This window comes from Schistocerca nitens, chromosome 3 (genome assembly GCF_023898315.1).
Source record: "Schistocerca nitens isolate TAMUIC-IGC-003100 chromosome 3, iqSchNite1.1, whole genome shotgun sequence".
In the NCBI taxonomy this organism is placed as follows: domain Eukaryota; kingdom Metazoa; phylum Arthropoda; class Insecta; order Orthoptera; family Acrididae; genus Schistocerca; species Schistocerca nitens.
This window is the reverse complement of record NC_064616.1, coordinates 282,253,736-283,230,551: the sequence shown is the minus strand read 5'-3', so window position 1 is coordinate 283,230,551 and position 976,816 is coordinate 282,253,736. Positions and strand designations below refer to the sequence as shown.

At 43.1% G+C, this 976,816-nt stretch overlaps 1 protein-coding gene and 2 non-coding genes across 3 annotated transcripts; 1 reads left to right on the top strand and 2 right to left on the bottom strand.

Annotated features, from left to right (window-relative positions):
- The first annotated feature begins 183,150 nt into the window (after positions 1-183,150).
- LOC126248248 (1-phosphatidylinositol 4,5-bisphosphate phosphodiesterase eta-2-like) lies at positions 183,151-734,906 on the top strand. Its single transcript, XM_049949098.1, has 16 exons — positions 183,151-183,274; positions 425,242-425,427; positions 529,767-530,040; positions 589,243-589,372; positions 589,466-589,581; positions 598,953-599,110; positions 630,382-630,499; positions 630,669-630,754; positions 660,829-661,038; positions 665,583-665,797; positions 665,962-666,049; positions 694,634-694,813; positions 709,204-709,348; positions 724,509-724,669; positions 724,778-724,927; positions 734,401-734,906. Exons 1-16 carry the CDS (start codon positions 183,223-183,225, stop codon positions 734,490-734,492), a joined length of 2,361 nt encoding a protein of 786 aa, XP_049805055.1. The 5' UTR covers positions 183,151-183,222; the 3' UTR covers positions 734,493-734,906.
- Trnas-cga (transfer RNA serine (anticodon CGA)) lies at positions 248,830-248,904 on the bottom strand. Its single transcript has one exon. It is a non-coding gene; the product is annotated as a tRNA-Ser (tRNA).
- Trnal-caa (transfer RNA leucine (anticodon CAA)) lies at positions 379,184-379,258 on the bottom strand. Its single transcript has one exon. It is a non-coding gene; the product is annotated as a tRNA-Leu (tRNA).
- Positions 734,907-976,816: the final 241,910 nt, after the last annotated feature.

Sequence of the window (976,816 nt, the reverse complement as noted above, 5' to 3'; positions counted from 1 at the left end):
TTAGTTACTGCCGTAACTTTAAATCCACAAGTAAGTTGCCAAAACTTAATGTCGTTTCTGTGCAAGAGTAAGGTTAATTTGTGGATAGTGGAGAGGCTATTTGTAAACTAAATTTCTACTGCTTTAATCACCAGTATCAGAAGTTACACATCGAGCAAATGTGCATGAACTCAAATGTTTGAGGTGGTCTATAAGATTTGATTTCTAATTTAAGTTCTGATTAATATACACACCCATGAATTTTGAATATGTTTTACTTATTTGCTTTCCCTTTGCTTTATAATATAATTATAATAATAATATATTGAGAATCTTGATGAGACGAACCTTGACCAGGGAGTTTAAACGAAGCTGACAGTGTGCAGCATAGTCCCCAGAACAGATAGTCGCCCTCTGTTTTCATTTGAGTGAAAGGACTGAACCAGAAACTTTGAAGTTTCTGTGAGAACATAGACTTTACTGGGCTGTAGGGTTTAGAACTGTAGAGTCCTCCTAAATGGGTCAGGTGTGTGCTGTGTATCAGAGGCTGCTGCCCAGAGAGCTGACTGAATGGATGAACTCAAGGTTCTTTTGTTAATTATTTATTATTTTAGGCAACTCTTTATTCAGTCCAGATCAAGACAGTTGTTTGAGACCCAGAAGTACAAGTGTAAGATCTAAAAGAATGCCGTCCCTTCCACCGGTGAGGGCATTAAAATCCTTGTAGTTCACTACTGAAGCATTTACAACAAAGTGCCAGAGCTTGAAGTTCTCCTGAAAAAGCAGTAAAATTCACATAATAGGTACAGAAAGCTGGTTGAAACTTGATATTGGTAGTAGTGAGATTCTTTGGGAAAATTAAAGTGTGTATTGAGACAGCTAATGGGAACTAGAGGTGGTGCATTTGTCACAACGGACAAGACTCTCAAATCCAGATGGATAGAAAATTGGAGGGAATGAGAGATTGTTTGCGCAAGCCAGGGGTGGGAATAAAATGCTAAATTAGAGAAAATGTCTTTTCACTTATGTGTAAGTTTCCCAGTCATACTGATATTATCAGTGGAGACTTTAATTGTCCAACAATCAATTGGGAAAATTAGTTTTATTAGTAGTGGGCATGACAAGACAACCTGTACAACATTACTAAATACTTTCTCTGAAAACTACCTGTGATAGATTGTTTAGAACCTCACACATAATAATGTCAAAAAAATAGACCTGCCTCTTTGAGAATGTCCACATAAAAACAGGTATCAATGACCATGATATGGTTATGGAAACAATGATTACCAAAGTACAAAGGGCTACTGAAGCAAGTAGAAAGATTTACATGTCAAGCAAGCAAGAGAGACGGTAATGTCATATCTTGACGAGGAACCTGAAACTTTCAGCACAGCGCAGCGCAGCACAGGACAGGACCATGTAGAGTAACTATGGCTCAAGTTAAAAGAATGCTTGACCATGTATGGGCTAGAAATGTACCCAGGACAGTACATAATGGGAAGGACCCTCCACTGCATACAGTCAATGTAAAGAAACTTATAAAGAAAGACTATTGGTAGAATACTGTGGAAATGCAATGAGTCTACATAGGAGATTGCTTACAAATCACTAGAGGATCTGTTTTGCTTGCAAATCACTTTTGCATTCCATTCTAAAATATTGCTCAAGTGTGTGGAACCCATGCCAATTAGGACTAAGAGGGGATATTGAACATATACAGAGAAGAGCATCACAAATGGTCCAAGTTTTGTTTAACCCATGGGAGTGTCACAGAGGTGCTGAAGAAACTTAACTGGCAGACTCTTGAAGATTGATGAAAACTACACCATTAAACCCCACTTACAAAGTTTCAAGAACCGTATATAAATTGTGAATCTTTGCCATACGCTAAGACTTCCTACATATCAACTGTGAGGACAAGATTAGATCAGTTGCAGCATGCATGGAGGCATTTAAACAATCACTCATCCAGTGCTCCATTTGTGAATAGAGTGGCAAGAAACACCAATAACTTGTACAATGGAAAGTACCGTCTGCCATGCACTTCAGTGGTTTGCCTGGTGTAGGTGTAGGTGTTGATTGTTGTCGTTAATGCATCTTGCCTTGCACAGAGATGAATGTACTACTACTACTACTACTACTACTACTACTAATTCAGTTTACCAAAAATCAGTTTATAATACTTCTGAATGTTTCATTTATCACCCCTTATGTTGTTGCAACTCTGCTGGGCTTGATTATAAGTCTTGCATCAGCAGAAAGCACTATTTCTGCTTGACTAGTGCAGGATCACAGATCATTTACATATAAAAAGAATGAGAGTGGTCCGAGAATTAAACCTTGTGCAATAATGCAGTAGTATTTCGTGTCCACTCAGATGATGATTTTATTGTGAGTATTGCACAATGAGTCTGACATTACTCTTGCCTCATATCAAATATGAAACAAACCACTAACTGAATAAACTTTATTTCTCCAAAAGAATGATTTGTACAGACAACAAAAAATTGTGGTAGGTGAAATCTTCTCATTCAGATATTTTGATATACAGTCAGTGAAATGGCAGATAACATATTCAGTGAAGAAGACTTCCTTGAATCCAAATCGTGACTGACTCAGAATCTTATATTAGCAGGTATGTTCATCCATTCTTAAATTAGACATATTGTAAAACTTGAGGTAAGTAAATACTGAATATGGTTGGTAGTAATATCTATACTACTACCTTCCTTAAGCACATGTTTAATTATAGCATACTGTGGTCTGTCTGGAATTAAATAAAGTAGCTATTAAGTACAGTAGCTATTTCAGAGCAACATGTTTTTAAAATTTTTCTGTCAATGATATCAACCCCATAGGATTAGAGTTAATTATTTACCGGGTTTACCTGGAAGAAGTTGGAGTAATTTCAAACTGATTAAATGCTTGTGGTACAGATTGTCACAAACATTGCAATGCTTTTTCTTTTGACCTGCCCATAAAGGTTTCTCGGTTAGAGAGTGATTGTTAAAGAAGTGTGCTTTGTGTTTGTTGTCATTTATCATTTGTTAATTATCCTCAATTACTAATCATCTTGTTCCCTAATAGACTTAACCATTTCTCTTCTAACTATGCTTAATATTATTTAGATTTAATAGTCAAAATTGAAAACCTGAAATAGAAAAAGGCTCTAAGTGCCAAAATCATGAATTTGAAGAAAATGAGCTTTAAGTTTGCTAGCTAATTAATAGCCATAACTACACTATGAATGTGTTTCATTTGAAAGTTAAGCATAGTATGGATCTAGTTTCCAAAGAAAATTACAAAAATTGTATTGTACATGGGGAGTTGGAAAATGTTTCCCCCGTTGACTGTGGTCAGAGTTGGGTGTGAAAAAAAAAAGAGAATGATACATTAAAGATGACATATCTTTGTTTTTCTACGTAATTTCCAAGTACATTGAGACATTTGTCATATCGCTTTATAAGCTTCAAAAAGCGTGCCAGGAAAAAGTCAGGACATTGCATATGGAAGAAGCGTTGAATGGCTTGTTTGATGTCAGCATTGCTGCTAAAGCGCCTTCGGCCAAGAGTCTTCTTCAAAGCAGAGAACAGATGGAAGTCACTTGGTGCGAGATCTGGACTGTAAGGCGGATGGTGTAGGCGCTCTCAACTCAGAGTTGCAATATGGTTTTGCATTGCCGCCGCCGTGTGTGCTCTCACATTGCCATCAAACAGCAGAACACCAGACCTGAGAAGGCCAGGCCACTTTTTCCAAATCACCTCTTTCAATTTCGACAGAGTGGCACAATACCGCGCAACATTGATGGTTGCATCCTCCAGAAAATCCAGCAGCAAAGCTCCTTTGGTGTCCCAGAAAACTGTGAGTAGCACTTTACCTGCAGACGGAGTGCTTTTGAACTTCTTTTGGACAGGTAATGATGGATGTTTCCACTCCATGGATGCGGCCTTCGATTCGGGCGTGTAATGGTTGAGCAATGTTTCATCCTCCATCACAATCCAAAACAGGTCATTGTCAGATTCATGGTAACGCATGAGCTGTTCCAGGCTGAACACCGTGCATTGTTCCATGTGTGTCGGGGTCAGTTGGCGGGGCACCTATTGTGCTGACGCCTTCCTGTATTGAAGAATGTTGTGGATGATCTTGTGAGCTCGCTCATGTCCGATTCCAAGTTCTGCCGCTAACTCCATCAGCGGTGATACGCCGGTTCCCTTTAATCATGTCTTCCACCTTCCTGACATTTGCATGTGTAGTGGCCATGCGTGCGTGCGTCCAGGTCTCTGTATGTCCTGCTCTTTCCGACGTCCATCACTGAATTGCTGGCACCATCTCTGCACCATTTGCCTTGACATCACACCTGACCCATACACCTCAACAAGGTGGTTATGAATTTCTGTGCCTGATACTCCACATGCCCATTAATAATGGATAACAGCTCTCACTTCCGCCTTTGACCACGACTCCTAAATGCACCTTCTCTCCAAAGCTCCTGGAAAAGCCTGAGCAGCTGGCCTCCGCTTTGCACAGGCACTACGACAGTGCCATTATTTTCCAACTCCCCCCTCGTAATAGTATGAAAAACTTACTTAAAGTGGAAATGCAATGAAAAGCTCTAAGAACCGTAGTTCAGTACTTGGCAAAGAGACTGTAAAAGTTCATTCTGCTTTTCTAAAATTGTATGTGGTCATTTTCAAGTACTGTTTCATTTCAATCAAATCTTATCTTCTTTACTTCACAGATGTGGCTTGTGTCATCCAGGGCAGGCAGCTGCATTTTTCTTGATGTCCTGTACTTGTACACCTTTTCTTAAAATAGAGATACCTTTCCAGGCCTCAGTTTCATTTAAGCTTCTTCTCATCTCAACTACATGAAGCATAGGTTTATCAAACTATAGCCACCACACTTTGGATAGGTTTAGATTTAATGTGTTTATATTACTATCTGCTGTTTTCTTGACATCAAAGTAGTCGGATGTGTTCGTGTTACTGATGATAACTGGCTTTATTCGTCTTGATTGCTGTATCATGTTCTTTTGGAACAATACATTTGGTAACTCGAAGAATAAACAGTCTAACCAGTTATGTTGTAAGTTAGTGATCAGTAATGAGACTTCCTGTGTTGAACGAGCTTTTGCAGGAATACATTTCTTACTTGGACTTAAGTATTCATTTCTTCCATTTTTCAGCTTTTTCCTCATTGTTGCCACAATACTTTCTCTTTGAATTTTTCATTTCTTTCCTTTCAGACTGTTACAAACGTGTGCTGTCTCCACCATTTTATCAAGCACAACGGGGTAAGAATAAGACCTAGAGCCTTTCATATGTTAACAGTAGTGGCTGTTAAACTATGTACCATCTGTTGATTGCATTTGGTACTATATTTTCATTCATGGCATTTGAGCTTTTTATGTGCTATTGGCCTTGGTACGTAGACCCGTTTCGCACAAAACTTCAAAATTCCTGATTATGGCACTGAGATCCTTTTTTATTTCAAATTTTCAGTTATTACTCTGGTGTGACAAATCAACTTTTTTTAAACACTTTCTAGTAAAGAATATAAATCAGCTGTACATTTGTGCTTATCCTGACAAATTTGTGTAGTTTCTTCTGCTACTTGATCCTCTTAATGCCTTTTGTTAAAGGTGGAATTTTTTTTGAAAGAAAGGCAGTAAATTTAAAATTTACATCTACTGCCTCACACCACATTCCAGCTGGTAATTTCCAGGTTCTGTCTAAAGGCATATGTTGTGATCTCATTAAATCTTGTGTTAACTAGGAAAACCATTTGAGTAGTTAGTGTCTGGTAATCACTGTAAAACTGTATGAGCAGTAACTTTGTTGATTATGTCCTCACATGTGAAAATGTTTTCTATTAAAGTGCTATTACCCTGCACAAATTCAGTGGCAAATTTAAGACTGCATTTCAACTGTCTCAAGTAATTTTTTATATCACATTTTTACTCGGTCTGCTACAAAAAATTGTTGCAGAAATCATTACAAATTATTATTCGTATCCTTTTTGTCATACAGGTGAGGTACTAGGGTTTCAATGTTTTCTAATAATTTCTGAAAACTTTCTTCTGGGTACCTGTAAACTGCAATAATTAAAATTATGTTGTTAGTCAATAAGACTTATTTTGAACAGTGCTTTTTCTAGAAAAAGATGTTGGTGCTCAAAAAAATATCATCCCAGAAACTTTCACTATTTTAACATATCCTCCAATGAACACACATTGTTTCTTGACTGCTTCTTCGTTTTGCTATCAACTGCAGAACGGAACAACCGTGAATCTACATATTTGTTAGGTTTGAACTGAGTGAGAGGAGGCCCTACCACCCTGATGAATGGCAGTACATGAATTGGCCTTACAAACGTAATGACCTAGATGAAGTAACTAAGAGATTCATTTGGGAGAAACCCTATTCACATCCGATGAAATCTAAACTGAAGTGACAAGTCACGGGATACCTCCTAATATCATGTTGGACCTTCCTTTGGCCAGTGTAGTGCAGCAACTCAATTCAACATGGCATGGACTCAACAAGTTGTTGGAAGTCCCCCGCCAAAATATTGACACATGCTGCCTCTGTAGCTGCACATAATTGTGAAAGTACTGCTGGTGCAAGTCATTGTTAATAAATATTTAATGGGATTCATGTTGGGGGATCTGGTTGGCCAAATCATTCACTTGGACATTTGTGGCCCAATGATGTGACATTGTTGTTTGGGAACATGAAGTCCATGAATGGCTGCTAACGGTCTCGAAGTAGCTGGACATAATCATTTCCAGTCAATAATCACTTCATTTGGAACAGAATAAACACAGCCCACACCCTTATGGAGCCACCCTCAGCTTGTGCTGTGCCTTTGTGACAATTTGGGTCCATGGCTTCATCGGGTCTGCGCCACACTCGAACGCTACCATCAGCTCTTACCGACTGAAATCGGGCCTCATCTGACCAGGCCATAGTTTTCCTGTCATCTATAGACCATAGCCATGAGCCAGGAGAGGCATTGCAGGGGATGTCGTGCCATTAGCAAAGGCATCACATTGGTCGTCTGCTGCCATAGCCCATTAATCCCAAATTTCACCACGCTGTCCAAATGGATGCATTCATCATACATACAATATTGATTTCTGTGGTTATTTCATGCAGTGTTGCTTTGGCCATTGCGCTGTCCATAATGAGATGTAATGCCTGAAATTTGGTATTCTCGACACACTCTTGACATCGTAGATCCCTGAATATTGAATTCTCTAACAGTTTCCGAAACTGAGTGTACCACACATGTAGCTCCAACTACCATTCCACATTCAAAGTATTTTAATTACTATTATGTGGCCATAATCATGTCAGAAACCTTTTCACATCAATCAGCTGAGCACAAATGACTGCTCCCCCCCCCCCCCAATGCACTGTCCTTCTATACTTCGTGTATGCGATACTAGTGCTATCCTTAAATGTGCATGTCACTATCCCACGAGTTTCGTCGCCTCAGTTCATTGCAATTGTGCTCTATGTGTGCTTCAATGGAAGAAGTATATTTGGGAATTTATTTTTGTGAAGATATCTGTGGGAGCCACGAGTATCTCTTCAATGCCAGAAAAGCAATTTGCAAGCTAATGTCTTAATTTTTGTTTCACCAAATGTCAGGTGCTTCTCAGGATTTTCTGGTCAATTCTTGGAATCTAAAATTTGGCACATTAAGGCAAGTCATTATCTCCTTGAAGCAGGTGTTTTCCAACAGGCTTGTAAGAGGCCAGTAAAAGGAAAATGAGACTGATAGAAAAAAAAATAAACTTATTGTTACTTGCAATGTAATCATTGTAACTGTTAGTATGCATATGCTCCTGTGAGATGAGGTTAATGCATTCATGGGAAAATGTTTGCAGTTGCCTACATAACCATGATTATACAAAGGCATACACTTCTTCATCTGAAGCAAATTGATAGCCACAAATGTCTTTCTTCAGGGAAATATCATGCAGAGAAATGGGGAATGTACCAAGGATGTTTAAGGGTATCCGAATGGAACTTCTCCAATGTTCTCGAAATAACCTTGGCGGGTGGGCAGGCATTATCCTCCATCAAGATGATGCCATCCTTCAACATTCCTGGGCATTTTGGCTTGATGGTACACTTCAGTTTTTGCAAAGTGTCCACATACCACTGTGTGTTAATTGTGGTGCTGTGTTTCAGAAAGTCAATGAGCAGTGGGCTGTTGATTTGTTTTGGACAAAGAGTTGCATGTCTGTGTGCAGTAATGGTTCGGTATGCAACTGCAGACATTTTTCCATGAAGGCATTCACTGTCGTGTCTTACATTGGGCAATTTCTTTTACAATAATAAACAGTTTACTAACTTTTTTCATCTGTTTTGTTTTCATTTGACTGTCCCATATATATAAAAATTAGATGAACTGATTGTAGGACTTCTTGTTTAGTTCAATTTTTTGTAACTTCATGGTCTCCTTACATTGAAAATAGGTACTATATTATGGACCAGGATTTTCAGTTCCTGAAAAAATTTGGACTTCATTCATTATCTTCCAGTGTGCTTTTTACAAGTCAGTATTTATCTATTGTAGACCTAGAGTTAGTTTCCTAAGCTCTTAGAGAGTACCACTCATAAGGTCAAAATCAAGATTGTGTATCTCTTTCTCAGTGACACTAACTGTTATCTCTGTGATTCTCCAGAATGACTTATTTTTCCATTTCCTGACTCGGTTGAAATTTTCATTCCCATATGCTTATCGACAGCTAGACTCTCAACATTGTGGCACAGTTTACGGCCCTATATTTTATCCTTCACGTACAGCCACTTGTTTTTCTCCCAAAACTCACTTTTCTGCAACAGCGTCTAACATTCGGACCAGTCATCAGAATCTTCATTGACTTGACCAAGCGCAGATTTAACTATTTGTGCTTTTTTGTCCTTCTTTTCTTCTACTAATTGGCCAAAAAAAAAACTACTTATTTTTCTTATTTTGTAGAATGATTGCACTGATTTAAGCTAGAACCCAAACATCTGCTTGTAACAATGAAGATACCACAGAACAAGAAACACTGATATACACTATACGATTAAAAGTATCTGGAGACATGGTTGAAAGTGACTTAAAAGTGCCCTCCATCAGTAATGCTGGAATTCAGTATGGTGTAGGCTCACCCTTAGCCTCGATGACAGCTTCCACTCTCACAAGCATAAGTTCAATCAGGTGCTGGAAGGTTTCTTGGGGAATGGCAGCCAATTCTTCACAGAGTGCTGCACAGGGGAGAGGTATCTATGTTGGTCGGTGATGCCTGGCATGAAGTCGGCGTTCCCAAACATCCCAAAAGTGTTCTATAGGATTCAGGTCAGGACTCTGTGCAGACCAATCCATTACACGGATGTTATTGTCGTGCAACCATTCCGCCACAGGCCCTGCATTATGAACAGGTGTTCGATCGTGTTGAAAGATGCAGACACCATCCCCGAATTGCTCTTCAATAGTGGGAAGCAAGAAGGTGCTTAATGTATCAATGTAGGCCTGTGCTGTGATAGTGTCATGCAAAACAACAAGGGGTGCTAGCCCCCTCCATGAAAAACATGACCACACCATAACATCACCGCCTCTAAAGTTTACTGTTGGCACTACACACGCTGGCAGATGGCTTTCACCGGGCATTCGCATATACCCACACCCTGCCATTGTATCGCCACATTGTGTACTGTGATTTGTGACTCCACACAATGTTTTACCACGGTTCAATCATCCAATGCTTACGTTCCTTACACCAAGCGAGGCGTCATTTGGCATTTACCGGCGCGGTGTGTGGCTTACGTGTAGCTGCTCGACCATGAAATCCCAGTTTTCTCACCTGTCATAATACTTGCAGTGGATCCTGATGCAGTTTGGAATTCCTGTGTGATGGTCTGGATAGATGTCTGCCTATTACACATTACGACCCTCAACTGTCGGCGGTATCTGTCAGCCAGCAGACAAGGTTGGCCTGTACACTTTTGTGCTGTACTTGTCCTTCATGTTTCCACTTCACTATCACATTGGAAACAGTGGACCCAGGGATGTTTAGGAATATGGACATCTCGCATACAGGCATATGACAAGAGTGACACCCTATCACCTGACCATGTTCAAAGTCCACGAGTTCCATGGAGTGCCCCATTCTGCTCTCTCATGATGTCTAATGTCTACTGAGGTCGCTGATATGGAGTACCTGGCAGTAGGTGGCAGCACAATGCACCTAATAAGAAAAACATATGTTTTTGTGCATGTCCGGGTAGGTTTGATCACATAGTGTAGCATGTGAACTGCACAGAACTTCCTGTTTCAGATGCCAATGTATAAAGCATAAAAATATGGTGCCAGTTTACAAGAAATTTCATTCAAAAAGACAGTGCCATCTACTGGGATATTTGTCACTCATTCCATTCTAAATAAATTGAACACCTATTAAAATGTAAGGTGCTGGTACTGAGTACATCTACATACAGGGTGTTTCAAAAATGACCGGTATATTTGAAACGGCAATAAAAACTAAACGAGCAAATACACCGTTTGTTGCAATATGCTTAGGGCAACAGTACATTTTCAGGCGGACAAACTTTCAAAATTACAGTAGTTACAATTTTCAACAACAGATGGCGCTGCAAGTGATGTGAAAGATATAGAAGACAACGCAGTCTGTGGGTGCGCCATTCTGTACGTCGTCTTTCTGCTGTAAGCGTGTGCTGTTCACAACGTGCAAGTGTGCTGTAGACAACATGGTTTATTCCTTAGAACAGAGGATTTTTCTGGTGTTGGAATTCCACCGCCTAGAACAGTGTTGTTGCAACAAGACGAAGTTTTCAACGGAGGTTTAATGTAACCAAAGGACCAAAAAACGATACAATAAAGGATCTGTTTGAAAAATTTCAATGGACTGGGAACGTGACTGATGAACGTGCTGGAAAGGTAGGGCGACCGCGTACAGCAACCACAGAGGGCAACGCGCAGCTAGTGCAGCAGGTGATCCAACAGCGGCCGCGGGTTTCCGTTCGCCGCGTTGCAGCTGCGGTCCAAATGACGCCAACGTCCACGTATCGTCTCATGCGCCAGAGTTTACACCTCTATCCATACAAAATTCAAACACGGCAACCCCTCAGCGCCGCTACCATTGCTGCACGAGAGACATTCGCTAACGATATAGTGCACAGGATTGATGACGGCGATATGCATGTGGGCAGCATTTGGTTTACTGACAAAGCTTATTTTTACCTGGACGGCTTCGTCAATAAACAGAACTGGCGCATATGGGGAACCGAAAAGCCCCATGTTGCAGTCCCATCGTCCCTGCATCCTCAAAAAGTACTGGTCTGGGCCGCCATTTCTTCCAAAGGAATCATTGGCCCATTTTTCAGATCCAAAACGATTGCTGCATCACGCTATCTGGACATTCTTCGTGAATTTGTGGCGGTACAAACTGCCTTAGACGACACTGCGAACACCTCGTGGTTTATGCAAGATGATGCCCAGCCACATCGCACGGCCGACGTCTTTAATTTCCTAAATGAATATTTCGATGATCGTGTGATTGCTTTGGGGTATGCGAAACATACAGGAGGCGGCGTGGATTGGTCTCCTTATTCGCCAGACATGAACCCCTGTGACTTCTTTCTGTGGGGACACTTGAAAGACCAGGTGTACCGCCAGAATCCAGAAACAATTGAACAGCTGAAGCAGTACATCTCATCTGCATGTGAAGCCATTCCGCCAGACACGCTGTCAAAGGTTTCGGGTAATTTCATTCAGAGACTACGCCATATTATTGCTACGCATGGTGGATATGTGGAAAATATCGTACTATAGAGTTTCCCAGACAGCAGCGCCATCTGTTGTTGAAAATTGTAACTACTGTAATTTCGAAAGTTTGTCTGCCTGAAAATGTACTGTTGTCCCAAGCATATTGCAACAAACGGTGTATTTCTATCGCCGCTCGTTTAGTTTTTATTGCCGTTTCAAATATACCGGTCATTTTTGAAACACCCTGTATATACTCCGCTAGCCACTAAGTGGTGTGTGGCGGAGGGCACTATTCGCGCCAAAGTCGTATTTCCCCCCCGCTCTTCCACTCAAGGATCGCGCGAGGGAAAAAGACTGTCTGAATTCCCTTATCTTTGAATGGTGATCATTGCACGATTTGAAAGTTGGTGGTAATAATATATGCTCTACATTCTCGGCGAAGGTCAGGTTTTGGAATTTAGTGAGCAGCCCCTTCCATTTAGCACGTCATCTATCTGCAAGTGTGTCCCACTTCAAACTTTCTATGAGATTTGTAATGCTCTCGCAATGGCTAAATGTACCAGTCACGAATCTTGCCGCTCTTCTTTGGATCTTCTCAATCTCTTGAATCAGACCCAGCTGGTAAGGGTCCCATACAGATAAACAATACTCTACGACTGGACGAATTAAAGTATTGTAAGCAACTTCCTTTGTTGAAGGACTGCATTGCTTCAGGATTCTACCAATAAACCACAATCTAGAGTTTGCCTTACCCGTTACTTGTGTAATTTGATTGTTCCATTTGCGATCATTTCGTATAGTCACACACAGATACTTCATGGATGTTACCGCTTCCAAAGACTGTTGTCAATCAGAAAAAAGCACTGATTTTGAGTCTGCGATTATTTTTCATGTATTTGACTCCTCCTCCTCCATCTACACTCCTGGAAATGGAAAAAAGAACACATTGACACCGGTGTGTCAGACCCACCATACTTGCTCCGGACACTGCGAGAGGGCTGTACAAGAAATGATCACACGCACGGCACAGCGGACACACCAGGAACCGCGGTGTTGGCCGTCGAATGGCGATAGCTGCGCAGCATTTGTGCACCGCCGCCGTCAGTGTCAGCCAGTTTGCCGTGGCATACGGAGCTCCATCGCAGTCTTTAACACTGGTAGCATGCCGCGACAGCGTGGACGTGAACCGTATGTGCAGTTGACGGACTTTGAGCGAGGGCGTATAGTGGGCATGTGGGAGGCCGGGTGGACGTACCGCCGAATTGCTCAACACGTGGGGCGTGAGGTCTCCACAGTACATCGATGTTGTCGCCAGTGGTCGGCGGAAGGTGCACGTGCCCGTCGACCTGGGACCGGACCGCAGCGACGCACGGATGCACGCCAAGACCGTAGGATCCTACACAGTGCCGTAGGGGACCGCACCGCCACTTCCCAGCAAATTAGGGACACTGTTGCTCCTGGGGTATCGGCGAGGACCATTCGCAACCGTCTCCATGAAGCTGGGCTACGGTCCCGCACACCGTTAGGCCGTCTTCCGCTCACGCCCCAACATCGTGCAGCCCGCCTCCAGTGGTGTCGCGACAGGCGTGAATGGAGGGACGAATGGAGACGTGTCGTCTTCAGCGATGAGAGTCGCTTCTGCCTTGGTGCCAATGATGGTCGTGTGCGTGTTTGGCGCCGTGCAGGTGAGCGCCACAATCAGGACTGCATACGACCGAGGCACACAGGGCCAACACCCGGCATCATGGTGTGGGGAGCGATCTCCTACACTGGCCGTACACCACTGGTGATCGTCGAGGGGACACTGAATAGTGCACGGTACATCCAAACCGTCATCGAACCCATCGTTCTACCATTCCTAGACCGGCAAGGGAACTTGCTGTTCCAACAGGACAATGCACGTCCGCATGTATCCCCTGCCACCCAACGTGCTCTAGAAGGTGTAAGTCAACTACCCTGGCCAGCAAGATCTCCGGATCTGTCCCCCATTGAGCATGTTTGGGACTGGATGAAGCGTCGTCTCACGCGGTCTGCACGTCCAGCACGAACGCTGGTCCAACTGAGGCGCCAGGTGGAAATGGCATGGCAAGCCATTCCACAGGACTACATCCAGCATCTCTACGATCGTCTCCATGGGAGAATAGCAGCCTGCATTGCTGCGAAAGGTGGATATACACTGTACTAGTGCCGACATTGTGCATGCTCTGTTGCCTGTGTCTATGTGCCTGTGGTTCTGTCAGTGTGATCATGTGATGTATCTGACCCCAGGAATGTGTCAATAAAGTTTCCCCTTCCTGGGACAATGAATTCACGGTGTTCTTATTTCAATTTCCAGGAGTGTATATTGCTTGTGCACTAGGAAGCTGATTATAAAATATCAGGTTATGTAACATTTAGTATTCCTGATCCTGTCTTTACGTGATGGTATGGCAGGCAAAGTATATCAACTAAATTTCCACTTTGTAGTTTATTTGAGTAAGTACTATTTGTACTGTCTACTTTCTCTATATCTGAAATGTTTGGAACATGTTATTTTAATCTTTAACTGGTGTACGCACAGTAATGGTTGTCTCACCATCAGGCCAGATTGTAAGTGCCTTGAACCAGATTTTTGAACATTGCCGTGCATAGTTACTTTGGGAATAGTAAATATTAGTCATTTAATATCTCTATGGAAAGGAAAGTGGTTAGAAACGTGTTAGTGTAGCTGCTCCTGTAGTACCATCATCTGGCAGTGCGTGAAGAACTGGGATGGTGTCAAAGCAAAGAAACAAATGTATTAATCAGTTAAACATACACTTCTGCTCATTGCCTTCTTTACTCGTTTATTTGTGGTGGTGGTGGTGGTGGTGGTGGTGGTGGTAGTACAAACTTAATGTCTGACTGGCTAACATAACCATCTGGAAACATCGAAAATATACGTGAAATGTCTAATGCACATTTTAACTGCGTTAATGATGAATAACAGTAAAAGGATCATGGAAATGCCGTCTTTTTAACCTCAGACCAGAAGTTTTGGGAATGCCACCAGCAATTATTTCCTCAGTCCATACGTGAGTGAAGGCTGTAGGGAACACACTGCACCGTGCACTGTACAGTGGTTTGTGGAGAATATGTGTGTAAATATAAAAACAGATGCATAATAAAAATGAATCATTAAAACCAAATTGATGAATGATTATTTAAAATTTCCATTTATCAGCTAAAGAAAATGACAATGAAATACAAATGCACATAAATTTAATGATACTTTTTGCATAAATGTGTTGTATGTCCTCTTGGGAATAAAGACAATAAATAAGTCATTAGGTTGATGCAAGATTGCTCACCAAAGGGTTCCAAGTGGACAAATGTGTGGACGGTGTTAACTAAAACTTCTAGATCAATTATTTTGCTTTTATGTAGGATGAAAGACTGCCATTATTTGGAAGAAGGCAGGCACTGAACCTCAACATTTGGCAAGTAGCTGTCAGTCTGTTCCCTCTGTTTGGCATTTGGGAAGAATTCTCTCAGTGGTCATTGGAAGCTCCATTTATGGCATTGGCTTGGGCTATGAACACAAGTGCAATTTTTCCATGAGGATTTGAGCTGGCAAAATTCTGCAGGAGTTTTATCAAGTGTGGTGACCCCACAGGCTGGGAAAAACTGCCGGATATTGGCAGTCAGATGACCAACTACATTTGCCAGAGAAGCAACTTTGTGAGAACAGCAATGGAGAGTGTTTTGTTACATAGCAATTCAGTTTTTACACTGTTGCTTGTTCATCATCATCATCATCATCATCATCATCATCATCATCATCAAAGTGAAAGGCAGCAGAGGAAATTGGGGTTGACCGTATATTAAGTGACAGTTTGTTCTACATAAGGAACTGAAGGAATATCACAGTACATTTTTTTTTAGTATTAATGAAAGCCAGTTAATTTAGTCAAGAAACGTATCTATGGTGAAAACTGATAATTCTGAAACAGGACATGAGGGTGAAACACAGCAAGCCCTTCAGTGAGCCTCTTATCATTATCTGGGCTTCTTTAATTATGCAAATGGAGGGGATTTGAATAAGCTTGATGGGAAACACATTATCACAGTGATGGGATGTGGTGTGATGTGATGAGTTCAATTCCTCCTCTTAATTTTGTTACAATCTAACTTGGTGCTGGGCACTTTCAATTGCTTTCTGGGTTTACTTTAGTAGTGAGGAATGCTGTGGACACAAGACTAGTGTCACATTGTGAGGCCTGGCGAAAAGAGCCATGGGGGCCAGAAGCACACTGGCTTTTGGCTGAATTGGGGAAGAAGGGCGGGGGGGGGGGGGATGCCTGTCTCCTGCCCAGGGGATGGAAGTCACTTGGGTGGACAGAGTGCTGGCAGACGGCAGACAAGCCGTTTTCCATTTTTTAGGTATTCTGGCAGTGGGCGATAGGTGCTGAGAAAACACTTCTGACCTATTTTATGGTTGGACACTGTAGTGGAGTCGACTATTAGCTACGTTCAAGCTTTTTACATTTTGATGGGATCTGTAATGCAAGGCTAGCTGGCAGAAGACTGAGCACCAATTGGTGAGTTAGTTTTGATGTCATGTAGACATAATAAATGGCAGCAAGTGCTTTTAGAAAAGGAGGGAATAAATATGATTAATTGGTATTTTGGTGTTTCAGAATTTTTGGGTTAAAAATCCTGCCAACGAAACAATTATGGCACTGGCAGCCTTTTAGAGGGTGTGTGATCATCAGGGACGGCAGTTCTTGCTATGTAACGTGTTCCCATGCTGGCCACGATGTTAGTAGGGAGTTCTTATGGTAGGGCGTTCCAGTCCCTCACCAACGCGGTTACCCACTGCAGAATGATCTTTGGTGCAAGTGGACGTGTTGTGATACGTTGGTTGGTTTATTTGGGGGAGGGGACAAAACAAAGGGTAATGGATGGCTTACTATAGCCTTTGTACGTACTAGTGACCCTAAGAAGAGTTCTTTGGATTCTTTCCCTACGAGAGACGTTATCGCGTGGAAGACTTTCAACATAGTGCATCAGTCAAACAGTTCTTATGGAGGCAGTTATCTTTCAAGTGATGAACCTTTAGTTTTAAGAAGTCGTGTATGTCGTAAAATTGAAAGTTCTGAACATGTATATGTATGGTGTAAGAGTGGTGGTACTCTAGGTAATGACTGAACTTGAAAGATAACTGCCTCCATAAGAACTGTTAGACTGATGCACTATGTTGAAAGTCTTCCAGGCGATAACGTCTCTTGTGGGGAAAGAATCCAATGAACTCTTCTTAGGGTCACTTGTACGTACAAAGGCTATAGTAAGCCATCCATTACCAGTTCCTTGAACACTCAATGCCAAAGAAAATCTTGCGACAAATCCCATCCATCTGTGCGCTCCTTCAAACATAGAAGCCTCGTCGGTGGGCTTTGGTGATAAAGTTATACTCTTACAAGCCTTAAAAACAGAAGGCCTAAAAGCCCTCCTCCTCAAATTGTACCTCCTCGGCATCGTGCGGCTGCTCGTGCGGCTGCTCGTGCGGTACATGTAAGTGGTGGTACTCTAGGTAATGACTGTACTGTTCAAGGAGATATTATGTTTTATTATTGTAATGTTTGATTTGTAAATAAACTAATTTTTTTAAAAAAAAATTTTTTCATTTAAACATTGACCGGCTAGATTCTGAACGCAAGACGTACGCTCCATTGACCGGAGGCCATAGAGTGAGAACAGTTTTTTTGTTCGCATAGAGCATGACGTAATCACTGAGTTGCGTCAGATACACTGGCGCTTGCTCAAGGTCATCTGCTGCCGCTATTACAATAATAAAACATAATATCTCCTTGAACAGTACAATCATTACCTAGAGTACCACCAGTTTTACACCATACATATACATGTTCAGAACTTTCAACTTTTCTACATACACGACTTCTTAAAACTAAAGGTTCATCACTTGAAAGATAACTTCCTCCATAAGACTTGTTGGACTGATGAATAATGTTAAATGTCTTCCAGGCGATAACATCTCTTGTAGCAAAAGAATCCAAAGAACTCTTCTTAGCGTCACTAGTACGTACAAAGGCTATAGTAAGCCATCCATTACCAGTTCCTTGCACACTCAATGCCAACGAAAATCTTGAACGCAAGACGTACGCTACATTGACCGGAGGCCATAGAGTAGGAAACAATTTTTTTTGTTCGTAACGCAATGCATTGCGTCACCACTGTGGTGACGTCACTGCTCTGCCTTGCCTTAGCACTGGCGCTGTCTCAAGGTCATGGGCCGCTGCTTAATCCCGTCCGCGCGCGGTCTAGAGTTCCTACCGCGCGCAGACGGGATAAGCCGCCTCCGGCACCGCCAGTCTGCCTGCAGCCGCACGAGCAGCCGCACGAGCAGCCGCACGATGCCGAGGAGGTATAATCTTAGGAGGAGGGCTTTTAGGCCTTCAGTTTTTAAAGCATGTAAGAGTATAACTTTATCACCAAAGCCCACCGACGAGGCTTCTATGTTTGAAGGAGCGCACAGATGGATGGGATTTGTTGCAAGATTTTCGTTGGCATTGAGTGTCCAAGGAACTGGTAATGGATGGCTTACTATAGCCTTTGTACGTACTAGTGACGCTAAGAAGAGTTCTTTGGATTCTTTCCCTAATCACTGAGCCATCCATTACCCTTTGTACGTACTAGTGACGCTAAGAAGAGTTCTTTGGATTCTTTTGCTACAAGAGATGTTATCGCCTGGAAGACATTTAACATTATTCATCAGTCCAACAAGTCTTATGGAGGAAGTTATCTTTCAAGTGATGAACCTTTAGTTTTAAGAAGTCGTGTATGTAGAAAAGTTGAAAGTTCTGAACATGTATATGTATGGTGTAAAACTGGTGGTACTCTAGGTAATGATTGTACTGTTCAAGGAGATATTATGTTTTATTATTGTAATGTTTGATTTCTGAATAAACTAATTTGTTAAACAATTCTGATTTGTTATTACATTGAACGCAAGACGTACGCTCCATTGACCGGAGGCCATAGAGTAGGAAACAGTTTTTTTGTTCGTAACGCAATGCATTACGTCATCACTGAGTAGCGTCAGATACACTGGCGCTTGCTCAAGGTCAGCCGCATCCCGTCCGCGCGCGGTCCAGGCTTCAGTTTTAAAGATGTGAAAAAGTGTCACTTGGAAGATGTAGATGAGAAGATTTGTATCTGGGATGTAGAAGAAAGGAATCAATCGAGAGACATGGTGGCTAGATTGTAGCTGTGCTCACAAGTTGTGGGGTCACTATGTCTCCACTCTGTTCACATTGCTTAGATCTGGCATAGTAGGGAAACTAAAAGTGGTGTGGTTCAATTGAAAGATAGCTGCCATTGGCCCATTTATTGGCACTTCTTCAGTTCTGTAGGATCTTTCAGTGTTTGTTCTAGACAAACTGTGATAGATCCGGAATTTGATGCAACTCCACCTCTTTCAGAAACTTTGCAAACTCAGGAAGCTATTTAGCAATACATGTAGTAGGAATCATCTTTGAAACATTCTTATCATAATAGTGAGTCACTGCATTAATATTTATATGTTTTTGGTAATAAACCATAGTGTTATTTAAATCTTAAGTTCATTACCATAACCAATTCCCTTAAAGGATATTATATCAGTTCCCCACCTTCAGATTATTTTCTAGGGCCATTCAATTACAGAGTTAGTAAATCAGTTCTGTACACTAAATTTAGCACTGAGTCTCAAGGATACATCTGATGTTGCTTAATCTCGGATTGAGATAGATTTCACATTTCTCTCTCACATGCAAGGTTTTGCTTAAATTGGCTTATCCTTTCAGGATCAGATTGAAATAATGACATTTTGGGAAGCAATCATGTAAGTAACTAATTATGTTTTAATGAGTCATTAATGAAACACATTGAAAACTGCAATAGTCTGTAGAGCATCTTTGCTGGTATGAATAAATAACACGTGCATTTATTCTGGCTTTCTGCCTATGTTTCATGGATTCTGTTCCATGTCGGAGTGATTATCTGCATTGTAATATCAGCATTGAATTTTTTTTTTCTGTTCTGTAATATTGTTAAACATTGGTCTCACCAATAAGCAGTTAAAGATACAAGTGGAGCTAAAGCTTTTATTTTATCATTGAGTGATAAATTTGTGAGCACATCACGTTATCAGGAATTAGGACGTACCATCACCAGAAAGTATATGGATATTGATGTTGCAAATTTTGAGGAAACACTAGGCAAATGGAGAGTGACTGATACGAAATATGGTGCTCGCAATGTTACTTAACAGGACACCACATTTGTAGGAGATATGGGCACCTTGCTATTGATTGCAAGGAATACGAGTATCTGGCGATGCACAGGAGAAAGTAGTCACACATATCGTTAAGTAGTAAATTATGAGTATACTAATTTTATTAGGTAACATAGGGATTATGCATACTGCACTAAATTGGTCTAAGAATGTGAGGGAAATTGGGTTGGATTGTGTTTGATGAGAATGATCAGCGTATACAGAATTGCAAAACCCACAATAAGAGAAAATGGATTTGAGAATAGTATTGGGTTGGGTTACCTATGCGATGTACTTTGTGCTTCTAAACACCTCATGGCGGATAGGAGCAGCTTATGTATACAGGGTGTTACAAAAAGGTACGGCCAAACTTTCAGGAAACATCCCTCACACACAAAGAAAGAAAATATGTTATGTGGACATGTGTCCGGAAACGATTACTTTTCATGTTAGAGCTCATTTTATTACTTCTCTTCAAATCACATTAATCATGGAATGGAAACACACAGCAACAGAACGTACCAGCGTGACTTCAAACACTTTGTTACAGGAAATGTTCAAAATGTCCTCCGTTAGCGAGGATACATGCATCCACCCTCCGTCGCATGGAATCCGTGATGCGCTGATGCAGCCCTGGAGAATGGCGTATTGTATCACAGCCGTCCACAATACGAGCATGAAGATTCTCTACATTTGGTACTGGGGTTGCGTAGACGAGAGCTTTCAAATGCCCCGATAAATGAAAGTCAAGAGGGTTGAGGTCAGGAGAGTGTGGTCACCGAGCCTGTTGTTGAGAAGCATACGAACACCTTGGACCGAAATGTGCAGGAGCTCCATCGTGCAAGAACCACATGTCGTGTCGTAGTTGTAAAGGCACATGTTCTAGCAGCATAGGTAGAGTATCCCATATGAAATCATGATAACGTGCTCCATTGAGCGTAGGTGGAAGAACATGGGGCCTAATGAAGACATCACCAACAATGCCTGCCCAAACGTTCACAGAAAATCTGTGTTGATGACGTGATTGCACAATTGTGTGCGGATTTTCGTCAGCCCACACATATTGATTGTGAAAATTTACTATTTGATCACATTGGAATGAAGCCTCATCCGTAAAGAGAACATTTGCACTGAAATCAGGATTGACACATTGTCGGATGAACCATTCGCAGAAGTGTACCCGTGGAGGCCAATCACCTGCTGATAGTGCCTGCACACGCTGTATGTGGTACGGAAACAACTGGTTCTCCCGTAGCACACTCCATACAGTGATGTGGTCAACGTTACCTTGTACAGCAGCAACTTCTCTGATGCTGACATTAGGGTTATCGTCAACTGCACGAAGAATTGCCTCGTCCATTGCAGGTGTTCTCATCGTTCTAGGTCTTCCCCAGTCGCGAGTCAATTGCTTCGAACGTCTTCCTGTCGGGACACCTTCGTTCTGGAAATCTGTCTCAATACAAATGTACTGCGCCACGGCTATTGCCCCGTGCTAATCCATACATCAAATGGGCATCTGCCAACTCCACATTTATAAACATTGCACTGACTGCAAAACGACGTTTGTGATGAACACTAACCTGTTGATGCTACGTACTGATGTGCTTGATGCTAGTACTGTAGAGCAATGAGTCGCATGTCAACACAAGCACCGAAGTCAACATTACCTTCCTTCAATTGGGCCAACTGGCGGTGAATTGAGGAAGTACAGTGCATACTGACGAAACTAAAATGAGCTCTAACATGGAAATTAAGCGTTTCTGGACACATGTCCACATAACATCTTTTCTTTATTTGTGTGTGAGGAATGTTTCCTGAAAGTTTGGTCATACCTTTTTGTAACACCCTGTATATGTATGTATGTATCACTCTATGCATATTTTTGTCACATCGTTTACTGGCAAGATACAAAGAAACTATGGCATGTTGATGAACCATTGTGCAAATGTTATTAGGAAGAAAATTGGAGGAACATAATGAGTAGAATAAGTCAAGTCCTCATACACTATATCATGGCAAGAGTACCCAACGTGTGGAAACACATGCGCCCAATGCTGAGCTGACGGAGTGCAACATGGCTGAGTGGTGGTGTTATGCCACTGCTAATGTCAGCGACATTGCTGGACTCGACAGGTAAGACGATGGTGGGTGAGGTGCACCTGATACCTCCAGCAGGTGTAAAGGGGTGATGCAGTAGCTGTGACTCGTTGTAGAAGCACTGTGGCTGGCACACTGTGTCCCAGGGCTCAGCTGACCCCACAGCAGCAGTGGCTTTGCATCTCGTGTCTTAGGGCAGGCTGCCCTGACATGGGATTGAGCTACGCACCCTGTACAGCATTCCAGATTGTGTTCAAAGTGTCACTGCTCTGTGGTGGTAGTGGTGCGATAATAACAGAAGATGATTCAAGCAAAAGTGGCAACATATTTATATGCTCGTGGGCTGTCCTTAGTTAGGCTTTACTCTACCCTGTCCCTTAATTTTCTGCATAACTTAACTTAGTGTTACAGTTCTCTCTACTACCTTGTAGACTCTGTGAATCCAGTCCACTACAATTTGAACAATGGCTGGGTCCTAACTTTGTCTTGTGTTCCACTTTATGTACATGTAAACAAGGGCTACATTTAGCAGACCAAGTGTTGATGCAGTAGTTGGTATGACAGTGGTCAATATTGTTTCCCTGCATTACTGATTCTCCCTGTACTGACTTGCATGCTGCATCAGTGTCTCCATGGAGATTCGGGCCCCCTGCTCACTAATGAGTCAGTCTGTGGAATGTATTAACTTGGTCCCAAAGTCTGGATGAACAATGTCAGATTTGTGGCTGGTAACATTCTGTGGGTTCCTCTGCCCAATACAATCAAGGTTGCAGAATGCTTAGATGGGTTCCCACAAAATTGTGGCAGATAGATGGAAAGTAGGTCCCAGTATTTTACATTATGTCCCATTTATTTATAATCCACTCCTGTCTAACTTCAACCTTTTTGCTGTCACGAGTTTCTTTACTTGAAGAAACTGGCTGTGGGTATTACTTTATTGAAGGTAGAGTGCAATCAGTGTGCCTCAATCTGCCAGAACTCAGGACGAATCATCTACTGAGTGAGGTGGCACAGTGGCTAGCACAATGGACCCACATTTGGGAGGATGATGGTTCAAACCTGCACCCAACAATCTTGATTTAGGTTTTCTGTGATTTCCTTAAATCACTTCAGATAAATGTCGAGATAGTTTCTGTGAAAGAGCACGGCTGACTTCCTTCCCTAATCCGATGGGACTGATGACCTTACTGTTTGGTCCCCTCCCCTGAACCAACCGACCAACTAATCACCTCCTCCTTGAAATCTTTCTCCACTTTTTGACCCAGCAGTAATTTCACTGTGCAGGAATTCAGACCAACTCTCACTACCCTGTTTGGACAAACTGTAATCTCACCCCTGTAACACTTCTGTAACTCCACTCCTTCCATTTTCATACGTCTGCCCTCATCTTTTGCAACCAGTAACACCTGTTGTACTTTTACTCTGACAAACTTCTTCAGTATCCATCACTTAATAGGATATGTGTGGGCTACATGATATGGGTACCATACCTACTTCCCTGCTACTGGAAAAGAAACTGAAACATACAACTTTGCTCCATTGGTCCTTGCTGATACCGTGTCTAGGTTGAAATAAAAGGGTAAAATTTTATGCTTCAGTTCCAAGACCAACTCCAACTCTGGTGGTAGCTCTTTTTGCACTTTCCGTAGCCCCTCCGGCCACTGTGCCGGTGGCAAAGAACTCAGTTCTAGCTAGCCTCACACAGCTTGCTGCACAGCTTCTTGTAACTTTGCTAACCCAGTTTGTGCTTCCCACACACTGTTCTCCAAGGACTTAACCACTTTGTTGTCACTACTTCCTCATCCAGTATTTGTATGTCAATTTGCAATCTCTTAATTTTCCTGTTCACTGATTCTTCTACAGTTTTTGCACAGCTCATCACATCCCCAGTCGGCTGGCTTAGTAACAGTGTGTTGTTCAACACATCTTTCTCTAAACTTGTGATACACCATTCGATTGTTGCCATGTTTCCTTTCACCCATCATTTTATTACTTCCACTGTGTTGTTCACTCTTGTAATGTCCTCCTTTTCATTTGTCCCAAACACAGTTTTGAAAATTCAGCCTCCCTCATTGATCCAACATCTCCTCCCCGTTTGCAGTATAATCCCCAGAATCTGCATCATTTCATCCCTCAAATTCTTATAAATCTGATGTATTCTCCTACATACCCCAGAAACTCCTTTAACCATTGAACAGGTGTGCTGAATTATGTAACATGAGCTGACTTTGTTCCAAAGTAAACATATATGAGCAAAATCACAATTTAATCTTAGTTTTGTTAACCAATGTAAATTAAACTTATATGAGCTAAACCACTGTTTATTTAAACAATAATGAAGTAACCTTTCATTGTATAACTCTGTTGCTGTGTACAAGTGTTACCCCACAGTAATGACCCCTTGGAGTGTTAAACAGCATAGTTGGATCAGATCCGCGCCAAATGCTTACGCAATTATGGATTATCTCTTAGACAACTGCCTCATTGTGTGATTGTGCTGCTAGCTCAGAATCTGGGTCATTTTCTTGCATGGACCACAAATTTTTTCTCACCTACCTTGCTGTTATTATTTTTATGTTACCGCTGCTCACTTGGACATATCAAAATACAACTTATCACTATGTTAGCTGAAGCAATTATGAAGGAATAGGTATGGGCTCACAATTTTGAAATAACAAGACAGTGTTATTTGTGGTTGGTGCACTTTATACATAGGTGCACCTATTCGAGGGTTCTCTACCGACCTTTTGAAAATTATTGAAGGTTTCCTCTAGCGGTCTCACCTCATTCCACATTTTCTCACAGCATCTCAGCATGTCCCATTAGTACCATTGATTAACAGTTTGTCCCTGTGGCATGAATTCATGATTAACTAATCCTTCAAAGTCAAAGAAAACTCTCAGCATGGTGTTGACATTTGACCTGATCTGATGAGCTTTTTTTGGTCTTGTAGAATGTTTCCTGACCCATTGTGAAGACTGAACCTTGGTCTCTTGGTGTCCTTAGACCCAGGTCTCATCACCAGCTGGCTACTGGGGCCACTGCATTACTGACTGTTCATGAAGCAACAGCATGTTACAGCCATTCATGCATGGCTGTCTTCACTTAGCCGCTGCAGCTACGAAAGGCGGGTGACCTTGAACGAGCTTCGCCTGGCTGCTGCCAGAGCTGGAGGATCGCGCTCTAGTTCTAACTAAGCGCGATCCGCTGAGAAAAAGGCAGGAAGTGCGGCCAATGCCCTTCCGGTCGGTCGTTGATTGGCTGGTCTTTTCTTATCAGCAGCGGTGTCAGCCGCTGCTGCTGCACAGGCAACAGCATGCTCATTCGACTCGAGGCAGCCGCACAGTACAGACAGCCATGCCTTACTGAAGGAGAAGATATGCAAGAAGAACTAGACTTCCTGTCTACAAGAATGTAGATACATTTGATCTTAAACCGAAGCAGACAGCACAACAGCAACTACTTGGAGGACCTATTACTTTTGTAGGGTGTAAGATTAATTTTTCTTGCACTACTACAGAGGTTGTGAGTGGTAATTCTTGGTTTACCATCGCTATTTTACAAGGAGGTGATTTACCACTTGGAGGATTGGAGAGCTATAATGAGAGAGATATTATAAGCTTTCGTACTTTTTCTATTGGTGTAATTCCAAATAAGAATTATGGGACTGCTGTCGTAACAACTGATAAACCATTTTCATTGTATACGAAGAACAGGAGGAAGATCAACGCTAATGAGAGTGATCTCGAAATTCGATAGCTGTGAGACTCAATGTTCTACTCAATACAGCACTGAACAATAACTAAAAGACATATAACAACAAAACTTCTGGCAGTTAAACATTAAAACAAGCATGTGCAGGGATGCCAACCACATTTCATGCCACACATTGGCAAGAAATTACAAATGCTCTGGAATTTTTTGAACAGACCTCGTACATTAGAATGGTGTGTGTCCACATAGTGTCCTAGCATCTTCCCTGTACATCTATGCACCCTTTACATTCTCCCACTAGCTTGAGGATGTAGAGCACTCATCCTCAATTTTCTCACACATTCAGCCTGCACAATTTCTTGAACAAATCCAACGTAATGTTGGTTCCCCGATCTGTTAATATCATTCTATGTATCCCAAACTTCAGTATCTAATTATTTACTAGCGCTTGGGCCACTGTTGCTGCCTGTTGTTTTGGCATTGTGACCATTTCCACATCTCGGAAAATGATCTGTAATTGTGAGTATGTATGTATTCCGTGCAGCTGTTTTGTTAAAGGACCTAAAATATCAGTCCAAAGAAATTCTAATGGTGCTAATGCTTCAGGTAATCTCTGCAATGGTAGCCTCATTTGATGTACTTATTTGTTCACATCTGTCTTCCTATTCTTGTACCAATACCTCTCTGCAATAATACTGTTGGAAGCCCTGCATCCTCCATGATCTGTTAACATGTGATCCTCATTGTGCCAACTTGGTTTCTCTGCACAGCAAACCATTTTGAATACAGGACTGTGGTTGGTTGTTTACTACACTAATTACACTTGTCATCTGTCTTCTGCAATGTTTGCCACTCCTTAAGCTCATTACCAACTTACTTGCAACACTGCTACTCTCCTATTAAAGCCATCTGTGTTCCTATGTTTCTTTTCAGGTTTATGTACAACCTCAAAATCAAATTCACTCAATTGTACCACACATTGTATCAACCTACTGGGAGGATCCTTTAGCCCCAGCAACTATTTCAACACTCCACGATCCACTATCACTGGGAACTTTTTCCCATAGAAATAACACTTGAAGTAGGCAATTTCACAGATAAGGCTCAACATCTCTTTTTCTGTCATGGAATAATTCCTCCCTACTGATTTTATTTGCCTTGAGGCATAGGCTGTCGGGTTCTCTACACCCTATATGTCTTGAGATAACAACTAACCAAGTGCATGGTTGGACACATCACATAACAGAATGAATTCCTTACTGAAATATGGAAACACTAAGATCAGACTTGATCTCATAGCTTCTTTCAGTTTTTGAAAGGCATGTTGACAATTCTGACCAAACAAATAATGAACCTTTCTTCAGTAATTGCATCAGAGGTCTGACAACGTCCACAGATTCCTTTATGAACCTTCAGTAATAATTTGTGACCTCAACGAATGATAGTTGTCCTGTCACTGACTTAGGCACAGAAAATTCACATATAGCTTTAGTCAATCTTGTGTCTGTCTTAACCACATCCCTACTAATTATGTGATCAAGGTATGCCACCCCTTCGAACACAAAATTACACTTTTCTGTACACACTTTTAAATTCACTGCCCTCAATCTTAACAATACATCCCTCAAGCACTGCACGGGCTGCTCCATATCACTCGCATAGACAATTACATAATGAAGATACACCAAGCTTTGATGTGGTTTCAGCCCTCTTTGAGCACTCTTGTCTAACAGTCTCTGAAATGCAGCAGGTAGCCTCTCCATAAGTCCATCATTGAAAATGATCTGTACTGGCCCATATAGTGTATGATTTCCAAATGTTCAGCAAAAGATAGGCATCTGATATAGTCTTAGCATTCAGATGTCAATAACTGCAGCAAAACTTATACTTCTGTGATCTTCTTGGGCATGACGACAGTTGGTGGTCCTATAGATTAACTTTTAGGCCACACCATGTAAAGATTATTGTAAAATTATGCTTATTGATGTCCCACTATACTCCTTAGAGGAACACCCATACACAAAATTTTTGTGGAAGGAGAATGTTATGAGATGTGGAAAGCCATTCGGCGGGCCTCTTTTCATTCTTTCAGCATCTTTAATTATGCAAATGGTGGGGAGTTGAATTACCTTGACGGGATATGTATCACTACAGTCACAGGTTGTGACGAGTTCTCTCTCCCTTCTTAATTTTGTTATAATATAATTTGGTGTTGGGTACTTTCAATTGTGTTCTCGGTTTACTTTAGAAGTGAGGAGTACTATGGACATGAGACCCGCACCACGTTGTGAGGCCCAGTGAAACAAGCCACAGAGATTGGCGGCGCACCGTCCCTTCACAGAAACAGGGGAAAATGGCAGTTGGGGTCCTTGCCTACTGCCCAGTCATTTGGACAGCCAGAGTGCTGGTGGACAAGCCATTATTCAATTATAATAAGTAGCGGGCCGCTGAGATACTAAGGCCTTCATTCCAACAAGAAACAGAACTTTGCCACTAGGTGATAGGTGCTGGGAGCTTGGGAAGTGACATATTTGGGGATATAAACATCTCCTGGTGTTCCAAAGAAAAATTGAAAACAGCTCTAAGCTACTTTATGGATGGACACTGTAGCAGTCAGCTACTAGCCTTGTAGCAAGCCTTTTTTATGTTTCAAAGGAACCTGTAATGTGAGGCTTGCTGATTGCAGAATGAGCAGTGATTGATGAGTTAGTTGTGATGTCATGTGTATGTAACACATGGCAGCAAGCTTTTTAGAAAAGAGGGGAGTGAATGTGATTCATTATCCTGTTGGCATTTCTGCATTTTTGGGAGCAAAGTATAAGCTAGAACAGTCACCGAGTGCTGCTGGCAACTTTTACAAGATTGATGGATGTGTAGTGTTGGTGGGAAGACAGCAGCAAGCTTCATTTTTAGATATGCAAGAAAGAGTCAGTCGGATGACACAGATGAGGAGAGTTGTGTCCGGGATGCAGAACAGAGCAGTCAATCGAGAGATATGGAGGCTGATTTGCAGCTGTGCTCTCAAATTGTGGGGCCACTGTATCTCCGCGCTGTTCACAGTTCAAAGAAGATTATGGTAAGCATTGCTTACAGACCTGACATGTTAGGGAAACAGTGTGTTGCAGTTTAAATTACAGTGTATCTACCACTTGTTCATTTATCAGCACTGCCTCAGTTTCCATAGGATCTTTGGGTGTTTATTCTAGACAAACTGTCTCTTTGATCATCATAGTCAGGCTATTGTGTCTATCTTGCAGAACGAGAGCCACAATACAACTCTGCCTCTTTCAGTAACACTGCCAGCTCAGAGCTCAGTTAGCAATATGTATAGTGCAGTGTTCTTGTCATCAGAGTAGTGATTTACTGCATTAATATTGATGTGTTTTTGATAATAAAATGTGTGTGTGAAATCTTATGGGACTTAACTGCTAATGTCATCAGTCCCTATTTTGATAATAAACCATAATGTTATCTGTTACACACACTAAATTTAACACTGCATCTCAAGGATTGTTTTTTTTTCGGGGGTTTAAGGGCGCTCAACTACTGAGGTCATTAGCGCCCAGTCACAATTGCATCTCAAGGATGTGCCTCACTCTCTATTAATCTCAGATTCAGATAAATTTCACATTTCTCTCTCACATGCAGGGTTTTGCGAGGTAAGCAGCCAGTGACTGCAGTCATGTGTGTGAGTTGCATTGTGTGTGTGTGTGTGTGTGTGTGTGTGTGTGTGTAATAAATAACTTCATTGTATAATTCCTGAAATTCATAAATTTATTTTTACAGATAGAAAGTTATGTAGGAAATTAAGACACAGTGAGAGTTGCACTCAACAATGTGAATGTATTGGTGAAAAATTGTATCAAAATGTGGTGCATTGTTATAGACCAAAGTGCCCAACTAAAGAACACTTTGCTTTTGATTTGCTTGCTGTCTCCCTGATGCAGTTATTTTAAACAATTTATTTTACTCTTTTCACACTCTTGTGTATGTAGAGAATATTTTAACAAAAAAATAAAATTACAATACAAAGAAAATATTTCCTCAAACTTCTGTAAGCATAGGTGGTACAATGTTATAGGAAATGGACAATCTATTCAGTTATACCACACTTGTCTTTGAGCTCTGGGATATAGTACACACCCTTTTTCAAAGAGACTTTCACCAGCACACTAATTTTACATTCATCTGATGTTCTTTGTGTTAAAATAACCTTTACAGATGGTCATTTCCAAAGACTCCCATCTTTCCCCATGCAGCTGATTATGATGACTGATTTACACACTGTCAGTACACCGCCAAGCCAAAATTCCCCTTCATACTGAACTGTCACATTATAACCCACTTGAGACACATATACTTCTGTCCCATCAGCAGACTTCATTAATGTGTCTTCACTTTCTTCTGATCTGTTCAAGTCGGTCATTATCACTAACAGATGTAAATCATGCTGTATCTTCATCACTACTAATGATCACTGGGTTTTTGGGAATCTGAAAACTATAAATTAATATAAATCTCATTGCCTTAATGCAAATAATAAAAAGTAAAGGAGAATAATGTACATAATACACACATACTGTAAATATACAGTATATCTCTTTTTGAAATTCGTGAAGGTAGAGGTTCATCATCTTGCTGACTGTTGGTTGAATGATCAGCAATATCTGTAGCACATACACTCTTCCATGGCTCAACATTGACTGTTTCTGTCCTCTTGATAGTACTACCCGAGTTGGTAAGAGTGTCTTTTGTCCTCACTGATTTGAGATAATCCATAAAGGAAGCACTCACTGATGGCAGTGCGGAATCAAGTTTATTACTTGGTAACCTGCTTAAAACTTCATTCTTGTTGAGAGGGTAGGGTCCTGATTTTCTGAAACCAGCTTTCAAATTAGAAATTCCATTGTTAGCCAACTTATCCACCAACTTCTTTAACAGTAATGGAGAAATGCCTTTTGGGATTGTTGGGTATTTTCTTCCACAAGATATTAGTTTGTATACATCCTATGTCTGATGTCGTAGATTTTCATAGGGTGAAAATAAAATAAGTCCAGAGGTTGGGTCAGCTATATTGTCTGTAAGTTATTTAAAACAATCCAGAAATACTTTATCACTCTTAATTTATCTTTATACTTTTAATTACTTGCTCAGAAAGCTATTTTCATTAGTCAGGAACCATTGTTGTTCCCAAGGTCAGGCCCTGCACATTGTACTTTTATTGCATATTTTTCACTCATCATCAGCAGATAAGCAACAAACCAAAGATAATGTAGGCCTATCCCAAATATATTATAAGGTAAAAAAAGAAAATTCGCTTGAGGGAACTCTTATCTTGCTTTCAGCATGAATGAAAGTAAGACGACCAAGTTAAAAACAAGCCTCTTCATGTTTATGTTTTAGCTGCTATAATGCTTTAACATGCAGGGCCTTGCAGTTTCTTATCCTGTCAGTAGATGGTAGACCACCTAAATATTTTAGAGGTGATGGTAGCTCTTGGCTATTACTAAATGGTATTGTGTGGAGACTTCATAACCAATATGGACCATAGTTGTGCTTCAGGACAATAGTTACGGGAATCTACGATACTGAAATTCGGTTGCAGCCTGAAGAAAAGTTACTAAGGGAGGCATCAAATTAGGCTACATTGGTGAATTTGCTGATATTTATGAATAAGATCTGATAGAATTAAATTTTCCTTAAGACATTCGAGTCTCATCTTTATCTACGATAATGACAGAAGCTGAAGAAATGAATTAAAATTTGTGCCATGGCTGGGAATTCTGAATAAGACTTCACCAACTGCAAAATTTTCACTTTAAACTCATGTTTATCTGACTGAATTTCCTTATCATTGGAATTTGAGACACTAAAAACATTTCATCAGGATCTGCATTCTGATGAAGTTGTTCTACATTATTGTTAATTACAGTGAGAAATTCCTGCTCTAATGGGGTCTGGAGAGCATTTCCTTTTTCTTGACTGTCTCAGAACCTTTGGAACAGGTACAGCCAAAGGTTCAGTGGCAGCATCTGTAAATGGTGCATTTTTTCCAATATTTGAACAGACTTCACTGCTTCCTGATGGCCTGAAAACAATTTTTTTGTCTTGAAGGGCTTAATTTCTGCCAGAACAGCATTCTAGCACCCCTCAGGGAATTTTTTTTTATCTCACTGGAACAAGCCAGCACCGGAGATTAAAAATAATACATGTGTATTAAATCACAGCGTAACTATAACTCGTGAAGGCTACTGATTTGTGCCAATATGTATCATGCAGAACTATGGAGCAAAGTGACACTGCTATGGGGACAGTACCTGTTGTCTTGTGGTTTTATTGAATTTCAGAACAGTAATTTGTAAAAGATGATTTCTCATTGTAATTTTTATTGCAAGTTTTGAAAAATCAAAACTTCAGAGTTTTGTGTCTGGGGCGTGAGGAGGATGTGGGGAAGTGGCAGGGGCAGGGGGTTGTACGAGTGAAGAGCAACATTCCAACACCACAAATTTTCTTTACCAGTAATAACAGCTCTGGAATATCTGCAAACGCATTCTGGATATCTAAAAGCTCATTTGTTCAAAGACCGTATATTTCACGAAAATGATTCAGAAATTGTTCAATATTCATGATGTTAACAGTTATAAAAACATTAAGTCTTGGCATGAGAAGGTCCATTTTTTTAACACAGGTGGTGACTGGCTTCATTGGCTGGAAAATGAGTTCCTTACGTGTCTTAAGGACGAGGAAAAAGCAAGGATGCGAAAAAAAGAGTGCTGTGAGCAAGGGTTGGTTTTCCTCAGCAATGAGACTTACGAGGCAATTCGGGTGACTACCTGTTTTACAGTACTGTGTGTTCGATACTTATTGTTGTCGGGCTTCCATTTCGTGCTAACCAGAGATCTTCAGGCAACAATGACATACTGGATTCAGGAGCTGTAGTACTTGCTTGGAGATAGGAATTCCTTTCCAACAACGAAATCATAATGCTCGTGAAAGTCATCTGAGCCAGTTTCATCGGAAGGTCCCAGAAAGAGTGACAAAAATCCTGCAGAAACTTAATGAATCTCAAGGTGTGCATATTCTCTTCAAAAAATTTCTTTACTAATAGTTGTTTGATGATAATGTTATAAATAACAACAATATTGTCATTACAAAGTAAATCTAATGTCTGTATTCTCTCACAGGTATGGGGATAGTAACTATTAAACTTGCATCACTTGCTTTTCACTGTGATTTCACTGTGACTGAAGTTAGAAAAGAAGTAACTTGCGAATCATGTCATAGCCTAATGCAAAAAGAAAAATGTAGTTTTCCATTTTCCATCAAAGGGCATTATTTTTAAACGAAACAAGTGTAATGTTTTCTCCTATCCTTCACAATTATTGGCGTGGATAGTAAACATTGTATATAATTTCGTGTGTGAAGCTGCCAAATTTGTCAGTACCCAAGCTTGCAAATTTTTAGCTATGTTAGTACTTAATGTTTTGAACACTTAAAAGGTTTTACTGTGCGACTCAAGTGAGACATCAGATCATGCTGGGATGTTAGGCTAGGTAATCTAAAAAGAAACTCATAGGGGCGAAGTGACTGAATACGGAATTGCAGTTCCTGTGTTATTCCGAATTGCGATGCAATGTTCCTTTGGATATGCATGCCTGTTCCAGGCACTGCGGCAACTTCAGCCGTTATGAAATACATGAAATGTATTCGCAGTTGTGAATACGAAAACAACCACCAGCTGTATAATGGGGCGACGATGCAATGTTCCTTTGGATATGCATGCCTGTTCCAGGCACTGCGGCAACTTCAGCCGTTATGAAATACATGAAATATATTCGCAGTTGTGAATACGAGTTCAGGGTCAAAATGTGTCTACAGAATGTGTACCCGGGAGAGTAATACGTTTATCGCCAGATGTCCGGCGATTTCGAAGTTTTTGTCTGGGGGTCAGCAATTTAAGTGTAGGCATATTTAGCTTTCTCGATCGTTGTAGGTGGTACTCGTACATTAATATACAGGGTGTTTCAGAAATGACCGGTATATTTGAAACGGCAATAAAAACTAAACGAGCAGCGATAGAAATACACCGTTTGTTGCAATATGCTTGGGACAACAGTACATTTTCAGGCAGACAAACTTTCGAAATTACAGTAGTTACAATTTTCAACAACAGATGGCGCTGCGGTCTGGGAAACTCTATAGTACGATATTTTCCACATATCCACCATGCGTAGCAATAATATGGCGTAGTCTCTGAATGAAATTACCCGAAACCTTTGACAACGTGTCTGGCGGAATGGCTTCACATGCAGATGAGATGTACTGCTTCAGCTGTTCAATTGTTTCTGGATTCTGGCGGTACACCTGGTCTTTCAAGTGTCCCCACAGAAAGAAGTCACAGGGGTTCATGTCTGGCGAATAGGGAGGCCAATCCACGCCGCCTCCTGTATGTTTCGCATAGCCCAAAGCAATCACACGATCATCGAAATATTCATTCAGGAAATTAAAGACGTCGGCCGTGCGATGTGGCCGGGCACCATCTTGCATAAACCACGAGGTGTTCGCAGTGTCGTCTAAGGCAGTTTGTACCGCCACAAATTCACGAAGAATGTCCAGATAGCGTGATGCAGTAATCGTTTCGGATCTGAAAAATGGGCCAATGATTCCTTTGGAAGAAATGGCGGCCCAGACCAGTACTTTTTGAGGATGCAGGGACGATGGGACTGCAACATGGGGCTTTTCGGTTCCCCATATGCGCCAGTTCTGTTTATTGACGAAGCCGTCCAGGTAAAAATAAGCTTCGTCAGTAAACCAAATGCTGCCCACATGCATATCGCCGTCATCAATCCTGTGCACTATATCGTTAGCGAATGTCTCTCGTGCAGCAATGGTAGCGGCGCTGAGGGGTTGCCGTGTTTGAATTTTGTATGGATAGAGGTGTAAACTCTGGTGCATGAGACGATACATGGACGTTGGCGTCATTTGGACCGCAGCTGCAACACGGCGAACGGAAACCCGAGGCCGTTGTTGATCACCTGCTGCACTAGCTGCGCGTTGCCCTCTGTGGTTGCCGTACGTGGTCGCCCTACCTTTCCAGCACGTTCATCCGTCACGTTCCCAGTCCGTTGAAATTTTTCAAACAGATCCTTTATTGTATCGCTTTTCGGTCCTTTGGTTACATTAAACCTCCGTTGAAAACTTCGTCTTGTTGCAACAACACTGTGTTCTAGGCGGTGGAATTCCAACACCAGAAAAATCCTCTGTTCTAAGGAATAAACCATGTTGTCTACAGCACACTTGCACGTTGTGAACAGCACACGCTTACTGCAGAAAGACGACGTACAGAATGGCGCACCCACAGACTGCGTTGTCTTCTATATCTTTCACAACACTTGCAGCGCCATCTGTTGTTGAAAATTGTAACTACTGTAATTTCGAAAGTTTGTCCGCCTGAAAATGTACTGTTGTCCCAAGCATATTGCAACAAACTGTGTATTTCTATCGCTGCTCGTTTAGTTTTTATTGCCGTTTCAAATATACCGGTCATTTTTGAAACACCCTGTACATACAATGTATATTAATAAATAATAATGAAATACATTGCAACCTATATTGCTACGTAATTATAAAAGAATTATTGAATCTGTTGAAGTAATATTTTCGCTGTTTTCTGAAGTAATTTTATCCAGTATAATACGATACTCCTTTGAGGAGTGGGGGGCTATAGGCCCCAGGCGCCACCGCCCCTGGTTACCTTATTACCGTTAAGGCCCGTCCACACGCAACGATCTGTCTGCGTGAATGTCTGCGCACATCACATCTGCGCAGACAGATCGTTGCATCTGGACAGAAGATTTGCACCAACGTGAGGTGTGTGCAAACCTGGAAGTTGGAGTTGGAGGTTTGAGCGAAACCTCTCAAATCTTTGGGTTCAAACCACATCTGCGCTGACAAGTTGGAGCGTGTGGACAGGAGATCGCCGCAAATCTGGCGCGAAACAGCTGTTTGCTCAGTCTAGTGTTTGTATTTGTGCGCACAGGGCATTAAAATGGCCGATACTCGTCAGTGTTCTCGAGAGTTTGTAAGTGAATTCATTGAAATATATAGAAACCACCCATGTTTGTGGAAGATTAAAGTAAAGAATATAGTGACCGAGACAAAAAGACAGCAGCATACAATGCTCTAATACAAAAATTGCGGGTATTATTTTACTCAACGCTTGTTTCGATATTGCAATTGAAAATTCCAAATCGTTGTAGCTCCTTCCTGTTGCTAGGAATCTTAATGTTACCGCCAGCCGTTCGTGAGGAGAAATTGCCCTTCCCTATACAAGTATTTTTTCTCATAATAAGAGGGGTTACAAGGATATGAGATGAACATCAACAAAACCAAACGAGGATAATGGAATGTAGTCGAATTAAGTCGGGTGATGCTGAGGGAACTAGATTAGAAAATGAGACGCTTAAAGTAGTAAAGGAGTTTTCCTATTTGGGGAGCAAAATAACTGATCATGGTCGAAGTACAGAGGATATAAAATGTAGACTGGCAATGGCAAGGAAAGCGTTTCTGAAGAAGAGAAATTTGTTAACATCGAGTATAGATTTAAGTGTCAGAAAGTCGTTTCTGAAGGTATATGTATGGAGTGTAGCCATGTATGGAAGTGAAACATGGACGATAACTAATTTGGGCAAGAAGAGAATAGAAGCTTTCGAAATGTGGTGCTACAGAAGAAAGTTGAAGATTAGATGGGTAGATCACATAACTAATGAGGAGGTATTGAATAGAATTGGGGAGAAGAGGAGTTTGTGGCATAACTTGACTAGAAGAAGGGATCGGTTGGTAGGACATGTTCTGAGGCATCAAGGGATCACCAATTTAGTATTGGAGGGCAGCGTGGAGGGTAAAAATCGTAGAGGGAGACCAAGAGATGAATACACTAAGCAGATTCAGAGGGATGTAGGCTGCAGTACGTACTGGGAGATGAAAAAGCTTGCACAGGATAGAGTAGCGTGGAGAGCTGCATCAAACCAGTCTCAGGACTGAAGACCACAACAACAACAACAAGCTTTAAGAGATAATTATAAGTTTCGACATCCATCCGCAAATAATTTCGCCAGTCATTAGGTTCGCCCTGCAACTCTCGCAGTAAATTTACGTGAGAAAACTGCTTTCGCTTTGGCAGCCACTGTCTACACCATTTTGACCGCTTTCTCTGTTTCCTGCGGTTGGTCTGAACGTTTTTTGCAACACAAGTTGCGAACACAGACCACAACAGAACTTCCTCCATTTCTATATTTCAAAATAACTGAATTAAATTTTTGACGTTTACAGTTAGTCGCTTGCCACTGATATTTCTTTTCTACACCGACAGATGGCGGGCGAGTAGTAAATTGGTGTTTGTGTCGTGTGAACACACCACATTTGCAGCGATCTTTTGCATGTACAGACATCTGCGCCGATGTCTGCGCAGACAGATCGTTGCGCGTGGACCGGGCTTTAGTCTATCCGAGCACCGCCCACAAACTTCCTATGTCGTCAATATGTGTCTACAACATCTACTAATACATCCATTACGTATAATGCCGTACAGGGGAGACATTTTACTTGAAAGTAACTTGCCCGATGTCGGCGCATAAATACGATGTTTCAAATTTGTGGTATTCCGAATTACGATGCAATGTACCTTTGGACATGCATGCATGTCCAAAGGAACGGGCACTGTGGGGGCTACAGCCGTTATGAAATACATACGAACAACCATCAGCTGCACAATGGGATGACGAAGATGAAAATTTGTGTCGGACGGGGATTCGTTCTGAAAGGGTGAAATATTTAAACAAGTCGATAAACAGAAAAGTAATTCGACTGAAACAGATGTGGTTAAAAGCTAATTCACACTGATCGTCACATCACGTCACGTCACGTTCCGTTCCGTCAAAACATTCTACAATGAATTTCAAATGGCCGCATCCACATCGGCCGTCCGTCCCGTCACGTCACGCCACGCCACGCCACGCCGGCACGGCACCGTCAAGGTTACTCGGAAGAAAGTTTTGACGTTTGACGTCAACCGTCCGTTGTTGGTCACGTGACCCCAAGCTCATTCCCTGCCGATGCATCGCCACGCGCAGATCTCGAAATTTCGTTTGGTCGTGGTTTTCGTTGTTGATATCAGCTTCGTTTATGTTCGTTGTTTGTTATGAATTATCTCGTTTCATTATTTCTTTCGTTAAAATTTATAAGAAATGACGAAAGATTAATTGATACAGTGAGGTAGCAATCTGAATTGTGCGACATGAGCGTACTAAATTACTTGCTCTCTACTACATTTATAAAGTGGATTTTTATACATGCTGTATTTAATATCTTAAATTGAAATGGTTTGCAATATGGCTGCAAATTGAAGTGAAAAAAGTACTGCGTGTGAATCAGACTGATTAGTAGGTGGAAAATAATGTTGGCACCCATTTGTAGTGTTTCAACAAGTGTTTGTGGCAGGCTTACTTATTTTTTTCTGGATTGTGTGCGAAACAGTTTTGCAAGCACTCGTTGACAATATTTTGCGGTTTCAATAGCTAACCCCCAGCACAAATAAGGCACTTGAACTATTAAAAGCCAAATACAAGTTGTAAAGGAAACCTTTAAATCTTAAAGGGAAAGGTATTGAGGGAAATGCGACTATTGCACAAAAATTTGCACTGGACAAGCAACTAATCTTAACCTTTCAGTAGGCCGGAGTGGCCGAGCGGTTCTAGGCGCTACAGTCTGGAACCGCGCGACCGTTACGGTCGCAGGTTCGAATCCTGCCTCGGGCATGGATGTGTGTGATGTCCTTAGGTTAGTTAGGTTTAAGTAGTTCCAAGTTCTAGGGGACTGATGACCTCAGAAGTTAAGTCCCATAGTGCTCAGAGCCAGTTGAACCATTCAACCTTTCACAAACTGACGGCAGCACGTAACACTAGGTTCCTTTTAATAATTTTAGGTGCAATTTAAAGTAACAAATGAAAAAACTGATGCTTCGACTTTCGAAAATGCAGCTTCCTCCTCCTCGAGCTCCTTGTATTGTGTGTGAAATTCCTCTTCTGTACCACGTAATTATATTTTACGAAACCACACTCTTTTTTATGTTATTTTGCACTTCTGTCTTCATTTTCTGATATGCAAGCCATCCTAGCACTTTGCAAACCATTTGAGTCCTTTAAATGTCATTTTCGTACAAATATGCACTCCACCATCCAAGTATGTAAGCTACCGTGCTGTGAATAGAGATGGGCAAACTCGTTCATCCTTGGGAACTAGTTCACTGGTGATCGTTCTTTTTTTGGAACCGTTCATTTTTACTAGTTCACCGTTCATTTGTGCATGGTATACGGTTCTTAAGAAAAATTGAAAACTAGTAGTGTAGGTGAGTGAATGATGGAGGGCACCAAGAGGGGGCACTTTACGGGACTCACACACACTAGTAAAAGTAATTTCCATGATTCTGCAGAACTTCTCGTTTAGCAAATTGTAGCGTTACGTGGCTGATCGCAGTGAAATAATACACGGTCGCGCACGCAAAACCGGCCCCGAGTACAGACTGCTCGCCAACTACGCACGATATGTTGCCCGTTACGAGCAGATACAACAAACAGATAAACATGTGATACTTAGACAATAAATAAATAACCAATAAGCTAATGCAAGCACCAACTGCGAAACAATAGATGACGACTAGTGGGCGACAATGGGCAGTCTAGTGCTCGGGGCCGATTTTTCGTGCGCTAGCCTGTACCACTGAAATAATATTGTAGAAGTTACCGTATTCTCTTCACAAAATATGACACGAGACACGCGATTATGGAGCGCGGGCTTCATTCGGTTGTAAGTCGGCCTGCCTTCCAGAACAATGAACATGCCGTTTTACCTTGGATCAAAAAAATAAAGAAAATAGCCGCTCGTCTGTGCCGTGCCGACTTCCTCACTGCCTGGCTGGAAATATTGTTGTGGAGTTGCGTATGAGGCGTTTCACCGCTGTCGTGGAACCGAATTCCCCGTCAGAGTTTTCTTAACGTAATCAGCAATAGCTAAAGGTAGGGTTTCCCAGAGCAATGTTTTGTTTAACAGAGTGGTTGTCAGATGCCTTAAAATTTGTTTTCTGCTTTATCACTTTCCAGAAAGATTAGTCAAAGGCTTCGTATGACTGATTAATTTTGTTTATAACCAATAGTATTCTCATTTCTGATCGTTTCATATTTCAGATTTTTCTCTTTCAGTATCAGTTTAACGTTACAGTGACTTGATAAAAATATGTTTTCTAAATATTTTGCAGTTTTATTTCCTAACTTATTGGTCATTTCCTTGAATACATGTTGAATGCAATCGTTAAATGATATAACGTTAGATCGTCAACTTTAGAAATGTGTCACGTCCAGAATCATATTAATAACACAGAAAGGTTTACTTCAAAAAGGTAGTTGTGAATCAAGCCTGTCTTGTAAGTATCAAAGTAGTCTACCCATGACAAATACGAATATTGAGTCGATATCCATCATTTCGCGTAGAGTTCTGGATGGTATGATACATTTCATAACTGATAAATAAATTTATATCAAAAATGGCTATTTTAGAGTCTTGCCTCCCTCCCCCACCCCCCTCCCTGGAAAAATTTCTGCATGTACCCTACAAGCACTACGTTTTAGAGTATTGGATAAAAATTGCAGAAACAATTTTTTAAAATTACAATTCATAAATCTCTTTCTTTCATGAAACATTCATTTTCCTACAAAAAAGTATTACAGGTAATACAAAAATTGTAGTATTTGAATAAATATTTTACATTTTACAAACTCAAGTGTGGGGTCAGACATTTTCGAAACACGTGGTATTTAAAAAATTGGTGGCTAGTGAATGTAAATGAGATTAAAATGAACTCAAAGTAGTCAGATTGCTCTATAATTCTTCCAAAAGATTACAAACAGAATTTTAAATGTAAAAATGCTATAGGGGACTATTTAGATAATTTTATTTCTCTTGCTGTTAAAACTTTATTTTTTTAACAGATTCTAGAACACATACATACAAACTTAAACATTGCTGTTGATAAATATAATTTCTGAAACTTTTGTGGCACCAATCGAGTTCTTTTTTTAGCCAGTGTTTGTCCTACTTTCGAAACTGTCCTCTCTGAAGCTACTAAACTCGCTGTTACGCACAGCCTATTTAGGGGCAGTGAATATAAATGCGGGTAAAGAAGTTTCCTTTGTTCCCACCACAATAGAGGATCACCATTCCTCGGGAGCAACATCTCAGAAATGTCTTTGCCCATTTAGATTACAGCCATAGCCTTGGAATCATAAGTTTGTGTTGTTTTTACCACTTCATTGTCAAAGGGTTTCCACAAATTAAATTTTGTTAATGTTGGAAAAGATGATCATGTTGGAAGCGCATTTGAAGAGGAAGTTACTGAAGTAGGTTCATTAGCTTTTTCTTGAGCTAATAGCGGATGAACTTAACTCACAATTCCATCGTATGCCTGCATATACTGCGTGCTGTGAACCCGTCCAGGTTAAAACCTCCGTTTTGGGCAACGACACAGTTCGCTCAACGCTCGTCTCTTTAGTTACTCCAACAAAGATTTGAAGTAACGTAATTGACTGTTCTATGATATCCCACTCCTCTGGCGTCGGTTTATGTTTGTTTCCGAGAACAGCTAAAGTCGAAATTATGACCAATTTGTTTCCAAAAACACGGACTAGGGTGTCGAAAAGCGAGTTCCATCGCGTGGGGACTTCTTGTTTTAGTTTTAGTATCAACAGATTCATCTGCACTTGCGTTTCCTTGAGTTTATTCATTGCAAGTGAACTTTCTTTTTTGAAATATTGAACGAGACATTTAATCTTTTCGACCACACTATCAGTTGGTTTTATACCCGATTTGACAATTAAATTTATAGTGTGGGCGTAACAAGGGGTGTGAGCCCATTTACAAATTTTGACCGCAGCAACCATGTTAGATGCATTGTCGGTTACAACTGCCACTATTTTGTTGTTTATTCCCCAGTTGGTCGCTTCTCTTTGTAGAAAACAAAAAATGGTTCAAATGGCTCTGAGCACTATGGGACTAAACTTCTGAGGTCATCAGTCCCCTAGAACTTAGAACTACTTAAACATAACTAACCTAAGGACATCACACACATCCAGACTGTAGCGCCTAGAACCGCACGGCCACTCCGGCCGGCTCTTTGTAGAAAATTAGCTAAGTTTTCGGCAGTATGCCGAGGCGAAAATTCCAGGCAACCGAATACATTCGAATTAAGTTTCGTGTTATCATCCATATAGTGTGCAGTAATAGCAATAAAACTTTGATTGTTCGAGGAAGTCGACCCGTCAGTTGTCAGAGGGACTGCTATCGCCGAATTCAATTTTCCTCGTAAATTATCCCGCCACAATGCTGAAGGGATGGTGTTCCTTACAAATCATTTTAAGTACCGTAAAATGGGGTTACTTTGTGACAGTTTTTAAGGTTTTGCTCGCATGGGCCAGACAGTGTAAATTATGAAGTTTAATAACTAATACCAAGAAGTAGCTGAAACCTTCCACTATGTGGCGATATGCTATAGAAATAAATATGTTCAACAGGAAACCATTATACAACTGTTACAAGTTGTCACAAAGTTACCCCACTGGGTGGCGCTACTGTGTGACAAGCTTTGTTTTTGCTTCGAAATGCATGGAAAATAAACATTGACACAAAGATACCCCATCAAATGTTTATTTAAAGCAATATACAAAACACTGATTTATTGTTTAATATCATTAAGAATTTACATAGGTACCTACTTAATCTAAAAATAAATCTTTAATATCAAAAAGACCTCGCTTTCCTACTGGTGTTGGAGGTGCTATTTTATACAGAACTTCCTCCACTGAATAGTAAATGCAATCATCTCGTTCTGGCCACTTCCAGTATATTTTTGGACTTTCCATGACGCTTACCATGTAGCCTCCTGGTTTGATATCAGTCACTCTTCCAGGGATCATTTCCCCTTCGAAGTTCATTACCACAAAGTCAAGTTTGAATGTGCATTCAGGGGTCTTCTTAGTGCCCCTTTTCAAGTGGTGGACGTGTCTTGTGTCTCGCTGTAACTTACCAGTAGTCGAAGGTGCATCTCTGTCTGATGGCTCATCTGATGAACTTTCACAGAGAGCTTCCGAGTCACTCGGATCTTCATCGGTCCACTTGATGCTTTCGCTCTCATCTGAGGACTCGACCTTATCAGTGACTCTTCTTGAGACTTCAGAACACTTTTTTCTTCGGCTGCTGAGTACTGGCGGTACCGGGACTCGACGATTTCGCCTTCTTACCAGTGGTCGCTTCTACTACTGGCATTTCCGCAGCAGAAATACTCTTCTCTGCAGGAACATTAATTTTTTGTCTCCTCTTGGTGACTCACCCTGCAGTCATCTTGTTTCCTTTTTTATTTAAGTCTTCGATGAAGACATCGCTCACAACATTTCCCCTACGAAGTTCACTACCACAAAGTCATCAAGTTTGAAAGTGCATTCAAGAGTCTTCTTAGTGGCCCTTTTCAAGTTTTGGACGTGTCTTGTGTCTCGATGTAACTTACCAGTAGTCGAAAGTGCGTCTCTGTCTGATGGCTCATCTGATGAACTGTCACTAAGTAAACCCTTAACATGCTGATTTAATGGTTGTATAATTATACTGCTTACATAAACATTACAATTAACGTCAAATTACGCCATAATGTAGCCAACATATTAACACTCAGGTGTACATTCCTGTTTTATGCAGTTCTTTCACATGAACGGCTCCAGCACACAAAGTTTACAATTCAAACAATGGATCCAAAGCAAGTTTCAGTACGAACGCACTGCCGACGAACAAAAGAAGCGTGGGAAATTCAGCCGGCTGCTGCAAGATGGTGCAGCACTGCAGGCAAGCCGCTGGCGCTAATCTTTGGTTTTTAGACATCTTGGACGCAGTTGGAGATTCGAAGTAAGCGAAAATCAACGTATGTTACAAAGTAGCCCCTACAGTCACAAAATAACTCCATTTTATGGTAAGTGAAATCGACTTCTCTGCTTTTATAAATTGGGAGGAGCTTAATACACTATTGGCTATTAAAATTGCTGCACCAAGAAGAAATGCAGATGATAAACGGGTATTCATTGGACAAATATATTATACTAGAACCGCCACGTGATTACATTTTCACGCCATTTGGGTGCATAGATCCTGAGAAATCAGTAACCAGAACAACCACCTCTGGCCGTAATAACGGCCTTGATACGCCTGAGCATTGAGTCAAACAGAGCTTGGATGGCGTGTTCAGGTACAGCTGCCCATGCAGCTTCAACACGATACCACAGTTCATCAAGAGTAGTGACTGGCGTATTGTGACGAGCCATTTGCTCGGCCACCATTGACCAGACGTTTTCAATTGGTGAGAGATGTGGAGAATGTGCTGGTCAGGGCAGCAGTCGAACATTTTTTGTATCCAGAAAAGCCCATACGGGACCTGCAACATGTGGTCGTGCATTATCCTGCTGAAATGTAGGGTTTCGCAGGGATCGAATGAAGGGTAGAGCCACGGGTCGTAACACATCTGAAATGTAACGTCCACTGTTCAAAGTGCCGTCAATGCAAACAAGAGGTGACAGAGACGTGTAACCAATGGCACCCCATACCATCGCGCCGGGTGATAGGCCAGTATGGCGATGTCGAATACACGCTTCCAAAGTGCGTTCACCGCGATGTCGCCAAACACGGATGCGACCATCATGATGCTGTAAACAGAACCTGAATTCATCCGAAAAATGATGTTTTGCCATTCGTGCACCCAGGTTCGTCGTTGAGTACACCATCACAGGCGCTCCTGTCTGTGTTGCAGTGTCATGGGTAACCGCAGCCATGGTCTCTGAGCTGATAATCCATGCTGCTGCAAACGTCGTCGAAGTGTTCGTGCAGATTGTTGTTGTCTTGCAAACGTCCTCATCTGTTGACTCTGGGATCGAGACGTGACTGCACGATCCGTTACAGCCATGCGGATAAGATGCCTGTCATCTCGACTGCTACTGATACGAGGCCGTTGGGATCGAGCACGTCGTTCCGTATTACCCTCCTGAATCCACCGATTCCATATTCTGCTAACAGTTATTGGATCTCGACCAATGCGATCATCAATGTCGCGATACGATAAACCGCAATCACGATAGGCTACAATCCGACCTTTATCACAGTCGGAAACGTGATGGTACGCATTTCTCCTCCTAACTCGAGGCATCACAACTACGTTTCACCAGGCAACGCCGGTCAACTGCTGTTTGTGTATGAGAAATCGGTTGGAAACTTTCCTCATGTCAGCACGTTGTAGGTGTCGCCACCGGCGCCAACCTTGTGTGAATGCTCTGAAAAGCTAATCATTTGCGTATCACTGCATCTTCTTCCTGTCGGTTAAATTTCGCGTCTGTAGCACGTCATCTTCTTGGTGTAGCAATTTTAAATGCAAGTAGTGTAATACCGACAATTTGTCAAAGATGACTGTCCTGCTATTGAAAAGTGTTCAAAGCTGGTAAATGCAGGCGTCCTGCTGATCAAATTTCTCGATGACAGCGAATCAACTTCGCTGACGGATTCACTCAGTTCCCGCTTCCACTAGCGGGAACTGAGGCTGAGGAGATAGAGGCTGGGCTGAATCGCTCGCAAGACGCAGTTGACGTCGTAGCACTTGTTTCTGCAGATGTTGACGATGGAGACCTACATCGAAAATCCGTCCCCTCTAGTGGCACTGTGGGGTGTTTCTTTGTAAGATGCCTTTTTTAGGTTAACCAAGGAACCTCCAGCAATACTGATGGTAGCTTTGCAATATTTGCATTCTCCTCTATCCATCTCTTTTTTATTGTAGTGATATCACAATACAGACGTTGAAAATCTTGTCATCTGTAATATTATTATTATTTCATTACTAATTCGCCGTAAAAAGTTTGCTTGAAAAGTTTTATAGAGAATTTCTTTATGCATTGTACAAACCATTACAAATAAATATTGATACGTAAAATTACACATGATTAAAATAGTTGGAAATTGATTAGCAGGGAATGGTGTTGATCAAGTCAATGATAACAAGATTCGAAGTACCATTGTGGTTGCTCTTATGACAATTTTAAAAGTTATGATTTCCTTGCTTGGGATACCACCCCTCACTCTCATTTCCCCAACTGGGCTCCATTCCATGTAGAAACGAGCTGTGAAATTTGAGCTCAATGAGATAAGGGGAAGGGAGGCCCCTCGGCCATAAAAATTTGAAAACCTTGAAAAAATATTAAGTCCGCCCAAGTATTACTTCTGCACGACTGCATGAGAAATTCATTGATTGCCTAATGTAGACAGATTGTTTACCTAGAATTTCTTAGCTGAATGCGTTTTTCTCATCGCAATATTCGTGTGACGGGCCAGTGACTGCAAGCAGACAAAGATGTTACTCTGTGGCCACAAAGTCAGGTAAAGACTAACAGATAGGCCGGCAGGCTCAACGTGAACAGAAGTACGGATTTACGGAACTAAAACGTGTTTACGACCCAGCATGTCCACCCCAAAACACAGTCGCCTTTCACTTTCGAGGGAAGATCGTAGCAAGTGCAACGTCCCTGTTTTCTGTTAATTTACGTAAAATAATTCACATTCGCAAGGGAATTACTCTCATTGAATAACTAGCCAGTAAAGAGTCGGCTATCAAACCAACATTCACAGTTTTCTTTTGCAATTTGCTGGTGTCTAAATCACATTATCTACGCATCAAAGTGCCATACTAACTGTGCGGGAACTGAAGATTTATTTATATATAACTTCCGACACAGGAGCTGAGAAACGGCGTACTAAACTCAGAAGCTTTGTATCAGCAACAGCGGCAACTACATAAAGATGCTGGAATATCGTCTAACTTTATAAGTGAAAAGAAAGAAGACGGGCGAAGGGTTCGTGAATGGAATCTGTCATCAGTTATTTGAGATAGAGAACTTCTGAGCGAGCAATGACAGTCAGGCAGCCATTAACAGACGAGAGTGAAACGAATATGAAATTTTACAACTACGTTTCACTACACTTAAAATATAAACTTTACACAAATGTATATGAAAATAAAATAAAAGCGAAATCTATTACTAGTTCAATGCTGATAATTGTGCTTAACGTAATATGGAAAAGTTTCGATGTCACTTCTCTACGTTTTTCTTTAATTATTGGAGAACCATGGCCTCTAGCGAAAACGTATCCTGGTATAATATTTAATTACATTAAATTTCCTACAAAAAAGGTCCTATTCATTTTTTCTAGCATTAATAATTTGCGTGTAGAGAGCCGGAGAAGAGAACATGAAAATCTCACGCGACGCGCATGGACTGTAGTTCAAGTAGTCTAGCAAACCTGTTTGTGACTGTTTCCCAACTTAATAGACCACAAGTGTCTTGTATAAAATTCTTCGTCTCGACTTCCTCTACACAACTGTGCTACGTTGTAAACAATCACTCACTCACTCACTCACTTACATCACGGACTGGTCATCGAGTCCGATGTGGCAGGAGTCTAAGCAGCGAAGCTGCTGTTCCTCCTTGGTAGGCACTGGTGATATCGATGGAATCTGGGACGGATTGTCCTCAGGCTACTTCCGAAGTTTCTCGAAGTAGGCGATGGCTGCTGCGTCCTCTGAGGCAGGTTTTCTTCTGCCGGAACGCCACTCCTTCTTCAGCCACTTCTCGGCGGCCTAGTAGATGTGCTCCCAGTCGTCGGGGGTGAAGATGGGCAGGGCGTTGATCGCACGTAGCTCCTTCCGAGACACCCCCTCGTGCAACGGACCACGAGTGTGGCGGAGGTCGCACGGGCGGTGGGGAAGGGGAGGCTTGGGCACGTCTGGCGGCGTAAAAGGATATGGGTTGTCCCTGTGAGGGTACGACCTATCCGCAATGGACGCCGCGATCTTCTTGAGGAAGGGCCGCACATTGCGCTCATCAGGGAGTGGCAGGCACAGGGGCAGCTCTTCCTCCTCTATCATCTCTTCCTCGACGTGGGAGGTGACTGGCGGCGCCGTTTCCCCGGTTCGTGGGACTGCCGCTACAGGTGGAGGCAGTCCAGGTGACATGACGTCCATCGGCACCCGCGGCGGCGAGACCATTGACATCAGCGTCGGGCGCACCGCACGGGAGGCGGGCGCGGGAGTGGGCACCTTCTTCTTGAGAGCTCGCAGTCCCTCACGCAGCTGCTGGAGCTGGCGATGGACTGAAGTCGGCGCGGCTCGCACCTCTCGCCAGAGCGTGGGTGGGGGGGGGGGGGGGGGGCGGCCGTCGTGGCACCAGACACCGCCGCAGGGCGTGTTGCGGCGGGCTGGCGGCAGTTCGCGCGTCTGCTGGCCACCCCTCGTGGCCTGGGGCAACTGCGGGTGTCGTGACCTGCCGCGCACTTCAACCCATTAATGGCCAAAACTCTATCGGATAATTTTTTGCAAACTTTTATACTTAAATACGTTACATTGAGTTATTAACTGAATAAAAAGTTGTTTTGAAAATTTTCAGTTTATTAGAACAAAAAGTACAGATCGTCACATTTTTGGGACATTGGCCAAATTCGCTATCCAAATTCACAACCTTATTCTCCATGAATAATATTATAAGAAACAACACAAACAATAAAAAAGAATGTTTTAATATTATTGAATGTCTATTCAGTATGAAACGAAGCAAAACACTTATCGTGTACACCAATATTGCACCTATCACAATTTTTTGTTTTCTTGTAGTAAGCACATCTCTTCTGTGTTTTACGTGGCACAATGAAATGATTTCCTGGATGTAGTCGTACATCTGTGCTCTCCCGTCCTCCCATCAATTTGCTTCCTTGTGGTCCTCTGCGTTTTGGTACTGATCCTGTTTTCTTTGATAGCTAAAACATCACTATTCTCCGTCGGACATCCAAGAGTGAGATCTTCTCATTAGAATTAGCAATTTGGTATGCACGCCGTGTGTTTACTACGCAGATATCTATCATCTGTGTGAATAATGGCCACCACCATTTCTTTGACCTTATCCTCGTCCTATAAAGTGATATCCGCTTGTCCAGTAGATCTACGCCACCCATATAGGCACTGTATTCTTCAACGAGATGTGGCATTGTAACAGACATTTCCTTTTTCCTTGCCCGTGAGTATCTTTTAGTAGAACTCAGAGGAGTAATAGTACTGTAATTTGTCGCTACACATACTGGTTTCTTGTCACTCCATTTCACAACAAGAACTTCGTTCTCTTTGTCAAACATGTAGTCATACAGTCCTCGTTCCTTTTCTTTTGCCATTCTTTTTGAGTCAATCAAAGGACATGCATTGGTTCGGATCTCTCTTATTGTTCCTGTAGCTTTCATTTTACTCACCCTGAGTGTGATCAGTGTGTCAACACTTATAATTCGGACACTCTGATTCTGGATACATGCTGGTTAGTTCATTTATTACCCTTGCACTTAAAGGCTCCTGTTTGTTGTCAGTCTTGCCACGGTATAGCGAAAAATTATAAAGAAAACCATTGGACCTTGGACACCAAATTTTATATCCAAATTTGATAGGCTTTCCCCTCAGAAACATTTTAGCTGAATGTTTGCCATAATAACGTACCATCATTTCATCAATTGAGAGTTCTAAATGAAGTACGCTGAATTTACCAAATTTCTTTTTCAGCATTTCAAAGTACAATCTCAGTTTGTACATCTTGTCGTTTCTGTCTATTTTGGAGTTGTCATTGAGATGAATGAATCTCTTTATTTCCCGAAACCTATTTCTTGACATGGAGTTGAAGACTAAAGGAATACCGACATCAGGAGCCTGTTCCCAGTACATATTCTCATGGGAAAGCTTATGATTACCACTCAGAAGTAGTATGCCAATAAAATATTTTAGTTCTTCTTTGGTTAGCAGAAAATTTATTTTGTTATGTTGGCAAGCATAGATTTCGCGTTTTTCAATAATAGTATCCATTAGTTTCTCTGAAAAAAATCCTCAAACACCTGGGGCACTGTCTTTTTTGCTAGACATTCCGCAACATAATGTTCGTTGCTCTTCCCTGGTTCACTAATGTTTGTGTACGTTGGTTGACATTTATGCCACTTACATTTATATTTTTTTGTAGATAACGTACCACTTTCTGCTCCATCTCCTAACGCTTTCCTTCTTTTGGCTTCTGGAGGTACAACTGTGGCATTAGCTACATCTCGGCTGGTTAGGAGCTCTAAAGTACATCTTGTACAACAGACTCATTGTTCAGTACATTTTCGTCAATGTCTTCTTCATCTGTTATTACATCTGCACCGGGTGGAATAATCGCCAATTATACGTCATCATCTTCATCGTCACTCTCTTGATGGTTCTCCAGTTCTGCTAGAATTTCTTCAAGTGTAAGTCCACGTGGCATGTTTCTATCCTGTTGGAATCGTAAAATTCGAATAGAATACGAAAAAAAGCAGATATAAAGAACGTAAAATGCAATTCTTCTCTGTATAATACGCGTATACAAGAATAGAGCACATCAACAATAAATGATAGTGTAACATGCCATTGTCCCATTATTGGGACGCATAAAATATATCGATATTTCACTTACTTGAAAAAATATGAAGTATACTTAATCTTACACGGACATCCATATGTTCATAACAAACACGCCCAGATAACTAAATCACAGCTCACTGTCGTCCAGGAACTACCAGCAGACAAACAGTGCTGCCAAGTGCGAGAACAAAAAATCTACATCTACATCTACAGCTATACTCCGCGAGCCACCTTACGGTGTGTGGCGGAGGGTACTTATTGTACCACTATCTGATCCCCCCTTCCCTGTTCCATTCACGAATTGTGCGTGGGAAGAACGACTGCTTGTAAGTCTCCGTATTTGCTCTAATTTCTCGGATCTTTTCGTTGTGATCATTACGCGAGATATATGTGGGCGGTAGTAATATGTTGCCCATCTCTTCCCGGAATGTGCTCTCTCGTAATTTCGATAATAAACCTCTCCGTATTGCGTAACGCCTTTCTTGAAGTGGCCGCCACTGGAGCTTGTTCAGCATCTCCGTAACGCTCTCGCGCTGACTAAATGTCCCCATGACGAATCGCGCTGCTTTTCGCTGGATCATGTCTATCTCTTCTATTAATCCAACCTGGTAAGGGTCCCATACTGATGAGCAATACTCAAGAATCGGACGAACAAGCGTTTTGTAAGCTACTTCTTTCGTCGATGAGTCACATTTTCTTAGAATTCTTCCTATGAATCTCAACCTGGCGCCTGCTTTTCCCACTATTTGTTTTATGTGATCATTCCACTTCAGATCGCTCCGGATAGTAACTCCTAAGTATTTTACGGTCGTTACCGCTTCCAATGATTTACCACCTATGGCATAATCGTACTGGAATGGATTTCTGCCCCTATGTATGCGCATTATATTACATTTATCTACGTTTAGGGAAAGCTGCCAGCTGTCGCACCATTCATTAATCCTCTGCAGGTCTTCCTGGAGTACGTACGAGTCTTCTGATGTTGCTACTTTCTTGTAGACAACCGTGTCATCTGCAAATAGCCTCACGGAGCTACCGATGTTGTCAACTAAGTCATTTATGTATATTGTAAACAATAAAGGTCCTATCACGCTTCCTTGCGGTACTCCCGAAATTACCTCTACATCTGCAGATTTTGAACCGTTAAGAATGACATGTTGTGTTCTTTCTTCTAGGAAATCCTGAATCCAATCACAAACCTGGTCGGATATTCCGTAAGCTCGTATTTTTTTCACTAAACGTAAGTGCGGAACCGTATCAAATGCCTTCCTGAAGTCCAGGAATACGGCATCAATCTGCTCGCCAGTGTCTACGGCACTGTGAATTTCTTGGACAAATAGGGCGAGCTGAGTTTCACATGATCTCTGTTTGCGGAATCCATGTTGGTTATGATGAAGGAGATTTGTATTATGTAAGAACGTCATAATACGAGAACATAAAACATGTTCCATTATTCTACAACAGATTGACGTAAGCGAAATAGGCCTATAATTATTCGCATCTGATTTATGACCCTTCTTGAAAATGGGAACGACCTGCGCTTTCTTCCAGTCGCTAGGTACTTTACGTTCTTCCAGAGATCTACGATAAATTGCTGATAAAAAGGGGGCAAGTTCTTTAGCATAATCACTGTAGAATCTTACGGGTATCTCGTCTGGTCCGGATGCTTTTCCGCTACTAAGTGATAGCAGTTGTTTTTCAATTCCGATATCGTTTATTTCAATATTTTCCATTTTGGCGTCCGTGCGACGGCTGAAGTCAGGGACCGTGTTACGATTTTCCGCAGTGAAACAGTTTCGGAACACTGAATTCAGTATTTCTGCCTTTCTTCGGTCGTCCTCTGTTTCGGTGCCATCGTGGTCAACGAGTGACTGAATAGGGGATTTAGATCCGCTTACCGATTTTACATATGACCAAAACTTTTTAGGGTTCTTGTTTAGATTGTTTGCCAATGTTTTATGTTAGAATTCGTTGAATGCTTCTCTCATTGCTCTCTTTACGCTCTTTTTCGCTTCGTTCAGCTTTTCCTTATCAGCTATGATTCGACTACTCTTAAACCTATGATGAAGCTTTCTTTGTTTCCGTAGTACCTTTCGTACATGATTGTTATACCACGGTGGATCTTTCCCCTCGCTTTGGACCTTAGTCGGTACGAACTTATCTAAGGCGTACTGGACGATGTTTCTGAATTTTTTCCATTTTTGTTCCACATCCTCTTCCTCAGAAATGAACGTTTGATGGTGGTCACTCAGATATTCTGCGATTTGTGCCCTATCACTCTTGTTAAGCAAATATATTTTCCTTTGGCAAGTTTATAATTTTCCTGACGTGAAGTACTTAGAAAAAAGTTATTTATTTTACATTTACAGGCATTATAGCAGTTAGTTGAACCTATAGGTGCAACAATAAAGGCTAAAAGCTCCATTGCTTACGTAGACATAAGTAAAATATACGCGTCCCAAAAAAGGGACAATGACGAGTAATGGGTTAAGCACGCGACGGCGTTCTTGCAAACACCCGCAGTGTGCCCCAGCTGCTGGCACCTGTAGCATTGCACGATCTTGCGGTGCCGCTGAGTGCGCTTTGGCTGCCGTCGGCTGCCGCTGTCGCTCCCCATCGCGTTGATGAGAATCTCCAGTGCGGCTGCAATCTGCTTTCCCTTGCGTCCAGCCATGGCGTTGGGCTAGTGGCGTTGGCGTGCGCAAGCGACGGTAACGAAGTGAGCCGCAGCGAGTCGAGCAGCGGAGTGCGTCGCGTGCATGCGTGTTATAAGCAATAATCGTGTACAACCTATATATACTTCAAGTTGTCTCTTGAGTTCCTAAGCGAAGTATAGACTTTATGGAAGAATAAATAGTTTTAAAATAAAATGTGGCTTTCTCGTCATATTTGCCTCACACGCTTAGTAAAATGTAGTTTTTTTTATGTTGTATTATTAAAGTTAATGCAGCAGTAATAATGATTAAGTTCACAGTAATAAAGTTTTTGATTTGAGAGCTCCTTCTGAACAAATATTTTTGAGATAATAAGTAAATACCGTTTTTTTGGCAATCTATGTCTTTTCAAATGGAGAGGCACTGATTTTCCCACTGAGTGGAAATGACCCACAACCCACTTTTTTTTGCAGAGAAACCAAACTAGCAGGCTTTAGCTTCAGGCGCTTCATTTTCATTTGTCTAAATAATTCTAAAGATTTAATGTTGTCCATTAAGGGTGTGACATCACAATATGACTTTCTTTCTTTTACTAGCGAAAGCGCAGCGTTGGAAAACTTACACACATTCATCACAATGATAATAGCGTTTCAGTCAAATCAGGCTAGCTACACCATTTAAGCTTTCGGTAATTAGTAAACCTATAGATAAGCTCCTGATTTTAATACAGAATATATACTGACGGAAAAAAAATGCAGCACCAAAAAATAATTAATGCAGAGTAATGAAATTTCAGGGCTACATTTATCTAGGTAACATATTTAAGTGATTAACATTTTACGGTCACAGGTTAATGTAAGCTCCAGAAATGCTCCAAGGTGAAATGCTGGTACATTAATAACTGGTGGAACCGTTAGAACGTTGAATACAAGAAAGGAAAGGTGCATGCAATGCGTCGCAAGGGTGTTGTGTCGGATGTCAGTTTGTGGGATGGAGTTCCTTGCCTGTTGCATTTGGTCGGTCAATAAAGGGATGGTTAAGGCTGGTTGTGGACGACGCTGGAGTTGTCATCCGATGATGTCCCGTATGTGCTCGACTGGAGAGACAACTGGTGATCGAGCAGGTCAAGGCGACATGTCGACACTCTGCTGAGCATGTTGGGTTACAACAGCGGTATGTGGGCGAGCGTTATCCTGTTGGAAAACACCCACTGGAATGCTGTTCATGAATGGCAGCACAACAGGTCGAATCACCAAACTGACGTTTAAATTTGCAGTCAGGGTGCGTGGGATAATTACGACAGTGCTCCTGCTGTCATACGGAATCGTACCCCAGACGATAATTCCAGGTGTAGGTCCAGTGTGTGTAGCACGCAGACAGGTTGGTTGCAGGCCCTCAGCTGGCCTCCTTCTGCTCCGAGGCAGAACCAACTTTCATCAGAAAACACAACAGACCTTCAACCTGCACTCCAACGAGCTCTCTCTTGCAACCACTGAAGTAGCAATGGCGGTGGTCTGGGATCAATGGAATGCACGCTACAGGGCATCTGGGTGGAGCTGCCATTGAAGTGACCAATTAGTAACATTTCGTTGCGTCACTCTGGGGACAACTGCTGCTCAAATTGTTTTGCTCAGATTGCTGCTGCAGATGCAGTTCGATGTGCCGGAGCCATAAACCGAACATGATGGTCTTCCCTCTCGTAGTACTACGTGGCCGTCCGGAGTTCATTCTTCTTGCGACCTTACATTCTCGCGACCACCGCTGCCAGCAGTCATGTACAGTGGCTACATTTCTGCCAAGTCTTCCTACAGTATCGCAGAGGTAACTTTCTCATAGCTCTATTATGCGACCTCGTTGAAACTCAATGTGGTGTTGATAATGGCTTCTTGGACACCTTAAAGTCATTCTTGCCTAACATTGGCTCATCACATCCAATCTCAAAGGTAACTAATGCTCAAGGCTGTTACAGCGAGTATTTAAAGCAAACCTGTTTTGCACCCTCGTTGTGGCGCTATAATATGTAGAAACACACCTACCAACTTTCGTTTATGTCGCACAACCCCTTGGTGTTGTGATTCTTTTTTTCCCATCAGCGTAAATAGCACTAGCACATTAACATTATCTGTAAACATAGTTTAGACAAGAAGAGAATAGAATCTTTCGAAATGTGGTGCTACAGAAGAATGCTAAAGATTATGGGTAGATCACGTAACTAATGAGGAGGTACTGAATAGAATCGGTGGAGGGGGGGGGGGGGAAGAGGAATTTGTGACACAACTTGACTAGAAGAAGGGATCGATTAGTAGGACACGTTCTGCGACATCAAGGGATCACCAATTTAGTGATGGAGGGAAGCGTGGAGGGTAAAAATCGTAGAGGGAGACTAAGAGATGAATACACTAAGCAGATTCAGAAGGATGTTGGTTGCAGTAGTTACTCGGAGATGAAGAAGCTTGCACAGGATAGATTAGCATGGAGAGCTGCATCAAACCAGTCTCTAGACTGAAGACAACAACAACAACAACAAACATGATATTGTAGCACCATTTAACATTACCTAGAGAGCTATCCACCGTAGAAGCCAAGAATCCAGGACATCAGAGGCTGGGCCAGATCTGTAGGTCAGTAGTTTTATTAAAACCTCGAAATAATCGAGCCGCAACCATGAAACTTGGTGATGGTGTCAGTCCGTCTCTATATATTTAATCTTCAATGCGACATTTTTCCCAACGATGGATGACTTGGTGGAGAGACTGGTTGTAGAAGTCCATAATTTGGCTATTCAGGAAACGTTCCACCTCGAACATCACCTCATTCTGAAAGGCCGCGCGGGATTAGCCGAGCGGTCTAGGGCACTGCAGTCTTGGACTGTGCGGCTGGTCCCGGCGGAGGTTCGAGTCCTCCCTCGGGCATGGGTGTGTGTGTTTGTCCTTAGGATAATTTAGGTTAAGTAGTGTGTAAGCTTAGGGGCTGATGACCTTAGCAGTTAAGTCCCATACGATTTCACACACATTTGAACACTTTTTTGATAATTCTGAAAATGTTAGCTTCGCAGATGTTTCTGCATCCGAGGAAAAAGGAAGAAGCACTGGGTGCCATGTCAGGAGGATGCGAAGGCTGAAGCAACATTTGATAGTCCAAAAATACGGTATGCATCCTGTACAGAATCAGCTAAGGCTTATGTGACACTTTTTACTGACAGCCTACCTTAATCTCGTGAGGACATTTTGGTAGTATGCTCTTGTCACAGTTTGCCTCTTACAGACATAATCAGTTAGCGCCACCCATGGCAGTTCCAGAAAACACACAGCATCGCCTTGCCTGATGATGTTTGGGTCTTCGCATTGTTGTGCTGCCACTATTTTTACAGGGTAATACTGGAGAAGCCATAGGCAACCAGCTGGTGGAGGATGTCGGACAGGGCTGTTTATACATTGCGAGACAGGCCAGGCGTGACATTGCGAAACGACCAGTACGGCGGTAAGATAAGGGTCTTAAAGATCGGACCAAGCAATTTCTCCACCGATTGGCCGCGGGAATATTGTCAGGAATGTGGCGAGGAATGGTACCCCGGTACAATGAATGAGCCGCTATTTCGTATAAATAGCTGTGACTTTTTAACAGATATATTCACAGCTTGGCAGGCCACTATGAGGAGAGGGCTACAGCACATTCTGTCGCACCATGCATCAGCAAGCAGTCATCATGAGCCTGGGCAGCTGCCACAATGGCACCATCTACTAGTGCCAAGCCGACTTTCTGGAACTTGGTGCTTCTACACTAGTGGGCCACTCCAGGCTCGCCTAGCAGCAGTTCGACTCCTGCCCAAAGAGCAGTGGGCCATGACTGGAACAGTTCAGCCAGCCTCCATTCTAGGCTAGTGTGGGCGCTGAAGCACATAGTGCCACAATTCACGGAGGTGGGACTTTCCACTGGGAAACTGGCACCCTCTGTGAGTGTACCAGTCATCTGACAGCACTCGCATTGCGTGTCAGCCTGACTGGGGTGTGTGCTGCTAGCAGGCTGTGGGTGTCAGCAATGTAGGGTGATACGTCAGGACCTGTGGCTGACACTGTACCATACACACCTACCTTACCACGTGCCGTGAAGGGAATGGCTGCCACACTGAGGCATCTGAGTGTAGCTTCATGAGTTATAGTGAAGAGATTGACTTGTTGGTATTGTTTTAATGAGCTGTCCCCTCTGGCCTGCATCCTCAACATGAGCCACCACCACTGCTCAGTTCTGTGCTAAAGTGGCCAGCCCACCCTGGTAGATTTCAGTTGGTGTCGTAAGTGCTGACATCAACTTCAGTGGACATTGGTAGGTTTGGCCTCTACACAGTATGGCGTCACAGCTGTGGCATGCAGTGTCAACACACAGTGGGGTGAGTGAGCAAACTGTTGATTCTACTTCTGTGTATGGAATATATAGCGTCCACGTGAGAGAATTTGAAACTTACTTTATTTAAATTAGTAGAGCCAGCTCATGTGTTGCAGTTTCATGAGAACTGCAGAGAGAGCAGGTTTGCAGCTAGTGAGATTCTCTTGGAACGTCTAGAAGAGGACAAGAGAGCAGAAATGGATAAGTTACTACTGGAATTTGAGGACTTCTTTTATTCTCAGGGTCCACTGCTAGTGATTCTTCAACACTGAATTCCAATGGAAAATGAAGCACAGGTGTATCGTAAACTGTATTGTATACCTCAGCATTGACAGGCAGTGGTGGAGGACTACATAAACGATCAGTTAACCCATGGAATGATAGAGGAGAGCACTATTCCATGGGGGACCACCATTGTGGTCATGCTTCATAAGTCGCCAGACAGTTTCAAGAAGTATAAATTTTTCTGTGACTACCATCATCTTAATAGTAGGATGGGAACCAATGCATACCCCATACCCAGTATCACAAAGACCATCGATAACGTGGGGCAGTGCCTCCATTCCTCTATCGTGGGTTTAAGGAGTGGATAACCATCAGATAGAGCTGGTTCGCCGCGCGGGTTAGCCGTGCGGTCCAGGGCGCCTTGCCACGGTTCGCGCGGCTGCCCCCGTCGGAGGTTCGAGCCTTCCCTCGGGCATGGGTGTATGTGTTGGCCTTAGGGTAAGTTAGTTTAAGTTAGATTAACTGGTGTGTAAGCTTAGGGATCGATGACCTCAGCAGTTTGGTCCCATAGATCTTACCACAAATACCAAATAAAGAGCTGGTTCTGGAGGATCGACTGAAGACAGCAGTCTCGTTTCCTTGGGGCCATTATCAATATTGTAGGATGCTACTCAGATTAAACAATGCCCAGCACAGTTTCCACGATTGCTGGACAATTTACTAAAGGCGTTAAAAAGGTGGCAATGTTTGATATACCTCAAAGATATAACTGTCTTTTCGGGAGCCGTGGAGGAACATATGCAGTGGTTCAGAGATGTTTTTGGAAGTTTACGGCCGCTTATCTGACGTTGGGCACGGAAAAATATCATTTTGTTTTGGAGGAAGTATGTTACTTGGGGCATATAATTAGCAAGGAAGGGGTAAAGACAAGCCTGAGACCAATACAGGCAGTACAGGATTTTTTGGTTCCAGAGTCGGGTGAAGAGCTACAGTCATTTTTAGGGCTCTCAAATTATTATAGGAAATTTGTGAATGGGTTCACAGATGTGGCATGACTACTCACGTAGCTATTAAAGAAGGCCATGAAGTGCCTGTGGATGAGAGTGTGAAGAAAGCTATGACATCATCTCCTGTTTTAATTTGCTTCTCTACGCCAGGAATTCCTATTACTATATCTTTCATTCGTGCGTCTGTGCGCTGGTCAAACGGCGACATGTTTGTACGATCTTCCTGGGTGAACGATTTCTTGAACGTGAAATTGAAAACTTCAGGTTGCCTTTTTTTATCTTCTATTGCCATACCAGACCGGTCAGCGAGTGACTGGATAACTGGCTTGACAATTTTACGAGAGGACCAGAATTTTCTCGGGTTCTCGGTAACGTCCATCATACTGGAACTAAATGATGTCCATTAATTTTCTAAGTGGGAAGCTGACAACTGCTTATCCGCTCTTTCTAGCAAAAATACTCTCCTAGCCTCCTTGATTGATTTATTAACTTAAGTAACCATTGTCACTAAGGTGACATCATGATCATTAATTCCTATCCCTATACTGACGCTGTTGATAAGGTCAGACATGTTTATAGCTACAAGGTCTAAAATATTTCCTGTGCTTGTGTGCTTTTAAACTAGCTGCTCAAGACAGTTTACAGAAAATGTATTCAACAGCGCGTCACAACACTGACTGTCCATACCTCATGCAATGAATCCATAGACGCCCCAATCTTCTCAGTAGGTTGAAGTCACCTCCAGCGAATATTGCAGTTTCTGGGTATTTCCGCGGTTGATTTGATGATTTGCTTTGATTTTACCAGGGAGGCAAAAACAACACTGATCAAGCCCGCTGCTGCTCGCACTGAAACAGAGTTTACTGTGCGGTATCGTTCCCTGTGTCTCTAGTAAAGCCAATCAATGCCCTTGAACAGTGCAAGCAGATACTTTACCAGTTCTCTGCTAGACACAATTTCTTCAGGTCTGGTTGATCCGAATATTCTGTGTCTTTTAATCTCCAATGCCTCACATTCCTCGTCCACACCACACATCTTACATTTGGGGTCTTCTTCTACACTCCCGGAAATTGAAATAAGAACACCGTGAATTCATTGTCCCAGGAAGGGGAAACTTTATTGACACATTCCTGGGGTCAGATACATCACATGATCACACTGACAGAACCACAGGCACATAGACACAGGCAACAGAGCATGCACAATGTCGGCACTAGTACAGTGTATATTCACCTTTCGCAGCAATGCAGGCTGCTATTCTCCCATGGAGACGATCGTAGAGATGCTGGATGTAGTCCTGTGGAACGGCTTGCCATGCCATTTCCACCTGGCGCCTCAGTTGGACCAGCGTTCGTGCTGGACGTGCAGACCGCGTGAGACGACGCTTCATCCAGTCCCAAACATGCTCAATGGGGGACAGATCCGGAGATCTTGCTGGCCAGGGTAGTTGACTTACACCTTCTAGAGCACGTTGGGTGGCACGGGATACATGCGGACGTGCATTGTCCTGTTGGAACAGCAAGTTCCCTTGCCGGTCTAGGAATGGTAGAACGCTGGGTTCGATGACGGTTTGGATGTACCGTGCACTATTCAGTGTCACCTCGACGATCACCAGTGGTGTACGGCCAGTGTAGGAGATCGCTCCCCACACCATGATGCCGGGTGTTGGCCCTGTGTGCCTCGGTCGTATGCAGTCCTGATTGTGGCGCTCACCCGCACGGCGCCAAACACGCATACGACCATCATTGGCACCAAGCCAGAAGCGACTCTCATCGCTGAAGACGACACGTCTCCATTCGTCCCTCCATTCACGCCTGTCACGACACCACTGGAGGCGGGCTGCACGATGTTGGGGCGTGAGCGGAAGACGGCCTAACGGTGTGCGGGACCGTAGCCCAGCTTCATGGAGACGGTTGCGAATGGTCGTCGCCGATACCCCAGGAGCAACAGTGTCCCTAATTTGCTGGGAAGTGGCGGTGCGGTCCCCTACGGCACTGCGTAGGATCCTACGGTCTTGGCGTGCATCCGTGCGTCGCTGCGGTCCGGTCCCAGGTCGACGGGCACGTGCACCTTCCGCCGACCACTGGCGACAACATCGATGTACTGTGGAGACCTCACGCCCCACGTGTTGAGCAATTCGGCGGTACGCCCACCCGGCCTCCCGCATGCCCACTATACGCCCTCGCTCAAAGTCCGTCAACTGCACATACGGTTCACGTCCACGCTGTCGCGGCATGCTACCAGTGTTAAAGACTGCGATGGAGCTCCGTATGCCACGGCAAACTGGCTGACACTGACGGCGGCGGTGCACAAATGCTGCGCAGCTAGCGCCATTCGACGGCCAACACCGCGGTTCCTGGTGTGTCCGCTGTGCCGTGCGTGTGATCATTGCTTGTACAGCCCTCTCGCAGTGTCCGGAGCAAGTATGGTGGGTCTGACACACCGGTGTCAATGTGTTCTTTTTTCCATTTCCAGGAGTGTATTATCCCCATTGTATGTAGGTGAGTTCCAGTTTTTGCGAGTCTGTAAGCTGCGTGCTCCAGCTGCTGCCTCCATCTTTACCCACAGGTGTAATGGGGGCATGGCCAGCATGGTTTCCATCCCAGCAGTGCGCGTGCTGCTAGTTCCGCCTGTAATGGCTAAGCAGACCTATCTCTGCACCTTAGCAAGCTCCTTAGCAGCTACCTGCTGTTCTACCTTTTTCCGCCACGCTGTAGCCCCATAAGTGATCATACGTCTTACTACCATGGTGTATATCCAGTACATACTATTGGGGCTCAAGCCCCAGCTTTTACCACAAGCTCTCCTCGTACTCATTAGAGTACCTTTCGTCTTGGAACAGGTGTTCTTTACACGAGGGGTCCACAATAGTTTCTCATCCAGGGTTACCCCTAGATAAAGGATGACAGCCAAAACAGTTGCAGGATAAAGATTTATTAAAATTCTTGAGCAAGGTTTCGGTATATATAAATATACCTCCATCAGAAGTAAAAAATCCTAAACAGGAAGACACTTTCATTAGCAAAACCTTACCATCGGAAATGAGAAACACTAAAGAAACCGATGCTAAGGTTTTGCTAATGAAAGTGCCTTCCTGTTCAGGATTTTTTACTTCTGATGAAGGTATATTTATATATACCGAAACCTTGGTCAAGGATTTTAATAAATCTTTATTCTGCAACTGTTTTGGCTGTCATCCTTTATCGTGAAGAATTTCAACAGTTGCTGTTTCAGCCATGTTCAAAATCTTGAAATTACCCCTAGATGTTTCACTATCCCCTTCACTGGTAGAGTTTCATCGAGAAGCTTGAGATTCCAATATATGTGTTGGATCTGCTTCCTTGTAAATGGTATTACAACAGTCTTCTTAGGATTGACCCTTAGATCCTGTTTCCTGCATCAGTTTTGCACAATGTTTAACGCTCCTTGTGCCATAGCTCTGACTGTACTTGAAAATTTGCCAAGTATTACTATGATAAGATCGTGTGCATATCCCTGGCAAAATAACTGTCTAGAGTTTAATTCTACAATGAGATCATTCACCACAAGGTTCCACGGTAGAGGAACAGGACACCTCTTTTGGACAGCCCGTGGTGGTGTTGATTATCATTTTTCCTTGCATCCGGCTGCTTCTACCTTTCTATCACTGAGCATGGCTCTAATCCACGTGCAAATGATGGTCTCCAAGCCATGCACCTGTGATGCCTTAACCATGGATTCGAAGGTCATGTCGCTAAAAGTCCCTTCGATGTCCAAGAAGATGCAGAGGCCTATTTCCTGAAAGTTTAGTGCTTTCTCCATCTCCCCAACAAGCTGATGGAGTGCAGTTTCACACGATTTTCCTGGTTGGTATGCATGTTTGTTTATGTGTAGAGGGACCCTAGTTAACCTCCTCTCCATAACACGCACGTTGGCCAGTTTTTCTAATGTTTTAAGAAGAAAGGGGGACAGACGGATTGGTCTCATATCCTTGGCTTTGGTATAATCAATTCTCCCTAGCTTTGGAATGAAGACAACCTTCACTGCCCTCCAGACGTTAGGAATGATTCCTGTTGCTAGGCTAACCCTAAATAACCTGCATAGGAATGTTATTAAGTTCACTCCTGCTTGTTGCAGGAGCGCTGGAAAAATTCCATCTGGACCAGGTGACTTGAACGGTTGGAATGTTCCCACCGTCCATTGGATTTTACTATGGTCAACATATTCTCTGGCAGATTCCCAGTTCTCCCTTCGAATATCTGAAAACCGATATCTCACAGGGATGTCGTCCTTGTCTATGTTGTCTGTCAGAGTACATTAAGGAAAGTGAGTCCTGATAGGTAGTTCAAGCATTTCATGTGCTGTCCTTGTATACTCCCCATCCTCTTTCCTAAAACACGATCCAAAATTTTACAACAGATCGATGTCAGAGATACAGGCCTATAGTTTTGGAAGTCTGTTTAATGCCCTTTCTTGATAATAGGAATGACGTGTGCTTTCTTCTAATCATTAGGAACGCTACATTTTTCCAGATGCCTTCGGTAGACTGCTACTAGAAGAGGGACAAGTTCTTTCGCATACTCTATATAGAATGGTACTGGTATCCCATCAGGACCAGTGGCCTTTTCTCTTTCGAGCGATTTCAGTTGCTTTTCTATCACATGATCACTTATTTCATCCTGTCATCCGTGTAAAGATGTAAAGGAGGAACTACAGTGTAATCTTCCTCCTTGAAAGAATTTTGGAAAGTGAAATTTAATATTGCGGCCTTCTTTGTGTCATCCTCTGTTTCAACGCTGTTATGGCCACAGAATGTGTGGAAGATTTAGGATGAGACCACACCTCCTAAGGATAAAACGTTGATGATTTAAACATACATTTAAAACAAGATGTACCAGATTTCGGTTTACATGCGAATGGGAGTACACTTAAAACGGAAATAAGAACGGTCAAGGAGGTAATGGTCTTTACACAGGAAAATTTAATGGGATTGTTACTAGATATTTAAAAAGATCAAAATATCAGATTTTGCTGAAGGATCAGAATAAATTTTAGGAGTCAGTACAGTCAGTGAATATACTACCGATTAGCACAATTCGTGTTGAGTGTTAATTTCAACGAATTCGTATCTCAACACCAAATTCTTTCACACAATCTATGAATTCTTCCCTACTGTTGACCTAGGGCATAAAATTGTAGAGATGTCAATCAATGCCACTTACCTGCCAGTGACTGTTCTGACATTATATAATCTCTAGTTAAATATTGTGGACCAGAACGTGCATCTCACTATCTTTTGTGGTGAATTAATCACGATACAGTTACATCTGAAGCAATATTGTCGTACGGTATCAAACCAACACCCGCAGCCAAGAGCACATCGCTTTACAATGGAAACACGACATGTTAAGACCAAGAAACAGTCAGTTCCTTAAATTGCGGGGCTTGAAACCATGAAAGAACAACGACGTCGCTCAACATAATCGCCACAGTCGAATGTGATGGATAAACCATTCATCAGGAAAACCTCTTGCACAAACTTTCTACTTCAGTGACATTCGATAACAATAACCAGATCCGGATTGCGGCGGAGCACCAAGATGCTATAACCATTCCAAGCAACAGTTTCATATACTTGGAAGGGAAATGAAAAAAAGGGGGATGGAGTTCCTACAGAAATATCTCATGTTACACATAAAGATTTAGCTTTCCTCTTTCAGGAAATAAGATAAGAGATCAGTCGGGTTAAAATTGGCCGCACTCAGAATGTAGGTATCACATCAGTCTTAGAAACGTATGTTTCAGTGAGAAAATTGGACTTCCGTGGTTTAGGAAATGCAGGATGGTTTGTAGAGATGGAAACATCAATAAAAGAATGCAAATGATTTGGTGTATGCGTATCCCTGAAGAAGCTGATGGGTTATTTAGAGGATATGAAGCGCATTCTAGTTAATGTAAAATGAGAACTCACTTTAGACTGAAGCAGAACAGACAGTAATGCATACATCCAGGGAGAAGTTGCCAATCCTGAAAAGAATAGTATTATGCTTGACAAATTAATTTTGGAAATGCCCCATATCTCTGTAAACAACAAGGAACACTTAATAACTCTTTAAAGTACTTGTCACTAGAAATTAGTTGCCTTTAAATTTCAGATTATGAGAGATGTATGAATAACCTCTGATTTCGAATGCATCTAGAACAATCGCAGACTCTTAAAACACCAGTTCAATTAAAAACCATCAATTTATCCTACTAGTATTTCAAAATGATAGGAAAGCGAACGTGAAATGTGAGTCGAGTGAATTTGACAATTGTACTTTGAGAAACGCAAAAGTCTGCCTCCATTCAAGGTTCTACCCGTATGACAATTTACAACAGTTTGTTTTCTTTATTGTATTTCAATGCCACATACAGGGTGGACTGGCTGCAGCATAGGCGCCACTCTTCAGCCAAGAGACAGACAGTAAGTACAGAACATGGAGACATTTAAAAAAACAACAGAAAGGAGGAAATACGGCGAAACAGACATATAAAAGGGGAAACATAATGGAAGATAGCGTTAAAAAGGGGGTGATTGTAAAATGGTGATAAAAAGCTAAAAACTGTACACTAAAAAACCACACCACGACGATTAAAAGAAACACAAGGTGAAGAATGGCCAGAGCATAAAAGTAGAGAACAGCACCGAACACGACACTGATGTAGCACACCGATGACAATGAACAAATTCAGAGGATCTGCCAGGGGGATGGAGACGAGGAAGAAGGGAAGAAAGGGGGAGAGGGGAAGAGGGCGGATACAGGCGGGAGCGCACCGAAGGGGGCCGGGGAGAGAAGGATGTGGGAAGGAAACAGTCGAGGAGGGGGTTCAGAGACTCAGGGGGGGAAGGAGGAAATTCCGCTCTTGGAGAACGAGAGAAGAGGAAAAAAGGTAGCCTTGGGGAGGGGTGGGGGAGACAAGGCCATGCTACAGTTGGTAGGAAGGGTAAATATCACGGTGAAGTTCAACATCCGGGAGGGAGAGGTGCTGGAAATTGCACTGATCAAGGAGATGGAGGATGTGGAGGTGGAGAGAGTGAGGGAGACAGCGATAGAGAAGCGGCAACGGGCTGGAGGTGGAGAGGAAGGAGAAAATAAGGGGATGGGGGGGATCAAGCCTGCAGACAGTGTAAAGGATGTGGATATGCTTGAGGAAAAGGAGGAGGTGGGGGAAGGGGATGAGGTCATACAGGAGTCGTGTGGGGGAACGAAGGCAGATACGGAAGGCAAGGCGGAGTGCGTAGCATTCTAGGATTTGGAGGGCCTTATAAAAGCAGGGGGGGGGGGTCGGAGATCCAGGCAACACTGGCATAACAGAGGATAGGACGGATGGGGGATTTGTATGTGTGTAGGATGGTGGAAGGATACAATCCCCATGTCTGGCCAGACAGGAGTTTCAGGAGGTGGAGGTGGGAATGGACTTTCTGCTGATGGTCAGGAGATGAGGGGTCCAGGTGAGGTGACAGTCAAGGGTGAGGCCAAGGTATCTAAGGGTGGGGGTGAGCTGGATATAAATTTACAACAAGATTGTTCTAATAAGTCTACAGCCTGCTGTTTGATATGTATACAAGGTTTGCTCCAGTATACTATGAGGGTGAAGAGAATAAGGGCTATTTGTTCAATCCAACTGTATTGTAGAAGTTAGCTCGAGCTGCCCTGATACAGGGTGAACATTAATAACACCGAAAAACAACAGAGACGGGTTCCTGAATGGAAATGGAGGAAAAAAAGGTCCTCTGAACATGCGTCCGGAAATACATCGTTGCCACAGTAGATGGTGCTGACGAATGAGTGTTCCTCTGACAACATGCTGTGTTCCTTTCGTGTTGCAGGCTGTGTGATTGATGCAGCGTACTGTAAACAGCAGAATGATCCGTTATTCACGTCGGTAACAAGCCGAGATGGTGTTTGTGTACGGCCAAGCAGATGGAAACGATCGAGAGGCAGTACGGCTTTACCAAAACAAGTATCCTCACAGACACTAACTACATCACACAACATTTCCAGAGCTTTTTGGGGTTTGTGTGATCATGGCGCCTTTCAGACAGACGAACGTGTAAGGAGGTGTCGGATTGTGAGTACACCAGATTTGGAGGACTGGGTTATACAGGATTTTGAGATGAACCCTAGTACAAGCTCCAGGCAAGTGGCCCACCAAGAGAGTGTAAGCTAAAGTACGATTACATGCATCCTGCATGTCAACCGCTGCTATACCTATCACCTGATTATCAGCAGCGGATTTTCCTCTATGGGAAGGATTTTGTCGATATTTTTTGCACCAAACTACCACAATTATGGGATTTTTGTCATCGGAAATGCATGACGCGACGTATGAACGCGTGCATTGCGTCCAGTGGAGGCCACTTTGAACATTTGTTGTGACGAGGGAGCGATGCAGCTCTGTACTGTGTTCCGGGACGATTTGTTGTCTTTACATGCACACCGTCTATTTCCAGATACATGTTCATAGAATCTTTTCTCCTCCATTTATAGTCAGGAATCCACCCCTGTAGTCTGTCGATTTTATTAATATTCACCCTGTAGGTTGCTCAAAACAGAATGAGAGTGTTAAGACTGGACCGATTGACATATGTGTTGAATTTGAAGCCTCTGAAAGCTTCCCAGGACGCACAGAAGTATTTGTTTTAATACTACACTATCACATCATTAAGTGTTCACCACTAAGCGTAATTTTGCAGAGACTTGTGCAAATTAATAGGAGCATTATAACATATAATCACCTGAAATTGCAAACATTATAACTGACTTCCTAGGCTTCACGCCATTCTCCACTGTCGTCGCCTCAAGAAAACCTGTCAGAGACCTGAAATGCATCAAGACAGAATGTTGCAAAAATTTGGAAAACATGGATGTTATCCGCTGCGCCTCCTTAAGATGAAGTCGAAGAATTGTTTTGTGTGTCTTTTACATGCTGTAAAACCATTATTAATTTGGATGACAAATAAATGATTTTTTATTTTAAAACAATCTCGTATGTTATTATTTCACATATGCATTCACAGCGCTCACGACATCCCCTAGTACTCACCCTAGGAGCCATAGTAGCATGCGTCCACTCCTGGTTCAAAATGGTTCAAATGGCTCTGAGCACTATGGGACTTAACATCTGTGGTCATCAGTTCCCTAGAACTTAGAACTACTTAAACCTAACTAACCTAAGGACATCACACACATCCATGTCCGAGGCAGGATTCGAACCTGCGACCGTAGCGGTCACGCGGTTCCAGACTGAAGCGCCTAGAACCGCACGGCCACACCGGCCGGCTCCACTCCTGATGATATCTGTCTTGTTACCGAACATTTCCTTCCTCTCCCCCCCCCCTTCCCCACCCTCACCATCGCTCCCTCGATTGTGTGTATGTAAGTCAGACTAGCAGCCCATATTTTACTTCAGTCTGCTTGTAGCATCTGTACTGTCACCATAGACAGCAACTTTGTAATTATGATGCATTCGAACAGCGGTATTAGCAGTGACAGTGGCAGCAAACTACCATGTCTTACTGATGAGGACAACAGCATGCCATACCTTACATTTGAAAATGATACACCTCCACTTTTAATTGTATGTAGTTCAGAGGAAGACCTCAAGCATAAGCGACAATTTTCATATATATATATATATATATGTGTGTGTGTTTATTTTTCACATTTTACTTACTAACTGGTGTTTTTCCCTTGTAGAATTGTTAAATGGTGATGACTGGTGAGTAACCCTTGCAGATGTGTTTGATTTAGCTACACCATCTCATGACCCAGATGATAATGATGACGATAGTGATGATGATGATAATAATGGTGGCGATGGTAAGATACATATCTCTCTATATGTGTGTGCATGTTTACTAATCGAGTGCTGTTGTTTTTGTATGTATGTGTGTGCATGTGTACTTATTGAGTGGTGGTGTTTTAGGATTGTTGAATGATGATGTTGATATACCAAGCTAGTTCTCCATTTCACCAGCATCAGAGGGCTTGAGGGCTGATGTTAATAGATGTTAGCCATGCCATCTCAGGGTAGCCGGCCGCAGTGGTCCAGCGGTTCTAGGCACTTCAGTCCGGAACCGTGCAACTGCTACGGTCGCAGGTTCGAATCCTGCCTCGGGCATGGATGTGCGTGATGTTCTTAGGTTAGGTTTAAGTAGTTCTAAGTTCTAGGGGACTGATGACCTCAGATGTTAAGTCCCATAGTGCTCAGAGCCATTTTGAACCAAACGGCACTTTTATCCGTGTCCAGCGCCTGTGTCACCTGCCGAGTGCTGGGGGCAGGGACCTCTTCCAACACCGACAGCACGTCCTCCTCCAGCTATAGTGTTAGAACCGAGAGTGGACGATCCGCATCACGTTTTGGCACCTAGCAGAGGACTAACAGTAGACTGAGGATAGTACCAAGCACAAAGTGCTGCTACTTTACTGTGCAATGAACACACCTCAGACAGAAAATACCTAAGTGCCACTTTCCGGCTTCTCTGAGGCGTCTCTCGGTGTCCACAAACGTGGAATGATGTGGGGTACGTCTGTTTGGAAAATGTTCCGCATACAACCAGCAGCGGCTCTCCACCTCAATCCGCTTTACCGAAGCATTATGTCGGTCATTTCCACAACTGTGTACTGGTACATGTTGCACTGAGGTCAGCAGTGTTACTGCACTGGCAGACCACGCAAGGTCCGGAGTAGGAGGAATGTAGAGCATGTGCGGGAATGTTATTAGGCCCAGGTCGTCCATCCGGAGTACACAGACGTCTCACGGAGTACACAGACGTCTCACGGTTGCATAGCTTCCGTATTTTTGGAAATTTGTGGTAAGGTGTTATGGGACCAAACTGCTGAGGTCATCGGTCCCTAAGCTTACACACTACTTAATCCAACTTAAACTAACTTACGCTAAGGACAACACACCCACCCATGCCCGAGGGAGCACTCGAACCTCTGATGGGGGGAGCTGCGCGGACCGTGACAAGGCGCCTTAGACCATGCCGGTACCGCGCGCGGCCCCATCCGTATTCAGACACAAAAACGAATCGGGCAAACTGTCGCAATTGTTTCTTCTCAGATTTCGACGCTCTTCAGCGCCCAAGCCGCCAGTTTCCGGATATGGGTTCCTATTGAAAACCGATCAGTTTGCCTTGCCGCGCAACTCACTAGGCGTTGTCGGTCGTGTTTTTTTGGTATACCTGTATGATGTAATACTTCACAACATGTGCTGAGGAGAAGAGAGGACAATTAAGCCGCAAAACGAGATTTTTCCAAAAACCAGACAGGTACAGCTTAACTGAAATGTTTGCTGTGCTCTGAAAGGGTTGTCCTGTTTAAAGTCTGGCAAACAACCAAAGGGATGCAGTCGAGTCACAAGCACTTGGGGACACTTGAGTAAAGCACAAGCATTCCTGTTACAAACAAGCAGATTTGGTGTTGGGTCACTGCTTTCGTGACAAGTCAGGAATGCAGACAAACACTTGAAGAAAGTCCTTGATGTATGAAATATGCTAGGGAGCCGCAGCCCACGGTGTGAGGAGCCACAGCATGGAACACCTGAGAGTGGTATGTGAGTTCTACGCGGGTACCCCGCGCAGCCCCATCCGTATTCAGACACAAAAACGAATCGGGCAAACTGCCGCATTGTTTCTTCTCAGATTTTGACGCTCACCGGCGCCCAAGCCGTCAGTTTTCGGACATGATTTCCTTCTTGAAAACCGATCAGTTTTCCTTGCCGCGCAACGCACTAGGCATTGTCGATAATGTGTTTTTGGTATACCTGTATGATGTAATATTTCACCAACATGTGCTGAGGAGAAGAGAGGACACTTTAGCCGCAACACGAGATTTTTCTAAAAACCAGACAGGTACAGCTTAACTGAAATGTTTGTTGTGCTCTGAAAGGGTTGTCCTGTTTAAAGTCTGGCAAACAACCAAGGGTTGCAGTCGAGTCACAAACACATGGGAACACTTAAATAAAGCACAAGCATTCCTGTTACAAACAAGCGGATTTGGTGCTGGGTCACTGCTTTCGTGACAAGTCAGGAATGCAGACAAACACTTGAAGAAAATCCTTGAGGTATGCAATATGCTAGGGAGCCACAGCCCACAGCGTGAGGTACCACAGCATGGAACACCTGAGAGTGGCATGTGAGTTCCCAAATTACACGTCGGCTGCCTCAAAATCAGAAATTTTCACCCTGTACAAAGATTAGGATGCATAGTCATGAAGCATAGACCGTTCATTGGGTGCTATTGAAAAATGACAAAGACGACATTATGGGAAATTTAGCGCCCTAGAGGATAGAGTGGAGAGCGATTAATAAAACTGCCAAGCAGTAGCAGTTGCAGTCAGTCAGTGAGAGAGGTAGTCTGTGGTCAGATTAGCCAGTGCAGTGCATCAGAGATTGATAGCCAGTCAGTTGGTCAGTAATGCAAACAGAGGGGAATCAGACGGGAGGAAAGCGAAAGTGAGTTTGCCTTCCGGAGGCATGCTAATCTATTGTCAACTCAGACATTGGTGCCTTCATTATGACGTCTATTGTCACTATAGAACATATTCACATCCGTCCCACGTCGAGTGGCTCTTCATTGCAGCCCTTGTCTGACCTCAGCCTCCAAATATTATGCCCACTCGAGCAAGAAAGCATGGAGTCTTCTGAGAAGACTGGGAGGCCGGCCGAAGTGGCCGTGCGGTTAAAGGCGCTGCAGTCTGGAACCGCAAGACCGCTACGGTCGCAGGTTCGAATCCTGCCTCGGGCATGGATGTTTGTGATGTCCTTAGGTTAGTTAGGTTTAACTAGTTCTAAGTTCTAGGGGACTAATGACCTCAGCAGTTGAGTCCCATAGTGCTCAGAGCCAAGACTGGGAGGAAGTGCACCAGCATACAGAAAAAATTCCGAAGTAACACCAGACCAAATTGCTTCCCACATCATTACTACCTCAAGAGTGCCTCCCGACAAGAAACATACCGGAAAAAGACGGCATCTCCCTCATCTGAGTATGCCTGTCTATTCACAGTTTCAGACATTGTCTCTGGACTGAAGGACCTCAAATCTCTTAAGGCGCCTGGATTCGAAGGTATCCATCCAGAATTCCTGATCCATATGAGAGGAAAAGCTAAGAAATCGCTGGCAGAATTCTTCACTGACATCCTGCTGACTGGTCAACTTCCATTTGAGTTTAAAAAGGCGAAGATAATATCTGTTCTGAAACCTGGTAAACCCATCAGCATGGTAGAAAGCTATCGCCTCATTGCCCTACTTAGCTGCTGCTACAAGATTTTTGAAGGGCTGGTATATAACAGAATAAGTAGCGCTATCCTAGAGAATGTCCCAGTTGATCAGGCAGGCTTCAGACCAGGGCGTAGCTGCTGCGACTAAGTATTGTCTCTCGCATCCTTCATAGAGTCAGGATACCAAATGAAGCAGAAAACATGTGTGACGTTTACTGATATAACTGCTGCCTTCGACACTGTGTGAAAGAAAGGTCTTATCTACATATTTCTCTGCATCATACGGGTTCGACTGGTTAACAGCATGCTAAGTGATCGGAAGTTCCAGGTAATCACTGGAAGCAACATAAGTACGGAGAGGAAGCTAAACAGCTGATTGCCCCAAGGGTCAGTTCTCTCACCATTACTGTTCAACCTATATCTATTTGAGCTACCTGACAGTTCGTCCAGAAAATTCTGCTATGCCGATGACCTGGCTCTAGCTGTACAACGCCAGGAAATGAAGACAACAGAAGAGATTCTAACAAATGACCTGTCTGCATCAGACAATTACTTCAAAATCTGGAGACTCCAACCCAGTGTGAGTAAAACAGAAGTGTGCTGCTTCCATTTAAATAACCGGTTGGCGAATGTAAAACTGGAAGTAAGTTTCAGAGGCAGAATTATTCGTCATAATTGGAACCCAAAATATTTTGGTGTCATCCTGGACCGTGCACTATGCTTCAAACAACACCTTCTTACCTTAGCTCAAAAATTGATGACTCGAAACAACATCCTCCATAAACTATGCGAAACTACCTGGGGATCTTCAGCAACCACCCCGCGAACTTCAGCTCTGGGTTTGGTGTACGCAAGTGATGAGTATTGTGCACCTCTTTGGATGAACAGTCATCGTATGAGGCTTGTTGACACCTGGCTGAATACGACAATGCGCATAATATCTGCCGCAATCAGATCTACTCCAGTTTATTGGCTTCCACTGTTAATCGGTATAATGCCTCCTGATCTACGAAGATGTACTGCCCTTATGAGGGAATTCCATAAGATCTCCAGGAATTCTAACCTACACGTGCATAGGGACCTGCCACTTCTAAATCGTAAGATACTGAAATCACGCCATCCAAGTCTGTGTGATGCTGCTGACATGGTTGTTAAGGATTTCAAAGCCCTTGAAGAATAGAAAGGTAGGTGGGAAGCAGTGACATATGTGCGCCTGCATAACATCTTCTCAGGTGCTAAATTTCCAAGTGAATTCGACCTACCACGTAAGACCTAGACTACCGTCAACAGAATCCGTACTGGTCATGGACGATGCAGGGATGCTCTCTGTTAATGGAAGAAGCTTAATAATCCAGCCTGTGACTGCGGGGCTCCATACCAGACTGTTCACCACAATCTCAGTGAATGCAGGATTAGAGCCTATCACGGCGCTGAAGAGGACTTCCTGCTAGCAACTCCAGATGCAGTGTGCTGGATTGAAGGACTGGATATTCAGTTGTAAAGCCAAACTTAAGTTTCTTGTGTGTAAATATGTACATATGTATATGTAATTTAATTTTATGATATGTCTTTATCAGCCATACGTTTATATTTATTATGCTAACATCGTCTCGGTGAGATAATTATCATAAACAATAGACAACGAGCACAAGTACAATAACATCGTGTCATCCGTCGGTACTGTGCTCTGGCTGAAGATATTAAGTGAGCCAGCGTGGAAGAAGGAATGGAAGTTGCTAGCTGGCAGCCTACAGCCACACAAACGACGAGGGGTTTGATGCGTCGCGACATCACGTCTGCTGCACATGCCTGCACATAAAACTAGGCTCTGCCAAGTGGTGAGATGAAATGGTCCATTCCCCCTACTTACCCCATTACTGAGTCATGTCTATGCCCCGTCAAATCAACCTCGAGAATATATTTGTATTGTTCACCCAATACTAATAATAAACGAAAATGTTTTCGTGTATTAACTTTCAATTAGCTTGTTTTCACCGTGACCTCTCTTTGAATTGAAAGAATTTTTTTGAAAGAGAGTTAAGTCACTAAATGAGCAAAATAGAGTTATCTGATTTGACGTGATACACATCCCTAAAAACATGTTTGTGACTGAAAAGTGTACGCGACTTGGTAGTCTCTGCCAATATTATCACTGCGTGAAACGTTATGTTTATTTTGAAACAGACTCAAGTCATTGACTTGTATCCTTTTCAAAATGAACGCCAGTATATTCCCTCTGGTGGGAGATACACGAACTATGAATCACATGGCGTCACTATCTGCTATACGTCATAGGCGTAGACGACACCGATTCACATGGTAACCAAGAACAGTTGACTGTTTGCTATTTTGAGGTGATTTTCACTGTTAAGTTCCTGGTTTGCCTCCGATATTGAGGTATCTTGAAATCGTATTGTAGGAATGTCTTCAAGTGACAGTAATACTGTGTCTAAGGATTTGCCTAAGAAAAGAAAGGTAAGGAGAAGAAGAGTAGAGTCATATAAACAATGTAGAATTAAAAAGTCCAGATTCCTAGGTGAATCATACTTTGCCTATTCAGGTAAAACAGTTCGTACTGGAAGCTCAAACTGGCATTGCGGCTACCGCCGTAAATGCTTTGAAATATTTAATGAGGATGCTTGTATACCAATTGTCAGTAAAGTCAACAATTCTGGAAGTAATGATCTTCAAAATGCTTATCTCCAAATTTTGATTCAACTAGTACCAGTGAAAACACACAGGCTTAGGAAAGGAGAAGAATCAACATCTAGAACATACTAAGCGATTTATTGTGCTGAGAAAGATGGTACAAGAGTTCAAGTATGTAATAAAGCTTTCCTCAGCATTCATGATGAATCATCTAAGTGAATACAAAGACAAAAACGTCTATTAAAAACTCGAGCGTCACCTAATGATGGAAGAGGAGAAAATGTGAACAGTAGGACTACGGCTAAGCCTCCAGAAGTATCTGAACAAGTTGCTCATACAGAATCGTTTGAAGTTAAGGTAGCAAATTATTCAACTGGACGAATCAAGTACCTGAATGCTAAATGTAAAAATTATGCAGAGTCTTTTCAAACAAAAGGGTCCAGAATCAAATGTGTCATATTGATTCTATTTCAATTATTTTAAAGAAAACTGTTCCTTGAGATTTGGAAGACCGCAGGTAGGCGTCTGCAGCGAGTGCGAAGAGTTGAAAACAAAACTGAAAAATACACCTTTAATGAAAAAGCAAAGAAAGCAGCAGCTGAAGAAAGTGACGGCGCACACTCGAAGGTGCAAGAAGTTGTGCAGTAAACTTAGTGAAAGAAGGCAGAAGTGCCAAACTGAAGAGAATGTAACAGGAATTTCAATAGACTTTATGCCAAACGTTTATTTGCCTCACATAACAGTACAGGAGGTATTCTATTACAGAGAGCTACGGGTTTTCATTTTTGGAATTCATATTCTGAAAACTGGAAATGCCGATTTTCAAAATGTTCAAATGTGTGTGAAATCTAATGGGACTTAACTGTTGAGGTCATCAGTCCCCAAGCTTACACACTACTTAACCTAAATTATCCTAAGGACAAACACACACACACCCATGCCCGAGGGAGGACTCGAACCTCCGCCGGAACCAGCCGCACAGTCTATGACTGCAGCGCCTAGACTGCTCGGCTAATCCCGCACGGCGCCGATTTTCACTTGTATCATGAAGACATACGACTAAAGGGCCAAAATAAAGTGTGTTCTTTAATGAATGAGTACATAAAAACCAATGTATAGAAAATGTCAAAGAACTTCATATATTTTCTTATGGTTGTGCAGACCAAAACAGAAATCACACAATAGTGCGTTTTCTACTGGGACTGACTTCACTGAAGAAATATGACAAAATATGGCATTACTTTCCGATCAGATGTCACTTTGCCAAGCGACCGAGCTTTCAGCGCTGTGAAAAGAAAATTAAGTCGTCAGGATATAACTGACAGTCCTGAACAGTACAATGAAATGGTTGCTTGTGCCAGTTCTCTCCGCAAATTTTCTTCAACTCTCTACTCGTCTAACTTTGCCATAGACTACAAAAGGTGGTGGTCTTAGTTCTATAAAAAATACCCTCTCTACAGAATCATATGGAAAAGGAGTTCCAAAATACAGGAAGGTCTCACTTCAAATCTCCAACTATTACTTGTCTGAGTATGAATCTAGTTATGTAAAAACTCGGAATTGCATTGATGGAATAACAGTAAATACTTTCAGACTTACCTCATTAGCAGGCAGAGTACCATTATTGGCACGTGAGAAATCCTACAATGATGAACACCCGGTGCCCATGAAGGCAAAAAAGTTACACGACATCAGCAAGCTCCTGGAGTATGTCAGTGACGAACATATGAACTTCTATAGAGGCACTGTTCAGTGGAAAACTGTCGAAACGTCGGAACATGCAGATGAAAATGAATCATATCAATATTGTTAAATAGAAAGTGTGTTAGCACCAATGCTGGAGAGTAATAATTGTTGCAGTTGAAAGATTTATTTTGTTATATTGAATGTCAGTTATTATTTAGAATGTAGTACGTAGAAATAGCAATAGATAGTTGTTGTTATGGTGAAACAAATACTGTTTACTTTGAGAAGGTTAATAAGTCACGGGCTTATTTTGAGAAGGTGTCTACGTCTGGTGTGTAAATTTAGAAATTTAAGCTGTTTGAAATCTCAGCTATTCAAAATACTACTAGAGTGGTATTAATCAACTGCCCACAGTGTTTTTCCACCACAGTTTAAAGTCTGTACTTTTAACTGTTTGCCTTAAAGAGATTTTTGCAGTTCCCGACAAATGTTCATTTTGTGACTTAACCCCCTCTCAAAATGATCTGTTCAGTTTATCTATGGAAATCTGAATTAATTTCATTTTAGCATCCAGTGTGGGGTGTCTAATTTACACGTCAATATTAATTTACACGTCAATATTAATTTACACGTCAATATTAATTTACACGTCAATATTAATTTACTACATTTTGGCACCCAACATGGGGTGACCTCCTTTTCAGTCAATCAAAACAACTTGAATTCATTTACATCATTTTTGGCGTCCAGTATGGGGCCATTCGCAAATCAGTTTCAATTTATCTGTCAAATTTAATTTCACTACAGTAATGGAACAAAAGTAACTTCAATCACAGTGTTCTAACTTTCAGGAATATGCTTAGAACAAACTCTGTGAATATTTTTATTTTGTCATTAATGCCCCACTACCTGAATTATAATACTCCCTACATTCTATCTCCTGTCTGTGTGCATCATGGCATTTTCTTTTCTTCGGAAATCTGACTTTCAGAGAGAACGGCTGATTTGGAAAGACTGTACCTGATGCTAACAATAGCGCTTTTCGAGGTAACACAAGTTGACTGTCATCGTTCCTCTTCATTCTGTGTTCTCGAATTATCTAATTTTATGTGAAAAGCTTTATGCAAAATACTGCTTCAGCACTTGATTCGAAATCACTTCTGTTGACTGAAGAAATCTCTTCAGCACGTAGAGAATCTTGCATAGAGATATGGAACGAAGTTACATACTCTTTCTTCAATTTATAGTTGGAAGTGCAACAAGATACATATGAATTTCTTCTCATCTGAAAAATTTCATAATAAAACCGTTAAACTGTTCTGTGGAAACGTACAATCAAAATTTATGCTGCGGCTTGCGATAACAGCGGCACAGATTATAAGAGAAAAAACAGCATTAATTTACCTTCTTTATGTTCAACAGCACGTAATTATTACTGTGTGACGGATTATGGACTGGACAATAAAACTAAATTAGGACACAGTACATAGAATAACTGACAAACGAGAAGCAACAACCCTTCTCACAACTACATAAACCGGGAACATGCTAAGAAAAGTCAGTTCTGAGCTCAAACAGCCAGGCCAGTAATTTGATGAAGGCCTCGGTGACAGCCGCTGCACGATCTGCTCTTTCAGCCACTCGTATCGGTCTCCCACAGGGGCTCCGTGATCACCTCGCGCACCTGGGAGGACAGTTCGGCTGTCTAAAGGCCCCCGTACACGATCAAACAATTTGTCAGTTTTACTATGTTTGCCAAATATGTGACTGTGAACGGTGCTGATTGAGGTGTTTGTCAAGAGTAGATTGTGTTTTGATGTGAGTGACAGAACTTTTGATCTATACAAAATATGAGAAGTTGGCGGACGTTGTCTTTACTGATGTTTAGTTGCATATGTTTAGCGAAAAATAGTTATACTGTAATTTATCTCGCTGTATCGTGAATTTCCACAACTATGGAAACTATGATCAAGGATAAAAACAAAATAGCATTGGTAACTATCCAAATGGTAGAGGTGTCGCATCTTTCCCAGCCATATACTAGTCAGGAAGAGGTTGAGAAGAGAATCAATATTAAGGAGAAAATCAATATTCTACGCAGAACATACAAGAGGGAGTGCAATAAAATAAAAAAAATCGAAATTCTCCGGTTCTTCCATATGTTTCCACAACTGCCATTAGAGGACCAAGCAGAAGAGAATAAATTTCTAATACTTGTGTCTTCTTTGGCTTGTGAGAGCTAAGCAATCATAAAAAATTTATGAAAAGTTTCACTGTCCATCAGCAGGATGTTGATATAATCATCAGGTGTTGAGTGTAACATTTCGCTTAGCAGGTTTTTATATGTATATTTCTCTCTCATTTTAAACCATTCCTTGAACCAGGGTCTTGTTTACTTCTTCTTCTTTAAACACAGCATAAGCGTCCGTATTAGAAATGCTGCATTAGTAGCCATTCCCACTTGTGTCAAAATATAGCATACACGAAAAAATTCTGCTTCAAAAGTAAGGTTAAATTGACAAACTTGCTGATAAGTGTACGGGCTTGTTTGATACATTCGTGACTAAATTAGAGCGAATTTGATAAACAAGTTTCCCCTTTTTCTAGGAGCTTAACAAGTTATTGGAGGTTTCATTATCAATTCCAAGTAAGCTGATGCTCTGGGAGTAATATTTCCTTCAGCAGAGCTAAGGGGCAAATCTCTCTCTCATTTTAAGCCATTCCCTGGACCAGCGCCTTGTTCTCTTCTTCTTGTTTAAACACATTGCCAAAGTCAGTGCCAGAACTGCTTTGTCTGCATTTGTGGCCATTCTCACTATTGTCAAAATACTCATGTATGCGCACGGCGTCTGGTTCAGAGTGAGGTTAAGCTGACAAACTTTTTGTGTGTGTACGGGCTTGTTTGACAAATCAGCAGCGAGACAACGGCGAATTTGACAAACAAGTTAGCTCATTTAGAGGGGCCTTAACAGAGTCACACCGGTCCCCGTCAGATCACCGAAATGAAGCGCTGTTTGGTTTGGCTAGCACTTGGATGGGTGACCGTTCAGGACTGTCGAGTGCTGTTGGCAAGCGGGGTGCACTCAGCTCTTGTGAGGCCAACCGATCAGCTACTTGAGTGAAAAGTAGCGGCTCCTGTCACGAAAATTGACAACGGCTGGGAGAGCGATGTGCTGATCACAAGCCCCTACAAATCCGGTGACGCCTTCGGTATAGGATGATGCGGCGGTCGGACGGTGCCGTTGGGCCTTTCGACTCCGTATCCGTATCCACTGACGCTTTTCGGCATAGGATGATCCGGCGGTCGGTCGGTACCGTTAGGCCTTTCGAGGCCTGTACGGACGGAGTTTAGTATTTTTTTAGTTTTATAAGTCACGATTTGAATGCACCTCGTTGCATCATGCGTTATAGTGGGGTCAGTGAAATGGCTATCGACGTGTGTGAACCTCAGCGCTGCGCAGTGGGTCCAGAGCGGCGGTGCTCTGAAGGCCACACGGAGCACTTCCGCCACAGACAATGCGGGTGCGGCTGGCCGGCCTTATCGCTCTAGGCAGGCTGCGGCTGGGTTGACTCACGCGGTATGCTGCCCAGAAAAAATTTTATCGCGGTAAGGCCGAGTCACACTGGACGTCAACGGAACTCCAGGTGACGTCACAGTCAAATGTCACTGTGTTCACACTACATCTACATCTACATCCACACTCCGCAAACCACCTGACGGTGTGTGGCGGAGGGTTCTTTGAGTACCTCTATCGGTTTTCCCTTCTATTCCAGTCTCGTATTGTTCGTGGAAAGAAAGATTGTCGGTATGCCTCTTTGTGGGCTCTAATCTCTCTGATTTTATCAAAAAAAAAAAAAATGGTTCAAATGGCTCTGAGCACTATGGGACTTAACATCTTAGGTCATCAGTCCCCTAGAACTTAGAACTAGTTAAACCTAACTAACCTAAGGACATCACACACATCCATGCCCGAGGCAGGATTCGAACCTGCGACCGTAGCAGTCGCACGGTTACGGACTGCGCGCCTAGAACCGCGAGACCACCGCGACCGGCCTGATTTTATCCTCATGGTCTCTCCGCGAGATATACGTAGGAGGGAGCAATATACTACTTGACTCCTCGGTGAAGGTATGTTCTCGAAACTTCAACAAAAGCTCGTACCGAGCTACTGAGCGTCTCTCCTGCAGAGTCTTGCACTGACGTTTATCTATCATCTCCGTAACGCTTTCGCGATTACTAAATGATCCTGTAACGAAGCGCGCTGCTCTCCGTTGGATCTTCTCTATCTCTTCTATCAACCCTGTCTGGTAAGGATCCCACACTGCTGAGCAATATTCAAGCAGTGGGCGAACAAGTGTACTTCCTTCTAGACGGAATACCAGCACCACTTGCATTAGCCCAGAACTAACGGTGAAAATTATGTTATGAGGTAGCATTCATGATACAAAAAGTCGGAATATACCAGGTGTAGAAGTATAGAACCGCAATTTCGTTGCAATAATTACTCGTCTGTTGTTTGAAATGATAAAGGATATTTTATTTCTAAATAATCTCCACTGGGCCGGCCGATGTGGCCGGGCGGTTCTAGGCGTTTCAGTCCGGAAGCGCGCTGCTGTTTCGGTCGCAGGTTGGAATCCTGCCTCGGGCATTGATATGTGTGATGTCCTTAGGTTAGTTAGGTTTAAATAGTTCTAAGTTCTAGGGGGCTGATGACCTCCATTGTTAAGTCCCATAGTGCTCAGGGCCACGTGAACCACTTGAATCTCCACTGCTATTTATACATTCCTCCCACCTCTCCGGCAGGCTATGAATGTCACGCAAAAAATCTTCTTTTGAAGCGAACCACTGAGCGAGCCATTTTCATACGAATTGAAGCGTTGATCAGCGAGTGCGTGCCCCAGTGATGCAAATAGATAATAATCGGACGGAGCCAAGTCTGAAGAATAAGCTGCAGGCCGGCCGGGGTGGCCGAGCGATTCTAGACGCTACAGTCTGGAACCGTGCGACCGCTACGGTCGCAGGTTCGAATCCTGCCTCGGGCATGGGTGTGTGTGATGTCCTTAGTTTAGTTAGGTTTAAGTAGTTCTAAGTTCTAGGGGACTGGTGACCTCTGAAGTTAAGTCCCATAGTGCTCGGAGCCATTTGAACCAATAAGCTGCATGCCCTAGTATTTCCCAACTGAACATCTCAATCTTTTCCCTGACCCGTTTTGCTGTGTGTGATGGGGCGTTATCATGGAGCAATATGACTTTGAGTTGCCTTTTTGCACACTCTGATCGTTTTTCACATAATGCTCGGTTTAAATCGATTATTTGCTGTTGGTAGCGATCAGTATTAACGGTTTCATCAGCTTTTAGCAACTCATAATAGATGATACCCTTCTGATCCCACCAAAGACAGAGCATTGTCTTCTTTCCAAAGCGATTTGGTCTTACAGTGGATGTCGATAGTTTGGCTGGATCCACCTATGATTTACGACGCTTAGGATTCTCAATATATATCCATTTTTCATCACCTGTCACTATTCGATGGGGAAACTACTTTCGTTTGTGTCTGGCGAGCAGCATTTCACAAGTGGTCTTTCGATTTGCTTCCTGTCTTTCATTCAGTTCATGCGGGACCCACTTTCTGCACATTTCCTATAGCTTTCAACCGAAGAGAAACGGCTTTCTGTGTCACATTCAATTGTTCCGCGAGTTCCTGTTGAGTGCGGGAAACAACCGAAAAAGTTCGAACACAACGACCTGCAGGCCTTATTGGATGAAGATGACACTCAATGTCATCTTCATCCAATAAGGCCTGCAGGTCGTTGTGTTCGAACTTTTTCGGTTGTTTCCCGCACTCGTCGTTTCTCACGTCAAAATCATCACTTTTGAATTTTTTGAACCACTCGAAACACTTTGTTTTCCCAAGATCATATTCGCTGAAAGCTTCGACAAGCATTCGATGCGGTTCTGCAGCAGTTTCCTTCAAATGATAACAGAAAACCAATGCTGTGCCCAAATCGTAGTTCGTAGGTACGAAACTCGACATGTTTACAGGGTTCAAACAGATACCGATGTACGGAACTTGGGTTGGATCAGAAACAAAAATTCTCAATAGTATTTAACTATTATCGACGTACCGAAGACATAACATAATTTTTATCTGGTGCTAACTGTTGGCGTACTGACAGACACACAATTTCACAGATTTTCGCACGCAAGTTGCAGCGATTACGTGATTTCATAATCGAAAAAAGATATTTCACGCAAATATGTCGATCGAAATATTGTAGCATTTTTGCAAACTCAGTATGGAGACGTGGGAACTCTACCCAAGGGAATCAACGTAAATCCCATGGACAGTTTTATCGTAAAAGGATTTGTCATCAAAACAGAAATTACCTTACACGTTCATGAGTTACAACTGCACACGCATAGGGACGCTTGTAACTGAAACGGTAAACAGTCTCGAAAATGGCTCGAAAATAGATGCAAGATTGACAATGTCCTCAAAACGGTTAGGAAGGTATCCTTGCAATTCTTTGAAGGCCATAATGAATTCTTCAAACCTCAGTTTTTTTAAATTTTTTTTAACGGTAGTGAACCTGGGGAACGTCTTTGTTAGACTGTGTCCCCTCTACGATGCAAATTTCTTTTTAAATAAATTCCTATCAAATTAGAAAGAAGTATTTTCTAGTCTTGCAACGTCTTACTGTGAGCTGTGTGCAGTCTAGTCTACTTAAAATGTGAGGTCTGCAGTCCATTGCAGATGTTCTGCTTTTCGTTGCTGCACTCCTTTCTCCTTCATAAATTCCTCAATAGCGAGTTTTAAACCGAAAAATCGTTCCATGCATTCCTTTTTCCTTCATAAATTCTACAGTCGAGAGTTTTAGATCGGAAAAACGTTGCAGCCATGCTCCTTGACTTAGCGAACTGTACTCTGCAGTAATATACAATAAATTAAATTCCGTCGAAAACTGTTGCATCTAAAAGCGGAATAATGAATGCGACTTCAGAAATTTTGCCTTTCGTACCACCAGATTCTTCACATGATGCACCTGAAAATTCAGCACAAAGTACTTCTTGATCTACTGAACAATGAGTCCTGTCTGTCGATCATTGGAATTTTTTGCTCTTTCATTGTCAACTGAATCTTTAAATTATTTCTCCATGCTACTGTAAAATCGATTAATAACAAATTTGCAGTACCTGTTACTTATGCGACTGCGTAATAGGTATTGAGATTCTCATCCCACTCCTCTGTCATTGCCATTCATTTTTAAAGGCTTGTGACTATTGATCGCTAAACTGCCTCTTTTTGTGCAAACGTCCACTGGCCCTAGGAACGTCCTTCATACAAGCGAAGGGTAAACAGCGCTGATACCAGGATCCTGCCTAACTGGAGAGAGTTGTGCCGCCCGAAAAATGCCGCAGCGCAAAATTAAATGAAATTTCGCGCTCTACCGAGTACTTCCGGAAAGAAACGAGCAAAGCCGAGACATGCCGATTTGCCCACACGCGGTCCCCGCTCTTTGCCTGTGTAATATCTAGCACGTCGTGGCCGGCCCTGGAATACAGTATCGGAATTAAGGACCTAGAAATGATAAAGTTTATTAATGGCCAAAACAAACCTCATAACGGATGTTCTTGATAAAGTTTCTATGGTGAACTGCTCTGAGAAGTGAAACAACAGGAAAGTGGCGGAGGTGGGGGGTGGGGGAGATGAGGGGGAGGGGGAGGACGGCAGTGATGGCAACAGCTCGTAATGAGAATTCACGTAGTTTACGCCTATAAAAAAGGAACAGTGATGGTGTAACAACATGTCCCCGAATTTTATGAACAAAAATACGTCGAAAATTCTAATTTAAAATCGGCACGTTATTCTTCAAGAAAAAATGGTTCAAATGGCTCTGAGCACTATGGGACTTAACTGCTGTGGTCATCAGTCCCCTAGAACTTAGAACTACTTAAACCTAACTAACCTAAGGACAGCACACACATCCATGCTCGAGGCAGGATTCGAACCTGCGACCGTAGCGGTCACGCGGTTCCAGACTGTAGCGCCTAGAACCGAACGGCCACCCCGGTCGGCATTCTTCAAGAAATTTTATTCATTACAGATATACGAAAATTATTATATCAGCATCTTAGAGATACTGCAGTGTATGATAGTCATCATGTCCACGTCTCATGTTATAGAGGCTAGTGTCACTGCCCCTTGATCGAGAGGTCCCATGTTCGATTCCCGGCTGGGTCGGAGATTTTCTTGCTCGGGACTGGCTGTTTGTGTTGTCCTAACTATTTCATCTCATCTTCATTGACACACAAATCGTCAAAGTGGCATCAAACAGAAAGACTTGCGCTAGGTGGCTGAATCCCACCTGACGGTGTCTCCCGTTTAGTAATGCCATACGATCATTTGATATCATAATGCTGCGCGGGATTAGCCGAGCGGTCTAGGGCGCTGCAGTCATGGACTGTGCGGCTGGTCCCGGCGGAAGTTCGAGTCCTCCCTCGGGTATGGGTGTGTGTGTTTGTTCTTAGGATAATTTAGGTTAAATAGTGTGTAATCTTAGGGACTGATGACCTTAGCAGTTAAGTCCCATAAGATTTCACACCTTCCGATCTCATAATAAGCATGTAGGGATTCTAGACAGTGAGGGAACATCTTTTATCGGACAACACGTTTATGTAGTTAGTAAATCCTTCAACATCTGCTGAAATAAAATGTCGTGTAGCGAGGGCCCCCCGTCAGGTAGACCGGTCGCCTGGGGCAAGTGTTTCCGTTGACGCCGCTTCGGCGACTTGCTTGTCGATGAGGATGATATGATGAACAAGATAACACAGCACACAGTCCCCGAGCGGAGAAAATCTCCGACCCAGCCGAGAATCGAACCTAGCCCGCTCGAATGGCATTCTGCCGCGCTGACCACACAGCTGTGGAAGCAGACATCATCTGCCACGAGTGTCGATATTTCCCAAATTGACGTTAAATTTGGTATAGCATCGATATAAAATATCGATATTTTTGTTTCAGTTCCCGTACTTGGTACAAATTAGCAATAGTAAGTGATGCGGCAACGAGAATAAACACTTGACCCTCCAGTTTTTCAGTAAGTACGAATACATTAATAAGCAACACTGTCGAGTTTTTCCTAGATACACGTGCATTATTCGCTATAACTAGCACGAAAAGAATGAATTCTTGTGTCATAAATGGACCTCAAACACAAAAATGTAAAGAATGAAGTAAAATCTTAAAAGTGGCAACATCCTTGAAAAATTAAATAATTACAATACCCATATGACGAAAAATGAAATTTATATTTCTATAGCCAGAATATATAAAAATTTAATATTTGTGAACAACGCGTCGTTCACAACGAAAGAAAGCTCACGCGTCAACAAAATCCAGGCATTACCGCTATGCTGTAATAAAATGAAATGGAGCTGGTTATCAGTTTGCCATATGTGTGCATAGTCTCATTAAGAAGAATATCCATGGTGAGAGATCTTTTTCCGAAATGTTGCCTTCACAGGTAACTAAAATGTCTTCCTCCCTATTTCCACATCACTAGATGCACACATCTTCATAAAGCTCAAAGGCTATTGGTGTAAGAAAACAGTTGCATGAGAAAACACACTTGACAAAATCTTCCTCCTTCACACTTCAGATAATGGTTAACAACTGTCAGGCGCTAGTTTAAAGCAGCGTATTGTATTTCTCTTCATTTTCTGACGGGTAGTTCGCTTGTACTGTGTGGCTGCTGATCGGTACTGGTCGGTAAATGTAAGAAGTTGTCGACATTGGAACTTGTGCCAGCCTAGGAGATCTAACAGAGGGAGGTGTTCACTGAGTAATTGTTGTATAACAGTCTTCATTTAATTAATTCCATAATAACTGCTGCAAATCAACGCCACGCTTGATCGTGGATGTTTATAATGGGCTGTCACGAAACTCAGACGATCGGTGCGGCTCGAGAGTGTTGTCGGCAGTGAATGAAGTTGTCTTTTCCATATGTCAACAATGAGTTTTAAGTGAGCAGTGGTGCGTGAATGTGGTTGACTCTGAATTTTATGTATTATGAGGTGTAAAAGCATAGTGAATAGGGTGAAAATATGGCCGATATTCAAAGGAAAGAAAACCTAAATTAAAAGTGAGAGAATTGAAAAACATACTACCTGTAACGAAACATCACGAGCTTGAGGCTTTCCCGACGGACATGTTGCATGTATGGTTCTCGGGCGAGACGTCCGATGTTATAGTGAAAACTCCACAATATTTCGTCAGCACAACTGGCCGACATCTTCAGGTGCGACGAACACACTGCTAAAGCAGCACCAGGGCCCCCTATTTATGCCAGTTTTAGGCAGGAAGTGCGCATGCGTGGAGGCGCCAAATTCGATGGCCAATAGCGGCGATATCAACTGATAGCTGAAAGGACAGTAACGCCACCTACAGGATGAAGGACCAAATACTTCGGCGCACGCGCGGAGGCTGCCGCCGCTGCTCTGCACTGCCATCGGCAGCCCCAGCGACCTCTGTCGGAAGCCGCAAGGGCGTAGGCTGCCGCTGTTACTCTGCGCTGCCATCGGCCGCCCCAGCGACCTCTGTCGGAAGCCGCAAGCAAAACTGCGCGTCCACGTAGGCGCCTTGATTATCCTCCCGTTGTCAACAGAATATTTATGTTGCTGGCGAATCGTCGTCCGTCTTATGACCAATAGTATTCCTCTCTGCTCGAAGCGACTTCAATATGGCCAGTGCAGGATCCCATGCTAAACTAAGCTGCTGCTTTAACAATTTTCGTTTCTAAATCTTTATCGAAATAATTTAATACATTTTTTTCAGTTAACCGGGTTAAATCTATTTTTTATTTCTATTCCTTGTCACATCATTGTAATGAACATATTAATTTGTTCAGATTGCTCTTATTTTTCCTTGCTGTTCTGCTTTTTCCACTTGAGATCTTTGTGCATGTGAATTTAATTGTTTTTATTTATCTGTCATAATATTAAAATATTTGAAACTGCTTATGTGTCGGTTAAAAAACAAAAGACGAATTGATTAATTTCCTTGGACTGCGCAGTTGTGTCAAAAGTGTATTTTTCGTCAGAAGATGTACATTTTTTTAGATGATTGTCAAAAAAACATTTAAAACATTAATAATTAGCCCACTATGGACAAAGCAAAGCAGATGAAGAGCAAAATGAGGATTGGAAATAATGAATGCAACAACATGGACAAAAATATAGGATGATAAAACAGTAGAAATACATAAAAATAATTAAAACCACGTGAACGAAGTTTTCAAGTGGAAAAATATGATAGGAAGAAAAAATGAGAGCAATTTGAAAAAAAAATATTATGTTGATTGAAATGATGTGATGGAAGAATAGGAATAAAAAACACGCTTAACTCATCTAACTGAATAAAAATGACAATTAACATCATTTCGATGAAGATATAAAAAATAAAAAGAATTTCAAAGCAACTCGAAAGATATGAACCCATTACCTCTTGTCAGTTCTGTATTTTGACCGTTATGCTGTGCTATCAATCTACTACTAGTCCATTTTCAAAGCTTACGAGGATCAAGCAAAATTACGAATTTTTTTCGTCCACGGTGTGAAACTTGGGACCTTAACCTACATCACAGTAGAAATGATTTCAAAAAGTCTATCCCTTTGCTAGTGACCTCTCCTTGTTAGCTTAAATCTCAGTTGGCCTGCGGTCCGAAACGCTACTTTGCGTTGCTTAGAGAAAGTGTGCGCTGACTTTAGTAAAACCTCCATAATAATTCAGTGTAATAAACTTTGTGTCCTTGCGTAGGTTCTTGTCGTATTTGTATTTTTTGAGACTGCGTGATTAAAGCTCTCTTGAGACTATTCGCCATTGTCTATTGTTTTAGAATACACAACTCTCTCGCAGGTTCGAATCCTGCCTCGGGCATGGGTGTGTGTGATGTCCTTAGGTTAGTTAGGTTTAAGTAGTTCTAAGTTCTAGGGGACTGATGACCACAGATGTTAAGTCCCATAGTGCTCAGAGCCATTTGAACCCACACAACTCTCGTTTTATTTCTGTTTCATCTAACCCAAAATACATAGGTGAGTTACCACAGCAAAAACATACGACCTCTTATGCTGTGGAGGATGGTTAGATACCTCCTCTATTATTGTTTCTGAATGTGTTGGTTTATGACAAGCAAAACATTTCAGTTTATTTTATGCTCTCGCTACTGCCAAGCCTAAGAAATTAACTTTCCCTTCTGTCTCCGTTTCTCGAATATGTTTTATACTACGTTAGTGGTACGTAAAATTAAGTTCCGCTTTCTGGCCCTAGACGGGGCAAGCGGTTGCGACCGACCGCCGTATCGTCATTTGCAAATAGCATCGTTGGATGTTCAGGAGGGACATGTGGTCACCACAGCGCTCTCACGGCCGTTATTGGTTTTCTTGACCTTGGAACCGTTACTACCGCGTACATTCCGTTCTAGTCCTCCCACCAAGAAAAAAAGGAATCGAACCCGGATCCCACTCATGGCAGTCAGCTGCACTGACCATTCAACTACAGAGTCGCCCATTGCTACGGTCCTGCTGAACAGAATTCGTAATGGAGGACAGCCAGACCGTTCTGTCCTCCGTTTATTACAACAAATGTATCATCTACGTTGCGTTTGTACATAACTACCTTCTGTGCCATAGCTGGATTGTTGCTTTTTGAAGAATCGTGATTCGCTGTAGCGATATATGTGTTTCGTGGAATATCATAAAAATAAATGACGAGAGTCTAACGCAGCACGTGCGGACTTGCAATCGGTTGCGCTAAAGCTGCCGTGCTCGTGTACGATATTCAACAGTGCCGAAAAACTTCGAACCTCGATTTCTCGAAAACGTTTGAGAGGCGTCTACAACACCCGCTGGTTGTACGTTTCCGCTTGTGAGAAATGCCACCACAGTTACCCAGCGCGGAGTGTGGGTCAAATCTGTTGTTATCATTGCCCGTATACCGCTTGTGAAACGAGGGCGCATCAGGGACAGGCAGAGTAGAGTTCTACTTTTAGCTCCATAATGGAAACAATTTGCTACACAATGTCGTTACCTGTAACAACAGCAAGATTGGGAGGCAGGACTAGTGAATGCAGCAATCGCAAGAATCCCCTTGAGTGTGAGGTAGCAAGTTCAACCTTCAGTAAGGCTCATTTGGAAGTGTTGTGTCGAGACGGCCGGTGTGGCCGAGCGGTTCTAGGCGCGTCAGTCTGGAACCGCGCGACCACTACGATCGCAGGTTCGAATCCTGCCTCGGGCATGGATGTGTATGATGTCCTTAGGTTAGTTAGGTTTAAGTAGTTCTAAGTTGTAGGGGACTTATGACTTCAGATGTTAAGTCCCATAGTGCCCAGAGCCATTTGAACCATTTTTGTTGTGTTGACAGTTATGACAGGAAAAATATTAGCTGCTAATGACTCATCATATGCATCAGGAAGACGACAGTAAATGGGTGTTAGGGAGGTGCAGAGATCAATCTTCTATTGGATGTATGTATTACACTTCACAAAATGGACGTCGTCATTCAAGAAATATTGAAAACAAACTATTAACTTGCGCTATGAACACCAAATGAAAAATGGAGTGTCACAGTGATCACAAAGATTCGCACTATCCTTGGGAGTTACAAACGGTGCAGGACAATCAGTTGGTTATCCATTCCTAACAAGTTCATGTAGAATCGTGTTGTTGTAATGGCGCGATGAGAACTGATGGAAAGTGGTGGCATTCAACCGGATGCGAAACAATCTGTCGTGAGCTCATCGTGAAACTGGGTATGCTTTAATGCGTAGCTGCAGATAGTGCGATAATATGTTTTGTAGGCACGGAAAAACAAGGAGCCAGAAGCTGAATTTGTCCAGTGATTCCAAGTGGTATGAATAGCAACATCACACACTTTTCACGAGCTATAGTGTGCTCTGAAGGAGTATGATTTTTGTAAGCGGACCAGAAATCAAACAAAAGCAAGTTATTTTGACCAGCTAATGGCCAAAATCAGAGCTCGTACCATAGTTGTAGCTCTCCTACACCCACTTTCCCACTCTTGTTTGCTGTGACGTAAGTATTCCCCACTGGCCTTGCAAGAGCACGCACACGAGAAAGAATCGTATGGGGCAGAGCACCTCCAACTTCTCACAGCAGACTAAATAACTTTCCAGCCAGTTTACCATCCAGATTAACAGGCGGCGTAATTTTATGCGAATACGGTAAATTACTGATGTTATTTGGTCTTGATACAACTCTGTTGATACCTTTAATTTCCAGGGTTCCTTTCACATGCATATCCTCTTCAAATCGCGACTGGTCGGAGTTGAAAAGAAAACTGAACGATGGGATAAGTTTGTGTATCTCATTTGCAAATTTTCATGGAGACGGTTGCGAATGGTCCTCGCCGATACCCCAGGAGCAACAGTGTCCCTAATTTGCTGGGAAGTGGCGGTGCGGTCCCCTACGGCACTGCGTAGGATCCTACGGTCTTGGCGTGCATCCGTGCGTCGCTGCGGTCCGGTCCCAGGTCGACGGGCACGTGCACCTTCCGCCGACCACTGGCGACAACATCGATGTACTGTGGAGACCTCACGCCCCACGTGTTGAGCAATTCGGCGGTACGTCCACCCGGCCTCCCGCATGCCCACTATACGCCCTCGCTCAAAGTTCGTCAACTGCACATACGGTTCACGTCCACGCTGTCGCGGCATGCTACCAGTGTTAAAGACTGCGATGGAGCTCCGTATGCCACGGCAAACTGGCTGACACTGACGGCGGCGGTGCACAAATGCTGCGCAGCTAGCGCCATTCGACGGCCAACACCGCGGTTCCTGGTGTGTCCGCTGTGCCGTGCGTGTTATCATTGCTTGTACAGCCCTCTTGCAGTGTCCGGAGCAAGTATGGTGGGTCTGACACACCGGTGTCAATGTGTTCTTTTTTCCGTTTTCAGGAGTGTATATGGCCCGACACCTGTTTCAGTATCACTTTCACTTGTTAAGCACGTATCATCGTCACTGTGCTCGCGTAAACTGTCCGCACAGTCGAGTGTATACGACGGCACACATTTCACTGACTCATCTTGCAGAAACGCTAATATTTTATCTATCACTTCTTTCTCACTATGCGAAATTCCTTGGGTCCCTATCTGACGAAATGTGAGCTCCGGCAACTTTTGTTGTAGATGTAATGCAATGTTTGCTTTATTTATCGTTGCCATTGCTCTGCTTTGTATCAACACAACTAGCACCGTATCACTGTTGTGAATCACTCGTCGAGCATTTAAACTATGCTGTGCTCACCACTGGATACCTCCAGTCCCGCCCTTTGTTGCCATTAGGAGCTAATACTTTGGTTGCATATTAGACAATATATGGGGCATCGAATGCTGTAAACATCATTGGCCTTCTCCGACCTCGAACTCAAGGGGTTCCTTGCCAAGTGGCTGAAATGTCGCCTCGTATAGTAATGTGTTGCATAATGTGATATAATTCTGTAATTCTGTTTTTCGTATGTCGGTTGGTTGGCTGATTTGGAGGAGGGTACCAAACGGCGAGGCCATCGGTCCCATCGGATGAGGGAAGGATGAGGAAGGAAATGGGCCGTGCCCTTTCAAAGGAACCATCCTGGCATTTGCCTGAAGCGATTTAGGGAAATCTCGGAAAACCTAAATCAGGATGGTCGGACGCGGGATTGAGCCGTCGCCCTCCCAAATGCGAGTTCGGTGCGCCACCTCGCTCGGTTTCCCGTATGTCCGAGATCGTCTGCGACCACTTACTCATTTCAAATTGATTTGTTCAAATGAAAAACTTCTTTCTAAACAATATCCCAAAATTCTACGTAATCCATTTTGGCTATGGTGTAACGTAACAGAGGCTTTTGGCCACTATAAGAAATTGTTTGAAATTACCTGTCCCCTATCATATTGATCTTTTTATTTATACACTAAAAAGAAGAGTCACCGCGAAGGAATTATCCTAATGTGACGGAAATCAGTAGATTTGATCTCTATGTACAGACAAGCAAATGATTGCTGTGGTGTCACCGCCAGACACCACACTTGCTAAGTGGTAGCTTTAAATCGGCCGCGGACCATTAGTACATGTCGGACCCGCGTGTCGCCACTGTCAGTGATCGCAGACCGAGCGCCACCACACGGCAGGTCTCGAGAGACTTACTAGCACTCGCCCCAGTTGTACGGACGACGTAGCTAGCGATGCACACTGACGAAGCCTCGCTCATTTGCAGAGCAGATCGTTAGAATAGCCTTCAGCTAAGTCAATGGCTACGACCTAGCAAGGCGCCATTAGCATTACATAGCTTGTATCTAAAGAGTCTCACTTGTATCGTCAAGAGCGATGTACCACAAGGATGGATTAAAGTTAAGTATTCCAGGAGCTACGTACTTTTCTTTATAGCATTCATTACGTATCCTGTTTCAGACCTATCTATTAGCCTGCGTGAGTTAACGCGTGCCTTTCGGCTACTTCCGAGTGGCGTGGCTGTCTTGTTACGCCACAACAATTGCAATTTCAGAAAACTTGGATGATTTGTTCAAGAGAAAGTGCTTCAGAAATTTTGCAAGTCAATAACGCGTTGGTGCACTTCTGGCTCTCACGCAAGAGATATTCGGCTAGGCATCGACTGACAGATTGTTGGACGTCTTCATTAGGGATATCGTGCCAAAATTTGTCCAATTGGTGCTTTAGGTCGTCAAAATCACGAGCTGGTTGTAGGATCCTCGTATAATGATACGAACGTTCTCATTTGGGCAGAGACCCAGCGATCTTGCTGGCCAATGGCCAAGATAGGATTTGGCAAACACAAAGACAAGCAGTAGAAACTCTCACCGTGTGCGGGCCGGCGTCATCTTGCTGAAAAGTAAGCCCAGGATAGCTTGCCGTGAAGGGCAACAAAATGGGCGTAGAATATTGACGACGTACCGCTGTACAGTAAGGGTATGACAGCCAAAGGAGTCCTGCTGCAAAATAAAATGGCACCCCAGAATATCACTTCTGGTTGTCGGGTCATATGGAGGCAACAGAGCCCGCATCTCGTGGTCGTGCGGTAGCGTTCTCGCTTCCCACGCTCGGGTTCCCGGGTTCGATTCCCGGCGGGGTCAGGGATTTTCTCTGCCTCGTGATGGCTGGGTGTTGTGTGATGTCCTTAGGTTAGTTAGGTTTAAGTAGTTCTAAGTTCTAGGGGACTGATGACCATAGATGTTTAGTCCCATAGTGCTCAGAGCCATTTGAACCATTTGGAGGCAACAGTCTGGAATTCAACCGCTGTGCGGTGGGTCTCCAGATATGTCTTCGCTGGTTATAGGGGCTCATTTAGAAGCGGGACTCGTCACCGAATACGATTCTATTCCAGCCAATGAGATTTCAGGCCGAATGTGTTCGCCGGCCGTTGTGGCAGAGCGGTTCTAGGCGCTTCAGTCTGGAACCGCGCGACAGCTACGGTCGCAGGTTCGAATCCTGCCTGGAGCAGGGATGCGTGTGATGTCCTTAGGTTAGTTAGGTTTAAGTAGTTCCAAGTTCTAGGAGACTGATGACCTGAGATGTTACGTCCCATAGTGCTCAGAGCCATTTGAGCCATTTTGAACCGAATGTGTTAGACACCAATGTAAACGAGTCTTTTGGAGTACATAGGTCAATGGGAGTCGGCGGAAGGAGCGTCGTGAGCTCAACCCCCTTTCTGTGATCCTTTTATTAATTGTCCTTGTCGTCACTGAAGCACAAATTGCACGTCGGATTGATGATAGTGATGAATCTGGGGCTTTGAGAGCCTCTCTGCGACTGCTCGGTCCTCACGTCCTCTCGTCTCACTAGTTGACTGCTTCCTTCTTGCCGGCCGGTGTGGCCGAGCGGTTCTAGGCGCTACAGTCTGGAACCGCGCGAATCCTGCCTCGGGCATGGATGTGTGTGATATCCTTAGGTTATTTAGGTTTAAGTAGTTCTAAGTTCTAGGGGGCTGATGACCTCAGAAGTTAAGTCCCATAGTGCTCAGAGACATTTGAACCATTTTTTGCTTCCTTCTTGACGCTGTGTTCGGTCATGGTTCGCCCATTCCTGCCAACTACGTCGAGTAGTGGCATCACTCCTGTTGAAATGTCGAGCGATTCGCTGATTACTCCAACCGACTTCTTTGAGCCCAACTTTAAATCCTCTCTCAAATACTGACATCTGCGTGTATTGTGCACGCGCCTGTCTGCAAGGCGTATTTACTGTCCGGGTGAGTCCACCGAATGAAATTCGCAAAGACTGTATGCCCTGGTATCGGCAAGTCCCCTGTTAACTATCCTTACCAGCTACGCCGTGAAATTGCGCTGCAGTGCCACACATTCATCCATCGGCCTCCGAAGTTTCCAGTTTTGCATTTGCCGTCGGTACCTCTATGAATATCAATTTTTGACCAGTTTGGATAACTACATCGTGGTGAGTCGTTTTTCTTTTTCGTCTTAGAGTGCATTTATTTTATGAGATTTATTGGTTCAAAATGGTTCAAATGGCTCTGAGCACTATGGGACTCAACATCTTAGGTCATAAGTCCCCTAGAACTTAGAACTACTTAAACCTAACTAACCTAAGGACATCACACACACCCATGCCCGAGGCAGGATTCGAACCTGCGACCGTAGCAGTCCCGCGGTTCCGGACTGCAGCGCCAGAACCGCTAGACCACCGCGGCCGGCGAGATTTATTGGTGTTGTTAAAGCTTTGATATTTGGTTTCTCTTTTGGAAATTACACCCAGCTTTACAAAGAGGTATTGAACGTCGGTACTACCTATCATTCGCAGTGACATAACAAGTTCTATGGAAAATGACTTCCATCACCTAATCCTAAAAAGTTTGATACGAGAACACTGGCCATCTTAATTTTAATATCTTTTTAGAAAAACCTTTGGATTAATTGATGTATATCAACTGAACAAAGAAATCAAAGTACCCCAGTCTGACAACTTGTTGTACTTATAAACAATGTTTTAATTACTCTTAATTAATAAAAAATCTCTAAATATTTTCGATAACTCTTGTAATACTTTGCCTAGACAAAACCCAGTTTCAGTTTCTTAATCGTCTAATCATACCTAAGCTTTGATATGCATCAAAATAAGTCTGTTTGTTTTTATTTTGTTGTATTTCCAGTGATTTTTGTTATGTACAGGGCGTTTATCAATGAATATCGGGGTTTTAACTCTTTATAATATTTATTACATTAAACGCCGGACGTATTGGCCGAGCGGTTCTAGGCGCTACAGTCTGGAACCGCGCGACCGCTACGGTCGCAGGTTCGAATCCAGCCTCGGGCATGGATGTGTGTGATGTCCTTAGGTTAGTTAGGTTTAAGTAGTTCTAAGTTCTAGGGGACTTATGACCTCAGCAGTTGAGTCCCATAGTGCTCAGAGCCATTTGAACCATTTGAACCATTACATTAAACTTACTGTCATAAATGATATGTCAAATGAAAGAGCAACTCAAACAGTTTTACCAAGAACCTTATAAATGTTCAATGTCAGCACTGGCATAGCGAAGTGCGTGATTGGTTGCACTTCTCTGTACCCAAGCGCTGGTTAGGCCTCCAGGGGCCCAATGACAGGGCTTGCTTTGCGTGGCCTCCACGTTTACCCGACCTAACGCCACGCGATTTTTTCCTTTGGGGCTTCATCAAGGATCGTGTGTACGTGCCTCCGCTACCAGCAGACCTCCCTGAATTAAGAAACCGGGTTGAAGCAGCTGTTGCTACAATCACTAAAGACACACTTATCAGCGTTTGGGAAGAACTCGACTATAGACTTGATGTGTGCCGTGTGACAAATGGTGCTCACATTTAACATTTATAAGGTTCTTGGTAAAACTGTTTGACTTGCTCTTTCATTTGACATATCATTTATAACTGTAAGTTTAATATAATAAATATTATAAAGCTTTAAGAGCCCGATATTCATTTATAGACACCCTGTATATGTTAACCCTTCCACCTCCTTTCATCCCAGTTCAGTCAGTGTATTATAAATGACGATGAAAAAGTTTCCGTTCGAAGGCCGTTTGGCAAAACACCGTGTCCTACTGCATGAAGAAGACTAACTGCCTGCTGCACATCCTGATCCGCCAGGAATCGTCGGTCCTTGAAGGCCTTCTGCAAGCAACGAAGGCGTGTTAATCGCATGGGGAGACATCAGGACTATAGGACGGGTGCACAAGTGTCTCTCACTTCTTCGTTACGACATTTGCGACATGGGAAAGTGAGTTATCGTGAAGAAACAGCACCCCTTGTCACAGTTCCCCTGATTTTTCGCCTTAATTGCACGCTGTAATTTCGCCAGCATTCCGCAGTACCTTTCCCGAATGATGGAGACAATAATTTCCTTGAAATCAACGAGCAATGGGGCCACATAATCAAATAAAATGGTGAGCATCACCCTTCCAGCAGATGAACTTCTTTGGGTGAGGGGGACGAGGGATGACACGACTGCATCGTCGATGCTTTTGACTCCGGTTCCCAGTGGCGGCAACAGCTTTCGTGGCCTGCAAAAATGCGCTCAGGGAACGTGTTGCCTTCAGCACTGAAACGCATCGGCTGCTTTAGCCAAACAGCCATACGGTTTGCTTTTTGTTCAGCGTTCAGCGCCCGGGGTTTCCACAAGCTGATGTCGAGATCCTTTTCTAGCGCGCCGTCCGCCCTAATCGTAACAACCGACTGCTTGTTATCCGCAGAGGATGAGGTTGGTCACCCAAATCGACTGGCATCTTGTGTCGAATCGCGACCAGCACAGAACTTATCGCATCATTCCACAACGCTGGTTTTCGACAGACATGCTACCCGATACACACTCTTCATTATCCGATGAATGTCTACCCGTCTGTGTCCTTCGGCTGTCAAGAAAAGAATAACAGCACGGTGGTCCTGTTCGGACGCATTTGCTAATAACGTCGCCATAGTTCATGTTTCCGTGTTTACCACACATACTCCAGAAGACACAAATGACGTACTAATAGCTTGCCCACATGTCGGTGCTTATACACCTGCATTGGAGTCGCGCTGGGTTGCATATACGCTGCAGCAACGCTCTCAAACGGAAACTTTTTCATTGCCCCTTACGTTAACACGATTTTATATGAACAAAACGTATAATTTGTGAAGAACCTGCAATGTCATTAGGATACACTGAATTATCTGTATAACTGGTCATCGGTACAGCTTAAAATTATATAAAACTTAATTTGATGCATAAAACATATCTGAGTCTTGACGTAGGGCTTGTTTAAAGCCGTGAAAATAACGTCGGAAGCCACTAGAATTTAGCAGCAGCCACAAAAGAAGTTGAAAAAAGAAAAAAAAAAACGAACGACATCGAGGTCATTAGAAACGGAACATAAGCTCCGATCAGGGAAGGATAGGGAAGGAAATTCTTCGTCCTTTTCAAAGAATCTAGCCGAGCAATTGCCTTGTACGATTTAGGGAAATATTGGAAAACAATGTGGATGGTTGGACGGGGATATGAACCGTCGTCCTACGCTTGGTACTTATTCCACGTCTGATCTTATTTATTAAAGGGAATTTCAACAACATGGGCAGGTCAAGACTTCCACTCAGTTAGGCCAAACGACTATTTCTCTGCTTCCCGATCCTGTTGTCCAGTCCCAAGCAACACTCACATTTGAGACGTGACACCACGTCGTCATTCTGGAAATGAGAATATATGAGTGAGACAAAATCTTGTAGTCCAAAGTATACTACTGGCCATTAAAATTCCTACACCAGGAAGATGACGTGCTACAGACGCGAAATTTAAACGACAGGAAGAAGATGCTGTGATATGCAAATGATTAGCTTTTCAGAGCATTGACACAAGGTTGGCGCCGGTGGCGACACCTACAACTTGCTGACATTAGGAAAGTTTCCAACCGATTTCTCATAAACAAACGTTGCCTGGTGAAATATTGTTGTGACGCCTCGTGTAACGAGGAGAAATTCATACCATCACGATTCCGACTTTGATAAAGGTCAGATTGTAGCCTATCGCGATTGCGGTTTATCGTATCGCGACATTGCTGCTCGCGTTGGTCGAGATCCTATGACTGTTAGCAGAATATGGAATCGGTGGGTTCAGGAGGGTAATACGGAAGGCCGTGCTGGATGCCAAAACGCCTTGTATCACTAGCAGTCGAGATGACAGGCATCCTATCCGCATGGCTGTAACGGATCGCGCAGCCACGTCTCGATCACTGAATCAACAGATGGGGACGTTTGCAAGACAACAACCATCTGCACGAACAGTTCGACGACGTTTGCAGCAGCATTGACTATCAGTTCGGAGACCATGGCTGCGGTTACCCTTGACGCTGCACCACAGACAGGAGCACCTGCGATGGTGTACCCAACGACGAACCTGGGTGCACGAATGGCAAAACGTCACTTTTTCGGATAAATCCAAGTTCTGTTTATAGCATCATAATCGTCGCATCCGTGTTTGGCGACATCGCGGTGAACGCACATTGGAAGCGTGTATTTGTCATCGCCATACTGGCGTATCACCCGACGTGATGGTATGGGGTGCCATTGGATACACGTCACGGTCACCTCTCGTTCGCATTGACGGGACTTTGAACAGTGGACGTTACATTTCAGATGTGTTACGACCCGCGGCTCTACCCTTCAATCGATCCCTGCGAAACCCTACATTTCAGCAGGATAATGGACGACCGCATGTTGCAGGTCCTGTACGGACCTTTCTGGATACAGAAAATGTTCGACTGCTGCCCTGGCCAGCACATTCTCCAGATCTCTCACCAATTGAAAACGTCTGGTCAATGGTGGCCGAGCAACTGGCTCGTCACACATACGCCAGTCGCTACTCTTGATGAACTGTGGTATCGTGTTGAAGCTGCATGGGCAGCCATCCAAGCTGTGTTTGACTCGATGCTGAGGCGTATCAAGGCCGTTATTACGGCCAGAGGTGGTTGTTCTGGGTACTGATTTCTCAGGATCTATGCACCCAAACTGCGTGAAAATGTAATCACATGTCAGTTCTAGTATATTTGTCCAATGAGTACCCGTTTATCATCTGCATTTCTTCTTGGTGTAGCAATTTTTTGGCCAGTAGTGTATTTGTTATTTAGTGTTAACCTGTGACTGTGTTCTTTGCAGAATGAAGTGTGGGGTTGTCGTGGAGAAAAAACACCCCGTTGGGCGGCTCCCCACGATGCTTCGTCTGACAGTCGTCATGAACCTCATCAGTAGGTTTTGGTAGTACGCCCCAGCGATGGGGTGTGGGGGAGGAGGGGGAGCGCCCTTTACGAGCATAGTCTGTGGTCACTGCACCATGCCAGTAGAAATTAAGAAAAAAAAACACTCAGCATAACGAGTGTTCACCATTTTATGTGGTGGTGAATCCACAGATGTCCACTATTTGTATTGATCCTTCGTTTTGCGTTCGTATTGACACAGACAGCAATCGACCAAGGTGGTAGGGCGGCTAGAGAAGGCCTGACACGGCTGTTACATTTCCGCTGCTGCCTCAGTTCGACGGCTTTGTGAACGGGTGTGAGCAGTAGGGGAACGCAGCGGACGGCGGTCTTTATTATATTCATAATGTTGCGCATATTTTGAAAAGTGATCCATGACTGATTTTAACTTTCTCCATTATCACCTTCACTGCGAAACGCCTGTCTTCGAGCACCAGGATCTCCGTGTTCCTTGAGCTTCCCGGTTCTTCACAGAGAAACGGTCTGTCGTTTTGCTCTTTGGCATTCAGACTTGTCTGACCACAGTGGAAGGGTCTGCGACTCCTAACCACTGTGACATACGACGGTGCAGTGTAGCCGTACACTTACACGAACTCTGCATGGATTGTTGGAGCCTTGTTTCCTTTAAATGCAGAATAAGTATCACGGCACGATTCTGCACTGTATTAGTGGGCTGCGATGTTTTAGTTTGTCTCCTCCAGCTGCGTGCTACAATTCTCTGAGGCGAAGATTCGAGTGTGTTCCAGGACTGCAGACGTGTAGCTGCAATCAACAGAGAATTAATTATGTAACTTTATATTTTAGTTGTTCGTCCGAGGCTGTCAATTGTGAAGAGAACCAGTCATGGGATGGCGATAAGCAGATACACAGATGGCGGTAGTATCACGTACGCAAGGTGTAAAAGGGCAGTGCATTGGCGGAACTGTCATCTATACTTAGATGATTCATTTGAAAAGGTTTCAGACGTGACTGTTGGCCGCACGATGGGAATTAACGGACTTCGAATGCGGATTGCTGGTTGGAATTAGACGTGTAGAACATTCCATTTCGGAAATCGTTTGGAAATTCAATATTGCGAGATCCACAGTGTCAAGACTGTGTCAAGAATACCAAATTTCAGGCATTACCTCTCCTCACGGACAACGCAGTGTCTTATGTCCTTCACTTAACGACCGAGAGCACCGCCGTTTGCGTAGAGTTGTCAGTGCTAACAGAGAAGTAATATTGCGAGAAATAATCGTAGAATCCATATGGGACGTACGACGAACCTATCCGCTAGAGTAGTGCGGCGAAATTTAGCGTTAACTGGATATGGTAGCAGACGACCGACGCGAGTGTTTTTGCTAACAGCGCTACATCGCCCACAGTGCCCCTCCTGGGCTCGTAACCATATAGATCGGACTCTAGACGACTGGACATCCGTGGTCTGTCCAGATGAATCCCGATTTCACTTGGTAAGAGCTGGTGGTAGGGTTCGAGTGTGGCGTAGACCCAACGAAGCCTTGCACCCAAGTTGTCAACCATGCACTGTGGAAGTTGATATTGGCACCATAATGATGTGGGCTGTGTTTATATGGAATGGACTGGGTCCTCTGGTCCAACTGAACCGATCATTGACTGATGATTGTTGAGTCCATGCCACGTCGAGTTCTGCACTACTCTGGGCAAAAGGAGGTCAGACACGATATTGTGAGATAATCCAAGATATTTGTCATCTCTGTGTATAAAAGGCCCTGATCGCGTCACGAGCGCTGCGCAGCTTAATCTTGGTGATAAGGCTGCCACCTCACAGCTTCCAAGTGCGCTGAGTAATATTTCGGATTATCATTCTTAGGCAGACCACCATTCCCAGGCTTCGAGCTCTGCATGCCCTGAAGCGATGTCTTCCGCCTCTTCTACCGTTGGGATGCCATATATCACCCTCTTCCGCCATCTGAAGCGTTCACATGTTCTTCAATAGAGAATGAAAATCAGCGACTCCCTCGGGCCTCGCAACATAATACCGTCGTGGTCGAAAAAGCAAGAGCTGGCCAAGAGAGACCAATAGGAAATGAAACAAAGGATGTCTGACACAAGTAAGTGGAAGTAATATCAGACATAACTAAGGGCCCATGTTGTTGCCGCCCACATGCTCACAAGAAGGGAGTTCGCTAGGGTACTACACTTTGGTGTCTCATCAACAGACCGGTCCGGCATGGGTGACGCTACCAGCATAGTTCCCGCCATCCCGCCAGCGTAGCTCTTTATTTAAATTTATTTATTTATTAACATAACATCGTTACAAGAATACATGAACAGAAAAAATGTAATTGCGAATAGCTGGTCAATATTTCACATAATCGAAATCCTTTAAAAACAGAACTAAATAAGAACTATTGAAATGTATGACAAGTTATTCACAGAGAGTTTTTGGTAACAATTCTAAGAAAAATCAGTATGAGTTGTGAAATGTAAACAAAAATTGAAATAAGTGTATCAGGTAAGAAACTAAGAGAAAATCGAAAACTCAAATGAGAAAGGAGAAACGAGAGGGATACTACTATCGATAGTATTCACTGTAAGTGGCGAGCCCTCTGATATTCGTACAATAACGCAACCGATAAAATGTTCGCGGTACTGCGGTGAACGTTGAAATTGTTGATGACATTCCCATAGGTACGCCATGTACTGCACGGCGTCACTGAGTTGTAACTCAAAAATGGCGTAGGCAGTGTGTCCCAGTAGCCAGGCCACGGCGATGCACTTCGTTTTTTGTTGCAGTTTTAGGTCAGGAAGGATAATCCACACTGGTGTGACACTGGAAGGTGCAGTCTGGTTGATAAGACCCACTATCAGTCGGCATAACTCCCATACTCCCAACACGTAGCGCACGCTATACGGTGGTCTCTGGTGTCGGCAGCTCCACACTGGCTGCACTCGTTCGTCTGGCTGAGGTGAACGCCTGTTAGTCTCTGCTTAGTCGGAAAGGTACCACGACGAACTGATGTCCGATGGCAGGAATGGCTTTGGATCACCGAGACACCCAAACCTTCCGTCTTGCCCCCCTCCTACTCCAGAACAAAATACCGATCCTGGCAGCGCAGTGGTTAGCACACTGGACTAGCATTCGCGAGGACGACGGTTCAGTCCGCTGTTAGCAGCGGTGGGGCAAGGTCGTCGTGCCTGTGTCCCCCTGTGTAGCGCGCACGCGAGTGTTTACTGTTTACCTTCCGCTGCGGCGAGTGTCACGCGTCCGTGTCTCGGTAGTGCCATGGCGCACTCGTATCGCAAGTCCACCATTAAGATCACATTTCAAGCGGACTATGCAAGACCTCGAGCACTTGACATTGAACGTTTCATCCGGGAAGAACTTCATATTGCACCTCAAGACATCATTGGGATCCACTTTTCTATAACACAAAGTGTCGTCTACATAAAAATGATCAATGAAAAGGCGTGCACTGATGTTGTGTGTCGACACGCTCATGGACTTAAATTCAAGCATTCTGATGGTCACATAGGAACTGTCACGATCGACCACGCTGGATTAGGCCTTCGCACTCTGAGGGTCTTCGAGCTGCCATTCGAAGTCCCGCCAGATGTTGTGATGACAGCTTTCAAACCGTACGGCAACGTGCTAAGCCACTTGGCTGAAAAATGGCAAACGTTTGAAACGTACCCCGTCTTAAATGGAGTGCGACAAATTAAGATTGAACTGACGAAGCATGTGCCATCCTATTTAGTAATTGGCGGCTGCAGGGCCATTATCATGTACGACGGACAACCGCGTACTTGCGCCGGCTGTGGCCAGGAAGGACATGTCCGATCGGCCTGCATTCAACGCCGACTGACTCAGACACCGGTTGGTGAAGTTCCATCCCCGGCGACGCCTACTTCACTCCCCATCACGTATGCAGCGGCTGCAACCGCAACAGCTGTTCCTGCCCAGGATCGAAACACCTTATTGCAGTCAGTGGTCGATGACAGTGTGGGGGACAGCATATCCCCCTCTACGACGTCATCGGCAGACTTGCCTCAAGACGGTGATCAATTGTGCCACCAAGACGAGCCTAAAGAGAAGATGGAAGTAGAAACGGAAATTGTCCCGACCTCTGCCTTCCTACCAATGGAGACCGCATCAGATGATTGTCGCCCGCATTCTGACTCAGAACAACATGTCCGGAAACAACGGTCCCCTCGAAAACGCAAGAAACGGCGCCATGCGCCATCCGATGATTGCCTGCTTCGGATGTGTGACCCCTTCCCGTCACGATGCTACGGCTGATACAATTTCTGCGCCTCAGTCTGACAACATCACTTCTGCTACTGAACATGCGCGAGAGCGCTCTACTGACAGCACTCATCAACAGTTACCAATTGCTGCATCTGATTCTTGGGCGGATGATGTCGAGGATGAGCCACAGCACCAGGAGGATGCCGAAGGCAGAGATGCTCCCGCGGCTGTACCCAGCACCGACCAACAACAGTGACTACGGCTGTATCGTCAGCCTCTGTGGGGCCGCCCCTGCCGCCCACACCTGGCCTCCTACACAACCCAGTGGCCGACCTGGCTGACCAAACGTACCGTCTGGCGACGATTAACATCAACAACATGCGTGCCCGACATAAACTAAAGATGCTACAGGACCTGCTCAACGCAGCAGACATCGACATTGCGCTCCTTCAAGAGGTGTATGTCATAGACTTCAAGGGACCCTATGGCTACACGACTTGGGTCTCACATGCGTCTGCCAATGGCAGTGGTGTGGCGATCCTCCTCCGCGAAGGTATATCCGCAGAAGACGTCGAGTATCTCCCTGACGCCAGAGGCATGGCTCTTACTATCCAAGGAGTCAAACTTATTAACATCTATGCACCGTCAGGATCTGGTCGGCGTCGCGAACGATCCACCTTTTTCGCTCATACAATCACGCCCCTCTTTATGGGCCGTCAGGACGCCTTGATAATGGGAGGGGACTTTAACTGTAGCCAAGCACCTAAGGATCAGTTACCACATCATTCTCCCTGCGCAGAACTTACGACAATTATAAATAATCTTCAATTGGTGGACTCGTGGGAACATGTTTGTGGCGATCGGCCCGGATTTACTCACTACACCAGCCATTCCTCCAGCCGCATCGACCGGATTTACATCTCGCGCTCTATAGCTGTGGGGACAAGAGCTGCCGAAGTTTGGCCCACAGCTTTTTCTGACCACGAGGCCTACATCTGCGCTATTACCCTCGGCCGCCAGAAGGTATGGCACAGCCGTGGTCTTTGGAAGTTGAACGTCGCCCACCTCGCTTCTCAGGAATGCCGCCGCCTTATAGAGAACACGTGGGACTCTTGTAGCCGCCGGCGTGGTACCTACCGGTCTACACTGTCGTGGTGGATACTCTGCGCCAAACCAGCCCTCCGGAAGACCTTGATAGGCTACGGCCGAGATGTTGCAGCATGGAAGAGACATACCATGGACTTTTACTACAGCATCTTAAGGGATTGTACAACACTGCCGTACTCACCTACACGGCAGGTGACAGTGAACCGTGCCAAGGCACAGATCATCAGATTCACACGTTGCCACCTTGAGGGTGCGATCGTCAGAGCGCGCACTCAAGACAGAGTGGCCCAGGAGGAACCGTCTATGTACCACGTCATTGCAGAACGACGTCGCCGACGTAGGACACTGATCCAAGCTCTCACGACGGAAGACGGACGACGCCTTGATACCCAGCGCGACATAGGAAACGCCCTTCATGCTCACTACACTAGGCTATACTCGGAACATCGACATCCCCCAGAGGTGATCGCCGAAGTCTCTCAACTCACTTATGGCTCGATCTCTCCGACAGCGGCGGGGGATTTGACTGCAGATGTAACGGAAGAGGAAATCATTGAAGCAATACAGGCTGGGGCTGCTCATAAGTCCCCGGGACCTGATGGCCTTCCTCTGGAATTTTACCGGACGTATCAACAATTGCTGGCACCAGCATGGACTGATATTTGCCGCGATCTTATGTCTCCCACGACGCAGATACCTGGGGCCTTCCTAGAAGGACTGATTGTGCCTATACACAAACCACGAAGCGGATCCAGGATCAGTGACTATCGGCCCTTGACCTTACTCAACAGTGACTTGAAGATTTTCACCCGGCTTCTGGCGGCACGCCTAAAGCGATCAGTACGATGTGTTGTGTCGCAGGACCAGGCATCGTTAGGTGGTGACCATAATATTCGCACTGCATTGTGCCGATATAGAGATATGATCGCGCTAGCCAAAGCTCGCCAACTGCCAGGAGTTTTGGCCTCACTCGACTTTAGCCAGGCCTTTGACAGAGTCGACCACACATTTTTGATGGAGGTACTGCGACACATGGGATATCCGGACGTCATAGTTAATGTACTGATGCGTCTCCTACGCGGCGTGACGTCCAAGGTGTTATATAATGGCCGTCTTACGCCGCCGATACAGATCCAGCGATCGGTGCGACAAGGCTGCCCTCTTTCGGCGATATTGTACGCCCTCGTCTTGGAACCACTCCTCTGCGGCCTCCGACAACGCCTGACTGGAATATCCCTTGGTGGACACACTTTTTGCTGCACTGCCTATGCGGATGATCTGGTACTCCTTCTTCGCAATAATGACGAAGTTCGTGCAGCACTGGCGTGGGTGGCGACCTACGGCGCGGCATCGGGGAGCCATCTCAATCTCCACAAATCACACGCCCTGTCTATAGGCAGAGGCCTACCCGACGAGAGTGTCGCACCGCTAAGAATCAGTGACACAATCCGCTGTCTTGGCATTGATTTCACATCTGACATGAAGCGTTCAACAGCCCTTAACTACAGGCGTTTATTGAATCAGATGAGAGCAGGAATAAGTGACCACCGTCTGCGACATCTAGACCTCCTGCAACGGACACGATATGCTAACGTCTATTTGGCGTCACGTATCCCCCATTTTGCACAGATACTCCCCGTACCACCTACCCTGGCTCACCGCATGTTGGCGGTTTTGGGATCCTTTGTTAATACGGGCATGTTATTTAAGATTCGTTACGAGTCCCTAACCCTCCCGAGGAGCAGAGGGGGTTTAGGCCTTTGTCATGTTCAGAACAGAGCGAAGGCTCTGTTCGTCAGCTGTCACCTGCAACTGTGGCGTCGAAGTCCGACGTGCCTCACAAGTCTCTTACTGGAAGCCTTACGACCAATCTCACTCGCACCCCCTGTGATGATATCGGACATCCCAGCACCTTTCTTCTACATTAGCCAGTTCTTCCTTGAATTAAGCTACATCCGCACCGCACTACTACCCACACGCTTGATGATGACGAGGGCGGTATATGCTGCCATGCAAATGAACAGGACGCCGAATGTGATTGAAAGAAAACACCCCAACACAAAGTGGCGCGCTGTGTGGCAGGCAGTGAATGCCACCACCCTTGATACTAACGTGCAATCTGCATGGTACGTAACTGTTAATGGGAAACAGTTGTGCCAGTCCCGCCTACATCACATCCACCTAGCTGATTCACCCTTGTGTGCCACATGCCAAGTGATTGACACGGATGAACATCGTTTCGAATGCGGGTCGGCAAAGGACGTTTGGTATTTGGTGCGTCAGATATTGGCTTTTCTCACACGCACGACTCCCGACAGGATAACTACCCGATCACTTCTTTTCCCCGATCAGATTTATTTCCCAAGAGCAAAAACGAACTCTGTGACGTGGATCAGCGGCCACGCTGTTCACTACCTCTTCGGTAATGGCGAAAAGACGGTACCCGATTTTTGGTATTACCTCAACGAACGACATTGTGCGATCGTCAAGAACCCTAAATATAGGCAATATTTTTCTAATTTTCTTTGGAGCGCATTCCATAATCCGCCTCGCAGCTGGATTATCGATGACATGAGAAGATAAACATAGCACCTCTTCCCAGTTCCATTTTTTATGAGATTGAACAAACAACGGAAACAGCACAGCAACGAGAAGACAGTCATCGAAAAATTCGCAGCGGGCTATAGTATGCAGCATCCTTTGTCGTAACGGGACGACTTCCTATTATTCTGTTTATGTAGCCGAAGAGGAACGGCCTTCCTTTTATCCATTTGTATAAAAATAAAAAAAATAAAAATTAAAAAAAAGCAGAAAAACAAAAAAAGGGGTAAAAAAAGGGGGGGGTAGCGTCTTAAAAAAAAAAAACGGTTCAAACCCGCGTCCGGCCATCCTGATTTAAATTTTCCGTGATTTCCCTAAATCGCTTAAGGCAAATGCCGGGATGATTCCTTCAAAAGGGCACGGCCGCTTTGCTTCTCCATCCTTCCCTAATCCGAGCCTGTGCTACGTCTCTGATGACCTCGTTGTCGACGGGACATTAAACACTAATCTCATCCTCCTCTTCCTCCTCCTCCAGGACCAAATACGGAAAGAAACAAAACTAAAATTTTATAAAATCATTGCTATACCTGTATTCCTATGTGAAAGTGAGTCTTGGATCCAAAAAAAAAAAAAAAAAAAAAAAAAAAAAAAAAAAAAAAAAAAAAAACCGATACAAGCAAACTGGAAGCAGTAGAAAAGAGAGAGGTGTTACCAGGGAAGACTGCATAAGAAATGAAGATACTTGGAATGAAATAGATATAATATTTATGAAAAGATTGAACAAAATAAAGCCTTCTGCAAACATCACCTATAAAAAATGAGAGCAGAGAGAATTCCACTGATGGCCATGCTGTACCAACCAAGAGGAAGACCCGGAATGAGGTGTAGCTGATAAGTGAAGACGGAACACCCACAAGTGCCCAAGCTTTGAAGTGCAATAGAAGAAATGGAACTATTTTCGAGGTGATAACTAAAATTTTACGACTGTCTGTCATAACGGGTTTGCGTGTTATTAGGGCACCAAAAATTTTCTCGGGCTACATCGTCATGTGCCCTCAATCGTGATGGCATGCAGATTTGTAACATTAAATCCAGAACTTATCATCTTGCAACATAGCGTGCTTCGTCCTATGTGGTAACCTAATTCCACCTTTTGCTGGTGCCTGAATAACGTGCTAATGGATCCCTGTTAAACGCACTTCCCTTGGTATTGTGTATCACATCACTGACTGGAGGGCTGAGTCCTGAACCTGCTTGTCGTTTACGAGAAACGCGGGCACACGATGCGCTCTCTCAATCTCACAGGTAAAGAAGCGAAACCAATGCTCTTTCGTTAAGAAAGTCAGAACAGATTTATCTTTTGAAGAGAAACACCATTTTCTTTGAAGCGCGGTGACTTCCTAAAACAATACGAAGAGCAATGCACTTCCCCAATTACACTTGTGTCTGGCACCAAAGCAAATAATACCAAATGTTGGTCCTTGTCACTGGGGTCTTACATATCGTTTCTCGACACGCAAAATCTCACCAAATATTACAGCTCTTTAGAATAAAAGATTGCCGGCCGTTGTGGCCGTGCGGTTCTAGGCGCGTCAGTCTGGAACCGCGTGACCGCTACGGTCGCAGGTTCGAATCCTACCTCGGGCGTGGATGTGTGTGATGTCCTTAGGTTAGTTAGGTTTAAGTAGTTCTAAGTTCTAGGGGACTGATGACCACAGATGTTGAGTCCCATAGTGCTCAGAGCCACTTAAGCCAATAAAATATTGTTTATCGCGATCCAGAGGCCCTGAGAGAATTTAGTAGTACAGTCAGATAGACGCAAATGCTATTTGGTAGGCACAGTTTTCGTGTTGCCATGGAGCTACATCTCAGCCAGTTGGCTGACAACTATCACACAAACACTTCATTGTTCCTGATATGAAAGTTAGAAAAAAATGGTTCAAATGGCTCTAAGCACTATGGGACTTAACATCTGAGGCCATCAGTCCCCTAGACTTAGAACTACTTAAACCTAACTAACCTAATGACATCACACACATCCATACCCGAGGCAGGATTCGAACCTGCGACAGTAGCGGCCGCGCGGTTCCGGACTGAAGAAAGTTAGAAATGGTATCTTGTTTACATCCACTCATGGCTATGTAACTATCATTTCTGGTGATCGCTTGCACATATTTGTGGCAAAACGGGTAACACCATTTGATTAGTGATTAACTTTGTCAATTTACACAACCAAAATTTTCACTAAGATACTTCATATTACTCAACCTATATGTTTGCGTTTTTTTTATTGTGTCACGTTTTAATATTTCTCCGTTATGGCTATAGGATTTTATTTAACTAGGGCGACTTAGCTCTAAAAATATGATGATGTGTAATGAGTGTCACACGCTGAACAACGTTTTAGTTTGGTATATATTGCATAATGGAAATTCAAGTGCCGGCCGGAGTGGCCGTGCGGTTCTAGGCGCTACAGTCTGGAACCGAGCGACCGCTACGGTCGCAGGTTCGAATCCTGCCTCGGGCATGGATGTGCGTGATGTCCTTAGGTTAGTTAGGTTTAATTAGTTCTAAGTTCTAGGCGACTGATGACCTCAGAAGTTACGTCGCATAGTGCTCAGAGCCATTTTGAAATTCAAGTACTGAATGTAATTTTATTGTTCAAGTTTTATACACAGTTTGCTTGTATTTTTAGATCTGAAGATAGCTTGGTAATGAGCTGAAACCGGTAACCAAAAGAAAATTTGCGATCTTGACGTAGGAGTTTTATCCACACATGTTTTACACAGAAGACAGGCTGTGATTCACTATGCAAACAATGAATTAGATCCTCTCAGACTACAGTTTTCTGATCTCAAAACTAAAACTAAATGGGGGTTATAGGAAAACATCTATGTAGATAAAAAATAGCTATTGATAAGAAGACAGTCGCACAAGTTTCTAATTTCAGATATTTAAACTGCGATGTCGGTTTATAACTGCGACAACGATGAACGGGTAAAACTAAATAGATTCCAAGAAATGTGTTGAAAAATTGAACGCAAACGGAAAGGACAAAACAAGAATAGAAGCAAAACTCAAATTTTATAAAGCTTTGGCTGTACAAGTACTTCTTTGTGGAAGCGAAGAATGGGTGATGACCAAAAGGGACGAAAGCCAGAAGGAGTTAGCAAAGAGTTCCTTAGATCAGTCACGAGATATACATCACTGGATGAGATGACAAACTATCTAGTGACTGAACGTCCGCTTCGCAGTTGAGTGGTCACCGCGTCTTAATGTTACGTGGAGCACCAAGGTTCAATCCTCGGTATGGTCAAGTGTGCTTCCGTACTGGTGGAATGGAATGTGGCCGCTCAGCCTCATGATGCCAACTGGGAAGTAGCTGCTCGAAGGTTTGCAAAGAAGACAAAGACTGGGAGAGCGGTATGTTGACCCTATGCCCCCTCCGTACCACACCTAATTGATGCCATGTGCCAGAGGGTGAGACGGAAGCTAATCGCGGAGTTCAGCTTTGTATTTCAGTGATACAAGAGCTTGACGTTTTTGTTATGAATCACAAAATAAAAGATGGTAGATGGAAACGGAAGGAGCATTTAAATATTATGTAAAATAGCAGAATACCAAAAATAGTTGGTAACTACGAGCCAGACTCCGCAGCTCGTCGTCGTGCGGTAGCGTTCTCGCTTCCCGCGCCCGGGTTCCCGGGTTCGATTCCCGGCGGGGTCAGGGATTTTCTCTGCCTCGTGATGACTGGGTGTTGTGTGATGTCCTTAGGTTAGTTAGGTTTAAGTAGTTCTAAGTTCTTGGGGACTGATGAGCATAGATGTTAAGTACCATAGTGCTCAGAGCCATTTGAACCTACGAGCCAGTGGGTCGAAAGAGTATTGGAAAACGTACAAAGAAATAGGAATAATGGAAGCTGAAGCAGGTCATAAGGCCAAGAATTCCTTGAAAGGGAAAAAGAAGGGGATTCGACCTAAAATGTGCTTGGACAGCCAATCTGTATCACTTTCCCACAGCTGGGGACTGTTGTCACGTGGGGCACTCCGTCAGTCTACAGGGGAGGTTAAATTAACGCGTCGCTGGTATTTAAATTAACTTACTACTCAGTTCCAGCTACGCAAAGCATCAGCTTCGTACCTACTTGCAGGGGGTCCCTGATTAATTAGGAGATTGAGAGAGATGGATAGGTGCTACATCTCGAATTTAAATCAGATTTAAGATTAACAACGAGATGTATTCTGATAACAGAAAGTCACAAACATGAGTCGAGAGCAGCCTTCGCTGACGCTTTCACAATACAGAGAAACATAGGGTACATTGGTAGACATATTGCCTAGAGATTAATAGTACACTGAGGTGACAAAAGTCATGGGATACCTCCTAATTTCGCGTCGGGCCTCCTTTTGCCCGGTGTACTGCAGCAGTTCGACGTGGCATGGACTCATCAACTCTTTGGAAGTCCCCTGCAGAAATACAGAGCTATGGTGGCTCTATATCCGTCCATAATTGCGAAGTGTTGCCAATTCAGTATTTTGGCCACGAACTGGCCTCTCGATTATGTCCCTTGAATGTTCGACAGGATTTGTGTCAGGCGATCTGGGAGGCCAAATCATTCGCTCGAAATGTCCAGAATGTTCTTCAAACCAATAGTGGACAATCTTTGCCCTGTGGCATGGCGCATTATTATTCATAAAAAACTCCATGACTTTTGGGGAACATGAAGTCCATGAATGGCTGCAAATGGTCTCCAGCTAGCCAAACATAACTGTTCCCATTCAGTGATTGGTGGATTTGGAGCCACACCATTATGGAGCGACCACCAGCTTGCACAGTGCCTTGTTGACAACTCTGGTCCATGGCGTCGTGGGGTCTGCACCGCACTAGAGTCCTACCATCAGCTCTTATCAACTGAAATCGGTACTCATCTGACCCGGCCACAGGTTTTCAGTCGTGCAGGGTCCAACCTATATGATCGTGCCCCAGGAGAGGCCCTGAGGCGTTGTGGTGTTGTTACCAAAGGCACACTCGTCAGTCGTCTGCTGCCATAGCCCATTAGCGCCAAATTTCGTCGCACTGTCCTAACGGATACGTTCGCCATACGTCCCACATTGATTTCTGCTGTTACTTCACGCAGTGTTGCTTGCCTGTGAGCACTGACAACTGTATACGCAAACGCCGCTGCTCTCGGTCGTTAAGTGAAGGCCATCGACCACCGTGTTGTCCCTGATGAGAGATAATGCATAAATCTGGTATTCTTGGCACACTCTTGACACTGCGGATCTAGGAAAATTGCAATCCCTAACAATTTCCGTAATGGAAGGTTCCATGCGCCTAGCTCCAACAACGATGCCGCGTTCAAAGTCTGTTAATTTCCGTCGTGCGGACTTAATGACGTCTGAAACCATTTCACATGAATCACCTGAATACAAAGGAGAGCTTGACCAATGCACTGCGCTTTTATACCGTCTGTACCAATACCACCACCGTCTGTAAATGTGCATATCGCTGTCCCATGACTTTCGTCACTTCAGAGTATTTATTAACGTGAATGATATAAAGCTGTGAAAACCAAACCAGCACTAGCATAGGCGTTCTCAAAGGGGGTGGGACAAGGGGGGCACTTGCTGCCTCCTTGAATTTGGGTACAGGCTTTTTATTTATTACAGCATTTTCATGAATTTCTAGAAAAGATTGCAGTTCTACTAAACTGCAGATCACAGGACCATTCTCTTCTCTCCATGAATTGTGACCTTCTCGGACTCTGTTGGGTGCAAGCCAGAGCCACATTCAGTCCAAAGAATTCTGCAGTCAGGTTGGCATGGCTGCACAATAATGTGATTGCATTGGTACCGGCCAATCTGACAGTGATTTTGGGAGATTTCCCAAGTTCATCTGGTCGTATTCTGAGCGTAGGGTAAACCTTGCCTGACCAATCCAAAAAATACAGCTATCAAAACATATTTTGTTCAACTTTAGCTACGCCATTTAACATTAAAGTATAGAAAATATGAAAGTAATTTAATAAGTCCATTAACGTGGTCGGATTCGAAGATTTGTATGCAAACAAAGTGTTGTAGACGCCATCAAAGTTGAATAATGTTTTTATAAAGTTTATTCCCTGTTCCTCAACTTCCAGGAATATTTATTTGTTCTTTTTTGTTTTTATCTTTGTTGACGATCAACAGGATTTACTGCTCAGTCTTTCTGAATTTATTTTTACCTGCAGCAGATTTTTAATTTTCAGTTTCTGCCTTATATTATGGGAATATTAAAAGTTTTTGTGAATATTTGGTAGCTTTATTGCATAATTCGTTGGACACCCTAGAAGTAACAGAATGAGGATGTTATTTCAATTCGGCCCATCAAAAAGGTGGCATCCATATTCCCTTCAGAAATACAAAATATATTTACTTTGCATGTGCTATTGAAACATGCTTGTGCCGGCCGGAGTGGCCGAGTGGTTCTAGGCGCTACAGTCTGGAACCGCGCGACCGCTACGGTCGCAGGTTCGAATCCTGCCTCGGGCATGGATGTGTGTGATGTCCTTCGGTTAGTTAGGTTTAAGTAGTTCTAAGTTCTAGGGGACTGATGACCTCAGAAGTTAAGTCCCATAGTGCTCAGAGCCATTTGAACCATTTTTTGAAACATGCTTACGGTACCGTTTAGATAAAAACTCAAACATCCTAAACTAATAGCTGTGTAACAACTAGTCATCTGAAGCAATAAAAGTTCTGAGTAGCTCTTATCAAATTTAGTCATTGGCGCATGACGCCTTTCCAAACACTCCGTCTCAGTTATATAAAACATGGCACTTTTAGAATTTTGCCCTCTTGGAAAAATTAATGCTGCCATCCACGGACGCTAGTACTGTGCTTGGGAGAGAATGCACCAATCAATCCTGTTGTCCTAAAGAGAGAGTACCAAGAGATATCGATCGGGTTGATAAAGAGAGTGACTACAGTTATTTCTTAGTGCATGGCTGGTCCTGTTGGTGTTTGACTGAATGGTGATGTAGCCATGCCCAGTGAACAAAAACAGTGATGTTCGTACTCGAGCAACAATATGACGTTCTGCTCAAAGTAATGAACGGGCAAACTTACTAGCCGCTAATCAGCAAGTGCCAAGAGAGAAGAGCAGTTTAGTGACTGGGTTAGGTACAGTACCTTGCCTGTCAACACGTCTGTAGCGACAGTGGGTAGAAACGAGGAATGTACTGTTCATAGTCTTTACCTATCAGCCAAGAAGTTTCAGTCACCTGTTACTCTTGTGTCCTCAGATCGTGGAGACCTCGATCTTCTTCACCTACTACAAGTGTAGCATCACCTGAGTTGAAAATGCAAAAAGTGGTTCAAATGGCTCTGAGCACTATGGCACTTAACATCTGAGGTAATCAGGCCCCTAGACCTAGAACTACTTAAACCTTAACTAACCTAAGGACATCACACACATCCATATCCGAGGCAGGATTCGAACGTGCGACCGTAGCAGCAGTGCGGTTCCGGACTGAAGCGCCTAGAACCACTCCGCCACAGGGGCCGGCAGTTGAAAATGCAATTAAAGAAAAAGAGAGAGTGGGAAAGCTGAAGATCAGTAATAGCCAGTAACTCAAATTAAATCCGATTATACTGGGCGAATCGCGCTGATACATGAACAAAAGCGTCAGCTGGCAGCAACTCTTAGATATTGATACCTGAGAAATTCCTTTCGTCGTCTCCCCACCACCTCAAGTGATATGTATGCATAAACCAACATGTCGGATACCAGCGCACGCGAGAGACACCTTCCTTCCAAAGCAAATACCTGACAGGGAATCTATCCAGAAATACTGTTGAAGTTAGTAAATAAATAATTTCCGGTCACATGAGCGTGATGTAGGAGATATAAAGCGGACACGGAAGCTATTTCACACGCACAAATTCACGATGTCACAGAGCCAGTAGTAGGCTGACCCGAAATACACTTTAAAAAGATGAGATCGTTGCATACAAAGAGAGAGAGAGAGTGAGCCATAGTTTGCTCTGGATATGACATAGGAACTAGCTTGGGATGTTTCATACCATCATGGACTCTAAACTGCACCAGTCTTCCTGGTGCACTTTCTTGTGATGCATTTCAAGAACTGCTTCAGGAGTTATTAACTCTGGTGTGGAATATCACATCTTGACGATGTCACAAATGTTACTTCAGAAGGCGTACCACAGGACATTGTAATTAAATAGTTAATATAGCATTGAAACCATTTGCGTCACACAGTTTAAAACTACTCGAAATAAAGAAAAAGATCGATTCTGTACAGCAGTTTGTGTGCATCAACAACAGTGTCATGTTTTCGACGTGAATTTATACCATCACAATTATAGAGTTCCCGATCACTACTGGTCTTCTAAGTATATTTTATTTTTTAAAAGTACTGTAGAATTCCTAACTTGACTGCTTCTGTCAGCTGCATTGTGAAGGAGGAATGAAAGGGTCTACCGCGCTATAGGATAGTAACAACAGCAGATACCGTTGCGATGTACTTACAAACACAATCCATTAACGGCTAGACGCCTGAGATAGCTGAAAACACTCTTACATCCCATGTTCTCAACTTCTGGACGTCCACAAGCTGCGCACAGGTGCAGCAGTACAGCACCAATGCTCAGAGACCAGAGGAAACCACCGCTGTAAACGCGGCCCATGATCGCACCTGCAGAAGCTCGTGTCAGCCAGAGAGATACCCGCCAGCCGTGGAGGTTCCCCACTCCAGGAGGACCTGAGTGGTAGGAGCTCGAATATTATCTATACTCCCAGAACAAACGCTTTCTCGGACTCTCCGATCTGGTGTGTAAAGGATGGACAAGCACCAGCCCAGAACAAAGGCTTCTGCTGAGATACTGTTTCTGGCCCCAACCTGCATGCTTGCTGCTATGCTCTCTAAAGCCACACGAGACTCACAAGAATATTGGTACCAGGTATATTGAAAGGGTACAGTACCACCCGACATTGAAAATAGGTACAACATTCATCGTTATTCTTATCAGGACAACATATTTTTTGCAATAATAACTCAATTTCACTTACTACACCGAAGCCAGATACCAGTGTAGGAAAGAAGGACAATTTATTTATTTAATTGATCACATGTCCACACCCACAAAATAAATCCCTACATCCAATTTGGTGAGATCTGTGAAATGAATGAATATATGGTCGTCTGCTAACCACAGATACTGATGATCATCTTTGAGACGGTCCTTTGGTCACCTTTGGTGGAACCAAAGAGATGAAATTTACCTGAGCTTTGAGCACCTGAAATGTGGCTGACCAATACGGTAGCATGGTGCTCCCCCACCTCAGCGGAGGTGCGAGATGACCTGAAGAACGGCCATGTTTCAGCACTCTGGCGCTGGATCTTGTGATGATAAGACCTGTCTTAGGTGTGCTCCGTAAAGACAAAAGAGTGGAGTGAATGGTATGCATGTGAAATACTTAAGAGTAGTTTGGAATAATTATTTCTCTATTTCAGGAACTTTTGGGGGGAAAATTAAATGACAGGCAGGTAATATTAAGTGGATCGTAGTAATCTTCGGAAGTGACCAACGGTCACAATGAAACCACGTGTAGCAATAAGTTGAAATACTTGCGCGTGCTAGTACTAAGCTGAAATATTTCCGAATGCTAAAGTTGAGCTGAATTACTGGCGTGTGTACTATAAGTTGGAAATATTTAAGAAATGGCGCGTGCAGGACTTGAAATTATAGACGAGCACTTCCACGTGGTGAGTACTGTGTGAGTCTCAATCTGTGTATGAGACAAAGGATAAAGAGAAGTACTCGTCCAAGGTATCAGTTGAGGACTCGCGTGTGTGACGAATATGATCTTAATATTACCTTTGCGTGTTATGTTCCCGTGTGACGCTAGAATCAAACTCTAATACTCTGAGAGAGAAGCAAGGTGAGTCAGCCGTCTATCCAGCAACGCCACTTGGCTTGCATTGCACAGGAAGACGTGCATATATCATCCAGAGTTCGTAGTAGGAAAGAAAAACTACGAAGTGGGGCAGTGTCGTGTGAAACTGGGATGAATACTAATGGAAGTGAGAAAGCAGAAAGTGAAGTGGTTCTAGCGTTGTGACTATTCTTTGTGATGCATTCTGTGTTGCCAGTGTGATGTATTTCATGTAATTTAAGTATGTGTGGTTTTCATGGGAGAGTAGCAAGATAGGTTCATAGGCAGTGGGTTATGCATGTTCCTTTTTGTACCACTCGGTCTGGAGTAAATTTTCGTGATGATGGGTGTGAGAGTCGAAATGTGAGATACAGAAAAAGATCCACCATCCTATCCAGAAAGTGCACTGTAGCGTTTGATAATTACGAGACCATAAGATAGAGAATCACCAATGTAAAGCCATGCCCACTGGGCGGAGTTTCTCATGTGTAATTGTTGTATAAAATGTAATTGTGTGTTTAGGTTATCTTTGAATCATAATAGAATTTATCGGAACAAAAAAGATAGTGAAAAGAAAAAGATTGGTGGCCTTGTACTTCGAGTAGTGTGTAGTCATGATGTCCAGAATTTATAATGTGTGCGCCATTCATATTCAGTGCAATGTCCACGTGTTGATCAAAGCCGTTGGGTAAGAAAGAAAATGTGGTATTACCAGAGCGTAGTGAACAATCAGAGTTATGTAAATTCCTAATAGTCAGATAAGCGTTATCCGTTTCCGTTGCGTAATATTCAAACAGGAGAATAATTTGTAGCTTAATTGTGGGCACTAGCGCTCATAATCAGTCATTGATGTTAGTCGAGAAGTAAGAATAAATCCACTCGCTTGGCAGACCACTCATCTTGCAGGCCTGACTGCTTGATGCACAGTATGAGCAAGGCATGTGGGTGCCTCTCAGTATATACTATCAGTGTAACTACAACTAAATATTACGATTACTGCTGCAGTCTGACACCAAACGATGTACTGGAAATGTCTCCTCTTGACGGCTGTGGTTATGGATCAAATATCACGTAATTTCAATATCTATATCGCACACAATTTTCCACGAAAAATCTCTCTCTCATACACATACCGATGTGTTGAATCCATACATCCCTCACGATAGTACACAGCGTAATTTTCTCTGCACTCGCCGCAACATAAGCCACGGTAACTTTACAATGCAAAATACGCACATTTCAGACGAGCAGTGCAATTGTCGTTTATATTTGTAGAGCACCCAAAAAAATTATTCTATGCCCATTCTCACACTGGCTAGATGTCTCGATTCTCCTTATTTCTATAAAATTATTTGACGTTTAACTCGTTCAGTCACCGCTTCCAGAACGTGCTGCATCCAGCCAAGACTCTCTCAAACAAGTGTTGTAGAAGCGTAGACCTCTGGCACTATGTGATAAACAACAGCGCACCTGCTGACGAAATGGTAGGAAAGACATCACAGTTACGGGTCGGTGTACCGTAATCAACATAGCAATCGATAGTGCAACAACGAAAACGTGAGGATAAGCTTAGGGGAGCCAATGAATGGACGTTCTATGCATCCGTCTTGTTACAGCCGTATTATCCACCCAGGTTGTACACTACAGCAGATCCAGTTGAACCGTCGCATTGCTATATTGTGCAGCTGTTAACAAAATGAACCTATCATCCCTTACGTTCGGATATATTCCACAATGCTTTGAAATCGAAATTCACCACGTCAAACTTTTTTCCTCCCCTTATGAACAGTCATTCGTAATTGTTTTTACATGAATAGTAGTCTGATTACTTCCCACAAACGTCTGGCAATGTGCCACAGTACCTTTACGTTCAAGGCGCAGCAACATAACATTTCTGACTTTCATTTATAGGCGTATAAAAATATGGATGATACATCCATACTCGCACCAGCTGCGAGCCATTTCCACACAGTCTAGGAATAAAGAAGCCTCCCACCATCACATATGTGTCGATGAATAAAAGATGTAATTACAATTTAAAAAATCCCTCTCGTCTTTTTTCCCATTTCACCATTTCCATGAAATCTTTTCGTATTTTTATACTTGTAAATCCGGGCAACACACACTGTGCCTCATATACATTCAGACAGCAAAGTCGGTGTTTGTGTCTATGCATTCCATGCATAGCTGCGTTAGACCTACCTACCACCATCCAGATCATACAAATTTCCCGTGACTATAGAGTGCAATATACAGGGTGGTCCGTTGATCGTGACCGGGCCAAATATGTCCCTTACGTTAAATAGGAATCCCCATTCTTTATTACATATTCGTGTAGAACGTAATGAAATATGAATGTTTTAGTTGGACCACTTTATTCGCTTTGTGTTAGATGGCGCTGTAATAGTCACAAACGTATAAGTACGTGGTATCGCGTAACATTCCGCCAGTGAGGACAGTATTTGCTTCGTGATACATTACCTGTGTTAAAATGGACCGTTTACCAATTGCGGAAAAGGACGATATCGTGTTCATGTATACCTATTGTGATCAAAATGCTCAACGGGCGTGTGCTATGTATGCTGCTCGGTATCCTGGACGACATCATCCAAGTGTCCGGACCGTTCGCTGGATAGTTACGTTATTTAAGAAAACAGGAAGAGTTCAGCCACATGTGAAACGTCAACCACGACTTGGAGTTTTAGCTGCTGTCGTGGCTAATCCGCGCATCAGTAGCAGACAAACTGCGCGAGAAGAGGGAATCTCACAAACGTCGGTGTTGAGAATGCTACATCAATATCGATTCCACCCGTACCATATTTCTATGCACCAGGAATTGCATGGCGACGACTTTGAACGTAGTGTACAGTTCTGCCACTGGGCACAAGAGAAATTACGGGACGATAAGAGATTTTTTGCACGCGTTCTATTTAGCGACGAAGCGTCATTCACCAACAGCGGTAACGAAAACTGGCCTAATATGCACTATTAGGCAACGGAAAACCCACGATGGCTGCGACAAGTGGAACATCAGCGACCTTGGCGGGTTAATGCATGGTGCGGCATTATGGGAGGAAGGATAATCCGCGCGATTGCTACGGTCACAGGTTCGAATCCTGCCTCGGGCATGGATGTGTGTGATGTCCTTAGGTTAGTTAGGTTTAAGTAGTTCTAAGTTCTAGGGGACAGATGACCACAGATGTTAAGTCCCATAGTGCTCAGAGCCATTTGAACCATTTTTTAAGGATAATCGGCCCCCATTTTATCGATGGCAATCTAAATGGTGCAATTCATGCTGATTTCCTACGTAATGTTCTACCGTTGTTACTACAAGATGTTTCACTGCATGAATGGCGATGTACTTCCAACATGATGGATGTCCGGCACATAGCTCGCGTGCGGTTGAAGCGGTATTGAATAGCATATCTCATGACAGGTGGATTGGTCGTCGAAGCCCCATACCATGGCCCGCACGTTCACCGGATCTGACGTCCCCGGATTTCTTTCTGTGGGGAAAGTTGAAGGATATTTGCTATCGTGATCCACCGACAACGCCTGACAACATGTGTTAGCGCATTGTGAATGCATGTGCGAACGTTACGGAAGGCGAACTACTCGCTGTTGAGAGGAATGTCGTTACACGTACTGCCAAATGCATTGAGGTTGACGGACATCATTTTGAGCATTTATTGCATTAATGTGGTATTTACAGGGAATCACGCAGTAACAGCATGCGTTCTCAGATATGATAAGTTCACAAAGGTACATGTGTCACATTGGAACAACCGAAATAAAATGTTCAAACGTACCTACATTCTGTATTTTAATTTAAAAAACCTACCTGTTACCAACTGTTCGTCTAAAATTGTGAGCCATATGTTTGTGACTATTACAGCACCATCTGTCACAAAGCGAAAAAAAGTAGTCCAATTAAAACATTCATATTTCTTTACGTACTACACGAATACGTAATAAAAAAATGGAGGTTCCAATTTTTAAAAAACGCATTTGATATCCGTTGGACTTATGGCAGCGCCATCTAGCGGGCCAACCATGGCGCCATCTGGTTTCCCGCTTCAAGCTAGACAAGTTTCGTTCTTCGTAGTTTTTTCGTTTGGCGCTTATTTCGTGAGATATTTGGCCCGGTCGCGATCAATGGTTGTTCACCCTGTATACTAGAATACGTCCATTCGGAGTTAATTTTCAGGGGCCAAGCACATTGATGGAGAAATCGCAAAACTGTTCTAGTCGAAGCACATTCTTAATTTCCTATTGCAAAGCACCGTACCTGTTTAACACTTTGGAGCAGGAGAAGTATTACCGCGAGACGGATCTGTTGTTGTTGCAGCTGGCAAAATCGACTTTGTTACGAAAAAACAAAAGAGCCTGTTAGAGCGTCATGGAAAGATTTTGTTTGTTACATGTGCAAGAAACTGCGACTTAATGATACAGACCTGTTTGGATCCTATAAGTTGGGTGTGCGGGAGCTGACTTTTGAAAAAGGAATACTATGTTGTGTGGAAGCCTCCTATAGGCTTGAATGCAAAGAATGCTGTATTCCAAGCGTACGACAGATTTCTGTTTGTCCCTTTCGGTGCACTAGCTGTATGTGTCTGAATAATCACTATCAGTCCATTGTCATTCAATTATTCAGCTTTAAGCCATAATTCTTATATTGAATATGAGGAGTGGTAGTGAGTGCATTGTGCAAAGTATGGTCATGTTTAAATTACTGCTGTTAAAGGGGGATGGTGACTGCACAACTTGACTTACTAAAGAACAGAGCTGTACCCCCACACTAGAAAAAAGTATTCTAGAGCTCTTACTTCCTCAATATGTTACGAGGGTTAGCCTTGAGGATTACGGGTTCGCTGGGAAAAAAGGATGTTACTGCTTACAACGTATTTGAGTAGGTGGAATCAAGAAATGTAGGTAATATGCTCTCCGATATATACATGGAAACTGATTAAGAGTCGTCGCTACGTGAACGCCTTTGATTACTACTTGTTTCCTGCATAACTTGTACCATTACTACGTGACATATATCGCACAGATTTTATTTGCTACCTGACGTATTTAAACGAGAAGAATTCATTTCAAAGTATGAGCCCCGCTTTAAACACTATGACTATCATGCGCGATGCCACATTGATGGGCCACCACAAATTAAGGTGTATTGTATTGGGTTTATAGCTGAAAACATCAATAATAATAGCAATAATAAAATGTCTGTTCTGTAGCCAAGTAAGGTGCTACTACTTTCTAATGACCTGTTTCTTTACATCATGGTTTCTATGCTGATGAGCGTGGACAGTTCATATTTAAAGGTGTTGCATACACAGAACATGTCAGAATAATAGAGACATTCTTAGCAAACAGTGCATCACCGAGGTCGTTCAAAGATGTGAAGTGCGCTAAAACGCGGAAGAGTGCAAAGTGGTTAACACATTTCTAGCATGGAATTCACTGGGATAATCCTGGTACACCCTATAAGGATGTGGCGACGTCGCTTCGATTATTGGACTATCATCGACGTGAAGGGGAAGGAGAAGACCTCATGGATGCGTCGAATCTTCAAGTTTATTGCTATTCAAGACCTGGTATTCCATGTGTTTTCTTCTCCACATCGACTCAAGAAGAAGATGTGTGAAAATATTGTTGCTGTTGTACCTGTTTATGAAAATGTAAAATTACTTTGAGAAATACATGAATATTTACCTCATAATATGTGTATGATTTCTCTTCACTCTGTTCCAGCTTTGATAATATACAGTTCCATCCAGACACTATGTCTGTGGTTCTCCTAGATATAATTTTAGACTTGTTTCCTATATGTCTTTGGAAGCGCAAGCGATCACGTGTCTCCTGCTCCTATAACTCAATCCATGCTACACGATAGGCGTAATTCCATGTAGCCATTCTACGACATGCTGTTATTCTCTGTCCTAAACTTCATCTCCTTAATAGCACTCATCTTCAGAAAAACTGATGTCATTTGTATCATGCCCAGCCTTTATATATACATATATAATGCCATATTGGATAGGTTTTCTTTTTTATATAAATAACAGCAACAACAAAGACGCATGGTAACGAATTTTTTCGTTTATTCAGTTCTTGATATAACAATTATGTACTTGAGGTACAATTCTGTTCTTGACGTACAATATAGTTCTTGAGGTACAATTTGACTCCGCTATTCCGATGCAGAGATACTTTTAACTTACATGCTACAACAGTAACACTGGTCGAGAATTTTTTTTATAGTTTTTTGCCAGCAGCACTGGATGAGAATGCTTACAAGTTTTAAAGATATATAAATCTACGCTATAAACTAATGCGGTGATACCTTTTTTAAATCTACAACTAAATTCCACAGTCCCAGTAGCACAGCTTTTACAATAATTCTGATGGACTGTGTACACTTGGAAACTAATTTCCACAACCCCAATAGCAAAGGTTTTTACAATAATAATTCTGATGGACTGTGAGCTATGTAGATAAATACACTTAAAAACTAATCTTACTTGGATGGCTAACAGCAGCTGAAAACTTAAGAACTGCTCTATTTACAAGACGCACATGGTGCGTATATATATCAGGATACACATACATTACATATGAATAAATGAATATAATAGTATTTTTTCTGTTTATGCTTTTTTGATATATATACAAACAAACACACAAAATTATTTATATTATGATAAAAGGGTCACACTACTACCCTGCACAAAGACACACACACACACACACACACTCCCTCTCACTCACTCACTCACTCTCTCCCTCTCACTCAGAGTCTCTCGCTACAGGTGAGTAGCATGAGCTTGGCAGAGTTTCAGTGCCATCATCACAAATGACCCTTTTATCGTGATGAGGCAACAGGCCCATTTTAGACTGCAGCACAGTGTACACCTCGTGTTCTCTCGATCGAATACTAGTTTGCCGTACCATATGCGGCAGCTACGGTGCAGCACCGCAAACACCGCTGTACAGGCTCTGCATTAGTTTACAATACAGAGGGCTCTCGATGCCATACTACACTCACCCTCAGCCCGCGTCTGGGTCGCGCCTTCAATGTGCGATACCAATACATTTTTGATCGCAGACCTACAAACTCCGCAATCGGTAATCCATTCGCCTCATCTTTGGTTGGCTCTGAGCACTATGGGACTTAATTTCTGTGGTCATCAGTCCCCTAGAACTTAGAACTACTTAAACCTAACTAACCTAAAGACATCACACACATCCTTGCCCGAGGCAGGATTCGAACCTGCAACCGTAGCGGTCACGCGGTTCCAAACTGAAGCGCCTAGAACCGCACGGCCACACCGGCCGGCCGCGCCTCGTCTTTCATAAGGCAGATAACTTTATTGTTCTGTGGAACAATACCATAAGGATTGTCGGCCGTGTATTAGGATGTCTCGAATTCATTACCGTGGTACGTCATTACTTCATATGGACCGCAGTTCTTCATCCAATAGATGAAGCTATCTGTATCCATATAAAGTAATTTGGGATCTCCTAAATGAGTTTTCGCAAACTCGTAATGAAAGCGGTACATGATGAGTTTGGATAGGTCTATTATGCACACCCCCACATAAACAGGCTTCGTAAACTCTACTGCAGTCTTCGTTATCTCCACAGCGCCAAGTTCTCATTGAATATGGTGACCCGCTTAAAATTTGGTCTGGCAGTGCATTTTCTTACGCTATAACGCCCATCCCATTCGGTTGTTATCAAAATTTCATGTCGTTCCCTCAGATTCTCCATTGTTTTATCGAAAATTGAATTGTTCATTAATTTATAAAAATCGTTCTCAAAGTCGCACGTCCCTGAAGCTCTCTGTCTCGTATTCACATCAATATACTGCTTCAACCAGGGGGACTACTTTAAGGAGACAGCCTAGGTGATTCTAACCAGCTCCAACCCCAATCTCAGACACTGCTGGAGATTCTGATAGTGAAGAATGCATCTCTGCTTGTTTCCCAGCGTGATCATCAGTTTCGGGGTGGAGAACTAGTTCTCTGGACACAGCGGCAAACTGGCGTGTGCGTCATGCAAACTAATAGGGTATGTGAGTTCTGCCTCCACCCCATACACTACATGAGAATCAGCTGCCGTACCCCCCCCCCCCCCCCCCCCATGATTTTTCCACCTAATCCCTTGCATTTGTCTTCGGGCACCCATCGAAACTCACCAATCAGCAGTGATTGTTGCATGACATGCCCGTATAAGTTATTTACATCAAAGTACATTATGTAACTTGAATCAAGGGATGCGTTGAAACTGTCATCCATCCGTAGTTTATTTGCCTTCGCATGCCTATGCACACATTGGCAAAGTCGCCCACGGATCCCTTACTCAAAGGAAAGAAGCATGTGAGCATCGGTCAATAATTCAATGCTGCACTTCGTTTCCTTGAGCCCCAAGACAACCCAGATGCCGTGTAATAAAAGGCGGGATCCAGAGAATATGTGATCATGCATACACTCCGGAATTTCTCGAAAATGTCCGCAAGCAAGCGCATGTCTGTGTCCATATAAAGGCATGACTACTCTCCTAAAGTGGAGATGTTGAATTCCTGCCAGAAAGTCACAGCATGTTCATACTCTGCATTCTGGCATCGTCTGTAAGACTGCTGGAGAATGCAGTTACGTCGGGTAGTCTGGTTTTGTTGAGTTTTGCCATATTATCCACATATTCATGTAGGAAAAATCCCTTCCTAGTCACAAGTTGAAACTTTCCCCTGTCGGAATATGCAGCTCGAGTGATATGCATATTCTCCCGAGGTAGAGTTTCAACGAGTTTCTGGAGTGGCGCCTGCACAAAACGTAGTGTGTCAAGGAAGCGGAGTGTAATTCTCGGAGTCATTCCTTTGGAGAATGAAATCTTTCTCCATGCCGTAATCAGCCAAGTGCTCAACTAGAAAGTGAGCGTTTACCCACTTAAATTATGGAAGAAAACGCTTATGTGCCTTGGTACCTGGTACTTCAAATTGCACGAGTCGTGAGCTGGGCCACAGAACTATCCTGAAAGATGACAGTGGTCCCTACAAGGAGTTTCTGCTTTACTGTCTCACGGCAGCCCACAAATATGACAGTCAACCACGTTATTGTACAAATCTTCATTCTTCCTCGATTTGGTCAGGGGGACGTTGTCGCTGTAAAGCTTATCAACCTCCCATGAAAGGTTTTCGAGCTCTGTGAGCAGCCAAACGCAGGATTATCCCCGACGTAAGATTTTTAGCGGATAAGACTTGAATCATAGGACGATACAATTTGGTATGCTGCCGTGTATGGTACATTTTTTTCTGTAAAGGTGGTGTGTGAGGCTGTAGGGTCGCCTTCACAGCTGGTCTAAGGAGCGAGGAGACATTCAAAGTTGGCGTACACTACAAACGCTCATCGCTCCTGGTGGTGAGCATTTTTAAACTTTATGAATTTGTTTTCCTCTGTAGGCACAATAACACATAACGGGTCCTTGGAAGCTCGGTCTATTAGATTCTCTACTGATAACTTGTCTGAGAAAAAATGATCTAAGCACCTTCAGCAAGTATACTGTTTATGTTCATATTTACTCAGTTGGGCAGAAAGGGGTCAGGACATGTCTTTGATAGAAACATTGTGATAATCATCACCTTGAGAGAAGAGCAGCATGCTTACATGCATTTCGCGGTCACCAGAAGATTTAGAGAAATGGAGGAGGCCGACGATTGTTCGCTGACTTGCTTTTCTTTTCCAGACCAGAAACATGAGCCGATATTCTGGTATACTGCGCCTCAAATTTAGGTACGTCCTACACCTTGATAGAGAACTCGCTATCATCAAAGTTATAACACGTATAAACGTCAAGGTATCTACCGTATTGAGATGTGTGCTGCGGATCTTTTGTGTAATAGCCGGTTGGTGTGGCCGTGCGGTTCTAGGCGCCTCAGTCTGGAACCTCGTGACCGCTAAGGTCGCAGGTTCGAATCCTGCCTCGGGCATGGATGTGTGTGATGTCCTTAGGTTAGTTAGGTTTAATTAGTTCTAAGTTCTAGGGAACTGATGACCACAGATGTTAAGTCCTATAGTGCTCAGAGCCATTTGAACCATTTTTTGTGTAATTTCTCTCGCAAGCCATGATTGACGATGCAAGTCTGATCCTTTTTATGTTCGACATTAATGCATGCCCTCTTATTAACAATATCCTTAGGGAGCTTGATATAGTAGACCCTCGATTTACTGGATCATAGACATGTGTATGGATGTCCAGGTGTAGTATTCGGTTGAGTGCTTTAGCTGACCTTCTCACTTCCATCTCAGAAAACCGGGGCAGTTTAGCACTCAAGGTGGATTTACGAAACCAATCGGTGATTGATGTGCTCCGCGTTATCACACCATTTCCCCCCAAAGGTAATGAAGACTTGTCTCTTCAATGCTAGAGGCAAATTTGGGGTGGCAGGGGGGGGGGGGAGGTGTAGGCGACAATTCGACTCGCGCACCGCACTGCATTTAATAGCGGTATACCGCGAATCAAATGGGTCAAATGGCTCTGAGCACTATGGGACTCAACTGCTGTGGTTATCAGTCCCCTAGAACTTAGAACTACTTATACCTAACTAACCTAAGGACATCACACACATCCATGCCCGAGGCAGGATTCGAACCTGCGACCGTAGCAGTCGCACGGTTCCGGACTGCGCGCCTAGAACCGCGAGACCACCGCGGCCGGCTACCGCGAATCACTGACTGCTTTGAGGAGCTCCGTTTCCACGAGAGGAAGGCACGCCCTTAGAAACCCGACAGGGTCGCGGTACCCTCCTGCCGGATGCTCGATCCTCGTGAACGAAATTCGCTCCTCAAAGGCGTCTGCAGTGACCGAGTATTCTATCTGCGGTATGGTGTCGCTGACCTGATATCCGTCACTAAAAGGGCAGGAGAGGGAACTGCCACTAGCCGCAGGATCGCTGCTGTTGCTAATACTATAACTACAACTAGGTGACGAAGCTGCTTGTGGTGATTTGTTCAGGGGTATGTGCTGTTCCTTGCGAGATCGGTGAGGACATAATGGCGGAGGAAGAGGGGGAGGAGAAGGAGGAGGAGGAGAAGGAGGAGACGCTGCGGAATCGGACCAGTGTGAGCAGTCCATCGTTTGATGAAGAACCATTCATTGGATATTTTTCTTGGAATGACCATTTCCTCTTCGGCATTTTGAGTTCGCTTGAAGCAATCAAGCTCCTTAGTAACAAATTAATTGCGATATGACTCGGACAAACAGAGAATCACGTTGCCGCAAAGCTTAAAGTGAGATAAGGGACATTGATGGTGGCCCATCAATATGACATCGCGCATTCGAGCCATAGTGCTTAAGGTGGGCTCATACTTTGAAATGAGTGCTTCCCTTTTAAATACGTCAAACAGCAAATAAAATCTGTGCGATGTATGTCACGTAGTAATGGTACAATCTGTGTAGGGAACATGTAGTAATCAAAAGCTACTGTTAATCAGTTTCATATAAATATACGAGAGTATATTACACACATTTCTTGATTACACCCACTCAGACACGTTGCAAGCAGTAACATTCTCTTTTCCCAGTGAACCCGTAATCCTCAAGGCTAACTCTCGTAACATATTGAGGAAGTAAGAGCTCTTGAAGATTGTTTTCTAATGTGTGGGTACAGCTCTGTTCTTGAATAAGCCGAGTTGTGCAGTCACTATCCCACTTTAGTAGCGGTAACTAAAGCATGACCATACTTTGCGCAATAACTCATAACCACAAAGATCAAAAATACCGAAAGATTTCATGGTAATGGTGAAATGGATGAAAGAAAGACTCTAGGCATTTTTAATTGTAATTACATCCTTTTTTCATCGATAAATATATGATGGCGGGAGCCTCTTTTGCAGTGCGAAAACGACATCCAGATTGTGTGAGTGTGGACTTATCATAAATATTTTTATACACCTATAGATGACAGTGAGAAATGTTATGCTGCTGCACCTTGAACGCAAAGGTACTGTGACTTACATACCGATATATCACCAGAAGTTTGTGGGGAGGAATCAGATTACAATTCATGTAAAAAATATTACTATATCTAGTCCTAAGGGGAAGATAGATTCGACGTAGTGAATTGTGATTTCAATGTACTGAGAAGTATATCCGAACATAAGAGATGATTGATTCATTTCGTAACTAGCTGCACAATATAGCGATGTGAGTGTTCAACTAGATCTGCTATAGTGCACAAACAAGACAGATAATATGGCTGTACTTCCCCCCGTCGGAGGTTCGAATCCTCCTTCGGGCATGGGTGTGTGTGTGTCGTCCTTAGTGTAAGTTAGTTTAAGTTAGATTAAGTAGTGTGTAAGCCTAGGGACCGATGACCTCAGCAGTTTAGTCCCATAAGACCTTACCACAAATTAAAAAAAAATACGGCTGTAACAAAATGGATGCACAGAATGCCCCTCATCGGTTCCCATAAGCAGATCCTCACGTTTTCCTTGTTGCAACTATCGACTGCGATGCTGAATACAATACACTGACCCGTATCTGTAATGTCATTCCTACCCTTGCGTTTGCGGGAGTGATGTTGATTATCACATAATGCCAGACGCATGTGCCTTTACAACACCTGTTTGAGAGAGTCTTGGCAGGATGCAGCACCTTCCGGAATCGCTGACTGCACGATTTAAACGCCAAATAATTTATTAGAAATGAGGAGAATCGAGACATCTAACGATTGTGGTTGTGGGCAGACCATAATTTTTTTGAGCGTTGTACACAAATAAACCATGACTGCACTGCTCGTCTGAAACGTGTATATATTGCAGTGTAAAGTTACTGTGGCTTATGTTCCGGCATGTGCAGAGAAAATGACTGTGTGTCCTATCATGAGGGATGTACGGATTCAACGCATCGATAGGCGCATGTGTGTGAGAGAGATTTTACGTGGAAAATTGTGTGCGCTACAGATATTGAAATTACAACTTGAGATTCGTTCCAGAACTACAGACGTCAAGGGGAGACATTTCCAGTACTTCGTTCAGAGTCAGACTGCAGCAGCAAACGTCATAATTAATTGTAGATACACTTATAATATACTCGTATATACCTCGTTCCCAATATTTTTGTGAGTCTGGAGGTAGCCACAGAAAGCACAGCAGTAAGCAAGTAGGTCGGACCAGAAACAATATAACAATATCTCAGCGGACGCCTTTGTTCTGAGCTGGTGCTTGCCATCCTTTACACACCAGATCTGAGAGTCCGAGAAAGCTTCCGGTCTGCCGCGGCTTACGACAATTTGGCTCACGGCTCCCCTGGACGGGTGAATAGTGAACTGATGCCCAGTTTGCGTTGAATCGCCTTTGGGACCATGTGTGTTGCAAATATACTGTGTGGGAATTTGAGAAAACTGAATATGACAACTGTTTGTGCTGGGAGTATTGATAGTATTCGAGTTCCTATCACTCATGTCTTCCTAGAGTGCGGAGCATCCATGGCCGGCGAGCATATCTCTGGCTGACACGAGCTTCTGCAGGTGCGATCATGGGCCGCGTTTCGGCGGTAGTCTCCTCTGGTCTCTGAGCATTTGTGCTGTACTGCGGCACCTGTGCGCTAAGTGTGGACGTCCAGAGGGTGAGAACATGGGATGTAAGAGTGTTTTCAGCGATCTCGGGCATCTAGCCATGAATGGATCGTGTTTGTTAGTACATCGCAGTGGTACTTGCTGTTGTTACTATCCTATAACGCGGTAGACCCTTTCATTCCTCCTTCACAATGCAGCTGACAGAAGCAGTCAACTTAGGAATTCTACAGTACTTTTGAAAAGGAAAATATACTTAGAAGACCTGTAGTGGTCGGGAACTCTATAATTGTGATAGTATAAATTCACGTCGAAATTTGAAATACCAACTATCGTTTCGTACATCGACGCTTCCAATCACGATGTCAAGTAGTAATAGGTTTGGATTATTTAATGAAATTCCCGGTAAAAAACATAACAGGGTTGTTTATGCACACAAACGGCTGTGCAGTGTCGGTCTTTCATTCTATTTCGAGTAGTTTTAACCTATGACGCAATTGGCTTCAGTGCTATATTAACAATTTAATTATAATGTCTTGTGGCACGTCTTCCTGAGCAGCATTTGTTACATCTTGAAGATGTGACATTCCTCACCAGATTTAATAACTCCTGAAGCTCTTCGTGCAAGGCATCACAAGAATGTGCAACAGGAAGGCTGGGGCTGTTTAGGGTCCATGGCGGTATGAAATATTCCATGCTATTTCCTATGTCATCTCCAGAGCAAACTACAGCTTTCTCTCTCTCTCTCTCTCTCTCTCTCTCTCTCTCTCTCTCTCTCTCTCTGTGTGTGTGTGTGTGTGTGTGTGTGTGTGTGTGTGTGTGTGTGTGTGTGTGTCTTTCTGTATGCAACAATCTCTTTTGTTAAAGTGTATTTCGAGTCAGCCTACTACTAGCTTTATGACATCGTCAATTTGTGTGTGTGAAATAGCTACCGCATCTGTCTTATATCCCCTACATCACGCTCATGTGACCAGAAATTATTTATTTACTAAATTCAACAGTATTTCTGGATCGATTCCCTGTCAGGTATTTGCTTTGGAGGGAAGGTGTCTCTCATGAACGGTGGTACCCGACATTTTGGTTTACGCATACAGACCACTTGAGGTGGTGGGTGGATGGCAGCAGGAATTTCTCTGGTATCAATATCAAAGGGTTGCTGCCAGCTGACGCTTTTGCTCAGGTTTCAGCGCGGCACTTTACGTATCTGTGGAACCGCCGACAGCTTTTGCGGACCGTGGGGTGCACAGCCAGGGCAGCCTGCACAGGTGACGAGACGCGAAGCAGTTTTTCAGATGTGTTTAAGCGGTCTGTAACGTTGTAAATTCAATATATCACCTTGTATCCTATTAATTTTTTAAATAACAATATGCAACACATTATCTAAATTGTTTAAACAATATTCCATAGAATGCAATCCATCAGTCAATATTTCCAGAAAAGGGAGGAGGTCAAGGAAAACTGAAGAATATAGATTTAATCAATTAATTAATTAGTTATTCAAATTGATTAAGTGGAAGGGAGGGCTATTCGAATAACCTGAAGCAGCTCGTGAACACCAAACGTCACACAATTCAGCAATTTCCCGCCAATTTTTCAATCAATTTAGTTAATTAGTTAATTGATTTGATGTCAGAAGTGATGCTGGGTTTCCACGAGGGTAGGAGGCATAGGTGTGCCATGGAAAACCACTTAACCAAACAATAGTTTAAGGGTGGACTATCCCCAGGGGGTCATAATCATCTTAGTGGAACAATAGGTTAAGGACCTGTCAATCAAAAGAGAACAATAGGTTTGCCCCTGAATGTATATGTTTTCCTGATGTAGGCAACCTGCACTAACAAACTATGCTGATGGTTTAAATGGCTCTGAGCACTATGGGACTTAACATCAGAGGTCACCAGTCCCCTAGAACTTAGAACTACTAAAACCTAACTAACCTAAGGACATCACAAACATCCATGCCCAAGGCAGGATTCGAACCTGCGACCGTAGCGGTCGCGCGGTTCCAGACTGAAACGCCTAGAACCGTTCGGCCACTCCGGCCGGCAAACTATGCTGATGGCGGTGTTGTCCACCCACTGGTGTAGTGGTACTGGTGTAGTAGTACGATGGCCTGCAAAGTATGTATACAGATGTAAATGTAAATTTAGTCTATCTATTAAGATGTCCCTCCATCCATATTTAGGCACAAAAAACTCACAGGAGAATGTTGTATCTTATTCATCGAGGAAACAGAGATGGAACTTCCATGCTGATTGTCTCTCTGTAGAAACCTTAGTGTTAGTCCCTAGTTTTCCCACTGCAGTCACATCGGGAGACGTATGTGAGAGATTGTACGAGGGTTGCCAAGAAAGTAATGCACCGCATTTTTTTCTCAGCCAAAAACAATGCTACGGATTCGAAACGTTACGTAAGTATTATTTGAAGTCTTCTAGGTGAGTGCGCCAAGTTTCCGCCACTTCCAACAGATAGCGTAGCTGCAGGACAGTTTCAAATTGGCGTCCGTAGTCGATGTTCGTTACAAGCAACGTGCCGTCATTGAATTTCTCACTGCAGAGGAAGACTGTGGGTAATATTGACAAATGCTTGTGCAAAGTCTGTGGAGCATCTGCTGTCGAGAGAAGTACAGTTAGTCGCTGGGCATGGAGGGTGAGATCATCAGAAGGCGGCTCGATGGAGCTCCATGATTTTCAGCGGTCTGGGAGACCATCCACGGCTATCACACCCTACATGTTGCAGCGATCTGTTGTCATTCGCGAGGACAGACGCATTACGACTCGGCAATTGGCGCTGCATTTGTCAATCAGCAAACGAAGTTCACAAAGTGAAGCACTGGCTGCGCCACCAGGACAAGGATTGGTGCCGAGAGGGCATATACACCCTCGTTTTGCGCTCGAGGAAGGCCATTGAACGGGATAGAGATTATGTGGAAAATAGGGTGTGTATATAAATCGCCAATCTTTCGTGCGAGTAATTCTAATTATGTTCAATAAAGAATTGTTGAAGAAAAAATATGTGGTGCATTACTTTCTGGGCAACCCTCGCAGTATGTTTGCCCACAACAGAAGAAGTGGTACATAGCTTTCTTCTCAACTCCTCTCTCGTCAGAGTGTAGCTCACCTGCCGTATTCTCCCGAATCTTCCAGTCTTCGATATACAGCGTTTGAATCCACCCGATTTCGACGCGTAAAAGATGTCTCCCGCCAAGTCATGGACCCCTGCTAATTCTCTCGAAATTCAATCACCTTCCAACAGCACTGTTGCATTAGTTATAAGGCAATCGAGTCCTCCTCTCGTCACTGGCTACGCAGAGAGCTATCTCAACGAGAAAAATAGCACACTGACATACAGGATGAAATTCACAACCATGAAGAGTATACACAGACTGCATAAAGAAATTCAGAAGCATAACCGCTACAATTCAGCGATATCGAATGATTGTCTATAAATATTCTCCTGTGTTCCTGTGATTACTTCGCTAGAAATAAGACAGTGTAATGGCGTCACAGTCTTCGTTGGCAACACACTGTCTCTCCCTCTCGTTATTTTTATCACATCCAATGCTGTAAAGCTAAGAACTATAAAAATTTCACTAACGCCACTTAGTAGAGCACTCGATAACATTTTGCCGCCCCTCTCTCTAGCTGCGTGTTGACATCGAGCATATGTGGTGATCCCATTAAATATGCACGCGTTGACTGCCCGGAGCAGGTTGCCAGTGATCGTAGTAGCTTCCACACACCCGTAAAGTTTTCTCGCCTGTACTGCAGGAAGAGCATATCCCGCAGGCTATCAGTCAAACGAGTGGGTTCCTCTGTTGTTCTTTCATTAGCAGTTTGATACTCTTTTTTTTTTTTTTTTTTTTTTTGTAACACAACCAAGCAAGCAGTGTATAACTACATTTTTGTACACTGCCATACAATATGTTTTTCTACCATGTCTTTGAGGCCTGTGTCAAGTACTAAACCGACATTAACACGTTTCGATCCATCAGCCCCCACGGAGAGCTGGACATCACGTGGTGTATGGTATGCTGCTCTCACAACACACAGGATGGTTGAAATAAAAGACAAAGGCTGTGTTTCTTATTGAGAAAAGTATAGAAGATGTTAGAACATATGGAAACTGGAAGAATTCGCAGCATTCTCGAGCGTAAATGTAAACTCGTGTTCCACAGTGATGGGTTAGCAGATATCTCGGTGTTCCATTTTCGAAGAGACCAAGAGCACTGACTCTTCATACTGATGGTGCACACTGCACCCAGGTATATGATCACTGTTTCGGTGTCCTAGGTGGTGGTCATCATGACATTCAAATCTTAGGACACTGCGTCTTTCATTTTTAAATGCATTTTACCCAGTTACTCGAGTTCCAAACCACCATTCTCCTCGACATGTCACGTCAACAAAACGTCTCATTGCGTCTATCACGTGATGCTATCAGCCAATGACCTTGCAGCATGATTCTCAATTTGTGTCGTTGCTAATCCGCTTCCATCCATTATTTTGCGAGTGCTGTACACATGTAAACATATCGTGAACCTTGTTACAGTGCCTACATCACGCAACACAAATACTGTTCCTTAATGTACGAAATGACCACCAGCAGAGAGGAGGTGCAGCGATTACGTTTCTTAGCCGGAACACTTTATAAATTCCGTAAGATTTTATTACAATTATCCATATCTCCCTTTGTGGATGAGAGTCACAAGTATTCTCGCATTCGTGGATCCTGAGCAAAACTCTAGATGGTCTCTCTACGCATCTTGTAACTGTTCCTCTGTCTTTAACCAACACTGCCTGCAATATTTTCTCCGCTTTCATTTGGAACTGACCATAAGTAGGAGGGCGGTATACACGCTACATTTGACTTCTAATGAAGGAACAGAACGAGCTGCGCTCTACGTTATTAATACACTTCGATATTTTTGTTTCGGAGAGAGCATAACATGTGTTCCAAACTGCGAAAACCACCTGACGCGAGTGATATAGAAGTGTATTCTCATTCAAATACTGTAACTGCCGTTCTGTGATGACAATCCCATAGTTTCCTCAATAAATAAGAGACAGCATTCTTCTGTGAGTTTTTTGTGCCAAAATATGGATGGAGGGAAGTCTTAATAGATAGACTAAATTTATAGTTACATCTGTGTACATACTTTGCAGGCCATCGTACTACTACACCAGTACCACTACACCCGTGGGTGGACAACACTGGCATCAGCATAGTTGTTAGTGCAGGTTGCCTACCTCAGGGAAACATATACATTCAGGGGCAAACCTATTGTTCTGTTTTGATTGACAGGTCCTTAACCTATTGTTCTACTAAGAGGATTATGACCCCCTGGGGATAGTCCACCGTTAAACTATTGTTTGGTTAAGTGGTTTTCCATGGTACACCAATGCCTCCCACCCGCTTGGAAACCCAGCATCACTTCTGACATCAAATCAATTAACTAATTAACTAAATTGATTGAAAAATTGGCGGGAAATTGCTGAATTGTGTGACGTTTGGTATTCACGAGCTACTTCAGGTGATTCGAATAGCCCTCCTGTCCACTCTATCAATTTGACTGACTAATTCATTAATTAAGCTGGTAATACAGTGCTCTTCAGCTAATTACACAAGATCTCTCTAAATGGACGCATGCTGAGGAGTTAGCACTCCTTAGTGGTTTCATATATATGGGCCTGGTACATTCGTGAGTATTGTAAAGATATAAACGACAGGAAAGAAAAAGAAGAAGTAACATCTGGTTTATGCATGATGGAGATCCAGATGGAAGGAGTTTGAAACATTTTACATAAGACATTTGTGATATCAATTTTGTACTACTGTACTGGTTGGATTTCATCGCAAGAAGGTCCTTCAAAGAGAGAAATGATCATAGAACATAAACAGACACTCCTAATACGACACTGTTCTGCACTTTTTAAGAATGAGATAACGATAATGCAGAGTGGTTTCCAATATATTAGTCACGTGGAAGGCAACGCCGTTAATACTCCAATGCAGGAAATGTATTTCCAACGCCTGACATACATTTAACCTGCAAGTTTTCTTTCCTACCCACTATGGCGGGAAGCATTAAGATGATAAAACTACTACCTTCTGCACTAAAGGAAAAAAAGAACATAGATTTTTTTGTGATATATGCATTATATAGCTTTCCGGTAATGTATAGCACTCTCCATTCACATCAGATTACAGCTCGGAAATTATACGATGCTCGCATCAGTCCTATAAAATGATAGTCATCAATGAAATAATGCGTAAAACAACGACGTCTTATGAGGAACCAGGTAAAGGCATAGCAGCAGTGTTTGACATATGAAATTAAACGCTGTGCTGCACTAACTCCATGAACAGAACACACTCTTCCACACACATCTGTCAAACTAACGTATACAGAGGGATTGCACTAACTCACAAACACCTCTCTCTGACTTGGAATCACTGCAGTTATGAAACTGAACGCGATTTATGTCCAAGTAGGGGCAGGTAAGTGGAGTATGTCGCATACATATTCGTTCATCAAGAAGGGGGTGCTGAAATAGGTTTTCCATCTGGTTGTTGGACATGATTCATCACAAATGCGTTGGAAGTCCTCTGCTGACTGTGGTATGGGGAGGCTTTGCTGTTAACGATTGCAGCTAGACAGAGCTTAAAGCACACACAGAACATACATTTGTATACGAGTTGAACACCGGTTATACCACACAACTGATACAGGCCGCGAGAACAACGAGAAAAAAAAATGGTTAATGTGCGATAAATGACCTACCATTACATTTCTCTAGAATGCATTTTCAGCCTACCATTAAGTCGTACCTCTTTACAACCTGCCTCAACCGATTACGCCATCTACTTTCTATCATCCTCGACTGCAGATCCATGTCAGTTTAGAGGCAGATGGTTCCCGTTTCTAGGAAAGCATCGAAGACAGCAGTCGACTTGCATGTATTCTTATTATTACAGCAAACATACTGCAGAATATTGTTAAATACCATGTAGCAACTGTTCTGTAAGGTATCTGGTAGCTGATTCCACATGGCTGTAATTGGTAGAGAGTACAGAGAAGCAGACTGTAAATACTGTTTGTTAGAGTTTCAAACATATAACCAGTGTTGCACAGGGTTAAACAATCCATTCGGTAGTTGCATATTCCAGCCCCAAGCTGCTAATACAGAGCTCTTCAGCTAAGGAAAACATGAAGTTTATTGTATTCACATAGCTGACCACTCTATAAAAATCTATGGGTTTGCCGATAACTTTGGGGTCATACCTGGGCTTGTGACCCGACATACATAAATTTATTACTGTACGTTTGGTGGTCATCCGCGTTAGACATTCCATTCCAGCCATATTATCGATGTTCACGAAAAATTATTATTTCCTTGGTTCCCAGTGCTTCCATGTCGACTTTTTCTCGCATTCCTTTTGCTGTCACACTATCGTTTTCATGTACAAGAATTTACCTGCACTAAGCAGACATGGAAGTACTTCGGCAATCTCGCTCAATGTTCCCGCATCTTGTTATATTTTCCCTCAATTTTGTACGTATTGCCGTCAATTTTCGTAGTTTTATCAATTTTTATGCCAGTTCTGCTCATATGATCAAGACCTCACTTCTGGCCACGTATTCTAAGATTGCTTTTAAATGTAGTACAGCTGTCGACACATACCACAAATGCGCTATTTTTGTGTGTGTATGTATTGGTTTCTTGTGGAGGCTCCAGGCATATTTTGTCCTATTACGCAAGATTGTTCCCGACGTCGCGCTGACGTCACGACGCTCTCAGGCAATTTCAGTACAAAAATAGATGTCATTGACGCTGAGGCACATCTCCCCAACTCCATCTTTTAAAACTGGGACACTCTGGAAACGGGAACCGTAGAGATAAAGCGAGTCTGTTTGTTAATAACAAACTACGTCAGTTGAAGTCTGTTTGTTCAATATTTCGAGGCAACAACAGAGGTCTCACCCAAATAGACATGTAAGTAGTCCCAGAACTACGTTTTTTCCATAATTTTGCGCATTGTACCCAGTTACGAGAATTATGTGTAAACATCGCGTCGCATCGTGTCACGACGTCACTTCGTAGTGTCGCATCCAGTCGCGTTGACGTCATGATGCTCTCAGCATGGTCCCGATTTATGTATCATGGGTAAGACACCGCCCCACTACTAGTGTCTGACGTCATAGCGTTAGAAACGAACACATCGGCAGGAACAGTGACTTCATGTCAATGACGTCTTAAAGAATTCTATAAGCACTACCGATTTTTAACCAGAGATATTGTGTAGGTAATACCACTCTACATTACTAGATTGTGTGACGTCATAATAAAATTCCAATGCCTCTAACCACAGGTAGTGTATTTGTAGCACAGCGCTACAAAAAATTTATAAATAAATAAATAAATAAATAATAAAAGAAATTACTCCTCTAGAGAGAGGGCGAGCAGTATCTGCTCCAGCCCAAGCGAAAATCATGTCGTCTGCTGGATGATAGACTACATCTCATACTGCGGCGTGATGAGGTGTAGCCGAGATAGCGCGCACAGTGCACAGCAATTATTGACGAGAAAGTTGCGCTTGGTGCCTAACATTACTGCTACAGCAGATCTGGCCGAGAGATCTCCTGCTCGCTGTTATAACGGCAAACAGATCCCGACACATAGGTGTAAATATCAAAGACAGGTGCAAATGCACACCGCTCTCCCCCATGTATTCGTCGGATAATGCCAGCACGGGATGGAACACCTTGTACGATCGTGGACATCAGGTCGCGAAAGGGAGAGATCCACATATCTGTATAGCACTGCGCCAGACCATCCCCCAAAGTGTGGTAAAGAAATTTGCACAACGTATTTGTAATCACCTCGACCTAGTAAAAAAATGGTTAAAATGGCTCTGAGCACTATGGGACTTAACATCTTAGGTCATCAGTCCCCTAGAACTTAGAACTACTTAAACCTAACTAACCTAAGGACAACACACACATCCATGCCCGAGACAGGATTCGAACCTGCGACAGTAGCAGACCCGCGGTTCCGGACTGCAGCGCTAAAACCGCACGGCCACCGCGGCCGGCCCTCGACCTAGTAGCTGGCACAAATAGCGCTCAATAATTTAGAGAGAGGGTATCCCGTCACAGCAAAACCAGTGGTAATCTGGCTACGCCTTTGCAGATAAACGCGGCTAACCATTTAAGCCTCAAGTGCATCCCTCAGCATCACCCTTTCTCACTGGACCAATCAGAAACATACTCCCCTCCTCTTCCCTCCAGTTGTTATGCATTTGAAACTAGGATGGGTGACTCCATTTTCAGCTAGGCGTTCTCCCAGGTGGAATGAAGACACGTAACAAAATAAATCCTGCATGTATAAGCGAAATTGCTATAGGTCTCGTATATTAACCATGGGGCAAATCCGAATATGGTACATACTTTCGACTGATCCACAGAATTCCAAAGACACTCACTGGACAGCTAGTACACTGTTGTATTTGCCATGAAAACTTATGTGCATTAATAATGAGTATCCCTCAAACGTGAGCAGGACTGGTGCAACAGATACATCCTGTACTACACCTGGTATGTTGAGGAAATACACTCCTGGAAATGGAAAAAAGAACACATTGACACCGGTGTGTCAGACCCACCATACTTGCTCCGGACACTGCGAGAGGGCTGTACAAGCAATGATCACACGCACGGCACAGCGGACACACCAGGAACCGCGGTGTTGGCCGTCGAATGGCACTAGCTGCGCAGCATTTGTGCACCGCCGCCGTCAGTGTCAGCCAGTTTGCCGTGGCATACGGAGCTCCATCGCGGTCTTTAACACTGGTAGCATGCCGCGACAGCGTGGACGTGAACCGTATGTGCAGTTGACGGACTTTGAGCGAGGGCGTATAGTGGGCCGGGTGGACGTACCGCCGAATTGCTCAACACGTGGGGCGTGAGGTCTCCACAGTACATCGATGTTGTCGCCAGTGGTCGGCGGAAGGTGCACGTGCCCGTCGACCTGGGACCGGACCGCAGCGACGCACGGATGCACGCCAAGACCGTAGGATCCTACGCAGTGCCGTAGGGGACCGCACCGCCACTTCCCAGCAAATTAGGGACACTGTTGCTCCTGGGGTATCGGCGAGGACCATTCGCAACCGTCTCCATGAAGCTGGGCTACGGTCCCGCACACCGTTAGGCCGTCTTCCGCTCACGCCCCAACATCGTGCAGCCCGCCTCCAGTGGTGTCGCGACAGGCGTGAATGGAGGGACGAATGGAGACGTGGCGTCTTCAGCGATGAGAGTCGCTTCTGCCTTGGTGCCAATGATGGTCGTGTGCGTGTTTGGCGCCGTGCAGGTGAGCGCCACAATCAGGACTGCATACGACCGAGGCACACAGGGCCAACACCCGGCATCATGGTGTGGGGAGCGATCTCCTACACTGGCCGTACACCACTGGTGATCGTCGAGGGGACACTGAATAGTGCACGGTACATCCAAACCGTCATCGAACCCATCGTTCTACCATTCCTAGACCGGCAAGGGCACTTGCTGTTCCAACAGGACAATGCACGTCCGCATGTATCCCGTGCCACCCAACGTGCTCTAGAAGGTGTAAGTCAACTACCCTGGCCAGCAAGATGTCCGGATCTGTCCCCCATTGAGCATGTTTGGGACTGGATGAAGCGTCGTCTCACGCGGTCTGCACGTCCAGCACGAACGCTGGTCCAACTGAGGCGCCAGGTGGAAATGGCATGGCAAGCCGTTCCACAGGACTACATCCAGCATCTCTACGATCGTCTCCATGGGAGAATAGCAGCCTGCATTGCTGCGAAAGGTGGATATACACTGTACTAGTGCCGACATTGTGCATGCTCTGTTGCCTGTGTCTATGTGCCTGTGGTTCTGTCAGTGTGATCATGTGATGTATCTGACCACAGGAATGTGTCAATAAAGTTTCCCCTTCCTGGGACAATGAATTCACGGTGTTCTTATTTCAATTTCCAGGAGTGTAATTTAGTGATAAATACAATCCTAGGACCACATCGACCACATAGACCTGCCAGACATGCAACTCTAGCCATAGGAGGTACGACAATAAAGTAATGAGACTGATGTGAAAAAAAATGTTGCTTACCGTTTTAGTCAAGTTTAGTGTTGTTTCCTTCAAAGTAGTTCCCTTCTGATTGCACACACTTTTTCCAGCGCTTCTGACATTGATGGTAACATTTCTGGAACTCATCTTCTGTAATATCCTCCAAGACCCTCGTCACAGCTTTTTGGACATCTTGTGTTGAGTGAAAATGGTGTCCCTTGAGCGCCGTTTTGATTCTTGGAAATAGAAAAAAGTCGCACGGAGCGATACCTGGTGAATAAGGTGGCTGTGGTAGTACTGAAATTTGTTTTGAGGTTAAAAATTTCTGCACTGACAGAGCAGTATGGGATGGCACATTATTGTGAATCTTTTTCATAACAAGATCTTCAGTTATTATTAGACGAATCGTTTCTCGATTGATGTTCAGTTCTTTTGCAATCATTTTCATGGATAATCTTCGATCAGATCGTACGAGTTCACGCACCGTGGCCAAGTTGACATCCGTCCGTGAGGTTGATGGTCGTCCACTGCGGTCTTCATCTTCAACATTCGGTTTGCCTTCACTAAACATTTTATGCCAACTTGAGCTCTTGACATAATCTCCTCTCCAAAAGCCTTCTGAAGCTTACCGTAAGTTTTCGTCGCGTTTTCACTCAATTTAATGCAAAAAGAAATGGCATACCGTTGCGCAATATTATGCAGTTCTATTTCCGTGACGAGGGACACAAACACGTGTTAACTTATTACAGCACAATTCACTACTGAGCAGTTGCATCGATGTGCCACTTGGACTAGAAGGAGCTTATAGACCAAGGCCAAAGATATTGTGCCTACACAATCCTGCAGGGTTGCCACGTCTTGCGAAGAAAATCAGTCTCATTACTTTATTGTCGCACCTCGTATTTCGCCACTATAAGACTCATAAATAGACACGGAAATAATCATATATAACATTGGCAAACGCAAAAGAGACTGAGAAATGGTCACAGTGTAGAAAAAATCGTCAACTGGTACACTTGTTAGACCTATTTGATACATGTACCGCAGAACTAAATAATATTCTTGGATATTCGCACGAGTGTTTTGTAAGCAACTGACATTGTAGAATAATTACATTTTCCCAATGTCCCACCAGTAAACAGACGTCTGCCACCGGATTTACCTACGACTGAGCCTACTGTGATCGTCCCATTTCATGCCCCTAGAAACTTTTAAAGTAAGTATTTGTATGAGTTGATTGATTCCCACTGTGACTACGAGCGAAGTGGCTCAGTGGTTAATACACTTGATCGGCATTCCAGAGAACGACGGTCCATCTCCCAGTGTCGGCATCCAGATTTAGGTTTTCCGCGATTTCCCTAGATCGCTCTAGGCAAATGCCCGATGGTTCCTTCGAAAGGGCACGGACAATTTCTTTCCCTGTCCTACCTAATCCGAGTTTATGCTCCTCCTCTAATTGCCTCGTTGTCACAGAACATTAAACTAAAATCTTCTTTCTTCATAGTTCTGGCTCACTGAAATTTTAGTCATGGGGTATTACGTTATTTCGCTTCGAGAAGCCCACAGTCGTACGTTTCTGCACATTTAAATCGAGTTGCCAAGCTTTGTACCACTTCGAAATTTTATCAAGTTGTGAGTCAACATTTGTCAACTCTTTTCAGACAGTTCTTATTTATAAATTACTGCATAATATGCGAGAAGTCTGAGATTACTATTAATATTTTGTGCTGGGTGATTAACATGTAGCATGAACGTAGGGATATCAGCACACTTCCCTGTGCCATGCCTGTAGTTATTTCTACCACTGTCGATGACTCTCCGTCCAAGACAACATGCTACATCCCCCTTACAAAGACACAAGCAAAATATGAAAGACTAATGTCTCTGAAAGTATATTTGGTAATGAATATATAAAGGTGATGAGTTTTCGACATGTGCTGTGTACAGCTGGGGACAGAATTTGCAAGACTCCATGCCTCTTTGTTGTGCTGAACTGTAAAGCTTTACTGTCTGTTTGATGGCATAACGGGCTAGAGGACACAGTGCTACAAACATGCTGTCAACACATATGTGCCTTCTACTGCGTCTACAGGAGACAGAATGTGCAATACCAACTGGACCGAAGTTGGGAATTAAAATGGGATGAATTTTAAGCAAAAACGGTTTAGCCAAAGTTTCCTTTCATCTGTCATAAAATAAGGAAGGAAAATAGTCTCTACAAGCATTAAAGACAGTAATAACAACATCAATTTTACCATAGCGTTTTAAGCTATTCACAATATTTTCCACATACTTGTCATTGTACTTTCAGTGCATGGAGACAACATTAAGACGAGATACCACAGTTCGAACATAGAAATTTCTGACACGTTGGAAGGAATAGGTGCTTAAATTACACGGTATTGTTTGAATTAGATTGCACAGCAAATTATGGACAGTGGCTAGTTCGTCAAGTTTTTGTCACCCTGATTACACCAGATCGAAAATATGGACGATCGGTTGGTTGTTAAAGAACTGATAACAATAACTTTAGAGAAAGATGAGAAAAACGAGTAAGCATATTTCTTTATCGGTGTTAACATGATTTTACGTCTATTATGAAGCATGTTATGTCTGAACGTAGACCATATTGTTTCACTAAGATACAGCTAAATTTTTCTTGTTGTTCCTAATTATGAACCGATTAAATGAAACGCGAGCCGCTAGCCTGCAGGAGTAGTACTAACTGGGTTGGGTTGTTTTAGGGGAGGAGACCAGACAGCGAGGTCATCGGTCTCATCGGATTAGGGAAGGATGGGGAAGGAAGTCGGCCGTGCCCTTTCAAAGGAACCATCCCGGCATTTGCCTGGAGCGAGTTAGGGAAATCACGGAAAACCTAAATCAGGATGGCCGGACGCGGGATTGAAGCGCCGTCCTCCGGAATGCGAGTCCAGTAGTACTAACTGGACTTATTCCTTTTTTGGGGGGGGGGGGGGCGGGCAGACAGACAGGGGCTATCCTACTTTACATTCTCACAAGGAACCCTTTGAATGCGAGATCGCAAAAGGCCAATGATGTTTACGGCATTCGATGCCCCACATGTTACCATGCAACCACAATTTTGGCAGCTAATGGAAGCGTAATGGGAGCGTAATTTTAGCGCATAGTTGACGAGTGACTCACAACAGTGCTACGGCGCTAGTGCTGTTGATACAAAGCAGAGCAATGGCAACGATAAACAAAGCAAACTTTTCATTATAGCTACAACAAAAGTTGCCGGAGCTGACATTTCGTTAGGCATGAATCTAAGAAATTTCGCAGAGTGAGAAAAAAGTGGGAGATGAAATATTAGCGTTGCTGCAAGATGAGTCAGTGGAAGGTGTTGTGTCGTATACGCTCGACTGCGCGGACAACGTACATGAGGAGAATAATGATGACGGTACGAGGTTAACAAGTGAAATTGATGTTGAGCCATGTAGTTCATCATCCTTGTCGGACAGGGAGCCGCAAATCCCGTCTCCATAGAAAAGTAGTAAAACACAATCGTCGTCCAAGAAGGGGGAACTGAACATAATTATGTACATTGAAGATCATCTGTAGCAAGTAAAACAAAAGACAATTATGAACAGATTTCGAACAAGTAAGCAGCAATATAGCCATGTAGTGCATAAGAAAAACTACCGATATTCAAGAGAGGACAAGGCACACTTGCCACAAAAACTGGTGTTTGTGCGTTTCAAGGATGCTCGATAGAATTTACGAGTTTTGCATGATAGTAACCTACAGCGTCATGCACATCAAATAGCGCACGACATAGACTACAGTGATTTCAAGAAAAGCAGTGGATGGTTGCGTAACTTCAAACAGTACTACAGAATTGAAGGACATAAGGTAACGAAATTTCAAATAAAGCGTCGACTTGACGATGCACAGCAAACTGCAGAATCGGCCCCAAAATTTGTAGATGAGATAAACAAACTTATCAAATTTTGGAAATTTGTGGTAAGTTCTATGGGACCAAACTTCTGAGGTCATCAGTCTCTAGGCTTACACACTACTTAACCTAGCCTAACTTAGGCTAAGGAGAACACACACACACCCATCCCCGAGGGAGGACTAGAACCTCCGACGGGGGAAGCAGCGCGAACTGTGGCTAGGCGCCTGAGACCGCACGGCTACCCCGCGCGGTACGAACTTATGTCATCGTTCAGTAAGGAATCTGTTTTCAACTTCGTCCAATATGGACTTGAAGAAGAAACGGATATGAAAGGAACCCTGGGCGTTAGAGGCACCAAGAGAGTTGTATCAAGGTCAAATGACATCAATACCTTAACCATTCGTATACAACAACGCTGGACTGATAATATGGATGGTAAATAGGCTGGAAAGTTTTTTACTGTGCTGCTAGAAGTTGGTGCTGTGTCTTCTACGATTCTTTCTCGTGTGCGTGATCTTGTAAGGGAAATAGGGAATATTTACATCACCACAAGCAAAAGCGTGAAAATGGGCGTAAGAGAACTACAACTATGGTATGAGAACTGGTTTTGGTCAACAGCTGGTCAAAATAACTTTTTTGCTTCATTCTTGGTTTGAGTATAAAAATCACAACCCTTTAGAGCAAATTATCTCTCCTGAAAAGTGTGACGTTACAGTTCATACCACCTGGAACAGATGGGCAAATTCAGCCTCTGGATGTTTGTTTTTCCATGCCTATTAAACATACTATCGCACTACCTGCAGCTACACCTTAAAGGATAGCCAGTTTCACGATAAGCTCCATTATAGGCTGTTGGGCATTCGGTTGCATGTCATTATATTCAATCAGTTCTCATCACCCCGTTACACCAACATGTTTCTAAAAATGGTTCAAATGGCTCTGAGCACTATGGGACTTAACATCTGTGGTCATCAGTCCCCTAGAACTTAGAACTACTTAAACCTAAGTAACCTAAGGACATCACACACATCCATGCCCGAGGCAGGATTCGAACCTGCGACCGGAGCGGTCGCGCGGTTCCAGACTGAAAACATGTTTCTATATGCATTGTTTAAGAGTGGGTTCCTAGCTCAACGTCCTCCATGGTTTGTAACTCCCAAGGAGTTCTTCTTCGATCTTTATGCTGCGAAATTTTTATCGCTGTGGCGCGTCATATTTCATTCGGTGTTCGTGGTGCAAGTTAATGGTCTGTTTTGATTATTTCTTAAATTTTAACGATGTCCATTTTGTGAATGTAATACATTCACCCGTAGAAGGTTGATTTCTGCAGCTACCGGACACTCAATTTTTGTTGCCCTTCTAATACACATGGTGAGGCATTATCACGCTAATAATTTTACTGTTATAATTGTTAATAAAACACTTTCCAATGAGCCTTACTAAAGACTGAAGTCGCACTCAAGGGATTCCTTGTCAGTTAAGAAGCTCTAGATGCCACAGAGCCCCACCACTACCTGACCGGCTGCGTGACAGTTTCCACCCACCAGCTCTATCAGGCAACAACTATATGGCGCGGTCGGTCGCTGGTGCTTCTCTAGAAACTGAAGATTTCGTTCTAATTGTCGTATCCACTACTTTTAACACATACAGTAGGCGTAGCAACTAAAATATTAATTTAAATTTGAAACAAATAAGAGTAGTTGTGATGTCATTGATGACAGTTTCCTTTCTACATACATTCTACATACAATAACGCACCGAGTGTCGTGAACCGACGTGGAAACAATAGTTCCACCTGTACCCAAAGAATCATAAACTTTTGGTTAGCACAGTACAGTGGTTATTAGTTTTATTAATAGTGCATATAGGAAGAGCAGGTAATGAGAATTGCAAACTTAAGCCCCCTTCTTGCTTACAATTCCCATATAGGCTATCAATACTCATTCAAATATATTGAAAATCAACCGTGAACCTTTACAGCTGCAACTAAGTGATCCAAAATCGGAATTTTGTTACAATAATTGGTGTTAATCATATTGTGAGGTGCGCGAATAGACAAAACATCTGAACTGTCTTCTCAAGCCCAGGGTGTTAAACAGTCATTCTAGATAAGTATGAACCTGGTCCTATAATGCAGCTAATATTAGATGCAATTAGAAATGCTGCTGTCACATAACTAGAATGCATAAATTAACAAAAGTGAAAGTTTGAGATACATTCTAGAAAGAAAAAACAGCTATTCCCTTTTTCATTCTACATATAATTTATTAACTGTGGTTTCAGGGGTCAAGTGATACACAACAATCATGTTCAACAAAATATTTCTCTCTTGGACATATTGAATTGGCGATTATTAAAATCGTTATCTCTACATATGAAAAATTTTATCACAGGAAAGAATGATCAAAAATTTTAATCAGCTAAATTACGTCTATGATATGGCATAGCTGTTCAATGCACTGAGTTGGTGGAGAATAATTTTACTTTGTGCACCAATGAAAAACTCTAATGTACTCAGTGTGAGGGTAGGTTAGTATCATAGCTTTTGATAATCAATGGTCAAAGCGTATGCAAGTTCGAGTGAGCAAAATCTCGACTCAACATTTACTGTGGCCTAATGCGCGATGGTACTTGAGCAAACGGGATCTGCAGTGGCGTTGTCTGCGTGCTGGATCTGAAACGCTAATTCCCTACTCTGGCCTCGAATTCACTCAGTCTCAACTTTCTTGCGTTCCGTAAAACGTTCCCTAGTCGAAATAATTGCTATTGCACTCTCGCTAAGGGTTGGATCAACATGCACAATTTCTTTGCCCTCAAAAGCTCCCGCAGGAATAATTAATTACCTCTTTGCTACCTGTTGCCACAATACGTGAAGCAAATCGTCCACACTTCGCAGAAGCAAAGCTATCAACCCCCTCGCTATTTTCCACACACTTGTGCGGTCCGCTGCGAGACGAGAGAAATTTCTAGAAATTTTAGTTCTCAAAATGCTTTTATATAATGGGGATCTCCCCATCCTGTCGCGTCTGCGTCGCCCAGTGTGGCTTCAGCCAATTGCTGTCTCGTTAGAGGTGAATTTTATTTTCGTTGCTGGGTCGCCGCCTAGTCCTGTTAAAGCTGTCCAGCCACTTACCCTCAGTCCCGGCAGTATTTATTTTAAAAGGAATAATGCATTGTTTTGGCCTTATCCCTTTCTGCACTGAAGCTCGCCGTTATCTTGTTAATTCGGGTTTTCCATTACCATTAACCACCAGCTCAGTTCGTCTCCAAAATGCGTTTCACTTTAATATACTTATGCATGCCCCTGTCCTTATATTGGTAGATATTGTTTTGTTAGTTTTCGGTACATGAGATTACTGCAATTGCTTTTTGTTGATATAACATAATCATTATTTTCTGAGGATGTCATACTTCATCGTACTGTCATTATGTATCAAGCTTATACTGTATCGTACTGTTGTTATGGATCAAGCTCATGTAAGGTCCATAAAATCCGAATGTCTTACAATACGATAGCAATTGGAAATGACGATACAAAGCTCAATGTTGTCTGAAGAAGATAAACTTACTTATTAATAACATTAGTCAACACGCATCAACTTCGGTGACTGGCGTCCTGTCCTTATCACGTTTTTGTTGCATTTCTATATAGTGAACACTATGTTTCTGCCATAATAAAAAAACGCGTATTTAATTTCAATAATGCAGAAGGATCGGAAGCATTATGAAGACTTTACTGTGATCATTCATGATTTTGTTCCATAATCCTAAAACATTTGGAGAATAAGAAAAAAACAAAGAACTGTGTAGCAAGAATTGAATTTCTCGAAGCCACCTGTTCTTAAAAGGATATGACCTTCACATGTCTTATATCTCAATAATGACACAAAAACTTAATTTGTGTGTAAGCAACACTCAGAGTTACCATTTATAGGGGTATTCCTCTTTTCCAAGTTCCAATCTGAAGCGAGTTCACCCCAGCTGTTGGTGGGAGCCCGGCATTACTCATTTGTCAGAGATAAAGGACGTCTTTTTATGTGTGTTAAAACTTGTGACTTCGGTGAGAATCGACCACGACACCTTCGTCACACTGTGCAAGAAGCAATCTACCACACCACAAACACCACAAAAAAAAAAAAAATATTACAGGAACATAAGGACTTGTCGACGATCGACTTATATTGAAATTAGTCGAGGGTTCGAGCCCACTATATCCTTTATTTTTTAAGCTGCTAAAAATATCAGTCTCACAGAAGAGCAAAAATGATTTTCTATTTATCAAATGTCATTTGTTACTTAATGTTCTAGTATTGTTCCTGTGGTGACATATTATAGGGTGTGTTTGATCGCTATGAAGATTGTTGTGTGTTAGGAAACGTAACATAGAATGGATTAAGTCTAACATGTAGACATTTTGCTTAGTTTGTACAATGTAGGTGGAGGAAGGCTGCGGATGCATCTCCTAACATTTGTGCCGTTTGAAGTAGGATCGTTTTGACGGAATTATTCGCCATATTGAATGGGAAAGGTTTAAAATTCTGGGAAAAAAGGAAGGTAGGTAGATTAGGGTTTAACGCCCCATGAACAAGAAAGACATTAGAGATGGGGCAGAGAGGATGGCGAAGGAAACCAGCCATGTTCTTTCAAAAGAATCATCCCAGCATTTTCCTTAAGCAGCTTACGGAAATCACGTAAATCTAAATCAGGATGGCCAGATGGTGATATGCACCTCCTCACTCCCAAACAAAGGAAAAGGTTTCTAGAGGCTTGAAGTCTAAAAGCTGTCTGAGCATTCTAAGACTGTTTTAGATAATGTGCGAAATCACAATGCAGATCATTAAGTTTTCACTTGTGTTATGTCTTGTGTTCAATAAAGTCTTGTGGAGGAGAGGGCTGGCGTGGCCTTAATAAATTGAGTGTCTGACCCCAAGACTCGTTTAAACTGAAACCCACGTCCCTGTTTATTAGTAATTTCTCGTGGAAAACAGTGGTTTTTCTAAGTACTTTAAAATGAACACAAACAGTCTCGACCGCAAGAAACCTATTTTTGTGATTGCCAGTTGCAGTCAATTACTGACCATCTCCAGACCTCATACCAACAGGCGGTGGCGGTGAAAGGAGCAGGGGTTACAGACTCACTGCGACTGCCGACCAACGTGGTACGGTCAGTAACTGACGGTAACCTGTAGTCACAAAAATAAAGGTTTCTTGTGGGCGAGCCTGTTTATTAGATTTATAGAAATCTTTATTTCGGTAGCCTCCTTAATTACGATGTCCAAGAAGCTTGGCACCAGCATCGCGATACTGGACTCATCGTACTTCATTTCATGATTGTATTCGAGGCAGTGCTCGATGATAACTGATTTACTGGACATCATAGCCACCAGAGTTGGAAAACACTAAGAGAATTTGCATTTTACAGACTATCAGTGCGGTCTCTGAAAAACAAAATAGCGTCAAAGGGCGTAATGGATGGAAGCACATCATTAATCAATCACGCCGAGGAAACCTGAGATATTACATTACTAGCCACTGTTGATAGCTTGCTGCGCCATCTAATTTACGGAATTCCAAGAAACGTAAGTACAGATCCTTTCTAATGTGTTAGAAATATCTAACTAATTTATCCGAACTATGGTATCTCTGTCTATGAGCCGTCTCCATTCATTGAAACTATGATGACAAAGAGGTAGAAAAGCATGTGTCAGTCGTGAAGAGCTTAAACTGCTGTAGGAAAAATGGAGTTGGAGATCAGTTACTAAATCCCTTTACCAGCTCCACTTCATATCATACAACAAAGCGCGCATATTCAAGATTGCTGTTATAATTGGCTGTGATGTTCGTATTAGACAACTTTCATTCCTCGTTTTATGGAAGAAAGAGAACCTTTTTGTTAAACCGTTTTTTGTTAAAATTCATCCCATTTTAACTCCTAATTTCGTTCCAGATGGTATTTGGCTTTTTGTCTCTTATAACACTGCAGAGACAATGTGAGCTGACAGTACATTGGCAGCACTGTCTTTCCTCTCCTGTTACGATGTTAAACAGACAGTAAAGCTGTGCAGCTGAATGTAACCAAGAGGCGAGGAGTCCCACGAATTCTATCTCCATCTGTAGCTATGTGCTGGTCACTATTCGTTCCATTTTTTATTATCTTCTTTAAGGTTTAAAATGGGCTGTTTGTGATATGGCCCTCTGTAGAGTCGTGCTCCTCTTTAGACGGATCCCACGTGAACTGGTAGTGTGTGGAGGGCTTCCCAATTGGAAATGAATGAATTGGAGGGCATTACCAGTTCAAGCATTTGCCGTACGACAAAGGCTAACCTCCCCAAAATCTTGATCGTAATTGGAAATTTTAATTTAATTTGATCTTGACCGGCCCAAATATCTCACGAAACCAGATGGCGCTATGGTTGGCTCGCTAGATGGCGCTGCCATAGGTGAAGCGGATAACAACTGCGTTTTTTTAAATAGCAACCCCCATTTTCGTTTGATGCTTATTTCGTGAGATATTTGGCCCGGTCACTATCAATGGAGCATATATATATATATACATATATAACATGTGGACATTTTACTTAGTTTGTATATTGATTGTAGGTGGAGGGAGACGGCGGATGCATCTCGTAACATTAGTTCCGTTTGAAGGAGGATCGTTTTGACGGAATTATTCGCCATATTGAATGGGAAAGGTACAAAATTCTGGGAAAAAAGGAAGATAGGAAGATTATGGGCTCAAAATGGCTCTGAGCACTATGGGACTCAACTGCTGAGGTAATTAGTCCCCTAGAACTTAGAACTAGTTAAACCTAACTAACCTAAGGACATCACAAACATCCATGCCCGAGGCAGGATTCGAACCTGCGACCGTAGCGGTCTTGCGGTTCCAGGAAGATTATGGTTTAACGTCCCATAAACAACAAAGACATTAGAGATGGGGTAGAGAGGATATATATATATATATATATATATATATATATATATATATATATATATATATATATATGGGGACGGATAGTAATCTTATCTCAAGGTCAATGAAAAGGACTTCCAGTGTTAGGTTACACTCGTGTGCTACTTATAGTCAAGGTCAACCCCCCGCCACTCCTCCCCCCTTGGGGTATTGATCAAGGTCACATCTACACCTCCTCTCCCCCGTCCCCTCCCCCCTGGACCAGTAGGAAGGCTGGACCAATAGGAATATAGTTCTCCCCTTCCCTTTATCACATTATCAATACAGCTGCCCGAGCCCCCTCAGTTGAGGTCTGATCTTCATAGTGAAAGAATGAAGCGCCTGCAGGGACCAACCAGCGCCTCAAGACATAAGAAGAATAATACAGTAAGATTTGAAAGTAAGTATCTAATAATATTATAATTATTAATATTGTTGTTAATAAATATAATTAATTATACTTATGGTCTATTTTCAACAGTGCAACACTTTCCTCGTCCAGTAGCAGCAGATCTGAGGGACAAGGACACTCACATACTGTTGGCTGCACTGCCACAGCAGCAGTCCACAGATGGTCTTCCTGAGATAGCGCGCCGGCTGCTGTGGCCGAGCGGTTCTAGGCGCTTCAGTCTGGAACCGCGCGACCGATACGGTCGCAGGTTCGAATCCTGCCTCGGGCATGGATGTGTGTGATGTCCTTAAGTTAGTTAGCTTTAAGTAGTTCTAACGTCTAGGGGACTGATGACCTGAGAAGTTAAGTCCCATAGTGCTCAGAGCCATTTGAACCATTTTGAGTTAGCAGACCTGAAGTCGCTCGACTATACGGTACCTACGGTACCACCACCATAGCCCTGACCGGGTTGCCTCCAAACACGTCTCCGACGATTGTCTGGTTGAAGGCATATGCGACACTCATCGGTGAAGAGAACATGTGCCAATCCTGAGCAGTCCATTCGGCATGTTGTTGAGCCCATCTATACCGCGCTGCATGGTGTCGTAGTTGCAAAGATGGACCTCGCCATGGACGTCGGGAGTGAAATTGCGCAACATGCAATCTATTACGCACAGTTTTAGTCGTAACATGGCGTCCTGGGGCTGCACGAAAAGCATTATTCAACACGGTGGCGTTGCTGTCAGGTTCCTCAGAGCCATAATCTGTAGGTAGCGCTCATCCAATGCAGTAGTAGCCCTTGGGAGGCCTGAGAGAGGCAATTCATCGGAAGTTCCTGTCTCTCTGTATCTCCTCCATGTTCGAACAACATCGCTTTGGTTCACTCCGAGACGCATAGGCACTTCCCTTGTTGAGAGCCCTTCCTGGCACAAAGTAGCAATGCGGACGGATCGAACCGTGGTACTGACCGTCTAGGCATGGTTAACTACAGACAACACGAGCCGTGTACCTCCTTCCTGGTAGAATGACGAACTTATTGGCTGTCAGACCCCCTCCGTCTAATAGGCGCTGCTCATGAATAGTTGTTTACATCTTTGGGCGGGTTTAGTGACATCTCTGAACAGTCAAAGGGACTGTGTCTGTGATACAATATCCACAGTCATCGTCTATCTTCAGAAGTTTTGGGAACCGGGGTGATGCAAAACTTTTTTTGATGTGTGTATTTAAAACGTTCAGGTGTTGTGAATTTCGATGACGTGTACTGTACATTATCAATCACCGCAGAAAGACTAACAGTGGGGCCTGTATGTAAGAGGGGTGTGCTATGAATATGTTGACTATTACAGCAAAAATAGTGCAACTATCTACCAATTACAAAAATGTAAGTAGATTATCAGTATGAGTTCAGACCCAAATTTCAAGAAATGAGAAGGGGAGGGGGAGGTATCGGGTTACACACACAGAATCAGGTTACATGCTTGAGTGACTTAAATTCCTTTGGTTGACTTAAATCCCACCCCCACCCCCCTCTGGGAACCACGAAGAACTGATCAAGGTCATCTAGGGGGGAGGGGGGGGGGTGGCACCCAAACACCTTAGGCAGCTGTGTGAGTTATATTCAACGTCACACAGAGGAACCCCCACCCCTCCCCCTCTTCCCTTCCTCTCCCTGACCCCTGCCCCCTGGACCAATGAGACTGAAGTAAGAGGGAGTTCATTAGGCAGAGGATCAGTCTGTCTATTTCTTAATAACAAATTAATGTTATTATGGTAATCATGTCACTTGAGCTCTAGACTATAGCTATTTGTTAATAACAATTTAATTTTACATGATTTTCGTCACCAGAAGAACTCAAGACTTCAGTTAGCTCAGAAGTGTCGCCGCAACAGCACTCCAAGTAGTCCTGAGACCCAGAGTGTGGACATTGGCTGATGAAAACCGCAGGAATGCGTCCTGCACAAACTGACAATTGGGTGGCAGGGAATTACTGACATGTATGTCTATCTAGTTAATGGTACAGAATTTCTTTCAGTAGCTAGCAACATGTGCAACTGCTTTCTACGGATAACTTACATCACATCTTAAGACGGCCACCAGATGAAGGGTCCCACGCACTTAGACACACTTTCGGGCTCTCCGAACGCTGTATGAAGATGACCTTAATACGTTCTAAAATTATTTTTATTACGTGGTTTATGTATGTCACTGAGAACATGTGAGCCGCCGGATTTACCTACACAGTCTTATTAACAAAAATGCATTATTTAGTAGTAAAAACACCCCAACATGTGGCTCGATACAATATTATCACCAGATGTAAAGTGTTAGACATTAAGATTTTACCACGAATCTCTCTCCTGCTTCTCATATGTGGTTAGAGCTCCAATAATGTCCCATCTGTGACACTGTCATTGGTGATGAAGCATAAATCAACTAATATTGGAGTCAAGTGCAGAACCTTATGCTGCCGAGAGGAGAAGAAGCCTGTAGACAGGATATTACTAATTTTTTTCTCTTTCAAGGCAGTAAATGCGACAATTAGTCTGGAAAATGCCCATAATCCTTGCATGCGATGTTTTCCTCTTACAGCACTCTGCTGGGTAATTTGTTTAGGAACCATACGTTTAAGATAGGGTGCGCAATAATTATATCCCACATCTGTTAATCCAACCTGGTATGGGTCTCAGATTGACGAACAAATCTCGTAATGTGGTTTTATAAGGTTACTGGCCACACTTTGTAGCACTGAATCTTCTATTGCTTGCGGGAATGCCATAACACGCGCCTTGCTAAGTAGAATATTTTTTTTTTCAAGAGCCAATAACGTTACCTGCCCAGCCATAATTTGTTATTAAGTCGACTGTACTAAGAAAAATCATTCTGGAACAAATATGCGGTAACCTGTGTCATGTTTACAATTGTGATGTGACCATTAAATATGCGTTTTGGCTATGTATGCAGTTGTAAATTACGATCGACGTACGGCAAAACATGTCCTCATATTGCTTCCTACAAAGAAGGAAAAAAGTTATGATCAGTTCATATATTTTATAAGGTTGCTGGCCAAACCTCATAGCAATAAACCTTTTGTAGTTTGCGCATATGTCGTAACACACCCCCTTACTAAGTAGAAGAATTCTCCCAAAGCTAATAATGTAACGCTAGATTTGTTACCGATTGGTTGAATCAACGTGCTCTTTTTGTGAAAACGCTATTGAGAACTGACATTCGCGTTCAATGTCATGTAAGAGAAATTAGGACTCGGACACATAGATGCTTTCCTCTCTCGCACTCTCTCTCTCTCTCTCTCTCTCTCTCTCTCTCTCTCTAGCTCCGTTTTCGTGAGTGGCACATGGTACCACATGGAATATGTGTACGTGTGTTCTAAAAGAAATTTAGGAAGAGATGTCATGATCTTGTGATCCTCTTAAAAGTGACAGAGTTCGGACAAACTTAAAAAAACACAATAGCAGTACATCTGGAATGCCTATGTTTCTGTCAGCCATAACGGCGCGTACATTATAAAGCGTTTTTCCTAGTCTTGGTTCTATATCTATAGGAAGTAAAAGACAAAATGATTTCATTCGTCTAGCAGAGTAACCTTGAATTCCACCATTAGATCGTCTACAAAATAGAAGTACAGCTGTTTTGTGTTATCGATTTTTACGTTAAAACTGTGGGCATACACTGCATAGTATTTTAAATTTTCATAGGTCTTGAGTGTCTATTTTTTATATTTTTTAAGTAGAGTATCTAGGTATGGTACTGCATCCTGCAATTAGCGAACAATCCAGTAAAACTACACTCTTCCACAACATGTACACATACAGGAAAAAATATAACACTTCTGTATTCTTATTTTAGGAGTCATAACCAGAAAAGACGGGAAAACTTTAATAGAAAATTGTTTAAGTCTACTCGACACGCATTGCCTCCTTTACATACCAGGAAGGTATAATTTGTTGTACATCTCTGCCAAGAAGACAATTAGACCTCTAGAGATGAACAGTCGTTCTTTGCATTCTCATATTTGCTGTCACGAGAATTTTCCATATTCTTAACACTGGCAAAAAATATCTCCGGGAAGCTATTGTATCCCATACTGATTTGATTACGATGAATAGACAGTCATCAACCCAGAGACAGTTAAATAATTAAAATTATAGACACAAATAGCATAGCTTTATAAACAATTATCGGTTCTCATTACCTTAAATGTATCTACGTCCACACAATACAGCAGTATTTATCTCAGTTCTCCAGAAGATGCTGGTTTGCACCCCATGTCAGTTTGTTTTATTAATTGTAAATGTATAGGACAATACTGGAATGTGTGTTGGCATAGCAATATGAACATCAAACTCCTTTTACTGATGATGGTTATTCACTCTAGTAGCAAAAAGGTCATGATGAAAACACTTCCAGTCGCATGATCTTCTGGTCATACCTTCTAAATGTGATTGCACTATTTTGAGTGTGGTGTGATGTGGATACCCCAAGGATGTGGGGTATGGGCACCGCGACAAGCAACATGCATAGTGCTACTCTACACATCAAAAACGCATACATAGCGGTGCATATTTATTAAAGTATCAGCCTTAATATCTATCAGAAAAAAAGCGAGATGCTGCTCCCAAGCCCAATAACCGTATGGAAGAATGTGATACTGCTATTCTAGCATGGAGGGCTGTCAAAGCATTTTGATGACTTTGATATCGTTTTAAATAGAACTAAGACTCGTGTTTTGATAAAGTAGTACGCACAATCTAAATTTAGGTTATCAGCCCTGCGATTATGCACCCTCTGTAATAGCAGTATACGTCTCAAAATACATTGTTTCATACGAACACAACAACATCATGAGTTTGCGTAATCGAGTCCCAGGTTAAATAATTAGTATTATAGACATATAGAACATCGCTTTATAAAAAAAAAATCGCCGGTCCTGATTACCTGGACTGAATGTACATCCACACAAGTCAACATTATTTAGTTTCATTCTCTGGAAGATGCTAGTTTAGACCCCATATCAGTCTGTTTTCTTAATCGTAAATGTATTGGACAAATACTGGAATATGTCTTAACATAGCAATATGACCACCATTGTTGTTACTAATGTTGATTATTCATACTAGCAGTAAAAACCTTCAGGTAAAGGTCATGATGACAACACAACCAGTTGCGTGGTCTTCTGGTATACCTTCTAAATATGGTTGGACTTGCAGTCCAATTAAACTACTTCGCACGTGTGCTTCGATGCAGATACCCCAGGGCCATGGAGTGGGATGTCGGTCCAGCAATGACGAGGAACATGCAGTCAACAAGGTAGCACTTCAGGTCATACCCTCTAAGGGTGGACGTAATTACATTCTTTTATTTGCGTGCTGCGACGTAGATATCCCAAGTCCGGTGGTAGAGTGGATGTGATCTTTTTCTGTATGCTTGGTGTCACCCAAACACGGATAGTAACCAAGGGAATTCACTTTAAAGACACCCAGGCCAGCTTATAGCAAGAGGATAATTGCTTATTTAAATAATAATAATAATAATAATTTATGACTGTAAAATGTTAAACAGCGGATGATAATAGGAGGTCACAGCCTGGCAGGCAGGCAGAGCTGTCGGCAACCATGTGCGACTTAACTGCATGAAAGACGTAACCTACCGTTACGAAATCATATCTGTGCTAACTGTAAATTCGATCGTCTCTCCCTCTCTCTCTCCAACACACTCAATTCCATGTGTGTTGAAAGCATTAAATTTCCCACAACTGATATTGCCAGAGAAAACAATCGCAAGAAGATTAAATGTAGCATAAAAGGTATAAAAAGTTAGACAACGACAATAGTATTAGGTTCTAATCTAAGGCATGCAGATAAAAATTATGCTATCCATGTTTTGCACAGAGACCCTTTTATCCTCCATCATCAAACTTCTCGTGATTGCATTTACAGTAACGTCAATATGCGATCCATACGGGTAGCTTTACTCTGTATCCAAATATTTTTACGATTCCAAATACATGTGACTTGTAAGTCGCTTGTATTTGTGATGATGAAGACGGGTTGGATACCACAGCATTCAGAATGAAATAACATTACCATTTCCTTATACACACAGATCTAGTGGGAGCATGACAACGTCGCTTTGTGTCACAATGTCTGTCTCTCTCTCTCTCTCTCTTAAAGCAAATGTGATGTCATACCTTCTTTTATATCTACTCGATATGGCCCCCTGTATAATGATTTTTTTACTTCTGTCTGTATTAGGTAAATACAATTCAGTTTAGCTCACGAATCAGCACGGATCGGAAAAGAGAATCAAACCTCTCTCTTATAAAAAGTTAAGGAGGGCTTTTCAGGAAGACACAAATGTAAAACTTGCCAAGAAGTCAATGCTGCTGTCTGACGATGGGCTCAGGCCGAAACTAGTAACGGTATAAAAAATCATTACAAAAATCTTGTGGCTGTTTGCAGTATTTCCTACAGTGTAAAATACGAAACACCTGATGTCCGCGAGCATTACAATTTCGAAGGCATCTTACTATCCATAAAACTCTAGGACCTACCAAAATTCGAGAAGCGGAATCCACGCTATTCAGTTCACATATACACATTGTATGCTGATGATACCAAGCCAGAAGGTGAATATGACCATGAGCACATTATGTAGAACAAAGAAGTCAAGCATAAAGTAGTTGGACGAATCTGCTTTTCTCTTTTTTCACAATATGACCAGGTATGAAGCCTACTTTCTCGTTGAACATTTGCGTGATTTTGAAGGGTGATACGATCGGTGTCATTATTGATACTGTTGAGAAGTGCATTTATTTTTCGAAGAGAATCATGCCAAAAATAATGCTCCTCATCTTGGATTTGCTTCTCTTCATGCATACGTCTCTTCAGAAACTTGCTGAGACATTGGATTAGGAGGACATGCATCTCACCAGAGCGTATATCCAGATGATGCAAAGTTTCAGCTTGTGAAGAAGAAGGGCTCTTACCGTATGAATAGTCTCCACAAAACCACATTACCCGACATAACTGCAGACTTCAGTAAACCAACAGACACTGCCATAACAGAGGCAGAGCATGAGACGTGATGAATGTTTGAGTGGAGTCCACCATTCGTGATGTAGGAGAATATCCTAGATTATACATTTTCGAGAAATTCTAGAGTGTACGCCTTGGAAGGTGTTCTCTGGATCCCATCTTCTATTGTAACATTACAGCGTTTTCGTGGTAGACAATGTTAAGAAGAACATGTATCAACATCGAGCTGTCAACCGTTGTTGACATGCTCCTTTTCTTTGAACCTAGTAATTTGTCATTGTGCACAAGTATGCAAGGTCAATAACCCATGAATGGCCGAGAAAGCGTACAGGCCAGTCAATGATTTAAGTTACATTCTTTAGTTGGTTGGTTGATTTGGGGGAGTGGACCAAACAGAGAGGTCATCAGCCCCATCGGATTAGGGAAGGTTCCTTTCAAAGGAACCATCCCGGAATTTTCCTGAAGCGATTTAGAGAAATCACGGAAAACGTAAATGAGGATGTCCGGACGCGGATTTGAACCGTCGTCCTTCCGAACGCGAGTCCAATGTGCTAACCACTACGCCACCTCGCTCGTTTTACATTCTTTACTTGGATGTATATTACCTCTGCAAGTGCGCTATGCAACCAATCTTTCAAGTTGAAAGATGACATGTCGTTTCAACCCGCCTTTCTTCTATTTTATTTACTTAATCGAACTGATAATTACATGCTGTATGATCAATGGGAAATTTGGAAATTTGTGTTAAGATCATATGGGACTAAACTGCTGAGGTCATCGGCCCCTAAGCTTACACACTACTTAATCTAACTTAAACTAACTTACGCTACGGACAACACATACACCCATGCCTGAGGGAGGACTCGAATCTCCGATGGGGGCCGCGGCACGGACCGTGACAAGGCACCTTAGACCGCGTGGCTACACCGCACGGCTTCAATGAGACTATTAGAGAATGTTGACAATGGTTGTAATGCTGAGTCCAATAGTAGCTAAATACATGAAGTTATCTGAGGTGGAGGAAATGAGCGCATGTTTTGGTCAGACATTCACGGATGTGGCAGGTGAGGCTTAATGGTGCCGGTTCGGAGAATACAGCAGGCTACAACTATAGAGAAAGTGAAGGCGCCTGAGCACAGAGGAAGCTGCTGCAAAGGACTCGGCCTGAGCTGTGGAAAGGGAGTGAGGGTGGTCACTAGCCACAGGAAGTGGAGAGTCCGACGCAGGACCTCGGCGTATTATCCCTCAACCCAGATCACTTTTTACAACTTCTTTCTCCTAGTTGCATTGGAAAGAGGTAGACACAACCGTTCGTGGCCAAGGTGAAGCGCATTCCGCCCTTTTGGTAGGAGCCCTCATATTGTTTCCTGGGAAGCTTCCTGTAAGATCGCCATCAGCTAGGCTGGTGAAAACATTTATCGGGAACACTGCTGGAGGCCGGAGACTGGGTGGCCGAGAATGCTATGGCGTCTTTCTAAGGCACGTAGATGCAAAGGGCCGTGTGGTTCCTCACACATGCAAAATAACAGTATGTTGATTGAAACGCAGCCGGCTGCTGTGGCCGAGCGGTTCTAGGCGCTTCAGTCCGGAACCGCGCTGCTGCTACGGTCGCAGGTTCGAGTACTGGCTCGGGCATGGATGTGTGTGTTGTTCTTAGGTTAGTTAGGTTTGAGTAGTTCTAAGTCTAGGGGACTGATGACCTCAGATGTTAAGTTCCATAGTGCTTAGAGCCATTTGAACGATTTGATTGGAACGCAGTCCGTGATATCAGACATAGTCACAGCGGATGCGTGTTCGATGCCTCGAGGTCTGCTGGGAAAGAAGGAACTGTTTTTTTCTGACTTATGGAGGGAGGCTGTACAGTACACGAAGCGATGCAGAATTGGGGCGGGAGTGCTTTCTGAGTTCTCAGTTGGTGGTTTTAGCTTTTTGGTGCAAACTCTGCGTGGAACTTTCCATGGACTTGCATACAGTGGGAGGAACAGAAATTCGCTCGCGAACCACGGAGTGTGGAAGAAACGCGGAGGAGTGCAGCTGAATTTCGATCATGAACTGGGCGCGAAAGTGGACGCGAATAAGAGGAGGATATGATGGTCCGCCGTCCAACTCGACGCTGTGGCTTAGCATGCTGAAAGCATCATGATGTCGACGGGAGGCGACGCTGTGATCCGACGACGTGACACGACAGCACGCAATGTTGACACATAACTCGCGTAATAGGGTAAAGCTGAGAATACTTACATATCTGTCAGGGTGAGTCCTCTGCCAGAGCATCGAAATATGAAACAAACTGACCTAAACTGACGTAATTTGTCATTAACAAACAGTTTTAAAATATGCATTAGGGGAGTTGTGCCTCAGTATCAGAGATATCCAGTTCTCCACTGTGATCGCCTGAGAGCGTCACGACATCAACGCGACGATCGGGAAAAGTCTTGTGAAATTGGAAAAAAATACGTAAAATGGTAGAAAACCTGGTAAAAATACGGAGAATTCAGGAAAATACGAAAAATATGTAACACTGAGAGTGCTTACATACCTGCCTCTGCTGGTGCCACGTAGTACTAAACTGTTATTAACAAATAGACATAGAGTGATATAATTTCTTATAGACATATAGACAATGCCTACAAACTCTCCCTATGGTCCAGAGTGCCTCCAGTTATAAAACAGGAAAATTGTGGAAAATACGTAAATCGTGGAAACTACGAAATATATGGAAAATATATGTAAAAATTAGAGTACTTACATATCTGTCTGGGTGTTGTCTCTGATGGTGTCACGTAATATTAGTATTAACAAATATAATTCAAGTGATATGACAACATAATTTGCTATTAACAAATAGAGACAGCTTGATCCTTACCCTATGCAGAGTATCTCCTGCCACTCAAGTGTCCCATTTATAAAAGATGAAGGTGTGGAGGGGTTGCATAGTACTCATTGGTCCAGAAGGGAGTGGAGGAGGTTGCCGCCATTATATGTCACATGACGTCATAACCTACCATATAAGTAGCACAACTGCCTAGGTAATTCCCCTGGGTGACCTTGATCAGTCCTTGCTGGTTCCCCATATGACAGAGAGCGTGGGAAGCAGGAGCCCAAGTGTGTAACCTGACACTGGATGTTGTGTAGCCGAACGGTTCTAGGTGCTTCAGTCCGGAACCGCGCTGCTGCTACGGTCGCAGGTTCGAATCCTGCCTTGGGCATGAATGTGTGTGATGTCGTTAGGTTAGTTAGGTTTAAGTGGTTCTAAGTCTAGGGGACTGATGACCTCAGATGTTAAGTCCCATAGTGCTTAGAGCCATTTGAACCATTTTTTTGTGTTGTGTAACATGACACGGGATGTGATAAGATAATTATCTGGCCATGAAACGGCAGTAGAGAAATACTTTAGTTTACCTGTGGGAGGTGATCATTTTGGCGCAAGACATTACACCGCCAGACCAAATTTGAAGTGGGTCACCATCTTCATTGAAGTACTAGTCGCTATAGAGATAGTCAATGTTTCACTGCAATTTGTGAAACCTGTCTATATTGGTATGTGTGTTCTGGACGTGTCCAAACTCCACATGCACCGGTTCCACTACAAGTTGGTGAAGCCAAACCTCACCGATCCCAATTTACTTTATACGGATACAGAGAGTTTCACCTACTGCATGAAAGACTGTGAACCATGTGAACTAACTCGGTACAACCACAAAGAAGTCCACATGTCTGGATATGTGGCCAGCAATAATTATGGAATAACAACAGAATACAAGAGGGTTATCGGTATGATAAACGACGAGGCAAATGGTTCACAGAATGTGCAGTTTGTAGGCCTCAGGTCGAAAATGTATACATATCGCATACATGGAGGTGTCACTCAAAAAATGGTTCAAATGGCTCTAAGCACTATGGGACATAACATCTGAGGTCATTAGTCACCTAGACTTGGAACTACTTAAACCTAACTAACAACCTAAGGACATCATACACATCCATGCCCGAGTCAGGTCTGGAACCTGCGACCGTAGCAGCAGCGCGGTTTCGGACTGAACCGCCTAGAGCTGCTCGGCCACAGCGGCCGGCCCAGGCGCCACTCAGAAACGGGCTAAGTGTGTGCATGATGCAGTCTCGAAGTTTTTCATGATCGGGGATTACAATAGATGCCTGTTCGAGGGCGTCGGCGCCGCTCCACAGAAGCTGCGCCAGGCAGCCGTGATGACCGAGCGGTTCTAGGCGCTTCAATCTGGAACCGCGCGACCGCTACGGTCGCAGGTTCGAATCCTGCATCGGGCATGGATGTGTGTGATGTCCTTAGGTTAGTCAGGTTTAAGTAGTTCTAAGTTCTAGGGGACTGATGACCTCAGATGTGAAATCCCATAGTGCTCAGAGCCATTTGAACCATTTGATTTTTGCGCCAGGTAGTCTTTCGATCGTGAGGCCATAAGGTACATACCGCACTGCAGTTGGAAGTAGCGCTGCGCGTCATGATGACAAATGGATCATTTATGGGGACGGGATAGGGACTTTCCCGTTCTCGCTCTATTCATTGAGTGACTGAGTGTGGGGCTGCTTAATTTACTTATCAATAACTGAAGTGTGTGCGGGTGTGCACAGAATAGTTGGATGAACAGACATAGTGTGCAACCAGGCATGTATACTCACCCACACTATTACACGCGGTTCATCCAACTGTTTGTAAAAAATGAGATGTTCCGCTACTGTGACCTTCCGGGGGTGTTTTTCTTTTTTTTAAATTTACACCCCTTAAAACGAATTTTTAAGCTTCTTTTCGTCGGAGGTGCCTTACTGCGCACCGGTGTGTGCCATCACAAATCAAGCACATTCAGAACGCTGTAAAAAACGAGTCACTGCTCAAAATGACGTCAATTTTGTACGGAATATAATCTAAGAAGGGGGAAACGTGATGGAAACAAAAAAATTAACATTTTACCACTAGATGGGTCAGAATATGGGAAACAAAAGACGTGGGATACACGACTGTTTCTCAGTTAGCGTCTGAGACGCTCGGCATGACTGTCTCAATGCAGGATCGCGTGCTGTTGGTAAAGATCTTTTACAAGAACAGTGCCTGTGAGCCAGTGGCTCTGCAGAAGTTCCAGACGCTCAAGGGTATGAAAAAAGGCGTTGCTCTCATGCCTGCCAAGGGTCTGGGGAAAATTACTAACGAAATTAGAAGAGACAGGTTCTTTTTAAGTGCAATGTGGCACAGACAGGAAAACAATGATCTGACGTTAGCAGAAAATGTGGCCACAGCATTGTGGATGGGGTCGAGCGGTGGTGTGCAAACGTGCAATGTACGGGGAAATGCCCGAATATCGCACATGTCTATGAGCTCGGTGCACAAAATTCTGAGAAACGTCCTGAATTGCTATCCATATAAAATTACCCTGTTCAAGCGTTGATTCATGCCGACCTGCAATAAGTCAAATGTCTGCTCTAGAATTTCTTGCTCGCATGGACGTGGACAATGTCTTGGAACATTCTGTGAACAGATAAAGCCCATTTACATCCCCAAGGACAGGTCAATAAGCAAAATTACAGAATATGGGCAACGGAAAATCCGTTCGCGCAGCAACTGGTACCGCTTCATTCTGCATGGGGAACGGTGTGGTGCGAATTGACGGCACTGTACGTTGCAGGACCATATTTTTTTGAGGAGATGCAGGGCCTGTTACCTGTTCTGCCCCTGGTAAACGCTATGAGAATCTTTTGCGCATCAACGTTGTTCTAACCCTTCAACAGCGTAGCTGGCCGGTGTGGCCGAGCGGTTCTAGGCGCTTCAGTCTGGAACCGCGCGACCGCTACGGTCGCAGGTTCGAATCCCGCCTCGGGCATGGATGTGTGTATGTCCTTAGGTTAGTTAGGTTTAAGTAGTTCTGAGTTCTAGGGGACTGATGACCTCAGATGTGAAGTCCCATAGAGTTCAGAGCCATTTGAACCATTCAACAGTGTAGATAAGCGGGTAGGATCATTTTTATGCAAGATAACGCTCCTCCTTACATTGCACTGCCAGTGAAGCAGTTACTGCAGAGGCATTTTGGAAATGCGAGTATCAGCCGTCAATTCGCGACAGTCTGGCCTTCCAGATCACCTAATCTTAATCAGTGCGACTTCTGGCTGTGGGGTTATCTGAAAGATGCTGTGTTCAGTGCTCCGATCACAAACGTAGCTGAACTGAAGACACAGTTTGCGCAACGCTTTCTGAACGTGGCCCCTGAGGCACACTGATCTGTAGTGGAACATGCTGTTTCTCGATTTCAGCTTGTGGTAGAAAACGGAGGACAGGATATTCAACCGTCTCTCGACGGTTAAGAACCGATTTCTCGGTTGCTTTTTGTGCGTATTTTGGCCTCATGACAATTAAAAACCGACGTTCCGATGAAGTACGATCTTGCCGTGGTTAACGGGATTATTAACTAACAGTGCCGCAATTTTTGAATGTCAGACTTGTGCGGTCATGCAAACTGGACAGTGCGGCTGGCTCGGTGTGCAACTCACGCCATAGACGTCGTATTTCGATTCGTCATTCGATCATCGATCTGTCATTCGTAGCCGAACACATTTTAATTTTTTTTCTTTCCATAGCGTTTCCCCCTTCTTCGATAATATTTCCTTCATATTTGACGTCATTCTGAGCAGCGATTCTCTTTTACAGCGTTTTTAATTATAGTCACCCCGTAAATAGTTGTGTGTATATGTCGTTTCTATCCACCTGCTGCTGATGGTTCTCGTTTCCAATATACAGTATATACTGGTATAGAAAAATGGTCAGACAGAAATCATTAAAATGTAAGAACTGTATATAGAGAGATCAGAAAGAAAACGTAAATTTTGTATAAAAGAGTAACAAGCATATATAGTAACGAAATGGGAAACGTAGTATTTAAGTTATTCTCTCTACTAGTTTTAGTGCACATAAATGTACCTGATAGTTCTGTAATGTACTGTATATATGTCATCAGAAAAAAATCTAAATAATAGCTAAGTAAATAAACCAATGTGTATATAAGGCATCATAAAAAATTTGTTGTATATTCCTTTGTAAATAAAACCATAAAAATTGTTAATAAACAACAAAAATTAACGTAGAAAGTTGTATTGCAAAACGAAATAGTTAATAATAAAGCATCTGTTAATTTTTTAGATCATTATTATTATTTCGAAACATTTTCACTATAGAATTATTGTTAATTTCTTTATAACAAACCTGAACCTGTCCCATAATGCACAGGCCTCGAGTGAAGACTATTGAAGTAGTTATAAGCGATTATAATAGGGAGGGTGAACTTAAATCTTATTGGTCCAGGGGGGAAGAGGAGGGCTTTAATGTGCTACCATTGTTCCAGAGGTTTCACACCAATTTTATATAATGTGATCAGTATCGAATTACGTCATGATCTTGAATATATCTAGCACAATTGCCTAAAATGCACAGGCTAGACAGGGGTTCCCCTGGATGACCTTGAACAATGCCATAGGTGGGGAGGGAGTGACCTTGAAACATAAGTCGCCCAAGTGTGTAACCTGGCACCGGAAGTCCATATCAATGATCTTGAGAGAATTTATATATGTCTCTCATATTTGTCGTCATGTGCATTCTCTCTGGTGTTTCGGCAGATGTTTACAATTTAGTTTTGTGCAGTGTAAAGCTGGAGTCACAGCAAAATAAATGCTGCTCATCATGTCTTTCATGCGACGCCTAGTGTAGATGGAAATTGTCAGTTTGTTTCCCATTATGAGCAAAATGATTTTTAAAGCGGAATTTTATATGCACATTCGATTGAGCGGCCCCAAATTTGTCTAGTGCGATATTCGTTTTATCGAGCTGTATTAACAGGGACAGTAAACCAGGATAAGAATAACCAGTGTTCCAGCGGCGACATCACCCAGGCTGGCTCTCAGTATTCTTCATGTTTTGCTGTCCCCTTTAACACATATCGATAAAACGAATATCTCAGTAGACTAATTTGGGGCCGCTCAATCGCTTGGGTACGTAGAATTTCATTTTAAAAATCATTTTGATCGTAAAGGAAAATAAATCGACACTTCCCGTCGTCACTGAGCGTCACATGACGGACTTCATGATCAGTGTTTGTTTGGGCTGACTCGCGATACAAATTGGAAAAAAAACGAATTTGCAAATATTTGGCAAAACGCCAGAGAAAATGCACCCGATTACTCTTAGGAGAGCCGGCCGGTGAGGCCGAGAGGTTCTAGGAGCTTCAGTTTGGAACCGTGCGACCGCTACTGTCGCAGGTTCGAATCCTGCCTCGGGTATGGATGTGTGTGATGTCCTTAGGTTAGTTAGGTTTAAGTAGTTCTAAGTTCTAGGAGACTGATGACCTCAGATGTTAAGTCCCATAGTGCTCAGAGCCATTTGAAACATTTTAACTCTTAGAAAGACATCCCGTACACAGTGTCCAGTCACATTAATGTAACTGGACGGTCGTGTGTATATGTGGTGCATGTGTGTGTGCATAGCGTGATTCAAAAATACTTTTACAAACTTGGCACCATCGTTAGTTACATCAAAACAAGAAAAAAGGTCGTAATAAACATACGTCTGAAAATCCTTTCTTTTCGAGTTATTAATGGAAGATTAAGTTCAACAGCTCTCCAAGTACAATCCAACAATTTAAACGCAGTTATTCAAAGACGGATTTTACACATTGTATCCTGTGTAACCTACTGTATGATATAAAATCGATTAGGGTTTAACGTCCCGTCGACATCGAGCCCATTAGAGATGGGGCTGTGTGGTAGAACCATACGTTCAACCAACATGTCTTGCAAGTCTACAGGGACTTTACTCGGAAAAATCTCCAAGTCTTACTTGAAGACGTTACCCCACAAAAACGATGCAACAATGTATGTGGTTCATGCATGATGGACCTCCAGCGCATTTTCATCTCACTGTTGGATGTACGCTAGATGATAAATGATCTGATCAAAAGTATGCGGATACCTGTTAGTGGACACCGTCAAGGGCTCGAGCTTAACTGGCACAGTTTCAGCGAGGTGTCTGAATATCTGTGGAGGAATGGCAGCCTATTATTCCTCAAGAGCCGAAACCACAGAGGCAGAGATGTTAGACGCTAGGGCTAGGAGAGAAATCAGCGTCGTAACTCAACCCAAAGATGTTCCATTGAGTCCAGGCTGGTAATATGGGAAGGCCAACCCATTTCAGAAATGTTACTGTACACGAAGTATTGCCTCACAGATGCTACTTTATGACAGAGTACACTTTCTTGCTGATACAAACAACCATCGTCTCCTAACTGTTCCTCTAGCGTACAGAATACATCAGGATGTAAAATCTGTTCATATCCTTCTGCATTTCGTGTTTTCTTAAGCGCAATAAGGTGACCAGACCCCAACCACTAAAATTACAGCTATAACATAACACCACCTCCTCCATACTTCGCTGTCGGCACTACACATGATGGCAGGTAAAGTTCTTCAGACATTCTCCAAACCCAAACTCTTCCATCCGATTGCAACAAGATACAGCGCGGTTCATTGCTCCAAATCACTCGTTTCCGGTCATCCAGTGTCCAGTGGCGTCGCCCTTTACACCACCTCAAACATCGCTTAGCATTGACTACAGAAATGTGTGGATATGAGAAGCTCCTCGATCACTAATCTATTCTTATTAATTCTCTATGCACATTGTGCTAGTTGTACAGCTGGTAGCACTTTGAATCTCACGAGTGGTTCGTTTCACTGATTTCACGCGATTTTTTACAGCCACCCCCCACAATGCTCAAGGGTCCTCGCATGTCAGTACAAGATATCTGGCTGGTCTTGATTTAGCTGTGGTTGTTCCTTCGTATTTGCACCCCACCGTCACATCACTAACAGTCGACTAGGGCAGCCTTAGAGGGTTTGAAATGCCCGTGATGGATTTTTTACTCAGTGACTAGTCCACATTCGAAGTCACTGAGCTTTCGTGAGTGACCCATTCTGCTGTTACCGCTTCTCTACTGACAACATAACTTTTTACTGGTGGGTTCGCCTCTCGTGACATCTAGCGGTTGTTGTTGTTGTGGTCTTCATTCGAGACACTTATTTGATGCAGCTCTCCATGCTACTCTATCCTGTGCAAGCTTCTTCATGTCCCAGTACTTACTGCGGCCTACATCCTTCTGAATCTGCTTAATGTATTCATCTCTTGGTCTCCCTCTACGATTTTTACCCTCCGCGCTAGCCTCCAATACTAAATTGGTGATCCGTTGATGCTTCAGAACATGTCCTACCAACCGATCCCTTCTTCTAGTCAAGTTGTGTCACAAATTTCACTTCTCCCCAATTCTATTCAATACCTCCTCATGGGGCGTCTGGATGCTTTTGATCAGGTAGTGCATTTGTCGTTACAGATGGATAAGTAGAGGAAGAACAGTTCCGTAACTTGCACGTTCTGTCCACCTCAAGCCTTTAGATTTTTATCTCTGGGGCTCTTAAGCAATTGGTTTATTTAGCAGACAGTCCGCATGCAGAAACTGTTCATCGACGCCTCGTGTAAGCCTACGGAAATTTTCGACACCGTCAGAGAGTATCTGAAAGGATGTGACAGTGCGTCATTCGATGAGCGCGAGTGTGTGGAAGCAACAGGAGGAGACTTTGAACATTTATTGTGAGTTTCTGAGCTGATGACACTTTCATTCAGACAATGTGTAACTCACGTGCTAAACATGGCCGGCCGAAGTGGCCGTGCGGTTAAAGGCGCTGCAGTCTGGAACCGCAAGACCACTACGGTCGCAGGTTCGAATCCTGCCTCGGGCATGGATGTTTGTGATGTCCTTAGGTTAGTTAGGTTTAACTGGTTCTAAGTTCTAGGGGACTAATGACCTCAGCAGTTGAGTCCCATAGTGCTCAGAGCCATTTGAACCATTTTTTTGCTAAACATGAACTTTCATTAATAAACTAAGGATTTTTGCACGAATTTTTTGCTGTTTTGGTGCGAGAAAACAGTCACTAAATTTTGTAAAAGTATTTTTCAATCACTCTGCATACGGTTGTTAGACTATTATAGATACAGACGAAAAGGCCGAGTAGAGAACAATTAAATAAGTAAATAATCCTGATAAACATAGGTCACCAAATGAATGGGTTCCCCTATCGACTTACGCGCGCGCAAGAGCAGACATGCCAGTGTTGCAACAGTGTTAATGTCTAAGGTTACGTTTATTTCGAAACGCCGCTAGTAAATTATAAAGCCATAAATAGTCCTCGTTTGATTTTTTATCATCATTCCAAATATATAAGTACCGGTAAATAACGTTTTGAAAACATCTGTAACTTAACATTTTTGAAAACATTATCAGAGATCTTATATTAATATGATAATTAAAAAAAACAGTCTTGATCGCAAAGGGCAATCAAGACTGTTTTTTAATTATCTACATCTGTAACGGTCGTGGCTCGTCAACACCACGGCCACCCATGCTTCCAGATTTGAATGGTTCAAATGGCTCTGAGCACTATGGGACTCAACATCTGTGGTCATCAGTCCCCTAGAACTTAGAACTACTTAAACCTATCTAACCTAAGGACTTCACACACATCCATGCCCGAGGCAGGATTCGAACCTGCGACCGTAGCGGTTGCGTGGTTCCAGACTGAAGCGCCTAGAACCGCTCGACCACAGCGGCCGGTTCGATTTGAACCCGCTACACGTTTTGGCTGGGGACATTTAAAAGCTTTTTGGGTATTCAAACAATTTTGACAATGCCTATGAACCCCGGAACACATTGTGCTTGCTTGTCAGCGCATTCACAAGCCGCCTGGGATTTTTGAACGCGTACTGGCTTCGACGAGGGGACGTGCTGAGGCCTGCCTTCACGTGAATGGTGGCCACGTCGAAAACGTGTTGTAATACAGGGTGTTACAAAAAGGTACGGCCAAACTTTCAGGAAACATTCCTCACATACAAATAAAGAAAAGATGTTATGTGGACATGGGTCCAGAAACGCTTAATTTCCATGTTAGAGCTCATTTTAGTTTCGTCAGTATGTACTGTACTTCCTCGATTCACCGCCAGTTGGCCCAATTGAAGGAAGGTAATGTTGACTTTGGTGCTTGTGTTGACATGCGACTCATTGCTCTACAGTACTAGCATCAAGCACATCAGTACGTAGCATCAACAGGTTAGTGTTCATCACGAACGTGGTTTTGCAGTCAGTGCAATGTTTACAAATGCGGAGTTGGCAGATGCCTATTAGATGTACGCATTAGCACGGGGCAACAGCCGTGGCGCGGTACGTTCGTATCGAGACAGATTTCCAGAACGAAGGTGTCCCTACAGGAAGACGTTCGAAGCAATTGATCGGCGGCTTAGGGAGCACGGAACATTCCAGCCTATGAGTCGCGACTGGGGAAGACCTAGAACGACGAGGACACCTGCAATGGACGAGGCAATTCTTCGTGATGTCGACGTCAGAGAAGTTGCTGCTGTACAAGGTAACGTTGACCACGGCACTGTATGGAGAGTGCTACGGGAGAAGCAGTTGTTTCCGTACCATGTACAGCGTGTACAGCGTGTGCAGGCACTATCAGCAGCTGATTGGCCTCCACGGGTACACTTCTGCGACTGGTTCATCCAACAATGTGTCAATCCTCATTTCAGTGCAAATGTTCTCTTTACGGATGAGGCTTCATTCCAACGTGATCAAATTGTAAATTTTCACAGTCAATATGTGTGGGCTGACGAGAATCCGCACGCAATTGTGCAATCACGTCATCGACACAGATTTTCTGTGAATGTTTGGGCAGGCATTGTTGGTAATGTCTTGACTGGGCCCCATGTTCTTCCACCTACGCTCAATGGAGCACGTTATCATGATTTCATACGGGATACTCTACCTGTGCTGCTAGAACATGTGCCTTTACAAGTACGACACAACATGTGGTTCATGCACGATGGAGCTCCTGCACATTTCAGTCGAAGTGTTCGTACGCTTCTCAACAACAGATTCGGTGACCGATGGATTGGTAGAGGCGGACCAATTCCGTGGCCTCTACGCTCTCCTGACCTCAACCCTCTTGACTTTCATTTATGGGGGCATTTGAAAGCTCTTGTCTACGAAACCCCGGTACCAAATGTAGAAGACTCTTCGTGCTCGTATTGTGGACGGCTGTGATACAATACGCCATACTCCAGGGCTGCATCAGCGCATCAGGGATTCCATACGACGGAGGGTGGATGCACGTATCCTCGCTAACGGAGGACATTTTGAACATTTCCTGTAACAAAGTGTTTGAAGTCACGCTGGTACGTTCTGTTGCTGTATGTTTCCATTCCATGATTAATGTGATTTGAAGAGAAGTAATAAAATGAGCTCTAACATGGAAAGTAAGCGTTTCCGGACACATGTCCACGTAACATATTTTCTTTCTTTGTGTGTGAGGAATGTTTGCTGAAAGTTTGGCCGTACCTCTTTGTAAAACCCTGCATGTTTGTCCTCAAGCACCCACCTGCAGCGTGGGACAACTGGAAATGTAGTCCAAAGTTAAAGTACGCGAGACAGTACGATTCTTGCGGACAAAACATCTAAATTGCTCACAAATGCGCCGTGAAATTCCGGCAGTATATGGATCAAATCCATTGTCGCGTCTAGCTTTGATGAAATGGAGCCAACAAATCGATCCAGGCCGTACTGACGTGGGTGACCCTGATCGGGAAGTTCAGATCACTCACCATGTGATTACTGTTTTTTGTGGGAGCTGAAAGTACATCTACATATACATATAAATCGATATACATACTGCGTCAGCCACCGTACGGCATGGCGGAGGGTACCCTGTACCACAACTTGGTTCAAATGGCTCTGAGCACTATGGGACTTAACTTCTCAGGTCATCAGTCCCCTAGACGTTAGAACTACTTAAACCTAACTAAACTAAGGACATCACACACATCCATGCCCGAGGCAGGATTCGAACCTGCTACCGTAGCGGTCGCGCGGTTCCAGACTGTAGCGCCTAGAACCGCTCGGCCACTCCGGCCGGCCTGTACCACAACTAGTTGTTTCCTTTACTGTTCCACTTGCAGATAGAGCGACGGAGAAACGACTGTCTGTATGACTCTGTATGAGCCCTAATTTGTCGCATCTTCGCAGTTCTACGCGAAGTGTGTGTTGGATCGTTCTGCAGTCAGCTTCAAATGCCGGTTCTCTAAACTTTCTCAGTAGTGTTCTTGTCTTCTTCCCTCAAGGGAGTTGAGCCCTCGAAGCATATCCGTAACACTTGCATGCTGATCGAACCTACCAGGAAAAAATCTAACAGCCCACTGTTGAATTGTTCGATGTCTTCCTGTAATCTGAACTGGTACAGTTCCCAAACAATCGAGCATGTACCATTACTTCCTTTCTGCGTAATTGTTGTTGTGTAGAATTAATTTAGTTAGTTCGTATAAGTCAGTGCAGATTGCTGTTCTACGTATGGTTTGAAGTACTCGTGCAGGCGTCGGTCGCAATCCGCAGGAATGACAATGTTATGTAGCAGTTTACACTCTGATATTGTTTTTGGAACGCCACGTATATTTTGAGCGCGAGTAAAAGCGTCTTAAATATACGTAGCGTGACGCAATCTCAATATGCAAGCAAAAAGTTATTCATCATTAATGGATATATTTCGCTCTCTTTCAACAAATGACGTCGTAACATTAGCTGCAAATAACGCAGCGATTATAAAGAGCATGAAATGATTTCCTTTCCAAGCAAATTAATGTTACACGGAAAGGAAGAATGGTACAACATCTGCATATTATTGAAATAATTGCAAAGAATTTCTTTAAATTTATCTCTTTAAGAACTGAGTTAACTTTTAATCCTTTGAATTAAATGAAAATATTTTAAACCAGTAGTGAAACCTCACCTAAGCTTGCGGTGTTAAATCACTAAATACTCGTAAGTTTCGTAAACAGAAATATTAGCTAACTTTAATACTGAAAACCGATTGTAAAAATTGATAAAAGCACTTAGGATTATTTTCCTTTGCGAGTGAAGCTCGTAAACACTATTATATTCTTTAATACACGTAATGGCGGACTCTGCGCCACCGAAACAGTCGAAGCCAGATGGGCAATCGACAGCAGTATTATCACCTTTAAATAAATTTTACGTGGAGGGAGAAATAGTTTTGAAAGGAAACATAAGATACTTTCAGTTAACAATATACTGTAACTTTAAAACACATACAATTGGTCAGGCACCGAGTTATACATACATCGACCCACAGGCGAGAGAGAACAAACAGGCGAAAAACAGAGAACAAACAGGGGCGAGCAACATGGCTCTTGTGTATATATATTACACTTGAAGTTCTATGCTTTCATGGAACGTATTGAAATATCGTATTCGTTATCTCTGAGATTAATGGAAAATATTTACAATATTTGACAGAAAATATTATCAGACTCGACAAATTACAGGCATTGCCGGCCGGAGTGGCCGAGCGGTTCTACGCGCTACAGTCTGCCTCGGGCATGGATGTGTGTGATGTCCTTAGGTTAGTTAGGTTTAAGTAGTTCTAAGTTCTAGGGGACTGATGACCTCAGAAGTTAAGTCCCATAGCGCTCAGAGTCATTTGAACCATTTTATTAGAGGCATTATTTTCTCGGTTTACATTACATTCATATCAGTTGAATAAATCGCGTCACACATTTGATAGGCTTACAGATACGCCACAAGCAGTACTCAAGAACAGGTCGCAATAGTGTCCTATGTGCGGTCTCCTTTACAGAGAAACTACACTTTCCTAGAATTCTCCCAATAAGCCGAAGTCGACCACTCGCCTTCCCTAACCCAGTCCTCACATGCTCGTTCCACTTCATATCGCTTTGCGGAGTTACGCCCAGGTATTTAAACGACGTCGTTGTGTCAATCAGGGCACTGCTAATGCTATATACACTACTGGCCATTAAAATTGGCACACCAAGAAGAAATGCAGATGATAAACGGGTATTCATTGGACAAATATATTATACTAGAACTGACATGTGATTACATTTTCACGCAATTTGGGTGCATAGATCCTGAGAAATCGGTACCCAGAATAACCACCTCTGGCCGTAATAACGGCCTTGATATGCCTCGGCATTGAGTCACACAGATCTTGGATGGTGTGTACAGGTACAGGCGCCCATGCGACTTCAACACGGTACCACATTTCATCAAGAGTAGTGACTGGCGTATTGTGAAGAGCCAGTTGCTCGCCCACCATTGACCAGACGTTCTCAGTTGGTGAGAGATCTGGAGAATGTGCTGGCCAGGGCAGCAGTCGAACATTTTCTGTATCCAGAAAGGCCCGTACAGGACCTGCAACATGCGGCCGTGTATTATCCTGCTGAAATGTAGGGTTTCGCAGGGATCGAATGAAGGGTAGAGCCACGGGTCGTAACACGCGAAATGTAACGTCCACTGTTCAAAGTGCCGGCAATGCGAACAACAGGTGACCGAGACGTGTATCCAATGGCACCCCATACCATCACGCCGGGTGATACGCCAGTATGGCGATGACAAATACACGCTTCCAATGTGCGTTCACCGCGATGTCGCCAAACACGGATGCGACGATTATGATGCTATAAACAGAACTTGGATTTATCCGAAAAAATGACGTTTTGCCATTCGTGCACCCAGGTTCGTCGTTGGGTACACCATCGCAGGCGCTCCTGTCTGTGATGCAGCGTCAAGGGTAACTGCAGCCATGGTCTTCGAGCTGACAGTCATGCTGCTGCAAACGTCGTCGAACTGTTAGTGTGGATGGTTGTTGTCTTACAAACATCGCCATATGTTGACTCAGGGATCGAGAAGTGGCTGCACGATCCGTTACAGCCATGCGGATAAGATGCCTGTCATCTCAACTGCTAGTGATACGAAGCCGTTGGGATCCAGCACGGCGAACCGTATTACCCTCCTGAACCCACCGATTCCATATGCTGCTAACAGTCACTGGATCTCGACCAACGATAGCAGCAATGTCGCGATACGATAAACTGCAATCGCGATAGGCTACAATCCGACCTTTATCAAAGTCGGAAACGTGATGGTAGTCAGTTCTCCTCCTTACACGAGGAATCACAACAACGTTTCACTGCTGTTTGTGTATGAGAAATCGGTTGGAAACTTTCCTGATGTCAGCACGTTGTAGGTGTCGCCACCGGCGCGAACCTTGTGTGAATGTCCTGAAAAGCTAATCATTTGCATATCACAGCATCTTCTTCCTGTCGGTTAAATTTCGCGTCTGTAGCACGTCATCTTCGTGGTGTAGCAATTTTAATCGCCAGTAGTGTACAAACAGTACGGATTTTTCTTTCCTGCTCATCAGCATTAACTTACATGTTTCTACATCAAAAGCCAGCTGCCCCTCATCACACCAACTAGAAATTTTGTCTAGGTCATCTTGTATCAACCTACAGTCACTTATATTCGACATCTTCCTGTACATCACAGCATCATGAGCGAACGACCGCAGGTTGTCGCCCATCCTGTCTACTAGATCATTTATGTGTACAGAAAACAGCAACGGTCCTATCACACTTCCCTGGGGCATTCCTAATGTTACCCCCGTCTCCGATGAACACTCACCGTCGAGGACAATATACTGGGCTCTACTACTTAATAAGTCTGTGGGTGGGTGTGGGTGAGGTGGGTGATGTGTGTGTGGGGGGGGGGGAGGGAGGGGGGAGGTACGTAGGGGGGAAGGGGGCGTTAAGAGAGCATTCAAATATGAGGACGTTCCGCAGTGCTTCTCGAATGGTTCCGTGACCAGGGAGCGGGTTTCTGTCATCGAGGAAATGTGTAACTAGGAGAACGTTCCGTTTTACAGAGACTTTGTGACTACGTTGAAAAACATAAGGGCCGATCAAAATGTTTCCATTTGAGGGCGTTTCTACAGCGTATAAGCGGCGTAACGTGACTCCGGTGCGGGTACATAAGCACTGACGTGTAGGCAAGGCATTACTGTGGCATTTGTGTCATTGCGAAGTGCGTTCGGTAAATGTGGAAACGCGAAATATGGCCACGGTATTACGAAATGCAGGCTAACAGGACCACCGTGCTGTTATTCCTTTATTGGCTGCTGAAGGAAACACCGGTAGAGATTTGTCTGAGAATAAAGACTGTGTATGGGGGAGCATATGTGTCGAAAACCACCGATGTGAAATGGTGCACGCTTTTCCGTGCTGGTCGCGATTCTACACAAGACGCCTGTCGATCTGGGAGGACAACCTCAACTGACAGACTCAAATGACACTCGAGCACCCGTCCTATAGTCCTCATCTCTCATAGGATTTGTCAACGTGGAAGAAGCATTCGACATTGTCAAATGGAGCAAGATCTTCGAAATTTTGGGAAAAATAGAAAGAAGCCATAGGGGTAGACGAGTACTATACCCGAGGTGCTCGGATTAAAAAGGGTGTAACACAGGGATGCAGTCTTTTACCCCTACTGCTCAATCCATACATCGAAGGAGCAATGTTAAGATTCGCTGATGGCACTGCTTTCCTTAGTGAAAGTGAATAAGAATTACAGGACCTGTTGAATGTAATGAACAGTCTAATGAGCACAGAATATGGACTGAGAGTAAATCGAAGAAAGGCAAAGGTAATGAGAAGTAGCAGAAATGAGAACAGCGAGAAACTTAACGCCAGGATTGGTGATCAAGAAGCAGATGACGTTAAGGGCCTCCAGAAAGGCTCAAAATCATGAAAAGTTCAATTTTTACTTTTTTGCGTTTTCTGAATCTGCAGACTATTACCTTTTAATAGATATATAATTTATTCAATTCCGAAGACTACAACTATTTTTAAATTTTTTTTGAAATGTGTTCTACATGGGCGTGACCCACTGTGGCGCTGTTAAACTGCTGTCAAATGGTGTTATTATTAACGTCCGTGTTCATCAGGTACATTTTAGTGATGTGAGATAAAGTATGTGTTGTGGCTAACCTGTGATGGTTCAATATATATCGCTGGTGTGATTGTCGATTGTTTCATGTTTATTTACTCTGTCGTTATCTCGAAAATATTCGTAATTAATTCTGTTTCTTGAGTCTCTTTGTTGAAGTATAATAATGAGTAAAAGTAAAGTTATTAGAAATCCTCTGAAGGCTTTTAAGAAAAGGAGAAATGTTGGAAAGCCAAAGGTATGTGTTATTACTGTAAACAATAAAGACGATAACCAAGTGAGTGAACCTAACCTCTCAAGTACACCTGCCCATAGCAGTCAAAGTGGGAAAGAAAATACTTCACAGAAGAAGCTTGGTTCAATGAGTGAAAACTATGAATGTTTTATGGGCGAATCGGATGTGAATGAAATATTTGATATGTCGGTTCTCAAAGGAATTTTTTCAAACTGTGTAAGATGTATTCATTGTATTGAAGTTGGTCTGGAACTCTCCATAATAAAGCACGTAGGACTTGCTAGTGAAATACAACTGAAATGTGATAAGTGTTCATACATGACCACCTTTTGGAACAGTGTTGCAGTAACTGCAACTGAAGAAAATGGTAGCAAAATCTACGAACACAACATTAGATTTGTTTATTCCTTGCGTTCAGTTGGTAAGGGTGCTACTGCAGGTGCAATTTTCTGTGGCATCATGAATCTTCCAAATCCCCCAACCAAGTTTACGACCTATAATAAATTAATAGGGTCTAAAGTAGAAGATGTCTGTATAGAATCTATGAAGAACGCTGTGGAAGAGGCAGTAATGGAAAATAATGGTAACAGAGATTTGACTGCAGAGTTCGATGGTACCTGGCATAAACGGGGACACACATCTCTTCATGGTGTATCTGCCACCAGTATGTATACAGGGAAAGTTTTAGATGTAGCAGTAATATCAAAGTATTGTAGATGTCCACAAAAATATAAAGGTACACATGAAAATAATTGCAAAGCTAACTATAGTGGCAGTAGTGGAGGAATGGAAGTGGCTGGTGTTGCCAGTATATTCCAGCGTTCTGAGGCGTGTGATAAAATGCGATATGTTAATTACCTTGGTGACGGTGATTCTAAAAGTTTCAAACATGTTCAAGGACTGAAGCCCTATGGTGATGATGTTGTAGTGCAGAAATTTGAGTGTATTGGACACGTACAGAAGCGAATGGGAACAAGACTTCGGCGACTGAAAGCTTCGTACAAAAAACAAAAACTCAGTGATGGTAAAGGGTTGGATGGGAAGGGAAGGTTAACTGACAGTGTAATTGACAAAATACAGAACTATTATGGAATGGCTATTAGGCAAAATACACAAAGTGTCGACGAAATGAAGAAGGCTGTTTGGGCTCTTTTTTTTCATACTTCTTCAACCGATGAAAATCCCCAACATAGCTTGTGTCCCAAAGAAGAAGACAGTTGGTGTAAATATAACAAAGGATTGCTAACTGGTGAAGTGTACACTCATAAGCATAGTCTGCCTCATGCAATAATGGAGGTGATAAAACCTATTTTCAGAGACTTAGCAGCACCTGAACTGTTGAAAAAGTGTATTCACGGAAAAACTCAAAACCCCAATGAAAGTGTAAATAGTGTTATATGGTCGAGAATCCCCAAGACTGTATTTGTTGGAATAGAAACACTTCACTTTGGTGTGTATGATGCTGTTGCGACTTTCAATGATGGCAACATTGTAAGGTGCAAGGTATTTAGAAATATGGGAATGAAGATAGGTTCTAACATGGTACGAGCGATGCTTGCTTTAGACAAGGAACGCCTTCGGGCTGCAGACAGGGCTGTAAAGAGTCTAGAAATACAAGCAAGAGTAAACAGGAGGAGGAACAAGAGGAAGCTGGAGGAGGAGTTTGCAGAGGATGAAGATAATCCATCCTATGGACCTGGAATGCACTAAAAAGTTAATCCAATCTTTGTCGCTCGATTCCCAAAACTTTTATTTTCTCATACTAATTACATGTTTTCTAAGGATCTTCCAAACATATTTGTTTCAAACTTTCAGTAAATGTTACACAGTACCTTCTGCATAATTTAACACAGCCTTTTTCCAAAAAACTGTATATTTTTGAATATATAAATAAAAAATTGCAAAAAAATGTTGTGAATTTTCATTACAATTGAAAAAAAATCATCTTTAATAACTGAACTAAAATTTTGTAAAATCCCTGTGTTAAGTTGTAGCCCATATTCCAATAAATAATCTGTAAAAAGTTCAACTTCCTACCTCAAATACTTTGTGAGGAAAGATGTAATTTATAAGCGTTATTTTAACATTGCAAGTATAGGGCGTTCCGGAGCCCCTTAAGGAATTCTCCTACCTAGGCAGCAAAATAGTCCATGATGGACGGAGCAGGGATGACATAAAAAGCAGACTAGCACTGGCAAAACGGGCATTCCTGGCCAAGAGAAGTCTGCTAATATCGAACATGTGAGTTAATTTGAGAAGGAAATTTCTGAGAATGTACGTTTGGAGCACAGTATTTAATTGTAGTGAAATATGGACTGTGATAAAACCAGAAAGGAAGAGAACAGAAGAGAAGAATGTGGTACCACAGAAGAATGTTGAAAATTAGGTGGACTGATAAGGTAATGAATGAGGAGGTTCTTCGAAGAATCAACGAAGAAAGGAATGTATGGAAAACACTGACAAGAAGAAGGGACGGGGTGATAGAACATCTGTTAAGAGGGGCAGGACGTCAAACGGGCCGACTTGGGGCAGGAGACGCATCACAGGACATTTTAATTTCTAACGTCTATACTTTTACAAATAAATTCACAAAACTTTGTCAGCATGACCAGAAAGGATTCAAGATTCACACTCGTACCAGTGGGACTTCAAAAACATAACAAAATAAAGTTTTTTTACATGTCAAATTTCATCATTTTTTCACTTACTATTGCCAGCATGTGTTGCTATAGGTACACTTTTCTTCATAAGTAAGAGAGATTCTTCGATGAATTTTGCACAGCACACAAGCCAAACTCACAGGTGTATGAAACACTATAATTTTCCAAATTATTAAAAACTGTGGTAAAAATTCAAATAATAAACTGTAGAATTTGAGTTTTTTCTAAACATGAAGTTTAAAATATAACAGCTCATTCACTTTTTCGTAAACTAAAGAAATTCTAGAGTTTCATACCCCTATAAGTATGGTTTGTATGCTGTGGAAAATTCATCGAATAATCTCTCCTATTTATGAAAAAAAGTGTACCCATAGTAACAAATGCAGCCAATAGTAAGCGAAAATATGATGAAATTTCAAACATAAAACAAACACAATTGTTATGTTTTTGAACTTCCACTGCTAAGAGTGTGAATCCTGAATCCTTTCTAGTCATGCTGACAAAGTTTTATGAATTTGTTTGTAAAAGTATAGACAGTGGAAGTTAAAATGTCCTGTGGTGCCTCTCCTGCTCCATGTTGGCCCGTTTGATGTCATACCCCCCTTTACACATCACGGAGAAACGTCCATGGGGCTAGAGGGAGCTGTAGAGGGTAAAAACTGTAGAGGAAGACAAGAGATTGGAATACATCCAATTGACGACGTAGAAGGTGCGACTTTCTGACGTGAAGGGGTTGGCACAGGAGAGGAATTCAATGAAAATAAAAATTAAAAAATTAAAAAAAAAAACACGTGTGTCATACGCGGAAAGTAATTATCAGTTGTTCCGTGCATATTCATTTGACAAGAGGCGGAAAACAGCTGCAATCAAATGAAAACACGGCTGGAGCGCTGGTGACGCAGTTGCCATGGCGACGGGCGGCCTCCCACGCTGGGACAAGCTGGAGCCACCTGGCGGCCGCTGTGGTCAGCACAGACCGCGCGCCGAGCCGCCGTAGTCGCGGGCCGGCTGTGGCAGCGCGCGGAACGCACGCCGCCCGTCAGCGCCATGGAGACCAAGGTCACGTACAGCCTGCAGATGCAGTCGCCAGAGTTCAGGGGTACGTGCTCGCAACGCTGCGCGGCTGCATGCGAAACGGCCACGCTCTGCGACGCTTCCTGCGCGCGCGTCTGCTACGGGGTGTGATGCTACTGCCAGCTCGAGAAGGCGCGGAAAGTGACCTTCGCCGTTAAGGAAGTCTGCCTTGTGTTGGCGACGTCACGTCATCGGCATGTGTCGGCCTGTTCACTCTCTTGCCTCTACGTCTTCCTGCCCCCCACATACAGCTCTCCCAGTGCTTACCTATCGTTTCAGTGAACGTCTATTAATACTTGGCCGTTCTGTAACTGAAGAGTGTCGTATTTGTTGCCCAAACGCGGTGATGTCAGACAACTTTCAGTGGGCGTTCGGTGTTTGTGTAATGTCGTGAAGGACCCGTAGCGCCGATGAACTTCGAAGGTCCTATTTATCAATATGTTCGGCAACTTGAATTGGAACCGTCACATAGAAAATGTTGTGGGGAAGGCGAATGAAAGACTGTATATTATTGGCAGAACACTTAGAAGGCGCGACAATTCTAATATAGAGAGATTGCCTACACTACGCTTGTCTGTCCTATTCCGGAGAACTGCTGCTTGGTATTGGAGCCTTACCAAGTAGGTCTGACAGAGAACAAAGAAGAACAGCTCGTGTGATATTATCGCGAAACAGAGGAGAGAGTGTCGCGCATCATAAGCGAGTTGAGACAGCAGTTAATAAACCAAAGGTGTTTCGGTTGCGGCGACGTCTTTTCACGAAAGACGATAATGCACAGATATCTGGGGGTCTGGAGTTACCACTTGTTGAAATGCTCGTAACCAGTTCAAAAGTGCCTTTTTCGGAAAATGGCCTTTTTAAAAAGTGGTTCAAATGGCTCTGAGCACTATGGGACTCAACTTCTGAGGTCATCAGTCTCCTTGAACTTAGAACTACTTAAACCTAAACTAGGGACATCACACACATCCATGCCCGAGGCAGGATTCGAACCTGCGACCGTAGCGGTCTCGCGGCTCCAGACTGTAGCGCCTAGAATCGCACGGCCACTCCGGCCGGCTAGCCTTTTTAGGAAGTGATAAATTTAAGCTAGGCGGGCGAAAGATGCGTTTGTATGGTTTGAGGAAACCAAACGAAGAACACGTTTGGCGTAAAAATACGATAATTCACAGATATGTGGGGGTCTGGAGTTACCACTTGTTGAATGTCAAAATATTTTCCTGACGCCCATTCTCACAGCGAGGAACGAGCATCGCAACAAAATAACAGAAATCAGTGGACGAGCGAAAAGATTTTTGTGTCTCTTCGAGAGTGGAACGGTAGAAGAGCAATGGTCTGAAGGTGTTTCTATGAATCCTCTGCCCAACACTTAAGTGTGAATTGTAGTCTAATACTGTAGATGGACAATTTATTATTTTACTTCCAAATAACATTTGAAGGCAACGTCAAACGAAGATGGTATTAATAGATCCACACATATAATCAGCAAGCCACCATACAGTGCCTGTCGGAGGGTACTTCGTACCAATACTAATCACTCCCTTTCCTGTTACACTAGCAAATGGAGCAAGAGAAAAATAACTGCCTACAGGACGGTGGGAAACTGTCTGAAAAGATTATTAGGGTGTTGCAGGGGAAGCTGTACTGATGGACAATTGTTAACATAAAAATTCTAGACGTTGCGCCGTTTCCGAGTTATTTAGCATTGAAGTTAGCCAATCAGGTGGTTCCGCAAGTACATTCAAGCACCTGCACGCGTAAAAATACGATAATGCACAGATATCTGGAGGTCCGGAGTTACCACTCGTTGAAATGCTCGTAACCAATTCAAAAGTGCCTTTTTCGGAAAATGGCCTTTTTAGAAAGTGAATACAATATTAGTGGTGCGCTTCGTGGCACACTCATGCCGATTAAAATATCTGTGATGTTGCAGTGTGTATTATCAAATGGAACGAGCACGCAAAGACGATGATAGGGAAGGCGAGTGGTGGACTTCGGTTAATGGGGACAATTTTAGGAAGTTATAGCTCCTCTGTAAAGGTGACCGTGTATAGAAGACTCAAATGATCCAGTCTTGAGAACCGCTCGAGTATTTGGGATCCCCACCATGTCGGATTAGAAGAAGCGTCGAAGCGATTCAGAGGTGTGATGCTAGATTTGTTACCGGTAGATTGGATCAGCACACGAGTATTAGTTAAGCTAGGCGAGCGAAAGATACGTTTGTATGGTTTGAGGAAACCAAACGAAGAACACGTTTGGCGACACCGCCCCGACAGGCTGCTTGAATTTGCGCGTGCGACGACCTGATTGGTTAATTTCAGTGCGTAATAACTCAGAAACGACCCAACGTATTTCCTAAAAATTATTTCTCAACACATCGTTCCCTGTGTCACCGCTACAAGTTTTTCAGAATGTTTCTGACCATCCTGTATATGCCTCGGTAGGAGTCGTAAGTTCTCTTACATTGTTTTCGCGGTTCTTACGCAAAATATGTGTTGGCGGCGATAAAATCGTTCCGCAGTTGGCCACAAATGCCAGTTTCCTAAATTTGCACAATAGTGTTTCGCAAGTCATCTGCCCCCCCCCCTTTTTTTTTAAGTTCGAGTTCGCGACGCTTCTCCGTAATACTCGCGTGCTGATCCAACCTACCGGTAACAAATCTAGCACACACCTCTGACCGAGCGAGGTGGCGCAGTGGTTAGACACTGGACTCGCATTCGGGAGGACAACGGTTCAATCCCGCGTCCGGCCATCCTGATTTAGGTTTTCCGTGATTTCCCTAAATCACTCCAGGCAAATGCCGGGATGGTTCCTCTGAAAGGGCACGGCCGACTTCCTTCCCCATCCTTCCCTAATCCGATGAGACCGATGACCACGCTGTCTGATCTCCTTCCCCAAACCAACCAACCAACACACCTCTGAATCGCTTCGACACTTCTTCTAATCCGACATGGTGGGGATCCCAAATACTCGAGCGGTTCTCAAGACTGGATCATTTGAGTCTTCTATACACGGTCACCTTTACAGAGGAGCTATAATTTCCTAAAATTGTCCCCATAAACCGAAGTCCACCACTCGCCTTCCCTATCATCGTCTTTGCGTGCTCGTTCCATTTGATAATACACACTGCAACATCACAGATATTTTAATCGACATGAGTGTGCCACGAAGCGCACCACTAATATTGTATTCGAACATTACAGAACTGTTGTCACTACTCATCTGCATTTACTTAATTTTTTATAAATTTAGAGCAAGATGTCATTCATCAAACCAACTAGAAACAGATGCAATGCACCTTCATTTTTGAACCATTATTATCTGAACAACATAAACAGCTATGTACCTCCGAGTGTTCAGCACAGTTGTTGTTTCCATGTTTTTGGACGCTATTTCGACGACCGACCCAGTAGTCTCGTTAAGGTGCTGAGAACTGTATTGGTTGCGTTCCATGCATCAACTGCACATAGCCAGCCGAGGTGGACGAGCGGTTCTAGGTGCTACAGTCTGGAACCGCGCGACCACTACGGTCGCAGGTTCGAATCGTGCCTCAGGCATGGATGTGTGTTATGTCCTTAGGTTAGTTAGGTTTAAGTAGTTCTAAGTTCTAAGAGACTGATGACCTCAGAAGTGAAGTCCCATAGTGCTCAGAGCCATCAACTGCACATAACAATACAGCTAGCAGCACGTGAAGAGGACAAATGGGTCGAATCATCGTGCTTGAAAGTGGGGGCAACTGCTCGACTGTACGCTCGAGAGCACGGTATTAACGTAATCAGTACTAAGGCCTACTTTTTGTAAATCACTTGATTGCTGGACTCCTTACTTCTGAAAGGCAGAAATAGGAAAACTTCAGGCTGCCAAAGCTTTGTGTCTGATCATTGCCACTCAAAAATGACTCTAAGCACTATGGGACATAACATCTGAGGTCATCAGTCCCCTAAACTCAGAACTACTTAAACCTAACTGACTTAAGGACATTACACACATCCATGCCCGAGGCAGGATTCGAACCTGCGACCGTAGCAGCAGCGCGGTTCCGGACTAAAGCGCCTAGAACCGCTCGGTCACAATGGCCGGCTCATTGCCACTGATAATAATAATAATAGTGCAGTGTAGACCCTACAGCAAGGTGGTAGCCGTTATATAGTTACTATTGTCTTGTGCTGTCAATAATTTCGTTTATTGTTGGGAAGTGAATAATGAAGCAATTAACGCGGGTACTATAAGGGGCAGTCAAATGAAAACGAGACAGATGGAAAAAAGTAAGTAAACAGTTTATATTTCAAAAGTAGTCTCCACAATACATTTATCCCACTGTCAATACATATATCCCACTGTGACACAAGACAGTCAATGCATTCACGGAAAAATATCTGCAGTTTCCTTCGGAACCATGATTGTACCCAAGCGTGCACTTCTTCGTCCGAAGCAAATTGACGGTCACCAATGTCTGTCTTCAGGGCACCAAAAATATGGAAACCGTGTGGGGAGAGATCAGGGATGTGCGGAGAATGTCTAAGAGCTTCCCAGCGAAACTGCAGCAGCGTAGTCGAAACAACAGACAAGTCAGCTCCGGGGGGTGGGGGGTGATGACGTTTTTCTTTGACTGCGAGGGCCACCTCCTGCTATCTCATGTACTTTATGGAACAAGGCACCACAATTAACGCACAGCGGTACGTGGCCACTTTGCAAATATTGAAGCTTTCCATCAGGTCCAAATGCCTAGGAATGTTGACGGACAGCATAATTCCGTTGCAGGACAATGCCCGCCCACATGTTGCCACAGTTGTTTCGACCACTCTGCAGAAATTTCGCTGGGAAGCCCTTGCACATCCATCATACAGACCTGATCTCTCTCCATGCGATTTCCATATTTGTGAAGCCCTGAAAAAAGACATTCGTGGCCGTTGATTGGCTTCGAATGAAAAAGTGCACTTCTGGGTACATTCCTGGTTCCGTAGGCAACCGTAAACATTTATCCGTGAAGACACTGAGCACCTTGTCTCACAGAAGGATGATATTTGAAATAATAAACACTTTGCTTACTTTATTGCCATCTGTCTCGTTTTCACTTGACTGCCCCTTATACTTAAGACGGAGAAGGCATTATTGTGAGATATTTAAGCATATGTGATGCACCTGTCTCATAGGTGTATGGTACATAGTACGTGTGTAGGGGGGGTCTGTGTGTGAAAGATGTTGTTCATACATTAGTTTCACAAGCTGTAACCTCCACCACATTGTCATGCGATAGCACAGTATAGTCTCGACAAATTGAGGTGAAAGGGACCGAGACAACCTCGAATTATTGAAGAAATTCTGACTATCGGAATGTATATGGGAAACGAAATAAAACTACATTTATAAGAATCAGCCACATGAACAACGTCTGACTTACTTCTTTTTTTCAAACTTCGAGTTTTATAGTTTTTCGGTTGAGAGATTCTTCAGAACATTTCTTGGAAGAAAATTGTTCCATTTTAAGTCGGTTCCTCGGCCAGTCACCAACAGTAACTTCGTGGACACGATATTCGAAAGCATTTTGTTTATTGGTTCTCCTTTGGCAAGTCGTTTCTATGCTTCTAACTTAACATTCAAAGAAACAGATACGCTATTCTTTGTTGCACCAGTCATTTTTAGGTGTACAAGGAAAACAGTCAACAAAGAAAACGAAACATAGCACTTAAACCGATAGAAGTGTATGTGTGATGTCGTTGAACATCGAGGTTCAATACGCTGTACAATTTTTGCAGGCTCGGATTTATGGGATAATCGTAATTCCGAGAATCGAAATATCTAGACCCTACTGTATTTGAAAAAAAAAATGTTATTGGGAACTTACGTTACCAGTTACAATCTTAAGAAATTGTGATGGTAGTAATGACATCTTAAGAATAGCCGCGCGGGGTAGCCGTGCGGTCTAAGGCGGCTCCCCCCCTCGGAGGTTCGAGTCCTCCCGCGGGCATGGGTGTGTGTTGTCCTTAGCGTAAGTTAGTCTAAGATTAAATAGAGCGTAGGCTTAGGGAATGATGACCTCAGCATTTTGGTCCCATAGAACTTACCACAAATTTCTAATTTTTCTTAAAAATAATTTACTTTCATTACTTGTTTTCACCCTCAGGAAACTACATTTTACCTCTTCGGGGGTAATTACCCCCAGGTTGGGAACCACTGATCTACACGGTGATGTAGTTTAGGGTTCCCAGGTAACCCACCCCGCAGCCATTCACTTTCCACGATTTAAATTGGCAGATTTACCCAAAATGACGTTTTAGTGCAGGAGTTAGCGTAACAGCCTGTTGTGCAGTAGGTTGGGGGTTCGAATTTTATCAGTTGATTCAAAAATTTTTGTTTTTAAATGGTTATGGTAGTGCCTTTGATCGTTATTTTCATTCAGTTAATTGGTTTAAATGTATTCTATTAAATTTCTAGTCCTTTGCATGTTATTTTAATCATCAGATTAACTTTTTATTTTTCTGCTACTTTTTCTTCCTATCATTCTGTTTTCATTTCGAATCTTCGTGCATTTTATTTTAATTGTTTTTATTTATCTGTCACCATGCCGATCTGTCGGTTAAAAAACAAAAGACGAAATAATTTATTTGTATTGGCTGTGCAATGGTGTCAAATACGTATTTTTCGTTATATACAATACGTACTTTTTTGGATGGTAAACGACATACAAACATTTAAAATACAAATTCCTTTTGCACTGTCGACAAAATAACGAGGATGAAGATTTAAACGAAAAAAGAGATTTTAAATAAATACGCCAAATGAGTAATTGAAATAATAAATGCACTAACATTAACGAAATATAAGGTGATCAAGCGGAAGAAATTAAGTCGAGATGAATCCAAAAAAAGTAAAGTCAGATGCACAAAGATTCCAAATGGAAAAAATAGAGATGAAGAAAAATAACAGTAAATGTAAAAGTTAACTCGATGGTTAAAATCATGTGACAAATGGATAGAAATTTTAAAAATGACATTTAAACCAATTAATCGAATAAAAATAATGATCAAAGTCATTTCGATAACTATTTAAAAATAAAAAATATCGTAGCACTTGACAAGGTTCAAACCTGCGACATTCTGCACATCAAGCTAATACGATAATCATTACGCTAAAACGTCACTGAATGAACTTGTGTCAGTTTTAAGGCTCTAGCACATCATCAGATTTGCGATTTTTTTTTCGTTGATTAGTCGTAAACAAGGATCCACCAGGATGATTGGCTACGAGGTAAGATACCTGGGACCCTAAGCTACGTCACCATACAGATGGTTTCAAAAACTCGATTCCACCCTTAGGGACCCATGCTTGTTAGTGTTAATTAGTTAGTTTCATGTTCTGTGAATCATTTGTGCGAATAACCGTAATGATGAGGAACGAGGCACTGTACATTCATATATGAGAAATTCTTCTACGAAATGGAAGGAGTCCTGAAGGAGAAACTTTTTCATTTTGTATTCATTTTAAATTTGCTGTCTGTCAGACATTTTATATTTTATATTATTGGATAGATGATAAAAAATTTTAGTGCAGTATCGTGAATTCCCTTTTTGTGCAAAAGATAACGGTAATGTGGAATAGTGAATGTCTTTTTTCTTCTGTTATTGTAATTATGTACATCGTTGTTCCTTTTGAATTGCAGTGGATTAGTTACAACTTCAGGAGGGAATAATACTGTGAAGCAGTAGTCAAATTGTTGTGTTCATTAAGTAGGAACGGTATGGTAACCACTCTTCCAGATTTTTACCATCGCTCTAAATAACTGCAAAGAGTAATGACGACTGTCCGCTGCTGCAGGCGCTGAATTGTGCAGGCTGTCTCGAAATTTCGTCATGATTGCTGCGGCTCACGTTAAAAAGTAAAATGCGTTGTTTTACACACTTGTAAAAATTAGATCTCTTCCATATAACATGCAACAAGCAGGATTAGTTTTCTTTTCTTTAGGTGACGCTAGTATTGTAATCAATCAAAACATACAGAACAGCAACGGAAGAAATGGAAAATAACGTTTTTATTCTGCAAATGGTCTCACTTCCAATTTCAAATCGTTATACTAGAGCTTCATTCGAAGACTTGATAGCAACAGTTGCTATCAGGTCTTCGAATGAAGCGCTTGTGTAACGATTGCATTCACGACATCCAGAGATTTACGGCTCTGTATGACATTTTCGTTTATTTGGAGAGATGTGTATGGGGCTGAAAATAACATAGTGAAATGCTGAAACTGGTAGTCTTCAAGATACAATACAATAACATCTTAAGATACACGGCTGTTAATGAATTTCATTGCCATTGACAGTTAGTTAACCAGCCAATTATTTCCAAAGATATTTGGCGATTTGAAGATAAGGCATTTATACGGAAACCGCAGAACTGCAATACTGCAATTTCACATTGGTACAAAACCTAAAATTTTGTGTAGGTACTGAGGTAATCAACGTTTTTCGCTCTAAATATTTGAGTATGAATCCTTAAACCAACTGTTTGACTTACTTAAGCAAAGTGAACTAGGCCTACATCAGTTATACGGATATTAGTTGTAGTATCTTAACTGTACGCAAACTGATAAACCGTCATAAGCATATTCAAATACACACAAAGCCGGTATTTCTAGATAAACCATGTGTTACATTGTACTCAAAGATTTACAGTATATGACTATAAATGCCAAAACAATTTAGCATGTGAGTACTGGTACACACTACTGTGATATGTGGATATAATTTCAGAGGTTGATGTACGAGTTTAACAGGAAAACGGGGGAGGCAAAGTGGAGCAATAAGATGAACGCCATGTGGTGGGTGAGAAATAGTTACATAATTTACAACAAGCATACCATCTTAGCTGTGAACAATGTTCACTGACTGCTGTTACTGCAGCATGAGTGAGTAATAAGTCTGTATTTGATAGTTAATAATTGATTCAGTAGTCTGTGATTGGTGTTTATCGATAGCCAGAATCTGCCTTTAGCTCCCCTATGGAGAACATCACATTTAATATCGTGGACCACCAGACACTGAATTCCAACATTTAGCTGTCAGACTTTGTTAGTATTCTGACTGATTACCGTTTCGCTTAGCGACATACTCGTCTGGAGTGGAAGTATATCAACAGCGAGCTTTGTTGACAACGTAATTGTAATATTGTCAGCCGACAATATTGTGGAGCAAGTTCGCAGAAATGCTCATCAGACCGTAGCGAAACAGGTCATGTAAATTAAATTCTTGGTCGTATTTGTAACACATAGAATGTGGTTTAACAAAATGGCGTTGTGTGGAGTGTATTCGCCAAATGTTCGAAATTACGCAAAACTTTATGTGAATGATTGTTTCCCGAGTTTTAAAAATACGGCGAAATCACGCTCATTTAGTCGTAATGTGTGTTATTATTTTCAGTTCGTAACTGGCAGCAGTTGCGGGTACCCTAATAGCGCGTCATCTGCAGCCCCTGTGGGTGTCAGTTAAGTGGCGGCCACTTCTAGCAGTGGCGTTACTGTGCAGGAGGACAGCTAGTCTTCCCTACAGATTTGCCATTCATTCATTCATTCACACATCGTGTTCCGTAAACACTACAAAAAAGCAACGTATGAAGTGAGACAAATTATGCAATAGTAGCCGCTGCAGACAACTTCTTCGACGCAGATCAACAACAAATTATGATCACTATTAAGCATCTCACGCTGATCATTGTGGGGATTCCTTGCCATACGCTGTTAGTTCAAAAAGAGCGCCAGTTTTGATAAATCAAAGTAAGAAGCTTCAAATGGTTCAAATGGCTCTAAGCACTATCGGACTTAACATCTGAGGTCATCAGTCCCCTACTCTTAGAACTACTTAAACCTGACTACTCTAAGGACATCACGCACATCCATACCCGAGGCAGTATTCGAACCAGTGACCGTAGCAGCAGTTTGGTTCATGACTGAAGCTCCTAGAACCGCTCGGTCACAGCGGCCGGCTAAGTAAGAAGCTTATTTTCACAAAAATCACAAACAAAATACATAAACATGTTCATCTGATCTTCCCATTTCATGTATCAAAAATGTGAGGCATATGACGTCCTCTACTGCGCTGGCACGCAACAACTCTGTCCATGAAATTCACTCTGACTGGAGGACCAGTTGCCACATCCCTTTCGCTGACAACTCAACGAATTTCCTCCTTAAAGTCATGGATGTTTTGGGGTTTATTGGCATACACCATTGACTTAAGATGACCCCAACCGAAAAAAGTCACAAGGAGTTAACTCACATGACCTTGGTGGCCACTGATGATCGACATTGCGCGACATGAGATGATCCGGGAACCGCTCATGGAGCAATTGAATTGCTTCGTGGGACGTATGACAGGTGGCACCATCATTTGAACCCACAACTCTTCAATGTATATTCCATACAAATAAGGCCACAGAAACTTCCTAATCATCGTACGGCATCTATCTCCATTGATTGTCACAGCCTGTCCTGCCTCATCTTCAGAAAAGAAAGGACGTTGACGCCGACCTACCAAAAACCGCATCAAACTGTCACTCGTTGTGGATGCGTTTCCCTTTCTTGGATAATGTAAGGATTTTCTGACTCCCAGATACGGCAGTTCTGCTAATTCACAAAACCATTTAAGGGGAAATATGCTTTGTCACTGTCAAACTGTCGACTCTTGTGAAGATACATCACTTTCAGCTGCTGTGTCAACTGAATTTTATAGATGTTGTAATGGAGATCATACCGGAGAATTCTCCGTACTGAAGAACAGCTTAAGCCCAATTGTTGGAAACGGTGAGCGATTGATTTCATTTGACTAACAGCTACACTGTCATGGAACACCGCAATCTTCTACTCACTTCGGCCAGAGCGACGATGCCAACGACTTTTAAGGTTTACTGTTGAACCCGTATCAAAGACCTTCTTCGTAAGTCTTGGAACTTGATTCATTTGGTGCTCATTACGCCCTACAATCGCGCGAAGTCGCCTGATAATTTCTGCATAATATTCTCCATTCTGATAAAACGTTTTCACGATTAGCACAAGTTGCGCACAAGTGAACTGCTTCATGGTTAGACACCCAGTGCGAAAAATTCAGACTGAATCAACAATCGGAATGTTCCTGAATGTAAACAATGTCACCCACCGACAAATAAAATTAACCAAACGTTCCGCGCTCTTTTTGAACTAACCTTTATATTACGCTATACAGGTTGGTCATAAACAGTCTGAAAAGGCTGTAAGGGTGATGCAGAGTAGATTTTGATGAGAAGTAATTTTTGAAAAATTCGAATACGTTACGTCGTTTCCGCGTTAATTAGCATTGAAGCCAGCCAATAAGTCCTTAGCACGCTCTGATTCGAGCGGCCCACCAAAGATGTTGTGGCCAAATGTGTTCTTCGTAAAACCGAACAGGAGAGCGATGCAAAAACTGGACATGGGACGGTAGTAAGAATCGAACCAGAGCGAAAGGCTATGCAGTATCTGCGTTATCATATACGCTAGGGGAATAACTGACTCTAATTGCACCTGGCGGGCCGCTTGAATTCGCACGTAACGGGCTAACGGGCTAACTTCAATGCTAACAAGGGAACCTCCCCATCGTACCCCCCTCAGATTTAGTTGTAAGTTGGCACAGTGGATAGGCCTTGAAAAACTGAACACAGATCAACCGAGAAAACAGGAAGAAGTTATGTGGAACTATGAAAAAAATAAGCGAAATATACTGAGTAGTCCATGTGTAACATATGTAACATCAAGGATATTCAGGGCACAGGAGCGTTGTGGTCCCGTGGTTAGCGTGAGCAGCTGCGGAACGAGAGGTCTTTGGTTCGAGTCTTCCCTCGACTGAAAAATTTAATTTTTTATTTTCAGACAATTATCAAAGTTCGGGCACTCACATATAATCAACTTCGCTCTCCAAAATTCCAGGACATGTTCGGATTTGCTGGGACATATGCAGGATTTGACGGTATACATACGGCAAAATTTGAAAACGTTAAAAACATATGTTTTGACAGAGCACACGGAAAACTGTGCGACTGTGAAACTGTTGCATTCATTTGTTGCAGTTTATGTGACAAACTCTTATGTTTTAATCACTGTTTTGGAAGTGATTATCACATCCACAAGAAAACCTAAATCGGGCAAGGTAGAAGAATCTTTTTACCCATTCGCCAAGTGTACAAGTTAGGTGGGTCGACAACATATTCCTGTCATGTGACGCACATGCCGTCACCAGTCTCGTATAGAATACATCAGACGTGTTTTCCTGTGGAGGAATCGGTTGACCTATGACCTTGCGATGAGATGTTATCGGTTCCCATTGGAGAGGCACGTCCTTCCGTCTACTAATCGCACGGTTTTGCGGTGCGGTCGCAAAACATAGACACTAAACTTATTACAATGAACAGAGACATCAATGAATGAACGGACAGATCATAACTTTGCGAAAATAAAGAAAGTAAACTTTTCACTCGAGGGAAGACTTGAACCACGAACCTCTCGTTCCGGAGCTGCTCACGCTAACCACGGTACCACGGCGCTCCTGAGCTCTCACTATCCTTGATGTTGCTTATCATGCACATGGACTACTCAGTTTGTATATTTTGCTTATTTTTTTCATAGTTCCACACAACTTCTTCCTGTTTTCTCGATTGATCTGTGTTCAGTTTTTCAAGGCCTGTCCACTGTGCCAACTTATAACTAAATCTGAGGGGGGTGCGATGGGGAGGTTCCCTTGTAAGTACCTCGGAAACGGTGCAGCGTATCGAATTCTTTTCTTAACAATTATTTCTCTCCACAACGTATCTAGCAATACGCTTACAAGTTTTTCAGACTGTTTCTGTCCACCCTGTATACACTGATGGGCCACGACATTACACCTGGCCGAGCGGTTCTATGCGCTTCAGTCTGGAGCCGCGCGACTGCTACGGTGGCAGGTTCGAATCCTGCCTCGGGCACGGATGTGTGTGATGTCCTTAGGTTAGTTAGGTTTAAGTAGTTCTAAGTTCTAGGGGACTGATGACCTCAGATGTTAAGTCCCATAGTGCTCAGAGCCATTTTTTGACATTACACTGAGATGACAAAAGTCATGGGACAGCGATATGCACATTCACAGATGGTGGGAGTATCGCGTTCAGAACGTATAAAAGGACAGTGTGTTGGCGGAGCTGTCATTTGCCCTTAGGTAATTCATGTGAGAAGGTTTCCGACGCGATTATGGCCGCATGACGAGAATCGACAGACTTTGAACGGGGAGTGGTAGTTGGAGATAGACGCATGGGACATCCCATTTCGGAAATCATTAAGGAATTCAATATTCCGAGATCTACAGTGTCAAGAGTGTGCCGAGAATACTAAATTTCAGGCGTTGCCTCTCACCACGGATAACGCAGTGGCCGACGGTCTACACTTAACGACCGAATGCAGCGGCGTTTGCGTAGAGGTGTAAGTGCTAACAGCTAGGCAACACTGGGTTAACCGCAGAAATCAATGTGGGACGTATGGCGAACCTATCCGTTAGTGGGCTATAGCAACAGACGACCGAAACGAGTGCCTTTACTAACACGATATTGCCTGCAGCGTCTAGTGACCGGAAAACAGTGGCCTGGTCAGACGAGTCCCGTTTTCAGTTGGTAAGAGTTGATGTTTGGGTTCGAGTGTGGCGTAGACCCTACGAAGCCATGGACCCAAGTTGTTAACAAGGCGCCGTGCAAGCTAGTGCTGGCTCCATAATAGTGTGTGCTGTGTTTATATGGAACAGACTGGGTTCTCTGGTCCAACTGAACCAATCATTGGCTGGAAATGGTTATATCCCGCGACTTGAAGAGTATTTGCAGCCATTCGTGTTCCCAAACATGTCACCAAACCAAGATTGTTCGCGATTAGTTTGAAGAACAATCTGGACAGTTCGAATGAAAGATTTGGCCACCCAGACCGCCCGACACGAATGCTGTCGAACATTTATGGGACATAATAATGAGGTCAGTTTCTGAACAGCATCCTACACCCGCAACACTTTCTCAGTTATGGACGGATATAGAGGCAGCATGGCTCAGTATTTCTGCAGGGGACATCCAAAGACTTGTTGAGACCACGCAACGTCGAACTGCTGCACTACATCGGGCAAAAGGAGATCCGACACGATATTAGGAGGCATTTCGTGACTTGTAACAGTGTATGATCACTGCCCGCCGCAGGAGTAAATGCCGCGTGCTGGCGCTGCGGGCACGTGACACAGTAAGGGAGCACTTCACTGCTGATCTGGCGACACTTTCAGATTCATCTCAGGAGAACTTACAAACAAGACAAGAAACGCCTAGCAAGCAAACAGTACTATGGAAAAAAATCGTCCACTGTGCTCGTAAAATATATCTGAATGTCATGCCAGGTCAGCAATCAAGAGTTTCACATTTTTTAGATTACGATAAACAAAGCGTGAAAATTACTAAAGAAAAAGACCTCACGGTGAATATGTGCCAATTTTACGTAAGTCCAGTGGAAGTGAGCTCCCTGTTGCCAGAGAAGAGGAAACGCAGATTTTAGAAAGATGGGAGAGTAGCTAAAAAAATAATTCCACTAAATACGCCTTTAATGTCGGAGGCGAAACGCGTTTGGGACATAAATAAATATTGCAGTGCAGCAATAAAAATGCGTTTTCAAGTTAAAAAAACGAATATTTCCACACTTGCTGCGGAAGAGGGCAAAGCAGAAGAACATGTAATACGCTATCGTGTGGAAAATAATCGGGCACCACAATGCAACGTAGAATTGACCACCATATGTCCTCCAGTACAAAAGGAAGCGGGAGTATGGTGTTTAAGTGAAGAAACAGAAACAGCGGACTGGATCAGTCGGGAGACCTTAGTGACTTCGAAGATGGACTAGTAATTTTATGTCACCTAAGTAAAAAATCTACCAAGAAAATTTTAACCATTGTAAAGCTACGCTAGCCGCGCGGGATTAGCCAAGCGGTCTCAGGCGCTGCAGTCATGGACTGTGCGGCTGGTCCCGACGGAGGTTCGAGTCCTCCCTCGGGCATGGGTGAGTGTGTTTGTCCTTGAGATAATTTAAGTTAAGTAGTGTGTAAGCTTAGGGACTGATGACCTTACCAGTTAAGTCCCATAACATTTCACACACATTTCAACATTTGAAAGCTACGCTGGTCTACTCTTGCTGATGTGATTACGAAGTACAAACGCGAAGGAAGAATCACAACTCAATGAGGACCAGGTAGACCTCATGTACTGACGGACAAGGGCCCTCGACCAATGCGGATGGTGATTTTAAAAATGCATTAAATTAGCGGAAAGAATTACACGTGAGCTCAAAAGGGCTATCAGCAGCCCAGCTAGCACAATGACTGTGCATAAAGAGTTAAAAAGAATGGGTTACGGTGGTCGAGGAGATTCTCATAAGCCACACGTTTGTGTAGTCAGAGCTAAGCGATGCTTTAGGTGGTGTAAAGAGAGACGCCACTGGTAAGTGGCAGACTGGAAACGAGTTACTTGAAGTGATGAATCACGCTTTACCCTGTGCCTATCCGACGGAAGGGTTTGGGTTTAGGAATGCCTGGAGAACGTTACCATCGTGTGTAATGTCAACAGTGAAGCACGGAGTAGATGTTATGGTATGGGGAGTATTTCTCGTAGTCAGGGTGTGGTCTCCTTCTTATGATTAATTAAACGCTAAATGCGGAAGGATACGAATACATATTACAGCATTGTGTACCACGTGCGGTAGAGAAACGGAAAGGAGACAATGATTGTTTGTATTACTTCGACAATTCACTCTGTCATAAAGCAGGACCTGTGAGACAATGGTCTGTGGACAATAACATCTCTGAACTGAACCGGAGTGGCCTGCTCAGGATCCCGATGATGATGATGATGATTAGTGTTTTAGGGCGCACAACAACGAGGTTATCGGCGCCTGTTCCCAAAAGAAATGTTGACGAGTGCAGCCAAGCTCTGTTAAACAAGGATCAATTCAGAGCCGATCTTTGCGAGAAATGGAAATGTTCAAATTGCAAGATTGGACATAGCACACCAAAACAGGTAGATAAAACTAAAAATAAAATAGCAGTACAAAACAGGTAAAAATAATTAACTGTGGCTGAGTGACCACTTACAAATAATGGGTGACCAAACCACTTTACAGCACATTAAGATCTCAATCCCAATATTTTGGGAAGAAGTCCAGACATCACACAAAAATGTAAAACTCTAGCGACACTAGCCTCATTATTAGTTAAAATAGAGGGCAGGTCTGGTGTGTCAGGATCCCGATCTAAACCTAATGGAACACCTTTTCACTCCAGAAATGGCTCTGAGCACTATGGGACTTAACAGCTATGGTCATCAGTCCCCTAGAACTTAGAACTACTTAAACCTAACTAACCTAAGGACAGCACACAACACCCAGTCATCACGAGGCAGAGAAAATCCCTGACCCCGCCGGGAATCGAACCCGGGAACCCGGGCGCGGGAAGCGAGAACGCTACCGCACGACCACGAGCTGCGGACTTTTCACTCCAGACTCCAGTGTTCAACATCACTACCTCCTCTGGTTTTGGTTCTTGAGGAAGAATGGGCTGCCATTTCTCCACAGAGAGAGATTTCAATGAAAGTGTCCCCAGCAGAGTTCAAGGCGTTACAAAGGCGAATGGTGGACACACTCCCATGTTACTGTCCGCCAATAGCTGTCCTGATACTATCGATCAAATAGTACATCCTCGTAAACAGAATGCCGTTAACGTATGCAATATGTGAGTAAAATTACGGAATATGCACAATGTAATTCCGTTCTCTTGTGTTTGATCAGTATACACTGTGTGGTCAAAAGAATCCGGACTACCCCCAAAACATACGTTTTTCATATTAGGTGCATTGTGCAGCCACATACTGCCTACTACCTACTCTATTCAGCGACCTGAGTAGTCATTAGACATCGTGAGCGAGCAGAATGAAACTCACGGAACTCACGGACTTCGAACGTGGTCAGGTGATTGGGTGTCAGTTGTGTCATACGTCTGTACGTGAGATTTCCACATTCCTAAACATCCCTAGGTCACTGTTTCCGATGTGATAGTGAAGTGGAAACGCGAAGGGACACGTACAGCACAAAAGAGTAGATGATGACCTCGTCTGTTAACTGTTGAAGAGGGTCGTAATGTGTAATAGGCAGACATCTATCCAGACCATCACACAGGAATTCCAAACTGCATCGGGATCCACTGTAAGTACTATGACAGTTAGGCGGGAGGTGATAAAACTTGGATTTCATGGTCGAGCGGCTTCTCATAGGCCACAAAGCACGCCGGTAAATGCCAGACGACGCCTCGCTTGGTGTAAGGAGCGTAAACATTGGACTATTGGACAGTGGAAAAACGTTGTGTGGAGTGACGAATCAAGGTACACAATTTGGCGATCGGATGGCAGGGTGTGGGTATGGCGAATGCCCGGTGAACGTCATCTGCCAGCGTGTGTAGTGCCAACAGTAAAATTCGGAGGCGGTGGTGTTATGGTGTGGTCGTGTTTTTCATGGAGGGGGCTTGCACCCCTTGTTGTTTTGCGTGGCACTATCACAGCACAGGCGTACATTGATGTTTTAGGCATATTCTTGCTTCCTACTGTCGAAGAGCAACTCGAGGATGGCGAAGCATCTTTCAACACGATCGAGCACCTGTTCATAACGCACAGCCTATGGCGAAGTAGTTACACGACAATAACATTCCTGTAATGGACTGGATTGCACAGAGTCCTGACCTGAAATCTATAGAACATCTTTGGGATGTTTTGGAATGCCGACTTCGTGCCAGGCCTCACCGACCGACATCGATACCTCTCCTCAGTGCAGCACTCCGTTAAGAATGGGCTGCCATTCCCCAAGAAACCTTCCAGCACCTGATTGAACGTATGGCAACGAGAGTGGAAGCTGTCATCAAGGCTAAGGGTGAGCCAACACCATATTGAATTCCAGCATTACCGATGGAGGTCGCCACGAACATTTAAGTCATTTTCAGCCAGGTGTCCGAATACTTTTGATAACATAGTGTATACTGCGTAACTTACTGATTTAAAAAATTATACAGTGAAACTAAAAGCCATCCTCAACCCAACGATTCGTTTGACCAGCACAGTGCTTTAATGCCAATACACACCTGCCGTCAAGTCACGACACGTCACTTCACGTCATCGTCAAGGTTCCTCGGGAAGGAAGTTTTGACGGTGTCGTCGTCTGCTAACATCGGAAGTTAACCAGTTTCCGCTGCGCTCACTTTTTTTATAGCAGTGGATTTTGTGCTAGTGTTTCTTCTTCATCTTTATTTTATTATTTTGCTTTGTTATCGTGAAAAATTGCAAATGTTCCATGACAGCTTGTATATTTCTGCCATTGAGTTGTCTTCCATAAGCGAGGCGAGCTACCTGACAGAGAAAAAATATCTAACAGAACAGATCTGATGCCTACACTGTGCATTAATGACATTATGTTGATGAAGCAGTTGGTTTAAATGGCTCTGAGCACTATGGGACTTAACAGCTGAGGTCATCAGTCCCCTAGAACTTAGAACTAATTAAACCTAACTAACTTAAGGACATCACACACATCCATGCCCGAGGCAGGATTCGAACCTGCGACCGTAGCGGTCGCGCGGTTCCAGACTGAGGCGCCTAGAACCGCTCGGCCACCACGATGAAGCAGGTGTCATTAAATAACTTTTTAAGTGAAAAAGTTAGCTCGAATGAGGGAGGAAAATACAGTTGGTTATGAAGTTTTAATTACGTAAAAAACATAGTGGATAAGGCGTAGAGGCTCTATTTATTCCCTTGTAAATACTGTTTGATGTGCTTGTATGTATATACTTTCTCTAACAAATAAATGTCGAGGTTTTGAAATGTTGTTTCACTTCGCAACACTGTACCACACAAAAGTGTTCAAGGACATATGTTATGAAGTTTGCTTTGGCCCTTAATAAGCTCTGTCGTTCTTAATTCCTCAATTCCCATACTTAACTCCAATTTTTGTATCACAGGGATAACAAAACCTGTTTCGCTCCGTTCTCAACCACTGCTTTCCTTTCATGTTTTTCGGCTCTTATAACTACAGTCTGGTTTCCGTATTATTTGGTAGGTAAGCTTTCGCTAACGGGATCTTATCCCTGCTTTCTTCAGTATTTCAAAAGTTGTATTCATTCAGCATTGTCAAAAGCTTTCTGTAAATGCTATAGATGTGGGTTTGCCTTTCTTGTAGCCTTGCACGGAAGTGAAATGTGGACGATTAACAGCTCAGACAAGAAGGGAATAGAAGTTTTCGAAATGTGACGCTACAGAAAGATTATTAGGGAGGTAGAACTAGTAGCTAATGCGAAGATAATGAATTGAATTGGGGGGAAAAAGAAGTTTAATGCGGAACTTGACTGAAAGAAGGGATTGGTTGATAGGACATAACCTGAGGCATCAAGGTATCGTCAGGTTACTAATGGAGGGAAATGTGAGGATAACATTTTAGAGGAAGACTATGGGATGAATACAGTAAGCGGATTCAAATGGATGTAGGTCAGTAGTTATTCAGAGATGAAGAGAGTTGCCCGGTATAGACTACCGTGAAGAGTTGCACCAAATCAGTGTTCGGAGTGAATACCACAACAACAGCCACAACAACAGCCACAACAACAAGTGCTACTTGTGTCAACACATATTGTTCCAAGCAAATGTGTAGCTTTTGGTAAATAGAACCCCATTTATGACTTATCAATCTATTGGTCCTAATTGTCTAAAAGGCGGTATTATTTCTTCATTGAATTGTGCTTCTTTAGATTCCTTAGATACGTTATTCTTCAAACATTGCTTGTACATAGAACATAGATGTAGAACAGATAAATGATCTTAATGGCTGATACAACAGAAACATCTCCATATGTAAAAATAGTTTATGTTTTGTTTTAGCCGTTACAGTTCGTGTATTTCCCTTGTTGAAGCATCTCCATTTACATTGTCGCAATGTTCAACATCCGGAATGAATCACGTACAGTCATTCGCTAAGACTAATGACGACAGTTAGAGGAGAAAATCGATTGGCTTTGCATACTCACAAGGGAACCTCCCCATCGCACCCCCCTCAGATTTAGTTATAATTTGGTACAGTGGATAGGCCTTGAAAAACTGAATATAGATCAATCGAGAAAACAGGAAGAAGTTGTGTGGAACTATGAAAAAATAAGCAAAATATACAAACTGAGTAGCCCATGCGCAAGATAGGCAACATCAAGGATAGTGTGAACTCAGTAGCGCCGTGGTCCTGTGGGTAGCGTGAGTAGCTGCGAAATGAGAGGTCCTACGTTCAAGTCTTCCCTCTACTGCAAATTTTAGTATCTTTATTTTCGCAAAGTTATGATCTGTCCGTTCGTTCATTGACGTCTCTGTTCACTGTAATAAGTTTAGTGTCTGTGTTTTGCGACCGTACCGCAAAACCGTGCGATTAGTAGACGAAAGGACGTGCCTCTCCAATGGGAACCGAATACATTTGATCGCAAGGTCATAGGTCAACCGATTCCTCCACAGGAAAACGTCTGATATATTCTATACGACACTGGTGACGGCATGTGCGTCGCATGACAGGAATACGTTGTCGACCCACCTAACTTGTACACTTGGCGAATGGGTAAAAAGATTCTTCTACCTTGCCCGATTTAGGTTTTCTTGTGGATGTGATAATCACTCCCAAAAAAGTGATGAAAACATAAGAGTTTGTCATGTAAACCGAAAATAAAAAATTAAAATTTTCACTCGAGGGAAGGCTTGAACCAATAACCTCTCGTTCCGCAGCTGCTCACGCTAACCACGGGACCACCGCGCTCCTTAGGTCACGTGCTCCTTGGTATTGCATATCTTGCGCATGGACTACTCAGTTTGTATATTTTGCTTATTTTTTTTCATAGTTCCACACAACTTCTTCCTGTTCTCTCGACTGATCTGTGTTCAGTTTTTCAAGGCCTATCCACTGTGCCAACTTATAACTAAATCTGAGGGGGGTGCGATGGGGAGGTTCCCTTGTCAGTAGAGAATTTAACATTCTCTACCGAGTGTGCAAAGCCAGTCTATTTTCCGCTGACAAAATGTACTCGTTTGCTATTGCGTTTCTAGACGTGCTTTCCTGTATAAGAGACGCGTAGAAACGAGTAGAGGACGCGCGGCTGGCGGTCACAGGTTGTGTAACCCCGGGGCTGGCCTTCTCACACCAATTGGCGGATGCGCGACAAAACGGGGGAAGGGCGGTGGGGGCGAATCTTAAGCAGCGAGCCTCGAAACGACCTCAGCTTACTTGCAAACTTCCTGTGTTGCTGTTTCTGTTATTTATACTTACCAGTGTTGCAAGGTACTTGCAGCGAACTGCGCATCAAGAATAAGTTGTGTCAGTCAAAGGTACGACGAGGCATACAGAGATATCATAAAAGAATGGTTACTATCCTATATTAGTAGACAAAATGTGTACTGAAAAACTACACGGCAATAAAAGACAGTATTACCCTAGCAAAAACATATGTTAACTAAAAAGCTCGGTTCACTGTCATACCATATTGGGGAGAAGTCAGATAAAGTCATCTTGCACTCTAAAAAATCTACCTGAGAATGAGCGTCAGAATACACGACGCAGCATGATCACGAAACGGTCATTCAAGAGAATAAACCTGTAAATTAATCCGATCTGTTGTTTACAAGTTAAAATGCGACAGTTGTGAGCATATATACGTAGGAAAGATTCAGAGACCATCTGAATCTCACTGTTATGAACCTCTCTTCATTTAGCTCACCCCGAAAAGAACAAAAGCACACGGCCAATGACAAATCACAATGCCTATCAATCCTACACACGGACGAGAAATGTAGCTTGCGAAAAGTTTTAGAAGAAATAGAAATTTTCTCATATTTGACGGAAGTTCATATGGTTCTGAGCACTATGGGACTTAACAGCTATGGTCATCAGTCCCCTAGAACTTAGAACTACTTAAACCTAACTAACCTAAGGACATCACACAACACCCAGTCATCACGGGGCAGAGAAAATCCCTGACCCCGCCGGGAATCGAACCCAGGACCCCGTGCTCGGGAAGCGAGAACGCTACCGCAGACCACGAGCTGCGGACTATTTGACGGAAATTCTGACATTATCTTGTACGAACATACCGACCTAAAAAGTGTAATACGTGGAAAATTTCAGCAATATTGTAACAAACTTTTAACGTTGAAATAAATTCCTCTGTTTAGGTATTCATATTGATATTTGGATGTCAAGCACATCAAATGGCTCTGAGCACTATGGGACGTAACATCTGAGGTCATCAGTCCCCTAGAACTTAGAACTACTTAAACCTAACTAACCTAAGGACATCACACACATCCATGCCCGTGGCAGGATTCGAACCTGCGACCGTAGCAGACGTGCGGTTCCGGACTGAAGCGCCTAGAACCGCTCGGCCACAGCGGTCGGCATATCAAGCACATCGCCATTAACAATTACGAACTATATAAAATTAATGTAATGATTAAAACTGTCTTATCATAGATAGTATATGATTGTTATTGACAAATGTCTTTGATATACGCTAAGAAACCAATATTATATGAAAAAATAGCAGTCGTATTAAATACTTCGAAACGCTATACACTGGAGATAAAAGTATTTCGAAAAATATGTCTTCTCTAATGTAGATACCGGTGATGATGGTCGTGTGCACCCGAATTTAGTCCCGCAGTAAATAAATGAAGTAATGTAATCATTATTGGCCAATCTACATGAATATACAGGGTTTCACAGAATGTGTTGGTAGTCATGGGCTCGTATTATTAGCCAATAAACAGATTTGATAATACTTATACAGTGTATTTTTTGTGCAGAAAACCCCATTCTACGTGGAACAATGCCTAGGGAAGTTAGAATGTCAGTGGTGTTTGTTGCAGTATTCTAGTTGTTTGTTGCAGGATTCTAGCGCGAGTCGTTATGAGATATCGTATTTTGAAAAGTTACCAAACCGACACATTTTTGTGCGACTCAACGCGCGTAGTTGCTAGGTACGATGTTGTTATGTTTGCTTACAGTGTGCTTGTGTGTTAAAAAAAAAAAAATGGTTCAAATGGCTCTGAGCACTATGGGACTTAAAATCTGAGATCATCAGTCCCCTAGATCTTAGAACTACTTAAACTTAACCAACCTAAGGACATCACTCACATCCATACCCGAGGCAGGATTCGAACTTGCGACCGTAGCGGTCGCGCGGTTCCGGACTGAAGCGTCTAGAACCACTTGGCCACAGCGGCTGGCGCTTGTGTGATCGTTGAATGTTTTGTGACTTGCTAGTCAGTTAGTTTGTGACAGTCCAATAAGTTGGTCGTGCTTGGACGATGGAGTTTTCCAGTGCAGAAAAAGCTGACATGCTCATGGTGTATGGAGAAATGGTTCAAATGGCTCTGAGCACTGTGGGACTTAAGAGCTGAGGTCATCAGTCCCCTAGAACTTAGAACTACTTAAACCTAAGTAACCTAATGACACCACACACATCCATGCCAGCGGCAGGATTCGAACCTGCGACCGTAGCGGTCGCGCGGTTCCCGACTGTAGCGCCTAGAACCGCTCGGTCACACAGGCCGGCTGTATGGAGAGTGTAGGAAGAATTCAGTTCGTTCTTGTACAGTGTATGCGGCAAGATGTCCCAATAGACGTCACCCATCTTGGCAGTTATTTACCAACCTCTTCAACCAGTTACATGAAAATGGTAATGCAACACATAGACAAAGTAACAGAAGGAAACAACTGACGACAAGAGAGGAGGAAATTAATGTTCTTTGCTGCAGTCGTCGAGGAAGTGGCATTACTCAGGCAAGTGTCCTACGCATTCTCCAACGACATAGGTTCCATCTCTAACACATCTCTCGCCATCTAGAGCGAAACGTGTTAACTTCTCTAGGTGGGCATTAAGGAAGGGTACTCCAGGTGTATCATGTATCTTGTTTAGTGATGAAGCCACGTTTCCCAGTCATGACTGGGTAAACCGCCGAAACATGTACTATTGGTCTGTTGACAATCCCCGCTGGCTTCGTTAGGTGGAACGTCAGCGTCCATGGAGCGTAACGTGCGGTGTAGGATCGGATTGATTTGGGGGAAGAGACCAAACAGCGACGTCATCGGTCCCGTCGGATTAGGGAAGGAAGTCGGCCGTGTGAAAGGAACCATCCCGTCATTTGCCTGAAGCGATTTAGGGAAATCACGGAAAACCTAAATCACGATGGTTGGACGTGGGATTGAACCGTCGTCCTCCCGAATGCGAGTCCAGTGTGCGGTGTAGGATAGTGAGCCATCAGCTCATAGGCCCATGTTTTATAGACGAATATTGAACAAGCGCAAGTATCGCAGCCTCCTGACAGACCATCTTCTGTAGAAGGACAACAGGCGCCTGAAACCAGTCAAGAAATAAAATTTCTTTTGTGCAACTGGTTGCTGATTTTTCCAACAAGTACTCTTAGAGTTACTGAGGATGGATAAAGTACTACAGCTGGAAATGCAATTTTCTTTGCAGTATTGAAAAATACACTGCTTTCGAAATATTTTCATCCTGAGTTGAAACTCTTTTCGTCCTATACTTTCTTTTTCCTTTAGCAATTACATACGCCCTTAAGCAAGCTCAAACGGAACACGTACATCATTAAGACGCACCTGGTGTTAATATAACATGCACAAATTTGGAAGTTCAAGAATTGGAATATAGTAATATATTAATCAGCATACGCAGAAGTTCGTGACGTGATAACTTGTAACATTCCTGTTTATGTTTGGGACCACTGAGGGATGATGGAAGACGTTCCTCTACAGACTAGGAGGAACATGTGTTATCAATATGATGGCTGTCCAAACCATAGGGCACGAAGTACTGCAGCATGTCTTCACGAATTGTTTCCAAATCGTTGGACTGGACGCAGAGAACCTGTACTTTCGCCAGCCCGTTCCCCGGATTTGACGCCTGTAGACTTTGTTCCGTGGGCAAAGCTGAAAGACGCTGTCTACAAGGGCATACAAACTACACCCGATGATACGCAACTAAGTATTACTGTAGCCTGCTCGCACATCTCTGCTGAAATGCTAGCACGTGTGCGGCAGTCATTCCATACCAGACTGGGTGCGTGTATTGCCGCTGCCGATGGTCATCTTGAATATAACCTGTGATGGTCAAATGCCTCGTTTCTGGTCAGAATCCACATAACTAGGGTATGCACTTGTGTTGTTCTTTAGCGTGTGCCACCACAGGTACTGTACAAGTGTCGCTGTGGGAACTTTTCAGAATACGATAGCTCATAACGACTCACACTAGTATCCTGCAACAAACACCGTTCTAATTTGCCCTACTTTTAGTTTTTTAATGCTAATAGGCATTGATCCACTTGAAAAAGTATATAACAACAACCGAGAGAGGTGGTGCAGTGCTTAGCACACTGGACTCGCATTCGGGAGGACCACGGTTCGATCCCGCGTCCGGCCATCCTGATTTAGGTTTTCCGTGATTTCCCTATATTTCTCCCCTAATCCGATGAGACCGATGACCTCTCTGTTTGGTCTCCTCCCCAAAAAACAACAACAACCCTAAATCGCTTCGGGCAAATGCCGGGATGGTTCCTCGGAAAGGGCACGGCCGACTTCGTTCCCCATGCGTCCCTAATCCGTCGGGAACGATGACCTCGCTGTTTTGTCCCCTCCCCCAAATAAACCAACCAACGTATCACAACACGTCCACTTCCACCAAAGATCATTCTGCAGTGGGTAACCGCGTTGGTGAGGGACTGGAACGCCCTACCATAAGAACTCCCTACTAACATCGTGGCCAGCATGGGAACACGTTACATAGCAAGAACTGCCGTCCCTGATGATCACACACCCTACTAACAAGGGAACATCCCCATCGCACCCTCCTCAGATTTGGTTATAAGTTGGCACAGTGGATAGGCCTTGAAAAACTGAACACAGATCAATCGAGAAAACAGGAAAAAATAAGCAAAATATACAAACAGAGTAGTCCATGCGCATAATAGGCAACATCAAGGACAGGCTGAGCTAAGGAGCGCCGTGGTCCCGTGGTTAGTGTGAGCACGTGCGGAACGATTGGTCCTTGGTTCAAGTCTTCCCTCGGGTGAAAATTTTAATTTTTTATTTTCAGACAATTATCAAAGTTCGGGCACTCACACATAATCAACTTCGCTCTCCAAAATTCCAGGACATGTTCAGATTTGCTTGGACATATGCAGGATTTGACGGTCTACACACGGAAAAAATTGAAAACGTTACAAACATATGTTTTGACAGAGCACAGGGAAAACTGTTCGGCTATGAACCTGTTGCATTCATTTGTTGCAGTTTATGTGACAAACTCTTATGTTTTCATCACTTCTTTGGGAGTGATTATCACATCCACAAGAAAACCTAAATCGGGCAAGGTAGAAGAATCTTTATACTCATTCGCCAAGTGTACAAGTTAGGTAGGTCGACAACATATTCTTGTCATGTGACGCACATGCCGTCACCAGTGTCGTATAGAATATATCACACGTGTTTTCCTGTGGAGGAATCGCTTGACCTATGACCCTGCGATCAAATGTTTTCGTTTCCCATTGGAGAGGCACGTCCTGTCGTCTACTAATCGCACGGTTTTGCGGTGCGGTCGCAAAACACAGACACTAAACTTATTACAGTGAACAGAGACATCAATGAACGAACGGACAGATCATAACTTTGCCAAAATAAAGAAAGTAAACTTTTCACTCGAGGGAATACTTGAACCAAGGACCTCTCGTTCGGCAGCTGCTCACACTTACCACGGGACCACGGTACTCCTGAGCTCATCCTGTCCTTGATGTTGCCTATCATGCGCATGGACTACTCAGTTTTTGTATTTTGCTTATTTTTTTCATAGTTCCACACAACTTCTTCCTGTTTTCTCGATTGATCTGTGTTCAGTTTTTCAAGGCCTATCCACTGTGCCAACTTATAACTAAATCTGAGGGGGGTGCGATGGGGAGGTTCCCTTCTAAGAACCATGTGCTGCCTTTTGTAATGTCCAGGGGAGCATCATAAATCGTGGTGACTTCAGTGTGATTATAGTGTTTGAATAAAAGTGCCATTTCTGTTCGTCTCATTTCGTATTTCTTTCAGACACTTATGTACTATACTATAGCGTTTCTTTCTAAATTTTACCGAGCTATGTTACTTGGTAGTGACACATCATGTTAAAGTTACTTTGGTCCTTAAGTTTTGTACATCAGTTTATATGGTATTTAGTCTAAAATATCGCACTGTTAACAATGTTTTAAATGACTGACGTACAAAAAATGGTTCAAATGGCTCTGAGCACTATGGGACTTAACTGCTGAGGTCATCAGTCCCCTAGAACATAGAACTACTAAAACCTAACTAACCTAAGGACATCACATACAACCATGCCCGAGGCAGGATTCGAACCTGCGACCGTAGCGGTTACGCGGTTCCAGACTGTAGCGCCTAGAAAACTGACGTACAAATTGACTTTAAGGTGACAGGGGCACCTTTATCAAGTACCATGATCCAGAATGAGATTTTCACTCTGCAGCGGAGTGTGCGCTGAAATGAAACTCCCTGGCAGATTAAAACTGTGTGCCGGACCGCGACCCGAACTCGAGACCTTTGCCTTTCGCGGCAAGTGCTCTACCATCTGAGCTACCCAAGCACGACTCACCCCCATCTTCACAGCTTTACTTCTGCCAGTATCTCGTCTCCTACTTTCTAAACTTCACACAAGCTCTCCTGTGAACCTTGCGGAACTAGCACTCCTGGAAGGAAGGATATTGCGGAGACATGGCTTAGCCAGGACAGCTTCTGTGAAGTTTGGAAGGTAGGAGACGAGATACTGGCAAAAGTAAAGCTGTGAGGACGGTGCGTGAGTCGTGCTTGGGTAGCTCAGATGGTAGAGCACCTGCCCGCGAAAGGCAAAGGTCCCGATTTCGAGTCTCGGTCTGGCACACAGTTTTAATCTGTCAGGAAGTTTCAAGTACCATGATGATTTAAATGGATTCAACTCACTGTTTTAAGTTGCAAATGCACAAGGAAATTATGGCTGTAGTGTATTCTCATCGCTTACAGCCATAAAGTGCCACCAGGATTAAGACAGAAATTCAACATGAGGGTAACATCCGCACCAAAATAGATGGTGCAGTGGTTAGTGTACTGGACTCACTTTCGGAAGGAAGACGGTTCAAATCCACGTCCGACCATCCAGATTTAGGTTTTCAGTGAACCCTAAATCGATCCAGATAAATACCAGGATGGTTCCTTTGAAAGTGCGCAGTCGATTTCCTTCCCATTCTTGAATCATACCTAGCATGTGCTCTGCACATAGATGTCACTCATCAATTCTCGCCGCAATTTGAGTCTATTTAAAGAATAGTATTGACTTTACCCCTTCTTGGGTAAACGGGCTTGAGAATTATGCGCCAAGTGTTAGGGGCTGCTATATTTTAAGGTTGGACTTCAGACCTGTCAGTTACTGTCATAAATAAATATATTTTTTACTGTTTCTGAAACAATATTTCAAGTATGTATCGTGATTTTTTGATCGTAGGGTGACCTGATGATGGTAATCGGTATCGACACTGGTAGTCATTAGACGAACTAAAAGCGCAATTATAGATCAAAGAAAACAACTTTTTGAAACATATGTGGTGTCTATTCTTTTGGACATGTCCAAAAGATGACACCACACATATATAAATACGAGGGGCGATCAATAAGTAATGCAACATACACTCCTGGAAATTGAAATAAGAACACCGTGAATTCATTGTCCCAGGAAGGGGAAACTTTATTGACACATTCCTGGGGTCAGATACATCACATGATCACACTGACAGAACCACAGGCACATAGACACAGGCAACAGAGCATGCACAATGTCGGCACTAGTACAGTGTATATCCACCTTTCGCAGCAATGCAGGCTGCTATTCTCCCATGGAGACGATCGTAGAGATGTTGGATGTAGTCCTGTGGAACGGCTTGCCATGCCATTTCCACCTGGCGCCTCAGTTGGACCAGCGTTCGTGCTGGACGTGCAGACCGCGTGAGACGACGCTTCATCCAGTCCCAAACATGCTCAATGGGGGACAGATCCGGAGATCTTGCTGGCCAGGGTAGTTGACTTACACCTTCTAGAGCACGTTGGGTGGCACGGGATACATGCGGACGTGCATTGTCCTGTTGGAACAGCAAGTTCCCTTGCCGGTCTAGGAATGGTAGAACGATGGGTTCGATGACGGTTTGGATGTACCGTGCACTATTCAGTGTCCCCTCGACGATCACCAGTGGTGTACGGCCAGTGTAGGAGATCGCTCCCCACACCATGATGCCGGGTGTTGGCCCTGTGTGCCTCGGTCGTATGCAGTCCTGATTGTGGCGCTCACCTGCACGGCGCCAAACACGCATACGACCATCATTGGCACCAAGGCAGAAGCGACTCTCATCGCTGAAGACGACACGTCTCCATTCGTCCCTCCATTCACGCCTGTCGCGACACCACTGGAGGCGGGCTGCACGATGTTGGGGCGTGAGCGGAAGACGGCCTAACGGTGTGCGGGACCGTAGCCCAGCTTCATGGAGACTGTTGCGAATGGTCCTCGCCGATACCCCAGGAGCAACAGTGTCCCTAATTTGCTGGGAAGTGGCGGTGCGGTCCCCTACGGCACTGCGTAGGATCCTACGGTCTTGGCGTGCATCCGTGCGTCGCTGCGGTCCGGTCCCAGGTCGACGGGCACGTGCACCTTCCGCCGACCACTGGCGACAACATCGATGTACTGTGGAGACCTCACGCCCCACGTGTTGAGCAATTCGGCGGTACGTCCACCCGGCCTCCCGCATGCCCACTATACGCCCTCGCTCAAAGTCCGTCAACTGCACATACGGTTCACGTCCACGCTGTCGCGGCATGCTACCAGTGTTAAAGACTGCGATGGAGCTCCGTATGCCACGGCAAACTGGCTGACACTGACGGCGGCGGTGCACAAATGCTGCGCAGCTAGCGCCATTCGACGGCCAACACCGCGTTTCCTGGTGTGTCCGCTGTGCCGTGCGTGTGATCATTGCTTGTACAGCCCTCTCGCAGTGTCCGGAGCAAGTATGGTGGGTCTGACACACCGGTGTCAATGTGTTCTTTTTTCCATTTCCAGGAGTGTATTTCTGTTCTCGGCCAGTTTCGATTTAAAAAATGCAGAATTTGTCCTGGAACATGGCGGAATATCCCCGGTTCAGCCCCTAGTTTCATGAAGTTCCGACAGGTGGCGGTGCTATATGTAGCCTTCATAATGGGATCTGTAACGGTGGCACGTTCCAAGCAGAGAGCTGTCATTTAGTTCATTTTAGCGGAAACCCATAGCATCGCAGATATTTTTTGGCACGTGCAGAATGTATACGGCTACCTGGCAGTGAACAAAGGCACGGTGAGTCGTTGGGCGAGGCCTTGTCATCGTCGCAACAAGGTCACGGAAACCTGTCCGATTACCTACGTGCCGCACGCAGCTGTGACTCCTGCAATGTTGGAAAGTGCGGACACTCTCACTCGAGGTGATCGACAGACGACAATGAAACACCTCTCAACTCAACTAGACTGGACGTCTCTGTTGGTAGTGCTGAAACACTCGTCCACCAGTTGAAGTATGCGCCCACTGGGTTTCGCGCAGCTTAACAGACGACCATAAAGAGCAACGAAGGACTATCTGTGCAGAACTGCTTGCGCATTATGAGGCTGATTGGGACAATGTTTAGTCGAACATCGTCACAGGCGATGAAACGTGGGTTCATCACTTCGAACCGGAAACAAAATGGGAATCCATGTAGTGGCGCAACACTACCTCTTCTGAGAAGAAAAAGTTCAAAGCCACACCCTCAGCTGGTAAATCCATGGCAATGGTCTTCTGGGAGAGCCGGCCTCTGTGGCCGAGCGGTTCTAGGCGCTTCAGTCCGGAACCGCGCTGCTGCTACGGTCGCAGATTCGAATCCTGTCTTGGGCATGGATGTGTGTGTGATGTCCTTAGGTTAGTTAGGTTTAAGTAGTTCTAAGTCTAGGGGACTGATGACCTCAGATGTTAAGTCCGTGAGTGCTTAGAGCCATTTGTACCACCTCTTCTGGGACTCTGAAGGCGTTATTCTGATTGAAATCCTTCCTGACGGTGTAACGATTATTTATTTATTTATTTATTTATTGTTCCGTGGGACCAAATTAAGGAGAAATCTCCATGGTCATGGAACGAGTCAATACATGAAATTATAACACGATATTAGAAACAGATAAAATGAAATATAGAAAAAAAAAACATATTCAGGTGACAAGTCATAGGTTTAAATGAAGACAATCAACAATGTAACACTGGAATTTGCTTAATTTTTTAGCTCTTCCAGGAGCTCCTCGACAGAATAGAAGGAGTGAGCCATGAGGAAACTCTTCAGTTTAGACTTAAAAGAGTTTGGGCTACTGCTAAGATTTTTGAGTTCTTGTGGTAGCTTATTGAAAATGGATGCAGCAGAATACTGCACTCCTTTCTGCACAAGAGTCAAGGAACTGCATTCTACATGCAGATTTGATTTCTGCCTAGTATTAACTGAGTGAAAGCTGCTAACTCTTGGGAATAGGCTAATATTGCTAACAACAAACGACATTAAAGAAAATATATACTGTGAGGGCAATGTCAGAATTCCCAGATTTTTGAATAGGGGTCGACAAGAGGTTCTCGAACTTACACCACATATAGCTCGAACAGCCCGTTTTTGAGCCAAAAATACCCTTTTTGAATCAGAAGAATTACCCCAAAAAATAATACCATACGACATAAGCGTATGAAAATATGCGAAGTAGACTACTTTTCGTGTTGAAGTGTCACTTATTTCAGATACTGTTCTAATGGTAAATAAAGCAGCATTTAGTTTCTGAACAAGATCCTGAACATGGGCTTTCCACAACAGCTTACTATCTATCCGTACGCCTAGGAACTTGAACTGTTCCGTCTCGCTTATAACATGCCCATTCTGTCTGATTAAAATGTCAGTTCTTGTTGAATTGTGAGTTAGAAACTGTAAAAACTGAGTCTTACTGTGATTTAGCATCAAATTATTTTCCACAAGCCACGAACTTATTTCATGAACTAAATTATTTGTTACTGTTTCAATATTACACACAAGATCCTTCACTATCAAGCTGGTGTCATCAGCAAACAGAAATATTTTTGAATCACCTGTAATACTAGAAGGCATATCATTTATATAAATAAGAAACAGCAGTGGCCCCAGCACCGACCCTTGGGGAACGCCCCTCTTAACAGTGCCCCATTGGGACTGAACATCACTACCACTCTCAATATTGCGGAGAATTACCCTCTGCTTTCTGTTCTTAAAGTAAGAGGCGAACCAATTGTAAGCTACTCCCCTTACTCCATAATGGTCCAACTTCTGCAGTAATATTTTGTGGTCAACACAGTCAAAAGCCTTCGTTAAATCAAAGAAAACACCTAGCGTTCGCAACCTTTTATTTAATCCGTCGAAAACCTCACAGAGAAAAGAGAATATAGCATTTTCAGTTGTTAAACCATTTCTAAAACCAAACTGAACATTTGACAGCAAATTATGTGAATTTAAATGCTCCAGTAACCTTGTATATACAACCTTCTCGATAACTTTAGCAAACACCGATGGCATAGAAATAGGTCTAAAATTGTCAACATTATCAATGTCTCCCCTTTTATAAAGTGGCTTCACTACCGAGTATTTTAATCGATCAGGAAACCGACCACTCCTAAAGGAAAAGTTACAGATATGGCTAAGTACTGGGCTAACATACATAGAACAATACTTCAGTATTCTGCTAGATACCCCGTCATATCCATGAGAGTTCTTGGTCTTTAGTGATTTAATTATTAACTCAATCTCCCTCTTGTCAGTATCATGGAGGAGCATTTCAGGTAACAGTCTCGGAACACTTTTTTCTAAGAGCGCTATATGATTCCCTGTTGGAATTAGGTTTCTATTTAGTTCACCTGCTATATTCAGAAAGTGATTATTAAATACTGTACATATATGCGACTTATCAGTAACACGGACATTCCCACTACGCACTGATTCTATATCCTCGACCTGTCTCTGCAGACCAGCAACTTCCTTTACGACTGACCATATGGTTTTAATTTTATCCTGAGACTTAGCTATTCTATCTGCATACCACATACTTTTTGCCTTCCTAATAACATTTTTAAGCACCTTACAATACTGTTTGTAATGGGCTGCTGCATTTAGATTTTGACTGTTTCTAACGTTTTGATATAATTGCCACTTTGTTCTACAAGATATTCTTATCCCTCTAGTCAGCCACCCAGGCTGCCTGTTTGTGTTAGTACCCTGTTTTAAACGTTGTAACGGAAAGCAACTTTCAAAGAGCATGAGAAAGGTCTTTAGAAAAGCATTATATTTATCGTTTACTGTCTCAGCGCTATAAACATCTTGCCACTCTTGTTCCTTTATAAGGTTTACAAAGGTCTCTACAGCAACCGGATCAGCTTTCCTGAACAGCTGATGACCATATTTAACACGAGTTGCAGCATAAAAATCTTTTAAAGTTAAAATTTGCGCATCATGATCTGAAAGGCCATTCACCTTTTTTTCTAACAGAATGCCCTTCTAGTAATGAGGAATGAACAAAAATGTTGTCTATGGTTGTTCTACTGTTCCCTTGCACTCTCGTTGGAAAGAATACGGTTTGCATAAGATTATATGAATTAAAGAGGTCTACCAGCATCCTCTTCCTTGCACAATCACTTATACAATTAATATTGAAGTCACCACATATAACTAACTTTTTGTATTTCCTATAAAGTGAACCAAGAACCTCCTCTAGCTTTAGCAAAAATGCTGTGAAATCGGAGTCTGGGGATCTATAAATAACAACAGTTACAAGTTTAACTCCGTTAAATTTAACCACACCTGCACAACATTCAAACACCTTTTCAGTGCAGTACTTTGAAACATCAATTGACTCAAATGCGATGCCGTTTTTCACATACATGGCTACTCCCCCACACCGCAAAGAGCTCCTCGAAAAGCAGCCAGCCAACCTGTATCCTGGTAAAGGAAGCCTCTGAATTATCTCCTTATTTAAGAAGTGTTCAGATATACCAATAATTTCAGAGTCAACATCTATAAGCAGTTCACTAACTTTATCCCTAATACCTTGTATATTTTGATGAAATATACTAATTCCCTCATTACTCGGATACCTAAGCTTTGTCAAAAGTGATTCCCTTGTTAGAGAGACTTCCCTTAAGCAGGAATACCTATCAGCTGACTTCAATCTAAAAAAGGTGCAGCTCTAACACACACTACTGCAGGAATTTTCCCATGAGTGATCCCACCAACCCCACCTATGCTGTCACCTATAAGCTTTGCCAACCTCCCCTTCCCATACCTGTTGAGGTGCAGGCCGTGTCTAGTGAAACCCGTCCTGCTGATAGACTCCACCGACACCACTGAAATGTGACCCATGCTTTCTGTCATCAGCGCACCCCCAAGTCTCATGTTATTACGCCTGACGGCTGTATTAAGATGAGGCCGATCGTGACGCTGAAACAGTTCCACGAAATGCACATTCGTGTTGCCAGTCTGAGTGGCTATCTTTTCCAGGTCACCATCTATGTTATACTCCCCATCCCTACCAATACTATTACCAGCCCCACCCACAATCACTACCTGATCCTCTTTAGTAAAATCCCTACATAACCCCCCTATGTTAACAGTCACCTGAGCCAACCCTGCATTAGGCTTCACAATGCTGGTGACCTGGTACTCACTTCCCAGCACTTCCTGCAACTGCTGGCCTACACCTCTGCCATGTGAACTACCTAACAGCAGAACCTTCTTCTTCCTCTTCGACTTTGCAACTGTTCTAGGCACAGTAACTACTGAGGTCTGCTGCATACTTCCTACATCTACAGCTACTAGAGATTCCTCTCCACTAGACTCTGACAGTTGGTCATATCTATTGTCAACACCAATAGTAAAACTATCTGAAAATCTTCTTCTCCTAGCAGATCTCTTGCCAACAGCCAGCTCCCATTCCCCAACCCCCTTCTCCCTCCTCATCCTATCTAGCTCCTCCTGTGCGTTTTTCAACTGCACCTGAAGGGCACAGATCTTACGCTCCTGCTCCTCTATCAGTTTACTCTTGCTACATAACCTGCAGTTCCAGGAGAGGATCTCACCAGAATGCCCACTGGCTTCCCCACTGCATTCCCCCCAGTGAAAATACTTCGAACAAGTGTCACACCGCAATCCACTACTCACGAACCTACGGCAAAGCCCACACTTCTCACTCATGGTCAAATTTTACTTTTTCTAAGTTCCGCTACTACAATAAGAAGATGCTAAAAACCTGACTACAATAATCACAAACTTACTCTACAAGGGAAGTAACTACTATTATTAACAGTATTAATAAACAACAAATGTGAATATAACAAAAGACTAATACAGAAAGAGAATCAAACGTCTAATCACACAGTAACGAGCTGTAAACAGTTCCCAAAAGGTTCTTCTGAAATTATTTCACCAGAAAACACCACGAACACCGGTTGAAGACTACTAAAGTTCCTAAATAAATCACTATGCACAAACAATTAATTAGTACTTAGCTTTCGATGCGCCGCTACAGCTGCAACTGGTCAGCGCGGAATGTAAACACAGGCAAGAGGTTAAGTTGCTCGATACGAAACACTCACAAATATCACGTCACAACAGAAGAAAGGCAGAGCTGAATGAAGAAACCACTAATACGTCACTTATATAGTAAATATTATCACAAAAACCGTTAAAATATGTATCTGGAACCTAAAAATATATGAAAACTTGGAGAGCGATCTCACACGCAGTCAGTCGCTTATGACGTCACACCAAAGACTCTCAAGTGTACTATGCTATCCTTAGCAAATTGAAGAAACGAATTCAGTCTGTTCGTGGTCACAAAAATACAAACGAGCTTCTAATTCTCTAGGTCTCACACAAGTCTGTGCACAGGAGAGGATCTTACAAAATTTCATTGGACTCATCTGCCTCATCCACCCTACAGCCACGATCTCGCACCTCCCGACTTACAATATGTTTGCCCCAATGAAGGGCGCACTCCGCTGGATACAGTCCGTGGATGATCGGGAGGTTCTGATGCAGCAAGTTGTTAACTCCGTCGTCGACCAGCAGAGTGGTGTCACGCTGCCATACAGGCCCTCCCAGTAAGATGGCGTAAGACCGTCGTATTGGACGGAGATTATGTTGAAAAATAGAGTTTTGTAACCACGAGAGTGAGTAATAATATGGTGTATTGGATTTCTGAATAAAATCATCTTGTTTCAGAAAAAAAATATACTGCCTTACTTATTGAAGATCCCTAGTATATGCGGCCTGAAGGCAATTAAGATCATTCCAGTGCGGATGTACTCTCTTTCCTGAACTGTTGCGGGTATCCAGCATGGTTGGGGGAGCAATGAGTATGGTGGAAAGGGAGTGCTGCGCAAGTAGTGAGCCACAAGTTTGGAATTTCGGTCGAACGTCTTGTTTACGTCCTCGCCACGCAGCTCGCTCGCGGAGTTGTTTACGTGATTCTGCCGTCCTAGCGCGGTATATTTCCTACGTAAGAGAATGGCTTATGCCCACAGAAAAAACTGACACTGAATCATAAGCTTTTCACCTGAATATGCCCGACCAAAAGTACTTGAAATCGAACAGTTTATCAAAGATGAGGGCCAAGATTGATTGCAACTATCTTGTTGGTATCCTCCTGTCTATAATGGGCAGTGTGGTATACGTGAAATTGTTTAACGAGGACATATGTGACAAAATTCTAAGTGCAACTCGAAGTGGCCTTAAGTTCCGTCACTCTGATGGACACATCGGTGACGTAACTGTGGAACATGCGGGACTTGGACTGTGGACGATCCCTCTATCTGAACTCCCTTTCGAGGTTCCTTCAGAGGAAGTGGCATCTGCATTCCGCCCATATGGAAAGGTGATTAGCAATACAGCTGAAAAGTGGGTTCAGTTCACTACGTACTCGGTTCTCAATGGAGTACGACAGATTCGCATAGAGCTAACAAAACAAATGCCGTCCAACTTATGTATTGATGGCTGCCTTGCAATTATAATTTATGATGGCCAGTCGAAGACATGCTCGGGATGTGACAAAGAGGGACACCTCCGTTCCAGCTGTCTGCAACGCAGAATCACACAGTTACCGCCTGCGGACCTGCAGACCACGACCGCTCCGACGACGCTCCCGCTGAGGTTTGTCGAAGTTCTCCATAACGACCCCCGACCGCTGTCACCACTGGCTCCTACTACTGCCACATAGTCGTCTCCGATAACGCCCCAGGCTGTTGAGGACGGACCGACACCCTTGCCTCCTCCTCCCGACAGGTGCATTGGTGACCAATCTCTGGGACAGGGGACGGCCCTTCACTCCATGGTTGTGCCTACCGATGCTTTTGTGCCTGAACATCCGGATCCCGAGGCGTCTTCGGACACTGAAGATCACGTGCGCAAGCAACGGTCGCCGAAGAGACGTCGGCGGATTGCCCCGTCTGACACCTGCAGGACGCAGTCTCATGACGATGAGGATCACAACTCTCAAGATGTTCCCCCGATGGACGATTCCGTGGTGGAAGCACCAGCCTGCCCCCCGTCGGAGGTAAACCATCTTCTCATGCACCAGGCGTTGTACCTATGGACGTTGACCAGCAGCTGAGCCAGCACCACTCTTCCACAGCCGACGTGACGCCGCCTTCGGACTCCACAGGCACTCCACTGGACGCACACCATCCACGCACCTTTGCGTGGTCTAACGTTGTCGACGACGAAACACCCACCGTTGTGACAGCAGCGAACGCTGCTGCTCCAACCCACGACTGCTAATCGACAGGATTACTGGATTGGCATGAGCAGCTTGCTGGGACAACGTTCCTCTTCGCTGCTGCTCTTCGTGCCTCCCTGAGCGTCCCAGTAGTCCCAATTCCGCAACAAGCTTACAGGATTGGCTCCATCTGTGTCAACACCATTGGCACCCCTGCCAAACTACAATTGATCCGTGTAATGTTGAGGGCTTCGGACATCGATGTTGCCCTTCTGCACGAAGTTCGCATAGCGACGGTTTACAATATTTATGGCAATGTTTCTTACCTCACACGGTGTGCTGGCGGTGGCAGTGGGACGGCTATTCTTTTAAAGGAAGGCATTTAGGTAGACGACGTGATGTACCTACCATCGGATAGGGGTCTTGCTGTGACTCTCCACGGTGTCCGAATCATCAGTATTTATGCTCCCTCGTGCAGGGCCAAGCGACGGGAACGGTCGCGATTCTATTCAGAACAGGTCGCTCCTTTGTTTGTGGGCCGCTACGGCCATATTATTCTTGGCGGCGACTTCAATTGTGCGTTATCCCAGAAGGACCAACATCCCCATTTTACCACATGCCAGGAACTCAAGCTGCTCGTGCATGAACTGACCTCACCGATACTTGGGTCCGCGTGCATGGTGACTGACGTGGATATACGTGCGTCACCCGACATTCAGCAAGTCGTCTTGTCCGTGTCTACGTATCTGAAGGAATCGTCACTGCCACGCTTGACCCTGAGTTATGGCCTGCCGTCTTCTCTAACTATATCGCCTACATTTGCACTGTTTTGCTCCAGTGGCAGAAGGTGTGGTGCGCTCGAGGCATGTGAAAGCTGAATGTCGCCCATCTAAAGGATCCGGAATGCAGGCAGGTCGTAGAGAGAACCTGGAACAATTGTGTGAGAAGTCTTCCAACACTGCGGTAGTGGCTTGACTGGACCAAGCCTGCTTTACGTCGTTCCCTGATGAATTACGGTCACGACAAAATGCTGTGGCAACGACATACCATGGAATACTATTTCACAATTCTCCGCGAACTCTCCAACCATGCCCCCATCTGTTCAACGACAGGTTCAAATTCAACGGATTAAGGCGAAGATAATTTCTCTTATGCGTCATTGCTATGAAGGCACAATAGTACGCACAAGATGTCAAGATTGTGTACTAGGAGAACCCCATACGTGTATCATATCATCCGAGAGAAGCAGTGGTGTCGGAGAAAGCTGGTCAACGCCCTCGACATGCCAGGTAGTCGCCGATTCACGTCCCAGAATGATATCGCAAACGCCTTTGTGGATCACTACAACCAGTTCTACATCTACATCTACATTTATACTCCGCAAGCCACCCAACGGTGTGTGGCGGAGCGCACTTTACGTGCCACTGTCATTACCTCCCATTCCTGTTCCAGTCGCGTATGGTTCGCGGGAAGAACGACTGCCGGAAAGCCTCCGTGCGCGCTCGAATCTCTCTAATTTTACATTCGTGATCTCCTCGGGAGGTATAAGTAGGGGGAAGCAATATATTCGATACCTCATCCAGAAACGCACCCTCTCGAAACCTGGGCAGAAAGCTACATCGCGATGCAGAGCGCCTCTCTTGCAGAGTCTGCCACTTGAGTTTGCTAAACATCTCCGTAACGCTATCACGCTTACCAAATAACCCTATGACGAAACGCGCCGCTCTTCTTTGAATCTTCTCTATCTCCTCTGTCAACCCGACCTGGTACGGATCCCACACTGGTGAGCAATACTCAAGTATATGTCGAACGAGTGTTTTGTAAGCCACCTCCTTTGTTGATGGACTACATTTTCTAAGGCCTCTCCCAATGAATCTCAACCTGGCACCCACCTTACCAACTAAATGATCATTCCACTTCAAATCGTTCCGGCCGGCCGAAGTGGCCGTGCGGTTAAAGGCGCTGCAGTCTGGAACCGCAAGACCGCTACGGTCGCGGGTTCGAATCCTGCCTCGGGCATGGATGTTTGTGATGTCCTTAGGTTAGTTAGGTGTAACTAGTTCTAAGTCCTAGGGGACTAATGACCTCAGAAGTTGAGTCCCATAGTGCTCAGAGCCATTTGAACCATCAAATCGTTCCGTACGCATACTCCCAGATATTTTACAGAAGTAACTGCTACCAGTGTTTGTTCCGCTATCATATAATCATACAATAAAGGATCCTTCTTTCTATGTATTCGCAATGCATTACATTTGTCTATGTTAAGGGTCAGTTGTCACTCCCTGCACCAAGTGCCTATCCGATGCAGATCTACCTGCATTTCGCTGCAACTTTCTAATGCTGCAACTTCTCTGTATACTACAGCACCATCCGCGAAAATCCGCATGGAACTTCCGACACTATCTACTAGGTCTTTTATATACTGTATATTGTGAAAAGCAATGGTCCCATAAAACTCCCCTGTGGCACCCCAGAGGTTACTTTAACGTCTGTAGACGTCTCTCCATTGAGAACAACATGGTGTGTTCTGTTTGCTAAAAACTCTTCAGTCCAGACACACATATGATCTGATATTCCGTAGGCTCTTGCTATGTTTATCAGGTGACAGTTCGGAACTGTATCGAAAGCCTTCCGGAAGTCAAGGAGAATGGAATCTACCTGGGAGCCTGTATCTAATATTTTCTGGGTCTCATGAACAAATAAAGCGAGTTGGGTCTCACACGATCGCTGATTCCGGAATCCACGTTGATTCCTACCGACTGGATTCTGGGTTTCCAGAAACGACATGATACGCGAGCAAAAAACATGTTCTAAAATTCTACAACATATCGATGTCAGAGATATAGGCCTATAGTTTTGCGCATCTGCTCGACGACCCTTCTTGAAGACTGGGACTACCGCTGCTCTTTTCCAATCATTTGGAACCTTCCGTTCCTCTAGAGACTTGCGGTACACGGCTGTTAGAAGGGGGGCACGTTCTTTCGCGTACTCTGTGTAGAATCGAATCGGTATCCCGTCAGGTCCAGTGGACTTTCCTCTGTTGAGTGATTTCAGTTGCTTTTCTGTTCCTTGGACACTTATTTCGATGTCAGCCATTTGTGCTATGCGGCGGAGGACCAGAACATGGCTGTAATGACTGATGTCCTCCCTTCCCTCGCAGGTACCCTTGATGGGGCTGCTGCGGAGATTCTCACAGCGACAATTACGACTGATGACATCGCTGATGCTCTTCATAAGGGTGCGGCGAACAATGCCCCAGGTCCCGACGGGTTTCCGCTGAAGTTTTACCGCACATGCAAATGGTTCAAATGGCTCTGAGCACTATGGGACTTAACATCTGAGGTCTTCAGTCCCTTAGAACTTAGAACTACTTAAACCTAAATAACCTAAGGACATCACACACATCTATGCCCGAGGCAGGATTCGAACCGGCGACCGTAGCGGTCGCGCGGTTCCAGACTGAAGCGCCTAGAACCGATCGGCCGCCCCGGCCAGCTTACCGCACATTCCACGACATCATGGGCTCAGGCTGGACTGCGATGTATGAAGAACTGATGAACCCTAACCTTCCCCTCCCACCCGAATTCGTAGAAGGCTTGGCTATCCCGGTCTCCGAGACATCGGGAGGTCGGGGAGTTGGACATTAAAGGCCATTGACCATGTTAAATTGTGACTTCAAGATTTTTACCCAAATTCTTGCCCGCCTCAGGTAGCTGAGTGGTCAGCGTGACAGAATGTCAATCCTAAGGGCCCGGGTTCGATTCCCTGCTGGGTTGGAGATTTTCTCCGCTCAGGGACTGGGTGTTGTGTTGTCCTAATCATCATCATTTCATCCCCATCGACACGCAATTCGCCGAAGTGGCGTCAAATCGAAAGACTTGCACCAGGTGAACGGTGTACCCAACGGGAGGCCCTAGTCACACGTCATTTTAACCCAAATTCTTGCCGCTCATCTTCGGCGAGTCATTCTTCAAGTCATTTCTCTGGATCAAACGTGCTTTGGTGGTGACGTCATAGCCCTGGCCACGACCTGCTGTAGTCACGGTGCCTTAGTGATAGTGAACTTCGACCGCGCCTTTGAGAGAGTGAGTCATTACTTTCTAGAAACGTACTCCGATGGATGGCCTTCACCCACGGATTTATACACATCACCTTGCGAGGTGCCACGTCGTGAGTGCTGATCAATGGCCGTGTGGCGGGCCCTATTAATATCATGCGGTCGGTCCGTCACGGATGTCCGCTGTCGATGCTCCTTTTCGCCATCGCCCTTGAATCACTGTTACACGGTTTGAGGAGGCAGTTGACAGGGATAACAATGAGAGGGAATGCTTTCATCTGCCGCGCCGATGCACATGACGTGGAGTTCATGGATGAAGTGCGAGAGGCATTGGCATGGATCAACCAGCACGGGACTGCTGCGGGCGGCCGTGTGAACCTGACGAAATCCAGTGCTATGTTCGTCGGTAGAGGTCTTCCAGCAGAGAGTGTGGCTCCATTGTCATAAGTGGACAAGCTCAAATGTTTGGGGATCACCTTCACGTGTGATAAACAGCGCACGATCTCATTTAACTATAAACGCCTTCTTCAAGCTATCTACGCGAACGTTCGTGGCAACCTCCAGAGAGCGTTGGACATGTTACAACGGGTGGGTTTTGTTAACACTCATATACTCTCGCGGCTAACCCTATTTAGCACAGATTTTACCGATCCGATGGCAAAGGCGATGGCACACAGACTGCAGGCGGCGTTCGGCTACTTTGTACGCGCGGGTCTTATCTTCAGAGTCCGCTACGACACGCTGACACTTCCTCCTCGAGATGGATCTGTACCCACAGATTGGAAAATTGCGCAGGTCGCACCAGTGTTTAAGAAGAGTAGTAGGAGTAATCCATCGAACTACAGACCCATATCATTGACGTCGGTTTTCAGTAGGGTTTTGGAGCATATACTGTATTCTAACATTATGAATCACCTCGAAGGGAACGATCTATTGATACGTAATCAGCATGGTTTCAGAAAACATCGTTCTTGTGTAACGCAGCTAGCTCTTTATTCGCACGAAGTAATGACCGCTATCGACTGGGGATCTCAAGTAGATTCCGTATTTCTAGATTTCCGGAAAGCTTTTGACACCGTTCCTCACAAGCTACTTCTAATCAAGCTGCGGGCCTATGGGGTATCGTCTCAGTTGTGCGACTGGATTCGTGATTTCCTGTCAGGAAGGTCGCAGTTCGTGGTAATAGACAGCAAATCATCGAGTAAAACTGAAGAGATATCAGGTGTTCCCCAGGGAAGCGTCCTGGGACCTCTGCTGTTCCTGATCTATATAAATGACCTGGGTGACAATCTGAGCAGTTCTCTTAGGTTGTTCGTAGATGATGCTGTAATTTACCGTCTAGTAAGGTCATCCGAAGACCAGTATCAGTTGCAAAGCGATTTATAAAAGATTTCTGTATGGTGTGGCAGGTGGCAGTTGACGCTAAATAACGAAAAGTGTGAGGTGATCCACATGAGTTCCAAAAGAAATCCGTTGGAATTCGATTACTCGATAAATAGTCCAATTCTCTAGGCTGTCAATTCAACTAAGTACCTGGGTGTTAAAATCACGAACAACTTCAGTTGGAAAGACCACATAGATAATATTGTGGGGAAGGCAAGCCAGAGGTTGCGTTTCATTGGCAGGACACTTAGAAGATGCAACAAGTCCACTAAAGAGACAGCTTACTCTACAATCGTTCGTCCTCTGTTAGAATATTGCTGCGCGGTGTGGGATCCTTACCAGGTGGGATTGACGGAGGACATCGAAAGGGTGCAAAAAAGGGCAGCTCGTTTTGTATTATCACGTAATAAGGGAGTGAGTGTGGCAGATATGATACACGAGTTGGGATGGAAGTCATTAAAGCAAAGACGTTTTTCGTCGCGGCGAGATCTATTTCTCTTCCGAATGCAAAAATATTTTGTTGAGCCCAACTGACATAGGTAGGAATGATCATCAAAATAAAATAAGAGAAATCAGAGCTCGAACAGAAAGGTTTAGGTGTTCGTTTTTCACGCGCGCTGTTCGGGAGTCGAATGGTAGGGAGATAGTACGATTGTGGTTCGATGAACCCTCTGCCAAGCACTTAAATATGAATTGCAGCGTAATCATGTAGATGTAGATGTAGATGGCGGCCTCGGCCTTGTAAACGTCCAAGCGAGATCAGCTGCCCTTTATGTAAGTACAATGGTTAAATCTTGGACCCGCCGCCGAACCGGAGTATCTGGAAGCCTGATTGACGAACTGGCCCCTCCCTCTCGAGAGGCACGCGTTGCAGTAGCCTACATTTCTTCCTGTCTCTCACATGTCAGGACCTTTTTCATCGAATACAGTTATGTCCATGCCGACTTGTCTAATACCAGAAACCCTACGGCACATAATGTTTACCGCCTAATGATGAGAAATCATACTCGGAATGTTGTGGAAAGCCGATATCCTACGATCGCATGGCCCGTGGTTTGGCGTTCTTGCACAATGTCCTCCTCGACTCGAGCGCTCGTGCGATCTGTTTTCTGCTCGCTAATGGGAAATACATGACACAAATTCGTCTACATGCGATAAAAATGACAGATTCGCTGCTGTGCCCTCGTTGTCACACGCTTGATACGGACGAACATCGATTGATGTGTGGGTCTTCTACAGAGGTGTGGCAGATGATTCAGAAGATGCTTGCCTTTCTTCTACGTACGGCTCCCCATGACATTACACCGAAATCACTTCTGTTCCCAGATGAGACTTATTTCCCACGTACGAAGACCAACGCTGTGACCTGGATAAAAGGCCTCTCGATCTCTTATTTGTTCTACATCTACATCTACACTCCGCAAGCCACCTGACGGTGTGTGGCGGATGGTACGTTGAGTACCTTTATCGGTTCTCCCTTCTATTCCAGTATCGTATTGTTCGTGGAAAGAAGGATTGTCGGTATGCATCTGTGTGGACTCTAATCTCTCTGATTTTATCCTCATTGTCTTTTCGCGAGATATACGTAGGAGGGAGCAATATACTGCTTGACTCTTCGGTGAAGGTATGTTCTCGAAACTTCAACAAAAGCCCGTACCGAGCTACTGAGCGTCTCTCCTGCAGAGTCTTCCACTGGAGTTTATCTATCATCTCCGTAACGCTTTCGCGATTACTAAATGATCCTGTAAAGAAGCGCGCTGATCTCCGTTGGATCTTCTCTATCTCTTCTATCAACCCTATCTGGTACGGATGCCACACAGCTGAGCAGTATTCAAGCAGTGGTCGAACAAGCGTACTGTAAGCTACTTCCTTTGTTTTCGGATTGCATTTCCTTAGGATTCTTCCAATGAATCTCAGTCTGGCATCTGCTTTACCGACGATCAACTTTATATGGTCATTCCATTTTAAATCACTCCTAATGCGTATTCCCAGATAATTTATGGAATTAACTGCTTCCAGTTTCTGACCTGCTATATTGTAGCTAAATGATAAGAAGGCGATAAGAGTATTCTTGATTTTTGGACGTTCCTTGAAGATCGCTTTACTTTTCTCGTGCACCATCCACGATACCGTCAGTACTATGCCAACTTTTTGGGTAGCGCCTTTTTCGATCCGCTGTGCAGCTGGGGTATCGCAGGCATGAGAAAGTGATTACAATGTGATCGTGTAATACCAGGACTCGGTCCAATGTACCGGCAAAACGGAATATTCTTCGCGAAGACGTGCCTGGAACATGCCTGACTGCCTTGGGATTCAGAGTGCGTCTACCAACAAGTTGGCGGGACGCGGATACCATTTTGTTTGTTCTGCCAGGAGAGCGTTTTCTTTCATTCCCTTTGTGTTTTGTCTGTTATTGATGCTAATTACACGTCATTATTTTTCTCCTGGAGGGCGCCATATGTGATCTAAACAAAAAAAAAACAAAAAAAGAATATTTGGTACGATAGATGACCCGAAAAAAAAGCGGTTAAGGCGACCGCCCGGGTAAAGTGGGAAACCCGGGTTCGAGTCCTGGTGCGGTACAAATTTTCAGTTGTCGCCTTTGAATTCATATTAAACCCCAATTGCAGCCGGTGCCAGATTTTATTTCATTTCATAAGACAATATTTTCCCATAGGAGATCTACTATGCTACAAAATGAAATCATACATATAATCAGAAAATGGCGATTAGAGTTTTATGGCCATCTGTAAGGAATAGGCGGCAAAAAAAAAAAAAATTAGAACTTGGTATTATCTTTGAAAAACCACAACAAATGGCTAATATAAGTTAATGAGTACTACAAGAAATTGGTATTAATGAAGAAATCATTCAAGATAGAACGAAATTTAGAGCCCTAATTCTCAAACACCAAATTACTGAGCTGCCTATCCGACAAAAGTAACGATGGGAAAATAACGCTAAAAAACACAGTTGACTACGGAGGAAATACTGCGAAAAAAGAAGGAAAAAATGTGCTAAATAAGTTAAAACTCTCTCCTTAGTTGAGTTCAACGAATAAAAAAATGTCTTCATTCATAAAAGGTAGTGAATTGAAACAGAAACTTTGTGGTGCAAATATTTGGAAATTTGTAGTAAGGTTCTATGAGACCAAACTGCTGAGGTCAGCGATCCCTAGAATTGCACACTACTTAATCTAACTTAAACTAACACACACCCATGCCCGAGGTAGGACTCGAATCTCCGATGGAGGGAACCGCGCGAACCGTGACAAGGCGTCCTAGACAACGCGGCTACCCCGTGGTTCAAATTGACTATATGAAGGAATAGGGTGCTAGGACGTATCCTGTTACAGGTCATGAAATTGCAACGTGTCCGCCGGCCTTTGTGGCCGTGCGGTTCTAGGCGCTTCAGTCTGGAACCGCGCGACCGCTACGGTCGCAGGTTCGAATCCTGCCTCGAGCATGGATGTGTGTGATGTCCTTAGGTTAGTTAGGTTTAAGTAGTTCTAAGTTCTATGGGACTGATGACGTCAGATGTTAAGTCCCATAGTGCTCAGAGCCATTTGAACCATTTGCAACGTGTCCGATAAAACTGTGACTGAATATGTACAATGGAAATACAATATAATTACAATGGACGAAACGAGAGGTAAAATTAGTAATTAGATCAGAGATAAGAAAAAACTACATGGTGAACCCGAACATCCACATCTACATTTATACTCCGCAAGCCACCCAACGGTGTGTGGCGGAGGGCATTTTACGTGCCACTGTCATTACCTCCCTTTCCCGTTCCACTAGCGTATGGTTCGCGGGAAGAACGACTGCCGGAAAGCCTCCGTGTGCGCTCGAAACTCTCTAATTTTACATTCGTGATCTCCTCGGGTGGTATAAGTAGGGGGAAGCAATATTTTCGATACCTCATCCAGAAACGAACCCTCTCGAAACCTGGACAGCAAGCTACACCGCGATGCAGAGCGCCTCTCTTGCAGAGTCTGCCACTTGAGTTTGCTAAACATCTCCGTAACGATACCACGCTTACCAAATAACACTGTGACGAAACGCGCCTCTCTTCTTTGGATCTTCTCTATCTCCTCTGTCAACACGACCTGGTGCAGATCCCACACTGATGAGCAATACTCGAGTATAGGCCGAACGAGTGTTTTGTAAGCCACCTCCTTTGTTGATGGACTACATTTTCTAAGGATTCTCCCAATGAATCTCAACCTGGCACCCACCTTACCAACACTTAATTTTATATGATCATTCCACTTCAAATCGTTCCGTACGCATACTCCCAGATATTTTACAGAAGTAACTGCTACCAGTGTTTGTTCCTCTATCATATAAGCATACAATAATGGATCCTTCTTTCTATGTATTCGCAATACATTACATTTGTCTATGTTAAGGGTCAGTTGCCACTCCCTGCATCAAGTGCCTATCCGCTGCAGATCTTCCTGCATTTCGCTGCAATTTTCTAATGCTGCAACTTCTCTGTATACTACAGCATCATCCGCGAAAAGCCGCATGGAACTTCCGACACTATCTACTAGGTCATTTATATATATTGTGAAAGGCAATGGTCCCATGACACTCCCCTGTGGTACGCCAGAGGTTACTTTAACGTCTGTAGACGTCTCTCCATTGAGAACAACAGGGTGTGTTCTGTTTGCTAAAAACTCTTCAATCCAGCCACTCTGAAACGTTTCAGAAAAGGTAATCAAACGTGACTTTAGGAACAGGGTCAATAGCAGCAGTGGAAGTATTCTGGTTCGTCAAGACCGTTAAAAAGCTAAACGAGTGCGGTAGAATGTGAAGGCTATATTCACAGTGTTCTCTGGTTTAAATAGCCGAGTGCATCACGAGCTATTGACGCAAGGCCGAACCACCAGCAAGGAGTACTATTTACACTTTAAACGCAGTTTGCGTGAAGCAGTCCCAATAAAAACGCCTGCATTTGTGGCTAAACTATTCACGCCGTTTGCAGAATAGTAATGCACCTGCCCACACTTATGTAGTAGTTCGTGAATTTTTGGCTAAAAATAATACTATAAAGATGATCTAACCTCCATATTCACCACAAATGGCCCCTTGTGCAAAGATATCGCATTTTAAAAGTAGAGGTGTGATTAAAAAAGCATTGCTGGAATAGCTGAAAGCTATCCCAACGATCGAGTTCCATCAGCGTTTCGAGGATTGGAAAAAGCTCTGGAATAAATACAGTATATAATATCTAATGGGGACTGTTTTGAATAAATTGGTGCAACGGAGTGATTAAAATACTTTCCAAAAAAGTAAAGCTCCCGTTATTTTCTGAACAGTCCACATACACTGACTGTAGCGTCCTGCTACTTCTGCGTCCCACGTATCAAAGGAGAACTCACGGTAACGCCAGCTCCAAATGCAGTCGCGACGAAAAATTCCTGTCGCGTCACCGACTACATAATAACATTTAAAAACACGCACGTGATCGCAGCGGCGGAGAATTACAGTTGAGGATTATTTCGAATGGCGTTGAAATTAGGAAGACTGGCTATGTAGGAATGTGGAGAGAGTGGGCAGAGAGAGGGCCAACAGAAACCTTGAGCATACCGTTACACACAACCTGAGGTCGCAATGCCGTGCGCACTACTCTCAAGAGAAGCGCCCACAGTACAAAGGCCGGTTCTCCCAGAATGCCATATCATTTCAGTGCAGTTAGGGACACGGAAAAATCATCGATTCTTCTCAGTTTCGATTACACACAAATCGATACCGATATTGCAGCCTCACGGTCTTAGGCGCCTTGTCACGGTCCGCGCGGCTTCCCCCGTCGAAGGTTCGGGTCCTCCCTCGGGCATGTGTGTGTGTGTGTGTGTGTGTGTGTGTGTGTGTGTGTGTTGTTCTTACAAGGGAACCTCCCCATCGCACCCCCCTCAGATTTGGTTATAAGTTGGCACAGTGGATAGGCCTTGAAAAACTGAACACAGAGCAATCGAGAAAACAGGAAAAAATAAGCAAAATATACATACTGATTAGTCCATGGCAAGATATGCAAGTTCAACGACAGTATGAGCTCAGGAGCGCCGTTGTCCCGTGGTTAGCGTGAGCAGCTGCGGAGCGAGAGGTCCTTCGTTCAAGTCTTCCCTCGAGAGAAAAATTTAATTTTTTATTTTCAGACAATTATTATCTGACAAACTCTTATATTTTCATCACTTTTTGGGAGTGATTATCACATACACAAGAACTCCTAAATCAGGCAGGGTAGAAGAATCTTTTTACCCATTCGCCAAGTGTGCAAGCTAGGTGGGTCGACAACATATTCCTGTCATGTGATGCACATGCCGTCACCAGTGTCGTATAGAATACATCAGACGTGTTTTCCTGTGGAGGAATCGGTTGACCTATAACCTTGCGATCACATGTTTTCGGTTCCCATTGGAGAGGCACGTCCTTTCGTCTACTAATCGCACGGTTTTGCGGTGCGGTCGCAAAACACAGACACTAAACTTATTACAGTGAACAGCGACATCAATGAACGAACGGACAGATCATAACTTCGCGAAAATAAAAAAATTAAAATTTTCAATTGCCTATCTTGCCCATGGACTACTCAGTTTGTATATTTTGCATATTTTTTTCATAGTTCCACACAACTTCTTCCTGTTTTCTCGATTGATCTGTGTTCAGTTTTTCAAGGCCTATCCACTGTGCCAACTTATAACTAAATCTGAGGGGGGTGCGATGGGGAGGTTCCCTTGTTAGCATAAGTTGGTTTAAGTTAGATTAAGTAATGTATAAGCTTACGGACCGATGACCTCAGCAGTTTCATCCCATAGGACTTACCACAAATTTACAATTTTTTACTCGATACTTTTCGACTGATACGTTTATGTATATTGTTGTTGCTGCTGTTGTTGTCGTGGTCTTCAGTCCAAAGACTGGTTTGATGCAGCTCTCCATGCTACTCTGTCTTGTGCAAGCCTCTTCATCTCTGAGTAACTACTGCAACCTAAATCCTTCTGACTCTACATATTGTATTCATCTCTCGGTCTCCCTGTACGATTTTTACCTCCCACGCTTCCCTCCAGTACTAAACTAGTAATCCCTTGACGCCTCCGAATGTGTCCTATCAACCGGTCCCTTCTTCTAGTCATGTTATACCACAAATTTCTCGTCTCCCCAATTCTATTCTGTACTGCCTGATTAGTTACGTGATCTACCCATCTATTCTTCAGCATTCTTCTGTGCACTACATTTCAAAACCTTCTATTCTCTTCTTGTCTAAACTATTTATCGTCCACGTTTCACTTCCATACACGGCTACAAAAAATGGCTCTGAGCACTATGGGACTTAACATCTATGGTCATGAGTCCCCTAGAACTTAGAACTACTTAAACCTAACTAACCTAAGGACAGCACACAACACCCAGTCATCACGAGGCAGATACATGGCTACACTCCACACAAATACTTTCAGAAAGTACTTCCAGGCATTTGTATCTATACTCAATGTTAACAAATTTCTCTTCTTCAGAAACGCTTTTCTTGTCATTACCAGTATACATTTTATATCCTCCCTACTTCGACCATCATCAGTTATTTTGCTTCCCAAACTGCAAAACTCATCTACTACTTTAAGTGTCTCATTTACTAATCTAATTACCTCAGCATCACCTGATTTAATTCGAGTACATTCCATTATCAGCGTTTTCCTTTTGTTAATGTTCATCTTATATCCATCTTTCAAGATTAAACTGCAGTTCATAACCAATAAATTGTGATCAGAGTCTATGTCTGACTCTGGAAAAGCCTTACAATTTAAAACCTGGTTTCTAAATCTCTGTCTTACCATTATACAATCAATCTGAAACCTTCTGGTGTCTGCAGGTCTCTTCCACGTATACATCCTTCTTTCATGATTCTTAAACCAAGTGTTGGATATGATTAAATTATGCTCTGTGCAAAATTCTACCAGGCAGCTTCGTGTTTCATTCCTTTCTCCCATCCCATATTCACTTACTACTTTTCTTCTCTTCCTTTTGCTACTATCGAATTCCAGTCGCTCATGACTGTTAAATTTTCGTCTCCCTTAACTATTTGAATAATTTCTTTTATTTCATCGTACATTTTCTCAATACCCTCCTCATCTGAGGAGCTAGTTGGCATATAAACTTGTACTACTGCGGTGGGTGTGGGATTCGTGTCTATCTTGGTTACAATAACGCGCTGACTATGCTGTTCATAGTAGCTTATCCGCGTTCCAATTTCTTTATACATTGTTAAACCTATTCCTGTATTACCCCTATTTGATTTTGTATTTATAACCCTGTAGTCACCTGACCAGATGTCCTGCTCCTCCTGCCACCGAACTTCACTAATTCCCACTATATCTAACTTTAACCTATCCGTTTCCATTTTTAAGTTTCCTAACCTACCTGCCCGATTAAGGGATCTGACATTCCACGCTCCGATCCGAAGAACGCCAGTTTTCTTTCTCCTGATAACGACGTCCTCTTGAGTAGTCCCCGCCAGGAGATCCGAATGGGGGACTATTTTACCTCCGGAATATTTTACCCAAGAGGACGCCATCATCATTTAACCATACAGTAAAGCTGCATACCCTCGGGAAAAATTACGGTCGTAGTTTCCCCTCGCTTTCAGCCGTTCGCAGTACCAGCACAGAAAGGCCGTTTTGGTTGTTGTTACAAGGCCAGATCAGTCAACCATCCAGACTGTTGCCCCTGCAGCTACTGAAAAGTCTGCTGCCCCTTGTGTATATTAGCAATATTATATCCAATGAGTCGAGTAACAATTTTCTCGTCTTTATTATTTAACGGAAATTTTCGCCGCATGTTCGAGTTCCATCATTTCAACAAATGGGCACTCGAGCACTAACGGAGCAACAATTCAACAAGCGGTGTTCGTGAAAGCGACAGGCTGAGTGTACGAAAAAGCACTATCTGATCAAAAGTATCCGAGCACATATTAGTGCACATCAATATTGGGTGTGTCCACCCTTCCCCTTTATGTTGGTTTGAACTGTAACGATGACACTTTCAGTGAGGCGTCTGAATGTCCTAGGAGGAATGGAAGCCTATTCTTCCTCAAGACCCCAAACCAGAGAACGTCGTGGCGGACGCTAACTCATCCCAAATGTGTTACACTGGGTACTTTGGGCAGGTCACATTTCAGGAATACTATTGTCAACATACCATTGCCTAACAGGCACTGGTTTGTAACAGGGTGCATTGTCATGCTGATACAAGTAGTCATCGTCTCTACTGTACATGGAACGCGTGCTGTAAAATCTGTTCGTTTCCTACCGCATTTCTTAAGCACAATAAGAGGTCTGCACGCTAACCACCAAAAACAGTCCCACACCATAACACCATACTTCACAATTGGCCCCTTCACTGTTGGCACAACACATGATGGCAGATAACGTTCTCGACGCATTCGCCAAACCAAAACATTTCCATCAGAGTGCCACAGGATATAGCCTGACTTATCAGTCCAAATCACTCGTTTCTACACTACTGGCCATTAAAATTGCTACACCAAGAAGAAATGCAGATGATAAACGGGTATTCATTAGACAAATATATTACACTATAACTGACATGTGATTACGTTTTCACGCAATTTGGGTGCATAGATCCTGAGAAATCAGTACCCAGAACAACCACCTCTGGCCGTAATAACGGCCTTGATAGGCCTGGGCATTGAGTCAAACAGAGCTTGGATGGCGTGTACAGGTACAGCTGCCCATGCAGCTTCAACACGATACCACAGTTCATCAAGAGTAGTGACTGGCGTATTGTGACGAGTCACTTGCTCGGCCACCATTGACCAGACGTTTTCAGTTGGTGAGAGATCTGGATAATGTGCTGGAAGGGCAGCAGTCGAACATTTTCTGTATTCAGAAAGGCAACATGCATTATCCTGCTGAAATGTAGGGTTTCGCATGGATCGAATGAAGGGTAGAGCCACGGGTCGTAACACATCTGAAATGTTACGTCCACTGTTTAAAGTGCCGTCAGTGCGAACAAGAGGTGACCGAGACGTGTAACCAATGGCACTCCAAACCATCCCGCCGGGTGATACGCCAGTATGGCGATGACGAATACACGCTTCCAATGTGCGTTCACCGCGATGTCGCCAAACACGGATGCGACCTTCATGATGCTGTAAACAGAACCTGATTTCATCCGAAAAAATGACGTTTTGCCATTCGTGCACCCAGGTTCGTCGTTGAGTACACCATAGTAGACGCTCCTGTCTGTGATGCAGCGTCTAGGGTAACCGCGGCCATGGTCTCCGAGCTGATAGTCCATGCTGCTGCAAACGTCGTCGAACTGTTCGTGCAGATGGTTGTTGTCTTGCGAACGTCCCCATCTGTTGACTTAGGGATCGAGACGTGGCTGCACGATCCGTTACAGCCATGCGGATAAGATGCCTGTCATCTTGACTGATAGTGATACGAGGCCGTTGGTATCCAGCACGGCGTTCCGTATTACCCTCCTGAACCCACAGATTCCATATTCTGCTAACAGTCACTGGATCTCGACCAACGCGAGCAGCAATGTCGCGATACGATAAACCGCAATCGCGACAGGCTACAATCCGACCTTTATCAAAGTCGCAAACGTGATGGTACGCATTTCTCCTCCTTACACGAGGCACCACAACAACGTTTTACCAGGCAACGCCGGTCAACTGCTGTTTGTGTATGAGAAATCGGTTGGAAACTTTCCTCGTGTCAGCACGTTGTAGGTGTGAATGCTCTGAAAAGCTAATCATTTGCATATCACAGCATCTTCTTCCTGTCGGTTAAATTTCGCGTCTGTAGCACGTCATCTTCGTGGTGTAGCAATTTTAATGGCCAGTAGCGTAGTCATCCACTTGCCAGTGGTGCCACTTTTACCCTACTTAGCGTTGACTACAAAAATGTTTCGCTTTGTTTCCCATTTTCTTAACTGTATTCAGACAGTCACTGTGATAGATGGACTGTTGTAAGTACTTTGACACTCACGAGTCACTGCTTCCGCCAATTTCATGCGATTCTTTTACAATGACACACCGTAATGCTCGACCGTCCGTGTCCGTCAGTACAGGAAGTCTGTCTGATCTTGGTTTAGCTGTGGTTGCTCCTTCACGTTTGCATTTCACAAACACATCACCAAAAGTCAACTTGGGGAGCTTTAAAAAGTGTTGGAATTTCCCTGATGGATTTGTTCTTCAGGTGAAACTCAATGAATAACCCACGTTCGAAGCCACTGAACTCTCCTGATTGACCGATTCTGCTGTTACTGCTTCTCTACTGACAAACAATACTCTGCACGTCTTTTAATGTGGCATCTAGTGGTTAATTGTGCGTTAGCTAGGGATGTCCGGATACATTTGATCAGATAGAGCATTTGCGACACTTTGCCAAACTTTCGAACGTTCCTTCCGCAGTTCGTTCACTTGGTATCCCATTGTTTTCACGATTTGACTTAAGCTGTTTAAACGACAATACAGAAACAGAAAATTAAATGAAAAAATTATGAATCAGCATACATTATGGTGGCTACGAAAGGTGAAACTGCCGGCCGCGGTGTGCGTGCGGTTCTAGCGCTGCAGTCCGGAACCGCGGGGCTGCTACGGTCGCAGGTTCGAATCCTGCCTCGGGCATGGATGTGTGTGATGTCCTTAGGTTAGTTAGGTTTAAGTAGTTCTAAGTTCTAGGGGACTGATGACCTAAGATGTTAAGTCCCATAGTCCTCAGAGCCATTTGAACCATTTGAAAGGTGAAACTTGGCTGTATTTAGATACACTGGATGATAATGAATTGAGGTGCAATATACTGCTTCCTTGACCCAAGATTCAAAAATATACAGTTTCCTTTGTCCTTCAGGTTGTTCTAGGGCAGTGTCTACAATAAGGCGTTTACCAGAAACTAATTTTCAAATGTATGTGAATTCCTAAGGGACCAACCTGCTAAGGTCATCGGTCCCTAGACGTACACACTACTTACACTCTTAAACTAACTTATGCGAAGAACAACACACACAAGCATGCCCGAGGGACGACTCGAACCTCCAGCGGGAGGGGCAGCGGAATCCGTGCATGGCGTCTCTAACCGTGCGGTCACTCCGCGCGGCCCAGAAACTAATATTGTGATTACTGCTGGCACCAGCGGCAGCGAAAGAAATTGTGGTTCTTCTCCTGAAACGGTATATTGCGTTTGGACTCGTAAGGCATTAGCACACAGCATTGTAGTTGCTATAGCTTGGTGTCGGAATAAGCAGCGGCGTCTTCAGTCAGTGCGGCGTCTGGACCACGACCTACGGTGTCAACATGGTGCAGTGAGTGATGAACCATTTGGTTATTCTTTCGAGAGTGTTGTAGACATGGAAGAGAAGTGTAACTGTCATTTAACTTGAAGGTTACCTTGTTTAGGCCGGAAGGACCGACTGACTTTCTGAGTTAGAGGTGATTGTAGAGACCAATATTTGGTGTCTGTAAGATGTACGCAATGCTTGGGCATACTGCGCCATGCACAGACTCTGGGCCTCTAATCTGTTATACGTGTCGTCAGTATAGTGACACTGCAAGGCATTATCACATAGCAAACAAAAGAAGAAGAAGAAGAAGATGGAGTAGTCGCCTCTTACGAAGCTTCTCTGACTGATCGAAAAGATGAAATGAGTCTTTATTTGGCAACACCTGTGTCATCACTGTGGACTAATCCTTTAGAGCAATTAGAAGACATGAAAGTCTTATTCCCCCAGTTATATAAGCTAGCCAACGAGCGCCTGACAATTCTAGCGCCGTCAGTGCCCTGCGACTGTTTATTTCAAAAGGCAGGCAGCACTTTGCCAAAGTCACGTAACAGATTTCCAAAGAAACTACTGGATAAAATATACACTCCTGGAAATTGAAATAAGAACACCGTGAATTCATTGTCCCAGGAAGGGGAAACTTTATTGACACATTCCTGGGGTCAGATACATCACATGATCACACTGACAGAACCACAGGCACATAGACACAGGCAACAGAGCATGCACAATGTCGGCACTAGTACAGTGTATATCCACCTTTCGCAGCAATGCAGGCTGCTATTCTCCCATGGAGACGATCGTAGAGATGCTGGATGTAGTCCTGTGGAACGGCTTGCCATGCCATTTCCACCTGGCGCCTCAGTTGGACCAGCGTTCGTGCTGGACGTGCAGACCGCGTGAGACGACGCTTCATCCAGTCCCAAACATGCTCAATGGGGGACAGATCCAGAGATCTTGCTGGCCAGGGTAGTTGACTTACACCTTCTAGAGCACGTTGGGTGGCACGGGATACATGCGGACGTGCATTGTCCTGTTGGAACAGCAAGTTCCCTTGCCGGTCTAGGAATGGTAGAACGATGGGTTCGATGACGGTTTGGATGTACCGTGCACTATTCAGTGTCCCCTCGACGATCACCAGTGGTGTACGGCCAGTGTAGGAGATCGCTCCCCACACCATGATGCCGGGTGTTGGCCCTGTGTGCCTCGGTCGTATGCAGTCCAGATTGTGGCGCTCACCTTCACGGCGCCAAACACGCATACGACCATCATTGGCACCAAGGCAGAAGCGACTCTCATCGCTGAAGACGACACGTCTCCATTCGTCTCTCCATTCACGCCTGTCGCGACACCACTGGAGGCGGGCTGCACGATGTTGGGGCGTGAGCGGAAGACGGCCTAACGGTGTGCGGGACCGTAGCCCAGCTTCATGGAGACGGTTGCGAATGGTCCTCGCCGATACCCCAGGAGCAACAGTGTCCCTAATTTGCTGGGAAGTGGCGGTGCGGTCCCCTACGGCACTGCGTAGGATCCTACGGTCTTGGCGAGCATCCGTGCGTCGCTGCGGTCCGGTCCCAGGTCGACGGGCACGTGCACCTTCCACCGACCACTGGCGACAACATCGATGTACTGTGGAGACCTCACGCCCCACGTGTTGAGCAATTCGGCGGTACGTCCACCCGGCCTCCCGCATGCCCACTATACGCCCTCGCTCAAAGTCCGTCAACTGCACATACGGTTCACGTCCACGCTGTCGCGGCATGCTACCAGTGTTAAAGACTGCGATGGAGCTCCGTATGCCACGGCAAACTGGCTGACACTGACGGCGGCGGTGCACAAATGCTGCGCAGCTAGCGCCATTCGACGGCCAACACCGCGTTTCCTGGTGTGTCCGCTGTGCCGTGCGTGTGATCATTGCTTGTACAGCCCTCTCGCAGTGTCCGGAGCAAGTATGGTGGGTCTGACACACCGGTGTCAATGTGTTCTTTTTTCCATTTCCAGGAGTGTAGTTCTTGAGTGACTTTACGGGGGAAGAACGTGAAGTAGATGTAAGATTTAATTTATTCACTTTTGGGTACTATTCAGATTGTTTTTATAATATGTTCTGTAATTGTGTGTTATAAGTTCCAATGTTTGAAACTGTTATCTTCAACGAAAATAAAAATATTGCTTGGTTTAAAGCTTGCATTTTTCTATTTAAAACTCGTGAAAATCGATTATCTCTCTTATGCTGTGCCTAGCAAGAACAGTGAAGCCTCTTAAAGACATAGTCGGATGTCAATGTAACTTTGTACACATAGACACCATTGGCGGGTATTTAAATGGTTTAAGTTGCAATTCTCTGTGACACACAGAACGGTCACCAGAGTAGTTATGTTCGTGCTTAGTGTTGTTACCAGGTCTAGTAGAATATTTAAGAGGCGTGAAGAGCTTCATATGTTGAGTTGATCACTATGAAGGACACCGAGATGTCGCGTATTCGTGTGAGACAGCGTTATCAGCACCTGACAGAATTTGAAATATGCTCAATTGTGGGTCTACATTTGGCCAGCTGATCTAATTGTACAATATCCAGATCTGTAGGAAATTCGGGTGTGACAGTAGCCCAGTGTTAGACTGCATAGGAACGTGAGGGCAGGCGTACTCATTGTCAAGGTTCTGTTCGACCATGCCCGACCACCATAAGAGAGAATAGCCGTATTGTGCACTAAGTACAGCTGCATCATGCTGCACCATAAGTTGGAGACTAGCACCAGCCGAACTAGGGAATTGTCACTCATGTGTAGGCTTCTGTTAACACCAGTGACCAGTAGGCATGGACTGCAGACAAATGTCATCACATTGTGTTCAGTTAGGAATCACAGTTCTGCACTACCACAGATGACCATTCTCGAGGAGTATGGCAGAGATTTGGGGAGAGGTTCCATTCTTCAGTGTTTTAGAAAGATATAGTGATCTTACTCCTGGCGTCATGGTGTGTGGGAATTCAGGTCATGAATGGTGGCGATTGAAGGCACAATCATCCTGTGCCTCCATATATTACCTATCATGGGACAGTATCGTAGTGCCGTTTTTCTGCAGGACAATGCTCACCACGTAGGGCATGTGTAATGAGTAGAAGGACAAAGAGAGAGCTGATGCAGTTGTTAGTGCGGGTTGCCTACATCAGGGGCAGGTATGCACTCAGGGGCAAACCTATTGTTCTCCTTTGATTGACAGGTACTTAACTTATTGTTCTCCTTTGATTGATAGGTCCTTAACCTATTGTTTTGCTAAAAGGATCCTGCCTTTTGATTGACAGGTCCTTAACCTGTTGTTCCCCCCACCCCATCCCACTCCCCTCCCCCCTCAGGAAACCTCCAACCCACCCTCTACGCCTCGCTGCTACAGGTACACTTTCAGGTCTGAGTTATCAGAATAGCCCCTCACACTCTTATTAATTTGATTGAATAATTAATTAAATTGATCAATTAATTAACCTCTCCCCCTCAGGTTGACTCCATCCTCTCCCACCTTCCCTCCCAGAAATTAGCAGGAAAAAGACTCAGTTAATCGGTCACTTGAAGGGAATTCGATTGCTGTGTCTGGAATATTGTTTAAACAATTTAGACAATGTATGAAATATTGTTTATTTAAACAATTTAGGGGATTCAAGGCAGTGTATGGAATTTATGGAAATTGGTGGCTCTTAGGTGGAGAGGAAGGATCTCATAACAGGAAATTCAAGGGTATTTGTATATTTATAAAAGAATTCATTTTGTGAGGGTTGGATTACTCTTGCTCATCATTCTCTGCTGTTTGGAAACATGTAGGACTCGTAAGAAGTAATTACATGGGGCAAATATATTGCATAACCTAATGTTCGGCACTGTACTCTGAGTGTCTTAACCTAATGTTCGACCCTTTCTGTTAAGTGGTTTTCCATGTCTCCACAATCTTGTATTTTATTAATTTTTATTTTATTGTTTAATTTGTTTTCGTTGCACATTGCGAAAGCTGGATGAGGACTTGGATATTTTTCCTATGTGCGTTCATCCACACAAGAGGCCAAATATCCGAAAGCGCAAAATGATTTAAATTTTACAATACCCGTATAACGGGGAAGCCTACATGGTGCATGAACAAGAACATAAATAGATGAAGCGTATAGTTGTTTTTGACATTATGTGGTACTTATAAGGAAAAAAAATCGCAATGTATAAAGTAAAAAGGCGCTATGTATTGTCTTCTTTGGCGAGCAAAGAAATGCTGGTGTTTTGAAATCTTTGATAGACACATTTTCTACTCTTTCTCTTCCAAGTAATGTTGAAAAATTACCGTAAATATTTAGTCAAAAGGTTACGGACGGCGTCAGGAAGGGCATCAGGCCACTTGTTGTCTCTAACCACGCCAAAACTCATATGACAATGTCGACCCTGCAGAGAATCGGCAAAAGGCAAAGAAAAAGAAGAAGAAAGATTAGCAACAATTTACAATACTTTATTAACTGAAATTATATGGGGTGTTTGTTTTAAGTTGGGACAACTAGATATCTCGTAAACTACGCATAGTACGAAAGAAATGTTCTATGTGAACAGTTGATATTAGTAAAGGGGACAGCTGTCTGTCCTACAGCTGGCCACCACCTAACTCCCCCCCCCCCCCCCCCCCCTGCGTGGATGGAGTCAACTTCGTATTTTCAAATGGGAACCTCCCCATTTTTATTGCATATTCTGGCCGGTGGAGCAATGGAAAAAATTCATTTGGTCGGCTGAGTCTTGTTTCACATTGTTTACAACCTCCCAAGAGGGAAACGTGGTAGGGGTTATCGGGATATTCCGTGGACTTCCATAGTTACTCTGGAAGGTCACATTACTGTCAAGGGTTATGTGACAGTTTCGGCTGATCAAGTTCATCCCATAGTACAATGTTTGTTCCCCAATGGTGAAGCTGTGTTTCAACACGAAGCGGCTCCTCTTCACATTACACGCATCATCAGGACTGGTTTTGTGAGCACGAGAATCAAGTGTCACATCTCCCCTGGCCACCAAAGTTACCAGATTTCTATCTTATTGAGCCTTTGTGGCCTACTTTGGAGAGGAGAGTGTTTGATTGCTACCCACCTTCATCGTCCTTACCTGAACTTGCGACTGTTTCCAGAAGTAATAGTATAAGGTTCCCTTGAAAATCATACAGGACCCGTATTTATCCATTCCGAGAAGACTGGAAGCTGCTTTGAATGCCAACGGTTTCCCTAGACCGTTTGAGTTTTTGGTGTTTCCAAATGTTTGTCCGCCTGCTATACATTTGGCAACAGACCTATTCATGGGACTAGGAGATACCTTAAGACAAAAACAATTCTTAATTTTTAAGACTTTGTAAGGTGTAAGTGTTCTTGGTTGATTGTAATATGGCATTCTGGTGGTATATCTACAATGTCTTCTTCAGTGAGGAAGGAATCATAACTTGGAAAGAGTACTGATTTTAATAAATATCTCATTTTATTGGTATTCATGTGACCAGTTCTCAGTCTGTCAATAGTGATGATTACTTTTCCCGTGAGTGCCGAGTTGAGAAAAGCGATATTTAATTTTTTCTGATAATCTTACTGTAATACGGAAAATAGATGACACTGCAGAGGGTAGTCTCATCCTGGCAAAGCAACTACACAGTTCTTTTCGTCTCAGTTTGTATCCCTGCGCCGGAAGTGCCAGGACACGAGAACTGCCATGTTGGCCCTTTTTTCCTCTGCCTGCTTTGCCATACTGGAGAATAAAACTGGATTAATAAAAGCACCGAAGGCTTCACTTTACCCTATAAAAACGTCTCTTCGCGAGGATACCAGTTTCAAAGCGTAGCAGGCCCCACATTTTAATCAGACTACTCGGAAATCAAATATGTTAAAAGTTTAATAAAAATACGTTTTTATGTTACAGATTAATAAGATACATAAAATAGGTATAGAACGCTCGTATATGATATTGGTACCACATAATGATCACATATTATTATATGCCATCGTGACTGTAGTTGATTCTGTGGAACAATGCCTTGTGGCCAGAACCGGCTGTGGGTCGAGAAAGCGAATCTCTGTTAGGGATTTAAAAAAAAGAGTACCTGTTTAATTAATAAACGTTCACGTTTAGAGCCTGTTGCTACACTGACTTCTGCGGTTGTGAATGTAGCGTGACTGCAGCGTGCTATCTTGGCTTCTTATCGTAGCGAGACTTGTTTAATGCGTTTTTCACGTGAGAGAATGCTTTTCTACCCCAGCCTCAGTACGCCATAAAACGCCCTTTTGCGTGCCAACGGGTGTGTTAGCAGTCCCGGGAAGCTACTGCAGAAAGAAAAACAGAATAGTCCTTTCATCCGTAAAATGGGTATTTTTTGCGTACGCTCTTCTGCCTCAGTGGGTAATTTCCCATACTCTTGCGCTACGAGCCTTGCCCACTCATTGAAACATTCCTTGTTGATTTTAATTTATGGACCAAAACTAAGCGGGGTCAGGGATTTTCTCTGCCTCGTGATGGCTGGGTGTTCTGTGCTGTCCTTAGGTTAGTTAGGTTTAAGTAGTTCTAAGTTCTAGGGGACTGATGACCATAGATGTTTAGTCCCATAGTGCTCAGAGCCATTTTTGAACCAAAACTAAATTTAATTAGGATTGAACTGAACGTATTAAAGAAGAGAGTGTAATTTTATTTTCACATAATTACAAGCCTTTTGTGAGTGAAATATTTTAAAACATTCCGGCATCAAAATGATGTCTCGTTTCAAAGGCCTCTTCTCATGCATAGTCCACGCTTCTTAGTTGGTCTTTCCCTCATTGTGCGTGGAAAATATTCTGGAAAATGTGTGACTATAAGATGAGTCGCTTGTGGTGTTCGAGGTGGACGTTTAAATGTTTTTTTGTGGCTAGATTACGGCCAACTATTCCTCGAAGCTAATGATGAATTCCAGACCCCATGTTTCTTTTTTTTCAGTACTTAGGCACTGAAGCAAGCCATGTCCAAGAAATGGCGAAAATCTTCTGAATATATTTCCAGTGTCTACGTGGCCTTTTGGTAGCTTTGCAACTGGGAATCGCCTCTATTCACGTCTTTCATATTCTTGCTGTAATCTATGACAACACTTGGCGTTTGGACGATGCCATTTTTAGAATATATTTCGTGAAATATATCGCCATGGGCGTGAGGACCTTCAAAACATCATTTTTCTCATTTCGCTTCATCAACATGTGCTCGTATCTGTAGGTCGTTATGTATTTGCCCTTCTTCAGTTTGTCATTTTTCATGAAGTAAAGGGAACTTCTTTCTGTTTTGCCGTATGCTCTTACTCGTTAGTTTATCAATCAAATCTGAGCTAATGTTCAAATGGCTCTGAGCACTATGGGACTTAACATCTATGGTCATCAGTCCCCTAGAACTTAGAACTACTTAAACCTAACTAACCTAAGGACAGCACACAACACCCAGTCATCACGAGGCAGAGGAAGTCCCTGACCCCGCCGGGAATCGAACCCGGGAACCCGCTCGTGGGAAGCTAGAACGCTACCGCACGACCACGATCTGCGGACTCTGAGCTAGTGTACCGGCCGAAGTCGTAAATACAATAATCCTTCCCACGTAAATCGTGACAAAGCTCCAAAACAATTTGAGATGGTATTTTCTCTTCAAGATAATGACTGCCATAAATTGTGTCCTTACTAGTAAAAACAATCAAAAACGTTATGACTGGGGGAGAATACATTATCTTGACTGAAGAGAAGGCAGCCAGCCTGAAATTCATCATTTCCACAGCTATAAATCACAGAACTTAGAGGATGGATGCATCCGCCGAACCAACTGATATCGGGCAGGCTATGGAAGGATACAGCTGCCGTACGCACTTAAAGGCTTAATCATGGATTGTAACGACAGCAAAAGAAGAAGACAGAAGAGCAAAAATGGTAGGAACTGCTTTTGGTAAACTAATAGAATTTTCGAAACGAAGCTTCCATTTAAGAGTGAAAATGAATTTTTTAAATCAAATTGTATTAGTACATAATGTCCATAAAGGGTATCCCAAAAATTCATAATTTCGAAACTAATAGTGATAGAGAATCGTGGTTCATTGTAAAATGATTAACAGCTCTCAAAGTTCTTTTTCCTTTATCTTTTGTTGCTTATTGATATAGAGTGCATTAAATGGCAACAGGCCAAGAGAAGGCCCAAATGTGTCATCTCGTACGCAGAATCCAAATCTGTGACAACGATACAACGAAATTATCGACGCCAAAATGGAAGGGCACCACTGACAAAAATATGCATAATGAGGAGGTTCAAAAGTTATAAAGAGACAGGCCGTGTCAAAGACCTTCCTCGAAGTGGAAGTCCCCCTATGTCTGAAGTACGTGATGACAGAGTTCAAGCTGAATTTCTAGGCAGCCCCCAGAAGTCAATCGTCATACACCACGCGAATTGCAGGACTCAAGATCAGATGTCCATAAAGTGTTACATAAGCGTTTACGTCTTTTTGCGTACAAAGTGCAAAAAGAGCACTGCAGCCAGATGATCGTCATCTGCAGCAGGCATTCGCGTTTTTCATGCTAGCCCCCATAGATGATGACAATGATAGCCTGAAAAAGCTTCTCTTTTCAGCTGAATGGACGTTCCACATTTCTGGACAGGTGAATCGCCAAAACATTGGGATTTGAGGCTCTGAAAAGCCACAGCCGTGATAGCCCGAAGCTTAATGTTTGGTACGGCCTAATGCACTATAGGGTGATAGGCCCATTTTTCTTTGCAGATAAACCATAATGAGAAATGTTTAACTGGACATGCTCGAACTGTTCCTGCTACGACACACCGTAGAGTTGTGGCTGTTCATCATGTTCCTACGCTCTGGTGCACCTGCACATTGGCATTTAAACGTGCGGCAAATGCTGAATGACGCATTTCCTGAGAGGTGGCTGAGTCGTGATGATCCCATCGCATGGACCCCGGGCTCTGACGATGTGACGCCATTAGACTTCTTTTGTGGAGTCACGACAAGTATCGCGTGAACGCAACACCAGTCAGTGAAATTGCTACCCCTCATTCACGAATCAATGAAGCAATCAGAACTGTTGATGCTGCAATACTGGGCCGTACACGGACAGAACTCGAATATTTTAGAATTAATTTAATACCTTCAGCTGCTGACGGGCGTTGACACATATCAACGGGGACAGATGAAAATGTGTGCCCCGCCCGGAACTCTAACCCGGGATCTCCTGCTTACATGGCAGACGCTCTAACCATTTGAGCCACCGAGGGCACAGAGGATAGTACGACTGCAGAAACCTTCTCGCGCACGCCTCCCGCAAGACCCACATTCTCACCTTGTAGGTCCACACACTACATTCGTAGTGTCCCACCCCAACACACTCATTACTCGTGGAAGACATTCTTATCAAGTCCCGTAAGAGTTCGGGGAATGTATGTGCGTCCGCATAGAAGAAGAAGGTCATGACCGGTATTGCCAGAACTATATATTTATATGGATATGGTGTCTGTTCTTTCGGACATGTCCGAATATCGCCGTGATGCTCTGGAACGACGAGTGGGGCACATAGTGAAATTCTGAAACAACAGAAAAGAAGTTTTACAGCGAGCCACTATGCTCTATCTCCAGTAGTTTCCGAGTTATGATTTTTAAACATGATAGCGGGTTTCATGGACACCTGTAGTTTGACTGGGATGTTAAATGCGGAAGCCATTGAAAAACTAAGGGTTGACCAGCTAATAAATGCGAGGTGTTTGTTGGTAATTACTTGGAGATAGACGAACAGGTCAGGGAGCAGAGTGATTAGGGAGGCGTAACTATGACCGTAATGAAAATAAAAGGAGGTGAAATAGTTCATTTAGCTAGACAAACTGATGGTAGATTAAAACTGTGTGCCGGACCGAGACTCGAACTCGGGACCTTTGCCTTTCGCGGGCAAGTGCTCTACCAACTGAGCTATCCAAGCACGACTCACGACCCGTCCTCACAGCTTCAATTCCGCTAGTACCTCGTCTCCTACCTTCCAAACTTCATAGAAGCTCTCCTGCACACCTTGCATACCTCAGTCCGGCACACAGTTTTAATCTGCCAAGAAGTTTCATATCAGCGCACTCTCCGCTGCAGAGTGAAAATCTCATTCTGGAAACATCCCCGAGGTTGTGGCTAAGCCAAGTCTCCGCAATATCCTTTCTTCCAGGAGTGCCAGTTCTGCAACGTATGCAGGAGAAAAAAATGGCTCTGAGCACTATGGGACTTAACATCTGAGGTCATCAGTCCCCTAGAACCTAGAACCACTTAAACCTAACTAACCTAATGACATCTCACACATCCATGCCCGAGGCAGGATTCGAACCTGCGACCGTAGCAGTCGCGCGGTTCCGGACTGAAGCGCCTAGAACCGCTCGGCCACCGCAGTCGGCTATGCAGGAGAGCTTCTGTGAAGTTTGTAAGGTAGGAGACGAGGTACTGGCGGAATTGAAGCTGTGAGGGCGGGTCGCGAGTCGTGCTTGGGTAGCTCAGTTAGTAGAGCATTTGCCCACGAAAGGCAAAGGGCCCGGGTTCGAGTCTCGGTCCGGCACACAGTTTTAATCTGCCAAGAAGGTTCATATCAGCTCACACTCCGCTGCAGAGTAAAAATCTCATTCTGGAAATTGATGGTAGATGTAACATGGAACAGATGGTTTCCGAGAGGTAAGAACAGAGCGAGAGGTAGGTACACTGGTCAGTAAAAACATTATGACCACTGCCCACCACTATGTTGGATGTCACCTAGTGGGTTGCGGGCACGTGACGTGGTAGCAAAAGTATGTAAGCGAAGCAGACACTGACGGGGGACCACACTAGCGCTGTAAATGGAGAAATACATTGAGATAAGCCACTTTGACAAAGGGAAGACTATTATTACGCAGAGTCTGTGAACGGGTATCTCTAAAACGACGAAGCTAGTCGAATGTTAACTTGCTACTGTAGGAAGCATCTACGAAAAGACGTAGAAGGTCTGTTCAAATGGTTCAAATGGCTCTGAGCACTATGGGACTCAACTGCTGAGGTCATTAGTCCCCTAGAACTTAGAACTAGTTAAACCTAACTAACCTAAGGACATCACAAACATCCATGCCCGAGGCAGGATTCGAACCTGCGACCGTAGCGGTCTTGCGGTTCCAGACTGCAGCGCCTTTAACCGCACGGCCACTTCGGCCGGCTGTAGAAAGTCTGTGAAACTACCACTAGGCACTAAATGGTTTGACGCCCACGACTCTTCACAGAACGTGGGATTTCGAGGCTTGTTTGATCCGTAACGTAGGGTAGATGACGGTCTGGGGCATCTCTGCCGAAATAGCACAATGCTGGTGCACACACAAGTGTTGAAGCACACCTTTCATCGTTCATTATTGAACATGAAGGTCCGCAGCAGTCCACACCTACGTGCTCACATGTTGATCCAACGACATTCTGAATTGCTATTGCAGTGGGCGGGGGACAATCAGGATTCGACCCTCCAACAATGGAAACGTATCAGCGGTCGTCTCCAATAAACGCCGTCATCAAGCTGACCGGCGGCTCGAAACGTGCCACCAGCATCCCTTCATGCTTGATGTCTTCCCCGACGGCGATGTCAGGTTTCAGCTGTATAACTCTCCGTGTCTTGGAGCTAGAATCGTGCTACAATGGTTTAAGGGGCATTATAGTGAATTTATGTTGATGGGTGATCAAATTCGCCTGACGTAAATCCTATGGTTCAAATGGCTCTGAGCACTATGGGACTTAACTGTTGTGGTCATCAGTCCCCTAGAACTTAGAACTACTTAAGCCTAATTAACTTAAGGACATCACACACATCCAGGCCCGAGGCAGGATTCGAATCTGCGACCGTAGCGGTCACGCGGCTCTAGACTGTAGCGCCTAGAACCGCACGGCCAGTAAATCCTATGAAACCCATCTGGGTCGCTATCAGGCGCCATCGACGCGAATTAGATAACCTGTGCGTAGACATCTAATGCCACATGCGTCAACAAACTGTCGGATTCCTGATACGCAGAATCAATGATATATTTCGTTCCAAAGACGGACAAACAAGCTATTAAGCAGATGAGATTTTCACTCTGCAGTGGAGTGTGCGCTGATATGAAACTTCCTGGAAGATCAAAACTGTGTGCACGACCGAGACTCGAACTCGGGACCTTTGCCTTTCGCGGGCAAGTGCTCTACCATCTGAGCTACCGAAGCACGACTCACGCCCGGTCCTCACAGCTCTACTTCTGCCAAACTTTACAGAAGCTCTCCTGCGAACCTAGCAGAACTAGCACTCCTGAAAGAAAGGATACTGCGGAGACATGGCTTTCTTCCAGGAGTGCTAGTTCTGCTAGGTTCGCAGGAGAGCTTCTGTAAAGTTTGGAAGGTAGGAGACGAGATACTGGCAGAAGTAGAGCTGTGAGGACCGGGCGTGAGTCGTGCTTCGGTAGCTCAGTTTGTAGAGCACTTGCCCGCGAAAGGCAAAGGTCACGAGTTCGCGTCTCGGTCGGGCACACAGTTTTGATCTGCCAGGAAGTTTCACATTAAGCAGATAGTCATAACGTTTTGGCTCATCAGTGTAAATTTCACGACACAAAACCTTTCCTGATGCAAGCTGCCTTTAAACCTAGTTTCATCATTTAACCAACAGCTCTATGCCGCTAACTTAGATTTTTGTGCTGCTTGAGAAGTACTACTTATCTCTACATTGTACTATCAACTGGAAGCCTGTACTGTGTACATATAGTGCCATCAGAAGAACCAATGGACATTTCGAAAGAATAGAAATATTAAAACCACAGATGACGCATAGTGTTAGTAGGTGAAACATATTTGCTGAAAATCAAAATAAACATGCTATTGCAAAAGACTGAAGTTTTCTTATCTACGCGATAAACGTAATAAAAGTAAAAATGATTGTGCTCATTTGAAGAAAAGAGAGAATGGACTTACATAATGTGTGTGGCGGTACATTTTACGTGTTACAAAGAGCTACATTTCCCGTGACAATACTGGTGTGCTATCAATCGCGAAATGTATTATGTTTAGAAATAGAGATAAGCGATGTGGCTCGCTGGTTCAAAAAATGGTTCAAATGGCTCTAAGCACTATGAGACTTAACATCTGAGGTCATCAGTCCCCTAGATTTAGAACTACTTAAACCTAACTAACCTAAGGACATCACACACATCCATGCCCGAGGCAGGAGCCGAACGTGCGATCGTAGCAGCAGAGCGGTTCCAGACTGAAGCGCCTAGATCCGTTCGGCCACAGCGGCCGGCGGCTGGCTGGTTCACAATAATGATAAATAAGATGCGAAACAAGTAGAAACGTGCTCTCACAATTTCTATGGTGAAAGCTGAAGGGGGAATGTTTTAATAATGTACATAATTATTCATATACTGAGTTTGTTATGTCTTAGTAAAAAAGTGAGTAAATGCCAGATTTCAATTCTAAACGCCTTGGTTCCCAACAAAAGTGTCTGCTGTTTTTTTTTTCACTATACCCTATCGCTTCTTTCACATCTGTCGGTGACTGGCTAACTGCACCGTGGCGCGGAGAGAAAATTATCATAAATCACCCAAACATACACAGAGCAACAGAAAAAATGATAAATGGTAAATAATGTTCTTAAAAATTGGTTGGCTGGTTGATTTGGGGGAGGGAACCGAACAGCGACGTCATCAGTTCCTTCGGATTACGGAAGGATGTCGCCCGTACCCTTTCAAAGGGACCATCCCAATATTCGTCAGAAGTGATTTAGGGAAATCACGGAAAACGTGTATCAGGATGGCCGGACGCGGGTTTGAACCGTCCTCCTCCCGAATGCGAGTCCAGTGCGCTAACCACTGCGCCATCTCGTTCGGTTTCTTAAAAGTGTGATTGAGTGGTTTTCCGCCAATGGTCTCACTCCCAATTTAAAAAAGACGCAACTTATGCACTTTTCACATTTTCTTCATTTTGATGCCTCCTCGAACGGCATAGTATGTTTCTGAAATTGTAGTATTCAAGAACTAAAAATTTCCAGGTGATAGTCTTGGTTCGCCTTCTACATCTACATCTACATCCATACTCCGTAAGCCACCTGACGGTGTGTAGCGGAGGGTACCTTGAGAACCTCTATCGGTTCTCCCTTCTATTCCAGTCTCGTATTGTTCGTGGAAAGAAGGATTGTCGGTATGCCTCTGTGTGGGCTCTAATCTCTCTGATTTTATCCTCATGGTCTCTTCGCGAGATATACGTAGGAGGAAGCAATATACTGCTTGACTCCTCGGTTTCTCTGCCTCGTGATGGCTGGGTGTTGTGTGCTGTCCTTAGGTTAGTTAGGTTTAAGTAGTTCTAAGTTCTAGGGGACTTATGACCACAGCAGTTGAGTCCCATAGTGCTCAGAGCCATTTGAACCATTTGACTCCTCGGTGAAGGTATGTTCTCTAAACTTCAACAAAAGCCTGTTCCGAGCTACTGAGCGTCTCTCCTGCAGAGTCTTCCACTGGAGTTTATCTATCATCTCCGTAACGCTTTCGCGATTACTAAATGATCCTGTAACGAAGCGCGCTGCTCTCCGTTGGATCTTCTCTATCTCTTCTATCAACCCTATCTGGTACGGATCCCACACTGCTGAGCAGTATTCAAGCAGTGGGCGAACAAGCGTACTGTAACCTACTTCCTTTGTTTTCGGATTGAATTTCCTTAGGATTCTTCGAATTAATCTCAGTCTGGCATCTGCTTTACCGACGATCAACTTTATATGATCATTCCATTTTAAATCACTCCTAATGCGTACTCCCAGATAATTTATGGAATTAACTGCGCCGGCCGAAGTGGCCGTGCGGTTAAAGGCGCTGCAGTCTGGAACCGCAAGACCGCTACGGTCGCAGGTTCGAATCCTGCCTCGGGCATGGATGTTTGTGTTGTCCTTAGGTTAGTTCGGTTTAACTAGTTCTAAGTTCTAGGGGACTAATGACCTCAGCAGTTGAGTCCCATAGTGCTCAGAGCCATTTGAACCATTTTTTTTGAATTAACTGCTTGCAGTTTCTGACCTGCTATGTTGGAGCTAAATGATAAGGGATCTTTCTTTCTATGTATTCGCAGCACATTACACTTCTCTACATTGAGATTCAATTGACAGACAGACAGAACTCAATAGTTTTTTGTTGTTGATGTCACGACGAAATAGCGTCAGTATGTGAAATACAAAAAGTTCAAAGTTTCGGTTACGTATCCACTTTAAGGCATTAAAATTCAATTAATTTTCCTGTGATGTGTGACAAAGGGTACAACAGTTTTTGACGCGCTTTGCGTGTGTCCTTCCTGAGCCCCTCTACAGTAGCAAGATGCCGCTGTTAGCTTGATGAGTCCGGAACGTGCAGCTTGGGGAGTTATTTATGTAGCGGGATTTCCAGGCGACACTGGCGAACGCATAACCTGTGCGAACGGCCCTACCAGTTAACCTAACGTGCGATCCCGTGTCATGCCAGGGAGCATACACGCATACGTCATTAGACGGGTATAAATAAACTCCGGCGTGAAGTGCGATGCTGTATATTAGTCGACCACCTGGGTGTAAGGGCACTCGTTGGTTTATCTTGAGTCACCGCGTAATCGGGGTTGCGGAGGGAAGAAAGGACGGTACAGCTACAATTATGCCGTGATTAGAGTTATCATGTGGATGGACCATCACACAAGGGGTAGACGCCGAGTTCTGCATTTGCTGTATCTGTTTCATTGAGATCCGCTCCAATTTCATCAACCGTGTCAGTTTTCATTCACTGTCGTCGTCATGAGCTGCATCTTCATCTTCACTCACCGATCAACAGTGATATTTCATTCTCTGTTATTTCTTCCATTAACCCATCTATGCACCAATACTCAATTCCTTTCGCGTGTTCGCAAATTTTAATCAATCATGCCGGGTAATTTTAGATGAAGAGTCTTCGGTTATTTGTTTTAGGGCAGTTGAATTAATGGAAGAAACGTTTATTTGTATAGTACTTTTGTTTCACTGTGTTGGAGATGCTCTGTAGAGCTCAAATCACAGCTCTATGGTAAGAGCTTTAGAACAATATGTCCCTAATGCTTTAAACGGAACCTGCTTTGAAAGCTAACTTTGGATTACCGGGTGATCAAAAAGTCAGTATAAATTTGAAAACTTAATAAACCACGGAATAATGTAGATAGAGAGGTAAAAATTGACACACATGCTTAGAATGACATGAGGTTTTATTAGAACCAAAATGCAAGATGGCGCTCCACCCCCTATTGCTAGACGCATGAAAGATCTCTTGAGCGCGCCGTTTGGTGATGATCGTGTGACCTCAGTCATTGCGATTATTGGCTTTGGGGTTACCTGAAGTCGCAAGCGTATTGTGATCGACCGACATATCTAGAGACGCTGAATGACAACATCCGACGCCAATGCCTCACCATGACTCCGGACATGCTTTACAGTGCTGTTCACAGCATTATTCCTCGACTACAGCTATTGTTGAGGAATGATGGTGGACATATTGAGCATTTCCTGTAAAGAACATCATCTTTGCTTTGTCTTACTTTGTTATGCTAATTATTGCTATTCTGATCAGATGAAGCGCCATCTGTCTGACATTTTTTGAACTTTTGTATTTTTTTGGTTCTAATAAAACCCCAGGTCATTCCAAGCATGTGTGTCAATTTGTACCTCTCTATCTACATTATTCCGTGATTTATTCAGTTTTCAAATTTATACTGACTTTTTGATCACCCGGTATTATAATACACGGTTTGTAAAAGATCATTGCTTGTTAAGCTCGGTTCAAAATAGATTTTTTTTAATGCGCCACACGATTGTGTCCTGTTTGCTCATTACAGTAGAGGGGAATTTATTTTTCTGGGCAGTATGGTACGGTGCGTTATCAAGAACAACAATACTACCAGCTGGGGTGCTACAAATCAGTTTCTCTTCCAACCATTCAAGATAATTATCCCAACTCATACCATCGTGATAATCTTGGGATTTAGATTTATAATCATCAATGAACTCTGCTCTATTTATGAAAACCATTGCCTCTCCAGCTTGAACAGTAATATCTCTAGGGCCTGCACTGTTATTAATCACTACATCTGGAACTTCTTGCTACAGCACTTTTTCATAGTACAATGCTTAGGCACCCACGTTACGTCCGTGAATATCCCTGATTTATTTGGCCCCTTTTCATTATTTATGATTTCAGAGCAGTATTGCGCACGCTTTGCAACAATGTCGGAAGTTCTGTTAGGATGGCTTTCTTACTTTAGCCTACAGTTTTTGAAACGAAACCCCATCTCTTTCAAAATTTTCCGAATTGCTTCCCTTCCCCTCTGAAAATTGATCCCAGTTTTTGAAAAAACTTCAGCAGCTTTCTCAACGTTGGGATTTCTATCTCCTCCACTTGTTGTTGTTGTGGTCTTCGGTACGAAGAATGGTTTGATGCAGCTCTCCATGCTACTCTATCCTGTGCAAGCCTCTTCATGTCAGAGTAACTACTGCAAGCTACATCCTTCTGAATCTGCTTCCTGTATTCATCTCTTAGTATCCCTCTGTGGTTTTTACCCCCTCACGCTAGCCTCCAGTACTAAATTGGCGATCCCTTGATGTCTTTGAATGTGTCCTACCAACCGATCCCTTCTTCTAGTCAGGTTATGTCACAAGTTTCTTTTCTATTCAGTTCTGTTCAGTGCCTCCTCATTGGTTACCTCCTCTGATCTTCAGCATTCTTCTGCTCGTAATACTCCAAGATTTTCTTCGAGTAAGTTCTTTATCGAAGTCATTGAGAGAAACTATTTTTCAAGAACGCCTTTGTTTTTAGGAAATTTAACCTTTTTCTGGGTTTCTTCCGCTTTCTTAAAGTCTATCAAAATGTATTGTACAGTTCTTTCTGACTTCCCTTGCCGCCCACAATATTGCTTTCTATAGAGGTATCATTAGATTCTGCTTGTTCTCTTCCTAGAAAAATAGTACAACTTTTGAATATGAGCTCTTTTTCAGCTGCGTGTGCCCACTTTTGCTACATTTTCCTGTCTTTTTCACTCTCAGGTGCAGTCATGATTACGAATAACACCGTATTGCAGTACGGACAGTACTTCGCGAGGACACGCTGAACCACTTCATAGCATGTGCACAACTGACCTCAAAGTATTGACAGTGTGATACCTTTCTCGTTATTCACCATTGTTCTTGTTTACTGTGACGTCAACGCGCGTTTCCGATAATGGCCACTGGAGTCCACGTTCAATAATATCGTGGTCGGGTAGTACGCTACTGCGTCACCGTGGTATCTACACCTGCCGTGTAACGGCGGAGGTCTCGATAAGTGCCACCTTCTTTAATCGCCATCGTTTTCGGCACAAATTGTATTAGACACAGCGAAAGTGCAAACGTATGGAGTATGCACACAGTTGAGGAATTATGGAAAACGTTTAATGCTCACGCACTACGACGTTTATGGAGAACGAAAGTTTTCTCTGTAAAAATCAAAATGGACACCGTAAACAGATCTTGCGAAACTGTTCGTCCATGAGTTCCAGAGCGACATAGACAGAGGCGCCCAGGCTGATGCAGTGCTTTTTCATTTCCGGAAGGCTTCGGTACAATTATACACCGTCGTTTAGTAAACAAAATATGAAGTTATCGAGTATCTAACTAGATTTATAGTTGGATTCAAGACTTCCTCACAGATAGGACTTAAAATGTCGTTCTTAAAGGAACATATTTGACAGAGTTGAAGATAATTTCTAAAGTACCCCAAGAGAGCGTTATAGGACCCTTACAGTTTATAATTATATATTAATGATTTAGTGGATAACGTAGGAAGCTCCATGAGAGTATTCGCGGATGGTGCTGTTGTCTACTGGAAGGTTGCATTACCAGATAACTATTGAAATGCAAGAAGGGTTGCAGAGGGCCGCGCGTAGTGGCCGCGCGGTTAGAGGCGCCATGTCACTGACTGTGTGGTCCGTCCCGCCGGAGGTTCGAGTCCTCCCTCGGGCATGGGTGTGAGTGTTGTTCTTAGCATAGGTTATTATAACTTAGTTTAAGTAGTGTGTAAGTCGAGGGACCGATGACCTCTCCAAATGGTTCAAATGGCTCTGAGCACTATGGGACTGAACTTCTGAGGTCATCAGTCCCCTAGAACGTAGAACTACTTAAACCTAACTAACCTAAGGACATCACACACATCCATGCCCGAGGCAGGATTCGAACCTGCGACCGTAGCGGTCGCGCGGTTCCAGACTGAAGCGCCTAGAACCGCTCGGCCACTCCGGCCGGCGATGACCTCTCCAGTTTGGTCCCTTAAGAACTCACACACATTTCAACATTTGAGTTGCAGGGTATCGATGACTGGTGCAGGAGCTAGCAGAATGTGCGCTATGAGGACAAAGAGATCCACTTCTGTTCCGTCACATTATTTTTTTTTTTTTTTTTGTTATGGTTTTAGGGCGCAAAACTGCTACGGTCAGTAGCGCCGGCTGAAAATACATGGGAATAAAAGACAAGGGAGTAACCATCAGGACTGACCGGAAGTGGAATGATCACGTACAGCAAATAGTAGGAAAAGTAACCAGGTTGAAATGCACTGGGAGAATCTGAAGGGAATATAATTCACTATCGAAGCAAATGGCTTATGAAACACGTGTACGACCTATTCTTCAGTGCTGGTCATCAGTCTTACCAGGTACCATCAATAGAAGAGAGAGAGAGAGAGAGAGAGAGAGAGAGAGAGAGAGCGGCGTGTTTCGTCATGAGATTGTTTGCTCGGGGTGAGAGCGTTACGGAGATGCTGAATTAACTGCCAGTAGCAGTAGCTAACGAAAGAAGCGTTGTGCATCACGGAACGGTTTTTCTGTTGTAATTCCGAGAGCGTACGTTCCAAGACGAGTCGGGCAACAAACTGCTTCCTCCCATATACGAGTATGTCTCGCGAAATGACCGCGACGAGAAAACCAGAGAAACTGAAGTTCTTATGGTGCTTCCGCGACAGTCATAACGCCCTCAAGGAAAGCGTTTGTGAAGAAGAGAAATTTGTTAACATCGAGTATAGATTTAAGTGTCAGGAAGTCTTTTCTGAAACTATTTGTATGGAGTGTAGCCATGTATGGAAGATAAACGTGGACGATAAATAGTTTAGACAAGAAGAGAATAGAAGCTCTCGAAATGTGGTGCTACAGAAGTATGCTGAAGATTAGATGGGTAGATCACATAACTAATGAGGAGGTATTGAATAGAATTGGAAAGAAGAGGAGTTTGTGGCACAACTTGACTAGAAGAAGGGATCGGTTGGTAGGACATGTTCTGAGGCATCAAGGGATCACCAATTTAGTATTTGAAGGCTGCGCGGAAGGTAAAAATCGTAGAGGGAGACCAAGAGATGAATACACTAAGCAGATTCAGAAGGATGTAGGTTGCAGTAGGTACTGGGAGATTATGAAGCTTGCACAGGGTAGAGTAGCATGGAGAGCTACATCAAACCAGTCTCTGGACTGAAGACCTCAACAACAACAACAAAACTAAATTTGAAACAACCTGAAAATGTTTATTCAATTGTACTTTAAAAAAACATTGTAGATGGTTAGTATATATCCATATCTACACGAGAGTCCACAAGTTTCTTCGGGAATTTCATGTTCAGCAGAAGCCGCATAATGATGATTATATCTGACAGAACTACCAAACTGCGGGGATGTTGATTACTATATTTCATATGTTATTCCACAGACTCCCAGATATTTTCTGTGACATTAACATTGATTGATTTATCGGAATAATCGAGTTGTGATAAAATGTCTACATGTCCTTCAAACCAGGGATGTACCTGTGCAACCCTGTGAACACGATTATTGTCATCTTGAAAAAGGGAAATGTCCACAGGGTACTCATAATGAAGAAGTGGAAGAAAGGGGAACAGTTGTTCATTGTTCACGGTAAAATGAATGAAACGGCCCAAGTCATAGAACGAAAAGCAAACCAAAAATATCACAGAACTTCTTCCAGCAAGAAATACAACCATCACGTACTACATATTACACGCATCATTGGGTTTTCGATGCACTGGAGACCTTGCATCCATTCCAAAGAGGCAAACTCACCTCTTGACGGACCAAACTACATTCACTAAATCAGCTACCGCACAGTATCTATGTTCTTTGGCCCTTTTGTCGCGTCCTGATTAGGTTAGAGGAAGCGTATGAGTACTTACAATCAGGTGAAAAAGAGACATGGAATAGCAATATACACATATACAGAGTCATGGGATAGCTGTATGCACATATACAGATGGCGATAGTATCACGTACCCAATTTATGAAAGGGCAGTGCACTGGCGGAGCTGTCAGTTGTACTCAGGTGGTTCATGTGAAAAGCTTTCCAACGTGATTACGGCCACACGAGGGGAATTAACAGAATTTGAATGCGGCATGATAGTTGTAGGTAGACGCATCGGACATTCTGCTTCGGAAATCGCTACGGAATTCAATATTCCGGGATCCACAGTGTCAAGAGTGTGCCGAGAATACCAAATTACAGGCTTTACCTCTCACCACGGACAACGCAGTGGTCGATGGCCTTCACTTAACGACCGAGAGCAACGGCGTTTGCGTAGAGTTGTGAGTGCTAACAAACAATCAACACTGCGTGAAATAACGACAGAAACCAACGTGGGACGTACGGCGAACATATCCGTTAGGACAGTGCGGCGAAATATGACGTTAATGGACTATGGCAGCAGGAAGACTGCACTGTAGTTCCTTCTCTAGATTGTCGCACAGATGACAAAATGGTAGATATCGAAATAGATGACAGAGGGATAGAAAAACAATTAAAATCGCTCAAAAGAGGAAAGGCCGCTGGACCTGATGGGATACCAGTTCGATTTTACGCAGAGAACGGGAAGGAACTTGCCCCCCTTCTTGCAGCGGTGTACCACAGGTCTCTAGAAGAGCGTAGCGTTCCAAAGGATTGGAAAAGGGCACAGGTCATCCCCATTTTCAAGAAGGGACGTCGAACAGATGTGCAGAACTATAAACGTATATCTCTAACGTCGATCAGTTGTAGAATTTTGGAACACGTATTATGTTCGGGTGTAATGACTTTTCTGGAGACTAGAAAGCTATTCTGTAGGAATCAGCATGGGTTTCGAAAAAGACGGTCCTGTGAAACCCAGCTCTCGCTATTCGTCCACGAGACTCAGAGGGCCCTAGACATGGGTTTCCAGGTAGATGCCGTGTTTCTTGACTTCCGCAAGGCGTTCGATACAGTTCCCCCACAGTCGTTTAATGAACAAAGTAAGAGCATATGGACTATCAGACCAATTGTGTGATTGGATTGAAGAGTTCCTAGATAACAGAACGCAGCATGTCATTCTCAGTGGAGAGAAGTCTTCCGAAGTAAGAGTGATTTCAGGTGTGCTGCAGGGGAGTGTCGTAGGACCGTTGCTATTCACAATATACATAAATGATTTAGTGGATAACATCGGAAGTTCACTGAGGCTTTTTGCGTACGATGCAGTAGTATATCGAGAGGTTGTAACAATGGAAAACTGTACTGAAATGCTGGAGGATCTGCAACGAATTGACGTATGGTGCAGGGAATGGCAATTGAATCTCAATGTAGACAAGTGTAATGTGCTGCGAATACATAGAAAGAAAGATCCTTTATCATTTAGCTACAATATAGCAGGTCAGCAATTGGAAGCAATTAGTTCCATAAATTATCTGAGAGTAGGCACTAGGAGTGATTTAAAATGGAATGACCATATAAAATTAATTGTCGGTAAAGCAGATGCCAGACTGAGATTCATTGGAAGAATCCTGAGGAAATGCAACCCGAAAACAAAGGAAGTAGGTTACAGTACACTTGTTCGCCCACTGCTTGAATACTGCTCACCGGTGTGGGATCCGTACCAGATAGTGTTGATAGAAGAGATAGAGAAGATCCAACGGAGAGCAGCGCGCTTCGTTACAGGATCATTTAGAAATCGCGAAAGCGTTACGGAGATGATAGACAAACTCCAGTGGAAGACTCTGCAGGAGAGACGCTCAGTAGCTCGGTACGGGCTTTTGTTGAAGTTTCGAGAACATACCTTCACCGAGGAGTCAAGCAGTATATTGCTCCCTCCTACGTATATCTCGCGAAGAGACCATGAGGATAAAATCAGAGAGATTAGAGCTCACACAGATGCATACCGACAATCTTTCTTTCCACGAACAGTATGAGACTGGAATAGAAGTGAGAACCGGTAGAGGTATTCAAAGTACCCTCCGCCACACACCGTCAGGTGGCTTGCGGAGTATGGATGTAGGTGTAGATGTAGATGACCGACGCGAGTGCCTTTGCTAACAGACGACATCGCCTGCAGCGCCTCTCCTGGGCTTGTGACTGTGCCGGTTGGACCGTAGGCGACAGGAAAACTGTAGCCTGGTCAAGTTTGTCCCGATTTCACTTGCTGAGATCTGATGGTAGGGTCTGAGTGTGGCCCAGATCTTACGAAGCCAAGTACCCAAGTTATGAACAAGGCTCTGTGCAGGGTGGTGGTGGATCCATAATGGTGTAGGCCGTGCTCACATGGAATGGACTCTGTCCTATGGTGCAACTGAAACGATTATTGACTTGAAATCGTTATCTCCGGCTACTTGGAGCCCATTTTCAGCCATTCATGGACTTAGTGTTCCGAAACAACGATGAAATTTTTATTGATGACAATGCGCCATGTCACCGGGCCACAATTGTTCCGATTGGTTTGAAGAACATTGTGCACCGTTCGAGCGAATGATTTGGTCACCCACATCGCCCGCCATGAATCCCATCGAACATTTATGTGAGACAATCGAGATGTGGGTTCGTGCGCAAAATACTGCAGCGGCAACACTTTTGCAATTATGGACGGATATAGAGGCAGCATGGCTCAATATTTCGGCAGGGAAGTTCCAACGACTTGTTGAGCCCATGCCACGTCGAGCTGCTGCACAACGTCGGACAAAAGGAGGCCCGACACAATACTAGTAGGTGTCCCTCGGACTAAATGGGGTCAGGTCAGTCTGCAATTTCTGAGTGGTTAGGAGTAAATACAGAAAGACTGTCTTCCAGTGATGGCAGATAATTGCTGGGATCAGCGCCTGACATTGTTACATGGCACCTACGAGAGGTGTACACTTTGGGACTCTATAAAGTTACTTGCAGGAGACTCAAGGAATTCAGGGGTCTGAATAACACTTGTTTATTGCATTCAGATGAAACTAATACGCTGAAGTACGAAGGAATAACACTTGTTTATTGTATTCAGGCTACTGCGGCAACTACAGCCGTTACGAAATACAGGGAATGTATTCACAGTTGCGAAAATGAGCACCATTCAGCTATAGAATGGAATGACAACACTGAAAATTTGTGCCGGGCTGGGACTCGAACCTGGAGCTTCCGCTTGTCACGAGCCGTCACCTTAATTTTTTTCTATTTTTTTATTTTTTTAAATGGTGTAGAGTAAAGTGGTCATTTCTGAGCTGGTGGAGACAGGGAGGACAGGGGTCGAAGCCCGAGGCCTGGCGACGATGTCTCTCCCTTTCCATCCCTGCGGAGGTTCGAGTCCTCCCTCGGGCATGGGTGTGTGTGTTTGGATAATTTAGGTTAATTAGTGTGTAAGCTTAGGGATTGATGATCTTAGCAGTTAAGTCCCATAGGATTTCACACACATTTGAACATTTTTTTTCCATCCCTGAATCATTCCCCTCTAGTTTTTCTTACCGGAAACAGGGTAAGTAAACAAAATATCTTTATTTGTACAAGCATAAATACAACAGAAATGCCATCCTTTCGGCGGAATCAATATGAGACATTACACTCGTACAAGGCGAGCAAAAGTCTTTATTAACAAGGTGTCGGAAAAAAATAATAACAATAATACCGAAGTAAGCAAGAGGTGTGAAGCAATAGTCAAAAAAGGGAAGAAGGTGCGGGGGTATCATAAGACTTGCAGACAACTGCCTGGCAGATGGAGCGTAGCCGGCCGCGGTGGTCTAGCGGTTCTGGCGCTGCAGTCCGGAACCGCGGGACTGCTACGGCCGCAGGTTCGAATCCTGCCTCGGGCATGGGTGTGTGTGATGTCCTTAGGTTAGTTAGGTTTAAGTAGTTCTAAGTTCTAGGGGACTTATGACCTAAGATGTTGAGTCCCATAGTGCTCAGAGCCATTTGAACCATTTTGAGCAGATGGAGCGTGGAGGCAGAGTGGGCAGGGGTCAATATGCGAGGCCTGGCTACTGTGTCCCTGGCACCACTACCGGGAAGAAGCGCCCGAAAGGAGGGTAGAAGCCAAAGAGGAGGAGACAAAATGCTTCAAATGGCTCTGAGCACTATGGGACTTAACTTCTAAGGTCATCAGTCCGCTAGAACTTAGAACTACTTAAACCTAACTAACCTAAGGACATCACACACACCCATGCCCGAGGGAGGATTCGAACCTGCGACCGTAGCGGTCGCGCGGTTCCAGACTGTAGCGCCTAGAACCGCTCGGCCACCCCGGCCGGCGAGGAGGAGACAGTAGAGTTGGGGGACTGACCAGCGTGCTCTGGTATAGTGCATAAAAGAAAGGATGCGCGTGTCCATGCGCCTACTCCTCTGTGGGTTACGATACAGAAAGTAGCGCGGAGAGTCTCATATTTCAGCAGGATGGGTGGGAGTGTCGTCCGCCTGTGGCACCATCCAACTGAGCGGGGGCAACGTAAAGATCTCGTGTAGATAATTGACGAAGAAGGCGCGGTAGCGCTGTCGGAAGCCCGACTTCATGGTGGGCGTTTTGTAAGTACTGCCAGAAGTCAAGGCGTGATTTGTCCCCATCATTATACATGTAGGTGATCGTCCACCCCTTGACCCATACAGTTTCATGATTTTTAGAGGCGGGGAAATTAATTTCCTCAGGATGGATAAAGTCCATGGGTCAATCTAATCCGGCGGAACGTGGAGGTAACAGGCAAAGACCTGTGGACCAAGTTTCCAGACGTCACAGGTGGCAGCACAACTCAGTTGGTGGACATCGTCATCCATGAGGTTGCAAATTGAACAGAGCGGAGAGTTCGTTAGTCCGATGGCGTGAAGACGTTGATTTGTGGCGAATTTTCCACATGCGACGCGGTACCATGGGCGTTGGAGAGAAGGAAAAGCTGGTGGATATGACACCAAACTGTAGGCCACCAGCCGGCCGAAGTGGCCGCGCGGTTCTGGCGCTGCAGTCTGGAACCACGAGACCGCTACGGTCGCAGGTTCGAATCCTGCCTCGGGCATGGATGTGTGTGATGTTGGTTGGTTGTTTGGGGGAAGAGACCAAACAGCGAGGTTATCGGTCTCATAGGGTTAGGGAAGGATGGGGAAGGAAGTCGGCCGTGCCCTTTCAAAGGAACCATCCCGGCATTTGCCTGGAGCGATTTAGGGAAAGCACGGAAAACCTAAATCAGGATGGTCGGACGCGGGATTGAACCGTCGTCCTTCCGAATGCGAGTCCAGTGTGCTAACCACTGCGCCACCTCGCTCGGTGTGTGTGATGTCCTTAGGTTAGTTAGGTTTAACTAGTTCTAAGTTCTAGGGGACTAATGACCTCAGCAGTTGAGTCCCATAGTGCTCAGAGCCATTTGAACCATTTTTTTGTAGGCCACCGCGTCGATGGATGTCTGAGTTCGATGTTGTTACTGGATATGTAACTAAGCAGTGGGGTGTAAAAATCTTTAGGTCGAGGAGAACGTGTGTTCGGTAAGTGTGTGTGGGCATAACTGAAGTCGACGATGAAATCAGAAATGTGCATCGCATGGTGCTTGATGTGTCCGACTGGTACTGGTGGAGTTATGGTCGCGAGCATAAGAATTTCCAGCAAACTGCACGTAAGGGAGGGGCACCCGTTCCATTGCTTGTACATGGTGGTCACATTGACGAGGCCGAGGCCTCCCGCTCGCGGGTGGAGGATGAGCGTTCCGTAAACGACCTTAAAGAGCGTACCGGTCGTAAGAAAGTATCGGAAAGCAGCCTGGAGGCTGCGTCCAATAGTTGATGACAGCGGGTATACCTGTGCGATGTGCTATCATTCGGCTATCTGTGCACGCTTCATGGCCAGACCCAAACTTCCATATGTCATCGTCCGTGTGTCATTAACCTACACTCGTACACTTACTGCAGTTCCCGTACAGGGGAGACATTTAATGGAATGTCTCTAGCCTGGTATCGGCAGCTAAGTACGATATCGCAGTGTCCGTGTTTGTAAGACGCACGATGCAGTGTACCAGCGGACATGCATGAATCCATACGAGTGCAGGTTAATGACAGGTGGACAACCACATGTAAAGTTTGGGTCTCACCGTAAAGAGCGCAGGGATAGCCGCACAGAGTTTCAATGTCGTCATTCCATTCTACAGCTGGAGGTTGCCCGTATTCGTAACTGCGAATACATCTCCTGTACGACACTGACGCCTATTTATAAGCATTAAAAAGAGCAGAGGATTCGACTGTTGGCACAGAAAAGGTGTCAGAATCCGAAGCGTGAGAGCTAAGAGAAGTAGAAATCACTAGCAGCATCGTAAAATACAAACATCTCAGCAGCACTGCAAGCGAGAAGACGGACTTGACGGGGACGTTACCCGAGACAGGTGTCGAGCGAGACCGAGTTGACACCCAAACGTTCTGATTGAGAATTCACCCGAATACCCAAATCTGGGGTTTTTAAACGATTGTGGCAGCACACTGTTTTTCCCAGTTTGTTGTCATTCCCCAATACACCGACACTCTACAAGCATCGGCCAATCTAACGAGTGGCTTGCACCTCCACGACGCCCCTGGCCAACCACGTTCAGGTCCTATCCCTTCTTATACTCTGTAGCTAGCGATTTTCCTGGCCTGTACACAAACGAACTCCATCTTTGATAGCAACAGCGTTTAGCTGAAAGCTAAACGTCACTGCCCTTCCCAGTATGGTTAGCAACAACAGTGTTTTACGTCACTTCGCTCTTCCCTAAGAGTGGAGACTTTCCCTTCGGGAGTGGGGCCGCAGTTCCAGCAATTTTACTCATTTCCCATCTCACCGTGACCTGTGTGAATCCACTGACGTTGCTGACCTCAGGATAAGGATCACGCTTGTTACATATTCTAAGGCGTGCCTGTTTGCGACTAAGGTCTACCGTGGCCCTTTACAACAGCGTGTGTGGAGTTACTAGTTAATTCTCTGAACTGAAACTTCTACTTAGGGACAACTGCCTGAGCGTCTACAATTTGCTAGCTCTTCGCGTTACTGTTTAGCTCGTGTAACGTATGTCTTTGGTCTTGGAATGCCCAAGCTGGCTTCCAACAGCCTCCAGTTTAAAATGGATAATTCAGTAAGTCGTCAGTACAGGATACTTCCAAAGATATGCTGTTTTGGACTATGGTGTCGTTCGAAGAGCGGGTTGCCAAAGCAAGACTGCCACTTCGCAACGAAACCACAGAAGAGTGCAGTCGCTGCATGCCGCACCGACGAAGAGAAACGCCTGCGTAGCCACGCCTCAAAGAGCCTCTCCACGCCACCAGAACTTCTCGCCTCTGCCCAGTTTGCAGTCACCGATCAAGACGACAGCATCGTCTTAGACAGGTCACCAGCGTATTAAACGTCTTAAGCAGAACTCAATGTCAACATTATGCCAGTTATTCTTAAAGTGTAGAGTCTTGAAAATTTGTCTGTATCAAATGATACTTTAATATTCAAGAGACAGTTGGAAATACTCAGGACATTCCTATGGAAGTGGATCGTACCAAGTTTAGTACATATTCATATCTATATTGTAATTAAGTTAATTAATATGTAGCGTATTAAAGTTCCGCACAATCTCCACCTGGAGTACACCCAATAACCGACCGTTGTGCCGGCAAATGTATTTTCGTACGGAACAACAGCGGAACGTGAACTTTTACGAGGTACCTTCTCCAAATGTCCATTACGCGTAGTTCCCTTCGCAGTTTATACTGGGAAACTGGTTGAGATGGATCTGCATTCACCGATAGCAACGATTCCTGTTGGGTTTGAAACCGACTGGCATTGAAAAGATGAGAAATTTGTTCGGTCCCCGTCAGTTAGGACCTTTTCACGAGCACTGTTGTTATACTGAGTTATGTGACTGCAAAGGAACGTCATTCCTTGTAGTAAGGCTGGACAGTCCCTACCGAACACCAAGAAGTTGAGCAGCGTCCAAACACAATAGCACGTTTCTGTCATTCTGTCACTTCTCCACGTCAGCCCATCTAACTGTTGCTGGTCCAAACAACCGACTGGCACATACCTACCTCTTCAATTCCACGATTTAGGTCAGCGGTGGAAGATTACATGAGCAGCTGGTAGCAGCTCTACACCATCTACAGCGCTCAAAAGCGACCAGAGTGCTCTTTCAAGTGGACGACTAATATGTTGTCCGTTGAATTTATTCGTTCCATGTAAATTGCTGGTCCTCAGGAAACACGTAGGAATCAACATTTCCTCCTACGCACGTGAGCAGAGAATGTGTAGAAGTGTGTCAGCAATCAGCGATTAACATTTCAGTGAGCTGCTGCATACATAATGTCAGCAGTGCTTGCTCTTGTTTTACGTCTTACGCCAGGCACCATTAGTGAAGGGATACTTGGAACCAGAATCCCAGTGCGTCAGAGTTCATAGCGTCAGGGGAATATTAGCCCTATAGGATGTGGGCAGGACATACTGCAACATTTCAGCACGTAGAGGGCAAGATGGCCTGTGTGGAACCAATCAGGTTGAGTACTTCCTCATGCATTGTGAACTCACCCGCGAGGTGACTTCCATCTTTAACCAGTAGTCTATATCCTACTTGGATGTGGGACTCCTGTCACTGAGCATAAAAATTGTTCAATTTTCAGAATAATAAGAAAAGGAAAAATGAAGAAATAGATTATCGTGAAGATTCACTTAAATGTTATTCTATATTTAATGGTCTTTCGTTGTCGTCAGGAAAGCTGAATAAAATAAATAAGTTCAAAAATGTGTGTGAAATCTTATGGGAGTTAACTGGTAAGGTCATCAGTCCCTAATCTTACACACTACTTAACCTAAATTATGCTAAGGACAAACACACACACCCATGCCCGAGGGAGGACTCGAACCTCCGCCGGGATCAGCCTCACAGTCGATGACAGCAGCGCCGTAGACCGCTCAGCTAATCCCGCATGGCAATAAATAAGTAATACAAATTCCGTGTGCCTGCAGATTTCTGCCGTCTGCATAGCCCGCCGTTTTCTAGCTAGGCAAAAAATTTCCATCGTTCTGCAAAGAATTCAGAGAAATGCTGCTAGATTTGTTACCGGTAGTTCCTGTCAACATGCTAGTTGTAACGGTACATCCTCCTCTAGCATTACTTTTCCTCAGTAGTAGCTGTCGATACCAGTATTAATTTTCGAATTTTGGACAGGTCAGTATAATCTCAGTGCTTTTCTGAAAACTTTTGTATAATTTTATAAACAATATGTTATATTTTAAGCTAAAATTTATGAAAATGAACTCCTTTATAAAATATTTTGGTTTAGATGTTATAATCGGATAAGTACTAGTTCTTAGTGTACAGTTAAAATAATTTTTTTTAGAAACATTTGAAATTACAAATTATTTGCACACTTAAAATTTCTATTATTAATTACGCAATCCTGTACTGTATACTATGTTTATTTCTGGATTCATTTATGAAATAATAATCGAAATTAATAATTTAACTAAAACGAGTAGGAATTCATTTGTCAAGGAAAATTGTAAACCGTTTGGAATATTGTTATTTCAGCAGAGTGTCACAGTCGTAATCTTGCTTCTGATGTGATCGGACGTATTTTTGTGTAATAGGTGCGAATAATGTAATTTAGGCTTTATTGATGTGAAAAATCAAAATACTATATGACATACCAAAACGTGAGGCAATACTGACCCTACGACTTATCTTAGAAAATAGATTAAGGAAAGGGGAACCTACGTTTCGAGCATTTGTAGACTTAGAGAAAGCTTTTGACAATGTTGACGGGAATACTCTCTTTCAAATTCTGAAGGTGGCAGGGGTAAAATACAGGGAGCGAAAGGCTATTTACAGTTTGTACAGAAACCAGATGGCAGTTATAAGAGTCGAGGGGCATGAAAGGGAAGCAGTGGTTGGGAAGGGAGTGAGACAGGGTTGTAGCCTCTCCCCGATGTTATTCAATCTGTATATTGAACAAGCAGTAAAGGAAACAAAAGAAAAATTTGGAGTAGGTATTAAAATCCATGGAGAAGAAATAAAAACTTTAAGTTGAACTGAATAGACAGTGTCTTGAAAGGAGGATATAAGATGAACATCAACAAAAGCAAAATGAGGATATTGGAATGTAGTCGAATTAAATCGGGTGATGCTGAGAGAATTAGATTAGGAAATGAGGCAGTTAAAGTAGCATAGGGGTTATGCTATTTGGGGAGCAAAATAACTGATGATGGTCGAAGTAGAGAGGATATAAAATGTAGACTGGCAATGGCAAGGAAAGCGTTTCTGAAGAAGAGAAATTTGTTAACATCGAGTATTGATTTAAGTGTTAGGAAGTCGTTTGTGAAAGTATTTGTAGGGAGTGTAGCCATGTATGGAAGTGAAACATGGACGATAAATAGTTTGGACAAGAGGAGAATAGAAGCTTTCGAAATGTGGTGCTACAGAAGAATGCTGAAGATTAGATGGGTAGATCACATAACTAATGAGGAGGTACTGAATAGGATTGGGGAGAAGAGGAGTTTGTGGCACAACTTGACCAGAAGAAGGGATCGGTTGGTAGGACATGTTCTGAGGCATCAAGGGATCACCAATTTAGTATTGGAGGGCAGCGTGGAGGGTAAAAATCGTAGGGGGAGACCAAGAGATGAATACACTAAGCAGATTCAGAAGGATGTAGGTAGCAGTAGGTACTGGGAGATGAAGAAGCTTGCACAGGATAGAGTAGGATGGAGAGCTGCAACAAACCAGTCTCAGGACTGAAGACCACAACAACAACAACAACAACATACCAAAACGTGTTCCAACCAGTGGAAAATATATTTACGTAAAAAATTCTGCAACAACAATCTTCCAATTTATTTAGTTCAAACCAACCGTGAGGACTTGATGTTAGATTTTCAATTTCAAGAATTAGACGCCATGAGAAGAAGAACTGGAGCCATCTCAACATGATAAGCTAAGTAAACATGAAAGTTTATTGTAATCTTCGCTCCTCTCAAATCTTCATAAAAAACTATGTTTATTAATTGCTTTGACTGGGCATTGTTTAATGTTGACAATAGATGGAAGGAGGAAGATTACAAAGTGCTACGTAAATGCTATGGGTAATCAAATGGGAACCCCTGGATGGGAGAAGAAGTTCGTTTCATGAAACACTATTCAGAAAGCTTAGAATCTCGGTATTTGCGAGATACAGAAGAATGATCCTACTAACAACGAGGACAGGGTAAGAGAAATCAGTGCTACTACGGAACCAAACAGACAGCTGTTTTTCCCTCCCTCTATTTTCGAGTGGAACCGGAAAGGGACTGACTAGTAAAGGTACAAAGAACCCTCCGCAATGCACCGTATGATGGCTTGCGCAGCATGTACACCATCTGATCAAAAGTATCGGGACACTTATTCTTGGGCAGTAATATTGGGTGAGTCCAAATGTTGCCTTCATGACCGCTGGAACACTGTCAGTGAGGTGGCTGAATGTCTGTGGAGGACTGGCAACCCATTCTTCTTCAACAGCCGAAACTAGAAAATGTAATGATGTTGGACACAGATATCTGGAGAGACGTCGACATTCTAACTCATCCCAAAAGTGTTTCAGTGGGCTCAGGTTGGACCTCTGAACAGGCCAGTCCAGTTTAGGAATTTTAATGTTCATAGACCTTTGCTTCATAGATGCTGCTTTATGACAGGGAGGGGGGGGGGGTGGCATCCTGACACAATCATAGCCTCCGATCTGTTTCTCTAGTGTATGCACTACATAACACTGCAAAATGTGTTCCTATCCTTCCGAATTTAGCATTTCCTTAAGTTCAATAATGCAACCACACACTAACCACGAACAACACCCCCATTCTGTGACATTATCTCCTTCATTCTTCACAGCTGCCGGCCGAAGTGGCCGAGCGGTTCTAGGCGCTACAGTCTGGAACCGCGCGACCGCTACGGTCGCAGGTTCGAATCGTGCCTCGGGCATGGATGTGTGTGATGTCCTTAGGTTAGTTAAGTTTAAGTAGTTCTAAGTTCTAGGGGACTGATGACCTCAGATGTTAAGTCCCATAGTGCTCAGAGCCATTTTTTACTTCGCAGCTGGCACATGTTGTGGCAGGTACCATTCTCTAGAATTCGCCAAACCCAAACCCTTCCTTCGGACTAGCACAGGATACAGGGTGATTCTTCACTCCAAATCACTCGTTTGCAGTCATCCACTGGCCACTGACGTCGCTCTTCACACCATCTCAAGCATGGCGTAGTGCTGAAATGTTGGCTTATGAAATACTGCACGATCATTGTGCCCCGTTGTTTTTGTCTCCCAGCGCACAGTAATTGTGCCAGCTGAAATGCTGGTAGCACTGTGTAACACACGAGTGATTACTTCCACTGATTTCCTGCGAATTTTTTTACAACTATCCTCCAGACTGCACGACAGTCCCTGTCCGTCAGTACATGTTGTCTACCAACAGTCGACATGGGCAGCTTTAAAAAGTGTTGGAATATCCCTGATGGATTTGTCTACTGACAGTACAAAACACCCCGCCTCCTTCTATATTGGGGGTCCATCTCTTGACGTCTAGTAATTTTACAGTACATCTGGGCATCAGGATACTTTTCAAAATGGTTCAAATGGCTCTGACCACTATGGGACTTAACATCTGAGGTTATCAGTCCACTAGAACGTAGAACTACTTAAACCTAACTAACCTAAGGACATCACACACATCCATGTCCGAGCCAGGATTCGAACCTGCGACCGTAGAGGTCGCGCGGTTCCAGACTGAAGCGCCTAGAACCGCTCGGCCACTACGGCCGGCCAGGAGACTTTTGATCAGATAGTGTACGTAACTCTTGATGTAGATGTAGATGACATTTTCCGTCGGTTTTAAGTGATTAGGGTATATTTTTTGTGATTTCACTGTGGGTACTTGGTGGAACATGATTATCTGAAGAGAACACACATTTTTCGCTATTTATTTACTTTTGCAACGTAGGTTTCGGGTTATTAGCTCATTATCTAACATAACAAACGAAAATAGTTGTGCCGGTCGGTGTGGCCGAGCGGTTCTAGGCGCTTCAGTCTGGAACCGCGCGACCGCTACGGTCGCAGGTTCGAATCCTGCCTTGGGCATGGATGTGTGTGATGTCCTTAGGTTAGTTAGGTTTAAGCAGTTCTAAGTTCTAGGGGACTGACGACCTCAGATGTTAAGTCCCATAGTGCTCAGAGTCATTTGAACCATTTGAAAAATAGTTGTGCATAAATAGTACAATCACACACTGTAAAGAATTTACAACCATCAAAGAATTTAATTGATAACCATTTTGAATCGCCACAATGTTAGAGTTTGGGCCTCCGATAACTTACACAACACACGTGAACATATGCGTGATAGCCTAAAGCTTAATGTCTGGTGTGGCGTACGGTGACAGGTCCATTTTCTTAGCAGAGCAAACCAAAACGGGAAATGTTTATCTGGACATAATCGAACAGTTCCTGCTATCCCAGGTCTAAGAGCTCCAGTCGTTCGTCATCTTCCAGAATTATGCTGCGCCTTCACATTGGAGTCTAGATGTGCGGGATGTGCTGAATGACCCATTTTCTGAGAAGGGATGGGTAGTAATGGTCCCATTGCACACGGCTTCTGCTGTCACGCCGCTAGACTTCGTTTTGCTAGGTTACTTCAAGGATCACGAGTACACAACACCAGTCAATGACATTGCTGGGCATTGTGCAGTCAGAACTAGTCATGCTCCAATGCTGATCCGAACGCGGGAAGAACTCGAATACCGCCTTGATGTTCCACAAGCGACGAGTTGGCACACTTTGAAATTCTGGCACAACAAAGAACTTTGGGAGCTGCTGAACGTTTCACGACAATCCACGATGCTCTATTAGTAACAGTTTACAAGTTTTAATTTTTTTAAAATGTAACGGATGTGAACACCCTGTAGTCTAGAACGATATTAACCTGTAGACAACAGTATCTGAAGCAGCAATATCTGAAGACGTGTAGAACAGAGTAACTGTAATAAATGATTAAGATTGCAGAGAAATAGTGAGCACTTAGACCCAGCAACTTCCTCTATTGTGTGCCAGGAAATATCATTTTATGCCTTCTTCATTCAATATAGAGTCATCAAAGGAAATACAAAAGAGTAAACAAGTCGACGTCAACGGGCGCAACATTAGCATCTGAGTGAGTTCGAACAGGACAGAAGCCGGCCGCTGTGACCGAGCGGTTCTAGGCGCTTCAGTCCGGAACCGCGCTGCTGCTGCGGTCACAGGTTCGAATCCTGCCTCGGGCATGGATGTGTGTCATGTCCTTAGGTAAGTTAGGTTTAAGTAGTTCTAAGTCTAGGGGACGGATGACCTCAGCTGTTAAGTCTCATAGTGCTTAGAGCCTTCTGAACCATTTGAATAGGACAGAATGATTCGTTTCCGGGAATCGAGTTTGCCGTACCGTGACATTGCGGCTCGTACAGGACATGAATGGGCATGTTGCGATGACTGTGGTGCGTTTGTGGAACCAGTGGATAGAACAGGGTTGCACACAGTGACGAACTTAGGCTTTATCATGCAATGTGACCACAGCGCGGGATGACCGCCATTTTGTTCACGTGGCCATGACCGATAGAACAGCCTCGTCCACAGCGTTGAGTCGAAGTTGGAGCAGTGCAGCAGGTGTGGACATGTCTGCGTCGACGTTTCGATGCCTTCTCTTGAGGACTGATCTGGTGATGCGCATGCCGTTGGGTTGGCTTCAACTGACCAGAAACCATCAAGATCTCAGACTGGTTGGACGTGTGAACGACGTCACTTGCGTGCCGAGTGACAAAATGCAGTGTTTTTGGACGATTCCCACTTCAGCTTCTACTACAGTAATTGCTGAAAACGTGACAGCGATCAGGCAGACTGCATTATTGAGCGACATGGCTGACAAACGCCAGGTGTGAGGGTGTGAGGCGCCAGTGTCTATAACATACAGTCCCGCGTCCTTATAACTGAAGGGAATCCAAACAGCAGCCGCTACATAAGGGACTTCCTGGAGCGAGGCAATGCTGCTACCGTAAATAGCTCCACAAGCCATATTTCAGCAGGACAATGCCTGGCCCTATGGGGCGAAGAATGTGCAAACCATCTTCAAAGGACAGGTATCACTGCTTATCTGCACTGCACGTTTGCCTGGCACGTTACACAGGGAACATGTCTGAGAGGTGGTCGCTCAGCAGCTCGTTTGGTCTTGTCCTCCTGCAATCACTGTCGTTGGTTTGTGGTCGCGCCAACAAACCGCGTGGCAGTTTGTTCCCAAGCAGCATATCTGAGCCGTCTTTGATTCCACGCAACAACGTCTAGAAGCTCTGACTGCAGTACGTGGCGGTTTAACACCATACTGAATTCTCACTGTCAAAGTGTATGTATACACTACTGGCCATTAAAATTGCTGCACGACGAAGATGAATTGCTACAGACGCGAAATTTAACCCACAGGAAGAAGATGCTATGATATGCAAATGATTAGTTTTTCAGAGCATTCACACAAGACTGGCGCCGGTGGCGACACCTACAACGTGCTGACATGAGGAAAGTTTCCAACCGATTTCTCATACACGAACAGCAGTTGGCCGGCGTTGCCTGGTGAAACGTTGTCGTGATGCCTCGTGTAAGGAGGAGAAATGCGTACCATCACGTTTCCGACTTTGATAAAGGTCGGATTGTAGCCTATCGCGATTGCGGTGTATCGTATCGCGACATTGCTGCTCGCGCTGGTCGAGATCCAATGACTGTTAGCAGAATATGGAATCGCTGGGTTCAGGAGGGTAATACGGAACGCCGTGCTGGATCCCAACTGTCTAGTATCACCAGCGGTCGAGATGGCAGGCATCTTATTCGCATGGCTGTGACGGATCGTGCAGCCACTTCTCGATCACTGACTCAACAGATGGGGACGTTTGCAAGACAACAACCATCTGCACCAACAGTTCGACGACGTTTGCAGCAGCATGGACTATCAGTCCGGAGACGATGGCTGCGGTTACCCTCGACGCTGCATCACAGACAGGAGTGCCTGCGATGGTGTACTCAACGACGAACCTGGGTGCACGAATGGCAAAACGTCATTTTTTCGGATGAATCTAGGTTCTGTTTACAGCATCATGATGGTCGCATGCGTGTTTGGCGACAACGCGGTGAACGCACGTTGGAAGCGTGTATTCGTCATCGCCATACTGGCGTATCACCCGGCGTAATGGTATGGGGTGCCATTGGTTACACGTCTCGGTCACCACTTGTTCGCATTGACGGCACTTTCACCAGTGGACGATACATTTCAGATGTGTTACGACCCGCGTCTCTACCCCTCATTCGATCCCTGCGACACCCTACATTTCAGCAGGATAGTGCACGACCGCATGTTGCAGGTCCTGTACGGACCTTTCTGGATACAGAAAATGTTCGACTGCTGCCTTGGCCAGCACATTCTCCAGATCTCTTACCAATTGAAAGGGTCTGGTCAATGGTGGCCGATTGGTTCAAATGGCTCTGAGCACTATGGGACTTAACTTCTGAGGTCATAAGTCCCCTAGAACTTAGAACTACTTAAACCTAACTAACCTAAGGACATCACACACATCCATGCCCGAGGCAGGATTCGAACCTGCGACCGTAGCGGTCGCGCCGTTCCAGACTAATGGTGGCCGAGCAACTGGCTCGTCACAATACGCCAGTCACTACTGTTGATGAACTGTGGTATATTGTTGAAGCTGTATGGGCAGCTGTACCTGTACACGCCATCCAAGCTTTGTTTGACTCAATGCCCAGGCGTATCAAGTCCGTTATTACAGCCAGAGCTGGTTGTTCTGGGTACTGATTTCTCAGGATCTATGCACCCAAATTGCGTGAAAATGTAATCACATGTCAGTTATAGTATTATATATTTGTCCAATGAATACCCGTTTATCATCTGCATTTCTTTTTGGTGTAACAATTTTAATGGCCAGTAGTGCAGTTCTGTAATTCTAATATGTCTCTTGTCAGGCTCCAGATCTGTGGAATAAATTTCATTGTAATCACATGTCTTGTTCTTGCTGTTGCATCTTTTGCAGACAGTAGCGTACAATAACGTCGGTCGTGAGAAACTTCTGTCTCGCAGGTAAGCAAGTTTGTACTTCACGAAGACGCTGCTGGTACTCGCGTGACAACGCGGGATAATTTCATTGTAGTTGATTTGGTTTCCTCACTGCGACTTGGAAACGATACAGCACGCTTGTACACTGTGGCATGTACCTGGACGTGGTTGCGCCCGAGCCGGTGCTAAAACTGTTGCGCCGGACTGAGTGTCGTGTGTCCGGCAGAGCCAAGTGGCTACGTCATCGCCGCAAGCAGCTGCGATGATTTCATTGGCGGCCGCGCAGGCGCGTCGAAAATTCACGCTCCGATAGGATAGGCGTCCGGCGGCTACGCGGGAGGTGGCTTATACAGTGTAGCAACAACTTTACTTACCTAAGCTTTGATACGCATCTTGTAGTCCGATGTAAATTAGTTGGAGTCTGACAGGTAGCAGGCTGGACTGTCTGCGCCAGCAATACACCAGTGGGACGCTGCCAGTGCTGCCCCCCCATCTTGTTGCCACTTCCGCTGCGCAAAGCATTGTCCCTGCCAGTTGTAGCGAGTAGGAGAGCACTTTAAAGGCGGCCACAAACGTATAACAGCAAGCTTCACAACCGTGTACGATCAAACATTTGAGCAAGCGTGTTCAAACCCTTTCGCTTCCATACAGTGCAAGCATGCTTATGTAAGGACCTGAAATGGAACGCTCGTGGAGGCTTAGTTGTAGGTAAAGTAGGTGACAGCCTTCGGTTAATAAACCAATAAGTAAGCATATTAGAGAAACGTAATCAGTCTATAAAGAAGATGGCTTACAGATCACTCGTATGACGCATCCTAGAATATCGCTCAACTGTGCGGAACCATACCAAATGGGACTAATACGGTACATTGAATGTATACCGAGAAGGGCAGAGTGAATGGTCACAGGTTTGCTTAATCCGTGAGAGAGTGCCACAGAAATGCTGATGAAACTGAACTGGTAGACACTTGAAAATAGACACAAATTATCGCGAGGTAGCCTATTTACAGTAGGAGATTCCTTCAAAGGTGGCCACGCACGTACAGCTGCAACTTTGATCATTTTGTACAAGCTCTCACAAATACTCTCCGTCTCTACCCAGTGCACGCATGCTTGTAGGGATATGAAATGGAAAGATATCATAGGCTCAGTCGTAAGTATAGCAGGTGACAGACTTCGGTTAATTAGTAGAAAATACTAGGGAAACGACATCAGTCTGCAAAGGATATTGCTGACAAATCAATCGTGCGACCCATCCTAGAATATTGCTCAAGTGTGTGGGACCTCACCAAATAAGGCTAATAGGGATTATTGAACGTATGCAGAGAATGGGACTATTGAAAGTATATAGAGAAGGGTAGCAGGAATGGTCAAAGGTTTGTCTGATCTGTGGGTGAGCGTCACAGATATGCTGAAGAAAATGAACTGGCAGACACTCGAAGACAGACGCAAACTATACTGAGAAAGGCTATTTACAAAGTTTCAAGAACCGCGTATAAAAGATGACTCTAAGAATGCAGTACAACTCCTATCGTATTGCCCCGTAGGGACCGTGAGGACAAGATTAGATTATTACAGCGCGCACAAACGCATTTGGAAAGTAATTCTTTTCCAGCTTCATACGTGAATGGAACTGGAAGAAGACCTATTAGATGGTACAATGGAAGTTACCCTCTTCCATGCACTTCACAGAGGTTTTCAAAGCACGGATGTAGATTTAGATGTACAAGCATAAATTTGTGCTTCGAGTATATGCTGCTCGGACAACGTCTATTAGCTTATTTCAAATGGTTTAAATGGCTCTGAGCACTATGGGACTTAACTTCTTAGGTCATCAGTCCCCTAGAACTTAGAACTACTTAAACCTAACTAACCTAAGGACATCACACACATCCATGCCCGAGGCAGGATTCGAACCTGCGACCGTAGCGGTCGCGCGTTTCCAGACTGAAGAGCGTAGAACCGCTCGGCCACACCGGCCAGCGTACCTTATTTCGGCCGCTTTGTCGGTGATATGCGAAGAAACTAAAGAGGATACGTGATATTGGGAAAGACTGGTTAGTAAAACGAAAAACGCATTTCCACTAGACGTTACTCTGAGCTGAAGACATATTCATAATTATTTCAGGATCGACAGAGAAACCTATTTGATCCGCCATTATCTTCGATTAAAAACCTGCATACAATCATGTGAGCAGCCAGAACATGACACGAAAGACTGAGACCAATATTGCGATCTCTCTAATGCTGAAGAGCCAATAGAGACTTTAAATACGCATCTGTAATACGTGATTGTATTTCTTGTTTTCCCGCCACAGTTTAATAAATACTGTTACCTTCGATTTTTAACCGTTTCCCTCCTGTAGTTGATCCCTAGAAAAGTTATGTTTTTAATAACGACATATTTGCCTGTGACAGGTCACTTGTTTGTACAGACTGGCCAAAAGAAAATTGTCCCGGAAAATATTTATACGACCGATGCAGAAATGAGACTTGTTGCCGGCCAAAGTGGTCGAGCGGTTCTAGGCGCTGCAGTCTGGAACCGCGAGACCGCTACGGTCGCAGGTTCGAATCCTGCCTTGGGCATGGATGTGTGTGATGTCCTTAGGTTAGTCAGGTTTAACTAGTTCTAAGTTCTAGGGGACTAATGACCTCAGAAGTTGAGTCCCATAGTGCTCAGAGCCATTTGAACCATTTGAGACTTGTTAATGAATAGCAGAATTGGCCTCCACAGAAAATACTGGCAAACGTGATCTCAGTTCATAAGTCGATCGCTGTTACACGTCTGTGCATGTCCTTCTCCGCCATGCTCTGTCCCCAGTATTTTGCTTTCTCATTACGTTTGTGTGAGAGAGAGCGGTAGACGTGTTTAGTGGCCAGTTGAATGCAACACAAAATGGTGCTTACGACAGAACAACGCATGTTCACTGTCGAGTGTTATGCGAAGTGCAATTCGTAGAAAACATGCACAGAACTGTTTGCGCAGGAATGTAAGACTGGAAGTATAAGAGGCAGTAAAGTATTTCATTTTCAGTGCGCTGCTACAGAATATATGCAACTTAGCGCAACTCCGATGCGGTTATATAATCACTGACATACAGGGTGTTTCAAAAATGACCGGTATATTTGAAACGGCAATACAAACTAAACGAGCAGCGATAGAAATACACCGTTTGTTGCAATATGCTTGGGACAACAGTACATTTTCAGGCAGACAAACTTTCGAAATTACAGTAGTTACAATTTTCAACAACAGATGCGCTGCGGTCTGGGAAACTCTATAGTACGATATTTTCCACATATCCACCATGCGTAGCAATAATATGGCGTAGTCTCTGAATGAAATTACCCGAAACCTTTGACAACGTGTCTGGCGGAATGGCTTCACATGCAGATGAGATGTACTGCTTCAGCTGTTCAATTGTTTCTGGATTCTGGCGGTACACCTGGTCTTTCAAGTGTCCCCACAGAAAGAAGTCACAGGGGTTCATGTCTGGCGAATAGGGAGGCCAATCCACGCCGCCTCCTGTATGTTTCGGATAGCCCAAAGCAATCACACGATCATCGAAATATTCATTCAGGAAATTAAAGGTCGTGCACCATCTTGCATAAACCACGAGGTGTTCGCAGTGTCGTCTAAGGCAGTTTGTACCGCCACAAATTCACGAAGAATGTCCAGATAGCGTGATGCAGTAATCGTTTCGGATCTGAAAAATGGGATGCAGGGACGATGGGACTGCAACATGGGGCTTTTCGGTTCCCCATATGCGCCAGTTCTGTTTATTGACGAAGCCGTCCAGTTAAAAATAAGCTTCGTCAGTAAACCAAATGCTGCCCACATGCATATCGCCGTCATCAATCCTGTGCACTATATCGTTAGCGAATGTCTCTCGTGCAGCAATGGTAGCGGCGCTGAGGGGTTGCCGCGTTTGAATTTTGTATGGATAGAGGTGTAAACTCTGGCGCATGAGACGATACGTGGACGTTGGCGTCATTTGGACCGCAGCTGCAACACGGCGAACGGAAACCCGAGGCCGCTGTTGGATCACCTGCTGCACTAGCTGCGCGTTGCCCTCTGTGGTTGCCGTACGCGGTCGCCCTACCTTTCCAGCACGTTCATCCGTCACGTTCCCAGTCCGTTGAAATTTTTCAAACAGATCCTTTATTGTATCGCTTTTCGGTCCTTTGGTTACATTAAACCTCCGTTGAAAACTTCGTCTTGTTGCAACAACACTGTGTTCTGGGTGGTGGAATTCCAACACCAGAAAAATCATCTGTTCTAAGGAATAAACCATGTTGTCCACAGCACACTTGCACGTTGTGAACAGCACACGCTTACAGCAGAAAGACGACGTACAGAATGGCGCACCCACAGACTGCGTTGTCGTCTATATCTTTCACATCACTTGCAGCGCCATCTGTTGTTGAAAATTGTAACTACTGTAATTTCGAAAGTTTGTCCGCCTGAAAATGTACTGTTGTTCCAAGCATATTGCAACAAACGGTGTATTTCTATCGCTGCTCGTTTAGTTTTTATTGCCGTTTCAAATATACCGGTCATTTTTGAAACACCCTGTATAAGCAAGAGAACTGTGTGGCGTTCGTATCTTTCAGATGTGCGTGCGGTAAATGCGGAAACATGAACTATGGCGACGTTATTACCAAATGCATCCACGCAGGACAAACGTGTTGTTATTCTGTTATTGGCTGCCGGAGGACTAACACCGGTAGACATCCACCGGAGAATGAATAACGTATATGGAACGGCACGGCTGTCGAAAACCAACGTTATGAAGGGGTGGTTGCTTCATGGTAACGCCCATACCCATATCACAGATATCGTAACGCAGATGTTACGCCAACTCAAGTGCGAGATACTTGAGCACCCTCCCTGTAATCCTGATCTCTCCCCATGCGAGTATCGCTCCTTCCATCCCTTAAAAAGGCCTTGAAAGGTCATTGATTCATGTCGGACGAGGAAGTGCAGCAGGCAGTTAGAAAAGATTTCGAACACTAGAAAACATTGCTAGAGTGAGTGACTCGAACCAGTTTCGTTTCCTCCCTCGCACCTCCCCTGTTTTTCTTAAGCGTATAACGTATGCAACGGCTACATTCGCCTTAGCGTAAAGGGCTTTTGATTTAATGCTCTTGAACCAAGGCTAGGTATCGTACATTAGAATAAACTTTTTCAGCTGTGAGAAACTGATTTGCCCGACATAGGCCCACAACCAAGACTGCCTCACAACACTCCTGTTTGCTTGTACAAACTATCCATGTCGGTGCACAGGACCAAATATACGAACGTTATGTGCTTATAAAATCTTGCATGACTGAAAATAGATGAAGCCTCGGGCAACTTTAACATTCCGAATCCTTAAGCAGAATCATCCCACAGACGATCAAGCATGCTTACACAAAATGCTTGATGATGTATACGTGTCAATCTTTCCGTTACGTCTGTGGCCCCCTTAACGCTTAGTTTCGCGCGCGATCGTGTGCGATGAAAGTAGCAGAAAGAGTGGCATAGTGAAGACACTTGCGCCACAATGCCGCAACTTCTACGTATCTTAAACGTCAGATGCCAACTAATTTCAATGAGAGTATAGTGACAAGTATAGTCCTTTAGTTATTTTCCTTAAGGCGCCACTAACGAGTATGTAAATTGATATATTTATTTATAATATTAAGGGGCAATAAATGTTTTTACTGGGTGCTTTCTTGTGTACCGTTGTGTGCTAGGCACGAATATCTGGCAAAAGTTAGGGTCTTTGAAAACAGTTTCATTTCTTTGAGAAATATCAATTGAAAATAACATTTCTTTTGACTTTAATATCAAAATAAAACATCCGTTATGCGTCTGTGTGTCTCAAACAAATAGGATTTTGTGGCTGGCTCTGAGCACTATGGGACTCAACTGCTGAGGTCATTAGTCCCCTAGAACTTAGAACTAGTTAAACCTAACTAACCTAAGGACATCACAAACATCCATGCCCGAGGCAGGATTCGAACCTGCGACCGTAGCGGTCTTGCGGTTCCAGACTGCAGCGCCTTTAACCGCACGGCCATAGGATTTTGTAATACCATTATCACGGCACACCTTTTCTAATACATACGATGCATCATCTCAGTGAGGATAGACAAACGCATTTGACTTTTACTTCCCCTCTATCTTCACCGTTATTATTCTTAATTTTACTAACGTAACAAACTCGATTCTTACCAAAAAACATAATCGGTTTCCATAGCATCTTTTCCTTCCATCTCCACTTTAATATATTACATCTTCTTTCCTCGACGAATCAAAAGAAACATGCATTTTATCTCCGTCATTTTCAGTAATTTAATTTTTCTAAAACGTAACTCATGTGTTTTTCTCTGTTAAATTTTCCCCGGTCACGGACGTTCTTGAGTGTTTCCTTTAACTGATGTATCGGCTGCAGAGCAGCTCATTCCCTCTACCTAATTTTTTTTAGGTTTTTCCACTATCCTCATCATTTTGTCTTTCAGAACTAGAGAGACATTATTCACCTTTTTTACATTTTCCATCCTTTCTTAGTTGCTTCTGTATTCTTGGAGATGTGATCCGTCTATACACCTAATTTGTTTGTTTTGTGCCATACGCGTATTCAGTGGCCGGTAATGCATGTGTGATTTATGTACATGGTAATTTCGTTATACAATGATTCCAACTGCTGTATGTAGTTTTTGGTTAGTCTCTTGGTTAGGTACGCAACAACTTTTTGGAGAGCCAGTTTCGTAAGGTTAAATTCCTATTTGGTTCTGCTTACGACTTTGTGACATTATTCCGTATGTGCTGTCCTGGTGTTGTACATCTACATCTACAGGACTACTCTGCAATTCACATTTAAGTGCTTGGCAGAGGGTTCATCGAACCACAATCATACTATCTCTCTACCATTCCACTCCCGAACAGCGCGCGGGAAAAACGAACACCTAACCCTTTCTGTTCGAGCTCTGATTTCTCTTATTTTATTTTGATGATCATTCCTACCTATGTAGGTTGGGCTCAAAAAAATATTTTCGCATTCGGAAGAGAAAGTTGGTGACTGAAATTTCGTAAATAGATCTCGCCGCGACGAAAAACGTCTTTGCTGTAATGACTTACATCCCAATTCGCGTATCATTTCTGCCACACTCTCTCCCCTACTGCGTGATAATACAAAACGAGCTGCCCTTTTTTGCACCCTTTCGATGTCCTCCGTCAATCCCACCTGGCAAGGATTCCACACCGCGCAGCAATATTCTAACAGAGGACGAACGATTGTAGAGTAGGCTGTCTCTTTAGTGGACTTGTTGCATCTTCTAAGTGTCCTGCCAATGAAACGCAACCTTTGGCTCGCCTTCCCCACAATATTATCTATGTGGTCTTTCCAACTGAAGTTGTTCGTAATTTTAACACCCAGGTACTTAGTTGAATTGACAGCCTTGAGAATTGTACTATTTATCGAGTAATCGAATTCCAACGGATTTCTTTTGGAACTCATGTGGATCACCTCAAACTTTTCGTTATTTAGCGTCAACTGCCACCTGCCACACCATACAGCAATCTTTTCTAAATCGCTTTGCAACTGATACTGGTCTTCGGATGACCTTACTAGACGGTAAACTACAGCATCATCTGCGAACAACCTAAGAGAACTGCTGAGATTGTCACCCAGGTCATTTATATAGATCAGGAACAGCAGAGGTCCCAGGACGCTTCCCTGGGGAACACCTGATATCACTTCAGTTTTACTCGATGATTTGCCGTCTATTACTACGAACTGCGACCTTCCTGACAGGAAATCACGAATCCAGTCGCACAACTGAGACGATACCCCATAGGCCCGCAGCTTGATTAGAAGTCACTTGTGAGGAACGGTGTCAAAAGCTTTCCGGAAATCTAGAAATACGGAATCAACTTGAGATCCCCTGTCGATAGCGGCCATTACTTCGTGCGAATGAAGAGCTAGCTGCGTTGCACAAGAACGATGTTTTCTGAAACCATGCTGATTACGTATCAATAGATCGTTCCTTTCGAGGTGATTCATAATGTTTGAATACAGTATATGCTCCAAAACCCTACTGCAAACCGACGTCAATGATATAGGTCTGTAGTTAGATGGATTACTCCTACTACCCTTCTTAAACACTGGTGCGACCTGCGCAATTTTCCAATCTGTAGGTACAGATCTATCGGTGAGCGAGCGGTTGTATATGAGTGCTAAGTAGGGAGCTATTGTATCAGCGTAATCTGAAAGGAACCTAATCGGTATACAATCTGGACCTGAAGACTTGCCCGTATCAAGCGATTTGAGTTGCTTCGCAACCCCTAAGGCCGGCCGCGGTGGTCTAGCGGTTCTAGGCGCTCAGTCAGGAACCGCGCGACTGCTACGGTCGCAGGTTCGAATCCTGCCTCGGGCATGGATGTGTGTGATGTCCTTAGGTTAGTTAGGTTTAAGTAGTTCTAAGTTCTAGGGGACTTATGACCACAGATGTTGAGTCCCATAGTGCTCAGAGCCATTTGAGCAACCCCTAAGGTATCTACTTCTAAGAAACTCATGCTAGCAGCTGTTCGTGTTTCAAATTCTGGAATATTCCATTCATCTTCCCTGGTGAAGGAATTTCGGAAAACTGCGTTCAATAACTCCGCTTTAGCGGCACAGTCGTCGGTAACAGTACCATCGGCACTGCGCAGCGAAGGTATTGACTGCGTCTTGCCGCTTGTGTACTTTACATACGACCAGAATTTCTTGCTTGACTTAGTACACCAGGATGTCCAGTTTTTCGCGTTTCGGATACATTTCATTTGAGCACTCATTGATCATATTAGGCACTAAAACAACAACAAACAGAGACGTAGAGCACAACCAGACTAAATCATACTTTAATATCCCACCACTGACAGTAAAAGTAAGGTTTTTAAGATTCCCTCCTTTCAAAACTCCCCTTTTCCCTACAATAGTTTATACCACATACACTAACACACGCACTCACGTAACAAACAAACGTATATCAAACCACACACACACACACACACACACACACACACACACACACACACACACACACACACACACAAACAAAAGACGAACGAAAACCACACTTCGACAGTTGGTAACACTGTATACAATAAACACACACAACCAAAACACATCGACAGAGTGTTAAATGAGTCCAAAAACGCCGAAATTCGGACATCCAGCCATAAGCAGTTCAACTAAGTACAACTTCAGGGCCATACGTATAGAATAATAAGATCAAAAAATCGTAAGCAGAACCAGATAGGGATTTAATCTTATGAAACTTCCACTCCAAACAGTCGTTTATTATGTAATAATAAGAGACTAACAAAAAATACTGCTTCGCCGGCTCTCGTATTTGAATCGTAACTGATGACTAACAGTTTGTGACGAAGATAGTGTGGAGTGAAGAGGCACAATTTAAACTTAATGGAACCGTGTATCAGCTTAACGGTGTGTACTAGGCACCGGAAAGTCCTCATGTTTATGTGGATAAAGGGGTCAACCTACCAGGGGTTCATGAGTGGTGTGGACTGTCATGTATGGGCTTAATAGGACTCTTTGGTGCTACTGTCACTGGAGAAGTGTACCTGGAAATGTTACGCATATCAATTTTGCCATATATCCCTGCGCCTTATGGAGCTGATGAAGAGGTCTTCTACCAACAGGACGGGGCGCCACCACACTACCACCTAGATGTACGAGCTTTCCTGGATGACAATTTTCCGGGGCATTAAATTGGAGGAAGATGATCATTGAGTTCCCTCCACGGTCGCCAGATCTAACACCTATGGACTTGTACTTGAGGGGAACGGTGAAAGATAACGTGTAACGACGTAAGCCACACACGCTGGAGGAGCTTCGCTAGGAGATTACAGCGACATATGCAGCGATCTCCACTGTAACATTGAGTGACGTAGTTGCGGCGACCGCTCTTCGTTCTGTTATGTGTATAGCCGCCAATGGTGAACATTTTGAACATTAAAGTGACCATGTGCTAAATTGAAGGTTGTACAACATGTGCGATCAATTATTAAATGTAAAATAAACACATAAGTAGGCCTAATACTTTTCGTTCCTTAAAGTGTGTACACATTTTTCTGGCGGACTCGGTATAATAAATAACTAACTGGCTGTCAGAATGGTACGTAGAATGACGACAGTTTTTCATTGCTATAAACAGTATAGAAAATATAATATTACAGATTAATTTAGTTTATGTACACCAAAAGGGCTTTCCCCCATCATTTTTACTTGCTTCCTGTGTTCTCCGTCGAGAAGCGTTGGCAAAAGACGAACTTCTTAGTCTGTGGAATCACATGAAAGAACAGAACAAAGGGGTTTTCACGTTATTTATGCTTGGGCAGACCTCGTGGATTCTCATGTAGGAGTTGCTCAGTCTCCAGAGACTCACTCGAGGATGCAAAATTTGCTTCTGTGCAAACTACATACTTTTGACACCCAAAGCCAAGGAGAGCATCCTTTAACGTTAAGCAATGTGTAAGTAATATCAAAGACTCCAACAACAAAAGACGAGCCTGTAGTGCCTGTATGAAGCTCAACAATAATTCAAGAGTTGTCAAACACTAATTCACCATATTTCAAAAGAATTTGACTAATCCTATATTCAGTGAAAGGCAATGACTTCGCAGATATCTTGAAATGGCATTCTGACAGCTTCGCTGCGCTGAACTGAATATAACACTATATTTCCGTAAAGAAACACCCGATACTTCAGTAGCAAACTCTCCAGTAGTTCATCTTCAGTGTAAAAAAATCCTATTCTTTACTATCTTTTTAATGAAATTCGGAAGAACGGATCTGATATTCTCGACTGGGAAACAGCGGAAACCTCCAAGAGAAAATGTCCCTTCGGGAATGTTGTTGATGACTGACATTAAGGCAAGTCTCAGAAAGAATGGATACGTTATCACAGTGTCCAGTGACACAAATAACGGCTAACGTATTCTCGTCTGTGACAGAAGCAGAATGTACCAGTTTATGAGAAAACTTACCCATATAACTCACCATATATCGTTGGTTGCTGAGAGAATAAATTATCACAATGATCCTACAATGATCGGCGAAGTGCTACCGTAGGGATCAATAGAAAAGCCTCTTCCGTTTGCGGATTTCTTTATTTATTGATAGGTGAATTTCATTTTCAGATCCATTATGTTATTACCAAGTACATTTTCTATTTATCTTCTCTTGAAACTATATGTCAAGGAGAAGAATCACGTCTTTATCAGCAAGTTGTACTAATGTGTGAACTCTGGCGTTTCAAATATCATACACCAAGTTTCACACTGAAAAACTGTTCTTTAGTTTTGTCTTACTTTCGCTTTGAAAACTACTGTTTTCATTTTATTGGATATTTCTGTCATTAATTAGCTTCTGAAACTAGTTGTAAATGTCTCCCCCCCCTCCCCTCATTAGAATGTGAGCGCGTTGGTGCAACTTGAATTGGGTCTGTTGAATATCTCTTGTTTACTTTTAAAGCAGTCTTGCTATTTTATCTGAGGCCCCTTGAATATCTGTAATAGTGTTTTAGTTTTCTTGTTTACATTAAGGCCTACACTTGAATCTCCCCCCTCCCCCTCTGTAACACACGTGTCCTGATTTCAATTTTGTTTCGTTTTCGTTTGTTCGACGTACTTCTGATAACTCTACTACACTCCAGTCGATATTACGCAACTTCTCTTACAACTCCACTGAACTGTCTTCGTAACTTACTGTTGTTGCTGTGATCTTCAGTCCAATGCAGCTCTCCACGCCACTCTGTCCTGTGCAAACAGTTTCACCTCTGCACAGCTAGCACAATCTACCCGCGCCAGTCCAGAAAGTTTCAAGACTGTTACGATGGCGGCTTTAATGCTTCAGATATTCTATACTGTCTCTCACCACTTGAGTGCGATGCACAGAAAGTTGGTACAACCATCTTAAACTGTCTGAAAAATCCTTCTTTCTTCTTCCAACAATGCACACACTTGTATCTTCTTCCAAAAACTGCAGCAATATCACACTTAAAAGCCGGTTTTATTGTTTCAAACAGCTCTCTTCCCTTCTGTCCTTTTCTTTGAAGAGATTTGTTAATACAGAGCTCTTCACTATTGTGACCAAGTGCCTCCGCTGTCGCCTGAAGAATGTATACATGATCTCTCATACACAGCTAACATCTCTCCAAGGCAGCCGCTAATTTTTCAGTAGTAAAATCTTTGGTGCGGTATCTCGCCTTGCACTCTCTCACTGTCGACGTAAAAATATCCTGTCTTTTTCCAATTTGAATTTATGTGGAGCAATGGCTGGTGCATTATCAAATAAATTGTCCAAATTGTTTATAAACTTCTCTTCACGACGGTTACGCACACGTTGACACTTCTTTTGCGCCTTGTATAATTTTCTCCATTCGGAATGCAAGTAAATAAATTTTTGTGAACAATGGCGATTAGCTCTTGTATTTCTCCTAAAACATAATGCACCCGCGAACGACAGGATTATCACTTTTACTAACGGTTAATTTTATATTCCGTATGTTATAACATAAGACTTCCAGCACATGTCTATTTGATGGCAATTTGTGTTTAGTTATTTGATGTTTTATACCTCCTATTAAAAACACGCATTTCTCGGCACTGCATAATTGATGTCGCGTCTTAGATAGCAACTGGAAAATATGTGCGATACGATCGGTAACAAATGAACAACACACTTGTGCCTCGTCTGTAATAACCTTGTTAATGACGGGACGTTAAACCCTAATCTTCATTCCTTCCTCCTAATTTTCAACATTCCAGGATAGCAACACGTATCAAAAGCATCTATTGTCTGCTTGTATGAACTGCTTATCGTCCACGTTCCACTTCCGTACAAGGCTACACTGCAAACAAATACCATCAGAAAATGTTTCCTAGCACTTAAACTTATATTCAGCCTTAATACAGTTCTCTTCTCTAGAAACATTTTTCTTGCTGAAGTCAGTCTGAACTTCATAACCTCTACTTCGGCCATCATCATCATCATCTGTTTTGCTACCCAAAAAGCAAATCTCGTCGTATACTTTTAGGTCTCATTTCTCTATCAGCATTATCTGATTTTATTGGACTACATTTCACTATTTGGATCATAAAGTTCTGCAATTAATTGTTTTTAAATAAAAGATATTTGAAACAATCGAGTTTTTAAGATTCGTATTATTATCCAGATATCGTGTATCAAGTATAGTTCAGAGGTTATCGATGTATTCCATGGCCTAAAGCTATTAGGTGAATTCTCGCAGTCCTCTACTTCCAACATTCTTTCTGCAGGACTGGAATACCGACATCCCAGCAACTCGTTAAGTGCGACTAGAGCCTTACAGCAAGCCTACCCATAATACAAGGTGTCAAAAAGGACTTTTCAACTTCGGAATGATACAGAAATTTATTGAGATAACTTACAGAATCGGTAGATGTGACATTTTGTAGCAAACAACCTCAAGTTTTACATAAAACTGTCAAGTGTCAGATTGGTTCGATGTGACTATCATTTGTGATGTGGCACACATTCTACCGGTAATCAATTTCTTCCCACACTCGTTACTCGAAATTGGGCGTGACGAAGTTCTTATGCCAAGAGTAGATTATAGGCCTGCTTGGCGGTTCTTTAGCATACAGTTATTGGAAAATACGTTTCATGAAACCAAAACACACAGCGAGCGCACTCCGCGCCATTGAAAGTAGCCATTCTAACGGTGCACCATCCTGGTGATACTGGTGGCGGAAGTGGGTACCGATGCACTACGTAAATCGAACGTGAGGTTGTTTGCTCTACAAAATGACCTACCTACCGATTCTGAAAGTTATTTCAATAAGTTTATATATTATTCCGAAGTTGTAAAATCGTTTTTGACTCAACCTGCCATAGCTTGGCTAAACCTCAGAAGACATATGCTCGTAGCAGTCTCAGGCGAGGTCTAAGGGCTTCGAAATCGTAAGATTCCTAGCATCAATACGACCAATTCGTGCAGTGATCGTGTATCAGTACGACTTCATCTTGAGACATAAAAATTCACTTTTGAAGAGACAAGCCGACCATTGTGGCCGAGCGGTTCTAGGCGCTTCAGTCTGGTACCGCGCGACCGCTACGGTCGCAGGTTCGAATCCTGCCTCGGGCATGGATGTGTGTGATGTCCTTAGGTTAGTTAGGTTTAAGTAGTTCTAAATTCTAGGGGACTGATGACCTCAGTTGTTAAGTCCCATAGTGCTCAGAGCCATTTGAACCATTTGGAGAGACAATCTCTCCATAATAAACCTAATAAAGTTGTTTAGCAGAAATAACGCAAGCATTCTTGCATTGCAATCAACAGACCACACAGCCGAATGACGCTATACAGATGCAGTAGCGACAATAAAGACACACAGAGTAAGAGACTTCGGTGAGTTTTAGGTTCAAATGGCTCTGAGCTCTATGGGACTTAACTTCTGCGGTCATCAGTCCCCTAGAACTTAGAACTAGTTAAACCTAACTAACCTAAGGACATCACACACATCCATGCCCCAAGCAGGATTCGAACCTGCGACCGTAGCGGTCACGCGGTTCCAGACTGCAGCGCCTAGAACCGCTCGGCCCCTCCGGCCGGCTGAGATTTAGGCTCCATGCATTTCAGCACATTGCTTTTTACTCACAGCCTCGGAGCTCAAATCACGTCACGCAACTTTTAGGAACGTTAAACATATATAGCGTGCTGCTCTAATAGCTGTCTGCTCAGAAACCAAATAATCAGACCGGCCACAATTGGTGGCAAAATTAATGAAATTACTGATACACTCATTCCTCTCCATGACACACACGCTCCTACACGAGTCAGGTGTATAAGAAAAACCCCAGCTCCTTGACTGAAAACTAAATTACGTCAGATTGTATAAATAGGGATGCTACTCAAGGCAAATCTGAAATCGGAACACTTCGAGGAATTCATAAAGTTGCGGAAAAGGGTAAGGGGTATAATACATTGAAGCGCCAAAGAAACTGGTACAGGCATATGCATTCAAATACAGATAAATGCAAACAGCAGAATACGGTGCTGCGGACGCCAGCGCCTATGTAAGACAGCAAGTACCTGGCACAGTTCTTAGATCGGTTAATACTGCTACAATGACATGTTATCAAGAGTTAAGTGAGTTTGAACGTGGTGCAGTAGACGGCGCACGAGCGATGGGACACAGCATCTCCGAGGTAGCGATGAAGTGGAGACTTTCCCGTACGACCATTTCACGAGTGTACCGTGAATATCAGGAATCCGGTAAAACATCAAATCTCCGACATCGCTGGGGCCGGAAAAACATCCTGCAAGAACGGGACCAACAACGACTGAAGAGAATCGTTCAACGTGACAAAAGTGCTACCCTTCCGCACATTGCTGCAGATTTGAATCACTGCACGACCAAAGCTTTACGTCTCGCCTGGGCCAGTCAGCGCCGATACTGGATTGTTGGAGACTTGAAACATGTTGCCTGATAGGACGTGTCTCGTTTGAAATTGTATCGAACGGATGGACATGTACGGGTATGAATCCAGGACCCTGCATGTCAGCAGGGAACTGTTCAAGCTGGTGGAGGCTCTGTCACGGTGTGGGGAGTTAGCAATTGGAGTGATATGGGACCCCTGACACGTCTTGATACGACTCTTACAGGTGACACGTACGTAAGCATCCTGTCTGATCACCTGCATCCATTCATGTCCATAGTGCATTCCGACGCACTTGGGCAACTCCAGCAGGATAATACGACACCCCACACGTCCAGCATTGCTACAGAGTGGCTCCATGAACACTCTTCTGAGTTTAAACACTTCCACTGGCCACCAAACATCCCAGATATGAACGTTATTTAGCATATCTGAGATACCTTGCAACGTGGTGTTCAGAAGAGATCTCCACCCCCCCCCCCCCCCCGTACTCTTACGGATTTAGAGACAGCTCTGCAGGATTCATGGTGTCAGTTCCCTCCAGCACTACTTCAGACATTAGTCGAGCTCATGCGGCGTCATTTTGCGGCACTTCTGCGTGCTAGCGGGGCCTTTCACGATATTAGGCAGGTGTACCAGTTTCTTTTGGTCTTCAGTGTATATGTGTGGTGTTTATTCTGTATGACATGTCGAAGGAATATACCTGTCTTTCCTTCCGAATTTGATATTTAAATACGGCCGCTGTAGCAACAGCACTGTGGGTTGGGTTGATTTTGGGGGAAGACACCAAACAGCGCGGTCATCGGTCTCATCGGATTAGGGAAGGCTGGGGAAGGAAGTCGGCCGTGTCCTGTCAAAGGAACCATCCCGGCATTTGCCTGAAGCGATGTATGGAAATTACAGAAAACCTAAATAAGGATGACCGGGCGCGGGATTGAACCGTCGTCGTCTCGAACAAGAGTCCAATGTGCTAACGACTGCGCCACCTCCCCCAGTAACAGTATCAGTGTGATGTCTGCTCTGCCGGACATCTCCGACAGAACAAACACCACACACACACACACACACACACACACACACACACACACACACACACATTCACATACATATAACAATAGGCAAAATAAGAAGCGCAATGGTGAAAATCTCTTCTGAAGCGATAGGTAACGACCGTAAGAGCATAACCATAATCAAGATTGTTGCACATAGCTAAGCACCTAGCTTAAGAGACATATTTATAATTTTTCTCTCGTGAGTGGGGTGTACCCCACTCAATGCAAAGGAAGCGTTGTCCATTATATCTTAAGAAGCCTTGTTATAACCTCTCAGTCAACATCCTACCCGCTGAATGTAAAGCCCTATAATACAGGGTGATTCAAAAAGAATACCACAACTTTAAAAATGTGTATTTAATGAAAGAAACATAATATAACCTTCTGTTATACATCATTACAAAGAGTATTTAAAAAGGTTTTTTTTCACTCAAAAACAAGTTCAGAGATGTTCAATATGGCCCCCTCCAGACACTCGAGCAATATCAACCCGATACTCCAACTCGTTCCACACTCTCTGTAGCATATCAGGCGTAACAGTTTGGATAGCTGCTGTTATTTCTCGTTTCAAATCATCAATGGTGGCTGGGAGAGGTGGCCGAAACACCATATCCTTAACATACCCCCATAAGAAAAAATCGCAGGGGGTAAGATCAGGGCTTCTTGGAGGCCAGTGATGAAGTGCTCCGTCACGGGCTGCCTGGCGGCCGATCCATAGCCTCGGGTAGTTGACGTTCAGGTAGTTACGGACAGATAAGTGCCAATGTGGTGGCGCTCCATCCTGCTGAAATATGAATTGTTGTGCTTCTTGTTCGAGCTGAGGGAACAGCCTATTCTCTAACATCTCCAGATACTGTAGTCCAGTTACAGTAGCACCTTCGAAGAAAAAGGGACCAAAAACATTATTGGCTGAAATGGCACAGAAAACGTTCACCTTAGGCGAGTCACGTTCATTCTGAGTTGTTTCCCGCGGATTCTCAGTGCCCCATATACAGACATTGTGACGGTTGACTTTCCCGTTAGTGTGGAAAGTTGCTTCATCACTAAACACAATCTTTGAAACGAAAGATTCATCTGTTTCCATTTGAGCAAGGATAAAATCACAGAAATCATTTCTTTTAATCTTATCAGCTGCAGACAGTGCTTGAACCAATTTCAGACGATAAGGTTTCATAACTAACCTTTTTCGTAGGACTCTCCATACAGTTGATTGTGGAATTTGCAGCTCTCTGCTAGCTCTGCGAGTCGATTTTCCTGGGCTGCGAACAAATGCTTGCTGGATGCGTGCTACATTTTCATCACTCGTTCTCGGCCGTCCAGAACTTTTCCCTTTGCACAAACACCCATTCTCTGTAAACTGTTTATACCAACGTTTAATACACCACCTATCAGGAGATTTAACACCATACTTCGTTCGAAATGCACGCTGATCAACTGTCGTCGATTCACTTCTGCCGTACTCAATAACACAAAAAGCTTTCTGTTGAGCGGTCGCCATCTTAGCATCAACTGACGCTGACGCCTAGTCAACAGCGCCTCAAGCGAACAAATGCACAACTAAATGAAACTTTATAGCTCCCTTAATTCGCCGACAGATAGTGCTTAGCTCTGCCTTTTGTCGTTGCAGAGTTTTAAATTCCTAAAGTTGTGGTATTCTTTTTGAATCACCCTGTATATTGGTCACGATCCACTGACTGAATATTTACACTTATTCAAGTTAAATTACAAATTTCAATCCGCTTTTTGTAAACACCACAGCTCAAACACTGCACTAGTTAAGGTAAATGAATTCTTGAAACATGTCACAGATAACCATTAGGCCATAATATTAACGCTGCTAGATTTCAGCAAAGCGTTTGATACGGTCTACCTCGGCATACGTCTTAGGAAGATTATAAGGCTAAAATTTGCGAACACTAATTGCGTGTGTTTCAATGTCCGGGTGGAAATCTTTCAATGGGCCCCAAATCGACGACTTGCGTTTCGATCATGTAAAACACGGAAAAGTGACCAGCAGTTTAATGTGGAATCCGGACCACGTTAAGAGGTGAAGGTCAGATTAAAGACAGCAGTGTGTAGTCCATGCGAATGATAATCGTCCTGGGAGCAAGTTTTGTCCGGAATGCATCAACCCGCTATTGTTCCTCTTTTAGGTTATGTCATCTCGTCGAATCTGTCATCCTGTTAATATCACTTGTCTTCCAATCACTTCCACCTTTACTTAAATTATTCCCCAGAGAATGAGGATTTATTGACTCCTAATACTGATTCCCAAAGCGTCAATGCTGCCAATGGCGTTCTATCTGCATGTAGAACTCTGTTCTCTGAGCGTAGAACTTCAGATCCCTTTCGTCGGCATCGTCCACCATGTTGTAGTTAAACGAAAATGTTTCGATCGATCTGTAAATGATTAAGGGCTAGTATTTTATTTCTGGTTACAAACGTTATGTCATTGGCCGTAACAGTATCTGAAGCAGATGCCTATCGGATAGCACGAGGTCGCCATACTTCTTTAGAAGTCTTGGAAATAATTTGAATAATTCCTTCTTTCACGTAGGCTAAGGATTTTAAAATCTCTCTTGCGATTTTGTTCCCTCAAATACAAGCAGAAATTTATTGCTCCAAAAATATTTCGTGCGCTTTGCGTTTTTACTGTGAATATCCTGCTATAAAGTAACAACCTCTTCCAATACTATTTCAAAATCAATTTGTACTCAGTAGGTACTTGCTTAGTTCATCCGTGATTTATATCATCAGTACTGGAGTGTCTGAACAACCTGTTGACGAAGCGTCTCCATTGTTTATGAGATTTGATTTTACGAATACAGATACTTAGAGTTTTGACCTATCGTATCGATTCCTACTGCATCTCACGAGGTTTTTCTGCATGAAAAGATAATGTATGAGTGAAGCATCAGTGAAATAAGGCAGGATCAATTTTCCAATCGGCCTGTCACTGTCCGGGTCACAGACTCTAGAAATGCTACAATAGAACTTCATTAAATCATCTCCGTTTATCAGACGTGTCGTGGCGTCGTGTTGTCGCAACGTTTTCGACGAAGTCGTCATCTTCGCCTGAAGATGACTAGTAGGAAACGTCGCAACAAAACGACGCCACGGTGTGCCGAGAAGACCTCATCAACAAAATTCGCCGAGAAAGCCTACTTTCCTATACAGCTAATCTGTCGCGCTTTTTTTTTTGGCTTAGTTAGAAAAAATGCACTTTGCTCATCTAATGACATCCGGAACAGTCGGCGCAGACGCAGGAAGTATTGTCTTTTGCATTCTAGTTACACTTCATGACATAGTTGGGGGAGATACGTAGTAAGAGGGTTTTTGGGTGGCACACAGTTGTAGTTCTACACGCATGTAGTTTAGAGATAGCGGCGCAACCCAGTGATTAGTCTTATCCTGGAGTTCACTGTATACAGTTTCCTTGTGGTAATCTTCCATGACAACAACCTTGCATCTCCGCTGTAACTTATTTATTTTTGCTTAAAAGTATAGGACACATTTCAGACACCGCGTCCAAGTCAAGTAGCTCGACTGCTGAAGTAAAAATTTATGACATATGAGTGGATACCACCCGATGTTGCCTCTTGTGTGTACACACACACACACACACACACACATATATATATATATATATATATATATATATATATATATATATATATATATATATATAGAGAGAGAGAGAGAGAGAGAGAGAGAGAGAAATTGAGCTGAACAACTTATACACAGATGAACACTATCTGATCAAAAGTATCCAGACACCTATTAGTGGACATTAATACGGGAAGTGTTCACCATTCGTCCTTATGACGGCCTGACCTCAGCTGGGGACACTTTTAATGAGGTGTCTGAATGTCTGTGGAGGAATGCCAGCCCATTCTTCCTCAAAAGCCAAAGCCAGAGAAGGTTTGCGGCCTTTAGTGAGGTCGACGTTCTAACTCATTCCAAGGGCGTTCCATTAAAGTAGTACAGTATCTGATTAATAGCGTCTGTACATCCCTATGTAATGTGGAACTGACATATCACGAGAAGCAGGGAGCCGCCAGCATAAAACAAGGCGGGGAATACTGTTGTCAGTAGAGAAACAGTAACAGTAGAATGCGTCGGTCAGGAGAGTTCAGTGATTTTGAACGTGGATTATTCATTGGATTTCACCCAAAAAAAACCATCAGGGAAATTTCAGTTCTTCTACATCTGCCCAAGTCGATAGTTGGTGAAGTAGTTAAACGCGAAGGCAACCATAGCTGAACCAAAATTAGACAGACCTGGTCTACTGACAGATAGGGAATTTTGAGCATTGCGAAGAGTGACTGTAAAAAATCGCATGAGGTCAACGGAACGAGTTACAAAGTGCTACCAGCAGTCCAGCCACCACAATGACTGTGCGTAGGGAGTTTAAAAGAATGGACTGCACTGGTCGAGCAGCTTTTCGTAAGCCACACACACTGAAGAGCCAAAGAAACTGGTACACCTGCCTAATATCGTGCAGGGCCCTCGCGAGCACGCAGCAGTGCCCCAACACGACGCCGCATGACTGATATCTGATGTTGCGCTGGAGGGAACTGACACCATGAATCCTGCTGGACTATTCACAAATCCGTAAGAGTACGAGGACGTGGAGATCTCTTCTGAACAGCACATTGGAAGGCATCCCAGATATGCTCAATAATGTTCATGCCTGGGGATTTTGGTGACCAGCGGAAGCGTTAAAACTCAGAAGAGTGTTCATGGAGCCACTCTGTAGCAATTGTGGACGTATGGAGTGTCGCACTGTCCTGCTGGAATTGCCCAAGTCCGTCGGACTGCGCAATGGAAATAATGGATGCAGGTGGTCAGACTCGATGCTTACGTACGTGTCACCTGTCAGAGTCGTATCTAGACGTATCAGGGGTCCCATATCACTACAACTGCACACACCCCACACCATGACAGAGCCTAAACCAGCTTGAACGATTCCCTGCTGATATGCAGGGCCCTGGATTCAGGTGGCTGTCTCCATAGCCGTACACATCCATCCGCTCGATACAATTTGAAACGAGACTCGTCCTATCAGGCAACATGTTTCAAGTCTGCAACAATCCAATGACGGTATTGACGGGTCCAAGTGAGGTGTAAAGCTTTGTGTCGTGCAGTCATCAAGGTATAAGAGTGGGCCTTCAGCTCCGAAAGCCCATATCGATGATGTTTCGTTGAATAGTTCGCACGCTGACACTTGTTGAAGGCCCAGCATTGAAATCTGCAGCAATTTGCGGAAGGGTAGCACTTTTGTCACGTTGAACGATTCTCTTCATTCGTCGTTGTTCCCGGTCTTGCAGGATCTTTCTCCGGCCGAAGCAGTGTCGGAGATTTGATGTTTTACCGGATTGTTGATATTCACGCTACACTCGTGAAATGATCGTACGGGAAAATCCCCACTTCATTGCTACCTCGGAGTCGCTTGTCCCATCGCTCGAGCGCCGACTATAACACCGCGTTCAAACTCACTTATATCTAGATAGCGTGCCATTGTAGCAGGATTAACCGATCCTACAACTGCGCCATAGACTTGTTGTCTTATATAGGCGTTGCCGACCGCAGTGCCGTATTCTGTTTGTTTACAAATTTTTGTATTTGAATACACTTGCCTATACCAGTTTCTTTGGCGCTTCAGTCTATTTCTGCAGTCAGTGCCAAGTGACGCTTTAGGTCTTGTGAACGGCGACGCCACTAAGAGTGGGTTGCTGGAAACAAGTGATGTGGTGTGGTCCGAATTGCAGTAGGCTTCTTTAGGCAAAATAGCCATCGTCAGACTATCTAACGTAGTTGCGTTTCTGGACTCGTAATTACACAGTGTCCTTAAAAACTCGAAACGCAGCGGGTCCAAAAGACTGCAGAACTTAAATTTATATTCGATGTTAGCAAATTTCTCTTTTTCAGGAACGCTTTTACTACTATTGCCAGTCTGCATTTTATATCTTCTCTGATTCATCCGCCGTCAGAAATTTTGCTACCCAAATAGTAAAACTCAGCGATTGCTTTTAGTGTCTCACTTCCCAATTTAATTCCATCAGCATCGCCTGATTTAGATCACTTAGATTCCATTACCCTTGTTTTACTTTGGCTGATAACCTTCTTGTAAATCAACTAATTAAAAAAAAAAGCATTTGACTCAATTTTCTGACGATGGCTATAAACTTCGATAGTCGATGTTAGGAAATCAGATTAGCTAAATCATGGATATTTTCCAGTGTGCGTGTGTGTGTGTGTGTGTGTGTGTGTGTGTGTGTGTGTGTGTGTGTTGGAGGGGGGAGGGGGGAGAAAGAGATAGAGAGAATGAGCGAAAGGGTGAGGGGGGAGAAAGAGATAGAGAGAATGAGCGAAAGGGTGAGGGGGGGGGGGAGATTACATTGCGAGGGTTCAGTGAATTGAAAAGAAATGCTACATAAAATTGCATGTTTACCCTTGCAATCACTTTTGTTAACTTTGATTTTCCAAACCATTAGTACAACTTAATTTCATTGCCTGCAGTCGGCGCGGAGTGGTACGTTTTAATTATGCTCTGTGAAAATGGCGGCAGAATTATGTTTTTCTGCTCCGGCGCATGGCTGTATTGTCGGCTTGTTTGATACCGCATCGGATTCGATTCCAGGTAGCGTTTTCTTTGAGCGGGGTCCACTCATACACTTAAGGACAAATGCTGCTGAAAACAGAAGTAGCGGCTCAAGTTTCGTAACAGCGGATGGGAGGTGTGTGTGCTGGCCACATGCCATCAAAACCTTGAAGCAAGCTGGCAGGCAGTTTAGTTTCCTGCCTTTCGCTTACTGCCGACACTGTACACATACTAGTCCGACGGACGGGGAGCAATGATTGAGATTGCTATTTAAGAAATTATTTTGTTATGTATCAAAAGAGCAGGGCGGCGCCAATACTGGTACTTCTATAATTGCAGTGTCTACAAAGTTACACAGAATCAGAGGGCGCATGTACAGAAGAAAAATTTGTTTTTATTTAGTGCAGAACATTTGCTGCGGGCAGTTATCAAATAAAGTGATTTTGTCATTAGATGATGGTCTGCAGGATTCGTGGTTGGTTGTTTTGGGGAAGGAGACCAGACATCGAGGTCATCGGTCTCGTTGGATTAGGGAAGGACGGAGAAGGAAGTCGGCCGTGCCCTTTGAAAGGAACCATCCCGGCATTTGCCTGGAGCGATTTAGGGAAATCACGGAAAACCTAAATCAGGATGGCCGGACGCGGGATTGAACCGTCGTCCTCCCGAATGCAAGTCCAGTGTCTAACCACTGCGCCACCTCGCTCGATCTGCAGGATTCGTGATTCTATGGTAAAATATACTTTCGTAACAGCTACCAAACACTAAATAAATGACATAAATTTAAAACATTTTATTCATCCTCATCGCTACCGGTTTCGAATTTTTCTTTCATCTTCAGATGGCTGAACTGCACATACGCAACGAACTATTAGTATTTTAAAAATTTTTTTTTGTTTATTTGGCCGTCTCAATTGCACATTTATTCTGCGTTATGACAAGTTTCGATCACAGATCTGTGAAGTAGCTTAAGCAACCCACCGTATCCATACGAAGATAAGATGCGAGAAATTAGGAGGCTTTTAGACAGTCGTTTTTTCCTCGCTCTATTTGCAAGTGAAACAGGAAAGGCAATGACTGCGTGGTATCCTCCGCCATGTATCATATGGTGGCTTTCGGAGTATGGTTGGTTGGTTGGTTTAAAACAGGAAGAGACCAAACTGCTGGGTCATCGGTCCTTTGTTCCAAATAAAACAATGCCACAAGGGTGAGAATAAAACAAACGAGATTGACAACACAAAACGGAATGAAAGGAAAAACCACAAGAACGACGGAAGGGCAACAAACACTTAAATGGACAAAAGGGGACAAGAAAACCATGAAAACGATAAAGCAGATTACCATTGCTGGCTGACTGTGAGAATAAAAAGGGGAAGCCAGCCATTCTGCAACACGTTAAAACCGCTACCCTAAAAGCACTACGGTGGAGGACACAGAGGGACAAACGACATGCGCTAAAACTTAGATAAAATGATAAAACCCACCCTCACGAATAAAACGTAAAAGTAAATCAGCTGATGAGGCGTTGTGAGATAAAATTAGCGCAACGAGTCCGGTAACGCAAGATTTCGTCACAGGGCAGTCAAAGTGGGGCAGTGCACCAGAAGAATATGGGCCACTGTCAACCGTGCGCCGCACCGACACTGAGGAGGGTCTTCACGGCGTGGGAGGTACCCGTGGGACGCCCAAGCGTGGCCAATGCGGAGCCGGCAGAGAACCATAGAGTCCCTGCGAGAGGCCCGCATAGAGGAATTCCACACATTCGTAGTCTCCTTAATGGCACGCAGTTTGTTGTGCGTACGACAGGCAGGAATACCTAGGGCCTATTCTTACCCCCAGACCCGCAAGGGGAGCTTTTGGAGTATGTACGTAGATGTAGACGTCCTTCTAGTATTACAGGTGATTCAAAAATATTTCTGTTTGCTGCTGACACCAGCTTGGTAGTGAAGGATCTTGTGTGTAATATTAAAACATTATCAAATAATGTAGTTCATGAAATAAGTTCGTGGCTTGTGGAAAATAATTTGATGCTAAATCACAGTAAGACTCAGTTTTTACAGTTTCTAACTCACAATTCAACCAGAACTGATATTTTGATCAGACAGAATGGGCGTATTATAAGCGAGACGAACAGTTCAAGTTCCTAGGCGTTCGGATAGATAGTAAGCTGTTGTGGAAAGCCCATGTTCAGGATCTTGTTCAGAAACTAAATGCTGCTTTATTTACCATTAGAACAGTATCTCAAATAAGTGACAGTTCAACACGAAAAGTAGTCTACTTCGCATATTTTCATACGCTTATGTCGTATGGTATTATTATTGGGGGTAATTCTTCTGATTCAAAAAGGGTATTTTTGGCTCAAAAGCGGGCTGTTCGAGCTATATGTGGTGTAAGTTCGAGAACCTCTTGTCGACCCCTATTCAATAGTCTGGGAATTCTGACATTGCCCTCGCAGTATATATTTTCTTTAATGTCGTTTGTTGTTAGCAATATTAGCTTATTCTCAAGAGTTAGCAGCTTTCACTCTGTTAATGCTAGGCAGAAATCAAATCTGCATGTGGAATGCACTTCCTTGACTCTTGTGCAGAAAGGAGTGCACTATTCTGCTGCATCCATTTTCAATAAGTTACCACAAGAACTCAAAAATCTTAGCAGTAGCCCAAACGCTTTTAAGTCCAAACTGAAGAGTTTCCTCATGGCTCACTCCTATTCTGTCGAGGAGCTCCTGGAAGAGCTAAAAAATTAAGCAAATTCCAGTGTTACATTGTTGATTTTCTTTATTTAAACTTACGAATTGTCGCCTGAATACGTTTCTTGTATTTCATTTTATCTGTTTCTACTATCGTGTTATAATTTCATGTATTGACTCGTTCCATGACCATGGAGACTTCTCCTTAATTTGGTCCCAAGGAACAATAAATAAATAAAAATAAAAAGTAGAATTACTCATCAGAATAGAGTATTCTGGTGCACACTACTAGAATGGACATAACATGCAACTGTAGAAGCAAAATAAACGATAGCATTTTTTTTAATATCACATAGTTCTCTAGCTACGAATGCATAGGCAATAGTGAGTTGTTATTAAAATTTGGAAGTCTTATGGGATCAAACTGCTGAGGTCATCGGTCCCTAAGCCTACACACTATTTAATCTAACTTAAACTAACATACACTATGGACACACACACACACACCCATGCCCGAGGGAGGACTCGAACCTCCGACGGGGGAACCGCACGGACCGTGACAAGACGATTCAGAGCGCGCGGCTACCCCGCGCGGCGAGCTGTTAGTAACCATGATGTTTATAGGGTAATAAAAACTTCAGTTATTTCCAGAATGTGCATTTGTCCTACGTAAATACTCTAGAAATATCATTAGGGTGCGTGGCAGAGGGAAGTTAGCATGAAACCGCTTACTAGGGCTTCTTCTCTTTCCCGTCGCGTATGGTGAGCGGGAAGAATAACCGATTAAACGACTCTGAGTGAGCTGTAATTACAAAGGCGATCAAAAGGTTTCCATTCGAAGGCTGTACAGTCCAGAATCAGTATGCCAAACAGGCAAAATCGCTGTGAACACTGAGGCGATCATCCCGCCAGCGCATCTGGTTGAAGATATCCGATTTGTAAAATATCGTATAGTGCTGCATAAAGAAGTCCGTTACGGCCTGTTGCACATCGCCGGCCGCGGTGGCCGAGCGGTTCTAGGCACTTCAGTCCAGACCACGCGGCTGCTGCTGTCGCAGGTTCGAATCCTGCCTCGGGCATGGATGTGTGTGATGTCCTTAGGTTAGTTAGGTTTAAGTAGTTCTAAGTCTAGGGGACTGTTGACCTCAGATGTTAAGTCCCATAGTGCTTAGAGCCATTTGAACCATTTTTGCTGCACATCCTCGTCCAGCAGGAATCGTCGACCCATCAAGGCCTTTCTTAAGCGACAGAAGCCGTGATAATCGCATAATCAGGACAATAGGGCGGGTGCTCGAGCTTCTGCTACTTGAGTTGGCGTAACTTCTGTGTTACGATATTTGTGGTATGGGAATGTGCTTTATCATGAAGCAGCAACAACCCTTATCGTACACGGAAACATTTTGAGCGCCCCATGTACTCTAATCTTGTCGCGAACACGTTATAAGGGGATGAAGTATGTTTGCAGATTCTTCTTTTAATAGTGGTTCTTGAAGCCTTGTAAATAGACTTCCGCGAGATAATTGGCATCCATCTTCAAAAGTCTGACGATTTAGATTTTTCAGTCATTTCCGTGACTCTCCTTTTGTTAAATATCACGTGTTAGTACTATCTGATAAGGGTTTCGCACTCTTTAGTAGTGCTCCAAGAAGGGATGCAAAAATGTTTCACACTACTGGCCATTAAAACTGCTACACCAAGAAGAAATGCAGATGATAAACGGGTATTCATTGGACAAATATATTATAATAGAACTGACATGTGATTACATTTTCACGCAATTTGGGTGCATAGATTCTGAGAAATCAGTACCCAGAACAACCACCTCTAGCCTTAATAACGGCCTTGATAGCCTAGGCATTGGGTCAATCAGAGCTTGGATGGCGTGTACAGGTACAGCTGCCCATGCAGCTTCAACACGATACCACAGTTCATCAAGAGTAGTGACTGCCGTATTGTGACGAGCCAGTTGCTCGGCCACCATTGACCAGACGTTTTCAATTGGTGAGAGATCTTGAGAATGTTCTGGCCAGGGCAGCAGTCGAACATTTTCTGTAATCAGAAAGGCCCGTACAGGACCTTTAACATGCGGTCGTGCATTATCCTGCTGAAATGTAGGGTTTCGCAGGGATCGAATGAAGGGTAGAGCCATGGGTCGTAACACATCTGAAATGTAACGTCCACTGTTCAAAGTGCCGTCAATGCGAACAAGAGGTGACCGAGACGTGTAACCAATGGCACCCCATACCATCACGCCGGGTGATACGCCAGTATGGCGATGACGAATACACGCTTCCAATTTTAACATTTTAATGTTCGTATAATAAATTGCCGTCTCTTTAATCTAAGAATAGATGATCAATACAGCTATCCGCTATCTCTGTGCAATGTCTTGTCTGTATAGACGTGTAACTGTTGTCTTTAAGATCCCTTCACCTTCACACATAAGTATATACAGTAAAGTAAGGCCCTCCCAGTTCTTGGCTGATCCGTGATAAGACAGGCGAAAAATTAGACTAATGGAGGATTATTAGTATTATCTCTATTTTCATTCGCTCTCTCTCTTTCTCTCCTTTATCTATGTATAGTTTTTAATATAAGATTTCATTACGTGATATAGTGATAAAAAGAATCAGCCAAATCTTTGGTGGAGTCCTGCGTCTTGGCAATCAGCGGCTGGCTTGGTTCAATTGGCTCTGAGCACTATGGGACTCAACTGCTGAGGTCATAAGTCCCCTAGAACTTAGAACTACTTAAACCTAACTAACCTAAGGACAACACACACATCCATGCGCGAGGCAGGATTCGAACCTGCGACCGTAGCGGTCGCGCGGTTCCAGACTGTAGCGCCAGAACCGCTCGGCCACCAGCGGCCGGCGCGGCTGGCTTGCTGTAAGAGATCTTTACGTTTATTATTACTGTTAAACACTGCAGTCAGTCTGTAGAATCAATCGTTTGGACAATTTGTTCCCTTTACGAAAGATTGCGAATTCCAGATGTGTACGAAGCCTTTTTGGACGATTTAACACAGAGTCAGTGATTGCAGGCTCCCTTCGACACAGCTGAAACTTCCCCACTAATTACAGGGCCAACGTGATCGACAAATGATTCAGAAAAAACTCATTCGTTCATTCACTGCAGAACAAAAGAGTCACAAACCTTATTTATGGAGGAAATCGTGTATTAAATCCATCTCCATTACATGTCCAGATCTCCGGTGATTCCACGCCTTAATTATTTTCCTTTTACAACCTCTTTCTCTTCAAAACAAACCACTAGCGCCACAAATGTTAATTGGCTCGCTTTAGCGAGAAGAAGAACAGAATATGTATCTCTCAGAAACACGTCAATCCCTCAACAGATACTCCAGAAACTGTCCTAGTTATCCCTCTAACAACCATGGAGAATGCATACGTATATGCATCTCCGTTATTTCAAAGAATAAATGCACTAGAGAATACTTTGGCGTCGACGAGCTGTCGCCGCATATATTACGAGAAACTCAGATCAGATAACTTTTCCAGAGTGAATGAATGTGGATGGTGTGATTGAAAATTATTAATTGGTGCGTGGTAGAGGGTATTTGCTGTGGGAACATTACAATGCCCCTCGCAGCGTCGAAGTTTGTGAGCCTAATTTTAATTTACCGAACACGCTTCGCGAGCTATCTATTAGTGTGGGTAGCCCGGAAGTGATGGGTGTCAGTCCTCCGACTGAAAAAAAAAAATTAAATTATGTATAAGACAGACGAAGAAAAGAAACATTGAAAACAGAAGAATTGAAGAGACAGGTACCGCGGCTGTATTGCTTTTATGTGCATCAATGTGTTATGTCTGCTGTGCACAACCAAGAAAGATGATCTGATCCGAAGGTTGCTGTTGTAATCTTTGAATGACACTTCCCCATTGAGCATCTCTTTTCTGTAACTGTGCCATATGCGCACACAAATTGACGTAGTACGTCTTATATGGGTTTTCCTGCAGCAGCAATACAGGGAATTCTGAGTTATTATTTACTTCAGTCTCTTTAGTCAAACCCTGTGGTGACCTTGATAGAGCGTCAGCAATAATGTTTTGCTGTCCTGAGACATGCACGATCTTAAATTGGTATTGTTGCAGAGCGAGAGTCCATCTAGCCAGTCTGGGGTGTAACAGTTTACACATTTGTAAAAACGTTAATGATTGATGATCGCAATATACGACAGTCTTTGAGCAATATAGATAATAATGAAATTTTTTAAATTCCCAGATGACCGCAAGAGCCTCTAATTCTGTCGTCGTGTAAGTTCGTTCACAGTTGGACAAAACACGACTAGCAAACGCAATAGGACAGAAGGTGAGTTGTCCATTTATCTTGCGTACTTGGAAAAGGCACGCTCCAATACCGACATTCGAAGAATTTGTTGACAAGTAAAATTCCTCTTGCATGTCCGGATGGTACAAAAGCGGTGCATTTACTAATTGCTTCTTTGCTTCTTTATCTCTTCGAATGCTTCTTGACACTCTAATGTCCAGAGCCAGGGCACATCCTTCTTCAACAGACTATTTAGAGCTGCTGCGTTCATCGCCTGATTTGTTATGAATCTTCTAAAAAATGAGGCAAGGCCCACAAATCCTTTTAATTGCCTCCTATTCCTGGGTGTTGGAAACTTACTAATTGCAATTAGCTTCTCCTTGGTTGGTAAAATTCCCTTTGCGTCAATTATATGCCCCAGGAACTTGATTCTGTTTACTGCAAAATGGGATTTCTGTAGGTTAGCAGTTATTCCCGTGATTTTGAACACGTCAAACACTCGGTTCAGTAAGGTAATATGCTCCTCCCAAGTTTTCGATGCAATGAGCAAATCATCAACAAACACTGTTATCCTGCTTCTGAGTTCTGGGCCCAGTGCATAATCTAGAGCTGCTATAAAGATTCCAGCTCTAATGTTGAGTCCGAAAGAAACTACGGTGAATTGGTAACTTCTTCCGGAATAAATGAAAGCCGTATACTTCCTTGATGACTCATCCAGCTTGACTTGCCAATAAGAGTTCCGCAAATCAACGCTCGTCAAATATTTGACATCCTGGAAGCGTTGTATAAGTTCGTCTATGTTTTCAGGATGTGTTCTCACTGGAATTATGATTTTATTTATTTCTCTGGCGTCGAGTACCATTTGCTTTTGGCACGACTAACAATGGGGAGCAGTATGGGCTTGTAGAGGGATAGATCAAACCCCATTTCAACATGCGATCTATTTCCTTTTGAACTTGAGCCTTTAACCTCCAGGGAACAGGATAGAAGGTTCTACAATACGTTTCGTGCGGCTTAACGTAGAGATGGCATATGTATCCCTTAATAAAAATGGTTAAAATGGCTCTGAGCACTATGGGACTTAACATCTTAGGTCATCAGTCCCCTAGAACTTAGAACTACTTAAACCTAACTAACCTAAGGACACCACACACATCCATGCCCGAGGCAGGATTCGAACCTGCGACCGTAGCAGCCCGCGGTTCCGGACTGCAGCGCTAGAACCGCACGGCCACCGCGGCCGGCAATATCCCTTAATAACTCCTGGCCTTTCATCAAAAACGTTTTCATACGTTAATAATAATTCATTGAGCTGCTTCTTCTGATCTTCGATAATGCAGTCGGATTCATTTAACTTTTCAAACACTAATTGGCCGAAATCTTCTTTGACTTGGAACTCATTAATTACGTGCTGTTTAGAATTTTGGGCCGTCCTGATTACTTGCACACTGATCCCACAATTACATTTTCTCGTAAGGCTTTTTTTTTTCAACAACTCCAACTCAATTTCTTGTTTATTAACATTCAACCAAATTTTTCCTGTTTTGAAATCTATTCTGCATCCGTATTGACGTAGGCTGTCGACTCCGATAATGCAATCTACCACCAAATTTTTCACAACAAGGAATGTGCTTAATATTGCTACATTTCCGAATGACTGCACCTTTACATTAGCCGATCGAGCCCCAACGGCGCCTATTATTCTGCAATTTTGAACTGGAAAACCTGGTACTCGTCTTATATTTCTGATCCTGTTGAATAGTGCCTCCGAAATAACATTTGTGGTTGCAGCTGTGTCTAAAACCGCCACTATACGTATGGTCTCCATAATGACTTGCACTTCGGCTACTGCCACCTGTTCCTTATCCTCATCTTGTGGTTCTAAGTCCTCGGTCAGTTCATTTGCCAGTAATTGTCCATCATTATACGTTAGCATGGATACACATATCATGTTGCCCCTCAACCAGTTGTTGACCGCTCCTCCGGGGGACGAGTGGGTCCTTACGAGTTTGTTGGATTTTGATTTGTCTGCTGGTTGACATCATCCGTCACTTCGGTAATTACCGGTTGATTCGGAGATGTCCGTCCCCACTGATGTTGGCTATTTGAATTCATTCCTCCCGGTTGATTCCAATTTCTGTTATTGTTATTATTCCAGGCTTGGGGTCTGAAATTTCTTTCGTTCCCCCACACGGGGTTGTATCTTTTCCCGTTCCTGTTGTTCCTTGAATAGCCCCTCGCAAGACCATTGCCGGGATTACTATTGAGATTTTGACGGTTTCCTCCATTATTTAACGATCTCTGTTCATTCCTTCTAAGTGTCGATCGATCGCCATTGGTATAACCCATACTTCCACCTTGCCTACCGTTTGGCGGAGGTTCTAGTTGGTAGTCTTGCCTTAAGTATGTTTATTATGTCTGGCAAGGGCATAGGTCTGTCCCAGTATCTCGTTTTATTTATATATTTTTCGAAATACCTTCTAAGGCTTCCTTTCGAAAAGGAGAAAGGCTCTGGGTAGAGCACCTCCTGCCTTAGACGTTCCTGTACCCCTCCTGACCAGAACTTTGCTAAAAACGCCTTCTCAAAATCGTCATATGTCGGGCAAACAGAAGTCATGTCCGAGGCCCAGATCGCCCCCGAACCTTGTATATATCCTGTAACAAAACTGATCTTCTGCCACTCCGACCAATTCCTGGGTAGCACTCCTCTGACACTTCGAATAAAGACAATTGGATAGACCCCCCTTTTGTCAGGGTTAAAAATTTGGAATCGCCGATGCTTTATCATTTTTTCTTCGGCATGGCAAAGGCTTTCGTAATCTCCGGTAGATAAGAATTCACGCGAACAACCAGCTTGTGGCAATTTAATGTTTGAATTACTTGCACAAGTCGGTATTGTGTGCGAATGGGCAGTAACTGGCTCTATAGTCGTTGCCAACTTCTGCTGCTGCCCTGTATTCATTTGTTCTGAGCTTTGTTGTGAAGCGCGCATCGACTCTTCTATCGTTTGTTTCCAATGCTCAAAATCAGCACCTAACTGCTGTCGCACCTCCTCAAGTCCTTTCGCAAACAAATTCTCTTCCTGTTTGCCAGATAAATTCTGGAATGCTGCCTTAACATTTTGCTCAACGTTTTCATACATTAGCCTTTTGTTTTCTAATGTGATTTCGGATAATTTACCCGTTAATACGTTAATTTGGTGGTAAACAACGTCTTGACGCTCTGTCAGATGTTCAACGCTTTCCTTTAGGTTAGTCTGTGTACGTGCCAATTCAGGAAGTTGCGCAATTGCACATGCCATGGCGTCTTACTTTTGTACTAATTGCGGTACCATTTCCACTTGTTCCCGTACAGTATCTATCTTAATAGCCACATACTCCTTCATTTCGACACGTACACGGTGAGTAGATTCCTCACATTGTGCTTTCACCAATTCTATTTGTGCAGTTAATTTTCGTTCCGTCTCTTCGGCCTGATCTTTGAGTTCCTTGGTCTTCGCCTCTATCCGCTGCTCTAATTCGGAAAAACTGTCTTGTAACTGCTGCTTACTCTCAGTCTGGATTAATTTAATCTCTTCTTGAGTTTGAGTCACTGTCACTAATTGTGCTTTAATATCGGTTTTCAGATTTTCTTGCCCTTCAGTAACTGAGGCTAATTTCGTATTCAAATCATTTTGCCCTTCAGTAACTGAGGCAAATTTCGCATTAATGTCGGTTTTCAAAGTATTCATGCTCTCGATTATCATCTGCATCTGTCTCATGATAATTACCAATGGATCTAATCCCTGCTGCGTACTCGCTGTTACACCCGCAGCCGTGTCTACAGGGCATTCTGTTGCGCTATCTGTAGCCATCGGTCCTACAACACTTCTTACTGCTTCGTTATTATCAGTGCTAATAGCTGAAGGCTGATGCGTGCTGCTTTGCTCTGCTTGCCTCATCCTAAACATTGCCCTAGTTAAAACCATATAAATGTTCTACTGTCACTAAATGTAACTTCCTTCACACGAGAGTACTACTGTGTCTAATTTCTTAATGTACACATACTGATAAATGCAACTGGGACAAGTCAATCAAAACACTTCCTTTATCTAACATCAACACAAATAATCAATGTTCAAATATCAAATAACACTAACTAAAAAAGCGTATAATTCAACTGTACGAGCAGGCTGTAATAACAAAAATATAGATCTGGCCTTTTCTCAGCGCCCAGCGTGCTGTCTTTCGGCTTTGTTTGTGGATCCAATTATATCACCTGCGAGTCTTTCCTCTCTTTTCCAAGCGTCAGTTAGGTTAGCTCGTCGTACTTGACATGAAACAGAGAACAAAATTATTTTAGCAACGTCCAAAAACGTGTCCTGTCACGGATTGGCCATTTTAACATTTTAATGTTCGTATAATAAGTTGCCGTCTCTTTAATCTAAGAATAGATGATCAATACAGCTATCCGCTATCTCTGTGTAATGTCTTGTCTGTATAGACGTGTAACTGTTGTCTTTAAGATCCCTTCACCTTCACACATAAGTATATACAGTAAAGTAAGGCCCTCCCAGTTCTTGGCTGATCCGTGATAAGACAGGCGAAAAATTAGACTAATGGAGGATTATTAGTATTATCTCTATTTTCATTCGCTCTCTCTCTTTCTCTCCTTTATCTATGTATAGTTTTTAATATAAGATTTCATTACGTGATATAGTGATAAAAAGAATCAGCCAAATCTTTGGTGGAGTCCTTCGTCTTGGTAATCAGCGGCTGGCTTGCTGTAAGTGATCTTTACGTTTATTACTACTGTAAAACACTGCAGTCAGTCGGGAGAATCAATCGTTTGGACAATTTGTTCCTTTTACGAAAGATTGCGAATTCCAGATGTGTACGAAGCTTTTTTGGACGATTTAACACAGACACAGTGATTGCAGGCTCTCTTCGACACAGCTGAAACTTCCCCACTAATTACAGGGCCAACGTGATCAACAAATGATTCAGAAAAAACTCATTCGTTCATTCACTCCAGAACAAAAAGGTCACAAACTTTATTTATGGAGGAAATCGTGTATTAAATCCATCTCCATTACATGTCCAGATCCCCGGTGATTCCACGCCTTAATTATTTTCCTTTTACAATCTCTTTCTCTTCAAAACAAACCGCTAGCGGCACAAATGTTATTTGGCTCGCTTTAGCAAGAAGAAAAGCAGGATATGTATCTCTCAGAAACACGTCAATCCCTCAACATATACTCCAGAAGCTGTCCTAGTTACCCCTCTAACAACCATGGAGAATGCATATATGCATCTCTGTTATTTCAAAGAATAAATGCACTAGAGAATACTTTGGCGTCGACGAGCTGTCGCCTCATATATTACGAGAAAATCAGATCAGATAACTTTTCCAAAGTGAATGAATGTGGATGGTTTGATTGAAAATGATTAATTGCTGCCTGGTAGAGGGTATTTGCTGTGGGGACATTACACAATATGCGTTCACCGCGATGTCGCCAAAGACGGATGCGACCATCATGATGCTGTAGACAGAACCTGGATTCATCCGAAAAAATGACGTTTTGCCATTCGTGCACCCAGGTTCGTCGTTGAGTACATCATCGCAGGCGCTCCCGTCCGTGATGCAGCGTCAAGGGTAACCGTAGCCATGGTCTCCGAGCTGATAGTCCATGTTGCTGCAAACGTCGTCGAACTGTTCGTGCAGATGATTGTTGTCTTGCAAACGTCCCCATCGAGACGTGGCTGCACGACCCGTTACAGCCATGCGGATAAGATGCCTGTCATCTCGACTGCTAGTGATACGAGGCCATTGCGATCCAGCACGGCATTCCGTATTACCCTCCTGAACCCACCGATTCCATACTCTGCTAATAGTCATTGGATCTCGACCTGCACGAGCAGCAATGTCGCGATACGATGAACCGCAATCGCGATAGGCTACAATCCGACCTTTATCAAAGTCGGAAACGTGATGGTACGCATTTCTCCTCCTTACACGAGGCATCACAACAACGTTTCACCAGACAATGCCGGTCAACTGCTGTTCGTGTATGAGAAATCGGTTGGAAACTTTCCTCATGTCAGCGCGTTGTAGTGTCGCCACCGGCGCCAACCTTGTGTGAATGCTCTGAAAAGCTAATCATTTGCATATCACAGCATCTTCTTCCTGTCGGTTAAATTTCGCGTCTGTAGCACCTCATCTTCGTGGTGTAGCTATTTTAGTGCCCAGTAGTGTTTAAGCCGTCTCCTTTGAAGACTGATTGCATTTTCCCAGTACTCTGTCAATGACCCTAAGTCTGCCACATGCCTTATCTAGGACTGAGACCATATGATCACTCCATTTCATATCCATATAAAATGTTACACCTCAGTATTTGTATGATTTGACTAATTCCAGTTGTGACTCGACGACATTCTGATAGAATACTACTTTTGCCAACGGCCTTGCCGCAGTGGGAACAACAGTTCCTATCGGATCACCGAAGTTATGTGCTATCGTGCTTGGCTAGTACTTGGATGAGCGACCATCCTGGTCTTCCAAGCTCTGTTGGCAAGTGGGGAACACTCAGCCCTTGTGAGGCAAATTGAGGAACTACTTGACTAAGAAGTAACTGCTACAGTCACGGAAACTGACCACGACCGGGCGAATGGTGAGCTGATCACGTGCCCCTCCGGATCCGCATCAGTTGACGCCTATAGGCTGAGGTTGACACGGTCGGTACCATAGAGCCTTCAGAGGCCTCTTCTGATGGAGATTAGTTTAGTATTAGGATATTAGTTTCATGCGTTCTGTGCAGCGCACAGTGCTCTTGAACATTTAAAGCAAGAAGCCAAATTTTGCACCATTTTGAAGTCTTGGAAAGATCTCTCTGGATAATTCTGCAGCTTTTTTAAAATAGTATGTGAACATAGATAACTGCATCATCTGTGGAAAAGTCGAGAATACTTATCAATATTGTACCCCAGGTCATTAATAAATATGATCATCGAGCGCGAAATATGTCGTTTTTCCCGTATCACATTTGTGCCTGTTTTTATCAGCACAATCACGAGTGTTCCGCGACTGTTTATAAACTATTAGGGTTGGGTTGTTCGCGAAGGAGTGGTTTCAGAGGACGGTCAACTAAAATTGAAAGGAGGGATCGAGGAACAACTTCTAAAGAACAGTCGCTGACCATAACCTTGGCATTGGTCCCGCCTCGGTCTCGATCTTCGTTCCAGGTCCTCCGTACCTCATTCCCGCTTACACTCCGATTAAAATCACTTATTAACTGATGCTTCTGCAAGTCGAGTGCGGGGTGCCAACCAATCGTAGTTATTCCTCGAACGCTGCATTGCCTATTTTGTAGCTAGTGCAAAGCTTTGTCTTGTGTGGTTGACACCGCACCGACAGCACTGACCCCCACCACTGCAGTCTGTAAGTCACAAAGCTATTTTTAAACAGAGTGTGGTCTCAGCTTCGTCGTTTCTGGTTCCCGTCTCAGTCTCGTTCGTTTGGTCTTTCTTTCACGTGATCACTCGTTCCTCGTTCTAGTTTTTCGCCCGGTTGGAGTTGTTGCTTTCGTTCATTGCATTTGCTCATTCTTGTTCAGTTTCAAACCATTCTCGAAATCTATACTTCTAGTTATTTGCGTACACCGTTCAGGGCCCATGATCGATAACTTACAGCCTTCTTATAGTTAAATGAACACGAGATGTCCCGACTCGCTAGAATTGTTTTTCATATGCTAGTGTATGTTTTTGGAAACGAATTGCCGATTTTCTCTGCATACATCATGTTGCAGCTGACATGATGTATGCCGAGAAAAACGGCGACAGAAAAAGCACTGAATATATGCCGCAAGCAGCGACAACAATTCTTAAAACCATGTTGTAACGTGAAATAAATAGGGTAGTATGGAAGTATCCACAGAAAACAATATTTAAAAAACAGTGCAAATGTATAGTGTGTTACAGTGTTTTATAATTGTGCTGTTTTCTGATTTAAAGAACGCACTGATGATGGCGATATTTGTAGCTGAAACTAGTTTGGGGAATAAATAAGTAAATAAATCACAAAAAATGTTTTGCATCAAGGCGGATTCACAATTCCCATATTGTTGTTCATATATGTAAACGACTTGAAATGATAATTAATAAATACCAAATTACAATTTCTAATAAACATACCGTTTTTTATTTTTAATTACTGGTAATATGTAAATAAATTAAAATTTTGTACAGACATACAGTATCAGATAATTAGATAAAAAAGGAATGGTGAATGTATAAAAGCAAAAAGGTCTGAAAAGAGACCGGTCATCAGTCAACTAGTTCCAAAAGATAAATCAGTTTGCCCGTCTCTGGTCATCATAAGCACTTCGACACTGAATAAGCTATTTTCACATTAATTTCACTCGTTTTAACGCGTACTGTTAACCTAATATATTTACTATCATCCTCATAATTTATTCTGTATACTTTAATATTGTCGTATCTCAAATTCTACATCAAAACCCATTATACGCGTTGTTTCTTAAAATTACAACAAATGTCGAGGGGAAGGGAGGGGATTTCTAGAGTCAAAGCATTAGAAAATGTTTCTGCCAATGTACAAGGTGGAAAAAAAGGTGCACTCTCACTTCACGCCACTGTTCCTTGCATACTAGCTATATAAAAATGACTGTAACTTAATCTTGTATATTTTCGGTGGAATATGGAATGGCAGTTTGCTAACACTGTACAAGAAGTACCGTCAGAACAGCGCTACCAAGTTAGTGTTAGCGCATTTGGTGGAGTTCCGGGTTACAATAGTCGAGATGTGGCATTCGGTTCTCTTGTGTCCCTTAAGGCGACGCAGGCCCTGACTCAGAAGGGGCCCGCACATATTCCTGATCACCGGTTTAGTTCAAATTTATAGTTTGTGCAGGGTTTAGTGAGAAATGAAGTTGGAGGTCCAGATGGCCAGGCGTTTAGAAAAAAATAGCATGTATGGCATGGGTCGTGTGAGGCATCAGTCTGTTATGCTGATGTAAGTTACGGGTAGCACTTGGCCCAGCGGAGAGAGAAAAGAACGATAACCCAAGAGAATTTGGGTTCGATTCTTTCTGTAGTAACGTTTTTTTTTATTTTAAGTGTTTATAAGATACTTACACTGCAAAGAAACAGAAATAATGATCAGTATATTGTATTTCTTAATATTTTATTTTCATTTTTTCATAAAAGGTATAAAAAGGAAAGACAAAGGAAAATATGGTGGATGAGCATGCGCGTCATTACTTCATCAAAATCTGAGAAATTTAAAACAACCCGATACAAAAAATTCTTTACCTATCTGGTGGAACCTTACGTGTAGGAGAACGAATTTCTTCTGTTAACTGAGTCTCGAGTCGTGGAGCGGACGAACAAATCCACGACGAAATGTTCCAAGATGAAAGAGATGCATCACGCAATATTAAAGTGATTCCCCCCCCACCCCCCACCTCCACCAAATTGTACTCGATAGTGCAACCCTGCAATGTCTATTTTTTATCGTCAGGTAAGTAATTTGATCAAAAAGCTTCAAAACATATCTTATCTCAACGAGAGAGAAAAAGAAATCACACCACTAGAAGACTGTATCAAAATACATTACATTGCCAATATTTTGTGAAATAATGTGTTAAGCGTGTTTTGCTGGTACACTGTGCGATAAGAGAGGACCTTTTACGAATTTAAATCAAGTTTGTTTTGATATAGAAACTTTAAAACTACCATGTAATTGTAAATAATGCGGAGTTCATTAATGTGTGTGGGATGCCAAGAAAATTATTGTTTCCCCTGTTTCTACGATGAATATCACCCCAGTACGTATAAAACATCAACTGTAGAATGATAAAAGTGTCTACTATTATATAAGAAGTTCTCGTGTACACCTTCCAATACCTTGCTGGAAATTTATTTCCAATCAAAAATTTTCGTTGACCTTCCCTTTTCATGTCTTTTATGAAGATGTTAATAAACACAATATATTGAGCAATATTTCCGTTTATTTGCACTGTAAGTAACGTAAACACTGAAAATAAAAGAAAGTCACGAAGAAGGTTACAAAGAAGGTATCGAACACACAACGCTCGGATTACCGTTCTGCACTATTTCCATTGCGCCAACCGCTGCCCGTAGTTTACGTCAACATAAAAAAACTCATACCTCACACGACCTACTCTAAAACTACTGTTACTAAATGCTTGGCCATATGGGGTTCCAGCTTCTGCCACCTTCATTTCTGACTAAGACCGGCGTATACCGTAAATCTGGACGAGATCAGTGATGACGACGAGTAGGCGCGGTTCCCTTGTCAGACATTGCTATCGGGACCGCGCAGTCGCTGACACACACAGTGGCCAGTTGTACTCACAAGACACAGCCGTCCGCGATAGGAGTCGCTCATGCTAGAAGGCAATCCTAACATGTGCAATGCTACCCTCGACTATGACGCGTGGCTGATATTTAGATACCAGCATCAGCTGTGCCCCTTCGAATCGTTTAGTAGCTTGTGACATTACCTAACACTACATCCACATCTACATGATTACTCTGCTATTCACAATAAAGTGCCTGGCAGAGGGTTCAATGAACCACCTTCAAACTGTGGGAGGAACTAATATATTGTCCGACTCTTCCGGAAAGTACTCTCTCGAAATTTCAATAGCAAACTTCTCCGTGATGCACTACGCCTTTCTTGTATCGTCTGCGACTGGAGTTTGTTGAGCATTTCTGTAACGCTCTCGCGACGACTAAACGATACCGTGACGAAACACTGCACTCTTTGTTGGATCTTCTCCATGACTTCCAATTCTCCTAAGCGTCCCAAGACTGGTGAGCGATACTCAACAATCGGTCAAGATTTTCGACAGCAACTTCTTTAGTGGATGAATTACGTCAACTTACGTACCCATTTCTCGCCACTTGCGGGAAGTTTTAATTTTCTGTTTTAACATGAAGAAATCTGCAGCTGTGGCTCTTAAAATGCTGGGTAAGACCAATGGTGAGGGAACTATTAGTGGAAGAACGTGCAGAGAATGTTTTCAACGTCTTAAGAACGGTGATGTTGATGTCGAAGGCCGGCATGGCGATGGAAGACAGAACGTTTTCGTAGAAACTGAAACAGACGAAGACAGTCACAGGACATCATTATCGAAAGCAGTTGATGCATTCGAGCCCAGCACTGAAACACAATCGGCCACAATACAGCGATAGACACGTAAAGGTAATTTTGCAGCAGGTCAGTGCTCGACACCATGTCGCAAAACCCGTCAAAACATACATGGAAACGTTGACATGAGAAGTCCTATCCCTCCCGCCGTATTCTCCATACGTTGCCCTCTCTGACTACCACCTTTTTCGATCAGTGGCATACAGTCTGGCTGACGAGCACTTCCGATCATATGAACAAGTGCAAAATTGAATCGATTCATGGAACCCCACAAAAGACGCCCAGTTCTTCCGTCTCGGGATTCGTATGCTATCCAAAAGATGGAAGAATGTATTGGGCAGCGATACTACGAATCATAATTTTTGTATAAGTTTTTCACAATGAAGCCCAGAACTTCGAGAAAAAACGGCGGAAGCAAAGTTGTAGACCTAGTATAATAAATATTTTAAAGCGTTAAAACCCCTATATTCATTTATAAACACCCTGTACTTATTTAATGTTGTCATTCCAGTTCAGATCGCTCCATATAGATACTCTTAGATGTCTTAGAATAGTTACTGTTTCCAGCAATTTGTCATGTACTAACACATAAATAAAAGTCTAATCCTTTGTATTGTTGCATTTATAGGTATGTATTTGACTTTTAAATGGTCACTCTGTTGCCTTACCACACGCTAGACTCTTCCATGCTTCCCAGTACTTGTGTATCTACATCTATATGACGTGTGCAGTCCTGTGAACTCGGCTGTTGTCCACAAAACACTCATTATGACGGTTCAGATGAAAGGGCGACACCTGGTCATCGAGATTGCCAAAATAAAAATCCTGGTTCATTAAATGCTGGGCTCAACTCATGGTATGAAGAACACGCCCAAAACATCACAAAACCATCTCCGACCTGAACTGCACCCTACACACACCGCAGTTTTAACTGATAATTGCGCCGTCGCTGTAATCGACGCCTTGTAGCATTAGAAAAGAGTAAAATAACGATTAGTCGGACCACGTTACACGCCTCCAATCAGCTACTGAAGGTATGCGGCTTTATGTGCTGCTGTGAGCAATGGTCTTTTTTTTTTAGGTACCCGACTCCAGAGGTCCATTGCTCGTAGTTTCTTAGCAATTTTCACTCGGAAATAGGTTGAGACGAACCTGCATTCATCGACAGCAGCAGCTGCTATCGGGTTTGAAACCAGTTGTCAGTCGGAAAGGCTCACACTCGTCTCTGGTCCTTGTCGGTAAGGATCTTATTGCGCCACTCTTCTTACGTCGTGTTACAAGGACGTGAGCGGAACAACATTCCTTGTAGGTGCGTTGGATACCCACAAATCGCGCAGCTTCATTTGTGTCGTAGTTACGGTCAAATGCAAACACTACGACGTCGACCTACAGAATCCAGTCACATTAATGTGACCACCTGTCAGATGCCTGAATAACCATCTACTGCAGCGGGGACCGCTGCGAGACGTGCAGGAAGAGAGTTAAAGACTCTCCTGGAAAGTACCGACAATGATGTGGAGTCAAGACGCCTCCAATGCAGTGGACCAACTGCCCTAAGTTTCTCGGTTGAGGTTGAATGGCACATACAGCCCGATCCAATTATTCCCACAGAGTATCGATTGGGTTTAAATCCCGGGAGTCTCGTGACCAGGGGACTACGGTAAACCAATCCTATTGCTCTACAACCCACGCATTTACACTGAGAGCTGTATGACACGTTGCATTGTCCTGCTGGTAGATGCCGATTGGCCAGGGAAAAACAAACTGATGTAGGGGTAGACATGGTCCCCAAGGATAGAGTAATACTTGTGTTGGTCCATTGTGCCTTTCAGAACGACGAGGTCAGCCAAGGAATGCCACGAAAACATTACCCAGACCATTACTCTGCCTATTTCGGCCTGGACCATTCCGGCGATAGTTGCAGGGTGTTTGCTATCAGCTGCTTTACGCTGTACACGCTAATCGCCATTTGTCCCATGGAGCATAAGACGTGATTCATCCGAAAAGCCGGCCGGTGTGGCCGAGCGGTTCTAGGCGCTACAGTCTGGAACCGCGCGACCGCTACGGTCGCAGGTTCGAATCCTGCCTCGGGCATGGATGTATGTGATGTCCTTAGGTTAGTTAGGTTTAAGTAGTTCTAAGTTCTAGGGGACTGATGACCTTAAAAGTTAAGTCCCATAGTGCTCAGAGCCATTTGAACCATTTGAACCAATCATACGAAAAGCGCCGGCCGCAGTGGCCGAGCGGTTCTAGGCGCTTCAGTCCGGAAGCTCGCGACTGCTACGGTCGCAGGCTCGAATCCTGCCTCGGGCATGGATGTGTGTGATGTCCTTAGGCTAGTTGGGTTTACGTTGTTCTAAGTTCTAGGGGTCTAATGATCTCAGATGTTAAGTCCCATAGTGCTCAGAGCCATCTGAACCATTTGAGGTGCCGTCAGCATAGGTGCATGAATCAGACGCCTGCTGCGGAGGCCCATACGCGGCAACGTTCGCTGAGCGGTCGTTGAGGAGACACTGGACAGCGCCATTTTGCCACGCACGGTATACTTTAATCACGGCAGTGTGTGAACAGTTTACAAAATCAGGCGTTTCGGGAATGGTTTCACCCAAGGCTGACTGACAGTTTTTTGCACCCCCCCCCCCTCCCTACCCAACACATTTCATATACATACCCTCCATTGCTAGTGCTGCCATCTGCCGCCTGTGAGTGGTTAGTGCACGATGACGTCGAACGTAGGTGGTGGTCGCACTAATGTAACTGTATCTTGCTTTGCTGGCTCCATACGGACTAGCACATAGCCCATACGCCACTACACTGCCATGATTTACGTCAGCGATGGGGAGTCTAATGTCCACAACTTCTCAAACTACTAAAAATCATAAAAGATTCGAAATATCGTTCCAAACTTTGTTTTTTACAACCAACTGGTTCGGATTAATATTCATCAAATTCTTAGACAACTGAAGAACAGTGCTGGCACACCAGAAATGTTATATCATTTTCAGTATGAGAATTGAAAATATTTATTATTCTGACTTACCTTATTTCTGGACGATGAATACATTTTCTTCACATTATCGGCACAGCAGTCTTGAGGTTTAAGATTTCTGGAGGATGCCGAAAGCTATAGGGTTCGTTAACTGTTGAATTTTTTTATTACTAGTAATAAAAGTCGCTGGTGTTTACGTTTACCTTCATCACCTTTATTTTATGCTTTCCAGATGATTTTCCTTTAAATAAACAATTACAGACACAAGACACCGTCATCACTTAACACTTCCGGGGTGAGATGCCGTTGTCCATACATAATACTCTCCCCTGACGTTTCGCCTTCGACTGCGGAGGGCATCCTCCGAGGACAATCGGCGAACTACAGCGAGAGCACGAGTGAGCGCCGTATATATCAGCCATCCAGAGGGCGCCACTGTCAATCACGTGACGTCGGCTGTGCCTTGATCTCTGATATTGCTGCAATGTTGACATCCATATCTTATCCAGCTTAATGCCTTCATCTTTTCTATTAAAATTATTGCAGTGTTTGGCAATCCCAATGGCCTCTCTGTACATTCGCGCATAATAATGCGACGTCTTTGCTATGACGGTCGTCTCACTAAACTTTATTTCATGATCACCTTCCTGAAACACATGTTCCGCTACAGCCGATTTATCAGTATGGCCGAGGCGGCAGTTCCTTTTATGTTCACCCAGACGGGTGTTGACGCTTCTTTTTGTTGTGTCATAACGAAAAAAACCAGCCAGATGGTATCGTTATGTAGACGATACATTTGTTATATGGACCCATGGGGAAGAGGAATTGGATGCCATCCTGTTACATCTGAATAGTATTAATCCAAGAATTCAATTCACTATGGAAAAGGAAATCGATGGTCGCCTGAAATTCTTAGATGTGACTCTCATCAAACTAGAGGACGGATCATTGGGTCATAAGGTTTTCAAAAAAGACACACACACTGATCGTTCTCTGCAGAAAGATTCCAACCACCACCCAAGACGTAAAAGAGGGGTAATTAAAACATTAATAGACAGGGCGTACAAAATATGTGAACCAGCTCGTTAGATGATGAGATTGAACACCTTAGAGCGACCTTCAAGATGAATGGGTATTCCGACAGAGAGATAGATCGTGCACTACGCCCTAGACTGACAACCAGGACGGACGAGGATCGACACCAACCCAAGGGGAAAGTGTTCTTACCATTCATCAGTAAGGTCACTGATCGCATTGGAAAACTTTTAAGCAAGTACGGTGTGGAAACTGTTTTCAGACCCACCACGAAAATAAAAGAATGTTTACGATCCGCAAAAGATAAACGACATCCTCTAGCTACACCAGGTGTCTATAAAATTCCGTGCAGTTGTGGAAAGGTCTATATAGGCACAACAAAAAGAAGCGTCAACTCGTGATTGACAGCGGCGCCCTCGGGATGGCTTATATATACGGCGCTCACTCGTGCTCTCGATGCAGTTCGCCGATTGCCCTCCGAGGATGCCTTCCGCAGTCGAAGGCGAAACGTCAGGGGAGAGTCTTATGTATGGACCACGGCATCTCAGCCCGGAAGTGTTAAGTGATGACAACACCTGCCGTGAAAGCCTTCATTCTATGAACAAGACAACATGTTTGTTCATACAATGTAGGCTCTCACGGTCGGTATTGTCTTCATTTAAAACTTCCAGGCTGATAGGCCGTGGTCGATATGTAAAACTCTCCCCTGACGTTTCGTCTCCCAGTGCGGGAGACATCCTCCGAGGTAAAGTTCGCCGCTTTACCTCGGAGGATGTCTCCCGCAGTCGGAGACGAAACGTCCGGGGAGAATTTTATACATCGACCACGGCCTGTCAGCCCGGAAGTTTTAAGTGAAGACAACGTTTTTGTCTTATAAAACCAGCTTTCAGGTCTCTCTTTCGACCAGCTACATACGAATTCCAATAACCGACTAAAAAGAAGGAAGGTTACACTTATATCTCAAACAAGAGATTTTACGTAACAAATGAATCATCTTTTTTTCATGTTAATAGGGATATTTATAATTAACACCTTTGATGTCACTAACTTCAAGTGGAATTAACAATGAGTAACGAAATTCTGAAATAAATGCAACGAAAAATAATTAAGTTTTTCGAAAAATGATAAGATTCGTGTTTGAAAACATATCTGGGATATAAGTGTACCAAGCTATTTGTTAGTGTCGTTAAAATGGTTCAAATGGCTCTGAGCACTATGGGACTTAACTTCTGAGATCATCAGTCCCCTAGAACTTAGAACTACTTAAACCTAACTAAGCTAAGGACATCACACACATCCATGCCCGAGGCAGGATTCGAACCTGCGACCGTAGCGGTCTCGCGGTTCCAGACTGTAGCGCCTAGAATCGCTCGGCCACCCCGACCGGCTTAGTGTCGTTAAAGCTATGCGAAATGCTGGATCACAAGTTGGACTTCATTGGATCGTGTCGTGACGAAGGAAGGGTCACAGAGTAGTTCCATTACAATGGTCCTACGGCCATCTGGTACCGACTACTTGTTCTTCTGGTGACCTTATGCGACTGAAAAAGGAGAAACTCGAGCGAAATGCTGCGTTCGCTGTTGTAATCCAGAAATCAGCGTGTGTGATAATCCGGAACGTGTCTGTGAGGAGCGTGAAGCGCCTAAGCAGGAACGTGGGTTTTGATAAGAGCGATAAGTGTAATCTGAGGAGGCGACTCGGCAGTCTGTGGCTCGGAGCCGGCCACGCGACACACGGCATGACCCCGCGGCGCACACTTGCAGGTACTCTCGTCATTCTGAAGCCCGCTTTACACCGCAACGAAAACAAGCGTACGAGAATTTCTCCCGTGTACGTTCGGTTATGTTCGGTTCGCATTCGCTGGTGCTCGCTCGTGTTCCGCTGGTTGTCGGTGTTTCAGTGAAGAATCATTGGAAGGTCGTGTTCTCTCTGCTTCAGCGCCAACAGTACAGAGTGCATTCGTTTACCGTCTTGTTTGCGAAAATACGGACTCCTTTAGTTGTTGACATGAGATACGTGAGCGATTGAATGGTCTGAAGAGGTTGTTGGTGATATAGGAATATACACTTAAGCGCCAAAGAAACAGGTACAGGCATGCGGATTCAAATACGGAGATATGTAAACAGACAGAATACGGTGCTGCGGCCGGCAACGCCTATGTAAGACAACAAGTGTCTGGCGCAGTTGTTAGATCGGGTACTGCTGCTACAATCGCAGATTATCACGGTTGAAGTGAGTTTCAACGTGGTGTTATAGTCGGCGCACGAGCGATGGGATACAGCATCTCCGAGGTAGCGATGGAGTAGGGATTTTCCCGTACGACGATTTTACGAGTGTACCGTGAATATCAGGAATCTGCCGAAACATCAAATATCCGGCATTGCTGCGGCCAGAAAAAGAACTTGCAAGAACGGAACCAACGACAACTGAAGAGAATCGTTCAACGTGACGGAAGTGCAACCCTTCCGTAAATTACTGCAGATTTCAATGCTGGGCCTTCAACAAGTGTCAGCGTGCGAACTATTCAACGAAACATCATCGATATGGGCTTTCGGAGCCGAAGGCCCACTTGTGTACCCTTGGTGACTGTGCAACCAAGGTTTACATCCCGCCTGGGCCCGTCAACACCGTCATTGGATTGTTGCAGACTTGAAACATGTCTGATAGGATGAGTCTCGTTTCATATTGTATCGAGCGGATGGACGTGTACAGGTATGGCGACAACCTCATGAATCCAGGACCCTGCATGTCAGCAGGGAACTGTTAAAGCTGGTGGAGGCTCTGTCATGGTGCGTGGCGTGTGCAGTTGTAGTGATATGGGACCCCTGATACGTCTTGATACGACTCAGACAGCTGACATGTACGTAAGCATCCTGTGTGATCACCTGCATCCATTTATGTCCATTGTGCTTTCCGAAGGTCTTGGGAAATTCCAGCAGGACGATGCGACACTCCACACGTCCAGAATTGCAACAGAGTGGCTCCAGAAACACTCTTCTGAGTTTAAACACTTCCGCTGGCCACCAAACTTCCCAGAGATGAGCATTACTGAACATATCTGGGATGCCTTGCAATGTGCTGTTCAGAAGAGATCTCCACCCCTTCGTACTCTTACGGATTTATGGAGAGCCCCGTAGGATTCGTAGTGTCGATTCCCTCCAGTACTACTTCAGACATTAGTCGAGTCCATGCCACGTCGTGTTGTGGCACTTCTGCGTGCTCGCGGGGGTCCTACACGATAATAGACAGGTGTATCAGTTTCTTTGGCTCTTCAGTATAGATATTATAGCTGCTTGTGGCATTCAAGAGATCCACACCACAAATACTAAAGGAAAAGAGATATGATTAGCAGAAAATTGCCGAAGCACTCAAAGCTCGAACTGTTACGTGAGAAAAACAATAAATTCATTACATGCTTTCTTCAGGCGGGAACGCTCAGTAAATAATTTGAACGTAAACAAATGCGAGTATCTAGCTCTTATGCTGATTACAATTAAAAGTAGACGAAAGAGCTGATCATTCTCGTTGCTTACGTTCGTGGTGGCTGTAATTTCTTGGCTGATGTATGACTGTAAGATTATTGATGATAAATGAAAATCGCTTGGTCGGGATCAAGTTGTCTGTCCACCAACAAAATATACCCGCTGTGTCTCCTATGTATCGCCAAGTGCATTTCCTCTGCTGTTTCGTAAGATATTTGCAGTTCCATTTTTGCAACGTGTAGCTGGAGTCAGCCCAAACAAATCCTGCCCCTCATATCTTTCTCGAGAACGTCCAGCGCCGACAGGAAGCGTCTTTTTGTTTCCTATTACAAATAAAATTATTTTCTAAGTGAAATTTTACGTGCAAGTTCGTTAGAGCGGTCCCAAATTGTCCTAGAGCGTTATCCCCATTATCAACATGTATTAACAGGAACAGTACAACACCAAGAATAAGGCGGCGACTTCTGCATAGCGTTAGCAGTCAGCGTGGGCCAGGGCGGTCTGTCGCTGCTGAAGTACTCATTATTCTTTGTGTTTTACTGTAGTTGTTACTACACAGCGATAAAATGAATATCACACTAGACTAATTTGGAACCTCTCTGTCGAAAGGTCACGTAAAATTCCACTCAATTTTTTCTTTTTTTGTTGTTGTTGTATTTGTAGGAAACAAACCGACGCTTTCCATCGGCGCTGGGGATCGAATGGAAGAAGTGATCAGCAGTATTCGTTTACGGTGACTCCAGCTAAACGTTCCAAAAACGAAACTGCAAATGTCTGCCGAAACACCAGAGAAAATGATCCCGACGACTTGCAGGACAGATATGGTGTGTAGCGGATTTTATGAAGTAGCCTACGTGATATTTGATTAATCATGTTTTATTGACATCATCTTCTACATCTACATCTACATCCATACTCCGCAAGCCACCTGACGGTGTGTGGCGGAGGGTACCTTGAGTACCTCTATCGGTTCGCCCTTCTAATCCAGTCTCGTATTGTTCGTGGAAAGAAGGATTGTCGGTATGCCTTTGTGTGGGCTCTAATCTCTCTGATTTTATCTTCATGGTCTCTTCGCGAGATATACGTAGGAGGGAGCAATATACTGGTTGACTCCTCGGTGAAAATATGTTCTCAAAACTTCAACAAAAGCCCGTACCGAGCTACTGAGCGTCTCTCTTGCAGAGTCTTCCACTGGAGTTTATCTATCATCTCTGTAACGCTTTCGCGATTACTAAATGATCCTGTAACGAAGCGCGCTGCTCTCCGTTGGATCTTCTCTATCTCTTCTATCAACCCTATCTGGTACGGATCCCACACTGCTGAGCAGTATTCAAGCAGTGGGCGAACAAGCGTACTGTAACCTCCTTCCTTTGTTTTCGGACTGCATTTCCTTAGGATTCTTCCAATGAATCTCAGTCTGGCATCTGCTTTACCGACGATAAACTTTATATGATCATTCCATTTTAAATCACTCCTAATGCCTACTCCCAGATAATTTATGGAATTAACTGCTTCCAGTTGCTGATCTGCTATGTTGTAGCTAAATGATATGGGATCTTTCTTTCTGTGTATTCGCAGCACATTACACTTGTCTACATTGAGATTCAATTGCCATTCCCTGCACCATGAGTCAATTCGCTGCAGATCCTCCTGCATTTCAGTACAATTTTCCATTGTTAAAACCTCTCGATATACCACAGCATCATCCGCAAAAAGCCTCAGTGAACTTCCGATGTCATCCACAAGGTCATTTATGTATATTGTGAATAGCAACGCTCCTACGACACTCCCCTGCGGCACACCTGAAATCTTCCTCATAGACACTTTTATAAAATCCTTGAAATGCTTCTCGTATATCAGTGAGACATCAGGACCCATCTTAGATACAGCAGGTATTGAGATACGGAACCATTAGTAACATAATGTCTCCAGTTGCAAATAACCAGAGTTTTAATACCAGCGCTTCTTCTGGTAATATAGGTCTTCGGAAATTAGTGTTCTGTTATCAAATTTTCATCGCAGTTGTATTGAGGAAAGCTTGAACCGACTAATGTGCAAAGTTCTGTAATAATTCTAAGCAAAACTGGAGTTTCAATTCAGAGTCGTGTCCATCCCTATCACGCAATTTCATGCTTGCGTTCAAATTTAGGCATCTAAAGTCTTTTCCTGAGCTACTATGCTCGCTTCGTCAAAAACAGTGTGCTCGACACCGTGATCTCTGGAAATCACTGGCTCGCCACGCAAAATAATCCTCTTTGAATATCAACGTTATGCATCACGGATGTAACCTGTGGTATACTTACACTCCTGGAAATTGAAATAAGAACACCGTGAATTCATTGTCCCAGGAAGGGGAAACTTTATTGGCACATTCCTGGGGTCAGATACATCACATGATCACACTGACAGAACCACAGGCACATAGACACAGGCAACAGAGCATGCACAATGTCGGCACTAGTACAGTGTATATCCACCTTTCGCAGCAATGCAGGCTGCTATTCTCCCATGGAGACGATCGTAGAGATGCTGGATGTAGTCCTGTGGAACGGCTTGCCATGCCATTTCCACCTGGCGCCTCAGCTGGACCAGCGTTCGTGCTGGACGTGCAGACCGCGTGAGACGACGCTTCATCCAGTCCCAAACATGCTCAATGGGGGACAGATCCGGAGATCTTGCTGGCCAGGGTAGTTGACTTACACCTTCTAGAGCACGTTGGGTGGCATGGGATACATGTGGGCGTGCATTGTCCTGTTGGAACAGCAAGTTCCCTTGCCGGTCTAGGAATGGTAGAACGATGGGTTCGATGACGGTTTGGATGTACCGTGCACTATTCAGTGTCCCCTCGACGATCACCAGTGGTGTACGGCCAGTGTAGGAGATCGCTCCCCACACCATGATGCCGGGTGTTGGCCCTGTGTGCCTCGGTCGTATGCAGTCCTGATTGTGGCGCTCACCTGCACGGCGCCAAACACGCATACGACCATCATTGGCACCAAGGCAGAAGCGACTCTCATCGCTGAAGACGACACGTCTCCATTCGTCCCTCCATTCACGCCTGTCGCGACACCACTGGAGGCGGGCTGCACGATGTTGGGGCGTGAGCGGAAGACGGCCTAACGGTGTGCGGGACCGTAGCCCAGCTTCATGGAGACGGTTGCGAATGGTCCTCGCCGATACCCCAGGAGCAACAGTGTCCCTAATTTGCTGGGAAGTGGCGGTGCGGTCCCCTACGGCACTGCGTAGGATCCTACGGTCTTGGCGTGCATCCGTGCGTCGCTGCGGTCCGGTCCCAGGTCGACGGGCACGTGCACCTTCCGCCGAACACTGGCGACAACATCGATGTACTGTGGAGACCTCACGCCCCACGTGTTGAGCAATTCGGAGGTACGTCCACCCGGCCTCCCGCATGCCCACTATACGCCCTCGCTCAAAGTCCGTCAGCTGCACATACGGTTCACGTCCACGCTGTCGCGGCATGCTACCAGTGTTAAAGACTGCGATGGAGCTCCGTATGCCACGGCAAACTGGCTGACACTGACGGCGGCGGTGCACAAATGCTGCGCAGCTAGCGCCATTCGACGGCCAACACCGCGGTTCCTGGTGTGTCCGCTGTGCCGTGCGTGTGATCATTGCTTGTACAGCCCTCTCGCAGTGTCCGGAGCAAGTATGGTGGGTCTGACACACCGGTGTCAATGTGTTCTTTTTTCCATTTCCAGGAGTGTATTATCGCGAAAAGACGATGACTCAGCTTTCGTCGGGTTGACACGCTATGACCGGTGTCTCACGTTCTCTTCCGTTCCCTCCAGTGTAAAAGCTTGTTCACGTGTACAAGAGAATGCTAGCGTACACTGGCGAATTGTCTGCGAATGCTCGTCCGCTTGTGTCCGCTTAAAAATTATGTGTTCGGCCTGGAGGCTGCGGCAAATGCCTTGCTTGCATAACAGACGGACAGCTCTCCCGTAGCAGCTCTTCCCGGGTCTCTAACCTACGTTTGCTCTCTCCAGCAGCCTCTAAAATAGATTTCTGGAGGTTGAGTTTGTTAGTAAAAATCTTCCGCACTGTTATTTAGTAAACAAAATACCAAAGTCTTGTATTGATCTTGGGTGTCGAGCAAGATACAGTCGTTTACGAAACACGATATTTCGCCTGTGTGTCTTGCCGTGATCTTCAGGTGATAACCTGCACAATGAGCGTCTTTGGTAAATCGCGCCTTCTTTATAATCTTATACCTCCCTACCCATTCCTTCACAAGCCTGCCTCACGCCGCGCCGGGAAAAGTTGTTGAGGGACGCTACCGCCGAACCCTCAGTGTTTCTGCTGCCTCCGTGGGCAGCGGAAGTCGCTTTCGACTGACGTCGTGATTTCAGTTGGCTGAGTGCTGGGTCCTGAAGTCAGCTGAAGTCACAACGTCGACGCCTTGCGCGAGCCGCAGAAGCACTGAATGACGGGAGTTCATGCCCAGCTCCCCCCCATCCCCTCCCGCCACTCGACCAGGTGTGGCGTGCAGCTGGGCAGTGATGGAAAGGGAGGGGGGGGGAAGGGGAGGGGGGACGATAAGTGTATCAATCAGATGCGATGTAGTAAACAAGCTCACTGTGCAGGTATCACATGAAGAACACGGCAAGGTATGCTATCGAAATATCGTGTTTCGTGAACGACTGCACTGCACAGTAAGGACCTGGATCAGTTTAGATTTTACGTATTAGCACATTTTGTTGGTGAAGACTGCTTACACTGTGATGATATGAAGGTCGGAGTAGAGAGTTGCGACCGTAGATAAAGTTTCCACTCGCATGGTTACAGCGACATCTTTTTCACCTGACAGTCGTTTTTCTTCTGCTGATGTTAGCCGTTTTTCACTATTTGTTGTTGTAATTCACTTGGATGCTTTCTTGTATTCTTATCGGTAGGGAACTGAGCTATTTTCTTTTACGTTCATGTCACTGCCATACTCAAAATGACCATTCAGAGAAATAAGTGCATGCTTTACTGCCAAGTCTAGATATAGAGCAACTGAATCGACGTCTTTGTAGTATTACATAGCATCTTCCCCTCTCTCACCACACATTACTCCAAACATACTGGAATACAGTCCCGACACGTCTTCCAGGAATACGAGTTTGAAGTCAAACAAGAAAACATATTCTTCATTTATTTTGGTTTGTAAGTGTATCACACAGAAATAACAGTCCTGGCTGACTACCTATACGAACCGCAGCGCGCATACGTAAACAGCATCACTTTCCGCGAGCGACCTGGGGCCGATGTTGACTCGAAGACGAGTCGCTACGAACTATGGTAAGTTCTATGGGACCAAACTGCTCAGGTCATAGGTTCATAAGCTTACATGCTACTTAATCTAACTTAAACTAACTTACTCTAAGACAACACACACCCATGCCCGAGGGAGGACTCCAACCTCAGACGGGGGGAGACTCGCGATCCGTGATAAGGCACCCTAGACCGCGCGGCTACCCCGCGCAGCGCTACGAACGGTCTACTGTGTAGCAGGTAAAAAGTTTTGATAGGTCTACGCGTGATTGAAAATTATTTGCTTACTTCTGGATATAAACGTTATGCTATTTGTCTGAAGCAGGAACTATCAGATCAGTACAAGATTGCAATACTTCATTAGAAGGCGCCCATATAACCAGAATAATTCCTTCCTTCGAGTGAGCGACGAATTTTGTAATATACATATCACGTGTTTTGTATCTTTACTGTGTATATCCTGCTCAAATTTTGTAAGAATTTGCGATATTCGCGAAATCCGTTACCTGTCACCTTGTTGTTGTTGTGGTCTTCAGCCCAGAGACTGATTTGATGCAGCTCTCAATGCTCCTTATAAAGACATAACGGTTCCCAAAATAGACCACATATAATTCTCACAACTGCAGATAAAATAAAAAGGCCAAAAATATTCCTCTAGCTGTATGTTTGTTTTAAAAGAAGGCTGTGGCACGTGGAAAGCGAAAACAAAATCTGGAGAGTCAACGCTGTGAAAAGTACCTCAATAAATAATTTTCATTGAAAAAAAAAATGGTTCAAATGGCTCTGAGCACTATGGGACTTAACATCTATGGTCATCAGTCCCCTAGAACTTAGAACTACTTAAACCTAACTAACCTAAGGACAGCACACAACACCCAGCCATCACGAGGCAGAGAAAATCCCTGACCCCGCCGGGGATCGAACCCGGGAACCCGGGCGTAAAAAAAAAAAAGGGAACAAAATACATTCATAGAATAACAATATTAACAAAATAGAAAATGCCATACAAAAACTACGTCATAAAGTATACATGCACTCATGTTTCTTGATGTTTAGAGCATGAAAACATGGTTTAAATCACAAAAATTAATGTTTAGTGGGGTTTCTCTTTGCAGTTACCACTGTTTTTTGTCACCTGGGTATAGAACTAATTATGTTTGCTGTCACAGAAATTTGTCCCGTTCTTCTTGAAGAGCTTGTTTTAAGTCTTTATTGTTAGAAATTTGTCTTTTTCTGATCTCTCTTTCGGCACTTTCCAAAGGATTTTAACGGGATTAAGTCTGGGCTCTGAGGAGGAGTTCTGAGTTGTTTCGGTGTATTGGGTCAGGATCTGTAGTTGTAGAGCGTTTCAGACAGAGCTTGCAGAATATCATTAGTAATTTTCCTGATCATGCCGTTGTAATAGGAGGTGACTTCAACTTGCCAGGTATAGATTGGCAGTGTTTGCCATCAAACTGGTGCCAGAGACAGGGAATCGTGGGGCATTGTTCTGGATGTCTTGTCCGAAAATTACCTTGAGCAGACAGTTAAAGAACCAACTCGTGAGGGTAACGTCTTAGACCTCCTGGCAACAAACAGACCTGAACTTATCGAATCAGTTAACGTAGAGGAAGGTATCAGTGATCATAAGGCTGTGACAGCATCTATGACGACGGGTCCTACAAGGAATGCTAAGAAAGTATTTGCTCAGCAAGGGTGACCGGATACAAATTTCAGAATATCTCAGCAGTCAGCATCAGATATTCGGTGATCAGGACGAAGATGTGGAGATCAAATGGAAAAAATTCAAATGCATCGTTCAATATGCCCTAGACAAGTATGTTCCAAGTAAGGTTTTAAGGGATAGGAAAGATCCGCCATAGTTTAATAACCGTATTAGTAAAACGCTGCCGGCCGCTGGTGGCCGAGCGGTTCTGGCGCTACAGTCTGGAACCGCGCGACCACTACGGTCGCAGGTTCGAATCCTGCCTCGGGCATGGATGTGTGTGTTGTCCTTAGGTTAGTTAGGTTTAAGTAGTTCTAAGTTCTAGGGGACTTATGACCTCAGCAGTTGAGTCCCATAGTGCTCAGAGCCATTTGAACCATTTTTTTTTAGAAAAGCGCTACGTAAACAAAGATCACTTCATCTCAGATTCAAGAGAAGAAAAACCCTAGCTGACAAACAAAAGCTGAACGAAGCGAAAATGAACGTAAGGAGAGCAATGAGAGAAGCGTTCAATGATTTCGAAAGTAAGGCGTTGTCAACCGACCTGAGTTAAAACTCTAAGAGATTTTGGTCATATGTGAAATCAGTACGTGGGTCAAAATCGTCTATTCATTCTCTCAGCGACCACACCGGCACCGAAACGGAAGATAACAGAGAGAAGGCCGAAATACTGAATTCAGTCTTCCGAAGTTGTTTCACCGCGGAAGATCGTAACACTGTCCCTCCTTTCAATCGTCGTGCGAACGTCGAAATGGCAGGTATTGAGAAAACCGATCTCGGAATTGAAAAGCAGCTACAATCGCTTAGTAGTGGAAAGGCTTCAGGACCAGATGAGATACCTATACGATTCTATAAAGATTATGCGAAAGAACTTGCTCCCCTTCTAACAGTAACTTATCGTAGATCACTTGAGAACCGAAAGGTACTTAACGACTGGAAAAAGCGCAGGTCATTCCCGTTTTCAAGAAAGGCCGTAACGCAGATCCATACCATTATAGACCTATATCGTTGACGTCAGTCTGTTGCAGAATTATGGAACATGTTTTATGCTCAACAATTTTGACGTTCTTGAAAAATGAACTGCTCCTCTATAAAAATCAACACGGATTCCGCAAACAGAGATCCTGCGAATCTCTGCTCGCTCTGTTCCTCCAAGAGATCCACAGAGCAATGGACAACGGCGCCCAAGTTGATTTCAGTAAAGCGTTCGACACCGTCACGCTTTGCCGTTTAATGAAAAAAAAAAAAATAATGCCAGCCTGAGTGGCCGAGCGGTTCTAGGCGCTACAGTCCGGAGCCGCGCGACCGCTACGGTCGCAGGTTCGAATCCTGCCTCGGGCATGGATGTTTGTGATGTCCTTAGGTTAGTTAGGTTTAAGTAGTTCTAAGTTCTAGGGGACTGATGACCTTTGAAGTTAAGTCCCATAGTGCTCAGAGCCATTTGAACCATTTTTTTTTTGAAAAAAAAAAAAAAACGAGCTTAAGGAGTATCGGAGCAGACCTGCGACTGGATTCAAGACTTTCTTGTAGATAAATCTCAACACGTCGCTCTTAACGGACCTAAACCGACGTATGTAAAGGTAATATCCGGAGTACCACAGGGAAGTGTGGTAGTACCGTTGCTGTTCACAATATATATAAATGATCTAGTAGAAAGCGTAGGATGCTCTCTAAGGCTATTCGCAGATGACGCAGTTGTTTATACCAAAGTAGCAACGCCAGAAGATAGTAAGAATTTGCAGAACGACCTGCAGAGAATTGATGAATGGTGCAGACTCTGGCAGGACCCCGAACGTAAATAAATGTAACGTATTGCGCATACACAGGAAAAGAAATCCACTACTGTACAGCTACACTATTGATGGTAAACAGCTGGAGACAGCGTCTGCCGTAAAATATCTAGGCGTAACTTTCCAGAGCGACTTAAAATGGAATGACCATATAAAACAGTTAGTGGGAAAAGCAGACACAAGACTCAGATTCATCGGAAGAATCATAAGGAAATGTAACTCATCCACGAAAGAAGTGGCTTATAAGGCGCTTGTTCGCCCGATTCGTGAGTATTGTTTATCTACCTGGGATCCCTATCATGTAGGTGATAGAGGAGATACAGAAGATCCAACGCGTTCGTCACAGGATCGTTTAGCTGGCGAGAGAGCGTAACGGAGATCCTAAACAAACTCCACTGGCAGACGCTACAAGAGAGACGTTGTGCATCACGGAGAGACTAACTTCTGAAATTTCGGGACAGCACTTTTCAGGAGGAGTTAAACAACATATTACTTCCACCCACATACATCTCGCGTATTGACCACGAGAAGGAAATTCGAGAAATTAGAGCCAATACAGACGCTTACCGACAATCATTCTTCCCATTCACTATTCGCGAGTGGAACAGGATTGGAGGGATCAGACAGTGGTACCGAAGGTACCCTCCGCCACACACCATTACGTGGCTTGCGAAGTATGATGTAGATGTAGATATAGATTGTATAGTAGCCACAGCTTCGTATTTCTTAGAGTATGCTTCGCGTCGTTGTACTGTTGAAACCTAATTGTAGACATAATTTTTCGGCACTAGCCTCTGGATTTTGCTTTAAAATGTTGATATACATTTTGTGATCCATCGTACCCTCCACAGAATGTAGTTTTCCAAAACCTGAAGTACCATCATGGAGCCCCCACCGCGTTTCACTGAGAAAACTAGGTTCTGTGGCAGCATCTTCGAGTTTTTCTAATGTCACACAATTCACCTGCCATCCGATCGAAATATGTTATATTTACCTTCATAAGGAAATATAACTCTATTCCAGAAATCTTCCTTCTTGAATCTATGTTCCTGGACACAGTAAATGCATTTCTTTCGGATTCTGTTCATTGACGCAACATTTCTTGCGAGCTACTCGGCCATTATATCCGTACTTGCAGGTATTTCTGAGTTGCCACATTCCTCCACATACCTTCTTGCTCCCAAGCCAAATAAGAAGCTTTCCTCCGCTCGAGCTATGAGTGTTGCGTTGTTCATTCTTTCGTATCATCATAATTGACATTAATATTGAGATGGCTGCACTGACTCTCCCCAAAGCCATTATCACGATAACCCTCATGTCAGCATTGGTCAATGAACGAGAGATTCCGGTGCGTGGCTGGTTTCTCAACGTTTTGGTTACGCAAAAGCGATCTGTTGTCGTCCGAACCGCCGATCTAAGTCTACCGAATACCTTAGCAATATCGTAAGAGGGTTTGCAGTGATTATGCAAGCGTAGAATAAGTTTTCTTTCAGTTAGTGTCGTCTCATTACCCTTACGGCCCATGTTTCAGCCGGCCAGTGTGGCCGTGCGGTTCTAGGCGCTTCAGTCTGGAACCGCACGACCGCTACAGTCGCAGGTTCGAATCCTGCCTCGGCCATGGATGTGTGTGATGTCCTTAGGTTAGTTAGGTTTAAGTAGTTATAAGTTCTAGGGGACTGATGACCTCAGATGTTGAGTCCCATAGTGCTCAGAGCCATTTGAACCATTGGAACCCATGTTTCAAAATGCACTGTCCCGCCGCCGCTCAAAACTACAGGTGGCACACTGTGGCTCTCAGCAGTATGGGACTTAACATCTGAGGTCATCAGTCCCCAAGACTTAGAACTACTTAAACCTAACTAACCTAAGAACATCACACACACCCATGCACGAGGCAGGATTCGAACCTGCGACCGTAGCAGCAGCGCGGTTCCAGACTGAAGCGCCTAGAACCGCTCGGCCACTGCAGCCGGTGACAGATTGTGGTATCGGACGGTTGACGCTAGAGCATGCCGTGGGTCCGCATTAAAGTTTTATGCCTGGGCGCGCATTTTAGACATATTCGTATGGTGAACGAGTGGTTTATCAAGTAGCTTTTGTATGAAATATTCTATTTTTTAATCTTGTTATCGCTGTGAATGTATTTTGTTTTTGTTTTTCTTCAAAAATGATTTGCAGAGGTAGTTTCCACAGGTTTGGCTCTTCAGATTTTATATCCGTTTCTGTTCTCATACCACAGACTTACTTTTGTAAGAGATATACAGCTAGACGAATATTTTTGGACTCACGGCAGTGTCCTGTTGAAAGAAATTTTTTGCGGCATTTGCAGTACGTGTCTCATTGACATTGGGTAGCAGCATAACTGCTGGTGTACAATGCATGACTTCAGATACAAAGTACGTGAATAGGTGTTTAGCTTTAAATTTGCTCATGTTGATATTAGTATCCGCTTAAGGAGTACTTACGGACTCCATTCGTAATTTTTTGTATCTGTGGTGGCATGTCTGAGCAAACAATGTCTACTTTCAGAATGAGATTTTCACTCTGCAGCGGAGTGTGCGCTGATATGAAACTTCCTGGCAGATTAAAACCGTGTGCCCGACCGAGATTCAAACTCGGGACCTTTGCCTTTCGCAGGCAAGTGCTCTAGCATCTGAGCTACCGAAGCACGACTCACGCCCGGTACTCACAGCTTTTCTTCTGCCAGTATCTCGTCTCCTACCTTCCAAACTTTACAGAAGCTCTCCTGCGAACCTTGCAGGAAGTTTCATATCAGCGCACACTCCGCTGCAGAGTGAAAATCTCATTCTGGAAACATCCCCCAGGCTGTGGCTATGCCATGTCTCCGCAGTATCCTTTCTTTCAGGAGTGCTAGTTCTGCAAGGTTCGCAGAAGAGCTTCTGTAAAGTTTGGAAGGTAGGAGACGAGATACTGGCAGAAGTAAAGCTGTGAGTACCGGCCGTGAGTCGTGCTTCGGTAGCTCAGATGCTAGAGCACTTGCCCGCGAAAGGCAAAGGTCCCGAGTTCGAGTCTCGGTCGGGCACACAGTTTTAATCTACCAGGAAGTTTCATATCAGCGCACACGCCGCTGCAGAGTGAAAATCTCATTCTGGAAACATCCCCCAGGCTGTGGCTATGCCATGTCTCCGCTGTATGCTTTCTTTCAGGAGTGCTAGTTCTGCAAGGTTCGCAGGAGAGCTTCTGGAAAGTCTGGAAGGTAGGAGACGAGATACTGGCAGAAGTAAAGCTGTGAGTACCGGGCGTGAGTCGTGCTTCGGTAGCTCAGATGGTAGAGCACTTGCCCGCGAAAGGCAAAGGTCCCGAGTTCGAGTCTCGGTCGGCACACAGTTTTAATCTGCCAGGAAGTTTCAATGTCTACTTTGCCCCAAAGGCATCTTTATTGTTTACAACAACTGATTTTACGAACTGCATATAGTTAAAGATTCGACTAACATAGCACCCCATTTATCGAGCTGTACTGCATCTCAAAAGGTTCTTCTGCACGACAACGAATGACAGGGAATGTTTAACTAAAGCATAAGTCAAATAAAGCAGATCATTTTTCTGATCAGCCTGTCAATATTAGTTTTAAGTTGATATAGCAGATATATCACAGTTTCTGATATTGATTATGGAAGGTTCACTATCAAATCTGGAACATCCGATGCAATGGGCTCATGTGGCATATAATCGGAAAGAATTTTCTTTTCGTTCTAGTGTCGTCTTATTGCCGCCATATTGTAGTTACGCAAAGAAGCAAGCACGACGATTTTTGTCCTGCACGTTCAGACAACTGCAGATCAACATCCAGGTTAGGCGGAGATCCCTGGTAGTAACCCGACAACGCAGGCACGATTGAAATACGGTAGTGCATTTATATGGAGCGAAAACCGACTGTAGGAGAAAAATCCTATTGTAAGAACCGCATTTTCATAATAGAAATTGGAGTGTTTATACGGTCAACCAAGAAATCAGTTTACAGAAAACCGGCTTTCGGAGCGCAAGTAAACGTAGTCTGCGGAATCCTCGGAGGCGTTGCTCTGCCAAACCCGTGGGAGCCGGGCGTGTGTCACGGCCCATAATAAGACACGATTTGACTCGCAGAGGTTGCCGAGCAGCTTGTGGAACCAGTTGACCTCCAGCAGGTCTCAGGCAGTAGGCGATGACACCAAGGAGCTTATAATAAAGGAAGACGGCGTTACCCGCACGGGGAACAGTGCAAGGCAGTCCACCACCTTGTAGAGACCGGAACAAGGTTTTCTCTCTTAAAACCCTGTGTGAAACGTGCCCTCTCTACTTAGCCACTGACTTTACAGTAACACCTGAGTATGTAGTTAGATACAACATACTTTCGTGGAGGAATACTCATAATCAGACAGTTGAGAACTTAATTTTGTGACGCGATATTTCACGCGTTACGCGTTGACTGCATCGTGGCAAAAGAGCTAGTCGTTTTAAGTCCAGCTGTAATAGCTAACAGTACAAACGGCACAAGATTCTTCCGATCATTTCATTACCAAAATATACGATTTTAATAATGTAAGCACTAAAATGAAAATTTTTAGCCAGCGTAACACAATACTGACTAAAAATTATTTATTGAGCTCAAGTGCAATTAAACATTACCACTAAAATCAAAAGCTAACATTATCAAGTAAAACGTGTCTTTGTCTCCCTGGCACATTTTTCCTCTTCTAAGTATATTTAACTCATTCTACATACTATCAATTCCATTTAACAATTTTACACAATCGGAATCACATATTCAGTCAAGATTTTAGCTTACCATTATAATCACTAGTGCACATATATTCAACTATTCTATCTGTAAAAAGGAATTTCAACAACAAATGGGTTATACACTTAAATGCCCGCGTCTCGTGGTCGTGCGGTAGCGTTCTCGCTTCCCACGCCCGGGTTCCCGGGTTCGATTCCCGGCGGGGTCAGGGATTTTCTCTGCCTCGTGATGGCTGGGTGTTGTGTGCTGTCCTTAGGTTAGTTAGGTTTAAGTAGTCCTAAGTTCTAGGGGACTTATGACCACAGCAGTTGAGTCCCATAGTGCTCAGAGCCATTTGAACCATTTTTTTATACACTTAAATGATCATTTTTTATGCAACAAAATAATACTCCAGTGCTCTGCAAAATTAAATATTTATTCCACATTCACAAATAAACCAAACTTGCAACTTATTAACCACTGTACTTTATTACCAATCTAGTTCAATGCCCTTCAAAGATAGATTATTGTATTTTCATTCACTTTTGTTTGTGTGTAAAATTTTTTTCAGTATTTTCACTGGATGAGCCATACTAAACTGCAGTAACGAGTCATTATCAAAACACCTTTGATGCCTCATGTGGGCACTGAAGTTCAGAAATAGGCTCTTGTTTAAACATTTACAAATAACTTCATTAACCATAGAGCCAAAGGAAGTCAAAGGACATGCGAGTTGCATTACTTGTGAAACCGAGTGCTTCACTTTGCTACCACTCAGTGCTGTAGGATTTGGCGAGCAAGTATCAGATATAACCCTGACATAGTCATATGCTCTTGTAGAATAAAAGTTAAACGTTGATGCAAAAGACTTCAAGGCTGACCCATACTTTGTAACAGAACGTGTTGGCAAACTGATGTGACAACTCTTTATTTATGCTGGATACACTATTTATCACTGAAATACTCTGTATCTATGTGGTTCTTGACGTAAGTATGTAGGCCTCCACGTCTGGTGTCAAGAATATTAAAAATCTTCTGGGTGTTGTGTCTCATCATTGTAGAAAATATAAAATACTTTAAAACTGACTTTTCAGCTATATTACAACGATCTGTCTCAGGGCAAGAATGGTTATATCAGATGAAAGGTACCCCTATATGCTGCAAACTATCAGTGTCAATACAACATATTACTGAAACTTTATTGGCCCTAAAATGTAGTAGGTTAGTCATGACTAGGGGGGGGGGGGTATTCACGGATATCCAGCTTTTCGAAGATTGGTGCCTGTCTGAAAATCAGCATTTGCCTTCTGGTGGGCATGTTTCTTCCCTGGTGGTTTCTCATTGGGAACAGCTTAAATAATCAGCAATATAGGAACTGTCAGTGTTCTTCCGTACACATCAGGAAGAAGACATGTCCACCAGAATCCAAACTCTGATTTTAAGACGGGCGCAAGTCATCGACAAGCCAGATAGACCACAAATAGCCTCCTTTCTTCCCTTTGCCTCTCGTCATGACTACGTTATTAAGTTCTAGGGCAATAAGGTTCTAGAAATATGATATATTGACACCAATAGTTTGCAATAAATAGGGGAACCTTTTCTCCAGTATCACCAGTCTTACCCAGAAGAAGGCCATTGCAATATGGCTAAAACATCAGTTTTACAGTTTATATGTTTTAAGGCATTGTATATAATAATGAGGTACAAAACCCAGAAGAATTTCAATCAGCTATGTAGTCCTCCTTCTGCAAAGCCTTTATCACGTGATTCAAATGACTATTTCACTGTTTGGGGCGACAGTTTGGCTGCTGAAGAAGCTTGATATTTTTCCGGTTGTGCATGTTTACTTCACACGAAGGGTACAAATTTCTATTGATATGAACAACAGTCTCATGAGGTGGTGCATCTGGATTGAGTGGAGTGTCTTTTGGCAACACTAGGAAACGAAAAGATGTATGAAATTAACATTACATATCATAGTTTTTAATGCACATAAATTTTCATTACTTTCTGGAGTAGCAGTTCCCAAAATAAAGGAAACATAACAGTTAACACGGAGCAAAGAATTAATATGATGAAAATTTTAAATGAATAATTTGTTGTCTAGTCACAACCGCTGTGTTATCTCAAACATTAAGGTTAAGTAAAATATACAATGCATCCACAGCTGCTGTGACACCAGCTGTCAACAGCAAATTAAAACAATTTTAACATCAAATTAGCTCGGATTCGATTCCCGGCCGGGCTGGAGATTTTCTCCTCTCGTGGTCTGGGTTTTGTGTTTTCATCATCGTCATCATCATCATCATCTCGGAGGAAGGCAATGGCAAACCATCTCCGCTACGACCTTGCCTAGACTGCGGTGCGGGTCTCCCGCATCGTTCCCTACGCTCCTCGGAGTATGGGACCTCATGATCATGATGATGATCATCATCATCATCATTTCATCCTCATCACCGGCACGCAAGTCGCCCACTGTAGCGGTGACTGAAATAACACTTGCACTCGGTGGCCGAACTTCCCCGTATGGGGCCTCCCGGCCAACAATGCCATTCGATCATTTCATTTCATGTCAAATAAATAGGTATCATACACATAAACATGACAGCCATTTTCGAAAAATCTATTGCTACTTACTTTCTGCATGTGCGAGAGAAATGATGAAATAAATGCGAGGTTCTGATGCGAGCACTTGCCCTTGAAGTTCGATCAAACTGATTTACCGATGCGCTATACTTCGTCACAGTGCTTTGATCCAAAAGCCTTTCCATGTGCTGTCCATCGAGAACTTACATGTAATAAACGTAGAAGTCAGTTAGTGTAAACATCGAAATGAACAGTCCATATTTAAATCGTAAGAATTATCCCAGCTAAAGCGTAACAGCAGACTTTCTGCTGCTGTTTGTGTATCCGTATGTAACACGACTAACCTTTTTGACACAAGTTTAGGTTTGTATTTCGATGAATAACACCACAATACAAACATGGGATTCACAACTTTTTGGTCTCAAACATATGGCCAAATGCATAAAGTCTCTGGATTCGCATTTATGGCCTTAGGGCATCTCCACAGATTATAACCTCCTTGGATGACACCGACACACCGAAACCCTGCGTGCATCGCGTTTTTATCGACAATTCCTAGAGACTGATCCAGGATTGGTTTCTGGGTAGAAGTCAAAGTTTCTTACATTCTCCCCTCTTCCAAAATACAGGGTGTCCCAGGAGACAGTATTCAGGGATATGGCAGGAATGACCATTCGAAGCAAGAAAGAAAAACTCCAGTAAATATGAGCTCTAAGATGCATGCCTTAAAGATCTATGAGTACTTGTTCATCTTCGCTACTGTGAAACACATTTCTTGTACAGAACAAGTGTTCATAGCTCTTAAGATAAGCATTTTCAAGCCCATGTATAAAAGACAATTTTTTCTTGTTCGTTCAATAATACATCCTCCAAAATATGGAAGGCAAAAAGCTTGCAGTAGAAGAAATTTGTTGTACAGTATCGAAGAGGTGCTCATAGCTCTTAATGTATGTATTTTAGAGTCCAAGTTTTCTAGACTTCTATGCTTCGAATGATCCTTCCTATCATATCCCTGCTATTATGGTCACAGATGGCTTCGATCCGTTTCCTGACCTAACGTAAGACCAGAACTTCTTACGATGTCCTCTCAAGTTGGTAGCAAGAGTTTTACTTTCACATTCGTTGAACGCTTCACGCATAGCCTTCCTTACGCTAATTTTGGATTCGTTTAGTTTTTGTTTATCTGTGAAGCTTCGGCTACGTTTAAATTTGAATCCCTCTTTGTTATCGTAGCAGCTCCAGAACACTGTTATCAAACCACGGTGGGTCTTTTCCGTCCCTCAGAATTCTGCTTGGTACATACTTGTCTAAAGCATGTCGTGCGACGCTCTTCAACTTTGTCCATTGATGCTCAGCATAGCCAGAGCTGGACAGGAAATTTTCTTAATCTGAAATCTGTCTCTTGTCGCTCTTGCTAAACAGAAAGATCTTCCTACTTTCTTTGTGTTCTGTTTACAGCCGTATTCAGTGATGTTGAAACGGCCTTATGACCACTAATTACCTGTTCTACGCTGAGTCGAAAAGTTTGGGTCTGTTTGTGACCAACAGGTCTAAGATGTATTCTTCACGAGTCGGTTTTCTGATTAACTGCTCAAGGTAATTTTTGATAAGACAATTAGAACAATTGCACACGAATCTCTGTTCCTACTAACCGTCCTAATCACTTGCCTGTCCCAGTCTACTGGTGGTAAATTAAAATCTTCACCTAAAACTACGAGGGTCGTCCACAAAGTAAGTTCCGTTTCTATTTCTGTCCGCGGCAGCGCTACGATCCCAGTTCCGAGCTTGCGCGGCAATTACTCTGACTCAAGAAGAAGGTATGTACGCCATTTTCAGATCGCTGCTGCCGACGCGTGCTTTGTAGTGCTTCTTTATAATGTGAGCCGTAATTGAAAATGCTGCCGCGTGTGAAATCAGATCTGTGATTCGTTTTCTAAATGCAAAGAAAGTTAAACCATAGGAAATTCATAGCAAATCTGCGAGGTTTACGGACAAAATGCTATGAGTGATTCAATGGGTAGAAGATGGGCCAGACTCTTCAATGAAGGACGTGATCAAGTTCACGATGAAGAACGAAGTGGACGCCCGTCTGTGGTTACTGATGAACTGGTTCACACAACTGAAGAGAAGATTAAGCACAACCGGAAGTTTACATTTAGTGCCCTGTGCTATGGAAGTTCCGCAGATCTCACGATCACTAGTTCATGAAATTGTTATTGAAAAACTGAAATTTCGAAAACTTTGCTCACGTTGGGTACCCAAAATTCCTACTGAACTACACAAAAAACAACGGATGGGCAGTGCACTTCAGTTTTGGACACGCTACAATGAAAAAGGCGATGGTTTTCTTTCTCGGATAGTGACGGGAGATGAAACTTGGGTGTCATACGACACGCCTGAACAAAACGGCAATCAATGGTATGGAGGCACACTTCATCCCCAGCGAAGGTTGAGCCTAAGCAAATCTTGACACCTCGAAAAGTCACGTGCACCGTTTTTTGGGACAGAAAAGGCATTTTGCTGATTGATTTCTTACCACAAGGCCAAACAATCAATGCACGTGGTTATTGCGAGACCATTAAGAAATTGCTCCGCGCGGCGGCATTTTCAATTACGGCTGACATTATAAAGAAGCACTACAAAGCACACGTCGGCAGCAGCGATCTGAAAATGGCGTACATGTCTTCTTGAGTCAGAGTAACTGCCGCTCATGCTCGGAACTGCGATCGTAGCGCTGCCGCGGATGGAAATATAAACGGAACTTACTTCGTAGACGGCCGTCGAATAACACACCAGAAAATTTATGCGAAATATTCCCCAAGACTCCCCTCAACTATTCCGCCACCACTGTTGCTGAGGCAACAGGTCTATAAAATCATCCAATGACCATATTCGATCCACCTTCAACACTTAACTTCACCGAAATTATTTGGCATCAGAGAATATACTAACTTTAATATATATTTTCGTATTTCTTATTGCTATAAATACACCTTCACATCCAGCTTTCAGCCTATCTTCGCGATAAACATTCGAGTCGGAGTCTATAATTTCGTTGCTATTAACCTCTGGTTTCAGCCAGGTTTCTGTCCCAAGTACTATGTGGCCGTTGTTGCCGTTTATAAGCGAGATTAGTTGCGGGATATTTCCGTAGACACTCCTGCAGTTAACTAATTCTGTGTTGACACACTTTTTGTGTGATCTGCTATGACGAATGCTCCTCTGTGTGGACATAGAAGTCATCTTATGGGACCTGTGGAGGAAATTCTCTTACCTGAAAACCGCAGGTGCTCGCCACACGTACTCCGCTACGTTAGCAGCCGCTTCGTACGTGTAGAGCACGATGTGTTTGAGGCTTTTCCGCCTACAATCAGGAAAGTCAGTGTTTTGTTATTTTTTTTCCTTAGAGACGGATCTTCCACTTTCTGTCTTGCCTTACGCAACATCCAGTAGTTTTCCAGTTCTACCTATGGACTCGAGAGACGTGAAGTATTTGTTGTTGACAGGAGATACAGCGAGCCTAGTGGGCCTATCAATAGGAGCCATAACCTGAATCGAATGTTCTCTACAGCATGTCGGTTCGTAATCGTAACCATATGGGCCCTCAAGTGAGCAGCTGAAAAGTGTCCTGCGTCAAACACAGCTTATAGTTTATAGAATTGCTTGCCGTTTCTAATCTGTTTTCATGCTGCTACTTTTTCTCCGAAAAAGCGTCTAAGAAACTTAGAATCTGATATCCATAAAAATATCAATACTTTTACTAAAATATTTTTCGGGGGGTTCAAAAAATGGCTCTGAGCACTATGGGACTCAACTTCTGAGGTCATTAGTCCCCTAGAACTTAGAACCACTTAAACCTAACTAACCTAAGGACATCACACACATCCATGCCCGAGGCAGGATTCGAACCAGCGACCGTAGCGGTCTCGAGGTTCCAGACTGCAGCGCCTAGAAACGCACGGCCACTTCGGCCAGTTTTTCGTGGGGAGGGGGGGGGGGGCTGTTTCTGTAGTTTCATTAAGCGCGACCTCGTGGCTAAATGAATAAATGTCAGAGTACATATCTAAACGCTACTGCCGTTCTGTAAGTCAGCAAAAAGACGCCTCACAGTGCTCTATTCTTAAACATCTGAGAGTGGCTTTTTTCAAACGTTGTCAGTACGCGAAATGCAGAGCTACTAAAAATGATTCATTCGCTTTCAAAGTTCTATATTTTCCAAAATATTGCATGTACAGATATGATTGATACATGAATACAACCGGAACCTCGCCTAGCTTCCATTTTGCCCACCAGTTGGCATTACGAGTGCGGTGCCTTGACAAGATGGCGATAAAACGAGATGATAAAGATTTCGCCTCAAAGCTGGTATTCAGCGACGAAGCAACCTTCCATTTATGTGGGAAGGTTAATCGCAACAACGTGAGAGTGTGGGCCACTGAAAATCCTCATGATATTGTGGCGAATAAACGAGATTTGCCGAAGGTTAACGTTTTCTGTGCAGTTTCACAGACGAAGCTGTGTAGGCCGTTTTTCTTCTGTGAGAAGTGTGTGACGGGTATCTCTTATCTTGATATGTTGCAGCTGTGGTCGTTTCCACAGCTGACTGCTGATTCCGAGGATTTCATCTTCTAACAAGGAGGGACACCCCCACCATTGGAGCATCGATGTTCGTCGATACCTAACGACGAACTTCCACATCGCTGGATTGGGAGTAGCGGCGAACATGATGTTCTGTTGCCCCCAGGTCACCTGACCTAACACATTGTGACTTTTTCCTTTGGGGGTACATGAAGGATCGTGTTTGCGTACCCCACTGCCAACAACACTGGTACAACTCGGAGAACGAATCAGCGCTGCTGTGATAATCATTTACTGGATGTTGCTACAAAAGGTATGGGACGAACTTGAATGCCTCTTGCACATGTGTCGTGTGACCAGACGGGCGCTCGTAGAAAATTTGTAGAGTGCAAAATGCAAACACGGTGAGTTTACTGTTCTATTCATGCATCGGTCATATTTGTACGTGTAATACATTGGATAATATAGAGCTTGGAAAACGGATGAATCTACATCTACATATACATGGATACTCTGCAAATCACATTTAAGTGCCTGGAAGAAGGTTGATCGAACCACCTTCACAATTCTCTATTATTCCAATCTCGTATAACACGCGGAAAGAACGAACACCTATATCTTTCCGTACGAGCTCTGATTTCCCTTATTTTATCGTGGTGATCGTTTCTCCCTGTGTCGGTCTTTTAATGATGTCCAGTCCAAATCCTGTATCATTTCTGTGACACTCTCTCCCATATTTCGCGATAATACAAAACGTGCTGTCCTTCTTTGGACTTTTTCGATGTACTCCGTCAGTCCTATCTGGTAAGTATCCCACACCGCGCAGCAGTATTCTAAAAGAGGACGGACAAGCGTAGTGTAGGCAGTCTCCTTAGTAGATCTGTTACATTTTCTAAGTGTCCTGCCAATAAAATTCAGTCTTTGGTTAGCCTTCCCCACAACGTTTTCTCTGTGTTCCTTCCAATTTAAGTTGTTTGTAATTGTAATACCTAGGTATTTAGTTGAATTTACGGCTTTTAAATTAGACTGATTTATCGTGTAACCGAAGTTAAACGAATTCCTTTTAGCACTCATGTGGATGACCTCACACTTTTCGTTATTAAGGGTCAACTGCCAATTTTTGCACCATTCAGATATCTTTTCTAAATCGTTTTGCAATTTGTTTTTATCTTCTGATGACTTTATTAGTCGATAAACGACAGCGTCATCTGCAAACAACCTAAGACAGCTGCTTAGATTGTCTCCCAAATCGTATATATAAATGAGGAACAGCGAAGGGCCTATAACACTACCTTGGGGATCGCCAGAAATCACTTCCGTTTTACTCGATGACTTTCCGTCAATTACTACGAACTGTGACCTCTCTGACAGGAAATCACAAATCCAGTCACGTAACTGAGACGATATTCCATAAGCACGTAATTTCACTACAATTCGCTTATGTGGTACAGTGTCAAAAGCCTTCCGGAAATCCAGAAATATGGAATCATTTACATTAGTCCCTGTATGTTTCATAACTCACGTAGGGACTTCAGAAATTAAGTTATGCGAGTTGTTCCACGCTAAGATCATTGCGCAACAAGAGTGGCGCATTGTCAGAAGAGAGTATACGTTCTGAGTTTCCTGCAGACACGGTTCTGGAGCGGAACGAGTAACATGTGCAGCACAGTGCGCGACTGAATGGCGAGGCAACTGGAAACGTACTCCAAAGTTGAAGTACGCGGGACTGCACGATTCTTCCGTGTAGAACGCTGTAGGCGCACAGAGATCCACCTTGAAATTCTGGAGTATATGGACCAAATGCAATGTCGATTCCAAATATAGTGAAATGTTGCCAACAATTTGGCCTAGTATGCACAGATGTGGATGATACTGAGTCGGAAGTCCAGATCTTACAACATGCGACTTCTACCTTTTCGGCAAGCTGAAACACTTTGGGAGAAAAGACACTTCCCAACGCTGAGGATGTTCACACAACGGTTGTTTAATGGCTCCATGACCAACGAGCGGATTTCTGTCTTCGAGCAATTGAACGATTGTTAGTACGTCCCGACGGTTGTGTTCAGACTTGATATGGGCTTGAATCTTAAGTAAACCGAGATCAAATAAGGATCGGACGATAAAGATATCCCATAATGAATAAATTGAAAGTATTTTTTAAAAAAAATTGGTTAAAACACATCTACAAACGTTGAGAATCAGGAAAGTATAGCAAATTTGGGAAAAACAAATATTATAATAAAAATAATGACACAATAAAAGTATTTATTCATAATGCTTTGAAGCAATAAAAAAAACCCAAGGAACTGCTTAAAAATATGCGGCCAAGCCGGTTTCTAGTATGCTATTTATTACAACATTAATTCAAAATAGAATATTAAATAGGTAAATTTACATTATTTAAAAGAGAAGCTATACAGTCAAATAATTTTCTTCAATTTATTGCATCACGGATCTTTTATCCTAATACATGTGATTTCAGTTCATAGTCTCGAGCTGCAATGTAGTAAAGTGTTTGACTGTCACGTGCTAACTTTTAACACGCTTACATTAAGCGAATGATATAACGCTTTATTAGCTTTCAATTACTCGTATGCTAGGCTTTAATCAACATTTAAATGAGCTACAGACAGGGGTTCTACATACGAGGTCAACTTGTGAACATGCGCAGGGACCTCTTGCACGCTTCCGCGTTGGCGGTCTCCACTCCCCGAAATCGGAACCTGAGTGCAGCTCACTTACCTTGTGTACCGCCAACTGGCGTCCAGCTGCCAGCTTCGTCCCAAGGGCACTGAAAAGTTCAGTCAGTTTCGACTAGTCCGCCCCCGGTAGCTGAGTGGTCGCCGGCACGGTAGCTCAGCGTGTTCGGTCAGAGGGTTAGCTACCTTCTGTAATATCTGAGTGAATGAATCAACGAAGAACCTGAACGGGTGTCATCGGACGTCCGACCCGAACAAATTCAATGAACAATATAGAGCAAAATGAGATAAAAAAAAGTGGTCGGCGCGACAGAATGTCAATCCTAAGGGTCCGGGTTCGTTTCCCGGATGGGTCGGAGATTTTCTCCGCTCACGGACTGGGTGTTGTGTTGTCCTAACCATCATCATTTCATCCCCATCGACGGGCAAGTCGCCGAAGTGGCGTCAAATCGAAAGACTTGCACCCGGCGAACGGTCTACCCGACGGGAGGCCCTCGTCACACGACATTTACATTTTAGTTTCCACTATTCCATAGACCCATGACGCCACCATCAGCTCTTAATAAAACAGAATAATTTATCTGTCTTTTAATTACCCCCTTCACATGTCATTTTATTTTTATACTCGATTGGCCTTTTAGAGTGCGATCCAGTGTGTGACCGTCTTTTCACAAGTTCATGCTAAACAGTTTGTATGGTGGTGTAAGCTTCTATGAATGCTAGCACTCCTACTTTGTGTGCGAGGCCTACCGATAGACCGATCATTTTCTTGGCAGGCTACAGACGTCCCGACCGACCTCACTCGGTGATTACAGCGCCGCCCTGTTGTTGCGATTTATCTTACGTTCATTGTTTATGTTCTACAAGATCGCGCTCGGTTTTACACAGAAACAATAAAGGTGGCTTGCCTTCGCTGTTTTAGAGGTAAAAAGGCCATAAATGGCCGAGAGAATGCTGTGAACAAAAAAAAATGGCTAATGCGAGGAAAGAAACGTACCCACGTTCAGTTACTTAAGCAGCTGGGAGCCGATGATTTGCTTAATTATCTAACAGTGGACGAAACATGCATTGCAGCACTGCTGAACATCATCAAACCATTCTTAACGATAAAGAATACAGTCACGAGAGAGGCTGTAAGCTGCAAGGAGAAACTGTTAGCTGCATTACGATTTCTAGTTAGCGGCAGAAGTTAAGAGCACCTCAACTTCAGTACTGTTGTATCCCCGCTATTGTCAACTAAATTGATTCCTGAAACCTGCAGTGTGCTTTATGGTTGACAGAGGACATACAAAATGGAAAAGAAAAATAAACGAAACAACAGATGTCCACGTAAACGTTATTAATTTATAAATGTAGCGCAAAAGATGACCTTTAGTTTAAGAAACCCATCGCAAATTTGAATAAGAAACATTACAAATGGTGATGGCGCACATAATCTAATAAATATACAAAAGTGACCTAAGAAATCAAACATTTAGAAGTTGTTAGAACCGTAAAATAAATCCCACATTTTCTTCATATCAGAGGGCTTGGATATCGACTGGTCTCTTTTTTTTTTAACACTTACACCAATGAAGCAAGGGTGTTCATTGAATTAACGTCCACTAAATGTCGATATTTGGGGGTTTTAGACTTCATTTCCGGTAAGAATCGAAAATTAAACCTAAAATGAGAAACACAGGAGATCGACGAACTTACATTCTCTCTATATGCCACACGAAGCCATTATGAATTCATTAAAAAATGAAAAATGTGCTTCATTTATTGCACTTATACTGCTATTCTCCTCGCACGAAGCGTCCCACAAACATCTGCAATCTTTAAATATCTCCAGAAACTCTGTCCTTAAAGTTTCGTCCGCCTCGCACCTTATTATGTATACTAGAATAGCATTTAATCTTGCTCGCAGTGACAGAAGACGAACTTCTGTCGGGTGGTTTGCACGACAGCGCTACACACGGCACAATCTGTTGGAAGGAGGGGGGAGGGGGGGGGGCGGGGAAGGGGTTCGTTTGTCGGCTTTCGGTTGGTCCTACCCGCCCGATATCCCATGGAAAGTTCGTCGGTCGGAACACCTATTCATGTCTAGTTTGTCGGTCCGTCGGTCGGCTGGTCGGTTGGTACGTGTTAGAGATGGGTTATTCGCGAACGAACGGGTCCAAAGGAACGGTTCACTAAGATGAACGGAACGAATTCTAAGGAACTTCGTCGCGGGTTTCTACTTACAGTTACCGGGAACGGGAAACGGTTGCTCTTGTTCTCGCAACGGCACGTCGGCCGGTCTCGTTCCAGGCTCGGTCCAGTTCCCGACTCTGTCTCGGTCTCGGTAGCCCTCTGCAGGACTCGTTCTTCTTCGCGTCGCCATTCGTCGCAGTTCCACTGCCGACTGCTCCTAGTTAGTTCAGTATAGAGTTGTTCTTTGTTTCGTTCGCTGTTCACGCCCATTCTAGGTCTGTTTCAAACCTTTTTTTAAATTCTGGACATCTGGTTCTTTTCGTATTCTATCCAGCGTTCACGACCGATAATTAAAATGTATTTTACAATTACGTAAATCACATAAAAATTACGTGGTACGTAATACGCACTTCTTTTCAGGTAACAAAAGTACATATCAGCTTACTTCACTATTTCGCTAAACAGCAGAAGACATACTTATAAAAAGGCAAGTTTTTTTGTTATTACACATGCAAAGGAAGTCAGCACGACACACACGAGTGGCCATTTTCCGTCTTTTCTTGATCCAAGGTAAAACTGCATGTTCATTGTTATATAAGGCAGACCGACTTACAACCGAATGAAGCCCGCGCTCCATAATCGAGTGTGTGGTGTCACATTTTGTAACGAGAATATGATAACTTCTACAATATTATTTCAGTGGTACAGCCAGGGTGGCACACGAAAAATCGGCCCGGAGTACTAGACTGGTCACTGTCGCCCACCAGTCGCTATATATTGCTTCGAAGTTGTTTGCACTGCAGTCATGGACTGTGCGGCTGGTCCCGGCGGAGGTTCGAGTCCTCCCTCGGGCATGGGTGTGTGTGTTTTTCCTTAGGATAATTTAGGTTAAGTAGTTTGTAAGCTTAGGGACTGATAACCTTAGCCGGCCGGAGTGGCCGAGCGGTTCTAGACGCTACAGTCTGGATCCGCGCGACCGCTACGGTCGCAGGTTCGAATCCTGCCTCGGGCATGGGTGTGTATGATGTCCTTAGGTTAGTTAGGTTTAAGTAGTTCCAAGTTCTAGGGGACTGATGGCCTCAGATGTTAAGTCCCATAGTGCTCAGAGCCATTTGAACCATTTTTGAACTGATGACCTTAGCGGTTAAGTCTCATACGATGTCACACACATTTTTTGTTGTTTGCAATAGCTTATTTGTTATTTCTTTACTGCCTAATTATTACAAGTTTATCTATTCTGTTCATAGCGCTCTACAAATCGTGCGTAATTTGGAACAGTCTGTACTCGGGGCCGGTTTTTTGTGCGCCACCTTACATTATTTCACTGGGATCAGCCACATAACGCTACAGTTGGCTAAACGAGAGGTTTAGCAGAATCACGAAAATTACTGCTACAAGTGTATGAGAATTCTGTAATGGTTCAAATGGCTCTGAGCACAGTGGTCACGCGGTTCCAGACTGTAGAGCCTAGAACCGCTCTGCCACTCCGGCCGGCAATTCTGTAATGAATAAAAACTCTGTACTCCAGGGGGGAGGCAAGTGCCCCCTCATGGCGCCTTCCATCTTCAGTCACCTACGCTACTCATTTTCAGTTTTTCATAAGAACGATATACCATGCGCAAATGAACGGTGAACGAGTAAAAATGAACGGTTCCCAAAAAAGAGCTCACCTCTAGTGCGTGTGTAAGGCGTTATAGGCGTCTCCAGTTCACCTCAATTTATCAGTTTGTCGGCTGCTATTAATCGCATATTTTATGTATGATTTGCAAAGTTTCAGTCTATTGGTTGTTATTCTTCACATACATTACTCTTTTCACTAAGCGGGAAGACTGCAGTAATCATTGTTCCAGATTTCTACCACCGCTCGAACTAACAGTCTCGAAACTGATTACAAATGATTGCAGCTCGTACTAAAAAGTACTGGTGTCCAGTGCGCAACGGCCGCGCGCCTCATCCTTCTTGTTCGTCTGAAGAAGGGCTTATTATCGCCCAAAACCGGTTGTAATTGAACAAATAAATCTTTTACAAATGAAGCGGTATATTATCCGATTCTGCAATGCGTAGGGTTGGATAAACGAGAATTGTTGAAAACAAATTCTTGGAGCATTTGCAAATATTTCAGAATGGTCAGACATGGGTGTCAATGACGAAACTGGCTGACAAATTTCAGTGACGCTGCCAGCGGTATGATTTCTGATTACAAAAATACCGTCATTTGTTCGTCTACAGACAATGACGACAGTCGTGATGGATTAGTTGACGAAGTAGGCCCGCAATCTGTAGACACGTACAAAGGCTAAAACACAGCTTGACAAGCCAATGGTTTATTTGGAACGCGCCAGGTGGAAACAATAGAGGCATTCTCTGAATCAACGCCTCTCCTGAAATATACTGAGATGGGGATACAGAGCACCAGACGCTTGAAACTCTTGTACGTAGACTAAATTTCAGTCAGATATAAGGGGTGATCAAAAAGTTTCCGTCTGAGGGCGTTGCTGCAGCGTGTTTTCAATCCTGCGTGGCTCTGATGCTGGTATATAAGCACCGACATGTAGGGAAGTGGTCAGTGTGGCATTCAAACGGAAACATTTTGACGGCAAACCGCAGGGACGGATTCCTGACTAGAAATCGAAGGAAAAAGGTCCTGTGAACATGTGTCTGGAAATGCATCATTGGCACGCTAGAGGGTGCAGACGAATGAAAGTTCAACTGACCACGTCCCGTGTGTTCGTTGTCTGCTGCAGGCTGTGATTGACGCAGCGTACGGTACGCAGCAGAATGGTCCGGTATTCCTGTCGGGAACGAGCCGAGATGGTGTTAGTGTACGGCCAATCAGGTGGAAACGGTCGAGCGACAACACGGCTATACCAAAATACGTACCCTCACCAGACACCAACCACATCACACTACATTTCGAGCCCTTTCTGGGAGTCTGTGTAATCATGGGTCTTTTCAGATAGACGAAGGTGCAGGGAAGCGGCGGACTGTGCGTACACCAGATCTGGAGGACCGTGTTCTACAGTATATTGAGACAGACCCTAGTACACGGTCCAGGCAAGTGCCCACAAACACGCTGTAGGCCAAACTACGATTATGTGTATCCTATCCTGCATGACAACCGCAACTATTCCTATCACGCGAAACGAGTGGAAGAATTATCAGCAGCGGATTTCCCTCTACGGGAAGGGTTTTATCGATGGTTTTTGCACCAGAACACCACAGTTATGGGATTTCTGTCATCAGTCCCCTTTACCGACGAGTGAACGCGTGCAATGCATCCCATGAAGGCCACTTTGAACATCTGTTATGACGTGGAAGCTGTTCAGCTCTGTACTGTGTTCCGGGACGATTTGTTGTCGTTGCACACACACCGTGCATTTCCGGACACGTGTTAATAGGACCTTTTTTCGTCCATTTCCAGTCAGGAATCCGTCACTGCAGTTTGTCGGTTTTATTAATGTTCACCCTGTATAAACGAATTATTGTGGTTGCAGAATATATTAAGTGACAGTGTAATACGTAAGAATTACTGTCTGATTTGGATTTCATTTAAGCCGTTCTTGTCCGCAGCTCGTGGTCGTGCGGTAGCGTTCTCGCTTCTCACACCCGCGTTCCCGGGTTCGATTCCCGGCGGGGTCAGGGATTTTCTCTGCCTCGTGATGACTGGGTGTTGTGTGATGTCCTTAGTTTAGTTAGGTTTAAGTAGTTCTAAGTTCTAGGGGACTGATGACCATAGATGTTAAGTTCCATAGTGCTCAGAGCCATTTTTTAAGCCGTTCTTCCAGAGAACGCCTCAATTTCGGCTGAACTAATGCTGATGAAAAGCCTGCGTCATCATGCTGCCCATAAATTATACACATATCTGGCTACAATGTAACTTCCTGATTATTTCGGAGTACAAAACACGCTGTAATTTTTTTCAGCATTTGGTCAAAACTTACTTGAAAATAATTTTTTTCTGGATAAGTTTGCGTTTTTTGATATGTTCGGCATTGAGTATATATATATATATATATATATATATATATATATATATATATATATATATATATATATATATTATCCAGACCTGTTTCATTGAAGTTACAGCATCTTTTGTAGATTATTTATTTGCTTTCTACCAAATAACAGGAAAAATTATACATGTGGAATTTCAGTTTTTAAGTAAAGTATGTATAAATTGAAAAAAAATTCTATACTTTGCTAATATATATAATATAATTTCTACAGATTTCTGTGTTTTGTACTATAGTTGTTATTCTTTTACAGTTTGTCATTTGCAACTATAGAGAACTTAAGACACACAGGCACAAAATCGTTCACATAGAGTAAAATAATGTAAAGAACAAGAGTTTAACATTCCAGGCGTAATTTGCGAGTAAATAAGTTTTTGTATATTACGCTCTCTATGGTTGCAAATGATAAACAGTAAAAGGATAACAGTCATACAGTCAAGTTCGGAAAGCTACAGAATTCAAAGCATATGTTAACAAGGTATAAAAATTATTTTGTTTTCATTTGTGAATACTTTACTTAAAAACTTAAATTCTATATGTAGAGACAGTAAAAAGCAGTTTTTCCGCTTATTTAGCAGAAAGCAAATCAAAAACCCACTGAAGATGCTGCAACTTTAGCGAAATATGTCTGGGTAAAAAAGAAATGGTTCAAATGGCTCTGAGCACTATGGGACTTAACTTCTGAGGTCATCAGTCCCCTAGAACTTAGAACTACTTAAATCTAACTAACCTAAGGACATCACACACATCCATGCCCGAGGCAGGATTCGAACCTGCGACCGTGGCGGTCACGCGGTTCCAGACTGTAGCGCCTAGAACCACTCGGCCACCCCGGCCGGCGTAAAAAAATAAGAAAAGCTGCATTTCCTGAAGGCGGAACCTATCCAAAACCAAATTTATTTGTTAGCAAACACGGACACGAGATTGAGCTTTAATCTGAAGACGAATTATGTGAAAGTAATGTATAATTTGTGTGTTTACGTGAAAATGAATTATGCATTAACTCATCTCATTACAATTTTTTTCGGAAGAGGCGAATTATCCGAATTTTTTATTCTCCGGATTACACATGGCTCCTCGCATCCCGGATAAACGAGGCTCCACTGTACTTAAATTGATGAAACAAGATTTTATTATTCACGTGTTCTACGGAAGTGAAATAGCATATTTGTAAACATATGCCTACATACTGCTGATACTGGCCCGCAGTTCATCAGTGCTGCGGGCCCCGCACGACCTTAAAAACGGGCCAAGCATCGGTTCATCCACGTGCTGCCTCTGGCACTTTCTACATTCTTACAGTACTTAACCGTCAGCAGCTCACTTCTGCTGTTTTTGTGATCTTGTTTTAGGGTCCTTTCCCTTGTTCAATGTTCAACCACAGTGTTCTTTGCAGTATGAATGTCGACCACTGAAACATTCCTTTCGTCCTTGTCGGAGCTTCGTAGCGTCGCGCGATGCCATACTCGCGATCGCGGCCTGAAACCACATACTCTCAGTGGTGTGCAGCGCGTGAGAAAAGCCACGTGACGTAGGGGAGACCAAGGCAAATATACGCGGATTTCATTTTGGAATTTTTAAATTTTTTGATTAGATTTATCGCGTTCAAAATTGTTTAATCTTATAAAATGTTATCAAAGTATGTCTTGGTATATATACTTCTAACTCAGCATTGCATTTAAGAGTGCAAAATAATTTTATATAGTAATAAAAAATATAAAATAATTTTATATAGTCAAACGTCGAGTGCCTATACGTGTTCGGGGTATGGGGCAACTTTGTAAGCTCTTATCGGTTGGTTGGCTGGTTGGTCTCTAGGTTGAAGGGAGTAAACTGTAAGGTTATCAGTCACGCACCTATGGGGGCACATTTACGCATGTATTAAACCATAATAATGAGTAAACAAAACACACCATTAAACTTCTCAAAATACGTTTTTTCCGCAGTAAACAGAACTACAGTTTTACTTACACCAATTAAAATGGTAAAACACAACAATTTATCAGCCAGTAAACAAAGTTATTGGTGAATTTCCACCTGTTATGATAATATGGCCTACATAGATATTCTAATGTTAATTAAACGCCTGTTTATCATCAAATATTGTGTTTCCTAGCCGGCCGTGGTGGCCAAGCGGTTAAAGGCGCTACAGTCTGGAACCGCGCGACCGCTGCGGTCGCAGGTTCGAATCCTGCCTCGGGCATGGATGTGTGTGATGTCTTTAGGTTAGTTAGGTTTAATTAGTTCTGTTCTAGGCGACTGATGACCTTAGAAGTTAAGTCGCATAGTGCTCAGAGCCATTTGAACCATTTGTGTTTCCTGTGGCACAGTCGTCGTGAGCTTCCCTTTTATTCTAAGGCACTGTTCCCATTTTTAATTTCTTTATGATTGGTTGTATCGTTTCAACAAGTAAATAGAAAGGTAATTTTCATCCTCTTGATCAGACTGCTGCAGATTATAAGGGAAAGGAAGAAGAACTGGATAAGACATTCGTTAAGACAGGAGTGCTTGCAAACAGATGCTTTGAAAGGTGTAGTTTGTGAGAGGAGTTTGAGAGGAAGGAGGAGATGCATGATGATAGACGACATTAAGAGAAGTGGAAATGACGCAGACCTGAAGAGGATGGCAGAAGACACGGGAGCATGGAGAGTTACAATGCGAAAACCTGCCTTTAGGCAGAACACTAGTGATGACGCCAGAAGTAGAACTATACACAATTTTCCTTGTTCTCGCTTCTAGCAATTTCTTGCCCTTATCAATCTTCCTCTCATAGAATTAATTCTTTCCTCTTGAGATTCATTAGATGCAAATAGCTTTTTTATAGCAATTTCTACCTTTTATTCTCCTGTGCCTCCATTTTTTTAGATTACGTTTCCAACTGCTCTTGTGTTAAAGTTTCCTTGACTTGCATATGAGGTATTATGTTATTACAAAATAGCGCATAAACATGCCCCAACAGAACTGCATAAATGTATCACATCGCCATACTTAAATTAGTTTCGAATGTACAATAGTAGCTTTCAGACTTTCAAATTATACAAAGTAGAATAATGTCCTGTGAACGAATACATATTTATCTATCCTCAATTCTAAAAGGTATGCTCCCTATGAGTTTCGTTATTTGAATAACAAAATTTAATCACATTGCACAAAAACAGAAATATGTTCTTCGTGCTAAGACGTTCACCCGGTTTGTGCCGTGAAGTTTGTGAGAAGCCTCAGTATGTGAGGGTACTGATCTTCCATCGTCAGTAGCGCTCTAGGAAGAATGGTTCCCGAGAAAAGTGCTGTGCGTAAACGTGTTTCTTGCGTTAACGTGTCTCGATCTCCTCTACTACTAAGCGGATGTAATCGGAAGTGTTTATTAGTCGTCCCGGATTAATTCTCTGCTCTTCTACACTATCAAATCAGTCTAAAATGGGTCACCGGCTTCGCTTTTACCCGCGGGACAGGGTTAGACTTCTTATTACTCCAAATTTAATAAGCAAAGCCCTGTAGCAATCAAGATTCTTTAAAAGAGATTCCGATATCGAACCACTGGATTGGATGACTTAGATAGAAATTCTGTTTTGTGTGATGAATGGCAGCTTGCTCTAAAGTATTGCTTGACACAGTTAAGTTATTTAAATATCTAGGCGTAACGTTACAAAGCAATATGAAATGGAACGTGCACATAAGGGAAGGCGAACGGTCGACTTCGGTTTATTGGCAAATTTCTGGGAAAGTGTAGCTCATATGTGAAGGAGACCGCGTGTAGGTCGCTAATGCGCCCCATTCTTGTGTACTGCTCGAGTGTTTAGGATCCCCAACAGGTACGATGGAAGGAAGACATCGAAGCAATTCAGAAGGGCGCTGCTACCAATGTTACCAGTACTTTCGATCAACAGGTGAGATGCTTCCTGACTCAAATGGGAGTCTCTGGAGAGAAGACGACATTCTATTTGCGAAACGCTATTGAGAAAATTTAGAGAACCGGTATTCTGCTGACTGCAGAACGATTATACTGCCTCCAGTCTGCATTTTGTGGAAGAACCACGAAGACAAGATAAGAGAAATCAGGGCTCATACGGAGGTGTATAGACAGTTGTTTTTCCCTCGCGCCATTTGTGAGTGGGACAAAAAGTCGTACTAGATACCCTCCGGCATGCATCATACGGTGCTTGCGGAGTGTGCATGTAGATGTAGACAATATGTACAGCACTTACAGTTCCTGCAATGCCTCCATCTTACTCCTAACAACTTCTCCCCCTAATTTCCGCATAACAAAACAAGGATGCACTTCAACGCCTTAAGGGAAACGGTTCAAATGGCTCTGGGCACTATGCGACTTAACTTCTGAGGTCATCAGTCGCCTAGAACTTAGAACTAATTAAACCTAACTAACCTAAAGATATCACACACATCCATGCCCGAGGCAGGATTCGAACCTGCGACCTTAGCGGTCGCTCGGCTCCAGACTCTAGCGCCCAGAACCGCACGGCCACTCCGGCCGGCGGGAAATAATCATACAAAAACAATACTCTAAAATATCTATGTAAATAAATATAATTTATTGGCTTATACTAGTCTCCTCAAGTTCGTCTCGTTCACTAAAACATCACCGTCCAGGTAGCTACAGGCTCCGCGATCTGGTGCAAGGGCGCTGCCTGCTGGGCACGTGCAACCTCACGTAGAGGCATGAAGTAGAAAACTGTAAAGTGTCTAAACACGCTCAAAGGAACGCACGTTCAGTTCTTATAGACTAAGTTCTCGACAACAAAATTTGGTTGATCACTCAGTATCACCAACTACTGACTCCAGATGCACTCCCCGCGCCAAACGGCACACGTCACCACGTCCATTCTGAGGCCTACGCGAAAGACAGTTCACTTGCAAAGGCTGTCGGCCGACTGCTTGACTTCCTCCAACACCAAACAGCTCCACGAAATCATGTAACATTCAGGCGTTTTAGATAATGGAAGTCAAGAGCAGAATATAGGCAATTTTATTTTCCATTTCTTGCCCCTCTTTATAGCTCTGCAGGAAGGTACTGGTTCCTCCCAGGACTTTCAGAAGTTTCTCTGCAATGAGTGTCGGAAAACATCAACCGTCATAGTGAAATCAATCGTCCTTGACCAGCCTTGTATACCCAGACCACTCACTACTCATTTAGGAGGATTAGGGAAGGCTGCCCTATTAACTCCACGCCGGCCGGAGTGGCCGTGCCGTTCTAGGCGCTACAGTCTGGAACCGAGCGACCGCTACGGTCGCAGGTTCGAATCCTGCATCGGGAATGGATGTGTGTGATGTCCTTAGGTTAGTTAGGTTTAATTAGTTCTAAGTTCTAGGCGACTGATGACCTCAGAAGTTGAGTCGCATAGGGCTGAGAGCCATTTGAACCATTTTATTACCTCCACGCTCCACTTATTTCCTTGGCGTACACAATAACCACAGAAAAGAGTGAACAGAAGCGGTTCAAATGGCTTTGAGCTCTATGGGACTTAACATCTGAGGTCAAGAATCCCCTAGAACTTAGAACTACTTAAACCTAACTAACCTAAGGACATATATACTAAGGTGGTATCTGTTCTTTCGGACATGTCCGAAAGAACAGATACCATCTTAGTATATACAGGGTGTTACAAAAAGGTACGGCCAAACTTTCAGGAAACATTCCTCACACACAAAGAAAGAAAATATGTTATGTGGACATGTGTCCGGAAACGCTTACTTTCCATGTTAGAGCTCATTTTCTTACTTCTCTTCAAATGGCATTAATCATGGAATGGAAACACACAGCAACAGAACGTACCAGCGTGACTTGAAACACTTTGTTACAGGAAATGTTCAAAATGTCCTCCGTTAGCTAGGATACATGCATTCACCCTCCGTCGCATGGAATCCCTGATGCGCTGATGCAACCCTGGAGAATGGCGTATTGTATCACAGCCGTCCACAATACGAGCACGAAGAGTCTCTACATTTGGTACTGGGGTTGCGTAGACAAGAGATTTCAGATGCCCCCATAAACGAAAGTCAAGAGGGTTGAGATCAGGAGAGCGTGGGGGCCATGGAATTGGTCCGCCTCTACCAATCCAACCGTCACCGAATCTGTTGTTCAGAAGCGTACGAACACTTCGGCTGAAATGTGCAGGAGCTCCATCGTGCATGAACCACATGTTGTGACGTACTTGTAGAGGCACATGTTCTAGCAGCACAGGTAGAGTATCCCGTATGAAATCATGATAACGTGCTCCATTGAGCGTAGGTGGAAGAACATGGGGCCCAATCAAGACATCACCAACAATGCCTGCCCAAACGTTCACAGAAAATCTGTGTTGATGACGTGATTGCACAATTGCGTGCGGATTCTCGTCAGCCCACACATGCTGATTGTGAAAATTTACAATTTGATCACGTTGGAATGAAGCCTCATCCGTAGAGAGAACATTTGCACTGAAATGAGGATTGACACGTTGTTGGATGAACCATTCGCAGAAGTGTACCCGTGGAGGCCAATCAGCTGCTGATAGTGCCTGCATCGAGGAAGTACAGTACATACTGACGAAACTAAAATGAGCTCTAACATGGAAATTAAGCGTTTTCGGACACATGTCCACATAACATCTTTTCTTTATTTGTGTGTGAGGAATGTTTCCTGAAAGTTTGGCCGTACCTTTTTGTAACACCCTGTATATAGTTAAGGCCCACCGGCCACTTGACCATCTTCTTCCTCTGTGCGGATAGACAAACAGTCCCCTAACTCTTACGGGAATCGGCAACGCGCCGCGAGTAATGAGTATAATGGGCGGGGGCACAACGAATGTAGTGCTGGACAATGCGGTGAGAATGTGGGTTTCGCGGGAGGTGTGCCAGAGATAAATCCCTGCAGTCGGGCTATCCTCTGTGTCCTCGGTGGCTCAGATGGATAGAGCGTCTGCCATGTAAGCAGGAGATCCCGGGTTCGAGTCCCGGTCGGGGCACACATTTTCATCTGTCGCCGTTGACGTATTTCAACGCCTGTAAGCAGCTAAGGGTGTTCATTTCATTGTAACCTAAGGACATCACACACAGCCATGCCCGAGGTAGGATTCGAATCTGCCACCGTAGCGGTCGCGCGGTTCCAGACTGAAGCGCCTAGAACCACTCGGACACACCGGCCGGCAAACAGGAGCAGTCCAGAAATGATATGTTGCACCTTGTTTCAAAACATTTATCTAAAGTTTTAGAAAATGATTTACCGTTTAATCCATTCAGATAGATATGCCAGTGTACTCATTCTCTGTCGCCCAATGTCGTAGTATTAGGTTTCCAACTTCCTGCGCTATGCACAATGTATATCAGAATTTACAACAGGTGTGTTGCGATATTTCACTGCGTGACAGTCAAGTTCCAGCAACAAGTACTATACATCATAAATATTTGCGCAGTGCTGAATATTATTACAAAGTAGCCATTTAAAAACAGGATTCGAAATAGGATGCCCCACTTCTTGTGATCCGTCGCTGCTATCAGTTAATCCATTAACAAGGCGACCGCGACTAATCTACACTACTGATGTCGTTCAGACTGAAGGTATGTGCAGGGCTTGGCCCGACATGAAAGTGACAGAAGTAGAAGCTACAGATGGCCAAGCGTTTCGAAAAAATTACATTTCTGACAGGTATTGGACGAAGCATGAGCCATTTTTCTTACAATGGCGCAGCGGAAAGCGTGCGAAACGGTCATCCAAGTGCCGTCACATAGGGTCTCTCAGTGGGAACTTCTTTTTATTTTCAATTTTTACGTCACTTATACTGCAAATAAACAGAAATGTCTCATTACGTTGTATTTGTTAATATTTTCGTAAATAGCATAACAAGGAAAGGCAAAGAAAAATTTAGCACTGCAAATAAATACCCAGCAAGGGATTGTAAGTACAGATGGTCGTTCGCGAATTATCGAGTCCGAAGTAATGGTTCACCAAGATGAACGGAAAGAGCGAGGAACGAATTTTATGGAACGGACTTTCACAGTTCACTTCGGTCGCGGGTTCCTACTTATAGTTCCCGGGAACGGGAAACGGTCGGTCTCGTTCCCGCAACGGCACGTCGGCCGGTCTCATTCCAGGCTCGTTCCCGTTCCCACTCTGTCTCCGTCTCGGTCTCTCTCGACCGCACTCGTCCTGCTTCGCGTCGCCACACGTCGCAGTTTCACTGCCGAGTGCTCCTAGTTAGTTCAGTATCGAGTTGTTGTTCGTTTCGTTCGCTGTGCACGCCCATTCTACATCTGTTTCAAACCTTTTTTGAACTCTGGACATCTGGTTCTTTTCGTATTCTTTTCAGCGTTCACGACCGGTAAATGGTTCAAATGGCTCTGAGCGCTGTGGGACTTAACTTCTAAGGTCATCAGTCCCCTAGACTTAGAACTACTTAAACCTAACTAACCTAAGGACATCACACACATCCATGCCCGAGGCAGGATTCGAACCTGCGACCGTAGCCGTCGCGCGGTTCCGGACTGCGCGCCTAGGACCGCGAGACCTCCGCGGCCGGCTCACGACCGGGAATTAACTGTATTTTACAACTATGTAAATTACATAAAAATTACTTGGTATGCAACAGGTAACAAAAGGGCATATCAGCTTACTTCAATATTTCGATAAACAGCAGAAGACATATAAAGGCAAGTTTTTTTGTTATTACACTTGCAAAGGAAGTCGGCATGGCACACACGAATGGCCATTTTCCGTCTTTTTTTGATCCAAGGTGAAACAGCATATTCATTGTAACGGAAGGCAGACCGACTTACAACCGAATGAAGCTTAAATAACGTAAGGATTGAAAACAAAAATAAAGCTTCGAACTAGAATTATCTCAAATGCATGGAGCTTAGCCATTTTCACTCTGTGTTTGTTCAAATCGGGTACTCTGATAAACAAATCCGTAATGCATTTAAACCTGCACGTTCCAAAAGCCCAAGAACAGCCAGAAGAAACAGAGGACTCCTCGAGGATGGTTTTTCTACCGTATGTTGGTGGCATGTTCTTTGAGGTCGGTAGGCTGTTCAAAAAACGTCAAATAAAATGTATCTTGCGCTCTCCAGCGCGAGTGAAAACTGTGCTGGGTTCTGTTAAAGACAACCTAGGTCTAAGGAGACCAGGAATATATAAAATCCCGTGCCAGTGTGGGAAATCATACATTGGCCAGACGTGTCGCAGTGTTAAGGGTTCAAATGGCTCTGAGCACTATGGGACTCAACTTCTGAGGTCATTAGTCCCCTAGAACTTAGAACTAGTTAAACCTAACTAATCTAAGGACATCACACACATCCATGCCCGAACCAGGATTCGAACCTGCGACCGTAGCGGTCTCGCGGTTCCAGACTGCAGCGCCTAGAACCGCACGGCCACTTCGGCCGGCGCAGTGTTGAGGATAGATGTGCTGAACATAAACGTCACACCAGACTGGATCAGCCGGAAAAGTCTGCTGTGGCTGAACACTGTCTTGACATGGGACACAATATGAACTACAGAGGGACAAAGATCCTTTCGTCCGCTTCCTCGCACTGGGACTCCATCATTAAAGAAGGAGTCGAAATTCGTATAAGTAACGACCTGATCAATAGAGACACGGGATTTCAACTCAGCCTGTGACCACCAATACGCCGAGCAGTTCTAGGCGCTACGGTCTGGAACCGCGCGACCGCTACGGTCGCAGGTTCGAATCCTGCCTCGGGCATGGATGTGTGTGATGTCCTTAGGTTAGTTAGGTTTAAGTAGTTCTAAGTTCTAGGGAACTGATGATCTCAGAAGTTAAGTCCCATAGTGCTCAGAGCAATTTGAACCACCAATACAAATTCAACCTTTCAATCCTATACAAATTCCATTACTTAATGCAGCAATTCTTCTTCCTTCAGGAGTATGGGAACCAGCACTGGCGGTACTAAGCCATCGTCGGCCGCAGACGAACGAATCCGAGTCGACACAGACGGAGAATCAAAATCCTCACATTTAAACTGGGCGCCAACACTGACCGGTCTTTTCACGCGTCGCGAATGAGAGTCCCGTGGCCCGTTTGTCCGTCTACGATGACGTTATAGCCTCAACCCTTGGCGCTTCGCTTTTCTAACGAGTCAGGTTATAAACTGGCGAGCCAGTGGAGCAACACGTCAGTAAGCACCTGAAAATGACGAGCAGCTGTCTCGTCAAAATATTGTGCAGCTTCCACAACGTTAACCGGCGCGACGCCCGTGAACATATGAAGCAGTTACTTCGTCGAGAAAGTCTTAAACAATTTTTGGGACTCGATCTGCTAGAAAGAGCAGATAGCTAGTTGTTAGCATCCCACTTAGACAATGGACTGACATCATTTAGTTCCAGTAAAATTGACGTATAGGAATTATGGGCAAATTTTAAACTGATTATAAATCATACTCTGGAGAAGTATGTGCCGAGTAAGTGGATTAAGGACGGAAAAGTCCCACCGTGGTTTAGCAACGAAATTCGAAAAATGCTGAGGGAGCAAATGCTATTGTACTCTCAGGTCAGAAGAGAGCGCGCGAATGACAACAGGCAAAAGTTAGTAGAAATTAGTACGTCTGTAAAAAGATCGATGCACAAAGCTTACAACAATTACCACCGTCATACCTTGGCAATAGATCTTGCCGAGAACCACAGAAAATTTGGCTCTTATGTAAAATCACTGAGTGGGTCTAAGACTTCTATCCAGTCACTCATTGACTAGCCTAGTGTGGCAGTAAACGATAGCAAAAGTAAAGCCGAAGTTTTAAATTTCGGATTTCAGAAATCGTTCACGCAGGAGAATCGTTCAAACATACCGTCGTTTGACTATCGCACAGACTCCTGTAATCGCTGGTGTAGAGAAGCAACAGAAAGAGTTGCAAGCAAACAAGTCGCCAGGTCCTGATGGAATCCCAATTCAGTTTTACAAAGAGTACTCTACAGCACCGGCCCCTTACTTAGCTTGTACTTATCGTGAATCTATCGCCCAGCACAAAGTGCCAAGTGAGTGGAAACAAGCGCAAGTGACTCCTGTATATAAGAAGGGCAAAAGAACGAACCCGCACGTTTACAACCCATATATTTTAACATCGGTTTGCTGCAGAATCCTTGAACATATTCTCAGTTCGAATATAATAAATTTCCCTGAGAGTGGAAAACTACTGTCCACAAATCAGTGCGGCTTTAGAAAGCATCGCTCGTGCGAATATCAGCTTGTCCTTTTCTCACATGAGATTCTGCGAACCATGGATAGAGGGCAACAGGCGGAGTCCATGTCCCTAGATTTCCGTAAAGCATTACATATGTTGCCACACTGCCGACTGTTAAAAAATATACAAGAATACGGGATAGGTCCCAGGTATGTGAGTGGCTCGAAGACTTCTTAAGTAACAGAACCCAGCATGTTGTCCTCGACGGCGAGTGTTCATAAAAGACAACGGTATTGTTAGCGGTGCCCCAGGGAATTGTGTTAGGGCCGCTGCTGTTATCTATATACATAAATGATATGGCGGAGAGGGTAAGCAGCAGACTACGGCTGTTTGCTGATGATCCGTGATGTATGGGAAGGTTTCGTCGTTGAGTGACTGTAGGAGATACAAGGTGACTTAGACAAAATTTCTAGTTCGCGTGATGAATGGCAGCTAACTCTAAATGTAGAAAAATTTAAGTTAATGCGGATGAGTAAGAAAAACAAACCCATAATGTCCGAATACAGTGTTAGTAGTGCGCTGCTTGACAAAGTCAAGTCGATTAATTATCTAGATGTAACGTTGCAATACATTACGAAATGGAATGAGCATAAAAGGACTGCAGTAGCGAAGGTGAGTGGTCGACTTCGGTTAATTAGGAGAATTTTAGGAAAGTGTTGTAAAGGAGACCGCATATAAGACACTAGTGCGATCTTCCGTAAGTTTTGCTTGAGTGATTGGGATCTGCACCAGGTCGGATTAAAGAAAGATATCGAAGCAGTCCAGAGGCGGGCTGCTACATTTGTTACCGGTAAGTTCGAACAACACGCAAGTTTTACGGAGATGTTTCGCGAACTCAAATGGGAATCCCTGGAGGGAAGGTGACGTTCTTTTCGAGGAGCACTATTGAGAAAATTTAGAGAACTGGCATTTTCGGCTGAATGCAGAACAATTCTTCTGCCGCCAACGTACATTTCGCGATAGGACCACGAAAATAAGATTAGAGAGATGAGGGGTCGTACGGAGGTATAAATTTTTTTTGGAAATTTGTGATAAGGTCGTATGGGACCAAACTGCTAAGGTCATCGGTTCCTAAGCTTACACACTACTTAATCTAACTTAAACTAACTTACGCTAAGGACAACACACACACACACACATGCCCGAGGGAGGACTCGAACCTCCGACGGGGGGAGCCGCGCGGACCGTAAAAAGGCGCCCTAGACCGCTTTTTTTAACCACTTTTTTTATTTTTATTTTTATTTTTAATTTTTTCATTTTTTTCATGTTTTTTGAAAACCGTTTAATAAAATGGGACTAGAAAAAAAAAACCAAGTGCCACCGCCACTTTTCATCCTATAACAAAAAAATCTGGTCCACTTCAGGCGTTGGCTCCTGACTAAACCTACCCCAGAGAGCTGCCTATAGACCAGGGTAAATATGGAAAATCAAGGTTAGGGCTATACTTACAAACAAAACAAAATCTTCCTTTTTCTGAATATTATTTTTATTGTTTTTATGTTATTTTATTTTATTTATTTATTTATTTTTTGTTTAGTTTTGTTGTGTAATTGATCAGAGGCCTTCTGCGCCCCGCTGGTAATATGCTGAGTCACGTCTTCTCGAAATTGATGTGTTCCGTTCAGTTGTTCAGAAATGATCATTGGTTCAAACAGGAAACCTTCTTCTCTCTTGGCTTAAAACATTCCAGCTGCGAGGCGGCTCGTGGAAAGCACTCCCAAGGAAGTTCGATAAAAATTGTCTGTATTTTGGGTGACGGACAACGACATAATGACGGTCATTGAGGTATGTCCAAAAGTCGAGTACAGAGTTTACAGTTTGTCCAAATAAGTAGTGAATGGCATGTCCGCGAATCCAATTCACAGCATTGGTCTTTGTCCGAGGAAAATAGTTACGTTCCGGAAATAATAATGAAAGGGGAGTAATCCGATCCGGAATGTCCCGCGTTAGAAAAGCCACAATACGTCGAACCAAGTGCCAAACCTCCGCCGCTGGTCCGCAAACAAACCGATGTTCATCGTTGTCTGGCACTCCACACGTGGAACATAGAGGTGATTGGGCGAGGTGGATACGATGAAGGCGAAATTGGTTGATTTGATTACCATTGACAGTTAGGTACCAGACAGATTGAACATTCGTGTCAAGGTAACAGGCGAACACCGCGCGCCATACATGACGCCAATCAACCTGGGGGAACTTTTGTTCAATCGGGTTAGGTGGACGACCTAATTGGAGGACATTGTATACTGCCTTTGTCTTGAGTAAAAGCTGTCTTGGTAAGGTGAGGTGTAGATAACTGAGTTCCAGAAAGAAATATCGTATATAATGGAACTGGGCCAGAACATCCGAGATCATCACTGGGGCTGACAGTGAGACCGGCGAATACGCCGACAGGAAGAGACCAGTGAGGCTCGTTGGGCAACGTGTCCATACCGTCATCTGGGAGCTGACAAAGACCGCTCGGCTACCACGCGCGGTCACGGAGACATACAGGCGGTCGTTTATCCCTCGCTCTACTTGCGAATGGAATAGAAAAGGAATGACTATCAGTGGTACAGGGTAACCTCTACCACGCACCATACGTTGGCTTGCTGAGTATGGCCTTTGAAAAGCATATGTCCAAAAATTTCAGTACCTCTTGCAATTAATTTCAGAACTATAATAGTAAAAAACTACCTTAATTTCGATAGAATCATAATTTACATGTTATTCGCTAAGCATTATGATTTTGAACACTGGTCTGTCAATTATGGATGTACCATGGTGTAAATGAGGGGTATACTGTTTCTTAGAGTCGTTTACCCCTATGTTTGGCAAGTCAGAACTCATTATCGAGATGCAGTTTCCACAATATTTCAGTCTCGAAAAAAACTAACTTTGAAATTTGCAAATTACTATGCAAAGTGTGTCCAAAAAGTAATGGTGATTTTGTAGTTTCGCATGTAGCATTGATTCGATTCGCGCGATTGATTTATTCGTAACATGCCTGAAAAGTATCTGCGCAGAGTTATTCACAGTGAATGTTAAATGTGTTATCAGCTGTAGAAACGGTAACATGTGTTTTAGTGGTAGTGGGGATTATTTATTTTGTATAGAAACACGTCAGAGAATTTGTATCAAATTTTGTTATAGGAACTGCGTAAAATGCAGCAAAGCTTCATAAACAATAAATACAGGGAGAGCATAAAGTAATTCCCTAATTACAAAGTTTTATTTCTAAAGATCTTCGCTAACACAGCTGCGCGGTTTGTTGCAAATGGTAGCTTAACTCACAAAGTTCTTTATGGATACACTTCTACAAGTGCTGATTTTTCGGCCCGTGTAACATCTAGCCCATACTCAATTTCTCTCCATATCTTTGCCAACATACACTCCTGGAAATGGAAAAAAGAACACGTTGACACCGGTGTGTCAGACCCACCATACTTGCTCCGGACACTGCGAGAGGGCTGTACAAGCAATGATCACACGCACGGCACAGCGGACACACCAGGAACCGCGGTGTCGGCCGTCGAATGGCGCTAGCTGCGCAGCATTTGTGCACCGCCGCCGTCAGTGTCAGCCAGTTTGCCGTGGCATACGGAGCTCCATCGCAGTCTTTAACACTGGTAGCATGCCGCGACAGTGTGGACGTGAACCGTATGTGCAGTTGACGGACTTTGAGCGAGGGCGTATAGTGGGCATGCGGGAGGCCGGGTGGACGTACCGCCGAATTGCTCAACACGTGGGGCGTGAGGTCTCCACAGTACATCGATGTTGTCGCCAGTGGTCGGCGGAAGGTGCACGTGCCCGTCGACCTGGGACCGGACCGCAGCGACGCACGGATGCACGCCAAGACCGTAGGATCCTACGCAGTGCCGTAGGGGACCGCACCGCCACTTCCCAGCAAATTAGGGACACTGTTGCTCCTGGGGTATCGGCGAGGACCATTCGCAACCGTCTCCATGAAGCTGGGCTACGGTCCCGCACACCGTTAGGCCGTCTTCCGCTCACGCCCCAACATCGTGCAGCCCGCCTCCAGTGGTGTCGCGACAGGCGTGAATGGAGGGACGAATGGAGACGTGTCGTCTTCAGCGATGAGAGTCGCTTCTGCCTTGGTGCCAATGATGGTCGTATGCGTGTTTGGCGCCGTGCAGGTGAGCGCCACAATCAGGACTGCATACGACCGAGGCACACAGGGCCAACACCCGGCATCATGGTGTGGGGAGCGATCTCCTACACTGGCCGTACACCACTGGTGATCGTCGAGGGGACACTGAATAGTGCACGGTACATCCAAACCGTCATCGAACCCATCGTTCTACCATTCCTAGACCGGCAAGGGAACTTGCTGTTCCAACAGGACAATGCACGTCCGCATGTATCCCGTGCCACCCAACGTGCTCTAGAAGGTGTAAGTCAACTACCCTGGCCAGCAAGATCTCCGGATCTGTCCCCCATTGAGCATGTTTGGGACTGGATGAAGCGTCGTCTCACGCGGTCTGCACGTCCAGCACGAACGCTGGTCCAACTGAGGCGCCTGGTGGAAATGGCATGGCAAGCCGTTCCACAGGACTACATCCAGCATCTCTACGATCGTCTCCATGGGAGAATAGCAGCCTGCATTGCTGCGAAAGGTGGATATACACTGTACTAGTGCCGACATTGTGCATGCTCTGTTGCCTGTGTCTATGTGCCTGTGGTTCTGTCAGTGTGATCATGTGATGTATCTGACCCCAGGAATGTGTCAATAAAGTTTCCCCTTCCTCGGACAATGAATTCACGGTGTTCTTATTTCAATTTCCAGGAGTTTATATTCCATCACCTGCTCTGCAGCATTCGTTCCGTAATAGTTTGGATATATGGAACTTGTGAGCTGAACACTTTATCCTTAACGTAACCCCTACTCAAAAAGTAGAGAGGGATTGTGTCTTATGAATGTGATGACCATAATGTTGGACCGCCTCTACTGATCCATCTGTCAGGAAAGGTTTCATCCAAGAATTGGCGAACCAATAATCCTCAGCGTGGCGGTGCACCATCTTATTCCTGTACATCTTCATCTACATGTCTACTCTCCAAATCACACTTAAGTTTTTAAATGAACACACCGCCATTTGACCGTATCGTTGTTTATTTAATTACGGCTCAGGTTTCGGCCTTTTATGCCATTTTCAAGTGACAGGTTCAAAATGGCTCTGAGCACTATGGGACTTAACTTCTGAGGTCATCAGTCGCCTAGAACTTAGAACTAATTAAACCTAACTAACCTAAGGACATCACACACATCCATGCCCGAGGCAGGATTCGAACCTGCGACCGTAGCGGTCGCTCGGCTGCAGACTGTAGCGCCTAGAACCGCACGGCCACTCCGGCCGGCCCAAGTGACTGGGTTTATGTCATTAACATATATTGCAAGACAGCAAGCTCAATATTGAAATATAACGTGCTCCCGCTATTACTTACCGATGATTTTACAAGACGATGACTTTGCATCTGGAGCTAATATTTTTCTTAATTTATGTCCAACTTTGAGCTTGATGTCCTGCAATATACAGGGTAGTCCATCTGAAGTTTCGGATGAGATTATCTCGAAAACTATACATCGGGTAAAAATAGCGAGTAAGACAACTTGTAAGCTCATAGGGGGGCACCAAATGATACTACACGTGAGTCGCAGCCCCCGCCCCCTTGAGTGGGAAGGGGGGCAACTTTTAAATCATAAATGGAAACCCCCATATTTTTACATCAGATTCGGATTCTCCATAAAAAAGTAATCAGGCTTTGTCTGAAACATTTTTTAAACCATTGACAGATGACGCTGAAATCGAGAAAAATTTAAATTGGGGAAGAACTCCGATTTATTTAGAATGATCCGAGAAGGACGTATCAAGTCGACACAAAACGTGCACCAATACTTTCTTTACGCCAAATTAAGTTTTTTTTTTACGAAATATATCCTACCCGCCACAGGTTTTGATGGAGGGAGGCAGAATGGTATTAAAATCTCGTTAGGGAACTCTTCACAATTGCATCAAATACCCAACTGTGGCGCTACTGTGGCCAAACTGCGAACAATGGCTCAGTATACGGTACTGATAGCTTACAAACTTGTCTTACCCACTATTTTTACCCGATGTATAGTTTTTGAGATAATCTCATCCGAAACTTCAGGTGGACCACCCTGTATGTTAATGACAAAAACTCAATCACTGAAAATGGCATAAAAGGCCGAAACCTGAATCGTAATTGAATAAGCAACAATGCAGTCAAATGGCGGTGAGTTCATTTAAAAACTATTGTATGACTGTTGCTCGGCAACATCAAAAAGTGTTCACACTTAAGTGTCTGACAGAAGACTCATCGAGCCACCTTCACACTAATTCACTATTGTTCCACCGTGGAATAGCCCGCGGAAAATACGAACACCTACATCTTTGCGTGCGAGCTCTGTTTTCATTGTGATGATCGTTTCTTCCTATGTAGGTCGGCGTCGGCAAAATATTTTAGCATACGAGGGAGAAACTTGGTGACTGAAATTTCGTGAGACGGTCCCGGCACAACGAAAAACTCTTCTGTTTTAACTATGTCCACCCCCCCCCCCCCCCCAAAAAAATCCTTTATCATGTCCGTGACACTCTCTCCCCTATTTCTAGATAATGCAAAACGTGCTGCTGCCCTTCTTTGAGCTTCCTTGATTTATTCCGTCAAACCAGTCTGATAAAGATCCCACACCGCGCAGCAGTACTCCAAAAGAGGACGGACAAGCATAATGTAGGCAGTCTCTTTAGTAGATCTGTTGCGTCTTGTAACTGTTCTGCCAATAAAATTGAGTCTTTGGTCCGCCTTTCCCACAACATTTTCCATGTGTTCTTTCCAATTTAAGTTGTTCGTAATTCTAATTCCTAGGTATTCAGTTGAATTTACGGCCTTTAGACTTAACTGACCTATCGTGTAAACGAAGATCACTCATCCAGATGACATCACACTTTTCATTATTTAGGGTCAGTTGCCAATATTCGTACCAAACAGTTGTAGGTAGCTGAGGTACAACGTAAATTTCTAATGTGTCCAGCAAACTGCTGCTATCATGGTAGGCTAACTGCAAAAGAACGGTCCAATAACGCTGTTGTATACTAAGCCATACTACACATTCACTTTGGGGCTGTTCCTTATCCGCTGTACCACGACAGGTCGGGCCGGCCGGAGTGGCCAGTTAGGTTTAAGTAGTTCTAAGTTGTAGGGGACTGATGACCTCAGAAGTTAAGTCCCATAGTGCTCAGAGCCATTTGAACCACTTTTGAACGACAAGTCGGTAATCCGACCCGAAGATCCGGACGCTATGCCTGTTTACCTTCCTGGAGATGTAAAAAGTCGCCTCATGCGAAAAACAAACTTTATTAAGGTAGTCATCGTCTGCATCGATTCGTTCCAGGATGTTCCTAGGAAACGCAGCACGTCTGGGGCTATCATCTGGCTGTAAAGATGGCAGGAGTTGCACTTTGTATCCATGCAAACGGGGACGTTTGTGTGAAATCTTCACCGCAGTGCTTTTAAGTACGCACATTTCTCTGGAAATACGACGCGTCGACTTCCGCAGACTGCGATGACGTACTTTACTCACTGCATCAACAGTATCGTCACTTCCTGCAGGTCTGCCGCTCCTTTCCTTGTCACCGACACCGATCTCTTTAAACTTTTCATACCACACTTTGATGCTCTCACATCAGGCGGATCTTGACAATAGTCACTTCGGAACTCTCGCTGAACTGCAATAGGCAACAGTGTTCCACGAACCACAAACACATTGCGCTTTCTCCTGCGTAGACCCCATTCTGACAGCAGCAGCACCCCTAAATTACACTGCCTTTAACAGGAGAGAGAGAGAGAAGAAATCAAAAGCTGTCAGAGCACATGTTGAAGTGTATCCACGAAAAATTCATAAGTTTAGCTACTATTTGGAAAAAAAAGAACAAAAATAAAAAAACTCGTAGACGTTTGAAAATATATCCATAATAAATATGTGTTAAGCTACAATTTGCAACAACCAGCACAGTTGTATCCAGCATACTTCCTTAGGAATAAAGTTTTCGAAGCACGTAAAAACTGTATGATGATGACGTTTGTGGGGCGCTCAACTGCGCGGTTATCAGCACCCGTACAAATTCCCAATCTTTACTCAGTCCAATCTCGCTACTGTCATGAATGATGATGATGAAATGATGAGCACAACACCCTATCCCCGGGTGGAGAAAATCCCCAACCCGGCCGCGTATAGAACCCGGGACCCCGTGATCCAGACGCAGCAACGCTAGCCACTAGGTCACGAGCTGTATGCTCACTAGGTATTTCTTTTAGTGAGTCTGCTGTGAGGAAAATAAGTGTTCATGCGTGAAAGAAATGATTATGAGCGATTGCGGAATCACCGTCAGAGAAGTCACTGGTGGTGTTGGCATATCAAGTCTCTCATACCAAGACATTTTTTGGTTATGAAACGAGTGGGAGCAAAATTTGTTTCAAAATTGTTGACTTTCGAACAAAAACAGCAGCGAATGCAAGTTGCTCAGTAGTAACTAGATAAAGAACAACTGTGCGGAACTACTGAAACGTGTCATAATAGGTGATGGAACATGAGTTTACAGATATGACGAATATAACGCTGAATAGTCTCAGTGGGAGCATTTTGGATCGCCAATACCGATATAGCTTGACCAGTGTAATCAGATTTTTAGGTTAGGTATACTGTTTTTTTTCGATTTTAACAATGTGTCACAATGTGGAACGATCAATAAGGAGTACTTACAAGTTCGTCGTATGTGTCGAGCAAGGCTGGATTTTTGTCGAAACAAACTGTGGATTTTGCACCACGATAATGCACCTGCTCACACTTCATTGCATCTTCGTGACGCTGAGAGAGCTAAGCACTATCCCAAAGATCGAGTTTCAGAAGTGTTTCGGTGACTTCATAAAGAGCTGGAATAAGTGTCTAATATCGAAGGGCGAATTTTTTTCAAGGGAATAGCATTGATGTAGACGAATAAATAAAATTCTTTCAAAAAAGCGAAAATTTCTTGTATTTTTTAGCACATCTCGTAAGTTATTTTGGGTCTCATGATCTCGGGTGACCGACCGCTCCCCATCCCCCTACCCCTCCGGGCTTCGTCTGTAGCGCGTTTCGATATGCACTTCATGTTTGTAGAGGAATATGGCCACTTGTGTGTTAACGTATATACGAGGGTTGTAACTTTAATAGTGGCAACTATTTATTTACAGCTCGTACAAAACAGATACGTGTTTCAAAGTTTTACTGACCTTCAGAGTAGTCACCAGCAATGTGTATAACCCGTTGCCAGCGATGTGGATGTCGTAGGATACTCTTAGCAGTGCCAGTTGTGTTGACAGTTCGAGCGGCGCGGTCCATTGCCCCACTAATTTGTAGCAGTTCTGAAGCGAATGCCGCGAAGTGTTTCCTTCAGTTTAGAAATCACGCTATACCCTGTGGCAACTCGGTGGAAGGGCTTGTGCTCTACGAATGCCTGGAGAATGTTACCCGCCATCACGTGTAGTACCAACGGTGAAGCGCAGAAGACGCGGTGTTACGGTATGGGGCTGTTTCTTGTGGTTAGAGTGCGGTCGCCTTATTGCGTTTAAGGAAACGCTAAATGCGGAAGGACATGAACACATCTCACAGCATTGTGTACTGCGTAAAGCAGAGGAACAATTTGGAGAAGATGATTGTACCAGCATGACAATGCACGTCGTCATAAAGTAGCATCTGTGAGGCAATGGTTTATAGGCAATAACATTACTCAAATGGACGTCCTTGTCCAGATTCCCAATCTGAACCCAATGGAACACCGTTGGGATGAGTTAGAAAGTTAACTTAGCCGCAGGTCCCAGGGTCGAACATCACTATCTTCTCTGATTTCGGCTCTCGAACGATCTGCCATTCTTCCACTGACATTCAGACACCTCATTGAAAGTGTCCCAAGCAGAATTAAAGCTGCCAGAATCGAATGATTTTTTTAATCGTTTGGCTGGGCCCCCCCCGTCGGGCAGGCCGTTCGCCGGGTGCCGGTCTTTCAATTAGACGCCACTTCGGCGACCTACAGTCTGTGAGGATGATAGGATGATGATGAGGACAGCACAAGACCCAGTCCCTGGGCGGAGAAAATTCCCCGACCCAGCCGGGAATCGAACCCGGGCGCAGAGGATTGACCATTTTTTTAATTTTTTTATTTTTTTTTAGATGTCATTTTGTTCCACATTGTTCGTTGAATTTGTTCGGGGCGGACGTCCGATGACACCCGTTCATGTTCTTTGTTGATCCATTCACTCAGTTTTTTATTACAAAGGGCAGCTAACCCTCTGACCGAGCACTCTGAGCTACCGTGCTGGCATCATTCAGCTGCCGGAGGCGGACAATCAAAGGATGGAAACCCCGCATATTAATGCCCATGAACAGGTGTCCGGATACGTTTGATCACATAGTATAAATATTTATTATCAGTTGAAGCGTCTGTCACTTATCTATAGAAAAGTTAAGTCCGTCCACAGGCACTATCGGACCCATCGGTACCGACCGACCGACATTTCATTATCCGCCAGTGGCGTCATTGGCCCGCTCTCCAGGTCGTTACTAGTTTTCGTGATCTGGAGCCGCTACTGCTCGGTCTTATAGCTCGTCAGTCGGCTTGACGAAGCAGAGCGTACCCCGTTCCAGCCCTCCCACCCAGGAAAAATTCCTGGCAGTACCGGGAATCGAATCCGGATCTTCCGCATGGCAGTCAGCCGCACTGACCACTCAGCTACGGAGACGGACTAACTTACTCCTACATTTCTTTTGTTATTCACTAAGTGCACAAATTGGCAGTCCTCTGCCCTGTTCCATCTACTGTCTCACCAAAGTTGCACAATACACTGCTTGACAATTACTGAGGAACAGAGACATTGTTGGACGTGGACAATCACGGGCAATGATGGACGACATGAAACACAGTACATATGTAATACAGGGAGAGTGGTACATTTATAACGAAAAATGGTACAGATTTCACCATATGAGAAAGCAGGATAACAGACACAAATAGCTTTTATGTTTGACATAAGTCAGACAACCCAACATAAACATCGATGCCTCACTCTCGGTGAGCAATGTGCTCTTGTCGGGCACTGACACACAGTTTGCACCTATTATTCATGCTGGCTACGAAACAGTTGAGGTGTTTTTGGGGTATATCATCCCACTCCTCTCTCAAGGCGGTTTTCAGTTCCTTTACGGTTCGGGGATGGAACGTTCATCGAGAAACACGTCTGCCAAGAGTATCCCAGACATGCTTCATAGGGTTTAGGTCGGGAGAGTACGCATGCCATTCCATACGTCCAATATCTTCACTTTCCAGTGTGTCTGACACCTGAGCGGTGCTGTTTGGGTTGTCGTTGTTGTCCTTAAACAGACGGACATGGTCGAGAACAGTCTCTCTGCAATAGCGCTGCGCTGTACCGGTACTCTCGCGATGTTATGCAGCGGTGTACGCATTATACCTGCCAACACCACAACGCCTAGCCTTGTCGTTCATGAACATTCTGTGTTGTGTAACGTGTTCTACTCTCTCCACACTAGCTGGTGGCCAGAATAAGCTGCCACACTGTAGCGGGATTTCGTCAGAAAACATCACTCTGGGCCACTGCTACTAACCCCAATCAACATGCTCCCTACACCAATGAACTCTTTTTCGACGACGGCGTCTTTCAAGTGGGACCCATTTAACAGGCTTCCGAACGAACAAACCAGCATGATTTAATTGCCGCGAAATGGTTCTGGCAGAGACACGTGTACCGGTAGCGGTTGCAAGGTCTGCAGCGATCTCCCTACGTGTGAGATGTCTGTTCTTTTTCGCCTCTAGGGATGCGTATCAATCCTCCTGCAGTGTGGTGGCTCGTCTGCGACCACCGGCATGCTTTCGTATAGCATTTCCACCATCAGTGGGATGACACTCTTGGACACGTCCATTACTGTGGCCACAGTAATGTCACTTCGACCTGCTTCGAGCCGGTCAACTGCTCGTTCACGATCGTAAGCACTGAAATGAAGTCTTGCAGACATGTTGTCGTACCACACGGAATGTCACACTAATCGGTTCGACAACTGTCTTCGTCAAACACTGTGCTGCATGAACTGTCAAAAGCATACAGACCGTTCGTGTATAGGCCTTGCTGCATTTAAGACACCCCGCCCTCTACAATTCCTTTTACTATCATTGGTTAGGTGTTCTGTAGCAACTGTAGGTTTTCCCGTAGCAATTGGCAGTTTTTCCTTAGCGTGTGTCCGACGCTCCTTAGCAAATGTCACGCAGTGTACATGCTGAAACTTCCTGGCAGATTAAAACTGTGTGCCGGACCGAGACTCGAACTCGGGACCTTTGCCTTTTGCGGACAAATGCTCTACCAACTGAGCTACCCAAGCAGTTGGCAGAGCACTTGCCCGTGAAAGGCAAAGGTCCCGAGTTCGAGTCTCGGTCCGGCACACAGTTTTAATCTGCCAGGAAGTTTCATATGAGCGCACACTCTGCTACAGAGTGAATATCTCATCCAGTGTACATGCTGTCGTGCAGGGCTTAACAACTCGCTGATTCACAGCGTAAGGAACCGCGCATGGGGCATGTGTGTGTATGTGTGTGTGTGTGTATGTGTGTGTGTGTGTGTGTTTATTGTTCTTAGCATAAGTTAGTCTAAGTAGTGTGTAAGTCTAGGGACCGATGACCTCAGCAGTTTAGCTACTTAGGAATTCACACACATCTGAATATTTTTGAACATCTCCAGTTTCAGAACATAGTTCATGACCTATCTACTAAAGGAACAATAATTATTACCATTGTCCCTGTACACAGTCGTTACCCCTGTACACCCTTCTTTCCAAACACATCTTCCTTATTTTCCGGTATTCTTAGACGGTGCAGTCTACTTAAATTTCCTTTCCTCAGAACCCGCTGTAACAGAAAACATCTATTTTGTGCACCTATAAATTCTTTTTATATCTGCCACTATAATAATAATAATAATAATAATTATTATTATTATTAGTGGCACCAGCAGTAGTACCAGTAATTCCAGTATTAACTTTATTAGTTCACAGACAGTGTTATTGACTCACATTGCCACTCCAGATACTCAGATCATTTAAATACTTGAAATGTAATCACAAATACGAATAAACACAACCATCAGCTACACTACTGGACATGTAAATTGCTACACCACGAAGATGGCGTGCTACAGACGCGAAATTTAACCGACAGGAAGAAGATGCTGTGATATGCAAATGATTAGCTTTTTAGAGCATTCACAGAAGATGGGCGCCGGTGGTGACACCTACAACGTGCTGACATGAGGAAAGTTTCCAACCGATTTCTCATACACAAACAGCAGTTGACCGGCGTTGCCTGGTGAAACGTTGTTGTGATGCCTCGTGTAAGGAGGACAAATCCGTACCATCACGTTTCCGACTTTGCTAAAGGTCGGATTGTAGCCTATCGCGATTGCGGTTTATCGTATCGCGACATTGCTGCTCGCGTTGGTGGAGATCAAAAAATGTTCAAATGTGTGTGAAATCTTATGGGACTTAACTGCTAAGGTCATCAGTCCCTAAGCTTACACACTAGTTAACCTAAATTATCCTAAGGAAAAACACACACACACTCATGCCTGAGGGAGGACTCGAACCTCCGCCGGGACCAGCCGCACAGTCCATGACTGCAGCGCCTCAGAGCGCCCGGCAAATCCCGCGCGGTTGGTCGAGATCCAATGACTGTTAGCAGAATATGGAATCGATGGGTTCAGGAGGGTAATACGGAACGCCTTGTTGGATCCCAACGGCCTCGTATCACTAGCAGTCGAGATGACAGGCGTCTTATCTGCATGGCTGTAACGGACCGTGCAGCCACGTCTCGATCCCTGAGTCAACAGATGGGGACGTTTGCAAGATGACAACGATCTGCACCAACAGTTCGACGACGTTTGCAGCAGCATGGACTATCAGCTCGGAGACCGTGGCTGGGGTTTCCCTTGACGCTGCATCACAGACAGGAGCGCCTGCGATGGTGTACTCAACGACGAACCTTGGGTACACGAATGGCAAAACGGCATTTTTGGATGAATCCGGGTTCTGTTTACAGCATCATGATGGTCGCATCCGTGTTTGGCGACATCGCGGTGAACGCACATTGGAAGCGTGTATTCGTCATTGACATACTGGCGTATCACCCGGCGTGATGGTATGGGGTGCCATTGGTTACACGTCTCGGTCACCTCTTGTTCGCATTCACGGCACTTTGAACAGTGGACGTTAAGTTTCAGATGTGTTACGTCCCGTGGCTCTACCCTTCACTTGATCCCTGCGAAACCCTACATTTCAGCAGGATAATGCACGACCGCATGTTGCAGGTCCTGTGCGGGCCTTTCTGGATGCAGAAAATGTTCGACTGCTGCCCTGGCCAGCACGTTCTCCAGGTCTCTCACCAATTGAAAAAGTCTGGTCTATGGTGGCCGAGCAACTGGCTCGTCACAATACGGCAGTCACTACTCTTGATGACCTGTGGTATCGTGTTGAAGCTGCATGGGCAGCTGTACCTGTACACGACATCCAAGCTCTGTTTGACTCGATGCCCAGGCGTATCTAGGCCGTTATTACGGCCATAGGTGGTTGTTCTGGGTACTGATTTCTCAGGATCTATGCATCCAAATTGCGTGAAAATTTAATCACATGTCAGTTCTAGCATATATATTTCTCCAGTGATTACCCGTTTATCATCTGCATTTCTTCTTGGTGTAGCAATTTTAATGTCCAGTAGTGTATGTAATGGAATGACGACAGTCAACATTTGTGCTGGCTTGACTCGAACCCGGATTTCCCGCTCCTCGCAAGAGGTCGCCTTACCATTAGGCTATCCGAGCACGCTTCACGGCCAGATCCAAACTTCCATATCTCGTCGACCATGTGTCTACAATCTGCACTCGTACATCCGTTACGTATATTCCCGTACAGAGGAGACATTTAATTGAAAGTCGCTTGCCCATTGTCGGCGAATAAATACGATATTACATTACCTGTGTTGTTTGGAATTACATCCAGTGTTCCTTCGCAGCCATTCCATCGTATTCTGAACAACATAGGCACTGTAATATCGCATTTTAATTGTATTTATCATACTAAAATTGTCGTTTCTTTGTTAACTATGATTTTGAAAAGGTACTGTACGTGTGAAACCCTGGTCCGATGTAAGAGAGAGCGTGATAGCCCTAATCAGATCAGGTCAAATAAATAAAATAATCTGAACTACACGCTACGTCTACAATGCACGCGAACGACTGCCCCGAATGCAGACGCTCTTGTAAAAGGGAAAAAATCGTAAGAAGATCGACAGTGAGAGAGTTGATTAAAAGTCATTACGTGTGCAACCTCTGATTAAGGAGGAGGGGGAGATTAGTGTTTAACGTCCCGTCGACAACGAGGTCATTAGAGACGGAGCACAAGCTCGGATTAGGGAAGGATGGGTAAGGAAAGCGGCCGTGCCCTTTCGAAGGAACCATCCCGGCATTTGCCTTAAGCGATTTAGGGAAATAACGGAAAACCTAAATCAGGATGGCCGGACGCTGGTTTGAACCGTCGTCCTGCCGAATGCGAGTCCAGTGTGCTGACTATTGCCCTACCCCGCTCGGTGTCTGATTAAGCAAAAGGAGAAATACACGGATGACAAAACATTATGACTGTCAACTCAAAAGCTTGTCGGTCCACCTTTGGAACGCAACACAGTAACCATTCTGCGTGACATGGATTCGACAAGTCAGTGGTAGCTTTCCGGCGGCATGTGATATCAAGATGTCCACGCACAGGTCACGCAATTCCCGTAAATTACGGGCAGATGGTCTGTGAGCTCGGAGCTGGCACCCCACTTGCATCCTACATGTGTTCCCCTGGGTTCATCAGATTTATTTGGTGGCCAAGTCATCAAACTCCTCAAAACACCAGCACCACTCTAGCCCTGTGACACGGACAGTTCTCTTGCTGGAAGATAACATCACCGTCTTTCAACTACTTTCCACAGACGTTCACAAAAGTACTGGCGAATAGCCGACCAACTTCGCCGTTTCCGATATTCTCGTGCGCAGGCGCTGGGCTATAACGATCCGCCCTTTGTCAAAGTCTCTTATGTTTGGATTTCCCCGTTTGCGGCCCGTATCGACCCAGGGATGACTCCCCAACCTTCTTTGATCGGCTTACACAGGACGGTTAACCTATGCTGTTCACCTCAAATATTTCCACTGCCGTTTAAGATATCGGAAGTGTGTTTCCTCCAACATGAATTATGAGAAAATCCTCAGTAAACAACTTACAGTCTCTCTTTTCGTAGCTGCCAACGCGTGCTAAATAGTTTTTACGTGGAAACATAAACCTTTTAAATGGCTCTGAGCACTATGGGATTTAACTTCTGAGGTCATCAGTCCCCTAGAACTTAACTACTTAAACCTACCTAACCTAAGGACATCACACACATCCATGTCCGAGGCATGATTCGAACCTACGACTGTAGCGGTCGCGCGGTTCCAAACTGTAGCGCCTAGAACCGCTCGGCCACCCCGGTCGGCCATAAACCTTTGTAAATACAACAAACTTTATTAACATTCTACATCTTTACTCTTCATGTCTACATATTTATTTCTCAACAGTCACCCTGGTCTCCGCAGAATCGGCGAGGAAAGGAATATATGGAAAACACTGACAAAAAGAAGGGACAGGATGGTAGGACATCACGGAATAACTTCCATGGTACTAGAGGGAGCTGTAGAAGGTAAAATCTGTAGAGGAAGACAGAGACCGGAACAGATCCAGCACATAATTAATAATGTAGGTTGCAAGTCCTACTCTGAGATGAAGAGGTTGGCACATGAGAAGAATTCGTGATGGCAGCGTCAAACCAGGCAGAAGGTAGCAAACACATTTCTGCCAATGAGAGACCAGTTTTTTGATACCTTCACTGTAGAATGTTTCGCACTCTTGGCGGAGCCACAACCTCACCCCTCGTTGCACGGCTTCATCACCATGAAAGTAAGGTCCTCGAACGTGTTCCTTATTTTTGGAAACAGATGAAAAAAGGATGGGCGCAACCTCACCCCTGCTTGCACCGCTTCATCATCATGAAAGTGAAGTCCTCGAAGGTGTTCTATAGCTTTTGGAAACAGATGAAAAGCGGATGGGCTCAAGTCGGGACTGTATGGTGTACAGTGAACACAAGGCCTCGGATTTCTGCAGATGTCGCAGCGCTCGTATGTGGTCTGGCATTTTCATGCTGAAGGAGACGGTGTTCCATGTGTGGACGAACTCTTCTGCGGTTAGAAACTTGATTACAGTACGCTGTTTGTGACGCACCGACATACTCTCGTGCTCATAAATTACGGATAATTGCAGAATGTGGTGCCACACCACGTGGCAATACACAAAACTGGCGCCAATAGCATAGGCACATAGGGAACACTCACGACACAGATCTGTAAGTCCGCGGTATTGGTGATAAGTTGAGAAAACTGTCCCGAAACACATGTGCTACAAAACGCCACTGTTTCCTTCGCATGTACCCCGACATCAACATGGGATATGATCACCACGCACACGTACACAGGTCGCACAACGGGTTGGCATACTCTGGATCAGGTGGTCGAGCAGCTGCTGGGGTATAGCCTCCCATTCTTGCACCAGTGCCTGCCGGAGCTCCTGAAGTGTCCTAGGAGTTTGAAGACGTGCAGCGATACGTCGACCGAGAGCGTCCCAGACGTGCTCGATAGATCTTGAGTCTGGAGAACAGGCAGGCCACTCTATTCGCCTGATATCTTCTGTTTCGAGGTACTCCTCCACGATGGCAGCTCAGTGGGGCCGTGCGTTATCATCCATCAGGAGGGAGGTGAGACCCACTGCACCCCTGAAAAGGCGGACATACTGGTGCAAAATGACGTCCCGATACACCTGACCTGTTACAGTTCCTCTGCCAGAGACATGCAGGGGTGTACGTGCACCAATCATAATCCCATCACACAACATCAAACTACGACCTTCATACAGATCCATTTCAAGGACATTAAGGGGTTTGTATCTGGTTCCGGGTTCACGCCAGATGAAAACCCGGCGAGAATCACTGTTCAGACTATACCTGGACTCGTCCGTGAACATAACCTGGGACCACTGTTCCAATGACCATGTACTGTGTTCTTGACGCCAGGTTTTACGGGCTTTCCTGTGACCAGGGGTCAGTGGAATGCACCTTGCAGGTCTCCAGGCGAATAAACCATGCCTGTTCAGTCGTCTGTAGACTGTGTGTCTGTAGACAACTTCCTGTGGCTGTGGTAAGGTCCCGAGCAAGGGTACCTGCAGTACTCCGTGGGCGTCTGCGGGCACTGATGGTGAGATATCGGTCTTCGCGTGGTATTGTACACTCTGGACGTCCCGTACTGTAGCGCCTGGACACGTTTCCTGTCTGCTGAAATCGTTGTCATAATCTTGAAATCATACTTTGTGGCACACGGAGGGCCCGTGCTACGACCTGCTGTGTTTGACCAACCTCCAGTCGCCCTAGTATTCCACCCCTCATAACGTCATCAATATGTGTTCTTTAAGCCATTTTCAACACATAGTCAGCATTAGCACGTCTAAAAACGTCTGCACACTTATTCGCTGCACCGTAGTCTCACAAGCACCAACACACCTCTGCGTATGTGGACTGCTGCCAGAGCCAATGAGCGACGACCGCAGGTCAAATGCAATGCATGGTCATACCCCGAGGTGATTTAAACCCGCAAACCGCCCACCAGAGCGTTGTTTCACCATGTATCAGCATTATCATTAATTTATGAGGATGAGTGTAATTACGTTGCATATCCCCATGTTACACAATACAATTCGAAGTACTCTTCCGGCAGAGGGCCTTGTGTGCTAGTGACGTGAAGTTATTATTATCAATATTTAGACCTCGGTTCCCAGTTTTACAAATTCATCCAATTTTTGCTTTGGTCCTGTCTATCAAGGCTATGGCAGAAGCAAGAGCAGATCTGCTACTGTAGTTAAGAGGTAAAACAGCCTTGTATGTGACGTCCTTTGCCTTCCATTTGGTGTGTCGGTCCAACCACTTCCAGCCAGCTGCGATTAGCGTCAGTTTTTAATGAAACTTTTCCCGCCTATTCCGCTTTTGTCAGTTGGCTCCTAGTTGCGTCATGCTGAAGCGTTTCACCAGCATGACGCGACAGTTAAGTCTAACAGCACAGACTTCCTCCTAAGGCAGCTGTAAGTTTAACCCTCAAAACGGATAAATCCTAAGGTCTAAATATTGTATTTCCTCCGAAACTCGTAATCGAATTTTGAAGGGTGAAACGACGTTAAACTCGTGTCTTATTAACTACGATTGTATCGGCAGAAATTATTATACTTAATTTTGAAAATCCGAATTTGATACCAATATCTCTTTAATTATTGTGGCTACGAAAAGAGACTATACCTCATTTAGTGAGGAGATTTCGCCATTCATTTAAGATAAAATAGAATTACGATGTCTTACACGATTAAGCAAGTATCTGAGGTCAACAGCTTAGCTAAATCACCCCGTGTACATCCCTTACCGTCACATACCCGCGTTCAGTCTCGCTGTGCACAGTGCTCATAATTTTTCAGCTCATCAGTGCATTTATACTGGGATATCACACTTGATCGAACAAATATTTTTCAACTTATCTTGAAAAATAATTTGTTGGTCCCTCGGCTTCTTAACTGTGAAATAAGGCATTTTTTAAAATAATCTCGGTTTTATTACACATGATGAGACCATCTGTCATAAAACTGTGAGACAGAAGTAATCCACTCAATTACAGACCCATATAATTGACGTCGATATGAAGCAGGATTTTGGAACATATATTGTGTTCGAACATTATGAATTACCTCGAAGCCGGCCGCGGTGGTCTAGCGGTTCTAGGCGCTCAGTCCGGAACCGCGCGACTGCTACGGTCGCAGGTTCGAATCCTGCCTCGGGCATGGATGTGTGTGATGTCCTTAGGTTAGTTAGGTTTAAGTAGTTCTAAGTTCTAGGGGACTGATGACCACAGATGTTAAGTCCCATAGTGCTCAGAGCCATTTGAACCATTTGAGCCAATTACCTCGAAGAGAACGGTCTATTGACATCTGTGGTCCTCACGGATTTAGAAAACATCGTTCTTATGAAACGCAACTAGCTCTTTACTCACACGAAGTGTTGAGTGCTACCGACAAGTGATTTCAAATTGATTCTGTATTTCTAAATTTCCAAAAGGCTTTTGACACAGTGCCTCAGAAGCGGCTTGTTATCAATTTGCCTGCTTGTGGAATATCGTCTCTGTTACGCGACTGGATTCATGATTTCCTGTCAGAGAGGTCATAGTTCGTAGTAATTGACGAAAAGCATCGAGCAAAACAGAAGTGATTTCTAGTGATCTCCAAGGCAGTGTTATAGGCCCTCTGTTGTTCCTCATCCATATAAACGATTTAGGAGACAATCTGAGCAGTCGCCTTGGGTTGTTTGAAATTATTCTGTCGTTTGTCGTCTAGTAAAGTCATCAGAAGATTAAACCAAACTGCAAAACTATTTAGATAAAATATCTGTGTGGTACGAAAATAGGCAGTTGATCTTAAATAATGAAAAGTGTGTGGTCATCCACATGAGGGCTAAAAGGAATCCGTTAAACTTCCATTACACGATAAATCAATCAAATCGAATGGCCGTAAATTCGACTGAATACCTACGAATTGCAACTGCGAACAACTTAAATTGGAGAGAACACATAGAAAATTTGTGGAGAAGGCGAGCCAAAGACTGCGTTTTATTGGCAGAACACTTAGAAGATGCAACAAATCTACGAAAGAGACTGTCTACACTACGCTTGTCCGTCCTGTTTTGTAGTACTACTGTGCGACGTGGGATCCTTACCAGAGCACATCGGCAAAAATCAAAGAAAGACATGATGTTTTGTATTATGGAGAAAAAGGGGAGAAAGTGTCACGGACATGATACAGGATTTGGGGTATGAATCATTGAATCAAAGTCGTTTTTCGTGGCGCTGGGATCTTCTCATGAAATTTGAATCACCAGCTTTCTCCTTCGAATGCGAAAATAGTTCGCTGATGCAGACATTTGTAGAAACAATAATAAAATAAGAGAAATCAGAGCTCGCACGGAAAGATATAGCTGTTCTTTTTTCCGCGTGCTGTTCGAAAGTGGAATGACAGAGAATTATTGTGAAGGTGGTTCGATGAATACTCTGCCAGGCACTTTAGTGCGATTTGCTGAGTAACCATGTAGATGTAGATGTAGATGCAAAAGTAAGGATATGAAAGCAGACTACATCGTCACTTCCGGCCGAAATGGAAATGAGCGTACGGCGTTGTGGGCCGGGAGTCCCCCAGTCGGGGAAGTTCGGCCGCCGAGGGCAAGTACTTATTGCATTCGACGCCACATTGGGCGGCTTCCGCGTCGGAGATGGGGATGAAATGATGATGAGGATAACACAACAACCAGTCCTTGAGCGGAGAAATTCTCCTGCCCCAGCCGGGAATCGAACCCGAGCCCAATGCCGGCCGACATTTCTGACAATTAACACAATTACCTTCAGTATTAAACGATCAGATACAGTTCATTCATTACTACATTTTCTCATATTTCTGTTAATAGCTAGCAATATTCCAATATTTAGTAAATGTGACATTTTATTTAGTACAAGCATTTAATTTTGTCATCTTGAGGTGTGACGTGATGAGACTAATGAGTCGTGTTATCGAAATATCGTGCATAACGACGCTGATATACGGCAGAATACCCCATACCTCAAGATGTCAACTGGTCGCCGAGAAAATCTGAAGAATTACACGTAATTTTTATACTGGATACTCATACCATTTGTTAAAATAAATTACTACTTTTTCTCGGTATGACAATTTCCCGTGTGTGTTCAGTGATTACATAATGTGTCTTTATCGTATGCAATATACTTTAACTGAATAAGTGTACTTTTTAATTATAAATCTTCTTCTTCCTGGTCTTATCCCGTGTCTCCACGGGTTCGGCATGTTATTTCGGAGTTTTTAGTAGTAGTGGGTGGCCGGCTGCCCTTCCTGACGCCACTACTCCACCCTCACCCCCTCCCTACCGCCCAAGACGGGATTTGTGCACCCCATCTTTCTGCGTCTAGTTTTATGTCATATACCAGTGTGAGAACTTTTTCTAAATGTTTGCGAATCGTGTAACTGAGATGGGAAGTAGGTACCAGCCCGAAATTCATCTACTCGGATAGGGGAAACCGCCTAAAAACCACATCCAAGCTGGCCCGCATACTGCAGCTCGTCTTCAGTCCGGTGAGCGAATTCGATCCGGAGCCGGAGCGTCTCCCGTGTCCCGGAAGCGGGCGCTTTAACACGCTCGGCTATCCAGGCGGGTATTTTATTTAAATATAAACGAAAAGCATTAAACTGTGTATGGTCTACAATATTAATTTATTTCTTTCAGCTTGCAAGCCCATCTTCAGACTAGACAAAATATTATAGTGTTTCAATACGGTTAACAATGAAGTGCACCCTACCGTTGTTTTGTTATTAATCGCAAATTTAAGTTTTAAAATTTGAAACAGATGAAATAACTCTCATTTACACAGAACCATATTAACTACGAGGGCTTGCTGAAAAATAATGCTTCCGAATTTTTTATGTGAGAACTCTTAAAACTTTTTAAATAAAACAAACTTATTAACATTCTACATCTTTATTCTTTATGTCAAGATATTTCTTTCTCAACACAGTTGCCCTGGCGACGAAAACATTTCTCCCAACTAGAGACCAGTTTGTTGATACCGTCACTGTAGAATGTTTGGTACTTTTTTTTTTTTAATAAGTTCCTATGCGACCAAATTGCTGATGTCATCGGCCCCTAGGCTTACACACTACTTAATCTAACTTAAACTAACTTACGCTAAGGACAACACACACACCCATGCCCGAGGGAGGACTTTAATCTCCGACGGGGGGAGCCACGCGGACCGTGACAAGGCACCCCCGACCACGCGGCTGTAGAATATATGACAGAGTTAACGGAGCGACAGCCTCACCTCTGCTTGCACCGCTTTATCGCCAAACAAGTGAAGTCCTCCAAAATGTTCTTTAAGTTTTGGAAAATCGTATGGGGCTAAGTCGGGACCGTATGGAGGATGATCGATGATAGTGGACCCAAGGCGTCGGAGTGCTGCAGATGTAGCAGTGCTCGTGTGAGGTCTGCCATGTCATGCTGAAGGAGATGTTCCATGTGTGGGCGAACTCTTCGAATTCGAAACTCGATTACAGTACGCTGTTTCTCGCGCATCATCATAGTCACATAGTCCGCCCGACAGCTGAGTGGTCAGCGTGACGGATTGCCGTCCTACGGGCCCGGGTTCGATTCCCGGCTGGGTCAGGGATTTTCTCCGGTCATGGACTGGGTGTTACGCTGTCTTCATCACCATTTCATCCCCATCCGGCGCGCAGGTCGCCCAATGTGGCGTCGAATGTAATAAGAACTGCACCAAGGCGGCCAAACCTGCCCCGCAAGGGGCCTCTCGGCCAATGACGCCAAACGCTCATTTCCACACCGCCATGTTATATGCTAAAATTCGGAGCCCTCTAGCGGCAGAGGTCTGCAAGTACACGGTTCTGTCATATTAATGTGACCACCACCTATGCTTGACATCAACGTGCGATAAACCGATGGGAAGTACACTACTGGCCATTAAATTTGCTACACCACGAAGATGACGTGCTACAGACGCGAAATTTAACCAACAGGAAGAAGATGCTGTGATATGCAAATGATTAGCTTTACAGTGCATTCACACAAGGTTGGCGCCGGTGGTGACACCTACAACGTGCTGACATGACGAAAGTTTCCAACCGATTTCTCATACACAAACAGCAGTTGACCGGCGTTGCCTGGTGAAACGTTGTTGTGATGCCTCGTGTAAGGAGGATAAATCCGTACCATCACGTTTCCGACTTTGATAAAGGTCGGATTGTAGCCTGTCGCGATTGCGGTTTATCGTATCGCGACATTGCTGCTCGCGTTGGTCGAGATCCAATGACTGTTAACAGAATATTGAATCGGTGGGTTCAGGAGAGTAATACGGAACGCCGTGCTGGATCCCAACGGCCTCGTATCACTAGCAGTCGAGATGACAGGCATCTTATCCGCATGGCTGTATCGGATCGTGCAGCCACGTCTCGATCCCTGAGTCAACAAATGGGGACGTTTGCAAGACAAAAACCATCTGCACCAACAGTTCGACGACGTTTGCAGCAGCATGGACTATCAGCTCGTAGACCATGGCTGCGGCTACCCTTGACGCTGCTTCACAGAGAGGGGCGCCTGTGATGGTGTACTCAACGACGAACCTGGGTGCGCGAATGGCAAAACGTCATTTTTTCGGATGAATCCAGGTTCTGTTTTCAGCATCATGGTGGTCGCATCTGTGTTTGGCGACATCGTGGTGAACGCACATTGGAAGCGTGTATTCGTCCTCGCCATACTGGCGTATCACCCGGCGTGTTGGTATGGGGTGGCATTGGTTACACGTCTCGGTCACCTCTTGTTCTCATTGCCGGCACTTTGAACAGTGGACGTTACATTTCAGATGTGTTGCGACCCGTGGCTCTACCGTTTATTCGATCCCTGCGAAGCCGGCCGTAGTGGCCGTGCGGTTCTAAGCGCTACAGTCTGCAACCGAGCGACCGCTACGGTCGCAGATTCGAATCCTGCCTCGGGCATGGATGTGTGTGATGTCCTGAGGTTAGTTAGGTTGAATTAGTTCTAAGTTCTAGGCGACTGATGACCTCAGAAGTTAAGTCGCATAGGGCTCAGAGCCATTTTTGATCCCTGCGAAACCCTACATTTCAACAGGATAATGCTCGACCGCATGTTGCAGGTCCTGTACGAGCCTTTCTGGATACAGAAAGTGTTCGACTGCTGCCCTAGCCAACACATTCTCCAGATCTCTCACCAACTGAAAACGTCTGGTCAATGGTGGCCGACGTTGTGGTCTAGCGGTTCTAGGCGCGCAGTCCGGAACCGCGCGACTGCTACGGTCGCAGGTTCGCATCCTGCCTCGGGCATGGGTGTGTGTGATGTCCTTAGGTTAGTTAGGTTTAAGTAGTTCTAAGTTCTAGGGGACTGATGACCACAGATGTTAAGTCCCATAGTGCTCAAAACCATTTGAACCGTGGCCGAGCAACTGGCTCGTCACAATACGCCAGTCACTACTCTTGAAGAACTGTGATATCGTGTTGAAGCTGCTTGGGCAGCTGTACCTGTACACGCCATCCAAGCTCTGTGACTCAATGCCCAGACGTGTCAACGCCGTTATTAGGGCCAGAGGTGGTTGTTCTGGGTACTGATTTCTCAGGATCTACGCACCCGCCGGCTGGAGTGACCGAGCGGTTCTAGGCGCTTCAGTCTGCAAACGCGTGACCGCTACGGTCGCAGGTTCGAATCCTGCCTCGGGTGTGGATATGTGTGATGTCCTTAGGTTAGTAAGGTTTAAGTAGTTCTAAGTTCTAGGTGACTGATGACCTCAGATGTTAAGTCCCTTAGTGCTCAGAGCCATTTGAACCCTCTACGCACCCAAATTGCGTGAAAATGTAATCACATGTCAGTTCTAGTATAATATATCTGTCGAATGAATACCCGTTTACCATCTGCATTTCTTCTTGTTGTAGCAATTTTAATGGCCAGTAGTGTACTTGCGCTGGAGGGTATATGAAGCGTGTAGGGTGCGGGGAGAGGCGGAAAACAGTGGAGTCCTTGCCGTAACGCTGAAACAGAGCGATATATCTGGCGCTCAAAAGATGATGATTGTTGGCTTTCCGAACCGGTTAAGTTTATAAATTGTTCGCATACCTCTGTGGTAAAATTATTACGTACATGGAAAAATGGTGCTATCCAATACCGGAGTCGAGGCGACTGTGCTGCACCACGGGCCATAGATGACAGGGTGAACGACGGCTGCGGAGATGCCCTGATGAACCAAAGGGCAACCAACAGTATCTCCTCAACGACCGTTCAGCGAACGTTGCTGTGTATGGGCCTCGGCAGCAGGCGCGTTGTTCAGGCACCCATGCCGCTGCTGTTCACACGGCGTCGAAGGCTGGAATTTGCTCGTCAGTACCGCAGTTGGACGTGCACTGAGTGCCGGCAGCTGGCGCTTTCAGACTAATCAAGATTTATGCGTGTACAGCGTGAAAACTCTTACAGTAAACACGCTGCAACAATCGTCGGAAGGGTCTACATCTACATCTACATCTACATCTACGTGATTACTGTGCTATCCACAATAAAGTGTCTGGCAGAGGGTTCAATGAACCACCTTCTAGCTGTCTCTCTAGCGTTCCACTCTCGAACGGCACGTGGGAAAAACGAGCATTTTAATTTTTCCGTGCGAGCCCTGATTTCTCTTATTTTATCGTGATGATCATTTCTCCCTATGTAGGTGGGTGCCAACACAATGTTTTCGCAATCGGAGGACAAAACTGGTGATCGAAATTTCGTGAGAAGATCCCGTCGCAACGAAAAACGCCTTTAAATAAAATACGGCCTTTCAGTCTTCGATCGCTATTCTTTATTTTCAGTTACCGGTTTCGGGCTAGCTGCCCATCTTCAGATCATATATTATAGTTACAGAGTAACATGTCTGTACAAAACGCTCGGTTCGCTGTCATAAGTCTGTACGGACAAGTTACTCTGTAACTATAATATATGATCTGAAGATGGGCAGCTAGCCCGAAACCGGTAACTGAAAATAAAGAATAGCGATCGAAGACTGAAACGCCATATTTTATTTAATGAACGATCGCGGAATTCCCATTGAGACAATCATGTCTAGTTTTGATAACAACGCCTTTGTTTTAATGATTGCCACTCCAGTTTACGTATCATGTCTGTGACACTATCTCCCCTATTTCGCGATAATACTAAACGAGCTGCCCTTCTTTGTACTTTTTCGATGTCATCCGTCAGTCCCACCTGATGCGGATCCCACACCGCACAGCAATATTCCGTGATAGGGCGGACAAGCGTGGTGTAAGCAGTCTCTTTGGTAGACCTGTTGCGCCTTCTAAGTGTTCTGCCAATGAATCGCAATCTTTGGTTTGCTCTACCCACAATATTATTTATGTGATCGTTCCAATTTAGATTATTTGTGATTGTAATCCCTAAGTATTTAGTTGAATTTACGGCCCTCAAATTTGTGTGACTTATCGCGTAATCGAAATTTAGCTGATTTCTTTTAGTACTCATGTGAATAACTTCGCACTTTTCTTTATTCACGGTCAGTTGCCACTTTTCGCACCATACATACATCTTATCTAAATCATTTTGCAAGTCGTTTTGATCATCTGATGACTTTACAAGACGGCAAATGACAGCATCATCTGCAAACAATCTAAGACGGCTACTCAGATTGTCTCCTATGTCGTTAATATAGATCAGGAACAGTAGAGGGTCTATAACACTTCCTTGGGGAACGGCGGATATTACTTCTGTTTTACTCGTTGACTTTCCGTCTATTACTACGAACTGTGACCTTTCTGACATGAAATCACGAATCCATTCGCACAACTGAAGCGATCCTCCGTAGGCACGCAGTTTCAATACGAGGTGCATTCAAGTTCTAACGCCTCCGATTTTTTTTCTCCGGACTGGAAAGAGATAGAAACATGTGCATTGTTTTAAAATGAGGCCGCGTTCATTGTCAATACGTCCCAGAGATGGCAACACCGTACAGCAGATAGAATTTTACCGCCAGCGGCGAGAATGAGAACTGTTTTAAATACTTAAAATGGCGACGTTTTCCTTACTTGAACAGCGTGCAATGAAGGCAGAACATCGTGTGACAACAAACCGAAACAACCTGGGGCTCGCACAAGCCGGTCTGACGACATGATCGAGAAAGTGGAGAGAATTGTTTTGGGGGATCGCCGAATGACTGTTGAACAGATCGCCTCCAGAGTTGGCATTTCTGCGGGTTCTGTGCACACAATCCTGCATGACGACCTGAAAATGCGAAAAGTGTCATCCAGCTCGGTGCCACGAATGCTGACGGACGACCACATGGCTGCCCGTGTGGCATATTGCCAAGCAATGTTGACGCGCAACGACAGCACGAATGGGACTTTCTTTTCGTCGGTTGTGACAATGGATGAGACGTGGATGCCATTTTTCAATCCAGAAACAAAGCGCCAGTCAGCTCAATGAAAGCACACAGATTCACCTCCACCAAAAAAATTTCAGGTAACCGCCAGTGCTGAGAAAATGATGGTGTCCATGTTCTGGGACAGCGAGGGCGTAATCCTTACCCATTGCGTTCCAAAGGGCACTACGGTAACAGGTGCATCCTACGAAAATGTTTTGAAGAACAAATTCCTTCCTGCACTGCAACAAAAACGTCCGGGAAGGGCTGCGCGTGTGCTGTTTCACCGAGACAACGCACCCGCACATCGAGCTAACGTTACGCAACAGTTTCTTCGTGATAACAGCTTTGAAGTGATTCCTCATGCTCCCTACTCACCTGACCTGGCTCCTAGTGACTTTTGGCTTTTTCCAACAATGAAAGACACTCTCCGTGACCGCACACTCACCGGCCGTGCTGCTATTGCCTCAGCGATTTTCCAGTGGTCAAAACAGACTCCTAAAGAAGCCTTCGCCGCTGCCATGGAATCATGGCGTCAGTGTTGTGAAAAATGTGTACGTCTGCAGGGCGATTGCGTCGAGAAGTAACGCCAGTTTCATCGATTTCGGGTGAGTAGTTAATTAGAAAAAAAATCGGAGGCCTTAGAACTTGAATGCACCTCGTAGAAGACGCTTGTGAGAAACGGTGTCGAAAGCCTTCTGGAAATCTAAAAATACGGAATCAATTTGACATCCCCTGTCAATAGCGCTTATTACTTCATGAGTATAAAGAGCTAGTTGTGACTATATGTCAATAAATCTTTTTTTTCGAGGTACTTCATAATTTTTCGAATACAGTATATGGTCTAAAACCCTACTGCAAATCGACGTTAGTGATACAGGCCTGTAATTCAACGGATTACTCCTACTTCCCGGAGGAAGCGTTACGGTGTGGGGATTGTTTTCGTGGCATTCCCTGGACGATCTCGTCTTTCAACCCCACAATGGATCAACACAAGTACGCGTCTGTCTTTAGAGAGCATTTCCATCCCTACATGCAGATTGTTTCTCCTGGGCACGATGTCATCTACCAGCAGTACAATGCAACGCGTCACACAGCTCGCAGTGTACGTGCGTGCTTAGAAGAGCACTAGGATGAGATTGCGGTACTCCCGTGGCTGTAATATTGCCCGGATTTAAACGCAGTCGAGAATCTGTGAGACCACCTCGATAAGGCTGTTCGCGTTGTGGATCCTCAACCGAGGTCCGCTCTGCAAAAGGTGGTTATTCGGTTATTTTACAGATGGCTACATTGATGTGTCTGGACAGTGTATTTGTTTTATTTGAAAAGCTTTAACTGTTTTCACGTAAAAAATTCGAAGGCATTACTTTTCAGCACTTGCGTAGTATACATACTGAAACACCGAATTCCAGAGAAGTCAATGATAGGATTTCACTGAACTATGGTATCAGACACTACTTTAGTTCGTAGCTGAGGCGTTATATTTCGAGAAGCGCAGGCCGGTTGCGACAGTTTCTCGCCTGGCGGCAACCACGTACTTCCCCGCGCGTCCGTAACTCACGCTTATTGCGTATCACGGAGACTCGTTAGAGAGCTGCAGCGTTATCCCGGTCTCGTGTCCTTTTGTGCGCTACCTCCACGCTCGCATACAAAGTGAGTGAATAGAAACAAGGAAGTGTCTGCGTGAACGTAAATCCAGATGCTAGACAAACCTGGAATATCGCGCTGTTGTACGCGGGTTGTCCTCAAAGTAAGTTTCTATTTTTATCCGTGGCAGCGCTACGATCGCAGTTCCGAGCATGCGCATCAGTTACCACAGTCTAATATATACAGTCGCGACACTTACTGCTGTGAAAGTTGTTACCGTTTGACAGTTCAAGTGACACTAGCGCTCCTAGCTGCCAGAAAGCTCGCCTTCATCTGACGGCAGATGCGACATAAAAATAATGTTTGTTTTTAATTCGTTTTATACGTAATTTACAAAATATTTAGTATATTTTTGCGTCACAAGTGTTAGGAGAACAGCGAGAGACATAAATGATCGTGAAATATAAGTAAACAGACCACTAACTATTGAATGAAGTGACATAAGCTGCAACATATTCTTGAAGAAATAATTAAGAAGTAGCATACAATCGCACTTATTCCACTGAAAGTAAGAGAATACACACTGTATATCCCACATATGAAGTATATAGATCCTCTTCCTTGTGTAAAAATGAAGCGACACATCACTTTTCACCACGAAGCCTGCTTCCAAAAATACAATTTCCATCTTATTTTTTGTGGTATCAGGTTATCTCAATAAAAAGCATGACTGTTTTAAGACTTTATTATATCCCATTGATACATTTAACGAAAATAAAATTAAATTAATGAGTCAGTCCTAACACTTTAGCAACCCAAATGAGCCAGCTTCATCACTTTTTATTTCTTCTCTTGCTCCTACAGACTAAGTCTTGATTCCTGAATTTAATAATGTAAAAGAGCCTCACTTTCACAAACAGTCTTATTAACAGCAGCTTGGTTTCAGCACAGCACCCAGGTGGAAAATTGGGGATGTCCATCAACGTGTTCACAAAGAAAGCACCACAATTACTTATGTGAGCATATTCATCAAAAGTAGAAGTCATCTTAGTCTCAAAATGAGTTAAAAATTCTTTGACATCTTCTGTACAAATAAATAGAATTCCAAAGTTGCCTTCATAACTTTTAAAATGACAATAAACTTTGTCATTTGCATCTAAGTCTTGGCTGCCATCTACAAGTACTGTCCTACATTTATAACAGTCACGAATTGTAAGCAGTTTCTTTAATACATAACCAAACACGTATCTCATGCTGTTTGTCTCTCCGAGGTCTGTTTGGTCTTCCAAATTTGGTAGTCTGATCACTGAACTCGTGTCACTGACGTCCAACAGTGATGAAACAAGTAATTTGGGCGCTGCTTTCATATCCACTATTGTCTGATCCCAGTTGATCCCCCCACAATTGGAGATAGCTACATTGTGTGTGTTCATTAATTTGCTTAAAGCACAATTACTGAATGCAGCACAAAACTGTCGTGGTGATGGGTTGCTACAAAAACCACCTTTATGCCTTATCACAGAGAAAAAGCTTTCCAGTGGATCTTGATTAATTTTGCGTGTCAATAAATATAACATGGTTCCATCCAAAACATCACCAACAAACATGTTCAAAGCGCTTATGTTACCCAGAAGTCCTTTTACCCACTTAATCCTAGATGAAAAATCTTTCCCATCAACATCTACAAATTTCCATGACTGTATCCATGGCCTCAGTGTCTTTAATATTTCCAAATGTCTTGAGGCACTTGTAATGCAGTTCCTTAAGGATACAGACCCTTTAACACTATGTGCATTAAATATGTCAAAAATATCGTTTACTTTTTGGCAAAAAAAATGCAGTAGCAGATGATGATATGCTGCCACAAGTAACAAGTGTCTAAATGCCTGCTGCTACTGTATGACTCAACACACGAACTGCAGTGCTTACCTTCGTTTTTGAAAATGCTGGCAGTTGGACAGCTCTTTTAGTGAGCTTGAGAGCAAACTTGTACTTCCTTTCGCAATCACTTGAGTACAACAGACAAATGTCCTTCCATGAAGCAGTGCCAATCCAACCTTCATCTGTTGTGTGGATAATGTTATACCCAAATAAATTATTACCTATGATTTTTATCAAGTGTGGGGTGTCATAAAAAAGTAGATCTTACTACCTTCGTGTACTAAGCATGGATTAACTGGTGTGATGCCCAGTCTGTGCCTCCACTCCACAAAATTTGAGCCTTGGTCAGTCACACATGTTTTACAACCAAACCAATCTATGTGAGTTTTTTGACAACTTCAAAAAATATGCGCGTCAGATGGGTGGCTCCTACTGGTCCTTAGGAGAAATAATATACTAATGGCTGTTTAAAATTTGAGAAGATGCCGTTAATCATTATAACTAATGCAGTATTGGCAACCACAGATGTATGTATGAAACCCATGTCTTCAAATCCAATAACACGATCCCTAGAGCTGTCATATAACAAATTTTCCATTAGTGACATCCATAGACAAATTAACAATTATATCAGTTTCTGGTAACTGCTGCACTTTCTGCTTTAAAAGATGAAATATGTTATTATTTATCCCACAATTTAATTGTACATCTTCCACATACCTTTGTAAGGTACGTACTGATGGATGGCTAAAACAGTGTGATAAAAACTGTATGCCTGAGTACTATAATGCAACAAATTAAGTGCAAATAATTTAGTTTCATCTTTCCATCTCGCACCACGTTTTCCATTCAATGGTATACTGATTTGGTTTATCAATAAATCGAGAGCATCTTTTTTCAAGTACTTGGAACCAATACTTTTTAAAATGAGCTTGTCCTTTTGTACTTGTGTCCTGTGACGTTGTGGTTGCAGTTTATTCTTGCGATGGGCACTTTCCTTGTCGCGTAGTAATTTTGTACGAAGTCTAATGATTTGCAGTTTTTATATTTCACACGATTTTCCAACACGCGAATAATTTCACGTAATCTAAACATTTCATCTTCTAAAGATGTCTGTGTTGCAGATTCCGTTGTTAGTGATTTTATATATGTCTACCGTGTAGTAACACTTGTGGTAGCTGTTTCCTCTGTATCAGGAGACAGTTTTATTGTTTTTGCAGTAACACTTTCACGTTTGTACGGCAATTTTATCTTCATCGTCACTAGTTGTGGCTTATTCGGCACGCAAAATACCGTAGGAACTGCATTCCATACCAATGTCTTCTTTTCCGCGCTCATGAACTGGTTTAACTCTAAATGTAACGCACAAAACTTCACGTTATTGTGCAAATAAAGGACATCTTTTTGCAGCAGGTCCTGTCTTCAGTAATTCAATACAGTTTAGAAAAAAATCGTAAATAAAGAGCGCCCTAATATGAAGTTTCATACGTCTCAGGGTCCTTAGGAAACCTGAAGAATGACAAATGTCGTGTCTTTTTCCTGTTATTACTGCAACTGATTGCGCTACATACGCTGCCTTTCGTAAAAACCATGTTAAAAATGAATATAAACGATGCTGTTTATGTTTACCGAATGCCGTATTCAGCAGCGTAGCTTCTCCACCGCTTGAGGCGCTGTTGTCGCGGTGTATAACAAAAATCAGCGAGAGCATCGCGACTGTATATATTAGACTGTGGCAAAACATGTACACCATTTTCAGATCGCTGCTGCCGACGTGTGCTTCTTTATAATGTTAACGGTAATTGAAAATGCCACCGCGTGTGAAATCAGATCTGTGATTCGTTTTCTAAATGCAAAGAAAGTTAAACCAAAGGAAATTCATCAGCAAATCTGCGAGGTTTACGGACAAAATGCTATGAGTGATTCAATGGGTAGAAGATGGGTCCGACTGTTCAATGAAGGACGTGATCAAGTTCACGATGAAGAACGAAGTGGACACCCGTCTGTGGTTACTGATGTACTGGTTCACACAATTGAGGAGAAGATTAAGCACAACCGTAAGTTTACACTTAGTGCCCTTGCTATGGAAGTTACACGAATCTGAAGATCACTAATTCATGAAATTGTTACTGAAAAACTGAAATTTCGAAAACTTTGCCCACGTTGGGTACTCAAAATTCTTACTGAACAACACAAAAAACAACGGATGGGTAGTGCACTTCAGTATTTGACACGCTACAATGAAGAAGACAGTCACGGGGGATGAAACTTGGGTGTCATACGACACCCCTGAAACAAAACGACAATCAATGGAATGGAGGCACACTTCATCCCCTAAGCACATCTTAACACCTCGAAAAGTCATGTGCACCTTTTTTGGGACACAATAGGCATTTTGCTGATTGATTTCTTACCACGAAGCCAAACAATCACCATGGTTACTGCGAGACCATTAAGAAAATGTGCCGCGCAATACAGAACAAACGCCGAGGATTACTGTCAAAAGGTGTTTTCTTTTTTTTTTTTTTTTTTTTTTTCGCGATAATGCCCAACCTCACACGGCGAATGTGAACAAACAACACTTACGGGAATTTTACTCCTTACAGCCCAGATCTCGCTCCTAGCGACTTTCGTCTCTTCTTACACCTAAAATCTGTCCTTGGTGGCCAATACTTCAACGATGATGACGAGCTGAAAGAACATGTTACCGCATGGTTGAATACACAGGCGGCAACCTTCTATGAAGAAGGCATTCAAAAACTTGTTCCACGCTATGACAGGTGCCTACAAAATTTCGGAAGCTATGTAGAAAAGTAGTTTAGCAGTTATAGATTTTTGTACAATAAATATTTTTTCTGTATCTGTACACGTTTGTTTTATATAACCAAACAGAACTTAGTTTGTGGATGACCCTCGTATTTAACCACGAACTGCAGCTGTGCAATGTTCTCAATACATTGCAAGTGTCAGTGGTTGTCAGAATAGTGTTCTCTGCATCTGTGAGTGCACTATGTCGGTACGTAGGCAAATTGTTGGTGTTCGCACGGTCGGTGCTTCCGTACCCAAGGTTGACGAAGTGTTCGGTGTTTCAAGAGGCACAGTATCGAAGATTTATAACGCATACAGGGAAAGCGCGAAACATCATCCGCTAAGGCACAACGCCGACTAAAGTGTGCGGTGAGCGACCGTGACGGACTGTAACTGAAGTGGAATGTGACGAGAAAAAAAGAGGACGACAGCTACAAAAGATCTGAATGTTGCACTCGCGAGCCCCCTCAGCACGAAAACAACACGCAGGGACATCCGTAAGTAGAGAATTGCACGGCGAGCTGGAATTCCAAACCCACATTTAGTGATGCGAAGGACCGTAACAGGAAAACGTGTTGCCGAAACCATAAAACGTGGGCTACGAAGCAATGGAAGAAAGTCATTTGGTCGGATGAATCTTGCTTCAGACGGTTTCCAACTTCTGGCCGAGTTTACATCCCAAGAGTGAAACATGGCGGGGGTTCGGTGATGATCTGGACAACCATATTGTAATATGCCATGGAGCCCATGGTTACTCTGCAACGTAACATTACTGCCTGAGATAATGAAACCATTTTGGCTGATCAGTTCCATGCCATGGTGCAATGTTTCTTTCTCAATGGTGAAGCTATGTTTCAAGACGACAAGGCGCATGTTTCACATGGCTCGTAGCGTTCAGGACTGGTTTTGTAAACTCAGTGGTGAAGTGTTGAGCATTTGTGGTCAACTTCGGAGAGAAGGGTGCACGATCGCTGTCCACCTTCATCATCGTTACCTGAACTTACCACTATTTTGCAGGAAGAATGGTATAAAATTCCCTTGAAAAACCATGTTGGACTTGTATTTATCTACACTACTGGCCATTAAAATTGCTACACCAAGAAGAAATGCAAATGATAAGCGGGTGTACATTGGACAGATATATTATACTAGAACTGACATGTGATTACATTTTCACGCAATTTTGGTGCATAGATCATGAGAAATTAGTACCCAGAACAACCACCTCTGGCCGTAATAACAGCCTTGATACGCCTGGGCATTAAGTCAAACAGAGCTTGGATGGCGTGTACAGGTACAGCTGCCCATGCAGCTTCAACACGATACCACAGTAACTAGAGTAGTGACTGGCGTATTTTGACGAGCCAGTTGCTTGGCCACCATTGATCAGACGTTTTCAAGTGGTGAGAGATCTGGAGAATGTGCTGGCCAGGGCAGCAGCCGAATATTTTCTGTATCCGGAAAGGCCCGTACCGGACCTGCAACATGCGGTCGTGCATTATCCTGTTGAAATGTAGGGTTTCACAGGGATCGTAACACATCTGAAATGTAACGTCCACTGTTCAAAGTGCCGTCAATGCGAACAAGAGGTGACCGACACGTGTAACCAATGGCACCACATACCATCACGCCGGATGATATGCCAGTATGGCGATGACGAATACACGCTTCCAATGTGCGTTCACCGCGATGTCGCCAAACACGGATGCGACTATCATGATGCTATAAACAGAACCTGTATTCATCCGAAAAAATAACGTTTTTCCATTCGTGCACCCAGGTTCGTCGTTGAGTATACCATCGCAGGCGCTCCTGTCTGTGATGCAGCGTCAAGGGTAACCGCAGCCATGGTCTCCGAGCTGATAGTCCATGCTGCTGCAAACGTCGTCGAATTGTTCGTGGAGATGGTTGTTGTCTTGCAAACGTCCCTATCTGTTGACTCAGGGATCGAGACGTGGCTGCACGATCCGTTACAACCAGGCGGATAAGATGCCTGTCATCTCGACTGCTAGTGATACGAGGCCGTTGGGATCCAGCACGGCGTTCCGTATTACCCTCCGGAACCCACCGATTCCATATTCTGCTAACAGTCATTGGATCTCGATCAACGCGAGCTGCAATGTCGCGATACGATAAACCGCAATCGCGATAGGCTACAATCCGACCTTTATCAAAGTCGGAAACTTGATGGTACGCATTTCTCCTCCTTGCACGAGGCATCACAACAACGTTTCATCTGGCAACGCCGGTCAACTGGTGTTTGTGAATGAGAAATCGGTTGGAAACTTTCCTCATGTCAGCACGTTGTCGGTGTCGCCACCGGCGCCAACCTTGTGTGAGCTCCGATTTCCCTTATTTTATCGTGGTGATCGTTCGCCCCTATGTAGGTCGGTGTCAACAAAATATTTTTGCATTCGGAGGAGAAAGTTGGTGATTGGACGAAAAACGCCTTTCTTTTAATGATGTCCAGCCCAAATCCTGTATCATTTCTGTGACACTCTCTCCCATATTTCGCGATAATACAAAACGTGCTGCCATCTTTGGACTTGTAAGGATCCCACACCGCGCAGCAGTATTCTAAAAGAGGACGGACCAGCGTAGTGTAGGCAGTCTCCTTACTAGGTTTGTTACATATTCTAAGCGTCCTGCCAATAAAACGCAGTCTTTGGTTAGCCTTCCCCACAACATTTTCTATGTGTTCCTTCCAATTTAAGTTGTTCTTAATTGTAATACCTAGGTATTTAGTTGAATTTACAGCTTTTAGGTTAGACTGATGGAAATAAGACTATCATGTTTTCTTTCTGTAACTTACTTATTTCCATTCGTAAATACATAGCAAATAGAAAATAAATTATGTTTTGCTGTTTGCAGATGACATGTTGTATATTGTGTAGCATAACAGCTACCAAAATAAGAGGACAATAATATAATGTAAGGTATGTTATTTTTCGCCAATGCCAATTAAGTTATAAATGCAACTTTTACATAATGTTGTAAACGACGAAAATGTTAATATGATAACAACAAATTTACAGTTAAAATAAAAATGAACCCACTGATGATAGCACAAAAGTGCTGAAACATGTATGGGTGAAACAAGAGAAAAAAGGTGTCTTGCATAAGGCGGAACTTCTCATCCCATGTATAAAATCAGTATCGCAACATTCGCGATTGCAAACACAATGCGCTCTACTAACAAGGGAACCTCCCCATCGCACCCCCCTCAGATTTAGTTATAAGTTGGCACAGTGGATAGGCCTTGAAAAACTGAACACAGATCATTTGAGAGAACAGGAAGAAGTTGTTTGGAACTGTGAAAAAATAAGCAAAATATACAAACTGAGTAGTTCATGGGAAGATATGCAACATCAAGGAGAGTGGGAACGCGGGAGCGCTGTGGTCTCGTGGTAACCTGAGCAGCTGCGGAACGCAAGGTTCTTGCTTCAAATATTCCATGGAGTGAAAAGTTTAATTTTTTATTTTCAGTTTATTTGACAAACTCTTATGTTTTCATCACTTTTTTGGAAGTGATTATCACATCCACAAGAAAACCTAAATCGGGCAAGGTAGAAGAATCTTTTTACCCATTCGCCAAGTGTACAAGTTAGGTTGGTCGACAACATATTCCAGTCATGTGACGCACATGCCGTCACCAGTGTCGTATAGAATATATCACATGTGTTTTCCTGTGGAGGAATCTGTTGACCTATGACCTTGCGATCAAATGTTTCCTGTTCCCATTGGAGAGGAACGTCCTTTCGTCTACTAATCACACGGTTTTGCGATGCGGTCGCAAAACACAGACACTAAACTTATTACAGTGAACAGAGACGTCAATGAACGAACGGACAGATAATAACTATGCAAAAATAAAGAAAGTAAAATTTTCACTCGAGGGAATACTTGAACCAAGGACCTCTCGTTCTGCAGCTGCTCACGCTATCCCGGGACCACGGCGCTCCTGAGCTCACATTGTCCATTATGTTGCCTATGTGGCCCATGGACTACTCAGTTTGTATATTTTGCTTATTTTTTCACAGTTCCACACAACTTCTTCCTGTTTTCTCAATTGATCTGTGTTCAGTTTATCAAGGCCTATCCACTGTGCCAACTTATAACTAAATCTGAGGGGGGTGCGATGGGGAGGTTCCCTTGTAAGTAGCACAGAAAGTGTGTCTTTATTTTCACCTCATCCGCATTTTTCATTGCAGCGTAAATGTGGTGTCATCCGCAGAACGAGGTCTCATGCAAAAGTTGGTACCTCACGACGGCACCACAAGTAAAGACAGTCGTTGCCAAACGCATCAACGAGTTGGAGACGTTGACGTAGACACGCCACCCCACTCCCCCCTCCCCATGTTTCCTTACGTCGTCGCAGCCGAAAAGTTATTTATGCCCTTAAGTTTGCATTCGGTACTGCCCGGTTATGTCTATTGTTTTGATTTCCGGCAGTTTTAGTTGTATGTTAGCAGTGATACACAGCAGTAGTACGGGCAGGTTTACTGACGAAGAGTTGGCAGCTATGCACCTCGTGTATGAGTTCACTGAATGCATTGTACAGGGTGTTTCAAAAATGACCGGTATATTTGAAACGGCAATAAAAACTAAACGAGCAGCGATAGAAATACACCGTTTGTTGCAATATGCTTGGGACAACAGTACATTTTCAGGCAGGCAAACTTTCGAAATTACAGTAGTTACAATTTTCAACAACAGATGGCGCTGCAATGATGATGTGAAAGATATAGAAGACAACGCAGTCTGTGGGTGCGCCATTCTGTACGTCGTCTTTCTGCTGTAAGCGTGTGCTGTTCACAACGTGCAAGTGTGCTGTAGACAACATGGTTTATTCCTTAGGACAGAGGATTTTTCTGGTGTTGGAATTCCACCGCCTAGAACACAGTGTTGTTGCAACAAGACGAAGTTTTCAACGGAGGTTTAATGTAACCAAAGGACCGAAAAGCCATACAATAAAGGATCTGTTTGAAAAATTTCAACGGACTGGGAATGTGACGGATGAACGTGCTAGAAAGGTAGGGCGACCGCGTACGGCAACCACAGAGGGCAACGCGCAGCTAGTGCAGCAGGTGATCCAACAGCGGCCTCGGGTTTCCGTTCGCCGTGTGGCAGCTGCGGTCCAAATGACGCCAACGTCCACGTATCGTCTCATGCGCCAGAGTTTACACCTCTATCCATACAAAATTCAAACGCGGCAACCCCTCAGCGCCGCTACCATTGCTGCACGAGAGACATTCGCTAACGATATAGTGCACATGATTGATGACGGCGATATGCATGTGGGCAGCATTTGGTTTACTGACGAAGCTTATTTTTACCTGGACGGCTTCGTCAATAAACAGAACTGGCGCATATGGGGAACCGAAAAGCCCCATGTTGCAGTCCCATCGTCCCTGCATCCTCAAAAAGTACTGGTCTGGGCCTCCATGTCTTCCAAAGGAATCATTGGCCCATTTTTCAGATCCGAAACGATCACTGCATCACGCTATCTGGACATTCTTCGTGAATTTGTGGCGGTACAAACTGCCTTAGACGACACTGCGAACACCTCGTGGTTTATGCAATATGGTGCCCGGCCACATTGCACGGCCGACGTCTTTAATTTCCTGAATGAATATTTCGATGATCGTGTGATTGCTTTGGGCTATCCGAAACATACAGGAGGCGGCGTGGATTGGCCTCCCTGTTCGCCAGACGTGAACCCCTGTGACTTCTTTCTGTGGGGACACTTGAAAGACCAGGTGTACCGCCAGAATCCAGAAACAATTGAACAGCTGAAGCAGTACATCTCATCTGCATGTGAAGCCATTCCGCCAGACACGTTGTCAAAAGTTTCGGGTAATTTCATTCAGAGACTACGCCATATTATTGCTACGCATGGTGGATATGTGGAAAATATCGTACTATAGAGTTTCCCAGACCGCAGCGCCATCTGTTGTTGAAAATTGTAACTACTGTAATTTCGAAAGTTTGCCTGCCTGAAAATGTACTGTTGTCCCAAGCATATTGCAACAAACGGTGTATTTCTATCGCTGCTCGTTTAGTTTTTATTGCCGTTTCAAATATACCGGTCATTTTTGAAACACCCTGTAGGAGCGGTACAACGACGATACTATGCGGAACTGTCCCGTACCAGCAGCAATGACATCACATTATTTTTGCAGCTGCACCTAGGGACGTACGAAAAATTGGATCCTTCCGCGTTAGAGTGGAGGATATTGGCTGTGTGAGGCACGCTACAATACACGACATGCAAGAGAATGTATTATACCGATTGGTGAAAATCCTGCCTGTAGTAGTCTGCGCGTTGCACGAGCTCTTAACGCAAGCCAGTTTGGGAGTCCTACATGAACAACAATTACACCTGTATCACCTACAGACTGTGCAGTCATTGCAGCTGGCGAAGTTCCCATTTCGAGAAGCGTTTCCAAATTGGTCCCTACAGCAATTTACAGGAACAACTTCTATTTTCTTGTTGTTTACAGGGGAGGCCGTGTTTCCACGGGAGGGCATATTCAGAAGCAGGAATAGTCATGGGATGACGAAAATCCACACGCACTGCTGTGTCGACGCTATCAACAGACTTGTGCTGTGAATGTATATGCTGGTACTGTCAACAATTTTGTGTCTGCACCTTACCTACTTCCTGATACAATGAACGCAGTCGAATACAAAACATTTCATCATGTGCTCCCACAGTTTCTAGATGTGCGGCTGAGAATTCGTCAGTTTATGTCGTTTCAACATGATGGGGTGCCGGCACTTTTTGCACTCTTTGTTAGGATTCATATAGCCGGCCGCTGTGACCGAGCGGTTCTAGGTGCTTCAGTCTGGAACCGCGTTACCGGTACGGTCGCAGGTTCGAATCCTGCCTCGGGCATGGATGTGTGTGATGTCCTTAGGTTAGTTAGGTTCAAGTAGTTCTAAGTTCTAGGGGGCTGATGACCTCAGATGTTGAGTTCCATAGTGCTCAGAGCCATTTGAACCATGTGATTCATACTGAAGTGCAATTTTGGTTGGCCGCGGTGGTCGTCTTTCGTGGGCAGCTCAGTCACCAGACTTGACACCAATGGACTTCGCCTTCTGGGGGCATGTGAAGGCCATAGTTTGCGAGACTCCGATCGATTCTCGAACAGATTTAATGGCTCGGATTATGGCAGCAGCGGAAGTAGTAGCTAGTACTCCTGGAATTCTTGAGCGTGTAAGACAGTTGATGGTACGTCGCTGTACTCTCTACCGTGATCATGTCGGTTGAATTCTGAGCAAAACCTGTAAAGGAGCAGTTCTGCATTTGTTACGTGCTGTACTGTACACTTACAGATCAGACTGAACACATTGTGATAAATGTGTAGGGGAACTCGGGGCGGAACGGGATACTTAATGTTTAACAATTTCTATAAAATAAGGGAACACAAGGAAACACTTCTTAAAGTGATAAAAAACACCTTGTAGTGTAACCTAACGTACCTTATTTTAAAATCACTTAAAACAATACATTTTGCATTTTTTACAATTTTTCAAAGAAAGTCTTCCATATTTCCCGTTCCGTCCCACCCACAGGGCAGAATGGGATAAGGGTATTTTTTGTTAAATTATTGCATAAACGTAGAATTTGAATTACAAATATCGTATTAAACTATGACAAAATGTTGTATAACAGGCAATCGAGACTAAGGAACGTGTAATTTAAATAATTAAAATGTCATTCTTCAAAATAAGAAAATATTTTAATGTCATTATGAAAAATGTACAATGCTTAATAACCACCAAACCACTAACTACTAGTCCCTTCGAAAACAGTCACAAATCAGTATTTCCTCTTCATCTTCACTGTCTATGCCAGCACACGAATTGTGTGCCTGCTTGAAACACCTCTGGCGTGCGACCCAGCCCTTATTAGAAACGGAGTAGAAGTCCCCACAGTAGACACACTCAGCATCCTCTCTCTCTGATTATCTCTTCTCCATCATCTTCCTCCTTTCATTTTTCTTAAGGTCTTTGATGTCCTCTGTTTTGGTTTTTTTGGGTGTACAGTTTGATATTTTTGCCTTAAGTTGCATTGCACCTGACGCCTCTGTCCTGACATTGTTTATATTTGTGCACCCTTCTCGTGTGACAGCATTCTGCAATTCCTTCTTATAAGGAGAATCTGTTAATACGAGGGTTTTTCCTTTTCGTCTTGTAGTCCAAGTATTTTGACAGATTAGTGGGATTGGAATGACAGCCTCGGAAAGCTGGAAAGCTGAGTTGTTCGGCGAACATAGCTGGTTGGGAGAGTCTGGCATCCATGAACATCCAGGCTGGGTTTGCTTTCTACTTGCATCAAAATATGACGGGGCAGAACGGGACACTATTCCATTCTGCCGCGTCCCGTTCCGTCCCAAGAGCACTTTTGAGGTTAACAACTTTTATGGAGTGTAATAACTGACGTATTTAAACGCAATAAATAACTAAAGTATAACAAATGCAATGCACTTTAAGGGAATGTGTCATTTTAGGGTATACAATTAACAATTAACAGCTTACCTGGCGTTGAAATTCACCAAACGTTAGAACAACGCAAGCGGTAACGTGACGGACAACAATTCACTTAGATCTCACACTTCAAACTAAATAAGAATGGCTGCCCTCACTTGCCTTCCATTCGGAGAAATAGTTGCACGCCCATACAACAGGTTGCAACACTGTCCAGTCTAGAAAAGAGCAATTTCCCATTGTGCCCCGCTATCCCGTTCTGTCCCGAGTTCCCCTACGTGTTTCTTCTGAGGATTGTTGCATTGCTGTGTGTTGTATGTTGTACGTTTTGGTTATTGCATATTACACGCTTCTTCACTGTTTTAAAGGTATTTTCAAAGAAACCTAATGATTGCCGTAGCACACTGCATAAATCATAATTACATTATTACTCTGTACTAAGCTGCCGGAGACCGTGGGTGCCTCGTATCAAAATACTCGAATACTATTCCTGAACAAGCTCCTAAAGTTTGTTGTTGGAGTTCTGGTTGACTCTGTATAGTGAGACGGTGTGTGTAGCGAACGAACGGCGGCTGGTGACCTCGCTAAGCGGATGTGCCGGCAGGTCCCGTTCCGCCGCGGATGTTCCGAAATCGGTAACTGTGTGCGTCTCACTGCCGCGTCACGGGCGCGCTAAGCTGGAATCTACATCATTTCACCGCAAAACACTGTCGACTGCATGGCAGAGTTTACTTCCCCCTGTAAAAGTTGTTAGGACTCCTTCCCGTTCCATTCAAGCATAGAGCGTGGGAAGAATGATTGCTTAAATGCTTCTCTGCGAGCTTTAATTAGTCTAATCTTGTCTTCGCAGTCCCTGTGGGAGCGATACATAAGGAGTTGCAGTACATTTCTAAATTATCACTTAAAGCTGGAGCCTGAAATTTTGTAAACAGACTTTCGTAGGATAATTTGCATCTATCTCCAAGCTTCTGACAATTCAGTTTTCTCAGCATCTCCGTGACGCAGTCCCATGGGTCAAACAAACCTGCGACCATTCGAACTGCTCCTCTTTGTACAAATTTAATATCCCTGTTAGTACTATTTAGTACGGGTTCCTCGGACTCGAACAGCATTCTAGGGTGGGTCGCACTGGTGTTAGAACTTAAATAGTGATAACTATTTATTTACAGCTTATACAAAGTAGATATATGTTTCAAAGTTTTACTGTCCTTCGGATTAGTCACCAGCACTGTGTGTAACCCATTGCCAGCTATTTGGAAGTTGTAGGATACCATTAGCAGCGCAAGCTGTGTTGATAGTTGCAGTGGAGCGGTCTGTTGCCCGACGAATCTCTGTAACAGTCCTGAAGAGAATGCCATGAAGTACTGCCTTCATCTCAGAAAACAAGGTGAAGTCGCAAGGGCTTAAGTGCGGGGAGTGTATTGGGTTGTACAGCACTTCCCGGTCCCAGCGGTGGAAGAAATTAGCCATAAAAATGGTTCAAATGGCTCTGAGCACTATGGGACTTAACTTCTGAGGTCATCAGTCCCCTAGAACTTAGAACTACTTAAACCTAACTAACCTAAGGACATCACACACAACCATGCCCGAGGCAGGATTCGAACCTGCGACCGTACCGGTCGCGCGGTTCCAGACTGTAGCGCCTAGAACCGCTCGGCCACTCTGGCCGGCAAATTAGCCACAACTTACGTCATATGTGCCACAGCAATGTTGTGGAAAATGATGGGCAGTTCATGGAGAAAGTGCCTGTACCTCTTCTTTCTCTAAGCTGATCACTATTGGAACACAACCTGCGACCAGCTTAGAGCAATAGATGGCGACTCTTTTTGCAGGACCCGCCCATCATTTTGCAGGACAATGGTCTGGCTCATATGGCGCATGTTGTGACTGGTTTGTTTGAATAAGGGGGCCGTGAAGTGCTGTACCATCAACCACACACCCGGACGTAAGCCCTTGCGACTTCAAATTGATTGATAAATTGAAGGAAATACGTCATGGAATTCGCTTCAGAGCTGTTTATAGAGATTCATCGTGCAATGGATAACTCCACAGGAACTATCAACACAACTGGCGCTGTAAAGGATACCCACATTGCTGGCAACGTGTTATACACAATGCTGGTGACTGCTTTGAAAGGCAGTAAAACTTCGAAAGTCGCACATATTCTGTAAAAATTGTAAATAAATCGTTTCCGCTATTAAAGTCCCCCCCCCCCCTTACACGGACTGTATTTTCCTAGTACGCTACCAACGAACTGAAGTCTGGCATCTGCTTTACCTTCAACTGACGTCTACAAATTTTTACACCCAGGTCCCAGGTGCATATATGATTTGACTAATTCCGTATGTAACTCTTTATATTGTAGTCATAGGTCACTACGTTCTTTCGCTTTGCGAAGTGCACAATTTTAAATTTATAACATTTACAGCAAGTTGCCAATCTTAGCACTACTTTGAAATCTTATCAAGATGTGACTATTTGAGCAGCGTTTATCAAGTAGTACTTTGTTACAGATAACTGCATCCTCTGCACTACGTCAGAGGTTGCTATTAGTCTTGTCTACTAGATCGTTAATGTACAGCATGAACAGAAAGGGTCTCAATACACTTCCCTGGGGCACACTTAAATTTATTTCTCTATCTGTCGATGACTCTCCATTCAAGATAATAAGCTGTGTCCTCCCCACCAAGAAATAAGTCACCACATCCAGATGGAATCCCAGTTCACTCTTAGAGAGAGTAATCCTCGGATTTGGCCTTTTACTCAGCCTGAATTTATAGCTAACCTCTCACGCAGCGGAAAGTCTCAAACGACTGGAAAGAACCGCAGGTGACTCTCGTGTAGAAGGAGGCTAAAAGAACGGACCCGCAAAATTGCCAGTATCCTTAATGTAGGTTTATTATTATTATTATTATTATTATTATCATTGAGCAATTTCTGAGGCCTAATGCAATAAATTTCCGTGAGAGAGCAGAGGTATCAGCACGTACACTGCTGGCCACCGTAAATGCAACACCCTGAAGGAAGCATCCGAATCAAGTGAAATTTACACCATGGGTTTGCAGCGATGAGATATGCAACTGATTAGAATTTCAGCGCAGACGCACATCACGCGCGCCTGTGGCGCCACCTCATAGCGCCATTGAAGGCTTGGCGATTTCGACGAGTGTACGTTCGGCACGTGTGTTTACCTTGTGGTTGTTTCACAAGACGATCAGTTATGCCTCGTAGACAACAGCGAACATCTTTTGATCAAGTATCCGAGTTCGACAGAGGAAGGATAGTGGCTTACCGAGATTGTGGATTATCATACAGAGAAATCACTAGTCGTGTTGGACGAAACCAAACAACTGTAATACGGATATGTGACCGTTGGATGCAGGAGGGTACGACGGACCGACGTGGTCGATCGCATTCACCTCGGTGCACCACTGCACGTGCTGATAGGCAAATTGTGCGCATGGCAGTGACGGATCGCTCAGTGACATCCCGAACCATAGCACAGCACATTGCGTCTGTAACGCATCATCCAGTGTCTGCGCGTACCATTCGACGCCGTTTACAGCAGAGTGGTCTGTCCGCAAGACGTCCATTGCTTCGTCTACCATTGACGCAGAACCACAGACGTCTCCGTCGCCAATGGTATGATGACAGACGGATGTGGACGGCAGAATGGAATGACGTTGTCTTTACTGACGAGGCACGCTTCTGTCTGCAGCACCACGATGGTCGGATTCGAGTGTGGAGACACCGTGGAGAGAGGATGCTGGACAGCTGCATTATGCACCGCCACACTGGTCTTGCACCGGGTATTATGGTATGGGGCGGTATTGGATATTACTCTCGCACGCCTCTAGTACGCATTGCCGGTACTTTAAATAGCCGGCGCTACATATCCGAGGTGCTGGAGCCAGTTGTCCTTCCTTACCTTCAGGGCTCGGCCACAGCCATATTTCAACAGGATAATGCGCGACCACACGTGGCACGCATTGTCCAAAGGTTCTTCGTCAATAACCAGATTGAATTGCTTCCCTGGCCGGCTCGCTCTCCGGATCTTTCGCCGACAGAAAACACGTGGTCCATGGTTGCTCAACGAGTGACCCAGATTACATCCCCAGCTGCCACACCAGATGATCTTTGGCAACGTGTGGAAGCTGCTTGGGCTGCTGTACCCCAGGAACACATTCAACGTCTCTTTGACTCAATGCAGAGACGTGTGGTAGCGGTGATCTCCAACAATGGCGGCTACTCTGGCTACTGATTCTGGCAGGAACCACATGTCACAGACGTCTGTAAACGTAATCATTTGATACTTGGTCAACATGTTATCTACAAAATAAATCTTGATGTGCTACCTCTTGTCTTTCTTGGTGTTGCATTTACGGTGGCCAGCAGTGTATTTAGAGAGCATCGATAGTGGGAAACTCAGATTTCGTTTCTCTTCCACAATATACTGCCTTCCGTGGATGAAGGACAACAGGCAGATTCCATATTCCTAGATAGATCAGTCGAAGGCAAAGACATTGTTAGGAGTGCTCCAGTGAAGTCTGATAGGACCGCTCGTGTTCTAAATATACGATCTGGCGAATACGGTGGTCAGCAATCTGCAAGTTTTTGCTGATAACGCTGAAAAGTCTGTGGGGTGTCATCTTTAAATGAATGTAGGATACAAGATGACTTGGACAGAATTTCTATTCGGTGTGATGGAAAGACTACTTCCTCTTAATGTAGAAAAATGTAAGTTAGTGCAGATGAGTAGGAAAAGCAATCCTGTTATTTTCGAATAATGTTCGAAAACAGTATCGGTTGTGTGCTGTTTGATATTGTCCAATCGATTAAATATCTAGGCGTAACGGCGCAGAGTGACATAGAATGGAATGTTTAAGTAAGGTCGGTAGAAGGAAAGGCGAATGGTCGACTTTGGTTTCTGAGGAGAATTCTAGGATAGCGTAGTTCAGCTGTAAAGGAGACGGGGCCCGTAACACATGTAGGATCCATTCTTGAGTGCTGCTTGAGTGTTTTGGATCCCCAACCGGTCGAATTAAAGGAAAACATTGAAAAAATTCAGAAACTTGCTGCTAGATTTGTTATCGATAGGTTCGATCAACACGCAAGTATTACAGAACTGCTCTGAGAACTCATGTGTGAATCCCTGGAAGGAAGAAGACGTTCTTTTCGAGAAACCCGATTGCGAAAATTTACAGAACAGACACTTGCGACAGGCTGCAGAATGATCCTTCTGCCACCAATATAAATATCGCATAAGGACCACGAAGAAAATTAACAGAACAGACACTTGCGACAGGCTGCAGAATGATCCTTCTGCCACCAAAATACATATCGCCTAAGGACCACGAAGACAAGATAAGAGAAATCGGTGCTCGTATAGAAGCATATAAACAGTCGTTTTTCCTTCGCTCCATTTGCGAGTGGAACAGGAAAGCGAATGACTAGCATTGGTACAAGATACCCTCCGCCATGCACCGCATAGTGTGCTGTGGACTGTGTATGTAGATGTAGAAATCCTCAAATTTCGCTTGATAAGCAGTACGATTGTACTTTAGATGATAAACTGGTACTAAGTACCAGTGGTACTAACAATAAGTAAAATGGTTTTTCGGAAATCAAAAAATACTGTATCTACAAGACTCCTTTAAGTTGTGGCTTTCAGGATGCCATGTGTAACAAGTGCGATTTGGATTGCGTATGAACGATATTTTCGGAAACCGTGCTGTTTGGTATTGACGTCATTTTGTTCAAGATACCTCCTTACGTTTGGGTTCCTAATATGTTCTAAGATTCTACAAAAGGTAGATATCAAAAATATTGCACTGTGCATCACTTCTGCCACCCTTCTTGCAGACAACTGTGACCTGTACTTTCTTTTAACTAGTGGGCACAATTTTTTGTTCGAGGGGTATGGTATATTATGATTAAAAGATCAGCAGTAAATTCGGTGTAGAATATGATAGGGATTCCGTCGGGCCCTGAAGCTTTGTTCAATTTTAGCGATTTCAAGTGTTACTCAAGACCACTGACACTAATACATGTAGCACTGGTCTCTGCAGTGGAGCGAGAATTAAACTGAGCAGATGTTCCTAGATTTTCCTGTTGCTTTGCTATCCTCGGTTTCAGATCCTGTGTTATCCATGCGTGGCTGGATACTGACTTTGGACTACTAACAGGCTTTACATATAGTCAGAATTACTTTCTGTTTTTTGAGTGGTCTTTTCATGTTAGGTAACACATTAAAATAGATCACAGAACACCTGTTAAAATGCGCTGTTTCTTCACGTCCATTCACTCACAGCCGTGGCCGTGGCGAGGACTGAAGGATTTATTAGAGGCCTCCTCCTTCCATTTCATAGTAAAGTATTTCAGAAGGAGTAACTCAATATTTAATATATCAATATAATACGTGTGAATTCTTAAGTAGGATAATGGTGAAGTATATGTTGTAAATGTGTTTGACAATGTCTCGGTGCGATTTTCTTTTTCATCATCAATCTTTCGCTTGGTTGGCAGCTCTCCATCTGGATGTATTAGAAGATAAGTTCTTTGTTTCTGTGGAATTAGACACTCCTGCATTATGTATAAATCGTTTAAAAATTCCAGTCGCGGTCCTCCATGGACTATCTCTCCTTGTACATTTCCTTCTAGGAAAGTTGCAAGGAACTGGTTGTGTTGTATTGTTTGACCATTCAACGCATATCGTCTTAGCTCTACTCGTATTGTTCTCTTAAATGACCTTCATTCGCTAGTTCTTTGCAGGACTTCCTCGTTGGTGGCTATATCTCTCCACTTCGTCTTTAACAGGCGGCTCTAGCACCATACCTCAAATGTTTCAAGGGAGTTCATTTTTGCCTGTTGTCCATGTCCCACAGCCATAAACTGCTACGTTCTAAATGGAGCTTTTAACCACTTTCTACTTACTTCATTATTTAGGTCATCTGAATAACACATGTTTCTTTTATTCAACACATTACTTTTGCTTCTCTAACTCTTTGTTTTATGTCTTCTTTGTATCTTCCGTCTTCAGTTATCTTACTTGCTAAATATCTACGTGATCCCGTTTGGCCGGCCGCGGTAGCCGAGCGGTTCTAGGAGCCTCAGTCTGGAACCGCGCGACTGCTACGGTCGCAGGTTCGAATCCTGCCTCGGGCATGGATGTGTGTGACGTCCTTAGGTTAGTTAGGTTTAAGTAGTTCAAAGTTCTAGGGTGCTGATGACAGATGTTGTCCCATAGTGCTCAGAGCCATTTGAACCATTTTTGATCCCGTTTGTTTTATTTTATTTTCTCTAATTTTAATGTTTACTTCTGATTGCTTGGAGTGCAGGGGGAATTCTGCCTTTTAAGTCAGTTTTCATTTTCTACTCATCCCTTAGTACTGAGTTCGTCACTTCTAAGATTCTTTGGAGATTTATTTCATCTGGAGCTGTCACAGCTATGTTATCCTCAATCCTAATCTTCTGTAGTCTTTCTCCATTTAGTGCAGTAGCTTTACAAATTATTTTTAGTTTAATGTGTTGCGTGTATTGTATTTTTGAGAACTATTTCAATGCATATAATTATGAGCATAAACTTCTTCCGTATTCCTAAGGAACTTAAAAACTGAATGAAGATGAAATATATTATGTAACATTTATTGTGTTTCTGTCGCAAATACTCTTTGTTAACGAGGATATCGTTGCAGTTTGTACAGGCTGTCCGTAGTGACATTTTCATAGCGTAATCTAAAAAGCGAAGTCATATTAAAATAAAAATTTCCGGGTGTCAGCGAAGACAGCTGGTATGTGCAGATATCTTGTTCATCTAATAGAGTAACTCATTTTATATTAGGTTAATGAATCCAAGCCGGTTTTATTTTGGGCATGAAATGAATAATGTGACAATTTGCACTTTCACACTTGAAGAATTTCTTAAAATGCCTTTGTAGGAAACAAAAGCTAATAGTTTAAATGGAATAAAGGAGAACGGCTCGTACTTCTTCCGACGAACTTAAAAATATTCTTCTGATAATCTGAATGGCTATATTCACACTCACCCGACTCTTGTCCGCAATAGTGTTGTCGGCATCGCCGTACGCTTATTGCAGACGATATTTTTCTTTCACGGCAGAGCAACTTGTCGAGTATAGGAGTTTTCTCATTTTTCGCTTTGTAGTTTGTTGTTTCATTTATCACCAGAGCTATGAATGACGGAAAACCTTTTGACTCAGGGCGCAATTATCTCTTGTACTTTCTGCGCAGTCGAAACTTAAAGAATCCTATCTGGAGTAAAAGTCGAATTTAAATTGAAACAAATCGTACGAAATCCTCGTTTATTTGCGTGATTGATTATTGCATTATTAATATCACCGTCTTACAATCCCGTTTTAACGGTTTCTCATCCGTTTTGCACATTTCCTTATATGTAAAGGATCAGAAGTAAAGTATTCAATGAATATTTCTCTTACACCATACGTATTCGTCATTACGTTTGCTACTTGCAAGTGTAATTTACATTTTACAGTGTGTGACCCGCGCATCCAAACGTTACTTCCTGAAAACTAATTGTACATTCTGACACCGTAGTCGTAACAAAATTATTCAGTAAGCACGTTGCTAAAATTATATAAGCTATTTATTGTGGAAAAACTGACCCCGCCTACTAAAAAGTCTAAATTATAAGGGGCAGTCAAATGAAATGTAAAAAGATAGGAAAAAAGTATGTAAACTGTGCATTATTTCAAAAGTAATCGGCATAACTGTTAATGCATTTAGCGTACAGTGAAACAAGACGGTCAATGCCTTAATGGAAAATGTTTGCAGTTGCCTTCGGAAACATGATTGTACCCAGGCCTGTACTCTTCGTCCGAAGCAAATCACCAGGCCTCCCCATATATGGAGATCGTTTGGGGAGAGAGAGGGACTCTAAGGAGGAATGTAGTCATCAGACGACCAAAACAAATAGCAAAGTAATTTAGACAAGACAGCTGCACGGTGTGAAAAGTGGCAATTGACTCTAAATAATGGAAGTTGTGATGTCACCCACATGAGTATCAAAAGGACTCTGTAAAATTTCGGTTAAACGTTAAATCTCATAAATCTAAAGGCTGTAAACTCAACTAAATACTTAGGGATTATAATTACGAAAAACTTAAACTGGAATGATCACATAGATAATGTTGTGGGAAAAGCCAACCAAAGACTGCGATTTGTTAGCAGAACGATTAGAAAATGCAACAGGTCTACAAAATGGACTGCTTACACTACGCTTGTCCGCCCTCTTATGGAGTATTGCTGTGCGGTGTGGGATCCGCATGAGATAGAATTGACGGAGGATGTCAAAAAAATTCAAAGAAGGGTAGCTCGTTTTGTACTATCGTTAAAGAGGGGAGAGAGTGCCACGGACTTGATACGCGAATTGCCGTGGCAATCCTTAAGACAAATGCGTTTTTCGTTGCAGCAGGATTTTCTCATGAAATTTCAATCACCAACTCTATCCTCAGAGTGCTAAAATATGTTTTTGACTCCCACATACATAGGGAGAAATGGTCATCGTAATAAAATAAATCAGAGCTCGCGCTGTTCGAGAGTGGAACGATAGAGAAATAACTTGAAGGTGGGCGAACGAACCATCTCCCAAGCACTTACTGTGAATTGCAGAGTAATCATGTAGATGTAGAGAGATGTAGGATGTGTAAGGGCTTCCCAGCGAAATTTCTACTGCGTACTCGAAACCACCTTGGCACCATGTGGGTGGGCAAACATTTTTCCAGGAAGGCAGTCACCGTAGCCGGATGGTGTGGCCGAGTGGTTCTAGGCGCTTCAGTCTGGAACCGCGCGACCGCTACTTTGCTATTTGTTTTGGTCGTCTGATGACTACATTCCTCCTTAGAGTCCCTCTCTCTCCCCAAACGATCTCCATATATGGGGATGTGCTTAGGTTAGTTAGGTTTAAGTAGTTCTAAGTTCTAGGGGACTGATGACCTAAGATGTTAAGTCCCATAGTGCTCAGAGCCATTTGAACCATTTTGAGCATTCACTGTCTTGTTTCACAGTGGTTGTTATTGTTGTGGTTTTCAGTCCTGAGACTGGTTTGATGCAGCTCTCTATGCTACTCTATCCTGTGCAAGCGTCTTCATCTCTCAGTACCTACTGCAACCTACATCCTTCTGAATCTGCTTAGTGTATTCATCTCTTGGTCTCCCTCTACGATTTTTACTCTCCACGCTGCCCTCCAATACTAAATTGGTGATCCCTTGATGCCTCAGAACATTTCCTACTAACCGAACCCTTCTTGTAGTCAAGGTGTGCGACAAATTTCTCTTCTCCCTAGTTCTATTCAATACCTCCTTACTAGTTACGTGATCTACCCATCTTCTCTTCAGCATTCTTTTGTAGCACTACGTTTCGAAAGTTTCTATTCTCTTCTTGTCCAAACTATTTATCGTCCACGTTTCACTTCCATACATGGCCACACTCCATACAAATACTTTCAGAAACGACTTCCTGACACTTAAATCTGTACTCGATGTTAACAAATTTCTCTTCTTACAGTAACCCTGCATACCTCACAGTATTGCAAATATATTAACAGTTAAGGTGATTAATTTTGAAATAATAAACAGTTTACTAGTTTCTTCCAGTCTATCTCGTTTTCATTTTTATTGCCCGTTATATTTCAAATATAATATCAACTGATGTACTCCTGCCACGATTAAAATGATAGTTAAAATGATGCTTTTTATGTTCTAAGTTATCCCCTGATTAAAATGTAAACAAGTAGCTTTTAAAAGAAGATACCTCGTCAGCTATAATAACTTATGGGACATGCTTGCAGGGTAGAGTTTGCGGTAACATTCATTCCCCATCGTTGAGGTGCTTTGCTTGATTTTGAATCCACAAGAACTTCCTCACCACTACTTTGCCGCTTACCCGTACATTAACAACAAGAAAATTACACTGATGAGTCAAATCATTATGAACACTGGCCAATGCGTTATACGCACGTGACGCGGCAAGGAAAGTTTAAAGGGTGTCCCAGGAGCAATGGACAAAATTCTGGGGTGTGACAAAAAGATCGTTCGAAGCAAACGAGTCTGGTAAACATGGGCTTCAAAATTCATATATTAAGAGTTATAAGCACTTATTGACCTTCGTTACTACGAAACACATTTCTTCTGCTGAACGAGTTCTCATAGCTCTTGAGGTAGGCAGTTTAGAGCCCATGTATACAGGACAGGTTTTTCATGTTTTGGTTCATATTACCTGCTCCCAAAATATGGAAAGCAAAGAGTTTCCAGTAGACCAGACTGTTTTCACAGTACTGAAAATGCCAATTGCTCATAGCTCTTAATGTATACCTGCTGAAGGCGACTCCTACTTGTTACCATTTGACTCAACAACATACGCGATCATTGTTGCAGTGGGCACGGAATCGTCGATATTGGACCGTGGACCAATGGAAACGTGTCACCTGAACGGATGAATCAGGTTTTTTGTCTCAGCAGGTCGATTGTCATGTCCGGATACGCAGTTATTCAGGCGAGCGGCTGCTCGAAACATGCATCGCACCACGCTCGCAGACCGGTGGGGGTAGTATACTTCTGGCCACCGTAAATGCAACACCCTGAAGGAAGCATCCGAATCAAGTGAAATTTACAACATGAGTTTGCAGAGATGAGATATACAACTGATTAGAATTCAGCGCAGACGCACATCACGCGCGCCTGTGGCGCCACCTCATAGGGCCATTTAAGGCTTGGCGATTTCGACGAGTGTACGTTCGGCACGTGTGTTTACCTTGTGGTTGTTTCACAAGACGATCAGTTATGCCTCGTAGACAACAGCGAACGTCTTTTGATCAAGTATCCGAGTTCGACAGAGGAAGGATAGTGGCTTACCGAGATTGTGGATTATCATACAGAGAAATCGCTAGTCGTGTTGGACGAAACCAAACAACTGTAATGCGGATATGTGACCGTTGGATGCAGGAGGGTACGACGGACCGACGTGGTCGATCGCATTCACCTCGGTGCACCACTGCACGTGCTGATAGGCAAATTGTGCGCATGGCAGTGACGGATCGCTCAGTGACATCCCGAACCATAGCACAGCACATTGCGTCTGTAACGCATCATCCAGTGTCTGCGCGTACCATTCGACGCCGTTTACAGCAGTGTGGTCTGTCCGCAAGACGTCCATTGCTTCGTCTACCATTGACGCAGAACCACAGACGTCTCCGTCGCCAATGGTGTGATGACAGACAGATGTGGACGGCAGAATGGAATGACGTTGTATTTACTGACGAGGCACGCTTCTGTCTGCAGCACCACGATGGTCGGATTCGAGTGTGGAGACACCGTGGAGAGAGGATGCTGGACAGCTGCATTATGCACCGCCACACTGGTCTTGCACCAGGGTATTATGGTATGGGGCGGTATTGGATATTACTCTCGCACGCCTCTAGTACGCATTGCCGGTACTTTAAATAGCCGGCGCTACATATACGAGGTGCTGGAGCCAGTTGTCCTTCCTTACCTTCAGGGCTCGGCCACAGCCATATTTCAACAGGATAATGCGCGACCACACGTGGCACGCATTGTCCAAAGGATCTCCGTCAATAACCAGATTGAATTGCTTCCCTGGCCGGCTCGCTCTCCGGATCTTTCGCCGATAGAAAACATGTGGTCCACGGTTGCTCAACGAGTGACCCAGATTACATCCCCAGCTGCCACACCAGATGATCTTTGGCAACGTGTGGAAGCTGCTTGGGCTGCTGTACCCCAGGAACACATCCAACGTCTCTTTGACTCAATGCCGAGACGTGTGGCAGCGGTGATCTCCAACAATGGCGGCTACTCTGGCTACTGATTCTGGCAGGAACCACATGTCACAGACGTCTGTAAACGTAATCATTTGATACTTGGTCAACATGTTATCTACAAAATAAATTTTGTTGTGCTACCTCTTGTCTTTCTTGGTGTTGCATTTACGGTGGCCAGCAGTGTATTATCATGTGGCAGACTTTCACCTGAATTTCCATGGGGCCTCACGTAGTAATCGTTGGCATCATGGCAGCACTGGAACTGTGGACTACGTGAACATTTTTGCGAACCACCAGCATCTCTTCACGCTTGATTTCTTCTCCAGTGGCGATGGCATCTCCCATCAGTATACCTGTCCACGTCCACGGCCAGAATCGTGCTACAGTAGTTTTAGGATCTTGGCAGTGAATTCGGGCTGACGTCTTCGCGACCAAATTTGCCCGATCAGTACCCAATGGAACACATCTGGGACACTATCGTGCGCCGGCTCCGCGTCTACAAGCCACCGACACGTAATTTACTGGAATTGCATGACCTGTGCGTAACATCTGACGGTATACCTCCGGAAATCTATCAAGACCTTGTAGAATTCGTGTCGCGCATAATTACGGCTATATTGCCTTACGAAGGTGAACTAACACGCTGTTAAGCAAGTGGTCAAAATGTTTAGAATGCGTAGAGCATATGTTATTTAGAATCGTAATCTACTCCAGAAATCATGCTTTGTTGTCCGCCTGTCCGTGTGTCTGTCTGTTTGTCTGTCTGTCCGACTGTTACGAACCATTTTTCTTAGGAAATGGTTGACGTATCTAGCTGAAATTTTTACCACGTACTAAGGGTGATGATTCCTTGGCGGTGTAAAACAGTTAAGCTTCTAAGTCAATGCAATCAAAAGATACTGCCATTTATGTCCCATATTTTGATATTCGCAAAGTCACTCATCAAAATCTCGACGATACTTCCCACTGACCTGAAATCACGAAATTTAGCAAGAAGTAAGGGTTCACAGAACAAGTAAGGGAGAAAAATCCGAAGAGTGTTAACTTTTAATTATATCAAACGAATTTTTTTTAAATTTGGTATCGACTGCCTGTCTGTTAAGACACCTTTTTCTCCTGCACGAATTGACGTGTCAAGTTCAAATTTATGTCACAAACTAGGGTCTATAGCCCCTTGACGATGTAAAGAATGTAATCTTCTAAGTATATGTAATCAAAAGATACGGCCATTTATGTCCTTATTTTGATGCTCGCAAACCCACTCATCAAAATCTGTAGGGTACTCGTTGCCCTAGAATTGTGAGATCTGGCAAGAAGCAAGGATTCACAGTACACATAAGGGAAACATCGGAAAATTGTTAATTTATAATTATATCACACAGTTTTTGCATTTGTTGTGCGACTGTCTGTTTGTCCGTGTGTTAAGACCCCTTTTTTCTCAGGAACGGGTAGACAAACAAGGTAACAATTATCGAACTATATGAAATAAAATCGTCATAACTTCTGAACGGTTTACGTTAGGGCGTTCAAACTGCACGGTTGGCCACGGGGTTATGATGGGAATTAGTATGCGCTGTATAGTTTGGCTGAGCGATGAAGCACACTTTCATTTGAATGGGTTCGTCAATTAGCAAAATCGACGCATTTGTGGGACTGAGAATTCGCATTTCGCGATGGAGAAGTCTCCGCACCCTCAATGGGTGACTGTGTGGTGTGCTATGCCCAGTCACGGAATAATCGGTGCGATATTCCTTGACGGCACGGTGACTTCGGAACAGTACGCTAAGGCTTTGGAAGATGATTTCATACCCATTATCCAAAGTGACCCTGATGTCGACAAGATGTGGTTCATGCAAGACGGAGCTCGACCCCATCGAAGCAGGAGAGTGTTTGATGTCCTGGAGGAGCACTTTGGGGACCGCATTCTGGCTCTGGGGTACCCAGAGGCCACTGGCATGGCCCTCGATTGGCCACCATATTCTCCGGATCTGAACACAGCGACTTCTTCTTGTGAGGCTACATTAAAGACAAGGTGTACAGTAATAACCCCAAAACCATTGCTGAGCTGAAAACAGCCATTCAGGACCTCATCGACAGCATCAATGATCCGATACTTCAGCGGGTGATGCAGAATTTCGCTATTCGTCTACGCCACATCATCGCCAATGATGCCACGCATATCGAACGTGCCATAACCTAAATCCAAATACCTGTAGCGACGTTTACATATTGAATAAAGCGTGTGCACGCCGTGGTTTGTAACTAATTTACGTTTTTTTGGTATAGTTCAATAATTGTCACCTTGTGTATTTTTCGAATATTGATGTCAATAACAGGCAAAAATCGTCGAGATTCTGGATTCCCTGGATACGTACATAATTAAGTCTGCGCGAAACCCTCGGTGCATGAGTCCTACTCGCACTTATGCGTATACTTTTAATTATTGTAAAACTGGTTAAGAAAATGAAGCAACTTGTACAACGTAAATTTTTCAAAGAGATCGTGAAGATTGCAATCTGATTTAGATAAAAAGGCAACGCGTTTGCTAAACACAGCAATAAATAAAACTAAAAAATTACACGAATTATTCTGTTTGTATTGCAGATGCCATCGACAGGCACAGCAAGCCGCTGGAAGAGACCCTGAGTGTTCTGCGGAAAGGAACGGTGCTATGGAAAGTGCGCTCCTACTCGAAGTGGTACCGCCGGAAGTACGTGCTGGACACAGACGAGGGGACCGTCAGATATGAGGTCTCGCGTAAGGTGCTCTGCTCCAGCGCTCCTGACGAGAGTAAGTTTACCAGAAACGCTTGAAGTACTGAGATCTAGCTAAGATTATTTGAAATGACACTAACAATGTCGAATCTCAAAATCACAACTCCTGTGGCTAAACATGTCTTGGGTGGTTGTACGCCGGCCGCTGTGGAAGAGCGGCTCTAGGCGCTTCAGTCTGGAACCGCGTTGCTGCTACGGTCGCAGGTTCGAATCCTGCCTCGGGCATGGATGCGTGTGATGTCCTTAGGTTAGTTAGGCTTAAGTAGTTCTAAGTCTAGGGGACTGATGACCTCAGATGTTAAGTCCCATAGTGCTTACAAGGGAACCTCCCCATCGCACCCCCCTCAGATTTAGTTATAAGTTGGCACAGTGGATAGGCCTAAAAAACTGAACACAGGTCAACCGAGATTACAGGAAAAAGTTGTGTGGAACTATGAAAAAAATAAACAAAATATACAAACTGAGTAGTTCATGCGCAAGATAGGCAACATCAAGGATACTCTGACCTCGTGAGCGCCGTGGTCCCGTGGTTAGCGTGAGCACCTACGGGCCGAGAGGTTCTTGGTTCAAGTCTTCCCTCGAGTGAGAAGTTTACTTTCTTTATTTTCGCAAAGTTATGATCTGTCCGTTCGTTCATTGACGTCTCGGTTCACTGTAATAAGTTTAGTGCCTGTGTTTTGCGACCGCACCGCAAAACCGTGCGATTAGTAGACGAAAGGACGTGCCTGTCCAATGGGAACCGAAAACATTTGATCGCAAGGTCATAGGTCAACCGATCCCTCCACAGGAAAACACGTCTGATATATTCTATACGACACTGGTGACGGCATGTGCGTCACATGACAGGAATATGTTGTCGACCCACCTAACTTGTACACTTGGCGAATGGGTAAAAAGATTCTTCTACCTCGCCCGATTTAGGTTTTCTTGTGGATATAATAAGCTCTCCCAAAAAGTGATGAAAACATAAGAGTTTGTCACATAAACTGCAACAAATGAATGCAACAGTTTCACAGTCGCACATTTTTCCCTGTGCTCTGCCAAAACGTATGTTTTGTTTCGATGTTTATTTAGGTGTAGCGTCCCCATACTACGGCGCAGTTACCTCGCATCGGACGGACGGACGCACAGATGATAATTGTCTGAAAAGAAAAAAATTAAACTTTTTACTCGAGGGTAAACTTGAACCAAGGACCTATCGTTCCGCATCTACTTCCGCTAACCACGGGACCACGGCGCTCCTGATCTGATACTCTCCTTGATGTTGCTTATTTTGCGCATGAACTACTCAGTTTGTATATTTTGTTTATTTTTTTCATAGCTCCACACAACTTCTTCCTGTTTTCTCGATTGATCTGTGTTCAGTTTTTCAAGGTCTATCCACTGTGCCAACTTATAGCTAAATCTGAGGGGGGTGTGATGGTGAGGTTCCCTTGTTAGAGCCATTTGAACTTTTTTTTTTTGGATGGTTGTACCTTTCCTCCAATCCACGGGTTCAATTAATAACAAGCACTTTGCCGAATATTTGTTTGTTTGCCTTTCATGAATAAACAGCAGAACATGTAACATGCAGTGAAATGTATTGCTGTATGAGTGTTGTCACCTTCATACTGGACAAAAGACAACACAGTGCCATCTTGAAAACATGTAGATCTATAGCTGTCAAATTGTGTGCTTACTACATTTCGATATTGTGCCAAGATTACTACCCACAGGTAAAAAACTTGTTTTTCAACATGGCCGCTTTTGAGATCATCGTTACGGCGTCAGCTGAGTTATAGATCAGAATTACAGTGTGTCTTCTGATTAAAATTAAGTTACATATAATTTTATGTTACGTTGATGGCCAATTATATGGGTAATTTAGAGAATATAAATGACAATTGGAGTTGCTCACAAATAGTCGGCTGTGTTCGGATTCAATTTGTGTTTATAATATACCGATAGAACCGGGTAGAAAGGGGGCTGAAGGGCTAGAAATCTACAAAAAGAAAAATCACTAGAAAATGTCAAGATAAAAATGAAACAAAAAGTCATTGTGGTGTATGAAGGTTGGAACCTTAATAGTGCCTTGCCCGCATCTCGTGGTCGTGCGGTAGCGTTCTTGCTTCCCACGCCCGGGTTCCCGGGTTCGATTCCCGGCGGGGTCAGGGATTTTTCTCTGCCTCGTGATGGCTGGGTGTTGTGTGCTGTCCTTAGGTTAGTTAGGTTTAAGTAGTTCTAAGTTCTAGGGGACTTATGACCACAGCAGTTGAGTCCCATAGTGCTCAGAGCCATTTGAACCATTTTTGAACCTTAATAGTGGCAACTATTTATTTACAGCTTATTCAGAACAGATTCGTTTCAAACTTTTCTTGTCCTTCAAAGTAGTCTCCGTCATTGTGTATAACCGGTTGCCAGCGACGTGGAAGTCGTGGGATACCCTTAGTAGCGCAAGTTGTGTTGATAGTTCGAGTGGAGCGGTCTATTGCCAGTGAATCTCTATAACAGATCTGAAGCGAATGCCATGACTTGCTTCCTTCAATTTAGCAATCAAGTTGAAGTCACAAGGGCTTAAGTCCGGGTGTGTGTTGGGTGGTACAACACTTCCCATCATTCAAACAATTCAGGGGTCGGCCGTTGTGGCCGAGCGGTTCTAGGCTGTTCAGTCCGGAACCGCACTGCTGCTGCGGTCGCAGGTTCGAATCCTGCCTCGGGTATGGATGTGCGGGATGTCCTTAGGTTACTTAGGTTTAAGTAGTTCTAAGTCTAGGGGACTGAGGACCTCAGACGTTAAGTCCCATAGTGCTTAGAGCCATTTGAACCATTCAAACAATTCAGTCACAACTTGAGCCATGTGCGCCCGAGCACTGTCCTGCAAAATGATGGGCGGGTCCTGCAAAACGGGTCGCCGCTTCTTCCTGTAAGCTGTTCCTTTTTGGAACTGCGAATAGTTTAGAGAAAGAGGAAGCAGCACTTTCTAAAGCACCCGCCCATCGTTTTGCAGGACAATGCTGAGGCGCATATGGCGCAAGATGTGACTGGTTTGTTCAATTGATGTGCCTGGGAAGTGTCGTTCCACACGCCACACTCCATGTACTTAAGTCCTCGTGACTTCAACCTGATTCCTAAATTGAAGGAAGCACTACATAGCATTAGCTTCAGAACTGTTAGAGAGATTCGCAGGGCAATAGACCTCTGCACTCGATCTATCAACACACGTAGCGCTGCTAAAAGCATCCTACGACTTCCACATGACTGGCAACGGGCTATACACAATGTTGGTGACTGCTTTGAAACATGTAGACCTGTTTATTTTTTGTAAGTTGCAAATAAATAACTGCACACTATTAATGTTCCAATTATTGTATACCAAATAATCGCGTTTGATCAGATGATTACTAGACTGAGATAGGATTTTGTCTAGGCAAAGTATTCCGAAAGATATCGATGTATCTTTGTCGATGCTTTATTTAATTAACAGTAACTAAAACGTAATTTTTAAGTATAACTAATAATCAAAATGGAGGTATTTGTCTTCGTGCTTCGATTGTAATATCTCAACTGTTCCGAAAGGCATTACTAGAAAAAGTGCCAACATTAAGCTGCGCATTTCTCTCGTATCAGGCTTGTTGGGACTAGTTCACGGATGCTACTCCCACACAATCTATTATATCACGCTGTGTAAGACGTGGCGCTGACTTGTTTGTAGAGGTAGGCATAATTTGTAAAAAGCAAATAAAAGGCGAAAATTTGAATTACACAACGAGAGCTGACATAGTAAATTCAAATAAAATGGAGGTGTAGAATTGCATGCAATGTTACGTTCTTACCAAACGTGTCTGTTACGCTATATGTGAAACAACTTATGTTGCGTAAAATTTTAGGTTGTACAGTGCAAAGAAGTTTTCATCTGAAGTGATCGATTATATGCAGCTCGAGAGTTTGCAATTGATCTTTCATGTGGGAAAAATCGCGGATGATTCAGCAGAAATGCATTAATGTGCCACACATTACATGAAGTCAGCAGGAACTGCTTTGCTCTGAGCACATTCTTTTCATCTCAAACGATATTATTTATCATCTGTTGTGATGAAACATTGCCATACCTCGTAATTTAAAGCTCCTTAGCTTACGTACCACATCGTCTTTGAGAACTGAAGAGTGAAAGTAGCTCGTTGGTGTAAACAGGAGACTTTTCTGGCACACACATGCACTCATGTAGCGGGTTCCTATTGACCATTTCGTTCAGACTTTTAAAGAGAGTGATAGGAAATATTTAGCTAATTCAAAATCCGGGAAAATATTCAAAAAGTAAAACAGATGACGAACCGAACTACTGCAGACACGGATTGATCGCAGACATAATTATGGAACTGGTAAAGTTGTTAGACAATTTTCACCCATAAAAGTAATTTTCCCAGCGATTCCACACCGATCGACTTGTTGGTAGCGAAAAGGACCACCAGATGACGTCAGCATAATTTTTAGACTTCGGGAAATCAATTTTGTTAAAATTGTTCCAAGATGGCGTATCGGTTGAAAAGGAAGAGACGAGCCACTGAGTTCAAACTCGCTTCGCAGATACGCTTCCGTGGAGCAAGATTTCGTTTTTCGCGGGGGAGACCGGTCTGGTGCCACCGCAGAATGACCAACCTTAAAATGCCGGATACCGATGCCACCTCTTCGTCTGAAACGCCACAGGAGGAGTCAGCACTGTCTCCGTGGTCAGGTTGGCAGTACAGAGCAACTTTTTCTGGAGTAGCCTCTCCGGAGTGTCGCCAACGAGGTAACAAAAACGAGAGCTCACTCTGAAGCAACATCTGGGCGCGGTACATTGGGAAGATTGGCGTGCAAGTCAGCCGCCATCTTAGTTGCAACACGTTTTGGACCTTATTACCTTGAAGTTATATGTGTACAGTGAAAACCTGCTACTTATTTTTCGAACTGAATTCAGTACATAACTGATATATCTTCAGTAAAAATGCACTGAAAATATACCCCTTTTTATGCAAAATTTTTATTCAAGAATGAATATTAACGCAAACTCACTTCAATTTGATTGATATATTTAGTAGTAGGAAGATATTTCATGGTGCAATTATGAACATAAAGGGGACTTGAAACATATTTTAAATGGGTGCTACATTACAATCACAATTTTTAATTTCATGGCAAAATCCTTAAGTATATCGTGTCCTCCCTCATAGAAAGAAGGCGTACTCTTAGGATGGAACACCCAAACACCTGTCCACAAACGAAATTGAAATACTGTAAGCATTCCAGACGTATTCAAGATCAGCATAAAGTCTCAAAGTTCTCGGCACCACTAGCTTACCTTGAACTGGCTGTAAAATACTTGAAAATAATTGAGAAATGTTACTGCTGATGGCAGCTTTTTCGAATAACGATTTAGCTGAAGATAAAACTCATTTAATAGTTCGTGTTCACATCAGCTGCAGATTTCAATAAGTATATAGGGTGGTCCATTGATCGTGACCGGGCCAAATATCTCACGAAATAAGCGTCAAACGAAAAAACTACAAAGAACGAAACTTGTCTAGCTTGAAGGGGGAAACCAGATGGCGCTATGGTTGGCCCGCTAGATGGCGCTGCCATAGGTCAAACGGATATCAACTGCGTTTTTTTTAAATAGGAAGCCCCATTTTTTATTACATATTCGTGTAGTACGTAAAGAAATACGAACGTTTTAGTTGGACCACTTTCTTCGCTTTGTGATAGATGCCGCTGTGACGGTCACAAACATATATACCCTGTATAGGAGCACATAGGAACAGCCCATGAAAGCATTGCAGATTTCATAAATGACTGTGTGCGAGTAAATTAGGAGTACTTTAGAATGATTTAGTGCTGTTATTGAATGATATAATAAGAAACTGCAATGTCAAGATTACGGCAGCCCTTCAATGGGTGAGGTGAAATACAATTCCACTGAACATGATAATCAGTACAAAAAGGAAACAATATACAATCAGTAATCCCAAAATAATGTTAAATACACTTCTCAGGTTTGTCGCCGGATCGTATTGTGTAAATCGCACATTTAAGCGCCGCCTGGAATCCAGCACTGGCTGCCATTAAATCGAGACAGGGAAAACAAGGGCTTCCGGTTCATGACTCAGCGCAACACACTGCTGACAAAGGAACCTCCCCATCGCACCCCCCTCAGATTTAGTTATAAGTTGCCACAGTGGATAGGCCTTGAAAAACTGAACACAGATCAATCGAGAAAACAGGAAGAAGTTGTGTGGAACCATGAAAAAATAAGCAAAATATACAAACTGAGTAATCCATGCGCAAGATAGGCAACATCAAGGAGTGACCGAACTCAGGAGCGCCGTGGTGCCGTGGTTAGCGGGAGTAGTTGCGAAACGAGAGGTCGTTGGTTCAAGTCTTCCTTCGAGCGGAAAGTTAAATTTTTTATTTTCAGACAATTATCAAAGTTCAGGCACTCGCACATAATCAACTTCGTTCTCCAAAATTCCAGGACATGTTCAGATTTGCTAGGACATATGCAGGATTTGACGGTCTACACACGGAAAAATTTGAAAACGTTAAAAACATATGTTTTGACAGAGCACAGGGAAAAATGTGCGACTGTGAAACTGTTGGATTCATTTGTTGCAGTTTATGTGACAAACTCTTATGTTTTCATTACTTTTTGGGAGTGCTTATTATTTCCACAAGAAAACCTAAATCGGGCAACTTAGAAGAATCTTTTTACCCATTCGCCAAGTGTACAAGTTAGGTGGGTCGACAACATATTCCTGTCATGTGACGCACATGCCGTCACCAGTGTCGTATAGAATATATCACACGTGTTTTCCTGTGGAGGGATCGGTTGACCTATGACCTTGCGATCAAATGTTTTCGGTTCCCATTGGAGAGACACGTCCTATCGTCTACTAATCGCACGATTTTGCGGTGCGGTCGCAAAACAGACACTAAACTTATTACAGTGAACAGATATGTCAATGGACGAATGGACAGATCATAAGTTTGCGAAAATAAAGAAAAACTTTTCGCTCGAGGGGAGACTTGAACCAAAGACCTCTCGTTCCGCAGCTGCTCACGCTAACCACGGGACCACGGCGCTCACGAGGTCAGAGTATCCTTGATGTTGCCTATCTTGCGCATGGACTACTCAGTTTGTGTATTTTGCTTATTTTTTCATAGTTCCATACAACTTCTTCCTGTTTTCTCGATTGATCTGTGTTCAGTTTTCCAAGGCCAATCCACTGTGCCAACTTATAACTAAATCTGAGGGGGGTGCGATGGGGAGGTTCCCTTGTGAGATTTATTTCTGCTTTTAACCACAGGAGCGTCCGGCAGCACAGTAATTGATCAGAGCGCACGCGCGGAACGCCTTTCTGTGGCTCCCAGCAGGGGGCACTGGGAGCATTGCTTTCCTCCAATTGCGAGTTTGTGACACTTGTACGGACTGACACTTGTACGGAGAGTGAATGTGTTAACATTTGCATGGAACCGAGGACGCTGTAGCTAGAGGACAGTGTGTTCCAGAAGTAGCATACACCAGTCTGCCCGCCGCTATCTGTGACGCATTCTGGAGAAAGCCAAAGCCTATTTCCTGCACAAAGATCCCTGCCCTCGCACCAATTCATAGTGTGCGTACCTTTGTCCCCGAGTTCAGTAACGCAGTTGACTTCTGACTGGCAAATAGTGTCCCGTGTTTTAGTGCTGAGGTAACTGAGTTTACCGAGACCACCAAAGGAAAGCCTTTACTGATTTACAATCTGCATTACGATAAAGTGCACTATGCACTCAAACAAGAAGTGACTTAATGGCGTCGTGTAATCTTTAAAAAGAATAAATGCAAAGAAGACTACCCACAAAAAATAACAGTTTTACGGGAAGGTAGCCTCATTTGTATCCCATATGAAGCAGCAAGTGAAGTGCGGAAATATTTTATCAGCACAAAGAAGCGGGCAAAAGAAACAGACGCTAAGTTTCAGCAGTTTAGGTTGAAAAAGCAGGGCAGCTCTTCAATCGAGGCTACAACTTAGTAACATCGCTCCCATCACACAGGCGTGCGAAAAAATCGTTACATTGCATTAGGCGAAAATATGTGGGAACTATACAAGATCCCACCGATTCCAGAGGAATATTCTTCCAAGAAAATAATTTACTGATGAATGATGGTAGCAATTTTTTACTTGCAGGTGATAACGGTGGACCGAATGACAGAATACTGGTGTTTGCCAGCGAAAAGGGATAAGCGTGTTTGCCAAAATTCGAATCATTCTTTCTCGACGGAACGTTCAAGAGTTCGAGCAAGCAGTTTGGACAGTTGTTTATATTCCTCGTCAACCTTAATAGTTCCTAATGGGAAACAAACATCACTCCAGTTGCTTTGCTTCCAAATAAAAATCGAGGAACATATGAATGTTTTTTTAAAAGATATTAAAACTAACGCTCCTGGATGGAATCCTGCATCTCTGATGATGGACTATCGTCCAAGCAGCTAGCCGTTTATTTACTGGAACAGAGATTACTGAATGCAATTACCATTCTAATTAATGTTTGTGGAAACAAGTTCAGCGTTGCGGCCTCGTCCTAGTCTATAAGGAAAATGAGGAAATACGCTGTCACATAGAAATGTGTTCTGTTCTTGCACATCTTCCCTGGAAATACTGGAATATCGTTGGCTGTGTTTTCTGGAGAGCACGCCTGAAAACCAAAAGCTTCAGGACTTTTATGACTATTTTTTAGACCAGCGGCTCGATAACGAACGTATGCCAAGTGAGAAGTGAAACTCCACTGGAAGACACCATCGCACTTATAAAGCATCAGAAGGATGGAACCGAAGAATAAATACATTTTAACAGAATCTTCCGTCGGTTCTTGGTAGAACAACATTATAATAATAAATGAAAAGCACTAGTTTGCTTTTGTTCTACAATATTAATTTTATTGCTAACCGGTTTTCGGCTTAAAAGGCCATCTTCAGACATTTACTGAGTATTATCACCAAAGAAGTTAAATGTTAGCAGACACATTGGAAGAGAAGTAACACATCTAGAGTGAAGTAGAAACATACAGTGAATAACATCTTTGCAATGAAATAGTAAAAACTGAACAGTACATAAATAACAATGGAGTTGACAGGAAAACCTTTAACACACAATAGGAATAGCATGCCTACATAACAGTTTCTATTAATAAACAAAACTAATGAAATAAGATAAAATTAGTACTTCATTTAACTTCTTTGGTGATAATACTCAGTAAATGTCTGAAGATGGCCTTGTAAGCCGAAAACCGGTTAGCAATAAAATTAATATTGTAGAACAAAAGCAAACTGGTGCTTTTCATTTATTATTAATAAATACAGTAATATCAAAAGTTCATCCGAACGTTTACTCAATAGTGAATAATCTTCGAGAAAATGCGGAGTACCACGGCCACCAGTTTGATCAACTAATTTTAAACCTTGGTGGGAAAAAAAGTCAGCACTGAAGGCTGGCGAAAACGGTTTGCAAAGTCTTTAAAGAAACTGCAAACTGATAAAACTTAAAATCATTACAAACATGTGTGGCCTACGCACAGAAAACACAGTGACGAAGAAAACGTCAGATTCGTTGAAAAACTTGTAAATTTTGAAAAGTAGTATAATGTATCATTGGCAATCTTCTAAATACTATAAATAAATTTAATGGGAGACTGAAGGAGACTGCCTCCTCGTGCTGTTCCCTGGAAACAACAAGAAGTCAGCTAAAAGTAAAATATTCCCTAATGAACATTAACAAGACTATCTCAAAGACCAAGCTTTTTTTAGGGAATATTCGCAGCATCTGCCTTGAGAGTTTCTTAGAGTCAAAATCTCTATGGGCGGACACCAAATACAAAATCTTTGCAGCGGAAACGCACGCAAATGACATGCAATTATATCCGTACTATCTTCCTTCTTTAGAAGATGAACAAACCAGCATTAAACTGATAAAGATAAAACAAATTATCATAAAAAAGTGACTGGTCACAATTTTTCAACCTTTCAGCATGTCAAAACTTACTGTTTGTAATACATGTCGTAGCCTACAGCAAGCCTATTGAGAATGCTGATAGGCGAACGAGAGCGCCCACGCTCGTTCGCCGCCTGATTGTGAGCGTTCGCGGCAAAAATGGGACAGTCAGATGTCGCTACGTAGCGCAGCACGGTGGACTGGTAGTGCAAAAGAAGTGTAAACAATGAGCTGTCTTCAGAGGAACGACCATAAATAAGTATATATGGGTTGGGTTGTTTGGGGAAGAAGACCAGACAGCGAGGTCATCGGACTCATCGGATTAGGGAAGGATGGGGAAGGAAGGCGGCCGTGCCCATTCAAAGGAACCATCCCGGCATTTGCCTGGAGCGATTCCGGGAAATCACGGAAAACCTAAATTAGGATGGCCAGACGCGGGACTGAACCGTCGTCCTCCCGAATGCGAGTCCAGTGTCTAACCACTGCGCCACCTCGCTCGGTTCGTAGATATGAACATACAGTATACAGGGTGGTCCATTGATAATGACCGGGCCAAATATCTCACGAAATAAGTATGGTGTCACCGCCAGACACCACACTTGCTAGGTGGTAGCCTTTAAATCGGCCGCGGTCCATTAGTATACGTCGGACCCGCGTGTCGCCACTGTCAGTGATTGCAGACCGAGCGCCACCACACGGCAGGTCTAGAGAGACTTACTAGCACTCGCCCCAGTTGTACAGCCGACTTTGCTAGCGAAGCTACACTGACCAATACGCTCTCATTTGCCGAGACGATAGTTAGCTTAGCCTTCAGCTACGTCATTTGCTACGACCTAGCAAGGCGCCATTACCAGTTTATATTCAGTGTAATAATGTCTAAACAAGAGCGATGTTCTCCAATTGTGGATTAAAGTTAAGTATTCCAAGAACTACGTTCTTTTCTTTATAGGATAATTACTTTACCTTATTCCAGACCTCACGCCAATCTGCGTGAGCTTAACGCGTGCCTTTCGTCTACCTCCGAGTGGCTTGGCTGTCTTGCTACGCCACTACAATAAGCGTCAAACGAAAAAAAACTACAAAGAACGAAACTCGTCTAGCTTGAAGAGGGAAACCAGATGGCGCTTTGGTTGGCCCGCTAGATGGCGCTGCCATAGGTCAAACGGATATCAACTGCGTTTTTAAAAATAGGAACCCCCATTTTTTATTACACATTCGTGTAGTACGTAAAGAAATATGAATGTTTTAGTTGGACCACTTTTTTCGCTTTGTGATAGATGGCGCTGTAATAGTCACGAACGTATAAGCACGTGGTATCACGTAACATTCCGCAGTGTGGACGGTATTTGCTTCGTGATACATTACCCGTGTTAAAATGGACCGATTATCAATTGCAGAAAAGGTCGATTCGTGTTGATGTATGACTATTGTTATCAAAATGCCCAACGGGCGTGTGCTATGTATGCTGCTCGGTATCCTGGACGACATCATCCAAGTGTCCGGACCGTTCGCCGGATAGTTACGTTATTTAAGGAAACAGGAAGTGTTCAGCCACATGTGAAACGTCAACCACGACCTGCAACAATGATGATGCCCAAGTAGGTGTTTTAGTGCTGTCACGGCTAATCCGCACATCGGTAGCAGACAAATTGCGCGAGAATCGGGAATCTCAAAAACGTCGGTGTTGAGAATGCTACATCAACATCGATTGCACCCGTACCATATTTCTATGCACCAGGAATTGCATGGTGACGACTTTGAACGTCGTGTACAGTTTTGCCACTGGGCATAAGAGAAATTACGGGACGATGACAGATTTTTTGCACGCGTTCTATTTAGCGACAAAGCGTCATTTCACCAACAGCGGTAACGCAAACCGGCACAATATGCACTATTGGGCAACGGTAAATCCACGATGGCTGCGACAAGTGGAACATCAGCGACCTTGGCGGGTTAATGTATGGTGCGGCATTATGGGAGGAAGGATAATTGGCCCCCATTTTATCGATGGCAATCTAAGTGGTGCAATGTATGGTGATTTCCTATGTAATGTTCTACCGATGTTACTACAAGATGTTTCACTGCATGATAGAATGGCGATGTACTTCCAACATGATGGATGTCCGGCACATAGCTCGCGTGCGGTTGAAGGGGTATTGAATAGCATATTTCATGACAGGTGGATTGGTCGTCGAAGCACCATACCATGGCCGCACGTTCACCGGATCTGATGTCCCCGGATTTCTTTCTGTGGGGAAAGTTGAAGAATATTTGCTGTCGTGATCCACCGACAAAGCCTGACAACATGCGTCAGCGCATTGTCAATGCATGTGCGAACATTACGGAAGGCGAACTACTCGCTGTTGAGAGGAATGTCGTTACACGTATTGCCAAATGTATTGAGGTTGACGGACATCATTTTGAGCATTTATTGCATTAATGTGGTATTTACAGGTAATCACGCTGTAACAGCATGCGTTCTCAGAAATGATAAGCTCACAAAGATACATGTATCACATTGGAACAACCGAAATAAAATGTTCAAACGCACCTACTTTCTGTATTTTAATTTAAAAAAACCTACCTGTTACCAACTGTTCGTGTGAAATTGTGAGCCATATGTTTGAGACTATTACAGCGCCATATATCACAAAGCGAAAGATGTGGTCCAACTAAAACATTCATATTTCTTTACGTACTACACGAATATGTAATAAAAAATGGGGGTTCCTATTTTTTAAAAACGCAGTTGATATCCTTTTGACCTATGGCAGCGCCATCTAGCGGGCCAACCATAGCGCCATCTGGTTTCCCCCTACAAGCTAGACAAGTTTCGTTCTTTGTAGTTTTTTCGTTTGACGCGTATTTCGTGAGATATTTGGCCCGGTCACGATCAATGGACGGCGAACTGCTTAAGGGGAGACCCTGCCCAAAAATTTAACTTTTCTTCTACTTTGCCGATAGCAACCAAATTTTAAACTCGTGTCTATTGAGTAAATATGTAGCAATACCCAAGTTTTCAAGCACATAACTTAATTAGTTTCCGAGTTTTGAATTTTTAATATGATTTTACGGTATCCTTGAAAACCAACTTCTGGGACCCACACAGCAATTTTCACATGCTAGATTTTGTAGGTACATTCACAAGGCATACTTCAACGGTTGTGTGTATTCATTTTATGAGAAATATCAATAACTTCTTTTAGCGTTTATTTAAAATTTCAGTCGTAATTTTTTTAAATTACTGGTACATAAATGTTATCATAAAACAAACAAATTACATTTTCGATTATATTACTGCATAGAAGTATTCAAACACACCAAGACAGCTTACTGCATAAATTTCATTCACACTGATTACTATTTATGATAAAAAAATTGGAGTAAGCTTAGAAAAACAAACTTATGGTAAAATGGATTTGAACATTACATCAAAAAAATGAATGTTACTACAAGACACATACCCACTTAAATTCACCGGAATCATAAGGTTTTCCTTTCGTGCTTTTATGAGGCAGGGTAGCTTTGTCTTGAATTTTCTAAATAATAATCTACTCTTACTCTTCCTGAAGAGGTGGAGTGGTAGGGATATCTGATTGTAAGCCAATTCCTGTTTCCTTGGGGATTGTTTATTGAACTCAACAGGACTTTAGTGTATTCCCTAAATGTATATTTACACAGTTAAGAGGCAAGTCAATTGATTTCCAACAACTGCCTGGCAATTGTTTCGCTTCAATTTTCCATCTTGAGTTTATGGCAATTTCGGAGTAAAGATGGTTCTGTTTGATGGTGACAGAAATCAAAAATTGTCTTTGGCATCTTTCGTTGTGCCACAGCCCCTTACGAAATCCGTACTTCTAACGTTTCTTCGGCGAACCTTGTAATTCGGATACAGCCAAATCGTTTCGGGATCTAAGAGTAAATACGCTAAAGATGCGAACTAACCATTACTTTTTCTTGTTGAACGTTTCAGCTTGCAAAGGGTCGCACAGTTTCACTGATTTCAAGGTTATGTTGATAGTATGAAAACTCGGCTACAGTTAAAACTTATACACCTACTGTGTGTTGTTTCCGTGATTAGGTTCATAGCAAAATTAGTCTTCTAGACTTCTGTTTATACAATGTAAATTTTCACGACTTTAAAAGGCTGCAACTACGATTATGTCGATGTTTAGACTTACATGCACATGCTGCTTTTTTCCCCAACGAAGAAAACCATACCCAACTACAGAAGCTCACTGGGAGACTTCAACTTAAGAGCTCGTCTTAGAATTAGCATTAATCGAAAAGTGGTAACAGACATTGAGCCTTTAGTGAAAAACATAAGTAATATTCATTGACATTCTGTGTTTTTATGTTTAACGGTGAAATAAAATGGTAACGATATATAAATCTGTCAGTTTAAATTTCGTCCCAAAACGGCAGTCATCATAAGGCTGCAATTGTTGTAAGAAACGCCATGTTTGTCACTTACTTGCCCCACGTTCCTAGCAACATCAAAATATTAAAAGAGATATTGAATTTCATTGTTAGTTCTTATTGTGTTGAACTTCATTGTTACCTCTCATTAACACATCAGTCGTAAAAAATAAATTTGCCACGAAACGCGTTAATGGAGCCACCCTGAAGCGATATGTGGTTGCTCACTGCTGCGGCATGAGCACCAGACAGCTCGCACGAGTAGCTATGGTGGACTACTAGACTTCTTTGTGTGGCTGTACCTGTGAATAGCCGGTTAGCCCGGCAAGAGCCCCAGACTCCCTGCAAGTGTCACTCCGTGCAAATGTCACTCCTTGCAAGTGTTTCAACCCCTTCCCGCGCACGCGTATTGCCTGCTTCCGGTCTGATAAATTCCGACGCCGCCGTGCGATTATCATCAGTCGTTCCTTGCAGCAGTAACAACAGCAACTACCACTACATGAACATGCAGAGCAGTTGCATCGATGAAATATTAAGCGGTTTACACAATACGATCCGACGGGTAAACAGAGAAGTATATTTGTAATGTTAAATTAGTGGAAGGTTAACGTACACCATAGCCTACACTCGCTGATGAATAAATGAAATACCGATATTGACCCTACTCGTCTGTAGCCCTTCACCCTGTCCCTAAACAATTCAGAAATTCCACAGATGAAACACCTGGTTTTGATTGTGAGCTCCAATGCTGAACGATCAAGGAGACAAGCAGCTTTCCAGGAAATCTCTAATTCATATGTAGAATCGCAGGAAGGAGTGGCAGAGTTGCAGTTACGTTCGTGAACGATCGTATCCCATAGTTTCATTTAGTTAATCTCGTCACGAGTGGTGACGAATCGACGATATTCCCTCCAGGGATTCACAGGCCTGGATCTTCGGCAAAGTGCCAGCGTATAGGTAACATGGGATTGAGAGCTCTGAACTATCCAAGATTAATGCCGAACTTTGCAGGCATCAGTTCGGAGGTATAAAAGACCGGTGGTCTCTGGTCGTTTGTTTGAAAGTAATAATTGTAAGACATTTCCAGGGGCAGATGTGGATTCTGACCACAATCTATTGGTTATGAACTGCAGATTGAAACTGAAGAAACTGCAAAAAGGTGGGAATTTAAGGAGATGGGACCTGGATAAACTGAAAGAACCAGAGGTTGTAGAGAGTTTCAGGGAGAGCATAAGGGAACAATTGACAGGAATGGGGGAAAGAAATACAGTAGAAGAAGAATGGGTAGCTCTGAGGGATGAAGTAGTGAAGGCAGCAGACCATCAAGTAGGTAAAAAGACGAGGGCTAATAGAAATCCTTGGGTAACAGAAGAAATATTGAATTTAATTGATGAAAGGAGAAAATATAAAAATGCAGTAAATGAAGCAGGCAAAAGGGAATACAAACGTCTCAAAAATGAGATCGACACAAAGTGCAAAATGGCTAAGCAGGGATGGCTAGAGGACAAATGTAAGGATGTAGAGGCTTGTCTCACTAGGGGTAAGATAGATACTGCCTACAGGAAAATTAGAGAGACTTTTGGAGAGAAGAGAACCACTTGCATGAATATCAAGAGCTCAGATGGCAACCCAGTTCTAAGCAAAGAAGGGAAAGCAGAAAGGTGGAAGGAGTATATAGAGGGTTTATACAAGGGCGATGTACTTGAGGACAGTATTATGGAAATGGAAGAGGATGTAGATGAAGATGAAATGGGAGATAAGATACTGCGTGAAGAGTTTGACAGAGCACTGAAAGACCTGAGTCGAAACAAGGCCCCGGGAGTAGACAACATTCCATTAGAACTACTGATGGCCTTGGGAGAGCCAGTCATGACAAAACTCTACCATCTGGTGAGCAAGATGTATGAGACAGGCGAAATACCCACAGACTTCAAGAAGAATATAATAATTCCAATACCAAAGAAAGCAGGTGTTGACAGATGTGAAAATTACCGAACTATCAGTTTAATAAGTCACAGCTGCAAAATACTAACGCGAATTCTTTACAGACGAATGGAAAAACTGGTAGAAGCGGACCTCGGGGAAGATCAGTTTGGATTCCGTAGAAATGTTGGAACACGTGAGGCAATACTAACCTTACGACTTATCTTAGAAGAAAGATTAAGAAAAGGCAAACCTACGTTTCTAGCATTTGTAGACTTAGAGAAAGCTTTTGACAACGTTAACTGGAATACTCTCTTTCAAATTCTGAAGGTGGCAGGGGTAAAATACAGGGAGCGAAAGGCTATTTACAATTTGTACAGAAACCAGATGGCAGTTATAAGAGTCGAGGGGCATGAAAGGGAAGCAGTGGTTGGGAAAGGAGTGAGACAGGGTTGTAGCCTCTCCCCGATGTTATTCAATCTGTATATTGAGCAAGCAGTAAAGGAAACAAAAGAAAAATTCGGAGTAGGTATTAAAATTCATGGAGAAGAAGTAAAAACTATGAGGTTCGCCGATGACATTGTAAATCTGTCAGAGACAGCAAAGGACTTGGAAGAGCAGTTGAATGGAATGGACAGTGTCTTGAAAGGAGGATATAAGATGAACATCAACAAAAGCAAAACGAGGATAATGGAATGTAGCCAAATTAAATCGGGTGATGCTGAGGGGATTAGATTAGGAAATGAGACACTTAAAGTAGAAAAGGAGTTTTGCTATTTAGGGAGTAAAATAACTGATGATGGTCGAAGTAGAGAGGATATAAAATGTAGACTGGCAATGGCAAGGAAATCGTTTCTGAAGAAGAGAAATTTGTTAACATCGAGTATAGATTTAAGTGTCAGGAAGTCGTTTCTGAAAGTATTTGTATGGAGTGTAGCCATGTATGGAAGTGAAACATGGACGATAACCAGTTTGGACAAGAAGAGAATAGAAGCTTTCGAAATGTGGTGTTACAGAAGAATGCTGAAGAAGGTGGGTAGATCACGTAACTAATGAGGAGGTATTGAATAGGATTGGGGAGAAGAGAAGTTTGTGGCACAACTTGACTAGAAGAAGGGATCAGTTGGTAGGACATGTTTTGAGGCATCAAGGGATCACAAATTTAGCATTGGAGGGCAGCGTGGAGGGTAAAAATCGCAGAGGGAGACCAAGAGATGAATACACTAAGCAGATTCAGAAGGATGTAGGCTGCAGTAGGTACTGGGAGATGAAGAAGCTTGCACAGGATAGAGTAGCATGGAGAGCCGCATCAAACCAGTCTCAGGACTGAAGACCACAACAACAACAATGTAATTATGTTGATGAATTCTTCTCGGGTTACCAGCCGATTGTTAGCGTCGTCTTCTCGCAAGGTTTCAATGAGTTTCGTAAGCATCAAACCGAACTAACCTAAGGACGTCAAAAAACATCCATGCCCGAGGCAGGATTCGAATCTGCGACCGTAGCGGTCGCGCGGTTCCAGACTGTAGCGCCTGGAACCGCTCGGCCACTCCGGCCGGCTGTGCAGACGTTTTCCGACGTGCTAATGGTGACTATGTGTTGAAAATGGCTCAAAGAACACATATTGATGATGTTATGAGTGGTAGAATACTGGGGCGACTGGAGGCTGCTCAAACACAGCAGGTCGTAGCACGGGCCCTCCGTGTGCCACAAAGTGTGATCTAAAGATTATTACAAACGATTCCAGCAGACCGAGAACGTGTCCAGGCGCTACAGTACGGGACGTCCACAGTGTACAACACCACAAGAAGATCGATAGGAACAGTTGTCTTCAGACACACAGTTTACAGACGACTGAACAGACATGGTTTATTCGCCTGGATACTTGCAAGGTGCAGTCCATTGATCCCTGGTCACAGGAGAGCTCGTAAAGCCTGGTGTAAAGAACACAGTACATGGTCATTGGAACAGTGCTCCCAGGTTATGTTCACGGACGAGTCCAGGTATAGTCTGAACAGTGATTCTTGCCGGGTTTTCATCTGGCGTGAACCAGGAACTAGATACCAAACCCTTAATGTCCTCGAAAGGGACCTGTATGGAAGTCGTGCTTTGATGGTGTGGGGTGGGATTATAATTGGTGCACGTACACCCCTGCATGTCTGCGACAGAGGAACTGTAACAGGTCAGGTGTATCGGGACGTCATTTTACACTAGTATGTCCGCCTTTTCTGGGGTACAGTGGGTACCACCTTCCTCCTGATGGATGATAACGCACGGCACCACCGAGCTGCCATCGTGGAGGAGTACCTTGAAACAGAAGATATCAAACGAATGGGATGCCCTTGTCGACGTATCGCTACACGTCTTCAAAGCCCTATGACACTTCAGGAGCTCCGACAGGCACTGGTGTAAGAATGGGAGGCTATACCCCAGCAGCTGCTCGACCACCTGCTCCAGAGTATGCCAACCCGTTGTGCGGCCTGTGTACGTGTGCATGGTGACCATATTCCACATTGATGTCGGGGTACATGCGCAGAAAACAGTGGCGTTTTGTGGCACATGTGTTTCGGGACGGTTTGCTCAACTTATCACCAATACCGTGGACTGTGAGTGCAAGTGACAGTCTCTGTCCACCTGAAGAATTAAGTGCCAACAAAAAGAATACACTCTTAAGACAAAAAGAGGATGACGCAGCACGAAGGAATTATCCGAAAGAGATGAGAACAGGTAGAAGTGCTGTACGTGTGCAGACAGACTGGATGATTTATTCAAGAGAAAGAGGTTCACAAACTGACCAAGTCAGTAAAGCGTTGGTCTAACTCTGGTCCTTATGCAAGCAGTTATTGTGCTTGGCATTGATTCGTAGAGTTGTTGGATGTCTTCCTGAACGATATCGTTCCAAATTATGCCAACTGGTGCATTCGATCGTCGAAAGTCGGCCGAGGTGGCCGAGCGGTTCTAGGCGCTACAGTCTGGAATCGCGAGACAGCTACGGTCGCAGGTTCGAATCCTGCCTCGGGCATGGATGTGTGTGATGTCCTTAGGTTAGTTAGGTTTAAGTAGTTCTAAGTTCTAGGGGACTGATGACCTCAGAAGATAAGTCCCGTAGTGCTCAGAGCCATTTTTTTGATCGTCGAAACCCGGAGATGATTGGAGGGCCCTGCCCATAATGCTCCGTACCTTCTCAATTACGGAGAGATTCGGCGACCTTTCTGGTCAAGATAGGATTTGGCAAGCACGAAAACGAACACGAGAAACTCTCCCGTGTGCGGGCGGGCATTATCCTGTTGAAATGTAAGGTCCTGATCTCTGACAACCTTGAAAATTTGCTTGCCGTCTTTATCCGTTTACGATATACAGAGGTTCAAAGTTACACTACTTGTACACGTAAAGTATGCACGTAAAATCCCGCCTGAGGCGAAAAAGTAATTTATAAAGGGACGTATCACGGGGAAATATGCTATAAAGTGTCTCCGTTACCATCAGAAGGTTTCTGGGAACCCCATCTTGTAGTACTGAAGCACATGCAAAATTTTTGTGCACATAAAATCCGGTGCGTCTCCAAACGCCGTCTTCGCTGGTTGTCGGGGCTCACTTCGAAGCGGTACTCAGCACTGAAGACAGTTCTACTCGTCAGTGAGATTGCAGGCCGAAGATGTGTCTGGAGATGTCCCGAACAGCGGTCGTCCGCTATACGACCCGACGACCAGGAGTGATGGTCTGGAGCGCCATTACATCTCACAGCAACCTTTGGTTGTCATCTGTGGCTCCCTTACAGCAAAACGATACGTCGACGATATTCTACTCCCCCTTTTGTTGCCCTTCATGGCAAGTCGTTCTGTGCTTACATTTCAGCAAGATAATGCCGCCGGCACACGGCTAGGGTTTCTACTGCTAGTCTTCGTGCTTACCAAACCCTCCCTTGGCCACCAAGGTCGCCGGATGTCTCCCCAGTTGAGAACGTTTGGAGAATTATGGACAAGGCCTTTCATGCAGGTAGGGATTTCGACAATCTAAAGCGCCAATTGGACAGAAAATGGCACGATATCACGATATCCCTCAGGAGCACATTCAACAACACGAATAACTGCTTGCATGAGAGCCAGAGGTTGACCAAAACACTATTGACTTGCAGTTTCTATTGAATAAATCATCAATTTTTTACTGGAATTGTAATCATTCGTTTGTCTGTACATGCACTTCACATCTTCCAAGTTATGTCCCATTCAGATACTTCCTTTGTGGTGCGCCTTTTTTCCCTTACAATGCATAATTTCTCCATTTGCAGTGTAACTGAATATATTTTAACAACATTAGTAATTAGACCAAAATAGTTTATAGTCCAGGACTCGTCGAGGCACATGTCAAATTTTAGAAAATTTGACTGAATAATGATTAGATCGCAATATGACCAATTGGAAACAACTAAATGCACAAAATGAATCATCTTGCTACACAATCCACAGCAGTCTGCGGCTCTACATGCCTACTGAAATCTGTTGGTCTGCCCCCAACACGCTACCTGAATAGCTAACGGCCAACGCTCACTTCACAAATGCAGACGACACACATCAAAGAACTTAGTGCAGCCAACACATCACACTACCTTCATTACTACTGGCTGTAGATCACTTCATAGTCGCAAACGACACTCACGTCATAGACCATACTGACACCAGCACAGCCGGTCGCTGTGGCCGAGCTGTTATAGGCGCTTCAGTCCGGAACCGCGCTGCTGCTACGCTCGCAGGTTCGTATCCTTCCTCGGGCATGGATGTGTGTGATGTCCTTAGGTTGGTTAGTTTTAAGTAGTTCTAAGTCTAGGGGACTTATGACCTCAGATGTTAAGTCTGATAGTGCTTAGAGCCATTTGAATCATTTGACACCAACACACTACTCTACCTAAATTGCTAATGGCCGAAGTTCACAACCACAACTGACACTCATGTCAGTGATCTTATTGGAGCCACTTCACCTGACTTCCTAACAGCAAGAGATCATTTCACAGCTGCAACGACATTCATACGAAAGAACTTACTTCAGCCCACACTACTTGAATTGCTAACAGCCAAAGTTCACAACTGAAAATGACAGTCATATCAGAGGACTTTGTGCAGTCAACACACCACACTACGTGATTGGTAACGGCCAAACATCAGTTCACAACCAGAAACGACACTCACTTCAGTGAGCGTATTTTCGCCCACGCACTATACTACCTGAATTTTTAACGGCCAGAGATCACTTCATAGCCGCAAACGACACTTACGTCAAGAACTCTGTACACCAGTGCGCTCGAATTCAGGAGGGCGACGGTTCAATCCCGCGTCCGGCCATCCTGATTTAGGTTTTCCGTAATTTCCCTAAATCGCTCCAGGCAAACGCAGGGATGGTTTCTTCGAAAGGGCACGGCCTACTTCATTCCCCGTCCCTCCCTAATCCTATGAGACCGATGACCTCGCTGTTTGGTCTCTTCCCCCAAACAACCAGTGATGACCTCGCTGTTTGGTCTCTTCCCAACCAGTGATGACACTAATGGCCACCAAAATTGCAGCCCACATAAGTGGCGTCAAACTGACTTAAACTGTACCAAATCATTAGCTAACATTTTAGTGCAGCTGCACACATATGGTAGCAGTAACACCATCAACCTCCTGTATATACACCGATGAGCCAGAACATTATGGCTACCTGTTTGTCCCTCTTTTCAAGTACAGTAGCCCGCATCTCGTGGTCGTGCGGTAGCATTCTCGCTTCCCACGCCCGGGTTCCCGGGTTCGATTCCCGGCGGGGTCAGGGATTTTCTCTGCCTCGTGATGGCTGGGTGTTGTGTGATGTCCTTAGGTTAGTTAGGTTTAAGTAGTTCTAAGTTCTAGGGGACTGATGACCTTAGATGTTAAGTCCCATAGTGCTCAGAGCCATTTGCACCATTTTTCAAGTACAGTACAGCAAAGATTCTGTTTGGCACGTATTCTAAAAATCCTTGACAGGATTCCAGAAGTATGTGTTACTAGATGTCTACGCACAGGTCAAGCAATTCCCGCAAATTACGGGATGGTGGCTTACGTGCACGCAGCTGGCGCCCGACACGTTTTCCTGTGGTGTCACCGCCAGACACCACACTTGCTAGGTGGTAGCCTTTTAAATCGGCCGCGGTCCGCTAGTATACGTCGGACCCGCGTGTCGCCACTGTCAGTGATAGCAGACCGAGCGCCACCACACGGCAGGTCTAGAGAGACGTACTAGCACTCGCCCCAGTTGTACAGCCGACTTTGCCCGAGATGGATTACTGACAATTACGCTCTCATTTGCCGAGACGATAGTTAGCATAGCCTTCAGCTACATTGGCTACGACCTAGCAAGGCGCCATTACCAGTATATAAAAATGGAGATTATATCCGTACAAGAGCGATGTACACCGATTATGGATTAAAGTTAAGTATTACAAGATTTTCGTACTTTATTGGAATTCTAAAGACATTGTCCTGTTCCAGACCTCACGCCAATCTGCGTGAGCTTAACGCGTGCCTTTCGGCTTCCTCTCTTTGTGACTTGGCTGTCCTGCATAGTCATAACATTTCCAATGGGTACATATCAAGCACATTTGCTCGCCAAGACACTGTGAGTTCACTGTAATGCCCCTCAGACCACTGTAGCACTATTCGAACCTTGCAATACGGACAGTTATTCTGCTGGAAGATGTCGTCACCGTAGGGGGAGACTTCAAGCATGAAGCGATACAGGTGGCCCACTGTAATGTTCACATAGTTCATTCCTGTCATGATGCCTTCGATTACCACTACAGATCTCATGGAAGCCCATACCCCATAGCATAATTCTGCCCTCACTGACCCGCATTTGTGGCGCGACGCATGTTTTGTGTAGCTATTCGCCTGGATGACGGCGTCTAAGGACCAAACCATCGACCTGTTGTAAAAAGAAATGCGATTCATTCGACAAGCGACACGTTTCTATTGATTCACTGTGAAAACTCAGTGATGCTGTGCCCATTGCAACCATAGGTGACGATGTCGTGGGGTCAATACAGGAGCATGTAGGGGTCATGTGGTACGGAGCTCCACGTTCAACAATGTCCTTTGAGCGGTGTGCTCCGAAACACTTGGACCTACACCAGCATTGTACTCTGTCGCTAGATCTGCCACAAATCGCTGCCTATCCTGGATTACAAAGTGGGGGATCCTCCGATCCGTACGTTTTGTGATGAGACGTGGTCGTCCAATACCATACAGCCTACTCGTTATTTCACCATTCTTCAACCGCTTTCCGTAGGTGCTCAAGACAGTACTACGCCAAGAGGCGACAGGCTTCGCCGTTTCAGAGATTCTCGTTTCCAGCTGCAGCGCCACAACAAAGTGCCCTGTGTCAAAAACGCTTGAATAAGTGGATTCCCGCATTTTCGACCCGTATCTTCGCTATAGTGACTGCCCATTCGTTTCCCTCCCGCTTACGCTCTTCCCTTACTTCGTCAGTTACCCACAAAACGACGAGGAGGCACTCAACCTCTCGGTGGGCATGGTTATAATATTTTTGCTCATCAGTGGTGTAATTAAAGACGACGCAATGGAATTCTCATTCATAAATCGCCTTTGAATGTATATTATTTGTGAGAAGACCATGTTGTACCTCATGCAAGAAGGACTGGTTGGTTGGTTGATTCGGGGGAGTGCACCAAACAGCAAGTTCCTGGGTCCCATCTGTTTATGGAAAGATGAGGAAGGAAGTCGGCCGTGCCCTTTCACAGGAACCATCCCTGCATTTACCTGAAGCGATTCGGGGAAATCACGGAAAACCTCCCGAATGCGAGTCCTGTGTGCTAACCATTGCGCCATCTGGCTCTGTTCTAGGAAGGAGAAACGTTTACCAGTACCTGTCAGTATTTGATAGCAGCAGAATTGTAGCATATGGTGGCTTCAGTATCTCGTTTCGTGATATTACTGCTCAATTTGGTTGGTACCCCATTACTGTCATACAAATATGAAATCAGTGGCTTCATGAAAGCCATATGATTCGAATTAGTGAGTGGACATCCTTGCGGGTATACAAATATCCAAAATGACATTGTTTCATTCATTTATTGAGGCTATCGATTTACATGACCTACTCCTTAATTCCCTCCAACAGGTGTTATAAACACAGGCTACATTCGTGTTGTATAAGTATATATGGTATTATGTTTAGAAATTTGATATTTTCAGATTTGTATAACGGTAATAATAATTACAATAAAGGGAAAAAAGGAAGATAAAATCCTACAATTGAACCCCAAGTATAATATATACAGGGTGTCCCTCCTAAGAGCCGTCAGGAGCATTTTCTCTGGCGTTTCGGCGGATTTTTGCAATTTCGTTTTTGCAGTGTGTAGCTGCAGTAAGTCCAAACAAATATTTCTCATCACGTATTTCATGCGACATCCAGTGTCAACAGAAAGCGTCGGTTTGTCTTCCGTTATAAACAAAATGACTTTTAAAGCAGTATTTTATATACCTAGACGACAGAGCGGTCCCAAATTAATCTAGAGACTTTAGGACACTCAGTATATAGCTTCACCAGTACTGAAAAATTAATGCTTACTCAAATATTATTATGCATTTGATCCGCGCCGGTGCCGCTAAAACTCGAGTCACACCACCCATTTTGCCCATTAACAAATTCTACTATTAGTAAAGCCATATGCTTTTGTGCACCCCGTTATAGCTCTGGATGCAACGTCTCACGTGACTTGTCAGGTGTTTAGTAATGCGGTCCACAGCATGAAGTACACATGAGTTAACTGCGTACCAACAGAGTCTATCTACAGCAAAAATTAATAACATACCGTTTCCCTTTGCAAACTGTAACACAGGTCTGCAAAAAAAATATTTCTTGTAAGTTATTTGAAATTTGATAACCGACTTTCATGTACTTTTCAGCGTTGATTTCAAAAATGCAATCCATTTTTTTTTCTATCACGTCAGGTTTTCTCACAAAAAAGGGAGTATTTTTGGATATAATAACAAAATTTAAGCAATTTATCACAATTTTTCCAACGTTGTAAAATTTTATTTCATTTATAAATCATGTTCTAAACTACATTTCCAGTACACATCCATTCCTCTTTAAGCTCATACGTCCTTATAATAACGCTTTCGCTTTCTGTCGAGTCTTCTTTTATAGCTTTTCCGGCTGTGGACTCGTTGAGGATCATCTCTTTTTATCATCCAGCAGTAGTCCGCTATCATGTTGACGTTCCATGTTGCTTGATATCTTCTTTCCATTTCTTTGATGTCTTGGTGGAATGTTTCGCCCTGCTCTTCACTTAAATCACCAAGGTTTGCAGTGAAGTAGTCAAGATGTGAGTGGAGAAAATGAACTTTAATGCCCATGTTACAGACCAGCTTCTTAAAGTTGTCGAGCATGTCTGCGACAATTGTCTTGTAGTTTGGAACTCTTTTGTTTCCTAGGAAACCGGTAACAACTAATTTAAAAGATGTCCATGCTGCCTTTTCTTTTGTTTCCATTTTGTCCACGAAGTTGGGATCTGTCAATAGTTTCCTAATTTGTGGTCCGTCAAAGATTCCTTCCTTTAGCTTTGCCTCGGATAAACTAGGAAACTGTCCACAAAGATATCTGAAACACTCCCCTTCTTTTGGCAATACCTTAACAAATTGCTTCATCAGCCCCAACTTAATGTGAAGTGGTGGAAGTAACACCTTTTTGGGCTCCACAAGGGTTTTCCTCTCAACATTTTTAAACCCTACTTGTAAGGTTTTTCTCAAGGCCCAAGCTTTTTTTATAAAGTGTTGCTTTCTGTCTCTACTGTCCCATTCACAGAGAAAGCGCGTGAACACGTGAACAGCACAGAGTGAAGAGGTACTGTGAACTGAAGGACAACAGCAGAAGCTCACTTCCTGGGGATGGCGGGGAAAGGGGCAGCGCTACACATAGGCACTGACATGAAAATCCTGCTGGTTTCTCCTAATTACTCTTTATTTTACGCATATCTAGTATAAAAACGGCTAACTAACAGTTTATTGAGATCCTAAAAACCAAAATTCAAACTCACTAGAGTGCTGATGTATCGAAAAAAGCTAAAACTAGACAAGCAGTTTGTGAAATAACTATACGTGATGGAATTTTTTCACTATCTTTCCCGAAATCAGCGTTGAAAGCACTATAAAAATCACTTAATAAATTAAAACAATTTTTATGTTGCAGACCTGTGTAATACAAGATACACTGAGGTAACCAAAGTCATGAGATGGCGATATGCATATATGTAGATGGCTGAAGTATCGCGTGCACAAAGTGTAAAAGCTCAGTGTATTGGCGATGCTGTCATTTGTACTCAGGTGATTCATGTGAAAAGGTTTCAGACGTGATTATAGCCGCACGACGGGAATTAATAGACATTGAACGCGAAATGATAGTTGGAGCTAGACGCATGGGACGTTACATTACGGGAATCGTTAACGAATGAAATATTCCGAGATTCATAATGTCAGGAGTGTGCCGAGAATACCAAATTTCGGGCATTATCTCTCACCGCGGACAACTCAAGGCCCGACGGCCTTCAATTAACGACCCACAGCAGCGGCCTTGTCAGTGTTAACAGACGAGCAACACTGCGTGAAATAATCGCAGAAATCAATGTGAGGCGCACGACGAACGTATCCGTTAGGACAGAGTGTCGAGCCGGCCGAAGTGGCCGTGCGGTTAAAGGCGCTGCAGTCTGGAACCGCAAGACCGCTACGGTCGCAGGTTCGAATCCTGCCTCGGGCATGGATGTTTGTGATGTCCTTAGGTTAGTTAGGTTTAACTAGTTCTAAGTTCTAGGGGACTAATGACCTCAGAAGCTGAGTCCCATAGTGCTCAGAGCCATTTTGACAGAGTGTCGAAATTTGGCATTAATGGGATACGACAGCAGACGACCGACGCGAGTACTTTTGCTAACAACATGACATCGCCTGCAGCACCTCTCCTGGGCTTGTGACCACAACTATTGGGCCCTGTTGTGTTGTTGTTGTTGTGGTCTTCAGTCCCGAGACTGGTTTGATGCAGCTCTCCATGCTACTCTATCCTGTGCAAGCTTCTTCATCTCCCAGTACCTACTGCAACCTACATCCTTCTGAATCTTCTCTTGGTCTCCCCCTACGATTTTTACCCTCCACGATGCCCTCCAATACTAAATTGGTGATCCCTTGATGCCTCAGAACATGTCCTACCAACCGATCCCTTCTTCTGGTCAAGTTGTGCCACAAACTTCTCTTCTCCCCAATCCTATTCAATACTTCCTCATTAGTTATGTGATCTACCCATCTAATCTTCAGCATTCTTCTGTAGCACCACATTTCGAAAGCTTCTATTCTCTTCTTGTCCAAACTATTTACCGTCCATGTTTCACTTCCATACATGGCTACACTCCATACAAATACACTCCTGGAAATGGAAAAAAGAACACATTGACACCGGTGTGTCAGACCCACCATACTTGCTCCGGACACTGCGAGAGGGCTGTACAAGCAATGATCACACGCACGGCACAGCGGACACACCAGGAACCGCGGTGTTGGCCGTCGAATGGCGCTAGCTGCGCAGCATTTGTGCACCGCCGCCGTCAGTGTCAGCCAGTTTGCCGTGGCATACGGAGCTCCATCGCAGTCTTTAACACTGGTAGCATGCCGCGACAGCGTGGACGTGAACCGTATGTGCAGTTGACGGACTTTGAGCGAGGGCGTATAGTGGGCATGCGGGAGGCCGGGTGGACGTACCGCCGAATTGCTCAACACGTGGGGCGTGAGGTCTCCACAGTACATCGATGTTGTCGCCAGTGGTCGGCGGAAGGTGCACGTGCCCGTCGACCTGGGACCGGACCGCAGCGACGCACGGATGCACGCCAAGACCGTAGGATCCTACGCAGTGCCGTAGGGGACCGCACCGCCACTTCCCAGCAAATTAGGGACACTGTTGCTCCTGGGGTATCGGCGAGGACCATTCGCAACCGTCTCCATGAAGCTGGGCTACTGTCCCGCACACCGTTAGGCCGTTTTCCGCTCACGCCCCAACATCGTGCAGCCCACCTCCAGTGGTGTCGCGACAGGCGTGAATGGAGGGACGAATGGAGACGTGTCGTCTTCAGCGATGAGAGTCGCTTCTGCCTTGGTGCCAATGATGGTCGTATGCGTGTTTGGCGCCATGCAGGTGAGCGCCACAATCAGGACTGCATACGACCGAGGCACACAGGGCCAACACCCGGCATCATGGTGTGGGGAGCGATCTCCTACACTGGCCGTACACCACTGGTGATCGTCGAGGGGACACTGAATAGTGCACGGTACATCCAAACCGTCATCGAACCCATCGTTCTACCATTCCTAGACCGGCAAGGGAACTTGCTGTTCCAACAGGACAACGCACGTCCGCATGTATCCCGTGCCACCCAACGTGCTCTAGAAGGTGTAAGTCAACTACCCTTGCCAGCAAGATCTCCGGAACTGTCCCCCATTGAGCATGTTTGGGACTGGATGAAGCGTCGTCTCACGCGGTCTGCACGTCCAGCACGAACGCTGGTCCAACTGAGGCGCCAGGTGGAAATGGCATGGCAAGCCGTTCCACAGGACTACATCCAGCATCTCTACGATCGTCTCCATGGGAGAATAGCAGCCTGCATTGCTGCGAAAGGTGGATATACACTGTACTAGTGCCGACATTGTGCATGCTCTGTTGCCTGTGTCTATGTGCCTGTGGTTCTGTCAGTGTGATCATGTGATGTATCTGACCCCAGGAATGTGCCAATAAAGTTTCCCCTTCCTGGGACAATGAATTCACGGTGTTCTTATTTCAATTTCCAGGAGTGTACTTTCAGAAATGACTTCCTGACACTGAAATCTATACTCGATGTTAACAAATTTCTCTTCTTCAGAAACGCTTTCCTTGCCATTGCCAGTCTACATTTTATATCCTCTCTACTTCGACCATCATCAGTTATTTTACTCCCCAAATAGCAAAACTCCTTTACTACTTTAAGTGTCTCATTTCCTAATCTAATACCCTCAACATCACCCGACTTAATTCGACTACATTCCATTATCCTCGTTTTGCTTTTGTTGATGTTCATCTTATATCCTCCCTTCAAGACACCGTCCATTCCGTTCAACTGCTCTTCCAAGTCCTTTGCTGTCTCTGACAGAATTACAATGTCATCGGCGAACCTCAAAGTTTTTATTTCTTCTCCATGGATTTTAATACCTACTCCGAATTTTTCTTTTGTTTCCTTTACTGCTTGCTCAATATACAGATTGAATAACATCGGGGAGAGGCTACAACCCTGTCTTACTCCCTTCCCAACCGCTGCTTCTCTTTCATGTCCCTCGACTCTTATAACTGCCATCTGGTTTCTGTACAAATTGTAAATAGCCTTTCGCTCCCTGTATTTTACCCCTGCCACCTTTAGAATTTGAAAGAGAGTATTCCAGTTAACGTTGTCAAAAGCTTTCTCTAAGTCTACAAAAGCTAGAAACGTAGGTTTGCCTTTCCTTAATCTTTCTTCGAAGATAAGTCGTAAGGTCAGTAGTGCCTCACGTGTTCCAACATTTCTACGGAATCCAAACTGATCTTCCCCGAGGCCGGCTTCGACTAGTTTTTCCATTCGTCTGTAAAGAATTCATGTTAGTATTTTGCAGCTGTGGCTTATTAAACTGATTGTCCGGTAATTTTCACATCTGTCAACACCTGCTTTCTTTGGGATTGGAATTATTATATTCTTCTTGAAGTCTGAGGGTATTTCACCTGTTTCATACATCTTGCTCACCAGATGGGCCCTAGACGACTGGAAATCCGTGGCCTGGTCAGATGAGTCCAGATTTCGTTTGGTAAGAGTTGGCGGTAGAGTTAGGGGGTGACGCAGAGCTCACAAAGCCATGGACCCAAATTGTCAACAAGGCACCGTACAAGCTGGTGGTAGCTCTGAAATGGTGTGGGCTATGTTTACATGGAATGGACTGGTTCCTCTGGCCCAAATGAACCGATCATTGACTGGAAATGGTTATGTTCGGCTACTTCGACATCATTTGGAGCCATTCGTGGACTTTATGTTCCAAAACAACGATGGAATTTTTATGGATGACAGTACTCCATGCGACTGGTTTGAAGAACGCCCCGGACAATTCGAGCGAATGATTTGGCCACCCAGATCGCCTGACATAAATCCCATCGAAAATTTATGGGACGTAATCGAGAGGTCAGTTCGTGTACAGAATCCCGCACCGGCAACACTTTCGCATGGACGGCTACAGAGGCAGCAAGGGTCAATATTTCTGCAGGGAACTTCCAACGACTTGTTGAGTCCACGCCACATCGAGCTGCTAAAGTACGCCTGGAAAAAGAAGGTCCGACACGATATTAGGAGGTATCCAATGTCTGTTGTCACCTCAGTGTATAAAGGACATTGTTAAATTTAGACATTTGATGTGTTAGGCGACTATAATTGTTCTTACTGTTATCTGACAATGTGCGTCAGGAATGTCATCCGGCCGCCCACTGCCACTAACACTGCCATTGTGCCGACGCTATAAGGCCAGGAAGAAGATTGTTGTGTGAAAATGTGACTGCAGTAACCTCTGGTGTGCTTGACGATTCAGCTGTTTACGTTCCTGTGTGGTCTCAACCTTAGAAGTTCATTGTGGGATATTTGAGTAGTGCGAGGACATCTGAAGTACTACGGTCTGTTAACACAGAGACCATTGTTACGTTTCCAGCAGAGAGAGATAGCGGGTGTGCTACTCTTCGTGGTATTGCTGTTTTAGTAGCCAATAGTGTAACTGCCTCAAGCTTAGAGAGGTAGAAATTCATCAAGATTCAATTCGTCCCAATGAAACGACGTGATGTGTGGCAAAAGAAGGGAAGATGAAATAGACTCATTTCAAGACAACCCATGAAGTTTCAACTTACAAGACACGTAACGGTTACAAAATTATGTTTAAGTACTTTTTTGGACACAGCATACTTAATGAGATTCAGCATGCTGAGTATAGGTTTAGTGGCAGCACACGTTCAACGCTAAAAACTAAGGAAATCACGCTAAACCCTAAGGAAACCACACCTGGTCGACTCTCCTGCAATTGTCTGGAATGTAGAGGGTGATGTTCACCAGTCAGCGCGATGTGTGCGTCTTGGCTATGGGAAATATTAAGGAGGGGTTAGTGAGACATGCAGAAATGGTTGAGCATCCTGGAATTCTGCTGAGTGCATATTGCAGTAAGTTCGCTTTCTTTCTCTCAACTGGCCACGTGCATGAAATAGGCACAAAAAAATTGAATCTCTTTATTGTTGTTTCAAGTCCGCCCCGATAGCTTAGTGGCAGTCAGCCTTCGGCGGCGCAGCGGTTCGGACGGTGTTTACGTCCCTGCCGCACGTCTGCGCGAGAGGTGTTTACGTTACGTATGTAGCGGTGTGTCGCGGTAATACATAGAACGAATCATGGCCTTGTCGTTCCGCAAATCGACACTGAAATTTAGTTTTGCTAACGAATATGCTCGACCGAAGGCTTACGAGATCGAACGTTATTTACGGGACGAGGTGAAAATCGAACCTGACGTTCTAGTTGGAATACACTTATCTATAGTCAGCAGCGTGGTTTATGTCAAGCTTATAAATGAAGCGGCATGTGACGAACTACTACTTCGACACCGACAAGGACTTCGTTTCTGTCATTCGGACGGGAATGTTGGAGCGGTAACAGTTGAACACGCCGGCATGGGACTCCGAACGATCCGCGTCTTTGAGCTTCCATTCGAAGTGCCAGAAGAATTGGTGACAGACGCCCTGCGTCCTTACGGAACGGTCCTATCGCACGTGGCTGAAAAATGGGCGAGTTTCAAGACGTATCCTGTCCTCAATGGCGTCAGACAAATACGGATTGAACTCCGAAAACACGTCCCGTCATACTTGTACATCGCCGGTTGTAGGGCGATTGTCATTTACGACGGACAACCAAGGACGTGCTCTGGATGTGGGAAGGAGGGACACATACGTTTTGAGTGTGCTCAACGAAGGTTATTACAGCTGCCACGGGATGATCCACCCCTCACGCCGCATCCGACTGTGCTCCCCATGACTTACGTCGCCGCATTACGCGATGACGTGGGCCGCGAGACAGACGCGTACCAGAACACACAGACAGCGGCGGATCGTGGCGAGCCACAGAAAGACGACGTTGCGCTGGACCGCCTGCAGCAGTCACAGGACGCCCTCTCTTCGGTTCCGCTTGCGGACCCTTCCGATAAGGCACTTGGAGACGTCGATAATACGACGGCGCACGATTCTGACGTCCCCCACGAACAACTGGAGACCATGCTGACCTCTGATTCCGAGGCCCGGCAACGTAAACAGCGCTCACCAAAACGCTGGAAGAAGCGCCTCCTCACGGTGGAGAACGACCACTCTGATCTAGCAGATAATTCTGAGAAGTTTACGGGTACAGAACAGACGACCATGGATACAGAAGAACTGCATAGCGTGGATGCAACGGTGGCCAGCGGGACGGCGACACGACCTACCGCTGATGATGCTCCAGACACAGCGAAGGAGCTCAATAGACGGCAACAGGCTACTGAGGAGGCTACGGCGCCTGCACCGCACGACAACGATGGGACACTAGGGGACTGGTCAGAAGAGCCACCCCCGTGGGGGACAGATGATGCCGGAGGAACTGCTCCCACGCACTCTCCCGGTGTAAGATCGGCAGAGTGCACGGAATAATGGCAGACCATATGGGGGGACGGCGGGGGACGTTAGTCCGACAGCAGCCTATGTACGGCAAAATTAGCGACCGTACGGTATCCTATCTACGTAGACCGCCATGCAACAAGCTTATCGGATAGGGTCTGTTAACATCAATAGCATTGGGACGCCGGTAAAAATCAAGATGCTCAGTGACATGATAAAGGCTGCGGATTTAGACATCGCACTATTACAAGAAGTTCGGGTACTTCCCCCCTCGGACTTTTACGGTTACGACGTTTACTGTTCCCCGTGTGACGAGAGAGGCGTTGGCACAGCTATATTATTAAAGGACGGGATACGTGCAGACGAAGTAGAGTATTTGCCTTCTGCCCGTGGTACGGCCGTGACCATAGGAGGAATACGTTTGATCAACATATACGCACCGTCAGGCTCGGATAAGAGAAGGGACAGAGCAGATTTTTACGCCCATGAGGTTGCACCGTTGTTCCGGGGACGATACGATGGTTGCATACTCGGCGGAGATTTTAATTGTGTGCTTGACAGAAAGGACCAACAACCTAACTATACTACTAGCCCAGAACTTAGGGAGCTGCTCAACGGGATGGAATTAGTCGATACATGGGACCTGAAGTATCGCAACCAACCAGGATATACATTTTTTACTAGCCACTCCGCGGGCCGTTTGGACCGAATCTACGTTTCAAGGGCGTTAGCAATGTCGACGGTGGACGCAGAAATATGGCCGACAGCGTTTACGGACCACGAGGCATATATTTGTACGGTTAACCTTGATAGACAGCAGGTATGGAGACGGAGGGGTAATTGGAAGATGAACGTCTCCCACCTGCGAGATGCAGAATGCCGACGCATGGTGGAGGACGCGTGGCATGGCTGTCTCCGTCGCCGAAATTCTTTCGGTTCTATCCTGCAGTGGTGGATCGAGTGCGCGAAGCCAGCTTTACGGAGGACGTTAATAGGTTACGGGAAGGAGGTTTCTCAATGGCAGCGCACGACCACTGAGTTTTACTTTACGGCTCTCCGGGAACTGTTAGCTCAACCACCTACACCAGAACGCCAGACGGCCGTCCACCGAGTTAAGGCGAAGCTGGTACAACTTGCGAAGCAGAGGATGGCAGGTACGATGATACGCGCGAGGTCGCATGATTTCCTGCCCAACGAGGTTCCCTCGATGCATTACGTGATAAAGGAAAGACAAAGAAGACGCAGGAATTTAATCCATGAGATCGATCTCGGCGATGGCCGTCGTTTTACAACACAAAGGGGCATAGCACAGGCGTTCACGGATCATTTTAGCAGATTCTATGCGAGCAACGGGGAGGGTCCGAGGGAGCTGGGGAACGTCCTGGAAGAGATCCCAGACGCGACGAGTGTGAACGGGGAAGCAGACGGGTTATCTGAAATTACGTGTGAAGAGCTGGAGGAAGCGATTACACGAGGTGCTTGCAACAAGTCCCCAGGTCCAGATGGATTCCCGTTGGAATTTTAACGAAGCCCCGTGGTGGCAAACGGCCTTGTGATTATCGCCCCTTGACCCTCCTTAATAGTGACTACAAGATCTTCATGCGCATCCTGGGAAGTCGTATCAAAAAGTCGCTGGAGCATCGAATACATGCCGATCAGACTTGTCTTGGCGGCATCAGTAATATCCACACAGCCTTGGGAGACTATCGTGACGTCGTCGCCCTCGCGGCTGCATGCCGCCTCCGGGGGGCGATGGTTGCTGTAGATTTCGATCATGCTTTTGATCGCGTGGATCATGTGTACCTCGCGGCGGTGATGAACAGGATGGGTGTCTCGCCATTACTGACCAATGCTGTGATGCGGCTGTTGCACGGCGCCAGATCAGCGATGGTGGTCAACGGAGGGAGAACTGAGTATTTTAAGATCTTAAGATCAGTGAGACAGGGTTGCCCCTCGTCGATCCTCCTTTATGCGATCGCCTTAGAACCGTGCCTCGCAGGCCTTCGCCGCCGTCTTACCGGGATCTCCCTACGGCATTTATCATTCAAATGCAGAGCATACGCGGATGATACACTCCTGGAAATGGAAAAAAGAACACATTGACACCGGTGTGTCAGACCCACCATACTTGCTCCGGACACTGCGAGAGGGCTGTACAAGCAATGATCACACGCACGGCACAGCGGACACACCAGGAACCGCGGTGTTGGCCGTCGAATGGCGCTAGCTGCGCAGCATTGGTGCACCGCCGCCGTCAGTGTCAGCCAGTTTGCCGTGGCATACGGAGCTCCATCGCAGTCATTAACACTGGTAGCATGCCGCGACAGCGTGGACGTGAACCGTATGTGCAGTTGACGGACTTTGAGCGAGGGCGTATAGTGGGCATGCGGGAGGCCGGGTGGACGTACCGCCCAATTGCTCAACACGTGGGGCGTGAGGTCTCCACAGTACATAGATGTTGTCGCCAGTGGTCGGCGGAAGATGCACGTGCCCGTCGACCTGGGACCGGACCGCAGCGACGCACGGAGGCACGCCAAGACCGTAGGATCCTACGCAGTGCCGTAGGGGACCGCACCGCCACTTCCCAGCAAATTAGGGACACTGTTGCTCCTGGGGTATTGGCGAGGACCATTCGCAACCGTCTCCATGAAGCTGGGCTACGGTCCCGCACACCGTTAGGCCGTCTTCCGCTCACGCCCCAACATCGTGCAGCCCGCCTCCAGTGGTGTCGCGACAGGCGTGAATGGAGGGACGAATGGAGACGTGTCGTCTTCAGCGATGAGAGTCGCTTCTGCCTTGATGCCAATGATGGTCGTATGCGTGTTTGGCGCCGTGCAGGTGAGCGCCACAATCAGGACTGCATACGACCGAGGCACACAGGGCCAACACCCGGCATCATGGTGTGGGGAGCGATCTCCTACACTGGCCGTACACCACTGGTGATCGTCGAGGGGACACTGAATAGTGCACGGTACATCCAAACCGTCATCGAACCCATCGTTCTACCATTCCTAGACCGGCAAGGGAACTTGCTGTTCCAACAGGACAATGCACGTCCGCATGTATCCCGTGCCACCCAACGTGCTCTAGAAGGTGTAAGTCAACTACCCTGGCCAGCAAGATCTCCGGATCTGTCCCCCATTGAGCATGTTTGGGACTGGATGAAGCGTCGTCTCACGCGGTCTGCACGTCCGGCACGAACGCTGGTCCAACTGAGGCGCCAGGTGGAAATGGCATAGCAAGCCGTTCCACAGGACTACATCCAGCATCTTTAGGATCGTCTCCATGGGAGAATAGCAGCCTGCATTGCTGCGAAAGGTGGATATACACTGTACTAGTGCCGACATTGTGCATGCGCTGTTGCCTGCGTCTATGTGCCTGTGGTTCTGTCAGTGTGATCATGTGATGTATCTGACCCCAGGAATGTGTCAATAAAGTTTCCCCTTCCTGGGACAATGAATTCACGGTGTTCTTATTTCAATTTCCAGGAGTGTATTGTGCGGAATGAGAGGGAGACTCAAACAGCACTGGATTGGCTACAGACGTATGGGATGGCAGCTGGAAGTGTGGTCAACTACCGAAAATCACAATTCATGCATGTGGGGCGTGGACTAGAACCGGGAACGGAAGGGCCCTTACCTGCGGTGGAAACCCTCCGCTGTTTGGGTATCACCTTTCATAAAGAGACAGCGGGAACGGCTGCGGACAACTACCGAAGACTGTTACTCAGAGTCCGCACGGCAGTACGACTAAACGCCCTACGGTCGATGGATATGCTGCAGCGAGTGTTACTCGTCAACCTTTATCTTGCGCCCATGATGTGCCACCTGACACACCTTCTCCCCTTGACGCGTACGATGGCTATGAGGATTCAGGCGGCTTTTGGGTACTATGTGTGCCTGGGACAACTCTTTAAGGTACAGTACAACACGCTTACCCTCCCCGCGCGAGAGGGGGGCGTTGGTTTAGTGAACGTGCACGAGAAGGCGCGTGCCATGTTTATTAATACTATGCTCAAACGGTGGCGCAACAGGAACCACTCGCTTACGGGGACGATCATCGAAGAACTCGTACCAACATCGCATCTTCCTCCAGTCAGTGTCGGTCATATATCGCCCCCTTTAACGTATGTGCGCACGTTCATCGTGGAACACAGTTACGTTGGAGAGCGTTTACCGACGACCCGACAGTCGACATCGAAGGACGTGTACCATCTGCTTCTTCGACAGATCGCCCGGAATAGGGTGGAACGCAAACATCCAACTGTTAATTGGCACGTGGTGTGGCGCACGGTCCACCACCCCCACCTACCTACATCAGTCAGATCAACATGGTACATTGTCATCAACCGAAAATACCCTACAAACGATAGAAAGTACGCAATACATTTGGCGGATTCGCCCTTGTGTCAGCAATGCGGCGTGCTGGATACGGACGACCATCGGCTGGTCTGCGGCGAGGCATTGGCTGTCTGGACTCTCGCAAGAAAGATAATAGCGTTCATCACGGCTACAAAAGTACAAGGATTGGTATGCCAATTTCCTAGTAACGGTTTTTGCGGACCCGCCATATACCTGGGGTGTGCCGGGTGCGCAAAGATGAGCGGCGGTGCTGTCGTTGTGAAACCGACCAAGTTAAAGTGAAAAGTGATCGACTAAGAACACTATGCGAGTATGCGACCTACGAAAAACTCACGCTTGAACAGTTATCAAATGGATGTATTTCAAAATTTGTTTTCATATCCAACATACTTTTCTTTAGGGTGCCGGAGGTGACCCCACTTCGATTTTGTTGTTATTTCATGCTGCATGGTAGGACGGCAGCGTGGATCCTTCCAGAACAGTTATCATGTGGCAGGACGTACTGTGTTTATTTTGTAAATAATAAAGGTTTCTGTTTCTCCTACCATCCTTCATATAAAATAAATAAATAAAACAAAAAAAATGGTAGCGTGAGCAGCTGCAGAAAGAAAAAAAAAAGTGGTCAGCGTGATGGCTTGCCGTCCTATGGGCCCGGGTTCGATTCCCGGCTGGGTCGGGGATTTTATCCGCTTATGGACTGGGTGCTGTGCTGTCTTCATCATCATTTCATCCCCATCCGGCGCGCAGGTCGTCGAATGTAATAAGACCTGCACCAAGGCGACCGGACCTGCCCCGCAAGGGGCCTTCCGGCCAATGACGCCAAACACTCATTTCCATTTCCATTGTCATTTCAAGTACTCCGCCGTTTTCTTTGTAAAAATATTTTTTTCCGTACAAATCGACTATTATTTGCTGAGATCTGTCACATTTCCAACAAGTTCCACTTGAAGTGCCACGCCAACTTTCCTGTCACTCTAAGTTTTCAAACGTACTACTTCGTGCAGAGTCTAAGAGATGTAAGGATCTTTCATATTTATTTCAGTGCTTCCCCAGCCTATTATCTAACTGAAAACTGAACGTCGATTCTCATTATGAGACGAAAGAATGTTCTTTGCACACGTGAACTTTTGTAAAGAGTGTGCCGAGAATGGGGATGTTTCCTCCTAACGCTGTATTCAGAAGAAATCAGCACACGTGTATTAACGTTACTAGTGATAAAGAAGAAGCGTGTGTGTGTGTGTGTGTGTGTGTGTGTGTGTGTGTGTGTGTGTGTAATGACAATAACAACCAACAAACAATACAACCTTCTTCCAAGCGGTTCTCAAAACTGGAGCAAGTATAAAAGACCGATATGTTGTGGCGAAAATTGTGAGCGTAAATCCTATTTCCACAGTGGCAGTTATGAACACAATAATACGTTTGTTAAGTGATCTTGCTAATACTGACATTCTACGAAATTAATAGCACGCTAAAACTCAGAATGTCAATTACAGTTTTAGCTCAGTAATTTGTAATCGTCTACCAACTACGGTGTACACTCTAAAACTTTAAAATTTGAAGTGTTAGAAGCTGTGCTGTGTTTTCATGATGGTCTGCCAAGAAAAATCGAAGCACTGAAGAGACGAGGGGGCAAACACAAAACGAGTGTTGCAACGTATTAATTGTTCAAGAATGCAGAAAGCAAACATAAGTGCGCTCAACTGCACAAACAAAATGCGGAAGCAAAGAAGTGACTATAAGGGGAGAAGATGCTAAGATTTAAATGTAGCCGACTATGTAGCAGGAAAACATTAACCGTAAAAATGGCCACATGTTTCCCCGTCAAGTGATCATGCTGTCCCATTCCTCTGTGTTTTAATCACTTTATTGAACAGATAATTTTTAAACTGGCTCAATCATAGCAATTGATTGACAATTCATACAGTACAACAGATGTTTAAATGCAAATATTAAAACTATTAAAGTATAAAACTAAATGTAAAGTACAGTAGTCCGCTGGAAATGTTTTATTTCAGTTAAAAAAATGGTTCAAATGGCTCTGAGCACTATGGGACTTAACATCTGAGGTCATCAGTCCCCTAGATCTTAGAACTACTTAAACTTAACTAACCTAAGGACACCACACACATCCATGCCCGAGGCAGGATTCGAACCTGCGACCGTATCAGTCGCGCGGTTCGGAACTGAAGCTCCTAGGACCGCTCGGCCACCGCGACCGGCCTCAATCAGAGACTCACACAACCGGTTTCACAACTTTCAAGTTGCATCTTCTGGAGTATATAAATGCTATGTCGTATAGTGTAAGGGGCTGGCTGCCGTCCCTTTACTCACCCGCTCCGACAACACACAGGGCGCCGCGTAGCTTGTGTCGTCAGCTGCTACAATTCTTAATATGTTTGCGGCTTTCGGACGCAATATTTTCCTGATAACCTTTCCGAGGGGCATTATCCGTTGCTTGACAAATGCCGACAGGAACAAATTTTTAGCTGTTAAGTGATGACAGTAATTTTAACACAGACTGGTTGTTCATCATTGATGATGGTTTTTATCAATTGAGGACGGCTGATAACTTTGCTTAGCCACGCTAATCGTTACTCTTCGGCATTCTGTAACAACTCCCTATACCATATTCCATAGGACTTATATATACCAGAAGATGCAACATAAAAGTTCCGAAACCGGTTGTGTGAGTCTCTAACCGACTTAAATCAATTAGACTTTTCATTCAGTTTTATATTTTAATAGTTTTAAGACCTGCATTTAAATACCTGTTGTACAGTATGAATTGTCAATCAATAATGTATAACTTTTGTGAAACTCCACATTTGCTCTCGGATGATCAGAGATCATTGGAACAGCGGGAAGTTCCACGGAACTGGAAGAAGGCCGAAGTCATAGCAACCTATAAAAAGGGGAGAAAATCGGATGTACATAATTACCGGCCAATTTCACTGACATCGATTTGTTGTAGAATCATGGAACATATTTTGTGTTCAGATATAATGACCTTTCTAGACTCTCAGAAGCTCCTCTGCAGAAACCAGCACGGTTTTAGGAAACAGCAGTCATGCGAGACACAGCTGGCCATCTTTGTGCATGATATACAACAGGCTCTAGATACCGGCTACCAGGTTGATGCCACATTCCTCGACTTTCGAAAGGCGTTCGACTCAGTTCCCCACTGTCGCTTGCTCCAAAGAGTGCGCGCTTACGGTCTATCCGATGACATATGCGGTTGGATAGAAAGTTTTCTAACAGACAGAGAGCAGTATGTCATCCTGAATGAGGTGACTTCAGCAGAAACAAGCGTAACTTCAGGTGTGCCCCAGGGCAGTGTAATAGGTCCGCTGCTTTTTACGATTTACATAAACGATCTGGTTGATGGTATTGACAGCGGCATTAGACTGTTTGCCGATGATGCTGTAGTCTACAGGAAAGTAGTATCACACGAAAGTAGTGAACAAATCAATGAGGATTTGCAGAAAATAAATGCGTGGTGTAATGACTGGCAGTTACCTCTCAATTTTAGTAAGTGTAACCTACTGCGTATAACAAGGTGAAAATCCCCATTAATGTACGAGTAAAAAATAAATGCCGCCCAGTCTTTGGAAGCGGTAACATCCGTAAAGTATCTTGGTGTGACTATTCGAAATGATCTCAAATGGAATGACCAGATTACGCAAGTAACGGGCAAGGCGAACTCTAGATTGCGGTTTATTGGTAGAATCCTGGAGCGATGCAGTCCTTCAACAAAGGAAATTGCTTTCACTACGTTAGTTCGTCCAGTCTTAGAGTATTGTTCGTCAGTATGGGACCCTTACCAGTTGGGTCTGATTCAAGAGATTGAGAAGGTCCAAAGAAGAGCGGCAAGATTCGTGACTTGTACATTTAGCCATCGCGAAAGCGTTACAAATCTCATTGCGAGTTTGAAGTGGGATACACTTGCAGATAGACGACGCGCTAAACGGAAGGGGCTGCTCACTAAATTCCGAAATCCGATCTTCGCCGAGGATGTAGAGCATATATTATTACTACAAACTTTCAAATCGCCATTCAAAGATAGGAAAATTAGAGCTCGTACTGAGGCGTTCAGACAGTTGTTTTTCCCTCGCGCGATCCGTTAGTGGAACAGAGGGGAGGAAATATGACTTTAGCGCGAATTGTGCCCTCCGCCACACACCGCTTGGTGGCTAGCGGAGTATATATGTAGATGTAGATGTAGAATGCCACCTGGTGTCGTTACAAGCACATGACGCCGCAAGGAAAGTACATAAGCGGAGCAGAGACGTATGGAAAATCATTCTACCGTCTATACGTGCTCCAAATGGGGAAATCCACTGATATAAACGACTTTGACAAAGGACAGATTGTTATGACCCGGCGCCTGGGAACTAGCATGTCGGAAAAGTCGAAGCTGGTCGACTGTTCACGTGCTACTGTCCTCTGCCTGTATGGAAAGAGGTTGAAAAACGTTGCAGCCACGAGAAGGTGACAAGGTGCTGGACGTCTACATCTAGTCACAGAAAGAGAAAGTCGGAGATAAGTGGCAGTTTGTGGCCGATCTGACGACACAGTATAGTGCATATGGAAGCGTAAGTGTTTCGAAGCACGCTGTTTAGCGCATATTGATGAACATGGGACTCAGCAGCAGACGACCCATTCGTGTTTCCTTGATGACCCATCGACATCGTCAGTTGCGATTGCAGTGGACACGGAATTATAGAGATTGAACCATAGATCAATGGAAGCGTGTCGTCCGGTAGGATGAATCCCCTTTCTCCTAGCACTAGGTTAACGATTGTGTCCAGATACGCCGTCGTCTAGGCGAATGGCTTCTTGAAACGTGCATCGTGCCAAGGACGTGGAACGGTAGGGTCTGTATCATGCTCTGGAAAACATTCACCTGGGTTTCCATGCGACCTATGACAATAATCCAAGATACTATGACAGCTGTGGACTACGAGAACGCTTTTGTCCTTCATCTGTATACCTCACGTCTTCCTCGATGAAGATGGCATTAGGATAACTGCTCTGACAACAAGGCTAGGACACTTGCTGCAGTGGTTTGATTAGCATGATAGTGAACTATCGCTGATCTCTTGGCTGCTAAATTCATCTAATCTGAAACTGAAGAAACACATCTAGGAGTCAACTGAGCGCCAGCTCTGCGCCCACGAAACACCGGACCGTAATTTACGAGAACTGCGTGACCTATACATACTGTATACATCTGGTGCCACATGCCTCCACAAACAAACCAACGACATTTCCAATGCATCCCACGCAGAATCGTTGCTGCACTGCGTTCCAAAGATGAACCAACACGCTGTTAAGCAGGTGCTGATAGTATTTTGACTCATCAGTGTATATATAGTTTCAATCAAATGTTAAACTTTCTGCCAAATAATATATATTTTTTACTCTTTTGATTATGGTGATTATACTTTTCTGTTAGATGCTACTGTTTCTTCAGAAACTTGTGGTTCTGTAGTCTTTAGAATCTTTAACCTACAAATATCAGTTGAATATACACTACTGGCCATTAAAATTGCTACACCACGAAGATGACGTGCTACTGACGCGAAATTTAACCGACAGGAAGAAGATGCTGCGACATGCAAGTGATTAGCTTTTCAGAGCATTCACACAAGTTTGGCGCCAGTGGCGACACCTACAACGTGCTGACACGAGGAAAGTTTCCAACCGATTCCTCATACACAAATAGCAGTAGACCGACGTTGCCTGGTGAGTGAAACGTTGTTGTGATGCCTCGTGTAAGGAGGAGAACTGCGTACCATCACGTTTCCAACTTTGATCAAGGTCGGATTGTAGCCTATCGCGATTGTGTTTTATCGTATCGCGACATTGCTGCTCCCGTTAGTCGAGATCCAATGACTCTTAGCAGAATATGGAATCGGTGGGTTCAGGAGGGTAATACGGAATGCCGTACTGGATCCCAACGGCCTCCTATCACTAGCAGTCGAGATGACAGGAATCTTATCCGCATGGCTGTAACGGATGGTGCAGCCACGTCTCGATCCCTGAGTCAACAGATGGGGACGTTTGCAAGACAAAAACCATGTGCACCAACAGTTCGACGACGTTTGCAGCAGCATGGACTATCAGCTCGGAGACCGTGGCTGCGGTTACCCTTGACGCTGCATCACAGACAGGATCGCCTGTGATGGTGTACTCAACGACGAACCTGGGTGCACGAATGGCAAAACTTCATTTTTTCGGATGAATCCAGGTTTTGTTTACAGCATCATGATGGTCGCATCCGTGTTTGGCGACATCGCGGTGAACGCACATTGGAAGCGTGTATTCGTCATAGCCGTACGGGCGTATCACCCGGCGTGATGGTATGGTGTGCCATTGGTTACACGTCTCGGTCACCTCTTGTTCGCATTGACGGCACTTTGAACAGTGGACGTTACATTTCAGATGTGTTACGACCCGTGGCTCTACCCTTCATTCGATCCCTGCGAAACCCTACATTTCAGCAGGATAATGCATGACCGCATGTTGCAGGTCCTGTACGGGCCTTTCTGGATACAGAAAACATTCGACTGCTGCCCTGGCCAGCACATTCCCCAGATCTCTCACCAATTGAAAACGTCTGGTCAATGGTGGCCGAGCAACTGGCTCTTCACAATACGCCAGTCACTACTCTTGATGAACTGTGGTATCGTGTTGAAGCTGCATGGGCAGCTGTACCTGTACACACCATCCGAGCTCTGTTTGACTCAATGCCCAGGCGTATCAAGGCCGTTATTACAGCCAGAGGTGGTTGTTCTGGGTATTGATTTCTATGTACCCAAATTGCGTGAGAATGTAATCACATGCCAGTTCTAGTATAATATATCTGTCCAATGAATACCCGTTTATCATCTGCATTTCTTCTTGGTGTAGCAATTTGAATGGCCAGTAGTGTAAATACAGGGGTAACAGAGAAGTAACCTTGATGAGTAAAAGAAAAAAACACGTATTCGTATTTTAAAATAATTTTTACTCGGTTTAACCCGCGAGAGCTGGAGTGTTTCCCTTGTTAACTTTGTGAACTGGAGTTATTATAATGTTAAGTTACTGATTAATACATGGTGTCCATAAAGTCGTATTGTCATTTCAAAAGGTGGTAACTTGGAAATTACACGGCTCAGTCATGTTAATGAGCCACCGAATATGTTCGACGTCAGCGTGCAATAACCATCCTGAAACGGCAGATGGTGAGGACGCAGAAAAGAATAAAGTCGTTGTCGTAATGTCGAAACGGATCGATTTATCCGACTCCAAAAGGGCATGATCATCGGCTTTCGGACCAAAGGTTGAAGTTTGTAAATTGTTCGTGTGCCGCCGTCGTTAAAGTATATCGTGCATGGCAAAATGGTACTATCCAAAACCGGCACCGAGGCAACTGTCATGCACTGCGGCTCATAGATGACATGGGTGAACGGCAGCTGGGGGGATGTGTACGGTCGAATAGACGTGAAACTGTTGGGCAACTGACCGCCCAAATGAATCAAGGACCTATCAGCAGTGTTCTCACAACAAATGGGCAGCGAACGTTGCTGTGCATGGGCCTCCACAGAAGGCGCCTGGTCCATGCACCCATGCTCGGACATCTCGCCGTTGGCGTGTACGACGTATAACGCCTGAAAGCAAACATCCTGCAACCAGGTGGGAACGTTATGGTCTTGGAATGTTTTCGTGGAATTTCCAGGGTGATCTCGCCATTCCAGAAGGCACAGAAGATCAATACAAGTGTCCATCTATCCTTAGAGACCATGTCCACCCTTATATGCAGTTTGTTTTTCCTCGGCACGATGACATCTACCAACAGGACAACGCAACGTGTCACACAGCTCGCAGTGCACGTGCGTGGTTCGAAGATCATCAGGATGAGTTTACGGTACTTTCCTGGCCACCAAACTTTCCAGATTTAGCCGGCCAGTGTGGCCGAGCGGTTCTAGGCGCTACAGTCTGGAACCCCGCGACCGCTACGGTCGCAGGTTCGAATCCTGCCTCGGGCATGGATGTGTGTGATGTCGTTAGGCTAGTTAGGGTAAGTAGTTCTAAGTTCTAGGGGACTGATGACCTCAGAAGTTAAGTTCTATAGTGCTCAGAGCCATTTTTCCCCAGATTTAAAACCAAACGAGAATTTGTGGGACCATCTCAATCGGGATGTTCGCGCCACGGATCCTCAACTGAGAAACATAGCGCAACTGTCCACAGCACTGAAGTCGACTAGGATCCCCAGCTTTCCCGGTACTTTTCAGAAATTCACTGACTCTCTTCCTGCAGTGAGCGCCGGCCGCGGTGGTCGAGCGGTTCTACGCGCTACAGTCTGGAATCGCGCGACCGCTGCGGTCGCGGGTTCGAATCCTGCCTCGGGCATGGATGTGTGTGATGTCCTTAGGTTAGTTAGGTTTAAGTAGTTCTAAGTTCTAGGGGACTGATGACCTCAGAAGTTAAGTCCCATAGTGCTCTGAGCCATTTGAACCTGGAGTGACCCGCGCTACAAAAGATGGTTATTCAGTCTTTTGACAGGTGGTCACATTAATGTGACTGGACTCTTTATTAGAGACAGAGCATCCTCGTTTGTTGCTAAACGTTTAGCAGCTCTCAAATTTTTTTCTTTAATGCCAGAATTTCAACGTGTGCCCCACTCGTCGCTCCTAGACCATCAAAGCGATATTTGAGTTCTACTCAGGTACGGTTTAGCATTGCAGCGTCAACAGTTCTGATGCTTCACTGATACGCACACGAAGGGCTGCAATGTCATTGACTGATGTATGCACGTGATCCTTGATTAATCCCAGAAATAGAAGTCTAATGCCGTGATACCAGAGAGCGAGGTGACCATTCTATGGGGCCATCATGACCCATCATTCACTCAGGAAATGTGACTTCAGCACATCCCGCACGTTCAAACTCCAATGTTGCGGTGCACAATCATACTGCAAGATGATGGTCGGCTGCAGTTCGATCTGTGGTTACAGGGGCTGTTAGAGCATGTACAGGTAAACATTTCCCGTGGTGGCTTTCTCTGCAAAGGAAAATTGGCCTATCACTCCAGTGTGCATTAGTGTGCACCAAACATTAAGCTTCGGGCTATCACGGATGTGTTCATGTGATTTGTGTGGGTCTTTGGAGCTCCAAATATTGATGTTGTTAAGATTCTCATCTCGAGAAATGTGCATCGTTGCGTCTTCTGAAAACAGGAACTATTTCAGGTAATCATTGTCAGCATCTAAGGAGGACAGCATGGAAGACGCGAATGCATTCCACAGACGACGATCTTTTCATTTAAGTGCTTGGGTCATTTGCAACGTGTACGCGAAAGGTGAAACCGCTTATGCAAAACTGATGAATAGTTGATCTTACTTCCTGCATTTCGCGTGATGCCCAATGAACTGAATTCTGGCCGCTGTGTTGACATGCAGGCTGCACTCTCATGATACGTCTTTGAGACACAAGGTGGACTTCCACTTCGAGTGAGATCTCTGATACGGCCTGTCTCTTTAAAGTTTTTGAACCAACTCTTTATGCTTATTTTTGTCGGTGGTGTGGTCCCATACTGGCATCGATAGTTCCGCATTACCGTTGTCACAGATTTAGGTTCTGAGTACCAGATGACATATTGTGCCTTCTCTTGGCCTGTCGTCATTTTGATGCACTCCAACTCAAATCTGCAACAAAGGGAAAAAGAAGAAAAAACTTCGAGAGATGATAAACGTTTTGCAGCAACCATCTCTAATAGCTGCCAAGTTACGATTTTTTGAAACGATAGCGAGACTTTATGGACACTTTGTATTAGGGATAAACGGTTATCTGGCAGTTCCTAGTAGCCATTCATATTCGAGAAACCAGTAACTGTTTAAGAACTCCATTCTGAGTGGTGACAACAAAGCTGCCTTGAAAAATTCAGGTGCAGATCCAAGTGGGAAGTCATCAACAGAATATTTACTAAAATTGTTTATATTTTTACACACACTGAAATTTTCAAATTTCTCACCTAACTTACGGAAATAAAGTTGTGCAGAACCTAAGTCTCGAAAATGGTATGGAACTCTAGACAATTACGAGTCGTTGATCTGACGAAATTACATTTTCCTGGAGACACACGCGTGTCAACTTTATCTTCGATAAGGATAAGAACTGAAGTAATGAACTAAAATTTGTGCCACAGCCAGGACTTGATCCAGGATCTCCTGTTTACTAGGCAGATGTGCTAACGACTACATCGCCGTACCAATGTGCCTACTATAGCTGCACGGACTACCCTCACCCAATGTTATGGAGGACATTAGGCTAGAGTGGTCTGTGCAGCTATTTTAGCTGTAATGCTCCAGTGGTGTAGCAGTTAGCGCATCTGCCTGCTATGCGCGAGATATGGGTTCAACTCCTGCCTGCAGTACAATTTTTAAATCACTGCTTCAGCTTGTAACCTTGTCCAATTACAAGCCATGTTTAAGAAAGGGTATATTTCTATAAGCTCGCCTGATGGCTAGCCCATCACTTATGTGACTACGGCCTGACCGGCTGCATAAAGCATTCCATCCAGGAAAAGGCGTCCACTCAAGCAATGACAGTACCTGCTGCCAACGACAAATCATACACGGCTCGAGAGTTCATCAGTAGAACCCAAAAACTGCAGGAAGTTGAGTAAAGCATGATATTAATGGAAAAACCCTTCACTAACGACAAGAAAAGGGACAAAGATTGCCTTTGTCGAACGAAACTGGAAATGACGGAAAGAATCATCATTTCTCACAACCCTCCACCTCCACTCCCATTAACACGCTTTCATACGCACCGTCTGCCGAACTGCGTTGACAGTCGTAGTACAAATGAACACTGATAATTGTGAGTGCATACTTCAATTTTATACCTTGTAAATTATGAAGTTGTCAAAATTGTAAGGTTTGTTATTAATTATGGTCCTGGTAGGCACTTCTCAAATGTCTACACTAATCATTTTCAAATGATGTACTGCTGTGAACAACAACTTCTTGGAAGGTAAGCTATAGTGTCATACTAAACACCAATATAAACAAATTATTATTATATTAAAATATTGTATACATATTGCAAAATACACGAGACAGGTGAAATACCCTTAGGTTGAATAAAAACAGCGTAACAGCTGTATGGTTACTTTATTTAAAAATCATGACCGATCTTGTAACGTTAGTTACATCATCAGGTGAAGTCAATTACAACATGATACTTGAGTACATTTGATATTGAACTTTTCCCCCGATTCCTAGAATTTGACTCCATTTTAAAAAGCATGACACACCCTCAGACTACAAAAAGAACGGAATAATTCCAATTTCAAAGAAAGCAGAGGCTGACAGGCGTCAGTACTACCGAATCATCAGTTTGATAAGTCATGTCTGGAAAATACTCACCCGGATTATTTACAGAAGAATGGAAAAACTGGTAGAAGCCGGCCTCGGGGAAGACAAGTTCGTGTTCCGGAGAAATGTAGGAACACGCGAGGCAATACTAACCCTACAACTTGTTCCAGAGCCGGAATGCACAGACTTCGTGAGCTTCACCACCATCGATCTCAGAAACTGTCTCTTTCTTTCGCCGGTCTCTGCCTTACGCCAATGTGAGCGACCACAAACTATGTTCTAACTATGCAGAGTGGGACGGCAAAAATTCCTTCGTCCTTGCTGTTGGAAAAGCGTTATAAGCTGTGCCGCACATTTCATGGATGGCAATTGCAGTATTGACCAGTAATAAGTGCACTCAAGCCATTCGACCTGAAATCGAGACGTTGAAAAAACTTAACTGATTCACACTTGTCAACAGACACAAACTATTGCGTGAAAGCGTACTAACAGAGTATCAAGAACCAGCTTTAAGTGTGAAATCTAGGGCTATACTATATTCTACGCATCGCTCCTATAAAGATCGCGAAGACAGGATTAGATGAATTACCTCGTATGCAAGCAATCATTCTTCTGACATTCTACACTCCTGGAAATTGAAATAAGAACACCGTGAATTCATTGTCCCAGGAAGGGGAAACTTTATTGACACATTCCTGGGGTCAGATACATCACATGATCACACTAACAGCCGGCCGAAGTGGCCGTGCGGTTAAAGGCGCTGCAGTCTGGAACCGCAAGACAGCTACGGTCGCAGGTTCGAATCCTGCCTCGGGCATGGATGTTTGTGATGTCCTTAGGTTAGTTAGGTTTAACTAGTTCTAAGTTCTAGGGGACTAATGACCTCAGCAGTTGAGTCCCATAGTGCTCAGAGCCATTTGAACCATTTGATCACACTAACAGAACCACAGGCACATAGACACAGGCAACAGAGCATGCACAATGTCGGCACTAGTACAGTGTGTATCCACCTTTCGCAGCAATGCAGGCTGCTATTCTCCCATGGAGACGATCGTAGAGATGCTGGATGTAGTCCTGTGGAACGGCTTGCCATGCCATTTCAACCTGGCGCCGCAGTTGGACCAGCGTTCGTGCTGGACGTGCAGACCGCGTGAGACGACGCTTCATCCAGTCCCAAACATGCTCAATGGGGGACAGATCCGGAGATCTTGCTGGCCAGGGTAGTTGACTTACACCTTCTAGAGCACGTTGGGTGGCACGGGATACATGCGGACGTGCATTGTCCTGTTGGAACAGCAAGTTCCCTTGCCGGTCTAGGATTGGTAGAACGATGGGTTCGATGACGGTTTGGATGTACCGTGCACTATTCAGTGTCCCCTCGACGATCACCAGTGGTGTACGGCCAGTGTAGGAGATCGCTCCCCACACCATGATGCCGGGTGTTGGCCCTGTGTGCCTCGGTCGTATGCAGTCCTGGCTCTGAGCACTATGGGACCCAACTGCTGTGGTTATCAGTCCCCTAGAACTTAGAACTACTTAAACCTAACTAACCTAAGGACATCACACACATCCATGCCCGAGGCAGGATTCGAACCTGCGACCGTAGCAGTCGCACGGTTCCGGACTGCGCGCCTAGAACCGCGAGACCACCGCGGCCGGCAACAGTCCTGATTGTGGCGCTCACCTGCACGGCGCCAAACACGCATACGACCATCATTGGCATCAAGGCAGAAGCGACTCTCATCGCTGAAGACGACACGTCTCCATTCGTCCCTCCATTCACGCCTGTCGCGACACCACTGGAGGCGGGCTGCACGATGTTGGGGCGTGAGCGGAAGACGGCCTAACGGTGTGCGGGACCGTAGCCCAGCTTCATGGAGACGGTTGCGAATGGTCCTCGCCGATACCCCAGGAGCAACAGTGTCCCTAATTTGCTGGGAAGTGGCGGTGCGGTCCCCTACGGCACTGCGTAGGATCCTACGGTCTTGGCGTGCATCCGTGCGTCGCTGCGGTCCGGTCCCAGGTCGACGGGCACGTGCACCTTCCGCCGACCACTGGCGACAACATCGATGTACTGTGGAGACCTCACGCCCCACGTGTTGAGCAATTCGGCGGTACGTCCACCCGGCCTCCCGCATGCCCACTATACGCCCTCGCTCAAAGTCCGTCAACTGCACATACGGTTCACGTCCACGCTGTCGCGGCATGCTACCAGTGTTAAAGACTGCGATGGAGCTCCGTATGCCACGGCAAACTGGCTGACACTGACGGCGGCGGTGCAGAAATGCTGCGCAGCTAGCGCCATTCGACGGCCAACACCGCGGTTCCTGGTGTGTCCGCTGTGCCGTGCGTGTGATCATTGCTTGTACAGCCCTCTCGCAGTGTCCGGAGCAAGTATGGTGGGTCTGACACACCGGTGTCAATGTGTTCTTTTTTCCATTTCCAGGAGTGTATGTGCGTATGGAAAGGGAAGAAACCCCCATAGCTGTTACAGTCCGAATTACCATATGTCATGGACTTAGTAGTGATTTGCAGAGTATAAATATAAATGTAGGTGCAGAAATCTCAAAACTACTTTGCCGTTCGTCGCTATTTTCCTTGTAGCCACAGCCGCGGAGGCGAGCAGACGAGTCAGCAGCAGCTGTAGTTTCTGTTTATACACAGGATTTAGTATAGTTCTGTTTTCGTGTGCTTCTTTGAAGAAGTGAATTGTATCAGTCTTTTTTACTGTGTTGATTAGTGTATACCAACGTATTCTAAGTTTTTGCATAAATTTTAGTGCATCTGATTTGTGTGAACTGGTTTTGGAGTGTAGCAAAAAGTACAAGTCGTGCAGCAGCAGAACTTAGGTTGCACCCACGGACTACTTGGCATACTGTTACATTAGCTGTGGTGTACACGAAAAACGCTCAAAGATGGTTAAGAACTGTGGATATTGCGTACAGATGTAGGGGAATTTGGCCACTGCCCGTAAACAGGTGGAAACTGTGTTGGCCACGGTAGTCAGGCTTCAGGCTACAGCGCAGAGCTGCGGTGGTGTTCGGGCACCTGAGACATATGCTTTCACCTCTGGAAATATAGTGTCGCCTGGGAACTCTGATGTCGCAGATTCACACATCCTGGTCAACTGACACTTACCTGACAGTAAATGGCAAATTGTGGTGGGGTCGTGAATATCTAGGAGGAAGGTAGAAGTAGGTACTGGTGACACGGCTGTCATCTACACCTTAAAACGGGTTTGAAGTACTGCCCACAGCTGAAAGAACATCTGAGCCAGCATGGGACGCTTCTTGTTTGGGATTGAGGTCGATCTTCAAAATGGTTCAAATGGCTCTGAGCACTATGGGACTCAACTGCTGTGGTCATCAGTCCCCTAGAACTTAGAACTACTTAAACCTAACTAACCTAAGGACATCATACACATCCATGCCCGAGGCAGGATTCGAACCTGCGACCGTAGCAGTCGCACGGTTCCTGACTGCGCGCCTAGAACCGCGAGACTACCGCGGCCGGCGGTCGATCTTCCTGAAAGGTTTGAACTAGTGCAGAGGGTGGGATTGCTTCATTGGGAGTTCCATTGTTATACGGCACGTTTGGAGACTATAGTGTAATCTGGGATCCCTGGTTCGCAGCGCCTTCCGATTCACAAGTCCTGGCCGATCTCACTTACCTTATAGTGAACGGCGTACAGTGTCAGGGTCCGGAAGGTCTGGGAGTGTTGCGAAATTTGCTACTGACGGATCAGTTGTCCCCCTACACATTTAAAACAGGTTTGAGGCATTGCCCATAGCTGAAAGTACATCTGAGCCAGTGTGGGATGCCTCACTTGCTGCGACGGGCCGATATTTCTGAAAGATTCTAAGAAGTGTAGAGGGTGGAACTGCTTGTCATTGTAAGCTCCAACGTTAGGCAGGTGATTGGGCCCATTAAGGAAATACTGGGCAGGTCGGGAAGATGTTCAGTGTCCGATCTGTTTGCATGCAGGGTGTCACGTCCGAGGCGCTGCTGGCAGTGATGGAATGTACGAGGAGCACCCAGCTGAAAACCGCGGCTTATTTCAACACGAATGACGCCTACCACGTGGGTTCAGAGACCGTCCTTGGTTCTACAGGCAGCTGCCTGGTTTAGTGAGAACAGGTAGCCTCATTCTTTGGGTAGAAGTAGGACTAGTTTTTAGCACCATCATTCTCAGAACTGATCACAGTCCCCTCGTTAGGAGCCAAGTGGAGGGCTTAAACCAGATGCTCAGACGATTATGTGATGATCTTGGAAGCGGATTTCGCTACCTTCCCTAATGTGTGAAAGGTGTAGGATACCCCTTAATACGTCAGGCTTGCATTACATGGAGGATGTGAATACTAGGGTTGCAGTGTACATGTGGAGTGCACATGTAGGTTTTTTACGACGGAGATGATACATTCTGATTTCAGACAGAGAAGAAGGCGTGTGTATAGCTACAAAAGATGCGATATCTAATTAGATGGGTAGATCACATAACTAATGAGGAGGTACAGAATAGAATTGGGGAGAAGAGGAGTTTGTGGCACAACTTGACTAGAAGAAGGGATCGGTTGGTAGGACATGTTCTGAGGCATCAAGAGATCACCAGTTTAGTTCTAAATGGTTCAAATGACTCTGAGCACTATGGGACTTAACATCTATGGTCATCAGTCCCCTAGAACTTAGAACTACTTAAACCTAACTAACCTAAGGACAGCACACGACACCCAGTCATCACGAGGCAGAGAAAATCCCTGACCCCGCCGGGAATCGAACCCGGGAATCCGGGCGTGGGAAGCGAGAACGCTACCGCACGACCACGAGCTGCGGACACTAGTTTAGTATTGGAGGGCAGCGTGGAGGGTAAAAATCGTAGAGGGAGACCAAGAGATGAATACACTAAGCAGATTCAGAAGGATGTAGGCTGCAGTACGTACTGGGAGATGAAGCAGCTTGCACAGGATAGAGTAGCATGGAGAGCTGCATCAAACCAGTCACAGGATTGAAGACCACAACAACAACAACATCTAATGAGATTAGTGCAGATGTGACGTTACTGTCACATGTAACTAAGCGATTTTTCTGCCACTATTGTGAGGCTGTTTTATTGTAACTACTGAACATATTTGTGAGAGAGGGAAGCCTTGTGTTTTTCACTCACGGTGTGATCTCAGGTTCCTGTTTATTAACAGAAGGTAGTCAGTGAATCGCATTAGGAGAGGCGAGCCTCCCCAGAGGGTTGGGCAGTTTTCGTGAAAGTGGGGCTGCAGTCTGCTCGGTGCTTTTGTGGGAAGAGCTGGCACCTGTCCTTGCAGATAACGTCATACCACCACTGGCGTACCTAGAGAATAACTGAGTTTGACATTTTTGTCGTTTCTGCATGAACATCAAAGAGGAGAGGCCGCGGCACCACCCAGCCAGTGTCAAAAAGTCGGTTGCTTTCGCTTCAAAAATTTTGGTGTGTCTAATCGAATATATCACCGCTGTCACTGTGACTTGTGAAAAGAAGCCGGCCAATTGAGGTGACACCCTACCTGGTAAAGTAGCAACCACGTGATAGTAGAACTACTTAAATCTAACTAACCTAAGGACATCACACACATCCATGACCGAAGCAGGATTCCAACCTGCGACCGTAGCGGTCGCGCGGTTCCTGACTGTAGCGCCTAGAACCGCTCGGCCACTCCGGCGGCTCTACATTTCATTTACTATGTAAACAGAAACCTATGAGTTCTAAAGATTGGTATGTATGTACGAAATTTACTTTAGTGTTGATAATTCGATAGTACAGTACAACATGGTTAGCGATTTCACTGTTGAGTCAGAAACTACGTTAAGTGCAATCAAGAAACAATGACATGGATGTAATAGTTTCCTGTTCACATTGAGATGCGTGATGTCGATGAGTCCCCTTGCCTCTCATCAATGGAGTGCTTGATTTTGGTGAGTTTCCTTGCTTGTCGCCATTGGCGTTCTTGATTTCGGTTAGTATGAATGGCAGGTGTGCCTGTCACTATCACATCATGGACATTTTACCTTACTACAATGGTTGTAGTTTGTATTCCTCCGTTAGCCACGTAGCGTCCAGTGCGAGAGTCATGGCGGTTGGATAGGAACTCACACCGAAATCAGTCACCCGGGTGGCGGGGTTTAAGGGGGCTCGAAAAATCAAGCATTCCGATGGTTTGGGGACTCTCCACAATCAACCCCAAGGGAACACAAAGCTATGTTACCATACAATCACCTTATTTGGCGTAAATTTCAATATCTAGCTATATTATTTGTACTGCACAACCAAATTTGCTAAATTCAAGTAACGTTTGAACATCAGTATCAACCGTTAGAACACAAAGATTACATTTACATTGTAACTAAAATGTAGAAGCAAATGTGTTTATTCTTAATTGCAAAAACGGGCACAGTTGATAACTGTTGATTAAGCGCCATCTGCCATGAATGGGAAACAATGGTTTGAGTGAATCATATTTATTTTTTGGTGTACAATACGAATATCGAATAACATGGGGGTGCCCATTTGAAAATACGAAGTGGATCCGCTCACACGCAGGGTGGGGATATGGGGAGGGGGGAGGGTGTTTAGAAGGTGGCTAGTTGTAGCACACGCATATGTCCCTTTTACTAGATATAATTTTTTCACCTAGATCAATTTTTTTTCGTACCATGCGCCATTTTCGAGATATTTAGTTGTCTCAAGTTGAAACAAACGCCCTGTTCGTGTGTATAAGGAGGTGAGGCCAAGTGTCTGAGGGTTTGTTTACATAATGTGAACAATAGGCCCCTTTGTCCCAGCTGCCTGACTGTGGGTCTATTTACATAAGGAGAACAGTGGGCTCTTTGCCTGACTGTGGGTGTATTTACATAAGGAGAACAGTGGGCTCTTTGCCTGACTGTGGGTCTATTTACATAAGGAGAACAGTGGGCTCTTTGCCTGACTGTGGGTCTATGTACATAAGGAGAACAGTGGGCTCTTTGCCTGACTGTGGGTCTATTTACATAAGGAGAACAGTGGGCTGTTTGCCAGCTCCGGTCCTGCCCTACTCACTAGCAGTCAGGTAATGATTATCGTTCAAGCATGATGAGACCCCAACAAAATTTGCCGCTGCTGAAAGAGAAGATTTAGTCAATGTTGGCTCCAAATGTCGGATTGGGAGGGGTCAGCCTGTACCATGGCCACCACGTATTCCCGTCGCTCTCGTACGGATTTCCTTTTGTGGAGTGAGATGGAGCGGCCGGCCGCTGTGACCGAGCGGTTCTAGGCGTTTCGGTCCGGAACTACGCTGCTGCTACAGTCGCAGGTTCGAATCCTGCCTCGGGCATGGATATGTGTGATGTCCTTAGGTTAGTTAGCCTTAAGTAGTTCTAAGTCTAGGGGACTGATCACCTTAGATGTTAAGTCACATAGTGCTTAGAGCCATTTTTTGAGATGAAGCGTTTCGTGTACGAGACACTGACAGACACTCCAGCGGAGCTGGTTGCCTATTTGGCTGAAGCTGCAACCATTATTCGTGAAACACCTGACTGTTTTCAGCATATTAGACAATCATTAGGACGCAGATGCCAGTTGTGCTTTAATGTAAACAGATGAATATTTTCCGCAACAACTGCAAAGCAATATTTATTACATGGCAATTAGAAAATTGTCTCTGAATATCACTACCGACAAAATCTTCAACCTTAACTGGGAAATGGTATAGCTGTGGTATTTTTGTAACATAAAAAATGTATCTTTTTATCTCTTGCACTCCGCATATACACATCCTACACTGTCTGTCAAAAAAGTGAAGCAGCCAGAAGTGGAGGAGGTAAAAAGAAATGAAACTTCACGGGTTGAGAAGTTGTGTAATGCTATTTCAATCATTACCAAATCGAGACAAATTTACAAAGAACTTAGCAGTATGAGCTCACTTATCTCTAAGACACTGCTTGCCCTTTGGCCTGGGATACTGGCACCGCCATAGAGTTGACAACGGTACTGGTCCTTCACATGTTCTATCGGGAACAGGTGTGGGGATCCTAATAGCCGCAGGAGTACCTCAACATCACGTTAATAAGTCATAGCGACGTGTGCAATGTGTGTACGAGCATTGTCCTATTGAAAATGGCACCATGATACAGTCACAAGAGATTTGCTCTGTCTGCTCGAAACAATCCGGACACCTGCCAACATAAAAGGAGGCAGGGTGCATTGTGTTGTCAGTACTCAAGCAGTAACAGCAGGATGGGTCGATCAGGAGAGCCGGCCGTTGTGGCCGTGCGGTTCTAGGCGCTTCAGTCTGGAACCGCGTGACCGCTGCGGTCGCAGGTTCGAATCCTGCCTCGGGCATGGATATGTGTGATGTCCTTAGGTTAGTTAGGTTTAAGTAGTTCTAAGTTCTAGGGGACTGATAACCGCAGATATTCAGTCCCATAGTGCTCAGAGCCATTTGAACCATTTGATCAGGAGAGCTCAGTGACTTCGAAAGTGAACTAGTCAGTGGACTTCACATGAGTGAAAGATCAATTAGCGACATTTCAACCCTTCTAAAGCTACCAAGTCGAATGCCAACGATGTGATTGTCAAGTGAAAATGTAAAGGAACAATCATAGCTAAACCAAGACTAACAGACCTAGTGTACTGACAGACAGAGCCCTTCGAACATTGAGAAAGGTGTTTGTAAAAAATCGTATTAAATCAGCGGAAAGAACCATTCGTGAGTTCTAAAATTCTACCAGCACTCCAGTTACCACAGTGACAGTGATGCTTGAAGTGGTGTAAACAGTGATGCTACTGAACAGTGGTTTAGAGCGAGGTGGCGCAGTGGTTAGACACTGGACTCGCATTCGGGCGGACGACGGTTCAATCCCGCGTCCGGCCATCCTGATTTAGGTTTTCCGTGATTTCCCTAAATCACTCCAGGCAAATGCCGGGATGGTTCCTCTGAAAGGGCACGGCCGACTTCCTTCCCCATCCTTCCCTAATCCGATGAGACCGATGACCACGCTGTCTGGTCTCCTTCCCCAAAACCAACCAACAGTGGTTTACTGGAAACAGGTTATTTGGATTGATGAATCACGCTCACCCTGTAGCAATCGAACGGAAGGGTTAGCGTTTGGCAAATTCCTGTAGAACGTTATCTGCCAACATGCATAGTGCCAGCAGTGAAATATGGAGGAGGTGGTGTTATGGTACTATTTTTTTGTGGTTAGTGAGTGGTTCCCTTATCCCATCAGGCCCAGTGGCCTTTCCTCTGTTGAGTGATTTTATTTACTTTTCCCTCACTTTGTCACTTATTTCGATATCTTTTTTATTTTGACCTTCATATGGCGATTTAAAGGAAGAGCTGTAGTGCGATATTCCTTAGTGGACCAGTTTAGGAAAGAGGCTTTTAGTATGTCTGCCTTTTTTGTTTCGTCTTCTTTTTCGATGTCTTCTAGACAGATGGCTTCGACTCAGTTACTGATTTAACATCCGACCAAAACCTCTTAGACAGAATTTTACTTTTGTATTCGTTGAATGCCTCACGCCCACTCCCCATGCACTAATTTTTGCTTCGTTCAGTTTTTGTTTGTCTGTGAAGCTATGGCTACGTTTAAATTTCCAGGGAAGCTAATTTTTTGTTTTAATAGCAATATTCTAACACATCTGCCGAACCACAGCAGGTCTTTTCCAACCCTCACAACTTTCTTCTGCACATACCTTTCTAGAAGGTATTGCATAGTACTCTTGAATTTGTCCACTGATGTTCAACATTGTCACTGCTGGAGACGAAATTTTCAAGTTCACCGTTCAGGTAAACTGATATCGGTTCCTTATCGTTCTTGCCAAGTAAAAATATTTTCCTACCCTTCTTTATATCCCTTTTTACAGCTGTATTCAGTGACCCGCCTTATATTCACTGATTCCCTATTCTACGTTAACTGAGTCGAAAAGTTTGAGTGTGTTTGTCACCAGAAGACCTCAGATGTTACCTTTACGAGTCGGTTCTCTGTTTAACTGTTTAATATATTTTTGTATGGGATCTAAAATTTAAAAACCTCTCTCACACCGGCCTGATTTAGCTTCACTGATCAGGATAGTAAAAACATGCGTATATAAAGGGAATTTAGCTTCACTGATCAGGATAGTAAAAACATGCGTATATAAAGGGAATTTAGCTTCACTGATCGGGATAGTAAAAACATGCGTATATTAAGGGAATTTTCATTGACAAAGCAGGCTTACCACATTCACACAGTTCAATACTGTTCTATCCTGATTAAATTAAGCTTAACTTAAATTCCATAAGGCAGTGAAGCAATCTGGAAGTCTCGGTGCGACGAAAATTGTCAGTCGATCTCCTGGAAACATTTGTAATAATTATTAACTTTCGGTGATCACATGGGGAAGACCGGAGATCTGCTGGTAAGACCGTGTTAGCCTATTTATTTGAAGTAACTGGATATCTTGAGCATACAAAACGGCAGGTTCGTCCAGTGTAAATCAGACGTTCCCCACTGATCCCGTGCAACACAGCGTAGTAAACAGACACTGTCAATAATAATAATCCGTTAAATAATACGCGAACACACTTACTTTAGTTTAGTTCATGTATTAAATTCCTTCTCATACAGAATCTCATCAAGATGGCGACTAGCTCAACAATACATACATATACATCCTTCTTTTACGACTAATCGGCAAGAAGTCATCTATTCTTTTTCCTAAGAGAAAACATAGATAGCAGAGAAGCTATTCCATGGAGTAAATGGACGCTCCAAGGAATAATTGGGCTTGAAACTACTTTGCCTTGATATTTCGAGATATGTACTGAGTTATATGATTTATAAAATTTCTGTAAATATCGCGGAGAGACCGCTGCAAGAGACATTACAACTGCTCAAGGTAATTTTCGAATGAGGCATTCAGAACAATTTCACACGATTCCGTGTCCCTGTGAAAGTCGAGTGTTTGTCGTCTGTGACCGGGAGAACAGTGAGCCCTTGACCTGCGCTATGATATCACGTTGCTATGAAAATGTCGCTGCTTATTACGTCCGAATACTGCAATTTCGTTACCCAAATTATCATGAAACAACACACAGCAAAGTTATAACCCTAGGAGAAATCGACAAAACTCCCCCTAGTGAATAAACAAATCTATAACCATACAAGACGAGCGAATGCAATGTTCGTTACCTTCACTGAATAATAAGTAACTGATCATTGAGTTTGGTCACTGTGCAGAACGATAACATCGTTACAGTGAGAACAATCTACTTTAGGTGCACAGCAGGCTATATTTGTTATTAGTGGGTTACCTATACATGGAAAAGTTATAGGACAATTAAAAGATCTTGACGTTTAAGTCATGTCTGCTTATGAAAGATTTTAATTTGCTCTAACTATTGGACACAATTCACAAGAAGTTGGCAGGCAGCAAAGTTCTCTAAAATCTCGATTGAATTTACAAAAAAGACACCAACAATGTGACGAGGAAATAAATTATATGGAAGACAGCATGGAGAAAATACAAAAAGGTCGCCTTATCTGGCCCGCTCGCGAATTCAGAGTTAATGAGTCAGAATCACAAATTAAAAGTCAAATCAGCAACTCAAGCTGCGTCTCACAACAAGTAAGTAGTGAGCTGCTGATAATATGGCTCGGATTACCACGCGTTGCGACACTTACATCTCTCCAAATTCAGCAAATTGTGCGTCCATTAGCACCAGATGGCGGTCGGGAGACGAATAACCGCGAATTTCAGTTCTCCTTCCTCAACTCTCCATTTTTCAAAAAACTCTCCATGGGGGGGACGACTCAATGCTTTGCCAACGTTACTGACGAGCATATCTCTTAGTTCACAAAAAAGCAGGGGGAATGTAGCAGAAAAGTCCCACTCTTGGCATAAAACCAGAGGTTGTACAGAGTTTCAGGGAGAGCATAAGGGAACAATTGACAAGAATGGGGGAAAGAAATACAGTAAAAGAAGAATGGGTAGCTTTGAGGAATGAAGGCAGCAGAGGATCAAGTAGGTAAATAGTCGAGGGCAAGTAGAAATCCTTGGGTGACAGAAGAAATATTGGATTTAATTGATGAAAGAAGAAAATATAAAAATGCAGTAAATGAAGCGGGCAAAAACTAATACAAACGTCTCATGAATGAGATCGACAGGAAGTGCAAAATGGCTAAGCAGGCATGGCTAGAGGACAAATGTAAAGATGTAGAGGCTTATCTCACCAGGGGTAAGATAGATACTGCCTACAGGAAAATAAAGAGACCTTTGGAGAAAAGAGAACCACTTGCATGAATATCAAGAGCTTAGATGGAAACCCAGTTCTAAGCAAAGAAGGGAAAGCAGAAAGGTGGAAGGAGTATATAGAGGGTCTATACAAGGGCGATGTTCTTGAGGACAATATTATAGAAATGGGAGAGAATGTAGATGAAGATGAAATTGGAGATACCATACTGTGTGAAGTATTCGAGAGAGCACTGAAAGACCTAAATCGAAACAAGGCCCCGGGCGTAGACAACATTCCATTAGAACTACTGACAGCCTTGGGAGAGCCAGTCCTGACAAAACTCTACCATCTAGTGAGCAAAATGTATGAGGCAGGCGAGATATCCTCAGACTTCAAGAAAAATTTAATAATTCCGATCCCAAAGGAAGCAGGGGTTGACAGATGTGAAAATTACCGAACTATCAGTTTAATAAGTCACGGCTGCAATATACTACTGCGAATTCTTTACAGACGAATGGAAAAACTGGTAGAAGCCGACCTCGGGGAAGATCAGTTTGGAATCCGTAGAAATATTGGATCACGTGAGGCAATACTGACCCTACGACTAATCTTAGAAGCTAGATTAAGAAACGGCAAACCTACGTTTACAGCATTTGTAGACTTAGAGAAAGCTTTTGACAATGTTGACTGCAATGCTCTGTTTCAAATTCTGCAGGTGGCAGGGGTAAAATACAGGGAGCGAAAGGCTATTTACAATTTGTACAGAAACCAGATGGCAGTTATAAGAGTCGAGGGGCACGAAAGGGAAGCAGTGGTTGGGAAGGGAGTGAGACAGGGCTGTACCCTCTCCCCAATTTTGCCGGCCGAAGTGGCCGTGCGGTTAAAGGCGCTGCAGTCTGGAACCGCAAGACCGCTACGGTCGCAGGTTCGAATTCTGCCTCGGGCATGGATGTTTGTGATGTCCTTAGGTTAGTTAGGTTTAACTAGTTCTAAGTTCTAGGGGACTAATGACCTCAGCAGTTGAGTCCCATAGTGCTCAGAGCCATTTGAACCATTTGAACCTCTCCCCAATTTTATTCAATGTTCATATTGAGCAAGCAGTAAAGGAAACAAAAGAAAAATTCGGAGTAGGAATTAAAATCCATGGAGAAGAAATAAAAACTTTGAGGTTCGCCGATGACATTGTGATTCTGTCAGAGACAGCAAAAGACTTGGAAGAGCAGTTGAATCGAATGGACAGCGTCTTGAAAGGAGGGTATAAGATGAACATCAACAAAAGCAAAACGAGGATAATGGAATGTAGCCGAGTTAACTCGGGTGATGCTGAGGGAATTAGATTAGGAAATGAGACGCTTAAAGTAATAAAGGAGTTTTGCTGTTTGGGGAGCAAAATAACTGATGATGGTCGAAGTAGAGAGGATATAAAATGTAGACTGGCAATGGCAAGGAAAGCGTTTCTGAAGAAGAGAAATTTGTTAATATCGAGTATAGATTTCAGTGTCAGGAAGTCGTTTCTGAAAGTATTTGTATGGAGTGTAGCCATGTATGGAAGTAAAACATGGACGATAAATAGTTTGGACAAGAAGAGAATAGAAGCTTCCTAAATGTGGTGCTACAGAAGAATGCTGAAGATTAGATAGTTAGATCACATAAGTAATGAGGAGGTATTCAATAGAATTGGGGAGAAGAGGAATTTGTTGCACAACTTGACTAGAAGAAGGGATCGGTTGGTAGGACATGTTCTGAGGCATCAAGGGATCACCAATTTAGTATTGGAAGGCAGCGTGGAGGGTAAAAATCGTAGAGGGAGACCAAGAGATGAATACACTAAGCAGATTCAGAAGGATTTAGGCTGCAGTACGTACTGGGAGATAAAGCAGCTTGCACAGGACAGAGTAGCATGGAGAGCTGCATCAAACCAGTCTCAGGACTGTAGACCACAACAACGACATGCTCCTCAGACCAATGTAAAGTGACTCTGATCACGTGACGCAGATATGTATCCTGCTGTAAGATGCTATCGACGTATCAGAAGACATCAAGCATAAAGGAATGCAGATAGTCCTCAGTAATGTTGATCTAACCCACAACTGTGATAATATCAATTACCGCGGGTCCTGTGTAAGCCCAAATGAATCCCATTCATAGCACACGAACAATATCCCGTCGATGGCATCAGTGCATGCGGTGCATATTTCGAGCAGCAGTTCGCCTGAATAGCACTGTATCCGGATACGACCGTCGACCTCATGTAACAAGAAACGTAATACATCCCACCGCGAGGCCCATTTCCACTTATCGACGATCCAGTCTCGATTATCGTACCGAGTGGGATAGCGCGGGCTAGCATACTGGACTCGTATTTGGGAGGACGGTGGTTCAGGCATCCAGACATCTTCAGGCAAATGCCGGAATGGTTCCTTCGGGATGGCACGGCCGCTTTCCTTTTCCATCCTTCCCTAATCCGAGCTTTTGCTCCGTCACTAATGTCCCCGGTGTCAACGTTAAACACTGATCTCATCATCCTCAAAAATGGTTCAAATGGCTCTGAGCACTATGGGACTTAACATCTTAGGTCATCAGTCCCCTAGAACTTAGAACTACTTAAACCTAACTAACCTAAGGACATCACACAACACCCAGCCAACACGAGGCAGAGAAAATCCCTGACCCCGCCGGGAATCGAACCCGGGAACCCGTGCGTGGGAAGCGAGAACGCTACCGCACGACCACGAGATGCGGGCCCCTCATCCTCCTCGATAATCCTAATCGCACTGCAATCGTAATTGTCGATGTCGTTGGGTCACCATGGGAACTTCGTTGCGGATCCCCGTGTCCAATATTGTGCACTGAATGGCGTGCTCTGAAACAATTGTCCCTGCACCAAAATTGTACTCCAACCTCAGATCTACCACAGATGGCTGCCTATCCTGCTTTACGGGGAGGGAAACCTTCGACCTCCACGTTCTGCAATGAGGCGTGGGCGTCCAACACCTTGTCACCTAGTGTTCGTAACACTAGCATACGAACAACCGACCAACTTAGCCTTTTCCGAAATGTCCGTTCCAGGCGCCGAGAGATCTACCTATTACTCCAGTCAAAGAAAACCAAGGGCGAACAGGAGAAAAATTCGTGTAGTGACAAATTATTGTACAGTGGTAGGGTGGAGTGTCAGAAACAACATACGTTCCCATCTTTGTGGGGTGGGAGAGGAGGGTTCAGGGTAACTTTCTTACGTTTTTCTTGAATAACTCGAAAACCGTGGCTCTTATTGAAGGTGTTTCCAAGTACAAAATTGAACTATATTAAATTTCCCAAAAAAATGGTTTATTCATTTTTCTCTAAGCCTCATAGTTTCCGCGTTGCAACAGATATAAAACTGCAGATTGTTAAAAATAGTATCACAATGGTATAACGGTAATGCTTACTGTTTAATGAAGTACGCTAAAAACAAATATTAAATATGCGCACCATTTCTAAGCGATGTACAGCAGTATGAAGGAATGAATTGTGTTCTAGATGGTAGAAGTGCGAGGGCAGGTAGATCGGAGGGTTGTGGTTGTGCACTTCCGTCGACCATAGAACTCCAAACTGAAGCGCTCTACGTCTACGCCATTACGTCACAAGAAGCAGCTACAGGGTATTTCACAAAGTTATATCAACCCCAACAGTGCGCCTTATGGATCACTGGCGAAGCAGGGTGCAGACATGCCAGGGGGTGTTTACACTACTGACCATTAAAATTGCTACACCAAGAAGATACGCAGATGATAAACGGGTATTCATTGGACAAATATATTATACTAGAACTGACATGTAATTACATTTTCACGCAACTTGGGTGCAAAGATCCTGAGAAATCAGTACCCAGAACAACCACCTCTGGCCGTAATAACTGTCTTGATACGCCTGGGCATTGAGTCAAACAGAGCTTGGATGGCGTGTACAGGTACAGCTGCCCATGTAGCTTCAACATGATACCACCGTTCATCAACAGTAGTGACCGGCGTATTGTGACGAGCCAGTTGCTCGGCCACCATTGACCAGACGTTTTCAATTGGTGAGAGATCTGGAGAATGTGATGGCCAGGGCAGCAGTCGAACATTTTCCGTATGGAAGGCCCGTACAGGACCTGCAACATGTGGTCGTGCATTCGTCGAACTGTTCGTGCAGATGGTTGTTGTCTTGCAAACGTCCCCATCTGTTGACTCAGGGATCGAGACGTGGCTGCACCATCCGTTACAGCCATGCGGATAAGATGCCTGTCATCTCGACTGCTAGTGATACGAGGCCGTTTGGATCCAGCACGGTGTTCCGTATTACCCTCCTGAACCCAACGGTTCCATATTCTGCTAACAGTCATTGGATCCTGACCAACGCGAGCAGCAATGTCGCGCGATACGATAAAACCGCAATCGCGATAGGCTACAATCCGACCTTTATCAAAGTCGGAAACGTGATGGTACGCATTTCTCCTCCTTACACGAGGCACACAACAACGTTTCACCAGGCGACGCCGGTCAACTGCTGTTTGTGTATGAAAAATCGGTTGGAAACTTTCCTCATGTCAGCACGTTGTAGGTGTCACTACCGACGCCAACCTTGTGTGAATGCTCTGACAAGCTAATCATTTGCATATCACAGCATCTTCCTCCTGTCGGTTAAATTTCGCGTCTGTAGCACGTCATCTTCGTGGTGTAGCAATTTTAATGGCCAGTAGTGTATTTTCCACAAACTGAGTTAACACGACATTGAATACAGATGTGCGTTACTAGTAACACTAATGCAAGAAAAGCGTATGGACAGACCGTACGAAAAACTCTGCATACTGTCCCATACTGCCAGAAGGGAAACTGATTACTGTCACCCCGCACAGCAGCTGTAACATTCTTCTGGAAAAGGCAACTTCCCCCACCCAAAGCGGTGCTCTCTTTTCATTTTGCAAACAGCATTTCCTGTTCAGTTCTCTTGTGTGACTAGATAAAATAACTTCACTCAGCTCGTTTTCATTTAGTGGAGTTATGTTCAGTTTATTAAAACAGTACTTGCCGCGCGGGTTAGCCGCGCGGTCTGGGGCGCACTGTCACGGTTCGCACGGCTCCCCCCGTCGGAGGTTCGAGTCCTAGCATTGGTGTGTGTGTGTGTTGTTCTTAGCGTAAGTTAGTTGAAGTAGTGTGTAAGCCTGGGGACCGATTACCTCAGCAGTTTGGTACCATAGAACCTTACCACAAATTTCCAAATTTTTTTCCAAAAGAGTACTTATTTCCAGTTGTTAAGTGACTATGTAAAATACGTTGCCGTAAACAAAGGCTGAGAAGTGTGTTATTTGTTAGTGCGAAGTCGTCAGTGACCTTTGTAGTCTTGGGAAAGGAAGTGGATTCGTAAATGCAGAATCTAGTTGCTCTCTATCGTTGACAGTATATTGTAAATCCGTCTAATTGTGTTGTAGTCTCTTTGTGGTGAATTAATGAATGACCAGAAAGTTACTACACTTCTCTCACCATTAATTCTGTAACTGGTAGACTTCATAAACCTATTACATTCAGGAATTGCTGGCACTTGTAGAGTAGGCTGCACTGGCTGGAGCCACTGACAACAGGCTGGCCGAGGCGGGTACACCAGTTCACGTTAGGTCACTGAAGTTAAGCTCCATCAGATGGGGCCAGTATTTGGATGGGTGATTTTTGTGGTACGCAGCGTACTGTTGACAATTTCCCCTTTGCCTTTACGGTAGAAGGGACAGGAGGGGTGGTGGCGTAAAGCCCGTGATCACTACTCTTGGTGCCAATACCCTGGATTAAATTCCAAACCTTTTCCCAGTGTCTCACGACGTGGGGGCATCCAACACTGTTGATGGTGGTCCGTCTTTTGGATGGGTACTTTAAGCTAGGCAGGCCCCTTGGTGCTCTTCGAGAGGAGGAGACTATGTGCCGACATCATCTCGAACACAAACGACACTATACTACGTACACGCCTTTACAGTGATCTATATTTAATAGATACACTTACACTGCTCTCATACTTCGCCAAGGAAAGGTGCCTGCATGCGTGGAGGATATCGAAAACCTTTCCAATTAGGCAGCTGAACCTTTCCTTCGGAATCTCCCAGCCATTCATGATACACGACTTTGTTTTACGTCAGTGGAGCCACTTACCACACATCCATAGCAAATGCCTGGCGGAATGGGACTGATCATGTTCAAGTCTAGAACAGTAATCTGCTGCAATGCATTGCTTGACTCATGTTGAAATATCTGAAGTTCCATAACTCCTAGGTGACCTATTTCTGTTGCAAAGAGAGACAACTTCAGCCTCTGTGTCTCTTCAGATGTTGGGAGTGTTGAGTCTGCGGTAATGTATTTGATACTCCTCAAGATGTGAAAAGTATTCCAGCCAGTAATCGTGGAGACAAAGAAATCTTCATTGTTAAATACATATTGATAGCATATCAAAACAAGACATGGTTGTCTCACTGGGAGGTCCGCGATCGTTCATTAAGTAAAATATGGCGTTTCAGTCTTCGATCGCTATTCTTTATTCTCAATAACCGGTTTCGGGCTAGCTGCCCATCTTCAGATCATATGTTGTAGTTACAGAGTAACTTGTCTGTACAGAACACACAGTTCATTGTCTTTACTTATGACAGTGAACTGTGTGTTCTGTACAGACAAGTTACTCTGTAACTACAACATATGATCTGAAGATGGGCAGCTAGCCCGAAACCGGTTATTGAGAATAAAGAATAGCGATCGAAGACTGAAACGCCATATTTTATTTATTGATAGCATGTTACACAGGCTCTTCAGTGTGCTAGGTAGCTTGCAGCTCCAAATGTTGAAGTTTTTTTTATCTAACAGCTCACTTAACAGCTGTAAATAAGTACTCATTTAAGAGTCCATTCTCCTCTGCCTATAAAATAAGTTATTTTTACGATTATTTTATACTAATGAAGCAATAAATCTTTTTGCACATTATTTATTGCTTCCTGGACAACATTTTCTGATCTTTTTAAAAGAAATTTAGTCATCATTAAGCCCCAACCAGCCAAGGAGTTTAACTTGCTCTGTCCAAAATGATGTGCGTCCATGACGGTAGTCCTGCAGTCTGAAATCTTATCAGAAATATAAAAAAACATTCTTAGTCTATGGGATATTGCACATGAAATAATAGTACAGTTTTTTGAAATTTCAAAAAATAAAAAATAGCAAACGCTTCACACAAAGACGTAGTTTTATCATGCGTTTTTGGTCACGTTCTTGGAATAATTAATGAATAAATGCAGATAAAAAAATAGTCTGTTACTCCTTGCGGACATGCCTGAGGCAACCAAATTTCAGAAAGATATCTTCTTTTGTGCGACCACATTCCATTCCATTAGTTTGACATACAGTATGTCTTAGGATGTGCCATAAATTTCTTTGTTCCCAATTGGATTCAGTAGCTCCTCATTAGTTATCCTAAATACTCGTCTTATTTTCAGCATTTTCCTGTAGAACTATAATTAAAAAATTTCTATTTTCTTCTTGACTGAACTGTTTATTATCCACGTTTCACACACGATTACATTCTGAACAAATACCTTCAGAAAAGAGTTCGTAACACTTAAATTTATTTCAGATGTTAAAGAATTCCTCTTTTAGAGAAATGCTTTTCGTACTATAGCCAGTCAGCATTTTAGATCCTCTCTAATTCGGCCATCACCAGTTATTTTTTTGCCCAAGAAGCAGAATTCTCCTACCGCTTTTTGTGTCTCATTTCCTAAACTAATTCCCAATTCAACTACATTCCATTACGCTTTTTTTAATTTATGTTGATGTTCATCTTACAGCCTCAGTGCAAGGCGCTATCCAATCAAATCAACCGCTCTTCTGAGTCCTTTGCTGCCCCTAACAGTATTCTAATGTCAGCAGGAACCTAAAGGATTTTATTTCTTCTCCCTGAACTTTAACTCCCTCGCCAAATTTATTATTGGTTTCTTCATAGTTTGTCCTATGTACAAACTGAATAATATTGGAGATAAGCCACAACCTTGTCTCACTCCCTTCTCAACTACTGCCTTCGTTTATATACTTCAGTTCATAACTGCAGTCTGATTTCTGTCCAAATTTTAAATAACCTTTCCCTTGTGGTATTTATTTCTGCTATCTTCAGGTATTGAAAGAGTGCATTCGCCATTATCTGTATCAAAACTATATAATATTTGTTTAATGTAACGTGGATACCTTTTTTTCTGTTTTCTGTTTTCTTGAGATACATCATTCCAGTATTTGCACAACATACCCTGCTGTCTTTCTGGTCCACAGTCCCTGGCGGACATGTATACCAGAAGGTTATAATGAAACTGACGGTGTTCCGAGTGCTGCAGTGGGGGCTGAATACATTGCAGGTCGCTGAAACATCGTAGGTACGCTCATTAATCGGAGCACTCGCAGAGTATACTGAAAAAAATAACAGTACCACTTGCTACCACCACGTGAAAATATGGTGCTGTAGCCAGTCAGAAGGAGAAATGTTTCTCGTTTTGACTTCAGCATGCTGTTTGTCGCTTGGCGATGCGTGTTGATTTCTTTTGAGAAGTGACTGTTGCTGTAAAGGGTTAAGAAGGTTCAAGTTTTCCCTACGAAACGCAAAGGGTGTTGAGAAGAAAGACCGTGCACTGCTGGTAAATTTGTTTTATCAGAACGGCAGCAATAGCAGCGCTATATTGCGCAAATATCGCTGACAGAAACAGCAGCGAATAGGCCTCATGTCAATAAATGGGCTAAAGAATATGATCAAAAAATTTCAAGAAACAGTTGAATTAGATAGTGTAGTAGGAAGAGAGAGAGACGGACCGTTCCCATGGCAGTTGTCGATGAATTTGCTGTAGCTAAAGCCGACCAGCACATGCCTCAAATTCTGAAGTCAGTGCTCGAGCTGTGTCACGGGAATTGTCTCTCCCCTGGTAAACAGTTCAAAAGATTTTGCACCAAATTTTACACTGGTATCCCTAAAAGATTCAGAATGTGCCCCAAATGAAAAACTATGTCCTTCGTTTTTTGGTCCGCTTGGAAATGTATGACATATGGCCAAGGAATATTCTTTGGATGGATCACCCACATTTTACTCTGTGCGGTGCCGTGAATCCACATCCACTGCACTCAGCTTATGTGGCTGTGTGGTGCAGTTTCACAAGAGCCTTCATTCTCGGTCAGTTTTTCTTCAAGGAGATGACACCTCACGGGCCTGTTATGTATACACTGAAGTTTGTACGTTAGAAGGACCTCCTTGTGCAACACGTGATTCCATCTTTGCAAGAGCGCAACTGTGTCCGCACCACTATTTCCATGGTGACACCACAAGTCGCTTGCCAGGTGAAAGATTTGCTTCGAGAAACCTTTGGTAACGACTGCATCATCTCTAGGCAATTTCAAGATGTGTAGTCTTCCGGATTCCCTGACATAAATCCGTGTGATTTCTGATTGTGGGGATATCTGAAAGATCGTGTCTATCAGGGATGTATTCAGACTCTTCCTGATCTGAAGGACAGTATACGACGACATATCGCTCTGATTAGCCGGATATGCTACGAGCATCTGTTGACCATGCTATGTTATGGATGCAGCATGTTGCACAGTCGGGAGAGCGTACTGAAACATGTTGTAACTTGCGACCATATCCTAATAAACGCGCTGAACTACTGTTATCATGTGTTTGATCGTACCTCCCCTTTTCTTGCGCACACACCACATTCTGACTGCTTACAGCGTCATATTTTCACCTGGTGGCAGAGAGTGGAAATATTATTATTTCAGCATACTCCATGAGCGCACCGATTAATGAACATATATACTATCTTTCAGCGTCCTGTGATGCATAAAACCCGCACTGCAGCTCTCGCAACACAGTAAGTTTAATTATAACCACCTTGTATTATTAATAAGCTTTTTCACATCGGTCGCAAGTGAGCGCTACAGCCGACTGCATGGAACTCCAACTAACTTGCGACTGCCTCCGGATCGTCGTTCGGCATCTCGTGGTTCAGTTTCGCAGTGGTAACGCCTATCGCGCTGTTCCATTGTTAAACCAAAGCTCGCACAGGCGCATCGTCGTGACATCTCAAGTTCTGTCCGTTCGGCATCACTCGACAGTCGACTTTCATCGCTCCGCACACTGCCCCTAAAAATACTTTATTATTATTATTATTATTATTATCCACGAATGGGCCCAATAGGACCACGCAAGGTACAATCACTCAATGTCGCTTTTGATGATTGGCATTCCTTTGTGTCCAAATTTGTTTCATTGTTTCAGAATGAAGTCTGTTTCCTTCATCAGACCACGGTGTTCCACTACGTTTTTTTTAATTTTCATGTGACCAACTTTCCAGTCAAATACCTTTTGTCTGAATGTTTTTCTATTCTTAACGCCGGTACAACTATACCGACTACTTTAAGATCCTCCTTAATCGCAGCGATCCATTTCACTGGCTCAGTTTTGGCCTTATTTCTGTTTTCGTAGAATTCTACTATTTGTTTTGTCAACAAAGCGGCTGGCACTCTTTTAATGTGCCCATAAAATTTAAGTCTTCGTTTTCTCATGGCACGATGTATGTCTGTGTACTCTTCTATCTCCTTATTACTTCTCAGTCTGTAAGTTTCTCCATCAGTAATTTTGGGGCCTAATATTTTCCTATTAATCTTTTTTTCTTTCTTTTGAATTTCTTCAATATCCCTCTTTCTATTTAAAATTAAGGTTTCTGCTGCATAAAGACATTCAGGTTTGTTTACAGTGCTGTAATGGCAAAGTTAACTGAATTTAGAAAGTGATTTTTTAATATAAATATTTTGTGTTAATCTGAATGCGGTTGTCTGACAGCGAACTTCGTTTACAGCTTTTTTCTAGACAGTTTTCTTGCATGATTTCCCCCAAGTATTTAAATTGAGAAACCCTTTTTATTTTTCCACATTTCGTGTTCAAAAACTTTGATACTTGTTTGTTACATGTCATATATTCCGTTTTTTCGAATGATATTTGTAGTACTACTTTTTCCGCAAGTTCTTTAAAAATTTCAATTTGTTTTTGAGCTGTGATAATGTCCCTAGTTAAAATTGCCAGATTATCTGCTAAGGCGAGGCAGTCTACTCGAATATTACTTCTGCCTAACTTGATTGATTGATCTGTATTTTGACGCGACTTCTGCTTTCGCCATTCTGTAATCACCTTTTCCAAACCACAGTTAAACAATAATGGGGAGAGTCCATCTCCCTGTCTAACACCACTCTTTATATCAAGTGGTTCAGAAATTCCTCCCATGAATTTAACTTTAGAGCTAGTGTCGGTTAACGTTTCCTTAATCAGTGTTAGAGTTTTGTTATCTAGCTCTTGTTCCTTTAAAATTTGGGGAAGAGATTCACCATCAACGGTGTCGTAGGTCTTTTTAAAATCCACAGATTTACATACAATATTATTACTAGAAATCCTTTGGTACCTAAGGATTAGTTTTAAATTAAGAATTTATTCCTAACAGGTCTAACTGTTCAAGGGCTCGATCAAGTAAACATTGCGAGAGAATTTTGTATGTGATCGGGAAAAGAGAGCTCCCTCGGTAATTGTTAACATCGGTTCGATCCCATTTTTTATGCAATGGATGAATTAGGACAGTTTTCCAGTCCTCAGGTATTTTTCCAGTTTGCCAAATATGTCGGTATTAGTTGAGTGATCTATTTTATTGTGATAGGGCTGGCTGATTTTAATAGTACTGCAATTATACCGTCTTCTACGGATGCTTTACTGTTTTTAAGTCTCTTAATTTATTTAGTTATTTCGATTTCGTCAGGTTTTTTAGAGTTAGGGTTGGCGTTATTAGTTTGCTGTGGTTGGAATTTATTCGCTTGATCTGGACAGTTTAATAGTTTTTTCAAAATAATTGGCAAGTACCTTACAGTTTTCCTGGTTGTTAAGAGCCAAATTACCATTTTAATTTTTGAAGCAAAGACTTAGGTTGGTAACCGGTTAGTCTTGTTTTGAATGTTTTATAAAAGTTTCTTGTATTTTTCTTTTCGAAGTCATTATCGATTTCTAAAAGTTGGGCATTTTCATAGTTTCTTTTAGTGTGTTGGATTAATTTAGATGTTTCTTTTCTTGCAGTTAGAAAGGTGTTCTACTCATTTTCAGTTTTGTTACTATTCCAACCTTTGAATGACTCATGCCTAGACTTAACTGCTGTCTCACAATCCGCACATCACCAAGGGTGTTTTTGTTTCTTTCTAAGCGGAATTAAATTTTGTGGTGTTCTGATGAACTTTTCTTATATGCTTTGACAATTGTTGGATTGATTTCTGTCAAGTTCACTTGTTAGAATTGATATTGTTTTAGCAGTGTCAAATTTTGGTTGAAATTTTTTGAGGTTGAAGTTTTACTTTTATTCGCGTTAAATATTGGTCAGAAGTAATATTAGCCCCTTTTCTAACTTGGACATTTAAAATTTCTCTGTAGTTAGGGTACGAAATTGCTACGTGATTGATTTAAAATTCCCCAATAAATGTGTTGGGTCCCCACCAAGATTTTGTTTACAAGGTTTCGTTTTAAAATGTGTTGACATGATTTTACGGTTAAAATTTTTGTACATTTCAACAAGTCTTTGGCCATTTTGGTTTGTCTATTTATGCGAAGGAAATCCACCCACCGTTTTCTTATATTTTTTCTCTTTATCTAATTGAGCATTAAAATAACCCATTAAAATTTTAACATGGTTTGAGCGAATTTTCGAGATGATGCTTTCTGGCCGGCCGGAGTGGCCGTGCGGTTCTGGGCGCTACAGTCTGGAACCGAGCGACCGCTACGGTCGCAGGTTCGAATCCTGCCTCGGGCATGGATGTGTGTGATGTCCTTAGGTTAGTTAGGTTTAATTAGTTCTAAGTTCTAGGCGACTGATGACCTCAGAAGTTAAGTCGCATAGTGCTCAGAGCCATTTGAACCATTTTTTTTATGCTTTCTAAGGTTTCCAAGCTTCATTAACTTCTTCAGGTTTTTTACGGTTATCCTCATTGACTGGCATATGGGCATTAAATAACGTGTATACTTTATTGGCACATTTAAGAAAAATTGTCAGTAGTCTGTTATTAATGGGTTTTACCTCCTTTACTTAATTTAAAATATTTTTGGAGACTGCAAAAGCAACTCCCAGATGCGATGTATTAGTAAGTATTCTTTTATCAGGTTGACTTGTAAAAAGACGATAATTGCCGAAATCCATGGTGTAATTGTCTGTCATTCGTGCTTCTTGCAGTGCCAAAATTTGAAACTTTTGTTCTTTTAGTATATCTCCCAAATTATTATGTTAATTTTGTTACAAAAAATGTTTGTGTGTTAAGTGTTGCAAAAACTGTATTTGTTTTGGTTTTTTATTTTGGCCAGAGGACTCCGACATTTTGTGTTGAATCACGTTGTGTTTTAACCTCGCCGTCCCAGAATCCGAAAGACCAGTTGCGTCAGTAATACTGGCGGTGAATTTATCTCCTAGGGTAATACTGCGATTATCGAAATGTTACATGATGATTATATCTGGAATCAGGTGGGGTAGGGTAGACTCATTGGGTGAACTCAGAGTGTTAAGCCTGGAAGGGTTAGTTCAAGAATACAAATTTCAGCTGTATCACTGGTGAACAGACGCTGACCACTTTGCCGCTTGCTACAACACAGACGCAAAGTGGATTTGTTTTTGTTTTGCCTTGGTCCGAGGTTGCTTATTATGTATTCGCAGCTGTCCACCATATCTGATGGAACATTCACTATCCGCCATCTGTGATCCGTCCAAGACCTTAGGCAAGGTCGGCTTCTTAGACTTTTAGTTATAAAGTCTTCAAGCAAAAAATGTTTTAGCACATCCTCACGGCAAAATACCACATCGACTCCCAAAACCTCATCGTTTCTCTACTAATTACCAATCTAGGTGTTCTGCTGCATGTTTATCAAATCATCCCATCCACTCTCCATATTTTCACCTAATAAAATTTTAACGGACTCCCATTCCCTGACAACGAAATCCGCCGTGTCATCTATCCCTTCCATCAGATTTAAATCACTCCTGCCGATTCCTTTCAGATTTCAGGAGTACCCTCCCTTCCCATTCCTCTTTCCTTTCCTCGTCTTGAGCTTGGCCTGGCTCTCGTCCTAGTTATCTGTAGCCCATTTCTCATATTTTCCCACCAACCATCCTCACACATTATACCTATCCCCATAACCCAACACACCTCCACTACATATCTCCATAAAAATTGAATTACCCCAAAGGACGAATTCTCTCATTATTCCGACCAAACACCGGTCCCTCTAGTCAAATGTTAGTGAACTGTAATGCAATGCATATTTTGTTTAACTTTGTCGCTACTGATTACCATTGTTTTAAATGTCGAACGTTTCCCTATGTGCTATTTTACATGTAATCAGTGAAAAGCGTCTTTTTCATATATATTAAAACATTTATAAATAGTCTACTTTGCCCTTAAAAAAATTATTTCGATCTTTCATCTTTTAAAGTCTTTTGGCTGATGCCGGAGTATTGTTCCATTGATAGCCCACCCACGCACTTCAGGGACGATGTACTGAAATAACAGTAAAGAGATAAAAACATGTACCGCACCCTTCTGGTGCTTTAGGAGTGCGATAGATGTCGGTCTGTTTGCTTTTCATGTCATATTGCTTTCCTGCTTCCGGCCGGCCGAAGTGGCCGTGCGGTTAAAGGCGCTGCAGTCTGGAACCGCAAGACCGCTACGGTCGCAGGTTCGAATCCTGCCTCGGGCATGGATGTTTGTGATGTCCTTAGGTTAGTTAGGTTTAACTAGTTCTAAGTTCTAGGGGACTAATGACCTCAGAAGTTGAGTCCCATAGTGCTCAGAGCCTGCTTCCGGAATCCACAGGCAGCTCAGGGTGCAGTGGACACTTGGAAGCGTAGTGTTTTTATCCGGGATTAACACTGTCACCTCCTGAACAAAATATTACCATACGGAAAACATGACCGGCTTTATGAATTCACTTAACAGAGAGAAATATTCACACGTAAAAATAAGTTAAGGCATCGCCCAGGGGAGTGTTATGGGACTGTAGCTGTTCACAGTATACACTGTCAGATTAAAACTATCCGGACACTTGAAACTTACTGGCAGATTAAAACTTTGTGCCGGACCGAGACTCGAACTCGGGACCTTTGCCTTTCATGGGCAAGTGCTCTACCGACAGAGCTATTCAAGCGTGACTTATTACTCGCCCTCACAGCTTTACTTCTACAGTACCTCGTCTCCTACCTCCCAAACCTCACTGAAGCTCTCGGTAGAGCTCTTGTCCGCGAAAGGCACAGATTCCGAGTTCGATTCTCGGTCCGGTACACAGTTATAATCTGCCAGGAAGTTTCATATCATCGCACACCCCGCTGCTGAGTGAAAATCTCATTCTGGAACCATTTCCCAGGCTTTGCCTAAGCCATGTCTCCGCAGTGTCCTTTCTTCCTGGAGTGCTAGTTTTATTTTACTCATTTACACGTCAAGTTCCGTAGGACCAAATTGAGGAGCAAATCTCCAAGGCCATGGAACGTGTCATTACATGAAATTACAACGTAAAAGTAATAACAGATAAAAATAAAATGTTTATGAATCCGAAAAAAGTCAGGCCATAAGTTTAAGTAAACGCAATCAGCAATAACAGCTTAATTTTTCAAGGAACTCCTCGACAGAACAGAAGGAGTGACCTATGAGGAAACTCTTCGGCCGGCCGAGAGGCCGAGTGGTTCTAGGCGCTACAGTCCGGAGTCCGGAGCCGCACGACCGCTACGGTCGCAGTTCGAATCCTGCCTCGGGCATGGATGTGTGTGATGTCCTTAGGTTAGTTAGGTTTAAGTAGTTCTAAGTTCTAAGGGACTGATGACCTGAGCAGTTAAGTCCCATAGTGCTCAGAGCCATTTGAACCATTTTTTGAAACTCTTCGGTTTCGATTTGAAAGCGCGTGGATTACTGCTAAGACTTTTGAATTCTAGTGGTAGCTTACTGAAAATGGATGCAGCAATATACTGCAAACCTTTCTGCACAAGAGTTAAGGAAGTCCGATCCAAATGCAGGTTTGATTTCTGCCGAGTATTAACTGAGTGAAAACTGCTTATTTTTGGAAGTAAGCTAATATTGTTAACAAGAAATGGCACTAAGGCATACACACACACACACACACATATATATATATATATATATATATATATATATATATATATATATATATATATATATATATATAGACCAGTGTCAAAATACCCAGACTCGTGAACAAAGGTCGACAGGAGATTCGTAACTTACACCACTCATTACCCGAACCCTCCCGTTTCTGAGCCAAAAATATCCTTTTGAGTTACCCCAAAATATAATACCATACGACATAAGCGAATTAAAATGAGCAAAGTAGACTAATTTTCGTCTCGAACACTTCAGATACTGTTTGAATAGTAAAAGTGGCAGCATTAAGTCTTTGAACAAGATCCTGAACGTGGACTTTCCACGACAGTTTGATATCTATCTGAACACCTAGAAATTTGAACTGTTCAGTTTCACTAATCATATGCCCATTTTGTGTGATTAAAACGTCAGATTTTGTTGAATTGTGTGTTAGAAACTGTAAAAACTGAGTCTTACTGTGATTTAGTGTTAGTTTATTTTCTACAAGACATGAACTTATGTCATGAACTGCACTATTTGAAACCGAGCCAATGTTGCACACAACATCCTTTATTACCAAATCAGCAAACAGGAATATTTTAGAGTTACCTGTAATACTATAGGTACAACTTCTGGAGCAATATTTTGTGATCAACACAATCATACATCTTAGTTAAATAAAAAAGAAGCCTAGCGTTCGAAAACTTTTGTTTAACCCATACAGTACCTCACAGAGAAAAGAGAATATGGCATTTTCAGTTGTTAAAAGACCTCTTAAGCCGAACTGCACATTTGATAGCAAATCGTGTGATATAAAATGATCAATTATCCTTACATACCAAGCCTTTTCTATAACTTTAGCAAACACTGATGGCACAGAAATAGGTCTGAAATTGTTTATATTATCCCTTTCTCCCTTTTGTAAGGCGGCTTTACTACTGAGCACTTTAAACGTTCAGGAAACTGACCATTGCTATAGGAAAAATTACAAATATGGCTAAATACAGGGCTAACACGTGCAGGGCACTTTAATATTCTGCTAGGCACTCCATCATATTCATGAGAGTTCTTAGTCTTCAGCGATTTAATTATTGACTCAATCTTCCACTTGTCTGAATCACAGAGTCTTGCAAGGTTCGCAGGCGAGCTTCAGTGAATTTTGGAAGGGAGGAGACGAAGTACTGGCGGAAGTAAAGGTGTACGTACGGGACGTGAGTCGTGCTTGGAGAGCTTTGTCGGTAGAGCACTTGCCCGCGAAAGGCAAAGGTCCCGAGTTCGAGTCTCGGCAGGAAATTTCATATCAGCGCACACTCCGCTGTAGAGTGAAAACATTTTGGATACGGACACCTACTACTGAACACTAATATGGAAATAGTCCACCATTAGCCTTTACGACGGTTTGAACTCTGCTGGGGACAATTTCAATGAGGAGTCGAAATGTCTGTGGATGAATAGCAGTCCACTCTTCCTCAAGGTCCGAATCGAGAGCAGATAGTGTTATTGGACGCCGGGATCTGGACCGAAATCGACGTTCTTACTTATCCTATAGGTGCTCCATTGGGTCCAGCCCGAGACTCTGGACTTCGCAGACCATTTCAGCAATGTTATTGTCCACAAACCATGATCTCACAGGTGCTGCTTTATGACAGGCTGCATTGTCGTGCTGGTACAATCATCGTCTCCGAACTGTTCCTCTACTATAGGCTGTCCACACTGCTGAAAAGTCTTCATATCGATATGTATTAAGGGTTTTCTTAAACGCAGTGAGGGGATCACACCACAATCCCGAGAAACACTCCCACACCTAAACACTATCGCCTCTGCACTTCACTGTTGGTACTACACATGATGCCAGGTAACGTTCTCTAGACATTCGCCAAACCAAAACCCTTCCATAAGATTGCCACACGGCCGGAGTGGCCGTGCGGTTCTAGGCGCTACAGTCTGGAACCGAGGTACCGCTACGGTCGCAGGTTCGAATCCTGCCTCGGGCGTGGATGTGTGTGATGTCCTTAGGTTGGTTAGGTTTAATTAGTTCTAAGTTCTAGGCGACTGATGACCTCAGAAGTTAAGTCGCATAGTGTTCAGAGCCATTTTAACCATTTTAACCAAGATTGCCACAGGGATAGCGCGATTCATCACTCAAAATCAGCCGTTTCCAGTCAACCATTGTCCAGCGGCATCGCTCTTTACACCATTTCGAGAGTTGTTTAGCTTTGACTACAGAAATTCATGGTTTATAAGGAGGAGCTCTACTATTGATTCCCATTCTTTTTTACTCACTGTGCACAGTCATTGTGGTAGTTGGAGTGCTAGTAGAAATTTAGAACTCAGGAGTGATCTCTTCCGCTGATTCAAGGGGGGACGTTGATGAAATTGGCCAAGAATTTCAATTTTCGATTTATTTTGTAGTTGTTAGTACAACTCATGGACAATAAGTTCCAAAGTTTCAATGTTGAAATCGCATCCGAAGTTCCTGGAAATTAATTAAAAGAGTGATGCGGCCTCCCTGCCTCACCCACGTATTGAAGCAGCACTTCGGTACCAGCTCAGTGAACAACGATTCTGTGTATTACTTTCAACCAAACGTGTGAGGGACACATTTAGAAGGCCGTGATACATACTCTTTGGTTTTATAGATGAGCTTTGGCAGATGCTGCACTTACCAAAAAGTGTGTTCATGGCAAAACCCAAAATCCAAATGAGTCTCTAAATTCACTCATATAGAAACGATGCCCTAAAAACACATTTGCATCGGCTACAGTTGTCAGAATTGCAACTTATAATGCAATTATTGTATTTAATGATGGGAACATCGGGAGGATGAGGCCGGCCGGAGTGACCGAGCGGTTCTAGGCGGTACAGTCTGGAACCGCGAGACCGATACGGTCGCAGGTTCGAATCCTGCCTCGGGCATGGATGTGTGTGATGTCCTTAGGTTGTTTAGGTTTAAGTAGTTCTAAGTTCTAGGGGACTGATGACCTCAGAAGTTAAGTCCCTAGTGCTCAGCGCCATTTGAACCATTTTCGGTAGGATGAAGGCATTAGAAATAATGGGCTTCAAGATAGGAAATTTTACTCAAGACAACCCGAGAAAAATAGATTTACAGCGCGTCTCTGCAGCTGAGAAGTCAGTTGAAGACCTGGTAAAGGAAACGAGACAGACAACACGAAACGAGAAGAGAAGCTTTGAAGGGAAAGACGACCAATAGCACAAATATGGTGCCTTCTGAAGAAGTGACATAAGGAAAAAAGTTAGGTTGAACTTTAAATTGCGTTTTCTGAAAGTTTGTTTTTTAAAATTTATGTACCTTTTCCTCAGATTCTATGAATGCTAGAATTATGAAATTTTGTACACATATTTCTATAAACCTAAGAAACGTTGTCTCAAGAGCAAATTTTGTAATTCTGATTGCAATCTGAGATATGGGGCAAAGTGCTTGGAATTTTGCATGAGTTTGAAATTGGTTCAAATGGCTCTGAGCACTATGGGACTTAACTTCTAAGGTCATCGGTCCCTTAGAACTTAGAACTACTTAAACCTAACTAACCTAAGGACATCACACACATCCATGCCCGAGGCAGGATTCGAAACTGCGACCGTAGCGGTCTCGCGGTTCCAGACTGTAGCGCCCAGAACCGCTCGGCCACTTCGGCCGGCCCGTTTGAAATTGTACTTGTGGAATTATAATTAAAAAATTATGAAAATTCCCCTATTTGACCTATTCCAAAAGCCTCATGAGAGAGGCTTACAACACATAAAGAGATGAAACAGAGAAATTTTCGTAGAAATCTCTTGAATACTTTTTGAGAAAAAGGAACATACAACTAATTTTGGAAATAAAACTTCTAATTTCATTCAAAAAAAGGTTGAATATATATAATCAAAGGATTTTATATGTAAATGTGCTGCTTTCGTGTAAAACGTGGTACAAAATTTCATTGCCATATCCCCAAAACTGTGGATTTGGTGCATTTTTGAAATAGTGTTTGTTTTTCATCAACGTCCCCCCTTCATGAAATTGTTTTACATACACCCTTCGCAATGCTCAAATGTCACTGTCCATCATTACATGAGGTCTGCCTGGTTTTGGTTTAGCTGTTATGATGTGTGCTCCCTGCCGCCGTTGGATAAGCAGCTCCAGCAGCAAGTCATATACTCCTAGATCACTCATTTGTTACATAGTTTAATTCTTAATTTCTTTGCGTGTTTTTAGTACTTGCATCGTTTAATTCATAAATTTCGGGCGTATTATAGTATTTGAGAGTTGTAGCATCGCGTTTTAGTACCTGAATAGTGTAAAATCGCGTAGTCTCCTTCCGCCGCCGAGCAGTGTGTCAGCAGTGCGCAAGTAGCAGCATTACTGCATTTACTAGGCAATCTTGTATTTTAATAACCGTTTAAATTTTGTGTAGATTTGTTTGCGCTCTCTGTAGATTAGTTCAGACGTTCTTTGCACAACAGTTTTTAGCATGGATAGGGACTGCAACTGCTGTGTTCGGATGCAGGCTGAGTTGGCATCCCTTCGCTCCCAGCTTCAGGCAGTGTTGTCTTCGGTCACAGCTTGAGGCTGTTGCCAATGGGCATCACTGTGGGGGTCCGGATGGGGGTTTGTCGTGGACGGCAGCTCGTCCCACGCATCCCCCGATCGGACTACGACTGTGGTTGCCTGGGATATTGCCCACATTGAGGCTGATCCCTCACCTGTGGTAGAGTGGGAGGTCGTCTCAAGGTGTGGCACGGGGCGAAAGACATTCCGGAGGGCTGAACGGAAGGCCTCTACAGTTTTTCTGACGAACCGGTTTCAGGCTCTGTCTCAGGCTGATACTGATCTTCGGCCTGACATGGCTGCTTGTCCTGTTCCAGAGGTTGCCCCTCAGTCTGCAAGATCCGGGCGGTCGCAGAGGGTGGGCTTACTGATAGTTGGGAGCTCCAACGTCAGGAGCCCCTTAGGGAAATGGCAGCAAGAGACGGGAAGAAAACCAATGTGCACTCCGTGTGCATACCGGGGGGAGTCATTCCAGACGTGGAAAGGGTCCTTCCGGATGCCATGAAGGGTACAGGGTGCACCCATCTGCAGGTGGTCGCTCATGTCGGCACCAATGATGTGTGTCGCTATGGATCGGAAGAAATCCTCTCTGGCTTCCGGCGGCTATCTGATTTGGTGAAGACTGCCAGTCTCGCTAGCGGGATGAAAGCAGAGCTCACCATCTGCAGCATCGTCGACAGGACTGACTGCGGACCTTCGGTACAGAGCCGAGTGGAGGGTCTGAATCAGAGGCTGAGACGGTTCTGCGACCGTGTGGGCTGCAGATTCCTCGACTTGCACCATAGGGTGGTGGGGTTTCGGGTTCCGCTGGATAGGTCAGGAGTCCACTACACGCAACAAGCGGCTACACGGGTAGCAGGGGTTGTGTGGCGTGGGCTGGGCGGTTTTTTTAGGTCAGATGGCCTTGGGCAAGTACAGAAAGGGCAACAGCCTCAACGGGTACGGGTCAAAGTCAGGACATGCGGGGACCAAGCAGCAATCGGTATAGTAATTGTCAACTGTCGAAGCTGCGTTGGTAAAGTACCGAAACTTCAAGCGCTGATAGAAAGCACCGAAGCTGAAATCGTTATAGGTACAGAAAGCTGGCTGAAGCCAGAGATAAATTCAGCCGAAATTTTTACAAAGGTACAGACGGTGTTTAGAAAGGATAGATTGCATGCAACCGGTGGTGGAGTGTTTGTCGCTGTTAGTAGTAGTTTATCCTGTAGTGAAATAGAAGTGGATAGTTCCTGTGAATTATTATGGGTGGAGGTTACACTCAACAACCGAGCTAGGTTAATAATTGGCTCCTTTTACCGACCTCCCGACTCAGCAGCATTAGTGGCAGAACAACTGAGAGAAAATTTGGAATACATTTCACATAAATTTTCTCAGCATGTTATAGTCTTAGGTGGAGATTTCAATTTACCAGATATAGACTGGGACACTCAGATGTTTAGGGCGGGTGGTAGGGACAGAGCATCGAGTGACATTATACTGAGTGCACTATCCGAAAATTACCTCGAGCAATTAAACAGAGAACTGACTCGTGGAGATAACATCTTGGACCTACTGATAACAAACAGACCCGAACTTTTCGACTCTGTAAGTGCAGAACAGCGAATGAGTGATCATAAGGCCGTTACAGCATCCCTGAATATGGAAGTTAATAGGAATATAAAAAAAGGGAGGAAGGTTTATCTGTTTAGCAAGAGTAATAGAAGGCAGATTTCAGACTACCTAACAGATCAAAACGAAAATTTCTGTTCCGACACTGACAATGTTGAGTGTTTATGGAAAAAGTTCAAGGCAATCGTAAAATGCGTTTTAGACAGGTACGTGCCGAGTAAAACTGTGAGGGACGGGAAAAACCCACCGTGGTACAACAACAAAGTTAGGAAACTACTGCGAAAGCAAAGAGAGCTTCACTCCAAATTTAAACGCAGCCAAAACCTCTCAGACAAACAGAAGCTAAACGATGTCAAAGTTAGCGTAAGGAGGGCTATGCGTGAAGCGTTCAGTAAATTCGAAAGTAAAGTTCTATGTACCGACTTTACAGAAAATGACCGCGCAGTTGAGCGCCTCACAAACCAAACATCATCTACATCTACATTTATACTCCGCAAGCCACCCAACGGTGTGTGGCGGAGGGCACTTTACGTGCCACTGTCATTACCTCCCTTTCCTGTTCCAGTCGCGTATGGTTCGCGGGAAGAACGACTGCCTGAAAGCCTCCGTGCGCGCTCTAATCTCTCTAATTTTACATTCGTGATCTCCTCGGGAGGTATAAGTAGGGGGAAGCAATATATTCGATACCTGATCCAGAAACGCACCCTCTCGAAACCTGGCGAGCAAGCTACACCGCGATGCAGAGCGCCTCTCTTGCAGAGTCTGCCACTTGAGTTTATTAAACATCTCCGTAACGCTATCACGGTTACCAAATAACCCTGTGATGAAACGCGCCGCTCTTCTTTGGATCTTCTCTATCTCCTCCGTCAACCCGATCTGGTACGGATCCCACACTGATGAGCAATACTCAAGTATAGGTCGAACGAGTGTTTTGTAAGCCACCTCCTTTGTTGATGGACTACATTTTCTAAGTACTCTCCCAATGAATCTCAACCTGGTACCCGCCTTACCAACAATTAATTTTATATGATCATTCCACTTCAAATCGTTCCGCACGCATACTCCCAGATATTTAACAGAAGTAACTGCTACCAGTGTTTGTTCCGCTATCATATAATCATACAATAAAGGATCCTTCTTTCTATGTATTCGCAATACATTACATTTGTCTATGTTAAGGGGTAGTTGCCACTCCCTGCACCAAGTGCCTATCCGCTGCAGATCTTCCTGCATTTCGCTACAATTTTCTAATGCTGCAACTTCTCTGTATACTACAGCATCATCCGCGAAAAGCCGCATGGAACTTCCGACACTATCTACTAGGTCATTTATATATATTGTGAAAAGCAATGGTCCCATAACACTCCCCTGTGGCGCGCCAGATGTTACTTTAACGTCTGTAGACGTCTCTCCATTGATAACAACATGCTGTGTTCTGTTTGCTAAAAAATCTTCAATCCAGCCACACAGCTGGTCTGATATTCCGTAGGCTCTTACTTTGTTTATCAGGCGACAGTGCGGAACTGTATCGAACGCCTTCCGGAAGTCAAGAAAAATAGCATCTACCTGGGAGCCTGTATCTAATATTTTCTGGGTCTCATGAACAAATAACGCGAGTTGGGTCTCACACGATCGCTGTTTCCGGAATCCATGTTGATTCCTACATAGTAGATTCTGGGTTTCCAAAAACGACATGATACTCGAGCAAAAAACATGTTCTAAAATTCTACAACATATCGATGTCAGAGATAAAGGCCTATAGTTTTGCGCATCTGCTCGACGACCCTTCTTGAAGACTGGGACTACCTGTGCTCTTTTCCAATCATTTGGAACCCTCCGTTCCTCTAGAGACTTTCGGTACACGGCTGTTAGAAGGGGGGCAAGTTCTTTCGCGTACTCTGTGTAGAATCGAATTGGTATCCCGTCAGGTCCAGTGGACTTTCCTCTGTTGAGTGATTCCAGTTGCTTTTCTATTCCATGGACACTTATTTCGATGTCAGCCATTTTTTCGTTTGTGCGAGGATTTAGAGAAGGAACTGCAGTGCGGTCTTCCTCTGTGAAACAGCTTTGGAAAATGGTGTTTAGTATTTCAGTTTTACGCGTGTCATCCTCTGTTTCAATGCCACCATCATCCCGGAGTGTCTGGATATGCTGTTTCGAGCCACTTACTAGGATTTTCTGTCAAGTCGGTACATAGAATTTTACTTTCGAATTCACTGAACGCTTCTCGCATAGCCCTCCTTACGCTAACTTTGACATCGCTTAGCTTCTGTTTGTCTGAGAGGTTTTGGCTGCGTTTAAACTTGTAGTGAAGCTCTCTTTGCTTTCGCAGTAGTTTCCTAACTTTGTTGTTGTACCACGGTGGGTTTTTCCCGTCCCTCACAGTTTTACTCGGCACGTGCCTGTCTAAAACGCATTTTACGATTGCCTTGAACTTTTTCTATAAACACTCAACATTGTCAGTGTCGGAACAGAAATTTTCGTTTTGATCTGTTAGGTAGTCTGAAATCTGCCTTCTATTACTCTTGCTAAACAGATAAACCTTCCTCCCTTTTTTTATATTCCTATTAACTTCCATATTCAGGGATGCTGCAACGGCCTTATGATCACTCATTCGCTGTTCTGCACTTACAGAGTCGAAAAGTTCGGGTCTGTTTGTTATCAGTAGGTCCAAGATGTTATCTCCACGAGTCGGTTCTCTGTTTAATTGCTCGAGGTAATTTTCGGATAGTGCACTCAGTATAATGTCACTCGATGCTCTGTCCCTACCACCCGTCCTAAACATCTGAGTGTCCCAGTCTATATCTGGTAAATTGAAATCTCCACCTAAGACTATAACATGCTGAGAAAATTTATGTGAAATGTATTCCAAATTTTCTCTCAGTTGTTCTGCCACTAATGCTGCTGAGTCGGGAGGTCGGTAAAAGGAGCCAATTATTAACCTAGCTCGGTTGTTGAGTGTAACCTCCACCCATAATAATTCACAGGAACTATCCACTTCTACTTCACTACAGGATAAACTACTACTAACAGCGACGAATACTCCACCACCGGTTGCATGCAATCTATCCTTCCTAAACACCGTCTGTACCTTTGTAAAAATTTCGGCTGAATTTATCTCTGGCTTAAGCCAGCTTTCTGTACCTTTATAATGGAAGGTCCGCCTCTTGTGGCGTCGAGTGGCCAATTCCGCATTACGTAGGGGTGTCCGTATTTATCAGATAGTGTAGATCAGCCGTGCAGTAGATCTGACGAATATAGCAGCAAACAAACAATAACAGTTTTGCAACGCCATAATTTACACAGCAGAAAATGGAAGGCTGTACTCGCCGTTGTTAGTGTTTCCACCATGACTGTGACCACATAATTGCTGCTATGACTACTTGAGCGTTTGCGTGTGTTTCATTCGGTTGTTTCCTACCGTGTTTGGGAAGCTGATCTTTCTGTTATTTTTTTCACTTAGTGGAGGGTGTTTCCCTTTATATCTTGCCTTATACTGCTGCTGTTGTTTGCCGTTTCTACGAGGAAACTCACGAAATGATTCGGATTTATTGCTGACATTAGGTACATTCTCCCGTCTGGAATGTCTACAGCAGGTCAGGCCACAAGCGCAGCCACTTATTGAAGTGACTATTTTAAACATAGCTTTTCATTAAAAGAATTCCTAGCCATTTTCGAAAATCTGTGTTACCATGTGACTGTGTTCTCCAACAATTAGGACAGAAATTTGGAAATTTATACTGGGTGGTCATAAACAGCCTGAAAAGCTTGTAAGGGTGTTGCAGGGTAGGATGTGCTGAGAAATAACTCTTTTGGAAAAAAATTCTACACGTTGCACACTTATCGAGTTAATTAGCATTGAAGTTAGCCAATCATGACGTTGCGTGCGCAAATTCAAGCGGCCCGACAGAAAACAGTGTCGCCGAACGTGTTCGCCGTATGTTTCTAAAACCGACCAAAAGAGCGGTGCAAAAATTGGTCGTGGGAAGGTAGCAAGGATGTAACCTGAGCCAAATACTGAGTGGTCTTGTGCGCCATCATCTACGCTATGAGAACAGCTGACACTAATTATATCTGGCGCGCCGCTTTAATTTGCGTGAGCAACGGCCTGCTTGGCTAACTGCAACGGTAATTAACTCGGAAACGGCGCGACGTATCGAATTTTTTTCTTGACAATCACTTCTCAGCACAACCTACCCTGCAACACCCTTGCAAGCTTTTCGGACTGTTTCTGAACACCATTTAAATGTAAAAATGCATTGCCTGAAGAAAAGTGTACCTCCAAGAAGGCACGGTCGAATGTCATGTCAATACTACTCCGTACGCGTACAAACTATCAGCGGTTATGTAAATGACCGGAGTTGCAATTCTCTGTGACAGATAGAACAACAACGAAAGTGCATTAGTACTGTTCGTTGTTTAGTGTTGTTGCCAGGTCTGTAGATTATACAGGATGAGTCACTAACCATTGCCACCTAGAATAACTCCAAAAGTATGATAGTACCTGAAAAGTTGGACAAATGTTGTATGGGACTACGGGGGCCATAATACGACGTTGGATTTTTGTTGCTAGGTGGGGTCGCGTAAGATATATGAAGTTCAACTTTGTTTTTTTAAGTGGGATGCTAAAGTTTGGTAATCATTTTCTGTCAGCGGCTATCGAGACGAATACAACGATGTGTAACAGTAAGGTCTTTGAAGGTCAACGAAGGTCAGTCTTCTTATCATAGATTGAGTGGTACTCCTTATCACTTCCGCACCTATCGAAGCACATGCTCTGACAATTCTCTCTCGTATATCGTGCAAATAGTAAATATTCGCCGAATACGGCGTATCCATCTAACGTGCCATTGACACGTAAACACCATTCGACGGTTTCGCAGTACAACACTAGTAGGAACGGTAAGAATAGTATCGTCTAATCAAGCGAATGTGAATGATGTGTTCCTTCGAAGAACAAGTCGATATGCTTCTAACTTATAGAAAATGCCAACAAAATTCAGTGAGAACTAGAGACGTACACTCTGAAAGATATCCTCAACGTACTCACCCTACACGTCGTACACTTAAATATGTGTATGATAAACTGAGAACAATGGAATCTTTAAAGCATCGGAAACATATCCGGCAAAGGAAAGTTACTAACAAGGAAACGGAAATTGGTACTCTTGCCACTGAGGTTCGATATCCTTGTGTTAGTTCGCGTCAAATCGCAAGGGAATCTGGAATGAGCCAGAGTAGTGTTGTTCGTGTTCTGCATCGCCATAAATATCACCCTTACCATATCAGTCTCCATCAAGAATTAAGTGGTACGGATTGTATGCGACGCATTAAATTCGCCGATGGGCTCAACTTCAGATTCATAGGGATGACACATTTATTAATTTTATTTTATGTAGTGACGAGGCTACATTCACGAACCGTGGAAATGTTAATTTACATAACATGCATTACTGGGCATCTGAAAATCCATGTCGACTGTGGCAAGTTGCGCACGAAAAGCCGTGGTCGGTGAATGTATGGTGTGGGATTTTGGAGGACAGAATTATAGGCCCCTTTTTCATCGAAGGAAATCTTAGTGGTAGGAAGTACACCCCATTCCTGCAAGAAACATTAGGTCTGTTATTGGAAGAAATATCTTTAGGAACAAGTAACAGAATGTGGTATCAACACGATGGGTGTCCGGCACATTTTTCGCTGATTGCTAGAAATGAGTTGTAGAGACGATTCTCATATCGTTGGATTGGACGCGGAGGAGATGTGTCGTGGCAAGGTCGTTTGACAGACTTGACGCCTCTGGATTTTTTCTCGTGGGGACTCGTAAAAGACATTGTTTATAAAGATGTTCCAACTACACCTGAAGATATGCAAGAGAGAATTGTCAGAACATGTGCTTCGATAAGTGCCGGTGTGGTAAGGAATACCACTCAATCCATGATAAGAAGATTGCAGCACTGCATCGAACACCTTCTGTAAATTTGCCACCTTTGTGACCTTCTTTGACCTTCAAAGACCTTAGTGTTACACATCATTGGATTCGTCCCGATAGCCTTTATCAGAAAATAAGTACCAAACTATGGCATCCCATTTAAAAAAAAAAAACAAAGTTGACCTTCATATCTCTGAAGCGACCCCACCTAGCAACAAAAAACGAACGTCATGTTATGGCCCCCGTTGTCCCATGCAACTTTTGTCCCACAAACTTTTCCGCTCTTGTCAAACTTTCAGAGTTATTCCAGGTGGCAAAAGTTAGTGGCTCACCCTGTATAACGGGAGCAAAAAGCGTCAGATGTTGAGTGAACGCTGTGGCGGACATGGAGATGCCGCGTACCCATGAAGACAGCGTTATCAGCACCTGACACTGTTTGAAAGGGGCCTTATTGTGGGTCTCCGTTTGGCCAGCTGGTCCAATCGTGAAATATCGAGATTCGTGGTGCATTCGGACGTGACATTGGGCTGATCTTGGACTGTATAGGAATGCGAGTGCAGGCATGCTCGTCTTGTCGTCAAGTCGGCCACGTCAGACCACCGCAAGGGAGGATCGTTCCATATTGCGCACCAGGCACATCATAGCGCCTTCACATCTGCGCCTGCCGTCCGAGAACAAGTAATGGACTCCCTCCAACATTCTGTGTCATCCTGCACGATTGATCGGAGGCCAGTTGTATGTGGACTAGGGAATTACCGTCCCATATGTAGGCTGCCGTTAACACAGCAACGCAAACGGCTGCTCTTGGAGTGGTGTCGTGACCTGGAAGCATGGACGGCTGATGAATGGTTTCGCATTCTGTTCAGAGATGAATGATGGTCCTGCACTACGCCGGATGACCATCGTCGGCGAGTATTGCGGCTTGCTGGAGAGAAGTTACATTCTTTCACTGTTTCGATAAGGTACAGCGGTATTACTCCTGGCGTCATGGCTTGAGGAGCCGTAGGGTATGACTTCAGGTGACACTAACAGCGACTGACGGCACAATAATGTGTAACGGTCATACTGCGTCCTCATGTGTTACCATTATCGTGATTCTATTTTTCAGCAGGACAATGCACATGGTTCGTGTCTCTGTGAACTGTCTGCGTGATGCTGAGGTACTCCCGTGGCCAGTAGAAGCCCCACATCTGTTCCTGATGGAACATGTATTCAGGATGTCGAGGACCAGTTTCCACAGCTGTAGACCAGCTTGCCTCTGGAGAGGATACAACGGCGTTATGACACCATTCCCAACCGAGTAAGTGCGTGTTTCGAGGTCAGAGGGGATGCAACATAGTACTTGTAAGTGGGCTCATACTGCCATTTTTTGTGTATATTAGACTCGATTTCGTAATCACTAAACTAACATCACATATCGTATCAAGTTATACACTACTGGCCACTAAAATTGCTACACCAAGAAGAAATGCAGATGATAAACGGGTATTCATTGGACAAATATATTATACTGTGACTGACATGTGATTACATTTTCATGCAATTTGGGTGAATAGATCCTGAGAAAACAGTACCCAGAATAACCGCCTCTGGCCGTAATAACGGCCTTGATACGCCTGGGCATTGATTCAAACAGAGCTTGGATAGCGTGTACAGGTACAGCTGCCCATGCAGCTTCAACACGATACCACAGTTCATCAAGAGTAGTGACTGGCGTATTGTGACGAGCCAGTTGCTCGGCCACCATTGACCACTCGTTTCCAAGTGGTGAGAGATCTGGAGATGTGCTGCCCAGGGCAGCGGTCGAACATTTTCTGTATCCAGAAAGGCCCGTACAGGACCTGCAATCCTGCTGAAATGTAGGGTTTCGCAGGGATCGATTGAAGGGTAGAGCCACGGGTCGTTACACATCTGAAATGTAACGTCCACTGTTCAAAGTGCCGTCAATGCGAACAAGAGGTGACCGAGACGTGTAACCAATGGCACACCATACCATCACGCCGGGTGATACGCCAGTACGGCTATGACGAATACACGCTTCCAATGTGCGTTCACCGCGATGTCGCCAAACACGGATGCGACCATCATGATGCTGTAAACACAACCTGGATTCATCCGCAAAAATGACGTTTTGCCATTCGTGCACGCAGGTTCGTCGTTGAGTACACCATCGCAGGAGCTCCTGTGTGTGATGCAGCGTCAAGGGTAACCGCAGCCATGGTCTCCGAGCTGATAGTCCATGCTGCTGCAAACGTCGTCGAACTGTTCGTGCAGATGGTTGTTGTCTTGCAAACGTCCCCATCTGTTGACTCAGGGATCGACACGTGGCTGCACGATCCGTTACAGCCATGCGGATAAGATGCCTGTCATTTCAACTGCTAGTGATACGAGGCCGTTGGCTTCCAGTACGGCGTTCCGTATTACCCTCCTGAACCCACTCATTCCATATTCTGCTAACAGTCATTGGATCTCGACCAACGCGAGCAGGAATGTCGCGATACGATAAACCGCAATCGCGATAGGCTATAATCCGACCTTTATCAAAGTCGGAAACGTGATGGTACGCATTTCTCCTCCTTACACAAGGCATCGCAACAACGTTTCACCAGGCAACGCCGGTCAACTGCTGTTTGTGTATGAGAAATCGGTTGAAACCTTTCCTCATGTCAGCACGTTGTAGGTGTCGCCACCGGCACCAACCTTGTGTGAATGCTCTGAAAAGCTAATCATTTGCATATCAGAGCATCTTCTTCCTGTCGGTTAAATTTCGCGTCTGTAGCACGTCATCTTCGTGGTGTATTAATTTTAATGGCCAGAAGTGTATTTAGTTTCCTCCTCCCTTTCCGTGTGCTTCACTTTTCTTGTCAGACAGTGTCAACAGGCGTTTACTTGGAGGAGGGGGATGGGAGAGGGAGGATCATCTCCGCTACGAGACCTCCTGGATCGAGACTGCGTTCATGACGGCGAAACGTCTGCGTCGCACATGGTGCGGATTCGGAAATTGCCACATGGAATGTCGGAACATGGAAACTGGAATTTAGAAAAGAAATGTGTGTTGTTGTCTGATCTGACACCACTCGGAAGTATAAAGCAACAAAAGTATATCGCATCGAGACCTATGCGCCGTGCTTGGCCAGGACGACTTGACGTGGCGTAGGTCGGCACGTTGTGGTCGGCGGTTGTTCCAGGAAGACGTGACGCCGCCTCACAGCTTTCTCGTTCGGCGGTATTCCGGCGGTGACGGTCAAGTCGTCCAGCAATACCATATACAGCCAGTTTCAGCTAAGCTTTTCACCGTAGATATTTCCCCAGCCGTGTAAGATATCGTAATTTCGTTTTCGCCAAGATGTATTGTTAGATAGTCCTAATTAAACGAGATATAGTCTCCTGTCATAAGTGCAGTGTGTGTCGTGATTAATACCGAAAACTGACACGGGTGAAAGTATACGATACTAGAAGCAAAGGCAGTAAACAACGGTCTGCAAACGAGCTGTTCGGTAGGTAATTGCGAATATGTTGTTAGGAGCTGTCACTGATTTCAGTTTGAAGTATCGTCCTGGTCACTAAAAATGTATTTGAAATGCAAACTTTTCGACCTTGTCCGAATCTAACTGTGCTCTAATATCACCCAAGGCCTGTCTTAACAAGAAATGCAATATTACTTCTGCCCTTTACATGTTACAATTAACTGTAAATTCGTACCTCTTAAACGATGTGTTGCACGTGTGGTCGTCGCACTTGGATGCAATATTGTTCTCGTCTATGCAGTGAGGTACGGATTCTTTCAGACACCCCCAAACCACCTCGTGAAGCTTGAAAAGACTGTACGAGGGAAGATCGGAAAGTAACGCACAATAATTTTGTTACCAAAAAGTTGTATGGGTAGCAAAATTAAAAAATCAAAAATGAACTTACATCTTGGACCTACTTTTCTATATGGCCACCAATGTTTTCAACACATTTCTCTCATCATGGAGCTAGTTTCGATATGCCCTGTTCGTCGAATTCTGTTTGGTTGGTTCAAAATGGTTCAAATGGCTCTGACCACTATGGGACTCAACTGCTGAGGTCATTAGTCCCCTAGAACTTAGAACTAGTTAAACCTAACTAACCTAAGGACATCACAAACATCCATGCCCGAGGCAGGATTCGAACCTGCGACCGTAGCGGTCTCGCGGTTCCAGACTGCAGCGCCTTTAACCGCACGGCCACTTCGGCCGGCGTTTGGTTGGAGTATAGCCATCTGTGGACTGCTGATTTCATTAACATTTCTGTCGCGAAGCGTTGGATGGCCATGAATTTCTTCGTGGGACCAAACAGGTGGAAGTCCAACGGTGCTAGGTCTGGACTGAATGGTGGATGATGGAGCACCTCCCACCTAAATTTGTCGATTTTCTCACAAACAGAAACAGCAACATGCGGGCGAGCATTGTCATGAGGAAGTTTGACAACAACGACATTAATGTTGTGGCGTTCGTCACGAAGAGCACAACGCATCTTAACCAAAGTTTTAATGTAGGCTGCAGCATTCACAGTGGTCCCGTGTTCAGCAAAGTTCACCAAGAATACACCAAATTTAGCCACTTTGCATTTTTTCGTACTGGGGAACCGTCATGTTTACACGCCATAGAGCCTGCTTGGTACGCCCACGGCTCTTTCCCAGTGAAGATCCCTTTCAGAAAGTCATGCCTTTTTGCAGCTTAACGCTTCAGTGATCTAAGCTCGTTATCATTCGCTGGCCCTTGCGGCTGTCTTTCAGATTCTTAGTTCATCCAGCGACCACTAACTGTACGAAATTTCAATGTGTCGTGAACAATATAGTACACCGCACCGTATGAAATGTTGAAACGCTGAGATAAGGTTAGCCGTTGTATACGCCAGTCGTTCAGAACTGCTGCCTCAATGGCTATGACATTCTGCGGATTTGCAGCTGTTACTGGCCGTTCGGAGCTTAGCGAATCATTAAGGTTCACACGGCTCTCTTGGAAGAATGTACACCACCTGGGGGTATTGCTACGGTCCCTTCAGTCGTCCCCGTGAATTTCATTCGGTTCATACCCTTTGGCCCACAAATATCGAACTACAGCTAATTCGCTGTTTCGGGCTATCAATTCCATCTTCAGATGGCTAACGTTTCCGATTACCAACAATAGTTGAAGTTTTTTCACAGTGAGAGTTCTCATTGTCAAGCAGTAACATAACAACAGCAGCAGCTGTTGTCGACTTCGCTATGCAAAACGAAAAATAAATAAATAAACATACATCTGGGTGACATGGAAACTGCAGAAAGAGACTACGTACTCCTATTTCTTCACCCAAGAGGCAACATCTTTTAATGTTCAACGACTTTTATTTGGTGTTACTAGAAAAAAATTATAAAATTGTATAGAATTTTGTTGGGATTGCGGTATTATTTGTACTATCTGATTTTTCGTGTCAAATGAATTCGTGTTAAACGTTTTTCTATGTAATATTAATCAATACATCGAAAATAAAGTTGTAAAAAACAACCATACACTCAAAGACCCAGTTAGTGAGGATTTGTGTTTAGAACAGTTGAAGTCAACGAGTAACATAAGTAAACAAAGAGTAAACATGGCATAGAGCGCTTTTGATAAACGCCAGGGAATTTTCCAAACTAAGTTTAGAACGCATTTTTGTCATATGATGAGATGGTTGGAGACCGTGACTGTTATTTGAAGACAAATGTTGATGGTGTTGAGACAGCAACCAGCCACAAATTTATTTTCAGTTCCTTTATTTTTAGAATGTATCTGAAACGTAAAGTTTACAGCGTGTATTGCCAATTTTGAGCCACGGCCATGAGACACAGACTTCTAATGTGACAACCACGATGGAGAGATGTATGTTGGTAAATATTTGGACGAAAAAGAAAACATAAAAATGGTTCATGGGACAAACTGCATTGGAAGATATAATACACGCACAATATAAGTGGGCCCTTTTCTGGGGCACATATTTCGGTACCATTTAGGTAGGTTTACTTGTCAATATACTGAGGAGCGCTTGAGCTAACTGCAACAGGCCTGCATTCTATCACATGAAAGACACGTAACATAATAAATCACCCAGCTACCTATTTTAATATCTATGCGTTATGAAATACAAAATTAAATCTTTAAAAATGTTGAAAGGCAGACTTTTGGTTGTTCACAAGTAACAAAATTCAATTTTAAACCTTCTGCTCTCTTCTACATTTGGTATCTATCGGATTTCTCAGCTTCAGAGAGAAGATCTTGCCGAGGAATGACGTAATCATAAAAATCAGAGCAGCTGATTTCATTATTAAAATCACATTTTACTATGCCTCAATTGTTGATAGTTGTAATCTATTTCGTTCCTCAGTCCACTGGACATTCGTGAGATAGAATATTCTTTCCACTTTAGCATTGTGTCCTGGAACACTAAAGATGAATTCGCACAGATTTAGTAATTGCGAATACTGCTGTAAGCGTCCATACTTTTCAAAGAAATCGCTCCAGTTCTCCTGACACGACATGCTAGACAATTTATCACTATTCTTGGGTGAGTTGTGATACAGTGAACTAGCTGAGGAAGCAAAACTTCTCAAACAATGCACTATCGTCTATTGATAATCCTTCATCTTGCAGAAATATTCCTGTCCTTGTCAATTCATTCCAGAGGGTTCTGACGAGTCCACAAACATCCGTTTGAAAATGGAAAATTTTTCCAAGTTTGTTGTGTGGTGTCACCGCCAGACACCACACTTGCTAGGTGGTAGCTTTAAATCGGCCGCGGTCCATTAGTACATGTCGGTCCCGCGTGTCGCCACTGTCAGTGATCGCAGACCGAGCGCCACCACACGGCAGGTCTCGAGAGACGGACTAGCACTCGCCCCAGTTGTACGGACGACTTAGCTAGCGATGCACACTGACGAAGCCTCGCTCATTTGCAGAGCAGATAGTTAGAATAGCCTTCAGCTAAGTCAATGGCTACGACCTAGCAAGGCGCCATTAGCATTACATAGCTTGTATCTAAAGAGTCTCACTTGTATCATCAAGAGCGATGTACCACAAGGATGGATTAAAGTTAAGTATTCCAGCAGCTACGTACTTTTCTTTATAGCATTCATTACGTATCCTGTTTCAGACCTATCTCTAGCCTGCGTGAGTTAACGCGTGCCTTTCGGCTACTTCCGAGTGGCGTGGCTGTCTTGTTACGCCACAACATGTTGACCATTTTTTGAAATAATCCATGAATGTTTCGTAAAACTATTCAATGTCAGAATGAAATTTCTGAATATCTCAAGCTGATGCAACCTCTATTTTCTGCACGATAGATATCACTTTGAGTGATCCAAAAGTTTCCTCTTTCCGTCCTGTCACTCTGACAACATCTTTCAAAAACTTCTATAATACTGCTATCTCCCTTCTCGAGTATAAGTACTTGTCCCTGAAGTATACTTATCTGGCCGTGCAAAACCCATAAATACGATTCAGTCAGAGGATTCGGAAATAGAGTTGTCAGAAATTGAGGCGTTTTTCCTTTTGAGAGAAAAACGGCTTAACGCTCGCAATACCAAGGTGGGGCAGGGGGGGTACTTTATGCGCACCTTTTAAAAATCCGTAATCTAGTCATGTACTTCATATTTTAAAATTCCGAGAAAAATTTGTTGTTTTTAATGATTTCTTACACCTGATTCCGTTCAAAATGGTTCAAATGGCTCTGAGCACTATGGGACTCAACTGCTGTGGTCATCAGTCCCCTAGAACTTAGAACTACTTAAACCTAACTAACCTAAGGACATCACACACATCCATGCCCGAGGCAGGATTCGAACCTGCGACCGTAGCAGTCCCACGGTTCCGGACTGCGCGCCTAGAACCGTGAGACCACCGCGGCTGGCACCTGATTCCGTAATTGTTTTGACTTTTTCAGTTATATGTAACCCAAAAATTTAATTCTTAGTAGTAAATGTAACTTTTCGCAATAAATGTTATAACGATATTTTTGTCAGCAGCCTTTTTACATATCTTTATATCTTTAAAAAGTATGTTGTGAATAAAACTTAATGACAGTTAACGAAATTGTATTTTTTTTTAATTTCTAGTGGTGGTCATAAAGCACCCCTCCTCTCTGTGTACACATTACTGCTAAAATTGGGCTAAAAGATATATTCAGACCCTGGACCCTTCTTATACATCAGAACCTATTTAAAAAGGATGTTGTTAGTAAACGTTAACATCAATTGATTTTTTAAATTTTTTTGTAGTGGACACAAAGTACCCCCCTTGATAGTACGCGTTATGGGAAATACGTTGGTATTGCTAGGGTTAAGAGCATCTTATAACTTCAGCACTCTCTCTGCTACAACAAACGAAGATAACCATCTTGTTTTCGAATGTGACGACAATGCATGATACTTTGTTAACAAACTTACGGAGTTCTTTTAGATGCTACTTTCGTACTGTGCCTATGGAGAAGTAAATGAAAAGTTAAATTACAAATGTATCCACATCAAGACTCATCACGTCAGCGACTGCCTTTGAAGCGTTATGTAATGTGTGTGTGACGAATCCAACTCCTACAAGATTTTCGTTTACTTCACTTTTCAGTTTCGCGAACAAGTTGTTTGTACCAGCTCGTTGTACTCTTCCAAAATTAGTTATGGCAATGTCACCGCAAAACACTATGAATTTATTTTTATCAGTTTTGTTTTCCTCTAAGACAGTGACGCAAAACGTGCTTATTACAGAGCCAGTTTCGTTTGGCAGTGAAGTTATTTTAATTACTTTCGCTCTAACTTCATCTTTCTGTCTCAATAATGAACAATTAATCAAAATATTTTCTCGGTATTTTATTTACTACCGTCTGTAGCTATACCAAAGTAAAGGACCTCTGAAAGTTCATCGCATATTTGTTTGACAGTTTTGAACGCTAACACTGATTTCACAATTGCTGTTGATTTGGTTCTGCCCAACGTCTCATTTGTGCTGCTTCTGAATCATCAAAAGTTTGGAGCGTAGCTTTTAAGTACAGTCAACTGATTTCAAAGACATGTGGCTTTAACGGTATGATAGCGCATTGTTAATTCCGCTGCTGTTACTAACTTGCCCTGTTTAGAAGAATTTGAACCAAAGTAACTGTCCAGTTTTTGAGTGCTTGCAGATTACACGTTTTACTTATGCTTTACGCTAGCTATATGATCCTTAATATCAGCTCTTCTTCCATGTGCAATGGAAACATAACACAAATTACGCATTAGTAAGGCGCGTAATGGGGCCCCTTAGAGAAATGGCAGCAAGAGACGGGAAGAAAACCAATGTGCACTCCGTGTGCATACCGGGGGGAGTCATTCCAGATGTGGAAAGGGTCCTTCCGGATGCCATGAAGGGTACAGGGTGCACCCATCTGCAGGTGGTCGCTCATGTCGGCACCAATGATGTGTGGCGCTATGGATCGGAGGAAATCCTCTCTGGCTTCCGACGGCTATCTGATTTGGTGAAGACTGCCAGTCTCGCTAGCGGGATGAAAGCAGAGCTCACCATCTGCAGCATCGTCGACAGGACTGACTGCGGACCTTCGGTACAGAGCCGAGTGGAGGGTCTGAATCAGAGGCTGAGACGGTTCTGCGACCATGTGGGCTGCAGATTCCTCGACTTGCACCATAGGGTGGTGGGGTTTCGGGTTCCGCTGGATAGGTCAGGAGTCCACTACACGCAGCAAGCGGCTACACGGGTAGCAGGGGTTGTGTGGCGTGGACTGGGCGGTTTTTTAGGTTAGATGGCCTCGGGCAAATACAGAAAGGGCAACAGCCTCAAAGGGTGCGGAGCAAAGTCAGGACATGCGGGGACCAAGCAGCAATCGGTATTGTAATTGTAAACTGTCGAAGCTGCGTTGGTAAAGTACCGGAACTTCAAGCGCTGATAGAAAGCACCGAAGCTGAAATCGTTATAGGTACAGAGAGCTGGCTTAAGCCAGAGATAAATTCTGCCGAAATTTTTACAGAGGTACAGACGGTGTTTAGGAAGGATAGATTGCATGCAACCGGTGGTGGAGTGTTTGTCGCTGTTAGTAGTAGTTTATCCTGTAGTGAAGTAGAAGTGGATAGTTCCTGTGAATTATTATGGGTGGAGGTTACACTCAACAACCGAGCTGGGTTAATAATTGGCTACTTTTACCGACCTCCCGACTCAGAAGCGTTAGTGGCAGAACAACTGAGAGAAAATTTGGAATACATTTCACATAAATTTTCTCAGCATGTTATACTCTTTGGTGGAGATTTCAATTTACCAGGTATAGACTGGGACACTCAGATGTTTAGGACGGGTGGTAGGGACAGAGCATCGAGTGACATTATACTGAGTGCACTATCCGAAAATTACCTCGAGCAATTAAACAGAGAACCGACTCGTGGAGATAACATCTTGGACCTACTGATAACAAACAGACCCGAACTTTTCGACTCTGTAAGTGCAGAACAGGGAATCAGTGATCATAAGGCCGTTGTAGCATCCCTGAATATGGAAGTTAATAGGAATATAAAAAAAGGGAGGAAGGTTTATCTGTTTAGCAAGAGTAATAGAAGGCAGATTTCAGACCACCTAACAGATCAAAACGAAAATTTCTGTTCCGACACTGACAATGTTGAGTGTTTATGGAAGTAGTTCAAGGCAATCGTAAAATGCGTTTTAGACAGGTACGTGCCGAGTAAAACTGTGAGGGACGGGAAAAACCCACCGTGGTACAACAACAAAGTTAGGAAACTACTGCGAAAGCAAAGAGAGCTTCACTACAAGTTTAAACGCAGCCAAAACCTCTCAGACAAACAGAAGCTAAGCGATGTCAAAGTTAGCGTAAGGAGGGCTATGCGAGAAGCGTTCAGTGAATTCGAAAGTAAAATTCTATGTACAGACTTGACAGAAAATCGTTAGAAGTTCTGGTCTTACGTTAAATCAGTAAGTGGCTCGAAACAGCATATCCAGACACTCCGGGATGATGATGGCATTGAAACAGAGGATGACACGCGTAAAGCTGAAATACTAAACACCTTTTTCCAAAGCTGTTTCACAGAGGAAGACCGCACTGCAGTTCCTTCTCTAAATCCTCGCACAAACGAAAAAATGGCTGACATCGAAATAAGTGTTCAAGGAATAGAAAAGCAACTGGAATCACTCAACAGAGGAAAGTCCACTGGACCTGACGGGATACCAATTCGATTCTACACAGAGTACGCGAAAGAACTTGCCCCCCTTCTAACAGCCGTGTACCGCAAGTCTCTAGAGGAACGGAGGGTTCCTAATGATTGGAAAAGAGCACAGGTAGTCCCAGTCTTCAAGAAGGGTCGTCGAGCAGATGCGCAAAACTATAGGCCTTTATCTCTGACATCGATATGTTGTAGAATTTTAGAACATGTTTTTTGCTCGAGTATCATGTCGTTTTTGGAAACCCAGAATCTACTATGTAGGAATCAACATGGATTCCGGAAACAGCGATCGTGTGAGACCCAACTCGCGTTATTTGTTCATGAGACCCAGAAAATATTAGATACAGGCTCCCAGGTAGATGCTATTTTTCTTGACTTCCGGAAGGCGTTCGATACAGTTCCGCACTGTCGCCTGATAAACAAAGTAAGAGCCTACGGAATATCAGACCAGCTGTGTGGCTGGATTGAAGATTTTTTAGCAAACAGAACACAGCATGTTGTTATCAATGGAGAGACGTCTACAGACGTTAAGGTAACCTCTGGCGTGCCACAGGGGAGTGTTATGGGACCATTGCTTTTCACAATATATATAAATGACCTAGTAGATAGTGTCGGAAGTTCCATGCGGCTTTTCGCGGGTGATGCTGTAGTATACAGAGAAGTTGCAGCAATAGAAAATTGTAGCGAAATGCAGGAAGATCTGCAGCGGATAGGCACTTGGTGCAGGGAGTGGCAACTGTCCCTTAACATAGACAAATGTAATGTATTGCGAATACATAGAAAGAAGGATCCTTTATTGTATGATTATATGATAGCGGAACAAACACTGGTAGCAGTTTCTTCTGTAAAATATCTGGGAGTATGCGTGCGGAACGATTTGAAGTGGAATGATCGTATAAAATTAATTGTTGGTAAGGCGGGTACCAGGTTGAGATTCATTGGGAGAGTGCTTAGAAAATGTAGTCCAGCAACAAAAGAGGTGGCTTACAAAACACTCGTTCGACCTATACTTGAGTATTGCTCATCAGTGTGGGATCCGTACCAGATCGGGTTGACGGAGGAGATAGAGATGATCCAAAGAAGAGCGGCGCGTTTCGTCACAGGGTTATTTTGTAACCGTGATAGCGTTACGGAGATGTTTAATAAACTCAAGTGGCACTCTGCAAGAGAGGCGTTCTGCATCGCGGTGTAGCTTGCTCGCCAGGTTTCGAGAGGGTGCGTTTCTGGATGAGGTATCGAGTATATTGCTTCCCCCTACTTATACCTCCCGAGGAGATCACGAATGTAAAATTAGAGAGATTAGAGCGCGCACGGAGGCTTTCAGACAGTCGTTCTTCCCGCGAACCATACGCGACTGGAACAGGAAAGGGAGGTAATGACAGTGGCACGTAAAGTGCCCTCCGCCACACACCGTTGGGTGGCTTGCGGAGTATGAATGTAGATGTAGATGTAGATGTTAGTCACTTCTCCTTCGTTTGATGAAGAACCATTCTTCTGAATATTTTTCTCGGAATGAGCTCTTCCTCTTTGGCATTTTGAGTTCACTTGAAACAATGAAACACTTTAATAACGAACTTATCGCGTTACGACATGGACAGAGAAACAGATAACCGCATTGCTGCAAAGCTTAAAACTGTACTGAGGTAAGGGACATTAATAGAAACTCAGCAGCATTACCACACAATAATACTCTTCAAGGAAGTCGGTCAGCTGTGATAATAAAAGCTTTCGTTATTTATCTTAACACAGATCCACGCAAGAGTTTGGAGAAAAAATATATAATATGTGAATATTTCCCTGAAATTCGAAAACCGGGACAAACTACTGTCTCGAAAGTATTTTTCAAGACATCGATTTCTTTAATCTGAAACCGGGACTGTCCCGGAAAACCAGGACATCTGTACCTATTTGAATGCTTCTCAAGTCAGTTGGCATGGGGATCATATCAACCTGTACCGCATCAAAAACAGCCTGAAAATGACGCACTGAAGCGTTGAAACTGGTAACGACAAAATAAAATAAAATCATAAAGACAACTGTAGGTGTTTTTATTTGTCACGATAGTAAACGGCCGTTGTCCCAGAGATCTCCTGCTAAAATGATAGACATAGAAAAGCTGAATGGATGCAGGTGATCACACAGGACATTTGTGTACGTGTCACCCGTTAGAGTCGTATCTAAACGTATCAGGGGTCCCATATCACTCCAACTGGACACTCTCCACACCATTACAGAGCCTCCACCAGCTTGAACAGTCCTCTGCTGATATGCAGGCTCCATGGATTCATGATGTTGTCCCTATACCCATACACGTCCATCCGCTTTATCCAATTTGAAAAGAGACGCGCCCGACCAGGCAACATGTTTCCAGTCGTCAACAGCCCAATGTCGGTGTTGACGGGCCCAGGCGAGGCATAAAGCTTTCTGTCGCGCAGTCATCATGGGTACACGAGTGGGTCTTCGGCTCCGAAAGGCCATATCGATGATGTTTCGTTGAATGGTTCGCAAGCTGACACTCTTTGATAGGCCAGCACAGAAATCTGTAGCAATTTGCGGAAGGGTCGCACTTCAGTCACGTTGAACGATTCTCTTCAGTCGTCGTTGGTTCCGTTCTTGCAGGATCTTTTTTCGGCTGCAGTGATGTCGGAGACTTGATGTTTTACTCGATTCCTGATATTCACGGTACACTCGTGAAATGGTCGTACGGGAAAATTCCCACTTCGTCGCTACTTCGGAGATGCTGTGTTCCAAAGCTCGTGCGCCGGCTATAACACCACGTTCAGACTCATTTAAATCTTGAAACCCTGCCATTGCAGAAGCATTAACCGATCTAACAACTGCGCCAGTCACTTGTCTTGTACAGTCGTTGCCGACCGCAGCGCCGTATTCTGCCTGTTTATATATCTCTGTATTTGAATACACGTGCCTATTCCGGTTTCTTTGGCACTTCAGTGTAGAATCTGCTTATTATAATGAAGCCATGCAGAACACATTGAAGCCTGGTTAGATGTAAGAAAGGGTTCGATGCCCCTACTCTTTCCCGTTAAATTCCGGGTGATCAAAAAGTCAGTACAAATTTGAAAACTTAATAAACCACGGAATAATGTAGCTAGAGAGGTAAAAATTGACACACATGCTTGGAATGACATGGGGTTTTATTAGAACAAAAAAAAAACCACAAAGTTCACAAAATGTCCGGCAGATGGCGCTGGACAGCAAAACGTCAGTGACTGCTACCGTGACGGGTGAGAGGTACGCCGATATGTTACAGAATCGCATCATCCCCAGCCTGGCTGATAAACACCTGCTGGAACGTACGATGTTAATGAAGGATGGCGCTCCACCCCATATTGCTAGACGCGTTAAAGATCTCTTGCGCACGTCGTTTGGTGAGCATCGTGTGCTCAGCCGCCACTTTCGTCATGCTTGGCCTCCCAGGTCCCCAGACCTCAGTCCGTGCGATTATTAGCTTTGGGGTTACCTGAAGTCGCAAGTGTATCGTGATCGACCGACATCTCTAGGGATGCTGAAAGACAACATCCGACGCCAATGCCTCACCACAACTCCGGGCATGCTTCACAGTGCTGTTCACAACATTATTCCTCGACTACAGCTATTGTTGAGGAATGATGGTGGACATATTGAACATTTCCTGTAAAGAACATCATCTTTGCTTTATCTTACTTTGTTATGCTGATTATTGCTATTCTGATCAGATGAAGCGCCATCTGTCGGACAGTTTTGAACTTTTGTATTTTTTTGGTTCTAATAAAACCGCATGTCATTCCAAGCATGTGTGTCAATTTGTACCTCTCTATCTACATTATTCCGTGATTTATTCAGTTTTCAAATTTATACTATCACCCGGTAAATACTGTAAATAAATACTCTAATAGTTACTACGATTTTTTATGTTACAGTTGAAGTGGACGATATTCTGGACGTGAGGCACGGCTGGAAGACGGACACTTTCAATAAAATAGCCAAGAAGGTGGAGGAGAAGTTCGGGAAGAACAACACTGGCTGGCCACCATTCATCGACGAAGCGTGCTGTTTCTCGGTGATACACGGCAGAAACAAGAAGAGTCTGGACCTCGTGGCCACCAGTCCAGAGCTGGCGCAGACCTGGGTCGTGGGGCTCCGCCACATCATCACAGTCATCAAGGGCCTCCAGCAGGGACAGCGCTTCGAACGGTTCGTCGCATAGCAGTTCCTTTATATTCTTATACAGTCACCAGTCACCTAAACTAGGACTAGCAGGTTACAGCAAGGTGGCACTGTCAAGATACACAATTCATGTCACTCTTCACCTTCTTCTTCTTCGTAAGACAGCCTTCAACAACAGCTGAAATGCTAATACAAAATTAAATACAACTACTCTGAATTAAAAGGTTTATAGTTAAAACAGAAATTTAAAAAAATGGAAAAAACGGTCAAATTTTTTTATGAGTCTATCTGTCTAAAAGTAACAAATAAAACAGATTAGACGCGCCTTTGAATGATGTTCCAAATCATATACAGCAAATGAGGTGACGATTGAGAATTTAAAGTACAATGTTTAACTCAGAATTTTAAAGGTTACTAAAGGATATTTACTGTACATGATTTCGTTACCGCACGTGATTTCGAGCATCGTTCAAAGGCAAGTCAAATGCTTCTGTAATACATTTTATTTATTACTTCTAGATAAATCATTTCACAAAATATTTGAACATTTTTAATTTTTTTTATTTCAAACTTTTGTTGGAATGCATAAAATATGACGTTTTTTGTATATCGATCAGTATTCTATTTTTCTCTTAATTGCCCTTATTAATTTCAAGCACGTTAATATGTTTTTTACAAAATAGACCTCACGTTTGTCCATTTTCCATTCTTAGTTTGGCTATGAGAATTCACACAAAAATGCGTTGTGTAATTTCTAGGAAGTCTTGTTCTCACTCCGCTCGGAACATTTATTGACAGTTAAATAGCTCACCAATACAACTTTTAACGCGCACGGTAGCTAACCCTTGAAGATATGAACTTTTTGACACTTCAACAGCAGTTTTCGCGCGGTGTATGCCACGAATTGCTCGACCACTCCCGCCGGAGGATCGAGTCCTCCCTCGGGCATGGGCGTGTGTGTTATCTTAGTATAAGTTAGTTTAAGTAGTGTGTAAGTCTAGGGACCGATGACCTCAGCAGTTTGGTCCCTTAGGAATACACACACAGCCGGCCGGAGTGGCCGAGCGGTTCTAGGCGCTTCAGTCTGGAACCGCGCGACCTCTAAGGTCGCAGGTTCGAATCCTGCCTCGGGCATGGATGTGTGTGATGTCCTTAGGTTAGTTAGGTTTAAGTAGTTCTGAGTTCTAGGGGACTGATGACCTCAGCTGTTAAGTCCCATAGTGCTCAGAGCCATTTGAACCAATACACACACACACACATTTCAACAGCAGTTGCCCAATTAGACTTTGTGAATTCCGGATCTTTTTGACATGCCATTCTAAGCTTACTCTACAACTGCACTCTCTTGATCGCTTATTCCCAAGCTTGTTCACTTCTGTTTAAAATACCCTACAGATAAATGTGCCACTCTCTCTGTCTCATCAGCTTTCCTCTGAAGTTCTCCGACATTAATGTGACTGATGTTTTTCCACATCACACTGTAGGTTTGTATCTTGCCAATACTGTCATAATATAAACCCGGCGATGAAGGAAAGTTCTCTATGCTAAAAATCTTGAAACTGTCCAAGGGTGTACACTGCAGAAATACAGCTCACCAGGTGCAACACTTGCGTTAGTTTCATCTGAAATTCAAGAAAAAGTTATATTTCAGTAAAACTCCTTTAATATGTTGGCAGGCATAGTAAAAATTTGTTTCTTTCTAATTCAGTGATCACATATGGGCCTTTTGTCCTAAGTACAGCGTATGGGCCACGCCATTGCATGTCTAGCTTACGTCTTTTGCCCCTTCTAACACTTTCGTCGTACAATAGAACCCGATCACCAGTTTTAAAATCTTTCAAATTCTGGTCTGTATCATATAACTCTTTGTTCTTCTTCTTATATTGTTTATTATAATCCGCGGCACGTTAGGGCATCTTTTTCATTTTCTGCTTAATTCGAGTACATAATCATCGTAATTATAAGTAACACCTGCGAAATCTCTTTGCAATATACCAGGTATGTTATATGCTCTGAAGGAAAAAACTCATTTGGTGTATAATTTGTGGTGCTATGTGCCGTTGTATTGTACACAGATACTGCGAATGGAAGCCATTCGTCCCAATTTGATTGAGTGCTATCAATTTAATATCTCAGGAATTCTGTTGTATTTCGCTGTGATATTTGCAATGCTCCATTCGACTGGGGATGGGAACAGGAGGTCTGTACCCTATCACTCCTTAAAAATGTGCACACTTTCTTTAGTGTACCACTCAAAAAATTGCTGCCATTGTCACTGAATATTACTGAGGGTGTCCCAAAGCTTAGAATTATTCTTTCCACCAGGATACGAGACACTGTATCTGCGTCCTGCTTATCGATTCTGCTGCAATGAACTAACAGAGTATCCTGAAATGTTAGTAACCTGTCTGTTATCGTCAGAGGATAGACTGCATCAATTTTATACCTACCGAATACTAGTTCTAGTGTTGGTATTGTAACCAACGGCATTTTTGTCTTATTTTACTATATATATATATATATATATATATATATATATATATATATATATATATATATATATATATATATATATATATATATATATATTTACAAATAGCACGTTTTCTGATATAATCCTCAATATCCTTCTTCATACCAGATCACGTTTAGTATTTCCTGATTTGATCGTATGTTCCCTCGATCCGTTGTGAGCACCTATGGGTGCATGGTAGAACTCTCGCAAAACTTCCGCCTTTTCTTCAGCAGTTTTCTCCTCCTGTTCGTCTTCCTTGACTACCGACCATTTTCCACTTTCAGTTGCCCCAGTTTCGGTATTATCTGACTACACTTCCCTTATCCTCGACAATACATCTGCTACATAGTTGTTCTTGTCCCTTTCGGTGTACAATTTTACAATCATACTCCTCTAATTTCAGTGTGAACTTCATTAAAGATCACTAATATTTCCGATCCAAAGCTGTGCTTTATGATCTGTACAAATGGTAAACATATGACCAAAAACATATTGTATGAAATGTATGACCGCCCAAACTACAGCCAGTAACTCTCTCTCAATGGTGCTATATTGTCGCTCTGCATTGTTCAGCGTTCTGGACGCATATTCAACTGGAAGGTCTTTACCTATCTCCCCTTGCCTAGACACAGAGCCAATAGTGTCTAGGCTCGTGTCAATCGTGATTATAAACTTTTTTGAAAAATGTGGGTACTGTGATGGAGGGGGATTGAGTAGCCTCTCTTTTGACACTTGAAATGCATCTTCTCACTTGGCATCCCATTCGTACTTAACACCTTTTTCGAAGTCATGTAGTGGTTTCACCACTTTAGTAAAGTCACTTACGAAGCTTCTATAATACCTGACTAACCCCAAGAAACTTTTTACTGGACTGGGCATATTCCGCCATTGCTTTTAGCTTCTTTGGATCTGGTTTTAACCTACCTTCAGTAAAGATATGTCCCACATGTGTGACCTCCTTCCTTAAAAATTCACGTTTATCCACCTACAACTTCAAACTGTGTTGCCTCGCCCAAGCGGGAATTGTGTTCTTCCAGAGACGGACCAAAACATACTACACATCTAAATAAATAAACACTTCTTCAACCAGGAAACACATTAGAGCTGAATTCATCAATTTTTGTAATGTGCAGGTTGCAGAACGGAGTCCCATTGGCATTCTTTTGTACATGTAATGGCCGTACGATGTTCAAATGGTTCAAATGGCTCTGAGCACTATGGGACTCAACTGCTGAGGTCACTAGTCCCCTAGAACTTAGAACTAGTTAAACCTAACTAACCGAAGGACATCACAAACATCCATGCCCTAGGCAGGATTCGAACCTGCGACCGTAGCGGTCTTGCGGTTCCAGACTGCAGCGCCTCTAACCGCACGGCCACTTCGGCCGGCCCGTACGATATACTAAAAGCTGTTCTCGGACCTTTACATCTGTTTTCGGACCTTTACATCGAATAACATCTGATATTATCCCTTAGTCAAATCAAGCGTAAAATAATATTTTGCCTTGCCCAATCCGTCAAGAATTTCATCGATACGTAGGAGTGGGCAAACTATGTTGTCAGTAATGTCATTTAGTGTTCTGTAATCAGCTACCACCCTCCTTTTCTTGTTAGTAGATGCATCAATTTTTTGATAATCATGATTAACGGTAAATTCCAGGCGCTTGTTGAAGGTACTGTTATATCGTTCTTCAATATCTGATTCATCTCCTGCTGCAAAGTTTGTTTCTGTGCTTCTGGTATTCTGTAAGGACGAGAGCAAATTACTCGTCCCTTTGATACGGGAATCAATGTTATTTGATGCCGAATTATGTCTGTGCATGTCAAATTACACCCTGGTAAATGAAATATATCATTATACGCAGAACACACCTGTATTGTGGACTGCCTTCTATGCCATTTAAATAATCTAACCCCAAGTTTCCTTTTAGTAAACTGATTCTCAATCTTTTCCCACTCGAGACCTTGTTTACCTTGCCCACAGTCTGCTTCGGACTGGAGCTAAATGGTGGAACTTCTTTCACCTTAATGCGAGACATCTCAACACAAACCGCCTCCTCTCGCGTATTTAACACGCTAATTAAACAAGAGCTTTTTCTCTCTCTCACCAGCGCCTCTGGTAGGTATACGCTTTCCTGCAACTCTAGCTTCTCAACAATGTCTTCTCTTAGGCTAGTATTTGCAGCTTTTATCCTCAAAATCCTCTTCTCGCGTGATCGTAACTTTATTTTAGCCACCTTAGGCGCTGTAGCATCCGTTTGCCATCGGTGACACGTGTGACTAACGATGTTTTGTTTACTTCGCAATTTCTTTGGCGCACTTTGATTTACTGGCTCCTTTGAGCAACTCTCATACTGTAGTTTTAGAATCTGTTTGTGGCTTTCTAAGGCCTTTCCCCTGTGTACTTGAGCCTTGCCTTTCTAGCTCCGTACATAATTTAACGGGTCTATCCACAGGGTTCCCTTGGAGTAATCAATTACTACGCCATGCTTCGTAAAGAAGCCTCCACAGATTAAACTGTCATAGGGAATATCCACTTCCCCTCATATAAAGTGAAGCTCATGTTTCACTCTTAATTCCCTATCCATTCCAAGATCTGAAACTGTTGGCCGAGCGGTTCTAGGCGCTACAGTCTGGAACCGCGCGACCGCTACGGTCGCAGGTTCGAATCCTGCCTCGGGCATGGGTGTGTGTAATGTCCTTAGATTAGTTAGGTTTAAGTAGTTCTAAGTTCTAGGGGACTGATGACCTCAGAAGTTAAGTCCCATAGTGCTCAGAGCCATTTGAACCATACGTATGTATGACCGGACTTGTAATACCGTTATGTCTTACTTTCTCCAGACCTATACTCGACACTGATTCGCACTTACTTCATATTGAACAAGCTAATTCGTGCTCCGTTATCAAGAAACAATTTTAACAGACTTTCTGAACTCTGCGGGCAAATTGATTCTACAAACTCATTTTTACTTTCATAGTCGACTTTAAATACCTTTCTCAATTCAGCGTAAGCCGACTATAATCTTATACTTTTCTTTAGTTTCTCCGGTTCTTATTTTTCAGAGAACAACCTGCGTTCTCAGTACATTCTTTAGCCAAGTACCCTGGCATCTGACACACGAAACACGCAACTGGCTTCGCTTTCTTACAAGGACCTCTGTGTCTCAATAAACTGTAACTTTCGCATCTGACTGGCTTCGGAGCCTCTGACTCTCGACACGCTTGAGCCGATTCTACTCCACGAATTCTTTTCTCAAGTCGGCAGTCACGCGTTAAATGCCCTGGTTTGCCACAGGTTTTACACTTAACAAAACTTCTGCAGTCATTAGATGTGTGCCCTGCACGTCCACATGAGAAACACTTAAGGGTGACCTTCCCCGTTTTGCTCTGATGATTTCTGCCACCAGATCCTTTTTCTTTGGTGAACATAACTGCCGACTCTTCCAACAGAGCTACTACAACAGACTGCCGGCCTGTTTGGCCGAGCGGTTATAGGCGCTTCAATCAGGAACCGCGCGACCGCTACGTCGCAGGTTCGAATCCTGCCTCGGGCATGGATGTGTGTGATGTCCTTAGGTTAGTTAGGTTTAAGTAGTTCTAAGTTCTAGGTGACTGATGACCTCAGATGTTAAGTCCCATAGTGCTCAGAGCCAAGCCATACTACAATAGATTCAGTTCGGGTGATGTTTTCGCTTCTTGCACGTACAATTATCTGTATGCGCTTATCGTACATCCCCTGAATGAATACTACTTTGCTTCGTTTTCTTACTAATAACACAGATCCCGCCAGTTCTGATGCTAGCATCGCAATATGGTCAGCCTCATAAAATTGATGCTGAATTTAATCTACTTTATTGGCTCAATGTGCAATCGATTCTCCCTTTGATTGCCTGCTGGAAAACATTTTATAAGCGTCTAAAGTACATTACATTTGTAATTTTCCAAGTGGAAGGTAATTCACACACGAGCAGTTTACTACGTGGAAGACTCTGAATGCGGCTTTTACAAACATTAGCAATATTTGATGGTCTGCTTCACGCACTAGTTCAAAAGCTATATCCACATTTAGATACACTGAAGAGCCAAAGAAACTGGTACACCTGCCTAATATCGTGTACGGCCCCCGCGAACAAGCAGAAGTGCCGCAACACGACGTGGCATGGACTCGGCTAATGTCTGAAGTAATGCTGGAGGGAATTGCCACCATTAATCCTGCAGGGCTGTCCATAAATTCGTAAGAGCACAAGGGGGTAGAGATCTCTCCTGAACAACACATTGCAAGACACCTCAGGTATGTTCAATAATGTGCATGTCTGGGGAGCTTGGTGGCCAGCGGAAGTGTTTAAACTTAGAAGAGTGCTCCTGGAGCCACTATGTAGCAATTCTGGACGTGTGGGACAACGCATTGTCCTGCTGGAATTGCCCAAGACCGTGTGGAATGCACGATGGACGTGACTGAATGCAGCTGATCAGACAGGACGTTGACGTACGTGTTACCTGTCAGAGTCCTATCCATAGAAAAGCTGAATGGATGCAGGTGATCACACAGGATATTTATGTACGTGTCGCCCGTTAGAGTCGTATCTAAACGTATCAGGGTTCCCATATCACTCCAACTGCACATACCCCACACCATTACAGAGCCTCCACCAGCTTTAACAGCCCCTGCTGACATGCAGGGTCCATGATTCATGAGGTTGTCTCCATATCCGTACACGTCCATCCGCTCTATACAATTTGAAACGAGACTCGTCTGTCCTGGCAACATGTTTCCAACCAGCATCAGTCCGATGTTGGTGTTAACGGGCCCGGGCGAGGCGTAAAGCTTTTGGTCGTGCAGTCATCAAGGGTACACGAGTGGGCCTTGGGCTCCGAAAAGCCGTATCGATGATGTTTCGTTGAATGGTTCGCACGTTGACACTTGTTGGTGAGCCAGCACTGAAATCTGCAGCAATATGCGGAAGGGCTGCACTTCTGTCACGTTGAACGATTCTCTTCAGCCGTCGTTAGTGCCGTCTTGCAGGATCTTTTTTCCGGTGGCAGCGATGTCGGAGATATGATATTTTACCGGATTCCTGATATTCACGGTACACTCGTGAAATGGTCGTACGGTATCCCCACTTCATCGATACCTCGGAGATGCTGTGTCCCATCGCTCGTGCGCCGACTATAACACCACGTTCAAACTCACTTAAATCTTGTATGAATGCCGTCTCGCGGCGATAACATTGAATAAAATGTTCTCGAGTTTCCAACCGCGTCAATTTCTTAAAACTATCCGAGCTTTCGGCCAAGCTCTCATTGGCCATTGTGAAGTGGTATGACTGCCAGTGGGCTGTTGGTGCGCCCTTATATACGCTAGCTGCCGGCTGTGACGTCACTGGTGCCCCTGACATTGCCATATATGGATATGTTTTGAGTCGGCCTTCGATGTGCCCTCTTCAACCGCGCGATCGCTGGATCCCACGCAGCGCTGAGCTGCAAGCCACCGTCTCTATTCAGGGTGTTTGCGGTAATTTTTATTTCAATAGCTTCTCCCCTAGAAGCCGTTAGTGCGAGCCACGACCGAGGTATCGTCAAATTTTATGTGGTGACCGTTTTCTAACGCATGCTCAGCTAACGCAGATTTCTCTGGATAGCGTAGGCGATAATACCTCTCATGTTCTTTCCTGCGTTGTTCCACAGTGAGCACTGTTTGTCCGATGTACTTCTGGCCACACTCACAAGGTATTTCGTAGACTCCAGGTGTTCTGACACCTACAGCGTCTTTAACTGGTCTCAGTAATTGACGGATTTTCGTTGGAGCCCTGAAGACTGATTTGATCCTGTGTCTTTTCAACAGGCGGCTTATCTTGCCCGACACCGAGCCACAGAATGGCAGCAAAGCAAGTTTCTTTTCCTGCTCTTCGTCTGTGGTCTTATTCTGACATTTCCCAGAAATCACTTCTTTCACTTGATGGGCGCTGTATCCATTATTCCTGAAAACGTTGCGTAGATGGCTCAGTTCATGGGGCAGTTAAAGACGCAGAAGGTCTCAGAACACCTGGAGTCTACAAAATACCTTGTGAGTGTGGCCAGAAGTACATTGGACAAAAGAGTGAGCACTGTGGAACAACGCAGGAAAGAACATGAGAGGTATTATCGCTTGCCGGCCGGAGTGGCCGTGCGGTTCTAGGCGCCACAGTCTGGGGCCGAGCGACCGCTACGGTCGCAGGTTCCAATCCTGCCTCGGGCATGGATGTGTATGATGTCTTTAGGTTAGTTAGGTTTAATTAGTTCTAAGTTCTATGCGACTGATGACCTCAGAAGTTAAGTCGCATAGTGCTCAGAGCCATTTGAACCATTATTATCGCCTACACTATCCAGAGAAATCTGCGTTAGCTGAGCATGCGTTAGAAAACGGTCACCACATAAAATTTGACGATACCTCTGTCATGGCTCGCACTAACGGCTTCTGGGACAGTTCAATAGAGGAAGGTATTGAAATAAAAATTACCGCAAACACCCTGAATAGAGACGGTGGCTTGCAGCTCAGCGCTGCGTGGGATCCAGCGATCGCGCGGTTGAAGGGGGCCCGTCGAACGCCGACTCAAAACATGCCCATATATGTCAATGTCACGGGCACAGGTGACGTCACAGCCGGCAGCTGGCGTGTATAAGGCGCACCAACAGCCCACTGGCAGTCATACCACTTGACAATGGCCAAGGAGTGCTTGGCTGAAAGCTCGGGTAGTTCTAAGCAATTAACGCGGTTGGAAACCCGAGAACATTTTATTTACTTAAATCTTGTTAATCTGCCACTGTAGCAGCAGTAACCGATCTAACAACTGCGTCGGACACTTGTCTTATGTAGGCGTTGCTGACAACAGCGCCTTGTTCTGGCTGTTTACATATCCCTGTATTTGAATACACATGCCTATGCCAGTTACTTGGCGCTTCACTGTAAAATCCTTTAATGCAGATTTCGTATCACCGAAAGCCTGGGGAATGAATTTAATACTAGTTTGAGGTGCTGCTGCTGCTCCGTTGGCGGCGGTAACTGCATTGTTAGGAGAGGCCGTGACTGATTTTGTTTACTGAGGAGTTGTGCGGAGGCGAGACGAGACAGCGCCGCTGCTGAAAACGAATCGCTTAGCTGAGGTGAGGAGCAGGACGCGACCGCGCGAAGGCCGCGGTGTCAGCCTTGCTGTGCCGGGCCGCTGGCCGCTGCCGTTTGCTCGCTGTCCGCCGCCGCTGCAGCTGAAGCTCGCGAAGACGGCGCGTCCGCTGCTGCACCGCGCTGCCGCCGCGTGTCATTGCCCTGGCGGTCGCCTTAGGACCGCACCCGCCGTTCCGTCTTGTCACCCTGCCTTTCCCGCGACCCCCCTGCGGGTTCGTGAGGTCGTGTAGACAGGGTTGCCTAGCCGCGTCTTCCCGCGTACAGCGTCGATCTTAGGACCCGTACTTCTTTCTTCCGCTCTTCTCTCCGTCTGTTCCCACTGGAGTGCAACTGCTGCTTCTCATAGTCACAAAGCCGTTAGTCCAGTCATGACGTCGGGCTAAGTACACTGCTGGCCAATAAAATTGCTACACCACGAAGATGTGCTACAGACGCGAAATTTAACCGACAGGGAGAAGATGCTGTGATATGCAACTGATTAGCTTTTCAGAGCATTCACACAAGGTTGGCGCCGGTGGCGACACCTACAACGTGCTGACATGAGGAAAGTTTCCAACCGATTTCTCATACACAAACAGCAGTTGACCGGCGTTGCCTGGTGAAAGGCTGTTGTGATGCCTCGTGTAAGGAGGAGAAATGCGTACCATCACGTTTCCGACTTCGATAACGGTCGGATTGTAGCCTATTGCGATTGCGGTTTATCGTATCGCGCGACATTGCTGCTCGCGTTGGTTGAGATCCAATGACTGTTAACAGAATATGGAATCGGTGGGTTCAGGATGGTAATACGGAACGCCGTGCTGGATCCCAACGGCCTCGTATCATTAACAGTCGAGATGACATGCATCTTATCCGCATGGCTGTAACGGATCGTGCAGTCACGTCTCGATCCCTGAGTCAACAGATGGGGACGCTTCCAAGACAACAACCATCTGCACTAACAGTTCGATGACGTTTGCAGCATCATGGACTATCAGCTCGGAGACCATGGCTGCGGTTACCATTGACGCTGCGTCACAGACAGGAGCACCTGCGATGGTGCACTCAACGACGAACCTGGGTGCACGAATGGCGAAACGTGACTTTTTCGGATGAATCCGGGTTCTGTTTACAGCATCATGATGGTCGCACCCGTGTTTGGCGACATCGCAGAGAACGCACATTGGAAGTGTGTATTCGTCATCGCCATACTGGCGTATCTTCCGGCGTGATGGTATGGGATGACATTGGTTACACGTCTCGGTCACCATACTGGCGTATCTTCCGGCGTGATGGTATGGGATGCCATTGGTTACACGTCTCGATCACCTCTTGTACGCATTGATGGCACTTTGAACAGTGGACGTTACATTTCAGATGTGTTACGACCCGTGGCTCTACCTTTCATTCGATCCCTGCGAAACCCTACATTTCAGCAGGATAATGCACGACCGCATGTTGCAGGTCCTGTACGGGCCTTTCTGGATACAGAAAATGTTCGACTGCTGCCCTGGCCAGCACATTCTCCAGATCTCTCACCAACTGAAACCGTCTGGTCAATGGTGGCCGAGCAACTGTCTCGTCACAATACGCCAGTCACTACTCTTGATGAACTGTGATATCGAGTTGAAGCTGCATGCGCAGCAGTACCTGTACACGCCATCCGAGCTCTGTTTGACTCAATGCCCGGGCGTATCAAGGACGTTATTACGGCCAGAGGTGGTTGTTCTGGGTACTGATTTTGCAGGCTCTATGCACCCAAGTTGCGTGAAAATGTAATAACATGTCAGTTCTAGTATAATATCCGATGAATAACCTTTTATCATCTGCATTTCTTCTTGGTGTAGCAATTTTAATGGCCAGTAGTGTATGTACAAAGCATTTGTCTATCTAAGGAAATCATTAAGGAAACCTCACACTTGCCACCAGTAAATTTTTACGTATGTGGTGTCTTAATACAGAATAGAGTGGGGTTATATGACAGTCGGCAATTTTCGAGCCGTTAGGAACATATGCATAAAGATAGACTTCCAGTGAAGGCAGGTTGATTGCATAGGTCTACGTCAAGCATTGTCACAAGACACACTTTTTGAAATTCAGCAGGGTGCTCGCAGCTGGAGACCCGAAAATACTCCAGGATGTGATTAACACTATTTATTTGCAATCAGACTAGCTACTACACTGAAGGCTAATTCTAAACGTTAGAAAAAGCAAAGGACGCAACTGGTTGCACAACAGCTGAATCCGTGGAGTGAGAACTAACAGAAACAGCAATCACTAGCGGCATTGTAAAGTACGCACTTTGGGAGCAGCACTCCAAGTGGGAAAAACGGACTTTTCGGATCATTCCCGAGACTGGCAATGAGCTACACGGAATTGGCGCCACAACGATCTGACTAAGAACACCGTCTCAGTACAAAAACATGGGTTTTTAAAGGACTTTGGCGGGCCATTATTTCTCCCTTCCTATAGTCGACTCACCAGTCCACTGGCACTTTACAGGCTTCGTCCTATCTGACGAGTGGCTCTGCGCCTTCAGGGCGATTCTTGCCAATCTTATTCAGATTCCTCCCCTTCTACTCAGTAGGTGGGGATGTTTGTGGATTTTACACTAACAAACTCCAATTTTGGTGGCAATAGAGCTGAGAGTTGAACGTCACTGCCCTTCCTCTTATGGCTGGCAACAACGGTGTTTTACGTCACTTGGCCCCGTCCAGAGGCCTCTCGTGACCGGGGACCGCTTTTGTAGCTCTCTAACCTGTGTAAACCCACTGACCTTGTGGTTCTCAGGAGTAAGTATCAAGCCTGCTACCTCTGCTAAGATGCACCTTTTTGTGTCCATCTTCTACTAACAGTGTCCAGGCGGTGGATGGAGTTACCCCAATTCTACGAAGTGAAACTTCTCCCTGGGACAACTGCTCAGAGCATCTGAATTCGCAGGCTGTTTGTCTCTGATAACGTAAATTCTACAACTTTTGCCTGCTCTCTGCATTGTGTCACTGATTTCCTATCGTGGAATTTTCTTGCTGGCTTCCAGCAGCCTTAAGCTTAACAATGTACGAGTCATTACATCGTCAATACATGACAGGGCGTCAGATCTTCCATCGAACGGCGCCTATCCTACTTTATAAATAGACAAGTCTCCATGTTCTGTGACAGGCGTGGAAGTCCAACACCTTGTCGCCTCCTCGTGGTTTCTCCGTCCTTCAGGCACTTTCTACAGATGGTTACAACAGTAGCACGCGAACAACCGACCAGCTTTGCTGTGTCTGAGATGCCTGTACCCAGCCGTCCAACCATACCAATCTGCCCCAAAGGGCAGGGCAAATTAAACTCGCTTGTGTCAGTGAATTTCCCCATTTGCAGTCTCATCGTCGCTGGAATGAATCTCCATTCTTTTTTTTTTCACATTGTCTGCAGTTACTTTTCCAATGGTTTTCCCGGCAGCATCTGTGTAAGGTCACGTTTTTATATCTCTCTTTACTGAAATAATCACATACAGACAGCAAGTAGTTGGTCCCCCTGGGGTCCCTGCATTTCATCCTGTAGTATGATAGTCTATAGTTGTTTTTATTCTATTTCATCCTCTTGCATGATTAATGTAGATGGCACTTTCTTATATCGCTGATTAGGATCAGGTGCTTGGTGGTATAAATCCTGTAATATTGGTATTGAGTCTCGTAGAGGTCTAATTTTGTAAAAAATTTGTGTTGCCACAATCCTAACTTGTGACTCAAGTGTTTCAAACTCCGAAACTTGGTGTAGTTCTGTTGGTGGATCCCAGCGGATGTCTCGCAAAAACCATTTAAGTGTCCTGTTTTGAAATGGTGTAACTATCTTAGCTGAGATTTTGACGCAGTACCCAAAAACGTACAGCCGTATTTTATTGCTGGCAATATGGTAGCTATATAGCGACACAGTTCAGTTCAAGTCGCAAGATCGCCTCTCAGGAAGAGTGGTGCCAGCTTCTAGCCATTTGCGTACTCTTCCTGCGCTTTTCCGTGATGTACTTTTGGAAAAAAAGAAGGAACTGTTCCTTCGGCACTACGGTACTGTGAGTGGAGTTTGTCGTAGCAGTTTGGATACGTTGATAAAGTGTTGCCTACATAATATGTAAAAAGCAGTGCCGTCTTCATACTGTGCGAGATTTGCTCCCTGATGTCAAGATATCATTGATATATAGTTAAGCCGGCCGGAGTGGCCTTGCGGTTCTAGGCGCTACAGTCTGGAGCCGAGCGACCGCTATGGTCGCAGGTTCGAATCCTGCCTCGGGCATTGATGTGTGTGATGTCCTTAGGTTAGTTAGGTTTAATTAGTTCTAAGTTCTAGGCGACTGATGACCTCAGAAGTTAAGTCGCATAGTGCTCAGAGCCATTTGAACCATATATAGTTAAAAGAGTATAGGTGAAAATGCCGAACCTTGCGGAATCCCTGTTGCAATGGATTTGGAGTATGAGAACTTGCGGTCGATATACACTGTGATCATTCTGTTTTCCAAGAAGTCATCTATTATCCTTGCCAGCTGTCTTGTGTAGTTGTTTGAGTGATGCACTTTTATGTTAGCTTATCGCGTAACATTCTGTCGTATGCCCTTCCCAGTCAAGGAAAATAGCCGCTGAGTGCCTTGATGAATCAAAATTAGTGCTGATCTGTTCAGTTAGGCGTGAAAATTGTACCACTGATGGCAACTCTCCATTAAAACACAACTGTTCGACACTGTAATTTTCCGTTAGCGGAATCTGTATCCGTTTCAAGTTTAATCTTTCCAACTCTTTGATCATAGTGTTTGATATGTTTATTGGCCGACTATTGCCAGGCTATTATAAGTTCTTTCCTGCTGTGGATATTGTATTTACTTTAGCCTTTTTTCCATTTATTTAGCGAAATAGGCATTCATTCATGACTGAGTAAACGCTACCAAAGGTTTATGTGGTACTGCCTTTAAGTGACTGTTCGTAACGACCTCTAGACCTGGCGCAGGCGGTTGCCTTTTGCATTTTATAATAGTCAGCAATAGCTAACACTTGGTTCAAGAATCATAAAAGAAGGTTGTATACATGGAAGAAGGCTGGAGATACTAAAAGGTTTCAGATAGATTATATAATGGTAAGACAGAGATTTAGGAACCAGGTTTTAAATTGTAAGACATTTCCAGGGGCAGATGGGGACTCTGACCACAATCTATTGGTTATGATCTGTAGATTAAAACTGAAGAAACTGCAAAAAGGTGGAAGTTTAAGAAGATGAGACCTGGATAAACTGAAAGTACCGGAGGTTGTACAGAGCCTCAGGGAGAGCATAAGGGAACAATTGACAGGAATGAGGGAAAGAAATACAGTAGAAAAAGAATGGGTAGCTTTGAGGGATGAAGTAGTGAAGGCAGCTGAGGATCAAGTAGATAAAAAGACGAGGGCTACTAGAAATCCTTGGGTAAAAGAAGAAATATTGAACTTAATTGATGAAAGGGGAAAATATAAAAATGCAGTAAATGAAGCAGGCAAAAAGGAATACAAACGTCTCAAAAATGAGATCGACAGGAAGTGCAAAATGGCTAAGCAGGGATGGCTAGAGGACAAATGTAAGGATGTAGAGGCTTATCTCACTAGGGGTAAGATAGATACTGCCTACAGGAAAATAAAAGAGACCTTTGGAGAAAAGACAACCACTTGTATGAATATCAAGAGCTCAGATGGAAACCCAGTTCTAAGCAAAGAAGGGAAAGCAGAAAGGTGGAAGAAGTATATAGAGGGTCTATACAAGGGTGATATACTTGAGGACAATATTATGGAAATGGAAGAGGATGTAGATGAAGATGAAATTGGAGATACAATACTGCGTGAAGAGTTTGACAGAGCACTGAAAGACCTGAGTCGAAACAAGGCCCCGGGCGTAGACAACATTCCATTAGAACTACTGACAGCCTTGGGAGAGCCAGTCCTGACAAAACTCTACCATCTGGTGAGCAAGATATATGAGACAGGCGAAATTCCCTCAGCCTTCAAGAAGAATATAATTCCAATCCCAAAGAAAGCAGGTGTTGACAGATGTGAAAATTATCGAACTATCAGTTTAATAAGTCACGGCTGCAAAATACTAACGCGAATTCTTTACAGACGAATGGAAAAACTAGTAGAAACCGATCTCGGGGAAGATCAGTTTGGATTCCGTAGAAATATTGGAACACGTGAGGCAATACTGACCTTACGACTTATCTTAGAAGGAAGATTAAGGAAAGGCAAACCTACGTTTCTAGCATTTGTAGACTTAAAGAAAGCTTTTGACAATGTTGACTGGAATACTCTTTCAAATTCTGAAGGTGGCAGGGGTAAAATACAGGGAGCGTAAGGCTATTTACAATTTGTACAGAAACCAGATGGCAGTTGTAAGAGTCGAGGGGCATGAAAGGGAAGCAGTGGTTGGGAAGGGAGTGAGACAGGGTTGTAGCCTCTCCCCGATGTTATTCAATCTGTATATTGAGCAAGCAGTGAAGGAAACAAAAGAAAAATTTGGAGTAGGTATTAAAATCCATGGAGAAGAAATAAAAACTTTGAGGTTCGCCGATGACATTGTAATTCTGTCAGGGACAGCAACGGACTTGGAAGAGCAGTTGAACAGAATGGATAGTGTCTTGAAAGGAGGATATGAGATGAACATCAACAAAAGCAAAACGAGGATATTGGAATGTAGTGTAATTAATTCGGGTGATGCTCAGGGAATTAGATTAGGAAATGAGACACTTAAAGTAGTAAAGGAGTGTTGCTATTTGGGGAGCAAAATAACTGATGATGGTCGAAGTTTTTTTTTTTGGTCATCAGTCTACTGACTCGTTAGATGCGGCCCGCCACGAATTCTTTTCCTCTCCGATTCTGCGTAGAACCTCCTCATTCCATACCTTATCAGTCCACCTAATTTTCAACATTCGTCTGTAGCACCACATCTCAAATGCTTCGATTCTCTTCTTTTCGGTTTTCCCACAGTCCATGTTTCACTACCATACAATGCTGTACTTCAGACGTACATCCTCAGAAATTTCTTCCTCAAATTAAGGCCAGTATTTGATATTAGTAGACCTCTCTTGGCCAGAAATGCCTTTTTTGCCATAGCGAGTCTGCTTTTGATGTCCTCCTTGCTCCGTCCGTCATTGGTTATTTTATTGCCTAGGTAGCAGAATTCTTTAACTTCATTGACTTCGTGACCATCAATCCTGATGTTAAGTTTCTCGCTGTTCTCATTTCTACTACTTCTCATTAACTTCGTCTTTCTCCGATTTACTCTCAAACCATACTGTGTACTCATTAGACTGTTCATTCCGTTCAGCAGATCATTTAATTCTTCTTCACTTTCACTCAGGATAGCAATGTCATCAGCGAATCGTATCATTGATATCCTTTCACCTTGTATTTTAATTCCACTCCTGAACCTTTCTTTTATTTCCATCAATGCTTCCTCGATGTACAGATTGAAGAGAAGGGGCGAAAGGCTACAGCCTTGTCTTACACCCTTCTTAATACGAGCACGTCGTTCTTGATCGTCCACTCTTATTATTCCCTCTTGGTTGTTGTACATATTGTATATGACCCGTCTCTCCCTATAGTTTACCCCAACTTTTTTCAGAATCTCGAACATCTTGCACCATTTTATATTGTCGAACGCTTTTTTTCAGGTCGACAAATCCTATGAAAGTGTCTTGATTTTTCTTTAGCTTTGCTTCCATTATTAGCCGTAACGTCAGAATTGCCTCTCTCGTCCCTTTACTTTTCCTAAAGCCAAACTGATCGTCACCTAGCGCATTCTCAATTTTCTTTTCCATTCTTCTGTATATTATTCTTGTAAGCAGCTTCGATGCATGAGCTGTTAAGCTGATTGTGCGATAATTCTCGCACTTGTCAGCTCTTGCCGTCTTCGGAATTGTGTGGATGATGCTTTTCCGAAAGTCAGATGGTATATCGCCAGACTCATATATTCTACACACCAACGTGAATAGTCGTTTTGTTGCCACTTCCCCCAATGATTTTAGAAATTCTGATGGAATGTTATCTATCCCTTCTGCCTTATTTGACCGTAAGTCCTCCAAAGCTCTTTTAAATTCCGATTCTAATACTGGATCCCCTATCTCTTCTAAATCGACTCCTGTTTCTTCTTCTACCACATCAGACAAATCTTCACCCTCATAGAGGCTTTCAATGTATTCTTTCCACCTATTTGCTGCCCGCCCCGGTAGCTGAGTGGTCAGCGTGACAGACTAAGGGCCCGGGTTCGATTCCCGGCTGGGTCGGAAATTTTCTCCGCTCAGGGACTGGGTGTTGTGTTGTCCTAATCATCATCATTTCATCCCCATCGACACGCAGGTCGCCGAAGTGGCGTCAAATCGAAAGACCTGCACCAGGCGAACGGTCGACCCGACGGGAGGCCCTACCCACACGACATTTCCATTTACCTATCTGCTCTCTCCTCTGCATTTAACAGTGGAATTGCCGTTGCACTCTTAATGTTACCACCGTTGCTTTTAATGTCACCAAAGGTTGTTTTGACTTTCCTGTATGCTGAGTCTGTCCTTCCGACAATCATATCTTTTTCGATGTCTTCACATTTTTCCTGCAGCCATTTCGTCTTAGCTTCCCTGCACTTCCTATTTATTTCATTCCTCAGCGACTTGCATTTCTGTATTCCTGATTTTCCCGGAACATGTTTGTACTTCCTCCTTGCATCAATCAACAGAAGTATTTCTTCTGTTACCCATGGTTTCTTCGCAGCTACCTTCTTTGCACCTATGTTTTCCTTCCCAACTTCTGTGATGGCCCTTTTTAGAGATGTCCATTCCTCTTCAACTGTACTGCCTACTGCGCTATTCCTTATTGCTGTATCTATAGCGTTAGAGAACTTCAAACGTATCTCGTCATTCCTTAGTACTTCCGTATCCCACTTCTTTGCGTATTGATTCTTCCTGACTAATGTCTTGAACTTCAGCCTACTCTTCATCACTACTATATTGTGATCTGAGTCTATATCTGCTCCTGGGTACGCCTTACAATCCAGTATCTGATTTCGGAATCTCTGTCTGACCATGATGTAATCTAATTGAAATCTTCCCGTATCTCCCGGCCTTTTCCAAGTATACCTCCTCCTCTTGTGATTCTTGAACAGGGTATTCGCTATTACTAGCTGAAACTTTTTACAGAACTCAATTAGTCTTTCTCCTCTTTCATTCCTTGTGCCAAGCCCATTTTCGTCTGTAACCTTTTCTTCTACTCCTTCCCCTACAACTGCATTCCAGTCGCGCATGACTATTAGATTTTCGTCCCCCTTTACATACTGCATTACCCTTTCAATATCCTCATACACTTTCTCTATCTGTTCATCTTCAGCTTGCGACGTCGGCATGTATACCTGAACTATCGTTGTCGGTGTTGGTCTGCTGTCGATTCTGATTAGAACAACCCGGTCACTGAACTGTTCACAGTAACAGACCCTCTGCCCTACCTTCCTATTCACAACGAATCCTACACCTGTTATACCATTTTCTGCTGCTGTTGATATTACCCGATACTCATCTGACCAGAAATCCTTGTCTTCCTTCCACTTCACTTCACTGACCCCTACTATATCTAGATTGAGCCTTTGCATTTCCCTTTTCAGATTTTCTAGTTTCCCTACCACGTTCAAGCTTCTGACATTCCACGCCCCGACTCGTAGAACGTTATCCTTTCGTTGATTACTCAATCTTTTTCTCATGGTAACCTCCCCCTTGGCAGTCCCCTCCCGGAGATCCGAATGGGGGACTATTCCGGCATCTTTTGCCAATGGAGAGATCATCATGACACTTCTTCAATTACAGGCGACATGTCCTGTGGATACACCTTACGTGTCTTTAATGCAGTGGTTTCCATTCCCTTCTGCATCCTCATGTCGTTGATCATTGCTGATTCTTCCGCCTTTAGGGGCAATTTCCCACCCCTAGGACAAGAGAGTGCCCTGAACCTCTATCCGCTCCTCCGCCCTCTTTGACAAGGCCGTTGGCACAATGAGGCTGACTTCTTATGCCGGAAGTCTTCGGCCGCCAATGCTGATTATTTATCAAAATTTAGGTAGTGGCGGGGATCGAACCCGGGAACGAAGACGTTTTGATTATGAATCAAAGACGCTACTCCTAGACCATATAAATTGTAGACTGGCAATGGCAAGGAAGGCATTCCTGAAGAAGAGAAATTTGTTAACATCGAGTATAGATTTAAGTGTCAGGAAGTCGTTTCTGAAAGTATTTGTATGGAGTGTAGTCATGTATGGAAGTGAAACATGGACGATAAATAGTTTGGACAAGAAGAGAATAGAAGCTTTCTAAATGTGGTGCTACAGAAGAATGCTGAAGATTAGATGGGTAGATCGCATAACTAATGAGGAGGTACAGAATAGAATTGGGGAGAAGAGAAGTTTGTGACACAACTTGACTAGAAGAAGGGATCGGTTGGTAGGACATGTTCTGGGGCATCAAGGGATCACCAATTTAGTATTGGAGGGCAGCGTGGAGGGTAAAAATCGTAGAGGGAGACCAAGAGATGAATACACTAAGCAGATTCAGAAGGATGTAGGTTGCAGTAGTTACTGGGAGATGAAGAAGCTTGCACAGGATAGAGTAGCATGGAGAGCTGCATCAAACCAGTCTCAGGACTAAAGATCACAGCAGCAACAACAATAGTCAGCACCTCAGATGGTGTGGTCGGCAGTTACATTCACTGGGAGTTTCGAAATTTTTTAGTTACTTCATTGATTTCCCTTTCATAATTTTTCTTCTCAGGTGCTACCTGCATTCGTAGGAGAGATTTCTGTTGTCAGTATGTGTTCACAAAGGTTTCCGGTATTGTGAGTGGCTCGAATGACAGACCTTGCTGAGTACTGATCACGTGTTTCGGTTGTTTTGGCCTTCTTAACACTTTTACAGTGTGCCACTCTTCCTGTGTTCGCAACAGGAAGTTTTACATTTTATCATTCCACTGCTCTTGTTTCCATCCCTTTATGCTATTGCATATCTGTCATTGCTGCCAGTGCATTACCACTTCAGCTTGCGAATTCCCACACTGTTGCCAGCTCTTTACGAACTCCTTTGTGTGTGTGTATGTGTGTGTGTGTGTTTGTGTGTGTCCTCGCAAGGTACTGTTTATCAAGGTCAACTTCTGTGGCGCTGAGTCTGTGCCGGGCGCACTGTGGAATATTTCGTGCATATCGTGGCCTTTCTAAATCTCTTTTTTATTGAAGCTTCGCCTGACCAATTAGTTCTTGCCAGTATCGATGTTGAGTTATTAATTATTTGTAAATCCGATATAGCATCAATGTTTTTATTCCAGTTTCAAAAACATCTGGCCTATGCCTACTACAGATTGAAGTACGTATAGGTTCAACAGGGCCGTGAATTTCAATGGGAAGATCGCTAGGCGAAAACCTTTTTTGTTAGGCACTCTGCTGTTCCATCCTGCACGTTAAAAATTAGGTGCTCGCCAACAAAAACTGAGTTACAGACATTAATTAGTCCCTCAGTGAGTGCTTTAGCAAAGTAAATACGTGGTCTTGTAAAAACTGGGATAAATGTCACTTTTCCACGCCAAGTAGTGACCGAGACTGCCGTTACTTCTGTGTGGTTAATCCTTGCCAGCTGTTCTACAATACGATACAGCGACCTCTTAATTAAAATTGCTCTACCACCACCTCTTTCACTACGACAGTCAGTGCCGTACATATACATACACTGTGTGATCAAAAGTATCCGGACACCCCGAAAAAGATACGTTTTTCATATTAGATGCATTGTGCTGCCTCCTACTGCCAGGTACACCATATCAGTGACCTCAGTAGTCACTAGACATCGTGAGAGAGCAGTATGGGACGCTCCGCCGAATTTCGTACGCGGACTTCGAACGTGGTTAGGTGATTAGGTGTCACCTGTGTCATACGTCTGTACGCTAGATTTCCACACTCCTAAACATCCCTATGTCAACTGTTTCTGATGTGATAGTGAAGTGAGAACGTGAAGGGACATGTACAGCACAAAATCGTACTGGCCGACCTCGTCTGTTGACTGACAGAGACTGCCGACAGTTGAAGAGATCCAGACCATCACACAGGAATCCCAAACTGCATCAGGATCCACTGCAAGTACTATGACAGTAATGCAGGAGGTGAGAAAACTTGGATTTTATGGTCGAGCGGCTACTCATAAGCCACACATCACGCCCATAAATGCCAAACGACGCCTCGGTTGGTGTAAGGACCGTAAAAATTGGACGATGAACAGTCGAAATACGTTGTGTGGAGACAAATCACGGTACACAATGTAGCGATCCGATGGCGGGGTGTGGGTATGGCGAATGCCCAGTGAACGGTGGTCTGGTGTGGCCGTGTGGTTAAAGGCGCTTCAGTCTGGAACCGCGTGACCGCTACGGTCGCAGGTTCGAATCCTGCCTCGGGCATGGCTGTGTGTGATGTCCTTAGGTTAGTTAGGTTTAATTAGTTCTAAGTTCTAGGCGACTGATGACCTCAGAAGTTGAGTCGCATAGTGCTCAGAGCCATTTGAACCATTTGAACGGTGGTCTTATGGTGTGGTCGCATTTTTGATGGAGGGGGCCTGCAACCCTTGTTGTTTTGCGTGGCCCTATCACAGCACAGGCCTACATTGATGTTTTAAGCACCTTCTTGCTTTGCACTGTTGAAGAGCAATTCGGGGATGGTGATTGCATCTTTCAACACGATCGAGCACTTGTTCATAATGTACGACCTGTGGCGGAGTGGTTACACGACAATAACATACCTGTAATGGACTGGCCTGCACAGAGTTATGACCTGTATCCTATAGAAGACCTTTGGGATGTTTTGGAATACCGACTTCGTGCCAGGCCTCACCGACCGACATCGATACATCTCCTCAGTGCAGCACTCCGTGAAGAATGGGCTACCATTCCCCAAGAAACCTTCGTGCACCTGATTGAACGTATGCCTACGAGAGTGGAAGCTCTCATCAAGGCTATGGGTGGGCCAAAACCATACTGAATTCCAGCATTACCGATGGAGGGCGCCACGAACTTGTAAGTTATTTTCAGCCAGGTGTCCGGATAATTTTGATCACATGGTGTATTTTGGCCAACGGAACGAATCCTCAGGGGTTATGAGGGTTAGGTGTGTCTCGGATATTAGCGTTATTTCAGTACTGTGTTGATTTATGAAAAATTCAAGTTAATTTTTTTGGGGTTTGAGACTACTCACGCTCCAAATTAGCTTTGTGATGTCTCTAGCCAGTATTCTGTTCCTGTCCATTACTGGAACAATTTCGCTAATTTTTCAATGAGGGCCATTCGTTTTCCTGTAGTGTCACTACTATTTTTCTTTTTTTCTATGCTGTATTTATTACGGTTCTGGTTTTATGTGTGACTAGAAACCTTGTTAACAGCAAAATGATTTCCTGTAGAGCTCCAGCCATGGAATTTCAATTAGTTAATTCTCATGGGGCTGCAGTTATCCGCAGTTGAGTTTCTTTGAAGTTATCTGCATCTGATAGTTTTCTTGTCTCCGTAAAGGAGATCATAGAAGTGTTGTCATTTCAAAAGGTCGAACTGGTGCTGTGTCTTGTGGTTGTCAGTTGTTGACAGTTCGAATTTTAGATCTTGCATTCGTCAGTCTTCACCACCTTCTCCCCCCCCCCCCCCCCCCCCGCCCACCACTGTACCCCACCCCAGACGCTACGTGATCTTTTCAAACGTAAAACACATTTTACTTTGTGATTGCGAGGTAATCTGCAGTTAGATGGACTCTAATCGCTCCGGAACTTTACACACCACACAGGGATGGGGGGGGGGGGGGGCGGGAATATCTTGTAATATGTGTAGGACGCTGGCAGTTTCTACAGTAGGCCACATTGTCCTTTGCTTTATGGTTTTCAGTCGTTGTCCACACTACGAGTCTCTCTGTGGGCCCTATAATTTATTATTATTGCGATTCGTCATTGTGACAATATGTACCAGCTCTGGAATTAATGTGCGTGTCACATGATCCCATTTCTGAACTGGTATACATCCTATGCAGGGTAGCCATTCTGTTGTAGATCGTTGAACATTACTGAGCAATGAACCGTGTCCAGTTGCCCTTTATTAAACTCTTTTAATCCCATTTCTTAAGGGATCTGATGGGTGTAAAGGCTGAGCTCATTTCCTTTCAAAAAAGCTTTAGTTTTACTTCAGTCCTCCATACTGCCGAAACTGTAGATCGTAGTCACACTGTGATGAGCACGCAAGTGTTTTATACAAATTTATTTAATTCGATGTAATTTCCTGTATTATAGGCCACCAACGATGGAAGTTTAGGTCTCATTGGTTGTCTTTTCAACTTCTGTTCGATTGTTGTCCATTCTCTCTAAATTAACTTATATCCCAGTGAGATTATAATATCTGTTCGCTGTTGGTACGCTGTAAGACGAGCTGTTTGTTTATAGCTGCGATAAAGCAACGAGCTTTGTTTTGCGCTTGGATGCTGCGTGCCGGGCGTGCCTCGTTTGTTTTTATATCGAAATTCACTAAAGTTCTCTGATACCTGGTCTTCATTTTGCATGTTTACAACTTTTCTACAGGTCCTGGGATATGAGTAGTTGCGGAAGCATTTTCATCAATTACGAATGTTCCTGTTGTGATTGACAGTACTTTTACCTGAGTTGTACTCGATGCGTCCTCTGAATGGTGTGAAATTTCAGACGACGTACACACTGCATCGGCCGATTCTTTATATATAGTTTTCGACTGAATGTCAGCATTCAGTTAACTTTTCCGACGGGTTCTTTGGGATGCCGCAACATCTGGTTTACGCTTTCTCTGCCTCCTCTTTTTTGTGGGTGCGGGAGGGAGGGCGGGGGGGGGGGGGGGGGGGGCGGGAGGTGTCTGGTATGCGGAACCTGCTGTCTTATGGTCTGAGGTTGCCCACGTCCGGTTCCACTCGTCGAATCTTGGTGACTGCTCATATTTGGTTTAGAGGTCGGATCTGGGTGTTTGGATTTATTTGTGAGGTATTGCTGGTAATTTTCATAGATCCTTCACGCATATTTGCCTTTTTCGTACTCTCACCTTCACCCAGCTGGGTACCGAGCGAGGTTGTGCAGTGGTTAGCACACTGGACTTGCATTCGGGAGGACGACGGTTTAAACCCGCGTCCGGCCATCCAGATTTAGGTTTTCCGTGATTTCCCTAAACCTTTCCATTCAAATGCTGGGATGGTTCCTTTGAAAGGGCACGACCGATTTCCTTCCCCATCCTTGACACAATCCGGGCTTGTACTCCATCTCTAATGACTTCGACGTCGATGAGAAGTTAAACCCGATCTTTCTTTCTTCCTTCCTTCCTTCCTACCTAACGGGACGCGGGCTATTCCTTCTCGGAAGAGACCCTAACCATTCAAAAGCCCTCTTACTGCCTAGATAGGACCAGATTAGTCCGAATTGTCTCGCCTTCCGCTACTCGCCCTATACCCCAAACAGACACGACAATTTTCCCCAAGCACTCGGTTCGTGCTATAACAGTAAACATTTAATTCTTCGAAAAATTGCTGCAGCTCGCACCCACCACTGCGCAGGCTACGGGATTCCAACCCGTTTTTGTAGAGTCCCCCCTCCATTCGTCTCTGCTCTACTTATATAAGAGGTCATAAATTTTTGTCTCGCCAGTATTTGTCTATTACACTGCTGGCCATTAAAATTGCTACACCAAGAAGAAATGCAGATGATAAACGGGTATTCATTGGACAAATGTATTACAATAGAACAGACATATGATTACATTTTCACGCAATTTCGGTGCATAGATCCTGAGTAATCAGCACCCAGAACCACCACCTCTGGCCGTAATAATGGCCTTGATATGCCTGGGCATTGAGTCAAACAGAGCTTGGATGGCGTGTACAGGTACAGCTCCCCAGGCAGCTTCAACACGATACCACAGTTCATCAAGAGTAATGACTGGCGTATTGTGACGAGCCAGTTGCTTGGCCACCATTGACCAGACGTTTTCAATTGGTCAGAGATCTGGAGAATGTGCTGGCCAGGGTAGCAGTCGAACATTTTCTGTATCCCGAAAGGCCCGTACAGGACCTGTAACATGCGGTCGTGCATTATCCTGCTGAAATGTAGGGTTTCGCAGGGATCGAATGAAGGGTAGAGCCACGGGTCGTTACACATCTGAAATGTAACGTCCAATGTTCAAAGTGCCGTCAATGCGAACAAGAGGTGAACGAGACGTGTAACCAATGGCACCCCATACCATCACGCCGGGTGATACGCCAGTACGGCGATGACGAATACACGCTTCCAATGTGCATTCACCGCTATGTCTCCAAACACGGATGCGACTATCATGATGCTGTAAACAGAACCTGGATTCATCCGAAAAAAATGACGTTTTGCCATTCGTGCTGAAAGGTCTCTGTTGGATTCCTTTCATGTTAATTTCTGAAATCTGTTGTCATTTACGGCATAAATTCCTCTTCTAAATTTACTGTAGTGTCTCTGACTATCTGGGAGGAGACTGAGCAGTGAAACGTGTTAGTTTTACACATAAACAAGAACGATCTGTCACACTACTACACTTTAATACACAGTTTATATGTAATTCATGTCACACAGTCTCATACGGAACCTATATCCGCTTTCTTTTATATACTGTATATGATAAAATACTGTCATCCCCCTTCCCTTCTGTGTGAGAGGATGAATGAGCAAATGTATTTGTAGTTGCATGCTGGATGGTAGCAGACAAGCCTGTCTGCTAGAGAACAGTAGGACCAACGTCGGAACAGGTAGCTACGCTTTCTAAAAGCAGAGAGGTTTCCATTCTTACCATGTTTCTGTCCGTCCCTTGTCATGTTGGCATAGGAAGCTGTCTCTCTGGTCACTTCCGTTTGTATCTGGGAAGCACGCTCTGTAGGAGCGCAGGTAAGTCTGTCTGTGGCGAGCGTCTGAAGTGGTAAGATCTCCGGCTAAGCGCGTGTCTGCTAAGTCCGCAGGACAATGGATTTCTTAAGTTCAGCCTAACTGAAAATTTAATCACCTTTATTTCAGGTTCATCTCTAAAATATCTAATGTTATCTTAAATTCCAACGCAGTGTAATTCGCGTGTGAAGTTCAGAATATCTTCCGGTAGTTGCTTTGTCACTACTTTGTGAGTAAAGTGGAACCACATGTTGATCAGTAACTCTAACTAAGATCATCAATCATAAATGCGAATGCTTTTGTGATTATAACGTCTCGTCTTGACAGTATTTTTCATAATAGCAACTTTTCTTTATGTTCAACCCACGTGGGGTGTACTTTGCGAGACCAGTACCACGTGCTTATATAACTGTTTGACCCATCAGGTTAATAGTAAGACGATAGTAACCAGTTCAAGGTTTTTCTTTAGTAAATTGCGTTTCGATGTAATTTATTTTAATTATCAAAATTATTGTGGAGTTACACTCTTTGTGTAAACCAAGTTGACCACGTGAAGCATGTGGTGAAAGCATCAACGTAGCCCTCAGCTATTCTTTTCGGGAACATTTCACAGAGAGTTAGTATGAATTTAGTATACTAGTGTGTGGTAATTACATGACGGACAGGATTGCGCTACGAACGTAACTTCTTTGGGTGAAAATTGAATCGGTTGGTTGTGGTTAATTTCCTCTTGCATATGTTTCAACGTTCTTTGTGTGTTATTTTATGAATGCAGTGTTGTATGTAGTCTCCCAATCTTGGCTCCCTATTTGATGCGTTCCGTAAGATTACAAACTCACATTTTCACAGTCCTAAATAAGGCACCAGCTTAGTTATGACTCACGTTTAATATGCTGAAATTTCAATGATCAATGTTAAAATAAATTTCCAAATATAAACTGATTTATTTCTTTTTATTTAAATTCTCTTTTATATATATATATATATATATATATATATATATATATATATATATATATATATATAAATCATCGGTTGTCGTATGACTATGAAAAGATTATAATTAATGTTAGTCTGGTTGGGAATTCGGTAAGCTAGACTGGATGCCTGGTGAAACAGTTGCTCAGTAATGCAAGGTTAACTTCCCCAGACAGCTCACAGCTTTAACCCGCTTTTATTGTCTTTCAGCACCGCTTACACCACAAATTAAAGTATCAACGTTACAGTGCACCCAGGTTCGTCGTTGAGTACACCACCGCAGGCGCTCCTGTCTGTGATGCAGCGTCAAGGGTAACCGCAACCACGGTCTCCGAGCTGATAGTCCATGCTGCTGCAAACGTCGTCGGACTGTTCGTGCAGATGGTTGTTGTCTTGCAAACGTCCCCATCTGTTGACTCAGGGATCGAGACGTGGCTGCACGATCCGTTACAACCATGCGGTTAAGATGTCTGTCATCTCGACTGCTAGTCATACGAGGCCGTTGGGATCCAGCACGGTGTTCCGTATTACCCTCCTGAACCCACCGATTCCATATTCTGCTAACAGTCATTGGATCCCGACCAACGCGAGCAGCAATGTCGCGCGATACGATAAAACCGCAATCGCGATAGGCTACAATCCGACCTTTATCAAAGTCGGAAACGTGATGGTTCGCATTTCTCCTCCTTACACGAGGCATCAAAACAACGTTTCACCAGGCAACGCCGGTCAACTGCTGTTTGTGTATCAGAAATCGGTTGGAAACTTCCCTCATGTCAGCTCGTTGTTGGTGTCGCCACCGGCGCCAACCTTGTGTGAATGCTCTGAAAAGCTAATCATTTGCATATCACAGCATCTTCTTCGTGTCGGTTAAATTTCGCGTCTGTAGCACGTCATCTTCGTGGTGTAGCAATTTTAATGGCCAGTAGTGTATCAACTGCCGGATGTAATGCGTAAAAGAAACTTCACTAAAATAATCAGGAGCACACATGTAATATTTACATGTATTCTACTCATGCGCAAATGGAAGGGTAATTTATCGCAGTTTAATTCGAGCCTTTGAAGCTCGCAACACTGACCGCAGTACTCTTAACACGTCTTTTTATAACACTGCATGTAATTCTTCAAAGGGCGTCTTTGTGTATTTTTGTAAGGATGGCTATGCTCATAATCCAGATGGACTCACTGGTCTCCTGTCTATACCTTTTTCTCTGTGGACTTCGATTTTCACACATGCCGACAGACACATTCCTGGGGTTGAATAAAAATTTGGAAACACAGCGAGAAGTGCGTGGTTGATGATAAATGCAGATACAAATCAATTCTGCAGGTTGCGCTGATGTATTTGACCACGAACGGCACCTGTGCCAAGCGCTCGAGACGTGTCAGCCGTGGTCAGAGCAGTGTCCTCTGTAGTTGAGAGTGAGCAGTGTCCTGTGTAGCTGCGAGTGCATTATGTCGGAACTTAGTGCATTCGAATGTGGGCCAGTTGTTAGTGCTTCCGAAACCAAGGGAGACGAAGTGTCTGGTGGTTCAAGAGGCACCGCATCGAAGATTTATACCGCGTGCAGGGAAAGCGGGAAAACATCATCCGCAAAGTCACAACACGGACAAAATTGTGTGTTGAGTAATCGTGACAGACGGTCATTGAAGAGGCTTTTTGGGAAAAATAAGACGACGATGAGTCTTTACACTGATTCTAACTTCTGGCCGAGTTCGTCCGAAGAGTGAAACATGGCGGAGGTTCGGTGGTGAGTTGGGCAGCCACATCGTGGTGTTCCACGGGCTCCACGAGTATTCCGTGAAGTCGCATTACCACTAACGATTATGTGACCATTTTGGCTGATCAGGTACATCCAGTGGTACAACATTTGTTCCCCAATGGCGATGCTGTATTTTGGATGTCAGGACCCCTGTTCACGCAGCTCGCTTCATCCAGGACTGGTTTTGCGAGCACGAGGATGAATTTTCGCATCTCGCCTCGGAACCACAGTTTCCGTATCTCAATATTATTGAGCCTTTGTGGTCTGCTTTTAAGAGACGGGTGTTTTATCGATCCACCTCCATCATCGTTACCTGATCTTGCCACTGTTTTGCAGGAAGAATGTTATAAGATACCCTGAAAAATCACACAGGACTTATCCTTATCCATTCCGAGACGAGGGGAAGCTGTTTTGAATGCCAACGGTTTTCCTACACCGTATTAGACATGCTAAGGAGTTGTGCTTTTGGCGTTTTATTATTTTTGCTCACCCCCTGTATCTAATCGAATGATAAACACACGGGACAAGAAATTAGTCCCCCCAGGATACAGCACGCAAATGCTGTGCATCATCGCCTCTAACTTTGATAATGACTTCTACTCGGCGGGGAAGAGAGTCCACAAGTTTCTTCAAGTACGCCATATCCAGCTGAAGCCACTCATTGATGATTACATTCCGCACAGCTACAAAATTGCAGAAATGTTCACTGCTACATTTCAGCCGCTGCAAATAGTTCCAAACATTTTCTGCGGGATAACGACAGGATAATTCAGCGGGCTACTTGAGGCTCGATAGGATGCCTGAATGTCTTTCAAACTAGGAGCGTGTGCATGCAGCACTGATAAGAAGGCTGTTGTCGTCTTGGAAGGCAGGAGTGCCCACAGCAAAACTAAACGTGAAGGTGTAGGAGAAAGGGCACACATTGTTACCGAGAATGTTGTAATGTACACGGAAGCGCCAAAGAAACTGGTTAAGGCATGCATATTCAAATACACAGGTATATAAACAGGCAGAATAACGAGCTGCGGTCGGCAACTCCTATATAAGACAACAGTTGTTAGATCGATTACTGCTCCTACAATGGCAGGTTATCAAGAGTTAAGTAAGTTTGAACTTGGTATTACACTCGGCGCACGAGCGATGGGACACAGCACCTCCGAGGTAGCGATGAAGTGGGGATTTTCCCGTACGACCATTTCACGAGTGTACCGTGAATATCAGGAATCCGGTATAACATCAGATCTCCGACATAACTGCACCCGGGAAAAGATCCTACAAGAACGGGATGAATGACAACTGAAGAGAATTGTTCAACGTGACGGAAGTGAAACCATTCCACAAATTGCTGCAGATCTCAATGCTGGCCCATCAAAAAGTGTCAGCGTGTGAACCATTCAACGAAACATCATCGGTATGGGCTTTCAGAGCCGAAGGCCCACTCCTGTACCCTTCTACATCTACATCTACATTTATACTCCACAAGCCACCGAACAGTGTGTGGCGGAGGGCACTTTACGTGACACTGTCATCACCTCCCTTTCCTGTTCCAGTCGCGTATGGTTCGCGGAAAGAACGACTGCCGGAAAGCCTCCGTGCGTGCTCGAATCTCTCTTATTTTACATTTGTGATCTCCTCGGGAGGTATAAGTAGGCGGAAGCAATATATTCGATACCTCATCCAGAAACGCACCCTCTCGAAACCTGGACAGCAAGCTACACCGCGATGTAGAGCGCCTCTCTTGCAGAGTCTGCCACTTGAGTTTGCTAAACATCTCAACGCTATCACGCTTACCAGACAACCCTGTGACGAAACTCGCCGCTCTTCTTTGGATCTTCTCTATCTCCTCTGTCAACCCGACCTGGTACGGATCCCACACTGATGAGCAACACTCAAGCATAGGTCGAACGAGTGTTTTGTAAGCCACCTCCTTTGTTGATGGACTACATTTTCTAAGGACTCTTCCAATGAATCTCAACCTGGCACCCGTCTTACCAACAATTAATTTTATATGATCATTCCACTTCAAATCGTTCCGTACGCATACTCCCAGATATTTTACAGAAGTAACTGCTACCAGTGTTTGTTCCGCTATCATATAATCATAAAATAAAGGATCCTTCTTTCTATGTATTCGCAATACATTACATTTGTCTATGTTAAGGGTCAGTTGCCACTCCCTGCACTAAGTGCCTATCCGCTGCAGATCTTCCTGCATTTCGCTGCAATTTTCTAATGCTGCAACTTCTCTGTATACTACAGCATCATCTGCGAAAAGCTGCATGGAACTTCCGACACTATCTACTAGGTCATTTATATACAGGGTGAGTCACCTAACGTTACCGCTGGATATATTTCGTAAACCACATCAAATACTGACGAATCGATTCCACAGACCAAACGTGAGGAGAGGGGCTAGTGTAATTGGTTAATACAAACCATAAAAAATGCACGGAAGTATGTTTTTTAACACAAACCTACGTTTTTTTAAATGTAACCACGTTAGTTTTGTTAGCACATCTGAACATATAAACAAATACGTAAACAGTGCCGTTTGTTGCATTGTAAAATGTTAATTACATCCGGAGATATTGTAACCTAAAGTTGACGCTTGAAACCTCCGACGTACAGTTGCGTGTTGTAACAAACACGGGCCACGGTCGGCGAGCAGCATCTGCAGGGACATGTTTACGATGACGACCGTGTTTACGAGTGTGGCTGTAGTGCACTGTTGTGGTTTGGTCTAGCTGTCGCAGTGTCCGCATGTAGCGCTTGCTGCTATTGTTATTCTGCATTCGTCTCTGCACGCAGACCAACTGTAGTACACCGTGTTACCAGACGCCTATGATAGTGTAGTGTTGCAGGAACTGTGACCATGGTGTACTCGAACTCTGAAAAGGCGGAGATGATACTCATCTATGACGAGTGTCGACGAAATGCAGCTGAAGCCTGCAGGGTGTATGCAGAACGGTACCCGGACAGAGAGCATCCAACGTGGCGCACATTGCAAAGCATCTACCGCCAACTGTATGCAACAGGTATGGTCGTAGCACGCAAACGGGTCCGGAACAGGCCCGTCACAGGAGAAGCGGGTGCAGTTGGTGTGTTACCTGCTGTTGCCATGAACCCACACATGAGTACACGGGACATTGCGAGAGCCGGTGGACTGAGTCAAAGTAGTGTCATGCGCATACTGCATCGTCACCGCTTTCACCCGTTTCATGTGTCGCTACATCAGCGATTACATGGTGATGACTTTAATCATCGAGTGCAATTCTGTCAATGGGCATTAACAGAGAATGCGTTGCAGTTCTACCTGTTTACCCATGAAGCGGGTTTCACAAACCACGGGTCAGTGAATCTACGGAACATGCATTACTGGTCCATGGACAATCCTCACTGGCTCAGACAGGTAGAGCGACAGCGACCGTGGACTGTAAATGTATGGTGCGGAATCTTTGGCGACACCACATTGGTCCTCACTTCATTGCAGGGGCCCAAACAGCTGCAACATACATCGCGTTTCTACAGAATGATCTGCCAACGTTGCTCGAAAATGTCCCACTGGAAACGCGTCGACGTATGTGGTATCAGCATGATGGTGCACCTGCACATTCCGCAATTAACACTAGGCTGACCCTTGACAGGATCTTAGACGGGCGTTTAATAGGACGTGGAGGACGCATAAATTGGCCAGCCCGTTCTCCTGATCTTACACCTCTGGACTTCTTTCTGTGGGGTACGTTAAAGGAGAATGTGTGCCATGATGTGCCTACAACCCCAGAGCATATGAAACAACGTATTGTGGCAGCCTGCGGCGACATTACACCAGATGTACTGCGGCGTGTACGACATTCATTATGCCAGAGATTGCAATTGTGTGCAGCAAATGATGGCCACCACATTGAACATCTATTGGCCTGACATGTCGGGACACACTCTATTCCACTCCGTAATTGAAAACGGAAACCACGTGTGTACGTGTACCTCACCCCTCATAGTAATGTACATGTGCGTCAGTGAAAAAGACCAATAAAAAGGTGTTAGCATGTGGACGTAGTGTGCTGTTCCAGTCTCTTCTGTACCTAAGGTCCATCACCGTTCCCTTTGGATCCCTACGTAATTCGGTGCTCTCCGATACACATGATCGAACAGCGGAGGACTGGTACTCAAGCTTCAACTTTAGGTTGCAATATCTCCGGATGTAATTAACATTTTACAATGCAACAAACGGCACTGATTACGTATTTGTTTATATGTTCGGATGTGCTAACAAAACTAACGGGGTTCTATTTAAAAAAACGTAGGTTTGTGTTAAAAAACATACTTCCGTGCATTTTTTTATGATTTGTATTAACCAATTACACTAGCCCCTCTCCTCTCGTTCGGTCTGTGGAATCGATTCGTCAGTATTTGATGTGGTTTACGAAATACATCCAGCGGTAATGTTAGGTGACTCACCCTGTATATTGTGAAAAGCAATGTTCCCATAACACTCCCCTGTGGCACGCCAGAGGTTACTTTAACGTCTGTAGGCCCTTGATGACTGCACGACAGAAAGCTTTACGCCTTGCCTGGGCCTGTCAGCACCGACATTGGATTGTTGATGGCTGGAAACATGTTGCCTGGTCGGACGAGTCTCGTTTCAGACTGTACAGAGCAGATGGAAGTGTGCAGGTATGGAGACAACCTCATGAATCCTTGGACCCTGCATGTCAGCAGGGGACTGTTCAAGCTGATGGAGGCTCTGTAATGGTGGGAGGCGTGTGCATCCATTCATTTCCATTGTGCATTCCGACGGACTTGGTCAATTCCAGCAGGACAATGCGACACCGCACAGGTCCAGAATTTCTACAGAGTGGCTCCAGAAACACACTTATGAGTTTAAACACTTCCACTGGCCACCAAGCTCCCAAGACATGCACAATATTGAGCACACCTGACGCGCCTTGCAACGTACTGTTCAAGAGAAATCTCCACGCCCTCGTGCTCTTCCGGATTTATGGACAGACCTGCAGGGTTCATGGTGTCAGTTCCCTCCAACACTACTTCAGACATTAGTTGAGTCCATGCCATGAAGTGTTGCGGCAATCCTGCCTGCTCGCGGGGATCTACATTATTTTAGGCAGGTGTACTAGTTTATTTGGCTCTTCACTGTACATCCAGCTTCATTCTCATGGTGCGTGAATGAGTGGGCTCATATAATGGCACGAGAAATACGTCATGGAACTACCTCTGGCCTGAATTACACTCTCCACACGCTGCGGGTCAAACACCTCATTGCGCCGTCAAATGGTTCAAATGGCTCTGAGCACTATGGGACTTAACATCTATGGTCATCAGTCCCCTAGAACTTAGAAGTACTTAAACCTAACTAACCTAAGGACAGCACACAACACCCAGTTATCACGAGGCAGAGAAAATCCCTGACCCCGCCGGGAATCGAACCCAGGAACCCGGGCGTGGGAAGTGACAACGCTACCGCACAACCACGAGCTACGGACATTGCGCCGTCGGTGCATCATTTGGACAGAGACAAAATGGCTATTTATTGGACTTCACTACACACCCCCAGCCGGATAATGTCCTCTTTCTGTGTCGTTAGGCCCACTGAAGACTTGCAACTCTATGTGTCACTGTGAGCAATGGTCTTTCACGACGTACTCGACTCTAAATGACCATTGACTGTAGTTCTTTTCGCTATGCTTGATCGAAAACTGATTGGCATGGACCTCCATTTGTAACCTCCCCCTCACTTATCGACCTTAATGACAGTGAAAAATTAAACCGCGTGTACCTAATGGAAATTTGGGAAAAGCAATCGTCACCGAAGTTAATTTGGCGGTAAAGAGGGAGGAAAGGGTTACATCTAAATGAAAGGAAAAATGCAAATGAAACTCATGGAAATTAATTTTGAAAAGGGGTAAAGTTAATAAAGAAAGTAAATGTGCGGCCGTTACGTTAACAATTAACTAGCGATAGTTAGATATTTGAGATTTGGGGGAAATTACGGTCGCCAGTCCTAAGGACAATTACTACAGTAACAGAAAAATAAAGGTTATTACACATATAATTAGCACTAGGAGCGTGGCAACTGAAGGTTGACACGTGTAGTGTGAACACTGAAAGTTTGTCAGAAGTAATAAATTTCGCTACATCCTGACTTCATTTAGCAGAAGATTTAATAAAACAGGAAAATTGAAAGTTAATTTAGTGACTGAAATTAATAGTGAGATTTGTTTCTGAAGCACTACGAAATTCAGCAAAATAGGGTTAGTCTTGGACTACCTCAACAATCATTTCAAAAGCTACTTGAATCTACGCAATTTAGAAATAAGAGATTTAACTTTGAACTTGAATTAAATGATTCTGAACAATTAACAATAGTAAAATTTAGTACGTACCAAGCTGAGCTGCAGTGACAGGTAAGTAAAATACGGTAACAAAACTCGCACTCTTAATTTGTGCTTGTGTAATCTAAATATTGTAGCCAGCTATGAATACCTTAACTGAACTTTGAAATTAAAGCAGTGAAATCGAATGATGCTGGCGTTTGAATTTCAATGACACTCGGGCTCATTTCGGAAAAGGAAGGGACCCTGCTTGGCAATGCAATTGGGACAATGAGCAACAAAGGTTCATGCTAAGTTGCTGTAATTTTGTGATGCAACAATTTTGAAAGTTTGAAAAGCTGAGGTCTGCCATACAGTTCTAAAACTTTACGTGCTTCCAGTCTTCCTTGTTGGCTGATTGAAGGTTTGAAGCCATCGATCGAGGAGGTGGCGACAGTCACTCATTGTCGGCCGTCGCTTTTGCAGAAGCTGGATGTTGGCGCGCCTTCTTCTCGACACGGTCACCAGACGAAATGGGTTCTTGATGTGCACAAGCTAATGCTTCCCGTCCGCGACACCATGTCAGAAACTATCATCGCAAGTCGTGCGCAATTACATGCTGCCAAACCCTGAAAGCGCGGCAACTCGCGGGAGCTTCATACAACACACCTGCTCCACTGCACCACCCCAGCCAGACTCCCTCTCTGCTGTGCCCGCGCTCCACGCGGCAGAGTTAACACTACCAAAGATCCTAAACACTTTGGTTCTCCACACGACCTATCGATGTAATGGTTCGGTAGCATAGTTTCCCTAGGCCAGACCCAGCGTAAAAATACAAATAATCTTTACACAACAAACCAATTATACATCGACATAAATGCATATATATACAAATAGTAAAACAATTACAATATACAAAGACACAGAAACTTCATATATTCAGGTAACAAAATAAGGGAAAAAAATTATAGTACAATAGATGGAAATACGAGTATATGCATTTCCGGCGTTACACGTGCCCCACATTGTCTGACGATGTTCGTGTAACCTAAGCAGACTCAGAAAATGTCCCAAAAACAGCGGAAATACATATGCTCAAAACATCAACAAAATTTAGCATTCGTCTAATTAAACATAAATCAATTTTTAGACCATAATAATTGAGTGGAGACACTCCTAACCTTATTCCAGTGTGTCATCTTACACAAAAGAAAACAGGTTGACAAAATATTAAAATTCATAGAAAACATAGAAAATGGTTCAGCTATTCTAAATCAAAAAAATTCGTAACAGTATCAAGAAATGGGATACTATTTACAAAATTAATCAGAGTACATGGTCATAGAAAACTGGTATATCAAAATACGCAAATTAATAATTAATTACATAGAATACATATTTTATATAACCTTTTCATAATTAATACTCTCGTCATGAGAGTCCGCTTAACGCTAAACAAGAAAATAATATACAGCAGATCGACAAAAACATAAATATTGACAACAGAATTCGTTCACATAGACTGTCCGGGAAGAAACAACTCCGCCTTCCGTACCTGCAAGTACAAAGAATGCCGACAGCGGCACAAGAGCCGACAGCGGCACAAGAGCCGACAGCGACTCCGCCTCGCCAGTATTGTTGCGCCCGCCTGTGCCGCACGCTTGATCCCACTCGCCCTGTGTAACGGCATCTTCAGAACGTCCGTTTCACTGAATTCTTACGGAAAAACTCACTCCCGAGTAATCTCAAGGAGTCCATTAATACTATCACAGTGGATAACTCAACACTGTCCATCACACGCATGTACTAGCCTGAAACTTAAAACTGCATCTAAGTACATCGGCAGTGACTAGTAAAACACACATTCATGAAATCTTACAGGTAGTTACAAAATGATATTTACATTCCTTAATCTACTGTGACTCAGCTGAAAACTCAAACTAGCAGCTTGGATTTTTCGATTAATTAGTAATCACTCTCTCTTAAATCATTTAGTAAAATTTAATTACTTGTTAATTACAACTTCTTTAATGTCCTCCTGGTCAGGCAAAAGCATGGAAATCTAGCAAACCTTAAATCTTACACTCTATATTTACATACTGTACAAATTACCCATTCTGTGGTATTAATCAATCCTAGGTTGGTACAATTTCAAGTCTAAAATGTTCCGTATACCTAATAGTTTTCCAGAGCTTGGATACTCTAAGCAATAAGCATTTGTGTGAGGTATACCAATGACTTTATATGGTCCATTATAAACAAACTTAAATTTCGAGATTTCATTGTCTATCTCGCTCGATTTCTCATGAGCTTTTACAAGTACTAAGTCTCCGATTGCAAACTTAGCAAAACGCGCTTTAGCGTCATGACGACGTATGCGAGCATCGGCTTTTAGCTTCATTACTTCTCGCAAACGATCTTTTTTCACACCAATACTAATGTCAATCCGTGGAGGGAATTTGATTATCTCTTCCACTAAACTTTTACTTCTGTCATCCAACAGGATTTCCTCTGGAGAAAATCCCGTAGATTCATGTCTCAAGGTGTTCATAATTCTCTCAAATACTGCTACATATTTGCCCCATGCCCTATGGTTGTGATGGCAATAGGTACGGCAAAGTCGGCCTAGCTCGCACATATATCTCTCAGCGGGATTCCAAGCCGGACAATAAGCTGAAATATGGATCACCCCGACCCCATTATTTTCCATGCCTTCATTCCACAACTTAGAAGTAAATTGTGCCCCATTGTCTGATAGAATCGCCTTGGGCTTACCAATATGAACAAAATAATCGTTCACAAGCTTGCTATAGACCGCTTTGGCTGTAGCTTTCCTAATAGGGTATAGTTTGATGAACTTGAAAAAAGCTTCTAGCACTACTAAAATGTAGGCAAAGTTTCCTGATGACTTGGGCAAAGGCCCGTACAAGTCCACGCACAGTAATTCAAAGGCGTCGTTAGGCCTTATACTTTGCATAGGACCACGACTCGTACAGTTGGTAACCTTCACCTTCTGACATAAATCGCAAGTTTTCACTCTATCAGTAACGCGTTTTAACATGTTGTTAAAATGCACTACTTCACTCAGCTTTTCCGTACATTTCTTTGGCCCACAGTGACCATACGCCAAATGGTAGTAGTCTATTATTTCCGTGACGTATTTGGTAGGCCAGCATACCCGCCAAATATTACTATCTTCATCCTTACGCATGTACAAGATATGATCGTATATCTTGTAATACTTCCTTAATTTCTCTCCTTCTGGACTCCTTTCGTCATATCGGGTTTTCACCATATTTAAACAACCATCCTCGTTCTGATGACGACGTAGATTCTTACAGATGTTCACTATTAATTTGCGTCCCTCAACTTCTTTAAAATAGTATAATTTGACCACTCCATCTGACTCATCTTTCAATATATCTTGATTAGACTCGGGCAACCGCGACAGCGCATCCGCTACGCAATTGTAGGTCCCTTTTACGTAACAGATGTCATAGTTAAATTGCTGTAAATACAGCGACCACCTAGTCAGTCTTTCGTGAAGTAGTTTACAATCCTTCAGATAAGTGAGCGCCTTATGGTCCGTATGAATAATCACCTTACGGTCCCATAGGTAACCCTTGAACTTTTTGAATCCCCACACGATAGCGAGACACTCTTTCTCAGAAATCGTGTAGTTTCGCTCATTTTTTGATAAAGTTCGACTCGCGAACGCTATCGTCCGGTGTTCCTTATCCTCTCCTTTACCAACTTCTTGGAACAGTTCTACTCCCACCCCGTAATTCGACGAATCCGTTCCCAGATGGAAGGGTAGCGATAAATCAGGATGAAATAGTATGTTACATCTTAACAAGTCGTCTTTTAATCTCTCGAAAGCGGCCTGACACCCGTCAGTCCACACAAACGGAACATTTTTGCGTAAGAGGTTATTCAAATTTTCATCATTAAACACTTGTCCTTTTACAAATTTACGGTAAAATCCTGTGAGCCCTAGAAAACTTTTTAACTGTTTCTTAGACTTGGGTGGAGGACAATTCCTTATTGCCTCTAGCTTCTCTGGGTCTTTCGTAATACCAGCAGTGGTAATTACATGCCCTAAAAATTTCAGTTCCTGCTTCACAAATTCGCATTTCTTTAGCTTTAGAGTCATTCCGCCATGGCGCAATGCTCTAAAAACTTCATCTGACAGGTCACAATGGTCATGCCAAGTGGCATTGGCCAACAATAGGTCGTCAACATATACAGTTAATCTTGAACTCAAAGCCGGTCCTAGCACTTTATCTAGGGCCCTGATGAATACGGACACAGATATATTAAGTCCAAACGGCAGTACTCTATACTGATAACACCTGCCCGCGAACAAGAAGGCGGTGTATGGCCTAGATTCTTCTTCGAGTTCTATTTGCCAGTAACTAGCCGTCAGATCGAGGCTAGTCATGAACTTAACGTCATGAAAACGTTGCAAAATCTCCTCCATACTCTCTGGTCTGTCTGTTTCGCGTTGAACGACCCTATTCAACATGCGTGCGTCAATCACAATACGCACACTACCATCCCGTTTTGCTACAATGACCAAACCGTTATTGTATGGACTCGTACTTCTTTCAATCACTCCCCATTCGATCATCTTGCTATCTCCCGTTCCACTGGTTCCTTTTTGGACAGCGGTATAGCATACGGTCTCACGAAGAACGGTTCGTGCGGAATTACATGCAACTTGCATTTATATCCTTCCACAAGTCCCGGTTTGTCTGAAAACACACTCTTATTCCACATTATCACTTCATACAGGCCTCGTACTTGTTCGTGTGTTACGTTTGACACACCGTCTACAATACTTTCCAATTCACTTTCTACACTATTGTCAATTCCGAGATTCCTCACATTACAGTAGTTCAAATTCATACCTACATCAATACCATCCGGCCAGTTAACAATGTGTATAGGCTGGTATTGCCTATGCACACCGTCTCCTGCCTCGTCAAAGCTAACTACTATTGTTTTATCTTGTGACGTACATGTCAAAGTTTTGCTTTCGCAATTAATCACTGCACGGTACTTTAATAGCCAATCTAACCCGATAATTACTTCCGTAGTTAAGTCTGGCACGACGACAAACTCTTGTTCAAATCGTGCCCCACATATCTCGAAGTTGACAAAAATCTGTTTTGTGACCGGTTTACTGGCCTTCCCAGTAGCACCGATAATTTTCACACCTGTTACTGGCATAACTACGATGCCGGGTCTGTCTTTCAGTAACTCAAATATTTTCCCAGATACAGCACTCAATTCTGCACCGGCGTCAATCAACACGTTTAGTTGTAGGTCGTGCATATTAACAGACACTACTACCTGTCTACACTTGTCCTCGACTGTTTCTTTATTTTCCCACAGTAAATCCTCGTCTATATCCAGGTCATTCCAGAAAAAACCATCCGGCTTTGATCCTAAATCCGGCTTATCTGGCGGCCTTTTCAGCTTCTGTTCACATACAGTTTTAATTTCAACACGTTTGTCCTGAGGCTTAGTCTGTAGCTTCGCCTCCAATACCGAAACCTTTTCCTGTAACTCGTCAACTAGTGAGTGTTGCTTTGCTATCAATTCACTAATTGTCACCTTCGTTGATTCCACTTTGGCCAGATTGATCTCATCCGCCAATCTACCTGGAGGAATGTGCCCAGTAGTATCTGCAATTACTTCCTCTGGATCTGCGCAACCAACATTGCTACCGTCTGACCGTATAACGTCAGCTCTAACCTCATACACGCTGTAATCTACGTGCTTTTCTAGCAATCGTGTCCGGCTATCACTAAAATTTTCGTTATCTTTCTCCTTAATACTCTCGCAATATTTAAACTGGAGGTTTGCGTCGGATGGGTCGGCTACTTCTACCACTACAAATTTCGGTAAGGTCTGCCGGTTAGGGCCAGAACTTTCTATCATTTCACAAACACTATCTTCCTGCGGGGCGAGACGCGGAAAATCCTGCACGCGCTCCCCATAAACACTTCTCCCATACAGGCCCCTATAATCTCTTAGTTCGTCGTATAAGCGACCGAACTGCCTTAACCAGACCTCATCCGTCTCTGCATCCCCTCGCTCAATGACGGACGTTTTATCCGACATCTGACCTCCTCTCAACACTTGCGAATCATTCTTAAACTCAATCTCCAGTTCCGCTGTGGGTATTACAGCCGCCACTATATAATCGATTTCCGGAACACTACTTAAATTGTTCTCACTGACAGTGAATGTACTTTCTACTGCCGTGTATACAGCTGATCTACTACTTGTGGGCGCACTCCTTTCTCTTAACACTGGCACGCTCTCCCGCCGTTAATTATTCCATACGGAATTTTCATAACGACGACACCTGAGTTTTCTCTTGTTATTGGGCCTCCAAAATTTCTCCACGCCCGGTCGGCCCCTCACCGGCGCGGCTAATGGTTTCCCTGTCTCGTCCCAGCATATACGCTCCCCGGATGCTGCTGAGGCGGCTGATCACACCCTCTGGCGTTATTACTATTCTGCGAAGTCCGTATCACGCTAGTATGATACTGGTTTCCGTCATTCCTGTTATTATTTGCATTGTACCGATTGTCATTACGGCCCGAACCACTATTGTTATTGCTGCCATGGTTGCGGTATGCATTATTCCCATGGTTATCGTTGTTGTGGTTCCCGTTGTTGTTACCACGGCCTCTACCACTGTCGCGATTATTGCGCCAATTGTCCTCGTCCTCAACTCTTTCCAGGAAATCATTCATTGTCTTGTAATTGCTTCCTACGTAGCGTTTTGTATCATCTGGAAGCTTCTTGTAGAGTTCCCAGACTATTTCGGATTCCGTGCGGCGATCACGCAAATATTCCAACTTCCGGATCCAGCCCTCACAAAACTCCTTCATCGAGCCGCGCAAATTCGCATCGAAAGGCCTCGATACGACAAATTCGCGCCAGACACTTTGCTGTTTTTGCTCTGACCAGTATTCAGCCAGAAACAAATTTTTAAACTCGTCAAAAGTCAGGTTCGTAATGTTGAGGTTTAAGCCCCAACGCTTGGCATCACCAGCCAACACATCAATAACCGCATTAATTTTTCTCTCATTAGTCCATGATCTGGGTAAAACTCTTTCACAATTTTTAATGAAATCCGTCGCGTGTATACCGCCTTTTTTCAAGGGGTCGAACCGTTCCTCTTTCGTCAACAATTCCGAACTATGTGCACAGATTGGCACATAGCTCTGTTTTTCGTCAAGTTTCTTTTCTAATTCCGACACTCTCGTAATTACTTGGCAAGTGGTTGTCGCAAGCGTTTCTACTTCCCTTTTTTTCTCTTCGCAGGTATTAGCCTACTTCGTCACTTTGGTATCTACTTCGGATACTAAAGCCTTTAAAGTTTCCACCTTCTTTTGATCCTCTTTTTTCACTAATTGAATTTGTTCCGTCACCTTATTCTCGATGATCGGAGCAACTGCTTCTCCTACACTTTTCTCGATTCTACTAATTTCGGAATAAAAACGAGTATTTATGCTTGCAATTTCCGCCTAAACGCCCATCATTTCCTGTTTAAGATTACCGATTTAGGTATTAATCACAACAACATCTTCTTTGATTTTATCAACTTTTGTGTTAACAACTACAACATTGTTGTTAACAACATTAATAGCTTTGTTCTGATTGTCTAGCTTTCGTTCAATTTTTTCAGACTGCGCTTCTTGCTTGGCAGCCTGATCTTCTTGCTCGGCAGACAGAGCTTTAATTTCTGCCTATTGACTCTTGATTTCGTTAATCAAAACATTCAATAAATCAGTTCAATTCCCGGAAACTACCGGTTTTACTTCCGTAGCGGATTCCTCTTTAATTGTCCCCACGTATTCGTCATCAAGGAATTCAGATGTGATTTTCACTTCCGATTCCGAAACATTTTCTAAAGTTTGGAATTCCATTTCTGCTCTTTGTTGCGTTTCGGCGGTCGCGTCTTTCATGCTAGCCGCCTGCCCCTGAACAATGGGTACCGCGGTGCGCGTTTCCCACTGTTCGACCGATTGTTCCGTATCCAAGTCTACCAAATTTTGGCAATTGTTGCCTTCACTCATTTTAATAATTTTCAATATAAATGCCAAATCTCAAATCTAATTAGGATTCCTCACACTAATATTCTCGTTGCGTATCGACCATTTCGTAACCAGTACTTTGTTACGAGATTTGCACAATGCAAAATTCGTGTCCAGAACAACCTCAAATCTGAAGGTTGTCCTGTCACGAGGTCACCACGTGTAACCTCCCCCTCACTTATCGACCTTAATGACAGTGAAAAATTAAACCGCGTGTACCTAATGGAAATTTGGGAAAAGCAATCGTCACCGAAGTTAATTTGGCGGTAAAGGGGGAGGAAAGGGTTACATCTAAATGAAAGGAAAAATGCAAATGAAACTCATGGAAATTAATTTTGAAAAGGGGTAAAGTTAATAAAGAAAGTTAAATGTGCGGCCGTTACGTTAACAATTAACTAGCGGTAGTTAGATATTTGAGATTTGGGGGAAATTACGGTCGCCAGTCCTAAGGACAATTACTATAGTAACAGAAAAATAAAGGTTATTGCACATATAATTAGCACTAGAAGCGTGGCAACTGAAGGTTGACATGTGTAGTGTGAAAACTGAAAGTTTGTCAGAAGTAATAAATTTCGCTACATCCTGACTTCATTTAGCAGAAGATTTAATAAAACTGGAAAATTGAAAGTTAATTTAGTGACTGAAATTAATAGTGAGATTTGTTTCTGAAACACTACGAAATTCAGCAAAATAGGGTTAGTCTTGGACTACCTCAACAATCATTTCAAAAGCTACTTGAATCTACGCAATTTAGAAATAAGAAATTTAACTTTGAACTTGAATTAAATGATTCTGAACAATTAACAATAGTAAAATTTAGTACGTACCAAGCTGAGCTGCAGTGACAGATAACTAAAATACGGTAACAAAACTCGCACTCTTAATTTGTGCTTGTGCAATCTAGATACTGTAGCCAGCTATGAATACCTTAACTGAACTTTGAAATTAAAGCAGTGAAATCGAATGATGCTGGCGTTTGAATTTCAATGACACTCGGGCTCATTTCGGAAAAGGAAGGGACCCTGCTTGGCAATGCAATTGGGACAATGAGCAACAAAGGTTCATGCTAAGTTGCTGTAATTTTGTGATGCAACAATTTTGAAAGTTTGAAAAGCTGAGGTCTGCGATACAGTTCTAAAACTTTACGTGCTTCCAGTCTTCCTTGTTGGCTGATTGAAGGTTTGCAGCCGTCGATCGAGGAAGTGGCGACAGTCACTCATTGTCGGCCGTCGCTGTTGCAGAAGCTGGATGTTGGCGCTCCTTCTTCTCGACACGGTCACCAGACGAAATGGGTTCTTGATGTGCGCAAGCTAATGCTTCCCGTCCGCGACACCATGTCAGAAACTATCATCGCAAGTCGAGCGCAATTACATGCTGCCAAACCCTGAAAGCGCGGCAACTCGCGGGAGCTTCATACAACATACCTGTTCCACTGCACCACCCCAGCCAGACTCCCTCTCTGCTGTGCCCGCGCTCCACGCGGCAGAGTTAACACTACCAAAGATCCTAAACACTTTGGTTCTCCACACGACCTATCGATGTAATGGTTCGATAGCATAGTTTCCCTAGGCCAGACCCAGCGTAAAAATACAAATAATCTTTACACAACAAACCAATTATACATCGACATAAATGCATATATATACAAATAGTAAAACAATTACAATATACAAAGACACAGAAACGTCATATATTCAGGTAACAAAATAAGGAAAAAAAATTATAGTACAATAGATGAAAATACGAGGATATGCATTTCCGGCGTTACACATTGATAACAGCTCCTGTCGGTTTTTAACTCGATTGCCATTTCATGGCGTGACACTCGCCTCCGGTCGCTACCGGTTGCGAACTTTTATGACCTCTGTTCTTACACCGCGTTACATGACAGTCCGAGTTGATACACCATCTATAAGTCAGTTTCGTTTACAGTATGGTCAAGGACACATCCATACCTAAGGGTGTGATACTGCTATTTTGTCACGTCTCCTCGTCTGTCCATCTTACTACGCTAATTCTGTGCTACAACCAACTAACACACGTTTCCTGCCTGGTACCAGAGTTATACCATCTGCAACGCTCCAAAACTACCAGTGTGTTCTTTTAAGAATGGTGACAAATCCTTTATCTGGTGAGATTAGCTGCACGTATACTGCTGCCCATTAAAACTGAGACACCAGGAAGAATAGCAAATAACGAAAGTTTCGAACACGCTCTGTATCGAGGTAGGTCAGGACATTATGCGAAACTTGTGATCTTGCGTGTGATCACGTTGAAAGAGAATGCCATGACAAAAAAAGCAAAGCTCCACGTTCTGGCTCAGATAGGCCAACTGGGAACAACTGCCTATCATGTCATCCTCTTCTAATGGTGTCGGTGTCATTAGTCTGCAGTATGGAAGGGCACAGGGTCAGCATATCTCTCTGCCAGCTGTTGTCGGCTTTCTTAGCCTTGGAGCCGCTACTTCTTACTCAAGCAGCTCTCCAGTGGGCATCACGAGGCTGAATGTCCCACCTTCCAGTCTTCCCACCAACGAAAAGTCCTTTGCAATACCGGGAATCGAAGTTGGGTGACTGTAGGAGGATACAAGATGACTCAGACCAAATTTCTAGTAAAAAAGTAAGTTAATGAGGATGAGTAGGAAAAACAAACCAATAATGTTCAGATGCAACATTAGCAGTGTCCTGCTTGACACAGACACGTCGTTTAAATATCTGGGCGCAACGTTGCAAATCCATACGAAGTAGAATGAGCAGAGAAGGTGAATGGGCGACTTCCATTTTTGGTAGAATTCTAGGAAACTGTGGTTCGTCTGTAAAGGAGACCGCATATACGACGCTAGTGCGACCTATTCTTGAGTACTGCTCGCGTGTTTGGGATCTGTACCAGGTCAGATGAAAGGACGACATCGAAGCAATTCAGTGGCGGGCTGCTAGATTTGTTACTGGTAGATTCGAACAACACGGACATGCTTCAGGAACTCAAATGGAAATCCTTGGAGGGAAGGCAACATTCTTTTCGAGGAACGCTGTTGAGAAAATTTCGAGAATCTGCATATGGAATTGACTGCAGAACAATTCTACAGCCTCCACCATACTTTGCGCGTAAGGACCACGAAGATAAGATACGAGACATTTGTGCTCGTACAGAGGCATATATAGTAAACAGTTATACTTCCCTCGCTGTATTTGCGAGCGAAATAGGAAAGGAAATGAGTAGTAATGGTATGGGGTACTTTCCGCTACGCGCCGTATGTTGGACTGCGGAGTCGCTATGGTCAGTGGCTAGAATTGCTGCCTCTGGATCACAGGGTCCCGGGTTCGATTCCCAGCCGGGTTGTGGATTTTCTCTGCCCGGGGACTTGTTGTTTGTGTTGTCCTCGTCATTTCATCATCGTCATCATCATTCGTGACAGGGGCTCGACTGGGCTGTGAAAAACATTGGACTGTGTAAAAATTGGGACTTTGTACAGGCGCTGAGGCCACGCAGTTGAGTGCCCCACAACCAAACATCATCATCATCATCATCTATGTAGATGTAGATGTAGGTAATTCAATTCCAGGTCCTTTGCATAGCAGCCAGACATACTGACCACTGAGCTATGTAGGTGGGTTAAATGTCAAGGAGGCATTGCCACGAGCCTTAATACGACCGAAATGCAACTTCTGCTGCCCACATCATCAGCTACTCGAACCAGAGGTGATCATGTAGTCCAACGACTTGATGCCACAACTATATTCAGTGTCGTCGCTGGTTGCTCCACATTCGTCAACGCAGTGGGTACACTTCTCTCTGTTGCCACACCTCGGGAAGCCACAGCAATGGTCCCCACGCTCCTAACATCGTCACATTGTTTGAGTGGACATTCGACTTGGTGCAAACAAGCTTTTTTCCTAGCAAAAGACACGTACTGTGGCATGAAATTCCGCACAGCTAACCAAAGAACGTTTAAATGTTGTCTCGGCCACTGAGATCCTGTATGGTGTTGAGTGTGGCACTCCTGAACACATTGATTCTGTATTCGCATAACAGTTATGTTATCCACACCAAAGTGAGCAGCAGTATCACGGAACAATAAATCACAGTATAGATATGCCACAAGCCTGCCACTGTCAAATTGCCACAAGTGCTGGTATGATTTCAGTGCTGGTAAACATTTTACCTTCTCTCATGAGGCATAACACAATCTTCTAATAAATAATCCACATTCAAATGCAATTTATGACTGAGAAACCCTCTGCATAATCTTTCCTAATATACAGAATGTAGATGGCGTTACTCCTACCCATTTTGTGCGGTTATACTGAACTGCTAATCTTTCGCATATCCAAGCATTCATAGCGCCACCGGGTTTAGTGTGTAGAGTCACATCACTCCATAAAAAGAATAAATTAAACAGTGCATCGTGTAAGAAATGTCAAAAACGAATAGTCAAGGGAATTCGGTATGTTAAATGCAGCTTTTGTTTGCATGAATAATGCGCCAAAGTATTTCTAAAATTTATCAGTGACGATTTTCAGTGGTCATGTTCCGACTGTTTAGAAGAAGAAAACGCATTATTTAGCATCAGATCTGCAGGCGAATGACGAAATTATAGAAGTGTTGTTAAGTGATATAGACGCTCTAAAAGGTGATATATGTTTATAGAAGAAAGAAATCGAAGACCAGAAGAGTAAAGAAAACAGTAGTATTGTGAAAAACATCAGCCGCGGACCATAACAAAGAAAATGCGAAAAACGCTTATAACGGAAAAAGCTGGGAAAATCGGCGAAGTGAATAGAAATTCTCATTCTTCAGAAGAAAATGTAGCAGGAATCGACGCATGCCAAATGGGTGAACGATGTACAGAAGAAAGTTCAAGGAACTACCAGCCACCAAGAATAGGCAGAATGAACTTATTTTTAGACAGTCAAGGGTGTTACTTAGCGGCAAAACTGAAATCCAGAACAAGGCGCAAAATAACCGGCGTAGTGAAACCAGGTGCTAAATTTCAGACAGTGACTGCTATGAATTATGACGTGGCAACAGCTTCAACAAACAAAGACTGCTTCGTTTTCTTAGCAGGAACAAACTGTGTAGCAAGAAACGAAGCTAAAGATCTACTGATCTCACTTAAAAGATGACCCCACGAGCTGAGAAGCTAAAATGTGATCGTCTTCTCTGCCCCACTTTGTCACAACTTACCAGACTGGTCGTGTGTAAATAAAGAGGTGCATAATACAAATAAAGAGATCAAAAATATATGCACAAGTTTGAAAACGTTAAGTTCGTCGATATAAGCTGCATAGGAAGAAAATTCCACACAACCTACGGTCTACATCTCAACAGATTACGGAAGGACCTCATAATAACACGGATCCAAGAAACAGTTAGCAGTAAATTGAACGTGCAGTACCGTGCTACAGAGGCTATACCCCTCAACGACAAAAATCACGAACTCTCGAGAAAAATATCCTCAAGATGCCAGGCGAGTGACGCAGTGCAGCAGGAGAACAAGAGTAATGTTTTTTTTAATTTTTTTTATTTTTAGATCAATAAATCTCTCCACTGGTGGTACACAACTCAGTGACACTGTGTGTCATGCAAATAAGCCTCTGCCTCACACAGGTTTTAATCCCCATGAGAACAATCTACCATTTTTGCAATGTTATGTACAAGGTTTAGGAAACAAAATAGTTGATTCTGATTTATTATCATCCACAGGCGATCAAAAAAAAAATTACAATTATGTTCTAAAATTATCTCATCACAAAGTCCAATCACTGCCAAACAACTTGACGAACTCAGTGTTCTCCTTGTAAAATTGCGAAAGAGAAGGTGATTGAGGTTACAGCCATAGAATTAACTGTAGTGAAAGTAATAATTTTGTGCATTTATAGATCACTAGCAGCAATATAAATGATTTAGTTTAAGTATCTTGATCTTGCCGTAAATTAACTCAGAAGTCATGAAAGAACTGTAGTACTGTGTGGTGATTTTAATATCAATTTTTTAAAGTAATAGTACACAAAGAGAGAACTTTTGTAATGTCATCAAAAGTCACAACCTCCATGTAAAAATTAACTCACCAACCTGTGTTACAAATACTAGTACCACTCTGCTTGACCAAGTTTGTGTAAATGTAGAGAGGTACTCAGCTGAGACATTAAGCATGGAATATAGAGACCATCGGGCACAGCTTCTTACTGTGTCCCCCAACTGCCCTCCATCTGTGGATGGATACATTGTATATAGGAACATCTTCAGCAAGCTAAATGTAGAAAATTTTCTACATTTGCTATCTACACAACGGCGATGTACTTGAGGGGAATATTATGGAAATGGAAGAGCACATAGATGAAGTTGAAATGGGAGATATGACATTGCTTGAAGAATTTGACAGAGCACTGAAAGACCGAAGTCGAAACAAGGCCCCAGAAGTACACGCACCAGAAAAAGTTTTGCATCATACCAGTTCCCAGAACTCCTGAAAACAGATGTTGACTGTGGATATTCTATCACGGACACAGTCCCTTTGACTGTTCAGAGTTGTCACTAAACCCGCCCAAAGATGTAAAGAACCATGCATGAGCAGCGCCTGTTAGACAGAGGGGGTCCAACAGCCAATCAGTTCCAGTCGTTCCACCAGGAAGGAAGTACACGGCTCGTGTTGTCTGTACTTCAACCATGCCTAGACGGTCAATACCGCTGTTTGATCACGTCCGCACTGGTACTTTGTACCAGGAAGGGCTCTCAACAAGGGAAGTGTCCAGGTGTCTCGGAGTGAGCCAAAACAATGTTGTTCGGACATGAAAGAAATACAGAGAGACAGGAAGTATTGATGACATGCCTCGCTCAGGCCAACCAAGGGCTACTACTGAAGTGGATGACTGCAACCTACAGATTATGGCTTGGAGGAACCCTGACAGCAACGCCACCGTGTTGAATAATGCTTTTCATGTAGCCACAGGACATCATGTTATGACTCAAACTGTGCGCAATAGGCTGCATGATGTGCAACTTCACTCCTGACGTCCATGGCGAGGTCCATCTTTGCAGCCACAACACCATGCAGCGCGGTACAGATGGGCCAACAACATGCCGATGGACTGCTCAGGATTGGCATCACATTGTCTTCACCGGTGAGTGTCGCATATGCCTTTAACCAGACAATCATCGGAGACGTATTTGGAGGCAACCTGGTCAGGCTGAATCCCATAGACACACTGTCCAGCGAGTGCAACAAGGTGGAGGCTCCCTACTGTTTTGGGGTGGCATTATGTGGGGCCGACGTACACCACTGGTGGTCATGGAAGGCACCATAACAGCTGTACGATGTATGAATGAATGCCATCCTCCAATCGATAGTGCAACCGTATCGTCAGCATATTGGCGAGACATTCGTCTTCATGGACGACAATTCATTCCGTCATCATGCACATCTTGAGAATGACTTCCTTAAGGATAATGACATCACTCGACTAGAGTGGCCAGCATGTTCTCCAGACATGAACCCTATCGAACACGCCTGGGATAGATTGAAAAGGGCTGTTTATGGACGATGTGACCCACCAACCACTCTGAGGGATCTATGCCAAATTGCCATTGAGGAGTGGGACAATATGGACCAACAGTGCCTTGATGAATTTGTGGATAGTATGCCACGATGAATACAGGCATGCATCACTCCAAGAGGATGTGGTACCAGGTATTAAAGGTACCGGTGTGTATAACAAACTGGACCACCATCTCTGAAGGTCTCGCTGTATGGTGGTACAACATGCAATGTGTGGTGTTCCAGAACTCTTGGAACTGAGGTGATGCAAAACTTTTTTTTGATGTGTGTAGAAAACATTCCTTTTGAACTACTGATAGTCTTTTGTGAGCAAGATGTACGAGACAGGCGAAGTACCCTAAGACTTCAAGAAGAATATAATAATTCCAAATAAAGCAGGTGCTGACAGACGTGAAAATTACTAAACTGTTAGTTTAATAAGACATGGTTGCAAAATAGTAACACAAATTTTGTACAGACGAATGGAAAAACTGATAGACCCCAACCTCGGGGATGGTCACTTTAGATTCTGTAGAAATGTAGGAACATGTGAGACAATACTGACCCTATGACTGATCATAGAAGATAGGTTAAGGAAAGGTAAACCTATGTTTTTACATATTTGTAGACTTAGAAAAAGCTTTTGACAATGTTGACTGAAATACTCTTTTTCAAAATCTGAAGGTGTCAGGGGAAATATACAGGGAGCGAAAGGCTATTTATAATTTGTACAGAAACCAGATGGCAGTTATAAGAGTCAAGGGGCACAAAAAGGAAGAAGTGGTTGAGAAGGGAGTGAGACAGCTGTAGCCTATCCCCATAGTATTCAATCTGCATATTGGATATACTGTGTGGCTAGGGCCTCCTGTTGGGTAGACTGTTCATTCGCCTGGTGCAAGTATTTCGAGTTGATGCCACTTCGGCGACTTGTGTGTCAATGGGGTTGAAATGACGATGATAAGGACAACACAACACCCAGTCCCTGAGCAGAGGAAATCTCCTACCCAGCGGGTAATTGAACCCGGGCTGTTAGGTGTGACATTCCGTCGCGCTGACCACTCAGCTAACAGGGGGCAGACAATCTGTATGTTCAGCAAGCAGTAAAGCAAACAAAAGAAAATTTGGAGTAGAACTCAAAGTCCAGGGAGCAGAAATAAAAACTTTGAGATTTGGCAATGACATTGTAATTCTGTCAGAGACAGCAAAGGACTTGGAAGAGCAGTTGAACGGAATGGACAGTATCTTGAAAGGAGAATATTAGATGAACATCAACAAAAGCAAAATGAGGATAATGGAAAGTGATCGAATTAAATCAGGTGATGCTGAGGGAATTAGATTAGGAAATGAGTCACTTAAAGTAGTAGATGAGTTTTGTTATTTGGGAAGAAGAAAACTGATGATGATCGAAGTAGGGAGGATATAAAATGTAGACTGGCAACAGCAAGAAAAGTGTTTGTGAAGAAGAGAAATTTGTTAACATCAAGTATAGATTTAAGTGTCAGGAAGTCTTTTCTGAAAGTATTTGTGTGGAGTGTAGCCAGGTATGGAAGTGAAACATGGGCGATAAACAGTTTAGACAAGAATAGAACAGAAGCTTTTCAAATGTGGTTCTACAGAAGAATGCTGGAGATTAGATGGGTAGACCACGTAACTAATGAGGAGGTACTGAATAGAATAGGGGAGAAGAGGAATTTGTGGTGCGACTTGACAAGAAGAAGGGACTGATTGGTAGGTCATGTTCTGAGGTATCAAGAGATCACCAATTTAGTACTGGAGGGAAACATGGAGTGTAAAAATCATAGAGGGAGACCAAGATGAATACACTAAGCAGATTCAGAATGATGTAGCTTGCAGTAGTTACTTGGAGATGAAGAGGCTTCCACAGGATATAATAGCATGGACAGCTGCATCAAACCAGTCTTTCGACTGAAGACCACAACAACAACTACATCTAATGAATTGTGGGGTAATTCTCTTAGTAAATCTGAAACAACTGACAGGTTCTATCATTTCATCAAAAATTCAGTGAATATATTGAAAAATCCTTCCCCAAAAAGAAACTGAAGTGCAAAAACAATAACAAACCAAAAACCTGAGTTACAGCTGGCATTAGGGTCTCCTGTAACAGGAAGAGAGCTTTACGTAAACTTTCGAAAGTAAACAGTGGTCCAGAATTTTTAGCTATTTCAAAATATATATATATATATATCAGTTCTGAAGCACATTATAAAAGGAGTTAAATTAAGAGAAAATGACCAATATATCAGGGAACTGTCAAACAAGACTAAGGTGTAATGGAAAGCTGTGCAGAAACTTACTGGGAAAAAGGAAACTCATGAGAATATTTCTCTGTCCCATATTGATGGCCTTAATACTGACCTATATTTAGTTGCAGATTTGTCCAGTTTGTACTTTGCTACAACTGCTAATTGTTTTATGACAAAAATTGCTAAATTGCATGAGCAGAACCCACCCAGGCACTTGCAAACTTCGATATCAACAAAATAGCATGTTCCTCAGTACTGCTAATCAAGATGAGCTAGAAAAAATCATAAGCTCATTAAAAAATAACAATTCAGCAGATGTTGATGAGATCCTTGATTATATAATAAAACTATTAACGAACTTTATTCTCACACCATTATCAGACATTTGCAGGTCCTCACTGTCACAGGGCACTTTCCCAGATCTGCTAAAACTGCTAAAGTCCTACCTCTTTATAAGAAAGTTGACTTCCAGAAAATGTAAAATTATAGACTTTGAGCATTGCTGCCTGGTTTTTCAAAGATAATAGAACAACTCTTCCTCCATTGGCCAAAAAAAAATTTCCGCCAGAATAATATAATATCAGTATGGCACCATGGTTCCACTGAGACTGCTAGCTTCCATTTTGTCAACCACATCTTAAGTGCAATAGACAGTCACTTCAAAAGTTCAGGTATTTTATTAGGTTTAACAAAGGCCTTTGATGTTGTAGAACATTCCGTTTTGTTTAAAAAAAACTTGATTGTTATAGTGTGTGAGTGGTGTCAAATGAGTGTCTGAAATCCTACTTAATTAATCAATCTCAGGTTACAGAAGTCCAACACAGACACACTAACACTACATGGAATTACCTTTCATAGTGTATCATAGGGCTCTGTTTTAGGACCATTCCTTTTTCTAGTATACATTAATAATCTGGCCTCATGAATTAGTGAACTCTTCTTGTGTGTAAACTATGTGGAATCAGTACTATTTGCAGATGATACCAGTCTGCTTATTGAGGTAAAAAATAGTAAAGATCTTGCCACTGCTGTAGGTGTCACCACAGATCAAGTTTCACATTGGTTCTACAGGAACAGGCTTGTCTTAAATCACAAAAAAAATGGTTACTCTGCACTTTCACCCCAGTGAAATAAATATGCTGAAAAACCAGCAGTTCACATGAACAGCCATGAAATTCAGTATGTCACTGTGACAAAGTTTCTAGGCCTTTGCCTGCAAGAAAATCTAAATTGGAACTCTCCTGCACATCTTTAACTCCCAACTCTCTAAATTAACATATGCAATCAGAGTAGTATCCAACAATGCTACTCTTGGAACTGTAAAAACTGTGTATTTTTCTCGGGCTCACTCACTATTAAGAAATGGTTCTTATCTTTTGGGGAAATTCTCCTCTTGCCGTAGCAATATTCAGGAATCAAAAGACAATAATCTGAATAATAAAAAAAGTTTGTAAAATTATGTGAGTAACAAAGTAGAATAGTTGCCTAATACTATTGTACTGTAAAATATGCCCAACATTTTGATGTATGTACACTCCTGGAAAATGAAATAAGAACACCGTGAATTCATTGTCCCAGGAAGGGGAAACTTTATTGACACACTCCTGGGGTCAGATACATCACATGATCACACTGACAGAACCACAGGCACATAGACACAGGCAACAGAGCATGCACAATGTCGGCACTAGTACAGTGTATATCCACCTTTCGCAGCAATGCAGGCTGCTATTCTCCCATGGAGACGATCGTAGAGATGCTGGATGTAGTCCTGTGGAACGGCTTGCCATGCCATTTCCACCTGGCGCCTCAGTTGGACCAGCGTTCGTGCTGGACGTGCAGACCGCGTGAGACGACGCTTCATCCAGTCCCAAACATGCTCAATGGGGGACAGATCCGGAGATCTTGCTGGCCAGGGTAGTTGACTTACACCTTCTAGAGCACGTTGGGTGGCACGGGATACATGCGGACGTGCATTGTCCTGTTGGAACAGCAAGTTCCCTTGCCGGTCTAGGAATGATAGAACAATGGGTTCGATGACGGTTTGGATGTACCGTGCACTATTCATTGTCCCCTCGACGATCACCAGTGGTGTACGGCCAGTGTAGGAGATCGCTCCCCACACCATGATGCCGGGTGTTGGCCCTGTGTGCCTCGGTCGTATGCAGTCCTGATTGTGGCGCTCACCTGCACGGCGCCAAACACGCATACGACCATCATTGGCACCAAGGCAGAAGCGACTCTCATCGCTGAAGACGACACGTCTCCATTCGTCCCTCCATTCACGCCTGTCGCGACACCACTGGAGGCGGGCTGCACGATGTTGGGGCGTGAGCGGAAGACGGCCTAACGGTGTGCGGGACCGTAGCCCAGCTTCATGGAGACGGTTGCGAATGGTCCTCGCCGATACCCCAGGAGCAACAGTGTCCCTAATTTGCTGGGAAGTGGCGGTGCGGTCCCCTACGGCACTGCGTAGGATCCTACGGTCTTGGCGTGCATCCGTGCGTCGCTGCGGTCCGGTCCCAGGTCGACGGGCACGTGCACCTTCCGCCGACCACTGGCGACAACATCGATGTACTGTGGAGACCTCACGCCCCACGTGTTGAGCAATTCGGCGGTACGTCCACCCGGCCTCCCGCATGCCCACTATACGCCCTCGCTCAAAGTCCGTCAACTGCACATACGGTTCACGTCCACGCTGTCGCGGCATGCTACCAGTGTTAAAGACTGCAATGGAGCTCCGTATGCCACGGCAAACTGGCTGACACTGACGGCGGCGGTGCACAAATGCTGCGCAGCTAGCGCCATTCGACGGCCAACACCGCGGTTCCTGGTGTGTCCGCTGTGCCGTGCGTGTGATCATTGCTTGTACAGCCCTCTCGCAGTGTCCGGAGCAAGTATGGTGGGTCTGACACACCGGTGTCAATGTGTTCCTTTTTCCATTTCCAGGAGTGTATATAAGGTTTACTGATATATATAAATTATTTTAATACATCCTTCCACAGATCCTATCCTCAGGGATGGGTAAAAAATATATTTTGACACACACACACACACACACACACACACAAACAAAGAAATACACACACTCTGTCTTTCTGAAGAGTCATCAGGTGCTTTTTGGTAACTGGAAGTAGCATAAAGGACTTGATGAACATTATTTGTTTAGCCTGACTCCATCAACAAGTTTCATAAATGAAACTGAAAATATTTATTGAAATTCCAGAGATAATACTCGTGTAAATCCTTAGAAGAGACATCTTTGTCATTTCTACACAGTATTACTTTTACACTCAGTTCTGTGATACGTATGACTGGCTTTTTCTGCCATCTGAATACATAGTTTAGCCCTGATTAACATCCTTATAACAGAATCCTGCTCTGCAGCCATGAGTGAAAGAAGGTATAGTAAGAAAGGAGCAGTAAATATTTGCCAAAAGAGCTTCTTCTTTATATAACAGAAGAAGTACATGTACAATTTTACCACTTATATTTCTTGTACAGTCATCCCTTGAGAGTATCTGGTCTCTTATGAGACCCAGTAACTTTGCACATCAGCTGTTTTCTTTGTGTCATTAGACTAAAATTAATTTCCATGTTTTTAGGTCAATTGCTTACAGCTGCTTAGCTTTACACCAACGGCTGCTACTCTCAGCTGTCTCTTAAAACTACTTGCAGATTCTCACCTGATGTGAGAAATGTCATATCACTAGCATAAAGAACATTTCTGCAGGCCATATTGTTTCAGAGATCATTAATATACACAATAAAGGAAAGTGGCTCAAGTACAGATACCTGTCAGATTACTCTGTTTATTTTCATGGGTTTTGAGCTCCCATTGTTAATGTATACTAATGGCTGCCTGATATTCAGGTAAAACTCATTAATGAAGTGGCTTATCAACAGCACCGTTATATCCTAGCTTTTCTGTAATAATATCATGTGAGCCACTCTCAAAAGCATTGCCTAGTGTATATGTGTACCACAGGTGGTTACTCCCTTTTGCCAACCATTATGGATTGTATTTAGCAGGCTTTCAGCTGTTTTATGGATGATAATTTTGCACTAAATCCAGATTGGTTTTCACTTAGCTACAGTACTTATAGTTTTAAAATGGCTTTAAATCTATTTATGTACACAATTCTCTGTTGTTTTTAACATAATTGGTACAATGGTTGTAGTTATCTGCTATCACCCTTTTGGTAGCTGAAATTTTAAGCCACTGTGGGAAAGTTCCATCATCAAGAATTCCATTTATGAGATAGAGTAGGGTCATAGAGATTTCATTAATTATAAAAAAAATTTGTTGCTGTCCTGGAGCTGCTCTGTTTACTTATAGATTTGGTAATTTCTCTTGGAGTGATTCTTGTCCATGTCAATCTTTCTGTTATTGCACAACACAGTTGCAAAACTAGTTTCTGTGTCCGTTGTACCATTATTTTATGGTACGAGAGAGACTGAAATACAATAGAGAGCATTACAATCAATTGGGATAGCGTTTTGTGCCTTACCATGTCTTTCCGCCTTTTTTAATGTTCTGTACTCCTGGACATTTATTACTGAGATTTAAGATTGAGATTTTCACTCTGCAGTGGCAGATTAAAACTGTGTGCCGGACCGAGACTCGAACTCGGGACCTTTGCCTTTCGCGGGCAAGTGCTCTACCAACTGAGCTACCCAAGCATGACTCATGCCCCGTCCTCACAGCTTCACTTCTTGCCCGCGAAAGGCAAAGGTCCCGAGTTCGAGTCTCGGTCCGGCACACAGTTTTAATCTGCCAGGAAGTTTCATATGAGATTTAAGATGTTTTCCCTATTTGGTTTGCTTTCACTCCTCCACTTTCAGACTTGTAACTTTTTAATTCTTCTTGTTTGCATTCCAATTAGAAATTCTATCTTTAACCATAAATGGAAGTATCCTAATTTTATTTAATCATGGGCTGTACCATTTCTTTGTATGTTGTGGTTTGTGTCTATTGCTAGTGTGGCATCTTTTATAATAAGGAGACAACTGTTTTCCAAGTTAATTTTTATGGCTGATATGAACGTAGAGAAGCACTCATTGGCAGTAATACATTTCTCACTTGTAATTAGGGTTATATCAGGCAATTTTATAAGTTTTAGTTTGTCTCCTGTTCTTTCAGTGCTCTCTCTGTTTATACCTCTATTTGAAAGTTTGTACTCAAAGTTGCGTGAATTTGTTGAGTCAAGTAAGAGATATGAAAAGGTAGGGCAAATACAGTAGGAATGGTTTTATTCAGTTCATTAGTTATTCTAATTCTGCCCTCACTATTGAAAACTAAAGAAAAAACTGTCAGTGCTGTATTGTTCGGATTTAACAGTTTAGATTCAGGAGACATGATTCTAAGCTTGAGTTTTTGAAATTTTATTTTGTAACATTTGATGCAAATTCATGAGGTCTAAGGTATGGCATCATTTCTGATCAGTTGTTTTTCCTGACTGTTATACAAAGAAATCTCAGTTTTGTTCAATTTAATGCTGATCCTATGCAGCCCTTAAAGTAATAATGCACATAAACCTTAGATATGAAAATTGTGCAAATATTAGTGCTAAAGTCAGTCCAATGTATTATGCCTAGAATCTTTGGGTTAATAGGAATTCACATTTTTTTTTCTCCTAGGTGGTTAAAACAACAATTTCAAGAGGCAGATGAAGATGAAAATGGTAGCTTGAACTTTGAAGAATGTCTGAGACTTTTAAAGCAGCTGAATGTGAAGATGGTGAAATCAGAAGTAAAGAAAAAATTTGAGGTATAATTAGTTGGCACACTTTACTGCAGTTTATTGTGATTCCTGTGAACTTCAGCACTCTTGCATACTAAACCACTCTTCTCACTTTTCCAGATTGCCAATACTAACAAGAACTTACGAGATGGAGAACAAGTTTTAGATTCAGAGGAGTTTGTTGGTTTCTTCTTCAGCCTCATGTCAAGAGAAGAACTGAAGCCATTATTTATTAGGTGAGTACATCATAAGTGTTCAGTAATAATATAATCTAGAAATCTCTCTCTTTGTGTGCCCATATTCTGCAGATTCTGTGAAACTAACCAAGGGAATAAAATAAAAGTATAAATGTCCTCCTCTACTGTACATGCCATTATAATAGTATAAATAAAGCTAATACATATAATAGGCCCTATGCATAACCTGGCGTAAGTGACATTACATAAGCCACATCTTTTTAAGTAGCAGTCAGACAAATATTAGGACTAATACTACTTTTCATATTGTATATCACACACCTTTCATTTTGACAAGCACACTACTCTAATAAAAACTTTATTTTAATTTCTATAAAATTGTTAATGTAATAAACAAAACAAAGTAGTATTGTGAACACAGTCTGTAATTACCTAGTATTCATTGAAATGCTAGTCAAATATCTTCTGCTCACTGAGATTAATCCTGAAGGCTTACTTCATTCATAAAGGCTGTAGGAAAAAAAGAATCACCAACTGTGTATTACTTCTAGTTTCTTTGTGTACGTGTGTGAGTTGAAACATCTTTTTCTGTTTTTGAATGGAGAGGGGGCAGTATGCTGAAAGCTTTTATTTCTGAGTGTCTGTATCCCTTCAGAAGTTTCATTAAACTGATGCAGTCATTCTGAGGACTGTATATGTCTTGTAGTACTGAATACCGTGATTAGTCTGAAACATTGTGTTGTTTTCAACAAACATTGTGTGTTTAAGTTCTGTCACATGACTATAATTCTCTCTTCTTTTAATGAGTTGCCAGCAGGTTGTGCGGTTATTAAATCCTCAGCTCACTATCACACCTCATTTCTGTCACACATTAACTTCATCAGCTTGTATGCTATTCTGCACAACAACATTTTAGTGCATAAAAGAGAAAGGAGAGATGCAGTCTAAGGCAACAGTTTTTATTCCTCATCATTTTAGGAAAGTATTCTTTGGATGGCTACTAATTTTATTTCTGGGATTCAATTAATTTTTTGGTTTTTACTCTCCATTTTATAGATTTGTAGCAATTTGTTAACTGCATGAAAAGACAGCTAGTACCAAAATTGAGCAAATTATCATCAATGATAGCAAAAATGTTAGAGTTGTCTGCTAGCTAGTTAACTAGTAACTATAAAAATTGTAAATAAAGTGGAACATTTCAATGTAGCAAGCAGCTTTTGCAGAAGAGAGAGATCACATAAAGCCTCGTGAATATTTCTCGATACCTGCTTAAACTATAAAATAAAGACAGATTTTGATTAATTAAATGAGGAGTGCTCTTCTGAAAGCCGTTGTGTTGAATGAAAAAGAGATGAACACAATAGTCAATCAATTTACAAAATTCCAGGAAGTACAAAAACTAAAATTTTCTTGTCCAAACTCTAGTGTCTTCTTGATAAACTTAAGAAAGAAAGGAAGCAAAATATTATCATTGCAGCTGATTTCAATGTAAAGGTAGTAAGTCATGACAATAGCTCAAACCAGTTTATTGACTTAATTCAGAACTCTGGTTTTAAACTAAATTTTTGTGAAGTCACTAGAGAAAATGCTTCTTCAACCACTTGTATAGACAACATCTTAACAAAATGCATGCTTGACAGTGGAAACAAATTCTGTTTAGACTTAGGAATTTCTGATCATTCTGCACTGTTAATTCAGCTGCCAGGAATAAATAAACCAAATATTAAAGGAAAGGTTCTATGAAAAGAAACTTTTGTAATAATAACTCGAATCTGTTCTGTGTCAAAATAGATGCAGTAAAATGGTCCATAGATAATAGTGCATCAAGTACTGAGAACTCTGATAAATTTTTAACAAGTTTTCTCAAGGTATTCAATGAATCATTCCCACCTAGGATCTGGCATTGGAAAGCCAAAAGTAAATTGGATTACTCCAGGCTTAAAAATATCTACTGCAAGAAAACATGAGCTACATAAAAACCTGAAACACAATAATTGGCTATGTAGACATTAAAAAGTTGTATTTAAAAGTGTTGTTAAAAGTGCCAAAAGAATTTAAAATGATATGTTCATTTTAGGCTATAAGAATAAGTCTGAGGCAGTATGGTCTGTTATTAAATCTAAGTTAGGTACAACAGCTGACCACCAGGTAATTTCAAAAATTAAACAAAACAACAGCACTATTTTGAACCCTGTTCAAATAGCTCACTGCTTAAATAAATTTCTAATAAATGTAGCATAGTCTAATGATGGTGTGATTACTTATTAAAACAGTGCATATTTCTTTGGCATGAACCCAAATAGTGCCCTCTTGTGACAAAAAGTCTGAACCAAAGATGTAGAAAATGCTATTTTGTTCTTAAACAACAAAATGTTGCAAGGTGGAATCAAATACCCACAAAGTAATCAAATTTGTGTATAATGAAATAGCACACTCTCCATCTTTAAATGATTAATCAGTTATTTGAGCGAGCCAACTTCCCTTGTGTACTTGAGCAGGCAGAGGTAAAACCACAAAAAAAAAAAAAAAAAAATCAGGAGAGCGTATGAGAAATTAACATTCCATCTACATCCTGTGAGTGTTAGCCAAAGCATTTGAAAAATAACTATAGTCCTGATAACTAATTTTATTGTGAAACATGATGTTATTGTCAGGAGCCAATATGGGTTCCAAAAAGAGAAAAGCACCATTAATGCAATTAATGGAAAAAAGCTTATATTGGACAAAAGCAATAAAGTGGCAGGGATCATCTGCGGCTTTACAAAGGCATTCGAGCCAGTGAATCAATCCATGCTGTTTCATAAACTAGACAGATACAGCATCAGACAAAATGCTCTGCAGGAACTCAGGTCTCATCTGACAGACAGAAGCCAAGGGTAATCATAACATCTGATACCAGAAATTATGCCTCTCTATGGGATACAATTTTACAAAGTCTCTGTGGGATACAATTTTACAAAGAGCTCCTCAAGGCTCAATCTTAGGGCCAATCTTGTTTCTCATTTACATAAATGATTTACCTGTCAACATCTGTGCCCAACGAGTCATGCTTCCCAGTAATACCGCAGTACTTATTGAAAAAGAAAATGTGAGGGAAATTTCAGATGGCATAATAAACATGCTAAATAGCTTAGATACATTGTTTCAACAAAATGGACTTAAAGTTAATATTTCCAATACCATTTTTTTTAACCCAACAATAAGAAATGGATGACGCCAGTTTTGTACATAAAAATCAAGTTATGAAAGGATCTCAGTCTATCAAATTCTTGGAAATGACCTTGGACAACAATTTAAGCTGGCAAGGGCACAGATTATTTAGCTGCTAAATGAAAGAACCCCGCTTTTGCAATGGAGATACTGTCTAGTGCACCAGACATAAGCAGCAGGAAAGTGGTGTACCATTGTTGTATTGAATTCATAATTAGATATTGTTTAGTTTTTTGGGGGGAATTCAAACCACATGTCACAAATCCTGCTAATGCAAAAAAGGATTGTTAGGAAGATGTGTGACCCTCCTGCTAATGCAAAAAAGAATTGTTAGAAAAATGTGTGCCCCTCCAAGAACATCATGTCACCCATTATTTAAGAATGTAAACATATTACTCATCCCTGCATTGCACATATTTGAGATTATCATCTTTTAACATAGCAATTCTGAGGTAAATGAAGAAAACCATTTCAGACATATGTACAACACCAGACACAAAGAAAATGTCATGCTTCCAACACATCATTTAAAACTCTACCAACAGATGCCTCAGCACATAATAATAATAATAAGTCTTCAATAAGCTCAAGGGTAGAGATGTACTGAGTATGGAGATAGATTCATTGGAGTGAAAACTGTGTGATCTCCTAATGGAAAAATTCTACTATTCATCTGAGAAATTCATGAATGATGAGATGAGCATATGAACAGTGTAACTACTTAATATCATAGTATTATGTTTAATATTGTATGTATAAAATAATGTCTGAAAAATTCAGACATTAAGTACTGGCACATCATGAGAAACACAATTTAATAATATTATTGTAGTCAACATAAACCTGTGCTGGTAAAAAGTAGTGTAAGAGAATTATACAACTATGTATATCATAAATCAAAAATTGACATGTCTCTTATACAGTACACTCAGATGACCTGTAAAATGTATGTCATGAGATCTATGAAATATAAATACAAAAGGGTATAAGATAAGCTTTTGAAACAAGTAGATTCAAACTAAATGTCATAAACCATCTGTTACTGGTTTGGTCATCTCTTGTTCTGGGGAGACAGAATCCTTCATCAGGATGCTTACACCCTTGGCAAGTATCATCATATCTGTCTTATTATTTATTTAAATTTGGATGCCTTTAATGTAAAGGAGTAGAAGTGGAAGAACCCTAGTTTATTGTTAACTTCAAATTATTGATGAAACACTATATTGCTGTGCAACGAGGCATCAGTAAACCATTTGTGTAATGGTTCCTTCTGTTGTAGTTCTGAAAGAAAGAGAGGCTGCAAGAAGGCGATTAGAAGGAGACAAGGGGCTGATGGTTTAGTGTTAGATGCTTCTCTCCCTTTTTGTAAATTTATCTGTTTGGATGTTAGTTACATGAGGGCAGTCCATACAAAAACTGCAGCTACACCATATTATTCTTACCCATGATCAATATTAACTTCAGACATATGATAATCTCATTTTTAGTTATCTGAATATCAGTGGTTACATTTTACAGCAACTATTTGATGTATATTCTCTGAATTGCGTCACGAAGATCTATGTCTTCATCTACATCTACAACTGTGCAAATCACTGTGAAGAGCATGGTGAAAGTAACTCTCAGTGTACCATGTATTCTTCCCATTCTATATGTGCACAGAGACCAGGACCACTGACTGTTTAAACCACCATAATCTTTTAGCCACAATCCCTGTGGGTGTGATACAAAGGGGTATGTAGTATAATCTTTAATTCGTCACTTAATACTGGTTCTTTAAACTTTGTAGTGGGCTTTCATGGGATATCTTCAAGAGTCTGGCATCACTTCCATGACATGTTTCCATGAATCAGACATTATTTTTATTTTATTTTATTGTGAGTTCCATTGATCCCGAAGCATTAGATTTGCTAGGATATGGAACAAGTCAGTGTTTTTACAATATTCACAATCTGGAATTTTTCATAAGATTTGCAGTAATTGACTTTCCAGCACAACCACAAACTTCCATACAGTTGAGTACAATATGATAGATTCATGGTATCACTAATATCAGCTAGTGTTACAGCATAATACATGAAAATCAATAAGGTGTATAAACAACAAAATGTCAGAATTAATTTTCAACATACACAATGAGACATCCATATTAGTAATATGTTAACATTTGAAAACCAATATATTTTTTATGACAAGAAATAATTTTTATTTATATTTGCACTATATGGAACATCTTAGTTATACAATAAAACTACACACATATGCACTCATTTATCCCAAAAAATTAACTAATTGAGCAGAATGAATTTTGAAACAGATATTGTTGTAGTTTGCCCTTGAATTTCAATGTTTCAAGAACAAGAATTTTGCTGTCTCTAGATGGAGCATTAAAAATCTTTCATTCCAGAGTAATTTACTCCTTGTTACACAAGAGCAAAGTTTTTACCAAGAAAAATTGCCAGACACCTTTATGTCTTGAGAAATTATTTTATCTAGGCAACCAGTTTTGGCATCTCAATAATGTCACCTTCAGGCCCCTATGTATTCCATATATAGACAGTCAGATATATCGATACTTGCACAGCTGGAGCCATCAATATCTATCTGGATTCCATGAATTCATTTTTGCAGGGTTTACATCAAACACTTGACAATAATAATTTACACATTGAAAGATATTTTATGATATCACATTGCTTAATCAAAGAAAGTTTGATAAAGTTATTACAGACATCAGGAGGTAAGGTATTATTGTCAGTACAATGAAATTAATCTTGGACACAATTTTGTAATTAATTATTGAGATATCAAATATGCTTGTTTACAGTCTTACTATTTAATTTTCTTGTTTTGTATCTCTCTATTGATAAAGAGATTTGAAATCTGCTAAACCATAATGATTCAAATGTGTTTTTTAAAACTGGGCGTCTGCCTTGTTCCAGTTTCCTGTTTTCACAGCTGGTAAGAAAACACTTTCCTTTCTGACACTTACTGTCATTATCCTTTTTCTTTTCAACTGAATATGCTTTGTATGCACATATTCATCATGCTGCTGCAGTGTGATGCAAATAAACATTTGTAACTGAAGATTTGTGTTTGTTAGTTTGCTGATAATACTGTTTACATGAGTGCTGTTGTATCTTTTTCACATAAAGCTGTGACTGTGCTCTACTCCAGTAGGCTATACTATGCATGTTGGAGTTAAAATGACTAGAATGATTCTTTCCAACTAATATCTGAATATGTTACCAATGGACTTGAGCAGTAAATGGCCTTCGGTATACTCCCAACAGCTGTAAAATGACAACTGCTCAGAATTAATGCAACCCAGAATTTTGCACTGAATACTGCAGAGATTTATTTAGTGTGAGAGTTGCATCACATGAAAGCTGTATATCATGTTAATATAATCAATCTGTAACTTATATGGAATATTGAGGAAAATTTATTGATTTTCATTTAACATGCTGATATTTCCCTATAAGATAATCTCACAATTTAATTAGTTAATTAAACAAATAAGGTGTGTCTGTTCCTTCAGAATAGGGGTCATCACACTCTGCACACCACTGGTAGTCCTTACCATCATGTTTGTAGTGAAGCATAAGAACAGTCTCTCTTTCTAATGCCATCAACAAGTTGAGAGTTTTTAAGTAGAGCAGATTTTCTCTCCTTTCAGGTGACTGATTAGGTCAGCTACTGCTGTATAGCACTGGTATGTTGATTAGATGAGCAAAATTTGAATCTTTAAGATATTTTGATTCAGAAGTGAGACCTGTGGACTACTAACAACGACTTCAGTTATAATTTCTTAGTTGTAACTCCATACTGTAATATCAGTGGGCTTCCATAAAACATATCAAATGTCATCTCACATCATATTTTCTGTCTAATATTTCATTAGACTGAATATTATGAAAAGGAAAGTTGCTACTCACCATACAGATTCAAAGATAGGCACAACAAAAGACAACAAAAAGTAAGCTTACGGCCATCAAGGCCTTCATCAAAAATAGATGACAGGTGTGTGTGCGCCCCCCCCCCCCCCCCCCACACACACACACAGGACAGCAGTTACTGGTAACTGGCAGTGTTGCTTCAGTTGCCAGGACTGCAGTCATGTGTGTGTGAGTTGTGTTTGCATGAGTGTGCATGTGTAGCTGTCATCTATTTTTGACGAAGGTCTTGCTGGCCAAAAGCTTATTTGTGACAGTCTTTTTGTTGTGCCTATCTGTAACTCAGTATCTCCACTATATGGTGAGTAGCAACCATCCTTTTCATAATACTGTTACATTCCATTCTGGATTTTCCATTGTTTGATTTCATTAGATTCGATATATCAGCAGGAAGGAGATTCTTGAGGATGTGTAACATACCTGGAAACCAGAAATACACCACTGGACATTAAAATTCTGATCCCCAGACAACTAGTAACTAACATAATCTTTCTTATTGATAGTACACAGTGTAATAATTCTAAATTTGTAGAATAAACAGGGTATACAGGTTGCAAAATTTAATACACACAATTGCTACCTGAGGCAGTAGTAATTGCTCAAACCAGGCTAGGCATACAATTGAACTGAGCTTGGATGACAGGTACATCATTCTGTGATGCCGTTACTGTATGCCAAAATTTTTCAGTCATAGAGACTTGAAAGTGGTGGCATAAAAACCTCTGGGCAACTCACAAGCAGATGTTTTCAATGGATGTGAGATTTGAAGAACAAGGCATCAGTCAAACACTGTCTGTATTGAGGTAAGTCAGCAGAGAACAGGCTATATGCAGTCTCATATTATCCCTTTGAATGATAACATGATGAGATCTTGAAGACAAGTCACAACCACAGGCCTCAACAAGTCAGAAACGTAATTCCAGCTGTCCAAATTACTGGCTGTGTGAACCAAAGGCTATAGTGTTGTGTACCCAATGATCCCATACCATCACACCATATGGATCTATACAATGACTGTAACATGGGTACATCCCTCATGATGCTGTATGCAGAATCAGGACTCATCTGTGGTGCCATTCCTGTTCCAGTGATGCTCTTGGGCTCACCACAATGGGCTAACTTCTCTCTACTTCCCTAGGAAAGGAAGCCACACTAATAATAATGATCATACTGACAATCCACTATGCTCCAGACATCACTAAATATATTTCTGCAAATAAGCCCATTTCCTGGCTCATGGTACCTGATGTGGCTGCAAAGTCTGCACACCTGATCAAACAATATATTGATCCATTGAGGTGCTAGTCACTTGGGGGACATGGGGGGGGGGGGGTGCAATGGGGAGGGGGAGAAGTATTGAGATACTCATTGCAGCCAGTGATAGCAGTGTTTTATTGATAGTGGAAGTAGTCTGGACAACACATGCAATGAACTGGGTTCCCTTACATCTGAACCTCTACTTTCATCCAAAAAATAGTTCATGTTTATGATCCTAGAGCTATTGTTTCCAAATCTGAGCAGTGGTTGCAGAATCATATCATTTCTGATACTATATGGGTGAATGTTCTTCTGATATAGGGGTAGCAAAACAAAGTTATCAATTACTACACATGAAATGATGGCTGAAGACCCTGTAAGGCACCAGATTCCTATAGGCTTACTACAAATGTGATATTATTCTTAGCCCTTAGTTGGCTATTTGCATACAAATTTTGATTTATTTTTTATATATTACTTCATGGTGAGGTATTTCATATGCTGGGCAGCATTCCTGCAACTGATCTCCGTGCATGGGGAGTGTATTTCTTTTGTTCACCTACAAATTTAAATGCAGAGGAGAAGAAATATAACATGTTAATGGAATTGGTTGTATTTCTTGGGGATTCTTCCTTCTGAAAGTTAGACTTTATTATTATAATAAAAGTCATGTTTATTCCTAAAGTAGGAGTTGCTCAGTAATATTTTACTTGCCTAACATGTCATTTAAGTGAAATATGGTTGCACAATAGTGATCTAAAAATTATATGCAGTTTTTGCTACAGTCTCTCTGGAGCCATTAATGACAGTTTGGAAGATGCTACTATAGACTGAGAAATCCTTTTTCCAGAACACAGTTTATGATCTTCATAGTATCATGACTTACTTTGTCTGCATGAACAGTAGTATGTACATGGTAATTTGTGTTGCTAATTTGATAGCATATGTACATTTTTTGAAATTTCCATCATATGTGTTTGTTTACAGATATGCTAAAAATCCTGAAGAAATGGGTGTTAAAGAGCTCCAAAATTTTATGAAGAAAGAACAACATTTGAACAGTGTAACGGAGGAGCAATGTTTATCATGGATTGAGGCTTTTGAACAGTCAGAAATGAGAAATAATCAGAAACTGTCATTTATTGGTAAGAAAAAGTCTACATGTGAGCCACTTTCCTATTAATCAACTTTCATATGAAATGGCCAAAATTTAATCAAAGTCCCAGTATTCTAACACAATTGCAATAGCAAGTACAGCTCAGTCTCATTTCTATCCTACTATAATACAAGTTCTACCTGTACTGTACCCAGAAATATTTAAAGACCATGCCACAAGTACAAAACAAAGGCACAGTGAACTTTTGGAAATCGCACATCAGAACCAACCTGATAAGGGACAAGTCCTTCAAAACCAAATTGCCACATAAACACACAAAAATTCCATGTCTCAGAATTCTCATAATGCCTTTTGTTGCATACCACAAATAAACACAACTACCTTCCATCACTGTGGCAGTCAAATGCTATTTAATAACAATAAAAGTAAAAACAACATCTCTTCACCAACATACATACCCCCATCTGCTTATTTGAGATGATTAAAATGATATCACGTTAAACATGAATACCTCGATAATTATCAAAATTATTAGTTGAAAACTATATCATAATTAAGTGAAATTTCTGAGTGCATCAATTACAATCAATACTGGGTATGATATTCCAAGGACTGTTTTAGAACACATCTATTTTTATAGTTCAACTCAGAATTGAGGGAGGGAAAAATTCACATGGAAGAATTGGCAGATGTTAAAATGCAAGTAATGCTGTATCTTATGTAGCTCCTACAGAAATTGCTACTGTAAAAGATTTGAAAATATACTTTTGGCCATTAAAATTGCAGCATCACAAAGATGACTTGCAACAATATCAAATTGGCATGAAGTGCACTATATATTTGACTATGTAAATGGCTGCATTTCACACAAAAACCACACAAATTGGGCATATAAAGGAAGATTATATAATAGATTTCTTATTCAGAAATTGCGTTTGAATGTTTTTTGTTGATGACAATATCATGCTATGCCTTGTGTAATAAGGAGAAATGTCTTAAATGTGTCACAATTCAGCAGTGACAGGATCATCAAGACTTTGATTTATCATTCCCGAAAATTGCTGCTCCCATATGTTAAGATCTACATCCACATTTACACCTATACTCTGGAAACCACTGTGGGTGCATGACATAGGGTATGTCCCATTGTACCAGTTATTAGGTTTTCTTCCTGTTCCTTTCATGTGTGAAGCATGAGAAGAATCATTGTTTGAATAGCTCTGTGCATGCAGTAATTATTCTAACCTTATCTTTACAATCCCTATGTGACCATTTGTGCTGGCCTTCTCTGCATATGTTCAATATACCCTGTTAGTTCTATCTGGTATGGGTCCCACATACTTGAGCAATATTCTAGAACTGGTTGCATGAGTGATTTGTAAGCATTCTCCTTTGTACACTGATTGCACTTCCCCAGTATTCTACCAATAAACCAAAGTCTACCACCTGCTTTACTCACAACTGAACATACATGATCATTCCATTTCATATCTGTACAAAGTGTTGCACCCAGGTATTTGTATGAGTTGGCCTATTCCAACAGTGACTCATTGATATTATAGTCATAGGATACTATGTTTTTTCATTTTGTGAAGTGCAAAATGTTACATTTCTGAATGTGTAGAGCCAGTTGCCAACCTCTGCGTTACATTGAAATCATATCAAGATCTGACTGAATATTTATGAAGCTTCCTTCAGATATACTTCATTATAGATAACTGCACTGTCTAGATTTTATTATTAATATTGTCTGCAAGGTCATTAATATACAATATGAACAGTTAGGGTCCTAACACACTTTCATGGAGCACACTCAAAGATATTTCTGCATCTGACAGTGACTCTCCATCCATGATAACATGCTGTGTCCTCCCGACCACAAATTTCACTTGATACCTCAAATGATCGTATCTTTGACAATAAGTGTTGGTGCAGCACTGAGTCAAATGCTTTTCAGCAATCAAGAAATAATTTATCTACCTGGTTGCCTTGATCTGAAGCTCTCAGTATGTTGTGTGAGGAAAGCGTAAGGTGGGTTTCACATGATTGATGTTTTTTAAATCCATGCTGGTTGGCATTCAGACAGTCATTCCGTTCAAGATACCTCATTATGTTTGAGCTCAGAATATGTTCTAATATTCTACAATAAATTGATGTCAAGGATACTGGACAGTAGTTTTGTGGATCACTTCTACTACCCTCCTTGTAGATGGGTATGACCTGTGTCTTTTTCCAAGAACTGGGCATTGTTTTTGGTTCAAGGGATCTATGATAGATTATAGTTAGAAGAGGGGCTAACTCAGCTGCAAATTCAGTATAGAAACAGACAGGGATTCTATCAGGTCCTCGAGCTTTGTTCAATTTTAATGATTTCAACTTTTTCTCAACACCACTGACACTAATACTTATTTCATTCAGCTTTTCAGTTTTAGAAGGGATAAATTGGGGTAATTCTCATGAGTTTTCCTTTGTAAAGAAACCTTTGAAAATGGAGTTAACGATTTCAGCTTTTGCTTGGCTACCTTCAGTTTCAGTTCCTGTCTCATTCACTAGGGACAGGACACTAACTTTGATCCCATTAACAGCTTTTACATATGACCAGAATTTCTTTGGGTTCTGTGAAAGATCACTTGACAGTATTCTGCTACAGTAGTCATTGAAGGCATCAGACATTGCTCTCTTGACAGCCAAACATGTTTCATTCAGCATCTCTCTATCTATAGCTCCACACTTTGTTCTACACCTATTATGCAGTAATCTTTGTTTCTTTAGAAGTTTCTTTACAGTCACTGTATACCATGGGGGTTCCATTCCATTATGAACTCTTCTACAGGGTACATATCTATCCAGTACATGGTCAACTAGTCTTTTAAAATTGATACAGGGTTTCTCTACATGCTCCTACCCTGTAGTGAAAGTTTCAGGTTCCTCATTGAGATATGATACTACTGATTTTTTATCTAGTTTACTGAATATACACATATCAAAAAAAGTTTTGCATCACCTCGGTTCTGAGAGGTCCAGAACCTGTACAGAAAATTGGAATAGAGATTAACATAAACATCATTTTCACGCTTTTTATTGTTCATGAAAATCACACATTGCATGTTGTACCACAATACAGCGAAACCTTCAGAGGTGGTGGTCCAGATTGCTCTATACATCAGTACCTCTAATACCTGGTAGCATGTCGTCTTGCAGTGATACATGCCTGTAATAATTATTTTTTCCTGATATGGCATGTAATTGCTTCATGTGTTTCGGTGCTGGAAGGTTTTGATCACTTCATTGTGTTGCAGCATCAGTCTGATGCCATGTGCAGACAGTGTGTGTCATGCATATTACAGTTCACATTGACAGAAGATGCATTTGTGTTTGTTACTGCAGTAGCCACCAGAAAGATCGCGGGAGGCGCACATCAGCACGGCGCGTCACGGACGGTAGTTGCCGCAAGTAGAGTCCCGTCCACCAGAGGGCACGCGAGAACTCGGACGCGACCTCTGACGGCGTAACAACTCAGGCAGCACGGGCCGTGTCCAGTCACTTAACATCGCGCATGCCTAGGGCACAGTCCCGGTCTACACCAAGTGAAGTGCGACGTAAACGTGAACAGTGTTATTACACAATTGGCGACGAGTAGGGTCGTTCTTTCGCGTGTTGCGTCGTTGTTCCGGTTTCGCAGCTTCTCCACGGCATGGAGGATTTAGTGCGGGTTTTGGTTGAGCAGCAGACGGAGCTCATGGCCACCATGAAACAAGTGCTTCCGGCGTAGCTCTCCGCGCAGTCTGCTCCAGCGCCGTTCCCTCCTCCCTTTCCCCCCGTATGACGAGACGGCGGAGGATTGGGACGCATATGAACATCGCCTTCGGCAGCATTTCCAGGTGTTTCATGTTGCCGATGCGGAGGTATGTCGTCCTCGCTTCTTGTCTTGGATATCTCCCTCGCTGTATCAAGTTTTGCGGCAGCTAGCGCCGTTGCAGGAACCCTCGTCCCTGTCTTTTGACGCACTGTGTTCATTGCTGTCTTCATATTATCGCCGCCGCACGCATGTTGTGGCGGCTAGGGTCGAGTTCTATCAAGGCAAGAAACAGCCCCATCAGTCTTACCGGGCGTGGGCCGCTACCCTGCACGGTATTAGTCGCAAGTGTCATTTTGTCACGGAGCAGTCGCGAGAGTCGTATGCCCCCGTTATGGTACGCGACGTCATTGTTCGTTCGGCCCCTGATAGGGAGGTCCGGCAACGGGCCCTCCAGTTAGAAGACCCTTCCCTCGAGGAAGTCCTGTCCATTGCTCAATCGTATGAAGTCTCTCACGCTGCAGGTCAACAGCTGGAAGCGTGGTGCGACGTCGCGGCGGTTCAGGGCGGCGCGGCCGCGTCCACTGCGTCCGGGGTGGACGACGTGCGAGCGGTACAATCCGGCCGTTACGGCCGCTCCCGCACGGCGCGTAAACAGAATTCCGGCCGCCGGCCCCTGTTGCCGTCCTGTGCGTCGTGCTATATACATCACGATCGGTCAGAGTGCCCCCAGCGTTGGGCGGTTTGTCGCAAATGTAATAAAAAAGGTCACATTTGCTAAAGTTTGCCGCTCAGCCTCAAAAGAATCGAAGGAAGCAGGTACAGAGGACATGGACGTTGACATTCAGGAAGTTTCATCGGGCCAGGCTCCCGACGCATCGGCACGCAAACTCTTTATCGAGGTGTCTGTTCAGTCGCGCCGGTTACAACTGCAAGTAGATACGGGCGCGGCAGTTTCGTTGTTGAATGCACAAACTTATTCCGACCTTGGATCGGCCCCGTTGGCGCCAGTTTACCGGCGTCTACGCGGTTATGGTAAACAGTTCATTCCCCTACTGGGTCAATTCTCTACCGACGTGACTTACAAATCAGTCACTCGTCCTATTACTTTTATTGTTGTCAGTGACGCGAGCTCCGCTAACCTTTTTGGCCTGGATGCCTTTCAAGCTTTCTGTTTTTCTATCGCTGACACCATACAGTTGGTCTCCGAAGACGTTCCCTATCAATCATTGGAATCTTTGATCTCAGACTTTCCAGATATCTTTGAGGAGGGCCTGAGGCGTGTTTCAGATTTTGAAGCTCACTTAACGTTGAAGGCGTCGGCTCGCCCGCGTTTTCTACGCGCGAGGCAGATCCCCTTGGCTCTCCGCCCTCAGGTAAATGAAGAGCTAGACCAGCTGACAGCCCTAGGGGTCGTTCTTCCCATTTCTTCTAGTGAGTGGGCTTCGCCCCTCGTTATTGTAAGGAAGCCCTCGGGAAAATTACGTCTTTGTGGCGATTTCAAGGCCACCATTAATTCCCAATTGGTGGTGGACACCTATCCTTTGCTTCGTGCTGATGAATTGTTCTCCGCCATGGCGGGAGGCCAATATTTTTCGAAAGTCGATCTTTCGGAGGCTTATCATCAGATACCACTTGATGAGGACTCCAAACGGCTGGCAGTCATAAACACCCCGTTTGGCCTTTACCAATATCAGCGGTTGGCCTTCGGAATATCCACTGCCCCAGCGATATTCCAGCGTTATCTTGAGCACGTCACGTCGACAATCCCTCATTGTATTAATTACCTGGATGACATAATTGTCACAGGCCGCAGCACGAAGGAACACTTGCACAACCTTCGCACCCTCTTTCTCAAATTCAGGTCTGTGGGCTTGCGTTGCAACCTGCATAAGTCAAACTTCTTCCAACCATCCATTGAGTATGTGGGCTACACCATCTCTCAGCACGGCGTCCAGCCACTAGGAAGTTTGGTCCAAGGTATCGTCGACCTTCCTCGGCCCGCTTCGCTGAAAGAGTTAAAAGCTTTTTTAGGCAAGATAGCCTATTACCACCGGTTCATTCCCAGGGCTTCCACCATAGCCCGCCCCCTGTACTGCCTTCTGCGCAAGGGTGTTCCTTTTGATTGGTCGCCTGTATGCGAGCGAGCGTTAAACTCGTTGAAGGACCTCCTCACGTCAGCGCCTTGTTTGGCTACTTTTGACCCTCATAAGCCATTGGTCCTGGCTACAGACGCTTCGCAGTATGGAATGGGGGCGGTCCTGGCCCATCGCAATGCAGATGGTTCCGAGCAACCACTGGCGTTTGCGTCTAAAACTCTTAGTCCCGCACAGGCCCATTACTCCCAGGTGGAAAAAGAGGCTTTGGCCATTGTCTACGCTGTTACCAAGTTCCACCCTTTCTTGTATGGCACGAAGTTTCAGTTAATCACTGACCATAAGCCATTAATATCGCTATTTGGCCCAGCCTCTCAGATTCCGGATAGGGCGGCCCACAGACTATAGCGCTGGGCCTTGTTCCTCTCTAAGTACCATTATGACATTCTTTTTCGCCCTACCAGACAGCATGCTAATGCCGACACTCTTTCCCGTCTTCCGGTGGGCCCGGATCCTAAGTTTGATCGAGAAGAGATTATGTGTTTTCATTTGGATGTGGCGTCCTGCCAAGAGGTTGATGGCTTCCCGATCACTAGTTATAGAGTCGCCAGGGAAACGGCAGCTGACCCGGTTCTCCGGCAAGTAGTTCGCCTCATTCAGCAGGGGTGGTCATCCCGCCCTCCAGGCCGGGCCTCGGACCCTCTTTGTAATTATTTTATTCTACCAGACCGCCTCTCGGTCTTGGAAGGAGTTCTCCTTCTGGCTACCGATGATACAGTTCCTCGCGTGGTTGTTCCTGCCAGTTTACGAAGGGAGGTCCTCACGTTATTACATGCGGGGCACTGGGGTGTTTCCCGTACTAAAACCTTGGCTCGCAGACATGTGTACTGGCCTGGTATTGACAGAGAAATAGAGTACTTGGTGGCTGCTTGTTCCCAGTGTGCGAGCCAACAGCCATCTCCCAGAGCAGCGTTCTCTTCCTGGCCGCTGGCAACCCAAGCATGGGACCGTGTTCACATCGATTTTGCGGGCCCGTTTCTCAATGGCTTTTGGCTCATTGTCATTTATGCTTATTCCTGATTCCCATATGTGGTTCGCTGCTCCTCAACCATTTCAGAAGTTGCAATCCAGGCACTAGCAAAAATCTTTTCTGTGGAAGGTCTGCCAATCACCCTGGTCTCGGACAATGGACCGCAGTTTATTTCGCAGACCTTCCAGGATTTTTGTAGGCGCTTCAGTATTCGGCACGTTTGCTCTCCCCCTTCCATCCACAATCGAATGGGGAAGCCGAGCGCATGGTGCGCACATTTAAGACGCAGATGAAACAGTATGTTCACTAATTTCCTGCGGAGGAGGCATTGACGTTTTTCCTGACGGCATACCGGACCACACCAATGGGCGAACGCAGCCCCGCAGAGCTCCTCCATGGGCGCCAACCTAGGACTCTGCTGCACCTCCTCCGGCCTGGTCCTCGCCAGTCTTCGCAAAACGGAGTACCTGGCTTTCCACTGGGTATGTCTGTCTGGGCACGTGGGTTTGGTCGCAATCCACGTTGGATACCGGCGGTGGTCCTGCACCGAAATGGCTGCCGGCTCTATACCTTGCAGGCAGGGGACCGGGTGGTATGTCGTCACCAAAATCAGCTACGCCCACGTTTGGGCACCCACCCTCCGACCTCTCGGACACCGCCTTCCCCATTGCCAGCACCCGTGTTGGTTTCTCAGGGGACGTTACCGCCTCTCCCCGCTGTGACTCTGCCACACTGCGATGGTTCTCAGCCTTGGCAGCCTCCAGTAGCTCCAGCACTGGCATCGCCATCGTTCGAGATGCCCCAGCGAGAGCCGGCCCCCCTCACAGGCCCGGTTTCTCAGGAGGCTGGTTCACCTGTGGTCGTCCCTTCCCCATCGTCCCCGCCACTGGGTCTTGCCCCTCCTGAGGTGGCACAGGATCCGGAGTTCGACAGCTTGTCGCCCGTTCTGTCCCGGGCTCCGGTGGTGGGACAACGGGGGCCTCTTCATGTAGGTCACTTCCAGCCGTATTCGAAGGTTCTGGCTCGAGGATTGGCAGATCCCCTCGACTCCGGCCTTCCGATGGATGTGGAGGTCATCGCTCCTGCCCGACGCTCCACCTTCCGATGCAGTGGATCACAGTGGCTTCACCCCCCGAAGGAGGAGGAGTGCAGTAGCCACCAGAAAGATCGCGGGAGACGCACATCAACACAGCACGTCATGGACGGTAGTTGCCGCAAGTAGAGTCCCGTCCACCAGAGGGCATGCGAGAATTCAGACGCGACCTCTGCCGGCGTAACAACAACAACTCAGGCAGCACGGGCCATGCCCAGTCAGTTAACATCGAGCATGCCTAGGGCACAGTCCCAGTCTACGCCAAGTGAAGTGCGATGTAAACGTGAACAGTGTTATTACAGTTACATTTCAAAATTAGCCACTTATAAAATTTTAAAGATGTAGTCTAAACTCTGTAAGAGTTCTTCTGGAGTTATTCCTGAGATATTTATGTCATCCAGGTAGTTCACAGCATTTGGAGCTTTCTGAATTAATTGTTCTGTATACTCCTGGAACAAACACAGTGCTCTGATTATCCATAAGGTTAACCTTTTGTAATGGTATAGACCAAATGGAGTATTTATCAACATAAATCTTTGTGTGACATCATCCAAAGGAATTTTTAAATAAACCTCTTTAAGATCCAGTGTTTCAAAGTACAGACCATAAGCTAATTTTGACAAATGTTGTTCTGGCTTGGGAACTGCATAAGAATCAATAATGGATTTTGCATTAACCGTTGCTTTGAAATCTCTGTAGATGAATAGTGAACCATTCAGTTTCTGTATGACCATGACTGGCATTGCCCATTTGCTACTGGTTATGGCTTCTATAATGTCATTCTGTCCAAGTCGAATTCCTGTTTTACTTCATCTTTTAACACAAAATTTGGATGCTGCAGTCAGCTTCAGCGTAATGTGTGCATTGTAATTTTTAATACTGCTTGTTGCATCTGAAAAAAAAAACATGTATTTTTGCAACAGTTGTTTTAACTTCCAGTTAGAATGTCAGTCTGAATCTGATTTGTTCCTCTTTGAATTGTTAAGCCTGAAGTAGTGAAAGGATCCAGTCTCTCAATTAAGTTGCTGTACTTAGATTGACAACTATGAATATATCCTGTTCCATGAATTATTTATATGTAACATCTGTTGAAATATCGGTCGATCGTCCGCTCCAAGCTGGATTATGGGAGCTTCGTATACTCCTCTGCACGGCCATCCATCTTACGCCGCCTCAACTTCATACAACATCGGGGTTTACGACTTGCGATCGGAGCGTTTTATACTAGTCCCGTCGAAAGTCTTCATGCTGACGCTGGTGAGTTGCCACTCACCTACCGGCGCGATATACTGCTTTGTCGGTATGCCTGTCGGCTACTGGCAATGCCCGACCACCCGTCTTATCGTTCCTTTTTTGATGACTCTCTCGACAGTCAATACGGGTTGTATGTCTCTGCCCTGCTACCCCCTGGAGTTCGCTTTCGTCGCCTCCTTCAACACCTTAATTTTTCACTCCCTGCAACCTTTCGAGTGGGCGAGAGCCACACGCCACCTTGGCTCCAGGCTCAGGTTCGTGTCCACCTTGACCTCTGCTCGCTCCCGAAGGAGGTTACCCCCGGTTCAGTCTACCACTCCCGTTTTATCGAACTTCGTTCGAAGTTCAATAATATGACCTTCATTTATACAGATGGCTCTAAGACCACTGACGGGGTCGGGTGTTCTTTTATTGTCGGGGCACAAAGTTTCAAATACCGGCTCCATGGCCTTTGTTCGGTCTTCACAGCTGAGCTCTTTGCCCTCTACCAGGCTGTCCTTTACATCTGCCGCCACCGACATTCTGCATATGTCATCTGCTCCGATTCCCTGAGCGCTATCCAGAGCCTCAGTGATCCGTACCCGGTTCACCCTTTCGTGCACCAATCCAACGCTCTCTTCAGCAGCTGGTGGACGTCGGTTCTCCGGTTAGCTTTATGTGGGTTCCTGGCCATGTCGGTATCCCTGGGAACGAAGCTGCAGATGCCGCGGCCAAGGCTGCGGTCCTCCAGCCTCGGACAGCTTCTTGTTGTGTCCCTTCGTCAGATTGTAGCAGGGTAATTTGTTGGCGCATTTTATCGCAGTGGCATGCCGATTGGGCTGCACTTACAGACAACAAACTTAGGGCCCTGAAACCTCTTCTTGTGGCTTGGACGTCCTCCTCACGCCCTTCTCGGCGGGAGGAGGTCGTTTTGGCCCAGTTACGAATTGGCCACTGCCGGTTCAGCCATCGCCATCTGCTGACAGCTGCGCCGGCGCCGTTCTGCCCATGTGGGCAATTGCTGACGGTCCGCCACATTTTAACGGTCTGTCCGGATTTTAACACCCTGCGTCTTGATCTTGGCCTGCCATGTACTGTAGAAGCCATTTTAGCGGATGACCCACGAGCAACTGCTCGCGTTCTTCATTTTATCAATTTGACAACCCTCTCAAAGGACATTTGATTCTGCTGTTTTCCTTTTTTAATCCTATGCCTGTCAGTCTGTCTTTTATCGTGTTTTCCGTTTCGTTGCTATTTTAAACTTGTGACTCGCGGTGCATTCCTCACGTAGTCTGGGCGCTAATGACCGTTGAAGTTGTGCGCCCTAAACCACAAAAAAAAAAAAAAAATCTGTTGAAATGTGTCCGTTTACTGGAATCTGCCGGTTGCCATAACTAAACACTGAACTTCGAAATTCCATTAAATTTGGTGAACCTAATTTGTGGTATGCCTGTAGGCTGATGATTGAAACTGACAACCCCATGCCAATTTAAAACTTAAGTAACACTTTGTTAACTCAAAGAATTACTCATTAAGTTTTTGAATTTTTGTTGCTAACCACTTTAGTACACATGAGTATCTGATTTTACTACCTGTTGTGCTTTGGTTTTCACACCTGTGCTTTTTGCATTGTCTTTTTGCAATAATTACATTGTACATTCTGAAAGAAAGAATTTTCATTCTAGTTGTTTAGCCACTGTGTGCGCCAGATTTTGATTTCACATTGCTGAATTCGTTTACTGAATGTGTCAGACAAGTAGTTTATTTGCCCTGCGTTTTCTGGATAAAGCTGCATGGCTGTGTTTGTTGCTAATGTTTAGAGAACGCATTAGCATCCTGGCACTGTATCATCTCATCTAATTCTTGTGTTTCTTCATGTGCCCAAATTAATGGCAGGCAGTAAAGATGGATTAGCCAGACTAAGCAAGTCTATCTTTAATTTACTGTATGATGAGTGCATGAAAAGTATGCCTCAAAATAGAGAAGCTGCATCAGGCCTTTTACATTTGTCAGTTTTGCAGTGAAATTGACACTCTCTAGTTAGCCCCTGTAATTGTGCAGGCCACTCGTTATAGACTTGATTTGGTTTCTTCAAACATCATAAACATCTATGCTTAGCTGAAGCAATGTAGACTTTTTGCTCAAAATACTTCTCTAACCTTTCTTTAAAGGCAGAATAGGAGAGAGTCACTGGGTCACAGCCAGGGCCAAACCCCCTGCGGGTCCGGGCTAAGAATAGGCCCGAGGTATTCCTGCCTGTCATAAGAGGTGACTAAAAGGAGTTTCAACCATTTCGGCCTCCTAGTAATAGGTCCCCCTTGGGGTTTGACCTCTGTTTTTCAAAATTCTACAGAAGTACGAGCCTTTTGGGGAAGGACGCCTTATGTGGTGTATCACTGGTCCTCAGTGTACTAAGACCTTGGCACTCAGCATTGTAACGGCGTTGTAACCACACCCACTATTCCTCAAATTGGGCCTAAACGCCAGATGGGTTACACAAGTTACGCCCATAGTGCGTCCCCATCTGCACCTACGATCATGATGGACCTTCCATGGCACCCGAAATCCAGCACGGTAGCCAGCCCGTTGTGGTGGGGTCGTATGTACCCTCTAGGTTGTAGCCCCCTGACAACACAGGGATCGTACTGCCGATACCTGAGCTGCACCCTCCCCACGTCGGCCGAGGACTAGAGGCCCGTCTCCTTGGGGCATCGGGACTCCCGGCAACGGTCATCCTGCCAGGTGGCCCTTGCTGAGGCTGGGTAGCGCCCGTGGGGAGAACCCCTGGTCGGAGTGGGTGGTATCGGGGCGGACGTTTTGCAGATGAAACGTCAACATGTATCAGGTCGCTCTGCGGCCGAGTCTTTTAAAAAGAAAGGTACTGTCTCTGGTTCTGGTTCTCCTGCCCTTTTCCCCTTGGCCACTCCCTGGGAGGAAGGACAGGCCTGCCGGCTTGGGGCGAAGTACTTCCCCCGCTATTTAGTCTGTTCTCGGACTGATGGGGGGACGTTCGCCACCTCCAAGCCCATGTTCTTTGTCCAGCACATCGAGGACATCTTCGGGGAAATCGAGGCTCTCAGTAAAATGCGTTCGGGGTCCGTTCTTATAAAGACCACCTCCGCCACTCAGTCGGCGGCGCTCCAGGCGTGCGACCGACTAGGGGACATCCCTTAGTCCATTGTCCCGCATCTGGCACTGAATAGGACGCAGGGGGTTATTTTTCATCGGGACCTCCTGCTGCAATCTGATGAGGAGCTCAGGGCCAACCTGGAGCGCCGAGGCGTGCATTTCGTCCGGCGAGTTCAGCGCAGCCCCAAAGACCGTCGCATCGACACCGGAGCCTTTATCCTCGCCTTCGAGGGGGACGTTCTCCCGGAGAAGGTAAAGGTGATGGGCTACCGGTGCGACGTGCGACCTTACGTCCCGCCTCCTATGCGCTGCTTTCAGTGTTTGCGCTTTGGGCACATGTCGTCACGGTGTGAGGCTGAGCCCCTTTGTGGCGATTGCGGACGTCCTCTTCGTGAGGAACATACATGCACCCCACCACCTCGGTGCGTCAATTGTCCTGGCATCCACTCGCCTAGATCTTTAGACTGCCCCGCGTATCAGAAGGAGATACAAGAATTAAAAACTTTGGATCGTCTCTCTTATTCTGAGGCCAGGAAGAAGTATGACCGCCTCCATCCCGTGACGCTGACAACTTCGTTTGCCTCAGTCATGTCCACTCCTTCCACAGTATCCTCACCCCTCTCCTGTCCCCCCTCCACCTCCTCACCCCATGCGGGGTCTATGCCTCCGCCTCCCAAATCCCTCCCTTCCAAATCCTCCTCCCTCGCGTCCCCTGCCCCCTCTGCCCCGGGGGCCAGCCTTCCTCCTCCTCCCCCTCCGCCGCCTGAGAAGCGATCCTCTTCTCAGGCGTCCATCGGGGAAACGTTCCGGACCCCGGCTTCCGAGGTCCGGCGTTCCAACATGGACCCTGCGCGTAAGGACCTTCTTCGGGTCCAGCCCACCATCCCCGTGCCTCATCGGACTTCCAAGAAGGCCTCCAAGAAGAAATCTTTATCCCCCTCTCCCCCCGGCGCGTTTCGTCTGACGCTCCATCCGTGAGTCGCTGCTCCCGGCCGTCCTCAGTTTCGCCGGGACACTCTGCTGCCAGGTGCTCAGCTGGCCTCTCATCAGTGAATGATGCTGCCCCTCCTACGCAACCCGGGAAAGCGGCCGCCGCTGGCGATGACTCGATGGAACAGGATCCGCCTCCTGCCGGTTGTAGCGTTGTTCCCTCGAAACCTGGCCCTCCGCGGCTGTCGAGGTGACCAGCTCTTCACCCGTTTCGTTCCCCCTCTTTTCTGACTAGCGATGGCTTTGTTACATTGGAACATAAGAGGTATTCAATCTAATCGGGAGGAATTACAACTGCTCCTCCGCCTGCACTGTCCGCTCGTCCTTGGTCTCCAGGAAACCAAGTTGCGCCCAACTGACCGTATTGCTTTTACCCACTATACCTCAGAGCGGTCTGACCTCCCCCCTGTGGACGGTATTCCAGCTCATGGTGGGGTCATGTTGCTCGTTCGGGACGATGTCTATTACCATCCCCTCCCATTGACCACCCCACTCCAAGCAATAGCTGTCCGTATTACTCTTTCTGCCTTTACTTTTTCTGTTTGTACTGTCTACACTCCATCGTCATCCGCAGTTAGTCGGGCTGACATGATGCACCTGATTGTTCAGCTTCCTCCGTCGTTTTTATTGTTTGGCGACTTCAATGCCCATCATCCCCTTTGGGGCTCTCCTGCATCCTGTCAGAGAGGCTCCCTCTTGGCGGATGTCTTCAACCATCTCAATCTTGTCTGCCTCAATACTGGCGCCCCGACTTTCCTCTCGGACTCTACTCATACCTACTCCCACTTGGACCTCTCGATCTGTTCTACCACTCTTGCCCGTCGGTTCGAGTGGTATGTCCTTTCTGACACCTATTCGAGCGACCACTTCCCCTGTGTCGTTCGTCTCCTGCACCACACCCCATCCCCACGTCCTTCGAGCTGGAACATACCGAAAGCTGACTGGGGACTTTATTCCTCCCTGGCGACCTTTCCGGACCACGATTTTCTCAGTTGTGACAGTCAGGTCGAATACCTCACGGCTGTTATCATCAATGCTGCCGAACGTTCCATTCCTCGTACTGCCTCTTCTTCACGTCGCGTTTCGGTCCCCTGGTGGAAAGAGGCTTGTCGAGACGCTATCCGTGCTCGACGACGTGCTTTACGCACCTTTCGCCGCCATCCTACGTTGGTGAATTGTATTGGATACAAACGACTCCGAGCGCAATGCCGTAGAGTCATCAAAGACAGCAAAAAAGTTTGTTGGGCCTCTTTCACCAGCTCCTTTAACAGTTTTACTCCCTCTTCTGTCGTCTGGGGTAGCCTGCGCCGGCTGTCGGGCATTAAGGCCCATTCCTCGGTACCTGGCCTGACTTCAGGTGATGAGGTCCTTGTTGATCCTGTGGATATCTCCAACGCCTTCGGCCGCTTTTTCGCGGAGGATTCAAGCTCCGTCCATTACCACCCTGCCTTCCTTCCCAGGAAAGAGGCAGAAGAGGAGTCTCGGCGACCTTCCTTCCACTCGCTGAATCTGGAAAATTATAATGCCCCCTTTACTATGCGGGAACTCGATCGTGCACTTGCACTGTCCGGGTCCTCTGCTCCGGGGCCAGATGCCATTCACGTTCAGATGCTGGCACACCTTTCTCCGGCAGGCAAAAGCTTCCTTCTTCGTACCTACAATCGCGTCTGGACTGAAGGTCAAGTCCCCATGCGTTGGCGTGACGCCGTCGTTGTTCCTATACCCACATCCGGGAAGGATAGACACCTTCCTTCTAGTTACCGCCCCATTTCTCTTACAAGCTGTGTCTGTAAGGTGATGGAGCGCATGGTTAACGCTCGGTTAGTTTGGATTCTTGAATCTCTACGGCTACTTACCAATGTTCAATGCGGCTTTCATCGCTGCCGCTCCGCTGTTGACCACCTTGTGACCTTGTCGACATTCATCATGAATAACTTCTTGCGAAAGCGCCAAACGGTCGCCGTGTTCTTCGATTTGGAGAAGGCTTATGATACCCGTTGGAGAGGAGGTATCCTCCGCGCTATGCACAGGTGGGGTCTACGTGGTCGCCTGCCCCTTTTTATTGATTCCTTTTTAACAGATCGACAGTTTAGGGTACGTGTGGGTTCCGTATTGTCCGACGTCTTCCTCCAGGAGAACGGAGTGCCTCAGGGCTTCGTCTTGAGCGTAGCCCTTTTTGCCATAGCGATCAATCCAATTATGGATTGCATTCCACCTAATGTCTCCGGCTCTCTCTTTGTCGATGACTTCGCGATCTACTGCAGTGCCCAGCGAACATGCCTCCTGGAGCGCTGCCTTCAGCGTTGTCTAGACAGCCTATACTCACGGAGTGTGGCAAATGGCTTCCGGTTCTCTGAAGAGAAGACGGTTTGCATCAACTTTTGGCGATATAAAGCGTTCCTTCTGCCATCCTTACATCTCGGTCCCGTTGTTCTCCCATTCTTGGAAACAACTAAGTTTCTAGGGCTCACACTGGACAGGAAACTTTGTTGGTCTCCGCACGTCTCTTATTTGACTGCCCGTTGTACACGTTCCCTTAATGTCCTCAGAGTTCTTAGTGGTTCATCTTGGGGAGCGGATCGCACTGTCCTGCTTCGCTTGTATCAGTCCATAGTCCGATCAAAGCTGGATTATGGGAGCCTCGTCTACTCGTCTGCTCGGCCATCCCTCTTACGCCGTCTCAACTCCATCCACCATAGGGGGTTACGTCTTGCGACCGGAGCTTTCTACACTAGTCCCGTCGAGTCTTTATGCTGAAGCTGCCGAATTACCATTGACCTACCAGTGCGACGTACTGCTTTGTCGGTACGCCTGCCGGCTGTTGTCAATGCCCGACCACCCCTCTTATCAGTCCTTCTTCGCCGATTCTCTCGACCGTCAGTATGGGTTGTATGTGTCTGCCCTGCTGCCACCTGGAGTCCGCTTTCGTCGCCTGCTTCGGCAATTGGATTTTGCCCTCCCTACCACCTTCAGAGAGGGTGAGAGCCCGACACCACCTTGGCTCCAGGCTCCGGTTCATGTTTATCTCGACCTCAGCTCGCTCCCGAAGGAGGGTACTCCGGCTGCAGTGTATTGCTCACGGTTTGTCGAACTTCGTGCGCGACTTGCCAGTCACACCTTTATTTCCACTGATGGCTCCAAAACTGACGATGGAGTCGGCTGTGCCTTTGTCGTCGGGGCCGGCACCTTTAAATACCGGTTCGTCGACCAGTGTTCCAGCTTTACGGCCGAGCTTTTTGCTCTCCATCAGGCCGTTCAGTATGCCCACCGCCACCGCCATTCATCGTATGTACTCTGCTCCGATTCACTCAGTGCTCTTCAGAGCCTTGGAGCTCCATATCTGGTCCATCCCTTGGTGCAATGGATCCAGCAGTCCCTAGTGCGGACCGAGTGGTCCTTCTCCGCCTCTATCGCGCCTTAGTGCGCTTGAAATTGGACTATGGAAGCGTAGTCTACTCCTCTGCTCGGCCGTCTATTCTTCGGCGTCTCGACTCTATCCACCACCGTGGATTACGTTTAGTGTCTGGAGCTTTTTACACTAGCCCTGTGGAAAGCCTTTATGCTGAGACTGCTGAACCTCCGCTGTCCAATCGGCGAGCAGTCCTTCTGAGTCGTTATGCTAGCCATCTGTCTTCCATGCCTGCTAATCCAGCCCATGACCTTTTTTTCGACGCCTCCTTTGATGTAGGGTATGCAGGCCGCTCCTCCTCCCTACTACCCCCGGGAGTCCGCTTCCGTCAACTGCTCCATTCTCTTTCCTTCCGCTTTCCTAAAACCTTCTTGGCAACTTGGGGTACAGCACCGCCTTGGCTCCGTCCCCGGGTCTGCCTGCTCCGTGACCTTTGTCGATTTCCCACGGATGGTACCCCTTCACTTGTTTATCGTCAGGCATTTGCTGCTCTCTGTGCGCAGATGACGGACTCCACATTTATTTACACCGACGGCTCGAAAACATCGTTAGGTGTAGGGAGTGCCTATATTGTTGGCGACACCCCAAATCACTTTCGGCTTCCCGACCAGTGTTCGGTTTATACTGCGGAGCTTTACGCTGTTCTCCAGGCTGTCCACTACATCCGCCGCCATCAGCGGATACAGTACGTAATCTGCTCAGATTCTCTCAGCTCTCTCCTCAGTCTCCAAGCTCTTTACCCTGTGCACCCTCTGGTCCACCGGATTCAGGACTGTCTGCGCTTACTCCACCTGGGGGGCGTCTCGGTGGCGTTCCTCTGGCTCCTGGGACACGCTGGTATCTGTGGGAATGAGGCGGCCGATATAGTGGCCAAGGCTGCAGTCTCTCTTCCTCGGCCTGCTATTCAGTTGCTTCCCTTCACCGATCTACGGAGCGGTTTATGTCGCAAAGTTGCTCATTTATGGCATGCGCATTGGTCAACACTTACCCGTGATAAATTGCGGGAAGTGAAAGCCCTTCCTTGCGCTTGGACCTCTTCCTCCCGAACGCGTCGTCGGGAGGAGGTAATTTTAGCTAGACTCCGGATAGGGCACTGTCTTTTTAGCCATCGACAACTTTTAAGCGGCGATCCTCCCCCACTCTGTCCCCACTGCTCTCAGCTGTGGACGGTAAGACACCTTTTAATTGAATGCCCCTATTTTAATCCGTTATGCTCCCGTCTACAGCTATCGCCTGATCTATCGTCGATTTTAGCAGATGACACACGCTCAGCCGACCGCGTTCTCCAATTTATGTGAAATGACGTCAGTCATTTGAAGCTTTTTGTGGGGACAACCAACCCCTTGCGTGCCTCTGCAATACAGATGGCCGTACCGTAGGTGCAACCACAACGGAGGGGTATCTGTTGAGAGGCCAGACAAACATGTGGTTCCTGAAGAGGGGCAGCAGCCTTTTCAGTAGTTGCAGGGGCAACAGTCTGGATGATTGACTGATCTGGCCTTGTAACATTAACCAAAACGGCCTTGCTGTGCTGGTACTGCGAACGGCTGAAAGCAAGGGGAAACTACAGCCGTAATTTTTCCCGAGGACATGCAGCTTTACTGTATGATTAAATGATGATGGCGTCCTCTTGGGTAAAATATTCCGGAGGTAAAATAGTCCCCCATTCGGATCTCCGGGCGGGGACTACTCAAGAGGACGTCGTTATCAGGAGAAAGAAAAGTGGCATTCTACGGATCGGAGCGTGGAATGTCAGATCCCTTAATCGGGCAGGTAGGTTAGAAAATTTAAAAAGGGAAATGGATAGGTTAAAGTTAGATATAGTGGGAATTAGTGAAATTCGGTGGCAGGAGGAACAAGACTTTTGGTCAGGTGATTACAGGGTCATAAATACAAAATCAAATAGGGGTAATGCAGGAGTAGGTTTAATAATGAATAAAAAAATAGGAGTGCGGGTTAGCTACTACAAACAGCATAGTGAACGCGTTATTGTGGCCAAGATAGACACAAAGCCCATGCCTACTACAGTAGTACAAGTTTATATGCCAACTAGCTCTGCAGATGATGAAGAAATTGATGAAATGTATGACGAGATAAAAGAAATTATTCAGGTAGTGAAAGGAGACGAAAATTTAATAGTCATGGGTGACTGGAATTCGTCAGTAGGAAAAGGGAGAGAAGGAAACATAGTAGGTGAATATGGATTGGGGGGAAGAAATGAAAGAGGAAGCCGCCTTGTAGAATTTTGCACAGAGCATAACTTAATCATAGCTAACACTTGGTTCAAGAATCATAAAAGAAGGTTGTATACCTGGAAGAATCCTGGAGATACTAATAGGTGTCAGATAGATTATATAATGGTAAGACAGAGATTTAGGAACCAGGTTTTAAATTGTAAGACATTTCCTGGGGCAGATGTGGATTCTGACCACAATCTATTGGTTATGAACTGCAGATTGAAACTGAAGAAACTGCAAAAAGGTGGGAATTTAAGGAGATGGGACCTGGATAAACTGAAAGAACCAGAGGTTGTAGAGAGTTTCAGGGGCAGCATAAGGGAACAATTGACAGGAATGGGGGAAAGAAATACAGTAGAAGAAGAATGGGTAGCTCTGAGGGATGAAGTAGTGAAGGCAGCAGAGTATCAAGTAGGTAAAAAGACGAGGGCTAATAGAAATCCTTGGGTAACAGAAGAAATATTGAATTTAATTGATGAAAGGAGAAAATATAAAAATGCAGTAAATGAAGCAGGCAAAAGGGAATACAAACGTCTCAAAAATGAGATCGACAGAAAGTGCAAAATGGCTAAGCAGGGATGGCTAGAGGACAAATGTAAGGATGTAGAGGCTTGTCTCACTAGGGGTAAGATAGATACTGCCTACAGGAAAATTAAAGAGACCTTTGGAGATAAGAGAACCACTTGTATGAATATCAAGAGCTCAGATGACAACCCAGTTCTAAGCAAAGAAGGGAAGGCAGAAAGGTGGAAGGAGTATATAGAGGGTTTATACAAGGGCGATGTACTTGAGGGCAGTATTATGGAAATGGAAGAGGATGTAGATGAAGATGAAATGGGAGATAAGTTACTGCGTGAAGAGTTTGACAGAGCACTGAAAGACCTGAGTCGAAATAAGGCCCCGGGAGTAGACAACATTCCATTAGAACTACTGATGGCCTTGGGAGAGCCAGTCATGACAAAACTCTACCATCTGGTGAGCAAGATGTATGAGACAGGCAAAATACCCACAGACTTCAAGAAGAATATAATAATTCCAATCCCAAAGAAAGCAGGTGTTGACAGATGTGAAAATTACCGAACTATCAGTTTAATAAGTCACAGCTGCAAAATACTAACGCGAATTCTTTACAGACGAATGGAAAAACTGGTAGAAGCGGACCTCGGGGAAGATCAGTTTGGATTCCGTAGAAATGTTAGAACACGTGAGGCAATACTAACCTTACGACTTATCTTAGAAGAAAGATTAAGAAAAGGCAAACCTACGTTTCTAGCATTTGTAGACTTAGAGAAAGCTTTTGACAACGTTAACTGGAATACTCTCTTTCAAATTCTGAAGGTGGCAGGGGTAAAATACAGGGAGCGAAAGACTATTTACAATTTGTACAGAAACCAGATGGCAGTTATAAGAGTCGAAGGGCATGAAAGGGAAGCAGTGGTTGGGAAAGGAGTGAGACAGGGTTCTAGCCTCTCCCCGATGTTATTCAATCTGTATATTGAGCAAGCAATAAAGGAAACAAAAGAAAAATTCGGAGTAGGTATTAAAATTCATGGAGAAGAAGTAAAAACTTTGAGGTTCGCCGATGACATTGTAATTCTGTCAGAGACAGCAAAGGACTTGGAAGAGCACTTGAACGGAATGGACAGTGTCTTGAAAGGAGGATATAAGATGAACATCAACAAAAACAAAACGAGGATAATGGAATGTAGTCAAATTAAGTCAGGTGATGCTGCGGGAATTAGATTAGGAAATGAGACACTTAAAGTAGTAAAGGAGTTTTGCTATTTAGGGAGTAAAATAACTGATGATGGTCGAAGTAGAGAGGATATAAAATGTAGACTGGCAATGGCAAGGAAAGCGTTTCTGAAGAAGAGAAATTTGTTAACATCGAGTATAGATTTAAGTGTCAGGAAGTCGTTTCTGAAAGTATTTGTATGGAGTGTAGCCATGTATGGAAGTGAAACGTGGACGATAACCAGTTTGGACAAGAAGAGAATAGAAGCTTTCGAAATGTGGTGCTACAGAAGAATGCTGAAGATAAGGTGGGTAGATCACGTAACTAATGAGGAGGTGTTGAATAGGATTGGGGAGAAGAGAAGTTTGTGGCACAACTTGACTAGAAGAAGGGATCGGTTGGTAGGACATGTTTTGAGGCATCAAGGGATCACAAATTTAGCATTGGAGGGCAGCGTGGAGGGTAAAAATCGTAGAGGGAGACCAAGAGATGAATACACTAAGCAGATTCAGAAGGATGTAGGTTGCAGTAGGTACTGGGAGATGAAGCAGCTTGCACAGGATAGAGTAGCATGGAGAGCTGCATCAAACCAGTCTCAGGACTGAAGACCACAACAACAACAACAACAACCAACCCCTTTCTGTAGTGTATTTTTAAGCATTCCTTCTGCTTTTAGTTTCTCCAATTTTATGACTTTGTTCCCATTGCTGCTGGTTTTCAATTTCGGTTTTTTACTGTTTCCTAAGTCACGGGCTGGTTGCTAATGACCATAGAAGTTTTGCACCCTAAAACCACAAAAAAAAAAAAAAAACAGCAGTCCCTCCATTCTTTCGCTGATGATGGCTGTCCTGTCAGCTTTAGCTTTCTGTGGGTTCGCGGCCATGTAGGAGTGCCTGGGAATGAGGCTGCTGATGCTGCAGCCAAGGCTGCAGTCCTCCTGCCTCGGCCAGCCTCCCATTGTGTCCCGTCATCTGACGTTAGTGGGGTTGTTTGTAAGAGGCTTGTGTCCTTGTGGTGGGATACTTGGTCCTCACTTCAAGGAAACAAGCTCCGGGCAGTAAAACCATTCCCAACTGCTTGGACAACCTCCTCCCGACCATCTCGGCGAGAAGAGGTCCTTCTGACCAGGTTGCGGATTGGGCATTGCCGGTTTAGCCACCGCTACCTGCTCTCCGGTGACCCAGCCCCGCAGTGCCCTTGTGGTCATGCATTAACAGTGCGCCATGTTATATTGTCGTGTCCCCGTTTTGGTCAATCTCGTGTTGTCCTGTCTCTGCCATCTACTTTACATGATATTTTAGCGGATGACGCTCGAGCAGCTGCTCGTGTTCTTCGTTTTATTACTTTGACTGGATTGTCCAAAGACATCTAACTCTTTCACTTATTTTCTCTGCATCTTTGTAAGAACTTTCTGGTGTACCTGCACCCCTTGAGTTTTACTAGATTCTATGTGCTCTAACAATTGTGACTAGGCACTAATGACCTCAGTAGTTGAGCGCCCTTAAACCCCAATAAAAAAAAAAGCCAGGGCCAAGTTATTAAATTACCTTATAAACTTCAGGCCCTCAGTAGACAAATAAGAAAGCTTTACACTCAGCATCACCTGATACATGATGAGTGGTGCAATGCTGCATAAAGTGTTCTGTATAATTATTCTCAGCCTCAAGTTTCAAATACCAGAAAGGGAGGTAGCAACATCTTAAAATTTTATTGTTGTTGGCCATGTTCATTGCTTTCTTTAGGACTGGACAAGTGTGCCACCATCAACTCCTGGGTTGTAGTGGACAATAGGTAGTAGTACATAAAGTTCCAGTTGGGCCATGTCTGCAAAATACACTCACAACAGCTTACAAAATTCATTAAAGTCTTCCTGGAAAGAAAATGGAACGGCAATTCTAGAATCTAATGTGCACAGTATGTTAAGTCTGAGTCACATAATGTTGCCACAAAAATCAAATAAAACATGCACTCTTATTGTAAAATGGAAAAAAAATGCAAATGAAAATGTCTGCTCAAACCCTTAATGTTGGGACTTTTCCTGTATTCAGTGTTGACCCATTTTTTTACTACATTTCCAGCTGCTGGTGAAACTTTGCAGTAATATAGACTTTTTCTCATCATTTGTGTTGAATCTTTCTTTTACGTCATCACCAGTGTTGGATGTTGTAGCTAAATGTTTCTGTTAATCTAACCCAACATCCACAGTAGCAGGAAGCAAACTCCCTACTATCATTTACACTGAGGTGACAGAAGTCTTGGACTAGCATTATGCATGCATACAGATTGTGATAGTATCACAGACACAAGGTATAACAGGGCAGTGTACTAGCAGAACCTTCATTTGAACTCAGGTGATTCATGTGGAAAGATTTCTGGTGTGATTATGGTCGCATTAACGGAATCAACAGACTTTGACTGTGGAATGGTTGTTGCAGCTAGACACGTGGGACATTCCATTTTGGAAATCATAATGGAATTCAGAGATACACAGTGTCAAGAGTGTGCTAAGAATACCAAATTTCAGGCTAATGCCTGACACCATATACAACCCAGTGGCTGACGTTTGCTTAATGACCAAGAGCAACAGCGATTGTGTAGAGTTGTCAGTGCTAAAAGACAAGCAGCAATGTGTGAAATAACCACAGAAATCAATGTGGATGTATGGTGATGTATTCATTTGGACAGTGCCATGGAACCTGGCATTAATGTGCTATGGCAACAGACAACTGAAGCAAGTGTCTGTGCTAACAGAACATGACCTGCAGCGCCTCTCCTGGGCTCGTGATGATATTGGTTGGATCCTAGATGACTGGAAAACCATGGCCTGGTCAGTGGAGTCCTGATTTCAGTTGGTAAGAGTGGATGGTGGTGTTAAAGTGCAGCATAGACCCCATGAAACCATGGACCCAAGTTGTCAATAAGGCACTGTGTGAGCTGGTAGTGGCACCATAATGGTGTGGGCTGTTTTTGTATGGAATTGACTGGGTCCTATTGTCCAAATAAACCAATCATTGACTGGAAATGGTTATTTTTGGCTGCTTCGAGACCATTTTCAGCCATTTATGGACTTCTTGTTCACAAACAATGACAGAATTTTTATGGATGACAATGCACCATGTGACCAGGCCACAATTTTTCACAGTTGATTTAAAGAACATCTGGACAGTTTGAGCGAATGATTTGGCCACCCAGATCACTCAACACAAATCCCATCAAACAATTATGTGACATAATTGAGAGGTCAATTCATTCACTAAATCATGCATTGGCACACTTTCACAATTATGGCCAGCTATAGAGGCAGCATGGCACAATATTTCTGCAGGGGACTTCTAATGATTTGTTGAGTTCCTGCCATGACTAGTTACTGCACTACACAAGGCAAAAGGAGGTCTGGCATGATATTAGGAGGTATCCCATGACTTTTGTCACGTCAGTGTACTATAAGGTAAGAGTATATGTATGCTTGTAAATATCTACACATATACATCCTCAGAACACATCATTAGATCACAAATGTGACAACACAATGTAAAACAGTAAGTATCATTTAGTTACACCATAATACACTGGTAGTACTTAACTTTTGTGGTAGTTTGATGTGTAGCACTTAACGTTCTGTACCTGATAAGAACTGTCTATCTAAAGTGTTCATTAGACTCTGCTGTGTCTGGCAGTTTATAATTAAGTCTTGATAATTGTTTGTAGCTGGGCTCGACACTTGGCAGTTGTGACTGGTGCAGGCTATGAGCTGCACTGACTAGGTGGACTGCACTTACTGTCCTGAACTGTCATAAGTCTAGAACTCAACATAATTGCTGGAACTGCAGAATTTCTGGATCTGATGGGATTCTTGCTGAGATGAAACCACTGGCAGAACTGGAAAAGCTTGAGAGGTGCAACTGTCAGAAAGGTCTCTGTCTGCACTCTACTTTGCAGAAGTGAAGTAGTCCCAGTTGCCAGTACTCTCTGTGGTTGCCGAAGGATGGATGTGACACATTGATGGGCTTGTGGTGGAAGCAGAATTTAGTCCTTTATCTGAAGGCTGCTGGCCAGAATGGGGAGTTGCTTTGTGTATAGTGCACCTGGATGGTGGCATCCACTTGTGTTATTGCTGTGTACCACTGGCTATTTACACAGCAAGTACCAAAGTGTTTTTGTTGTAATTAAAAGGTGTCACCTTCTTACATTCAGGAAACCATACAATGCATAAATAATAACTTAAAGCCAGGTATATGACTTGAGAATGGGGCATTACTTATAGGTATGATAGCCAAACAAGTTGAACCAAATGTAAAAAGTTAGTTACCCAGCTGCAGTGGAAATTCATTATCCCTTTAACTTGAGTAAAGGCATAGTCTCTTGTGATGATATTGTGAAAACTGTTACAAAGGAATTGCTGAAGGAATGGCCAGATAAAAGGTTAACTGATCTGAGAAATATCATGAACCAAGCCAAGGAGGCATTAAGAGCATCTCTCACTGATAAAAAGTTTAGTCATGTCTACCAAACTTCTTGTAGTTGTTTTAAGTGTCAATAATATGGCTTCACAACACTTGAATGTAGTAGACAGACAAGATGTGACAAAGAACCCTACTTTGTGGGAATCTTATGCTTACTCTGAGTTCTGTATCAATTTCTCCAGCAATTGTGCAGGAAATTTGGAGTCAGTACTGCTCTATGTTTCAGGAGAAAAAGGAGATTAAGATAACCAAGTAAGTGTCTTATACAAAAGTGAAGAAGATATGCAAATCCCCACAGCTGCTCATACTCGCTATACCCTTTGCCTCAGTGGGTAAGAAGCCTACTAACAAAGCTGATGTGTTAGCTCAAATAAAGGCCAAAAGAATAAGCATGAATGCATACTCCCGCAAATGTACTATAATGTAACAATCACCTCCACTTCAGTAGGAAGCAAACAGGTTGTGCAAAGTACTGTGACCATCAAGAAACAGTAAACTTCATCACAACAAAGAACTGTATAAAATCCAGCAAACAGTGGGCAATAATATGTTATACTGCTATCATCACCACTGAAAGACAAACATGAAATGAATCAATAGAAGTATAAAAGGATGGGTCAAACCTGTCACATTATCTGCCAGCTGTGTTCTCATGAGCCCAATGAGGAGTTGCCCACAGAAATAATGAAGTATGTCTGCTGTAGAAACCATACTATTCCTTTTCCTGACCCCTCAGCTGCCATATATTTGCAGTCTTTTCAGTAAGAAAAAAAGGCAGACACAGACAAAACTTCCCAATATAATGGCTCTTACAAGGCTCAATAACTAGTATCAGGCTGGGACCTATTTTCAAATCACCTTAACAAAGTCAAAAGTGGTATTTCCAAAAATGTAAAACTCATGTCAAAACAGTGCAAATGAACAAGTTACCACACATACAGCACATTTTACATTTTCATAAATGCCATGTTCAACCATTTTTGACTATGTTACAATGATTTGAAAATGGGTACTGGCCTGAAACTAGCAGTTGAGTGAAAAAAAAATTTGCAGATTTTGACTAGTTTTTTGATGTACTGATTAACAGAAGTTGCTGATCCACAGCTATTCCAGCATCCTGGAATTTCGTAAACCTAAATGGGTTTTGGATTCATGTGAAGAGACTAAAGGTACTACCATAGAGAAGGCTATTGACATTTGACCATTGGACAAACTCCCATATGGATAACATAGTAATAAGCATCCCTGGCGTAGAGACACAACTGAAAGATTTGAAAGCAAATAAGTCACCTGGTCTGTATGTAATCCTTGTTCGATTTTACAAAGAGTATGCTATGGCATTGGCCCCTTACCTAGCGTACCTTTATCGAGAATCTCTCACCCAGCACAAGATCACAAGCAACTGCAAAAAGTGCAAGTGACTCCTATATATAAGTATATATAAGAAGGGTACGGAAATGGTAAAGGGCAACAGGCAGATTTCATATTTCATATTTCTAGATTTCTGGAAAGCATTTGACATGGTACCCTATTGCAGGCTGTTAACAAAGCTATGAGCATAAGGAATAGGTTCAAAGGTACATGAGTGGCTTGAAGACTTTTTAAGTTATAGAGCCCAGTATGTGGCCCTCAATTATGAGTGTTCATCAGAGACAAGGATATTGTCAGGAGTTCCCCAGGGAAGTGTGATAGGACTGCTGTTGTTCCCTATATTCATAAATGATTTGGTGGACTGGGTGGGCAGCAATTTGTATTTGTTTGCTGATGATACTGTGGTGTACAGTAAGGTGCCAAAGTTGAGACACTGTAGGAGGACACGAGATGACTTAGACAAAATTTCTAGTTGGTATGGTGAATGGCATCCAGCTCTAAATGTAAAAAAATGTAAGTTGCTGCAGACAAGTAGGAAAAACAAACCTGTAATGTTTGGATACAGCATTAGTACTGTCCTTCTTGATGCAGACACATTGTTTAAATATCTGGGGATAACATTGCAAAGCAATATGAAATGGAATGAGCATGTGAGAATGGTCAGCTTTGGTTTATTGGGAGAATTTCAGGAAAATGTGGTTCATCTGTAATGAAGACTGCCATAGGACATTGGTGTGACCTATTCTTGAGTACTGCTTGAGTGTTTGGGATTTGTAACAGGTTGGATTAAAGGAAGAAATCAAAGCAATTCAGAGAGGTGGGCAGCTAGATTTGTTACTGGTACGTTTGAACAACACGTAAGTGTTATAGAGATGCTTCGGGAACTCAAATGGGAATCCCTGGAGGGAAGGTAATGTTCTTTTTTAGGAGCCCTATTGAGAAAGTTTAGAGAAATGGGATTTGAAGCTCACTGCCAAACAATTCTACTGTCACGAACATACATTATGTGTAATGGCCACAGAGATAAGAGATGAGAAATTACGGCTCATGTGGAGGCTTATAGAAAACTTTTTTCGCCTTGCTCTGTTTGTGAGTGGAACAGGAAAGGAAATGATTAGTAGTTCTATAAGGTGCCCTCTACCATGTGCCATACAGTGGAATACATAGAATCTATGTAGATTTGGATGTAGATTGTGCCTATTTTTCCAAGAGATTCATTTTAAAGAAACTGTTGGCTCTTGACAAAGAATCTACAAGCAGCATTAGCCATCGTCATCATCAAAAAAAATTTTTAATAAAATATGGCAAACCAGATAATTTCCTACCTCATAGGGCAAGGGAATTTTAATCCTCCATCTGAAACCAGGGAAAAACTCAAGATGTCTCAGCAGTTACAGAAGCTTCAGCTCAACAAACTGCGCAGGAAAAATGTTTGTGTGAAAGGTAAGCTGTTGCCTGGTTTTATGAAAAGTTGCTAATTTGAAAAAGAAGAAAAGCACTGCTCTTCCTCGTACACTATTCAACTGCTATTTTTTATCAAATAATTCAAATTAAACATATATGTAACTTTTTAGAGAACACTATCAACTGGGAAATTTAAAGCTTGTATATTGTGAACACTTGTGTTAACAAGATCCCTGAGTTGAAATAGTCTGATAAATTATAAAATGAGTCCCTAATAACTCTCTCCATCAGAGCAGGCCTCGGAAGGCCCAATGGTACCGACAGACCACCACGTCGTCCTCTGCCAATAGGCGTCATTGGGCATGGATATGGAGCAGCATGTGGCCAGCACTCTGCTCTCCCAGCCATTGTCAGATTTCGTGATTGGAGCTACTACTTCTCAGTCAAGGTACTCCTCAATTGGCCTAACAAGGGCTGAGTGCAACCCGCTTGCCAACAGCACTTGACAGACCCGGTTGGTCACTCACCCAAGTGCTAGCCAAGCCTGACAGTGCTTAAATTCGGTGATTTGATGGGAACTGCTGTTACCACTGTGGCAAGGTCATTGGCAGTCTGTAATAGCATAATCCTTTGATTTAGTATTGAGTTGTATTGTGGTTCTGAATTTCACAGTTCATCCTTAATTCATTCTTGTTGTTGTAGTAGTTGTTGTTGTTGTTGTTGTTGTGGTCTTCAGTCCTGAGACTGGTTTGATGCAGCTCTCCATGCTACTCTATCCTGTGCAAGCTTCTTCATCTCCCAATACCTACTGCAACCTGCATCCTTCTGAATCTGCTTAGTGTATTCATCTCTTGGTCTCCCTCTACGATTTTTACCCTCCACACTGCCCTCCAATACTAAGTTGGTGATCCCCTGATGCCTCGTAACATGTCCTACCAACCGATCCCTTCTTCTAGTCAAGTTGTGCCACAAGCTCCTCTTCTCCCCAGTTCTATTCAATACCTCCTCATTAGTTATGTGATCTACCCACCTAATATTCAGCATTCTTCTGCAGCACCACATTTTATCGTCCACGTTTCACTTCCATACATGGCTACACTCCATACAAATACTTTCAGAAACGACTTCCTGACATTTAAATCTATACTCGATGTTAACAAATTTCTCTTCTTCAGAAACGCTTTCCTTGCCATTGCCAGTCTACATTTTATATCCTCTCTACTTCGACCATCATCAGTTATTTTGCTCCCCAAATAGCAAAACTCCTTTACTACTTTAAGTGTCTCATTTCCTAATCTAATTCCCTCAACATTACCCGACTTAATTCGACTACATTCCATTATCCTCGTTTTGCTTTTGTTGATGTTCATCTTATATCCTCCTTTCAAGACACTGCCCATTCCATTCAACTGCTCTTCCAAGTCCTTTGCTGTCTCTGACACAATTACAATGTCACTGGCGAACCTCAAAGTTTTTATTTCTTCTCCTTGGATTTTAATACCTACTCCAAACTTTTCTTTTGTTTCCTTTATTGCTTGCTCAATATACAGATTGAATAACATCAGGGATAGGCTACAACCCTGTCTCACTCCCTTCCCAACCACTGCTTCCCTTTCATACCCCTCGACTCTTATAACTGCAATCTGCTTCATTCTTATTACTAAACAAAAATACCATCAGGAAAGAAAGGTAGTTATGGAGATTGCATGCAGCTGATAGCATATTAGATTGTTAAAAATGTTCAGTGCCACCCCATAACACTTTTACATCTGTTGTTCATCCAGCACAGAGCTCCAAAACGCATGTTGTAACATGATGTTAAACACAGTGTAATTTAATGCATATTCAGTAACTGTTTCACAAATTAAAATGCAGGCCGTTTTGTTCATGTAATAATTTTGATGAGGTAGAATCAGTGTAGTCTTCCATAATGGACTTTTGATGCACAGTTATTTTCACAGCAAATTTTATAACACCAGCATACTATATTTATAACTGCGTTTTAGCGTTGTTCTGTCAGTTGAGTTCTTCTCCATTGAGCAGTACCAAAGCCATAGGCAGTCTATCACTCTAAGGTAATCTCTTGATTCACTTAATCATCAAGTTCTTGTCAGCACACTGCCTCAAGAAGCAGATCACAATTATGGCCTTTTGTGACATACATGTGAAAAAATTCTTGTTCCATACAATTGGGTCATTTCTCTGTATTCCATCTTTTTAGTTTGTTTAGATTGGATCCTATTTCTATCAACCAATTCTTATCTAACTGATAATAATATAGTATCAGTTAGGCTTCTCAGTAACCTTCTGCCAACAAGTGTCTCATTTCTGATGATAGCACTATTAAAAGCCCAAACATTTATATTCATGGTGCATGAGTGGTTATCCACTTGTGATTGGCTTATTATATGGCATCAGAGGTTGGGCCACTTGTGAAAGCAGTCATGTCATATATCAGCAATTTCTGTACAATACGAGCGAGGTGGCGCAGTGGTTAGACACTGGACTCGCATTCGGCAGGACGGCGGTTCAATCCCGCGTCCGGCCATCCTGATTTAGGTTTTCCGTGATTTCCCTAAATCACTCTAGGCAAATGCCAGGATGGTTCCTCTGAAAGGGCATGGCCAACTTCCTTCCCTAATCTGATGAGACTGATGACCATGCTGTCTGGTCTCCTTCCCCAAACAACCAACCAACCATCTGTACAATATTTTATGTGGACGTGACCACTAACTAGCTGTCAACTCAAACAAATGACCACCACAAAGATGAGATACTGGCAGAAGTAAAGCTGTGAGTACCGGGCGTGAGTCGTGCTTCGGTAGCTCAGATGGTAGAGCACTTGCCTGCGAAAGGCGAAGGTCCCCAAGTTCGACTCTCGGTCGGGCACACAGTTTTAATCTGCCAGGAAGTTTCATATCAGCGCACACTCCGCTGCAGAGTGAAAATCTCATTCTGGACTACCACAAAGTTGGCCACCCATGCTGCTGAGCATGACATTCTCAGTTTAAATGGCTGCTTCACAGCCTGTGACATTTGGGTAGCCTATTTTGGATTCCCCATATGTTTCGCTCTATTGAACTATTTTTCTACAATGGGAGTTGAAATGGGGTTGATTGGGAACAAAATCAGCTGCAACTAAAGTGGGCATGGACTTTGTATTTACTTGTAAGCTAAAAAAAAAAAAAAAAAAAAAAAAAAAAAGAGCTACTCTAAGGGCATAAGTTAACGATATGAATATCACATATTTCAGTCATTTGCAGCAGTGTTCAATTTAATTGAACAAAAATTAAATACATATTTCCTTCCTTAGGTTTTACAAACCTTCTGATGTCAGAAGAATTTGAAATATTCAGGCCAGATCACAAAGTCGTTTATCAAGATATGTCTCAACCGTTGAATCACTACTACATTGCATCATCCCATAACACGTAAGTACAGTCTTATAAAAGTACTAGTAACCTTCTTTCTACTTTCTCAATTGCATCACTTTCCTTGAGTTAGATTGCTCAATAATGACGCAATGAAAATAAAACCCATTTAAAATGATCTTACTTAGGTGGATAATTTGCCTGGTTAAAAATAAATGCTTTCTTTCAGATATCTCACAGGAGGGCAGCTAAGAGGGGACAGCAGTGTAGAGGGATACATCAGCGCTCTGAAAAAAGATTGTCGCTGTGTCGAATGTAAGTAATACTGAACATCATAAAGAACTTCAGTCAAATTAGCCATTTCCGTTTCACTGGAAAAGTTTTATGTTTGGCACCTCTGATACCAAGAGAATTGAAACTATGTTTCATAATGTTTTCATAACATTTGCATTAAAGCAGGCTAAATGTGAATTTGGAAGTCTTCAGGCTTTTTTGCCTGTTGCAGGTGATGATAAAATCTTCTGACATATTGCTCTTCAAACTTCTTCACTGTTCAGTAGTTCTTTCTCTGTGCTTGGATGTTCTTCAGGATTCCACTGGCTGAACATTTTCAAATGACAGTGTCGCATCCACTTAGAAAAGGCCATTTTCCTGCACTTTTTCTGAGAAGTGGAGTCATTGGACAAACATCTTCTGGCTGCTATTTGTGGACCATCATCATTGGGTACATACTAAAAGCAGATGGAGAGGGTGAATCCAAAATTTTATTATTGATGTGCTGCCTTAGTCGTTTCCTGGTACCTATTTATGTCCCCACTCACCATGGCTGGGTGTTTACTTCTTTAATAGTGGGTAGCCAGAAAGACAGAAGCCTTTAATCATCACCTCTATTGAAATTGTATTCATTCTTTGTTATTTTGACTGCTTCATGAGCTTTCCTTCTAAAATTGTTTCTTGCACAAGGACCCATAAACTAATATAAACTCCTCCTTACTAGGCCATGGAGGCCCAACAGTGCTGACGGGCCGCCATGTCATCCTCAGCCCTTAAGCGTCTCTGGATGCGGATATGGAGGGGCATGTGATCAGTACACCGCTCTCCTGGCCGTGTGTCAGTTTCTGAGACCGGAGCTGCTACTTCTCAATCAAGTATCTCCTCAGTTTGCCTCACAAGGGCTGAGTGTGCCCCACTTGCCAACAGCGCTCGGCAGACTGGATGGTCACCCATCCAAGTCCTAGCCCAGCCTGACAGCGCTTAACTATGGTGATATGATGGGAACCAGTGTTACCACTGCGGCAAGGCCATTGGCCACAAGGACCCATACGTTCTTAAAATTCATAACCTGGTCACGTTTTGCTTAGCACTCTGCTACTGTTGATTTTACCATTTGCCCTAAATGTATGTGGTATTCGTGTTCTTTAATGCATTCATTTACTGATGTAAATGCATAGGCTTCAGTGACAGGTGTCAATAGCATTAAAAGCATTCTATGTATATTGAAGTGTCACCTTACACAATATTTAAAATACTAAAATGTACCAATGTTTTGGTGACATTTCCTCAGAGAAAAACTGATTATCTTGGTTTCGGGACCACCAATATTTTGCATCCTGACAGTGTCACTAGGCCACCGATATCATATTTAGTAGATTTTATTAGTCTTAAAATAACATTGATGTGTATAAGGAGAGGGGGTGGGAATATGTGGATGACTGTGGGTTGCACAGCATACTGGAAGTTGGTAGCCCTTTACAAATTTGCAGTAAACTTCTGGGGGCTGTGTTCACCTGCTGTTAGTAGGGGAAAGGTGACACTAGTTGTGCATATGCTGTCATACTGGGAGTGCTAATAGCCAGAACACTGGTAGGGTATAGCTGTTTTCCCTGTTCATGTTGTCAGGCTGCTTCAGGGTTTTGATTGCCTCTCTTACATTTTGTGTGCACAGCCACAGCTGTATTGCCAGTACTCGTGCTTCTCAAAACTCCATAGCGTGCCCGCAACTGCGTTTGTGCATCATTAGTGCCAATATCCTTAGTGGACCATACCAAATCCTTATTGTTTTATTGCGAAGGACTTAGGTGTTTGGCAGATCCATCAAATCTTGTTTGATATTGTATTTATCACTGATGCAGTGGCCTCAAATGGTCAATGTGAGTTGAATGGAACATTTCCAAACATGATGATTATGAGATTTGGTGTGTAGGTACATGTTGGTGTGTGTAGTTTTCCTGTAACCTAGTTTACCATTTTGTCACTCGCAGTTCTGTAAACCTCCATATCAAGAACAGAACCATGCTGTTACTTTCTCATTCTAATGTGAACTGGGTGGTGTTATATAGGGTGTTAATACACTGATACAAATTTTGCTGCTCTGCTTCTAAATGCACCCCAATGACGAATGTGTCATCCATGTATCACAGCCAACAGCAGCAATTGCTTGGAGTTTAAGAAAGTTTGCATAAAGCTGTTCAACGCTATCAGAGAAAGGGGAAGCCCATTGCCACTCCGTCCATTTTTTTCATAATATTTACCATGCCAGGTGAAATAAGTTGTTGATAAACATAACTACACAGATTTTTCTTTCTATTTCTCAAAAGGTTCCAGCTTTTGTATATGGTTGTAAACTACTTGCCCGTATAGGTCATTGATATAAATGTGTAGGCTTCCTTGGCTGGTGTCAATCTCATTAAAAGTATTCTGAGGAAATCCATTTCAACTCAACCAAAGTGTCAGTACACTTTAGTACCTTAAGTATTTTATAAGGCAACATTGCAGTATATATTGGGGTTTGCACAGCTGAATAAGTATTAAGGAGAAAAGAGACATCTTACTAATAACTATATTTGCACATTCAAGAACAAAATAAGATTATAGTGATCACAACACAAGAATCAGCGCACACAAAGAGTGTTAGGCAATGCCAAAGAGGTCAAAGAGGTCTAATTTTACACAGTGCACTTTGCTCCGTCACACACGAAATATATTGTTCACACAATTCCAACACCCCTCCTTGAACTTATATTTTGTGTGTTGCTTCCACAAGATAAACCAAATAGTCCCACAATCTTCTCAAACTTCTCCCTTTCCAAGGGTTTGGTCAGAAGGTCAGCTAACATGTCTTCTGTACGTAGATGGTCCACGGCAATGTTCTGTCGTTCTACGTGGTCCCAAATGAAATGGTGCCGTATATCAATATGCTTTGTCCTAGCACTAGTAACATCATTTTTAGCTAGGTTTATGGCTCCCTTATTGTCACAGAAGATGGTTGTAGGTTCTTCAATTAAATTGGGTTCTATTTCACTTATTAATGTTCGTAGCCATAATGCTTCCTGTGTGGTGTAGGATAGTGCCATATACTCGGCCTCTACAGTGCTCAATGCAACAGTTTTTTGTTTTTGACAGGACCATGATGTGAGGCCCCCCATTAATTTAAAACAGCAGCCAGTGGTGGAGTATCTGTCTCCCAATTCACTCCCCCAGTCCGCATCGCTATATCCTCTAGTTTTGTGTTACCATCTCTATGGTATTTTAGCTCATAGTTTGAGGTTCCTCTTAGGTATCGGAATATCCTCTTTACAGCTTTCCAGTGCTTTTCCTTTGGGTCTCTGCAATATCTGCTCACTGCATTGGTGGCAAAAGCAATGTCGGGTCGTGATGTTTGAGACAAATATAACAGACTCCCTGCTGCTTCTAAATAAGGAACATTCTTGTCACATTCCACATCAGTCTCATTTACACTTAACTTCACTCCTGCTTCCATTGGAGTACTTATGGGTTTGCAATCACTCATGCCAAATTTCTTTAATATTTTTTCCGTGTATGATGATTTACTTATGCTCAATTCTTGTCTTTCTTCATCCTTAGTAATTTGCATACCTAAATAATGTTTAACTTCTCCCAAATCATGCACCTTAAACTTGGTTTGCAGCTGTTTCTTGAAAATTCTCATTTGGCCTTCACTTTCAGTCAGGATAAAGAAATCGTCCACCCATATCGCCATTATTATTATTTCTTCTTTTCTCCCTTTACTCCCTTTATAGTAAATGCTGGGATCTGCCTTGGATTGCTTCATATTCATATTTATTAGAGTTTCATGTAGATATCGATTCCAGCAGCGTCCACTTTGTTTAAGTCCATAAATACTTTTTCTCAAACGCCAAATCTTTTTACTTTCTGACCTGGTTTTTATGGCTTCCCTTGGTGGAATGACATATATCTCCTCCTCCAATTTCCCATTTAAATATGCCGTTTTAACATCCATATGATGAATTATTAAATTTCGTTTTACTGCCAAGGCTAAAAGATATCTCAATGATGCATACTTGACTACAGGTGAAAAAGTTTCTTTGTAATCTACCCCTTGTTTTTGTGAATATCCTTTTACCACAAGTCTTGCTTTGTATTTTGGTGATGAGCTTTCAGGGTTCTTCAGATTGAATACCCATCTTGCCTGCAGTGGTTTCTTATCTCCTGGCATATCTACCCATTCAAAGGTTTCGTTTTGATATAAAGATTCTAATTCTCTCTTCATCGCTTCTTTCCATTCTTGAGAGTTTGGGCCACTCATTGCTTCTTCTGCTGTTCTTGGCTCATCATTAAAAGACTGTGCTGTATACATCTCAAAATCCGGATATTCCTTTGGTTTTGGTACACGGAAAGAACGCCTTACATTGGTTTCTTCATGTTTTTCATCTTCTAACTCATTGTCATCATAAATTGCTTCCATTTGTCCTTGGCTGTCGTCTTCCTCTTCTTCACTTCCTATTTCCTCACACAAGGTTTCACCTTCTGAACTAGGTGCAGTTGACTTAGTGGTTTTGCTCTCTTCTGAGTCCTTTCTATTTTCAAAGAATATTACATCTCTACTTGTGACAATCTTTTTAGTCAATGGATCCATTAATCGGTAGCCCTTTGAATTTTCACAATAGCCTACAAAAATATACTTTTTAGCTTTCGGATCCCACTTTCCTCTTAGCTGTTTTGGAATATGTGCCATTGCATCACACCCAAAAACCCTTATATTGCTTAGATCAGGTTTCTTTCCTACCCATATTTCATAAGGGGTTCTACTCTTTAATGCTTTTGTAGGTGATCTATTGTTCAAATATACAGCTGTTGACACTGCCTCTGCCCAAAAATCTTTGGATAATTCAGCGTCAGTCATCATGCTCCTTGCTTTCTCAACAATGGTCCTATTAGCCCTCTCAGCAACCCCATTTTGAGATGGGCTGTACCTTACGGTAGTTTGATGCCTGATTCCCTTTTCTGTCAGAGGTTTCTTCAATTTCTGGTTAATATATTCTCTCCCATTATCAGACCTGATGATCTTGATCTTCTTTCCTGTCCATCTTTCAACCATATTGCAATATTCCTCAAAGATATCACTCACTTGGTCTTTAGAACTAAGAAAATAAACATGAGTATATCGTGAGTAATCATCAATAAACGTAAGAAAATAATTATTTCCACCTATAGATTCACACTCCATCGGACCACATACATCTGTGTGGATTAACTGGAAGACTTCTGTGGATTTACTCTTACTAGTCTTGAAGGGTAACCTTGCTTGTTTTCCCTTTATACATGTCTCACAAGGATCCTTGGACACACTAAAATTCTGTATTCCCTTTACCATATCCTTTATTATAGACATACTCTTTCTATTTTGATGTCCAAGCCTCCGGTGCCATAAAAAACCTTCTGCTGAATATACTGAATCACTAACATTTTTATGTTTACTGTCAATGATATCCAACTTAAAAATACCCCTTTCGTTACTTGCTGTAGCTATAACTTCACCACTTTCACTGATTACTCTTGCACCCTGCATGTCAAAGGTGACTGTATTTGCTTTCTTAACAATTTACCCTACAGACAGCAGGTTAGTTGCCACATTTTTCACATAATGAACATTGTGTGCTGTAACCATATCTGATTCACCATTTACACTTACATGTAGATCTAGTTTCCCAGCCAGGTGACACTGGAGTTTGTTGCCATCAACAGTAGATATTCCCATATGAGTCTTATCTTTGATGTCATAAAGAAGTGATTTATCTTTAACAATATGCACAGATGCACCTGAGTCTAAAATCCATTCCATATCACGGTTGCTCATCCCACCAAAAGAATAAAAATATGAGAGTGCTTTACCTTTGTTATTGGTCCTTCTCTCTGGGCTATCAGTAACATACCTCCTTCGTTGAGTGTCTGATCCTGGGCTTACTTTTTCTTTGCACTGAGACGCCATATGTCCCATCTTCTGACATTTATAGCACCTCACCGGTTTCTTCTTTTTGTTTTTTGAGTAGAGAGCAGACGCACCTTCCTTCTCCAATGTACAATAGCTTGGAGCACTCCTTATGTCCTGCAGGATTTTCACCTGAACACTGTCGCCTGTGACTGGTATACCCGAGCTTTCAAGTCCCATAATCATAGGTGCATACCTTTCGGGCAGTCCTGCCAAAAGCAATGTTCCTATCCATTCTTCAGCTATCTCGAATCCGATGTTTCTCAGTCGGTTCGACGTGGTTAATATTTTGTTAATGTATTCGTCTACACTCTTACATTTGTCCAGACGAGTGGTAATTAACTCGCGTAATAATTCTACTTTTCTCGTAAGACCACCATCCTCGAATGCACTTCGTAAATTGTCCCAGACTTCTTTCGCTGTAGCAGCTTTTTCAACGTGAACATAATTCACCGAATCAATCAGCAATATCAATTTTGATTTTGCTTTCCTATCCTTACTTGAATAATTCTGATCTGTGGATTTCATTGTCCCATCTACCACGTCCCATAGGTCGTCTAAACGTAAATACGCTTCTACTGCGAACTTCCAGGTTGCATAGTTTTCGCGACCTATAAGTCTTTCAATCTGTGGAATTTGTGCCGCACTCATTCTTAACGGTAACTTGCTTTTTATTGCCGTAAAGAACACCGAAAAATAATGTGGAAAAAAATTGCGATCGTCTTGTAAGGATCACTCGCACTTCACGTAAATTGGAACTTTTCCAATACTTTCTCCTTACTATTTTGTTGATATACTTATTCCAAATGCACGCTGGGCCCATAACCTATTGGGGTTTGCACAGCTGAATAAGTATTAAGGAGAAAAGAGACATCTTACTAATAACTATATTTGCACATTCAAGAACAAAACAAGATTACAGCGATCACAACACAAGAATCAGCACACACAAAGAGTGTTAGGCAATGCCAAAGAGGTCAAAGAGGTCTAATTTTACACAGTGCACTTTGCTCCATCACACACGAAATATATTGTTCACACAATTCCAACAGTATACCCAGTATGGTTTTAATGAGACTGATGCTGACCATGGAAGCCTACACATTTATGTCAGTGACCTGTATGGGCAGATCATTTACAACCATATGCAAAATCTGGGACTTTGGTGGAAAGAGAAGGAAAGCTGCTTCATGATTTTGCATTTCTCAAGAGGTGCCAGAACAACCACGTTGTCCCAAAATTCCTCAAGATTTGGCCCCAGTGGGATACCATGAAAGCAAAAATCATTTACAAATGGGCTGTCTATGCTTAGTGGAGGAAAAGGATCCAAAACTCCACAGCATTGTGGGCACCAACAATAGAGTACTGCTCCAGAAGCATCTGTGGCTATTGTCAAACCTGTCAGTGACAAACTGGAGCAAAATCAATGATATAACATACGGACAAGCCTGCACAGAAAAATAATCGTTCTGTAACTGCCAGGAGAGGAAATTTGAGGTACTAACAAGAATGACACATAGGAAGCAAGATACATGCTGGATGCATCTTGAACTGTCGTAAACCTGTCATCATGCCTTAATCGAGGCAGTGATGTCAGTACTGTCCAAGGAGCTAAAGTTTATAATGACACCTGCAAGGATTTCTATGGAAGAAATTATTCAGTATGTCAAATCAGCATTCCAATAGGTCTCACATGTTGTAGCCAAAAAGGTCATAAAAGATACTCAGAACCCTAAAAAGAGTAAAACCACACTAATGTAACATCTCTCAGGAAGAAAGAGCCACCATAGAAGGATTTAGAGGAATGGAGATCATGGTTCTCCAAGTGCATAAAGACAAAGCCACAGTTGCAATGGAAAGGATGCAATATGCATCAAAAATGGTGGAATTGTTGAGTTATCCCACCTACAAGGACCATGGCAGTGATGCAACAGCAAAGATTGTTACTGAGATGTGAGTCTTAATCTGAGACTCCAGAATTAATCATGACACAGCCAGGGGACTCATCACCAAATCACAATAACACCAAGAATTTATGGAGTAGCTAAGATCCATTAGGAGAGGTGCCGCTCTCTCCCCCTCCCCCCCCCCCTTTCCCATCTGAGGCTTATTGTTAATTTTGACACATCTACTTACAATCTAGCAAAGTATCTGGCTATAAACCTGCAATTCCTTATGGAACATCCAGAATCATATGTGAAGGATTTGACTCACTCCATTCAACTTATATCAGAGTAGCATGTACAGCAAACTGATATACTTAATCAAACAATGGAAAAACTGATATATTTGTTGGCTTTTGCATAATGTGTCTCTTCACCAATATTCCAAGAGAAGAGACAATCAGCATCACTGAGGAATGAACACCACCTGATATCTGTGATCTGGTGCTGTTTTGTTTGTCACCAACCTATTTCACCTGGCATGGTAGACATTATGAACAAATGGACAGAGTGGCAATGAGATCCCACTCTCTCTGAGACCAGAAAACATCTTTATGCAAGCATCTGTGTAAACTGCCTTAAGCTCCACACAATTCCACTCTTGCCATTGGCTGCAATATGTAGACTAAACATTTGTCATCTTGACTCATGGAGGAGCAGAGCTGCATAAATTCCATCAGCGTGTTAACAGTCTGCATAAGAACATGCAGTTCACACTAGAACAAGAAAGTGATTGAGCATTTCCTTTCCTGGGTGTGGAGGTTTATGGAACTCCCACTGGCAAAATGGCAAACTGTGTCACAAGGTCTGCCAGGAACCTAACACACATCAACTGGTAGCTACATGCTGAACACCATTATCATCAGGTTCAGAAGTGTGCCATCCTACATGTGCTGACTGCTCGATCTGACTGCATTGGTGACAAAATCAATATCAAACAAGAATTGATGGAGCTGTGTGACACCTCCTGATCCAGTGGATATGACAATAAAGCAAAATGAAGAGCTACTAAATTCAGTAGGATGTCAGATATAGAAAATGAAAGAACAGCTCCCAGTGGTATTCTTATTTTACATTAAGTGTCTCACTCATTGAGTAGCCCGGGTGCATAACCAAGAATGCATAAAAAGTCTTCTGAGGTGGCCAGAGGATCCAGTGTTCAGTAGAGTCTACTAAGAACACAGTAAAAGTGTGAGTGTGGTGCTGCCTACACTGGGGAAACTGGAAGGCCTGATAGCAAATGCATAGCAGGGGGCAAAACAATGGATCAGCACTAGCAGTGAACCATCAAGACTGTGGGCAGACTATAAAGTTTCAAGACACCCAAGTACTGGCAAGACAGCCATGAATGTGCACACAAAAAATGAGAGAGGCAATCAAAACCCTGAAGCAGCCTGACACACCAACAGTGAAGGCAGCTACAGGCTCCCACCATCCTAGCTGCTAGTAATCCCAGTACGATGGGCCAGTTGTGATTGCAGGCCAGCGAGTTTACCAAAGACAGCCACAACCAGCTTAACAAACTGCATATGCACAACTGGTGTTGTCTTTCTACTACCAACAGCATGAAAACGCAACCCCCAGAAGTTTGTTGCAGTTTTGTAGTGGGCTACCAATTGCCAGCAAGTCATGCAGCTCGCAAATAGTTGGCCATACATCATCTCCCTCTCTCTTTATACTGTCCAATATTATTTTAGGCCCAATACAATCTACTAAATGTGACATCGATGGTCTATTGAAAGTGATAATACGGATGCACTTACACCCTGGATCATCAATCTTTCCTCTGAGGAAGGCCACTGCAACTTGGCTAAAAACATTGGTACATTTTAGTACTTTAAGTGTTTTTTAAGACAATATGGCAGTATATCCGGATGCTTTTAGTGTCCTTGCTGTTTTGACAATATACAGCTTTCCACAAACACACGTCATTTCATGTACTCCCACATTTTGGAGGCAGTCAGGCATGTTCATTCTATGTCAGAGGAAGCCCTTTGTCTTGTGTATTTACATATATAGTGTTATTATGCAACTTAAACCATTCTTCCAAAGGGTTATGACTATGGAGTTGGTCACTCTAGACACAACAGCCTTATTTATGGAAGTTCATCATAATTATTGAACATCATTGTTTCCCTGAGGAAACATTGATCACAAGCTCTTACTATCACTGATGTGGAATGTGTGCAAGGACAGAATCTTCATAGCAGCTTGCACTTTGGATAGTTGGTGGTATAAAGGAGAGTCAATATATTGGTTTTTGCTTATAGGTTTCCTGTTACCTCTGTGCCCTAGAACATTTTCAAGCCTTCTGTAGATGCACACATCTAAATACAAGAGGCTGACCTCACTCTCCTCCTCCATGGTGACACTGATTTTTGAATGAATGTTGTTCAGAAAATCAAGGAATTTATGTAGCTCTTTCCTGTTGTGTGACCAACAACAAACATGTCACGCAGAGCCAGGAAAATGTTATTCTTTGAGGTGCATTGTAATTCTGTCAGAGATGGCAAAGCACCTGGAAGAGCAGTTACATGAAATGGATAGTTTCTTGAAAAGAGATTATAAAACGAACATAAACAAAAGTAAAACATAGGTAATGGAATTTAGTTGAATTAAATCAAGTGATGCTGAAGGGATTAGATTAGGAAATAAGACACTAAAAGTAGTAGCAAAATAAATGACGATGGCTGAAGTAGAGAGCATATAAAATGCAGACTGGTAATAGCAAGGAAAACATATCAAGAGGAATTTGATAACGTGCAATATAAGTTTAAGTGTTATGAAGTATTTTCTGAAGGTATCTTTCTGGAGTGCACAAGTGAAACATGAGCGGTAAGCAGTACAGACAAGAAGAGAATAGAAGCTTCTGAAATGTGGTACTATAAAAGAATGCTGAAAATCATATAAGTAGATTGAATAACTAATGACGAGGTGCTGAACTGAATTGGGGACAAAAGAAATGTATGGCACATCTCCACAAAAGGAGGGGGGTGGGGGGCAGATCAGCTGATAGAACACATCCTGAGGCATCAAAGAATAGTCAGTTAAGACCTGTTCTCAATGTTCCCTTAGCTTCTTCACAGAGGTTTACTACCATATGTTTTGGGTCAAAAATTATGTTTTTCCTGTGCACTTCAGTTGCTAATTTCTTGTATGATTCTTTCTGCTTCAGGGTATTGATAACTGATACCATTGCAGCTTGATTAAACTTCATCCTGTTGACTGTGTCCCAGTCATAATGTGAGAGAGATTCTGTCAGTGAAAAATGTAACTTAATTAGGACAGGCCTGACGTAATTTAAGACTCTGCATATTTGTTGAATTCTTTCACAGAGATGTGCTTGGCTAATCCTTTTGTTAATCCTCATATCATTCATTGTTTGCATATGATGTCCAATTCATATAAATTTAGGAATAATGCCATTGTCAAAACCCCAAGAAAGGAAAGTCGGATCACAAAGTAATTTATCTCTTTTCTTGTACAGATTCTCCAGTCTTCTGTGGGATGCATAAACCGATAAAAGCATTTCATATAAGTCTGCAGGCTTCTGTGGTCATTGTCATTGATGATTGTTATAACGTCAAGTTCAACAAATATATTTCAGAACAACACAACACATATAAGTCACAGAGTAAGTTGACAAGCAAGACATGTGTACACATTAGCATTCGAATGAGCATTTGAGTCCCAGTCTAGCGGCCGCTGCTCGGCTGGCCGCTTGGGTGGCGCAGCTGCTGCATGGCTGGCAGACAGCGCCACACGTAGAAGACGCACGTAATTGCGCGGCGGCGCTTTGAATCATCGGCGAGTCACAACACTTTTCCCCCTTTTGAAATTGTTGCACTGGTCTTGATGGAGGTGTCCTGGAGATGGCTAACATCCATAGGCGTTGTTTGACTAGCCGTAAAGTCTCGAGGAGGAGGCTTCCCGTACAGACGGAAGTGTCCCCGATGATAACGGGTCAAGATGACAGGAGACGTAGGGGTCGAATCTGCTGGGGCCCCCTGCACCAATCTGCCCGTTGCGGCAAGTCCAGCTGATATGACAGGAGACATGGGTGATGTGTCGGCGTCCTTTGGAGGAGGAGGCGAGTAGATTTGCTCTGACAGAGGATGGTAATCCGGTTCCTGCATGGGCACGTCTCATGGTGGCGTCCGTTCTTGTGCTGGCATCGCGATGACGGTGAGAGGGCTGCGTTGTGAGTATTGAGAGATGCCAAGATCCCGAGCGTCAGGTAGGGCCAAAAGTGGTGTAGCGGCATTCGGAACAGGCATTGCTGGCACAGAAGTCCGAAGCTGGTCCGAATGATGCACTGCAACACCCGTGTCCGCCTGGATTTCATACAGGCATCTGCCACGGTGTCTTAAGATGCGGCCCGGGCTCCATTTTGGCCGCCTGCCATATCCCCGTACCCAGATGAGGTCGTCGGCGGTGAACCAGCCAAGGGAAGGCACCCGCGGCTGTGAGGTGGGAGGCCATGTAAGAGCTCAGCCGGGCTGTGGTCGTCCATGGGGGTGAAATGGTAAAAGACACCAGAAACTGGAGAAGCGCATCAGCAGAAGTCAGAAGTTTCTGCATCTGAGCCTTAAATGTGCAAACCAGTCGTTCAGCCTCACCGTTGGATTGTGGATGGAACGGCGGGGCCGTGACATGCATAACGCCGTGACGAGCACAAAAATCCGCAAATTCGGAAGAGGCAAATTGCGGACCATTATCAGTAACAAGAGTAGAGGGGAGGCCTTCCAAAGAAAAAATGTGGGCGAGAGCACTGGTGGTTGCCGCGGCGGTAGGCGATGTGCAACGGACAATGAAAGGAAGGTTAGAGTAGGCGTCTATTACAAGGAGCCAATAAGTACCTAAAAAGGGTCCCGCAAAGTCAGCATGAATGCACTCCCAGGGCTTCTCAGGCGAAGGCCACGGTGACAAAGATGACTTCGGGGCAGCGGCCTGTGATGCACAAGGGCCGCAGGCAGCGACCACGTGTGCTATTTCAGAGTCGATGCCAGGCCAGTACACATGACGGCGCGCCAGAGATTTTGTGCGAGACACACCCCAGTGCCCTTGGTGAAGGAGGCACAATACCGAAGCACGCAAAGATGCAGGTACCACGACACGCGGTGAAGCATTGTCAGTGGAGAGGAGGATAACACCATCCCTAGCCGTGAGGCAGTAGCGCAAAGCGTAGTAGTTCCGCAACGGATCAGAAGTCTTAGTGGACGGGCGATCTGGCCAACCCAACCCTTCTGAATACAGCGTAAAACCCGGGAGAAGGTAGGTTCAGAACTCGTAACAGCCGCCAGCCAGTCCCCAGTGATGGGGAACCCGTCCACAACCCACTGCTCGGCAACATCCAGGTGGATTTTTTATTTCTTATTTTATTTTTTTTATTTATTTTTTAATGCCTATACCAGTTTCTTTAGCGTTTCAGTGTAGATAAATTACTCCTTCACTATCATGAGACAGATTTTTCTTTTCTTTTTCAGTGTTTGAATGAGATCCAAGTGTGTCATCAAACACTTCATCATTCATTATCGCACTATTAAGGCCTTCACCTGATTGCATCCTCTTCAAAAAACTACTGACACTTTCAACTAGATTCGCAGCACTCTGCAGACTTACAGTAACTCTTTTTAGAGCTTTGTTGACCTTATTTATTCAAAACATAATTTCATATCAGATCATTGTACAACAAAGAAATATGAATTCTTTTAGAATTGTTGCAATGCCAGTGGCACTGTTTCCTCCAAAAGCATAAACTTTGTGTTATAACGTCAGTAACAAATTGACACTTTCGACTGAGGCCGTGAAGTTCAGCAGCCCAAGCGCGATAGGATTGATGTGGCTGTTTTTGACAATGATAAAAGGCAACACGAGAGGCTACCACATGCGTTTGCTTTTGAAAATAGATAGACAGAAGTGAGCACATTTCAGCAAAGGTCAGAGATGCAGGATCCTTCAAAGGAGCCAATTGCGACAACAACCGATACATTTGAGGCGAAATCCAGGAAAGGAACAGAGACTTACATGGTTGTTCATCCGTGACATGAAATGCCAAGAAGTGCTGTCGAAGACATTTTTCATAATCAGACCAGTCTTCCGCCGTCTCGTTGTAAGGAGGAAAAGGAGGTACAGCCAATGACGAGAAATGCCCCGCATTTGACGCCGCGACGAAATCGCGAATCGCCGCTGTTAGAAGCGTTTGCTGTTCAAGGAGATTTTGCAATAGTTGCTTGACAGTAGCCATGGAACCCTGTGGGTCAACAGTGAAAAGGAAAAATCCCATCCTCGTTGCCAATTGTTATAACGTCAAGTTTAACAAATAGATTTCAGAATGACACAACACATATAAGTCACAGAGTAAGTTGACAAGAAAGACATGTGTACACGTTAGCATTCGAATGAGCACTTGAGTCCCAGTGTAGCGGCCGCTGCTCGGCTGGCCGCTTAGGTGGCGCAGCTGCTGCATGGCTGGCAGACAGTGCCACACGTAGGGGACACACGTAATTGCGCGGCGGCGCTTTGAATGATCGGCGAGTCACAACAATGATAAAATCATTAAGCCCTGTCATATTCCCCTTGAAACTTCACTTTTTGACATTTCAGTCCCTCTGCTGGGATCTTCTTCAGGACTTCACTAGTGTACCTGGATCACTTAACACTGTTGATAGATAGTGTCATGTTCACTTATAAAAAGCTAGTTTCCTGTGCTTCTTCAGAAAAGTTGAGGCAGTTGGTAAATGCCTTTCAGCTGCTACTGGTGGCCTGTTGCCATTGGGTAAATACTGAAAGCAGATACTGGTAGAAAGGTGGAATCCAAAATATTATTGTTGTTGTGCTACCTCAGCTGTTTCCTGTTAACTATTTATGTTGCCATGAAGAAGGAAGCCTTTTGCCATCATTTCTATTGAAATTTCACTCATTCTTCATTTCTTTTAAGTGCTTCATGGAGTTTTCATCTGTAAATATTACTTTCTTTGGCCAGCATGCATATGTTCTTAAAATCTACAACCTAGTCACATTCTTCTTGCTGCTCTGCTATCACTGATGGGGTTGGCTTGTTGGAAAAGTAGTTGTTTGATCCTAAAAATGAAAAAAAAACAGTATTTTGGTTTGTCATATAATTTTCAAGTAGTATTACATGTCTTTCAATTTTTATGAAATGCTACACAAAGAATGCTGAGCATTATTAGACCAAGATTCTAAGCTTGTTCAAATACTATATTACTGAAACTTCTAGCATGTTAGTAAATGTAATGGCCAGCTGTGGGGTTGCCCAGCTTTATGAAGAAACTAATACACATTTAGAGCCTGTTCTAGTTGTAACAGTAATCAAAGTGCAAAGACATATTATACGAGCCCTTTGAAATTATGTGCTTGTTTGCATTGGCTATTCTACTTGAATACATAGAACTCCGTTGAGCAGTAAGCATGCACATAATAAATAAATTGTTGCTGTTGTTGTTGTGGTCTTCAGTCTGAAGACTGGTTTGATAAAGCTTTCCATGAAAGTCTATCATGTGCAAGCCTCTTCATCTCTGAATGACTGCTGCAACCTACATCCATTTGAAACCACTTACTCTATTAGTGCCTAGGTCTCCTCTATGATTTTCACCACCCACACTTATCTGCATTACAAACTGACTATTCTTTGATGCCTCAGGATGTGTTCTATCAGCTGATTCCCCCCCCCCCCCTTTTTTTTCAGTGAAGATGTACCATACACTTCTTTTGTCCCCAACTCAATTCAGCACCTCTTTGTTAGTTACTCAATCTACTTACCTCATTTCCAGCATTCTTCTGTGGTACCACATCTCAGAAGCTTCTATTCTCTCCTCGTCTGTACTGCTTATCACTCATATTTCACTTGTGTGCTCCAGAAAATACTTCATAACATTTAATCTTATATTGCATGTTATCAAATTCCTCTTGATATGTTTTCCTTGCTATTACCACTGCATTTTATATCCTCCCTACTTCAGCCATCATCATTAATTTTGCTTCCCAAATAGCAAACATCTCTACTACTTTTAATGTCTTATTTCCTAATCTAATCTCTTCAACATCACTTCATTTAATTCAACTACATTCCATTACCTTTGTTTTACTTTTGTTGATATTCATCTTATAATCTCTTTTCGAGACGCTATCCATTCCACGTAACTGCTCTTCCAGGTGCTTTGCCATCTCCAACAGAATTACAATGTTATTGGTAGACCTTAAAGTTTTGTTTCTTCTCCAACTTTAATTCCCTTTAAATATTTCTCCTTGGTTACCTTTACTGCTTGTTCAATGTATAGACCGAATAACATCAGCGATAGGCTAAAACTCTGTCTGATTCCCTTCTAAACTACAGCTCCCCTTTCATGCCCTCTAACTCTTATAATTGCAGTCTTATTTCTATTTAAGTTGTAAATAATCTTTTGCTCCTTGTATTTCATTGTACTACCTTCAAAATTTCAAAGAGTGTAGTCCAGTGCTTTTTTGCTTCCTGAGGCCTGTGAGTATTTCCCCTATATCATACATCTCACACAATTGTGTAGAGGTTTTTTCATGGCTTGCTCTCCCAAGGATCTCAATAACTCTAAGGGAATGTCATCTACTCCAGGTTTCCACTTAGGTCTTTCAGTGCTCCATCAAATTCTTCTCACAGTATCATATGCCTCGTCTCAGCTTTATCTACTTCCTCTTCTCTTTCTATAATATTACACTCAAGTTTGTTTGACTTATAGCACCCTCTTTATATTCATTCCACCTTTCAGATATCTCTTCTATTGTTTACTACTGGCTTGCCATTCATGTTCTTGATATTCATACAGCTGCTTTTCTTTTCTCCTTTTCATACTATTGAATTCTAGTCACCCATCATAAATAAATTTTCACCTCCCTTAGCTGTCTGAATAAATTCCCTTATATCATTACACATTCTTTCAATCTCTTCTACATATGCAGAGCTAACTGGCACATAAACTTGCACTACTGTGATGGGTGTGTAACCTCCCCCTCACTTATTGACCTTAAAGACAGTAAAATTTGAACCGCATGTACCTAATGGAAATTTGCAAAAAGCAATCGTCACCGAAGTTAATCTGTCAGTAAAGAAGGAGGAAAGGGTTACATCTAACTGAAAGGAAAAATGCAAATGAAACTGGTGGAAATTAATTTAGAAAAGGGGTAAAGTTAATAAAGAAAGTAAATGTGCGGTCATTACGTTAACAATTAGCTGGCGTTAATTAGATATTTGAGATTTGGGGAAAATTACGGTCGCCAGTCCTATGGACAACTACTATAATAACTGAAAAAGAAAGGTTATTGTACATATAATGAGCACTAAAAGCGTGGCAACTGGAGGTTGACACATGTTGTGTGAAAACTGAATATTTGTCAGAAGCAATAAATTTCGCTACACTCTGACTTAATTTAGCAAAAGAATTAATAAAACCGGAAAATTGAAAGTTAATTTAGTGAGTGAAATTAATAGTGAGCTTTGTTTCTGAAGCACTACGAAATTCAGTAAAATAATGTTAGTCTTGGGCTACCTCAACAATCATTTCAAAAGCTACTTGAAGCTATGCAATTTAGAAATAAGAGATTTAACTTTGAACTTGAATTAAATGATTCTGAACAATTAACATTAGTAAAATTTAGTACATACAAACTGAGCTGCAGTCACAGGTAAGCTAAAATATGGTAACAAAACTCGCACTCTTAATTTGTGCTTGTGTAATCTAAATATTGTAGCCAGCTATGAATACCTTAACTGAACTTTGAAATTAAAGCAGTGAAATCGAATGATATTACTTTAATGCTGGCGTTTGAATTTCAATGACACTCGGGTTCATTCCAGAAAAGGAAGGGACCCTGCTTGGTAATGCAATTGGGACAATGAGCATCAAAGGTTCATGCTAAGTTGCTGTAATTTTGTGAGGCAAATGGAACAATTTTAAAAGCTGAGGTCTGCCATACAGTTCTAAAACTTTGTGCTTCCAGTCTTCCTTGTGGGTTGATTGAAGGTTTGAAGTCGTCGGTCGAGGAGGTGGCAACAATCACTCATTGTTGGCCGTAGCTGTTGCAGAAGCTGGATGTTGGTGCGCCTTCTTCTCGACACAGTCTCCAGCCGAAACGGGCTCTTGATGTGTGCCAGCTAACGCTTCCCGTCCGCAACACCATGTCAGAAACTAACATAGCAAGTCGAGCGCAATTACATGCTGCCAAACCCCGAAAGCGCGGCAGCTCACGAGAGCGTCACACAACACACCTCTCCACCGCCCTACTCCAGCCAGACTCTGCTCTGCCCGCGCTCCACGCGACAGAGTTAACACTACCAAAGATCCTACACACTTTGGTTCTTCACACGACCTATCGATGTAACCGTTCAATAGCATAGTTTTCCCTAGCGTAAAAATACAAATAGTATTTACAAAACAAACCAATTATATATATTTTTTCCCACGTGGAATGTTTCCCTCTATTATATACACACACAAAATTCAAGCTTTCGCAACAAACTGTTGCCTCATCAGGAAAGAGGGAAGGAGAGGGAAAGACGAAAGGATGTGGGTTTTAAGGGAGAGGGTAAGGAGTCATTCCAATCCCGCGAGCGGAAAGACTTACCTTACGGGGAAAAAAGGACGGGTATACACTCGCGCATGCACACACACACATATCCATCCACACATATCCATCCACACATATCCATCCACACATATCCATCCACACATATCCATCCACACATATCCATCCACACATATCCATCCACACATATCCATCCACACATATCCATCCACACATATCCATCCACACATATACAGACACAAGGAGACATATTTAAAGACCAATATGTCTGCTTGTGTGTGTGTGTGTGTGTGTGTGTGTGTGTGTGTGTGTACCCGTCCTTTTTTCCCCCTAAGGTAAGTCTTTCCACTCCTGGGATTGGAATGACTCCTTACCCTCTCCCTTAAAACCCACATCCTTTCGTCTTTCCCTCTCCTTCCCTCTTTCCTGATGAGGCAACAGTTTGTTGCGAAAGCTTGAATTTTGTGTGTATGTTTGTGTTTGTTTGTGTGTCTATCGACCTGCCAGCACTTTCGTTTGGTAAGTCACATCATCTGTGTTTTATATATATATATATATATATATATATATATATATATATATATATATATATATATATATATATATATATATCAGAGGGAAACATTCCACGTGGAAAAAATATATCTAAAAAGAAAGATGATGAGACTTACCAAACAAAAGCGCTGGCAGGTCAATAGACACACAAACAAACACAAACATACACACAAAATTCAAGCTTTCGCAACAAACTGTTGCCTCATCAGGAAAGAGGGAAGGAGAGGGAAAGACGAAAGGATGTGGGTTTTAAGGGAGAGGGTAAGGAGTCATTCCAATCCCGGGAGCGGAAAGACTAACCTTAGGGGGAAAAAAGGACAGGTATACACTCGCACACACACACACACACACATATCCATCCACACATACAGACACAAGCAGACATCTTTAAATATGTCTGCTTGTGTCTGTATGTCTGTATGTGTGGATGGATATGTGTGTGTGTGCGAGTGTATACCTGTCATTTTTTCCCCCTAAGGTTAGTCTTTCCGCTCCCGGGATTGGAATGACTCCTTACCCTCTCCCTTAAAACCCACATCCTTTCGTCTTTCCCTCTCCTTCCCTCTTTCCTGATGCGGCAACAGTTTGTTGCGAAAGCTTGAATTTTGTGTGTATATTTGTGTTTGTTTGTGTGTCTATCGACCTGCCAGCGCTTTTGTTTGGTAAGTCTCATCATCTTTCTTTATATATATATATATATATATATATATATATATATATATATATATATATATATAAGGAAAAAATTTATAGTACAATAGATGGAAATAGGAGGATATCCATTTCTGGCATTACAGGTGTTGTCTTTGTGTCTGTTTTGGCAAATATAATTTGTTCACTGTGCTGTTTATAGTAGCATACCTGCATTCCTATTTTCTCATTCATTATTAGGCCTACTCCTAAATGACACCTATTCGATTTTATGCTAATAAATGTGTACTGACCTGGCCAGAAGTACTGTTCTTCCTGCCACAACATTTCACTAATTCCCACTATATCTGACTTTAATGTGTCTATTTCTCTTTTTAAATTTTCTCACATACCTATCTGATTAAGGCTTAAACATTCCACACTCAAACGTGTAGAATGCCAATTTTTTTACCGATGATATCTTCCTCCGTAGTCCATCCCAGGAGATCTAACCTGGACATCAAAAGAAACTACTTCCCCCCCCCCCCCTCTGGGCAAACATTTTGTCCAGGAAGATGCCATCACAATGCAGAAGAGCTGCATGCTCTTAGGAAAAAAATAATGGCTGTAGTTTCTTCTTGCTTTCAACCATTCATAGTATCAGCGAGTGGAGGCCGTGTTGGCTAATGTTACAAAGCCAGAACATTCAGTCATCCATACTGTTGGTGCCACAACAAATGAAAATACTGCTGCCTGCCTTCAGGAACCACTGATTAGCTTGGCCCCTCCAAAGACATTCCTCTGCTGGGGTTACACCTACAGTACAGCTATCTGTATCATTGAGGCATACAAGCCATCCCACTCAGCAAGGTCCATGGTTCACAGTAGAATAAAGGAGGAGAATTTGTTAATTTGTAGATCGAGTACAGCAACAAGAACAGAAGTGTGGAAAGAGAGAAGAGACATGTGGAGCTTGTGGAAGTGGGCAGTGAAGTAATTTACAGGATGGCGAGGCAAAGGGGCGGACATGATCAAAGATATGTGGAGGAAATGAGTAGCAGAGATTGAACCTAAGAGAATTGCAAGACCAAAGAATGTGTTAGAGGGAAGTGTCTACATCTACATCTATATTCCTCAAGTCACTTTATGGTGTATGGCAGAGGGTACTTCTAGTACCACTGTCTAATCACCTTTCCCTGTTCCACACGTGAATGGCATGTGACAACAATGATTGTTGGTAAATCTCCACATTAGTTCTAATTTCTCAGGTTTCCTCATTTTGGTTGCTTTGCAAGACATTTGGGATGAAGTAATATGTTGCCTAACTCTCCTCATAACATGCTCCCTTGGAAATTCAATAGTAAACTTCTTCCTGATGCACAATCCCTCGCCTGTAGTGTCAGATACTGTAGTTTGTTGAGCATATCCATAATACTCTTTCTCCCCGGTATGGCTCCCAAAGTGATGAGAAATATTGAAGAATTGTTTGCGTAAGTGCTTTGTAAGCCACTTCTTTCGTGAATGAATTACATTTTGATAAGATTCTTCCTATGAATCTTATCTGTTTTTCCTACTACTTGTTTTATGTGGTAATTCCGCTTAAGGTCGTTCTGGATGGTTATTGTTGGATATTTTACTGTAGTTCCTGTTTCCAGTAATTTGATACCAATAATGTAACTGTACAGTAGTTGATTTCTTCACCTATTTATGCGCAATATGTTACCTTTAGTTACATTCAGGGTCAACTTCCAGTCTCTGCACCATTCATCAATCATATGCAGGTCTTCCTTCACTTTGCTACAATTTTCTGACATTGCTACCTTCTCATAGACAACCACATCATCTGGAAACATCCTCATGCAGCTTTTGACATTATCCACTAGATGATTTATGTACATGGTGTATCAAAAAGAATCATCAAATTTGGCACATCTGTATTTCTGAAACTAATAAACATATACAGTGAATTTAGTTTTCTGATGAACGTGAAACTCAATGTGCTCACCTTGAGATGCACAGTATGTCAATCTGGTATTCAAATTGAAACCACACTGGAGCGAGCATATCTTGAGTTACAGCTTCCACAGCTGCTGTTATGCGATGTCTCTGTTCATTCATTGTTGCTGCTAATGGAGGCACATAAACAGATTCTTTTACAAACTCCAACAAGCAATAATCACATACAGTCAGATCTGGTGACCTTGGATGCCAGTAATGTAAGGCTGAATTATTTGGTCCAGTGCAACCGATCCATCATTCAGTAATCCTTTTATTTAAAAAATCCCTCACTTCCAAATACCAGTGTAGTTGTGCCCCATCCTGTTGATAAAGAAAGTCATTTGAATCAGCCTCCAACTATGGGAAAAGAAAGTTCTCAAGCATATTGAGATATGTGCTTCCTGTAACAGTGTTCTTGGCAAATAAAAATGGACCATACACCTTTTCCCGTGAAACTGCACAAAACACATTAAAGTTTGGAGAGTTTCTCTCATATTGTACAACTTCATGTGGTTTTTCTGTATCCAATATTCTCACATTATGATGGTTCACCTTTCCATTTAAATAGAATGTTGCATTGTCACTAAACACTAAGCACGGAAGAAAACTGTCATCCTCCATTTGGACAAGAACGTAATTACAGAACTCCACATGTTGTTGTTTGTCACCTTCACAGTGAGCTCGCAGTAACTGAATTTTGTAAGTTTCATGTGTAAACTTCCATGCAACACATGCCAGGTGGACATTGGGGGCATACTGAGCTGTTGAGCTGCATGAAGAATGGTTTCTGCGGACTCCTTGTGGAACTATGGTGGATGCGTTCGATGTCTGTGTCAGACACTTGGGACAGCCCAGCAATTTGCCTTTACACAAACAACTTGTTTCTCAGAATTGTTCATGCCATCATCTAATGCTCTGTACTGTGGGAGGATCCACATCATACCTAGTACAAAAGTCACGCTGAACAGTTATTACTGACACACACTGTGCAAAACATAGAACACAAAATGCTTTCTGTTGTCCTGACACCATTTTACTAGAACTGAAGGGCGTGCACACAGCTGTAACTTAGCGAGAACCAAGTAAAACCTGAGAACTTTCTCTTTGCAACAGTATGTTATATACGCACATATCTCAAATAACATAATAGTTATGATTTTTTAAAAATCAGATGCTTCTTTTTGATACATCCTGTATATTGTAAACAGCAATGGTCCTATCACACTTTCTTAAGGTGTTCCTTACATTACCTTACACCTTCCAGTTTTGTTCCATTAAGGGTGACAAGTTGTGCTCTATCTGCAAAGAAGTCCTGGATTCAGTCACAAATCTGGTTCTGGTACTCAGTAAGCTCATATTCACTGCTCTATTCATTGCATGTTTCAGTCACACAATACATTAGGCCCCAATCCTGAATATCACCTTGTCTTGTGATCCATCTAATTCTGCCCACTGAAAGTTCCCTCCACATTTATGCCACTCTTCACACTTTAGCAGAGTTTACTGGACTATGTAACCTCATGTGCACTGTTTTCTAGTTACCTCCGTCAGTCCTGTAACTCTGTCAACTACTGTTACTTGTATACCAATGCACAACATGTTACTACCTATCCAGAACCTGGGAGAGCTGTCTTTGAAATCATTTTACTGTTCTTTTGCTCTATGATCCTCCTCTGAAACCCTCCCCCCACATAACTCCCTCTCCCAAGCCAGTTCTCCCTATCACTTGTAACTTTTACTGTGTCCAGGAAATTTGTTTGTTCTCCCCAGAATTTTCTGTTATTGCATTAATGCAACTATAATTTATGTTGAAAATTTTTCTCTTGATGCAATAAACAAGAAGTTAGTAATAATGTTTTAATGAAGATGTTAAGAAATTTCTGTAGCAATTTGTTGAATGTTGTTATGTTGTATGTGGGTAGGTTTTTCTTTTGTACTTGAAGCCAAAACTTTGTACAGACTACTTTTCCATCCTCAGTTCATTATAAAAGGTGTTATTGTCATCTAAAAAAGATGTTTTCAACTTTTAACACATCATCTATGCTGTTTATTTTTAACTGCTTTGTCATCTGACCACTCACTAGTATTGGCTGATTGATATTTTTATTGGTTCAGTTTTATCATACAGAACAGTTTGTTAATTTCTTGTTTTGTGGGTTATTTGTACAATTAATCATGATGATGTGGAATGAGTCATTTTACATTCACTGTACTCAATCTATGTGAAAATGGTTTTCTTATTGTCTAATTTTTTTAGTACTGTTGTGAGTTAATAATTCCTGCCCAACACCTTTTACACACTACAAAATCAGAAATTTTTCTATGGAATAGAAGGAGTTGTTAAGGAGAAACTGTTTGTTTTCAGATTTAACTTCTCTGTCTCTCAAACATTTTACATCATTGAGTGAGTGCTCAAAGCTTTTGGAAGCAGCATTGTGCACCCTTTTGGTGTTAAAGACCATCTTAATGTGAAGTAATGAATCTCATTTTTTCCTGTAGTATTGAAATTATGTACATGATTGTTCCTCTTGAACTGCAGTGGATTATATACAACAAACTTCATGAGACAATAAATATGCTGTGAAGCAGTAGTCAAAATGCCTAACTCCTTAAACAGATGTCTACAAGAGACCATGGCTGAGCATCATATATTATTCTTACAGTACATTTTTTAACAATGAAGACTTTCTTTCTTGAAGTTGAGGTACCCCAGAACATTATTCCATGTGACATTATTCAGTGAAAATATGCAAAATATATCAACTTACTGATTTGTCACATGCCAAGATTTGAAATTATTCTAAGTGCAAATGTGGCTGAACTAAGTTGTTTTAGCAGTTTAAAAATTTGCTTTTTTCAGTTTAAATTCTCATCAGTGACGACACCTAAAATTTTGGCATTTTCACCCTGGATATTATTTCCTCAATGTGTTACACTTGTCAATGATGCAGTACCTATAGATGTGATGAACTAAATATCTTTTGTGGTTTTTGGGAGTGAGAGTGAGATCATTTGCAGAAAACCCATCAATAATACTTTTAAGAACATTATTTACCATTTCTTCTGTTGCTTTATATGTGTTTGAATTGATTACAATACTAGTGTCATCTGTAAAAAGGACAATCCTAGTTGTTGTAAGTTAGACAGTAGGTCATTTGCATATATGAGAAACAATAGTTGACCAAAGACTGAGCCTTGTGTAACCCCATAAGTGATTTGTCCCTAGTCAGAAGAATCTCCCCTACTTATGTTGGTTGAATTATTAAGTAAAACTTTCTACATTCTTTCAATTAGACATGACATTATCCATTGTATTGTTATACCATTAATTCCGTTAAACCTCAGTTTAGCCAGGAGAATATTGTGATTCACACAGTCAAATGCCTTAGATAGGTCACAGAAAATGCCAACTGGTGCTATTTTCTTATTTAGTCCTTGTAAAATTTGGTGAGTGTATGTGTAAATGGCCTTCTCAGTTGAGCAACTTTTCTCAGATCCAAACTGTGGTTTACCAAGGATATAATTGTTGCTTAGTTGGTATACTATTATACAAAACATGACATCAAAATTTTGGAAAATAATGTTGGTATTGAAATGGGTTTGTAGTTATTGACATCTCTCCTATCACCTTTCATATAGAGGGATTTAACACTGGCATGTATCAACATCTCTGGAAAAATGCTCTGAGTTAGTGATGCATTACATATTCCAGAAAAGGTAGTTCTTATTATAAAGGAACAAGCCTTTAGTACTCTGTTGGAAACCCTATCAAATCTAGATAAACTTTTATTTTTGAGAGAATATATAATTTTCTGAATTTCAGAAGGAGAAGTTTAAGTAACATTCATTTTTACATGTTCAGAAATTCTTTCACACAATAGAAGCAGTTCTTTATTAGAAATGCCTCTGCTTTCATTTTAAATATTGGATATGTTGGGTTGGGTTCTTTGGGGGGGGGGGAGACCAGACAGCGAGGTCATTGGTCTATTGGATATGTATGGTAGCAATTCTTATTTCCTCTGGTATCTTACAGTGTAGTACAACAGCAATGTTTATTATGCTCCTCTCATAGGAGTTACTTCTGGAATTTTTCTAGATTTTTTTAAAAGAAACTTAACTGTGACACACGTCAATGATATGATATTACATCAGAAGAACTTTTTTTTGGAGTGGAAATATTTTTGCTATTTTCAGAACATCTTGAAAGATACCAGTTTCTAAAAAGAGGTTGGAAATTTTTAACAATACAATTGCTATGTTATTAGTACACGTTTTAATATGAAGTCAGGTACTTCATTAAGGTCACTTGACATTTTATTGCTTAATGATTTAATTTTACTTATAATTTCAACAGTATGTATTTCACACAGAGAGACATCCAAGACCACTAACTTACTGGTACTGGATAAACATGGAACTGGTCCTTTATAGTTTAGTTGAAAGAAATCTTCAGTTATTGGAGTGAAGTATTCACTGATTTGTTTCATAGCTGATGATTTTGGGCATGTGACTTCTGACTCCTCTAATGACAATGACACATTCTTTCTTTATGGGCTGAGCTACAAGTTTCTTCCTTTATAACTGTCCACATTAAAATGGTCTTCCAGAGATATGAGGTCGTGAACGAGACATTCCACTGAAAATATGCGTCTACTGTTACTACGTACTAGCACACTTTTTTGTAACTATTATGGACTTTAATAGCTAAAGTTCTTTTGTTAATATATTACTGCAGCTAAACATCTTGAGAATGAGACTCAATCAGAATGTGGTCAAATAACTTGTAGAATAAATACCCACCTCATTTTCAGTAAGAATGTGACATCTTCATCTAATTTGGGGATGAATAGGTCCATAGATTCTACACTAGCCAGCAAAGACACTATTTATTAATATTTCTTCTTCATTTATTTTCACAATTAAACTGTTACATTTAACAAAACACAGCAATCTGTTTTTCCACCAATATAGCTTATTTGTGCAAAATTTCTCAAAACAAGACATACTATGCATGATGTGTAGCGTTCAAGTGCTGAATAATAACACAGACAACTAGTATTTCCAGACTGACTGCTCATTCTAGAATGACTTCAGATTCACTGATTTAGCATTCATGCAGTTCTATATAATATAGCATTGTTTTCCACATTGTTTTAGAAGTTCATTAGTCAAAATAATTAGTGTAATGATATCTGGTTTCTATAACAGTGCAAATTCTTAGAAAAATTGTATCTTTTTATGGTTACAAAACTCTGAGAACCAAAATAGTTACAAAAGAAATTTTATGTCATCCTGAAGTCAAATTTAGAACATCAAAATATGCCATGTCACAAAATTTGTTTAGAAATGCAGAGTTAAAATTGTACATCAAGAATAATTGCACCTGGTGAATTTAATTACGCTATTGGAATTCACTGCTGACAATTTGTTTGATGTTTAATAAATTATGATTTTCTACAATTGGTATGAAATATGGACTTTTGATGACTAAATGTAGCATTTGCGATAAATTTTATAACATAAATAAAAGCTAATTATAACTTTTAGAGATACCAATTCTTCTTGAATATAGGCTTTTGTAAATTGAAATCTATTGGATGACCAATTATCGTAATGTTGTGTTTTCATACTGTAGGTTGCAAAAAATGTTTTATTATATTATAGACAAATTTGAAAAGTATGTGTTTTCAAAAATACTTTAGTGTATAGCATACTTATGTAGAAATCATAAAACCCATACTTAAGATCAGAATCAGAATGAATGTTATCAAAATTGAGATGGACTTGCATCTTTCAATTAATCCAGGGTGGAATCATGAGGCCTAGTTGATTCAGAAATCCCAAAATCTTGGTTTACTGTAACATGCATCTCAATTTATTTGATGGGTTTCCTATCAAATTGTCATTCTGTGTAATTTTAGCTTGGCTGACTACTCCATCATAGAGTCTTTTGTAGATTTAAAGTAACCTGCAAATTCTAGGATAACTCCATATCTTCTACAGCATTACTTCAATAGGAAATGCTGCATTAAAATAGTAAAGGAAGATGTTCCGAAAAACCATGTCCATACTATCAGCATTGTCCTCAATGGAAATTCTTTTCCAATTTTGCCTAATCAGCTACAAATTAAAAATTGTTGTCTTTATAGAAAATTCTTTTTTTTGGCTACTTTTCTTCAACTGCTACTACTTCTTGTCATCTCTATACACAGTAGCTGTGCCTCATTAAGCTATAACCCATGCTCACTACTACACTTGTGAATTTGTAGCTTGTGTCTGTGATGAATGTCTGCTCAATGATGGAATTTGTGCATTCTGTTGATATTGATGGGCAGTATGTTGTGGGGATTGTACTGAATGTGTTGTTCATATTTATCAAAGCACCTCTTGTACTGATGTCTTTTGAAAAATTGGTGTTGAAATCACCACAAAGATCTGGCTTCATATTTAATGTTCAGTAGTACCCTTAGTCTGGCCATGAAGACTGGCAAATTTCCACTTGGTGCTCTATACATGTTAATACTTATTAAATTAATTTCTTGCAGTTTAATAATATAAAGTTTGAAATCTTTATTTATTGGGTCAATACAGCATTTATTGACACCACAGAACTTTATCTGCCCTTTTGCAAAGACAGCGCTACCACTTTGTTTGGAGAACTCTCTGCTAAAATGATTTGCTAATGTATATCCTTCTATTGACGTTAATTTTACTTCAGCGTTACATAGTTGATGTTGAGTAATGAAAATTATATCCATATTTAGTTGTATTGGAGTAGTGCTTCCAACATCTTAATTTTATTCTCAAGTGACTTAATATTATGGTGTAATAAAACAAAATATGGGCATTTAGACACTTTTGGTGAAAACTTTTATAGTTCTTTATTTAACATCAATTCTAACACAGCTTTTACCCTAATAATCTTTGGTGTCTTTGTTGTGTTTGGCTTCTGCTTGCTGATGGCTGTCAATAGGTGAGTTAACTTCTGGAACTTGTAAAAGTTTTCCTTCATACACCTGTGTACTTCTCAGTTAAATTCACATCATAATTTGTGTCTCAATGATTACTTGATTGTTTCCTTGTGTCCTTTTCAGTTTAAGCCACTTGGTAATTTGCATGTGACTGATGATTTTATTGTTTGCAACTCATATAAAACACATTGTGATATGCATTTGTTTGCTACTAATATTCCACATTGTTCCTTGAAACAGAAGTACATATTTTATTGACTAATAATTCCTCTCTTTCTGCATTTGAATTAAGCCCGTGAACCATATGGAATGTTTGCTAGCTGCTTGTGTTTTTTATATCAATATAGGTTTAGCGTAAGTGATTCATCAGGTTTTGAAGCACTGTTTATTTACAAGTATATAATGTACAAAGGTGAATGATACTAGAAAAGATACTCACAAAGTTTCTGATACATTCTATAAATATTAAATGTGTGCACCCTTGGTCACCCAGAACACAGCCAAACTGTGGTCTAGTTTTGTCCATATGTTCACTAGCATGTTTCCATCAGTGTACATCACAGCAGCAGTGATGGGTTCCTGCAGTTCTTGCAATGTTGTTGGCATTGGAGGTGCATAAACTTTGTCTGTAACATAACCCTACAGGAAGAAATGACATGAAGATGACTGGGGGGAGGGGGGAGGGGAGTGGAGGAGGGGGCCCATGGCAACAGAGTAGCATCACCCAGATCAGCGTGCACTATCCAGCAATGTGGCAGTTCTCTGTTGAGAAAAGAGTGGACAATTGTTCTCCAGTGAGGTGGAGCTCCATCCTGTTGAAAGATGAAAGACAAGCAGTCAGCAGTCATTTGTGGCAACAACCACTGCTGCACTGTATCTAGGTACACAGAACTTGTCACCATCTGCTCAATCAAAAAAAAAGGGGCCATATACATTTGTCTTGGATATGGCATGGAACACATTCACTTTCCATGAATCCGTTTTCAGTCCCACAAGGACATGCAGCAATTCGGTACCCCATACTATCACATTGTGATGATTCATATCTCCTGATGGATAGAAAGTAGCCTTATTGCTCAGTGTCAATGTCCCTGCAAAGTCATCATCACCTTCCATAGTCTGCTGCAGTCAGATACAAAACTCCAATCCAGAGGACTTTTTAAATTTGGTGAGTGTATGTATATTTTCATGTATCACCTGTTTTTTTATGTCATATACTTGTCAATAACAGTGCTTTGGAACCCAATGAGACATTTAGACTAGCCATGTGTTCTTAAAGCAAGTATGTTTTTCAGTGATAGAGTTGTTTGCAATACTAACTTGGCAGTTGACAGATGCCCAAAATGTTAAAACGTGACCATGTGAGATAGTCATAATGCATACATTTGTGTGAATTAAATTATTTAAGCACTTTTTCATTTCTGTAGTAACCAGATCATCATATATATAGTCATTTTTTTGTTTCAGTGGACTGTTGGGATGGTGCTGATGGTGAACCAGTTATTTACCATGGATACACACTGACTTCAAAGATTTTATTTAGAGATGTGATCACAGATGCCATAAAACCATATGCATTTCATTCCTCAGAATACCCTCTTATTTTGTCTCTTGAAAATCACTGTAGTGAAAAACAACAGGATGTTCTGGTACAAATTTTAGTGGATGTTTTAGGAGGTAAGGAACTAATCCATCAAATTTTGTTTTGTAGCCTGCTAGGTAAGGAAGAAGAAAATAATTTAAAAAATGGTTTAAGTGAGAGAATATGTTAAAGATAGACAAAGCATTTTCATCAACTCGAGAAACAGAATATACTGCAAGTAGCACACAGTTATACAAAATAGAAGATAACTTTAGTTTTTGAAAGTGGTACGCAAACATGAAAAATGTACAATGTCAAGAGACCTAAACCTGTTGTAGCCAATGGCTTCTGTCAATTAAGAGCCAGAAGAATATGCACTCTTTGTGTTGTTGTGCTCTTCAGTCCAGAGACTGGTTTGATGCAGCTCTCCATATTGGCCTACCCTCTGCTTGTCTCTTCATCCCTGCATAATTACTGCAAGCTACATCCATATGAACCTGCATAATGTATTCAAACCTTGATCATCCTGTACAGTTTTTACCTCCCCCACCCTTTCCCTCCCATGGCCACCACACACAGTTACCTCTGTTACCAAATTGATAATCCCTTGATGTCTCAGGATGTGTCCTGCCAATTGATCCATTATTTTAATCGGATTCTGCTATAAATTTATTTTCTCATTAATTTGGTTCATTTCCTCTTCATTAGTTATATGATCTACCCACCTAATCTTCAATATTCTTCTGTAGCACCACATTTCTAAAGCTCATCTTCTCTTCTTGTCTGAACTGTTTATTGTCCATGTTTCACTTTGGTACAGGGCTACAATCCAGACAAATACTTTTCGAAAAACCTTGCTGACATTTAAACAAACAATAGATGTTGACAAAGTTTTATTTTTAAGAAATTTTATAATAATCAAAAGCACCAAGATAATGCATCTGTATTTATATGCCGCAAGCAAGCATAACACATTTATATATGTTGAATGTACACTGAGTATGAAATCAGCTATCACTGTCAAACTCACATATGAGGTTGCTGCCGTTTCATACAGAACTGCACTGGATGTCTTCAGAGGTGCTCCTAGCAACACTGAATCGTGCCAACTGATGAGTCAGATGTCAAAGAGCAACACAAATACTGTGTAAATTGGGCATGGATGAGTTTACATGTGATCAGCAGAGATAATCCTTATCAGAGGTGAAGCTTATGAATTTTTGCCTGTCAAGGATAAAAACTTATCTATCTCTCCACATGTAACTAAATTTCATGGCTTCTTCTTTTTTGTTAAAATTATCCCCATGCTGATATATTTTGATGACTTCTCTATATAGCTGTGGATAATAGTTCATCACTGTAGGTAAAACTTTGGTTTCAGAAAACTTCAGTTCATGATTTTCTGACTGAAGGAAATCACTAAATGAAGTTTTCTGAAACCAAAATTTTATTTACAGTAACAAACTAATATCCATGACTATATAGAAAAGCCATCAAAATATATAAGCATGGGGATAATTTCAACAGAAAACAAGTAACAATGAAACTTAGTAATATATGGACAGTGGCTCTGAAGAATCAATAGATGAGTTTTTATCCTTGACAGGTGACAATCGATAGTAAGTATTATCTTTGCTGATAATGTTTAAACTTGACCATACCCATTTTACATAATATTTATTTCACTCTCGGAAGTTCTACTCATGAGTCAGCAAGACTCAACATTAGTAGGGGCACCTCTGAAGATGCCCAGTGCAAATCTGGACAAAACATCAGGAATCAAAAATTTTATTGGATCATGGGCATACAATCCGGAAGACTCACCAACAACCAAGATGAAGGCCTTCATCATATTATCATGCATGAGAGTTACAAAGATTCTGAATCATTTAATTTGGTAGCTAAGTATTGCTTCTTAAGATTTAAAAGCCAGTTTTTCCAAGGATGTAGCCTACAGCTGCTAATACAATTTTTTCTTTGGGAATATCACAACAAAACTAAACTGCATTCTACAAAGGAAATCCAATACTTCCAGTACAATAAAAAATACTCCCTGTTCACAATGATATACAAATCACAGGTAAGACATATAACTAATGATTCTTTGTTGTATAGAATAGAAGTTTCTCTTTAAAGAGAGGTGAAAAAGTGAGAAGCAGAAAGGTGAGATTTATCATCCTCCTGTTTAACTTTTCGCATTGGAAGGGGCATAAATAATTGAATAACTACACAAATGTGAACTTATTTGCCACCTGAGATTTGCTACATGATGGGGCAACATTATTAGGAAAACTGAGAAACATTTTTTTCAAAACTCGATAAACACAAAAAAGTAAATTTTTCAGGAAACATATTTTTCAAATATCACACCAAAATACTAATCACTTAGACAAGATAATTTATCATTTACATAGCTTTTGTAGGCATGATTTCAATTGTGTGTTTGACTTTTCTAAAATTTTCATTTTTTTTTTTCAGAATAGAGGGGCAAAGTTTCCAAGCTTATTCAAAATCAATAATTGCGATGATGGAAATTAAAATTTTTGTTAATATATACATTCAAATTGTTTTTTTCCCATTTTTTATCTTTACCATTAATTACAAAGAAAGCTACTTTATTGTTCATTGTACATAGAATCTCAATAATGTATTGCAATATTACACTTTAGTATCATACTTATCCATAAACGTTTCACAAGTAGAAGTGCAAAATAGCAAGAAATGCTATTGAAATTCAACGCAAAGTACTGGCTACAACAATACTAAATTTAAAATCTATTGATCACTTTCAGTAATGTCCTAAGTCTTTTGCTCCTTCTGGTACATTAAAATGCCACATAAGTTGTACGACATACTTTTTCTTTCCCTTGCTGACCATGTTGTTCTTTATCAAGGTGGTTGGTTTCCTCACATCCTGGCTGCATTTTCTGGATTTCCGTACCTCCTCCTCTACAGGACTTCAATTATAAGTGTCTGGTACTGACCTTAATACCTTCTTCTTAGAATTTTCATAAGCCATCACTCACTGAGCAGTTATTTTGAAAGGCATTTTAGACTGTATCATTTTTACTGCACTGGACTTGTGACCTTTGGCTTCCCAATATTTATTTAGTATCTTGGCAATGCCATGTTGTTCCAGCACTTTGAAGTATTGAGTCAGTGGAAGAATATCTTCTCTTTTCCGGTCGTCTTTATCCAGTGTACTAAACATTCTCTCAGGAATATAGCTGTGACCATGAAAAGGGAAATAATGTACCAGCTTATTAAATGTTCAGCTTTCTAGCATGAAGACCATTATGGTGCACATGATTATTTTTAATTTGATGGGTACAGAAGTCTGCAAATAAATGAATTTCAGTTGGACAATTTTCTGGCTGGAATGCCCCAGTGTTTCTGAGGAAATCCAGTAGAGCAAAGGCTACTTGGTCGCACCCTTTTAGTCCATCTCTTTCAAGCTAAGTGTAAACAATAATCCATTCCTTAGTCTGTGCACAAGAATGAATCATAATGCACAAAATGTATAGCCAAACCTGTCTTGAATAGAATACTAGAATGCTTCACCAACAGAACTTTAGTATTGCTAATTCTATTTTACAGTATATCAAAACATGCTTTAAGCGCATTTGGATTTTCGTCTTTCATTATTGCACAGAAATTTTTTGCATGGAGTTTGTGCAACCTGTGGCTTGTTATTACTTGATTATCTTCCTCCAAACCTTGTTCCTTTTGAGAGTCTCTCTTTGAGTACCCCTGATATTGCTTGAAACATTGCAACACATATAAGTACTGTCTGGCCATCCTTTTTCCCTGTGTTGCACTTTATCGATACACTATTCTTCTTTGTTGTTTATTTCTTGCTGTTCCTTCTCCCTGACAAAGCTGGCCTGAACTGTACAATAATCAGGAATTAACTTCTATTATTGGTTCTGGCAGCAATTTTTTTCCAGGAAACTCTCTCTTATTATCTTTGACAGTGACATCCTACACTGTTATTCTCCCTTCAGTTCTCTCAGAAGCAAACCACAGTCTCTATTTATTGACTTTTTCTTTAATTGGCTAAGAACAATTATCAAGTTTTACAAAAACTCAGAGTTTTCAAACCTATAACAACAGAAAAATTAGCTTTTGACAAAACCGTTTCAACAGGTTATGCATAGCAGCAAGCTTGATTTGTTAGTATAGAAATCTTGATTTTGAACAACTGAGCATTTATCTACTTTTGAGAAAATGCTTCTCAATTCAGAGCTTCACAAGTCATTTCAGTCATTTACTATTACAGTAACTCAAACATGTAATACATTGATTGATCTAGAATTAGAGTTGAGAATTTCATAATGTAAATCTTCAGCACTTTCCAAACATTTCAATGTACTGCGCTTCTTGTAGAGGTGCCAGATTATTATGAATAATATGTTACTATCTATTTTCAACCTGAATGTCACCATTTTCTTAGAAGTTGACATTGGTACTGGTTATTTGTATGCTGCAGATATTATTATTAATGTATAACATAGTAACAGGTTGCATGATCATATTGAACTGGTGCTGTGTTCTTGTGTAAAGAAAAGTTAATTAAAACCACAGATTTATTCATAGTATTTGTAGAATTAATTATTTGGAAAATACATTTACCTTTCAGAGAGCTTATATATGGAACCAGTTGATGAAGAAGGAATGCAGTTCCTGCCATCTCCTGAAGATCTGAAAAACAGAATAATTGTGAAAGCTAAAAAGTTAAAAGCTTCTGATAGAAGTGATGAAGATGATTCTTATAGTGAGGATGATGATATGGAAGATGATGATGATGACTCCGAAGCAGACTGTAATAATAAGATGGAGACAAAAGGAGCTCAGGTAATGAAGGTATTCAACACTTACACATCCATATTACTAATCTAAGAATTCAGTCTGTGAACGTTATATGTAAGTGTCCCTCTCCCCTATTTCCTTACATTTCCCCCACCGTCTCTCTTTTGTGAAAGGATCATAACACATTTTCTGTTTTTTTTTGTGTTAAGGGAACAGTGGTTTCTCCCACATTATCCAACATTGTAAATATTTGCCAAGCTGTTCACTTTCATGGCTTTGAGAAGACTTTAACTCAAGGTAAGATAAAGTCTACATATTTCAACGTTATGTTGTTGTTAATTCAATAGTGCTTACCTCCGATATAATGTTGGTTGTCGAATATAATTACATTACATGTTATACAGCCTACTACAGAAGAAACTTGACAATGTAAGTTGCAGTATTCAAAGATTTAAACTTACTGTCAATAATTAAGAGAGTTTTATGTAAAAAGTAATCAGTTGGAATTCCTGATGATTATTCAATATCACTTTCAGTTTTTTGAGAGTTTAAGCATCAGATGGTCTCCAGTAAAATGAGTTCATATATAACATCAATCACACAAACACTTTATCAGTACAGTGAGTGAATGGTTTTCCACAGGTCCTAGTAAAGGTTACATTAGATTAGATTAAGTATTCATTCCATAGACCCATAAAAGAGGGAATCCTCCTGGGTGTGGAACATGTCAGATAAACACATTACAAAAATGTAATTAGAAAAACTTGAGTTTCATTAATTTTAATGATCCTCAGTCAATAAACAGTAAAATTATGTATATGAATTTAAATTTAAACTTCTAATATTTACAGGTTTAATACTTACATCTGCTTTCATTAAATCCATCATTCAGATATTTGCTAGTTTCTTGGCTATTACAACCAAGTATTGTCAAAAATTAAAGTAAATTACTCATTTCAGTGATCCTCAGTTAAGAACAGTCAGATTATGTACAACATTTACAATTAAACTTCCACCATTTACAGACTTAAGACTTACATCTGCTTTCCATACATCCATCATTCACATAGTAGGTAGTTACTTGGCTGTTACAACCAAGTATTGTCAAAAATTAAAGTATAATAAATTTTCATTAAAATGGTCTACTGCACTTGTTGAGAAACTCATGGATGGAATAGAAGGAGTTGGCCACCAAAAATTCTTTTAAATTATGTTTAAATTGTGCTCCAGCTTTATGACATCAGAGATGCACACTGCCCGTTTCTCTCATCTTCTGTACCTTCTGAAAACAAATGCACTGCAGAGAGACTACAATAAAGTTGTGGAACAAGATTTGCTGGCTGAGCTGCTATCAAGAAAGCGTAGACACATTTGCAAGAACTTTAATAGCTTTACCTATTATTGGGAACTAGTTAGGTCCTATCAGGCACCAGCATTTGAATTATAATCTATAATGACAATGTGTGTGTCAGTGTTTTATATGCTTCCTGGTTCTTAGTGAGTAGTGATATGTTTTTAACAATCAGACCTTATTTTATATCAACAGCTCCCCATTTTCATAAGAACTGGCAAGTTCAAGACTGTAATAACGTTTACTATATTTGGTATAATTCATTTCTTTCCAGGGATTTGTAAGGTACATTGGTGATATGTATTTCTACATTAAATTGTACCGTCTACATTAAATTGTACCAGTACTTTATAAGTGTGAACCCCTCAGTTTGGTTTAATATTATTCTTTTTGTTTTGGGTACTCTTCAGCATACTTTTGAACCTGTTGTATGCTTGCATAAATTTTTTTATTTCTATTCCCCAAGACAAATCAAAATAAAAATAAAATTTTGAACTATGGCATGGATTTTCCAACACCTCTGCAAGCCCCATGTAATAAATGATTTATCAGTGATAACAAGAAGTCATTTCATTTTTGCATCATAGTGTTAATGTATCATGTAAGAGAGGGTAATTATACTGAAAGGGAAGATATGGAACCACTTTCTTTGTGGGGAAGGCAGTGATTTGAAAAAAATACAAAAGCAACAAAGTCACAGGACACGCTCGAGCTTTTTGTGCAGGCTATCACTGATACTGTCACTACAGTAGTGATATCCAAAATACAGAAAAGTCAGATCTGACAATATGCATGGGTCTCACCTCTGGGAGGCTACAGATTTTGGACAGTGCAATATTAAGAATTGGAATACAAAACATATGGACTAGTAATATCAGGGCAAAAGTGAAGACCAAAAATGGAAAAAGGTCAGTTTGCAATGGAAATGAACTCAAAAGCCTGTGCTTTAAGAGCTAAGAATGTGTCAGCTTTTGTTGTCTATAGTTGGTGTGTTTATTTTGTGTCTTTATTTTGTAAAGAAACATTTCATGGTACTTCCATGAAAACAGTTTACTGCTATTATTATTTGTTTGTTTAGGTTTACTTTTAGTACTAGTTATAAATTTTCTGTTCTATTTTGCTTCTCTAATACCAATATAGTTGTTATTTTGCTCTTACTTCACTATTCTCACAGGATTTTGATTCAGATTGTTAATCTACTGAGAAATTATCATTTTATTATATATATGAAGACAGTAACTTGTTCTCGAAAGAACGATTACTGTTGATGACCGTGCAGCTTTTCCCTGGAATAAATGATAACTAACTGAAAGCCTCAGCTGCCGACAGGTGTTGTTGATATACCTCGATGTGGACAGCTCAAAATGTGTGCCCCGACCGGGACTCGAACCCGGGATCTCCTGCTTACATGGCAGACGCTCTATCCATCTAAGCCACCGAGGACAAAGATGAATAGCGCGACTGCAGGGACTTATCTCTTGCACGCTTCCCGTGAGACTCACATTCCCAACTGTCCACAATTCTATATATGTATTGTACCTTATAGACATTTGCCCACCCACTCATTACTCGCGCACGCTTTGTCGATTCCCGTAAGAGTTTGGGCAACCTTGTAACGTCTTCGCTCGGGCGTACGTTAACTCTTTAAAGCCTGTACTATGGTAAGTTGACGGGCTTCACCTTATAAGAAAGGATTTTAGTAAATATGTTGACTGCGTGTACCTGAATGGAGGCACAATCGGACTTACTCCCACTCAGTAACAACAATGATACGTCAAGCAAGTCTAAAGTGCAACTACACGTTAGGACTGGCAAGAAACATACACAGCAGATGCTACCAATTGTTAATAATACGGTCGCCAGCCTAATTAGGCATTAAGTTAGTTTTTTTTTTCTTGTACAAGTGGATGTACATACAAGCCTAACAACACGTAGTAATACTGCATTATATGGTAAATTTTAGAACCAGAAAAATCTACTGAACTAAGATTTTCCTTTTCAGTACTAATTTGGACAAGCTATAAATATACAGCATTACACTATAATGATTACTACAAACTGCGTTTTGTCTATTGATCCGACTGAAATCGGGCATAGGTTACCCTAGAAATAACACTTTTGAAACACGCTTACAATGTCAATTTTAAGAAGGGTAAAACACTGATAAATTTAGGTTTTATATTGACTTTAACTTTGCTGGTCAAATCAGTTCAGTACACTTCAGAATTTAAATGAATAGAAAAGAAAAGGGGGGTTGGGGGGGGGGGGGGGGACCCTGAAACTGTAATTGTCACTGTATTGAAATTCTTTGACTATTGAATTCATTAAGCACTCAAGGTTTCCAATATATGAATTACTACTCTTTTTGTCTTATTTCTTGCTTATTTAACTACCATTATTTTTGTCTCAAATTAATTATACTTCATTACTAAACCAATTTCAACATTATCTTCCAACTTTGTCACACCTATGTTCTTTACTTGTATATTCATTAACAATAAAGTTCCTTAAAATTCATTCTAGCATAGATAGGTCTGCAGGTAATTCTTATTAACATAAACTTTAAATCTTCATTTCGGGACACTCGGATTGCACAACATGTGGAAAGGACCCTGTCTAGGTTAGTGATGAGGATAATTAATTAATAGGACAATTCTGGTAAAAGTTAAGTTGTTATTGAACAGTCAGGAACAAAATTAACACTGGTCCACACGAATACAATTCTAAAGATTCAACCTGTTCGTGTCGATGCGGCGGTTGGCGGGCAGCGAGATGGCGAGGCGCAAAGCACACATACAATCACAGCTATGGCTCTTGATGTATCGGCACTTTGCTTCTTCTTAGCGTCGCAATCCTTTTCAATTTAGTGCCCATAGAATATAGCCATGCTGTATAGTCGTCGGAAACGGCACATCCGAAGCTCAATGAAATCACGTTTTCCAGGAGAGCCTCCTCGATCCAGAGCGTGTTTCTCAGACCGATGCCCAACTCCAACTACTACTGCTGAACCTGTTATGCCGTGCCGCGCCCGTGTGCATTTTCCCGCGCTCGCCTGCCATCCACCTTTTACCGCTCCCCTACAGATAGGGTACTCACCAAAGGTTTTGCATTCCACATATCCTAATACATTGCCTACGTATGGACCAGGTGCACAATTACAATTTTAAACATGTTACAATAGATTCAACATGGGTTACACTTCAATTCTGTTATAGCATTGCTTGAAATTTGACATAAATATTAATACTTGAAAAAAGAGACAGCATTGGTCGTATATTTTTTTTATACTATTGCAAAATCGATTTTCTGTCACTGAGTGACCATCTTCAGTGCTATATTGTATAACTTAAATTGGGATGCACTGTTGTCACTATGCTTACGGCGATCACATAGACTCAGTGACAGAAAATCGATTTTGCAATAGTATAAAAAAAATATACGACCAATGCTGTCTCTTTTTTCAAGTATACCTGTTATCTGGTCATTGTGCACAAGACAACATGGAGTCGCCTATCAATAAATATTAATATTTACATCGAAAGTTGCTTACAGTTTCTTTAACATAATGACACGAAAAGAAAAAGAAATGAAATCAAAACATTGCTTACACTCATTTATTGAAAATCAGAAGAAAAAATTATTATATGTACAGTTGTTGTTGTTACAATTTGTGTGCATTCGCACAGACGAAGGTCAATGGCTGGGTAGCCTTTAACTATATATACGAAGACAGTAACTTGTTGTCGAAAGAACAATTACTGTTGATGACCGTGCAGCTTTTCCCTGGAATAAATGATGACTAACTGAAAACCTCAGCTGCCAACAGGTGTTGTTGATATACCTCAATGTGGACAGCTGAAAATGTGTGCCCTGACCGGGACTCGAGAACAAGTTACTGTCTTCGTATATATAGTTAAAGGCTACCCAGCCATTGACCTTCGTCTGTGCGAATGCGCACAGGTTGCCCAAACTCTTACGGGAATCGCCAAAGCGTGCGCGAGTAATGAGTGGGTGGGCAAATGTCTGTAAGGTACAATACATATATAGAATTGTGGACAGTTGGGAATGTGAGTCTCATGGGAAGTGTGCAAGGGATAAGTCCCTGCAGTCGCACTATTCATCTGTGTCCTCGGTGGCTTAGATGGATAGAGCGTCTCCCATGTAAGCAGGACATCCCGGGTTCGAGTCCCGGTCAGGGCACACATTTTCAGCTGTCCACATCGAGGAATATCAACAACACCTGTCGGCAGCTGAGGTTTTCAGTTAGTCATCATTTATATCATTTTATTTATTAGTAGCTTAATCTTGCATGGGAAACTCTCCATTCCCCCCCCCCCCCCTCAGATTTAGTGATAAGAGGCCCCCATGGACAGCCCGTCAAAAACTAAACACAGATTAAGCATGAAAACAGGAAGAAAATGTACTGGACTATGAAAAAAAAAGCAAAATAGAAACAGTGGATGGTCCAAGAACATGAAGTGCTATATAGAGCAGCTGGGCAGAAAAATGATGTTGTGGTTAAGTTGTTACAGTATTGGACTACCAGTTGGGTGAGCCATGTTCAAACCTTCCTGAAGCATTTTTATTGTTTTTTTCCCCCTCTTTACTCAAATTTTTGTCTGTGTCGTGATGTAATATCTGCAGCAAGGTGTAAGGTTGACAGTTGATCCTGCATAACTACCCTATTAACCGAAAGGAAGCTGCTTTTGAATGGGAACTGCAAACATTTGTTGACAAGACGACAAGTCAACCAAATCCTCCACCGGAAAATACGTCTGGTGTATCATACATGGCATTCGTGATAGTATGTGTGTCATTAGATTGGAATCTCTTAGTAACGAACCTAATTTGTATGACTAATAAGTGAGTGAGATATGCCCTGCTTGCATATTGTTTGTACGAATGAGAATGTGATCACTCCCAACGAAATGATGAAAACATAATAGTTTGTCACATAAGGTGCAACAAATTAATGCATAAGTTTCACAATCACACAGTTTCTCTGTGTTCTGTCAAAACATTGCATTGCGTTTTGTAGGTCTTGCCTCTTGAAGTCCTTTGTTGTAACATAGTTCACACCCGTTTATTTGCTGTTTTCATTTCTGTGAGACGTCTATGTGGTATCTCCCCTGCTGCTTTCACTATTCATCACATTTACTTGTGACAGTAATATATTCTTACCACATGACTGATATTCTATAACCAATGTATAGTATGACAACTGCTAAGACTACAGAAAGAGAACAAACATTTCAATGACTGGATGGACAGTTCATAATTATATGAAAAATAAGTAAATAAATAAATGGCAGAAGAGAGTTTCGAACACTACTCGCCCACTTGGCACTCCAACGCTATGACCACTTCCTCATCACAATATTGCTGTTTCAGGCTGTTCAGTACACCACCTTCCTGTTTTCATGGCTGATCTGTGTTCAGTTTTTGACAGGCTATCAACTGTGCCATCTTACAACTAAATCTGAGGGGGGTACAATGGGGAGTTTCTATTGTTATATATATTGTTTACTCCACTATTCTTACTGTTCCTTTTACATTAATATTTTATTTCTGTTTCAGAATAATCTGTTGTTCTTACTGTTCCATTTTACATTATTATTTTCACTATAATCACTTTCTTATTAACATTTTCTCATATTTTATACACTGCTCACTTTTTTGCCATGTTGTGTGGATCTCCAGAAAACTCAAGTAGCTTTGACATGCATGCACTGTGTTGGTCAAGTGTAACTAACATCAAACCTCCCTCTTTTCCCTAGCCTCTGTTCTATGGCACCCTACCTGCCTGATTTCACCTCTGTGCTCCTCCTTTTCCCTTCCTCACTGCATTCCTGAAGACACTGGGCTATGCCTGTCTCCAGTACAACTGTGCCTCCTACCTGCTAGCTAACTGCGGAAACGACTCATGATAGCTCTACTCTACAGCTCGTCCACACAAATATGCTGTCCTTACCAGCCCACCTGACTGAATTCTGCTGCATATTTCAGGACCTCAACTTTCATGCCATACTCCTATCAATGATATGGCTGAAGCCGAGTATCCCTTCCAGTTGTGTAAGTCTTGATAGTTACATTTTCCTGAGACATGACAGATATAACAGATGAGGAGGCGATGTGGCAGAATACGTATGATCAAATTTGTACCCCAAGGTCATGCTCATGTCAAGGAATAAGGATAAAAAGCCCAAATACATGTTCATAGATGCTGAACTTGTCAACAGAAAGTACCTTATCTTGTGCAATATACGATTCACCCACAACTGGACAGCTCTCTAGCTTTTGATCTGCTCTCTTAAGTTTTGAATCTTTGCATGGAGATGTAATTGTAGTTGGAGATATGAACATAATTTGATGAACAAAAGTTCCTCCATATCAAAATTCATGCACATACTTTCCTGCGGAAACATAACGCTGCTTCAACTTGGGCCTACTCACCATACAGCAGACACTCACAACCTAAATTCCAAATAGAGTAATTCATACTGATCAGATTTCTGCACCTGGCTTGTCTGCTCATGATGTAATATTTATGACTTAATCATTGCAATGGCCAAGGAACAAATTGCAAGAGATTTTATGTGCACGAATATATCTGAACTTACAGCTGATGCCTATTATACTATTTGATAGACAACTACAGGAAATAACCTTGACATAAATAGTGAAGTATCTAATTTCACTATGAAACCACATAATACCATTAACATGTGCCTCTAAAAACAGTAATAGTGAGGAGAAAACCTGCCCCATGGCTTACAGATGACCTCAAGCACCTTATGAATGTCAGAGATGCAGCACACAGGATGTATATATAAATGGCACCAAACCTCTGATAATCATCTCAACTACAAGCAACTACCCAAGTTAATCAACTGTGAGAAATGCAAACCTCAGGTCTGTCCACTCCCTAACTGAGGACACTCACAGACTTGCAATCTCGGGGAAAAATGTACGAGGTCTAGGAATAGGCAGACCTAAATTTGCAGCTGAACCATTAGTTTCCATTGACTTGACTTGACTTAATTCCTTTGGCCCCTATGGGGGCATAGGGCATCCAGGAGAACTCGCCATCTGCCTCACTTCTGCACAGGTCTTACCAACTCTTTTTGCTTCCCCTTCCACTGTCCTCTTCCGTGTGCCCCTTGGTCTTCCTCTCTTCCTTGTTCCCTGGGGATTCCATTCCAATGCTTTTTTTCTCGATGGCTCCATCTGGTTTTCTCAAGGTGTGCCCCAACCAGCCCCACTTTCTCTCTCATATCTGGTCTTCTATAGGTATCTGGTATGTTATTCGCCAGAGCTCCTCATTACATATTTTTTCTGGCCACCAGATATTCATGATGTGTCGAAGACATCTATTTATGAAGCTTTCTAACTGGGTTGTTATCTTTTTATCCATTTTCCAGCTTTCACTGGCGTACAGAGGGACAGCCTTCACATTTGTATTAAAAATACGGATTTTTATTTTGTATGTAATATTTCTATTTTTCCATATTGAATACAATTGTATGAAGGCAGCATTTGCCTTTTTAATGCGGTTTTTCATGTCGTCTCCAGCTCCACCATCTTCCGCCACTATACTACCCAGATACAGGAATGAGTTGACAGTCTCCACTCGTTGCTCACCTATTAACAGGGGCACCTCCATGTTCCCTAAATTTACTCTCATTTCCTTTGTTTTGCCTGTATTTATCTTGAGGCCAGCAGTCTCTGCTTCTTCTTTCAGCAAGTTTAATTTAGCTTGCATATCAGTCAGCCTTGGAGCTAATAAAACTATGTCGTCTGCAAAATCCAAATCCTCCAGACGTTCGTGGATCCCCCACTGGATTCCTCGTCTCCTGCCTGCTGTGACTCTTCTCATAATAGGGTCTAGAATGAGTAGAAAAAGTGTTGGTGACAAAATGCAACCCTGCCGGACTCCAGTTGTTACTTTTATGGGCTCTGCTATGCAGCATTCGTAGCCATCATATAGATCTTTTATGATGTTTAAGATCTTCTGTGGTATGCCATACTTCTGCAACATCTGCCAGAGCACTTTATGTTTCACAGAATCGAAGGCCTTTTGAAAATCAATGAATGCCAGGTACATGGTTGCTTGGAATTCTTTGCTTTGCTCTAAGATGATCCTAAGAGTGTTAATAAGATCAACACAGCTGCGTTGTGCCCTAAAACCGGCCTGTTCTTTACGCAGTTGCTTTTCAAGGGATTCTTTAATTCTGTTTAAAATAATTCTGGTGAGGACCTTACTGGGCACTGACAACAATGTAATACCACGCCAGTTGTTACAGTCTGACAAATTTCCCTTTTTTGGGACCTTTACCACCAAGCCATTTTTCCACTCCTTTGGAGATTTCTCTTCAAGCCAAATATGCTTCAGCAAAGGATGGAGCATTTTAACAGTACTTTCAATATCGGCTTTTAAGAGCTCTGGTGCTATGTTGTCTAGGCCTGGAGCCTTTGTATTTTTTAGTGTTTTCAAGGCAATCATAATTTCGTCCATTGTGGGGCACTGCAAATTTATATCTTGATCTTCTTCGACTTCCTCTGGAACATCTCTTACCTGTTCCTCTTGGTTGTCTTCACAATTTAAGTGCTCCTCCCATCTCTGTAGCTGTGCCTGTTGAGTTGTAAGCATCACACCATTCTTGTTCTTAACTGGTCCTTCATGTCTGAAGTTCTTCATTGACAACTGTTTGGTAATGTTGTAGAGCTCATTCATATTTCCTTGTCTTGCTGCCTCTTCTGCTAATTTTGCTCGCTCATCTATCCATTTCCTTTTATCTCAATGTAGCAATGTTTTCATTTTTTTGTTCGCCTCCATGTATTCTTTATGCGGTTCGCTCTTCTGCGCACTTGTCTTACAAAAATTTAATTTAAGTTTTAGTTCTTTCCTGTGGCTGATTTCATTCCACATAGCATCGGAGATCCATTCCTTCCTTTGATGTGCCTTAAATCCTAAGATTTTTTCTCCCACATCTAAATAACTGTTCTTGATTTTTTGCCAGCATGTTTCAATTCCCTCTTCCATAAATTTTTCTTCAGAGAGGACCTGGAATCTGTTTTTTAGTTCAAGGGCAAATGTTTCTTTTATCTGTTGATCCTTTAATCTTGCCACCTCTATTTTCTTGCACCTATGATTGAGCTTGGTTCTATTTGCCACTATCTTCAGTCTGAATTCCGCCAAAACTAGGTGGTGGTCACTTCCAACATCTGCCCCTCTTCTATTTCTGACATCTAACAGAGAGTGTCGGAACTTGCGGCTTATGACTATGTGGTCTATTTGATTTTCGGTAACGTGGTCTGGAGAAACCCACGTTATCTTATGGCACGTACGATGTGGAAACAATGTGCCTCCAATGACTAGGTCATGTTCAGCACATGTATCTATCAACAGTTCACCATTTACATTCCTGATCCCCATGCCATGCACGTCCATGACATGTTCAAGCCCTTCATTTTCTGAACCAACTTTTGCGTTCAAGTCACCCATTAAAATTTTTATGTCCCTAGAATTTGTTTGTCTAAGGACCCCGTTAAGCTCTGTATAAAATGCATCTTTTAATTCTCCTTTAGCTATTTCAGTAGGTGCATAGCATTGAATTACAGTGACATATCGTACATTTGTTTTAAAGCGTGCGGTTATTATCCATTCTGAGACTGGTTTCCACTCCAGTAAGCTCTTCTTGCTGCTTTTAGATAGTAAGAGCCTTACACCATTCCTATGCATCGCGTCCTCACCAGTGACCCGCATACAGCAACACTCCACCATTTTGTGTTTGGAATTCCCCAGATTCCGGCCACCTTACTTCACTTAGTCCCAGTATATCTAGCCGATAGTTCTCCATCTCTTTTTCAACCTGTCTTAGCCTCCCTGCCTCTCTCAACGTCCTTACATTCCAAAAACCGATCGGGTTTTCCTTTGGTGGTGTGGGTTATCAGCCCACAGCCCCCGAGTGTCCTGGTGGGGCTGCCACCTCATGGCCTGGACACCTGCCAAGGTTTTATTTCAGGGCCTTACCCCTTAGATAGCTTGTCTTCACCACGACTACAGAACGCTATTCATCCCTTTGCAGTAAGGCCTATGTGCATCAACGTTGTCCTGATTTCTAAGGATCTTCCGCTGTCCACATTAGGGGACTGTGTCTGCTGCCACACAATCACAAGGAGGAAAAGGAAAGGAAGGGAATGTATAGTATGGGACAGAACAGAATAGGATAGGACAGGGCACTAGACGGGACGTTGTGACACACACTTTGTCTGGATCCTCTATGGAGACCTGTCCGGCTTGGGAGGCCCTGCCAGTAGTTACACCACCGCCGGCATAGCCCTCCACTTCATTGGATCACACAAACCCCCTCGCCCACACGGACAGTGTTTCGCTAAGGCAGTGTCTCCTGAGGGCGAGTTTCTATTGAGGATCTAAATAAGTATTTTGCCACTCTGACATCTTTACTTGAGCAGTGTAAAACCATTGACTCCCTTAAAGCATCACTTGAGGGAACAAACAAAAAATATTTTTCTGTATCCTATAAGCCCTAACTTGGTCAGGAAGCCCAGTGCACAAATTCATCTGGCAGCTAAAAGACACAATAATGTAACAGTGCAAATGATCAGTTTTCTCATTGATCAACTACAGCCCAAAATAATGGACATTGGACATTTTTAACCATTCTCTGACCTACAGCATCTTCCCAATAGCCTGGAAATGGACTCATAAGATCAGTACCTAAGAAGGAATCTGCCAAACAACCTTCTGACCACAGCCCCATTTGCATTCTACCAGCGTTATCCAAGGCTTTAGAATACATAGTCCATGAACAGCTTACTAGCTATTTAGCATCAAATAACCTTTTAGAAGAATACCAGTTTAATTTCCAGCAAAATCACAACATGACAACAGGTCATATAAAGTGACTGATGAACTGAAACAAACTATTGACAAACAATAGGAGACTATTATGTGCTTTTCAGATTTCAGCAAAACTTTCAACACTGTTAACTTTGAGATTCTACTTACTAAACTCATAAGTCAAAAATTTTCTTCTAGTGCTATTTACTGCTCCCACTCATACCTTACATCTCGCCAGCAGTGTGTAATGATTTGAGGGAAAAGGTCACAATGGAAGGACGTAGTATCGGGGCTCCAAAAAGGATCAATATCGAACCCTTTACTTTTCTCATTATACACTATGTAATCAAAAGTATCCAGACACCCCCAAAAATGTACTTTTTTTCATATTAGGTGCATTGTGCTGCCACCTACTGCCAGGTACTCCATATCAGTGCCCTCAGTAGTCATTAGACATCGTGAGAGAGTAGAAAGGGGTGCTCCGTGGAACTCAGACTTTGAACATGATCAGGTGACTAGGTGTCACTTGTGTCATATGTCTGTACACATGATTTCCACACTCCTAAACATACCTAGGTCCACTGTTTCCAATGTGATAGTGAAATGGAAACAGGAAGGGACCCATACAGACAAAAGCGTACAGGCCGACATCATCTGTTGACTGACAGAGACCGCCTGTTCATAATGCACGGCCTGTGGCAGAACAGTTTCACAACAATAACATTCCTGTAATGGACTAGCCTGCACAGAGTCCTGAGCTGAATGCTATAGCACACCTGTGGGATGTTTTGGAATGCCGACTTCGTGCCAGTCCTTGCCAACCAACATCGATACCTCTCCTCAGTGCAGCACTCTGTAAAGAATGGGCTGCCATTCCCCAAGAAACCTTCCAGCACCTGATTGAACATATGCCTGCGAGAGTGGAAGCTGTCATCAAGGCAAAGGGTAGGCCATTTTCAGCCCACTGTCCAGATACTTTTGATTACACAGCATGTATCGTTAATGATGTGTCAACTAATCTCTTTCACTGCAGACGTCACCTGTACGTTGGGTACCTTCAGTTACATCTAAGCACAAATCCAACAAACCTGGGCACAGCCGTCCAGCATGTAAATGCTGATTTACTTGCCTTATCAGTGTGGGTGCTGAACATAGGTTTAAAACTTAACCCATCTAAAATGCAAGCAATGTTGGTCATTCACAAAAGACATATTACTATGCAGTTCAGAGAATCTCTTCTACTCGTAATCCTAAATGGTGCAGGAATAACCTTTTCCTCTTCTGCAAAGAATTTGAGGGTAATTCTGGACCATTACTGAGCCTGGACTGAACACACAACTGCAGTCTGTAAGAAGATGTCAGTGTCACTTCAATCACTACAGAGATATACAGAATTATTTCCTTTTGAGTTTAAAAAGAATCTATTAGAGTCACCAATACACCCTATACTTGATTATGGTGATGTTCTTCTCAAAAAACTTTCATATGAAAGTTCACATATGCTAGAAATGATGATGAATGCCTGTGTGACGTGTGCTGTTTCAACCATATCACTCAATCCTGACAACAATTATCATGGCAACGTGCATATAAGCATGCAGACTATCATACTCTATGTTTGCTCATTATATTCTTGATCATTGCTATCCTTCTTATTCATTTTCAGCTCTTCCACTACTATCTGAACAGCACAGCAGGATATACTCATTCTCAACAAAGCAAAATCCTCTCTATACTGTCACATAACACTGCCATGTCCCCTAAAACATTTTCTGCATCAGGAACCAAACTTTGGAATAATCTTCCTCGAAATAGTGGAGAAATTAAATTCCTTCCTTACTTTGAAAAACAGCTAATCGTCCATCTTTTATCACAATAGCCATCTCTCCCATATACTAGTCTACAACTCATTCTCACCAATCCCCCCACCCCCACAACTTTTCCCTCCCCTTTGTTGGCAGAGTTCCCTATTTAAATTCTGTTCTTTCCTGACAGCCATTGTCACTGTCACTTCAGTTTCCTCCTCATTTCTTTATTTCTCTCACTTCTTATAATACTAAACATGGCTTCAAATGTGCTAAACTAATCTACACTGATAGAAAAAATCACAACAGTAAAAACTAATTAATGTAAAGTAATGAAATTTTGAGAATACATTTGTCTAGGTAACATATTTAAGTGATTAACATTGCAGATTCGCAGGCTAAGCCATTGCAAATGTGAAATGCTGGTACATTAACAACTGGTGGAATCGCCAGAATGTTGAATGCAAGCATGCAAATGCGCATGCACTGTGTTGTATGGGTGCTGGATGTCAGTTTGTGGGATGGAGTTCGATCCATGTTGCACTTGGTCAGTCAATACAGGGACAGTTACTGTGTTTGTGGATGTCATTGGAATTGTTGTCTGATGATGTCCCACACGTGCTCAATTGAAGATAGATCTGGTGATCAAGGAGGCCAAGGTGACATGTGGACACTGTAGAGCATGTTGGGGTACAACAGCAGTATGTGAGCAGGCATTATCCTGTTGGACAATACCTTCCTGGAATGCTGCTCATGAATTGCAGCACAACAGGTCCAATCGCCAGACTGATGTACAATTTTGCAGCCAGTGAGCTTGTGATAGCCATGGGAGTGCTCATGATGTCATACAAAATCGTACTCCAGGTGATAATTACAGGTGTAGATCCAGTGTGTCTAGCACGTGAACAGGTTAACTGCAGGCCCTTAACTCACCTCCTTCTAACCAACACACAGCCATCACTGACACCAAAGCAGAACCAGCTTTCATCAGAAAACACAGCAGACGTCCACCCTGCCCTCCAGTGAGCTCTTGCTGGACACTGCTGAAGTCGCAAATGGCCTACATTTGGGTTCAGTGGAATGCACACTACAAGGCATGTGGCTCTGAACTGTCCTTGAAGTAACTGATTTGTAACAGTGCATTGTGTCAGTGTGGTGCCATCTGCTGCCCAAATTGCTGATGCAGATATAGTAAAATACACCATAGCCATATGATGAACACAGTGTTCTTCCCTCTTGGTAGTGCTATGTGGCCATTAGGAGCCCAATCTTCTGCAACCATACATTCTCATAACCACTGCTGCCAGCAACCATATACAGTGGCTACATTCCTTCCAAGTCTGTCTGCAAAATCATAGAAGGTGCATCCAACTTCTCATAGCTTTATTACGTGACCTCATTCAAACTCAGTGAGGTGATGATAATGGCATCTTTGTCACATGAAGGGCATTCTTGACTAATATCAACTCATCAGGTCCAGTCTCAAAAGCAACTAATTCTCATAATCATTAAAGCATGTATTTAAAGCAAACTTGATTTGCATCATTATAGTAGCACTGCTAGCACCACTCTTATGTGACTGGTGAGAAATCTGAACAGATATCTTCTTTCAGATATAGAAATGTACCTATCAACTTTCATTTATGTCAACCAATTTTTCTTGATGTTTCGACTTTTTTTCTGTCGGTGTATATCAATCGTAATGCCCTTTACTGTTATTATTGTTATTTCTTTCTTGTCTCAGACGTTATGTCTGGTTAAAAATGGAAGGTGATGCGGACCTTGATCAAGTGTGACTTCCTTTTAACTGTACAATGTATGTTACATTGCATTTAGGAACTTTCGGGTAATTGAACAAGTGTCAATAATTACAGATTTCTGTAGTCGTATATATAAGTTTGGATGTAGCTGTATTGCATTGATGTACTGGTGGATATAGTGTGGTATGACTCCTGTAGTTGATAGTATAATTGGTATAATGTCAACTTTGTCCTGATGCCACATGTCCTTGACTTCCTCAGCCAGTTGAATGTATTTTTCAATTTTTTTCTCCTGTTTTCTTCTGTATATTTGTTGTATTGGGTATGGATATTTCGATTAGTTGTGTTAATTTCTTCTTTTTATTGGTGAGTATGATGTCAGGTTTGTTATGTGGTGTTGTTTTATCTGTTATAATGGTTCTGTTCCAGTATAATTTGTATTCATCATTCTCATTTGTGGTGCATACTTGTATGTGGGAACGTGTTGTTTTATTAGTTTATGTTGTATGGCAAGTTATTGATGTATTATTTTTGCTACATTGTCATGTCTTCTGGGGTATTCTGTATTTGCTAGTATTGTACATCCGCTTGTGATGTGATCTACTGTTTCTATTTGTTGTTTACAAAGTCTGCATTTATCTGTTGTGGTATTGGGATCTTTAATAATATGCTTGCTGTAATACCTGGTGTTTATTGTTTGATCCTGTATTGCAATCATGAATCCTTCTGTCTCACTGTATATATTGCCTTTTCTTAGCCATGTGTTGGATGCGTCTTGATCGATGTGTGGCTGAGTTAGATGATACGGGTGCTTGCCATGAAGTGTTTTCTTTTTCCAATTTACTTTCTTCGTATCTGTTGATGTTATGTGATCTAACTGGTTGTAGAAGTGGTTATGAAATTGCAGTGGTGTAGCCGATGTATTTATATGAGTGATTGCCTTGTGTATTTTGCTAGTTTCTGCTCGTTCTAGAAAGAATTTTCTTAAATTGTCTACCTGTCCATAATGTAGGTTTTTTATGTCGATAAATCCCCTTCCTCCTTCCTTTCTGCTTAATGTGAATCTTTCTGTTGCTGAATGTATGTGATGTATTCTATATTTGTGGCATTGTGATTGTGTAAGTGTATTGAGTGCTTCTAGGTCTGTGTTACTCCATTTCACTACTCCAAATGAGTAGGTGAATATTGGTATGGCATAAGTATTTATAGCTTTTGTCTTGCTTCTTGCTGTCAATTCTGTTTTCAGTATTTTTGTTAGTCTTTGTCTATATTTTTCTTTTAGTTCTTCTTTAATATTTGTATTATCTATTCTTATTTCTTGCCTGTATCCTAAATATTCTATGCAGTCGCTGTGGTTATCCAATATGTAATCTTCTTGTCTAGTGTGTTTTCCCTTGACTATGCTATTTTTCTTACATTTGTCTGTTCCAAAAGCCATATTTATATCATTGCTGAATACTTCTGTTATCTTTAGTAATTGGTTGAGTTGTTGATTTGTTGCTGCCAGTAGTTTTAGATCATCCATGTATAGCAAATGTGTGATTTTGTGTTGTTATGTTCCAGTAATATTGTATCCATAATTTGTATTATTTAGCATCTTGGATAGTGGGTTCAGAACAAGGCAGAACCAGAAAGGACTTAATGAATCTCCTTGTATATTCCACGCTTAATCTGTATTGGCTGTGATGTGATATTATTTGAATTTGTTTGGATATTAAGTGTGGTTTTCCAATTTTTCATTACAATGTGTAGGAACTGTATCAATTTAGGATCTACTTTGTATATTTCCAATATTTGTAGTAACCATGAGTGGGGTACACTATCAAAAGCTTTTTGGTAATCAATGTATGCGTAGTGTGGCAACCTTTGTTTAGTTTTAGCTTGATATGTCACTTCTGCATCTATTATCAGTTGCCCTTTACATCCTCATGCTCCTTTGCAACAGCCTTTTTGTTCTTCATTTATAATTTTGTTCTGTGTTGTATGTGTCATTAATTTCTGTGTAACGACAGAAGTTAATTTGTATATTGTTGGTAGGCATGTTATGGGGCGATATTTTGCTGGGTTTGTTGTGTCTGCTTGATCTTTAGGTTTCAGATAAGTTACTCCATGTGTAAGTGTATCAGGGAATGTGTATGGGTCTGCAATGTAACTGTTAAATAATTTAGTTAGATGTGAATGTGTTGAGGTGAACTTCTTTAACCAGAAATTTGCTATTTTATCATTTCCAGGGGCTTTCCAATTGTGAGTAGAATTAATTGCTTGGGTGACTTCATGTTGCAAAATTATCACTTCAGGCATTTGTGATATCATCTTGTATGTGTCTGTTTCTGCTTGTATCCACCGTGCATGCCTGTTATGTTGTACCGGGTTTGACCATATGTTGCTCCAGAAGTGTTCCATGTCTGTTATGTTTGGTGGATTGTTTATTTTAATGTGTGTGTTATCTATTTTCTGGTAAAATTTCTTTTGGTTTGTGTTGAATGTTTGGTTTTGTTTCCTTCTATTTTCACTTTTTTTGTATCTTCTGAGTCGTTTGGCTAATGCTTGTAATTTCTGCTTCTTTTCGTCTAATTGCTCTGTCGCTTCTTGTTGTGAGATTTTACCTAACCTTTTTCGGTTTTTTTCTGAGATTTCATTTCTTATAAATTGTGTTAGCTGTCCGATGTCTTTTCTCAGTTTTTCTATTTTGATCTGTAGCCTGTGTTGCCATGCTGGTTTTGTGGGTTTCTTCTGTGTGTTGGTTGGTTCTGATCTCTGCCTAGTGTGTATATTAAGTGTAGTGAGTGCTCCTATATAAACCAGTAGTTGTAACTCTTCCATAGTTGTGTTTTCATTTATTTTGTTGTGTATGATTGTGTTGATAGTTTTTATTGTTGTTTCGACTTGTGGGTTATTTGGTGGTCTATGCAAGAATGGTCTAATGTCTGTATTTGTGTCTTTGTATTCTATATATGTTAGCTGAAATTTTTCTTCTATATCTAACATGTGTGTCACTTCGTGTTCTATTTGTGCTTGTTCTGGTGGCTGTCCTACAATTTCGTTTTCCTCTGATTGTTTAATTGGTGCATGTTGTTCTTTGTTTGTTTGCTCTGGGATGTTTGAGTCCATTACTGTATTTTCTTCTTCTTCTTCTTCTGATTGCACATTATTTTGTTCCAGTATTTGTTGTACTTGTTGTTTGATGTTTTCTAATTCTGACTGGGGTATCCTGTTATTTTTGATTATTACACGGATCTGATCAGCTAGTCGTTGTTCTGTTAAAAATTTTAATTCTGGGTATCTGGTAATAAATGTTGTGTATACTTGTGATCTGTATCCGGTTGTGTTGGTTCCTAGGTTTGTTGCTTGGTAATAACAGAACATGAGGTGTCGATTAACTTCATCTGACCATCTCATCCTCTGTCTTTGTTTTCCTTCTAGGGTGGTTGCAGGAAGCATATCCTGCAAAACACCTCTATTTGGATTTAAATGATTTTCCAGTTGGCTAGCAGTGTCGTTACCATAGTGGGCGGGCATAGGGTTCAAGCGTCGTCCCCGACCATGACAGCGCTTGTCCGAGGCTTCTTTAGTTCTGTCCTGAACCAACTAATCACACTAAAAGGGGAGTTAGCCCTATTAGTGGTTTGTTCTTTTCGTCGCCTTTTACGACTGGCAGAACATACCGGAGGCCTATTCTTTTCCCGGGCCTCCACGGGGATTATTATTATTATTATTATTATTATTATTATTATTATTATTATTGTAGAAATAGTAAATGGTGGATCAGTTGCAGAATGAAAGGTTTATTAAAACCACTTTACACTGATTTTAATGTTCATAAAAATTTCTTCTTCAGAAGGAAACATTGACAACTGAATCGCACGTTGTGGCAGAGAGATGTTAAAATATAGCTGAAAGGCATGAGTTAAATATAAAATGTCACCTCCACTATAATTAAAATGTGCAAAACATGGTTGTTATCATTTGGGACTTCCTCATCAATGTACAGCTAGTGCATTAATAATGTAGACACTGCTTGGGCTAAAGAAAGATAAGGCACTAGCAATAGGTGTAAGGATGGTGTGTGATAGTACCTCTGCCACAACATGTAATCCAGTTATCAATATTTCCTTCTGAACAGATGTTGTTATAAACACTGAAACCATAGTAATTGGGTTTTAATAAGCCTTGCATTTTGCAACTGATTGGCCGTTTGTTGCTTCTACAAAAAAATTTAATCCTACAGTGACTGCTCCAGCCATATGCAAAATTTTAAAATTATTATTATTATTCTTTCCTGTCTCAGACGTTATGTCTGGTTAAAAATGGAAAGTGATGCAGACGTTGATCAAGTGTGACTTCCTTTTAACTGTACGGTATATGTTACATTGCATTTAGGAACTTTCGGGTAATTGAACATGTATCAATAATTACAGATTTCTGTAGTTGTATATATACGTTTGGATGTAGCTGTATTGCATTGATGTACTGGTGGATATTGTGTGGTATGACTCCTGTAGTTGATAGTATAATTGGTATAATGTCAACTTTATCCTGATGCCACATGTCCTTGACTTCCTCAGCCAGTTGGATGTATTTTTCAATTTTTTCTCCTGTTTTTTTTTGTATATTTGTTGTATTGGGTATGGATATTTCGATTAGTTGTGTTAATTTCTTCTTTTTATTGGTGAGTATGATGTCAGGTTTGTTATGTGGTGTTGTTTTATCTGTTATAATGGTTCTGTTCCAGTATAATTTGTATTCATCATTCTTATTTGTGGTGCATACTTGTATGTGGGAACGTGTTGTTTTATTAGTTTACGTTGTATGGCAAGTTATTGATGTATTATTTTTGCTACATTGTCATGTCTTCTGGGGTATTCTGTATTTGCTAGTATTGTACATCCGCTTGTGATGTGGTCTACTGTTTCTATTTGTTGTTTGCAAAGTCTGCATTTATCTGTTGTGGTATTGGGATCTTTAATAATGTGCTTGCTGTAATATCTGGTGTTTATTGTTTGATCCTGTATTGCAATCTTGAATCCTTCCGTCTCACTGTATATATTGCCTTTCCTTAGCCACATGTTGGATGCGTCTTTATCGATGTGTGGCCGTGTTAGATGATACGGGTGCTTGCCATGTAGTGTTTTCTTTTTCCAATTTACTTTCTTCATATCTGTTGATGTTATGTGATCTAAAGGGTTGTAGAAGTGGTTATGAAATTGCAATGGTGCAGCTGATGTATTTTTATGAGTGATTGCTTTGTGTATTTTGCTAGTTTCTGCTCGTTCTAGAAAGAATTTTCTTAAATTGTCTACCTGTCCATAATGTAGGTTTTTTATGTCGATAAATCCCCTTCCTCCTTCCTTTCTGCTTAATGTGAATCTTTCTGTTGCTGAATGTATGTGATGTATTCTATATTTGTGGCATTGTGATTGTGTAAGTGTATTGAGTGCTTCTAGGTCTGTGTTACTCCATTTCACTACTCCAAATGAATAGGTCAATATTGGTATAGCATAAGTATTTATAGCTCTTGTCTTGTTTCTTGCTGTCAATTCTGTTTTCAGTATTTTTGTTAGTCTTTGTCTATATTTTTCTTTTAGTTCTTCTTTAATATTTGTATTATCTATTCTTATTTCTTGCCTGTATCCTAAATATTCTATGCAGTCGCTGTGGTTATCCAATATGTAATCTTCTTGTCTAGTGTGTTTTCCCTTGACTATGCTATTTTTCTTACATTTGTCTGTTCCAAAAGCCATATTTATATCATTGCTGAATACTTCTGTTATCTTTAGTAATTGGTTGAGTTGTTGATTTGTTGCTGCCAGTAGTTTTAGATCATCCATGTATAGCAAATGTGTGATTTTGTGTTGTTATGTTCCAGTAATATTGTATCCATAATTTGTATTATTTAGCATCTTGGATAGTGGGTTCAGAACAAGGCAGAACCAGAAAGGACTTAATGAATCTCCTTGTATATTCCACGCTTAATCTGTATTGGCTGTGATGTGATATTATTTGAATTTGTTTGGATATTAAGTGTGGTTTTCCAATTTTTCATTACAATGTGTAGGAACTGTATCAATTTAGGATCTACTTTGTATATTTCCAATATTTGTAGTAACCATGAGTGGGGTACACTATCAAAAGCTTTTTGGTAATCAATGTATGCGTAGTGTGGCAACCTTTGTTTAGTTTTAGCTTGATATGTCACTTCTGCATCTATTATCAGTTGCCCTTTACATCCTCATGCTCCTTTGCAACAGCCTTTTTGTTCTTCATTTATAATTTTGTTCTGTGTTGTATGTGTCATTAATTTCTGTGTAACGACAGAAGTTAATTTGTATATTGTTGGTAGGCATGTTATGGGGCGATATTTTGCTGGGTTTGTTGTGTCTGCTTGATCTTTAGGTTTCAGATAAGTTACTCCATGTGTAAGTGTATCAGGGAATGTGTATGGGTCTGCAATGTAACTGTTAAATAATTTAGTTAGATGTGAATGTGTTGAGGTGAACTTCTTTAGCCAGAAAATTGTTATTTTATCTTTTCCAGGGGCTTTACAATTGTGTGTAGAATTAATTGCTTGGGTGACTTCATGTTGCAAAATTACCACTTCAGGCATTTGTGGTATCATCTTGTATGTGTCTGTTTCTGCTTGTATCCACCATGCATGTCTGTTATGTTGTACCGGGTTTGACCGTCTGTTATGTTTGGTGAATTGTCTATTTTAATGTGTGTGTTATCTATTGTCTGGTAAAATCTCTTTTGGTTTGTGTTGAATGTTTGGTTTTGTTTCCTTCTATTTTCACTTTTTTTGTATCTTCTAAGTCGTTTGGCCAATGCTTGTAATTTCTGCTTCTTTTCATCCAATTGCTCTATCGCTTCTTGTTGTGAGATTTTACCTAACCTTTTTCGTTTTTTGTCTGATATTTCATTTCTTATAAATTGTGTTAGCTGTCCGATGTCTTTTCTCAGTTTTTCTATTCTGATCTGTAGCCTGTGTTGCCATGCTGGTTTTGTGGGTTTCTTCTGTGTGTTGGTTGGTTCTGATCTCTGCCTAGTGTGTATATTTAGTGTAGTGAGTGCTCCTATATAAACCAGTAGTTGTAACTCTTCCATAGTTGTATTTTCATTTATTTTGTTGTGTATGATTGTATTTGTGTCTTTGCATTCTATATATGTCAGCTGAAGTGTTTCCTCTATATCTAACATGTGTGTCACTTCGTGTTCTATTTGTGCTTGTGCTTGTGCTGGTGGCTGTCTTAAGATTTCGTTTTCCTATGATTGTTTAATCGACGCGTGTTCTTTGCTTGTTTGCTCTGGGATGTTTGAGTCCTTTACTGTATTTTCTTCTTCTTCGGATTGCAAATTATTTTGTTCCAGTATTTGTGTTACTTGTTTGATGTTTTCTAATTCTGACTGGGGTATCCTGTTATTTTTGATTATTACATGGATCTGATCAGCTAGTCGTTGTTCTGTTAAAAATTTTAATTCTGGGTATCTGGTAATAAATGTTGTGTATGTTGTGACTCGCCGATCATTCAAATCGCCGCCGTGCAATTACGCGCGTCCTCTACGTGCGGCGCTGTCTGCCAGCCATGCAGCAGCTGCGCCACCTAAGCGGCTAGCCGAGCAGCGGCTGCTAGACTGGGACTCAGTGCTCATTCGAATGCTAACGTGTACACATGTCTTGCTTGTCAACTTACTCTGTGACTTATATGTGTTGTGTCGTTCTGAAATCTATTTGCTAAACTTGACGTTATAACAATTGACAACGAGGTAGTGGATTTTTCCTTTTCACCATTGACCCACAGGGTTCTATGGCTACTGTCGAGCAACTATTGCAAAATCTCCTTGAACAGTAAACACTTCTAACAGCGGCGATTCGAGATTTCTTCGCGGCGTCAAATGCGGGGCGTTTCTTGTCGTTGGCTGTACCTCCTTTACCTCCTTACGACGAGACAGCGGAAGACTGGTCTGATTATGAAAAGTGTCTTCGACAGCACTTCTTGGCATTTCATTTCATGGACGAGCAACCATGTAAGTCTCTGTTCCTTTCCTGGATTTCACCTCAAACGTATCGGTTGTTGTCGCAATTGTCTCCTTTGAAGGATCCTGGATCTTTGTCCTTTGCTGAAATGTGCTCACTTCTGTCTATCTATTTTCAAAAGCAAACGCATGTGGTAGCCTCTCGTGTTGCCTTTTATCGTTGTCAAAAACAGCCACATCAATCCTATCGCGCTTGGGCTGCTGAACTTCACGGCCTCAGTCGAAAGTGTCAATTTTTTACTGACGTTCACAAAGAATCCTATGCCGATTCCATGGTACGGGCAACTTCCTTCATGTCCGTGGTGTTTTACGAAACATTCACGCGAGGATTATCCCCAACATTGGGCTGTGTGTCACAATTGCAAAAAGAAAGGTCATGTGTCTTCCGTTTGCAAATCCGATCGCATACATGATGTTCGTAAACATGACGCTGATTCTGTGTTGTCTGTCAATTGCACTTCTTCCCTTTCAGGGAAGTTATTCCTCACTGTCCAAATCCTTGGTCGGGATGTTCACATGCAGGTGGATACTGGTTCTCCTGCCACTATAATTAATTCTCAGATGTATCTTCAGTTGGGTTCTCCACTCCTGTCACCTGTCACTCGGCAATTACGGACGTACAATAAACAGAAGATTTCTCTCTTGGGACAGTTTAATGCTGAGGTATCTTACAAATCCATCGTTCGCACTGTTCCCATATTTGTGGTCGACCAGAGCAACGCAGGAAATCTTTTTGGTTTTGATGTCTTTCGCATTTTTGGGTTCTCCATAGATGACTCTGTCAATATTGTCTCTGATGCTATTTCTTATGCTCAACTGGATTCCTTGTCGACGACATTTTCGTCCCTTTTTTCTCCTGGGTTAGTTCGTGCAAACAACTTTGAAGCTCATATCACGCTCAAACCTACTGCTCGGCCTAAGTTTTTTCGGGCTCGGCCCATTCCTGTGGCCCTTCGTGATCGGGTAAAACGGGAGTTGGATCGTCTCACTACTTCAGGGGTCTTGCTTCCAGTCACTTCCAGTGAGTGGTCCTCTCCTGTTGTTGTTGTTGCTAAGCCAAATGGTGATATTCGTCTCTGTGGCAATTTCAAAGCCACTGTAAATGCTCAATGCCTCATCGACACTTACCCTATGCCCCGTCCTAAAGAACTGTTCACTAAACTTGCTGGAGGCCAGTATTTTTCTAAAATTGACCTGTCGGAAGCTTATCATCAACTTCCTCTTGACGCTGCTTCCCAGCAGTTTCTGGTCCTTAACACGCCTTTCGGCCTCTATCAATACCAACGCTTACCATTTGGAGTTGCTAGCGCCCCTGCTCTCTTTCAGCAATTCTTGGAACAATTATTGCTCCCTGTCCCTGGGTGTATCAATTACATGGACGACATTGTTGTCACTGACTCCACCACTGAAGAACATCTTCAAAACTCCGCACACTTTTTCATGTCTTACAGACTGCCGGTCTTAAGTGTAATCCTCAGAAATCACAATTTTTTCAGGCATCTATCACGTACTTGGGGTTTCAACTCTCTCGGGATGGTATTCGTCCGCTTCAGCAAACTGTCGCAGTGATCGATGCCCTTCCTCGCCCTAAATCTGTTAACGAACTGCGGGCCTTCTTGGGGAAAATAGCATACTATCACAAGTTTTTACCGTCTGTGGCTTCGGTGGCTCAGCCGTTGCATCGCCTGTTGCATAAAAACGTACCTTTTCACTGGTCCGCATCATGCGAAGCGGCTTTCCAGAAATTGAAGACTATACTGAAACAGGCCCCGTGCCTGGCTCCTTATCAACCTGGCCAACATCTTGTTCTTGCCACAGACGCCTCTCAATACGGGGTCGGTGCAGTCCTTGCGCACCGTTTTCTGACGGTTCGGAACAACCCATTGCTTATGCTTCCAAAACGCTCACAGATGCCCAACAAAAGTATTCTCAAATTGAAAAAGAAGCTTTGGCCATTATTTATGCTCTTCATAAGTTTGGTGTTTTTCTCTATGGCTCAAAATTTCATCTTGTTACGGATCACAAACCACTTGTTTCCTTGTTTCATCCATCAACGTCACTTCCCGACAAGGCTGCACACCACCTCCAGCGTTGGGCTCTTTACTTGTCTCGTTTCAATTATGAGATTCATTTCTGGCCAACGGCTCAACAAGCAAATGCTGATGCTTTCTCACCTTCCCATGGGTCCTGATCAGGCATTCGATAGGGACGAACTTTTGTGTTTCCACCTGGATGTTGCCGAGTAGCGGGTTGTGGACGGGTTCCCCATCACTGGGAACAGGCTGGCGGCGGCTAAGAGTTCTGACCCTACCCTCTCCCGGGTTTTACACTGTATTCAGAAAGGTTGGCCAGATCGCCCGTCTGCTAAGACTTCTGATCCATTGCGGAACTACTACGCTTTGCGCTACCGCCTCACGGCTAGGGATGGGGTTATCCTCCTCTCCACTGACAATGCTTCGCCGCGTGTCGTGGTACCTGCGTCTTTGCGTGCTTCGGTCTTGCGCCTCCTTCACCAAGGGCACTGGGGTGTGTCTCGCACAAAATCTCTGGCGTGCCGTCATGTGTACTGGCCTGGCATCGACTCTGAAATAGCACACATGGTCGCTGCCTGCGGCCCTTGTGCATCACAGGCCACTGCCCCGAAGTCATCTTTGTCCCCATGGCCTTCGCCTGAGAAGCCCTGGGAGTGCATTCATGCTGACTTTGCGGGACCATTTGTAGGTACTTATTGGCTCCTTGTAATTGACGCCTACTCTAACTTTCCTTTCATTGTCCGTTGCACAATGCCTACCACCGCGGCAACCACCAGTGCTCTCGCCCGCATTTTTTATTTGGAAGGCCTCCCCTCTACTCTTGTTACTGATAATGGTCCGCAATTTGCCGCTTCCAAATTTGCGGATTTTTGTGCTCGTCACGGCGTTATGCATGTCACGGTCCCGCCGTTCCATCCACAATCCAACGGTGAGACTGAATGACTGGTCCGCACATTTAAGGCTCAGATGTGGAAACTTCTGACTTCTTCTGCTGCTGATGATGCGCTTCTCCAGTTTCTGGCGTCTTACCGTTTCACCCCCATGGGCGACCACAGTCCAGCTGAGCTCTTACATGGCCGACAGCCCCGCATGCTACTTCATCTTCTGCGGCCACCCATCTCACAGCCGCGGGTGCCTTCCCTTGGCCGGTTCACCGCCGACGACTTCGTCTGGATACGGGGATATGACAGGCGGCCAAAATGGAGCCCGGGCCGCATCTTAAGACACCGTGGCAGGCGCCTGTATGAAATCCAGATGGACACAGGTGTTGCAGTGCGTCATTCGGACCAGCTTCGGCCTCGTGTGCCAGCAACGCCTGTTCTGAATGCCGCTACTCCACTTTTGGCCCTACCTGACACTCGGGATCTTGGCATCTCTCAATACTCACAACGCAGCCCTCTCACCGTCATCGCGATGCCAGCACAAGAACGGACGCCACCAGGAGACGTGCCCATGCAGGAACCGGATGACCATCCTCTGTCAGAGCAAATCTTCTCGCCTCCTCCTCCAATGGACGCCGACACATCGCCCATGTCTCCTGTCATATCAGCTGGACTTGCCGCAACGGGCAGATTGGTGCAGGGGGCCCCAGCAGGTTCGACCCCTACGTCTCTTGTCATCTCGACCCGTTATCATCTGGGACACTTCCGTCCGTACGGGAAGCCTCCTCCTCGAGACTTTACAGTGAGTGAAACAACGCCTATGGACGTTAGCCATCTCCAGGACACCTCCATCAAGACCAGTGCAACAATTTCAAAGGGGGGAAAAGTGTTGTGACTCGCCGATCATTCAAAGCGCCGCCGCGCAATTACGTGCGTCCTCTACGTGCGGCGCTGTCTGCCAGCCATACAGCAGCTGCGCCACCTAAGCGGCCAGCCGAGCAGCGGCCGCTAGACTGGGACTCAAATGCTCATTGGAATGCTAACGTGTACACATGTCTTGCTTGTCAACTTTCTCTGTGACTTCTGTGTGTTGTGTCGTTCTGAAATCTATTTGTTAAACTTGACGTTATGACAGTGTATATTTGTGATCTGTATCCAGTTGTGTTGGTTCCTAAGTTTGTTGCTTGGTAATAACAGAACATGAGGTGTCAGTGAACTTCATCTGACCATCTCATCCTCTGTCTTTGTTTTCCTTCTAGGGTGGTTGCAGGAAGCATGTCCTGCAAAACACCTCTATTTGGATTTAAATCATTTTCCGTGTGGCTAGCAGTGTTGTTACCATTGTGGACGGGCATAGGGTTAAAGCGCCGTCCCCGACCATGACAGCGCTTGTCCGAGGCTTCGTTAGTTCTGCCCTGAACCAACTAATCACACTAAAAGGGGGGTTAGCCCTATTAGTGGTTTGTTCTTTTCATCGCCTTTTATGACTGGCAGAACATACCGGAGGCCTATTCTTTTCCCGGGCCTCCACGGGGTTTATTATTATTATTATTATTATTATTATTATTATTAGTGTCAATTATTATTGTTGTGAATATTTTTGTAATATATTTGGCATGTGTTTTTCCTGGCCACATGTAAGGGATGCCCTTAAAGCTCTAATCTGGTCAGCCTAAATAAGCAATGAATAAATAAAACTGAATTTTTAAATCTGGCATGTGTTACCTATTTGAAAACAACATGAAAAATGGACACATTTGTGTCCTATCATAACTGAAGCAAACAGGGACTCGGAGTCATAATTCAATTGGTAATATTGGTTTGAAGAGTGTGGGTAATCACAAAAATTTACACTGATCGGAGTGGAATACTTCAGGGAAGACATGACGGCATGAAATTGAAAAGAATATATAGCTCCATCTATCAGATTAAACACAGATGTTTTTGTGTTTATTTAAATTTTTATTCCTTACCTTAAAAGGGGAAAGTCATTTAAAAAAATAGCTGTGTGTAAGTCTCTCACCTTCAGATTTTGTTATAATTACTTAGCAAACTAATTTGAGACCAAGTGCTCAATTTTTTGCAGTGTTACTTCATTACTCTTTTCTAGGTCTCTTGATGTACAATGCATCAAGGTAATTTTATATATTTTACAGGTAAATGCTATCAGATGTCATCATTTAATGAAAGAAAAGCCATGAAATTAATTCAGAAAAGTGGTCCTGAATTTGTGAAACACAATCTTATTCAGCTTAGCCGCATATATCCTTCTGGTAGACGAGCAATGTCATCCAATTACAAACCAATTCCATTTTGGAATGTTGGGTGTCAAATTGGTAAGTTCATACATTTGTTGCTGATATTAGTTTTAACGCAGATTAGCTGTTAGTACCTTAACCCTTACTGACTCCAACTTTTGGATATAATTAAACCTGATAGTACTTCACACAGTTTTGTCAGAATACACGCATAAAAACCTTATGATGCAATCTGGATAGAAATTGCTAATAAAAACAAGGAAATGTTAGTTGGGTAAGTAAATTCATTGTGTATTCTACAGACGATGTGCAGTGTTGCAATTACGACCTTAGACAGAAGACTTGTCACTTTTTTCTTTAAATTGCACATCACATATGTCCTGCTGGGTAGTACCATCCATGAAGCTAATTACATATGTCAGAAACAAGTAAGTGTCATCTTAGGCAGGTATCAGTCTTCATAATTGGCTATTGTATAAATGGTAGCTCTGGTTGTGTTCTTAAATTCCAGTTTATTACCCACATATGTACCACTCGTCTAGCTATTATCTGACCTAATATTTACGCAAGTTTCCCCTCATTCAGTTGAACATCTGTGTCAATGACACAGGGTCATACAACAAATTATAATATATATAGAACCTTTTAAATGAAACATATCTGAATAGAAAACTTTGAACTGTGGAAATAATGAGAACACACTAGTGGTGACTGAATCAGTAAAATTACAGACTAACAAACTGACCTTATTTTGCAAATTTGGGTATGACCCAACATTTCCTGCTCTTTTCAACTTACAGCTTAAAATTACAAAATGGAATGTGTGCATAATGGATGCACTAGCCCTGTTGGTAACTCAGAACAGGAATCCACAAATACATCTTATAGTGCATTGGGTAATAGGATACTGTGGGAAACCAACATTTGCAGTGAAGAAGAACTGGGATATACTGAAATGCTTTCTAAGATTAAATTAAGATAGGTGTACTATTTTGCAACACTGATACGACTTTTCTTCCAAAATTTGGAAAACAGAAGGAATCAGAATTATTTCTACAGAAGAACCATATACAAATCTTTGAGCTGCAGAAAATGAGATTCTTAGATGAAAATGTAGGTGATACACAACATTAAAGAATTTATAAAGGGAAATCAGCGGTAAGATTAATAGAAAACATGCCATTGTTTGGAACAGCATTTTGTGTAAACAAAAAAATTGTCAATAGTATGACAGACTTTAATTTAGAATCAGAAAGAATGTTCATGTTAACAATAAAGTGGATGAATAGAAGCTATAACTGCATAAATCGCTGTGCACATATAATTGAAGATAATAGAAATGTGCATAAAGGAAATCAATTGTAGGCTCTTTCAAAATGATGGAGCACAGCAGTCAGTCACCCTTTTCTTTCAGGTTTTATTAAGCAAATCTAGATTTAATCTAGTGCCTAGCCATTATCAATGCACTATATCATGGTATCAATGCATGTCCTAGTAGGGTAGTCCCCTGTTCGAACTTCTGTCACAGTTCGTTCAAGACTACTGTATAATGCATTGATACTATGATATAACAGATTGATAATGGCTAGGCACTAGCCAAAATCTAGATCTGCTTAATAAAACCTGAAGGTAAAAGATGACTGACAGCTTTGGTCCATCATTTTGAAAGTTATATCATAGTCACTGTGTGCATCCACATTCCTAATGGAAAGTAATTTGATGGTTAATTGTAGGATCTTTTGGAATCTGCAATTTCCAACATACCTAAAAACTGTGTTAAAATACTTTCTAGTGATTTCAGTTACCAGGTTGGTAAAAAAATCAAAATTTAAGAATATTGTAGGAGAATATCCAGCACACTTATGAATGAACATAAGTGGTGAAAGGCTGAACATAAGTAAAATGTTCCAGTTAAAACTGATGTCCACACATTTTCACAAACTATCAAGAAAAATCAAAACTTGGATATGTCCAAATCCAAATCTGGGAGAATTTTAGATGGTTTACTTAGCCATATCCAAAAGAAATATCAAGGAAGTTATTAATGTTAAAGTGGTCAGAACTGGGGAATTTGATTCAGATTATTATATCTGTAAGGTTAAAGCTTGATTTCTTCCTTGTGAAATAAAAGAAAAACCCAGAACCATTAGCAACAAACAAAATATAGACATATTTAGAAAAGAAATTGAGACAATGGAAACAGTTGACTGGCATGAATAAAAAGATGATCTGATGGAATGAGGAGTGTGAAGAAGCACTAGAGTAAAGAGATCAGAAATGGAGAAACTGATGTTCAGAAAAAGGACACTTTGAACAGTTCAGCGACAAAAAAATAGAAACATCAAAAGTAATCTGGAAAATCAAAAGAACCTCTGAAAATTCTCGGCTTATGGAAATACAGGATGATTTTAGCAACAATATTGGTAGAAAATTTTACTAAATTTTTAAACATGTACTTAAAAGTCATCAGGCTCCAACTATTTCTTTCAAAGATTAAAATAGCAAAATATAATTGAATAACATGAAAAATGATAAATATTAGCAACATTTCACAAGTAAGTAGACACTGTACTGTGAACCATTAGTCCTGAAAATAACTCTCACACTGTGGCCATGTGAAATGGTTTTACCTAAGAGTGATTGTCCAATGATGAATGCAGAACTTATAACTTTAACCTTCCATTAATCATCTGAGATATAAATATCCTAGATCAACACACCAGTTATGACTTCACTTCCCACATAAGGTACATATATCATAAAATTTACTTCTGCATAACCTACAAATGATTTCATGTAGCTTAACAATAGTTCAGAAACCATGTCACAAGGTTACTTTTCATTGCTACCTTAGCATCGGTATCTGTGGACTTGATATGTTATTGTGGAAAGCAAAACTTATAAATAACATTTAATTTTGCTATGGTACTTAGCTCCTTTGTTGGAAATTTTAGGTAGATTGCAGATGCTTTTGAAATCTCTCATCTAGTAGTCCAGAATTTTTATAGGTGACCATTAAAACACTATTCTGCAATGGATACATTTTGCTTTTCTTTTATTTTTTCTTCTAGGCACATTTTCTTAAAAAAATTTATGGAAATAGTCACAGCATCAATGTTTCACAAATAACTGAGTTACTAATGAGCTGATGTCTGTATGCATGACAATCAAAATAACAACTGAGACATTAAATCTCCTACAGTTTATGTACTTTCTGCCTATTTCTAATCTATGGTTCAATGTGTGAACATTTGAGAAGGAGAAACTTTTCTAATTACTAACAGTTTTCTAAACAAAAGTGAATTACAGTGAAACCACAATTAAAATGTAACAAAATCATAGTTTATGTTTACTAAATTAAGTTCTCATTTATAATGAGAGTCGAGAAATGATGTGTTCATTTACCTTATTATTTTTAAATGTATGACTTTCAATTAAAGGTGTTCATGAAAACTAATTTTGCAATTATATTCAGAAGATATGTAATTAAGTGACAAAAAAATTTGCTTGGTATCTTTTAAACATACATTTTGACAATTTCAAAGAGTTGCGTATTTCTCATTTTGTGTTTAGAAGAATATATAAAAGAAAATACATTACTATTTTTCCTTTTTATTATGTCTGTTTATTCCGTATGGTGCAAAATCATAACTGATAGGATTGCTCACAATAACTGCTGACAAATTCGTGTAAAGTTATTTCATTAGCCCAAATGTATTGTGTAATTCACCTGCAAATGTGTATCACCAACTACTAACCCAAAACTCTAGCATAAGGTACAATTTTATGTTTGGTATCATATACTTCAGTATTGGAATTTAGCCTAATTCCTGATGCTTTACAAACTTCTATGAAGGTGGAAAAATATGAGAGAGTTACTGGCAGATGAATTGTGAAAACAGACTGTGAATCATGCCTGGATCTCTCAGATGGAGATTTCTCAGGTGGAGACTTTAATCATCCAATTTATTGGAAAAATCACATTTTTGTTAGCGATGGGTTTAATAAGACAGCCTGTGAAATTTTACTAAATGCCTTCTGTGAAAAGTACCTAGAAAAAATATGTGGGAGCCCCACTCATGATGGAAATATATTGGGTCTAATGTCAACAAACAGACCTGACCTCTTCGAGGATGTCCACATCAAAACTGGTATCAGTGACCATAATGAAGTTGTGGCTACAATGATTACCGAAGTACAAAGGACAACTAAAACAAGCAGAAAGATATGTATGTTCAATAAACCAGATAAAAAAAATCAATAGTGTCATATGTCAACGAGGAACTTCAAACTTTCACCAAAGGTCAGGAGTATGTAGAATTCTAGCTCAAGTTTAAAAGAATAGTTGACAGTGCACTGGATGGATATGTACCAAGTAGAACAGTTAATAATGAGAGGGAATCTCTATAGTATACAGCCATGTTAAATAAATTTCTAAAGAAACAGAGTACTGCATAATAGGTGTAAAACAGAGCTTAGGGCTATAGATAGAGATACTGAATGAAATCTATTTGGCTGTCAGTAGAACAATGCATGATGCTTTCAGTGACTACTGTAGCAGAATATTGTTAAGTGATCTTTTGCAGAACCCAAAGAATTCTTGTTGTATGTAAAGGCTGTTAGTGGCACCAAAGTTGGAGTTCCTAGCGAATGAGACAGAAACTGGAACTGAGGGTAGCAAAGCAAAAGCTAAAATGCTTAACTGTATTTTCAAGTTTTCCTTTACAAATGAAAACCCAGGAGAATTGCACCAATTTAGTCTTTGTACCACAGAATTATTTCTGTCAGTGGTGTCGAGAAACAGCTGAACTCATTAAAACTGAGCAAAGCTCCAGGTCCTAATGGAATCCCTTCCAGATTCTATACTGAATTTGTGGCTGAGTTAGCCCCTCTTCTAACTATAATTGATTGTAGATCCCTCAAACTAAAAACCATGCCCAGTTCTTGGAAAAAGGCACAGGTCACACCCATCTACAAGGAGGGTAGTAGAACTGATCCACAGAACTACCATCCAATATCCTTGCTGGCCATTTGTTGTAGAATCTTGGAACATATTCTGAGCTTAAACATAATGAGGTATCTTGAACAGAATAACCGTATCAATGCTGACCAGCATGGATTTTGAAAACATTTATCATGTGAAATCCAACTCACACCTTTCTCACGTGACATCCTGAAAGCACTGAATCAAGGCAGTCAGGTAGATGCAGTATTTTTCAATTTCCATAAAACATTTGACTCAGTACCACACCTACACTTATTGTCAAAAGTACAATTATATGGGGTATCAAGTGAAGTTTATCACTGGATTCAGGACATTTAAGTAAGGAGGACACAGCCTGTTATCTTGGATGGAGAGTCATAGTCAGATGTAGAAGTAACTTCAGGTGAATGAAGTACTATCAGAAAGAAACTGCATAAATATTCAGTTAGATCTTGATAAGGTTGCAACGTGGTGCACAGATTGGCAACTTGTTCTAAATGTTCAGAAATGTAAAATTTTACACTTCACAAAATGAAAAAAATGTAGTATCCTATGACTATATCAACAAGTCACTGTTGGAATCAGCACACTCATACAAATACCTGGGTGTAACACTTTGTAGGGATATGTAATGGAATGATTGCAAAGGTTCAGTCACGGGTAAAGCAGGAGATAGACTTCCATTTATTGGTAGAATAGTGGGGAAGTGCAATCAGTCTATAAAAGAGATTGCTAACAAATCACTCATGTGACTGGTTCTAGAGTATGTGGACATGTACCAGATGGGAGTAACAGGGGATATTGAATGTATACAGAGAAAGGCAGCATGAATGCTCATAGGTTTGTTCAGTCCACGGGAGAGTTTCATAGAGATACTGAAGGGGATCTCAGGTTGATTCCATATTTCTGGATTTCCGGAAAGCTTTTGACACCGTTCCTCACAAGCGACTTCTAATCAAGCTGCGGGCCTATGGGGTATCGTCTGTTGTGCGACTGGATTCGTGATTTCCTGTCAGGAAGGTCACAGTTCGTAGCAATAGATGGCAAATCATTGAGTAAAACTGAAGTGATATCAGGTGTTCCCCAGGGAAGCGTCCTGGGACCTCTGCTGTTCCTGATGTATATAAATGACTTGGGTGACAATCTGAGCAGTTCTCTTAGGTTGTTTGCAGATGATGCTGTAATTTACCATCTAGTAAGATCATCTGAAGACCAGTATCAGTTGCAAAGCGATTTGGAAAAGATTGCTATATGGTGTGGCAGGTGGCAGTTGACGCTAAATAACGAAAAGTGTGAGGTGATCCACGTGAGTTCCAAAAGAAATCCATTGGAATTCGATTACTCGATAAATAGTACAATTCTCAAGGCTGTTAATTCAACTAAGTATCTGGGTGTTAAAATCATGAACAACTTCAGTTGGAAAGACCACATAGATAATATTGTGGGGAAGATGAGCCAAAGGTTGCGTTTCATTGGCAGGACACTCGTTTGTCCTCTGTTAGAATATTGCTGCGCGGTGTGGGATCCTTACCAGGTTGGATTGACGGAGGACATCGAAAGGGTGCAAAAAAGGGCAGCTCGTTTTGTATTATCGCGTAATAGGGGAGAGAGTGTGGCAGATATGATACGCGAGTTGGGATGGAAGTCATTAAAGCAAAGACGTTTTTCGTCGCGGCGAGATCTATTTACGAAATTTCAGTCACCAACTTTCTCTTCCAATTGCGAAAATATTTTGTTGAGCCCAACCTACATAGGTAGGAATGATCATTTAAAAAAAAAAAAAGACTGAGAGAGAGAGAGAGAGAGAGAGAGAGAGAAATCAGAGCTCGAACAGAAAGGCTTAGGTGTTCGTTTTTCCCGCGCGCTCTTCGTGAGTGGAATGGTAGAGATAGTATGATTGTGGTTCGATGAACCCTCTGCCAAGCACTTAAATGTGAACTGCAGAGGAGTCATGTAGATGTAGATGTAGAACTGAAGTGGCAGACTCTTGAAGACAGATGTAAACTGTCCCGAGAAACTCTGTTGACAAAGTTTCAAGGACCAGCTTTAAATGATTACTCCAGGGATATACTATAACGCTCTACTTATTGCTCACTAAGAGATCATGAGGATAAGATTGTTTTCATCAAGGAAACACTCTGCATAAAGGAAATAACACAGTTTCAGAGACATTACACGTCTCATGTTGTTGTGGTCTTCAGTCCTGAGACTGGTTTGATGCAGCTCTCCATGCTACTCTATCCTGTGCAAGCTGCTTCATCTCCCAGTACCTACTGCAACCTACATCCTTCTGAATCTGCTTAGTGTATTCATCTCTTGGTCTCCCTCTACGATTTTTACCCTCCACGCTGCCCTCCAATGCTAAATTTGTGATCCCTTGATGCCTCAAAACATGTCCTACCAACCGATCCCTTCTTCTAGTCAAATTGTGCCACAAACTTCTCTTCTCCCCAATCCTATTCAATACCTCCTCATTAGTTACGTGATCTACCCACCTTATCTTCAGCATTCTTCTGTAGCACCACACTTCGAAAGCTTCTATTCTCTTCTTGTCCATACTAGTTATCGTCCATGTTTCACTTCCATACATGGCTATACTCCATACAAATACTTTCAGAAACGACTTCCTGACACACAAATCTATACTCGATGTTAACAAATTTCTCTTCTTCAGAAATGATTTCCTTGCCATTGCCAGTCTACATTTTATATCCTCTCTACTTCGACCATCATCAGTTATTTTACTCCCTAAATAGCAAAACTCCTTTACTACTTTAAGTGTCTCATTTCCTAATCTAATTCCCTCAGCATCACCCAATTTAATTTAACTACATTCCATTGTCCTCGTTTTGGTTTTGTTGATGTTCATCTTATATCCTCCTTTCAAGACACTGTCCATTCCGTTCAACTGCTCTTCCAAGTCCTTTGCTGTCTCTGACAGAATTACAATGTCATCGGCAAAGCTCAAAGTTTTTATTTCTTCTCCATGGATTTTAATACCTACTCCGAATTTTTCTCTTGTTTCCTTTACTGCTTGCTCAATATACAGATTGAATAACATCGGGGAGAGGCTACAACCCTGTCTTACTCCCTTCCCAACCACAGCTTCCCTTTCATGTCCCTCGACTCTTATAACTGCCATCTGGTTTCTGTACAAATTGTAAATAGCCTGCCGCTCCCTGTATTTTACCCCTGCCACCTTTAGAATTTGAAAGAGAGTATTCCAGTCAACATTGTCAAAAGCTTTCTCTAAGTCTACAAATGCTAGAAATGTAGGTTTGCCTTTTCTTAATCTTTCTTCTAAGATAAGTCGTAAGGTTAGTATTGCCTCACGTGTTCCAACATTTCTGCGGAATCCAAACTGATCTTCCCCGAGGTTGGCTTCTACCAGTTTTTCCATTCGTCTGTAAAGAATTCGTGTTAGTATATTGCAGCCGTGACTTATTAAACTGATAGTTCGGTAATTTTCACATCTGTCAACACCTGCTTTCTTTGGGATTGGAATTATTATATTCTTCTTGAAGTCTGAGGGTATTTCGCCTGTCTCATACATCTTGCTCACCAGATGGTAGAGTTTTGTCATGACTGGCTCTCCCAAGGCCGTCAGTAGTTCTAATGGAATGTTGTCTACTCCCGGGGCCTTGTTTCGACTCAGGTCTTTCAGTGCTCTGTCAAACTCTTCACGCAGTATCGTATCTCCCATTTCATCTTCATCTACATCCTCTTCCATTTCCATAATATTGTCCTCAAGTACATCGCCCTTGTATAAACCCTCTATATACTCCTTCCACCTTTCTGCTTTCCCTTCTTTGCTTAGAACTGGGTTGCCATCTGAGCTCTTGATATTCCTACAAGTGGTTCTCTTCTCTCCAAAGATCTCTTTAATTTTCCTGTAGGCAGTATCTATCTTACCCCTAGTGAGACAAGCCTCTACATCCTTACATTTGTCCTCTAGCCATCCCTGCTGAGCCATTTTGCACTTCCTGTTGATCTCATTTTTGAGACGTTTGTATTCCTTTTTGCCTGCTTCATTTACTGCATTTTTATATTTTATATTTTCTCCTCTCATACAGATATGATTTTGTGTATACAGGGTGTTACAAAAAGGTACGGCCAAACTTTCAGGAAACATTCCTTACACACAAATAAAGAAAAGATGTTATGTGGACATGTGTCCGGAAACGCTTAATTTCCATGTTAGAGCTCATTTTAGTTTTGTCAGTATGTACTGTACTTCCTCGATTCACCGCCAGTTGGCCCAATTGAAGGAAGGTAATGTTGATTTCGGTGCTTGTGTTCACATGCGACTCATTGCTCTACAGTACTAGCATCAAGCACATCAGTACGTAGCATCAACAGGTTAGTGTTCATCACGAACGTGATTTTGCAGTCAGTGCAATGTTTTACAAATGAGGAGTTGGCAGATGCCCATTTGATGTATGGATTAGTACGGGGCAATAGCCGTGGCATGGTAAGTTTGTATGGAGACAGATTTCCAGAATGAAGGTGTCCCAACAGGAAGACGTTCGAAGCAATTGATCGGCGTCTTAGGGAGCACGGAACATTCCAGCCTATGACTCGCGACTGGGGAAGACCTAGAACGATGAGGACACCTGCAATGGATGAGGCAATTATTCGTGCAGTTGACGATAACCCTAATGTCAGCGTCAGAGAAGTTGCTGCTGTACAAGGTAATGTTGACCACATCACTGTATGGAGAGTGCTACGGGAGCACCAGTTGTTTCCGTACCATGTACAGCGTGTGCAGGCACTATCAGCAGCTGATTGGCCTCCACGGGTACACTTCTGCGAATGGTTCATCTAACAATGTGTCAATTCTCATTTCAGTGCAAATGTTCTCTTTACGGATGAGGCTTCATTCCAACGTGATCAAATTGTAAATTTTCACAATCAACATGTGTGGGGTGACGAGAATCCGCACGCAATTGTGCAATCACGTCATCAACACAGATTTTCTGTGAATGTTTGGGCAGGCATTGTTGGTGATGTCTTGATTGGGCCCCATGTTCTTCCACCTACGCTCAATGGAGCACAATCATACGGGATACTCTACCTGTGCTGCTAGAACATGTGCCTGTACAAGTACGACACAACATGTAGTTCATGCACGATGGAGCTCCTGTACATTTCAGTCGAAGTGTTCGTACGCTTCTCAACAACAGATTCGGTGACTGATGGATTGGTAGAGGCGGACCAATTCCATGGCATCCACGCTCTCCTGACCTCAACCCTCTTGACTTTCATTTATGGGGGCATTTGAAAGCTCTTGTCTACGCAACCCCGGTACCAAATGTAGAGACTCTTCGTGCTCATATTGTGGACGGCTGCGATACAATACGCCATTCTCCAGGGCTGCATCAGCGCATCAGGGATGTTGACATTACCTGAAAAGGCGCTTTTAGTGAAGCTGTATTATCAGAATGGGGAATGTGCCAGTTCCATGTTACGATCCTATCACCATAGGAAGGGGATTCGAATGGGTAAAGGTCCATTGACAAACGAATCTGTGGCAAGAATGATTTCGTAGTTCAAAGCTACAGGTTGTTTAGATGATAGACCCCATAGTGGCTGACTGAGCGCAAGGCGTAATGCTGCTGAGACAGTTCAGGAAGAAATGGAGACTATAGCGGGTTCGTCTATGCACGGGGAAGTCGGCGCTAATGCAGTCGCACGTCGCACCGGCATTCCATTGTTTGGTTGACACTGAGGCGTACCGTCCGATGCTATCTGTACAAAATCCATCGGCATCATGAACTGTTACCTGGCGATTTAGTGAAGCAGAAGGCAGTTGCAGTGTGGGTGTTTCAAAAGATGGCAGAAGATGATAATTGGTTGAGTAATGTGTTGTGGACCGACAAAGCTCATTTCATGCTCCGAGGGTCTGTCAATGTCCACAACTGCAGAATTTGGGCCACCGAAAATCCTAGAACTGTCGTGGAAACTCCATTGCACCACGAGAAAGTCATGGTATGGGTTGGATTTACCACCTCTACCGTTATCGGGCCTTTTTTCTTTGAAGAAATGCGTGATTCTGGTTTTGTAACTGCTACAGTGATGGTTGAGAGGTACGCCGATATGTTACAGAATTGCATCACCCCATGCCTAGCTGATAAACACCTGCTAGAATGTACGATGTTCATGCAGGATGGCGCTCCACCCCATATTGCTAGACGCATGAAAGATCTCTTGCCCGCATCGTTTGGTGATGATCTTGTGCTCAGCCACCACTTTCGTCATGCTTAGCCTCCCAGGTCCCCAGACCTCAGTCCGTGTGATTATTGACTTTGTGGTTACCTGAAGTCGCAAGTGTATCGTGATCGACCGACATCTCTAAGGATGCTGAAAGACAACATCCGACACCAATGCCTCACCATAACTCCAGACATGCTTTACAGTGCTGTTCACGACATTATTCCTTGACTACAGCTATTGTTGAGGAATAATGGTGGACATATTGAGCATTTCCTGTAAAGAATATCATCTTTGCTTTGTCTTACTTTGTTATGCTAATTATTACTATTCTGATCAAATGAAGCGCCATCTGTTGGACATTTTTTGAACTTTTGTATTTTTTTGGTTCTAATAAAACCCCATGTCATTCCAAGCATGTGTGTCAATTTGTACCTCTCTATCTACATTATTCCGTGATTTATTCAGTTTTCAAATTTATACAGACTTTTTGATAACTCGGTACTTCTGTGAACTGCTGTGGCAAAGTAGCTTAGTGGCTAACACACCTGCCTAGTAAGTGGCAGACCCAGGTTCAACTCCCAGTCTTGGTACAAATTTTCATTTGCTATTTCAGTCTATATACATAAAATCATATCTTTATGAGACCACATGTCATTTCATTGTATAAGTACCTGCACCTGGGGTTCAGGCTGGTTTCACCATTTATGTTTAATTCTGAGGCGCTCTTCCAGAGTATAGAGTGCCTCAGCAATTCTGTTCATATGTAAGGGGGAATTTAAAGTAGACTTGGGTGGCAGAGAATTTGGATCTAGAAGCAAGAGATTCCAGGATAATCCATGTAGTTGTGTGAACTGCTGTGCCAATGTGGCGTGGTGGCCAACACAACTGCCTAGTAAGCAGGAGATCCAGGTTTGATTCCCGGCATTGGTACAAATTTTCACTCGCATCTTCAGTCTATATATATAGCTGCATAAAGAAAATCTACTTGCAGTGATGTTTGTCTTACATTAAAATGAATCAAAGGTCCCCCAAAATTAAACTCAACTGACCCACCAACCTCAGACTTTCCAAATTTACTGTTTTACTTTATTGGAATTTCATCCCTGCACCCCACATAAATGGGGTAGGCTGGCTACAGAACAATTTGTTGCTCTACAGCAAAACAAGTTTGTAAAACATAGTTTCAGAATATTACATATGAGAAAATGAGTATGCTTTAAGAATGAATGATGAAACCTAAGTTGACTCATCAACTGTAACATCTTCAGGTTTACATGAGAATGACACTATAGCTGAAACAAGTTTGTCATAAGGAAGAAGCACTACTAATTAAACTATTTGCAGTTTGCCTGGAATCATTCATAATAAAGTGTCATATTATGATGCATTCTATGCTGCAGGCCTTGCCAAAAAGAAAATAATTATACATTTTTAAAGTTGTTTAAGAAGTGGTCACACAATGATGATATTAACAGTGCTTATCGTCTTTTAAAACCATGTTGATGGAATCAGGCATTTTAGTGCAGTAAGTGTAGAAGAAGGACTTACACCACAGAGCAGGCTGTTCCAACACTGCCCCATCTGCACTCATCAGCTCTCCTACAGGGAGGTACATGTAGTTTAAGCTACCAACCAGATGGCTTTATTGCGCACACTCTGCGCGCACTCTGCGCACACTCTGCGCGCATTCTGCGCGCACGCAAGCCACAGTAGAATCATTTTGCAGTCAACTTCAAATGCCGGTTCTCTAAATTTCCTCAATAGTATTTCACAAAAAGTATGTTGTTTTCCTTCCAGGGATTCCCATTTAAGTTCATGAAGCATCTCAATAATACTCGCATATTGATTGAACCTACCAGTAATAAATAAAGTGGCTTCCTCTGAACTGCTTCAATGTCTTCCTTTAATCTGACCCAGAGGAGATACAAAACACTCAAACACTAAAGAATGACTCACGCTAGTCCCCTTTAGGGATGAGCCACACTTTCCAAAAATCCTCCCATTTGCCTTTCTCACTACAATCGTTATGCATTCATTCCATTTCATGTCGCTTTGCAATGTTATGCCTAGATATTTAATTGATGTATGTCAAGCAGTGTACTACTAATGCTGTATTAAAACATTAGTTAATTGTTTTTCCTGCTCACCTGCATTAAACTGTTTTTTTTTTTTTTTCTAGATTTAGAGCAAGCTGCCATTCATCACACCAACTATAAAGTTTGTCTAGGTCATCTTGCATCCTCTTATGGTCACTCAATGATGACACCTTCCCACACACCACAGTATCATCGTCAAACAGACAAAGATTGCTGTGCACCCTGTTGGTCAGATCATTTACATATAGAGAGAATAAGTGATTTCCTATCGCACTCCCCTGCGATACTTTTGACATTATCATTGTCTCTGACAAACACTCACCTTCGAGGACAATGTACTGGGTTCTATTACATAAGGAGTCTTCAAGTCACTTACACATCCGGGGAATATGTTCTGTATGCTCATACATTCATTAACAGTCTACAATCGGGCACCATGTGAAACACTTTCTGGAAATTTTGGAATATGGAATCTACCAGTTGGCCTTTATCCATTATTTTCAGGACATCATGTGAGAAAAGGGCAAGCTGAGTTTCTCACAATCAATGCATTCTATTCAAATGGTTCAAATGGCTCTGAGCACTATGGGACTTAACATCTGTGGTCATCAGTCCCCTAGAACTTAGAACTACTTAAACCTAACTAACCTAAGGACATCACACACATCCATGCCCGAGGCAGGATTCGAACCTGCGACCGTAGCAGTCGCGCGGTTCCAGACTGAGCGCCTTAACCGCGAGACCACCGTGGCCAGCAATGCATTCTGTCTAGCAACAATCTTGATATGCTGATAAGACAAACCAAAGGTTGAGTTTAATTATGTCTACCTATTTTGGTTATTGCTTAGAGCACTTGGAGGTTGCAACAGTAAATTTTGCTGCAGTAAGGCTACATTCAGGGTGTAATAAGATTTTTTTAGTTTGTAAAATGTACTGAGAGTGCAATAATAATTCATAAATGGAATTTTATTTTGGAGGACTTACTTTATACCATGTCATATCTGAATCTCTGGTATTTTTGACTGCAGTATATCAGCCTTCTTCTGTACTATCTAAAAATTCTGCATAAATTATCAGTTGGATCTTGATATGATTTCAAAAGTAGCACAAAGATTGCCAATGATGTCTCCTACATGTGATTAACTTCACTTATTTTAGATTTTTGCTTTTTGCAGTTGCTCTTAACTATCAGAGTGCAGGAAAGCCAATGTTTCACAATGAAGCCAAATTCCGACAGAATGGTGCCTGTGGATACGTCCTGAAACCTATGTATCTCAGGAAGGATGTTGGATATGATCCTGAAATGGTTTACAGTGGAAGGTGAGTGTTACAGATACAGAAAAATTTGTGAAAACTGCTGCATAGAGAAGGATGCATGTGACTGAAACATATTTTATAACATAAGTTAGGTACATGACAGTAAACAGATGATTATAATTACTGAACTGTACATGATCATTTACTCTGAGAATTCAGGATATGTGAAGCCACCATAGGGTAAGGTGGGATAAATCCAGCCTAGTAATTTCTTGTGGCTATAAAATGCTTATCTGAGGTTGGATCTTAATGTTATATATGTTAAATTATAGGTAATATAAAGGAGCAGCTGTTCGCAAAATATTTTTGTTATACCATCAATAGTTTTTGAGATATCTGTATTTTAAGAAACGTCCATTTTTGCCATTTGCAGAAATGGTGGGGTAAATCTGACCCCCTATTTGTTTTGCTGATTTTGCACAGAAATAGTTCTAAATGAACAGTTTTTTGTGGGAAATAATGATAAGCAATTACTTTTTTTACATAAATGAACAAAATGTATTCAGAAAAATAAAAATGTTTAGAGTACTAAATGTACTGAATGTTAAATGAATGTAAATTTTAATTGAAAAAAGAGAATTTCATTGCATGGTGGTGCAATAGCTATGTCGATCTCAGAATGTTAAAATCATGAGCGACAGCTCGTAAAGACATTCCCATTTGCATTGCAGCAACTACTCAGCAAATATCGTTTTGATTGCGTTTTGTCATTTTTGTTTGTAATTTCGTACCTTTTCCTAAAAATAAACAAAAATTCAGTTTACATAAATAACTAATTCCATACACATATATGTTAAAAAATATGTGGTCTGATTTACCCCACCATGCCATGTTTCATTTAACACACATAGAAACAGTTTACATGACATTTCCAACAAAAATGATACATACACTGAATAGGTCACTAAATGCACTAAAAAATCCCTTACCATTTGTTTTGCAATCATTTTATTTAATAAGGTAAATCTAGTAATGCAATTTGCACAAAAATTAAATTGAAACAGTCAAAAACACACTTGTCTTTTGGGTGTCTAAATGTCAAATGCGGCAAAGCTGTTAAGGTGACGTTTTCATTATTTTGAAGGCTCTATGTGGTAACATTAATGAGAATTTGCTCCACTTTGCCGTTTCTCACAAGTAGAGGGCGGTTGGGTTTACCTGTCTGCTCGGATTTACCCCACCTTACCCTATAGTTCATGGTATAAAGCCAAAGGGGTCATGGTAATTGGAAGACTATGACAAATATGGTGCTAACCAAATTCATCCCAGACCATTTTCATTGAGCAAGGGAAGCAATGATGCCTGTTGTTCTACAAAGATATCTTCCACATTCTTCACCCAATGTGGATAGGCATTATTATTGTGAAATGTTGCATTTGGAATTGGTGGAGTGGAGTACCTCAGAATCTGAAACCTCTCTGATGTAATGGTGTTACTACTTATATAATTAAAAATATACCGTACATTAACTGAGAAAGCATCTTGTATTGAATGGCACTGCAGGCAGGTACACTTGATGACTGCACAGTGCATGACACAGGGTAATTCATATCAATATTAGCAGTTTTCTGTCATGTACCATTCACGTACTGAGGAAAGAAAAAATAACTATCTATATGCCTCTGTATGTGTGCTAATCTGTTTTATCTTATTCTCATGATTTGTGTGGTGATGGCAGCAGAATGTTCACACAGCCTTCTTGCAATACAGGTTCTCCAAATTTATGTGACAGTGTTTCATGAGAACTGTGCCATCTTTCTTCTGAGAACTCTCATTTCTAAGTTCTCCAAGCATTGCTGTTACACTTTCATATGGGTTATACTGTTCTGATAAATTGTAGAAAGAGTGCCCAATGAAGTATTCTTTTACTTTGTTTTTGAATATTTGGGGATTTTGAACTGTTTTGCACTAGAATATAAACCTCCATTCTAAACTATAGAGAGGTGCATCATCCTGTGGACCCACTGGATGTATTGATGACTCACTGAATGTACCTATACTTATGTCCAGTGAAGTTGTTAGAAGCAGTGTGGAAGAATACATCTGCTGGCACCAGGTCATGTGGCAAAACACTCATGATAGATTTAAGGGTTGCCACAGACCACCATGGCCTCACATGTCAATCAACCAATGTTTACAGCAAGCTCTATGGTGTATCTATTGATGGTGACTCAACACTATGTACTTTTCTCCTGGGCTGTGTATTGAACTTTGTTGATACCTACTGATTACATTTGGCTAGCACACAGATTTGCCTATTCGACTAATGTGGAACTGTCTTCACTCACCATTCAACTGACTGTTGTGTTTACAGAGAATGAATTGATGGCATACGGGTGCACTGAAAGGATGATTTGTATTCCAGTGCTTCACAATCAAACCTATAAACAGTGTTCACTTGCAAAATGTGAGAGTCATTTAACAAACTTCCAGAGTACTCTATCTTCCAAGAGGTTCCCACCTCAAGAAATCCTTTGTTTTTTGTATTCCCAGAAGAGTCAGGAACTATTACTTTCTGTGATTTGTTTGTACATAATTTGTGTTTAATAATATCTGTGTTGTTGAAGAAGCAGTCTTACCACACATTGTCTATATGGAAATTGTTGTGACAGTGCCACGAGATTTAAAAGTGCCGCTATGTCAGTACGCGAACACGGCAATAGAGGTGCTCCGCAGCTCGGCCGAGCGCGGGAGCGCCACCTAGCTATGAACGGCGCCGGCCGCATGTCACGGCACGGCGGTCAAATGACAGATATGGAGTGAATAGCATGTAACCTGCTATTTTTTCTACTTTTGTATATCCACGCAATGTATTAGTGATTAAAGGTTATAACACTTTTTGGCGACGAGGTCGGATATTTTTTTTCCTGCGTTGTGGAATTGTGTGTTCGTGTCGGGGCAGACATGGAACAGCTTATGCAAGCGCTCATTGAACAACAAACACAGCTGACGGCTGCTACTCAGGCATTGTCGACGTCGCTTACTCATCATCTGTCTTCCTCTTCTCTGCCTCCGTTCCCTCCTTACGACGAGGCCGCTGAAGACTGGGAGGATTATGAGAAGCGTTTGCAGCAACACTTCTTGGCTTTCGGCGTTGTCGACGCTCCTATGTGTAAGTCGTTATTTCTATCTTGGATTTCCCCACGGATCTATCAGCTGCTATCTCAGTTAGCCCCTCTGTGGGAACCTGCCTCTCTGTCCTTCCAAGAAATGTGTGAATGTGTCTAACTATTACCGAAAAAACACCCACGTCGTTGCCGCCCGCGTGGCGTTCTACCGGTGTCGTAAACAGCCCCATCTATCTTACCGGGCTTGGGTGGCGGAACTACACGGTCTGAGTAGGAAATGTCAGTTTGTCACGGACACTCATCATGAGTCTTATAATGATTCAATGGTTCGGGACGCTATTCTATGGCTTGCTCCTGATAAAGAAGTTCAGCAACGTGCCTTACAACTGCCAAACCCGTCATTGTCGGAAGTTCTCGGCATCGCTCAATCTTTTGAAGTGTCTCACGCTGCTGGTGCGCAAATAGATGCGTGTTGTGATGTAGGTGCTGTACAGACCACTTTCGACGCGGACAGTTTGCCTGTTTCACAGGGGAACGACGATGTGGCAGCGGTTCACTCGCGTCAACGACGTCGCGTTGGGCCACCACGCTCGCAGCGAAAACAGCTACCACAGAAGCAGGTTCGTTCCGCACTTCCTTCTTGTCCACGTTGTTTCGTACAGCATGACAGGGCCACGTGTCCAAAACGTTGGGCCACGTGTAATTCATGTAGGAAAAAAGGCCACATTGCTTCTGTGTGTCAGTCCCCTAAAATTCCTGTCAACGAGGACGAGGCATCGGACATGGATGTTAACTGTGTGCTTTCTCAAACAAATAAGTTGTTTGTTACTGTTCGTGTTCTGGATAAAGACATTCGCATGCAAGTGGACACTGGCTCTGCAGTAACTCTCATTAATTCTCACACGTATTTGGAGTTGGGCTCCCCTCCCTTGTCTTCCGTTACGCGAAATCTGCGAACTTATAATAAGCAGAAAATTCCTATCGTTGGCCAGTTTGATGCTTCCACTGCCTACAAGTCTGTTGTTAGGCCCCTCACATTTTATGTGGTGGATCACGCGGGCAGGGAAAACCTGTTCAGTTATGATGCTTTCCAGTTGTTCGGGTTCTCCATTGATGATTATGTGCACCTCATATCTGAGGATATTCCATATCAACAGCTGGATGGATTGTGTTCTGAATTCTCGTCCATGTTCTCTGCTGGTCTGGGTCGTGCCAAGGATTTTGAAGCCCACATTACTCTTAAACCTACAGCTCGCTCTAAGTTTTTCCGGGCACGCCCTATTCCGATGGCGTTGCGTGCACCTGTCAAGGCTGAGATAGACCGGTTAACAGCTTCAGGGATTCTCCTTCCTGTTACCTCCAGCCAATCGTGGTGGTTTCTAAACCAAACGGGAGTCTGCGATTGTGTGGTGATTTTAAAGCCACTGTCAACGCTCAGAGCCTCATTGACACTTATCCTCTTCCCCGTCCTGAGGAGTTATTTACCAAGCTCGCTGGGGGCCAGTTCTTTTCCAAACTTGACTTATCGGAGGCTTACCATCAGTTGCCGTTGGGTGCGTCTTCCAAGGAATTTCTTGTCATCAACACTCCTTGTGGGTTGTATCAGTACCAGCAGTTACCATTTGGTGTCGCTAGTGCGCCGGCCATTTTTCAGCGGTTTTTGGAACAGCTCACGGCTTCCATTCCTGACTGCATCAACTACCTGGATGACATTGTTGTCACAGGGGCCTCCACTGAGGAGCACCTTCGCAATTTGCGTTCACTGTTTTGGGTTCTGCATTCATCTGGGTTGAAGTGCAATCTGGACAAGCCACAGTTCTTCCAACCCTCCATTGTTTATCTTGGTTTCCACTTGTCCCGTGAGGGTATATGTCCTCTACGACAGCACGTTGTGGCCATTACCGCTCTACCCCGGCCGTCTACGGTCAAAGAACTTCAGGCGTTTCTAGGCAAGATTGCTTATTATCACAAATTCATTCCATCGGCGGCGGCGGTGGCTCATCCTCTGCATCAGCTGTTACGCAAAAACGTTCCTTTCTGTTGGTCCGATGAGTGTGAGCAGGCTTTTGTCCGCCTGAAGGCTCATTTGCAGTCGGCGCCTTGTCTTACCATGTTCCGTCCGGGTCAGCACTTGGTTCTGGCGACTGATGCGTCACAGTATGGCCTAGGGGCTGTTCTCGCCCATCGGTATGAGGATGGGTCGGAACGACCCATCACCTACACTTCCAAGAACCTCAACGATGCCCAACGGCATTACTCTCAAATCGAAAAGGAGGCGCTCGCTATCATTTATGCTCTAAAAAAGTTCAGCGTTTTTTTTTTTTTGCTTGTATCTCTGTTCAGCCCCTCGGCGTCGCTTCCATATAAGGCAGCTCACCGCCTGCAATGTTGGGCCTTATACTTGTCTCGTTTTCACTATGAGATTCACTGTCGCCCCACGGCCCAGCACGCCAACGCTGACGCGTTGTCGCGTTTGCCGATGGGCCCCGACCCGGTTTTCAATGGAGATGAACTACTCTGTTTCCACATTGATGAGGAAGAACGTCGTGCAGTCGAGGGTTTTCCACTTACAGGTTTGCAGGTCGCGTCGGCTACTGCGCCGGACCCGGTCCTGCGTCAGGTGATCGGTTTTGTACAACGGGGTTGGCCGGACAGGACCAAGGGCCGGGCATCGGATCCCCTTCGCAACTACCATGCCCTGCGCCTTCGTCTGTCTGTTCGTGAGGGTGTTGTTCTTCTGGCCACGGATGGCGCATCTCCACGGGTCGTGGTGCCAGCCTCTCTTCGCAAAGATGTTCTCAAACTATTGCATGAAGGCCATTGGGGGATATCTCGGACTAAGTCGCTGGCCCGCAGGCACGTTTATTGGCCCGGTATTGATTCGGACATCGCCCACATGGTCGCTGCGTGTGGTCAGTGTGCTCAACAACTGGCTGTACCCCGTACAATGCCGTCTCCGTGGCCTGATCCGGTGCAGCCGTGGGAACGGGTGCCGGCCCCTTCCTCGGCACTTATTGGCTACTGTTGATTAATGCCTTCTTGAAGTTTCCGTTTGTTGTTCGATGTCAGTCGCCCACCACTGCGGCGACGACGCTGGCTTTGTCCAAAATCTTTGCGCTAGTAGGTCTTCCATCCACGATTGTCACAGACAATGGCCCTCAGTTCTCTTCACAGGCCTTCCGTGATTTTTGTACTGGACAAGGGATTCATCATGTTACAGCACCGCCCGTCCATCTGCAATCGAATGGGGAGGTCGAGCGCCTTGTCCGCACTTTTAAAAGCCAGATGAAAAAATTCCTTAGTGATTTTTCCACAGATGACGCTCTGTTGCAATTTCTGAGTTCTTACCGCTTCACGCCTCTGGGTGATCGCAGCCCTGCTGAACTCTTGCATGGCCGCCAACCGCGCACTCTACTGCATCTGCTTCACCCTGTCAGGCCTTGTACTGTGTCCCCTAGTGCCGGAAAATACTCGGTGGGTGCCGACGTGTGGGCACGAGGGTATGGATCTCGCCCTAAATGGATTCCAGGGGTGGTCCAGGCTCTTCGCGGCTACCGGCTTTGTGAAATACGTACGGACGACGGCATGGTTGTTCGCCATTACGACCAGATGCACCCACGGGTGGTGGCCACGCCGGTGCCACCACCCCTTCTTTCGTCTCCACCAGCCCGAGAAGCCAGTCCTGTCGCTGCTGCCAATCTTCCGTGCGTGTTGCTGCAGCCGATGACGCTACCGCTTCCGAGTACGCCGGAACCGGCCCCAGTCGCGACGCCGCCTTCTCTGGGACCAATCTCGCTGGAGCACACCCCCAGGTCCACGACACCTATGGATGCTGCTCCGGAGTTTTCACCCATCATCTCGTCCAGGAGGCACGTTCCACGCGCAAGCTTCCGTCCTGGGCATTTTTGACCATACTCTCGTGTTTCTCCACGGGATTTTCTCGGGGCCTCCCAAGAGGCTATGGATGTCTCCACACTGTCCGTGTCTCCAAGGAAGTGAGTGTTTTTTTTCAAGGGGGGAAAAGTGTTGTGACAGTGCCATGAGATTTAAAAGTGCCGCTACGTCAGTAAGCGAACACGGCAATAGAGGCGCTCCACAGCTCGGCCGAGCGCGGGAGCGCCACCTAGCTATGAACGGCGCCGGCCGCATGTCACGGCACGGCGGTCGAATGACAGATACGGAGTGAATAGCATGTAACCTGCTATTGTTTCTACTTTTGTATATCCACGCAATTTATTAGTGATTAAAGGTTATAACAGAAATTATTTCTACTTCTAGTGCTGTGGTTGTGAACTGTTGTGTCCATCCTAACTTCACTCTTATTATTAACCAAAAATTAGGGAATTGATAAATTGGAATGTAAGCATAAGAATTCCTAGATCCTTGGAGAGGTTTTTGCAAGATGTTTGATTATCAACTTTACACAATGGTCTTATTGCATATTTCTTTAGAATAAATACTTTGTTCATATTAGATGCAACTTCCCAAAATATTATGACATAGAGCAAAATGGAGTGAAAGTATGCAAAAGATGCTAACAACCCTGTCTGCAGGTCAACACAGTGACAAAGATTTCTTAGTACAAAGCATGTAGAACTGAGCTTCTGCTTAAATTTTCCATATGCTGTTGTCACTTCAGTTTATCATCCATTTGATGGGCCATTTTTGTCTCCATTTTTTTAGCTTTTGTTAGGAAGAATTCATTGAATTTAGTAGCCAATGATTTGAATTTACTGTCTTGTTGCTACTGTCATCTGAGAATACAATATCATTTCTCCTGAGAAGTTTATTCATTTCATGCCTAAGAATGTTCCAAGTTGACCTTACTTTATTCATGGAATTTTGAATTTTTTGTGCACAGTAGATGGTTTTGATTCCACTTGTTAAGCATCCTTTTTCTTGACTTCAGCTATAAATGTCTCTGACCTGTTGTAAAGGAAAATTCTATTCATGATGTAAAAATCTGTTTAGGACAGAAGGAAATAATTATGTCATTTGATCATCATGGTCAGATAAACAATTTCTTATGTGGTTCAGAAGTATTTCATTAATTACAGTTCCATTTAGAAACACAATTTCAATTGCTGTTGCAATATGTCATTCTGATTTCATTGGGAATGTTACTGTGGTGGTTAAATCAAGTCCGGACATAGGATCAGAACTATTTGAGATGAAATCTGTCTTGAGATCTCCACTTTCCAGTTATTTCTACTGAGTCTTATTTGTAACCCCCCCCCCCCCTGTAAATGCTTAATGAAGTCCAACAATTCTTTTTAGGGGCTTATAGATTGTCAAAACTGCTGACTTGTATGTTTCTAAGTCTATTACAAAAGTATAGCACTCAGGTAGCTGAAATGCAGTGTTCAATGTGGTCTATGGTCTGGGACTTAATTCTGCTTTTAGTGCTTATAGCCACTCCCCAGCCCCATATCTCATATTATGCATAGGCCTATAGTAATTTGATACTGACATGTACCCATCTAGGTGCAATTGTCAAATTTCTGTGACTTCCATACGATAATCTGTGATTATTTCTCAAAAAAAAAAAAAAAAAAAGAGAGAGATTTTAAAATGTACAAATAATTGAGGTTTCGTTAGTATGTATATATTTTTATATGAAGCTCATCACTGGCATAACTTAACAGATATACCAGATGTTTGAATAGGGTTTTCTGAGATATTACAAGAAAATACAACTGAATTTACAGACATAATACCTTTATTTGTCTTCATTGTAGGCTTCGTTCATCGCAGTACAATTTTGCCAACAATTATAATATTGCTGGTTATTGACACTGAAACCTTTGTCTGAGGTAGTTGAAGCATTGATGTTACACACATTTGTTAGCCCATCAATATGGCAGGAAGACAGTGTATACCCCAGGCTGATATGGCATCACCATATCACCATAGAAAGATGGTTCTACTTTAGGTTGAAATTGTATCACCAAGTCTCTTACCTCTTGAAGATGATTTGCAGAGAAATTAATTTTAGTCACAAATATCAATGAAATCTTCAGCCACATACATTCATGTTGCCTATCCTTCACCAGTCAATTGGCACAGTGCAAATCAGGGATGTAACTTCAGCTTACAAAAACATTGGTGAAAGTTGGTATCAATACTATTATTGCTAATCCTCAGTTCCTCTGACATCACTATCAGAGACAATATTTGATTCTGTACAAGTATCCATTACATTTGCTTCCTGTCTGTGATTAGGCTTAGCAATAATGTTGAGCCCAAATGTGGCACACCATCATCAGCTGTTTCCTTTCCATCCTAAAACATTTGAAACATTCTTAAACACATTGTCTTCTCACAGCTCTGTTCTGTATACTTGCACCAACATTATACGCATCTGCGTTACCCTACCTGTCCGCCCCGATAGCTGAATGGTCAGCGTGACGGACTGCCGTCCTAAGGGGCCCGGTTTTGATTCCCGGCTGGGTCAGGGATTTTCTCCACTTAGGGACTGGATGTTGTGTTGTCTTCATCGTCATTTCATCCCCATCTGGCATGCAGGTCACCCAATGTGGTGTCGAATGTAATAAGACCTGCACCAAGGCGGCTGGACGTGCCCCGTAAGGGGCCTCCCGGCCAATGACACCAAATGCTCATTTCCATTTTCCATTACCCTACCTTCCTAACAAAACTTGTATTATTGTATTACTCAATTGCATTTTGATGGAAGTCCTAGCAGTCACTGAGTGCAGCAGTGAAAAACAATTTCAGCATACTGTGTTCAAGAAACTGTCATTTAGAAATGAAATCAGTTTATTAAGCTTTGTAATTGTACCTTCACCAGATCACAGTATGCAAGTATCCACAAAGATGTAATTTTCTTACGATTAGTATTTCTTGGTACATATGCCATTTCAAATTGCCTACCTCTGTCCAAAACCTGATGCTGGGTATATTCAAGACAATATATGTGACTGTTTGTCAGTATTGAAAAAGATATTATTCAACAGCTCTTAAACTTAGTTTTTCATGTCAAAATATTGTGTACGTTCTCCAAGAACTGAGTAAATGATGAAATACCTTCACTGTGATGAAGAAACAGCGTTGGGGAATGGCAGTCACCAGTGAAAAATGTATGAATTTCACAGATGTTAATATCAACAACAGAAAGGGTAAAGGTAGCAACTCACTGCATAGTTGAGACATTGATCTATAGACAAGCACACAAACAAGACTGAAATAGTTGTTAAGCTTTCAACAGTGACCTTCCTGAGAGCAAAAAGACTAAAAAAAAATTTTTTTGCCTACAGCATAATGAGCTGCTGTAATGAAGCTCCTCTCTCTCTCTCTCTCTCTCTCTCTCTCTCTCTCTCTCTGTGTGTGTGTGTGTGTGTGTGTGTGTGTGTGTGTGTGTGCTGACACTTCCAGAAACTTAGTGATGACTTTTCCACTGTTAGTACTCCACAGGACTTTTCACTGTTGTATAGAGTGTATTATTATGGAAATATTAGAAAACACAAATTTAGTACCAGTAGAGATCGTTACACAATTCATGAACTTCGCCTTAACTGGCATGGAAAAATCCATTTAGTGACTTCAGTTTGTAATGTCATGAAAAATTTTAGCACCAATGTGAACTCAAGACAGTCAGTTTTGAACAAAGAGTGCACCACATTACAAGAAAATCGTAGGAAAGGCAGTGAACATAGACAGACCACATTAGACATCTGGCTGGTGAAAAACCTGATAAAGCTGCTTATGGACAGACATTCTTTCAGTGTATGGGAACAGATCATATTGCAAAAATGGGTAGCAAAAAATACCTTTCCCAGACCTTCAACTAAGTTGCGCTTTTACAGAAAACCATGTAACTACTTCTGTAAATAAAAAACTGGAAATTTGCCACCAAAATAATTGAGTCATCTGCAATACGATCAGTGATGTTATAGTCAATGTCCATGAACAAGAAGGTAAAGATTGTGACCATATTCTGTGTTTTAGTGATCATCGTGGTACTTCTGTTACTTGTGATAAATACCTATAACTTAGTATGTTAACTCTGTGTAAAGTGTGAAGAAAGAGGTTGTGTTGCTATTTAGGTTAAAAAAAATGTCACAAATAGTGCAATTAATGTAAACAACTTTTGTTTAGAATGGCATTTCTAAGTGCCTGCCATAGAATTGTTGTTAACCAGAAAATTTAATGTCCACATACAATCTTGCTTCTATAGTCAGTTTCCACACTGGAATAACTCAATGTACAAGCACATCGTGCTGTAACTGCTAGGCAAGTGTTGAATCATCTCTCTGACCAAGACAGACAACAATTCTCTATTAACAGTACAAGTGGTCATGAGAATGAAAGTGGTCTCCATTGGGAAGTAATAAGGACAACTGATGATGAAATTATCCAAACTTTTCAATCATGTGTAGAAGACATAAACTGGAGGCCTATGTATAATGCAGACAATGCTAATTCGAAGTACATTTTCTTAAGTAATGGAGTGTCACTAATATCTAAAAGTACCTTCCCAAAAAGGATATATAAGGTCCAAACTGAAGAATCCATCAATCAGCTATGGATCACCACCAGTACAAAGACTTCTTGCAAAAGAAAATGAGAGCTGTACATCACATAAAAAAATTTAGACAACACCATACAGTAAAATCACTATAAAATATTGTAAAATACTAAGTAAAGTTATTGAGAAGTCTAAAAGTTTGGATTTAAGTTTCAAAACTAATAAATCTAATAACACAAATGAACACAATATGGGAGGTGATAAGGAGTAAGACTTGTGCAGTATGTCCATCTAGGACTGAAAACATTGTTCTAAATGCTGAAGGTAAATAAGTACACTATTAAGAGACTGAGGCAAAAATCCTTAATTAGCATTTTTAAGTGAGTTTGCCAAGAAAAAATAACGTCATGGCTCTTTAGAAAAGGCCATTAAAACTGTGAAAGAAGATTTCTCCAATTCTGTAGAACAGACAGGTATAGTCCCTGTAACAGTACAAGAAGTAAGGAAAATGATCACTTCCTTAAAAAGCAAAATCTCAAGAGGTGTCAAGAATTTTTCAAGCAAACAGGAAAAACCAATTTGGCTTCAGAAGTGATATATTTCATGATCTTTCTTAAGGTTCCTGATTGTGTCAATCATAGAATACTTGTACAGGAATCATGCCACTATGGCATCAGAGGACAATTAGGTAACTGGCTAAAGTCCTGTCTACAGGACAGACAACAGAATGTAGTGTTAAATGGAAACAACATGCAGATAGGAGAGATAGATTACGACTATGGAATGATACATTATAGAGTGCCACAACATTCTGACCTTGGCCCCTACTCTTTCTTATATACATCAGTGACCTATCTCTGCCCCCCTACAAAGCAAGAAAATTCATAATGTTTGCAGATGACATAACCATGTTGATATACAACAAAACATCCACTGGCCTAAGATTTTAACATCAGCCAATTACTTACAGACATTCTGAAATGGTTCACAGCAAACTCTCTGGTAATAATCTTCAGCAAAACCAGTTACACTCAGTTGAATTCTGATCAAAAAGGTCCACAGGAGGCTATTATCACACATGAGAGCCATCAAATACTGAGGGTATACTGCTCAGAATTCTTAGGTCTCTATATACGAGGAGGGATTAAATATAAATGGCATTTTTGTTCCTGAAGATCAATAGTTGGTAGGACTGGCCCAGCGCTTCTGCTATGCTTAGGTGGGACCGTTAGAAGTGAGGAGAGCATGCTGTTAGGTATTTGCCACCATTTTGTCAGTAATGTCTGAGCAACAGATGCACCCCTCCATTGTGCAATGCATAATTATCAAATTTCTTGCTTGTGAAGAAGTTACAGTGGCAGAAATTTGTCACAGATTGACTGTACAGTTCAGTGATAAAACATTGTCAAGGACACATGGGTTTTCCTGGCATAAAAAGTTCAAGGAAGGACAAGAACATGTCGAAAATCAGCATCACAATCACTGTTCTCGGACCAGCATTACAGATAAACATTCGTGTGGTTAAAGACATTATTGATGACACTCAACAAGTGAGAGTATCAGAAATAGCACAAAATGCTGGAATCAGTTATGGGAGCTGTCAAGCAATCATCACAAATGACCTGCAGTACTGTAAAGTGAGTTTCAGATGGGTTCCTAAATTTTTGACCAAAAATCTGAAGTTGAGACGTTTGGAGGTCTGTCAGAGGCTTACAGCAAAGTTTGCAGAAGAAGGTGCATTTTTGAGTTGGATTGTCACCTTCGACAAAACATGGGTTCATCACTACACTCCAGTATCCAAACAAGCCAGTAAGGAGTGGCGGAGGGAAAGTGAGACAGCACCAGTGAAAGCCAAGGCTCAACTGTTATCTGGCAAAGTTCTTTCGACCAGTGAGGCATTTTGCTGATTGATTTTTTGCATGAGCAATGCACAATCAATGCTGCTTACTGCTGCATACTGTTGAACAAGGCGAGAGTTGCGTATCACCGAAAAAGACGTGACCAATCGATTCGACAGGTCATCCTTCTCCACGACAATGCAAGACCCCATACTGCAGCTCTAACTGTCTCCAAGCTTTAGGAAATACACTGGACTACACTTGATCATCCTCCTTATTGCCTGGACTTATCACCTTGCAATTTCCATTTATTTGGACTGCTTAAAGGAGTTCTAGGAGGGTGACCATTTGTAGACAATGAGAGTGTGGGAGACTTCGTGTGCAACTGGCTGGTGAAATGGCCCAGTTCTTTTTATGATGAGGGCACCAAAAAGCTGCCCATACACTGGGACAAATGCATTTTCAAAGTGGGAGACTATGTGGAAAAATAAATTATAATTGCCTTGGGTTTTTCAATAAATGAATTTAAATAAAAAATAAAGTCCCATTTATATTTGATCTGCCCTTATAGATAACAAGCTTAACAGGGGATGCCTCATCCTCTGAACCTCGAAAAGCTCAGCAACATCTGGCATCAGGATAATCTCCATAATCGGAGACATCAGTGTCTCAAAAACTGCCTATTTTGGCTACTTCCATTTTATTAACAAATCTTTGCATTGTGAAAGCATTTGAGTGAGTAGTGTTTGGATTGTCTCCAAGAACCTCATGTTGTAATCTCTTCAAGGAAGTTGAGATACTAGCCACCACCTCACAAGATCTCTTTTTGATCATGACATTCATGTTTCACAATTCTTCTCACTCTAAAATGAAAGAGTCACATCACCATCACAAGATGAGAAGCAAATGTGATGTACACTGCAACCAGAAAAATTTGTCTCTGGTGCAAAAAGGTGCAAAACATACTAGCTCAAAAATCTTCAGCTCACTTCCAAGTGATATTAAGTCCTTACAAGGTAATAACTGATTATAAAAAAAAGCTGAAGAGGTTTTTGCTGGAAAAAATTTCTATTCTGTGGATGAATTCTATAACAGAGACAGATAAGACTATTTCCCATATTTTTCTGTGTTTTCCCATTGTAATATCTCTAACTGTTTTAATTAAACATTATAAATCAAATTGCTTTTGTTCTGTAAGTCATGAAAATGGTCTTTGTACAATATAAATCCAATTATATGTTTAGGTAATATATGAAATTTGTATTTTAATCTCTGTGCATAATCGTTGATCGGCATTTTTTTTTAGTGTTAATTTACATTTTTAACCACTGCATGATATTGTTGATGACATGAATATAGTAATGAATTAAATGTTTTGACTCAGTCCACATCCACACACTATCACACAATAATGGACTTGTGGAATGTGTATCACAATAAATAAAACAAGAATTTTAAACTAATAAGAACATCAAAACCACAAGTAGTTAAAAATTCTTTCTTGTGCTCTAGCATATTTCAAACCCTTTCCTTTACTGCACATGTTTGTCCACTTACTTCACTTTCGTAGTTATAACTGTAAAAAGTCAAAGTATGATGCATAAAGATATGTTCTGTTTCACAATCAAATTCGTTAATGGTAGTGGTGTACTTATCACAGAAATTCATAAATATGCATACATACAAAACTGCTTGTTTTCATCACATACATTTTGAGATCATAGTAATTAGTTAATTTTGTGCTTTCTTAACATATTTCTAATCTTTTTCAGCAAACCCAAGTACCTCACACTGACTGTCATAAGTGGGCAGCACATTCCTAAGCCTGGCCAAGACTCAGAAGGAGAAATAGTTGATCCATATGTCAAAGTAAAAATACTGGGACATCCTCTTGATATTCAGAAACAAAAAACAGATTCTGTAAGAGACAATGGTACGCCTATTAATGTTTTATTGACAGAAAAACATCAGACTGGAATGTATATCTGAATATATCTCATATTTTGTAGTCTGTGCCTATATAAAGACATTTTGTTCATAGGTTTCAATCCAAGGTGGGACTGTAGAATGTATTTTGTGCTAAGAATGCCTGAGCTTGCTATGGTGCAGTTCATTGTGAAGGATATGAATAGTACAGGAAAAGATGCATTTCTTGGAAGTTATGCACTCCCGTTTAACAGCGTAACGGAAGGTATGGAACTCCATTCAAATATTACAACCAACAATTAATATATCACTTTTTTTTTAATTTCTCAAACATTCAAATGAAGTAAATTTTAATAAATACTAAATACAAATTTTGCCTCAAGTTATTTAGATAGTTTTGGTAAAACAAGATGTGTTGTTGTTGCAGTCTTCAGTCCAAAGAGTGGTTTGCTGCAGCTCTCCTTGCTATACTATCCTGTACAAGCCTTTTCATCTCCGAGTAACTACAGTAACCTACATCCCTCTGAATCTGCTTACTGTATTCATCTCTTGGTCTCCCTCTACAATTTTTACCCCCTCTGTTCTTCCCTCCAGTACTAAATTGATGATCCCTTATTGCCTCAGAATGTGTCCTACCAACTGATCCCTTCTTTTAGTCAGGTTGTACCACAAATTTCTCTTCTCCCCAATTCTATTCATTACCTCCTCATTAGTTACATGATCTACCCATCTAATCTTCAGCATTCTTCTGTAGCACCACATTTCAAAAGCTTCTTTTCTCTTCTTATCTAAACTGTTCATCATCCATGTTTCACTTCCATAGAGGGCTACACTCCTTATAAATACTTTCAGAAAAGACCTCCTGACACTTAAATCTGTACTCAATTTTAGCAAATTTCTCTTCCTCGGAAATGCTTTTCTTGCCATTGACAGTCTACATTTTATATTCTCCCTACTTCGAGCATCATCAGTTATTTTGCTGCCCAAATAGCAAAATGCATCTACTACTTTAAGTGTCTCATTTCCTAATCTAATTCCCTCAACATCAACTGATTTAATTCGACTACATTCCATTATTCTCAGTTTGCTTTTGTTGATGTTAATTTTATATCCTCTTTTGCAAGATACTGTTCATTCTGTTCAACTGCTCTTCCAAGTCCTTTGCTGTCTCTGACAGAATTACAATGTCACTGGCAATCCTCGAAGTTTTTATTTTTTTCTCCCTTGGCTTTAATTCCTACTCCAAATTTTTCTTTTGTCTCCTTTACCGCTTGCTCAGTATGCAGATTGAATAACATTGGGGATAAGCTACAACCCTGTCTCATTCCCTTCTCAACCACTGCTTCTCTTTCATGCCCTCGACCCTTATAAGTGCCATTTGGTTTCTACACAGGTTATAAATAGCCTCTTGCTCCATGTATTTTACCCCTGCCACTTTTAGAATTTGAAAGAGGGTATTCCAATCAACATTGTCAAAAGCTTTCTCTAAGTTTACAAACGCTACAAACATACGTTTGCCTTTCTTTAACCTTTCTTCTATGAGAAGTCGTAGAGTCAGTATTGCCTTTCGTGCTCCTACAATTCTCCGGAATCCAAACACATCTTACCCAAGGTTGGCTTCTATCAGTGTTTTTCCATTCTTCTGTAAAGGATTCATGTTAATATTCTCCATCTGTGTCATATTAAACTGATAGTTTGGTAATTTTCACACGTCAGTGTCTGCTTTCTTTGGAATTGGGATTATTATATTGTTCTTAAAGTCTGAGGGGTTTCACCTGTCTCATACATCTTGCTCACCAGATGAAAGAGTTTTGTCAGGGCTGGCTCTCCCAAGGCTATCAGTAGCTCTAACGGAATGTTGTCTATTCCCTGGGACTTGTTTCAACTTAAGTCTTTCAGCACTTTGTCAAATTCTTCATACAGTATCATATATCCCATCTCTATCATATCTCCCTTCTCATCTTCCTTTACATTCTCTTCCATTTCCATAACATTGCCCTCAAGTACATCTCTCTTGTACAGACCCTCTAGATACTCCTTCCATGTTTCTGCTTTCTCTTCTTTGCTTATGACTGGTTTTACATCTGAGCTCTTGATATTCATACAGGTGGTTCTCTTTTATCCAAAGGTCACTCTAATTTTCCTGTAGGCAGTATCAATTTTACCCCTACTAATACGTGCTTCTACATACTTACATTTGTCCTCTAGCCATTCCTGGTTAGCAATTGTGCACTTCCTCTCAATCTCATTCTTTATATGTTTGTATTCCCTTTCTCCTGCTTCATTTATTGCATTTTTATATTTTCTCCTTTCCTTGATTAAATTCAATATCTCTTGCATTACCCAAGGATTTGTATTATCCCTTGGCATTTTACCTACTTGATCCTCTGATGCCTTCACTATTTCAGCTCTCAAATCTACCCATTCTTCTTCTACTGTATTCCTTCCCCCTGTTCTTGTCAATCATTCCCTAATGCTCCCTCGGAAACCCTCTAGGACCTCTGGTTCTTTCAATTTATCTAGGTCCCGTCTCCTCAAATTCCTATCTTTTTGTAGTTTCTTCAGTTTTAATCTGCAGTTCTTAACCAATAAATTGAGATCAGAGTCCACAACTACCCTTGCAAATGTCTTACAATTAAAAATTTGGTTCCTAAATCTCTGTCTAAGCATTATATAATCAATCTGAAACCTTCTGGTGTATCCAGGTCTCTTCCACATATACAACTTTCTCTCACGATTCATAAGCCAAGTGTTAGCTCTGATTAAATTATGCTCTGTTCAAACTTTGACCAGGTGACTTCCTCTTTCATTCCTTTCCCCCAGTCCATATTCACTGACTATTTTCCCTTCTCTTCCTTTTCTTACTATCAAATTCCAGTCCCCCATGACTGTAACATTTTCAGCTCCCTTAACTATCTGAATAATTTTTTTTATCTAATCATGCATTTCCTCAATCTTCTCCTCATCTGCAGAGCTAATTGGCATATGAACTTGTACTACTGTGGTGGCTGTGGGCTTCGTGTCTCTCTTCGCTGCAATAATGCATTCACTATGCTGCTTATAGTAGCTATCCATATTCCTATTTTTAACTCATTATTAAACCTACTTCTGTATACCCATATTTAATTTTGTATTTGTAACTCTTCATTCACCTGATCAAAAGTCCTGTTCCTCCTGCCACCAAACTCCACTAATTCCCACTATACCTAACTTAAACCTATCCAATTTCCTTTTTAAATTTTCTAACCTACCTGCCTCATTAAGGGATCTGACATTCTGTGCTCCGATCCATAGAAAGCCAGTTTTGTTTCTCCTGATAATGACATCCTCCTGAGTAGTCCCTGCCCAGAGAACCAAATGGAGGACTATTTTATCTCTGGAATATTTTATGCAAGAGGATGCCATCATCATTTAACCACAAAGTAGAGCTGCACGTCCTCGGGAAAAATTACAGCTGTAGTTTCCCCTTGCTCTCAGCTGTTCACAGTACCAACACAGCAAGGCTGTTTTGGTTGATGTTACAAGGCCAGATCAGTCAATCATCTAGACTGTTGCCCCTGCAACTACTGAAAAGGCTGCTGCCCCACTTCATGAACCACACTTTTGGCTGGCCTCTCAACAGATACCCCTCCACTGTGGTTGCACCTATGGAACGACTATCTGTATCAGTGAGGCATGCAAGCCTCCCCACCAATGGCAAGGTTCATGGTTCACTAAAACTATAATTTCCAGCAACTAACTTCTTGTGTTATTCACCAGTGCAGACTAAGAATGTATTTATGTGGTAGCGAGAAATTGTGGTTAGTTGTCAAAATGTTTTATGAAACATTTGTTATCTTGACTGTAATGCCTATAACTGTTGCAAGACTGTAAATAATTTAAGGAAGGAATGAAGGAAGCAATGCATGAAGCAGTAGTGCCACTGACTCATTGGAAGGCACATAAATGAGACTGACTCTGCAAACCACTGTACGATGCATTGGGAGAGTACCATGTTTCACTGATAGTCATTTCCTCTACTATTCCAATCACAAATAGAGAAAGCAAAAAATAACTGTCTAAAAGTGTCTGTATAATCCCTAATTTCTTGCATCTTATCTCCATGGTCCTTATTCAGTATGTACATTGGTGAAAGTAGAATTATTCTGCAGTTGGCCTCAAATGCTGGTTCTCTAAATCTGGGCAATAATGCCTTGCAGAAATAGCATTGTGTTCTCGTCAGCCATTCCCATTTGACTTCATGGAGCATCTCCGTAATAGTTGCATACTGATCAAATCTATCAGTAACAAATTATCAGCCTGCCTCTGAATTTCTTTGATGTCTTCTTTTGATCTAACCTGGTGGAGATCCCAAACACTCAAACAGTACTCAAGAATAGATCACACTAGTGTTCTATACACTGTCTCGTTATACATCCTCCTGAAATTCTCCCAATAAAACAAAGTCGAGCATTCACCTTCACTACTACCAAACTGACATTCTCATTCCACTTCATATTGCTTTACAATGTTATGTGTAGATATTTAATCAAAATAACTGTGTCAAGCTGCACCCCACTAATGTTAAATTTGAATGTTACAGGACTGTTTTTCCTACTCATCTGCATTAACTTACATTTTTCTAAGTCATTTTGTATATTTCTACAGCCACTCAATGATGACACCTTCCTATACACTACAGTGCCATCACCAAACAGCCATAAATTGCTGCTCACCCTGTCCATACATAGAGTACATACACTTGTGTTGCCTAGGTTGTTTGACTATGCTGCAGAAGTTTTGCTGGGAAGCCGTTACACATTATCTGTTCAGATCTGTTCTCCCCCCCCCCCCCCCCCCCCATGTGATTTCCGTATATTTGGAGCCCTGAAAAGACATTTATGTCCATCAGTTTTCTTTGGATGAAGAGGTGCATGTCTGGGTACAATCATGGTTCCTTAGCCAACCACAAACATTTTTCCATGAAGGCACTGACCATCTTGTCTCACAATGGGATAAATGCAGTAACAATTATGGTGATTACTTTTGAAATAATAAACAGTTTACTTATTTTTTTCCATCTGTCTTGGTTTCATTAGATTGCCCCTTATAGATGGCATTATATTTACCTGATTTGTATTGTTGAAATGAAATGCTAATCATTTGTATAGCCAAGCAAGTATTAAACTTTGTCAGTTTGACATTTGTTGCATGCTACCGTCATATGGTGTTATTTTAATGGCTGATAGTGCATTTACACAAATCATAAATAATTTGCAATGTTCATCTAATGAGCAACAAAGATAAACATATCATTGACGAATACTACAATATCAGTAAGAGTTCGCTTCAAACACTGGACTGTGACTGAGCAGGTCTAAACACAACATGAAATATCAGCTGCCACCATCACATTTGTTAAATGCAAGACATTGAGTGAATGAGTGTATATAAAGTCTGCTTAGAATATATCATATAAAAATAGATCAGTATCCTTTCCGTATACTTGAGAGTTGAAAGAGAGAAAAAAGAATAGTAAAATAATGACCAATCTTCACTCTGAATAGGCAAATCTGTTGAACATTTGCAACCACAATCCAGCATCTAACCAAAATTCAATGTTGTCACTTATTTTGGTCATATACACCAACAAATTTTGGTGCAAACAAAAACAAAAAATAAAAATATTATGTGCCTACTCTTGACCCCAAGACTCCACACATGTGTAGCTCTCTCATTATTACAAAAACTGATTCCAGCTTAATGGATGGTAAAGTCATCTTGTCGATTTTATGAGTGTGATACCTTCCCAATCAGTTATTTCTCTGATTCCCATCCCTGCCCCTGCACCATCCCTTATTAGCTGAAAACAAATCCCACTTCCCTTCAACAATGTGTAGGAGTGAAACATTATTTTATGTATTATTTATTTTTATTTGTTTATTTTCATGTTGCATAGATCCTTGATGTCAGTGTATCACTAGGATGTAGAACTTGTCAGATTATTTCAGTGATAACCATATCTAAATGGTCATGTGGCTTACAAACTAAAGCATATATAAAAAGATACAGTGTTTAAACACCAACAGAGATTATAGTAGTAATAATGAATCCACAAACAAATGATTGTAAACAGTACTTACATAGTCTTTCCAGAATTACAGATCTATCATAAACTAAAAGATAATGAAACTTTTCGTAGTAGTTTGTTTAAATTTCCGTTCAATTTATTTTTACCATTTTTCAGCATGTATGGTTACAAAACAAAATTGAATCATAGAAAGCATTTCATGTCATTCTGGGAATTCACAACTCCATACCATGACACACCACTCAGCCAAAGCTATTGGGAACTGTTGGTGGTAGATAGCGTAACTTGCCTTTGCTAAGTGCTAGTGCCACTACTGCCATCTAATAAGAGACAACTTGGCGGTATATTGTCTGAGGTTTCTGTGGTGGTTTTCAGTCTGTATATTTTATTCATTCAGTAATGTATATTCTAACAAAGAGGCATTTGATAGCCTATGGTATCTGGAGAATGTGACCAGAATTATATGGAAGCAGAAACAGTTTATCCAGTGAAATATCAAAGTCTTCTGCACTAGCGATGAAATGTTTTTTGGTCACTAGAGGCACAGATTTGCAATGAGGCCAGCTGCAGCTGACCCACAATTGTAATTAGTATGTCAGAAGATGTTTTAAAGATGACAGGTGTGCAGATATTCTTGCTGCAGTAAATCTCAGTCCATCTCTTTCTACATGAAAAGTGACATATGACTCGACGATGAGAAGAAGTACTGTGTGGACAATTATCATTGTTTATGTCCATATCACTTCCATGTTCATCGTGAATGAAGATAATTTACAGACAAGAATCAGTTGCTGCTCTTGGTTCCTAAATCAAAACCTGGAGTTCACAACTATCATGCTTTGGACTGATGAAGCCACTTTCAAATCTAATGACGATGTAAATATCCATTATCTTCTGTGCTAGTCAGAAGGAAATGCTCTCTGGTTACAAAAGCAAAACAACCATCACATCTGGAGCACAAATAGATGGTGTATACTCATTCATGATAAAGTTACTGGAAATTAGTCTTTTGAGGATCTATTAAATGATGAGTGTTACTAACAGAGTCGGTAGTAGTTGTTCTGCTAGCGACACTGTTTCTAATGTGGTTGCAGGAAGATAGTTATCCAGCATATTCTCCTTGGTGGTAAGGCATTCCTTGAATCAAAATGTTCTTGTTTAGTGGTTCATTAGAAGAGAGCAAATGAGTTGGCCACAGTTGTCAAATTCAATTCCCCCTGATTGTATCTTTTTCAGATGCATTGAAAACATGTCTATCAGCAGCATCCTACAGTGTGATATGGTACAAAAGATAAAATTAGGGAAGCATGCTAGTCATTCTCAGATGCAGAGATGCTCTGGAATACTTAAAGTGTACAAAGTGGAGCACAGCTGTGCTTACAGCAAGGCAGGAAGCATTTTGAACACCTATTACCATAAACCGAAACAGAGAAATGCAATACTTTCTAACAACTTTTAAAAAGTGTCAAAACTGCAAATATCAAATCTGCATGCACAAGACAAAGATTTTCCTTATTGTAACACTGAATAGCGTATTTATTATCCTATGAACTTTCTTTTTCTTTCCTTAAGCATTATTCAAATCGTCAGCTCCAGGAAGTTTCTTAATGATAAAACTGCAAAAATTAGACCAAAAACAACATTTTGGACTAAAAATGTTCAGTTTTTATAACTCTCTCCAACAGCAATAGTTATGTTCCCCATGTTCTCCTTTGAAATGCTGAAGAAGAACTTGTTTTCTCCATTTTCTAGTACCTTCTAGGTTCAAATGGTTCAAATGGCTCTGAGCACTGTGGGACTTAACATCTGTGGTCATCAGTCCCCTAGAACTTAGAACTACTTAAACCTAACTAACCTAAGGACAGCACACACATCCACACTCGAGGTAGGATTCGAACCTGCGACCGTAGCGGTCACGCGGTTCCAGACAGAAGTGCCTAGAACCGCACAGCCACACCGGCCGGCAGTACCTTCCAGGCAGTGTAAATTTCACCATTCTGTGTTCCCTTATCAGTTTGCCTAAAATGTATTTTGGATGAAAATGGATGCTTCATTTCCATGAAAAAGTTCTTATGTGGTAGGTTTGATGTCTGGTGCTTCCTGTAGTTTGCAGTTTTTGCCATCCAAGAAAGTGTTACTAATTAATTTGCTGTGTGTTAGATTTGTGTTGGTGCGGAAACTGAAATGAGATTGTGGGGTCAAAGATAATAAAAGACACAGCTTTGATAGTGATTTTATCTGCATCATCTGAATGCATAAAATTTCTGCTCTCTCTTATGTAATCCTCACCCCTGCCCTTCCATTGTTATGCCAGACATTTCTCCTAAGAGTTGTCAGGTGCCTTTTCTCTGATGTAGGGGTGGAACATTACATATACTTCTGTAGTCTCCCTAAAATTACTCATCAGTCATAAACCAAAAGGTAATTAAACTTTCCAGAGTGCTCATAATAAAAGTTGAAGATTTGTCTCAAGTCTCTTTTAATTTTGCTTCTATTTTGTTTCACTGTGATGTAAGAAAAAGATTTTACGTATTGTAACATTGAATAGCATATTTATTACCCTTTGAATTTTCTTTTTGTTTTCTTAAGCATTGCTGAAATCATCACCTCCAGGAAGTTTCTGTTCACATTGGGTGTTCACTTGAGTAACATTTACACACACACACACACACACACACACACACACACACACACACACACACACACACCAAAGAGTCTTCAAAGTTTATCTATTCTATGCTACATCCTGCAGTTACGTTCAACTTATTACTTGTGAATGTCAAGACACAATACTTAAATTTGGGGAGATTCGCTGACTTTTAATGCATCTTATAAAACTTGTAGTTTCAGACTGCAAATGTTTTAATACCAATTTAGGTATGTATATAGGATGATTTATTTTCATTAGCACTGATCAAATTTATGAACAATTTTTTGTAAAAAAAAGTATTCCAACTTTACCAGATACACGATAGCAATTCCTTCTTGTCTTTCTTATAACCCTCACAGATTACTTTCAGATTGCAATGCATACACACAGTTTAAACATTCATAATGATAAAACAGATATCAATGTATGGCATAGGTATGTAATGACAAGTTCAGTGACTTATTACAAGAAACATATCATCTCGAGACAGCAACACACTTCATAAATTATATAATGAAACCAGAAAGAAAATTGTTTGCACACAATATAGAGTGGATTGTAGCTGTTAGGTTACAACTGATAATTACATGAAAACGAGCAGTCTTTACTGGGCTTGTTTCACCCATTCTTGAGATGCTGCAACAATGTATCTGTCAGATAAAGTACTTGTACCTTGTTGCATCTACTCGAAGCAGGGATAGCATGTCACACCTTTCTCCTAAATACTCACTGAAAAGACAGCAGACATTATAAGACCTTCTTTTAGTTTCTGTGGTTTGAATGTTTTGGTGGTGTGGGTTATCAGGCCACAGCCCTCGAGTATCCTGGTGGGCTGCCAGCTTATGGCCTGGATACCTGCCAAGGTTTTATTTCGGAATAAGGCCACACTGAATTAATTTTTGTAGCCCAGTTTTTAATTTCAATCCAAAACCATATGCTAATTTAGTGTCTAGTAATCAAATATATGCTTGGTATTAATGTGTGCACAATCCTACAACTAATACTGTTCTATTTTCAGGATACAGGCATGTTTACTTAATGGATTATGAGCTGAATTATGTTTCACCTGCTTCACTTTTTGTACATGTGTCCATTAAAGAGGCCACGTAGAAATGCAAATACTGAATTCAACTATAGCACACAGTGAGAGCAACATGCAGTGAAATATATTGCATTTGGTAAATATAAGATATAGTTGTACTAGCACATTAAGTTGTATGTGTTGAATGCAGATGCTGCTTTCTAAAACTGATGAGTCATTTCTGCTTACACTGAGTGTACCAGCTAGTAGACATAGAGAGCCTCATGGATATTTCAAAATGTTGTTGTGCGCTTGGAAATTTTTATATACATTTTGAAGTGTACTATAATTATTTCTTTGTACACATGTCTGATTTTCTGGGCAGCTACTGCAGTTCATACTCTTGTTATTCTGCAGGCTTTTGTATGTTTTGTACTGATATAAAACTCCTCATTTTGTAAAAAAAAAATTGTAATGATATTTATGTAGAATTTTCCAAAATAAAGAATATGTAAAAGTTTTGTAAGGATCTATTTTGTACATTTGTATTGCTTTCAATAATAAAAATGTAAATTTATGGAAAATCTCATTAAAACAATGTAACAACAATGTTTTTACTGAGTATTCAAATAAGGTTCCCAATCATTTTCCATTGTTCTAGTGACCTATGACAGACATTTGCTGGAAGAGAGGCATGTTTATTTGTTTTTTTGTCTGAGATCTTGTGGTTACATAGAATGAACAGTAAAATGTTGAGCATCTTTTATCACAATACTGTTTCTACCATTACAAAACATCATAAATACTTACAGATACAATACATTTTATTGGTACATTATTATTAGTACTGGTTCAGTAGTTACAATTCTACTACTGTTTCAGTGCACAATACTGGTACATTATTATTGGTATTGGTACATTATTATTTTTCAAAGAACTCTTTGTCTATAGAAGCAATGGTCAATTACTGCAGCTTTAAATCCTGCAATGCTGTTCATTTACCATTTGTTATTCAGTAATTTTTTAAATATATTTTTTGCAAGATGCAGAACTACATTTTGGCAGAGCTTAGTTTTTGTTCAGTGTATAGAGAGATCCATTCTTTGGCCTGTAGTATGTGTGCACATCTTCATTTTTGAAGAAGAATGTGAGATTTTCAATTGCATACTGTTTTATGAATACTACAGTTTTTATACATGTGTAGGCACAGAAGATTGGTTCCTTCTATGATTCTCATGATTCTTTTTTCATTGTGAGTAGCTTAATGCTGTTTGGAGAAGCTCCTCAGAAAATGACTCTGTACTTCATGAATGATGGAAAATTTGCATAGTGCGCACTTTTCTGGCAGTTTTTGCTGCAGCAGCTTTCAAGGACCCTCATCATTTGGCAGGACATGCTCAATTTTTTGATGAGACAGTCAATATGAGTTCCCTACCTTACATTGTCCTGGACCAAGAGTTTTGTTTGAGAACTGGATATTTGTAGTTGATGGGACCTTTTCCTTGACATTATGGAGTTGAGTGCTGCCATTTTTCTGTCATTCTTGATTAGCTCATTGCGTGAGAAACATGAAACATTCTACTAGGCTATGTATGTTGGCTTGTAAGTTATTTCCATATGGAAGGAATAGTCCTAGTACAAATGCTGATCCATAGGGAACACCATATTTTGTGTTTTACCAAGACATGGAATATGGTGTTCCGCAAGGATAGAAGATTGCATCAGTACCCAAAGAATGAAAAAGAAATTTTTACTATCATAAAAACCTTAGAAATAAAACAGTCTTTGTGAGTAGATGGTATATATGATAAAAAAATAAAAAGATGTAATGAACTCATTGTACAACCACTGACTCTGAGTAAAGGTTTGTAAGTATGTTGCATTCAGTGTGTCATATTTCCACTGTTTATTTACACCTGCGAAGGTACTACCTGACCCAGTCTTTAGGTTCCTCTCTGATGCCTAGTTAATTTAATTTCTGTAGCAGAGCCTCATGATCCAAAACACTGAATGCCTTCAACAAGTCAAGACATATAGCAGCAATATAGTTGCCTCTGTTCACTTTCTGGTAAATTTAACTCAGAAATTTGTAGACAGCAGTATTGGTTGAGCTGTTCTTCCTAAACCCATATTGTGCTGTGAACAGAATTTGGTATTTTTGCATAGAGACCTGTAAGTATTTTATGGAAGATCTTCTGTAAAATTTTTTAGAAGCCAGAAAATAGGGCTTCTGGCTTGTAATTGACAACTTCTTCTGTTTTTCCCTTTTTTATATTGATTTCAATTTCACAATTTTTAGACAAGAAGGGAATGTCCCTCATGCCAGTGTACTACTGCATAAATTTGTCAGTCTTTTTACAGTCTGTTTACTACATCTTTTTATTATTTCATCATGTATACCATATATCCCAAAGACTGTTTCATGGTTGAGGTTTTATGATGGTGAAAATTTCTTTTTCATTCATTGGGTGCAGATACGATGAGCTAGCAGAGCAACTGATATTAAATGAATGTGCTGTTGCATTTTGGTTATTTGTGTTAATCTTACTTATCAGTTGTCCACTTATATTTCTAAAATAGCTGTTGAGGATCTTTACTAATTTCCTTCGGACTGATATTTTTTTTTTATTGTGATATAGCTTGATATTGATGTCTCTTGTAGTGACATTACATGTCTGTTGTCTCAAGACTTTCCACATAGCCATTGTCTTGTTTCCAGCAGATTGTACATAAAGGTCATATGCCTTCAATTTTGCTTCCTTCCCAGCTTTTCTAAGTATTGTCTTGTATTTCTGTAGTAGGCATGAAACTCGTCACATGCTGACCATGTCTTTATATCATACAGCTTTCAAACTTATCCCAGATTTGTTGCTGTTATTAGACGTTAGTCTGTGTTTCCTTAGTGGGAATGCAGTTTCATAGTAGTTATAAAAATAAAATATTTCACATGTTGCCTTGGTCATAATATTGCATTCCATGTTCCTTAAGCTAACAGTTGTCTGTAGGTACCTATATTTTGCTCACTTAGTATTAATTCTTCTTTAACTAATTCTGTCTGCATTGTCATTTTGGGTGTTCCTCTGCCTCTTTGATACAGTATCTAATGGATTTCCCATCGGTCTCAATCGCCTCTTCTTTGTCATTCTTTCCAGTTATTTATTTTTACATATGTCATTTTCACATCTATATCACTGGTCAAATGTAGAAAATGTGTTGTAATAACCTTTGACATATAAGCTTTGGAAGACAGAATTAAATATTTTAGCCAATAATCATCTGGACAGATGCCTTTGATCCATTGATTGATTTTGTGTAGAACCAAAAGTAATGCATGACAACTTTGCAGCTAAGATCTTGCTTTAAAATTCCTTGAATACTTCTTGCATAACTATTTTGAGATAATTCAGCTTTTGTTTGTTTGCAAGAATTGACTTTGTATGGATGCAGCTCTCTGTTTTTATAATGGCTTTCTGCTATTGTATTTAACAACTGAGGGTCTTCCTGCAACTCACAATCTTCTGCAACACAAACTTAACTGACATGTGGTCAACAAGACTTCTTAATGTGCATCAAAGATGCTCCACTTTCTCAATTCTTGATGAGACTAATGTCTTTGACACATCAGACCTCAAAATACTGATGAACAAAATGGATGCACTGAGCATAAGGAGGTAGCAGTGTACTTAGTGATAATTATATTGAAGGTTTAGCCGTACATTGAATATCTGATAGTCATTATCTAGACCTGTCTTTTGTTTACATGCTGAACTCAAAACTAGTAGGAGACTGTGCGCATTTTCATGTATTTTTCATACATACCCTTTGCTGTGATTAGCTGCATTAGTATCTTTTTGTAATGCAAATGAAGATTTGCCAGCTCCACACTACATCTAGGAAATACCTGGTGTTCTGAATTTCTGTTAGCTGCAACTTCTGTTTAATGTTATTATTTACATACATCTGATGTAACCGAACTCACACTAGTAGCAAACTCAACAAATTATTGAAGATCACGTACTTTTTGTAGTGAAGTAAGTGAAATATATTTTATGACATTCCTTTAGTTCCACATATTAAAGTTGTTTTTCTTTGCTAACACTTTATTTGACTATGAGTGGAAAATGTGGGTGTTGTCATAGGAAACTAACTAGTGGAATTCATTGTGGGAGCAGTAGCAAGTGATTTCACTGGATGGAATGTAAGCGGAAGAACTCTGGGGAGATCACTAAGGCCCTCTCATGGAACTGAAAAATATGAAGCAGGAATAGGTTGATAGATGAGCAGGAAAGGAAGATCAGTACCCTTCAGGCACTTTGGATCAATCTAGGAGAGAGCTTGTGAGGTTGAAGGAAGGCAGTGGTGAGGGGATGATGAACTGGCAGTTGATAGGAAGGCTAGCAAGAGGAGGATGGAGTCTGATGTGTTTGTTGTGTCTGCCAGCAACAGTTTACAGCTGCCAGAGTTGAGGTGATATGAACCTGAAGATGGTGCAGGAGTAGGAAATGTGCAACGGACTCCGGCCAGGAGTAGGGATGATAGGAAGGGCATGAATGTTAGGAAGAAGACAGTACTGTTGTTAGGTAGCAATTACAGCAGATGTGCAGGCACTGAATTACAGGAGAAGCTAGGAGAGGAATATCAGTTCACCACAATTTTCTAACTGGGTGCTGGGCGAAATCAAGTGACTGAGGGTTTAGGGCCTTTGTGTATGGGTTTCACAAAGGATGATCAGGTAGGGAGAAGGGGTGGGGCAGGTTACAGTTTGGATAGGGACCAGGTGTGTAGCATAGGTGGTAACTTGAATAAGATAGCTTCCCTAACTGGTAGCTCCAATGTAAGCATGGTTGAGGTGTTCTGGTGGTACATTATGTGATAAAAAGTATCCAGACACCCCCAAAAACTTATGTTTTTCATATTAGGTGCATTGTGCTGCCACCTACTGCCAGGTACTCCAAATCAGCGACCTCAGTAGTCATTAGTCATCATGAGACAACAGAATGGGGCGCTCCGCAGAACTCAAAGACTTTGAACGTGGTCAGGTGATTAGGTGTCACTTGTGTCATATGTCTGTACACAAGATTTCCACACTCCTAAACATCACTAGGTCCACTGTTTCTGATGTGAAAGTGAAGTGGAAACATGAAGGGACAGATACTTCACAAAAGCATACAGGCCAACTTTGTCTGTTGACTGACAGAGACTGCCAATAGTTGAAGAGGGTCATAATGTGTAATATGCAGACATCTATCCAGACCATCACAGAGGAATTCCAAACTGGATCAGGATCCACTGCAAGTACTATGACAGTTAGGTGGGAGGTGATAAAACTTGGATTTAATGGTCGAGCAGCTGCTCATAAGCCACACATAACACTAGTAAATGCCAAACGAGGCCTTGCTTTGTGTAAGGAGTGTAAACATTGGACGATTAAACAGTGGAAAAATGTTGTGTGGAGTGACAAATCATGGTATACAATGTGGCGATCTGATGACAGGGTGTGGGTATGGCAAATGTACGGTGAACGTCATCTGCCAGCGTGTGTAGTGCCAACAGTAAAATTCAGAGGCAGTGGTGTTATGGTGTGGTCATGTTTTTCATGGAGGGGGCTTGTATCCCTTGTTGTTTTGAGTGGCACTGTCACAGCACATGCCTACATTGATGTTTTAAGCACCTTCTAGCTTCCCACTGTTGAAGAGCAGTTTATGGATGGTGACTGCATCTTTCAACATGATTGAGCACCTGTTCATAGTGCACAATCTGTAGCAGAGTGGTTACACGACAATAACATGCCTGTGATGGATTGGCCTGCACAGAGTCCTGATCTGAATCTTATAGAACACCTTTGGGATGTTTTGGAATGCTGACTTCATGCCAGGCCTCGCTGACCGACATTGATACCTCTCCTCAGTGCAACACTCAGTGAAGAATGGGCTGCCATTCCCCAAGAAACCTTCGAGCACCTGATTGAACATATGCCTGTGAGAGTGGAAGCTGTTATCAAGGCTAAGGGTAGGCCAACACCATATTGAATTCCAGCGTTACCGATGGAGGTTGCCATGAACTTGTAAGTCATTTTCATCCAGGTGTCCGGATACTTTTGATCACATAGTGTATGTTCAACCTCATCTTGACAGTGCTGTTCAGTGAATCAGTGTAGCTGGAGATGGTACTGATGACTGCTGACAGGATGCACATTACACTGGTGATGGTGGGGACTATCAAGAGCTGGGGCTACATTAGGCATGGTCTGCACCTCAACAGGACTGTGAAAGGGAGAATGGTGGAGTTAATCACTGAGAGTATAGAGACTGATGTAAGGCCATGCATTATCAAATACCTGTTGCATTGGGTAGAAGGCCTATGCATTTTCTAGGATAAACCTTTAAATGTATCTGAACCAGTTTCAAAGATTTCTTCATTGTATGCAAAGAAGGTAGACTGTATCACACCAGAGTGCATAAACACCACACAGATTTGCTTGGAATTATCCATTATTCATCAGAAAGTGCAGACATTAAAAATAAATTTACACCAACTTGAAGCTGTGTGACAGTGTTTGAACAGTGTGATGGTATGTATTGCAGAGACGTGGTCTAGATATAATTAATTAGAGCATATAGTGCTATGATCATATGAATGTGCAAAGTAGCTACTGTAGAACTACTTTTAAGGGTGTGGAGTCATGTATTTATATCGAAGGTGGCACATATTTTACAGCTAGAGATGATCTGAACACAATTAGTGTAAATAAACATTTTAAACTGGCAGCTGCTGACCTAACAAAGCTAGGCATCCATAATAGATCAACCATCAACACTAAAAGGACAGTTTCAAATAACTATCACACTACACAAAATGCAAACCCACCTCAAACACTTGTAGCAGTAATAACCAATCAATAGATACAAACACTGTATTCAAATTCCTGGGTCTGTGGGTTCAAGATAACTTGAAATGAAATAAACATAATGAAAAAGAAAATGTCAGAGTAGGTACTGGCTGCTAATGATTGGGTGTGCTTAAATCATGTGCTAGCTAGAAAACTGTAACTAGTGCATACTACATGTACATACAGGCCCACATAAAGGATGGTGCAATATTCTTGGCAATTTTTTCAACTGCTCTTTCAGGATCCAGAAGGGAGCAGTGAGGATCATTAATGGAAGCAAACCTAGAGACTCATGCAAACCCATCTTCAGGAAGCTGGATACCATGACACTGCCTTGTCTGTACGTTCTCAAGATTGTAAATTTTTTTAAAAACCACGTAATGCTAACTAGATCCAGACTAAAAAATATTGAAATACACAAACACAACACCAGAATAAACTGAAATGTGCAGTTGTTACATGAAAACACTAACTTTGTTAATGGGTCTCCAGCCATTCAGAAAGCTTCCCACATGTATTAAGTCTATTGAAAACAAAGTGCAATTTAGCAAAGCCATATAGTTCTATATTCTGGGTCACTGTGTTTACTCTGTAAAAGAATACCTTCAAAAGTAATCTCCATGGTTGTGTTTAAGTGCATGACGTAAATTATTTAGTGAAGCTTACTTAGTCAGTCTGTTGCAATGTATTAAGATACCATAATTATTCATAATATATCTTAACAATGTTAGCAAATTTTGTCCATCATATGTAACACACTGTACACTATCAGATCACATGGATTAAATAAATAAATAAACAATTAAAAGAAGTTATTATTATTCTCTGTTTGTACCATGCACCTAGTGGTAACATGGATACTTTGTGTAAAAAATTAACCAGAGTCCTGGAAAGAGTCTAACATAATATTATGTGGAGAGATGAATATTAACATATGTTGAGAGTGAAATAAGTATAACTTTGTAAACGTTTTGAGTCCTTTGGGCAGAGCACAATAGATATGCTTCTGTGTGGGCTCTAATCTCTCTGATTTTATTCTCATGGTCTCTTCGCGAGATATACATAGGAGGGAGCAATATACTGCTTGACTCTTCGGTGAAGGTATGTTCTCGAAACTTTAACAAAAGCCCGTACCGAGCTACTGAGCGTCTCTCCTGCAGAGTCTTCCACTGGAGTTTATCTATCATCTCCATAATGCTTTCGCGATTACAAAATGATCCTGTAACGAAGCGCGCTGCTCTCCATTGGATCTCTATCTCTTCTATCAACCCTATCTGGTACGTATCCCATACTGCTGAGCAGTATTCAAGCAGTGGGTGAACAAGCATACTGTAACCTACTTCCTTTGTTTTCGGATTGCATTTCCTTAGGATTCTTCCAATGAATCTCAGTCTGGCATCTGCTTTACCGACGATCAACTTTATATGATCATTCCATTTTAAATCACTCCTAATGCGTACTCCCAGATAATTTATGGAATTAACTGCTTCCAGTTGCTGACCTGCTATTTTGTAGCTAAATGATAAGGGATCTATCTTTCTATGTATTCGCAGCACATTACACTTGTCTACATTGAGATTCAATTGCCATTCCCTGCACCATGCGTCAATTCGCTGTAGATCCTCCTGCATTTCAGTACAATTTTCCATTGTTACAACCTCTCGATACACCACAGCATCATCTGCAAAAAGCCTCAGTGAACTTCCAATGTCATCCACATTGGCAGAGCATTTGAATTATCCTTTCTTCAGAAGTGTTAGTCTTGCAAATTTTACAGGACTGCTTCTGTGAAGTATGGAAGGTAGGAGATGAGGTACTGTGGGAACTGAAGCTGTGACGATAGTTTGTCAGTTGTACTTGGGTAGCTCAGTTGGCAGAGCACTTGCCCACTAGAGGGAAAGGTCCTGAGTTTGAGTCTTGGGCTGGCACACAGTTTTAATCTTCCAGTAAGTTTCATATCAGCCTACACTCTGCTGCAGAGTGAATACTATCTAGGATTAGCTAAAATGACAAACAAACTGATTTGACAAATGTTATTTCCAGATGAGTCACTGTTACATTCCTGAGACACTTCATGACAGTGATAAAATAGACTCATAAACTGAATAAACATGTATCATAAGACACAAAATATGGTATAGAGATTTTTGTGTGTCTTTAAACAATAGGTATTTGTGTACATTTAAATTGTGTGCATTTATCTATATTTAAACTATGTACATAGTTTGAAAACATTCATTCAATCTGTGGATGGATAAATAAAAAGTAGATTTCCCCGGAGATAAACATTTCCTCTCAGCAGCTAAGGTACATAACTTTTAAATATTTTCTTGTCACCTTTGTTAAGCAGAAATATGTTTCTGCCTTCCTCAACTTTTTGTTTAATATAAGTGAACACCGCCAATGGCCTTGCCGCAGTGGTAACAGCAGTTCCCGTCAGATCACCAAAGTTAAGCGTTGTCGGGCTAGGCTAGCACTTGGATGGGTGACCATCCTGTCTGCCGAGCGCTTTTGGCAAGCGGGGTGCACTCAGCCCTTGTGAGGCAAACTGAGAAGCTACTTGATTGAGAAGTAGTGGCTCTAGTCTCAGAAACTGACATGAGGCCTGGAGAGCGGTGTGCTAGCCACATGCCCGTCCATATCCGCATCCAGTGATGCCTATGAGCTGAGGATGACACAGCGGCCAGTCAGTACCGTAGGGCCTTCATGGCCTGTTCAGGAGGAGTTTAGTTATAAGTGAACACCATTGTTACAATAGTAGTCTATTGCAGATTCTTATCACTACATTCACTGAGTTGAAACATTTGGGCATGTTTATTGCCTACAGATGAAATAATATTTCCCTTCATGAGTGCCATGTCTAACCATCAGCTCAAGGTAATTTCGATAAATGCAATTAGCATAATGTCACAAGAGTCTTTGTCCCTACTTCCCATTCTAAATACTTGAGTTGCCCAGTCTGTAGCGGGATGAGTGAAAATATCCTCACGTCACTATAGCACAATCAATTTACATATAATGTTTTCCAAGCTTTCCCTTGGGTGGCTGGTAAAAACAACTGACTGCTGTCTTTGGTAACTTTTGTATTACAGAGGTCAGATTTTCTCACATCATGACTCAATATTTATCTAATTAACTTTACTGAGTTTTGACAGCATAAATCTGCAATGTGATCATTAATATGCAGCCTATCTTTCCAACTGGAATTTAAGATTTAGATGTTCATTATTTCTGGTTTCAATCACCTTTCTGTCCCAGGTATTACATGTATATCACTGTCATCCAAAAGCTGTAGTAATTCTGGGACATTATCTACAATGGTTATGCTGTTGAATATATTGAGTTGATGATTATACTGCACTGTGACCACAATATACAGCAGCACCAGCATGTCAGTGCCTATGAACATCTTCTATTCACCAGTTCCTCATTTAATCACTTACACAGAAGCATGTCATGGATTAAAATTCCGTATTACTAACAACCCATTTCTCCTAATTCAGTCATTTTGTGCCATTCAGACTCACTCATTCGCTGATATTCAGATCATTTTGAGGTCAACAAGACACAATTTCACTCGTATTCATACCTACACTTGACATGACAACTCCTGCCTGGCTGAGTGTAGTGTAACACTGACCTAATTAAACAGGAGATTGTGATGCTGGCCAAGTCATTTCTCTGCAGACACTTTACTACATATTTTCTCAGGTAGCATTCATTTGGCCTGTTCATTCTGGGTATGTTATTTTCACAAACATTAGCATATTATGCATGGAAATGATGTTTACACAATTGATTGGTCTGTGTATGGGTGTTATGTGGGAGTTATGGTTTAGTATTTCATTGGGACAACAAATTTCCTTTAATAATAATAATGGCGTGTGATGAGGGCCTCCCGTTGGGCAGACTGCTCGCCTGGTGCAAGTCTTTCGATTTGACGCCACTTTGGCGAATTGCGTGTCGATGGGGATGAAATGATGATGATTAGGGCAACACAACACCCAGTCCCTGAGCGTAGAAAATCTCCGACCCAGCCGGGAATCGAACCCGGGCCCTTAGGATTGACAGTCTGTCGCGCTGACCAAGCAGCTACCGGGGTCGGACAGCAAATTTCCTTTGGTAAGCAGTAAATAAATAAATGTCATGTGACTAGGGCCTCCCATCAGGTAGACCATTCGCCGGGTGCAAGTCTTTCGATTTGACGCCAGTTCAGCGACTTGCACTTTGATGGGGATGAAATGATGATGATTAGGACAGCGCAACACCCAGTCCCTAACTGGAGAAAATCTCCGACCCAGCTGGGAATTGAACTCAGGCCCTTAGGATTGACATTCTGTCATGCTGACCACTCAGCTACTGGGGGCGGACTTGTTAAGCACTGATTTGGCACAAATCATTATCTTGTATATCGGTACTCTGCAACCACAAAAGAGTATGTAGAGCACCAGCATCATTTTCTTCCCATCCTGTTCCGTCAGTAGAAGGTACATGGGAAGAAAGACTCATTAGGCCTATGCCTCTGTATGAACCTGAATTTCTTTAATTTTGGTGTCACACTCATTGTGAAAGATCTAAGTTTTAAGAAACAGTCCTCTACCTGTTCAAAAGCATCCCGACACCTGTTAGTGGGCATTAATATGGGGTGTGTCCACCTTTTGCCTCTATGATGGCTTTAACTCTGCTGGGAAAACTGTTAGTGAGGTATATGAATGTCTGTGGAGAAGTGGCAGCTCATTATTCATTGACAGCCAAAACTAGAGAAGGTAGTGATCTTAGATGCTGGGGTCTTGAGAGAAGCTGATGTTCCAACTCATCCCAAAGGTATTCCATTGGGTTCAGGTTGGGACTCTGGACAGGCCAGTATATTTTTCAGGGATGTCACAAACCATTGCTTCACAGATGCTGTTTTATGACAAGGTGCATTGTCATGCTGATACAACCAGTCACCACCTCCAAACTGTTTCTCTACTATATGCACTACACAATTCTGTAAAATATGTTCATGGTTCTCCACATTTGGTGTTCTCTTACATGCAATAAGGGGACCACACCCTAACCACAAAAACACATCACACCATAACACCATCTCCTCTGTACTTCACTGTAGGCAGTACACATGATGGCATGTAACATTTCCACGCAGTTACCAAACCGAAATCGTTCCATTAGACTGTGATAAAGTAAAGCGTGATTTGTCACTCCAAATCACTCATTTCCAGTTATCCACTGCCCAGCAGTGTTTGTCTTCACTCCACTTCAAGTGTCACTTAGCACTGACTACAGAAATGTGTTGCTTATGAGAAGCTGCTAGACCACCATATCTTATTCTTTTTAATTCACTACATACAGTCTTTGTGTTAGCTGGACTGCTGGTAGCACTTTGTAACACAAGTGATTTCTTCTGTTGATTTCATGGGATTTTTTACTACCACCTTCTGCAGTTCTTTATGGTCCATGTCTGCCAGACACAAGGTCTACCTGCTCTCGGTTTAGCTTCGCAATAACATCACCAATAGTCGATTCGAACTGCTTTAGAGGAGTTAAAATGTCCCTGATAGATCTGTTGTTTAGGTGACATCCAATTACTAGTCCACGTTCGAAGTCACTAAGCCATCCTGACTGACCCATTTTGTTGTTACTGCTTTTCTGCTGACAACACAACATCACTCAACAACACAATACTTCTGTCCTGGCTTATTTGTAGTCTCAGTACTCCAGTGCTTTCAATGCACCATTCACACTTCGGGTCATTTGACCTCTCTTTTTGGTATGTTAGGACTTTTGTCAGACTTTTTTTTTTTTAATCATTTCTTTTGCTGCATCATCTCAAACACACATCATATCCAGCCACCATTGTCTGTCGCCAGAGCACATGGTTGGCCAAATTGGCGATTAGTCTGTTCTCAGACTGCTGCGTGGTTACTGGTATGTAAGGCAGGCATACAGTTTGTTTAAAACAATCCCTCAGCAGTCAGATTCAGGCAAGCTCATGCAGCTCTCTAGTGGGAAAGTACCGTGGGAGACGCAGAGCGAGTGTGTGTGCCTGTTCTGCACTTTTTGGAGAAACGCTATGTGATTAGTGGCAGCATTGCCCCATTCTATGCATGCATGCCAAATTAAAAAGAACACAAAATCCCCAAGATTGATGAAGTTTAACAGAAACTCGAAATTTACCGCGAATTTCAACGTGAGATCCTTTCAATAGTTTCTTCAGCGAAACTGTATGGCAGAACATCGAAAGACATGCTGGTCATATGTGAAGTACGCAAGTGGCAAGATACAATCAATACAACCACGGTGCGATGTTGTTGTTGTTGTTGTTGTTGTGGTCTTTAGTCTGAAGACTGGTTTGATGCAGTTCTCCATACTACTCTACCTGTGCGAGCCTTCAAATAACTACTGCAACCTACATCTTTCTGAATCTGCTTACCGTATTCACCTCTTGGATTCCCTCTACAATTTTTATCCCCCCCCCCCCCTCCGCCACACAGTTTGCTCAAATACTAAATTGGTGATCCCTTGATGTCTCAGAATGTGTCCTATCAACTGATCCCTTCTTTTGGTCAAGTTGTGTCACAAACCTCTTGTCTCCCCAATTCTATTCAGTACTTACTCTTTCGTTACATAACCGACCCATCTAATCTTCAGCATTCTTTTGTATCACCACATTTCGAAAGTTTCTATTCTCTTTTTATCTAAACTGTTTGTCGTCCATGTTTCACTTCCATACATGGCTACAATCCGGACAAATGCCTTCAGAAAAGACTTCCTAATACTTAAGTCTATATTCGATGTTATAAGATTTCTCCTCTTCAGAAATGCTGTTCTTGCCATTGCCAGTCCATATTTTATATCCTCTCTACTTCGACCATCATCAATTATTTTTCTGTCCAAGTAGCAAAACTCATCTACTACTTTCAGTGTCTCATTTCCTTATCTAATTCCTTCAGCATCACCTGATTTAATACGACTACATTTTGTTCTGGTGTAACCACAATCGCTGGAACTAATATAACCAGAAAACAAGAGAAGGCAGTGAGGAAACGTTGGCCAGTGTTGCGTGGAATTGGACCGCGCTGCGCCAGGAGTGACATCTGAAAAAGTGAATATAAGCACCACTCCTGCCAGCCTATGGGCTCAGATCGCCTCAGTGCACTGACGTTAGTGGAAGGTATTTGCAGAGCGTTCTTCAAAAACAATTAGTTGTGATCTTATCAGTTACTTCCAGGAACTTTGCCTATAGCGAGGTCTATTACTGTTGGGATGTTACTTGTGACAGCGATGTATCTCCCAAGTTAAGTATTGTCAATCGCTTTATAGAAATAAAACTACTAATGTTATTTGTTTGAATTGTTGTATAGCATTCAGAGAACGCTGCATCCCTTAAGGCCGGTTCCCACTAGGACTGCCGCACGGCAAAACAGCGTGGCAGGCACTTAGCAGGCATGGAAACGCCGTCAGCGGCGCGGCAGGCGCGGCATAACGGCCTTTGCGTCGCAGTTTGCTCATGTCGAACCGCTGCCGCGGCCGCGTGCCGCGCTGCAGGTCCACGCCGCCAATCACAGAATGTGCTGAGTGTGACGTCAGGTACGGAACCCGGGGCCACACGAACTTTCGCTGTGGACGCGGTGGCAACTATGAAATACTTATCATCCGTTTTCAAGGAAACTATTTGGTAGAAAAATTTGATTCTTCTGCATTTTACAACCTGATATCTTCTGTCGATAAAGGACCGAATTTATTTTTGTTATTCTTCATGGTTACTTGCTGTATCGCATTTACGTAAACTATTATAAGAAATTTTGTGAGAGAGTGGAGGTAAAAACACATTGCGTGGACATTGTGTATAGTTCATTTTAGGTAATTTGCGACTGAAATTTAGTCAATATACCAGTATCGAAATTGTTTTTAAAGCTAAGGGCAGAACGATAGCCATCACCGTTCTCGAGATATTGAGAGATATGTCGGTGGACGGGCTGTGCGGTGGCCGTTCGATGTGACCGATACTTCGTCCTGCTCGTCGTAAACCATGTGGTTATATCAGCCCCCAATTTCGTAAGCGGTTCAAGAAATCGAAACGTGTTTTTTTGCAAATGATAACTTGTAAAGAGTCATGTATTTTAGAGCATGATAAATATCCAAAATCTATTTATCTACTGAGATATGAAAGTAACTACAGTTTTTCAGAATGGATCGATGAATTTTTTGAAACGGCATTTAAGAGCATGTGAAATGAGAATTACAGTGACGTGGAACACGTTAATATGTACAATATTCTTTATAGACCTACAGAAGTTAACCTGAAACTAATTTGCTGGTATGTCATAAGATGTAATTTGCTAAGTATCTAAAGCTATTGAATATTTCCTTTGGTAAGTAACAAACACTTCTTCTGATTCAGTCAGTCGTTGCCTCACGGTACCTTTAAGATTATTGTACAACTGTGCGTCTTGACTTATTCAAGTTCCATCTCCATAATTTGCTACCGTTTACTGTCTCTTTAGTTGTAAACTGCAGCACATAACCAATTAATTATTGTCGGTTTACGTCTGTACCAGGAAATGTCTTACAATTTAAAATCTGGTTTCGAAAACTCTGTTCCAAATATGTATTATTCTTTCATAATACTTAAGCAAGGTGTTGGTGATGATTACATTATGCCCTGTGCGAAATTCTATCAGGTGGCTTCCCCTTTCATCCCTTCCCCCAGGCCTTTGTGTTCCTATTGTTTTATCTTTCTGTTCTTGCTACTGTATCACATTTTAAATTTTTGTCTCACATAACTATCTGAATAATCTCTTTTATCGTACATTATTTCATTGTGTTAGGGGATAGTGAACAATCATGAACAGTAGTCATGAAATCTGTTTATGGTGAAATGAGAAAACATGAATAATGAAATATGTGAAAGAGTACATTGTGCAGAAAATGAAAAATTGGTGTCTTCACCCAACTTTGTCTTTCCTTCATGTAGGTGCACGATATAGTTAATCAAACGCACCGGGCGTATCAGTGGGTCCCGCCCCGTACCTCAGTGGCTACCGCTAGCGTCTGCCGCTTCCAGATGGGAACGCCACTTCCGCGAGCCGCCACTTCAAAGCGGAAAACGCTTGCCGCTGCCGTTGCCGTACGACGCGCTGCCGTGCTCTAGTGGGAACCGGCCTTTAGGTACCCTATTAGCGACGAACGTAAAGTATCAAAACGACTTTCAAGTTCACTTTAACCGATTGCCTTAGTTTACTTATATTGCTGACACGTAGTAAAATCTCATACCACACGTGTATTGCAACAATAAACTCAAAAGTTAACATTCATTTCCTTAAAAAAATGGTTCAAATGGCTCTGAGCACTATGGGACTTAACATCTGAGGTCATCAGTCCCCTAGAACTTAGAACTACTTAAACCTAAAATAAATTCGGTCCTTTATCGACAGAAGATATCAGGTTGTAAAATGCAGAAGAATCAAATTTTTCTACCAAATAGTTTCCTTGAAAACGGATGATAAGTATTTCATAGTTGCCACCGCGTCCACGGCGAAAGTTCGTGTGGCCCCGGGTTCCGTACCTGACGTCACACTCAGCGCATTCTGTGATTGGCGGCGTGGACCTGCAGCGCGGCACGCGGCCGCGACAGCGGTTCGACATGAGCAACCTAAGGACATCACACACATCCATGCCTGAGGCAGGATTCGAACCTGCGACCGTAGCAATCCCGCGGTTTCGGACTGCAGCGCCTAGAACCGCGTGGCACCGCGGTCGGCCATTTCCTTCAAGACTGCTTCATTGTCGCTAAGAATTTCGGAATCATCAGTTCTATTTTTCAGGTCACTCACACTTTCGATGACATTATCAAATTGTAAAAATATCACTTTTACAGCTCTGATTCTACTTTCCCATCGTGTTTTAGACATAGGTTTCAATGTTAATTTCAATTAAGTTTTAATAAGATCTCAGCGTTTGCTCGATTTTGTAAAACGCGCATAAACTTTATTGATGAAGCCGAAAAACGTCCTAGCTGTTGTAGGAGTGTTAGCGGCATCTACCAAAAGCATATTCCAACAATGGCATCCGCACGGCGTGAGCAAACCTGTGGATTAATATTGAGTATTCTTGCTCTAACATCTTTATTAGTACCAGCCATATTGGCACCGTTATCTTATCCCTATCCTCGACAGTTTTGGATGTCTAGGCCATTATTTTCTAGCTCCTTTAAAATCGCATTTCTTAAATACTCTCCCGTTGTTTCTGCGACGGCAATAAACCCAACGAAATGTTCCTCTATCTCCAGTGGAGGAATTAAAAAATCTTATTATTATTGACATTTGTTCCACACAGCTTGAAGGTATAATATTTTGCTTGTTTGACTCTGTTTATAATTTCGTTGATAGCAGATTTGGACATTAATGTAATTAATTAATTTTGTATGTCGTGGCTCAGATAATGCTGAGAACGTTGTTTTCGTTAATACGTTGCAAGTGCTCTTTCAGTGTTAGATCATATTTTGATAACAATTTAAATAGGTCTGTAAAATTTCTGTTTCCGCTATCGTACAGGTTAATGGATTCTCGATGCCCTCTAAACGCCAGATTGAGTGAAGCTAAGTATTTATAATAGCAACCAATCTTTCAAACAAGTTACACCAATACTTTTGTGATTCCCTAATCAGTATCTCTTTTTCCTTATCTATTGTTTTTTCGTATTTGATTCCTTTTCAGAATTCCATCCACCTAATCATGCATTCCATATGTCCTAGACTTTGTTCATGCCTTTGCAATATACTACTCAGACCTTTTCAGTCACAGCATTCTTCTTTTATCATCTGTGTCTGCAAATGTGAAGAAAGTCGCCATGGAAAGCAATAAACTTTGTCTTGAGATATGGAGTAAGCTAACCGTCTGCGATGTCCCTTTTCGCCGTTACTCAGTTTTCTAGTAAAATGAAGTTTAGTAAAATGTCTTTTATTTGCATATTTGGGGTAACTTTCAACAGGTTTCTCTAGGTTTTGTTGGGGACCATTTCGAATTAAATAATGACGCTGCGTATCTGTTACTGGAAATACCCACTTTCCTGGACCTAATTCTATAAATTACTCTCTTATATGAACGGTTTGCCCTTGATTACCACTTTTGAAGTCTTTATTCGGCTCACAGTCTTGGATCACAGCAGTTTCAAGAAACTCTGATGCTTTATCAGAAAGGGTAACAAAATGTCTTCTGAAGCTGTCCTTATATCGTCTTAATAATTTGTTGCCGCAGATAAAACTATAACAAAACGTAGCGTAGCTCTTCCAGAATACACTGATGCGATTTCCATATTTATAAAGTGGATAGTTTGCCCATTTGCGAGAGTTGAATGAAGTGTAAGATTACGCGTGTGTTCCGTGCGGGACGTGGCAACTATTTGCATGCCTCCTCGTACTCCTGCCGAACTGTCAATCCTAAAATAATTTTGGACAGATTATAGGAAGCGCCAGGTCCACAGCAGTACCAGAAGTCTCGTCGGTGGCAGCTTGCAGAATCGTGTCGCCCTGTTTTACCAAAGTTCTGTGCTCACTTCTTGTGCCGAGGCACTGCTTCTAACCGTGTACTTCCAAACAACGCGGCGGAAACGTGCTGCTGTGACCGTTCCACCGTAGGGTGGATTCACACTTGACGGAACGTCACGTCACGTCCGTCGCGTCAAAACATTTTCGTCTGCAGTTCAAATGGCGGCATTCACACACGCCGTCAACGGAATGTCAGCGTCACGTCACGTCACGTCAGCGTCACGTCAAGATTTCTCGGAAAGTATGTTTCGGAGGGCCATAGTGTCGCTTACTTGGCAAGGTTCAAATGGTTCAAATGGCTCTGAGCACTATGGGACTCAACTGCTGAGGTCATTAGTCCCCTAGAACTTAGAACTAGTTAAACCTAACTAACCTAAGGACATCACAAACACCCATGCCCGAGGCAGGATTCGAACCTGCGACCGTAGCGGTCTCGCGGTTCCAGACTGCAGCGCCTTTAACCGCACGGCCACTTCGGCCGGCTTACTTGGCAAGTAACTGTTACATTAAGTACACTGTGAACTAATACGAAAGTATCTCCCACTGACTTATTGCGAAAAGGCCTTAACAGGCACTGGAAGAAAACAGTAAGTTAAAGTATTTTATTCTATATACTGAGGGAATACATTGCAAAATAAACGATACATATATTGTTCAGTGTGCTTTTACTCGCGATTTGTGCAGTGGGGTAGCGAAAAGGAAAACCGGGAGTACAGTTGATGCGGCATGCAGAAGTTTGAAACAAGATTCGTAATAAATTACCGACGAACAGCAGGTAGGAGAACTATATGTAAACATAGTTGAACTACACTAAAACGGCTCATCTAGACATATCGTAGGCAAACTATCAGCTTCTATCGAAATGATATTAGACGCCTAAATCTTGAATTTATCTTCGTAATTGTTATTTGCAACTTGCTTAACAGGTAAAAGCCGCGCGGGATCAGCTGAGCGGTAGCCGGCAAGGTAGCTCAGCGTGTTCGGTCAGAGGGTTACGTGCCATCTGTAATAAAAAAACTGAGTTAATCGATCATCAACGAACTTAAACGGATGTCTTACGACGTCCGCCCAGAGCAGACATAACGAACAAAGCGAACAAAATGAGATTAAAAAAAAAAAAGCGGTCTAAAGCGCTGCAGTCATGGGCTGTGCTGCTGGTCCCGGCGGAGGTTCGAGTCCTCCCTCGGGCATGGGTGTGTGTGTTTGTGGGTGGGTGGTGACCGGCCCGGTGCCTGTGCGAACAGGCCACCTTTTGGCAACGGTATGGCGCGGACTAACGCGCCTGGGACGAAAGCACACATTACTAAATAACGCACCATCGTCTGCTTCTAGTTCCTAGGATACTATTTCGTGGACCTCCTTTAAATACTCTTCTCTTCCACCGTCCTTTTCTTTTCCTTTGGCTTTCATTTCCGTTGTTAGCTGCATGTGCAAGTACCAAGTAGGCCGCCGCTGCGATACTTTATCATCCTTTATATTGCAAGACCGACACACGTGTGGCAAAAATTCTGTTGCTTTGGTATAAATTAACCGGCCGCATGCAACATACGCCGCAAGATGTTGCCTGTTGTAGCATGCTACAAGACGACGCACGCCACATTTCCGTAGCATGCCACAATGTTACAAGACGCCGCCCCAGCGTAAACGAGGCTTTAGAGCCAGGTCTGTATTGTATGGTGGATGTGATGTGCTGCGTACGAAACTAAAACCTGCAATCAGATCCAAACGTCGTGGAAAACTTTAAGGAGGTGTCATACTGCAGCAAGATAACGCTCGCCCATATTCTGCTAAACGGACAGCCGACGCAATAAAGGAGTTGAGATTCGAGGTGCTGGAACAACCATCATACAGTCCAGACCTGGCTCCAAATGATTTTCACATGTTTGGACCCTTAACGGAAGCACTACAGGGAAGAAGATTTGAAAGTGATGAAGACGTCATTGCTGCGGTGCAAAATTGGTTACAGATGCAACCGAAAAACATATTTTCTGAAGAAATAAAAAAAAGAAACTTGTAAAACGTCGGGAAAACTGGTTTGAAGTCCAGGGAGGTTACATAGGAAAATAACGCATGTTTGAGTTTCCTATCATCAGAATAGGTACAGCTTTTCACAAATGTGCCTTTACTTTTTGAATTCCCGTCGTATACCTGTATGTAGATGATTTTGTAAATAAGCTTTACCTATAATGTACTTTGAAAGATATAACAATGGATGGCTTTTCTGATAGTGCATACGCGTGAATAGTGAGTTTCGGCATTAACATCTATTTATAAATAACTGTTTAACCATGGGTAACGCCATGGTCCAAGCTAGTAACGTATGTAATTATACTAACCCCCTAAGACATCCCCCCCACTGGTAAAAGCACATATCGCACACTGCGTCAACACCGACAGTGGACTGCTGATAACTGGAAACATATTACCTGATCGGGCGAGTCTCGTTTCAAATTGTATCGAGCGATGGACGTGTATGGGTATGAAGGAAACCTCATGAATCTATCGACACTGCATGTCAGCAGGGAACTGTTCAAGCTGGTGGAGGCTCTGTAATGGTGGGGGACGTGTGCAGTTGGAGTGATATGGGACCCTCATACGTCTAGATATGACTATGACAGGTCACACGTACGTACGCATCCTGTCTGATAACCTGTGTCCATTCATGTCCATTGTGCATTCCGACGGACTTGGGCAGTTCCAGCAAGAGAATGCGACACACCCCAGACGCCCAGAATTGCTACAGAGTTGTTCCAGGAACACTCTTCTGAGTTTAAACACTTCCGCTGGCCACCAAACTCAATGATAATATTTGGGATGCCTTCCAACATGCTGTTCAGAAGAGATCTCCACCCCCTCGTACTCTTACGGATTTATGGACAGCCCTGCAGGATTCATGGCGTCAGTTTCCTCCAGCACTACTTCAGACATTAGTCGAGTCCATGCCACGTCGTGTGCGGCACTTCTTCTATCTCGCTGGGCCCTACACGATATTAGGCAGATGTACCAGTTTCTTTGGACCTTCTGTGTAGGATGTGCAAAATATAATGTTTATGTTATGAATATAAATATGAATGTTACCTTTTTAATTAAATGATTTGAAATTACTTCCTCGTAGTATTAAATCCAAAGATTCCAATGAATTATGAAATAAAGAAAGACAGTTAGGAAATATTCACAAAAGAAATTAATTCATATTCCAGTAATATTAGGTTGAAATTGAAAATAAGAAAAATATGAAATACAAAAAAGCGTCAGACGATTGACAATATCCTGTTGGGTACCGACAACAATTACCAACAAAAAATGCCACATTAATTGAAGTGGGGGAATGTTTAATATACTTCGGAAAACATTTATTCATCTTCGATGTGAATATTTTGTTTGCTTGAAAAACTACACATTTGGATTTATAACATTACTTTCATGCTTTGTATTTTTTTAATGGAGACTGGCATAACTAATGTTCAACAAAATGTGTTTTGAAGCTACATAAAGCGTGACGCAGTGCGAGCATACGACTAGATGAAGATGTGAAATCTGCGAACATCAACCTAAATTTTGCCAATTGCATTCTATTTTAACACCCTGACTGAACCAGAGGTAGTCCTTGTCTGTCCAGTTTGGCACATTATTGAGCAGCCACGCAGACTGGACTGCAGAATTCGTAGCTCTGTGACTGCATGTTGCGCTTGCCGTAGAATATAGGAAGCACCAAATTCCTAAAGGCGACATCTTTGCAGTCTTGAAATTTCACACCTTTTTCTTTCTTCAAACACAGAAGATGGTATTTTCTTTTTATGATTTGTGCATTTGACACACCTACAGTACAGCTTGGAGGTGTTGTCCAGGGTTTATGATACTAGGTGTGCCTTGTAACACTGAATGTTCAGTCAGCAAGCCACCACAGGTCTTCAGAAACAGACAGTTAACTACTCTCGTGATGCCATTGCAAAGAAAATGGAAGGGGCGTCCTTGTGGGGACTGGTGACAAATGACGGACACGTACAGGCATGCTGCTGCCATGTCTATGTTATGCTGGGAATTTGCGTCCCAGGGTGTTGGACCGATCCCTTTCTGCATCTTGTTAAATGCTATAACAGGAAATGAGAGACAACGAACTGGGGCACTATTTTGGCACTGTTTTGCTACTTATCTCGACTACAGAAGAATGCTTAATCTGTGGCTGGAAAAAATTTTGAATATTCCAAGGGAGACAAGTGCCGACAATGCGAACAAGAGGTGACCGAGACATGTAACCAATGGCACCCCATACCATCACGCCAGGTGATACGACGGTATGCCGATGACGAATACACGCTTCCAATGTGCGTTCATCGCGATGTCGCCAAACACGGATGCGACCATCATGATGCTGTAAACAGAACCTGGATTCATCCGAATAAATGACGTTTTGCCATTCGTGCACCCAGGTTCGTCGTTGAGTACACCATCGCAGGCGCTCCTGTCTGTGATGCAGCGTCAAGGGTAACCGCAGCCATGGTCTCCGAGCTGATAGTAAATGCTGCTGCAAACGTTGTCGAACTGTTCGTGCAGATGTTTGTTGTCTTGCAAACGTCCCCATCTGTTGACTCAGGGATCGAGACGTGGCTGCACGATCCGTTACAGCCATGCGGATAAGATGCCTGTCATCTCGGCTGCTAGTGATACGAGGCCGTTGGGATCCAGCACGGCGTTCCGTATTACCCTCCTGAATCCACCGATTCCATATTCTGCTAACAGTCATTGGATCTCGACCAACGCGAGCAGCAATGTCGCGATACGATAAACCGCAATCGCGACAGGCTACAATCCGACCTTTATCACAGTCGGAAACGTGATGGTACGCGTTTCTCCTCCTTACACGAGGCATCACAACAACGTTTCACTCACCAGGCGACGCCGGTCAACTGCTGTTTGTGTATGAGAAATCGGTTGGAAAGTTTCCTCATGTCAGCACGTTGTAGGTGTCGCCACCGGCGGCAACCTTGTGTGAATGCTCTGAAAAGCTAATCAGTTGCATATGACAGCATCTTCTTCCTGTCGGTTAAATTTCGCGTCTGTAGCATGTAATCTTCGTGGTGTAGCAATTTTAATGGCCAGTAGTGTATAATACTAACACCTTATCCTCTTCTGAACTCAACTTCTCAGTCATCACATAGCGATGCTGACTCAGTTTTCCAGGTTATGAAACAACGTGTGTATATTGTGTGTAGTGGGCAGTGGCTTGGAATGAGACATAAACAATGTAGCATTAGCCTTTAACATTATTAAATAACTTATTTGTAAAACAGTATTGTATACTACAGGTAAATCGAATGAGGTAGCACTATTTTTATCAGAGCGGCCTTGTATTCGGGAGAATGAAGGCTCCAATCTTCATACGATCATTCTGATTTAGGTTTTTCGTGGTTTTCATAAAATACTTCAGGTAAATGCCAGGATAGTTCCTACCATAAGGCCACAGGTGACTATCTGTCCCATCCTTGTCATGCTGGACCTGTACATCTGTAAACTTCTTTACATTTGAATTACTTTACTTTTGTTATTCTTAAACTGTAATATTACGACATCTCCAGTATCTTTGTAAAAGAGAATTATAGATAAATAAAACTTTTACAACTAGTACTACTACTACTGCTGCTAGATTCTTGACCACTGGTAATGGCTTTCATGTTCTCGCGTTTTTCACGGCGTCAGTGAAGTCATTAAAAGCATGCATATTTGGGAAATATTTTTACCGATTGTATGCCACCAAAATTCACATCACAAGGTAGATAGGTACCACAAAGGAACTTGTGGTTACGTCCGGTAGCAAGAAAATATTGATTTGTTACTACATAATTACTCACTGACAGCTTAATGCTGTAAAATATAAGCCGAGTTATGTGATAATCTGGTCAGTAAAATACACTCCTGGAAATGGAAAAAAGAACACATTGACATCGGTGTGTCAGACCCACCATACTTGCTCCGGACACTGCGAGAGGGCTGTACAAGCAATGATCACACGCACGGCACAGCGGACACACCAGGAACCGCGGTGTTGGCCGTCGAATGGCGCTAGCTGCGCAGCATTTGTGCACCGCCGCCGTCAGTGTCAGCCAGTTTGCCGTGGCATACGGAGCTCCATCGCAGTCTTTAACACTGGTAGCATGCCGCGACAGCGTGGACGTGAACCGTACGTGCAGTTGACGGACTTTGAGCGAGGGCGTATAGTGGGCATGCGGGAGGCCGCGTGGACGTACCGCCGAATTGCTCAACACGTGGGGCGTGAGGTCTCCACAGTACATCGATGTTGTCGCCAGTGGTCGGCGGAAGGTGCACGTGCCCGTCGACCTGGGACCGGACCGCAGCGACGCACGGATGCACGCCAAGACCGTAGGATCCTACGCAGTGCCGTAGGGGACCGCACCGCCACTTCCCAGCAAATTAGGGACACTGTTGCTCCTGGGGTATCGGCGAGGACCATTCGCAACCGTCTCCATGAAGCTGGGCTACGGTCCCGCACACCGTTAGGCCGTCTTCCGCTCACGCCCCAACATCGTGCAGCCCGCCTCCAGTGGTGTCGCGACAGGCGCGAATGGAGGGACGAATGGAGACGTGTCGTCTTCAGCGATGAGAGTCGCTTCTGCGTTGGTGCCAATGATGGTCGTATGCGCGTTTGGCGCCGTGCAGGTGAGCGCCACAATCAGGACTGCATACGACCGAGGCACACAGGGCCAACACCCGGCATCATGGTGTGGGGAGCGATCTCCTACACTGGCCGTACACCACTGGTGATCGTCGAGGGGACACTGAATAGTGCACGGTACATCCAAACCGTCATCGAACCCATCGTTCTACCATTCCTAGACCGGCAAGGGAACTTGCTGTTCCAACAGGACAATGCACGTCCGCATGTATCCCGTGCCACCCAACGTGCTCTAGAAGGTGTAAGTCAACTACCCTGGCCAGCAAGATCTCCGGATCTGTCCCCCATTGAGCATGTTTGGGACTGGATGAAGCGTCGTCTCACGCGGTCTGCACGTCCAGCACGAACGCTGGTCCAACTGAGGCGCCAGGTGGAAATGGCATGGCAAGCCGTTCCACAGGACTACATCCAGCATCTCTACGATCGTCTCCATGGGAGAATAGCAGCCTGCATTGCTGCGAAAGGTGGATATACACTGTACTAGTGCCGACATTGTGCATGCTCTGTTGCCTGTGTCTATGTGCCTGTGGTTCTGTCAGTGTGATCATGTGATGTATCTGACCCCAGGAATGTGTCAATAAAGTTTCCCCTTCCTGGGACAATGAATTCACGGTGTTCTTATTTCAATTTCCAGGAGTGTATTTGAGTTTCCAACTATCTTGTGCATCAGTATTACAGTTGGAGTCACGAATGATGGCGGTCGAGTTTAGGCTTGTTTTGCGCACCTACGTCAGGTATTCTCTGACAGCCAATGAGCGTTCAGTATGTTCTGAGAGTTGTGTTGTGAATGCTGTAGCTAATGTGAGCATTAAACGTGATCGTAGCGAGTTGTTTAGTGACTATCGATTCCATTTGTTGCGAATGTCATCGTTAATTGTGGTGATAAGTAATAAATTCCGTGTAAGCAAGCGGGAGACATATTTTGCAGGATATACGGTTTCTTCTAGCGGAAAGCACACGCACGCGCATATCGCAACTGTCGCTTGGAATCGTCAACAACGCAATCCCCGTCCGTACCTCGACATGCGCGAACCACCACCGTTCTTGGATCGGGCAGTGAATCGTGGGGCAGACCAAGGTTGAACGCACAGAAAGAGGGATAACTTATTTGTTTTCATTATTGGGCTGCAGTTTTTCAGTGTGTTGGTTTAGATAGATACTACCAAGTTATGTCAACTGTTACTAGGGAGTCGAGTTACATATGCATAAAACGGATTTGCAAAATGTTATGGTTTTGGTCACTGTAGCATTCACACTCTTAATTAATTATAGCTTCTTCATTTTTATGAGCGTCAGAAATTTATCATCGACTGTTAAATAAATGTATCCTCCAGATTTCTCCATACAAACCCCGTAAGTCCAAAATTTGATTTAGAAGTGTTGATCCACTGCGATTTGCGGCACATCAACACTGACACATTACGGCCACGTGTTCACTACTTAACACAGCCTGCTCAAAGCTGACTAGTCTGTTGTTCACAGTTAGTTGTGGTTACTGCGCTGACGTCGCTTATACGCCGGGAATAAAATCGATCTCGAAACTTTTTGGGCGATAGGTGTGTCTCCCGCCAAACGCATCCAGCTCGCCCCTGCAAGCGCCCTAGAGCCATCAATAAAGCTTCCGTTATGTCGTCAGTAAAGATACAGCTTATCTGTTCACAGTAATGTGAAACGGAGTGGTAGCCGCAGCCAGGGGACTGTGAACATGGGATCTTCGTGTCAAAAATCAACGAACAAGAAGCATATCAAAAGTATCATTTTAGCTACGAAGGTTGGAACTTTAATAGTGTCATCACTTCTGTCTCTATGCTGTTCATTTTTGGAACACAACCTACGACCATCTTACAGACAGAAGCGATGACACTTTCTGCAGGACCCGACCATCATTTTGCAGGACAATGCTCAAGCACATACAGTGCAAGCTGTTACTGATTTGTTTGACTGACGGGGCTGCTAAGTGCTATACCACACACTACACTCTCATGACTTAAGCCCTCGTGAGTTCAACTCGATTTCTAAAGTGAAGGAAACAAAAAAAAAAAAAAAAAATGGTTCAAATGGCTCTGAGCACTATGGGACTCAACTGCTGAGGTCATAAGTCCCCTAGAACTTAGAACTACTTAAACCTAACTAACCTAAGGACAACACACACATCTATGCCCGAGGCAGGATTCGAACCTGCGACCGTAGCGGTCGCGCGGTTCCAGACTGTAGCGCCAGAACCGCTCGGCCACCAGCGGCCGGCGTGGAGGAAACACTTCACGGCATTCGCTTCAGAGCTGCTACAAAGTCGTCGGGCAATAGACCGCGCCGCTCGAACTGTCAACACAACTGGTACTGCTAAGAGTATCCTACGACTCCCACATCGCTGGCAACGGGTTATACACAATGCTGGTGACTACTTTGACGGTCAGTAAAACTTTGAAACACGTATCTATTTTGTACGAACTGTAAATAAATAGTTGCCACAATTAAAGTTCCAACCCTCGTAAATTACAAGTTGTATAAGCTTTTTAAAAACATTGAAACGAAAACCATTTCTATTCTTTTTTGTTTATGCCAGCTACTGTAAATTGATGTATAATGAAGAGCAGATCTCGTTTGCTTCTCATAAATTATTAATCATAAAAAATAGAGAATGGGCTATCTAAAAGCCGAGAAAATATCCCTTTCTAAGAACTGTGTCTTTATTACGATTGTATTTCTCATTTCCCTGCTTTCAGTGAAGCGAACTGATTGATTGTGTCACTGAAGTCAAGTTCAGCAAGTCTGTCGGATTCTGTCGAATCTGACAGTCTACTTTGACCAAAACTATATCTTAGGTACATTTTATCATCAGTAATTTGCTGAAACTGCGTCCACAAAATGAACAGATTGTAGCCGTCTATAGGAACTATGATTAAAAATGGACTGTAATATTATCAATTCTTTTTTATTCACACAGCAAATCGCACAAATCGAAACTCGAGTAACAAAAGTATACGCTAGAAGGGCTGGAAATTACACATGCTCTCCACCTGTTTCGCTTGCTTCCTCCACTGTCGCATCTGACTCCAATTCTCAGTCGGTAGAAAGCGCATGTAATCTGTTAAAACAGAACCGGCTTTCCTACATTTATGATCCTACAATGCCGTAGTGAAGTAGCAGCAAGAACAATGTTGAACATGAGCGAGCTGTGTGGGCGGCAGTTGTGCGAACCAGGCGCAATGTCTCCACATAAATCACGTTAATGATAAACGTCTGTTCTACAGAAGTTATTTCTTTATGATGCTACTTGAACGAAATGCCATTGTGACAGCAGCGTGCGTTTGCAGTTTCGGGCATAGGGAAAGAATTCTTTTCGTAGGCAGAAGAGCCGGCCGCGGTGGTCTAGCGGTTCTGGCGCTGCAGTCCGGAACCGCGAGACTGCTACGGTCGCAGGTTCGAATCCTGCCTCGGGCATGGGTGTGTGTGATGTCCTTAGGTTAGTTAGGTTTAAGTAGTTCTAAGTTCTAGGGGACTTATGACCTAAGATGTTGAGTCCCATAGTGCTCAGAGCCATTTGAACCATTCGTAGGCAGAAGAAACGAGCACGAGGTTAGGAGAACACACGTACCCGTCTCGGTTATTTTCTAAATTGTCCTGCATTAGGCTTTTTTTTTTCGAGCAGTTTTGTACCCCTTTGCGCCTGCGCCCTTGATGGAGGCTTACCATGCCACTGCCTCACTGCCTCGGCACGGCCGCCGGCCGCTGTGACCGAGCGGTTATAGGCTCTTCAGACTGGAACCGCGTGACCCCTACGGTCGCAGGTTTGAATCCTGCCTTGGGCATGGATGTGTGTGATGTCCTTAGGTTAGTTAGATTTGAGTAGTTCTAAGTTCTAGGGGACTGATGACCACAGATGTTAAGTCCCATAGTGCTCAGAGCCATTTGAACCATTTTTGAACCTCGGTACGGCCCTGCCACGAAGGAAAATAATAATTAACGAAAATGTACTTTTTGTGCATGTACAGTATACGTGAGCTGAAAAGCAATGCCTCCGAATTTTTTACGTGAAAACTCTTAAATCTTTCAAAATAAGACGTACTTTATTAACATTCTACATGTTTATTGTATTTTTTTTTTAATTTTTTGACATGGTACACTACAGCATCACCAGCCTTCCGCCGTCTAACTGAGTTGATGAGCCAGTAAATAGAAACCATAGGGCAGTGACGTTGCGTCACTGCAGTACACTTTGGAGGTGTGGTGGTGGGACTTGGAGTCCCATACCACCCTGCAACGGTGACAGTACTCTTCTGTCCGGCATAAAACGTAGTCCGACACGGGCAGGTAGGATTGGAAAGTCGTGGACGTGCAATGGAGGGCTAGTCCTGGCGAAGGAGGCAGCCGTGGTGGGCGTGCCAGGCCCAGCGCTAGTGCTGTTCGGAGGCCGATTCCTCTAGGATGGTCAGCGGAACCGGATGGCGATGCTAGCAACGTGGATGTGTACTCCCAACGTGGCGTAGCCCATGGACAGTGTCCCGTAGGACAGCCACTTCCTCATAGAGCGGCCGCGCGTTGTTGGGTATGGCCTCCTTGAGAGGGACGATATCTGCTTCCTCATGGAGAGTCACAATCCGCGTGAGTGGCGGGGCGTGCAAGCTCCACTTGAGAACCTTGTTCTGCAGGCACTGCAACGTCCGCATCCTAATCGTGGCCCATGCAGTGGAGCCATACGTCAGGGCAGGCAGGATAACGGCCCGGTAGATACGGAGCTTGGTAGGCAAGTTAAGTTCCCTACTGCGGAAGAGGCGGCTGGTCAGCTTCTGCCCTTTGTTGGAGACATACTCTGCATGACAGTGGAAGAGCAGCTTGTGGTTCATCCGAACCCCGAGATAGGTGGTCGTACATGTTTATTCTTCATCTCTACATACCGGGTGATCAAAAAGACAGTATAACTTTGAAAACTTAATAGAGAGGTAAAAATTGACGCACATGCTTGGAATGACATAGGGTTTTATTAAAACGAAAAAAAAACAAAAATCACAAAATGTCCGACAGATGGCGCTGGACAGCAAAACGTCAGTGACTGCGCATGACAATCGTGTATAAAAGAAGCTGTAATGAGAGAAAGAATCAGATGCGCCAGCAGTCGCAGCATGTTGACGTTACCTGAAAAGGCGCTTTTAGTGAAGCTGTATTATCAGAATGGGGAATGTGCTAGTTTAGCGTTCGATCCTATCGCCATAGGAAGGGGATTCGAACGGGTAAAGGTCCGTTACAAATGCAGCTGTAGCGAGAATGATTTCGAAGCTCGAAGCCACGGGTTGTTTAGACGATAGATCCCGTAGTGGCCGACCGACCACAAGGCGTAATGCTGCTGAGACAGTTCAAATGGTTCAAATGGCTCTGAGCACTATGGGACTCAACTGCTGTGGTCATCAGTCCCCTAGAACTTAGAACTACTTAAACCTAACTAACCTAAGGACATCACACACATCCATGCCCGAGGCAGGATTCGAACCTGCGACCGTAGCAGTCGCACGGTTCCGGACCGCGCGCCTAGAACCGCGAGACCACCGCGGCCGGCTGCTGAGACAGTTCAGGAAGAACTGGAGACTGTAGCAGGTTCGTCTATGCACGGGGAAGTCAGCGCTCGTTCAGTCGCACGTCGCACCGGCATTCCATACACTACTGTTTGGTTGGCGATTTAGTGAAGAGGAGGGCATTTGCGGTGTGGGTGTTTCAAAAGGTGGCGGAAGATGACGATTGGTTGAGTAACGTGTTGTGGACCGACGTAGCTCATTTCACGCTCCGAGGGTCTGTCAACGCCCAAAACTGCAGAATTTGGGCTACCGAAAATCCTATAACTGTCGTGGAATCGCCATTGCACGACGAGAAAGTCACGGTATGGGTTGGATTTACCACATCTACTGTTATTCGAGAAAATGCGTGATTCTGGTTTTGTAACTGCTACCGTGACGGGTGAGAGGTACGCCGATATGTTACAGAATCGCATCATCCCCAGCCTGGCTGATAAACACCTGCTGGAAGTACGATGTTTATGCAGGATGGCACTCCACCCCGTATTGCTAGACGCGTGAAAGATCTCTTGCGCGCGTCGTTTGGTGATGATCGTGTGCTCAGCCGCCACTTTCGTCATGCTTGGCCTCCCAGGTCCCCAGACCTCAGTCCGTGCGATTATTGGCTTTGGGGTTACCTGAAGTCGCAAGTGTATCGTGATCGACCGCCATCTCTAGGGATGCTGAAAGACAACATCCGACGCCAATGCCTCACCATAACTCCGGACATGCTTTACAGTGCTGTTCACAACATTATTCCTCGACTACAGCTATTGTTGAGGAATGATGGTGGACATATTGAGCATTTCCTGTAAGAAACATCATCTTTGCTTTTTCTTACTTTGTTATGCTAATTATTGCTATTCTGATCAGATGAAGCGCCATCTGTCGGACATTTTTTGAACTTCTGTATTTTCTTGGTTGTAATAAAACCCCATGTCATTCCAAGCAAGTGTGTCAATTTGTACCTCTCTATTTACATTATTCGGTGATTTATTCAATTTTCAAATTTATACTGACTTTTTGATCACCTAGTATTTATTTCTCATCATAGTCACCCCGGCGACGAACACATTTCTCCCAACGAGAGACCAGTTCGTTGACGCCGTAATTGTAGAATGTTTGACTTTGTTGACAGAGCCGCAAACTCACCTCTGCTTGCAGCGCTTCATCTCTATCAAGTTGAAGTCATGGACGGTGTTCTTTGTTTTGGAAGGTGATGAAACTCAAATGACGTCACACATCGTCATGTTCAACGTAACAGTTCGGTGCCCTGTAGCGGCAGAGGGCGGCAACTTGTGTCAGCAATGCGGGAAGTCTATCGAGTAATGTGTATGACATGCAACGGCTCAATCGATACTGAGAACAGAATAAAAATTCCGGAGGCATTACTTTCCAGCACGCCCTCGTAGCGGGAGGAGTACATAATTAAATTTGTACATGATTTGAGGGTATATACTGTGTGAATTTTGTACACGGGGCTGTCACCTCTGTGAGCAACAATGACTCTAAGCCGGCTCGGCACCTAATTGAACTCAGCTTGGATAACAGATACAGACTTGTTATGCCATGCTGCTTCAGCTCTATGGCAGAACTGCGAAACTGGAAGATACAGGAATGGCAGTGTGAATCGGACTAATTGGATATGGTGCGAAGTTTTCATGCTATATTTCCGAACTTCGGGGACAGATTGAAACTGAAGCACATCAACTACAGTTGGGGAATGATACACTTTTTAACAGGGCATGGCCCGATACGGGTTGCTTAAAACGTAACAGTTCAGTGCCCTGTAGCGGCAGAGGGCGGCAACTTGTGTCAGCAATGCGGGAAGTCTATCGAGTAATATGTATGACATGCAACGGCTCAATCGATACTGAGAACAGAATAAAAATTCCGGAGGCATTACTTTCCAGCACGCCCTCGTAGCGGGAGGAGTACATAATTAAATTTGTACATGATTTGAGGGTATATACTGTGTGAATTTTGTACACGGGGCTGTCACCTCTGTGAGCAACAATGACTCTAAGCCGGCTCGGCACCTAATTGAACTCAGCTTGGATAACAGATACAGACTTGTTATGCCATGCTGCTTCAGCTCTATGGCAGAACTGCGAAACTGGAAGATACGGGAATGGCAGTGTGAATCGGACTAATTGGATACGGTGCGAAGTTTTCATGCTATATTTCCGAACTTCGGGGACAGATTGAAACTGAAGCACATCAACTACAGTTGGGGAATGATACACTTTTTAACAGGGCATGGCCCAATACCGGTTGCTTAAAAAAGAATTCAAAGTGCACCGCAAACATTTGTGACTGTATAATTACGTAACGTAGTCAGTTTATAGTAGGCGATCTTCAAGAGTTGTAGTCTCCTTTAGCAGAACTTTTTATTTGCCAAGATCGCAAGGAAGGATGCAACGATTACTAGTTTCGACCAGTTAGGTGGCCATTTTCAGATCACGTAATAGAAAACAATGACTACATCGGTTATTAAAGAGAGATGCTTTGTCACTATCATGTTCGAAACTCAAAAATTTTAGTTACAATATATACACACTATGCATCATTCATTTTGGGGTATAACAGATACACCGTACAGGGCGCAGTCAAAAAGCAGTAGTACTGATTTTATTACAAATAATTTAGTGCACATATCGGTGCAAATAGTTGGTGGCCATTTTCAGATCACGTAATAGAAAACAATGTCTACATCGGTTATTAAAGAGAGAAGCTTTGTCACTATCATGTTCGAAACTCAAAAATTTTAGTTACAATATATACACACTATGCATCATTCATTTTGGGGTATAACAGATACACCGTACAGGGCGCGGTCAAAAAGCAGTAGTACTGATTTTATTACAAATAATTTAGTGCATATATCGGTACAAATAGTCTTCGAAGTAGGATCCTTGTGCTTCGACACACCGAGTATAACGTGTCTGCCAATCCGCGAACGCTTTCTGGAAATCACTGGCCAGAATGAAGCTGAGAGTCTTCGTTACAGCCACTTGGACGTCTTCGATGTAGTCGAAACGTTGCCCCTTCATGTCCCGTTTCAGGCGAGGGAAGAAAAAGAAATTCGTCAGAGACAGATCTGGGCTGTAGGCGAGGTGAGACAACGTGGCAACGCCGCGCTGAGTCAGCCACCCCCGCACCGACAGTGTGGTGTGGCACTGCGCACTGTTGCGGTGGAGTTTGCAGGAAAGGGCGATGTCTGGTCGCACGCGACAGACTCGTTTTTATAACCTCTTGAGCACTTCCGCGTAAAACTGTGCATTCACAGTTTGCCCAGAGTGTACAAACTCCTTGTGGATAACGGCACGATGATAATAAAACATCAGAAGCATGGGATTTTGCCCTGGGTTTGCTCATCTGGGCCTGCTTTGGACGAGGAGACGTTTTCGTGTGCGATTCAGAACTTCGGAATTTCGTCTCCGGATTGTACTGGAAACACCAGGCTTCGTCCACGATAACCACGTTATCGAGAAAATGTGGGTTTTCTCAAATATAGCACATAATTTCTGTTGAAATTTGCACACGATTCGCTTTTTATTCATCAGTTAAGAATCTTGGCATATACTTCGCACAAATTTTCCTCATCGCCAAATCTTCTCTCATGGTGGTGTGAATGGTTCTGTTAAAAAGGCTTAACTGCTCACCACGTAGGCGAATCGGCAACCGACGACCTGAGTCCACAAGTTGTTTCACTTTTGTCACATTTTCGTCGACACTTGATGTTGACGGGCGACCGGCACGTGGGTCATCCGTGAGGAGTTCTCCCCACTCCCAGAAAAACGTGTGCCATTCAGCGGCTCGTGGCAACATCTTCGTACGCCTGCTTGACCATATCGGAGGTTCACGTGCCTGTTTTTCCAAGTTTGAAGCAAAACTTAAGAGTGTAGCACTGCTCGAGATTCCGTTGCATGCTGCGCGTGATGACACTACTTCGGAGTGGTTCACGATAAACGGGTGCTCACCCTCCACAGGCTCACACGCAACTGTGGAGGGTCATGTTCTGTTCGTGAAGGTCCCTCCACCACTATCAGCTAGTCGGCCTCCCCTCTGTGGCTTGTCCTGACCTACAGAAAATCAGTCCTACTACTTTTTGATTTCATCAGCTAGTGATGTAATGAGGTAACTTAAGAAGCCATCTTGTCTGTTGACAGTATCAGAAGAAGCTATCCAGGTCAAGCACTCTCTCTCTCTCTCTCTACATCTAAATCTACATCTACATTTATACTCCGCAAGCCACCCAACGGTGTGTGGCGGAGGGCACTTTACGTGCCACTGTCATTACTTCCCTCTCCTGTTCCAGTCGCGTATGGTTCGGAAGAACGACTACCGGAAAGCGTCCGTGCGCGCACGAATCTCTCTAATTTTACATTCGTGATCTCCTCTGGAGGTATAAGTAGGGGGAAGCAATATACACTCCTGGAAATGGAAAAAAGAACACATTGACACCGGTGTGACAGACCCACCATACTTGCTCCGGACACTGCGAGAGGGCTGTACAAGCAATGATCACACGCACGGCACAGCGGACACACCAGGAACCGCGGTGTTGGCCGTCGAATGGCGCTAGCTGCGCAGCATTTGTGCACCGCCGCCGTCAGTGTCAGCCAGTTTGCCGTGGCATACGGAGCTCCATCGCAGTCTTTAACACTGGTAGCATGCCGCGACAGCGTGGACGTGAACCGTATGTGCAGTTGACGGACTTTGAGCGAGGGCGTATAGTGGGCATGCGGGAGGCCGGGTGGACGTACCGCCGAATTGCTCAACACGTGGGGCGTGAGGTCTCCACAGTACATCGATGTTGTCGCCAGTGGTCGGCGGAAGGTGCACGTGCCCGTCGACCTGGGACCGGACCGCAGCGACGCACGGATGCACGCCAAGACCGTAGGATCCTACGCAGTGCCGTAGGGGACCGCCCCGCCACTTCCCAGCAAATTAGGGACACTGTTGCTCCTGGGGTATCGGCGAGGACCATTCGCAACCGTCTCCATGAACCTGGGCTACGGTCCCGCACACCGTTAGGCCGTCTTCCGCTCACGCCCCAACATCGTGCAGCCCGCCTCCAGTGGTGTCGCGACAGGCGTGAATGGAGGGACGAATGGAGATGTGTCGTCTTCAGCGATGAGAGTCGCTTCTGCCTTGGTGCCAATGATGGTCGTATGCGTGTTTGGCGCCGTGCAGGTGAGCGCCACAATCAGGACTGCATACGACCGAGGCACACAGGGCCAACACCCGGCATCATGGTGTGGGGAGCGATCTCCTACACTGGCCGTACACCACTGGTGATCGTCGAGGGGACACTGAATAGTGCACGGTACATCCAAACCGTCATCGAACCCATCGTTCTACCATTCCTAGACCGGCAAGGGAACTTGCTGTTCCAACAGGACAATGCACGTCCGCATGTATCCCGTGCCACCCAACGTGCTCTAGAAGGTGTAAGTCAACTACCCTGGCCAGCAAGTTCTCCGGATCTGTCCCCCATTGAGCATGTTTGGGACTGGATGAAGCGTCGTCTCACGCGGTCTGCACGTCCAGCACGAACGCTGGTCCAACTGAGGCGCCAGGTGGAAATGGCATGGCAAGCCGTTCCACAGGACTACATCCAGCATCTCTACGATCGTCTCCATGGGAGAATAGCAGCCTGCATTGCTGCGAAAGGTGGATATACACTGTACTAGTGCCGACATTGTGCATGCTCTGTTGCCTGTGTCTATGTGCCTGTGGTTCTGTCAGTGTGATCATGTGATGTATCTGACCCCAGGAATGTGTCAATAAAGTTTCCCCTTCCTGGGACAATGAATTCACGGTGTTCTTATTTCAATTTCCAGGAGTGTATTCGATACTTCATCCAGAAACGCACCCTCTCGAAACCTGGATAGCAAGCTACACCGCGATGCAGAGCGCCTCTCTTGCAGAGTCTGCCACTTGAGTTTGCTAAACATCTCTCTAACCGTATCACGCTTACCAAATGGCCCTGTGACGAAACGCGCCGCTCTTCTTTGAATCTTCTCTCTCCCCTCTGTCAACCCGACCTGGTACGTATCCCACACTGATGAGCAATACTCAAGTATAGGTCGAACGAGTGTTTTGTGGGCCACCTCATTTGTTGATGGACAACATTTTCTAAGCACTCTCCCAATGAATCTCAACCTGGCACCCGCCTTACCAACAATTAATTTTATATGATCATTCCACTTCAAATCGTTCCGTACGCATACTCCCAGATATTTTACAGAAGTAACTGCTACCTGTGTTTGTTCTGCTATCATATAATCATACAATAAAGGATCCTTCTTTCTATGTATTCGCAATACATTACATTTGTCTATGTTAAGGGGCAGTTGCCACTCCCTGCACCAAGTGCCTATCCGCTGCAGATCTTCCTGCATTTCGCTGCAATTTTCTAATGCTGCAACTTCTCTGTATACTACAGCATTTTCCGCGAAAAGCCGCATGGAACTTCCGACACTATCTACAAGATCATTTATACATATTGTGAAAAGTAATGGTCCCATAACACTCCCCTGTGGCACGCCAGAGGTTACTTTAACGTCTGTAGACGCCTCTCCATTGAGAACAACATGCTGTGTTCTGTTTGCTAATAACTCTTCAAACTGTATCTAATATTCACTGGGTCTCATGAACAAGTAAAGCGAGTTGGGTCTCACACGATCGCTGTTTCCGGAATCCACGTTGATTCCTACAGAGTAGATTCTGGGTTTCCAGAAATGACGTGATACGCGAGCAAAAAACGTGTTCTAAAATTCTACAACAGATCGATGTCAGAGATATAGGCCTATAGTTTTGCGCATCTGCTCGACGACCCTTCTTGAAAACTGGAACTACCTGTGCTCTTTTCCAATCATTTGGAACCTCCCGTTCCTCTAGAGACTTGCGGTACACGGCTGTTAGAAGGGGGGCAAGTTCTTTCGCGTACTCTGTGTAGAATCGAATTGGTATCCCGTCAGGTCCAGTGGACTTTCCTCTGTTCAGTGATTTCAGTTGCTTTTCTGTTCCTTGGACACTTATTTCGATGTCAGCCATTTTTTCGTTCGTGCGAGGATTTAGAGTAGGAACTGCAGTGCTGTCTTCCTCTGTGAAACAGTTTTGGAAAAAGGTGTTTAGTATTTCAGCTTTACGCATGTCATCCTCTGTTTCAATGCCATCATCATCCCAGAGTGTCTGGATATGCTGTTTCGAGCCACTTACTGATTTAACGCAAGACCAGAACTTCCTAGGATTTTCTGTCAAGTCGGTACATAGAATTTTACTTTCGAATTCACTGAACACTTCACGCATAGCCCTCCTTACACTAACTTTCACATCGTTTAGCTTCTGTTTGTCTGAGAGGTTCTGGCTGCGTTTAAATTTGCTGTGAAGCTCTATTTGCTTTCGCTGTAGTTTCCTAACTTTGTTGTTGAGCCACGGTGGGTTTTTCCCATCCCTCACAGTTTTACTCGGCACGTACTTGTCTAAAACGCATTTTACGATTGCCTTGAACTTTTTCGATAAACACTCAACATTGGCAGTGTCGGAACAGAAATTTTCGTTTTGATCTGTTAGATAGTCTGAAATCTGCCTCCTATTACTCTTGCTAAACAGATAAACCTTCCTCCCTGTTTTTTTATATTCCTATTTACTTCCATATTCAGGGATGCTGCAACCGCCTATCACTGATTCCCTGTTCTGCGCTTACAGAGTCGAAAAGTTCGGGTCTATTTGTTATCAGTAGGTGCAAGATGTTATCTCCACAAGTCGGTTCTCTCTTTAACTGCTCGATGTAATTTTCGGATATATAATGTCAGTCGATGCTCTGTCCCTACCACCCGTCCTAAACATCTCTCTCTCTCTCTCTATCTCTCTGTCATGTGGCAGTCCTACCACCAGGTGTAAGTCTTTTTTTGCGGGCCATTTAGGCGACTTGTATGTTAGTGATAATGAAACGATGGTGAGCACGTCATAACACCCATTACCTTGTGGAGAAAATCTCCGATCCGGCCGGGAATCAAAGCCGGGCGCCATCAGTTAGCAATCTGCTGCACTGACCCCACAGCTACTGACGTAGACACAGCTCAAGATCGATGCTTGGAGAAAAGCGCGATACACACTGTGCTGTCTTACAACAAATTCATTCACCACCTGTTTCGATCGTGAACCACCTTCACATTGCTGGCACAAAAATGAAAACAAAGTGTAAACTATGAATCTCAACACACATTACATTTTAATCAGAATTATTCGTCGGAAAAATTAAGTGTTCTTACGAAAAATATTATTGTAACAACTTCACATAGTATACATGCTGTTTAACCAGGAAAGTATACGCCACTGCGGTCTTGAAAACGTAAAAAAATTGTTATTTAACGCTGGAATACCAGGCTTAACCAAGCAGAAAATAACGCTGAAAATATGAAAGAGCAGTAAGTGTACAGAGCAGTAAGTGCGCAGCACGGTTGCTGAGGCATAACAAGGACCAGTAGGCTAACACACAAGGCTTGATTAAAGAAACTACAAGCCAGAGTCAAAGATAATAGGCGAAAGAACAAGTTATAAAATATGTGTACACTACAGTGTAGTCACAGAGAGATACACATGCACTCAAAATACAATGAAAGAAATACAATACAAGAAGATACAGTTGTATATGATTTTTAATTCCATACAATATTATGTAATATAATACTCACATGATACTATTATAATGTCACATTATATTATAATATTACATGATAAAAACAAACCAGCCATTTGGTGAAAACTACCACATATGAAAATATACACAGACATGAACAATGTTATGTAATATAACAGTCACATGATGCTATTGTAATGTCACTTGATATTATAATGTCACGTGATAAAAGCAAACATGACCAGTTGGTAAGAATTACAACATATAAAAATATATGTGGACATGTAATGTTGAACAATTATATGAGGCAATCCAACTACCACGAATCAGTCAGGCTAGCAGCTGCAAAATAACGTGAGCATCAAATCCATATCAGAGGTTCGAGGGTACAAATAGTGTAGCTAAATGCGGAAATGCATACTTGACTCAATATTGTGTAATATAATAATCATATGATACTATTAAAACATCCAGTGATATTATAATGTCACATAATAACAACAAACCAACCATTTGGTGAGAACTAGAATATGAGAAAACAATACATAGACACATAATGTTGAAACATTATAAGAAAAAATACCACTAAAAACAAAAAGCATAAAAACAAAGCAACAGCCAAACCAATTCCAACATTAAGTCCATATCAGAAGTTTGAAAATACATGTAGTGTAACCAACTGAGATACCCATCCAGGCTAACATCACTTCTAATGGGGTCATACAAAAACTGTTGTTATTCATTTTATTACAACATGTGTGAGCCTACTGTCAATCACTAACCAATTTTACTCAACTAATTTACCAACAATCTGAGCCTGGCATATGCTCAAAACACATACATTATCCAGCAGGATCAGTATGAAAACGCTAACAGTGATTATTGTAGCTACACTTCTTGAGTTTAGAACTGTAAACATGATTGCGACAAAGCATATCGCTTTAATAACTGATGTAGACACTGCTTTCTATTACGTGATCTGAAGATGGCCATGCAACTGTTCGAAACTAGTTATCCTAGGTGTTCCCTTTGCGGGCTTGGCAAATAAAAAGTTTTTCAAAAGAAGACTGCTTGTAGACAGGGAAATTCAGATAATTTTGTGCTGCAGTATCCGAACTACGATGTGGGTAGCACGGCATAAACACCTAATACTACCATGGAAGAAACAGTGATAAATACAAAGCTATGGAACGCAGCTGACAGAATCCATACAAGTTAAGAAAATGGATGTACGTATGAAAGTATGTACGTATTTTTCACAGCTCCTCCTAAACCACTGGACCAATTTCAATCAAACTTGGTACACATATCATTCACGATCTGCAAAGAATCACTGTGGGGGTAGGAACCATCATCATGGGGTGGGGTGAGTGTGAAAAAGCAGTGTAACCGATGACGCGAGAATACCCATAGTTCAGTCGTCCAGTATTTGACAATGATAGCATCTAGATACTTGCAATACACTGTACACATAATTTCAAACCTTTACGAAACTTTTTCTCGCTGACGATCCCCAAAAAATGGTGAAAGGAAAAAGGTTTATCGCTTACTACATTTTCGCTGTTCATGGAGTAAAACTGCCACACGACACATGACGTTTTAATTTATTACATGTCTACCATTAAATGTATCCATCACACATTTGCAGACAATATTCACCTACAGCACTGAATGTACTAGAAAAATTTCATCTTTGTACCACACTTAGTCATGGATATATGACGTCATCAACACTGAGATGTATGTGAAACAACCGCAAAATGTATGACGTTTTAATTTATTACTTCTTTACTAGAGTCTCTATTCACATCATTTTTCACAGACAACAGGCACAGTTCCCACTGGATGTGCCTGCGCAATTACATCTTTGGAAAGGGCATAGTTCAGGAGATACGATGTCATAACACTGAACTGCGTGAAAATGAAACTACAGGGCGACATTCGCTGGACATAGATGTGAAATATGTGGTATAATACGCGTGAAATACACTCCTGGAAATGGAAAAAAGAACACATTGACACCGGTGTGTCAGACCCACCATACTTGCTCCGGACACTGCGAGAGGGCTGTACAAGCAATGATCACACGCACGGCACAGCGGACACACCAGGAACCGCGGTGTTGGCCGTCGAATGGCGCTAGCTGCGCAGCATTTGTGCACCGCCGCCGTCAGTGTCAGCCAGTTTGCCGTGGCATAAGGAGCTCCATCGCAGTCTTTAACACTGGTAGCATGCCGCGACAGCGTGGACGTGAACCGTATGTGCAGTTGACGGACTTTGAGCGAGGGCGTATAGTGGGCATGCGGGAGGCCGGGTGGACGTACCGCCGAATTGCTCAACACGTGGGGCGTGAGGTCTCCACAGTACATCGATGTTGTCGCCAGTGGTCGGCGGAAGGTGCACGTGCCCGTCGACCTGGGACCGGACCGCAGCGACGCACGGATGCACGCCAAGACCGTAGGATCCTACGCAGTGCCGTAGGGGACCGCACCGCCACTTACCAGCAAATTAGGGACACTGTTGCTCCTGGGGTATCGGCGAGGACCATTCGCAACCGTCTCCATGAAGCTGGGCTACGGTCCCGCACACCGTTAGGCCGTCTTCCGCTCACGCCCCAACATCGTGCAGCCCGCCTCCAGTGGTGTCGCGACAGGCGTGAATGGAGGGACGAATGGAGACGTGTCGTCTTCAGCGATGAGAGTCGCTTCTGCCTTGGTGCCAATGATGGTCGTATGCGTGTTTGGCGCCGTGCAGGTGAGCGCCACAATCAGGACTGCATACGACCGAGGCACACAGGGCCAACACCCGGCATCATTGTGTGGGGAGCGATCTCCTACGCTGGCCGTACACCACTGGTGATCGTCGAGGGGACACTGAATAGTGCACGGTACATCCAAACCGTCATCGAACCCATCGTTCTACCATTCCTAGACCGGCAAGGGAACTTGCTGTTCCAACAGGACAATGCACGTCCGCATGTATCCCGTGCCACCCAACGTGCTCTAGAAGGTGTAAGTCAACTACCCTGGCCAGCAAGATCTCCGGATCTGTCCCCCATTGAGCATGTTTGGGACTGGATGAAGCGTCGTCTCACGCGGTCTGCACGTCCAGCACGAACGCTGGTCCAACTGAGGCGCCAGGTGGTAATGGCATGGCAAGCCGTTCCACAGGACTACATCCAGCATCTCTACGATCGTCTCCATGGGAGAATAGCAGCCTGCATTGCTGCGAAAGGTGGATATACACTGTACTAGTGCCGACATTGTGCATGCTCTGTTGCCTGTGTCTATGTGCCTGTGGTTCTGTCAGTGTGATCATGTGATGTATCTGACCCCAGGAATGTGTCAATAAAGTTTCCCCTTCCTGGGACAATGAATTCACGGTGTTCTTATTTCAATTTCCAGGAGTGTATGTTAAACATGTGTAAAATATACAGGGTGTACATAAAGTCCAGGAACACTTTCAATTACACTACTGGCCATTAAAATTGCTACACCAAGAAGAAATGCAGATGATAAACGCGTATTCATTGGACAAATATATTATACTAGAACTGACGTGTGATTACATTTTCACGCAATTTCGTTGCATAGATCCTGAGAAATAAGTACCCAAAACAACCACCTCTGGCCGTAATAACGGCCTTGATACGCCTGGGCATTGAGTCAAACAGAGCTTGGATGGCGTGTATAGGTACAGCTGCCCATGCAGCTTCAACACGATACCACAGGCGTGTTGTGACGAGCCAGTTGCTCGGCCACCATTGACCAGACGTTTTCAGTTGGTGAGAGATCTGGAGAATGTGCTGGCCAGGGCAGCAGTCGAACATTTTCCGTATCCAGAAAGGCCGGTACAAGACCTGCAACATGCGGTCGTGCATTATCCTGCTGAAATATAGGGCTTCGCAGGGATCGAATGAAGGGTAGAGCCACGGGTCGTAACACATCTGAAATGTAACGTCCACTGTTCAAAGTGCCGTCAATGCGAACAAGAGGTGACCGAGACGAGTAACCAATGGCACCCCATACCATCACGCCGAGTGATACGCCAGTATGGCGATGACGAATACACGCTTCCAATGTGCGTTTACCGCGATGTCGCCAAACACGGATGCGACCATCGTGATGCTGTAAGCAGAACCTGGATTCATCCGAATAAATGACGTTTTGCCATTCGTGCACCCAGGTTCGTCGTTGAGTACACCATCGCAGGCGCTCCTGTCTGTGATGCAGCGTCAAGGGTAACTGCAGCCATGGTCTCCGAGCTGATAGTAAATGCTGTTGCAAACGTCATCGAACTGTTCGTGCAGATGGTTGTTGTCTTGCAAACGTCCCCATCTGTTGACTCAGGGATCGAGACGTGGCTGCACGATCCGTTACAGCCATGCGGATAAGATGCCTGTCATCTCGACTGCTAGTGATACGAGGCCGTTGGGATCCAGCACGGCGTTCCGTATTACCCTCCTGAACCCAGCTATTCCATATTCTGCTGACAGTCATTGGATCTCGACCAACGCGAGCAGCAATGTCGCGATACGATAAACTGCAATCGCGACATTTATCAAAGTCGGAAACGTGATGGTACGCATTTCTCCTCCTTACACGAGGCGTCACAACAACGTTTCACCAGGCGACGCCGGTCAACTGCTGTTTGTGTATGTGAAATCGGTTGGAAACTTTCCTCATGTCAGCACACTGTAGGTGTCGCCACCGGCTCCAACGTTGTGTGAATGCTCTGAAAAGCTAATAATTTGCATATCACAGCATCTTCTTCCTGTCGGTTAAATTGCGCGTCTGCAAATACAAAGACAATACACTGATCCAGTAACGGGAAATTTAAACGTATCTTTCAGTCCAAGACACGAGGAACAATACGGTTTAGATAATTGCACATCACTGCGTAGATGCGATGCTAGATGGGACTCAAATATGTCCTCTCATGATCTAAATGTGGTAGGACGAATAAAGGAAAACACGACGCACTTGAAGGGAACGGAGAATGTTGCGGAAACACAAACGCTGTATGGTGCAGTAGAAAAATTTGACAATGATCACTTTTTGACAGTCAGAAAATTCCAACTTACAAAGAAATCGGGAACGGCTTTCTCCCCCGCACGTTTATACATCAATTCCAGATCGGTTTGCCAGAGCATTGGCCACTTAGCTTTAAACTTGACTTCATTTGTGGTCATATGGAAGGCGCAATAGCGGAAACCACGCAAAGAGTCGCTGCAAACTGTCAGTCGTATGAACAATTTTAGTCTGCATTCTTGGAGCGATACTGGACCAGGAAAACCCAAAATAGGATGAAATATGAATTGTTACAGAAGGAGTCATTCGAAAATTCGGGAGAAAAGAAGCCAGTTAGATTGTTTGAAGAACTGACGGAAAAGATACAGTGTTTAGACAATCCATACAGTGATGGGGAACTGATACGTATGTGCACAATGAAATTACCCTTGCGTTATCAGCAATCTTTGGCTCTCAGGGCAGGAGATGATATACAGGCATTTAAAGGGACGTTAAGAGAACTTGAATTCATCTTCAGTGAAGATGTGAAGAAACAACGTGCAGTGGGAGAAACCAATGGTAGGGGGAATAACAGCAACCGATTGGCCTTTAATAACGCATACAATTGCAATAATAATGTTGGGAAAGGTAATCGAATTTGGGAAGAATAGTAATCGCCCATGGGATAATAATAGCTATGGTTTTGGCAACTCACAGAGGTCAAACAATAACTATGGTTTTGGTGAGCTGCGGAACTACAATAATGGCTTTGGTCCCCGAAACTATGGTGGTAACTATAATTCGCGATATGATCACCGTTCAAACGAAGCAGGAAAGTTTAGAAGTTTTCCACCACAAAGCCCAAGTTATTCAGGTGGAAATGGAATGGCTAGATCGCAGAAAGCTTGGGTGAATGAGATTCAGCAGGAAGTCGAGTTGAGGCCACGTAACCCTGGTAAAAGACAGAACTGACGAGCTGGTCGGTAAGAAAACCAGTCTCAAGTGATTCATTCGCCAAATGAAGTTGATTTTATAATTAAACCTGTAAATAGAGTTAGCTTTGATCAGCTAGATTTTGAAGTAGGTTTAAGGGGTGATCAGATACAAACACCAGCATGATGGGAGATAACTGACTGGGAATCGACCGATGATGAGGAACAAGAGCTGTTAACAGTTAATACAGACAGTTGTACAGAAACTGATGATGACCAAATTGTGAAGGTTGTAGTTCATTTATACGAAACCGAGAGAGAAATGGTATGCTAAGAAGACAATGCACCATTGGATACACCAGTATTGATACCCAAGTCAGATGACATATACAGGACAGGAAAGCATGAAGAAGTAATAGAGGCGTTTGATAAAGATTATGGGCAAGTAAGTTAATCCCAGGGCATTCAGATGACAGGTGTTAAAAGTAATGAGGAGAATAAATTGACGGTAGCAAACCAATGGGAAATGCAGGCCCAACACATTGACAGATTAACATATAACACGATAGAGGAGGCGTTAATGCATGAAAATGAAACTAAAGCTCCTCATGAGGTGCAACCGATCGTTCGGGTTGAGATATGTGGCACTGTTGTAGATGCCATCCATGATGCGGGAAGCGAAATGACGACGATTTCGGAAGAACTTTTTGAGAAATGTAACGCTGAACAGGCGCTACTAGTGTTACGAACCGATCATGGGTGCGTCAGCGGTGATTACTAGACAAACGCGTGTAAGTTTTTCATGTCAGGGACATGAAATAGAAGCGAACATGGTAATTGTGCCGAAACTTTCTGTACCCATAATCATTGGAGCCGATTTCATGTGTCAAAATCGTGTTACACTCAATATGGAGGAATGGTATATGATGCTAGGGTAGGTACGTCTTACTTTTGAAGAAAAACTCAGACATGAAGAGATGCCAGATGCTTACAAACAACTCAATATGCAACTGGATCTGTATCAATCGGAGGAGGGACATCTCCACGGTATAGGTGGGCGAAAGGAACAATACCTGCGGATGACGAAGTAATGGTGGAAATTCGTCAAGAAATAGATATTAAGTTGCGACAAGTAAGGGATATTTCAGATACAGACAAAGCCGAATTAGAAGCAGTATTAAGGCAAAATGCCGAGGTGTTTCTACAAAAACCCACGCATTAAAAATTTTCAGTACGAATTCAAGGTTAATGATCATAGGCCATTTAGCGTACCGCCTTAAACTACTCCACTGTTACCGAAGACATGTATTTTTAGAATTACACAAGATGCTAGATGATGACATTATTGAAACTTCAACCTCAACATACAACAGTCCCTTGAAAATTGTAGATAAGAAAGATGGAAGTATTAGGTTAGTCACTGATGCAAGACATATAAATTCCATTATCATCCCTGAGATCGATCGTCCAGAAAAATTGGAAAATCTTTTACAAATATTCTTTGGGGTTAATATTTTCTCTTCCCTTCATTTGAGGGCTAGTTTTTGGCAAACAGAAGAAACACCTGAATGTAGGAAGTATACGGCTTTTATCGCATCTGGACGAAATTATTAGTTCAAAAGGCTCCCTTTCGGACTGAACATATCCTCTGCTGCCTTTATAAGAGGTTTAGGAACTGTATTGGATAAAGAGCTCCAACAGCGTCTCACCTGTTATGTCGATGACATATTTGTAGCTGAACCATCATGGAAACTTCGTGATGAGGTGCTCGATAAATTGCTAAAGACATTAAAAGAGTATGGAGTAGCTGTGAACATAATGAAATCCAGTTTTGGGAATAAAAAGGTTGAGTTTTTAGGCCATACTATCACTGAGCAAGGAATTGAACCTAACCCTAGCAAATTACAAGCAATACAGAACATAGGCACTCCATACAATAGAAAGACATTGCGTGGGTTCTTGGGACTCATTAACTTCTATAGAAGGTTCATTTAGATAGAATCCCTTGCTACCCCACGTTTATGTGCGTGGATTGGTAATAAGACGCCCTGGGTGTGGGATGCCCAAGCAGGGCAGGAGTTCCAACAACTAAAAAAGTCACTGGTAAAGGCACCAATTTTAGCTCATCCTGATTTGACGAAGGAATTCTGTATGGCAACCGACAGTGCTAAAACAGGCTTGGGTGTGGCACTCTTTCAACAATATGAAGAAGACGGACAGCGGATAAGAAAGACGACAGCTTTCGCTAGTCGAGTACTTACTAAATGTGAAAACAATTATTCGATCACAGAGTTAAGAAGCCTTGGCAATAGTATGCGGGTTTCGTAGATTCAGATACTTTTTGTTTGGTCGAAAAACCAATGCGCTGACTGACCATAAGGCATTAGAATTTGTGGTAAGTGCAAAACTATTGCCAGGAAGATTAGGTCGGTGGATGTTAACTCTGCAGGAATATGATTTTCGAATCATCTATGTGCATGGGCCATCAAATATCATAGCTGATATCCTTTCCCGATTGCCAGAAGGAGCTAACGAAAGCAGAGTGAGTAATACAGAAGAAGAGCAAGTAGCCATGTATTACTTGAGAAATGTGCCATTTGAAAATTACGTCACCAATACCTTAAAACAGTTAGGCAGGCAACAAGATAAAGACCTAGATCTCGCCAGGGTTAAAGTAAGTGGAAAAACTGTGAATCAAGGCACATTAGACAATTCTATCTCATAAAGGACAATGTCTTATTCTACAGACGTAATCGAGATATAAGTTTATGGGTTGTATATATACCACAGGAACTGATAAATAAGTACATTTCGTACACACGTTGGAATAACAGTCATTTTGGTCCTAAGAATTTTTTTTTTTTTTAAATTAAAGATGTCTTGTCGCTTCGCAAATATGGAGCAAAGAATCAGACAGGTTCTGGCTAAATGTAAGAGATACCAGAGAGCTAAACATGTAACCTTTCAAACGAGACCACCAATGTTCCCTATTATTCCGGAGAAATTGAGACACATAGTAGCAACAGATCTCATGGGTCCATTACCTCGGACACAGAGAGATCATGTATTTATTTTCATGGTCCTACAATTAACGACGAAATACGTGACGTTTACTCCCTTGAAGAAAGCAACGGGGAGCAGTATAAGCAAAGCGCTGACGCAAGATTTCCTTCGACAAGTTGGTCAGGTCGATAAAATGCTGTCAGACAATGGACCGCAATATCGTTCAGCACAATGGCAAAACACGCTGCGCCGGCATAAAATCAGTCCTATTTATATTTCCAAATATTTGCCAAGCGTCAACCCAGATAAACGAACGATGCAGGAATTGAACCCTCTGTCGTTTGTATTGTAGAAAACAGCATAATACATGGGGCAGACATTTGTCTGACTTCCAGGATGTTGTAAACGAAATGCCACATAGCAGTACGTTATTACCTCCAATCACTGTTCTAAAAAATAAACTGTCACCTGATAACATCTGAGAAATAATTAAATTCCCACCAGTACCCAGAGTACAACATCAACATCTGGTAAAATTGGCACTGAGAAATTTGAAGACTGCGCCGTCAAATAGAAAGAACCGACCAGACAAAACGGCAACCTCACGAGTATTTTCACTAGGACAAAAGGTACTTGTAAAAACCCACCATCTCTCTGGCAAGAAAAAATATCAAAGCCACAAGTTCTTTTCGATGTACAAAGGCCCTATTGAAGTAAGTAAAGTGGTCCATGATAATGCAGTCGAACTGATTAACCCAAAAACAGGAAAAAAATTGGGGTTGCAGCATGTGAGTCACTTTAAATTGTATAAAGGGTAAAACAACAAATATTAACTCCACAAGGAAAGTTAATTGTATTAAATATCTAGAGTCCAATAAGAACAAAATCTAGAAGTCAAAGAGTAGGAAAGCTAAGAAAATGCACACAAATAAAACTTTAATTTGTACTTATTTCATTAAAATAAGTAGAACAACTTTCTCAGTAGATTAAAAGGATAATTGTGAAGGAAAACTAGTAAAGTAAGAACTAAAGCAACTCTTCTGCAAACGAAATGTGTTCTGGGGAAAGAGTAGAAAGTAAGGAGGAAGACAGAGATCAGAATGTGGATAGTTTCACGAAACAGTAGTAGATTCTCTCTTAAAAATGTAGTGTAAAGCAGAAAGAAGTTGACTTTTGTGGACAAAAGGAAGCCAAAAAGTAGGAAGGAAGTAAACAATTAGGTAAGAAGGAGATTTTAATTTCTGGTTTGTTCCTTTGAGGACGGTGAACATACAGTTGAGGAGATATTTTGGGGGAAAATGAGAAGCATATATGATTTGTGGAAGTCACTATTAGTTGATATTAAAATGGTGATATTGGGAAATCCGTATAAAAGATCGTTAGAAGGTAGATATTAAGAGAGAGAATTGGATTATTAAGCAAAGCGAGAAACATGTTATTTCGTGCAAGGAGGTAGGCAGAGGTACGTGAGTTTAACCCAGGGAGGGTTTCAATAAGGAAGAGTATGATGGGGGAAGAAAGGAATATAAAAGTTTATTGTTTAGAAGAAGGCGAAAGGGATAAGTACAACTGAGAAGAGTGAGCTCTAGAACAAAGCAATAGAACAGCAGAGAAAGTTTTTGGGAAAAAAAGGTTGGGAGATATATTGTATTTTGAAGTTCTGTTACAGCTAAGGCCGAAAAGAAGAGATTGCAGAGAAAAAGATGCTGGAGTCAGAGTCAAGGTGCGAAGTTTTCGTGATAATATGAAGTACCTGTAGTCAGGAAAAAGAAAAAGAACTTACTAACACACTAACCTTCATCACCATCAATTTCACTCTTACTATCCATCGTGATGAAGATGAGGAAGCCATAATCTTTATACTAAGAAAAAAGAATATGTTTACATAGAATGAGGATAAAAGATGTAAATTTATGAAGAGGGTAATAAGAACAATCTTTTATATAGTTTAAATAAGGTATGTTGTAAAGTCTCTTAATAATTTAGTGTTTGTAAAGCTTGTAATGTATTTCATGGGAGTAAGCGTTATGATAAGATAGGTAAAAAAATAAGCTGGACGAGAGAAGGAATTTTATGGTCCATGTAACAACTGTCTCACAAAGGGCACAGTACATAATGCACAAACTAGCACGTATGGGCTCCACACAATATAAACTTGGATTGCATGCTGTGAAAACATAACATAACACAATTTTTTCAGCAATTGTATGATTCGCTGCGAGTATATGGGCGCATCAGCTGCGCCACCAATTCTGCAGAAACATCCTGAGATGGGTACAGAGAAGTGTACTCCTTTGGCTAACGGGTGCCTTCATAACGACTCTAACTGAAGCATTGCTGTTATACACTCCTGGAAATGGAAAAAAGAACACATTGACACCGGTGTGTCAGACCCACCATACTTGCTCCGGACACTGCGAGAGGGCTGTACAAGCAATGATCACACGCACGGCACAGCGGACATACCAGGACCCGCGGTGTTGGCCGTCGAATGGCGCTAGCTGCGCAGCATTTGTGCACCGCCGCCGTCAGTGTCAGCCAGTTTGCCGTGGCATACGGAGCTCCATCGCAGTCTTTAACACTGGTAGCATGCCGCGACAGCGTGGACGTGAACCGTATGTGCAGTTGACGGACTTTGAGCGAGGGCGTATAGTGGGCATGCGGGAGGCCGGGTGGACGTACCGCCGAATTGCTCAACACGTGGGGCGTGAGGTCTCCACAGTACATCGATGTTGTCGCCAGTGGTCGGCGGAAGGTGCACGTGCCCGTCGACCTGGGACCGGACCGCAGCGACGCACGGATGCACGCCAAGACCGTAGGATCCTACGCAGTGCCGTAGGGGACCGCACCGCCACTTCCCATCAAGTTAGGGACACTGTTGCTCCTGGGGTATCGGCGAGGACCATTCGCAACCGTCTCCATGAAGCTGGGCTACGGTCCCGCACACCGTTAGGCCGTCTTCCGCTCACGCCCCAACATCGTGCAGCCCGCCTCCAGTGGTGTCGCGACAGGCGTGAATGGAGGGACGAATGGAGACGTGTCGTCTTCAGCGATGAGAGTCGCTTCTGCCTTGGTGCCAATGATGGTCGTATGCGTGTTTGGCGCCGTGCAGGTGAGCGCCACAATCAGGACTGCATACGACCGAGGCACACAGGGCCAACACCCGGCATCATGGTGTGGGGAGCGATCTCCTACACTGCCCGTACACCACTGATGATCGTCGAGGGGACACTGAATAGTGCACGGTACATCCAAACCGTCATCGAACCCATCGTTCTACCATTCCTAGACCGGCAAGGGAACTTGCTGTTCCAACAGGACAATGCACGTCCGCATGTATCCCGTGCCACCCAACGTGCTCTAGAAGGTGTAAGTCAACTACCCTGGCCAGCAAGATCTCCGGATCTGTCCCCCATTGAGCATGTTTGGGACTGGATGAAGCGTCGTCTCACGCGGTCTGCACGTCCAGCACGAACGCTGGTCCAACTGAGGCGCCAGGTGGAAATGGCATGGCAAGCCGTTCCACAGGACTACATCCAGCATCTGTACGATCGTCTCCATGGGAGAATAGCAGCCTGCATTGCTGCGAAAGGTGGATATACACTGTACTAGTGCCGACATTGTGCATGCTCTGTTGCCTGTGTCTATGTGCCTGTGGTTCTGTCAGTGTGATCATGTGATGTATCTGACCCCAGGAATGTGTCAATAAAGTTTCCCCTTCCTGGGACAATGAATTCACGGTGTTCTTATTTCAATTTCCAGGAGTGTAGTAAGAATCGAAACTGTGGATGTAAGCATGAGATACCAGGCTGCAAGACACTGGTTAAAATTGGAAAATCACAAGAAGATATGTGATATTAGTGGAATAAGAGCAGATAACAAGTTAGGCCTGCAGAATTGGAGAATACATAAGTGGCAGCGTCAATGGGATTCAGTAGATACAGGGCGTAGGGTCTATTCAACACTTCTCTACATCAGGGAAAGAATAAAATTGAAACACATAAAGCCCAGTAGGGGAATGATACATTTCTTAAGAGGCGACGGACCATATCCCGAATATTTAAGAAGACTCAAGAAGTGCACCGCTGAGTTAGGTGATTGTGGCCATGTGGGAACCTTAGACCATATTGTAAAAAATGGCTCTGAGCACTATGGGACTTAACTTCTGAGGTCATCACTCCCCTAGAACTAGTTAAACCTAACTAAGCTAACGACATCACACACATCCATGCCCGAGGCAGGATTCGAACCTGCGACCGTAGCGGTCGCGCGGTTCCAGACTGTAACGTCTGGTACCGCTCGGCCACTACAGCCGGCTAGACCATATTGTAATGCAGTGTCCACGTTATTTTGTGGATAGTATAACAAGAACAACAAATGTTACTATGGAAGAAATTATAACAGTTGCCACCATAGCCAATAAGATATCTGGAATAGAGATGAGTAGGTATTACTATAATCCAGAAAGTGTAAGAGCACAGTGTGAGATGGCAGCACACATGGGCGACAGAAACACTATAAACTAGTATACTGTAAGAAAGAGATCTACCAGTATAGCTGAGAAACATTCACAACCTCCACACCACACGTCCCAACTGGCGCAAATCGAAGGTGCTTCCTCTGGGTGTCGCTTAGGGGAAGATCACGAGTTACAGCTGCAGGTATCTTACAGGACGCCGACTCACCTCTGGAACAAGGAGACAGCACAAGTGATGACTCTCAAGAAGAATAGAAAAGTTTGAATAACTGAGATATGTTTCATGCTTAGTGGTAGTCAGTAGTAGTAGTTGTAGATGTAGACGTGTTGTAGCTCGAACAGGTGAACATAAAGTTCATGTCTTTGGAGTTTGGTGGCCAGCGGAAGTGTTCCTGGAGCCATTCTGTAGCAATTTGTGACGTGTGGGGTGTAGCATTGTCCTGCTGGAACTGCCCAAGTCCGTCGGAATGCGCAATGGACATTAATGGATGCAGGTGATCAGACAGGATGCTTACGTACGTGCCACCTGTCAAGAGTCGTATCTAGACATATCAAGGGTCCCATATCACTCCAACTGCACACGCCCCACACCATTACAGAGCCTCCACCAGCTTGAACAGTCCCCTGCTGACATGCAGGATCCATGGATTTAATGAGGTTGCCTCCATGCCCGTACACGTCAATCCGCTCTATACAATTTGAAACGAGACGTCCGACCAGGCAAAATATTTCCAGTCATCAACAGTCCACTGTCGATGTAGACGGGCCCAGTTTTGCGTCGTGCAGTCATCAAGTGTACACGAGTGGGCCTTCGGCTCCTGCCGGACGGGGTGACCGAGCGGTTCTAGGCGCTACAGTCTGGAACCGCGCGACTGCTACGGTCGGAGGTTCGAATCCTGCCTCGGGCATGGATGTGTGTGATGTCTTTAGGTTAGTTAGGTTTAAGTAGTTCTAAGTTCTAGGGGACTGATGACCTCGGCAGTGCCCCATAGTGCTCAGAGCCATTTGAACATTCGGCTCCGAAAGCCCATATCGATGATGTTTCGTTAAATGGTTCGCACGCTGACACTTGTTGATGGCCCAGGATTGAAATCTGCAGCAATTTGAAGAAGGTCTGCACTTCTGTCACGCTGAACGATTCTCTTCAGTGTCGTTGGTCCCGTTCTTGCAGGATCTTTTTCCGTCCGCAGCGGTGTCTGCGATTTGATGTTTTACCGGATTCCTGATATTCACGGTACAGTCGTGAAATGGTCATAATGACAAATCCCCACTTCACCGCTACCTCGAAGATGCTGTGTCCCATCGCTCGTACGGCGACTATAACACGACGTTCAAACTCACTTAAATCTTGATAAACTGCCATTGTAGCAGCAGCAACCGATCTAACAACTGCGCCGGACACTTGTTGGTTGGCTTATATAGTCGTTGCCGACCGCAGCGCCGTGTTCTGCCTGTTTATATATCTCTGTATTTGAATACGCATGCCTATACCAGCTTCTTCGGCGCTTCAGAGTAGTTGGATAAGGAAAAAAATTGTGGTGCCCTGAGCGTTCATAGGACGCAAAATTTCCATAGTTCATCCCAGTAAAGTACTTTGTAGTCGTAGCATAACGAGCGTCTACGGAAATGGCAAGACTCGAAGCAAATTCCGAGATAGCGCTTAAGTAAATAGCGCTCAGCATAGACGTTGATGACAGTAGGATAGCCTAAAGCAAACTTTGTTTAATTGTATTTTAATTTTTCTAATATTACAACAAAGCTACTGTATGTGTTTATGTATGAAAATGTACTGGTGGTGTATGCCGGCCACGGTGGCCGAGCGGTTCTAGGCGCTTCAGTCTCGAACCGCGCGACCGCTACCGTCGCAGGTTCGAATCCTGCCTCGGGCATGGATGTGTGTGATGTCCTTAGGTTAGTTAGGTTTAAGTAGTTCTAAGTTCTAGGGGACTGATGACCTGAGATGTTAAGTCCCATAGTGCTCAGAGCCATTTGAACCATTTTTTTGTATTGGTGGTGGGAAAGGTAATGGTAACGGCCCGGATCCTCCCCCCTATGGACGGGCAACTCGGTGAGGAATAACAAAACACCGAGTCGAAGAAGCCCAAAAGTGACATAATTAATAAAATTTCCATCAAAATTCAGAGACCGTTAAAAAATAAATTACAGCCAGAGTGCAGGTCATAGTAATGTAGCAACAGTTTAAAATAATATCCTTGGGAAGTTCATTAATTACTGATATGTCTGTGTTATAAGGCAGAGGGAACAGGCATTCCTCCATATCGTCGAGCAAACCCTCTGTTACTAAAATGTTACACGCTGCTTGTTCTTCGCGATGTAACATTTGTCCGACTACTTTGCACTACCTGAGTACTCTTCCCAATAATATACAGTCTTCCTCCTGCTCCCTAACTTCCAGACTGTCAAAATTAATAGTCTTTTAGATCGGACACTGCTCTGCACATTTGGCCTTCGATGCCTCCGCTACTACTGTCGCTCCACACTTTCACTCGCCTAACAAAACTAACAAAACTCGCCTGTTCCTCGCGTCGCGCCAATGAACCACACACCATATTGCTCTCGTCTAGGAGAAACTGTAGTACGCCCAAACTTGCAACAGGCTGTAGAAATGAATTCAAATCTTTTCGAAACTTTCACCCCACTTTCTCGCTTTCACCCCACAAAAAACGTAAAGCGAGAAAGTTTGTCGCTTACTACATTTCTGACATTGGTTTGGTAAAAGTTCCGCATCAGACGTGAGATTTTAATTTATTACTTCACTGTTACTAACTTAATTGGCCAGAAAGTTTGTAGAATTTATCAACGTATACTGCTGGAGGGACCTAGACAATTATGTTGTTGTACGAGACACGGTTCAGGAGATATGGCGTGGTAGATATTGAGTAGCGCGAAAAATCTGCTTTTCTTAAAAGCTTAAATAATTCTCCATTTCAATAGCATTAAATTTTCATTTAATAAAAAAAAGGGGTGTTAGAAAGTAGTTCTCACATCACTCTGTCACGAATAGCTATCAAATTATAAAAAATACCACTTTCATTTTTTACGTTTTGACGCGCACTGCCCAGCGCATAGCGAAATGTTTTATGCTGCGTCCTGCGGCCTGCATCGGACAGGGGAAGACACCAGCGTATTCCACAGCAAGTTGGGGAAAATTTCCGCACCTAAGAAAATGTAGCTTTACACAGTGACGATTTGTTCGCCCGACTTGGTGTGAGCACGCCGTTGCCCTTGGCTCGTCGCCTCGATTCAGCCGCGTTTGACTTTTCATAACTGGCGTTCTAGCAACGCGGCTGCAGAGGGAGGGGTGGGGGTAAACATGCCAGGCAGTGCTGCGCTTGTCGTTTGTTAGTGCTTTGTGATTGTTGAATCAACTGCATTTTCTGTTTCGTGTTAAAGAATTTTGTGCTGTTTTCTGCGGAAAAAATGGCCTTTGACGTGGAAGTTTTTATTGTTGAAGTACAATTTTGGATTCAGGGGATAAGGATTACAGCAACAAGCCGGACAAACGTAATGTTTGGGAAGAAATATTTAGAAAATTTGTCCCTGATATCGGAAAGGAAACTGCATCGGTGAAAAATGAAACTGTATCGGTGAAAAATGAATGTGGTATGTAATATTTCCTATATTACTTATTAGAAACATTTTATGTCTTGTTCATTTGCCAAGCGCTAACAAAATAACCTGCGAATTTGTCTCGTACATTCGCGGCATAGCGGCTTCTAGATATGGTGCTCCGTGCGTCTTCTAAAGCAATTATTTCTAAAGTTTCGTCTAACTTGAATCCATCTCTTTTGCGAACAAAGTTGTGCAGAACGCGACGTGCTATAATTATTACCGAACAGAAGTCCTCCGTCACATTTAAATGGCGATGAAATATTCGCCATTTGTTGGATAAGATTCCAAAACTGCACTCTATGTAGCGGCACGCCCTCGATAATCTGTAATTATAAACTTTTCTCTTCTCTGTCAGACTGTGTGGACGTTGCATATTGACTTCAAGAGCAAATGATTCATCCCAGACAAAGCAAAATGGTAGAGGCTTAGCTTAGTCAGACAAAAGTTCGATGCCTTGGCAAGTTTATATTGTTACCTTTCATTATTTTATAAAGGTTACTAGCATTTGTATACTTAGAGAAAGCTTTCGACAGTGTTGACTGGAATACTCTCTTTCAAATTCTGAAGGTGGCAGGGGTAAAATACAGGGAGCGAAAGGCTATTTACAATTTGTACGGAAACCAGATGGCAGTTATAAAGAGTCGAGGGACATGGAAGGGAAGCAGTGGTTGGGAAGGGAGTGAGACAGGGTTGTAGCCTCTCCCCGATATTATTCAATCTGTATATTGAGCAAGCAGTAAAGGAAACAAAAGAAAAATTCGGGGTAGGTATTAAAATCCATGGAGAAGAAATAAAAACTTTAAGGTTCGCCGATGACATTGTAATTCTGTCAGAGACAGCAAAGGACTTGCAAGAGCAGTTGAACGGAATGGACAGTGTCTTGAAAGGAGGATACAAGATGAACACCAACAAAAGCAAAACGAGGATAATGGACTGTAGTCGAATTAAGTCGGGTGATGCTGAGGGAATTAGATTAGGAAATGAGACATGTAAAGTAGTAAAGGAGTTTTGCTATTTGTGGAGCAAAATAACTGATGATGGTCGAAGTAGAGAGGATATAAAAAGGAGACTGGCAATGGGAAGGAAGCGTTTCTGAAGAAGAGAAATTTGTTAACATCGGGTATAGATTTAAGTGTCAGGAAGTCGTTTCTGAAAGTATTTATATGGATTGTAGCCATGTATGGAAGTGAAACATGGACGAAAAATAGTTTAGTCAAAAAGAGAATAGAAGCTTTCGAAATCTACATCTACATCTACATCCATACTCCGCAAGCCACCTGACGGTGTGTGGCGGAGGGTACCCCGAGTACCTCTATCGGTTCTCCCTTCTATTCCAGTCTCGTATTGTTCGTGGAAAGAAGGATTGTCGGTATGCTTCTGTGTGGGCTCTAATCTCTCTGATTTTACCCTCATGGTCTCTTCGCGAGATATACGTAGGAAGGAGCAATATACTGCTGGACTCTTCGGTGAAGGTATGTTCTCGAAACTTTAACAAAAGCCCGTACCGAGCTACTGAGCTATGTGCTGCTACAGATAAATGCTGAAGATTAGATGGGTATATCACTTAACTAATAAGGAGGTATTGAATAGAATTGGGGAGAAGAGGAGTTTGTGGCACAACATGACTAGAAGAAGGGATCTTTGGTAGGACATGTTCTGAGGCATCAAGGGATCACCAATTTCGTAATGGAGGGCAGCGTGGAGGGTAAAAATCGTAGATGGAGACCAAGAGATGAATACACTAAATAGATTCAGAAGGATGTAGGCTGCAGTACGTACTGGGAGATGAAGCAGCTTGCATAGGATAGAGTAGCATCGAGAGCTGCATCAAACCAGTCTCAGGACTGAATACCACAACAACAACAACAACAACTGTTCTGATAACTTTCTGAGTCTCCATCTTTTCCTTATGACCCTACATCAATGAATGTAAAGTAATAGCGTTACAAACTACTGTCAACACCATTGAAAAAAAGTTTGCAGTTGTGGTATAAAGAGCTACTGTGTTCAGGTTTAACCCTCCGTTGCTCGCGCGGATGACACTTGTCATCCACATGACTTTCCCGCTCAATTTTGTCTGACAGGGCTGGATTGAGTTCGCGCCATTTTGAGTACCTTTCTGTTAACTCTCCAGCTGTTAGCTCCAATCATTGTTGGCTTTCAGTTACGAAAGATACATTGTTTATGAAACATTATTATAGTCTGGAGGACAATTGTCATCGGCGCGAGCTCTGCTGCCACAATCTGAAACAAATTAAGTCTGTATTACTTTATTGCTTTCCTAGATTCAATCGATCTTTCAGGTGCGTAAATTTAGACGTACTGAAACTGATTGCAGTTACCTTCCGTGTTACCTAGTATTCTCTTTATTTTTAAATTGTGGAAGAAATGTCAAAGGCAGAAAACCTCGGACAGAGTTTAGTAGAGATCCTAAAGTATGGCTGGAATGGTTCAATGAGCTGAGTGATGAAGATGCTCACACTGATAGCGCTGACTCAGAGACTGAGGATTCTGTCCATGAAAGCGGTCATGATTCAGGAATAGAACAATAAGTGTCAGAAAATGATGAATATGAATCACAGGAAGAAGTAACTCAGAGGATGCATTTTTTTAGGGAAAGATGGAATAACTAAACGGAGGAAAAATAAATATCCTACCGGCCCGCATCTCGTGGTCGTGCGGTAGCGTTCTCGCTTCCCACGCCCGGGTTCCCGGGTTCGATTCCCGGCGGGGTCAGGGATTTTCTCTGCCTCGTGATGGCTGGGTGTTGTGTGATGTCCTTAGGTTAGTTAGGTTTAAGTAGTTCTAAGTTCTAGGGGACTGATGACCATAGATGTTAAGTCCCATAGTGCTCAGAGCCATTTGAACCATTTTGAAATATCCTACCAGTGTCAGAAGCAGATCTTGTAATTTTATTACGCATTTGCCTGGACCAAAAAATCAAGCTCGTATAAAAAAGACAGAAATAGCAATTCTGAAATTGTTCTTGCATGAAAACATAATAAGCATTATCGCAACATGCACAAATATATACATCAATTAAGTTCGTTCTAACGCCTGTAGGGAAAGAGACGCGAAAGAAGCAGATGCAATAGAGATTAGAGCTTTCATTGGTTTTTTATATCTATGTGGATCTTTGAGATGTTCTAGGAAGAGTATATCGAAATTGTGGGATAACTCAAAGGGAAACGGACTTGAATCATATTATTTATGTTTAAGTGTAAACCGATTCAGGTTTCTGTTGAGATGTCTGAGGTTTGATAAGATCTGTGATAGAGGTGTTCGCAGAGTTTGACAAGTTGGCTGCTGTCAGAGCTATAAGCGAGGTACTTGAACTATTCACGAACAATTACCAAAAATATTTTTGACGTAGTGAATTTCTTACTGTCGACGAAGAGCTTTTGGCATTTAGAGGAAACTGCCCGTTCAGGCAATATATTCCTAGCAAACCTGCAAAGTATGGGTTAAAAGTGTTTGCTTTGGTTGATTTAAAAACAGCTTACACTTTGAAATTAGAACAGTACTTCGGTGAGCAACAAGAGGGACCATGCAATGCCAGTAATTCAGCTGAAGATATTATTCTTCGAATGGTCGAACTGTTTCAAACTTTGTACTGTGTACAAATATTAAATGTATTTCATTTAGATTTAATAAAAAAATCATAAAACCAGTCATAAAGACCGTTCAAAGTATACAAATAGACCGCTTGCTTTGTGGATGACACCAGTCATCCGCGCGAGTGATTATGTCACGAATTTTCGCGCGAGTAGCGGAGGGTAGTTCTTACGTGCTTTCTGTCAATCGCAGCAAAATAGTTCGGAAAATCAGCGTGCATTTCTAACTTCTCTGCTATATTAATCCAACGCTCTTCCGATGCCAGTGGCATGAATATGCTTTGTAGGTTATCCTACATTTCCTGAGAAGTTTCTCACACAATTTTGGATATAGTGGAAATACCACATTTCCAGGAAAAATGCAGCTCTGTAAATGTACAACCTGCAGCAAGGTACCGGAAATAAGATACTTTTGTTTTATTGCAGCCACACGGTTACAGAAGCGGAAGAACATTCGTGACTGTTACGTAAGCGAACTCAATGGGAGAAAAGTCTCAAAAATGGATTCTTCTGACGAATCAAACAAAAAATATGTGTATTTTGATATGATAACGTTGTTATCACCTGCAATTGCCACTAAACCAGCGGCGATAGAGAGCACTGGGTGCACCCGACTGCAAATTGGTGCTCATGTCGGCACCAACGACTCATGCCGTCTGGGTTCAGAGGTCATCCTCAGTTCGTACAGGCGGTTGGCGGAATTGGTGAAGGCGGAAAACCTCGCTCGCGGGGCGGAATCAGAGCTAACTATTTGTAGTATCGTTCCCAGAACGGATCGCGGTCCTCTGGTTTGGAGTCTAGTGGAAGGCTTAATCCAGAGGCTCAGACGATTCTGCGGAGACCTGGGGTGCAAATTTCTCAACCTCCGCAATCGGGTGGAGAAATGTAGGGTCCCCCTGAATAGGTCAGGCGTGCACTACACGCCGGAAGCGGCTACAAGAGTAGCGGAGTACGTGTGGAGTACACATGGGGGTTTTTTAGGTTAGAGAATTCCCTCCCTAGGCCCGACAAGACGCCTCCTGAGACGCGGCAAGGTAGGAGTAGGCAAAATGCAACAGGGAATATCAATATTAATGTGCTAATAGTAAATGCAGGAGCGTCTATAGAAAGGTCCCAGAACTGCTCTCATTAATAAACGGTCACAACGCCCATATAGTACTAGGGACAGAAAGTTGGCTGAAACCAAACGTAAACAGTAATGAAATCCTAAACTCAGATTGGAATGTATACCGCAGAGACAGGCTGGACAGTGAAGGGGGAGGCGTGTTTATAGCGATAAGAAGTGCAATAGTATCGAAGGAAATTGACGGAGATCTGAAATGTGAAATGATTTGGGTGAAGGTCACGGTTAAAGCAGGCTCAGACTTGGTAATTGGATGTCTCTATAGGCCCCCTGCCTCAGCAGCTGTTGTGGCTGAGCACCTGAAGGATAATTTGGAAAATATTTCGAGTACATTTCCCCACCATGTTATAGTTCTGGGTGGAGATTTTAATTTGCCGGATATAGACTGGGAGACTCAAACGTTCATAACGGGTGGCAGGGACAAAGAATCCAGTGAAATTTTTTTAAGTGCTTTATCTGAAAACTACCTTGAGCAGTTAAACAGAGAACCGACTCGTGGCGATAACATATTAGACCTTCTGGTGACAAACAGACCCGAACTATTTGAAACAGTTAACGCAGAACAGGAAATCATCGATCATAAAGCGGTTACGGCATCGATGATTTCAGCCGTAAATAGAAATATTAAAAAAGGTAGGAAGATTTTTCTGTTTAGCAAAAGTGACAAAAAGCAGATTTCAGAGTACCTGACGGCTCAACACAAAAGTTTTGTCTCAAGTATAGATAGTGTTGAGGATCAGTGGACAAAGTTCAAAACCATCGTACAATATTCGTTAGATGAGTATGTGACAAGCAAGATCGTAAGAGGTGGGAAAGAGCCACCGTGGTACAACAACCGAGTTAGAAAACTGCTGCGGAAGCAAAGGGAACTTCACAGCAAACATAAACATAGCCAAAGCCTTACAGACAAACAAAAATTACGCGAAGCGAAATGTAGTGTGAGGAGGGCTATGCGAGAGGAGTTCAATGAATTCGAAAGTAAAGTTCTATGTACTGACTTGGCAGTAAATCCTAAGAAATTTTGGTCTTACGTCAAAGCGGTAGGTGGATCAAAACAAAATGTCCAGACACTCTGTGACCAAAATGGTACTGAAACAGAGGATGACAGACTAAAGGCCGAAATACTAAATGTCTTTTTCCAAAGCTGTTTCACAGACGAAGGCTGCACTGTAGTTCCTTCTCTAGATTGTCGCACAGATGACAAAATGGTAGATATCGAAATAGACGACAGAGGGATAGAGAAACAATTAAAATCACTCAAAAGAGGAAAGGCCGCTGGACCTGATGGGATACCAGTTCGAGTTCACACAGAGTACGCGAAGGAACGTGCCCCCCCTTCTTGCAGCGGTGTACCGTACGTCTCTAGAAGAGCGTAGCGTTCCAAAAGATTGGAAAAGAGCACAGGTCATCTCCGTTTTCAAGAAGGGACGTCGAACATATGTGCAGAACTATAGACCTATATCTCTAACGTCGATCAGTTGTAGAATTTTGGAACACGTATTATGTTCGAGCATAATGACTTTTCTGGAGACTAGAAATCTACTCTGTAGAAATCAGCATGGGTTTCGAAACAGACGGTCATGTGAAACCCAGCTCGCGCTATTCGTCCACGAGACTCAGAGGGCCATAGACACGGGTTCCCAGGTAGATGCCGTGTTTCTTGACTTCCGCAAGGCGTTCGATACAGTTCCCCACAGTCGTTTAATGAACAAAGTAAGAGCATATGGACTATCAGACCAATTGTGTGATTGGATTGAGGAGTTCCTAGATAACAGAACGCAGCATGTCATTCTCAATGGAGAGAAGTCTTCCGAAGTAAGAGCGATTTCAGGTGTGCCGCAGGGGAGTGTCATAGGACCGTTGTTATTCACAATATACATAAATGACCTGGTGGATGACATCGGAAGTTCACTGAGGCTTTTTGCAGATGATGCTGTGGTGTATCGAGAAGTTGTAACAATGGAAAATTGTACTGAAATGCAGGAGGATCTGCAGCGAATTGACGCATGGTGCAGGGAATGGCAATTAAATCTCAATGTAGACAAGTGTAATGTGCTGCGAATACATAGAAAGATAGATCCCTTATCATTTAGCTACAAAATAGCAGGTCAGCAACTGGAAGCAGTTAATTCCATAAATTATCTGGGAGTACGCATTAGGAGTGATTTAAAATGGAATGATCATATAAAGTTGATCGTCGGTAAAGCAGATGCCAGACTGAGATTCATTGGAAGAATCCTAAGGAAATGTAATCCGAAAACAAAGGAAGTAGGGTACAGTACGCTTGTTCGCCCACTGCTTGAATACTGCTCAGCAGTGTGGGATCCGTACCAGATAGGGTTGATAGAAGAGATAGAGAAGATCCAACGGAGAGCAGCGCGCTTCGTTACAGGATCATTAGTAATCGCGAAAGCGTTACGGAGATGATAGATAAACTCCAGTGGAAGACTCTGCGGGAGAGACGCTCAGTAGCTCGGTACGGGCTTTTGTTAAAGTTTCGAGAACATACCTTCACCGAAGAGTCAAGCAGTATATTGCTCCCTCCTACGTATATCTCGCGAAGAGACCATGAGGATAAAATCAGAGAGATTAGAGGCCACACAGAAGCATACCGACAATCCTTCTTTCCACGAACAATACGAGACTGGAATAGAAGGGAGAACCGATAGAGGTACTCAGGGTACCCTCCGCCACACACCGTCAGGTGGCTTGCGGAGTATGGATGTAGATGTAGATGGAAGAAGCTGTTGCTCATACTGAGATGGCAAACGATTCTGCTGTAGAGGATGGCGTTGCCTCCAGTTCTCTTAAGAGACAAAGGACGACAGAAGAGGAGAAATCGTTTCAGCTACTTGTAGCAAATATCAAGGAAAAAAGTTCATCAAACGCTAAAGCAGACGAGCCTGATAAGCATTTAAAAAAAATGGCTCTGAGCACTATGGGACTTAACATCTATGGTCATCAGTCCCCTAGAACTTAGAACTAATTAAACCTAACTAACCTAAGGACATCACACAACACACAGTCATCACGAGGCAGAGAAAATCCCTGACCCCGCCGGGAATCGAAGATAAGCATTTTCTACTCTCATTATTAGATGATTCGAAATCTGTACCACTGCATTTGAAGGTGGACGCTAAATTTGAAATAATGTCAGTTTTGAGGAAGTACGACAGGTCTTATAGTTCACTAGAAAACTGCAATTTTCAATTCACTTCACATTTATATCAGTGCCTGTGTATTCAAATGTATCCATAAATTTTCTTGCATCCAATCCATGTCCAAGTACATCAAATCGCGATGGCACACTTTCACCTACACCATTTGATCCACCAATATGAAAACGTCGGTTTAATTGTATTTTAATATTACACACTGGAATAAATTACTATCAAACCTACATTAAAAATAAATGTAGGTGTAATATAAGCATTATATTTACCGAAAAGTAATCATTAGCCTTTCCTCTGGTGATACACTATTTCTCATTTGTGTTCCTTCCTTTGTTAGATTGGCCCACAGCATAGCACATAATTCATCAAAAGACGTCACAGACATTCTGAAGTAGTTACAGAATTTTGCAGCGTTTTCTGTCAATTCTGTATAAATCGTAAAAAAAATGACCGTGTTTCTCTCGAGTAGTTAACGTTAGATGACTCCAGTACTTTCGTTGATGTCAGTGGCGCCTGTATTTTTTTTTCAATCACAAAGCAAAAGCAACACTTGCTCGTCAGAATCGACTTCGCACCTGGCTCGCAGAAACCACAGAGCTTCTGCTGCTCGGTTCAGTCGCTTATCTGGCGGTACAACCGCGCGACACATCAACGCGCGATGGTAGGGCATTGCAGCTATTGAACCGCGCAGCTGAATCGCTGTAACGAAGTTGGCCAACGGCGCGCGGCAACTCGTAGCCAACGAAACTGTTGACCTTGGTTGCTGTTCGAACTGCCGGCGGTAACATCAAAGCGTTGGCGGTGGGCTAGTATGGTCGCCGGGTCGAATGCCGTTGGTTCTCCAGCTATATTCTGTGTCTGTTCAACTGGCGTGTATTTACTCTGTTTCAGAATAGTCGCGTGTGGAGTGGAATACGGAGACAGCATTTTATCGTGAATGGGAATGCTTATGGGATCCTACGAACTGCGATCATAAGCACCAAATGAAAAGCAACATGAAAATACTGCCAGACGAAGTGGCCATTTGTGTGAATTTTAATCATTTTCAGATGTCTTGACCAGACTTTTTATAATTTCCCAAATCGCCTTGCGCGTTTCGATATTCCGTCATTTTCAAAGGTTATAAAATACAACACAAAACTGGTATCAAAAGGTATGGAAATATGTTGCATTTCAGCACTGATTAAAGACATAGTATAATGAGCAGAATATGGCTTTATAGTTTGCTAGTATTATGTCGATCATATAAAATTGTTCGATAGATACATTGTATCTCGTCAACATTCCCAAGCACGAGACAAGTGCAAACTGCTACCAAGGTAAAACTGGAATCCAAGTGAATTAAACGGTTAGGCGGTGCTGGCTGGATAGGTGGTATACGCTGCGTTTGTTTGTTTACAACATAATTTTCATCTCTACAACGTATACAACTATTTCATCGGTAAGGAATTCACTGAAATCACTTTACGGTGTTTTACAAAGAGGCATTACTTTACAAAATAATGCTTAACGGATCTTTAGAAAGGTCTAAAATGATACATTGAAAGAGACTGCTGAGAGGCGATAGGGTACATCAGGCTAACTTACTGTCTGTTAACAAACACAGATCTGCAAAAAATATTTTTTGTAAGTTGTTTGAAATTTGTTAACTGACATTTATGTACTTTTCAGCGCTGATTTCAAAAATGCAATCTATTTTTTTCTATCATGTAAGATTTTCTCACAAAAAGGGAGAATTTTTTGGTATAATAACAAAATTTAAGCAATTTGCCACATTTTTTCCAAAGTTATAAAATTTTATTCTATTTGTAAATCATGTTCTAAACTACAATTCCAATACAGTTCCATTTCTCTTTAAGCTCATAAGTCCTTATAATAATGCTTTCACTTTCTGCTGAAGCTTCTTTTATTGCTTTTCCGGCTGTGGACTCGTTGAGGATCATCTCTTTTTATCATCCAGCAATAGTCCGCTATCATGTTGACGTTCCATCTTGCTTGATATCTTCTTTCTATTTCTTTGATGTCTTGGTGGAATATTTCGCCCTGCTCTTCACTTACATCACCAAGATTTGCAGGGAAATAGTCAAGATGCGAGTGGAGAAAATGAACTTTAATGCTCATGTTACAGCCCAGCTTCTTAAAGTTGTCGAGTATGTTTGCGACGATTGTCTTGTAGTTTGGATCTCTTTTGTTTCCTAGCAAACCGATAACAACTAATTTAAAAGATGTCCATGCTGTCTTTTCTTTTGTTTTCATTTTGTCCACAAAGTTTGGATCTGTCAATAGTTTTCTAATGTCTGGTCCGACAAAGATTCCTTCCTTTACCTTTGCCTCGGATAAACCAGGAAACTGTCCAGAAAGATATCTGAGACACTCCCCTTCTTTTGGCAATGCCTTAACAAATTGTTTCCTCAGCCCCAACTTAAATGTGAAGTGGTGGAACTAACACCTTTTTGGGATCCACAAGGCTTTTCCTCTCAACATTTTTAACCCCTACCTGTAAGGTTTTTCTCAAAGGCCAAGCTTTTTTTTATGTAGTGTTGCTTTCTGTCTCTACTGCCCCATTCACAGAGAGAGCACGGGGACTTTGTGTAGCCACTTTGTTGATCAAGCAGCTTTGAAATCACTTTTAAATCACCACATAGTGTCTATTTGTGGTCTGAATAGCAGAGTTTGCTTAAAACCAGTTCAAGGTGAACCGAGTGTCCAACTGGTATAGAAGCATACTTGTTGCCATTGTGTAGAAATGCTGCTTTAAGGCTTCGTTTTGAAGAATCAATAAAAAGTCTCGACTCATTAGGAGCATATTCTATTTTGAAACGTGCCATAAGTCCAGGAACATCACTGCAAAACACCATGTCGCCTACTTGAGAGAAGAAATAATTAAACTCCTTTTCCGTCGATCGATACCAAGAAAAGGATGTACCCGAAGCCAACATAAGTTTATTTTTCAATCTAGATCCTAAAACCTCTGCCGATTATTTAGAAAGGCCTAGGTCTCTGATTAAATCATTCAGTTCAGATTGTGAGAATGGAATGGGATCGGTTGTGCCAGGATCGTAGCAATCTCTGTCTTCTTCACTATCACCTTGCTGAGCCAATGGCTCGTGATCATCTATATCATCCAAAGAATCTGGAGGAGAGAGTATTGGTACTTCAGGTCCATGAGGAACAGGGTGAATGGCTGGTTGAATGTTAGGGTAAGAAATATCCTTTTTGTTTTTCAAATTAAAACCTCGTACGTTGCAAGAACAAAAACAGCAGTCATCACTATGATTTTTGGGCTCCCTCCAAACCATTGTTATTCCAAAACGTAAGGACTACTTTTTACGTTGAAACCATTGCTTCAGTTCTTCAACACACACTGAACAAACTTTGTGTGGGGCCCGAGGCTTATCTCGATCGCCTAACGTTATACCAAAATAGGCGAAATATACTTTTTCAACAAAATCGGAAATGTTTCCTTTGTTGCTTTTTAGTGGTATAGTTACTACAAATGTAGCAGAAGCAATCTGGCGAGTTTATACATCCTGTGGTAGCCATTGTCCACTGTCCATAAAACAACTTCATAACACAAGAAAACAGTCACTACTTTAAAGCACTAGTAACAACAACACGTGAATAGCACTGAGAGAAGAGGTACGGTGAACTGAATGACAATAGCAGAAGCTCACTGCTTGGTGATGGCGGGGGAAGGGGCAGCGCGACGGGCAGGCACTGATATGAAAATACTGCTAGTTTCTCCCAATTACTCTTTATTTTACGTATATCTAGTATAAAAACGGATAAATAACGGTTTATGGAAATCCTAAAAACCAAAATTCAAATTCATTAGAGTGCTGAAATATCGAAAAAAGCTAAAACTAGACAAGCAGTTTGTGAAATAAATGTACGCGGTAGAATTTTTCCCTATTTTTCCCGAAATCAGCGTTAAAAATACTATACAAATCACTTAGTAAATTTGAAACAATTTTTATGTCGCAGACCTGTGCAATTTTTGGCAAGTTACAGCGTATAAATTGCTAGCATCAGTAAAAGCTCGTAAATACCATTTTATAAGAATTTACAAAGTATAGAAATACAACTCGAGGCATGTAGCACTCACATATGAAGAACGGGTCGCGCCCATGCATTGCCTTTTACGCCAATGGGAGCAAATGCGTAAGCGCCATAGACGAAATTCAAACAATGTGAGAAGGGGCAAATTTGGAACGCCATACGTCAGTTCCATCAACAGTATATCGCAGCCATCCCAGACTGCATATCTAATTTCTAATTAAAAGCCCTAAACCCCCCAAACACCAGTTCAACTAAAGCTACATCCAAAATAAAATCATGTAAAAGCCAGTGAAATATTACTACTAACGGTACATTGGCAATTCTTGCTACCTTGCATAACTTGTTCCCTTTCACTTACGTTACACATCATAATTTGTTTCTAGGAATCAAACATAATTCTTTCAGAAAGAGGTACAACTATATAACAAACTATAAGCTGTAATTGTTCGTATGACAAGTGATGAAACATAAATAAAAATTAAAAATTGTAGAGACTAGTAGAAGTGGGAAGGGAACAGGTTTAGAACTGGCACACTTAAAATAACGTATACAAGATCTTCTTTGGTTCTGTGACCACAGAATTATTTTCTGTTATTAACAAGCATTGAAAAACGCCATCAAGCAATTAAAAAGGGGGTGGGGTGGGGATGGGGGAGGAGGATGAAGGGGCAAAGAAGATTAATCTCGACAAATTGAAAAAACCCTCAGCGGCCTCTTCCAGCGTATTATTTTCGATCTTCAAAAGAGCTGTTACGCATTGTTTTGTAAAGTAATACCTTGTTGTAAAACATTGTAAAGTGATTTCCATGAATTGTGTACTGATGAAATTGTTTTAGACGATGTAACGATGAAAAAGAAGTTGTAAAGAATCAAATGCAGCGTGTACCGCGTAGGGCCACCTTGCGGTTTCGTCCGTTTGTTCCTTGGTAGCTGTCTGAACTTGTCTCGTGATTGACAATTTTGACGAGATGCAATGTATCTATCGAATAATTTTGTATGCTTGACATAAGACTGATGAGCTAGAAAGCCATATTCTGCTCTCATTATACTATGTCTCTAATCAGTGGCGAATTGTAACATATTTTCATATCTTTTGATACCAGTTTTGTGCCGCATTTTATAGTCTCTGAAAATAACGGAATATGGAAAAGCGTAAGGCGATTTCGGAAATAATAGAAAGTGTAGTCAGGACTTCAGAAAATTATTAAAAGTACAAACTGAAAAGATTAGACGCTTGAACGGATTGGAAGGAAGAAAGTGAGCTGTCAGAAAGTAATGTGCACGATGTGAAAAAGAAAATGAATATTTTAATGGCATCTTTTCGCCTTGAACAACAAAGAAAAACAAAGAAAACATGGATTGGTTCTGATGACGTCTACAAATCGAAATGTTTTGCTCCTTAAAATTTTCACGCCTACACAATTCAATAACAATTCGAAATCCGTAGCTTTTATTCTGAATGAAAAAGCCCATATTTCAATTCTGCTTTATAGTCAGACATTAACTTTGTCACACACTGCTCCCTGCCTCTAAAAAAAAAAGGAATTCGTGACCAGCGTCCTTTTGTCATATTTTTCAAATGATCAGCCTCCTGAGTAAAATAAACGCTGCACATGCGACGCGACGATTTCTAAAATCTTCCCTTACAATATTCCCTTACAATATAGGTCGGTGAAACTGTAATTAAAGCGCTACGTTATAACAATAACAAAATGGGTGAAACCTCGACAAGTTATCGAAGCGAGCTGCGATTTCACATGGTCGAATCTCTTGGCCTCTACCGCTTGGTTTGGTAAGGATAAAAAGCCGAACGCCAGTGCGTTGGCGACCAGCGTTCGGCGTAATTCATTGGCTCTCGTACGTTGGCCTTCGTTGGCCTACTGGCTAGTTCGGAGCATGCGCAGTAAACCCGTTTCTTTCGCTTGACAGACTGGGATTCTGCAGGGTTGGATTTTTAAAAGCTTGAGTTTGATTTGTTTCCACTTGTCGCCAGCAGGTGGATACATGCCTAAGTGGAACGAAAACTCATTCAGCAATTCCCTAACAGATAGCGCTACCTCACATCGTCTAGCCACCAGCTGCGCAGTATGAGAAACAATTAACACTTAATTTAAGTGTTCATTTCGAGCACAAAGAACAGGAAGACGTTCATAATGCATAGAAAATAAACGTAAATGCATCATTGGGTGTTGTTGCAAGATGATAGAAAATAGCCTATTCATTTTAATTGTTCCTCAAATTAAAATTAGTAGCCTTAATTATTTCAAATGTTTGTAGTTCCGTAGCGTGTCGGTAGTATTCGTATCGACAGTACCACAAGTGATTATGGTGGAGCATGGAACATGAATTTTGTAGCTAAAATGTAGTGGGTAGTGGTAGTGCTTAACTGATTATTGAAGTATATTTCGGTGTGACCTGTCACGTATAAGGTGTTGTCGAAAGGAAAACTGTAAGCAACCTCATATTTAAATCATTATCTTGTAACGAATGGCAATTCTGACTACTTCCAACCGCCATGGATGCGTTTAATTCATCATAAGATCCACTGAATTTTTTAATTGAAAAACTCTGCATTCTTCTCTCGTCTTGCTTTGGAAAATAAACTCCTGGTGAAAGAACGAAAGTCGACGCAAAGTCCGTCCATTAAAAAATCTTGTGGAAAATTTGTAGGACGTTTCCAAGCTCAATGCTTACAATTCTAAACCTAGGTTAAGTGGCACCGTTGTAAGGAACAAATATTTTTGTTTTTACTGTGTAATATTTTGAATGGGTAATGACGGTTTTGAAAGACGCAAGTCGATGGGGTAGGCGAAGAGAATCTTGAAAATTCGCTTTCGAAAGCTAGAGCGCATGTATGTTCAATTTCACACATCACAGCAACTGTTAAATAAAATGACCTAGGTACAGTAAAAATTGACCATGCTCTTTCAGAAGCAACGCGCCGCGCCTGGTAGCTGTGAAACGCAACGTAAGGAAAAGGTTGATCGAAACAGTAGTATAATGAAGAGACTTATTTCATCTTTTTTTTTTTTTTTTTTAATCACGGCAAGAGTTAGCTCTTCTTTGAGGCGGCCATGACTAATTCTTTAGAACGTTTGGATTTCTTAACAGAAGAAGAACCGTACATGAAATATCATTTAGTATCCGATGCAGTATTAAAAGGCACTTCGTCTGACACACAGAATGAATAATTGATAGTTTGTATTACGGATGTTGTTAAATAACAAATTTCAATTGACATTGAAAATAATACTTCTATATCAATACAAGACGATGAAAGAACGGATGTCTCAACAAGAAGTTAAATGAGTGTAATTTTTCGTTATTCAAGTAACGAATCCGGAGAAATACAAGAGAGATTAGTTGGATAAGACTGGACGGCACAAGGCATAGCCACTGTTTTGTTGTACATGCTAAGCAGTGGAACATTCGTAAAACCAGATTAGTACTGCAGACATTGATGGCTGCAGTGCAATGGTGTCCATTCTGTTGTGAAACAAGCATATCCCCATGCTCTCTTTACCCACTGCTACGCACACAGCTTTAGCCCTTCTCTATGTTTGCAAAAAAACTACTCAAATGAAGATTTTTGTGTGCGAATCTATTACGATTTCATGCATTTTTAGCCGTTCCAGTAAAAAAAAGTGAACTTCTGAGATAAAGGGAGTTTAAAATGGGTGTTTAAACTACCAAGTTCTTGTGATACAAGGTGTAATTTTCATTCACGCGCTGTACAAATCATTTTTCTTCACTGTATAGGCCTGAAAGCAGCATTTAATGATGTGATAAACAATGATGCGTGGCATAATAATTCCTTACATCAACCAATTGGCCTAAATAATATACTGGATAATCAAAATTTTCTTTGTCTACTGCAGTTGTTTAATTCGGTTTTCCACCATAAAAGTATCTTGTTTGACATCTTGCAAAGTAAAACGTGAATATAAGACGTTGTAAGCTCGAAACTGAAAACTGCATTAAGTCTGTTGAAAGACTGAGATGTGAGGAAATGATTCTGAGATGCATAGTGGAAGTTAAGACTCTTGTATAAATTCAACAGCAGTATCTGAAATTAATTTTAATAGAACAGACACAAATATTCAGAAATTAAGAAGGCTAGCATCCGAAATTATTGACACGGTAATACTAAACATGGAAACTAGATCGAGGACTTTCAAAAAATAGGTTTTGCAGACCCTGAAAATGAGAAATAGTTTTCATGTTAAAGTAGGTCAAACAATTTCCCGACATGTGAGGTTGTAAATATGCTTAAAATGTTATCCTTATCTGACAGTGAAAAATTGAAAGGAGAACTTAAGTTTATTTACACAGTGAGGATAAACATCTACACCCTTGTTATCTCCTTAAATCTATCATAAACAATGGATTAAAAAATGGGTTCTCTGAATGTGTGAAATTACTGTCGTTAGTTCTTGCAATTCCAGAGACCACCGCTTCTTGCAAGCACATTAAAACGTGTTAAAACTTACCTCTGCAACACAATGGCAAATGGCATACTATCAAACTTCGCGATTTTGGCTGTAGAGAAGGGAATTGTAGAATCTTCACCCAAGCAACATGAGTTCATATCTCGTGTTCTCGATGTCTACGCCCGGAAAAAAGGACAGAAGGACAGAACTAATTTAGCACAAGATGTAACGGTGAGTTAACTATGCATCATATTTTTATTAATGTGTAGTTGTTTAATATTTTATTTGTTTATTTGTAGGGTGATTTCATTTCAAATCACAAAGTACATGTCAGTTCATCAGCATAAATTTTTTGAGAAAAAATGTGTTAGACTTCTATGTCATTTGTGTTAAGAAATAAAATATTTTAATTTTCTCTTGATTTTTTAAAAATGGTACAGGCTTGTGAAAAATTTATATTTTGTAAATAACTCGTAATGCAGTAGAGAACTAAAAAAAGCTAAAAACAAAAGGTACTGAGGCCTGACAGATTTTTTGCAGTAAGTTCTCTCTTATTATGCTGAAACCTAATTGACACACACACACACTAATAGGCATTCATTTGACTTACAAATATAAGAAGAAAAAAAGGAAATTCAAGATTTTTCCTAATCTTAAAGAATTTTTTTTTGTTTGGAAAATTACAGAATCCTAAATTTCATGTTGTATTAGCTCAGACACATGGTCAAACTATTACCAATGTCTTCTCTACTCCAACTATCTGAACTTCGAAAATATTTATTAATACAAATTTTTTAAAAAAACCCTATTTTTAAGAGTTTTTACAAATTATTTCGTCGGAAAAAACATCAAAAATTTATGAGAATTGCACAGAATATTTTATTTGGTTATTTTTTTAGTAGTTGGTGCAGTCAAAGATGGCAATTTCTTGAGTGAACAGTATTAGAAATTTTCCAACATTCTCCGTATTTAGCATTTAATTTCTAGTGTAACTTAGCATGTTGGGAATACTATTTTCAGCTCTCTTCTGTTTGTTATAAACATGACTGAACTTACACGTGAATCATACTGCTTAGAGTTTAGAACACACACAATGTAATTGAGGGAGTACAATAGTTAAAGCGTGCAATGTATGGATTATGAAAACAGACATGAAGATTGTTCTTAAAAAAATTGAAAAACACTTCACGATTGTTGGAAATATGGCTGATCTACTGCAAAAATTCTTGGTCTCCAAGTAAATGTAACTGTATCATTACATTCACTGTGTAGGAATTGCTATACTTTTATGTGTATGTCAATCAGTGATGAGTGGGACAAATAATTAGAGACTCTCATGAACTGAAAGATGTAAAAGTTCCTTTGGCACCTCATGGTCAGACATAAGCTTGCAAATTGCTATCATTAGCTGACCAGTGTGCACTTCCTATTTCCCAAGCGCCGCTCTTCGTATACCATTCTTGTCCACATGTAAATACGGCCTGGCTACACAAATTCAGTGATGAGCAGGTGAAACAGCAAATGAACTCTTTTCAGCAGTGTGGTCATGACTATTACAGTGTGAGTCTCTTTCAGCAAACTTACTATAGAGTTGCTGAAATACACCCACAGGATAAAAAGAAAACCGTCACCAATTAATTGATCGTCTAGTAAAGTATGAAGACTCTTCGCTTTACATTTCAAACGCTGTACCAGTGTAGGCAAGTTCAATAGATGGAATGTTGTAAAGAAGTAAAATCAAGAATGAAGAAACTAAAAATTGTGAAAAATGATAAACAGAAAAAATACATTAAGCTAACATGTAATTTCTATATTTATTTTCTTCATAAAATGATTGAAAAAATCAAAAATTGCTTTCCCACTCACTTATACCACTGTAAAACATAATTATTTTGTTTTGTAAATACCAATTTTGAATTACTTTTTCGCAATGGCAGCAAATATTTGAAATATTCACGTGTCAGATTTTTTTCACCCTGAGAATAAACAGGCGTAATTTAAAAATTTCTCACATTTTGGAAAGAAAAATATTGCCCATTCTGGTTGTAGCTTCCATAAGTACAGTGACGAAATAATACCGCATGCAATTTTTAGAATATTCGGGATGGGGGCTTTAGAGAAAATACTTTATAAAGAATTTAAAAAAATCAGGTTCTTTGTGAAGAAATATTTGGATAGTTTAAGAAGTTAAGGCATTAATGTCACTACTGATAGTTGGTGAGTTTCCACGTTATCATTTGTCAAGGCGGTTAACATTGTGTGACTATTCATATTTTCAACACACAGTTTTGAAGATTACAAAAAGTTACCAATTTTCTTATTTTATTATTCCAAATTAAAGATGAAAAGATAGTTCAGTAGTGCGTATGTGTTAATCATGGCTGATAGTACTGTGAACGAAGTTTTAACTAGAAAATAATATCGGATCTGTATCACTTTTACACCGAAGATCCAAAGAAACTGCCTACTACCGTGCACGCAGAAGTGCCGCAACACGACGTGGCATCGACAAGATTAATGTCTGAATTAGTGCTGGAGGGAATTGACACCTTGAAACCTGCAGGGCTGTCCATAAATCCGTACCAGGAGGTGGAGAGCTCTTCTGTGCAGCACGTTGCAAGGCATCCCAGATATTCTCAATAATGTTCATGTCTGGGGAGTTTGGTGGCCAGCGGAAGTGTTTAAACTCAGAAGGGTGTTCCTGGAGCCAGAGAATAGCAATTTTGCACGTGTGGGGTGTCGCATTGTCCTTGCTGAAATTGCCAACGTCTGTAGGAATGCACAATGGACATGAATGGATGCAGGTGATCAGACAAGAAGCTTACATACAGGTAGTGGCACCTGTCAAAAGTTGTATCTAGATGTCAGGGGTCCCATATCACTCCAACTGCACACGCCCTACACTATTACAGTGCATCCACCTGCTTGAACAGTCACTGCTCACATGCAGGGTCCATGGATTCATGAGTTTGTCTCCATACCAGTACACGTCCATCCACTCGATACAATTTGAAAAGAGACTTGTCCATCCAGGCAACATATTTCCTGTCATCAAGAGTCCAATGTCGGCATTGACGGTCACAGGTGAGGCATAAAGCTTTGTGTCATGCAGTCATCAGTGGGCCTTCAGCTCTGAAAGCTCATATTGATGATGTTTCGTTGAATGGTTCACACACTGACACTCGTTGATGGCCCAACACTGAAATCTGCAGCAATTTACGGCAGAGTTGCACTTCTGTCACACTGAACGATTCTCTTCAATTGTCGTTAGTCCTGTTCTTGCAGGATCGTTTTTCAGCAGTGATGTTGGAGATTTGATGTTTTATTGGATTCTTAACTCTCACAGTACATTCCTGAAATGGTTGAATGGGAAAGTTCTTCATCGCTACCTCGGAGATGTTGTGTCCCATCGCTTGTGTGTCGACTATAACACCATGTTCAAACTCACCTAAATCTTGTTAACGTGCCATTGTAGCAGCAGTAACCGATCTAACAACTGCGCCAGACAATTGTCTTATATAGGCGTTGCCGACCGCAGCGCCGTATTCTGCCTGTTTACATATCTCTGTATTTGAATACGCATGCCTATACCAGTTTCTTTGGCGCTTCAGTGTAGATTACTAATTACATTTTTTAGTTTCGTTTCATTAAGGCAAAATCACAGATGTCATAATTTAGATAAGTCAATAACATTTTAATTAATCAATACAAAATGAAAATATTTTATTTTTTAATAGGTGTCACGAGAAGCTTCAACATTTATTTTTTTCGGTATATTGATATTCCACATTCGCTCTTTCTGTAATAGTTTCATGCACTCTTAGTGGAAACATGTTACTAAGTTACTTTGGCAGCCGTTCTGTTTCACAAGTTTTTATTTTGAGATATCTTTTCTTTTTTCGAAATGCATGATTCTATGCCGACCATACAAAATACGCCACCCTCCGTTCCTGGTGCCAACACTGAAGTATGGAGGAGGTAGTGTTACGGTATGGGGATGTTTTTCGTGGTTATGTTGTGGTCCCTTACTGCGCTTAAGAAAACGCTAAACGCGCGGGATTAGCCGAGCGATCTGAGGCGCTGCAGCCATGGACTGTGCGGCTGGTCCTGGCGGAGGTTCGTGTCCTCCCTCGGGCATGGGTGTGTGTGTTTGTCCTTATGATAATCTAGGTTAAGTGGTGTGTAAGCTTAGGGACTGATGACCTTAGCAGTTAAGTCCCATAAGATTTCACACACAAGCCAAGCCAAAACGCTAAATGCGGAAGGATATGAACACGTTTTACAGCATTTTATTCTGCGTACAGTAGGGGAACAGTTCGGAGACGATAACTGTTTTCATTGGCATGACAGTGGTTCTGGTGATAAACAGTATCTTTGAGGCAATTGCTTGGTGGCCAACAACATTCCAGTAATGGACTGGCCTTCCCAGAGGCACGACCTGTACCCAGTGGAACAGCTTTGGGATGAATTAAAACTCCAGACCCGAGCGTCGAGTACCACAGCGTTCTCTGGTTTCGTGTATTGAGAAAGAATGGGCTGGCATCCTTCCACAGACATTCAGACAAATGGCTCAAATGGCTCTGAGCACTATGGGACTTAACATCTGAGGTCATCAGAACTACTTAAACCTAACTAATCGAAGGACATCACACACATCCATGCCCGAGGCAGGATTCGAACCTGCGCCCGTAGCGGTCGCGCGGTTCCAGACCAAAGCGCCTAGAACCGCTCGGTCACACCGGCCGGCGACATTCAGACATATCATTAAAAGTGTCCCCAGCAGAGTTCAAGGTGTCATAAAGGCGAAAGATCGACACACTCCACATTCAAATCCACTAGTAGGTGTCCACTTACTTTTGGTCAGATAGTGTAGATAAAATACACATAAATACCAAAATTGTGATCACAGTCTTCACTAAAGTCCCTGTTAACTTCACAAATGGTGTTTGTTTCATAACTCTCAGTATTTACATCGCTCTCTTTCCTAAGTACGTTATCCTCGTTACAATTCAGCACTTTTTGAAACCTTTGATGAGAGAATCCGGTTATGTAGTGCGCCATGAAGAGAGAATCCAGTTACTGATAAGGCTGACTGGTGGCTTTTTAATCTTGCCAGATGGAGTCAGTGCACGATCCCCATCTCAAAGCCAATCGGAACACTTTACGACATTATGTATCTGGAGTTTTGAAGTCATACTTCCTGTTAGAACGATATGAAACAGCTTCTTTACTTTCCATAGCTCTTTTATTGAAAGGGGGGGGGGGGGGGGGAGCTCAGACACGGCCAAACGATTCGGCTGACATTTGGCAAGTCACTTATGTACAGCCTAAAGTGAAATACTCTTAATAATTTTGGTTCAACAACCCCCGTTTTTGAGAAACCAACCGCTAGATTTCATGACACGTAGTCGACTCAGAATTCACGGGATCGACAGATAATCGAAATTTAACAATTTTTCATGAATACAAACGTGGTCCGCAAACGCATATTTTCCTAGAAATCGAGGAAAGAAACTTTTCCCACTTCCGCGTATGTGCCCATACGATATGCGATGTTAATCGAAAGCGTTGCTGCCGGAGCGAGCGTGGAATCTGGCTCTGAAGCAGAGGAACTGTGTTCGATTCCAGTTGCATTCTGCAGTTTGTTTTTAATTTTGTTTTGTTATATCGTATCAAAACTGGTAGGTATAGGAGAGAAGGTAAAGTAAATAAATCTATAGGAAATAATAACAAAGCAGGCAAGCAAATTTCTCAAAGGACTTGGATTAAAAAAAGAATTAAAAAATTTAAGCCTCGTTGTATAAAACAATTCCGAGTAAGGTTGCTGCAAAGACGAGGATTCGGGGCACGTTATCGCATAAAGGTGAGAAACTAACCCTTGTCACACTTGGTAGTGCACATAAAATGACGCGTTCGTACACTGCGCAATATTCCATCATAGCTCTGGAAAATTGTTGCCTAAAACTTTCCCATGTTTATCAGAAACTAATGATTAATTTAAACATTTTTGAACGATGACTGCCTACAACCGTTAATTAATGTATAAAATGCATATTTCAACCATCAATTGTTTTAATTTTCAACCCAAATTCTATCGGTTTCGGTCATGGAACATCTTCACGATGAAAGTTAAAATGGTTTAAGCCGCCATATCGCATTTGTCGCTACTTAAAACATGTAGTGCATGCCATGAATGTAAATATATAACTCAGGGCTTTAAAAGCGAACATCCGAATACTAAATGTATACAGAGCAATTGCTCTGCATATATTTAGAATGTCATACACTATCTGATCAAAAGTATCCGGCCACCTGGCTGAAAATGACTTACAACTTCGTGGTGCCCTCCATGGGTAATGCTGGAATTCAGTATGGTGTTGGCCCACCCTTAGCATTGATGACAGCTTCTACTCTCGCAGGCATACGTTCAGTCAGGTGCTGGAAGGATTTCTTGGAATGGCCGTCCATTCTTCACGGAGTGCTGCACTGAGGAGAGGTATCGATGTCGGTCAGTGAGGCCTAGCACGAAGTCGGCATTCGAAAAGATCCCAAAGATGTTCTATAGGATTCAGATCAGGACTCTGTGCAGGCCAGTCCATTACAGGGATATTATTGTCGTGTAACTACAGAGGCCGTGCATTATGAACAGATGCTCGATCGTGTTGAAAGATGCAATCGCCATCCCATCTTCAACAGTGGGAAGCAAGAAGTTGCTTAAAACATCAATGTAGGCCTGTGCTGTGATAGTGCCATGCAAAACAACAAGGGGTGCAAGCCCCCTCCATGAAAAACACCATTACACCACCGCCTCCGAATTTTACTGTTGGCACTACGCTCGATAGCAGATGACGTTCACCGGGCATTCGCCATACCCACACCCTCCCATCGAATAGCCACATTGTGTAGCGTGATTCATCACCCCACACATGGTTTTTCCACTGTTCAATCGTCCAATGTTTACGCTCCTTGCACCAAGCGAGGCGTCGTTTGGTATTTACCGGCGTGATGTGTGGGTTATGAGTAGCCGCTCGACCATGAAATCCTAGTTTTCTCACCTCCCGCCTGACTGTCATAGTACTTGCAGTGGATGCTGATGCAGTTTGGAATTCCTGTGTGATGTTCTCGATAGATATCTGCCTATTACACATTACGACCCTCTTCAACTGTCGGCGGTATCTGTCAGTCAACAGACGAGGTCCGCCTGTACGCTTTTGTGCTATACGTGTCTCTTCACGTTTCCACTTCACTATCACATCGGAATCAGTGGACCTAGGGATGTTTAGGAGTGTGGAAATCTCGCTTACAGACGTATGACACAGGTACAGCCAATCACCTGACCACGTTCGAAGTCCGTGAGTTCCGCGTAGCGCCCCGTTCTGCTCTCTCACGATTTTGTAATGACTACTGAGATCGCTGATATGGAGTACCTGGCAGCAAGGGGCAGCACTATACACCTAATATGAAAAACCTATGTTTTTGGGGGTGTCCGGATACTTTTGATCACATTGTGTATATTTACGTTCATGGCATGCACTACACATTTTAAGTAAAGACTAATCAATATGGCGACTTATACCATTTATTAACCCTTCATCTGTGAAGATGTTCCATGACGGAAACCGGTAGCAATTTAGTTTAAAATAAAAACAGATGATGGTTCAAATATGCTTTGTATACATTATGATTAATTTGATAATCAGGGATTGAAGAGATCAGTCGTTTAACCGATTCGTTAAAAAATCTTTACTTCACATGCTCCAAATCTGGGAACTAGAAGAATTCAATTTACAAAAGTTGTATTGAGAACATTTTATAAGTAACACATTGCTGATAAAAAGTTTTGTCTGATATCGGGTTCTTGGGGTGGACAAACTAACAGCGTCATATATGATAGTATGTTTACATAAGGGGCTATCAAAAAGATTCCATTTGAGGGTGTTGCTGCAGCGTATATGCAACGTAATGCGACTCCGATGCGGACGTATAAGCACCGACATGTAGACAAAGCATTAGTGTGGCATTCGTGTCTCTACAACATGCGTGAGGTAAATACGGAAATTTGAACAATGGCAACGTTATTACCACATGGTTCACATGGCTCTGAGCACTATGGGACTCAACATCTATGGTCATCAGTCCCCTAGAACTTAGAACGACTTAAACCTAACTAACCTAAGGACAGCACACAACACCCAGTCATCACGAGGCAGAGAAAATCCCTGACCCCGCCGGGAATCGAACCCGGGAATCCGGGCGTGGGAAGCGAGAACGCTACCGCACGACCACGAGCTGTGGACGCAACGTTATTACCAAAAGCACAATAGCCACTGTAAGGTGGTTGGCGCTCCCACTAGAAGGCCGCCAGGCTCTCCCCCTTTCATTGTTTTCCAAGTATATCGTTCAAATGTTGTCCAGGTCATCGTGTTAATTTTTTTTCCTTTATTGATATTTAATGCCTAGGACGCTTAGTGGTAGGAGTATTCTGTGACTGACTGCGGTGTACCTGCTTGAGTCCATACGGGAATGAAACTCTTTTTCTCCATACTATTTTTGTCGGACGCGACTGCTGCATTTAAGCTGAGACAGGACAGGCGAAGAGCGCGCGTGTGTATCAGAGATAGGCGGCCGTGCTTCCTGGAAGGATCGCCCGCTGAGGACGGTACGGGAAACTGGGAAAGCATGCCTGCGTTCGGCTGCAGGGGGCCGCTTCCTTTGAGTTGCTGCCGGCAAGCGCCAAGTCGGCGCCTAGCAAATCGTTTTACGGCAGCCCCTGTGTGTGGTGTTAGAAGCCATCTCTTGTTGCGCGGAATGCCGGAGTCCTGACGGTTCGGGCTTTGCACAGAAATGTGGGTACTGCACAGCGGGCCTCGGTAGTGGGAGAGCTGCCCTCTCGGTTCGTGTTTATGACTGGCTCAACGGCAGACACGTTCTTCGGAGTTTTTGCTGGAGGGTCGAGGCTTAGCACTCGCTGCTTGACCGTCGCGGAGCATAGTCGTTTTATCTCTTCTGTACCTACGGAGAGATCTTACAGGAGTTCTCTCGTCCGGTCATCCTGCTGAAACTTAACTTTTCTCGCGGTCGCGGATCAAACCATCTACTGCTGCGAAGTCGTCTGCCGGTGGGAAATGCAGCTGCCCACTTCGCAGCTTTGGCATCGTCCTCACGCAGCCGCAGCTTTGGCATCGTCCTCACGCAGCCGACGGCTTCACATCGTACGCTTCCTTTGAGTTGCTGCCGGCAAGCGCCAAGTCGGCGCCTAGCAAATCGTTTTACGGCAGCCCCTGTGTGTGGTGTTAGAAGCAATCTCTTGTTGCGCGGAATGCCGGAGTCCTGACGGTTCGGGCTTTGCACAGAAATGTGGGTACTGCACAGCGGGCCTCGGTAGTGGGAGAGCTGCCCTCTCGGTTCGTGTTTAGGACTGGCTCAACGGCAGACACGTTCTTCGGAGTTTTTGCTGGAGGGTCGAGGCTTAGCACTCGCTGCTTGACCGTCGCGGAGCATAGTCGTTTTATCTCTTCTGTACCTACGGAGAGATCTTACAGGAGTTCTCTCGTCCGGTCATCCTGCTGAAACTTAACTTTTCTCGCGGTCGCGGATCAAACCATCTACTGCTGCGAAGTCGTCTGCCGGTGGGAAATGCAGCTGCCCACTTCACAGCTTTGGCATCGTCCTCACGCAGCCGCAGCTTTGGCATCGTCCTCACGCAGCCGACGGCTTCACATCGTATGAGTGCTGTACTGGTAAAGTTTCGTTGCTTCGGCAGGTAGGGAAATTACAGGCCGTTAACCCGCCCTGTCTTGCAGTCTAGTTTATGCAGTGGCCGCATTCAGATTCTTTATTGCGTGCTCACTTTAACTTCCACGCGTGTGATCAGTCACTCGCACGTGACTGGCAAATTTGTACGTTATGGTCAGCAGCCCTCCACTCACAGTAGGTTGGACCACAAACACTCATTTTCAATAGTAGAACCAGCCCTATGTAAAATCCTATTTACTGCAGCGTTCTTAACTAAGTGAACCAACCTTGCAAATTTTGGGACAACTCCATGGTCCCGGCACTTCAGTAAGAAACTCAAGGAGCTCAATACTCAATAGTCTTTCTCTCTGGTGTCGGAATTTGTCCAAGCTATGGACCCATGAAACCATCTCCTGCCCGAAGAGGTACTTGATGTATTCTGTAAAATGCACACTCATTTTCAAGTTCGGAGTCTTGTGATTATTCCCAGGCATCCAGTCGCACGTCTGTGAAATTTACACGCTATTAGCGACTGTCATTCTATATCGATTACAGTTTCCTAATTCGTGACCTTGATTATATTCAATAAATTTAGTTGTGAGACTGTACTACCTTGTTATTCTTGTAAAGCAGTCTTTTTAAACCTGTGGGTCGCGACCCCAGGGATAGTGGTGGAAGGGGTTGGGGGGGGGGGGGGAGGGGGGGGGGGGTCGCAAACTCTTGCTAGGGACGTCGCGGTCTTAAAGAGTGACTTCAGTTGGTGCAACCAGAATTTGCAGCATGACAGACAACATACGTTTCGTAACGATCATCTGCTATGACAGAAATGTCACACAGAATTGACAAGGATTCGTGAAAGCACTTTGTAAAGTCGCTCACGATCAGATATGGTACATATTTTTAGTAATGAATATAAATTTAATTTGGACGTGTTGAACACTTCAAAATCACAAAGACTTGCAGCAGTGAGATATGACACGATGTCTATCGAAACCCTTCCGACATTTGCGGAACGGAACAAGGGCGGCGAGTGTCAATGAATCCTGTAGACTGTATTCACGAGTTCACTGCTGGAGTCCGAATTGGTCTGCAGGGCGAGGGTGAAAGACCACGTCAACTTCCGTGTGGGGACGGCGGCAGGGGCAGTGTCTTGCACAGTACAGACAGCTTAGTTTTCGTGCCGATGATCTTTTGTGGTAAGAATACCACACGGAAGTAGAACAATTCGTGAAAGCCCACGTTGAAATGTAGTACAGAATGGCTGCAATTAAACACACACACACACACACACACACTTAAAACTCACGTGCAAGACAACGTACAACGGATACTAGAATGCATTTCAGTAACGGTGCTTCGAACCCAACAACAGATCGTTAAGATTGGCAGCAGTGAGAGAAGGCATGATGTACAGCAGTTTCTAACCGCGTGGGTCTAGGACGCTTGAGCTCACCTCAGATTGTAATTGACACACTGTGTGTTCTATTTTCGTAGCTGTGTAGCTTGATAGATTCCCACAAAATCGTCGTTGCTTGTCACCTGGTTCCTGGTTTATTTTATTCTTGTTGATAATTGTGATTGCCGTGAAGTGAATCATTATTATTTTGATAGAGCTTTATAAAAGAATTGAAAAATATCTTCTAAAAAACTAATACAATAATTTGTAATGAAGGATATCAAGTATTCTCGCAGTTAATTAAAAAGAGATGTCGTCTTTGGAAAGTGGGTGAAAGGAAATGAAACAACCAGCTCAGCGCATGTGTGAATACCCAGGGTTCCGTAATACGAAAAACGTAGGGCTAAACATTTCAAGGAACCTGATAAACCGTTGGACTTCTTCAAAGGAAACTGAAAACCCGCTCTGCGGGCAGTGCGCTGCAACTGCTTTGCACAATCCGTTTGATTTCTCGAGCAGTATAGTGTCAATAGAAAGAAAATTAAATGCACAGTTTTTGATGTTGCTGAGCAACAATCATACAATAATTTTTAAATGAACTCATCGCCATTTGACTGTATTGCTGTTTGTTTAATTACGACCCAGGTTTCGGCCTTTTATGCCATTTTCAAGTGATTGAGTTTGTGTCGTTAACATATATCGCAGGACATCTGTAATATATATGTTAATGGCATAAATTCAATCACTTGAAATTGGCATAAATGGCCGAAACCTGGGTCGTAATTAAATAAACAACAATACAGTCAAATGGCGGTGTTCATTTAAAAAAATTAAACGTTGCGTATGAAATCACTGACATAGTTTTATTACGGTTCTGCGGGGTTGCCAGAATGTTTTTTACTTGGAAAGGGGTCGCATGTGCAAAAAAGGTTTAAAAACAATGCTTCAAGTCACAGGTGGCCAACCTTTTCGGCAAGCATGCCAAATTTTGAGAGGGCTAAACCAGTTTCTTTTTTGTGAACCAAAACAAGTGACAAATATTAATTTATTTTTTAAAGAAAATAAAACAAATCCGAGGAAAGAATATTTATTATACGGTTTAATGAAATACAGTGATAGTCCCGACGTCTGGTTTCGTTTGACTGTACTAAGTGCGTCAAATGGCTCTGAGCACTATGGGACTTAACTGCCGAGGTCATCAGTCCCCTAGAACTTAGAACTACTTAAACCCAACTAACCTAAGGACAGCACACACATCCCTGCCCGAGGCAGGATTCGAACCTGCGACCGTAGTGGTCGCGCGGTTCCAGACTGTAGCGCCTAGAACCGCTCCGCCACTCCGGCCGGCTAAGTGAGTCAATGTTGATGTCAGCTTTAAAGAGTTTTTCCAGATAAACGTCAGTAATTCGTGTTCTCACTTGTGATTTTACGTAATTCATCCGACTAAAAAGCTGTCCACACACGTGTTTTCAAATAATGATAGTTTTATAGAACTTTTCCAAACCAACCTGATTACATTTATCTTTTAACTGTGCATCACATTGCATTTCGCAGCGTTCTATTTGTAAATGTCCCGGTAGTAAACTCATGTCTACGGAGAATGGCGTAGCAAATACAGAAAAAAGCAGACGATGTTTCTTAAAATCTTGAAATCGGTTTTCGAATTCGTATTTCAAGTAAGATATCAAAGAATCGTATTTAATCGCCGCCTCCTGTGTGACGTCCAATTGCTTTGACAGTGTAGAAAAATGTGTGAATTTTTTTGTTCGTAATCGTTGTTCCCAAAGCCCATGTTTCATTTGGAATGAGGAAATAAGATCATGCATGACATTAATCAGCTCATCTTTTCCTTGGAGTCGAGTATTAACATCATTTAGGTGGCTATTTATATCGACCAAGAAAGAAAAGTCGGAAAGCCATTCTTTGTCTTCGAAATCCGGGAGTGTGTTCGACTTGCTTTCAAAGAATGACAGTATTTCTTGCTTCAAATCAAACACGTCTTTTCAACATTTTCGCACGGGTAGGCCATCTTACCTCTGTATAACACGAAATGTTACCATACTCTGAATTCAAAGACCTCAGAAATTCTTGGTACTGATAGTGATTCAATACTTTTGACTTAATAAAGTTCACTGTTTTGACAGCTACCTTCATGGCTTGCCCCATTTTGAGGAACTTGGCACATAAATTCTCATGATGGATAATGCAATGAAATTTTAGCATCGACGTATTGACAGCTTTGCGGACGTCGTTTTCTATGAACTATACTAAATCTTCGCGTTTCCCAGCCATTGGTAGAACACAATCCATTGATAGTTCCGATAGGTTAAGTTTTAACGAAACAAGGGAGAATTTCGACAAGACCTGGTAAACGACTTGAAAAGGAAACTTTCAGCTCAACAACAGATATTTACAAGGCCAAATTCAGTGTCAACATGTGAAAGCGAGTTATGCAGTAGCTCTGATACTGGAAAAGAAATCAAAGCCATATTCAGATGGCGAAATGGTTGAGGAATGCTTAGAGACCGTAGTTGAAAATGTGTCTCCAGAAAACAAAAAGGATTTCTCAAAAATACGCCTGTCTCGTCAAACTTTTACTCGACGCTAGACGTGTGGACGACATTGGAAGACAAACTGAAGATAATTTTAAAAATCGTGCACCTGAGTTTATATTTTATTCTCTAGCTTTCGATGAATGCACAGATATGGTGGATACCGCCCAAGTGGCGATTTATGTCAGATATGTTGATATCTACTTTAATAAAAGAGAAGAATTAGCGGCATTGTATCCACTTAAGAATACCACGAAGTCACAAAAAAAAAAAAAAATGGCTCTGAGCACTATGGGACTTAACTTCTGAGGTCATCAGTCGCCTAGAACTTAGAACTACTTAAACATAACTAACCTAAGGACAGCACACACATCCATGCCCGAGGCAGGATGCGAACCTGCGACCGTAGCGGTCGCTCGGTTCCAGACTGTAGCGCCTAGAACCGCAAGGCCACTCCGGCCGGCCCTGCTTTAGGAAATCTATGTTTTGTTCTGATAGCCATGTATCATAAATATAAAAAATTACGTATGCTTCACTTATACCTAGCATCCTTCTAAAATTTCGACCCCAGTTGGACTTCTTTTGTTATGGTTGTTTCTTAAAACTATTCTACATTATTTTCAAGTAGATAACATTATTAGTTGCTGTAAGAAAGAGAGAAAGAGAGGTCGATGAACTTGCACTAGGAGGGTCCCGTTTCTACCTTTGTAACACGAGATCCTTAAACATCATAAGTAAAAATACATTGTTACAATTAAGTATTCATTTATTTTGCACGACTACAAATAAAAGAAGATATTGAGGCAGAAACCATTACTATTGTCGACTGGTATACCTACTCACCATAATAGAATACATAAAACAAATACAAGCCTACTAAAATTAAAGACACGCATCACAGATTAATTGTAAAAAGATGAAAGCTGGCATTACGTACCTGAAGTGTTGATAGGTCTATCGCGATCGAATGTACACAACGTATACATGTGAAGGGCCGTAACTTTACGGCCGATAGTTTTGTGAGATTGTAGTAAAATTAAATTGGAATGTATTTATCTGGCCAATGTATTTATCTGGCACTCGTCTCACTCGCGCAGTGCAACAAACGTATAAGGTTGCACAATCCATACTACTGCTGATTGTTGGTAGCATATTGCCAAGGCGAACTGCATTTTCTTCAAAATGGGGCGCGCGGGCTTTTTAAAAGAAATCCAACATAGTGATTTTTTTTAAACAGGAACATAGACGAAAATCTAACGATAGTTGAATCAATGAACTGAGATATTCCTATCGTAATTGTATATAATACGAAAGACGCATGATGGAATGCTCTTTCGGCGGCTTTACGTAAAATAAAAGTTAAATTTTTCTGTCATGTGAAACAACTCACGGGCCAAAAATTAGCGCCACGCGGGCCGCACAGGGCTCGCAGGCCGCCGGTTGGCCACCCCTGCTTTAAAGCATCAAAGACTAACTTACCTTATCGCATAACTTATTTTGGTGGGTTATCAGGTGATTCAAATATTTTACATTGTCTGTGTCAAGCTGGTCAGCTCATTAGGTATCGCACAGTGGCCGACGATTTAACTAAGCGTTTACATTCCATGTGCAACACTATTAATGTGTAGTCTCTTGAGTGTGGTCTATATCAAGGACTTCATCTTTGATATTGATCTTATGTAAATCGGGCAGCCTCAGACTGACCACACCAGAGACTAACTTACACCACACCCAACGATTTCTTCATCGGGCGTCCATTAAAACCCTCCAATCGTTAGAGATTGTAGCATAGTGTGCTTGTATAAGTCGTTTACATCAAAGTAGAGGATATAACTCAAATTGTCGGATGCGTTGAACTTCTCACACATTCGCAGCTTATTTGTCTCCCCTGTAATGGTCGGGGCAGTCATTACAAGTAATTTTATAAACGACAGAGTTTGCGAAAAGATCTTCTTGTGTTCTCGTAGAACGGGTTAGTTTTTATGTTAGGCTATAGTTTACAGAGAAATCAACTTTACAGTCATGTTATTTATTTAACAGTCTGCTTCTCCTGTTTGATACATTTCCTAGGGCAGGTGTAGAAATAAACTTATTACTCTCACTTTCTATCTCAAGCTGCTGTTGCCCAATCTGAACAATTAATAGCTGTTTTCTTTTCTTTACGATATGACCAACAACCTAAGATCATATTCGTCGTTTATTGCAGTGGATTTAATTACGGACATTTCTTTCGAAAACAATGTGGTTCTAAAAAAGTAAGCACTGCACGATGTGTTGCAGAGTGGAAAAAAGCGTTTTCATGGGTTTGTGGGCGACGTGAGTCATCTGGGATGACATTACCTGCAAAAGTAGGTTCACGGAAAATGTCAAAGTTGATTTTGTTGTCCAGTAACCTTAGTTTCAAATCCAAAAAATTACGTTCTCTGTTATCGTTTTGTATTTCTTTAGTGAAACTGAGTTTCTTATGATAGTTGTTAAAAACATGGAACAATAGTTGTAGATCTTGGTCACTGCTATTAAACACTATGGGTATGTCGTGTGCGTAACGTGGGTAGAAAGCAGTCATACTCTTCAAAACTAGATTACTCTTGAAAATTTTTCTTTCTAACGCATTTACAAAAATGTCTGCTAAAATTCCAGCTGACGGACATCCCATAGCTAAACTGATGGGATGCTCATATAGTTTCCTATTGACCTGCAAATAATTGTAAGTCAGTACTCTCTGTAGTAAAGTCAGTAGTTCAGATACTTGAAACTCTGTGAATTTTTTTATATCGTAGGATATTATTTTCAATAATTTTGAGAGTGAAATGTACCGCAACATTAATATACAAATTTATAATGTCAAAGAAAATCAACCGAGAATAAGGGGCGCACTCTAAATTGTTTTCAACCTTCTTTGATTTTAGTGTGCAAAAATGTCGCTAATTCGTTATGTGGACTATTTGGTCCGTTAACAATCGGGTGAATCTGTTGGTTTTCTTCATGTACCAAATTTTAAAATTTTTACCTGCCCAGGTCTCAAAGGCTGCTTCTACATTTATGGACATTTCGTTGAAAATACTCAAAACAGATATGGCCATCTATTTTACTAAACAGTGTGGTAAGCTCCATATAACCCCTGATTACGTAAATACTAACTTGTTACGCAGTGCAATAAAGTAACGATATAGAGCGCACAGTCAAGAGTAGAAGGACTGAGGCCGATCATCTCGTTCACGCCCGTTTGCACATCATCATTCAAATCTCCTACATGCCGGCCGCGGTGGTCTCGCGGTTCTAGGCGCGCAGTCCGGAGCCGTGCGACTGCTACGGTCGCAGGTTCGAATCCTGCCTCGGGCATGGATGTGTGTGATGTCCTTAGGTTAGTTAGGTTAAAGTAGTTCTAAGTTCTAGGGGACTGATAACCACAGCAGTTGAGTCCCATAGTGCTCAGAGCCATTTGAACCAAATCTCCTACATGAAAAAAAAGACCATAATATCAGATAACCATTGTAAGAAAAAAAGTGTTCACAGACACACACACACACACACACACACATACACACACACACACACACACACACACATATATATATATATATATATATATATATATATATATATATATATATATATATATATTGCACGTAAAGAGCGCATTTGGACTAAACTACATGGCCAGTTCCTTTTGCTGCCTTCCTTGCTGCCCAAGCTTCCCTCATTCGCTCGCTGTTTTTGTTTCCGGTCCTCTGTCCATGCTTCTTGTCGGCTTTGTGTCTTCGGCTTCATCTTGATTGCCTTTTTGGTTGCCCATATTTCTTTCATCTTCCGGCTGTGATCTTGCTTGCGTTCTTCGATCCATTTTACGCCTTTTCGTTTGTCACATTGTATCTCATGTAGTTTACTTCTCTTAATGATGTTTCTGAATTTTATTCTGACGTTTATTGTGTCTGCTGTTATGTTGAGATGGTACAGGTCGTTTTTTACCTCTGACACCCATTTGTTGTTTCTAGTGGTTACCCAGTCAAAGATCTGTTTGGTCAATCTGTGTGATGGCATTCTGTATAGGTGTCCATAGAATTGTAGTCTGCGTTTTATAATCTTTTCTGTGAATGTCTCCGTATGTTTGTATAGTTCCTCTGTAGGTTTCTTTATCCATATTCCATTGTTGTTAGTTGCGCTAAATATTTTCCGAAGTATTTTCCGTTCTACTTTTTCTAGTTGTCTGATACGTGTATGTCCTAGGATAAGTGTGGTCTCTGCTGCATATAGTGCCTCGGGGAGCACCACCGTGTCGTAGTGGGATAAATTGGGTTTTTGTGAGATAGACTTCTTGTTGTAATGATTCCACACTACTTTGTACGCCTTGTCCAGTTTAGTTTTTCTTTCTTCGTTTGAGTCTCTGGTATGTCCACTCATTTGTAGTGTTTCACCAAGGTATTTGAAGTTTGCCGTTTTGTAAATCGTGCCATACTTTGTGTTCAGAGATGAGAGTTTCTTTGTGCTCATAAACTGTGTCTTTTCGTAAGAGATCTGTAGTCCAGTTTTGGAAGCGATTTCGTGCAGTTTTTCAATAGCGTCTTTTGCTTCTTTTATACCTTTCGTGACAATCGCCAAATCGTCTGCAAAAGCCAGGCATTTAATCTGTAGGTTTCCTAAGATCCCCTGTTGTGATGTTTCCCATTCTTTTATTACCTTATCTAACACCAGATTGAAAAGGAGAGGTGAGAGGCCATTGCCTTGTCGGACACCTGTGCGAATTTCAAAGGGCTCTGATAGTTCCCCACAGAACTTTACTTTGGAGGTCGTGTTGGTTAAAGTTTGCTCTATGATAGCCCGTGTTTTGTTGTCTACTTTGTATTCTGCTAGAATTTTGAAGAGATCTCTACTTAAGCTCGCAATCTTGGAGTATTTGCAAACCAGCCGGTTCCATCCTGAGCGTTAGGTACTGTAACGTCCCAACATCGAACAGCTGTGACGGTATACTGGCATTGTCTCCATCATTAAAGTAAATTATGAGTTTACTGCTATACAGTGAACAAGTACACAGCTACATAGAATTCGGTACTTACTTGCAGACTCGCCACCATCAAAATGGCGGGAGCGTTTGATCGCTTTCCATCATCGGATCCAGAACAGTGCCGCTTCATAACTACCATTTCTGCTTGCTTCCGCTGCCTGTACAAGACTGAGGTGAACTGAGATCCGGCAGTGTATCTCAATAATACACAGCTAGTGGAGAGGGAAATTGGATACATCTAGATTCTGTGTGTGTTGGCGGGGTCAAATCGAAACAACACGTTCACTTCCCGTCGTTTTATAAACCAACAAGGAGACGTTATTCCGTCCATTGTGTCTGGTGGTAATTTTGCGTAGGCAAGACGCTAACAGCCAACCTGCTTAAAAAAAACTGCAGTATCGGCAGTACGACATCGATCCTTCTGTTGCGCGTGGGTGACCCCGGTCGGCTGCACCCACGCACGACCGGCAAGCCAGGCCAGGCTGGGCGTCGCGTCTGTATCATATCTCCGTGCAGAGTTACATTCGTGTATAAAAGGCTGAGAACATGAGTGCAGTGATGGACAAGAAACAGAACTTCCCAAATGCGACGTGTATCTCAGTTTGCACAATAACTGCTTGAGAGTTCGCATACAGAGCGGCATGGATAGGTCCTTGGCAAAAGGCAGTAAGAAATCACTAACGGTAACAAAGACGTCTAGAAGCCATGCCTAAAATTATGTCTCACATATTAGACGATCAACATAGACAGTGTGTGTGAACGGAAATAAATACATACCGTACTGTGAATAATTCCTTACCTGTGCACATGATGAAACCTATTCTACAACTACGTCCACATACACACTCCGCAAGCCGTATGGTGCGTGTCAGAGGGTACCATGTCCCACTATTTAGTTGTTTCCCTCTCTGTTCTATTCGCAGATAGAGCGAGAGCAAAACGACTGTCTACATGCCTCCGTATGAGCCCTAATTTCTCTCATCTTTGTGGTCCTTACGCGAAATATATGTTGGTGGCAGTAACATCAAATGCTCTAAATATTCTCAATAGTGTTCCGAAAACAACGTGACCTTTCCTCCAGGGTTTCCCATTTGAGCTCCCTAAGTATTTTCGTAACAGCTGCGTGTTGTTCGAACCTACAGGTAACAAGTATCTCTAGCAACGTGCCTCTGAATTGCTTCTGTGTCTTCCTTTAATCTGACCTGGTGCGGATCCCAAACACTCGAGCAGTACTCAATAATAGGTCGCACTAGCGTTCTGTATGCGGTCTCCTTTACAGACGAACTACAATTTCCTAAAATTTTCAAAATAATCCGAAGTTGATCATTCACTTTCCCTACCACAAACCTCACATGCTTGTTCCATTTCGTATCATTTTGCAACGCTCCGTCCAAATATTTAAACGACGTGACTGTTTACAGCAATACAATACTAATACTTTATGAGAACATTACGGGTTTGTTTTTCCTACTCATTCACACCACCTCACATTTTATGCATTTAGAGCCAGCTGCCATTCATCACACCAACTAGAAATTTTGTCTAAGTAATCTTGTATCAACTCGCAGTCACTCATCTTCGACTCCTCCCCGTACACTACAGCATCATCAACAAACAACTACAGATTACTGCCCACCCTGTCCGCCATATCATTTATGTATATAGATAATAATAGCGGCTCTATCACACTTGCCTGGGGCACTCCTGACGATACCCTTGTTTATGATGAACACTCGCTGTCGAGGACAACATATTGAGTTCTATTACTTAAAAAGTCTACAAGACTCTCACATATCTGGGAACCTATTCCGTATGCTCATACCTTCGTTGACAGTCTGCAGAAGGTCACCGTGTAAAATGCTTTTCGGAAATCTACAAATATGCAACCTGCCTGTTGCCTTCATCCATAGTTCGCAGTATATCGTGTGAGTAAAGGGGAAGCTGAGTTTCACTTTCTAAAAACCGTACTGATTCGTCTTTAGGAAATTTTCATGTACCCAGTCTGCGGCCCGTACGTGTGTTTAACATCGTGGACACAGGCACGATGTCTAGTCAACTAGCAGCGCATCATGGTGAGCGGTAATACGATCCATCTATGTGTGTGTGTGTGTGTGTGTGTGTGTGTGTGTGTGTTTACGCTGAATACTTATATCATTCAGCAAGGCGAATTGGCAGTGCGGCAATAGCAAGAACTAACCTGGTCACCTGCCTAGGTACAGTCACTCTCCCATTGAAGGTAGTCGGCGTTGCTGTGTCATAGTGTAGGTATAGAAAGAGATCGCCGAAAATATCTTCGCGGACATACGCGGCGGCTTGTCGTAAACGTGATTAAAATTTTTTGTGGATGAGAAAGAGAAGGAATTATTCTTGTCGGCGGAGAAGGCGAGGGAACATGCAGCCAAAGTGTTAAAGTTGAGCGACAGAGTGGTTTGCAAGTTATGGAAGAAGGAATACGAAGCCGAGTAGAGAGTGGAGTTTAGGTTTATGCTCCAAAGAAGGAGAACAAATGTGCTCACAACAAGTTATTCAGTGACGATATGGATAAATGTTTTATCAGGAAGCATTTCTACGCTATTACGAACGATATAAAGATATACAACTTTGCGAAATCAACACAGCTTTTGTCGCACTGAATTGAACTTCAAGCCTAGCAATGAACCTATAAGAAAAATCTTCCTGCCTATGGCATTTATTTTTTTAAAACTGAATGTGCCAAAACAAACGTTTAATATGCGGACAAGGGGACATAGTCGCGAAAAGGGCGTGCTACATTAGGTTATTACTGAAGAATGATGCATCAGAGCCGGCCCGAGTGGCCGAGCGGTTCTAGGCGCTACAGTCTGGAACCGCGCGACAGCTACGGTCGCAGGTTCGAATCCTGCGTCGGGCATGGATTTGTGTGATGTCCTTAGGTTAGTTATGTTTAAGTAGTTCTAAGTCTGGGCTTGGGACTGATGACCTCAGACGTTAAGTCCCGTAGTGCTCAGAGCCATTTGAACCATTTGATGCATCAGAATCAAGTGGTTTACTTAGATGAAACATGGATTCAGTCGCGTTACAACGTAAATAAACGTTGACAAAGTGAGAGTGTGCGAGGAGTATTGTCGTATGAAAGTGTCGGTCACGTTTAATTGTTGTGCATACAGGCAGTGACATGGGTTGACTATTTAGTTATTACTTCTTTTATAGGACTCCACAACCAAAACGTCGGACAACCACTCATAAATGGATCATGAAGTCTTTTCTTTATTTATTTCAGGAGCATCACATTTTATCACGACGAAACAAGATATCCAAATGCTGAAATATTTTCTAAATTAACAAAACAAAACAAATTGGTAATAACAGTATTATTCTTCGTAGCAGGCCAATTTGTACATTATTGTACCCACTTTCTCTTACTGGCGAACGCTCTCGACCACAATCGTTTGCTGGTGACAAATCATTTGGTAATTCAAAGGAGGAGGGGTGGGCTCTACTTTTTGAATAAGGTGATGGGTAAATAAAAGAGTTAATACGATGATTAAAATGCTGCAACGAATGATTAGAAATAAAATAAATACAAGTAATTGAATAAAAATAATGACTTAAGCTTTTGTGACAGCGATTTAAAAGTAAAAATGCCCAAGCAGCAGAAGGGTTTTGAACTCACAACGTCTTGCTTAACAAGTGTATGTTTTATACCTTTATACTACGCGTCTACTGATAATGGCACGATAGGTATAATGCTCTAGCGCCTAGAGAATGACGCAAAATATGTTGATTATTTGCAATGCCTTTACCCATTCGGTACATTTCTAGGCACTGCAAGTGTCCAAGATGTTTGATTACAATAATGGCCAACCAGTGACCACTTCGCAATTATTTTTCGTAGTGCGTATTTTCTAGCGGTAGTAATGAAACAGTCTTGTAGGGATAAGATTTTCAAACAACCTCCTCTTTCTATTAAATATAAAAACTACGAAGGCGCTGATAATCTCACTGCACAGAGTTGACTAAATCGGAACAGCACATTTACATAATCCATTCGTGTTAGACATGTTAGACAAGTATTTGATTGCGTTAACAAAATATATACAGGCCTAACATGTAAACACGACAGCGAACATCGCATTTGGATTTAAAAATTAATTTTATTCTTCCGTAAGCTCTGTCGCGTGTAAACGTCGTGATGGGCGGGGGCGTGTGACACAGGCCCACTCGTCAAGAGTACTGGCGTGTACGGCGCTATTATTGCCCCCTCCCTGTTTTCAGGGGTAAACGCGACGGTACTGCGACCGTGATAGCGAGATTACGACTTCGCTTTGCCGAGTAGTACGCACCATCATTTTGTTTTAGAAATATCGATAGTTAATCAGATCTCGATGAGATGGCTAGCATTGTGACACCGCCATTCTCGATCCAGAGTTCATGGAAGATGGTCCAAGTCATCGCTGAAAGAATACGTAAGTACTAATTCACATAAAAAGTGCTAATAACAGTTTCACTCGAATGCAGTGCTTATTCGACGCTTGTCTTTTGTTTCTGGAGCGTTTGGATGATATTATACCAATGTGCAAACAGGTCGATGCCGAAGCCACAGCTGCTCTCATAGAGCACGATGAGATGATAGCAAACATTGTGCTGACACCATTCCCGACCCAGAGGTCATGGAGCATGACCCCAATTATAGACGAATGAAAACGTGAGTAGTAGTAGTAGTAGTAGTAGTAATTCACATGAGAGCATTTCTATACTAATTTACGCTTGCGTGCATTGCTTATGTTTTTTTCTCCCATTTCTAGGTGCTATTGATAACAATATCGTGAGGGGTAAATGGGTAGACGTCACAGCTCTGGAAATTGAGCATAATGAGTCAATCTACCCATGTCATGGCATAATACCATTTCATACCCGAAGCTCACAGGCGGGCCAGACTAAAATTATAGATGACCAGATACGTGAGAAGTAATTCCTTGTACTTCTTCCACAATAATTAATTATGCTTGCACACAATGCTTTTGTTTCTTTCTTTCGTTTCTAGTTGCTACTGATAGTGATAATAAAGCGAAAAACAAAGGTTCCGAGTTCGAGTCTCGGTCCGGCACACAGTTTTAATCTGCCAGGAAAGTTTCCCGGAGAATGTAGATGGCACACGCCGAACTGCACAGAATATTAAATCCCATCATACCCATAGAAGACGATGAGATAGGCCCCATATTTAGCAGTATGGTCAACGATGATTTTCCTCGTAAATACCAGAAAAAATGATAAACATTTACATAATATGATTCTTCGTGTTTTAGAGTCAGTACACACATACTAGGTACTGTCAATGTTACTTTATTTTTCATTGCAGGAATTTTGGGAGTATCCAAGGGTGGTCTTGCAGTATCACCACCTTGGACTGTACCATCACCCCATACGCTGCGTCGCACCACTTGATTAGATTTGTAGATTAGATTTACTTTCATTCCAATTGATCCGTTGTGAGGAGGTCCTCCAGGATGTAGAACATGTCAGAAAAACAATAATACATGAAAAATATTTACAACTCAAAGAAGTAAGCTAGTGTACCTTCCACAAGTCCCAAATGGAATGACTTTTTTTTTTTTTTTTTTTTTGAAAATTTCACTAAGGAATAAATGTATTTGAAAGCAGTAGTTAGTATCCCAAGTTCCCTAAACAGGCATCTGCAGGATGTTCTTGAGTTTACACCACATATAAATCTTATTGTTGCACGTTTTTGTGCCCGGAGAGCTTTAGCTTGGCCTGATGAATTACCGCAAAAAATAATCCCGTATGACATTATGGAGCCGGCCGGGGTGGCCGAGCGGCTGTAGGCGCTACAGTCTGGAACTGCGCAACCGCTACAGTCGCAGGTTCGAATCCTGCCTCGGGAATGGATGTGTGTGATGTCCTTAGGTTAGTTAGGTTTAAGTAGTTCTAAGTTCTAGGGGACTGATGACCTCAGAAGTTAAGTCCCATAGTGCTCAGAGCCATTTTTGACATTATGGAATGAAAGTAAGCATATTATGCCAGCTTTTTGATTTTTATATCCCCTATGTCTGACAGAATTCGAATTGAAAATAGAGATTTGTTTAGACGCTTCAGCAGTTCTATGGTGTTCTCCTCCCAGTTGAATTTATTATCAAGCTGTAATCCCAAGAATTTAATAATGTCCGCTTCTTCTACTGCTTGTCATCATATGTCAGCCATATACTTGTGGGACACCCCTTACAAGTTCTGAACTGCATGTAGTGTATTTTTTCGAAGTTGAGTGACAGAGAATTGGCTAGGAACCAATGATTAATGTCCAGAAATATTTTATTAGCCGATCTTTCTAAGACTACACTTGATTTCCTATTTATTGCAATGTTTCTGTCATCGGCAAACAAAACAAACTTGGCATTTGTAATGTTATTGATGAAAGGTCATTGATATACACCAGAAAAAGTAAGGGCCCTAAGATGGAACTTTGTGGGACCCAACATGTAATTAGTTCCCAGTTGGATGATGCCTGATAGCTTAATACATGTCTCTTTCCTAATAACACCCTTTGTTTCCTGCCAGAGATATAAAATTTGAACTATTTTGCAGCATTTCCTGTTACAAAAAAAAAAAGTGTTCACTGCATCCTGCCTGTCACCCTTGCCTGGAACTTAGATGGAATGCTCCTCACACCTTGGCCCAGCACCCCGGCCTGTCCCATCCACCAGACGTTCGCTGTGGCCTGAGTCATATGTCACCACATCTTCACTGTGTCCCAGAATGTGAATGCTGCGATCGACAGCTACTTATACCTACCGAGCGACTAGCTGCAGCAGCAGCAGCAGCTCTCTTGCTCATCCTACCACTAGTTTAACATAGAACCAAGTTAGCTGTCAGCTTTAAACTGCTCTGTGGTTGCAGGCGCATTTGAGGAGAGGAACTCATATACACTTGTAGATAACTTTGCTACAGGTTACAGAGGCCCTATCTATTTCATGAACACGTGTCTACTCATTCTGGAGAGGGAATTCCTCAAAATCCTCTATGAACTGCGGTATCCCATTATTTAAGTGCTGCACAGTTTTATGCTATGAACTAACACACACCCCCAAAAAGAAATTAGTAATTATATAGGAAAGAAAACTATTGTCTATATTTGAAGTAAAACTGTTGTGATATTGCGCCTCATTGACTGTGTGGTTCCCCCTACTTCACCTCAAATGTCATACTCGGCCAGTTTTCCAATATGCAGGAAAGAGTATGCAGTAAAGCACACAACTGTACACTCTACTTGGATGTCCTGTCACTTGCTTATGATCTACTGAAATGGGATTCTAGCTATATCCCCCTTCCAGAGGATACAGCTAAAAATAGGGCGGTATTAATGTCCAAAATAAAGACGAGAATTTTGCTTTTTCTTGGTCAATTCTGACTTGTGAGAGAGATTACATGAAACATGCACAGCGTCCAAGTAAATACAGTGTTAATATTTGTGGGTATTATAACTTGAATAGCATCGATTTCTCCATTAAGCTTCAGGGCATACTTAAATTTGAGAGTCAGAATCCAGATGTCAGTCCACATTTATGTCCTGAAGAAGAAAGATGAAAGCAGCAAACCTGAACAAGCGCATGCTGTGCAGGAAATGAAAAAGATAAAGCACAAAGTCATCAGACTCCTCTACTTTCCAAAATGGTTCAAATGGCTCTGAGCACTATGGGACTTAACTTCTAAGGTCATCAATCCCGTAGAACTTAGAACTACTTATACCTAACTAACCTAAGGACATCACACACATCCATGCCCGAGGCAGGATTCGAACCTGCGACCGTAGCGGTCGCGCGATCCCAGACTGTAGCGCCTAGAGCCGCTCGACCACTCCGGCCGGCCTTCTGCTTTCCAGGGAGCCAATCAGAATAAGCAGAATATGGATTTGTTGCTTTTCTCCTAGGGGGAGAATCAGCACTATGGACAGATCAAAGACATATGCTGCGTGCTTTCATTACAAGCAACGTAAGATGGCCGTAAATGACATTATTGCTCAGGGCGTCTCAACTCATTTACTTTGAGTGAGTATTTATATAGAATGGACAACACAGGAAACAAAACTTGTGGAAGCACCTGCTGAGGCAGACATGTTCTTAAAGTTCAAGAACAACCACCATTAGGAGTGTTGCCCTTTTGTCATACATGCCGACTTTAAGAACCTCCTAGCTCCTATGATGTACTAGGAGGGTGATCCCAATTCCTCCCATAGTAGCTTCACAGAGCAGCACGTCCATACATGGCGGCATACCACTTTGTATGCTCATATGACTTTAACATTAACCATTTTGATTCTCACGTTAAAGATAATGCTGCGAGATGGTTGCTCTATGAACTAAAATGACTTGCAAGGTGTGTTGATCACATTTATCGTAGTAGGATTCCCATGACCAGATTGCAGGAGAATGATGCATTATACAAGAAAATCATTCACTGTCATACCTGTGGGCTGCAATTAGATAGAGAAGCGGAAACACCATGCAGAGACCATTTTCATTTAATGGCGAAGTTCCCCAACACGGCATACAGTTCATGCCACGACACATACCGGTACCCAGTTTCTTCCAAAATTTGAGTGGCTATGATGCTCATTCACTTGTTGCGCACTTGGGTGATTTCGGCTGTGAAAATGATAAGCTTAGTGGCCTACCTGAGAGTGTTGAAATATACATCCATTCTCCAAGTGAATCACGACACAAATTACGCCGTCGTTCCTAGATCACTTGTATTTATACAAGCGCCACTCCAGAAACTTGCTGAGACAATGCATAAGGAGAATATGAAAATTACTTGAAGTGCATATCTCGATGATTCAAAGTTACAGTTCGTGACGAAGAATGGGATCTTCCCATACAAATATCTGCATTTGATGGAGAGACTCGACGAAACCACATTGCCTGACATAACTTCATCATTCACCAGTAACCTTACAGGCAATTCCAGAGCGAATGTGGTCTATGGGCATTTGGTGAATATTTGGCTGGAATTAACATCTCTAATGTAAGATAGTATACAAGACTTTACATGAACTATGATGTACACTTACTCGTGGATATTTCTGAGAAATTCCAGAGTGTATGCATGACCACGTACACACTGGTTCCTGTCTTTTATTACACTGCACCAGGACCTTCGTGGAACACCATGTTGAAAAAGACGTGTCGATATCACACTATTCGACTTGCTTCTCTTTATCGAGCACGGGATTTGTGGGGGACTTTGCCAACGTGTCCATAGGCACGCTGAGGCAAATAACCCACAAATTGGTGAGAAATTCAAGCCCTTGACGATTTAAGTTGCATCGTACACCAGAGATGGCGAACCTTTGTACATCTACGCTCTACTTTTTCCAAACATGTTTAATACGCCCGTAGCATGCCATCAAACTAAACGTAGAACTAAATTTTGATACCACACATTACTCTTTTTTCTTGTTCATTTTGTGCACGTTTAGATATATGGTAGTGTGTGAATGCATGTATATTTTAAGATTTGATAGTGCATAGAAATGTGGGGTACACTGATTAATGAGAAAACAAGGTATTTGAATATTAATACACTTTATTTTCAACCAGAAATAGACCTTTCGTTCAACAGTTAGAAAGTAAATATTTTAGTTTAACTAAAAGAAAGAAAAATTAGTCTGATTTCTGCCGTTACAAATTCGATGCAAAATAATTTATATTAGGTTCATTCTTTGTAACTTTTAGCGAAATTCAAGTTGAGCTCGAGTCATCTGACAAACGGTTACTTAGCGATTCTTTTATTCATTTCATAAAATACTAACTCACAAGCATAGGCAGACGAAAATATTAGTAAGATAACAAACACCAGCTTCTTTAGATAGCTATGTGTCTGGGTTTGAATTCTACGTTTCCATAATGTTAATTTCAGCATTCGTGCTCATACTGTCTCTTAGTCTTTCTAATTCGTTTACTTTCAGTTCTTTTCTTGTTTCGATAAATTTTTGAGTCTGTATTGAACTAGACTGGGAAACAATCAGCTGCATTTCAGTGTCTTCAGTATCTAACTAACTAAATTTAGACAAGTTCAGTTGATCCTGCGAAATCATATAAGGATACTCCATAAACTTTAGTGTCTCCAACGACTCTTTGAGCCGAAAAAATCTTGATGAAAATTCTTCGATTTAAGAATGTATTACCAAAGAAAATTCCTAAGTGACATTTTCTTGGTCAGGTTTTTCATATAAACCCAAATCGCTGATAATTTTGTTCTAATAGGGGAAATACTTGTAGTTTTTGTGAACAGTATCTTTATTTTTAAAAGCTTGTAGTTTAGCCTCAAAACCGCCAGTAAGGTTTATCATAACAATAACTGTTTTGTTCGTGCCTTGAACATTTATCTCCAAATCATTGAAATACTGGCACATGTCAGTAAAAAAATATCAATTTTGTAACCCATGTAACATGCGTCAACTGTAAATAATGCACAATTTATTCATTATTTCGTGGAAACAGCCTGATTTCTTTCAAACAATCCACAAGTATTTGAAACGCATTGCCGCAGCTCAAACAGAGAACATTGTTATACACCAGCAAGTCACTGTATACCCAGCTGACATAATCTAACATTACTTTGATCTTTGTTTTATTAGAAGCTTGCGACGATATAAAGTTCACTGCTGTTGCGACTGTGGCCATTATATTATCAAGAGAAGCGAAACTACCTTTTGCGCACAAGGCTTGTTGATGTGTGATGTGGAATTCAAGAATAGAATGTCCAGTGTCAGCACGGAATAAACTAATGACATCTTTTTTTTTATTTTTCATTTTTTTGCCCATCGACTTGGAAGCACCATCAGTCGCTACCGAAACAATTTTGCTTAAATCTATTTCTTTCTCAGCAAGTGAATTTTCACCAGATGCACAGATACATGTTCCCGTAGTATCTGGTGCCAACGGCATTATTTCAGTCAGTTTTTCTTCGACAATCAATTTTTCTTTGATGTTATTTAAAACACAATATCGAGGAAACACAGCTAAATGGGGAATTTAGTTACATCTGTACTTTCGTCAACACAAAGCGAAACATAAGGAAAGGACTTGATGACATTTTTTGTTGTTTCTTTACATTTTCCACCAGTTTTAGGATTCTGTTTTTTATTGTGTTTCTAGGTAAAGGAGTATATTTGATGCGCTTAACTATCTTACCGTTATTTTCAGAATGTCCACACAGGGATGGGTCGCATGCTAACCAGGTTTCCTTCAAAAATTATCCGTCGCAAAATGTTTACCATGCCGCGCAATGAGATTTGCAGCCGAGAAACTTCCGGCCCTGGTATGAAAATCTTTCATAGCATACTTAATCATAGATGCCGACTGTCTATTCTTGTGTTTAATAACACAAGCAATGAATTCTATTTGCTCTGGTTCGCTATTTTGACACAGAGATTTGTGATTTGTTTGATAAAGCCATTTTAAAGACGATGTTCTACATACCACTGTTCCGAAGCATAGCACACACATTACTTTATTGCCTTTATTAATCTCACATATATCATAAATGCGAAAGTTAGTGTGTGTGTTAGTACGTTTGTTAATTCTTCACACTGAAACGGCTGTCATAGACAGACTCCCTTATACAAAGTGATTCAAGAGGAATGTCACGTAATTTGTGAGGTGATTCTACACGAGAAAATAAACCGAAGAAGTCCCATGAACATGTGTCCGATTTTCGATCGTTACAGAACTGGAGCGGGTTGAAGACTACACACGTCCATGAATGATTATGAAGACAAGTGTGAATATTACTTACCGAAAAAGTATGTGCGCACTGTGGCCGACAGAATAACCCATATCGGTGCACTTGTCAATGTTTTCGAGGGCGTGCTGTGTTGCACATCAAACATCATCTCAGCGGGCTTTAATGCAGGCAGCAGTGGTGATATAAACGACCAGTTTTTCACGTTTATCCACCTTCAGTGGCCGAGCGGTTCTAGGCGCTACAGTCCGGAACCGCGCGACCGCTACGGTCGCAGGTTCGAATCCTGCCTCGGGCATGGATGTGCGTGATGTACTTAGGTTCGTTTGGTTTAAGTAGTTCTAAGTTCTAGGGGACTGATGACCTCAGACGTTAAGTCCCATAGTGCTCAGAGCCATTTATCCACCTTCATAGCATAAACATCCCCCTTTAACCAGCCCTGTAAACAGAAGTCTAATGGAGTTAAATCAGGTGCTCTGGCAGGTCATTAGTGGGTCCACCACAGCCAATCCACCGTTGAAGAATTGGTTCAAATGGCTCTGAGCACTATGGGACTCAACTGCTGAGGTCATTAGTCACTTAGAACTAGTTAAACCTAACTAACCTAAGGACATCACAAACATCCATGCCCGAGGCAGGATTCGAACCTGCGACCGTAGCGGTCTTGCGGTTCCAGACTGCAGCGCCTTTAACCGCACGGCCACTTCGGCCGGCACCGTTGAAGAAATGTATTATTCATATACTGGGATACTTGTCTGCTACAGTGAATTGGCGATCCATCATGTTGCAGGTACATTTGCTGTTGTTGCTGTAGAGTCACGTCTTCCAAAAGTGCAAGTAGGGCTTATATCAGGAAATTTGCAAATGCCTCTAATCACCATGGGACTTAACATCTGAGGTCATCAGTCCCCTAGACTTAGAACTACGTAAACCTAACTAACCTAAGGACATCACACACATCCATGCCCGAGGCAGGATTCGAACTTGCGACCGTAGCAGCCGCGTGGTTCCGGACTGAAGCGCCTAGAACCGCTCGACCACAGCGGCCGGCCTAGAAATTTGCATATGCTGTGGCTGTCATGCGATTTGGCAGGAACACAGACCCTATCTTCATCAGTCATACCACACTGACATTCACTGAGAACCTAACTTGGAATCTTGTTTCCCTAGTGCCATATGGGTTCTCCATCCCCCATGTATGAGAAGTGCAGGAGCTCTTGAAACCGTAGAGTGTAAATGTAGCCTCGTCTGTAAATTAAGTATATTGCACAACGTCTGTATGTACAGCCAACCATTCACAAAATTGTTGTCTGCTTACTGAGTTACCTGGATGCAGATGTTGTACGGGCTGCTCAGGGAATGGGTACAAGCCATCAGAATGTAATGTACGCCACACTCGCATTTGTGGAATATTGAGCTAACAGCTAATGTTCCATGTAATGGTGATGGGATTCCGTTGCACCATTGTAATAATGTCGTCCATTTCCTTAACTGAATGGACGGCCACACGTTCTGATGTTACGTGTACACTGGTTAGTGTTCAGTATTCACGTAATGTTTGTAAGACTCTGCGAAATACCCTGGCACAGGGAGTTCTTCGATCAGGGAAACGTCTCTGGTATTCTGCCACATCCACTATTACACTACCCATACACAAACAACATGTCTGCATAATCTGCGTGGGTGCATGTATGCCTCATGTTGGTATTCACAGACATAATGGACTTGCTCAATTAAACAACACTGAAGCACTACATGCACAGACCTCACAACTGCTCACTGTTCCAACCCATGATTGAACACTGGGTACGCTTGCAGTGTTTGCGTCGGTGTGATGTCAGAGTGCTGATGTCTTTAAGAGAACCCCAACACCTCTTGTAGGATGGATCAGTTATCTGTCCCACCATTATTCTGTCCACTGAGCGCCTACATGTCATTTGGTAGCATTATTCACAGTTTTCTTCATATCCATTCATTAATGGGTGCAGTCTTCAATCCACTCCAGTTCCACAACGATCGAAAATCGGACCCAGGTTCATAGGACTTTTTCAGTTTATTTTCAGATGGAGAATCACCTCACAATTTATGTGACATTCCTCCTGAATCACCCTGCATATACATACCTATGAAAGGGGCAGTGGTGGGTACAGAAAAACTTCAAGGAGAGGGCGCTAAAGATATCTTGAGCTACCTTTACTTTTACCATAATAAAAAATAATCAAGTCACATGCAAAGTTTAAAAAAGTTTTATTTAAACAAATTACACACATATATAAGACAATGCCATCTTATGACATAAAAAAGTTACAATTGTGGTTCCCTTCCTTAAATGAATAATAATAATAATGAGCGTATGGCATTGGTGGCCGGGAGACCCCTCGCGGGGCGGTTCGGCCGCCGCTCCACAAGTTCTTTAACGCCACTACGGCGACTGGCGAGTGAATGAGGATGAAATGATGATGAAAGACACACAACACCCAGTCATCTCGAGGCAGAAAAAAATCCCTCACTCCGTCGGGAATCGAACCCGCGACCCCGTGCGCGGGAAGCGAGAACGCTACCGCAAGACCACGAGCCGCGGCCAATGGTGATTTATACGCGCCTATTCTTTCTCCAAAAAATTGGTTCATTACGTCGTCAATAGGACATTCAATGTCAGGGTGAGTGTTCAACAGAGCTAAGCCATTTAAGTCCATCCTTCATTGGACCTCAGCCATGTCTTTGTACACCGCAATGTTGAAAAACTTCTTTCTACTGTAGCAATAGATGCAGGTAGACAAGAAAATATTTTGTACAGCGTGTGCAGAGTAGGCTAGTCAGACCTAGGACAAACAGACAACGCTTGCGTAACAGAATCACGATCTTAAGGGCGTTTATGCTCGTTTGCTTGTATTGAAGAATCTCTCCCATTAGTCTCTTTTTAATCACAAAGAGTGATTCTTCTTCACAGAACGGTAGTTCAGTTAAGCACTGATTCAATTTATGTGCTAGATCATTACCATCATGTTTCAGTAGTTGTGAGGGCAAAAGTATGTTTAATTTTAAAGGATAAATATTTTCTTCAGCAAAACGTTCTCTCATGTCAGCCGTACCATGGTCCAGTGTTGGAATAAAAGCGGTTCTTTCCCAATATGTCATAGCGTCATCATTATGATCGCAGTTTTCCCTCCGTCTTTGTCTGCCTGTAAGACGAGGTAACTCATCTCCACGTCTAACTCTTCCATAACTGCCTTCGCCTCTTCAACAATACGAGTAAAGTGCCTGTCAGCATTAGCTCTCACGTGGTCGTACACCTTGAGTGTCGAATCTAATTTTGCTTTTGCCATCGCGACGTCCAAGCTATGGTCTTGTAAGATTTCGCTGGCCGGATATGTTATGCTCATAATATGAGTATGAAAGCGACAAGCCAATATGTACAGGGTGTTTCAAAAATGACCGGTATATTTGAAACGGCAATAAAAACTAAACGAGCAGCGATAGAAATACACCGTTTGTTGCAATATGCTTGGGACAACAGTACATTTTCAGGCAGACAAACTTTCGAAATTACAGTAGTTACAATTTTCAACAACAGATGGCGCTGCGGTCTGGGAAACTCTATAGTACGATATTTTCCACATATCCACCATGCGTAGCAATAATATGGCGTAGTCTCTGAATGAAATTACCCGAAACCTTTGACAACGTGTCTGGCGGAATGGCTTCACATGCAGATGAGATGTACTGCTTCAGCTGTTCAATTGTTTCTGGATTCTGGCGGTACACCTGGTCTTTCAAGTGTCCCCACAGAAAGAAGTCACAGAGGTTCATGTCTGGCGAATAGGGAGGCTAATCCACGCCGCCTCCTGTATGTTTCGGATAGCCCAAAGCAATCACACGATCATCGAAATATTCATTCAGGAAATTAAAGACGTCGGCCGTGCGATGTGGCCGGGCACCATCTTGCATAAACCACGAGGTGTTCACAGTGTCGTCTAAGGCAGTTTGTACCGCCACAAATTCACGAAGAATGTCCAGATAGCGTGATGCAGTAATCGTTTCGGATCTGAAAAATGGGCCAATGATTCCTTTGGAAGAAATGGCGGCCCAGACCAGTACTTTTTGAGGATGCAGGGACGATGGGACTGCAACATGGGGCTTTTCGGTTCCCCATATGCGCCAGTTCTGTTTATTGACGAAGCCGTCCAGGTAAAAATAAGCTTCGTCAGTAAACCAAATGCTGCCCACATGCATATCGCCGTCATCAATCCTGTGCACTATATCGTTAGCGAATGTCTCTCGTGCAGCAATGGTAGCGGCGCTGAGGGGTTGCCGCGTTTGAATTTTGTATGGATAGAGGTGTAACCTCTGGCGCATGAGACGATACGTGGACGTTGGCGTCATTTGGACCGCAGCTGCAACACGGCGAACGGAAACCCGAGGCCGCTGTTGGATCACCTGCTGCACTAGCTGCGCGTTGCCCTCTGTGGTTGCCGTACGCGGTAGCCCTACCTTTCCAGCACGTTCATCCGTCACGTTCCCAGTCCGTTGAAATTTTTCAAACAGATCCTTTATTGTATAGCTTTTCGGTCCTTTGGTTACATTAAACCTCCGTTGAAAACTTCGTCTTGTTGCAACAACACTGTGTTCTAGGCGGTGGAATTCCAACACCAGAAAAATCCTCTGTTCTAAGGAATAAACCATGTTGTCTACAGCACACTTGCACGTTGTGAACAGCACACGCTTACAGCAGAAAGACGACGTACATAATGGCGCACCCACAGACTGCGTTGTCTTCTATATCTTTCACATCACTTGCAGCGCCATCTGTTGTTGAAAATTGTAACTACTGTAATTTCGAAAGTTTGTCCGCCTGAAAATGTACTGTTGTCCCAAGCATATTGCAACAAATGGTGTATTTCTATCGCTGCTCGTTTAGTTTTTATTGCCGTTTCAAATATACCGGTCAGTTTTTAAACACCCTGTATCTTAACGACGTATTTGTGGACATAAGCTTCTAGGTCTCAAGAAAATTTATTATTTTCGAATTGACAATATGTACATGGACTCTGCAGCAAACCGATGTTAAGGAAACTGGTCTGTAGTTTTGCTTGTCCGTTCTTTTGGCCTTCTTATATACAGGAAACACGTGCGCTTTTTTTCAATTGCTTAGAGCTTTGCACTGGGCGAGAGATTTGCGTTAAATGCAAGCTAGGTAAGCGGCGATTGCCATACAGTACTCTTTGTAAAACCGAATTTGGATTCCATCCAGAGCTGGTGACTCTTTTGTTTTCAACTCTTTCAGTTGCTTCTTTACGCCAGGGATGCTCATCACTATGTCGCCCATACGGGAGTCAGTTCGATGGTCAAACAACGGTATGTTTGTATAATTCTCCTGCGTGAACGATTTCTTGAATGCAGAGAGGGGACCTCTGGTTCCATCCTCCTACCTTCAATTGCCACACCAGACTGGTCAACAAGTGACCGGATGGAAGCCATAGACCTGCGTAGCAATTTTACACAGAACCAGAATTTTCTCGGGTTCTCTACCAGATCTCTTGGTAAGGTTAAGAGAGTGCAGGGCTCTCTCACTTCTGATACAGTGTTATGCTTCTTAATGTTCTTAGGGAAGATGATCTTTATTACTTGGTTGATATACTGGATATGATCTGACTTCATTCATATGCTGAAATGGTTGGCAGTAGTTAAATGATTCAAATGGCTCTGAGCACTATGGGACTGAGGTCATCTGTCCCCTAGAACTTAGAACTACTTAAACCTAACTAACCTAAGGACATCACACATATCCATGCCCGAGCCAGGATTCGAACCTGCGATCGTAGCAGTCACGCGGTTCCGGACTGAAGCGCCTAGAACCGCTCGACTACCACGGCCGTCAGGCAGTAGTTAAAACTCTTGCTTGTGTGCTCCAGTGAAGGAATAGCTGTAACCTTTACCTGCATTCAAAGAAAGAGGGTGTCGATTTAAATGACTGCAGTAAAAGCATACGTCGGCTGAGGGCCGAATTTTTTCTGCAGAACCTCGGTGAAAATGTTGCGGACTGCCCAGTTCCTCGGTCTCATTGTGCAGACACGTTCAAATGGCACCGGTCGGTCGGCGGCACAGAGCATAGCCTTCTATGCTCTGTGGTCGGCGGCCACGTCCAGATAGGCTGATTAGCGCCGAGGAGTCGCTGCTGCTATGGGCAGAGCATTGATGAAGCAGAGGATGGGCCCTTCTTAGGCAGGAAGGCGGTGAGACGACTGTGAGTTTCTGTGGAACAGGTCAGTGGCGTCTAGGCGTTCAGACTTTAATACAAATCATATTTTTAAAGGCACAAAGCTTTTTGCGAGTTTATGGCCGTTCTTTGGAAAGTTAGAAATGGACACAACAGGGGAGATAACGATCTTTTTGTGGAGGGCTGTGGTTCCATCCAGGTCATGCTTTTAGCAAAGACACGGCGTAAACGTGTGGGAAGGAGGCCGTGAAGCTGAATTATTTTCCTTTTCTCCAAATTCATTTTTAAAGTCACTGGTTGTTCAAATCTGTGTATGCAGAGCAAGGGGCAGTCTCCCTGTTCTTTGGAACCATATTTTTCCTTATGGAGTAGTAAGTTATAGCTGTTTGATTGTAGCGTAGTTTTTGGGCCATACCACGGATTCCCGTGTATGAAGTCAGCTAAAGCGATTAGTTCTAGTTAGTGTCGTGTATTGATCCCCAGCTGATAACTTTCTTCACCATAGACCGCGCATATCATTGAAAGCATTTGTCCAATAAAAAAAAATGTTTGTGTGTTGTTTCTTTAGCCATTTTTTGTTGTTTTTGTCTTCTGATGTTAAGAATGAATAAATCTGTTGTTATTTACACAACTCCTCCCAGTGATCTGCGAGAGTGGGCGTTTCAGCATTGTTACTTCTAAAACAAGTTAACACGAAGATTCTTTTTCTTCCCGAATCTTTCAATGATATTGCCATACCATGTGGCTCGGATTTCAAGTATTTGCAGCACTGGTTTTTCGCCTCAGACAAAAGCAAGGGCTGATTAGCGATTCTATGACATACTGTTCTTCAAATACGTTTTTAATCGTTTTAGACAAGAAAAACTGCTTTCAGTTGAAGCACTTGTTGCAGGAATGGTAGCAGTTAGACAAAATAGTTTGAAAGCTTCAGGAAGAATTTGGTCCATTTCATTGTCAATCATTCTTTTGATAACATCTTCCGAGCTGATGGAGCGAATTGTTGCTTTATGCTGGAAAGAAAATACAGTCTCCAGTTATACTCGCGACTGCGAGTGACTGAAGAACGCACCATACGTTTGTAATAAAGAATCCACACCACCTACAGGGAAATGATGACTCGGCGAACTGAGTACTACCGGATAACCTAAGAACGAGCAGTTTATCACAATGTGAAAATCTTGTTTCTAGTTGTGCAGTTGTGTTACAATATTACGAAGTACCTCGAAGTGCATCTGCGTCTACGTATTGCCATTGTATTCATCCATCATTTCAGCTGTAAGCATGGAAGCTTCATCTGGCAAATTAGTGGAGCGTTTCGTAGAATTAAAAAAAAATCTATAAATTTATCTTATTTCCTAAGTTTTTCGTGTAAGCTTTGCATTCAGAGACATCATTGTTGCAAAACTGTGCATCACAGATTTCTTTAAGTATATTGAAAATTATTTCAGTAGTTAAAAACATGCTTTGAAAAACAGAGAGAAGAAAAACAAATGTAAAGTCTAGGAGGCTATTTTTAAATCGCAGGCTTGTCTTGTAGTTGTTGCACTAGGGTCAGATCTATCAATTATTTGAAACCTCAGTTAGACCCAGACTGTGTCCGTGATTGGCAGATATTAGTGTGGCGTTACAGTTCCATCTCATTTCAGAGTTCCAAGGAATGCAGTCACCAACTATACTGTAGAAAATTGCTGTGCATTTGAAAGAATGGTGGAAGACAGTAAGAATACCCTGAGGCGTGGCGAAAGAATTTCTTGCTGGTTTTATACAAGAACAGCTCTGCTGCAAAACTAAATTTAAAGGACGGGAAAGACAGTGTGTAAAATGGGCCATTTATTTCTCCTGCCAGAACAGAAGCACCACAATAGATTTGGGCCACCACTTTTTTTTTCATATCATAACGCCAAAACATGCCACTAAGCACAGTGAATAAAGGAGCAACAGTTCTAGTTTCGATAACATCATGAAAACGAAGAAAATTTTCATGAATGTCAGCGCTGGAGCCCACCAGTCTCACAACAATAGAGCATTGTGATTTGTCTGAAATGTCTGTTGCTTCGTCACACTGCGGGCATGAAATAAGGTTCTACCAAAACTTGAATGTATATATTCACAAATCTCCTCATTTGTACACTGAATCAGTTCGTTCTGTACAGTTTCGGAAATAGCCCATTTTCTTCCAGTGTGCTTCCTGATCTCCGTTTCTGATTAGCACAAGTTTAAAAATGGCTCTCAAATTTCCAGTATTCATGGAAACTTCCGTCTTATCATAACCCATGAAAGCTAGCTCCTGCTTACACGGAACACTTGTTACGTCAATAAGAATTTTCATGCTATCGCTGAAGTTTTCACTTCATTGTTCTGTGTGATTTTCATCAGGTTGTGATGTTCATTAAGTAACTCTGAAATACTAAACACTTGTCTGGAGAGTTATTTATATTAAATAAAACTACTTAGATGATCTTGAGGAGAAGCATGACGTGCTAAACATGTAGACAGATTCTTCAGCTTGTCGAAACCCTCAGCGGACCATACAGCTTTTCTAGTGCTTAAGAGCAAACATGGCCAGCAGAATAATTTTCGTTTTGTATGGCTAGCACCTATCCACGTGTACTGCTCATACCGTGAACTTTGGACTGCACGTATTTTGAACTTATATTACTGAAGAAGGTGCAGCACAGGTATTTGACGTCCTTTCTTCAAAATTTCATGTCGTTCTGTTTCACACTTTCTTGAAAACGACAGCACCTGCAAGGAAGTAATGATGTCCTCACTCAAAAGCGTTACATCACTTGTACAACGTAGGATTTCATTCATGCTCCTTGCATACAGGGCAACTGCTGCACACAGGACAACTAACGAAAGAGAAACCTATATATTCCCAATGAGCTACCTTGTATGTGGATTCGCCAACTGGGAGCGTGATTGTCTGGTTAGCACCTGACTCCTAGGTCCAAACTAGGCATTTATCTTGTCCAACCACTCCTTAGCCAAAGTTTCCCAAACTGACCAATCACATTCTGGGCGGCAGGGGGCATGCTTGTTGAAGAAAGTTCAAATGTGGGTGAATTCCTAAGGGACCAAACTGCTGAGGTCATCGGTCCCAAGAGTTACACACTATTTAAGCTGACTTAAACTAACTTATGCTAAGAACAACACACACCCCCATGCCTGAGGGAGGACTCGAATCTCCGGCGGGAGAGGCCGTGCGATCCGTGACATAGCACCTGAAACCGAGCCACCACTCTGCGCGCCCATGCTTTCTGACAATGGGCAGGTAGTGAAGTCAGAGACATGTAGTAAACAGCCTCTGGTGCCTGAGTGGGATAGTCAGGTTACAGTTTCTTCCGTTGAGCCGCCAAGTGATGATGCCTTTGACGATTCGAGTGTGGTGACGCCATAACACTCCCTGCCTTGGTCGCAGCGAGCCTGGCAGATACAAGTAAGTCAAAGAGTCATGGTCCCCATTGGTAACGTTTTCTGGAGTTTCAGTGTCGCTCTTCTGCATCTGTTTGTGGTCAATGGGCTAGCTGTCCATCCTGCCCAGATTGTCATGTGGTAGATAATAGACAGGGCTACCCATACATAGACGCAGTGTGTGGATTTTGCCGAAAAATAGGCCATTTAGCGTAAGTTTGTGACAGTCAGCGAGCCTCAGGACGTCCGTGTTTTCCCTGGACTCGGAGGCTGTCTCTGACGCCCCACAAGTATTCCCCTAATGTTGGTAACAAACGGACTATCCACTGGATTTCAGGTAGAACTTGCAGCAGCAGTCAGCCTAATTAACTTTTAGATGTACAGGCTCTTGGGCTGCCCTGCATTGCAACAGCCACTACATCAAGTTGTGTCTTACAGTAAACAGTGTATTACTGTGAGAGGCAAATTCTACATCTCACCATGTCGGAGGAATGTGGAAAGGCAACTTACGTCACTAGTGGTTAATTCACAGTTGGTTTTTGGGCTTCCAGACAGTGGGATAAGAACATTTAGTGCCTCAGTCAGTCCTCTTTCAAGATCCGGATTCTTTACTATAGTTGTTGTTGTTGTTGTGGTCTTCAGTCCTGAGTCTGGTTTGATGCCGCTCTCCATGCTACTCTATCCTGTGCAAGCTTCTTCATCTCCCAGTACCTACTGCAACCTACATCCTTCTGAATCTGCTTAGTGTATTGATCTCTTGGTCTCCCTCTACGATTTTTACCCTCCACGCTGCCCTCCAATGCTAAATTTGTGATCCCTTGATGCCTCAAAACATGTCCTACCAACCGATCCCTTCTTCTAGTCAAGTTGTGCCACAAACTTCTCTTCTCTCCAATCCTATTCAATACCTCCTCATTAGTTACGTGATCTACCCACCTTATCTTCAGCATTCTTCTGTAGCACCACATTTCGAAAGCTTCTATTCTCTTCTTGTCCAAACTAGTTATCGTCCATGTCTCACTTCCATACATGGCTACACTCCATACAAATACTTTCAGAAACGACTTCCTGACACCTAAATCTATACTCGATGTTAACAAATTTCTCTTCTTGAGAAACGCTTTCCTTGCCATTGCCAGTCTACATTTTATATCCTCTCTACTTCGACCATCATCGGTTATTTTACTCCCTAAATAGCAAAACTCCTTTACTACTTTAAGTGTCTCATTTCCTAATCTAATTCCCTCAGCATCACCCGACTTAATTTGACTACATTCCATTATCCTCGTTTTGCTTTTGTTGATGTTCATCTTATATCCTCCTTTCAAGACACTGTCCATTCCGTTCAACTGCTCTTCCAAGTCCTTTGCTGTCTCTGACAGAATTACAATGTCATCGGCGAACCTCAAAGTTTTTACTTCTTCTCCATGAATTTTAATACCTACTCCGAATTTTTCTTTTGTTTCCTTTACTGCTTGCTCAATATACAGATTGAATAACATCGGGGAGAGGCTACAACCCTGTCTCACTCCTTTCCCAACCACTGCTTCCCTTTCATGCCCCTCGACTCTTATAACTGCCATCTGGTTTCTGTACAAATTGTAAATAGCCTTTCGCTCCCTGTATTTTACCCCTGCCACCTTCAGAATTTGAAAGAGAGTATTCCAGTCAACATTGTCAAAAGCTTTCTCTAAGTCTACAAATGCTAGAAACGTAGGTTTGCCTTTTCTTAATCTTTCTTCCAAGATAAGTCGTAGGGTCAGTATTGCCTCACGTGTTCCAACATTCCTATGGAATCCAAACTGATCTTCCCCGAGGTCAGCTTCTACCAGTTTTTCCATTCGTCTGTAAAGAATTCGCGTTAGTATTTTGCAGCTGTGACTTATTAAACTGATAGTTCGGTAATTTTCACATTTGTCAACACCTGCTTTCTTTGGGATTGGAATTATTATATTCTTCTTGAAGTCTGAGGGTATTTCGCCTGTCTCATACATCGTGCTCACCAGATGGTAGAGTTTTGTCATGACTGGCTCTCCCGAGGCCATCAGTAGTTCTAGTGGAATGTTGTCTACTCCCGGGGCCTTGTTTCGACTCAGGTCTTTCAGTGCTCTGTCAAACTCTTCACGCAGTATCTTATCTCCCATTTCGTCTTCATCTACATCCTCTTCCATTTCCATAATATTGTCCTCAAGTACATCTCCCTTGTATAAACCCTCTATATACTCCTTCCACCTTTCTACCTTCCCTTCTTTGCTTAGAACTGGGTTTCCATCTGAGCTCTTGATATTCATACAAGTGGTTCTCTTCTCTCCAAAGGTCTCTTTAATTTTCCTGTAGGCAGTATCTATCTTACCCCTAGTGAGACAAGCCTCTACATCCTTACATTTGTCCTCTAGCCATCCCTGCTTAGCCATTTTGCACTTCCTGTCGATATCATTTTTGAGACGTTTGTATTCCTTTTTGCCTGCTTCATTTACTGCATTTTTATATTTTCTCCTTTCATCAATTAAATTCAATATTTCTTCTGTTACCCAAGGATTTCTATTAGCCCTCGTCTTTTTACCTACTTGATCGTCTGCTGCCTTCACCACTTCATCCCTCAGAGCTACCCATTCTTCTTCTACTGTATTTCTTTCCCCCATTCCTGTCAATTGTTCCCTTATGCTCTCCCTGAAACTCTGAACAACCTCTGGTTCTTTCAGTTTATCCAGGTCCCATCTCCTTAAATTCCCACCTTTTTGCAGTTTCTTCAGTTTCAATCTGCAGTTCATAACCAATAGATTGTGGTCAGAATCCACATCTGCCCCAGGAAATGTCTTACAGTTTAAAACCTGGTTCCTAAATCTCTGTCTTACCATTATATAATCTATCTGAAACCTGTCAGTATCTCCTGGCTTCTTCCATGTATACAGCCTCCTTTCATGATTCTTGAACCAAGTGTTAGCTATGATTAAGTTATGCTCTGTGCAAAATTCTACAAGGCGGCTTCCTCTTTCATTCCTTCCCCCCAATCCATATTCACCTACTATGTTTCCTTCTCTCCCTTTTCCTACTGACGAATTCCAGTCACCCATGACTATTAAATTTTCGTCTCCCTTCACTACCTGAATAATTTCTTTTATCTCGTCATACATTTCATCTATTTCTTCATCATCTGCAGAGCTAGTTGGCATATAAACTTGTACTACTGTAGTAGGCATGGGCTTTGTGTCTATCTTGGCCACAATAATGCGTTCACTATGCTGTTTGTAGTAGCTAACCCGCACTCCTATTTTTTTATTCATTATTAAACCCACTCCTGCATTACCCCTATTTGATTTTGTATTTATAACCCTGTAATCACCTGACCAAAAGTCTTGTTCCTCCTGCCACCGAACTTCACTAATTCCCACTATATCTAACTTTAACCTATCCATTTCCCTTTTTAAATTTTCTAACCTACCTGCCCGATTAAGTGATCTGACATTCCACGCTCCGATCCGTAGAACGCCAGTTTTCTTTCTCCTGATAACGACGTCCTCTTGAGTAGTCCCCGCCCGGAGATCCGAATGGGGGACTATTTTACCTCCGGAATATTTTACCCAAGAGGACGCCATCATCATTTAATCATACAGTAGAGCTGCATGTCCTCGGGAAAAATTACGGCTGTAGTTTCCCCTTGCTTTCAGCCGTTCGCAGTACCAGCACAGCAAGGCCGTTTTGGTTAATGTTACAAGGCCAGATCAGTCAATCATCCAGACTGTTGCCCCTGCAACTACTGAAAAGGCTGCTGCCCCTCTTCAGGAACCACATGTTTGCGCTAAGAACAACACACACACCCATGCCCGAGGGAGGACTCGAACCTCCGGCGGGAGGGGCCGCCCAGTCCGTGACATGGCACCTCAAACCGCGCGGCCACTCCTTGCGCCTAATGGAGACATGTGCCTTGAAATTTTCTGCCTGACCCCAAGTATTCTCAAATATTTGGTTGTATAACTTTACTATAGTTATACAACCAAATATTTGAGAATACTTGGGGTCAGGCAGAAAATTTCAAGGCACATGTCTCCATTAGGCGCAAGGAGTGGCCGCGCGGTTTGAGGTGCCATGTCACGGACTGGGCGGCCCCTCCCGCCGGAGGTTCGAGTCCTCCCTCGGGCATGGGTGTGTGTGTTGTTCTTAGCGTTCGTTTAAGTAGTGTGTAAATCTAGGGACCGATGACCTCAGCAGTTTGGTCCCTTAGGAATTGACACACATTTGAACATTTTGTCTCCCTTAAGCCGTCAGCAGTACCTAAATTTTGTCTTCCCCATCCATTCTCTTCGCCATGAGCCATGACAAAGTCAAGACTGAGTTGTAGCGTTGGCAGAACCTCTGCGTCATTTCTCTTATTTCACCGGCCGCTGTAGCCAAGCGGTTCTAGGTGCTTCAGTCTGGAACTGCGCGACTGCTACGGTCGCAGGTTCGAATCCTGCCTCGGGCATGGATGTGTGTGATGTCCTTAGGTTAGTTAGGTTTAAGTAGTTCTAAGTTCTAGGGGACTGATGACCTCAGATGTTAAGTCCCATAGTGCTCAGAGCCGCCGGCCGGAGTGGCCGTGCGGTTCTAGGCGCAACAGTCTGGAGCCGAGCAACCGCTACGGTCGCAGGTTCTAATCCTGCCTCGAGCATGTATGTGTGTGATGTCCTTAGGTTAGTTAGGTTTAATTAGTTCTAAGTTCTAGGCGACTGATGACCTCAGAAGTTAAGTCGCATAGTGCTCAAAGCCATTTGAACCATTTTTGCTCAGAGCTATTTGAACCATTTTCTCCTACTTCGTCGAGTCAGTGGGCCACTTCTTTGGTGGTGATTCGGAAGCCAAATGGGGTCGTACACTTTGGCAGCAAGTTTAAACATTCGGTTAATGCACAATGTGTTGAGGACTCATATCCAGTTGAACAGCTGGAGAAGTTCTTGGCAAGGCTGTCGAAGGGCCAGCATTTCTCATGCATCAAATTTCGTGACACATAACTGAAGTTGGTATTGGATGTCATTTCTCAGAGTTTCTTGGTTTTCAACATCAGCACACCCTTTCGGCTGTACCATTTTAATCGCTGGCCCACCATCTAACAGGTTTTCCCCTCTATGGCAAGCAAGAGGACCCTCTGGATCACGTTTAGGCCGTCACATAGGAAGAAAAACGTATGCCATGCCAAATTCACATGTGTAGTAGCATGCTTGGGGCTTCTCGTCGGGACTGCTGAAACTATTTTCCGACAAAGCGGGTCAGCATCCGTATCTGCGTACCAGTTTCGGCATTAAAAAGTTTCATGTTTCCTTGTGTGGAGAGAAATTTCTACTCATAACCGACCACAAGCCTCTGGTTTCCATATTCGTCCCTCATTCCAAACTACCAGAGAGAACTGCCCACCAGTTGCAGAGGTGGGCGCTCTTTCTCAATAATGATTGGTATAACATTCATTACAGATCCACCACTCAGCATGCTAATGTGGAAGCATCTATCACAGTTCTCTGATGGACCAATTATCGAGTTTGACTGACAAAAAGTTCTTGTTTTGGCATTGGATGATACCTTGCATTGCTCAATTTTCCTTTGACAGGGCAGGAGGTCACGGCAGATACGGATGCTGACGCGCTTTTTCGGAAAATAGTTTCAGCAGTTCCGACGAGAAACCCCAAACATGCTCCTACACATGTGAATCCGGCGTGGCATACGTTTTTCTTCCTATGTGACGGCCTCAACGTGATCCAGAGGGTCCTCATGCTTGCTATAGAGGGGCAAAGTTATCAGTAGTGGGCCAAAGCCACTATGAGCACGTTTTATTAGTTAAGGTTGCCTACATCACGGGCAGGAATGTACTCCTTTGACTGACAGGTCATTAACCCATTGTTCTCCTTTTATTGACAGGTCCTTAACCTATTGTTCTACGAAATGAATCCTCCCTTTTGATTGACGGGTCCTTAACCTATTTTTCCCCCCTCCCCTCGCTACTACAGGTACACTTTCAGGTCTGAGTTATTTTGAATATCCCCCTCCCACTCTTATCAGTTTGAATGACTACTTAATTAAATTGATCAATTAATGAACCCTTCCCCATCTGGTAAATCCCCATCCCTCCCCCTTCCTTCTCCCCCACCCCTCTCCTCCACCCCCACCTGGAATTTGGCGGCTCTGTGGTGAAGAGGAAGGATCTCACGAAGCGAAATTCAAGGTTATATTGCATATTTATAAAAATCAATTTTCTGGGGTTGGTTGTGTCTTCTTCATCATTCTCTGCTGTTTGGAAAGATGCAGGTCTTGTAAGAAGTAACTTAATCGATCGCTCTTCGTAATTCCAGTCGCACAAGAAACACCAACATGAAACACACATCTTTCAACTGCAAAGCACCCACTGCTCGCTATGCCCTGTCCACTGGACCGCACTGAAAGTTATGATGCGACCATCAGTTGCAGAACCATGCACAAGTGTCAATTCAGGTCCCGTAAGGGTGATGCAGTGGCATCTCTTTCATACACCTGAGAAATACCTGTTGAAACAAGCATGCATCTGGGCACCATTTCTGGTGCGATGGCACCTAGCTGCGGGTCCAGCACCGAGAGAGATGTTTGCATAGCGGCTCAACCTCACAGACACAGCTAAAAGGTTCTCAGTGTTATACTGATGTCACATGCCTATGTAAATAACAGCCAAGTCTCCCTCTGGATGCAGTATAGAAATCTATTGCAATGCTTCCCAGAATAATACAGGGTGCATTCCCCTAGCGATCCTAACGGGACAGCTGTCTCACACACGAGACGCCTCCGGCCCTGCATGTGTTTACCCAGCCATCTCCAGACTCACAAGAATATTACGAACCAGACACATATTTATCAGTGTAACTATAATTGAATATTAGGATTGCTGCTGCAGCCTGACACTGAGCAATGTACTAGAAATGTCTCCTCTTGACGGCCATGGTTCTGGAACGAATCTCAATATCTATAGCATCCATAATTTTCCACGCAAAAAAAGTCTTTCATTCCCCTTATGGCTATCGATGTGCGGAATTTATACCTCCCTCACGATAGGACACACAGAACGACCACCAGACATTTGTACACTTCTGGCCATTAAAATTGCTACACCACGAAGATTACATGCTACAGACGCGAAAATTAACCGACAGGAAGAATATGCTGTGATATGCAAATTATTAGCTTTTCAGAGCATTCACACAAGGTTGGCGCCGAAGGCGACACCTACAACGTGCTGACATGAGCAAAGTTTCCAACCAATTTCACATACACAAACAGCAGATGACTGGCGTTGCCTGGTGAAACGTTGCTGTGATGCCTCGTGTAAGGAAGAGAAATGCGTACCATCACGTTTCCGACTTTGATAAAGGTCGGATTGTAGCCTATCGCGATTGCGGTTTATCCTATCGTGACATTGCCGCTCGCGTTGGTCGAGATCCAATGACTGTTAGCAGAATATGGATTTGGTGGGTTCAGGAGGGTAATACGGAACGCCGTACTGGATCCCAACGGCCTCGTATCACTAGCAGTGAAGATGACAGGCATCTTATCAGAATGGCTGTAACGGATCGTGCAGCCACGTCTCGATCCCTGAGTCAACAGATGGGGACGTTTTCAAGACAACAACTATATGCACGAACAGTTCGACGACGTTTGCAGCAGCATGGACTATCAGCACGGAGACCATGGATGCGGTTACCCTTGACGCTGCATCACAGACAGGAGCACCTGCGATGGTGTACTCAACGACGAGCCTGGGTGCACGAATGGCAAAGCGTCATTTTTTCGGATGAATCCAGGTTCTGTTTACAGCATCATGATGGTCGCATCCGTGTTTGGCGACATCGCAGTGAACGCACATTGGAAGCATGTATTCTTCATCGCCATACTGGCGTATCACCTGGCGTGATGGTATGGGGTGCCACTGGTTACACGTCTCGGTCACCTCTTGTTCGCATTGCTGGCATTTTGAACAGTGGACGTTACATTTCAGATGTGTTACGACCCGTGGCTCTACCCTTCATTCGATCCCTGCGAAGCCCTACATTTCAGCAGGATAATGCACGACTGCATGTTGCAGGTCCTGTACAGGCCTTTCTGGATACAGAAAATGTTCGACTGCTGCCCTGGCCAGCACATTCTCCGTATCTCTTACCAATTGAAAACGTCTGGTCAATGGTGGCCGAGCAACTGGCTCGTTACAATACGCCAGTCACTACTCTTGATGAACTGTGGTATCGTGTTGAAGCTGCATGGGCAGCTGTACCTGTACACGCCATCCAAGCTCTGTTTGACTCAATGCCCGGGCATATCAAGGCTGTTGTTATGGCCAGAGGGGGTTATTCTGGGTACTGATTTCTCAGGATCTATGTATCCAAATTGTGTGAAAATGTAATCACATGTCAGTTCTAGTATAATATATTTGTACAATGAACACCCGTTTATCATCTGCATTTCTTCTCTGTTTAGCCAATTAATGGCCAGTAGTGTAAATATACAATATAACCTTGAATTTCCCTTCGTGAGATCCTTCATCTTCACCACAGAGCCGTCAATTTCCAGGTAGGGAGGGGGGGGAGGGTGAGGGGGGGGTTGAGAGGAGGGGAAGGGATGGGGGTTTACCAGAGGTGGAGAGGTTAATTAATTGATCGAATTAGTTAAGCAGTCAGTCATTCAAACTGATAAGAGTGAGAGGGGGCTATTCGAATAACTCAGACCTGAAAGTGTACCTGTGGCAGCAAGAGGGGGTGGGGGGGGGGACGACAATAGGTTAAGGATCTGTAAGTCGAAAGGTTGGATCCTTTTAGCAGAACAACAGGTCAAAGGAGAACAATAGGTTAATGACCTGTCAATCACAGGAGAACAATAGGTTTGCCCCTGAGTGCACACCTGCCTCTGATGTAGGCAACATGCAGTAAAAAAAGTGCTCATGGGGGCTTTGTGCCACTACTGTCGTCCTTGTATACTCGATGCTCGCTTTGTACTAGGCTATGTCTTGTATGAAGTCTTTGGTACGGCAACACATACACTGGTTGGCAATCGATCTCAACATTGAACATTTTGTGCCAGTTTGTGCAGCCCGTGTACAGAGCTAGGCTGCACCACTGTGTCAGTTTTGCCCTTGACCAATCTGAGGTGCATGTCAACTTTGTGGGCAACATGTAGTTGAAAAACGTGTAGTTGTTGGTAGTGAATGCGCATCCAATTTCCTGTATGTTGCCATACTGTCTTGCAGGCACTTCTTGGGATGCGTGTGGCTGTGGTAATGGGTGCATTCTACAATTACCTGTATGCTATGTGTTGCCAAATTGTCGTCCATGACGTTGATGGATACTATTCGGTCACTGTCCAGGACTTTTGCTATTGAGTGCTCCTCCCTGAAACCTCATATCTAATAATGGTCGGTAATTTGTATTGTGGGGTTTGGAAGATTTTTGCATGGGCAACAGTATCCTGAATCTCACTACCACTCCATTTCACCTGTCTTCTAACTCCGAGCTGGAACACTTTGTGCAAGTGTCCAAGACCCAAATGTTGAAGTCTGTATCTGACTCATGCTGTGACAGTGCACTGTCTTATTTTCATTGACACATACCGGAGGACACTGGTTATCATGCGCAATCAGCCAGAAAATATGCATGGGCACCAGCTTTTGGAATTGTTGCACCCCAAGTAACATGACGCAGATTGTCGCGGCTTGCCACACTTTGCTCATGGAGCTACCATTTGGGCCCGATCTCTCGGCCAGTAGCAGTTGTATTGGTGGGCCACAAATATCGGCATATTTTTCTAGTGGATGTCAGTAGGGAGCAGCAGACCTGTCATTCCAATCAATTGCATCTGTGATGTGTTGGACCCACGACACCAGTAGGGTGATGCGGTGAGTCACAACATTCTTCACAATTCTGGCAGCCTGCACACCCACTGCTGCACCTACCGCAGTTGTTCTTTAGCCCATGGAATGTGGTGCTGGCAGCAATTGCTCCGGCAACTCCCGTGGCAGAGCTCCTGGAACTGGAACCAGCGCCTTCATTTCCCCATTTGCCCAAGGATGAGTACATGACCCTACTGATGCCAGTGGACCAGCTCTTAAACTGGCCTCCACATTCCAAAGGCGTCAGCTGCATTAGCGTTGCCTATTTTGGGGGTAGATCTGCAGCTTGCACCATCTGTGGTTTTGCACCACACAAACTTGACCATTTTCAGCTCTACATAGCATTTTCAGGTGCAGACATAGCATTGTGTGGGTTGAACAAGTAACGCAGTTGTTTACATGTAGGTTGCGATAGGCTGGGCCCATCAGTTCTTATATTGATTTCAACTGCCCCAGACCTACCCTTCAGCATGCACTGTGCGCTGTTTTCGCATGTTTAGTTGGTAATTGTTTAGTCGCTTACACCAGTCGTGTTTCGTTTTTCTCTGTGTGCTCGTCTCTAAGTGGTTTTTGAACTCTCTACTCCTCTGTAAGCTGACTCGCATATTGAGTTTCGTTCCCTCTTATGGGCTTCAGCTTACCAGCTTGTAGTCAAGCCAGCGGCCACTGTCGGCTAGTATAGTTACATTTGTGCCAATGGTGATGGTACCACAGACACAAAACAAAGTGTATATTTCTCCGAATTGCGGTTTGTTGGACGCTATGCAAATGTTGTGTACTATTCACTGATATAAACAAATTATTATTGTTGCATGGAAATATTCCATACAACATATGATAACTGAACAATTGTTATTATTGTATTAAAACATTGTTGAAAGTCTGCCATAGCCTGATACGAAGCCCAGAATGAGAAAGGAGGAGGGGTGACTCGGTCGGTAACCAAGTGGAAAACTGCTAGTGCTGGTCATTGGTTGTAAGTAAATAATCCATTACTCAGGAAGCCAACGGTTTTGGGTGGCTAGGACTCTTAGGGGGATTGATGTTACCTCAGTAAGAAGCTACCATACTTTCAAAATCAACAAGAAAACTGCATAAATAACATGATGAGTCTTGCCAAAGTAATAATTAAATCCAGATGTAAAACATCCCTCCATTCGGGTGTTTGGGTGTGAAATGCTCAGGGAGGTTCCATTGAAATGAAGAAGCACAGAAGATTAAGAAGAGGGAAATGGCATGGTAAGACCCTCTTACAAGTGGGGAAGTTGGAGGATCTGAAGGAGGAAACGAGAATTAACACAGAGTGGATGTAATAGGAATTTTTGAAATGAGATGGGGATAGAATGGAGAATTTTTAGGTTACCAATTCAGAGTATTTTGCCCTGAAGGAACATGGAAACGAATTCATATGACCGGCCCGGATAACCGAGCACGTTAACGCGCCGCTTCCAGGGTTCAGGAAGGCCTGCGTTGTTGCCATGCAGATTAACGATGAGAGCTTATGAGCCAGCCAAATTGGATGTAGTTTTTAGGCGGTTTCCCACTTCCTGCTAGGTAAATATTGGGCTGATACCCGGTCGCGTCTCCAATAAACGCCGCACATACATTTGTAAATAGTTGTCACACTTGAACATAGGATTTTTTCTAGATGCAGACAGATGGCGTACACAGATTCCTTCTCAGGGAGAGTGATGGTATCAAGAAAGGCATTCGGCCACCAACCATCAGTAATATAACACTGTCACAATCCATACAATAAACACGAATACTGTAGAGAAATGGGAAAAGGCTAAGACGAAGAAGAGAAAGAAGAAGCTGTAAAGGAATCTATGGTGTTAAGGGCGATATCTCAAGGATAAAGTTATACCAGTGAGATGTGCACAAGACTTGTTCAACAAATAATGCCTCAAAACTTTTTCTCACAACTTGTTCTTAAGAGTTATAATTTACTGAAAACTTGAATCAACATTCTTTTTCATACACTATTTTTCTGCGTAATGTCTATGACATTCTAAGGCCTTACACCAGCATTGTTTATGAGCATGTATCCCATGGTGGTGAAAGCTCTTGTCCTGTGCTCGTAGTCATGTTTCCACTGCATGAATCACGATCTTATCTTCATACTGTGTCTCACATAGAGGATCCTTAACTGGTGCAAACTGATGGAAGTCCAAGGGTGCCAGGTCTGGGATTTGGGTGGATTAGACGATGGTGTCAAATATAATTTGGCGATTTTTTCCTGGATCCGAGACTTGTGTGTTGCGTGTATTGTTGCGCTTGAGCAATATTTCCTTCGGGTTCGTGTCAGACCGAACATGTCGGGCATAGTTCGAGAGTTTCTTCAGAGGTTTTGGGGCGTAGCGCCTTTACATCACGACTGTAGCAGTTAACGATAACAAGTAGCCTCACGCAGGTACGAGTCATAATACTGCTGTATCATATGTGCTCTTGTGGTACACAGCAACCAGTAACAGCTGTGGCCGAACGATATCACTATCGTACAGACTATTAGTTCCTAAACAGTCAAGTGTGTTTTTGAAGCTAAATGTTATCTTCTGTGAATATTATGTCCTTTATTAATTATTGCTCGTTTTAAATGTTTAGTTATTATTGTGAATGTGAAGTAATATGAGAGATGAATATTGTTACTTCATAACTGACACCATGTCTTATGAACTGTGACCCTGTTGTAATAAATAAACAAACAGCGTCTGGCTCACAAATTTTTATTTAACGACAATAGGTTTCACTCTGCACTGCAGATCATCATGTCTGGCGCCGCAAAATGCAGTTTGTCAACGTTGTGTGAAGCTAATATAAACTCGTTAGTTTCACGCAATGCTGAGAAAGTGCACTTTGCTATGCCTGACCTGAAGATGATCTGCAGTACAGATTGAAATCGCTTGTCGGTAAATAAAATGTTCTGATCAAGACGATGTTTATTTGTTTAGAATATTGTCATGTTCATTAACTGTATATATAATAGTGAGGGAACTGTATCTAGACAGCATGAGTGAGTCACACGCTCAGGGGTAACTTTTTAAAGTGCATTCCGCCAGTTCATGGTACTGGGAAACAAAAAATACTACGATATTCAGTTAAATAAAGAAAAAAATACTTCGATATTAGTGGGTTTTCTAAAGTTTTTGGTTTAATAAATCACTGTGTTGTGACTGGGCCGGCCGGTGTGGCTGAGTGGTTCTAAGCGCTACAGTCTGGTTCAAATGGCTCTGAGCACTATGGGACTCAACTGCTGAGGTCATTAGTCCCCTAGAACTTAGAACTAGTTAAACCTAACTAACCTAAGGACATCACAAACATCCATGCCCGAGGCAGGATTCGAACCTGCGACCGTAGCGGTCTTGCGGCTCCAGACTGCAGCGCCTTTAACCGCACGGCCACTTCGGCTGGCTACAGTCTGGAACCGCGCGACCGCTACGGTCACAGGTTCGAATCCTGCCTCGGGCATGGATGTGTGTGATGTCCTTAGGTTAGTTAGGTTTAAGTAGTTCTAAGTTCTAGGGGACTGATGACCTCAGATGTTAAATCTCATAGTGCTCAGAGCCATTTGAATCATTTTTCTGTTGTGACTGGTGCATAATCTGCTAGGAATGAAATGCCATAGTAGGTCGAAACCGCGATCGACAGTAATTCTGACAGAGAACGGTGTAGCACAGTGAGCAAGTGATAGTATGATACAGGGCACAAGGAAAAAGAATGTCGATGCCTAGAGGACTGGAAATTTATGATGGGAAACGGATGTCAAGCACTATAAAGATGACAGAGGACGGATTGTAGAATTGGACGTGACAGCGTTTGGTGCAGTTGACAGCAGAGCAGCAGTGACGATAACGTATGGCACTGATGAGGGCGCTGAAACTGATTTACACTATGTGATCTGGCTGGAAATGACTTACAAGTTTGTGGCGCCCTCCATCGGTAACGCTGGAATTCAATATGAGGTTGGCCCACCCTTTGCCGTGATGACAGCTTCCACTCTCGCAGGCATACGTTCAGTCAAGTGCTGGAAGGTTTCTTGGGGAATGGCAGCCCATTCTTCACGGAGTGCTGCACTTAGGAGAGGTATCGATGTCGGTCGGTAAGGCCTGGCACGAAGTCGGCGTTCCAAAACATCCCAAAGGTGTTCTATAGGATTCAGGTCAGGACTCTGTGCGGGTCCGGCCGCTGTGGCCGAGCGGTTCTAGACGCTTCAGTGCGGAACCGCGCTGCTGCTACGGTCGCAGGTTCGAATCCTGCCTTGGGCATGAATGTGTGTGATGTCTTTAGGTTAGTTAGGTTTAAGTAGTTCTAAGTCTAGGGGACAGATGACCTCAGATGTTAAGTCCCATAGTGCTTAGAGCCATTTGAACCATTTGAACTCTGTGCAGGCCAGTCCACTACAAGGATGTTATTGCCGTGTAACTACTCTGTTACAGGTCGTGCATTATGAACAGTTGCTCGATCGTGTTGAAAGATGCAATCGCCATCCGCGAATTGCTCTTCAACAGTGGGAAGCAAGAAGTTGCTTAAAACATCAGAGTAGGCCTGTGCTGTGATAGTGCCACGCAAAACAACAAGGGGTGCAAGCCCCTTTCATGAAAAACACTACCACACCATAACACCACCGACTCCGAATTTTACCGTTGGCACTACACACTCTCCCAGATGACGTTCACCGGTCATCCGCCATACCCACACCCTGCCATCGGATCGTCACATTGTGTACCGTGATTAATCACTCCACATAACGTTTTTCCACTGTTCAATCGTCCAATGTTTATGCCTCTTACACCAAGCGAGGCGGCGTTTGGCATGTACCGGCGTGATGTGTGGCTTATGAGCAGCCGCTCGACCATGAAATCCAAGTTTCCTCACCTCCCGCCTAACTGTCATAGTACTTGCAGTGGATCCTGATGCAGTTTGGAATTCCTGTGTGATGGTCTGGATAGATGTCTGCGTATTACACATTACGACCCTCTTCAACTGTCGGCGTCTCTGTCAGTCAACAGAAGACATCGGCCTGTACGCTTTTGTGCTGTACGTGTCCCTTCACGTTTTTACTTCCCTATCGTATCGGAAACAGTGGACCTACGGATGGTTATGAGTGTGGAAATCTCGAGTACAGACGTATTACACAAGTGACACCCAATCACCTGACCACGTTCGAAGTCCGTGAGTTCCGCGGAGCGCCCCATTCTGCTTTCTCACGATGTCTAATAACTACTGAGGTCGCTGATATGGAGTATCTGGCAGCATATGATAGCACAATGCACCTAATATGAAAAACGTATGGTTTTGGGGGTGTCCAGATACTTTTGATCACATAGTGTAGCTGAAGCTGGAGACCGTACCCGCAGATGCGATACGCCGCCAATATGGCAGACAACTGGAGAAAAGTTTATTTTGTCTGGTATTTGCTTGTGTTGAAAGACTTGCCATGTTCGAAGAGACTGATGGTTTTGTAAATGTGAGGGAAAGGGACGACGCTAAGTTTTGTGTGAGTGGCAATCAAACAAGCACTCCTGAACAAAGACAAGCAGTGGATCTGATACATAATGTTGTTCCAGTGGAAGATGTACCTCAGTTATTTCCAGTTGTTGGCGCAGAACTGGAACAATTGCTTCAACAGATGCAACTATTGACAGTAATCAACTGAACGATTTGAGTGATACTCATTTGTTTGATGTGAGTTTATTTAATGTAAATGAACAGGAAGATGTGGAAGCAGATGCCGAACTTGGTTTGATGCCTGTTGAGACCAGAAAACAGAAGGAGTATATGGAGGAAGTAGGATAGAAAGTATGCAGGAAATGTTTGCTGTACTAATGGTTACCATAAAAAACAATTTTGTGGAGATAAACAAAAATTTTAGTGATGTGAAAATAAATGGGTAAACAATCTGGTGATATTAGTCGTTTCGCTATTGAGCCCAAACAACAGACTGGTAACCTTGAAAATAAAACTGAACAAGCAAAGTTTGGCCAACGAGCTTAAACGGCAGTCTCGTAGTATTATTAGTCTGTCTCGAGAGAGGAAACAATTGAAATTTGAAATTAATATTAAATTGGAAAACCGGACTGATGAGTTAAAGAACACGTGGAGAGATATTTGTATTTGTTTGACACTAACATTGACGAACGAATTTCTCAAGTTGAAAAATAAATATAGGCAATCCTCAGAAAGTCTGAAAAGTCAATTGAGAGAGATTGTTAAAAAGGCAGCTATTGGAAACACACACAAAATACGGGGATCGAGCAGAAAGGTGCTACTGTAGAATTTGTTAGTGACAATTAGCATGAAGCTTTGGACAGCAAAATTAATGCCTAAAGTGCAAGTTGTTTGAGATCTGTAAAGGCTGTGTCTGATCATTTCGAAGTGATGGAACCTAACGTAGATCAGCTGACTAACCACGTTGAAACTACACTCCTGGAAATGGAAAAAAGAACACATTGACACCGGTGTGTAAGACCCACCATACTTGCTCCGGACACTGCGAGAGGGCTGTACAAGCAATGATCACACGCACGGCACAGCGGACACACCAGGAACCGCGGTGTTGGCCGTCGAATGGCGCTAGCTGCGCAGCATTTGTGCACCGCCGCCGTCAGTGTCAGCCAGTTTGCCGTGGCATAAGGAGCTCCATCGCAGTCTTTAACACTGGTAGCATGCCGCGACAGCGTGGACGTGAACCGTATGTGCAGTTGACGGACTTTGAGCGAGGGCGTATAGTGGGCATGCGGGAGGCCGGGTGGACGTACCGCCGAATTGCTCAACACGTGGGGCGTGAGGTCTCCACAGTACATCGATGTTGTCGCCAGTGGTCGGCGGAAGGTGCACGTGCCCGTCGACCTGGGACCGGACCGCAGCGACGCACGGATGCACGCCAAGACCGTAGGATCCTACGCAGTGCCGTAGGGGACCGCACCGCCACTTCCCAGCAAATTAGGGACACTGTTGCTCCTGGGGTATCGGCGAGGACCATTCGCAACCGTCTCCATGAAGCTGGGCTACGGTCCCGCACACCGTTAGGCCGTCTTCCGCTCACGCCCCAACATCGTGCAGCCCGCCTCCAGTGGTGTCGCGACAGGCGTGAATGGAGGGACGAATGGAGACGTGTCGTCTTCAGCGATGAGAGTCGCTTCTGCCTTGGTGCCAATGATGGTCGTATGCGTGTTTGGCGCCGTGCAGGTGAGCGCCACAATCAGGACTGCATACGACCGAGGCACACAGGGCCAACACCCGGCATCATGGTGTGGGGAGCGATCTCCTACACCGGCCGTACACCACTGGTGATCGTCGAGGGGACACTGAATAGTGCACGGTACATCCAAACCGTCATCGAACCCATCGTTCTACCATTCCTAGACCGGCAAGGGAACTTGCTGTTCCAACAGGACAATGCACGTCCGCATGTATCCCGTGCCACCCAACGTGCTCTAGAAGGTGTAAGTCAACTACCCTGGCCAGCAAGATCTCCGGATCTGTCCCCCATTGAGCATGTTTGGGACTGGATGAAGCGTCGTCTCACGCGGTCTGCACGTCCAGCACGAACGCTGGTCCAACTGAGGCGCCAGGTGGAAATGGCATGGCAAGCCGTTCCACAGGACTACATCCAGCATCTCTACGATCGTCTCCATGGGAGAATAGCAGCCTGCATTGCTGCGAAAGGTGGATATACACTGTACTAGTGCCGACATTGTGCATGCTCTGTTGCCTGTGTCTATGTGCCTGTGGTTCTGTCAGTGTGATCATGTGATGTATCTGACCCCAGGAATGTGTCAATAAAGTTTCCCCTTCCTGGGACAATGAATTCACGGTGTTCTTATTTCAATTTCCAGGAGTGTAAATTACATGACCATGAGAGCACATTGTCTAAAGTAGAGCACAATATCAGAATTGGTCTAACAGTGTTGGCTGTAATTTGCTAACGAAATCTTCTGAAGTTGCTTATATTACCAACAGACATGTTTTACGTTTTGATAGGTCGTGAAATGTGCATCCAAAAGAATTTTGGTATGATTTTGAAAATGTTTATGGACTGATCGGTAAAATATCTGTTTTATTACGTCAGAATTCTTGGAATTAGTTAAACGTGTGATGTGACAGCTACTGGAGGCATTTTTAAAAGAATATTGGGGCAAACAGAAACAAATGGAGCTGCAAAATAGTTTCTCGACAGAGGAATGGCTTAATCCCAGAAAAGAGAGTGTAAGGACGTTTGCCTTGAACTGAGTTACTAATTTATCGTATTTAACGAATAAACTGAAGCCTGAGCAAATCATCGTTGGTTTAGATGGGAAGCTGCCTATGAATTAGCGTAATAAAGCTATTGCGGCTCCCAAGGACGACACTGACAAGTTTATTAGTTACTTGGAGAGCGTAGAGAAGTTTGTTCGGGAAGTGGTGCAGGCTACGCGGAACTTTAGGCCCCAAAATAATGTGGAAAACCGACAAAATGTAAATGTAAGCAGAATGTGTTCCAGAATAACAGTGAGGGAGGTGTAACTAGGTGGCGCCATCCTACAGCGAACAGACCAATTCACAGGGAGCATGGACCTGAGTATAGGTCGCTTTCTACAGTTTGTGACGATAATGATTTTCAAAATAGACCTCAAGTGGGAGACCCAAGTTGGAACTGAAGCAGAATCATAGAGTACGGGAAACTAGATCCCATCTGTGTGTAGTGGTGAATATTTGCAGAATGGGTAATAGTAATGTGAACCCACTAGCCATGCGCGTTGTATAGAAAAACAAACAAATGGTGGAATTTCAAACTAATGACTGGAGTGACAGAATGAAGGCTTCAACGATCGGATGACATTGCTGCTGGTAAACGTTTTGGGGTATGGGTCAGCGAAATTCCTGGTGCCCAGATTAGCGACATTTGGACAGTAGCACTGCAAAATCGCTAAACAGTTTTTATCTCTAACGAAGCGACAATCGATAGTTAAGTTTTATCTTATCGCGTGTAACTCAAGTCACGCCCCTTTTTCTACAGTATATATGTCGCTCTCAGATGTCCGAGCTGTCAGTCCGTAAGACTCAATGTAGGAGCAATGCGTCTGAAGATGCCCAGCGCCGTTCCGAACGAAATGTTTGAAACAGAAGAGTTTCGTGGACAACGACCTTATACCCCGAAAGGTTTACCAGCATCGACAGGAGTGACAGAACGAAGGTTAATGAGACTAATGAAGTTCGAATATGCATGCTATAGGGTTTTTTGGAATAGGTGTAAGATGGCAAGAACTATGCCCCTTACATGAAGTCATTAAAGATCACCTAACTCACGTTGAGCGAACAGTAGGGCTGAACAAAAATTACTGACTAGGCACAATGCATCTTGTAGAGAGTATAGTATGGACGTATTGGAATAATTAATGTCAGGTGATGGTTTTAAAGTAATTCACACGACATGAAAACTTTGTGGAAATGTGTCGATTTACTGGAGGCTAGTTTACCCCAGGGAAGTACTCAGAATTGACCGTGGCCGCCGGGGGAGCGGCTAAGGGGAGCGACAATAGGCAGCTTAGGGCGGCTCAAGCTCTTAGAAAGCGGTAACGGTGCGCGGCCTCCAGCCACATTAAGATGAGTGACAGTGAGTGGGTGGTTGACCCTGACTCCATACTGGTGTACCGGGAAACAGACAGAGAACTTGTATGCCTGTTGATAAATGTCCGTCGTCCCGTTTTCTGTGGAACATGCGAGAAAGCCGCGCAAAGCTACGGTGGAGCGGTCAACAGAGGTCAAAATATGCGTGTTCGTGACTATAGCAACTTCACGCTGAATTCACGGTCCGCAGAGTCTGAAGCAAATCAGGTGAAGAGCGACAGAATGAAATACGCCGGCCTCCGATGGGAACGTAGGACCAAGGAACTTGAAGTACTCTCCTGGGAGTCAGAATTCTGGAAAACTTGGTGTTTGTGCAGACGCTAACCTTGATGGGTGGCCTGGGAGGAGCAAAATAGAAGTTGAGAGGAAGGGAAATTTTGTGGGAATTTGTTCACTTTCCAGAGCAGGCATTGGTCGGCGTTGGGAAGCGACGCATAATTAACGCGACTCGCGCTGCAATCGGCGTAAGTGATTTTGCTGGAGGGGAAACCGAGGTGAAGAGCGGACTGTGAGAAGTCTCCGTAGAGGTCTTCCGTTCCCAGCTTGCCTAGAGTGAGAACGTGGCGTTCTTTATTCAGCTTGCCTGAGAAAGAGTGAGCATCTCTGCAGTTTAGGACTTAGCAAATGGAACGATTGAGCTTGGAGATAGAAAGTTTTGGTTCAGCTATGTACTGAACAAGATAGCTAGGAGTGAATAGACGAGCGCAGCCTTGCAGCACCACGAGGTCGGCTGACGTCCACACAACGACGCCGCTCCCACACGCTGTATTCAGTGATATTGCGCCCTCTCCGGCCACTGATTAGCTTGTTGGATCACGTTGGCAAAGTTTCCACGAGGATTTCATGGGCCGTGTATTGTAGAATTCTTCTCGCACTGCGCATTATGCCTGGGTCAGTCGATAGGAATTACTTTTGAGTTGTCGCGCTTTACTCCACGCAAACGCAATTTATTACCACTGCCTGATAGGAGAGTCTTGTAATGTGATGATTGAAGGTCGGGAGTAAAAATAAATAAATTTGTGCTAATCGACTGCATCTGTTTTCAATCAAGTAGTTGAAATCCCAAGTCACTTTCTTAATTAATTTTATGTTCAACATTTGCATCTGGTGTTCAATAGCTGAATATAACATCGATGTGCACCCCTTTTTTTAATGAAAAGTGATCAATTCTGAATAAATTAATGTCAACACTGCCACCGCAGTTCAATCAGGAGTCACAGGGCCATATTACTTTTTTGCGTTATCCGATATTGCGGCAGTTTTGCACTCTCTGTTCATCTGTTAGTCAATTAGTTGGGGTGAACACACGCCAAAACCAGCTAAGTGACGGGTGGGGTGTTACATAGGAAAGAAAAAAGTAAACATTTGCAGTACAGGTAATTTGTTGGATGGTTTAAGTGTAAATGACAAAGCATCTGGTATACAGGAAAGTGTGTACAGTGAAATGGACGAGGAATCATGTATAGAAGATGGGGATAGCACAGATAATGAAGGATTGCAGGACCTAAACAAAAAACGATTAAGGAAATATTGGAGGGAGTTAATGAAGGTTTATGTGCAGTAATGGGAGATGTTCAGGCTGATGGTGACGCTAATGGCGATCGGTCAATTAGTGAGCGTTTGGAGGAGGATCATGTTGAAATGGAATCTGACAAGGGAACCTCCCCATCGCACCCCCCTCAGATTTAGTTATAAGTTGGCACAGTGGATAGGCCTTGATAAACTGAACACAGATAAATTGAGAAAACAGGAAGTAGTTGTGTGGAACTGTGAAAAAATAAGCAAAATATACAAACTGAGTAGTCCACGGTCGCATAGGCAACATCATGGACAAAGTGCGCTCAGGAGCGTCGTGGTCCCGTGGTAGCGTGAGCAGCTGCTGAACGAGAGGTCCTTGGTTCAAAACTTCCCTCGAGTGAAAATTTTATTTTCTTTACTTTTGCATAGTTATTATCTGTCCGTTCGTTCATTGACGTCTTTGTTCACTGTAATAAGTTTAGTGTCTGTGTTTTGCGACCCCATCGCAAAACCGTGCGATTAGTAGACGAAAGGACGTGCCTCTCCAATTGGAACCGAAAACATTTGATCGCAAGGTCATAGGTCAACCGATTCCTCCACAGGAAAACACATCTGATATATTCTATACGACACTGGTGACGGCATGTGCGTCACATGACAGGAATATGTTGTCGACCCACCTAACTTGTACACTTGGCGAAGGGGTAAAAAGATTCTTCTACCTTGCCCGATTTAGGTTTTCTTGTGGATGTGATAAACACTCCAAAAAAGTGATGAAAACATAAGAGTTTGTCACATAAACTGAAAATAAAAAATTAAACTTTTCACTCGATGGAAGATTTGAACCAAGGACCTTTCGTTCCGCAGGTGCTCACGTTACCACGAGACCACGGCGCTCCTGCGTTCCTAGTGTCCTTGACGTTGCGTATCTTCCCATGAACTACTCAGTTTGTATATTTTGCTTATTTTTTCACAGTTCCACACAATTTCTTCCTGTTTTTTCAATTGATCTGTTTTCAGTTTTTCAAGGCCTATCCACTGTGCCAACTTATAACTAAATCTGAGGGGGTGCGATGGGGAGGTTCCCTTGTGAGAAGATTGATTTGTCGAAGTCTTTTGATCTGTCATTAGTGGACAGATTGACTAATGCTGAAAAGGTGCTTAGTGAGAGCAGTCCCACAAACAGGTGCGAAATACTAGGTGAAGAGAATGTTTGATAGAAGGCAAATTGTATACAATTTACTGGAAAAAGATGACGTCAATAATAATGGGAAAAGACGGGACAACCAGTAATTAATTTACCCTGTTGTATCATATCTTTCTAATAATTCCATGTCTGTGCATTGACATATTGATTAGTACAGACTTTTTTACTAAATACAAAGAGAAGTTGGATTTTGACGAAGATTCTGCAGTTGTGGGTGTAGGTGGGAAGAAAGTGACTAATATTTTCAAGGAAAGAGAAACTGACAAATGAGGAAATGGACCATAATCCTATAAGATATTGTGGAAAAAGGAACAGCTGGAAGGGTATAATCAGGGCCGGCGCAAACCTAAGTGCCGCCCCGTGCGAGCTCCTATATTGCCGCGCCGCTCCCCCTCCCCCCCCCCCCACCCACCCTTTTTTTTAACAAAGCATTTGTGGAATTTTATTGAAACAAATCTGTAGGAAATGTCAGCAATCAATCGCAATTTTTGTTTTTACTTTTCAGATCTACCTAGGTTTCGGCCACTGAGTGGCCAGTCTCAAAGCTTTCAATATGTGCTTACATCTAAACCGTCATGTTGACAGTTACGTTCAGCATGACGGTACATATGTAAACATAACTGAAAGCATTGAGAATAGCCACACTGTCCCGAAATCTATGTAGATCTGGAAAATAAAAACAAAATTTGCGACTGATTGGTGACATTCTCTACAGATTTGTACAAAACAGTCGCTGGACACCAGCTCAAAAATGGAGTCAAACCTGATTGAAGAAATATGTTGTTGTTGTTGTTGTGGTCTTCAGTCTTGAGACTGGTTTGATGCAGCTCTCCATGCTACTCTATCCTGTGCAAGCTTCTTCATCTCCCAGTACGTACTGCAACCTACATCCTTCTGAATCTGCTTAGTGTATTCATCTCTTGGTCTCCCTCTACGATTTTTACCCTCCACGCTGCTCTCCAATACTAAATTGGTGATCCCTTGATGCCTCAGAACATGTCCTACCAAACGATCCCTTCTTCTAGTCAAATTGTGCCACAAACTTCTCTTCTCCCCAATCCTATTCAATACTTCCTCATTAGTTATGTGATCTACCCATCTAATCTTCAGCATTATTCTATAGCACCACATTTCAAAAGCTTCTATTCTCTTCATGTCCAAACTAGTTATCGTCCATGTTTCACTTCCATACATGGCTACACCCCATACAAATACTTTCAAAAGCGACTTTCTGACACGTAAATCTATATTCGATGTTAACAAATTTCTCTTCTGCAGAAACGCTTTCCTTGCCATTGCCAGTCTACATTTTATATCCTCTCTTCTTCGACCATCATCAGTTATTTTGCTCCCCAAATAGGAAACTCCTTTACTACTTTACGTGTCTCAATTCCTAATCTAATTCCCTCAGCATCACCCGATTTAATTCGACTACATTCCATTAGCCTCGTTTTGCTTTTGTTGATGTTCATCTTATATCCTCCTTTCAAGACACTGTCCATTCCGTTCAACTGCTCTTCCAAGTCCTTTGCTGTCTCTGACAGAATTACAATGTCATCGGCGAACCTCAAAGTTTTTATTTCTTCTCCATGGATTTTGATACCTACTCCAAATTTTTTTTTGTTTTCTTCACTGCTTGCTCAATTTACAGATTGAATAACATTGGGGAGAGGCTACAACCCTGTCTCACTCCCTTCCCAACCACTGCTTCCCTTTCGTGTCCCTCGACTCTTATAACTGCCATCTGGTTTTTGTACAAATTGTAAATAGCCTTTCGCTCCCTGTATATTACCCCTGCCACCTTCAGAATTTGAAAGAGAGTATTCCAGTCAACATTGTCAAAAGCTTTCTCTAAGTCTACAAATGCTAGAAACGTAGGTTTGTCTTTCCTTAATCTAGCTTCTAAGATAAGTCGTAGGGTCAGTATTGCCTCACGTGTTCCAATATGTCTACGGAACACAAATTGATCATCCCCGAGGTCGGTCTCTACTAGTTTTTCCATTCGTCTGTAAAGAATTCGCGTTAGTATTTTGCAGCCGTGACTTATCAAACTGATAGATAATTTTCGCATTTGTCAACACCTGCTTTCTTTGGGATTGGAATTATTATATTCTTCTTGAAGTCTGAGGATATTTCGTCTGTCTCATACATCTTGCTCACCAGACGGTTGAGTTTTGTCAGGACTGGCTCTCCCAAGGCTGTCAGTAGTTCTAATGGAATGTTGTCTACGCCCGGGGCCTTGTTTCGACTCAGGTCTTTCAGTGCTCTGTCAAACTCTTCACGCAGTATCGTATCTCTCATTTCATCCTCATCTACATCCTCTTCCAGCTCCATAATATTGTCCTCAAGTACACCGCCCTTGTATAGACCCTCTATATACTCCTTTCACCTTTCTGCTTTCCCTTCTTTGCTTAGAACTGGGTTTCCATCTGAGCTCTTGATATTCATGCAAGTGGTTCTCTTTTCTCCAAAGGTCTCTTTAATTTTCCTGTAGGCAGTATCTGTTTTACCCCCATTGAGATAAGCCTCTACATTCTTACATTTGTCCTCTAGCCATCCCTGCTTAGCCATTTTGCACTTTCTGTCGATCTCATTTTTGAGACGTTTGTATTCCTTTTTGCCTGCTTCATTTACTGCATTTTTATATTTTCTCCTTTCATCAATTAAATTCAATATTTCTTCTGTTATCCAAGGATTTCTACTAGCCCTCGTCTTTTTACCTACTTGATCCTCTGCTGCCTTCACTACTTCATCCCTCGAAGCTACCCATTCTCCTTCTATTGTATTTCTTTCCCCTATTCCTGTCAATTGTTCCCTTATGCTCTCCCTGAAACTCTCTACAACCTCTGGTTTAGTCAGTTTATCCAGGTCCCATCTCCTTAAATTTCCACCTTTTTGCAGTTTCTTCAGTTTTAATCTACAGTTTATAACCAATAGATTGTGGTCAGAGTCCACATCTGTCCCTGGAAATGTCTTACAATTTAAAACCTGGTTCCTAAATCTCTGTCTTACCATTATATAGTCTATCTGAAACCTGTCAGTATCTCCAGGCTTCTTCCATGTATACAACCTTCTTTTATGATTCTTGAACCAAGTGTTAGCTATGATTAAGTTGTGCTCTGTGCAAAATTCTACCAGGCGGCTTCCTCTTTCATTTCTTCCACCCAATCCATATTCACCTACTACGTTTCCTTCTCTCCCTTTTCCTACTACTGAATTCCAGTCACCCATGACTATTAAATTTTCGTCACCCTTTACTATCTGAATAATTTCTTTTATTTCATCATACATTTCTTCAATTTCTTCGTCATCTGCAGAGCTAGTTGGGATATAAATTTGTACTACTGTAGTAGGCGTGGGCTTCGTATCTATCTTGGCCACAATATTGCGTTCACTATGCTGTTTGTAGTAACTTACCCGCATTCCTATTTTCCTATTCATTATTAAACCTACTCCTGCATTACCCCTATTTGATTTTGTGTTTATAACCCTGTAGTCACCTGACCAGAAGTCTTGTTCCTCCTGCCACCGAACTTCACTAATTCCCACCATATCTAACTTTAACCTATCCATTTCCCTTTTTAAATTTTCTAATCTACCTGCCCGATTAAGGGATCTGACATTCCACGCTCCGATCCGTAGAACGCCAGTTTCCTTTCTCCTGAAGAAATATAGCTAATTTTAATAAGCCTTACGAATTTAGAAAAATATTCAGATGTGTGTGAAATCTTATGGGACTTAACTGCTAAGGTCATCAGTCCCTAAGCTTACACACTACTTAACCTAAAATTTCCTAAGGACAAAGACACACACCCATGCTCGAGGGAGGACTCGAACCTCCGCCGGGATCAGCCGCACAGTCGGCTCGGCTAATTCCGCGCGGCATGATCTTACAGTTAACGTAAATAAACATTTTTCAGTGGTTGTGAACAGATAATGTATTCAACGGAAAACAAAATATATTTACAATTTAACGATAATTTGGTTTGAACAATAATATTTACACTAACTATTTAATGTTGAACAAAATAAGAAACAACACAGTAAATAACCAAGATACTGATCATTATACAAAAATTTTAAAAAATACTAGACAAATCGAGCCTTCCTGGCTTTCGCTTGTGCAAACTCTTTCACACGATCTGTGTAATTTAAGTCCTCTGCAAGCTCGTGCTCAATCGATATTGTTGCAAGGTCATTCAAACGAGTTTGGCTCATCGTTGATCGGAGGTATGTCTGTATCAATTTCAGTTTTGAGAAACCCCTCTCTCCACTCGCAACTGTCACTGGAAGTGTTAAAACAATTCTCAGAGCAATGTTAACATTAGGGCAAAAATTATGTCTTCCTATAAACTTTAGAGTCTCTTTTGAACCTGTTCCAGGTTTCAACAATGTTGAAAACACCTTTAGCTCTTCCCTCAACTCCAGTGCATCAATGTCGCGTGACTCATGATCTTGCAAAATCGCTGCGAGGTTTCTACACTTTGTGTCCAGGCTGTTAGGAGGTGCATTCTTCAGGTCACCGATGTCGTAGAGAGAATCAAAATAATCACAACGAGATTTCAGTTGATTGAATCTCTCATCCAAAGATGTGGTTACTATATCTAAAAGATAATAGTAGAATTCAATCTTGTAACGTTTTGTTGGGTCATCTATTGTCTCATCCCTTCCTTCATAGGTAAAGTGTATTGGCTTCTTACTTCGTCGCCGGGAAACACTTACCCGTGGTAACGTTAGATCTTCTAGCTCTAATTCTGTCGCCAATTCTTTGGAATCCGTCAAGAAAGGCACAAACTTTTCTTTTGTTCTGCAGGTCGTTTTTTCAAGCATTTCCACGGCCTCAGAAACATTTATGGCAATGGTCTGGAGGGTCTTACTGACTACACTGATGTGAAGCAGAAGGTCGTACCAGATTACCAGAGAAGTGAGAAAGATGTAATTTTTTATTTGATTCGCAAGACGTTGCTTCGTGAGCGGTCATGCCATCGAATTCTTCTGGTATTTGAACCAGTGCATCATAAACGCCTGCAATTTGAAACCTCAGGGGAGTAAGTGCATCAATGCGACTTTCCCACCTTCTATCGCTCAGTGGCTTCAGCGACAGGTTTAGGCAGATACTTCTTCAAGACATCCCAACGTCGTACGGAGGACGAGAAGGAGTTATACAAGGTTGTCGAAAACATGGAAACAGCATATTTAGAAGACATAGCGGCATCGTTTGCAACAAGATTCAATGAGTGACTGCTACATGGTACATAAAATGCTCTCTTGTTCATATCTGAAATTCTTTTCTGGAGAGCAGACTTCTTTCCTTTCATGTTAGCTCCATTGTCGTATCCTTGCCCTCTGATATTACACAAAAGGATTTTTTTTTATCTTCCAAGAACTTGTGTCCGACCTGCGTCAAAGTGGAGCTTGAAGAATCGGGCACTGGAAGAAATCCCAGGAAGTGCTCCCGAATTCGGACATCGTATACCCCGTCGAGTCTTGTCTCCTGGACGAAACGTACCACAACTGTCATCTGTTCAACTTTTGAAATATCTGGTGTGCAGTCCAGAATTATAATGTAATATTTTGCAGATTTCATCATTAATAGAATGTTGTTGGTTATAGATGATCCAATAAGATGAATTAGTACATTCTGTGTTTCTTTTCCAAGATAATGATGACCCTTGTTCTCACCTTGCTTTGTTCTGTGCAGGTGCTCCATCATCACACTGTCGAACTTTCCGAATAATTCAACGAGTTTCAAGAAGTTTCCGTTGTCAGGCTGGAAGAGTGTATCTGTACTCTCTCTCAAAGGTATACATTGCCGACCCAGGAAAAGAATTATTGCTATTAAGCGCTCAAGAACATTTTAACAATGTTCGCTTTCAGTATTCAGAAGCCTTTCATGATCAGAGTTGACAGTGTGTGACGTTTTCAGTCCCTCGGAAAACACAATCCACTTTTTACGTGAATTCAAATGCTCTATAGTCTTCCCGTAACTTTCGAGATACGAAGCAACTTACCGCCAGTCGCTTATACCGTTCTTTACAATTTTTACTGTAGATAACGAAAAAAGTTTGCAAAAAAAGCAGAAGACAGTATCCTTGCTCTTTGAGTACGCCAACCAATGCCTTTCTGCTTCTTCTAAATTCTTCAAAGAATAGCTGTACTGCACAGGGCTGAAATGCCGGTTGTCCTTAATGCACTCGGGAGGACCTCGCATGACCAAAGTTGTTCGAATGCAGTCGGTAATAATTTCTGGCCATCTTCCGGGATCTGAGTCAATTGTGTCTTCCAGTTTAGGTTCGCCTTCAATCCCTTCTTCGGTGGCGAGTACCTCCGCTGATGTTCCTCTGGTATTTTCCGAATAATTCAACGAGTTTCAAGAAGTTTCAGTTGTCAGGCTGGAAGAGTGTATCTGTACTCTCTCTCAAAGGTATACATTGCCGACCCAGGAAAAGAATTATTGCTATTAAGCGCTCAAGAACATTTTAACAATGTTCGCTTTCAGTATTCAGAAGCCTTTCATGATCGGAGTTGACAGTCCGTGATGTTTTCAGTCCCTCGGAAAACACGATCCACTTTTTACGTGAATTCAAATGCTCTATAGACTTCCCGTAACTTTCGAGATACGAAGCAACTTACCGCCAGTCGCTTATACCGTTCTTTACAATTTTTACTGTAGATAACGAAAAAAGTTTGCAAAAAAAGCAGAAGACAGTATCCTTGCTCTTTGAGTACGCCAACCAATGCCTTTCTGCTTCTTCTAAATTCTTCAAAGAATAGCTGTACTGCACAGGGCTGAAATGCCGGTTGTCCTTAATGCACTCGGGAGGACCTCGCATGACCAAAGTTGTTCGAATGCAGTCGGTAATAATTTCTGGCCATCTTCCGGGATCTGAGTCAATTGTGTCTTCCAGTTTAGGTTCGCCTTCAATCCCTTCTTCGGTGGCGAGTACCTCCGCTGATGTTCCTCTGGTATTTTCCGAATCGGGTCGCCTAATTTCAGTTCTGCCTGATGTTTCAATCTCGGAGCTTTCGTCACAAAGCAGGTCTTGAGTCCAGACGAGGTCTGTTGAACATGTCGTAGATGGCCCACCGTCAGCATTGTTATTATATGCGGTGGTCGCGGTACTGTGTTCGTCAATTTTCTGGTCATGTCCTGAAGATAAAGATGTAGCTGCAATAGCTCCACTAGTTTCTGTACTTTCAGGATCTATTTTTCCACCCTCGCCGCTGCTAGGTCGTTCTCTCTTTGGCTTGAAATAATGTTGTAGTGCATCCGTTTGCTTCTTAACGTCATCTTCTTTCAGCGCTCGTCTTTTCCTATATTCACTGCCAGACGGTCTTTTTCTACCGTCGGACATGTTTCGATCCAGCCTGTAAAGAACGATTACCCGAAACTAATTGTTGATGTCAGTGTACTAACTTTATTTGCAACACACTTCGCAGACAATTTCCTGATACTCCACTGCACGTAAACGGAAAATTATATTAGTGTAGGATACACTGTTCAGGAGATGAAGTCATAAGAACTGAGCCGCGTGAAATTGAATTTCAGACAGAATTTCACTACAGACGCAGGTGAAACGGTCAAAGAATGGGGCGGAAGACAATGGAGACAGGAAGAATAAGGAGATGGAGTAACATAATAATGCAGTAAATACACACTCGGGCATCGACGGGTACTTGGTTGGTTGTTTGGGGGAAGAGACCAAACAGCGTGGTTATCGGTCTCATAGGATTAGGGAAGGAAGTCGGCCGTGCCCTTTCAAAGGAACCATCCCGGCATTTGGCTGGAGCGATTTAGGGAAATCACGGAAAACCTAAATGAGGATGGCCGGACGCGGGATTGAACCGTCGTCCTTCCGAATGCGAGTCCAGTGTCCTAACCACTGCGCCACCTCGCTCGCTCGACGGGTACTAATGCTAGTCGAAATATATTAACTCACAGCACTGCGGTTATTTATTTCAAAGAACTAACACTCGTCATCTGTCGTAATTTCCATGTGTCACTTCTTTCGTGTCTGATTATGGAGTAAGAGGTAACAAATTAGTCATCGCCGTATCACTTCACTTTTCGTCGCTTTATTTTCATTCTAGCTATTGGGACGGCGCGTGCTTATTTGCCGATTTGCCAATTTTTGAAGTAACAGATCATAAGAAAAATAAGTTTTCCTATTCTGCAATCTTGAAATAGAAAAATTCTAACTTATGAGTAATGTGCACGCGCAATACTAATTGTACGTTATATGAAAAGTACTTACCTATTACATCCCAAGTTGAAAGAAATTCGGACGCACCAATTCTTCTGTTCTTACGAAACGCAATGAAAGTGCTTCTGACCAATCTTGACTCCCTCGGCCAACTACCGAAACGAATTCTGTACTTTTCGTTGTAGAGAACGCAACAATACCTATTGCCTGGAAAGGCGAAGTGGTGACGGGCAGTGCCAGGAACTAGGTCACGTGACGAGGTACAGCGTGGCTACGTTAAACTAGCGCCCAAGAAGAAGAAGCAAGAAGCTCACAATAAGTATGCGGCCGATGATAGGGATAAATGTATTATCATGCAGCAATTTCTATGGCATTACGAACAATAGAAAGAAATACGAACTTTGCGAAAACAGCACGACTTTTGTCAAACGGAAATGAGCTTCAAAGTTGGCAAGGAAACCCTTAGAAGCAATGTTCTGTCTATGGATTTTCGTTTTAGAAGGTGTCAAAATTAACGTTTTGTTTTGTGGGCCGGCCGTTGTGGCCGAGCGGTTCTATGCGCTTCGGTCTGGAACCGCGCGGCCGCTACGGTCGCAGGTACGAATCCTGCCTCTGGCATGGATGTGTGTGATGTCCTTAGGTTAGTTAGGTTTAAGTAGTTCTAAGTTCTAGGAGGCTGATGACCTCAGATGTTAAGTCCCATAGTGCTCAGAGCCATTTCAACCATTTTGTTTTATGCGGACGAGAGGGCATTGTTGCTAAAAGACCATACTTTCAGGTTTTCATCAGAATCAAAGCGACCAGTAGTTTACTAAGATGAAACATGGATTCACACGCGTTATACAGTAAATAAACGTTGGCAAAGTGATAGTGTGCGAGTAGTATTGTCAAACAAAAGTGCCGGTCAGAGTTTAATTACTGTTCATGCAGGCGGAGACAGGTGTTTCATGGCTCAAAAACCAAAACGTCCGACTATCACTCAGAAACGGATAGCAAAAATTTTCAAAAATACGTCGAAACCCAACTTATGCCAGGCTAATTAGCAATGTCTTTATCCCTTGTAATTACTCATTTACCCATTCGGAATACTTCTAGCCATTGTAGGTGTTGGACATGCTTGACTGTAGTAATGTTCAACAATGTTTTCCCATAATGCGGGAAGAATAAAACACTCGGAAAATGCCATTGAAGGGCTTAGCAAAATTGCTTCAGGCTCAACATGTAACCGCAGTATCGAACATTGCATTCGAATTTCCAAATTAGATTTCGTCTTCCGCAAAATTAGTTGTGAGTAAACGCACGGCGCGTAGCAGGTTGAAAGCGCTCAACTCATAAGAATACTGGCGTGTACGCCAGCCTGCTTCCCCCTCTCTGTTCCTCCGGCATAAATACGACATACGACGGTGCTGCCACAGTGGCGAGGAAGTAATTAGTACTCTTCCCTCCCCTTGTTCATCAGGGGCGGCCGGCAGTTAGTCGAGGCGCCATGCCACAGTTTCCGAAGCCGCTCCCTCCGAGGTTTGGTTTCGAATCCCCTCTTGGGCATGAATTAAAAAAAAAAAAAGGGGGGGGGCGGCAGATTTGCCGCCCCTCGGAAAGTGCCGCCCCGTGCGGCCGCACGTTTCGCACGTGCCTTGCGCCGGCCCTGGGTATAAAGAATATGGCGAAGAAGCAGGAGCGGATCCAGGGGAAGTGCTGGCAGTTCCAAATAAAATAGATGGAAAGTTGCACCTCATGAAGTAAATAGGAGCTGGGGGTAAAGACGTCAGAGGGCATCGCACTCTTTGCAGTGCTAGGTAACTGACGATCCGAGGCACTTAAGTTATTGGCTATATTACTCAATTTTCCTTTCGTATTGTCGTTCTTCCTCTTTTGACATTCCGAACTTTGACTATCATCTTTAACCTTCTTTGCTATCGAGAGAAAAGTAGAAGTGTTAGGAGGTGCTGTTGTGCTGGAATTAACTAGAGGAAGTACAATGAAATTCGGGAGAAAGGGAAAGTGTTAATCATTTTGACATAGTGACAGAAAGACTGATGAATGTGGCATATGGAAAATTAAATAATAATGGAATAAAGTAAGTTGATGCAGTGAGTTGTGTTTTCATGACGAAAAATAAGGAATGGGATTTGAGGTAGTAAAAATTACCTAGTGTGCTTTTTAAAATGAAGTAACTAACTGCACAAGGATGCATTGTTGTGATGGAAGATGGATAATGAATTTTGAAGTAATAATGTGGAAAATTTCCATGTGTTACTATTAAAACAAACTAAGTAGTATGGTATTGTGTAAGGTTAGTGGGAATATTGAATATACCTACTAATGTTGATATGACTAATCACGAAGTGTGAAAATATAAGAGTGGAATACAGTGGTTAGAGAAGTTTCTGTAAATAACTTCATGACATTTTGATGTACTCTGTTCTGTCTTGTGGCAGAGATTTTACAGTGAAGATTTTGAGAGGCAATATGGCCTACCTACAATACATGTGACTGTAGATAGACTGTTGAAAGGAAACTGACAAAAACAATAGTAAGTGTGTTATGTTGTGAATTTGGTAAAAAGTGCTTTATATGAATATGTGATGCCTGTTCTTTCGGACAAGTTCAGAAAAAAGAAACCTTGCAGAATCCGCAGCTGTGATACATATTCTGTAAATTGAAGATGGAGGGGGGAGAAAGGGAGTGAAAGGGAAGGAACTGTTGATGTCAGCTGCATCAGGACTTTATGCAGAATCAGCGGCGGTAAGTGAAAACGTATGCTGGACCGGGAATCAACCCGAGATCCTCTGCTTATTAGGCAGTTACGTTAACCACTGTATCATCCGGACACAGTATTTACAGCAGTTCCGCAGACTATCTCATCACGCTCCCGGCCAACCCATATTCCCACCTAGTGCCACCTATCCACAGTTCTCTTCCATGTCCTCCACGCCTGCTAACTTTGAGATTCCCGCAGCAGGTTGAACGTAATTGTGCGTTCGCAGTGAAGCTGGTGGCCCATTGTGGCGAATCAATTATATGAATGCGTGGTGTCTGTTTTTTTCGGACATGTCTGAAAGAACAGACACCACACATGCATATAACTGATTCAGTCATGTTCTAAAGAACAGACACCATGCATTCACGCAACTGATTCGCCTCGATGGGCAATGAATCCACCACCTCCAGTGCAGATGCACAATTATGTTCGACACCTGTGAGAATCTCAAAGTAGTGAGCACGGAGAACATGAACACGGACTCCGCATAAGTAGTGCTGGGTGGGAATGTAGGTTGACTGGGAGACGTGCCGAGATAGCCGATGGATTGGCGATAAACACTGTGTCTGGATGGCGCAGTGGCTATTGCAGTTGCCTAGTAAGCAGGACATCCCAGTCTGCACACTTTTTCACTCGTCGTCTGTGATTCCGCCTGAAGGCCCGATGCAGGTGACATCAGTAGTTCCTTCTCTTCCATTTCCTTTCCATCCCCTCCACTTTAAATTTACTTAAAAAGCGATTTGTGCTAGAACCAAGATTTCTTTTGAAAAACTTTTCAAAACCCATGAATTGGTGAAGTAAGTCTAGCATTTTGAGAAGTGATATTTCTCAAGTAATTTAAATTTGTGTCACTTGAGAGCACTATATAAAGATAATTATCTCTTAATTTTCTTTCATTGAGGAGAATAATTAAAATTATCTAAAGAAAGGCATAACTTAGAGAAAGAGTATGTACTAACATTTGTATTTCAGGAAGATATATGCAATAGTAGTCTTAGACAGAATTATGCTTGCAGGAAAATCACCATGTAACTGCGGCCTGGCCTGAATTTTAAATGAAGATGGAGTGTTATGGACGCCACAAAATCAGGTGCCATGAAGTTGTAAGAAAAATCATCCCAAATGTAGAAGGACACAAGTGCAGTGACAACTGTAAGGTAGGAATGAATTTACAATTATACACGGATGCACTAGAAAGGGAAAGGTGTAGGGAAAAAATTAAAGTGATTAGAACTGTAGAGACGCACACCGGAATGTATAAACAAATAGTGGATTTCAAATTTAAAAAACGTAACTTCAGTGCTTAACTAAAATGGTACACACTATAAAATCCTAAACAGTCAAATATATTTTCGAAGCTAAATGTTATCTTCTGTCAATATTGTGTCCTTTATTAATTGTAAAAAGTTTTGATCCAGATGGCGTTCGTTCATTTAGAATATGTTATGTTTATTAACGCGATATACACTCCTGGAAATGGAAAAAAGAACACATTGACACCGGTGTGTCAGACCCACCATACTTGCTCCGGACACTGCGAGAGGGCTGTACAAGCAATGATCACACGCACGGCACAGCGGACACACCAGGAACCGCGGTGTTGGCCGTCGAATGGCGCTAGCTGCGCAGCATTTGTGCACCGCCGCCGTCAGTGTCAGCCAGTTTGCCGTGGCATACGGAGCTCCATCGCAGACTTTAACACTGGTAGCATGCCGCGACAGCGTGGACGTGAACCGTATGTGCAGTTGACGGACTTTGAGCGAGGGCGTATAGTGGGCATGCGGGAGGCCGGGTGGACGTACCGCCGAATTGCTCAACACGTGGGGCGTGAGGTCTCCACAGTACATCGATGTTGTCGCCAGTGGTCGGCGGAAGGTGCACGTGCCCGTCGACCTGGGACCGGACCGCAGCGACGCACGGATGCACGCCAAGACCGTAGGATCCTACGCAGTGCCGTAGGGGACCGCACCGCCACTTCCCAGCAAATTAGGGACACTGTTGCTCCTGGGGTATCGGCGAGGACCATTCGCAACCGTCTCCATGAAGCTGGGCTACGGTCCCGCACACCGTTAGGCCGTCTTCCGCTCACGCCCCAACATCGTGCAGCCCGCCTCCAGTGGTGTCGCGACAGGCGTGAATGGAGGGACGAATGGAGACGTGTCGTCTTCAGCGATGAGAGTCGCTTCTGCCTTGGTGCCAATGATGGTCGTATGCGTGTTTGGCGCCGTGCAGGTGAGCGCCACAATCAGGACTGCATACGACCGAGGCACACAGGGCCAACACCCGGCATCATGGTGTGGGGAGCGATCTCCTACACTGGCCGTACACCACTGGTGATCGTCGAGGGGACACTGAATAGTGCACGGTACATGCAAACCGTCATCGAACCCATCGTTCTACCATTCCTAGACCGGCAAGGGAACTTGCTGTTCCAACAGGACAATGCACGTCCGCATGTATCCCGTGCCACCCAACGTGCTCTAGAAGGTGTAAGTCAACTACCCTGGCCAGCAAGATCTCCGGATCTGTCCCCCATTGAGCATGTTTGGGACTGGATGAAGCGTCGTCTCACGCGGTCTGCACGTCCAGCACGAACGGTGGTCCAACTGAGGCGCCAGGTGGAAATGGCATGGCAAGCCGTTCCACAGGACTACATCCAGCATCTCTACGATCGTCTCCATGGGAGAATAGCAGCCTGCATTGCTGCGAAAGGTGGATATACACTGTACTAGAGCCGACATTGTGCATGCTCTGTTGCCTGTGTCTATGTGCCTGTGGTTCTGTCAGTGTGATCATGTGATGTATCTGATCCCAGGAATGTGTCAATAAAGTTTCCCCTTCCTGGGACAATGAATTCACGGTGTTCTTATTTCAATTTCCAGGAGTGTATGATAGTAAGAGAAATGTATCTAGGCAGCGTGAGTCAAATGTTCAGGTCAAATACTGTAAAGTGCATTTTGCCATTTTATGGTACTAGGAAACCAAGAACATACTATGATAATTTACTTGGGTAAAGAGAGGAATATTTTGATATTGGTATGTTTTATAAATTTCTTCGTTTAATATATCACTTTGAAAAGATATTATGTTGCGATTAGTTCATAGAGGAAGACACGGGATAGCGCAGTTTAATACTGCAACAAGAAAACATTTGTTGCACCCATTAGACGCAGATGGAGAGCCTGGTTCCACTACAGCGTATCCATTAGAGAAACATTGTTCGTTCTCTAACAGAGCAGGCGTGTGAGCTGCTACAGCAGATGATATTACTGTAAAGTGAGTGAACCGTTTTATGTAGGTGAAACAAAACAGCGCCGCCGCCTCTGAATTAATGGTTGACCCTTTTGGAAGTGCATCCACCAGAATGATAGCACTGGAACACCAAAAGACTGTCATGGTGACTTTGCTAGAAAAGGGATTTGCTTAGAATTTCTTCTTTTCTGATGATTGCGCGTGTGCCACTCCACTGACTGCCTTTTCCTTTCCAGTTAAAAATGATTGACCTAGGTTTTGTCACCTGTAGCGATACATGACAGAAAGGTCTCTTTGTTCGCCTCAAAAAAAAAAAAAAATGGTTCAAATGGCTCTGAGCACTATGGGACTTAACATCGATGGTCATCAGTCCCCTAGAACTTAGAACTACTTAAACCTAACTAACCTAAGGACAGCACACAACACCCAGCCATCACGAGGCAGAGAAAATCCCTGACCCCGCCGGGAATCGAACCCGGGAACACACAACACCCAGCCATCACGAGGCAGAGAAAATCCCTGACCCCGCCGGGAATCGAACCCGGGAACCCGGGCGTGGGAAGCGAGAACGCTACCGCACGACCACGAGATGCGGGCTTTGTTCGCCTCAAACTGCTCCAAAAGTTCTCCTAGGTAGATCACTGCAGGCCTTGCAGTCTTTACCGGTACACGTGTTTCTGTCACAACCATTTCGAGGCGATTAAATCAAGCTGGTTTGGATGCTCAGAAGCTTGTTTGAAAGCGCCCCGTTTGAATCACGCCTTGTCGACAAAAAGTTCATTGGTGTAGGGAGCGTGTTGGTTGGGGTCAGGAACAGTGGTCCAGAGTGATGTTCTCCGACGAATCCCGCTTCGCTGTGGCAAGTGATTCTGGCTACCAGTTAGTATGGAGAGAGAGGGGAACACATTACACACCACAGAATGTTCATCAACGTCGTCGGTATGGCCCAGGTGTTAAGGAGTGGGCAGGCATTGTTCAGAATGGCCGAACACCGCTGTACATCATTGCACGAGGTGCCGTTACAGCACAGCGGAACTGCAAGGAGATTATTCAGGATCATGTCCGTCTGTTTAGGGGCGCGGTATGTCCCGCGTTTCTATTTATGGACGACAATGCCCCCCACATACGACCGTTGAGGTGTTGGACACACGGGGAAGCGAAGATACCAGAAAGTATGGGGTGGCCTGTGTTATTCACGGACCTAAACCCTATAGAGCATCCATGGGGTTCTCTTGGCAGACCCGTTTTCATCAACGAACACCCCCTCCCCAAACTGTGCAAGAACTGAAGCCCACCTTGAGAGAGGCGTAGAACGATATGCTCCAAGGATTCCTGAACTGTTTGGTAACCAGCGTGAACAACAGATGCAAAATGTGCATTACTTTCGGAGAAGGGCGCATTCCTTACTGAGAGTCCGATATCGACCTTTATTTTCGGAGTCTGACCTGTGTTAAGCATGAACGTTATTTATGTTTGCTATTCTCCTTTCCAATGTTGCCGGCCGCTGTGGACGAGCGGTTCTAGGCGCTTCAGTTTGGAACCACGCGACCGCTACGGTCGCAGGTTCGAATCCTGCCTCGGCCATGGCTGTGTGTGATGTCCTTAGGTTAGTTAGGTTTAAGTAGCTGTAAGTTTTAGGGGACTGATGACCTCAGAGTTTAAGTCCCATAGTGCTCAGAGCCATTTCCAGTGTTACGGAATCTGTGCCATTTTTCGTTATAAATGTCCCACTCCACCTCTATTATTTATATGTACATACTGTGTTTCATCTCGTCCATCATTGCCTGTGATCATTTCTGTTCAACAATGTCTCTGCTCCTTAACAATTGTCAAGCAGTGTACGAGAGTGTCAATCACTGCGGACAAGCTTCCACTGCTCACCGATAACTGTAAAGCCAATTGCTAATTTGTGATGCGCTGGCTGCCCGTATAGTGGCATTTGAATGATTCACCATGTTTGGAGCAGTGACTGTGGCAGGACGTACCAAATGTGGGGCTAAGTTTCTGCGCGTCCTGATGCTTTAAATATCTTGACCCCCCCCCCCCCCAAAATACTCCTATCAAATGGATCATCAACATACACTGCACACAAACATTTGCGTTTACGTTTTTCACGACCATCTCTTCTCCAGCAACCAAGAATTCAATTACAGCTCATTCATTGTAACGGGCGAATTACATTTTGATGGTTCACAGCGGTTTTGCCATCTGTCGAAATTGTTCGAAACTTCCAAATGTGCAGACGAAACAACCAATTTGGAGCGTCTCAAAGGCTGTTTTCCTATTATTAACGGCTGTAAAAAACATTTGAGGCGCTATTTATTGAAGGATCCTTGTATATGAAAGGATGTTAACAGTGAAAAGTCGAGGAAAGAAGATAAATCTGGTAATAATACGGATATAAATGTCTCACACTGGGCAGCCTGAAAGGAAATAAGCGAAAACTATGACAAGACTGAAGATGTAATACAAGAAAAGAAGGGCACATGTAAAAAAGTAATGAGTGACTGGAATGCGGTAGTAGGTCAGGGCCAAGATGGAAGCACTGTAGGAAAGTACGGGTCAGGAAAAAGAAATAAGCAAAGAGAGCTCTTGGTGGACGTCGACAAAAGAAACTCCTTTACTACTGGAAAAACATTGCTTGAAAAACACTGAGAAAGAAGACACACTTGAATAGTAAACTGACTCAAAACGACTGCAGATCGACTGTATTTAGAAATTGCTCGAAAAATGCTTTTAAGACATTATCAGTAGTGGATATCAATGCAAGTCACGTCCTCGTGACAAGCGAAGTATTTAGTAGTTGAAAAACAAAATAGAAAAAACAAAATTGAGAAAATTTAATCTGGAAGGAGTTAAGAAGGAAGAAGTAAGGGAAGTACTCGAAGAAAACTTCCAGGAAAAAGGAAACCAAATACACAACTGGTCAGACAGCAGTAACAAAAATGCGGGAGAAGATCGAAGAAAATATAAAAAATCTGTCACAGAAGAAGGTAAGATGTCGAGCTCTAACTAATCAACTCCAAATAGAAACTGATAAAAGCTAGTGCAGAACGACAACAGGAGAAATGTTAAAATATTGAGGAGCTGGAAAGGAAGAGGAGATACGATTTAATGTATTGTCATATAAAGTACTTGGACTTCAGAAGAGGACTGGGGACAAATGTTGAAATGTGTGTGAATTCCTAAGGGAGCAAACTGCTGAAGTCACCGGTCCCTAGACTTACACACTACTTAAACTAACTTTTGCTAAGAACAACACACACACACACACACACACACACACACACACACACACATGCCCGGGGGAGGTCTCGAACCTCCGGCAGGAGGAACTGGGAACATCATGTTAATGATAAAAGGGGAGAATACTAAAGAAACAGCAGAAAGACCAGAAGTAATGAATAACTGGAAGAGGTACTTAGAAGAGTTATCTGATGCAAGTGGTCGTCCAGATGCTTTGGATATGGAGAAAGAAAAACAGTTATTCGAACAGGACAAAAGATTTCTAGCCATTCTGGAAGAAGTTGGCCAATCATTATGGAAGAAGCTGAGATGGCACTCAGGACATTAAACGTGCCGGCCGCGGTGGTCTAGCGGTTCTGGCGCTGCAGTCCGGAACCGCGGGACTGCTACGGTCGCAGGTTCGAATCCTGCCTCGGGCATGGGTGTGTGTGATGTCCTTAGGTTAGTTAGGTTTAAGTAGTTCTAAGTTCTAGGGGACTTATGACCTAAGATGCTGAGTCCCATAGTGCTCAGAGCCATTTGATTAAACGTGGAAAAGCAATTGATGGAGATGGAGTTCCAATTGAACTCTTCATAGGTTTAAATCAAGGACAGGGGAAATACTGAATTTGTGCAATAACATTTACGAAAATGACGATTAGCCAACAGTGATGATGCCATTACCGAAGAAAACGAATGACATGAAATGTACAGAAAGCAGGACAATATGTTTGATACCTCATTCGACAAAATTCTACTAAGAATAATGAACAGAAGATTGCAGTCAAAAGTTGAGAGATAATTGGGCGAAAAACAGTTCGGCATCATAAGGAGCAACGGGGCTGTTACGAATGACTGGTGAAAGACTTGTAGAAAGAGGCGGACTTGCAAAGAATCTTTGACAGTGGATTAAATGGATTAAACTTTTACATATCCTTAATAAGAACGGAATTAACTGGAAGGAAAGAGGCTGATAACCAATTTATACATCACACAAACAGTAAAAGTAAGAATTGGAAGCCGGCCGGTGTGGCCGTGCGGTTAAAGGCGCTTCAGTCTGGAACCGCGTGACCGCTACGGTCGCAGGTTCGAATCCTGCCTCGGGCATGGATGTGTGTGATCTCCTTAGGTTAGTTAGGTTTAATTAGTTCTAAGTTCTAGGCGACTGATGACCTCAGAAGTTGAGTCGCATAGTGCTCAGAGCCATTTGAACCATAAGAATTGGAGATGAAATGACATAGGGTATTAAAATTGGGAGAGTGATTGACAAGGCTGTTGTTTGCTCGCCTACTCTGCTTATGTCATATTTAGATTATTTAGTCAGTGCTTCTAATGAAAGTGTGGCGTGACAGTAGAAAGAGGGATAATAAAATGTTTAAGATTTGCTGATGGAGTAATATGAAAAGACAGTTACTAATATGTTAAAAGAATTGACCACCAACTGTGAGGAATATGAAATGAAGATAAATGTGAAGATAACTGAGGCAATGATTCTTACATAGCAGTCAAGGAATACAAAAGGAAAAATCTGTGATGAGTTAGTGGAATAAGTTGACAACTACAGGTACCTAGGATGCAAAGTTACCTGTAACATAACATGTAATCGAGAAATAAAAACAAGGACAACTCTTGCAAAATAAATGCTTTACAGATGGAGGAGCATTTTCTGTCGTATATTACATAAACAAGGAAAGAAAAGTTTGGTGAAGTGTTTTGTATTGAGTGTGGCGCTGCATGGTGCCGAAACTGTGTGGACACTGTAGAAAAGAGAGAAGCGCTTAGAGGTTTTCGGTATGTGATTCTGGAGCAGAAGAAATGGTGTGAAACGGACAGAGAAAATAAGGAATGAAGCTGCGTTACGGAGGGTGAACAAGAAAAGACGAGTACTGGCAATAATTAAGATGAGGGAAAGAAACTGTCTAGGGCACTGGATGAGAAGAGACTGCAGAATAAACGTTGCACTAGAAAGAGTGGGGACTGGGAAGAGGACCGGAAGTAGAAGAAGAGTCAGTTAATTGACAACATCAAGACAAGTGCATCACACACAGATGCGAAAAGGATGGTGGAAACACAAGAGGGCTGGAGATTGATGAACTTGGAGTGATGGAGCTGCCCAATGCCAGAACACGTCGTGCATATCAAAATATTTTATATATTTTATTGTTATTACCACTAAAATCGTATCCTTCTGTATGTCATAAGTGGGGTGACGGCAAGCTATTCTGTAGGGGAGGGGGGGGGGACAGGACGGTAATCAGAGACAAACAAATTATGAGAACCAGCCGTTCCCCCACCCACCGCGAATCGAACACTGGATACACGTGCGCTTGTTCCACCACGACGAAAAGCACAAGGAGGTAAAATTTCTGAGGATGGAAGGAAGACATGTTGCATTTGCCCCCTACCGCCGGAGGTTCGAATCCTCCCTCGGGCATGGGTGTTTGTATTGTTCTTAGCATAAGTTAGTTTACGTAGTGTGTAAGTCTAGGGACCGATGACCTCAGCAGTTTGGTCTCTTAGGAGTTCACACACATTTGAACATTTTGCATTTGCCCACCAAAGAAGAAGTCGCATTTGCAAGGTTCCAATCAGTTTCGAATGCTCAAGAAAGGCGTGTCCACAACGTGTGTAAGGTGATGTGGCGTGCGGTCACTTTGATTAGTGCAGGTTGATTCATTGTCGAGAGTGTTTGCCAATATTAACAAGAGTGAGACCTGTGTAACAATAATTTAGAACAGTTGAGTTTCAAGAAAGTAACTACCCTTAATTATTTATACTGGCGGCCATATCTGTAAATTTTGACGAGAATTTTGAGTGTAATGTGAATGGAGGCGTATCAACATTTTGTAAATATATAGTACTAAAGGAAAAAATTACCGTCAGACGACGGTTTTTCGTATTTTCCCACGCGATCCACAGGACGGCATAACGAAGTACTCACAACTGGTTAAGAGTATGGCAGGCTGCCGGGCATGGGATACTACAAGGATAATTACACTATGGTACCGCAGTTGTTTGGGAGAAACAACTTGAATGTACATATAAAAATACCTCAGCTGTCTGCCGACATTTTACTTGCATTACCAGATTGACAAAGAGATTTATAGCTGTGTTTTTCTCTTATTTCTTTATCACAGTTAGATACACTAGACAGAAAAATATATCGTTTTTCTTTCTGGTACTGTATTTGTTACTGTTTATGTTACTCTCAAACTGCAATGTGTTTCAGTCCCCATAAGATATTCGGTGGTGTGGGTGGAGTGATGTGTGGCACAAAACAAAAGAAAACTTATTGTCAGCTACTCATTTTCTGCAACCTACGTGATTGAAGAGAAACACATTGTACCTTTATTAGATAGAAAGAAGCTTATATATTTGCTGTGTTAGCAAAATAGAACTGCTTGGTAACAAACCTAATTTGTAAACTCCTATGCCTATTCTCACTTTAAACGGAAAGGCCATCATACACAAATAATGTCTGGTGACAAAACATTCGTTCAATTCTCGGATGTTTTCTAGTCATTCAAATGAATCCAAAATGTCTGAATAGAATAAAGTTTCTTTTAGAAAATCGCATGATCATTGAGTGTGTAATAAAATGATTTCGCACGCATTAATTGGTTCAGATGGCTCTGAGCACTATACGAATTCACTCCTCAGGTCATCAGTCGCCAAGAACTTAGTACTAATTAAATCTAACTAACCTAAGGACATCACACACATCCATGCCCGAGGCAGGATTCGAACCTGCGACCGGAGCGGTCGCTCGGCTCCAGACTGTAGCGCCTAGAACCGCACGGCCACTCCGGCCGGCCGCATTAATTGGCATTAATAAGATTTGCAGTCATCTCCTCTTTAACAATCTCCTCTTCCATATTCCTGACGAGTTCACAGGTATCCATGGGACAACAACACTCACTCCTTATTAAAAAATTAAACCTGATTTCTTTCTGCTGACGAAATGAAACAGCTGATTTAGACACACCATTTTTGTAAAACAACGTACGTTCGTGAAACGGCTGTTTAATCGGCCTAGCAAAAGTAAACATGTCAGCGAAAATCGTTTTCCAAAATTCTATTTTCGTCGTCCGCAAGTTTCCCTGCATGTAAACATGGTCGTCGAGGTAGCGAACGCAGATAAGCGAGGTTGATTCAGGCTCTGTCGACAGATTATCGGAGTGGGAAATGAACCAATCGATTTCACCGTGCTCTGAGTACAGCTGGACAGGTGCGTGAGAACCTTGGGGCGCCAAATGTTCGGCGGTTGTGCGCTCTGCGCAGGGAGGGGAGCAACACAGCTGCTCACCCAACGGTCGCACCCCCTCCCGTAACCCGTCCCCCCTCGCCCCTGAGAACCATTTAGCTCAAATCGCCTTCCACCGACCCTACGTATCAGCGGAATCACCAGTCCCTCATGCAGACTATTTCTTTACGTTTATAGTCGCTGATTACGACACAAATGCCACGTCCTTACTTGCCTTCAGAAAGTATAATTCCCATTACAAATAACTCTGCTTCCAAACGACAGCAGATCGTCCAGTACGCAAAGTTCAGCGCTCTGACATTTTCGGGGTAGTGACCGTTTGAGAGTCGATCACTGGTAGTGTTTCAAGCAGATCGATTACAGCTTGGAGTGTCACGAATTTCAACAAACTTCCTTTCATATTTATAGACACTCTGGGAATCAGAGATGGCAGTCCACACTAGTAGGTGTAATTTATTAACCGTATATTTCATATTCTATATGATTTTAGTAAACTGTTAGGCGAGCATTATCACATTCATATAACAGTCTCTTCTCGGAAGCACATCCAACATTGCAACGTTCCTGAAATTCTAAACGTTTTCGAAATCTACGTCTGCTACATCTACATACTCCGCAAGCCACCTAGCGGTGTGTGGCGGAGGGTACTTTATGTACCACTGTCACTTCCCCTAGTTTCCTCTTCCAGTCGGGAATAGTTCGCAGAAAGAACGATTGCCGGTCGGTGTTGTCCCGCATCTCTCTAATTTATTCTTTATGAACCTAACCTAACCTAACCTAACCTAACCTTTCGTGACATGTACGGAGGAAGCAATATATTTGTGATACTTCTAGGAACTTACTCTCTCGGAACGTTAACAATAAACCACACAATGATGCAGAATGCACCTGTTGCAGCATCTGCCACTTGAGTTGATCATTTCTGTGACGCTTTCGTGCTTGTAAATGAACCTGTAACGAAAGGCGCCGCCCTTCTTTGGATCTTCTCCATTTCCTCTATCGGTCCAGTCTGGTACGGATCCCATAATGGCTCTAAGCACTATGGTACTTAACATCGGAGGTCATCAGTCCCCTAGACTTAGAACTACTTAAACCTAACTAACCTACGAACATCACACACATCCATGCCCGAGGCAGGATTCGAACCTGCGACCGTAGCAGCAGCGCAGTTCCGGACTGAAGCGCCTAGAACCGCTCGGTCACAGCTATGGATCCCATACTGACGAGCAATATTCATTGTGAAAGGTATCACACCCCTTATCATCAAAATAAATAATTATACAGTTTCAACAAACATCTACGAGTTAGCTGCAAATCTTTACTCTGCTGTTACATTATTTACAACACCCTATCAACAGTCGAACGGTAATTAAAAGAAATATTTCCCGACAGTCTTTCCCTGATTCCCTCTCGTCCTTGCAGTTGCTATGCCTCCCACACCGCTTCCCTTCGCCGCCAGAAGTATTGTGTTTGTAAGCTGATGACGTCAACTATACACATTAATCTGAATAACTTTTTCACATTTTTGGTTACATAGTTTACCTCTTAGCTCCCTGTTATATAAGTTTCAAGCAAAACTGAGTTTTTAGTACTTTCTAAGTACTAGTATCTGAATGTGGAGCTGCATCCGTGTTTGCCATTGTACTTTATTTTATAATACTTTGCTTATGGCTAAAACAAAAAAAAGGCAGATAAGAGTTTAACGTACCGTCGACGACGAGGTCATTAGCGACGGTTGTAGCAAAAACAGTATGGGCTAAAACGACCGTGGCGTCGCGCGCCGTAAGACAACCTTACCATCATCAATATGTATTATCAGCTGAGAATGGGACGGTAGGAAACGGTCGCTGTATAAACAAGGTGAGTGCCGACTGACACGGCGCAGTGGTTCTGGTACTGTACACACAGTCGGGACGACTGCGGTTCAAATCCCTATCCGACCATTTAAGCTTAGGTTTTTCTAGTTACCCTAAATCGCTTACAGCTAATTCCGGGACTATTGCTCTGGCCTGAGCTTGTTCTGCGTCATTAATGACATCGTCTTTGGCGGGAGATTAAAGCCTAATCATCCAACCGTTTACACAATACGCCTTGTCGAGAGCAAATAAGACTCGAGTTTGCCCATAATTTCCATCCGCTGCTGTCTTCTACGAGACGGCAATGAACCAGTGCCAGACAGGACTATAATGTGCTAATGCGGTTCACCAGAAGTGCCCAGGGAGGTAGCCACTCCCTAAAACTTGTTTGCGCACCGCCAGCATCTGGGCTGGTTTTTTTAACGAAGGAGCGGATATTACCCCTCCCAAACGTAGCTTGTCACCACCGCATAAGACAGGCCAGACGCACCACAGACGGTAAAAAACTTTGCAGACGCCGATATTTTTTGGGCCTTCTACAAAATGACTGGGTATCAACGTGATCACCCAGAGTTGAAGGCGGGCCTGAAAATGGTGTATTGTAACATCGAAACCGGTTTAATATAAACAGAACCAGTAAATACCATTGAGAGTGTTATCGTTATAGTTAGTACGATAATAACTCTTATATCCATATCCACCTGAAGATGGGTGTACGTTAGGGTATCCATTTCATTTTTATTGAAAAACGAGACATTATAAAAAGTTTAGAAAAAACTGAAGCAATTAAGGAAAAAACGGGACACAAATTGTACTGACGAAATTTAATGGACAAGTTTATCTTTGCATCATGCGCTCAGATGATCTCAAAAGACGTTCTACAATTATTATGCTGCACTGTCGCCATACTTACGTATTTTATCAAGACGTGCTTTTCCTTTTAACATTCTGTCATGAAAGTGAGCGCATCTTACCTCATTCAAGTGTCTTTTGACAATGAGCAAGGCCTTCACTGTTTCACCTTTCATTTTCTTTTTTCACTGACTATTAAGAATTCACTAAGGAAAACAGACGTGCTTTCCAGTGTCTTCACTACCAGCGATAAAAGGAAAATCATTTTTTATATCGCTATTAAAATTACACTTTCCGTTTGGTAAGACGAAACAGTGATTGCATAGATTTAAAACTGTCATGTATCCTTTATAACGTCTTCAGACTTGCTTACTACAACGGAAACGGTAATCCTTACTATCGAAAATACATCTTGATATGAATCGATAGAACGAACAGTGCGAAACAATAACGGTAAATAAAAAATAAACAAAAAATGTCGAGGAAGTTGTACAACTGGCGCTTCCTAGCGTATATAACTAAAGCCTAGTCTACACGACGACATTGGGTTGCGCCACTTGCTGAGTGGAATGAGTTACACGCAAGTGGTTTCATATATGACTGGAGACACGGCGACACCAGTTTACACTTCAGTTTCTTCGTTTTGTAGGTCCCTGAGTCGTGTCTGAAATGAAAGTTTAGGCAGCTGCATGTCACACGAGTTGTGATAGAGTTAAAGTTAGTTGCGTGGAATCGCTGCATTAGAAAAAAAATAAGAAAAGTGTTTCGATTCTTGACTGGATAAAAAAAAGACGTCTACTCGGTTGCTCAGCATCCTTGCTGAAATAATGTACAAAGGAAGATCCAAGAAGTTCTTTTAATTATTTTAGAATGTCACTAGAACTGTTCACGTTTCTTCTAAATAAAGTTAATCACGCGATAAGCCGGCCATGGTGGCCAAGCGGTTCTAGGCGCTTCAGTCCGGAACCGCGCGACTGCTACGGTCGCAGATTCGAATCCTGCCTCGGGCATGGATGTGTGTGAGGTTAGTTAGGTTTAAGTAGTTCTAAGTTCTAGGGGACTGATGACCACAGATGTTAAGTCCTATAGTGCTCAGAGCCATTTAAATTATGCGATAAGGATTAAAGTTACTGTAATGCATGAAGCACTGTCGCCAGAACTGAAGTTACATATCATATTGCGTGCATTACAATCGAGAACACTCGGCATGCTATAAGATATCGTTTTAGTTGATGATGACGCTATTTCATTAACACCAATAATTATTAACTTTAACAGTAATAATTATTAACATTAGCAACAACAATTACTCGAAGCAGGCCGCATTAAGAAGAGAATAGTTTGCAAACTACTCTCTTGAAGACAGATCTGTACAGTGGCAATATTTCAAAATTCTAACTTTTGTGTTGTGAATGGGGAGCACTGCAGCGACGTTTTAAACACATGAATATTGAATAAAGAAAGCAGCTTCTTGAATTTGTATAGCCTTCAACCTGTCAACAATATTCCTTAACAAAGAGTTAGCCAACTCGAACGATGGGATTTTAGTCTTATAGACGAGAGCATTGCCACAGCTAGAATTACACTTGCTTATATTTTTCTTAATTCAGTTATATATGTGCTCCTAACTCAATAAATTTTTCCCTGCAGCTCAGATATTGTCAAACCATCTATGTGGTCTCAGCGGCAGCAGTATGCTGCTTATTTTTGTAATCAGCATCACTGAAACCCCACAAACACCTATGCAAAGCATAGATATCCAAACAGTGAACGTTATTCTCCGTTCCCTACTTCATATTTCTGTTTGTCTACAGTCTACGAACACACATAACCTCAAAACGCATGCAGCTAGTGTCGTCTAAGTTGGAACACGCCGAAAGTGTTTAGTTTCACCAACGAGTTGCGCAAACGCGCGGCGCGCTTGCGCAGTAGCCGGTAACGCAGTTGTTTGCAACCTAGTGTCGCCGTGTAAACTAGGCTTAACGTAAAATACCTTAGCCGTGCCGGATCACAAGAAAGCGGGACATTTGAGCGTCCCCAAAAGAGCTTTCGGTACAGTGGGACATATTCGAAAATAACGGGGGTGTCCCGGAAAAAACGTGACGAATGGACACCCTAATATACGTACCGTTTCTTTTGCTGATAACCCTATTGTCCGCCTTTGTAACGCAGATGTTGTGGGAGCTAGGGCTGAACAAGGAGCAATACGACTATCAATCAACAGGTCGAACCTGAGCACCACCGACAAAATTTTAGAGGTTATTCAAAGATATTGTCTGAATATTTTGGTATAAGTGACCCGTGGTCTCTGGTGCATCCTTGCAGAGTAAATGCTTTTAGTTTGATTCCTCATTCCCATTTATCTTTGTGTTTGTATTGCACTGAAGTAATCTGCACAACAATGCAAATGAATACGGTATACGCTGTTTGTCTTGTTTGGAAACAAAAGTGTTGCATTCACTCACGGTACTTGCTGCTCACAGCAGTAATACTCCACCTTCCTCTTCGCCCTGAGGCTTGCATTCAGCACTGCCCGGTTCTGTTTCGACTTTGCCTTTCTCCAGCAGCGTTAGTTGTACACTATCTGATCAAAAGTAGCCAGACACCTCTATATATTGCGGAATTGACCATTAGATGTCACGAGAGGCGGACCCGTCGGTACAAAAGATGGCGGGGAATATTGTGTCGTGGACTATAGCCGGATTAAAATTACTTGGCAGTTTACGTCTTTCACTTACCATTACAGTGTTGCCACATAGGCTGACGCTCGGTTAAAGCCGAGACGCGGACACGGCGTGTCATTTCACAACTAGTGAAGTCTGCAGCTCGTGGTCTAGTAATACCGGCACGGTAGCTCAGAGTGTTCGGTCAGATTGCTGGTCGCCCTCTGTAATAAAAAACTGAGTAAAGGAATCAACGATCACTTGAACGGGTGTCTTGTGACGTCCGCCCAGACCAAACGCAACGAACAATACCTAACAAAACGAAGGGAAAAAAGTGGATAGCGTTGCTGCCTCTGGATCACGGGGTCCGAGTTCGATTCCCGACCGGGTTGGGGATTTTCCCTAGCCGGGAACTGAGTGTTTGTGTTGCCCTCTTCATTTCATCCTCCTCATCTTTCGTGACAGTGGATAGATTGGATAGTGTAAAAATTAGACTGTGTAAAAATTGGGACTTTGTATGGGCGCTGATGACCACGCAGTTGAGCGCCCCAAAAACCAAATATCGTCACATCATCAACAACTCCCGGCCGCGGTGGCCGAGCGGTTCTAGGTTCAAATGTCTCTGAGCACTATGGGACTTAACATATTAGGTCATCAGACCCCTAGAACTTAGAACTACTTAAACCTAACTAACCTAAGGACATCACACACATCCATGCCCGAAGCAGGATTCGAACCTGCGACCGTAGCAGTCGCGTGGTTCCAGACTGCAGCGCCTAGAACCGCTCTGTCACTCAGGCCGGCGAGCGGTTCTAGGCGCTTCAGTCTGGAACCGCGCGACTGCTACGATCGCAGGTTCGAATCCTGCTTCGGGCATGGATGTGTGTGATGTCCTTAGGTTTGTTAGGTTTAAGTAGTTCTAAGTTGTAGTGGACTCATGATGTGTATGTGAAATCTTATGGGACTTAACTGCTAAGGTCATCAGTCCCTAAGCTTACACACTACTTAACCTGAATTATCCTAAGGACAAACACGCACGCCCATGCCCGAGGGAGAACTCGAACCTCCGCCGGGACCAGCCGCACAGTCCATGACTGCAGCGCCCATGACCGCTCGGCTAATCCCGCGCGGCGGGACTCATGACCTCAGATGTTAAGTCCCATAGTACTCAGAGCCATTTGAACCATTTTTTTTTCATCAACAACTACTGAACCGTTGTTCGTGCAATGCGGAGCAGTGTCGGGAGCGCTGCCGTCAGGTATTGCGGGAAGGCGAGAAACTCTGGCTACAGCTGTGTTTTGGTAACCAATGTTTGAACTGCGGCAGACGGCGCGTTTTGTAACCTAAAATTTATATTCGTGTCCTCGCCTAAATACAACCTCGTGATGTGCATTGCACCCGAGAAAACGGCGGTCAACAACCTTCTGCAGAACTATTAATCACGCTCGCTTTGTTCATGGCAGTTATTTAAAGCAGACTTCTACGAGCAAACAAAAGATAGAAAATTTTCAGTTTCAGCACTAAAAGCGAACTATAACTTCTCGCTTTCATCAGTTACCTGAAACTAACCTCATAGTGGCCATACGAGCTGAAGCGATACCAACCGATGAGCAGTCCTGGTTGGCACTCGGTTACAGGCTATAGGTGATACAGACAGAGTCCAAACGAAAAACGAGTGATAGGAAGAAAAAATAAAAGCAAATGAGAAAGTCAATCCGATGGTGAAAATGGTCTGACAAAATTTTTAAAATAAGAAATTACATTTAAAGCAATTAATTAAAATTAATAATAATGAGAGTCAATTTGATAAAGATTTTGAATTAAAAGACAATTATATCACCTGAGGAGATTCGAAGCCACGGCCTTCTGTACGTCAGGAACGTCACTCAACCATTGCACTACGACACCACTTACTGTTCTAATGTTGTGTTAACTCCCCTAAAGAACTAGTTACAATGGTGATTTGCTGATTTGAAAGAGTTTGGGTTCATGTAATGTGGCAACAAGCTTATTTACTGTAGGCCAATCCATGTGACGATGATAATTGATGATGATAATTGAATATCATTGCCTGTGCGAAAGGATCCATTGGTGTGTGTTTGTCGTATTTTTTTGGGTGGTTGTCATGTCTGATGAAATGCGGAAAGACCCAGGACTCGGTATCCAAACACATCAAGAACAAAAGCAAGACTAGGAACTGGAAGTCAACTGACAATTTGTTGCGGCAGTTCGGCAACGCGAACAGTTCGGGCGTGAGCGCCCTGGTTGGAGGAAGACACCTCCACCGTGTGAAATGTCAACTGTCAAGTAATTTTAGTCAGACTATAGTCACTAGTCGTCACCTGAATAAAAATTCCATGAGGGGCATTTCAACGTGTCTAAAGCCGTCCAAGACGACTGTCGGTGATGTAACTGTGCTGTGGAAACGCGAAGGAATTGGAACAACCACGGTTAATCAAAACCAGATAGACTTCATGTCCTGAAGGACAGGGACCATCGAGCACTGGAAGGAATAGCTCGTGAGTTCGAAAGGGCTTAAACCAGTATAGATAGCGCAACAACTGTGAATAGGATGTTAAAAAGAATTAAGTACAGTGGTCGAGCTGCTCGTAATAAGCCACACATTTCCGTAATGGATGTTAAGCGACGCTTGCGGTGGTGTAAAGAGCGACGCCAATGGACAGTGGATGACTGGAAACGAGTGATTTGGAGTGATCAATCACGCTGTACCCTGTGGCAATCCGATGGAAGGGTTTGGGTTTGGCGCATGCCTGGTGAGCGTTACCTTCCATCATGTGTGGTGACAAAGCATTTGATTGTGTGAACCATGACTTTATGTTAGAGAAATTACAATTATATGGTATAAATGGAACAGCATATGAGTGGTTTAAGTCATATCTACAGAACAGGAAGCAAAAAATGTCTTTATATGCTTCAATTGATTCAAAGGAGTTTTCCACTTCATCTAACTGGGGTGAAATTACATTAAGTGTTCCACAAGGTTCTATCATGGGTCCCCTCCTGTTCTTGATATATGTGAATGGCCTCCCCTCGTATGTGAAACAAGATGCTGAACTGACACTGTTTGCTGATGATACAAGCATAATTATTAATCTAGTAAAAGAAAGTCCAATAGAAAATGATGCAAATAAGGTCTTTGGAAAAGTTATCAATTGGTTTTCTGCGAATGGGCTTGCTCTGAACTCTGAAAAAACACAGTACATCCAATTTTCTGCTACAAAAAGTATAATTCTTTCAATAAACATAACACATCAAAAGAATTCAGTAGCCAGGGTAGAGCATACTAAGTTTTTGGGTGTAAATATAGATGAGACTCTTAATTGGAAAATTCATATTTTGGATCTGCTAAAGTGACTAGGTTCAGCAGCATATGCAATCAGAATAATTGCCAATTTTGAGGATGTAGAAATTAGGAAGCTAACATACTTTGCATACTTCCACTCTCTGATGTCATATGGAATAATATTCTGGGGCAACTCAACACTTAGGCAAAAGCTATTCACTGCTCAAAAGAAAGTAGTTAGAATAATGTGTGCGATTCATAGTCGCACATCTTGTAGGCATCTGTTTAAAAGATTAGGAATTCTTACAACTGCTTCACAGTACATTTACTCAGTAATGATATTTTTTCTCAACAACATGCACCAGTTTAAAATCAACAGCGACATTCATGATTACAATACCAGAAAAAAGAAAGACCTACTCTATCCTTTACTTAACCTATCTTTGGCGCAGAAAGGGGTAAAATATGCTGCTGTAAAACTTTTTGATAAATTACCAGATGAAATAAAATGTCTGACAGACAGCAGTAACAGCTTCAAAAACAAATTGAAATCATTCCTCCTTGACAACTCCTTCTATACCATAGATGAATTCTTGAATATGAGAAAATAAATCTGGAGATATAATATATGCATTTTGTGCCATTTAAGGGAATGGAATAGATAGTAGAAATATTTAGGTATAACACTATAATGTAAACAAAAAAAACTTGTTTCCTGTGCGCATTTCTTGTGCATTTGACATGTTGCACATCATAACGGTTTTTCGTGCTATTGATCAATGGAACACGTAACTAACTAACAACAGCGGAATAGGGAGGAGGTGGTGGTACGATAGGGAAGTGTTTTTCCTGGTTTGTATGAGACTCTAGTATTGTGCTCAAGAAAACACTAAATGCTGTAGGATATGAACACATTTTACAGTATTGTGTACTGCGTACAGTAGAGGAACAGTTCGAATATAATGTTTGTTTTTATCAGCATGACAATGCATTGTGTCATAAAGCAGCATTTGTGAGGCAATGGTTTGTGGAGAATAAGATTTCTGAAACGCACTGGACAGCCCAGAGTCTCGACTTGAACCCAGTGGAACATCATTGGAGTGACTTAGAACGTTGATATCGCACCAGACCCCAGCGTCCAACAGCACTAGCTTTTCTGGTTTCGGCTCTTCAAGAAAAATGGTCTGCCACTGCTCCACTGACATTCAGACAAATGGTTCAAATGGCTCTGAGCACTATGGGACTTGACATCTAAGGTCATTAGTCCCCTAGACTCAGAACTACTTAAACGTAACTAACCTAAGCACAACACACACATCCATGCTCGAGGTAGGATTCGAACCTGCGACCGTAACAGCAGCGCGGTTCCAGACTGAAGCGCCTAGAACCCCTCGGCCACAGCGGCCGGCGACATTCAGACACCTCACTGAAACTGTCTCTAGCAGAGTTCAAGTTATCATAGAAGCAAATGGTGGACACACTCCACATTAACGCCCAGTAACGTGTGCCTGGATATATTAGATCAGATAGCGTGCGTTGACAGTGACACACAGCAATATGGCTAGGTTTACTGGTGGATAACTGGGCGATATAGATTCACTAAATGGAAACTGATTGAATTTGAAATTCATGTGACCACAGACGTAAAAACGACGGAAAAACAGCAAGCAAGATGACAAAAAATGTTGTCAGAGTGTCTGGCTGCTATGCGGAGGACCTATTTTCGATTTCCGGCCCTCCCAGGGATTTTTCCTTGGTGGGAGGACTGGAGCGGTGCCCACTCAGCCTTGTTGTGCCAATTGAGGAGCTACTTGAGTTTGAAGTAGCGGCTCCAAGGCCTAGAAGCCCGACAGCTGCCGGGAGGGCGATGTGCTGATCCCATGCCCCTACATACCGCATGCAAATGACGCCATTGACAAGGAATAATATGAAGATCGGTCCGTCCTGATTGGCCCGTACGGTCCAGAACACGGAGCTTTGTATGCTTTTTGTACATTACTACCCTGTAACGAGCCACCGGATTACACGTGTCCCTTAAACAAAAGACTCGAAAAATGCTCACTTAAGGGAAAAAAAAAACGACGCACTACGAAGGAATTTACCGAATGTGACGGTAGATGTGCTGTACAAGTACAGACAAACATATGATTACAATTTCAGAAAAATTGAATGATTTATTCAAGAGAAAGAACTTCACAAATTGAGTGCCGGCCGGGGTGTCCGAGCGGTTCTAGGCGCCACAGTCTGGAACCGGACGACCACTACGGTCGGAGGTTCGAATCCTGTCTCGGTCATGGATGTGTGTGATGTCCTTAGGTTAGTTAGGTTTAAGTAGTTCTAAGTTCTAGAGGACTGATGACCTCAGAAGTTAAGTCCCATAGTGCTCAGAGCCATTTGAACCATTTGAACAAATTGAGCTAGTCAACAAAACGTTGTGCCACCTCTGGCCCTTGTGCGAGCAGTTACTCGGCTTGGCATTGATTGATAAGAGTTGGTGGATGTTCTCCTGAGGGATATCATGCTAAATTTTGTCCGACTGGTGCGTTAGATCGTCAAAATCCCGAGCTGGTTGGAGGGCCCTGCACACAATGCTCCAAACGTAAATACATAAATGATCTTTTGGATAGGGTGGATAGCAATGTGCGGCTGTTTGCTGATGATGCTGTGGTGTACGGGAAGGTGTCGTCGTTTAGTGACTGTAGGAAGATACAAGATGACTTGGACAGGATTTGTTGTTGGTGTAAAGAATGGCAGCTAACTCTAAATATAGATAAATGTAAATTAATACAGATGAATAGGAAAAAGAATCCCGTAATGTTTGAATACTCCATTAGTAGTGTAGCATTTGATACAGTCACGTCGATTAAATATTTGAGCGTAACATTGCAGAGCGATATGAAGTGGGACAAGCATGTAATGACAGTTGTGGGGAAGGCGGATAGTCGTCTTCAGTTCATTGGTAGAATTTTGGGAAGATGAGGTTCATCTGTAAAGGAGACCGCTTATGAACACTAATACGACCTATTCTTGAGTACTGCTCGAGCGTTTGGGATCCCTATCAGGTAGGATTGAGGGAGGACGTAGAAGCAATCCAGAGGCGGGCTGCTAGATTTGTTACTGTTAGGTGATCATCACGCGAGTGTTACGGAAATGCTTCAGGAACTCGGGTGGGAGTCTCTAGAGGAAAAGAGGCGTTCTTTTCGTGAATCGCTACTGAGGAAATTTAGAGAACCAGCATTTGAGGCTGACTGCAGTAGAATTTTACTGCCGCCAACTAATATTTCGCGGAAAGACCACAAAGATAAGATAAGAGAGATTAGGGCTCGTACAGGGGCATGTAGGCAGTCATTTTTCCCTCGTTCTGTTTGGGAGTGGAACAGGGAGAGAAGATGCTAGTTGTGGTACGAGGTACCCTCCGCCACGCACCGTGTGGTGGATTGCGGAGTATGTATGTAGATGTAGATGTAGAACGTTCACGATTGGGGAGAGATAAGGTGACCATGCTGGCCAAGGTAGGGTTTGGCAAGCACGAAGACGAACAGTAGAAACTCTCACCGTGTGCGAGGGACACTGTCTTGCTGAAATGTAAGCCCAGGAAGGCTTGCCATGAAGAGCAACAAAATGGTGTGCAGAATATCGTCGACATACTGCTGTGCTGTAAGGATGCCGAGAATGACAACCAAAGGGGTCCTGCTACGAAAAGAAATGGCACCCAGACCATCACTCATGTTTGTCGGCCCATATGGCGGGTGACAGTCAGGTTAGTATCCTACCACTGTCCTGGGCGTCTCCAGATTCGTCTTCGCTGGTCATTGGGACTATTTTCGTAACCGGACTAATCTTTGAAGACAATTCTACTGCATTCAGTGATATTCCCGCGCGCTCGACTTCCATGCGCAGGGCCAGGGTTAAATTCTCTGCCAGCCGCGTATGTGCTGACTGCACCGAAGTCCACGAGACGGCAACACAGCATCGCTGCCTGACCGAGGAATGTGGTGCGTGAACCAGAGTATAATATGGATACGAGGTCTGCCGACCGGGGTGGCCGAGCGGTTCTAGGCGCCTCAGTCCGGAACTGCGCGACTGATACGGTCGCAGGTTCGAATCCTGCCTCCGGCATGAATATGTGTGATGTTCTTAGGTTAGTGCGGTTTAATTAGTTCTAAGTTCTAGGGGACTGATGACCTCAGATGTTAAGTCCCATAGTGCTCAGAGCCATTTGAATCATTTAAATTCCCTGTCCTGCCAGATATTTTCCTGGGGGTGGGGGGGGGGGGGTGGGGAGAAGCTACTTAGAAATGGTGAGCTCCGAGGTCTTGAAAGTCAACAACAGTTGGAAGAGACCACACCGCTTCGTGACGCATCCAAATGATCAAATTGATTTAGATAAGATATCTGCATGGTGCGAAAAGTGGCAGTTGACCCTGAACAAAGAAAAGTGTGAAGTTATTCACATGAGTGCTAAAAGAAATCAGCTAAATTTCGATTTTGCGATAAGTCCCACAAATCTGAAGGCTGTAAATTCAGCTAAATACTTAGGGATTACAGTTACAAATAACCTAAATTGGAACGATCACATAGATAATATTGTGGGTGGAGCAAACCAAAGACTGCGATTCATTGGCAGAACACTTAGAAGGTGCAACAGGTCTACTAAAGAGACTTCTTACACCACTCTTGTCCGCCCTATTCTAGAGTACTGCTGTGCGGTGTGGGATCCGCATCAGGTGGGACTGACGGATGACATCGAAAAAGTACAAAGAAGGGCAGTTCGTTTTGTATTATCGCGAAATAGAGGAGATAGAGTCACAGACATGATACGCGAATTGGAATGGCAACTATTAATACAAAGGTGTTTGTCGTTGCGACGGGACTTCTCATGAAATTTCAATCACCAGTTTTCTCCTCCGATTGCGAAAACATTCTGTTGGCACCCACCTACATAGGGAGAAATGATCATCACGATAAAATAAGAGAAATGAAGGCTCACACAGAAAATTTTAAGTGCTCGTTTTTCCCGCGTGCCGTTCGAGAGTGGAACGTTAGAGAGACAGCTTGAAGGTGGTTCATTGAACCCTCTGCCAGGCACTTTATTGTGAATAGCAGAGTAATCACGTAGATGAAGATGTAGATGATACAGCGGCCGGTCAGCGTCGCGTGGACTTCTGCGCGTGATCGAGGAATTATTTTGTATAACTTTATGACCACAAATTGCAGAGCTGCGGTTTCTTGGGTGGTACAACTTTATGTATTACACATCCTGGCACAGAGATATGAGACGGCAAATAAAAATGCACTAAATGTGTAGAAAGATAAATAGGTAAAACGGAAAGGATAGTAAATTAATTTTAAATGTCTTCGAGAAAACATACAAAAAATGGATCAGAAAATTCTGCAACAGGCGTGAGAAATAATAAAATTAAAAAATCTTCCTGTTATAGTAAAAACAAGTACAACGAGAAACGTATCACTAAAAGCAAAAAGCAAAAAACAGAAACTAATATCAGACCGGAAACTCTTCCTATTGTTCGCAAAATTATTTTTGTTTGGTCAGAAACTAGCTTTGTGCTTCGTAGGCCCTCATGAGATGACAACTGAATGTCGCAAACACAGATAAAGTGATGGGCGGCTTACGCAAATATTACTTATACAGCAGATAAAAAAGATGTTACGTCCCGCAGAAACAGTTATATTAACTAAAAACAAAGCTTTGTATATGAAGATACAACTAATGAAAAATAAAGTTGAATTTATGATTTTGATCTGCTAATTGCAACTAAAACTTAATATAACAGAGGGGAAAAAGGAAACCGAGTTTAGTCTTTTAACATCGTATTGTGCTGGCTTTCTGTGACACGTATTGGTTGTTTTCAAGCATTTCCCGTAGAGTCATATTTCTGCTTTTCTCGACAGAATATAAATCATCACCTTCTGCATCATATGAGTGGTTTTCTGTTAAAAGACATAGGTTGAATCTTTCTTTCTTAATCTCTATTTTCCGTCATGTTCAGATAACTTAATTGACACAGCTCTGCCTAACTGGCCAATATACAGGGTGTCCCAGCTATCTTGTCCACCCAAAATATCTCTGGAATCATAACAGCTATTGGAAAACGACTTTCACCGGTATCAATGTAGGGCTGGGGCCCATGAATGTACATATTTGGAAATATTCTAAAACAAAAGCATATGTGTTTTTTAACACAAACTTATGTTTTTTTAAATGGACCTCCTATATTTTTTCTTCAGCAATCCATAGCATGACAAAGCACATACACAATGGCGTTGATTGCATCGCAATATTCCCATTACATCCCGAGATATTGAGACGCGAAATTGACGCTTGAAACACCCGACAAGCGCTGCTAGCGCACGTCCTGAGGTTCAGGCGTGAACCCCATGCTGCCCGTAATCGCGATGTGATTGACATGCGTAATCACACTTCCATACTTATCAAGAGGTCCGAAACGAATAATACGGTCTGCTGCCATCCTGCATTAACGTCGTACATTCCAGCAGGTATTTATCCCATAGGCTAGGGGTGATGCGGTTCTGTAACATATCTGTGTACCGCAACGTTAGTCACAAAGTTAACTTCGCTTATCGTTAATCCGTTACTAAAAAGGTAATGCCGTTCAACGTTAAAACTTTACTGTAGATCTAGCGCAAGTGACAGTTAATCATTCACTCGTAATAGTAAAATTCATGTTGATGGTTTTAGTGAAACGAGCAAGTGGACTAAACGTTTCACCGTTGTTTAGGTAAAAATGTTTTGATTTGGGAAGTTCAGGTAGGACATAGAAGATGAATGTAAACATGTTTAACCAATTAGTTTTATTATCACATAATTATCAATGTTATGTTTACCTAATGCGTTAAATGACAAATTGTTGAAAACAAAAGTTTCTTAACATCACTGGGTAAAATGGCCCTTTGTAGAAACTTCCACTGTGATACCAGCACTACATACTAAACATAGCGTTCACATCTCATGCTCAAAGTGATGCCCATTGGCTTGCACACATAGGGTCACTCTGCGGATGAAGGATGCCCTACTTCGTGCTACTGTTTCCTCTTTGATGGCTGTACAAGCATCAATAATGCGTTGCTTCATATCCTCTGGTGTTGTTGGTTCATGTTGGTAAACAGCATCCTTCACTGCTCCCCAAAGAAAATAATCCAGCGGTGTAAGGTCCTAACTGGGCCACCTCGTCCAATCCACCTACCAGGGAACTTAGGTTCAGAAGTCGTCGTGCTCGTAAGGCGTTATGTGCAGGGCATCCGTCATGCTGATACCACATGACCATTCTCCGGTTCAGAGATACGGTGTCCAAGAGAACAGGAAGATTGTGTCGTATAAATCTGGAGTATTGTCTGCCATTTTGGATGCCATTTATAAAGAAAGGTCCGATAATGGTATCTCCAATAATCCCACACCAAACATTAACTTCCCACGGACGTTGATGCTCTACCTGACGGAGCCATTTTGGATTGTCTGCGGACCAATAATGCATATTCCTCATATTGACAATTCCTTTGTTGGAGAATGATGCCTCGTCGGTAAAGAGAACATCTGCAAAAAAATTTGGATTAGTCAGAAGTTTTTGCTGAGCCCACCGACAAAATGTTACCCTAATGCGGAAGTCATTTCCATGAAGATCCTGGTGTAAATGAACATGGTAAGGATGAAATTTATGACGTTTAAGAATACGCTGTGCACTTGGTTTCGACACACCAACTTCACGTTCAATTTGACGTGTGCTGATTTGAGGATTCACAGCTATGGTAGCGAGCACAGCAACTTCAGCACGTTCATCTGTGCGTCTTCTAGGACGATGTCGAGGTCTTGGATTTAAGCTTCCCGTTTCACGTAGACGAGATGTGAGACGACCAAACATCCGGCGCGAACACGATGGCTTGTCAGGGAATCGTCTTCTGTACAGTCGTTCTGCCTGAACAGCATTTCGTCCACCTACAACAGGGTACAGTAAAGGTATGTAGAGTAGGGTAGAAAACAGACATATTAACTTAATAATCATAATGTTCGCTAACAGTACTATCAACAAACAAGCAATCTCATAACGTATTTCCCGTCAACGTACATTCTCCATAGATCAGCAGCATTTCTACCATATCTTCATGTGTATACATTATACTGTACAGTATAAGTTCCACAACACAACGTTTATTCACAATGTGTACTACCTCCGTGCCGTCACTAGATTACTCTGATGCACGACTACACTGGCAAGCGGTGTACTGCACGCCAAAGCAACAACAAATGGGATGCTCGGAGGGTGGTGGAGTACAGGAGTTTGCATGGGTCGCAAATCATAAACAAGGCGAAGTGGTAACTGTGGCAGTAGTGGGAACTACGTTGGACAAATGACTAGGTAGATCCAGGCCCTGCGCGACAGGCACAATGGGTCATATAACGCATTAGATAAACCTTATTTTGGGTGTGCAGGATAAATAAGACAACCTGACGGGTGTACACCGATCGGTACTGGTTCATATTGTGTACGTAGATACGTAAAACGTGCAAGAGGGAAACCATTATGTGCTTATGAGAGTTGATGGCAGCAGACCGTATTATTCGTTTCGGACCTCTTGATAAGCATGGAGGTGTGATTACACATGTCAATCACATCGCGATTACGGGCAGCATGGGGTTCACGCCTGAGCCTCAGGACGTGCGCTAGCAGCGCATGTCGGGTGTTCAAGCGTCAACTTCGCGTCTCAATATCTCGGGATGTAATGGAAATATTGCGATGCAATCAACGCCATTGTGTATGTGCTTTGTCATGCTATGGATTGCTGAAGAAAAAATACAGGAGGTCCATTTAAAAAAACATAAGTTTGTGTTAAAACCACATATGCTTTTGTTTTAGAATGTTTCCAAATATGTACATTCATGGGCCCCAGCCCTACATTGATACCGGTGAAAGTCGTTTTCCAATAGCTGTTATGGTTCCAGAGATATTTTGGGTGGACAAGATAGCTGGGACACCCTGTATACTTTCCCCCAGTGCTTGGCTATGATTGTTAAACGTATCTAAAAAAAAAAAAAACTGTATTTCCTCTTTTAGTTGCGGTTACTTCTTGTGCGTGACATGAAACAGCCTGTAATACTTTCCTACGTAAACACTCTGTCATCATCCTTTTACAGGGTGATAATTATTGAACTATATGAAAAAACGTAAATTAATTACAAACTACGGCGTGCACACACTTCATTCAACATGAAAACGTCACTACATGTATTCGGATTTAGGTTATGACTTGTTCGATATATCGGCCGTCATTGGCGATGATGTGGCGCAGACGAATAGCGACATTCTGCATGACCCGTTGAAGTGTCGGAACATCGATGCTGTCGATGACCTCCTCAATGGCTGTTCTGAGCTCAGTAATGGTTTAGGGGTTATTGCTGTACACCTTGTCTTTAATATAGCCGAACAAAAAAGGAGTCGCATGTGTTTATATCCGGAAATATGGCGGCCAATCGAAGCCCATGCCAGTGGCCTTTGGGTACCCCAGAGCCAGAATGCGATCCCCAAAGTGCTCCTCCAGGACATCAGACACTCTCCTGCTTCGATGAGGTCGAGCTCCATCTTGCGTGAAACACATCTTATCAAAATCAGGGTCACTTTGGATAATGGGGATGAAATCATCTTCAAAAAACCTTCTGATACCGATCGGTAGTCACAATGCCATCAAGGAAAATCGCAGTGATTATTCCGTGAATGGACATTGCACACCACACAGGCACCTGTTAAGGGTGAAGAGACTTATCGATCGCGAAATGCGTGTTCCCAGTCCCCCAAATGCGCCAGTTTTGCTTATTGACGAACCCATCCAAATGAAAGTGGGCTTCGTCGCTAAACAAAAACGTAGAGCGCATACTAATTCCCATCATGCCCCGCGGCCAACCGTGCAGTTTGAACGTCCTAACGCTAACCGTTCAGAAGTTACGACGATTTTATTTCATATAGTTCAATAATTGTTATACTATATCTTTTGTATAAATAATGTCTGTGTAAGTTGCACGTCATTTTCTGTGTATTTGCGACATTCAGTTGGCAGCTGACGATGATCTAGGAAGCCAAAAGCCAGTTTGCGACCAAAAAGATACATTTTTGCAGAACATTAGGAAATGTTTCCTATTAAAGTTTTTTATTATGTTCTGCTAAGCGTCGTCGAAAAATTCATTCAATATTGCAAAACTGAAACACTATACTACAATAGTTAGGGATGTTTATACGATTGGCTGTACTCAGTGAGTTACATGCTGAACGGATTACAGGGTACTTGAAAAATGGATCATTAGAATGGCAGTGGGTGCAACGCAAACGAAAGAGAGCTTGAAAATAGGGAGCACTAAAGAGATCTACCAAAATATACAAAAAATTCTGGAGCTAATGGCAAAGCAGAGGTAACTGAAGTTGTTGCATGATTCCAGTCGGTCAGTACGAAGAAAATATAAAGTAGTAGCAAAGCCAGCAATGCTAAATACAGAGCCCGCCAGAAAAATGTAAACACTCTTTGTCAGGTTCTATTGAAATATCGATATTGTTGTTCGATTTGAGTTATGAGTGTGTTGTACACTACTGGCCATTAAACTTGCTACACCACGAAGATGACGTGCTACAGACGCGAAATTTAACCGACAGGAAGAAGATGCTGTGATATGCAAATGATTAGCTTTTCAGAGCATTCACACAGGGTTGGCGCCGGTGGCGACACCTACAACGTGCTGACACGAGGAAAGTTTCCAACCGATTTCTCATACACAAACAGCAGTTGACGGGCGTTGCCTGGTGAAACGTTGTTGTGATGCCTTGTGTAAGGAGGAGAAATGCGTACCATTACGTTTCCGACGGATTGTACCATCGCGATTGCGGTTTATCGTATCGCGACATTTCTGCTCGCGTTGGTCGAGATCCAATGACTGTTAGCAGAATATGGAATCGGTGGGTTCAGGAGGGTAATACGGAACGCCGAGCTGCATCCCAACGGCCTCGTATCACTAGCAGTCGAGATGACAGGCATCCGCATGGCTGTAACGGATCGTGCAGCTACGTCTAGATCCCTGAGTCAACAGATGGGGACGTTTGCAAGACAACAACCATCTTCACGAAAAGTTCGATGACGTTTGCAGCAGCATGGACTATCAGCGCGGAGACCATGGCTGCGGTTACCCTAGACGCTGCGTCACAGACAGGAGCGCCTGCGATGGTGTACTCAACGACGAACCTGGGTGCACGAATGGCAAAACGTCATTTTTTAGGATGAATCCTGGTTCTGTTTACAGCATCATGAAGATCGCATCCGTGTTTGGCGACATCGCGGTGAACGGACATTGGAAGCGTGCATTCGTTATCGCCATACTGGCGTATCACCTGTCGTGATGGTATGGGGTGCCATTGGTTACACGTCTCGGTCACCTCTTGTTCGCATTGACGGCACTTTGAACAGTGGACGTTACATTTCAGATGTGTTACGACCCGTGGCTCTACCCTTCATTCGATCCCTGCGAAACCCTACATTTCAGCAGCATAATGCACGACCGCATGTTGCAGGTCCTGTACGGGTCTTTCTGGATACAGAAAATGTTCGACTGCTGCCCTGGCCAACACATTCTCCAGATCTGTCACCAACTGAAAACGTCTGGTCAATGGTGGCCGAGCAACTGGCTCGTCACAATACGCCAGTCACTACTCTTGATGAACTGTGGAATCGTGTTGAAGTTGCATGGGCTGCTGTACTTGTACATGCCATCCAAGCTCCGATTGACTCAATGCCCAGGCGTATCAAGGCCGTTATTACGGCCAGAGGTGGTTGTTCTGGGAACTGATTGCTCAGGATCTATGCATCCAAATTGCGTGAAAATGTAATCACATGCCAGTTCTAGTATAATATATTTGTCCAATGAATACCCGTTAATCATCTGCATTTCTTCTTGGTGTAGCAATTGTAATGGCCTGTAGTGTAGTATAGTCTCTGGCTCAATAGACGTTAGTACGTTCATCTCGGTATTGAGAAAACAAGATGGCTGGAGCACGCTTGACATTCAAGCAGCGAAAATGTATTGTGAATTGGTTTTTCGAGTTTGATAATACCGTTGAAGTGCAGCGTCAGTGGTGGCGGGAGTTTGATTCAAAATGGTTCAAATGGCTCTGAGCACTATGGGACTTAACTACTGAGGTCATCAGTCCCCTAGAACTTAGAACTACTTAAACCTAACTAACCTAAGGACATCACACACATCCATGCCCGAGGCAGGATTCGAACCTGCGACCGTAGCGGTCACGCGGTTCCAAACTGACGCGCTTAGAACCGCACGGCCACACCGGCCGGCCGGGAGTTTGAAACAGAACCGCCGACCGGCCTAACAATTAAACTCATCACTGACAAATTTGAATTGCATGGAACGATTTCTGATATTCACAGAGGAAGATCAGCAAACAGCGTACAGCCATAAGTCCTACTTCATTGTCTCTCGTGTTGGAAACGTTTGTTAATTCTCCACAGAAGTCTGCTACACAGTGATCACGTGAAGCGGGGGTTAGCAGTACAAGTGTACGACGAAATCTGAAAGCTGCAAAGTGAAAAGTTTACATTCCACGATTACTGCACGCGATTAATGATGATGATCCTGATCGCCAATAGCAGTTTTGCGAATGGTGTCAGCAAATGGAAACTGATGACGAACGATTTGTGACAAAGGTGGTGTGGAGTGACGAGGCACAATTTAAACCGTGAATCGGCATGACAGTGTGTACTGTGCACCGGAAAATCCGCATGTTTTTGTGGATAAAGCGGTCAATCTACCTGAGGTTCATGTGTGGTGTGGACTATCATCTATGGACTTAATAGGACCCTTTTTCTTTGATGCTACTGTCAGTGTACATGGAAATGTTACACATATCAATTTTGCCAGGTATACGTGCGCTTTATGGAGCTGATGAAAAGGTCTTCTACCAACAGGATGGGACCTCACCACACTACCACCTAGCCGTACGAGCTTTCCTGGATGAAAGTTTTCCGCGGCATTGGATTGGACGAAGAGGGCCCATTGAGTTCCCTCCACAGTCGCCAGATCTAAGATCTGTGGACTTTTAGTTGTGGGGAACTGTGAAAGATATTCCTACTGCACTGATTATCCCCAATTGTCGACCTTTTTTTGGTTTATATTGATTGGGCTATTGTAAGCCATGCACGCTAAAGGAACTAATCCACGAGGTTACAGCGACGTGTGCACTGATCTCCAGTGTAACACTCACTGACTGACGGAGTTTCGGCTACCGCTCGTCGTTCTGTTATGTGTATAGCCGCCAACAGTGAACATTTTGAACATATAAAGAAACCATGTTCTAAACTGAAGGTTGTACAATATGTGTGATCAATTATTAAATGAAAAATAAACACGTAAGTAATACTTCTCATTCCTTAAAGTGTGTATATATTTTTCTGCCGGCCTCTGTATATACGGGAATTCGGTATACTGTGTGTCCTGATCTCCTTCTCCCTCCTCTCTCTGCCTATCTTCTCCTTCCCCCGTGTCTATCCGTATCCTCTTTCTCCCTCTCTGTGCGCATCTGCCCCTTCCCCCCCCCCCCCCTCTATGACCAAGTCCACCTCCCCCCTTTCTGTCCATCTCCTCTTGCCCGCTCTCTTTGACCTTGTTTATTGTTATTGCAAATTCACATTTCGTAGTAGTTCTCTATCATAAGTCGATAAACCATAAATATAACTTTCCTGTTTTCTGTGATAACCAACAGCGAGGAAGAAAACAAAACATAAAATGGTTGTGTAACAATTTTTATTTAAAAATATATGTAATTAGAAAGAATATAGATGGGAGAAACAGTTCGTCTAATGATTTAAATGCCCAGCTATCGTAGTTAAAACTGACTGTGAGAAAAAAAAAACTGAACTGCACATTTTCATATCAGAGCGCAGAACCGCATATTCTTCTTGCAGTTGCTGTAAACAAAATTTGTGTATTATTCCTAGAAAATTTATATAGCTTATGCCGGTCACAATGTGTATTAGAGTATCGCGTAAAAATTTGAAGCAAATCAGCCAATAACTTTTTCGAGATTTTTTTTTAGCAATGTTACCTTATTGTACAGGGATATTCATCTGCCTTTATTGCTGCCGTTTCATGCAATCCGCAATAGCTGGCTTTGATAAACCATATTTCATATTCCCTTGCTCGCTACGCGCAAGCTATTAGTCCTCCAGAAAAAAAAGGAGCAGGACCTTTTTGTAATGAATTAAATTTAGTTAACTTTTGTACTGGTTTATGTTTTCGCTGGAGGTCAAGGTTTTCGAGTTATTCACGAACAACATTCAAAAGTGACCACCAAACGCACCCCCACCCCACGCTCATCCCTCACCAGTCAGGATTTCACTCCGTTCCACCACTGTACAAAAATTTCCTACTGCACGGATTATCCCCAATAGTTGACCTTATCTTGGTTTATATTGATTGGACTATTGTACTACCAGCGTAGTAGACTATTTAGTTAACATTTTTGATTTAAACGTGCCCGTGAGGGTAATGAAAGAAAAACGACTTTTGTAAACGTTGCGCTAAAACTAATTACGTTGACAATTCGATCCAAACTTAACCCTTACACACACAATAGTTCAGTAACCAGAAGGCCTGACAAATACAACGATGTAATTTTTTATTTTGTGCTATTAAAATTCACAAAACTGTTAGGTAAAATTTACACAAACGTCAATCTTTCAATTTGCAGATGCTTGACTAAGCCGGAAGCGTAATAAGTCCAGTCAGTGAAGATCATAAAAGGCCGAATGTGGAAAATAATTCGTGCGGTCGCAAATATATGTACAGTGATAGGAGGGAGTACCATGAACGATATACTAGAAATGCTGACCGTTGAGGGCAGAATGTGAGAGTGGGGGTGCGTTTGAAGGTCACTTTTGTACTTTTTTCTTTAATAACTCGCAAATCTTGGCCTCCAGCGAAAACGTATCCCAGAACAAAATGTAATTAATTTAAATTGCCTACAAAAAGATCCTGCTCCTTTTTTCTGCAGGACAAATAGGTTGCGCGTAGCGAGCGAAAGAATACGAAAATCTGGCGCATAGTCCATGAAAACTAGCTGTAACATTACGGGTTGCATAAAATTACATCGGTAGGGGCAGATGAATCAACCTTTGAAACACATATAGCCTGTGACCGTCCGAACGTTTATTAGAGTAACGTATAAAAATTTGAAGTAAATCGGTCAATAAGTTTCTGAAATTTTTGATAACAAAGTTTCCCCTTTGTGTATTACGTATATATTTATGTATTATATGTATTAAAATATATAACCTACGTCCATCAAAATGTTAATTAGAATATCATGTAAATTTTTGAAGTAAATCGCTTAAATACTTCTCGAAATTTTTAGTAACAATGTATCCCCTTTCTGTACTAAACATATATTAATATATTATATACATTAAAACGATATAACATAGGTCCGTCCGAATGTTCATTAGAGTATCGCGTCGAAGTATGTATTAAATCGGTCAAGAACTTTTCGAGCGTGTTGGTAACAACGTTAAACGATGACTTGTCTTTACCAACATTCCCATTACAACCAAAGGGAGTGAACGTCATGTTAATTTCGTGGAGAATGGCGAAATAGTTTAGAGATTTCAAGACAAATGGCTTAGAGAGAGAACGTTAGGGAGTTTCTGAAAAAAAGTGAACTGGCAGACACGTTAAGATAGAGTTAAACAGTCCCGTGAAACCCTCCTTACAAAGCTTCAAGAACCACCTTGAAGTGAAAAATGTAGGAATATGCTATAACTCCATACGTACTGCTTTCGACTAATTACAGTGCCCACACGGCCTTTGAACCACACTCCCCTCGTGCTCTGTACGCGAACGGAACGGAATGAGGTCTAATAAGTGGTATAATGGAAAGTACTCTCTGACGTGTACTTCACTGTGGCTTGCACAGTGTAGATTTGCTACTAGACAATATTCGGTAAATGTTCTACTTCCTTTCAGAGTGATACTGAATGGGTAAGTTTGTCTGACTAGCCAGGTGGAGAAGATTTTCTCTTCGAAATTCCTAACATAGCAGAGGTAAAATACAGAGAGCAAAGATTTACGTACAACATGTACAGAAACGAGGCAGTAGTTATAAGAGTCGAAGGGCATGAAAGGGAAGCTGTGGTTGAGAAAGGAATAAGACAGGGCTCTAGGTGGTCGCTGAAGTTGTTTAATCTCCACACTGAGCAAGCAGTAAAGGAAGCCAAAGAAAAATTCGGAGAAGGAATTAAAGTTCTGGGAAAAGAAATAAAAAAATGGAGGTTTGTCAGTGACACTGTAATCATATCAGACTGCAAAGGACCTGAAAGTGCAGCTAAATGGAATGGTGGAGATTAGGTGGGTACATGGCGTGACTAAAGATGAGGTACTGAAAACAATTAGCGAGAAAAGAAATTTTTGGCACAACTTGACTACATGAAGGAATCGGTTGATATGACACATTCTGAGACATCAAGGAACCGTCAGTTTAATACTGGTGGGAAGAGGTAAAACTTGTGCAGGGAGACCTAGAGACGAATACAGTAAGCAGGCTTAAATGGATGTGGGTTGCTGTAGTTATGCAGAGATGAAGAGGCTTGCACAAGATAGAACAGCGTGGAGAGCTGCATCAGACCAGTCTTTGGACTGAAGATCACAACAAGAACAAGATTGTTTCTTTGGAAGGGAGAGAACGGACGTGGCAATTGGACTCCCCTATCCGTCGTTGGGTCCGCCTTTGATCTGGCCACCCAGATCCAGGATTTCCAGTTTCCCTAAATCATTTCAGAGAATGCCTGAATGATTTCCTTGAGAGAGCCATGGACATGATTCCTTTCCTGTTCTTGTCGAATCAAAGGTCGTGTTTCTCCTATAATATCCGCGCTGTCGACGGGACATTGAAAGTTACACTGAAGGTTAAGGTTCCAAGCTTCCACGTGGCGCTCAGGAACAGCTTCGATTAGTGCCGGGGTAACACGGTACCTGACAAGCGATGTCAAATGTTGTTGTTGTTGTGGTCTTCAGTCCTGAGACTGGTTTGATGCAGCTCTCCATGCTACTCTATCCTGTGCAAGCTTCTTCATCTCCCAGTACTTACTGCAACCTACATCCTTCTGAATCTGCTTAGTGTAGTCATCTCTTGGTCTCCCTCTACGATTTTTACCTTCCACGCTGCCCTCCAATGCTAAATTTGTGATCCCTTGATGCCTCAAAACATGTCCTACCAACCGGTCCATTCTTTTTGTGAAGTTGTGCCACAAACTCCTCCCCAATTCTATTCAACACCTCCTCATTAGTTATGTGACCTACCCATCTAATCTTCAGCATTCTTCTGTAGCACCACATTTCGAAAGCTTCTATTCTCTTCTTGTCCAAACTATTTATCGTCCATGTTTCACTTCTATACATGGCTACACTCCATACAAATACTTTCAGAAACGGCTTCCTGACACTTAAATCTATACTCGATGTTAACAAATTTCTCTTCTTCAGAAACGATTTCCTTGCCATTGCCAGTCTACATTTTATATCCTCTCTACTTCGACCATCATCAGTTATTTTACTCCCTAAATAGCAAAACTCCTTTACTACTTTAAGTGTCTCATTTCCTAATCTAATTCCCTCATCATGACTCGATAAAATTTGACTACATTCCATTATCCTCGTTTTGCTTTTGTTGATGTTCATCTTATATCCTCCTTTCAAGACACTGTCCATTCCGTTCAACTGCTCTTCCAAGTCCTTTGCTGTCTCTGACAGAATTACAACGTCATCGGCGAACCTCAAAGTTTTTATTTCTTCTCCATAAATTTTAATACCTACTCCGAATTTTTCTTTTGTTTCCTTTACTGCTTGCTCAATTTACAGATTGAATAACATCGGTGAGAGGCTACAACACTGTCTCACTCCCTTCCCAACCACTGCTTCCCTTTCATGCCCCTCGACTCTTACAACTGCCATCTGGTTTCTGTACAAATTGTAAATAGCCTTACGCTCCCTGTATTTTACCTCTGCCACCTTCAGAATTTGAAAGAGAGTATTCCAGTTAACATTGTCAAAAGCTTTCTCTAAGTCTACAAATGCTAGAAACGTAGGTTTGCCTTTTCTTAATCTTTCTTCTAAGATAAGTCGTAAGGTTAGTATTGCCTCTCGTGTTCCAACATTTCTACGGAATCCAAACTGATCTTTCCCGAGGTCCGCTTCTATCAGTTTTTCCATTCGTCTGTAAATAATTCGCGTTAGTATTTTGCAGCTGTGACTTATTAAACTGATAGTTCGGTAATTTTCACATCTGTCAACACCTGCTTTCTTTGGGATTGGAATTATTATATTCTTCTTGAAGTCTGAGGGTATTTCGCCTGTCTCATACATCTTGCTCACCAGATGGTAGAGTTTTGTCATGACTGGCTCTCCCAAGGCCGTCAGTAGTTCTAATGGAATGTTGTCTACTCCCGGGGCCTTGTTTCGACTCAGGTCTTTCAGTGCTCTGTCAAACTCTTCACGCAGTATCTTATCTCCCATTTCGTCTTCATCTACATCCTCTTCCACTTCCATAATATTGTCCTCAAGTACATCGCCCTTGTATAAACCCTCTATATACTCCTTCCACCTTTCCGCCTTCCCTTCTTTGCTTAGAACTGGGTTTCCATCTGAGCTCTTGATATTCATACAAGTGGTTCTCTTCTCTCTAAAGGTCTCTTTAATTTTCCTGTAGGCAGTATCTATCTTACCCCTAGTGAGATAAGCCTCTGCATCCTTACATTTGTCCTCTAGCCATCCCTGCTTAGCCATTTTGCACTTCCTGTCGATCTCATTTTTGAGACGTTTGTATTTCCTTTTGCCTGCTTCATTTACTGCATTTTTATATTTTCTCCTTTCATCAATTAAATTCAATATTTCTTCTGTTACCCAAGGATTTCTATTAGCCCTCGTCTTTTTACCTACTTGATCGTCTGCTGCCTTCACTACTTCATCCCTCAGAGCTACCCATTCTTGTTCTACTGTATTTCTTTCCCCCATTCCTGTCAATTGTTCCCTTATGCTCTCCCTGAAACTCTCTAAAACCTCTGGTTTAGTCAGTTTATCCAGGTCCCATCTCCTTGAATTTCCACCTTTTTCCAGTTTCTTCAGTTTTAATCTACAGTTCATAACCAATAGATTGTGGTCAGAGTCCATATCTGTCCCTGGAAATGTCTTACAATTTAAAACCTGGTTCCTAAATCTCTGTCTTACCATTATATAATCTATCTGATACCTTTTAGTATCTCCAGGATTCTTCCATGTATACAACCTTCTTTTGTGATTCTTGAACCAAGTGTTAGCTATGATTAAGTTATGCTCTGTGCAAAATTCTACCAGACGGCTTCCTCTTTCATTTCTTCCCCCCAATCCATATTCACCTACTATGTTTCCTCCTCTTCCTTTTCCTACTGACGAATTCCAGTCACCCATGACTATTAAATTTTCGTCTCCCTTCACTACCTGAATAATTTCTTTTATCTCATCATACATTTCATCAATTACTTCATCATCTGCAGAGCTAGTTGGCATATAAACTTGTACTACTGTAGTAGGCGTTGGCTTCGTATCTATCTTGGCCACAATAATGCGTTCACTATGCTGTTTGTGGTAGCTTACCCGCACTCCTATTTTCCTATTCATTATTAAACCTACTCCTGCATTACCCCTATTTGATTTCGTATTTATAACCCTGTATTCACCTGACCAAAAGTCTTGTTCCTCCTGCCACCGAAGTTCACTAATTCCCACTATATCTAACTTTAACCTATCCATTTCCCTTTTTAAATTTTCTAATCTACCTGCCCGATTAAGGGATCTGACATTCCACGCTCCGATCCGTAGAACGCCAGTTTTCTTTCTTCTGATAACTACGTCCTCTTGAGTAGTTCCCGCCCGGAGATCCGAATGGGGGACTATTTTACCTCCGGAATATTTTACCCAAGAGGACGCCATCATCATTTAATCATACAGTAAAGCTTCATGCCCTCGGGAAAAATGACGGCTGTAGTTTGCCCTTGCTTTCAGCCGTTCGCAGTACCAGCACAGCAAGGCCGTTTTGGTTAGTGTTGCAAGGCCAGATCAGTCAATCATCCAGACTGTTGCCCCTGCAACTACTGAAAAGGCTGCTGCCCCTCTTCAGGAACCACACGTTTGTCTGGCCTCGCAACAGATACCCCTCCGTTGTGGTTGCACCTACGGTACGGCCATCTGTATCGCTGAGGCACGCAAGCCTCCCCACCAACGGCAAGGTCCATGGTTCATGGGGCCGCGGGGGGGGGGGGGGCGATGTCAAATAGGCACGCGATAACTGAGCACTTCCTGTCGGAGTGGTGGGGTAGAAGGGCGCGCACACAGCCCTCTTGTAGGCGCGTGGCAGTGATCCCTTTAGAGTGAGTGAGGGGTGAAAGATGTTTTTGTTGTTTTTCAAAAAAATGGCTCTGAGCACTATGGGACTCAACATCTTAGGTCATAAGTCCCCTAGAACTTAGAACTACTTAAACATAACTAACCTAAGGACATCACCCACACCCATGCCCGAGGCAGGATTCGAACCTGCGACCGTAGCAGTCCCGCGGTTCCGGACTGCAGCGCCAGAACCGCACGCCACCGCGGCCGGCTGTTGTTTTTTATTTTGGCCCCGGAACATGACTTTTACAGCCGTCATCATACGTACAAGGTTTAAACGCATTGAAGCCAACGCACATACAAGCTTTAGTACGTTGTACATCAACATAAAATTACAATAGTCATATTAAAAGTTGACCAACAAAAGGGAATATAGAAGGTGATATATTCTCATATCTTTCAGGCAAAGCAGCTTAAATCACTTAATAAAGGCACCGCCTCCGTCCACGTTGTATACGAGTTAAGTACCTTTCAGAATATGCTGATGCAATACCTCCATATTTAGCAATCATATAGAACCGCTCCCTCGACGGAAGATCCGTACACTACTCAAGAAGAGAAATAGGAGTAATCCGCTGAATTACAGACCTCATATCACTGAAGTTAATTTGCAGAATGATTTTTGAACATATACTGTGTTCGAACATTATGAATTTCCTCGAGGAAAACGACCTGTTGACACACAGCATGGATTGAGAAAATATCGCTCTTGTGTAACACAACTAGTTCTTTATTTGCCCGTAGTAGTGAGTGCTGTCGACAGGGGATCTCGAATTTGTTTCATATTTCAAGATTTCCAGAAGCCTTTTGACACCGTTCTTCATAAGCGACTTCTAATCAAATTGCGTGCCTATGGAATATCATCTCACTTGTGCGACTGGATTCGTGTTTTCCCGTCAGAAAGGTCACAGTTGGAAATAACTGACGGAAGGTCATCGAGTAAAACAAAAATAACATCTGAAGTTCCCCAAGGAACTAAAGAGCCTGCCTACACTGCGCTTGTCCGTCCGCTACTGGAGTACTGCTGCACGGTATGGGATCCGTATCAGATAGGATTGACGGAAGAAATCGAAAAAGCTCAAGGAAGGGCAGCTCGTTGTGTATTGTTGCGAAATACGGGAGAGAGTGTCACGGATTTGATCCGTGACGTGGTATGGCATTCATTAAAACAAAGGTGTTTTTCGCTGCAACGAGATCATTTCACTAAATTTCAATCTCCACTTTTCTTCTTCGAATGCAAAAATATTTTGTTAACTCTCACCTACACAGGAAGAAATGATCATCGAAATGAAGTAAGATAAACAAAGCTCGAACCGAAAGATTTAAATGTTTGTTCTTCCCGCGTGCTGTTCGAATGTGGAACAGTAGAGAAATAGCTTGATGGTGGTTCGATGAACCCGCTGGCAGGCATTTAATTGTGAAGTACATCATAGTCATGTGGATGTGGATGTAGAAGACAAAGCAATACGGTGACGCACATCGACAAACAGCAACCAACGGTTGCCAAACGTTGTAGAGGTGTATCTGTTTGGGAATTGCGAAATGGATACGCAAACTGCAAATACGTTTTGACATCAGCTGTACGTTTTATTACTGACACTTCAAAATTTATGCTGGACTGGCACTCGAACCCGAACTGCTCGCTTTTAGCGAGCCGTTGCCTTAACCACTCTTGTTTTCTTGTCTTTTATTTATTTATTTTTTAATTTTCCCCTGGGGAGTATAAAAGGGATTCAAAAAAAAAAAAAAAAGGAAAATTGCCACCACCACTTTGACCCAAAATTAAAAAAAAAAGAAAGACTTCAGGTTTTGGCCCCTATCTAATCGTACTCCCAGTACGACTAACCAAGAGCTATGAGGGGGCGAGAAAGGATAAAGGGAAGGAAACCGCAAGGGAGCCATGAAAATTAATCGTAATTAGTTTATTTTATTTTTTATTTATTTTTATATATTTTTATTATTATTTTTGTGTTATATATGAGCACCTTGAGTAGCAGATCCTGCGTCGGCCAGCAAGTCCAAGCATGTCTTCTCGTTGAGTGGGCGTAGATTCCGTTATCGGTTCTGTTCAGTTCGGGTAGGTTCAGATCAGTTTTCAGCTTCCCATAGCTTGGACGTTCCAGCTGTGAGGCGGATCATTAAAGGTATGCCCTAAAAAATTGGAGAAGTATTGCTGATAGCGTGGGTCGCGTGTTAGGACACAGTGTCGTTTGTTGAGATAATTCCAATATCCTAGAACTGACTTATGGCCAGAATTAAAAAGGTAACGGATCGTGTGGCTGCAGATCCAGTTCACAGAGTGTTTTGGTGGTGGGGTAAAAAGCCCCCTTCGGGAATAAAAGTGTGTGGATGTCGATCTGAGCGGGTATTTGGCGTGTAAGAAACGCCATAATACGCCGCGTCGGACGCTGGACCACAATGGAAACACTGGTCGTATGTGTCGTCCACTCCACAGTGGGTGTAGAGGGGCGAGCCGGCTAGATGGGTGCGATGCAGTCGATGTCAGTTAACTTGTCTGCCATTCACTGTGATATACCACGCTGATTGGACGTCGGATTCAAGAAAGCAGGCGTGGACCGCTTTCCATATGTGTCGTCACACATACTGGGGATACTTAATTTCGATGGGGTTGAGCGGACGGCACTGTTGTAATACTTTGTACACTATTTTCGTCTGAAACCAATGTGTAAAGGGGTAAAGACTGATGGACGTAACTGAAGTCCAGGAAATATTGCCAGATGTGATAGAACGGGGATGGGATGGTCGACACCAAAACTGGGACAAACAAAGATTCTGGCGCAAAGTCTTGGATAGGAGTCCAGTGAGACTCTGCGGGCAACGATGCCAGTGTTTGAATTTGGAGCTGATGCACAGTGCCGTGACTCTAGTCGGCACATGGTGTGAGTTTAAGGGAATCATACGGCACTTTGAACAACATCCCTGGGCTGATGAAGCAGCCCAATTCCATCAACAGACGTTGGCCCAGGAAAGTTGGGACCATTAGTACCTCAGCCGCATGTGGTATACGGGAGGCATGATAGATGTCCACATATTGGGTGCGTTGGATAACGTCGAGGGCCCGTAGCCTGTAATCTCCAAGGCTAGCTCTGATGGTCTGCAGTAAACCCCTACAGATAGTAGCCGCTGAGCGATGGAGATCGGCTGCGAATTCAATGCCCAGATATCGAACGATGGCGGCGACGCTAAGAGGGGTGACGATTCCCCCCAGTAGGCCCTCACCACTGAGCAAGACCTTGGATTTGGCCACTTTGAGGGAGCTGCTCGATGCTTCGCAGTAAGTCGCCACCCATGTCAGGGCTGCTCAAACTCCATCTTCATTGCGCAGATAAATGACGAGGTCATCTGCATAGGCCATGCAACAGAAACGGCTACCATCCAACGTCATACCTTCCAAACGTTGGCGCAGTCCCTGGAGCAGGGGATCCAAAGCGAAAGCATATAAAATCGCAGATCGTGCTATGACCAGGGCGGCGTGAGGCAGCCGTTGTACATGATTCTGAAGGTCGCGCTGCTCAGAAGGCGCAAAATTACCGTGACAAAACCACTGGGGAAACCCATATGTTGAAGAACTGTCTGCTAATAGGAATGGTCTACATGGTCGAAGGCCTGACTACCTAATAGGAATGGTCTATATGGTCGAAGGCCTGTCTTAAGTCCAGCGATGCCAAATCACCAGGGGGCGTTGGTGATGAGCAAATGCTATCATGTCTTGGTAATGGCAAAGGGCCATACGGATATTGTTGTCGCATCCTAGGGAAGTCTGGTCGCAGGATGTGATGTAACATGCTACCTTCTTGAACCACAATGCCAGTAGCAGTGTAAATATTTTCATATCGCTGTTGAGCAACGTGATTGGTCGATAATCATGGACGCTCGATCGCCTGTGCGGTTTGTGGGCAAATATAATTATGCCATTAGGAGAGTTGTTAGGGACCGCTTTCATCGGGTACATCAGCTCTTGTGCTATGGTCGTCCATGTGGAAGTCAACAAGAAGTTAAAAGTTTTGTAAAATTCGATGGGGATAGCGTCAGGCCCTTGGGATCTGTTGTCAGATCCCGCCTTGATAGCACCGATTACTTCATCTGGGTCACATGTTCTTGGAGTTCATGTGCTACCTCCACTGGGCAGCACTCGTGTTAAGTCGTGCGACCTCTGTGATCAGTCGTATGGAATGCGATACAGCCTCATGCCATCCGGCAAAATGAGTGTGGAGAGCATGGCAAAAGGTTTGTTGTGTCTCATGCCAGTGGCCTTTCGAATTAGTGATGACATGGATCAGAGCCCTGCGTCGTTGTTGTCTTTCCTAGAGGAGGTGGTAAACCTACAGATGTTCTTGAGGTATACGATTAGAGGTCCAAGATCGGACTAAAGTGCGTTCCAGGTGACGGCGCATTATCGAGGAGATCTGCGCCTTTGTTCAGTGGACCATCGTCTGCCTGTCTGGCGAAAAAGACATCATTGGACAGTCGCGATGCAATAATAAAAGTGCAAGGTATTAGCATGCCAAACCTTGGCTTCTCTACCATAGCTCATCAATGTTTTACGTAGGGTCGGCTTTACACAGGAGAGCCACCAAGATAAGGTGGAGTCATAGGTGTCACGACTATCCAGCATTATGCCCATGCATCTTTCACCATATGGTGACAGTCTGGAGAGGTCAGGTGGGCGAAACTGAATTTCCATAGACCTGACTGTGCCACACATGTTATCAGGCAAGAGCGACGTTGCATAGGTATGCTTCATGGCCATGGACCGGACTTCTGCATGGCGGGTGCTGTTAGCAAGTGGGTGGGTGAGGTAGATGTGGTCTGTGCAGCTTGTCGAGTGAGTGGTGTAAAATGTGTAACCCGGTCACGTTCCATGGAGCTTCATCCTGGTGTCAATGAGTCGCAGGCAGTCGATGGCTGCAGAGTGGGAATTGGTCAGCAGGCCCTAGTGTCGAGTTGAAGTCCCCACCGAGTACCAAATCGTTTTGTGGTCCTGTGAAGAGTGGTGTGACCTCCTCTGCAAAGAATGTATGTCGGTCATGACGGCGGCTAGAGCCAGATGGTGCGCAGATGTTAATGATACGCACACCAAATAGGGTGAGGGCAATACCCTGTGCAGTAGGGAGGTATGCGACATCCTTTTTAGGGAGCCCATCGCGCAGAAGGATGGCGATGCGACTACCAGTATCGGAGGCGTGAGAAACGTGGGCGGTGTACCTGATGGGCACTTGGAAGTCACCAACGAACCCCTGTAGGAGTTCAGTATCAACATCTGTAGAGTAGATGGTGTCTCAGAACATGGCCAGTTTGTGAGGGGCTCGGATGGTGGTAAGATTCATTGTGACGACATGATATTGCAGTTGATGCAAAATGCTTAATGGAAACATCCCCCAGGTGTAGACCCACCAGGTCTGCTGCAGTGGTCACGATTACTGGCAGGGAGCCAGCTCAGACGCCTCCGTGGGATGCTCTCGCTCAGATACGCCGGTGGTCTGATCCACTTCTTCAAAGTAATTGGCCCAGGATGTTGACATCGAAGACATGTGACAATCAGCTACTGTCACAGTGGGGGAAGCATGTGCTGCGACAAAAGCTATGGGGGCTCTGTCGTCCTCATATACTGGCAACATTGGATACATGTTTGGATTGAGAAAGCATCTGTTACAGGAGGGGCGTCAGGAGTGATCGCACCATGTCAACTCAGTTTTCATCTGCTGGACACCATTTAACACTGGGTAGGTCGTAAATGTTTGCCACTTCTCCGCGAGGTGACTCAAGACCTTATCATATGGTTGGAAAGCGGCAACGACTGCTTCTTGAGGCACCTCGAAAGGGAGCTCAGACACCCGCAATGTTTGGAGACCGATTCTCGCATGGTCCACTGTCACTGCACCTACATGTCCATCAGAGTGTTTAAATTTTAGTCCGGCGGCATGTAGTTGTACAATTTCAGCGGATAGGCCTCCGTCGAGATCTTGATATACACAACATTTTCTGTGATGGAAAAATGTATGCCGATCACGTCCAGGGGGTTCAAACGCAGATCCTCTCGTACCAACAGTTCAGCTTCAAAAGCTCTTGGTCGTTGATGTTCGGCTTGAAATGTTACTTTGATCGTCGCTCGGCGGTAAGAGTGCGCCATGAGGCAAGTTAATAGTTTTTTTTTTCTTTTCTTTTTTGTGCATGGTAGTGCTGAAGTCTGATAAACTTCGTTGATTTTTACTTCTGTAGGGAATGGAAAGGGTAAAAATTTTCTCTTTATTTATTCTTCTTTGAGCTTTAGTTTGGGCACACAGAAGGGTCCTTTAACTCGCTGCTTTGGGTGTGTGTTTGAAAACATGTGTGTAGAAGTGCTAAAGGACTTTATGTCCTTAAATTATGGAGAATTACGTAGAGATATCATTTACGGAGGCTCAAATACTATCGCCTTCGGTACTTTATATTTGTGGTTGCGTAAGGGTTCTACCGTACCTACTGTGGTGAGTTGTGTTGTACTGTCACGTATCATGTCCAGATTCCGAAAAAAGGTTCGTGCCTTCTCCTTGACCTTGTCCGAGAGGTAAGATTCGCTTAAGGCTCGATGAATATCATGATTCCGGATCCACCATTGGGCTCCAGTGATCCATCGTAGGCATCTGCTTTGTATAACCTGTAACTTCTTGTAGTTAGTGGCACACGTAGTACCCCAAGAGGTCGATCCATACAAAATAGATTGTTCGACTGTGGCGTGGTACAACTGGAGTTTCGTGCGTTGGCTGAGGTACGAGCTCTTCAGAAATGGGAGGAGAGCTCCCAGCATTTTGAGGCCAGACGTCTTCTTCTCCATAATATGATGACTGTACAGCAGTTTGGCGTCTAGGTGCACTCCAAGGTATTTTACAGTTGTTGCCCACGGGAGTGGCTGGTCTGATATCCGTAGGCGTTCATTGACGATGGTCTCCGACGTGTGAAGACAATAACTTTGGTTTTCCCTACATTGACCGTTATTTTGTTCCTGTGGATCCAGTGGTCCACTAAATCTAGTTGGCGCTGCATCCGTGTGACGAGGTGGTCCATTCTGGTGCCTGCAGTCAGGCATAGAAACTGGCAGTAACATGTGGCATCGTCGGGGTCGTTAATGTATAAATTAAACAGCATAAACAGCAGTGGAGATATGCTAGCAACAAAGATCCGTATTGTGAGGGCTATGGTCTTTCCAGTTGTGATGTATGGATGTGAGACCTGGACCATTAGAAAGGCTGAACGGCGAAGAATTGACTCCTTCGAATTGTGGTGTTGGAGGAAACTTCTTAGAGTTCCATGGACTGCAAAGAGAACCAACAGATCAATATTGGAGTAAATTAAACCAGATTTCTCCCTGGAAGGTCTAATCTTAAAACAAAAGTTGACCTACTTTGGACACACAATGCGAAGGCATGCCTCGCTGGAAAAAACATTAATGCTGGGGAAGATTGAAGGAACTAGAAGAAGAGGACGTCAGAGGATGAGATGGATCGATGGCATCACAGAAGCAATGTGTTCCAACCTGGAAGGTCTACGGGAGAAAGTGCAAGACAGGAAAAAGTGGCGTGATTTGGTTCATGGGGTCACGAAGAGTCGGAACCGACTAAACGAATAGAGAGAGAGAGAGAGAGAGAGGAGATATGATCGATCCTTGTGGAAGTCCTTCAAGGACAGGCCGTGTTGTTGAATTCTTGTCATCAATGCGAACATATAATCTGCGATCCGGAAGAAAATTGTCGAGAAGTTTTAAGTAGCAGTCTGGTAGGGGAGTGGTACGTCGGAGCTTGACGATCAAGTTACGTTGCCATGCTTTATCGTAAGCCTTCTCTATATCGAGAAAGACTCCAATGGTAAGTTTTTTCTTGTTGAAATTGTCTTGGATAGATTCCGTGATGCGCAGTAGTTGTAACTCAGCCGATAGCTTCGCCTGGAAGCCAAACTGCTCCGGTCGGATGATGTTGTGTGCCACAAGGATGTCCAGCATGCGTTTCAGTAGGACACGTTCCAGTACCTTTCCCAGCGTCGGCAGTAAACTTATGGGTCTGTAGCTGTCAGGGTGTGAGAGATCCTTGCCCGGTTTTGATATTGGCACTATTCTGGCAATCTTCCATGCCTCTGGGAAGTATCCAGAACTGAGGCAGCTGTTCACTATACGGGTGAGAAGCACAATAGGCTTTCTCGGTAGGTGTTTCAATTCCGTATTACTGATTCTATCTGTTCCAGGTGAGGTGTGTTTGCTTTACTTGATAATCCTCCGAATTTCCTCCGGCGTTGTCAGCCGGGGCATAGTGTTAGTCGGGGCGTCCCAAATAGCTTCCCATTCCGCCGCTGTGTCCTCCTCTGCACGGTGGAGTGCATCATCTCCATCCTCCGTGGGGGGCGTAGTCATCTGTTGTTGGTATGTATCCGCATACAGCTCCGCCTGCGCCAGTGAGTCGTACAAGAGGCCATGGGGTCCTCGAATTGCCCTTTTGGGGGGCTGTTGCTGTCTGAGACTTTTAACTATTCGCCATTCATCTTTGGTGCGCAATAGAAAGTTGTCCATTCGGATTTCCCACGTGTGTTGCTTCCAGTCCTGAACCTTCCGCCGGAGTTCTCGGGGATAGTCTGTGAGTCTCCCGCCTATCATCCGGATGGCGGTAACGGACTCGTCGTTTCGGAAATCGATTGCGCCTTGTCTTAAGTTCCTGCAGTGGTGGTGGAAACTCGTCATAATTGACTTCTGGTTGCAGGCGCTCCGTGAGTGCTCGTTGTTTCGCACTGTTAATCTTCTTCGTGAGTACTGCGACTGCCACATCAATCGCTTCTGTGGTAGTAACAACCTGGGTTGGTCGCACATTGTTGTTGAGGTACGTTTGAAACTGCTGCCAGTCGTAAGTTTTTGTCGTCGGCAGTGGGAGTTGCAAAGTAGCCCTCTCTATGAGTCCTAACACCGGTCTGTGGTCCGACGAAAGATCATCCAGCGTCCGCAGATGGAGATTCGGGTTGATGTTCTTGATTATGGCGATGTCTAGAACATCAGGGTCTTGTGTCTGGACCTAAGGTATCCTCGTCGGTTCCCGTGGGCCGTGGACGGAAACATGTAAATTCTCAGCCAGTGCAGACAACGTATGTCCTTTTGGGTTAGTCTTACGGGAATTGGTGGTTCAAATGGCTCTAAGCACTATGGGACTCAACTGCTGTGGTCATTAGTCCCCTAGAACTTAGAACTACTTAAACCTAACTAACCTAAGGACATCACAAACATCCATGCCCGAGGCAGGATTCGAACCTGCGACCGTAGCAGTCGCACGGTTCCGGACTGCGCGCCTAGAACCGCGAGACCACCGCGGCCGGCTCTTACGGGAATTCCAGGCAACATGTTTTCTATTAAGATCTCCTCCAAGGAGGATCTTGTCGTAACCCTCTGTAACGCCGTATAGATCTTCTGGGTGGAGAGGCTTCTTTGGGCAATACAGGTAATGTTTCCGAGCGTCGTGTGGATTGTTACTGCCGTGGCCTCTAAAGTTTGGAGTTGGGGTAAACGTTCTTGGTGGTGACGAATGCATATTTGGATCAGAACTGCTGTCCCTCCACCCCGTTGGTCCTGTCTGTCCGTCCGGTAGATGTGCATGTTCCTCAAGCGGAGGTCGGTTGACTCGCGGAGATGTGTTTCGGAGACAAATGCTACGTCTATCCTGTGGCGATGTAAGAAGTCCATGAATTCTATTTTCTTCAGTTTCAGGCCGTTGACATTCCAAATGCAGAAGTTAAGATTCCTCGTGTGATGCCGTCTATCCATTTAGGGTGTTTGGAAAGCTGTCAGTACGCTTTCTACAAGCGAGAGGACAGACGTCAGCTTCTGCTGGAGGGCGGTGGGTAGTTGAAGAATATCTGTTAACGCTGGTGTAAAGGTGGTCGACCAGGCAGATGATTTCTCCGCTGGTGGTGACGTCGGTGGATGGGCATGTATTGCTTCGAAGTAAGAGCGCTGTTGTCTTGTCTGTCGTAGAGTCACTCTGGGTGCCGGTTGTGGGCGAGAGGCGATTGTTTCCACAGGGAGAGGTGCCGCTTGTTGTTGGGTGGCCGGAATCGCTGCCATGGCCGAGTTCGTAACAATTATAGGCCGTTGTGGGGTCGACTTCTTTGGTGTCCTTCTAGTATATTTCCGCAGGAGTTCTTGAAATTTGGGGCAGCCACGGAAGGTCGCTGGATGTTCTTGTTCACAATTGGCGCACTTTGGGGCCGCCGCCCTAGGATGGGTACAATTCGATGATTTATGGGAGCCACCGCAGCGGACGCAGCGGGTTGGCATGCTGCAGTAGTTCGCTGTATGCTCGAAACGTTGGCAATGTCAGCACTGGACTGGTCTTTCTTTATTATTATAGGTTTCTATTATCACTCGTGTGTAGAGCAGGCATTTGACATCATATATCTTGTCACTGTCTTTTCCGGATGGGAGGGTGACTCGGTACACAGGTTGCGGTATCAGTTGTTTCGTCTTCTCGTCGCCTTCCTTAAATTGGTAGACTTGTAGCACTTTGAAGCCTTTTTCCTTGAGGGCATAGTAAAGTTGTTCTTCGGTAACTTCCGCCGGAAGGCGTTTGACAACTACTTTCAGTTCCCTTTCGTCTGGTGCTTGATGCGTAAAATAGGAGAAGCTGTGGTTCGTGAAGAATTTTATTGCACGTCTTTGGTCTTCGAAGGACTCAAAGTGGTATTTGATGCGGTCCTTTTGGTATATAGCTTTCAGGTTGCCCTCTAGAAGTCCGTTGAGCGTTTCATTGAGGTGAACGTAATCCTTTGTGTAATAAATAGTGACTGGGGGCACTCTGCGAAGCACATTCTTGTCTCTGTCCACGGCTTCTGCGGTATTAGAAGTTTGTGCCTGTGGCTTGTCGGTGGGTGATGGAGGTGCAGCTTGAGGTGTCAGTGGGGCGAATCGGTTCGTTGTGGGGATGGCCTCTGTTCGTCTCTTAGCCGGGTTGGCTAAGTCCTTGGCTAATGCGTTGCTTCTGCGCCGTTTGTTGTGTACGAGCGTAAAGTCCCCCTCTGCGTGTGGGGAGTCGTTGTCGTTTTCTGCTGGAAAGGCCGCTGCCATCTCCGCGTCGTCGACCGTTTGGTGGGAGTGCTGTGATTCGACATCTGAGTCCATAGATGGAGATGCCAGACAGGTGTCGTTATCCTGCTCTTGCGTTTCCCGTGAATAGCGGATAAGGCGTTGTATGTCCTTCAGCGTTTCTTTGTCCTCCTCCCGACATATATCGAGTCTCCTGGCGTAGTTCTGGCGGTCGTCTTCATTGCTGCGTCCGTCGTGATGTGACGTTTGGCCGACGTCCGAATACGGTTTCATCGTGCGGTGTGTAGTCTTCTGCGGTCGAATAGCGCCTGTCGATCGTCGTTCTTGACGTTCTATCCTGTCATGAACCGGTGCCGTAGCCTGGGTCGTCAACCTGGGATCCGTCCAGTGTGGAGCGGCCGCTGGGGCGTCCGGCGGGCCAGGCCCAACCGACAGACCAGCGGCCGACTCCGGCGCGTCCGAGGAGGCTGCCCCGGCCGCACGCGCATCGTCCTCGCTCGTCGGCATCGCGAACTTAGCTCGCAAGTTAGTAGTGGACACTATAAACAAAAATACCGCGACGCGGAAGTAAACAACTCCGAGAGTGGAGCGTTGGCCGGCGTGCGGGGCAGTTCCGTACGCTACCACGGCTGAGAGCCGACTAAATGGAATCGTCATTTTAGATCGTCATATACAAGGTGGTCCATTGATCGTGACCGGGCCAAATATCTTACGAAATAAGCGTAAAAAAAACTACAAAGCACGAAACTTGTCTAGCTTGAAGGGGGAAACCAAACGAAATTGAAATACTGTAAGCATTCCAGACGTATTCAAGATCAGCATAAAGTCTCAAAGTTTTCGGCACCACTAACTTACCTTGAACTGGCTGTAAAATACTTGAAAATAATTGAGAAATGCTACTGCTGATGGCAGCTTGTTCGAATAACGATGTAGCTGAAGATAAAACTCATTTAATAGTTCGTGTTCACATCAGCTGCAGATTTCAATAAGTATATAGGGTGGTCCATTGATCGTGACCGGGCCAAATATCTCACGAAATAAGCGTCAAACGAAAAAACTACAAAGACGAAACTTGTCTAGCTTGAAGGGGGAAACCAGATGGCGCTATGGTTGGCCCGCTAGATGGCGCTGCCATAGGTCAAACGGATATCAACTGCGTTTTTTTTAAATAGGAACCCCCATTTTTTATTACATATTCGTGTAGCACGTAAAGAAATATGAATGTTTTAGTTGGACCACTTTTTTCGCTTTGTGATAGATGGCGCTGTAAAAGCCACAAACGTATAAGTATGTGGTATCACGTAACATTCCGCCAGTGCGGGCGGTATTTGCTTCGTGATACATTACCCGTTTAAAATGGACCATTTACCAATTGCGGAAAAGGTCGATATCGTGTTGATGCAGCCGGCCGGTGTGGCCGAGCGGTTCTAGGCGCTTCAGTCTGGAACCGCGCGACTGCTACGGTCGCAGGTTCGAATCCTGCATCGGGCATGGATGTGTGTGATGTCCTTAGGTCAGGTAGGTTTAAGTAGTTCAAAGTTCTAGGGGACTGATGACCTCAGATGTTAAGTCCCATAGTGCTCAGAGCCATTTGAACCATTTGAACCGTGTTGATGTATGGCTATTGTGATCAAAAATAAGGTCAAACCCCAGGCGATTCTTCAGAGAGGCCTTGGTTAATGGAATCATTTTCTGACAGAATACGCATAATCAGTGGACAGACTTATGATCTGACGCACAAGCTATATGTGGACAGAGTCTTGCTAAAAGAAGCGGAAAATAGAGCTTTGAACGTGTTTCTCAAAGGGAGACACCAAGATTTTTCATTTGGGTGGGAATAGAAAACCCAGAGGATTTAGCCACAACACTTCGCGTTGTTACTCATTTATAAGAAGTGGTTAGTGCAACTTGGTTGCATATTGAACGGAAGGTATTCAGATCTGGTAAAGAATGTGCCGTTGCTGTCAGCAAGAACATTTAGAAGCGCAGTGTCGCCAACTGCTATGCTATAACTGCCAACACTTTTGGCATAAAGCTCGGTATGTGAACTTACAAAACAAGGCAAGTAGAACTCCAAAAAGGAACAGTTAAACACCAAGAGGTATTTTCCTTCTCTTGGGACGCGTTTCCAGTAAATCGCAGTGGCTAAAAACGTACGCAGAGACATATTGTTGCTTGAAAGCTTCGATAAATAAAAGGAAGTAGAAGTCTTTAATAGATACTGGAGCACACGTATTGGTTGACAGTCTGGACTTCATGGTCAAGAGAAAACTGAAGATGCTGAGATATAGATTGTACACATCAGGGGGTAACAAAATAGGTACATTGGGGACAACAAAGCTCAAGTTTAGAGCAGAAACACATGACTTGAGTAGCGAATGGAAGTGTCGCCAACTGTGGCGTAAGGAATTTCTGCACTACTACAATTAGACTTTACGGTTCTGCATCATGCTAAAGTCGACCTTTAGCAACAAACAGTTGAACTCAGTGGAGATTCGTTTTCAATGGTACAAAAGTTGCAAATGTTTCTGTGTCACAAGATACACTCATTGCCGAGGTAGTATAATAACACTAAACTTTGTACAAGTACATTAAAAGTGGAAACTTCCTGGCAGATTAAAACTGTGAGCACGACTCACCACCCCACCACACAGCTTTACTTCTGCCAGTACCTCATCTCACACCGTAGCAGTCGCACGGTTCCGGACTGCGCGCCTGAAACCGCGAGACCACAGCGGCCGGCTGAATAAGTTCCGAAGGTCCTTTACCAGCCACACCCATAACACGGCATTGCATTCCAACATGTAATCATGCACCAATGCACCATAAGCAATACAGGTTACAAAAATGTCTCCAGCCATTAATAGAACAGCCGATAGAACAACACCTTGAAGAAGGCATAATAGAGCACAGTCTAAGCAAGTACAGAAATGGTGCCGAAGAAGTCACCTGGCAGAACAAACAAAAGAAATAATTGGTGATTCTGTGTGATTATTGGTTTTTAAACAAACGTACAGTAACCGATGCATATCTGATTCCAAATATAGCTGAAACTTTGGATGCACAAGATTGAATTACGTTCAGATTTTAGGCCAGAAACAGCTTTAACAACATCATCCGGTCACTGTCAGTGTCGCAGAGTGCCATTCAGGTTAAAAAAACGCACCTGCCACATTTCAGTGCTTATTAGGTGGAGTCCAATGAGGGCTAAAAACAAAAAAACAAAAAATGCATGGACTATTTGGATGACATCATCAATTTTTCAAAAGATCTAAATGAACGCACAGAGCACCTAAGTATTTGATGGATAGAAAACAGCCCATCTCACGCTGGCGGGCATTGACAAATTACAGAATGGTTCAAATGGCTCTGAGCACTATGGGACTTAACTTCTGAGGTCATCAGTCCCCTAGAACTTAGAACTACTTAAACCTAACTAACCTAAGGACATCACACACATCCATGCCCGAGGCAGTATTCGAACCTGCGACCGCAGCGGTCGCGCGGTTCCAGACCGTAGCGCCTAGAACCTCTCGGCCACCCCGGCCGGCGACAAATTACATTTTGCTGTCACAAGTTACTCACCAGGGGCATATTATTAGCCAATATGGAGTGAGGGCAGAGCCTTGTCTCACTTCAGCTGTTGTGATTCTTCAGTTCCACAAACAGTTAAGCAATTATCATCATTTCTTGTGATGACAAATTATTAGGAGCAGTTCAACAATGGCCTTGTGGAAATTGTTCCATTACCATTTCCATTGACTAGGTTATTGAAAAAGGGGGTTACGTTTCAGTGGACACCAGAATGTCAAGCAGCATTTCGAAATTTGAAAGAAATACTGACTTCAGATCCTGTATTAATTTTTCATGATTTTGCTAAAGAATATACATCATCACGCAGTGCAAGCAATACAGCTGTGGGTGTCATTTTAAGCCTAACTGTAGATGGACGAGGACATCTCGTAGCTTATGCGTCTCACCAGCTATGTAAGGCTGAGTGCAGTTATTCTGTTACAGAAAAGGAGATGTCAGCTTTGATTACGGTATCTTCCATTGCTACCTAACTTTAAAGTTTTTACGGTTCACGCATCCTTGAAGTGATTACTAGGACCAAAATACCCTTGAAGTCGATTAACAAGATGGGCACTGAAACTGAGTGAGTTTGAATATGAAATAGTTCACAGGCTGGGTGTCAAGCACACGAATACGGATACGCTCAGTAGGAGAACTCTAGTGTTGCAGGTATCAGAACTGAATCTAATAGATCTGAAAAAGGCACAAGCAGTGGATACAGAATGCCTGGTGCACAGTAAACAACTTCTGTTGCTTATGCAAGGAGGTGTACTGTGTAAGTCAACTAAATGCGGACAACGCATCATTGTTCTTGCACCACTACAAATCAAAGTGTTATGACAAGCATATGATCATGTACTTGTGGGACATGTAGGTAAGAAAGCTACTGAAAGACGAGTGACATACAAATTTCCGTACAGAACACAAAGTGGTGATGTGGAAAAATACGTAAAAAAAATTTGCGTTCCGTGCGCTTACCGAACAGATTTGAGACACAAAGATGCAACTTCAGAGATTACCAGACTTGGAAAAACCTTTTCAGATGACGGTAATTCACTTATTGAGACAATCTAATAGAAGTTTAGTAGGTAATAAGTATATACTGATGATCATCGAGCAGTTTTCAATATACCTCGTAATGATAGCAAAACCAAATCAAAAAGCGAGTCATATATCTCATACAATGGCTAAAAATTTATGACTTGAGTTTGATGTACCAGAAACTATAGTCACAGATCTAGGAGCTAATTTTATGTCTGATCTGATGAAACAGTTATATCGTCTACTTAATGTAAAGAAATTACGTACTAGTGCTTCACCCATTTGCAAATGATCGTACGGAACGAGTCCACCATACCCTGGCAAAGATGTTAAGTCACTATGCGAACAATCAACATATAGACTGATATGTCTATTTAGTCCAAGTGGTCACTGCGTCCAACTCAGAATCCACACAGGGCGGGTCTTCGGGTCTTTCACCACACAAAATAGCGTATGGGGGAAAGTTGCTTTCACTTTTTGATTCAGTGCAACCAAAAATAGGGACACAGGGTGAACATGTGAAGCAATTTTGGCGGTGAGTGAAACATGTAAATACAAAATTATTGGAGCGCCAAGAGCTAATAGCGCAGGAGATGAATAAATCCGCTCACTACGGAGAAGGACAAAGGGTTCTACTAGCAAACCAGTATACCCAGCCCTGGATCTACGATATTTCCGAGCTGGGGCAAAAACTTGGTAGTGGCCTCCCCCCCTCCCCCCCCCCTCCTCTCTAGCGTTTGAGATAGGACGTCAAAAATTTAAAAATCGAGTTTTTAAAAATATGTTCATTTTGTGGGGCACACCTTTCTGAAGAGTTTGATATACAAAACATATATGTTCGAGGAGGTGTAAGACATGTTACTTGGTCTTAAGTGTGCCAAAATGCAGTGCTACCTCTCTTCAGACAGCATTCGTCTATAGTATGTCACTGTATTTTGCTCTGTGGAATTGAAACGTGTATATTTTGTAATGGAAACCACGAAACCTATATTCAGGACAGTGGAAATTAAAATGTCTTGTGGCGCCTCTCCTGCTCCCCTTGGCCGGTTTGACATCCTACCCCTCTTTTTTTTTTTAAAAAAAAAAAAACCTGACACTTAATATTGGGTGGGATTATTTGCAACTGGAAGAATAAGAACTCTTCAGAAAATTTGCACTCTTTATTGCCTATTAGCTAACTTTCTCTTTTGTATGACATAAAATTAAATATAGGAAACATAAAACTAGTAAAGACAAGAGACAAGCAAGGCAGTAAACATTTCTTCAATCCTTAGCTCCCTGCATTTTTTTCCTTTAATCTTGGTTCAGCTTTACACAGCGTACTTTCCATTCTGCGAAAAAATCTATTACCTCATCAAAGTTCGTCAAACGTTTTGCTACAAGAAAAATCAAAATGTCGTTGTCTAATATTGAAAAAGATGTTAATACGAATAGTACTCGACACTGGTGTTGTTTCTAAATTTGATTACGTCTATTTTGTCACTGTCTGCTAGATGGAATGAAATAGGTCTTTCTAATATTGCAGCAATTGTTCAAAATGGTTCAAATGGCTCTGAGCACTATGGGACTCAACTTCTGAGGTCATTAGTCCCCTAGAACTTAGAACTAGTTAAACCTAACTAACCTAAGGACATCACAAACATCCATGCCCGAGGCAGGATTCGAACCTGCGACCGTAGCGGTCTTGCGGTTCCAGACTGCAGCGCCTTTAACCGCACGGCCACTTCGGCCGGCGCAGCAATTGTAACACACGCCAAATAAGCGAAACTGTTTTGGCACAAACGGTCGTTTTTATCTACCTCATTTGCATAAATAACATGACAGAATATAATTCACGGAGTACCAATATTAAATGCCTAATAAGCCGACTACAAGCAGAAAGTCTTATGTTAGAAAATAGTTTCACATTTCATTCATACGCTCCAGTTTCCCAAGCATGAGATCGAAAAGTAGTACGGTAGTATGAAATTTGTATATAAATTTGGAATCGTCATATTCTTCCATATAATTTGTGCGATGTCCCCCGTCTGCTCCTTCCTCGTTCTAACAAACGATCTTGTCATCACTGATTCTGTAACTATTCTTGCCATTGGTCATCACTGATTCTGTAACTATTCTTGCCATTGTCAAAATTTATTCTCTGGTTAACTTCACTAACCCTGCAAGAATCGCCAGTTTTGTTATCCCGCGTTTATTCTCCGGTTAGGCGTTATTACGTGTTTGTACAACGCGTTTTCCGCGCTATTCCGAGAGTAGAACTAAGTGGCCGCTAACTGGGGACTATGCAACTATAGTGTAGCGATCTGGCAAGAATTTTCTGTCAAAATTTCATTTTCTTGGATACACCAAGAAGATTAATATGTAATCTTTCTTACCTGTTAATCTTTTATTTCTACTCTGGTAGTATGAATCTACGAATTTCGCAAATAATTATAACAACGCTGACATTTCGCACATCCATCCAGTAACGTAAACAAACAGCTATTGGAATTCACCAGTTCGGATTTATTCGGCTCACCTCATATAGCCCCGCCCCTTTTGCCTGCAGGAAAGTTTTTTATTTCTGGATCCGACGGAAATTCCCCAGAGACATCACGTACACTATGCACACATTCAAAAATCAACTTATGATTTGTTCAGAAACCAGTTTAGCACGTGTTCAAAAATGTTAAAAAAAACCAACTGGGATGCGTTTCAAAATCGTATGAATAATCGACAGACCAACGTGTGCTGGATGCTAGGCGCTTTGTGAAACAAGTTTTTTTTTTCTTCAAGAATACAAATTTGGCGTCCCCTGAAATTGCCGCCCAAGGCAGAACTCCAGTTCTCCCCCCCCCCCCCCCCCCTCCCCCCCTAGAGCCGGGTCAGCGTATACCCCAAAACCCCAAAACGTAAAACCAAGGAATTTTGAAGAAGTTTCAAGGTCCATACCAGGTAGTGGAGACGACTTCGCCGGTCAGTATCAAGTGCAGTTACTGATAGAAACATCGGTTGTACATGTTAGTCGACTTAAACCTATCAAGGATGCAGTTGAGGCATTACCACAAATAACTGCAATATTACTATAGAAAAAGAAATTACTACGTGTAACTAGAGTAACACAGAGCATACCTTGTGAGCTTAGGTTTAGAGATAAGTGACAAAATAGCAGTGTATTGTGTTTAAATTTGTGTAGTGTCACTTAGATTAACATTATTTTTTTAGTCTACTATAGTAGTTTTCTATGAAATACACTTTTATCCTGAGGAGGGAGGGGATTCATGGGAATTACTTTCTATTACGTAAAGCAGAGACGATTAAAATCCAACCGTTGGAGTTGTCTTGTCCTCACAGCAACCAGACCTACTTCTCACAAGCGATCATGTGAAATTCAGTCGTTCGTATGAAATATGGAAATACCAGAGTGTAAAAAACTGATATCAATGCCGCAACCACATACTCAGTGGGTTGACAGGCACGTTTTCGCAAGAGACTGTAACGGCGAACTAGGAATTGCTACAATAATAAGAAATTTACGGGGATGATAAATATAGAGTTAAAACAATATGGATTATTAGTAAATTGAACCAAGCGTGATATAGCCGGAACAAAGTTGCACCTTCCTGAATAAAACTGTAGATCCCACTTAACATTAGGCAATAGGTGAATTAGTCACTCCAGAAAGAGGACAAATTTCGGGTGATCAAATGTTACAGCTTGTGAACAGATATCAAGAGAAGCACAAACAAAATATCATTATAGTCAGTGTATCAACCACTACTGTTATGGTGGTATTAGCTTTTATTTGTGCCATCTACTTTTATCCCAGAAAGAGAATAAATCGTGTATGAAATTCCTTTGGAATGTATTCCTACCAGTAAGTAAGACACGTAAAATGTAAAAAAAAAAGCTAACTAAAAAAATAATATTGAGCTAGGAAAAGATTTTCTTCTTATTAAAAAGAACAAAAGGATCAAAGCAGATATAAATAAATAAGATAGTAACCAAACAAACAGAGAAAGCTAAATTCGGAACAAATTTCATTTAAGTTGAGGGGTATGTTACGCGGTTATTAATGAAACTGGAGAGTAAAATTTACTAAGTTCGAAGAGCTGGCATTACTCAAATCAGGCTGAAGTGGCAGCAAGAGAGGGGAAGAAAACCAATGTGCACTCCGTGTGCATACCGGGAGGAGTCATTCCAGATGTGGAAAGGGTCCTTCCGGATGCCATGAAGGGTACAGGGTGCACCCATCTGCAGGTGGTCGCTCATGTCGGCACCAATGATGTGTGTCGCTATGGATCAGAGGAAATCCTCTCTGGTTTCCGGCGGCTATCTGATTTGGTGAAGACTGCCAGTCTCGCTAGCGGGATGAAAGCAGAGCTCACCATCTGCAGCATCGTCGACAGGACTGACTGCGGACCTTTGGTACAGAGCCGAGTGGAGGGTCTGAATCAGAGGCTGAGACGGTTCTGCGACCGTGTGGGCTGCAGATTCCTCGACTTGCGCCATAGGGTGGTCGGGTTTCGGGTTCCGCTGGATAGGTCAGGAGTCCACTACACGCAGCAAGCGGCTACACGGGTAGCAGGGGTTGTGTGGCGTGGACTGGGCGGTTTTTTAGGTTAGATGGCCTCGGGCAAGTACAGAAAGGGCAACAGCCTCAAAGGGTGCGGGGCAAAGTCAGGACATGCGGGGACCAAGCAGCAATCGGTATTGTAATTGTAAACTGTCGAAGCTGCATTGGTAAAGTACCGGAACTTCAAGCGCTGATAGAAAGCACCGAAGCTGAAATCGTTATAGGTACAGAAAGCTGGCTGAAGCCAGAGATAAATTCAGCCGAAATTTTTACAAAGGCACAGACGGTGTTCAGAAAGGATATATTGCATGCAACCGGTGGTGGCGTGTTTGTCGCTGTTAGTAGTAGTTTATCCTGTAGTGAAGTAGAAGTGGATAGTTCCTGTGAAATATTATGGGTGGAGCTCACACTCAACAACCGAGCTAGGTTAATAATTGGCTCCTTTTACCGACCTCCCGATTCAGCAGCATTAGTTGCAGAACAACTGAGAGAAAATTTGGTGCTACGGTCGCAGGTTCGAATCCTGCCTCGGGCATGGGTGTGTGTGATGTCCTTAGGTTAGTTAGGTTTAAGTAGTTCTAAGTTCTAGGGGACTTATGACCTAAGATGTTGAGTCCCATAGTGCTCAGAGCCATTTGAACCATTTTTTAGAAAATTTGGAATACATTGCACATAAATTTTCTCAGCATATTATATTCTTAGTTGGAGATTTCAATTTACCAGATATAGACTGGGACACTCAGACGTTTAGGACGGGTGGTAGGGACAGAGCATCGAGTGACATTATACTGAGTGCAATATCCGAAAATTACCTCGAGCAATTAAACAGAGAACCGACTCGTGGAGATAACATCTTGGACCTACTGATAACAAACAGACCCGAACTTTTCGACTCTGTAAGTGCAGAACAGGGAATCAGTGATCATAAGGCCGTTGCAGCATCCCTGAATATGGAAGTTAATAGGAATATAAAAAAAGGGAGGAAAATTTATCTGTTTAGCAAGAGTAATAGAAGGCAGATTTCAGACTACCTAACAGATCAAAACGAAAATTTCTGTTCCGACACTGACAATGTTGAGTGTTTATGGTAAAAGTTTAAGGCAATTGTAAAATGCGTTTTAGACAGGTACGTGCCGAGTAAAACTGAGGGACAGGAAAAACCCACCGTGGTTCAACAACAAAGTTAGGAAGCTACTGCGAAAGCAAAGAGAGCTTCACTTCAAGTTTAAACGCAGCCAAAACCTCTCAGACAAACAGAACCTAAACGATGTCAAAGTTAGCGTAAGGAGGGCTATGCGTGAAGCGTTCAGTAAATTCGAAAGTAAAATTCTATGTACCGACTTGACAGAAAATCCTATGAAGTTCTGGTCTTACGTTAAATCAGTAAGTGGCTCGAAACAGCATATCCAGACACTCCAGGATGATGATGGCATTGAAACAGAGGATGACACGCGTAAAGCTGAAATACTAAACACCTTTTTCCAAAGCTGTTTCACAGAGGAACACCGCACTGCAGTTCCTTCTCTAAATCCTCGCACAAACGAAAAAATGGCTGACATCGAAATAAGTGTCCAAGGAATAGAAAAGCAACTGGAATCACTCAACAGGGGAAAGTCCACTGGACCTGACGGGATACCAATTCGTTTCTACACAGAGTACGCGAAAGAACTTGCCCACCTTCTGACAGCCGTGTACCGCAAGTCTCTAGAGGAACGGAAGGTTCCAAATGATTGGAAAAGAGCACAGGTAGTCCCAGTCTTCAAGAAGGGTCGTCGAGCAGATGCGCAAAACTATAGACCTATATCTCTGACGTCGATCAGTTGTAGAATTTTAGAACATGTTTTTTGCTCGAGTATCATGTCGTTTTTGGAAACCCAGTATCTACTCTTTAGGAATCAACATGGATTCCGGAAACAGCGATCGTGTGAGACCCAACTCGCTTTATTTGTTCATGAGACCCAGAAAATATTAGATACAGGCTCCCAGGTAGATGCTATTTTCCTTGACTTCCGGAAGGCGTTCGATACAGTTCCGCACTGTCGCCTGATAAACAAAGTAAGAGCCTACGGAATATCAGACCAGCTGTGTGGCTGGATTGAAGAGTTTTTAGCAAACAGAACACAGCATGTTGTTATCAATGGAGAGACGTCTACAGACGTTAAAGTAACCTCTGGCGTGCCACAGGGGAGTGTTATGGGACCATTGCTTTTCACAATATATATAAATGACCTAGTGGATAGTGTCGGAAGTTCCATGCGGCTTTTCGCGGATGATGCTGTAGTATACAGAGAAGTTGCAGCATTAGAAAATTGTAGCGAAATGCAGGAAGATCTGCAGCGGATAGGCACTTGGTGCAGGGAGTGGCAACTACCCCTTAACATAGACAAATGTAATGTATTGCGAATACATAGAAAGAAGGATCCTTTATTGTATGATTATATGATAGCGGAACAAACACTGGTAGCAGTTACTTCTGTAAAATATCTGGGAGTATGCGTGCGGAACGATTTGAAGTGGAATGATCATATAAAATTAATTGTTGGTAAGGCGGGTACCAGGTTGAGATTCATTGGGAGAGTCCTTAGAAAATGTAGTCCATCAACAAAGGAGGTGGCTTACAAAACACTCGTTCGACCTATACTTGAGTATTGCTCAACAGTGTTGGATCCGTACCAGATCGGGTTGACGGAGGACATAGAGGAGATCCAAAGAAGAGCGGCGCGTTTCGTCACAGGGTTATTTGGTAACCGTGATAGCGTTACGGATATGTTTAGCAAACTCAAGTGGCAGACTCTGCAAGAGAGGCGCTCTGCATCGCGATGTAGCTTGCTGTCCAGGTCTGGAGAGGGTGCGTTTCTGGATGAGGTATCGAAAATATTGCTTCACCCTACTTATACCTCCCGAGGAGATCACGAATGTAAAATTAGCGAGATTCGAGCGCGCACGGAGGCTTTCAGACAGTCGTTCTTCCCGCGAACCATACGCGACTGGAACAGAAAAGGGAGGTAATGACAGTGGCACGTGAAGTGCCCTCCGCCACACACCGTTGGGTGGCTTGCGGAGTATAAATGTAGATGTAGATGTAGAAGTGTCAACAGCTGCCAACCAGGAAGCGTGAATGTTTCAGTACCACTAATCAGTCAGGAAGAGAGCAACCTCGACACTCTTAAGCGAGACTGTCAGCAGACTGTGCAGTAAATCGTAAGTAGAGTGCAAGTCAAACTGTCTTCATAACATTATGTAAGAGATACTAGGTAGGAAGCAACATCGCCTAGTAGGAGTTTCAGAACTGAGTGACTACTGACGACTCGAGAAGCGCAGAACCAATTAGGTCATTATGAATGACGTCGTAGAGTGGAGCCTCTCCTCGACAACATAAATACTCCATCCCATTGGCCTAGAGCACTGGATCAGTAGAACCAATGGCATTCATATCATTTGCATCCGATTCTTTGGTTATGGTATGATACCATCTTGTGTGTGTTTTGGTGTTGGTCTTACCTTTCTGCCTTATGAGAAGATCAGCTATCCGTAGCCACAGATGATGAAGTCCAGCATCCAGCACTGAAGGCAGCATAGCAACCAGCGCTTATGGGTAGTCCGGGATGTCTAACAACATGTCTCAGGCCCAGGACAGAAGCTGGCCTAAAGCTCCGGCATCGCCCAAGTCTGATAGCCCCGGCATCGGACATGGAAGTCCACCCGACGGAAAATGCAAGGAGTCATCTGGGAGGGATTGAGTACTTCCAGAAACGGCGTATGAATCAAACGCACATGTCGCGGGCTCCGCCATCTCGAAGCAAGGCTACTGACGGCCTGTGCCTACCTCGGTAGTGGACAGCTAACTCCCACACCAGCGTCTCACTGATTTCGAGTCTAAGTTGACACGGCGTCCTCTGTAGCCTTGAGTCCGCTATTGGATTCAGCGGATTCCTCTCTGGATTATGTGGCCACCCGCAGTCACAGAAGACAAGGCGACCTCTTTTATTCTGTGTAACAAATGGAATAATCTTGAGTACTGTTTTTTCTTTGCATCTAATGACGTCGCGCAGGTCCTCAGTCTGCATCCTGGCAAAACAGTATGGGTTTCTAGCCCGGCAGTGCGCGATCACTACAGGATCCGTAAGTTGAAGTTCTCATCACAGTGTAAGTGACATACACACATAGGCGCATGTAGACAGATGTGCAATGGAAACTAACAACCCTAGCCCAGAGACATGTATGGGCAAGTTCTTCTTATTGCACAAAGTTAATGGGGTTTGATTGCTGATTTGCATAGTATCAGCTGTAGGGTAACTCTCAGTCGCTTGGCGTTTGACGGCTCTGCATTCAGCTTGTGAGGCTGTTTGCTTGTAGATGATATGTGACTGCATCACATTACTTTTTACCTACTATTCGCCATCAATGAGCGTGAAATCAGCGCTTTCCCCATGTGTGTGTGAATTCTTAATGAGGTGACGAAAGCGAATTGCACTGTACATCTCTACTTAAGATACAAGGCTTACAGCTAATATTCTTACTTAGATGATTCTTCTCTTTGTTCTGGCAACCCTTCATGATTTGGACAATACACCTCCCGTACTGAAGGAAGATTCACCCTCGAATCTTAAGACACTAATTTTACACTTCTTTGTTATACAGGTTACAATGATGTGCACATACGCATATTAAAAATATGGGATTTTCTTTTCTTTTTACGTATAAATATACATTCATAGATTTTTCCACCTTGTAATGCAAATATATACAATAAGCAATCACATCTCCTACAATATTAATCTGTAATCTTGTGTATTTGGTGATGAACCACTGGAATTAGGAATAATTTCAAGAAGGGATGCACTATTGAGATTTTTCCATGAGCTGAATCATAGTTCACACACAGACATGGTCGTAACACTTTTCTTCTTTCCACCTTCTACACTGGATGCTGCATCTCAGGTGTCTAAGCATCACTCCTATCATTACGAGGGTGGTGTTGGTCGCTGACATATAAATGGTGATATGTGTTTTCCCATTGGATCTTTCAGTTTCTCCTACTCTTTTATGTCACAATAACTTATTTATAATTAATTCGTCTGCTGCTGTACCTCTTTTAAGTCGTAAAAGTGATGTATGTTCGTAGATGCAGGGAACTGTAATTCTCCGTCTTCATCACTAGCTGCCTGTACTTTAGTTTTGGATGGGACCTCCTTCATGGATCTGCTAACATTAGGTAGTGTGTCTTGGAGGACTCGCTCAGTTTGTATTATCTGCTGGGTATGCATTATAGTTTGCTCGCCATATCCCGTACACTTTCCTAAGAATGTCAGTTTACCTGTCTCTTTCACAGTTATGTCTATTGGTTCATGACCCTCACATAACAGTGTTAATCTTTCCTCTCTGGGGGCTACGTAGATCCATTCATTCGATTTGTGGTCGACACTATTTTCTTGATACAGTTATCTGGAAACTCTTTCTAACAAAGGGTGTGCTCTTGTGTTGTTTTAATCACAAATGTGTGCTTGCATACCTTTTTGGCTCGTGCTACTGTTTTGTAGTCTAGTTGGTCCGGTTGTATGGCAGCATTTTGTTGTTTGGCATTGTGTGTTAAAAGATAGGCCTTCGAAAGGTGTTGGTGAGTCAAATATAAGTACCAGTCTCCCTTACTATTATTCATAGGAACCAATATCCGTTCTCTTCTTTAAGGTCTAGTGGAAACTTCCTGTTGCCGATGTCGTCCCTAATTAACCAGAAGTATCCTATCAACTGTGAGAGGTTCATAATATGAGGTGCTAATATTCCTTTCTTTGCTTTCACGATGGTTGCCAGTAAGCGTTTTCATTCTGCTCTTAATTCTTGGAATATTACTGTCAACTGCATTATCTGCTCATTAAACACTGTCTCTAAGGTAAGGCCTGCAACCTAATTCCTTTCTTTGCTTTCACGATGGTTGCCAGTAAGCGTTCTCATTCTGCTCTTAATTCTTGGAATATTACTGTCAACTGCATTATCTGCTCATTAAACACTGTCTCTAAGGTAAGGCCTGCAACCTATGATCTGTATTGTTCCGAAATTTAAGACACTTCTTTTTTCATTTTCTCCATATTGATCCACAGGATATTGGTGTACCTTTGCCGACTTTCTTCTGTGTTGTTAAAGTTGGTTACTGTGGATTTCACTATTGTTAATTCATCCTGGGTTAGGTGCAGTAGTTGCATCTGTTCCTCTTCCTCTTGATTTATTCTGGTCACAAGGTACTCGACGTCCTGTCCGTTTTACGTGCCAAATAAAAGTTTTCTGGCCAATCCTACAAAGTTCATGAGACCTTGCTTGAGCTGTGGTTCATGATGTGTTAGCTGCTTAATTAATGGCTGTGATTCTTATACGAGGTGCATTCAAGTTCTAAGGCCTCCGATTTTTTTTCTCCGGACTGGAAAGAGATAGAAACATGCGCATTGTTTTAAAATGAGGCCGCGTTCATTGTCAATACGTCCCAGAGATGGCAGCACCATACGGCAGATGGAATTTTACCGCCAGCGGCGAGAATGAGAACTGTTTTAAATACATAAAATGGCGACGTTTTCCTTACTTGAACAGTGTGCAATCATTCGTTTTCTGAATTTGCGTGGTGTGAAACCAATTGAAATTCATCAACAGTTGAAGGAGAGATGTGGTGATGGAGTTGTGGATGTGTCGAAAGTGCGTTCGTGGGTGCGACAGTTTAATGAAGGCAGAACATCGTGTGACAACAAACCGAAACAACCTCGGGCTCGCACAAGCCGATCTGACAACATGATCGAGAAAGTGGAGAGAATTGTTTTGGGGGATCGCCGAATGACTGTTGAACAGATCGCCTCCAGAGTTGGCATTTCTGTGGGTTCTGTGCACACGATCCTGCATGACGACCTGAAAATGCGAAAAGTGTCATCCAGGTGGGTGCCATGAATGCTGACGGACGACCACATGGCTGCCCGTGTGGCATGTTGCCAAGCAATGTTGACGCCCAATGACAGCATGAATGGGACTTTCTTTTCGTCGGTTGTGACAATGGATGAGACGTGGATGCCATAGCTCAATGAAAGCACACAGATTCACCGCCACCAAAAAAATTTCAGGTAACCGCCAGTGCTGAAAAAATGATGGTGTCCATGTTCTGGGACAGCGAGGGCGTAATCCTTACCCATTGCGTTCCAAAGGGCACTACGGTAACAGGTGCATCCTACGAAAATGTTTTGAAGAACAAATTCCTTCCTGCACTGCAACAAAAACGTCCGGGAAGGGCTGTGCGTGTGCTGTTTCACCAAGAAAACACACCCGCATATCGAGCTAACGTTACACAACAGTTTATTCGTGATAAAAACTTTAAAGTGATTCCTCATGCTCCCTACTCACCTGACCTGGCTCCTAGTGACTTTTGGCTTTTTCCAACAATGAAAGACACTCTCCGTGGCCGCACATTCACCAGCCGTGCTGCTATTGCCTCAGCGATTTTCCAGTGGTCAAAACAGACTCCTAAAGAAGACTTCGCCGCTGCCATGGAATCATGGCGTCAGCGTTGTGAAAAATGTGTACGTCTGCAGGGCGATTACGTCGAGAAGTAACGCCAGTTTCATCGATTTCGTGTGAGTAGTTAATTAGATAAAAAATCAGAGGCCTTAGAACTTGAATGCACCTCGTATCTTGTCCTTCTGTCATTCCGCTGTTTCCTCTGTGAAGAGTTCTCCTATAGCACCCACCCTTGCTATCCAGGTCCACTTGTCCCGATGAGTTATGGCAGCTTGTGCCATGCATATCATTTCGTCAGCTTTTTAGTCTAACTTCCTTAAACTGATGTATGTCACCAGTTTCCATGTGACGCAGGTGATCTGTACTTTCCCTTCCTCATCATAGTGTACTCCTGGTGTGGCATCAAACTCCAGCATCAGGCAAGCAACTGGCTTAAACTAGACTGAAGTCGCTGTTGTCCACCTACTCATCAAAAGGGCTCCCAGCAGCATCATCGTTGGGGCCATCTGTAAAATTTAAGAGGTTACCCATAATCACTGGACATCCAGAATTCTAACTTTATGTCTCTGTCCTTTCTTCCTGTTTGTTACTGCTGCCAGGGTTAGGCTAACACATGCAAAGTAACCTGGTGGTCAGCCTGTCTCCGAGGACCGATCATGATGCCTCTCTCACCTACATCTTTTCACTGCCCTTATGTAAGACCCATTTTAATCAGTTTTAAGAGAGAATTTAGGCCATTCTTTCTCGTTTGTACTTCAGAATTCATCAACTCGTTTTTGTCGAAAACTCACATGCCTAAAATTAGATGAACTCCTTCAATCTGTTTATGTGTACTCTTATGAACTCCTTATTCGGTAATTGCAGTACTACATTTGGGCCATGAGTCCTTACAACCTGAAAATCTCCTCTCCATGGGCTTTTTAACTTCTTTGACCGCCCTCTTCTCACACTTCCTTTGGCCACGCGGGGTAGCCGTGCGGTCTAGGGCATCTTGCCACGGTTTGCCCAGCTTCCCCAGTTGGAAGTTCGAGTCCTTCCTCGGGCATGGGCGTGTGTGTTGTCCTTAGCGTAATTTAATTTAAGTTAGATTAAGTAGCATGTAAGCCTAGGGACCGATGACCTCAGCAGTTTGGTCCCATAGGAACTTACCACAAAGTTCAAATTTTCACGCTTCCTTTGTGTAATAATACCTTGTCTCCTTCGTCGAATTCCTTGGGGTGTTGAGTGTGATCATAATACTCTTTGTTCTTCTCTTTACATTCATCATTAAAACTCCTTACCATCTGATTCATCTGGCGCACCCCTTCCTTTAGTTCCTTTATGTAATCATAGCAATTTGTATTGTACTTTGGCAGGATCCCGCTGAAGGATCCCCCCCCCCCCCCACCAAAAAAAAAAAAATCTGAGGTCATCAGTCCCCTAGAACTTAGAACTACTTAAACATAACTAACCTAAGGACATCACACACATCCATGCCCGAGGCAGGATTCGAACCTGTGACCGTAGCGGTCGCACGGCTCCAGACTGAAGCGCCTAGAACAGCTCGGCCACACCGGCCGGCGGAGGATCCCAGATGTGTTGCATGTTCACCCGAAAAATAATTCAAATGGAGTGAAACAAGTTGATGAATATGGCGTGGTGTTATATACAGGCCGGCCTGAGTGGCCGAGCGGTTCTAGGCGCTACAGTCTGGAACCGCGCGACCGCTACGGTCGCAGGTTCGAATCCTGCCTCGGGCATGGATGTGTGTGATGTCCTTAGGCTAGTTAGGTTTAAGTAGTTCTAAGTTCTAGGGGACTGATGACCTTAGAAGTTAAGTCCCATAGTGCTCAGAGCCATTTGAACCATTTGTTATATACAAAAGTGGCAAATGCATCCGTTCACCCCAGTTTTCCTGCTTCTTTTCCCACAAAATGGTGTAGATATTCTGCTAGTATTTCATTCATTCCTTCGAGTTCACCTTTCGTTGGCGGATGGTATGCACAAGAAATATTTGGAAATTCGTGGTAAGTTCCTGTGGGACCAAACTGCTGAGGTCATCGGTTCCTAGGCTTACACTCTACTTAACCAAACTTAAACTAACTTACGCTAAGGACAACACACACACCCATGCCGAAGGGAGGACTCAAACCTCCGACGGGGGGAGCTGTGCGAACCGTTACAAGGCTCCTATGACCTCGCGGCTACTCCCGGCGACTATGCACAAGATTGAATCTTCTCGATCTTTAGTACATGACAAACCCCCTTTAAGATATCACTTAGGAAGTTTGTTCCTTAGTCACCCAAAAATGCTGGCAGTATTTCGTAATTGCAAATTATTCTCACGCGATTGTGTCAGCATCCTGTTCTGCTTGAAACTCTGCTATAACGAATTTTTTGAGGGTATCCTGAAACATTAGGATATATCTGTTCACTTTGTCTGTTGTGTGAAACGGCCCAACTATGTCGATATCTCAGTGAGCAAATACCTGGTCGAGCACTTAAAGCATCTTCAGTTTATTCTTCGTTATTTTGATCTTTTGACAACTGTCACAAATTCGAATGTACTCTTCTACGTCTATCTTCATACCTCTCCAGGATCTATATTTCTTAATACAGTCATACATGCGGCTGCTTCCTTGATATTTGAATCGTAAAATTGCTTCAGAATATCTCGCGTCTCCTCTTCACTAATCACTGGTTGCTAGTCATCTTGTTGTTTCTCGTCGACCTCTTCCACATTCCTATCGACTGTCGCTGGGTCTTCTGTTATCTGTGACAATCCGGCTGCTACTCTGTTTTGCGGTCCCTTTTTGTATATTTCTCAAAGTCGTATTCTGCCAGTTTAATTCTGAATTTCATTAATGTTGACGATAAATCACGTATATGCGACAATCATTTCAAGGGTTTGTGCTCAGTACATACAAAATGGTTCAAATGGCTCTGAGCACTATGGGACTCAACTGCTGTGGTCATAAGTCCCCTAGAACTTAGAACTACTTAAACCTAACTAGCCTAAGGACAGCACACAACACCCAGCCATCACGAGGCAGAGAAAATCCCTGACCCCGCCGGGAATCGAACCCGGGAACCCGGGCGTGGGAAGCGAGAACGCTACCGCACGACCACGAGATGCGGGCTCAGTACATACAATGAAGTTTCTTCTGCACACATATGGCCAGTAGTGTGTCTCTGCCCACACCACATGAAAGAGCCCTCGCTTGATCGTACTATACCCTGTCTCAGGGCAGTTCAGTGTTCTGGATGCGAAGTCTACTGGCAAATCCTGCCCTTATTCTCCTTGAGTCAGGCACCAATCGACTGCTTGCTAGCGTCTGTTGTAATTATGAACTGCTTCATAAAATTAGTATACTGTACGATCGAAAGCTGATTTGTGTTGAGTCGATCACTTGTAGTTTACTCCTGTCATCAGTAATTCTTGTAATGGTTTCACTACGCGACTGAAGCCCTCGATAAAATGACACGATCCCTGGAAAGCTCATATATTGCTTTGTAGTACTGGGTCTTAGATAAGCATTTATCACGCTCACCTTCTGTTGGTCAAGTTTTAATCCTTCTGTCATAATTACGTGCCCTAAGTAAGTTACATCTTTCTGTAGGAACTCACACTCGTCAACCTGTAATTTTAAATTATGCAATCGGTACCTCTCAAACGCTTCTCGAAGTCTGACATTATGCTCTCCTAACGTAGCTCCGAATGGGGCCACATCATTTAGATGTACAAACATCTTGGGTCTCTGAAGTCCGATCAGTACTGTGTTCGTAAGTCCCTGAAAAGTGGCTCCATTATCTGTTATTCCCATCGGTAATATTCTGTATTCTGGAGTAGAGAAGGCTGTTTCCTATGTACCATCCTCAATCAACAGTATCTGTTAGTAACCCTTTGCACAAATTACAGTGGTAAAGTATGTGACTTTGCCTGAGCCATCTAAAGTCTCATCAGTACGGGGTAATTGCGGAAATACAGCATTAATGCTGTTGTCATTTAATCTCTGGTAATCTGCAACTATTCTCCACATTTGCTTTCTGGAAATGCCCATCTTTTTCTGAATCACCAACAATGGAAAATTCCACCCACTTGTGTTTGGCGTAATTATATCCTCCATTAACACAGTACCTATCTCATTTCAGAAGGTCTCCTTTTGTGCCTCTGGTAGTCGATACGGTCGACTATTTATCAATGTACCTTGTGTCTCTCATTTCAACTTAGTTCTATGCATCACTGTCTCAGTGTAAATCAACCTATTTCTGGGCAGGTGAAGTACATCATGATATGCAATACACAGTTCAATAATCTAAGTCCTTTCTTATTTGTTTAAGTGATCCACTCTCACCATTTCCTTTAGTCTGCTGACTCACGACCTTGTCTCTTAGTCAACTGAAACCATACTATACATGTGGCATTCCTCGCTTTCTCCTCTGTCAGGTACTGCTTCTATCTTTACTTTGGGACGTTCCAATATGACTTCCTCTTCTGTAGTATTCAAAATACTTATTTCGCAAGTGCCTCCCTGTGTGGCCACGAAGGTTACAGGCAAATACACGCCCATTTGGAACAGGTGCTTCTCTACTATTCTTTCAGTCAGATCTGTGTTCTGCACTTTAATCCTTAAAATCTTGTCGTATGTCATACAGACTCCCTTTCCTTTCCATCTATTGCTCACCTTTGTCCCTCATTTGCCTTAGTAGCAGCGTCTCATCGCTTTCTATCTTTTCTGGTTCTTCACTTAGGAGCTGTCTCTCCTCTCTCGGTTTCAAGTCTGATCCTACCTGAATTCTTTTTGTCACCTCTGGTGTCACATTTGCCTCGTCACTTGTTTCTCTCAGCACAGTTCTCTTCCAGTCCACAAGATTCGATGGTTCAGCTCCGTTCCGTCTGTAACTGTACTGGTCTGCTTTTGACCCATAGTGCCACCATACCTTAATCTATGATTATTCTTAAACTCTTGCAGAAGTCTCTGCCTATAATTCCTACATGTGGGACATCTAACTCGTCGTCCACTGAATGAAACTCACACACATCATCATTTATCGTCAGCATTAACAGTTTGGCTCCATGTGTCTTCATTACTTCTTTAGTGGTCACTTTAAGTTTTATTCTTTTGTCTGAGTTACCACCCACTGTACTCTTCAGTGATGTTTCTTTATGACGCTCGCCTGAGCGGCACTGTCTACAAGGGCTGTTCAGAAAGTAAGAAATGATGAGTCGCAAGATAGAAACCACAGTGAAAATCCGATAACCTTTGTGCAGATGGTTTGGACAGTGTCTCTAGTATGCCTGTAGATAGCGTTACATCCCTCTTCTCAATTCTCAGTGCATAAAGATGCCAAGAAAATAGTGTCTCCCGCAAAGTATGGGTGTGTGCAGAGAGATTTCATGCAACCCCATAAGTAGCAGGGCAAAGCAGGTGTTGGTGCAGTTTGTTAGTGTGGGATGCCTACATCAGGGGCAAGTATACATTCAGGGGCAAACCTGTTGTTCTTCTTTGATTGACAGGTCCTTAACCTATTGTTCTGCTAAGAGGATTAAGACCCCCTAGGGATAGTCCTTCCTTTTGATGACAGGTCCTTAATCAATTGTACCCCCAACTCTTCATGTCCTCCTCCCCCTCCACCTCGTCCTCCCCCTCCACCTCGTCCTCCCCCATCACATATTAAACTCCTTTCGCCGATATAAGCACACTTTTGAAATAAATTTTATTGACTAATTAATTAAATCTATCAATTAATTAAATCCACTAACTGGGAAACCCGCAGCCCTCTCTCTCCACTCCCCCTCCCGGAAATTGGCGGGAAAAAGACCCAGTTGATTGGTCATTTATAAGGAAATCGATTGCAGTGTATTGAGTATTGTTTAAAGAATTTAGACAATGCATGGAATATTGTTTATTTAAACAATTTATGGGATTCAATGCAGTGTATGGAAGATTGTTTATTTATTTAGTTAAAGGATTAGTCAGGAAGACGATTGCAGTGTATGGAATGTTGTTTAAGTAGTTTGTACAATTTGTGTAATATTGACTAATTAAACAATTTACTTGATACAAGGCGGTGTCTGGAATATAGTTTAATTATTTATTTAAAGAATTCGTCAAGAAAACAATCGCAGTATGGGATATTTAAACAACTGTGCTGCTTTTTTATTCTGATCGAGCTTGGAAACGCTGAGTAGGCTTAGTTTATATTTGCTGCTGGTGTCAAGGATGTTAAGGCTCTTATTATTTACTTTCCCCAATTTTTGAAGCACACTGGTGTCTAAGCATGGACGGGAAAATTTGAACAATTACATATCTTAAAAATTCATGACATATTTCGAAACCCAGTGTCACTTTCTGCAGATGGACAGATTACCAGAATTTCAGCAGGAAACTATTTTGTACAGATAGAGAAACATACAGGAGTCATATTGCACTGACAGTTAAACCCTACAAAAGTGGTCTACGATCATGAATGGAATGAAGTGCGGTATAATAGCCACCATTTCGGGTCTCCCATGCATGTACCTATCCTCAGGACACCACAACGAAGGACGAAACCACCCAACGTCCAAATTACAGATCACGTTACTAAATACCACCAACCACGGGCCACATATTGGCCTCTTTTAATCTCGTGGCCTCCAAACAATATTTTCAAAGTTTGAGTATCACAGGCAAACAATATGCAAATCAAATAACGAAATTTCCGTCACAAATAGATCGTAGCGCTAAATATATCTGAAGTCTTGTATGCCCTTTCTCTTCAACATTTACACTAAACATATGTGGTGAAAAAAAAAACCCTGACGATCCCACAAACTTGTGATCATGAAGCAACTGCAAGGTAGCCCCATCTGTGCCGGCTAGGAGAGGGAGAGCCACACCTGAATGCATGTGTGCATGCAATATAACTGTCAGAAACAATAAATTGATCAATCGTTAATTTGTAGTCACAACTGGGTTTTTAAAAGCACTATAGACTTTCTAAACTGATTCTCTCCTCTACATTTGGAAGGAGGCAGGAAGACTCTACTGTGTGATGGAATTAGAGACAACAGCAAATACCAGTGCAAGACAGAGTCCACCATGATGTATTGAGAAGCACTAAAAACGCCACACTTAAACCACGATCCAGTCAGTAGCAGTAGTTGTCATGAATAGATGTTGGAGATAACTGAAAACATTCGCACATCATGTGTGCTCTTGTCGAGAGATCCACACACAGCACGCCCCTCCCATGTCCACTGCCATCACCACATAATGATGTCATTGAAACTACACCTGTGGCCACAGCCACAGTCATGGACGTGCATGTACGCCAGACTGCGCGACCCCCAGCCATGAAGGGCATCCCAGGATGACTGAAGTGGTAGCAATTTGGATGTTATCAATATGTATATTGCATATGTCCATCATTTTGAATCTTCTCTCACACAACATACACACATCCGCTTCTGTCGTGCTCACCCAAACTGGTCACTTTGCCGGCCATGTCCTAGGCAAGATCAGACAGGTAGGCGCATTCTTTGTACACATCATAGGCTGAGCTAATCTGTTACATACGGTTGCCGATTCATGATTACCATCCTTCCAGGAGCACTGCCATACCTACAGCTTGGACATATACAGTTGTTCTAAACAATTCCGCCCCGACATAGACCACTCAGTTTAAAAAACCCACATTACTCAGTCTGGGGCAGCGATGTTGCTCACCATACACCTCGAATTTTTCATGCGAAATTTAGTTTCCTCCCATTTATACGAGTTATTTTCGAAGATAGAAGAAATCCGACTATACACACGTTTTCTTATTGCTAAAGTAACGTTACTTGTGAAAATGTGAAAATACTGTACAGGACTATGGCATAGGCTATATTCCCTCTAAGGTAGAAAAACACTTTTTCTTATCTGTCATGTCATGCATCATAGGAATAGAATATTAAACTCTTTTTCTTTTTTTGACTCATGATGGTGTGCTAAGACCTACCACTGTCACAGGACGCCTCCTCACTTTCGAACATACGAAGTATCTGAAGGTAACATCACAGAGAAGTTGTAAATATAAGCTTAATACTACATATCACTTTATAAATTCGGTAACACATCTGATTTTATTATGGTGGTTGTCCCTACCTGTACAGGTGGACAGTTGAAATTTCGTTAAAAGACACTGCCGCAGTGAAAATAAAAACACCAAGCAAAGAATCATCTGTGGTGTTCTAGCTATCACCTACACGCACCGGGTGGCAAGTCACTGATATCAAATTTATAGGCTAGTTAATTAAATTGATCATTAGAGATACTTTGCATGGCAAGTAATTTTTCTTTGTCAGTAGTCGGATTTCAGTCACCAGGTAGTTCAAATGGAAGTCCCTGGAGGGAAGACAATGTTCTTTCTGCGGAACACTATTGAGAACTGACACTTGAAGCTGACCACAGAAGAATTCTACTGCTGGCAAAATAAATTCGGTGCAAGGACAGCACTATTAAAAACACGAACACAACGACTATGTTACTGTCACCCTGCATAAAAAGCGGGCTTGGATCTACAGGTATATGCAAGAGTCACTGATACTCTTACACTTTCTGCTAGAAATGCGGTGTGTGGTTTGGAATCAAGTGTTTCCATTCAACCACATACCTGTGTTGGATCGTATGGAGATGTCTTTCAATGATTAAGCCACCAGGGAATCATATTCGTCTCGAAACGAGTCACCTTTTTCCAAACCCATCTGCTACAGCAACACTCCAATGTGGTTCTAGGTAGTCCCTATGCATCTTGTAACTGCTCCTCAGTCTCTCCCCGCCGCCCCTGCCGTTTCGCCATTGTGATCGTTCCAATTTAAGTCTGAAATGAGCAGAAGTTGGAGGGTGCATTATCCACCACCTTCTGCATCCCATGTAGAAACAGGCTGCGCTGAGTTAACATGACAGAACCGTCTTTTGACCCCCCGATGGAAATAGGAACATGTTGTCACCGCTCCGCCAATGGTGTACGATGTGTTAGGTCAGTGCCAAAACGAAGCTTTCTCCTGCAACACAAGGTAGTTTAAAAGACAGTACGAACAGTTACAGTGGTGTTTATTATCGGGAAAATTAGGAAGTCTCCACATCATACAGGAACTGCAAGAAGGACGATGATTTTTCTGCTGCATTGCGATATGTTCCCAAACTACATACAGGTACTACATCCTGAAGGTGATATACGTCCCTAAGTTGCATTCACGTCTGTCACCCCAACATTCTATCATCGTTATTTTGTACTATCCAACTGAGAAAAACTACGAACTATAAAAGGTTTGCTAACTTCATCTGACAGAGAACACAATAATATTTTTACTGCATATCTCTCTTCCAATATATTGAAAACAAATACCATTGTATATGTGGTGATCCTATTAAATATACAGGTATTAAACCATTGTAACAGGTGGCCAGTGATCGAAGTTGTAGGAGGACCGTATCCAACTATCAGTTACAAGACAGAGTCCCTGTGGTGTTGTCTGATAACATTGTTCTTTCTGCTGTAACACGCTTTGTACGCAGCCACGACTTTGAGGTCTGGGTCAGGTTTTACACTGACATTAACACGTTTCAATACATTGGCTCTCACAGAAAACTGGTGTAAACCATGTTACTGCTGCTCCTACAACACACTGGATGATTGAAATAAAAGACTGTCACAACATAAGGAAAATGGAAGAGTTTTGCAACAATTTGGAACGTTTCCAAACTGCTGTCCGAAGGTGATTGACGACCCCTACATTTAAATTCATCTTTCACAGTGACAGGATAGCTGATGGTTTGATGTTCCGTTTCGATTGACTCCTCATATTGCAGTCATGTACGCGATCACTGTTTCGATGCTAGTCATCCCCAGAAGGTGTTGCCCCTCCACCACGACTCTTTCTCCATCTCAAACAAGTGATGTCAGTCAATCACTGTGTGGTATTCAACAGTGTACCAGTGAAAGGATAGGATCAAAAAGACACCACCAACGTAAAGGATCACAGTTGATAGTGCGATCAAATTTAGCAATTTTACCAGTTTTTGACAATGCTGACCAGTGACACAGCAGCATGCCTCCTAATTTCTGTATCATTGCAAACCACCCCTCCTCTACTTTGCGAGTACCATTGCGAATATAGATAGATGGCTGTGTAGAACAATAATTCATTGTTACTTTTCGAATATATATACCAAAAGACACCTGACAGCGATCAACAAATTTCTAGCACATCGATCATAGTGCGTAATTGACGATTACGATTGCCCATCTTTCCCCATATAGATGGAAGTCACAGAGCATTCTCGCACTCTTAAGATAAAAAATTGTTAAGGCTTTCGTGGCCACTTGTTGACAAACTGCCTATTGGCTTCTGTCTCGGGTTCTTCGGCCGACGTTCATCTACCGTCGCAGGTAGCAAGAGGAGAACCGCACCGGAAATGACCGCGGAGAAGCCCTCGGACGTTGGCGCGCCAGGTACATATAGTCTGCGGCCGCGAGCTCGCCTCCAGTTCACCACCGGCAATGGAGGGTGAAGCTTTGACAATGCCAGCCACTCGTGCTGGCGAAACGTCAGAAAAATCATTAGATGAACGTCGGCCGAAGAACCCGAGACAGAAGCCAATAGGCAGTTTGTCTTAAGATAAAGTTAGAGACTGAAAGATCTTTGACCAACGCTCCCTGCAACACTGTCACCGATTTAATCTGCAGCTGACCACAAGTAGACTACTACATACCACGTTTCATGAAGGAACAGAGTGAATGGAGTCTGTAACTGCTGTTGGTTGGTTGGTTGGTTGGTTTGGGGAAGGAGACCAGACAGCGAGGTCATCGGTCTCATCGGAAGTCGGCCGTGCCCTTTGAAAGGAACCATCCCGGCATTTGCCTGGAGCGATTTAGGGAAATCACGGAAAACCTAAATCAGGATGGCCGGACGCGGGATTGAACCGTCGTCCTCCCGAATGCGAGTCCAGTGTCTAACCACTGCGCCACCTCGCTCGGTTGTAACTGCTGTCCCGCACCCATCCAAGACCATAAGGTTTCTCCAGATGTGCGATTGTTGAGGAGGTTAGCACCCCTTATCAGTGTACAGTAGCAGATGGAAATTGTTGTGATGATATAACAGATGGTTAAAAACAAGAAACGGGTTGTTTTTTATGCATGATGCAGCTCCAGACAGACAGAGTTTGAAGCATTTTACGTAAATCAAATGCACTACCAATTCTGAAGTATTGTTCCAGTGTCTGGGATCAGTACCAAGAAATTCGTAAGAGAGAACATAAACAGACGCACTCCTAAGCCTAACGGTTCTGCACTTAAAACATGCTTAATGTTAGATCGTCGCGGTTTCCGACCCGTTAGCTGAGTGGAATGCAACACTGTTACTATCCCAATGTAGGAAATATATTTCCAGTGCTTGACATACATTCTCCTTACAGGTTTCTCTACGATAAACTATGGTGACAAACAGTAACTATGGTGACAGAAGTGAAATTAAAAGTCATGCCACCACTAACTCGGTAAACAGGATATCTGTCAAGCAGATGTATACACGGGAGTATGCCACATAAATCTTCATTCGTTGAGATGCACTTGTGAAAATGTGAAAATACTGTACAGGACTATGGCATAGGCTATATTCCCTCTAAGGTAGAAAAATACTTTTTCTTATCTGTCATATCATGCATCATTGGAATAGAATATTAAACTCTTTTTCTTTTTTTGCCACATCAGAGCTATTCTATGTGATCAAAAGTATCTAGATATCCCCAAAACATACGTTTTTCATATTAGGTGCATTGTGCTGCCACCTACTGCCAGGTACTCTATATCAGCGATCTCAGTAGTCATTAGACATCATGAGAGAGCAGAACGATGTGCTCCGCAGAACTCATGGACTTCGAACATGGTCAGGTGATTGAGTGACACTTGTGTCAGACGTCTGTACATGAGATTTCCATACTCCTAAACGTTCCTAGATCCACTATTTCCGATGCGATGGTGAAGTGGAAAAGTGAAGGGACATGTACAGCACAAAAGCTGTAGTGCTTTCAGCTATCTCCGACATGACAACTACTGCTATGGATTGGATCGTGGTTTAAGTGTGTCATGTATAGTGCTTCTCAATGCATCAGAGTAGACTCTGTTTTGCAGTGATATTTGCTGTTGTCTCTATTCTATCAGGCAGCAGAACCTTCCTCACTCCTTCTGAATATAGAGGAAAAAATCAATTTAGAAAGTCTATAGTACTTTTAAAAACCCAATCGCACGTGAAATTCCCGATTGATCAGTTTATTGTTTCCAATAGTTGTATTTCATGCACGCATGTGTTTGGGTGTGTCTCTCCCTCTCCCAGCCGGCGCAGATGATGCTACCCTGCAGTCACTTTCTGATTGCGAATTTGTGTGATCGTCAGGATTTTTTTTTTTTTTCAATTTGCTCACCAGATATGTTTAGTGGAAACATAGAGGCGGAGTAGGGTGCATACAAGACCTTGGATATATTTAGCGTTATGGTCTATTTGTGATGGAAATTTCAAAAATAGTTCAAATGGCTCTAAGAACTATGGGACTTAACATCTGAGGTTATCAGTTCCGTAGACATAGAACTAGTTAAACCTAACTAACCTAAGGACATCACACACATCCACGCCCGAGGCAGGATTCGAACCTGCAACCATAGCAGCAGCGCGGTTCTGGACTGAAGCGTCTAGAACCACTCGGTCACAATGGCCGGCGGAAATTTCATTATTTGATTTGCATAATGTTTGAGTGTGACACTCCAACGTTGAAAATTTGTTTTATTATAAAGAAGGATCATTGTAAGGTGGAAGTGAATGTTTTAGGCGATCTATTTGACTCCTGTAAATTAATTTGACAGGGTAGTGCATTTGGGTTATTTCACTCTGTTTTTAATATCGAAATTGTATCAACTCTCTCTTTTGTCTTGTATTCTGAGGAGAGATTAAAACCTCTGTCTGCATGATTCAGGAAATTGGTGCACACAGACAAGCAGGCAGTGGCCTCTTGAAAAAGACGGAGACCCGAAGTGAGTCTGGAATTTGCCAATCAACAGAATGCCGCCACGTATTTAGTAACATGATCTGTAATTAGGACATTGGGCGGTTCTGACCTCCGTTGCCGTGTCCTGACGATAAAGACCTGCACGGGAGATCCCAAACAGCGGCTACTATACTGCACTTCATTCCATTCATGATCTGTAGATCACTTTTACAGAGTTTCACTGTCAGTGCAATATGACTCCTGTATGTTTCTTGATCTGTACAAAATAATTTGCGGCTGAGATTATAGTAATTTGTCCGTCTGTAGAAAGTGATGGTGAGTTTCCAAATATGTCATGAACTTTTAGATATGTAACTGTTGTGATTTTGCCATCTGTGCTTAGACATTAGAGTGCTTCAAAAAGTGAGGAAAATAAATAAGAAGAGCCTTAACATCCCCAACTCTGTCAGCAAATATAAACTAAGCCTACTCAGCATTTCCCAGGACGATCAGAATAGAAAAGGGCCGCAGTTGTTTAAATATTCCATACTGCAATCGATTTCTTGACAAATTCTTTAACTAAATAAATAAACTACACTAATGGCCATTAAAATTGCTGCACCACGAAGATGACGCGAAATTTAACCGACAGGAAGAAGATGCTGTGATATGCAAATGATTAACTCTTCAGAGCATTCACACAAGGTTGGCGCCGGTGGCGACACCTACAACATGCTGACATGAGGAAACTTTCCAACCGATTTCTCATACACAAACAGCAGTTGACGGGCGTTGCCTGGTGAAACGTTGTTGTGATGCCTCGTGTAAGTAGGAGAAATGCGTGCCATCACGTTTCCGACTTTGATAAAGGTCGGATTGTAACCTATCGCGATTGCGGTTTATCAAAATGGTTCAAATGGCTCTGAGCACTATGGGACTCAACTGCTGTGGTCATTAGTCCCCTAGAACTTAGAACTACTTAAACCTAACTAACCTAAGGACATCACACACATCCATGCCCGAGGCAGGATTCGAACCTGCGACCGTAGCAGTCGCACGGCTCCGGACTGCGTGCCTAGAACCGCGAGACCACCGCGGCCGGCTGCGGTTTATCGTAATGCGACATTGCTCCTCGCGTTGGTCGAGATCCAATGACTGTTAGCAGAATATGGAATCGGTGGGTTCAGGAGGGTAATACAGAACACCATGCTGGATCCCAACGGCCTCGTATCACTAGCAGTCGAGATGACAAACATCTTATGCGCATGGCTGTAACGGATCGTGCAGCCACGTCTCGATCCCTGAGTCAACAGATGGGGACGTTTGCAAGACAACAATCATCTGCACGAACAGTTCGACGACGTTTGCAGCAGCATGGACTATCAGCTCGGAGACCATGGCTGCGGTTACCCTTGACGCTGCATCACAGACAGGAGCGCCTGCGATGGTGTACTCAACGACGAACCTGGGTGCACGAATGGCAAAACGTCATTTTTTCGGACGAATCCAAGTTCTGTTTAAAGTATCAGGATGGTCGCATCCGTGTTTGGCGACATCGCGATGAACGCACATTGGAAGCGTGCATTCGTTATCGCCATACTGGCGTATCACCCGGCGTGATGGTATGGAGTGCAATTGGTTACACGTCTCGGTCACCTCTTGTTCGCATTGTCGGCACTTTGAACAGTGGACGTTACATTTAAGATGTGTTACGACCTGTGGCTCTACCCTTCATTCGATCCCTGCGAAACCCTACGTTTGAGCAGGATAATGCACGACCGCATGTTGCAGGTCCTGTACGGGCCTCTCTGGATACAGAAAATGTTCGAATGCTGCCCTCGTCAGCACATTCTCCAGATCTCTCACCAACTGAAAACGTCTGGTCAATTGTGGCCGAACAACTGGCTCGTCACAATATGCCAGTCACTACTCTTGATGAACTGTGGTATCGAGTTGAAGCTGCATGGGCAGCTGTACCTGTACACGCCATCCAAGCTCTGTTTGACTCAATGCCGAGGTGTATCAAGGGTGTTATTACGGCCAGAGGTGGTTGTTCTGGGTACTGATTTCTCAGGATCTATGCACCCAAATTGCGTGAAAATGTAATCACATGTCAGTTCTAGTATAATATATTTGCCCAATGAATACCCGTTTATCATGTGCATTTTTTCGTGGTGTAGCAATTTTAATGTCCAGTAGTGTAGATTTTTCTCATTTTTCTGCAACCTGTCATGATTTGGTTATTACACTGTTGGCGCCTCGAATGACGAAACTGACGTAATTGCAATAATATCAAATTTAATTTGTTATTAACAGATACCCACGTACTGATCCTCTCCCTAGACCTCTAACGACGGAACTTGCGTAAATATAATAATAATAAAATTAATTTTTACAAATACCCACACACTCACCCTCTTTATAGACCTTGAATGACAAGACTTATGTAATTATAATATTAATAAAATTAATTATTACAAGTACCACACACTGGTCCTCTCTGTGGACCTCGAATGACGAAACTTACATCACTATAATAAAATTAATTTGTTATTATTTATAACAAATACCAACACTTATGATCCCAGACAAACCTGATGGTCCCTCTCTTTGGTGCACAGAGCTAGAATGGAGCATCCCACGCAATTGCTCTTGTAATAAAATGTGAAGGGGGAGGGGGAGGGGAGCTTTAATCCCATTGCTCCAGGAGGGAGGGGAGTGGTGAACTTGGATGTATCACATACATGTGCGTGGGCAGGGATCCTGGAAGTCCTTATCTAAACTAGCAATAACTGGTTCTTGACGTTAACCAGCAGTACCCCTCATGCATGGGGAGGCCCGGGGGGGGGGGGGGGTAGGTGGTAGAAGAAGGGTGCATGGATGGGATATATAACTGATACTCATAGTCAAGCCCATCTAGAACCAGAAGTGCTGTAAGTGGGTGGGCAGGTCTGGTACCGGGGGGGAGGGGGGGGGGGAGTTAGGGAAGTCAGGTGACGTGGAATACGAGTTGCACAATTGTATAACCTGACACCAGAAGTCCTTTCAATAGTGTGGGTAGGACAATGAGTCCCCTGCATGAACTTTAATATAAATAGCCCACTTTTCTCAGCTGCCATGTGATATCACTCTCAAGGTCAAATTTAACCTGACAATGGGAGTGAGGTCATCGACTAGTCCCAGGATTCACTACCTTCAAGCATCTGCAAGTTCAGTTCTTTCAGCACCTTAATGACACTCCCCTGTGGTTCAAATGAAAACCTATGATAATTCGTGCTGCCCTTCCTTATATCCTTTCAATATCCCAATTTCGTCGTGTTTGATATGGGTCCCACACACTTGAGCAATATTCTAGAATGGGTCACACCAGTGTTTTGTATGCAATATCATTTGTAGACTGATAGCATTTCCCTAGCATTCCAGCAATGAACCATACTCTGCCACCTGTTTTACCTACGATGGAAACTATATGCTCATTCGATCACTCCATTTCATATCCCTAAAAATTTTTACACCCAGGTATTTGTGCGAGTTGACCGATTCTGTTTGTGACGTACTGCTGTTGTAGGTGTAAGACGCCTCGATTTTTCCTTTTGTGAAGTGCACAGTTTTATATTTCTTTACACTTAAAACGAGTTGCCTATCTCACACCACTTCGAAATCTTATCATGATCTGACTGAATATTCGTGTAGTTTTTGGGACAGTGCTTCACTATACACTGAAGAGTCAAAGAAACTGGTACACCTGCCTAATATTGTGTAGGGCCCCCGCGAGCATGCAGAAGTGCTACAAAATGACATGGCATGGACTCGACTAATGTCTGAAGTAGTACTGGAGGGAACTGACAACAAGAACCTTGTAGGGCTGTCCATAAATCCGTAAGAGTAGGAAGGGATGGAGAACTCTTCGGAACAGTATGTTGCAAGGGATTCTAGATATGCTCAATGATGCTCATGTCTGGGGAGTTTGGTGGCAGCGGAAGTTTTTAAACTCAGAAGAGTGTTCCTGGAGCCACTTTGTAGCAATTCTGGACGTGTGGTGTGTCACATTGTCCTGTTGGAATTGCCCAAGTCCGTCGGAATGAACAATGGACATGAATGGATGCAGGTGATCAGACAGGATGCTTACATACATGTCACCTGTCAGAGTCGTATCTAGACGTATGAGGGTTCCCATAACACTCCAACTACACACACACACCACACCATTGCAGAGCGTCCGCCAGCTTGACAGTCCCCTAATGACATGTAGGGTCCAGGGATTCATGAGGCTGTCTCCATCCCCGTACACGTCCATCTGCTCGGTACAATTTGAAACGAGACTCGTCAGATCAGGCAACATGTTTCCAGTTATCAACAGTCCAATGTCAGTGTGGATGGGCCCAGGCGATGCGTAAAGCTTTGCGTCGTGCAGTCATCAAGGGTACACGAGTGGGCCTTCAGCTCCGAAACCCCAAATCGATGATGTTTCGTTGAATGGTTCGCACGCTGACACTTTTTGATGGCCCAGCATTGAAATCTGTAGCAGTTTGCTGAAGGGTTGCACTTCTGTCCCGTTGAACGATTCTCTTCAGTCGTCGTTGGTCCCTTTCTTGTAGGAACCTTTTCCGGCCGCAGCTATGTCGGAGATTTGATGTTTTGCCGAATTCCAATATTCACGGTGCAGTCGTGAAATGCTCGTATAGGAAAATACCCACTTCATCACTACCTAGGAAATGCTGTGTCCCATCGCTCGTGCGCCGACTATAACACCACGTTCAAACTCACTTAAACTTTGGTAACCTGCCATTGCAGCTACAGTAACCGATATAACAAATGCACAAGACACTTGTTGTCTTATATAGGCGTTGCTAAACGCAGCGCCGTATTCTGCCTGTTTACATGTCCCTGTATTTGGATACGCATGCCTATACCACTCTCTTTAGCGCTTCAGTGTAGATAACTGAACCGCTCGCCAAAATCCTGTGGTTGCTATTAATACTGTCTGCAATATCATTAATATATAACATGAACAGCAACTATCCCAACACACTTCCCTGGGGCACACTTGAAGTTACATCTAAATCTGTCGCGGACTCTCCATCCAAGATAACAAGCTGTGTCCTCCCCACCAAGGAACCCTCAATCCAGTCACAAATCTCGCTTGATACCCTATATGTTCGTAGTTTCGATAATAAACGGAGGTGTGATACTAAATCAAATGCCTTTCGGAAGTCAAGAAACACAGCATCTATCTGACTGACTTTATCCACGCGAGTTGAGTTTCACGTGTTCCGTATTTTCGGAATTAATGCTGGGTTGGATAGAGGAGTTCTTCTCTTCGAGATACTTGGTTACATTTTAGCTCGGAATATGTTCTAAGATTCTACAACAAGTGAATGTCAAAGATATCTAACGGTAGTATTGTAAATTACTTTGGTGCTGCCCTTCTTCTAGATTGATGTGACCTCTGCTTCCCTCCAACTACTGGGCACACTTATTTGTCCATGGGGTCTTCGGTATATCAAGATTAAAAGAAGGATTAATTCAGCAGATTCGGTATAGAATTTGACAGGTACAGTATTTCATCAGGCTTGGAGCTTTCTTCAATTTTAACGATTTCATTTGTTTCTCTACGCCACTGGCACTAATATATACTTCGCTCAACATTGCAACTGTATCAGAATAAAATGGGGTCATTACTTCCGTGTTTCCCTTTGTAAAGGAACATTTGAAAACAGAGTTAAGGATTTCTGCTTTTGCTTTCCACCCTCAGTTTCACTTCTTGTCTCGTTAGTGAGTGTCAAGACACTGCTATTGGTGCTACAAACAACCTTTACATATGACCGAAATTTATTCGGATTTCGTGAAAGATCTTTCGATAATATTGTGCTACAGTCTACAAGGATTCACGTATTAATTTGATCAGATGAGTCATTTTGCACTCTGTTTCCATCTTCTGGCCTAGATTATGTCCCAAGATTAAACATGGCTGGGGTTCAGTGCTGATTTGCGTAGCCATATCATGGTATTCCATGGACTCTATGGTTACTCTGCAAGGCTGCATTACTATCAAGGATGTGACCATTTTGGCTGATCAGGAGCAGAATAGCACTGTGGGTTCTGGCCCAGATCTTATCATGTTCGGTGTCATGTTACACATCCAGTGACAGGTTATTCACTAGCGTGACTTATACTCAAGGTCACCACCAGTTGCTCACTCCCCAGGGAAACACTAGGAATCAAGAGCACCCCAGGGAACTGCCCCAACCAACCCACCTGCCCTACAGGTGAGAGAGGTGCAATTTTGTTATAAACAATAGCAAATAATCAACAATGATTTTCTCTCTAAATATATAGTTCAATTACTGCATGAGCCTGGTCAGTTGTACTCTGTAGTGAAATTGTTTGTGAAGGATAACAATGATATAAAAATAGCTTATAGTTTATTGACAGTAATGTTTTAGTTAAAAATTCTGTATGGATTTATTGACAATATTTTCTGGTTTATTTTGCAGGTTATTTTACAATAAATTATTTTTTGTTTTGTAATTTGTTTACTTGCTCACAACTTTTTTCTTTTGAACTAATGATCTCATGTACAACTAGATGAACTTAAATACTATGTTCCATATTTAATCAGTACTTTGATTTGCTTCAATATTTAAATTTCTTTCGCTATATTTCCATTAATCATTTCTTTTCTTTTTTATTGATATTTATATTATAATTCACTTCTTTAAAACTATTAATCTCAGGTACTAAAACTAGAACTACATTTCCTTTGTACAATATTTACATTTCGTTCAGATACGTTTCATCATCATTTAACGTTTATATTTTTTTCTTTCTGGTCATTTTATATACAGTATTTACGTTTAAATCATTTCTTCCTGATCATTTTTCTACTGGGTGATTTTTTTCCACCATGTACAAACTTTAGGGATTGATCGATGAGAGGATACGGAGTGATAAAGATGTAATGAACTTATTTCTGGAAATGCATGATTCCCATGCTAGAGACCCTTTATTCAATCATACTTTGTCACAGATGGTGGTGGTTGTTGGGATGTTTAAGGGGGACTAAACAGCGAAGGTCATCAGTCCTCCTTTGTCACAGAGACTGTGGTCTAATACGCATTGTACTATGCAGCCACTGTTATACTGCGCATGGTCTCCTCCTTGAGGGTGGTACCATTCCTCATGTCATGCCCTAGCGCCCTCTCCAGCCATAGTAATTGGTAGTGTTGTGTCCAACTCACTTCTCTTGCTGACTCACCTTGTACTGGATGTGATACAGTGTTGTACACAATGGTTCCGTGTTTGAATCGAGAGCTTGCCACATGGTGTTTACTTATGGAAAGGCAAATGGCAATGGGCAGTGGTCAGCTAGGTTCTGTCAAAAGACCTATCCCTGCCTACACCAACCACAAATTTCAATGTTTGCAACAGTGTTTCACCATTTGTCTGAGACAGGGTTGTTTCAGGAAGCAGGAAATCATGAAGGACATACCCGAAATGTTCAGACTCCAGTCTTGGGGAAAATGTGATTAACACTGTGGAAGGTGACCACTGTGTCAATACCATGCAGTTTGCCTACCAGTATAGGGTAAGCCAGACGACCGTGTTAACATTTTCCATGACACTTGTTACTAACCTTATGACTTACAGTGTGTGCAGGGTTTACTAGCGACAGACTGTCCACTTCAGGAGCAGTATTGTCACTGGTTTCTTAACTAGGCAAGCACGATTCTAGGATTTGTGTCATTCATCCCATTCACAGATGAGGCTACCTTTACACAGAGTGGTATCTTGAACTTTCATAACAGTCATCTGTGAGATGGTATGCAGAAACCCCATGGTATGGTAACAATGAAACACCAACATTGGTGCAGCCGGAATGTGTGAGCCAGGATAATCAGCGACCATTTTTTGGGACCAGTCGTCCTTTCACTTTGCCTAACAGGCAAGAACTATTGGTGTTTCTTGTGGGTGACTTTACCTCCCCTGCTGGAAGAAGTGCCACTGATGATTTGAAGGGTTATGTGGCTGCTACATGATGGTGCTCCAGTTCATTTTGCCATTAATGTCCGGACGCATCTCTATCGTGTCTTCCGTGGTCAATGGATCGGAGGGGGGGTTCAGTTGCATGACCTGCTCATTCATCGGATCACAACCCATGCAATTTCTGATTATAGAGTCATCTCAAAAGTATTGTGTATGCAGAGCCCATTCCAGATGTGGAGACACTGGAGCAGCGTATTCATACTGCCTTTGACACTATTTCAAGTAACAATTTGTGATTGAATAAATGGTCTCTAATATGGCAACCATGCATTTCCAGAAATAAATTCATTAGAGCTTTTTTGTTCCATATCCTCTCATTGATCAATCCCTAGAAATTGTACATGGTGGAAAAAGTTATCCTGTATGTACATGGAAAATGGGGACAAGGAGTAGTAGGACAGCAAAGCCAATTTGGCCCAAGATAGTGATCTTACCACTACCCAGTGTCAGGTTACACACCCAGTGTCAGCTACCCAGTTGGGTGACTTATATTCAAGGTCACCAGGAACTGATCAGAAGCATCCAGGGAAATCTCCCACACATCTTAGGCAATTATGTAATTTATATTCAAGGTTATGACATAACTCTATAATAGTCACATGTTCTAAAAATGATGGGAAGCCCAATGGACCAATGAGGATCAAGCATCCCCTTGTTCGCCTTCCCATCATCACCATTTATAATCGGGTCATTTAGGTAGGTTGGGTTCACTCAGGAGCTGGGCAGCATAGTGAGAGGATCAGGCTGTGTCTATTTGTTAATAACAAATTACATTAAGTCATCTCACTTGACTTCTAGGGTATGGCTATTTGTTAATGACAGTTTAATATGACATCACTCGAGCCCACCAACAGAGACCACACCCTGTCAGATTTGTCAGCACTTTTATTCATCCACAATGTTATGTATTTTTTCATATTTTACCCAATTTTACGAATTTTTCACCCTTTTTCATATTTTTTACCAAGTTTTCCACAATTATACATATTTTTCCACATTTCTCGTATTTTATCTAACTAAGCAAGATCTATCAAACTTTTCCTAATGGCATGTTGACATCATGATGTGCGCATGTTGACATCATGATGTGCAGCATGTGTCTGAATTATTTATCATTGGTACTGAAGCACACCCTCAACATCGTCATCTTTTATAGTTGGGGCACCTGGGTGGGCACCATAAGGTGAGCTTGTAGGCTGAGTCTATTTGTTAATAACCAGTTATGTCACTCAGTGCTTATTTGTTAATAACAATTAAAAGAATCATGTGTGCATTCCTTATGCACTTGACATGTTCCACATCATAATGGTCACTGTGAGATTGATCAATGGAACACGCAACTAACTATTTCGTCATTCGAGGCACCAGCAGACACCACACCAAGGCAGATAGTGAAGTACTCTCTTTTCTCCAAATTTTCCACAATCTTATGCACTTTACCCAATTACATGAGTTCTGGCTCGGTGTCACATCAACATCACATTGTGTCATGGCATGTTAACATTGCATCACATCGTGTTGTGTCACAATAATGTTGCATCTCATTGTGTTAGTGTTATCCTGCTCTCAGCCAATCACAGTGCAGCATGGTCTCCATTTATGTATCATAACAAAGTCACCACTCTATTACTAGTGTGTATGTAGTGCAATAGTGAATGTGTTATAAATGAACACCTTGGTAGAAATAATGACATCACACCATATAAATGACATCATAGCATATTTATAGCCAAGGATAGTGTATGTATAAGAAGTACCTCAGCACAATGGATAAACCATCTTCTAAGCCACCACCACATTACTAGATTATGTGACATTATAGTAAAATTCTGGTGCTTCCAAACAAAGATTCCGTGTGTGTAGGATAGCACCACAAAATAACGCATCTAGAGAGAGAGCTAACCAGTAATTACAACCACCCCAGCCAAAGTGTGTCACCTGCACGATACCCAACCCCTCGAACTGTGATGTGTGTGGTGTAGCTGCGAACACTGTCCCCAAACTGCCAATAGCCAAGAAAGCCATGGTGTAATCCTCTTCCACATGATGGCTGACACAAAGGCCCCTGCTGCTGTATTAGTTCCATCTGAGGGATTTACCCCCATGGTAATAATGGCATAAAGATCCCAATATGTCGGTGGAAATATCAAAGACTGCTCCAAATACACACCATCCTCCCCCCTGTATTTGCCAGATAATACAAGCCAAATGAGCAAAGTGAGATGCTGGTAGGGTATGGAACTACTTCAGCGACCGCAAACGGGATAGCTTCAGCTGTCTGCCCAAAACTAAGCCAGACCATTTCCTCAGGTGTGGTAGAGAAAGTTATTCACCTACAGACTACAATCACCCTTTCTCTATGGACCAATCAGAAATAAGCTCCCCCTCCTCCTCCAACCATCATGCTTTTGAAACTAATGCTAATGTGTGGGCAAACTCATTTTCAGCCAGGCAGCATTTCAAGACGGAATGAAGACGCGTGATTATAATTAGGATATCTAAACAAAATAAATCCTCCAATATTATTAGTTTGTGGCAGTGCTATAAGACTCATAAATACAGTCCTGCAAGAAACTGACTGTGGATGAGACCTGCCATGGCTCTCAGGCAGAATAAAAAGACATGTAACTCTCACAATATTAATTATGCAACGTCTCTATAAGAATTGTAAATTGATGTGGAAATAATTCGAAGTATATATGTCCTTGCCACACAAAAATGAGGCCGAGCAATGGCCACAGTGCAGCAAAAATAGATTGTTCCTGCATACAAAGTAACGATTCACAGAGATCATAGTGCCTCTCCCATTATACATTGTCTGCCGATAAACAATTTGCCAAAGACCCAGTTACACTAAACTGACCACCATGTGATTTCAGAGTGCGACCAATGCACATAAATGACTGCTGGAAAAAAGGGGGCAGGACATACCTGATAACAGTACATACTTCATCACATTTATGATGAGATGCCACATATCCCTGTTGGCACTTCCGCAGCTGCCAACCCTGGGGCCTGCGGCAACGATGATGACACTGCAAGCCTGCATCCAGCCCTGGAAATAGTGACCAGACTGCAGCCATCCATTATCTATCTGTACATGCAACTGCCAATCCCAGGGAAGAGCCATCACATAGGCCACAAATAATTGTGAGATATATGGTCTATTCAATCTGATAAGTGGAGGGGACGCCTGACTTGTATGTGTCACTAGCAGTAACAGCCTAGGATTCTTTCCTCTGGCTCACAACAGCTAACTCATGCCCTCTCTTAAGATGGCTGCCAGATAAAGGAGCCCATACGCTTAGATATAGACACTTGCTGGTTTTCCGAAACCAGTGTGAAGGCAACCTTAAGGAACATTCTAAAATTACTTTTTTATTACATGGCTCATTTACGGCATTGAACACACCTGTAAGGTGCTGTATTGACCCACGTAGTTTCATTAACAACAATCCATTCATTACTTACAAAAACACACCCTACTTGTACTCATTACAATATTATAATGAGGTGTAAAGTGTTGGACATTAAGATTTTACCATGAATCCACCTCTCCCCTGGTTCACATATATCATTCGAGCTCCAATAACAACCCCTTCTATGACACAGTCATTGCTGACAAAGAGCAAATCAGCTATCAGAGTCAAGTTCAGTGCCTGATGTTTCTGAGAAGATTGGTAGCCGAGTTTACCTGCACTGTGAGAATTTATTAAGTTGATTGTAATAAGAAAAAAACTTTCTGAGACAAATATGCAGGAACATGTGCCATGTTTACCAGTGTGATTGGAACCTTTAAGACATATGTTATGGCTGTGTATGTAGTGGTTCATTACAACTGATTTATCACAAGACTGACTTTCATGGACTGTTTCCTATGAAGGGGAAGAAAAGAGTTATGATCAACCCATGTGTTTTATAAGGTTGCTGGCCACACTTTGTAGTAGTGAATCTTTTGTTGCTTATAACACATCCCTTACTAAGTAAAAGACTTCTCCAAAAACCAATAATGTAATGCTGGACTTCCGGTAGGTTCAATCAACACCCTAGTATTATGTGAACTCAAATTGGACAACACTCTTTACGTGTAAAGACTATTGGGATGTGACATTCATAGCCAGCACAGATTTCATGTAAGATAAGAGAAATTAGAGATCAATAGACTTGTTTTTCTCTAGTGAGTAGCACAAGTTACCACATTGAGAGAGAGTGTGTGTGTGTGTGTGTGTGTGTGTGTGTGTGTGTGTGTGTGTGTGTGTGGTTTTAGGTATCTTATGAAGAGAGACGTCATGTTCTCATGATCCTCTTATAAGCAATAAGTGACCTAGAGTTTGGAAAAGCATTTAAAAAAACACAATTAGTCTGTGCTAATATTTGTACGGAAATATATAATTATATAGCCATGGTCGCTAAAGAACTTACTTACCCTACCTGCGTCTCACTTGGCTTGTTTGTCTTGCATTATCTGGTGAATGCAGGGGGGAAAGTGGTATGTATCTGCAGCAGTCCTTGATATTTCCATCAACATATTTGGATACCACTAGATGGCAGAGGATTACACCACAACTTTCATGATCGTTAGTGGTTTGGGGGGAGCATTCGCAGCTATGCCACACATGTTGGAGTTCGAGGGGTGGGGTATCGTGAATACAACATGCTTTGGTAACATTTTTGGCTGGGGTAGTTGTAGATATTAGTCAGCTCTCACTCCAGGTGCATGTTTCGTAGTGCTATGCTACACACAGAGTTTGGAAGCCTCAGAATTTTACTATGATGTCACATAATCTAGTAACATGGTGGTGACTTAGAATGTGGTTTATCTATTGTGGTAAGTGATTTCTTATTCATACAGCATCTTTAGTTGGAAATCAGTAATCCTCAGAATTTTTGCTATGATCTCACATAATCTAGTGTTCTAGTGGTGACTTGGCAGGAGATGAGGTATTTGTTATACATACACTAACCTTGGCTATAGAATTCACTGTTACATCATTTATATGATGTGATGTCATTATTTCTACCAGTTTGTTTGTTTTTAATAGGTACACAGTGAAGTCTCATACAAACACACACTAGAAATGGAGTGGTGGCTTAACAATGGTACGTAAATCGGGATCATGCTGCATTGTGATTAGTTGAGAGCAGCATCGATGTTGACATGACATGAAGCAACGTTGTCATGACATAACGCGATGTGATGCAACATTGCTGTGACAATGTGGCACAATACTGATGTGACATCAAAACAGTACTAATTTAATCGGGTAAAATGCTAATATCGTGGCAAATGGGGAAAAAATGAGAGTACTTCAATATCTGCCTTGGTGTGGTGTCAAGTAACATAATTTGTTGTTAACAAATAGACACAGCCTGAATATCTTCCTATGCTGCCCAGCCACCATGTAAACTGCACCCATCCAAGTGGTCCAATTATAAAAGGTGAAGATTGGGAGGAGAAGGAGGGGGTACTTGATCCTCATTGGTCCATTGAGCTTCCCACCATTTTAGACCATGTGACCACTATAGAGTTACATCATGACCTTGAATATAACTAACACAATTGCCCAAGATATGTGGGGGAGTTCCCCTGGATGACCTTGATCAATTCCCAGTGGTTCCCCATGGGAGAGGATGTGAGGGTGCCCTTGAATATATGTCTGGATGTGATAAGATCATTATATCATCCTGAATGGCCTTTGCTACCCTACTACTGCTAGTCTTCATTTCTCATGTATGCAGAAAAAAATAATCAGAAAGAAATGATTTGAATGTAAATGCTGTGTATAGCATTATCAGAAAAAAAGAAATGTATAAATTGATGATGAAGCCAATCTGAATGAAATGTAAATATTCTATAAAGCATATAGAAATACAACGAGAGTGTAGTATTTAAGTTGTCCAGTTTAAGTACCTGAGATTATCAGTTTTAAAGCAGTGAATGAAAATATAAAGATAGAAGAATATAAACATAAATATAAATAGAAAAGAAATGATTAATGTAAACATAGAGGAAGAAATGTAAATACTGAAACAAATCAAAGTACTGATTAAATGTGACAGATAGTATGTAAGTTAATCTAGTCATAGATGAGATGATTAATTTAAAAGAAAAATTAATGTAATCATGTTACAATACAAAAAATTAATTTACTGTAAAATAACCTTGTAAGTAAACCAGAAAATATTGTTAATAATTGTGCAAAGAATTTTGTTACCAACAAAGTTACTATCAATAAATTATAAGGTGTTTTTACATCATTGTCATCATTTACAAACCCTTTCACTGCAGATTACAATTGACCACACTCATGCAATAATTGAATTATATATAGAAAGAAAAAGTTATTGTTGATAATTTTCTGTTGTTTCTAAAAACCTACAACTCTCCGCCATGATGCCCAGACCTCGACTGAAGAGGTCCACACATCATGGAGCTAGTTGATAAAGGAGAAGTAGGAGGTAGGGGTGCTTGATCCTCATTCGTTCAGTGGGTTTCCCACCATTTTATTGTGCTCCCATTGGCTAAGAGGGATTTCCCATCAATATTATATAATGGGATCCGTATCGAGTCCACTTGCATAAGGTGTGTGGGTAGGATCATGTGACAGTCATTGAGTTATGTCATGACCATGAGTATAATTAGCATTATTGTATGAGATGTGTGTGTGGGTGGTGGGAGTAGGTATCTTCTGGGTGACCTTGATTAATTCCTGGTGGTTCCCTGAGAGTCGTGGTGACCTTGAATATAAGTCACCCAAATGGGTAACCTGACACTGGATTTGATAGGATTGTTGTCTGGGCTAGAACATACTGTTCTATTCTACTATCAGGTCCATCCTGTGGTGCAATGTTTGTTCCTCAATGGAGACAGGACTCCTGTTCACGCAGCTTGCATCATCCGAGACTAGTTTTGTGGGCACAAGGGTGATTTGTCAGATCTCCTCTGGCCACCACAGTTACCCAGTGTCAGTATTATTGGGGCTTTGTGGTCTACTTTGGAGAGAAGGATGCATGATTGCTATCCACTTCCATCATTGTTATCTGAACTTACCACTATTTCGCAGGAAGAATGGTACAAAGTTCCTTTCAGTACCATACAGTCCCTGTATTTATCCATTCAGAGACAACTGGAAGTTGCTTTGAATGTCAGTGGTTGTTCCACAACATGTAAGGCATGGCAATGTGTTTCTGGAGTTTCCATATTTTTGTCCGCACCCTGTATCTATAGCCCTTTGCTTTTTTACAACTCTTATACAGTAGTCTCTGTTTCCTTAGAAGTTTCCATAGAATGAGTGTGTACCATGGAGAGTCCCTCTCATTATGAACTGTTCTGGGTACATATCTATCCAGCAGAATGTTTCATGATTGGAGGGGCCCGTCATGCTATATAGTCACTGTAAGGAAAGTTCTAAAGAAACATCTGTCCAGTGCATGGTCAGTTATTCTTTTCAGCTTGAGCCATAGTTCCTCTACGTGCTCTATTCCTGGATGAATACTCTAGAGACGAATGAGAATCTCAGCTTGTCATAAATATGCAATGTGAACTGCAGTTTCAAATCCGACGATAACTCTTCTTACTTTCAGTACCTTAATTTCTTAATGCATCTTTGTTGAGAAGATCCTGGAATTTTTCTGATGTGATTCTTAAATGGATGAAGTAACTTCTGGAATTTTCGACATCAGTTTTTTTCAGCAAGATTGCAGAACCCCAGAGTTGATGTCTTCTCTTTATCCAGCCACGAATCCAAAC

Excerpts from the sequence above, each read along its gene's own strand:
- LOC126248248 (XM_049949098.1), top strand. The coding sequence starts at position 183,223 with ATGGAGACCAAGGTCACGTACAGCCTGCAGATGCAGTCGCCAGAGTTC. Across the intron at positions 425,428-529,766 it reads CTCCAGCGCTCCTGACGAGA|TTGAAGTGGACGATATTCTG; the intron begins GTAAGTTTACCA and ends TTTATGTTACAG. Across the intron at positions 630,500-630,668 it reads ATTGCATCATCCCATAACAC|ATATCTCACAGGAGGGCAGC; the intron begins GTAAGTACAGTC and ends GCTTTCTTTCAG.